At 39.2% G+C, this 981,535-nt stretch overlaps 42 protein-coding genes, 5 long non-coding RNA genes and 4 pseudogenes across 95 annotated transcripts in view; 26 read left to right on the top strand and 25 right to left on the bottom strand.

Annotated features, from left to right (window-relative positions):
• Positions 1 to 22,515: 22,515 nt before the first annotated feature.
• LOC118278469 (spectrin beta chain, non-erythrocytic 1) lies at positions 22,516 to 133,337 on the top strand. The gene is made up of 82 exons (XM_050703356.1): positions 22,516 to 22,617; positions 46,850 to 47,031; positions 47,641 to 47,813; positions 49,789 to 49,956; positions 51,877 to 51,993; positions 52,780 to 52,937; positions 53,445 to 53,560; positions 54,472 to 54,584; positions 55,431 to 55,618; positions 55,999 to 56,137; positions 57,122 to 57,208; positions 57,864 to 57,994; positions 58,512 to 58,734; positions 60,064 to 60,218; positions 61,163 to 61,213; positions 61,662 to 61,750; positions 62,612 to 62,765; positions 63,249 to 63,384; positions 64,329 to 64,541; positions 65,898 to 66,044; positions 66,638 to 66,808; positions 67,515 to 67,698; positions 68,618 to 68,790; positions 69,362 to 69,552; positions 70,254 to 70,448; positions 71,050 to 71,224; positions 72,824 to 72,936; positions 73,669 to 73,781; positions 74,147 to 74,271; positions 74,845 to 74,984; positions 75,476 to 75,578; positions 76,258 to 76,331; positions 76,797 to 76,890; positions 77,345 to 77,499; positions 78,071 to 78,179; positions 78,923 to 79,113; positions 79,740 to 79,965; positions 80,466 to 80,684; positions 81,309 to 81,502; positions 81,975 to 82,077; positions 83,000 to 83,145; positions 84,727 to 84,961; positions 85,678 to 85,851; positions 86,504 to 86,701; positions 88,434 to 88,596; positions 89,129 to 89,217; positions 89,998 to 90,111; positions 90,695 to 90,830; positions 91,316 to 91,516; positions 92,091 to 92,320; positions 92,936 to 93,069; positions 93,684 to 93,869; positions 94,514 to 94,655; positions 95,148 to 95,255; positions 95,747 to 95,887; positions 96,686 to 96,791; positions 98,885 to 99,060; positions 103,469 to 103,596; positions 104,315 to 104,427; positions 105,068 to 105,141; positions 105,786 to 105,912; positions 106,934 to 107,108; positions 108,104 to 108,205; positions 108,827 to 108,937; positions 109,731 to 109,905; positions 110,481 to 110,669; positions 111,532 to 111,659; positions 112,490 to 112,629; positions 113,152 to 113,300; positions 113,682 to 113,896; positions 114,452 to 114,613; positions 115,451 to 115,599; positions 116,312 to 116,498; positions 117,214 to 117,349; positions 127,593 to 127,757; positions 128,383 to 128,505; positions 129,044 to 129,143; positions 129,819 to 129,985; positions 130,952 to 131,062; positions 131,895 to 132,013; positions 132,693 to 132,832; positions 133,267 to 133,337. Exons 2-82 carry the CDS (start codon positions 46,965 to 46,967, stop codon positions 133,335 to 133,337), a joined length of 11,808 nt encoding a protein of 3,935 aa, XP_050559313.1. The 5' UTR covers positions 22,516 to 22,617; positions 46,850 to 46,964.
• A 365-nt stretch (positions 133,338 to 133,702) lies between these two features.
• LOC126912267 (uncharacterized) lies at positions 133,703 to 140,217 on the top strand. The gene is made up of 3 exons (XR_007706882.1): positions 133,703 to 133,804; positions 139,575 to 139,665; positions 140,159 to 140,217. It is a non-coding gene; the product is annotated as an uncharacterized LOC126912267 (long non-coding RNA).
• A 2,706-nt stretch (positions 140,218 to 142,923) lies between these two features.
• LOC118278393 (uncharacterized) lies at positions 142,924 to 149,826 on the bottom strand. The gene is made up of 4 exons (XM_050703601.1): positions 149,689 to 149,826; positions 147,613 to 147,733; positions 146,845 to 147,009; positions 142,924 to 144,199 (listed from the first exon to the last, which is right to left on the bottom strand). Exons 1-4 carry the CDS (start codon positions 149,800 to 149,802, stop codon positions 142,926 to 142,928), a joined length of 1,674 nt encoding a protein of 557 aa, XP_050559558.1. The 5' UTR covers positions 149,803 to 149,826; the 3' UTR covers positions 142,924 to 142,925.
• Positions 149,827 to 156,873: 7,047 nt separating this feature from the next.
• Positions 156,874 to 172,641, bottom strand: LOC118278805 (T-complex protein 1 subunit eta). 3 transcript variants are annotated; one of them, XM_050703602.1, is made up of 14 exons: positions 172,505 to 172,641; positions 170,769 to 170,867; positions 169,733 to 169,894; positions 169,019 to 169,094; positions 168,318 to 168,429; positions 167,383 to 167,516; positions 166,663 to 166,838; positions 165,823 to 165,977; positions 163,894 to 164,063; positions 163,217 to 163,243; positions 162,081 to 162,215; positions 160,141 to 160,329; positions 159,348 to 159,472; positions 156,874 to 157,663 (listed from the first exon to the last, which is right to left on the bottom strand). In XM_050703602.1, exons 1-14 carry the CDS (start codon positions 172,505 to 172,507, stop codon positions 157,565 to 157,567), a joined length of 1,662 nt encoding a protein of 553 aa, XP_050559559.1. In that variant the 5' UTR covers positions 172,508 to 172,641; the 3' UTR covers positions 156,874 to 157,564. The 3 variants fall into 3 exon arrangements, with proteins under 3 accessions (XP_050559559.1, XP_050559562.1, XP_050559560.1); XM_050703605.1 differs by lacking the exon at positions 163,217 to 163,243 and having other exon boundaries at positions 172,505 to 172,637; XM_050703603.1 differs by lacking the exons at positions 163,217 to 163,243; positions 172,505 to 172,641 and having other exon boundaries at positions 170,769 to 170,876.
• Positions 172,642 to 173,362: 721 nt separating this feature from the next.
• On the top strand, positions 173,363 to 185,803 carry LOC118278771 (zinc finger protein 91-like). The gene is given in 4 exon segments (XM_050703832.1): positions 173,363 to 173,670; positions 175,851 to 177,227; positions 179,736 to 180,851; positions 183,146 to 185,803. Coding segments are annotated over 4 exon segments (3,912 nt in total). The 5' UTR covers positions 173,363 to 173,484; the 3' UTR covers positions 184,379 to 185,803.
• An 897-nt stretch (positions 185,804 to 186,700) lies between these two features.
• On the top strand, positions 186,701 to 191,597 carry LOC118278638 (thioredoxin-related transmembrane protein 2 homolog). Its single transcript, XM_050703789.1, has 4 exons — positions 186,701 to 187,086; positions 188,361 to 188,624; positions 189,299 to 189,433; positions 190,148 to 191,597. Exons 1-4 carry the CDS (start codon positions 186,794 to 186,796, stop codon positions 190,254 to 190,256), a joined length of 801 nt encoding a protein of 266 aa, XP_050559746.1. The 5' UTR covers positions 186,701 to 186,793; the 3' UTR covers positions 190,257 to 191,597.
• Positions 191,598 to 192,219: 622 nt separating this feature from the next.
• Positions 192,220 to 200,550, bottom strand: LOC118278664 (UPF0669 protein C6orf120 homolog). Of its 3 annotated transcripts, none has more exons than XM_050703785.1 (5): positions 200,230 to 200,550; positions 199,536 to 199,627; positions 198,485 to 198,631; positions 195,519 to 195,654; positions 192,220 to 194,437 (listed from the first exon to the last, which is right to left on the bottom strand). In XM_050703785.1, the coding sequence occupies exons 1-4, from the start codon at positions 200,460 to 200,462 to the stop codon at positions 195,539 to 195,541; spliced, it is 588 nt and encodes a 195-aa protein (XP_050559742.1). In that variant the 5' UTR covers positions 200,463 to 200,550; the 3' UTR covers positions 192,220 to 194,437; positions 195,519 to 195,538. The 3 variants fall into 3 exon arrangements, with proteins under 3 accessions (XP_050559742.1, XP_050559741.1, XP_050559740.1); XM_050703784.1 differs by having other exon boundaries at positions 195,539 to 195,654; XM_050703783.1 differs by having other exon boundaries at positions 195,552 to 195,654.
• Positions 200,551 to 227,397: 26,847 nt separating this feature from the next.
• Positions 227,398 to 231,696, bottom strand: LOC126912252 (uncharacterized). Its single transcript, XM_050703775.1, has one exon. The coding sequence runs from the start codon at positions 230,924 to 230,926 to the stop codon at positions 230,198 to 230,200; it is 729 nt and encodes a 242-aa protein (XP_050559732.1). The 5' UTR covers positions 230,927 to 231,696; the 3' UTR covers positions 227,398 to 230,197.
• Positions 231,697 to 236,478: 4,782 nt separating this feature from the next.
• On the bottom strand, positions 236,479 to 278,355 carry LOC118278884 (probable WRKY transcription factor protein 1). Of its 2 annotated transcripts, none has more exons than XM_050703668.1 (7): positions 278,035 to 278,355; positions 242,487 to 242,657; positions 241,516 to 241,719; positions 239,301 to 239,495; positions 238,628 to 238,796; positions 237,719 to 237,799; positions 236,479 to 237,098 (listed from the first exon to the last, which is right to left on the bottom strand). In XM_050703668.1, the coding sequence occupies exons 3-7, from the start codon at positions 241,713 to 241,715 to the stop codon at positions 236,649 to 236,651; spliced, it is 1,095 nt and encodes a 364-aa protein (XP_050559625.1). In that variant the 5' UTR covers positions 241,716 to 241,719; positions 242,487 to 242,657; positions 278,035 to 278,355; the 3' UTR covers positions 236,479 to 236,648. The 2 variants fall into 2 exon arrangements, with proteins under 2 accessions (XP_050559625.1, XP_050559624.1); XM_050703667.1 differs by lacking the exon at positions 278,035 to 278,355 and adding an exon at positions 243,988 to 244,134.
• On the top strand, positions 242,682 to 299,578 carry LOC126912281 (uncharacterized). The gene is made up of 2 exons (XR_007706908.1): positions 242,682 to 243,196; positions 299,126 to 299,578. It is a non-coding gene; the product is annotated as an uncharacterized LOC126912281 (long non-coding RNA).
• On the bottom strand, positions 280,062 to 289,704 carry LOC118278817 (suppressor of fused homolog). Its single transcript, XM_050703626.1, has 12 exons — positions 289,424 to 289,704; positions 288,673 to 288,775; positions 288,066 to 288,158; positions 287,497 to 287,681; positions 286,535 to 286,689; positions 285,842 to 285,927; positions 284,237 to 284,375; positions 283,640 to 283,754; positions 282,911 to 282,984; positions 281,501 to 281,595; positions 281,054 to 281,186; positions 280,062 to 280,563 (listed from the first exon to the last, which is right to left on the bottom strand). The coding sequence occupies exons 1-12, from the start codon at positions 289,572 to 289,574 to the stop codon at positions 280,369 to 280,371; spliced, it is 1,524 nt and encodes a 507-aa protein (XP_050559583.1). The 5' UTR covers positions 289,575 to 289,704; the 3' UTR covers positions 280,062 to 280,368.
• LOC118278992 (transmembrane emp24 domain-containing protein 5) lies at positions 290,022 to 424,459 on the top strand. 3 transcript variants are annotated; one of them, XR_007706865.1, is made up of 7 exons: positions 290,022 to 290,364; positions 293,618 to 293,794; positions 294,588 to 294,663; positions 295,997 to 296,150; positions 297,118 to 297,175; positions 297,571 to 298,605; positions 424,392 to 424,459. XR_007706865.1 is itself a non-coding variant. In XM_050703779.1 (6 exons), the coding sequence occupies exons 1-6, from the start codon at positions 290,224 to 290,226 to the stop codon at positions 297,640 to 297,642; spliced, it is 678 nt and encodes a 225-aa protein (XP_050559736.1). In that variant the 5' UTR covers positions 290,022 to 290,223; the 3' UTR covers positions 297,643 to 299,578. The 3 variants fall into 3 exon arrangements, 1 of the variants encoding a protein (XP_050559736.1); XR_007706864.1 differs by lacking the exon at positions 424,392 to 424,459 and adding an exon at positions 300,641 to 301,074; XM_050703779.1 differs by lacking the exon at positions 424,392 to 424,459 and having other exon boundaries at positions 297,571 to 299,578.
• Positions 306,576 to 315,711, bottom strand: LOC118279050 (zinc finger protein 37 homolog). Its single transcript, XM_050703682.1, has 8 exons — positions 315,318 to 315,711; positions 314,580 to 314,703; positions 313,930 to 314,006; positions 313,038 to 313,232; positions 311,500 to 311,640; positions 310,880 to 311,005; positions 308,007 to 308,129; positions 306,576 to 306,791 (listed from the first exon to the last, which is right to left on the bottom strand). Exons 1-8 carry the CDS (start codon positions 315,540 to 315,542, stop codon positions 306,588 to 306,590), a joined length of 1,215 nt encoding a protein of 404 aa, XP_050559639.1. The 5' UTR covers positions 315,543 to 315,711; the 3' UTR covers positions 306,576 to 306,587.
• On the top strand, positions 316,241 to 321,018 carry LOC118278661 (zinc finger protein 62). Of its 7 annotated transcripts, none has more exons than XM_050703518.1 (5): positions 316,241 to 316,491; positions 316,636 to 317,172; positions 317,909 to 318,034; positions 318,851 to 319,765; positions 320,674 to 321,018. In XM_050703518.1, exons 1-5 carry the CDS (start codon positions 316,372 to 316,374, stop codon positions 320,872 to 320,874), a joined length of 1,899 nt encoding a protein of 632 aa, XP_050559475.1. In that variant the 5' UTR covers positions 316,241 to 316,371; the 3' UTR covers positions 320,875 to 321,018. The 7 variants fall into 7 exon arrangements, with proteins under 7 accessions (XP_050559475.1, XP_050559474.1, XP_050559473.1 ...); XM_050703517.1 differs by having other exon boundaries at positions 318,851 to 319,864; XM_050703516.1 differs by having other exon boundaries at positions 318,851 to 319,963.
• Positions 322,333 to 325,618, bottom strand: LOC118278751 (uncharacterized). Its single transcript, XM_050703797.1, has 5 exons — positions 325,449 to 325,618; positions 325,278 to 325,366; positions 324,439 to 324,563; positions 323,526 to 323,602; positions 322,333 to 322,951 (listed from the first exon to the last, which is right to left on the bottom strand). Exons 1-5 carry the CDS (start codon positions 325,522 to 325,524, stop codon positions 322,791 to 322,793), a joined length of 528 nt encoding a protein of 175 aa, XP_050559754.1. The 5' UTR covers positions 325,525 to 325,618; the 3' UTR covers positions 322,333 to 322,790.
• Positions 325,797 to 336,236, top strand: LOC118278600 (segment polarity protein dishevelled homolog DVL-3). Of its 3 annotated transcripts, none has more exons than XM_050703541.1 (8): positions 325,797 to 326,758; positions 329,359 to 329,530; positions 330,024 to 330,224; positions 330,736 to 330,881; positions 331,877 to 332,034; positions 333,113 to 333,214; positions 333,987 to 334,193; positions 336,214 to 336,236. In XM_050703541.1, the coding sequence occupies exons 1-7, from the start codon at positions 325,880 to 325,882 to the stop codon at positions 334,186 to 334,188; spliced, it is 1,860 nt and encodes a 619-aa protein (XP_050559498.1). In that variant the 5' UTR covers positions 325,797 to 325,879; the 3' UTR covers positions 334,189 to 334,193; positions 336,214 to 336,236. The 3 variants fall into 3 exon arrangements, with proteins under 3 accessions (XP_050559498.1, XP_050559499.1, XP_050559497.1); XM_050703542.1 differs by lacking the exon at positions 336,214 to 336,236 and adding an exon at positions 335,831 to 336,095 and having other exon boundaries at positions 333,987 to 334,169; XM_050703540.1 differs by lacking the exon at positions 336,214 to 336,236 and adding an exon at positions 335,831 to 336,093.
• On the bottom strand, positions 344,307 to 345,428 carry LOC126912268 (uncharacterized). 4 transcript variants are annotated; one of them, XR_007706886.1, is made up of 3 exons: positions 345,357 to 345,413; positions 344,962 to 345,277; positions 344,307 to 344,724 (listed from the first exon to the last, which is right to left on the bottom strand). It is a non-coding gene; the product is annotated as an uncharacterized LOC126912268 (long non-coding RNA). The 4 variants fall into 4 exon arrangements; XR_007706884.1 differs by having other exon boundaries at positions 344,317 to 344,724; positions 344,962 to 345,119; positions 345,278 to 345,428; XR_007706883.1 differs by having other exon boundaries at positions 344,323 to 344,724; positions 344,962 to 345,198; positions 345,278 to 345,427.
• On the bottom strand, positions 345,627 to 355,294 carry LOC118278679 (zinc finger protein 845-like). Its single transcript, XM_050703355.1, has 6 exons — positions 355,037 to 355,294; positions 353,120 to 353,812; positions 351,039 to 351,131; positions 350,373 to 350,477; positions 349,332 to 349,541; positions 345,627 to 346,401 (listed from the first exon to the last, which is right to left on the bottom strand). Exons 1-6 carry the CDS (start codon positions 355,163 to 355,165, stop codon positions 346,165 to 346,167), a joined length of 1,467 nt encoding a protein of 488 aa, XP_050559312.1. The 5' UTR covers positions 355,166 to 355,294; the 3' UTR covers positions 345,627 to 346,164.
• LOC118278637 (WD repeat-containing protein 74) lies at positions 356,859 to 363,902 on the bottom strand. The gene is made up of 8 exons (XM_050703666.1): positions 363,739 to 363,902; positions 362,643 to 362,797; positions 361,958 to 362,177; positions 360,793 to 360,973; positions 360,303 to 360,395; positions 359,299 to 359,497; positions 358,221 to 358,381; positions 356,859 to 357,089 (listed from the first exon to the last, which is right to left on the bottom strand). The coding sequence occupies exons 1-8, from the start codon at positions 363,800 to 363,802 to the stop codon at positions 356,879 to 356,881; spliced, it is 1,284 nt and encodes a 427-aa protein (XP_050559623.1). The 5' UTR covers positions 363,803 to 363,902; the 3' UTR covers positions 356,859 to 356,878.
• LOC118278593 (annexin A7) lies at positions 365,719 to 371,390 on the bottom strand. 14 transcript variants are annotated; one of them, XR_007706862.1, is made up of 6 exons: positions 371,207 to 371,387; positions 370,263 to 370,379; positions 369,341 to 369,768; positions 368,848 to 368,962; positions 368,731 to 368,793; positions 365,719 to 368,243 (listed from the first exon to the last, which is right to left on the bottom strand). XR_007706862.1 is itself a non-coding variant. In XM_050703766.1 (6 exons), the coding sequence occupies exons 1-6, from the start codon at positions 371,219 to 371,221 to the stop codon at positions 368,062 to 368,064; spliced, it is 789 nt and encodes a 262-aa protein (XP_050559723.1). In that variant the 5' UTR covers positions 371,222 to 371,389; the 3' UTR covers positions 365,719 to 368,061. The 14 variants fall into 14 exon arrangements, 8 of the variants coding, with proteins under 8 accessions (XP_050559723.1, XP_050559724.1, XP_050559720.1 ...); XR_007706861.1 differs by having other exon boundaries at positions 368,848 to 368,935; positions 371,207 to 371,386; XR_007706859.1 differs by having other exon boundaries at positions 368,731 to 368,811; positions 371,207 to 371,385.
• On the top strand, positions 379,364 to 391,312 carry LOC118278591 (aldo-keto reductase family 1 member B1). Its single transcript, XM_050703743.1, has 7 exons — positions 379,364 to 379,527; positions 385,511 to 385,653; positions 387,301 to 387,442; positions 388,054 to 388,248; positions 389,225 to 389,424; positions 389,988 to 390,143; positions 390,563 to 391,312. The coding sequence occupies exons 1-7, from the start codon at positions 379,456 to 379,458 to the stop codon at positions 390,600 to 390,602; spliced, it is 948 nt and encodes a 315-aa protein (XP_050559700.1). The 5' UTR covers positions 379,364 to 379,455; the 3' UTR covers positions 390,603 to 391,312.
• On the top strand, positions 393,706 to 398,179 carry LOC118278590 (zinc finger protein 420-like). Its single transcript, XM_050703723.1, has 5 exons — positions 393,706 to 393,976; positions 395,228 to 395,851; positions 396,392 to 396,517; positions 397,164 to 397,289; positions 398,066 to 398,179. Exons 1-5 carry the CDS (start codon positions 393,848 to 393,850, stop codon positions 398,168 to 398,170), a joined length of 1,110 nt encoding a protein of 369 aa, XP_050559680.1. The 5' UTR covers positions 393,706 to 393,847; the 3' UTR covers positions 398,171 to 398,179.
• On the bottom strand, positions 399,941 to 412,760 carry LOC118279045 (galectin-4-like). Of its 3 annotated transcripts, none has more exons than XM_050703725.1 (10): positions 412,562 to 412,760; positions 410,514 to 410,602; positions 406,372 to 406,579; positions 405,375 to 405,506; positions 404,662 to 404,750; positions 402,604 to 402,811; positions 401,723 to 401,845; positions 401,373 to 401,558; positions 400,511 to 400,544; positions 399,941 to 400,191 (listed from the first exon to the last, which is right to left on the bottom strand). In XM_050703725.1, the coding sequence occupies exons 1-9, from the start codon at positions 412,580 to 412,582 to the stop codon at positions 400,524 to 400,526; spliced, it is 1,077 nt and encodes a 358-aa protein (XP_050559682.1). In that variant the 5' UTR covers positions 412,583 to 412,760; the 3' UTR covers positions 399,941 to 400,191; positions 400,511 to 400,523. The 3 variants fall into 3 exon arrangements, with proteins under 3 accessions (XP_050559682.1, XP_050559683.1, XP_050559684.1); XM_050703726.1 differs by lacking the exon at positions 412,562 to 412,760 and adding an exon at positions 412,065 to 412,175; XM_050703727.1 differs by lacking the exon at positions 401,373 to 401,558 and having other exon boundaries at positions 412,562 to 412,756.
• Positions 416,142 to 426,528, top strand: LOC118278788 (32 kDa beta-galactoside-binding lectin). The gene is made up of 9 exons (XM_050703756.1): positions 416,142 to 416,286; positions 419,528 to 419,616; positions 420,497 to 420,704; positions 421,553 to 421,693; positions 422,206 to 422,294; positions 422,843 to 423,050; positions 424,730 to 424,855; positions 425,649 to 425,685; positions 426,038 to 426,528. The coding sequence occupies exons 1-8, from the start codon at positions 416,266 to 416,268 to the stop codon at positions 425,670 to 425,672; spliced, it is 906 nt and encodes a 301-aa protein (XP_050559713.1). The 5' UTR covers positions 416,142 to 416,265; the 3' UTR covers positions 425,673 to 425,685; positions 426,038 to 426,528.
• Positions 426,529 to 427,183: 655 nt separating this feature from the next.
• On the top strand, positions 427,184 to 433,967 carry LOC118278712 (32 kDa beta-galactoside-binding lectin-like). Its single transcript, XM_050703757.1, has 9 exons — positions 427,184 to 427,417; positions 427,934 to 428,022; positions 429,133 to 429,340; positions 429,728 to 429,868; positions 430,491 to 430,579; positions 431,151 to 431,358; positions 431,957 to 432,079; positions 433,050 to 433,080; positions 433,717 to 433,967. The coding sequence occupies exons 1-8, from the start codon at positions 427,397 to 427,399 to the stop codon at positions 433,065 to 433,067; spliced, it is 897 nt and encodes a 298-aa protein (XP_050559714.1). The 5' UTR covers positions 427,184 to 427,396; the 3' UTR covers positions 433,068 to 433,080; positions 433,717 to 433,967.
• A 4,532-nt stretch (positions 433,968 to 438,499) lies between these two features.
• Positions 438,500 to 460,385, bottom strand: LOC118278601 (galectin-4). Its single transcript, XM_050703773.1, has 8 exons — positions 460,169 to 460,385; positions 456,804 to 456,892; positions 455,493 to 455,700; positions 454,418 to 454,558; positions 453,941 to 454,019; positions 443,363 to 443,388; positions 442,168 to 442,326; positions 438,500 to 439,306 (listed from the first exon to the last, which is right to left on the bottom strand). Exons 1-8 carry the CDS (start codon positions 460,190 to 460,192, stop codon positions 439,247 to 439,249), a joined length of 786 nt encoding a protein of 261 aa, XP_050559730.1. The 5' UTR covers positions 460,193 to 460,385; the 3' UTR covers positions 438,500 to 439,246.
• A 1,091-nt stretch (positions 460,386 to 461,476) lies between these two features.
• On the top strand, positions 461,477 to 470,740 carry LOC118278863 (dnaJ homolog subfamily B member 12). Of its 2 annotated transcripts, none has more exons than XM_050703729.1 (6): positions 461,477 to 461,996; positions 464,312 to 464,421; positions 465,150 to 465,321; positions 468,892 to 469,103; positions 469,581 to 469,668; positions 470,449 to 470,740. In XM_050703729.1, the coding sequence occupies exons 1-6, from the start codon at positions 461,663 to 461,665 to the stop codon at positions 470,595 to 470,597; spliced, it is 1,065 nt and encodes a 354-aa protein (XP_050559686.1). In that variant the 5' UTR covers positions 461,477 to 461,662; the 3' UTR covers positions 470,598 to 470,740. The 2 variants fall into 2 exon arrangements, with proteins under 2 accessions (XP_050559686.1, XP_050559685.1); XM_050703728.1 differs by having other exon boundaries at positions 465,150 to 465,327.
• Positions 470,741 to 471,226: 486 nt separating this feature from the next.
• Positions 471,227 to 472,246, top strand: LOC126912279 (uncharacterized). The gene is made up of 2 exons (XR_007706902.1): positions 471,227 to 471,889; positions 472,027 to 472,246. It is a non-coding gene; the product is annotated as an uncharacterized LOC126912279 (long non-coding RNA).
• Positions 472,247 to 473,682: 1,436 nt separating this feature from the next.
• On the top strand, positions 473,683 to 479,340 carry LOC118278856 (collagen alpha-1(I) chain-like). 2 transcript variants are annotated; one of them, XM_035598256.2, is made up of 2 exons: positions 473,683 to 473,989; positions 475,403 to 476,938. In XM_035598256.2, exons 1-2 carry the CDS (start codon positions 473,881 to 473,883, stop codon positions 476,824 to 476,826), a joined length of 1,533 nt encoding a protein of 510 aa, XP_035454149.2. In that variant the 5' UTR covers positions 473,683 to 473,880; the 3' UTR covers positions 476,827 to 476,938. The 2 variants fall into 2 exon arrangements, with proteins under 2 accessions (XP_035454149.2, XP_035454148.2); XM_035598255.2 differs by lacking the exon at positions 475,403 to 476,938 and adding an exon at positions 477,017 to 479,340 and having other exon boundaries at positions 473,686 to 473,989.
• Positions 479,341 to 481,637: 2,297 nt separating this feature from the next.
• LOC118278570 (transcription elongation regulator 1) lies at positions 481,638 to 540,999 on the top strand. The gene is made up of 24 exons (XM_050703354.1): positions 481,638 to 481,975; positions 485,023 to 485,380; positions 486,170 to 486,320; positions 487,253 to 487,471; positions 487,924 to 488,010; positions 489,202 to 489,396; positions 490,068 to 490,177; positions 491,877 to 492,042; positions 493,076 to 493,251; positions 493,875 to 493,930; positions 494,777 to 494,947; positions 494,995 to 495,196; positions 502,882 to 502,996; positions 503,599 to 503,843; positions 504,257 to 504,375; positions 504,872 to 505,022; positions 514,096 to 514,294; positions 514,849 to 514,955; positions 534,545 to 534,748; positions 535,155 to 535,277; positions 536,532 to 536,696; positions 539,300 to 539,469; positions 540,134 to 540,268; positions 540,852 to 540,999. The coding sequence occupies exons 1-23, from the start codon at positions 481,785 to 481,787 to the stop codon at positions 540,261 to 540,263; spliced, it is 3,810 nt and encodes a 1,269-aa protein (XP_050559311.1). The 5' UTR covers positions 481,638 to 481,784; the 3' UTR covers positions 540,264 to 540,268; positions 540,852 to 540,999.
• On the bottom strand, positions 495,893 to 603,372 carry LOC118278865 (galectin-5-like). 2 transcript variants are annotated; one of them, XR_007706866.1, is made up of 7 exons: positions 603,341 to 603,372; positions 602,570 to 602,650; positions 601,822 to 601,910; positions 601,221 to 601,416; positions 600,462 to 600,602; positions 599,224 to 599,321; positions 495,893 to 496,068 (listed from the first exon to the last, which is right to left on the bottom strand). XR_007706866.1 is itself a non-coding variant. In XM_050703796.1 (7 exons), exons 1-6 carry the CDS (start codon positions 603,347 to 603,349, stop codon positions 599,295 to 599,297), a joined length of 543 nt encoding a protein of 180 aa, XP_050559753.1. In that variant the 5' UTR covers positions 603,350 to 603,372; the 3' UTR covers positions 598,351 to 598,497; positions 599,282 to 599,294. The 2 variants fall into 2 exon arrangements, 1 of the variants encoding a protein (XP_050559753.1); XM_050703796.1 differs by lacking the exon at positions 495,893 to 496,068 and adding an exon at positions 598,351 to 598,497 and having other exon boundaries at positions 599,282 to 599,321.
• On the bottom strand, positions 541,850 to 548,343 carry LOC118278860 (cytoplasmic dynein 2 intermediate chain 2-like). Its single transcript, XM_050703629.1, has 4 exons — positions 547,058 to 548,343; positions 546,339 to 546,440; positions 545,025 to 545,116; positions 541,850 to 544,443 (listed from the first exon to the last, which is right to left on the bottom strand). Exons 1-4 carry the CDS (start codon positions 548,273 to 548,275, stop codon positions 544,344 to 544,346), a joined length of 1,512 nt encoding a protein of 503 aa, XP_050559586.1. The 5' UTR covers positions 548,276 to 548,343; the 3' UTR covers positions 541,850 to 544,343.
• LOC126912223 (uncharacterized) lies at positions 549,733 to 698,056 on the bottom strand (annotated as a pseudogene).
• Positions 556,985 to 574,488, bottom strand: LOC118278997 (UDP-glucose 6-dehydrogenase). The gene is made up of 2 exons (XM_035598503.2): positions 572,702 to 574,488; positions 556,985 to 557,431 (listed from the first exon to the last, which is right to left on the bottom strand). The coding sequence occupies exon 1, from the start codon at positions 574,140 to 574,142 to the stop codon at positions 572,703 to 572,705; it is 1,440 nt and encodes a 479-aa protein (XP_035454396.1). The 5' UTR covers positions 574,143 to 574,488; the 3' UTR covers positions 556,985 to 557,431; position 572,702.
• On the top strand, positions 575,814 to 584,038 carry LOC118278378 (zinc finger protein 37-like). 2 transcript variants are annotated; one of them, XM_050703670.1, is made up of 8 exons: positions 576,113 to 576,801; positions 577,287 to 577,808; positions 579,104 to 579,253; positions 579,715 to 579,840; positions 580,278 to 580,403; positions 581,373 to 581,479; positions 582,520 to 582,618; positions 583,599 to 584,037. In XM_050703670.1, exons 1-8 carry the CDS (start codon positions 576,691 to 576,693, stop codon positions 583,618 to 583,620), a joined length of 1,263 nt encoding a protein of 420 aa, XP_050559627.1. In that variant the 5' UTR covers positions 576,113 to 576,690; the 3' UTR covers positions 583,621 to 584,037. The 2 variants fall into 2 exon arrangements, with proteins under 2 accessions (XP_050559628.1, XP_050559627.1); XM_050703671.1 differs by lacking the exon at positions 581,373 to 581,479 and having other exon boundaries at positions 575,814 to 576,801; positions 583,599 to 584,038.
• LOC118278868 (galectin-4) lies at positions 584,916 to 590,133 on the bottom strand. The gene is made up of 5 exons (XM_050703809.1): positions 589,969 to 590,133; positions 588,534 to 588,622; positions 587,590 to 587,779; positions 585,989 to 586,126; positions 584,916 to 585,055 (listed from the first exon to the last, which is right to left on the bottom strand). The coding sequence occupies exons 1-4, from the start codon at positions 589,990 to 589,992 to the stop codon at positions 586,004 to 586,006; spliced, it is 426 nt and encodes a 141-aa protein (XP_050559766.1). The 5' UTR covers positions 589,993 to 590,133; the 3' UTR covers positions 584,916 to 585,055; positions 585,989 to 586,003.
• Positions 593,901 to 598,089, top strand: LOC118278683 (galectin-9C-like). The gene is made up of 5 exons (XM_035597996.2): positions 593,901 to 594,066; positions 595,066 to 595,154; positions 595,821 to 596,010; positions 597,151 to 597,288; positions 597,950 to 598,089. Exons 1-4 carry the CDS (start codon positions 594,043 to 594,045, stop codon positions 597,271 to 597,273), a joined length of 426 nt encoding a protein of 141 aa, XP_035453889.2. The 5' UTR covers positions 593,901 to 594,042; the 3' UTR covers positions 597,274 to 597,288; positions 597,950 to 598,089.
• LOC126912250 (adhesive plaque matrix protein-like) lies at positions 602,081 to 634,796 on the top strand. The gene is made up of 2 exons (XM_050703754.1): positions 602,081 to 602,238; positions 633,443 to 634,796. The coding sequence occupies exon 2, from the start codon at positions 633,601 to 633,603 to the stop codon at positions 634,525 to 634,527; it is 927 nt and encodes a 308-aa protein (XP_050559711.1). The 5' UTR covers positions 602,081 to 602,238; positions 633,443 to 633,600; the 3' UTR covers positions 634,528 to 634,796.
• Positions 605,552 to 646,802, bottom strand: LOC118278569 (U4/U6 small nuclear ribonucleoprotein Prp3). The gene is given in 15 exon segments (XM_050703512.1): positions 605,552 to 605,965; positions 607,097 to 607,229; positions 608,506 to 608,655; positions 609,049 to 609,104; positions 609,656 to 609,809; positions 611,016 to 611,163; positions 640,146 to 640,285; positions 640,287 to 640,355; positions 640,880 to 641,007; positions 642,299 to 642,493; positions 643,058 to 643,179; positions 643,701 to 643,784; positions 644,724 to 644,910; positions 645,391 to 645,691; positions 646,430 to 646,802. Coding segments are annotated over 15 exon segments (2,106 nt in total). The 5' UTR covers positions 646,558 to 646,802; the 3' UTR covers positions 605,552 to 605,854.
• On the top strand, positions 614,977 to 625,535 carry LOC126912245 (adhesive plaque matrix protein-like). Of its 2 annotated transcripts, none has more exons than XM_050703709.1 (2): positions 614,977 to 615,409; positions 623,885 to 625,535. In XM_050703709.1, exon 2 carries the CDS (start codon positions 624,087 to 624,089, stop codon positions 625,221 to 625,223), a length of 1,137 nt encoding a protein of 378 aa, XP_050559666.1. In that variant the 5' UTR covers positions 614,977 to 615,409; positions 623,885 to 624,086; the 3' UTR covers positions 625,224 to 625,535. The 2 variants fall into 2 exon arrangements, with proteins under 2 accessions (XP_050559666.1, XP_050559665.1); XM_050703708.1 differs by lacking the exon at positions 614,977 to 615,409 and adding an exon at positions 616,755 to 618,133.
• LOC118278859 (U4/U6 small nuclear ribonucleoprotein Prp4) lies at positions 647,236 to 666,299 on the top strand. The gene is made up of 14 exons (XM_050703606.1): positions 647,236 to 647,575; positions 648,795 to 648,904; positions 654,485 to 654,579; positions 655,444 to 655,602; positions 656,115 to 656,220; positions 657,547 to 657,617; positions 658,702 to 658,831; positions 661,672 to 661,847; positions 662,379 to 662,509; positions 663,428 to 663,512; positions 664,426 to 664,567; positions 664,727 to 664,796; positions 665,234 to 665,355; positions 666,131 to 666,299. The coding sequence occupies exons 1-14, from the start codon at positions 647,410 to 647,412 to the stop codon at positions 666,221 to 666,223; spliced, it is 1,656 nt and encodes a 551-aa protein (XP_050559563.1). The 5' UTR covers positions 647,236 to 647,409; the 3' UTR covers positions 666,224 to 666,299.
• LOC126912225 (uncharacterized) lies at positions 671,251 to 679,764 on the bottom strand (annotated as a pseudogene).
• LOC126912224 (uncharacterized) lies at positions 680,578 to 684,932 on the bottom strand (annotated as a pseudogene).
• Positions 698,057 to 698,821: 765 nt separating the features above from the next.
• LOC118278382 (uncharacterized) lies at positions 698,822 to 718,145 on the bottom strand (annotated as a pseudogene).
• Positions 718,146 to 718,153: 8 nt separating this feature from the next.
• Positions 718,154 to 811,832, bottom strand: LOC118278573 (uncharacterized). Its single transcript, XM_050703352.1, is given in 27 exon segments — positions 718,154 to 718,883; positions 718,939 to 718,982; positions 719,364 to 719,473; positions 719,958 to 720,045; positions 721,603 to 721,664; positions 722,140 to 722,585; positions 722,933 to 723,056; positions 727,897 to 728,911; positions 729,242 to 729,351; positions 729,771 to 729,858; positions 730,297 to 730,358; positions 730,833 to 731,275; positions 732,095 to 732,218; positions 737,045 to 738,059; positions 738,390 to 738,499; positions 738,920 to 739,007; positions 739,688 to 739,749; positions 740,187 to 740,479; positions 740,481 to 740,630; positions 741,242 to 741,365; positions 742,478 to 742,649; positions 743,269 to 743,454; positions 748,593 to 748,768; positions 749,187 to 749,391; positions 796,274 to 796,383; positions 797,227 to 797,368; positions 811,237 to 811,832. Coding segments are annotated over 27 exon segments (6,300 nt in total). The 5' UTR covers positions 811,258 to 811,832.
• Positions 811,833 to 819,411: 7,579 nt separating this feature from the next.
• Positions 819,412 to 861,285, top strand: LOC126912275 (uncharacterized). The gene is made up of 2 exons (XR_007706895.1): positions 819,412 to 819,511; positions 860,432 to 861,285. It is a non-coding gene; the product is annotated as an uncharacterized LOC126912275 (long non-coding RNA).
• Positions 838,414 to 853,752, top strand: LOC118278383 (uncharacterized). The gene is made up of 9 exons (XM_050703772.1): positions 838,414 to 838,585; positions 840,172 to 840,311; positions 843,094 to 843,158; positions 844,123 to 844,272; positions 845,634 to 845,719; positions 846,325 to 846,404; positions 847,368 to 847,460; positions 847,904 to 847,988; positions 853,118 to 853,752. Exons 2-9 carry the CDS (start codon positions 840,177 to 840,179, stop codon positions 853,243 to 853,245), a joined length of 822 nt encoding a protein of 273 aa, XP_050559729.1. The 5' UTR covers positions 838,414 to 838,585; positions 840,172 to 840,176; the 3' UTR covers positions 853,246 to 853,752.
• On the top strand, positions 848,446 to 852,294 carry LOC118280374 (uncharacterized). The gene is made up of 2 exons (XM_050703762.1): positions 848,446 to 848,848; positions 851,563 to 852,294. Exons 1-2 carry the CDS (start codon positions 848,677 to 848,679, stop codon positions 852,237 to 852,239), a joined length of 849 nt encoding a protein of 282 aa, XP_050559719.1. The 5' UTR covers positions 848,446 to 848,676; the 3' UTR covers positions 852,240 to 852,294.
• An 11,552-nt stretch (positions 861,286 to 872,837) lies between the features above and the next one.
• Positions 872,838 to 877,059, top strand: LOC118278694 (galectin-7-like). The gene is made up of 6 exons (XM_050703806.1): positions 872,838 to 872,925; positions 873,668 to 873,756; positions 874,506 to 874,710; positions 875,584 to 875,721; positions 876,286 to 876,316; positions 876,995 to 877,059. The coding sequence occupies exons 1-6, from the start codon at positions 872,902 to 872,904 to the stop codon at positions 877,003 to 877,005; spliced, it is 498 nt and encodes a 165-aa protein (XP_050559763.1). The 5' UTR covers positions 872,838 to 872,901; the 3' UTR covers positions 877,006 to 877,059.
• A 4,675-nt stretch (positions 877,060 to 881,734) lies between these two features.
• On the bottom strand, positions 881,735 to 883,887 carry LOC118278693 (U4/U6.U5 small nuclear ribonucleoprotein 27 kDa protein). The gene is made up of 2 exons (XM_035598015.2): positions 883,777 to 883,887; positions 881,735 to 883,688 (listed from the first exon to the last, which is right to left on the bottom strand). Exon 2 carries the CDS (start codon positions 883,680 to 883,682, stop codon positions 883,221 to 883,223), a length of 462 nt encoding a protein of 153 aa, XP_035453908.1. The 5' UTR covers positions 883,683 to 883,688; positions 883,777 to 883,887; the 3' UTR covers positions 881,735 to 883,220.
• Positions 883,888 to 884,679: 792 nt separating this feature from the next.
• Positions 884,680 to 981,535, top strand: part of LOC118278690 (uncharacterized) — a 104,074-nt gene continuing 7,218 nt past the window's right edge. The window contains exons 1-20 of one of the 11 annotated variants that reach the window (XM_050703400.1): positions 884,680 to 884,989; positions 912,006 to 912,060; positions 952,918 to 953,043; positions 953,861 to 954,034; positions 955,006 to 955,138; positions 955,803 to 955,973; positions 956,450 to 956,676; positions 957,110 to 957,271; positions 958,411 to 958,548; positions 959,204 to 959,298; positions 959,984 to 960,104; positions 963,779 to 963,802; positions 966,146 to 966,256; positions 966,798 to 966,929; positions 968,459 to 968,624; positions 969,986 to 970,081; positions 970,586 to 970,657; positions 972,340 to 972,393; positions 973,772 to 973,870; positions 976,373 to 979,904. In XM_050703400.1, coding sequence (XP_050559357.1) covers positions 952,942 to 953,043; positions 953,861 to 954,034; positions 955,006 to 955,138; positions 955,803 to 955,973; positions 956,450 to 956,676; positions 957,110 to 957,271; positions 958,411 to 958,548; positions 959,204 to 959,298; positions 959,984 to 960,104; positions 963,779 to 963,802; positions 966,146 to 966,256; positions 966,798 to 966,929; positions 968,459 to 968,624; positions 969,986 to 970,081; positions 970,586 to 970,657; positions 972,340 to 972,393; positions 973,772 to 973,870; positions 976,373 to 979,761 — 5,466 coding nt within the window. In that variant the 5' untranslated portion in view covers positions 884,680 to 884,989; positions 912,006 to 912,060; positions 952,918 to 952,941 and the 3' untranslated portion in view covers positions 979,762 to 979,904. Of the gene's footprint in view, positions 884,990 to 912,005; positions 912,061 to 952,917; positions 953,044 to 953,860; positions 954,035 to 955,005; positions 955,139 to 955,802; positions 955,974 to 956,449; positions 956,677 to 957,109; positions 957,272 to 958,410; positions 958,549 to 959,203; positions 959,299 to 959,983; positions 960,105 to 963,778; positions 963,803 to 966,145; positions 966,257 to 966,797; positions 966,930 to 968,458; positions 968,625 to 969,985; positions 970,082 to 970,585; positions 970,658 to 972,339; positions 972,394 to 973,768; positions 973,871 to 974,803; positions 974,975 to 976,372; positions 979,905 to 981,535 lie in introns of those variants that run through there. The other 10 variants (XM_050703399.1, XM_050703402.1, XR_007706841.1 and 7 more) reach the window with 10 other exon arrangements.

Raw genomic sequence — 981,535 nt, 5'->3', positions numbered from 1 at the left:
CTTACAACTACACAAAAAAGTTATAAACAAAACAACCTACCCATTTAAAATTTGCCGCCATTCCGTAAGGCAGGTACTTACCTACTTATAGTCAACATAATTTATTACCGATCTTACGACTCGCTTGCGTAATAAACCACATTTATGTACAAACGCAAAATGCCAACGAAAAAAATTCGGTACTCACTAAACTGCCTCCAATCCTTGGGACATTCCTTAAAACTTTTACCAAGACAATCTTTAAACGGATAATTTGACAATAATATCGCTTAATTTGTATCCATTACTGGTTTTTCTAGCGTTATTTAAGTGAAAGTTTGTTTAAAACGCGCAATGGATTATGTTTTATAATGAAATAACACAGTGAGAGGCAATGTAGGCTCGGCCGGACCGGTTTCGCGGACTGTCTGGCGGGAAAAATATGCGTGGAATGCGGCAACCGCCCGGCGTTCCGAAGCGCTGTGTGCGAGTTCACTGCACAGATTATTTTTTGAGGTTATGTTTTGACGTTAGCTGTCATTTACTTTCGGTTATTTGCTATTTTTGTTAGGTTAAAGAGTTCTATTGGTTTGTAGATGAATGGCGTTGATAATAATCAAGTGACGAACACGTCTTTCTTAGCAAAACAATGTTTTGTAAAAGAAATGAACAAAACACCTGCAAGATAATGAACAATGATTTTGTTATTCAAGACGGGAAGAATAAGTATAATCCTTTTATTTGAATAGAAATCAATTAGATTTAAAACAAATCCAAAATCTATTAAGCCCAAGAATTTCACTTATTAGATATTATTCCTATGAAATAAATCTGCACTTTTCCAAGTTCTTTTCCCGCCTTGGGCGAGACGAGAGGGAGTATCAGACTTTTAATTCCTAAAAACCACCCCGTTACTACTCTTGCTTTTCAAGCCGAAGCCCCCGTTAACCCGCTAGGTAGTCCGCAGCTCCAGATAAATAAGTCTGCATACAGTCACTTTTAAAACTTCACACAGAATAGAATCAAGGTCTCACCTGTTGTTCCACAGGTACGATTCGGACCGTTCGGACGCGTTCACTTCACTGTCGAAACGACTGAACGTCGCGAGAGAGAGGCTTCGACGCAAACTGTCAAACTTTTAACTTTGTTATAACTTGAAATGCCGACATAATTTCGCTATAACAAACTCTATTTACTAATAAAACTAGTGAAAAGTGCCTTAAACAATATTTCTACAGTGTTATTTAGTTATTTAAAGTGTTATTTGTGTTGTATTTAGTGATTTACAGCTATGTTGTGAGTGGGTCAAAGTTTTGTGAATTTAAGAATATATTACACGGATTTTCCGGCGTGGAAAGCGGAGATTGCCCTTGATAAGGTAATTACTTTCATTTCTTACCTTAACTAATTAATTTACAAACGTTTTTTCGTTCATTTTCGCTAAGTTTGTAAGTTTCTTAATAGTTAGACGACGAAAGTAGAACGCACACGCGGCATTTTTTTTTTAACGCAAAGGTAAACAATGAGGTCTGCGTATGGGATTGCAACATTTATTAATTTTTTTTTTTATAACTCATAAAGATAATTGCCTTATAACTTTTTAATACCGTCGAAAGTTATTTTTAAACTATGATTCGATGATTTAAGTTATAAGGCCGCCCACACACGACATTTACATACTTCGCCGGTTCTAATGTGATGTTGTTTGACCAACTATGTCATTTACAGATAACTTTATGTCACTAAACATTGAGATTTTTCATGTTATTGCCTAAATAATTAAAATAACTAAATATTGCATTTAAACTTCCATATATTTATTCAAAATTCTTTAAAATTACATATTTAAATACTACTTATAGAATAACATATAAAAATAGGAGCCAACCAGTAGCTGGAGCATGGTTGGACAAATAAATTATTGTGATTAAATTGTCATTAAGTTATCAAATCACCATTTTTTATTTTTAAACATAGATAATAATTCAATCACTCTGCCACAGGTTCTGAATTTAAAACCAAGATCCTTTGAACAGTCCTGAAGCCTCAAGTTCCCACCAAAAATCCTGTCAAAATCCTGGTTTCCAGACATTATTTAACTTTAAAAACATTAAAACTACAAATAGGGACTTAGGTACCTAAAAATATACATAATTTTATTATAACTTTCGTGAGACAGACTAAATTAATTACTATGTTTAATTATTTTATCTAATTAAATTAATAATATATAATCTAGTCAAGTTCCTCATCAAACAGTTACATGAGTATGTTGATAACATAATAATTACCTAATATACATAGTTACCTAAAAATATTTCATTCAACTTTAAATAAATATAAATAAACAAAATTTTATTTCCAAATTGACAGAAATAAATAGACAATACCTATTGTTGTTTTATTTAGTTCCTATTTTTATACAAAATGTTACAAGACAGTTACTAGCGACCCGCCCCAGCTTCGCATGGGTGCAATGGTGATATATTATGCATGTGTTATACATATAAACCTTCCTCTTGAATCACTCTGTGTAATAAAATAATAAAAAACCGCAACAAAATCCATTGCGTAGTTTTAAAGATTTAAGCATACAAATGGATATAGGGACAGAGAAAGCGACTTTGTTTTATACTATGTAGTGATTTAACTTTTTCCAAATTCCAATAAATAGACAATACATGTTTATTGTTTTATTTAGTTACTTTTTTAACAATATGTTATAAGACATAACAATATTCAATCAGACATAATGTTATGATTAGTTTATAATTGTTATACAATGTCTTTTGTATTGTTCTTTTATCTTAATGTTGATATTAAAAACATATTCATCTCTCTGCACCTGTTATGCTATGCAGGTGTTGGTATGTAGAAATACAATTGGTACGGTAGCTACATAATAAAAGATTAAGAGTATTATTATACAAATGAATTTATTTTTAAACAACTTCAAAAATAGGTGGTTATTAATTTGACTTGTATGTATGAATGTTTATGTGGGATTATTTCACGTTTGGCTAAACCGATTTTGATACGGTTTTTAGTATAATATTTTTCAGACTTAGAAGAAAGTTTTAGAGAATTATACTTGATTTAAAAAAATAGTGGTGGATAAATATTTGAAGGCAGTTGTTTTTTTATACAGTTATTAAATATTAAAGGAGACTTACTGCATTAACTATTTCATCTCTCAAGAGCTAGTCATGTTAAATACTGCACCCACATTCCACCAGTTGAGCATAATTATTATAAGTTACCTATAATAGCTATTAAATTTTACTAATAATAACTATTGTAAGTTATGCTAAAGTTAGTGAGTTTGTTTGTTACTCAATCACATCCAAATCGCTGAAGGGATTGGGATGGGCCATGGGCGGCGGCGATTGCTTACCATCAGATGACCTGTCTGCTTGTTTACCGGATTTTTCCATAAAAAAGGAATCAACAGGCTTGCTCAAGTGTATGTCTAACTATAACTTTTTTTTTTTTTTGAGGGGGGAAAATCATCCAATTACTTCTCCCGCCTTGGGCGAGGCGGGAGGGAGTGTCAGACTCTAACTGACTAAAAACCACCCCGTTCCTACTCCTGCTTTCGAACCAGAGCCCCGGTAAACCCGCGAGGTAGTCCGCAGCTCCGGAATGATCTAGACACACGGCAGTGTGTCCGCCAAGTTCGAGCAAAAAAACCGACACACCGGCCGTGGGTTATATTTCACGAACCATTTCGGGCCAAGTTCGACCCACCTATAACTCAAAATCTATTTTATCTACGCATATGAAATTTCTAGTATCTATCGAGATCTACTTACTTATCTAAAATACAAAATTTCATTAATGTACCTATTGTAGATCTTGAGATATTGACGTCAGAAAATCGCTATTTTTACTATACACTCACTGACTGACTCACTCACTCACTCATCAAAAACCTAGACCACTTCCAATAGTCGTATTGACTTGAAATTTGGCATGGAGGTAGGTCTTTAGGTCAAGGTAAAGGAAAAAATCTGAAAATGGCCAAGTGTGAGTCGGTTTTAAAAATAATGAAGGTGTAAATTCATACCCCTAAGGAACTAAAACAAAAAAATTATCTATATCTTCCAATGGTCGTACCGACCTAAAATTCGTTACGAAGGTTTGTATTTAGTCAAAGTAAAGTAAAATAAGAAAAAAAGAAAATAAACCTTACAAAAATAAATGAATATCCCACCCAAAACATAAATGTGAAAGGATGTAAGTTATAAATTGGAATGCACCGCACTATTTAAAAGAAAGGAGATCTAAATAAGTACCAAGTTCCATACACAGACCTCAGTTAAAAATGATATAACTTGGCAAGTTTTAATTGAAAATTATATACTTGACTCAATGCGTTTAGTACATGTTTATAACCAAAGTGTGTGAAAACTTGCCAACTTGTTATATCATGACTTAAAACTGAGGTCTGTGTATGGAACTAGGTTACTTATTTAGATCTCACTTCTTTTATAGGCGAAGCATTCCAATATTATCGAACTTGGCATCCTTTCACATTTATGTTTTGGGTGGGTTATACCTACCAATATATTTTATACAACTACCAAGAAATAAATAACAGATAACCGCTATTCATTGCAATAAAATGACAATATGTATATTATATTATATACTCTTTGCACAAAGGATTCTTTGTCGAAGCAATAAATGTATTATTTACTATCTGTGTGCGTTTGACCCTAACTTTCTCATTATCTCGTGCAGAACAATGTTATCTCTATAATGAGTCCATGAAATATATAAATTGATGTAGTTTTATACACCAGTGACCCGCCCCAGCTTCGCATGGGTGCAATGGTGATATATTATAGCATGTATTATTCATATAAACCTTCCTCTTGACTTTCATTCAAAATCCGTTGCGTAGTTTTAAGGATTTAAATACAAATATCTAGAACTTTGTTTTGTACTGTGTATTGATACAAAAGTACCTTCTGCTAGCGAGCTGCAGACTGCCTAGCGGGTTACCAGGGCTGCGACTCGAAAAGCAGGAGTAGGAACGGGGTGATTTTTATTCAGTAAGAGTTTGATACTCCCTCTCGCCCAGGCAGAAAGAAATTGTATGATTTTCATTTAAGAGAATAAAAAAATGGTCATGCCAGCGGCTTCTTCCGCAGTTTGTAGAATTAAAAGTTGAAGTATTGTGTTATAAAAACTTTTACATCATCATCATTACCATATCAGCCATAAGACGTCCACTGCTGAACATAGGCCTCCCCCAATGACTTCCAGATAGGCCGGTTGGAAGTTTTCACGACCTGCATGTATAGCGGCTCCTGCCGTACCTACTTTTACCTTTAGTAACGTATTACAAAATTCATTATACAGCGCTAGAGCTCATCTTTTCGTCGTATGGCAGGCGACCAGGTATGACCAAAAAAAACTAGACTTCAAAGAATGCCTGTAAATAATCTAGAAGTTATGCGCGATGCATAACAACACCGGGCGGGGCTTGAACTCACGACCTCTCGCTCGCCAGGCCTGCTGGCCGCACCCGTAACCTTTCATTCATTCACTGCTATTTCATAAAAACTGCATACTCATTTGTTTGAAAGTAGGTTAAAAGACGTATTAAGTTAATAAATTTACGATATAAATGTCTATTAGATTCTGGCGTTCGCGTTTGATAAATTGTTGGTGTCCATAGACCCGTAGTCGACCGACTCTGACCGTTTCTAATAAACCAACAATCCTTCCCAATCCCCGATTCCCCAGCAACACTTAAAACGTAAGACCTCAAAAGGGCACATATAAACCCCTACGAAAATACATATAAAGCTTCCTCTTGAATCACAATCTATTTAAAAAAAACTCATCAAAATCCGTTGCGTAGTTTTAAAGATTTAAGCATACAAAGAGACATAGGGACAGAGGAAGCGACTTTGTTTTATACTATGTAGGTTTTATTGATTTACAAATCATATCTTAAAATAACGTTTAATTTTTAATAAAATCAAACGTATTTGCATTGTACCTATGTGGTGAGTGTGACCGTCATAAGACCTTCTAAAGAGGCCTGACTCAGTTCTGATGTCAGCTTACCTATAAGTACTTTGGTTGAATTGTTTTCCTGACCAGTGTATATTGAGCTCTGGCGTAAGACCCTACTTATTAGGAGACCTTTTCAAATGTGCGTGGGTCAGTGAAAAAGTTTGTTTTGTCCACAAATCATCTTCATCATGAACAGTCGGTACTTTACTACAGTCCATTTATAAACTGCACGGTTGGTGCGCTGGCTAGGCAACCCGCTGCCGTGCAACGTGTGGCGGGTTTGATTCCCGCATGGAGCAACTCTTTGTGTGATCCACAAATTGTTTCGAGTCTGGGTGTCATGTGTATGTGTCCTTGTATGTTTGTTAACGCACACACGACACAGGAGAAAGCCCTAATGTGGGGCGACGTTTTTGAAACAAATAAAGAGAAAGAACTAGGTAGTTATTAAATATTAGATACTCACGCTTTTAGAGAGTACCGATGCCAACTGTACAAAGTTCATTTAATATTCGATATCTTCACTTTGGTATTGTGCCATATATTTGCCAAGACAAGCTCACATACAATATGACACGAGACTCGTAACATTAACTGGTGAAAAGTGGGTTACATTGTATAATTATTATGTGCTTAGTAAGAGTTTGCTTTATATTTAAAGTAAATAAATAGTTAATCCAAACGTGAAAGCGTTCGGCGCTGTAATTGATTTAGATTTATTAACCAAGCAAGGGTACAGTGCATCTCTCTACGGAAAAGCATTCTGATTGGCTGGCTCGAATTAATAATAGTATAGTATAGTATAATAGTAGTAATAGTAGTGTATTTATCGAGGAAGGCTATAGGCTATAAAACATCACGCTATGACCAATAGGAGCCGAGCAGAGCGGGTGAAACCGCGCGGAAGTAGCTAGTTTAACATTCTAAAAATAACTCCAGGCAATGAAATAGAGGATAATGTGAGAGAACCTAAATTCCACGTGGTAAGTAGTCAGGTAGTTGTCTAGTGTGTAGAATAACTCGCAGAATGGCGTGTCGGCAGACGGGCTGGAGCGGTAGAGAACCAGTTTCTAACAGTACCTCTACTGTGGGTCACTGGGCAAACGGCTCAGTCGCTATCGCTATGCAATATTCACATGTAGATATTATGTATGTATTTATATATATATATAATATATATATATATATATATATATATTTTTTTTTGCGGATATTGTTGTTGTACTCCCTAGCAGCTCGCACAAGGAAGCTTGAAGCGAAGCGCTTCGTGCGAGTTTACAGAGTGGGTGGGATATCCACCATGAAACTGTGACGCCTCGCCGATTGTCTTGTGGTTCGATGATGGAAAGGACTAGGAAGAATCAAGTTGTGCAAACGGCAACGGCTATATCAATGACTTTGAGCTGCTAGCTAAAGATACATACAATATGCAACGGCTCGCCTTTTATCCCCGAATTAAGGGTAGGCAGAGGTGCACATTACGGCTCGTAATGCCGCTGTACAATGTACACAATTCACTATTTGTGTTATAAGTCCCATGTAATAGGGGGTGAGTCTATTGCCATAAACTGGGCACAATTCCAGACTTCGTGCTACTACTGAGAATTTTTTTGAAAAAAACCTTAGTAATACTTTGCCCGACACGGGAATCGAACCGGGACCCCTTGTCCGGCAGTCAACTTGTCTCAGCCAATGAGGCAGTATTTGCATGTCACTACAACTGCAAAATATGTCATAACTATTTAATTTACGTGGAAATACCACAATTCTGAAAAAACTCGTGGTCTCAGACCATAAAATTGTTATCGCCATTAAAAAATAATAACGTGCTCGTTCCACCAGTCTGTGGCCTGTGGTATTATCGCGCTAAGCTAATTAATATATTATCACGTAGCCTTGGCATTGTACAAATATTTAACTTGATAACGCAAAGATGAGCTCATTTTTAAATGTTTTTGAGGTTATCACATTTCTTTCATATTGTTTAGTTTTACTAAACGCGATAGGAAGTCAGCTGTTTGACCTTCCGCCATGTTTTAATATTTTTACCGCCAAAAATTGACAAGTTGCATGTTATGTTATATAAATGTTGCCATAGTTTAGCCTATTAAAAAATAATGTTCGATAAATCGGATGCTAGAAAATTGTACTCTAGTCTATTCTCTCTACTCTATTCTAACATATTATTAATTAATGTGTACTAATACTACAATAATGAAAAAAAGATATTTATATATTAAATGGTGATAACAGATTAATAGATATTAATTACAATAATGTTATGTTAGTTTTGTTTTAATATCACGTTATTGTCAATAAGATGTAATACTAACTAACTAGATACTAATTGTGTCGTACGTTGTATGTTCCCGTACCCTAACCGAGCTTCATGTTGAGACAAATGTGCTAAATTATGTCTGTAATATATATCTAAATGTACACATGAATGCAATAAATAATTTGAGTTTAAAAAAAAACACAACGCAGCAAAAAAGAAAAATATACACGCTTATGCAGAGGAGGTCAATAGTCCAGTCCAGCTTTGAACTCTTACGGGGCACGGGCAGCAACTGTAGATTATACAATGACAATAATTTTGTCTATCCGTCGCCATTTTTCTTACACATCATGAAGTCCATATAGAGAGTTTCACGGTGTAAACAATATAACAGCGGTGATGTCAACGTTATCGGTCCAAGGTCGAGATTAGAAACGGTTTGAGATGCTGTAAGTAATGGCGAGAGAAATTATGCAGAAGGTTGACTAATGGCCGTAATTAATAACCGATTTTATTGTAAAGAGGATGGTAAAAAAATAAGTCAAGTTTTCCTTCCAAAGTCAAAGCATTTATTTCAATTAACTAATCCTAAATTAGGCACTTTTGAAACGTCAAATTGAATTAAGAATAAGAATAAATTTATTAATGAACTTCACAATCATGGTCTTATACTATATCACAATTTGTTTAATTTTGGTGTTGTCATCAAGTGTATCGGTAGCCCCCAAACTAGGATAATCCTGTATCTTGGGGACTTGAGTTGAGACATCTTGAGTACATTATTCTGTCCGTCAGTGAAGCTAGGCGCTCGTTCCAAAGTGTAGCTTCGAATGGAGAAGAACGAGCAAGAAACTCCATCGTTACTCTTTTTAAAAAATACATAACCCGCTGGGTAGTCCGCAGCTCCGGATCAGATCTCCTCTTTGTACTTGCTTCATGACAATAGGCTAATTTTCTACTAGTCAAATTCAATACTTTTTCGAAACGTCAAAACGATATTTTCTATGAACTTCATCAAATTTAAGAATAAGAGTGTGATTGTTTTTGAATATTTTATTGTATTGAAAAGTTGTAGGTAATAATTTATTTTTGACCCAGTCATCATCCCTATTACGGTTTTTTTTTTTTTGAGGGGGTAAAATCATCCAATGACTTTTCTCGCTCTGGGCGAGGCGAGAGGGAGTGTCAGACTCTTACTGACTAAAAACCACCCCGTCCCTTCTCCTGCTTTTCGAGCCGGAGCCCCGGTAAGCCCGTTAGGTAGTCCGCAGCTCCGGATCAGTCCTTATTACGGTACAATGACATCAACAAACGTTCTTTAAAGTTAAACTTCTCAATTACCTTCAAGTTGGTACTCCTTATTAGGTGACGTCACTGCAATATTTACAAGAATGTGTTATGAACATACAATATAGTTTTATTACCCATTATACTATGTAAAGTAACATAATTATAACTTTAAAACTAAAGTGTGCTTAAAAATGAACCACGCTTCGGCACTGTTAGACCGGAGTAATACCACGGCCTCACAGAAAACCGACGTGAAACAACGCTTGCATTGTGTTTCGTTATGTGAGTGAAGTTACTGGAGGCCCAATTACCCTACCCAATTCCCGATTCCCAAACAATCCTTAAATGTCTTACCCCTTAAGGCCGGCAACGGACTTGTAACGCCTCTGGTGTTTCTGGTGTCCATGTCCATGTACTTAAATAAATATGAAAGAATTTAAAATATTTAATAATAAGGTATTTCTTAATTCTATAAGTGATTGATAAAACACGTTTAACTTAAACGTGTTTAACTGACTTCAAAGAAAGAAGGTTCTCAGTTTGACCTGTATGTATGTATGTTTGTGCGCGATTATCTCACGTTTGGATGAATCGATTTTAGTAGTATTTTTTTGACTTAGGAGAAAGTTTTAGGGATATTACTTGACTTAAAAAATGGAGGCGAACCCCTGGATATAGTAATCTGAAGTATATTATAGGCTTTCCACCTAAACCACGCTGCCTAAGCTATAAGGTAACAGCTCAAACAATTACATAACACAACAAACGAAGGAAAAAACGCGAAATGCCCATCCATTTTCTCTGCGACCTGAATTCTCGATCGCTTGTAAATCAAGTGCGTGAAACGGAACGTGACTGAATGCGCCTTGTGCGCATGCGCGTATAACTACCTAGTGTATGTGGTAGGTACTTATTTGCCACTTTTACGATAGTACATATAAAATACATACTTTAGAAGAGTGGTTGTGAGTCTGATTGAAGAAGAATCCTTGGGTGTCGCGGTTGGGTGGGTAAATTAGATATTTTTTTTATTTAGGGACAAGCCCGGTACAACCTCCCATACAACTGCAACTCCTGTAAGCCAGGATTTGTAGTGGATACATGCATACATAACCTCACGCCAGGAGACGAAGGAGTTGTGAAGCTCGGCTACTAATTCACTAAAAACCTAGGAGCACACCTGCCGTAGCCATGATATCCCAGATCCCCTCAGGATCTGGGAGACGGGTTGAACCTTTATTATCAGCACCCCTCAGCAGGCCATTACAAGCCCCTCCCTAACTCTGGAAGGGGCATCGGGAACGGTTGTGTGCTAACCCCTCCCGTCCCGTGAGACGTGGGTAGTGCAATGTTGATGTAAGTAGGTGCCCGCTACTCATCCCCGTTCACTGTCTAATTTACCCATGTTGTGCCTTAAGGCTTAAGTTATACCGTCTCCTACATTAAATTCATCAAGGGAGGTGGAAACTATCGTTTTATTTTTCTACACCTCTAATAATATCTTCTGATTTATTTCGTTGCGGGATCCAAGACAGTCATTCATGTCCCTGGGACGCGGTGTTTTCATGGTTGTCTCTACTGTAGATCCTGGTGCATAATAGCATTCTGTGATAATAGTTGCAGCGGTATGGGAGGTTGTGGCGGGCTTGTCCCATTGAAAAAAAAGCTAATTGTCATCCCGCTGTTGGTAATGAAGAGTAAATAGATTTTCAATTTTTTGTTGTGGCAACCCTACATTGCAAATACAACCTACTTAGAATTAAGAGAAAACCTTTCCTCATAACTACCTCTCGTGGGAATTACAATATAGATAACAAAATAATAATCGATTTATGTACCGATACTTTAACGATTTATCGATTAACACCGTTATCGATTTCACAGAATAAGTCGAAAAAAAAATATAGTTACTCGATTTTTATGTTGTTCATTAAAATAATTTCTTGAATACCATAGTGAGATCACCCGGCATTTTAAACAAACTTAATTTTTCACTTCACAGTTGATTTTGCCATTCAAATTTCAACCTTATTCATGAAATAGGAAGGGTTAATAGACAAGTTTGGGGACCGCATATTAAGTTGGCCAATCAAAACCGTTGATGACGTAAGCCGAAACGCCCGCGTTTTTTGCTTCCAATTTCAAAATTTGATGCGTTCGGACTTTGCTATTTAGGTAATTATATTTCGCCATTTTTAAAACTGTTTTTAACAAATTATTCTATTAATTTTAATTTGATTTCAACGATTATATTTTGCTAGCATTTGCCCGCAAATACGTAGGCGAATCAAAATTCATATGTATATGTATATTTAATGGGTCGACGTTTGGCCGCTTTCTCGCCTGATGGTAAGTAATGATGCGGCCTACGATGGAGCACGTCTGCCCATAAGCAACCTATTCACTCGGGCTTTGAAGACACCCAGGTTATACCCATCAGGAAACACAGACTCCGGCAAGGAGTTCCACTCCCTAGCAGTTCGCACAAGGAAGCTTGAAGCGAAGCGCGTTTATTCCCATTACCGTAGGAAATAAAGTAATACCACTGGTCTTTTTTTATGGTATAAGCCGGTAAACGAGCAGATTGATCACCTGATGGTAAGCAATCGCCGTCGCCCATGGATACTTGAAACACCAGAGGCGTTACAAGGGCGTTGCCGGCATTTTGGGGGTTAGGAATTTAAGGGTGGTTGGGGATCGGGGATTGGGAAGATTGGGAAGGGGAGTAACACAACGCAAGCGTTTCACGTCGGATTTCAGTGAGGCCGTGGTATCACTCCGGTCGAGCCGGCCCAGCAGTGCCGAAGCATGGCTCCCCCATTCTTATTATATATATTTGAACTTGCAAAGCATTTAAAGCCAATTGCATCACCATGGGCGTGCATGCTATGCAGTATGACTGCATTTTAGTGACAAATAGATAAAAATATCGATGACTCTAGCCTCCATGTTCTGCGAAGGTTAGGTACCTACGGATTTACTATTAATAATAACATTTATCATTGCATTATAAGGAAAATTGCATTGCAGTCAACTAGTGTCCCACACATGGGCACTATTAAATTACTAGCTTTTGTAGGATGAAATATATGTGCGGGTCTGCGGACGGCGAGCAAGGGTAGCTCGCCTTCCGACCAGACCCGTGCGTACGGCGCACCTCAAAAAGCCATCAGACCACCACAGATGGAGCCCAGTAGGGCTGATGCCTGATCCGGAGCTGCGGACTACCTAGCGGGTTTACCGGATCTCGCCTCGCCCAAGGCAGGAGAAATCATTGGATGATTTTCCCCCCTCAAAAAAAACAGCGTAGTTTCACGAAGATTTTCTGTGAGGCCGTGGTATCACGCTGCCGGCCCAGCTGTGCCGAAGCATGGCTCTCCTTAAAGTGTATGGCAAACTTAAAAAAAACCTTGGTAGCATTCCAATCGTGTGTAATAATAATACTAAAACATTCTCTGACTCCGCTTGTTACCTCGTATTCATACATATTAAGCCTTGCTGCCAACCGCAGTCATTTTGCATGCAATTAGTTATGCATTTTGGCGCCAAGACCACCATTCACTTGTCATACAAATTATTTACTATCTAGCTTGCTTCTAACATAAAGAGCGTCATTATCCTCAACCAAAACTTAACAATAGGGAAATGAAAATTAAAAATCTATTTAGTCCGTCAGTTAGATAATTAAACAATATTAGACACGTATTTTTTATTTTGTCGTGTAATATATCAATACTTTGATGAAGCGAATCAAAGTTTGGGAGTGGGAGCAAATACGTCAATTCTACGTATAAAATGTACTTAGAAGTGATATCACGCGATATTTCAAATCGATATATCTTTAAAAGTATTTGTTTCCATAAGAAAAATATATCTACTTTTATTGTTTTGCAAACAAAGGATTCTTTTAAATATTATTACTGAAACCACTCAAACAACAGTTAGCACCTTTTAAATACCAAACAATTAAAAAATTCTGTCAAAAAATTTAATTTACCCGTATTTTGTATACAATTTTTAACCTTGGCAACCATAAGACCGGAATACGAGTTGTCTATGGTGTCACATAACATAACACAAAAGAGGTTCTTGACATAAAGTTTTTAATTTCACCGCTTTCTAAATATTCATTGTTTTTAGATCCATTGTTTTTTCTTCTTTCCTAGTTAGATGCGTATCTAAAATTATGTATTTCCTACTTACAAACGTCGTAACTCAGCATTACACTGTTGACGTAGATAAGTGTGGGAGAGCCATGCTTCGGCACTGCTGGGCCGGCTCGACCGGAGTGATACCACGGCCGAGTAGAAAACCGACGTGAAACAACGCTTGCGTTGTGTGAGTGAGGTTACCGGAGGCCCAATTACCCCCAATCTTCCTGATTCCCCAACAACCCTTAAATTCCTAACCCCCAAAAGGCCGGCAACGCACTTGTAACGCCTCTGGTATTTCAGTCGGCGATTGCTTACCATCATGTGATTCGTCTGATCTTTTACCGGCTTAACTATACAATTTTTTATTAGGAATAGATGGCAAACGAGCAGACGAGTCACCTGATGGTAAGCGATCAGCGTCGCCCATGGACACTCGCAACACCAGAGGAGACAGGTGCGTTACCGGCCTTTTAAAAAGGAGTATGCTCTTTTCTTGAAGGTTTGAAGGTCTTATCAGCTCGGGAATACCGCCGACGACAGCTCATACAAAAAAAAAAGATCGGTTATAGAAATCATTGACTAGGAATCGGACCTGAGACCTCTTGATCATCAAGTATAACAAGAATACGTTACAAAAATGACGTAACGCAGCCTCTCAGCGGACGGAATGATTGGCCGTTGAGCGGTGAAGCTGTTTCCTGTATGACTTCATACGTTACACACATAACTCATGTATTTGTACAATGTGCGGTTATTTCCTTTTACCGACCCGGTAGTTATTATTTTTATTGTTTCTATGACTGCTTTTTTAATTATTATATGTTTATGTTACAACTTTCGTGAGACATATTTAATTGTTCCAAATATATAATTAAAATCCTCCACCAGAGGCGTTACAAGTGCGTTGCCGGCCTTTTGGGGGTTAGGAATTTAAGGGTTGTTGGGGAATTGGGGATTGGGAAGATTGGGAGTTTTTGGGCCTCCGGTAACCTCGCTCACACAACGCAAGCGTTGTTTCACGTCGGTTTTCTGCTCGGCCGTGGTATCACTCCGGTCGAGTCGGCCCAGCAGTGCCGAAGTATGGCTCTCCCACACTTAATAACCAAAAAGTAGGTATAGCAATGGTATTGGAATTTGATACAGGATATTTACCAGAAGTAAATGCGGGTGTATGTTTAAGTTCCTCCAGTTTATTCGTGATCATTGCGCTTGTAACAGTGCCGAAATATCGACATAAATAAACATGGTAAATATCCCGTTTTTGACGTTAGTGACCATGTCAGTTTAAAAACTTATACATATAGGTACGGTACTTATAGCAATTTCTTGTTAAGACTTTCGAAAAAAACAAAAACGTTCTGCTAAACGAATTCTTTGAATGATTTTCGCGAAATCGACACTTGCATGGGTAATTAACATTAGGTAATTAGAAACATGAATTAATTAATTTATATGCTAATTATTCATTTACTTTTCAAAACAAACATAGTCTGACACGACAGTGTGTGAATTGATAAACAAAATAGAAATAGATAGGTACATAACGTAAGTACTCATGTCTTTTTTAAGTGAGATAAAAGTATTTGAGGCTGTACTACGTTTTATACCGGATACATTTCGAGAGTGTGCGGAGGAATCGCACAACTTGATTCCCCCTAGTCCTTTCCATCATCGAACCACAAGACAAACGGCGAGGCGTCACCGCTTCATGGTGGATATCCCACCCACTCGCACGAAGCGCTTCGCTTCAAGCTACCTTATGCGAACTGCTAGGGAGTGGAACTCCTTGCCGGAGTCTGTGTTTCCTGATGGGTAAAACCTGGGTGTCTTCAAAGCCCGAGTGAATAGGTTGCTTATGGGCAGGCAGACGTGCTCCATCGTAAGCCGCATCATCACTTACCATCAGGTGAAATAGTGGCCAAACGTCGATCTATCAATCGTAAAAAGGTACGTAGTTGCCGGTACAGCTAGTAGCAATAGCTAATAATTCTTTGTCCAACTTATGAATCAATATTATACTTGCGACCACTCGACCATTCTAAGTACATAACTGATAATTGAGTTATTCAGGTCAACGATATTCTCAGTTAAATAACAATTAAATACTACTTTAATAGGGTATACGACTAATCTTTATTTTATCTGTATAAGCCGGTAAACGAGCAGACGGATCACCTGATGGTAAGCAATCGCCGCCGCATATGGACACTTGAAACACCAGAGGCGTTACAAGTACGTTGCTGGTCTTTTGGGGGTTAGGAATTTAAACACTCTCACTTAGTTGAAGCAATCGAAACAATGTAACCAAGAATAGTATTGTGAATCTGATTGAAAAAGAGTAACCTATGGAGTTTCTTGTTCGTTCTTCTCCATAGGAATCTACACTTTGGAACGAGCAAATAGAGCAACTAGAGGACTGACCGACAGACAGACGTTATTAATCTTATTATATTTGCTTTGACGTTCAAAAGTGCCTTCCTGGTCTATTTGAAATAAATGATTTTGACTTTGACTTAAAGTTTGCAGGGCAATCGGGGATTGGGAGGAGCCTGAGGTAACCTCACTCACACAACAAAACACAACGCAGGCGTTGTTTCACGACAGTTTTCTGTGAGGCTGTGGCGCCTTGATTTGTAGTAGGTGGCGCTCTGTAATGTCTTCCAATCATGTACATACGTGGCTATGAAAAAATGACACTTAACGTTACGTTAAGTGTCATTTTGCAAAGTTTTCTCAATAAATTAACATGTAACAACACATTGATGCCAATACTTAGAATACCTATGAGTCAAAATAAACATGATTGTCATGTTGTATTTACTTTTAATTTTAAACAGCTCTTTACAAGTTAATAGTTATATGAAATGTTATTTGTTATATTACAAAGGTATTATTTTTAGAATGAGTTAAATTATATTTAGTGCATTGCAACGTCAACTTTAATACCTGAAGGGGTAGACAGAGGTGCACATTACGGCACGTAATGCCACTATACAATGTACACCCACTTTTCACTATTTGTGTTATAAGTCCCATGTAATAGGGGGTGAGCCTATTGCCATATACTGGGCACCAGACCAGAGACCAGACTCCGTGCTACTACTGAGAAATTTTCCAAAAAAGCCCCGTAATACTTTCCTCAACCCGGGAATCGAACCCAAGACCTTTTGTCCTGGCGCAGTCGCACTCTATCTATTTCTTGTGTATGTAATTTTGCAAGCCTTATGGTAGGACATAAGTTTTTAAACTGACATGGTCACTAACACTATTATTAAAACTTATGACGGGATATTTACCATGTTTATTCACTTTGGTGAGTTTCCGATATTTCGGCACTGTTGCAAGCGCCATGATCATGAATTAACTGTTAGTTAATCCGTGAATAGAATAGAACTTATGGTAGGATATGGTCAATGCTCCTTTTGTTAAATAATAATATAAGATATACATGTATGTATCCATATTCCCAGAAATAAATGAATCTGAATTAGTTTTTATTCCTTTTTTTTATGTATTTTTAAGTTGTTAGTAATCGTAATAATTTAAGCATAATCAATATTATTGCCAGTTAACAAAAATCTCCGCAGGGGAGGGTCCTTCCGGCAGCGAGTATCAAGACAAAAAAAAAGTAAAAATAGCCGCCATATTTGTGTTTCAAGTTAGTCTAAACATAGGCGCGGCTGGCGCGCACGTGTTGCATGATTTTATGGATTCATCCACACATGTGCTTAAGACGGTAGGGTTCTGTATTAATAAACAGTATTCTTAATTTTTTGAGAGCCATAGTTAGCTATTGACCGCAGACAGATTTAAGTGTAAGAGAGACATGCTTCGGTGATACCACGGCCGAGTAGAAAACCGACGTGGAACAACGCTTGCGTTATGTTTCGTTGTCTGAATGAGGTTACCGGAGATCCAATTTTCCCTTCCCAATCTTCTTTTCTTTGGGACGATTAGGAAGGGGGCTTCCCAATCTTCCCAATCCCCGATTCCCGAACAACAACGCTTAAATTCCTAACCCCCAGAAAACAGGCAACGCACTTGTAACGTGTCTGGTGTTTCAAGTGTCTATGGGCGTCGGCGATTGCTTAGATACCATCAGGTGTTCGTTTAAAAAAAATGCAGGGCAGACCGCCACCGTATGCTTCCACCGTATCCTCCGGGTGGTCTTCACAGGCCACTAAGGCGTGCTAGGCTGATGATGACATTTGTGTTGATTGATATATTTTAATTTTATTGTAACTTTTGTGAGACATACTAAATTAATTAGGTATTATGTTATCGGCTTACTCACGTAACTGTTTGACGAGGAACTCGACGAGTTTCAAGCCATGCTAGAGGCTCATTTTCATGAGCAGCATTCCGCGACACACGACGCGGCGATTGTCGCGCTGCTACTAAGAATATGAGCCTCTAGCATGGCTTGAAACTAGTCGAGTTCCTCGTCAAACAGTTACGTGAGTAAGCCGATAACATCATAATTGATAGATTTTATTTTTACAAGTAACCATGATTCTACCAATGACGTAAACTGGTTCGTAATTCGTATTAAGTTATTATTCAATATTTACTAAGAAATTGTAGATAATATTATAAGTCAGTATATCTATTTCTATATTAATGCTGAATGATAACAAGAATTATACTGGATTAATAATAAACTGTTATCTCTTAAAATAATCGATGTTTTTCATCATCGATCATTTTATTTTTTTAAATAGAGTAGGTACCTTAGCTTAGCTATAGCAACAAATTGTAATCATATTTTTGACAGAACGAGGTTTTGAATATCAAATTATCGTATTTTTTTGGTATTTCTCAGTAATGGCAAGGTTTTAGTGATGATAATTATAATTATCATTAAGTAAATATCACGGTAACTAAATATCAAAAATTATCCTATCACCCAAGTGAACTGTCTGTTTACCAAATTTCATCAAAATCCGTTCAGTAGTGTCAGCGTGATTGACGGACAAATATCCTAACAAACACACTTTCACATTTGTAATATTAATACGATATACTTATTAGATAATATACCCGAGAGTCGAGGGAATTACGTTTAATAAAAAAAAAAGAAATTGTTTTAATTTTTTTGCTTTTGACCTAATCTGTACCCTTTACGACCACACAAACATATTTTATCATTTATTATTAGAGTCACAAAATAATTACAAATTATCATGTTGTTTGCTAACGTTTACGGTAGTTCTAAAATAATAAAGATCAATAACTAATCTTTACAGCGATGTTGATTATATCTAGTATCTCGTGATATTCCTTATATCTCACATATTATGAGTAAGTTTCTACTTCTACTGATATGCTGTGCAAATATTAGCAATATTACCTAAAATGTAACCATAAACTGCAAAAAAAATATGTTTGTAGTAGAAATGTTTGCCGGAGTCTGTGTTTCCTGATGGGTATAACCTGGGTGTCTTCAAAGTCCGAGTGAATAGGTTGCTTATGGGCAGACGTGCGCAGTAGGGATGCCTAATCCGGAGCTGCGGACTACCTAGCCGGTTACCGGGGTCCGGCTCGAAGAGGTGGAGTAGGAACGGGGTGGTTTTTAGTCAGTAAAAGTCTGACACTCCCTCTCGCCTCGCCCTAGCGAGAGAAGTCACTAAATGATATTCCCCCTTAAAAAAAGCCCCCCATCTGTGGATAGGCAAAGACTAGATTCTTTCATTCTCTATACCTACATAGCTACGTTTTGTACGCGATTTTTTTTATAACTTTTAGACATGACCTTGGTCGATCCCGTTTGTTATTATTGTGTGCGTAAAAACCAGAGAAACCGGTTTGCAAATCTTTGTGTACGAAATGTGAATGCAGACGAATTTATATTGAGGTATCATTTACGGAGTTATTTAATAAGGTAGCTTATTAAACGACTATCCGGAGCTGCGGACTACCTAGCGGGTTACCGGGGCTCCGACTCGAAAAGCAGGAGAAGGAACGGGGTGGTTTTTAGTCAGTAAGAGTATGACACTCCCTCTCGCCTCGCCCAAGGTGGGAGAAGTATTGGATGACTTTTCGCCATCAAAAATAAAAAGGTTATTAAACAAGTGGTGTTTTGAGGTGACGCTTGCGTTGTGTGAGTGAGGTTACCGGAAGCCCGATTACTCCTTCTTCAAAATCTTTCCAATCCCCAATTCCTCAACAACACTTTAATTCCTAATCGCAAAGGGCCGGCAATGGTTTTGTAACGCTTTTGGTGTTTCAACGCTTATGGTATAAGCCGGTAAACGAGCAGACGGATCACCTGATGGTAAGAAATCGCATAAGCAATCCATGGACACTTAAAACACCAAAGGCGTTAAAAGTGCGTTGCTTTCTGGGGTTAGGAATTTGAGGGTTTTTGGGCAACCGGAGATTGGGAAGGGGAATAATTGGGCCTCCAGTAACCTGACTCATACAACGTAAGCGTTGTTTCACGTCAGTTTTCTGCTCGGCCGTGGTATCACTCCGGTCGAGCCGGCACAGCAGTGCCGAAGCATGGCTCTCCCACACCTAAGTATGTAACCTACACATTAGAAACTCATGTAGTATAAGTAAACTAGAGGATGTGTTCTATAAATAGAGTTACTATAATATTTATCCTGTTATATTTCATATTTAACCTTGACTTAAACCTATATCCTTAGTCTTAATTGGTATTTTAATGAGAAACAATAATAAATTGTTTCTTCCTTCCTCATTTAACTGGAACTAGGGATCTACTCTAATTCAACGAAAAACTAAGTTTCGTCCGAAACTTCGCAGATTGCATACTACAATTCTATTTATTGCGAACTTTTGTGAACAAAAATGAAGATAAATAAATAGGTTTTGATATGAAATTAAAAATAAAACGTTATTTCAAGTAATTTCATTAGTAAATCAATAAAACCTACGGCCGAAGATTAAACGAAACTTTGCATTCGAGAACCGGAGTAGCACTACTGTTAAATGTTATTTGTTAAATGTTAAACGAGCAGACGAAATACCTGATGATAGGTAAGTGATCAGCGCCGCTCATGAACACCCGCAGCACCAGACGAGTCACAGGTGCGTTGCCGACCTTTTGAAAAGGAATACGCTCTACTTCAAGGACTTACCCATTCGATGCAATAACCTAGACAAGACAATTTCTAATCTAGCCGACTGCATTGTGAATACAAAAAAGCTATTATGTGAACACAATAGGCGTGTGATGTGGGCCAGTTTCACCTCTTGAAAGTAAAATATCACACGTCCACATTCCATCCCTGTATTTTGTCGCATGTTTTTAATGGTATAAGCCGGTAAACGAGCAGACGGATCACCTGATGGTAAGCAATCGCCGCCGCCAATGGACACTCGAAACACTATAGGCAGTGTCAAGTGCGTTACCGGCCTTTTGGGGTTAGGAATTTAAGGGTTGTTGGGGAATCAGGGTTTGGAAAGATTGGGTAAATGATAAATGATATTTATTTCTGTAAATAGGTCATAAAATAACACTTTTACATGCCAATATTTCAAATAGCTAGATGAGGCCGGCATTTCCTATCTGACTGGGTAAGGGGGTAACCTCACTCACACAATGAAATATGTATCGATTTTGACATTTCAAAAAAAGTATTAAATCAGTAGCAGCGCGACAATCGCCGCTTCGTATGTCGCCGTTTGCTGCTCATAAACATGAGCCTCTAGCATGGCTTGAAACTAGTCGAGTTCCTCGTCACACAGTTACGTGAGTAAACTGATAACATAATAATTAAAAAGTATTTTTGACTAACTATTTGTAAAAACCGCCAGTCTGTCTGTCAGTGAAGCTGACAAATGCTTGTTCCAAATATGTTTTTTGAGAGGAGAAAATGAATTATTCATTCTTACATTTTTAATCTAGGTATTTATAAATGTCTTTTATTTAACATCTGATTAGTAATATGTATAATATTGTGGGCTATTTGCAAGTTTGACATGAATACCGATAACTTAAAACAAGTTTTTAAATAAAACAGCTATTAAAATTAATATTTCTAAATTCCAATTCTAAGTTAAATGAATAATGGAAGCTTATAGACCAGCAGTCTACTGCTGCTTACTGTTGCCGTGGAAGGCCATTGAAGATCAGATGGGGCCCAGTAGGGCTGATGACCGGAGCTGCGGACTACCTAGCGGGTTACCGGGGCTCCGGCTCGAAAAGCAGGAGTAGGAACGGGGTGGTTTTTAGTCAGTTAGAGTCTGACACTACCTCTCGCCTCGCCCAAGGTAGGAGAAGTCATTGGATGATTTCCCCCCCTAAAAAAAAACTTCGAATATCACTTGTAGCTCTATAAAGTTACAAGTGTCCGTGGGCATCGCCGATTGCTGACCATCAGATGATCTATGATCGTTTGCCGGCCTATTACATAAAAAAAAAATACTACAAAACCTTACGGACAGACTGTCAAAATATTATTTATTTCTTTTTTTCAAAATCGAAGTCAAAGCATTTAATTCAATTAATCCTAAATTTCAGTCATTTTTGAAACGTCCAAGTGAATTGTCTGTCAGTGAAGCTAGGCGCTCGTTCGAAGGTGTAGCTTCGAATGGAGAAGAACGAGCAAGAAATTCCATTCATTGCTCTTTTAAAAAAGGTTTAAACTCTTAATTGGAATAAATGTTCTAACTTTGACTTTAATGGTTTATATGAATTTGGTTTAGAAATATTAAACTATATTATTTTAGGAATTGGCTATCAAAATAATCTCTCTACACATTTTTTATCGTTTGTAACATAACAGCGAAGCAAGCAACGGACCCCTAAAACTTAGCGCGATAATCAGCACTGTGACGGAAAGATGCCAGTCGACGGTTGTCAGTTGGCGGGCGCGGACGCCATTACTCGCGTCACAAGTTTATTATCTGTGGTGCAAGGTGACGGAAGCAGTGATTACTAATTCATATCTCTTTAAAAAAAATATTTCAAATAAAAAAAATCCGTTAAAAATTTCGCCGGTGTGTTGAAAAAGTTGTGTGGTGAAAATAAATGTGTTGATAAACAGTTTTTTTTACGTGTGCAGTGTCTTGCGTGTTCGAGAGGCGCATTTTCGCGGGATTTGCTTTCTCCTAGTGCATTGGAGTGCAGTGTGTTCGCTAATTTCTTTTTTTTCGGATACATTTTTGGCCTTTAAAAATATGTTTTGTTATATAGCCTTTGCGTGACAGTGATGTGCAATTAAGATTCTTTTTTTTTATCGATATATTTTTTAGTTTTTTAGAAAGTTCTCTCCATTTAAAGCATTTGAAATTTTATTCGGCGAATTTTATTAGAAGTCTGTTAATATGTTTTTAATAAGTCTATTAAATACACATTCTTGTGTTAATTATCGTCTTAACGTATAGCATTTAATAATTAGTGACATCATCCACAGAAATAGACGAACGGTTGCTTATTTTTTTCCTTTAGTGATGAGCATTCTTTACAAAAGGTTTATAAAAACGTTACATAGTTACTTGACTGCCCTGTCGGCCGAGTGGTTGCGGTTGGGTTCGATTCCCGGGTCGGGCAAAGTATTACTAGGCTTTTTTCGGTTTTTCAAAAATTTCTCAGTAGTAGCATGGAGTCTGGAAATGTGCCCGGTATATGGCAATAGGCTCACCACTACATGGGACTTACAACATTAATTGTGAAAAGTGGGTGTACATTGTACAGTGGCATTACGTGCTTAATGTGCACCTCTGCCTACCCTTTCGGGGATTAAAGGCGTGACGATATGTATGTATATATGTATGTACATAGTTACTTCTTACGTCATAACTTAACGTATTTTGCTTAAAAAAAAATATTCGTTAGACCAAATGTCGAATGATAAGGTCGTTCGTGAATCGCTTTTAAAATATGACTCAGACTACGTGAATAAGTTATCTTATCGTATTTTTTATCTTCTTAGATTGAGAAGTAAGGTGCAGGTATTTTTCGTTGTTGCGTTGTGTGAGTGAGGTTACCGGAGGCCCAATTACCTCCTTGCCCAATCTTCGATTCCTCAACAACCCTTAAATTCCTAACCCCCAAAGAGCATCAGACTTGTAACGTCTCTGGTGTTTCAAGTGTCCATGTGTGGCGGCGATTGCTTACCATCAGGTGATCCGTCTGCTCGTTTACCGGCTTATACCATAAAAAAGTATTCATAAAAATAGTATTCAATGAATTTTGTTGGTATTGTCTGATACAATAAAAGTTGGTTTAGCTTAGGAAGGACTACTTTTGATGCAATTAAAAAGTAAAAAAATTAGGCAATGATAATACTTATACAGCCTAATTTGACGGTTAAAACCAAGTAGTGATGTTACACTTAACTTAAAAATAAATATCGATGAAAATCTTTTTAAACCTAAAACAGAAATTTCAATTCAGTTATCAAAATAGTGATTTTTTTTTTTTTTTTTTTTATGGATCAAGCCGGCAATCGAGCAGACGTATTACCTGATGGTAAGCAATCGCCGCCGCCCATGGACACTTGAAACACCAAAGGCAAGTGTTACAAGTGCGTTGCCTTGGAATCGGGGATTGGGAAGGGGGAATTGGGCCTCCGGTAACCTCACTCACACAACGAAACACAACGCAAGCGTTGTTTCACGTCGGTTTTCTGTGAGGCCGTGGTATCACTCCGGTCGAGCCGGCCCATTCGTGCCGAAGCATGGCTCTCCCACACTTAAACTACTGGTCCGATTTGAATAATTCTTTTTGTGTTGGATAGCGCATTTATCGAGGAAGGTTATAGGCTATAAAACATCACGCTACAATTAATAGGAACCAGGCAGAGCGGGTGAAACCGCGCGGAAGTAACTAGTCTGTTATATTGTCCGCAACTCCGATGCCTACTTACCTAAAATGTTAATTTAGTTATGCCAAACACGGCTAGGCATGATACATTGTGTTCAAGAATTATTCTTATATGTATGTCCGTTGCGATGACAAATAATAATATGTCCGCTGCTCCCAAGGTCATTGTTAGGAAATTATTCGATGAAACATAATACCAGGCACACAGCTGTTTTAACAAATTATTACATTACAATCGCTCATATGAAGTTACGCAATCAATTCTGCTAATTGGGTAGTATCCTCGGTCAAATATAAATTATTACAACTTTTCAACACAATAAAATATTCAAAACTAATCACACTCTCATTCATACATTTGATGAACTACTTAATTTTCGATTTTTTCTAGCTAAATTTCTAGAAATAAGTCTGCTATTTGACGTCAAAATCTGATGACGTCATAATAGAGTATTTCATACAAAGTTCATAGAAAATATAGTTTTTGACGTTTCGAAAAAAGTATTGAATTTGAGTAGTAGGAAACTAGCGTATTGTCCTAATTCACTTTTTATAATCGACTGCCTCGTTTGAGTTGAGTGGTTGCAAATGCGATTGCCGTGCATGTGGTCTCGGAAGATTCCGTTTTTAAAATTATTTCGATTCAAGTGCGTTTGTCGGGTCTCAGGTTCGATTCCCGGGTCGGGCAAAGTATTACTAGGGTTTATTCGGTTTTTAGAAAATTTCTCAGTGAATTCTGCCTAGTATATGGCAATAGGCTTACTCCCTATTACATGGGACTTAAAACACAAATGGTGAAAAGTGAATGTACATTGTATAGCGGTATTACGTGCCGTAATGTGCACCTCTGCCTACCCCTTCGGGGATAAAAAGGCGTGACGTTGTGTGTATAATATTATTACTATTCATAACTTTCATGGTCACACATCAACAAAGTCATTTCGATTAAAAAGCGAGTCCTACACACGATCATTAAGAAACCATCCATCAACCACTCCAATTTGGCATTAACATTCTTATCCTAATCATAATAAGACCTATATTCCTTTAACACTAACCTCTTTTGCCTAACATTCTTATCTCAATCACCATAAGACCTATATTCCTTTAACATAACACTCTTTTGACATAATGGCTTATAAAAAAATCTGCGCGCCATTTTTTCTTGAAGGGACCAAAAAGGTTCTTTTTGTTTTTCGACCAAATGCAAGCTAAAAACTGGCAAATTGTTTCGTTGGACTTTCATCTTTAAATATTTGTATCATAACGTCGAAAATCTGTTACAGTATCGACAAATTGGTGTAGGTTTATGAGCTTCGCGTTAGTGTCTGCGTTTTTTGTCATAACCAAATGTCCAGACGAATTTTTTGTCATAAAAACTGCTTTATTTTAGTATGACACAGTCCATTGATGGACTAAAGGCTTCCTCTATATAAGAAAGTTAAAGTCAAAAGCATTTATTCCAATCAAAAGTCAAAATAAATTATTGCAAATAGACCGGGAAGACACTTTTGAATGTCAAAGCAAATATAGTAATATTAAAAAATTTCTTTCTGTCCGTTAGTCCTCTAGTTGCTCTATTTGCTCGTTCCAAAGTGTAGATTCCTATGGAGAGGAACGAGCAAGATACTCCATAGGTTACTATTTTAAAAAATACACATTGGAATAATCACCATGCTTGTCATGACGATATTTTAAAGGTTTAGATTTAGCAGAGAGCGCATGTATTTCTGATAAATAAGCAGCCCCCTATTTTTTGCGTCAGAAAATCATCCAATGCCTTCTCCCGCATTGACCGAGGCTAGAGGGAGTGTCAGACTTTACTGACTAAAAACCACCCCGTTCCTATTCCTACTTTTCGAGCCGGAGCCTCGGTAACCCGCTATGCAGTCCGCAGCTTCAAAAATATGCAGTCCCCTACTCTACCTTTAAAGAAAAGTGTAACAGACAAAATAAATGCATTCCACTTCACCGTCAGTTTACTCAACAAAAAACTGCATTTGAATTCGGATACAGTATTTTTTGTGGCCATTTTTTATTACATTGCTAAGTGACTGTGACTATCGGGGACTGGTCAGTCGCTGGCGTCCAGTGTGCACGGAGATAAGATAGAAGTATCTCCCATTTGCCGTTATTCACATCCGACATGGTTGTAATTAAACTATACGGCAAATTACGGGTGTTTAATTAGAAACGACTATACATATAGTTAGTCGATGAGTTGTTTTTGCAATGGTAATGAGAAAAATGTATGATATACATAAACGGGCAGACGGATCACCTGATGCTGCCAATGGACACTCGAAACACCAGAAGCGTTACAAATGCGTTGCCGGCTTTTTGGGTATTGGGAATTTACTTCGAATAGGAATACAAAATGATAATTAAATATTCACAACCTAAAAATTACTGTATAAGAAACATAAAAAAAAGGAAAAGAAATAAAAACTAACTTAATCGGGGTCGTGAGTTTTGGTCCGGAACTGCGGACAACGTCAAAGGTTACCGGGGCTCCGGCTCAAAGCAGGAGTAGGAATGTCTTTAGTCAGAGATAAGATACTGACACTCTCTGTCTCCCTCCACCTCCCACAAGGTGGGAGAAGGCATTGGATGATATTTCTCCTCAAAAATAACTAGCTAATCATATCATAAAGAAAAAATGTCTTAAACCCAACAAAACATCGTCTAAAATTGCTTGTCTTTACGAAAAGAACTTAGGTTTGTTAGCAATGCAGTTACAAAGCCCAATGGACGAACAATTAACTGTTTCGAAGGTCAATTAAAATTGAATTTGTTATTGTTGGGAGCACGTACCGACACAGCACATCAAGCTACCCTAAATTATCCAACTTCTCTAACAGAATTTCAACTTTAAGCCATAAGGAATAGAATAGAAAATTGGTTGAAGCTATTTGAACGTTAAAGGTACACCCTAAAGTATTCATTTCCTCCAGCAGATTTTAAACTTTGAGCTAGAAGGAATAAAATAGAAAATTAATTGTAGATATTTGTACCTAATTAACGTCATGGTGGCAAGAAGGTTTAAGACCATTCCTCATATATGAGGGTGTTGGAAAGCTACCGATGGCAAATACCAATGTGACTTTTTCCGAGTTTGTACTTTCTAAGATTAAAGACACCACTGACAAACGGTGAAGGAAAACATCGTGAGGAAACCTGGTCTAATAACTTTTTTTTAACGTTGCCCCACACTAGCATATTCTCCTGTGTCGTGGGTGCGTTTACAAACATACAAGTTCACATACACATGACACCCAGACCCGAAACAACTATCTGTGGATCACACAAAGAGTGGCTTGAAACTAGCCGAGTTCCTCGTCAAACAGTTACGTGAGTAAACCGATAGCATAATAATTAATATATGTAGTTTTCATGATTAATTACGCATCTCTACCTACCAATTTGGTGTACTTTTGATGCACGTGTTTCAAGTACTTTGTTTTGATATTAAACTCTTGAAACTTGAGTACTGATGCATATAGCCATGCTAAATTGATTACAATTTGTAATGCACAGATTGCAGCTCGACATCTTTCCCTAATTGTACATCATCATCATCATCATCAGCCTATAAGCACCCACTACTGACCAAAAACCTCTGAGCACTAATCACCACGCTTGCTCAATGCGGGTTGGCGATTTCAAACTCATAATTAGAAATTATAAGCCCAGGTTTCCTCACGATGTTATCCTTCACCGTTTGTCAGTGGTGTCTAAATAATCTAAGAAAGTAAACATGTAACTGGGAAAAAGTCACATTGGTACTTGCCGTGTAGGTTTCGAGCCCTCATGTATGAGAAGTCAGCATCTTAAACTTGCAGGCCACTGGGGAAATGCTGAGATAGAAAATTAAGACATTCTCATTTTTATATATCTACAAAGTCACGTGCTAAATAAAACAAAGTGCATTTTGCACGCGGCCTCTAAAACGTCCTTCGATTTTGACATTACATAGTGATGGGACACGATAAAAAGTAATAATAATATGCATCAATATCGATGTCGATAAAATCTTTAATCCTTGATAGTGATTTTATTGTTTTCTTTTTATTAACTGATTACAATTTAAATTAAATAGGTAGGTAGGTATTTATAAAATGGTTACTTAGCTAGAGACTATTAGACATCGGAGTATAAGGAAACTTGAATTTTGTGATCAGTGTTCTTTCCTTTTCCATTTATGAAAGTCCTTTGTTCAACAATTGGACTATTATAGATTTATAATAATGGCTGAGGCCTTAAATTAACCAATGTCCTTTTAGTGTGCCCATTAAGTGTGGGTGAGCCATGCTTCGGCACTGCTGGGCCGGCTCGACCGAAGTGATACCACGGCCTCACAGAAAACCGACGTCAAACTTCCTAATCCCCGATTCCCGATTAACAACCCTTAAATTCCTAACTCCCAAAAGTCCGGCAACGCACTTGTAACGCCTCTGGTGTTCCAAGTGTCCATAGGCGACGGCGATTGCTTACCATCAGGTGATACGTCTGCTCGTTTATCGGCAAAAAATATACCCTTTAAGAAAATTTTTCAAGTACGTAAGTCACGAAATGATAAAATAAGCAAACAAACTTCCTAATTTTAATATTATTACTTAATACAAAAATTCTAGAACACTAATTCTAAATTTAGATTAGTTATCATAATCATTAGTCTTATATGAATATAATGTATTGAAATTCTTACATAATATTTCAAAACATACATATGTAGGTACATCAAAAATAAGTGGACTTTTATCTCAGAGATAACAAATACCTTAACTTATCTAGGTCATTTAGTGACGTCATAGATTTTGTGCATTGAAACCTAGTCATGTAGACTGCATTGATCACGTACACAATTTGATTAAATATGAACAAAGTAATTTAAAAAAAAGGACGATGTCGTGGTGACCCGGCGGTTTAAGACGTCCGCTTCTCATGCATGAGGAGTCGAATCCTACCAACGGCAAATACCAATGTGACATTTTGCTGTTACATGCAGTCTGTTATTTGGGCTCAGCGTAAATGTATCAGAGAAATTGTAAACATATTTTTTTAAAGAGTAACAAATGGAGTTTCTTGCTCTTTCTTCTCCATTCATACAAGGATATTAAAATAAGAATTAGTCCGAATCTACTAGAGAATCTACCCTATTTCACAAAGTATTTGTGACGCTTTTTGGCTACATATTTTTCCTAAACCTACTAAATAGCTACTAAAATCTCGAAACTAAAACACCCAATACCATTTTACCCGACCATGACCCCATTCTCAACTGTCTTACAACCAGTTGTTATTATTATTTGTTCTATAAATAGAGTGAGAAGCACCCCTTAATGTTTACAAAGACGTTCCCCCTTCAAAGCACCCCTTCCTAAGATTGTGCCTCATCACCTGGTGTCCATAAAATTTGTTTGTAAAAACTTTTGCATATGTCAATTATCTGGCTATTTAAGGGCCGTTTTTGATGGTATTATTACTGTTTGGGGCAGGCAAAATGTTATTTGGCCTTATTGGTCATGGGACTTCAAACCAAATTAACTAAAAATGTTTGGTTTACTCATGTAAATATCTGGAGAAAAATGAAATGAAAAAAATTTATTGGTTTTAAAAATACATCGTAGAAACATGTTGTCTGACGTCGCCGCATATAGCTTAGCATTGGTGGAAACGGACTCAGTTAAGCTACGTTTTATATGGAAAGATACGTGCTTTGGATGTGTGCTATTGATAGCTTTCCTTCCATCGACACATTGCATTCTCAAGCTGCACATCTTCCTCGCACCTACTCTCGATACTTCACATACTTAAGCTTCGCATCTTCCTCACGCTACATAGCTCAGTATCAGTGGAAATAGTCACGTAGTGTCACAGCTTAGCTATTACATCTTCGTAGCATATCTCTTGTGGAAAAACAACCTTATGGTATGCTGTTAATCAATCATTCTTGTGCATACTGAATCAAAGACTAAAATAAGTATGACTTAGCTCAACAAATGTTTGTTTTAAGTGACCTAATACCATCTTGAAGTCTCGGTCACCTTCGGAAGGACATTTAAAGTGATTAGTCTGCTATTTCTAATTGTTTGCACATCCTTAGTTTGTCTTGAGAAATATTACTCGCAGTTTTAAAGGTCTTTTTAGTAATTTTGACATAATATTCAGACATTTTTTTAAACTTTGACGGTAGAAGGTAGAGGTTGAAGATGTGACATCACCCTTACTCTAGTTACGTTATGGGTTTTATGTAATAGGAGGTGATATTCTTGCCACAGCCCAGGCACAATTATAGTTTCCACCAGATGTGCTATGTAGATGCTACAAAAATGTAATAGCTAAGCTAAAATGTACAACTATGTGACAGCTTCCACTGATACTAAGCTATGTAGCTGTGTGAGGAAGATACGCAGCTCAGGTGCCATGCCAGCCATGCATAGCACGCATCATTCCATATAAAAAAACTTTAGCTAAGTCTGTTTCCATCAGTGCTAAGCTATGTGTACCAATGAATATGATTGGTGGAAGCGAAACGCATAGACAGCAACGCAGCATAGCACATCTCTGGTGGAAATGACCCCTATAGACTCAGTGCTCTTTTCTCAATGAAAACAAACAAACGAATCTCCCCCGAATTCCAAAAATACTTTAGAATAAGAAATAGGTACATAATGTATACAATATACATCTTCGAAATGAGTAATACGCACACATCCATCAGAGCCGATGCCTTTCATAGTTATAGGCGAATAGTGAAAAGGTTAGTTTTGCCGGATATTTCCCAATTTCCCCATAAAAGCGTACACTTATCTAACATCCGACTTCCATTTGTCAAACTCCTAATATCATGAGCTAGCCTAGCGAAACGACATTTAGCGCTTGTCTACAAATGGAGTAAAAACTAAATTATATAGTAATAGCTTCTGCCAGTGGCTTCGCCCGCGTTTCCGTGGGATAAAAAGTATCCTATGTGTTATTCCAGACCATAATAATAATTATTATCAAACCATAACATAATGTTGTGTTTCGTTGTGTGAGTGAAGTTACCGGAGACCCAATTACTCTCCATCCCAATCTTCACAATCCTTGATTCCCCAACAACCCTTAAATTCCTAAACCCCAAAATGCCGGCAACGCATTAGTAACGCTTCTGGTGTTTTGGGGTGTCCATGGACGACGGCGATTGCTTACTATCAGGTGATCTGTCAGCTTATTTACCGGCTTATTCCATAAAAAATCTACCTCTGTTCCAAATTTTATCCCGATCCTATCAGCAGTTTTGACGTGATTGAGTAACACACACATAAACTTTCGCATTTATAATATTAGCAAGATTTTCAACATAAACTAAAATGCTACTACAAATATCTTCACATTTCACCTACATTTCAATAAATAAAACGTGTTTTAGTAAGCAAATCGCTTAAAAGTCGGTCAGATAGTGTATTGCAAGTATGCATCGTCTAGCCACTTGGAGTTGTCTACACAAATACCTACGTATCACCATTTTAAGACCATTAGTCTTGTGTATGGCTTCCACCCGTGACTGTATGTGAGCATCGGTTGGAGGTTTTAGGTTAGAAAAGGCTATTTTGTTAGGAAATTTCGACTTTTTCAATGATTTCAGATAATTAGTCTAAAAAATCTCAGTAGTAGCACGGAGTCTGGAATTGTGCCCAGTATATATATGGCAATAGGCTCACCTATTACATGGAACTAATAACACAAATGGTGTAAAGAGGGCGTACAATTGTACATTGTCTTTTGGAATACATGGAACACATCGGTAAACGAGCTGACGTATCACCTGATGGTAAGCTATCGCCGCCGCCCATGGACACTTAAAACACCGAGGCATTACAATTGCGTTGTTGGCTTTTTGGGGGTTAGGAATTTAAGGGTTGTTGGGGAATCGAGGAACGTAGGTAATTGTGCCTGCGGTAACCTTACTTGTGTAACGAAAGACAACACAAGCGTTGCTTCACGTCGGTTTTCTGCTCGGCCTTGGTATCACTCCTGTCGATTTGGCCCAGCACTGCCGAAGCATGGCTCTCTCACACTTAATCAGTCAAACAATCGATCCTTGATTATTTGACAAAAACTAACATAATAACGTCAAATATCAGATCACAATCATAAAGATTTTGGATTAAAATCGGCTTATTGTAATCGATTAATCAATAGATAAATAGATAAAATGCATTACGTAGACAAATGTGTCAATTTCACAATATATACATTCTTTGACACACACGCAACGCAACTTAGTAAGATAGACGATAAATATGGATATTTCATGCGAGAAATCAATTACTTGGATTGTGACATTGAAAGCGATAATTTCTTTGGTATTTTTTATTGGTTACAAAATGCTTAATTATTATATTTTTTCTATTTTCTGATCGAAATGTTATAACACTAGAAATCTTTTAATGACAATGACTAGTGTTATACTAGTAACACTAACACAGTTCTATTTTTATCGATATTTTTTCAAACATTGTTAAACACATCACTATAATTTTAAATACGGTGTATTCTAATTATTGTTGGGCCATCCATTAGACAGATTGTTACAAAATGTATTCGTTTTATCCATATATTTTTAAACGTCGTTAAACACATCACTACAAGGGTGTTTTTTGATTAATAATACTTTTTTTTTGTTTTTATTGAATGGTAACCCACTATTCAATACTTTTTTCAAATGGCCAAAAATTATAGCTTTGCTATTTACTTACAATATTTTAGGGGACGTGAGATTTTTGTGTCAAATAACATACCTAATTAATTATTTCGTAAATAGGTAATAGCTAGAAAAATACGAAAATTAGGTTATATTATATTGTCAAATTAATAAATGAAAATATATTTATGGTTTTTTGACTTAGGAAAATACGGAATTGTTAACTGCGTATAAAATTGTTAATCAGGTTGCACTTTACTGCAAAATCAAGTGTAGGACTTTACTCATAAGTGCTTGTGGCGCTGATTTTAGATAACATTAATGATAACGCATTCTGGACCCTCCCTCAAGTACTAAATACACTTTAAATTTACAATCACTTATTTATGTAAATAAAACCCATGACTTACTGTGAATGACTGACTGTACAAAGTGGGTGTGCATTGTATAGAGGCATTACGTGGCGTAATGTGCACCTTTGCCTAACCCTTCGGGGATAAAAGGCGTGACGTTGTAAAAAAGAAAGATTATAAAACTGACCTATATTCTAAATCAATCGTTTTACAAACAGCTATCCTATCCATAGGGAAAAACAGCTGGAGCTGCGGACTACCTAGCGGGTTTACCGGCGCTCCTATTCGAAAAACAGGAGTAGGAACGGGGTGGTTTTTAGTCAGAAAGTGTAACACTCCCTCTCGCCACGCCCAAAGCGGAAGAAGTCATTGAATGATTTTCCCCCCTTAAAAAAGGGGAATAACAGTCGTGATTTCATGTAACTATGCAGTTATGTATAACAGGTAGGTATTAAGTATCAGTGAGTCAGATCGTGTGATGACATAGTGTTCAACACAAAGTAGCTATTTGTTTGATTAGTTCATAGTTTCATAGTCACGTTCACTTTATTGAATCTAGAAATTATTGTGCTTTTTGTCCGCAACTACTGCGCAGCGCATAAAATGAAAAATAGGCTGAATTTTTCTACATTTTTCAATCGACTTCAAAAATAGGAGGTTCTCTGTTTGACCTGTATGTATGTGTGTATGTTTGTGCGCGATTATCTCGCGTTTGGCTGAACCAATTTTGATGAGGTTTTCAGCATAGTATTTTTCAGACTTAGGAGAAGGTTTTAGGTATATTACCCGACTTAAAAAAAAAATAGTTCACGTTAGAAGTCGGTTTTTTAAGCGTATTAGTTTTAGAATGATCAAGAGATATCTTTTATCTATTTGCGAAGGAAGTATTTTTTTTTTGATCAGACTAAAAAATAAGTCTATCTGCCACATTCAGAGTAATTTAATGGTTACTTAACCTAGTCCTTAGCAATAGAAAAACCGAACAAAATCTTAGTTACTAAGGGATAGTTTAAGTAATAATTAAATATCTCTGAGTATAGCAATATGTCATGTTTCTTCAAAAAACGCATTTAATTTGCACAAAACAACAACAGCTATGGCTCAAAATATCTCAACACATTGCAGCGAATAAAATATCGTTTGATTAAATTAAATGGTCGAGGAAAACAATATGGTCGGCCTCAACCAATCAATTGTTTCTGTTTGTATTTAATTCTTTATTGACTGACCTAATAAAATTAATTGTAGTCTGCAGTTTATTGACGTGAGAATCTTACTCCCGAATACCGAAATGATAATCAAATTTAAGCTGTACTTAAGTATCGTGCTATGTCTGTCATTTACAAAGGGTTTGTTGGGACAGAACTATATTTGATAGCGTCTTAAGACGTTTGAGTATTTGACCATTAGATTTAATTATTATGTTATCGGCTTACTCACGTAACTGTTTGACGTAAATCTCGACTAGTTTCAAGCCATGCTAGTGGTTCATATTCAGGAGCATGACTTCGGATCGTCGCGACGTGTGTCGCAGAATGCTGCTCATGAATATGCGCGGCAAAATATAATAGATTTATAAGTTTGGAAAACAGGCCCAAGTAAGCTGATAATATTATAATTAATTTAGTATATCTCACGATAATTACAATAAAATTCAAAGTACGCATTATAAGTTCGGTAACCAAGCCCAAAATAATCTTAAATTATAATGTTCTTTTTACCTCACATTTAAAGATATCGTGATGTATATTTTATCGATAAAAACATCGACCTCCTTCGCATCACTAGTCTTTAAAACGGATTGCATTCAAGAAATAATACCTTGATTATGCCTAACCTAGAATTAATTTAACCGCTAATAATATAAAGACATTTACGAGATTTTAATTTATTATGTATTGTCTTTTTATGTACAGTACGGTAAATATAATATAGGTAACATAACAGGGAATATTTTATAAGGTGTTCTAAAAGTATTTGCCACGGCTTTAATGGGAGGTAGTGTTGTGTTTGAAGACTACAATAGTGAAGAAATTTCGTACCCCGGACTAGTTAATTCAATTTGAGAACATAAGTCAAATAAACATTGTCTCTACTATGTATAAAGTGGTAATATAATATAGGTAAAATAACAGGGCTGAAATATTATAAAAAGGTGTTCTAAAAGTGTCTGCCACGGCTTTAATGGGAGGTAGTGTTGTGTTTGAAGATCACAATAGTGAAGAAATTTCGTGCCCCGGACCAGTAGGGCTTCGGTCGTAGGTTTTATTGATTTACTAATAGAATTACTTAAAATAACGTTTTATTTTTAATTTCATATCAAAAACTATTTATTTATCTTATTTCATTCGTATATTTGTTCACGGAAGTTCGCAATAAATAGAATTGTAGTATGCAATACTGCGATGTTATTTTCGTTCGTGTCGTTGAATTAGAGTAGGCCCCCAATATTAACTCAATTTGAGAAACGACTAAAGAAGTTAAATATGTTTCTGAAGTAAATATTGACTTAGGTTTTCATTCATTATTTAACTACGTATGGAAAAATTTAATGCTAAAGAATATGACGCTTTACGTGACTAATAAAACAAATATTAGGTAGGTATTGTAAATAGTTTTAATACGGCTCTGTTAGAATACTACCTAGCGGGTTTAAGTATATGTATGTTATTCAATCACGTCAAAACGGCTGCGGAGCTGCGGACTACCTAGCGGGTTTACCGGGAGTAGGAACGGGGTGGTTTTTAGTCAGTAAGAGTCTGACACTACCTCTCGCCTCACACAAGGCGGGAGAAGTCATTGGATGATTTTCCCCCTCAAAAAAGCGATCTAAAAACTAAATCTACTAATAGAGTAGATTGGCGTTCCATTATTTCTGCCTACCCCCATGGGAGACAGGCGTGAGGTTATATATGTATGTATGTAATAGGGTAGATGACTAATTTTTATTCCAATGTCCGTCTTGTAGATTATTTTAAAACATTACACACGTATTTTTATTTTCTCACGGAAACAAATACTTTCGAAGATATATCGATTTGAAATATCGCGTGATGCCACTTCTAGGTATATTTTATACGTAGAAATGACGTGTTTGCTCCCACTCCTAAACTTTGATTCGTTTTATCTAAGTATTGTTGTATGTCTAATATTTTTTCATTACCTAACTGACGGACTAAATAGATTTTTAATTTTCATACCCCGTCATCATCAATTAGGAAAATCATTTATTCTTTACTCTATTCCACAAAATATAAACAAAAGTTATAACCATTCAAAAATAATTGCTACTTCATCACTGCCGACTAAACAAATATTGAAATTGTTAGCTCTCTCACGTTTCAAATCGCTTGCCTACTACATTAAACATTAAGTTTTTTAAACATGCTAATAATATTTCGCCCAAACTTTACGCCCGGCATGCAAATAGTTTGAAAAAAATCTCGTAAAAAAACGAGTTCGTTTATTGCTATACAAGTCGGCCATTTTGAAAACACCGGCTGTGTCTAACGACAATGGGTTTGCCGCCAAAAATATTGACAGTAGAACCATAGTGTCAGATTATAATTCTTTTTTCACTGGAAGAACTGAGTTTTTAAGGATTTTGTGGATTGATTTTAAAGTTGAATTGATTTGTTTCACATGAATATGAGCCTGTACAGCTTTTCTCCATTAATATACGTGAGGAAACCGTGATTTTTAGTTCATTTAGCATACTAGATCATGATCATGAGACATTTCTCATGATAGTTATTACAAAAATACAACATTTTATTTATTCCGTAAGTTACTAATCATTCAACTGGACAGCTAAACTGATTACCTAGGTATTTAGGTTAGGATTTCTTGTTAAAAACACATGCTATTTGTGAACGAAAACGAAATGAGAGCGCACTCTGATTGGCCGGCGCGAATGAACTAACCAATCAGACCCGCCGAACGCGCTCTCATTTCGATTACTTTAAACGTAAGGCAAATTCGTACTAAGCCCTCTGATTGGCCGTCGCGAATGAATCAACTAATCATAGCGCCGAACCACTGCCGTTTCATTTTTATTCAACGTAAAGCAAACTGATCAATTTTTATTCAACGTAAAGTATACTGATCAAGCTTAAATAATGCTCAAAAATCATAAAACCACTACACAAATTCCAAACTTCACCAATCACAAAGTTAACCTTCTGTACTACTATTATAATGTGGTGACGGATTTTTAAATCCGAACGCGCGGCGACCTTGAGACGTAATAGCTCCCATTGTACGCCGTACTTGGAAGAATTGTAACCCAATTTGGTGATATTATTAAATATGAATCAGTTGAATGACTTATACGAATATTATTTGGGTTATTTTAACCGACATGGGCTAAAAATAGACTCACTTTTAAGACTAACTGCTGACAGAAAACTATCAATGTCAAAGTCAATTATTTATTCCAATTAATCCCTATGCTGCCGCGCAACGTGTAGCGGGTTCGATTCCCGCACGGAGCAACTCTTTGTGTGATCCGTAAATTGTTGTTTCGGGTCTGGGTGTCATGTGCATGTGAACTTGTATGTTTGTAAACGCACCCACGACACAGGAGAAAATCCTAGTGTGGGGCTTTAATTACGCATTTCAATTTCGTGATAGCACAAAGAATAATCAATTATCATAATCAAGCATCATCACAAACATCGTTAAAATTTAGTTTCTAAACGAATTAAATTTAAAAAAAAAAGTCCCCATAGACAAAACATGGCAGGCGGAAACGTTTCTTATCACAATTTGCGCGCTAAAAAGATAAATATTTGTATCTGTTTACGTAACTACAGCTTAAATATTACGTTTTTTATCATTTTAAGTCGGAGATAATCCAAAACAGTAGATATGCGGACATTTTACAGTTGTATAGCATTCTTTTAAAATTGTTCTCGCGTATAATTATAGGTTATTTGGCAACCATTTTGAAATTGAATGTCTATAATTGGTATTTTGATTTGATTGCTTAGGTGTTAAGAAAAACTATTCAGCTATATATGACTTCTAAAACATAAAATTATCTGCAAGTTTAGGACTGTTTTTCCACCAGAGATGTGCTATGCTACGTTGCTGTGGATGCGCTTGACTGCCACCAATTAGAGTTATTCATTGGTACACATAGCTTAGCACTGGTGGTAAACGGGTTCAAATAAAATATGTTTTTATAAGGAAAGATGCGTGTTATGGAAGGCCTCCCTACTATCGATACGTCACATATTCGAGCTGCGCATCTTCGTCGCACAGCTACATAGCTTATTAGTGGAAACGGTCACATATTTTCACAGCTTAACCTATTACATCTTCGTAGCATAGCTACATGTATAACACATATCTGGTGGAAATGCACACTTACTGCGGCGGTTAGAATCTTTAGATCCATTATTACAAGTTATATTAATTAAAGCCAATTTTCGTCAGTTATGTTATTATCTACCATATTTGTTACATTGTAACGGTCACCGACCTATACAAGCCAAGGTCAAGAATATATTAAAGTTACCAGTCGTTAAAACGTTATTAATTATTATTCTAAATGCGAATGTTTATCCGGAGCTGCGGACTACCTAGCGGGTTTACTGGGGCTCCGGCTCGAAGCAGGAGTGGGAACGGGGTGGTTTTTAGTCAGTAAGAGTCTGACACTCCCTCTCGCCTCGCCCAAAGCGGGAGAAGTCATTCGATGATATTTCCTCAAAGCGAATGTTTGCGAGGCTGTATGGATTATGTTTGTAACACTTTCGGGTTTTCCTTCCTGACGCTATAACTCCAGAACACAGAAACCGATTTCCACGGTTTTGCATTCGTTGGAAACGTCTCGGGCTCCGTGAGGTTGATAGCAAAGAACATTCAGGAAACCAGCAAACATTAGGGGCGAAGCGGAGTTCACCGGGTTGCTAGTTACTTTTAAATAAATACTAGCTTCTGCCCGTGACTTCGTCCGCGCAAAACTAAAAAAAAAATAGGGCATGAGAAATAGATCTTGGCCGGTTCTCATAGATACCGGATAACCACAAAAAAATTCATCAAAATCGGGCAAGCCGTTTCGGAGGAGTGTGGCAACGAAAACTGTGACACGAGAATTTTTTATATTCGATGCCTTCTTTTTAACGTTTGCTATCATAGACGATAAAATATAATCTATAAACTATTTACCTACTCGCTGTCGACCAACGGACATACGTACGGTTGACTATACAACACTCTCATTCATATATCTGACCTTTGATCATGACGTCATCATTAAATTACATGACAAACTGATGACTAAAACGAAAGAAACGTATCTTTAGTCAGCGCAACGTAAGTTGTTCTAAGAAATTTGTTTGTTAGTCGATAATATGGTGCCTTATTAAGCGCTTTGCGAAACTAGGTGAATCGTAATAGTGACGAGTAATTAACAAATTTCTTAGAAAATCTTACGTTGAGCTGACTGTAAGCGTCCACAGGCCCGCATCGTACGCAACGGATTTTAGTTTGTCTTGTATAGAAACTCATACAACTGCGTCCACTGATCCGCATCGTACGGACCGCATCATCGGCAATGTCTACATGCGATGCGTACCGATGACGTCATACGGAATGCGTACGATGCGTGCGATGCGTACGATACATACGATGCGGATCAGTGGATGCAGTTGTATATGTTCAATAAAAAAAAAAACGAAAATTAACTAAAAATCACGGTTTACTCACGTACATTAATGGAGAAAAGCTCTACTAGTTTCGAGTCACAGAGGGACTCTTCATCATGAGCAGCGTGCGCACATGATTTTTAGTTGATTCAGTATGTTTCACGATAGTTATTATGACTGCCTTGTTGGTCGAGTGGTTGCAAATGCGACTGCCGTACAAGGGGTCTCTGGTTCGATTCCCGGATCGGGCAAAGTATTGCTGGGCTTTTTCGGTTTTTCGAAAATTTCTCAGTAGTAGCACGGAGTCTGGAAATGTGCCCGGTATATGGCAATAGGCTCACCCTCTATTACATGGGACTTACAACATCAATTGTGAAAAGTGGGTGTACATTGTACAGTGGCATTACGTGCCATAATGTGCACCTCTGCCTACCCCTTCGGGGATTAAAGGAGTGACGATATGTATGTATGTAGTTATTATAAAAAAAAAAAAACATTTCAATTGAGATCCTCCGATGATATTGACTTGTTTACCTTTTTAAATCCAAGGTTATTTCATTCACTTAACATTGAATCTACTTAAATGTAAAATGTTTAAACAAATATTTATATTTAATAACAAAAAGCGTATTATCTCACGGTGAACGCATCCGTGATTTGAATTGCTAATATAGTCGACTCGACTCGACTGTCCGGTGTTCTTAGTCGATTGATTTTAAATACAGTATGGAGATCACTCATATGATTTAAATGAAACTACAAGTAGTACTCGTCCACAGAAGCATAATACAACTAAATATTTCAACGAAAATAAAATTGAAATTTTCAAACAAAATAAATAATTAAATTCTGTGTGAACAGCTCCATGTTCCTTGACCACAGAAGAGCTGTAATGTTGTAGGTTATCTAGGAATGTTACGGACATGCGGCGCGGCTGTTATAATGCCGTATTTGCAAAGAGTGTTCAAATTAGCTCAAAGAGAATATTGCACTTTTTGGCTTAACTACTGGGCCTATTTCGCTCATTTTTCGTATATTGTCAGCCAAGATGATAACAAATATGTGGTTTAAATTAAGTCATAAGAGGTTTCCCCATACGGTAGAATAAATGTCAAATTTAGGACTCAGATATACGGACTACCTAGCGGGTTTACCGCGGCCCCGGCTCGAAGGGCAGAAGTAGGAACGGGGTGGTTTTTAGTCAGTAAGAGTCTGACACTCCATCTCGCCTCGCCCAAGGCGGGAGAAATCATTGTATGATTTTTCCCCCTTAAAAGACTTTGCGTCTTGTAACCAAGAATTGTATTGTGAATCTGATTGAAAAAGAGTAACCTATGGAGTTTCTTGCTCGTTCTTCTCCATAGAAATCTACACTTTGGAACGAGCAAATAGAGCAACTACCGACAGACAGACAGACGTTATTAATATTATTATATTTGCTTTGACGTTCAAAAGTGCCTTCCTGGTCTATTTGAAATAAATAATTTTGACTTTGACTTTGGCATTATGATAATTAGCCATTGCCTGCTGTAGAGTATAGAATAGACAAGGAACATAAAAAAAAGAACAATAGCGCTTGACGTTTGTTTTTTTTTTTTCGGCGGGAGTTTTTTTGTTGCGAATTTTTTAATAAATACATATGTTAGCCATGTGTTCGGTTGTTAGTTTAATTTAGTTTTTGCATTATTACTCACGACTTACGATGACGAAATTATAACGAATTTTCCGAAGGCCATTAAATCAGTTTTAACTTTGAATATTTTAAAAGTCACAGAGCTACAAGCAAAATATTGTTTTTTTATGGTATAAGCCGGTAAACGAGCAGACGGGTCACTTGATGGTAAGCAATCGCCGCCGCCCATGGACACTTGAAACACCAGAGGCGTTACAAGTGTGTTGCCGGCCTTTTGGGTGTTTGGAATTTAAGGGTTGGGGAATTAAGGATTGGAAAGATTGGGAAGGGGGGTAATTGGGCCTCCGTTAACCTCACTCACAGAACGCATTTATTGTTGTTAGTTATTTATTACTTATCCTACCTACTACAAGTTATTTTAACGCCACCCATCAACAAACAAACATTGACTTTAAACAAGAAAGTGTATAAACCTTGTCACTAAGCTACACATACGGAATACAAAACTATTGAACATGTAGGTAGAGAGAAAGTATTGCCAATTTGTATGCTAGCATTTTAAAGTCTAATGGTGAAGGCGACATGTCGCGTCGAGGCTTTGAATTTTGTAATAGTATATTTTAGTTTTACCTTTGTGACTTTACAATATACAACCACTTTTCACCATTCGTGTTATTGCTTACGGCGGCGATTGCTTACCACCAGGTGATACCCCTGGTCGTTTACCGGTTTATTCAATAAAAAAAGGAACTAACAACAACATTTCAACATACAACAACATATTTGACCTGTAAAAATGCTCTTTTATAACCTATTTACTAAAATAAATTTATTTCATATAACATTAAATAAAATTACTTGCTTTCGACAATTGCTACAAGTATTCTATATATTCTTATCAAGTACAAGTAAATATTGATAACAGGAACACGCCTTGAGCGATACCTTCGGTCAACAACAATATTACATGGTACAACAAATTCAATGATATTTTATAACTAGGTGACCGTCATATTTACCTGCCTTTTATTTATAGCTTTGCATGGGTGCAAAGATGATATATTATATACCATAGAAAAAAGATGTTTTCCTTCACCATTTGTCAGTGGTGTCTAAATAATCTTAGAAAGTACGTTTAACTCGGAAAAAGTCACATTGTCACATTCAAGTGGGGGAGAGCCATGCTTCGGCACTGCTGGGCCGGCTCGACCGGAGTGATACCACGGCCGAGCAGAACATCGACGTGAAACAACGCTTGCGTTGTGTGAGTGAGGTTACCGGAGGCCCAATTCCCCCCTTCCCAATCTTCCCAATATCCGATTCCTGAACAACAACCCTTAAATTCTTTACTCCCAAAAGGCCGGCAACGCGGCGATTGCTTACCATCAGGTGATAAGCCTGCTCGATTACGCGTTTCATAAAAAAAAAAAAAATATTGATATGAAAACAGTATCTCAAATTAACAACTTTATACCAATACCTATACCTATAACCTAAGATGTGTATTGATGCAAAAAATAATATAATGCTTTATCGCAATATATATATTTATATATGCGAGTATTTACTGTTGTGTGTCCGTTCCACATAATGTGTACTGTTGACATTACGTACATTGAACTCCGGCGCCGATAACTTCTATGTACATATTATAATATTATGTATAATACCATATAAACTGCAATATGATATTATAGTTTTATTTAGACTGACTTTTTTCCGAAGAAAGTGGTAGTTTCAAATACATAGGGAATTAGGGACAGACAGAAACTCAGTTTTTTTATGGTATGAGCCGGTAAACAAACAGTTTACCGGCTTATACCGGACGGATCACCTGATGGTAAGCAATCGCCGCCGAAACACCAGAGACGTTACACCAGACCTTTGGGGGTTAGAAATTCAAATATTGGGGATTCGGTAATTGGGTAGATTGGGAAAGACGGTAATTGGGCCTTCGGTAACCTCACTCAGTTAATGTAACAACGCAAGCGTTATGTCACGTCGGTCTTCTGCTCGGTCGTGGTATTACTCCGGTCGAGCCGGCCCATTCGTGCTAAACTCATGCTTACCTTTTTTTTGAGGTGGGAAAATCAACCAATGACTTCTGGGCGAGGCGAAAGGGAGTGTCACACTCTTACTGACTAAAAACCACCCCGTTCCTACTGCTGCTTTTCGAGCCGGAGCCCCGGTAAACCCGCTAGGTAGTCCGCAGCTCCGAAAACTCATGCTTCATCATCATCATCATCAGCCTATAGCAGTCCACTGCTGGACATAGGCCTCCCCAATTGTTCGCCACTTTGCTCTATCACTAGCGACTCGCATCCAGCTCCTGCCAGCCATCCTGCGCAGATCGTCACTCCACCTCGCCTGGGGGCGTCCTACACTACGTTTACCGAGACGCGGTCTACCTCATATTTAATGATGAATCCCGACTGCAATATAATTTTCATATGCTCATATAGTACGTTGGTCGATAGCCGAGCCGCATCGCCTGGCCATTGACCATAGGCAGCAGAGCGTGGCGGCATATGCCACCGGCCACCACTATATACAAATTAGCAGGCATGCGTTTCAAAAGATTACAAAACGGTACTTTTTGAAGGTTAGCGCAGTAGCTGGGTGATTGGTTGCCGTGCTATGTGGAGCTGGTTCGAACTCCGAAAGAAATGGTGTTGAAAACACACTTAATGATTCTTTTACCATCCGCTCTGATCGGCTCCCATGGACCGTAGCGTGATCTTATATAGCCCTAACCTTCTACAACAAATTAACTATCTAACATAAAAAAAGCAATTCGGACTAATAGTTCCCGAGATTAGCGCATTCAATTTGACGTTTCAAAAGTGCCTTATTTAGGATTAATTGAAATAAATGCTTTGACTTTGACTTCAAACAAACTCTTCAGCTTTATATATTAGTATAGACTAGCGACCCGCCCCAGCTTCGGATGGGTGATATATTATATGCATGTATTATACATATAAACCTTCTTCTTGAATCACTCTAGCTATTAAAAAAACCGCATCAAAATCCGTTGCGTAATTTTAAAGATTTAAGCGTACAGACAAACATACAGACAAAAATAGCGACTTTGTTTTATACTATGTAGTGAAGTATAGACTAAAGCCGTGTGATCATTATACATTGTGATACATTTGAAGCCACCGCTACTCTTCCCGCGGGTGTTGTAAGACAGAGACCGAGCAGCAGCGGTCTCTGATAAACATGAACCTTAACCGCGATTTCCAAGCACCAAGCGTGAAGATTATGAGAGAAGATCATCTTCCGCCTTGGGTGGCGAGAAAAAAGAGTGTCAGATTCTTACTGACTAAACAGAGTAGGAAGTAGGAACGAAGTAGCCGTTCCTACTCCCGGACACCCGAAACACCAGAGGCGTTACAAATGCATTGCTGGCTTTTTGGAATTTAGGAATTTAAGGGTTGTTAGGGAATCGGAGATTGGGAAGATAGAGAAAGGGGGTAATTGGGCCTCCGGTAACCTGCACTGCTCGGCCGTGGTATCACTCCGGTCGAGCCGGCCCAGCAATGCTGAAGCATGGCTCTCATACACTTAGATGTATGGAGTACATGCATGTGTTTATAGGATCAATGGCTCTCGACCTGCACCGTTAGCGGGCAGTTCACGGTCGTGCGCGTGCGCACATTACGTGTAGGGCTGCGCGGGCGCTATTGTTAGGTCGCTAATGGTATTTAGAGCGATCACAAATTGAATTGATTTACTTTGCAGATGTTTTTTTGGTAAAAGAAGGTGTGTAATACGATTTGAATGACTTTTAATCGACTCGACTTCTTTTAATTGAATCGAATTATTTAATTCGACTTTTTGGGTGAAAAGTTGCAAGTTTGACTGTCAAATAATGAGGTATCGGGTTTGACTTTTAATTAATGCAACATTTCTCTGATATTCAGGGTGCTTTTCCACCAAAGATGTGCTAAGCTTAGCACTGGTGGAAACGGGTTCAACTAAGATATGTTTTTTGTATGGAAAGATGCGTGCTATGGATGCGTGTTATGGATATGTGTTATGGATGGTTTCCCTACTAAAGATAAAGTCACGATTTACTCAAATATATAAATGGAGAAAAGACCCATTAGTTTCGCACGGAACTCATGATGAAGAGTCCCTCTGTGAATCGAAACTAGTAAATCGTGATTTTTACACCAACAATACATTAGATTTTTAGTTTGAATTCCCCTTATAGATGTATTTCTTAACATGCGGTTTGCAGCACCGCATAATAGTTATAAAAATCACATTACCCATAATTATCCAATTAAACCAATATCAATCCCTAATTGTACAAATAACGTCATTAGTTCTGCCATTTGTGACTTGATATTGTCATTGAATTGTTCATCCGTCTTTGTGCGGCGTATTCATGACCGGAACCGCGTGGTTAGGCCAATTAATTAACTGCAGTGTGCGTTGACATTGCATTTGATGTCATTTCCTGTTGCATTTCGTTGCTCTCTTATATAAGGTGTTCTAAAAGTATCTGCCGCGGCTTTAATGGGAGGTAGTGTTGTGTTTGAAGATTACAATAGTGAATGTAAATGATTGATTATGAGTATTTTTTCTTTTATTAAAAAAAAAGATCTATGTGTTAGTTTGTTATGAAAGAGCTATCTCCACTTTATGCAGAGTAAAGTCAATGTTTATTTAACTTCTTTATGTTCTCAAATTTAATTAACTGGTCCGCGGTACGAAATTACTTCACAGGTATTGGGTAGTGCGTTTATCCAGGAAGGCTTTAAGCTAGATATATCTAAATCATCACGCTACGGTCAATAGGAGCCGAACAGAGTGGGTGAAACCGCGTGGAAGTAGATAGTAATTTGATAAATAAATAATATCGAAAATCTTAATTTGCACATCACATTAGGTATACATATAACATAATACTTATATATTGAAAAAAAGGCCAAAATGTATCCAAAAAATAGAATAAAATAACTAAATCCAATTTCTATCCAATAGCTAAAGCATCAAAGTAAACAAGATAAAAAAAAAACTGTGTATCATAATTAATCTGTGGCGAACGGTGTTGCCAACCTAATGAGAACTTTGTGCTGAGTGTTGCCGCATAACAAAAATGCAGCGGCAACTGAGTAACGTTAGTGTTTATTCGTACCAGGATTATCAACCTTCAAGAAAATATGGTAAGGTTCAAAATTGTTTGTTATGTTAAAAACTAACCGCTGTACTCAGAGTAATTTAAAGCTAAGCTTCCTGTAAGTATAGCCCCTCATTGCCGATGATGCGTACGCACCGTACGCATCGCATGTAGACATTGCCGATGATGCGGTCCGTACGATGCGGATCAGTGGACGCAGTTGTATGAGTTTGACTTTTTTTTCGACTGGCCTACTACCCAGGAGATATTATAGTGCATCAGTGTGTGCGCAAACACAGGTGCGTTCTCAGTACCCTCACTCTCTGAACCTATGGGGAGACTGATATCACCGGAGGTCAGGCTCAGGACCAAAGGCTTTACGTGCTTTCCGAGCCACGGGGGTAAAACACCGCCGAATTTCCTGTCTCCGGGCTAAAATGGTCATTTTATCCAGAAAATGCCATTATCACTTTTTGCCCGGTGCGGGAACTCAACCCGCTACTCTTTACACAGTAGCCGGTCACCATGCCCCCATTACATCTTAATAAACCTCTTTTCAGACCCGCAAGATTAATTTACCCCAGAACGCCAAAAAACGACACCCAACCTCTCATTCTTAATTCTTCTGTTCTAATCTTCTGTCTTCCTTCTCCAGGGCAACAGTATGAACCGGGCGGTTACGCGGCGGCGGTTCAGCAGCGAACGAACATGACGCAGCGAGAGGACGCGCTCAAGTTCGAGCAGGGCCGCATCAAAGCGTTGCAGGAGGAGCGACTGCATATACAGAAGAAAACATTCACGAAATGGATCAATTCCTTCTTGCAAAAGGTAAGAAATGCCAATACATCTATATTATACTTGCTGGCCTTACAAACTTCGTACTATAATCACGCACAAACATTCATACATACATACATACAGGTTAACTAAGAAGCTCCACCTTTTTTGATATGGTATAAGCCGGCAAACGGATCACCTGATGGTAAGCAATCGGCCGCCTGTGGCAACATCAGATAAATGATATTTATTTCTGTAAAGAGATTATAAAATAACACTTATACACTTCAATATTTTAAATAGCTAGATGAGGCAGAGGCGTTACAAGTGTGTTGCCGGTCTCTTGGGGTTTAGGAATTTAAAGGGTTATTGGGGAATCGGGAATTGGAAAGAATAGGAATGGGGGTAATTGTGCCTCCAATAACCTTACTCTCAGTTTCACGTCGGTTTTCTACTCGGCCGTGGTATTACTCCGGTCGAGCCGGCCCAGCAGTGCCGAAGCGTGGCTCTCCCACACTAAGAACACAGGTTTTTGTCAACGAGTTTGCGTGAATTTTTGTATGTTATAAATAACAGAAATACATATGAATAACTTAGTCAGTTGTTATTGCCATAATTGCATGACATAATATTCTATTAAAATATATGTGTCAACTGATGCATTACTCATATTATGATAGCGTTATCTCTTCAATTATAGTTATATATAATTATACATATTATCATCACGACTATTGCCCAGAAAAGTGGTCAGACATAGTGCATTGGTACCTTTTTGGGGGGGATAAATCATCCAATGACTTCTCTCGCCTTTCGCCGTCCGCAGCTCCGCTCAAGATAGTGCATAGGTACACGCCAAATGTAACTCTGAGCTGAAAACTACCTAGCGGGTTACCGGGACTCCGGCTCGAAAAGCAGGAGTAGGAACGGGGTGGTTACCGTAACCCGGTAACTCGGCAAGTAGCCCGCAGTTTAACTTACTAAGGAGTAACTTCAATACAGAAAGATACATATACATATAGAACAACAAATCTTTTTTTAAGGGATCTGGTTTCAGTTTTCTTTAACGCCTCCATATTTTAAAGTCAGGTAATATACTTAAAACCTTATCTTAAGTCCTTCTTCCTTAAGTCTGAAGTCTGAAAAATACTATACTAAAATCCGCATCAAAAACAGTTTAACCAAACGCTTGATAATCACGCATAAACATACATACATAAAGATAAAACTGAGAACCTCATTTTTTTTTGAAGTCGGTTTTAAAAATGCAATTATTCCAGACCAACCTAATGATCTTGTATCATCAGCGCGCCATTTTGTTAACACTAAGTACATTATAAAGACTGTGACCTTCAGCGCTGCAATCGTAATGATGTCACCGGTTTTCAATCATATTTATGATAAATCTGTTTGAGTGTTTGTGTACATGGCTTTTACGCATCGAAGAAAAGGCAGAGTCAGTGGGTGAGGTGAAAGGGAGTGCCAGACTCTTATTGACTAAATACCACCCCGTTCCTACTTCTGCTTTTCGAGCCGGAGCCCCGGTAAACCCGCTAGGTAGTACGCAGCTCCGTAGTCAGTAAGAGTCTAACACTCCCTTGCGCAAAAAGAAAGAAGTCCTTGGGCGAGGCATCATCATCTAATGATGATAATCACCCCTTAAAACAAAGTTTTAAAGGTTTATATTAAAGGAAGGTTATTCTCTCTACAAAGTATGAGCCCCTCTATCTACTCTTATTACAATAGGCTACTTTCCTACTAGTCAAGTTCAATACTTTTATCGAAATGTCAAAAACGATATTTTGTATGAACTTTGTATGAAATAGTGCGTTATGACGTCATGGTCATAAGTTTTTGACGTCAAATAGCAGACTTATTTCTAGAAATTTAGCTAGAAAAAATCGAAAATTAAATAGTTCATCATGAATGAGAGTGTGATTATTTTTTAATATTTTATTGTATTGAAAAGTTGTAATAATTTATTTTTGACCGAGGATAGTACCCAATTTTATCTTATTTTTTACAGGCGCGTATGGAAGTGGACGATCTCTTCGTGGACCTAGCAGACGGCCGACGGCTCCTCAAGTTGCTGGAGATAATCAGCGGCGAGCGACTGCCCAGGCCCAACAGTGGTCGCATGAGGGTCCACAAGATTGAAAATGTCAACAAGAGCTTGAGTTTCTTGCATACTAAGGTACGTTTCATTTCTTTTTTATGGTATAAGCCGGTAAACGAGCTGATGGATTATCTGATGGCTAAGCAATCGCCGCTGAATATAGACATCCGAAACACCAGAGATGTTACAGATGCGTTGCCAGCCTTTTGGGGTTAGGAGTTTAAAGGTTGTTGGGGAATCGGGGATTGGGAAGATTTGAGAGAGGGGTAATTGGACCTCCAGTAACCTCTCTCACTCAACGCAAGCGTTGTTTTACGTCGGTTTTCTGTAAGGCAGAAGCTAGCTTTGAAATCACTACATAGTATAAAACAAACTCGCTTTCTCTGTCCCTATATCCCTTTGTATGCTTAAATCTTTAAAACTACGCAACGTATTTTGATGCGGTTTTTTTAATAGATAGAGTGATTCAAGAGGAAGGTTTATATGTATAATACATGCATAATATATCACCATTGCACCCATGCGAAGTTGGGGCGGGTCGCTAGTATAAATATTAAGTAGCAACTGATTATAAATTTCAATAAATATTTTATACTAGGTAGGTAGGTACATGAGCATTTAAAGTAGCATTTGTATCGTAAAGCCGGGTTTTGTTTATCTTCTGATAACACGGTGATGGTAGATAGCGCGGTGATAACATCGCGTTGTATTGTCCTTTTGTACCTTTAATTAAATAGATATTATATAACTTTACGCCAGTTATTTTACTCAGGGTTAGGCTGAAGTGGTGGTTGGTAAAATTTTATTTAAATTTCCATCTGGTACCTAGATTATTTTAAAACATTAGACAAGTTTTTTTACTAGAGAAGTGCAATGTAGCTATACTGCAAAGATGTAATAGCTAAGCTGTGAAACTATGTGACCGTTTCCACTGATACTAAGCTGTGTAGCTATGTGAGGAAGATGCGCAGCTCGAGTATGCAATGTATCGATAGTAGGGAAGCCATCCATAGCACGCATCTTTCCATATAAAAAACATATCTTAGTTGAACCCGTTTCCACCAATGCTAAGCTATGTGTACCAATGAATATGATTGGTGGAAGCCAAACGCATTCACAGTAACGTAGCATAGCACATCTCTGGTGGAAAAGCAATCCAAAAATTGCACTCAGCTTACTTCCTATGCATCTATCTATTATCCTTACGTAATAATATAAATGGCAAAAGCTATATGTATACATAATTTTGAACGTCAAACGTTGAAAGTGTTTGAGTGTGAAATCGTTTAGGCGTGCCTGTACATTTATGTAAGAATATTACGTAATCGCTGAAGCCTGTTCGAGCCGCACATATGTGGGTCTTCTTCAACAATTTACTTATATAGAATGTAAACGGTACGCTCCCCAAACGTCGCAAACAGGTGATGGTAAAACAATAAAAAAAATTAAGGAATTCAATGTTTATTTAATGTAGATAATTATTAGCTGACCCGGCAAAATTCGGGTGTCCATGGGCGGCGCTGATCGCTTACCATCAGGTGACTCGTTTGCCACTTAATCCATAAAAAAATTATGACGCCTCAAAAATTTTTAAGTCTGCCCTGGACTTCCACAAATAATTCAAGGCTAAAATTTGCCAAATCGGTACAGCAGTTTTTAATAACTCCTGTCCCCAATCTTTCCAGTCCCAGTGGGGAATCGGGGCCCCAACAAATCTTAAATACTTGTAACGCCGCTGGTGTTTCGGGTGTCCATTGGTGGCGACGATATCATCAGATGATCCGTTTGATCGTTGTTTAAGATTTTGTGAGAAGATGGATGACTGATGAATTAGTTTTAAGCTATTAAAATTATTATACTTTTTGTATAGGTGTAAAATTATACATGTTTTTTTTACTAACTAACTAAATTAATAAATTATACCATAAAAATCAAAATTGAAATGTCGAAATAATTGATTTTTGACTGAGTAAAATACCCAATTCCTTGCCATTACAGGTGCGTCTGGAATCCATCGGAGCCGAAGATATAGTGGACGGCAACCCTCGCCTGATCCTCGGTCTGATATGGACCATCATCCTGCGGTTCCAGATTCAGGAGATCGAAATTGATGTTGTAAGTATATTATAAGACTCCGGAGCTGCGGACTACCTAGCGGGTTTACGGGGGCTCCGGCTCGAAAAGCAGGAGTAGGAACGGGGTGGTTTTTAGTCAGTAAGAGTTTGACACTCCCTCTCGCCTCGCCCAAGGCGGGAGAAGTCATTGGATGATTTTCCCCCCTCAAAAAAAAAAAAGTATAAGATAAGATTGATTTTTTAGCTTTTAACCACTTGTATGTCGGTATATAAGACACAATAGAAAACACATTGTGTCTCGCGTAGATCTGCGTTCCGACAGACAACGGGTTAATACGCTAGTTTCCAACTAGTCAAATTCAATATTTTTATTGAAATTTCCAAAAAACGTTACTTTTCTATGAATTTTGTAGGAGATCGCAACTTATGGCGTTATATTTTTTTGCGTCAAATAGCTTATGTACTTACTTCTCTAAAATTTGCTAGAAGAATATAAAAATCTATTTAGTCCATCAGTTAGGTAATGGAAAAATATTAGACACGTATTTTTTTATTTTGTCATATAAGATAACAATACTTAGATAAAACGAATCAAAGTTTAGGAGTGGGAGCAGATACGTCATTTCTACGGATAAAACGTACATACCTAGAAACAACGTCACGCGATATTTCAAATCGATATATCATCGAAAGTATTTGTTTCCGTGAGAAAATAAAAAATACGTGTCTAACATTTTTCCATTACCTAACTGACGGACTGAATAGATTTTTAATTTTCATACCCCGTCATCATCCCTATTTTAATACCTGTCTCTACTTCTTTTAGGACGAAGAAAATGAATCTTCGGAGAAGAAATCAGCCAAGGATGCCCTGCTTCTCTGGTGCCAGCGGAAGACCAGTGGCTACCACGGAGTCCACATACACAACTTCACAGACTCTTGGAGATCCGGTCTTGGATTCAATGCTCTTATCCACGCTCACAGGTACGGTCGCCCATCCATTTCCAAACCTTGGACGGGTTTGCTTAACCTTTGCTCTGTGTTAAATGAGGATTGTGTAAGGTTTTGGTTTTGATTCTAGGTAAGCGATTAAGATAGTTGGACAAGGGGTCTTGAGTTCGATTGCAGCGTCGGCCAAAGTATTACTGGTCTTTTTGATGGTTGTGTAAGGTTTTGGGTTCGATTCTAGGTAAGGGATTAAAACAGTCGGACAAAGGGTCTTAGGTTCGATTCCCGAGTCGGACAAAGTATGACTGGGCTATTTTCGGTTTTTCGAAATTATCTCAGTAGTAGCACGGAGTCTGGAATTGTGCCCAGTATATGGCAATAGGCTCACCCTCTATTACATGGGACTTATAACACAAATAGTAAAAAGTAGGTGTATATTGTATAGTGGCATTACGTGCCGTAATATACACCTCTGCCTACCCCTTCGGGGATAAAAGCCGTGACATAGCATACCTAATTAATATTTCTCTTTTCTCTCTTCAGACCAGACCTGTTCCGTTGGTCAGAGGTCCCAGTAACTGACCACGTGGAGACCCTGAACCATGCCTTCGACGTGGCCCACAAGCACCTGGGCATTCCTCGTCTTCTGGACGCCGAGGGTAAGGAAACCAGCTCCTATTGTTTATTTATTTATTTATAGACAGGGAGGCAGGTGAAACACCGGATAACGCTCACATCCTGTCAATTTTCACTAGTTAATTTCTTGCAGTTGACTAAATATCTAAGTGTGGGAGACCCATGTTTCGGCACTACTGGGCCGGCTTGAGCGGAGTGATACCACAGCCGAGCAGAAAACCGACGTGAAATAACCGAAGCGTTGTGTGAGTTAGGTTACCGCGGAGGCTCAATTACCACCCTTTCCCCATCTTCCCAATCCCCGATTCCCCAACATCACCTAAATTTCTAACCCCCAAAATCACCTGATGTAAGCAATCGCCGCCGCCGCCAATGGACACTTGAAACACTAGAGGCGTTACAAGTACGTTGCCGGCCTTTTGGGGGTTAGGAATTTAAGGGTTGTTGGGCAATCGGGGATTGGGAAGATGGGGAAAGGGTTTCTAATTGAGCCTCCGGTAACCTCGCTCACACAACGCAATCGTTGTTTGACGTCGGTTTTCAGTCAAGCCGTGGTATCACTCCGATCGAGCCGGCCCAGCAGTGACAAAGCATGGCTCTCCCACACTTGGAAGATTATGCCGGAATCCTCTTTTGAGGCAGAGACACATGGTCCAGCAGAATCCTCTCATGGGCTGGTGATGCTTACAATAACAATGTAACCAAGAATTGTATTGTGAATCTGATTGAAAAAGAGTAACCTATGGAGTTTCTTGCTCGTTCTTCTCCATAGGAATCTACACTTTGGAACGAGCAAATAGAGCAACTAGAGGACTGACCGATAGACAGACGTTATTAATATTATTATATTTGCTTTGATATTCAAAAGTGCCTTCCTGGTCTATTTGAAATAAATATTTTGACTTTGAATAAAGTTTCTCTTTCCTCCCACCAGATGTCGACACCAGCCGTCCTGATGAGAAATCTGTTATGACATATGTGGCATCATACTACCACACATTTGCCAGAATGAAGAATGAACAAAAGAGTGGAAGGAGAATCGCCAACGTAAGTACATGTTTAATCTGATCCGGAGCTGCGGACTACCTAGCGGGTTTACCGGGGCTCCGGCTCGAAAAGCAGGAGTAGGAACGGGGTGGTTTTTAGTCAGTAAGAGTCTGACACTCCCTCTCGCCTCACCCAAGGCGGGAGAAGTCATTGGATGATTATCGCCACTCAAAAAAAAAAAGTACATGTTTAGCACTGTTTCTAGCTGGTTCCTTAGTGTTGAAGCGTGATGGTATACTATACATACATATACTGTATGGAGAAACCTCTTATGACTTAATGTAAACCACATATTTGTTATCATCTTGGCTGACGATATACGAAAAATGAGCGAAATAGGCTCAGTAGTTAAGCCAAAAAGTGCATTATTCTCTCAATGAGACAATAAAAATAACAAAGTAAAGTTCTAAGGTACCTAGTTACTAGTCTTCCGAAAGCACGCGTGCGCACGAAATTTTTGTTGTTTTGTTATTGTGATAAAAATAAAACTAATGAGTACCTATACAAAAAAAGTTTATTTAGGAAAGTGGTTTGTAATCATGAGTACAATCACGTGTTTAAATATCGTTCACTAATTACCAGTCACCATATATGAGCAATTGAGCATTCCTATCAAATTTTTAAAGATACTAGCAAACTTTTCCTTGTTTCCCTGCTTTTCTTTTGCAAGTTTTCCTGAATTTTCTTTGCTATAAACCTCACGGAGCCCGAGACCTTTCCAACGAATGCAAAACCGTGGAAATCGGTTCGTGCGTTCTGGAGTTATAGCGTCAGGAAGGAAAACGCGACTTATTTTTATATTATAGATAAAGTAATTTTAATGTATCTTATATCATGTTTTCACAGATTATCGGCCAAATGATGGACTGTGATGACCGTAAGGGTGAATACAGCAAGCTGTTCACCAAGCTACTGGAGTGGATACTGCTGAAGATCCAGGAGCTGAATGGAAGGGAGTTCCCTAACTCCCTGGATGGTATACAGAGACTGCTGCTGTCTTTCAAGCAGTATAGGACTGTTGAGAAGCCTCCTAAGTAAGTATTTTTAATGTTTAAGCCAACCCTTTCTTGATCAAGAACCATTTTTAACATTAACCACCTGTGTCGCTTTGCCAAGCAAGGGATCCCGACTTGACTGCCTCGATGGCTGAGTGGTTGCAAGTGCTTCTGCCGGGCAAGGGGAAGTATTGCTAGACTTTTTTGAGTCTGAAAATGTGTCCAGTATATGGCAATAGGCTCACCCCTTATTACATGGGACTTATAACACAAACGGTACATTATATAGCGGCGTAACTTGCCGTAATGTGCTCCTCTGCCTACCCCTTTGGGGATGAAAAGTCGTGACGTTGTATGTCTACTATACATTCTCAGAGTACATTACAAATATGTATTACTTAAATATAATTTATTTTCAGATACAAGGAGCGGTCGGAAATCGAAGCCCTATACTTTGACATCAACACGATGCAGAAGAGCCTCACTGGAGAAGCCTGGGCCCCCCTCGAAGGCCAGCTGCCTCAGGACCTGGAGAGAGCCTGGCAGCAGCTGGAACAGGTACCAGCTACCTCTTTTTCATCGGCAATGCCTACATGCGATGCGTACTGATGACGTCATACGGAATGCGTACGATGCCTCAAAAACTATATTTTCTATGATTTTTGTATGAAATACAGCGTTATGTCAGGTTTTTACGTCAAATAGCAGACTTATTTCTAGAAAAATTGTTAGAATAGAGTATAGAAGTATATGTAGAAAATCGTGTGGTTTATATTGTATATTCTCAGCGTACATTACAAATATATATTACACTAGCTACTTCAGCGCGGTTTCTCCCGCTCTGCTCGGCTCCTATTGGTCATAGCGTGATGTTTTATAGCCTATAGCCTTCCTCGATAAATGCACTATCCAACACAAAAAGAATTATTCAAATCGGACCAGTAGTTCCGGAGATTAGCGCGTTCAAACAAACTCTTCAGATTTATAATATTAAGTATAGATTTGCACATAAGAAGCAGATATCTTCAACCGATAGAGCTGAAATTTTGTATACACTGTCAGTCTGTCTGTCAGTGAAGCTAGGTGCTCGATAACTTGTCTCAATCTTTAGATTAAGGTGCTTTTCCACCAGAGATGTGCTATGCTACGTTGCTGTGGATACGTTTGACTTCCACCAATCATATTCATTGGTACACATAGCTTAGCACTGGTGGAATCGAACTCAGCTAAGCTATGTTTTTATATGGAAAAATGCGTGCTATGGATGAGTTCCCTACTATCGATACATCGCATACTCGAGCTGAGCATCTTCCTCGCACAGCTACATAGCTTAGTATCAGTGGAAAGGGTCACATAGTTTCACAACTTAGTTATTACATCTTCGTAGCATAGCTACATAGCACATCTCTGGTGGAAAAGTGTCCTGAGGGTGCTTTTTAAGATCGACAAAGAACATTGGCCAATAAATGACGATACTACCTACTTTAAGCCTTAAACAAGTAGTTATGTAATATTATAATGTTATTTGCTTCTATTTTCTAGGCGGAGCATGCTCGTGAGATCGCGCTAAGAACAGAATTACTACGACAGCAGAGGTTGGAACAACTGAACTACAAGTTTAATACTAAAGTAAGTAATGTTTACCTTACAATAATGCCGACTTTTAATGGCAAAAGGTTGAAATATAAAACATTTGTCACCACCTCTACTCTGCCCGCGGGTGTCGTATACCCGAGGCAAGAGTGGGATCAAGACTACACATTTGAACGAGACTGGACAGCAGTGCTCTCTGATAAACCTGACACTTGTAGGATTTCCAACTGGAGCGTAGAAACTATGATAAAACCGATGTATTAAAGATGTAATTTTAAAAATGTACGAGCATGCTTGAATAATTTCGAGCCACACCTGTAGGGCAACTCCGGAGTAGCCCTACAGGTGTGACTAGAACACACACAACAAGAACCGGTTCTCGAATGCGAAGTTTCGTTTAATCTTCGGCCGTAGGTTTTATTAATTTTTTTGAATTTCATATCAAAACCTATTTATTTATCTTCATTTCATTCGTTCATTTTTGTTCATGAAAGTACGCAATAAATGGAATTGTATTAAAAAATCTGCGAAGTTTCGGACGAAACTCCGTCTTTCGTTGAATTAGAGTAGACCTCCAGGACTCACAAATCATTAATTATACTTACAAAGAACATCAACTCTTTTATTTCCCTTTTAATCATTTAAAAACATTCTATTACACGATATTAAACCCTCTATTTCCTCTCAACAGTCGGTCCTCCGTAAGGGCTACCTGAAAGAGATGATCCAGGTGCTCTCGGACCCTCGCTACGGCTCCAACCTGGCGCAGGTGGACGCCACCGTCAAGAAACATGAGGCCATCTCCGCTGATATACTGGCCAGGTAAGAGTTGTTCTGATTCGGAGCTGCGGACTACCTAGCGGGTTACCGGAGCTCCGGCTTGAAAAGCAGGAGTAAGAACGGGGTGGTTTTTAGTCAGTAAGAAAAAAAAAAAAAAAAAATTAGTGACTGCATGGTTGCCGTGCGAGGTGTAGAGGGTTAGATTCCCGAACGGAGCAACTCTTTGTGTGATCTACAAATTATTATTCATGGGTGTCATGTGTATGTGGACTTGTATGTTTGTAAACGCACCCACGACACAGGAGACAATCCTTGTGTGGGGCAACGTGTTTAAAAAGATTGTATATCTTTTTCAAGGTCCTATCCTATTTTTAAGGGTCCTTTTAATTTGGGCCTTCTTTAATATACCGCCAATCTAGTCGATATATGTCCATCTAGAGCGCCTTCTACCGACGATCCCATTAATATCCACTTTGTATCTAGTTCAAAATCAAAGTCAACATCAAAATCTACCACCACCAATCAATACTCTACATGCTAATCCCCCAATCCTCTTCAGAACCGAACGTTTCGAAGACCTATCAGCCATGGCAGCGGAATTAGTCCGTGAGAACTACCACGGAGCTGAAGCCGTCTCCAGGACTGAACAGGCGGTGCTGACCAGGTGGAACGAACTCTTGGAGCTGCTGGAACGGCACCGGAGCTCGTTGGCCAAGCTGGCGCATCTCATGGCGCTGCTGAGAGAGGCTGACACTGTCGGACATACTCTTACTGAGATGAAGGTGAGTAGAGAAGTTTTTTTTAGTTTACTACGAATTTCGTTAAGTTTTGAATGGAAAAAAGGTAATTTAAAAAACTAAAAAACCCGACTGCGTTTCCTTACAATATGAAAATGAAAAACCCTAAAACAAGAATACAAGAAAAATTTAACCAGTCGGGACCCAATCCAAATATTAGACTTTGGACACATACGGCTGGCTTTCTAGAATGGGTCCCGACTGCTTAAATTTTTCTTGTATTCTTGTTTTAGGTTTTTCATTTTCATATTGTAAAGAAACGCAGTCGGGTTTTTTAGTTTTTTAAATTACCTTTTTTATTTTATTTTCTTTTAGTTTTATTATTTATTATATTTTGATATATCTAGGTGTCACTCTCACAGTAAATACGAATCAAACGCTGAAATCAAGCTGAAATCCATCGAGTCGTTCAGGCTAGAGAGTGAGCAATATTCGAATTTGGCGCCAAAAATCCGCCATTTTGTTTATTTTATTATTTTATAAATATCCAGTGTCACTCTCACAGTAAATACGAATCTAACGACACCTCTCAAGTCAAAATCCATCAAGCCGTTTAGGCTGCAGAGCGTGCCAAACAATTATACATACATACATACATACATACATACATACATACTCTCGAAAAACATAACCCTCCTTCTGACGCAGTCGGGTAAAAAATATATGAAAAGTATATGGTCGATTTCTAGAACATAATAAGGGTGATGACATACCTAGTAGTAAAAATCTAATTAGTAAAAAGCATACATCAACTAGTTTCCACTACCTAATTAATTTACTCAGAATTTACTTACTTAGTTTGGCCTTTAACAGAACATCGATCAAACAAATGTCGTTCGTCATACAGAAATCATTCATATAACGCTTTGGTTTGATGACTGTAATGTTATAACTATTTTACTTTAAATAAATAATAGAAAAGTTTAAAGAAGACTGCCTCGTTGGCAAGTGCGACTGCCAACAAGAGGTCTCGGGTTTGATTCCCAGTTCGGGCAAACTATCGGTGGGCTTTTTTTCGGTTTTCCGAAAATGTCTTAGTAGTATCACAAAGTCTGGAATTGCCACACCCCTTATTACATGGGACTTATAAATGGTGAAAAATGTGTGTACATTGTATAGCGGCATTACGTATCGTAATGGTCACCTCTGCCTATTTATTTTTGTTTTGTAATATCTATCGTGAGACATACCAACTGTTCACTCATGTACATTAATGGAAAAAAGCTCTACTAGTTTCAAGCTTATCTCATTTTTTTGTATTTTAGTAGTATGTAATGTTTTTCCCACATTTAAATAACTTTTTTCTATCCACAGGCCCAATTCCAATCCGAGGAAGTGGGTCGCCACCTGGTGGACGTGGAGCGCCTGTTGCAAGCGCACGCGCTGCAGGAGCTGCAGCTTGGCGCCCTGGACGAGACCATCCGCCGCCTGGTGCGGCAGGGGGCCAGCGCTGATGGCGCCGCGCAGCCCAAGCAACAGCTGACGCAGCAACTGACGCAGTTGACGCATGATTATGACAGGTTAGTGAGTTGATAGAGTGAAGAAGGAAAGAAAGGGAAAGAAAATACTTTTATTTTATTTTATTTTATTTTATTAGGACAAAAAACAGTTACATGCCAAACTTAACTAAGATTCTTAAATTAGCACACACAAAACATACTATAATAATACTTTTATTTCACACGCTAAAAGCACTGTCTCGTTGGTTGAGTGTGTTGAGTGTGCGATAAGGAGTCTCGGGTTCGATTCCCGTCTCGGGCAAATGAAAGAGATAGAAAATACATTTATTCGACATGCAAAACACTGCCTCGTTGGTCGAGTGTGTAAGTGCGACTGCCAGACAAAGAGTCTCGGGTTCGATTCCTGGGTCGGGCAAATGAAAGAGATAGAAAATACATATATTTCACACGCAAAAAACACTGCCTCGTTGGTCGAGTGTGTAAGTGCGACTGCCAGACAAAGAGTCTCGGGTTCGATTCCCGGGCCGCGCTGATGGCGCCACGCAGCCTAAACAACAGCTGACCCAGCAACTGACGCAGTTGACGCATGATTATGATAGGTTAGTGAGTTGAAGCGAAGAAGGAAAGAGATAGAAAATACATTTATGATTTTATTGTAACTTTCGTGAGACATACTAAATTAATTATTATGTTAACGGCTTACTCACGTAATGTTTTGACGAGGAACTCGACTAGTTTCAAGCCATGCTAGAGGCACGACGCGGCGATTGTCGCGCTGCTACTAGTCGAGTTCCTCGTCAAAACATTACGTGAGTAAGCCGATAACATAATAATTAAATACATATATTTCACACGCAAAAAACACTGTCTCATTGATCGAGTGTGTAAGTGCGACTGCCAGACAAAGAGTCTCGGGTTCGATTCCCGGGCCGCGCTGATGGCGCCACGCAGCCTAAACAACAGCTGACCCAGCAACTGACGCAGTTGACGCATGATTATGATAGGTTAGTGAGTTGATAAATGATATTTATTTTGCAAATCTATTATATAAAAATAAGTCGGGTTTTCCTTCCTGACGCTATAACTCCAGATCGCACGAACCGATTTCCACGGTTTTGCATTCGATGGAAAGGTAACGGGTTCCGTGATGTTTATAGCAAAGCAAAATTAAAAAAAAAAAACGAGAAAAGAGCAGATGGCGAAACGGAGTTCGCTGGGTTTGCTAGTCTATTATATAAAAATAAGTCGGGTTTTCCTTCCTGACGCTATAACTCCAGAACGCACGAACCGATTTCCACGGTTTTGCATTCGTTGGAAAGGTCTCGGGCTCCGTGAGGTTTATAGCAAAGAAAATTCAAGAGAAAAGCAGGAAAACAGGGAAAATCATTGGTGGCGAAACGGAGTTCGCCGGGTTTGCTAATCATGTAATAAATGTTACATATTTACTTCCAGCTTGGTAGCCGCTGCCAAAGACCGTAAAGCCAGACTGGAAGACGCCAGGAACCTGTACCAGTTCCTCGAAGACCATGATGAGGAAGAAGGTGAGATATTCTTTATTTATTTATTTTAATACATTCTTAAGCAAAGTATGTACAATATGTTTTGGACATCATAATATACGGGGTAATTACGCGACATCCTGCGCGAGCGATCTAGACGCGAAGGCGTTGCGATGCGGCGCGGCTATGTCCTACGTGCATGTGAATCGTTTCGATAGATTGACGGCCTATAGATTGACAGCCTATAGATTGACAGCCTATAGATTGACAGCCTATAGATTGACAGTCTATAGATTGACAGCCTATAGATTGACAGCCTATAGATTGACAGTCTATAGATTGACAGCCTATAGATTGACAGTCTATAGATTGACAGTCTATAGATTGACAGCCTATAGATTGACAGTCTATAGATTGACAGTCTATAGATTGACAGCCTATAGATTGACAGCCTATGGATTGACTGTCTATTGAATGACAGCCTATTGAATGACAGCCTATAGATTGACAGCCTATGGATTGACAGTCTATTGAATGACAGCCTATTGAATGACAGCCTATAGATTGACAGTCTATTGAATGACAGCCTATTGAATGACAGCCTATAGATTGACAGTCTATAGATTGACAGTCTATAGATTGACAGCCTATAGATTGACAGTCTATTGATTGACAGTCTATAGATTGACAGCCTATAGATTGACAGTCTATAGATTGACAGTCTATAGATTGACAGCCTATAGATTGACAGTCTATAGATTGACAGTCTATAGATTGACAGACTATAGATTGACATGGGCTATAGATTGGCAGCCTATAGAGTGACATACTATTAATTGTCATTGACTATATAGAAACAAAATCGGCTTTATGTTTAAAACATTTTCTTTTACCTTTTCCCAGGCTGGGTGACGGAGAAACAGCGCATATGTCGCACAGAAGTAGCGGCGAAGGAACTGCGCGCCGTCCTAGCATTGAGACAGAAGCACACTGCCCTACTGCACGAGCTGCGCGCTAGAGACCATGTCTCGCAACGACACAGGGCCAAGGGACAGAGGTATGATGTTATTTTAAGTCAAAGTCGAATCATTTATTCCAATTAAACCATATAATGAGGTACTTTTGAAACGTCAACAAAAAAAGAAATAAATAATACTATCTCAGTCTGCTACGAGCAGACGGATCACTTGATGCTAAGCAATTGCCGCCGTCCATGGCCACTCGAAACACCAGAGGCGTTACAAGCGCGTTGCCGGCCTTTTTGATGTTGGAATTTAAGAGTTGTTGGGGAATCGGGGGCTGGGAAGATTGAGGAGAGGGGTAATTGGATCTCTGGTAACCTCACTCTCACAACGCAAGGGTTGTTTTACGTCGGTTTTCTGTGAGGCCGTTATATCACTCCGGTCGAGTCGGCTGGATTATAAGACTAAACCCCTCATTAGAAGAGGGGGTACCCTATGCATATTCAATTAATTATATACATAACAGCTCTCCATTAATAAAAACACAATATTTAATACTATGTATTATTATATTCTAGCCTAATCGACGCGAAGCACCCGAAATCAGCGGAGATCGAGCGCCGCCTGACATCACTGAACAAACAGTGGCAGATACTGCGCGAGCTCGCCGCCGCCAGGGAGAAGCAGCTGGCTGATGCTGCAGAGGCACACCAGGTAACTGAACTAAAGTCTTCATGATCACTATTATTAGAATTTATGACGGGATATTTACCGTGTTTATTCATTTTGATGAGATTCCGATATTTCGGCGCTGTTGCAAGCGCCATGATCACGTATTAACTGTAAATAAACATGGTAAATATCCCGTCATAAGTTCTAATAGTGTTAGTGACCATATCAGTTTAAAAACTAATTTCATGATCTTTTCAAAGTCAGAGTGAATAGGTTCTACAGGATACACTTTGGAGAGTGTGCATCCGATCTATTCGACCTTATCCTACCGCCATCCTTTCAACATAGGACTAGTAGAAAGTCGGCCCACTATCATCCCTACAGAGTGGACTTCGGTTCGAATCCACGTTCCTAATCCGTGCAGCCAGGGAATGGAACAATCTGCCGGCTTCTATCTTTCCTGAGAAATACAACCCGGGTCTTTTCAATGTCAGAGTGAATAGGTACTTTCTAAGTCTGTGTGCTCCATCTTCGGCCACATCTTCGCTTCGCCGTCCTGGCAGTAAGCGGGTTGGTGGCCGAACGTAGACTTTTCTTAGCTATAAACCTCACGGAGCCCGAGACCTTTCCAACGATTGCAAAACTGTGGAAATCGGTTCGTGCGTTCTGGAGTTATAGCGTCAGGAAGGAAGGAAAATCCGACTTATTATATACATCTTTGCATTACATCTTTGTATTATCATACCATATCCATAATCTAATAAAACTACAAAGTGCTCTACACAGACTATTATTTATATATTAAAACGTTCCAATTCACACAAAATTACTATTTTAACGTTCCATTTTCTAAGAACTAATCTATAGGTATGTAATAGGTATACAAGTAACATTGTTTTGATACAAATTAAACACTATATAGTTAATCAGCATTTTACTTTCAATACACTCGCAACCCTTTACACTAAAAAACCTTTCTCCCCCAGTTCTACGGCGACGCAAACGAAGCAGAATCCTGGATGAAGGAGAAGCGTCCTCTAGTGGCGACGGACGACTGCGGACGCGACGCGCCGTCGGCGGGCGCGCTGCTAGCGCGACACAAGGTGACGCACGACGAGCTGCGCGCGCACGCCGCCGAGCTGCACGCGCTGCGGGCGCACGCTGACAGGCTGCACGCCGCCGGCATCACCTGTCTACAGGTAGGGGATTTAGAGTTTATTTTTTATGATATAAGCCGGTAAACGAGCAGACGGATCACCTGATGGTAAGAAATCGCCGCCGCCCATGGACACCTGAAACACCAGAGGCCTTTTGGGGGTTAGGAATTTAAGGAATCGGGGTTGGGAAGATTCTGAAAGGGGCATCACCTGCTTACAGGTAGGGGTTTAAAGTTATTTTTTATGTAACAATAGTCTCACCCCATATTAAATGGGACTTATAACACAAATGTTGAAATATGCGTGTACATTGAATAGCGGCATTAGGCATCACCTGTCTACAGGTGAGGATTTACTCGCGCGCTCATAGTCATTTAATGGTTACTTAACCCAGTCCTTAGCAATTGCTTTTGCATACAAAATCGTTACTAAGGAATAGTTTAAATAAGCATTGGATGACTCTGAGTGTGGTAGCTAGAGTTATTTTTTTATGATATAAGCCGGTAAAGGGCCCTGGAACATGTTAGGGAGAAAGTCAATACCATTAGTTTGCTGGCTGATTCGTGAGTCGATTTTTGATTGTATATTTTTTTATGATATAAGCCGGTAAACGAGCAGACGCATCACCTGATGGTAAGCAATCGCTGCCGGCCATGGACACTTTGGGAGGCCTTTTGGGAGTTAGGAAATTAAGGAATCGGGGTTGGGAAGATTGGGAAAGGGGCATCACCTGCCTACAGGTAGGGATATAGAGTCATTTTTTTATGTAACAATAGGCTCACCCCCTATTACATGGGACTTATAACACAAATAGTGAAATGTGGGTGTACATTGTATAGCGGCATTACGTGTCGTAATGTGCACCTCTGCCAACCCCTTCAGGGATAAAAGGCGTGAAGTTGTGTGTGAGTTTTGTTTTATGGTATAAGTCGGTAAACGAGCAGATGGATCACCTGATGGTAAGCTATTGCCGCCGCCCATGGACACTTGAAACACCAGAGGGGAAACAAGTGCATTCCCGGCCTTTTGGGGGTTAGGAATTTAAGGATTGTTGAGTAATTGGGGATTTTGAAGATTGGTGAAAGGAGTAATTAGGGCTCCGGTAACCTCACTCACACAACGCAAGCGTTGTTTCACGTCGGTTTTCTGCTCGGACGTGGTATTACTCCGGTCGAGCCGGCCCAGCAGTGCCGAAGCATGGCGAGCCCACACTTATATTTATTTTACTTTTTTTTTTTCTGGCTTATTTATTTATTCGAAGTAAATTATTATGATCACTTACACGTTATTTACAACTTATAAATAAGGAAAAAAAAGGAATAAAAACATTCATTTACACTTTACATCTTATAAATATTGATTTCTTATGTTATAAAACACGTATTTCTCTCTCTTCAGCTGCCGACAGAAGTGGAGTCCACTCCCGCGATTGAGGAAGAGGAGTGGGTGAACGAATCTAGACTGGTGCCCACTGAGGTCTGGGAGGAGGAACCAGTGGAACGGCTGGAGCATAGAACTGTTACGGAGGAGAGGAGCGTGCCTCAGGTAATATCTCTTGGTTATAATTTTGTTACGCAACATCCTGCGTGAGCGATGTAGAAGTGAACGCGACGCGGTGCGGTGACAAGCAAATTCAACGCGATGCGGTGTGACCAAGCAAATTGATCGTCGCGCCGCATCTCACGTGCGGTTGGTGACGTCAATACATTTTGACAGTTTGTTGTTTCCGCGCCGCACCGCCTTCGCGTCTAGATCGCTCGCGCAGGTCATCGTGTTAGACACTTCATTTGGGAAGAAGTCGCGAGCTACAAAACAAAAAAATATCTGATTGTATATAAAATTCTCGTGTCACAGTTTTCGTTGCCTCCTATACTCCTCCGAAACGGCTTGACCGATTTTGATGAATTTTTTTATGTGTGTTCAAGGGGATCTGAGAATGGTTTAGATTCACAATTTTGTCGGCTGGACAATTTTTTTTTTATTAATTTTTAATTTATTAGTAGTTGTTTTAGTAGTTTTTGGAATGTTTTACATTGGATCCGACAAATTTTCAAATTAAAGACATGTAGACAGGACAACGTCTGTCGGGTCCGCTAGTAATATTATAAATACTAATTTGTCTCTTCTTCCCCCCACAGGTGAAAGCCCTCTACGCCTTCACAGGGCAAGGAATATCGATGCAGAAGGGGGAGATTATGTTCTTAATAAACAAGACCAACCCCGACTGGTGGTCCGTGCGCAAAGCTGACCGCACCGACGGGTTCGTGCCTGCAAACTACGTCAGAGAAATCGAACCTAGGGTTGTTCCTGTGAGTATATGGTGTTTTGTTTATTTTAGTTTTAGTAATAGTTAGTAATGTCACGCCGTTTGTCCCTGATGGGGTGGGTAGAGGTGCGTGTTACGGCACGTAATGTCGCTATACAATGTACACCCACTTTTCAACATTTGTGTTATAAGTCCCATGTAATAGGGGGTAACCCTATTGCCATATACTGGGCACAATTCCAGACTCCGTGCTACTACTGAGAAATTTTCGAAAATCCGAAAAATGCCTATCAGTACTGTGTCCGAACCGGGAATCGAATCCCTTGCCTGATACACTTGAGACCACTATGTAGCTATGCTACGAAGATGTAATAGCTAAGCTGAGAAACTATGTGACCGTTTCCACTGATATTAAGCTATGTAGCTGTGCGAGGAAGATGCACAGCTCGAGTATGCGATGTATCGATAGCAGGGAAGCCATCCATAGCACGCATCTTTCCATATAAAAAAACATAGCTAAGCTGAATCTGTTTTCACCAGTGCTAAGCTATGCATACTTATAAACACGATTGGTGGAAGCCAATCTCATACACAGCAATTAATAATTGTAAATTAATAGTTAATTATTGTGCTTTTCCACAACACATGTCTGGTGGAAAAGCCACCATCACCATCCTATTATATTCTCTACATATCCCCCTTTTAGGTGCACTCACTATCAGCTAATCTTTACATACCCCCCTTTCCAGGTCCAAGTCCGTCGCCCGGAGAAGGTGCGGACAGTCCAGCGCGTGAAGAAGACAGTCCTGGTGAAGCAAGTTGTGCCGGTGAAGCGCAGCAAGCCCGCCGCGCGCCGCGCCAGCCGGGCCGCCATCGCGCAGCCCCGGACTGCTAGCGTCGAGACCCGGATGGAGGAGATACAGAAGGATTATGGTAAGCTTTAGAGGGAGAGAGAGAGGGAGATAGAGATAGATAGATAGAGAGAGAGAGGGAGAGAGAGAGAGAGAGAGAGAGAGAGGAGTGGAAATAGGGTGGGGAGCCCTTTGCCCTACAGTGGGACGATCATGGCTGAAATCTGATTCAAAATCTTAACAGTATTAATTTATCTATATATTAATACGTGATGCAAAAACTTTGGACCGCTTTTTACGAAAATTGCGCGGACGTAGAAGCATAAAATTTGGTACACTTATAGTTTATGTGTAGGAGAAGTGAAGAACGCTAATATTTTTCAAAAATAATGCTTATAAAGTACATTAAATCAATAAATAAAACATTACACACACATGCATAGTATCTGATCGTACTTGACAAAACGTCAAAATCGATAGACATTGCGATGATATTCTCACGTGTCATATGAATAGAGTTTAAATAAAAGAGATTGTTTGAGTTTGAGTTAAATAAAAATTATCCTTGAACGTATGTTAAGTGGTATTGTAAATTAAATCGTATATGGTCGAAATTCGGCCTAGGCGACCACTAATATTAAGAAAGAGCTGATTCTTCATTACCGGTTGGGTTTGTTTTTTGGTATAAGCTGGTAAAAGAGGAGACGGATGATACCTGATGGTAAGCAATCGCCGCCCCGCCCGTAATCACCTGAAACACCAGAGGCGTTACAAGTGCGTAGCCGGCCTTTTGGGGATTAGGAAGTTAAGGGTTGTTGGGAAATCAGGTATTGGGAAGATTAGGATAGAATTGTGCCTCCGGTAACCTCACTCACGCAACGCAAATCTTGTATCCCGTTGTTTTTCTGCTCGGCCGTGGTATCACTCCGGTCGAGCCGACCCAGCAGTGCCGAAGCATGGCTCTCCTACAAATATATTAATTATAATATTCTCTATTACAGATGAGCTCCTGACGCTGTCTGCGGCCCGTCGCGCACAGCTGGAAGACGCTATCAAGCTGTACAGTTTCTTCGCGGAGTGCGATGACTTCGACAAGTGGATCAAGGACAAGGAGAAGATGCTGCGCGCTGATGATGCTGATGATAGCGTGGACACTGCCAAGAGGAAGTATGAGGTGAGGGATAGCACGGTTCAAAACTTAGGGGGTTCTCCTCAAATTTAGGGGGTAAAATAGTGGGATAGGATTTTTTGGGGGGTTTTATATGCTTGCGCGCATGCTATCACATTATCAGCTGTTAGCAGCGAGGCGCCCGCGTTATTGGTAAACTAGTAGATTATGATTTTTGGAACTATACGCGCGCGTGCTAATGTCATTTTGTTGTTTTGTTATTGTGATAAAATTAAAACTAATGAGTATACAAAAAAAAGTTTCTTTAGGAAAGTTGTTTGTAATCATGAGTACAATCGCGTGTTTAGATATCGTTCACAAATTTACCAGTCACCCTATATAATTGTGGTCACTATTACAGTGGTCATTATAAGACACAACAACACTTCAAAGAATGTACAATACTCATGTTTGTATTTAAAAATATCATTTCAATTACAAAAAGCACCCCCTACCACCAGATTCAAGTATTAGAATACTTTCCCCTAATTGTACCTTTAGGAAAACTCCTAAACCCACCATTGCAACAGCTTACAAAACCACTATTTAACTAACCACACCCAAAAATTTCTTCCAGAAATTCGTCACCGATTTATCAGCAGCCTCTAAGCGCCTGGAGCACATAGACGCTGCAGCGGAAGAGCTGGTGCAGGCTAAACACAGCCAGGCAGGCAAGGCCACTGCCAGGCGGAATCAGCTGCGGCAGCAGTGGGAGAGGCTGCTGCGGCTCAAACAGCAGAAGGAGAAGAGTTTGGAGGGAGCTTCTAGGTGAGTGGAGTGGAGATCGAGAAGGAGATGATGTCGGAAAAGAATAAAGCCCGAGTGAATAGGTTACTTATGGGCAGACGTGCTCCATCGTAGGCCGCATCATCACTTACCATCAGGCGAGATAGCGGCCAAACGTCGACCCATTAAACATAAAAAAAAAACTGCACGGTTGGCCCGGTGGCTGGGCAACTGGCTGCCGTGCAACGTATAGCAGGTTCGATTCCTGCACGGAGCATCTCTTTGTGTGATCCACAAATTGTTGTTCCGGGTCTGGGTGTCATGTGTATGTGAACTTGTATGTTTGTAAACGCACACACAACACAGGAGACAATCCTAGCGTGGGCAACGTTGTTTTTATAGAAAAAAGGATATGCTTTTTTTGAAGAAAAAAAAAATGGTTTAATTGTTGGTTTGGCGCTCTGATTGGTTAGTTTATTCGATCCGGCCACTCAGAGCGCTAAACGCACTCTCGTTTCGATTACTTTAAACGTAAAGCAAACTCATACTAACGGTACAGATGTTTACAAAAATATTCTTCTTAAAATTCAAAGTCAAAGTCAAAGTCAAAATCATTTATTTCAAATAGACCAGGAAGGCACTTTTGAACGTCAAAGCAAATATAATAATATTAATAACGTCTGTCTGTCGGTCAGTCCTCTAGTGAAGTTATTTGCTAATTCAACTTCTTTTTCCATCCACAGCGTGGAACTATTCAGCCGTACCTGCGACGAAGCCTTAGACTGGATGGCAGAGAAGGAGCAACAGTTGGCTGCCAGTTCAGCTCCTGCTGCCGACCTGAGGACCGTCAGAGCCCTGCAGAGGAGACACGCTCAGCTTGAGAGAGAACTGGAACCAGTCAGGGAGAAAGTCAACACCATTAGTCTACTGGCTGACTCGTGAGTTGATTTTCTTTATGGTATAAGCCGGTAAACGAGCAGATTAGCTGATGGTAAGCAATCGCCGCCGCCCATAGACACTTCAAACACCAGAGGCGTTACAAGTGCGTTGCAGGCTTTTTGGGGGTTAGGAATATAAAGGTTGTTGGGGGATTGGGGATTGAGAGAATTAAGAAAGGGGGTAATTGGGTCTCTGGTTAACTCACTCACACAACGAAACAACATAATAAGTTATTTATTTTGTTTTTTTCTAATTACATGCAGCCTTATCGAAAGATATGATGATAGAGAGTAAGATATATTTCTGTATATTACAAACAAGCTACCCCCGAGCAATTTTACTAGCTCTGCTCAGCTCCCATTGATCGTAGTGTGATGCATTAAATGCACTATCCATAACAAATATTATTTAAATCGGATCAGTAGTTCCAGAGATTAGCGCGTTCAAACAAACTCTTCAGCGTATTAAGATTTGTAACCTCAAACCATGTAATAAGCATTATATCATCAAATGCTAGATACTATCACATAATATAGAACACTGTACTATCACATGAGATATTCTTACCTATTATTTACCAACATTTTTACCCCAACCCAGAGTCAAATCCCAGTACCCGAACGAGCGCGGCAATGTGGAAGGGAGACAGAAGGAGATACAGCAAATGTGGGAGAGATGCCAGGCCCAAGCAGCAGAGAGGAGGAGTCGGTTGGAGTCGGCTGTTGGACATCAGATCTTTGGCAACAGTTCTGCTACGCTGACGCACTGGATGCAGGTGAGAAAGAGATGAGAAGAGTTGATAAGAGTCGTGTAAATTTAGAGGGAGTTGATAAGAGTCATTATTAAGTCTGTATTGTTGTTCTTGTTAATAAAACAACTTGATTTCTTGAGACTGATATATTATTTTAATATTTTATAATTATTAATTTAATTTACAAGTACACACAAATAATGACTTAACATATTAGTATTGGAGTAATGTACAATCTAACTTACTAAATAGTGATGTAACAAAGTCAAATGAGTGACATCAGGGAAGAGTCAAAAAGGGTCGTAGAGTATTATTGTTGTGTTTGAAGATTACAATGGTGAAGAAATTTCGTACCTCAGACCAGTTAATACAATTTCATAACGTAAAGAAGTTAAATAAACATTGACTCTATTCTGCATAAACTTATTCACAAATACGCGCGATGCGTCGATTGATAGCAATTGTTTTCATTGACGAAGCGACAGAGACAGTAAACGAGATCCCACCCAAAACATAAATGTGAAAGGCTGCCAAGTTCGATAATATTGGAATGCTTCGCCTATAAAAGAAGTGAGATCTAAATAAGTACCAAGTTCCATACACAGACCTCAGTTAAAAATGATATAACAAGTTGGCAAGTTTTCACACACTTTGTTATAAACCTACTAAACGCAATGAGTCAAGTATATAATTTTCTATTAAAACTTGCCAAGTTATATCATTTTTAACTGAGGTCTGTGTATGGAACTTGGTACTTATTTAGATCTCACTTCTTTTATAGGCGAAGCATTCCAATATTATCGAACTTGGCAATTGTTTTACATGCTCAGTGTTTTGGGTGGGATTTCATTTATTTTTGTTCCAAGTTTATTTTCTTTTTTGCTTATCTTACTTTACTTTGACTAAATACAAACCTTCGTAACGAATTTTAGGTCGGTACGAATTACCGATATAGATTGGAATTTTTTTGTTTTAGTTCCTTAGGGGTATGAATTTACACCTTCATTATTTTTAAAACCGACTCACACTTGGCCATTTTCAGATTTTTTCCTTTACCTTGACGCGCCGACCTACCTCCATGCCAAATTTCAAGTCAATACGACCATTGGAAGTGGTCTAGGTTTTTGATGAGTGAGTGAGTGAGTCAGTCAGTGAGTGTATAATAAAAATAGCGATTTTCTGACGTCTATATCTCAAGACCTACAATAGGTACATTAATGAAATTTTGTATTTTAGATAAGTAAGTAGACCTCGACAGATACTAGAAATTTCATATGCGTAGATAAAATAGATTTTGAGTTATAGGTGGGTCGAACTTGGCCCGAAATGGTTCACACAATGTAATATAACCCACGGCCGGTGTGTCGTTTTTTTGCTCGAACTTGGCGGACACACTGCCGTGTGTCTAGATCTATCATAACAAACTCATACTTACTTACTTACTTACTTACTCAACTCATTATTTTGTATGAAAAAAACAACTCATAATCAATAATATATATTTACTATTGTAATATTCAAACACAACACTACCTCCCATTTAAGTCGAAGCAGATACTTTTAGAACACATAATTTTTTTTTAACATTGTACAATTACTAAATCCCCCTTCCCCCCTAAACAGAAAGTCCGCGAGCAACTAGCGCAGGAGGCGAGCGCCAAGGACGTGGCCACGGCGGAGGCGCTGCACAAACAACATCAGGAACTCATGGACGACATCAAGGCACACGATGATGAGTGAGTCCATTTTATAATAACTTTTTTAAGGGGGGAAATTAACCAATGATTTCCCCTCAGTCTTGGGCGAGGCGAGAGAGTGTCAGACTCTTACTGACTGTAAACCTCCCCGTTCCTACTCTTGACTTTCGAGCCGAAGCTCTGGTAAGTAGTCCGCAGCTCCGGTTCGGGCATCAGCCCTACTGGACCCTATCTGTGATGGTCCGTGCGCACAGATTTAATTATACCTTACTATTGCTTTTTTATTATTATTATCAACCGGTGTGTATGAAACTATGTGACCGTTTCTACTAATACTACGCTTTGTAGCTGTGCGAGGAAGATTCACAGCTCGAGTATGCGATGTATCGATAGTAAGGAAGCCATCAATAACACGCATCTTTACTTCGAATTTTCGCTCCTGACAATTACTGTCGCAACAGAAAGCACAACAGAGATAAGATGAATGTACTTAATAGTCTAAAATTATGTATATTTTTTTATTTTTTGTAAGATATTGAGTAGTGTAATAAGATTGTAGTGTTCTATTCAATTAACTAAATAGATAAATCTTTCCATATAAAAACATGAACAATATCTTAGCTGAGTCAGTTTCCACTTGGACTAAGCTATGTATACCAATAAATATGTGATTGGCGGAAGTCAAACGCATCAACAGCAACGTAACACAGTACATCTTTGTTGGAAAGGCACCGTTATGTTATTAATATGTATATTTGCTTGTGTATCTAGATTCAAGGAAGTCATAGCCCTGGGCAAACAGCTGTTGGCCAACAACCCAGCCCTCACGGACGTGGCCGACAAGATCAAGAGCCTGGAGACAGACCATGATGCTGTTATTAAAGGTAAAATATATCAACACATTATTTTTGTGACTGCCTCGTTGGTCGAGTGGTCGTAAGTGCCACTGCCGGACAAGGCATCTCGATCCCGCGTCGAGCAAAGTAATACTAGACTTTTTTCAGTTTTTTCGAAAATTTCTCAGTAGTACCTAGCACGGAGTCTGGAATTGTGGCCGGTATATGGCAATAAGCTCACCCCCTATTACATGGGACTTATAACAGAAATGGTGAAAAGTGGGTGTACATTGTATAGCGGCATTACGTGCCGTAATGTGCACCTCTGCCTACCCCTTCGGGGATAAAAGGGGTGACGTTGCTTTGATATCTTCTTTTCTAGATTTTTCCTAACCAATGATCTTATTTTCCAGAATGGCATGAGAAGGACGCGTACCTGAAACAGCTGGTACAGCTGCAGAGCTTCAACCGCGAGTGTGACCAGATCGACGCGTCCACCGGCGCGCACGAGGCCTACCTCGAGTATAAACAGTTTGGCGTGAGTTGTTTTACCAAGCTATTTTGTTATGTATAGTCTCTTTTATAATAACTGAGACTACATTTACGAAAAATCACGGTTTTAAATTCACTAACAATCACGGTTTACTCACGTAAAAAACTTCTAGAGCTTTTCTCCATTAATATAGAGAAAAGTTCTAGAAGTTTTTTTGCCCCTATGAAACAGACGTATCACCTGATGGTAAGCAATCGCCGCCGCCCTAGGACACTTGAAACACCAGAGGCGTTACAAGTGCGATGTCGGCCTTTTGGAATTGGTGGTCTAGAATTGTGTCCAGTATATGGCAATAGGCTCACCCTCTATTACATGGGACTTAAAACACAAATGGTGAAAAGTGGGTGTACATTGTATAGCGGCATTACGTGCCGTAATGTGCACCTCTGTCTACCTCTTTGGGGATAAAAGGCGTAACGTTGCTTACCTACTTAATATTTCTCCTTTCTCTCCAGACCAGATCCCTCTGCCTACCCCTTCGGGGATAAAAAATTTGAAATAATTTTATTTTGTAACCAATTAGTAAAAATAAAAGTACATATAATTCCATATCCACAGTCATCCGTGGACGAGGCAGAGGCTTTAGTCAAACGTCATGAGGAGTTGGAGGCTCGCCTGGCCGCACAGGACGAGAGGCTCGCGACCTTCGTGCAGAGGGCAGAGGCACTGGAGAAAATACCTCACTACGCTGCGGACCAGTGAGTATACATTCATTTTAAAACCTTGTTTCACTCAAGGATTATCTCCTGTATCGTATGTGCATTTACAAACATACACGTTCACATACACATGACACCCAGACCCGAAACAACAATTTGTGGATCACACAAATGTGTCGAGGGTTACACAGGAAAACGTCCTAGAGGGGGTAATGTTTGAAAGAAATTAAAATACACGTTTTAACCCTCTAATCGCCAGTGTCACATAATAATATATGCGACACATATTTCCATGTCCCTACCGCTCATGTCGTATTGCTGCGACAGAGAACATGCGCGATTTTTTAGTTCTATTCACACTTCTCCTTATTTTGTGTAGATAATTATTTCGATTTGTAGCTGCGCGCTAGGACGGTAATAGATATTTAAATGGGCGGTTAAAGAATTAAAGTTTTTTTGACAGGACATATAAAACGTCGCATAAAATTATAGCTGTGAATGTATAATAAACATGTAATGTGTCCCCCCAGTATCGCAGCGCGCCGCGCGGCAGTGTTGCAGCGCCGGGACGGAGTGCGTCGCGCCGCGGCCGAGCGACGCCGCGCGCTACTAGCTAGCTTGGCACATCAACAGGTAACTATATCCAACTTAATTTGTTTTGAAGGTGGAAAATGGAGTTTCTTGCTCGTTCTTCTCCATTAGAAACAACACATTGGAACGAGCGCCTAGCTTCACTGACGGACAGACTGACGGACAATTCAATTTAACGTTTCAAAAGTGCCTAATTTAGGATTAATTGAAATAAAAACGTTGACTTTGAAAATCATCCAATGACTTCTCCCGCCTTGGTCGAAGCGAGAGGGAGTGTCAGACTCTTACTGACTAAAATCCACCCCGTTCCTACTCCTGTTTTTCGAGCCGGAGTAACCCGTTAGATAGTCCGCAGCTCCAGATGAGCATTAGCCCTACTAGGCCCCATTTGAACAATATACTAACTGGCGCGTGACATCACTTCTAGGTACGTTTTATACGTAGAAATTACGTATTTGCTCCCAATCCCAAACCTTAATTCGTTTTACCTAAGTATTGTTATCTTATATGACAAAATAAAAAAATACGTGTCTAATATTTTTTCATTACCTGACGGACTAAATAGATTTTTAATTTTCATACCCCGTCATCATCCCTATTGCTACGAATCTTACATACTTTTTTCGCTTCATCAACAGTCATCAGTCTTTTCGTAAGTAGGGTACTACATTTAATTTGACCCTTATTTAATAATTAAATAAAATTGTAATTACTTTTACAGTTCGTTGCCGCTACAGAGGAGCTACAAAACTGGATCCAAGACAAGACCAGGACCGCCAAGGATCAGAGCTATAGGTATGCTTAGTAAACTTATTTATAACTAGTCTATATTTTTATAATTTTGACCTCAAAGTCAAGATTCTTAGCCAATATCAAAAAAATTATAATCGTGGGGCAAATTGTTTATTTAAATGTAAATCAAAATCAAATCTAAAATATTTATTAGCAAGAAATACAAGGTTAACAAGGAAAGATCTTATAATTTAAAAGTCATAGTTAGTATTTCGGCCTGCAAGCATACGTGCAAATTATTCATATTTATGTTAGTATGAAGTTTCTAACTCGTTCTTCTCCATTCGAAGCTATACCTACTTTGAAACGAGCACCTAGCTTCACTGACAGACTGACTGACAGATTATATTATTTATTTCTTTATTTGTTGATATTTCAAAAGTACTTATTTATGGTTTAATTGGAATAAATGATTTGACTTAGATCAATTAGCCTCTACCCTTTACTATAACGCCTGCCTACCCACAGGGACCTCGCCAACTTGGAGCGTAAACTACAGAAACATGAAGCATTTGAGAGGGAACTACAGGCCAATGAGAAACAACTGCGCAATGTCGAGAGCGTGAGTATTCTACTTGTACCCTAATAGATGAATGTAGCGTGATGTTATTTATTTTATGATCAGTCATACAAAGAAACACAACACAAGCGGTCTATTAATCGCAAGTGGGACTGCCGGGCCCCTTGCTCGGTGTCGGGTTCGATTCCCGGGTCGGCAAAGTATTATGAAGCTTTTTTCGGTGTTTTCGTAAATTTCTCAGTAGTAGTACGGAATCTGGAATCGTGCTCAGTATAAGGCAATAGGCGCATCCGTTATTACATGGGACTTATAACACAAATGGTGAAAAGTGTAATGTGTACATTGTGCACCTCTGCCTACCTCTTCGGGGATAAAAGGCGTGACGTTGCTTGAATATATATACAAATATAATCCTCGATGACTGCAAGCAGATTTAGAATATAATCAAGTTCCCTCTACCTCTAACATAATGATAACACATATCATTCCTCTATAGATCGGCCAATCACTCCAAAAATCAGACCCCTCCCGGGCATCTGAGGTGTCAGAACACCTGTCCGGTCTCCAGACTGCGTGGGAAGAGCTCGTAGCTGCTTCCAGAGATAAGGGTAGCAAGCTGAGGCAGGCAGCTCAGCAGAGGAAACATAGAAGGTAAATATTATCTTATGTCTATAAACATAAAGTTGCTATTACATCACTCTACAGTAAATATCAGTACAATATGCTTGTATAGTTGAATATAACTGCATGGTTGGCGCGGTAGCTGGGCAACCAGCTGCCGTGCAATGTGTAGCGGGTTCGATTTCCGCACGGAGCAACTCTGTGTGTGATTCACACATTGTTATTCCGGGTCTGTGTGTCATGTGTATGTGAACTTGTATGTTTGTAAACGTACACACGACACAGGAGAAAATCTTAATGTAGGGTAAAGATTAAAAAATAGAGATGAGAGCAGTTTCTGTGTATGTTTTCTTTCCTGAAAAGACCACTAAAAAATCAACTTGCACGGTTCTCTCACATTATTCTAAAGAATAAATAAGAACGGCATTTCTTCTCAGAGTAGTACGATAGGAAATGCCGGCCTCATCTAGTTATTTAAGAGATTGACGTGTAAAAGAGTTACATTGTAACCTATTTGCAAAAAATAAATAACATTTTATCGTTTAATCTTCATTGCTACTATTACACACTCCTACCCTACTAACAATGAATATACTTCCAGATCTGTGGAGGATGCGAAGGCTCGTCTCATTGACCTGGAGAGGCAGCTGAAGAGTGAGGAGTTTGGCACCGACCTCAGGAGCTGTAAGAGATTGCTAAACCAGCATCAGGTATGATGATAAAATTATTTAAATTATTTCCTTAACACTTTGAACGCCGTGGTGGTCACCGGTAACCGACGTTAGCGAAGGATTTGCCTTCAACAGTTTTCTATTGGCAGTCAAAGACTTACGGCGCATTCCAATAGAATAGAATTTTGACACATTTTGTATTCCCCTTACAAAATATACTACCACTGGTAGGTAAATCTACCGATAGGTAGGTTACTGGAATGCGCCGTTAATAGGGAAGAAATCGCATGTATTCATAGCTAGCTGTTATCCACTACTTGGTCTGCGTTGAATAAAATCTAACAGAATATGGGTTTCTTAAAAGGTTTTACTGAAATTAATGTAGCCTAAGTTATTCCTTAATACGTCAGCTATATACCAATAAAAGTCCCGTTCCGAAACCCGAAAATCGGTCTAGCCATTTTTTTAAGAAATATGTTTCAAACGAGCCATTTCAGAGATTACCTGAACAAACAGACAGACAGACAAAATCGTATTTATTTTTTATTTTTGTGTGTATATAGTATATGCATGTAGCAAAAAGCTGTTACTTCAATATTGCAAACAGACACTCCAATTTGTTTTATTTAATTATTGTCTGAACAGATTTTTATGCGGTTTTCAGCATAGCATTTTTAGAATTCAGATTTTAGGTCGGTATATTACCCGACTTATATAGCAGTTCGCACTTTAATACGTGTGTTGAAGACAATTTTTTTAAACGTAGTTTTATTTTTCCCTAGGCCTTAGAACAAGAGCTATCCCTCTGGGAGAGCAAGGCCGGAGCCCTAGCGGCTCAGGGCGCAGACCTGGTCTCCGGAGGACACTTCGACGCGGAGGCTATTGAGAGGGACTCTGCCGCGTTACTCAAAGCCGTGAGGAGTCTGCAACCTCCCGCCGCGACTCGACGACAGGCGTTGGAGAGTAGTTTACAGTAAGTAGAACTATATAAAGTAATATAGTGTGACTGGTAATTAGTGAACGATATTTAAACACGTGATTGTACTCATGGTTACAAACAACTTTCGCGAAGAAACTTTTTTGTTTACTCATTAGTTTTATTTTTATCTCAATAACAAAGCTACAAAGTTGCATTAGCACGCGCGTGTATAGTTCCAAAATACATATAAAACCTACCTAGTTTATACTCTTCCGAAAAATGCGGCCGGGGCGCCTCGTTGGTCGAGTGGTCGCAAGTAACAAGACGTCTCGGGTTCGATTTCCGGGTCAAGCATAGTACTACTAGGCTTTTTTCCAATATTTCTCAGTAGTAGCACAGGAAATGTAACCCGGCTAAAATGGCAATAGGCTCACCCCCTATTAGATGGGACTTATAACACAAATGCTTAATACTGGGTGTACATTGTATAGCGGCACAAATTACAGTGCAGGTAGTGTGCACTTCTGCCTACCTCTTCGGGGATAAAAGGCTTGACGATACTTTACGCTTTTTTGAATTGCTTTAGCGTATCACTCTTTCTTCTTTCCCATACTAACGAAAATAGTAAAAAAAGTTCTTAAAAAACAAATCAATATAATGCCTATTTTCTCTTTTTACAGACTCCACAAATTCGCAGCAGAAGTAGCTGGAGAGTTAGACTGGCTGTCGGAGCGAAGCGCTGCAGCTTCTTCGGAAGTGATGCCGACGGACCTGCACGCTGCGCAGTCCGCGCAGAAGAAGCACGCGAAGCTCAAGGCTGAGCTTCTTGGTAGACGGCCGCTGATCGAGAGGGTCATTGCGCATGGAAACAAATTGGTTGAGGAGGGACATCCTCAGAGGGAGAAGGTGAACTATTTATTCATTAATAGTTTAGATTAATTTTGGGTTTTGTAGGTATCTGATTATAAGATTTTTGGGTCTAAAATCGTGTAATTTTGAAAAATATAACGGTAATAAAATAAAATTAACTAAAAATCACGGATTACTCACATACATTAATGGAGAAAAGCTCTACTAATTTCGAGTCACGGAGGGACTTGAAATCGTAATTTTTAGTTTAATTTAGTTTTATTTACGTATCTCTCACGATAGTTATTATAAAAATTTAAATAAAACACGTTTGTCACTAACAATACTCAATCATTTTACCTGACTTAAAAAAACATACAGAGTACGGTATAGTTTGACCTGTACGTATGTTTGCGCGCGATTATCTCACGGTTGACTGAATCGATTTTGATGCAACTTCAGAATATAACTATAGCAATAGGCTTCCAACCTAATGCACATTAGCATAAAGCTCAAAATCAAATAACATAATAATTCTAATCCCCCCTCCCTTTCAGATCGAATCCCTCTGCGAACAATTAGAAGCTGGCTACACATCAGTATCAGAAGCAGCAGAAAGTCGCGCCTCGAGACTCGAAGCCGCACTAAAGGCGCAGCAGTTCATGCATGATGCGCTAGAAGTGGACGCCTGGTTGGCTGACAAGGCGGCGGCGCTTGCGCACGCTGATCTAGCCAAGGATCGGCATAGAGCTACGCATTTGTTGACTAGACATAAGGTAATTAATTTTGGAAAATTATTATTATTAGTAACTATTTATTATTTTTATTTATATGTGATAAACATGCTATATGTATGCTGTCTGCCTGACTGCCTCGTTGGTCGAGTGGTTGTTAGTGTGACTGCCGGGCAAGGAGTTTAGGGTTCGGTACCCGGGTCGAGCAAAGTATTGCTGGGTTTTATTCGGTTTTTCGAAAATTTCTCAGTAGTAGCACGGAGTCTGGAATTGTGCCCAGTATATGGCAATAAGCTCACCCCCTATTACATGGGACTTATAACACAAATGTTGAAAAGTGGGTGTACATTGTATAGCGGCATTACGTGCCGTAATGTGCACCTCTGCCTACCCCTTCGGGGATAAAAGGCGTGACTTTGTGTGTGTGTTTCTCCCCTCTCTTACCTATAAAATAACCCTTAAAACCCCCAAATACCACATTAAAAAACAAAACAGGGAACTCGAGACGCCAGTAGCAGCGACAATCGCCGCGTCATTTGTCGCGGAATACTGCTTTTAACATGAGCCTCTAGCATGGCTTGAAACTAGTCGAGTTACTCGTCAAACTGTTACGTGAGTAAGTCGATAATATAATAATTAATTTAAAAAATATTTTTTCTATTCCAGGCTGTAGAACTCGAACTAGACACATACGCCGCCATAATATCGGAGATGGGACACGTGGCGACATCTATGGCCAACGGGGGACACCCGGAGGGCGAAGCCCTGCTCGCCAGGCACGCGTTACTGGCCGAGAGTCTCGCGAGACTGCAGAGACTGGCTGCGCAGAGACAGAAGGCTCTAGTTGAGAGTGTTTGCCGGTAAGATTTTGGTTTTTTTTTCTTTGAGGGGGAAGGGGGATTACGAGTAGGTGGTTTAATGGATGGTAAAAAAGTGAGCTGTGGTTTAAGACGTCCGCTTCTCATGCATGAGATAGCTAAGCTATGAAACTACGTGACTGTTTCTACTGATGCTAAGCTATTTAGCTGTGCGAGGAAGATGCGTAGCTTGTGTATGCGATGGATCGTAGTAGGGCCATCTTTTTATGTTAATTGTTTTTATTAATTTATAATAAATTGTTTTTCTTTCTTTCTTTCATCTTTCTTTCCTTCCATAGCATACATCAATAGCACGCATCCATATCAAGCATCTTTCCATAAAAAATCATAGCTTAACTAAGTATATTTCCACCAGTGCCAAGCTATGTGTGCGTAGCACAGCACATCTCTGGTAGTAAAAACCACTGTTCTCTCAACTAGATGTAATAATGAACATATTCCCCCCTCCCCCCAGGCATGAGTACCTGGCAGAGAGCGCAGAGCTGGAGAGCTGGATCCAGGAGCAGTATGCAGCCGCCTCCAGCGAGGATTACGGACAGGACTATGAGCATCTACTGGTGGGTTCATATCACATTAGACGCAATGTCGGACAACGTTGTCCGACACTAGTGGAGGAATAGCCTTTAACAGTTTTTTGTTGGCAGTGAAAGGCTTAAACTTGACTAAATATACTGTTTGAGAAGTAGTCTCAGAAGTGGTCTTACTTTTATTGCATTCTCTATGAACGATCGACTGCTTAATTTGAGAAAATGTTACATGGGACTTTTCCCAGTACTTATTAAAATTAATGAAACTCAAATTTTATAAATTTCATCTCGATCCCTTCAACGATTTTGGTGTTATTTGGTAGTAAACATAAATACATACAAACACGCAAAGTCAGAAACTTTCTCGTTTATAATAGATAACTTTGGAAATGGAAATGGAATTTATCAAAATCCTTTCTCGGTAGCATTATGTACGCAAAGTCTCAGCCCGATCGATTTAAAATTCACAAAGTTCATACCAACTTTCATCCCCTATTTTATGCTCTTGGGGGGTAGAATTGATCAAATTCTTTTATGGCGGATGCCTACGTCATAACATCTACCTGCATGCGAAATTTCAGCTCAATCCGTCTAGTGGTTTGGGCTGTGCGTTGATAGGTCACTATAACAGTTACCTTTGAGTAATATGTAAATACTAGCGGACCCGACAGACGTTGTCCTGTCTACACGTCTTTAATTTGAAAATTTGTCGGATCCAATGTAAAACATTCCAAAATCAACAACTACTAATTAATTAAAAAATCATTGTCCAGCGGACAAAATTGTGAATCTAAACCATTCTCAGATCCCCTTGAACACACAAAAAATTTCATCAAAATCAGTCCAGTCGTTTAAGAGAAGTTCAGTGACATACACACTTACAGAAGAATTATATATATATATATAGATGTTAAGATTAATAATTTTATAATTTTGTCTAATCCCCCACCAGATCCTCCGTTCAAAATTCGACGAGCTCCGCCATCGCGTGGAGAGTGGTGCGGAGCGGTTCAACCAGTGCGAGGAGTTGGCCAAGAAACTGCTGGCCACCGAGAGCCCCTACATCGGAGACATCGAGAAACGACAGGAGGCACTCGGGTATGTATTGTTTTATATGTGTATGTATCAACTGATGGTAAGCAATCGCCACCGAGACCCCTACATCGGAGACATTGAGAAACGACAGGAGGCGTTAGGGTATGTAGTGTATTTTATGGTATAACATACGCTCCATACAAAATGTGTCAAAATTCTACCTCTGGTAGGCAAATCTACCGATAGGTAGGTTATTGGAAGGCGCCGTAAGCCGGTAAATGAGCAGACGGATCACCTGATGGTAAGTAATCGCCACCGAGAGCCCCTACATCGGAGACATCGTTAGAAACGACAGGAGGCACTCGGGTATGTAGTGTATTTTATGGTATAACATAAGCTCCATACAAAATGTGTCAAAATTCTACCTCTGGTAGGCAAATCTACCGATAGGTAGGTTATTGGAATGCGCCGTAAGCCGATAAATGAGCAGACGGATCACCTGATGGTAAGCAATCGCCACCGAGAGCCCCTACATCGGAGACATCGAGAAACGACAGGAGGCACTCGGGTATGTAGTGTATTTTATGGTATAACATACGCTCCATACAAAATGTGTCAAAATTCTACCTCTGGTAGGCAAATCTACCGATAGGTAGGTTATTGGAATGCGCCGTAAGCCGATAAATGAGCAGACGTATCACCTGGTGGTAAGCAATCGCCACCGAGAGCCCCTACATCGGAGACATCGAGAAACGACAGGAGGCACTCGGGTATGTATCGTTTTATATGGTACTAGCTACTTCCGCGCGGTTTCACCCGCTCTGCTCGGCTCCTATTGGTCATAGCGTGATGTTTTATAGCCTATAGCCTTCCTCGATAAATGCGCTATCCAACACAAAAATAATTATTCAAATCGGACCCGTAGTTCTGGAGATTAGCGCGTTCAAACAAACAAACAAACTCTTCAGCTTTATAATATTAGTATGGTATAAGCCGGTAAACGAGCAGACGTATCGCCTGATGGTAAGCAATCGCCACCGAGAGCCGCTCGGGTATGACGGCATATTTATTTGTTTGTGTATATTTGACTGCACGGGTGGCGTGCTTTTTTATTAAAAAAAAAACACGTTGCCCACATACTAGCATGGCTTCCTGTGTCGTGTATACATACACATGACACACACACCCGAAACATCAATTTATGGATCACAGAGAGAGTTGCTCCGTGCGGGAATCAAACCCGCGACGCTTTGCACTGCACCCAGCCAACACGGTTTGACTGCACGGTTTGTGTAACTGGCCACAAATTATTGTTTCGGGTCTGTGTGTCATGTGTATGTGAACTTGTATGTTTGTAAACGTACCCACGACACAGGAGACTATCCTAATGTGGGGCAATTTCCTTACAAAAAAGTTAATTATTAGTTTAGGCTTTGAAAAAAATATGGCACCAGTTTTATGACTACCTAATTATTGGAACAATCATTTATTTTTGCTTATTAATAAGATACTAAATTCATTACTTATCGCAGCAATATTGATGCAGAAACTGGAATGGCTAGATGGTTTGACTGAACTCTACCATAGAACAAAGATGGTACATTATTGATACATTTAATTAAATTTCCTATCAATTCCCCACAGCGAATGGTGGCAACGTCTAGTAGAACAGATGGAGTCCCGCGCGTCGAGACTGCACGCTGCGGGCGAGATCCACCGGTTCCATCGCGACGTGGCCGAGTTGGCGGAGCGCGCCGGGGACGCCACCGCAGCCCTAGCGGCGCCGCCCCCGCCGCGCGACCTCCGCGCCGCCACTGCCGCGCTCCGGGCACATGATACTATGCAGAATGACTTGTTGGCTATTGATGCTCAGATGCAGGTGGGTTTTTGATAATGTACTCATACACAGGACCCAGTATCCCCCATAGGTTCCAGTATATGGCAATAGGCTCATCCCCTATTACATGGGACTTATAACACAAATGGTGAAAAGTGGGTGTACATTGTACAGCGGCATTATGTGCCGTAGTGTGCACTGCCACCCTTTCGGGGATAAAAGGTGTGACGTTGCGTTACATGGGACCCACTTAGTTTTAAGTAACGTTTCCGTGGTACTTGACGATTGGGCTTGTCCCAGTTGTGCAGTTTCTTTTCAGCCTTTAGGCAATTATTCTGTCTCCTGCATTAAAGTCACCGAGGGAATCCCAAACCAATTCTCTAATAAATAATATTAATTATCTGATTTATTTCGTTGCGGGATCCAAGACAGTCATTCATGTCCTTGGGACGTTGGACTTCAGTGTTCCGGTGTTTGCATGGTTGTATCTACTGTAGATCCTGGCTCACAAGAGTTGTAGCGGTTTCGGAGGGATATTTAATCAGAACGCGTGCTAATGAAATCTTCTTCTTTTGTTATTGTGATAAAAATAAAACTAATGAGTTTACAAAAAAGTTTCTTCGGGAAAGTTGTTTGTAATCATGAGTACAATCACGTGTTTAAATATCGTTCACTAATTACCAGTCACCCTATATTGGATGGTTTATATATAATTTATTTTTGACTAAAGACATTACAACATATATCTCTATCACCAGGTCCTGCTCGAAGAAGGCAACCGTCTCCAGAAGCTGTACCCTGGCGGCAACGTCCAGCAGATTGAGCTACAACAGAAGGCCCTGGAAGAAGCCTGGACCACGCTGCGCCAGGCCGCAGACGATAGGAGACACACGCTGCAGCAGTATCTACAGCTGCACCAGTTCTTGACACAGGTATGGAGGTGTTTTAAGGCGTCTTTATGATAAGTAAAAGTCGCGGTTTACTCTCGTACGGAGTAGGTCCGATTACACCCCTTCCCAATTATTCACATTTATCCCCAGACAAACCTCTACTAGTTCCTGGAGTCACTACAGGGACTCTTCATCATGAGCAGTGTATTTTTCGTGGGGTAGTGTTTGTTGTGTTCAGTTGAAATTTGTAATAGATTTTAGTTCAAAAATATTTGATGCAGCAGTAGTGCTGCACTCAGAGACATTTAATGATTTCTTAAACTATATCTTAGTAACGATTTAGTTCCGATACAAAACTATTGCTAAGGACTGGAATAAGTAACCATTTTATGACTTTGAGTACGGCGGTTAATATTATAATTTTGCTACTTGAAAATGATTAAGATACTTTGATTTAAGATCATCTTGACATTATAGTTCGAACAATTTGAGAGGTCAACTCTAATAGTTGCCATGTAGTGAGAGGTAAATAAGATTGGTTGCTATTTACGACCAGTCAGTCAAAATAATTAGAGTTTGTTATCACCGGAAAATATTATAATATCTCAAAGAAACTTTCGAAATAGCGCGAGACTGCGTAGAACATTGACGAATTAATTGTATATCTTCTTATAACACTGTATTTCTCCCCCAGGTCCGCGACCTGACCTCATGGTCGGTGTCCCTGCGGTCGTCGATGTCGGGTCCGCTGCGCGTGCGCGACGCGGTGTCGGCGCAGAGCGCGCGCGCAGAGCACGACGCCGTGCGCGCCGAGCTCGACGCGCGCGACGGATCCTTCCGGGACGCGCTCAACATGGGCCGGGAACTCGCCACGCAACATCCTAATGCTGCTGTAAGTCTTTTTTTTTATCTTAATTCATTTACAGGGTTTTTTTTATGGAATAGGAGGCAAACGAGCAAACGAGTCACCTGATGGTAAGCGACACCAGAGGAGTCACAGGTGCGTTGCCGCCCTTTTTTTTAAAAAGGAGTATGCTCTTTTCTTGAAGGTTTGAAGGTCGTATCGGTTCGGAAATACCGCCGACGACAGCTCATTCCACAGTTTTGCTGTGCGAGGCAGAAAGTTGCGCGAGAAGCGCACAGTTGTGGCCTGCCAACCATCTAATCTAAATATGGTGATAGGGTTTTTTCTGAAAAGAAAACGACACCCCGATTTTAGAAGACAGAATAACAAAAACAGACACTTATAAAAGACTTAGGATTAAGTTAACCTACCTTGATTTAGTTTAGCTGTAAGTGTTGCTATCACATTTTTAAACACGCGTTCATTAGGTGGTCCTGTATCGAACTATGCTATAAAGGCAACGTCACGCCTTTTATCCCCTAAGGGGTAGGCAGAGGAGCACATTACGGCACGTAATACTGTTCTACCATCAGACCAGCTCGTTAGTACCATAATATTGTATGGTCATCTAATCTACATACAATCGCCAAGTTTTATAATGATACAACAATTATTAGAAGTGTGTGTAATTCAGATTCTTTCACTTTATTACATAGTTCGTTACAGACTGCCTTGTTAGTCGAGTGGTCGTAAATACGACTGTCGGATAAGCGGTCTCGGATTCAATTCCCGGGTAGGACAAAGAATTGCTGGGTGTTTTCGAATTTTTTTCAGTAGTAACACGAAGTCAGGAATTGGCCCAGAATATACATGGGACTAATAACACGAAATAATGGTGAAAAGTGGGTGTATATTGTATAGCGGCAAAAATAACCTCTGCCTACAAATTCGGGGTATATTTTTTCATTACCTAACACTTAACAGACGGACTAAATAGACTTTTAATTTTCATACCCCGTCATCATCGCTATTGCTAAGAACTGGGTAAGTAACCATTAAACGACCCTGAGTACGGCGATTAATTCTATTTACTTTTTTTATATACAGGAAAAAATTGTGAAATAGACCCAGTAGTTAAGCCAAAAAGTGTATCAATCTCTTTGAGCTACATTGAACACTCTTTACAAATACAACATTATAATATGTCGCACTTAATACTATTTACTTTATTTATATACATTACATTTTTTTTAATCCATGGGACAATACCTAAAGTCTGGACTTTGACATAATTCCCAAATCGCATAATGGAGCTGAAAATTGGCACAAATGATTATAAACAAAATGTCAAAAATTCCCATCAATTCTACTTTAACTAAAAGGAACATTAAAGGTCAAAATTATGAGATTTTCCATATTTCTCGAAAACGGTAAGTTTTATCGTACAAATATGTTGAATAAAGTTGTAGAACATACAATTTCCTATAAAAATAGTTCATCACTTTTACTCTTACAACTTTCCGTTCGTGAGATATCGCGGTTTTAATTAAATAAATTACTTTTTACATAATTCTCGCTACTTCCGCGCGGTTTTACCTGTTGCTCGGCTCTCTTTACCACCACATTTATTTACATTGTCACCAGAATCTGTTTTACCGCCGCATTCAGAGACATTTAACGATTACTTAGTAACAATTTTGTTCTAAAAATAATTTCTAGGGATTGGGTTACGTAACCATTAGATGAGTACGGCACTAAATACTATTTTCTGTATTCGTAGGAGGTAGAAGAGAAATGCGAGGCTCTCCTAGAAGAGCGCAACCGTCTGCACGGCGCCTGGGCCGCCCGCCAGGTGGCGCTGGACCAGCTCATCGACCTCCACTGCTTCCTGAGAGACGCCAAGCTGTTACACGACCTGTGTGCCACGCAGGAGGCTGCTTTGAGTGAGTATAGCTATTTATTTGTAAGGTGGGCGCGGTGGTTGGGCAATTGGCTGCCGTACAGCAGGTAGCGGGATCGATTTTTTTGTGGAATAGGAATAAATTGTTGGGTCGGGTCTGGATGTCAAGCAATCGCCGCCACCCATGGACACTTAAAACACTAGAGGTGTTACAAGTGCGTTGGCAACCTTTTAGGGGTTTGGAATTTAAGGGTTGTTGGAGAATCGGAATTAGGAAAAGCGGAACGGGGGTAATTGGGCCGCCGGTAACCTTATTCTCACGAAACGCAACGCAAGCGTTGTTTCACGTCGGTTTTCGGGTCTTTCCGGTCGAACATAAAAAGCGGCCCAGCAGTGCCGAAGCATGGCGAGCCTACTAAACGCACCCATAACACAGGAGAAAATGCAAAACCTAGTGTGGGGCAACGTTTTAAAAATAAAAAATACCAGTCGAGTTACCTTATTAACTAATATTTACGTAAATAAGACGTAGGTACAGATGAATGAATTTAATTTAACATTTTATTAATTTTCAGGCACTGAAATATCACAGACGAGCAGTGTGGAGGAAGTAGAGAACCAACTGAAGAAACATGAAGCGTTTGAGAAACTACTCGCCACACAGGTACAGTGGAAAATATCAAGTTTATTTTTAAAGACATTTTTATAATGAACTTGGGACTACCTTCTCAATAGACATTTAGATGTATGTACGTTAAACTATTCCTTAGTAACGATTTTGTATGGAACAACAATTGCTAAGGACAGTTTTAAGTGATCATTATAGCTGTCCGTTCGGAGTTATAAGACTTGTAAGTTCTGATATAATGAAAACCAAAGAATAATATTTGTTCTAAAGGGAAAGTAATAACACCGTTAATAATCTTTTAAATATTTATTATTACAATTGAATTCCACGATTGATTGCTGTACATTATAAACAATTATTACGTACAATTATTATTATAAAATTTACAAATTATTAAAGTAATTGTACCCTTAGTATGAGTTTGCTTTACGTTTAAAGTAATCAAAACGAGAGCGCGTTTGGTGCTTTGATTGATTGGTTGGTTCATTCGGGCATTCGCTCATATTAAGGTTACTGTCCTATTTTATGGCCCATGAACACCCTAAACACCAGAGCCGTTATAAGAGCGTTGCTGGCCTTTTAGGGGTGAGATTAAGGATTGGGAGGGTGGTATTTGGGCCTCCGGTAACCTCACTCACACAACGCAAGCGTTATTTCCGTAAGGCGGATCACGTTAAATTCGCGTGTCACTGCACCGCTTCGCGTTCACTTCTAGATCGCTCACGCAGGACAATGCGTTAGTTTAAAAAATATGTATCGAGCGAAGTGCCTATTATTTATGCCCTTTTGTGATAATAATGTATTTCCTGTCTCCAGGACGAGAAACTGGCGACCCTGAACAGCCACGGAGACAAGCTGCTGCAGCAGAACCACGTGGAGAGCCAGCGGATCGCTGACGAGTTGCAGCATATCAATGACAGGAGGAAGAAGGTGGGATTCACGTCTATTTGAAATATATTAAAATAATTTCTATATTTGTGCATTAGTCTCGCTGAAATTCGAGAACTGCTGGACCGATTTGGCAAATCTTAGTCTTAAATTATTTGTGGAATTCCACGGAAGGTTTAAAAGTGGGAAAAAGATATTTGAGGCAGTACGAAGATTGCCAGGTCAGCTTGTATCGTTGGCGCAGTGGCAGTGTAGCGGGTTTGTTTCCGGCATGGAACAACTCTTGTATGATCAACGAAAATGAGAGGTCGTTCGGCGCGCCGAATTAACCAACCAATCAGTACCCTTAGTATAAGTTTGTTTTACCTTGTCGAAAAAAACAACCAATCAGTACCCTTAGTATAAGTTTGATTTACGTTTAAATAATTGAAACGAGAGCGCGTTCGGCGCTTTTATTGCTTAGTTTAAGTTAGTTAAACGTAAAGCACACACATACTACACGACTATAGAACGCCGAAGGTTATTTTTCGTTTAACGTTAAACAAATTCTTACTAAGCCCTCTGCTAGTTAAGAATAATATATCACTCTTTTGTCCTAATTATGAATACCTATTTATCCTCTCAGTTATACGCGGAGTCAGGCCGTCGTCGCGCGGCGTTGGTCCGGTCCCGTGCACGCGCACAGTTTGCGCGCGACGCCGCCGAGGCGCGCGGCTGGGTCGCAGACAAACTCAACAAATTGGCTGCTGAACATCAACATGGTGAGTATCTCTATGTCTTATTAACTCTTAAGAGATATTTTTTTAATGGGACAAGCCCGCCACAGCCTCCCATACCGCTGCAACTCCTGTGCACCAGGATCTACAGTAGATACAAACATGAAAACACCGGAACACTGAAGTCCAACGCGTCCCAGGGACATGAATGATTGTCTTGGCTGTCTGTCTCCTATGGAGTTTCTTGTTCCTTCTTCTCCATAGGAATCTACACTTTGGAACGAGCAAATAGAGCAACTAGAGGACTGGCCGACACACAGACGTTATTAATATTATTATATTTACTTTGAAGTTCAAAAATGCCGTCTTGGTCTTTTTGAAATAAATAATTTTGACTTGACTTTGACTTTAGTGACTTATGTGATTTGCATATTTGCATACTAAGGCTTGCTCTCTTATTGCATTTTGAAACGATATTTCACGAATTTCGGTTGAAACTTATCATAAAAACTCATTTTTTCCACCACCAGGTGAAGTAACAAACCTTGAAGACAAGATCAAGAAACTCCAGAAACACCAGGCGTTCACCGCCGAGCTGGCCGCCAACAGGGCTCGTCTCCAGGAAGTACAACTCCTGGCGGAACAGCTGCGGCCTGATGCTGAGGTGGAGAAGCAGCTGCAGGAGCTGCAGGCTGACTGGCAGAGGCTGGAGAATGCTACTGAACAACGAGGTTAGTTGGCAATGAACTCTTGAAGGCTGTAGATAAAGTACACTATCAAACTAATATTATAATTGTGAAAGTTTATTTGTTTGGATATTTATTCGTTAATTTCCGTCCGTTTGACTGGTTGGCGCGGTGGCAGGGCAACCGGCTGCTGCGCAACGTGTAACGGGTTCGATTCCCGCACGAAGCAACTCTTTGTGTGATCCACAAATTGTTGTTCCGGGTCTGGGTGTCATGTGTATGTGAACTTGTATGTTTGTGGGTTCACAAAACAACACACGATACAGGAGAAAATTCTAGAGTGGGGCAACGTTCTTTGAAAAAAAAACACACTGGTACTACTGAGCAGATTTTGATGAGATTTGGTATACAGACCAGATGATGAGGAGATGTGGACCGATACTAGAGTTTATAATTTTTTACCCACGGGAACGTGAGCGAAGCCGTTGGCAGAAGCTTTTACCTATCAATATATTTTGGCAGAAAATCCCATATTTTTTCTCCACATTTCATTGTAATATAAAAGAAAACAAAACAACCAACCTTTACATTAGCCTAATCAACAACTTTCCACCACCAGGTCGCGGCCTAGAAGAAGCTCAAGACATCCTGGAATTCAACCAGCATCTAGACAAGATAGAGGCCTGGATCCGAGACAAGGAGATGATGGTCCAGGCGCACGAGTTGGGCCGCGACTACGAGCACTGCAGCGCCCTCCTGCGGAAGCTAGATGACATGGATAGTGACATGAAGGTGGACGATCGCAGGGTCAAGAGCATCTGCGCGCTCGCTGATAAATTGTTGCAGCAGGTATGTGTTTTGTAAGGTGTTAACTGGTAAACTAGCACCTGATGGTAAGCAATCTCCGCCGCACATGGACATTCATGGCGTTACAAGTGCGTTGGGCTTTTGGGGGTTAGGAATTTAAGGGTTGTTGGGGATTGGGGTAGACCGGCCTATATATTTGGTATTACCTGGCAACCTCACACATGTGATTGCTTCAAGCTTTATTTCACGTAGTTTTTCTGTGAGGCCGTGGTATCACTCCGGTTAAGCCGACACAGCAGTGTCGAAGCATGACTCTCCGAATAAACCGGTAAACGAGCATGCGGATCACCTGCTGGTAAACAATCGCCGCCGCCCATGGATATACGAAACACTAGAGGCTTAACAAGTGTGTTGCTGGCCTTTTGGGGGTTAGGAATCATGCATTTAAGGGTTATTGGGGAATTGGGATTGAGAAGATTGCCGAAGCAAACCTGTGTTTAATAGATTTTTCAGGGTATTCGGTCGCAGTATTTCTTTCTTTTTTTTTTCTAGAGCAACTACCGACAAGGAGACTTAAAATTCCAAAATAAAACTACAAAAATTGCAGCCGAACTATCAGAAAATGTTCTAATTTGATATAATGTGTACCTCCCCCAGGGTCCGACCCAGCAAGCGGCGGCAGTGTCCCAGCGCCGCGACGCCTTCCTCGCGAAGTGGCACGCGCTGTCCGGCGCACTGCAGAAGTACAGAGATAACCTATCCGCTGCATTGGAGATACATTCGTTTAACAGGTAAATAAATAAGAATATAAGGATAATGACGATGATGAAACTCACTCAGTCTTACTTACTTACTATGATACACTCAGTCATATTCACTTACTTATATTCACGTAGTATTTTTCTATTTTGTCATATAAGATAACAATACTTAGATAAAACGAATCAAAGTTTAGGAGTGGGAGCGAATACGTCATTTCTACGTATAAAATGTACCTAGAAGTTACGTCACGCGATATTTCTTCGAAAGTATTTGTTTCCGTAAGATACGTGTCTAATGTTTTGAAATAATTTATTAGATGGACATTGAAATAAAAAATAGTCATCTTCACTATTACACACCCTTACCTCTCTTACTGTCATTCACTCACTCGCTTTCACTTACTACTTAATTACATATTCATATTCATGATCATCAATATAGAAAACATATTAGCATGGTTAAATCCATGGTATTCCCATTTTTAAGAAAAAAATACATTCAAACACATTACCCATCTTTTCCAATAAGATTAACTCACTCACACTCATCACTCACTTACTCAAACTCACCCACCTATTTACACTCAAACTCACTTACCTACATACTCACTCAACCTAACTCATACTCTTTCTCCTCTCCACAGGGACGTAGAAGACACAGCGGAGCGTATATCGAAGAAAGCAACATTGTTCAGTAGCTCCGAGAGAGGGCGCGAGCTGACTGCTGCGCAGGAGTTGAAGCGGAGGCACCTGGCCAGGGCCGCTGAGGCTGGAGCCATCAGGGATAAAATACAGCAGTTGGAGGGAGAGGGCAAGAGTTTGACTCAGAAGTGAGTTTAGAGATTTCAAGTTTCATTTACGACTAGCTATTTCCGCGCGGTTTCACCCGCTCTGCTTGGCTCCTATTGGTCATAGCGTGATGTTTTATAGCCTATAGTCTTCCTCGATAAATGCACTATTCAACACAAAAAGAATTATTCAAATCGGACCAGTAGTTCTGGAGATTAGCGTGTTCAAACAAACAAACAAACAAACTCTTCAGCTTTATAATATTAGTATAGATTAAAAAAAAAACATTTACAATGACGGTAGTTAGTTGTTGGTTCAATGGTCACGTGACTAGCGTGGATGATGTCTCGGGTTTGATTTCAGGGTCGGACAAGTTTCTGTCTACAGTTTCTTGACATTATCTTGTCTTTTTGAGAGAACAAATAGGCTGCTTTAAATTTTCATCGCTTTATTGTTGTTGGTCGGACTCAACTTATGATTTTCTATTTTTTATCAATTTTCAATGAATTCTTTTCTCCTAAAACCTGAGGAGTTTTTAAAACTATCACAGATCAGACGTAGTTGGTTTACATAAGAAGAGATATACAATTATACAGTCATGCTAAATTATTATTATGCTACCACAAATCCTGAATTGCACACAAAAACAAAACAAAAACTATACCCATCCCCCTCTCCCCCCTAGATACCCGGAGCGTGCGAAGGAGATAGAGAAGAGCCTCCACAGTCTCCGTTCAGGCTGGGAACAACTCCAGGAGTTGGCAGCCAAGCGCACAGCGTTGTTGGATGAAGCTATTGCTGAACATAAGTTCGATGAGAATCTTAAGGTATGTGGAATGCCATCAGACCACAGATGGGGCCCAGTAGGGCTGATGTCTGATCCGGAGCTGCGGACTACCTAGCGGGATTACCGGGGCTCCGGCTCGAAAAGCAGGAGTAGGAACGGGGTGATTTTTAGTCAGTAAGAGTCTGACACTCCCTCTCGCCTCACCCAAGGCGGGAGAAGTCATTGGATGATTTTCCCACCTTAAAAAAAAGGTTTGGGCAATATCCGGAGCTGCGGACAATGAGTAGCGGGTTCGATTCCTGCACGGAGCAACTCTTTGTGTGATCATTTCTAGGTACATTTTATACGTAGAAATGACGTATTTGCTCCCACTCCTAAACTTTGATTCGTTTTATCTAAGTATCGTTATCTTATATGACAAAATAAAAAAAATACGTGTCTAATATTTTTCCATTACCTAACTGACGGACTAAATAGATTTTAAATTTTCATACCCCGTCATCATCCCTATTTGTGATCTTTTTTTTTCCAGGAATTGGAACTCTGGGTATCGGAAGCCGTCAAGCGTATGGATGAGACCGGCGCCCCGGAGACCGTGTCTGATGCTGAAGCGCTTCTAGAGCTTCATCATGAGAAGAAGGTAAGGTCAACTTTCGTAAACAGCGGAAAAATTATAATCCCCATATTTGTCTATTTGAATGGGGATTACAGTTACGTCACTGCAAATGTAGGGTGTTTCTACTTATCTCAAGCAATAATCCCCACGTATGGTGATTTACTGGGAGATCGTTGTTACGCTACAATTACTATAGATAGATGTTGCTACTATCCGTTTTCAGCCGTAATCATTGTACTTCGCGATTAGCTTGGAGATCGTAATTATGTTAATAATAGTATTAAAGGCACTACTACCCCACATAAGCCAAAATGCCAAACGTATTGATCTACTTGGGAATTATTCTGACTGCAAACGGCACTTTTTTTAATTAAAAGGTCTCGGTCTTTCTCGTCTATATTAAACACTAAAATATTTTAAAATATCGGAAAATAATTTAATATTTTCTCGGACCATTTAACATAAAAAAAAACTGAAAATTATACTTTATCCTACAATCCTACATTTCCTTGCAGGCTGAAATCGATGGTCGCCAGAAAGCCATCAGCTCTCTCCAGAAGGAAGCTGAACAGGTTCCAGAGAAGGTGAAGCGGGTGGAAGTACTCTCCAGCACCCTGGACCAAGCATGGCTGAAGAGGAAGCAGTACTTGACACAGGTAGATAATTATATTACACGCACGAAGCGCTTCGCTTCAAGCTTCCTTGTGCGAACTGCTAGGGAGTGGAACTCCTTGCCGGAGTCTGTGTTTCCTGATGGGTATAACCTGGGTGTCTTCAAAGCCCGAGTGAATAGGTTGCTTATGGACAGACGTGCTCCATCGTAGGCCGCATCATCACTTACCATCAGGCGAGATAGCGGCCAAACGTCGGCCCATTTAACAAAAAAAAAAAATGTATATATATATGTACTTTCTAAGATTATTTAGACACCACTGACAAACGGTGAAGGAAAACATCGTGAGGAAACCTGGGCTTATAATTTCTAATTATAAGTTTGAAATCGCCAACCCGCATTGAGCAAGCGTAGTGATCAAACCTTCTCCGTGTGAGAAAAGGCCTTTGGTCAGCAGTGTACTTATAGGCTGTTGATGTGATGCACTTTAAAATCAAATTGAAGCCATCTATAGGTAAGCGTCCACAGGCCCGCATCGTACGCATCGCACGCAAAGGATTTTAGTTTGTCTTGTATAGAAACTCATACAACTGCGTCCACTGATCCGCATCGTACGGACCGCATCATCGGCAATGCCTACATGCGATGCGTACTGATGACGTCATACGGAATGCGTGCGATGCGTACAATGAGGGCCTGTGGACGCAATTGTTTGAATTTGATATCTCTTTCGCAAAACTTCAAACATTTCGACAAAAATAATCTTCTTTCACTTAAAAACACGTCTGGCTTTGAATCCAAGAAACAATATAAAACTATATCGCTCTCTTTCCCTCCACAGGCACATCAGCTTCAACTGCTGAAGGAGCAAGCGAGACAGACGGAGGACTGGCTCGCTTCTAAAGAGGCCTTCCTGAACAACGATGATCTAGGAGAGAATTTGGATGGTAAGAAGTTATTTCATCTATCTATATAAATAAAAATGAATCTCCAAAAAGTATGTACGCGCAAAACTTCTGAACGACTGCACCAAATTGGATATATTTTTTAAATGTATTCCTTACCGTCAGGAGGAAGTTTTTATAAAAAAAATTAGAAAAGACTTATTTATTTTCTACATTTAAAAAGGTTCAAAATAATAATAGTAATTTTTACACAATTATCTGCAAATTTGGCAATTTTTTTTGCCGGGTCAACACCTTTTAGACCTGCCCTCGACTTCCATAAATAATTTAACACTAAAAATAAGCCAAATTGGTCCAGCCATTCTAGAGTTTTAGCGAGACTAATGAACAGCAACAGATTTTTATATACTTATATTATTCAAATTATTATTCAAATAACACAAAATGTATTTTGACATAGTACCAACACCATTGAAAAATAAGTTTGCATTTATATTTTTCTGTAAAAGACTGTTAATTAATTGAATTATCTACCGAAACAAAAAAAAACGCGTAAGGTAACCTAACCAAATAAGGCCTACCTTATTTTTATTACCGCCTAGCTCGTAGGTTTAAAATGACAATGGGCTGATAATTTCAAAATCTTATATTTATTTATTAAACTTTGTAATAATGGAATCAAAATGGCTTTAGAAACAAAATTTACAATTTTATAAACACAAATAACTAAAGTGTCACTTTGGCCTTATTGGGAACCCTATGTCTTAATAAGGCCTCAATAAAAACTAGTAAGTATTCAACTTCTTAATTATAACAAAACTTTGTCAATGCTTATAATAAATGTAATGAGATCTTATTAATTAATTTTTGTCATTATACATCAGGCTAAACGAGTTTCTCATCATGTAATACCCAAGTACATCTTTGAAGTCATCGGCACCCCAGCATCAGTCAAACGAATGAGAATAACTTCTTGTTCTGTAGCCAATTTAGCGACCGACCTAGCTTTCGTGTAGTGGAAACCACTCTTTAGATGATGCGTACTTCTTTGGATGTTATATCTGGCTGCAGCAGCCTACCGGGTAAAACAGGGTGTATAAAATTCGAAGGGTGAATAGATACTATGAAGAATTTCCCGATATCCATTCACCCCTTTTCTGTATCTATTCACCCCGTTTACCCCTTTTTACCATTTTAACAGCGTTTTCCATCTTTTGCAAAATCCATTGGCTTTCTTTTTGACAGAAGCTGGTGATCCGTTTTCTTTGAAATTACTGAAAAACAACTATGCCGTAATAAGGCCTACACGTTTTTTTTGTAGGCTTTATTAGGGCATGGCACATAGGTAAACAAAACAACGATTATATGAAATACACCGATATTATAGCTATTTCATTAATGTGAGGAGATGGCTAAATGTATAATTGTCATATAGACAAAACACGGCACGTCGTATACTGATAAATATAAAAATACTAACAGTTTACGCCCTTCGAATTTTATAAAAACTAAAGTGCGCTCCACGTCGTGATTGTTTTCGTCTGTAGGTTCCAACATAATCGCCGGACGGGTTGCTTGCTGTGCTCAAATTAGTTAAGTAATGTGCATGCACACTTCTACAAACTTTGGCGACCATTTGACATCGGGAAGAGGGAAATTTTCAAAATAGGCTTTATTGGGGCATAGGCCTTATTTGGTTAGGGTACTATAGATTAGAAAAAAATACCGGGCTTTAAAACTTTTACAATATTTCTTCACATAAATATCCTTTTACTTTCCACATATTTTTTTTTTATGAGACTGCCGGTAATCGAACAGACGTATCACCTGATGGTAAGCAATCGCCGCCGCCCATGGACACTTGAAATACCAGAGGCGTTACAAGTGCGTTACCGGCTTTTTGGGGGTTAGGAATTTAAGGGTTGTTGTTCGGGAATCAGGGATTGGGAAGATTGGGAAGGGGGAATTGGGCCTCCGGTAACCTCACTGACACAACGAAACACAACGCAAGCGTTGTTTCACGTCGGTTTTCTGTGAGGCCGTGGTATCACTCCGGTCGAGCCGACACATTCGTGCCGAAGCATGACTCTCCCACACTTAAATATGCTCTAAAACCTTCAAATTTCCCCAAACAGCCGTAGAGACGCTGATCCGTAAACACGTGGAGTTCTCGAAGCTGCTGCACAGCCAGCTGGGCAGGGTGGACGAGCTGCAGCGGTTCGCAGCCAGCATGCTGGAGGATCAGCACTTCGATAGAGACTACGTGGAAACCAGGCTCAAGACTATACTCAATAGGAGGGATAAACTTGTGGTAAGTTTTAATAATAATATTGATCAATAAATCGCCTGTCTAACATAAAAATAATTCTCAAAATCGAACCAATAGTTTCGGAGATTAGCCTCCTCAATTTATACCTTTCCTGACGTCCGATCGATCTGATATTTGGAACACTTTATCTTGGTGAACATACAATGTAAAACAATTTTGTCCATAACTACTTCTATTATTTCGCTATATCCATTATCCGCGCGGTTTCACCCGCTCTGCTTAGCTCCTATTGAGCATAGCGTGATGTTTTATAGCCTATAGCCTTCCTCGATAAATATTCAATACAAAAAGAATGATTCAAATCGGACCAGTAGTTCCGGAGATTAGCGCGTTCAAACAAACAAACAAACAAACAAACTCTTCAGCTTTATAATATTAGTATTGACCGATAAATGTCGTGGTGGCCCGGAGGTTTAAGACCTCTTCTCATGCATGAGAATGCAGGTTCAAAACCTACAACGGCAAGTACCAATGTCACTTTTTCCGAGTTATATGTACTTTCTAAGATTATTTAGACACCACTGCCAAACGGTGACGGAAAACATCGTGAGGAAACATGGGCTTATAATTACAAGTTTTAAATCGCCAACCCGCATTGAACGAGCGTAATGATTAATGCTCAAACCTTGTCCGTGTGAGAGAGGGAGACCCTTATAAGCTGTTGATGTGATGATGTGACCTATCTTACACAAAGGGAATTCTCAAAATCGAACCAATAGTTTCGGAGATTAGCCTCCTCAATTTATACCCTTCCTGACGTCCGATCGATCTGATATTTGGAACACTTTATCTTGGTGAACATACAATGTAAAACAATTTTGTCCATAACTACTTCTATTATTTCGCTATATCCATTATCCGCGCGGTTTCACCCGCTCTGCTTAGCTCCTATTGAGCATAGCGTGATGTTTTATAGCCTATAGCCTTCCTCGATAAATATTCAATACAAAAAGAATGATTCAAATCGGACCAGTAGTTCCGGAGATTAGCGCGTTCAAACAAACAAACAAACAAACAAACTCTTCAGCTTTATAATATTAGTATTGACCGATAAATGTCGTGGTGGCCCGGATGTTTAAGACGTCCACTTTTCATGCATGAGGGTGCGAGTTCAAAACCTACAACGGCAAGTACCAAAGTGACTTTTTCCGAGTTATATGTACTTTCTAAGATTATTTAGACACCACTGACAAACGGTGAAGGAAAACATCGTGAGGAAACTTGGGCTTATAATTTCTAATTATAAGTTTGAAATCGCCAACCCGCATTGAACAAGCGTGGTGATTAATGCTCAATCCTTTTCCGTGTGAGAGAGGGAGACCCTTATAAGCTGTTGATGTGATGATGTGACCTATCTTACACAAAGGGAATTCTCAAAATCGAACCAATAGTTTCGGAGATTAGCCTCCTCAATTTATACCCTTCCTGACGTCCGATCGATCTGATATTTGGAACACTTTATCTTGGTGAACATACAATGTAAAACAATTTTGTCCATAACTACTTCTATTATTTCGCTATATCTAGACACACGGCAGTGTGTCCGCCAAGTTCGAGCAAAAACCCGACACACCGGCCGTGGGTTATATTACACGAACCATTTCGGGCCAAGTTCGACCCACCTATAACTCAAAATCTATTTTATCTACGCATATGAAATTTCTAGTATCTGTCGAGATCTACTTACTTATCTAAAATACAAAATTTCATTAATGTACCTATGTAGGTCTTGAGATATTGACGTCAGAAAATCGCTATTTTTACTATACACTCACTGACTGACTGACTCACTCACTCACTCATCAAAAACCTAGACCACTTCCAATGGTCGTATTGACTTGAAATTTGGCATGGAGGTAGGTCTTTAGGTCAAGGTAAAGGAAAAAATCTGAAAATGGCCAAGTGTGAGTCGGTTTTAAAAATAATGAAGGTGTAAATTCATACCCCTAAGGAACTAAAACAAAAAAATTATCTATATCTTCCAATGGTCGCACCGACCTAAAATTCGTTACGAAGGTTTGTATTTAGTCAAAGTAAAGTAAAATAAGAAAAAAAGAAAATAAACCTTACAAAAATAAATGAAATCCCACCCAAAACATAAATGTGAAAGGCTGCCAAGTTCGATAATATTGGAATGCTTCGCCTATAAAAGAAGTGAGATCTAAATAAGTACCAAGTTCCATACACAGACCTCAGTTAAAAATGATATAACTTGGCAAGTTTTAATAGAAAATTATATACTTGACTCATTGCGTTTAGTAGGTTTATAACAAAGTGTGTGAAAACTTGCCAAGTTTGTTTTACTTTCTATGTACAAGTTTAAAACTTGCCAAGTTATATCATTTTTAACTGAGGTCTGTGTATGGAACTTGGTACTTATTTAGATCTCACTTCTTTTATAGGCGAAGCATTCCAATATTATCGAACTTGGCAGCCTTTCACATTTATGTTTTGGGTGGGATATCCATTATCCGCGCGGTTTCACCCGCTCTGCTTAGCTCCTATTGGTCATAGCGTGATGTTTTATAGCCTATAGCCTTCCTCGATAAATATTCAATACAAAAAGAATGATTCAAATCGGACCAGTAGTTCCGGAGATTAGCGCGTTCAAACAAACAAACAAACAAACAAACTCTTCAGCTTTATAATATTAGTATTGACCGATAAATGTCGTGGTGGCCCGGATGTTTAAGACGTCCACTTTTCATGCATGAGGGTGCGAGTTCAAAACCTACCAACGGCAAGTACCAAAATGACTTTTACCATGTTACATGTACTTTCTAAGATTATTTAGACATCACTGACAAACGGTGAAGGAAAACATCGTGAGGAAACTTGGGCGTTAAATTTCTAATTTAAATAACAAAAAGGTTTGAAATCGCCAACCCGCATTGAACAAGCGTGGTGATTAATGCTCAAACCTTCTCCGTGTGAGAGAGGGAGACCCTTATAAGCTGTTGATGTGATGATGTGACCTATCTTACACAAAGGGAATTCTCAAAATCGAACCAATAGTTTCGGAGATTAGCCTCCTCAATTTATACCCTTCCTGACGTCCGATCGATCTGATATTTGGAACACTTTATCTTGGTGAACATACAATGTAAAACAATTTTGTCCATAACTACTTCTATTATTTCGCTATATCCATTATCCGCGCGGTTTCACCCGCTCTGCTTAGCTCCTATTGGCCATAGCGTGATGTTTTATAGCCTATAGCCTTCCTCGATAAATGTGCTATCCAATACTAAAAGATTTATTTAAATCGGACCAGTAGTTTTGGAGATTAGCGCGTTCAAACAAACTCCTCAGCTTTATATATTAGTATTGACCGATAAATATCGTGGTGGCCCGGAGGTTTAAGAAGCCCACTTCTCATGCATGAGGGTGCAGGTTCGAAACCTACCAACAGCAAGTACCAATGTGATTTTTTCCGAGTTACATGTACTTTCTAATATTATTTAGACATCACTGACAAACGGTGAAGGAAAACATCGTGAGGAAACCTGGGCTTATAATTTCTGATTATAAGTTTGAAATCGCCAACCCGCATTGAGCAAGCGTGGTGATTACCGTGCAAACCTTCTTCGTGTGAGAAAAGATCTTTGGTCAGTAGTGTCCACTTATAAGCTGTTGATGTGAAATTTCCTATCTAACACAAAAGGAATTCTCAAAATCGAACCAGTAGTTTCGGAGATTAGCCTCTTCAAACAAATTCTACCCTTCCTGACGTCCGATCGATCTAATATTTGGTACACTTAATCTTGATGAATTTATTTTGTCCATATCTACCTCCATTATAGTCTATAGATATCGATTATCAAATGAAAGAGCTTGATTGGTAGAACATAGGGCTTAGTTTTACGTATAACGATATCAAAACGAAAGCGCGTTCGGCGCTCTGGTTCATTCGCGCCGACTAATCATGTCGCCGAACGCATTTTCGTTTCGTTTTCATTGGACGTAAAGCAAACTCGTACTAAAGGTACTGATATCTTCAACCTATTGAGCAAAAATTTTGTATACACTTTTAGTATACACAATAAATAATGAGCTACTTAAAATATTGTGTTTACCCTCTCATAGGCGGTATATAAGACAACAGTAGAAAACACATTGTGTCTCGCGTGGAGTCGTTCCAAACATACGAAGGGTAAATTATTATGTTATCGGCTTACTCATGTATTGTTTTGACGAGGAACTCGACTAGTTTCAAGCTATTCTAGAGGATCATATTCATGAACAGCATTCCGTCGTGTGTCGCGGATACACAATACGTGAATAAGCCGATAACATAATAATTAATTTAGTATGTCTCACGAAAGTTACAATAAAATCATACGAAGGGTTAAAAAGCTTTTAAGTTATATTCCTTCATGTTACCCCCTAGGAATCCTGTAAGCAACGAGGAGAGATCTTGGAGCAGTCTCGCCAACTACACCAGTTCCTGAGGAACCTGTACCACGAGCGGGAGTGGATCTCGCTGAAGATGCAGATCGCCAACGATCAGAACTACAGGTGGGTTACAGTTGTAATAATAGAATAAATAATCGTCACGCCTTTAATCCCCGAAGGAGTAAGCAGAGGTGCACATTACGGCACGTAATGCCACTGTACAATGTACACACACTTTTTACCATTTGTGTTATAAGTCCCATGGGGCCTAATGCCATTCGCCATAACGTTGGTTTTAATTGTAAAAAAATGAGGCGGTAAAAAAAAGTTTAAGGTGGTTCCTTCGTTTTAAAGTTTTATATTTTATATTAAAATAAAGGAACCGCCTTTTTTTCTTGGGGCCTTTCTTTTTTTTTTAATTCACGTAATTATTATCTAAAACCTTCTCCTAAGTTTGAAAAATACTATCCTGAAAACTGCATCAAAATCGGTTCAGCCAAACGCAAGATAATCACGCACAAACATACATACATAGAAAAAGAATCCGCTTCCAATTTTCTTTACCGCTTCCATTTTTTAAGTCAGGTTCTATCTCTTAAACCTTCTCCTAAGTCTAAAACATCCGGAGCTGCGGACTACCTAGCGAGTTTACCGGGGCTCCGGCTCGAAAAGCAGGAGTAGGAACGGGGTGGTTTTTAGTCAGTAAGAGTCTGACACTCCCTCGCTTCGCCCAAGGCGGGAGAAGTCATTTTCCCCCTCAAAAAAAAAGTCTAAAACATACAGGTCAAACTGAGAACCTCCTTTTATTGAAGTCGGTTAAACATTATATTTTTTTCCTCAGAGAGCTTTCAAACCTGCAAAGTAAGATTCAGAAGCACGCTGCTTTCGAATCTGAGCTAGCGGCGAACAAAGGACGCATTGACGACGTCGCCAACCACGGAGAAACATTAATTGGTATGTATTTTAATGGTATAAGTCGGTAAACGAGCAGACGGATTACCTGATGGTAAGCAATCGTCCGCCGCCCATGGACATTTGATACAACAGAGGCGTTATAAGTGCCTTGTCGGGTTTTTGGGGGTTACGAATTTAATGGTTGTTGGGGAATCGGGGATTGGGTAGATTGGGAAGGAGGGTAATTGGGCCTCCGGTAATCTCACTCTTACAACAAAACACAACGCATGCGTTGTTTCACGTCGGTGTACTGCTCGGCCGTGGTATCACTCCGGTCAAGCCGACCCAGCAGTGCCGAAGCATGGCGAGCCCACACTTAAAATCCAAATAATTTATGTAAAATGTCAAATAATTTATTCCAATGAAACCAAAAATAGGTATCATTAGAACTTAAGACATGTATTTATCACGTTTATTTTTGTCTATCAGTTTCCGATATTTCGGCACTGTTGCCAGGATAAACATGGATAGAAAATCCCAACGAACAACAGTTGGGCAGAAAGCCTGCCAGACACGATCATATTTCGGAGGATACTTTTATCTTATTATACTCTCTGCTCCTTGAAGCGCTTTCAAACAAACCCTTCAGCTTTATACATAGATAGGTTTAGTGAACATATTTTCTATGTATTTGTTACAGAGGGCAAACACTACGCGTCTCAGGAGATCGCCAAACATGTTGAGGAGCTAGAGAACCAGTGGCGGGAACTACAGGTACATTATTTTGTAAAAAGAACTTGACATCTACGACATTTTTGTTGCTCCAAAGCTCTGCAAAGAGACAGTGGAAGGGTTGGGATTTGTCCTGCAGCCATGGCTAATAATAAATAAAATTTAATAAATGTTATTGGATCATGGCTAAAAAAATTAAATAATGCTTAACTCGCGTTAGTGCTTGAGGATTCTCGATAACTGGATTGAGAAAGGGCTGAAAAAAAAGCGCTGTCAAATGTATCTATTTTTGAACGGTTTTAAGTTTGGTGCCGAGGGCTGAGAAAGAAATCTGTACTACAGGGATTCAAAATTTGATTGATTCGAATGAAATTGTTCTGGGCAAGGGTCGTGGTGGCTCAGAGGCCTAAGATGGCTCGCTTCTCATGCATGAGGTTCGAAACCTACCACCGGCATGTACTAATGTGACTTTCTAAGATAATTTAGACACCACTGACAAACAGTGAAGGAAAACGTCGCGAGGAAACTTGAGCATATAATTTCAAATTATAGGTTTGAAATCGCCCGCATTGAGCAAACGTGGTGATTAATGCTCAAAATTTCTCCGTGTGAGAAGAGGCCTTTGGTCAGCAGTGGTCGCTTATAGGCTGTTGATGTGTAATGTGTGTTCTAATTTTGTCCCCCAGGCCGCCGCGAAGCTCCGTCGCGAGCGTCTCCAAGAGGCCTACCAAGCCAGGGTGTACCTCCGAGGGCTGGACGACTTCACAGCCTGGCTCGATGATGTGGAGTCACAGCTACTCAGCGAGGACCATGGTAAGCAGCTTATTTACTAATTAACTTATAGCCTTTTTTTAACAACGGGAGAATACCTTCAAAAGGCGCCTAACTTTCTGGGAAAGACTAGGGAATGTTGGAATTTTTACCTCACTAAATCCACCCCAGTGGCCACCCTCTACACCAGGTTCTCTAATGGACTTGCTCCGGATCCCCCAGATAGGTTTTATAGCCAACAGCACTCCACGATAAATGGACAACACAAAAATGATTATTAAATGTGAACCATTAGTTATTTTTTTTAAGTCAAGTAATATCCCTAAAACCTTCTCCTAAGTTTGAAAAATACTATGCTGAAAACCGCATCAAAATCGGTTCAGCTAAACGCGAGATTATCGCGTGAAATCATACTTACATACAACTGAAAACCTCCTTACTTTTTAGTCGGTTAAAAACTTTAACATTTTAACATACACCTAATTTTTTTGAGGGGAGAAAATCACCCAATTACTTCTCCCGCCTTGGGCGAGGCAAAAGGGAGTGTCAGACTCTTACTGACTAAAAACCACCCCGTTCCTACTCCTGCTTTCCAAGCCGGAGCCCCGGTAACCCGCTAGGTAGTCCACATTATATGTATGTTATACATGAAGAGATCCTGCTATGTTTTGCTTTGAAAAGCGTACACTACTTTACAATATGTCAAAAAACATGAAAGAATATAAACAAAATTTCTACTTTAATTTTTAATTTACTGTTTTTGTTTTGAGTTGTTATGTTTTATTTTATTATTATTTTACAATGTGGAGTTAACTATGTCAGTATTATTTTATTTGATTGGGTTAAAATGCTACGCTTAATACGCTATGTCCTGTAGTCATACAGACTTTGTTTTTAATGTTATGTGATTTATTGAAATTGTTTAATGAGCGCTTCTCGCCATCAAACGTTACAGTTTGGCGAGTCTAGATTTAAGGCCACAATTAATGTAAAAATTTTTGAATAAATGTATTAAAAGAAAAAAAACCCATGACAGGCTATATCCTATCCTCCTATTTTCCAGGCAAGGACTTAGCCTCAGTGACAGCGCTATTGAAGCGTCACTCGCGCCTGGAACAACAAGTGTCCAGCAAGACAGACTCTGCCACGCAACTGGCGGACAATGCCAGGCAGTTAGCGGATAGCAACCATTTCATGGCAGAAGAGATACTGAAGAAGGCTGACCATGCTGTTAAGAGGTGAGGTTTTAGTATTTTAAAGCGTTACAATTTAAAAAGGCACTTGTGAATATAAAAAGAATTAGGTGGTTTTACTAAAAAAATTTTTTATATTACTTCAAACACATTTTTCTCACTTTTTAAACCTTCCTGGACTTCCACAAATAATTTAGAATTGCAAGCAATTGATTTTTATATATAAAGATAACTTTTGGGACACATAGTTAATTATTATGTTATCGGCTTACTCACGTAACTGTTTCACGAGGAACTCGACTAGTTTCAAACTATGCTATGAACTCCTAGGCTCATATATGTATATAAGTATATTCATGAGCGGTATTCCCCTATGAGCCTCTAGCGTGGCTTGAAACTAGACGAGTTCCTCTTGAAGCAGTTGCGTAAACCGAAAAACTTTGCTTTTCATTCTTTCAGTCTTAGTTATTGTTTAAAAAATCACCAATATCTTTCCTTTATCAACCAGGCTTGAAACATAAAATAACAGTATCATTAGAACTCAAGACGGGATATTTACCATGTTTATTTATGTCTGAGTTTCCGTCTCAAGTTCTAATGATAGTGTTAGTGACATTGTTTATTGTATTTCTTTTTTCTTAGTTGTCAATTTTTTTTAACTGTATAATGTATTGGCTTAAGCTGTAAAATTATGCATGTTTTTTCTAAATAAATAAATAAATTGTCAGTTTAAAAACAAAATAACGAATTCTCCAAAGTCAAAGTCAAAGTCAAAATCATTTATTTCAAATAGACCAGGAAGGCACTTTTGAACGTCAAAGCAAATATAATAATATTAATAACGTATGTCTGTCGGTCAGTCCTCTAGTTGCTCTATTTGCTCGTTCCAAAGTGTAGATTCCTATGGAGAAGAACGAGCAAGAAACTCCATAGGTTACTCTTTTTCAATCAGATTTACAATACAATACTTGGTTACATTGTTTCGATTAAACATCAAATATTTTAGTCAACCAACCAATCCCCACCTCCTCTTTCTACAGATACCGGCAGCTCCAAGAGCCGATGCAGATCCGTCGCGACAACTTGGAAGACGCCGCGCTGCTGCACCGCTGGGACAGAGACGCTGACGAGGAGTTCCGCTGGTATGCATACATATATCTAGTTTAATTATGGTTTTTGTGGTATAAGCCGGTAAACGAGCAGACGGGTCACCTGATGGTAAGCAATCGTCGCCGCCCGTGGACACTGGCAGATTGTTGGTCCCAAAATTCCCTATAGAGAAAAGCAACTAAACTTCTTAGTTCTTGAATCGGGAATAGTCAGTCAGTCAAAATAGAAAATCTTAGATTTTAATAATCCTTGTAATAGCAAATTCGCTTATCGTTTTTTGACATATCGTGAACGGTGGGCCTTATGAAGGAGGTTGCTCTCTTTTGCGATAAGTAAAATAATAAATATCATCCCTATTATCATATTAACAAGGGGTTTCTATAGAGTAAATTAAAAGTCAAAAGTAATAGAATATAGAATAGATAATTACGTACTAACAATTTGATTTTAAGATAAAGTAAGAACTTCCATTTGTAATCATACACACATACTTAAATAAATAACCTAACCAATAAGCAAAATATTTGACAAATGAATATGGGTAACACTAAAGCAATATATTAATACACACACTAACTTGTTTGGATAATCGAAAACTGTAGGAAATAAAAAGGCTTTTTTACTTTATTTATCAATATTTATCACCCCAACAGGTTACGTGAGCGCGAGTCGGCAGTCAGACAAGAAGAAGCGGGTTCGACACTCGCCGAGGCACAAGCCATGCTCAAGAAGCACCTCGCTTTGGAAGCAGAATTACTTACCAGGTAATGCAATGTTAATAATGACTGACAATATTGCAAATATTGCAATTTTTATAACTCAGTTATTGCAGATTGCAGATTTAGACACCACTGACAAACGGTGAAGGGAAACATCGTGAGGAAACCTGGGCTTATAATTTGTAATTATAAGTTTGAAATCGCCAACCCGCATTGAGCAAGCGTGGTGATTAATGCTCAAACCTTCTCCGTGTGAGAAGAGGGCTTTGGTCAGCAGTGACTACTTATAGGCTGTTGATGATGATGATGATGATGAATGCTATGTTATTTAATCACATTAACGAAAATTAATCTTACTTTAATAATAATAATTATTATAAATGTGAAAGTTTGTGCATTAGTATGTATGTTTATTACTCAATCACGTCAAAACGGCTGAAAGGATTGGGATGAAATTTGGAAGCAGGGGTAGATTGTAGTCTGAAATAATACATAGGCTTTGTTTTTATGATATAAGTCGGTAAACGAGTTGATGGATCACTTGATAGTAAGCAATCGCCGCCGCTTATGGACACACGAAACACCAGAGGCGTTACAAGTGCGTTGCCGGCCTTTTGGGGTTAGGAATTTAAGGGTTGTTTGGGGTAATTGGGTCTTCGGTAACCTCACTCACACAACGAAACACGCGGTGTACAGCTCGGCCGTGGTATCACTCCGATCGAGCCGGCCCAGAGCTGAAATTTTGTATACACGTTTAGTTTGCATCACCATAAATGCTAAGCTACATAAAATTTTGTTTTCAAAAAGATTTTAATTTAAATTGTTTTCTCCCAAACAGGGAACCAATAATAAAGGCTCTAGTGACTCGCGCGGGTCAACTGTCGCGCCGCGGTCACTTCGCGTCCGCGGCTTTCGACGCGCGATCACGCGACCTGGCCGCCGCACACCGCGCGTTAGTCGACGCCGCGGCCATCAGAACCGCCCTTATACGCGACCGATGTGAATTGTTACAGGTTTGTCATGTTTTAATTATTATATCTCCAATTAGTTTGCTAAGTAGGAGATTATGGTGTGTGGTGTGTATAACTGACCCATAATTCAATCGTCCCAAAGCTGCTGGCTACCTAGCGGGTTACCGCGGCTCCGGCTCGAAAAGCAAGCAGGAGTAGCAATGGGGTGTAAGAGTTTGACACTCCCTCTCGCCTCGCCCAAGGCGTGAGAAGTCAATGAATGAATTTCGTCTCTTAAAAATACCCTAAGGATTTAAATTCATAAACAATATTTTGGTCAAAATGTGTTTGGTCAATATTTAGTTGTCATTATTTTACACAAATAGCCTTTTACAAGCAGTTTACTATAACGAAAAAAGTGAAAATGAATATCAAAGTTGAAACTCAAAAGATAAGGTCTGCACTAGCGCGGTGGCTGGGCAACTGGCCGCCGTGAAACGTGTCGCGGGTTCGATTCCCGCGCGGAGCATGTGAACTTGTATGTTTGTAAACGCACCCACGACACAGGAGACAATCCTAATGCGGGAGCAACATTTTAAAAAAAATACTTTATTAATATGTCTATCCGCCTTCAACAGCTGATCTCGGAAATAACAGAAGCAGAAGCCTGGCTGCTAGAGCGCCGAGTAGCTCTTGTATCAGGAGATGTGGGAAGGGACGAGGACTCAGCACTGGCGCTCGTCAGGAGACTGGATGCTCTGCAGCGTGAGGTCACTGGGTTCGATGCCACTATCGTCAAGCTGGAGAAAACTGCGGCTGGGTTGGTGGTGAGTTGGATTTACAAGTTATTTATTATACGTACGACTGTTTGACGATGACACTCGACTAGTTTCAAGTGGCACTGGGTCTCTTATCTTGGGACTCGAAATTAGTTGAGCTTTTCTCGAATGTATATTACATCAGTATCCTTAGTACGAGTTTGGTTTACGTTGAATGAATATGAAACTCTAGTGCAAGTGGCGCTCTGATTGGCCGGCGCGAATGAACCCATCAGAGCGTCGAATGCACTCAAATGTCGATTTCGTTAAACGTAAAGTAAATTGTATATTTCAATTAATTTTGTAGGTCTCATTATAGTTATTATTTTACAAAAACGCATTTGTTTATCATTAAACTCAAATTCAAAATTATATATTTCACATATACTGGAAAGGCACTTTTGAACATCAAAGCAAATATTACAATATAAAAAAAAACCAAAACTATTACTGAGGCTTTGGTTTTTCGAAAATTTCTCATTAGTAGCACGGAGTCTGGAATTGTGTCCGGTATATATGGCAATGGGCTCACCCCCTATTACATGGGACTTTTAACACAAATGGTGAAATGTGGGTAAACATTGTATAACGGCATTACGTGCCGTACCTCTACCCATTCGGGGATAAAAAGGCGTGACTTTTTATATAAAATGTCCGTCTGTCGGTCAGTCCTCTAGTAAAGCTATTAGCTCGAAGCTATTTATTATGAATAAATAGCTTAAATAGAATTTAATAGTTAATCCGCGAACAATGGTGTGGATCATATGTTTGTTAAGTGTTATTTATTACTTTTACTGTACTAATGTAACATATGATTGTTAATTGTTCCTAAATAAATAAATAAAATAAATAAATATGAATTATATTTCAGGAACGTTCGACGATCGATGGGGACCAGCTCCAGAAGCGTATATCCGAGCTGAAGACGATGCACGAGGACATGAAGCTGCTGTCCGCCAAGCGGCAGCAGCGGCTGCAGCAGAGCTTGAAGTATTTCAAGTAAGTCATGTACATTTCTCACCACCGCCACTCTTTCCGCGGGTGTCTTATACCAGTAATGGGACTACACAAAGCAAACTTTTTTTGAAGGTAGTTACATACATTTCTTACTATGCTGCTCTTTCCGTTGGTGTCTTATACCCGAGTAAAAAAAACCCCTTTAAACATAGACCGGATAGTAGTGCCCTCTGATTAACGTATAGGTACTTTTGTAAGTTGCGATCTCCAATGAGTTTGTTAAGCGTGGAGATTATGTTTGTGAACACAATTTTTATGGTTTGCGGTGATAAATGAGAAGACGGTTTAGCTGAGTGCCTCGTTGGCCGAGTGGTCGTTAGTGCGACTGCTGAGCAAGGGGTCGTGGATCGATTCCCGGATCGAGCAAAGCACACTTTTTTTGAGGGGGAAACTCATCCAATGACTTCTCTCGCCTTAGGTGAGGGAGTGTGAGGGGACTGATACTGATTAAAAACCACCCCGTTCCTTCTCCTGCTTTTCGAGCCGGAGCCCCGGTAAACCCGCTAGGTAGTCCGCAGCTTCGGATCAGGCATCAGCCCTACTGGGCCCCATCTGTGGTGGTCTGATCGCTCTTTGAGGCGCGCGCTTGTTACTTCTGGCCGTTTGATGACTGTAACATTCTTATCCTTTCTTAAATAGACCTCGAATTGACCTGTACTTACACCAGATGTCAGTCAAAATCAATTTAAATATCTATCCTCCTAACACAGGCATTATTTGCATAAAAGGAGGCTTCAAATACTAATATTTTATGATAAGCTGATTATTACAATAAACTATAAATTAAATCACGTATTTCCCTCCCCCACCAGGTTCGTCCAGGAATGCGAGGAGGTGCAGGAATGGATCAGCGAGCAGATGACGACGGCCGCCAGCGAGGAGTACGGGCTGGACGTGGAACACGTGGAGACGCTGCAGCAGGCCTTCGACAACTTCCTCGCGCAGCTACAAGGTAGGGGGGACTGGGGGGATTGGGGGGATTTAGGGGGGAGAGATTTGAAATGGGGAAATGAGGATTGGAGGATGAAAGTGAGGGTTGGGGGTGGGTGAAACTGAGAATTGAAGGGAGGGTGAGAGTGAGGATTGGGGGATGAGAGTGAGGATAGGGGGTAAGAGTGAGGATTGGGGGCGCGAGTGGGGGTGTGAAATGAGCAAATGAGAATTAAAAACGGAATCTAGTAAATAATTAATATAATTCAAAGTATGAATAAATACAGGGAATTTTTCCCAAAATGTATTCACCCCTCAAATTCTACTCACCAGGTTTTACCATTACGAATAATTGACTGGAGAAACGTAAAATTAAATATACACTTTAAAGAAACAGACATTCCTATCCAATATCTAAGGACCGGCCTCATCTAGTTATTTAAGAGATTGACGTGTAAAAGAGTTACATTGTAACCTATTTGCAAAATAAATATCATTTATCATTAAAAATATATCTAAAAACATATTTCCTTCTCCCTTCCAGCAAACGAAGGTAGAATAGAAGGAGTCTGCGAGGCCGGCACCGTACTTCTAGAGGAGAACACGCCGGAGGCAGACAGAGTGAAACAGAGGATCGATGACATAAAGGGACTGTGGGACGATCTCAAGGAGTTAGCGTTAGCTAGGCAGGAGGTAAGGATGTGTTGTAGTTTGTGAATAAGTATTAAAAATGTGGAGGTTAAATGTTAAATTCAAGTTCGAAAGTCAAGGTTTAATAATGGATGTCAAGGTTAACGTCAGATGTCAAAGTTAAAGTCAAATATCAAAGTCAATGCTAATGTAAAAGTCAAAGTCAAATATCAAAGCCAATGTTTATGTTGAAGTCAAACATAAAATTATCAAAACCAAAGTTAATTATTTTAAATCAATATCTTAGTCAAAATACAATATCTAATCTAATCTTAATCAATGTCAAATATCAAAGACAAATGTCAATATCAAAGTCAAAGTACAATGTCAATGTCAAAGTCAAACACGTAAACTCATCATTAACATCCCCCTTTCCCCCCTTAGGCCTTAGCAGGCGCCCGCCAAGTCCACGAATTCGATCGCTCAGCCGAAGAGACAGCCGCCTGGGTGGCCGAGAAAGACTCCGCCCTCGGCAGCGAAGCCCTACCACCTCGCTCCCTACATGAGCTGCACGCACAGAAGCGAAGTCTCCACGCTCTGAGGGCTGATCTAGATGCTATTAAAGCAGCCCATGATAAGTTGCAGGAGGAGGCTGAGAGGTAAGTTTGGTGGTTGAAAGTCAAAAGTTGATAAAGAAGGTCAAAAGTCAAGATTTATGTTGTTGACAAAACAAATATGATTTTTTGGTGATAAAAATGTTGTCTATGTATTTATTTTTTTTTGTTGCTTTTATTAGTATTTTATTATTGGTAAGAACTCAATTTTAAGTATGCTTTAAAGAATAGCTCTATCGCCACAAATTCTTTGTAAATGATAGAGATAGCGCGATATTTAAGTACTACTTGAATTTGAGTAGCGTTACAGTATTCGGGCAAGGGTTAAGTAAAAAGTCGAAATTAATGTTTAATTGAGAGTAAATGTCAATATTTTTATGACAAAGTCAGTATGTGTCAATGTTAATTGCATGTAAACTGTAAAACTAAAATTACCCTTTCAAAATTTTAAGTCAAAATCAATATCAAAGTTGAAAGTCAAAAGATAAAAGTCAACGTTGTATATCAAAGTCAAAAATCCAAATTCAACATCAAAACCCTACAAACTTAACACAAAATCTCACATCTTCAATCCAACTAAACCCCACCATCACTCTCCAGGCTAGGCACAGCATTCCCAGACGCGAAGGAACACGTCTCCGCCAAACTGGAGGACGTGACAGAGTCTCTACAGGCGCTGGTACAGCGAGCTGATCAGTGCAACCACCAGCTTGAACTGGCTGGGCAGCTGCAGGCATACTTCGATACCTACCAGGAGTTACTGTGAGTATTAAACACTAGCTACTTCCGCGCGGTTTCACCCGCTCTGCTTGGCTCCTATTGGTCATAGCGTGATGTTTTATAGCCTATAGCCTTCCTCGATAAATGCACTATTTAACACAAAAATAATTATTCAAATCGGACCAGTAGAGATTAGTATAGATTATTCTAGACTACAAAAATAAGTCGGGTTTTCCTTCCTGACGCGATAACTCCAGAATTCATGAACGATTTCCACGCTTTTGCATTTGTTGGAAAGTTTTCGGGGTCTTGCATAGAAAATTCAGGTTTGCTAGTTATTGTAATAAAACATAGGGGTATTCTTTTTTTATGGTATAAACCGGTAAACGAGCAGACGGATCACCTGATGGTATTGCAATCGCCGCCGCCAATTAGACGCTTGAAACACCAGAGGCGTTATAAGTGCGTTTTCTGCCTTTTGGGGGTATAGGTATTTAAGGGCTAGATTGGGGATTATTCTATAATATATAAAAATAAGTCGGCTTTTCCTTCCTGACGCTATAACTCCAGAACACACGAACCGATTTCCACGGTTTTGCATTCGTTGGAAAGGTCTCGGGCTCCGTGAGGCTGTATTTAATGTGGGATATTGGGCAGGTAAAAGAAAAGCTTCCGTCTTGAAACAAATTAACTTGTATTTCTTCTTGAAAAATTAAACGTCTTACGGCTAGCACTCGTCGTCTCTTATTTTTCACTCTATTCATCTGTCACTTGAATTTGACATTTTACTATCATTCTCTCACTCGCATGCATACTTCTATCTCACTCTTACGCTCACGTTCCGTTTCCCACATTTAATATTACCTTATTTATCACCAGAGCATGGACCAACGAGACCCTAGCGCGAGTGACCGCACCAGACCTGGCCACAGACGTGTCTGGTGCAGAGAGGCTGCTGGCCAGGCACCAGGACATCAAGGTCGAGATCGAGGCCAAGGAGGACGCCTTCCAGACATTGTACAGTGATGGTAAGTCGTTTATTTAATTAATGGATTATCGGATGGTAAGCAATTGGTGCTGCCCATGGGTATGTGCAACACCAGAGAAATTATCGGCGTTTTGGACATTTAAGATATCGAGGACAGACGACCAGACGACAACCTACATAGCTCCATCCCTCTTGCATTGCTCAGTGATCGACCATTCTGCCACAATTGTAATAGCAGACTAAGGCCCCTGGTTAAGATCGCAGGGAGCCACTGGATGAATGCGCATCTGTGGACGGAGAGCAAGGGTAGCTCGCCACCCGACCAGAACTAGGCCTTGCGAGTCGCGTTCCGCGCGCGTCAAAGAGCCATCAGACCACCACAGATGGGGCCCAGTAGGGCTGATGACTGATCCGGAGCTGCGGGCTACCTAGCGGGTTTACCGGGGCTCCGGCTCTAAGAGCAGGAGTAGGAACGGGGTGGTTTTTAGTCAGTAAGAGTCTGACACTCCCTCTCGCCTCACTCAAGGCGAGAGAAGCCCGCACCGCTGGATGCAGGTCGATTCAAATCGGCCTATTTAGAAGTCATTGAAGGAAGGCCTAAGTTCCGCAGTAAATGTCTGTACATATGTATACTGTTCATAATTATAAGCCTCTAGCGTGCCTCGAAACTAGTCGAATTCCTCGTCAAACAGTTACGTGAGTAAACCGATAACATAATAATTTTATTAACACAATACATCTTTACTCAACAGGCGAGAAACTAGTGAAGGAAGGTCACTTCATGTCCAATGAGATTGAGGATCGGATGTCCATCCTCCGCAGCAGACGCGCGCACCTGGACGCCGCCTGGGCCAACCGGGAGAGGATCTACACACAACACCTTGATGCCCTGGTCTTCAAGCGAGACGCTGATGCACTGGATAACTGGATTACCAACAGGTATGTTGGAGTAAATTGGATTTCTGTTCGTTCGTGAAATATTTTCAGGTTATACAAAGTTGTACGGTTCAACTAACGCAATCTGTAAAAATACGCAGTCCTAGTACTTAATACCTAGCTAGCTACCTAACTACCTAGCGGGTTACTGGTGCTCCGGCTCGAAAAGCAGGAGTAGGAACGGGGTGGTTTTTAGTCAGTAAGAGCCTGACACTCCCTCTCACCTCACACAAGGCGGGAGAAGTACTTGGATGATCAAAAAAAAGTACTTAATGTATGGGTAATACGATCTCCTAGTTGTTTGAAAACTTTAATGTTCGTCAATGTCGTGGTGGCTCGGAGGTTAAAGAGGCCCGTTTCTCATGCATGAGGGTGGACGTTCAAAACCTACCAACAGCAAAGTACCAATGTGACTTTTTCCGAGTTATACGTACTTTCTGAGATTATTTAGACACCACTGACAAACGGTGAAGGAAAACATCGTGAGGAAACCTGGGCTTATAATTTCTGATTATAAGTTTGAAATCGCCAACCCGCATTGAGCAAGCGTGGCAATTAATGCTCAAACCTTCTCCGTGTGAAAAGAGGCCTTTGGTCAGCAGTGGACACTTATAGGCTGTTGATAATGATGTGATTTGAAAACTTCTGGCAAATACATAGTTTCTTTATTTTTATTCTTTGAGGTAAATATATCATCATTTTTCTTTATTATTCACAGAGTACCACTAGTCCGCGACGGTAAATACGGCGAGAGTGTAGCCCAGGTAGAGGAGCTGATCAACCGCCACCGCGACCTGGAGGAGACCATCGACGCGCAGAGGGACAAGTTCAACGCACTCAAGAGGATCACTCTTGTAAGTAGACCAGTAGACCAGCAGTAGACCAGCAGTAGACTGTTGTTAAACCATTAGTATGATAACACGTACGACTCTCGCACAAGACACATATAGCTCCGTGGAAAAATTGTCTAAAAAAAGCAATTTTTGAGCTAATCGCGTGTAATCGTTGATAAGTGATCGCAAATAACTCGACGCAACTGGAAAAGTGTGGGCAAACTTGGGACTCTGCAGGATCAGGAGCAAGGAGCAGGACAGTGGTACCGATCCATAATACCAGGAAGGTCAGTGAAACCACCACGTTCCAAAAATTCTGAACATTGGTATAGCCTCATCTCAACCAGCAGGCATAAACAAAAACATACAAATAGCCAGTTTTGGCCCCAAACCTACCAAAACAAATACCATATGTTACAGAAATAAACATAATAAATTACGATATCGCCGCATCATCAAGTAAGCGATCGTGACCTTGATTCCGGCACGCACTGTCAGCACGTCCGTCACAATCATCGACGAACGTGATAAATAGACGGCGGCGACAGAACGTGATAAATAGACGAAACTGCTGACACTACACATTCCATTGTCCACAACAATTACGTCACCAAGGGCTACGGGACCGACTCATCAACAAAGATTGCAAAAATTTTGGCTGTCAACGACTGAGAAGGACAACATCTACTGGCTTTATTCGACGGGTTGTCGCCTTCACACTCAACGAACGAGATACATCAGGACCAATAACACCAGTGGTTCTACACACGCCGTGCATGCTACACCACATCCCGACTACAGCAGGACATCAGCGGAACGTCGGAAAACAAAATACAGTATTTATAGAGGGATATTATATTACGTATATTACTAACAATATATCTTGTTAAGTACAATAACATACTAACACTTAACCCGTAAGAAAATATATATATATACACAACATTGTAACAACTCAAACACACACAAAACAACATTTCGACTGGATTTTACTGACTCTAAGTAACAAATTTTAATTAACAACAATGTCTGCCACCAGTAGCTCTCGCGGTAAGCGCTCGGCAGTTGTCGTGGTAACGTCACCGTCTCCCGTCAGGGAGCCGGGAACGAGCCTTCCACGATCCGGGGTGGCGTCGTCGTTGACTCCACGGATTTCGGGGCATTTAATGGCCGCGGCAGTGACGTCATCTGCAAGTGAAGGATCCATCAACTGCTCGCCTTCCTCTAAAACCCAAGCGGCAGAGGCTATCCAAAAGGTCGAAACATGGGCGCAAGCCGAAATCCTCTCGGATGACGAGGCCTGGGACTTCAGGACTCAGGATACCTTGGATACACAGGGAAGGAAAAGCATGTTGCCCGGAGATGGACGGCGCTCGGGCATTGCAATGGACATGGCGAACAAATATGCCAACGAACTACTGCAGCGGGGAAAAACGGCTCTGGAATCCGCCAAAAACATGAATAGGGAATTCAAACAAACAGCCATAGAATGTCTTCAGTCCCTGTACGAGACCTGTCTCGCCCTCTCAGACTCTCGATCTCGGCATATGTTAAGCCTGGAGAGGGAAAAGTCACGCCATGCTAGGGAAATTATCGTCATCGAAAGGGCCCATAACAAGAAAATTGCTGAGGTAACCAAAGACCTGACCTCAGAGGTAGCATTGGCCCGCAACGATTTAGCGATGAATCTCGAGCAGACAAAGGCCATTCGTTCTTGGCTGGGCTACGAGACACTGGAACCATACAAGAGGATAGAGGACATTCTGAAATCCACCACGGAAATAAAAACTACGGTTGCTGGGTGGAATCATTCCCGAGATTTGCCTACCAAAACCCTGATAGAAGCTGAACTCCAACCTCTGAAAGATCAGCAGACTAGGTTGTTTCAAACCGTGAACACATTGTCTCAGCAACTGGATGAACTTCGCAGAGGTCAGGACAAGGCTTTGGAAAGCACCACCACTCTCCAAACAATGAGTGAAGAGATACAGGTTTGGCTGAGTTCCCGTGAGCAAAGTGCCTCGACAGAAAATACCACCCAGAGCCAGCAAAGAATTGAGGAGGACCTAGTTGGGGTAAAAAAAACCCTCGAATTACTGGCAGATCACATCAAGGATCCTCCACCACAACCTCATCTACCCCAGCTTAAAAAGGATCTTCAGCCTATCACCGAGCGTCTGGATGCAGTATCTTCAGAACTGCGGACAATGAGGCAGCTTAAAGAGCGAACGCCTCCTCCACCTGCGCCAAGTGTGTGCACGGAAATGGCATTGGCAGATATTGTCAAACAAATCCAGAAACCTACGTACGCGCAGGTGGCATCCAAACCATCCGTCCCCAGACCGAACCACACCCTTATCATAAGTTCAACAGACCCAAAAAACACAGGGGACAATGTTATTGAAAAAATAAGGGTAGCCCTAGACTGCAAAAAGACGGGAGCTAAAGTGGAAAAGGTGAGAAAGGCAAAGAACCAGAAGGTCATCTTAAGCTGCGGTACCAAAGAAGATATGAGGTTAGTGCAAAACCAGGTCCAGAAAAAGGATGACCTCAGGGTGGAAGTAGCCAAAGCTAATAACCCACTGCTCCGCATAGCAGATGTGCTGTCCTATCATACAGATACAGAGCTGGTGGAACACGTGCTTGCTCAAAATAAACATCTTCTGGGTGATGTCAACATGCAGGACAGCATCATAAGGGTGAAATATAGGAAAAAGGCACGAAACCAGCATGAGTGTCATCCAGTGCTAGAGTTATCACCAAGTATCCACAGGCGATTCCTGGAAGCTGGAAAAATTTACGTAGGGTTGCAGAGAAGACCTGTGTACGACCAGTCCCCACTAGTCCAATGCAACAAATGCCTGGAGTACGGCCATACCAAAACAGTGTGCCAGGCTAAAGAACACCTTTGCAGTCACTGCGGAGAACCGCATATGTGGGAAAAATGTCCAAACCGACTCTCAAATAAACCGCCATCATGCAGGAATTGCTTGAGGATACAGGGTGTGAGCACTGACACCGCACACAATGCCTTTAGCGACGTCTGTCGGGAAAGACAAAAATGGGACGCTATAGCACGATCTCGCATAGCGTATTGCTAAGGTTGACCAGGCGCAAAGAAGTGGGACTCCCTCAGGTTTGAGCAGCTGCAGAATGCACATCATCCAAGCAAATCTGCATCGCTCTAAGCTAGCAACCATTGAATTAATACAAGCGGCGACAAGGAAGGGTATATCATTGGCTCTTGTCCAAGAACCTTATGTAGGCAATACCGGTGAAATGAAACAATACCCTGGCGCAAGAATAATTCAATGCACCATTAATCGACAGAAGCCTGTGAAAGCGGCTGTAATAGTCTTTTCGGATCGGTTGAGGGTTGTACACGATCCTCAGCTGGTAACGGAAACCGAAGCAGCTGTGCTGGTGACTTCAGGTAGCTTGCAGCTTGGAGTGATATCTGTTTACCTTGAGGGAGATCAGGATATAAATCTCAATCTGGTACGTTTAAAGGAATCCATACCAAAATTAAGAACAAAAAACCTCATTGTAGCTGGAGACGTGAATGCCTGGAGCCCTTGGTGGGGCAGCAGCTATGAAAACCAAAGAGGAGCAGACTATAATTCGTTCCTCAACGAGATGGACCTCCACATACTCAATACAGGAGATACACCAACATTTGAAGCACTCAGACGGGACCGATTTTACACAAGTATAGTGGATGTTACAGCCTGCAGTACGTCTTTGCTGGCTAGAGTCGAAAATTGGACAGTTGACAGAGGCCTTACAACTTCCGACCACAATGCCATTACCTTTGACTTGCAGTTGCAAAAAGAATTGGAAATTATAAAACCCGTAACAACGCGAATCTACTATACCAAAAAGGCCAACTGGAATCAATTTAAAACTCAATTAAGAACTTCTCTGTCAGAGAAAAAGATAACTCCACAAAAAATCATGAGTGTCCAATCATCTGGGGAACTAGAAACCATGGTCACAGCTTACATCAACGCCATCACAGAAGCATGTGAAAAAGCTATTCCCAAGATAAGGGCGAAGAAAGGAAAAGTAAGCCCCCATGGTGGACAGATTCCCTGGAGGATCTAAAGACTGATGTGCTTCGAAAAAAAAGGAGGATAAGGAACGCAGCTCCATCTCGTAAACAATTCGTCATTGACGAATATATACAGGCAAAGGAAGCATACACGTCAAAGGCAGATGAGGAACAAACAAGAAGTTGGAAGGAGTTTTGCACAACTCAAAAGAGGGAAAGTATGTGGGACGGAGTGTACAGAATCATCAGGAAAACAACAAAATATCAAGAAGATGCTCTCTTAAGGAACGCAGAAGGAGTGACCCTCAGTCCGGCTAAATCAGCGGAACTGCTGGCGAAAACTTTTTACCCTGATGATTCTGAAAATACCGATGACTCCCACCATGCTGCCCTTCGGAAACTAGCGGATGGGAGAAACCTTGATGAAATGACGGAGCTTTCGGAGAATGATCCTCTCTTTACTCAGGCTGAGGTGGATTTAGTGCTTAATGCACTAAACTGTAAAAAAGCCCCAGGAGCTGACGGCCTGACGGCTGACATTTGCACAGCAGCTATCCAGTGTGAAAGGGAGCTGTTCCTAGCCATAGCCAACACATGCTTGGAACGAGCACACTTCCCAACACAATGGAAATCTGCGCACGTCATAATACTCCGGAAGCCAGGCAAGGAAGACTACACCCATCCAAAGTCATACAGACCAATTGGACTCCTATCCGTATTTGGCAAAATAGTGGAGAAATTGATGATAGGAAGAATCCAGTGGCACATCTTTCCAACTTTGCATAAAAACCAGTATGGATTCCTTCCTCAACGAGGAACAGAAGATGCTCTCTATGATCTGGTGGAACGAGTTAAAACGGAGATCGATTCCAAAAACATCGTTATATTGGTATCGCTAGACATTGAGGGTGCCTTCGATAACGCTTGGTGGCCTTCTTTAAAAAAACAACTAATAGCCAGGAAGTGTCCTAGGAACCTGTACGCCCTGGTAGACTCCTACCTCAGTGAGCGTAAGATCAAGGTTAATTATGCCGGAGCCAGTAGCGAAAAGGGGACGAACAAAGGTTGCGTCCAAGGGTCGGTAGGGGGACCAACCTTCTGGAATCTTATCCTTGATTCGTTGCTTCACAGACTCACAAGTGAGGGGGTTTATTGCCAGGCGTTCGCGGACGACGTGGTTCTCTTGTTCTCAAGCCATAAGGTAAGCGTCTTGGAGCAGTCTGTAAACAGTGCCTTGGAAATAGTAACGGCCTGGGGGGCTAGTAACAAACTTAAATTCGGGGCAAGCAAAACTAACGCGATGCTGCTGACAAGAAAGCTCGCTTTTAGCCCTCCAGACCTTTACATGTCGGGCACCAGGCTAAACTTAGTGGACCAGGTAAAGCTCTTGGGCCTTACCATTGATAGAAAATTAACTTTTAAGCCCCATATATCCGAAACGTGCAAAAAAGCCGCAGATATTTATAAACAGCTAGCACGCGCGGCAAAAGTGACATGGGGTCTAAATGGCGAGATAACGAGAACAATCTACGTCGCGGTCATTGAGCCAATTGTGCTTTACGCTGCGAATGTATGGGCCCCAGTAACCGAGCTGGAGTTGATTAAAAAACAACTAAATGCTCTCCAGAGGGGATTCGCACAAAAGATCTGTAGAGCTTATCGCACAGTGTCGCTCACGTCGGCAACGGTATTGTCAGGTACAATCCCACTCGACTTAAGAGTTCAGGAGAGTGCTAGTTTGTATCGAACAAAAAGAGGATTCTCTCAAGACTACTTACCACCTGGAAAGGAGCTCGAGAGGAATGTGCCTTACCTGGATCAGCCACATCCCTCAAAATTAATCTCAATAAATTATGAGCTCCTGGAGAATGATGGCTCGGGATCCTCTCTCATCAGTGACATTGCCGGCCCTCATATTTACACAGATGGCAGCAAAGTTGATGGAGGAGTCGGTTCCGCCTTGACTTGGTGGGAGGGGGGGCGCGAGTCAGCGTTTTCCAAATTTAGTCTAGACTCTTCCTGCACAGTTTTTCAATCCGAACTGTATGCGCTGAATAGAGCCACCAAAATGGCAGAAGACAGTAGAGAGAGTAGAGTAAATATTATGAGTGACTCTAGATCCTCACTCGATGTCTTAAAAAACCCCAAGGTGAGCCATCAGTTAGCCAAAGGCATAAAACGGTGTATTGAGAACATCAGGGAGCAGGGGAGAGAGATTCGATTTTACTGGTTAAGAGCCCATGTTGGAACGGCTGGAAACGAGAGGGCAGACGAACTAGCCAAAGCCGCTGCTAAAACAAAAGATAACACCACGGCAGACTACTGTAAAGTACCCATGTCCTATGTCAAAAAGAAAATAAGAGATGAGACCATCCGAAAGTGGCAGGACAGGTATACCACCTCCACTACTGGGCAGGTCACGAAGTCGTTTCTCCCGAATGTCAATGAGGCATATCGTTTAGTGAGATCGACAAAATTGACACCTGCCCAAGTTCAGGCGTTGACTGGACATGGAGGGATCGCTGAGTACCTGCATCGGTTCAAATTGAAAGAAAGTGCAGGTTGCGAATGCGATTCAACTATCAGTGAGTCTGTATGGCACATTATTCTCGACTGTCCTCGCTTTCTGGCCGCCAGAACCAACCTAGAACATCAGATCGATACAAACCTGGATGCCTCTAAACTGAGCTCTATCCTAACTGACGACACTAAAAGACCGCACTTCCTGGAATACATAGATATCATCTTTCGCAGGGCGGCTGAAAGAAACAGCACGCTAAGAAACAGAAACCCAACAACAACCAACCTGGACAGTCAAACAAGTTCGACTACGGCAGTATCCGAGATTTCCCGTGCAATGATAACCAATCTACCTACAATTGGTGAACGGCAAATTCTCCTTCATGGGGAACACGGTGCCAAGGGTATACGGATTCGGGGAGTTGCCTTGTTTATGAGTACCGGCAGCGAAAGACTGGGGATCGCCTTCTGCAATACCGCACATCAGAAATGGCTAACAATCTCGCCAGGCCTTGCCTCCCTTCTGAATGGCAGCACTTTTAAAACAAGCATGAGGCGCAGAGTCTTCGAAGCACTGCCAGAAATAAAACTGGTGGGTCAAAGCTGTCGACTGTTGCGAACGCGCAACAAAACAATCGCAATGTTTTCCGGCGTTGACGCGATGACCTGCTTCGAACAGGCATGTAAGGTGTTGTCCGGTATAGGCAAGTGGGGTCAAGTAGAGGGCGTACAGTCAAGGGTTATCAGCGTGGATGCTGCAGTGGTGGCTTCCGAGAAGGGAAAGATAGCGGATCTCATGGGCTGTGTTCAGGCTTCCGAACATCATGAAGTCATCGTTTATGAGGACAGGGGTGAAGACCTTAGCTTCCTCAGAAAAACGGTCCAGGATCCGCCAAGCGTTGATTCCTTAAGTGGTTCGGAGCGTTTGCAGCAAAAGTATTTGGAACAGAGCGCTCTGCAACAACAGCAACGAAACGCTGAAGGGCAACACAAGGAACGAACCTCGCGAAGTAACCTGTGGGCAATAACATCAGCCATTTGCACGGCTGCGGGTATTATTTCATCACCCTTCAAAAGGGGAGCGTCCGGATCCGCTCGCGGGGAAGTAGCGTCGCTCAAGCACATCCTGCTCAATCCAGGTCACCACCAACAAGAGCTGCAATGGGTCATGTCCGTCCGCCGAAGCTTCGCCATGCCACCACACCTAGGGACCATATCATAAACGCTTTCCTCGAGTTTGTCGCAGTAATAGAAGCAACAAAGCAAGTCAATCAACGAACTTGCAAAACGATCCTGCAGGCTTACCTGCAGGGTAACGAGCTCATACTGAATGATAGACTCGAGGCAGCGGAAGCAGTCATATACGACAACAGTACGTCGAAAGTATTGAGAGGAGCTTCGATAAGTCGTAGTATGGCAGCTTACAACGCTACCGCAGGATTTGTGTCTCTGGACGAGAAGGAGTCGGATCAACGCGGAGTTGTGAAATTTAGAACTCCTCCCGAAGACTCCTTAGTGGTGGTTGCCAGGTGCACCAGGATTATGCTGGACGGTGGGATTTTGGAAATGGCAAAATCCATTTCTGAGTCTGGGCCAGACGGCGTTCTCTTTGGGAGTTGGGACACCCCGACGTTTCACTGGACAAACGGCGTACCAGGATGCGGCAAAACTACCTGGATAATTGACCAATTCGAAGCGGAAAGAGATTTAATCGTCACCACAACAACTGAAGCGGCAAACGACCTGAGAGACAAACTATCCTGCCGAATCGGGGGATGGTCAAATCAAAGGTCCGAACAATGGCGTCCATTTTGGTGAATGGATTCAAAGGGCAAGAGAGCTGCCATCGAATGATGGTAGATGAGGCTCTCATGAATCACTTTGGGGCCATTGTGATGGCAGCTAGAATAACTCAGGCTAAAGAAGTCCTGCTGATTGGTGACGTGAATCAACTTCCCTTCATTGACCGCGACAACCTCTTCCCCCTTATTTACACCCGCCCTACGCACATCGTGGCTATAAGCCAAGAACTTCTCTGCACTCACAGAAACCCAATGGACGTAGCATATGCTCTTGGTGCCGTGTACCGAGGTATTTACTCGGCAAGGTCGAATGTGAGATCCCTTGAGTTAAAAAGCTTCTCGGGAGCGCAGATCCCAAAAACTTCACCGAACACGTTATACCTAGTACATACCCAGGCAGAAAAAGAGTCCCTAAAAAACCAGGGATACGGTTCAGGTGCGGGATCACGCGTACTCACGGTGCACGAGGCCCAGGGGCTATCGTTCGCGGCAGTGGTAGTTGTGAACACAGCGCAGAGGAGACAGCGGATACACGACAGCGTACCGCATGCCGTCGTAGCTATATCTCGTCACACTGACAGCTGTGTTTACTACACGGATGTCAGTGACGACGCGATCAGCAAAATCATCAGACGAGCGGTGGGTGAGAGTGAGCAGGGGATTCGGGACTACAATCTGAAAATGGCCATCAGGAACAGGGACGCGACGGTTATCGGCGCTCTTTTGGGCGGGGAGGGTTCGTTTAGGGCTTGAGTTCTGTTGCTGGGACGATGACGTTGCCGTTTTTTATTAAAAACTGTATTAATGTCGTGTTATTGCACTCACTATGAGTGTAATAACATAAAATTAGGGTAAAAACGATTACATTAACATAACTACTTTGTGTGTGTTTGTTGCAAATGTATGTATAAGTAAAATCCGTAATAATAATTATTGTAGATGTAAATGTATTTATAAGATTGATGACAAATTGCGCTGGCACTGCTGGAATCGACTCACTGCCGCGTGAGCGGAGACGTCATGCATTCCTAAATGCTCTACAGTCGGTGGCGCTGTGGGCTGGGTCGCTCCGTTCCCTACATAATGGTCGATCGGACCGATTGCTGGCCCACAAGTCATGCTCGTGAACGGGTGCCTTCTGCTGGAGCAGGTCGGCTCACTCACCGTGCTGGTGGGTTGGTCCTGCAGGTCCAGTGTAATGCAAGTTATGTAATAGGATCCTATGTATTATATAAGAATAGTTGTATTGTAATATTTGTGGTTGTAGTAGCATGTAATCCTTTTCGTAATAAGTTCTAGTTTTTGTAAATTATAACTAATTGTATATTTGTATAACAAGGGCACGGACTCGAGTCCGTGGAGATTAATTTATATAATATATAAAAAAAAAAAAAAAAACCATTAGTATACTAAGTAGACCGTCAAAAAGACCAGTACACTGTTAGTAGACCATCGACCACCAGTAGACCGAGAGTAGACCATCAGTAAACATCAGGATATTAGACCACAGTATATTTATTTTAACTTTATGTACCAGTAGATCGTAATAATACCGTTAAAAGACCAGTAGACCGTTAAAAGACTATCAGTATACCAGTAAAAGATCATCCTTCACCGACCAATACCAGCCCAATATATTAAAAGACCATCGTTAGCGGAAGTAGACGGCCAAGACACTTTCAGTAGACCATCAGCAGCCATCATGTTTTTTTTCTCTTTATAAAATATGGTCGACAAACGAGAAGACAGATCACCTGATGGTAAGCAATCACGTCGCCAATGGACACCCGCAACACTAGAGAAGTTTAAAATTTGTTGCCTATACTTATCACACATTTGAGAAACCATAAAATATTGAATGTAATGTGATACCTAATAATCCTTTCTCCAGGTGGAACAAGCCTTCCAAATGCAGCGTGACGAGGAGGAGCAGGCTCGTCGCAAGTCTGCGGAGAGGCAGGAGGCGGACCGGCTGCAGCAGTACAGGAAGAGGGAGATGGAGAGGATCACTGAGGAACGTAGGAGGGAGACCGCGCCCGTACCTATGGTTAGAGAGGTGAGGGGGAGTCATATATTTATTTATTTTGTTATTTTATAGAGGGTCTTTTCTGAGGTAATAAAAATATAACTTGTATAGGAAAAGAATTTTCTACAGATTACTGATTATACTAAAATATTTCGAAAATATGCCTTAAAATTAGTAATTCATAGAGCATTTAGTAAGTAGAGTTTGTATCAATAATAATAATTATATTGATAGATCGATTCTTGCGTAGAACAAATGTTTTTGGGTTTCTTGTTTTTTAAATTATCATAAATTTCTCGGCAATGGCACGAAGTCAAGAATTTTCCCAATCGTGATAGACTACATAATTGGTGCAGTGACTGGGCAACCGTAGCGGGTTCGATTCCCGCACAGAGCAACTTATTGTGTGATCCACAAATTGTTGTCGGGTCTGGATGTCATGTGTATGTGAACTTGTATGTTTGTAAACGCACTCACAACACAGGAAGAATCCAAAGTAGTGTGGGACAACATTTAAAAAAAAAGTGGAAAAGAAAAAACTTTGATTCATTTTCTACTAAATGGGTAATGTAGATCTTACCACACCACTACCTACTACTATTTGAATTATTGAAAGCCATGAAACTTTAAATGACTTTGTACGTTACCTTCCCAGGCGGAACGCCTCCAGACGTCGTCGGTGGCGCCTGCCTCCTCGGAGGAGACGCTGTCCCCGGCGCCCCAGTTCGACAGACTGCCCAAGAACGACCAACATGTCAAACGCGCTGAGAGCATGAGCGTAAGTCTTGCTTTATTATTCCTTATTTAATTATATTTTATGGGTTTTTATATAGAAAGCCACCACGTCATACTTTATCCTCATCTTAAGCCGGAAGACTTCAGCTGCTGAACCAAAGCCTCGCCTGCAAAGTCAAATTATAAAAGCATTATAATTAGTGACCGATATTTAACCACGTGATAGTAAAAATGATTACAACCAACTTTCCAAAAGAAACTTTTTTGTATAATCACTAGTTTCATTTTATCACAATAACAAAACTATAAAATTTCATTTAGTTAATTTTCAATTCCATTTAGTTACTAGTCTTCTAATAACGCGGGCGCCTCGCTACTACAGCTGATCAAGCGGAAGCACGCGCGCGCGACATTTTGTTATTTATTTTACAATCGAATGTTTTAATATCGTTCACTAATATTACGAGTCACCATATATTATTGGAAATCCTTTGTTAAAATAATCCAAATCATACCATCATAATATTCTATATATATATATATATTTTTTTTTTAATAATTAGTATATGTATAATTCCCAGGTGGTAAAGACACAGAAGCGCACTCCTTCGTTCACCACTCGCCGCCGCACGCAGAGCTTCAGGCGACACGGGAAGGAACTGCCACCTGTCGAGATTGAAGGTTAGTACACCAGTAGATTGAAAGAAGACTAAGCGTAGCCCGTTAGTAGACCATCTGTGGATCAGTAGACTGACTGTTGATCGTTGGTAGACCATCAGTAGACCAGTAGACCAACCGTAGGCCGTTAGTAGCCCATGGGCTACTAATGAGTAGACCAACCGTAGACTGAGAGTTGACCGTCAGTAGACTCACCCTAGGATGGTAGTAGACCATCAGTAGACTAGTAGACCAACCGTAGCCCGTTAGTAACCCATCATACCATCTTTACTCCCATCAAATACCAAAAAAACTGTCAGCAAAATTTCAGTAGACTCTCAGAAATATCTATCTTTAGTCTGTCATCATCAATAGAGTTTGGCGATTGGCGCGGTGACTATATCGGGTTAGATTCCCGCACGGCTCAACACTTTGTGTGATCCACAAATTGCTGTTTTGGGTTTATGTGTCATGTTTATAAGAACATGTTTATAAACGCACCTACGGTACAGGAGAAAGTCCTTGTGTGGGGCAACGTTTAAGTAGACCAATGTACACTAGTAGACCATCAGTAGATCCGTAGACCATCAATAGACCATGGATCTTTTTAACTATTCACAAAAAAACTAGCCCCTATATTTTTTTTATACTACGTCTAGTGATAATGTCAATACTAATAACATACCCCCGTCCCCCCAGGTTTCCTAGAGCGCAAGCAGGAGGCGGGTCGCGGCGGCAAGCGCGCGACGGTGCGGTCGTGGCGCGCGTACTACTCCGTGCTCTGCGGCCAGCTGCTCTGCTTCTTCCGGGACGAGCTCGACTTCGCCAGCGCCAAGGCCGCCGCGCCGCCCGTCGCTATACTTAATGTGAGTGGATTATTATTCTCTATATCTAGCAAGATTTGGCGGGTTCGAAACCTACCAACGATAAGTGCTACGGACTGCCGTATAATGTGATCACTCACTTAATGTGAGTTATTTTACAAATCTTGTGTTGTAAGTCTGCAGGGTGAAAATAAAATCCCACCAAAAACATAAATGTGAAAAAGAAAAGCCAAGTTTAATACAAAACCTTTGTTTGAATGGAGATCTAAATGAGTGCCAAGTTCTGTACAAAATCCAAATATATGTATAGTATGTATAGGAACAAAATCACCGCCGCCTATGGCCACCCGAAACACCAGAGGCGTTACATGTGCGTTGCCGGCCTTTTGGGGGTTTGGAATTTATGAGTTGTTGGGGAATCAGGGATTGAGAAGATTTAAAAAGGGGGTAATTTGGCCTCCGGCAACTTCACTCACACAACGCAAGCGTTGTTTCACGTCTGTTTTCTGCTCGGCCGTGGTATCACTCCGGTCGAGCCAAAGCATGGCTCTCCCACACTTAAATACCTAAATCAACATTATTTATAACTAGCTATTTCCGTGCGGTTTCACCCGCTCTGCTTGGCTCCTATTCGTCATAACTTGATGTTTTATAGCCTACAGCATTCCTCGATAAATGAACTATTCAACACAAAAAGAATCATTCAAATCGGACCAGTAGTTCTGGAGATTAGCGTCTTCAAACAAACAAACTCTTCAATTTTATAATCTAAAAAATATTTAAAATTCTCGTATCACAGCTTACATTGCCATACTCCTCCGAAACGGCTTGATCGATGTTGATGAATTTTTTTGTGCTTATCCGGTATCTATGAGAATCGGCCAACATCTATTTTTCATCCCCTAAATTTTAGGGGTTGTATAACCCTATTGTTTTTTAATTTTAGGCAATACGAAGTTTGCCGGGTAAGCTAGTTATTTAATAATTCCAACATAATTCCTCCCCCAGGCGCGCTGTGAGCCTGCCGGCGACTACACGAAGCGAGCCAACGTGTTCCGCCTGGCGTGTGCCGACGGCGCCGAGTACTTGTTCGCTTGTAGCTCTAAGGACCTCATGAAGGTAAGCATATTCAATCATATTTAGAAAAAAATATTTCTACATTAACTTCAGTTACTTATAAAACAATAAAGTTCTGCTCTGCCTCGTTGGCCGAGTGGTTGCAAGTGCGACTGCCGGGCAAGGCGATTCCCAGGTCATGCAAAGTGCTACTAGGCTTTTTCAGTTTTTCCAAAATATATCTGTTGTAGTACGGAGTCTGGAATTGTATCCATTATATGGCAATAGGCTCACACCATTACATGGGATAACAAATAGTGAAATGTGGGTATACACAGTGGCATTACGTGCCATAATGTGCACTTCTGCCTACCCCTTCGGGAATTAAAGGCGTAAAGATATGTATGTTTGTATGTAAAACAAAAACATACAAACATACATATCTAAACTGCAAGGGCAAGGGTTTAATTCCCGGGTCGGGCAAAGTATAACTGTTTTTTTTTAGTTTTACGAAAAAAATCTCATTAGTATCTCTCTCCGGATCAGGCATCAGCCCTACTGGACCTTTGAGAGAGTCTGATGGCTCTTTGATGCACGCACGGAACCTGACTCGCCGTACTGACCGGGTCGGGCGGCGAGCAACTTTTGCTCGCCGTTTGCAGACCAGGGGCCTTAGTTTGCAGAGCAGTGCAAGAGGGATGGAGCTATGTAGGTTGTATAGCTCCTTCCTTCTTGCACTGCCCAATAATCAACCATTATGACACAATTGTAATAGTAGACTAAGACCCCTTGCGTTGCGTCTTGTTGCGTTCTCAAATCTCAGTATCTAAAGCCTGGAACAACATCTTTTGATAATAATCACCACAACTCTACTAATTTACTTCTTAACCCCCAGGACTGGGTGGCGAAGCTGTCGTTCCACGCACAGCTACCGCCCGAGCTGCAGCTGACTCCGTACTCCTCGGTGCCGCCTGGAGAGTCCCCCACTGCGGAGATCAGGAGGAGACTGCATGAGTAAGTTATATTGACTTGGCCATCCATTAATTACGTCACACGTTAAGGGGGGGAGGGGGTCGACGAAGTGTGACTTTATGTGACAAGGGGGGGGGAGGAGTCTTAAATTTCGTGACGTCACATTTCAATTATTATAATCTAACTGTTAAAACACGAACTTGGAACTATTATCAAAAAATTCTAGATGTAAAATTATAAAATGTGACGTCACTCTAGGGAGAGGTAGGTCTCAAAAATGTGACCAATTGTGACAAGGACGGGGGAGAGGGTCAAAAATCATGAAATTCGTGTGACGTGATTTATGGATGGCCTCTTGTCACTGTATTGTATGAGGTTCGATTTCTCTGGTTATGTAAATTTATTTTGGTGTTGTAAGCTAAGTTTTTTGATGTGTACAAGATGTTTGGTCTATTTAAATGTATTTTTGATTTTTTAGAGTCGACTCTATAGTATACCTGGTATCATGAAGACCTATTTTTTTTCAGATGTTCTGGCAATAATAACTTTTTCTCCTTTACTATGAAACTAGAAATATTACAATTTATTTATAAGCAACCTTTACAAATTGTGCCACTAGCCTCTTCAACCAAATTTCTCTAATTAAAAAACTAAAAACACACCTTTTCCCAAAACCCTGGGACACTACCAGAGCCCTAACCACAATCCTCTTTCTCCTCAGGAACGCGGAGTCTTCATCATCAGCGCCATCGTCTCCGGAACCTGAACGTAGACCGCGCACACAGACCGAGATACTCCAAGAGCATAGGAACAGCCAACAGGCTCAGAGGACTTCTTCCACCACACCTGAAAGAAATATTGGTTAGTGAACATTTTTTTATGGTATAAGCCGGTAAACGAGCAGACGGATCACCTGATGGAAAGCAATCGCCGCCGCCCATGGACACTTGAAACATCAGAGGCGTTACAAGTGCGTTGCCGGCTTTTTGGGGGTTAAAAATTTAAGGATTGTTGGGTAATCGGAGATTGGGAAGGGTGGTAATTGAGCCTCCAGTAACCTCACTCACACAACGCAAGCGTTGTTTCACGTCGGTTTTCTTTGAGGCCGTGGTATCACTCCGTTCGAGGCGAAGCATGACTCTTTCTCTCTCTTTAAACTCATATAATACTCTCTAAATATTGAAGCATGGTTCTCCAACACTTAAAGACTACTGTCTACTTGTTACATAAATATTAAATAAATATTCGATAAATATAATTATGATCCTTTATGAAATAAATAATGATTATTATAGAATCCGAGGTGCTACCATCGCTGCCCCCGCGCCAGCCGCCGCCCGAGGAAGACGCCGCTGAAGTTGTATAAGTGACCATCAGGTAAACATATTCTACTAACATAATTTTTAAATTATATACAATATTACGAATCAAAATAGATCATTTTTATTATAACTTTCGTGAGATATACTAAATTAATTAATCACGAAAGTTATAGTATAAACATTATTTAAATATACTACTAGATTAAACATTGCCATTCAACGTAGCAATGTTACCAGACTTTTGAGCATCCTACCTCACGATACCGATGAGAATTATTTTATCGACGCCTTAAGTTAATTTCTATTTCTTTTAAGGTATTTTTATGTTGTAAATATTTTAGTTACAGATATTATTTTGTTAATACGGTTTATTTACTAATTAGTATAGTTTTAATATAATTTTCTTAAATCAGAAATCAAGAACAAGCGCAGGCAAGTTCGTGGGGTCGCTCTCGGTTTTCCAACGGACGCGACATCAACACAGAGTTCATCCGTTCACAACAACAGAATGGTAAGTTTAATCATCTTTATATATATAATTCTACTGTAAGTGTGTATGTCACTGAACTTCTCTTAAACGAGTGAACCGATTTTGATGAAATTTTTTATGTGTGTTCAAGAGGATCTGAGAATGGTTTAGATTCACAATTTTGTCCGCCGGACAATGTTTTTTTTAATTAACTTTTAATTTATTAGTAGTTGTTGATTTTGGAATGTTTTACATTGGATCCAAAAGACGGCGGTACCATCGCAGTGTCAAATATTATGACGTTAGATAGTATCATAACATTTGAATAATAATTTTCATCAAAAAGGTCCAGAATGTATTAGCATATCAAAAAAAAATTCTAATTAAAGACGTGTAGACAGGACAACGTCTGTCGGGTCCGCTAGTATATTAATATTAACTTAAAACGAATCAAATAGGGATGATGACGGGGTATGAAAATTAAAGATCTATTAACTACTGCACTCAGAGACATTTAATGATTACTGAAACTATTCATATTCAACTTTACGCCTTTTATCCCCGAAGGGGTAGGCAGAGGTGCACATTACGTCACATAATGTCGCTATACAATGTACACACACTTTTCACCATTTGTGTTATAAGTCCCGTGTAATAGGGGGTGAGCGTGAATTTTTTTTTTCGAAAATTTCTCAGTAGTAGCACGGAGTCTGGAATTGTGCCCAGTATATGGCAATAGACTCACCCCCTATTACATGGGACTTATAACACAAATGGTGAAAAGTAGGTGTACATTGTATAGCGGCATTACGTGCCGTAATGTGCACCTCTGCCTATCCCTTCGGGGATAAAAGGCGTGAGACTTGAAATTACGTGATCTGGGGTTCGATTCCCTGTGTAAATAGAGTGTTATTAAGGGTTTTTACTTTATGTTACGCAATACGAAGTCTGAAAATGACTTCAGGATGTTACTAGCGAAATTTTCGTTTTTTTTAATTATTTTTATACATAACTTAGGGAGACTTCTGCCTACCCTTTTAGGGGTATATATGTGTTATGTTTTCTGTTATATGTGTTCTTGTATTTGTTTCGTCTGCATTGTGTTTGTTTTTGTCCAAATTCTATTTAGTTATTAGTTCAATCACAAAATATATAGGGTGACTAGTAATTAGTGAACGATATTTAAACACGTGATTGTACTCATGATTACAAACAACTTTCCCAAAGAAACTTATTTTGTATACTCATTAGTTTTATTTTTATCACAATAACAATAACAAAACAACAATAATTCGACTAATCGAATCTTCACTAAAAAGAACAATTTTAACACAACTCAACAACGTAAAACTCTAACAAATAATTCTTTAGCCGACATGGGAGCACCTCCGTTACCAGTAACGGGGCCTCCCCACCGCCCCCCACTACCCGATCGGCCGCCGACCTTACCCGAACGAGGGCCGAACATACCCGAACGGAATGCTCAAGAAAAACAATCAGTATCCGCATTAGTCAACAGTTATCAGCAGCGAATGACTGGCAATTGGCAGCAACGTGATGCCAAAGATGCCAATGCCAACAGAACGGCCTCTTGGCAAGGATATGCCAGTAATAACAACTGGCAGAATGTCGAGACTACGTCACATTTTTACGCCACAAGCGAGACTGGTTAGTTTTTGTGTTATGTTCTGAGTGGTACTTTTTTTTTTGGATTAGTTGGTACTTTTAGTGGCAGGTAGAATATTTTTTTAGATTTTTTTGGTGGTTTTGGGTTTTTTAGTGTGTGGTTTTTGAATGTAGGAGTTGAACTAGATATTGGTAGTAATTTTTAGTAGCTACTTTGCCCGTTGATAATAAAACATGGTAGTTTAAGTTTAACGTAGCTTAATTGGGAAAAGTATATGATAAGTGCAATCAGTCTAAATATTTGGTAGACGGGCAAAAGAAATATTCATCAGTATATGAACATTGTTTGGCTATTGATCAGAGGTTACAAAAGATGTAGTTTTGTTATAAAACAGTTCAGTTCAGAAGGTTTGAAACGAGTTTGTTTTACGTTAAACGAGACCGCGTTTGACTCTCTGATTGACTGGATCCAATGAATCAACCAATCAGTATCCTTAGTACGAATTTGCTTTACGTTTAAAGTAATCGAAACGAGACCGCTGTTGGTGATCTGATTGGCTAGCTCAATGAATCAACTAATCAGAGCGCCTAACACAGTCTAAACGGTTTTCGTTTCGTTCTCGTTAAAGATAAAGCAAATTTCTACTAAGACAGTAGCTATTGTTATAGCTGAAGACTTAGTACTGAATCAATCTTTATTTTATTTTCTTACTTGCATACTAAATACTTTGGTATATTTGCGAATAAAACAAATATTTGGCAATTTTTTGATGTACCAAAAAATAGGTTTAAAAGTACCAAGTGACCCTAATTTTCGAAAGTACCACTCCAGCCTAAGTACCGCAGGAGCCCTGGTTTTCAAGCTTCGTAGAAACTACTAACACTCGTTTTATTAAGCCCCTTTTTTTTAGCTTGCAGCTAAAGCTATATTCTGTTTATAATAATAGGGATGATGACGGGGTATGAAAATTAAAAATCTATTTAATCCGTCAGTTAGGTAATGAAAAATATTAGACACGTATTTTTTTATTTTGTCATATAAGATAACAATACTTAGATAAAACGAAACAAAGTTTAAGAGTGGAAGCAAATACGTCATTTCTACGTATAAAACGTACCTAGAAGTGACGTCTAAGGAAGTATTTGTTTCCGTATGAAAATAAAAAATACGTGTCTAATGTTTTAATTTAAAATAATCTACAAGACGGATATTACAATAAAAAATAGTCATCTACCCTATTATAATTGATAGCGCTATGCTATATTGCGTTTAGCAGTAAATTAATGCGGATCGGGTTATTTCACTTGTATCAATTATGTAGTTAAGATTAAATTTGAAAGATTTATTACGCGTCAATAATTTTAGACCCGATCGTGTTAAACATATAGCTTTTTGGGATCGCTATACGCATTTTCTTTTATATTCTATTTTTTTAGTATAAGTATTTAATACTTGAGTTTTATTTTCATTCTTTCTCAAAATTCTGTTGATTTTATTTTTCTGTATTAATAGTGAGTAGTGTTTTTCAAAATTTTCTTCTTACTTTTAATTCTGTCAATTACTATTTTATCTGTATTCCATTTAATAGTATTTTCAAAAGTTCTGTGCAATATGCTATGCTATTGACTTTTTATTATAAATCTTTTTCGTGTAAGATCGGGTTTTTTGACCCTAGGGGTCTTTGTAATTTATGGAATGTGGGTTACTTTGACCCACATTCTATAACCAATAGGAACCCAGAACAAAGAGTATATTAGGTAGTTGATTTTAATTGGTCTCAAAATTTCGATCGAATTTACATCCTGGGGTCAAAAAACCCCAATCTTGCGGCACTGATATTGTTGTGTAGAAAACTATTGGTTTTAAGATTAGTTTTAAAAGTAGCTCTAGAATAAGTTTTCTAGCTTTATACAATTGTAAATGGTACTAATATTTAATGATGGAGGAGACAAACTGACAAGTCCGGGGTACGAAATTTCTTCACTATTGTAATCTTCAAACACAACACTACCTCCATTAGAACACCTTATATTTCATAAACATTAAAACAACCGTAATTTTCAGATTGTCTCTTCCACTAATTATGTGCCTAAAGGACCAGAATAAAAAATAGTTATATTTCTTTTTCTATAATATTTAAAATGTGCATTTTTAGTATACTGCCATCTATCGAACAATTTAGTGAATTATTTTGTCAAAACACTAGTCCTTTAGCGCACATAGGTGGCGCTTTCCAAAATAATTCTTACCTATAATATTCCTAACAAATATTTTATATTTCCACGCAATCAGGAGCAAGTCATCTTCTCTACATATTACATCGAGTACAATGTATGTGTATTATATATTATATAGGTATTATTTACTTGTATGTATATAGTTTTTTATATAAAACTTTATGTAACATTAAGTGTGGGTCGGCTCGAACGAAACAACGCTTACGTTGTGTGAGTGAGGTTGAGGCCCAATTACCCCCCTTCCCAATCATCCCAATCTCCGATTCCCCAACAACCCTTAAATTCCTAACCTTTAAAAGCGGGCACTTGTAACGCCTCTGGTGTTTCAAGTGTCCATGGGCGGCTGCGATTGCTTACCATCAGGTGATCCGTCTGCTCGATAACCGGCTTGTTCCACAAAAAACGTGACACTGTATTTATATATTTATATTTAATAATGTAGCTTTTATAAGTTTGGTTAAAAAAATACATATTATTCTGTTTAAGGTAAAAATTGGTTTCATTAAGTCTTTTAATTTGGGTCATAACAAAGCGTATATAAGTTTTTCATTGGCTTAAAAATTTGGGTCAAAGTTACCCGGTCTTACGGTGTTCATACTTTTTATATTTTCTTGTGCCAATTATTATTGCTTTGTATTTTACCTACTGCTATATAGAAACTGTATAGCCTAAGCATAGTATCTAGAATACGCTAGTTTCCTACTAGTCAAATTCAATACTTTTTTCGAAACGTCAAAAACTATATTTTCTATGAACTTTGTATGAAATACTCTATTATGACGTCATCAGATTTTTACGTCAAATAGCAGACTTATTTCACTCAGAGACATTTAATGATTACTTAAACTTTTCCTTAGTAACGATTTTGTATCGAAAACAATTGCTAAGTAACCATTAAATGACTCTGAGTGCGGCTGTTATTTTTAGAAAATTGTCTAGAAAATAAATGGAATGAAGTGTGATTATTTTTTTACATTTTATTGTATTGAAAAGTCGAAATAATTTATTTTTGACTGAGGAAACTAACCAATTAGAATTAATATTTATTCTTTGTTTGTTAATAGAGGTAGACATTTTGTTTTCTGTGTGCTTTTGTCCTGTGTGTATTTCGGTGTTGGTGTCTTTAATTAACCAGTATTTTGTGTCTTTATGTAGTTTAAATAAATAATATATAGCTTTGGTTTTTTTTAATTAGATTTGAAAAACACATTTGACATTTTCAACAAACTTCTTTAGCCAATAATTTTTTTATGAACAACGATTTTTTCGGCGTGCGATTGTAATACGAATTTACAAACGTATATCCTTAGAATGAAAGTGACTTACCTGAAAATTTGTGTAACATTCGATTTTATCATAAACTGTTGTTATAAAATATACTCTACAACCAAAGAACTAATACATAAATCTAGTAAATATCAATCTTATGTTATGGAATACGGAAGATATACTAAAATGTATTCAATACTATAATACAGTTGTTTCCTACTAGTCAAATTCAATACTTTTATCGAAATGTCAAAAACGTTACTTTTCTATGAATTTTGTAGGAGATCGCAACTTATGACGTCATCATATTTTTGCGTCAAATAGCATACTTATTTCTATAAAATCTGCTAGAAAAATTAAATAAATAAGTATATCGTCAAATTAATGAATGATAGTACGATTATTTTGGAATATTTTATTACATGAAAAGTCAAACTAATGTATTGTTGACCTAGGAAACTACCCAATTTTCTGAGGCTTTTCGGCTCATTTCATACAACTTGCAGTTTTTGGTATCTTTCATTTTCATTCTAAGGGTACAATATAAACGCTTAACAACATACCTTAACTCAACGCAATAAAGATCAAAATTGATTGGCTAAACAGCAAATTAAAGTTTGTTGAAATGTCAAAAAGGTATTTGAATTTGACGTTTAACTATTTTTTTTAATTTGTTTAGCTTATGGAGGCAGTAGCGGGGGCAACACTCGGCCCGCGTCCGTCGCTGGGAGCGGGGGCTCGCCGGCTTTAGATCAGAGACCAGCTTCAAGGTAAAAAAAACTTCATTTTAAATATTTTTTATTACTTAGATTGTCGGTTCAAAGTATTTCGATTCCACGCCCCTCACATACTCTGGGAGTGTGGTCTTTGGCAATCTGAGCATAACACTATGTTAGATAATTTAATTGTTTCATTAGGTGTAGTTTATTACACGGACATTGTGGAGTCTCGAGCAAATTTTCGTTTTCTTGTCCTCTAATAAAATCTTCTGATTTATTTCGTTGCGGTATCCAAGACAGTCATTCATGTCCCTGGGACGTTGGACTTCAGTGTTCCGGTGTTTTCATGGTTGTATCTACTGTAGATCCTGGTGCACAGGAGTTGCAGCGGTATGGGACGTTGTGCCCCCCCCCCCCGGAAACCTGGAAAAACTTTGCGTAAAAATAATGTTTCACGATTTTATTGGTAATCGAATAATTATTCGAAATAACGTCCAATATAATCTTTCTGTACTAATAAAATAATTAATATTAATTGTCACAGGTCATCGGGCGAGTCCGAACTCTCAGTGAGTGGGGTCTCAAAAGACAAGAAGGACAAGAAGGGAGTCTTCGGGGGTCTGTTCAGCAGAAAGAAGCGGCCCCAGAGTCATATGTAACATTACTGTCAATTAACTGTCAAATTGCTGTCAAACATACATTAAACTCAGGAGGTCTACTCTAATTCTACGAAAAACTAAGTTTCGTCCGAAATTTCGCAGATTTCATACTACAATTCCATTAATTGCGAACTTTCGTCAACAAAAATGAAGATAAATTAATAGGTTTTGATTTGAAATTAAAAATAAAACGTTATTTTAAGTAATTTTATTAGTAAATCTATAAAACCTACCGCCGAAGATTAAACGAAACTTCGCATTCGAGAACCGGAGTAGACCGACTAGCTACTGGTCTTTAAAGACATTTATTGACTTAACTCTGTTTATCCCTTTTTAGGGATATAAGCGTGTTTTTATTACATATTTAAACTTTAAACTTTAAAATAGTATGTTTTGTAACATAATATTTGTATATTATGACAGTTTTTTTTACTTTAATGTAATATTTCGTCAATCTTTTAAAGATTTTTGACAGCATTGACAAGTCAGTTTGTATATAAGTTTTTCGAGTATACATACATATACATTAAATATTTTTTGTAAACAATAAGTATAATTAAATGTATAAGTTGTTAAAAAAAGCGTGCCTTTCGAAAAAAATCATGTGAAAATACATTATTTTTGTCGTTTTTTTTCTTTATTATAATAAGTTTTCAACAAACAGTGACTTTTATTTTGAGGTTATAGTCTTGGCGGGCTTTTTTGACGTTTGTTCCAATATGGCCACGGGATAAAAGTTGTTGCGTTTTAAAACTTATTTTTTATAATTTAAGTACATATTTATTTAGGATTAGTTATTTGCCGTTTTTAAATACTTATATTGTTTGTTTATATTATAACACATTCCTTTCAAATAACCCACGATCTTGGCAAAAATATGTATTCAGTATTTTAACAAAAAAAATCTAACCTATGGGACCAATGCAAAAGTATTAATAAATTTTATATTGCAACTTGTTATATTCGCAATTGTTAAATGTTAAAATTACATTAAACTTAAAGTTAAGCAACCGTTGTTAAGGACGCGAAAATGATGGGTTTAAATCTAAGATCGTGGTACGGTGTCACAAATTGGGACCAAAAACTTGAAACATGGTCTTTCTAGTTGTTCTTTTAATATGTAACTAAAATTTTCAACCTTTTACGGGTTGAAAATGTAATATTATTATACAAGAGTATAAAATAAAATTGGATTTACGTCTTTTATAATTAAATTCGACAATAATAAGTTAAAACTAAGTCAATGTGGTATTTTTAAAGGTTACATATTGAAATTACAACAGTTCTATTGAAAAACTGTTTTATTACATACAAGTCTTTAGTATATAAGCATTATTATATTTAAGAATATATTTTATTCGTATTTATAATATTTTTCAGATGGAAACTCGAAAGTCTTAAACGAACGAACGATATAAACAGATTCATTCAATTGGTATCATTAATTCTTTACCTCATTTCGTTCACTTGTATTCTTGCAGTATTTTTATTATAATTAACTAGCGACCCGCCCCAGCTTCACATGGGTGCAATGGTGATATATTATGCATGTATTATACATATAAACCTTCCTCTTGAATCACTCTATCTATTAAAAAACCGCATCAAAATCCGTTGCGTAGTTTTAAAGATTTAAACATACATAACATAGGGACAGAGGAAGTGACTTTGTTTTATACTATGTAGTGATTCATGAAAAATGTAGTTTCTTTTAAAATTGCTTGCTTTTAATTTATGAGGTATTTCATTTTAACGAGTTTCCTATGTTGAATATCATCATAATATTTGTTAAAATTTAGCATAATCTAAGTTATCGATTACTTTTTTTTCGTTCTTAAAAACATATAAATTCTAATGTCAACTAAATAAAAGAAATTTAAAAAATATTGTCAATTTTTTCTTTCACCTTTCCTTTCATCATCAGCCTATAAGTGGCCACCGCTGACCAAAGACTTCATCTCACACGGAGAAAGTTTGAGCATTAATCACCACGCTTGCTCAATGCGGGTTGGCGATTTCAAACTTATAATTAGAAATTGTAAGCCCAGGTTTCCTCATGATGTTTTCCTTAACCTAGAAAGTACATATAACTCGGAAAAAGTTACATTGGGTCTTACCGTTGGTAGGTTTTGAAACAGCACTCTCATGGATGAGAAGTCTTAAACCCCGTCTATGGCTAGTGAGACTTAAAATGGCATTAAAATAATTTTACGCAACGACGCACCTTTTTATCCCCGAAGGCGTAGGCAGAGGTGCACATTACGGCATGTAATGCCGCTATACAATGTACATGCACTTTTCACCATTTGTGTTATAAGTCCCATGTAATAGAGGGTGAGCCTATTGCCATGTACCTACTGGATACAATTCTAGACTCTGTGCTACAACTGAGATCAGAAAACCGAAAAAGTTCAGTTATATTTTGCGCGACCCGGGAATCGAACCAGAGACCCCTTCCGACAGTCCCACTTACGATCACTCGACCAACGAAGCAGCAATAAAAATAATTTAATTAAAAAAAATACTTTATTACAAAAAATACATATACAATTAATAAACTTAATTATTATATACAGTATTCGAAATTAAATACGTGATATTTAAAGGAAAAAAAAACAAAAATAATTGTGAATAAATAGCTCAAAAAGTACATTAAGCATCTGTCATAGTAGCTATGACACCAGCATAAAATGGAGCGGGATTTAGTGGGTTATAGTTCGATCCAAATCTTCTTACAACCTCAATGTTCCCAGTTTGGAAAACTTGTTCTAAACCCAGCCTTACTTGAGCCGCTTGTACCGGGTCTGGGTTGAAATTGGTCCCCTCTTTATTCTTTACATAGTAACTTATATCCCCTTGTGGGTCCATAGGTATTCGAGGCAAATACATGTGCTCATATTTCAATGATCTTTTAATAATTTTATGCAATTTTTCGTGCTTCTTGTGCGTAATTTCGCGCAGTTTATGTAATTGAGTTAGAAGTTTGGGTTTTGTGTGAGTTTTGCCAAGAGAATTAATATATGTGTGCACGACTTGTAAAGGTTTAGGTATATGCATGTGAACAACCTTTTTCTTGAATAATGAACGTTTCTGAACGCTCTTTGGAACTGTCAAATGATTTTTGACGTCGAAATTGGCGGGCTTCTTTTCGTCGTAATTTTTTAAGGTTATCGGATTCGAGTTGTCCCAAACTTTGTATTTAATGTAATAATTCGCTAATTTCGAGAATGGATCTTCTGTGAAACGTTTGTTAATCGATTTTACTTTAGTATCGGGATATTTGGACAATCTTTTAGTCGTTTTGATGGAGGGCAAAAGATTCTCAAACTTTTTTCTGAATTGTGGACCCTTTTTGACGTATTTGTCAAACAATTTCCAATTCGACATTTGATTTATATGATTTGATGTCATACTGTGATCGTCAATTGATCGTTTCTTGAAAGATTTCGTGTTTATAACAGAAACATCAGACACAGGGTAGTGTAAAAGCAGAGTCGCATCTAAAGGCCTCTTCTCAACAGATTTCACAACGGGTTTCGGCAAAACCGACAACGGATTAATGGAATTAGACATTTCGAATTTATCATCAATCGATCTTTTGTCGAAATGCTTCTCGAAATGCTGTTTTTCTTCTTTCTTCTCTGCTATATGAGCCAATCTTCTTTCTACAATACTTTTGACAACTGATTTTATGTTCGACAACCTATGTTTGATCAATTTAACAAGTGGAACAGGGTAAGTGACCTCATGTAGTGGTTTGGGAGGGAAATAATACGCGTATTCCGTAGACCTCTTGGAAATGGATCGTTGAGGGAGAGGGATCGAAGAATCGGCTGTGATGAGGATCTCTGAGGGTCCTGCCACGTTGTCTGGTGTTCCACTCATTGGGACGACTGCATCTGAGCTTGGTGGTGATGGGGATGTGCCTGAAAAGATGAGATGTATGAAGCTGATAATTAAGCAAATTTTCCACTTCTTCGTGCATTGACAATGATCAATGCTCTCTTGACGTCCGCACCAGTGGCGTAGCGTAGTGGGGGCGGCAGGGGCGGCCCGCCCCGGGCGGCACTTTTTAGGGGGCGGCAAATTTTAAACAATAAATAAAAATATTTTGTAAATATTTCAACCATTTTATATTTTTTTCGCAACTAGAGATCGGAGAAAGTAGTGATAGTGGGGATGGAACCTTTAACGAGTGGTCCTGCCCCGAGAGGGAACCTTTAGATAGAGTCGACTGTACCGAATCGACTGGACCGAATAAAATGAGCTTACTCTTTAGGCGTAGTCCCGAAATCATGGAAGACGGCCTTGGTCCATCCGATCCCTAAACAAAAACCGGCCAAGTGCGAGTCGGACTCGCCCATGAAGGATTCCGTAACAGCAAGTAGATGACATAATATAAAAGTTGTAAAATAACTTGGTTTTACTTAGTGTTTGTATGAACGACAAAGTTATATTTGCGTTTTTTGAAAATGTTTTATTTCTTAAAAACTAATAATGATATCTGGTTCAAACCAATTTTCGTTGTTAGTTTCTATTGAAATCTACAGCATATATTTATTTTTGTTTTCTCCTTCTCTTATTTTAAAAGTTAGAGGGGGGGGGGGGACACTCATTTTTCCACTTTAGAAGCGTCTAACTTTCAAACGGTTAATTTTGACGAAAAATGGTTTTAAGAACCTTAATGTCTTTTTTAAAGACCTATCCATAGACACCCATTATGGATATGTTAGCTGAAAAATTTTTTTTTTGAATCAGTTCCATGTATGGAGTGCCCCCTTTTAATTTTTAAATTTATTAATTTTTATTCAAAATTCGAATAGCGGTTACCGAAATACATCAACCTTCAAAGTTTCAACTATGTAGGCCCAACAGTTTCGGAAATAAATGGCTGTGACATACGGACGGACGGACGGACGGACAGACAGACAGACATGACGAAGCTATAAGGGTTCCGTTTTTTGCCATTTGGCTACGGAACCCTAAAAAGGCGATAGAACCAATCCGTCCAACTACAGACCGATAGCCATAACTTCCCTCTTCTCGAAAATAATGGAATCCATTATTAACTGCCCGCTCTTGCGGTACCTAGAGGATCACCAGCTACTCAGTGACCAGCAATACGGTTTTCGTAAAGGTCGATGGGCTGGGGATCTTCTGGTTTACCTGACACCCCGTTGGGCACAGGCGATCGAATCTAAGGGGGAAGCGTTGGTAGTTAGCTTGGACGTGGCGAAAGCCTTCGACCGGGTTTGGCATAAAGCGCTTCTTTCGAAGCTTTCTTCCTATGGTCTTCCCGAAAAATTGTGCGAATGGGTCTACTGCTTCCTTGCAGACAGAAGCATTAAGGTCGTTGTCGACGGGGAATGCTCCGACTCTCTGTCTGTAAACGCAGGTGTCCCTCAAGGCTGCGTGCTATCTATCACCTACCTTGTTCCTCCTCCATATCAATGATATGTTGCAAATCAGCAGCATTCATTGTTATGCGGATGACAGTACAGGTGATGCCTATTATACCGGCCGCGCTAACATTTCTCGGGAAAACGTCATCGAGAACCGAAACAGACTTGTGTCTGAAATCGAGACTTCTTTGCGGAGAATCTCAGATTGGGGTGAACTTAATTTGTTCCAGTTTAACCCTACTAAGACACAGGTCGGCGTGTTTAGCCCGGTATTAGAATTGGGATACTTGGCATCAACATTTCGAGCGACGTCCATATCCGTGGCCATCTAGAGTATAAGGCTAAATTATCCTCGAAAAAGCTTGGTGTGCTCAACAGATCAAGGCAGTATTTCACTCCAGCCCATCGCCTGCTTCTATATAAGGCGCAGGTTCGGCCCCATATGGAATACTAGTCTCATCTGTGGGCGGGGGCACCCCAGTACCAGGTTCATCCTCTGGACCGCGTTCAGCGGCGTGCGAATCGGATTGTTGAGTGGCAGGAAATTTAAAACCGACACTTTGGCAATGCGTAGAGATGTAGCTTCGTTGTACATTATATCGCCTATACCACGGGGAGTGCTCTGATTCATGACTGTTCTCGCCGAAAAGTTCTCTATTATGAATGTATGTAATGTGTAGTATACATTAAATTAAAATACCTAAATAAGGGGGCGGCAAAATTGTCTTCCGCCCCGGGCGGCCGACACTCACGCTACGCCACTGGTCCGCACCAGAGTGTGATTTGTTCGCTGCGAGATGGAAGGATGTATGTGGTGAATATTTAGGATTTTAAGAGAAGATTGATGTCTGATGAATGAAATTATTGTTTTTTTTTTTGCCAAATAGGTAATTACATAATCGTGGAGTATTTTATACTTAAACTGTGTAATATATTGGCTCAGGCAAATGCTAATGTATTGGCTCAATTGGTAAAATTATGCATGTTTTTTGTACTAAATAAATATTTTTTCGAAAAACCGAAAATAAGCGCCCAATTATACTTAGCCCGACCTGGGAACCCGAGACCCTTGTCTGGCAGTCACACTCGCACTCGACCAACGAGGCGGTCATAATCAGTCATCAGTCAGTCCTCACGACCCTCAGACCTCACTCAACACCCTCACGTACCTTGATTGATAATCTGCTGCATCATATCAGGTATCTCCATAGGATACCGGCAGCGTACGGTAGCTGGCTCCGAAGACTTGCGCCGGAGACAGTCCATCATTTCCTTGTTCATGTCGTCTGATGAAGGCACCAGGGTCGGAGGTACTGGTGGCAGGGTTGGTGTACCTAAAAATAAGATGGTGAATTGAGATTCAGGGTTAGATATTGTCATAAGTTCGTGATTAAAAGGGGTAGTCTCCTACTTAATTCGGAGCTGCGGACTACCTAGCGGGTTACCGTAGCTCCGGCTCAAAAAGCAGGAGTAGGAACGGGGTGGTTTTAGTCAGTAAGAGTCTGACACACTCTCTTGCCTCGCCCAAGGCGGGAGAAGTCACTGCATGATTTCCGCCCTTCAAAAAAGGCTTTCCTACTTAAGGCGGTACTTAGTCTTTGGACAAGAAGACTAGGGAGTTAAGTATTCTTTCTTCTTTGAAACCAGTCAACAATCATTATGTATTAGCAATCATATAAGGGGATTCTGAATCATCCACTTCAATTCCTATCATGACATAACTTAAATGTCCAATTCAAGTTGTGGGCGGAGTAAACGTGCAGATGGATTACCTGATGGTAAGCAATCGGCGCCGCACATGGTGATTTTTGTTAATTTAGTATGGTTCACGATAGTGAGTAAATCCTTCCTGTGTAGGCTGCGCGACGTCGCCAACTGGTAGAGCTTTTCCATTAATTTACGTGAGTAAATCATGATTTTTAGTTAATTAATCTTACTCTTAGTAGTCCTAGACTCGTAATGCTTCTTGAAGTCTGGCTCGTACCCGCTGAGGTAGGCCAGGCGGTCCAGGAACCAGGCCAGCTTCAGGATCAGCTCGTTCTCTTCCTGTTCATCAGTCTGAAGAAGATAGGGTATTACAGGGTTTGGAAGTTGAGAGGCGTATTTTTGTAAATATTTGGGGGTGGTTGGTGAATGAATTTTAGGTGTTTAGGACAAAATCTATAATCTATCTATACTTATAATAAATCTGTAGAGAGGTCAATTCTGTACATGAAATATATTTCCAAAATAACTATCAGCGGGTGATTAGTGATCGATACTGACGCCAAAAATGCAATCAGAAATTTTTTTGTCTGTCTGTCTGTCTGTCTGTCTGTCTGTCTGTCTGTATGTTCTTTATAGAAATAAAAACCACTCGACAGATTTCAACGAAACTTAGTACAATTGTTCTTCATACTCCTGGGCAGGTTATAGTATACTTTTCATCACGCTACGATCAATAGGAGCAGAGCAGTGAAAGGAAATGTTGGGAAAACAGGAGAACTTACTCCATTTTTTAAGCTTCCGTCGCGTGTGCAGCCTTTATGGTTAAAGCTACACAGAAATCATGTATGACGGTAATGTTCTCCTTAAAATTGTTTAAAAAATATTCCACGACAGCAAATGTCTATCTTTTATGGTTGACTCACAATAACACGTATAACTCCCGATAGCTTAGCAGTTCGGAGCTTTCTGATTATATTTGTCTACTTTTACGTTTATAGCACTCTCATTCATTCATTCATATTATAATAAATCTGTAGAAGGGTCAATCTGTACATTGAAAATATTGAAAGAATAAATAGCAGGGGGTGTTACTGGATCGATACCAAACCCAAATATGTGATTAATTTTTTTTGTCTGTCTGTCTGTATGTTCAGGCGTCACGTGAAAACTAACGGTTCGATTTCGATGAAACTTGGTATAATCATACCTTATTATCCTGGGCATAAAATAGGATACTTTTTATCCTGAAAAAATGCGTAGAAAAAAAATCTTTATTTTCAGTTTTATACTACAGAACGCGAGCTCAACAGCAGTAGCTCAATAGAGGGATTTCCTTAATTATTATGGGCCTCGCCGTATTTGGGTCCAATAGATATTTATAAGATGTCATTGTCAGAGTTACTCAAAATGGAGAAATAAAACTTCCACGCGAAGACCGACATCCGCGCGGACGGAGTCGCAGGCGGAAGCTAGTATAAAAATAAGTCGGGTTTTTTTTTTTTTTTTTACATTTAATGGGTCGACGTTTGGCCGCTATCTCACCTGATGGTAAGTGATGATACGGCCTACGGTGGAGCACGTCTGCCCATATTTTAGGTTTTCCTTCCTGACGCTATAACTCCAGAACATATGAACCGATTTCTAAGGTTTTGCATTCAATGGAAAGGTCTCGGGCTCCGTGAGGTTTATAGCAAAAGAAAAACGGGAAAACAGGTAACACGGGCGAAACAGAGTTCGCCAGGTTTGCTAGTCTATAATCTATAATATAAAAATAAGTCGGGTTTTCCTTCCTGACGCTATAACTCCAGAACGTACGAACCGATTTCCACGGTTTTGCATTCGTTGGAAAGGTTTTGGGCTCCGTGAGGTTTATAGCAAAGAAAATTCAGGAAAAATGACAAGAGAAAAACAGGGAAACTTATTAGTGGCGAAACGGAGTTCTCCGGGTTTGCTAATCTTTAATATAAAAAATATGAATCTTAGTATGTGTTGCTAAACGCGAATCTCGAGTGTAGAAAAAAAAAACAAAGCAAACCAAAGTGCGTGGGGTCCGCTAGTAATTCGACTGCACGATTGGTTGAGCAACAGATTGCCACGCAACGTGTAGCGGTTTCGATTCCCGTAGGTAACAACTCTTTGTGTATTCCACAAGTTGTGTGTAAAAGGCGTTCAATTTAAAAAAAGACTAGAAAAAGGATAAAATTTTACTTGGCAGCCATGATTTTTATTCGAAGGTCTGTACCTAATATTGGTTGCTGTTAGATTATATTTAAATTAATTAAACAATTCAAAAAGAAATCACTTACTTTCTGATACTTCTTCGCGTAAGCCAAATCCTGGAGTCTACCAGTAGCCCACAGCGCTAGATCAGCAAACCGCCTAATTTGCTCACTGGCTTCGGTAGCCTCATCGCAAGACATGTTCCTCCGACCTGGTCTAATGCCCAGGCTGTTCGAATCTGAGGAGTTAGGCTTCAGGGGGATGGTAGAGTTGTCGTAGTTTTGGAAATTTAGTACTGGAGGTTGAGATCCTGATGGTACACTGCTGTTGTTCGGAGGGTCGTAGGCTGGACTCCATGTTGAGTTCGTGGATGATGAGCTTTGCTGTTTGGGAGGAGGATTTTGATTAATTTTTAAGGTTGTGACAGTTTTTAAAGATAAAAGGTAAAGTTTACCTCGTCTTTTTCGTCAACTTGTTTGAGGAACACTGAATTTACAGTATCACGCCTTAATAATGAAATTAATCAAGTATTAAATTCTGTGGAATCAGCTTCATGTTCCTTGACCACAGAAGAGCTGTAATGTTGTAGGTTGTCTAGGAATGTTACGGACATGCGGCGCGGCTGTTGCAATGCCGTATTTGTAAAGAGTGTTCAAATTAGCTCAAAGAAAATAATGCACTTTTTGGCTTACCTACTGGGCCTGTTTCGCTCATTTTTCGTATATTGTCAACAAGATGATAACAAAAATGTGATTCAAATTTTATTTATTAGAAGTTTCCTCTACGGTATAAACTATAAATTTAAATTTAATACATCAACGTAAAAAGTACACTAAATTCAGTCCCAAAAAATCTCTCAGTGTTTCTTTGAATATCTTTTCTCAAACATATTAACGAAATGGCTAATAAACTTACCCTAGTACCGTTCCGTCGGTTACAACTCTCCAGCAACTCGTTGTAGTCCTCCAGAGACCTTCGAAGACCTTCCAAATAATAGCTGCCGTCGCGAACTACAGCGTGGACCTTGAAAATAATCAGACATCCTCAGATGACCAGACAATCAGAGGCCCCATCTAGTTATTTAAGAGATTGACGTGTAAAAGAGTTACATTGTAAGCTATTTGCATAAATAAATATCATTTATCATTTGACGTTATTAGAGACTCCTCATACATGAAGAACTCTTGACAGTCCACAAGTGAACTATGACTATGTCCTATTGTAATTTGACCCTCTAGTCCAGTTCGCTCATATTATAAGGTGTTCTAAAAGTATCTGCCACGGCTTTAATGGGAGGTAGTGTTGTGTTTGAACATTACAATAGTAAATATAAATTATTATTAATTATGAGTATTTTATTTTTCATACAAAAATCTACGTACGAGTTTGTTATGGAAGAGCTATCTCTTTCACTGTCTCTGTCAAAGCGACGCATCGTGCGTATTTATCTTATCTTAACTTCTTTATGTCCTCAAATTGACAAGCCTCTGGTGTTTCGGGTGTCCATGGGCAGTGGCAATTGCTTACTATCATGTGATTCGTCCGTTTACCGGTTTATAGCATAAAAAATGTGAATAGAAAATTAAGTACAATTTACACAGTTGGTGCGGTGGCTGGGCAACCAGCTGCTGCGGGTTTCGCTACGAAGATGTACGATGTATGTATGTCGCTACTAAGATATGAAGCTATGTGACCGTTTCCAATGATACTAAGCTATGTAGCTGTGCGAGTAAGATCTGCTATAAAGATACGCCGTGAGAATGAGGAATTGCGCAGTTCGAGTAAACGTGCTTAACTGGGTCCGTTTCTACTAGTGTTAAGCTATGTATATCACTAAATATGATTGGTGGAAGCCAAACGCATCAACAGGGGCCTAAGTCTGCTATTACAATTGTGTCAGAATGGTCGATCATTGTATAGTGCAAGAGGGAAGAAGCTATACAACCTACATAGCTGCGTCCCTCTTGCATTGCTCAATGATCGACCATTCTGACACAATTGTAATAGCAGACTAAGGCCCCAGCAACGTAGCATAGCACATCTCTGGTGGAAAAGCACCGTTATGTTTGGGACCACAGGGAAGAGGAGATAGGTTATTAAGGAGGCAAAGTCGTGGACAAAAGTTAGATTGTTTAATAACTGTCGACTGCCTTGTTGGTCGAGTGGTCGCAAATGCGACTACCGGGCAAGGGGTCTCGGGTTCGATTCCCAGGTCGGGTAAAGTATTGCTGGGCTTTTTTTGGTTTTTCGAAAATTTCTTAGTAGTAGCACGGAGTCTGGAATTGTGCCCGGTATATGGCAATAGGCTCACCCCCTATTACATGGGACTTATAACACAAATGGTGATGTGGCATTACGCGCCGTAATGTGCACCTCTGCCTACCCCTTCGGGGAGAAAAGGCGTGATGATAAAAGAACAACATTGTTTAATAAATTATAGTTCCTACTAGTTTCCATTCTACTTATCTTCGATCCGGTATGCACAGGAACTTTAGATTGATGTTATTAATAGATTTTATCGCAATAATTAGAAGCAAAATGAGCACTTAACTATACATTATTTAAACTCGTTAATCATTTTGTAAAATTATGGTTATTGTGTTTAAATATAATAAAATTTTTATATCGTGAATCCCTTGTTAATGGAGAAATCCATGAGTTGTATTTAATAGACCTCTTGCACCCACATACCTATATGAAGATCTAAAATATCTAATCGATATAAAATAAGCTAAATTTTACCAAATTTTTTTTGCATTATTTTAAAGTTAAAGAGCCATATTTCAGCACTGCAGGGCCGGCTCAACCGGCTTACTTTGCGTTGTCTTTCGGTGTATGAGTGAGGGTACCGGAGGCCCATTTACCCCCTTGTCAATCTTCGTAATTCCCGATTCCTCAAACCCTTACACGCAAAAACCGGCAACGTACTTGTAATGCCTCTAGCGTTGCGAGTGTTCATAGGCGGCAGAGATTGCTTACCATCAGGTAATCCACTGCTCGTTTACTTATGTAAGGGATAACAAATGTTACGAATTGGTATCTCTTGCAGAAGTTACGAAGACTACTTTACTTTACTTACGACTTTTTTTAAACAATATCAGTTTACCTATAATATGTATTAGATAGAAACACAGACTCGTCATTTGCAGTAGGTACTTCGCAGTAGTCTCGATAGTCAATCGAATTTGCAACGCATTAATTTTTATCATAGACTGGTAATTAATGCGTTGCAGATTCGATTCTCGCACGAAATAACTATGGCTAAACTAGTTGTGCGATTCATAAATTGTTGATCCTGCTCTACTTTTGATGTGATGTGGTATTTGTGTTTGTAAACAACGTTGGGCAACGTTTCTGTTTCATGTGTGAGCTCTAATATCACTACATAGTATAAAACAAAGTCGCTTTCTCTGTCCCTATGTCCCTTTGTACGCTTAAATGATAAATCTTTAAAACTACGCAACGGATTTTGATGCCGTTTTTTTCAATAGATAGAGTGATTCAAGAGGAAGGTTTATATGTGAAATACAAGCATAATATATCCCCATTGCACCCAAGCGAAGCTGGGGCGGGTCGCTAGTGTATAAATAAATACTTACTTTCTTCTCCATATAAGTGTGGTAGCCATATTCTTCAGCGTAATTCTCTTTGTCATAAGAATGGTGAACGTGCTCATAATCTTCAGCATGATGCTTGCTATTCCCTTCAATATTACTGTAAAACTTTTGATCCTCCCTCAGATAATCGTCATGGCTATCTTTCTTCAAATCCTTATGCTTCTCGTTTCTCTCAAACAATATCTTTCTAACTTCAGGCAAATCGATTGTCCAAGCCGTAATATGAGAAATCGATACAACGAAAATTACGAAATACACGAACGCAGTTTTTTCAAACGTCATCTTTTGCCGCCTTTTTTTGACACTTTGATTTTGACAGATACAAATATATTATTTTTATTTTGGAAAATTTAATTTAACATTGTAATTTTTAAACAAAAGATGTGTTTAGTAATTAATTTTAATAACAATGCGTGGTTTTTCACGAACGCTCGGTGAAGTACTGTGGGGCAACAATCGGATAGAGATTTTTTTCTTCAACACATATAATTGCAAGTTTCCCGCGGTATATAATGTTCGAGGTTGCATTGAGTAATACCTAGTGCATCAATAGTTAACTGCTTAATGATTCGGCTTTGTTTATTACATAAATTGTTAGGTTCTTAGGGAATTTTCGCGATACAATCAATTGAATGCTCGTACTTAGATATTGCCATTAAGTAAATACCTACGACTGCCTCGTTGGTCGAGTGGTCGCAAGTGCGACTGCGGGGTCTCGGGTTCGATTCCCGGATCAGGCAAAGTATTAATGGGCTTTTTTCGGTTTTTCGAAATTTTCTCAGTAGTAACATGAACTATGGAATTGCGCCCAGGTGGCAATAGGCTCACCACATGGGACTTATAACACAAATGGTGAAAAGTGGGTGTACATTGTGGGCGGCATTACATGCCGTAATGCGCACCTCTGCCCCTTGCGGGAATAAAAGGCGTGACGTTGCATACGTGATACTCCCTCTCGTCTCGCCCAAGGCGGGAGAAATCATTGGATAATTTCCCCCATCAAAAAGAGCCGGTTTGCTCAATTGAACTTGCGACCATTCGAACAAGGATTTTAGACTGTCAAAAATCGTAATTTAAGTACTTACTAACTACTTATTTAGGCTTCCGTTATTATTCATTTCCTAATTAGTTTTAAGTACTTAGTACTCTAGTACTTGTTTCCGATTTCATCAATGTTTCAAATTGTTAGTCTTCGTCAGTTTCGTCATGTCACGCCGCATTCAACAAAGGCGTAAGCAGAGACGCAATTCTGATTTCAGAAATTGGTTGGCTTTGGTATTACTGAGAATTTTTGGAAATACGCCCGAAACGGGCATTCAATAACTGCACGGTTGGTGCGGTGGTGGCTGGATCGATAGCGGATTCGCTTTCCACGGAACAACTCTTTGTGTGATCCACAAATTATTGTTCCGGGTCTGGGTGTCATGTGTATGTGAGCTTGTATGTTTGTAAACGCACCCACGACACAGGAGACAATCCTAATGAGGGGCACGGTTTAAAAAAGAAAATCAGACCGCCGTATTCAGAATCATTTAATGGTTACTTAACCCAGTCCTTAGCGATTGTTTTCGATACAAAATCGTTACTAAGGAATAGTTTAAGTAATCATCATATATCTTTGAGTGTGGCAGTAAAACTCCATACTTTGTAAAAATGAATGCTTTTCACATATTATTACGACCTTTTAATAGCTACTTCCCATGTTTCCGACATATTTAAAACTCGACCACGCTAAGTATAACTTAACAAAATCTACAGACTCAAGCGCCTGTTGTTTCAGTAACTTAACCTCGCTTCTAAACAAATTGTTTTCAATGCATAATTATTAAATAAGTACGTATCTACCATCACATATCTACCTGTAGATCTACGATACTGGTATAAATTAGCTGCCTATGTTTGTTTGTTTGTCTATACAAAGTGTGGGAGAGCCATGCTTCGGCAATGCTGAGCCGGCTCGACCGGAGTGATACCACGGCCTCACAGGAAACCGACGTGAAACAACGCTTGCGTTATGTGAGTGAGGTTACCGGAGGCCCAATTACCCCCTTCCCAATCCCCGATTCCCCATCAACCCTTAAATTCCTAACCCCCAAAAGGCCGGCAACGCACTTGTAACGCCTCTGGTGTTTCAAGTGTCCATGGGCGGCGGTGATTGTTTACCATCAGGTGATCCGTCTGCTCGTTTAACGGCTTATACCATAAAAAAGAAACGAATGCACGCGTGAAATCGCAGGGAAGTATTAGTTTACTATGTAATAGTTCAACGCACTTTAGTTCAGATTGCTAACTGAAACGGTCGAACGAACGGCGCGTGCGCACGGGCCAAGGTAAACGATTATATTGTTACACATAATTAACATAATACAACTTTGTTCATAAGACAATGTAGACAGAAACCACTACATAATGACACTTACGGCCTCTCTCGATGAATGTGGAAATAAATAGATTAATACGCACTTTTCAACACGTAAACCATATTAAGTCAATTTCGCATTTTTTGCTGATGTGCCAATATATTACTGGGTGAGCGATATAAGGAGCTTCAAAAGTATCTGCCACGGCTTTAATGGGAGGTAGTGTTGTGTTTGAAGATTACCATCCCTACATAGTATAAAACAAAGTCGCTTTCTCTGTCCCTTTGTACGCTTACATCTTTAAAACTACACAACGGATTTTGGTGCGGCTTTTTTTCCATAGATAGAGTGATTCAAGTGGAATGTTTATACAATGTGATAGGGGCGAGACTTATAACCCGTTAAGGCTGAATACTACATCTAATTTTAACGACAAAAGTCCAGGGTCGAAGGGGTCGAATCCCCTCCCCCTAAAAATTATGGCCATTTTAATATTTTTTTTACTTTTTTTGATATCAAAGGTTGTATGCGTCGTAGAAACAAAAAAAAGACGACAAACGGTAGCTAATAACCTTGGCTAACTAATTCATTACTTTTTTCATATGTTTGATAATGTTTTGGTGAGAAAAATAATAATTTGTGAATTATTCTTACCGAAAAAATCACTATTTTCCTATATTTTCAATTAGGGTTCAACCCCCATATTATTTTTTTGTCTTTAAAATTAGATGTAGTATTTAGCCCACGCCTATCAATTGTATGTATAATACACGCATAATATATCACCATTGCACCCATGCGGAGCTGGGGCGGGTCGCTAGTTTAACTATAAATGAACCATATTTCGTGTAGTGGTGCTTCGGCGGGTTCGAAACCTACCAACGGCAAGTACCAATGTGACTTTTTCCGAGTTATATATACTTTCTAAGATTATTTAGACACCACTGACAAACGGTGAAGGAAAACATCGTGAGGAAACCTGGGCTTATAATTTCTAATTATAAGTTTGAAATCACCAACTCGCATTGAGCAAACCTTCTCCGTGCGAGAAGAGGCTTTTGGTTAGCAGTGGCCACTTATAGGCTGTTGATGTGATGACGTGAATTGCTTAATAGGATAGGATAGGCGTTTGGCCACCATCTCGCCTGGTGGTGAGCGATGATGTGGCCGACGATGGAGCACGCCTACCTATGAGCAACCTATTCACTCGGGACTTGAAGACACCCACATTATAATTTGGAGGAAACACAGACTTTTCGTCACATAAAAGGGAATAAATAAATAAAACACCAACTTTGGTATTAATTAGTTATTATAATTAATAATATTTAATAGTTAATACTATAATAACTTAGTACTAAGCGTGAAGAGACCGCCCGCAGTTCTAGTTGTTTGGTAAACATTAAAATAATAATACATCATGTATTTATGTATAAAACTCTACGCCTCGGTACAACGTCTCGAGCATAGAACTTATATCAAGTAAATGCAACCATCGACCGAAATTAATAAACTTTTATAATCCAAAATTATTGTAATTACAATGATTTTTCACATTACTTGTTTAAAGTGTCTATTTCAGATATATTAAGGTAAGCGTCCTCAGGCCCGCATCGCACGCATCTAAAGGATCGCATCAAACGGATTACTTTATCACTCGGATTTTTGGCATCGGCATTCCGTATGACGTCATCAGTACGCATCACATGTAGGCATTGCCGATGATGCGGTCCGTACGATGCGGATCAGTGGACGCAGTTGTATGAGTTTCTATACAAGACAAACTACAATCCGTTGCGTGCGATGCGTACGATGCGGACTTGTACCTTAAAGAGAAAGTCTTTCTTGTTTAAATTAAAAGTTATTATGTATAACCGACATCAAAAATATCAGAATATATTGTTTATGCTTTCTTTTTTCGTACAAGAACGTGGGGCGGTCAAGAAATAGTGGTAAAGCGTGAGTGGTGTGTAGAGGTGACGTCATCAGCCCATGCGCGGGCGTCCCATGCCGCGGCCCGGGGCTCCCGCCGTCGGCATGTCTTGTCCTTTGACGTTCTTTATCGTCTCGTCGACTGATAGGATCTGCGGAAAGAAAGAAGAAATGTTATTGTACTGTCGTAAAGTTATTTAGTATACAGATGAACAAATAAAGATTGAGGGTGCTTTTTCCAGAGATGGGCTATGTAACTATGCTACGATGTAATTAAACTATGTTGACTATGTAAGGAAAGATGCGTGCTATGGATGGCTTCCCTACTATCGATACATCGCATACTCGAGCTGCGCATCTTCCTCGCACAGCTACATAGCTTAGTATCAGTGGAAACGGTCACATAGTTTCACAGCTTAGCTAGTTAGTTAGCTAGCTAGCTACATAGCACATCTGCAGTGGAAAAGCACCCTTGCACCCTTAATCATCAAGCGTGCTCAATGCGGGTTGGCGATTTCACAATGGGCATTGTTCATAATTTATAAAATATCGTAATTGAAAAACCATTTCGAGGAATAGACTTACTAATCATTATGGACTAATTAATAATTAAAAATATTTATTATTTATTGATATTTCGTTAAAATACGGTTGACCTTGCTTGTCCTTCAAATGACGTCATAATAGGACGTATAAATTAGTATCGTTGCCTCATGTTTCAAAAATTAAAAAGTTTTAAGTCAAGCCTACAACTGTCAAATATAAATGTCATGTCAGTTTGTTTCGGTTTTGTTTACAAAAAATACAAAGATTCAAATTCTAAGTTTCTTCTGCATAAAGTGAAAATGGAATACAGAAAGTGCTTTGTTCCAAGTTGCAGCAGTAATTGTAAAAATTGTCCAAACAAAATCTTCGTTCGCAATAGGGAAGACTTACAAGAGAAGTGGTGTCGAGAAGCTGGTGCGGAATATTACAAAGTTTATACTATATATTGTCGCGAAGATCATTTTAATGTAAGTACCACAGAAGTAATAGACTCCTATGATATTATCAGTCCCATTATTGTCCATATCATATGTTAAATTACGTTTTATCACATGTTTTATTGTTTATAGCTTATATTAAGGTTATTATTATTGACAGTTCTATTCAGACAGCTATTATTGACAGTTGTACTTTTTTAATGCAACCACACTATGGCACAGATACTATCGTTCTGAGCCTTATGATGACGTCACCCATATCAAAAATTTTAAAATCTTAAAAAAATATTTTTGACGTGGTTTCTGATCCTTTTATCAAAATATTCAAATTAGTTTCTTTAAATGGTCTATATTATCGAAAAATTCAATAAAAACACAAGGTAATTTTTTGAACAATGCCCATTAAAATTAGAAATTATAAGCCCAGGTTTCCTCACGATGTTTTCCTTCACCGTTTGTCAGTGGTGTCTAAATGAACACACAGACCGGCTCGGAGAGAAGAGCAATGTTTTATCACTTTGAAAACAGAGTGTTTAGTATAAGGTTCATTTTTTTATATGCATTGTTTTTGTCACTAAAAATGCTTGACGGCGCTTGGTGTGAAATAATAAAAGCGCATCCGCTATCAGGTCGTTTTCAGCCGGTATATGTGAACTAGTTGGCGACTCCAAGCGTATACGATCCAGTCAGTGCGAAAAGAAAAATGCGCGCCGATGCTTTGCAAGCCGGTCTGTGTGAACGGACTCTAAATCGAGTAAATCATTTAACCACTTGTCTGTCGGTATATAAGACACAATAGAAAACATTGTGTCTCGCGTAGATCTGCGTTCCGACAGACAACGGGTTGACATACCTGCGCCGCGGCCTCGCAGGCGGCGGTGATGGCGTTGACCTTGACGATGGCGGGCTCCCACACGCACGACGCGTAGTTGTCGCCGATGTCTTCCTTCTGGATGTCGATGCCGTACCAGATGTCGCCTGGGAACATACATACATATATATTACTTGTTATAGGATTTTGAGCTTTATTTACAAAGAAATAAAGTGGGGAGTTGATAAAATGTAGCCGCAATTTAATTTTTATAGGACTTGAGCTTTATTTACAAAGAAATTAAGTAGCGTATTATTAAAATATAGCCTCAATAAAATTTTGTTTTATTTATTTTATGTTGTTCGATTTTGAATTGTATTATAAAAAAATGAAGTAGAAATAAGCCTCATGTCTACTATCAAGATCCTCACAGTTCTATTCAGAAATTGGATCCGTGTGTTATAATCATTGGCTTGGGGAAATATCTTTGGTTTAATAAAATGGCAGGTTCATCTCGGTAAATGTCATAAAATCGATACATGTATCACCAGCAGTCTCTTCCCGTGGGTACTATATACCCGACACACATATCGTCACGCCTGTCTCTCATTGCCTGTCCATAACTATACGTTTGGCGCGGTGGTTGGGCAACCGTGTAGCGGGTTCGACTCCCGTACAAAGCAACTCTTTGTAGGAAATACAAAATGTAGTTTCTGGTCTGAGTGTTGAGTATGTAAAATTGTATATTTATTTGTAAACGCACCCACGACACAGGAGACAATCCTATTGCCGCGCAACGTTATTAAAAAAAATAAAACCATAAATAAACACTCACCATTATGATGTTTATTCCTCAGCTTGTTCAACAGGTTGGTGGCGTCGAAGCCGGCGTTGTCACACAGTTGTCGGGGTATAGCCTCGAAGGCCCGCGCGACAGCCGCGACCAGGAGTTGTTCCTTGCCGGCGACGCCCTTCGCGTACTCGCGGAGGTGCTTCGAGATCTCCATGTCGATGGCGCCGCCACCTATCGGGGGTGGAAGGTAAACATACATCATCATTATCAACAGCCTATTAATAACCAAAGACTTTTCTCGCAAGGAGAAGGTTTGAGCATTAATTAATAACATAAAAAGTCACTTATTTAGGTCATCAAAGTAGGTGTGAGAGTGACACCAACGTATTTTACGTAGTACAGTGAAACCTCGTTAAGTGAGACATCAAGGGACCTTCAAATTGGTATCACTTATAGAGGTATTCCACTAACCCAGTATCTCCGGTAACCAGGTATAAATAAACATTTGTCTCATTTACAGAGGGTTCCATTAATGGAGGTGAACATACGAGTTATTTCACATAAAGAGGTGTGATTCTTAAATAAAACAATGTGTTATGTGCACATTATAAATGAATAAGAATAAGTAAATCAACAAACAAAACGATGTTGTCTCAGTTACTGAGGTTTATGCATTAAAATTCACTTGCTGTCTCAGTTATAGAGGTAACTAAGATGATAAATCGAAAGAACGAATCCCAGATATAGAGGGTTGTTTGTCCCACTAATAGACCTCAGTATGAGTTCCATTTGTGGAGGTTTCTCACTTATCCAGGTCCCACTTAACCAAGTTTCACTGTATATAGGTAAGAAAACAAAAATTGATTCAGTACAGAGATAGTAGCTATTGTTATACTAAAATGTAAGCTTATAACTTGGCTGGATGTACATAGTCTAGGTATAAAAGGTGTTAGCCTCATGTCTACTATCAAGATCCTCACAGTTCTGTTCAGAAATTGGATCCGTGTGTTATAATCATTGGCTAATCATATCAATACATGTATCACATGCAAGTGAAGCTACCAGACGCCCATCGACAAAAATTAAGTGTGGGCTCGCCATGCTTCGGCACTGCTGGGCCGACCTGACCGGAGTAATACCACGGCCTCACAAGAAACCGACGTGAAACAACGCTTATATTGTGTGAGGGAGGTTACCAGAGACCCAATCACCCCCCTTCCCAATCATCCCAATCCCCGAATCCCCAACAACCCTAAAATTCCTAACCCCCAAAATGCACTTGTAACGCCTCTAGTGTTTCAAGTGTCCATGGGCAGCGGCGATTGCTTACCATCAGGTGATCCGTCTGCTCGTTTATATATCTGACGAAGGAGAAATCTACGTGGTGTTTTGAAAAAGTGTGACGTCATCATTGCTGACGTCACAGTTGTTGTTCTCACGATGGTCACCCATTTTGGGGCTTAGAAAAACTTCACGAGTACTGTAAACTTAGTTTATTCAACTCCCAGAGAGGTCCGTACTGTACGGCGATCGGAGTGCAACTGCCACGATTGCCTACAGTGCGGGCGTATTTATAGGACTCGGCGCACGAGCACGTGCTTACAAGTTTTAGGTTAAGTATTGAAATTACAATGATAACGTTAATTTTACATCGTGTTAAACTTAAAATAATCAACTGATGATTAATAAACTGATTTTTAGGACAATCAAGTGAATTAACCAAACTTATTCTACTTTCTCTGGATAATTGATGTGGTTGCGCCGACATATCTCATCTATACTATTATTAGTTAATAGTTTGTTTGATTGTTTGAACGCGCTAATCTCCGGTCCGATTTGAATAATTCTTTTTGTGTTGGATAGCGCATTTATCGAGGAAGGCTATAGGCTATAAAACATCACGCTATGACCAATAGGAACTGAGCAGAGCGGGTGAAACCGCGCGGAAGTAGCTAGTATCTGATAAAAAGTAATGTACTGACCGGCAACCACGGCATCATTCTTGATGGTACGCCGGACGATCATGATGGCGTCGTGCAGGGAGCGCTCCGTCTCCTCCAGGAACTGCTCGGCGCCGCCACGGAGCACTATCGTGCAGGTCTTCGCTGCCGGACAACCTGGAGACAGGAAGGTGGGATAATTATTTATTTTGTTACTTCTTGGATGATTAAAAACAAACCAATGTTAAAGATTACAGTACGAGTTTGAAAACGAAACGAGAGTGCGTTCGACGCTCTGATTGGTTGATTCATTCGCGCCGGCCAATCAGAGAGCCGAACGCGTTCTTGTTTCGTTTTCGTTAAACGTAAACTTATACTAAGGGTACCAGTTTGAAGAGATTTAAAAAAATCTATCTACAGCTATTTGGCAATAGGGTAGCTGACTAATTTTTATTTTAATTACCGTCTTGTAGATTATTTAAAAAAAAATAGACACGTATTTTTTTTCTTACGGAAACAAATACTTTCGAAGATAATTATATCGATTTGAAATATCGCGTGACGTCACTTCTAGGTACGTTTTATACGTAGAAATAACGTATTTGCTCCCACTCCTAAACTTTGATTCGTTTTATCTAAGCATTGTTATCTTATATGACAAAATAAAAAATACTTGTCTAATATTTTTTCATGACCTAACTGCCGGACTAAATAGATTTTTAATTTTCATACCCCATCATCATCCCTATTGAGTAAGGTATATCTACGAAGTATGTAAGGTAATTATTGGATAAAATCATAAATACCTACTTTCAAACTCTAATTACAAGTTATTAGACATCTTTAACGAGAAGACTTATTGTGGGAGCCCAATGTACTAAGGGCCTATGCACACCACGTTTTTTAAACGCGCCGTCGACGCGCGTTTTGGAAACGCACGTCGCCGGCGCGTTTTTCTCCTGCAGAGCAGTTTGTTGTCGTTTGTATCGATACAAACGCGCGTCTGTATCGCTACACACGCGCGTCGACGGCGCGTTTAAAAAACGTGGTATGCAAAGTCCCTAAGTAGTAAGAAATTAGAACAAGATCAAGTAGACTATCTTCACTACTATATCTATTTTCACTACTTTATGAATACATGGGTCTAAGTAATCTACCATAAGCTTGGCACATCTTACCAGTGGGCGCGACTTCTTTGTCGTAACCTGTGGCAGAGGAAAGGATTGAGGATAGGAAGGTGAAAGGGAATAAAATGCAGGTGTTCTGAATTGTATATATTTTGTTTTTATGGTATAAGCCGGTAAACGAGCAGACAGATCACTTAATGGTAAGCAATCGCCGCCGCCCATGGACACTTGAAACACCAGAAGCGTTACAAGTGCGTTGCCGGCCTTTTGGGGGTTAGGAATTTAAGGGTTGTTGAGGAATCGGGGATTGGAAAGATTGGGACGTACCCCTCCTATTTTTAAAGTTTGATGACATAAGTGTCACATTGCATTAGCTGGTTCTATTTACATAGTAGAAAACCCTAATATTTTTTAAATCTGTGTTCATTTACAATATGATATTTGTGTCTGGAGATAGAAAGTTGAGAAGTGAAAGGGCAGTGACAGAATGTTAATGTTTATAATAATAATAATGTAATTAACATTAATAACATTATTATTAAATTATGACATTATTGTATTAACATTGTTTATTAACATTATTATTGTTGTGCCATTGAAAAAGACATTTTATATAGAATAGAATCAGGGGATTGAGAAAATACATAGTTGTTTTGAGACATAGATAATCGCGTTCTTTTCTAGAATGCTCATGCAGGACGTCGCATTATTGTAGTATGTATACTGACCAGTGAAGATATTGTACCGCTCGCCGCCGACCTGTTTCTCAGTGAAGTGCGCGCAGTGTCCGAGTGCCTCGGGGGCGAGGTCCCTGACTGAAGACAGCACGGCGCCGCCGCACGCGCGCTGCGTGCGCTTCAGGTCCTCGTCCGGGACACGGCCCGCGCAGAACATGTCGCTGGAGAGAGAAGAGAGGGAAATTGAAGATAATTTTATTGTAACTTATCAGACATATTGTAAAAATCATATTTTTTAAAAAGAGTAACGATAGTGTTTCATTCTCGTTCTTCTCCATTCCAAGCAACACTTTAGAACGAGCGCCTAGCTTCACTGACAGACGGACTGACGGACAATTCAATTTAACGTTTCAAAAGTGACTCCATATTTCAAGCTAGTCGACGTTCAAAATTGCCTGCCTAGTCTATTTGAAAAAATAATTTTGACGTTGACTTCGATCTTTGTTACAAAAATATTATAGAGTTGAAATAATGATGACGGAGTATAACTCATTAATCATCACGCGCCTACTTTTCCTGTAGGTGTCGTAGACTGGACTAAAAACGGTTCACATTTATGAGAGAATGACAGTACTGCATTCTCACATATGCATAATCATAAGCCCAGTAGCTTGAAAATTACTGATAATTCTCATAATATGTAGGTGGTGCCAATCATAGTCATTTACAGACTGTCACAAAACAGCTACTAAATCATGCTCTATCAATTATCATTTATTTTTTGCTCTTGTATTATTTCTTATGGAATGTATCACCTAATAATAAGTGATTATCGCCGCCCACGGACACCCGCAACTCTAGAATGCGTTAGCGACCTCTTAAGATGTCCTTTTTTTATTATTTAAAAAAAACACATTGCCATATACTAGGATTGTCTCCTGTGTCGTGGGTGCGTTTACAAACATATAAGTTCACATACACATGACATGTGTATGTGAACACAGACCCGAAACAACAATTTGTGGATCACACAAAGTTTTGCTCCGTGCGAGATTCAGACCGCTATGTGTTGCCTTATACCGCAGTCAGTTGCCCAGCCACCGCGCCAACTGTGCAGTCTAATGACCCTTAATTTTTTCGATAAGATAATAATATCCAACCAGCCCTTTAAGAGTAGGATTATGATAAACCCCTCCTACCCAGAGGATTTATATCAGTGGACTATCAACCTCATCTTCTCTGCACAACTGACCGGTCAGCGAAGTACTGCGTGGCGACGTCTCCGATGGGCAGTTTGCTGAGCACGACGTTGGCCCCTCATTATAATATTAGTGTAGATATATGTATGGAACTGACCGGTCGGCGAAGTACTGCGTGGCGACGTCTCCGATGGGCAGTTTGCTGAGCACGACGTTGGCCCCTCATTATAATATTAGTGTAGATATATGTATGGAACTGACCGGTCGGCGAAGTACTGCGTGGCGACGTCTCCGATGGGCAGTTTGCTGAGCACGACGTTGGCCCCTCATTATAATATTAGTGTAGATATATGTATGGAACTGACCGGTCGGCGAAGTACTGCGTGGCGACGTCTCCGATGGGCAGTTTGCTGAGCACGACGTTGGCCCCTCATTATAATATTAGTGTAGATATATGTATGGAACTGACCGGTCGGCGAAGTACTGCGTGGCGACGTCTCCGATGGGCAGTTTGCTGAGCACGACGTTGGCCCCTCATTATAATATTAGTGTAGATATATGTATGGAACTGACCGGTCGGCGAAGTACTGCGTGGCGACGTCTCCGATGGGCAGTTTGCTGAGCACGACGTTGGCCCCTCATTATAATATTAGTGTAGATATATGTATGGAACTGACCGGTCGGCGAAGTACTGCGTGGCGACGTCTCCGATGGGCAGTTTGCTGAGCACGACGTTGGCCCCTCATTATAATATTAGTGTAGATATATGTATGGAACTGACCGGTCGGCGAAGTACTGCGTGGCGACGTCTCCGATGGGCAGTTTGCTGAGCACGACGTTGGCCCCGCTGGCGTGCAGCGCCGCCAACTTCTCGTACAGGATCTGCCACTCCGCGTCCACCACCTTCTGGTACTCCTTCACGTTGTCCACTCGCACCTGAGGGGGGGGGGATGATGATGATGATGATTATTTTTGTTAAAGGTATAACTAACAGTCCAAGTCAAAATTCTTAGTAAAAATCAAATTCACTAATTTCAATTAGTCCAGGAAGTCACATTTGAACATCAAATAAAATATTTTAAGAGTCTGCTGTTGGTCAGTCCACTAGTTGCTCTATTTGGTTCTTTCGTTCCAAAGTGTAGATTCCTATGGAGAAGAATGAGCAAGTTCACAAACTCACAAAATCTAAAAAACCTGATATCAAACCATAATCTACGGATCATTTTAGACAGAAATTCAATAAAACTATCATACTCAATCCAAAGATTTACAGCTTTAAAACTATAATATAATATTTCAACTACCACAGGTCTAGTGGAAAATGCAACTAGCAAGTAGGGCACTATCGGCACTTGCGGATTTCAAACATTAACTACTATACCCTTAGTACGAGTTTGCTTTACGCACTGATTAACCGGCACTAATGAACCAACCAATTAGGAGTGTCGAGCGCGGTCTGGTTTCAAAGCAAACTCATTATAAGGGTATCTTCTTTAACACATTGAACGCCGTGGTGGTCACCGGTGACCGACGTTAGCGGAGGATTTGCCTTCAACAGTTTTCTATTGGCAGTCAAAGACTTCACACAATAAAAAAATATAATTTGTAAAGTTATACTCACTTCAGCGTTGTCCCTCTCAGCCTGCAACTCGAGCGTGATGTTCAGCAGGGCGATCTTGCAGTTGTCGTACGATTTGGGCTGCATCTCAAACCCAGCATAGGAGAATGTCTTCTTGAAGGCTACTCCAGACACGAGGAAGGAGTCTTCCAGAGCACCGCCTGATACTTTCTTGATACCTGATGGAAATACACATTTATTAGTTTAATGCATGCAATAGGCTCACCCCCTATTACATGGGACTTTATAACACAAATGGTCAAAAAGTGGATGTACATTATATAGCGGCATTACGTGTCGTAATGTGCACCTCTGTTGTCGTATGTTAAGCCTCATGTCTACTATCAAGATCCTCACAGTTCTGTTCAGAAATTGGATCCGTGTGTTATAATCATTGGCTAATGATATCAAGACATGTATTATATGCTAGTGGAATTACCAGACGACCATCGCCAAAAATCTCGTTTCTCGTTCGTCAAGCGACCGGAGTGATACCACGGCCTCACATAAAACCGACGTGAAACAACGCTTGCGTTGTGTGAATGAGATTACCGAAGACCCAATTAACCCCTTCCCAATCTTCCCAATCCCCGATTCCCCAACAACCCTTAAATTCCTAACCCCCAAAAGGCTGACAACGCACTTGTAACGCCTCTGGTGTTTCGGGCGGCGGCGATTGCTTACCATCAGGCGATCCATCTACTCTACATCACATAAACTTACCGATCATATCCAGCGGTAATAGAGGCGCGTCCAGGGACAGTACAGCGTCCACCACCATCTTGGAGAAGTGGCCCTTCTGCTGGTGGATCAGCTTCGAGGACATCGCTGTCGCGGCGCATTTCGTTAGCAGTTCTCTGTACATAAGAATTTATTTATACATATATATATATATACTAACTAGCAAACCCGGCGAACACCTTTTCGCCACCTGACTTTCCCTGTTTTCCTGCTTTTCTCTTGAAATATTCCTGAATTTTCTTTGCTATAAACCTCACGGAGCCCGAGACCTTTCCAACGAATGCAAAACCGTGGAAATCGGTTCGTGCGTTCTGGAGTTATAGCGTCAGGAAAAAAAATCCGACTTATTTTTATAATAATGATGACTAATATATAAAATTGAAGAGTTTGTTTGGTTGTTTAAACGTGCTATTTTCCGAAACAACTGGTTCGCGTGTGGGTTTGCCGTGCTTCGGCACTGCTGTGAGTGATACCACGGCCGAACATGAAACCGACGTCAAACAACGCCCGCGTTGTGTAAGAGAGACCCTTCCCAATCCCCGATTCCCCAAATTTTAAATTACTTTATCTAGGATTTAATGCAAGCCTCATGTCTACTATCAAGATCCTCACAGTTCTATTCAGAAATTGGATCCGTGTGTTATAATCATTGGCTTGTGAAAAACATTTAAAAATACAATCCAAACAATGAATTTTCGAAAATACAATGCCCGATAGTCGACCCACGACCTCTTACTGCTCATCATCATCATCATCAACAGCCTCAAAGTGACCATTGCTGACCAAGGTCGGGTATACTGCACCCACATCAAGAATGACGGTGGTAAAATACATTCTACTCTACCATCTTACCTACTACGGGTATGTGACACCCACAATCAAGAAGTCACATATATAAATGAATTAATAAACCTCACCTCTGTTCTTCAACGGACTTGTTGTCAATCTTCACAGCTAACTCCTTGACTCTGTCGACTGCTAGCTTGGCTGCCACGCGGATAGAACGCACGATGATACGGGGGTGGACTCCTGTGTGCAAGATATAGTATATTATGTTAGTAAAAATGTTTTATATGTGTTTCTCAGAGTAAAATATGTGATGGAAACATCATTTAGTGTTAAGTTTGTCCTCAAAAGAGAATCAGAAATTGGATCCGTTTGTTATAATCATTTGAAAAAGGTTTTTTTTGTAAGTTGTAATTGGAAAATCATCCAATGAATTCTCTAGCCCTGAGTCGGGCGAGAGAGTGTCAGACTCTTGGAGTGCTTTTCCACCAGTGATGTGCTATGTACGAAGATGTATTAGCTAAGCTGTGAAACTATGTGATCGTTTCCACTGATACTAAGCTATGTAGTTGTGCGAGGAAGACGCGTAGCTCGAGTATGCGATGTATCGATAGTAGGTAAGCCATCCATAGCACGCATCTTTCCATATAAAAAACATAGCTGAATCCGTTTCCACCAGTGCTAAGCCATAATTATGTACCTATTAATATGATCGGTGGAAGCTAAACGCAACCTCGTTGCGTGTGTCCATGGGCGGCGGCGATTGCTTACCATCAGGTGATCCGTCTGCTCGTTTACCGGCTTATACCATAAAAAAGTGTGTTTTACATACCTTCCTCAACGAAAGGCTTCAGTCTTTTCAGGAGCTCACCGGCCAGGATCACCACAGATGTTGTTCCGTCACCCACCTTGGGAATAGATGTTACAATTTTAATTACATACAAAGTAAAGAAAACATATTGCTAAGGACTGGGTTAAGTAACCATTAAATGACTGAGTATGGCGGTTGGAATCTTTTAATTAAAATAAATAGCATTAGCCTCATGTCTACTATCAAGATCCTCACAGTTCTATTCAGAAATTGGATCCGTGTGTTATAATCATTGGCTAATGAAGTTACAGAGTGCGAAACTTGTCGCGGGATCGATTCCCGCACGGAACAAACTCTTTGTGTGATCCGAAAACTTTTTGGCGTTACTAGTTCAGGTAGAGTACTCTAATTCAACGAAAAACAAACTTTCGTCCGAAACTTCGCAGATTGCATACTATATACAATTCCATTTATTGTGAACTTTCGTGAACAAAAATTAACGAATGAAATGAAGATAAATAAATAGGTTTTGATTTTAAATTAAAAATAAAATGTAATTTTAAGTGATTTTATTAGTAAATCAATAAAATTTACGGGCGAAAATTAAACGAAGCTTCGCATTCGAGAACCGGAGTAGGCCCCCAGTTCTGGATCAAGCGTTGGCTAGCGTTTTTTGTGATTAGTTGTATAATATCTGTTTGTTTCCCTAATAAAATAAACGTTTTCTCAACTCACCTCAGCATCCTGTGACTTAGCAATATCCACCAGGGTCTTGGCAGCAGGATGGACGATGTCCAGCAGCTTCATGATCGTGGCTCCATCGTTGGAGATCACAGCTTTACCGTTGTGGTCCACGATCAGCTTGTCCATGCCACGAGGACCGAGGGTTGTGCGGACCTGAAAGAGGTTGCATAGCGTTTTTATCTTACACATCTTACAGGCTATTATATAAAGCTTAAGAGTTTGTTTGTCTGTTTGAACCTGCTAATATCTGGAAGTACTGGTCTGATTTGAAAAAGATATTTTTTGTGTTGGATAGTCCATTTATCGAGGAAAGTTATAGGCTATAAAACATCACGCTACGATCAATAGGAGCCGAGCAGAGCAGATGAAACCGCACCCAAGTCTTGAAAAATTTACTTTTAAGTTTTTTAAATATTATACCTAACTTCATGCCCCCATGGGAGACTGGTGTGAAGTTATGTATGCATGTTAAAAGTGCCTTTATAGGGATTAAATTGAATAAAAATTTTGACACACATATTGTCACAACTTTTATTTACGAGAGTATGCGAAGATGCAGATTATGGCACATAATGCTGCTATACAATATACACCCACTTTTTGAATTATAGGTCTCATGTAATAGGGAGAGAGAATTTTTAGATAAAATAAATATTTTTTCTTCGGTGATGATTATAGCAAGCCTCATGTCTACTATCAAGATCCTCACAGTTCTATTCAGAAATTGGATCCGTGTGTTATAATCATTGGCTTGGGGAAAACATACCACAAAACAAATCCTGCATGTCTCTTGAATCAGTTTAAAAACTAAAATACACTGAGATGTCTAACACTGTTAACTAAAAATCACAGTATGCACACATAACTACATTAATGTAGAAAAGCTCCACTAGTTTCCGAGTCACAGTCACACGCGACGTCACACAGCCTGCGGGCGCGTCTGAACACGCTGCTCAAGATAAACTGTCCCTCTGTGACTCAATAAAACTTAATAGTAGTTTGGAGGCATTATTACATATGTGAGTACAGCATCTACGACCAGTTGGCAGGCATTGATGTTGGAGATGAGCTGCGGCTTGCCCTGGGACTGGTCCGTCCCCTCCTTCAGTACGAGGATCTGTGGTTGCTGCAACATAAATATTATTCATTGTAAGTTTCATTAAGTGTTTAATATAGGGTTTATTGCTAAATGGTGGATGTCCGCTGATGTTGTATGCACGCCTGTCATTTCCTGTGGATATGGAAAATTAATAGCAAAAAAAGACATTATAGTTCATTATCAGAGCAGATATTATAACAATATGTCGCCTATGGACTCCTCTGTATTTTAATGTAATATTAGATATAAAGAATTGGGACTGGTCTGTACCCTCCTTCAGTACGAGGATCTGCTGGTTGCATTGTAACAAAACGAAATGAGAGCATGTTTGCATACTAGGATATTATTTACTACTAGCTGAATCGGCAAACTTCGTACCGCTTCAAACATTTTGTTCCCACCATTTAAACTTTCAAAATGAAATGATTACATTTTTCTGTAAATAGGCTGCAAAAAATAATCTAGATGAGGTTTTTTACCCTGGATTTCTAATAAATTACGACTAAAATTGGTCAAATGTGTAGGTGACTACCTACTCAGGACCGTGAGAGATAGTGGGCGGTATGTGGCTAATTGCATTATGTTTGAATGCAATATCTAATTGGGAGAATATGAACAGCATGACTGCATGGATTAAAAGATTCTGTGATTTGCTGTATCTTAGTTTACTAAAAAAAATCTGGTTGATTATGTCTATACTCCAAAAAATGACTGTGAATGTTTTTGGAGTGCTCAAATTAAATTCATACTTAAATTACCTATACTAAAAAGATAGTTTTACTGTTATTGAAAATAGAGTAGTGCATGTAACAATGACTGGGAATTTTCAGGTTAATTTTGGTGACTAATGTACTTATTTTTTTTAAGGTTGGAATATGATCCAATGACTTCTCCTGCCTTAGGCGAGGTGAGAAGGAGTGTCAGTACTCTTGCTGACTAAAAACCACCCCATTCCTACTCCTTTAAAACGACCAACTGACTGCACCCTCCGGTAGTGACTAATGTAACCTATGATTTTAATAATAGACAAAGATATGAGTTTTTCTCTCAATTAATTCACATTACAGAACTAGAAGCTATTCAGATACGTAAGACAATAAGCTCTGTTAATGAGAAAAGTTAATATTTTAAGCTACAAAAAATAAAAAGTTCAAAAATATCATAGAAACAAAGACTACATTTATATTTTTGCTCTCCTAAGGTTATTTATATGTGTATCTACTTATTTAATTAACGAAAAAGGTTATAAGTAAACTTTTTATAAGTTTTATCTCAAGTCACATGAACAGTTGTTGTCTAAAATCATTCCGCATAGACAATGAATGACAATTGAACATCATATTTACGCCGGAACGACAAAACTCGAGCTATTTATCAATGAAATACATAATTACGATATTTTTTACTCTATTCAGAATGATCAGGACACTCTTTCATACCCATATCAGCCGTATTTATCGAGAAATTGCAATAAAATCCACCAGAAGTTCAAAAATTTTGGAAAGATAACCCTCGAGATTTCAAACCACTTTTTCACAGTAAAATACACAGAAAACACACAAAATATATATGCAGTCGTATAATTTATATCACACTGTTTAATAAATCGGTAATTAAAACACGAAATGATAAAGGATTATATTAATAAAATTAAATTGAATTACCATTTTGAAAAAGATTTTCCACAAACAAAAATTGAATGACTTTGACAGCTGATTCTTAGAGTTGTCACACTTTACTGAATATAGATTCCCCTCAAACAGGCAAAATAAAAACCAGAATATACAAAAATAAAGTAAGTTTAACAACTATTTATAGAGTTATTTTGAATCTTTTGAATACCGGTCGTCTAATTTATAAATAATTTACCATATGAAATACTGAATAACAACGAGGTTTACAAATTAGTGGAAATATTTTATCCTCTTCTGGGGATTACAAGTTTAGATGTAGTAACTAAACGTTATTCTGATTGGCTGTTGGAGAGAAATGGAACGGTTTCCTTAGAGATGTGCGTTTATTAGAATATCGATTTGTATAATTATAGAATATTAAAAATAATTGATTGGTATGTGACAACTTACATCAATTTTAATGTGCCGCTCGAAGCTTTTAGTTACTCAAATGATCAAATGTACTATATTCGAATGTTTGATTAACTTGCAAGGTACAAGTTTATTTGAAAGTACAGTCAATATTTTCTATAAACTTAGTTACTGTTTGAATAAATTTAAAAAGGGATATATCATGAACATGTTTTAAAAAACTTAAATATACTATTACATAAAAAAATAGTTTTTAAATTTCTGTGTAAGTCTATGTTAAGTACATTATTTTTGTAATTTCTTTCATTTTGTGAGGATTCATTACTAAGATTTTCTTTGAGAAATTATTTACGTCCTAACATTCCAATGGTAATAATGGTAAGAATGATTAAAATAGAAAATGTGACGACTATAATCGATTCTACAACTAATATATCTCTATCGAACAATCGAATGATTACTTGGACATCACTAAAACGAAACGTCAAATTCAGTTTGATAAAACTTCGGCGACGCATGTGACGTAAAGAATTTATTTTAAAAAGAAATTCATAAAAATACTGCTGAATTACTTTCGGTTTTCCAATAAAATACCGACAATGAGCCGGCAAGTGGATATAAAGGCGTTAGTGTCCCATATAGTGCGTGGAGATGGATCAGATAGATGCCGAATTTGTATGGGAGACACGAGTGAGGGCCAAGTTCATTTAGAAGACACTGTGATGATGGATGGAGACAAGCCTGTGACGCTTGCTGAGCTGCTGGAAGTAATTACAGGAGTACAGGTACATTATAAACATGATTATTTTGCATAATATCAAGTCTAACATCGAACGATTTGTTTATTTTCTGTGCAAAACGGAACGGCGTCTTCCCGCCGTGTTGATTACAAGATGGCGCCGAATGGCTGTAGCGATTTACTATAAAAATATTTTTTATATATTTTGTCATCTCTTTTGATGTTATTACTTGATTATTTATTAGAAATAAGTCAGTTAGTTACGTATAATATAAATTTACGTTGAAATATAGAAATATTGAAGTAGAATATTTGAAAAATTCGTTTCTCGTTGTGTTGTACCGTTTACGAGGTTAGTTAGGTTATGACGTCATATAAATAAGAATCTGACATGACTTATAAATTCGATGTACAATCAACTTACCTACTTATTAAATCCTTTAATTTATAATGTTCACTTATGAAGAACGGTAAACCATATTTATATACGAAAATAAACGAAAATATATTTAAAACGAAAAATTTTTTTCCTATCGTTAGCTATCTTTGTAAAACAAACTTGTACCAAAATCAAATTTTGGATACTTATTACTAAAGCATAGTCAGTATTTACATAACAAACTTATATAAAGATTAACACAGTCACATTATATTGATATTATTGATATATATAGCATATATTATAGTAACGCCATCTTCTGAAATACTCACTGCTGTACACAGGTTTCTGTAGCCCTCATTACAGAATTAAAATTAGAGTATATCCCAATTGGCCAGACTAAAAAGTTGGCTTTATATTACAGACTACCTATCTGTGTCCAATTTTATACAGAAACAAAAACAACATTTTATAGAACATTTAGGCCTTAATTAGACACTTTTGAAATATCTTAGTTGTTTGTTGGTCTGTCTGTCAGTAAAGCTAGGTACTTGTTCCAAAATGTAGTTTCAAATGATGAAGAATGAGGAGGAAACTCCATCGGTACTCTTTCCAGTCACTAGCTTTAATGAGGAACATTCAAGATTCATGAACAATTCAAACTTTTGCAATTATAATTTTATAGGGTTCCTTAATTATAATTTTTAACCTACTTCAAAATAGAAGGAGTATTTCTGTTTGAGCTGTATGAATGTATATTTTTGCGTGATTATTTCACGATGAGGTTGAAGTTGGTTTTTGAAATGTAGTTTACCGAAAATTATTATAAGGTAATAGTGTAATGGCCATTACACTTATTAATGGTTTCTACAATGGCAATCTAAGGATAGAATTTTCATAATTATATGGTAATAGCAGACCTTACAAACTTCGCGGTCTTGGAAATTTTTCTTAATATTCTTATTAATATTTCTTACATAAGGACCTTTTCCTAGCTATAACAATTGTGACTATGAAATTGGTTCAGCCGTTTTTGAGATATGCGCTTAGCAACATATTTATCAAACATAAAAATATAATAGATTACATTTATACATATAGTTTTACTTGTATATGAGGAAAATATTTGAAATATAATGCTATTTATAAAACATGTTGCCATCCCAATTGTTATTCTTCATTTAAGTTATGCATGTTAGTCAAGTCTTTAACAAAATTATTGTTGCATGGTGGTAAAATAAAACATAAATACTGTGTAGTAGGACGAATAATGGGAGATTAATTCAAGAATACTGTTACAAAAACACAGAAATGTTTTCATTATTAAAGAATTTAACTTTTATTATAACTTTCGTGAGACATACTAAACTAAATTATTTATTATGTTATCGGCTTAGTCACATAATGTTTTGACAAGGAACTCGACTAGTTTCAAGCCATGCTAGAGACTCATATGCATAAGCAGCAATCCGTGGCACATAGCAGCGTGAAATTAGCGATTCTCGCAGTGTGAAACTATCGAGTTCCTCATCAAACAGTTACGCTCTGTTCGGCTCCTATTGGTGAGTAAGTCGATAACATAATAATTAAGATTATAACTCTCTAGTTAACAATTATTTAAATTCCATCCTTCACTTAGTTCTACGCATTAAAATTATCACATATATTATAACCGAATATGACTACACACTTAAGGATCTTACACCAATAATGACTAATTAACACATTGGTCACTGGTAACCGTCGGTTAGTGGAGGACTTGCCTTCAATAGTTATCTTTCTGCAGTTAATGCTTTAAAGAAGAACATAAAAATTAATTGGCCGCTTGACTAGAACCCTGGTTGCAGGTGCGGCTGGACGATGACCTGCCCGTAGGCCTGTGCTCCGTATGCTCAGTGTCCGCACTGCAGGCTGCAGACTTCAGGACTCAATGCCGCAGGTCGGCCTTACAGTGGGAGACCACACTGGAACTCCTCGACAGCATACATAGCCAGGCCAAAGCCAGTTCTGATGGGAAAATCGTTGCTATAGTAACAGAAAACAGTATTTCTTTCAAAGATTTAGAACGGAATGAACCGCAAGAAGTACAAGTAAAACAAAAAGTTAAAAGCTCCAATATGAAGGGTTTAAAATGTCAGTGTCCGTGTTGTGGCAAGCGGTTCCTGTATGCCCAACTTTTGCATCAACATCTGAAGGAGTCTTCGGACAACCAACGAGCTTGCCACATTTGTGCCGGGATCATGACAAGAGAACAATTGCTTGCACATTACGTAGATGTACATATGATAATTCCGTATAGTTGCAAGAAGTGTCCGGCTATGTTCCATAATGTTTCTCAGTATAAACTCCACCTCTCGCAAGCCCATGCGCCTGGGGCCTGTACTTGTGGCGAATGCGGACGGAGTTTCCAAAGCGAGCATGCATACTACGCTCATCTTACTGTTCATGCCCCAAAAACGTGTCCAGGATGCGATGAATTATTCCGAAACCTGAAATGCTACCACTATCACGTAAAACGATGCTGTAACCTAGATAAAACCCGCTTGGATACACATAAAACTAAGAATAAAGTCACTATTCCCGTCAAAAATAAGAATAAAAACATCAGGGTTGGGTTGCGAGGTAGCGCCGACACGGAGTGTATCTGTGATTACTGTAAAAAGAAGTTTGCGGGCAAGAAGTTCGTTACAGCTCATATACAGATAGTCCATATGAAAACTACGCATCGTCCTTGCGTTTACTGTGGGAAGTTACTAGCCGCGGCACACATGTCGACTCATCTGAAGAAACACGAATCAAATGAGTCGTTCAAATGTGGGCATTGTGGCATCGTGTTAAAGACCAAACTCGGTTATATCCAACACGTACGTTTGCACACAGGCGAAAGACCTTATACATGCAAATTTTGTGGGGAATCCTTCTCAGCTTCTTCAAGAAGATCAGAACATATAAGAAAATGTCATAGAGAGACCGAAATTGTATTAAAACATGCCTGTTCCTATTGTCCTGCGCGGTTCAGATTGCCTTATCGCTTGAAAAAGCACGTTTCGTCAGTCCACGGTGATGGAAAGGAACAGGTGATGCCATTTGAGTGTAGTGAATGCCATGAGAACTTCAGCAGCTGTCGAGGGTTACTCCATCATAGTAGGAAGCACCAGGAAGTTGATACTGCTCCCAGGGTCCCGAGAGCAAGAGTTAAGGTTGATTAGAGAGAAGAATGGAGAGTAATTGGAGATAGGAGATATGATAAAGGTATAGGTGATTAAAATTGTTAGTAGGTATGACGCTTTAAATGTTAATGGTTTTATAAACTGAGTCTTATAAAGAATCGCTTAATTGGTACCGGTTATAGACTTTGGATTACTATACAATAGAGCAGTGGTCCGCGGAACGTAAAATATGGTCCGCGAAATAAGAAAAATTTGAAGACATGAGCAAATAAAAATTCCATGGTTAAAGATTTATATAGGTTGACTTGTAATATCGATGTATTCCTCCCGAGAGGTGATAATACAACTAATTTCCTACAAAATTAGACCTGGGGTACCTGGTCCAAAAATTACTAGTTTCTGAGATATTCAACATGTTTGGTTCGAATACAACACTAACAAACACCTTATGTACAGGGGCTTACGGTTACGGGATTTCTACTTTAACAATAATATGTATCGTAACATTAAATTATATGTATGTTAATATGTTCCCTCATAACAACATATGCCCATTCTGAGTATCGCTAGGGTGCTTTTTCACCAGATATGTGCTATGCTATGTTGCTGTGTACACCATGTTCATTGGTACACATAGCTTAGCACTGGTGGAAACGGACTCAGCCAAGTTATATTTTATATGGAAGGATGCGTGCTATGGATAGTTTCCTATTATCGATAGATCGTATACTCGGACTGCGCGTCTTCCTCGCACAACTACATAGCTTAGTATCAGTGGAAACGGACACATACCACCCTAAACCATTTACAAATTGTTGACACATCCACAGAAATTTGCGTTCGAAATTAGATACAAAAATATAATTAACCAATATCATACTATAAAATATCTTCTCTAAAATAATATTGAATTCGGCTCTACTCCTCAACTGACCTCTTAACCGACTGCCATAAAAAAGATTGTAGACCAAAAACTCATTGTTTTAGGTCGAGAACACATCACCGCTGCCTAACAGAATCTGCGGCCGATGCAATCAAGAACTAAAATTGATTCTACCATTCGTTAGACTATGCAAGGAATCAGCCAAACGCTGGAATGACATCACAGACTTCTTAGTCACTTTAAAACCAACGAAAAAAGCCAAAAATATCTATGTACAAGTCGGCAGTGATATTAAAAAGTATACAGATACGTCTAGGTGCCATGGAGATAAGATTAGGACGCGTAAGGAAGCTCTAAGAGCCTTCAAAATGCGACTAAGAAGAGAAATGATATATAAACACCGTGCCTTACACATCCCTACTTCTGAAAACTTTGATGAAGTAAAATCAAATAAAACAAGAACAAAAATGACGTGTAACCAATGCGGTGTCTCATTCTACAACTACTTTAAATTCAATAAACATATAAGCAATTTGCGGCAGAAAATATGTAGGCATTGCTCTCGGATAGTCGATTTTGAGTCCTATGTGGACCATTGTAAAGCTCATAATGTTAATGTATTCGCTTGCGAGATTTGTTTGGAGAGTTTTCAAAAGGAATCAGCGTTTTTGGCGCATAGAGAAAAGCATAAAAGAGGTCAGCAGGAGTGTTTGGATTGTCACGAAACCTTCGCTACTTCTGGGCACTTAAATCAGCATATGAATAAACATAAAGCTGCTTTGTGTGGATGTGGTAAAGTACTCCCGAATAAAATATGCTTTAATGCCCATAAAAAGATATGTACCCAACATAAAACTGTCAAACAAAAGTACATTTGTGACTATTGTAAAGCTCAGTATACACAGAAAAATTGCCTTAAAATGCATATAAAGCTAAGACACACTGTTGGATGGATTTTCCAATGTGATAAATGTGGGAAGAAGTTCTCTAGTCGCGCCCATTTGGAGGAACATGATAATACTCATTATAAAATTGTAGATAGGTACGTTTGTTATTGCGGCGCCAAATATAGCACGCGCAGAGGGTACGAGAGACACATTGTCAAGCATGTTAATGGGGAAATATAGAATAGGAATGGAAAAAGCAATGTTAAAGTTGATGGCAGAAAAACTAGTTTTGACTGAACCTGAAATGGGAATCGGTAGTTATTTTTTTGTATGTAATCAGTACTTAGCCAAAATAATTACAAGTAATATGACGTTATAAATACTTTGTTTATCATTGACGCAATCAATTTTGACTTCTATTGCTGTAGCAATAAGTTAATAATTAATCTAAGTACTTAGTTGTTTTTTAGAAGGAAGCTCAAAACCGCTTTACGGAATAAATAGACTTAATATGACGTGAAGTAAGTTTAATATTCTTCAGAAACAGAACTTATGACTAAAAATGTGTATAATACAAAATCTTTGTCTTCTGTCTTTAAAATCAAAATTATAATTTTTAAACTAGTTTCAGTGACATCAGTACTATCTCTTTGTATATTGAATCATCAGTTTCATACTAAAATCATAAAACCGTCCAATATTTGACCAATACACCAATAAACCAAAGACTGGCCACGTTGCCTACCTAAGACAAGAGGAGCGGACTGATTGAAAACGTCGTTTCAGATGGAGTTGGACCCAGCGCTCCCCTGCGGCTTATGCAGGACCTGTTCCGACGACACCCTTGCAGCCATTACCTTCAAGAATCTCTGCGCTCAGTCCGCTCACCACTGGACTGAAGGGTCCACCTACCTCACCCAGGTCTACCCACCCACCGAAGAAGATAAGGCATACTTCATATTCTATAATGAGGATAAGACCATCGTAAAAGACCAGATAGACCGAGTCCCCACCACAAAAGACGCGGCTGATAGGTTAAATTTGAAATATACTATTCCTGAACCTGAAAAAGTTCGTAAACCAAGGCAGCAATATAGTTCTAAGAAGGCTTGTAAATGTCCCGATTGTGGGAAGAAGTTCTCTACCCCCGAGTATTTGAATTATCATTTGAGGAATACGTTGAAACGGGCGTGTAGGGAGTGCAGACTCATCGTCCCTAAGAAGAAATTGGCTAAGCATTTGGCGTCGCAACATGGTATAAATTTACACGAGTGTAATGCCTGTTTCAAGCTGTTTGTGGACGAGGATCTGATGAAAAAGCATGTGGAGGTAGACCATAGAAAGTTGGCGTTTTCCTGCCATCATTGTGGGAACAGCTACGTTAGTGAACGGGCTCTAAGAGCTCATGCTCATGCCCATTCACTCTTCCACTGCGCTTTCTGCAACAGAAGCTATGAAAACATCAAATGCTACAAATACCATAGAAATACATGCGAGTTCCTCGATCGGCCTTCAGTGCAGTTTAAAAACTTTACGTGTGACCATTGTGGCGTTACTTATAACCGAAAACCGTCGTTACGGATACATATAATACAAAAACACCTAAACGTTTTGCCCTACGTATGCCAAACGTGTGGGAAGAGGACTTCAACGCTTGCTCACTTACGGTCTCACGAAAAGACTCATGTGCCTGAAAGAAGGGTCTTTCAATGCGGTTGTGGAGCTCAATTGCGCACGGAATTAGGATTCCAGTTACACCTAAGGATTCATACCGGAGAAAGACCCTATAAGTGCGAGCATTGCGGCGATAGGTTCCTCTCGTCTTCTCGAAGATTGGATCATATTAAAAGACGGCATAGAGGCGCCAGTGACTTTAAGCATGCGTGTGATCAGTGTACGGCTCGATTCGTTAGACCTTGTGAATTGAAGAAGCATTATTTGTCTGTACATTATTCCGTGGTTGAGGTGATGCCCGCTAAACGTGAAGTTAATCCGGTGACGCGGAGATTTCGGAATACTATCGAAAAAGATATTTAGGGAATCATTGAATTTGCCAAAAGGTGGTTTGAGGGTATCTTTTTGAATTTGGTACCAAGTTAGATAGTGAAAATAAAACATTTTAAAATGCGTTAATTTAATTAGCTTAATACTTATAATTTTTATAAAAATCAATCGTGTCTCATTGAAATATCGAATTTCATGTTATAAAACTAACCGCCGTACTCAGAATCATTTAATGGTTACTTAACCCAGTCCTTAGAAATTGTTTTCGGAACAAAATCGTTACTAAGGAATAGTTTAAGTAATCATTGAATGTCTCTAAATACAGCAGTTGGTGACTATTTTAAGAGCTTTGAAACCCAATATTGTTGAATATTAAATTAGCAGAAGTTCCATTATGTTACATTATTTGTTTTACCTACTATCAATAATTATTGAAATCGTTTTAAAGTAGATAGAATAACTTATTGTTATAATCTAGATAATTGTACAAAAATGTGTATTTGTTACTGTTTTGCGTGAAAACGGCTAAGCTGTTTTCGATTTGAATTGTCTTAAGAATAGATCTTGTTGTGAGCTTTTAGATTACGGGTGGTACAAGTTGGTACGTTGAAAAAACCTTAATCTCACTGGATCAAACCTAAAATCCACCAATGGTCGCAAATGGATTAATGATAAATACAACCAACCCTTTTGCGACCACTTGTGGACTTGGTCTCTTTCTGTTCGCCTTGCCAGTCAGAAGCAGTTTTTTTTTTTTGTATAAAATCAAATCCTTCATTCCAATTAAATCATATGTACTTACCGTAAGTAGTTTTCAAACGTCAACAAAGAAAGAAATAAGTAATAGTCTGTCAGTAAAGCTCGTTCCAAAGTGTAGCTTCGAATGGAGAAGAACGAGCAAGAAACTCCATTTGTCACTCTTTTAGATGCTATGCTATGTTTATTGTGTAACAATGAATATGATAGGTGGAAGCCAAACGCATTCACAGCAACATAGCATAGCACATATCTGGCGGTAAAGTAACCTTAAGACATTACGCTACTCTATTTGGTCTGTGAACCATCCGTAGTCTATCTAGCTAGCAGTTTTCAGGATAATTTTATTCAGACCCGGCAAAGGAATATTTAGTTTTAATTTTGTATTAATATTGATTAAGTTGTTTCTTTTTGTCGATTGTAAAAGGATATGTGTATGCTATTTTATGTTCTTATTAAATATGTTTGAAATATATCTCGTTATAGTTTAATTTTTATGTTTACTTTCATGGAATCAGTCCATGGGCGGCGCTGATCGCTTACCATCAGGTGACCTGTCTGCTCGTTTGCCGCCTATTCCATAAAAAAGTAGATGATATATGTTTAGTCTTTCTATACCTATAGCAATACCTACAGAATAATATAAATAATGTACTTATTATGAGATACAATATAAATTATAAATCTACTCTCATTACGCTTACCACCAGGCGAAATAGTGGCCAAACGTCGACCGAACAAATATAAAAAACAAATGAAAAGGTTCAATCTATCATTAATTGTACAGTTAAAACATTAAGCTCTCAAATAATAACCACGTTACGGTGCTTTTGCACCAGAGATGTACTATGTAGCTATACTACGAAGATGTAATAGCTTAGCTGTGAAACTGTGTGATGTATGTATATGTTTCCACTGATACTAAGCTATTTAGTTGTGCGAGGAAGATGTGCAGCTCCACTATGCGATGTATCGATAGTAGGGAAACAATCCGTAGCACGCATCTTTCAATATAAAAAACGTAGCTTAGCTGAGTCCGTTTCCACCAGTGCTAAGTTATGTGTATGTACCAATGAATATGATTGGTGGAAGCCAAACGCATCCACAGCAACGTAGCATAGCACATCTCTGGAAAAGCACCCTTAGGTTTAATAAAATACAACAAATAGATCAACTATAGAGAAAATTCTATTTAAAAAGTTATCACAGGACGTACTGCTGACGCAATTTTATTTACTTAAGTTTTTTAATTATTCAGAGGGCTTAGTACGAATTTATTTTACGTTAAACGAGAATGCGTTCGGCACTCTGATTGGTTGGTTCATTCGCGCCGGCCAATCAGAGAGCCGCACTCTCATTTCGTTTTCGTTCAACGTCAGGCAAACTCGTACTAAGGATACAGGCAACAAAATTTCTAACTATTTCTCATTATTACTTTTCAGATGAAAGAAGAACCATTGACACCAGTCGGGGCCTGTGTCGCCTGCGCCAGCACAGCCCTCGCCGCACAAGAATTCCGGATATTCGTCAGAAACTCGGAAAAAATATGGCGAAAAGCCATAATTAATATAGGCACACTACCAAACACAATATTCCCTCCTACGAAATCAGTTTGCGCTATAATAAAAACATCAGACATTTCAATACAGACGTTTAAAGATTATAACACAACGGACGCGAAAACTATTTTAAATCGGATCAAAAATCGAGTTGGGAAGAAGCCTGTAGATCGAAAGCCTAGGGGAGCAAGAACTGGGCCCACATGCAGCTGCCCTGACTGTGGCAAAGGATTCCTAAGCCCTTATTACCTAAACATGCACTTACGAAACAGTGGGCATAAAGAAGCATGTCTCATTTGCGGCTCTGTTCTCGTCAGAGGCAATGATATGAAAGAACACATGGCAAATATACACAATGAAGTCACATTCTTATGTAAACAGTGTCCTATTTTATGTCCAAGCGAGGCTCAGTTGAAAAAGCATGTGAAAAAAGCTCATAAGGCCGGCGCGTTAACTTGTACTGACTGCGGAAGGACGTTCCCTAGGAATGCGTCTTTCGAGAATCACTCCCAAATGCATGCGGTTAGGACATGTCGAGCTTGTGGGGTGCAGTTCACAAATAGAGGCTGTTATAGGGAACATAGGTCTCAATGCGAACCTGACGCTAAGCCTAACACGCAAGATATGCCTCGAAACCGCCGCTCAAACATCAGAGACCCAGCCACGTTCACCTGTGACCATTGTGGCAAAACTTACAACTCTAGACCTCAACTCAAAAACCATATACTATGGATCCATATGGATATAAGACCCCATCAGTGTCAGTGGTGCGAAAAGAGGTTTTACACCCCAGCGCGACTGGCTGAACACACAGTCGTTCATACGCGCGTTCGAAATTTCGAATGTGACATTTGTGGCGCGAAGCTTGTATCTAAGATGGCGGCGGTTTACCACAGACGAAGGCATACAGGCGAAAGGCCTTATGAGTGTGAGGATTGTGGAGAGAAATTCATTTCGGCTTCGCGTAGATCGGAACACGCTAAACGTAGACATAATAAGGGATTCAAATTGCCATGCCTGAAATGTTCAGCGAATTTTGTTAGGAAACATGAGCTGAAAAAACATATGGATAAGGCTCATAGGGCCCAAGAAGAAAACGCCATAGTCTGGCCTTAGAACCTATTGACTTAGACTCTGTCCTTTAATTTGCCCGGATTATTGGTAAAAGAAAATCTTCCTATATTTCTACCAAATATCTTATTAATATTATAAATGCGTAAGTTTGTGTGTGTCAATCACGTCAAAACGGCTGAAGAGGTTAAGATCGAATTTGCAACGGGGGTAGATTGTGAGCTAAAATAACACATAGGTTACTTTTTATCTCAAGGGAAAGCGAGCAGAAGCTAGTCATTCATCACTACTCGTATTTAATGACGAAATGTTTTTAAACTCACTTTTATTTATAATTTTCTGACAAAAGTCTGACAGACAGACTTTTCTAAATGTGAAACAGGTCATTATTCTATTAAATATAATAATATCTTGACAATAAATAGTAAAGGATTATCCAATTTGGTGCAGTAGTTTCGGAGATCTGTGCGGACATTTAAATAATGTTTTTTTTTTATGTATATAGAATAGAGTGATGTAATTTTTGTGTATAGTTTTGCTCAAATTCATTATGTGCTATGAAATATGTTTTCAATATTTTGTTAAACTCATAGATTAATTATCTACATATAATAGTATTGGACATGTATACTACCAAAAGGTATTCAAAACTTCGTTTCCCAGGGAGGGCAAACAAAATAATACTTTGCCCTACCCGTCTTTGGCGATCATGAAGCAAATACAAAGAGATGTCATAACTGGATGTCCCTTTAACATAACGCGTGACACGTTACGGGGAGCGCGGGACGTTACAAACCGCGCCCCTCTCTATGTCCCATCTAGCGGTCCCATACTACACACACGTTGCCAATTGTCCACATTTTAATGTGACACTTTCTGAGCTTATAACCTATCTACACATTTTTACTTATAATATTATAAAGGGCCGTGTTTTTGTGTCACAATGTACAATCACATTATGGCATCTCCTCTTTGTACTTGCTTCATGTAGGCTTTTCTCAACATAAAAGATTTTCTTTTCTATTTTTCCAATAATATCTCTGTCATTCTGTATAATATCTAAGAGCAGTGTAAAAGATGGGGCCCAGTAAGGCTGAAGCCTGATCCGGAGCTGCTACCTAGCGGGTTTACCGGGTGCTCCGGTTCGAAAAGCAGGAGTAGGAACGGGATAGATTTTAGTCAGTAAGAGTCTGATACTCCCTTTCGCCTCGCCCAAGGCGAGAGAAGTCATTGGATGATTTTCCCACTTAAAAAAAAAGCGTAGTGCAAGGCAAGGCTTTAATATCAGGTGATTTGTCTACTGATATGCCTCCAAAAATTTCTAGACTAAGCTCTTTATGGACTCAAGTTGTAAATAGTAATTAAAAATCTAGTTGGTATTGATATTATTTAATTGTGTAGATATTTGTTAAATAAGATTATAATGTTACATTTCTGGTGTATTAAATTACTTTATCTTTTGTATGAAATGGTTTTATTTCTTGCCTAAGCTGCCTCGTTACACAAGCCTCTGTTACATGAGACCCAAGGGTTGAGTACGAGTTGGTTTTACGTTAAACGAGATCGAAATTGGAGTGTTCGGTGCTGTGATTGGTTGGTTCATTCGCACCGACCCATCAGAGCGCCTAACACGCTCTTGCCGTTCAACGTAAAGCAAACTCGTACTAAGGGTACAGGTGTTTACTCTTGAATCCAATTCAGGTCAATCGACATTGATATTATGAAATTTCTTACTCTTGGGTTGCAACACTAGTGCCCATTGTATCTGTATTGCATGGATTAAATGGTATTGAGTTGGCTTTATATTCCGTAGGTACTCTGAATTATTAGGGGTTTCGGAAGTCAGTTGCAGAAGGTGGCCACCGGGGTGATTTTTGTGAGGTAGAAATTCCAGTGGTTTTTCTCCAAAAAACTAAAAAGCTAGTACTTTGATATTATAACAGCTACGATTGGTGAGTTTCGACATTGAATAATAGTTGAGGTTTGATTCATTTCAAGAGTAACCTCCTAGTTACCCGTGGCTCTAATGCCCTATACTCTTGCCTAGTTCGCCTAAAGGATATAGGCTCTGCATGGGACTGAAAACTGAAAAGTTACAATATTTGTAATCAAATAATTTGACCCATATAACAATTTTTGCATTATACAATGTGATAGGGGTGAGACTTCTAACCCGTTAAGGCTGAGTTCTACATCTAATTTTATCAACAAAAGTCGGGGTCGTAGGGGTCGAATCCCCTCCCCTAAAAATTATGGCTTTATATTTTTACTTTTTTAAGATATCAAAGTTTATATTAAAAAATATTTTTTTATATAAACTTTGACAAACATTGATCTGTCACTCAATGACAGCAATAGGACAGAAATTCGCTTCGTGAAACAGAGCGTCTCAGCCCGGACGACATTATTTAGTGCGAGCTATAATCGTAATATTAAAATTGAATTATTAAATCAAAAACCATGTCGTACAAAGCAGATTTACGGCAATTATTAAAGCCATATTACTGGTTCAATATAATATTAAGTATGTCCTACGTTACGTGTAAGAGAACGGGTATAATTTGCAACTTTTTGTTCCCTAGTTCGGACTGTGAGTTGGACAGTAGAGAAACGGAAATATTATTTTTCCTAATTATAGTCGTTATGCTGAGGACAAGGAAGGCGGGAAGTGTGACTATGGTTAACTATTTGTCGTCTTCATTCGTTTATACGAAGATTGCTAACTTAATTCTATGGTTTTACGCTGATATAAGGTGAGTAACCATTTCTTCTCATTAACCAAAATTCTAACTGGTTTGCTGCAGATTTTTTTACTTTAAACACTAGTTTTTAAGCTAAACGTACAGCTCTAAATGCTATACATTTTAAATTTAGCAGTTTTTACTCAAAATTGGCGTAAATTCTGATTGTGAATTTGGTAATATGTCAACAACTTTATTGTGTTATTTGACGCTTCATTGGTCATCTATAGACTACACTCCTTACTTGTATTCAGTGCCTGCTTGTATAATTATACAGTATGGGGAGATCTCTTATGACTTAATTTAAATCAAATCCTGGCTGACCATATATGAAAAATGAGCGAAATAGGTGCAGTTAAGCCAAAAATTCATTATTCTCTTTGAGCTAATTTGAACAATCTTTACAAACTATACTATACAGAACTCTTTATAAATAATACATAATAACAGCAGCACCACATGTCCGTAATATTCCTAGACAACCTACAACATTACAGCTCTTCTGTGGTCAAGGTACATGGAGCTGTTCACACAGAATTTAATACTTGATTTATTTATTTAGTTTAAAAAAAATCGTAGAAATATTTACTTGTATTATACTTCTGTGGATGAGTACTACTTGTAGTTTCATTTAAGTCATATGAGTGATCTCCATACTGTATGAATGAATACTTCACAAACAAGTGATAAATAGATTTACAAACACAGCTGCAATGGAGATAATAATTACACCTTTTAGCACTAACAGCGAACTATAATAAGTCACACCTGTCTTTGTTTATGTTGATTGTCATCGGTCAGCAGTGGCCACTTTTAGGCTATTGATGTGATGATGAACTGGCTATAAATACTGAATACAGAATATTGAAGTAGGGCTCTTATTAAAAATCATGGTTTACTCAAGTACATTAATGGAGAAAATATCTACTAGTTTCGAGTCACAGAGGGACTCTTCATTATGCAGCATGCGCAGACACAGCGACATCGCACAGCTTAAGCCTACTCAGTAGGCTCGATTAGAGTAAACTGATTTTTAGTTAATTTAATAATGAAACCTAGTTATTTTTTATTTTTAAGTCAAAATTATTTATTTCAAATACACCTTAGGAAGCGAAGGGAATAGGAAGGCACTTTTGAACGTCAAAGTAAATATGTCCATCGGTTAGTCCTCTAGTTGCTCTATTTGCTTGTTCCAAAGCGTAGATTCCTATGGAGAGGAACAAGCAAGAAACTCCTTTTCCTGAAATTAACAAAATTTATTAACATACCTCACCATTTCATTCCAGATACGGCCTACCCTACGGAGCCATCCTAATTCTATCAGCTCTACTCCTCCCGGAACCAACATACATGGGCCCGGAACACGTAACCTACTTCAGAGGCCCTCAAGTCCTGGATGACGAGCTGAAACACCACAAGAGTACCACTTGGATAGTCTGTCTGTATGCTGCTTGGCATCCAGCTTGTGTCAACTTTGCTCCGGTGTTTGCTGAGCTGTCTGCGAGCTATAGCTTGGATAACTTGAAGTTTGGAAAGCTTGATGTTGGCAGGTAATTGTGACACTCAGTTACACAACATCAGTTACGTTAAATGTCCCATAGTGTAAGGGACTAGCTACTCCCGCCCGGTTTCACCGGTATTGGCTCCAATTTTTTTTTATTAATTGTTGCTAGAACTTTTTCCTGTGTAAATGGCTTATAAAAGAAAGATTTTTTCAAATCGAACCAGTAGTTCCGACCTGACTTCACTTTGCGACTTTCTGATCATAAATTATTATGTTATCGGCTTACTCACGTAACTGTTTGACGAGGAACTCGACTAGTTTCAGGCCATGCTAAAGGCTCATATTCATGAGCAGCATTCCCCGACACACGACGCGGTGATTGTCGCGGAAAGCTACTTATGAAAATAAAGATTATTGTCTAATTAACATGTGAGATTTCGATTCTGGTTTGTGTCGGACGCACGCGAGCAACACTAGTGGCATCGCCATATCACTCTTTCACTTCCTCCTCTTCCAAGCTGGGAGAGCATGCTTGCTTCGGTACGAATGGGCCGGCTCGGAGTGATTTGCGTCACAAAAAAAATGCCTCCCGTTGCGACGGTCTAGCAGTTACCAAGCATGGCTCTCCCAGACTTTATGTGGATGTATACTGCGTAAATCTATTTTACCCCCATTTTAAACTCTCAACAAGCCTTAAAATGATACCACTTGCCACTCCAGGTACCCTGAAGCGGCAGCTAAGTACAGAGTACAGGACGGTCCGACCAGCCGGCAGCTGCCGACGGTGCTGGTGCTGTCCGAGGGACAGGAGAAGATGAGGAGACCTCAGGCTGACCATACCGGGAAACTGCAGAAGTAAGTCTTTTTATGGTACAACGGCCAATTCCAATACTACGGATCGTTAAATTTGCTTACGAGCCGTAGAATTTTGACATAAGCTCCATACAAAATGTGTCAAAATTCTACGGCTCGTAAGCAAATTTAACGATCCGTAGTTTATTGGAATGCGCCGTAAGTCGGTAAACGAGCAGACGGATCACCTGATGGTAAGCAATCGCCGCCGCACATGGACACTTGAAACACCAGAGAACGCCTCTGGTGTTTCAAGTGTCCAACAAGTACGTTGCCGGCCTTTTTGGGGGAATTAGGAATTTAAGTGTCGTTGAGGAATCGGTGTTGGGAAGGGAGAATCGGGTCTCCGGTAACCCCACTCACACAACGAAAGCGTTGTTTCACGTCGGTTTTTTGTGAGGCCGAGTATTTTACTTTAAATCATGAAATACACCTCCTAAAGATGCTCTGTGGGGAGGGCAACACGTCGTGAGTGTGTTGTTATGTTGCACCTCGTGCTGCGAGCATTTAATTGCCAGTTGGAGGGTGGTACAGCATACTGCATGCTGAACATACATCTACAAGCGGAATAATTAATAAAAACTAGAAATCTATTGTATTTTTAGTGTAGTATAGATTTCCGCAGAGTAACGCCTGACTATTCTATACAAAAACAAATTATTTTATTTTTCAAAATATACCTATAGATTTACCCAAACCTCTTCAAACATCTTCCAGGTTCCTCTTCTCAAAAGACAATGTGAAGGCAGCGTTCGACCTGGACGGCATCTACCAGGAATGCAAGCAGAGACTGGCAGCCACCAAGAGCATTAAGAAGGAGGAGTAGACTCCACCACCACCTCATACTTCATCCTCATCATAAGCTGGAAGACGTCAGCTGCTGAACCAAAGCCTTGTCTGCAAAGTCAAATTATAAAAGCATGGTGTTTATAATATAAGGTGTTCTAAAAGTATCTGCCACGGCTTTAATGAGAGGTAGTGTTGTGTTTGAAGATTACAATAGTGAAGAAGTTAGAAGTTAAATAATCATTGACTCTACTCTATATTAAAGCTGTGGCAGATACTTTTGTGCTACTCCTTATATAGATACTTTAGAAGTCAAGTTAGAATAGTCAAAGTCAAAATTATTAATTTTAAATAGACCGAAAAAGTGGCACTTTTGAACGTCAAAGCAAATATTAAAATATTTTTTATATTTAGCAAAATGTTTGTCTGTCGGTCAGTCCTCTAGTTGCTCTATTTGCTCGTTCCAAAGTGTTACTCTTTTTCAATCAGGTTCACAATACAATTCTTAGTTACATTGTTTCGATTGCTTTAATTATGTGAGAACAATGTGACACTAATATTCAGTCAAAGGGATCAAAAAGATCTTTGGACATGCGTATAGATAGATGCATATAGGTAATAAACTTACAATAAAAATTATATCACCTGAATTATCCTTTTTGTGTTGGGTAGTCCATTTATCGAGGAAGGCTATAGGCTATAAAACTTCACGCTATGACCAATAGGAGCCGAGCAGCTGCTGACAATGCGCGGGAGTAGCTGCCTAGTTTTATTTAATATGATTATAAGTATGTAAAGATCTGTTAATAATAGTAATATTTAATTTAGTGCTGCCAATTTTTTTTACAACCTATTTATTTTATAATTTTGTATGTTTTGATAATGTCGTTAAATTCCTTAATGATCTATGAATCTAAAGTATAAATGCAATAAAATTATTATTAAATATTATGTCGCAGACTGTATAGATTGTCTATTTAATGGTGCTTTTCCACCACAGATGTGCTATGTAGCTATGCTACGAAGATGTAATAGCTAAGCTGTGAAACTATGTGACCGTTTCCACTGATACTAAACTATGTAGCTGTGCGAGGAAGATGTGCATCTCGAGTATGCGATGTATCGATAGTAGAGAAGCCATCCATAGCACGCATCTTCCATATAAAAACATAGCTTAGTTGAGTCCGTTTCCACCAGTGCTAAGCTATGTGTACTAATGAATATGATTGGTGGAAGCCAAACACATCCACAGCAACGTAGCGTAGCACATCTCTGGTAGAAAAGCAGCCTGAAGTAACTGCCTTTTAGTATAAGTTGATGTTTTATGTGTTGTGTTTATTTAATGTTTTTTGTAAATAAATCTTTATTAGATCGTGCTTTATATTTTGTATTATTTTTCCTAAAATATTACTCGGAGATACACATACAGGATTTTTTTGTGTGGTGTCTGCCTGTTTGTTTCGGCTCATCTCTGAAACGGCTGCACCGATTCTGACGGGACTTTTATTGGTAGCTGATGTGCTATAGAGTAACTTAGGCTATTTTTATGGTATAAGCCAGTAATCGAGCAGACTCATCACCTGATGGCAAGCAATCGCCGCCGCCCATGGACACTTGAAACACCAGAGGCGTTACAAGTGCGTTGTCGGCCTTTTGGGGGTGAGGAATTTAAGATTTGTTGGAAAATCGGGGATTGAGAAGCTTGGAAGTAACCGCCTTCATAAGGCAGTTGTCCCACCAACGGCGAGTGAACGACTAACTATCGGCTATTTTCTCGCTCAAGAAACGTACAATAGATATACTTTCCGTGTAAACAAAAGAGATGCATATACAAATAGTTGATCGCTGACTGTTCACACTGCCGGCGAGTGCTCGCTTCACTTGTTTGTTTTTGATTTCACTCGTTTTCACTCGTTTCTAGTTCTAGCTCTACTCGTTACTCGTTCATCGTTGCCGGTGGGACAACTGCCTTAGGCCGGTAGGTAATAAATAAAACAACAGAAATACAAATAAATTAATAACATTATTTATTTATTGACTAGATACAAAAGTAAGTATTATAATAATACTAGATTTATACAATAAAACACTTACTTTTTTACATAAAAAACATGTCGTTTTTGCTACACCACTCATAGGAGAAGTTGATCAGTCATCTACCATGCTTTATGTACACGTAGCTAAGCTATTTAGTATATGTACAGTTATACAATGAAATAGATATAAAATAATTTGCACAATTTAAAATTTTTACTATCTTGTTTTATGTCATTAAAGTCCGTCGTAATAGAGAACAAATATACTGTCTTGTATAAAGTGACTGACTGGTAACACTGGTAAACAGTATTTTTGTTAAACAAAATCGAGTCGGTTTTTTAAACACTACTACCTACCCGCATATAAACCTCATACTTAGTTTTGTTCGATCACCCTCAGTTTCCATTAAATATAAACTAAATTGATTACGCGAATTTTGCTTACCGACGTATGTTCCCGATAAATTAATATTGAATTATTGAAATTAAAAAAAGTTTTTTTGTGATTGTCGTTTCTGTACATCGTAATGAGATGCCCAGAGTGTGTATAAACCATCCTGATAACTTTTGTTACATTTGCGGTCAACTTACTATTAAAAGTCAACTTCGTAATTTGACATCATTAGTTAATCATAATCATTTATTTAATTCAGACCATGGTGTCCATTTAGTTAGTAACAATTTTCTTATAGACTAGTGTTAGTAATATACAGAAACAAATTATAAAAGAAAAATAAAAACAATATAAGTAAAGTAAATACAACAATCACCGCCGCGCCACCCCATGACAAATGGCGCTGCAGTGATTGATGTAATCGCAATCCAGACGACTAGCGATCATGCAAAGGATGCTGTTGTGCCACGCACTCTACGCACCAGGGAGGGACATATTTTACGCATCGTAGTGTAAAAGCAGTCAACGCGATGTTCAGCAAACATCCCTGACGCACTACAGAATTGCCGCAAAGTTAAAAACTGTTATTTTAATTATATCAGCTTACAAGAATATGGGATGCAATATGTCGCTCAAGATACACTTCTTACACTCTCATTTGGATTTTTTTCCTCAAAATTTGGGAGCCGATAGTGATAAACACGGCGAGCGATTCCATCAGGATATATCCAACATGGAAAAACGGTACCAAGGCAAGTGGAGTCCGAACATGTTGGCTGATTACTGTTGGACACTCAAAAGAGATGTACCTGACGCTAAATATTCCCGAAAATCCTGAATAAAAGCCAAGTGTTACTTGTTTTTCTTGATTAAATTCAATTTTCAACCACATTTACTTAAAAAAAGTGTATTGCAGTTGCAAGAAAACTGAGGGTGACTGAAACTTTTCAAAAATGCAGATTATTAACAGGCTAATTGTAGATACAAAATATCCCATTCAAATTAATTTAACTTTCATTGAGGTCATTTTTGTCACACAGTGTAATTAGTGAATGACATTTAAACACGTGATTGCATTATTACAAGCAACTTTCCGAAGAAACAGAAAGATTATACAAAAAATGTTTCTTCGGAAAAGTTGTTTATAATCATGCCTCATCTAGTTATTTAAGAGATTGACGTGTAAAAGTGTTATTTTATAACCTATTTGCAAAATAAATATCATTTCATTTCATTTCATGAGTACAATCACGTGTTTAAATATCGTTCACTAATTACCAGTCACCTTATATGTAGGTATATATGACACACGATATCTATATGACAATATTAGACAGCAGCCCTAATCCGAATGCCTACTCCTATACTTAAAATTTCGTAAGTCAAAATAATAAATGAGTAATAGGTACATAATTTACCTAACTTTAAAATATAAAATAAATACTTTTCGTTCTCTACAGAACAAGTAAAGACACACCTTTTAAAAAAGCAGCACTCATTTGTTCCATTTTTACGTATCACTAAAACTGAAGAGACTTTAATCGACACAAACGCCATCTAGGCAACGCAAAAACTTACTAAACTCCTCCAAAAATGTTAGAATCTTACATTTCACACTACACTGTGTATCGGAAGCACAGTAGTTGTAATATTTGGAAGTAATATATAAAAAAATCACACATTGTCTCAAGTTTTTCAGTTTTTTCAGTATTTTATCACTTCTACCGTTTTTCACATTTCATCGCGTGGGACGTTCAATCGACGTAGAAGTTGATAATACCACCAAAGACCCTGGAATCAAAGAATTTATGTCATAATTTTATTATAACTTTCGTGAGACATACTCAATTAATTATTATGTTATCGGCTTACTCACGCAACTGTTTGACGAGGAACTCGACTAGTTTCAAGCCATGCTAGTAGTAGTAGACAGTAGCAGCGTGACAATCGCCGCGTCGTGTTCGCGGAATGCTAGCTCATGAATATGAGCCTGACTGAGCATAGGTTGAAACTAGTAGAGTTCCTCGTCAAACAGTTACATGAGTAAGCCGATAACATAGTAATTAATTTATGTCATTATTGTGCAATCAGCTACCTACTGTCTGCTCCCACAGTCATCTCCCAATGACTACAGTACCCTTAGTACGACTTTGCTTTAAATGATAAATGATATTTATTTCTGTAAATAGGTTATAAAATAACACTTTTACACGTCAATATTTCAAATAGCTAGATGAGGCCGGCATTTCCTATCTGACTACTCTGAGAAGGAATGCCGAAATAAACTCAGAGGTTTTACCTGTTTTAAAGTCCAGACAATGAAATAAAGGATAATGTGAGAGAACCGTGCAAGTTGATTCTGTAGTGGTCTTTAGAGGAAAGAACCACAACAGTATGAGCGGACCTGTTCAGATGGCAGTACGCATGTGTCAGTTTACAATTAGCTCAGCTGACTGCTGTTGCTGAATTTTAAATTTTAAGTTTAAATTAATCAAAACAAGAACACGTCCAGCGCTCTAGTTGGTTGGTTTATTCGAGCCGGTCTTTATTAGTTCTTCTGTCCACGTCACCATGGGAATAAATGCCCAATCCCTGATTCCCCAACAACGCTTAAGTTCCTAACGCCCAAAAGCGCAAGGCCCTTGTAACACCTCTGCTGTCAAGGGGTGGCGGCGATTGTTTACCATTAGGTGAAGCATCTGCTCGTTTACCGGTTTACACCATAGAAAAAAAAAACTAACAAGGGTTAGTTTTTAGTTAAAACGTTATTTAGAATCTTACATCACTTATGGTATCCATGGGCGGCGTTGATCGCTTACCATCAGCAATTCATTTGCCAATTCCCAAAAATTTGTTTAAAAACAAAACTAACTACAAAAATCGACTGCTTGCCTAAAGGACGAACATTTCAAATATCATATCGAGGATGTTCAGCAGCTTCAGGAACCGTGGCTTCGGCTCCTCGTCAGCTTTCCGGGCTGCCGGCTTCTCTCTTCTCTTCTCAGCGTCTGGTGACAAACAGACATTGTTATTGCAGTTGTCCTACTCATATTTTTCTTTTTTGATAAACGTTCCCCACATTAGTATTTTCTCGTGGGTGCGTTTACAAACATACAATTTCACATATCTACACATGAAACCCAGACCTGAAAAAACAATTTGTGGAGCACACAAAGAGTTGCTGTGTGCAGGAATCGAACCCACTACCTGTTAGACCGCTGCCGTGCAGTCATAATCACATGTATTATAAATATGAAAGTATGTGAGGAAGTAATGTGTATGTTTGTTACTCAATTATGTCAAAATGGCTGAAAAAAATCGTGATGAAATTTGGAACAGGGGTAGATTATGGTCTGGAATAATACATAGGCTACTTTTCATCCCACAGGAATGCGGGCGAAGCAGCTGACAGAAGCTGTTTTTAAGAGGGGGGGGATCATCAAATTACTTCTCTCGCCTTGGGCGCGGCGAGAGGGAGTGTCAGTCTCCTACTGATTAAAAACCACCCTATTTCTACTCCTGCTTTTTGGGCCGGAGCTTCGGTAAGCCTGCTAGGCAGTCCGCAGCTTCTAGTCGGCATCAGCCCTACTGGGTTTGGTTCTGGTCGGGCGGCGAGCATGGGTAGCTATCCCTTGCTCGCCGTCCGCAGTCCCACTCAATTTGAGAAGCTAGACTGGTAGTTAGCTTTCACACCATCATCATTATCAAACCGAATTATGAAAACTAGACATAGGAAATAGTTTTATTCTAATGAGAATTCCTAATAATAGGTGGGGCAAAACAAATTACCCTTTGCCCTACCCGGGGATTAAACTTATGATGAGATATTTGCCCTCTTACATAGTAAACTCTAGGGCGAACATAGCAGACGCACCCAGAGTTTTCATAATTTCAAAAATTATAATTATATCGGGCACAAATCTAAAATGAACACATACATTTTTTAAATACTTAATATTTTTTCAAGTATTTTTTGCATCCATAATTTACATAGGTGTTAGAAAATACAGTATTTAGGTAGGTAATCACAATATTATGGATTCTGTCGGGCACAGCAAAATATAAAATTCTTAGGAGAAAGAAAGGGCATTTAGTATTAATTTAAATTTAAATACGACAGTATTTAAATTAATTAAATAGGTTTTTGGTAATTTCAATATTTTAGTGTATATGTCACCGGAAAATTTCTCTATCCTATACATCAAAATTTTGAGAGACATTGCAACATAAAAAAATATATATGTTGCCGGAACATAGCCTTCCATATACCATAGTCTACACTACCACTATTCTCAAACATGCTAGAAAAATCTACCTCGTCTCAATAATCCGGCAAAATTAAAAGACACACTGCAATGTACGCATTACCCATTGACATTTTCCCATTACAATTTAGTCGGATAATTGCCAAATTCCTATTTCCTACAGAATAATAGTCTTTACTTCTTAAAACTGAAGAGTTAAAGTGCTATACACAAATGAAACATTAAGCTATCTCTTTCTTGCACGCTTCTTGTCAATATGCACGAAAGAGATGCGCGTTGTTTATTTTTGTTAGTTGGCGCGAACTTTTAGCGCGGCCATTTTATTGTTATTACATTTTCTTGTAACAGTTTTGTGAATGCATTTTCGTGTTCGGGAGTCCATTAGTTAAAGGAAATTTTTATTTAATTTAAATTCGCTATTTAATAGTTATAATAAAGTGCAGTATAATTAAAAACCGCATAAAATAGTGTCCAATATAATTAGACAAGGAAATTAATACGAGAAATCATGTGCGAAAAGTTTTATCACGAAAAGTTGAAAAATATGCAAAGTGCCGTTTGCAAATCGTGAAAAATATCGAAAAATAAGTCTTATAAAATTTGTGACATCAAAGTGCGTGCAAAGTTCTTGAAATGGGCAGTTTTATAGAAAAAAGTTCGTAAATTTTGGAAATAAAAGATTTTTTGTTGTAAATTCTAAGTGAAATCAGTGCTATCTTGTAATGTGAGCAAGTATTATGTATAAGTGGAAAATATGCCGAAATGGACAAATGGCGGAGGCCTCGCCCCGCACTGCACTCGACGGATAGACAAAGAGTCTTCCGATTTTTCTTTTAACAAAAAGGTAAGGATTAATAGAACTTAAGCTTTAAATGTTCCATGTTTATTGAATAAATAAAGATTTTAGATTTTCTCTAAAATGGCAGGATGAAGAGAGAAGTTGAGAAAATGGATGGCTGATGAATTAAATTTAAGAAAATAAAATTATTATACTTATTTTTTGTCAAATACGTAAGTATTTTATATCACTTCAATTACTAAATCAGTATTTGGTTTTTGTCGACAGTTGATAATTTTGCATTTTCATAAAAAACTGCGATTTTTTTTCTATTTATACTCAATTGTTTTGTTATTATTTGTTACATGTGAAGAAGAATGTATTTAATATTATGTTTCATTTATTTTAATTATATTTGTTACATTATAATCGGGATATTTGAATTTTTCTACTGTCCTTTTGTAGCAAGAATTTTACTGATTGAAAACCTGTGTGTTACTGAGTGTTCAGTGTGAATAGACACAGCAAATAGGTTGGGTAGGTAGAGACAATGTAACACCAATTGCTATGATTTTTACATATCTCTTTCACTTCATCAACAGTCAACAGTGTTGTTTCATCAACAGTCTTCATTAGTCTTTTCATGCATGCTTATCAGTTTAATTATTTACTTATTATGTACCTACATTTTTACTACTTAATTTAAATTTAAATTTTTTACCATTAAAATACAAGTTTACTGGGTCAATCAATTACAAGAGTAAACCATTATATTAAATTAATGAAATGAATTACCTAAATTTCTCTCCCCCTCACCAATCCCCTGGTGAGCTCTCTCAATAGCCATCACCTGCTCCTCGCTGAGGACCGTTGAAGCATCCAGGAACACTTGGATGCTGTACTCCGAGAGATAATGTGACCAGTGACCGAATACACCGATACCTGGAATATTATAAAAAAATATATGTAATTCTAAGACGAAGTCAAAATTAAATCATTTATTCCAATTAAACCATAAATAGGTACTTTTGATATGTCAACTAATAAATAATAAATAACAGCCTGTCAGTCTATCCGCTAGTGAAGCTAGATGCTCGTTCCAAAGCTTTGAATGGAGAAGAACGAGCAAGAAAAAAGAAAAATGTTGAATGCTGACATTATGTTAGTTTACATTACTTAAACTTACCTCAGTACATTTTTTTCTGAAAGGATATAGCATACAATCAGGTCAAATCATGCTACACTACATACATACAATAAATTTATAGTTTTCATTTCCGCCTGTAGATGTATTTTCACCATGCAGTATTCTGTACCAGCCTCCCACTTGGCAATAAAATTCATACAAACATAAAAGCACATACACGACACACAACTCATACTAAGCTACTGGCAGCTCAAATTTAAACTGCGGGAGCTGACAAGTCGACAAATCTTAAGATGCTCTCGTAGAGGAGTGAAGCATGTGTTGAGTGTGTTGTTGCGTGTTGAGTGTGTGTTTTGATGTTGTACCTCTGCTGCGTGAATGAGGTGGGATAAAAATTGTGTTGTTTGTGTTCAAGTAAGGATTCAACAATCCAACTAAAGTAAGAGTCCATAGGCATTGCCGATGATGCAGTTAGTACGATGCGGATCAATGGACGCTGTTATATGAGTTTCTATACAAAACAAACTAAATTCCGTTGCATGCGATACATATGATGCGGGCCTGTGGATGCTTACCATAAACAATTTTTCAGGCTGAATTTTTTAGTGCACTGTTTAAGTGGCCCTATATCTTAACGTGAGACCCATACATCATAGATGTGAGGTCTCACGTCGAGATATTAATCTGACATTTACTTACCAATTGGTCTGGGAAAGTCTGATGGAATGAAGACCGAGTCTGAACCGCAGGTTATGGAGCTGAAGTTGTTCTTGTCCACTTCGTAACTTGGCCTGGAAGTTATAAAGCAAAATGTTATGACTTTTTGTTCCCAGACTTTTGATAGAGTTGAAATAGATTATTTCTTTTTACTTTAATAAAAACTTAGATTTTATCTGTCATAGATGCATTTACAAACAAACAAATTCACATAGACATGACATAAGGAGTTGCATTGTGAGTAATAATTATTTTACCTAATGGAATCGGTACCGGTATCTAATTGGTTGGTTTATTTGAGCCAGCCAATCAGAATTTTGAATCTGATTTAGTTTCAATTATTTCTAATGTAAGAAAAACTCATACAAATGGTAACTATAGCTAAGTTTAACAAATGACGAAGAGGCAGAGTGAATAAATAATACTTGGGATGACTATCTTTTATAAAAACTGGTATACAGTACTGATGGCTGATATAATTGTATTGTCTAGAACAATTTACATTTAAAACTATAACCTTTATCTCCATCAAAAAGTCTAATTGACTAAAGTCACCAACATAATAATAGTCAATAATATCAACATTTTCATCACTAAACATAAAAATATTTACACAAATTCAGAGGTTAGGAAAAGTACAATTTGCACGTAAACACAAGGTTCTCTGACCACATACCTGATCGTATCGGACACGTAAAGGTCTGCATCACCAGATAGAGAAGTGAGTTCCACCAAAAGAGGTCCTATATGCATCAATTGCCAATAAGAAAAGTTACCAGCTCCTACAGCGCCTACCACTGTGTCTAAAAGTATTTTATCCGTTTCAATTTGGACATAACCGGATAGTAGCGAGCTTAATGTCGATACACATATAATTCCTAACAAAACTAAGATGAATTCTCTACGCATTGCTTTATATTTCCAAATAATAAATCGCAAACGGAATTTCTGCAAAAATGCACAGCACCGAATCAAAACGTCCGATTGGAATGTCAAACTGACATTGACAGAACTTTGAAGTTTACATTTTCGTTCAGAAATTGACAATTGTTACAAAGAGGTTGTTTCAACTTTGCGTTGAGAAGTGAATAAAATCAGAAATAATTGTTTTGAAAGACTTACTATGTTTTACCTATACATGTAATAAAAATGCCTGCTTTTAAATAATTTTAAGTGATTTCATAGTCCTAATACATTAAAGAGACGGCCTGGCGCCCTACGTCATGAGCCAGATATTCACGTCAGCTTAGCCAAATTCCTTCATCTATTTTTATCAATAACTGAACTAAGGTAAACGTATCTACGTAAACAGCTTTACAGTTTGATAATAATAGAATAAAACTGTCGAAAACAATGACGCTGTAAAGATATGAAGATTAATTGTTTTATTTGACATTGCTTTGCTACTTATTTTTGTTTGGAAGTATTTTTGTTTGTTTCTTCTTACCAATTTTTAGCCCTTTAGTGACTAGATTGAATGAATTGAGTTTTTAAACAAATTCATCGTTAACTAGCGTCCATGGGCGGCGCTGATCGCTTACCATCAGGTGACTCCTTTGCTCGTTTGCCACTTATTCCATAGAAGCAGGAGTAGGAAAAGGATGGTTTTTTCGTCAGTAAGAGTCTGACACTCCCTCTTAACGAGAGAAGTCATTGAATGATTTCCCTCCCTTAAAAAAAGCATAATAACTTTGGTTATTGAGAAGAAAATTTTCCATACTTATACTCTCTCATTGAAGATATAAAAAAATTAAAAAAAAAACAATAACAAAGAGATATGGGTAGATAACAATATTATATTTTGTTTTAATATCTATGTACCTACCTATACATATAGTATACGTAAAAGAGATAGCATTAATAAGTACCTAAACCTACTCGTATCAGTTTTGTTTAAAAAAATATATTTCGGTAAAAACACTTCATATTTTTATCAATTCTTTTGAAGTTGTTTTATTTAGTCATCTCGACCTTATTATGTAATACAAAGTAATATTTGTACATCTTTTTATTGTATAAACCGGTAAACGGCACGACACGGCACGGTTGGACCGGAGTGATACCACGGCCTCACAGAAACCCGACGTGAAACAACGCTTGCGTTGTGTTTCGTTGTGTGAGTGAGGTTACCGGAGGCCCAATTATCCACCTTCTCATTTTTTCCAATCCCTGATTTCCCAACAACGCAGCAACGCACTTGTAACGCCTCTGGTGTTTCGGGTGTCCATGCGCGGCGGCGATTGCTTACCATCAGTTTATCCGTCTGCTCGTTTACCCCTTAATAGCATTAAACAAGTATAAAAGTTTATGATTATGACTGTTTATTTTATACTCGGATAAGAAAAAAAAATGGTAAACCTTTTAAGAAATCGTACGATTGTGTGACGTAGTTACGTTAGTCACATAACATTGTTTGAAGTGGTTTGAACAAAGGGAAAAACTTACAATAACTATCGTGAAACATAGCTAAATTGACTAAAAAAAATCACGGTTTCCTCACGTACATTAATGAAGACAAGCTCTACTAGTTTCGAGTCACAGAGGGACTCTTCATCATGAGCGCAGATGCGGCGACGTCTCTCTGTGACTCGAAACCAGTAGGTAGAGCTTTTCTCCATTAATTTACGTGAGTAAACCGTGATTTTTTAGTTAAAGGAAAATATACATACAAACTAAATAAGTGCTTACTTAGGTAAGTAATAGTATAGGCAGATAATTAAATCTTTGACTGCCAATAGAAAACGGTTGAAGGCAAATCCTCCGCTAACGTCGGTCACCGGTGACCACCACGGCGTTCAATGTGTTAAAAGTACGAGTAATAAAATAGACAGTTAGGTACTATAGTTAACAATGAATCACAAGGTATTTACTTTAATTTCTTGACGTACCTATTTGTTTTTTCTGATAAAACTGACTTTCAAACGGAAATCATAATCTTATTTTCGTATAAAATCTTCAATGAGTATGTCATTATCTTAAAGATAAAAAAACTAAATGCTCTTTATCTTTTCAATGTGTAATGAAAAAAAAAACAAATATGTACTTATGTGACAGTAGAGTACATCGCATTTGCCACTGCTACTCCCGGATCAAGTGTGGGAGAGCCATGCTTCGGCACTGCTGGGCCGGCTCGACCGGAGTGATACCACGGCCGAGCAGTACACCGACGTGAAACAACGCTTACGTTATATGAGTGAGTTTACCAATCCCGATTCCCCAACCACCCTTAAATTCCTAACCCCCAAAAGGCTGACAACGCCTCTGGTGTTTCGGGTATCTATGGGCGGCGGCGATTGCTTACCATCAGGTGATCCGTCTGCTCGTTTACCGGCTTATACCAAAAAAGGTATAAATTAATTTGTTATTGGTACCTACTTATCAGCTTTTTTATTCATTCTTATCGACATTTTGTCAAGTGCCATTAAAAATTGAGATCTTACCAAACAGTATGTTTACTTTCGTCACCAATTCGTATTGAGATGAAATAATTATATTTCTTACACAATTAACACAATCAATTGAATCATTTATAGTATTCGATAAACTAACTACAGTTTTATGCATTGTAGTACAAAGATGATGAATTCAGACAAAAAATATCAATTCTTTTTATATTGAAACTATCTGATACCCACGACTTCGCTGGCGTGAATTACGGACTACTAATAAAAGTAGCCTAAGTTACGCTTTAGTATCCGGAGCTGCAGACTAGCTGGCGGTTTACCGGCCTCATCTAGTTATTTAAGAGATTGACGGGTGTTATTTTATAACCTATTTGCAAAATAAATATCATTTATCATTTATCATTTATCATTTACCGGGGCTCCGGCTCGAAGAGCAGGAGTAGGAACGGGGTGGTTTTTAGTCAGTAAGAGTCTGACACTCCCTCTCACCTCGCCCAAGGAGAAGACATTGAATGACTTCCCCGTCCAAAAAAAAAACTTATATTATGTAGAAACCAATGCCAATGAAAGTCCCGTCAAAATAGGACCAAGCCATTTCAAATAAGCCATTTCAAATAGACAGACAGACAAAAATTTTAAAAAATATTATTTTGGTGTATGTATCGTATTATGGTATATTCATATTATGCATGTAGTAAAAAGCTGTTATTTCAATATTACAAACAGACAGTCTAGATTATCTGTGCTTTTCCACCAGAGATGTGCGATGTAGCTATGCTTCGATAGCTAAGCTGTGAAACTATGTCACCGTTTCCACAAATACTAAGCTATGTAGCTAAGCAAGGAAGATGCGCAGCTCGAAGCCATCCAAAGCACGCATGTTTCCATATAAAAAAAAAAACATAGCTTAGCTGAGTCCTTTTCCACCAGTGCTAAGCTATGTACCAATGAATATGATTGATGAAAACCAAACGCATCCACAGCAACGTAGCATAGCACATCTCTGGTGCTTGTCTGTGACCAACATTCCATCCTTTTTTTTATAAACATAACTGTGTACAAGACACACCCATCCAGGATTGGGCCACGTCAGCATTTCTCGTCTCTTTCACTCCCACTACGTTAGAAAGAGAGAAAGCAACAAAAACAAAGCATCAGCTGGCCACATCCTGGCAGGTTATGCAGCTGCTATGCATTTAGATTCACCCATTCTAATTAGACATTTCGGGGTGGCGCTGCTTGCTAAGGGAAAAAGAGAAATTCAGTACATTTGTTTTTAGTTCCGATTTTGGCCGCGTTTCAAGTTGTTTTTGTTGTTTTAAAGTGTTAGTAAAAAGTTAAAATCAGCTGTCTTTCCTGTCGGTTGTTGTGGGCAATTTAATATTTCGTAAAATTAAGCTATAAATGGATTCTTTTAAAGATAATTTAAGTAATTTATGCCGAGCAAGTTGTATAGGTGATGCTTCGTTGGTCGAGTGATCGCATGTGCGACTGCCGGCCAAGAGGTCTCGGGTTTGATTCGCGGATCGGGCAAAGTATTACTGGACATTTTTCGGTTAATCGAAAATTTCTCAGTAGCACGGAGTCTGGAATTGTGCCCAGTATATGGCAATAGGCTCAACCCCTATTACATGGGACTTATAACACAAATTTTAATGGTGAAAAGTGGGTGTACATTGTATAGCGGCATTACATGCTGTAATGTGCACCTTTGCCTACCCTTTTGGGGATAAAAGGCGCTCTCATTTCGTTTATATTTAACGTAAACCAAACTCATACCAAGTGTTGATACAGGACAGGAGGTCTACTCTAAAACTTTAATTCAACGAAAAACAAAGTTTCATCCGAAACTTCGCATATTTCGTGCTACAATTCCATTCATTGCGAACTTTTCTGAACAAAAAATTTACGAACAAAATGAAGATAACTAAATAAATACATACATTAAGAATGAAACGTTATATCAAGTAATTCTATTAGTAAACCTACGGCCGAAGATTAAACTAAAGTTCGCATTCGAGAACCGGAGTATACCTACTGTTTTTGTTAGAATTTAGTACAACGTACTAATTTAGCTGTTATAAATAGATATTGTTATGAAGTTGTAATAATAATTTCATTTGATAACGAATCGTGACCTAGAAAAATTATCAAAATTAAATGTGAATCGTGTCATTGGATTGGTGATACCTACATATTGCAAAGTAACATACACATTTTTTTATTTCAGCCTTTTCCACCAGAGATGTGCTATGCTACGTTGCTGTGGATGCGTTTGGCTTCCACCAATCATATTTATTGGTACACATAACTTAGTACTGGTGGAAATGGACTCAGCTAAGCTATGTTTTTTTGTATGGAAAGATGCGTGCTATGGATGCATTCTAAGAATGCGTGCTAATAGCACGGTGCTATGGATAGCTTCCCAAATATCGATCACATCACACATAGTTTCACAGCTTAGCTGTTACATCTTTATAGCATCCTAAAGTTATTTATTTCATTACTATTTAATTCCATCACTGGGATTTTTTTGTAGGTATTTACTTACTGAGAACCTTCGAAAAAATTTCATACTTTTCACATTTTCTCTTATAAAAAAAAAACTTTCCCCCAATTGCCCCTTAAGATTTCTCCTTTGTCAATTAAATTACCAAAATAAATAACACATTTGCCAACCCAAAAATAATAAGTTCACTAACAAAGCTTCACTTGTCTAAAACTAATTATAAATGAATGCATAATCTCTTAAACAGCTACTAAAAATAACGCATTTAAAAATATAGGTCGAATTCATTTGGCTCAATAAAAACAATTCCTTTGTCTAATCACAATCGCTGCGACTGAAATACGACGGAACTTTTTTTTTATTGTTTGTCTGTTCTATATTTGACATTTGTATTGAAATGTCAATTATGGCGGCAAATGAATAATTAATTGTAATTTAAATTGTTTAATTTAGTAAGTACTTGAATTGGTTATTTTAATAACTATAAAAATGAAAGTATTGTCTGTTTTTCTTTTCTCGCAATGTAACAGCGCGATTTTGGGTAAAATGGCAGTTTTAAAAAGGTTTTTAAATCGTTAGTAAATGAAAGGGGCCGTAGAGGACGCCCAAGACGGACATATTATAACGAACAGATTGGCGATTCGTGGCAATTGGCGTTCCATTGTCTCTGCCTACCCCCATGGGAGACCCGGAGCTGCGGACTACCTCCGGAGCTGCGGACTACCTAGCGGGTTTACCGGGGCTCCGGCTCGAAAAGCAGGAAGGAACGGGGTGGTTTTTAGTCAGTAAGAGTCTGACACTCTCTCGCCCAAGGCGGGAGAAGTCATTGGATGATTTTCCACCCTCAAAAAAAAAAAAAAACCCCATGGGAGACAGGCGTGGTTATGTACGTGTGTATTTAAATGAATTCCACAATTCAGAGTTTTCGAGCCTCAATCGATTTCTCTGTGAAAGAACACCGACTCTTTTTAAAGTCTAGACAAAGTAAACAGAAGTTTTTTTTGTGGGGGGAAAATCATCCTATGACTTCTCCCGCCTTGGGCGAGACGAGAGGGAGTGTCAGACTCTTACTGACTAAAAACCACCCCGTTCCTACTCCTGCTTTTCGAGCCGGAGCCCCGGTAAAGCCGCTAGGTAGTCCGCAACTCCGGATCTGGCATCAGCCCTGCTGGGCCCCATCTGTGGTGGTCTGATGGCTCTTTGAGGCGCGCGCGGAACGCTACGCGCCGCACGCACGGGTCTGGTTCTGTTCGGGCGGTGAGCTACCCTTGCTCGCCGACCGCAGGCCCGTACTTACGGTGGCCGGAGATCGTCCCGCGATCCGCGACGGCTGGGGCGTGAGGAGGTTTGTTCTCTCACGCGCCCCGCCTCCTCCTTAGCTAGCATGACTGCTTCGCAGAAGGATGAAACGGCATCCCAGTCCCTCTCGCTCCGCACCATGGCTTGAACCAGTGCCGGGCGCAAGACGTCGCCGTCGCCGACCACATCCCTGAGGACTTGGCGGTGCTCTGCCCACGCAGGGCACACCGCCACCGTATGTTCTACCGTGTCCTTCGGGCGGTATACCGTACTGGCTGAAACGCATAATTATGTCAATTTTACACAGATATCTACAAATTGTTACCAATCAATGTATAACTCAAATTAAGATACCTAATAAGTAATAAATAAATAAAAAAAATAAACGAAAGCTGAAAAAGATAAACAAATAAAATATCTTGACTTGGCTCACGAGGTTGTCGACATGTGGAATGTGGATTCTGCTATCGTTGTGCCGATAGTCGTGTCGGCCAACGGTTTAATACCCAACAGCCTCGACAACCACCTTAGAAGGCTGGGGTTGGGCGGATGGATCAAGGGCCTGATGCAGAAGGCAGTACACCTCGAAACGGCACGTATTGTGAGGAGGTTTCTGTCTTTGGAGCCCTAACCACCGGTAGCTTGGACCATGCTCCCGCTACTGGTTGGCTCCTATTTTTATATTTTTAAATGTTATTTTGTTTTTTATTTTTATAAGTAATGTTTAAAAATATAATTTTAGAGTGTTTTAAATAAATATATGGAAAAAATAAATAACCATTACAATGTACTCGTTATTTATTGCATAATATTTACATTGTTAATTAAATAAACGGTTTTATTAATAACACTACTACGTGTTTATTATATTTTTAAATTGTACCTAACCTACCATTGAATTATAATTCAATGGTAGGTTAATAAAAATATACCTTATCACTTTATTTTAAAGCTCTATTTCGCCTGTATTTATGTGGTCTAAGTTTTACTAACATTGATTTATTAATCAAAAATATACCTTATCACTTTATGTTAAGGCTCTATTTCCCTTGCATTTAAGTACGTCCTAAGTTTTACTGAATAAAATACAATTTCGATTAAGGAAAATGTACCCTATTCCTTTACGTCAAGGTGCTATTTCCCCTGTTACTTGAGTATTCGAAGTTATGTACTGAATAAGATATAATATTATTGAGGTCGATATGTCGACTTGTATGTATGTAACGACCTCATTTGACCCTTTATACAGCAGCCATTTTGTTTTCATTTTGTGTCAATAAGTAATTCTATGTCTAAAGATGTTATTTGACCTAGCTCTATAAAGTTTGGGTCAAAGTGACCCCACATTAACTTTGACCAAGTTTAACCCACCAAAATTTTGGACGAATGAAAAGCTAATAGGTACACGCTTTGTTCTGGATTCCTATTGGTTATAGAATTTGGGTCAAAATAACCCCAGCGGGCAATACCTAATAACATGAAGTTATAGAATTTGAAATTTGGAACAAAGGTACATTATGGTCTGGAATAACACATAGTCTACTTTTTATCCTACGGAAATGCGGGCGAAGCCGTTGACAGAAGACGACATATAATTTTATATGAGACAAATATTTATTTATACCTGGTTATCTTAGACACTGGGTTAGTGAAATACCTCTATATTTATATAAGTGATACCAATTTGCAGGTCCCTTAATGTCTCATTAAACAAGGTTGCACTGTAGGTATAATAGATACATCTTGAGCTGCGGACAACATAACAGGTTATTGGGGCTCCGGCTCAAAGCAGGAGTAGGAACGGGGTGGTTTTTAGTCAGTAAGAGTCTGGCACTCCCTCTCGCCTCGCCCAAGGCGGGAGAAGTCAATGGATGATTTTCCCCCATCAAAAAAAAGGTATAATACGATGCAGAAAAAAATCCCAGAAGGTCAAGAAATTGCACTATACTATCGTAAGGTCCCTTTAGAATGCACCTGCAATTTTTTTCTTCACTAAATGGAAAGTGTACCGTTACAACTTGCCCTGCGCAGGATAGAAAAAAAAACACATGTCTATACTATGGTGCGATACGTTTACTTGGTCGAGCGGAAAGAAAAAAAAATTTGAAAGAATTAAAATATTTAGTAAAAATGGTCTAGGTTTTGTTTTTTATTTTAATAAATTATCTGTAGATTGTTTGTTTTTATTTGAAGTACATAAGTCCATCTGGACTTCTAGATATCTTCTATAATATAAAAATAAGTCGGGTTTTCCTTCCTGGCGCTATAACTCCAAAAGACACGAACTTATTACCACGGTTTTGCATTCGTTGGAAAGGTCTCGGGCTCCGTGAGGTTTATAGCAAGTTTATAGAAAAATTTGAAAATTAAGTAGATCATCAAATCTATGAAAGAAAGTGTGATTATGTTCGAATATTTTATTGAATTGAAAAGTCGAAATAATTTATTTTTGACTGAGGAAACTAGCCAATTCTCAGAACTAAATTAATGTACATTAAATTTAAAAAAATATAAAAAACAAGACTTGAGGAAGATAAACCAAATTAATAATAATAAAAAAAATTTTGTAATGGGTGACCTATTCATCATCAGGAAGGTCGATACCGAATATTCCTTCAACCTCCAAATAACCTTGTAACGGATAAATGAGGTCAAGGAGACTCAAATTGTAATATTCACTCAAGGACAATCCCAAATCTCAAGGATTTGTGTAAAGCGTATTTTGTGTAAAGCCAAATCATATGGACCCAAAAATAGTTTTGTTCTTTATCTATGCGTAATTGGGTATATTGTACATTATTATTATAGAAATACATTTGGAAATCTGTCCGTCGAATTTTTAGTGAAGATGTAAGCTCGCTCCAAGGTGTAAAGATGAAGGATTTTTTTACGGAACACACTGGTAAACGAGCTGATGGATCACCTGATGGTATGGCAATTGAACACCCGAAACACCAGAGGCGTTACAAGTGCGTTGCCGGAATTTTGGGGGTTAGGAATTTAAGTGTTGTTGGGGAATCGGGGATTGGGAAGACTAGGAAGGGGGTAATTGGGCCTCTGGTAACCTCACTTACACAACGCAAGCGTTGTTTCACGTCGGTTTTCTGCTCGGCCGTGGTATCACTCCGGTCGAGCCGGCCCAGCAGTGCCGAAGCATGGCTCTCCCACACTTATCTTTTAGTGAAGCAGTTTAGCTCGCACCAATATGTAACTAACGAGATGCATATGAATGCTTCAAATAGGCCTTGCCTTGCCTTTATCCATCTTTGATCAGCTATCTAAATATTTTTTTATAAAAACTACTTTTTTTTTTAAGGTGGAAAAGTCATCCAATGACTTCTCCCACCTTAGGCTGGGCGAGAGTGAGTGTCAGACTCTTAACTGACTAAACACCACCCCGTTCCTACTCCTGCTTTTCGAGCCAGAGCCCCGGTAAACCCGCTAGGTAGTCCGCAGCTCCGGGTTGAAATAACGACTAAGGATTTACCTACCTCAAAAATCATTCGTGTATTTCGTGTCAAGTTCAAAACATAATAATTATATTCTAGACATGTTATAGCGTACCTACGTATGATGCAGGCACCGTATCAGATACGCAATACTCGAATACAGCCTAAAGTCACGTATTCCAATGACGTATAGACGAAACATTTGTAACACTTGCAAAATTACTCAGGCATTGCTTACCGATACTATTTTAACAGCCAATTTCCCGACTTTCTCTTTAAAACCTTTAAACGGGAGAGTAAACAAGTTATTTATAGATAAATACTGTTTCTATAGCGTCTAACTACATTTATATATGTTTACAAACTTTGACGCAAAAGGAAGATTTTAATACGAGTCGTGTTAGGTAGATACCTATTGTTACGTCGCGTATTAATTAGCGCTGGAGCTGTTATGAAATATAATAATGATATAGCTGTACACATAGTTCATTATTATTAGCCCCTGATAACAGCGAGTCAGTTATTTAAATGAAAACAAACAACTTCTTATCTCCCAATGGGCTAAATGCGAAAATAACACAAGTACTATACGGCCATTTGCAATTATACGGCTAAATTAAATTGTAGTGCATTCGTATTGGGTTCTTTGTATGAGTGACCTTCTTAACTTGGTCGGGTTATACCCTCAACCTCCTTGTTTTCATCGTGGTATTTTTTTTCCAACGTTGCTAGCACATTGGTACTAGGCTGCAAATAAAGCTTCCCATACGTGCATAATGCTCGCGACTTTTTTCGAGATTGTTCTAGAAATCGTTGTTTATCTGCGATTTAAAGTCGTTGGGTGTAATTTTTTTTTATAGGAAATTAGATTAAGAATCGATTTAAAAATGATTATAGTTATCGGCAATTACAATTTGACGGTTTCTGTGATCGTGGGAAATCAATTTATAATGTCACCAGTTAATTGCTAAAATAATAAAAAAAAAGATAAATAACAGGTAGTATTATGAATGAAAAAAATACATTTAGGGATGCTATATTTTTATTTTATTTAATAAGTATGGAAGACTAACAGATAACTAAACATAAAATATTTTTGCCTGTTTTTTGTGGATTGAGAAATTATGGACAAAATTTTTATTTTACAAATATTTATTTTATGTAACTATTCGATTACCCACACGGATAATAACACACGTTCTGAGTAAGAACACACGTCCTGTTGTACTGATTAGTCCTGTATAGTACATTTTTATATACCACGATGGTGGCAAGAAAGCCCACGGCCCACCTGATGCTAAGTGGTTACCGTGGCCTATAAACACTTGCAACACGTTGGGCATTACATGCGCCTTGCTGACCCTTAAGAAACCTATTTACGTATGTGTGATGTACATAACGTTGGTCCTAATAGGCATTTCCTTACATCGTATGACATGAATTTTCCGTTGTTTGAAGTACTAAGACTAGATTAAACAACTTGTTATAAACGTCAATAACTGACTCATGTAAACTGCAATCTGGGTTTATTACACACATAATGACACATACATATCAACATAAATCTTGCAAAAGTTTTGATAAACATCTAATCTACTTTTATGTTAATGTGATTGTAAATAAAGAAAGTGGCTGGAAATCTGCATTATTTCCACCCATGTGCATAAAGCTTCTTAAATAAATACAACAATATAATCACAAAATATTAGATTTACATAGCAAATTTTGTCTAGGCTAACACAGTTGCCTGTTGGTACGAAATTAAAACCACGCTGTAAATAAATTAACATGCAAGTGAAATCGCAGGCATTGCCTAGTTTTTACAATAATAGCATTATCATTGCACTTGTATTGTTATCAGAGCGTTAATACTACTTGGTTGATGACTCTAGATAAGAGATAAAGAGGATAGAAATTTCCCACACTTCAATATTAAATTGTTATTTGTTTTTATCTTGTAATACGCCATAGGTAACCACTTACCATCAGGTGGGCTGTGTGCTTTCTTGCCACCGTCGTGGTATATAAAAAAAATACAATACTCGCCATTTGGTTATGAAAAGGGTAAGCAGAGATGCTATTAGATGTAATGCCAACATTCCACGTGTTATTTTAAGTTATGTGTGTAAAAGGTATCGAATGCAAATAAAGAACTATTGGAGATTAAGGATTTTTTGATTATTCTTAAATCGAAAACCATTTTTTGTTATATTTTAGCTGAACCAACATCATTCGCTGCAAAGTTTATGACAAATATGTTTTTGCATCAATGACTTCCCAGATTTCAATAGTTATGTATTTACTGAGTTTATATTAAGTTAAGGTGTATAAAACAATGGCTACTAGCCTTTAAAAGTTCATAATTAAATAAAAACAATTCAAGGCACTTAAAAACTTCCGAAAATGATCACGAGTTAAAAAATAAATCATACTATCCTATCTCAAAATAACCACGATTTAGAGTTTATATTATGTATATTACCTATCATATTTATTATTCGATTCAAAGATCCAAAAAAGACTGATCTTGAGCAACGAGACAAAATATAAAAGATATTTTTTAAACGTTGCCCCACTTTAATATTTTGTCATGTGTCGTGGGCGCGTTTACACACATACAATTTTTGAATCACACATGGAGAAATCCATGTGGGTATCGAACCCGGTACCCGTTGTTTAAAAGTTAATTGCCCAACCACCACGTGGACCGTATAGTCAATTAGTATATTAAGTATTTATCTCGTTACTCACAGATTTATAATTAATGAACTGAATATTAAATAACTATTTGAAATAATAGCCTAAGTGAAGTAACAGCTGTTTTTATTTAAGAAATGAGGTTTTTTATCACCATGCTTATCAATTCTGGTACCCACGTGGTATAATACGTTAATACCAAAATAATAAAGTACCAGAATAATAATATAATCTATAATTAGGGAGGGCAAATTACTAAAAGTCTTAGAAAACTATTAAAGAATCAGATTAAACATACATGTCTCATGTTTCACGTACATTTTGCAATTTAGTAAGATAAATCGATCGTTACCTTATATTATTTTAATGCCCTAATTTAACGCAACTCGTAAATGTCACTTAAGAAATTCACATATTGCATTTACTAATTACTAATTTGTAATTGGATGCAATTAATACATAAATTGATGCAAAAAAAACTGTTCGTTGTGCTAATTTCTTATGAAAGATAATCTACTATAATCTTATCTTTCATATCTTTTATAAATAATAATTTTCCATAGCTGTTAAAATAACCCTTTTCTTAAAATCTTAATATATTTTTGTTACACGAAAAAGTATCGTAAAATCTAAAGAAGTAATATCTAACCATTTATTTTTATGATAAATTTTAAAACCATACTATTATTATATTTTAGAACAATAAAATAGTAAAATACCATTTGTACCTATTATTATTTACTCTATTGTTTATCCATAATGGCTTTCTACCCAGACAAACAAAAGATAATCGCAACAAAAAAAAGTTCCGTGAATGGTCGGCTTTATATCCCCACTGCGCAGCCCGAGCCGCGCAGCCGCCATTGCCATATAAAAGCTACGAGCGCCACCGACGTCACGTAGTCGAAATCGAGAGGTGAAGGTGCGAATAATGGAGAGGTGGCGTCCATATTTTATTCCCATAATCGATCATCATCATAGGAGCTAGCAGCGCGACCGCCGACGTACAAGTCGTGAAAGTGAAGCAGTGCAGTGTTTCGACGTGTCATCCAAGCAGATCGACAGCGGTTCGAGGCCGACCCAGGCGGATCGCGGCGATTCAGCTAAGCCACATACACAATCTCGCGAGCGAGCGGCGACCATCTTGTGAAACATCCAACTCGCAAGTCGCGCCCGGCGGAGAGATCGCGAGCAACGCAACGAGCTGACTGAGCACCCTGACTGAAACAACGCCGTGCTCGTTGACATATTGGATCAGTGTCCGTGCAGAAGTAATAGTGAAGCAGCCAGACCAACAACAAGAGGCAGACCTAGAGCTGGGGCCGCGCGATATGAACAGGCCCAGTCCCCCCTCGTCCGTGGGCGCACAGCAGGCCCGCGGACGGCGACGCTCGGCGCTGCGGCGCGAGCGGCGCGACGATCGGTCGGAGCGATACGCCGCCAGCAAGTGGGGCGCCGCGCCTGCCGCCGCCGCGCTGCCTCCGCCGCCCACGCACTGGCGGCGCGAGGGCCGCTGTCGACCAGAGCCCGACCGTGCACTACCGCTCAAGCTGCTCCTCAACGTGACGGCGTAGAGCGCCACCGCCTTACGGACTCTAAGCTAGTGATAAGTGGCGCGGGCGCGACGCGGCGGCTCGCCGTCGGGCCGCGTCCGCCGCTCAGTGCTAAGTTTTTATTTCGCGGCGCGAGGCGCGGCTGTCGGCGACCTGGCGTCGCCCGCGGCCGCGCTCCGCCGCCGACCAAATTCCGGCGTTAGGTATTATTTTGTGAAAATTTTAGTAGGTAAGTGCAGCCACCGTCTGGCGGTCGCTCCCGGCGCCGCCTTGGTCCTAAACTTGAGAAAAACACAAAAAAATGCAGAAGGCATCGGCGGAGCGGCCGCCGGGCGGCGGCGCAGCTCGGCAGACGCTAGCGAGGCCCTCGGTATGTTGCCGGCCGCCCGCTGCCGGCGCCCGGGGCCAGGCCCCGCGCGCTGGCCGCGGCGCCCGCGTCTTGCTGCGCCGCTAGTCGTATCGTTTATTTATCTTGAGAGCGATGTGTATTTTATTTGTGCGCGCCGAGCCTGCCTCCGGCGGGAGGACCTGCCGTCCAAAGCTTTAAACGTACGTGTGAGAGGTCCGGCCCGGCGCACCCTAGTTGTAGATTTTAAAAATTTAACATACGGTAAATGTGAAAGCCGACTGTTGAAGATTGGGAGTCTATTATATATGTTTGTACAGTATAGTATATTGATCTCAGCTGCGGGCACCTGCGGCCTTCTCGTCTAGGAGCTTTTCTGTGATGTACAAAAAAAAAACGAGTATATTTGGAATTTTACAAGTTTTTTATAATTAATTTGTAATGTAATACTTTAAGTGAAGATTGAGCGATGGCGGTGGCCGCTCTACGCAAGTTTGTCCGCAGCATCCTATCCCACCTTGTCCCATCCCTAGTCCCTGTCCTATCCCAGGGCTCTTCGGAGCCCGCCATATGGTTCAGAGTTTCTGCAGAGAGTCAAAAACGTGCTCGTCACTCTTCATGAGTGGAGCAAAACATTTTTCCCTACAGCTTACACTTGGGATGACAAGTAAACATAACTTGTTTACCCGAAGACTGCAAGAAATTACAACAACATGTGCCATGTGTTATTGCAACTGCAAACAAGACTCAAGAATGTGCTGTGAACGATCTTGAAACACTACCGAAACAATACCAGTGAGGGAATCAAGTGACACGGAGATCTCACTCGGATGTTTGGTGAGTGGTAGCTTAGTAAATCAATTTAGTTTACATTTTAACATATTTTCACAATACATTTTGTGCCATCATGATTGCAAAATCCCAAAATTGAATATTTCATCAAAAACAATCATATTTTAGCTTGTTTTGAAAGTATTTCTGCAAATTTACATAATTTTTGTTTAAGCAAAACTTTTCTCACCATGTTTACATTATCAAAATTAAACATTGACATGAAACAGCTGTTTCAATATTATTAATTTTTTAAAGTTGTTCATAACAAAGCAAAGGCAACTCTTTATACAGTTAAATAACAGCCGTTAAAACTTATATAACCTTATTTTTATTAATTCTTTCATTACAAAGGGATTTTTGATACTCAAAAACTGATTAAAATTGAGAATAATATTAATGAAACTTGTTTTTCTTTTGTTAGTCAACAATGTATTACAAAATGTGCCGTGCTGTGCCATGTTTTGAACTCATGCATTTAGCAGTTTTAGGTTACTTAACCAAATACGCTCAAACATAAATGTGATAATGCTTTCTCTGTCCCTATGTCCCTTTGTATGCTTAAATCTTTAAAACTACGCAACGGATTTTGATGCAGTATTTTTTAATAGATAGAGTGATTCAAGAGGAAGGTTTATATGTATAATACATGCATAATATATCACCATTGCACCCATGTGTCGCTAGTAATAAATAATTTACACTAAATATGTAGTTACTACCTAAAATATTGATTTATACAATCTTTGTAATCTTGTTTTGAGGTTAGGATTTAAAAGATTTCCTTTGCCTCATTCTACATAAATACATTCATAGTTTGTCATTGACTGCTAAAGACAAGGCTGTATAGTTTTTTTTTATTAACACAGTTTGTTCTGTATCACATGATTAACTGAAATTGTTTTTTTGAGGATTATTTAGTAATTATTATGCTATTATCTAGCTAATTAGGTGCATTGCAAAATACTGATAATATATCAGTTTGTTATTATGTATTTTTGCAGATAACAAACATGCAATAATACAAAAATAATACAATCACTACATAGTATAAAACAAAGTCGCTGTCTCTGTCCCTATGTCCCTTTGTATGCTTAAATCTTTAAAACTACGCAACGGATTTTGATGCGGTTTTTTTAATAGGTAGAGTGATTCAAGAGGAAGGTTTATATGTATAATACATGCATAATATATCACCATTGCACCCATGCAAAGCTGGGGCGACTCGCTAGTATAATATAACCTACATAAAAATGAAATGATTACGTAATTTCGTTATGTACTGAATATGTAAACAAAAATTATGAGCTCGAATAAAATGGGAGCAAAGATTCGTATACAAAATAAACAATAAATGTAGGCTTTGTATTATAAACAACGTAAGTATTTCAAACTAACACAGTTTTAGCCAGTTTATATAGCTCTCTCTTTATATGATCTTTCTCTTTTGAGCATTTGCGTGGCCTACCCAAATGTTCTTTTGGTTGATATTATTCGTCGGATCATTCAGCAACAGCCGTCAGCTGAGCTGATTGTAAACTGACACATGCATGCTGCCATCTGAACAGGTCCGCTCATACTGTTGTGGTTCTTGCCACTACAGAACCAACTTGCACGGTTCTCCGACATCTTTAATTGATTTTGTCTGGACTTTAAAAGAGACCTCTGAGTTTGTTTCGGCATTTCTTCTCAGAGTAGTCCGATAGGAAATGCCGGCCTCATCTAGTTATTTAAGAGATTGACGTGTAAGAGTTAACATTGTAACCTATTTGCAAAAATAAATATCATTTATTTATCATTTACACATTCGACGGTCAGTTAACATTGGTAGGTAACTAATATTATATTTTATGCAGTAATTTGACCTTTTGTTTATGACATGGGGCCTCAAATTACATCTAAAGTTGCCTCTTTTGCGAAATTACGACATTTTGCAATTCTCCTAACCCATTGTGACTGTTTCAGTCGTTTCGAAATAATTTCAAAAGTTTAGTTTTAAAACATAACCTATTATTACACAATTGAGCAAAGAATGGACTAGTCACTAGGTAAATAGTTAATTCTAGAGTTTGTAATGTTTGTGTGAATTTTCTCATTTATTTCAGTAATTAAAGTTAGTTATTGCAATATAAATAGTTAATTTGATAATAAATATTATTACATTAATAAAACATGGTACTTTTACAATCAACTGAATTAGCCCGCATTATTTTTATTTGTTGTTTTTTTTTATTGCGTTGCGTTTATGCGGGTCGTTATAATGAACAACTAGGGACAATCGTTACAAACGTGTTTTTATCAATATGCTGTTTTATAATGTATTAAACTAAATGCCTTTTTAATAATAGTAATAAAATAACTGCAGTAAATAGAAAATTAACAGCTTCAACCGGTGCCTTTGCTCGCATGCCAATCGATAGAATTTTGACATAAATTCACATTTTATTTAACCTTTGTGTCAATTTTATCCAAATCAGTTCTGCCGCACCTATGTTAATTAAATTAATTATAAATATGCATATATCCTTAAAAACTTTCGCATTTGTAATAAGTAGGTATTATTAGTTGCATATTTTAGTATTTCTGATGTTTGTAACTTTACCAACCGTACGCTATTGTTATGTAAACCGAACCTTACAAACACAACGACAACAAAGTAACATTTTATTTACAAACAATTACTGACCTACGGTTTAAACGGAATGAAAATAAATTACATTTTACTGCTTGCGCGCCATATTTATTACTATTAAACATGTCGGTCATAAAAATATTGGAATTTACGATTGGTGACGTTCCATTCATTGTGATCAATTGGTTGATTTTAAAGGCCCCATACACGGTACGATTTGTTTGTACGATCCGTCGCTTCAGACCGATCGAAACGACGAATCGATAGTGTATATCAAGATCGATTTACTTCATCGTAGACGATATCGGAAATCGCAACAAAAACCCATGCAATCATGAATATCGTTAACGATCTGAATTATTTTAACACGTGTTTATACTTCAGTTTCAAACAAATAAATGATTAGTTACGACCAATCGTTTCGTGTATGAGCGTCATTTTTATGCGATCAATCGTCACGATTTTCATCAGATCCGTCGTACAGGCGAATCGTACCGTTTATATTCCCTTCTTGTACACTTCGGTAAAGTTCGTGTAAATTCGTCTATGTTCGGGTAATAAAATTGGTAATAATAACTGGGTATAGCAAAGGAATCTACACTTTATTTGTAAAAGGGAAAAGGTTTGTTATTGTTTGACAGACATCAATTTATTCGAAGCGGTCGATTCGATTTTTTTGGCATTTTATAGCTGGTAGAATTAGTTACGTAGTTTCTTTTTCTATTATTTTGAATTAATAATAGTAATTTTGTTGAGAATGAAGGATGCAGGTAAAACCACAGGAGAACTGTGTTTTTTTGCTTGTAAATTTAAAGAGGAGGCCCTATTTTATGCCATGCAAAGAATGATATCGGCGTAGGTAGTTACCTATGTGTGTCCCTGTACAGTGAACTTCGCTACCATTAGTTGACTGGACGGACACCGTCACAGGTTACCGGGGCTCCGGCTCAAAGCAGGAGAAGGAACGGAGTGGTTTTTAGTTAGTAAGAGTCTGACACTCCCTCTCGCCTCACCCAAGGCGGAAAAGGCATTGCATGATATTCCCCCTCAAAAAAAAAAACATTACACTACAAATGAGCTGCTGTTTACATGTGAACATTAGCTTTGACGAAAAACTAGGTTATTCATTAAAACTTGCGTCTAAATAACGTTTTATTCAAATTATTATAAGGACAGAAACTCAACTGCATTTAGTTATTCCATTTTACTTGTCCGTCATGCATTATTTATTAAATTAAAATTACGTGCGAAGGGAATAGGTTATTCACCTTTGAAGTGCATTACAAGTAGTAGGGACACAACATGGCGGTTGCCGCGCTTTTTGTTATTAAACAAAATGGCGGATGTACTTGATGTATTGTTAATATTAACGTACGTAGTATTTGTTTCCCATCACAGATGAGGCCTAATAGGGCTGATACCTAATTCGGAGCTGCGGACTACCTAGCGGGTTTACCGGGGCTCCGGTTCGAAAAGCAGGAGTAGGAACGGGGTGGTTTTTAGTCAGTAATAGTCTGACACTCCTTCTTGCCTCGCCCGTGGTGGAAGTCATTGGATGATTTTGCCCCGAAAAAAAGGCTGGGTCCATTTCCACCAATGCTAAGGTACGTGTACCAATGAATATGATTGGTGGAAGCCAAACGCATCCACAGCAACGTAGCATAGTACATCTCTGGTGGAAAAGCGTTATACTAAGTCCGACTATGGACGGAAACAGACTGAATGATATTTTTTTTATAGTCTAACCTACATAACATTGGTTAAAATGTATTTTTATGAAATACCTAATCAATGTTTTTCTGTTAGCTATGTAGGTCAAAGTTGTGTAGTTATCAGTTAGCACTGTTAAACACGGCGACAAGTAAGGCTATACACAACCAGTATAAACTGACCGGTGAATCTAAGGAAATATTATAAAAAGCGAGACCATGTTAGGCTGGTTTTTAGATCGATGTATGACCAGTGTAAACTGACCGTCGGTTACGTGGAAAGATCGTACAAAGCGAGGTCATGATAAACTGGTTTTTTAAAGTACGTGTATCGGTAATTTCGGTTTTTAGGGATATGACGTATAGTTTTATTAAGTTCCTATTATTCGTGGATATATCTTACAGCTCTCTTTTCCTCCTTTAATGTTTTTCCAACATTAATGTTGTATGTAGCTATGCTAGAAAGATGTAATTGCTAAGCTGTGAAACTGTGTGACCGTTTCCACTGTTACTAAGCTACGTAAATGTGCGAGGAAGATGCGCAGCTCGAGTTTGCGATGTATCGATAGTAGGGAAGCCATCCATAGCACGCATCTTTTCGTACACGATTGCTACCATGTTATTTATATTACCATCTTATCTTTACATTGTGGATTTGCAATAAAGAATTATGAATTATGAATTATCCAAATTGGGTTAGTTTGACTCTTTAGCGTGATTTTGACCCAACTTTAACCAATGAAAAGCGAATATACGCTTTATTCTGGATCTCTATTTATTAGAGGGTTTGGATCAATGTTATCTTACAGCGTCAAAATAACCCGAACACACCCTAGAATCTAATAACTTGAATTACAATTACAAGAACGCTATTTCATAAAATTCCAAAAATCAACAGCCGTTTTCAAATTACATTAAATATCGTCTATCGTACAAAATATAACGTGTTAAAACCCGTGTGTCGGAGCTCCCCTAAAATATTTCGTAATCAATAATCACTCGAGCTGTCAGCCAATAACAGCGCTCCCTTCAAAATAATCACGAGGGGAGATCACAACACAAACGTACAAATCAACCCCTTTTTTTTTTTTTTATGCAACAAGCCGGCAATCGAGCAGACGTATTACCTGATGGTAAGCAATCGCCGCCGCTCATGGACACTTGAAACACCAAAGGCGTTACAAGTGCGTTGCCGGCTTTTTGGGAGTTAGGAATTTATGTTCGGGAATCGGGGATGGGGAAGATTGGGAAGGGGGGAATTGGGCCTCCGGTAACCTCACTCACACAACGAAACACAACGCAAGCGTTGTTTCACGTCGGTTTTCTGTGAGGCCGTGGTATCACTCCGGTCGAGCTGGCCCATTCGTGCCGAAGCATGGCTCTCCCACACTTAAGAACCCCTTATTTATTTGAAACGCTTTATAAATTACTAACATTTGAGAATTTTACTCGGTCAAATACAAGGTTCTAAAATTATTGTAACTTTCGTGAGACATACTAAATTAATGTTTATGTTATCGGCTTACTCACGTAACTGTTTGACGAGGAACTCGACTAGTTTCAAGCCGTCCATATCAAGAGTAGCAGCGCGACAATCGCCGCGCGTCGTCGCGAAATGCTGCTGATGAATATGAGCCTCTAGCATGGCTTGAAACTAGTCGAGTTCCTCGTCAAACAGTTACGTGAGTAACGCGAACGAAGCCACTGGCAGAAGCTAGTCGAGTCGAGAAATAAAAGTGATATTGAACGCATATTATTTTATTATCAGTCACCTCTGCCATTTTAACTTTGTGACACTATGATAAAGGAACTTGGATACTGCTTATCAGTAATTCAGTACGTTACGTACGAACATACGTACTTATGATACATATATACACGATTGGTGCGGTGGTTGGGCAACTGGGCTGCCGTCCAACGTGTAGCGGGTTCGATACCTGTACGGAGCAACACTCTTGTTAACTGATAACTACCTCGTTTGTCTAAGTCACAAGTGCGACTACCTACTAATCTCTTGTAATGCCTTTGGTGTTTCGGGTGTCCATAGGCATCGCTGATCGCTTACCATCAGGTGATCCGATAGCTCAATTGCCTCCTATTCCATAAAAAAAAAACCGAGCAAGCAGTCTTCTCGGGTTCCTTGTTCGAGCAATATTTTATTCAGTTTTTCAGGTCCTGCAAAGTTTTCACCTGCAATCAGCCTCGTACTGTCTGCCCCCCACAGCCCTCCCCCAGTGACTACACATCGCGAGGGTGGGAGCGACCTGCGTGCTGCGACTGTCGGGGGACCTTCATCAGGGGCCTTAGTCTGCTATTACAATTGGCTACTTTCCTACTAGTCAAATTCAATACTTTTTTCGAAACGTCAAAAACGATATTTTCTATGAACTTTGTATGAAATAGTGCGTTATGACGTCATAAGTTTTTGACGTCAAATAGCAGACTTATTTCTAGAAATTTAGCTAGAAAAAAACGAAAATTAAATAGTTCATCAAATTTATGAATGAGAGTGTGATTATTTTTTAATATTTTATTGTATTGAAAAGTTGTAATAATTTATTTTTGACCGAGGATAGTACCCAATTGTGTCAGAATGGTGCGAGAGGGACGGAGCTATGTAGGTTGTATAGCTCCGTCCCTCTCGCACTGCTCAGTGATCGACCATTCTGACACAATTGTAATAGCAGACTAAGGCCCCAGGTCTTGGCTCCACCTTGTGGGTGGACATCCTACACTGTGCTTGGTGGTACGTGGTCCGTGAGCAAACTGTTCCTATATTATGTTTATTTGTTAGTTTTTGAACGAGCTAATCTCATGAACTGCTGGTTTGAATTTAATAATAATGTTTGTGTGTTGGAAAGTCCTTTTATCGAGTAAGATTATCGGCTATAAAACATCACGCTACGATCAAGAGGAGCAGAGCAGTGGATGAAATTGTGTGGGAGAAGTTAATTATTGAATATTTTTAGTTAGATATAAGCTACTCCTGCTCGGTTTCACTCGCTCTGGTCAGCTCCTAGTGGATAAAGTTTTGTTTTATAGCCTTTCTCGATAAATGAACTACCCAACACAGATTTTTTTTTATACTTATTTATTTAAATCGGACCAGTATTTCCGGAGATTAGGGCGTTCAAACAAACTCTTCAGCTTTATGTAAGTATATTAGTAAGAAAGTACCAAATAAGTCAAAGTCAAAATTATTTATTTCAAATAGACCAGGAAGACACTTTTGAACGTCAAAGCAAATATAACAATATTAATAACGTCTGTCTGTCGGTCAGTCCTCTAGTTGCTCTATTTGCTCGTTCCAAAGTGTAGATTCCTATGGAGAAGAACAAGCAAGAAACTCCATAGGTTACTCTTTTTCAATCAGATTCACAATACAATGAATACGAATCAATCGACGATCGACTTACTACCCAAGTACCTCGCAAATAACAATTTTCGATTCATGTACTCTACGGAGCACTGCGCAGTAAAACCAGGTCAAACCTGACCTATCCGGTCTGAGCCGGTTACAACTGGTTTTTGAAAGGGGATCCAATTGCAGTGGGGCCCCCATTTTGTAGTATTAATAGTAATAAACTTGAAGTTTGTTTGTTTGTGCGTATTTGAAGTCTTTTTGTATAGTAACCAGGCGTTTGCCTCGTTGGTCGAGTGGTCGCAAGTGCGACTGTTGAACAAGGGGTCTCAAGGGCAAAGAAATACTAAGCTTTTCTCCGTTTTATTATAACTTTCGTGAGACAAACTAAATTTATTATTATGTTATCGGCTTACTCACGTAATTGTTTGAATCGTGTGTCGCGGAATGCTGCTCATGAATATAAGCCTCTATCATGGCTTGAAACTAGTCGAGTTCCTCGTCAAACAATTACCTACGTGAGCCGATAACATACTAATTAATTAATTCGGTTTTTCGAAAATTTCTCAGTATTAGCACGGAGTCTGGAATTGTGCCCAGTATATGGCAATAGGCTCACCCCCTATTACATGGGACTTATAACACAAATGGTGAAAAGTGTGTGTACATTGTATAGCGGCATTACGTGCCGTAATGTGCACCTCTGCCTACCCCTTTGGGGATAAAAGGCGTTACGTTGTACTAACCATACTTATTTCTTTTTTTGCATGTTTGGAGCATTGACGGAACGGGCGACTGCAGCGCTGTTTGATCAAGAATTCAATTCTCACTATACTTTCTGATTTATGTATTTTTTTGAATAATAAATCAATATTTTAAAATATATTTCGTTGTTTTATTACAAAAATGAAACAAACCTTAAATCAGTGGACAAATATTTTTATTATTTTTAACAATTACAAGTTTACATAGTCTTCGTGCCACGTAACATGGCAAGATTTTGTCGTTGTAAGGGTAATTATTATTTTAGTTTATAGTAAAATTAGAATTCAGTAAATATACTATACAATTTATGAGTATAAATATACAATAGGTACTTATAAGAAATTATCCCGCTACGACAAAATTTTGCCATGTTCCGTGGCAGGTATAAGGCCGGTTGTACACGTTTGGTTTCCGATTCCAGACCAGGAATTCAGATTCGGAAATTGGAAGCCTTAGGAAGGCAGCACATTTTCGGTTTCTGAATAAAGTTTCCATATCCTGAATGCTTTACTTTCATACAGATAGTTCAAACACGCGCACATCTGTTTAATTTGAGAAAAATGAAGTTGATGGTCGCCTAATTCGGAAGCGTTCGTTTTCGGCATACTTTCAGGTTTCCGAATTTGAATTCCTGATTAGGGGGTGGAACGTTAGTCGGCCTTAAAGTAAAGGCAAACGTTCGGTTTGAGAATTAGGCATTCTCATTTTTTTTCAGAGCGCATAAAAGTACGTGTGAGATTCAGATTTACGAATCTGCATTCGGTATTAGCAAACCGCGCGTTAGCTAGCCTTATAAACATAAAAAAATACTTTCATTCCTCTATAATACTATCTATGTATTATTAATATTAGTATCAGTGTCACTAATATCAGATTTCTGAGCAACAGTTATAGTATAATTATGATTTACACTCGAATTCCCATCCAAATTTAACAAACCAACATTAGATGTACTAGGCAAGTCCTTATTTAACAATAAACTATTATTTTGCGAATTAGCTTTTAGAATAGTGTTAATAATTTCAATTTGAACACTAGAAAACACATCGGGCGGCAATTTTTTCAATAGACAAGTGATGTATTTGACAAACGCTGTCAGTTCGCTGTCACTGTCATTGTCATAGAGTGTTGTGTTGTCTCTGCGCCGTTTTGGCGGGCTGTCAATGTCAAATACACTTGTACGTCGGCGTTTTTTTATTAGTTTAGGCTTCGGTTTCTCTTTTATTTTCACTGGGTCCGGGCTTGGTTCTTTCTCTAGGTAGACTACTTCAGTGTACGAGGTGTTCCTCTCATCTTCGTTTGATGAGGCGTCTGAATTATCCTTGTCCTGTGAAGAATAGTAAAAAAATGGTTAATTTTTAAGCGATTAGTGTTATGTTATTATCTTATTTGCTGACTGAGACTAACCGTCGTACTCCGAGTCATTTAATGGTTACTTAACCCATTCCTTAGTTTAGTTATGATTTTCGATACAAAATCGTTACTAAGGTACAGTTTAAGTAATGTCTCTGAGTGCGGCAGTAAAAGAGCCTGTCATAAGTTGAAGCGAGATCAACATTTGAATAGTAAAAAAATATTTATTACTGGTTACAATTTGGACATAGGCTTTTTGGGCATAGAGCCTTTTTGGGGGGGGGGGGGGGTAAAATTATCCAATGACTTCTCCGGCCTTGGGTGAGGCGAGAGGGAGTGCTAGACTCTTACTGACTAAAAACCACCCTGTTCCTGCTTTTCAAGTCGGAGCCCCGGTAACCCGCTAGGCAGTCCGCAGCTCCGGGTCATTTTGACTGTCGTACTTTTCGATTTTTTCTAACCAGGTAATTTAACTAAAAAACGGTTTACTCCTCCGGTTTACGGCCTAGTAGTTTCTAGCCTACGTCGTCGCGTCTGCGTATGAAGAATCCCTTTGTGACTCGAAACTAGTAGAGCTTTTCTCTGTTAATTTACTTGAGTAAACCGTAATTTTTAGTTATTTACTAATGTATTTAAAATGTATACCTGCAACGTCTGCAGCATGACACCAGGGTGGTGCTCCTTCATATGCGCCTTGATATCCTCATACTCCTTCCCCACGGTGTCCTGGCAGATGATGCACCGGGACTTCCTGCCGTCCGTCTGGAAGAAGCTCCACAGATCGTGGACTTTTAGCAACTCCTCAACGTCGTCGTCTGTGGAAGAAAACGTGGGGATTTAATACAATAATGTTGGTAACAATGTTATAGTTGTGTTTTTATGTTGGCCATACTGGGTCTTGTAATAGTGTCCTACTCAACTTAAGTGTATGCTGTGTTCATTAAAACTTCTGCCTTAAATATAATAAATGTCGGTGCTGTTAAAACCACTGTTTTACTTATATTTCTACAAATAATAAACAAATACTGCCTTGTTGGTCGAGTGGTCGTAAGTGCGACTGCCGGACAAGGGGTCTCGAGTTTGGCAAAGTATTACTGGGCTTTTTTCGGTAAAATTTCTCAATTTTGGAATTGTGTCCAGTATATGGCAATAGGCTCACCCCCTATTACATAGGACTTATAACACAAATGGTGAAAAGTAGGTGTACATTGTACAGTGGCATTACGTGCCGTAATGTGCACCTCTGCCTACCGCTTCGGGGATAAATCGCATGGAGGTTGTTGTGGAATAAATAAATATAGGCTCGGTATCTGATTTTTTTAAATGGTGTAAGCCGGTAAACGATCAGACGTATCACCTGAAGGTACGCAATCACCGCCGCCCATGGACACTCTAAACACCAGGAATTACAAGCCCATATACACCCGAAACACCAGAGGCGTTACAAGTGCGTTGCCGGCCTTTTGGGAAGAAATTTAAGGGTTATTGGGGAATCGGGGATTGGGAAGATTGGGGGTAATTGGGCCTCCGGTAACCGCACTCACACAACGAAACACAACGCAAGCGTTGTTTCACGTCGGTTTTCTGTGAGGCCGAGGTATCACTCCGGTCGAGCTAAAGCGTGGCTCTCCTCCATTTAAATATGTAAGTATTATGTTTATTATAATAATAATAAAAATAATAAAAAGCCATTTATTCCATATCTCCAATGTACATTTCAAATTTGTTAGTAGTTTGTTTGTTAGTATGTTTTCCTTAGAGTATGTTAATAGTATTAGTATTCTTCGAGATATGGACCCCTTTCTGGGTAAAGGCCTCCTCCAGCTTCTTCCACACGTCCCTGTCCTTGCCTATGTCTAACCAATTGTCCCCTGCCACCTGTATAACATCATCAGCCCACCTTCGCTTTGGTCTACCAACATTTCTTTTTCCCCTGGTCCTTTCCATCTTGTGGTCTCTATAGTCCATCTTTTGTCTGTGTAGCGAGAGATGTGTCCTGCCCACTTCCATTTTAGTGTAAGTGCGTGTTCGAGAGCGTCAGTGATTTTTGTTTTTTTCCTGATAATTTCGTTTTTCACTTTGTGTCTTTTCTTTATCTTCAGCATACTCCTCTCCATTGCTGTTTGGGTACATTTGATCTTCAGTTTTACTTTATTTGTGAACACCCAAGTTTGACACGCGTAAAGTAGGCATGGTAAGAGACACGTGTCGAACACAGTTTTTTTCAGGTGCAACCCATAATCGCCTTTTAGGATTTCTTTTTGAGACCAGAATTTTTTCCAAGTCATGTTAATTCTCCTGGTTATTTCTTCTTCATTGTTGGATTTGTTGAAAGACACTTGTTTTCCCAGATATAAGTACTTTTGAGTATATTCTATGCTATTTCCTTTAACTGTAATGGGTCGCTCTTGACTGTTAGTCATTATTTTAGTTTTAGTTAGATTCATTTCAAGGCCAATTTTCGAGCTTTCGTGAGCAAGTGTTCTCATCATTTCTTCAATGTCTTTTGGAGTCTCAGCTATTATAGCTATATCATCAGCAAATCTTAAGTGGTTTAAATATTTCCCGTTTACTAGGAGTCCTTTGTTTACCCAGTTTAGCTTCTGGAATATGTTTTCGAGCACCGCTATGAAAAGTTTCGGTGACAGCGGGTCTCCCTGCCTGACACCTCTTTCTATTTTAATTTCATCTCCTCTGGTCTCAAGTCTAATTTTGCTTGTACTATTTGAATAAATGTGTTTTAAGATGTTGATGTATTTTTGGTGGACATTTGAATATTGCAGTGCATTCCAGATTGAGCAGTGGCTGATGCTATCAAATGCTTTGCTATAGTCAATGAAGGCCACATATAGGGGTCTATTGTATTCTTGGTGCTTTTCTATTATTTGTTCTAGCGTGTGTACGTGGTCCATTGTGCTATAACCTGATCTAAACCCTGCTTGCTCTTTCGGCTGCTTGTCGTCAATATTTTGAGATATTCTTCTTAGCATTATTGATGAGAATAACTTGTATATGCTTGGTAATAGGCTTATAGGTCTGTAGTTTCCTACATCTAAGGGATTTCCTTTTTTATAGAGTAGAATTATGTCGGATGAGCGCCATTGTTTTGGAACCATTTCCGTATCCATTACTAAATTAAACAGTCTTGTCAAGTGGTGGATTAGAATGGGTGCACCCGTTTTGAGAACTTCATTGCAGATTCCATCCGGACCGGGACTTTTTTCTGATTTTAACTGTTTAATGTGTTCATAAACTTCTGAATCTTGAATTGGTTTAATGTCTTCGCAATAGTTGCTAGTATGTATTTCTATTTCGTTATTGTTCCTTTTCCTATATAAATCCTTATAAAAATTTGTTGCATGGTTTAAGACATCTTTTCTTGAATTCGTTGTCTCTGTCTTTTGCTCTAGTTTGTGAATCCATGTTTTGTGTGTTGACAGCTCCTTGTATGCTCTTTTTGTACTTCTAAAAAGTTTTATGTTTCTTGTGATGATGTTATGTCTATAGTTGTTGTAGTCCTTTCTGATAGATTTTTTTGTTTCTTTGTATATTCTACTCAATTCAGATTTTATATCTTTTGTTTTGTTTTTAATATGTATTAATTCTGTGCGCCTTTTTATTAGTTGAACCGTGTCATGACTGAATATTCTATGGCCTTCTACTTGATCCGTATTCCTCAACTTCGAACTTTCCAGTATGCTCTTTTCTAGGTGGTTGTAATATGTCTGGCTATCATTAACGTCCAATTGTATAGATCCTAATTTTGTTTGTAACTTTGTTCTGTAGTCTTCAATTTCTTTTTCCGTCTTTGGGACCTTAAGTGGTGTTTTAAAGTTATTTCTACTCTTACGTGTGTGGCCTAGAAGTACTGAGGCCCTCATTAGTCTATGATCAGATGGAAATTGTACGTTACTCAGTATTTCTATGTTTCTTATTAGCTTGGGACTGTTTGTCATTATATAATCAATTTCATTTTTAGTTTTTAGATCGGGTGATATCCAAGTCCATCTGCGGTTTTGCTTTTTCTTGAAAAATGTGTTCATTATAGACAGTTTGTGTTGGAAAGCGTAAGTAATAAGACGGTCACCTCGTTCGTTTCGCCTTCCGTAACCATATTGGCCTAGAGTTGGGTAGTGATCTGCTTCTGAGATTCCTATCTTTGCGTTAAAGTCTCCCATTACTATTACTTTATCATCAGTTAGTTCATGTGCAGATTCCATTTCATTGTAGAATTGTTCAATTTCATCATCTGATGATTTCTCAGTGGGTGCATATGCTTGAATTAATGACAATGAAAATCTTTCAAATTTTAACTGTAGAAGTGCTACTCTTTCCGATATTCCTAAGAAGTTATTTATATTTTTCTTATACTTTTTCTTTATTAGAAAGCCTACTCCATAAAGACCTTTCGTCTGACCTATGTAGCAGAAAATGTAGTCTTGGTGTTCTTCGATATTGCATCCCATTCTTCTTACTTCTGAGAGTCCTACAATATCGCAGTTGATATTTCTTAAGGCGTGGGTGAGTTCAAGATATCTTTCCGTTGATGATAATGATCTTACGTTAAATGTGCATACTTTTAGATTTGGCTCTTTTTTAAATTTTATATTATTGTTCTGTGGAGGGTAGTAGTCTAATTCCCCACGAGGACCAGTCGGCTTGGGGAATATTTTATTTTCGATTTTGTTTAGTATTTCCTTGGTTGTTGGTTTTTTCCGGCGGCTGATGATTTTATCCTATGCTTTCTGCTCAGGTGGGTGAGAACCGAAAGGAAGGGAGTTGCTCCTATTTCTCATTAAATCAAAGGCGTTGAGTCTATTTGTTTTTGTTGTTAGATGTTGTTTACGAGGCTGCTCCGATCCACTTGGTGAGGTGGAGATCTCTCTCTTCCGCTTATCGTTCCCTGGTCTTCCCTCTTTGATGATTAGTTTATCGTAGTTCATCACTACATAGTTGCCCTTCTTCTTTTCTTCTATGAGTCTAGGCAGTAGTTCCTTCCTCTTGTTAAGAATTTCCTTCGGATAATCTTCGGAAGCATAGACATTGTTTTTCAATTTGTTTTTGTTTTTCATAATATCGCTCTTTTTCCAGTTGTTGACAAATGATACCATTATAGGCCTTGCCTTTGTGTTATTTTTATCAATTTTGCCAATTCTGTATATCATATTTATGTCTCTGTCTTCTACTAGAATATTTAAATCGTCTTTGAATTTCTTCTTAACTATTTCCGTGAGGGTATGTATTGATTTTTCGCTTTCTTCTATGCCGTATAAGACTAAATTGTTAATTCTTTGATGTTTTTCTAGATAGTATATTTTTTCTCTCAATTTTTCATTTTCTAATTTCAAATCTTGTATTTCTCGTGTAAAGGGTTGTAATTTTTCGTCTAGCTGTGCTATAATTTCTTTTGTTTGGTTTGCCATTTCCAATTTTACTTGGTCGAATAATTTTTGTAGGTTATCCATTTTTCGTGCGTCGGTGTTATGCGTGGAACGAAACGTAGTTGCGTGAACGCAGCCTTTGTTGGTTAGGTTGGTACTGACTTGTAATATTTTATGTTGCAACACTGTTCTAATACTGTCAGCTGTCAGTTGTTTGATTAATGTTATCGACAGTTAACCTCAAATCTTCGTCGGTGTTTTTGCACTTAATATGGTTTTTTAGCACCGTTTTCACTCGGATGTTTTATTTTAGATGCACTATGGTGCGAACTTATTGTGTTTTTGGAGTTTTTACACAGAATGTGACGGTATTTACTTGGTTTTCTTGTGATTTGCCGGAGCTTCGTATCACTACGTCTTTACGTTAACACAGCCGGAACCGGAATGTTTATTATAATACTAATTAAGTATTAAAGGAAAACTAGTGGTCGCCTATGGCCGAAATTCGACCATATATGATTTAATTTACAATACCACTTAACGTACGTTGAAGGATAATTTTTATTTAACTCAAACTCTTTTATAAAACTCTTTTCATATGAGACGTGAGAATATCATCGCAATGTCTATCGATTTTGACGTTTTGTCAAATACGATCAGATATTATGCATGTGTGTGTAATGTTTTATTTATTGATTTAATGTACTTTATAAGCATTATTTTTGAAAAATATTAGCGCTATGCACTTCTCCTACACATAAACTTTAAGTGTACCAAATTTTATGCTCCAACGTCCGCGCAATTTTCGTAAAAAGAATTACAAAGTTTTTGCTTCACGTATTAATATATAGATATTTAAGGAAAATAATAATTAGTTAGGCGGTTACAACCGCAACAAAAATGCAAAATGACTATTCGTACTCGGAAATGCAATGAGGAATAATTTTACATGAAAATGCAATGTGGTCACAACACGTAATTATTATTTCTGTAATACAATTAAAATTACATTTTATAACTAAGTTACCGATTGTTAAGAGTAGGACATCCTATCTAGTAGGGCTGATGCCTAATCCGGAGCTGCGGACTACCTAGCGGGTTTACCGGGGCTCCGGCTCGAAAAGCAGGAGTAGGAACGGGGTGGTGTTTAGTCAGTAAGAGTCTGACACTCCCTCTCGCCTCGTCCAAGGCGGGAGAAGTCATTGGATGATTTTCCTTAATTAAGTTGACTTAATTTTCACAATTTAGTCCCATCCGAGACTAAACTGTAAAAGTATGAATTAACTAGGTACCTAGAACTCACCCTTCCCGCCCCTCAACTCACGCAGCGCGACTTGCGAGCACGTTACAATAAGGTTTGGTTTGACTTTGTATTTTGCAGTCATACTATTGTATTTTTGTGAAAAAAAGCTAGTATTTTTTCATTCCGGGACAGTAAAGTAAACTGTAAAATTACTGGACACGGGATAGTTTTTTTTTAAAACGTTGCCCCATATTTGGATTTTCTCCTGTGTCGTGGGTGCGTTTACAAACATACAAGTTCACATGCACATGACACCCAGACCCGAAACAATAGTTTGGGAATTCACATAAAGAGTTGCTCCATGTGGGAATCGAACCCGCTACTTGTTGCCCAGCCACCGCACCAACCGTGCAGTCAAAGCATACAACATTCCGGGACGATCCCGAAAATCCCGGCCATCTAGTACCTAACCCTATTTGACACGCTGCCGTGTGGCAAGATTTAAGGAAGTTAATACAAATTAACAATAAATAACAATGAACAACTAATAAATGGCGGTTTTAAGAGGAAAAACGTTATAATTTAATAGAATTGAATCATACAGTAACCTACGTAGGTACGACTACTATCAACCTATTAGTATCCAGTTTAACCTGACCTTCGAATGTACGGAAAGACCATACAAAGCTAGACCAGGATATACTGGTATATTCGCTCGATGCCAATCCAGCATAAATTGACCCTTGTATATGCGGAAAGGTCGTACAAAGCTAGACCAGGATATACTGGTTTTTAGCTCGACGATCCAGTATAAACTGACCGTCGAATGTACAGAATGATCATACAAAGCGAGACCATGATATACTGGTCCTTTAGCTCGATGAGTAACCAACATAAAGTATTCAAGTATTCAAGTATTTATTGCATCCATAATGTACATAGGTGTTAAAAAATACAGTATTAAGTCACAATTATGGACCCTGTCGGGCACAGCAAAATATAAAATTCGTAGGAGAGAGGAAGGGCTTTTAGTATTAATTTAATGTCGTATTCGAATTAATTAAATAAGTATTTGGTTATTTCAATATTCTAGTGTATATATGTGTTTAGTAGTATATTAGAATATATATTAAGTATTTTTATTATAATTTTATTCATTATAATTATATTTGTTTGCTTCCATTCATATTTATTTATATATTTTATATATTATATTTTTATATATATTATATATTTATATATAGAGGTATATGTGTTATATTTATTATTTATTTTTAATATATTTATCATACAATGTTTTTATAATTAGTTTATGGTAACTCGTTTTGTATAGTTTATTTAAGTAATATTTCGTCTTATTTAGTGTTGACTATTTATTATATTGTAAGTAATTTATTGTTTAGCTTAGACTAGGCTTACCTAGCCAAGTTAGTGTTACAAGTAGGTAGTCTTATTTATTTATCCTGTAGGAATTCATCTATGGTGTAATAGCTTTTTTTAATTAGGAGTTGTTTCAATTTTCTTATAAATACACTAGTTTTTTCTATTTCTCTTAATTCTTCTGGTAGATTGTTATAAATTTTTATGGACATGGCATATGGACTAGAAGCATGCATCTTTAAGTTGGAACGTGGCAAATTTAATTTATTTTTGTGTCGAAGCGAGCGATTTGTTTGCATGTCTCCTCTTTTTTTGTAAGAGTCTGGATACTTGCGGACTAGCTTGCGTAATTCTAAAATATATGTATATATTTACTAAAGTGAGAATTTTATGTTTTGTGAAATGAGGTTTGCAACTATCAGTTTGTTCTATGTTTGTTATAATACGAATTAATTTTTTCTGTGAGATAAATAAAGACTGAGCATCCGTACTGTTTCCCCACAGAATGATACCGTACGTGAACCAAGCGTGGGCATACGCATAATACATAGTTAGTGCAGTTTTTAAATCAGTAGTCTTTTTAATTTCGTGTAGGGCATACGAAAACTTGGAAATTTTAGACTTTATTTTATGTATGTGTGATTTCCGATTAAATTGATATTCGAACGTACGAAAAGATTATACAAAGCGGGTCCATGATATACTGGTTTATAGGTCGGTACAACCAGTATAAATTGATCCTTAGATGTGAGGAAAGATCGTACAAAGCGAGGTCATGATAAACTGGTGGTTAATAACTCCATGTAATATGTACATAGTTAGGTATTTACGCTTAGTATGTAAGTGTTCCGTTACTAAATACCAATTGAACTAGTCATTGGACATTAATTACGCATTTACAGTTTTTCAAATTCAAGTACATACGTATGAACGTACTTTTAAACATAGATTAGTAATATCTACTAAAGGGTGTCCCAACAAGAACGCAAGATTTAAATTTGAAATAAAACGCAGATATTTTTAAAGAAATCGTGAAAGCTTTATAATATCGTAAAGTAGAGAGTATGAGGTTATCTATGGAACAATACATCGGGCAGATGGCTGCCGCTGGTTTGCTGAAACATACGTGATCTTTCAATGAAATTTTCAATGACCGTTTTGCATTAATGCTGCGGTATTTCATTAATACAGCGTCCAATTTCCTTTTAAGGCTTGAGTCGTCGTCGGCTTATTCGCATAAACCATCGACTTTAAGAAACCCCAAAGAAAAAAGTCTAATGGTGATAAATCACATGATCTAGGCGGCCAATTCTGGTCTCCAAAACGTGAAATAACACAACCGGGACATGACTGATGCAGCAATTCAATTGTTTCTCTGTTTGTATGACATGTGGCGCCATCTTGTTGAAAACACATGCTTTCCAAATCCATTTCTTCAATTCGAGGTACGAAAAGACTGGTTATCATTTTACGCTTGACCTGGCTCATTTTTAATCGCGTAGCGCTCCATTTTTACTAACCTCATACCTTATACTAACAAAAAATAACACGTGTTCAAATGTCAAACAATGATACTTCGAATGCCGCCAAATTTAAATCTTGCGTTCTTATTGGGACACCCGTTATAAACATCGAAAAGGAATGATGACGGGGTATGAAAATTAAAAATCTATTTAGTCCGTCAGTTTGGTAATAAAACAATATTAGAAATGTATCTGGGGGCACGGGAGTGCCCCCGCCAAGTCGAGCAAAAAAAGCGGCCGTACCATCCTTTTCTCGAAGCCATTCAGGCCAATTTCGACCGCCTATAGCTTCGTTGTGGACAAAACAAGAAGCCTGAATTTTCAGATACTGAGCAGGCATTGTTCCTGTTCCTTATTGGGCGGGAGGAAACGCCCGGGTGTCATCACTGCGAGGACCGCCCGGAGGACACAGTAGAACATAATTACAGTGGCGGTGTGCCCTGCGTGGGCTGAGCACCGCCAAGTCCTCAGGGATGTGGTCGGCGACGGCGACCTCTCGCGCCCGGCACTGGTTCAGGCCATGGTGCGGAGCGAGAGGGACTGGGATGCCGTCTCCTCCTTCTGCGAAGCAGTCATGCTAGCTAAGGAGGAGGCGGGGCGCGTGAGAGAACAAACCTCCTCACGCCCCAGCCGTCGCGAAAGACACTCCGGGCGTAGGGGATCCCGAGACGATCTCCGGCCACCGTAAGTGCGGGCCTGCGGACGGCGAGCAAGGGTAGCTCACCGCCCGAACAGAACCAGACCCGTGCGTACAACGCGTCGTCTTCCGCGCGCCTCAACGAGCCATCAGACCACCACAGATGGGGCCCAATAGGGCTGATGCCTGACCCGGAGCTGCGGACTACCTAGCGGGTTTACCGGGGCTCCGGCTCGAAAAGCAGGAGAAGGAACGGGGTGGTGTTTAGTCAGTAAGAGTCTGACACTCCCTCTCGCCTCACCCAAGGCGAGAAAAGTCATTGGATGATTATTCTCCCTCAAAAAAAAAAAAAAAAAAAGCAGGCATTGTACAAACTACATGGATCTCACAATTTTTTATGTACAAACTACATGGATCTCACAATTTTTTATGGTAAAAAAATTGAGATGCGGGACTTGGGCTTTTTTACAGGATGTTTTTGATAGTATACCTTATTATAAACATTGAATTATTATGAGTACTTTTCCACCACAGATGTGCTATGCTAAAAAGATGTAATAGCAAAGCTGTGAAACTATGTGACCGTTTCCACTGATACTAAGCTATGTAGCTATGCGAGGAAGTTGTGCAGCTCGAGTATGCGATGTATCGATAGTAGGGAAGTCATCTATAGCATGCATCCGTTTCCACCAGTGCTGAGCTATGTGTACCAATGAATATGATTGGTGGAAGCCAAACGCATCCACAGCAACGTAGCATAACACATCTCTGGTGGAACTGGAGCATTGTTGCTACCACATTAGGATTAAAAAAAAAACAAACAAGTTACGAAAAAGACATTTATTTATTTTTATTTAAAATTTTTACAGTTCTTATTTCAAATTTTTACAATTCTTATTCAAAATTTTTACAGTTCTTATTTTAAAAACTAACAACGAATAAAAAAAACAAACGATTTGACAGTTCCTTTTTAAAAAATAACCACTGTGACACATAGTGTTGTGGTTACCAAGTTAACAAATACTAGGTATTCGATTTAGTTTGAATATACATAACAGGTTCCGTTATATTAGTTTGGTTGTCCGTATTATGATTAATACTAACTTTACAATTCGATACTTCAGATTCTAAAGCCACTTTACTAGTTAAAATCTGTTTAATTATCTCATTTTGTAACTGACTTGAGACAGATTTAGGTAACTCTTTCAATAACGATACAACGTATTGGCCAAAGTAATCTAAGCTGGTGTTATATGAGTTACGTCTTGGTGTTGTATCGTTATTTCTGTTATTTTCGTTATTGAGACTGTTATTAAGTATCTGTTCGTTGCGTGGTTTTGCGGGCGATTGTGGTTTGGGAAATATTGGTTTTGCTTTCTTCTTTGGTGGGCTGGGAGTGGGGGAGGAGGGGCGGGACGTGTTGAAGTCTTCTAGATCCTCGAGGTATACCGTGTCCATCTCAATTGGATCTTTCTGTGTAAGAAAAAGTGAACATTTAAAATTTTATCTGTCGATTTATTCTGAGGGCTTATTATGAGTTTATTTTACGTTACCGTATTCGCGTGTTCTGACTAGCCTGCTTAATTGAACAAACCAATTAGAGGGTTAAATGTGGTAATATTTCTATCTTGTTAAACGTAAAATAAACTCGTACTAAGCCCTCAGATCGGCATTTTATAATTGACAATGAAAAATCCGGTGTCCCGCAGTGCGATTCTGTATCATTAATTCACGGAACTATATGAGGATATTAAAAAATGTTTACTAATTATATGTTTATAGAATACGAAACCGAATACAAATGTATTTCCTTTTGAAATAGTTCTTTCAAGCTTCGATATCGAAATCGTGTGTTACAGAATCGCAATACAGCAATCAGGGTCTTTTTACATTTGATGGGCCGACGTTTGGCCGCTATCTCGTCTGATGGTAAGTGATGATGCGGCCTACGATGGAGCACGTCTGCCCATAAGCAACCTATTCACTCGGGCTTTGAAGACACCCAAGTTATACCCATCAGGAAACACAGACTCCGGCAAGGAGTTCCACTCCCTAGCAGTTCGCACAAGGAAGCTTGGTCTTCAGATACTTACATCTTCAGTGTCGTCATTGTCATCCCCCTTCTCGGATTCCATCTCGTACAGCTGTCCATTCGATGCTACTATATACTTCTTCTGAAAGAAATGAGTAGAAAGCATATAAAACCATATTAAGTAACCTGAGGGACAGTAAGTAAAGTATTTTTTATAATAACTATCGTGAGACATACTAAAATAACTAAAAATCACGGTTTACTCACGTACGTTAATGGAGAAAAGCTCTACTAGTTTCGAGTCACAGAGAGACTCTTTATATCGGTAGGATTCTAAGTACTTACTAACATAGTTTATAAGTTCCTATTGTTACTAACCATTATGGATCACTGTTATCTGATTAATAAATAATAATAATTATCAATAGCAGCATGTGCAGTCGCGGTAACGTCGCGTAGCATACTCTGCTGCGTAGGCTGCGCTCTGCTGCTTTTCTCCATTGATATACGTGTGTTAACCGTGATTTACAGGTAATTAAGTAAGGTATTATTAAAAGATTCTGCTTGCATGTAAAATATTGTTAGGTTTAAAATATATGCATTGTATGATTATGTTAGATGATAAATAAATCATATCTATTTTGCAAATAGGTTCCAATGCAACTCTTTTACACGTCAATCTCTTAAATAACTAGATGAGGCCGGCATTTCCTATCCGACTACTCTGAGAAGAAATGCCGAAACAAACTCAGAGGTCATAGTCTCTTTTAAGTCAAGACAAAATCAATTAAAGATGTCGGAGAACCGTGCAAGTTGGTTCTGTAGTGGTATTTTGAGGAAAGAACCACCGTTAAAATAAAAAATACGTGTGTAATGTTTTAAAATAATCTACAAGACGGACATTAAAATAAAATTAGTCATCTACCCTAACACGACACCCTAATATACATATATCTGCATTGAAACCCACCTCATCTTCCTCAGGGACCTCGGCATCACGATGTTTAGTCACGAGATGCTTCTTCAGGTTGCTGATGGTCTGAGCATTGTACACATTCTTACAGATCAGACAGAGAGCAAAATTGCTTGACCTATCTAATTTCTTGAAATACTTCCACAGCTCTGAAAAATGTCTCGACCTGTACAGAAATATAACACATAACGTCACACCATTTTAGCTCCGAAGAAGCAAGAGGTGCACATTACGGCACGTAATGCCGCTATACAATGTACACCCACTTTTCACCATTTGTGTTATAAGTCCCATGTAACAGGGGGTGAGCCTATTGCCAATTCCAGACTCCGTGCTACTACTGAGAAATTTCAGAAAATCGGAAAAAAGGTTCTACTTTGCTGACCCGGGAATCGAACCAGAGACAGTAGTAAAGTAAATAAGAAATATAAATAATAAGTCCGTGGAAAGGAAAACAAACTACTTTTATATATGACTGGCCCGCGCACTGAGTAGCGGGTTCAATTCCCGCATGGAACAACTCTTTGTGTGATCCATAAATTGTTGTTTCGGGTCTGAGTGTCATGTGTTTGTGAACTTGTATGTTTGTAAACGCACCCACGACACAGGAGAAAATCCTTGTGCGGGCAACGATTTTATAAAAAAGAAAAAATAAAAAGCAAGCACTCACTTTGAAACCTGCTCCTCATCATCACTGTCTTGAGGATTCTGTCCGTGATCCTCAACATGTTTCTTCAAGTCTTCAACGGAATCATATTCAATATTTTTCTCACATATCTTGCATCGAGCCTCGAATTTATCAGAATCCAAAACGTCAAAGAAGCTCCATGTCGCTGCTCCTTTCTTTTCATTGAACGAGTTTCCTCTGAAAGTGAATACAGTTCATAATTCCACGAATCAACAGAGAGGAGTGGAAGGAGGGTAGGGAGGCCTTTGTCCTGTAGTGGGACAATCATGGCTGAAATCTAAATCAAGGATGTTAAGGATATCCACATCCGTAACCGAAACTATCGGATATCCGAAATAAAAAAATATCCATTTCCGTAACCGAAACTGAAATAAATGTTCCGGATAATTTCGGATAGGAGCGGAGTCTAAATGAGGCATGAGACAAGTTACGAAAAGTTATTTACAGGCAGATTGAAGTACCTGCCAAATGAAGACCTATTTATAAATAAAACCATTTGATTATCTATTTGTATGTTACTTTTGAAATTCCTTAGAAATCCAATATCCGTAACCGAAACTATCCGAAACTACCGGATAATTTGGAATAATTTCTTATCCGGATCCGAACCGATATAAAAATAATCACTACCCGTATCCATATCCATATCCGAAATTCCATATCCATAACATCCCTGATCTAAATGTAAAGCAACGCTAGGCTATTCTGTAACTTTCAATTCTAAAGATCGTAGTGAAGTCGATCGCTGTTCATTATATTCTTATTTTTTCATCCGCGACCATGGCGCTTGAAACAGTGCCGAAATATCAGAAAGTCATTGAAATAGAATAACATGGTAAATATCCCGTTTAAAGTTCCAATTTTTTTTTATGGAATGGGTGGCCAACGAGCGTACGAGTCACTTGATGGTAAGAGATCAGCGCCGCCCATGGACACCCGCAACACCAGAGGAGTCACAGATGCGTTGCCGGCCTTTTGTACTAGCGTCATGGTTTTTTTTATGTTTGATGGGTCGACGTTTGGCCGCTATCTCGTCTGGTGGTAAGTGATGATGCGGCCTACGATGGAGCACGTCTGCCCTTAAGCAACCTATAACTTGCTTGTGAGAATAACATCGACCATTGTAAAAAACATTTTTTAAAAAGAGTAACGATGGAGTTTCTTGCTCGTTCTTCTCCATTCGAAGCAACACTTTGGAACGAGCGCTTAGCTACACTGACAGATAAACTGACGGACAATTCAATTTGACGTTCAAAAGTGCCTAATTTAGGATTAATTGAAATAAATGCTTTGACTTTGACTTTGACCAATGACGGGCGAGAAATCGAGAATGCGATCGAGGGGACTTCGTCAACTCACATTTCACCTTCGCTGTCGCTGTCACTGGCAGGCCCAGTCAAATCGACGCCATGTTTGTTTCTCAAATGATGCGCGAGGTTCGATATAGTAGTGCGGTACGAATAGTCGTTACAACACAATTTACAAGTCGCTACGCTAGCGAGACATACAAAATTAACGTTTTAGTCACGTGAATTGTCTTCTGTAACTTTCAGTTCGAAAGATCGTAGTAAACTCGACCGCGGTCATTGGTAGTGAGAATCAACTCAACCAACGACGGGCGAGAATGTGATCGAGCTCACTTCTAAAGTTCGCATTGACAGTTACAGAATAGCCTAGCTGGGATTTTTAATAATTGCTACGCCCTAACAGGACTACATAGTCACAGGGTTATACGACTAGTACATACTAGTCGTATAACCCTGTACATGGTGCAATAAACCGTATGACTGGTGAGATACCTTCAATACTTATGGAGAGTACTCGGTACTCGATTCTCGTTAACTTGATATAAAAAAATAGGTGCTTAATTTTTATCGAAATGTCTCTAAAAATAAGTGATTTTTGAATAGGTCTCGATATAGGTAGGCAACAGCTGTACAGTGTAGGTACCTATGTATTCTGTATTGATAGCGACCTGTGCGTCCGCGCGGTGTCCAAGTATTTGCATCCGCAGTTAAATAAATAAATACTGGACTGTCGGTGTACAGTGTACGAAGTTTACTAAGAAGTTATTTAATATTTCGTTTTTATGTTATTTTATTTCATGATATATGTTCGCAAACTACAACGTCCTCATATATTGAAGGTATCTCACAAGTCAGTTTGTATAAATAAATAAATTAGAATAAAGACTTACAATACAACTTTCGGTTTCTTCATACAAGTGTAATCCGTGGGCATTTCACCGTGGTAATCAACAAGGTGTTCCTGTATCTCTGTAAATGCTTCAATGGAGAATATCTTCTCACACAGCTTGCATTGTGCCTCTGTCTTGTTAGGGCCCACAATGTCGTAATAGGTCATTGCTTTGCCCCGTCTCTTTTTAGCGCTTGACATAACTCTGAAAGTGTTCACTATTATTAAAGCATTAACTTTTTTTTTAAACGTTGCCCCATATTAGGATTTTCTCCTGTGTCGTGTGTGCGTTTACAAACATACAAGTTCACATGCACATGACACCCAGACCCGAAACAAAATTTTGTGGATCACACAGAGTTGCTCCGTGCGGGAATCGAACCCGCTACCCGTTGCACGGTAGCCAGTTGCCCAGCCACCGAACCAACCGTGCAGTCATACTGCACTGTTGTGCAGAAACTGTCGAAAGAAAACTGTTGATGGCGCTTTAAATCCGTCACCAGTTACCGATGTGGTCAGCATAAACATCTTACAAGTGGCCACTGCTGACCAAAGACCTCTTCCCACACGGAGAAGGTTTGAGCATTAATCACCACGCTTGCTCAATGCGGGTTGGCAATTTAAAGCTAAACAAGCTCTTCTAACTCGAAGATTCTCCGTGCGAGAAGAGGCCTATGTTCAGCAGTAGCCACTTATAGGCTGTTAATATGATATCACTAGCGACTCGCCCCAGCTTCGCATGGGTACAATGGTGATATATTATGCATGTATTATACATATAAACCTTCCTCTTGAATCACTCTACCTATTACAAAAAACCGCATCAAAATCCGTTGCGAAATTTTAAAGATTTAAACATACAGACAAACAAACCGTCAAAAATAGTGACTCTGTTTTATAATATGTAGTGATAACGAAAATATTATAATTTAATAACATAACTAATAAATAACAGGTTACTCAGTTACTTACTTCTCCGCCTCACTATCGTTTTCAATAGCGCGCGCATTGACGCCATGTTTCCTTTTCAAATGGAAATTAAGATTGGTCGTAGTACTACGAAACGAATAGTCCTGGAAGCAAATCTTGCATGTCGCTATATACCGCGCCTTCCTTTCAAAGAACCTCCAATATGGTGCTTTTCTGCAATAAATAATTATTTATTATTGAAAACTTGCGACCCGCCCCAGCTTCGCATGGGTGCAATGGTGATATATTATGCATGTATTATACAATATATAAACCTTCCTCTTGAATCACTTTATCTATTAAAAAAACTGCATCAAAATCCGTTGCGTAGTTTTAAAGATTTAAGCGGATTTTTACAGAGGGACATAGGGACAGAGACAGCTACTTTGTTTTATACTATGTAGTGTCTGATATTTATTCATTATCTAACTGACGGAATAAATAGTTTTTGTATTTTAATTTTCTGTCATCATCACTATTGTCATGTTTTGAGATATGCACACCACACAATATCGCTCACCTACTAATATATTGGCACATCTGCAAAAAATGCGAAATTGACTTTATATGGTTTACGTGTTTAAAAGTGCATATTAATCTATTTACTTCCATATTCATCGAGAGAGGTCGTCAGTGTCATTATACCATTATTGTAGTTCACGCACGTAAAACAACGGTTCATTGGTCAGTAAACTAAAAACTAAACAAGTCAGGTAAACTATGAAAACCGTACCTAAATGTGCCAATATATTACTAGGTGTGTGCGATATTATAACTACGTAGGTATGTATTGCACTACTACTGCCTACCACTCTATGGCTATATCTCACGTTTTGTGTGTAAAATTAATGTTTTAACATATTTCTTTCCTGTCAATAAATAAACCAAGTGTCGAATAATACACTAATGTGAAAGAAACATTGTATAATAATAATAGACAACAGACTAAAACGATACAGGCATAAGTCAGTTCTATCAACTGCTTGCCTGAATCTAATATATAAAATTCTCAGTACAACCCATATTTTTTTAATTTTCCGCGGACGAGGTCGCGGACAGAAGCTAGTAATGTATTAAAGACTAATAATATGATCAAAAACCAAAATCATAATATACATTGAAAACGTATTTTTATTTTGTAGTAACAAGATATCAAGTTGAAACATTATAACCTAAACATAATAGGTATACATAACATAAAAACATTTTAACACGTCTAACCCAGACTATTATTATCATCATAATACTACATATTATAACGGCGTTAACATGTATTAGTAAATATCGAATAAAACATATTATAATGCGAATCAAAACATATTCACGTTGTAATTTAACATTATTAGCGTCCAACATCGATGCTAAATTGAAATAATGTATTAAAACTTCTAACATCGAACGAAATAACAATATATGTTATTGTATTCAAGTAGTAATATAATATGAGCATATAATACTGACTAACAGTTACGTTATAATAAAATAACAAGGAAATATAACTCACCTCTCCGTCATGTTGCTGCGTGATGTTCACAAAACGTCAAACAACTGTGTTGCCAGCACTCGAAAACAAAATTTCTTACAAATTTGTCTCAAACTCACTGATCTAAAACATTTTTGTAAGATAAAAAAGATAAAAATCCGGTTAAAATTATTGTCAGAATTATTACAATGTATTCATTTTAAAATAAAAATATGTGTAGAGTTTTGTTTGTATTTACTTTTGAACATTCTGAAAGGTATTGTTTTAATATTTACTTATAAGTGTAAAATATTAATAATACTGTTATTTAATTGAATATGTTTTAAAGATTTTATAAAAATACGTTATTGTTAGTAATAGCATATTGCGTCGTTTTAAATCACAAAAATGATATATATTATTTTAGAAAAGGCTCTTTGAAACGTATGATTTATTACTACTACTACTGTACAATGACGGTTACCGATTTTGGTACGAAGCTTTTTGTTTCAAATGTAATAATAATTTTTTGTCCAATCACAACAACTGACAAATATTTTATGTCCAATGGTGAGTCACTAGGTAATACAATGTAGTGAGCAAAATTACGGTAGGTTCCATTGTACTATAATACAATTCCTACCAAATTGGTAGAATTTTTATAACCAGTCGCTCTACATAACACGCTGCCGCATGCTATATTATTTGACTACTATTTAGGTATTATAACATGTGTTATAGACATTGAATAGATACTTTTTTGAGGGGGAAAATCATCCAATGACTTCTCCCGCCTTGGGCGAGAGGGAGTGTCAGACTCTTACTGACTAAAAACCACCCCGTTCCTACTTCTGCTTTTCGAGCCCCGGTAAACCCGCTAGAAACCATCCATAGCACAAGTACTTACATAGCACACATCTTAATTCCAATCCATATAGAAAACACAGCTTAGCTGAGTCCATTTCCACCAGTGTTAAGCTATGTGTACCAATAAATATGATTGGTGGAAACCAAACGCATCCACAGCAACGTCACGCATATTTCTAGAGAAAAAGCACACTTACCCTTAGTCGGGTATACGACCCCGGCGACAATAGGAGCGGTGGTGTTGCACGTATTCTAGTCTTAAATCAAACGTAGCATAGCACATTTCTGATGGAAAAGCACCCTTTGTCATCGTCGGGTATGCAGCACCCGGCGGGAAGAGGAGCGGTGGTGTTACGTGTATTATAGTCTGAATTGAACACATGGCTTGTCTGTTGCTTAACAAGGCATGAAGCATTAATAATGAGTTTAATAGAAAAAAAAACAAAGACATTAAAATTGTAACTACACAACCACGAGGTGACTTGCTTAACCTTGAGAAACTGGTTGGCGGGGCGTAAACATAATACTAAAACATATATTTTTAAACACATTAATTAGGTATAGTATTATCTAGATTTCTAGACTTAGATAATACACATAAAACATTTTGTTAACCACCGCTTCTCTTCTGTTGGGGTGTCATATACCCGATTAAGTTTAAGGGTGCTTTTTCCACCAGAGATGTGCTATGCTACGTTGCTGTGTATACGTTTGGCTTCCACCAATCATATTCATTGGTACCTAACCATATCTTAGTTCTGGTGGAAACGGACTTCCTATTCCTGCTTTGAGCCGGATCCTTGGGTATAATCCGTTAGGTAGTCCGCAGCTCTGGATGTGGTCTAGAGAGACTAAGTGTGGGAGAGCCATGTTTCGGCACTGCTGGACCGGCTCGACCGGAGTGATACCACGGTCTCACAGAAAACCGACGTGAAACAACGCTTGCTTGAGTTTACCGGAGCCTCAATTACCCTAGTCTTTCCAATCCCCGATTAACCAACAACTCTTAAGCCGGCAACGCACTTGTAACGCTTCTGGTGTTTCGGGTGTCCATGGGCGGCGGCGATTGCTTACCATCAGGTGATACGTCTGTTCGTTTACCGGCTTATAATTATCATAAAAAATTCATGTAAAAGAATTTAAACCTACAGATTGAATACATTCGTTATGAAAAAACTGATTATTTTGACAATAGTTATTTATGACTTTTCAGACGTCTATTGTTTATAAGATTCAGTACAAAAAATACTACATTATCGATTACACAATTTGACTAAAATGTGATGCAGGATATAAAATAAAAATATATTACTACTAGGTCTATTTTATTTACTATTAAACCGACTTCGCAAACATACGACCGTAAAAAACCCACAAAAATTCCCTCTACATTTTATTCTAACACACAAAAAAAAACGTGCAAAAACTAAAACTAAAAAAAAACCTATTCTCTAACAAAAATAACTTGAAATATTCACATGTATAAATTAAAATAAGGATACATACTACTTGGGACAAACCCGTCCACAGCGAGTGACGCGCGTGTAACGTCACTCACTACGCAGATGTAACGTCACTAGAGCGCGTAACGAAACCAATTGGCTACTTTCCTACTAGTGGACAAACTTTTTTCGAAACTAAAAACGATAATTTCTATCCAACTCTGTCCAAATAGCGTTATGACGTCACAAGTTTTTGACGTCAAATAGCAAACTTATTTCTAGAATTTATCCTAGAAAAAATTGGCACTTAAATAGTTCATCAAATTTATGAATGAGAGTGTGATTATCAATCTTTTATTGTATTGAAAAGTTGTAATCATTTATTTTTGACCGAGGATAATACCCAATTTATAGAATGCAGGTGGACAAATTCGGAACTAAAGGTAATCCTAGTCCAATCTTCCAATAGCTATGTGTGTTACAAAGTCAATATCATCTGATTTCAATAGGGGTCAAAAATAAATTAGTTACAACTTTTCAACTACAATAAAATACTTATACAAAAATATGGCGCCAAGTTCCAAATCTTAGTCCGTTCAGAATTATTTTATCAGTAGCTAAATCAGGGGCGCATCGCGTTCTGCGCCCGCCTCAAAGAGCCATCAGACCACCAGTAGGGCTGATGCCTAATCCGGAGCTGCGGACTACCTAGCGAAAATAGGAACGGGGTGGTTTTTATCAAATTAAATCAAATCAAATCAAAATCATTTATTTCAAATAGACCAGGAAGGCACTTTTGAACGTCAAAGCAAATGTAATAATATTAATAACGTCTGTCTGTCTGTCGGTCAGTCCTCTAGTGAAGCTATTTGCTCGTTCCAAAGTGTACCCCCGATTCCTATGGAGAAGAACGAGCAAGAAACTCCATAGTTTTAGTCAGTAAGAATCTGACACTCCCTCTCGCCTCGCCCAAGACGGGAGAAGGCATTAGATGATATTCCCCGCTTAAAAAACAAGGATTTGTACGACTACTAGCGCCCCTGTAAACTGTTTCCGTAACTTGGTGTTACAGTTACGTCATTTTGAGAGTTTCGTAAGAGTATTCTTGACAGTAGGTATGGCGGATGGCCTGGTTATTTTAAAGAAAGTTTCAAATTATTCGCGTCCCACTTTTGTGTGCTGATTGTAGTAGCGTTACGATGTTTAAAGCGTTGCTTCCTATTATTCTAAGCTGCGAAGATAGATTTGCATGGAAACAGTTGTTTGTGGACGCGAGAAGCGTTGGCATAGGTCAATATGTATGTATAAATAGATTTTAAAATTTACCTGCGGAAATATTAAATTCACAGTTATGAAACTACATTCTCAGTGTACGGAAATGAGCTTATTACATGGGTCCTATAACTATTATTAAATTAATGGGTATATAAAGTAAATAGTATAAAGTATGAGTAATATAAAGATGATTAAATTATTCAGACACCACTGACAAACGGTGAAGGAAAACATCGTGAGGAAACCTGGCCTTATAATTTCTAATTATAAGTTTGAAATCGCCAACCCGCATTGAGCAAGCGTGGTGATTAATGCTCAAATGTTTTCCGTGTGAGAAGAGGTTTTTGGTCAGCAGTGGACACTTATAGGCTGTTGGTGATGATAATGGAAACGCAGTATTATACCTAACCTAGATTATTCTTATTTTTATGGTATAAGCCGGTAAACGATCATACGAATCACCTGATGGTAAGCAATTACTGCCGGTTATGGACCCCCGAAACACCAGAGGGGTTTTGAGCGAGGAAAATCATCCAATGACTTCTTCCGTCAGTTCTTTCAGTGTCAGACTCTTACTGACTAAAAACCACCCCGTTCCTACTCCTGCTTTTCGAGCCGGAGTCCCGGTAACCCGCTAGGTAGTCCGTAGCTCCGGTCGCTGTTTGCGGGGGAGGACTGTCTCTGTCTGAGGCAGCAGACAACGTCACACCTTCTTTTTCTTCTCCTCTAATAACATCTTCTGATTTATTTCGTTGCGGGATTCAAGACAGTCATTCATGTCCCTGAGACTTCAGTATTCCGGTGTTTTCATGGTTGTATCTACTGTAGATCCTGGTGCACAGGAGTTGCAGTGGTATGGGAGGTTGTGGCAGGCTTGTTCCAATTAGAAAACGTCACACCTTTTATCCCCGAAGGGGTAGGCAGAGGTATACATTACGGCGAACGATGTCTAGTCTGCGAGAGAACTGTCTCTATCTGATGAAGTGGACAGCGTGTTTCATGGCTGATATGACGATGATATCAGACTGCATACCTGCGTAAGTTTGACGAAATACTTGGGCACCGTACCCAGCGTTACGTAAGTAGTCATTAAAATAAAATAAATGACGATGACGGCGCGCACGTCACTGTGACGTCACGTCGTACGATATCGTGCGTTTAGTTGTTGCAGGAAAATCGTCAGTTATTTGCTTATGTCTGGTAAATGGTTAAGATTGCATTAAGGTTGGCCTTTAGGCTTTGACGTATACATAAGGTAAATTGTGATTTTATGAATAATTAATGTAATAATACACAAACGTTCCTAATCCGTGCAGCCAGGGAATGGAACAAACTTCTATTTTTCTTGAGAAATACTACCCGGGTCTTTTCAAGGTCAGAGTAAAATATAAGGTAGGTACCTACTATCTAAGTCTGTGTGCTCCATCCTCGGCCACATCTTTACTTCGCCGTCCTGGCAGTGAGTGGGTCGATGGCTAAACGCTGACTTATTAACGTTAAAAAAATGGGGAGTTGTTCATGTTCCTGGGATGTGCCTGATTTCATTGTTTTTATGGTATAAGCCGGTAAACGAGCTGATGGATCACCTGATGGTAAGCAATTGCCACCGTCCATGGACACTTGAAACACCAGAGGCGTCACAAACAGTATTTAAGGGTTATGGGATTAGGAAGGGGACTAATTGGGCCTCCGGTAACCTCACTCACACAACGCAAGTTGTTTCACGTCGGTGTACTGCTCGGCCGTGGTATCACTCCGGTCGAGCCGGCCCAGCAGTGCCGAAGCATGGTTCTTCCACACTGTATGGATAGTACCACAGAGAACATTTGTACAGAAACTTTAAGAATTTATTTTGTACTGTTTCAAGCAGAATAGTTATAGCACCTAGAACCAAAATTCACGACCAAAGCCACGCACAACAACAAGTTTAAACATCACAAACCTCATTCAATCCAACGCAAACAAAACAAACAATGCAATAACGAAACGTTATCACTACAATCTACAACCTTTGGCACTAGCACACTATAACCACCTTTATTACCAAGCTACTAAACACTATAATCCCATACAATGATCTACACATTCATTGTAAACATGTTATGCGTTGGGTTACCTCACAGAATTTCAACCTCTATAACTTTCCAACATAAGATCTATAACAGCATGCAATTCAATTCTTCATATAGACTTGGTATCGTACACGGGAATATAGACACTACAGCTTCAAGAATAAGATAGATAATCCTGTGTGATATATTATCAGCGTGAATAGGTCTGCCCTTGCATCAGGTCGTTGGCTCCATTCGTAGTAAGTCCTCAGTACATTACAGTTGGCAGTTGTCCAGGAGACCATTTGGTTCAAAATAGTCTTTAGGGCTTAGTTTTGAGGCGTGGGATAGGTTAAGTAAGAGTGGGTAAGGTTTATTGGAGGCCCAGTAGGACTGACGCCTGGAGGTCTACTCTAATTCAACGAAAAACGAAGTTTCGTCCGAAACTGCGCAGATTTCGTGCTAAAATTCCATTTATTGCGAACTTTTGTGAACGAATGAAATGATGATAAATAAATAGGTTTTGATATGAAATTGAAAATAAAACGTTATGTCAAGTAATTCTATTAGTAAATCAATAAAACCTACGGCCGAAGATTAAACGACACTTCGCATTCGAGAACCGGAGTAGACCTACTGATCCGGAGCTGCGGACTACCTAGCGGGTTTACCGGGGCTCCGGCTCGGAAAGCAGGAGTAGGAACGGGGTGGTTTTTAGTCAGTAAGAGTCTGACACTCCCTCACACCTCGCCCAAAGCGGATGAAGTCATTGGATGATTTCCCCCTTAAAAAATAACATTTAGACTCGTATGGAGAAAAACGAGCAAGAAACTCCATAGGTTACTCTTTTAACAATCTCATTATAAAACTATCAGCCAGATTGACATAACCGAACGTGTCTTTTCTATTGGATTGCAATCGACTAGTAATTTATGCAATTTTTCAATATGCACGTCACGCCTTTTATCCTAAAAGGGGTAAGCAGAGGTGCACATTACGGCACGTAATGCCGCTATACAATGTACACACACTTTTCACCATTTGTGTTATAACTCCCATGTAATAGGAGGTGAGCCTATTGCCATATACTGGGCACAATTCCAGACTTCGTGCTACTACTGAGAAATTTTTGGTAAACCGAAAAAAGTCCAGTAATACTTTGCTCGAGTAATCTCAAGCCATCGCTCCTTCAATCACAATAACAACAGGACGTAAAACGACATGAACGCCATCTGCCAAGTGCAAAAAACGAGAAAAAAGCTTTAGAAAACATCGCACACGCACTCGAGTCTGCCGACCACCACGACCGGCGGATGTTAATATGCGGATATGAGTCACAATTAAGCCTCATGGTGAGAATGTACAAAGAGCTAACCTTAAATAATATGGGAATAGTCGTGTAACATCAAGAAAGAAGACTTATTTAAAGCAACGTATTATAAACGCTATGCTTTTCGGCACGAATGGGCCGGCTCGACCGGAGTGATACCACGGCCGAGTAGAAAACCGACGTGAAACAACGCTTGCGTTGTGTTTTGTTGTGTGAGTGAGGTTACCGGAGGCCTAATTACCCCCCTCCCAAACCCTCGAATCCCCAGTAATCTGCAAATTGAAAACCCCCAAAAGGACGGTAACACACTTTTAATACCTCTGGTGATTGCTTGCCATCAAAGTTAAAGTCAAACTTATTTATTTCAAATAGACTGGGAGTGGGAAGGCACTTTTGAACGTCAAAGCAAATATAATAATATTAAAAATGTCTATCTGTCGGTCAGTCCTCTAGTTGCTCTATTTGTTCGTTCCAAAGTGTAGATTCCTATGGAGAAGAACGAGCAAGAAACTCCATAAGTTACTCTTTTTCAATCAGGTTCACAAATCACAATACATCAGGTGATCCGTCTGCTCGTTTACCATAAAAAACATACCAGAACTTTCATTCGTACAACCAAATATAGTCAACGAATTTAAACACAAATTAGTTAGAACATTGCTCATTAAACAAAATTAGATATGGCGCGATGATTCAACACTGAAGCGTGGAATAAACAAGATATATTTAGACCGTAGTGGTGGGCACGAGAAATAAAGAGGTTCCAGTACAGAAATAACTACATTATTACGTGGGAGATGCAAAATAATGAGATGTTAAGAGAAAGATTCCCACGACTCGACGCCGTCGTGTCTTTGCCTTGCATTTTTCTTTTATTTTTTTTTTATTTTGTGAACTGTCAAATTTTCCCGCTAAAATTCGATTTGGCACCAAAATGCTATGGACACTGTTACAAATAGAGTGAAAACTATTTATGATCTTTTGTTTTATTCATCTGCTAAATTATTTCGGCCATATATATAAAATACCTATATAACAAACACTAAACAGCATTATAATAAAAATAGATTATTTCTTTGTACAGTATTATTTACATAGTAACCATAAGCAATAAGTACCCAGAAAGTATGTAGTAATGCTTGTGTTGGGTCGTTCCGGTCCTCCTTAAGCCTCGTATTCATGGTAAACATTTTGCTTAGCAACAGTTGATCCACGTTGTTGCTGGAAACTTTGTTAAGCTAATATAAACTGATGTTTTCGCTCGCCGAGCGTCAAATCTGCAGCATGGCGCGACCAACTCCACAACACAAGTGTTGCCCGTAACATGTTTATGCAATCATGTTACTAAACAATATGTTAACATGAATACAAGGCTTTAGGAACAATGATTTATGTTTAGGCTAATATTCCTCTTAAAATATCAGCCTACTAGCATGGCATGAAACTAGTCGAGTCCCTCGTCAAACAGTTACGTGAGTAAGCCGATAACATAACAATTTAATTTAGTATGTCTCACGAAAGTTATAACAAAATTTCCTTTTATGCTAATTTCTTGAGTTCAATGAAGCAATTATGATATATTTTTCTAAACTTAACCTAAAAATATCGATGACTCACTAATAATCACGTGTGGCGCGATGCCAGACCCGGCCAATGCCGGTGCGCGGTACAAAACATTATACGTCAAATCTCGTAACTGACGTGAACACCATGGGCATAACATAACATCGTGTTTACATCTCATATTTCTCGAGATACGACACAATCAAAATGTAACCTTAACTTTTCACCAATTAAGTTATAAGTCCCTTGTCACATCACATCAACAGCGTATAAGTGTCCACTGCTGACCAAAGGCCTCTTCTTACACGGAGAAGGTTTGAGCATTAATCACCACTCTTGCTCAATGCGGGTTGGCGATTTCAAACTTATAATTAGAAATTATAAGTCCAGGTTTCCTCACGATGTTTTCCTTCACCGTTTGTCAGTGGTGTCTAAATAATCTTAGAAAGTACATATAACTCGGAAAACGTCACATTGGTACTTGCCGTTGGTAGATTTGGAACCCGCACTCTCAAACAGGCGTCTTAAATCACCGGGCCTGTAAATCCCGTGTGATATAAAAAAGCCCAGTAATACTTTGCCCGACCCGGGAATCGAAAACGAGACCCGTTGTCTGGCAATCGCATTTGCGACCACTCGACCAACGAGGCACTCTCTTCAATAGTTTCATTAAGTCTTTGACTGCCAATAGAAAACTGTTGAAGGCAAATCCTCCGCTAACGTCGGTCACCGGTGACCACCATGGCGTTTAAGTAATGTGTTAATCACTTATTTCTCTGAGTACGGCGGTTAAACAGTTACTAGAATCACTGTAAATTAATTCTGCGTATCCCTTGCGGCGCAATAACGTAACAAACAAACGCATAACGCAATGGATTTAACCATATTGCCCAATAACCGCGCAAAAAATTACAACTTTAAAGTGTGCGTGCGGCGAAACTTGGAACTAATGTAGAATGTATGTATTTTGACAGCTCTTTGACATGTTTATGTAGTAAGTGGCGCCGCCGTGGTGTGTGAATGTAAGTTTGTTTCTTTGTATGGCTTATGGGTAGATGTGATAGGTTGGCTATGGAGTATTAGTGGTAAGGAGTGCTAGGTAAATCTTTTTCTAGCGTCATAAGCCTGCAATCAGCTACAAGGGAATGGGCAGCGGACAACGTTAAAGGTTACCGGGGCTATGGCTCAAAGCGGGAGAAGGAGCGGGGTGGTTTTTAGTCAGTAAACGAGTCTGACGGATCACCTCTCCCGCCTCACCCAAGGCGGGAGTGTTACCGGTATTTTGGGGGTTTGAAATTTAAGGCATGTTAGGAATGGAGATTGAGAAGGGTGGTCCCCGGTAACCTCACTTACACAACGTAACCTTTGTTTCACGTCGGTTTTGTATGAGGCCGTGGTATCACTCCCGTCGAGCCGGCATATTTGCCGTCGAGCCAGCCCATGGACGGCTATTGTATTCAGGCTGATAAGAAAAAATGTGACATTATCTATTAACTTAACGATCACCATACCTCATATCATAACATAACTACTGAAAACTGGGTGCTACAATGTTAATGCACCTCTGCAACCTTCAAATGTTAGATGGGGCCCAGTAGGGCTGATGCCTGATCCGGAGCTGCGGACTACTTAGCGGGATACCGGGGCTCCGGCTCGAAAAGCAGGAGTAGGAACGGGGTGGTTTTTAGTCAGTAAGAGTCTGACACTCCCTCTCGCCTCGCCCAAGAGGAGAGAAATCATTGGATGATTTTCTCCCCTCAAAAAAAAAAAAAACCTTCAAATGCTATGTTTATTCAGACCGAGTCTACACTCTCCGAACTACATACTCCATGGAGCCCACGACACGTAACACCTCGCAGTTTCCGGATATTTCTCGACACTGTGAACTTGTTGACCAATCCTGTTGTTATACAGGTGATATGCAGAAGTGCAAGTAGATTGTATCGTTGGTTAAATTATTCAATACTTCACGTGGGAAAGCCTTCCTTGAAACAAAAAACTGTCTTAAATCTGTGCTTGCGTTGCGTGTTTCGCTGTATACAGGGTGTCCCTGAAGTCGACGTCCAACAGGCACCAGATGATCGGCAAGGTTCCAAATGTTATCAGAAAAATATAAAAAAATTCTAAGTCCTACAGTTTTTAAATTACAGTGACTTATGTGTTATCCACGAAAAAGTACACCCTGTGCCAGTCTTTTGACTCTTGTTGCTACAAATCTTTATTTTTTCGTCTTCAGTCTTCCTTACATTATCCTGAATAGTACTCCAGTAATATGGAATCATAAATTCTCACCCAACTGCTTTAGATTGGAAAACCTTGTTAGTTTTAGAGGAACCAAATATTCTGAATAAAATTTTCACCTTACTTTAAGTGACTGTACTGAATAAATTATGTATGGCGCTAGTAGTGGCAAATTTCACCAAAGTTGGCGCATTTAATAAGGATTATAAAATGGTATAGCACTTTGCAAATTATTTCTTAAATTCGACACAAAAAAAGATTTTTCAACGAAACTCCGTTTCGATGAATTTATTTGAACTTACTAAAAATTCTTCTAGTGTACTCAAATCATACGTTATAACCTCGTATGCACTAGACAGCACTTTGCACGCTATTTGTTATCATCATGTTGAAAATCAGCGAGGATCTCTTGTTAAACAACATTGTCTGTTTACCCGTGATTTCGCTTGCAGCATTCGTCATTGCACTGGTGTTGTGCATCTCGAACCATCGTACCCGGGCTTCGGCATTTTAGCTGAGCACTGGCTTTTTTGTACCGTGTTGATTATTTATTTTTTGCTTTACCTGCAATTCCTTGTAACGGTGCAAATAACTCTTTCTCGACAAACTGAAGAATATTTGATGCTACATCCCGCATTTGATCACAAGGCATGAACACGTAACTTAATCGGAGGATTTAACCATTTCTTTTTTTTTTGATGGGGATATGATGAGTAATTGTGCGTAAGGGCTCATGTACACCATACCACTACCGCGTCGATATGCTGTGTACATGAATCTGCCGCGTCCGTTCCTTTTGATTTTACTACACATTTGATAATGTGTTTGATGCATTATGAACATCATATTGCAATCATTCAATATTATTTAGTGAAACATGATACACAACATCAGTTCCTCTAGTAAGTCTAGTAATATTGCCGACGAATGCTGCAAGCGAAATCATGAGTAGACAATGTTGTTTGACAAGAAATCCTCGCTGATTTTCAACATGATGATAACAAATAGCGTGCAAAGTGCTGTCTAGTGCATACGAGGTTATAACGTATGATTTGAGTACACTAGAAGAATTTTTAGTAAGTTCAAATAAATTCATCGAAACGGAGTTTCGTTGAAAAATCTTTTTGTGTCGAATTTAAGAAATAATTTGCAAAGTGCTATACCATTTTATAATCCTTATTAAATGCGCCAACTTTGGTGAAATTTGCCACTACTAGCGCCATAAATAATTTTTTCAGTACAGTCACTTAAAGTAAGGTGAAAATTTTATTCAGAGTATTTGGTTCCTCTAAAACTAACAATGTTTTCCAATCTAAAGCAGTTGGGTGAGAATTTATGATTCCATATTACTGGAGTACTATTCAGGATAATGTAAGGAAGACTACAGACGAAAAAATAAAGATTTGTAGCAACAAGAGTCAAAAGACTGGCACAGGGTGTACTTTTTCGTGGATAACACATAAGTCACTGCAATTTAAAAACTGTAGGACTTAAAATTTATTTTATATTTTTCTGATAACAATTGGAACCTTGCCTGGTGCCATTTGGACGTCGACTTCATGGACACCCTGTATAATGTGAGGTTGCTGTCAGTTATGTAATGTTCGGTGAGCCATGCTTCGGCATTGCTGGGCTGGCTCGACCGGAGTGATACCACGGTCTTAAAGAAACCCGACGGGAAACAACGCTTGCGTTGTGTGAGTGACGTTACCGTAGGCCCAATTGCTCTCCTTATCAATCTTCAAAATCCCCGATTCCCTAAAAACGCCTCTAGTGTTTCGGGTGTCCATGGACGGCGGCGATTGCTTACCATCAGGTGATCTGTCAGCTCGTTTACCGGCGTATACCATAAAAAAATAAAAATAGAGTCCACCATTACCATTAGACCAACCGAACCAATCAATTGCTGTTCGTTAGTCTCGCTAAAACTCGAGAACGGCTGGACCGATTTGGCTAATATTGGTCTTGAATTATTTGTGGAAGTCCAGGGAAGGTTCAAAAGGTGAGAAAAAAATATTGAGGCGACACGAAGTTTGCCGGGTCAGCTAGTAGTAGTATAAAATTATCAAGTGAACTGGCACTTCTGTACCTCGGCTCAATTACGACCGGACCAAAGTGACGCAGCCGATGACTCACACAGCACACTACTTCAAAACTTGTGCAAAAATACTTATCATTACATGACACACATTTAATCGTATTACTATCATATTAATCTACGAATTTATAGTCATGTCGAGTTGAGTATTCGTGACTAAAAGGCTCTGTTTCATCATTGCTGATAACGTTGCTCATCATTGCAACAGCTACAAGATATCTACAGGTTCACATAGGCCCGGAGCTGCGGACTACCTAGCGAGTTCCGGCTCGAAAAGCAGGAGTAGGAACGGAGTGGTTTTTAGTCAGTAAGTGTCTGACACTCCCTCTTGCCTCGCCCAAGGCGGCAGAATTCATTGGATAATTTCCTCCCTTTAAAAAAATAAAATTTACATAGGCTTTTCCTAATAACTTCCAAATCGGCTAATTGGAAGCGATTATCAGAGTATAAATAGAATTTTTAATACAAATATTGAAACGGAACCAATTAAAGAGCGAATCCGATCATTAAACTCAAAAAATACGAACGATTTTTTATCTCCATATAATTTTAATTTGGCGCGCCAACTGACAAGCGGCCATATTGCAGGAAGTTAAAATAAACGTCACGAACAAGGAAGCTACCGACTTCCGAGACAAGTTTATAATAATACCATTTTCCTTATCGATTTTATACTTAAATTATTATTATTCTATGTAAATAATACAAGTCGAGCATCAGCGTCTTCTGATAATCTTGAAACTTTTTATACTGCAATCTGCAATCCGTCTGGTCCCCTTTTTTTTCACGGCGAAAAATCATCCAATGCCCTCTCTCGCCAGGGCAAGGCGAGAGGGAGTGTCAGACACTTACTGACTAAAAACCACTCCGTTCCTACTCCTGCTTTTAACTCGCTAGGTAGTCCGCAGCTCCTATGTGAACCTGTGAATATCTTGTAGCTATTTCAATGATGAGCAACGTTATCAGCAATGATGAAACAGGGCTTTTAGTCACAAATACTCAACTCACACATGACTGTAAATTCGTGGATTAATATGATAGTAACACGATTAAATGTGTGTCATGTAATGATAAGTATTTTTGCACAAGTTTTGAAGTAGTGTGAGTCATCGGCTGTGTCACGTGGGTCCGGTCGTAATAGAGCCGAGGTACAGAAGTGCCAGTTTAGATGATACTTTTATACTACTACTAGCTGAGCCGGCAAACTTCGTATTGCGTCAATAATTTTTCTCACCTTTTAAACCTTCCCTGGACTTCCACAAATAATTCAAGACCAAAATTAGTCAATTCGGTCCAGCCGTTCTCGAGTTTTAGCGAGACTAACGAACAGCAATTGATTGGTTCGGTTGGTCTAATGGTAATGGTGGACTCTATTTTTATTTTTTTATGGTATACGCCGGTAAACGAGCTGACAGATCACCTGATGGTAAGCAATCGCCGCCGTCCATGGACACCCGAAACACTAGAGGCGTTTTTAGGGAATCGGGGATTTTGAAGATTGATAAGGAGAGCAATTGGGCCTCCGGTAACCTCACTCACACAACGCAAGGGTTGTTTCACGTCGGTTTTCTGTAAGACCGTGGTATCACTCCGGTCGAGCCAGCCCAGCAATGCCGAAGCATGGCTCACCGAACATTACATAACTGACAGCAACCTCACATTATACAGGGTGTCCCTGAAATCGACGTCCAACGGGCACCAGATGATCGGCAAGGTTCCAATTCAGAAAAATGTAAAAATGATCAAAATCCTACAGTTTTTTAAATTACAGTGACTTATGTGTTCCCCACGAAAAAGTACACCCTGTGCCAGTCTTTTGACTCTTGTTGCTACAATTCTTTATTTTTTCGTCTGTAGTCTTCCTTACATTATCCTGAATAGTACTCCAGTAATATGGAATCATAAATTCTCACCCAACTGCTTTAGATTGGAAAACATTGTTAGTTTTAGACGAACCAATTATTCTGAATAAAATTTTCACGTTACCTTATATGACTGTACTAAAAAAATCATATTGCGCTAGTAGTGGCAAAAGTTGGCGCATTTAATAAGGATTATAAAATGGTATAGCACTTTGCAAATTATTTCTTAAATTCGACACAAAAAAAGATTTTTCAACGAAACTCCGTTTCGATGAATTTATTTGAACTTACTAAAAATTCTTCTAGTGTACTCAAATCATACGTTATAACCTCGTATGCACTAGACAGCACTTTGCACGCTATTTGTTATCATCATGTTGAAAATCAGCGAGGATCTCTTGTCAAACAACATTGTCTACTCATGATTTCGCTTGCAGCATTCGTCGGCAATATTACTAGACTTACTAGAGGAACTGATGTTGTGTATCATGTTTCACTAAATAATATTGAATGATTGCAATATGATGTTCATAATGCATCAAACACATTATCAAATGTGTAGTAAAATCAAAAGGAACGGACGCGGCAGATTCATGTACACAGCATATCGACGCGGTAGTGGTATGGTGTACATGAGCCCTTACGCACAATTACTCATCATATCCCCATCAAAAAAAAAAGAAATGGTTAAATCCTCCGATTAAGTTACGTGTTCATGCCTTGTGATCAAATGCGGGATGTAGCATCAAATATTCTTCAGTTTGTCGAGAAAGAGTTATTTGCACCGTTACAAGGAATTGCAGGTAAAGCAAAAAATAAATAATCAACACGGTACAAAAAAGCCAGTGCTCAGCTAAAATGCCGAAGCCCGGGTACGATGGTTCGAGATGCACAACACCAGTGCAATGACGAATGCTGCAAGCGAAATCACGGGTAAACAGACAATGTTGTTTAACAAGAGATCCTCGCTGATTTTCAACATGATGATAACAAATAGCGTGCAAAGTGCTGTCTAGTGCATACGAGGTTATAACGTATGATTTGAGTACACTAGAAGAATTTTTAGTAAGTTCAAATAAATTCATCGAAACGGAGTTTCGTTGAAAAATCTTTTTTTGTGTCGAATTTAAGAAATAATTTGCAAAGTGCTATACCATTTTATAATTCTTATTAAATGCGCCAACTTTGGTGAAATTTGCCACTACTAGCGCCATACATAATTTATTCAGTACAGTCACTTAAAGTAAGGTGAAAATTTTATTCAGAATATTTGGTTCCTCTAAAACTAACAAGGTTTTCCAATCTAAAGCAGTTGGGTGAGAATTTATGATTCCATATTACTGGAGTACTATTCAGGATAATGTAAGGAAGACTGAAGACGAAAAAATAAAGATTTGTAGCAACAAGAGTCAAAAGACTGGCACAGGGTGTACTTTTTCGTGGATAACACATAAGTCACTGTAATTTAAAAACTGTAGGACTTAGAATTTTTTTATATTTTTCTGATAACATTTGGAACCTTGCCGATCATCTGGTGCCTGTTGGACGTCGACTTCAGGGACACCCTGTATACAGCGAAACACGCAACGCAAGCACAGATTTAAGACAGTTTTTTGTTTCAAGGAAGGCTTTCCCACGTGAAGTATTGAATAATTTAACCAACGATACAATCTACTTGTACTTCTGTATAATACCTGTATAAGAACAGGATTGGTCAACAAGTTCACAGTGTCGAGAAATATCCGGAAACGGCGAGGTGTTACGTGTCGCGGGCTAGATGGAGTATGTAGTTGTCAGAGTGTGGACTCGGTGTGAATAAATATAACGTTTGAAGGTTTTTTTTTTTGAGGAGGGAAAGTCATCCAATGACTTCTCCCACTTTGGGCGAGGCGAGAGGGAGTGTCAGACTCTTACTGACTAAAAACCACCCCGAGCCGAGCCTTCGAGCCGGCGCCTCGGTAACCTGCTAGGTAGTCCGCAGCTCCAACCCTGGAGATAATGTATGGGAGGCCATCAGGCCTATTTAGGGTAAAAATGTTCATTCTCTGTTAAATGTGTATCCTCTTAATGCCCTTAGTTTTTTAATGGTATAAGCCGGTAAACGGGTAAACGGATCACCTGGGGCCTTAGTCTGCTATTACAATTGTGTCTTCCGTTCCTCTTGCACTGCTCAATGATCGACCATTCTGACACAATTGTAATAGCAGACTAAGGCCCCTGATGGTAAGCAATTGCCGCCGCCCATGGACATCCGAAACATTAGAGGCGAAACACCCGATGATCCCCAAATCTGCAGGACCATAGACCCGATAGGTCTCCTCTACATTACCTACCTCCACAGTTGGTGTTAATGTTGGTCTTATATTTTTAAGAGCCAAATAGTTATTTGGTTCCAGATTGACTTGGTCTTATAATCTTCAGTACATGAAGTACATCCTTATTAAAATTACAAATATAAAAGTGTGTTTATTTGTTTTTTAGAAGTTTTTATGATAGAGTACGTTGGGGTAAGATCGGCGCAGGGGTAAGAACGTACAAATCAAATATCTCACTCCGTGTTAACCGGAGCGAGTGGTGGTCACCGCGGGACGGAGAGGAACTTAATGACGTGCCACGCAATGTGATCAGCATTAAAAAATATAGCCAAATAAGTGAGATATTTGATTTGTACGTTCTTACCCCTGCGCCGATCTTACCCCAACGCACCTTACCTAAAGCTATGATTTTTATTCCCAGACCCTCCTCTTGACAAATTTTAACTGAAGATCATTATGAGAAAGCTGCACAGCGGCATAGACTACCAACATCTTTGTTACAACGACCAGCAAAGCCAGTAAAACCGCTGACAAAACAGCAACTATACATAGTTAAAAACTAAATACTAACTGCCACACTCAGAGACGTTTAATGATTACTTAAACTATTCCTTAGTAACGATTTTGTATTGAAAACATTTACTAAGGACTAGGTTAAGTAACCATTAAATTACTCTGAGTGTGGCTGTTATTGCTGGGCTTTTTCGGATTTTCGAAAATTTCTCAGTAGTAGCACGGAGTCTGGAATTATGTCCAGGATATGGCAATAGGCTCACCCCTTATTACATGGGACTTAATGGTAAAAAGTGGGTTTACATTGGCATTATGTGCCATAATGTGCACCTCTGCCTACCCCTTCGGGGATATAAGGCGTGACGTTGCATTAGTAGCTAATCCAAAAATGGAAAATTTAGCTGGAAATCGTTAGAAAGCTGAACAGTCATATAAACTAGGTATCAACTTATTTCTTTCAACGACCAGTAAAGCCGTTGACAAAACAGCAACTATACAAAAATTTATTATACTTTGTAAACATAGTTTAAAGTCACCTTTGTGGAAGAGTAATAAATGATTATTATTACATGTATAGTTAGGTATAGTTAAAAACTAACTACCGCACTCAGAGTCATTTAATGGTTAGTTAACCCAGTCCTTAGTAATTGTTTTCCATACAAAATCGTTACTAAGGAATAGTTTAAGTAAACATTAAATGTCTCTGCCAGTCATTTTTACTTACAGTAAAAATGCGTGCCATACATATTATCATTTCGCGACGTAAGTACCTACCAACGCAACTGACTACCAGTGAAGTGTCACAACGGTTTAAATTAAAAAAAAAACAACATGAACGCGAGAGAAAGCGACGTTGCCGCTCCGTGCGCGAACATGGCGGCTTGTTGTTGTGCGCTGACTGACTGACTGGTAACCATTTTATCTCACAATTTGATTTCGTGATATTATTATTTCGTTTGAATCGTTTTTTTTTGGTAGTGTAGAAAAGATTTTATGAAATAAACTCTTTGATACATTTTTTGATTTTTAAAAAACGTTGCCCCACATTAGGATTTTCTCCTGTGTCGTGTGTGCGTTTACAAACATACAAGTTCATATACACATAACACCCAGACCCGAAACAACATTTTGTGGATCACACAAAGAGTTGCTCCGTGCGGGAATCGAACCCGCTACACGTTGTGCGGCAGCCGGTTACCTAGCCACCGCGCCAACTGTGCAGTCAGCTCTGCTCCAACAGTTTTTTTTTTTTTTTTTTTGAGGGCGGAAAGTCATTCAATGACTTCTCTCGCCTTGGGTGAGGGAGTGTCAGACTCTTACTGACTAAAAACCATCCCGTTCTCCTGCTTTTCGAACCGGAGCCCCGGTAACCCGTTAGGTAGTCCGCAGCTCCGGTTCTGTTCCAGCATTTGGATTTGCTCGTGGATGCGTTTACAAACATACATACAAATTCACACACGCATCACAGCACCCTTCCCATACAATAGGGTAGATGACTAATTTTTATTTCAATGTCCGTCTTGTAGATTATTTTAAAACATTACACACGTATTTTTTATTTTCTTACGGAAACAAATACTTTCGAAGATAAATTATTTTGAAATTGACGTTTGAGCATTAATCACCACGCTTGCTCAATGCGGATTGACGATTTCAAACTTATAATTAGAAATTATAAGCCCAGGTTTCCTCACGATGTTTTTCCTTCACTTTGTCAGTGGTGTCTAAATAATCTTAGAAAGTACGTATAACTCGGAAAAAGACACATTGGTAAATGGTAATTGCAGTTAGTAGGTTTGGAATCCGCAGTCTTATGCATGAGAAGCGTCTTAAACCTTCGGGCCACCACAACTTATGCGCTTTAACTACTTTTTTTATGGAATAGGTGACAAACGAGTAACCTGGGGCCTTAGTCTGCTATTAAAATTGTGTCAGAATGGTCGATCATTGAGCAGTGCAAGAGGGAAGGAGCTATACAACCTACATAGCTCCGTCCATAAGGCCCATGATCGCAAGCGATCAGCGCCGCCCAAGGACACCCCGCAACACCAGAGGAGTCACTTAACCAACATTTTACAAAAATAAGGAAGTACGGAGAGAAAAAAATAGGCTTATTGCTGCAAGTAAAGCCACAGGTAAAACATAGTTTATAAATAAATGTATCGGCGATCATTAGCAGCGTAATGAGCTATGTGACATTTTACCGTTTTCATTTGGGGCCGGTGTCGGCTGCGCGCCAAATGCCAAACTCCATTCGGTCCAGCCATGGAATGTCTGCATGTAACTAGACCAGGAAATGAGAGGCTCCGTGCTTGAGAAAGGTCATATTTTTCACTGGCTTTATGTCTGGAATTTCATCAATATCACCATTAATAGTTCGTGACTTTATCTCGGCTGGTGGTGCACGATGATGCGGTCTAAGATGGAGCACGCCTAGATAAGCAAGCTATTCACTCGGGACTTGAAATCACACGATTAGCCCAAGGTAAGACGGCTGAACAGAAAACGGACGTCAAACAAAGCTTGCGTTGATTCATTATATGAGTAAGGTTATCTGAGGTCCAATTTCCCCCTTCCCAATTTTCACAATCACCGATTCCCCAATAACCCTTAAATTTCTATCCCCCAAATGGCGGACAACACACATGTAACACCCCTGGTGTTTCGGATATCCATGGGCGGCGTTGTCTGCTTGTTTACCGGATTATACCATAAAAAAGACCCTTGAGGAAACAGCACTACTAGCAAAAATAATACTCTACCTCTGACTGGAATCTCCACGCCAGGATTGGAGACCACAGTATAAAAGGTTCAGGTTTATCAGAAAGCACTGCTGCACTGTCTCTGTCTAATGTGTAGTCTCTTAGTGTCCTTATTGGGTTTTTATAAGAATCTTATTGAACCTTCAAAAGTTAACACCAAGTTCCATTTAAATCGTGTTTCAGTAATGAGTAGCCACATTGTCTCGTGCCTAATCGCATCGAATACGTAAATTGTTATTTTCAACGTAAAATGATAAAAATTATCAATTCTTTATGACGTGAGCGGCTATTCATATCTTGTATCATACGATAGTGATTTTTAAACATGAAATTTTATTATTTTCGAAGAATTTTGCCATTAAAATGATACAAACTATCTTTCAATCCGTCTCTTTTTATACATTTGATAAGTCGACGTTTGGCCGCTATCTCGCCTTATGGTAAGTGATGATGCGGCCTACGATGGAGCACGTCTGCCCATTAGCAACCTATTCACTCGGGCTTTGAAGACACCCAGGTTATACCCATCAGGAAACACAGACTCCGGCAAGGAGTTCCACTCCCTAGCAGTTCGCACAAGGAAGCTCGAAGCAAGGCGCTTTCTGCGTTCTTCAGTCTTGTCTTATGGTTCGATGATGGAATGGACTAGACCCTAGTGACTAGGGTCTCTGGCCAGCATGAGCAGAAAAAATGTTTTTTAAAAGAGATCCAATGGGATCCAATAGGATTTAAAAGGGATCCCACAGCCGGGATTTCGTATTTCTTTCAAGATTGAGGGTTTTGCGGCCCATGGCAATTGGCAAGTTTGCTGAAAGAGAAAAGCAGTGGGTAAACTTGAGCTGCTACGAAGAAATAAAGAAAATATTGGAAAACACATTATTATATTAAGACATCTAACTTTCTACTTATCTATCTGATTGTAGTAGTAAAATTGATCGATTTTGTTACCGCGGAAAATCCCATGTTTTGTTTATGAGCGAACCGATTCAAAATAAAGATTACTGATTGAAGATTACTTGATTATTTCGATATAGTAGCCGGAATCAAGATACTTAAATGAATTTCAGAAACTACTTTAGATATTCTTGTTGTCTATTGGGTTTTCCACCATTATAATCAATTGGGAAGGCGAAAGTTTTTTTTATAGTATAAGCCGGTAAACGAGCAGACGGATCACCTGATGGTAAGCAATGGCCGCTGCCGATGGACACCCGAAACACCAGAGGCGTAACAAGTGCGTTGCCGGCCTTTTGAAGGTAAGGAATATAAGGGTAGGATAGGGTAATAATATAAGGGGAATCTGAGGATTAGAAAGATTGGAAAGGGAAAATTGGGTCTCCTCTGGTAACCTTACTCACACAACGCAAGCGTTGTTTCACGGTTTTCTGCTCGGTCGTGGTATCACTCCGGTCGAGCCGGCCCATTCGTGCCGAAGCATGGCTCTACCACACTTATCTTAACTGGCTCGAAGCTTAGTAAGCATAAATATCTTGGGATTGAAAAAAATAAAAATAAGTTGTGTCATATTATGTATAAAGAACAATAATACATTATTACAATGTCCTCATTCTAGTGTTCTGACCCAATATTTGTACAGTTTTCGAATATATTTTTCCGTCATATGTAAAAACATACATTTAAATGAGCTCACGAGGTCTCTGGGTGAATAGGAAGTATTAAAATATGTAAAACTAAGTGTCTGCCCGCAAAACACGAGAATATTAAAGCATCTAGGCGACAGACAGACAGAAATATAATCAGTCATAATACAAACTCTTCCTGCATTCTTCCTGTTTTTTAATAGCGACCTGCCCCAGCTTCGCATGGGTGCAATGGTGATGTATTACGCATGTATTATACATATAAACCTTCCTCTTGAATCACTCTATCTATTAAAAAAACCGCATCAAAATCCGTTGCGTAGTTTTAAAGATTTAAGCGTACAAAGGTACATAGGGACAGAGAAAGCGACTTTGTTTTATACTGATGATAAAGGTAAACGAGCAGACGGATCACCTTATAGTAAGCAATAGGCGCCACCCATGGACACACGAAACACTTAGAGGCGTTACAAGTGCGTTGTCTGCTTTTTCAGGGTTTGGAATTTAAGGGTTTTTAGGGAATCGGGAAATGGGAAGATTGGGAAGATAGCCTCCGGTAACCTCACTTACACAACGAAATACAACGCAAGCGTTGTTTCACGTTGGTTTCCTGCTCGACCGTGGTATCACTCCGGTTGAGCCGGCACAGCAGTGCCGAACCATGGCTCTCCGACACTTAAATGAACTTATGAACAAAATACCTAACTTCTTTCATACAAAAATGTGTTCAAATACCAACCATTGACTTCCTACGTAAACCCGCTGTGTTAATAACATAACAGTTTCGATAATATTTACACACGTGTTCCTGATTTAGAACTAAAACCAATGTGACGTCATCGTCATGTGTTTTTGAAAACTGTTCGTTAAAAACATCTACTGAACTGACGTAGTTATCGGATAGTGCGATAAATAGATGGGGTCAATGCACTCCTCAGTACATAGTATATATCTACCTACATAATAGTATTGTTTCTTGTTGTTTGTACATACGAAGGCGGATTTAGTATACCCTAGATTTAATTAAATCTGTCTGTCTCTGAATCGTGGTCCCACCTTCCAATCAAGGCTCGGAACCGGTTTAAAAAATACCGGTTAATACCGGTTTATATCGGTTTTCCTCCGAACTTTTCTTAAGAACGTGAACATTAAAGAACTTTATTTTAACCTAAATTAACCGGTTTATTCGACGAGGGGCATGTCGGTACACGCGTTGAAATATTATTATTGAAATAAGCTGAACAACGCGCGGCGTTTCTTTGATGTGCGTCGTATTAACCGGTTTTTATTGCTCTAAACCGGTTAATCCGAAAAAACCTTTATGAAAATACTGTTCCAAACACCGGTTTAAAAAAACCGGTTTCGCGAACGAAACCCAATGTAAAGGTTTTGCGTACAAGTACATAATAACGGTTTGAAAATTTAACCGGTATCCGAGCCTTGCTTCCAATAGCTATGTGTGTTACATCATTGGATAGGTAATGTTGAGCTGAATAAAAGTTACTATGTTACTATGGCTCCAAGTTCCAAATCTTAGTCCGTTCAGAGTTATTCTAGTCATAGTAGTTTTATCAACTAATGAGAATAGCAACCGATTTCAATCTAAAATCTGTTGACTACCTATTTATCTTTTGACATTAGCTGTTAATTTGTTATTTCTGTCAATTCCAGAGATTTGAATTAAGTATTAGTTTATTAATTTCGGCTGTAAGAAATCGAAAACCTTCTGGGTGCTTTCCCACCTGAGATGTTTTATGCTACGTTGCTGTAGACGCGTTTGGCTTCCACCAATCATATTCATTGGTACACATAGCTTAGCACTAGTGGAATCGGACTCAGCTAAGCTATGTTTTTGTATGGAAAGATGCGTGCTACGGATGGCTTTCCTACTATCGATAGTATACTTGAGCTGCGCATCTTTCTCACACAGCTACGTAGCTTATTATCAGTGGAAATGGTCACATAGTTTCACAGCTTAGCTATTAAATCTTAGTAGCAAAGCTATGTAACGCATCTCTGGTGAAAAAGTACGCTTACTCTGTTCCACAGTGGCATTTGCAGTCACTTGACCAACAAGCTAACATGATAAATGAGTAAAAGAAATTAACGCATATATAAAAACATAGAATATGGTAATAATGTTTCCGATTGCATCGGCTAACTGGCGCCGGCGTTGCCATGGCAACCGGTTGTTAGCCGCTCCCTCCCAAACAGCTGTGTGGGCGAAACTCTCCTCTTGACATTCTCTCGATATTGAGAACAAAGTTTTATTTATACTTAAATGAAATCTTAGATTTTGTATTGAATGTAATGTGGTTCATTGTATTGTATTGTGGCTCATTTAGCCTTACTGAACTAATAAAAATCATTAATTATTTGCATCGACAATAACGTATTTCAGTAATAAATTATCCGGCTTATTTTGACTCCCGTTTTTATTAAAAATACATTTAACTAGTTATCATTTTTCACCGGTGACCGACGTTAGCGGAGAATTTGCCTTCAACAGTTTTCTATTAGGAGTCAAAGACTTAATGAATGAATTAGGTATATCGGACTGGTCGCAAGTGCGACTGCTGGACAAGGGGTCTCGGGTTCGATTCCGGGATCGGGCAAAGAAATACTGGGAAATTTCTATTATTCGAATTAGTAATTCAGTATATGGCAATAGGCTCTCCCGCTATTACATGGGACATATAACACAAATGGTGAAAAGTGTATGTACATTGTGCCGTAATGCACCTCTGCCTACCCCTTCGGGGATAAAAGGCGTGACGATGTGTGTGTGTATGGGTACCTAATTACCTACTACACAATAATGAAAATTTCTTTTCTCTACGCAGTTATGCAAAAAAGATCGTTATTTACTCAATATTCTTAAGTAAATAAGGATACTTTTTACGTAACATTCCCGGTTAGGTAGCCCAGGCGTAGCCATTTATAGCAATGATCAATAAACAACGCGACCAGCGCGACGTTGCCGCTCTTACGATGAAAACAAACCATCTCTCCTTTTCACTCAAACACATTTAACATAGAACGAACACCTTAATCACGCAATAAAACCCTCTTTTGTTTCAAAAATAAGACTCACTTTCGTATAGCAAGTTTTGTGAGTTACGACGTTTTAGCACGGGAAGGCGATGTAAACAAAAAATGTACGCAATGGAAAGTCGACTTTAATACGTTAAAGTTAAGGTATGAAATGGAATGTGTTGATAAAACTAAGATGGTTGCCGGGTACACTCGTTCGAAATCACGTAGCCATATTTTTAAAAGGTTTAAAACGAGAATGGATATAGGCAGAATGTTGTAGCGCGTGTGTTTTTAAAAATATACTGTTTTTGTCGATATTTCTTTGGAGAATGTGACATAACTAATGGCAATAATAATAAATACGTAGTTAAGTATAAGTTAATGAAAAGAAAACGTTATTTAATTCCTCCAAAAATATTATTTTTAACATAGTTGAACCAACAAAACAATGTAACCAAGAATTGTATTGTGAATCTGATTGGAAAAGAGTAACCTATGGAGTTTCTTACTCGTTCTTCTCCATAGGAATCTACACTTTGGAACGAGCAAATAGAGCAACTAGAGGACTGACCTACGGACAGATATTTTGTTATTTTTAATATTGTAAGTACCTAATATTCGTTTCGACGTTCAAAACTGTCTTTTGATGGTTAGAAATTTAAGGTTTCTTGAGGAATCGGGTATTGGGAAGACTATGAAGGGCGGTAATTGGGCTTCCGGTAACCACACTGACACAACGAAATAATTGCAAGCGTTGTTTCTCATCAGTTTTCTGCTCGGCCGTGGTATCACTCCGATCGAGGCGACCCAGCAGTGCCGCAGCATAGCTTTCCCACAGTTAAATCTTTAAATTTACCGTTTAAAAAATAGTTTAACAGAACAAAATTGTCATTTTATTTTTAAATTATATTATAAACTAACCAAAACACAAAACAACAATACGAAACCTTAAAAAACTAACCTCAAAATCAGTCAAAAACAATACAAAACAAAAATACACGAACGATACAAACTACAGACAACAAAATAAGCAAAAACGACCCAAAGTCTTGAATTTGAAGGTTAACGGGAGACGTAGAGGGGACGGGGAGGGAGGGGGGAGGATATCACCTGATCCTACCACCCCCCACCGAGTATAAACAACCAATTTAACAAGAGCCGTGGCGAAAATTGGAACTAACACTATGTAAGAAAGTCCAGTGTATCTTGAACTCGCTTTGTATAATCTTTCCTTCTATTTAACGGTCAGCTTATACTAGTTATTCATTGAGTTAATGTCCAGTATATGTTGACCTCGCTTTGTATGATCTTTTCACACAATCAAAGATCAGTTTACACTGGTTTAAGCAGGCTATACTAAGAAGTCCAGTGTATCTTGACCTCGCTTTGTATGATCTTTCGTCGCAATCAAAGATCAGTTTATACTGGTATACGAAAAAGTGGAATATCAATGGCTACAGTGGGAAAGTCTAGTATATCATGACCTCGCTTTGTACGATCTTTCCTCATATTCAAAGGTCAGTTTATATTGGATTCAAAGAGTTTGATAATATGTCAATCGCTACTTAGTGTAAGGTCCATTATATTATGATCTCGCTTTGTATGATCTTTCCTCATATTCGACGGTCAGTTTATAGTGGTTTAAGTATATATTTGTGTAAGTACGTTGTATTTTGCTATTTAAGCTTTTCTGGTTTTGCTTGCTCCTTGCACCTACCACTGGTTTGCCTCTGCATCATCCAAAGGTTTGACTGATAGAAAATGCCTACGGCATTAAGCCCACCTTATGTAAATCACTACATAGTATAAAACAAAGTCGCTTTCTCTGTCCCTAAATCCCTTTGTACGCTTAAATCTTTAAAACTACACAACGGATTTTTTTAATACATAGAGTAATTCAAGTGGAAGGTTTATATGTATAATACATGCCTAATATATCACCATTGCACCCATGCGAAGCTGAGTAAAAAATAAAGAAAGTTTGACAACAGCGCCACGCAAGACGTATCAAGTTATATTTGGTATAGGGAGACTGGGGACACTTGATCCCCAGGGAGACTTGATCCCTTGTCAATAAATCGATAAGCACACGGTATTTTTATTTTAAATACTGACAATACTGTTGCCTTCACTCATTGTGTATGGCTGAACGTAAATTTTACGGTTCACAATCGACAACTTCAGAACAGTGGTGCCATTTTGTTTTCGCCAGGTGAAAATATTTTTCTGTGAGTATTTAAATCATTATCTTTAGTTATTATTAATTATAAATTAGTAACCACATTCTAAACACTAGAAAAGTTGTTAGTTGAAGTTTGTATTGATGAGTTTTCCTTCTATTTACGTCTTTATTTCTTTAACAAAAATTTGGTTTTTGAAAAAATCAGCTCCGGGTACACTTGATCACTGCGAGCGCGGGTAGATTTGATCCCGGGATCAAGTGTCCCCTATTTTATTATTGGTTATAGATTGCTCAGTATTTTTAGATGGAAGGAAAATGCCGAGAACGTACAAACCTAAAGAGGGCGCTAAGAAACGCATACCCATAGACAAAACAAACTTGAATTAGCGGTTAAAGAGATTTTGAAAGGAAACACTGTCAAAGGAACTGCAAAACTTTATGATGTGCCTTTGATGACACTAAAAAGATACGCCGGAAAACAACAACGACAGCCAGATGTTAAAATATCCTATAAACCTGACTATAGACAATCCAAAGTTTTTACTGAAGAAGAAGAGACCAAGTTGGCTAAATACTGTGAAAAGGCAAGTAAACTTCACCATGGCTTGAACTCAAGTAGCGTGCAGAGGTTGGCGTACCAATTTGCTGTAGAAAATAATAAACCAGCTGACAAAATAAGTAAATGGAGCAACAATATGGCTAAACAAAAGTAAGAGAAAGAGTTTTAATAAGGACCCACTTAGTGTTATTACTAGGACTGTTATTACTAAGACTCAAATTATCTTTAAGTTACCAAATATAGGCCTAAAATAATACAAACATTGTAAGTGTTGATTTTTGTATGTTTATATGGTTAAATAAACAATTTTTATATTGTAAAATGCATTTATATTATTATTTTATAATGACGTAGGTACACTTGTTCTTTGTTACATTTTATAATGATGTAGGTACACTTGTTCTTTGTTACACTTGTTCTTTCTTTGTAATCAAGTCTACCCTACACAAGGATCAAGTCTCCCAGCATAGGGGACACTTGATCCTTTTGTAGTGTCGTAGAAAAACTAAAAAAAAATACTAATTATTAATTAATTCCATAATCTGATAATGCACAAAGTTAGGTGAATAGTTATTCTAGGTAGTCACCAAAACTTTTCTGAAAACCATTATCACAGACTAAGATATGAGCAAAAAACTAAAATGGGGATCAAGTGTCCCCAGTCTCCCCTACGTATCCATTGAGCATTGTATTGTCAAAACGACCGGTTTGTGAGAGAGGGAGCTATTTATTATAAGACATTGAAATGCCCTTTAGAACTTGGCTGAGGTTTGCAAAGGATGCCAGGAATAGGACAGGAGTGAATCAATATTTTTACGGCATCAATTTTGTTGTCCTCAAGGTTATTTTCTTATTCTATCGCTTTGACTGAATATTAGTTTTACTCCTGCGGACTAGCGGGTTTACCGGGGCTCCAGTTCGAAAAGTAGGAGTAGGAACTGGCAGGGGTGGTTTTTAGTCAATATGAATCTGCCACCTCCCTCCCGCCTCGCCCAAGACGGGAGAAGACATTGGATGATTTTTCACCCTCAAAAAAAAAAGTTTTACCTTGTTCTCACATAGTTGAAGCAATCGAAACAATGTAACCAAGTATTGTATTGTGAATCTGATTGAAAAAGAGTAACCTCCATAAGTTACTCTTTAGGAACGAGCAAGAAACTCCATAGTTTCTTGCTCGTTCTTCTCCATAGGAATCTACACTTTGGAACGAGCAAATAGAGCAACTAGAGAACTGACCGACACCGACAGACAGACGTTATTAATATTATTATATTTGCTTTGACGTTCAAAAGTGTCTTCCTGGTCTATTTGAAATAAATAATTTTGACTTTGATTTCAAGCCCGCTTGTATCGTCCTTTTATGAAAGGAGTATCTTATCGTTGTATTATTGTCATAAAAATGATAAAACGTATCTTTAAAGGAACGGGCAGATTAACTTGTGTTAGCCTTCCTTATCCATTCCGATATTAAAAATAAAAGGACATTTGTTTGACTGCCTTGTTGGTCGAGTGGTCGCAAGTGCGTCTGCCGGGCAAGAGGTTTAAAGTATTACTGGGCTCTTTTCGATTTTTCGAAAATTTCTCAATAGTAGCACGGAGTCTGGAATTATGTCCAGTATATGGCAATAGGCTCACCCCCTATTACATGGGACTTATAAGACAAATTGTGAAAAGTGGGTGTACATTGTACAGTGACGTTAATGCCCGAATACTGAAACGCTACTTAATTTTAAGTTGTACTTAAATATCGTGCTATCTTTGTCATTTTATAAATAATTGATAGAGACAGAACTAGTTTTGAGAGCGTCTTAAAATTGAGTAGCGTTTGAGTATTCGGACATAAGTATCGTAATGTGCACCTCTGCCTACCTCCTCATGGTGTATGCTTGATATCAAAAGTTATGTTAAAATGCTAATAAGATGTCCTAAATATATTAATAAACATACATGTTTTGATTGAGGTTAGAGGACAATTATATTTGTCTGACCTCTCGAGAAATCCTTGAAAAGGCCATTTATGAAGGCGAATCAATGTTTAATTCTTCATTGTTTGTAGGCCCATATACTTAAGTGGTATTTTCAAGGATAATTTTTATATTATAAGCCGGTAAACGAGCAGACGGATCACCTGATGGTTAGCAATCGCCGCCGCCCATAGACGCTTGAAACACCAGAGGTGTTACAAGTGCGTTGCCGGCCTTTTGGGGGTTAGGAATTTAAGGATTGTTGGGGAATCAGGGATTGGGAAAGGGGTTAATTGAGCCTCCGGTAACTTCACTCACACAACGCAAGCGTTGTTTCACGTCGATTTTTTGTGAGGCCGTGGTATCATTGCATTGTTATTTTTATTGTGCAATATTGCTGTATTTATGTTGGTGACACTAAATAAATAAATAAATCACTCCGGTCGAGCCGACCCATTCGTGCCGAAGCATGGCTCTCCCACATTTTAGACGTCGTGCGATCGTGAGGAAACCTTGTAAGTTTAAAATCGCCAACCCGCATTGAGCAAGCGTGGTGATTAATGCTCGAACCTTCTCTGCGTGAGAAGAGGTCTTTGGTCAGCAGTGGACACCTATAGGCCGTTAGTTATGTGATGTGGATAAACAATAGATTTTACTTCGCCCTCATAGGTAAATCTAAAAACCCACAAATAAATTAAGTCCATGTAAGCAATGTAGAGCAAAAAATTCGCAACGCAAAAGATTTTTTCTTAATTTATTTGACTAGATAGTTCTAAACGAAATCTATGCAATAACAACAAGCTCTCTCTTTCTACAACATCACAACTCTCATTAGAGTAAAAGAGACAGCACGAGTTTAGCCGCCATAATTATTTTGCGTTTCACAATTTGAATGAAGTTTTTTTTTTAAAGGAACGCGCAATAACTTGACCTTGGATACAGCCTGGGCCATAGATTAGCTAAACGAATGGGACTTGAATGCGCCATAGTTAGGCAATTAAGGATGTAGATTTTATTTAAGCTAGTAAAGCTTCTGCGAACGGCTTCGCCTGCTTTCCCGTGGGATAAAAAAGTAGCCTATGTGTTATTCCAGACCATAATCTACTTCTGTTCCAAATTTCATCCCGTTTCCTTTAGCAGTTTTGACGCGAATGAGTAACCAACTTTCGCATTTATAATATTCGTAAGATAACTAAGTACTTAGGATCAAGTTTTGAGGTTTCGTACCTAAAAGGGTGCTTTTCCACCAGAGATGTGCTATGTAGCTATGCTATGAGGATGTAATAGCTAAGCTGTAAAACTATGTGACCGTTTCCACTGATACTAAGCTATGTAGCTGTGTGAGGAAGATACGCAGCTCGAGTATGCGATGTATCGATAGTGGGGAAGCCACCCGTAGCACGCATCCATATCATCATATCATCCACTGACTAAACACCACCCTGTTCCTACTCCTGCTTTTCGAGTCGGAGCCCCGGTAAACCCGCTATGTAGTCCGCAGCTCCGGTTCGGTACGGTCGGCATCAACCCCATCTCTGGATGTGTGGGTGAACTGAGGGACCACACTGGGAATTCGCGAAATGAAAGTTCTAGGATTTAGTAGTAGACTTAAAACAATTTTTTTTTTATTGTTAAATGGGCCGACGTTTGGCCGCTATCTCACCTGATGGTAAGTGATGATGCGGCCTACGATGGAGCACGTCTGCCCATAAGCAACCTATTCTAATTGTGGTGGTTTGTCTGGTTGGTCGGCAGCAGGCTCGTGTTTCATGATAATCTCGCGATCCTCGATGCCTGGAGACTCTTTCGCTACAGCTAGGATGTTAGGAGGTGATAGTTCGTTGCCTCACACCCTCCGCCTCCTCCTTAGCTAGCATGACCACTTCGCAGAAAGAGGCGGCGGCATCCCAGTCCTTTTCCTTTTCTTCTCCTCTAATAAAATGTTCTGATTTATTTCGTTGCGAGATCCAAGACAGTCATTCATGTCCCTGGGACGTTGGACTTCAGTGTTCCGGTGTTTGCATGGTTGTATCTACTGTAGATCCGGAGCTGCGGATTATCTAGCGGGTTTACCGGGGCTGTTTTTAGTCAATAAGAGTCTGACACTCTCTCTCGCCTCGCCCAAGACGGGAGAAGACATTGGATGATTTGGATTTGGATGATTCCTGGCTTACAAAAATTGCAACGGTTTGGGAAGTTACAGCGAGCTTGACCCATCAAAAAAACTTCTCGCTACGCATATTCTGCCGTCACAACTAAGGTTATATTGCAACGCGTCTAACCAAACGAGTAGTGCGAAATATATTTTGTGCCTAGCAGCAATTACCTTCCCCTACCACTGACATTGTGAATAAGGTCGCCAAATTAACTCTTCATTTAACACGTGGCGCTAGTGTCTTCGCAAACCACAGTTTTGTTTACGATTTTGTATGGACAGTTTTTAGTTCCGTTTTTCTCCACCGTCTCAGTTAAGTTTGTAGCGTTGCGAGCACGATTCGCATTGATGTTGACAAAAGATTTCTATGAAATTGATATTGTGTGTTATTTAACTTGTTATAAGCCTTTCTAGTTAGTTAAAATAACGATTTGTAAAGGAACAATCTTGCTGTTTGGTTCCTTCGTCAAGCCTTTCGCACACGAACGATCAAAAAGCATGTCAATTTTATGACGTCGACGAATTGCGAAATCTGATCCCAAACTTTACGTATCGTTTATACCAGTCTGTTCAATTCAGATTAAAGATAAAGATAACAATCGGAAACAACATTCAACGAAAAGATACATCGAATAATCTCTCGGAAAGAAAAAATACTTTCTAAAGTTTTCATATTTCATTACGTACTACTAACGCCATCTAGAATTTTAACTGCGAACTAAACCGTCCATTTTAACTTGATACACGGGGAAATAGTAACTAAACAATGAAACTTGCTATAAATTTGAATGTTTCTCACAGAAATACTTAAATAAACAAGTAATTTCCACGACAGAACTTGTATTTCATAAATTAGAAGTCAATTGGAACCTAATTAGACGTTCAAAAAGCTAATTTCAACAATTTTTAGTCGTCCATCTTCCAAAACAGAGCTAATGAGAGGGACCAACTTACGCTGGTATACTTGACTTGTTTTTATCAAGCTATAGTTGTAGTATTGTACTTGTGGAGTGCACATTGACTCGTAACCATACCATAGTTTGTTATTGTTAGGTTACCTACTTATTTCTATAAAACATTATTACCTATTGTAAGTTGTAATTTTCCATTGATGACCTATTTTAAAGCAGGTATTTTTAACTTCTAATAAAGTTATGGCAAATTAAGTTGGTAACTTTGAGGTTATGTTTTCGACTGACGAAGAAAAAGTTAAGAGAAACTTAGGGCTTGGTTTCGCAATACCTAATATTAGCTAAAAAACACATTTCCTATGGAAAAAACACGTCACTTACACAAAAATAAATAAAAATATGTGATAAAGTCCCTAATTATTATAATAAAGAAGAAATTCATATTGATTAATTAAAACAACAAAAAATGTGAGAAGAAATTAGGAATATTTTTTAGTAGACAACTAGAGAAGTACAAGTGTAGAGAATAGAGATAGGATAACTTAAAAATAACGTGTAAATAGATAGTTATCTAAACAAAAACAAGTTATTTGTTATGATTGTATGGATATGCTAGCTAAACTAAAGCAAAGCTTAGGTATCTGTACAGTCGGACTGTACAGTTAAATCGTATGGTGTGTAGACTGTACGAACCTACAATTTATCTGTGCAGATTTAACTGTACAATTAAATCGTACTGTATGGACATGGGTGTTTCTTCAAAAACTTTGAGTTTTATGTAACAAATCATAATTCTCCTGCTTTTTTAAGCGTTGCCTTTGAAAGGTTTCCCCCTAAATAAAAAAAGTATACCTATGTATGTATATTGATGGAAGATTACCAAATAAATAAATACATAATAATACCTATATACATATTTAATTGCACGAAATCGTCTATCTAGTCGAAATTGCACAAAACAACAGACAACTTTTGTTATTTATTTAATTTTAAATTCAAATTACGACTCGTCAATAACATGTTTCGTCAACAACTCTGTCAAAATTACGCAATAATTTTACAGAACGTCCTAACAGTCGTTTAAACACGAAAACTTAATTAAATAGTAATTTTCATTTGAAAGTCAATACTCAAAACTATTTATTTCAAATAGACACTTTTGAACATCAAGGCAGATAATATTAAAATATAAAGAAAATAAAATGTTTCTAGTTCGCTTTTCGTAAATAAAAACGACAATAAACTTATAACTAAACAATAAAAAGATAGGTAGTAAAACCACTGTTTTGCATTTCTAGTTGTTATATAAAAAACTGTTATAACGGTAACCTATAATGTATCTAACAACTGTTGTAAACTTACCTTCGTTATCGCCAGTCTTGGGCGCCCATTCGATTCTTTTATAAACCTCTGGATGACAATGCCTCAAATGGCCCTTTAAATTACTCGTAGTAGATTGAAACGAATATGACTTATTACAATATCGACATATAGCCGATTTTCTATTCGGTTCCTTGTCAAAATAGTTCCAAAGATGTGAATTGTTTCGCCGCATTTTCACAAAATTAACACAAACACTAAATTGTTTTCAATAATAAATAACAGTACATCAGTTAGTTAAAAAAACGGTTGGTTATTTCCAACGTAACTCGCGACGACGACGCGTAAACTGGTTATCAAAACTCAGTTATTTTTCATAACCTAAAAATTCGTTTGACGTTTCGTTGACAGTAACGTTTTGTAAGTGCAGTAAGATGAGTAATTTCTATTTTAATGTCCGTCTTGTAGATTATTTTAAAACATTACACACGTATTTTTTATTTTCTTGCCGAAACAAATACTTTCGAAGATATTATATCGATTTGAAATATCGCGTGACGTCACTTCTAGGTACGTTTCATACGTAGAAGTGACGTATTTGCTCCCACTCCTAAACTTTGATTTGTTTTATCCAAGTATTGTTATCTTATATGACAAAATAAAACAATACGTGTCTAATATTGTTTCATTACCTAACTGACGGACTAAACAGATTTTTAATTTTCATACCCCGTCATCATCTCTATTATTTCGAATAATGGCCTTTTTACCAAGATAAAGTAATAGTTTTTATGCAACAAAGAAGATAAAGTTGTTTTGATATAATTGTACCGTTGCCAGTCGCGCAGTCACTTCGCCAAGGGGCGAAAGCTACTTTTATTCCCTTATTCCAATCACCAGTGCCGGCGTTAGGGGGGGGCGACATGGGCCGATGGCCCAGGGCGACAAAGTCTAGGGGGCGCCAATAAAATGAAAAACTACTACTAACACTTGATATTGCTTCCCTCAAGTGGGCGCCACAATATTTTCGCCCGGGGTGTCAGTGGCCCCTACGCCGGCACTGCCAATCACTACTCCCGTCTGGGGTGAGGCGAGAGGTAGTGTCAGACTCTTACTGAGGAACTCGACTAGTTCCAAGCCATGTAAGAGATTCATATTCATGAGCAGCATTCCGCTACACACGATGCGGCGATTGTCGCGCTGCTCTTCGTCGCGATAATTAAACAAAATCAGGAGAGGAATCAAACAAAATATCGTTATTAAAATAGTATGTAATTATTTTATACATCTTATATACATAGATATAAGTACAGACATACAAAATTATTATAATTATCTATTTGTTATTAAGAATTACCTGTACAAAGTTACTGGTATAATATTAACACCACAGGACCACTTACTACATAACTTCATAAAAATATATTTTATTCTTTTAATTTTTATCATAAAATTTAAGTATGTATAGTAAAAATTCATACAACTGTCAAGTATATAGGTAAGAAAATAAAGATAGATTCAGTACTGAGACAGCAACCATTGGTTGTCTAGAACCTACTGAGTTACAAAAGATATGGCTTCAAATTGCTATGATGAAGAGTCCCTCTGTGACTCGAAACTAGTAGAGTTTTTCTCCATTAATTTACGTGAGTAAACCGTGATTTTTAGTTTATTTAGTATGTCTTACGATAGTTATTAAAATAAAGATATGGCTTCGTTACAAAGCGTACAATTTAGTATGACAATAGCTACTGTCTCTATACTGAATATATCTTTGTTTTCTTACCTGAATACTAAATAATTTGGCTTCTTGTACATACATAACATATTTCCTAATTTGACAAAAATGGCACAAATTTTTAATATCGAAATATATAATTTTAAGAGATTCTGTAAATACTTCTTTTTTGAAGAGAATATCATCCAATTTTATTACTTATCTCGCTTTGGACGAAGTGAGAAGGAGTATCAGACTCTTACTAACTAAAAACCACTCCGTTCCTACTCCTGCTTTTCGAGCCGGAGCCCCGGTAAACCCGCTAGGTAGTCCGCAGCTCCGGGTCGGCTTCTTTGTATGGTATAATCCGGTAAACGAGCCGACGTATCACCTGATGGTAAGCAATCGCCGCCGCCCATGGACAGTCGAAACACTAGCATTACAAATGCGTTGCCAGCCTTTTGAAGATTAGGAATTTAAGGGTTATTGGAGAATTGGGGATTGGGGAGATGGGTAAGTGGGCCTTCGGTAACCTCACTCACACAACATAAGCGTTGCTTCACGTCGGTTTTCTGTGAGACCTACTGGGCCCCATCTGTGGTAGTCTGATGGCCCTTAGAGGCTACTTAACTTAACCAAACTATCTACACAATAACTGTCTATAAAAACTCACTATCAGACAAAACAGTAATTTTTAACTTATGTTTGGGCCAAGTGAGAGTGAGAGGTAACATGGGAGGGTCGACGCCTGGTTCCTCCTCGTCACTGTTGGATTCGGAGTCCGAGTCGGCCAGTTTCGCGAATGGCGCCACTTTCTTAGACATGTCTAGAGCTAAGTCCTTTGGGATTAACACCTGGAAAAATGTGAAAGATTTAATAAATGTGGTTGATGAAAATTGCAATTGAAAATGAAGGAGTGGAATATATTTATCACCGCTGCTACTCTTCCCGTAGGTATGGTATACCCGACTGAGGAGCAACAATTTTAACAGAGAGAGATTTTCGACACTCCTGTCAAAAGTAGAGACACTCGCTCCTCATGCAAAAGAGTGCAGTTTTGAAACCTACCAATGGCAAGCATCAATGTGAATTTTCGAGTTACATGTACTTTCTAAGATTATTTAGATTTTAGACACCACTGACAAACGGTGAAGGAAAACATCGTGAGGAAACCTGGGCTTATAATTTCTGATTATAAGTTTGAAATCGCCAACCCGCATTGAGTAAGCGTGGTAATTAATGCTCAAACCTTCTCCGTGTGAGAAGAGGTCTTTGGTCAGCAGTGGCCACTTATAGACATTAATGGAATTAAATAAAAGCTTGTAAAATAATATAATAGTTTACCTGCAACCACGCAGCGCAGGCGGTGTAGGGCCTGGCGGCGTGTACCTTGGAGCCCGGGACGCCGGCGGCCACCAGCGTGAGGGCGGAGCCCCGCCCGCGCCACGTGAAGTGGCTGCCGGCCAGGATGCGCCCGCTGGGGGGAAAGTTGAGTGGTTTTATTACATGTATAATGAAGAATAGATAAATGAGGGGGAGGGGGCGTAATATTCCGCGACACCCGACGCGGTGGCTGTTATGAATATAAGCCTCTAACATGGCTCTCTGCTTAAAGCTATTTTATAATAAAAAAATAAAAATACAAATACAAAAATATTTATTGCTTTATCAGGTTTACATCAGAAATATAGTGTTTGGAGCTTCCTTTCCCTTTAAAAATAATTACTTATTCAATTTGAATCTATAATTTCGGAGATGAGATTTAACTTTAGTAGTAAAATAAAAACTCACTCGATAGCCAGCGGCAGTAGACTGGCTCCCTCAGCATTGAGCATGATGTGCACTCCTTCCAAGTACTGCACGTCGCTGTCACCGCGCCACGAGCCCTGGACAATTAAACATAGCTGAGTATTTTTTTATGTTAAATGGGCCGACGTTTGGCCGCTATCTCGCCTGATGGTAAGTGATGATGCGGCCTACGATGGAGCACGTCTGCCCATAAGCAACCTATTCACTCGGACTTTGAAGACACCCAGGTTATACCCACCAGGAAACACAGACTCCGGCAAGGAGTTACACTCCCTAGCAGTTCGCACAAGGAAGCTTAAACTTAAGCTTTAGCTTAAGTTTAACCCGTTGTATGTCGGAATAGTGATCTACGCGAGACACAATAGAATTTTTTTAAGGGGGGATAGTCATCCAATGACTTCTCCCGCCTTGGGCGAGGCGAGAGGGAGTGTTAAACTCTTACTGACTAAACACCACCCCGTTTCTACTCCTGCTTTTCGAGCCGGAGCCCCGCTAGGTAGTCCGCAGCTCCGGATAGACATAATAGACTTTGAGCCCGCGACTCTCTGTCCTTCCTTAAAGTATAATATATGCTGCCTTTTTTTACATATGTGTTGTTTTGTTATTGTAATAAAAATAAAACTAATGAATATACAAAAAATATCTTCGGGAAAGTTGTTTGTAATCATGAGTACAATCACTTGTTTAAATATCGTTCACTAATTACTAGTCAAAATATACAGTATGGAGATCACTCATATGATTTAAATGAAACTACAAGTAGTACTCCACAGAAACATAATACAACTAAATATTTTAACGAAAACCGAAATTAAAAAATTTAAATTTTCAAACAAAATAAATAATTAAATTAATCAAGTATTAAATTCTGTGTGAACAGCTCCATGTTCCTTGACCACAGAAGAGCTGTAATGTTGTAGGTTGTCTAGGAATGTTACGGACATGCGGCGCGGCTGTTATAATGCCGTATTTGTAAAGAGTGTTCAAATTAGCTCAAAGAGAATAATACACTTTTTGGCTTACCTACTGGGCGTATTTCGCTCATTTTTCGTATATCGTCAGCCAAGATGATAACAAATATGTATGTATATCATCACGCCTTTTATCCCCTAAGGGGTAGTCAGAGGTGCACATTATGGCACGTAATGCCACTGTACAATGTACACCCACTTTTCACAATATATGTTATAAGTTCCATGTAATAGGGGTGAGCCTATTGCCATATACTGGACACAATTCTAAACTACGTGTTACTACTGAGTAATTTTCGAAAAACCGAAAAAAGCCCAGTAATAAATACTTTGCCCGACCTGGGAATCAAACTTGCAACCACTCGGCCAACAAGGCAGTCGTGTGCATAATGTGATTAATTGATAATAATAATAATGTTACCTCCATGAGCTCCGGTATATGCGGTAGCGCTCGCTCCATGCTCGACATCTCGAAACTGTCCGTCGACATGTGTCCTGCAATGTTACATTATTCATAAAACTACTACACATTGGACAGAGATCGGACAGCAGCGCTCTCTGATAAACCTGTTTTTTTTTTATTCTGTGATCTCCAAATTAATTGTAAAGCGTGGAGATTATGGCAAACCCCTCTTTTGTAGAGGAGGCTCATAGTTCAGCAGTGGACTGTCACCCACTTCTGATTAATTGATATTGATGCAATGCAAATAAGCAATAATTTCTTGGTCTGAGTTGACAAACCATGTAATAGGGGGTGAGCCTATTGCCATATAATGGACACAATTCCAGACTTTGTGCTACTGAGAAATTTTCGAAATACCGAAAAATGCCCAGTATGGCATTGCCCGATTTGTAACCCCTCGATCAAAGAATTAACTCAATAGTCTGGTTTTTTAAAGTATTCTGATAATATTATAATATAAAAATAAAACATTTATTGTGTGGTCCTTCCATTTTCATAATCCAGTCCGCTGCTGTCTGTCATGACCTGTTACCCTTAAATGGAAAGAGGAGGTAGGGAATACATTATATCACCACCCCTGCTCATCCCGTGGATGACATATACCCGACTAGACCAAAAATACAGTCGAAATTATCTCTCCATTTTGAAAACATCTGGTGATTATTACAATTTATAATAACGGTGTACCTTCAGGTCCGCTCCTGTCAGTCATGGAGCTGAGTCCGCGTTGTAGTGTGTCCTTGATCTGTTGCTCCACTGACGGGGGGAGGGGGGACGGGGATGCCGGTTGTTCTGAGGGTTGCTGGAATAATTATACAGATTATTGGAACAAAAAGATTTTTTTAAGTATAATAAAATTTAAAAATAATGGTGTTTTAATTCAAATATGATGATTTAATGGCGGCTAGTCGTTCTACGTGGAGGACTAAGGGGGAGGCCTTTGTTCAGCAGTGGACGTCTCTCGGCTGATGATGATGATGATTTCATTCATAGTATTCAAATACGGTATTTTCATGTAGGAAAGCCATGCTTCAATACGAATTTGTGACTAGATCGCAGTGATAGGTACAACTAAAACATTATTTAAATCTTTATTTTGCCTCATATACTCTTATATTTCCTTAACACAAATCAAAACAGCCCCAGTAAGTGGTTAATAACACCTGATTTGGTATAAATATTAGACATTTAAAATTTAAAATCATTACCTTTACCACAGTTAATTACATTAATAACTATATAACATAAAAATCGATACAAACTTAACAAATATAATATACTCACAGGGCTCCAAGCCCCCCAGCGCAGCGCGGCGGAGACCCCGGCCAGCGTGGCGGGCACCCCTCCCGCGACCACGGGGGCCCGCGCCCCCACACACGACGTGCGACGCGACATGCGGGTCACTAGCCAACCCCCGCCACATCTGGGGGGAGGGGGGAGAGAGAACAATGTAATAAAATATTTTTTGCATTTTGTATAATTTTCATAACAGTGATTCTTACATAAGGACCCATTTAAAGTAATAAATAAAATAAAATAAAATAATCTTTATTTCAGACAACTTTTACACCGTCCATATTTAAAATTTAAAAGGAAAAAAGAATACAGGATAACAATATTAAATCACCCTCTCAATCAAAGACGGGTATACCTGTTTTAGGAAGCCCGATTATCGATTAATAGTTTATATGTATAAAAAAATGAGACAGTAAGATCCAATTTATTAGGCTATTTTTTACCCGACTGCGCCAGAAGGAGGGTTATGTTTTTCGAGTGTATGTATGTATGTATGTATGTATGTATGTATGTATGTATGTATGTATGTATGTATGTATGTATAATTGTTTGGCACGCTCTGCAGCCTAAACGGCTTGATGGATTTTGACTTGAGAGGTGTCGTTAGATTCGTATTTACTGTGAGAGTGACACTGGATATATCAAAATTAAAAAAAAAAACAAAATGGCGGATTTTTGGCGCCAAATTCGAATATTTCTCACTCTCTAGCCTAAACGGCTTGACGGATTTTGACTTGAGAGGTGTCGTTAGATTTGTATTTACTGTGAGAATGACACTGGATATATAAAAATAATAAAAAAACAAAATGGCGGATTTCTGGCGCCAAATTCGAATATTGCTCACTCTCTAGCCTGAACGACTCGATAGATTTCCGCTTTATAGGGGTCGTTTGATTCGTATTTACTGTCAGAGTGACACTAGATATATCAAAATGAAAAAATAATAAAACTAAAAATAAATAAATAAAAAAAGTAATTTAAAAAACTAAAAAACCCGACTGCGTTTCTTTATAATATTAAAATGAAAAAACCCTAAAACAAGAAAGTAATCGTAAAATTTAAGCAGTCGGGACCCATTCTAGAAAGCAAGCCGTATGTGCCCTCACAAAGTCTTTATATTTAGAATGGGTCCCGACTGCTTAAATTTTACGATTACTTTCTTGTTTTAGGTTTTTTCATTTTAATATTATTAATAGCATCTTTGCTTTATACCCTTCTAAATACTCCCAAAAATTCAAGTGTGGGCCACGTTTCGGCACTGCTGGGTCGGCTCGACCGCAGTGATACCACGGCCGAGCAGAAAACCGACGTGAAACAACCGAAGCGTTGCGAGTGAGGTTACCGGAGGTCTAAATTATCCGCCTACTCAATCCAAGATTCCCCAACAACCCTTGAATTCCTAACCCCCTACGCACTTGTAACGCCTCCGGTGTTTCAAGTGGGCGGCGGTGATGGCTTACCATCAGGCGATCTACCATTAAAAAGCTTAGAACTTTGAATCATTTTCAATGAATAGATGATGCTGCAATAGACTTCAAGGTACACATTATAAGTTATTGATAAAGCTAAAATAAAATAACATAAATGACTTACTTGGGGTCTTCACTGATCAGCTTCAGTACTTCGAAGCCGGACCCTCGCTGAGCTGCCTTCAGCTCTCTACCGGTACATCCTACTATCTGAAACGTGAAGAAATACTTCTATTATATTCTTGAATGAACATATTAGACTAGCTATTTCCGCGCGGTTTCTATTAGTCATAGCGTGATGTTCTATAGCCTGTAGCCTTCCTCGATAAATGGACTATCCAACACAAAAAGAATTATTCAAATCGGACCAGTAGTTCCGGAGATTAGCGCGTTCAAACAAACAAACAATCAAACAAACTCTTCAGCTTTATAATATTAGTATAGAAGTATAGATTGAACGCACGGAGCAACTCTTTGTGTGATCCACAAATTGTTGTTTCGGGTCTGGGTGTGATGTGTATGTGAACTTGTTTGTTTGTAAACGCACCCACGACACAGGAGACAATACTAGTGTGGAGCAACGTTTAAAAAAAACACAACATTCTAGTGTTGTAGGTCATAATTCTGCTTTCCATTTCTTTAATACAATAAAGTTATGAAAAGAGAGGTTTTTATTATTTCATTTCACAATTTCAGTTTGACATAATTTGTCGCGGTCGCTACCCATGAATATGAACCCCGGTCTGGCTCGAAACTGTTCGGGCATGTTCAACAAACCGTATATCGAATAAATGTAATATTGTTCACAACAACGTACCTGTAAAAACGTGACAGTACCGTGTGGAGTGTGTGTAGTGGGCAGTTGTGGGTCCGTGGCGACGAGTAGGTGTCGCAGACGGGAGCGCGGCGCCCCCGCGCCCCCGTCCAGGGCGCGGTGCCATGTTATGTGGTCGCCGGCGCATAGCTTGTTACCTGGAGTAGAAAAAGATAATGTCACACAAGTTTAAGTGTGGGCGAGCCATGCCATGCTTCGGCACGAATGGACTACGTCAGCTCGACCGGAAACCGACGTGAAACAACGCTTGCGTTGTTTGAGTGAGGTTACCGGACGCCTAATTACCCGATCCCGATTCCCCAACAAAACTTAAATTCGCTCAACAGGCTGGCAACGCACTTGTAACGGTTTTGGTGTTTTAAGTACCCATGAGTGACAGCGATTGCTTACTATCAGGTGATCAGTGTGAGTCAGTACGAGTCTGAGACTCATACTGACTAAACACCACCCCGTTCCTACTCCTGCTTTTCGAGCCGGAGCCCCGGTAAACCCGCTAGGTAGTCCGCAGCTCCGGATCAGGCCTCAGCCCTACTGGACCCCATCTGTGGTGGTCTGATGGCTCGAAACTAGTAGAGCTTTTCTCCATTAATATACGTGTGTAAACCGTGATTTTTAGTTTAATTTATTATTATATTTTATTTTAATTTATTGCAACTAACTGTTATAAATGCTAGTGGGGGTCTATAGACATAATGCTACATGGGGTCTTAAAACCTAAGACCCCTTCCAGCTTATATAGCTAAAGATACTCTGTACTTATAAAGACTCCTTGCCGGAGTCTGTGTTTCCTGATGGGTATAACCTGGGTGTCTTCAAAGCCCGAGTGAATAGGTTACTTATGGGCAGACGTGCTCCATCGTAGGCCGCATCATCACTTACCATCAGGCGAGATAGCGGCCAAACGTCGGCCCATTTAACATAAAAAAAGATATTCTTATAATTACCTGTAGTAAAGACATATCTGGCCAACGCCTGCAGTAGCGCGGCCGGCCAGAGAGGAGGCTGAGTGACTCCCTCCTCGGCAGACAGTCGCATCGTCAGCTCGAAGCCGTACCCTGACGGAGCGCCCGGTGACATGTCCGGCGGAGGGTGCACGCGCCCGTCACCGTGCAGGTCTGATACTCCGAAACTGGGGAAAAAAAAATTGTTGTATCGTTACCACTTTTATCCCCGAAGGGGTAGGCAGAGGTGCACATTACGCCACAGTACACCCACTTTTCACCATTTGTGTTATAAGTCCCATGTAATAGGGGTGAGCCTATAGCCATATACTGGGCACAATTTCAGACTCCGTGCTACTACTGAGAAATTTTCGAAAAACCGAAAAAAGCCCAGCCATACTTTGCCCGACCCGGGAATCGAACCCGAGATCCCTTGCCCGGCAGTATATTTACGTGACTTTAGTTTAGTCAGTAGAGACTCTGATAGTCCCTCCCGCCTCACCCAAGGTGGGAGAAGGCATTGAGTGATTTTCCTCCCTCTAAAAAAAAGGTTACTGGACAAAAGCACTTACCTGACATAATGCCAATGTGGCAGTATTTGCTCCTCTGGCTTGCCCGGGTTCCAATACATGCTGATATAGTCCAGAGGATCATGGCCACCCAGCCTGGAAACATAAGAACAGTACATCAACAGTCCGTGACAGTCGGACAGACAGATATAAAGCAGTAATCGAGCAGACGGATCACCTGATGGTAAGCAATCGCCGCCGCCCACGGACATTCGAAACACCAGAGACGTTACAAGTGCGTTGCCGGCCTTTTCGAGGTTACGAATTTAAGGGTTGTTGTGAAATCGTGGATTGGGAAGATTGTGAAAGGTAATTGGGGCTCCAGTAACCTCACTCACACAACACAACCGTGCCGAAGCATGGCTCTCCCACACTAAGCTATATTTTTTATTTGGAAAGATGCATGCTATGGATGGCTTCCCTACTATTGATACATCACATACTCAAGCTGCGCATCTTCCTCGCACAGCTACATAGCTTAGTATCAGTGGAAACGGTCACATAGTTTCACAACTTAACTATTACATCTTCGTAGCATAGCTACATAGCACATCACTGGTGGAAAAGCTTTCTAATATGTATTAGTATGGACAAACTAAAAACCACTCACCAGTACTTGAGTCTAGTAGTAACTTGTAAAGGGTTCGGCTGGTCAGGATACAGTCTGGAGCATGCTTCACATAGCGCTGTCAATCCTGCCGGGACCAGGCGATCTGTGGAACACATAATCAAAGTCAAAGCATTTATTTCAATTAATCCTAAATTAGGCACTTTTGAAACGTCAAATTGAATTGTCTGTCAGTGAAGCTAGGTGCTCGTTCCAAAGTGTAGCTTCGAATGGAGAAGAACAAGCAAGAAACTCCATTGTTTAATGAAGGGATGAAAGTAACTCTTTTATGTGTCAATCTTCAAATTACTAGATGAGGCTATAGCACCAGAATGCAGGCTCCCGATATGTAGTCTTTGGGGAGGACTGTGGGAGACAGTGGGCAGTATGTGGCTGATTGCTTGTTCATGATAGCTCTAGATAGAAGCCAGTGGATTATTAAAGATAGAATTGAGGCTTGGCAGTATACATAGAAGATAGATACTCTACATTCAGTGGGCATTGTTTGCCTAGCCCTAAGGATACTCACTGACCAACTTCATATCTAAACAACCTTCTTGTAACTATAAGAAATATGAAACTACTCCTAAGGACCCACTGACTTTTGAAAGGCTGTATGTTTTATATGAACGGAATTTGGGGCAGAGATTGATCATATACTGGAACAACAGTTAAGAGACTTTTTATTCCCATAACACGGACAAAGTCGCGGCCGAAAGCTAGTTTACAATAAAGTCAAGATGATCTCATTTACCTGTTTGAGCTACCTGTTCCCGATTCATATCCGGAGCCCCGGGAACGTTGTCAGCTGTTGTCGCGGGCTGCGCAGACGCAACAAAGGACAACGCGCTGCTCCTGACCACGCCACCCTGGGGCGGAGCGCCCGCACCACTCCCACTCGACATTTTAACTCAAATGAGAACTAAAAATAAAGTATTTTCGGCCCCAAAATGAGGTTTTATGCAAAAAGTATAAATTAAATAGATTTTAGTAGTCTGTGCATGTTTTTTGTTTTCTTTTTTGGTGTTCCTTGTATGTGAAATAAGAGTATGTTAAGCATTGTGTATGATTCTCCATTCGGAAATGTACGCAAGTGCGAGCGAGACAAAGAAACATGCTTGACAACTTGAGTAAATAAAAACTGGAACGTTTTTAAGTTTCAGAACGAAAAAAATTATGACAATTATGCCGCTTCCAGAAATATTATCAGAAAAAATACGTTTGATTTAAATTTAAAGCAAAATCTGATAAAGTTATCTATAATTTTATGTAATTATAAATAATTTCACCACAAAGCAACAAAGACGATGAAGGAAATGATCTGTCAAAAACAAATTTCAGAACGATTACTAATATCCGCCCGGTTGTCAGTCAGTGAATTAGCACCCCGATCTCTGACTGTTTATTTATTTGCAAAATTTAATCGGACGTATCGCTCGTTTTGTGCTATTTATAAACAGAAACAACTCATACGGGTACTAAAAATAACTTTACTAACACTCCGTGGTGCCACAACCTGAGTATTAAACAATAAAAACGCTTTATTCCTTTAAAATGCGTTACTTATTTCTTACAACTATATTTAGTGTCGTATTTGCTTATGAGAAAGACATGACTATAATTGTGCAGCCTGGGAAAATAGATTGTTTCTTCCACAAAGTCGTGACGGACGAAATCATTGATATTGAGTACCAGGTAAGTTGAATTTTATCGTTATACACAGATAACCTCTTTAGTTTTCGTAGATAAAAAAATTATTGCCAATATCGTAAACTAGGCATATCTATAAACTTGCTCACGTTTCTTGAATAATAAAAATATAATAGCGAAACTAATTGTATTAGTCTTCTATATTAATGACTTTGATAAGAGTTAAAAAATTACTTAAATGATTTGTTCTGGCTTTCTGCCAGTTACACTCACAATTGGAGTGTAATGTATTTAAGTACATATACTCCACGGTACAATGCTCTGTTAAGATAAAAACTGTACTCATTGTATTTGTATCCCTCTCTATTTTCCTACTGTTATCTCTCAAAAAGACTATATTTTTTATAATAACTATTGTGAAACATACTAAATTAACAGTTTACTATAAGTGTGGGAGATACATGCTTCGCCACAAAAGGGCCAGCTCAACCTTAGTGATACTATGGCCTCACAGAAAATCGACAAATCCAATTCTTCCATTGATATTACTTGATACTTATTATGTAGTTGCTCATTTTCATTATGTATTATCTATAGGAGCTGTATTTGCTATTCTAGGTGGATTTATTCATTGATATCTATTATTAACTGGATTATCTTTAAATCCCCACGGTCCTGACATACCTCTCTCACTATACCTACATTCATCAATCTCTTCATGCATACTTGAGGCTTTTGATTTGTTTTCAACTAGCAATAATTAATGCTTTTTTTAAGCATCGAAAATCATCCAATTACTTCTCCCTCCTTGGGCGAGGCGATAGGGATTGTCAGACTCTTACTGACTAAACACCACCCAATTCCCACTACTGCTTTGCAAGCTAGAGCCCCAGTAACCCATTAGTCCTACTGTTCACCATCTGTGGTGGTCTAATTGGTCTTAAAGGTGCGCGGGACTCACGCACGTGTCTCGTACTAGTAGGGCGACGATCCACCCTCGCTCGCCGTCCGCACACCCGCCCTTACGTTGGCCGGAGATCGTCTCACGATCCCCGACACCCACAGTTTCTTTTGCGACGGCTGGAGCGTGATCAGATTCGTTCTCTCACGCGCCCTGCCTTCTCCTTAGCTAGCATGACTACTTTGCAGGAGGAGACCGCATCCCAATCCCTCTCGCTCCGCACCATGGCTTGAACCAATGCCGGACGTGAGACGTCGCCGTCACCGACCAGCGATCATAAATGCTTATAATTTTATTATAACTTTCGTGAGACATACTATATTAATTATTATGTTATCGGCTTACTCACGTAACTGTTTGACGAGGTATTCGACTAGTTTCAAGCCATGCTAGAGGCCCAAAAAGTCGTCCAACAGTTACATGAGAAAAGGCCGTGTGTTTCCTGATGGGTAACAACCTGGGTGTCTTCAAGGCCCGAGTGAATAGGTTGCTTATGGGCATAGACGTGCCGTCGTGACATCGTAGGCCGTATCATCACTTACCATCAGGCGAGATAGCGGCCAAACGTCGACCCATTAAACATAAAAAAGCCGATAACATAATAATTAATGTTTGCTTATGTCATTTATTTATTGTTTGTTTATATTTGGACCAGTGATATCAGTTACATGTTTGTGTTTATTAAATAACATTGTATTGTTTGGCATTTTATGGAGTCTCGTTACCAGGTCCCTCTAAAAGGAATTTGAAGCCACTTCCTTGGCAAACAAACTAATGTCAAGTGTGGGTGAGCCATGCTTCAGCATGAATGGGCCGGCTCGATCGCAGTGATACCACGGCCTCACCGAAAACTGACGTGAAACGCTTGCGTTGTGTTTCGTTGTGTGAGTGTGTTCCCAATCCCCGATTTCCTCAACAACTCTTAAATTCCTAACCCCCAAAAGGCCAGCAACGCACTTGTAACACCTCTGGTGTTTTAAGTGTCCATAGGCGGCGACGTTTGCTTACCATCAGCGAGTGATACGTTAAATAACAAATATACCACAAAAAAGATTTCTGATAAACAAACAAACTCTTCCTCACTATAACAGTATAACAGATTAATGCCGTTCCAATCAACACGATTGCACAAACAACGTGGTAGGCAACAAATTAACTGTTAATTTTTTATTGCATAACGAGCGGCCGTTACTTCGTGATTCGTCACGATAAGCTCATTTTTTTTTTTTTTTTGATAGGACCACTCGTAGTTCAGCATGCTAAGGCTATTGACTACTTAACCTACTACTACTTACTACTTAACTGATAAGCTCAAATGGAAAGTAGTCACTAATCGTAGTACCTAGGCGTTAATTACAGTTTCAGGTACTACCTATTACCTAACATTCACACCACTTTTTTGAGGGGGAGAAATCATCCTTGGTTTCTCATGCCTTGGGCGAGGCGACCCTGTTGCTACTCCTGCTTTTCGAGTAGGAGTCTCGGTATCGCGCTAGGTAGTCCGCAGATTCGAACCAGGCATCAGCCCTACTGGGCCCCATCTGTGGTGGTCTGATGGCTCTTTGAGGCGCGCGGAACGCGACGCGCCGTACGCACGGGTCTGGTTCTGGTCGGACGGTGAGCAACCTCGCTTGACCCGCACTTACGGTGGCCGGAGATCGTATCGCGATCTCCTACGCCCGGAGAGTCTCGCTACGGCTGGTGCGTGAGGAGGTTCGTTTCTTCACGCGCCCGAACCTAGAGAGCGCCTTTGGCAGGTACCTCATAGAAGCCCGTAATTTATTTTGTCCGTGCCGTCACTTTATTGGCAGTTGGACACGCGCGTCTATCGGCCCTCTGTTACCTGGCGCCCGGCATTTGCCTGGTTTACCTTAGAGATAATATTTGTCAGGCTAGTAGGCGACCGTGACCGTAGTACTACAATGTTTATTTCATTAAAAACTTTGCCCCATACCAGGATTTTCTCATGTATCGTAGGTACGTTTACAAACATACAAGTTCACATACACATGACACCCAGACCCGAAACAACAATGTGTGGATCACACAAAGAGATGCTCCGTGCGGGCATCGTAACCGCTACACGCCACCGCGCCAACCGTGCAGTCGTCGTTGTTACAAACTAGCTACTTCCGCGCGGTTTCACCCGCTCTGCTTGGCTCCTATTGGTCATAGCGTGATGTTTTATAGCCTATAGCCTTCCTCGATAAATGCACTACCCAACACAAAAAGAATCATTCAAATCGGACCAGTAGTTCTGGAGATTAGCGCGTTGAAACAAACAAACAAACTCTTCAGCTTTATAATATTAGTATAGATGTCTTTATTACTTTCCAGGTGATAGACTCGACCCACGGCGACCTGGACATATCGTTCCAGATGTCGGACCCGACCGGCCGCATGCTCGTCACCGACTACAAGAAGCCGGAGAACTCACACAGACACACCGCGACACTGGACGGCGACTACAGATTCTGTTTCGACAACAGTTTCAGCACTTTTAGCAAGAAAACTGTGAGTATAAAACAAAGTCAAACTTCTAGGGAATGGAACTCCTTGCCGGAGTCTGTGTTTCCTGATGGGTATAACCTAGGTGTCTTCAAAGCCCGAGTGAATAGGTTGCTTATGGGCAGACGTGCTCCATCGTAGGCCGCATCATCACTTACCATCAGGCGAGATAGCGGCCAAACGTCGGCCCATTTAACATAAAAAAGTCGCTTTCTCTGTCCCTATGTACCTTTGTACGCTTAAATCTTTAAAACTACGCAACGGATTTTGATAGGTTTTTTTTCAATAGATAGAGTGATTCAAGGGGAAGGTTTTAATGTGAAATACATGCATAATATGTCACCATTGCACCCATGCGAAGCTGGGCCGGGTCGCGGTCGCTAGTAAATTATATAGGGTGACTAGTAATTAGTGAACGATATTTAAACACGTGATTGTACTCATGATTACAAACAACTATTCCATAGAAACTTTTTTGTATACTCATTAGTTTGATTTTCAAGCCCCGAGGCGTTCTTCATCTTAGGAGGCATCGCCGTGTACCACAATTTGTATGGTATGAGCCGGTAAACGAGCAGACTGATCACCTGATGGTAAGCAATCACCGCCGCCCACGGACACTTGAATCACCACCATCGTTACAAGTTTGTAACAGCTCAAAGGGAATAATGCGCTTTTTGACTTACCTACTGGGCGTATTTCGCTCATTTTTATTTCGTATATCGACAGCCAAGATGATAACAAATATGTGGTTTAAATTAAGTCATAAGAGGTTTCCCCATACTGTATAATGTTCCAGGTGTTCTTCGACATGCTGATAGAGGGAGAGGATCCGGATGAAAGAGACTATGATGATGATAAGGAGATGGAACTTGGTGAGTTTTACAAATTTATAGTATACTAGCGGACCCGACAGACGTTGTCCTGTCTACACGTTAATTTGAAAATTTTATTCTTTTTTAATAAGCTAAAACTTTCTGGACCTTTTTGATGAAAATTATTATTCAAATGTTATGACAGTATCTAACGTCATTAATATTTGACACTGCGATGGTAGCGCCGTCCGTCGGATCCGATGTAAAACATTCCAAAATCAACAACTACTAATAAATTAAAAATTAATTAAAAAAACATTGTCCAGCGGACAAAATTGTGAATCTAAACCATTCTCAGATCCTCTTGAACACACACAAAAAGTTTCATCAAAATCCGTCTAGTCGTTTAAGAGGAGTTCAGTGACATACACACGTACAGAAGAATTATATATATAAAGACTAGCTACTTCCGCGCGGTTTCACCCGCTCTGCTCGGTTCCTATTGATCGTAGCGTGATGATTTATAGCCTATAACCTTCCTCGACAAATGCGCTATCCAACACAAAAAAAAATATTCAAATCGATCCAGTAGTTCCAGAGATTAGCGCATTAAAACAATGAAACTCTTCAGCTTTATATAATAATAGTATAGATGTGGCAAGATGGCCACTTATAAGAGTGGAACCTTTTTTATGATCTTATTTTGTTTATGAAATATATATCCAGTGTGCTTTTGATTATATATTTGTTTGATTAACATGTTAAATTATTACAACAGTATATATTTAAAATAAATAACAGTAAGAGCAGGGGCACACGAGGCAAACGTTTCACTGTGTCAGTGGGCACACGAGCGGTGCGGCGCCGCAACGTTGTTATGTCGCAGCGGCGTCGTAGCAGCGTTGGCCAGTCTATTAATGAAAGTTTCCTTATGACGCGAAACTACTGAGCGGTGCCGCTCTGACGTCGCAACGTATTCTCTGCCCTTATCTGACCTTAAGTGTGGGAGAGCCATGCTTCGGCACGAATGGGCCGGCTCGACCGGAGTAATACCACGGCCTCACAGAAAACCGACGTGAAACAACGCTTGCGCTGTGTTTCGTTGTGTGAGTGAGGTTACCGGAGGCCCAATTCCCCCCTTCCCAATCTTCCCCATCCCCATTCCCGAACAACAACCCTTAAATTCCTAACTCCCAAAAAGCCGGTAACGCACTTGTAAAGCCTCTGGTGTTTCAAGTGTTCATGGGCGGCGGCGATTGCTTACCATCAGGTAATACGTCTGCTCGATTACCGGCAAGTCCCATAAAAAAAAACCCGCGACACGTTGCACGGCAGCCAATCGTGCAATCATAATAGATCATTAAGTTACTTATATTTCCACTCTACCCCCCAGGTAACGCGGCAGAGACCTACATGATGCGAGTGCGGGATATATCGGAGTCTGTGACTCGCGTCAAAGACAAGGTGTCGACGGCGCGGCGCCTGCAGGAGCTACACTCCGCACACGAGGCCAGGGATCGAAACCTCGCTGAGGATATGTGTGCCAGGTTAGTGGAGAATTTAATTCAAATTCAAATTAATTTATTTCAGGTGAAGTAACCCATATAAGTAACCCATGGGTGGATATCCCACCCACTCGCACGAAACGCTTCGCTTCAAGCTTCCTTGTGCGAACTGCTAGGGAGTGGAACTCCTTGCCGGAGTCTGTGTTTCCTGATGGGTATAACCTGGGTGTCTTCAAAGCCCGAGTGAATAGGTTGCTTATGGGCAGACGTGCTCCATCGTAGGCCGCATCATCACTTACCATCAGGCGAGATAGCGGCCAAACGTCGACCCATTAAATGTAAAAAAAAAAAAAACAAGTTTTCACATGCACATGACACCCAGATCCGAAACAATAATTTGTAGATCGCACAAGAGTTTCTCCGCGCGGGAATCGAACCCGCTACATATTGCGCGGCAGCCAGTTGCCCAGCCACCGCACCAACCGTGCAGTCAAATGATTAGAATAGAGATTTTTTTCTTGGTCAACCCACCACAACCTCCCATACCGCTGCAACTCCTGTGCACCAGGATCTACAGTAGATACAACCATGAAAACACCGGAACATTGAAGTCCGGCGCGTCCCACGGACATGAATGACTGTCTTGGATCCCGCAACGAAATTAATCAGAAGATATTATTAGAGGAGAAGCATTTTTTTATGGTATAAGCCGGTAAATGAGCAGACGGATCACCTGATGGTAAGCAATCTGCGCCCATGGACACCCGAAACACCAGAGGCGTTACAAGTGCGTTGCTGGCCTTTTGGGGGTTAGAAATGTCAGATTTGTTGGGAAATAGGATATTGGGAAAATTGCGGATCGGATTTATTGGGCCTCCGCTAACGTCAGTCACACAACGCAAGGGTTGTTGAGGAATCGGGGATTGAGAAGATTTAAACAAACTAACTCTTCAGCTTTAAATGTATATTTGTATAGAAAATATATTGATTTGATGTATTTCTGTTTCAGAGTCCTGAAATGGTCGATAGGCCATGTTGTACTGATGTTGTTGGTAGGAATCACACAGGTAAGTTTTTAATATTACACTAGCAGACCCAGCAAACTTTCGTACCACCTCAAACATTGTTTTTCTCTCGATTTATTGCCATAAACAGAGCGCAATGATTCAGAAAGTATGAAACACTAAATAGTCTAATTTTTCTTTTTTAACTTGGATACAATTTCTACCCCTACTAGGCAGTATTTATATAGATTCGCCCGCGTTCCAGTGGGATAAAAATATATGAAGGTGATATGTATCCTATTACCTAAGTCAGCTCATACCCTGTCTGTATACAAAATTTCATCAAAATCCATTCAGTAGTTTCAGCGTGATTGATGAACAAACATCCAAACAAACTTTCACATTTATAATACCTATTAGTGTGATAAGTTGATAACTTACTTTATTTTGATTCACAGGTAATATTTGTAAAAAGTCTGTTCGAAGATACGAGAAACTATAGAAAGTTAGTTCCCGGCTTCTCGTCATGATGGCAGCAGTGATGATCACACTGTCATAGGTATGATGGTTGATGGTCGAAGGTGGCAAACTAAACATTTTGTTAATTAGTCGAGTTCCTCGTCAAACAAGCATGCATACTACATAGCTACAGTTTTAAATGTACTTTCGGTCTATATATACCGTTAGTATGAGTTTGCTTTACGTTTAAGCATAGGCGTAACCAGGTTTTAGTATCGGGAGGGGTTCAAGAAAGTAAAACGAACAAAACTTCCCTCATGAACTTAAAAAACAATCTACATAATATGTAATAAACAGATTCATACAGGGGTTTGGGGGTTTGAACCCCCAACCCGTGGCTACGCCTATGCGTTTAAGTCTTTGACTGTCGATATAAAACTGTTGAATGCAAATCCTCCGCTAACGTCGGTCACCGGTGACCACCACGGCGTTCAATGTGTTAAAGTAATCGAAACGAGAACGTGTTCGGCGCTCTGATTGGCCGGCTCGAATAAACCAACCAATCAGAGCGCCGAATGAGTGCGCGTTCACTGCTCTGATTGGCTGGTGCGAATGAATCAACCAACGAGAGAGTCAACGCGTAAATTCGTACTAAGTGTACTGATTGGTTGATTTATTAAAGCCGGCCAATCAGAGCGCCGAACGCGGTAACGATTCTGTCTCGTTAAACGTCAAACAAACTTGTACTAAGCCCTCTGATTGGTTGGATTATTCGAGCGGGCTAGTCAGCGCTGAACGTGCTCCTGTTTCGATTACTTTAAACGTATAGCAAACTCATATTAAGGGTACTAAAGTCAAACAAAGTCAAAAGTCAAAATTATTTATTTCAAATAGACCAGGAATGCACTTTTGAACGTCAAAGCAAATATAATAATATTAATAACGTCTGTCTGTCGGTCAGTCCTCTAGTGAAGCTATTTGCTCGTTCCAAAGTGTAGATTCCTATGGAGAAGAACGAGCAAGAAACTCCATAGGTTACTCTTTTTCAATCAGATTTACAATACAATTCTTGGTTACATTGTTTCGTTGGTTCAATTTATTGAAAAAGGATTAGATAGAAAATGTCTAAAATTTTAGAAAATAGATTTATTTCTTTAAAAAGTCCTATCGGTCGTGTACCTCAGTCCTATGTAGATTAAAAATAAGAATAAATAATGTAAATATTAAATAACAAAGTATTAGAATATGATATTATTTGTTCGTCACAAACAAACACACAAATGTTTCCTATTAATTATTAATAATAATTATTAATAGTATGTATTTAGCTACCAGTTTCATATATCGCTCACCTAGTAATATATTGGCACATCTGCAATAAAATGCGAAATTGACTTTATACGGTTTACGTGTTTAAAAGTGCATATTAATCTATTTATTTCCATATTCATCGAGAGAGGTCGTAAGTGTCATTATACCATTATTGTAGTTTCCCCCCTCACGCACGTAAAACAACGGTTCATTGGTCAGTAAAGTAAAAACTAAATAAGTCAGGTAAACTATGAAAACCGTAAATGTGCCAATATATTACTAGGTGTGCGATAGGTTCATGATTATAGTTACTGCCCAATAGATAAATAAATTAAACTATAATTTTATTATAACTTTCGTGAGACATACTAAATTAATTATTATGTTATCGGCTTACTCACATAACTGTTTGACGAGGAACTCGACTAGTTTCTAGCCATGCTGTAGTAGTAGCAGCGCGACAATCGCCGCGTCGTGTGTCGCGGAATGTTGCTCATGAATATGAGCCTGTAGCATGGCTTGAAACTAGTCGAGTTCCTCGTCAAACAGTTACGTGAGTAAGCCGATAACATAATACGTAAGTAACTCAAGAAAGAATTTAGGGTGACTGGTAATTAGTGAACGATATTTAAACACGTGATTGTACTCATGATTACAAACAACTTTCCCGAAGAAACTTTTTTTGTATAGTCATTAGTTTTATTTTTATTATCCAAAATACCTACCTAGTTACTAGTCTTCCGATAACGTGGGCGCCTCGCTGCTAACAGCTGATCATGCGAAAGCACGCGCGCGTGAAATTTTGTTGTTTTGTTATTGTGATAAAAATAAAACTAATGAGTATACAAAAAAAGTTTCTTTGGGAAAGTTGTTTGTAATCATGAGTACAATCACGTGTTTAAATATCGTTCACTAATTATATTACCAGTCACCGTATTTCCTGTTCTGCTCAAGTAAATCCTGAAATACCGTAACTTCCCAATATACCACTATATGCTCTCCTGTTATAAAAATATGTTATAATATTTAAGTTGAAAGTTGCCAAAGCACATGTTATATGTAGCATTTATTTATTTTGTTATTTATAAAGTAACGACCAGTTAAACCTATCTGTCTGTGGATTTGCTTGTTAAAGGTACAATTTTTTTATGGTATAAGTCGGTAAACGAGCAGACGTATCACTAGATGGTAAGCAATCGCCGCCGCCCATGGACACTCGAAACAGCGTTACAAGTGCGTTGCCGTTTGCATGGTTGTATCTACTGTAGATCCTAGCTTACAGGAGTTGCAACAGTATGGAAGGTTGCGACGGACTTGTCTAACGCTCGGTAATGCATTTGTTATTCCTCTAGTGTTGCGGGTGGTCGTAACAGCGCGGAGTGCTTACCATCAGGTGGAGATATCTCTGCTATCGAGTGGTTGACATATCATGAAATATATGTGTCAAAATTGTATCCTCAGTTGACAAATACAGAAAGGATATATAGCAATCTTAAATAGCTTTTGTATATCGTGAGATATACTAAATTAAATAAAAACAACAGTTTCTTCACGTAATTTAATGGAGAAAAGCTCAGTAAGTTCGTCTAGCACTCGTCAAAATTATTTATTTCAAATAGACCAGGAAGGCACTTTTGAACGTCAAAGCAAATATTATAATATTATAACGTCTGTCTGTCGGTCAGTCCTCTAGTTGCTCTATTTGTTCGTTCCAAAGTGTAGATTCCTATGGAGAAGAACGAGCAAGAAACTCCATAGGTTACTCTTTTTCAATCAGATTCACAATACAATACTTGGTTACATTGTTTCGATTGCTTACTACTCTTACTGCCACACTCAGAGTAATTTAATGGTTACTTAACCCAGTCCTTAGCAATTGTTTTCGATACAAAATCGTTACTAAGTAATATTTTAAGTAATTATTAAATGACTCTGAGTGCGGCTGTTAGTCCCTCTGTGACTCGAAACTAGTAGAGCTTTTCTCTGTATATTTACGTGAGTAAACCGTTGTTTTTAGTTAGACATAAAAGACCTTAAACTACACGAACGCCATCTAGTGAGCGCTCATAGCACAAAGATATTGTTAAAATCGTTATTTTAAGATTTAAAAGTTGTCAATGAATTTAGAATTAGCCTGTACAAAGGATTAATGCACAATAATTAGAAATAAATAAGATTTGCTAGTCTATTTACATTTTGTGTTTAATTTTTAATGTCCACACCCTTTTTTTCTTTTATCCCCGAAGGGGTAGGCAGATGTGCACATTACGGCACGTAACGCCACTATACAATGTACACCCACTTTTCACCATTTGTGTTATAAGTCCCATGTTATAGGGGGTGAGCCTATTGCCATATACTGGACACAATTCCAGACTCCGTGCTACTACTGAGAAATTATCGAAACAGAGAAAAAAATGCCAGTTTGCTCGACCCGGGAATCGAACCTGAGACCTCTTGTCCGGTAGTCGCACTTGCGACCAGTCGACCAACAAGGCAGTATATTTTTTTAGGAAAATCATCTAATGACTTCTCCCATCTTGGGCGAGGCGAGAGAGAGTGTCAAACTCTTACTGACTAAACACCACCCTGTTCCTACTACCCGCTAACTCAGCAGAATAATACTTTGCCTGACCTAAGAATCGAACCCAGAACCACATCACCAAAGTCAGGTCAAAAAATCTCGAAATAAAAATACTTTATTAATATTATTGTAAAGTGTATTTATTCAAAAAGTTCATTTCACAAAACTACAACATAACATCATCATTTTAACCCCAGAAGGGGTAGGCAGAGGTGCACAAGCATATAATAATTAATTAGACCAGTTAGAAGCGAGACCCCATTTGACCCCATTTGTTGTTTGAAGATAGCTTATCTCTATTTATTTATGTGAATAAACCGTGATTTTTAGTTTAATTTATCTATTATTATACTATTAATTTATTGCAACGAACTGTGTTATAAATGCTAGTGGGGGTCTATAGACATAATGCTACACGGGGTCTTAAAACCTAAGACCCCTATCAGCTTATATTGCTAAAGATATTCGTATTACAACTTTCGTGAGACATACTAAATTAATTATTATGTTACCGGCTTACTCAAGTAACTGTTTGACGAGGAACTCGACTAGTTTCAAGCCATGCTAGAGGCTCATATTCATGAGCAGCATTCCGCGACACACTGTTACGTGAGTAAGCCAAAAAACATAATCATCATCATCATATATTATTAGCCATAAGACGTCCACTGCTGAACATAGGCCTTCCCCAATGAGTTCCATAAAAAATAATTGAAAAACATAATAATTAATTGCTAAAAATGTTTAATATATTACATGATTTTACATAATAACATTGAGTATTCATAAGTATATATTTTACTTCTAATGTCTTCAAATTCAATAACTGTATACAATACACTATTCTACTTCGACTTAAAACTAATTATTATGTATATTTAATAACTAGAACTATAACAAATATCACAATAACTTAAGTGGACTACGTTTAACAATAAATATTATAAGATTTCATACAATATTATTTTATTGTTAACACAATTTACATAAATAGCGATCTAGACGCGAAGGCGATGCGGCGCGAAAACAACAAACTGTTGAAATGTATTGACGTGGCCTACGTCACCAACCGCACGTGGTGATGAGGCGCGGCGATACAACGCGATCTATTGTCTTGATATTGTCGCGTGATGAAATAGGGTGACTGGTAATTAGTGAACGATATTTAAACACGTGATTGTACGCATAATTACAAACAACTTTCCCGAAGACACTTTTTTTGTATACTCATTAGATTTATTTTTATTACAATAACACAAAAACAAAATTTAATAGCGTCGGTGGGGAGCGAATAAAGACTCACTGATATGCTATAATTAATGATGATATGTGTCAATGATAATGTCGATATTTTGTTTATAATGTCGGAAACAGAAACAAAACGAAACGATTCACATGCACGTAGGACATAGCCGCCGTCACACCGCATCGCGTTGTATTCGCGTGTCACCGCACCGCTTCGCGTTCGCTTCTAGATCGCTCACGCAGGACGTCGCGTAAAGCCAGATTTACGTTCCGAAATAAGTGCCTTGAAATTAGTTTTATAATACTAATCGTCTTTGTAACCTTTTATCCCCGAAGGGGTAGGCAGAGGTGCACATTATGGCACGTAATACCACTGAACAATGTACCATTTTTCACCGTTTGTGTTATAACCGCACTCAGAATCATTTAACTACATATTAAATATGCTGCGCTTACTACTTAAACTATTCCTTAGTATTAACTTTGTTCTGATAACAATTGCTACGGACTGGGTTAAGTAACTATTAAATTATTAGAGTAATTAAGGCGGTAAGAAATCTAAAATCCTACGTCTCCTAACTGAGCTCAATTTTAAGTTGTGAATTTTTACATAGATAAAAATTATTGTTTATATATTTATTGATAAGTTAAAATAAATACATTAGTTGTACTTGAAGCTACGGCTTATTCACTATCGGTGAAAATAAATAACAAATCTTAAATTCAAAATTGATCCAGAAATTCTATGCAAAGAATCTCAAAATCAATTATTGTTCACATATTTTTGCCATTAGTCAGACGATAGTAAGTACATAATGTCTAAAAGTAAAAAATACTGAAGCGAATGATTGCCATAGAATGTGATAACTAATATTATTTTATTCTGTTATTCATAAGTGTAAATAAATATTGCACAATTTGATATCTCACAATCCATCACTACATAGTATAAAACAAAGTCGCTTTCTCTGTCCCTATGTCCCTTTGTACGCTTAAATCCTTAAAACTACGCAACGGATTTTGATGCGGTTTTTTTAATAGATAGAGTGATTCAAGAGGAAGGTTTATATGTATAATACATGCATAATATATCACCATTGCACCCATGCGAAGCTGGGGCGTGTCGCTAGTTTCATTTCAGCATAAAAATCAAAATGGTTTATTCAATTCAAACCAGCAGTTCCGGAGAATAACGCGTGCAAACAAACTTTTCAACTTTTGGGGTGATCATGCCTGGCGGGCTTTCTGCCCAACTGTTGACGACGGGGCCGTCTCTACGTCCCCGACTGGGGGCGTGAGGACGCGCGATCCAGGCCGAGGCCTGTTTCGGCGGTTTCATGTCGCTGCCCGCGACTGCGGGCGAGGGGTTGGAGTAGTCGGGCCCCTCGCGGGGCCCGATGCGATGTCAAGTCCGTGTAGTCGCGCCGCTAGCGGCCGCGCTCAAGCCGGGCTGGCCCGGCGAGCAGCAGGCGGGTTAGCGGCGCGTGGTCAAGTCCGGTGGGGGAGCCTCTACCGCCCCGCCCTAGCTAGGGCGGGCGGGAGGCTCATGTGGCTGCGTCAGGTGGGTCGGTCGGGGCGACCAGGTCTCGCGGCAGACCGTATCCGTCGGGGGGGCGCCGATGGTATGGCGCCAGCGCCCGAAGGTGGTCGTGCTGCGACTTGCTGGCGCGCTCGAACATATTTGTGCTCAGGCGCTGCACGAAGTCGTCGACGCTCTCTACGCCGAGGTCTCTCGATATGGTCGCGTTCCGTACGAAGCGCGGGGCCTTGACTATGGTGCGCAGCGTGAGAGACTGCTGCGCACGGAGGCGTTTCTTGTTTGTTTCGGACACGAGCGCGTACCAGGCCGGGGCGGCGTAGGTAAGCCGTGTCCGAATGTAGGCCTTGTAGATGCCGAGCTTCGCACGGAGCGGCAGCGACGAGTCGAGGACCGGGCGCAGGAGGTGACGGGCGGCGCGCGCCTGAGCAACAGCCTGCTGCACGTGGGGCGTCATGGACAGGGAGCGGTCGATGGTCACGCCGAGGTATTTAACTCTCGGCGCCCACCGTATTGGCTCACCCATCAGAGTCATGGTGTCCGGCTTCATGATCCCCACGGCGAGCGCTTGGGTCTTGGCCACGTTCACAGCCAACCTCCACTTCTCCAGCCAGTCAGGGAGTGCATCTAGGGCGCGCTGTAGTTTGACTACTGCGTGCCGGGCGTTCAGCGACGTCGTGTAGAGCGCCGCGTCGTCCGCGTAGAGGGCGAGCTTGGCGCCGTCCACGACGGGGATGTCGTCCGTGTACACGCAGTAGCACACGGGTGAGATGCAGCTTCCCTGGGGCACGCCGGCTTGGATGCCGCGCTCAGTCGACAGAACGCCTTCCACTGCCACTTGGAAGGTTCTGCCGTGCAGGAAGGTGGCCACGATCTTAACTAGTCGACGAGGAGTAGTAGATGTGGCCAGCTTGCTGAGCAGGCCGGCGTGCCAGACGCGGTCGAACGCCTTCTCCATGTCGAGGAATACTGCAGCGGCCCGCTCGCGCTTGTTACGCGCGGCGGCCAGGTCGTGCAGTACCCTCGCGACTTGCTGGGTCGTGGAGTGTTCGGCCCTAAAGCCGAACTGTTCGCCGCGTGGCTGGAGGTGTGGGCGCAGGTGCAACAGCAGCAGCTTCTCGAAGAGCTTCGATACGGTGTCCAGGAGCGTGATGGGGCGGTAGCTCCCCGGCAGCAGCGTGTTCTTCCCCTGTTTGGGCAGCATGATAACTCTGCCGAGCTTCCACCTAGCCGGGAAGTGTCCGGTGCGGAGGATCCCGTTGAATAAGCGGGTCAGCGTCGCGATTCCTCGCGGCGGCAGGCGGCGAAGGGCCTCGTTGGGGATGCCGTCCGGACCGGGTGCCTTGCGTAGTGGGGCTCGGAGAGCCATACGCCGCACCAGGCCAGGGGAGAACACGATGGGGTCTTCCTCGGGGGGGATCGGCTGCTCCAGGTACCGTTCGACCTGTTCCTCGATAGCTGCTGTGTGTTGCACGTTGCGGGCTGGGTTCGGCTGGAACGAAGCCTCCAGGGAGTCGGCGAAGAGCTCCGCGCGGTCCTCGGCACGGTAACGGGGGGTTCCGTCGCCGGCCAGTAGGGGCCTAATCGGAGCCGGCTTCCCTGCGAGGCTGCGGCACAATCGGTGAATGCCCGACCAATCATCTGTCGCTCGCTCGATGGCGCGTTGCCACGACTCGCCCGCGTGGTTTGCCACAGCGGACGAGATCTTCGCAGCCAGAGCGTTGAGCGAACTCTTCATGGTCGGGCAGCGGGTTCTTTGCCACGACCTGCGAAGTCTCCTCTTCCTCTCGATCATGGCGAGTATGGAGGCCGGGAGTGGTGTCGGCCTCCTAGGCGTCGCGGTGCTCGCCGTCTGGGCCTCGTCGAGTGCGGCCTGTGTGGCCGCGGCGAAGTCGTCGGCGAGGCGGTCCACGTCCGCGGGCGTGTCGACGCGGTAGGACGGCGAGTTCCGCGCCATGTGCGCGGCGAATGAGCGCCAGTCCCGCCGTGGGCGAGGAGGAAGAAGTCGCAGGTGCTGCGGGATGTCCTCGAGAGTCAGACACACCGGTTGGTGGTCTGACAGGAGATGGTCGTCCAGGACGTCACAGTTGACCGTCGCGGTGATGCCGCGCATGACGGCCAGGTCTATGACGTCGGGTAGCTGCAGCCGGTTGCCTGGGTAGTGGGTGGGGCCCAACTGTTGTTCGTTGGGATTTTCTATCCATGTTTATTCGCATGTAAACTTCATATGTGCGATGCAGGATATTTATGACGTCATCCATTGATTTGCTCGTCGATAGTCTATGTGCGACTTCTGTCATCTGTCACTTGTCATGTGTCGCCATAAACTTAATATTAGCCTATAGCTGTACTCTAGCTATGGGTCCAATTTGGTCGTCCGCAGCGCCATGCACTCTTCGCATATGCGCACGTACTTTATTAGGTTTCTCGAACCTATGCTCGCATATGCTGCATAGGTAGCCGTACCGCTTGCCGGTATGCATGTTATATTTGTGTATCTGAAGGAATTTGCGCGACTTCAGCCGTTTTGGGCACATGTCACACTGTTTGGGAGGAAAAGACATCGTTTTAGTTTTATTGTAACTTTCGTGAGACATACTAAATTAATTATTATGTTATCGGCTTACTCACGTAACTGTTTGACGGGGAACACACGACGCGGCGATTGTCGCGGAATGCTGCTCATGAATATGAGTCACTAGCACGGCTTGGAACTAGTCGAGTTTCTCGTCAAACAGTTACGTGAGTAAGCCGATAACATAGTAATTAATCGTTTTAGTTAGTTGTGGGGTCATATATGTTTTAGGGGTCAGGTAAAATAGGGCTGGATTTTAGCTATATTAAATTTTGTTGTAAGAAAATTGTGGTTAAGTTTTAAAGTGTTTTCCTGTATCGTGGTTGCGTTTAAAAACATACATACATATCACATCTAGACCCGAACAATTTGTAGATAACACAAAAAAATCTGTTCCGTGCGGGAATCGAAACCGCGACACATTGCTAAAGAAATCTCAAATCATACATATTGTCACGCCTGTCTCCTATTGTGGTAGACAGAGACAATAGAACGCCAATCGCCTCGATACTCATATACCTCTCTTGTTACACATCACATCAACAGCCTATAAGTGTTCACTGCTGACCAAAGGCCTCTTCTCACACGGAGAAGGATTGAGCATTAATCACCACGCTTGCTCAATGCGGGTTGGCGATTTCAAACTTATAATTAGAAATTATAAGCACAGGTTTCCTCACGATGTTTTCCTTCACCGTTTGTCAGTGGTGTCTAAATAATCTTAGAAAGTACATATAACTTGGAAAAAGTCACATTGGTACTTGTTGTTGGTAGGTTTCGAACTCCACACTCTGCACTATCATGCATAAGAAGCATAAACCTCCACGCCACCAATAAACACCTCTCGTTAAATCTACATTTATCAATCTCTACATGCATTGACTGCACGGTTGGTGCGGTGGCTGGGCAACTGGCTGCCGCGCAGCGGGTAGCGGGTTCGATTCCCGCACGGAGCAACTCTTTGTGTGATCCACAAATTGTTGTTTCGGGTCTGGGTGTCATGTGTATGTGAACTTGTATGTTTGTAAACGCACACACGACACAGGAGACAATCCTAGTGTGGGGCAACGTTTTTTCTAAAGACAAAGAGAAAGCATGCTCGTCGATAAAGTTAAAAAAAACGCAATAACATTTTACCCGACTCATAACAAATCTCATATAAAATAGACATAAATTTTCTCACCTGGAAGTTATTCTCGGGGAGGTGTATAGCAATGTGTTGTACCAGGTTCGACCTCCGGTGGAAGGTAGCGCCGCAGTGGTCGCAGATGTAGGGGCGCTCGCCCGTGTGGCGGCGCTCGTGGATCTTGGCAGAAGAAGAAGGAATTTGGTAAAGTAGTATAATTTACTGACTGCCTCGTTGGCCGACTGGTTGCAAGTGCGACGGGCAAGGGGTCTCGGGTTCGATTCCCGGGTTGAGCGAAGTATTAGCGGGGTTTTTTCGGTTTTTCGAAAATTTCTCAGTGGTAGCACGGAGCACAGTGTTTTAGAAACCCTTGGGGAGGACATTTTCAGCTTATAGCGTATATCGATGTAGTTAGGCCTAATAACACAAATTGCAAAAGAAACCCCATGTCAATTATTTTTAGTTTTCGAGAAAAAAATACTAAAGTTGCTAATTCGGAGTGTGGTTTAAATAGGATTTTTTAAAATTATTCTTTTATCTTTAAAATAAAGAGCAAAATTTGATATCCGGTTTTTATCACATATATTTATGTGTTATTCAAGCTTTACAACACGAATGAATTGTAACTAGGTACAAAGATATTTGCAAAAAATCCAATTTTAGTTTCTATTTTTTATTTTTTTATTGACATAGTTTCCGCACGAAATCTTCATGGTAAATGATAGTTAGCCTTTTGTACTATGTACTTAAATTTAATCAGCCACATAATCCGTGGTATTACAAAATTATGTACAATTGAAAAAAATCTAAGCGCCTTGATTATTACAAATAGCAAAGTCAACAATCAGCACTTTGCTTTTTAAATGATACAATAATTTTATCTAGAGAAGTCGACATTTTAGAAGATGATGCTTAAAATAAATTCTTAGTTAATCTACCATATAGATATGTTTAATATATACATGTTTTAATGTGTATTTCTTTCAATTACGTAGGTCCTAGTAATAGTCACCACACGATTTTTAATTGCAAACTATCATGACATGACTTTTGCTATATGGTAGATTAACTAAGAATTTATTTTAAGCATCATCTTCTAAAATGTCGACTTCTCTAGATAAAATTATTGTATCATTTAAAAAGCAAAGTGCTGATTGTTGACTTTGCTATTTGTAATAATAAAGGCGCTTAGATTTTTTTCAATTGTACATAATTTTGTAATACCACGGATTATGTGGCTGATTAAATTTAAGTACATAGTACAAAAGGCTAACTATCATTTACCATGAAGATTTCGTGCGGAAACTATGTCAATAAAAAAATAAAAAATAGAAACTAAAATTGGATTTTTTGCAAATATCTTTGTACCTAGTTACAATTCATTCGTGTTGTAAAGCTTGAATAACACATAAATATATGTGATAAAATCCGGATATCAAATTTTGCTCTTTATTTTAAAGATAAAAGAAAATTTTTAAAAAATCCTATTTAAACCACACTCCGAATTAGCAACTTTAGTATTTTTTTTCTCGAAAACTAAAAATAATTGACATGGGGTTTCTTTTGCAATTTGTGTTATTAGGACTAACTACATCGATATACGCTATTAGCTAAAAATGTCCTCCCCCAAGGGTTTCTAAAACACTGTGCGGAGTCTGGAAATGTGCCCGGTATATGGCAATAGGCTCACATGGGACTTACAACATAAATTGTGAAATGTGGGTGTACATTGGCATTACGTGCCATAATGTGCACCTCTGCCTACTCCTTCGGGGATTAAAGGCGTGACGTTATATAATAATAATAATATAAGGATGGGACCGTTGACATATTATGTCGGGCATGTCATAGTCCTGGTGAATCCATAAGACATATAATTTCTGGTTGTGGTCGTTTGGCTAATGGTGAATATTTGCATAGACATAATCAGGTGGCCAAGATTATCCACCAGCAACTTGCTTTGCACTACCAACTTGTTGAGTTTGAGGTTCCATACTACAAGTATGCGCCCGATCCAGTTCTCGAAAACGGCCATATCACGTTGTACTGGGATCGATCTATCATCACTGACAGGACTATTGTAGCCAATAAGCCTGATATAGTGGTGATAGACCGACAAGCGCGCCGCACGATGATAATCGATATCACCATCCCCCATGACGAGAACCTCGTGAAAGCTGAGAAAGATAAACAAATAAAATATCTTGACTTGGCTCACGAGGTTGTCGACATGTGGAGTGTGGATTCGGCTATCATTGTGCCGATAGTCGTGTCGGCCAATGGATTAATACCCAACAGCCTCGACAACCACCTTAGGAGGCTGGGGTTGGGCGGATGGATCAAGGGCCTGATACAGAAGGCAGTACTCCTCGAAACGGCACGTATTGTGAGGAGGTTTCTGTCTTTGGAGCCCTAACCACCGGTAGCTTGGACCATGCTCCCGCTACTGGTCGGCTCCTATTTTTATATTTTTAAATGTTATTTTGTTTTTTTATTTTTATAAGTAATGTTTAAAAATATAATTTTAGAGTGTTATAAATAAATATATACATAATATAATATATACATATATAGTAAAATTTCCTCTGAGTTTGTTTCGGCATTTCTTCTCAGAGTAGTCCGAAAGGAAATGCCGGCCTCATCTAGTTATTTAAGAGATTGACGTGTAAAAGAGTTACATTGTAACCTATTTGTAAAAATAAATATCATTTATCATTTAATTTTAAGTGTGGGAGAGCCATGCTTCGGTCCTGATCCGGAGCTGCGGACTACCTAGCGGGTTTACCGGGGCTCCAGATCAAAGGGCAGAAGGAGGAACGGGGTGGTGTTTAGTCAGTAAGAGTCTGACACTCCCTCTCGCTTCGCCCAAGGCGGGAGAAGTCATTGGATGATCTTCCCCCTCAAAAAAAAATAAAATGGGGACTACTTACAATAAGGGCCTCCTTAGTAGCGGAGCTGTACTCGCAGTAGGCACACTTGTGTATCTTGTAGAGTCCGTGGCGGGCTCGCTTGTGTTCCTGCAGCTGATTGTTGTTGCGGCATCTCTTTCCACATACCTGGGGGGTAGGGGGGTAGAGTGAGATGGGTATAGGGCGTTAGGACCGTCTTTTAATTGTGAGCTAAGAGTCAGAAATGAGCTCCTTTACTTGAGGTGTTATTAGTTTTAGTTTATCGTTAAGAACCACGTTGTGGTTCAAAATAAATCGAGCTTCGAAGCATTTAGTACGTGTAAGTCGTTAAAACTTTAGGTAATAAAGTAGTTAAATTAAATAAGTAGTGTTATTTTATGAAATTCTAGGGTTTATGTTATGTTAAAACGTTATGTAATATCTATGTACCTAAACATAAAGGTATAAGGTAAGTTCGTGTTATGTTATAAGGTAAATAATATATAATTTTAAGTACCTTAAGGTTTGTAATAATGTACTATTTTGATATTGTTAGTATATAACTGCAATTGTTATAATATTGCCCTGTAATGATAATTTAAAGTGATTTAAATTGAATAAATAAATGCAATAAATGAATTGTTTGAGTTGGAGTTTAGTACCTCGCACACACAGAAGTTGGTATGGAAGCGTATATGCGCCTTGTACGTGGCCTTCATGCGAAACTCCTTGTTGCACGTCGCGCACTTATACGACGCGCAGTTGGGGAGGCGTTTCTGTTTCGGCGGGGATGGGGGGTCTTGCTGTAAATGAAACAATAGGGTAGATGTTTTTATTTCAATGCCCGTCTTGTAGATTATTTTAAAACATTACACACGTATTTTTTAGGGTTCCGTAGCCAAATGGCAAAAAACGGAACCCTTATAGATTCGTCATGTCTGTCTGTCCGTCCGTCCGTCTGTCCGTCCGTCCGTCCGTCCGTCCGTCCGTCCGTCCGTCCGTCCGTCCGTCCGTCCGTCCGTCCGTCCGTCCGTCCGTCCGTCCGTCCGTCCGTCCGTCCGTCCGTCCGTCCGTATGTCACAGCCATTTATTTCCGAAACTGTTGGGCCTATATAGTTGAAACTTTGTAGGATGATGTATTTCAATAACCGCTATTCGAATTTTGAATAAAAATTAATAAATTTAAAAATTAAAGGGGGGCACTCCATACATGGAACTGATTCAAAAAAAATTTTTTTTCAGCTGACATAGCCGTGATGGGTGTCTATGGATAGGTCTTTAAAAAAGACATTAAGGTTCCTAAAACCATTTTTCGTCAAAATCAACCGTTTGAAAGTTAGACGCTTCCAAAGTGGAAAAATGAGTGTCCTCCCTCTAACTTTTAAAATAAGAGTGTGAGAAAACTAAAAAAAATATATGCTGTAGATTTCAATAGAAACTAACAACGAAAATTGGTTTGAACCAGATATCATTATTAGTTTTTAAGAAATAAAACATTTTAAAAACCGCAAATATAACTTTGTCGTTCATACAAACACTATGTAAAACCAAGTTATTTTATAACTTTTATATTATGTCATCTACTTGCTGTTACGGAACCCTTCATGAGCGAGTCCGACTCGCACTTGGCCGGTTTTTATTTTCTCATGGAAACAAATACTTTCCAAGATAGTTATATCGATTTGAAATATCGCGTACCGTCACTTCTATGTACGCTTTTTTACGTAGAAACGACGTATTTGCTCCTACTCCTAAACTTTGTCATGTGTATGTGCGTTTGTAAACGCAAGACCAAGACACCAAAACCCGAACAATTTGTGGATCACACAAAGAGTTGTTTCGTACGGGAATCGAACCCGGTACACGTTGCACGGCAACCGGTTGCCCAGCCACCGCACCAACCGTGCAGTAAATTTGCGCGAGAGGGGCTTATCACAGTATAAAACAATGTCGCTTTCTCTGTCCCAATGTCCCTCTGCTTGTTTAAATCTTTAAAACTACGCAACGGATTTTGAACCAGTTTTTTTTAACAGATAGAAAGATTCAAGAGGAAGGTTTATATGTATAATAGGTACATGCATAATATATCACCATTGCACCCATGCGGAGCTGGGGAGGGTCGGTAGTTAGTACAATGAAGAAGGACATTCTACTTCCCACACAGTCAACATAGAATTTCAAATAATAAAACAAGACTCACCAACTCCTCAACAGCATCAGCAACATCATTAGTCTCCGGCTTCACAACAGCGGAGTAATCCTCATCATCATCATCACCATCATTTTGGAACCCCTCACCACATATCTCGTAGCTGTAGTCGTTGAGTTCCACCTTCTCTACCTTGGTCGCCTTTATCGGGTTGGGGGGGATCTTGCGTCTCGGTACTGTCACCATCTTCGGTAAACGATAGATATGCTTTATTATAACTTTCATATTCATATTCACAATGTATGTACATAGATGTTCTTAAAAGTAAAAGTAAAAGTGACAATTATGGACCCAGTTTGGGCACAGCAATTTTAAAGATATAAAAATAATAAAAGATATAAAAATTCCGGATCCCGTGTCGGGCAAAACTTTCGCAAGACATACTAAATCAATTATTATGTTATCGGCTTTCTCACGTAACTGTTTGACGAGGTATTCGACTAGTTTCAAGCCATGCTAGCGCGACAATCGCCGCGTCGTGTGTCGCGGAATGCTGCTCTTGAATATGAGCCTCTAGCATGGCTTGAAACTAGTCGAGTTCCTCGTCAAACAGTTACGTGAGTAAGCCGATAATATATAATAATTAATACAGATAAGCTTTTTACTATGGGTATTTTATGTTAGATTTTTACACTTTTTCATGGGATAACTTTTTTGAGGGGGAACATCGTCCTATGACTTCTCCCGCCTTGAGCGAGACGAGAAGGAGTGCCAAACTTTTACTGTATAAACACCTTTCCGTTCCTACTCCTGCTTTTCGAGCCGGAGCCACGGTAACACGCTAGGTAGTCCGCAACCATGATGGGATAGGTCGAAAACGAGTAAATAGATGATTTTCCCCCGTCAAAAAAGCCTATTATGTATAAAAATAATAAATAGTTACCTTAGGTCTAGCCATGCTCCTTCGAAGTTGAAGATTAACTGATTTCCTTATATTCTCCGTACAGGTGCGGTCGCAAGCTGAAATATTTAATAGGGTCTTTAGTCACAATAGTCATGTAAGTCATTAAAACAAAATAATAAGCTTTTTAATCCTAGGAAGAGGTGGGTGGAGGTGCTTAATATCAAATATCTGATTGTCATAAGCGCGATTGCCGAATGAGGGGTCTCGGGTTCGATGACTGCCTATAAAATTTTGTACGCTTTCCGAAGCAAAACATAGCAGGATCTATTCATGTATAGCAGCATACCCAACAACCTATAATCTACCATATGTTTTACAAGTAAATACTAAATAAATATAAAAATGTACGTAGCAAAATTTTCAAAGTGTGTAGCAAGGAATTTGGGATTTTGGAACACTAGTCAAATTCAATATCTTTTTATACATTTTTTTTTTACCTTGTATCGGCGGCCAAGGGATCTCGAGTTCGGATCGGACCTACGTCGGGCAATTTTGATTTTTTTTTGTAATAGTAAAAAATAATAGAAATGAGAGCGCGTTTGGTGCTCGTCAATTAGAGCGCCGGAATGTTCTATTTTGTTGAATGTAAAGCAAACTCGTACTAAGAGTACGACATGTTGAATAGTTACCTGACAACAAACTCCGTAGTTCCTTCTCAGCCTTCCGACTGGTTCTTCGGAACTGCATCGCTACAGTCATGGTCTCCACACATCGCGTGCAAATCTGCTGTGACAGTCCGTCGTCCATTCTTATCTGAAAATAGAGAAATTTTGCTAATATATTATTAATGATAAAGTTTGTATGTATGTGTTTATGTTTGTTACTCAATGAATGAAATTTGAACAGGGGTATTTTTTTTTAAGGGGGAATAATCATCCAATGACTTCTCCCGCCTTGGGCGAGGCGAGAGGGAGTGTCAGACTCTTACTGACTAAAAACCACCCCATTCCTACTCCTGCTTTTTGAGCCAGAGCTTCGGTAAACCCGCTACGCAGTCCACAGCTCTGGGTAAGGGAACGGGGTAGATTATGGTCTGGAATAACACTACTTTTTATCCCACGGAATCGTGGGCGAAACCGCTGACAGAAGCTTGTCTTTAATAAGGCTGTATAGTTGATGTAATGGCTAAGAAACATATTTACGAGTTTGTTTCTCGCATAATTTTTAAGGTTTTTTGCAAGAGCCATAAATTGCGGCTTTTGAAGAAAGTTTAAGTTATGAAAGGCTTCCTCTTCACTGTCACAGAACAGCTGTCCGTTTCTGTCCAGTATGTATATAGTCTTGGTCGGGTATCTCACACCCAAGGGAATGGTGGATACTACATTCTACTCTATCATGCCCACACGGCTATAATATAGTGTTCTTACCTTCAATCCAGTCACAAGTTTCAATTCGCGCGATCTTTTCATTTCGCTCTCTTTGTCGAGAAATATCGCCATTAAATCGTCTGTATTTCTATTTAGGCAAGTCCTGCAGCAAGGTGCTTCTGTATCTCTTGAAGCTGGTGTTCTTTGTTCTACTTTTATCGCCTGTACTCGCCTCGCAGCCTTGCGTTTAGCCGTCATATTATTTAAAAGTAATAGCGCTAACATTTTCACTAAATTACTAAGTTATTCCTAATGATATAGCAAGATTATGACTTGGATAATTAAGTAGGTGTGCTACTAAAGTGATTAGAATAGAATTTCTACGTGTTTGTACACTTTTAATTCAATAAATCGGTGTTTTTTTGTAAATATTGATCAATTTATAAACATAAACAAGTCCAGTAGGTAGTATAGGTTGACATTGACAGATTAATGTTGCCTATCACAAAAGGAATTACATATTTTGGTATTTATTTGAAAGATTTCTTAAATTAAATGTCAATATTTGTAAGGATACGCTTGTCAAGTTAGGCGTTAGAAGTTTAAGCATAAGCTTAGTTAGCTAAGTTTTAGTAATACGTGATGAAATAATTGAGAGTTTAACAATATTCTTTCAGTTGCGAAAGAATATTTTGCGCGAGTTTTAAGTGCGACTAGTAGAATTTTGTAATATTAAAATGGCAATAGCAAAGGGAACAGATGATAAAACTTTACGTTTAGTTTTACAAATCGCAATGTCTAGTCTGAAAAATTAAATTATTCTTATAGGTCTTATATATTAGTAAGAATATATTTCTTATTCTCTGCCGTTTATAATTTACAAAACGAAGCTGATTATATTTCTTACAAGAATAAACCAGCATTTTAAAAACAATATATTAAATAAATTAAAAAATCCATCTACTTGAAACAAAACGCAAACGTCACTTCCGTAGCGTCAAGAAGTTCTTGTTTTGTTCGTATTTTTTTGTCTAAAATGATTCTAATGAGAATTATTACTTAAAATTCTAATTAATTTAGTAACTAACAAGTATATCCTACAATATTTATTGCTATGGACACTTGGAACTGCTGTAGAACATGTCTGAGCGTGGAATCTTTGCACCCTATATTTCAATACGAAAATCATCACGAAAAATATTCCGAAGTTATTTTCTCAGCTACTGGACTTAAGGTAAAGTTAAACAACACTTTATATTTAATATTATGACTTCCCCAATAACTAAATTCCCGCAGAAAACTTGATATCATTAAACCACTTGACTAATCTATATCCAACTTTAAAAAACTATTTAAAAGTCTTTTTAAACTTTTCCAGGTTGAATATAACGATACACTACCTCAACAGATGTGCACAACATGCATAAACTTTATAAACACATCATACAAATTCAGAAAAAAATGTGAAGAAGCCTACCAATCGTTACTATCCAGACTTAACGACAATCCTATCTGCAGCGTCAAGTTAGAAACAGACATATTCCCACCAGACAACGATAGCAAAATATCAATAGACATTACTCACTTAGTTAACGATTTCAACAATCACGATAACGGAATTAACGATTTCACATTATACGATGACATTGAGAAACAGGAAGAAGATTTAATATACGATTCTAAAGATCAAGAACTTAACGATAAGGATATAGAAAATAATTGTAAACGGAAAACGAGAAGTAAAAAGAGTGATAAGCCCGTTAAACGGACTTTGAGACGGAAGAAGGAAGATGGAGACAAGAAAACGGGAGTTAAAGAAGAGATAGAGTGTGAATATTGTCATAAGATATTAACATCTAAATTATCTTTACGTAATCATTATAAGATTCATACAGGATTTGATGTGGTTTGCGAAGTAAGTAGACAGTGACATTTTCAGGTTTGGTTCATATCTGACGTAAAATACAGCCAAGTGTATCATCGGTTGTACATTTGTCTGTTCTGGCGTTACGCGACCGATGATACGCGAAGCATGTTCCATCAGATATCCACCAACCCTAAGTTATAGTCATATTTGTCCATCATCTGATGATTAGGAGTATCATCATAGTAATAGTAATTAAGCATGATGTCATTTATTTTTATTCTTCACCTTAATGCAATTTAGACTGTTACAAAAAACCGACATGAAATACTGCTAAATTAACTAAAAATCATGTTTTATTCATGTACATTAATGAAGAAAGCTTTACTGGTTTCTAGTCAGAGGGACACTTTATCATGAGCAGCGTGCGCTCACGACGCGCAGCCTCGCTGAGTTGGCTCGAAACTAGTAAAGCTATTCTCCACTAATGTACATACATGTTTAAAAAAACTATTGTGAGAAAACCTGGGCTTATAATTTCTAATTAGTTTGAAATCGCCAACCTGCGTTGAGCAAGTGTAGTGAATAATGCTCAAATCTTCTCCATGTGAGAATAGAGCTTTGGACAGTAGTGGCCATGTATATAGGCTGTTGATGTGATGTGTCATATATTTTCTTCATATTATTTATAGCCATGGTATTCCCACTGCAGGGCAAAGGCCTCCCTACTCTCCTTCCACCTGTTTCTTCATATACCTAATCTATATTTGTTAATTTGTGTCCACAGCACTGCGGCAAGAAGTTTATAACCCGCCGCCTCCTTCTGATGCACTGTAGAGCCAAGCATGGGTACGAGAAGACAGACAAATGCTCCTTCTGTGATTATAGAGCTTCTAATGCTGAACAGGTTAAGGTGAGGACTAGTTTTAAGCTTATTTATTTAGGTTTTTTATGGTATAAGCTGGTAAACGAGCGGACAGATCACCTGATGGTAAGCAATCGCCTCCACACATAGACACCCGAAACACCACAGGTGTTAGAAGTGCGATAACGCCGCGAAGTGCGTTGGAGGTTAGGAATTTAAAGATTGTTGACAATTCGGGGATAGGGAAGATTGGGGAGGGGGTAATTGGGGCCTCCGGAAACCTCACTCACTCACGTTGTTTTACGTCGGTTTTCTGTGAGGCCTTGGTATTACTCCGCTCAGCAGTGTCGAAGCATGGCTCTCGCTTAGCTGTTTGACTGCTAATGAATATGAGCCTCTAGCATGTCTTGAAACTAGTCGAGTTCCTCGTCAAACCATCAAACGTCATTAAACCGATAACATAATAATTAATCAAGTTTTTTTACGGTATAAGCCGGTAAACCAGCAGACGGATCACCTGATGGTAAGCAATCGCTGCCGCCCATAGCCACTTGAAATACCCGACACGTTACAAATGCGTTACCGGCCTTTTCCAAGTAGAAAATAGCCCCAAAAAAGTACTACCTCTCCTATGCATCAAACCTGACACACGCACCCAGATGATTTTCGCCCCTTAAATAAAAAAGAAAATCATATGTAAGTGTAGATAATATTGGAAACTTATCATAAGATTGACCTGTTTTTTCTACCTAATGACATGTAAAATACGAAGATCATGATTGATGGAGGTAGCTAGCTCGATTGCCTTCTAGATATTTGTAATGCGACCGTTTTTATATGAAATTAATCAACTCATAACTCCAGATCCACGAGCGTCTCCACACGGGCGAGAAGCCGTTTGTCTGCGCGGAGTGCGGCGCCGGCTTCCACCGCAAGAGCAGCTACCTGCAGCACGTCGCCATACATCTACCTGACAAGAACGTACAGGTTCGTAGCACATTAACTCTTACCCGGGTATACTACACCCACCGCAAGAGCAGCTACCTGCAGCACGTCGCCATACATCTACCTGACAAGAACGTACAGGTTCGTAGCACATTAACTCTTACCCGGGTATACTACACCCACCGCAAGAGCAGCTACCTGCAGCACGTCGCCATACATCTACCTGACAAGAACGTACAGGTTCGTAGCACATTAACTCTTACCCGGGTATACTACACCCACCGCAAGAGCAGCTACCTGCAGCACGTCGCCATACATCTACCTGACAAGAACGTACAGGTTCGTAGCACATTAACTCTTACCCGGGTATACTACACCCACCGCAAGAGCAGCTACCTGCAGCACGTCGCCATACATCTACCTGACAAGAACGTACAGGTTCGTAGCACATTAACTCTTACCCGGGTATACTACACCCACCGCAAGAGCAGCTACCTGCAGCACGTCGCCATACATCTACCTGACAAGAACGTACAGGTTCGTAGCACATTAACTCTTACCCGGGTATACTACACCCACCGCAAGAGCAGCTACCTGCAGCACGTCGCCATACATCTACCTGACAAGAACGTACAGGTTCGTAGCACATTAACTCTTACCCGGGTATACTACACCCACCGCAAGAGCAGCTACCTGCAGCACGTCGCCATACATCTACCTGACAAGAACGTACAGGTTCGTAGCACATTAACTCTTACCCGGGTATACTACACCCACCGCAAGAGCAGCTACCTGCAGCACGTCGCCATACATCTACCTGACAAGAACGTACAGGTTCGTAGCACATTAACTCTTACCCGGGTATACTACACCCACCGCAAGAGCAGCTACCTGCAGCACGTCGCCATACATCTACCTGACAAGAACGTACAGGTTCGTAGCACATTAACTCTTACCCGGGTATACTACACCCACCGCAAGAGCAGCTACCTGCAGCACGTCGCCATACATCTACCTGACAAGAACGTACAGGTTCGTAGCACATTAACTCTTACCCGGGTATACTACACCCACCGCAAGAGCAGCTACCTGCAGCACGTCGCCATACACCTGCCGGATAAGAACGTACAGGTTTGTATCATAGCGTCATCGACCACAGTGGGTGATGAAGCTGCACTTTTACTCTTACTGCCGCACTTAGAGACAATTAATGATTACTTAAACTATTCCTTAGTAAAAATTTTGTATAGAAAACAATTGCTAAGTACTGGGTTACGAAACCATTAAATGACGGGTACGGCAGATAATCGTATATCACACCCAAGGGAAGAGAAACGTAAGTGACACAAATTTCAGTTTTGTGTTGCCAATTGAGAATGATGGTAGAGTATGCGTATCTCGTTGGTCGTGTACCTATATTCGGGTTCGATTCCTGGGTTGGGTGAAGCGTCGTCAGCCTTTCATCCCCGAAGGGGTAGGCAGAGTGCACATTACGGCACGTAATGCCGCTGTACTTATACTGGACACAATTACAGACTCCAGCTAAGAATCAAGGCTCAAAAAGCAGGAGTAGGAACAGTGTGGTTCCTCGTCCATTAGAAAGAAAGAAAGAATTTTAAAAATCAGTCCAGTACTTTTTGGTCCAATTCGTTAGAAACATACTTACATAAACATATCAATCTCTCTCACTTTATAATATTAATATAGATGACATTTTAAATTCTATGTCCTCTCTTCCACAGTGCGACCAATGCCCTGCCCGTTTCAAATCGGTCACCCTTATGAGGATACACAAGAATAGACACAAGGCGCCTCAGTATTCGTTCAAATGCAGGATTTGTCAGAACACGTTCGTGAGACGACGGAACGCCGTCAGACACCTGCTGAGGATCCATGCTGTACAGGCTGGACCCCAGCATATTGACAGGTTGAAGATCGCTTGATAAATCATGATATGTAGCATCGTAATTATCTTCTACGTATGAGAAGAGGCCTTTTATCGAGGAGATAAATTAATTATTATGTTATCGGCTTACTCACGTAACTGTTTGACGAGGAACTCGACTAGTTTCAAGCCATGAATGCTCATGAATATGAGCCTCTAGCATGGCTTGAAACTAGTCGAGTTCCTCGTCAAACAGTTACGTGAGTAAGCCCTTGTAACGCCTCTGATGTTTCAAGCGTCCATGAGCGGCGGCGATTGCTTACCATCAGGTGATCCGTCGGCTTATAAAAAAAACTAGTATTAAAAATTGTGATATTGATATTTGTACTATACTAGTAGTTAGCTTATTAGATAATCTAGAGGTAGGTTCAAAGTATTATTTTTAATATCTAAAGACTATGTATTGATAAGTCTAAACAATTAATTCTTTACTGCGAAAACATCTCATTTATTTGATCTGAATCATGAGTATTATTGAATTATTATTAAAATAATGTATTTTTTTTTTGTAATAACTATCGTGAGACATACTAAATTAACTAAAAATCACGGTTTACTCACGTAAATTAATGAAGAAAAGCTCTTACTAGTTTCGAGTCACAGAGGGACTCTTCATCATGAGGCTTAGCTTCAAGTATTATGTACTATAGGGAGGTCCCCACCTCCCTATAGCACTTTGTTTTGCTTGTATTGGTCAGTTTAGATGATGATTGCCTCATCAGTACGCGTATCTTTTTTACGCGAATGGCAGCCCTCAAATTGTCTATGCTTGAAAACGAAACGCATTTTCGGGGATTCTCGCCGAATATAAACGTATATGTTTAGGCACCCGCTTTACAATCGATTAGAGAAATCATTATATTTTTTTTAATTAAAAATGTTTACGTACGCTTGAATCCCCCCTCAAGGGGGAAGGGGGTAAGATAATTAATTTAGTATGTTTCACGAGAGGTACAATATAAATATAATGATTATGTAATCAGTATAAAGTTTTATAATTTACATATTTATTGGAGAGAAAAATAAAAGAATATTTTGTAATTAATATAATGTATTTTTATTTTAATTTAATGTAGTTTTTAATACAATATGAACTGTACAGTATTATTACACTTTGTGTTTTAATGTGATGGACACAAGGTTCATGTTTATTCTCAAACATTGTATAAAGTGCTGTGTCACTTATTACCAAATGGATACTAATACTGTATAAAGCGACGTCCTGTGTGGGCGATGTAGAAGCGAACGCGAAGCGGTGCGAATCCACCGCGATGCGGTGTGACGGCGGCTATGTATTACGTGCATGTGAATCATTTCTTGTTGTTTGTTTCCGACATTATAAACAAAAAAAAAATGTCTTTTAAAGAAAGTAAATAGGCATTAACATACATACAATTATATCATCATGAATGTAATTTAGTTGTTTTGTTATTGTGATAAAAATAAAACTAACGAGTATACAAAAAACGTTTCTTCGGGAAAGTTGTTTGTAATTATGAGTACAATCACGTGTTTAAATATCGTTCACTAATTACCAGTCACCCTATATAATCGCGCGACAACATCAAGCCAATAGATCGCGTTATATATATCACCGCATCCCACGTGCGGTTGGTGACGTAGGACACGTCAATACATTTTGACAGATTGCTGCTTTCGCGCCTCGCCGCACCGCATCGCCTTTGCGTCTAGATCGCTCAAGCAGGGGCCTTAGTCTGCTATTACAATTGTGTCACAATGGTCGATCATTGAACAGTGCGAGAGGGATGGAGCTATACAACCTACATAGCTCCGTCTCTCTTGCACTGCTCAGTGATCGACCATTCTGACACAATTGTAATAGCAGACTAAGGCCCCTGGACGTCGCGTTATACACTCCAATAATGAAAATAAGTCCTTAAACTAATTTGAATGTTATTTAACTTCATTACAAGGCCTGTTTTCCTTGTCTCCCTGGAACGGCCAGCCGGGGGCTGCGGTGGTCTGCAGTAGCGCCCACAGGGCTCCGCTGTCGGCCCCGCTCGACATGTCTAGTTCTATAGGCTGCAGTAGCTTGCGGGATTCACTCTTTATATCTGGTTTTTTGGTGGTTAAGGAATTTATTCTTACAAATATTGAACATCGTACTAGCATTTCCCAGCGGGTTCGCCTAAAGTCCAAAAGGATGAAGTGTCCTATGATTTATTCCAGACCATAATCTACCCCTGATCCAGATTTCAACCCGATCCTTTCAGCTAAATTGAATTTAATTGATTAAGTAAGAAACATACACACAAACATTCGCATTTATAATATTAGTAAGATGACTGTAAAATATCAACTTATTCATTTGTATAATAATGACAGGTGTGTCTGCAGAACAAAGGGTCTTTGGTTCGATTCCTAGGGCAGTAAGGCATAGTGATTTTGAAACAGACCAGCAACACATGTGTAGCACTCTGGTATTGCGGGAGTATATGAGCGGCAAGGACTAAGGGGGAGGCTTTTGTTCAGCAGGGGACGTCTTTTGGCCGATGATGATGAGCGGCAATTGCTTACCATCCAATCCGTCTGCACGTATGCCGCCATAAAAAATGTAATGTTCATCACTGCAAATATTATCAAAAACAGATCTATTGTGTCTGATTTAATAGTTTATAAAAAGGATACATCCTTTGGCCACATTAGGCGGAGCACTGAAGTCCCATCGGATGCCTGTCAGCTCCTTAGCTAGCTGATATGTCTCTCTGAAACAGGTAACAACAAGGATGAGTATAGGTCCAATAAAACATTTTTATAAATGATGCTGTAGTTATTGTCATTCTACATACGTAGAATATAATAGACGGAGGCCTTTGTTCAGCAGTGGACATCTCTCGGCTGATGATGATGATGACGCTTTAGTCACAAATATACAGTAGAAATCTTTATATATATAATTCTTCTGTAAGTGTGTATGTCACTGAACTTCTCTTAAACGACTGGACCGATTTTGATGAAATTTTTTGTGTGTGTTCAAGGGGATCTGAGAATAGTTTAGATTCACAATTTTGTCCGCTGGGTAAATGTATTTTTAATTAATCAGACGTGTAGACAGGACAACGTCTGTCGGGTCCGCTAGTAACATTATAAAATCCACATAAAATTCAAAGATTTTGAAATTAATTCAGTTAGACACTTATTAATTTAAACTGTAACTTTAATAAACTAAAACCAAATTAAACAAATACATAGAGGAGATGTTATAACTGGATTTCCCTTTAACATAATGCATGACACTTTACGGGGAGTGCGGGACATTACAAACCGCGCCCCTCTCTATGATCCATCTAGCACATTTTGATCCAGATCTGTTAGAGACTGCCACATGACTTCTGAATAAATAAATATGTAGTCTTGTACTCGGTATACTATACCCACAGGAAGAGTAACGGTGGTGACATATGTATTCTACTCTGGCCTCACCACAGACCATAGATAAATACATTACAGAATAATGTGGTAAGTTTTTTTTTAACATACATATATGAGGCCTTTGCCCTGCAGTGGATAACCATGGCTGAAAATATAAATAAATACTAACTTAGCATTATCCAATCTGTTCCTATCGCTGTCTGCGATACTGAGGTGTGACTCGAAGGTGGCACAGACGCGGTCCAGCTCGCTGCCACGCCGCACCAACTCTGCCAGGCGCTCCGTCAGCTCATTCTGAAGATTGAATGCGATATGTTTAGAAGAAACTCTGAAGGAGTTGATTGGACAATGGTTTTTGGGTGTTTAAAGATTGGTAAGGATTCGATTATTATTATTTTAAAAAATTTGTCAGTAGTAGCACAGTGAAATAGTGTCCAGTATATGGCATTATTATGGCAATAGGCTCACCCCCTATTACATGGGACTTATAACACAAATGGTGAAAAGCTGATGTATATTGTACGTGACATTGCAGATTGGATTAGGTTAGATTAAATTAGAGAGAACAGGAGTAAAGAAAATAATGAACTAGAATATAAATAAAAAGCAAACCCATATGTATTAGTATTAGTTAAACACGTAACAGTGAAAACTTATCTGTAACTTGTTATTATAGCTTGTTTAAGCAGCCTACAGCACTGTTATTAATGGATTTTTTATATCTGATGGGTCGACGTATGTCCACTATCTCGCCTGATGGTAAGTGATGATGTGGCCTACGATGGAGCACGTCTGCCCATAAGCAACCTATTCACTCGGGCTTTGAAGACACCCAGGTTATACCCATCAGGATACACAGACTCCGGCAAAAAATCCACTTCCTAGTTTATTTTGCACATTATTATTGGATTTTTTTGTTTGTTGTTATTTTTATTCTATTTATTAATTAAAATTCTAACTGGTAACGTATGTAGTGGGGACCTATTTGAATGTTTTATAATAACTTACGTGTAATTTCATTTCCTGTGCAAGTTTAGTTTCTAATTCAGTCTTCTTCTTACATGCTTTCATTTGTTGCTGCTCTTTTTCGATCTTTTCTGTAAATATTAGCCAAGAAATGCGATATAAAAATCAAAGATAGTCTTAGGGAGAACAAATACACTTTTCACTGTAAATTACCGTCTACACGTTTGCAGAAGTCGTCCAATTTCTCAACAATATCGAGGAACCAAGTTTCTTTCGATTCTGAAGCCATTATTGTTGGTATTTATTTAGATTTTGTATATTATTTCACTGAATACAACTGTTGCAACAACAAACGAAAACGACCCTTTTGAATTCAAAATTCATAAACAAATGCCACAGATAAAATAAATCGGTAGTTTTTCCACAGATTATAGTACACGGTCAGCGGTTCTCAAAGTTTTCTGACATCTGTTTTGTGACTTTTGATGGTCGGTGAATGTATCCGAACGTTTTGATAAATAGAAAGGTCCAGAGGCGCCCCGTGGTGCCCAAATGAAGAACTAGTATTATCGCCATATTTGTGATGGCGACCGATATTTATAGATCGTAAGGGTGTTGTTATTCAATAAATAAATGCATTAAAAATGGAGGAGACTAAAGTTATTTATTATATAGACGATGAGGAGACTCCTTATTTAGTGAAAATACCAATCTCACCGGAGAAAGTGACGTTGTTGGACTTTAAAAACCAGTTGAATCGGCCGAACTATAAGTTTTTCTTCAAATCCATGGACGATGATTTCGGTGTTGTTAAAGAGGAAATTGTTGACGATAACGCGCATTTACCGTGTTTTAACGGTCGTGTAGTGTCGTGGTTAGTGTCTGCTGAGGGTTCAAACCCTTCCGATGGAGCTTCGCAGTGTACTGATAGCAATGCTGGCAAAGGCAAACCAAATCACGGTGCTCCGGCGCCCGTCACCAGAGACACCTGTACGGACACGGACAGCACGATCAGCTCGCGGCCGGGCCACCGAGCGTCGTGCGACAAGTATAAATACCGAGGATTACGCATAAACGGCCACTCGAAGTACGGCAATCATGGCTTGGAGTACGAGACAGCTTCGGTGCTGAGTTCTGACTTGGATTCGACCAGTCTCTTCGACAGTCAGTCGGAGATCACTACGACGACTGGCCGGCACACTAACGCGTCCGTGGACCGAGCGCTCACGGAGTGCAGTAGCGTGTCCCACCTGCAAGTGAGTTCTCGCAAAAGACCGCAGCGAAGACGTAAAAGACCGCAGGTTATGTCGAGAACTTCCTCGTACTCCTCCATAACAGACTCCACAATGTCTATGCACATCATAACAGTGACTCTGAACATGGACACGGTCAATTTTCTCGGTATTTCTATAGTGGGCCAGTCGAATAAGGGTGGTGACGGAGGCATCTACGTTGGCAGCATCATGAAAGGGGGTGCCGTGGCTCTGGACGGAAGGATAGAGCCTGGAGACATGATATTACAGGTTTGTTGTTGTTTTATTGGTCTTGTTATGTTATGGATTTCACTCCAGAGTTCTATTCACTTTAGCACACGGAGATATTTAATGATTACTTAATCCTTAAAGAATCAATCCAAATGCAGAATGAAGGGCTATACACTCCTCCTGTGACTCCTCCGACTAACTCCCAATGGTGTTACTATGTTACCTTAACTTATAGGTACAGACTCACTCACGCATGCTGCTCACCCTTCTCAAATACCTTTCCATGAATATCAACGGGTTCCTTGCAAGCCCCATCACAGTCTCTGATGTTAAAGGGAGCTATAGGTATTAAAGTATTCCTTAGTAACGATTTTGTATCAAAAGCAATTGCTTAGAACTGGGTTAGATAACAATTCAATGACTCTGAGTATGGCAGTAAGTTTTCCAGACACAATATTAACCTAATAACTACATACATAAATACATATTCCTTTTTCCATACATAAATACTCCTTGAACTATATATTGCCACATAGTCCACATACTAGAATCATTACATACTTATTCATTAGTCCCATCATATGTATTATCTTGGGAAATGTACTGTCTTATGTGCCATGGTGACATATAAGACACTCGATAGGTTAAAACAAACCCTATGTATATGAATTTGTATGTTTGTAAATACACCCATGAGTAAATAGTAAACTTTAGACAATTTAGTACATTAAGTACATTTTCAAAGCTTTGGAGATATGTTTTTTTTTTTTGCTAATATATATTTTGCCCTGATCATATGATCATATACCCATTTCCATTTTCTTTTGTCTCATCACTGAGAACCTTATTTTTTTTGGCTACATGATCAGGGCAAGGGATAAGTGGAGTAAAATGTTGGGACGACAACATCAGAGAAGTTATGGGAACAATTTGCGATAGAGTTTCGCTCTAGAGAGGTCAGATTGGAGAAGATTGGACGAGGCCTTTGCCACCTGACAATCTGAAATGCAGAAGTGGCAATAACTTAATAGCTTTAAATTGATTTAGTCATGTCCAAATAAAAGGGCTATTAAAAATAAATAATCTCTTGTGCTGAATTAGATACTTCTGCCCATCATTATTAATACATATAGATATATGCCTATAAACATACAAACTCACAGCTTTGTCCCATGAGAACTGTTAGAAAAGAATGTCACCTGATACAATTCACAGCACTATGTTTACAAACACTGACTCATATTCACATAACTCATATTAATTCATTGTATTGTATTACATGATTAGTATTTTAGTCTTATAGGCTCTATACATGTCACACCTTTTTATTCCCGAAGGGTTAGGCAGAGATGCACATTATGCAATAATGCCATATAACAATGTACACCCATTTGGCTCATTTATCATGTAAGTGATGTAATAGGAAGAGAGGGCCTATACACCTTACCTTTAATAAAGGTTTAATTTAAGGACTGTAGCTTGCACTAAAAGAATGCTATTTCCACCAGAGATATGCTATGCTATGTTGCAGTGGATGTGTTTGGTTTCCACCAAACATACTCTACACACAGCTTATACTTGTAGGAAACGGAGTCAGCTAATATGTTTTAAACTTATATGGAAAGATGCGTCCTATGGCTATGGATGTGTACTTTGGATGCATGCTATGAATGGCTTTCCTACTATAGATACATTGCATACTCGAGCTGTGCATCTTCCTCACACATATAGCTTCAATATAAAATTTCCATGGCACAATGTTAGTTACCAGTCTCTGAAACAGCTTAACCCATTTTTACCAAATTTTGTACGAATATTCAGTAGGTCTGAAAATCGGATACTATCTATTATCTAGAAAAAAAAATTATAAGGCAAAACAATGTTAACCAGGTCAGCTAAATCTTCTTGAAATACCTAGTATTTGTGTCAGTGAGTCAGGAATGAGTGTGCAGTAATCAATCATATAATCTAAAGATTATGTCTTGATAATACCAGTCACTAGTCAGTGTTAGAATTTAATCTGTCCTTACTCAAGTAGTCATGTGTATTATGCAACTATGTGCACTATATGATAGTTGTCTTACTATCAATACATAGTATATAACAAAGCCGCTTTCTTTGTCCGTATGTCCCTTTTGTAGGCTTAAATCTTTAAAACTACGCAACAGATTTTGATGCGGTTTTTTTACCGATGCTATAACAGCGAGCCCATGTTTGGGGGCTCTTATGATGATTTAATTATCCTAAAGTTCCTGCCAACTTTTGAATGCATGCTTCACGTGGCAAACAAGGAATTGAATTAATTATTTGGATTTTCGTAACCTGAATGATTTTCTTTTTATTTTTTGATTATTACTGAAGCTTCTGACTGGCTAGCTGAATGACAGACTGACTGAATGACTAAGTGACTGACCTGGAAGTCTAACTGCCGCACACAGAGTCATTTAATGGTTACTTAACCCAGTCCTTAGCGACTGTTTTCGATACAAAATCATTCATCATCATTACTAAGGAATAGTTTAAGTAATCATTAAATAACTATCTCTGTGTGCGGCAGTTATCGATCTAAAATTAAACTCACACACTTTACCCAACCCAATAACCAAACATAACTAACAAGTTTCCAACCAAAATTCCAGGTGAACGATGTAAACTTTGAAGATATGACGAATGATGAAGCGGTGAGGGTGTTACGCGAGGTGGTGCAGAAACCCGGCCCCATCAAGTTGGTGGTGGCCAAATGTTGGGACCCGAACCCCAAGGGATATTTCACTATACCCAGGACGGAGCCCGTCAGACCTATTGACCCTGGTAAGTGGATTGTTAGGCCTTTTTTATGATATAAGCCGGTAAACGAGCTGACGGATCATCTGATGGTAAGCAATCGCCGCCGCCCATGAACACCCGAAACACTAGAAACAAGGTTTGGCGCGATAGCTGGATAACCGGCTATCGTACTACGAGTAGCGGGTTCGATTCCTGCACGGGCAACGTTTTGTTTGATCTACAAATTGTTGTTCCTGGTCTGAGTTAGCTATGAAATTGGGCATATGAAATTTTGTTTGTTAACGCAAACGCAATGTTCTATAAAACGAAAGAAAATGAAAGATTAGGCATCCAGTAACTTTACTGACATGACGAAACACAACGCAAGCGTACTTTCACGTCAGTTTTCTGCTCGGTCGTGGTATCACTCCGGTCGAGCCGGCCCATTCGTGCCGAAACATTACTCTCCCACACTTCTATGCTAAAAACTATTTTAATTATACACACACATCTAACAATCAATCTTTACATTCCACAGGAGCATGGGTAGCGCACACCCAGGCGCTTCGAGAGGCGTACCCTCCTCCGCCGCCCTCATTGTCGGCCCTCCCCGTGTCCTCGGTGTCGGAGCGGGGCGCCAGTGACGCCAGCACGGTCCCCGCCGGAGCCCTGGAGCCCCAGTTATCTGTGAACATGGATATGGCGCTGGTGGTCCGAGCCATGTTGAGGCCGGAGTCTGGTGAGTACTGGTTTTTTTATGGTATAAGCTGGTAAACGAGCAGACGGATTACCTGATGGTAAGCAATCGCCGCTGCCCATGGACAGCCGCAACACCAAGGCGTTACCATAGTGCGAAAATTGCAAACGGCGTTTTGGAGGTTAGGAATTTAAGGGTTGTTGGGGAATTCAGGATTGGGAAGATTGGAAAAGAGCTAATTGGGCCTCTAGTAACCTCACACACACACAACGCAAGCGTTCGTTTCCCGGATCGGGCAAAGTATTACGGTGAGACCGTTCGGTATTTCGAAAATTCCTTAGTAGTAGCCGGAGACAGGAACTGTGCCAGTAAATGACAATAGGCTCACCCACATTGACATGGGACTAATAACACAAATGGTGGAAAGTGTAGTGTACATCCGTAACGCCATTACGTGCCGTAATTTATTTAAAACTCTGCCTAGCCCCGATCCCAGCCCGATAATCAATTGACGTGATGTTGCAAAATTATATCCCCCTCCATGTCCCCCCAGGTCTGGAGATCCGCGACCGCATGTGGCTGAAGATCACGATCCCGAACGCGTTCATCGGCGCCGACGTGGTGGACTGGATCCTGCAGCACGTCGCCGGCATCACGGACCGACGGGACGCCAGGAAGTACGCCTCGCATATGCTCAAGGTACTTGTTTTGTTTTTATTGGGACAAACCCACCATAACCTCCCATACCGCTGCAACTCCTGTGCACCAGGATCTACAGTAGATACAACCATGTAAACACCGGAACACTGAAGTCCAACATCCCAGGGACATGAATGACTGTCTTGGATCCTGCAATGAAATAAATCAGAAGATATCTTATGCTCAAGGTACTGTTTTGTGACCAATTTTTGTTTTTCTTTATAAGGAAAATGTTGTCCTACACTAGGATTGTCTCCTGTGTCGTGGGTGCGTTTACAAATATAAAAGTTCACATACACATGACACCCAATGTTTTTCGCACATTTTTTATGTTAATTTAGGTTTAATTGCGTTGGCTCGGTTCCAGCTGGGTAACTTGCTGCCGTGTCGTGGGTTTGCGTTTACAGAGCACATACAAGTTCACATAAGTACACATGACATTTCAGACCCGAAACAATAATTTGTGAATTTACATAAAGAGTTGCTCCGTGCGGGAATTGAACCTGCTACACTTTACAAGGCTGCTGGTTGTTCAGTCACCGCACCAACAGTGCAGTCAATTGAATACTAATTGGATTGACATTAAGATTGGTTTCAAGAGGGCCCTGTACCCTTAGTAGGAGTTTGCTTTATCTTTAAAGTAATCGAAACGAAAGCGAGTTTGGCGATTTGATTGGTCGGTTTATTTGTGCCCGCCAATCATTTAAGCATTTAAGCTGAGTACTGGTCCTTATGCACCGTGACTTTTATGTTTTTTTATCATATTAATTTTTATGTTTATTGTTTTTTTTTAAATGGTGCAAATAAACTGTTTTTCTTTCTTTCTTTCTTTCAATCAGAGCGCAGAACGCGTTCTTATTTCGATTACTTTAAACGTATAGCAGACTCATACTAAGGTTATTGATCGATATAATGTCAGTTGAATGCGCCCTCTACCTTCGATCCCTATCTTAGATATACTTTAATTGTAACAAATGTTTATGTCTCCATTGCAGGCGGGGTTCATCCGTCACACGGTGAACAAGATAACGTTCTCGGAGCAGTGCTACTACGTGGCGGGCGAGCTGTGCGCGGAGCTGGCCGCGCTGCGCCTGCGGCCCGCAGATACTGACTCATTGCTCAGTGACACGCTCGCGCCGCTGCCTAACCCCAAGTATGGAGTGAAGTTTGATGTTATTACAATAGAGTACCAATAGAGTACCCATTTTTATTTCAATGTCCCTCTTGGAAGTGTTTTAAAACATTACATAAGTATTATCAGTATTTCTGGTAACTTAACATTTTAACGTTATTTTTTTATATAGGCGCACTTGCCCCGTTTCCAAAGGCCATGTTTTCCAATTTCGTTGAAAATAATGTAAAAATATGAAAAGAATTGATATTACCAACGTTTCTTGCAGATACAACAACCCAAATGTTGATAATTTAATAAAAGTTCACTCATAAGTCAGCATTAAAAAAATATATTTTGCGTCGAAATCATCAATGCAAATAGTATGGCGCCCTTGCCCCGCCTGACCTTACGTTTTATTTATTTTTAAAGTCAGACATGGCTTTGTAAGTACGTTTTATACGTAGAAATGACGTACTTGCTCCCGCTTCTAAACTTTGATTCGTTTTATCGTAGTATATGACAAAATAAATATAATATGTGTCTAACCACCGCACTCAGAGTCATTTATTGGTTGCTTTACCCAATACTTAGCAATTATTATTAGAATTTATGACGGGATATTTACCATGTTTATTAATTTTGATGAGTTTCCGATATTTCGGCATTGTTGCAAAAGCCATGATCACGGATTAACTGAAAAAAAAAACTTAGCAATTGATTTTGATAAAAAACCATTAAATACGAAGGAATAGTTTTAGTAATCATTAAATGTCTCTGAGTACGGCAGTAGTATATTTCAACTACCTAACATACTTATTTCTTGAAAATTAGCTACAAACATTCGAAAATTAAATAGGTAGATCATCAAATCTAAGAATGAAAGTGTGATTATTTTCAAATATTTTATTGCATTCAAAAGTCAAAATAATATATTTTTCACTGAGGAAACTTCCTAATTATCTGTCTAACCGCTGTAGTCAGTCATTTAATGGATACTTAACCCAGTCCTTAGTAATTGTTATTCATACAAAATCGGTACAGTAATCATTAAATGACTCTGAGTATTGCAGTAAAAGTTATAGCTATGATAATAATGATGTGTATGTACGTGTTCCAGTATAATGGGTCCGGGCTACATGCCGTACGCGGGCTCCTACGGGTACCAGCCGATACCGTTCAAGTACTCGTCCTGTCTCAACAGTGAACACACCGTCTATGGGTAAGTTAACATTAATACATGTGTTTTACAACTATACACATAACATACATACATATCGTCACGCCTATTAATCCCCGAAGGGGTAGGCCGAGGTGCACATTATGGCATGTAAGTTCTAATAAATACATATATTTTACAACTATACACTACATATTTTTTATGATATAAGCCCGTAAACGAGCAGACAGATCACCTGATGGTAAGCAATCGCCGCCGCCCATGGACACTTGAAACACTAAAGGCGTTACAAGTGCGTTGCCGGCTTTTTGGGGGTTTAAGAATTTAAGGGTTGTTGGGGAATCGGGGATTGGGAAGGGGGTAATTGGGGCTATTCCGATAAATGATATTTATTTCTGCAAATAGGTTACAATGTAGCTCTTTTACAAGTCAATCTCTTAAATAACTATATGAAGCCATAATCTCACTCACACAACGAAACAACGCAAGCGTTGTTTCACGTCGGTTTTCTGCTCGGCCGTGGTATCACTCCGGTCGAGCCGGCCCAGCAGTGCCGAAGCATGGCTCTCCCACACTTAACTAAACTTATTTTCTCTCATTTTATTGTAACTTTCGTGAGACATACTAAATTAATTGTTATGATATCGGCTTACTATTCCGCGACCATCGCCGCGTCGTGTTGCGGAATGCAGCTCATGAGTTTGAGTATGAGCCTCTAGCATGGCTTGAAACTAGTCGAGTTCCTCGTCAAACGGTTACGTGAGTAAGCCGATAACATAATAATTAATTAAATATCTTATTTATGATTCCACAGCTACAACAGAGAAGAGAGCGTAGTATCCGGGTCCGGGGGCTCCAGCGGCGGGTCGGAGCGCGTGGCGGGCGGCAAGGACGCGCGCGACGACCGCAAGTCCACGTCCTCCGGCTCCGACCGCGACCGGGCGGACAGGACGGACCGCCCCGACAGGACGGACAGGACGGACGACGCACACGACAGGCCTGTGCTCTTCCTATAACGACGGTACACGCATTCTCATCATTCTATCCCTTCCCCTGTTTCTTAGTTTGGTTGGGGATCAAATATGGTAGTAGACAGGGTATAAAAATTAAATTAAAAATCTAATTATTAAAATCTAATTTATTATAACTGTTCAAGTATTACGTAAGCACTATGGATGGGTAAGAGGGTTCTTGTTTTTGCTTATTTTGGATGACATGGGGGGTAGAGTCTAGTTGATGATTACGTCATCAGTAGTTATTTACATTTTAACACGAATGGCAACTCTCACATTGTCTATGAATGAAAACGAAACGCATTTTCGGGGATTCCCGCAAATATTTATTATACTTCTGTCAGTGTAGTGTTTCGTTTGAATATTATAGCGGGTTTCACAAAATGTTTACGTAAGCATGGGGGCAGGGGTAGTTTTGCTTACTTTTGCTGATAAGAGGGATAGGGAGGTAAATAATTGTAATTAATCTGCTTACGTAATAATTCTATGGTCCCTTAGTCCGTCATTTACATAATTAAAAAATATAAGACACGTATTATTTTTATTAATATCGTGGTGGCCCGGAGGTTTAAAACGCCTGGTTCTCATGCAAACCTACCAACGGCAAGTCAGTCCCAATATGACTTTTAACCGAGTTATATGTACTTTCTAAGATGATGTAGACACCACTGATTAACGGTGAACGTTTGTAAACTCACACACGACACAGGAGAAAGTCCTAGTGTGGGGTAACATAAAAAGAAAAAAAAATAAGCTAGCATGGCTACAAACTAGTCGAGTTCCTCGTCCTCGTGAGTAAGCTGATAACATAATAATTAATGATGTATCCGTATCTGTCTTTATTTGTTTCTCCCCTCTTCTCCCCCTATACCAGTCATATTAATATTTTTTGTTATAATCCCCTTCATACATATAATGTTAAGTATCAAATCATTGTTTATTTACTTTAATGTAATTATGGTATCTGTACAGGATAAGTTTTAAGGTATTGGGTTCGATTCCCGATTAAGTCAAAGTTGAATGCATTATTCATCAAGAGACTTTTGGTGCGACTACTGAGCAATTAGTCTTGGGTTTGATTACTGGAATGGACAGTGCTATTGGGCTTTTTTAGAAAAGTATATCTTAGTAATGTTAAGGATTCTAGATATGTGTCCTTTCCCTATTACATGGGACTCATAACACAACTGGTGAAAAGTGGACTGTGCATTGTATATATACACCTCTGTCTACCCCTTTAAGGGTTTAAGCGTGCTTTTCCACCAGAGATGTGCTATACTACGGTACCGTGGATGTGTTTTACTTCCACCAATCATACTCATTGGTACACATAGCTTAGCACTGGCAGAACGGAATCAGCCAAGCTATGTGTACCAAACAAATATAAAATACCGAATAAATAAAAGGATATGGAAAGATGCGTGTCGAGCTGCGCATCTTCCTCGCACAGCTATACAGCTTAGTAACAGTAGAAACGGTCACATAGTTTCACAGCTTAGCTATTAATTACATCTTCGTAACATAGCTACATAGCACATCTCTGGTGGAAAAGCCCACAAAAAATAGTAACTTTAAATTTTGATTGACACAAAAATCGAACCTACTGCGTCAAATATACTAAATAAATCCTTTTTCTCTATTACAGGAGCGTGTTATGAGAGGCCCACTCGTCCTAACTGCCAAATATCGTGACAGACGGACACCGACTACCTGCAGACACTATATAGTGCCATTCTAGTACCACTTGACATTTCACAGAAGAAGAAATTTTACGTAAGCTAATGTCAATATCGTAAATATTACTTTTATAACCAATATTGTCTAAAATATCTGTTTTTGAAAATTCATAATCCAAAAATGTTACTATTTTTTATTCTAATGCCCGTCTTGTAGATTATTTTAAAACATTACACACGTATTGGATTTATTTTCCCCCGGAAAAAAATACTGTCGATGATATGATCGATTTGAAATATCGAACCTGCGACGCTAAATATACTAAATAAATCCTTTTTCTACGTATTACAGGAGCGTGTTATGAGAGGCCCACTACGTCCTAAACTTTGCCATTCGTGACATGTACAGACATTGACTACCTGCAGACACTATATAGTGCCATTTTAGTACCACTTGACATTTCCAGAAGAAGAAATTTGACGTAAGCCAATGTCAATATTGTAAATATTAATATTAATTTTATAACCAATCTTGTCTAAAATCTCTGTTTTTGAAACTTAGAAATTCAGAATCGAATGTAATCCAAAGATTTTGGACTAATTTTTATTTCAATGTCCGTTTTGTAGATTATTTTAAAACATTCAACACGTATTTTTTATTTTCTTACCGAAACAAATACTTTCTACGATATATTGATTTGAAATATCGCGTGACGTCACTTCTAGGTACGTTTTATACGTAGAAATGACATATTAGCTCCCGCTCCTAAACTTTGATTCGTTTTATCTAAGTATTGTTATCTTATACGACAAAATAAAAAATACGTGTCTAATATTTTTTAATTACCTAACTGACGGACTAAATAGATTTTTAATTTTCATACCCTGTCAAAAAGCTGCGGATTTTTAACCGACTTCTAAAAAGAAGGAGGCTCCCATTAAAGCCGTGGCAGATACTTTTGAACACCTTATATCGCTCACCCAGTAATATATTGGCACATCTGCAAAAAATGCGAAATTGACTTTATACGGTTTACGTGTTTAAAAGTGCATATTAATCTATTTATTTCCATATTCATCGAGAGAGGTCGTAAGTGTCATTATACCATTATTGTAGTTTCCCCCCTCACGCACGTAAAACAACGGTTCGTTGGTCAGTAAAATAAAAACTAAATAAGATATTGTATGTACTAGTGTCGAAAGGTATGTTTATGTCTGTTTTTATATATAAAACTAATTATTTTGTAAGAAGTAGTGAACGCCATATAAAGTTAGTCTTAGTCTTTATGTATATTTCTAGTATATAAGTGTACATATATTTTTTAATTTTAAAACCCCAACATAAGTTAATGATTGACTAAATAGTTTGACTTTTTGACGGGAGATGGTATTAAACGATTGTAGCGACATCTATGATGCGCGAAAATTTGGAATGTAAACTTAATTAAGAACTAATTTCTCAGTCTAGCTTTTTAATCGCCTAAGAGGTGGTAAAAGGTGCGCATATACTATGTTACTCTTACTTCTCACCCCCTATTACATGGGACTCATAACATAACTGGTGAAAAGTGGGTGTTACATTGTATATAGGGTGACTGGTAATTAGTGAACGATATTTAAACACGTGATTGTACTCATGATTACAAACAACTTTCCCAAAGAAACTTTTTTTGTATACTCATTAGTTTTATTTTTATTACAATAACAAAACAATAATATTTTGTACGAGCGCGTGCTTTCGCATGATCAGCTGTTAGCAGCTAAAGTTCCAAAATACCTACCTAGTTACTAGTCTTCCGATAACGCGGCCACGGATCCGCGTCTCGCGAAATTTTGCTAACGAGTATACAAAAAAGTTTCTTCGGGAAAGTTGTTTGTAATCATGAGTACAATCATGTGTTTAAATATCGTTCACTAATTACCAGTCACCCTATATGTGCACCTGCCTACTACTTCGGGGATTAAAACGCATGTTTTTACACCGGTCACACCAAAACCAGTGTTGCCATGCTCCCGTTAAATAAGTTAGTAATAAAACAATTAAATTATGATGTATGTAATATGTTAATTATGAAAAGTTTCATACATGAGTATAAAAATATCGCGTAAATAAGTTTTTGACATTAAATACTTATACAAGTATTTCTATCCTTGTCTAACTTTATAATGTTAGAAAGAGATGCGAGATTTTCGTTATGCATTTTTTCTTTTAAATGTAGTGGTATGGCTGCTTTGTTGAGTAAAGATTTAAGTCAAAGTCAAAGCATTTATTTCAATTAATCCTAAATTGAATTATCCGTCAGTCTGTCTGTCAGTGAAGCTAGGTGCTCGTTCCAAAGTGTAGCTTCGAATGGAGAAGAACGAGCAAGAAACTCCATTCGATAGTCTACAAAAAAAAATGTTGTTTTTATATTAGGTTGTATTTTCGTGTCGGACAAAATAATATTGTGTTTTTTAATATTGCTGAATTTACAAGAATAGCATATAGTTTGGAATTGTACTCGGTATATGGCAATAGACCATGAAGCAAATACAAAGAGATGTCATAACTGGATGTCCCTTTAACATAACGCGTGACACTTTACGGGGAGCGCGGGACGTTACAAACCGCGCCTCTCTCTATGTCCCATCTAGCGGTCCCATACTACACACACTGCGCCAATTGTCCACATTTTAATGTGACACTTGCTGAGCTTATAACCTATTTACAAATTCAAGGCAGTTATACCACTATTCATAATTAAAAAGTCATTATGGATATATTAAAGGCTATCTGAGGGCTTAATATGAGTTTGCTTTACGTTTAAAGTAATCGAAACGAGAGCCCGTTCGCCGCTCTGATTGGCCAACCTATCAGTACGCTTACTATTCCGGAGCTGTGGACAACGTAACAGGTTACCGGGGCTCCGGCTCAAAGCAGGAGTAGGAACGGGGTGGTTTTAGTCAGTAAGAGTCTGATACTCCCTCTCACCTCACCCAAGGCGGGAGAAGTAATTTGATGATTTTCCCCCTCAAAAAAAACCCTTAGTATGATTTTGGTTTACTTATTGGTTTCATACTATACTATATATTATATGCTGATTGGTCGATTTATACGAGCCGGCCAATCAGATCGCCGAACGCGCTCTCATTTCGATTACTTTAAACGTAAAACAAATTAATACTAAGTTCTAAGGATTTAAAGCGATACTACTGCCACCTACAGTGCTCAAAAACGTAAATGTTAATTACAAAGCTTGTCACAAATTTTCCAAAATGCCTACGTCTGGATGAAATCCCATTAAAGCTATGTTTTTTTCATAGTTTTTAGATATTTTTTGTGTCTAATTATTATATTTGTATATGTCCTACTATACTAGAGTGGTTTTAGAGGGGGATGTGTGTTACTAGCTTCTGCCAGCGGGTTCACCCGCGTTCCCGTGGGATAAAGTAAGCCTATGTGTTATTCCAGACCATAATCTACCCTTGTTCCAAATTTTATACCGATCCCTTCAGCCGTTTTGACGTGATTGAGTAACAAACATGCACACAAACTCATTCACTAAGTTTCGTATTTATAATATTAGTAAAATATAATTGTTAAAACACTTTTTTTACTATAACAAGAGCCTATAGAAAGGCTGGCAACGCACATAAGTGTGGAAGAGCCATGCTTCGGCACTGCTGGGTCGGCACGACCGGAGTGATACCACGGCCGAGCAGAAAACCAACACTTGCGTTGTGTTTCGTTGCTGAGTGAGGTTACCGGAGGCCCAATCACCGTCCTTCCCAATCTTCCTAATCCAAAAACGATTCTCCAACAACCCTTAAAATCCTAACCCCCACAAGGCCGTCAACACACTTGTAACGCCTTAAGTGTTGCGAGTGTCCTTGGGCGGCGGTGACTGCTTACCATCAGGTGATCTGTCCGCTCGTTTACCGTTTTATACCATTAAAAAGCGACGATGATCGCGTACAAACAGTTGATGACTTACCATAATCACACCCACGGGAAGAGGAGAGATAGTATTTTCTACTCTAACGTCTAATATAGTAGGAGCATATATACGACGCGCAAGCAAGCATTATGTATACGTAGAAATGTATTAGAGGTATATAAATATGAGGGTATAAGCATACATGTACGTAAAAAGTAACTTATTGCTATATGATTATAAAGTCGACAATCGTGTAACCTAAAAAAGATTTTTAATAAATTATTATTATTATTAAATTATAATGTTAAATTGCGCTAAAATGTATTAAAATATGCGTTCGGTAGCTAATTTTTTTGTTGCTATTGGTAGGAACAGTATTTTTATTGTTGGCAACTCTTCTCTGTTTTTCTTTATGAATATGGCAACATCGTTTCGCTAACCTACCGTGGTAGGTTTGTGGAAAGTAATTTATTTAGACATATCATGTGATTTTGTCATAATTTTTGCATCAAAATATATAAATATTTATTAATTCTAGTTAAAACTTTTCGTAAATGTAATCATGACTGGTTTTTTGAGAAAAAATAAACTGAAAATGTGCTATAATTTTATTGTAACTTTCGTGAGACATACTAAATTAATTATAATGTTATCGGCTTACTCACGTAACTGTTTGACGAGGAACTCGACTAGTTTCAAGCTGTATGTCGTGTGTCGCGGAATGCTGCTCTTGAATATGAGCCTCTAGCATGGCTTGAAACTAGTCGAGTTCCTCGTCAAACAGTTACGTGAGTAAGTCGATAACATAATAATTAATTGAAATATGCTATTTTATTTGTATGCTATAAACTATGTTTTAACCGGGCTTTGCCCGCGTGAATTAGCCCATGTCTTTCTCCGTACTTCAAACCTTTTTATATTGTTTTAAACATTACTCTGTGAGGGCGATCAAGTATTACGTCACGCAATTTGTGGGGGTCTCGTAAAACGTTACTAGGGCTGGAGGGGGTCTTTCTTACAACATGCAACGTAATATAAAAAAATATTATTAAAGAAAGCTAAAATGGGAGAATGAACAAAAGGAAAACAATTGTAGGACCTACATTTTATAAAAAAAAAATATACGCAAGAGAGGAGGTGGGGGGTACAGAAAAACGTTACGTTGCGTTACAAAGGGGGAAGGGGTGGTCAAAAATCTTCAAAAATTGCGTTACGTAATACTTGAACGCCCCCTGTACGATTCAAATAATGCATTTATTTTATACATATATACAGGCACTTTTGTGTAGTCAGTTTGTCTAGCTATTCGCTCGTTCCAAAGTGTAGATTCCTATGGAGAAGAACGAGCAAGATCAACATATTTTATATTTTTTTTTATCCAGTGCCATTCTTATTTTGTATGAATATGTAAAACAAGTGATACATGAATATGATTTTTTTATGCTAAACGGCCACCTGGGGCCTTAGTCTGCTATTACAATTGTGTCAGAATGGTCGATCACTGAGCGTGCGAGAGGGACGGAGCTATGTAGGTTGTATAGCTCCTTCCCTCTTGCACTGCTCAATGATCGACCATTCTGACAATTGTAATTTAAATTGCTAAGGCCCCTAGTTATTCATAATCATTATACAGTGCGCGACAGTCCACTGCTGGACTATGGGTCTCCCCTATATAAGAGGTATTGCCATAGTCAGGTATAATACACCCGCAGGAAGAATAGGAGTGGTGACAAATGTATTCTACTCATGCTCGTTGTCACCAATTTCTCTTAGGTTCCGGAGCTGCGGACTACCTAGCGGGTTTACCGGGGCTCCGGCTCGAAAAACAGGAGAAGGAACGGTTTTTGTCAGTAAGAGTCTGACACTCCCTCTCGCCTCGCCCAAGGCGGGAGAAGTCATTGGATGATTTCTCCCCCTCAAAAAAAATCTAAGATAGGTGACACTTTAAAACATTTTAATTTGAGTTTTTACTAACTTATAACTGTCGCCTAATAATACAAGTAAGGGGTTAGTTTAGGTGTCTCTTCACACTGAGTAAGTCTTAGAAGATTTTTTTTTGAGGGGGCAAATCATGCAATGACTTCTCCCGCCTTGGGCGAGAGGGAGTGTCAGACTCTTACTGACTGAAAACCACCCCGTTCCTACTCCTGCTTTTCGAGCCGGAGCCCCGGTAAACCCGCTAGGTAGTCCGCAGCTCCGGAAGTCTTAGTAGATGGGTGATTGGTTCATAATAACGGTATATTTGTTCGCGGGGAGCCAGTGGATGCAGGCGGCTTGTCGTTCTACGTGGAGGACTAAGGGGGAGGCCTTTGTTCAGCAGTGGACGTCTCTCGGCTGATAATGATGATGATGAATAGGAAATGGTCATTTTAACAAACTTAAATCAATGAGATTGTGGCATTTATAATTGTTTTTTTGTCTGACATGGAAAGGATGAGAACTAAAATTCTTTTTGTTGTCTATCATTTAGATTTTATACATGAATATTTGACACGTATTTCGGTTTTTTAGTCAAAGCTTTTATGTCATTTTAAGTGTGGGAGAGCCATGCTTCGGCACTGCTGGGCCGGCTCGACCGGAGTGATACCACGGCCGAGCAGTACACCGACGTGAAACAACGCTTGCGTTGTGTGAGTGAGGTTACCGGAGGCCCAGTTACCCCCCTTCCCAATCTTCCCCAATCTTTCTTTCTAAGATTATTTAGACACCACTGACAAACGGTGAAGGAAAACATCGTGAGGAAACCTGGGCTTATAATTTCTAATTATAAGTTTGAAATCGCCAACCCGCATTGAGCAAGCGTGGTGATTAATGCTCAAACCTTCTCCGTGTGAGAAGAGGGCTTTGTATGTTTTTAATACGTGTCTAATATTATTGTTATTTTTTCTAACTGATAGATTTAAAATTAATTATGTTTTCATCCCTTTTCTAAACACTGATGAGATTTTTTTTGTAAAACTGGACATTTTATATTTTAAATTAAAGTTGTGATAGACGATAGCCTGAGTTTCTATAATTTATCGAAACATTTATTATTTTTGTATTATAACTATCGTGAGACATATTAAATTAATTATCTTTTACTACTTACTCTCGTAACTTTTCGTCTTAACTCGACTGATTTCGAGCCTCAACCGGGGCCTATAATTCTCTCGATAATAGTTGAGGTAAGTCAAAAAGTTACGAGAGTGAGTCGTGTGATATAATTGGTTTATAATTATTATGATTTTGTGTATATTATTATAATTATAGCGATGATTATTTTTTGATATTAATATTATAATTATTGAGCTGCTATTCCATGTTTATACCGTGTAATTTTCAATAAACTGATAGCATTTTGTATTTGGTTGTTTCTTTTTATAGACAATCACCCCTGTGTAATCCCTACACTTGTCAATTTACTTAGGATGTGAGGATGCATATCACTTATATGACTTAAATAAAACTACAAGTAGTACTCGTCCACAGATATAGATTTAGTCGGCTCTTTAGACCCTCGGGTAGAGAGGTGCTGACATGGAGACATAAATAAAACACAAATTTATATAGAAAAGATATTTATTTAATAACAAAATTAATAGAAATTTCAATAAAGTATTTACTAAACAATACTAAAGTAAGTATAAATGCTTAATAACAATTATTATTTCTCCCTTTATCCCCGAAGGAATACATAGGTAAGCGTCCACAGGCCCGCATCGGACGCATCGCACGCAACGGATTTTAGTTTGTCTTGTATAGAAACTCATACAACTGCGTCCACTGATCCGCATCGTACGGACCGCATCATCGGCAATGCCTACATGCGATGCGTACTGATGACATGCGTGCGATGCGTACAATGCGTACCTTTAGAGTCCCATACAATTTCAAAATTATCATTTCAGACTTATAACTATTAAAAAAATATCTTACTGCTGTATTCAGAGGCATTTAATGATTACTTAAACTATTCCTTAGTAACGATTTTGTTCCGAAAACAATAGCTAAGGACTGGGTTAAGTAACCATTAAATGACTCGCAATACAAAAATTCTATAATACTGCCACAGACTCGATAATCGAACCTAATACTTAGTACTTTCTAGTCAGTCGTACTTTAAACCATCTGTAGATTTGCATACTAGAGATACAATTTTGGTACACATTTTGTTTTTTATGGTATAAGCCGGTAAACGAGCAGACCGATCACCTGATGGTAAGCAATCGCCGCCGCCCATCAACACCCGTAACACCAGATGCGTTACAAGTGCGTTGCCGGCCTTTTGGGGGTTAGGAATATAAGGGTTCTTGGGAAATCGAGGATTGAATAGCACACAACGCAAGCGTTGTTTCACGTCGGTTTCACTCCGGTCGAGCCGGCCCAGCAGTGTCGAAGCATGGCTCTCCCACACTTATATTATTTTGTATGGCGCTTATTTCACATTGTTTCACGCCGGTGTACTGTGAGGCCGTGATCAAAGCTTGACTCTCCTACCCTTTATTATGTCTTTAATAAGTAAATCTACAAATAGATATGTTTTCAAGACTGGCCCTTAAAATATAACTTAAATTATTATACTTTACTAGCAAACTCGGCGAACTTCGTTTCGCCACCAATGATTTTCCCTGTTTTCCTGAATTTTCTTTGCTATAAACCTCACGGAGCCCGAGACCTTTCCAACGAATGCAAAACCGTGGAAATCGGTTCGTGCGTTCTGGAGTTATAGCGTCAGGAAGGAAAACCTGACTTATTTTTATTATACCTTATAACTACAGGCAATCTTATAAATATACTGATATACACAACCTTTTATTATTTTGAGTCGAGGCGATATTTTATATACACATATGTACATAAACTTACAGAAACTACAGAGCGCCACCTACTACGCTCCTTACATACTTCTTTAGCTTCCACCACATTCATACATCTGATGGTATACAGAAACTACAGAGCGCCACCTACTACGCTCCTTACATACTTCTTTAGCTTCCATCACATTCATACATCTGATGGTATACAGAAACTACAGAGCGTCACCTACTACGCTCCTTACATACTTCTTTAGCTTCCATCACATTCATACATCTGATGGTATACAGAAACTACAGAGCGCCACCTACTACGCTCCTTACATACTTCTTTAGCTTCCACCAAATTCATACATCTGATGGTATACAGAAACTACAGAGCGCCACCTACTGCGCTCCTTACATACTTCTTTAGCTTCCACCACATTCATACATCTGATGGTATACAGAAACTACAGAGCGTCACCTACTACGCTCCTTACATACTTCTTTAGCTTCCACCACATTCATACATCTGATGGTATACAGAAACTACAGAGCGCCACCTACTGCGCTCCTTACATACTTCTTTAGCTTCCATCACATTCATACATCTGATGGTATACAGAAACTACAGAGCGCCACCTACTACGCTCCTTACATACTTCTTTAGCTTCCACCAAATTCATACATCTGATGGTATACAGAAACTACAGAGCGCCACCTACTGCGCTCCTTACATACTTCTTTAGCTTCCACCACATTCATACATCTGATGGTATACAGAAACTACAGAGCGCCACCTACTACGCTAATCTATATAATATCACTGCAGCATTTAGGAACAAGGCAGATTATTATTATTATTAAAAATACATTATTTTCTTATTATTAATGACAAAATAAATGCTATTTACTTCTACATTTGGGAGTAAAGATACGGAGCTATTTTCTGCTACAAGTATTTTATTAGTTGATGATGTATGTCGTATGAAAGGCAATTCAATTACTTTTAAAATGAGAGTAGGTGTTTGTAAAACGACTGCCTAAAGTTATAGTTTTTAAAATTAAAAAAGACACGCTATTGACCCTTTCATTCTTTGCTCCCAAATGTAGAAATTGGCTTACAAAAAGTCGTCAGTTAGGAAATATCAGCCTCATCTAGCTATTTTTTAGGGGCAATATCATCTTGGGCGAGGCGAGAGGGGGAGTGTCAGACTCTTATTGACTAAAAACCACCCCGTTCCTACTGCTTTTCGAGCCGGAGCCCCGGTAAACCCGCTAGGTAGTCCGCAGCTCCGGATCAGAGCCTCATCTAGCTTAGCTTTAAAATATTGACTTTAAAATTGCTACTTTCTAGTTAAAATATTTATTGCGGCACCAACCGAATAACGTTAGGAGGCTCATACAGACTATGTGTGAGCCGCACATGCTTCACAGTGTAGTACTTACATTCTAGCTACAATATTCACTGTGGCACCAACCGAATAACGTTAGGAGCACTTAGGAAATGCCCCACTTAGCTTAGCTTTACCCATAGATGGGGCATTTCCTAACTTAGCTTAGCTTTAAAATATTTACTTGAAAAACGCTATTTTCTAGTTAAAATATTCACTGCGGCACCAACCGAATAACGTTAGGAGGCTCATACAGACTATGTGTGAGTCTCACATGTTTCACTGCGTAGTACTTACACTTGTAGGAGCGTGCACAGACTAGGCACGAGTAGTAGGCCTTGCTGTGGCACGTCAGTTTGTGCATGTGCAAATTGTTGTTCGCCTTGAACGTGGCCGGGCACAGCGAGCACTGGGGAAGGAAAATAAGTACGTTAAATGGGGTGAATAGAAACTCAGGGGGTGAATAGAAAAAAATGTTTTATTAGGATTATTAGTTTGTTTTCATGTTTTTGGTTTTAATAGAGCATTTTTGGTTTTAATAATGAATTAATAAAAAATATTAAAATGGTGTACATTTTAATATTTTTTATTAATTCATTTTTTATTCAACAGTTCTAAATTACGTGAAAACATAACAAAATGTTGTTCCTATTCTGATATACCCCTGATTTATTTCTATTCACCCCGTTTTACGGTACGTATTAATTTTGTATAAGTATTTTTTTAATGGGACAAGCCCGCCACAACCTCCCATACCGCTGCAACTCCTGTGCACCAGGATCTACAGTAGATACAACCATGCAAACACCGGAACACTGAAGTCCAACGTCCCAGGGACATGAATGACTGTCTTGGATCCCGCAACGAAACAAATCAGAAGATATTATTAGAGGAGAAGAAAAAAGAATATAATTGTATAAGTATATACAACGTCTCTCCTTTTTATCCACGAAGGCGCAAGCAGAGGTGCACATTACGGCTCGTAATGCCGCTATACAATGTAGGTTTAACCTGAGACCCCTTGTCCGGCAGTCACACTTGCAGACCACTCGACCAACGAGGCAGTCAAAGTTAATGTTAAAGTGATGGTATAATACACCGCTACTCTTTCCGTGGGTGTAAAAAAGTAGCGACTAAAGGTAAGCGTCCACAGACCCGCATCGTACGCATTCCGTATGACGTCATCAGTACGCATCGCATGTAGGCATTGCTGATGATGCGGTCCGTACGATGCGGATCACTGGACTCAGTTGTATGAGTTTCTATACAAGACAAATTAAAATCCGTTGCGTCCCATGCGGGGTAAAAATAAAACTAATAAGTATACAAAAAAGTTTCTTCGAGAAAGTTGTTTGTAATCATGTGTACAATCACGTGTTTAAATATCGTTCACTAGTTACCAGTCATCCTATATACGTATTGTATATGTATACTATCAAATGTAACATTATTTATTCAGTCCCTTTGTCGGATATATAACACTCACATGAAAAGTAACGGTGTAGGTAATGCGGTTTTTATATATTTATTATGTACGTTAACATCGGGTTTCTTTGACCCTAGAGGGTAACTTTGACCCAAACTTTTAGACCAATGAAAAACTAATAAACGTTTTGTTCGGGATTCCTATTGTAGAATGTTTTTTTTAATGCTAAATGGGACGACGTTTGGCCGCTATCTCGCCTGATGGTAAGTGATGATGCGGCCTACGATGGAGCACGTCTGCCCATAAGCAACCTATTCACTCGGGCTTTGAAGACACCCAGGTTATACCTATCAGGAAACACAGACTCCGGCAAGGAGTTCCACTCCCTAGCAGTGGGTCAAAGTTACCTCACAGGGTCAAATAAACCCGATGTTACGGCAGTGCGCTAGCGTGTTCTACAGGGCCCCGTATAAAAATATTTTGGGGGCTCATTTGATTATGAAACGGCAGACGTATCACCGAATCAGCACCATGTTTGGAGCCCTTGAACTATGTTTAAAGTGCGTTGCTGGTCCTAAAGTTGGTGGTCAGGAATTTAACGCATGCTTTACGCGAATCGGGGGAAGGTTCTGAATTAAGCCTGGTAACTTTTCACATGATACGAAATACAAAAAATTATTTTTTGCTCACGTACTTTCTGGGGCCGCGGTAACACTGGTGAGTAAGCTTCACGTATACTGTTTACGAGCAATCGAGTAGTTTCAACGCCCCTGTACTAGAGGTCATTTCATTGAGCAGTTTTCGCCCGATGTCGACGCTGCTATGTTGCTACCAGTAGCGCTAGTATGGAACATAAACGTCTCACACACAGTAGGGCCAGCTCACCGCGTCAACTGTTCAGTGGTTCTAGAAATTATACATACGTGTAATTAAAACTATATTTTTCATTAATTAGAGTTTTTAAGTGGGTGTACACACCCGTTTGGCGCATAATCTGGGTAAAGCTCTGTTTAGGTCGCATCTATGCTCACTTGAAAGCAATTCTCGTGGATAAAATTAATATCGATGCTTTGTTGCGGTTTAATTAAGTGACTCAATTATAAACATTAACTTGTTGTTTCTTTAATACATATTGTTAGACATTATGTCGTAGGTGTACTAAACCGTGAAATTGCCGGTAAACTATATAGTCGCATGTAAACTAATTGCAATTGAAATTTATTTACAGTAGAAACTGCAATTCGCGCGTTTTGTGTCAAACGGAAAACTTGGCCGAAAATACCTTGTGTATACATTATAACCTCAAGGGTGTCTCACCCGCATGGGTAGATGCCGAGCTCAATGGAAGCCAATGGCTACGAATCTTCCACAACGCTTCTCGTTCATCAACAGTCATTAGTCTTTTCATGCATGCTCGTCGGTTAAACGGTACTTTTAATTTGGCCCTTCTTTAATAGGTCGAATTTTATGCTCCAAGGACAAACTATTTTATTTACCACAGCCTCACAGAAAACCGACGTGAAACAATGCTTGCGTTGTGTGAGTGAGGTTACCACCCAATTAATCCCCGGGTAATTTTCCCAATTCCTGATTCCCGAATTCAAATAAATTCCTTATTCCAAAAGAGCCGGCAACCACTGGGAACGCCTCTGGTGTTTCAAGTCGGCTAGCACCACGGAAATTGCTTACTATGAGGTGACATTTAAAACATGTAAAAACCGTTTAGTTCTTCGTCCTATAGGTGAATTAGCTAGGCTAGTTTATACCATTGGGCGTTCAATATTTGACAGTATGGCATGATTGGAAAAAATACCTTTTGCTACTTTGCGACATCTGGTGACCAAAAAAAGAAACGAGACGGTAGCCACAAATGCAAAAAATAAGTACTTTTGGCCAATCATTGCATCTACCAAATGATTATGTGACATTAGCTAATTCCCTAATAGACTAAAAACGAGGGGTGCATATCTGCGAAAATATGGTAGCATCAGTTCATCCATATGCATCCGAGACCTGTCTAGTGTCATGTGTAGTGTACTCACCCGCATGGCGCAGATGCCGGCGCTCTGGAAGTCGCAGTAGCTGCACTTGAACTTCTCGTAGCCGTGCTTCGCGCGGTAGTGCTCGTTCAAACGGAACTTGTTGCCGAAACTCTTGCCGCAGTGCTGTGGACATTTTCAGGATAGCTATACGACATATACCTATGGACCATAACCTATGGAGTTTCTTGTTCATTCTTCTCCATAGGAATCTACACTTTAAAACGAGCAAATAGCTGTTTTTTAAAACGTTGCTCCACACTAGAATTTTCTCCTGTGTTATGGGTGCGTTAACAAATATACAAGTTCACATAGACATCACACTCAGACCCAAAACAACAATTTGTGGATCACACAAAGAGTTGCTCCGTGCGAGATATGATTCTAGCGACCGCGCTAACCATGCATTCATTTATCTTTATAGAGTTTCTTGCTCATTCTTTTCCATAGGAATCTACACTTTGGAACGAGCAAATAGAGCAATTAGAGAAGTGACCGACAGACAGAATTTTTTTACATTTGCTTTGACGTTCAAAACTTCCGGTTCGAATTAAATAATTATGTATGTGTTGGATAGTCCATCAATCGAGGAAGGCTCAAGCATGACATAGGCGTAGTCAGGGGGGTTTTTGGGTTCACCCCCCCCCCGAAAAATTCGTGCCTAGACATTACAGAGCGTTAATTTTCTAGTTAGCACAGTACATCCCCTGTTTGGCAAAGGTCTCTATATATGACTACCTATGAATCTGTTTATTACATATAAAGTGTTTTGTTGATTTTTAATTTTTTTTTTTTGGTCACACATTTCATGGGTCGACTTTCTTGAACCCCTCCCGAAACTAAAACCTGGCTACGCCTATGAAGCATGATGTTTAATAGGTTAGAAAACATCACTATGTTTTACCTATTTACCATTAAAGCCGTGGCAGATACTTTTAGAACACCTTATATACTGACCTCGCATACAGGCCGGAGTCCAGCATGTTTGACCGCCTTGTGTTTCTGTAAGCTCGCTCGCTGCATCTTCATCTTACATATGTCGCATTCTGCTATCTTGCGAGCCTGGAATTAAAGATTTTATGTACTAAAAAGAGATAGGCAGAGTTGCTACGACTATGTAGCTTACCACCTGCTTATTCACTCATTTTTTTAATTAGGACCACTTTTATAGTGTAGGTCCCAATTAAGAAGTTTGAGGAAAAGGCATCAAATATATGACAGCAACAGCGAATCTACCTAGCGGGTTACCGGGGCTCCGGCTCGAAAAGCGGGAGTAGGAACGGGGTGGTTTTTAGTCAGTAAGAGTCTGACACTCTCTCTCGCCTCGCCCAAGGCGGGAGAATACATTTCTTTTTCTTTTTTAAAAAAACGTTGCCCCACATTAGGAGTTTCTCCTGTGTCATGGGTGCGTTTACAAACATAATTTCACATACACATGACACCCAGACCCGAAAAAACAAATTGTGGATCACACAAAGAACTGCTCCGTGCGGGAATCGAACCCGCTACCCGTTGCACGACAGCCAGTTGCCCAGCCACCGCATTAACCGTGCAGTCAAACTATGGTGGAAAAGAACCGTTATTTTTAAAGGTTCATCTATGTCCTGTATATAAGTTACTTACATTTTCGCTCATCTTTCTCTTCTTGTACCTAGCGGGGCAGGTGACGACGTGAGTGATCAGCACCTCTTTACTTGGAAACTCTTTTTTACAGTACTGAAATAAAAAACATCAGCTTTTAGTACGAATTTGCTTTACGTTTAACAAGATTGAAACGAGAGCGCGTTCGGCGCTCTGATTAGCCGGCTCGAATAAACCAACCAATCAGAGGGCCTCTCAGAAAACCAACGTGAAACAACGCTTGTGTTGTATTTCGCTAAGTGAGTAAGGTTTCCGAAGGCCCAATTACCCCCTTTCCAATCCCCATTTCCCTGACATCCCTTAAATTCCTAACCCCCAAAAAGCCGGCAACGCACATGTAACTTCTCTGGTATTCCAAGTGCTCATAGGCAACGGCCATTGCTTACCATCAGGTGATCCGTCTGCTCGTTTACCGGCTTATACCATACTCGTGACTTTGGTATTATTACTGCTCATTAACCTTTTGAACGCCAATGGCATGAATAGATGTCATGCGCAAGCGTGCCCTGTGCGCCACCGACATCTATAGATGCCAAGAAACAGATCACAGAGAAAAACAAAATAAACACATTAAATCATTACTTTCACGTGTTTTATTGATGTATCTTAAGAACTGAATACCCAGTTATTACATAATTGTACACAGTGAACAAAATTGCAATATAGTTATTCTAATATTTGATTGATAAAAACAACTTAAATATCGGCTAAAAAAGCATGTTCTCTCGCGCCAATGGCATGTATACATGCCTACTAGTGATGTAGTGTAATTCAAGTAATATTAAAACTTCAGCTAAATGACTCGCTTATTTTTTGTAATAACTATTAAAAAGTATATATATAACCCTAGTCTCTGAGAAAAAAGGTAAATAAATACTATATTTTAAACTGAAAAATTCTTGGGTATAATAGCATATTTACTATATTTTCAATATTATCGACATTCCCTTTTCGCCAATCATGCGCATCCCTAGCATACTACCGATATGTAATCCCTTCTGCGCCATTGACATGTATAGATGTCGGACTCGTGACGTCGTAAGCGCGTGCCGTGTTTTTAAATGCGGGGAAGTTGCAAAAAATATTTTATCGAGTAAGTACCTACATTATAATTGCTATTTATTTATTAAATTTTTGTTATTGATAATAATTATAGATAATATACAATTTAGTTTTAAATTTTACAATTCCAAGACTGTTAGTGAGCATAATGTTTTATAGGTACAATTGTTGATTTTTATATATTTTTAAGTTTCACGTAACCTTTTTCAATTACAAGGCTGTTAATGAGCATAATAAATAAATACGATTGTTGATTTTTTATATTTTTAAGTTTTATGTGACATTTTACAAATACAAGGCTGATATTGAGCATAATAATTATACACAATTGTTGATTTTTGATATATTTTTAAGTTTCACGTGACGGTTTCAATTACAAGGCTGTTAATGAGCATAATAAATAAATACGATTGTTGATTTTTTATATTTTTAAGTTTCATGTGACATTTTACAAATACAAGGCAACTATTTTAAGAATATGAAAGTGTATAAATAATATCACTAAAATCTGTACCTATTTAGCAGTTTTCAAATTTGATTACCTAATACATAAATGAACTCGATAAGTTACATTATTCAGCTACATCCCTAATCATAAACGAGAGATTTAAAAAAAATGGATAGTTGCCCGCGCCATTGGCATGTATACATGCCAATGGCGCGTAACTGATAGATAATAGTGCTGTAACTTGCTGCAATTTTATATGTATTTTTGTGTCTCAAAAGGTTGATATTTTATTGATAGTTGCTATTAATGTGGTCTTAAGTTTATTACAGTGGGAGATTAGGTTAAATAAATATTCTTTTTATGTTATAAGCAGTTTATTCAAAAAAATTCAGACGAAAATTATTACTCACTTTGGTTTATCGATAACATTTTGGAATCCCTAATATTTTCAAGGTTATTTCGTTGAATTTGTGGCTTGGCGTGGAGGGCACAGCGAAGCTTTTATGCTCTGGCGGTCAAAAGGTTAAATGGATTGGACAGATAAAATACTCACCCCACATAAATCCCCAACAGCGCCATGAGTCAACAACCGATGCCTATTCAGTTTATCCTTCATCACATATCTGTCACATAGCTCACACCTCAGTTTCCTCTCATCAGCCCCAGGGTGTCTCCGGACCATGTGAGTATCTATACTCCTAATAGACAATTCCTTCTGACAAATCTTACACACAACCCTTCTTGTCTTCTTGTAAGTCTCCGTTAAAACATATGGAGGTTCCGTTACAGTGGTAGATTCTGGGTCACCATCGTTATCTGGGTAACGTTTTGTTTTAATATCTTTTCGTTTAACGGTAGTACTAGATACATTGTTGCTTAAATCGCTTCCGTTATCGTTAATACAGTAGATATCAGCGTCTGAATTTTCTTTGATATTTTTCTGATTATTTTGGAAATATTTTAATGGTTGATCGTCATCATCATCATCATCATTCAGACTATCACACTCAGATTTTACATCTTTTAAACCAATATATACTGATGGGTAACAATCACGGTGGTCTTCCGTTGTAGTGGTAGGGTATTGGTCATCGTTGGTATTGTCATCGTTAGATTGAGATGCAGGTATTATCTTTAGGAGTTCTGTCTCGACTTGTTTACATTGTTTCCTGAATTTCAGCGTAGTGTTGAACAGGTTCATGCATATTGAGCACATGTTCTGCGGTAGACCGTCGTTGTATTTAATCTGAAATTTTTGTTCCATAGTTAGATAGGAGAGAGAGAAAAAAATATAGGTATTTATTTACACTTTGGACTGAGCACCTAGCTTTGTTAAGACAGAGAGATGGACAATATATTTTGACTTTTCAATGCCGAGAGTGAAGCTGCTGGCAGAAGCTACCTATTATAAGTGTAAAAATTTGCAAGTTTGTGTATATGTTTGTTACTCAATCATGTCAAAACAGCTGAAGGAATTGGTTTCAAATTTGGAACAGGGGTAGATTATGGCCTGGAATAACACAAAGATTGAAGAAGATGAAGCTAGTACCTATTATAAATGTGAAAGTTTATCAGTGAATTTGTGCTTAATTACATCAAAACGGCTGAAGGGATTAGGTTGAAACTTAGATAGACTATGCTCTGGTATAACACATAAACATAAACTATGTTTTATCCTATAGTAACACAGGTGAAGCTGCTGACACAAGCTAGTAATTTATAGTAAAAAGTTATTTAGAAATGAATGACTGGAAATTGATATCTAAAAGTATCTGTGTTATGTAAATAACAAACTGATAACTTAATGTTTGTTTATGTTATTGGTAAGAGCTGATAAAGGAAATGGTTTAACTTATTACTTCCTTTAGAAAAAAGTTAAACCATATACTGTAATGCTATAGTACAATTATATTTAAAGACTATGACCTCTTGGGCATTTCTTCTGAGGTCCTTGGTTTGTTTCGGCTTTTCTTCTCAGAGTAGTCTGATAGGGAATGCGGGCCTCAGCTAGATTTTATTTTATAATAATTTTTATGTGTAAAATTGCTCTTTTATAGCCTATTTGCAAAAAAATATTCATTTAAAAATTATTATTTTTTAATTAATTAATTTAAAATACATGTAAACTTTTTGGGGTAAAACTGTTAGGCTATATGAAATAAATTACTATTTTACAATGGATACGATGAGTATTTGTGTTAAAAATTATAAAGAAAATTAACTAAATAAGCATTTTTAAATTTTAAATAAATATTAATGAGAATTTTCTGATTACACATGAACTAGAAATATAAGGCTTACACAGCAAACATACTTTATACATAGCTAAAGTTAGCATTACAAAATACGCTAATTCTACAAAATATTCTTCAATCTTGCAAAATAATATCGCTTAGCTCGCAACTTGAAAAAGTAAGCGATAAAACGAGAAAAATAAGTATTTCTAAATAAAACATGTTACATTATTTACCTGGACTCCTATACACGAGTAAATAACAGCTGAAAACCGGTCATGAGTGTCTTCAGACATAAATATTGGGTTCAGTAAACGAGACGGATCACCTTGCATACAAGTTCGACAAATTTTCGAAAAATCCATTGTTTCTGAATTAAATCAACCAAAATTACTATTTAAAAGACACTAGGGATAGTTTCTGGACATATTTCAATCACATTTAAATAATATTATTGGTTTCTAATTAGAATTTTCACTATATGAAAGTAAACAGGTAAATATTCCGGTCGTATTCTGACAAAAGACAGGGGACAGGATTTTTCATTGAAATCCAGACATTGACGTTTAAGACGCGAGATATTGACAGCTCGCATAGTTTTTCTTTATAGTGATTGACGAGGAATTTACCGTAAATATCGATGTTTTGGAAAACCGGAAAACTCATATTCATATTAAGTAAATAATATCAAATAATCGTGTTATGTATTTTATTTTAGATAGGTTTTATTATCAGCTAATGTGCAGTAAGTGATTTGGGTGTTGAAGTCTTATTTTTTTCTTGGCATATGGACATAGTACTTATATAGATAAAATGTGAACGGTGAAGGAAAACATCGTGAGGAAACCTTTTTTTTTTTGAGGGGAAAAATCATCCAATGACTTCTCCCGCCTTGAGTGAGGCTGGAGGGAGTGTCAGACTCTTACTGACTAAAAACCACCCCGTTCCTACTCCTGCTTTGAGCCGGAGCCCCGGTAACCCATTAGGTTGTCTGCAGCTTCGGATCGAGCTTACGGCGGCGCAGCGACTGTTCCAACGCATCGACTGTTGACGCAGTGACTGTTCAAACGCAGCGACTGTTCAAACGCAGCGACTGTTCAACGCAGCGACTGTTCAAACGCAGCGACTGTTCAAACGCAGCGACCGCTCAGACGCAGCGACTGTTCAAACGCAGCGACCGCTCAGACGCAGCGACTGTTCAAACGCAGCGACTGTTCAGACGCAGCGACTGTTCAGACGCAGCGACTGTTCAAACGCAGCGACTGTTCAGACGCAGCGACTGTTCAGACGCAGCGACTGTTCAGACGCAGCGACTGTTCAGACGCAGCGACTGTTCAGACGCAGCGACTGTTCAGACGCAGCGACTGTTCAGACGCAGCGACTGTTCAGACGCAGCGACTGTTCAGACGCAACGACTGTTCAAACGCAGCGACTGTTCAGACGCAGCGACTCTTCAGACGCAGCGACTGTTCAAACGCAGCGACTGTTCAGATGCAGCGACTGTTCAGACGGTGTGACCGCTAAACGTTCAAACTACGACTACGACTGTTCAACTGATCGTTTCGCAATCACCGAAAAAGTGATGTTAAATTGTATATTTGCACCTCTTTTTACACATTCGACGGGACTAGAAAGGGGCCATCCATTAATTACGTCACACTTTAAGGGGGAGGGAGGGGGTTGACGAAGTGTGACTTTATGTGACAAGGGGGTGGGAGGGGTCTTAAATTTTGTGACGTCACATTTCAATTATTAGATATAATCTAACTGTTAAAACACGAACTTGGAACTATTATCGAAAAACATATATAATGTTAGTTTTACTAAACAAAAAAAAATGTAATAAAACAAATTTCGGGACTACTGTTTTAATTAAATAATTTTATTATTCTAGATTTAAAATTATAAAATGTGACGTGACACTAGGGGGGGGGGGGGGCGGTGGAGGGAGGTCCTACAATTGTGTCAAGGACGGGGGAGGGGGTCAAAAATCGTGAAATTCGTGTGACGTAATTTATGGATGGCCCCAAAGGCCTAACGTTAGTAATAAAACCAATATTTTTTTAACATATTTTATTTCAAGCGTTATGGAATACACTTTTAGCTTTCTTCTCTTTTTTCTTCTGTTCTCGTTTCCGCTTCTGCTTCTCTGTGCTTCGCAGAAGCTTCTTGATCGCATCATCTGTGTTGTCTAAATCAGCGTCAGTGGCGCCCTCTGATGAAGGTCTGATTTTCTTAGCTGGCAACTCCTCGGGTTCCGGTTTTAGCTTCATCTTTTTCGGTTTTTCACTGAAAACCAAGAACAAGTTTTACTAAATTAATTATTATGCTATCGGCTTACTCACTAATGTAAAGTAATGTTTTGACGAGGAACTCGACTAGTTTCAAGCCATGCTAGAGGCTCATATTCATGAGCAGCATTCCGCGACAATCGCCGCGTCGTGTGTAATAATAATTAATTTAGTATGTCTCACGAAAGTTACAATAAAATAAGTTTTACTTATAACTTTAGTGAGACACTGAATTAGTTATTCTGTTTTCGGCTTACTCACGTAACTGTTTTCAGTAGCAGCGCGACAATCGCCGCGTCGTGTGTCGCGGAATGTTACTCATGAATATGAGCCTCTAGCATGGCTTGAAACTAGTCGAGTCCCTCGTCAAACAGTTACGTGAAGCCGAAAACGTCATAATTAAGTTTATTTAATATGAAATTTTCAGAATTTAAGACGTAATTAAAGAACCGTATGTTGATGATAAGGCAATATTCGTATCGAGACAATGTCGCCAGCATGCAGCATCAGAACAACTCCTGTACACCTAAGTGCCGCGTGGGTAAGGTTACCAGAGACCCCACTCCTCCACTCACTCTTATCCCCATTCTCTTCAAAATGAAAGTCAAAATTATTTATTTCAAATAGACCCGGAAGGCACTTTTAAATGTCAAAGCAAATATTATAATATAAAAAATGTCTATCTGTTGCTCAGTCCTCTATTTGCTCGTTCCAAAGTGTAGATTCCTACAGAGAAGAACGAGCAAGAAACTCCATAGGTTAGCTCTTTTTCAGTAAGGTTCACAATTATACAATTTTATTATTGGTTACATTGTTTCGATTGGTTTAACTACCCCCCAAATAGCACTTGTAACTCCTCTAGTGTTGTGAGTGTCCATGGAAGGCGATTGCTTACCATCAGGTGATTCCTCCTTTATTTCATAAAAATGTCTATAGGTGACTTGATTGATTTGCCGTGCAATAAGTAGCGGGTTTGATTCCCGCACCGAACAATTCTTTATGTGATTCACAAATTGCCGTTCCGGGTCAGGGTGTCATGTGTATGTAAACGTTGTATGTTTGTAAACGCACCCACGACACAGAAGAAAATTCTAGTGTGGGGCAACGTTTAGATAAAGGAATATCTTACCTGACAGTTTCCATGTTATCAAACAGGGTGTCTAGATCATCTGCCTCTATCTCCTCTACTCCTAGCTCTGGTTTCTCCTCCTTGACTTCCTCAACTCTGCTGAGAGGAGTCGAGCTCTCTGACTGTATGAGCACGCACGATAACTTCGATGTTAGGTATTGCTAGAACAAAAATTAGAATTTTATTGTAACTTTCGTGAGACATAGTAAATTAATTATCTTATTATGTTATCGGCTTACTCACGTAACTGTTTGACGAAGGATTTGACTAGTTTCAAGCCATGCTAGAGGCTCATATTCATGAGCAGCATACCGCCGAGTAAGCAGATAACATAATAATTTAAAAGTTTGAATTAAAATCGGTAATTTTTGAGTGCAAAATCTATCGATAAAGTCCGATTCACTGTTTTAAGACTCTCGAAGAGATTCTCTTTAAGAGTGATGTCAAAAATCGATCTTTAACGAAATATTTTAGATTGTAATCGTTTATTAACCCGTCGTATGCTGAAGCACTGATCAGTGCGAGACACAATGCGTATTCTATTGTTGTCTCATAACGCAGACAAAAGGTTAAATTAATTACTGATTACCTTATTAAGTTGGATTGTAGAGGGCATTTAAATAAAAAATAAAAAGTATACAAAATGACAATCTCTTTCTTACAAGTCAGTTTAATATTCTCAGTAGCACATAACCTCACGCCCATCTCCCATGGGGGTAGGCAGAGACAATGGAACGCCAATTGCTACGGTTCTTACACACCTCTTTCGCTTCATCAACAGTCTTTTCATGCATGCTCGTCGGTTAAGAGTACTACACATAAGCTACCTTTTATCCCACAGGGACGCGAGCAAAACCACCGACAGAAGTTAGTCTATAAGCTGTTTGATTGTTTGTTTGTTTGAACGCTAATCTCCGGAACTACTGGTCCGATTTAAATAATTATTTTTGTGTTGGATAGCGCATTTATCGAGGAAGGCTATAGGCTATAAAACATCACGCTATGACCAATAGGAGCCGAGCAGAGCGGGTGAAACCGCGCGGAAGTAGCTAATTTTTAATAAAATTAAAATGAATACCTTATAAACCAACTCCTTGCTGGCATAATCATGTACTCGCAGTTGTCGGTCGAGACTCGAACTGACTATAAGCCGGGGTTCCTTCACTATGGATATATCGGTCACTGCGCCTACGCAGCCTTTGTACCCTTTGTCCGGTTTGCCTTTGCGCAGGTCCACTTGATGGAGTTGGCCTCTGCCAAATCCTACTAAAACTTGTCTGAAAAATAAACATATTTTTTTATTTAATATTATTTATAACTACTTAGGTAAATATAATATATTAAACTATATTAACTAAACAATAATAATAGCCTAATTGGCAATTCTTATTATACTTTCGAAAAGTTTGGGGGTAAAAGTTTTGTAATAAATAACATAAAAAAATATTTCATATTACACTAATTTATAAAACTTTATTTTTTTCAAAACTGGCTTCCTGGCCTAATGGAAATAATTGATTTTGACTTTTGACGAATTTATTTATATAGAGTGAGGCGTTACTGTGATAAAAATTAAAACTACGTGGTATACAAAAAAAGTATCTTCGGGAAAGTTGTTTGTAATCATGAGTACAGTCACGTGTTTAAATATCGTTCACTAATTACTAGTCACCCTATTTATTTATTTGGGCGTGCTGATCTCCGGAACTACTAGTTTGAATTGAATAATTCTTTTTGTGTTAGTTAGTTCAATTATCGAGGAAGGATATCACTACATAGTATTAATATAAAACAAAGTCGCTTTCTCTGTCCCTATAACCCTTTGTACGCTTAAATCTTTAAAACTACGCAACGGATTTTGATGCGGTTTATAAAATAGAATAGAATAGTCATTTATTTCTCATATAGATAGAGTAATTCAAGAGGAAGTTTTATATGTATAATACATGCATAATATATCACTATTGCACCCATGCGAAACTGGAGCGGGTAGCTAGTATGCTATAAAACATCACGCTACGATCAATAGGAGCCGAGCAGAGTGGGAGTAACTAGTGTGATATAAATAAATAAATTACTGACCGTTCATCAAAACTGTTGGCGATGCAGGTGGCAGCCATCTTCTCAAAGTCCACCGCTATCACGGGCCGCCTCTGTGCTCGACTGTCGTATAACCTGTGGACACAGAAACATTTTGATGTGATAAACATAATGATTTAATTTTATATATCTATCATGACATATTTTACAACTAATGTTGAATTAATTGAGAGATTGAAAAATCGTCCACAGAAGCATAATACAACTAAATATTACAACGAAAACTAAACATTTAAAATAAAATCTGCAAAATAATTAAATTAATGCAGTATTAAATTCTGTATGAAAAATGCACTTTTTAGCTTACCTACTGGGCCTATTTCGCTCATTTTTCGTATATATTATCAGCCAAGAAGATAACAAATATGTGGTTTAAATTAAGTCATAAGAGGTTTCGGTGAAGGACAAAACCGTGAGGAAACCGGTCGGCAGTAGCCACTTATAGGCTGTTGATAAATAATATAAAACTAACCTAACATATCCATGTCTAGAGCACACTCCAACGAGCCTCCCTCCCTCCTGCGGGAGGAACACGAGGTCAGTGACCCACACGGGCCTCCTCAGCTGCAGCCAGTCGTGCGGGAGGTTCTTGGCTACGAATGTAGGCGCGGGCTCGCCTATACGCCATATCTTTAGGTCGTTTTCTTCTCCACCTGTGAAAAAAACATTGCTTAATATTTTAAAATTATTATACATAATTTAATATTTTAATGGCCTTTGCCCTGCAGTAGGACGATCAAAGCTGAAATCTAAATCTATTTTTTATAATAATTATCGTGAGACATACTAAATTAACTAAAAATCACGGTTTACTCACGTAGGTACATTAATGGACAGGTGACTCGTTTGCTCGTTTGCCTCCTATTCCATAAAAAAAAAAAAAAAAATATGGATAAATGCTCTACTAGTGTCGAGTCACAGAGGGACTCTTCATCATGAGCAGCGTGCGCAGACAGCGGCGACGTCGCGCAGCCTACCGTGATTTTTTAGTTAACATTTATTTTTGGTATGAAGTTGGTATAAAATTTATTATAGTTACTGGGTTAGCCTATGTGTTATTCCAGACCATAATCTACAGCTGTTCCAAATATTCATCCCGTTTTGACGTGATTGACTAAACAAACATACACATAAACTCATAATATCAAGAAGAAATAAAATGCCTGCATGGTTGACGTGGTGGCTGGACAACTAGCAGATTCGACTAACTTGAAGAAACTCTTTGTGTGATCCACAAATTGTTGTTTCGGGTCTGGGTGTCATGTGTATATGAACTTGTATGTTTGTAAAGGCACCCACGACACAGGAGAAAATCCTATTAGGGGCCATCCATAAATTACGTCACACGAATTTCATTATTTTTGACGCCCTGCCACGTTCTTGTCACAATTGGTCACATTTCTGAGACCTCCCCTCTCTAGTGTGACGTCACATTTTATAATTTTACATCGTTCGTGTTTTAACAGTTGGATTATAATAATTGAAATGTGACGTCACAAAATTTAAGACCCCTCCCGCCCCCCTTGTCACATAAAGTCACACTTCGTCGACCCCCTTTCCCCCTTAACGTGTGACGTAATTAATGAATAGCCCATAGTGCGGGGCAACGTTATAAAAAAAGTAACACAAGTCCTTACCAGTAGCAAAAACAGTATCATCGTCAGCACAGACCCTCATCCGGTCAATCTTGCCGACATTGATGACTTCCTCTGCCTTCTTACTCCATATCTTCACGACTCCACTGGAGACGGCGGCCAGCAGCTTCCTCTTACAACGACCCAGGCCCACCACCTCGCCGGGCGCGAAGTCCGCTGTGTAGGACTTCGTGAAACCTTGGAGTGTGTTGTAGATTTGTATCTGTTGAATAAATTAATGAAATTTAATAAATAATAATATTGTGTATTTTTCACTCAATTTCAAATATAATTAGAAATTATAAGCCCAGGTTTCCTCACGATGTTTTCCTTCACCATTTGTTAGCGGTGTCTAAATAATGTTAGAAAGTACATATAACTCGGAAAAAGTCACATTGGTATTTGCCGATGGTAGGTTTCAAGCCCTCGTGCATGAGAAGCAGGCGTCTTAAACCTCCAAGCCACCACAATATCACAACAGGGCTCACTGTCATTGCAGCTGTAAGTCCCGTCTTTGAGGAGTGGTTTGAGAGGTGTGATAGCAACCTCACCTATGGTCTGATGCAAGTGATTACCACTGAATGATTTTCACCCCAAAAAACACCTCTATAAAGGAGACCTATAGATCAGCAGTGGACTTTTGCTGGGTTGTTGGAAACATTAAAGTATAAATAAACAATCAACTAACCTGTTGGTTCTTCCGTCCAATCAGCATCTCAGTCTGCTCAGCGTTGCTCCACTCCATCCGAGTGATCCCTTCATCTTTCTGCAGAGTCTTTATATCTACGAGGTTCTCTATGTATTTCTTATTGTTCTTTGTTGTGTCCGTATGGTATTTTATATCTGGAATTATATTATACAACAATATATAAGACATTATGCCTTTAATTTATGTAACACACATATAATTTGTTGTTCTGGGTGTGGGTGTGATGTGTATGTGAACTGGTATGTTTATTACATGACACAGGAGAAAATCATAGTGTGGGGCAACAATACAGAATAGTGAAATTAAAAGTAACCTAGGGAGTGTCTCGCTCATTCTTCTCCATAGGAATCTACACTTTGGAACGAGTAAATAGAGCAACTAGAGGACTGACTGACAGACAGACAATATTTTGTTAGACTTATCCAGAGCTACATAACCAGAGCTCTTGCTGAAAGTAGGAGAAGGAACAGGGTAATTTTTAGTCTCAGTAAGAATCTGCCACTCCCTCTCGCCTCACCCAAGGTGGGAGAAGACATGGATGATTTTCACCTCTCAAAAAAAAAAAGACTTATTAGTCTCATTGAAATAAATGTATGCCAAATTTACTTTGTTTAACCCAGAGATCGAAAATGGAGCAAATTGTTTGTTTGTAGTGTTTATGAATTCGTTAACATTAATCATATAAAACCATAGGTTACTTTTTACGATTGCTGTTTGTTTACTATTGAATAATATTATGAAATTACAAAAATTGAGTTTTTAAACTTTTTATTGCAGTATTTTCACTATATTAGCAATACATTTGAGCCATATTCTATACTATAACTATAGCAGAATTACTAAATTAACTTACGAAGCGTGGTTTTTGTTTACATTTTGTTACAATCTTTTTACAGCAAAATAAGACATTATTCAATTCTAAATAGGCTTTAAAATGATAATTAGCTTTTGTACTTAACTTAACGACTAAAAGGAATACCAAATTAAAGTTAAAAAACACAAATATCTTGCAGTTTCTTGGAGCAACTAAAACAGTTCAATTATTCGTGAATTTTATAAGAGGAATGGTACTTACGTTTCAAAGAACCTATTTTACTAGCGACAAATATGTCGATTTCTTTATCTTCTATCAATAACATTGTAATTTCTAATATTTATCTACAATTTCAACAATATTAACGCACATCACAACCACGGTAAACACGTGAATTAAAATGTCAATTTCAAATGACAGTTACGTCAAATTGTAATTTTGACAGTTATAGGGTTGCCAATAATTAAGTAAAAAAGCTACTATTTATCTGTACGAATTGTCACTCGCAGCGCCCGTCTTAATTGGGGTAGGCAGAGATACTTCTTTCGGTTCAAAATCAATAACTCTTTCATGTTTCCTAGAAAGCGTATATTATCTACTCCAAGTAAGCGTATGTTCAGTAGATCTATAATTTAGCAGATTATCACAGGTTAGCAAAGATGATGAGATGGGGAAAAAAATAAAACGTACAACTTTATTTAACAGATTTATTTTCAGAGATTACTTAATAAATAAAGTAAAACAAGTATTTTATGTATAAAATCTTATAATATTAGATACATTTTAGTGTTTGCAGTCATTTTCTTTCATTCAACATTCATACAAAAGACAGCAATAAGTTGACGATTCTAAACTTTAAATCTTTGAATAAACCGAATGGTATTATATTTGTTTTGTCAAGTATAATTAATTATTTTTGGCCAAAAACTCCGTTATAATCTAAAATGTAACGTATATTGTGACAAAATTTGTATATTCAAGTTTGAAATCTCTATTCCATCTCTATTCCATAAGGAAAAGGTTAAAAATGTTTTAAAAAAGGACTGGGCTAAGTTCACGACTTAGACGGTCAATGATCATGGTGATTAAGGAGGGAGTCTTTTATAAAAGAAGGATTTCTTATAACGACGAGGACGAGGCTTATGCTCAACAGTGGACCATAATAATGTTGGGACAAGATTACGAGATTACATCATGGACAACAAGGTAGCATGTCATAGGACGATTGAGGGTTGGAATGGGACATAAGAGCCTGGCATTATTGGCTGAATAATCTCTTTTTCAGCATTTAGGACAAGTGGAAGCAAAGACAGGGCACCGCTTGCAGATGTAGCTAGCCTGACGTTGCAGGCAAGTTTAAATTACGGTGAAGAGAAAAAAAAACGTATGTATGTACAAAATTCTCGTATGGTGCATCGAATTGGATGTTTTTAATCACACTCACACTAATAATTATAAGTGTCGAAGTTTGTTTGTTGGATGTTTGGATGTTTATCCGTCAATCACGCTGAAACTATTGAACGGATTTTGATGAAATTAGGTATACGAACCCGAGCCAACTTGGGTGATATGACTTTTCATCCCACGGAAAAGTGGGCAACGTTGCAGCTAGTTAATTGAGTAACTTTAAAATGTCATCAGTTAAAGTAAAGAATTAGTATCCGACTAGACCCGGAATGGACCGTTAATTTAGAATATTTATTTATTAAACTCTTTATGCACGTAATAAATATGTACATAAGGGGCGCTTAATGCCTTAATGAAGAATAATATGTACTAACTTAAACAAAAATCTAAGAATTTCCCGTGATCTCCCCTAGATGTTCCCAGAAATTAAAATGTATACAAATTAATTTCCCTAGTGAGTCTGTTTAAGTTTATAACAAACATTATCTTTAAATATACTTGTTGCTCAATGATGATAGTCATTTAATTCCCAGATTTCTGTTACATTTTTATATAATAAAGCAATTAAAAAAATACATTTGCTTATTAAATCTTGCTACTTCAGTTCATTCATAATTCGTGTTGCACCGTATGGTAACAGAGAGTTCTTTTATAAATGTACATTACACACACATCACACTCTAAATCCGGAATAAAATATGAATTACAGAATATGGCATAGAACTTATAACACGTTGCAAAGCAGCTAGTTGCTCAGTTACTGTGCCAACAGTTGCTATTGCTAGTTGGTAATTATTAGTAGAGTAGAGGGCACTATATATATATAAAATATGAGCCTAAATGATAAATGATGATAAATGATAATTTTATGATTTCTTAAACTATTCCTTAGTAAAGATCTTGTACTGAAAACAATTGCTAAGGACTGGGTAAAGTAACCATTAAATTACTCTGAGTACAGCGATAAGACTCTTAAGGATAGATATGGCATTATAGTTGTTACATGTCATTTGTCACAAGACAAGGAACTTGGTAAATTGAAACTTTCATTAAATTACAGCGATAACAATATTCACAAATCGAAAAACCTTTTAAATCATAATTGAATATTAAAAAGAAGGGAAAAAAGGGGTTATGAACCTTGATATGTTATTAAGGCGACCCAACCTGGCCGCCAGTGCGCAGGCCGATGGTAATCCTTACTAATAAGCGCACTGTAAAGGCCTACAACGCGAAACCAACTTAAAAACGTATGTGTTGTTACAAAATCCGGAACTGCGGACAACGTAACAGATTACCGGGGCCCGGGTCAATGCAGGAGAGGGAATGGGGTGGTTTTTAATCCATAACTCGCGCACTCAGAGTCATTTAATTATTACTTAACCCAATCCTTAGCAATTGTTTTCCATACAAAATCGTTACTAAAGAATAGTTTAAGTAAGCATTAAATGACTCTGAGTGTGGCAGTAAGAGTCTGACACTCCCTCTCACCTCGTCTAAGGCGGGAGCAGTCATTAGATGATTTTCCACCCAAAATTGTATTCTGAAGATTCTGACAACTTTTCTTCAAAGAAACCTTATTATCCCTTTGCATAAAATATTTAAAAATAACTACATCAAAATTTATTTAAATATATTCTCCAGCTTTTGTTACAAGCAATTCGCTATTTATGTTTAAGCTGAGCAAAATTATATAATTATATTTTAACGCAGCCTTTTTATCGGATAGGGTAGCGGAAGGAAAACATGATGGTAAGCAATAGGACCATCAACAGATAACCGTAACACCAAAGACATTAAGAATTCAAGCATTATTTGTACCGAAGCGTGGCTCTTCCACACTTTAGTATTCTTTTCAAACATATTTGTGTTATAAGCTGGTAAACGAGCTGACGAATCACCTGATGGTAAGCAATCGCCACCGCCCATGGACACCCAAAACCCCAGAGACGTTATAAGTGCATTGCCGTCCTTTTGGGGTTAGGAATATAAGGGTTGATGAGAAATTGAGGATTGGAAAGGGGGTAATTGGGCCTCCGGTAATCTCATTCACACAATGAAATACTAAAGGATACATTAAGGTTGTCGCTGGATGCAGATCGCTTCCAACCGGCCTATCTGGAAGTCATTGGGGGAGGCATATGTTCAGGAGTGGACGCCTATTGGCCGATATAATGATGAAATAAGTACTTTATGTCCGAACAATACAGTTTCCTTTCAATCAAAGAAGTGAAGAGCCAAAATCTGTATAGCAAAGTTTTGTTTTAAAATTTAAAAAGGCTAGATTATTATGTTATATTCGTAAATGTAAGTTTGTAAGCACTACGAGATGGTAAGTAGTTAAAATAAGGAAAATGTGTCAGTTTTGAAATTCTGCTAGAGAACATTTTGACTCGTGATTGAATAATAGGTTACGTTGTATTAGAATCGAAACAAATAAAGTATCTATCGCCCACAAAATATAGGTGCACAACCCACTTCTAAAGAATTGTACACACTGTTAAAATATGTCTAAGAGTGATTAGTAATTTAAAGTATTTAACTCTTTAAGCACGCAGTTAAATATCAATTGCCGTGCCATTAGCGCGCAGCTATAAATTGAAAAAAAATATAAAAATATTTACACTTAACGAGGAGCAATCGTGTGAATATAACGATGCATGATTATTTCTGTCGCAGCAATACGACATAAATGGTAAGCAAACGATAGTATGTGTCGCATATATGGGATACGGCAGGGGTTAGATATATTACTTTAATATGATATTGTAATTTAACCTATGTGTTTACTTTAGAGTAAGGTACGATGAGGTTGGCATATCCTTGTTATGACAAGAAAAAATGAAATCAGGTTTTGATGCTATGAAATAGATAGCAAACGCTGCATAAATATAAAATTCACGTTTAAATACAACATAATGGGAAAGAATTAGGAAAAGTAAATAATATTTGCGATTTAGTTCCAAAATATCAAGTTCCTGAATGACAATATACTACTGAAAATTACAATTACTGTATATCAAACATCAGAATAATTTTCCAACTAGCAACACAAACTTCAAACCAATAAGAAATGGTAGCTTTTGATTTTTTTATACTAGCAATACAAAATTAACTGTCACTGTCAACTCAACCTGCCATATATTTGTACCTATCTTATTTCCTTTTTTATTACTTCTAATTGTCGTCAGCAGGCGATGAAACATTTGCCGAGTTGTCTACACCTCCGCCCTCAACATCGTCGTTTTGGCCTCCCATGCCTCCCATCGGGCAACAGGAGCACAACAAGCAAGTCAAGCAGGCTATGCAAGCCGCCATACCTGCCTTATTCGCCATAGGACCCGTCTGAGCAGGTTGACCTTACATGAAAATAAAAATAATTTTATTACAAGTAAAATTATTACTCACCTAAATGGAAGATATTCTACATATTTTGATAACAGTCGTCTACGAAATTATTAAAATTGATTCTGTAAATAGGCTACCAATTAGCAATTTAAGAAAGAAAAACAACTTATTGGCACCGTTTGTAATTATAAAATATTATAGGCAAAATAAGAAAATAATCAAAAACTCAGCTAAAATGCCATAGCCCGAGCACTATGGCTCGAGTCACGGCGCTGATTTTCAGCACTAGCCAGTTGAATACAATTGAAAATCACAATATTTTTAACAGATAGTAGTCTAACTACTCTGAGAAGAAACATAACAAAATCACAGTCTCTTGTAAAGTCCAAACAAACTTAAAAGAACCGCAAAAGTTCATCTTGTCATCTTTTGGAAAAAAATACATACACTGGGTGGACCTATTAAAAAAATATCTACCATTTTAGTAGTATTTCTTACCGTACCCCTGTTGTGGAGGGTAGCCCCCTTGTGGGGGGTAGCCACCTTGTGGGGGGTAGCCACCTTGTGGGGGGTAGCCACCTTGTGGGGGGTAGCCACCTTGTGGGGGGTAACCACCTTGTGGGGGGTATCCCCCATATCCGCCCTGTGGGGGAGGGTAACCACCTTGCTGGGGTGGATAACCATGTTGTTGATTTGGATAGCCCTGCTGAAACAAAAATCATCGATTCGACTGTCGAATCGACGCCATATATGGACACCTCAACACCAGAGGAGTTACAAGTGCGTTGAGGACATTTTGGTCATTTGGGATCGGTGATGGGAATAAATTATAAAATTGATCTAATTGTAAAAAGCTTGTACATGATCTGATTAAAAAGATTCAGTTCCAGGTGTTTGCTGATTTCCGAAATTTCTCAATATAGTATGGAGTCTGGAATTGTGTCCAGTATATGGCAATACGCTCACCCCCTATTACATGGGGCTTATAAAATAACTGTACCTATCTGTAGGAACATTGTACCTCTGTTTCTGTCGATGATAAAAAAGGGGGATGCATTTCGAGACAAAACTAAACCCTCAAAGAAATGCTCCCACATTTTAAACTTACCATTATAAAGAAAATTACGGATGACTGCGAACTGTAAGCCATTTGACAAGTGTGGGGATGTCGTTGAGAACCGTTTCTGGTTATAATATATCAGATTATCTCTTCACCTGTCCAGAAGACTGCGGGTATCCCCGTTGGTAGGGTCCTCCACTTGGGTACTCAGTATTTTGAGGGTAACCCCCGCCCTGAGGTTGGGGGTACCCACCGGGTTGTGGGTAACTCCCTTGGGCACGATTCGGGGTTCCTGGCCGATTGGGGTGATTGGGGGTTGTTCCATAAGCTATGGTATGGTGGCTGGAGTAGTTGGGTGTTGGGCGGGAGACTGTCGGTTCGGTCTGTGTGCCGCGATGGTCGGCTTCGTATTTTTGGGTGGATCTGTGGTATTCCATCTGAGTCCCGCTGTTGGCATGGGTGATTTTGTAGCGGTCCTGGAAAAGTTAAATTCGTTGCATAAAGAAACAGGTTTTCGGTACAGATAAATATACAGGTACCTATTGTCGAGTAACCTACACGGCACCTCACGGCCTTATTTTTAAATTAAACACCCTAGGATTTTCTCCTGTGTCGTGGGTGCATTCACAAACATTCAAGTTCACATATTTGGTAATAAAGAATTTTATTTATTAATTTTATCACATACACATCACACCCAGAACCGAAACAACAATTTGTGGATTACACAAAGAGTTGCTCCGTGCGGTAATGGAGCCCGTTACACGTTACGCGGCAGCCAATTGCCCAGCCACCGCGCCAACCATGCAGTCAATGTGTGTGAATAGATTATATTGAAATATTAGACCCCTGCACCGATCCGATTTGCGTGTACTGGAAACCTGTTTCTTTATGTAATCATCTCAAGGCGGGAGGAGATTCTCATTTGATGATTTTTCCCCCTTTATGAAAGATCTTCAATGTCATTTACCTGCGGGTATTCTTCATACCCAGTGCTGCCGGACGGCCGATACTGGATGCGGTTCGGACGGCGACAGCGGTCTCTCAGCCGACGGCATCGCTCCGGTACTTGCTGTTGTATAGTTTGCTGCAAATACAATCACTTATTATACTTTAAACAGAGAGGAATGGAAGGAGGGTAAGGAGGCCTTTGTCCTGCAGTGGGATCAATCAATTATTCTGTGTGGAATAAAATTATTCCAGACCATAATCTACACCTAGGCGCTTGAAACCCATCTCAATGTCAATACAATTTCAATATTTTTTATGACATAAGCCGATAAATGACCAGACGGATCACCTGATGGTAAGCAATCGGTGCCGTTCCACAATATCAGAGGCGTTACAAGTACGTTGCCGGCCTTTTGAAGGTTAGGAATTTAAGGGTTGTTGGGGAATCGGAGATTGGGAAAATTGGGAAGGGGGGGCCTCCGGTAACCTCACTCACACAACGTAAGCGTTGTTTCACGTCGGATTTCTGTGAGGCCGTGGTATCACTCCGGTCGAGCCGGCCTAGCAGTGCCGAAGCATGGCTCTTCCCCACTTAATCATGTTTTTTTATACTATAGGTCGGCAAACGAGCAGACGGATCACCTGATGGTAAGCAATCGCCGCCGCCCATGAATACTTGAAACACCAGAGAAGTTACAAGAGCTTATTTTTAAAATGTGATGAGATATCTATAACATAAAAATAAGTCGGGTTTTCCTTCCTGACGCTATAACTCCAGAACGCACGAACAGATTTCCACGGTTTTGCATTCGTTGGAAAGGTCTCGGGCTCCGTGAGGTTTATAGCAAAGAAAATTCAGGAAACATTTCCAGGGAAAGGCAGGAAAACAGGAATAATCATTGGTGGCGAAAAGGAGTTCATCGGGATTGCTAGTTTGTTATAATTATATCGAAAGGAACTTACAAGGACATTCCCCATCCCAAGGATATCTAAACATGCAGCATTCACGAGATTTTCTTCTCAATTTCTTAACCATTTTGCAAAATTAACGATTTGTATATTAAAAACTATATTTTTCAATTTTAACATTTTACTCATACATTTTTAGGACAAAAATTTGACGCAAACTGAGTGACGGACGTTCTGACGTGTGATAGAAGAATTTTGTTTCGAAAAAGGCGACTGAGGAAGGAGGTATGTCCCTTAGGTAGGTTGTCAAAAAGTTTTTAAATGATTGCGCGGTTGGCGCGGTGGCTGGGCAACCGGTTGCATAGTAAGGTGTATCGGTTGCGATTCCCGCATGAAGCAACTCTTTGTGTAATCCACAAATTGTTGTTTCGGGTTTGGGTGTCATGTGTATGTGAACTTGTATGTTTGTAAACGCACACACGACACAGGAGAAAATCCTAATGTGGGGCAACGTTATTTAAAAAAAAAAATTGGCGTCAAAAAAGGAGATTGCATATTTCATCTACTTTAGGGTGTATGTAAACACAGGGCTTAGTACGAGTTGCTTACGTTTAACGAAAACGACACCTGAAACACCAGAGGCATTACAAGAGCACTTCCTAACCCACAAAAGGCCGGCAACGCACATTGGTGGCGGTGATTGCTTACCATCAGGTGATACGTCTGGTCGTTTACCGGCGTGTTCCATAAAAAAATATGGTTAAAAGAATAATTTACTTTATAGTTCAAATTAAGCACAATATTTTATCGACATCAATACCCTTGATGGATCACAGTTGAACTAGGGACCTCCTCTACACATCTTTTTATTATGGTAAGCGATCAGCGCCGCCCATCGACACCCGAAACACTAGAGGAGTCACAAGATGTGTTGCCGGCCTTAAATAACACCATAATAACACAAATAAAACCGTTTCAATTATGATTTAAATTAGAGAATGGTTTGCGCCTACGCTGCTACGATGTCGTAGGTAAGCGCGTAGCACACGTCGACCTACGTCGTAGGTCGTAGCAAATAGAATTGTAAGTTTTTTATGGCACACGAGCGTACTGATAACCTGGGGGCCAACTCCGGTTCTCGAATCCGAAGTTTCGTTTAATCTTCGGCCGTAGGTTTTATTGATTTACTAATAGAATTACTTGAAATAACGTTTTATTTTTAATTTCATATCAAAACCTATTTATTTATCTTCATTTCATTCGTTCATTTTTGTTCACGAAAGTTCGCAATAAATGGAATTGTAGTATGCAATCTGCGAAGTTTCGTCCGAAACTTCGTTTTTCGTTGAATTAGAGTAGGCCCCTGTATCTACCTGTAGTACGAGTTAGCTTTACGTTTGTACGAAAACGAAACGACAGCGGGTTCAGCACTCTGGCCGGCACAAATGAACTAACCAATCAAACCGCCGAACGCTCTCTTGTTTCGATCGCGTTAAGGTCTCAGCACACATATGGGATCGGAAAGGGATCGTAACCGTAACGCCTTTCGCCTCGCTGTCAACCAGGCGTCAACCTACCGTATGCACGTAACGAAAGCGTATCAGCAGCGCCTGTACGTCAACTCGGCTACGGCTAGGCGACACCGACTAGACTAACACGATAGTTAGTCGGTACGGAGAGACGTAAGCGCGGGGACGGAGAAACGTAAGCGCGGGGACGATGAGCCGTAAGCGCGGGAATTCAAGTTCGGAGCCTGTTCCGAGGCGAGGCGATTACGTTATTATTCCGATTAGTGTGCGTTGCAGTAGGGAGTTTAATACAAACAATTCTGAACGGCTCGAGGCGATACGGTGACGATCCCTTTCCGATCCCATATGTGTGCTGAGACCCTTAAACGTAAAACAAACTCGAGTATACTAGGCGTTCTAAATAGTGTTTTTTTTTTGGGGACAATCATCCTATGACTTCTGCCGCCGTGGTCGAGGCGAGAGGCAGTGCTAGACTCTTACTGACTAAAACCACCCCGTTGCTACTCCTGCTTTTCTAGCCGAAGCCCCGGTAAACCCGCTAGGTAGTCCGCAGCTCCGGATCAGGCGTCAGCCCTACTGGGCCACATCTGTGGTATTTTAGTTCTTGTCGGGCAGCGACCCTTGCTCACTGTCCGGAGACCCGCAAGCCCCCTGATGGTACAAGTAAGTAAGCGAAGCCTTGTAACAGGTGATTTTTTAAGAGGTATAGGATTTGATTTTCAAAAAAATCACAAAAAATCCATCTTAGGCCATCTTAACTGGAGCCGCGGTTAACATTTGGATGAAATCATCATTAAACATTAAATTATATTGATCGTTCTATCGATTCCAATAAATTTTTGATTCCGTAAAAAATCACCCGTTACAAGTAAGCTTTTAAAGCACGTTCTCTTCTTAATAATTTTAAAGTAGTATCGGTTCGGAAATGTCGCAGGCGATAGATTATTCCATAACTTTGTAGTTCGATGTAAAAGTTAAATGCACATTTATAAACTGGTAATGATCCTACGATTGTAAACGGTGGATTGAATCGATGCTGTGTGGGGGACGGCGATTCTACTGTCGAAAATCTAATAAAATAAATAAAAAATAACGTACATTTAAGTGTGGGAGGGAGAGCCATGCTTCGGCTCAACCAGAGGGATACCACGGCCGAGCAGAAAAGCGACGTGAATCATCGTTTGCATTGTGTGACTGAGGTTACCGAATGCCCAATTACTCCCCAATCACAACGCCTCCGGTGTTGCCATAGGCCGCGATTGCTTACCATCTGATGATTCGTCTGCTCATTTACCGACTTATACCATAAAAAAAAACTATACACCTACCTTTTTGAGGTGGGAAGATCATCAAATGATATTCCAACCTCCTCTCGCCCAAGGTGTGGTACGTACCTGGACTTGACACCTCCTTGACACCCTGATTGGGCGTCATTTTTCTCTCGTCCTAATCATCACGTATGGCCACAGCTGCTGAGTGCTTCTGGCAAAGACAACGTCATTAGGTTAAATCAAAATGGCTAGGCTTTTTTATTGGGACGCCACAACCTCCCATACCGCTGCAACTCCTGTGCACCAGGATCTACAGTAGATACAACCATGCAAACACCGGAACACTGAAGTCCAACGTCCCAGGGACATGAATGACTGTCTTGGATCCCGCAACGAAATAAATCAGAAGATGTTATTAGAGGAGAAGAAAAAGAAAACAATAGTTTCCACTTCCCTCGGTGAATTTAATGCAGGAGACAGAATGACTTAAGCCTTAAGGCACAAAGAGACTGCACAACTGGTAGAAGTCCAGTCGCCAAGCACCACGAAAGATTTAAAACGAAGTGGGCTCTATGACATAAAATGGACAGGCTTCTATAAGTGATTCTACTTGAAATATTCGCATAAAAAATTGCGAATGTGAATGCGATTTTTTTTCTAAACCTGTGATCAGTCGGCTGGACTATATGTATAATCAGGTGAGTGGGTTTTTTTTTATTTTGAGGGGATAAAGTCATCCAATGACTTCTCCCGCCTTGGGCGAGGCGAGAGGGAGTGTCAGACTCTTACTGACTAAAAACCACCCCGTTCCTACTCCTGCTTTTCGAGCCGGAGTCCCGGTAACCCGCTAGGTAGTCCGCAGCTCCGGATCAGGCATCAGCCCTACTGGGCTCCATCTGTGGTGGTCTGATGGCTCTTTGAGTATGCACGGGTCTGGTTCTGGTCGGGCGGCGAGCTACCCTTGCTCGCCGTCCGCAGGCCCGCACTTACGGTGGCCGGAGAGGTGAGTTGGATGATAATGAGGTTAGGCAAGGCAGAGCCATTGCTCATTCTCCCCACATTAAAGCAACGCGTCTGCTCTCTTGAATCTCTTAATCTGGTTAGGTTGCAAGAGCTAGCTGGATAGCGGGTCGGGGTGGGTTGCTAAGCGTTCTGTGAATCTATACTAATATTATAAAGCTGAAGAGTTTGTTTGATTGTTTGTTTGTTTGTTTGAACGCGTTAATCTCCAGAACTACTGATCCGATTTGAATAATTATTTTTGTGTTGAATAGTGCATTTATCGAGGAAGGCTATAGGCTATAAAACATCACGCTATGACCAATAGGAGCCAAGCAGAGCGGGTGAAACCGCGCGGAAGTAGCTAGTGCGAATATAAAACAAAACTGTGCGAATATTGGTGAATGCGAATACTTAACATTCGTTAGATGACTAGTTACTTGTGTACCTTATACCTATAATATGAATACTTATCACTTATCATGCATTATTTGCATTAAAAAGGCATTGATCAGGATGACTAAACATTTTAACGAAGCGATAATTATTTGGCATGACAAAACTGTCTTACGGCGCATTCCAATAAACTACGGATCGTCAAATTTGCTTACGAGCCGTAGAATTTTGACATAAGCTCCATACAAAATGTGTCAAAATTCTACGGCTCGTAAGCAAATTTAACGATCCGTAGTTTATTGGAATGCGCCGTTAAACTATTAGTTTAACACCACAGCCATTTGGGGGATTGCGCAATGTTATGCAGTATTATTAGTCATAATATAACTGCATAACATGACGTCATATATTAAATTCGGGGCTTAAAATGTTACATCTAGTTTTCACCAGTTAACTTATGATAACATTACTGGAGAAAAGTGGAATGTTACATTTATGTAATGAATACTTACCTATAATATGTATGTAAACATACTGTTTAGAGAAACCTCTTATGACTTAATTTAAACCACATACTTATTTGTTATCATCTTGGCTGACGATATACGAAAAATGAGCGAAATAGGCCCAGTAGGTAAGCCAAAAAGTGTATTATTCTCTTTGAGCTAATTTGAATACTCTTTACAAATACGGCATTATAACAGCCGCGCCACATGTCCGTAACATTCCTAGACAACCTACAACATTACAGCTCTTCTGTGGTCAAGGTACATTGACTATTTTATTTTGTTTGAAAAGTTCAATTTTTAATTTTCTGTTTTCGTTGAAATATTTAGGTATGTACTTAGTTGTATTATGCTCCTATGGACGAGTAGGCTCTAGACATATCAATTAGATTTTTAAACTTACCACATTTTTTCAAAAAACGTAGTTTACAAATACAATAAATTTACGTTGGTGAGTAAAACAATGAATTTAAAAATACTTCGGTTAAACATTTTGAAGGATTTTTATATAATTATATATTATGTAGGTATATATTTTATAGGAATTTTATATTTTTTATTTTAACAATAGATTTCTTTTATAAAGTTTTTATCGCAAATGACATTTGGTTTTGTCTTGTCTAAAAAGACAGTTTGAATAAGATTATAAAGGAAAAAAAGAGTTTCTATACCGTATGATCAACCTCTTAGATTTAATTAAAATTTAAACCACATATTTGTTAAAAAACGTAGTTGACAAATACGAATAAATGTGCGAAATAGGCCCAGTTGGTAAGCCAGTAAATTATTCTATTTGAATTTAATGCAAATAACGTATCGTTACGTCATTTCATCCCCGAAGGATTAGGCGGTGGTGCACATTACGGCACGTAATGCCGCTATACAATGTATATCCACTTTTATATTTTAACAATGAACCTTTGCAATTATAACAATTCCAGACAGACAAATTTTCGATAAACCGAATAAAGTACAGTAATACTTTGCCCGTCTTGTCGAACCCAAGACCCCGTTGTGGCAATCACACTTGCGACTGAATCAACCAACGAGGCAGTCTATACCACTACATAATATAAAACAAAGTCGCTTTCTCTGTACCTATGTCCCTTTGTACGCTTAAATCTTTAAAACTACGCAACGGAACCGCATCAAAACTGATGCGGTTTTTTCAATAGATAGAGTGATTCAAGAGGAAGGTTTATATGTATAATACATGCATAATATATCACCATTGCACCCATGCGAAGCTCGGGCGGGCCGCTAGTTATACAACGTGTTACAAAAAGGGGGTATACATATCAAGTGCACGGTTTCTAGATAACATAACAAACGATACGGGAAGGGTTTTTTAAACTCATGTTTTCATGGAACCAAGTTACGAATTTTTCCAATCGCGCCGGGGCGCGATTCTAAATTAGGTAGACAGGTACTAGGCGATCAGATTGACAGAAAAAATGTTTCGTTTTAGCGAGTGATCCCTGCGGTGTTGTGAACGTTTTATGATTTGAAATCAAGAACTTCGCGGAGCCCGAGACCTTTCCAACGAATGCAAAACCGTGGAAATCGGTTCGTGCGTTCTGGAGTTATAGCGTCAGGAAGGAAAACCCTACTTATTTTTTTTTGTTATAGATAATATACATTTCATGAAACACTATTACAAATCTAGATTTCAGGAAGTCTTTTTGTCACGATTTTTCCACGGTGACATCATTTTCTGCTTACACCCAAACAGTATGAGTCGTAAAACAACGATTCAAGGCTAAATTAATTTTCCATAGACGATGTATGTAGGTACGTGTACCTATTGATAACTAAGTCATAACTAATAAGGGGGAGTTCCACTGTTGCGACCTATTTTGTTTTTCTTTATTGTACAGTAATACAGAAAGGACTTAAACTAAGTTATACTTAAATATATGGTTTATGAATGTACAACCTATGACACATTCCCCAATATTTGGCACGTAATATTAAAAAGTGCGCTGTTATTAGTAAAAAAATTAATACGAGTCAATTGACAGTGATATTTTTTTATGGAATAAGTTAGTAAACGAGCAGATGGATCTCCTGATAGTAAGCAATCGCCGCCGCCCATGGACACCCGAAACACCAGAGGCGTTACAACTGCGATGTCGACCTTTTGGAACCCTGAAGTCCCTAACCCCCAAAAGGCCCACAACGCACAATAGGAATTTAAGGGTTGTTGGGGAATCAAGGTAGATTGGGAAGAGGAGTAATTTGGTCTCCGGTAACCTCACTTACACAACACAACCGTTGTTTCACGTCGGTTTTCTGCTCGGCCATGATATCACTCCGGTCGAGTCGGCACTCGTGCCGAAGCATGGCTCTCCCACACTTATACTGGTGATGATTGCTTACCATCAGGTGATCCGTCTGCTCGTTTACTGGCGTTACGTTTATTTTTCTAGTCACAAGAGGACTTTGACTCCAAGTCTATTTATATAAGAGTAATTGTTTAGCTGGCTAATCGCCAAGACGATGCGAATACAAGCTAAATGTTCCTAGTTTCAGCGATAATAACACTAATTATAGAATCTCGTGTCTATTCAATTACTTTTATCTAGAAGTGTAATCTGTGATTATGACGCCACGACAATTATACTAAGTAGTTAGACTTGTTTAGATGACCTTGTCATATTAATTTTAAATACGTATTTTAAGTGATAACTATTATTTAGTTTTACATTTTTAATATATCTTTATTTTTTTTAGGTAATAAATCTGTTAAATTGTATTGTCTTAAATTTTATAATGTAACTGAATTCTTTTTCTTTAATTGTTAGGTACCTATTTATAAATTTGTTAAAATTATTTCTTCAACTAATGTTGGTCTATAAAAATTTTAATATGTATTTCTTTTGAGTATTTTTTTCTTTTTTAAAAGTTTTAAGTATCTAATCACTTGATTACATAAATGTTGGTTAAACTTGTAATCCGCGACTATAATAATATTTTAGTCGGTTCGATTCTCATACATAGCAAATCTTTGTGTGATCCACAAATTGTTGTTCTGGGTCTGGGTGTCATTTGTATGTGAACTTGTTTGTTTGTAAACTGTAAATTCTTGTGTGGGGCAATGTTTTATGAAAAAAAGTCCAAAACTGATAGTGACCTAGTTTATATTAACCAGCTTTTTTGTAAGTTGTTGATGTGATTATATGATCCAGGAATGGAATCCAACTTCTCTCGTTCGCTAGTCGTTGTGCCTATCATTGGACTTGTTATTATTTTATTAAAAAAAAACATCAATATTTTTTATTTATTTTTTTATTTTAGGGAATATCTTACAAACCTTTCATCATTAACTCTGCAAAAAAAAATCGCAACAACCAAACCACACCTCGCATTAAGAAAAGAAAACAACTTTTAATAAATTAAAAACACAACACTATCATTAACACTATCTAAACAAACAACAAACTCTAATAGATTACTTGCAAACATTTCCTTCAAGTCGCGCGAACGCGGCAATGAAACCACACCTTAATGTGCCGGTCAGTTTTATAAAAACCAATCGCAGTGTGCCTTGAGTCAGTATCGCTCTGAACTTCGTTTAGTGAGCACGTGTTTAAATTTTACAAATGGCTGCCAATGTACCGATAATCTTGAACAACGGACGCACCTGTCCTATTTTAGGATTGGGGACTTGGAAGGTAAATAAATATTTGTTTTATCTTTTATACCGTATGGAGAAACCTCTTATGACTTAATTTAAATTTAAACCACATATTTGTTATCATCTTGGCTGACGATATATGAAAAACTAGCTAAATAAACCCAGTAGTTAAGCCAGAAAGTGCATTATTCTCTTTGAGCTAATTTGAACAACGACAAATACGGCATTATAACAGCCGCGCCGCATGTCCGTAACATTCCTAGACAACCTATAACATTACAGCTCTTCTGTGGTCAAGGAACATGGAGCTGATCACACAGAATTTAATGCTTCATTAATTTAATTATGTATTTTTATTCTGTCATTCAGTTTTTTAATTTTTGGTTTCGTTGAAATATTTAGTTGTATTATGCTTCTGTGGACGAGTACTACTTGTAGTTTCATTTAAGTCATATGAGTGATCTCCATTCTGTATTAAAGTAGTGTTATGTCAATTTATTTTAAGCGATTCTATTCCCGGGTCGGGCAAAGTATTACTGGGCCTTTTTCGGATTTTCGAAAAATTTCTCGGTAGAAACCCCTAAATTCCTAACTCCCAAAAGGCCGGCAACGCACTTGTAACGCCTCTGGTGTTTCAAGTGTCCATGGGCGGCGGCGATTGCTTACCATCAGGTGATCCGTCTGCTCGTTTACCGGCTTATACCATGAAAAACAGATATTAATATAAATCTTACAATCTCTTACTGAAGATCTTACTTATTATCTATGATAGATAGTAAGGTATATCAAATACCTATAGATAATTTTGTATATGTCGTAAAAATGTAACAAATATTTTGTTTATCAATGCTTATGTAGATATAGATAAACTGACATTTTAACCAAAAATATCGATTTGATCTCAATAGAGATGGGTTTACCATAATCAACACGCTTAGCAGACGTGTTGGAGATAGCAGTTTGTGGGGCTCCGGCTCTAAAAGCAGTAGGAACGGGGTGGTTTTTAGTCAGTAAGAGTCTGACACTCCCTCTCGCATCGCCCAAGGCGGGAGAAGTCATTGGATGATTTCCCCCCTTAAAAAAGGGTGCTTTTAGCCAGGTGTCAGAAATGTGCTACGGAGAAGTAATAGCTAAGCTGTGAAACTATGTGACCGTTTCCACTGATATTAAGCTATGTAGCTGTGTGAGGAAGATTCGTAGCTATGCGATGTATCGATAGTAGGGAAGCCATCCATACACGTACCTATCCATAGCACGCATCGATAGCAAACATCCATAGCACGCTTATGGAAAGATATAGCTTAATTGTGTCTTTTTCCACCAGTGTTAAGCTATGTGTACCAATGAATATGATTGGTGTAAGCCAAACTCATCTACAGCAACGTAACATAGCACATCTCTGGTGGGAAAGTAACCTGAATCTTTCAGGTTAATAGAAAACGTGTAATGTGAGTCCTTAGTTTAAAATATTAGGTATAATAGTTATTTTTGATTGAACTAACTTTTTTCTCCGACATCTTTAATTGATTTTCTGGACTTTAAAAGAGACTATGACCTCTGAGTTTGTTTCGGCATTTCTTCTCAGAGTAGTCCGATAGGAAATGCCGGCCTCATCTAGCTATTTAAAAAAAGTGTTATTTTATAACCTATTTGCAAAATAAATATCATTTATCATTTGTTTAAAAGCAACCAGCTGAATAAACAAAAATGTAAATTCAGATGTATTATAGTCATATTCAAGTGAGGGAGAGCCATGCTTCGGCACTGCTGGGCCGGCTCGACCGGAGTGATACCACGACCGAGCAGTACACCGACGTGAAATAACGCTTGCGTTGTGTGAGTGAGGTTACCGGAGGCCCTATTATAACCCCTCTTCCTAATCCCCGATTTGCCAACAGCTCTTAATTTTCTAACCCCCAAAAGGCCGGTAACGTACTTGTAACGCCTCTGGTGTTTCAAGTGTCCATGGGTGGCGGCGATTGCTTACTATCAGGTGATACGTCTGCTCGTTTACCGGCTTATAGAATAGTATGATTTTTACCCTTAAAGTAATTATTGATTGGGTCAACCAAGGTGAAGCTGGTTATGTCAAGGGTAACTTCAAATAGACAAGAAAATACAAACTTTATTTTTCCATCATTAAAGTGTAATTTTCTTTGCATTTTAAAATAACCAATTTTTCCAATAAGACCTATTACTATGATTGTTCAGAAATCAACTTTAACTTAAGTATTAAAGAGTACATATTGGTTTGATAGCTTGTATCTTTGTTTAAAACGATCACAAATACACCCTATAATTTTCTTTCAGTTTGTCAAACCCCCCTCCCCCTAAAAAGGGGGGAATTGGTCACAAAGGTCAGTAAAATTACCCCCTATTAGGGGGTAATTTTAAAGAATGTTTGTCTTCTATACAATTTGCTTTGAAATAGCAAATATGATTTGAAAAATTATTTCTTTGTATGTATTCTTTGGAAATTGGTTTAAAATTGATACCAAGCATTTTTTATTCAATACTTTTTCAAGGAAACTACTTGTATTTTTCGATGAATCATCCTCTATTGCCTCGTTGGTCGATGAGTTCGATTCCCGGGTCGGGTAAAGTATTATACTGGGCTTATTCGGTTTTTCGAAAATTTCTTAGCAGTAGCACGGAGTCTGGAATTGTGCCCAGTATATTGCAATAGGCTCATCCCCTATTACATAGGACTTATAACACAAATGGTGAATAGTGAGTGTACATTATATTGCCGTAATGTGCACCTCTGCCTACCCTTTCGGGGATAAAAAGGTGTGATATTGTTTCATCCTTTATTCCTTTTTAGATGATTAGACTAGGTCTAGGTCATATCTTTTGGGAAAATTCTTCAATTGGTCTCCCAAACCCCCTTATTTATGGCGATGCAGTTGAGCTCGAGTCCCAGAGATTCCCACATATCCCGTCATCCTCCGGCGGGAGGACGATACATAAAGTATTTTTCTCAGAGTCAAACAAAAATGGTATATGGTAGGTGGAGAAAACATCCCAGTCCCATTCGCTCCGTACCATGGCCTGAACCAACGCCGAACGTGTCACCGTCGCCGACCACATCCCTGAGGACACGGCGATGCTCACCCCATGCAGGGCAAATGGCCACCGTATCCTCCGGGCGGTCCTCGCAGTTTGGAACAGTGGTAGATTATGATCTGGAATAATACATAGGTTACTTTATATCCCACGTAATCACGGGCGAAGTTGCGTGCAGAAGCTAGTATTTAACATAAACATAATAATATGATAATAAGATACCTCCCTAAATGACAGTATCATCCAAAGTTGTGATCTCATAATACTTTTCGATAGTCTTATCAAGTTGATGAAACCCTATATCGTATTTTCTATGTAAGCTTACTCTAAAGGTAAGCGTCCACAGGCCCGCATCGTACGCATCACACGCAACGGATTTTAGTTTGTCTTGTATAGAAACTCATACAACTGCGTCCACTGATCCGCATCGTACGGACCGCTCATCGGCAATGTCTACATGCGATGCGTACTGATGACGTCATACGGAATGCCGATGCCAAAAATCCGAGTGAAAGTGGTATGGGTAATCCGATTGCTTCAATATTCGTGTCGGCGATCCGAATGCTGTCGATACAGTGGACGCTGTCAATCCGTTTGATGCGATCCGTCCGATGCGTACGATGTGGGCCTGTTTAACGCTTACCATAACTAGGTACTTATGTTGAGTGTGCTAATACAACGTGTAACAAAATACCCATATACATCAAGAAGACCTGATGAATACAGGTTAAAATACGTTTAAAAAAAATTGGTACCAAATACTTGGTGTCGTATGGTTCTTGACTTTATAAATCATACAAACGTGTCACAACACTACAGGGGTCACTCGCTAATTGCGAAACATTTCTTCTGTCAATCTGATCGCCTAGTACCTGTCTACATAATTTTGATTTGCGCGGCGGCGGCGCGATTGGAAAAAATCATAACTTGGTACCATGAAAAAATTAGTTAAAAATACCCTTCCCGTGTCGTTTGTTATGTTATCTAGAAACCGTGCAATTGATATGTATACCCCCTTTTTCGTTACACGTTGTATACGTAGCCAAGAGGCCTTAGATAATTCTCCAAAACGTTGATATCTGACGGGTAAAATACCGATAGTCACGCTGCTATAGTTCAGCGGATTAGCAAGCTGAAGTGGCAGTGATAGTGCCAAATCTCCAATCCCTAAAATGCCATCAGACCACTACAGATGGGACCCAATAGGGCTGATGCCTGATCCGGAGCTATGGACTATTTAGCGGGTTTACCGGGGTTCCGGGTCTAAAAGCAAGAGTAGTAACGGGGTGGTTTTTAGTCAGTAATAGTCTGACCGCCCTCTCGCCTCGTCCAAGACGGGAGTAGGCATTGACGATTTTCCCATTTTAAAAAAAGCTCCTCTAGTATTGGGGGTGTCCAAGGGCGGCGCCGATTGCTTACTTTCATGTAATGGTTGAGGAATAGGGGATTGGGAAGATTTGGGACCCCTCCCAAATCTTATCTAAGTTATGGTAATCAATTACGCATCCGGTAACCTCACTCACACAACGAAACACAACGCAAGCGTTGTTTCACGTCGGTTTTCTGTTCGGCCGTGGTATCACTCTGGTCGAGCCGGCCCCTTCGTGTCGAAGCATGGCTCTCCCACACTTATCTGTATCTATATAATTATCTATAGGTATTTTAATTAAAATATGGTGCAATATTCCTTCTACATAATTGTACACGTACCTACATAATTTTAATACAATCTTACGCAATACTTATTTTTTGCCAGTCATGATGAATTGGTTTATTGAAACTATTTATAAATGTATAGGTACCTACATATAAACTGGATTTCCATTTAACATAACGTGTGACACTTTACGGGGAGCGCGGGACGTTACAAACCACGCCCCTCTCTATGTTCCATCTAGCGGTCCCATACTACACACACTGCGTCAATTGTACACATTTTAATGAAAACTGTAAACTGACACATGCGTACTGCCATCTGAACAGGTCCGCTCATACTGTTGTGGTTCTTTCCTCTAAAGACCACTACAGAACCAACTTGCACGGTTCTCTCACATTATCCTCTATTTCATTGTCTGGACTTTAAAAGAGACTATGACCTCTGAGTTTGTTTCGGCATTTCTTCTCAGAGTAGTCAGATAGGAAATGCCGGCCTCATCTAGCTATTTGAAATATTGACGTGTAAAAGTGTTATTTTATAACCTATTTACAAAAATAAATATCATTTATCATTTATTTATCATGACACTTTCTGAGCGGTTATAACCTATCTACGGGTGCGCGTGACAATCTCCGGCCACCGTAAGTGCGGGTCTGCGGACGGCGAGCAAGAGTAGCTCGCCGCCCGACCAGAACCAGACCCGTGCGTGCGGTGCGTCGTGTTCCGCGTGCGACTCAAAGAGCCATCAGCCTCAGCATCAGAGCCACCACTACAAATGGGGTTCAGTAGGGCTGATGCCTCTGAAGCTGCGGACTTCCTAGTTAGTTACCGGGGCTCCGGCTCGAAAAGCAGGAGTAGGAACGGGGTGGATTTTAGTCAGTAAGAATCTGACACTCACTCACTCTCGTCTCGCTCAAAGCGGGAGAAGTTATTGGATAATTATCCCCCCTCAAAACAAAAGTCTAGATGTAAAGATTAGATGCATTTTTTTTTTACCTTACGTCACGCCCTTAATCCCCGAAGGGGTATGCAGAGGTGCACATTATGGCACATAATGCGTACACACACATTTCACAATTTATGTTGTAAGTCCCATGTAATAGGTGGTGAGCCTATTGCCATATACCGGGCACATTTCCAGACTCCGTGCTACCACTAAGAAATTTTCGAAAAACCGAAAAAAGCCCAGTAATACTTCGCCCGACTCGGAAATCGAACCCGAGACCCCCCTCTCGGGCAACAAGGCAGTCATTTCTATGCCGTAATAATTAAATTATCTCTTTTATTTTCCTTGCAGTCCAAACCTGGTGAAGTGGAGCAGGCGGTGAAGGATGCCATCGACGCCGGGTACAGACACATCGACTGCGCACACGTCTACATGAACGAGAAGGAGGTCGGCCAGGCTCTGAGGGCCAAGTTCGATGAGGGAGTCGTCAAAAGGTATAGTAGAGGATGATGCCAGAGTTTCTATGAAACCTGGGGCCTTAGTCTGCTATTACAATTGTGTCAGAATGGTCGATCACTGAGCAGTGCGAGAGGGACGGAGCTATACAACCTACATAGCTCCGTCCCTCTCGCACTGGTCCCACCTTCCAATAGCTATGTGTTACATCATTGGATAGGTAATTTTGAGTTGAATAAAAGTTACCGTTCAGGGTTATTCTTTATTAAACATTGTAGTTTTATATCACCATCCCCACTCTTCCCATGGGTGTAACATACCCGATTAAGGTAACTACATCTTTGAAAAAGGCTAGGTAACAGCTACAGTTACCTCTTATATTATTCTTACCGAGGGTGTCACCTTCACTAAAGAAAATCTGTAAAGAAGGTCAAAATAACTTTTATTTACACTGAAATGGTTAAAATAACTTTTATTTACACTGAAATGCTCAAAATAACTTTTATTTCGGAGATCGGTGTTAAATAAAAAACAAACAATAATGCGAAACACCAATTTTCGAAATTAACGTCAATTTGATCCTTTTATTGGTTTTTAACTGTTTTTCTTCAGTAAAGTCGTTTATTTTATTTTCTGTAAAAAGGATTTTGTATTTTGATGATCCGTAACGACCAAAAAAAAACGTTGGTTGTATTATGGTCTGGAATAACACATAGATTGTTTTTTATTACACGAGAACGCGGGCGAAGCCGTAGGCAAAAGCTAGTGGTATAATTATATACTTTTCCTAGATAGTAGATGCGATTAGATACAATTTTAATAGCATTTCTATGTCAATTGTAACTTAATCTGTTTTATGTGATGTAAAGTGATAAAAAATCAAATTACCGTTTGCGTGAGAAATGTGAGTTATTTGATAACATCCATCTCGTTCAATGCTGTTATCGAAACAACGCTTGCTTTGTGTTTGGTTGTGTGAGTGAGGTTACGGGAGACCCCCCTTCCCAATCTTCCCAATGCCAGAGTCCTGAACAACTCTTAAATAAGTAACTCGTATTTGTAACGCCTCTGGTGTTTCAAATGTCCATGGGCAGTGGCAATTGCTTACCATCAGGGGAACCGTCTGCTCGTTTACCGGCTTATACCATAAAAAATTAAAAATTTTTATTTAACTTGCCCCGTTTGTTGTCTGGGGTCTTTAGTAATTGTAATGTCACCCCCTTCCTGACAACAGATCGATCTGATATTTGGTACACACTCTTACCCCGTCGTATGCTGAAGCACTGATCAGTGCTAGACACAATGTGTATTCTATTGTTGTTTCATATACCCGCAGACGAAAGGTTAATCTCGATAAGCATTACAATATAATGTAATTGTTTCCACAACTACCTCCATTATGGATATCCAACGGAAGGACTTGATTGGTAGAATACAGCTCATTGAAACCGTTTTATATAGAAATATGTTTTAAATGTATTGTTTATTTCTATTCATTTCTACAAAGTTTACAATTTTTTATTATGCATTACTAAGACCGGTGAAAATATTTAAACAACGAATGTTGCTAATCTAAAAATTTCTCCCCAATTTCAAGGACCCATTTTTCATTATACATCACTCATAACCGTCTAAATATTTAAACGTCAAATGTTGCCACTCTAAAATTTTTTCCCCAATTTCAGGGAAGATATCTTCATCACATCGAAACTGTGGTGTACATTCCACCGCCCTGATCTTGTGGAGGGAGCTATTAAGACCACGCTCAGCAACTTGGGACTGGAGTACTTAGACCTGTATTTGATTCACTGGCCTCAAGCTTTTAAGGTAAGCCCTAAATTGGGTAGATGACCAATTTTTACTCCAATGTCCGTCTTGTAGAATATTTTTTAAATATTAGACACGTACTTTTTATTTTCTTACGGAAACACATACTTTTGAAGATATGATTTGAAATATCACGTGACGTCACTTCTAAGTACATTTTATGCGTAAAAATTACATATTTGCCTCCACTCCTAAACTTTGATTCGTTTTATCTAAGTATTGTTATCTTATATGACAAAATAAAAAAATACGTGTCTAATATTGTTTCATTACCTAACTGACGGACTAAATAGATTTTTAATGTTCATACCTCGTCTTCGTCCCTATTATTGTAGTATTTACTCATTGAATTACCATGTTTCACTATTTGTTTATTAAAATATGTCCCTTCCATCACAGTTATTATATTATATAAAATTCAAAACTGCTTACCACTAAAGTGTTCACACCAAATGTCATCTTACCAAAGCTTGTCTTTGCAAACCACATTTTTTATACGTTCATTGCCACATAGGTTACCGGCGACCTACACTAGTGGAGGATTTACCTTCAACAGATTTCTGATGCCAGTTAAAGGCTAACCAAAAAGTAAAATCAATTCTCAATTCCAGGAAGAAGGAGAACTGTTCCCATACGGAGCTGATGGCAAAGTAACTCCCTCATCAGTAGACTACGTGGACACTTACAAGGAAATGGAGAAACTGGTAGAGAAGGGTCTCACAAGAAGCATTGGACTGTCAAACTTTAACAAGAAGCAGATCGAAAGAGTCTTGGAAGTCGCTTCGATAAAACCAGCGATGTTGCAGGTATGTTTATCACAACACATCACATCAGCCTATTAAGTGGCCACTGCTGACCAAAGGCCTATTCTCACACGGAGAAGGTTTAAGCATTAATCACCACACTTGCTCAATGCGGGTTGGCGATTTTAAACATATAATTAGAAATTATAAGCTCAGGTTTCGTCACGATGTTTTCCTTTCACCGTTTGTCAGTGCTTTCGTCTCACCTAATGCAGGAAAAGTCATCGAAAGTCATTCCCTCCTCAAAAACAGGTACCATCTAGTACTTATTTAGATTAAAGAGACTTTAAACAGAAAAGCAGATCTCATCGTATGTCAAGTGTAATTCTTTTTATCCGATTATCTTTTTATCATACGGTATTCTGTGTTATGATAACAATAAATGGAATCTTTGTAATACACCATAATACCGATATTGATTCAGTCATGTTCTTGTATTAACAAAGGCGGCATTCAGTTATGATAATCAATGAATAACGTATTGTTTATAAATGGATACCCGTGTATAAAATTATTATTAAATTTTTTATGGTATAAGCCGGTAAACGAGCAGACATATCACATAATGGTAAGCAATCACCACCGCCGATGGGCACTCGAAACGCCAACACCAGAAGGGTTACAAGTGCGTTGCTTGACTTTTGGGGGATAGGAATTTAAGGGTTGTTAAGAACCTCACTCACATAACGAAACAGTCTACACGTTGCGCGACACCCAGTTACCTCGTTACTGCGGCAACCGTACATTAATATGATATTGTGTACTTTCTAAGATTATTTAGACACCACTCATAAAGAGTGAAGAAAAACATGGTGGGGAAACCTGGGCTTATAATTTCTAATTATAAAAGTTTGAAATCACCAACCTGCATTGAGCAAGCGCGGTGATTATTTGACATTTGTTGATATGTTTCAAGGATGAAGCATTAAGTGTATACTTATTTAAAACATAAGTCTAATTAAACTCTTTCTCTTTACAGATCGAAGTCCACCCATACCTCAACCAACAGAAATTGATTGACTTCTGCAAGCTCCACGACATAGCGATCACTGCATACTCTCCTCTCGGCTCTCCTGACAGACCCTGGGCCAAGCCTGATGATGTGAAGTTATTGGATGACCCAAGGCTCAAGGCTATTGGAGATAAATATGGAAAGAGTACCGCTCAAGTTCTTATTAGGTTTGTTGGTCCTACTAATATGCGTAAGGTTGTGTGTTACTCCGTTACGTAACTGAAGTATCGAAGTAAAATTTGGAATAGGAGTAGATTATGGTCTAGACGTAGGCTACTTTTTATCCCATGTGCTGGCAGAAACTAATATACATTTAAATTCTTAGAATTTTTGATTAAGGAATGGCGCCACACATTGGGTGCTTTAGCATGTGCTTTATTTTACCACCAAGTCAAAAATTTTCTTCTTCGCTGACAACTCCATCATTCAAACCGTCAGTGTGTGTCAACGCCTAGCCTGCCAGTGGATGCGATAAAATCTGCTACTACAGTGCTATTTAATTGCTAGACTTAGAATTGCACCTTTGCTCGATTATGATTGACGACCTATTTGCACGATTTGCGATGCAATTAACAGTTAAAATTATTTATTGCACTTACAACTGCTATTACCATATTAAACTAATGTCTATTCCTCATCTAGTTATTTAAGAGATTGACGTGTAAAAGTGTTATTTTATAACCCATTTGCAAAATAAATATCATTTATCATTTATTCTTTCTCCCCTCAGATACGCCATCGACCGCGGCCTGGTGGTTATCCCCAAATCCGTCACCAAGACCCGCATCGTGCAGAACTTCAACGTATTTGACTTCCAACTGACCCTGGATGATATAACGGAGATATCTTCTCTCGAGTGCAACGGCAGAGTCTGTTCCATGGGAGAGTAAGTATACCATGTTATTTTACGGAATAGGCCATAAACTTTCAGACGTATCATCTGGGGCCTTAGTCTGCTATTACAATTGTGTCAGGATGGTCGATCATTGAGCAGTGCGAGAGGGCGGAGCTATACAACCCATATAGCTGCGTCCCTCTTGCACTGGCCAATGATCGACCTGATGGTAAGCAATCGCCGCCGCCCATTGACACTTGAAACACCAGAGGCGTTACAAGTGCGTTGCCGGCCTTTTGTGGGTTAGGAATTTAAGGGTTGTTGGGGAATCGGGGATTAGGAAGATTGGGAAGGGGGGAATTGGGTCTCCGGTAACCCACTCACACAACGAAACACAACGTAAGCGTTTTTTCACTTCGATTTTCCAGAAAGTTGAACAAATAAATAATTTAATTTCTACTTTGTTCCAGTACACATCATCCGGACTACCCATTCCATGACGAATACTGAAGAACTGAAACCAAACGCAACAGCAGAAATCGGTCGCTCTGTCATAAATTCTATTCAAACATTTTCAACCTTAAAACTCAAGCGATAAGATTGAAAATGACTTAATGACCGATGTTTGTCGCTATTTTGACAAGACAAGCATTCCTAATTTATTATTATTTGCATTTTTGTGTTATGTACAAGGATTATTGTGATTTTAGTGTAAACATAGTACTTATGACACTTTTAGAGTAAAGCACGCGTAATGCCCCAAGTGTTGCAAGCGTTCATAGGCCACGGTAACCACTTACCATCAGGTGGGCCGTGTGTTTCCTTGCCACCGTCGTGGTATATAACAAAAGCACAGTTTAAATTAAAAATCATGGTTTACTCACGTATATTAATGGAGAAAAGCTCTATTGGCTGCCCGAACGTCGCCACGTCTACGCAGCATATTGAAGAGTCTCTTGTGCCTCGAAACTAGAAGAGCTTTTCTCCATTGAGTTAATTTAAGTGTCACGATAGTTAGTATAAAATTAAAGCACAGAGTGTTGTGTGCAATTCAATTCGCTCTTTGAAAAGAAATATGTTAAAAAAAAACAATTCGTTTAAACATCGTTTTGCAAAAAACCACAGTATCTTCAAAGAGTATTAAAATAATAATATAATAATGTCACCGTGTGAATAATTTAATGTCAATATTTTGTGAATAAACTGAATCAAAGATATAATACGTTTTGTTTTATTTCTATTCTCTAGGTATTTTAAATTAATTATTTGTACTTATATTTTTCATATAATCACATTTTCTAATCCTTGTAGGAATACTTATTATTAACCGCTTTGATAAAAAATTAAAAAAGGGAGCCCTCAAAACTTAGTGAGTCGGTTATTATACCTAAAACCTTCTCTTGAGTCTGAAAAATACTATGCTTAAAACCGCATCAAAATCGGTTCAGCCAAACGCGAGATAATCGCGCACAAACATTCATACATATCAAACTGAAAACCTTTACAAATTTGCATATTTTATTATGTGTGGGTGAACTGAGGGACCACCCTGGGAATTCGCGAAATGAAAGTTCTAGGATTTAGTAGTACACCTAAAACAATTGTAGAACGAATCTGGGAATTTGTAAACAAATATATTAAAAACTACGACCCATAAAGTGTGGTCCCTCAGTTCTCAAAGACGATCAGCCAGATCTCGGAAAGTATCTTATAAAATAAGGTTTTGTGAATACAGACATTTAGTAAAGAATTTGTAAAGATATCTATTAAATAACAGACCACAAAGCATTAAAGATAAAAAAAGTATAACAACTGAACTGTGGTCCCTCAGTCCACATAACAAAGATAAATATTTTAGTGAATATTACTGAATAAAACCGTTATTATTCTACATAAAGTTTTAGTAAAAGTCTTAAAACATTATGTAAAAAGAAATGGATCTTAAATATCGAAGCATTTCGAAGATAGCGATGATTAAAAGTGGTCCCTCAATCCTCTCCTCCACTGACATATAGACACTGCTAGCTGCTAGACGAGAGGAATATCAGAAAGTCTAGTGTACTTAACATTTAGTAGTAGTTTTCTACTAAATAATAGGTATATACAATTTTGTATTTCTTACCTCTAAGCTGAGAAAATATTAATTTTTTAATCCTATGAAAATAGGTAGACCAGTGTGACCACAAAATCAAACAAAGTGTAGACAGTACTATTATTCTTTATTTAATATATCATTATTTAAATAAAACAAAGAGAGACATTGCGTTTTTACCCTTAAATATAAATTTTATTGAAATATTTGGCATAGGTATTTTAGAAGACGCGATTACCATCGATGAAAGAAATAGGAACTTTAAAACATAATTTCATTCGATTTGAATGGTACTGATAAAAATTGTCTTAGTAATGTTCCTGATACCGCGTAACAGTAAAGAACAAAACCTACAAAATCCTGGGCGCATCTGAATTCATTCCAGCATTAATTCCAGGCGGTCTTGGCCATTACCGATGTCACTGTTTTATCAATGAGCGTTTGTTTTGCTACGATGATCAACGTCTCAAAATTATTGAAAGTACTGACCAACAAATATAGGTACTTACACTACATAACTTACACTCATTAAGCTCCGTCCAAATGTCACTTACTTAAATAAAAGTATTATAGGTAATTAAGTGATGAGTTAATTTTGTAATTTTTTTCTACTTTTTATTAAATACACATAAGCCATGTAATAAAGCATTGAATTAACCGTACAACCTTGTTTTCGTTTCATCTAAATAATGATATATTAAATATTAAATAAAGAATAATAGTACTGTCTACACTTTGTTTGATTTTGTGGTCACACTGGTCTACCTATTTTCATAGGATTAAAAAATTAATATTTTCTCAGCTTAGAGGTAAGAAATACAAAATTGTATATACCTATTATTTAGTAGAAAACTACTACTAAATGTTAAGTACACTAGACTTTCTGATATTCCTCTCGTCTAGCAGCTAGCAGTGTCTATATGTCAGTGGAGGAGAGGATTGAGGGACCACTTTTAATCATCGCTATCTTCGAAATGCTTCGATATTTAAGATCCATTTCATTTTACAATATGTTTTAAGACTTTTACTAAAACTTTATGTAGAATAATAACGGTTTTATTCAGTAATATTCACTAAAATATTTATCTTTGTTATGTGGACTGAGGGACCACAGTTCAGTTGTTATACTTTTTTTTATCTTTAATGCTTTGTGGTCTGTTATTTAATAGATATCTTTACAAATTCTTTACTAAATGTCTGTATTCACAAAACCTTATTTTATAAGATACTTTCCGAGATCTGGCTGATCGTCTTTGAGAACTGAGGGACCACACTTTATGGGTCGTAGTTTTTAATATATTTGTTTACAAATTCCCAGATTCGTTCTACAATTGTTTTAGGTGTACTACTAAATCCTAGAACTTTCATTTCGCGAATTCCCAGGGTGGTCCCTCAGTTCACCCACACATATTTGATTTATATCCTAAATGCAAACTCTGAACTTACGATTAAATTATAAAAAAACAGATTTTTAAAATATGTATTAAAAATCAGAACACACCGTTCCGAATCCATAATTTTTACTTTTGCAACCCTAAACACATCACAAAAACAATGGTAGTTTTTAATCCGCATCTGGCAACACTGCAACTGTCAAAGCGGTTATACTCGACAGCCGATATTATAGACTTATTATTTTGTCAAAACAATTGTTTTTCACAATATGAGTGACGATACCGACCATTTAATTTGTAGATTATGTTTAAATAATGATAATTTAATTCCTTTATTCGATGGGACGACTGAAGATAGTGATTTTAGCGATCTATTGTATCTTACAACCGGCATTACAGTAAGTTTCTAATATTTATTTATTATTTCTGTTTTAAAGTTACTGAAGTAATGTTTTTGTTGAATAAAAATTTAGTTTATACTGTTTTAAATACTTGATTATATTACATATATTGTATATAGGTGTATATTAAAATGCTTTGTAAAATAATATTAGTGGTTAGTGTAGCATGGTATACCTAAAATAATATGTTTTATTGACTATAAAAAGTTTAATCAATGTATGACAAGGACTTAGTCAACTAGGTATATGAATAAAAAGAAATACTGGATTAAAGTTGTTTATTTTATAGTATTAGATAGTTTACGAAATAGTTTTTTTAAGATAAACATGACGTTTTTACCTATAGGTACTTAGTTATCTATATTTTATGTTAAATCCGGGAGCAAGTTTGTTGTGAAAATACGTAACTTGAATTTGTTATTAAAATAATTATGAAATTAAATTAATCTTTATTGAAGTTTATATATTATTTTTAATTCAATTTCATTACGTTACATAATTATCATTGTATAATAATGAAAAGTATCTTCGACTCACATTAAATACAATTTGTTAAAAATGTTGATACTGCATTTTGTAATGTAACACCCTAAAATACAGATGGCAGCACTATAAGGTCGAACTGTCAAAATGCTTTTTTTCGGAATTTGAACTTTATTTCTGTGCTCATAAAGTTTAAATCTCATTGGTTTTTAACTTGCAACTGTCAGATAGATTACACTTAGTTGTGTTATGTTTGCGAAGTAAGGGGTTTCGGATTCGATTCCCAAGTTTAATATGTCCTTGGGCTTGATAGTTGTCTGAGAATCTAGACAGGGTTTGCGATGACCTCTACGCGAGACACAGAGGTCAGTTTAAAGGCTTATTCAAAGCGCTGCTGCTCCTTCACTATCGAATGTGTAATTTCTTGAACCGGGTATGCTACTCCCACGAGAAGAGTAGATTTAGCGACGAAACGTATTATACCTTTAATAATATTTTTGTAGTTATGTTATAATCTGTTAAACGACCTGACGAATCTTATTTTAGGGGTTAGAATTTAAGGGTTGTTGGGGAATCGGGGATTGGGAAGATTGGGAAGGCGGGAATTGGGCCTCCGGTAACCTCACTCACACAACGAAACACAACGCAAGCGTTGTTTCACGTCGGTTTTCTGTGAGACCGTGGTATCACTCCGGTCGAGCCGACCCATTCGTGCCGAAGCATGGCTCTCCCACACTTGATATTCATACTCTGTTATAATTACAGATCCAACCAAACGACGGTCTACCACAAAAGATATGCGAAAAATGTAAACTAGACGTATATTCGGCCATATATTTACGAAACAGGAGCGAAGAGAGCGAGGCCAAATTGCTGGAGGCAGGGTATCAGAAAACTGGGACAGAAACCATCACAATTGACACTGGTATCGAGACCGCCAACGATGTGACGGAAACTATCGACAATTGTGACAATAATGATGACATGGTACCATCAAATAACAATACAAACGATGAAAAATCTCATTTCAATATAAAAAATTGTGACATATTGCAAAATAATATTAACAAATATGACGAAACTGCAATAGGAAATAAAATGGATGACATAGATTTGAACGACTATGAAATAGTGAACGGCTTTCCAGAACTAAAGGCTGACAAAATCGACAAATTAATTGACAATGTTGACATGACAAGATTACCTATTGCTATTGAGTTAAGAAAAGTTTCTAGTAAGGAGAAGAGGCAGCAGTATTTATCTATGGTTGAGGGTCAATTTGACCCCAAGGGTCCAATAAAATGTAAAGTCTGCAAGAGTATTGTAAGAAACTGGAGCTGCTTTCTAAGTCACGCGAAAAAACATATTGGGTTCGATTTTATGTGTGAGGTAAGTTTTGTTATAGTATAAGCCGGTAAACGAGCAGACGGATCACCTGATGGTAAGTAATCGCCGCCGCCCATGGCGTAACACCAGAGGCGTTACAAGTGCGTTGCCGGCCTTTTAGGGTTAGGAATTTATAGGTTGTTGGGGATTGGGAATTGGAAAATTTGGGATGGTAATTAGGTCATTGTTTATTAGTGATAAATGATAACTTATTTAAATAAATACTAATATTACAAATGCGAAAGTTTGTGTGTATGTTTGTTACTCAATCACGTCAAAACGGCTGAAAGTATCAGGATGAAATTTGGAACAGGGATAGATTATGGTCTGGAATAACACACAGGATACTTTTTATCCCACGGGAACGCGGGCGAAGCCGCTGGCAGAAGCTAGTAATATTATAAATGTGAAAGTTTGTATGTTTGTTACTTAATCACGTCAAAACGGCTGAAGGGATCGAGATGAAATTTGGAACAGAGATAGAATAAGGTTTTAGGACACAAAAATTTTGGCATATTAGTTAGGACATTTTACTTTTTTCAGTTCTGCGGCAAAAGCTTCATAGGTTCCCATCAACTGAAACGCCACTGCCGATCCTACCACGGTATGAAAAGAGATATAGCATGCAAACACTGCGACTATCTCGCTCTAGACAACGCTCAGATGCGGGTGAGTGATAGAGATGAACATATGTTACTCAGTATCTTTTTTCAGTAAAAGCTGCAAACGAGTAGACGGATCACCTGATGGTAAGCAATCGCCGCCCATGGGCACCCGCAACACTAGAGGAGTTACAGTTATCTTAATTGTCATATAAGACAATTTTATTTTACCGTTAAACGGTAATAGGGTAAATGACTAATTTTTATTCGGAAGCAAATACTTTCGAAGATATTTATCGATTTGAAAAATCATGTGACTTCACTTCTAGGTATGCGTAGAAATGATGCATTTGTTATCGTTTTTATCTAAGTATTGTTGGCTTATATGACAAAATAAAATCTAATATTGTTTCATTACCTAACTGACGGACTATATGTATATTTAATTTTCATGTCATCATCCCTATTGAATAATTGTTTTTGTGTTGGATAGTCTATTTATCGAGAAATAAAATAGGCTATAAAATATTACGCTACCTTCAGTAGGAGCCAAGCAGCGGGTGAAGGGGGAATTGGGCCTCCGGTAACCTCACTCACACAACGCAAGCGTTGTTTCACGTCGGTTTTCTGCTCGGCCGTGGTATCACTCCGGTCGAGCCGGCCCAGCAGTGCCGAAGCATGGCTCTCCCACAGTTAAACACTTATGTTTGCAGCTGCACGTTAGAAGAATGCACACGTTTGAGCGTCCGTTTGTATGCGACGACTGTGGCGCCTCCTACCATAGTAGACGGTGTCTCATCCAACATATCGACTGCCATCGCCCTGTCACTATAGCACAGGTAATTGTTATGCAACCAAAAATTTTTTTTTTATGGAATAGGTGGCAAACGAGTCACCTGATGGTAAGCGATCAGCGCCGCCCATGGACACCCGCAACACCACAGGTGCGTTGCCGGCCTTTTAAAAAGGATTATGCTCTTTTCTTGAAGGTTTGAAGGTCGTATCGGTTCGGAAATACCGCCGACGACAGCTCATTCCACAGTTTTGCTGTTTTGACTCCACAGCTTGTTTTACAATTATATTCTTAGTTAAAAAACATCGTTGTGTCTTGGTCGCCCTGTGGTGTAAGGCGCCCTTTTCTTTGACACTATGACATTTTCCAAGTTATATGTACTTCAAGATTATTTAGACACCACTGACAAACGGTGAAGGAAAACATCGTGAGGAAACCTGGGCTTATAATTTCTGATTATAAGTTCGAAATTGCCAACCCGCATTGAGCAAGCGTGGTGATTAATGCTCAAACCTTCTCCGTGTGGGAGGAGAGGCCTTTGGTCAGCAGTGGCCACTTATAGGCTGTTGATGTGAATGAATGAATAGGAAATATTTATAACAGTACATTTATATTAATTATTATGTTATTGGCTTACCATACACCAAGCCATACTAGAGGCTTATATTCATGAGCAGCATTCCGCGACACACGATGCGACATGAAACTAGTCGAGTTTCTTGTCAAACGTCAAACAGTTACGTGCGTAAGCCGATAACATAATAATTAATTTAGTATGTCTCACGAAAGTTACAATAAAAGTACATTTATATTTTGTTGCAGTGTGAAGATTGCCCGAAAACGTTTAAGACGCCTCTACAGTTGACAAGACATCGGTGGAGGTGTCACAGACGAAACTCGACCTTGATTACAGATTTAAAATCTTGAACATACCTTTATTTCAACCCCCATTCCCCTTCAATAGCCGGCAAAGCTCTTGTAACTCCTCTAGTGGGGTTTTAGTCTTTCTAGTCGGGTGTTTAAGGCGGTGGCGATTGCTTATCATCAGGTGATCCGTCTGCTCGTTTGCCGACGTATAGTATAAAAAAAACATGATGAAGTGTGGGAGAGCCATGCTTCGGCACGAATGGGCCGGCTTGACTGGAGTGATACCACGGCCTGACAGAAAACCGACGTGAAATAATGCTTGCGTTGTGTGAGTGAGGTTACCAGAGGCCCAATTATCCCCTTCCTAATTTTCTCAAGCCCCGATTTCCCAACAACCCTTATTTCTAACGCCCAAAAGGCCGACAACGCACTTGTATCGCCTCTGGTGTTTCAAGTGTCCATGGGTGGCGGCGATTGCTTACCATCAGGTGATCCGTCTGCTCGTTTACCGGCTTATACCATAAAAAAAAACGTGATTAATATTTGATAAAGACAAAAAATTGTAAAGAACGCAATACGCAGAAGGTTGTCCTTAAAATAAAGAAAATTATTACAAAATTAGTTTTGTTTATTTATTTTGACATATCCTATGCTTATATTAATGCAATGATAAAAATATAGACTGCCTCGTTGGTCGAGTGGATTCCCGTGTTGGGCAAAGTAATGATGAGCTGTTTTCGGCTTTTCGAAAATTCTTCAGTAGTAGCACGGAGTCTGGAATTGTGTCCAGTATTTGGCTGTAGACTCACCCCCTATTACATGGGACTTATAAATATGCAATTGGTGAAAAGTGGGTGTACATTGTATAGCGGTATTACGTGCCGTAATGTGCTGCCATTCGAGGATAAAAGGCGTGCGACCCGGGAATCGATCCCGAGACCCCTTGTCCGGCAGTCGCACTCGACCAACGAGGCAGTCAGTTTTATCCTTGTTTTTTTTACAAAAATGTTTTTGTTGTGTTCTTTCGTTTCTTTCTTTACCATGACCTCATCGTCAACTGTTCTGTGAGAGACCCTATAAAACGCGATGCGGTGGCGAAACTCGTAAAAATATCCGTTCAACGCCATCTATCGGAGGGGATAGTGAAATTAGTGCGAAAAAATATTTACCTAAAGGTGCAGGTGTATTCCGGAGCTGCGGACTACCTAGCGGGTTACCGGGGCTCCGGCTCGAAAAGCAGGAGTAGGAACGGGGTGGTGTTTAGTCAGTAAGAGTCTGACACTCCCTCTCGCCTCACCCAGTGCGGCAGTCGCACTTGTGACCACTCGACCAACGAGGCAGTCTCTAGTTAGTGAACTACAATTATTTTGTAAAACACAGTTTCTTCGTTGGTCAAGCTCGTGACTGAACTGGTAACTGCCTCGTTGGTCGAGTGGTTACAAATGCGACTGCCGGGCAAGGGATCTCGGGTTCGATACCCGGGCCGGGCAAAATATTAACGCTCTTGTAACGCCTCTGGTGTTTTAAATGTCCGTGGACGGCGGCGATTGCTTAGCATCATGTGATTTTTTTCGGGTTTTCGAAAATTTCTCAGTAGTAGCACGGAGTCTGGAATTGTGCCCAGTGTATGGCAATAGGCTCACCCCCTATTATATGGGACTTGTAACACAAATGGTGAAAAGATACATTGTATAGCGGTATTACGTGCCCTCTAACTTCCCCCTAGGGCATAAAAGGCGATACAGTTTTCTCATGCGGGAATCGAACCCGCCATTCCTTGCTCCGCACTAATCACGGGAAACAGAATGAATAATGAAATAAAACTCTTAATGAAACATAAAATATTTTTAATGACATAAACAGATAATTTCAAATTATAAGTTTGAAATCGCCAACCCGCATTGAGCAAGCGTGGTGATTAATGCTCAAACCTTCTCCGTGTGAGAGGCTTTGGTCAGCAGTGGCCACTTATAGGCTGTTGGTAGAATAGAGTGGGACTGCGGGAGTTATGTAATAATGTAATATTGTAATTATTATGTGTAAAGTAGATTGCCAGCATCTCTTCTGTGTTGTATAGGGATCTGTAAGACAAAACGGTCTATTGTTACTATACATTTATTACAAGCTAAGTGTGGGAGAGCCATGCTTCGGCACGGCCGAGCAGAAAACCGACGTGAAACAACTCTTGTGAGTGAGGTTACCGGAGACCCAATTACCCCCTTCCCAATCTTCCCAATCCCCGATTCCCCCACGATTCCTTAAATCCCTAACCATCAAAAGGCAACGCACTTGTAATGCTTCTGGTGTTTCGGGTGTCCATGGGCGGCGGCGATTGCTTACCATCAGGTGATCCGTCTGCTCGTTTACAGACTTATTAGATAAAAACATAGATTTGCTTACCTTGGGCTCCTCGTTAGCAGGGACGCGGCGCGGACTGAAACATGACAATTTTAATATTATATAAACCTTTTAATTGGAGGGGTAGGCAGAGGTGCACATTACGGTACTTAATGCCGCTATACAATGTACATCTAATATGGGGGTGAGTCTATTGTCATATAATGACTCCGTGCTACTACTAAGAAATATTCGATAAAAACCTAGTAATTTAACTTTGCCCTACCCGAGAATTGAACTCGAGACCCCCTGCCCGACAGTCGCACTTGCGACCACTCGACCAAAGAGTCAGACGTTTTATTCTATAATATAAAAATAAATCGGGTTTTCCTTCCTGACGCTATAACTCCAGAACGCACGAACCGATTTCCACGGTTTTGCATTCGTTGGAAAGGTCTCGGGTTCCGTGAGGTTTGTAGCAAAGAAAAATCAAGAAAAAGCTGCCTGTTTACCGAAATAGGGGAAATCATTGGTGGCGAAACAGAGTTCGCCTGGTTTTTTAGTTTTAAGTAAAATTTCCGTGGTGCTTGGCGACTGGGCTTCTCCTAGTTGTGCAGTCTCTTTTGTGCCTTAAGGCTTAAGTCATCCTGTCTCATGCATTAAATTCACCGAGGGAAGTGGAAACTATCGTTTTCTTTTTCTTTTTCTTCTCCTCTAATAACATCTTCTGATTTGTTTAGTTGCGGGATCCAAAACAGTCATTCCTTTCCTTGGGACGTTGGACTTCAGTGTTCCGGTGTTTGCATGGTTGTACCTACTGTAGATCCTGGTGCACAGGAGTTGCAGCGGTATGGGAGGTTGTGGAAAAGAGTTCGCCGGGTTTGCTAATGGTTTTATAAATAAATGAATGATTTGATTTGGTTACCTCAACTAACACACTTAGGGCGCGTTCACATATGACGTCCGTTTTACAGGTCCGTTTAAACGTGTGTGTTATTAGCGTATGTAGTTGTATGAGCCAGTACACACATAATACAGTATAGCGGATCCAGTATACTGATCGGTTTATCGGATCGAACTGCGCCAGGCTTGGCACGGGGTGTAATGGATCCTGTAAAAATAGACGTTCTATGTGAACTCGCTGAATCACCTCCAGTAGCAACGGATCCGTTAAAAAGGATCCTATAAATGCTGTGTGAATACTATCTCCAGTAGCGACGGATTCGTTAAAACGGATCCTGTTAAAACGGACGTTATATGTGAACGCGCCCTTACCTGTTCAGGAGGATCGAAGTCGACCTGGAACACCGTGCATTCACCGGCTACAACCACGTGGGTCACTTTGTCACAAGTGATACGGTGGGCAAAGTCGCAGAAACAATTCCCATTCACCTTCACCTAGAGTAGGTTTGGAGAAATTAGAATAGGGATGATGACATCATTTTTAAGTGTGGGAGAGCCATGCTTCGGCACTGCTGGGCCGGCTCGACCGGAGTGATACCACGGCCGAGCAGAAAACCAACGTGAAACAACGCTTGCGTTGTGTTTCGTTGTGTGAGTGAGGTTACCGGAGGCCTAATTTCTCCCTTCCCAATCTTCCCAATCCCCGATTCCCAGTCCGTCAGTCTGTCTGTTAGTGGAGTGTAGCTTCAAATGGAGAAGAACGAGCAAGAAACTCCATTACCGCGTTCTAACAAACAAGCTCTTCATCATTATACAATGTGATAGGGGTGGGACTTCTAACCCGTTAAGACTGAGTACTACATCTAATTTTATCGACAAAAAAATAATATTGATGGTTGAACCCCCAATTAAAATTATTGAAAAATTTTATTATTATTTTTCGGTAAAAAATTCAGTTTTTTTTTCTCAACAAATCATTATCAAAAATATGAAAAAAGTCATGAATTACTTAGCCAAGGTTATTAGCTACCGTTTGTCGTTTTTTTTTTGTTTCTACGACGCATACAACCTTTGATATCACATAAAGTAAAAAAAAATATTAAAATAGCCATAATTTTTAGGGGGAGGGGGTTCAACCCCCAATTTTTTTTGTCGATAAAATTAGATGTAGTACTCAGCCTTAACGGGTTAGAAGTCTCACCCCTATCACATTGTATATTAAATATTAAATAAAACACATGTAGTTAACATACCCGGTAAATATCTTGGTAACAATGTATGGATATTTCGAAACATTCCCCAACTTTAAACGGCGACTCTCCATCGCTCTCCTCCTTCCCCCATTTCGAATCAGCGCAGTGGTTGCGGACCACTTTCTTCTCGTCCAAGCGAACATCAAAACGGAAGGCTATGTCTTCATTAGCATTCACTTTCGGTCCACATTGGAGGTCTACATAGAACCTGGAGGCAGTTAAACGGTTTCAATGAGCTCTATTCTACCAACCAAGCCCTTCCGTTTGATATCCATAATGGAGGTAGTTGTGGAAACAATTTTTTACATTTACATTTTACATTTAATGGGTCGACGTTTGGCCGTAATCTCGCCTGATGGTAAGTGATGATGCGGCCTACGATGGAGCACGTCTGCCCATAAGCAACCTATTCACTCGGGCTTTGAAGACACCCAGGTTATACCCATCAGGAAACACAGACTCCGGCAAGGAGTTCCACTCCCTAGCAGTTCGCACAAGGAAGCTTGAAGCGAAGCGCTTCGTGCAAGTGGGTGGGATATCTACCATGAAGCGGTGACGCCTCGCCGATTGTCTTGTGGTTCGATGATGGAAAGGATTACATTATATTGTATGGTCATCAAGATTAAGAGTGTGTACCAAATATCAGATCGATCTGTCGTCAGGAAGGGGGTGACATTACAATTACTAAAGACCCAAACAAACTAACGGGACAAGCTAAATGAATCACGCTAGTATTATAAATGTGAAAATTTGTTTGTTTAGATGTATTGCCCGTCAATCACGCTGAAACTGCTGAACGGATTTTGATAAAAGGACATGGCTAAACCAAAGTATGGACGTCGTAACCCGTACAAATAAATATTGTATAAATATGGTACCTAGCAATAAATAAAGACGCATAATTAAAAATTGATATTTTGTAATTAAGAAGGTCCAGAAACTTGGCATATCTGCGCAATCCTGAAAATAAAGTAGCGCTCCTACGTCAAACAACGTTACAAAAACTTCAAACCACAACATTGCTGTGAACTTTTATCAAGGCGTTTTGATGTACCTGAGCCGAAAGTTATTTATATATGAGGTAGATAGGTAAACAATTCTGCTTATACTAGATAATGAACACCAAGGACAGACACAAAATATATAGTAAGATTGTGCAATCTTATACAAAATATATATTTTGTGTCGATCAAAACATTTACAATTATTTGGTTTCAGAAAAAAGTCATTATATTACCGTTATTAAAAATTGATGTTCGTTTAATTATTTCGACTAGTGGTCGCCTAGTGGTTGAAATTCAACCATATACGATTTAATTTACCATACCACTTAACATACGTTCAAGGATAATTTTTATTTAACTCAAACTCAAACAAACTCTTTTATAAAACTCTATTCATATGAGACGTCAATATCATCGCAATGTCTATCGATTTTGACGTTTTGTCAAATACGATCAGATACTATGCATGTGTGTGTAATGTTTTATTTATTAATTTAATGTACTTTATAAGCATTATTTTTAAAAAATATTAGCGTCCTGCACTTCTCCTACACATAAACTATAAGTGTACCAAATTTTATGCTCCTACGTCCGCGCAATTTTCGTAAAAAGCGGTCCAAAGTTTTTGCATCACGTATTAATATATAGATTTGATTTTCGGGGAAACTAATGTCCTAATAATAGCTTGCAGTATCTACTTCCGTGTTGTCATGTCAAACCACAACAGAAAAAATCAATTATGAAACTTATTTTTGTTAATTTTTGTTCACCAAGTTATAAGAATTAGTTAAACATAAAATAATTCATAAGTGAATATTTAAATGATACGGGTTAGCGTGAAATTCGTATTCTTGTTATTATGCCTGGGTCAGTCATTTAGCCATCTCCTTTGGTATACAAACAGGGTATGAGCTGTCTTGGGTAATAAGAGTTTTTATTCCACGGGAACGCGGGTGAAGAAGTAAAAAATAACTTCCAGATCCTGCTTCGCTTTTTGGCGCTTTCTAGCGGCCCATTTACCATACCTGAAGGTTCAATATGACAGTGGACTCACCTTTTACACCCAGGAGGGGTCTTTCCCTTGATTCTGATCCTGCGGTCAGGGCACATACCCTTTGGAATAGGGGTCACATTAGGGATTGGCTGTAAAGATAAAAATATGTGATCCAAATATCCCAGAGGCCGGCAACTCACTTTTACACCAGAGATGTGTTATGTAGCTATACTACGAAGATGTTATAGCTAAGCTGTGAAACTATTTAATTTGATGATTTGATTACTGACACTAAGCTATGTAGCTGCGCGAGGAAGATGCGCAGCTCGAGTATGGTAAGCTTTTTGTACTAAGCATTTATGGTCATGCAAACCAAACGTGTATACAACATTTTAGCTCAATCGGTTGAAGGTATCTGCTTCGAAATCAAGTTGCAAGATTCCACTACACTCACACAAATGTAGGAGAGCCATGCTTCGGCTCTGCTGGGCTGGCTGGAGTGATACCACGGCCTCACCAAAAACCGACGTCAAGAAACGCTTGCGTTGTATTTCGTTGTATGAGTGAGGTTACCGGAGGCCCAGTTATCCTTCCCAATCAACCCAATCCCCTCAATAACCTAACCTCTAAAAGGGCAACGACAACGCCATTGTAACGCTTCTGGTGTTTCAAGTGTCCATGGGCGGCGGCGATTGCTTACCATCAGGTGATTCGTCTGCTCGTTTACCGGCTTATACATTACAAGTTAAATAAAACCTCATTGATTTGCTTACCACGTTGGGGTTCTCTTCTCGAACAAATTCGATCTTGTCTACAATGATGCCACCTTCGATGCCAAAGTGTGTCACCTTGCAAGCCGGAATGCGGTGCTTGAATTCGCAGACAACCTTCCCATTTACCTCCACCTAGTGGGAAGATGGGAAAATTAGTTTTGAATGCAAAAATATTACCAAGTAGCTGACCCGGCAAACTTCGTATCGCCTCAAACAATTCTTTTTTTCTCCCTTTTGTTTAAAAGGGGGGGATAAAAACGAAGGTTTCTTCCCTGGACTTCCACAAATAATTCAAGACCAAAATTTGCCAAATCGGTCCAGCCGTTCTCGAGTTTTAGCGAGACTAACGAACAGCAATTGATTTTTATATACATACGGATGGACAAACAATTTGAAATGAGGCAATAGCTTCAATAGAGGATAACTGGCCACTACTGACCAAAAGCCTCTTCTCACACGGAGAAGGTTTGAGCATTAATCACCACGCTTGCTCAATGCGGGTTGGCGATTTTAAACTTATAATTAGAAATTATAAGCCCAGGTTTCCTCACTATGTTTTCCTTCACCGTTTGTTACTGCTGGCCTTTTAGAAAGGCTCAGAGTCGCCCAGAGAGAGCTATGCTCGGAGTATCTTTGTGCGACAAAATCCGAAATATGGAAATTCGCCAAAGAACAAGAGTTACAGACATAGCTCTCAAAATATGCAGGCTGAAGTGGCAATGGGCAGGCCACGTCGCTCGAAGGACTGATGGCCGCTGGGCCAGGAAGGTGGTCGAATGGCGACCGCGGACCGGAAGACGTAGCGTGGGCAGACCTCCCACTAGGTGGACCGACGACATCGTCAGAGTAGCGGGGAGCCAGTGGATGCAGGTGGCGGCTTGTCGTTCTACGTGGAGGACCAAGGGGGAGGCCTTTGTTCAGCAGTGGACGTCTCTCGGCTGATGATGATGATGATTATGATGATTGTCAGTAGTGTCTAAGTAATCTTGGAGCTTACCTTGTATGTTTCACAAGCGCAGCATATGCGGGCTTCGAAGCAATCACCTGCTTTGAAGGGTACGCTGTTGCTGATCTCCTGGGTCCCCCACTTGGAGCCTTCATAGTGGTTGCGGGCTAATTGCTTCTCCGTGAGGTGAGGATGGAAATGGAAGGCGATGTCCTCACCAGGGTACAACTTCGGACCGCATTGCAAGTTGAACTCGAAACTGAGAACCAATTCGTCAAAGTCAAAGTCAAAATTATTTATTTCAAATAGACCAGGAAGGCACTTTTGAACGTCAAAGCAAATATAATAATATTAATAACGTCTGTCTGTCGGTCAGTCCTCTAGTGAAGCTATTTGCTCGTTCCAAAGTGTAGATTCCTATGGAGAAGAACGAGCAAGAAACTCCATAGGTTACTCTTTTTAACCCCCGACGCAAAAGAGGGGTGTTATAAGTTTGACGTGTCTGTCTGTCTGTCTGTCTGTCTGTCTGTCTGTCTGTGGCATCATAACTCCCAAACGGATGCAGTGATTTCAATTTAGTTTTTTTCGTATGAAAGGGGACTTACGTGCGAGTGTTCTTAGACATGTTTGATGAAAATCGGTTGAGCCGTTTTAAAGTTATGGGCGGTGAAAGTGGGGAGATTAGCCGAAGGTATGCAAATATACTGGGATAGGGTCTCAAATTAAACCGCACTGAAAGAAGATATTGAAAGATATTATTTTTTCGTATTAACAAAAATAAAAAATTAAATAAAAAATAAAAAATAATAATAATTAAATTAAAAATTTAATAACAAAAATATAAATGTTTAATTTAACGTTTTATAATAAACAAAAAATCTTGCACCAAGATAATCTTTAGCCTACTTATAGAAACAAAACCTAGTAATTAATAAGTCAAAAAATAAAAATAAAAGCGAACGAGCTTGACCTTAGATGTAATCTTTACCTTAACAAGAATCGAAATTATAAGTTAGTTACTTAGTATATTACATATGTAAGTATATGTAATATACTAAGCCTAACTTAACCTAACCTACCTATAAAAAGTATAAAATAAAAAATTAAATTAAAAATTTAAAAAACCCCCGACATAAAAACTTAATTTCCCTTTAAAAAGTAAAAAATAATAAAAGAAACTTATTCTTAAAGTACCTAAGAATGTACTAATAATTCTAAAAAAAAATACGTCGCGTTGGGGGACCGCATTCATACGGACTGTACACCGCCGCCCGCGCCGCTATATTTCAATTTTCTGCCTTATAGTTAAGTACTTAAACATCAATTTACTTTAATGTTAACACCAAGCATGTGATACTTATGAACAAATCGTAGATAAGTAAGAAATAATTAGGAGCGGTCCCCCAACGCGACGTATTTTTTTTTAGAATTATTAGTACATTCTTAGGTACTTTAAGAATAAGTTTCTTTTATTATTTTTTACTTTTTAAAGGGAAATTAAGTTTTTATGTCGGGGGTTTTTTAAATTTTTAATTTAATTTTTTTCAATCAGATTTACAATACAATTCTTGGTTACATTGTTTCGATTATTTCAACTATGTGAGAGAGTTGTTTAAAGATGAAAATAAAGGCAAAGATAAATTAAATAAATAAAGCTTAAAACTAAGAACTTATTCCCACATAGTTGAACCAACGTTCAGAAGTATGTAATAAATTTGCAATAACATTTACAGAAGAAATAGAAAAAATCAAGCATCAATGTAATGTCTTCATCTTTCTTTCTTTCAAAAAAACATGGATAAACAGAAAGGAATATGTGGCACTCACGGACAGGTCTATGAGATGGCAACCGGTGACCGCTAGCGATATAAACAATGTCATTAAAACCATGAGTACTAACAAATCACCGGGAACTGATTTAGTTCGTATGTCCGATATAAAAATAATTGCGAAAAAGTTGTGTCCTGTACTGGCCAAACTCGTAAACCTGTCAGTTGCTACAGGTACTTTCCCAAATAAATAAAAGAAGCAATTGTACGTCCTATACACAAAAAAGGAAATTTTAAAGATGTTTCAAATTATCGACCGATAGCCATATTGTCAAGCGTAGATAAAATTATGGAAAAATGTGTGGTCAATCAACTAGGAAAATATTTACAACAGAATAATATTGTCAATAAGTGTCAACACGGGTTCTTAAAGGGTAAAAGTACAAGTACACTGTTATCTGAATTTACTGACGAAATTAATAATTATTTAGAGGATAAAAAAATTGTATTTGATACATTGCAAAAAGATACCCTTATTAACGCTATGAAGGAGTGCGGTGTGGGACAACCACTAAACCAGTGGTTTAGTGATTACCTCACAGGGCGCTCTTACCGGGTAAAGGTGGGTGATACTCTCAGTGACAGGGTGGAGGTACGGAGCGGAGTGCCTCAAGGATCAGGATGTGGTCCTATCTGCTACCTCATGCACGTGAACAGCTTATGCGGAGTGTTGCGTCATTGCTCGTCATACATGTACGCAGACGATCTATGTGTGCTCCGCGCCGGAACCGACATCAATGACATCTGTCCGTTAATCCAACAAGACATAGACGCGGTAGTTAAATGGTCCCATGACAATGGGATTATTCTAAATGCTGATAAAACCAAACTTCTTGTCATCAGATCACCATACTTACACCTATCTATTTCTACTCCTAAATTGATAACACACGAATACTCATGTTTTCATAATCATTTAATAAATTGTAATTGTAAACCTGTTGAAGCTGTTAATTCTGTTACATATCTTGGTGTCAAAATAGATGAAAGTTTTTCATGGTCCTGTCATGTAGATTACATTTGTAGTAAATTAAGAATATTACTTAGTAAGTTTTATCATTTAAGTTACAAAGTTCCTATTAAAATATTAAGATGTTTGTATCTATCCTTAGTAGAATCAATAATAAGCTATGCTCTTGACAGCTACGGGCTAACATTTAAAACTTACATAAATAAATTAGAATCATTACAAATAAGATTTCTTAAACTATTAGTTACAAAGAAGACTAAAATAAGTTGCAAAGGCGATTATAGAAAATTATATAAAATATGTAAGATCTTACCGGTTCATTTAAAACATACATACCTTTTAGCTATAAACCAGCACGGCAGGAAGGAGCATGACTTATCTATTGTGACAAATAACCACAGTACACGGTCGGTGGCTGCCGGTAAATTTAATGTTCCAAGAGTCAATAATTACTTCGGCGATAGAACTCTAAAGAAACGGATACCTTACGTACTTAATAGTTTACCGGCAGACATTCGACAGGAAAATAATAAAAGAATTTTTAAAAGTAAGTTAAAAAAATACCTGTTTAAAATACTTATATAGAATATATATTATATAGAATAAATAGTAGATAATAATGTGTATAACAATGCGGCGCAACACCCACAGTCAAACCGTTAAACCGGTTTTGTGGGAGATTGTCATAAATAAAATGCTGTATTTCTTTTATAATAAATAAATAATAAATAACGAAACAATGTAACCAAATATTGTATTGTGAACCTGATTGAAAAAGAGTAACCTATGGAGTTTCTCGCTCGTTCTTCTCCATAGGAATCTACACTTTGGAACTCGAAGAAGGTACTCGGTTAATGAAAACACGCCAACTTTCGTTGACATTCCTCGTATTATATTGTTTAGTCTATTTCATGATTCCGAATTACGATGGTCTATTGCATGATTACGTGCGGTAACCAAGTCGATGAATGGACTTAATAAAATAACCGACTTGGTATTACATGGATCTCACAACTTTGGGTAGGAAAACTGAGGTGTGAGACTTGGGCTTTTTTACAGGATGTTTCTGATGGTGAATGGTGACTGCCTCGGTGGCCTAGTGGTTGCAAGTGCGACTGCCGGGCAAGGGGTCTCGGGTTCGATTCCCGGGTCGGGCGAAGTATTACTGGGCTTTTTTCGGTTTTTCGAAAGTTTCTCAGTAGTAGCACGGAGTCTGGAAATGTGCCCGGTATATGACAATAGGCTCACCACCTATTACATGGGACTTACAACATAAATTGTGAAAAGTGGGTGTACACAGTGGCATTACGTGCCATAATGTGCACCTCTGCCTACCCCTTCGGGGATTAAAGGCGTGACGATATGTATGTATGTATGTTTCTGATGGTAGTTACCCCTTGGAGCAGGGTGGGACCATGCCCCTCACTATGATGCAGGTGCCGGGAGCAACGACCCAAGGAATCGGAAACGTACCAGGAGTTTTCTGAAAGAGAAAGAAAGACAATTAAAACAAATCCGCAGTGCCGGCGTAAGGGCCTCTGATACCCCGGGCGAAAATATTGCGGCGCCCCCTTGGCTCAAGTAGGCGCCAGTACTTTTTTTTTTGTTTTTTAAAAACGTTAACGATTAGGATTTTCTTCTGTGTCGTGGGTGCGTTTACAAACATACAAGTTCACATGCACATGACACCCAGACCCGAAACAACACAAAGAGTTGCTCCGTGCGGGAATCGAACCCGCTACCCGTTGCACGGCAGCCAGTTGTCCAGCCACCGCACCAACCGTGCAGTCAAACTGCACCAATCGTAAGCGTAAGCACCGTAACGATATCTTTAAAGTCACTCCTCGACTACCGGTGGACACCAGTGGTGGACACACCCTCAAAAAATCCACCAAAAAGAAATCTCAATAGGCTACTTTCCTACTAGTCAAATTCAATACTTTTTTCGAAACGTCAAAAACGATATTTTCTATGAACTTTGTATGAAATAGTGCATTATGACGTCATAAGTTTTTGACGTCAAATAGCAGACTTATTTCTAGAAATTTAGCTAGAAAAAATCGAAAATTAAATAGTTCATCAAATTTATGAATGAGAGTGTGATTATTTTTTAATATTTTATTGTATTGAAAAGTTGTAATAATTTATTTTTGACCGAGGATAGTACCAAATTCTGAGGGAATCTCGCACAGTTCTGAGGGTTTGCACCAGAAGAGGCAAAATACTCCAAATTCAGACCTTGGAGCCCCCCAGAATTTGTCGCCCTGGGCCACCGCCATCAGCCCACTCTCCCCTAACGCCGGTACTGTAAATCCATCCAAAATACGTCCAAAAAACACACTTCAACCACCCTCTTTTAAGTCGGTTAATACATTTTTTTAAGGTAAAGGTGCCTTTATGAAAATAAAATAATTGAAAGTGCCATCTACCCCAACAGTAAACAAAAGTAAAAATCAATTTAAAAAATATATGTCAAAGCTTTTCGTGGGAGAGCCGTTCCCAATCCCCGATTCCCCAACAACCCTTAAATACCTAACCCCCAAAGGCCGGCAACGCACTTGTAACGCCTTTGGTGTTTCAAGTGTCCATGGGCGGCGGCGATTGCTTACCATCAGGTGATCCGTCTGCTCGTTTACCGACTTATTCCATATAAAAATACTTTGCTCAGCACACATCGAAATATTATTTTGTATGAGGGTAAACTGAATTATTTGTATACATACGAAGTTTTGCCATAATCACCGCTTTTGGAAGGCTTTAAAACGTTCAGGTTTATCAGAGAGCGCTGCTGTCTGTCAAATGTGTAGACAAAGTCGGGTGTACGATACCCGCGGCAATAATACGGGTGGGAAGTAATATATGATACAGTTTTACGTAGGTAATTGCACACTGAATCGTCTAAAATATTTGTAAAGGTAACAAGTCGACGGTATTCATATTTTTACCTCGCTTTTGTTGTTAGGTCGAGCTGTAATGACCTATGTAATAAAATCTAAGAATCTGAATTACACACACTACTAATTATTGTAGCACAAACTTGACAATAGGGTAGATGACTAATTTTTATTTCAATGTCCGTCTTGTAGGTTATTTTAAAACATTACACACGTATTTTTTATTTTCTTACGGCAACAAATACTTTCGAAGACATGTCGATTTGAAATCTCACAGAAAACCGACGTGAAACAACGCTTGCATTGTGTTTCGTTGTGTGAGTGAGGTTACCGGAGGCCCAATTACCCCACTTCCCAATCCCCGATTCCCCAACAACCCTTAAATTCCTAACCCCCAACAGGCAACGCACTTCTAACGCCTCTGGTGTTCCGACCAGATGATCCGTCTGCTCGTATACCGCCCTATACTATAAAAAATGACGGTAGACGTAGATTTTTCTATCACATAATCTCTTGTATTAAATTAGAATAATGTAAAAATCACTCACCGGTTTAAAAATGGCAGCCATTTTAACTTGATTTTATTTCTTTATATAAATAAATAAAATAAGAGGTTTGAGGGCCAATATAGGAAGATGAATGGGTGGGTAATAGAAGTCCAAGATTGGTAGCAGCTGTAGAAATTATAAAGGCATTGTACTGGTTACACGCACAATTTGAAAATCCCAACACATAAATGACAAACAAAAATTAAACGCAGCATCTAGTAGGCTCAGAAGGTACATAACATGTACAAAACGTAAGTTAGAAAATGGCCCTTAAAGAACCAGACCACCACAGATGGGGCCCATTAGGGCTGATGCCCGATCCGGAGCTGCGGACAACGTAAAAGGTTACCGGGGCTCTGGCTCAAAGCAGGTGAAGGAACGGGGTGGTTTTTAGTCAGTAAGAGCACCTTAACCCAAAATGTACAAACTCCTTCCGTAGAAACGCTCCGAAAATTCCGGGCAGACATAAAGGATTATCATTAGCATGATTAGCAAGCTGAAATGGCAATGGTACGGCCACATTTGTCGAAGAACCGATGACCGTTGGGGTAAACGTGTTCTAGAGTGGAGACCGCGTCTAGGCAAGTGTAGTGTAGTCCAGCTAGGTAGAGTGACGATATCCGCAAGGTGGCTGGTAGTGGTTGGATGCGTAGAGCTGAAGATCGAGCTCAGTGGAGACGGAAATAGGCTGATGATGATGATATGGGAAAACCCGGTGTGTCATAACTATAAAGCGGATTGGATACACCAGGTAAACTTAGAACATGAGGGAATCCAATTTGAATTTATACCGATAGATACCCTTCGTATGTTTGGAACGTGGATCCACGCGAGACACAATGCTTTTTCTATTGTTGTCTTATATACGGCACACGAAAGGTTAAACTAAAAATTCTGTCCGTCCGTCCGTATGTCACAGCCATTTACTTCCGAAACTTCCTCCTCGAAGAGTCCTCTTAAAAGTCCTCCGAAAAGTGCTCTTAAACATCCACCCGCATATACTCCAGTTCATCCGTGATCATGGCGCTTGCAACAGTGCCGAAATATCGGAAACTCATAGACATAAATAAACATGGTAAATATCCCGTCTCAAGTTCTAATGATAGTGTAAGTGACCATGTCAGTTTAAAAACTTATAAAAGTAAAAAAAAAGTAAACTACCTGAAAATACAAAATGTTACTGAGACTACCCTATCTCAGAATCAATATTTACCATCTATAAAAGGAAAACTTAAAAACCGGCCAAGTAGCAGCAAGTAGATGACATAATATAAAAGTTATAAAATAACTTGGTTTTACATAGTGTTTGTATGAACGATAAAGTTATATTCTAAGTGTGGGAGAGCCATGCTTCGGCACTGCTGGGCCGGCTCGACCGGAGTGATACCACGGCCGAACAGAAAACCGACGTGAAACAACGCTTGCGTTGTGTGAGTGAGGTTACCGGAGGCCCGATTCCCCTCTTTCCAATCTTCTCAATCCCCGATCCCCGAACAACAAACCTTAAATTCCTCTGGTGTTTCAAGTGTCCATGGGCGGCGGCGATTGCTTACCATCAGGTGATACGTCTGCTAGATTACCGGCGTGTTTCATAAAAAAAAAAATGTTTTTCTATGTAGGTATTTAAGAATTTTCTGGTTAAACAAGTATTTAAGATTACAGCTTTTTGAAGAAGAAGGTAGGTTAACGAACTGATATTTAACTGGTTTAAACTATTATGGAGGGTTTTAGGGATTACTCCCGTGGTGGGTAAAATTATTGGGACAGTTTTGGTGTGGGTAACGTTCCACTGAGTTTTGATTATTAATCAATAAGATATTAAATAAATAAATAAAATCTTTATTCGCCGAAATATGGTACAAAAAAGGTGGTAACAGTAATTATGTAGCTAAACACATTTCGCCTTCAGTAGGCATGCGAAAACAACTACGGTACGTTACTAAACATAAAATTATATTCTATACTTAAAAAAATCTTCTGAAGTATAGAAGTACGTTTCAATAAGCCAGTCTTTTAGTTTTCTTTTTTTCGTGGTAGGTAGTAGGAAGAAATAAGAGAGGAATATTATTATACAATGTGATAGGGGTGGGACTTCTAACCCGTTAAGGCTGAGTACTACATCTAATTTTATCGACAAAAAAGATGGGGGTTTGAAACCCCAATTGAAAATATTGAAAAATAACGATTTTTTCGGTACAAGTAATTCAGAAATGATTTTTTTTTCTGCCCAAAAGATAATCAAACATATATTATGAGAAAAGTAATGTATTAGTTAGCCAAGGTTCGTTTGTCGTTATTTTTTTGTTTCTACGACACATACAACCTTTGATATCACATAAAGTAAAAAAAATATTAAAATAGCCATAATTTTTAGGGGGAGGGGGTTCAACACCCCATGTTATTTTTGTTGTCGATAAAATTAGATGTAGTACTCAGCCTTAACGGGTTAGAAGTCTCACCCCTATCACATTGTATATTAATTATCATCATTCGACTATTTTTCTTATGTAAAGTACTTCTACATCTTTCCATTCTTAATTTTGTAGAATCGCTCTGTTTAAATTTACAATTCTCACTAGCCTTAGGATACAATTGAGGATAGTTTCGTACAAACATACCTATCTCAGCAATTTATAAGGATACCAACCAAATATATTGACCAACGTCTTCTTTTATCGAAAAAAGTAGGTAGATAGGATTCTAAATGCAGTTGCCAACTCCAATCCGGTAAATAAGATACCATCAAAAACATCCTGTAAAAATTTCCAAGTCTCGCACCTCATCAGTTTTTCTATCGTAAAAAGTTATGAGATCCATGTCGGTTATTTTATTTAGTCCCTATTTAAGGGACTTCTGTCTTAAGTTATTATGTAAATTGTTATTATATCGACGGTTAAAAGGAAATAGGGTATAAGCGACAAAAAATGAAATGTTCAGGAGAGCCATTTAAACTCGTCGGTCGTCGAAAGAATACTAGGAAAATGTTTTTTTTTGCTAGGGTATAAACGCCAAAAAAGTCTGGAACCATTCTAGAAAGCCAGCCGTATGTGGCCTCACTAAGTCTTGTTGTAATTCTTCATTAAACTTTTGGTTCGAATCTAATGAAAATTGAAATATACCATGTTTGTACAATGCCTGCTTCGTATCTGAAAATTCAGGCGTCTTGTTTTATTCACAACGAAGCTATAGGCGGTCGAAATTGGCCTGAATGACTTCGAGAAAGTCAAAGTCAAAGCACTTATTTCAATTAATCCTAAATAAGGCACTTTTGAAACGTCAAATTGAATTGTCCATCAGTCTGTCCGTCAGTGAAGCTAGGCGCTCGTTCCAAAGTGTAGCTTCGAATGGAGAAGAACGAGCAAGAAACTCCATCGTTACTTTAAAAAAAAATTACAATATCTCTGATACATTATTTGATCATTTACCTATTGTATATATATGTAGGAACAATGTAACGACAATACAGCGTCAAAACTAATGGGACAATAAAACCAATTTGTAAAGAAAAGGATGAAAAGGATGGTACGGCCGTGCCGCTTTTTTGCTCGACTTGGCGGTTGCACTGCCGTGCCCCCAGATAAGAATATAAGTGAGGCAAATGGATGCAGAGTGCATTCTCTCCTCGACAGTTGAACCGAACCGGTGTCGGATACATATCGTCATTTAATTTAATTTGCGTGTTAAAGAAATAAAATCAAGTTAAAATGGCTGCCATTATCAAACCGGTGAGTGATTTTTACATTATTCTAATTTAATTCTTTGACTGCCAATAGAAAACTGTTGAAGGCAAATCCTCCGCTAACGTCGGTCACCGAATGTGTTAATACAAAAGATTATGTGATAGAAAAATCTACGTCTACCGTCATTTTTTATAGTATAGGGCGGTATACGAGCAGACGGATCATCTGGTCGGAACACCAAAGGCGTTAGAAGTGCGTTGCCGGCCTTTTGGGGGTTAGGAATTTAAAGGGTTGTTAGGGATTCGGGGATTGGGAAGTGGGGTAACTGGGCCTCCGGTAACCTCAGTCATACAACGCAAGCGTCGGTTCACGTCGGTTTTCGGTGAGGCCGTGGTATCACTCCGGTCGAGCCGGTCCAGCAGTGCCGAAGCATGGTTCTCCCACACTTTTGTATGTAGAAATGACGTATTTGCTCCCACTCTTAAACTTTGATTCGTTTAATATAGGGTTATGACAAAAAAAAAATAGGTACGTGTCTAATATTTTTCCTGAACTGACGTCACGCGATATTTCAAATCGATATGTACCTATTTGTTTCCGTAAGAAAATAAAAAATACGTGTGTAATGTTTTAAAATAATCTACCAGACAGACATTGAAATAAAAATTAGTCATCTACCCTATTGTCAAGTTTATGCAACAATAATTAGTAGTATGTGTAATTCAGATTCTTAGATTTTATTACATAGGTCATTACAGCTCGATTGATCAATTCTTGGTTACATTGTTTCGGGCAATGTATTGGGTATAAGACACCCGCAGGAGGAGCTGGGGTGGTATTGTGAATCTGATTGAAAAAGAGTAACCTATGGAGTTTCTTGCTCATTCTTCTCCATAGGAACGAGCAAATAGACCAACTAGAGGACTGACCGACAGACAGACATTCATATTATTATATTTGTTCAAAAGTGCCGTCCTGGTCTATTTGAAATAAATAATTTTGACTTTGACTTTGACCTTACAACAAAAGCGAGGTAAAAATATGAATACCGTCGACTTGTTACCTTTACAAATATTTTAGACGATTCAGTGTGCAATTACCTACGTAAAACTGTGTCATATATTACTTCCCACCCGTATTCCTGCCGCGGGTATCGTACACCCGACTTTGTCTACACATTTGACAGACAGCAGCGCTCTCTGATAAACCTGAACGTTTTAAAACCTTCCAAAAGTGGTGATTATGGCAAAACTTCGTATGCATACAAATAATTCAGTTTACCCTCATACAAAATAATATATTTCGATGTTTGCTGAGCAAAGTATTTTTTATGGAATAAGTCGGTAAACGAGTAGACGGATCACCTGATGGTAAGCAATCGCCGCCGCCCATGGACACTTGAAACACCAGAGGCGTTACAAGTGCGTTGTTGGCTTTTTGGGAGTTAGGAATTTAAGGGTTGTTAGGGAATCGGGGATTGGGAAGATTGGAAAGGGGGGAACTGGGCCTCCGGTAACCTCACTCACACAACGCAAGCGTTGTTTCACGTCGGTTTTCTGCTCGACCGTGGTATCACTCCGGTCGAGCCGGCCCATTCGTGCCGAGACGTCTCTCCCACACTTTTATATTTTTTTCACCACCCCAACTCCTCCCGCGGGTGTCTTATCAATCAATACATATTATACAGAAAACTGGTACCTGCGCACAGCTAGGCTATTAGTCTGTAACATCCGCCATGTTTTTGAAAATAATCTCAGCCAATGACGGGCGAGAATGCGATGGAGCACAAAAATTCAAATTGACAGTTACAAAATAACAGTTTTTTTGAGGGGGGATTTTTTTTTATAAAAACTTTGCCCCACTTTAGGATTTTCTCCTGTTTCGTATGTGCGTTTACAAACATACAAGTTCACATAGGTACACCCAGACCCAGGCGCGGCAGCCAGTTGCCCAGCCACCGCACCAACCGTGCAGTCAATGTCATTAAATGACTTCTCCCACCTTGGTAGAGGCGAGAGGGAATATCAGACTCTTGCTGACTAAAAACCACCCCGTTCCTACTCCTGCTTTTCGAGCCGGAGCCCCGGTAACCCGCTAGGTAGTCCGCAGTTCCGGGTCGGTACAGCCTAGCTGATAATTGTTATGTGAAGGTAAATGTTTAAGATATTAAACTGTCACTTCCAGTAGCCTTAGTATAAGTTTGTTTTACGTTTATAGATATGGCAACGAGAGCACGTTCGACGCTCTGATTGGTTGCTTCATTCGCGCCGGCCAATCAGAGCGCCGAACGCGTTTTCGTTGCGTTTTCGATCGACGTAAAGCAAACTCGTAGTAAGCGAAATACCGTTCACCTTTTTAAATTATTTTTTAATCTCTGAGGGTAGTCTACACTTAATATAATATAATAGGGTAGATGACTAATTTTTATTTCAATGTCCGTCTTGTAGATTATTTTAAAACATTACACACGTATTTTTTATTTTCTTACGGAAACAAATACTTTCGAAGATATGTCGATTTGAAATATCGCGTGACGATACTTCTAATAATTATATCGAATTAAACCATGAATAATGAGTCTGTCAGTCTGTCCGTCAGTGAAGCTAGTTGCTCGTTCCATAGTGTAGCTTCGAATGTAGAAATAGCCTTTAAAAAAAATAATTGAAAAAGCAATCTACCCCCAAAAGTAACAAAAAAATAAAACAAATCTATTTAAAAATATATGTCAAAGCTTTTCGTGGGAGAGCCGTTCCCAATCCCCGATTCCCCAACAACCCTTAAATTCCTAACCCCTAAAATCCGGCAACGCACTTGTAACGCCTCTGGTGTTGCGGGTATCCATGGGCGGCGGCGATTACTTACCATGAGGTGATCCATCAGCTCGTTTACCGGCTTATACCATAAAAAATTATATTAACTGACCGACTTAAAAAAGGGAGGTTGAAATGGGTTTTTTGGACGTACTTTATTGAAAATTAAATAAACCATGGATTTGTTCAAATAGGCATGTTTCCTACTAGTCAAATTCAATACTTTTTTCGAAACGTCAAAAACGATATTTTCTATGAACTTTGTATGAAATACTCTATTATGACGTCATCAGTTTTTGACGTCAAATAGCAGACTTATTTCTAGAAATTTAGCTAGAAAAACTCGAAAATTAAGCAGTTCATCAAATGTATGAATGAGAGTGTGATTATTTTTGAATATTTTATTGTAATTGAAAAGTTGTAATAATTTATTTTTGACCCAGTCATCATCCGTATTGTTTTTCTTTCTCTTTCAGAAAACTCCTGGTGTGTACCCGATTCCTTTCGGCCTTTACCCTGGCCGCATCATCAGGGTGACGGGCAGCGTCCCATCTTGCGCCACCAGGTAAGCAATACCATTAAAAACATCATTTTAGAAGTGCCTTATACTAATATCATCTTCTGATTTATTTCGTTGCGGGATCCAAGACAGTCATTCATGTCCCTGGGACGTTGGACTTCAGTGTTCCGGTGTTTTCATGGTTGTATCTACTGTAGATCCTGGTGTATAGGAGTTGCAGCGGTATAGGAGGTTGTGGCGGACTTGTCCCATAAAAAAGTGCCTTATACTTTTGATGATCTGTCAGTCAGTCAGTCAGTGACAAAATTTCGAAACTTTGACAAGTTATAGTTTTTTTTTATATAACGTCACGCCTTTAATTCCCGAAGGGCAGAGGTGCACATTATGACACGTAATGCCAATGTACACCCACATTTCACAATTTATGTTATAAGTCCCATGTAATAGGGGCCTGGCCCGGTATATGGCAATAGGCGTGAGCCTATTGCCATATACCGGGCACATTTCCAGACTCCGTGCTACTACTGAGAAATATTCGAAATATCGAAAAAAGCGACCACTCGGTCTAAAAATGAAAACGTAAACCACCTTCCAATAGCTATGTGTGTTACATCATTGGATAGGTAATGTTGAGCTGAATAAAAGTTACTATGGCGCCTAGTTCCAAATCTTTATTTACCACAAATTTCAAAAGTCAAAAGTTAAAATCATTTATTTCAAATAGACCAGGAAGGCACTTTTGAACGTCAAAGCAAATATAATAACATTAATAACGTCTGTCTGTCGGTCAGTCCTCTAGTTGCTCTATTTGCTCGTTCCAAAGTGTAGATTCCTATGGAGAAGAACGAGCAAGAAACTCCATAGGTTACTCTTGTACAATCAGGTTCACAATACAATACTTGGTTACCATTACATTTGTCCTTAGGTTCCATTTCAACTTCCAATGCGGTCCGAAGATGTTCCCTGGCGAAGACATCGCCTTCCACTTCAATCCTCGCTTCAGCCAGAAATGTGTGGTGCGCAACCACTATGAGTGCTCCAAGTGGGGGGTTGAGGAGATCAGCGATACTTTGCCCATCACTGCAGGAGATAGCTTCGAAGCTCTCATACACATTTATTATTACTTATTCAAGGTAAGCTCCAAGATTACAGGAGATAATCCAATGTGGGGCACACGGTTTTTTTTAAGGAAAAAATCTTATTTTTGAGCGTCCCTGGGCTTCTAGTGTCCTCCCTTGGGTACCATAAAGTTACTTGTTTGCTCCATTTGTTTGTCTTACAACGTAGCATGTGCCCTGTCCAACCCCACTTTAAATGCTCTATACGTGTTACTATATCTGTAACTTTAGTTTTTTTATTTGAAGTTTCTGATTTATCACTGAAGTCTGATAGGCTATAAACATCACGCTTTCCATTGCCAATAGGACCAAGCAGCCCTTTGGTCTGAAACCGCATGACCCAAAAGCTAGTAATTATAATTTCTAATTATAAGTTTGAAATCGCCAACCCGCATTGAGCAAGCGTGGTGATTAATGCTCAAACCTTCTCCATGTGAGAAGAGGCCATTGGTCAGCAGTGGCCAGTTATTTATTGAAGCTATGTTAAATGGGCCTAGTTATCCTCTCTTGAATTATTGACTGAAATCCAGTTTGTTTAAAAGGTGAGAAAAAAAGAAATAAAAGGCGGCACGAAGTTTGCCGGGTCAGCTAGTACAGTAATATTTTTCAAAGTCAAAGTCAAAATTATTTATTTCATTTAGACCAGAAAGGCAATTTTGAACGTCAAAGCAAATATAATAATAACGTCTGTCTGTCGGTCAGTCCTCTAGTTGCTCTATTTGCTCGTTCCAAAGTGCAGATTCCTATGGAGAAGAACGAGCAAGAAACTCCATAGGTTACTCTTGTTCAATCTGGTTCACAATACAATGCTTGGTTACATTGTTTCGATGCATTCAAAACTAATTTTCCCATCTTCCCACTAGGTGGAGGTAAATGGGAAGGTTGTCTGCGAGTTCAAGCACCGCATTCCGTATCGCAAGGTGACACACATGGGCATTGAGGGTGACGTCACGGTAGACGAGATCGACTTCGCTGGAGGCAACCCCCCACAGGACTCCAACCTGGTAAGCAAATCAATGAGGTTTTATTTAACTTGTAATGTATGGAATTCAGCCGCAGTTCAGCTAACGAGTCGAGCTATCAAATAGTCACATAGTTTCACAGCTTAGCTATTACATCTCCGTAGTATAGCTACATAGCCATCCGGTAACTCACTCATACAACGAAATACAACGCAAGCGTTGCTTGACGTCAGTGGTGGGCCGTAGTCACTGCCCAGCCCAGCAGGTACCTTCAACCGATTGAGCACGTTGTATACACCTTTGGTTTGCATGACCATAAATTGTTAGTTTCAAAGAGTCTTACCATATCGAGCTGTGCATCTTCCTGTTTGCTACATAGCTCAGTATCAGTAGTCAAGTATGAAATAGTCACTATAGTTTCAAGCTTTTTTTTTACATCTCCGTAATATAGTAGCTATCTACTGACATAGCACATCTCTGGCGGAGAAGTGTGTTGCCGGCCTCTGGGATTTAGAGATAAAGATTTTCATATATCATTTTTTTTATCTTTACAGATTATCCCTTGTGTACTCCCTATTCCAAAGGGTATGCATCCTGGCCGCAGGGTCAGAGTCAGGGGAGTGACCCCTCCTGGGAGTAGCAGGTGAGTCCACAGTCATATTGAACCTTTAGGTATGGTAAACGGGCCGCTAGAAAGCGCCAAAAATTATCGAGCCGGTGCCCCGGTAAACCCGCTAGGTAGTCCGCAGCTCCGGATCAGGCATCAGCCCTACTGGGCCCCATCTGTGGTGGTCTGATGGCTCTTTGAGGTGCGCGCGGAACGCGATGCGCCGTACGCATGGGTCTGGATTTGGTCGGGCGGCGAGCCCTACTCGACGCCCGGAGTGTCTCTCACGACGGCTGGGGCGTGAGGAGGTTGTTCGTTCCCTCACGCGCCCCGCCTCCTCCTTAGCTAGCATGACTGCTTCCTTAGGTTGCGGGAAAGACAGTCATTCATGTCCCTAGGACGCGCCGGACTTCAATGTTCCGGTGTTTTCATGGTTGTATCTAATGTAGATTTTGGTGCACAGGAGTTGCAGCAGTATGGGAGGTTGTGGCGGGCTTGCCCCAACGGAAGCGCACCGTACCATGGCCTGAAAAAACGAAAGATTGGTAGAATAGAGCTCATTGAAACCGTTTAACTGCCCTCAGGTTCTCGATAAACCTCCAATGTGGTCCGAAAATGCTTACTGAAGAAGACATAGCCTTCCATTTCAACCCTCGCTTCCCGGAGAAGAAAATTGTCCGCAACCACTACGCCGCATCGAAATGGGGCAATGAGGAGACTGAAGGAGAATTGCCACTAAACAGTGGGGAATCCTTCGAAGTATTTATGCATTGTTACACAGATACCTACAAGGTAAGATACCTACATGTGTTTTTGTCCATACCCCGTCTTTTTTTTATGAAACACTCCGGCAATCGAGCAGACGGTAGACCTGATGGTAAGCAATGCATAAGCGTGGTAGGCGTTACAAGTACGTTGCCGGCTTTTTGGGAGTTAGGAATTTAAGGGTTGTTGTTCGGGAAAGGGGATGGGGAAGATTGGGAAGGGGGGAATTGGGCCTCCGGTAACTTCACTCACACAACGAAACACAACGCAAGCGTTGTTTCACGTCGGTTTTCTGTCATCAACCCTATCCAACACAAAAAGAATAATTCAAATCGGACCAGTAGTTCCGGAGATTAGCGCGTTAAAGTCAAAGTCAAAGTTATTTATTTCAAATAGACCAGGAAGGCACTTTTGAACGTCAAAGCAAATCACTACATAGTATAAAACAAAGTCGCTTTTTCTGTCATGTGTGTTGTATGTCCCTATGAACGCTTAAATCTTTAAAACTACGCAACGGATTTTGATGCGGTTTTTTTTAATAGATAGAGTAACTCATGAGGAAGGTTTTTATGTATAATATCATCCATTAAATAGTGGACAAATACTGTTATTTTTGAGGTTTCTAATGTGATGTCGCAAATAATTACATTTTTTCCGCTTACATTGCAAACGCAGGCTGAATCCTACGAGATTTATCAAAATAATGTACTAAGTATTGTACACAATGAAAAGGTCTACAGAAAACTCCGCGATGGTATATGTCTATCTCTTATGGATATCCCACAATAACATTTTTTTGTCATTTACTTTTTACGACAAATAATGACTAATATTCGAAGCGATTTTAACCAATACAGCATTAATCCTTATCCAATTAAATACCTTAAATACATTGTTGATTTAATATAGATCTATTTGGCCTTTTACAGCATCTGATTTAAATCAATATTTTTGAAGATGTACAGATTTAAAAATTGCGGAACGTAGCGTTTACGGCGACGCGGCGCGGCGGCAGCGTGCCTATAAATAAGGAAAGGGGAATTGTTTTAAGTACTCCAAAAACGCGTGCGGGCTACGGGCAGTAAATGAATAAATCAAATCTACTGGATTGATTTTATCATTTTTTCAGTGAGTTACTTATTTTAAACCCGTGCAAAGCCGGAGCGGGCCGCTGTGTTTTTATAAACAACGTTCACAGTTTTTCTGTAGCGTATTTAGTATAATCAGCATTGCACCTGTGCGAAGCCGGGGCGGGTCCCTAGAATAATAATATTAATAACGTCTCTGTCAGTCAGTCCTCTAGTTGCTCTATTTGCTCGTTCCAAAGTGTAGATTCCTATGGAGAAGAACGAGCAAGAAACTCCATAGGTTACTCTTTTTCAATCAGGTTCACAATACAATACTTGGTTACATTGTTTCGTTGGTTCAACTATGTGGGAATAAGTTCTTAGTTTTAATCTTTATTTATCTAATTTATCTTTAGCTTTATCTTTTTTTATGGAACACGCCGGTAAACTGTACTGTTAGTGCGGTGGCTGGGCAACTGGCTGCCGCGCAACGTGTAGCGGGCGACTCCCGCACGGAGCAACTCTTTGTGTGATCCACAAATTGTTGTTTCGGACGAAATCAAACGAAATCATCAGTTTTAGTGTATAACATGTTTCTGCTATCATCATCCCTGTTCTAATGTCTCCAAACCCCGCTAGGTGTCGCTGAACGGGAAGCATATCTGCGACTTCGCCCACCGCATCTCCGTTGACAAAGTGACCCACGTGATGGTGGAAGGTGATGTCATGGTGTTCCAGATCGACTTCGATCCCTGTGAGGGAGCGGTAAGTTGTGTGTTATTCGTTTATTTATTTAGAAAAACATCCATAATTTTACAGCTTAAGCCAATACATTATACAGTTAAAATGTTGAAAATTTACAACAAAGAAAGAAGAAATATAATATTTTTAATTACTTAAAACTAATTCATCAGCCATCCATCTTCTTACAAAACCAAATTAAATCATTTATTTTTAAGTACCTATATAAGAGTGTTACACCAATCGATCGATAGCCGATAGATACTATCTGTCGATGGTGGAATGGATTGATCGATATCGATCGTTAGTTTCTACTACACCGATCCATCGATAACTGATAGATACTATCTGTCGATGTTAGAATGGATTAGTCGACGTCGATCAATAGTTTCTACTACACCGATCGATCGATAACCGATAGATACTATCTATCGATGGTGGAATGGATTAGTCGACGTGGATCGATAGTTTCTACTACACTGATCGATCGATAAATAACCGATAGATACTATCTGTCGATGGTGGAATGGATTGATCGATATCGATCGATAGTTTCCGACCGGAATATAAAAAAAATCCGGTCGGAATTGTGCCCAGTATGGCAATAGGTTCACCCCCTATTTTATGGGACGTATAACACAAATGTTGAAAAGTAGGTGTACATTGTATAGCGGCATTACGTGCCGTAATGTGCACCTCTGCCTATCCCTTCGGGGATAAAAGGCGTGGCGATACAAGAACAAAAAAAAACATAATACGTAAATACAATATTTTTCAAAAATTTTGTTTATATAATATTAAAATTGTGGTGTTTCAGGCTGCGCCGCTGCAGTTCAACTAACGAGGAACCAAAGGTGAGCACAACTATATCTTCAAGGTATAAGCCGGTAAACGAGCAGACGGATCACCTGATGGTAAGCAATCGCCGCCGCCCATGGACACTTGAAACACCAGAAGCGTTACAAGTGCGTTGCCGGCCTTTTGGGGGTTAGGGATTTAAGGGATTGTTGGTGAATCGGGGATTGGGAAGGGGGTAATTGGGCCTCCGGTAACTTCACACATACAACGCAAGCGTTGTTTCACGTCGGTTTTCTGCTCGGCCGTGGTATCACTCCGGTCGAGCCGGCCCAGCAGTGCCGAAGCATGGCTCTCCCACACTTAGCTAGTAATAAATGTATAGTAACAATAGACCGTTTTGTCTTACAGATCCCTATACAACACAGAAGAGATGCTGGCAATCTACTTTACACATAATAATTACAATATTACATTATTATATAACTCCCGCAGTCCCCCTTTATATATAACCATATACTTAGGTACTTTTGAAACGTCAACAAAGAAAGAAATAAACAATTGTCTGTCAGTCTATCCGTCAGTGAAGCTAGGTGCTCGTTCCAAAGTGTAGCTTCGAATGGAGAAGAACGAGCAAGAAATTACTGTTTCGGGTCTGGGTGTCATGTGTATGTGAAATTGTATGTTTGTAAACGCACCCACGACACAGGAGGAAATGTGAGAGGGAATATTAAAAAAGACACTGGTACTAGCAAAGGGTTTTATAATAATGTAATAAAAAAAAGGTTTTAAAAAAAGCAACTGTAATATTCTTATTATTTATTTTAAAACTGTTGTAATAATTTATTGTCTATATATTTTTTATCTGTTTATGTTATTAAAAATATTTTATGTTTCATTAAGAGTTTTATTTCATTATTCATTCTGTTTCCTGTGATTAGTGCGGAGCAAGGAATGGCGGGTTCGATTCCCGCATGAGAAAACTGCGTCGTCACGCCTTTTATCCCCTAGGGGGAAATTAGAGGTGCACATTACGGCACGTAATGCCACTGTACAATGTACACCCACTTTTCACCATTTGTGTTACAAGTCCCATGTAATAGGAGGTGAGCATATTGCCATACACTGGGCACAATTCCAAACTCCGTGCTACTACTGAGAAATTTTCGAAAGTCCGAAAAAATCACCTGATGGTAAGCAATCGCCGTTGTCCATGGACACCCCCAACATTAGAGAAAATGGCATGAACCATGCAGCAAGTAGGTACAAAGAGGAGATGCCATTTATTTTTTAAACTTTGCCCCACACTTGCAGGAATCGAACACGCTACACGTTGCGCGGCAGCCGGTTGTCCAGCCACCGCACCAACCGTGCAGTCAAGTTTTTGTGTCACAGTGCACAATCACATTATGGCTGTGCACTGTGACACAAAACACGGCCCTGCCCAATAACATTTCTCATTATTTGCAAATCTCCTATTTTCAAATTTACGGTTAGTACATGTTATGTACCTTCAGAGCCTACTAGATGCTGCGTAAAATTTTAGCTTCAGTCCAGGAAGTGTGTCATTTATGTGTTGGGATTTTCAAATTGTGCGTGTAACCAGTACAATGCCTTTATAATTTCTACAGCTGCTACCAATCTTGGACTTCTATTACCCATTAAACATTGCAATAATCTTCCTATATTTGCCCTCAAACCTCTTATTTTATATTTTCTAATCTTGTTTGCCAAATAATTTGCGTGTTAAAGAAATAAAATCAAGTTAAAATGGCTACCATTATCAAACCGGTGAGTGAATTTTACATTATTCTAGTTTAATACAAGAGATTATCTATCATTAGAACTTAAGACGGGATATTTTCCATGTTTATTTATTTTGATGAGATCACGGATAAACTGATTATATAAAAAAAGAGATTATGTGATAGAAAAATCTACGTCAACCGTCATTTTTTTATTGTATAGGGCGGTATACGAGCAGACGGATCATCTGATCGGAACACCAGAGGCGTTAGAAGTGCGTTGCCGGCCTTTTGGGGGTTAGGAATTTAAGTGTTGTTAGGGAATCGGGGATTGGGAACGGCTCTCTCACGAAAAGCTTTGACATATATTTTTTAAATTATATTTTTTTTATTGGGAGTTGATGGCTTTTTCAATTATTCTATTTCTTTGAAGGCACCTTTACCTTAAAAAAATGTATTAACCGACTTAAGAAAGGGAGGTTGAAGTGGGTTTTTTCGACGTAGTTTATTGAAAATTAAATAAACTATGGATTTGTTCAAATTGTTTTTCTTTCTCTTTCAGAAAATTCCTGGTGCGTTCCCGATTCCTTGCGGCGTTGCCCCCGGCACCTGCATCCTAGTGAGGGGCATGGTCCCACCCTGCGCGAAGAGGTAAATGCCATCAGAAACATCCTGTAAAAAAGCCCAAGTCTCACACCTCAGTTTTCCTACCAAAAGTTGTGAGATCCATGTAATACCAAGTCGGTTATTTTATTAAGTCCATTGATCGACTTGGCCACCGCACGCAATCATGCAATAGACCATCGTAATTCGGAATCATGAAATAGACTAAACAATATAATACGAGAAATGTCAACGAAAGTAGGCGTGTTTTCATTAACCGAGTACCTTCTTCGAGTTCCAAAGTGTAGATTCCTATGGAGAAGAACGAGCAAGAAACTCCATAGGTTACTCTTTTTCAATCAGATTCACAATACAATACTTGGTTACATTGTTTCGTTGGTTCAACTATGTGGGAATAAGTTCTGAGTTTTAATCTTTATTTATCTAATTTTTACCTTTATTTTTTCAAAGTCAAAGTCAAAATTAGAGCTAACTCATCCCGCTAGAGATGTAATGTGAGGACAACCCAAGCTGCACATGCATTGTCGTCTAATACAGGTAATTCAGGGCTCAGGAAAATGATTGTAGTTGCTCTTTTATTATTAATTCTAATTTCTCCCTATTTAATAATATATCACATTTATTACTTTTAACATTTGGCAAAACAAATCTAATACATTTTGTCTTTTTATCGTTTAACACTAAGTTATTGACTGTAAACCAATTTTGAACCTTCATTAGAGCATCATTTACGTCGTCATAATTGTTTGTTCGTCTATTTATTTTAAAAACTAGTGATGTGTCATCAGCAAAAAATACCATTTGAGGTTCATTTTTGAATAAATGGGGCAAATCATTTATATATGCCAGAAATAGGAATGGACCTAGTATCGATCCCTGAGGTACACCCATAGATACGCTAGCCCCATGTGAGTTTACTTTGTTTATTTGAACTTTAAGTTGCCTATCCTGAAGGTATGACTTCAATAGATTTAGCGATACCCCTCGAATGCCGTAGTGTTCCAGCTTCAGCAACAAAGTCCCATGCTCAACACAGTCAAATGCCTTCGAAAGGTCACAAAATATTCCGATAGCGTCCTGTGCTTCTTCCCACGAGGCGAAAACCCGTTTATCTTTGAACCACAAATTTGTCCAAAGGTTCGAGTTCAACTTGCAATGCGGTCCGAAGTTGTACCCTGGCGAGGACATCGCCTTCCACTTCAATCCTCGCTTTGCCGAGAAGCAGTTGGTCCGCAACCACTATGAATGCTCCAAGTGGGGGCCCGAGGAGGTCAGCAACAACTCACCCATCAAAGCAGGTGATTGCCTCGAAGCCCGCATATGCTGCACTTGTGACTCATACAAGGTAAGCTCCAAGATTACTTAGACACCACTGACAAACGGTGAAGGAAAACATCGTGAGGAAACCTGGGCTTATAATTTCTAATTATAAGTTTGAAATCGCCAACCCGCATTGAGCAAGCGTGGTGATTAATGCTCAAACCTTCTCCGTGTGAGAAGAGGCTTTTGGTCAGCAGTGGCCAGTTATCCTCTATTGAAGCTATTGCCTCATTTCAAATTGTTTGTCCATCCGTATGTATATAAAAATCAATTGCTATTCGTTAGTTTCGCTAAAACTCGAGAACGGTTGGACCGATTTGGCAAATTTTGGTCTTGAATTATTTGTGGAAGTCCAGGGAAGGTTTAATTAATATTTTTGCATTCAAAACTGATGTTCCCATGTTCCCACTAGGTGGAGGTAAATGGGAAGGTTGTCTGCGAATTCAAGCACCGCATTCCGCCTGGCAAGGTGACACACATTGGCATCGAGGGTAACATCATAGTAGACAAGATCGACTTCAATGGAGGCAAACCGCCAGAGGAGCCCAAACTGGTACGCAAATCAATGAGGTTTTATTTAACTTGTAATGTATGGTATAAGTCGGTAAACGAGCAGACGAATCACCTGATGGTAAGCAATCGCCGCCGCCCATGGACACTTGAAACACCAGAAGCGTTACAAGGGCGTTGTCGTTGCCCTTTTAGGGGTTAGGTTATTGAGGGGATTGGGATGATTGGGAAGGATAACTGGGCCTCCGGTAACCTCACTCATACAACGAAACACAACGCAAGCGTTTCTTGACGTCGGTTTTTGGTGAGGCCGTGGTATCACTCGAGCCAGCCCAGCAGTGCCGAAGCATGGCTCTCCTACATTTGTGTGAGTGTAGTGGAATCTTACAACTAGATTTCGAAGCAGCTACCTTCAACCGATTGAGCTAAAATGTTGTATACACCTTTGGTTTGCATGACCATAAATGCTTAGTACAAAAAGCTTACCATACTCGAGCTGCGCATCTTCCTCGCGCAGCTACATAGCTTAGTGTCAGTGGAAATAGTCACATAGTTTCACAGCTTAGCTATTACATCTTCGTAGTATAGCTACATAGCACATCTCTGGTGTAAAAGTGTGTTGCCGGCCTCTGGGATATTTGGATCACATTTTTTTATCTTTACAGCCAATCCCTGTTATAATCCCTATTACAAACGGTATGTGCCCTGGCCGCAGGATCAGAATCAATGGAAAGACCCCTCCTGGGGCTAAAAGGTGAGTCCACAGTCATATTGAACCTTCAGGTATGGTAAATGGGCCGCTAGAAAGCGCCAAAAATTACCGCGGCTCTGGCTCGAAGCAGGATCTGGAAGTTATTTTTGTTTGGGTCTTTAGTAATTGTAATGTCACCCCCTTCCTGACAACAGATCGATCTGATATTTGGTACACACTCTTAATCTTGATGACCATACAATATAATGTAATCCTTTCCATCATCGAACCACAAGATAATCAGCGAGGCGTCACCGTTTCATGGTAGATATCCCACCCACTCGCACGAAGCGCTTCGCTTCAAGCTTCCTTGTGCGAACTGCTAGGGAGTGGAATTCCTTGCCGGAGTCTGTGTTTCCTGATGGGTGTCTTCAAAGCCCGAGTGAATAGGTTGCTTATGGGCAGACGTGCTCCATCGTAGGCCGCATCATCACTTACCATCAGGCGAGATAGCGGCCAAACGTCGACCCATTAAATGTAAAAAATTGTTTCCACAACTACCTCCATTATGGATATCAAACGGAAGGGCTTGATGGTAGAATAGAGCTCATTGAAACCGTTTAACTGCCTCCAGGTTCCATGTAGACGTCCAATGTGGTCCGAAAGTGAATGCTAAAGAAGACATAGCCTTCCATTTCCATGTTCACTTTGCGGACAACAAAGTGGTTCGCAACCACTTCGCTGCTTCGAAATGGGGGAAAGACGAGAGTGATGGAGGCATGCCGTTTAAAATTGGGGACTATTTCGAAATATTCATACATTGTTACCAAGATATTTACCGGGTATGTTAACTACATGGCTTTTATTTAATCTTTAACATATAAAAGTTTCTTAAACCCGATAATGCTGAAGAGCTTGTTGCTTGCTCTGGCTTTTTTATGGAACACGCCAGTAAACTAGCAGACGTATCACCTGATGGTAAGCAATCGCCGCCGCCCATTGACACTTGAAACAACAGAGGCGTTACAAGTGCGTTACCGGCATTTTGGGTGGTTAGGAATTTAACCTCGTCGGTTTTCTGCTCGGCCGTGGTATCACTCCGGTCGAGCCGGCCCATTAGATTTTTGTTTTTTTTTTTTCGTTTTTTTGTTTTTTTTTTTTTAAACGTTGCCCCACATTAGGATTTTCTCCTGTGTCGTGTGTGCGTTTACAAACATACAAGTTCACATGCACATGACACCCAGACCCGAAACAACAATCTGTGGATCACACAAAGAGTTGCTCCGTGCGGGAATCGAACCCGCTACCCGTTACGCGGTAGCCAGTTGCCCAGCCACCGCACCAACCGTGCAGTCATAATAATTAGTGCCGAAGCATGGCTCTCCCACACTTAAAAATGACGTCATCATCCCTATTCTAATGTATCCAAACCCCCCCTAGGTGAGGGTGAATGGGAATCGTTTCTGCGACTTCATCCACCGCATCTCTTGTGACAAAGCGACCCACGTGGTGGTGGACGGAGACTGCGAGGTGTCCCAGATCACCTTCGATCCCTGTGATGAGGTAAGTGTGTAAGTTGAGGCATTTTATCCCCGAAGGGGTAGGCAGAGGTGCACATTACGTGTACGGTACGGGTTGAGTGTTAGAAATCAAACACGACGAATGCTGAGAATACACTGGTTTATTAATCTAAAGACATTGGATTATATAGGATTATGATTACATACAAGTACATAGTATAGTGGGGACCTCACAACGGCACGTAATGCCGCTATACAATGTACACCCACTTTTTACCATTTTGTGTTATAAGTCCCATATAATAGGGGGTGTACCTATTGCCATATACTGGACACAATCCCAGACTCCGTGCTACCACTGAGAAATTTTCGAAAAACCGAAAAAATGCCAGTAATATTGCCCGACCCGGGAATTGAACCCGAGACCCCATGTCCGGCAGTCGCACTGGCGACCACTCGACCAACGAGGCAGCCAAATCAAATCATTTATTTATAAAACCACTAGCAAACCCGGCGAACTCCGTTTCGCCACCAATGATTTTCCTAGTTTTCCTGCTTTTCTCTTGAATTTTTTCCTGAATTTTCAAACTACTTTTGGCTACAAACCTTACAGAGCCCGAGACCTTTCCAACGAATGCAAACCGTGGAAATCGGTTCGTGCGTTCTGGAGTTATAGCGTCAGGAAGGAAAACCCGACTTATTTTTATATAATAGAATAAAACGTCTGCGTCTTTGGTCGAGTGGTTTCAAGTGCGACAGACGTGCAAGGGGTCTCGAATTCAATTCCCGGGTAGGGCAAAGTATTACTAGATTTTCATTGAAAATTTGTCACTTTGTCAGTAGTAGCACGGAGTCATTATATGGTAATAGGCTCACCCCCTATTACATGGGACTTTAACACAAATGGTGAAAAGTGGGTGTACATTGTATAGCGGCATTAAGTACCGTGATGTGCACCTCTGCCTACCCCTCCAATGAAAGGTTTATATAATATTAAAATTGTCATGTTTCAGTCCGCGCCGCCCTGCTAACGAGGAGCCCAAGGTAAGCCAATCTATATCTTTATCTAATAAGCCGGTAAACGAGCAGACGGATCATCTGATGGTAAGCAATCGCCGCCGCCCATGGACACTTGAAACACCAGAGGCGTTACAAGTGCGTTGCCGGCTTTTTGGGGGTTAGGTATTAAAGGGTTGTTGGGGAATCAGGGATTGGGAAGATTGGGAAGGGGGGTAATTGAAATTTCTTGTTAATTTTCTGCTCGGCCGTGGTATCACTCCGGTCGAGCCGACCCAGCAGTGCCGAAGCATGGCTCTCCCACACTTAGCTAGTAAGAATAGGATAGATGACTAATTTCGATTTTAATGTTCGTCTTGTAGATTATTTTAAAACTTTAGACACGTATTTTTTCGGAAACAGATACTTTCGAAGATATATCGATTTGTAATATCGCGTGACCTCACTTCTAGGTACGTTTTATACGTAGAAATGACGTATGTGCTCCCACTCCTAAACTTTGATTCGTTTTATCCTAAGTATTGTAGTCTTAAATGACATAATAAAAAAAGTACGTGTCTAATATTGTTTCATTACCTAACTGACGGACTAAATAGATTTCTTAATTTTCTTACCCCGTCATCATCCGTATTTAAAGTAACAATAGACCGTTTTGTCTTACAGATCCCTATACAACACAGAAGAGATGCTGGCAATCTGCTTTACACATAATAATTACAATATTACATTATTACATAACTCCCGCAGTCCCACTCTATTCTACCAACAGCCTATAAGTGTCCACTGCTGACCAAAGCCTCTCACACGGAGAAGGTTTGAGCATTGATCACCACGCTTGCTCAATGCGGGTTGGCGATTTCAAACTTATAATTGGAAATTATCTGTTTATGTTATTAAAAATATTTTATGTTTCATTAAGAGTTTTATTTCATTATTCATTCTGTTTCCCGTGATTAGTGCGGAGCAAGGAATGGCGGGTTCGATTCCCGCATGAGAAAACTGCATCGTCACGCCTTTTATCCCCTAGGGGGAAGTTGGAGGTGCACATTACGGCACGTAATGCCGCTATACAATGTACACCCACTTTTCACCATTTGTGTTATAAGTCCCATGTAATAGGGGATGAGCCTATTGCCATATACTGGGCACAATTCCAGAGTACCTACGTGCTACTACTGCTACTGGGCACAATTCCAAAGTACGTGCTACTACTGGGCACAATTCCAGACTCCGTGCTACTACTGAGAAATTTTCGAAAATCCGAAAAATTCACCTGATGGTAAGCAATCGCCGCCGCCCATGGACACCTGTAACACTAGAGAAGTTACTAGTACTTTCCCGACAAGCGTAGCGGTGCTACGCCGTAGTAGTGCTACGACGTGGCACATGCTACTACGAAGAGGGATCATGCTACGCGGTTTCAGTCGCTGCTCGGCTCCTATTGATGGTAGCGTGATGTTTTATAGCCTTTCTCGATAAATGGACTATCCAATACAAACAATTATTCAACTCGAACCAGGAAAATAGTGCGTTCAAACAAACTCATAAGCATTATATAAGGTGACTGGTAATTAGTGAACGACATTCAAAGACGTGATTGTACTCATGATTACAAACAACTTTCCTAAAGAAAGTTTTTTTGTATACTCGTAAGATAGGCAGAGGTGCACATTACGGCACGTGATGCCGCTATACAATGTACATCCACTTTTCACCATTTGTGTTATATAAGTCCTATGTGGCAATCGTACCCGAGACCCCTTGTACGGCAGTCGCACTTGGGACCACTCAACCAACGAATAAAATAAAACACTGAAATAATTGTATTTACACATTTATTTTACATAATAACACATATTATACATGGTGTCCAAGCCACACAAGTGTATCACCCTGTATACAGCATGTTTTGAAACCACTGTCCGGCCCTTAAAATATTTTATACCATCAAAAACATCCTGTAAAAAAGCCCAAGTCTCGCACCCCAGTTTTTTTACTGTAAAATGTTGTGAGATCCATGTAATACCGAGTCGTTTATTTTATTTAGTCCTTATTTAAAGGACCTTTTGTCTTGAGTTATTATTTAAATTAGATAAAACGAATCAAATTTTAGTAGTGGGAGCAAATACGTCATTTCTCCGTATAAAATGTACCTAGAAGTGACGCCATGTGATATTTCAAATCGATATAATTATGTTCGAAAGTATTAGTTTCCGTAAGAAAATAAAAAATACGTGTCTAATGTTTTAAAATAATCTACAAGACGGACATTAAAATAGATATTAGTCATCTACCGTATTGAATTCAGTGGCCGTACAGTGGTTTCAAAATATGTTGTATAAATCTATATAACATATAATATAACAATATTAAACTCTTATCATATAATATAAATATAATAATACTTTTTATCACATCAACAGTTATTTAAAGATTCTTCATTTTATTCTACATATATGTTTGTATAATTTCTTATACAGTATACAATGTGATAGGACTTCTAACCCGTTAAGGTTGAGTACTACATCTAATTTTATCGACAAAAAAATATATGGGGAGTTGAAAATATTGAAAAATAGGTAAAAATAATTCAGAAATTATTTTTTTTTCTCACCAAAATATTATCAAACATATGAAAAGAGTAATGAATTAGTTAGCCAAGGTTATTAGCTACCGTTTGTCGTTTTTTTTTGTTTCTACGACGCATACAACCTTTGATATCACATAAAGTAAAAAAATATATTAAAATAGCCATAATTTTTAGGGGGTTCAACACCCCATATTATTTTTTTGTCGATAAAATTAGATGTAGTACTCAGCCTTAACGGGTTAGAAGTCTCACCCCTATCACATTGTATAATCAGCCCATTCATTGAGTATACAGGTAAGAAAATAAATATATATTCAGTACAGAGACAGTAGCTATTGTTATGCTAAATTGTACGCTTTGTAACGAAGCCATATCTTTTGTAACTCAGTCTCTAGACAACCAATGGCTTCTTTTACATTTAATAGGTCCACGTTTGGCCGCTATCTCACCTGATGGTAAGTGATGATGCGGCCTACGATGGAGCACGTCTGTCCATAAGCAACCTATTCACTCGGGCTTTGAAGACACCCAGGTTATACCCATCAGGAAACACAGACTCCGGCAAGGAGTTCCACTCCCTAGCAGTTCGCACAAGGAAGCTTGAAGCGAAGCGCTTCGTGCGAGTGGGTGGGATATCTACCATGAATCGGTGACGCCTCACCTATTGTCTTGTGGTTTGATGATGGAAAGGACTAGGAGGAATCAAGTTGTGCAGTTCCCCCGCACACTCTCCGAAATGTATCCGGTAAAAACACGGAAAAGCTTGCAACCTTGCGCCTGTGTTCAAGGTTACTGCCTCTGTACTGAATCTATCTTTATTTTATTAAGCATGGCTTGAAACTAGTCGACTTCCTCGTCAAACAGTTACGTGAGTAAACCGATAACATAATAATTAATTTAGTATGTCTCACGAAAGTTATAATTAAACGATTTTGTTCCAAAAACAATTGCTAAGGACTGGGTTAAGTAACCATTAAATGACTCTGAGGACGGCATGGTTAACAATGTTTTTAAATACCACCACCATGATTATTTTTAAATTAAATTATTATTAAATATAAAATAATTTAATATAATGCCTCCTCGGATTGACTAAAATATAATATTATAGTGAACAATAAGTTCAAATTGATGTACAAAGCCACTCTTTACGCGAAGGGGTAGGCAGAGGTGACACACAATGTAACACCCACTTTTCACCAGTTATGTTATAAGTCCCTTATAATAGGGGGTGAATTTATTGCCAGCCAAAACTCTAGACTACTAAAACAAACAAGACAATAATTTTTATTTACTATTGTAATCTTCAAACACAACACTACCTCCCATTAAAGCCGTGGCAGATACTTTTAGAACACGTTATACAACGTGTAACAAAATACCCATATACATCAAGAAGCGCTGATGAATACAAGTTGAATAGAATCTCTACACAAAGTTTCAGCTTAAAATACGTTTAAAAAAAATTAGTACCAAATACTTGGTGTCGCAATGTTCTTGATTTTAAATCATCATACAAACGTGTCACAACACTACAGGGGTCACTCGCTAATTACGAACCATTCCTTCTGTAAATCTGATCGCCTAGTACCAGTACCTAAATAATTTTAATTCGCATGAAAAAAAAATTGGAAAAATCCATAACTTCGTTCCATGAAAACATAAGTTTAAAAAACCCTTCCCGTATCGTTTGTTATGTTATCTAGAAACCGTGCACTTGATATGTATACCCCCTTTTTGTTACACGTTGTATATATGTAGCTGATTTATTTATATAATTATAGCTAATTTATTAAATCTACGTATATAAGGCAACTTTTTAATGATTTCGAGATATAACTCGAGACGGGTTAAAATACAAGCTAACATTATTTAAAAACCACTGATAAACGGTAAAGGAAAACATCCAAACCTGGGCTTATAATTTCTAATTATAATTTTGAAATCGCTTCGCATTGAACAAGCGTGGTGATTAATGCTCAATCCTCCGTGTCAGAAGAGGTGTTTGGTCAGCAGTGAACACTTATACAGTGTGATAGGGGTGGGACTTCTAACCCGTTAAGGCTGAGTACTACATCTAATTTTATCGACAAAAAAAATTATACGGGGGTTGAACCCCTAATTGAAAATATTGAAAAATTGTGATTTTTTTGGTAAAAATTATTCACAAATGATTTTTTTTCTCACCAAAACATTATCAAATATATGAAAAAAGTAATGAATTAGTTAGCGAGGTTTATTAGCTACCGTTTGTCGTTTTTTTTTGTTTCTACGACGCATACAATCTTTGATATCAATAAAAGTAAAAAAAATTTAAAATAGCCATTATTTTTAGGGGGAGGGAATTCGACCCCTTCGACCCCCGACTTTTGTCGATAAAATTAGATGTAGAACTCAGCCTTAACGGGTTAGAAGTCTCACACCTATCACATTGTATATGACATTGATATAATACATACGTATAAACATAATTTTCCCTACTTTTATACAATTCTGTATTATTATTTATAATGATAGGGCGACTCAGTGCAGGTAGGCTTATATGATTTTAAAATTAAAAAACATATGTACTCTCTAATAATCTAATTGCATTTACAGTTATATGCAATCTACAATCTATATAAGGTATTCTTGAAGTATCTAAAAGGATTTAATGGGAGGTAGTGTTGTGTTTGAAGATTACAATAGTGAAGAAATTTCGTACCCTGGACTAGTTAATTCAATTTGAGAACATAAAGAAGTTAAATAAACATTAACTCTACTCTGCATAAAGTGGTTCACAAATACGCACGATGCGACAGAGACAGTGAAAGAGCTCTTTCATAACAACTCAAGCGTAGATATTTTTGTATGAAAAAAAAAATTACTCATAATCAATAATTTATATTCACTATTGTAATCTTCAAACACAACACTACCTCCCATTAAAGCCGTGGCAGATACTTTTAGAACGCCTTATATGTAAAAATCAATTGCTGTTCGTTAGTCTCGCTAAAACTCGAGAACGGATGGACCGATTTGTCAACGAAAGATGATTTGTGTACGAAGTTTGCCGAGTCAACTAGTAAATAAGTAAATAAATAGTGGACGAAAGATTATTATAAGCTTTTTTGTGTCTTGTGTCGTGGGTGCGTTTATCATACACACTATGGGGGACATCCATTAATTACGTCACACGTTAACGGGGGTAGGGGGATTGACGAAGTGTGACTTTATATGACAAGGGGGCGGGAGGAGTCTTTAATAGTCTTCAAAATAACGTCACATTTCGATTATTATAATGAAACTGTTAAAACACGAACTTGGAACTATTAATTATCGAAAAGTTCTAGATGTAAAATTAGAAAATGTGACGTCACACTAGGGAGGGGGGGTCTCACAATTGTGACAAGGACGGGGGAGAGGGTCAAATATTATGAAATTTGTGTGACGTAATTTATAGATGGCTCCTATCCATAAATTTCCAAAAAATCTGTTTCCCCCCTTAAACACTAATCTAATCGACCTACCAGCCACTCAGTCGCCCTACCCAAAGTACCGTTAGTGCCACATTAGTGCCAGGCACTAGTATGGCACTAACAAGTGCCGCTACAGCTGTCTGCCTCAATCCATCCAGTCATCACCTCCGAAGTCGATGGATTCCGAAAACGAGGCAGTCTCCACCTGCAAAATAGACAAAAAACGGATTAAAAAACCTTAAGTCTTTGACTGCCAATAGAAAACTGTTGAAGGCAAATCCTCCGCTAACGTCGGTCACCGGTAACCACCACGGCGTTCAATGTGTTAAACAAGGAAACCTCCTTCTAAAATTAATGTCGAAACCTCCATTTTTTAAGTCGGGTAATATACTTAAAACCTTCTCCTAAGTTTGAAAAATACTATAGGTTCAGCTAAACGTGAGATAATCGTGCACAAACAAACATACATACAGGCAGTGCCGGCGTTAGGGGGGGGCGTGATGGGGCAATGGCCCAGGGCGACAAATTGTGGGGGCGCCAGAAAAAAATTAAAAACTGCTACTAACACTTGATATTGCTTCCCTCAAGTGGGCGCCACAATATTTTCGCCCGGGGTGTCAGTGGCCCTCACGCCGGCACTGTATACACGTCTCTGATCTCTGATCTGACCTCCTTTTTTGAAGTCGGTTAAAATTTATAAAGCGGAAGGTAAATATATGCCATGGTTACTTAGAGGTTAGGTTGACAGGTCCTCAAGCATGGTCTACATGCTGTGAAATTGAAACCTGGGGAAAGTCAAGTGCCAATGTAACTTTTTCAATATAATAACTACTTCCTATCGGCCGAAAGTAATAAATTATTTACCCGACTGCGCCAGAAGGAGGGTTATGTTTTTCGAGTGTATGTATGTATGTATGTATGTATAATTGTTTGGCACGCTCTGCAGCCTAAACGGCTTGATGGATTTTGACTTGAGAGGTGTCGTTAGATTCGTATTTACTGTGAGAGTGACACTGGATATATCAAAATGTTTAAAAAAACAAAAGGCGGATTTTTGGCGCCAAATTCTAATATTGCTCACTCTCTAGCCTGAACGACTCGATGGGTTTCAGCTTGATAGTGATCGTTTGATTCGTATTTACTGTGAGAGTGACACTAGATATATGAAAATATAATAAATAATAAAACTAAAAGAAAATAAAATAAAAAAAGTAATTTAAAAAACTAAAATCCCGACTGCGTTTCTTTATAACATGAAAATGAAAAAACCCTAAAACAAGAATACAAGAAAAATTTAAGCAGTCGGGACCCATTCTAAATATTATGAAGACTTAGTGAGGGCACATACGGCTGGCTTTCTAGAATGGGTCCCGACTCCCGACTGCTTACTTTTTTTTCCATCCAAAATTTGTGAATCAGGATCATCAGCCTATAAGTGGCCACTGCTGACCAAAGGCCTCTTTTCACACGGAGAAGGTTTGAGCATTAACCACCACGCTTGCTCAATGTGGGTTGGCGACTTCAAACTCATAATTTTTTTATTTATTTATTATACAGTTTTATTACAGTTTTAAATTGTTACAGTTTAGCTCGCCAAACTTCTCAGTTTGATCAATTAGAACGTTCCTTCACCGTTTGTCAATTTCATCCACCGTTTGTCAGATTAATGCTCAAACCTTCTCCGTGTGAGAATAGACCTTTGGTCAGCAGTGGACACTTATAGGCTGATCATGATCATAAGTAACCGAACTACGACAGATACACTACTTCCAAATCCACAAAAAATTACTAGTACCAATTTTCCGTGCATGTTAACTATTAGTGTCCGCTAATCCCCTCAATCATCAAATCCTCCTGCGTAGTCATCCATGTCTTCATACGTTTCTTCGTATTGCTGCTGCTGGTCTGCTTCTGGAGGGGGGGCTTGTGGTGGGGGCTGGCCCTAGAGGATCAGGGAGGGAGAGGGTTAGGAAGGAATTGGGATATGATGGCAAGAGGCTCACCCCCTATTACAAGGTGTGTACTTAGACTTGTGTAGCCTAAACATATAAAAATTGTAAAATTTATGCTACAGTATATGGCAATAATCTCACCCCTTATTACATGGGACTTATAACACAAATGGTGAAAAGTGTGTTTACATTGTATAGCGGCATTACGTGCCGTAATGTGCACCTCTGCCTACCCTTTCGGGGATAAAAGGCGTGACGTTGCATATTATGGGATATGATTGGTGGAAGCCAAACGCATCCACAGCAACGTAGCATAGCACATCTCTGGTGGAAAAGCACACATATGCCCGTTTTCACCAACCTGTCTCAAATTTTAAGGAACAGCTCAGCTAAGATAGGTTATACTTGACGACATTTTTTATGTTATAAGCTGGTAGACGAGCTGACGGAACACCTGATGGTAAGCGATCGCCACCACCCATAGACACTTGAAAGACCAAATGCGTTACAAGTGCGTTGCCGGCTTTTTAGGGGTTATATATTTAAGGATTGTTGGGGAATCGGAGATTGGGAAAATTAAGCCCCCGGTAACCTCATTTACACAACGCAAGCGTTGTTTCACGTCGGTGTACTGCTCGGCCGTGGTATCATTTAAGTCGAGCTGGCCCAGCAGTGCCGAAGCATGGCTCTCCCACACTTAGCACACTTGTTTTTTACCAAACTACTTATAAGTGACACCTAATGATACTGGTAGAAGTAAGGGGTTCGTTTAGGTGGTGCGTCACACTGAACGAATTATAGTTAAGAGCTGTAGGTCTATTCCGGTTCTCGAATGCGAAGTTTCGTTTGATCTTCGGCCGTAGGTTTTATTGATTTACTAATGAAATTCAAATCAAAACCTATTTATTTATCTTCATTTCATTCGTTCATTTTTGTTCACGAAAGTTCGCAATAAATAGAATTGTAGTACGAAATCTGCGAAGTTTCGGACGAAACTTAGTTTTTCGTTGAATTAGAGTAGACCTCCTGGGGCCTTAGTCTGCTATTACAATAAAATTGTGTCAGAATGGACGAAAAGACCCTGGTTTAAAAGGTATAACGTTGCTCAACTTACCGCTGGTGGAGTGCTAGGGCTGTTGAACCCACCCCCCATGGCGTACCCCGCGATGCCCCCCGCGGCGAGGGCGGCAGCCCCCATGCCCACGGCCGCGCCCGTGCCCACACCGCCCCGCTGTTGGCCTTGTACTACCTGCGGCTGTGGTTGGCCACCGTACTGAAAAAAATGGGGAAAATTATCAGATCGATCTGTCTTTTTTTTATTAGAACTTATGACGGGATATTTACCACGTTTATTCACTTTGGTGATTTGTCTGCTCGTAAACACCCACCCGCATTTACTCCAGTTAATCCGTGATCATGGCGCTTGCAACAGTGCCGAAATATCGGAAACTCATCAAAGTGAATAAACATGGTAAATATCCCGTCATAAGTTCTAATAATAGTGTTAGTGACCATGTCAGTTTAAAAACTTATGTCTTTTTTTTATTGTAACTTTCGTGAGACATGCTAAATTAATTATTATGTTAGCGGCTTACTCACGTAACTGTTTGACGAGGAACTCGACTAGTTTCACGGCGTTTCGCGACAATCGCCGCGTCGTGTGTCGCGGAATGCTGCTCATGAATATGTGCCTCTAGCATGGCTTGAAACTAGTCGAGTTCCTCGTCAAACAGTTACGTGAGTAAGCCGATAACATAATAATTAAGATCGATCTGTTGTTAGAAATGGGGCAATATTGCAATAAAGGAGGATATGAAATCCTGGTCCCACCTTCCAATAGCTATGTGTGTTACATCATTGGATAGGTAATGTTGAGCTGAATAAAAGTTACTATGGCGCCAAGTTCCAAATCTTAGTCCGTTCAGAGTTATTCTTCATTAAACATGGTAGTTTTATCAGTAGCCAAGTAATGCTATTTTTACGTTATAATTACATTTGTGCTTTATACACGTATTCACTCCTTGAGGGTGGGTACACTAGGATTTTCTCCTGTGTCGTGTGTGCGTTTACAAACATACAAGTTCACATGCACTTGACACCCAGAACCTTAACAACAATTTGTTGATTACACAAAGAGTTGCTCCGTGCGGGAATTGAACCCACTACACGTTGTAGTTAGGAACTTCGATCATAGTCCAGACAACTTTGAGAACCACTACTATAGGGTATAAAACATCACGCTACGATCAGTAGATGAACAGCGAGTGAAACCGCGTGAGAGTAGCTAGTGTATAGTAAAAGTATCTCACCATTGCCCCTTGGGGTCCAACTTGACCTGTAACAAAACAACATAGTTTTAATAGTATTAAATAAATAAATAAACAATTATTTATAACATACCCTGTTAGCTAATTATTATGTTATCGGTTTACTCACGTAACTGTTTGACGAGGAACTCGACTAGTGTCAAGCCATACTAGAGGCATATATTCCTGATCAGCATTCCGCGACATACGACGCGGCGACTGTCTAACTAGTCGAGTTCCTCGTCAAACAGTTACGTGAGTAAGCCGATAACATAATTATTATTAATACCCAGTTAGTTTGGCAATTGTGTGACATACCCGGGTCACACTACAGTTTGTCTAGGGTAGGCCTTCGATAAACGTATGCGCAGTGACGTCAATTTAAGGTACGTTTTGGAGCTGTGGCCTGCCCAGCGGTTTACCGAGGCTCTGTTTCGAAAGGCAGAACTAGGAACGGGGTGGTTTTTAGACAGTAAGAGTCTGACACCCCCTCTCGCCTCGCCCAAGGTGAGAGAAGTCATTGCATGATTTTCCCCCTCAAAAAAAAAAAAAAGGTTTGATCCACCATTCCAGTAGAGGACGTCTTTCAGCCATGATTATGGTTATCACCTTTTATTTTCCGAAGAAGTTAGTGGGAATCCAAACTCACTTTATAGAAATTGGTATACAAACAGAAACTACAGAGCGTTCTCATTCTCTCACATTCTTACATCTGATGGTATACAGATACTACGTAGGTTCTTCAGGGCGCCCTCTACAGTCATTACCATTAACAGTATCCCCATAATAAAAAGATTCTCAATCCTTAATCATGTGTGAGAACTTCGAATTTCTCTGAAAATCTCTAAGAGCCTGGTCCAGGTATCGAAACCAGTACCGAACATTTGCTTGACAATCGTACTCACTAAAACAATAATTGTGGGCTCGCCTGAAGAATGGCGAGCTACTGACACAGTATACCAGCGTGAAACAACGCTTTTGTATGCAGGCAGGGGCTAATCCTTCCTTACCGCTCCGGTTTAGATTAGTCTCAGATTCGAACCAAGAGCTTACAATCTGAAGGAAATATCGGACCAAGTATTTAGACACTCTCTCTCCTTACTCAAGTCGGTACGGAAGTCAAACTATAATTTTCCCCTCTCAAAAAAGGCGAAAAAAATGAAACACAAGAAAAAAAACATGGATTTAAACATTTTTTATTAACTTTAAAATATTAAATTATGCAAAATACATACAAAGACTAATTAATACAACAGTTTTTTAATTTAATTTATTACATTTTAAATGCAAACATTACATTTATGTGGAGACTAAATGAAAAAAAGAGCGTACATAAACATTGGGACGTTAATAACTTTTCATTTAATTTTAATAAACGTGAAATAAGAGAAAAATTCACAAAAAAAACACATTTCTAAATGCCAACAAGTAAATGCGTTTCAAAATTCGTTTTAAAAAAGAAAAAAACATTTACGTACGACTATTTTAAAAACATATACCTTTTCGATTTATCTTTCTCAATTTATTTAATACATGATTATAAAAAAACAAACACCCTAGTATCCGAAAGGGGCGGAGCGATGTGCTTCATACATTTTCGAAAAAAAAAACAACCTTCCTGTTTCCATTACTTTTTTTGTTAAGAAAAAAAAAACTAGAAACTAGGTACCTACATTTAAATTTTGATTTAATCAAAATCTTGTTTAGCTACCCTTTTTTACTGAACACTGTCTGTACCCTTAGTACGAGTTTGCAATCGATAAAGTAATCAATCAGAATACACTTGAAAAAACCAACCAATCAATACAAAAAAGTAATTTAAACGAGAGCGCGTTCTGCACTCGGATTGGTTGGTTTATTCCAGCCGGCCAATTCCCGGCAAGTACCCATAGTACAAGTTTGCTTTACGTTGAACGAAAATGAATCAAAAGCGCGTTCTGCGCTCTGATTGACTAATCAGAGCACAGAACGCGCTCTCTTTTCGATCTCGTTAAACGTAAAACAAACTCGTACTAAGCCGTAACCTGGCGCCCGTATGTAGCCTGGCGCCCCTTTGTATAACCGGGCGCCCTCTGTATAAACTGGCGCCCTCTGTATAAACTGGCGCCCATCTGTAGACTGGCGCCCCTCTGTATCTTGACGCTACTCTGTAACTTGGCGCCCCTCTGTAACTTAACCCCGTTGTTATCTGGCGCCGCTCTTTAATAACTCTATAACCTAGCGCCCCTGTGAAACCTGGCACCTCTCTTTCACCTGGCGCCCCTCTGTAACCTAGCGCCCTAGTCTTGCCTACTTTATCTCAGGCATAATACATCTCTGTATAACAGTGTTCAAAACAAAAAAAAATCTAGTTATAAGTCTTCAACCAACCTAGTTGGGTAAAGACTGATAGAAAAATGTATGAAGCACATTATAATAGGAGAAATTTTTGGCTTAATGGGACGTTATACTTAAAGCTAAGTGTAAAACAACTGTTTCTGCTCACCCCACTGGAGTTTTATTGAAGGAACATCGTATGACTGTATCATGTGAGGTTGATACTGTATTAATTTAACTTTCGTGAGACATACTAAATTAATTATTATGTTATCGGCTTACTCACGTAACTGTTTGACGAGGAACTCAATTAGTTTCAAGCCATGCTAGAGGCTATGTTCATGTCGGACTCGACCTAGTGGGTGGCACGAAATTAGTCTAGTTTTTTTTTTTTTCGCAAACGAGCAGACGGTTCGCCTGATGGTAAGCCCATGGACACTCGCAGCACTAGAGGCGTCACAGATGCGTTGCCGGCTTTTTAAAAAGGAGTACGCTCTTTTCTTGAAAGTTTGAAGGTCGTATCGGTTCGGAAATACTGCCGACGACAGCTCATTCCACATTTTTTTTTTACAATTCATCAAAAGCAATTTTAATTTTTCAAGTTTCATATCAATAACCTTTTAAAATGATTTTATATTAATACAGCACCAACTCAACATAACACAGTCAATTCTATATACCATAAAAACGTTACATTTCAAAAAAACGACCAAACCATAAGAAATATAAAAAAAAAACTGCCAAAAAGAGCATTTTTCATAAGTTTCATATATCGCGTGGCCAAACAGACAAACAGCGTAACACTATAAATATAAAAAATGCAATGAAAAAAAAAACATAACTAAAAAAAAGAAAAAAATAAGTAGTATTCTTAATACTACTTTTGGTCACGTGAAAAAAAAAACAAAAAAAAGGTAATAAAAAAAAATTGTGTGTGATTACATGTTACATACAAAAATAGGGGTAGATGACTAATTTTCATTTCAATGTCCGTCTTGTAGATTATTTTAAAACATTACACACGTATTTTTTATTTTCTCACGGAAACAAATACTTTCGAAGATATATCGATTTGAAATATCGCGTGACGTCACTTTAGAGTACGTTTTATACGTAGAAATCACGTAAATCGTTTTATCTAAGTATTGTTATCTTATATGACAAAATAAAAACATACGTGTCTAATATTGTTTCATTACCTAACTGACGGACTAAATAGATGTTTAATTTTCATACCCCGTCATCATTATATTTTGAGAAAACAATGCAAGAAATTCGAGGCTGATTCTGGATGTTTTTCCACCAAAGATGTGCTATGCTACGTTGCTGTGGATGCGTTTGGCTTCCACCAATCATATTCATTGGTACACATAGCTTAGTACTAGTGGAAACGGGTTCAACTAAGCTATCTTTATACGGAAAGATCCATGCTATGGATGACTTCCCTACTATCGATACATCGCATACTCGAGCTGCGCATCTTCCTCGCACAGCTACATAACTTAGTATCAGTAGAAACGGTCACATAGTTTCACAGCTTAGCTATTACATCTTCGCAGCATAGCTACATAGCCCATCTCTGGTGGAAAAGCACCCAAAAACAAAAATACCTTTAGAGATTCTAGTGACAATTATTATCTTGTTTACAAAATCAATTTTTGGACTAACATTTACTATTTTCACCAACTACTCCTAAATTTTAAGGAATCTGAAGCTAAGATAGGTGACATTCATCGACTCACCTAACAGTACCTTTAGTACAAGTCTGTTTTACGTCACGCCTTTTATCCCCAAAGGGGTGGGCAGAGGTGGCTACAATGTACACACACTTTTCACCATTTGTGTTATAATTCCCATGTAATAGGGGTGAGCCTATTGCCATATACTGGGCACGATTCAAGACTCCGTGCTACCACTGAGAAATTTTCGAAAACCGAAAAATCCCAGTCGTACTTTGCTTTATAAAATGACAGAGATAGCACGATATTTAAGTAAAACTTAAAATTGAGTAGCATTTCAGTATTCGGGCGTTAGTGACATTTATTTAAGTGATGGTTTAAAAGTGGTTGGTGAAAACAGTCGTTAGTTTATAAACAATTTAGTGCCAATACAGCGTTGTGTTAAGTATTTCATTACATTGTTATACAAATCCCTCTATTCCATTCAAAGATTAAGACACCACTGACAAACGGTGAAGGAAAACATCGTGAGGAAACCTGGGCTTATAATTTCTAATTATAAGTTTGAAATCGCCAACCGGCATTGGGCAAGCGTGGTGATTAATGCTCAAACCTTCTCCGTGTGAGAAGAGGCCTTTGGTCACTTATAGGCTGATGACAGTGACAGTGTGATCTTCAAGTAAATTAACAAGAGTGAGGATTGTAACTATTAGGTAGTTTCCTTAGTCAAAAATAAATAATATCGACATTTCAAGACAAAAAAAACTCAAAAATAATCACACTTTCATTCATAGATTTGATGATCTACTTAATTTTTTCTAGAAATAAGTCTGCTATTTGACATAAAAATCTGACTTTTTTATGGTAAAAGCCGGTAAACGAGCAGACGGATCACCTGATGGTAAGCGATCGCCGCCGCCCATGGACACTTGAAACACCTAGACCTGATGACGTCATAATAAAGTATTTCATACAAATTTCATAGAAAATATTGTTTTTTGACGTTTCGAAAAAAGGATTGAATTTGACTAGTAGGAAACTAGCCTTACAGCCTTTTTTACATTTGATGGGTCGACGTTTGGCCGCTATCTCGCCTGATGGTAAGTGATGATGCGGCCTACGATGGAGCACGTCTGCCCATAAGCAAACCTATTCAAGTACGATTGTATGTTTGTATGTAAAGAAAATTAATACGAATAGAGGGAGTTATATAACAAAGTAATTTCTGAATAAGTAAATTAGTTTTCCTTTATCTCTTCTTATTTTAAAAGGCACCTGAAATAGAGAAAACAAGCCAATTGTTAATATCTGTATAACCAATAGGAGTAGATGACTAATTTCTATTTCAATGTCCGTCTTGTAGATTATTTTAAAACATTACACACGTATTTTTTTATTTTCTTACGGAAACAAATACTTTCGAAGATATATCTATTTGAAATTTGAATATCAATGTAACGTCACTTCTAGGTACGTTTTATACGTAGAAATGAGGTATTTGCTCCCACTCCTAAACATTGATTCGTTTTATCCAAGTATTGTTATCTTATATGACAAAATAAAAAAATACGTGTCTAATATATTTTCATTACCTAACTGACGGACTAAATAGATTTTTAATTTTCATAAAAAATATTGCACTAGTAGTGGCAAATTTCACCAAAGTTGGTCGCATTTAATAAGGATCTTAAAATGGTTTCTTTGCCAATCACCTGGTGCCATTTATATGTCGATTTCAGGGACATATATATGTATATATGACATTGTTAGACTCTATATTAAAATTATCGCATTTTCTAAGCCCAGGTATCGAACCCAGTACCATTTCACTTATTAAACAGACACTATAAAATTGTATACTAACATTTTAACTGCTAAAATTATTAATCTTTGATAGGCTAACACAACGTCACGCCTTTTATCCCCGAAAGGGTAGACAGAGGTGCACATTATGGCACGTAATGCCGCTATACAATGTACACCCACTTTTCACCATTTGTGTTATAAGTCACATGTAATAGGGGGTTTGATAGACTAACTAAAGAAATAACTACAATTTTCAAAGACTAACGGCATTGTCTAGGTTTTAAGCTAAAGTACTAAATTTTATTGTAACTTTCGTGAGACATACTAAATTAATTATTGTATGTTATCGGCTTACTCACGTAACTGCTTAAATTTCCGCAGCATTCTGCGACCCACAACGCAGCGATTGTCGCGGAATGCTGCTCATGAATATGAGCCTCTAGTATGGCTTGAAACTAGTTGAGTTCCTCGTCAAACAGTTATATAGCCGATAACATATAATAATAAAGTACTAAATATATATAAAGCTATATACCTGTATTACATCGCTGCTCTACGGTAAGGGGATCAGTAGTAGCCTGCGTCAAACAAAAACATACGGGCTTAAATAAAATATAGCATTTGCAAATAAAATGTATATATGTAAACAATTTTGTGTATAAATATAAATACATATTATATGGTGTAAACGGAACGCTCCCGAAAAACACTACAAATCATTTTTTGTTTTTATAATTTTAATCGTTTTTGTTTTCGTATTATTCATGCAATATCAGCCTTGTTGATTGCAACTATTATTACAAAAATTAAGCATTTAATTCCTTATTGTTTTTAAAATAAACCTCGTTTTTTACCATCACCTGATTTCAGCGTTTGGGAGCTAAAAGTGTATGTTGGAAATTATGTTTTTGCAACAATTACTCCCACGTTTTTTGAAATACAGTAGAAGCTCCTTATTCGTTCCGTATATACAACATGATTATTATGTATGCAAGTAAAAATACCAATCATTCTAAAATGGAAGCATTTAAATAATAATATGAATTATGTAATTAATTCTTAAGATCTCATTGTGGCTTAAGTAATTTGCCGAGGTAAAATTTTATCTTTGTTAATCCGCGATTATCTAGCGGTTAGCTGAACCAATTTTGATACGGGTTTCAGAAAAATAAATTTTATATTTGGGAACAAAGTTTAGTATATTAACCTACAATAAAAGAGGAGGTGGGTGTTAGATTTTTTATCGTATTTTTAAGGGATACTAGCAGACGGATCACCTGATGGCAATCGGCGGATCAGAATAGGGGTAGATTACGGTCTGGAAAATCCTTTTATCCCACGAGAACGCAGGCAAATCCACGGGCAGAAGGTATATTTAACATTCCAGTTATTGGGGGTACGTGGAGGTCAGTATGTACTATGAAGGTATGAATCGAAGTTCACCTTGACCTTAGAGAGTAACTCGGTAACCAAGGTCACACGAGGCTAGACGAACACTAACTAAGGATCGATAACTTATACGTTAAATGTATAGGAAAGTTACCATCAGCTTTTATTAAAAAAAAATAGTACAGCCTTTTATCCCCGAAGCGGTAGGCAGAGGTGCACATTACGGCACATAATGCCGCTATACAATGTACACCTACTTTTCACCATTTGTATTATAAGTTCCATGTAATAGGGGGTGAGCCTATTGCCATATACTAGGCACAATTCCAGACTCCGTGCTACTATTGAGAAATTTTCGAAAAACCGAAAAAGCAAGCAGCGCTGTTGCCGGGCTTTGGGGGTTAAGAATTTGAAGATTGTTGAGGAAAATTGGGGAGTAATTGGGCCTCCGATAACCTCACTCACATAACGAAACACAACATAAGCGTTGTTTCACGTCGGTTTTCTGTGAGTCTGTGTTGAAGCATTGCTCTCTCACAATTAAACGTTTATTTTTCTTTAAAATATGACGCCTTTTAAAACCCGAAGGAATAGGCAGAGGTATACAAACTAACATCTACTTTTCACCAGTTAGCTTATCGTCATATACAGCCACCACCAGTATCATAAAACCCGAAAAGCAACCTATAATACTTTGCCGGATCTGGGAATCGAACCCTGGTCACCTTGCTCAGGACCAATACCAGGTGGGTTTACAAACATACAAATTCACATACACATGACACCCAGACCCGAAACAACATTTTTTAAAAAAAAAAACGTTGCTCCACATTAGGATTTTCTCATGTGTCGTGGGTAAGTTTACAAACATACAAGTTCACATACACATGACACCCAGACCCGAAACAACAATTTGTGGATCACACAAAGAGTTGCTCCGTGCGGGAGTCGCCCGCTACACGTTATACGGCAGCCGGTTGCCCAGCCACCGCGCCAACCGTGCAGTCATGTCCCATTAAATCAGTTTTTTTATACATTTGAATAAAATTTTGAAAATATAATACAAAGCATATTGCAATCCCAAGCCAATAAGTAAGTATTAGTAGTATTAACAAACATTTAAGAATGCTTTTCCACCAAAGATGTGCTATGCTACGTTGCTGTGGATGCGTTTGGTTTCCACCAATCATATTCATTGGTACACATAGCTTATTATTGGTGGAAACGAACTCAGCTAATCTATGTTTTTATATCGAAAGATGCGTGCTATAAATGGGCTCGAGCTGCGCATCTTCCTCGCACAGCTACATAGCTTAGTATCAGTGGAAACGGTCACATAGTTTCACAGCTTAGCTAGCATAGCTACATAGCACATCTCTGATAGAAAAGCACCCTTAAGGTTAGGAAAGTAGTCAGTTTTTAAGAACCTAATGAATTAGGTTTAATAAGCACTTAATAAATTTCATATATTTTTGACACGACACAAAATGCTTGACACAAAGCTAGCCACATACACACACATATCTCAATAACAAACGACATATATATGTATACATAATATACAATAAAATAAAGAAATTAATGAAAAAAAACTATATATTTACAAATAAAAGGTAGTACTTACCTTTTTATTCGATATTAGTATAAAAATATAAAATAAACACTCGCGTTATCTTTAAAAATCATTTAAAAAACATTGTTTATAATTATTTAATATAAAAAAAGGATTTTATGAGAAATTGAGCCGTTAACAAAGTCATATCATATAGGAATGTACACTTTGGAACGAGCAAATAGCTTCAGTAAAAGACTGACTGACAGACAGACATATCATAATATGCGTAAATCAACATATCTAGCCTAATTAATAAAATTGTCTGTTTGTAATATTGAAATAACCATAAAATAAATTATTTTGTCTGTCTGTCTATTTCTTGTTATTATTGTTTTGGTTAATCTCTGAAATTGCTAGACCGATTTTGATAGGACTTTTATTGGCAATTAGCTGATATACTACAGAGTAACTTTAGTTTGAAATGAAAATCACAAACCCAAATAAGGTATGTCAAAGTAATTATTCTACGTGGACGAAGTCGCGGGCAACAATTAAGTAGTTAGTTATTCTAGTTCTTATAATAAAAATATGAAAAATTAAAGTACTTGTTGTCAAAAAATATGTATTTTATACATCCTAACATATTGTACATTTAATATTTGTATATACATAAAGGCGTTTATATAGGGTGACTGGTAATTAGTGAACGATATTTAAACACGTGATTGTACTCATGATTACAAACAAGTTTTCCTAAGACACTGTTTTTGTATACTCATTAGTTTTATTTTTATCGCAATAATAAAACAACTAAATTCCATTAGCACGCGCGCGTACAGTTTCGAAGTACCTACTAGTCTTCCGATAACGCGGGCGCGGGCGCCTCGCTGCTAACAGCTGATCATGCGAAACTACGCGCGCGCGAAATTTTGTTATTTTATTATTGTGATAAAAATAAAACTAATGAGTATACAAAGAAAGTTTCTTTGGGAAAGTTGTTTGTAATCATGAGTACAATCACGTGTTTAAATATCGTTCACTAATTACCAGTCACCCTATGTACTAGGAGGAGCTTATATACTTCTTATTTATTATATACCACGGATATAAAGCATGCAATACATGCAGGAATTAGGAAGATCCTAAAGTTAGTTTATTAATAATATTTTATTTACAGCGGTTACGGAGAAAATACCAGCGTTATAAAGCTCATAAATACAACATCACGCTTCATAAGCCCCGACAGACTAGGCAGACAGGTATAATATCAACACCTACTAACAATAAATAATATTTTTTCAACTTTATACTTATGTATATACCCAAGTAACAACCAAATACTACTAAAATGAAAAAAGCAACGTCAGGCCTTTTATCCCTGAAGGGGTAGGCAGAGGTGCACATTACGGCACGTAATGCCGCTATACAATGTACACCCACTTTTCACTATTTGCGTTATTTATAAGTCCCGTGTAATAGGGGATGAGCCTATTGCCATATACCAGGCACTATTCCAGACTCTGTGCTACTACAGAAAAAAATCGAAAAGCCGAAATAACCCCAATATTAATAATATTATGCATGTATTATACATATAAACCTTCCTCTTGAATCACTCTATCTATTAAAAAAAAACCGCATCAAAATCCGTTGCGTAGTTTTAAAGATTTAAGCATACAAAGGGACATAGGGACAGAGAAAGCGACTTTGTTTTATACTATGTAGTGATTTAGTAGTATTTGGTTATTAATTCTTACCCATAAAGAACCATAGGCCTATGCAAAGCTCCCAATACTAGAGTATCTAAGATATATGTAGGGGGGAGGGGGGGCTTACCTTGGGGTGCTCCGCCGTAGCCGGGGGCTCCGTATGCCGGTGGTGGGGCGCCGTACGCGCCGTACGCTGGTGGTCCAGACTGAAAAACACGTACAAATTTGTGTTAAAATTTAGAATTACTTGATTTTGTTAATGATTACCAGATTGCTCCATCCCAATAACCACCTGATGGTAAGTCAGCGACTTTAAAAAAAAACGTTTCCCTTTGCTCCCGTGTCGTGCGTGCATTTACAAACATACAAGTTCACATACATATGACACCCAGACCCGGGACAACAATTTGTGAATCACACAGTGTCGTTCCGTACAGGAATCGAACCCGTTGCAGCGTGATAGCTATCGCGCGAACAGTGTAGTCCTTTGACATGACAGTTCGCACGTTTGTAATCCAATCTCCAATTGCTTACCATCAGGTGATCTGCTCGTTTACCGGCCAGTCAGGTGAAGTCAGGTCAGTTCTGATGGTCTGTTCCTTACCATGTACATCTGCTGCGGGGGCTGCGCTCCTTCGAAGGCGATCAGCTGGATCATGACGTCGCCGTCCACCGTGATGTGCGAGATCCTCTGGAACGGGATGCGGTGCGGGAACTCGCAGAAGTGGACTCCGTTCACTGCCACCTGGTGGGGGGTTACTAATATTAATAATTATATCTATACAAATACTATTGTTAATAATATGGCAATGTTTATACATATGACTAGGTTGTCTGCAGTGCAAATTTATTATGTTTTATTGTTGGTCACACTGATGTGTTCTGTTTTTATTCGTTTGTTCTTTGTTTTACATTGATATATTCTGGAAAAATGTCAAATGTGTGCTGTGTAACTCAGATGAGAAATTATTAATAAAGTTCCACTAGATCTGCCTATCTTTGTCTCAAAAACAACAACTATCTTCTGCCAGCTTTGTCTCATTTCCGTGGAATAAAAAGTAACTTATCACCCAAGTCAGCTCATACCCTGTCTGTATACCAAATTTCATCAAAATCCGTTCAGTAGTTTCAACGTGATTGATGGCAAACATCCAAACAAACGTTTAGAAAACCTGGGCTGTTTTCGAGGGTGGTAAAACCGATGGTATTGTCAAAATGGCTGCTCGCTGCTCGAATTTAATTCAAGAACTAGGTCTCAATTTTTGTGTTGAATAGTCCATTTATCGGGGAAGGCTATATGCAATAATTGATTGGCCTAAAAGCTTATGACACGATTAAGGTATACCTAACTATTATTTATTAAGCATGCTATTGACTGCCTCATTGGTCGAATGGTCACAAGTGCGACTGCCGGACAAGAACACTCGGGTTCAATTCCCGGGTCGGGCAAAATATTACTACCTTTTTCGGTTTTTCAAAAATTTCTCAGTAGTAGCACGTAGTCATGTCCAGTATATGACAACAGGCTCACCCCCTATTACATGGGACTTATAACACAAATGGTAAAAAGTAGGTATACATTGTATAGCGGCATTACGTGCCGTAATGTGCATCTCTGCCCCTTCGGGGATAAAAGGCGTGACGTTACATGATGATTAATCAGCAGTATCAGCACATACCTTCAAAGACTGCGGTTCGCAAAGAATAAGAGCCTCGAAGGAGTCTCCCCTGCTGAGCGGCATGCCCCCGTTGGTCTCCTCGACCCCCCAGTTCATGGCGGTCAGGTGGTTGCGCACCACGCACATCTCCACGAAGCGGAAGTTCAGGTGCAGGGCGATGTCGTCGCGAGGGTCCGTGTTGGGGCCGCACTGGAAGTTGATCGCGAACCTGAGGGCAAAGGATATCATCAGCATGATGAGAGGCATATTAAAGCTACAGAAGTTAAAACCAGGAGTAGGAACGGGGTGGTTTCCAGTCAGTGAGAGTCTGACACTCCCTCTCGCCTCGCCCAAGACGGGAGAAGTCCATACCATACCTTTTTTTGAGGGGCGAGACTGAGTGCACGGTTGGTGCGGTGGAAGGGCAACTGTAATTGGCAATTGGGCCTCCGGTATCCTCACTCACACAACGCAAGCGTTGTTTCACGTCGGTTTTCTGTGAGGCCGTGGTATCACTCCGGTCGAGCCGGCCCAGCAGTGCTGAAGCATGGCTCTCCCACCCATGGCAACTCTTTGTGAGATCCACAAACTTTGTTTTGAGTCTGGGTGTCATGTGTATGTGATTTTTTTTTTAACGTTGCCCAACACTAGGATTTTCTCCTGTGTCGTGGGTGCGTTTACAAACATACAATTTCACATGCACATGACACCCAGACCCGAAACAACAATTTGTGGATTACACAAAGAATTGTTCCGTGCGGGAATCGAACCCGCTACACTTTGCACGGCAGCCAGTTGCCCAGCCACCGCGCCAACCGTGCAGTCAAACTTGATATTGCATGTTTGTCGCACATACGACACAGGAGAAAATCCTAGTGTAGGGCAACATAGAGAAAAAATAAATAAAAGTGTGACCTAGGCAACCTCATAGGCGCTCCTAATTTATTTTGCCGTCGCCGTCACTGTTTAAGTGTGGGAGAGCCATGCTTCAGCACTGCTGGGCCGGCTCGACCGGAGTGATACCACGACCGAGCAGAAAACCGACGTGAAACAACGCTTGCGTTGTGTTTCGTTGTGTGAGTGAGGTTACCGGAGGCCCAATTCCTCCCTTCCCAATCTTCCCCATCCCCGATTCCCGAACAACAACCCTTAAATTCCTAACTCCCAAAAAGCCGGCAACGCACTTGTAACGCCTCTGGTGTTTCAATTGTCTATGGGCGGCGGCGATTGCTTACCATCAGGTAATACGTCTGCTAGATTATCGACTTGTTTCATAAAAAAAAAAAATGTTCCAGCCTTAAAATAAGGCATGTTTACCTACTATGGACTTACCTCTGTGCGCCGGGAGGAGTGTTGCCCTGGATCCTGATCATGCGGCCGGGGTACATGCCCGCGGGGATGGGGTGCACGCATGGTATTACCTGGAAAGGTGGAAAACACATTTAGTTAAGTAGTAATAAAAAGTATAACCAACCGGCCTATTTGGAAGTCTTTGGGGGAGGCCTATGTTCAGCAGTGGATGTCTTATGGCTGATATGATAATGAAAAAGTATAATGACAGAAGAGGACCTGAATCCCTCTTTTTAAGGGAGGAAAATTATCTAATGACCTCTCGCCTTTGGCGAGGCAAGAGGGAGTGTCAGACTCTTACTGACTAAATACCACCCTGTTCCTACTCCTGCTTTTCGAGTTGGAGCCCCGGTACACCCACTAAGTAGTCCGCAGCTCCGGAGCACCTGGATCCCTTAGCAGTGTGTTCTTGTAATTCAGAATAATGTACCACTGTTCCATATTTCACCCCGACCTCGTCACCCTGACCTCGTCGTCCCGTTTTGGCGTGAATGAGTAACAAACATACACACAAACACAAACTTGCGCATTTATAATAACAGAAAGATACATAGACGTGGCCATTAGACTATGAGGGTACTTTCCCACCAGAGATGTGCTATGTACCTATCCTACGAAAATGTAATAGCTAAGCTGTGAAACTATGTGACCGTTTCCACTGATACTGAGCTATGTAGCTGTGCGAGGAAGTTGCGCAGCTCGAGTATGCGATGTATCGATAGTAGGGAAGCCATCCATAGCACGCATCTTTCCATATAAAAAACATAGCTTAGCTGAGTCCGTTTCCTAAGCTAAGCTATATGTACCAATGAATATGATTGGTGGAAGACAAACGCATCCACAGCAACGTAGCATAGCACATCTCTGGTGGAAATTAATACTAGACTATAATACATGAGTCATCAAGAAATAATTGCCGCTATGGTAGTAATATTACACATATAGAGGTAATTCTATACAGAAATAAATTTGTTTTTACATATTTCTCCTTTTGGAAATACCTTGAGGATAAAATTAATAATGTAATAGTCATTCATATTAAACCTATGACGTCAAATACTACCTCGGTGCGAATGATGCCCAAACCTGACTGCTGAGGAAGATTCATTTCCCCAATATGGACGAGGATAATAGGATCATTTTTGAAGTTCCCAGAAACACGCCCAGAGTTTGCCGGTAAACGAGCAGACGGATCACCTGATGGTAAGCAATCACCGTCACCTATAGACACCCGAAACACCGAAGGCGTTACAAATGCGTCGCCGGCATTTTGGGGGTTAGGAATTTAAGGGTTGTTCGAAAATCGGGGATTGGGCCTCCAGTAACCTCACTCACAACGCAAGCATTGCTTCACGTCTGTTTTCTGTGAGAGTGTGGTATCACTCCGGTGTGGTGTTTCGGGTATCCATGGGCAGCGGCGATTGCTTACCATCAGATAATCCATCTGCTCGTTTACCAGCTTATACTAAAAACACTCATTCTTCGGTACTACAGTATCACAGGATAATTGGTTATATTTTATAGCACCCAAGCAAAGTCAAGACAAACCAATTTACATTAAACCTAACAGATTGAAATTAAAAACTTAATTCAAGCACCAACTCCAATATTTGTATACCGTCACAATTATAAATAGACATACATATATGTAGTGAGTCATTCCAACTAGTATAATATATGTAAAGAAATATGTATGTATGTACACATGTGTTTGTATCATTGAATAATATATTATTTAGGTAGACAACAGAGCTGTGGATAATAGTATTGCATAATACTTGATTGTAGTTGTAACCAGCATTGAGCACATCATCACATCACATCATCAGCCTATAAGTGGCCATTGCTGACCAAAGACCTCTTCTCAGGCAGAGGTTTGAGCATTATTCACCATGCTTGCTCAATGCTGCATCGTGATGGCCCATTGATTTAAGAAGCCCGCTTCTTATGCATGAGAACACAGGTTTGAAACCCACCAACAGCAAGTACCAATGTAACTTCTTCCAAGTTATATATACTTTCTAAGATTATTTAGACACCACTGACAACTGGTGAAGGTAAATTATTAGTTTGAAATCGCCCACCCGCATTGAGTAGTGGCCACTTATAGACTGATAGTGGAAGCATATTCAGGATCACCCTGGAAAAACTAGTATGATCCATACATTTCTTTTTTCTTGTGTCATAGGTGTGTTTACTTTAACTAAATAACATGCACCTTTATCTACTTCTGTTTTAAAAAAATATGTTTTTAAAAACAACTGATATAATGGTCAGCCCTCATTATGTTCATGTTGTTTGTCTTCTCTTCATGAGTTTATGACTTGATTTTTTTGTAAAGTTCATTGGGGGTTGGAGAGTGACATACATAGGCTACTTTACGTCTCTTTCTAACTCCCTACTTTCCTAAATTGTGGGGTAGAAGATTGTACGGAACATAATGCAATGTTCAAGATAGAGAAAGCTAAAAATGTTTATGTGTACTATTTTATTTTGTAACAAAAAAATCAGGTAATATATTTTTTGGAAACCCTTAAAAAAGCGCATGAAGCCACAGGCGGAAAGTTAGTCAAAAAAATAAAACTATCATATCTGATCTGCCTACCCAAATAAACAGAAAGGTTTAAATATCATCACAAATTAAGGCTAAGAAAGTGCAAAAAACGTGCATAGGTTAATTCAATTCAAATTGGTTGAAATAGACAAAAGTCCTATGTTTTTCTATAATGATGTAATCAAGTACCTATGTCCATTTGAATGATATCTGCACACCAGTGTGTGCAAATGTGGCTAGGAATATTTATAGTAATCTTTACAATAGTAGTTAGTTATTATTGGAATTCCTAGCCAGGATTACATTTTCGATTTTCTTATTGGAAACTACATTTAATATGCAAATTATACATCAGTTTTCAACTTTCGTACGTAAAGAATGTACACACGCCTAGGATAAGAATATAAATAGGTGAATTATAGACGTTTTCGATTAAAAATAGCTATAGTAACGCGAAAATTTAAGCGACAACTAATTTTTTTGCTCGTACAGTCAGTATTTTTCTAGGTAACGCCTTGAGAAATGAGGAAAATACGGTACTATACGAGAATAACGTGAATTGTTGCCGCCGCATTATGCAAAGACCTTGGAAAACGGCAAAATACCAACGAATACTAATTTTTATCGCCGTAAAAGGGGCATGCTAACGTCGTTTCATTTTATCATTGTATTTACACACTACCTCTCGTAACTAAGCGCACCAAATTGTCCTAAATACCCTTGAAAATGTATAAAATGCCGCATTGCAATGGCATCGTTCGTAACTACACAGAATAAAGTAAAAAAAACTCACGGGATTGTAGATTGGAGCAGCCATTTTATATTCGGTGTTATTTGCGGCGGCAAATCCAGAAACTGATATTACAATGCTAACACAACGCTTTTTGGCGGATTACACTTAAATACTAAGCGTTAGCGGATACGCCTAGCGCAATAATATTACGCGATTCAATTGAATCAATTTCTTTTAGTGCGTCATACGTCATATGACGGTAGATCAAGGCTGAGGGATGGGCACAGCTCCGTTAAGCAGACAGGTAATCGTTAAATAACGAAGTCTCTGCCGTTAACGATTTAACGTAAGTAGCAACGAATTGACGTTATTGACGTGATTTTGACTGAAGATAGTAGCGCCGGAGAGTGAGATGGGCTATAAAATGTAACACTACGATTAATAAGAGTTGAGCAGCGGATAAAAGCGCGTACGAGTAACTTATCGATGAAATGGCCTAACTTTTTATTATCGTATCTAGACCCAAGGATCTGTGCTTACAAGCAGATGTTGACATTTTAAGCAAATTAGTGTTATTTAAAGATACAAGTGTTATTTACAGATTCTCCGGAGAATATCAATTTAAGTCTAGTTAGGTTACCTAAATAGGTAAACGATACGAGTGTAAAACCGAGGATCAAATAGATCCATCTAGGATCCATGTATTATACCAATTTTGTAGGTATCTTTCTAGGTAATAACAAAAAACTATAATAAATTTTATTTATGACTTACGAGTGTATTGGATTTTCTCGTGTATATCTTAGCTCAATATTTCAAGTTTAACAACTTAACTAAACGAAACGGTACGCATTTGTAAGTTTTAATAACAGTATATTTCGTTAAATTATCAAATAATCTAATAAGATTTCGATTAGCTTTCCCCACCCTAGTTGATGATTAATCCCTGGCGTGATGTATATTGGATGTGCAGTATGAGAGAGATGGCAATATTAAATACCGCAAGAGTAAGTGAGATAGAAAAAACATTTATGCTATTGATTCTAATATCTACAGGTCTGAAACACGTTTGTTTATACGTCAAACGTGTTCCAAATATCATATAAAGTATGCTATGAGGCTTTTGATATTAAAAAGTATAAAATCCTACAATTCTACCAGAGAACATAATTTTATAACTCACTTAGATTGAACTTTTATTTAATTATATAATTTATATGCATATTTCTGTATTTGCGTATTTATCCGTTTATTTTATTCCGCATAATTTATTAAAATATTTTTTATAAATCTTTATCAGGTGTCATTAAAACCTACCATTTTTTACAATGCGACCCTAAATGCGGAAATAGTTTTATTATGTTGGTATCTCATCAGTATTTTGATTGACGCAATCGTACACCATTAGTGCACATAAATGTAGTGAATTAAACGCAATTATATTCTATTTCCACTAATTAAATTTGCGCGTCGCGAACCTCATATCATTCTGCGACGTGTCGTCCGCATTAAGAACAAATTTTTAACAACAAAGAGCTCCAGGATAGCGAGAAAATGACTCTTGATGGGAACAAGGACGAGGCAGAAAAATGCATAGCAATTGCTCAAAATGCACTAACGGGAGGTAACTTTGAGAAAGCCGAGAAGTTTTTGTTGAAAGCCGAACGGTTATACCCTACTCCGTTGGCTAAAGAGCTTTTAGCTCGCGTTAGGGCCGCGGGGCCGTCAACAGGAGCCCCGAAACGGACTCCACCTTCGAGCCCTAGTACTGAGGAAGTTAGGAGGCGAAAGACGCCTGCTCACCAGGTTCCGCAGAGGGAATACACTCCAGAACAGCAGGAAGCAGTGCGCCGAGTCAACAAATGCAAAGATTTTTACGAAATCTTGGGTAAGTAAGCTAATTATTTATTTAGACATTAATTTCTTATTGTTCAAGGTTCCTGAGTGCTTTTGTTTATTTTTTTGTTGCGATAAGGCCATTGTACGTGGTGTTTTACTTGTTAACATCTCTGCTCTTTATTATCTGTCCTAATTGTACTTGGACAAATAGGTTGAGGCTGTAAAATGTAAAGAATGGTATTAAAAAAAAATACCATTCTATTAAAAAACTACATTAAGTAATTAATTAGCAATAACTAGATATTAATGTGGTAGTTTTTAATGAGGTAGGTGCTATTATGGAGGCCTTATTTTACCAGTAGACAGTTACCTGGTGATTTGAGTAGTATTTATTTAACTAATTGACTTTTTAAGTGCCCAGTTAAATATAAATTAGCGTGCCCTAAGCATGCACCAATGAATCAGAAAAAAATGCATCTAGACTAAATAAGGAGGAGCAATTGTGTAAATAGAATGAAAAAATCATGCATATCCTCCGTTGCAGCAATACAACACAAGTAGTAGGGACTTGAAATATTTTTTTTTATATATTCGATGGGTCGATGTTTGGCTGCTTTCTTGTATCACATATATGCGACACAGGTGGTTATAGGATTAAAAGTTTGAAGCAAATATTTATATTTTCTTAAGAAGAGTTTGTTTGTTTGAACGCAATAAACTTTGGAATTACTGGTTCTTATTTAATAATGATTTATGTGTTGAATAGTCTATTTACTCAGGAAGGCTATATATGAACAAAAGTAGCCGAGCAGCAGGTGAAACCATGCCGTAGTAGCTATGTAATTTAAAAATCTAGTGAATAACCAATGTGCTAGAATTGTCTGACATTTGACCTTGTATTAGCATTAATTTCGTTAGTAGTCACAACAAGTATTCTAAGTTACTGTTACTCAACCTGTCCATTTTGTAGTTTGCTTACTACAGATACAATTACGACATAAACTATAAAATATATATTTTGATAAAATCTCTGGATTGATAAAAGGTTTATGCCAGAATGACAGTAGTTAAATTCACACAGCTTTTTGACAGCTCGCCTTGAGCGAGAGGAGAGGGAGTGTCAGACTCTTACTGATTAAAAACCACCCGTTCCTACTCCTACTTTTCGAGCTGGAGCCCCAGTAACCCGGTCGGTAGTCTGCAGCTCCGGATCAAATATTCACACGGCTAATGGTCAAATACCAATTTATCCAAAAACCAAGAATTGGATTAAAATTATCTAGTCCTTTCCATTATCGTACCACAAGACAATCAGCGAGGCGTCACCGCTTCATTGTAGATATCCCACCCACTCGCACGACGCGCTTCGCTTCAAGCTTCCTTGTGCGAACTGCTAGGGAGTAGAACTCCTTGCCGGAGTCTGTGTTTCCTGATGGGCATAACCTGGGTGTCTTCAAAGCCCGAGTGAATAGGTCGCTTATGGGCAGACGTGCTCCATCGTAGGCAGCATCATCACTTACCATCAGGCGAGATAGCGGCCAAACGTCGACCCATCAAAATATTTTTTTTTCTAACGTCACGCCTTTAATCCCTGAAGGGGTAGTCAGAGGTGCACATTATGGCCGAAAATAAAAATAAAATTAATAATTTCTGACGCTAGACTTAGCTAGCCTCCAATTGATTAATGTGTGATGTCACACAGCTGTTGCGTTGCGACATCACCCTTGCAAGAGTTTCCCTATAGAAGACGTCATAGTAAGAATGACTAAGCCAAAATATATACAATTTTATATTTTATATTAGTTAGTTGTCCTTATACTGACGTGGCGCCACATCGTACATAAATTAAATAATAATAAACATTATTGACGACGTTATGTTGACTAGTTCTATTAACTTGTATTTTTTTATGGTATAAGCCGGTAAACGAGCAGACGGATCACCTGATGGTAAGCAATCGCCGTCGCCTATGGTCACCCGAAACACCAGAGGCGTTTATAAGAGCCGTTGCCGGTTTTTTGTGGGTTAGGAATTTAAGGGTTGTTGGGAAATTGAAGATTGGGATGGTTGAGGGTCGTAGGAGGTTTGGTAACCTCACTCTCACAACGAAATACAACGCAAGCGTTGTTTCACGACGGTTTTCTGTGAAACCGTGGTATAACTCCGGTCCGGGCAATCCATTCGTTCCGAAGCATGGGTCTCCCATATTTTTATGGTATAGGGCGGTAAACGAGCAAATGGATCACCTGATGGTACGCAATCGGTGCCGCTCATGGACACTCGCATCACTAGAGGAGTCGGGCCTAGTGTTGCGAACCGCGACTTTCGGGCCTTGTATAATAACCATTGGTTTATATTTTCCAGGTGTGTCCAAGGAGGCGACGGACTCCGACATAAAGAAAGCCTACAAGAAGCTGGCTTTGCAGCTCCATCCCGACAAGAACCACGCCCCAGGAGCCGCTGAGGCATTTAAGGTAACAATCACTACATAGTATAAAACAAAGTCGCTTTCTCTGTCCCTATGTCCCTTTGTATGCTTTAATCTTTAAAACTACGCAACGGATTTTGATGCGGTTTTTTTAATAGATAGAATGATTCAAGAGGAAGGTTTATATGTATAATACATGCATAATGTATCACCATTGCACCCATGCGAAGCTGGGGCGGGTCGCTAGTACTATAATTATAATAATATAATATAATAAGTGTGGGAGAGCCATACTTCGACACGAATGGGCCGGCTCGACCTTTTCATGGCGACGAGGCTTATTTTTTTTTTATGGTATCAGTTAACGATCTGGCGTATCATCTGATGGTAAGCAATCGCTGCCGGGTATGGACACCCGAAACACCAGAAGCGTTACAAGTGCGTTGTCGGCCTTTTGGGGGTTAGGAATCTAAGGGTTGTTCGGGAATCGGGGTTTGGGAAGATTGGGAAAGGGGGTAATTGGGCCTCCGGTAACCTCACTCATATAACGCAAGCGTTGTTTCACGTCAGCTTTCTGTGAGGCCGTGCTATCACTTCGGCTTCGGCTACGGCGTATGAAGATATGCCAAACCATCTTATATAGAAGAGCCACATAGTGCAGTCACTGTATTATTTATTTATTTATTTTATTTTCAGCCATGATCCTTCTACTCCTCTCTATGCAGAGCTATCTTTCTTTTGTTTTCAGTCACTGTAACATGACAATATTTCCAGGCAATAGGCAATGCAGCAGCCATATTAACAGATGCGGAGAAACGCAAGCAGTACGACTTGCGCGGCGAGGAGGCGACGCACGCGCCGCAAACCCACCATCAATACTACGCGCGCGGGTTCGAATCCGACCTCACCGCCGAAGAACTCTTCAACATGTTCTTCGGAGCGACAGGTATGGGTACTGTACTCTTCATATTTTGTTACTATTTTAAGCTATTTTTAAGTGTAACAGATGACTATTTTTAACGCCCGTTTCGTACTGGATAATCTAATGTATAAAATTCTCGTGTCACAGTTTTCGTTGCCATACTACTCCGAAACGGCTTGATCGATTTTGATGAAATTTTTTGTGCTTATCCGGTATCTATGAGAATCGGCCAACATCTATTTTTCATCCCCCTAAATGTTAAGGGTAATACAACCCAAAATTTTTATTTTCCGCGGACGAAGTCGCGGGTCGAAGCTAGTTATTATGTTATCGGCTTACTCACGTAACTGTTTGACGAGGAACTCGACTAGTTTCAAGCCATGCTAGAGTAGAGTAGCAGCGACAATCGCCGCGTCGTGTGTCGCGGAATGTTGCTCATGAATATGAGCCTCTAGCATGGCTTGAAACTAGTCGAGTTCCTCGTCAAACTGTTACGTGAGTAAGCCGATAACATAATAATTAATTCGTACTGGATAATATATAAAGAAATTGACGGGTTTTCCTTCCTGACGCTGTAACTCCAGAACGCACGAACCGATTTCCACGGTTTTGCATTCGTTGGAAAGGTCTCGGGCTCCGTGAGGTTTATAGCAAGAAAAAAAGTTTAAAGAGAAAAGCAGGAAAACAGGGAAAATCATTGGTGGCGAAACGGAGTTCGCCGGGTTTGATAGTTTAATTATTATAAATATTGGAATTAAAAATCACCCATTACATGGGACTTATAACACAAATGGTGAAAAGCGGGTGTACATTGTATAGCGGCATTACGTGCCGTAATGTGCACCTCTGCCTACCCCATCGGGGATAAAAGGCGTAACATTATCTTATTTTTTATCAAATCACGGTTTACTCACGTACATTAATGGAGAAAAGCTCTACTAGTTTCGAGTCACAGAGGGACTCTTTATGAGCAGCGTGCTATGGAGAGAGTAAAAGACTGACAAATCGACCATAAGGGTCATGCCACTGGCTAATCGCAAGCGTGCTAGTCTCTATAAGCATATTATTATTTTTTTAAATAAATCACTATTTACAAAAATTTTAGTTTTTTTTTCGATAGTTTTAGTCTGCGTCAATAGGGTAGATGACTAATTTTTATTTCAATGTCCGTCTTGTAGATCAAATTAATGACTGTTGATGAAGCGTAAGAGGTGTGTAAGAATCGTAGCAATTCGCGTTCCATTAAATCTGCCTACCCTCATGGGGGACAGGCGTGAGGTTATGTATGTTATATGTGTAATTATTGAGATTTTATTGAATTGAAATTGCATTGACATTTAGATTGGTTTCAAGAAAACGCGCCTTGACCATACATAGGGACGGACAGCGGAAAGCGACTTTATTATTTTACTCTGTATACTTTTTAATTTTTATACATAATCTCGCCTGTTGCGTAAGTGCTGATCCAAGCCTACGATGAGAGAACGACAGCCCAGTGAGTAGGGCTATTCACTCGAGCCTTGAAGATCAGTCTTGTGAAACCCATCAGAACAACATAGATTCTTGTATGGGATTCCTAATTCCTGAGTGTTGGTCCCGCCAGTTTAAGACGCCCGCTTCTTATGCACGAGGGTGCAATCTACCAACGGCTTTCTAATGCACCACTGACAAACGGTGAAGGAAAACATCGTGAGGAAACCTGGGCTTATAATTTCTGATTGTAAGTTTGAAATCGCCAACCCGCATTGAGCAAGCGTGGTGATTAATGCTCAAACCTTCTCCGTGTGAGAAGAGACCTTAAGTTAGCAGTGGCCACTTATAGGCTGTTGATGTGGAATTCCGAACCGGCTGTAGCCAACATTCAAGAAACGACAGGGTAACCAACATTACACAACTAGAAACTAGTTATTTATCCAAGTTTCTAATGGATCAGTCAGTTTCTCCTCTTATTGTATTGTAAAGATTATTTTAAAGTATATAATGCAAATAAAATGGAATTATATGAAATATGTATATTTTGTAATGTGTTATGTTTTTGTTATTTTTATTAGTAACTAGCGACCCGCCCCAGCTTCGCATGGGTGCAATGGTGATATATTATACCTGTATTATACATAAAAACCTTCCTCATGAGTTACTCTATCTATTAAAAAAAACCGCATCAAAATCCGTTGCGTAGTTTTAAAGATTTAAGCGTTCATAGGGACAACATGACACATGACAGAAAAAGCGACTTTGTTTTATACTATGTAATGATAAATATGAAATAAATCATAATTATTTAATGTATATCGAGTTTTATTTTTCATAGTTTTCGAAATAAATATGTTAGTTTTGGAACCCTGTACTTGTATATTTTTATGCCCAATAATTTACCGATATCGATGAAATCTGAATTTCGAAAAGGCACACCCGTATCTTAGATGAACTGAACTGCAAACTCACAGAAAGACTCCCATAGTATTAATCTTTTAATATGTATTTTTGTGCCTAAAATTTTATCGATATCGATTAAATCTCGACAGTTTTTATCGTAACGGCACACCTTATCTAAGACAGTTGTGACAGTATTAAATTTTAATGTTGGTAGCTTTGTTTTTTTTATGAGGTTTACTAAAATCGGTCTGGAAATCATCAGAAATTAATATTCTAACTTTCTAAGTTCCGTCTTTATTATTATTATTATATAGTCTATGGCTGTCGATCACTGGCAACACTAGTCGCTTAATCACTCGTTCTCTTCTCATTCGTGCAAGCAACGATGAATTAAGGCAGAAATACATTATCATGGCGATGCGTGGCGCGCCAGACTTATATCGAGCTGCATCATAGCACCCGATTTATGGACAACTTTAGATGGTTTCCGTCTTAATAATACCCAATTCGACTAATGTAAAAACGAATTGTTATGAGATTTAGGTGTACCTCAGTATCTCGTATTAATTTCTTGCGTGTTACCAGTGATTACATACGGAACTAAAACGTGGGCCCGTAGTCTTTATCTTGTGAGAGGGAGCTAGCGATAGAGAACAGCTATGCTCGGAGTTACGTGTAAATTCGCCAAAATATCAAAGTTACAGATATAACTCTACGATTCTGCACGCTAAAGTGGCAATAGGCAGGCCACGTCGCTCGAAGGACTAACGCCCGCTGGGCCAGGAAAATGCTCGAGTGACGAACGTTGCCTGGAAGACGTAGCATAGGCAAGCCTCTCACTAAGTAGACTGACGACACCATCAATGTCATCATCATCGGTCATCATCATAGTCAGCATCAGTGGAGCTAGTAGATGGTTGATGATAGCTAGTTGATGATTTTTCAAAAAAACTTCTATTAAACAAATCATTATTCTCCCGCGTTATTAAGCATCGTTTTAGCTTATTATCATCCTTATTTTTATTGGATTGTTTGTTAAGAGCAGTGTCACAGCTTAATTTATTGAAACCAAATTTTGTGTTTCATTCGGCAGAATTGTTATCTTTTGGTTGAGGATAATGACGCCGTTAACTTTTTGTGATTTTTATTATAAATTCACCCAGATGCAATTAGTGGCGAGTTAGGGCAGTTGCTCATGATGATAATTTTCCTTCATAGCGGCGTTCCCTGGTGGTGGCCCGACGGTGTACACGCGCCGCCGCGGCCGCCAGCCCGAGACCCGCGAGGCGCACGCCGGCCTGGTGCAGCTGCTGCCGGTCCTCGTGCTGGTGCTGCTCAGCATGATGTCAGGGTACTTCATCAGCGAGCCGGTCTACAGCCTCGCGCCAAGCTCCAAGTATCCCGTTCCTAGGGAGACTGTTAATCAGAAGGTATTGTTTGGCATGATTTTTGTGATAGGGCTTCTTCTAAATGGGCAGACGGATGAGCTGATGGTAAGCAATCGCCGTCGCCTATGGACACCCGAAACAACAGAGGCGTTACAAGTGCCGACCGAGGAGGATACAAAGGAGGGAATTGGGCGACCGGTAACCCCACTCAAACTGTTGACATTTAATTTTGATGAAAAGCAGGTGTTGCTTTCCATGTCAGGGTATCAAAGGTGTAATGTTATGAATGCCCCTTCCCAATCCCCGATTCCCCAACAACCCTTAAATTCCTAACCCCCAAAGACCGGCAACGCACTCGTAACGCCTGTGGTGTTTCAAGTGTCTATGGGTGGCGGCGATTGCTTACCATCAGGCGATCCGTCTGCTCAGTAGTAGTACTACTCAAAAATGCGTGTCTAATATTGTTTCATTACCTAACTGACGGACTAAATAGATTTCCCGTCATCATGTCTATTCCAGGTACCATACTACGTGAAAGAAAACTTCCACACTGACTACCAGGGCTCACTGCGCCGGCTCGAGCTGGCCATAGAAGAGGAGTATATAGGTATGTATACTTCTATATTTTAATTATTAGATGTCTTTGAAAAGTCCCATTAGTTTTGACGCTGTACTCCTGTACATTGTTCCTACATATATGTATACACAATTATAAATATAATATATAAAAAAAAAAACATTTTTTTAAAAGAGTAACGATGGAGTTTCTTCCTCACTCTTCTCCATTCGAAGCTACACTTTGGAACGAGCGCCTAGCTTCACTGACAGACAGACTGACAGATAATTCAATTTGACGTTTCAAAAGTGCCTAATTTAGGATTAATTGAAATAAATGCTTTGACTTTGAAAAAACAAGCTTTTGTGCAGCTCAGCATTTATGGTCTTGGAAACTAAATGTACCTATACAATTTTTCAGCTCAATCGGTTGAAGATTGATGATAAGACTGCACGGTTGACGCGGTGGGTGGGCAACTGACTGCCGCGCAACGTGTAGCGGGTTCGATTCCCGCACAGAGCAATTCTTTGTGTGATCCACAAATTGTTGTTCCGGTTCTGGGTGTCATGTGTATGTGAACTTGTATGTTTGTAAACGCACCCACACAGGAGAAAATCGTAGGGTGGGGCAACGTTTAAAAAAAGATATCTGCTAAAAAGTTTTGTTGCAAGATTCCACTACACACACACACACACACACACACACACACACACACACACACACACACACACACACACACACACACACACACACACACACACACACACACACACACACACAAACACACATTTTTCGATATTACTTACTTATAATTTACTTTCTCTGTTACAGTGGGACTTCGCCACGCTTGCCAAAGAGAGAGAAACTACAGAGACAGTATGGTGTGGAAAGCGAGGAACTTCGGAGACTCCAGGCAGTACGCGGACGCACAGAAACTGCGCACGCCCTCTTGCGAGAAATTACAGAAGTTCCATCGATAAAATGTATAATATAATATCGATATATCGATAAACTTCTATCGACACGTAGACAACACTATCACTGTTAATTTATTTTGTATTTATTCTCCGTTGTTATTAATTTTGTGGACAAATTATTATTATTACATCGAAATGTGAATTTTTATTGGTTTTTTCCATTTTTTTTGCAAGTAAGTTACAAAATAACACTTTTACACGTCAATCTCTTAAATAACTAGATGAGGCCGGCATTTCCTATCGGACTACTCTGAGAAGAAATGCCGAAACAAACTCAGAGGTCATAGTCTCTTTTAAAGTCCAGACAATGAAATAAAGGATAATGTGAGAGAACCGTGCAAGTTGATTCTGTAGTAACTCAACAGAATCAACTTAACACAACAGAATTAACTTTTTTGTAACTGCCAATTTGGTTGGTATTAAATCTGTCTGTTACATGGGATTTATAATATCCAACAGCAAGTACCAATGTGACTTTTTCCGAGTTATATGTACTTTTTTAGGGTCAATTTATATTAGCGCAGAGTCGAAGCGCATACAAGCGTCAAATTCTTTACAACCAAAGCGAATACGCGCGCATTCGCTACAATACGCGCGATAGTCCATCGCGATCAACACCGATGCAGGCCAATTTCCAACTGATGGCGCGTGGGTTCGCTAGTGGGCGCATGGATACGCGCGAATGCGCGCACACCAATCTGCATCGTTCGCGCGCAGACGCGCAAAGATCTAAGAATGCGCGCGCCTTTTTAAAATCTCAGAAGTAATGTGTGCGTTACGCTGTGGAGTTAAGGTTGAATTTGTTATGTTCAGTTTTAAAAAGACGCTTCGATGCGCTTCGACTCTGCGCTAGTATAAATTGACCCTAAGATTATTTAGACACCACTGACAAACGGTGAAGGAAAACATCGTGAGGAAACCTGGGTTTATAATTTCTGATTATAAGTTTGAAATCGCCAACCCGCATTGAACAAGCGCACTAGGATTTTCTCCTGTGTCGTGAGTGTGTTTACAAACATACAAGTTCACATGCACATGATAATAAAAATATGTTTTGAATTATATGGCAATAAACTCACCCCCTATTACATGGGACTCATAAAATAAGTGGCGAAAAGTGGGTGTTACACCTCTGTCTACCCCTTCAGGGGTGAAAAGTTACCATCTACAACGAAATATGTATTATGGCAACACTCGATTTCAGTATTTAAGGAAAGTGTTGCCAGTCAAAAAAATATTATTTTAATTTTAAATGTAATATGAGAATATTAGATTGAATTTTTATTATAACGTTCGTGATACATACTAAATTAATTATTATGTTATCGGCTTACTCACTTAACTGTTTGATGAGGAACTCGACTAGTTTCAAGCCATGCTAGAGGCTCATATTCACTAGTTGAGTTCCTCTTCAAACAGTTACGTGAGTAAGCCGATAACATAATAATTAATGAGAATATTAGTTTAAATTGTTAATTTATAGTGCAAGCCAAAATATTAGGTTCAATTCACGGGTAAGACAAAGTATTATTGAGTTTCAAAATTCTATGTAGTACCTATGTAGATTTATGTATGTAAAATGTAAAGCCTACCTACTCCTTTAAGATAAACGGTGTGATGTTATTACATAATACACATTAATAAATAAAATATTGCATTTTGTTTGTATTTTATCTCCAATATATTGTTTTATAGTTAGTACCTATTTTTTATGGTATAAGCCGGTAAACAAGCAGACTGATCACCTAATGGTAAGCAATCGCCGCCGCACATGGATACTTAAAACACCGGAGATGTTACAAGTGCGTTGCCGGTCTTTTGGGGGTTAGGAATTTATGGGTTGTTGGGGAATCGGGGATTAGGAAAATTGGGAGGGGGGTAATTGGGCCTCCGGTAACCTCACTCACACAACGCTGTGGTTGTTTCACGTCGGTTTTCTGCTCGGCCGTGGTATCACTCCGGTCGAGCCGGCCCAGCAGTGCCGAAGCATGGCTCTCCCACACATAGTTTCTAAAGTCAAATCAATGTTTTGTTAGTTAGTCCATAGACTTATGAAGTCACTATAACATTCTTAAGTTTTTGATAAAAATTGAGGGGGGGGGCCAAAGTGTTAAATTAACAGAAAAGCATTCAAATATATGGTGGGCCAAAGAACAAGCAATGCCCGTCTTCGCCTGGCTCTATTCTTACTTTATAGTGAGGTGTCTCGACTAATCTTACTACGGCTTTTCTGTAAGATGGAGACTGCCTCGTTGGTCGAGTGGTCGTAAGTGCGACTGCCGGCCAGAGGTCTCGGGTTCGATTCCCGAGTCGGGCAAAGTATTGCTGGGCTTCTTTCGGTTTTTCCAAAAAAATCTCAGTAAGTAATAGCACGGAGTCTGGAATTATGTCCAGTATATGGCAATAGACTCACCGCCTATTACATAGGACTTATAACACAAATGGTGAAAAGTGGGTGTACATTGTATAGCGGCATTACATGCATGTCGTAATGAGCACCTCTGCCTACCCCTTCGGGGGTAAAAGGCGTGACGTTGCGTTGCTTGTTGTCTTGACAAATCTTACTATAGCTTTTCTGTAAGAGCTACTTCCTCCATCTTACAGAAAAACTTCTTGTTTAAAAACCACTTTAAATTATGCACTCAAGCAAACTAGCACTTTGTGGAAAGCGTCCACAGGTCCGCATCGCACGCATCTGACGGATCGCATCAAACGGATAAATTTTTCAGACTGCGTCCACTGTATCGGCAGCGTTCGGATTGCCGACGCGAGTATCAGCAATCAGATTGCCGATACCACTTCGATAGGCATTCCGTATGACGTCATCAGTACGCATCGCATGTAGGTAATGCCGATGAGCGGTCCCTACGATGCGGATCAGTGGACGCAATTGTATGAGTTTCTATACAAGACAAACTAAAATCCGTTGCACGCGATGCGTCCGATGCGGGCCTGTGGACGCTTACTTTTAAACGGAGGCCCATAAGTTAATTTTAGAAAGAAATTCCACCAAAAAGTTCGTCACTTGAACAACACTATGTTCAAAGAAACTAAAAAGCTTCGAGAAGCCATAAAAAGAATTAGAAAAAGAATATTATTGAAAAAATTCGAACGTCGAATTGATCAGTCACAGCTTTTGTTCTGACACGACAAGATAGGTCACGCTCCTACCATGGCCAAAATTTTTAAGTAGCAGTAACCCTTTTTTGTAAAATTTACAAGTAAAATACCGTCTAGTATAAGCAAAATTTTGTAGCACAATAAAAGACGAATTTTATCGTGAACAATGGCTCTAGTTTTTAGGAAGGCGGTCTTACCAAAAAATGTTTCGTTGCTAAAATGCTTAAAGGGGAGACCTTTAGCCACTGCGGCGAAAAAAAATCCTGCAGCATTATGTAAGTATCATATTATTGAATAAACTATGTTTGCAAGTGTGTAGTCGGCTCGATTGTGTGTGTGTCATCGCCCATCACTAGTAGCTGAGTATATCGAGCGGAAAGTACAAATTAGCAAATATTTGGTTTGTAGAAGTAGTTGTCATGTCATCCACGGCAGGTAAGTGGTAGAATAGAGTAGTTAGAGCGGCCCCTACGTGGCCAAACGCCGACCCTTTACGAAGTCATGAATAGTTTTGACTAAACAAATAACAATCGCGCGCGACATGTCCAAGTTTGACGTTTGACGGCTGTCAGGCACTAGCTCGCCGCTGGTGAGGTTCTGTTATTTTGAAGAACGGTGGTCGCCGTCACAGGACCGTCCAGGCTTATAATACTCGGCGTGAGCCCTTCGTTCTTCCCAATAGCATGAGCCACACCCAGCGGCTTTCTCACCGAGTATTATATGCGTGGATGTCCTTTGCAGTGCACCGAGGCGTGAAACAGGCGTTCGCGCTCACAATGCACGGCCGCACCTCGCTACTTTGTTGCGGGGACCACATCGTCACACCATGGAGATGTTTCGCTTGCAAAAAAGATGATGGCAAAAAGAAGGGTGGCTGCCCGGTCTGTGGCGGCTGCGCGTGCCCATGCCCGCCGTGCGGCCCGTGCCCGCCGTGCGGCCCGTGTGGACCTTGCGGACCTTGCGGGCCTTGTGGACCCTGTCGTTGCCCCTGCCCATGCGGACCTTGTGGTCCATGCGGCCCGTGCGGGCCCTGCGGACCGTGTGGCCCATGCGGTCCATGTAACTGCCCCTGCCCATGCGGACCTTGTGGTCCATGCGGTCCATGTGGTCCGTGCGGTCCGTGCGGTCCCTGTGGCCCCTGTGGTCCATGCGGCCCCTGTGGTCCTTGCGGCCCATGTGGGCCCCCATGCGGACCATGCCCCACCTGCCCTTGTCCATGTGGGCCCTGTGGCCCGTGTTGCCCATGTCCTCGCCCTAAAGTGCCTCCTAAGAAATGCGAGGCGGCCCAAATTTGTGCCAAGTGTTCAGGGCCGATCGGATCAAAATCTGAGTGCGACAAGAAAGAAAAAAATAATGATCCAAAGCGGATGCCAGCGTACGGCAAACAGTCTCCTTGTTAATTTACTTTGATGAAATATTTTATTTAAAAATCGTTTTGAATAAGCACATTGTTTAACATTTTTATTTTATATTTTTGTATTAAAACACTTTTAATGTTTTAATAAATATTTCTCTAATTCAAAATCTTAGTTTGATTTGCTCACGCCCGCACGGATTATTCCAAGCCCTGTAGGTGCTCCGAGTAATCCTTGCGAGCTACTAGTCTCCGTTGGAGCGCTCTCCTTCCTGCTAACACGAGTCACTATGGGATTTTTAATGAAGGTGAATAGCATAAAATACCTTTGCAGCGGTGGCGTTCCCATGTCGAAGCACGAAGGATAAGAAAAAGACGCTGCGCACGGGAACCTTGAAGATCGAAACTATGAAGCCACTGCCGGCGATGCACGTTGAATGCGGTCGCAGCGTGAGCGCGACCTTGCGATTCTGCATGTCGTGCCCCCACCTCGCACCCGCGAGTATAGCGAGGCTCTGTGTGTCGCCAGCCTGCTGCAACCCTTGCAGAACTAGGTCCATCTGTCACGACCTGCTGTCCCCGCCCGCACGCCGCGCCGGCTCCACCCCACACCTCGTCCCTTGTCAGTACTTACACACGTCGAAGAAGACAGATTTCGCCAAATGCCCTCCTCCCCCGTGCGGCTGCCCCTGTCCGTTCCCGTGCGGCCCGTGTGGCTGCCCCAACGGCTGCAACTGCTTGCCCCCACCCTGCAACGGGCCTCCCAAGTGCATCCAGTACATGACCGGCTACTACTACTACCCTTACGGCTTTTGGTTCTGTGGACCGTACCACGTCACTGGCCAATGTACTCCCGTCGGTCCATGTGGCGCTTGTCCTTCGCCGTGTGGCCCGTGCCCTCCGCCGTGTGGCCCGTGTCCTCCGCCGTGTGGCCCTTGCCCTCCGCCTCCCCCTCCCCCTTGCCCTTGCCCACCTTTCCCCTGCCCCCCTCCTAAATGCCCGAGATGTCCCTGCCCGAAATGCTGTGCCTGCTTCAGTCCTGTTGCCGTAATGGATAGTTGCTCCAAATCATCCCAACCACCACATCTAACACACCAACCACAGCCGTTAGAGCAGTCCCCGAGCATGGCACCACAACGACCCATCCGGTCCGGCCCCCCCATGAAAATGAAGTACCCTCTCCAACAACGGGACGTGAGGTTTAATTCAACCTTACCAGTGCCGTTGGAGTCAGCAGCCACCAAGCCGCAGCCCCGAAAAAGCGGTATTTCAAAATTCTTCCCATTCAACTCTGTGGCCGCCGTGGACGCAGCGCGCCACATGCATCACACGTCGGCACTCCTGTGTCCCTTCCCCGCGGCGCAGTGCGAGCTTCCCAGGGCGAACGACATTGCTGAGCAGTTCCCCGTGTACTACACTCCCTGCCTTAAACAAGCGAAGAACAACTTCAACACCAGGCCCCGCCATTCATTCTCTAGTACCTGCCAAAAGCCTAAGAAATGTTGTCCCACTGCGCTATTCAAATCGTATTCAGATAATTACGAGAAGCGCAATGAGATCCGGAGCCCCATCTGTCACAGGCGGTCGAGGAAATTGAACTACGACGTATGCCCACTACTCGAAAGCCCTAGAGTACTGGTTTCTCCAGAGGAACGCGACCGACCCACTGTGTACCCCGGGGCGTTCCAATATGCCAACGTTCCTAACTTTAAGCGGCCGTTCCCGTACATGAAAACAGGCTTCAGACCCTGCGACTGATAAGTCTGTGGAAGAACAAAAGCTGATGAGCTCCGCTAGACATGGATTGAAATACCAATACCTAATAACACTTTGTAAGCCAGATCCGTATAATAAACCATGTCTTACCAAACTGCTGTTTCATTTCCGAGCGCCCTCTAGACACGTACGTTAGCTAGGTCCATGATTACAGTCAGCATCATCCTTTCAGCGAATCTCTCGTCGATGAAGAGCACGATGGAGCGACTATATATGATTCGAGATGTACCAGTGGCGACTATATCAGGGCTGCCCACAACGCACGCTGCTCGTGAGAAGAGGAAGAAGCCGTCCATGATGCAGTACCGGAGCGCGTCCTGTCCCAACCTCGGCGCACGCCGGCCGCGCCATGCGCTGCCCATCCCCTGCCAGTACCTGGCGCGCGCGCAGCCCGCGGTGCTGGGGGACGAGCTGGGCGCGCACCGCGTCGTGTACAACTACGGCCGGCCCTACTTCCGGTCCGCGCCCGCGCAGGCCGAGCAGGCCGCGCTGCCGCCCGCCGACATAATGCAGCAGCTGGGCAACGTGTGCGCGGCCTGCCCGCCGCCGCCGTGCTCGTGCCCGGCGCCCTGCAACTGCGGCTGCTGTCTCCCCGCCCCCTGCAACACCCCTCCGCGCTGCGTGCAGTTTATGACAGGTTACTACTACTACCCCTATGGATTTTGGTTCTGCGGTCCGTACCACGTTACGGGTACTTGCGTGCCCGGAGGACCGGTAGGTCCGGGTGGCCCCTGTGGACCCTGCGCTCCTAACCCAGGAGGGCCGTGTGGTCCGTGTCCCCCCTGCTGCTGTGTACTCGACCCCAGCGCAATACTTTCTCCGACCATGTTTAGCGATAGCAACCCGACGTGTGACATCCTCAGCGAGCTGTCGGCTGTAGATTACACTAAGATCAACTTACCGTCATCAATGAGTTGTTTGGCATTGGGCTGCCTACCTATGTATGCGCCATGCAAGCCATGCCAGCCATGCCAGCCGGGCCAGCCATGCCAGCCAAGTGGGCCTCTATCATTCCCGATGGCGTGCGGCGCGTGCCCCGGTTGTGGCCCGTGCGGCCCGTGTGCCCCTGTTTGTGGCGGCACCGGCCCGTGTGGTCCTTGTGGCCCCAATGGTCCATTTGGGCCGTGCGGTCCTTGCTTTCCTGGCGTAGGTTGCTCTAATAGCGGCTTTGGTGGATGCGGCGCCTGCAGTACCTGTTGTATGGGTTCAGGTTGTGGATGCTCCGGTTGCGGTCCATGTGGTCCGGTCTGTTGCGGCCCGGTCTGTTGCGGCCCATGCGGTCCATCGTGTGGCCCTTGTGGGCCCTGTGGGCCATGTGGGCCATGCGGTCCCTGTGGCCCGTGTGGACCTTGCGGTCCGTGTGGGCCGTGTGGTCCATGTGGTCCATGTGGCCCCTGTGCTTGTGGGCCAGGCTGCGGTCCCCTTTGCTCGCCATACAACCGTTGTGGCCCATGTGGTCCATGCGGCCCATGCGGACCATGTGGACCATGTGGACCGTGCGGCCCATGTGGACCATGCGGCCCGTGCGGTCCAGCTTGCTTACCGTTTGGTGCATGCTGCGGTGTTGGAAATCCACCTGCTGCTCCTCCTCCCTGCACGCCTTGGTCGGGTCCTTGCTTCGATTGCAAATGTCCACCTGTTCCTGTAATTGGGCCCGTCAGACCTGGTGGGCCAGGCGGGCCTATAGCGGCGGCGGGTAGCGTGGCCATGCCCTGCGGAGTTCCTCCCACGCCTTGCAGTGTCCCTCCCACGCCTGACACTAAGGACGCCTCCCCCGCCAAGACTACTTGTTTCTGCTCGACGCGCAACTCGCCAACTGACGCCAAACCTGGTGTACAGGGTGCGTCGACACCGAATCAAGCGATGCACAAGGCGATACCTGAGTCGCGACCTGGCGTCAACCCAAACATGATCCGCAAAGACCCGGTGACCCAGTCGAACAATTTGAACTCTCGTACTAACGCGCCGCTTATGAACAACGTGCAGATGAGCTACCTGTCCACGGCAAAAGGCTTGTCGGGGCTCCTGTGCACTAAAGACGGAGGCGCGCGCCCGAGCAAACCCCACGGCAAGCTCGAGTTACTAAATAGACCGAAGGGCTATTGCGTGAACATGTCGATTTCAGTCTACGACCAAGTTGCTATCCTACAGAAGACGAAGTCCAACGTGGCGAGAGCTTTATTACATAACTACAGTCTGAAGGAAGTGAGATGCGTGCCCACCCTAAGCAGTTACTTCTCCTGTCTGAAACCAAAGAGTTTACTCAAAGCTTCGAGTCAGATAATGCCATTGAGCTCTGATGCTGCCTTCAGTAACGGTGTAAAGAGGGCGTGGGCCCCGCTCATTAGCCGTGCAGTGAAGTAATTATCTAGTACCGTAAACTATCTTGTTTATAATGATATATTTGGCTAATATATTTCTTTGTTTTGATCCATTTGACTTCAGACTTGTATTTTTTGTTAAAATGAAAATGTAATAAAAATTGTAATAGCTATATCTATGTTTTTTTTTATTTACAGTAGTTGTATGTACCTACACGCTTCTTTACTTACGTAAACACAATAAGGATGATGACGGGGTATGAAAATTAAAAAAATATTTAGTCCGTCAGTTAGGTAATGAAACAATATTAGACACGTATTTTTTTATTTTGTTATATAAGATAACAATACTTAGATAAAACGAATCAATCAATTTACGAGTTGAAGCAAATACGTCATTTCTACGTATAAAACGTACAGTACAGTAAAATAAATAAAGGTGAAGGTGATCGAGAGGTGAATAGGAACAGAAGAGGGGTGAATAGATACTATGAAGAATTTCCCTATACCTATTCACCCCTCTTCTGACCCTATTCACCTCTCGATCCCTATTCACCCCATTGTACCTAGAAGTGATCTCTATAACACATAAAAACACATAAAAATCAATTGCTGTGTTCACCAAAACTCAAGAACGACTGGACCTATTTGTCAAGTGGAAGTCCAGAGTCCAGGGAAGGTTTAAAAGGTAAGAAAAAGTGTTCACATGTGTGGGACACCCGAAATACTAGAAGCGTTATGCGTTGCCGGCCTTTTGGGAGTTAGGAATTTTGAGAGTTGTTGGGGAATCGGGGATTGGGAAGATTGAAGAGGGAAGTAATTGGGCCTCCGGTAACCTCACTTCCACAACGCAAGTCTTGTTTCACATCGGTTTTCTGTAAGCGCTCGTGTTCAGTTCGTTCGTTTGATTCATTCCATTACCGGCCGCGTACGAATTCGCGTAGGTAATGGAATGAATCAGTCAGGGAGGGGAAAGCGAGCACGCGGCGGCGGCGCGGTGGCGGGCTTCACGCAACTCGTATATACAGTGTAACGGTGCGGCGTCGGCGCGGCGACGGCGCGGTGACGGCATCGTGTGCACGAGCTCTAAGGCTGAAGCATCACTCAGGTCGAGCCGGCCCATTCGTGGCCGTCCCACACTTAACTTGTCCACCACAGATGGGGCCCAGTAAGGCTGATGCCTAATCCGGAGCTGCGGACAACCTAGCGGGTTTACCGGGGCTCCGGCTCGAAAGGCAGGAGAAGGAACGGTGGTTTTTAGTCAGTAAGAGTCTGACACTCCCTCTCGCCTCGCCCAAGGCGAGAAAAGTCATTGGATGATTTTCCCCCATCAAAAAAAAAAAAAACACTTGTGCTCTCTTATTATTAGGTGACACTATTGTAGAGTGAAGACCAATTTGTAAAACACTGTAGCTGTCAATGTACTGTCCTATAGTTATACACCTATTCAATAAACAAGACCTAAAACTACACAAGCGCCATCTAGTGGGTTTCACTAGAGTTAGTGAGAACACATACATTTCACCAGATATCCGCCAAGACGAGCCAAGCGAAGCGCAAGGGCACTACCTACCTTTTCTTGAAGCGGTTCGTCGTATTTTTGAACCTTCATAACTTGGACGTAACTAGCGAGTCGGCCGCACGGAAAGAGTTTAAAAGATTAAATAGACTTTTAAGCTCAAGCCCATATGACGAATAGCAAAAAGTTCATGCGGTCGACTCGCTAATTACGTCCACGGTTTGCACGCCTACAAACTTGGCTCCACACTAGATCTGATTACTTTTTGACAGTGCGAGCTATACGGTCTCGTCTTGGCAACATTTAACAGGAAATGTTTTTGTGGGATGCTGTATGTCCTGCAACGAACTTATGAACAAGACGCAAAGAAAAAAGTATACAGTGCTACTATTGAGAAAGAGTAACCTATGGAGTTTCTTGCTCGTTCTTCTCCATAGGAATCTACACTTTGGAACGAGCATATAGAGCAACTAGAGGACTGACCGACAGACAGACATTTTTAATATTATTATATTTGCTTTGACGTTCAAAAGTACCTTCCTTGTCTATTTGAAATAAATACTTTGCCTTTCTTACCAACAGTACCCACTATTTTCCACGAAATTATCTTAAAAAATTTTATTCTATGAAATATCTGAAAGCTTAAAAGTTAAAATAATCGGGCATTGGCCGATATTGGCACATTTTTTTATAGTAGAACTGAAATAACAAAAATACACGTGTTAGTCGATGTTAGCCTCACGTGTAGTCATTTAATTTTGATTTCAAGAATAACGAATAATTCGTAACAAACTTCAATACGCAACTAATTATTAAACAGTTTTCAACATTTAGCTATTTATTATTCATCGCCTTGCAACTCATAACTCAACCTTCAATACAAACGTGCATTCTAAAAATACCGTAAAATCGATATCGATTCAACAACCGGTAGACTTACTTACAGCTGCGTCAAGCACTAGTAGGCAAGCCGCCGGCCGCCATCTTAGGTCGACATTGTTGATTTCCTCATCAGCGAAATGTGTCTTTACTCCAACAAATAAACTGATTATTATGAGGACTTGTTAAGTTTTTTTTGATTCTGTAGTGATTACTTTATAATGGAAGAGGAATATAATATTGAAACGCAGGACCCAGTTGTGAACGATGTGGTAAATCGTGCTAGCGAAGGAAATGAGAATTTAGTGGACGGTGCTAAAGATTTTGGTGATGTAGTGGCCTATGACGAGGGTTACGAGGACGAGGAAGGTGGCAACAGCTTCCGTGGAGGCCGAGGGCGCGGCAGCTTCAGGTAACACCATCCATTTTCTTAAAAAAAACATGTACTTGAGTACTCTATTACGTAGGTAGTATTTTGTCCAATTTCTTGTTAAATTTAATGAAATTCACAGTCTAGATGGTAAATTAATGTATAATTAACATTTATAAATGTTATTTTATAGTTTTGGCGCTTAAAATATGTGTTATTTCACGGTTTTTGTTAAAGACCTTGAGTGTATTGTGGGTGTTGGTTCTAACCCTGCTGGCGTAATTTTGGCAAAATTTAAGTAAAATAGAGCCTTCTAATGGCAAAATTATTATTAAGACAGTATATTTTAATACTAACAAACATAATAATTAGATATTATTTACTGTACTTCTGTTGATATGCTTAAAGTAACAAAATTTTATCCTAGGTGTTAACAATGCAATGCTCAATGACTATTATTGCAAAATTTATACGCTTGACAATGTAATGCAACTTGTCATCCAATTGGCATCGCTCATGCAACTTCCCGCTCATCACAACATGTGGTCGCAGCATACTATGTTTATACTTTCCGAGTATTTTTGAGTTCCACTAAATTCACTGTTACACTTAAAATTGGCTATAATTAGTTATTACCTAGTTCTTAATTATATACAACGAGTTTTATAGGAGACAGTATTTAATAATATTACCCAGTTAGTATTATTAGACTCGAAATATATGAAAAATCACACTTAATATTATAAGAGTAAAGGTTTGTTTGTCTCTTCATCAATCATGCTGAAACTGTTGAACGGATTTTGATGAAATGTGGTATACAGACAGGGTATGAGCTGATTTGGGTGATAGGATACTTTTTATCCCACGGAAACACGGGTGAAGCTAGTATATATACATGTTGCTTGTGCTTGGTATATGACAATTTTCTTATTCCTCTATTAAATGTGACTTTAAATACATAACTGGTGAATTAATATGACATAATATGCCCAACATAATGTAGCGGTTTTGCCATAGTGCTATTTTTGGCCCCTTCTACTGGTTTATTCATTACTATTTTGCATAAATAGTTTGCCCAAAGAATCATCTTATTCTTACTTAGTATATAAAGCTAAAGAGTTTGTTTGTTTGAATAATATCTGGAAATATTGGTTTGATATGAAAAAAAAAGAAAATTGTGTTGGATAGGCCTTGTATCGAGGAAGGTTATTGGCTATATAATATTACGCTAATGCCACACATAGTGGGTGAAACCACGCGATATCATGAATAAAACAAACTAATAATCAAATTAGATCATCCTTTTGTCAAATATCATTTTACATATAACCATTTGACATTTCTATCAATATTATTATACATATGTGTTTGTAAAAGCGAAATTGTAATTATATTCCTATAATATCTTGCATCTTATGAGTATATTATCATATTACCTTTAAACATTTTATTTATGTTCATTCATACAAATCTAATTTATATTAACTTTTTAATCTTTGAATAGGAACAGAGGTGCACATTACAATGTAAAAGCTACTTTTATGTTATGAGTCCCTTGTAAGTTGTAAGAGGGGCTGCAAATATAGCAAAAAAGAAATCCAGATTCCATTTTATTACTGGGAAATATTAACTCTAAATCCATTGCTTGTATGACAATATTGTAGGTAGCAGTGGACACTTTTAAAACACCACCCCTTTCCTTTTTGAGCTGGAGCCCCAGTAAACCTGCTAGATATGTGCTAGGTCTGCAGCTCTGGATCAGGCATCAGCCTTCCTGAATCCCTTCTGTGGTGGTCTGAATATTGGTTTAGTTGCAACACACATTGGAATTGTTTAACCGTAGTTCAGAGTGAGACCTATAAACGTCTTAATTACCTGTTATTCTAGTTCGCAGTAATTTCAGTACTGCTGTAGTATACAGTAGGTACCATTTCAATAATGTAGTGTTGTAATTGTTAATGAGGATTCATTTATTAATCAATTAAAAAAGTATTTTTAATTAGTAATTAGTAAGCCCTGTGCAGGCCTACCCACAAAATCAGTGGTTCTCAAGTAGTTAGTGGGCTGTGAGCCGTAGTTGTCTGCAGACTATTACTGACTATAAACCACCTGTTCCTACACCTATTTAAAGAGACCCGGTAACTTGTCTGCAGCTGTGAATTGGGCATCATCCCCACTGGGTCCCATCTTTGATATGACGAAAACTTGGTGAATTTTTCATGTGAAATAAGTTTCAATGGGAATATTACTTTTCTACAACATAAAAATGTTATTAATCAATATTATCAGATGTTTCCTAATTGGTTGGTTAGTTACATGCAATATGTTACCATGTGATAACAAAACATGCAGGTTGTAACTTTTTAATTATATTTTTTATTCTCTGATAAACCTGAACCCTTTTTATTGCGGTCTCGAACTAGCCCAAGTGTCCACCCGTCCCGGGAGACACTCCGGGCGTCATCAGGGATCGCGTGACGACCTCTGGTCACCGTAAGTGCGGGTCTGGAGATGGCGAACAAGGGTAGCTCCGTAGGTAGACCCGTGCGCACGGTGCATCGCATCGTCATTAGACCGCTGCAGATGGTTCCCAGTGGCGCTGATACCCGGAGTTACGGACTACCTAGCGGGTTACCGCGGCTCTGGGTCGAAGAGCAGCAGTATTAACGGGGTGGTTTTTAGTCAGTGGAGTGTCAGACTCTGACACTCCCTCTCGCCTCACCCAGGGCGTGAGAAGTCATTGGATGATTTTACCCCTCAATAAAAAACTTCAGTCAATTAGATAGAAAATAAAATAATAATTATAGTCTGGAGATGACCAGTCCCAATTGACGACGCCTGTTCACAAACATGACACGTACATCAGCATCGCCCAGCGTAACTATGTTGTAGGGAATTGAGGGATCCGATGCCCGTGAGAACGAGCGATCCACCACCATGACAAGATGCCATTTTCATCCGTATGCCATAGTAGTTAAGGTTTATTATAAGTTATAATCTATGCATGTTATCATTATTTAAATGTTTAGTAATGTAATTTTTGCATCTCTGTGTTGTAGGCACAATGTAACACGGTTTTATTTTGACAGAAGCAGAGGCCGTGGTCCCCCGCCTGGCTGGATGAATGGGCCCCCTATGAGGTTCAGAGGACGAGGATACGGACCAGGAGGCCCCCCGATGCGCGGACGAGGATTCTTTAGAGGCCGTGGCGGCCCACGAGGCTTTGGGCCCAACAATGGACCTAATTTTGATAATAATTGGGGCCCGATGGGGCCCCCACCGCCGGGTATGATGGGTGGGCCCCCACCTGGGATGATGGGTGGGCCCCCTCCGTTTGGGCCCCCACCTGGCATGATGCCCCCTGGTGGTCCAATGGGTCCTCCCCCAAATATGATGGGCCAGCCACCGCCGTTTGGTGGCCCGCCTGGCATGCCACCGCCAAACATGGTGAGAGTTTTATGTATTTGTTAAATTGCTGAAGCCATTAACGGACGTCTGGGATGAACTTCTAACTGAATGGCAGTGTAAATGGGAATCTTCTATCAAGGGCCGCCACCTTTATCAGTTCTTTCCATCTCCCAGTCGTGCAATCTCTATTTGTGCCTTTAGGTTTCAGTCTTTCTAAAATCAAAAGATTTATTTCTTTGAGATCCAAGACAGTTATTCATGTCCCTGGGACGCGCCGGACTTCAGTGTTCCGGTGTTTGCATGGTTGTATCTACTGTAGATCCTGGTGTACAGGAGTTGCAGCGGTTTTGGGAGGTTATGGCGGACTTGTCCCATTATAAAAAATGCTATTTAACTTAAATGAAGTACTGATAATTTTTTTATTTTCTGTTTTCTTCTGCGCGACTTGCGCATTCCCGTTTTTTCCCATTCCCGTAGGATTTTCGACAAATCCTTGGATAAAAAGGTATCCTATCTCCATCTCTCAGTTCTAAGCTGTCATCTCACCAATTTTTAGCCAAATCAATTAAGCTATTTTTGAGTAATTAACTAGCTATCCACACCAGCTTCGCATTGGTGCAATGGTGATATATTATGCATGTACATCTTTATATATATAAACCTTCCTCTTGAACCACTCTATCTATTAATAAAACCTCATCAAAATCCGTTGCGTAGTTTTAATGATTTAAGCATAGAAAAGGTCATAATATGTAGTGAAGTACCTAACACGACTTTCTTCTTTTGATATTGTACAATAATATGTAATATGTTTTTGCCAAACAACAGAACCTAGAGCTGTGGGTGGAAACGAAATCAGACGAGGGCAAGCCGTACTACTACCACGCCAGGACCCGCGAGACTACGTGGACCCGGCCGCAGGAGGGGCCCAACTGTAAAGTTATATCACAAGGTGAAATGGAGGCCATGGTCTCTTCAGGTAAGGATATGGTCGTGCACTAGCTACTGCCGCACGGTTTCACTCACTTCTCGGTGCCTATTGATCGTAGCGAGATGCTTTATAGCCTATAACCAGCCTCATAGAGACTTATGATACAAATCTCTGACTTATTTTGAGCTCCTGTTCCCCTCTTATATACATATAAGGTGTTTGCCCGTGTTACTGTTAGTTACTCCCGCGCAAATGTAGGTTTCTCAAACACAGATTTGATTGGTTATATCAAAAGACGAAAGCATATTTTATTTTATTTATTAGGGACACAAAAACAGTTACATGTTTATATTTAAAATATAACCTATTACATGATTATGTTGGTTACATTATAACTCATACCAACATCCACGGATTAACAAAAGAATACCTTAAAAAAATGGAAAGACAGTTTTGTAATTGTAAAGTATAAAGAATAATTTAATTTAGGATTGTGCTGAAAGAATTTTTGTAGTCAGTGTTTTTAAGTCAAAATTATTTATTTCAAATAGACCGAGAAGGCAGTTTTGAACGTCAAAGCAAATATTACAATCTAGAAGTAACAAAATGTTTATCTGTCTGTCAGTCCTCTAGTTGCTCTATTTGCTCGTTCCAAAGTGTAGATTCCTATGGAGAAGAACGAGCAAGAAACTCCATAGGTTACTCTTTTTCAATCAGGTTCACAATATAATTCTTGGTTACTCCAAGCTTCTTAAACACAGATTAGATTGATGATATCTAGACTTAAAAAGAGTTCTTGGGTTTTATTTCTCATTTCGTACCCAATAAATGGGATTTATTCATATATCTTATTGTCTATAACAATGGCACAATAAATATGACGCGAAGGAAGATATCTGCCTACTCCCTCAGAGGACGAAAGGCGTGGTAAAACACAAATTAATCACATTAAACATATTTTCATGTTTTTGCCAATATAGGTATGGTTTTCCCAACAGGCGGTCCAATGAACATGGCGGGGCCCCAGCAAGTGCCTATGAACGGGCCCATGGGTGGCGGGGGCCCTATGGCTGGGCCCATGGGTATGATGCCAAACGGTGTGATGCCCAATGTGATGCCGCCCGGAGTACACAATGCACCTCCTCAAGGGAACGTGCCTCCATTTATGTCGCAACCACCCCCGTGGGTAAAAGAAGGAGGTAAGTTTTATTTTTTAATTTAAAGCTAATATTTGCTCGTGGATTCGTACGTGTTAAATTCAGCAATATATAAATGTTCCATCACAGGATTAAACTTAAAATCATTTATTCAATTAGACCAGTACCCTTAGTATGAGTTTGCTTAACGTTTTAAAAATAATCGAAACGAAAGCGCGTTCGGCGCTCTGATTGGCTGGCTCGAATAAACCAACCAATCACATTTCAACGTCAAAGTCAAACAAAAAGATATTACCATTTAAAAGTAAAAGGTCAAATACTCAAACGTCACTCAATTTTAAGAACCTCTTAAACATAGTTCTGTCACTACAAATTCTTTGTAAATGACAGATATAGCACGATAGTATTCGGGCGTCAGTCTGTCCGTAACACACAAACTTTTCGCATTTATAATTAGCAAGATAGTAAAGATTAATATTGTATTGTTTGTCCAGGTGCCAAGGATAAGGAAGAGGAGAGTCCCGCGGAGAATGACGAGCTTCCTCCCGGAGAGAGCGCGCCCATACAACCCACTCCTAATGGTGAGTCAATCGTCATCATCATAAGCGATAGCTCATGACTACATCAAAGTCAAAGTCATTTATTTCAAATAGACCAGGAAGGCACTTTTGAACGTCAAAGCAAATATAATAATATTAATAACGTCAGTCTGTCGGTCAGTCCTCCAGTTGCTCTATTTGCTCGTTCCAAAGTGTAGATTACTATGGAGAAGAACGAGCAAGAAACTCCATAGATTACTCTTTTTCAATCAGATTTACAATACAATTCTTGGTTACATTGTTTCGATTACTTCAGCTATGTGAGAACAATGTAAAACTAATATACAGTCAAAGCGACAGAAAAAGAAAATAACCTAGAGTACAATAAAAATTAACGCACACCTAGTAATATATTGGCACATTTACGGTTTTCATAGTTTACCTGACTTGTTTAGTTTTTACTTTACTGACCAATGAACCGTTGTTCTACGTGCGTGAGGGGGGAAACTACAATAATGGTATAATGACACTTACGACCTCTCTCGATGAATATGGAAATAAATAGATTAATATGCACTTTTAAACACGTAAACCTTATAAAGTCAATTTCGCATTTTTTGTAGATGTGCCAATATATTATTAGGTGAGCGACATATTTAAATTCATGAGCAAAAACGTCATTTTTACGTATAAAACATACCTAGAAGTGATGTCACGCGATATTTCAAATCGATATATCTAGGAAACTATTGGTTTCCGTAAGAAAATAAAAAATACGTGTGTAATGTTTTAAAATAATCTACAAGACGGATATTGAAATAAAAATTAGTCATCTACCCTATTGCCCAAATATGTATCTAATTATAATATTTTTGTATGACTTAATAGGCATGTTTCCTACTAGTCAAATTCAATGCAAAAATACTTTTTTCGAAACGTCAAAAACGATATGTTCTATCAACTTTGTATGAAATACTCTATTGTGATGTCATAAGTTTTTGACGTCAAATAGCAGACTTATTTCTAGAAATGTAGCTAGGAAGAAAAAATCGAAAATTAAGTAGTTCATCAAATGTATGAATGAGTTAAATAGTTCATCAAAAGTAATCACACTGATTACTTTTGAATATTTTATTGTATTGAAAAGTTGTAATAATTTATTTTTGACCCAGTCATCATCCCTATTGTCATACACTGTAACTTCAGACTTTATAAACTTGTATCTCCACACAGGTAACATGTTCCCGGGCCCCAACAACGGTCCGCCGGGCGCGGGCGGCGCGGGCCCCGGTGTGTCGGGTCCCCCTGGGTACAGCTACCCCGGGGCCGGGTACCCGCCGCCCGGCTGGCCCGCCTGGTCCACCTGGCCCCCGCCACTCGTGGGACAACCCCCCCCTAACATCAATAATGCTGCTGGTAATGAAAGTAGTAAGTATCCTCATAATATTATATACTAGCCACCTATGTTAACTGATCCGGAGCTGCGGACTACCTAGCGGGTTACCGGGGCTCCGGCTCGAAAAGCAGGAGTAGGAACGGGGTGGTTTTTAGTCAGTAAGAGTCTGACACTACCTCTCGCCTCGCCCAAGGCGGGAGAAGTAATTGGATGATTGTCCCCCATCAAGGTTTGTTGGGAAATCGGGTATTGGGAAGTTTCTGAAGGGGGAATTTGAATTTGTTTGTTATTTGGATGTTTTTCTTTCAATCGCACTGAAACTTCTAAACCACTTTGTGATAAAAATAAAACTAATGAGTATACAAAAAAAGTTTCTTCGGGAAAGTTGTTTGTAATCATGTGTACAATCACGTGTTTAAATATCGTTCACTAATTACCAGTCACCGTATATACATTACTAGCTACTTCCGCGCGGTTTCACCCGCTCTGCTTGACTCCTATTGGTCATAGCGTGATGTTTTATAGCCTATAGCCTTCCTCGATAAATGCACTATTCAACACAAAAAGAATTATTCAAATCGGACCAGTAGTTCTGGAGATTAGCGTGTTCAACAAACAAATAAACAAACTCTTCAGCTTTATAATATTAAGTATAAGTATAGATGATGGATGTGCCATTTCTAACCCTCGTATTCCTTTGCAGCCGCCGGCAGCCAGCCTCAGACCGGTCGGCCGACCAGTCCGTCATCAGAGCCGACCATCATATCAGACTCCCCCACTCCACTGCAGCAACCAGCCAAGAAAGAGGAACTTGTGAGTATACCACTATAACGTCGGGGATAGTGCAAATCCGCGTTACTAGCATTGGATTGTGGCGACCTATTATTATTAAACTCTTTGGAGTTGCGACTCCTGTCAATTGACCCTTGATTTAATAAAAGAAAATAAAAAGTGACAGGTGTCAAGAGTCACACGTAGGCCATCGGAGAGTTGCGTTTGTGTTAGACTTCTACTTACTCAGATTTAATTAAAGAGTTTTACTCCGATTCAATTTCGTCGCGCTTTTATATATGCTTTCCTAACTATCGTTTTCATCTATCCGTTCTCATCTAATATTTCACTCCTTCTGTAAACTATACTTGTGTTGTGCTGAACTCTTGTGACTTCTGTATATAAATATAAATTATATATTTCTACCGTGAGAGACTTTTAATATCTATCTTCTAATTCTTCAATCTTACACAATATGATTGGTGGAAGCCACAACCTACAGGATAATTCCGCGTATCTGACAAATGTAGCCAATTTTTTATTTCGCGTTCATTTCACGTTAGATCCCTATTGGCATCCTTCTCGTTGACGTGACTCTATGGTAAAGATACAAAGAAAACATATTTTTTTACTAGCCATGTAAAAATGAGGCCATTTGCCCTTAAATTAACGATTTTAAAGTGTTTTAACCTGCCCCTGTAAAATTAGATCAAATGCAGATACGCGGCCTTTACCTACGGTTGATTCGAGGTTTTGCACTATCCCCGACGATAATGGAGCTTTTCCACCAGAGATGTGCTATGTAGCTATGCTACGAAAATGTAATAGCTAAGCTGTGAAACTATGTGACCGTTTCCACTGATACTGAGTTATGTAGTTGTGCGAGGAAGATGCGCAGCTCGAGTATGCGATGTATCGATAGTAGGGAAGCCATCCATAGCACACATCTTTACATATAAAAAACATATCTGAGCTAAGTCAGTTTTCTTCAATGCTAAGCTATGTGTAGATTGGTTTCTTGCATCCAGCCAATTGGGTAATATCCTCGGTCAAAAATAAATTGTTACAACTTTTCAATACAATAAAATATTCAAAAATAATCTCTCTCTCATACATTGGATGAACTGCTTAATTTTCGATTTTTTTAGCTAAATTTCAAGAAATTTGTCTGCTATTTGACGTAAAAATCTGATGACGTCATAATAGAGTATTTCATGCAAAGTTAATAGAAAATATCGTATTTGATGTTTCAAAAAAAGTATTGAATTTGACTAGTAGGAAGCTAGCCTATTAAAGGACGGAACGTTCTTGTTTCGATTACTTAAAACGTAAAGCAAACTCATACGTAGATTACAGTCTAGTTTATCCTAACGGGCGAAGCTCGTGGCAGAAGCTAGTCAAGTATATATAAAGCTGTATGAGGGTGATTTTCCAAAAAAAAAAACACAGATGGGGCCCAAGATTAACGAGCGCGGACTACATTATCCTCAACCAGGAGAAGTTAACAATTCTTAGTCAGAAGAGTTGAAACTCAAGGTGGGAAAGTTTCGTTTCCCCTCAATAAATTAAGCTGTGACACTACTCTCAACGAAGGCCAATATTGTTTGTAAAATCAAGCGATGCGTACATGATAAACGCTACCGCCGATGCTTAATAACGCGTGGACGATTGTATGATTTGGTACAAAAAACTAAAATCCGTTGCGTGTAAAAAGCTGTATGTATGCCCCCCCCCCCCTTAGGTGATAACCCCGGAGCTGGTGGCGGCGGCGGGGCAGTGGACGACGCACCGCGCCCCCGACGGCCGCCCCTACTACTACAACGCCGGCAAGCAGGAGTCCGTCTGGGAGAAACCCAAGCCCATGAAGGAACTCGAAGGTACACCACTCCTACCCTACCTCGTCTATAGTTATATCTATACTATCTATACCGTAAAACGGGGTGAATAGAATTCAAAAGGTGAATAGATACAGGAATGGGGTGAATAGATGTTAGAACATTTTCCCAACATTTATTCACCCCTCTTCTGTATCTATTCACCCCTCGAATTCTATTCACCCCGTTTTACGGTACTATACCAATACTAGCAAACTCCAACAATTTTCCTACTTTTCTTCAATTTTTTCCTGAATTTTCTTTGCTATAAACCTCACGGAGCCCGAGACCTTTCCAACGAATGCAAAACCGTGGAAATCGGTTCGTGCGTTCTGGAGTTATAGCGTCAGGAAGGAAAACCTGACTTATTTTTATATTATAGATAGATAATGTTCTTGGTTGCTTTTTTATGGTATAAGCTGGTAAACTAGCAGACAGATCACCTGATGGTAAGCAATCGCCGCCGCCCATGGACACTTGAACCACTAGAAGCGTTACAAGTACGTTGCCGGCCTTTTGGGGGTTAGGAATTTAAGGGTTGTTGGGGAATCGGGGATTGGAAAGAGGAGTACCTAATTGGGTCTCCGGTAATCAAACATGTATGTATGTATGTATGTATGATGTATATATATGTAAGTATATATTGTAATATTTATTGTATATATAACATGATAATTATCAATATAATTATAATTTATTTATCATAAAGAAAAATAAAGAAGATGGACGTTGACATGGCAAGATTGATTTTCAAAGTCATCAAAATTACTATTAAAAAAGAAAAAGAAAAGAAAAAAAAAGAAATATTTGTTTGTCAGTGTTGTTAAGGAACAAACTATTTCTGTCTGTCTCTAAGAGTAACTGCATCACCCCAAGGTTGACAATGGTATATATTATACCTGTATTGGCATAAAAACCACCTCATGTTATGGATCTGTAAAAAAAAGTGTCAAAATAAAAATTTAAATTAATAACAAACAATGACGAAAAAGCGACTTTGTTTCATACATGTTTTGAATAATTTAACCAAAAAGTAAAAATAACTCAATGTTGTTATATTCTCCAGTAATCGACGTGGAGGCCCACGCGGAAGCCCAGGCGGCGGCGGAGGCGGAGCGGGCCGCCGCGGCCGAGCGAGCTCGCCGCGCCAGCTCGCCAGCTCGCCAGGAGCCCGCCGCCGAGGACAAGCCCGCCGCCGCCAGCGACACCAAGGACAAGGACAAGGACAAGGAGAAGGACAAGGCCAAGCAGGACCGCAGCAAAGATATCCAGCACGCCTATACTAGGGACGCCGTGGTGAGTGTCTTTTCATGGAGTATTATTGGGCCTTTGCAGCCAAAGTAAAAATTATTTATTTTAAATACACCGAAAAGGCGCGTAAAGCCAATATAACAATATAAAAAAAAACATTCTAGTATTTTTTTTTTCAATCGGTATTAACGAGCTGACGTATCACCTGATGGTAAGCAATTGCGGCCGCCCATGAAACACTAGAGGCGTTATAAGTAATTGCAACGATTTTGGGGGAGGAATTTAAGGGTTTGTTTCGGGGATTGGGAAGATTAAAGATTTTTGAATTAAATCACCCTAACCTCTTTAATACGAAGTGTTTTGTATTTAAAAATTATCTATGTAATTCTCGCCTTGCAACTTGGTAAAATACACGTTTATACGGCCAGTAATCGACGTGGAGGCTCCTATCGCACCCGAAGCCCAGGCCGCGGCGGAGGTGGACGGGCCGGGTCGCGTGTTCCGAGCAAGCTCGCCGCGCCAGCTCGCCAGCTCGCCAGGAGCCCGCCGCCGAGGACAAGCCCGCCGCCGCCAGCGACACCAAGGACAAGGACAAGGACAAGGAGAAGGACAAGGCCAAGCAGGACCGCAGCAGGCCGATATCCAGCACGCCTATACTAGGGACGCCGTGGTGAGTGTCTTTTTATGGAGTATTATTGGGCCTTTGCAGCCAAAGTAAAAATTATTTATTTTAAATACACCGAAAAGGCGCGTAAAGCCAATATAACAATATAAAAAAAATACATTCTAGTACTTTTTTTAACACCGACTGTTAAAGGCGAGCTGACGTTATCACCTGATGGTAAGTAATTGCGGCCGCCCACGTTAAACACGTCAGAGGCGTTACTGGAGCTGCAGTACGTACTGTTGCCGGCGATTACAAGGCCGGCCAGCCCCCGCCTTAGGAGCTGCAGGTACGTTGTTTAGAAATGCGCCGACGTTACAAGGCCGTCAGCCAGCCCCCGCCTTACTGGAATTGCAGGTACGTACTGTTAGTGCGCCGACGCTTACAAGGCCGTCAGCCAGCCCCGCCTTACTGCTGGCCGTGGTATACTCAGGTGGAGCTTTAAATACACCGCAGGTACGTAGTGCCCGACGTTACATGCCAGCTCCCCACAATTAATTGGGCTTCTGGTACCAAGTGTTAGTGCGAAGTGAAATTTTAAGTGTGGTCAGAGCCATGCTTCGGCACTTACTGGGCTGCAGGTACGTACCGCCGACGTAATACCACGGCCGAGCAGAAAACCGACGTGAAACAATGCTTGCGTTGTGTGAGAGAGGTTACCAGAGGTCCAATACCTCGCTTCCCAATCATCCCAATCCGCGATTCCCGAACAACAACAACCATTAAATTCCTAACCCCGAAAAAGCCGGCAACGCACTTGTAACGCTTCTGGCGTTTCAAGGGCGTCGGTGATTTCTTACCATCAGGTGATACGTCTGCTCGTTTACATAGTTATAATACCCCCGTGTGTAGGTGCGTGGTGTGGACGGGCGACGGGTCGGTGTTCTTCTACAACTCGGCGGCACACTCGTCCGTCTGGGAGCGGCCCGCCGCGCTCATGGCGCGCCCCGACGTCGACAAGGCCGTCAGCCAGCCGCCGCCCGCGCTACTGGAGCTGCAGGTACGTACTGTTAGTGCGCCGACGTTACAAGGCCGTCAGCCAGCCCCCGCCCGCCTTACTGGAGCTGCAGGTACGTACTGTTAGTGCGCCGACGTTACAAGGCCGTCAGCCAGCCCCCGCCTTACTGGAGCTGCAGGTACGTACTGTTAGTGCGCCGACGTTACAAGGCCGTCAGCCAGCCCCCGCCTTACTGGAGCTGCAGGTACGTACTGTTAGTGCGCCGACGTTACAAGGCCGTCAGCCAGCCGCCGCCCGCGCTGCTGGAGCTGCAGGTATGTGGAAATAGCTCCCACAGCCCCCACAGGTCCTACATATACTGGCCCACTTCAGGCCATCGCTATTGTGTATAGGGGCTAATGGTATCTACTGGCGGATAAAGGAACGTGTCCAGAGGCCCGCATCGTACGCATCGCACGTGTCTCACGCATTCCGTATGACGTCATAAGTACGCATCGCATGTAAACATTGCCGATAATGCGGTCCGTACGATGCGGATCAGTGGACGCAGTTGTATGAGTTTCTATACAAGACAAACTAAAATCCGTTGCGTGCGATGCGTACGATGCGGGCCTGTGGACGCTTACCTCAATTGTTAATCGTGGGGCGGAATCGGGATGTCGGTTTTTTGGGTCAAAGGAATCGCAAGCGTTTTACCAAGCAGCAATGAACCATGCGCCATTGTGTGAACATGGCCTACAGCTATGCATTATAAGGCATGGCCCATCAAAGACTATGGTCTTTACTTCTACGACCATAGCCACGCTTAGCGATAGCTACTGGATTGGTTTATTGATTCTATCAAGACCAACGAGACGATGAAAATTGAAATGAAACCATCCTTTATTTGTATAAAATTAACAGTTAGTCTTTACAAGACATAAACGAATGCTTGAAGATTACAATAGTAATTATAAATTATTAATTATGAGTACTTTTTGCTATTCTTACAAAATATTCATCTGTGTATGAATTTGTTATGAAAGAGCTATCTCTTTCACTGTCTTTGACGCATCGTACGTATTTGTGAACCACTTTATACAGAGTAGAGTCAATGTTTATTTAACTTCTTTATGTTCTCAAATTGAATTAACTGGTCCAGGGTACGAAATTTCTTCACTGTTGTAATCTTCAAACACAACACTACCTCCTATAAAAGCCGTGCCGGATACTTTTTGTCATGACAGTGAAATTAATTTTAGAGTACACGAGAAACTCGTCATGAAAAAAAATTTAAACGTTGATATGATAAAAAATATCACAGTTAAGCCAAAATGCTCCTTAAAGTCGTCTCGTTGGTCTTGTGAGTTACCAAAATTGTGTAACAATTATTTTATTACTTTTATGTTATACCATTGGCATCCAAATTCTTTATTATTTTCCATTGGCACTATTAAAATTTATTCAGACGGACTGAGCACATCAAGCTACACTAAAATAGACTCTATTGCTTTGTAAATAGTGACGATAATACGTTAAGATCAGTAAGGGTATCTTTATGTGCTTGTGTCCGTGCTCTAAATCTTAAACTATTTCATTTTATGTAATATTGATATTAATTTTGGAGCTAGCGTGTACATTAAACGTATTTTTGAAGCGTTTTACAATTAAAATTAACATAAAATTTTGATATAAGTTTTTAAACTGACATGGTCACTAGCACTATCATTAGAACTCAAAACGGGATATTTACCATGTTTTAACGAGTTTCCGATATTTCAGCACTGTCCATCATGACGCTTGCAACAGTGCCGAAATATCGGAAAATCGTAAAAACGAATAAATATGCTAAATATCCCGGTTTGAGTTCTAATAAAAAATTGGTTTTTGGCAATAGGCTCACCCCCTATTACATGGGACTCAACATAACTAGTGAAAAGTGGGTGTTTATGTGCACCTCTGTCTACCTCCTTACAATACGTTTAATGTTCCCGTTAAGCTCACATAAAGCGAACGCCTTTAAATAAAACGAGGATTTTTTGCACCGCTAGAGGCGCTGGTGTCGATTAAGATCTACCATACCAATAATAACGACGATAGGGATGATGACGGGGTATGAACATTAAACATCTATTTAGTCCGTCAGTTAGGTAATGAAACAATATTAGACACGTATTTTTTATTTTGTCATATAAGGTAACAATACTTAGATAAAACGAATCAAAGTTTAGGAGTAGGAGCAAATACGTCATTTCTACGTATAAAATGTACTTAGAAGTGACGTCCCGCGATATTTCAAATCGATATATCTTTGAAAGTATTTGTTTCCGTGAGAAAATAAAAAATACGTGTCTAATATTTTAAAATAATCTATCTACAAGACGGATATTGAAATAAAAATTAGTCATCTACCCTAATATTTAATTTCTGTAAAGTGACTCAATAGTATCTCTAAAATCTGAAGCAAAATACTCTGATACTGACAGGATCTTAAACATCACCAACGCCATCTATGATGTGCGAAAATACAATCCTCTTAGGCTTTTAGTAATAGTATTGCATTGCGAATTCCATTCAGTTTAGTTACATTGTACTTGTGTTTGCTATGGAAGGTAGAAATAAGGGTTGAAGAACCAAATCCTATATTTATATGGGAAAAGAAGATATATTATGTAATTCTTTACTATAATGGTTTAGTAGTAATTGCTGTGGACTACCTAGCGGGTTACCGGGGCTCCGGCTAGAAAAGCAGGAGTAGGAACGGGGTGGTGTTTAGTCAGTAAGAGTCTGACACTCCCTCTTGCAACACCTAAGGAGAAGTAATTGGATGATTTCCGCCTCTGAGAAAAAATGCAGTTTTTTTTTGAGGGGAAAAAATCTGACTTCTGCTGCCTTGGGCGAGGCGAGAGGGAGTGTCAGACTCTTATTGACTAAATACCACTCCGTTCCTACTCCTGCTCTTCGAGCCGGAGCCCCGGTAACCCGTTAAGTCTTTCGCGGCTCCGTATCGGGCATCAGCCCTACTGGGCTCCATCTGGCGTTAAGTATTTTTAAGCAATACCTACAATTTTATTATTTCTACCCTCCATAGCGTTTCATTCATGTAAAACCATAGCAAGGTAACAGTCTAAAAAAATAGATAGTCCCGGCAATGAAACGAATTGATTGTTCTGGGTGTCAATAAAGTAATATTTGCAGTCGAAGACATACCTTATACATAGGAGAGAGATACATTGGTTTAAGTAGTCTCACGAATAGACCGGCTCGACCGGAGTGATACCACGGCCTCACCGAAAACCGACGTGGAACAACGCTTGCGTTGTGTGAGTGAGGTTACCGGAGGCCCAATTCCCCTCTTCCCAATCTTCCCAATCCCCGATTCCCCAACAACCCTTAAATTCCTAACCCCCAAAAGGCCGGCAACGCACTTGTAACGCCTCTGGTGTTTCAAGTGTCCATGGACGGCGACAATTGCTTACCATCAGGTGATACGTCTGCTCGTTTACCGGCTTGTCCCATTAAAAATTTTGCTAATTTTATAAGACAATCTCCAAACTCTGTTTGTCCAATATAAAAAGAGTTTAAATTATGTTGTTCCATACACCCAATCCCCCCCTCCCAAAAGGCCGACATTGCACTTGTAACAGCTCACACATAGGACCCAGTTAGCTTTAAGTCAAATTTCCGTGGTGCTTGGCGACTGGGCTTCTCCCAGTTGTGCAGTCTCTTTGTGCCTTAAGGCTTAAGTCATTCTGTCTCCTGCATTAAATTCACCGAGGGAAGTGGAAACTATCGTTTTCTTTTTCTTCTCCTCTAACAATATCTTCTGATTTATTTCGTTGCGGGATCCAAGACAGTCATTCATGTCCCTGGGACGCGCCGGACTTTAGTGTTCCGATGTTTTCATGGTTGTATCTACTGTAGATCCTGATGCACAGGAGTTGCAGCGGTTTTGGGAGGTTATAGCGGGCTTGTCACATTCATAAAAAAGCACTTGTATCTCCCCTAGTGTTGCGAGTGTCCATGGGTCACACTGAGCACTTAGTAGGTGATTCGTCTGCTCGTTACGTTACGGTAAACGAGCAGACGGATCACCTGATGGTAAGCAATCGCCGCCGTCCATTAACACCTAAAACACGAATTACTAGTGCGTTGTCGGCCTATTCGGGGTTAGGAATTTGAAGATTATTAGAGACTAGAGTATCGGGATTAGAAAGGGGGTAATTGGGCCTCCGGTAACCTCACTCACACAACGCAAGCGTTGTTTCACGTCGGTTTTCTTTAAGGCCATGTTATCTCTCCAGTCGCGCCGATACATTGGCGCTTAAAAAATAATGTTAATGTTTAAAATATCCCATCGAAAGTTCTAAAGTGCAGTTGTATCAATTAGGACTATTCTGGGTGGGTGGAAATATGGGCGAAACGCGTCTGTCATCCCCGCCCCCTCGTGAGGCCGGTACGCAAATCCCCGGACTCCACGCAAGACCCGGAACAAGTACTTTGACATGATGTACTTTATAATGCATGGATATATTGTTATTGTAGTGGAGATCTGATTACTCGGGCCAATTCTTAAGTCTTTGACTGCCAATAGAAAACTGTTGAAGGCAAATCCTCCGCTAGCGGGGCCCGCGTGGTGTCCCCCATGTTTTGATGTGTTAAATTACTAGCTGGCATATAAAAAGTAGCCTATGTGTTATTCCAGACCATGATCTACCCTTGTTCCAAATTTCATACCGATGCCTTCAGCCGTTTTGACGTGATTGAGTAACAAACATACATACAAATTCTTAAACTTTTGCATTTATGATACTAGCTTCAGCTGTTGTAAATTTTATTCCGATCCCTTCAGCCGTTTTGGCGTGATTAAGTAATAAACAAACACATGAACTAATTCACAAACTTGCGCCTCGCCTTAGGCGGGAGAAGTCATCGGATGATTTTCCAGCAAAACTGTCATCGGCGGTATTACCGAACCGATAAGCCTTTCAAAATTTCAAGAAAAGAGCGTATTCCTTTTAACAAGGCCGGCAATGTTCCTGTGTTTCCTCCGGTGTTGCGTGTTTCCATGGGCGGCGCTGATCGCTTACCGTCAGGTGACGCGTCTGCTCGTTTGCCCCCTATTCCGTAAAAAAAGGCCTGCTTTGGATTATGGTCGGGACCCCTTCGGGGCGTATGGCCTATCCATCTTTACCCTCGTGCTATGTCGCCACTCCCTTGTTCTAATAATAACAAACATTACAAATTAATTATTATGTTATCGGCTTACTCATGTAACTGTTTGATGAGGAATTCGACTAGTTTCAAACCATGCTAGACGCTCATATTCATGAGCAGCATTCCGCGACACGCGACACGGCGATTGTCGCGCTGCTACTCACTATAAAAAAAGAATTATACAATTTGGTCGAGTAGTTAAGTATAAGTTTTTAAACTGACTATTTTAAACTGACTGAGTAGTTAAGTAGTTACGCGCGTAAATACATACGTACATTCCGATTTTTTTGTTTTTGTAGCCTGCTAAGGTCCAAGTAAAAAGGTCTCCACTATATGATATATATGAAGTCCTATAATTTAGTTTTATATTAGCGGTATAAGGGATCATTGTGTAAGAGAAAAAGTATTAATACAATTAATAAAAACAAAACTTCCCATCCTATTAGGTTTTGAAAGTTCCTAACTCTCATATATTAAGGTACGGGTAGACTACAACACAAATTCTGACACAAATGTCTGACATTAATGTCGGTACTGTTAACACTTATGTACGCCTTCCGATTTTAATGTGCAGTTTTAACTGTCCAGTTAAATCGTAGGCCTATACAGCCACACAGTTTTTGTATCCGGTAAAACAGCAGACGGATCACCCGATAGTAAGCAATTGCCACCGCCTATGGACACCCAAAATACTAGTTACAAGTGCGTCGCCGGTCCTTTTGGGGGTTAGGAATTTAAGTGTTGTTGGGGAATCGGGGATTGGGAAAAGGGGTAATTGGGCCTCTGGTAACCTCACTCACACATTTCATTGAGTTACTAGAGATACAATTTTGACACATTCTGAATACAGCTTATGTCCAAATTATGAAGTAAGCAAATTTAGAAATGGATAGGTTATTGAAATTGGCCGTTAGTCTATTCGTACCTTGGCAATAGGTTTTTACTTTTTCCTTACACAAGGACCCTTTAATATGTTGTCATATATACTATGATATGCATAATTGTATTAGGTACACACATAGAAATTACTGAGCGATGTTTTGTTGAGTAACATTTACCGTCGTACTCAGAGTTATTTAATGGTTACTTAACCAAGTCCTTAGCGATTGTTTTCGATACAGAATCGTTACTAAGGAATAGTTTAAGTAATTATTAAATGTCTCTGAGTGTGGCTAAGCGCGTAAGCTAAGTAAAATCCGGACAAGATATATTCAGAGTTCAGACGGTTATTTTACTATCTACTAGCTTCTGCCAGCGTCTTTGCCCGCGTTCCTGGGGCAAAAAGTAGACTATGTGTTATTCCAGACTATAATCTACCCTTTCAGCCGGTTTGGCGAGATTGCGTAACAAACATACGCACAAAGTCATTCATCTACTGTTTGCATTTATAATATGCATTAGTAAGATAAGGATAGACATTGATTTTTACCGACTTCAGTAAAGAGGGAGGTACCATAGTTTGAGTGAGTATTTAGGGAACAGAGAGTAAAGTTCCCTAAGAAAAGCAGTATCCTCCGACCAGGCGAGGTGATCGTGTCTGGCGGGCTTTCTGCCCAACTGTTGTGCGATGTAGGATCTGTGTCATCCGTTGATTTATTTGTTCATCAATCGACTATGTGCGACTTCTGTCACCTGTCACTTGTCATGTATTTTAACTTTTTTAAATTATAAAAACTTTAATAAATGTTACTCAACAAAAAATAAAATAGTTACGCTAGCGACATGCGAATCATCACGGCACAGCTTTTGCGTGAGTAGGCGGGCAGGAATGGCTATTGCAATGTTTTATTAAGTATTAATGTATCATTACTTTGCGAATATATTGTATATATATCATTTTATAATGTTGTTTTGTTGCTATTCAAATCTGTGGTGAATGGTAAGGAATATGCGATGAAAAAGATGTTCAAAATTTATAATTTTTATTTCAATGTCCGTCTTGTATATTATTTTAAAACATTACTGCCGTACTCATACGCCCGAATACAGAAACGCTACTCAATTTGAAGTTGTACTTAAATATCGTGCTATCTCTGTCACTTTATAAATAATTAATTAATTAATAGGGACGGAACTAGTTTTGAGAGGGTCATAAAATTGAGTAGCGTTTGAGTATTCGGACAATAATCACTTAAGTTTTTGTTCTATGTTCTACTCGAGTTTTATGTAATAGTCTGGAAAAACACTCAGGGTAATTTTTACTGTAAAATCGGTAATCTGTAAAAATATTCCAGACTATAAATAATGTATCTCAGTGCCAAGTTTCAATCGATCTGTACCCTTAGTACGGGTTTTGCTTTACGTTGAACGAAAACGAAACGATAGCGTGTTCGCATAAACGTATAACTCATACTAAGGGTTCAGTAGTTTGTGTGTGATAGAGTAACAGAAATATATCCTTACATCTTACTAATATTATAAAAAAACTATCTTTTGTGTGTATATTTGTTACTAAATCACGTTAAAACTGTTAAAAGGATCGACAAGAAATTTGGAACTGGTGTAGATTATGGTCTGAAATAACACATAAGTTTCTTTTACTCAGGTGAGGCTGTAACTAGTTTATAATATTAGTAAACGCGAACTTACCATTCATCACAGATATTTTTTTTATTATAGCTAGCTGACATGTTACATTTAGTTGCTAAGCGCCCTCTATGCAAATTATTATGTACTATAAACTGTAGTAACCAATTTTATTAAGACCTTATTAGACGGGGTCTCAGGTTCGATTCCTGAGTCGGATGAATATATATATATATGAATATATAAAATAATAATGTTTGTCGTACGTTTGTTGCAGCGTAAGGACGCGGCGGCGGCGTCCGGTAACAAGGCGGCTAATGGTGAGCTGAAGCGTTCTGCTGAGGCCAACACCGAGGAGGCTGATGCTGCCAAGAAGAGTAAGGCTGAAGAAGGTATGGCGCTGTGTCATTGTTTTGTATACTTTTGTGTATTTTGAGGTGTTAAAATTATACATTTGAACTACTAATTTAAAATTATACTAATTCTATATAACCAAATGACTCGTTAATTCGAACTTATCGGCATCAAACTCTCAACAATACATACATAGTTGCAAAGAGAAAGACCAGAAAGATCTCAGAACTTGTAGTCAGTACCTACATATTGAGACTAGTTAAGATTTCTGATCATTTGATAATTCGAACATTCGGTAGGTACTAACTAACGAGTCGAGGAACAGTATAAAAGATTTCTTTTATGGAATAAGCTGGTAAACCAGCAGTCGGATCAGCTGATGGTAAGCAATCGCCGCCACTCCTGGACACCAGACACTGGGCAGTCAAGCCGGCCCATTCGAGGCGAAGCATGGCTCTCCTACACTTAAATTAGCATAATAATAGTAAGATTTATCAGAGGCAGCTTCATTTTGTAATAAGTTAAATTATCATTATTTTTGTTAAATATATCATGATCTATACGTTATTATTCGTTGAAACAGACGATATTTTACCACACCAAAGCCTCCAAACTAACAACCCCCCTCCCCCCTTAACAGAGAAGCCCGCGACGAACTCCCTGTCGGGCGCGGGCACGATCCTGGTGGGCGCGGCGGCGGCCGTGGAGGCCGAGGTGCGCGCGGCCCGCGAGCGGGGCTCGCTCCCCCACCCGCAGCGCCTCGCCGCCTTCCTGCGCATGCTGCAGGAGAAGGACGTGTCCGCCTTCTCCACCTGGGAGAAGGAACTGCACAAGATCGTCTTCGATCCAAGATATTTGATGCTGAACTCGAAGGAGAGAAGACAGGTAAGGGAATCATTATGATAATGAAATAAAATAATCTACAAGATTGACGTTGAAATAAAAATTAGTCATCTACCCCTATTAGATTCAAGAGTGGTCTGTTATTAGATTCAAGAGTGGTCTGTTGGTGGGCTACCACACCAATCGATCGATAGTCGATCTATGCCATCTATCGACATTCGTGGACGTTGATCAATTGGTGTGGTAGCTTTAATTGATCGTCAGATACCGGACGACTAACCAATCGATCGATTGCCGGTCGGTGGCATCGGTTGATCGATTGGTCTAGTAGAAACTATCGATCGACGTCGACTAATCCATTCTACCATCGATCGATGCTCGCTCGATTAGTGTACCCTAAGCTCCCTGATCCAGCTATGTTTCAATACTAATAATTTACTAATTTGTTCGTCCAGGTGTTTGACCAGTACGTGCGCGACCGCGCGGAGGAGGAGCGCAAGGAGAAGAAGAACCGGCTCCAGCAGAAGAAGGTCGCCTTCCGGGCGCTCATGGACGAGGCCAAGCTGCACTCCAAGTACGTATTTGTTTTTCTCTTTTATAAAAGACGTATCACCTCATGGTAAGCAATCGCCACCGCTCACGGACACTTGAAACACCAGAGGCGTTACAAGTGCGTTGCCGGCCTTTTGGAGTTTAGGAATTTAATGGTTGTTGGGGAATCGGGTATTGGGAAGACTGGGAAGGGGGGAGCCGGCCCAGCAGTACCGAAGCATGGCTCTCCTACTCTTAAACTAACGTATTCCTTTATAGCAGTTTTAGTTCACTTACGATGCACATTCCCTTATATCCTCGAAGGGGTAGGCGAAGGTAGCAACACTTTGTGTGATCCGCAAATAGTTGTTCCGGGTCTGGGTGTCATGTGCATGTGAACTTATGTGTTTGTAAACACACCCACGACACAGGAGAAAAACCTAGTATGGGGCAACGTTTAAAAAAAGATCATTACTACCATATCTAATATAAGATATCTATAATATATACCAATAGTAATATTCAAATTTCGTCCGTAGATCGTCATTCAGCGAGTTCACATCGAAGCACGGGCGGGACGAGCGCTACAAAGGTATAGACAAGGCGCGCGACCGCGAGACGTACTTCAACGAGTACCTCGCCGAGCTGCGCAAGAAGGAGAAGGAGGAGAAGGATAAGGCCAGAGAACAGGTCAGTGGGGGGGATGGACTACACGGGGGACGGGGGGCGCGGGGAGCGGGTTGACGGGGGACGTGTGCGTGATGTGGGGCAAAGGTCTCTCTTGTGTTATAAATGTCGTAAGAAAATGGAAATGGTTTATTTCGAGTTACTGTTTGACGAGGGTAATTCGATTAGTTTCGAGCCATGCTAGGGGTTCAAAGTCAAAGTAAAATCATTTATTCTAATTAAACCATATACTTAGTTACTTTTGAAACGTCAAAGAAAGATAATAGACTATAGTCTGTCAATCTGTCTGTCAGTGAAGCTAGGTGCTTGTTCCAAAGTGTAGTTTCGAATGGAGAAGAACGAGCAAGAATCTCCATTCGTTACTCTTTAAAAAAATACATGTTTACAATTTCTCTGATATATTTGATACATACATTCTCTGATACATGGGCTCATAGTTATGAGCAGCGTTGTGCGATACACGATGCAGCGAAATTTTGAAGTCAGCTGATCACTTAGTAAATATATTTTAAGTGATATGCTTGTTGTAATCTTCGCTATTTTATCCGATTTTTTGATTTTATTATTCAGTCAATGGTCGCCCGCGTGTCATACATGAGGGCGCGGGCTCGAAACCTACCAACGGCAAGTACCAATGTGATATTTTCCGAGTTATATGTACTTTCTAAGATTATTTAGACGCCACTGACAAATGGTGAAGGAAAACATCGTGAGGAAACCTACTTCTAATTTTAGATTTGAAATCGCCAACCCGCATTGAGTAAGCGTGGTGAATAATGCTCATACCTACTCCGTGTGAGATGAGGCTTTGGTCAGCATTAAACACTTATAGGCTGTTAATACCGCTTTATGGTATAAGCCAGTAAACGAGCAGACAGATCACCTGATAGTAAGCAATCGCTGTCGCCCATGGACACTTGAAACACCAGAGGCGTTACAAGTACGTTGCCGGCTTTTTCGGGGTTAGGAATTTAAGGGTTGTTGGGGAATCGGGGATTGGGAAGGGGAAGGGGGTAATTGAGTCTCCGGTAACCTCATTTACACAAAGCAAGCGTTGTTTCACGTCGGTTTTCTGCTCGGCCGCGGTATCACTCCGGTCGAGCCGGCCCACCAGTGCCGAAGCATGGCTCTCCCACGATTAATTTAAAAAAGACCTTTGCCTAACATTGGGACACGATAAAAACAAGTATATTTGCCAAAGCGTGATTTATTTCTTTCATACATAATATTTCTTTTTAACCGATTTGCAAAATGTAAAAGGTTATGTTATATATTGAGAATTTCAATGCAAATAAATGCTTTTGTCAATTTTTCATTTCGGATTTCGACGTCCGATGATATTTGAAGTTGAATTTAATGTTGAATAGTTTAATATTGATCTATTTTTTGAGTTAAATTTTCATCGAAATCGGTCCAATATTTTTTGAGATTTAGTCATTTGATTTGTACATACATACATACAAAGATTCATTATTATATTTTATGATTTTTTAACATTTTATGAAATTGATAATTTAAACTTAATATTATAGACACCAGGATCTAATCGCATTGTTTGGGTTCGATTCCCAGTTCGGTATATTTTTATCATATAATATCAATGTTAAAATGCGAATTAATAATGTTTGTTTATTTTACAGGTTTTTTATTAAGAAGGCAGGTTCGAATCCTGCGTGATTTGTTTTTTTTTTTCTATATGTAAAGGCTCGGGTTCGATTCCCGATATAGTGACAAAATTCTGCTGTGCGAATTTTGATTCTTATTATTATAATACAGTGTTACACATAGTTTATAAAGTTATTGAATTTTTAAATGATTTTAATCTTTAAATTTAATATTTTTTGTTTGAATTTTAATTGACGTCTATGATATTAGTTTTAAAATAATTTTAAATTTATTTTTGTGATTTTAAACTGAGCAGAAAAAAATTTTAGTTTCTTTACAATGAGACGATTTGTTCCTTGAGATTTTACATAAAAAATGTGTTACTTTTTTCTGATCAGCAAAATTTAATTCCAGTCATTTAAAATATGAAAATTTTCTCCATTTTTTTCAAATGAAACTAATATCAAAGACGTGTGTATATTTTTGATGAATTTGAAATGAAGATTTTATTTTTATTTTTGAAAACGTAATTGAATACTTATTATTGATGAATGATCTACTTAATATATGATGTTGATCTGACTTTCTCTATAAACAACATTTATTTAATTTTTTCCTAATGACGGTTGTGTTTCCTGACGAAAGCCTTTCGAAAATGGTAATATCTTGTAATTTTAAACTATTTTTAAAAGATTAAAAAAGTTTTAAACTTTTTAAAATTATTTAAAATTGTTCCTGATAATAGTTTATGTTAGAAATATTATCAAAATGAAAGGCTCTTCACGATAACACGACTGCGACGCCCCCTATAGCTTTGAAAGGCAAATAGTAGCTCCGTTGTTTGTGGGTAGCGGTGCGGCGGGAGCGGTGCGGAGCGAGCGAGCGGAGCGGACGCCGCGCGGCGGCCGCGGTCGTGGTCTATTGACGATTTGTTCATCAAAATGAGATCTTATGGATAGAACCGATGATACATTTTACAATGGCCACGGTTTACGAATTTTCGAATTCGAATCTCGTCCAGTAATGATATTCTGGCGGTATGTTGAGACTTTTAAAGAGTAATTCTTGTTAAATTTCACTTTCAATTTGAGAATTTAAATGGTTTCCGTAAGAGATTTAAAATTTCAATGCAGTTTGTTACTCCTAAACTGTTTGATGATTAATTAGAAAGATTTTTCTTGATAAATTTATTTAATTTGTATTTAAATTACAGGAAAACAAATAAAAAGCCACAAGTTCGCTCTTTATATCTATATAAACGGAGCACATGTGAGGCTTAAAGTATACGAAATAATATAAAATTGTCAATCGGCCACGCCGCGTCGACCGAAAAATTCTAAGGTTAGACATTATTTTAAGCAGATAAATCAATAAATCATGATTATAGTACAATTAACAATAAATAGAGCAAAGGAACATGTTTGGAAACACTGCCTACAACGGTGCGAAAAGGGGCGATTTAAAAAAATATTATAAAATTAACATTCAATAAATAAGGTAATAGTTTTAAAAAAGTTTTTTTTTCAGAATTTAAAAACAACCTGTATATGTTGCAAAGTACAGGTTGTTGTTTTTTTTTAGGGTTTAAAATTTGCGTTTTAAATATTAGTGTAAAATTTGTAGTTTAAAATTAAATATCAGCCCCTTTTCTCATCGTTGTTTTTCATAAAAAAAGTATCTTCTTTTATTATTATATAGAGAACAAATATGATTCCCCCACGACATGCTTCGCGGTATAATGCATGCGATGCTAAAGGCAGTGTTGCCACGCTACTGTGGGTCGTAAATAATCTAGATTTGCTGGCAACACCAACGTTTAACGCCTTGCCAGCCTAAAAAATGGTGATGGGAAGAAAAAATTGAATCGACGATACTATGAATTGTAAATAAATTGAAAAATTAGGAACTAATGATTTCTTTTTCAGCATTTATTTTAACTATTTATTTGTTTGCACTATTCTCTAGAAGAATTCATTTAAAACTGAGATTCATTTGACTCTGAGAATTTATCAATTCACTTCTATATTTAAAATCTTCTATAATTTTTTTGTCGAGTTTAAAACTTAATTTTAAACTTTTTTAAATTTTGAAATGTTGTAAAGACACTTTAGTAATGAATTTTTAAATGTTTTTAAATTTGAAATAATTGTAAAGGAATTTATTTTAATAATATTAGATTTCTATTTTTAACTAATGAAATTGGACCAGATTTTTTAATATTTTTTAAAATAACCTCTTTTGGTATAGTTGTCGTATTAACAATATTTGTGTGTATATGGGTTCGATTCCCATATCCTTTCACTGTGTATTTATCTGATTGTCTCGTTGGTGTATTTCTCGGAAAGACTCGGGTTCGACTCCCAACCATTTATCTATAGTTATAAGACTTATTTTTACGCAAAATAACTTAATAAAATATTGAGTTAATTATTATGTTATCGGCTTACTCACGTAACTGTTTGACGAGGAACTCGACTAGTTTCTAGCCATGCTAGAGGCTCATTCATGAGCAGCATTCCGCGACACACGACGCGGCGATTGTCGCACTGCTTTTGGTATATCTTACTATGCACTATTTGAATGCAAGCGTGGCTAGAAACTAGTCGAGTTCCTCGTCAAACAGTTACGCGAGTAAGCCGATAACATAATAATTAATTTAGTATGTCTCACCTATAATCAAACATTGAGAGTTTCGATATCGAAATTAAAAAGATTATATTATGTCAGTATTATTACAATATACAATATAGTAACATCAAGCCTTAGCCCCCAAGGGGGTAGGCAGAGGTGCTCATATACAATATAACCAACTTTTCACCATTTATGTTATAAGTCCCATGTAAAGCTCATTGCACCAGTGGTCTTAAGTGGAACTACTGGTTATATATTTCTTAGTAGTATATAAAGGAGACTGAAATTGTGCCCAGTATATGGCAATAGGGGCTTAATACCCTAATTTTAATGTTTTTACCAACGAGACAAGCTGTTTTTTACTGTATTATTATTCTAGGTTCAATTCCTAGAATTTGAAGTTTTAGAACATATTACATGGATGTGTATTTGACCTGAGTTCGATGCTTAGGTTGTAAATATGTGATGGTTTTTTTTTTAATATTTTTTTGTCTGGTATTTTTATAATACACTTATTAAGAAAGTGTGACTGCTGAGCTAATGGTTTCGGGTTTGATTATCTAATGTTTTCTTTAGTGTTATTTTGGGATTTTGATTTTTATAATAAAGCTGTGTCTAAATATATTTATATGTGATAAATTTAACTGTATAAAAATACATATATATTTTGCCATTTTTGTTATTAGTCCATATTACATAGAGGGGGCTAGCTTAATACCATATTATAATATCAGACACAGTACAATTGAGAATTTCAACATTTTACTCACAAATAATTAAAATCTAATATCCCTATAACACTTAATTTACTCAATATGATAATCGAATTTAGGACCTCGCGCTCAGCAGTAGCATTATACGACTTTCTCTACCAAAGAGGTATTTACCCGACTTAGAAGGAAGAGGTTATGTTTTATGACATATTTATTGATCGTTTATAATGTAATCTGGTTTGATTTTTATATAAGATGTATAATATATACAAAGGATATATAATATATTAGGAAGTACATAGGATTTTGGTGGACGGAAGTATTTTTTTTTATTTGTAATACTATATAGCTTCTGCCCGCAACTTCACTCGCGTTTAAGTAGGATAAAAAGTAGCCTATGTGTTATTCCAGACCATACATAGTCAATCTTTGTTCCCATTCTATTTCATTCCGATACCTTCATCCGTTTTGACGTTCCGGAGTTGCGGACTACCTAGCGGGTTTACCGGGGCTCCGGCTCGACAAGCAGGGGTAGGAACGGGGTGGTTTTTAGTCAGTAAGAGTCTGACACTCCCTCTCGCCTCGCCCAGGGCGGGAGGGAGAAGTCATCGGATGATTTCCCCCCTTAAAAAAAGCCGTTTTGACGTGATTGAGTGACAAACGTACACACAGAATCTCGCATTCATATAGTTGTATTTTTCTGTTTGTGTGAGCTGTGTAGTATGTGTGTTAATATTTCCTGAGTTATATGTACTTTCTAAGATTATTTAGACGGGTCTACCTTTATTAGTAGAATTTTTTTGGTCATAATTTTATTTTGCATAACAACGCATGGCAGAAACTTCATTTCGCAGAAAATCATTTGGTATACCATCATTTGCAATACATTAAAAACGCATAATTTTGTAAGTCAGAATCATCTTTAGGCATAAATTGATACGCATAATAATTGAAAGGTAAAACCATCATATTGCAGAATGTTCACTGTCAGAATCGTCTTTTGGCATAAATTTCATAACCATAATAATTAAAAAGTAGAACCATCATATCTCAGAATGTTCACAGTTAGAATTGTCTTTTGGCATACTTTTAATATCCATAATAATTGAAAGACTCATCTATCACGCAAGCATGCAGCATGCAAGCAAGCATGCAGCATGCAAGCAAGCAAGCAGCATGCAAGCAAGCATGCAGCATGCAAGCAAGCATGCAGCAAGCAAACAGCATGCAAGCAAGCATGGTTTCCGTCACGGCTCCGGCGCTGCGGGGCTCCGGCGGCCCCACGCGAATCGTCGCAGACGGCGTTCGCTCACCACCGCAGCTTCGTTGCTTGTTGGCTTGTAAGTTTGTAACCGGCTTCGCCGGCCAGCCTCAGCCGCGGCGGCTCGCTCGTAGCCGCCTGCTCCTCAGCCCGCGGGCCGCCTCGCCCCTCCGCGCCTACGCGATTTTAAATTGCACTCTAGGGGTAGGGCAGACAAGACTACGTGCAGTCGGTTTTGCAGCGATTCGGTTCTGTCACTTCACTATCTTTTATTCTACCATCTTCTTAATATGCCAAGTGAAATTATGCCAAACAATCGTCGCTCTAAATAAACGTTATGTGAAACAAAATTATGCAAAATTAAGCTTTGCCAAACGTAATTATGCCAAATAAAATTCTACCATCTTAAAAGTATGCCTTTGTAAATTCGGACATATAAATATTCGGCAAAACAATAATTATATTAAACAATTTTTATGCCATATGTATATTCGTTTAAAGAAGATTCTGCCGGGTGTGTTATGCCAAACAAATTTCGGAGCATTAAAATTCTGCCAGATAGAGGGAACCCTACTTAGACACTACTGACAAACGGTGAAGGAAAACATAGTGAGGAAACCTGGCCTTATAATTTCTGAGTTTCAAATTGCCAACCCGCATTGAGTAAGCGTGGTTTCAACCGTTCTCCGTGTGAGAAGAGGCCTTTGATTAGTAGTAGACACTCATAGGCTGTTGATGTATGTTGCGATATTGTGTGAAAAAATGCTGTGAATGCAGGTTCGAAACCTGTATTTCTTTTGAGTTTTTGTATTAAGTGGTCACTGGCGTGAAAGTCGACCGATGGGTCGCGATGTAATTGTTCGATGCCATAAGAAAGAATTGAGTATTGAGATTTTTGTTATCAATTCCAAGTGTCTATGGGGCCTGATAACTGAGATTTTCGAAAGCAAATCTTAAGAGAATATCAGAGAGCGCGGTGGCTGGGCAACCGGCTGCCGAAAGAAGTATGTAAGAAAAGACTGATGACTGTTGATGAAATGAAAGAGGTTGTTTCCTAAAACTTGTAATTAACTGATTTACAAGTTGCGATTAACCGAGAATCGAATTCTTGGTTAATGCAACATACTTGTAGACTAGTATATAAGGACGGATTTGGAAAATTTCAGTCTTCAAATTCGGAGCTGCGGACTACCTAGAATTGGGTGGTTGTTAGTCAGTAAGAATTTGATATTCTCTCTCACCTCGCCCAAGGCGGGAGAAGTCATTGGATGATTTTCCCCCCTTACAAAAAAAAAAGATGTTTTAGGCAGTACGAAGTTTGCTGGGCTAGCTAGTTATAATAAAATTAGTTTTAAAACGCTTAAACTTCCGTCCGCCAAGAGAATATGAAAATAAAAAAGAAATAATAATAATAATCTAATGACACATCTCTTTCAGGATTTAACCAAATATATCTGTTCACAGGTTTAATTTAATTTTAATATTAAAAAATACGGTTTTTTTTCAACATTTTCAGCTTCTAATGATGAGAATTTTCTTTCAGCGTTATGTTGGCGGTGCTCTGTGCGTTTGGGTTGTAGGGGGAAGCGTTTATAGGGATTGGCTCGGCGAATTATATATGTTTTGTTTTTATATATTTAATTGTTTAATAATTGAGCTGTGTGTTTGGCATTTTTTCTCTGTCCCTATATTGCAAGAACAACAACCCTTAAATTCCTAACCCCCAAAAAGTCGGCAACGCACTTGTAACGCCTCTGGTGTTTCAAGTGTGTCATCAGGTAATACGTCTGACCGATTACCGGCGTGTTCCATAAAAAAATATTTTCTTTTTATCTAATGACTAGCTACTTCCGCGCGGTTTCACCCACTCTGCTTGGCTCCTATTGGTCATAACGTGATGTTTTATAGCCTATAGCCTTCCTCGATAAATACACTATTCAACACAAAAAGAATTATTCAAATCAAACCAGTAGTTCTGGAGATTACCGCGTTCAAACAAACAAACAAACAAACAAACAATCAAACAAACAAACTCTTCAGCTTTATAATATTAGTATAGATATTACAATCCTTTTTGAAACAGTTTCACTCTAATCTCAGAAGAGTTCTTTCCGATATCATGCTTACTTTACTTTCATGTTGGTGTAAATTTTAAGCAGTTTCAAAAATAATTAATCCCTTAGTCTTCAAATTCTTTATCCCATCAAAAAGGGCTGGTAATGTACCTGTTTCAGATGTCCATGGGCGGCGCAGATTGATTAACATAGTTATAATTCTCATAAAAAAGCCCAATTACGCCCCTACCCAAATTTCTCAATACCCGATTCCCTAGCAACCCTTAAATTCGTAAGCTCTAAAAGGCCGGCAACGCTTCGCAACGCCTTCTAAACCCTCTGGTGTTTCGATTGTCCTTATGCGGCGGCGATTGCTTGCCATCAGGCGATCCGTCGTCATTTACCGGCTTATCCAATAAATCAACTAATTTTACAAGACAATCTCCAAACTCTGTTTCTCCATTATTATTTTTCTCTATTACATTATGGTTTTTTGCTTAAACTAAAAGTTCTTTTTTAAAACAGAAAGAAAATCAAATTGTATATTAAAGAAGGGCCAAAATTAAAATAACCATTAACAGACGAGTCATCAGCCCCAAAAAAAAGAACATTCAACCTCAACCACTCCTAAAATGACACCAAACAGCCCTCAAAAAACTCAAACCTTCGCCGCTCACAGCTCAAAATCACAAAACCTCAAAACCTAACCCCCCTACAAAACGACCCCTAAAAACGTTTCGCCCGAACCACCCACCTCGAAACCTATTAAGAAACTAATTCGTTCAATAACATGTGATTTTATCTTATTGTAGATGAAAGTCGAGTTCATTGCGCTGCTCAAAGAAAAGGGGGTGGACAGACACTCGCGATGGATCGACGCGAAGAAGAAAATCGACACTGATCCCCGATACAAGGCTGTAGAGGGATCCAATCTGCGGGAGGACTATTTTAAGGAGTATTGCAAGATGGTTAAGGAGGAACGCAAAAAGGAAAAGGATGGGAAGGATAAGAGTGAGTTTCGTTTTTTTATTTTAATACTAGTGATTGGCGTGGTTTCATTTGCTGTGCTCGGCTCCTTTCTTTATAAATGGCATATCCAACACAAAAAGATTTTTTCAAATCGAACTATTAGTTCCTGAGATTAGCGCGTTCAAACAAACAAATTCTTTATCTCTATATAATAGTATTATACTTTCTCTATATTATACTTTGATCGCGTTCCCTTACGATAAAAAGTAGCCTATGTGTTATTCCAGACCATAATCTACCCCTGTTCCAAATCCCAAATTTCATCCTGATCCTTTCAGCCGTTTTAAAGTGATTGTCTAACAAACACACACATAAAACTTCACATTTATAATTTGTTACATTTGTAAGTTACGTAACTTGTTGTAAGAAAGACCCCCTCCCGCTCAAGTAACACATACATTTTACGAGATCCTTCTCCCCCCAAATTGCTTAACATAATACTTGAACACCCCCTTACACCAGTTAAGAAGACACAATCACAGATTATCCATCATCAAAAATACAATATTCTATCATATTTGTAATAAAATTTACAGAACGAGAACGCACAGGCGGCAAGAAGGAGAAGCGAGAGAAGGAGCGAGAGAAAGACAAGGAGGACAAGAAGGAAGTTAAAAAAGAGAAGAAGAAGGAGAAGGGAGACGTAAGTACTGTGCGGTTGCAGGGTTAACAGTGCTAGCTAGAATAGGTTATGGTAGAAATGGGCCCGTGGCAGTCCACTGATGGACTATGGGCCTCCTCTACACATAAGAGGGGGGGGGGGTTGGTGTAATGTGGGTTAGGTATGATTGGATTTGGACTATGTACCCCCTCTACACATAAGAGGGGGGGGGGTTGGCGTAATGTTTAGGTATGATTTGATTTCGTCCATTGGATTATAGCAGTTTGAGGTCTTACAAATGCAGTCGACTCTCGTTAATTCTAAACTGGAAGAGGGGGGGGGAGTGTCGGAGAGTCATGCGGATGTGCCGACTCGACCGGAGTGATACTATGGCCGAGTAGAAAAGCGACGTGAAATAACGCTTGCGTTGTTTTTTGTTGTGTCAGTGAGGTTACCGTATGTTCAATCGGAGTTGCGGACTGACTAGCGAGTTACCGGTGCTCCGTCTCGAAAAGCAGGAGTAGGGACTGGGTGGTTTTTAGTCAATAAGAGTCTGACACTCCCTCTCACCTCGCCCAAAGCGAGAGAAGGCATTGGATGAGTTTCCCTCCCTCAAAAAAGGTCCAATTACCACCCTTCCTAATCCCTGATTCTCCAACAACCCTTAAATTATAGAAGGTTTGAATTAACGAGAGTCGACTGCAGTAATTTTTCTTTATATTTGGCTAACAATATTAGATTTGTCTATTGCACGAAACAGACATTTATATATAAATATATAGTTAATTATATAATACGTGCACTGTTAAAACTGTAACGACTTTATTTTTATAATTATTATTACTATATGCTCACGACGTCTCTTATTAATTCTTCGACGCATGTCTACCACGCTAACTTTAGTAGCTAGAGTATATTTTCTCGGAAAGTATAAAAAAAAGAATAAAAAAATTGTGTAATTACCTACAGATATGACGGTTTTCTTAGGTCTGAAAATTACGATTTGTAGAAGAATGAACAAAATACTATATGGTTGACCTAATATTATTGTTATTTTATTGCCCTTAAGGTAATATTAAAAAAGTTTGTCTGTCGGTCAGTCCTCTAGTTGCTCTATTTGCTCGTTCCAAAGTGTAGATTCCTATGGAGAAGAACGAGCAAGAAACTCCATAGGTTACTCTTTTTCAATCAGATTCACAATACAATTTTATTCTTGTTTACATCAATTATGTGAGAACAATGTAACACCAATATTCAGTCAAAGAGATTGAACAGAGTTTTTTCTGAATATTAGAACTATCACTGAATATTGGTTAAAACAATTGAACCAACAATTGTATTGTGAACCTATGGAGTTTCTCGCTCGTTCTTCTCCATAGGAATCTACACTTTGGAACGAGCAAGTAGACCAAATAGAGGACTAACCGACAGACAGACGTTATTAATATTATTATATTTGCTTTGACGTTCAAAAGTGCCTTCCTGGTCTATTTGAAATAAATAATTTTGACTTTGAATAAGTTATGAGGTGATAGTTTTAAAAATAAATAAAATAATTTCGTAAGCGTCGTGAGCATTTCTTAAAGTTATTAATGTTTTGCGGAGCGATTATTGGTGATAATAATTAATATTTCATGCGAAACTGCGTCGGACATTTTAAATTGTTAACGGTTTTCTTTTTTACTTATTTGGAACATTGGCCTTTTAGCCATGTTATAATGGAATATTGCGTAATACAAAATATATTTTGGTTTGTGTTGTATGGGGTTAAAAAGAAAAATAAACATATTTTTGGCCGAAGGTGCGCGAGTTTTTGGTCATTTTAAAAATGTGTTTAGGCTTAAAAGTTTTCAGCTGCCCAGTTAGTACTGTCTTAAAAAAAATATTGTACATTTTTTTCTTCTAGTCTTGAGTTTTTTAAAGGGTTCGACTCCCCCCGTAAAACGGGGTGAATAGAATTTAAAGGGTGAATAGACACAGGAATGGGGTGAACAACATTTATTCACCCTTCTTCTGTATCTATTCACCCCTCGAATTCTATTTACCCCGTTTTAGGGTAAAAGTTAAATGTGATATGTGTGAAAAGGCATTTAATATAAAGTATAGAAAAAACTATTTTGGTATGTAAATAATTTATTATTTTTAATTATGCTCGTAAAAATACGTTCATAAACTTTTTAAAATATTTAAAATTTTTCGATCATTTTGAAACTAATTTAGTCCGTGTTCTCCGATTACGTTTTGACTGCACATTTGTCGCAGTCTAGTCAAGTCAAGTTTGTCCGAATGGGGTTCGATTCCTGAATTATACAGGGTGTGTTTTAGACAAAAATATTATTTTCTTAAATTTTATATTGCCCCTATTTATACAGGGTGTGTTTTAATAGAAAAAATGAGATTTTTTACGGATTTTTTTTTTTCATTTTTGGAAGAAAAAAATAAAGAAACATGTTTAGTGTTCGTTCGCCGCGTGTCATAATCTGCGGGCAGGTGGAATAACGCAATAGTGCAGAATTAATGCAAGTTACCTGTTGGTTGCAGAGTGCATAAGTTTATGAGATTGGCGCGGACAAACGGAGCGACGTGCGGTGCTTGGCGGCTATACATCGGACAAGATAGGAATGCACTGTATCCTAGATTCTTGTTTTACCGACTTTGTAGAAAGAGAGGGTGTTGATTTTAGGTATTTTATGGCTTATGGCCATATACTATGACTAACTAAAATATTCTAGAATACTAAATTCTAGATCGTCATTAGACAGTCTACTGTTGGACTATGAGCCTCCTCTACATAAGAGGGGATTGACATAATCTCCACGCTTCACTAAGATTGGAGATCGCAGTATAAAAGGTTCAGGTTTATCAGAGAACGCTGATGCTCTGTCTCTGTCTAATATGTAGTCTCTTTACTAGGGTATACCACACCCAGGTGAAGAGTAAGTGGTGTTTGTTTAAAAAATACAGTGCATTCCTATAAAATGGCGTATATTGATTCTAAGGTCACATTTTACATATACAATAATAAATAATTATTATAACTATAATTCTACCACGTTTCAAAGTTCAGTAGCTTACTATCGTACTTAGGATCATTTAATGGTTACTTAACCCAGTCCTTAGCAATTGTTTTCTATAAAAAATCGTTACTAAGGAATAGTTTAAGTAATCATTCAATGTCTCTGAGTGAGGCAGTGTCTTTGTTTTGACTGAGGTTTTAAAAAAAGTGGTTTTTTTTTCGGTAGCGCTTCGTGGATGGTTTCTTTCCCATACTTGGTTTTTTTTTTGGTTCTATGAGTGGTTTTCTTAGCTATGGGTGGTTTTTTGGTTATTTTGTTATCGTCATCGTGGTTATATAATTTTTTACGTGTTAGAATAAATGTATTAATCTTGGTTTGGGCTTACCAGTAGTCGGGTAAACAGTGGTATTTTGTGTTTGCTTTGAGTTTAAATCGAAATTAGCGTGCGTTCGGCGCTCTTATTGGCCGGCTCGAATACACCAATCAATCAGAGCGCTGAACGCGCTCCAGTTTCTATTACTTTATACGTAAAGTAAACTCATACTAAAGGTACTAGACTTCTCATCTAGTATAAGAGAAAAAAAACAGCACCATTTATGAGTCCCATAGCTCTGAGCCTCCGATTGCTGGCTTTTTTCTCGGCTTTTCGAAAATTTCTCATTAATAGCAGTATATGACAATAGGCTCACCCCTATTACATGGTACTTATAACACAAATGGTGAAAAGTAGGTGTACATTGTATAGCGGCATTACGTGCCGTAATGTGCACCTCTGCCTACCCCTTCGGGGATAAACGGCGTGACTATATTTTATATAATTGCGATGACGAGAACTTTACTGGTAGTAGTTTTTTTTTGTAAATCTTTTTTTTTTTCATAACCTCTTTTCTCTTTGACAAACACATTTATTTTTAGTCCATATAAGGTGTTCTAAAAGTATCTGCCACGGCTTCAATGCGAGATAGTGTTGTGTTTGAAGATTACAATAGTAAATATAAATTATTGATTACCCCGGACCAGTTTTCAATTTATACAAATAAATCTACGTATGAGTTTGTTATGAAAGACATATCTCTTTCACTGTTGCTGTCGCTTCGTGCGTATTTGTGAACCAATTTTGTGCAGAATAGAGTCAATGTTCATTTAACTTCTTTATTTCTCAAATTGAATTAACTAGTACCCATACGAAATTTATTCACTATTGTAATCTTCAAACACAACACTACCTCCCATTAAACCCTTGACAGATACTTTTAGAACAGCTTTATAAAATCTTCAACTAAACTTAATAAAAGGAAACATCCAGATTGTTTTATTTGTTTTTCTTTTTTTATATATAAAAATGTGACCCTAGACGCTCTATAGCAACACGTATCGACGCCCGCAGTTTATGACACACGGCCTTAGGGAGTCCTACAGCTCTGCCTATCCTTCAAGCTTCGTTATATCGGTGGGGGTGAAGACATAGTCTGCAGCGTCAGAATATGTCCACAATGCGGAGACCGTGTCAATTGCAAGCGCTGTTTATCTTATTCTATTACTGAGCAGAGCTGCAGTCTACCGTCTGCGAAATCTATTATAATAATAATAATGTATGCATATATACTGGATGGTTATTATAATATATTAATAATAATAAGTTGTTCTTTGTTTTAAAACATAGTCTAAGGCCGTGTCTGTCTGTATACTGTATGTCCGATGCAGAGTCGCCATGTTTTGCTTAACTTATATCCATGATGTTTTAATCAGTATCTTTATATTGCTGAGCGGTTTTTCCACAGTTTGTAGTTCTAGTTCGTCTTCAGTGAGTATATCGCTCACCTAGTAATATATTGGCACATCTGCATTTTGTGCAGATGTGCATCTGCACAAAATGCAAATTAATCTTTTATATGGTTTACATTGAGAGAGGTCGTAAGTGTCATTATACCATTATTGTAGTTTCCCCCTCACGCACGTAAAACAACGGTTCATTGGTCAGTAAACTAAAAACTAAACAAGTTAGGTAAACTATGAAAACCGTAAATGTGCCAATATATTACTAGGTGTGCGATATGTCGAGCTATTACTACTAACTGTCGTTTAAATAAAGTATATATTTCTTCCGAAGTAATAAAACATTATGGATATAAGGTATGCCCTCAAACACCCACCTCAATTTCCCCGTTTGTCCCGCAGAAACAGGACACCGAGGAGGAGAGGAAACAGCCGACCCCTCCCCCCGACCAATGGGCCGAAATACTCGGCATACCCGGCGAAGACGACGAAAAAAAACCAACGAAACCAACGCGAAAAAGCCAAAACGCAGAAACGAAAGATAGATCGAAATCTGCCACCACTTCCGAAGAAGAACTGCCTTCGCCGAAACAGCTGCGGTCTTCTAAGAAAGAAGTAACAGCCCCCACCCCAGAGAAGACGGAAAAGTCCCCTATAAAGGCTCCTCCTAAAAAGAGGAGACCGGAAGAGTTCCAGGAGACGCAAGAAGTAGAACCGGTGCTTGCTACACCGAAGAAGGAGAAGAAAAAAGTCGAGAAGACAGAAAAGAACGACAAGAGAAGACGGAAGAAGTCTGAGAAGGAATAGTGTTTGATGTACGTGTTCTTCGGGCGCCGATCCTCATTGCACACATAGTGCAACAGTGCTAAACTTTGGTTCATGCCTCCACTGATTTGTGGGTAGTTTGGTAATGTAGTGGTTTTGTTCCGACCCGGTCAGTCTGTCCGTTGCTCTCGCGGCGAGCGGTCGTCTTGAGGAATATGTATGCGTTGTTTTATTTCCATTTTTTAATATTAACGTTTCGAGTGGGAATTGAACGTGTGATGTTTTCGTGTTTGTTATGTTATTTTTGTTATTGTATTTTCTGTATTTTTTTAAGGTATTTTTGTGTATCTGATTTCTATTTTTTTTTTTAGTGAATTAGTTTTAAGTTGTACATTGGCTAAAAGAACGTACCAAAGGTTTTCTTTTTTTGTGTGTTAGGTCTAGTGATTGAGGTTCAATTCCCGGATGGGATATTTAGGTCTATTTTCTGCATAGCAGTCTAAAGACTTGAGACAAAATTGACTCTGTCCTTTTTATGGTAAAAATAATAAATTGACGTAAAGTAAGTGCACTTACTAACGTATCTGCCTATCCTCCTGCGGGAGGTAAAAGGCGTGATTGTAAAGAATATAATATATATTGGATTGGCTAAATTATTATATTAATGAAAAATTAAATTAGCTCTGACCAGTGGTTTTATGAATAGATTGTTAAGATAAAACTTAAATGATAAATGATATTTATTTTTGCAAATAGGTTACAATGTAACTCTTTTACACGTCAATCTCTTAAATAACTAGATGAGGCCGGCATTTCCTATCGAACTACTCTGAGAAGAAATGCCGAAACAAACTCAGAGGTCATAGTCTCTTTTAAAGTCCAGACAAATCAAATAAAGATGTGAGAGAGTCTACAGGTAATGCAAGAATCATCAGTTTCATTCGTTCATAAAATATAATAAATGTCTAGTCAACACATTATTGAGTTTTTTAAAACAAACAAACATTCATACTAAATTAAATAACTATTATTATTCAACGGCCTACTCACGTTACTGTTTGACGAGGTAACTCAATCAGTTTCAAGGCATATTAGGAGCCTATTATTATTAGCAGCGAACAACAGCAACTTAACCACGTCAACAGTTATGTGAGTATGCGGTAACTTTATTGACAAAACGACGCGTTTTCATCCAAATCGTTACAGCCGTTTCTTAGATACGCGAAATAGAAGAAAAAGTCATTGGATATATTTATTTTATACTTTATTGCTCACATAATTAGATAGTAATTTGAGTAAATAGGCAGTCTTATCACACACGGCGATTTCTTCCAGACAACCTTTGGATGGAACTTTTTAAAAACATATTACATATTGAGAAATAAATGAATATTCTATATATAGGGTGACTGGTAATTAGTGAACGATATTTAAACACGTGATTGTACTCATAATTACAACCGACTTGCTAACAGCTGATTATACGAAAGCACGCCCTCGCGTAATTTTGTTGTTTTATCATTATGATAAAAATTATAACATAAATTGTGAAAAGTGGGTGTACATTGTACAGTGGCATTACGTACCATGATGTGCACCTCTGCCTACCTCTTCTTGGATAAAACGCGTGACGAATTAAAAAATAAAATAGGAATAAAACTAATGAGTATACAAAAAAAGTTTCTTTGGGAAAGTTGTTTGTAATCATGAGTACAATCACATGTTTAAATATCGTTCACTAATTACCAGTTACCTTATATCATATTTTATTTCGCTTGTTATGAAAAATCCGATGAAATTTGTCCAGCTTTTCTGGACTTGAGAATACTAAAACGGTCTCTGGTCAGAGCGTATAAAAATATGTATTAATAAATTAAAAAATATCGATTAAAACGAATCGATTCGTCAACGGTACATATTCTTCCAAACGATACGAGTTTTTGTATCAAAACGAACATACATAAGCATTTCAATGTATACTTAAACTTCAATTGACTATCTGCTATATTTTTAAGGTAATATGGTTGATTTTTCATTGAAGATATTAGGTGTATCTTGATGTGCTTTTGTGTGTTCAGCCGGATAAGTTATTTAGTATATAGGTAAGAAAATAAAGATAGATTCAGTACAGAGACAACCATTGGTCGTCTAAAGCCGACTGAGTTACAAAAGATATGGCTTCGTTACAAAGCGTACAATACGGTAGATGACTAATTTCTATTTCAATGTCCGTCTTGTAGATTATTTTAAAACATTACACACGTATTTTTTATTTTCTTACGGAAACAAATACTTTCGAAGATATATTGATTTGAAATTTAGCGTGACGTCACTTCTAGGAACGTTTTATACGTAGAAATGACGTATTTGCTTAGCTTTAGTCCGTTTTATCTAAGTATTGCTTTCATATATGACAAAACAAAAAAAAAATACGTGACTAATATTTTTCCATTACCTAACTGACGGAATAAATAGATTTTTAATTCAGTATAATTCCTATTTAGTATAACAATAGCTACTGTCTATGTACTGAATTAATCTTTGTTTTCTCACCTATATACTAAAAGATTTGTCTGGTTATATATAAACACCAAATTTCCTGACAGTTGCTCTTATTATATAAGAAAAATGGTCCGCCTTATATACCTACCACTGTTATTGTATATAAACATAATTATAAGTAAAACTAGATTTTAAAAAACAAAATGGTGGCTTAATGTCGGGGACTGAAATGTCTATTTTTTAAGCGTGGCAACTATGACGCGGTGTTGCCAAATTTTATTGTTAAAAATGTCTTGTAGACATTGATTGCGACTGTCATGGGATTTGGTGTTTAAACATCGGTTGTTGGCGTGCCTGCTCACCCCCTTTAGGGGGCAGCGTAATGATCTTTTACTGCTTAGGATTTGTCTTTCCACTATCGCTTCATGCTCGGCTCCTTTTGATTGTAGCGTGATGTTTTATATCCTATAGAATTCCTCGATAAATGGGCTGTCCAACACATAAAGATTTATTCAATTCGATACAGTAGTTCCAGAGATAAACGCGTCCAAAGATATTGTTACTGCTTTTGAAACTAATCTTCATATCAATACAATTTCAATCCAATAAAATCTAAATAATTATTCAATGTCAAAACTATACAACCCCAATCGTAGCTGTTACAATAGTATTCAGAGTACGGAATATAAAGCTAAACTCAATACCATTGAGTTGATTCAAAATCCATGCAATACGATGCAATGGGCACTAGTTTCAACACAAGAGTACGACACAATATCAATGTAGATCTTCAGACACGGATCAAAATAATTGAATATACGTAAAGACAAAATTACAGTTTTTCAATATAGTGGAAAGATAACTCCCTAAGGCAGTATACACCGCTCAAACCTGATGTAAATACATGTATAAAGTATTTTACACTCTAATAAAATAATTAGAGGATTAAATTTATTTTGGAGGACTTAGTTAAGTTAGTGGACCAGTAGCTAGGGTAAGCAACACCACCAGGTGGATGGGTGACCATTTTTAACATCCAATTTCTGTGCGACGGAGAGCACGTACAGATGTCGATAAAATATCAAACGATTGTCCCTTCTTGTGGCGATCCTAGGGTAGTCAGAATCCCTAATAGAACTAACTGACAATGGGTCTTTGAATGTCCCCCTCTGTAAATAATTGGGAAACTAAGACATTCAGCCTAGATTTTAAGCTCACTGACATGAAAACTAGTCAAATACCACAAAAAAAAGTTTGACATGTGTCAAAAGTGACGTTAACGTCATCGTTGACATGTGTCAAAAGTGACGTATCTGTCATCGTTGACATGTGTCAAGTTTGACAGCTGTCAGTTTTTGTGACGTTTCGTTTTCGTTTCTATTTGACTAGTTTTTTATGTTAGTTTTCTGAGAGTGTAGATATTCTTTTTCGTAGGGAAAGAATGGGGTAGGTCTGATTTTATAGTCTAGATCACAGGCCGTCCTAGATATTGTGCTATTTTTGACCATCTTTTAAAAGCACTAGGTTTAACTGTGTTTTAATTATTATAGCATTTTATTGATTCCTCTAGAAAGTAGATATTCTATATCATTGTCCAGTCTCCAAAACATAGCCATCAGATCATCACAGTTTTGTTACCTACATCGAAAGTATACTCATTAAAAAAGTAGTCTATATCGCACTACAGTCTCCAAAATATAGCCTTTGGGTTGGGGCTCAGTAGGGCTGATGCCCGACTCGGAGCTGCGGACTACTTAGCGGGTTACCGGGGCTCCGGCTCGAAGAGCAGGAGTAAGAACGGGGTGGTGTTTAGTCAGTAAGAGTCTGACACTCCCTCTCGCCTCACCCAAAGCGGGAGAAGTCATTGGATTATTATCCCCTCTCAAAAAAAAAAGACTCCTAAATCCGCATTTATATAAGTAACAAATTGGCTTATTTCCAATTGATGTAACAAAGACATTATAAAGAATCGATCTAATGCTATAATAAATAAAATATAGTTTAACTATATACGATATAATATAGAGAATTAATATACGATAATAAATTTATTCAGTAAAATTAACACTAAAATTTTAGTTTTCAAAAACATAAATTGGCATTTTAAATCGCTATTTAACACATTAAACGAGGTTTTTTGACCTGGGTGCTAGCGGAGGATTTGCCTTCAACAGATTTTGTTGGTAGTCAAAGTCTTAAGCATTATTGGAAAACTTCAGCACTGTATGATTTACTAGCCAAAAAGTGGCCTGTTATTCCAGACCATAATCCACCCCTGTTCCAAATTTCATACCGATCCCTTCAGTCGTTTTGACGTAATTGAGTAAACAAACATACACACAAACTTTGGCATTTATAATATTAGTAGGATTGTAATTTATTATCGTATTATATTCTCTGTATTGTATTTCTTTATACAGCGATTGAAAACTGTCCGATACGTAAAGGTAAAATTGTGTATGAAAATTAAATTATTAAGGCCATTTTAGAAGTACTTTTGAAATATACGCCAGGCATTTAGTCTAACTATACTTAGTTCATATTACAATATTAAATTAATTACTTATTATGTTATCGGCTTACTCACGTAACTGTTTGACGAGGAACTCGACTAGTTCCAAGCCACGCTAGAGGCTCATATTTATGAGCAGCATTCCACGACCCACCAGGTCACAATCACCGCGTCGTGTGTTGCAGAATGCTGCTCATGAATATGAGCCTCTAGCATGGCTTGAAACTAGTCGAGTTCCTCGTCAAACAGTTACGTGAGTGACGCCCGAATACTGAAATGCTACTCTATTTTAAGTTGTACTTAAATATCGTGCTATCTCTGTCATTTTATAAAGAATTGATAGGGACAGAACTAGTTTTGAGAGCGTCTTAAAATTGAGAAGCGTTTGAGTATTCGGACATAAGCCGATAACATAATAATTAATAAAAAATAGTACCTACATATAAACGTACCTTATCAAATCGGATAGTTTAATCGGATCGCTATATATATATATATATAATATAATCTTGTATATAACGCAACGGACAGACAATATTATATAATTTGAAGCGAATTACCCACACATCAAAACAGACTTTCAGTGTGATCAATAGATTTAATATTTTTGTGTGTTACTACAAGAGTCGGCAGATCGGTTTGTTTATATTTTGATTTATATATGATGACTTTATTATTAAATAAAGGAATTTAAATAAAAACAAACTACACTTTTGTACCACAGAATCATAGACAACTTTTTTATTATATTAGAGTTGACATAGACAAAACATGAAAGGGCAAATTTATAGTTAGTTCAACAATGTACTAGCGACCCGCTCCAGCTTCGCATGGGTGTAATGGTGATATATTATGCATGTATTATACATATAAACCTTCCTCTTGAATCACTCTATCTATTAAAAAAACTGCATCAAAATCCGTTGCGTAGTTTTAAAGATTTAAGCATACAAAGGGATATAGGGACAGAGAAAGCGACTTTGTTTTATACTATGTAGTGATATCGGTAATCATCAACAGCCTATAAGTGTCCACTGCTGACCAAAGGCCTTTTCTCACACGGAGGATTGAGCATTAATCACCACGCTTGCTCAATGCGGGTTGGCGATTTCAAACTTACAATTAGAAATTATAAGCCCAGGTTTCCTCACGATGTTTTCCTACACCGTTTGTCAGTGGTGTCTTTTTCTATACTCCCATGCGAAATTTCTCAAGTTATTAGATAAAGAGTTGTGAAACAAAGTTACTTTGGCATTTATATTAGTTGAGAAGCCTGTGTCACTTTTAAACCCCCGATCTCAAACCAGTTGTTAGTCAACTGCCGTACTCGGAGACATTTAATGATTACTTAACCTGTTCCTTAGTAACGATTTTGTATAAAAAACTATTGAGTAGATGACTAATTTTTATTCCAATGTCCGTCTGGTAGATTATTATAAAACATTACACACGTATTTTTTATTTTCTTACGGAAACAAATACTTTCGAAGATATATCGATTAGAAATATCGCATGCCGTTACTTTTGAGTACGTTTTATACTCAAAAGTGACGTAGTTAGCTCCCACTCCTTAACTTTGATCTTATACGACAAAATAAAAAAATACGTGTGTAATATTGTTTCATTACCTAACTGACGGACTAAATAGATGTTTAATTTTCATACCCCGTCATCATCCCTATTGCTAAGGACTTGGTTAAGTAACCATTTAATGATTCCGAGTGCGGCGATTAATTTTGTGTGTGAAATGTAATAGTATTTCTTATATAATATGATTTTCTAATTCAATAAATATTTGTATCGTCCCAAACAGCCGGTCTGCCATCACTTTATATTATTATTATTATATAACCAAACAATTTGGACATTGTAAATATATGAAAAACAGTGTAAATTTTAATTTATACATAAGTCTTAATTATAAGCGTAGATCTAATTTAGGTTATAAGGTACATTTTTAAACATGTTTCAAATTGCATTCGAAGCATACATGCGATTCGAAACATCCCTGTATACAGTACAATAGTAAGTACGATCGTATTTTACTAACAAACATTAAAAAAAAAAAACTAAACACGGATTGTCAAAACGACATAAAGTATGCTGCATGTCGGAATAATAAGCTTTGAAATATTGTAAACTTTAAACAAGGTTGATTATTATGTTATCGGCTTACTAACGTAACTGTTTTACGAGGAACTCGACTAGTTTCAAGCCGTGGTAGAGGCTCATATTCATGAGCCGACGATTGTCGCGCTGCTACTCAATAACAGTAATCAAGTAGCTCATGAATATGAGCCTCTAACCTAGCTTGAAACTAGTCGAGTTCCTCGTCAAACAGTTACGTGAGTAAGCCGATAACATAATAATTAATTTAAACAAGCTGTATAATGTCAGACTTAATGACAGTTTATTGACGTTTGACGGATTATATTGTATAGATGGCGTTGTTATCGCCGATTGGTTGTTCGGCAGGGTCTAGGATGGTAATAAGACCATAGGATAATGAATTTTTAAATAAAATCCCTGTAATATGATCGAGTTTAAACGAATTTTTGCTTGAAAAAAGTGAAAATACATGATTTTAAATAAAAACGCTTTTTTTGTGTGTGTACGATACAAAATTATGTATTAACTTCTCTATAAAGTAGTTTTTGCCAGTGGCTTCGTTCGCGTTCCCGAAAGGTAAAAATGTGTTTTTGCAAACCATAATAAACATACACACAAACTTTCACATTTATAATACTAGCTTCTGCCAGTGGCTTCGGTCGCGTTTGCGAGGTATATAAAGTAGCCTATGTTTTAATCCAGACCATAATTTTCCTTGATTGAGTAACTAACAACCACAATTTCACATTTATAATATATTTTTATTAAATTCATTTGAAAGATTTGATGTTCTTAGACTCTTCCTTACGTCTTTTATCGTAAATGCTAAGTGTCGTGACCACGATGAATCACTTCATCACAGTCATTAGAACTCGAGACGGGATATTTACAATATTTGAATCACGCCATAATCACGTATGATCTGTTCATCAACGTGACCTTCAAGAAAAGAGCTACTCCTTTTTTGAAGGATCGGCTGCGGCTGTCGGTAACACAGATCGAGTGACGTTCATTTAATACGGTAGTTCACTACTATACCTAATGCGCTCTAACAAGGTGCGGCTGACAGATGCCAGAATGACGTTGACGTTCTCTTTAGGGATGGACATAGAAAATTTTTTTTATCGCTATCGATGTCGCAGCATACATTTAATTCTTTGAATTTTTTTATTAAATGTGTGGTCTATCATTCGCCGTCTTATCCTGTCTTCGGGCGGTGTGAATGGTAGACTGGTGTATTTAAAGTGACGCTGTTTTGGTCTCTAGAGTCTCTATTCCATTCGCTTTTGGGCAGTCAGATTGCAGTGGATTTTAATTAAAGGTTTAAGAAATTTTATTGGACAAGTGAAACTAAATAAAACCCATCACTAAACACGATGATTTACGTATACGCATAATTTCTTTATTTATTTATTCCAACTTAACCTTAGACCTTCAAGAAAAGAGCATACTCCTTTTTAGAAGGATCGGCTGTCGGTAACACAGATTACACTAGTGACGTTCATTTAATACGGTAGTTCACTACTAGTCAAATTCAATACTTTTATCGAAATGTAAAAAACGTTAATTTTCTATGAATTTTGTGGGAGATCGCAACTTCATTTCTTTTGCGTCAAATAGTATACTAACTTCTTTAAAATTAGCTAGAAAAATTAAATAAATAAGTATATCGTCAAATCAATGAATGAAAAGACGATTATTTTGGGATGTTTTATGGTATTGAAATATCAAAATAATTTATTATTAACCTAGGAAACTACCCAATTGATTTTCGTTGTCTAATAATATGTATCTACATAATTTTGTATCGTCCAATATGAATTGATACAATATCAATATAATGTAACAATTTGTATCAGTAATACGCATTGTACATATTTTTTACTATATTATCCATAAGTAATTTAATATTCGTATTATAACAACCAAATAATTCAGTATATAGGTAACAAAAAAAAGATAGATTCAGTACTGAGACAGACAACCATTGGTCGTCTAGAGCCGACTGAGTTACAAAAGATATGGCTTCGTTACAAAGCCTACAATACGGTAGATGACTAATTTCTATCTCAATGTCCGTCTTGTAGATTATTTTAAAACATTACACACGTATTTTTTATTTTCTCACGGAAACAAATACTTTCGAAGATATATCGATTTGAAATATCGCGTGACATTACTTCTAGGTACGTTTTATACGTAGAAATGACGTTATTATTAAACGTTTGATTCGTTTTATCTAAGTATTGTTATCTTATATTATGACAAAATAAAAAAATACGTGTTTAATATTTTTTCATTACCTAACTGACGGACTAAATAGATTTTTAATTTTCATACCCTGTCATCATCCCTATTTTAGTATAACAATACCTACTGTCTCTGTACTGAATCTATCTTTGTTTTCTTACCTATATACTAAATGAATGGGTTGTATGTTGGTACTGTTGCATGAGTCAAAACTGATTGAAGTACCATGCTCTTTAGTAGTTCTCACTGACGGTATATTATATACTCTACACTATGTATTACATACATATTATACAGATATATTGGTGAAATATGAACGACATGGGGTTTTGTTGCTAACTAGCTACTTCCGCGCGGTTTCACCCGCTCTGCTCGGCTCCTATTGGTCATAGCGTGATGTGTTATAGCCTATAGCCTTCCTCGATAAATGCACTATCCAACACAAACATAATAATTCAAATCGGACCAGTAGTTCCGGAGATTAGCGCGTTCAAACAAACAAAATCTTCAGCTTTTTCAGCGAACTTTGTTTCGGCTGCTTTTCCACCAGAGATGTGCTATGCTACGTTGCTGTGGATGCGTTTGGCTTCCACCAATCATATTCATTGGTACACATAGCTTAGCACTGCTGGAAACGGATACAATCATCGTTTATATTTCACCAATACTCCTATACGAATTAAACAAAAAAATTACAATTATCTTGATGTTAGAAACAAGACATATTTTTAATTTACCATTGTTGTAGGAATTTCTTGGCATTCTTTATGAGAACACTCCAACCACAAGCGCTTCATAGAATTGTAACAGGATTGTATGTTTTCGTTTAGACATTTTAATTCAATATTTTACTGTTTTAAATCATGATTGAAATCTATCAAACAAGACGTAAGGGTGTTACCCACACCTATCGATCGATAGTTCATCGATGCCACCGATCGACATCGAACAATCCATCGATCGATGGTATCTATCGGCTATGGATCGATTGGTGTGGTAGAATCTATCGATCGAAGTCGACTAATCCATTCTACCATCGATCGATGGTACGAATCGACCATCGCTCGATCTTTAGAATTAGATCAAACGCAGATACGCGGCCTTTACCTATGGTAGATTCGCGGTTTTGCACTATTTACTGACGATATATTGTTACAATATTTGATGTCTAAAATATCAGTGTATAAAACGTAGACTCCTCATTTTTCAAGACCTTTTCCAAAACGACTGATGTTTTTTCGACTGAAAATTTCAGAGTCGATGTTGTACTGAAATCACAGTTTGTCTCTTCTTAACCGACTTCGATATGTTATCGGCTTACTCACGTAACTGTTTGACGAGGAACTCGACTAGTTTCAAGCCAAGCTAGAGGCTTATATTCATGAGCAGCATTCCGCGACACACGACGCGGCGATTGTCGCCCTGTAGAAGGACATTTTTAATATTCAGTCACTAAAATAAAGGTTGTGGTAGTTTCAAGTTTCCCTATATATCTATCTGACTTTTTGATTATTGAAAACAGGAGGTCTACTCTAATTCAACGAAAAACGAAGTTTCGTCTAAAACTTCGCAGATTGCATACTACAATTCTATTTATTGCGAACTTTCGTGAACAAAAATGAACGAATGAAATGAAGATAAATAAATAGGTTTTGATTTGAAATTAAAAATAAAACGTTATTTTAAGTAATTCTATTAGTAAATCAATAAAACCTACGGCCGAAGATTAAACGAAACTTCGCATTCGAGAACCGGAGTAGCCCTTCAGTTGATCATCTCAGTTGACACATTAATTTTGATTTGAGCTTTAACCGTGCTATTTTTGTTAGGTGTTTGTCTCGTGTATCTTATTTTGACCATATTTTGTCTTCTGCGGACCACCGATTGGGAACCACTGCTGTAGAGCGATATAGGTTATCTAAATTGGTCGCAAACTAAGTCGGTAGTCAGGTCATTATGTTTTCTCTAGGTACATATTATGAAATAGCGTAGATGACTAATTTTTATCTCAATGGCCGTCTTGTAGATTATTTTAAAACATTACACACGTATTTTTTATTTTCTTACGGAAACAATTACTGTCAATGGTATATTGATTCGAAATATCGCGAAAAAATACGTGTTTAATATCTGTTCGTGTTAAAAAAATCACACATTTTCTTGTACATCACTTTGGTAATGAGAATGAAATGAATTTGTTTTGTTATAATCAAGTACATTTAGCACTGTATTTTAATTATATAATTACATTATATAACGCGATGTACATAGGTTTTATATAACGAGTAATTATGATGATTGATTATTATGTAATAAACACTAATTGTAATAATTGTGAATAAATTCAATGATTGTGTATATTGGGCTTTTTATTTTATACTAGCTTCCGCCCGCGACTCCGTCCGCGCGGATGTCGGTCTTCGCGTGGATGTTTTATTTCTCCATTTTGAGTAACTCTGACCCAAATACGGCTAGGCCCATAATAATCTCTCTATTGAGCTACTGCTGTTGAGCTCGCGTTCTGTAGAATAAAACTGAAAAATAACGTTTTTTTTCTACGTATTTTTTCAGGATAAAAAGTATCCTATTTTATGCACAGGGTAATAAGGTATAAATATACCAAATTTCATCGAAATCGAACCGTTAGTTTTCACGTGATGCCTGAACATACAGACAGACATAATTTTATTGTAACTTTCGTGAGACATACTAAATTAATTATTATGTTATCGGCTTACTCACGTAGTGTTTTGACGAGGAACTCGACTAGTTTCAAGCCATGCTAGAGGCTCATATTCATGAGCAGCATTACGCGACACACGACGCGGCGATTGTCGCACTGCTACTGGCGATTCGAGCTACGCGCCCATCGCGCCCTCTGCCTGGAATCGCGCGTACTATCCTGCGCGCGCGACGATGTTGGCTCGTTAGACTCGCTCGCCGGCGGCTGCGCAGGTGTTGGGTTCGATTCTCGGGTCGACGCAAAAACGGTGTTACATACCGCGCTCACTGTGTCACACTCCAGACCCGCAACATTGTAGGCTGACGCAGATTGCAGACTTGGCTTCCAGGCAGGAGGTAATGCCCAGCCACCGTCTCGGTTGAAGTTGGGACGGCGACTTATTTCGATGGCCTCACGTACTTTCCGTGGTACGAAGTATTTATCCCTCGCTAGTACGGAGACCTTGTCGAAACGGAGGAAGTGAGTCGTGCCCGCGCCACAAGCATGCTCGGCTACTGCCGATGTATGGGTGTCCATATTCTTCATACTGCGTATGTGTTCCTTGAGTCTGGTATGTCGAGTGGTTTTTGTTTCTATAAAGAACATACAGACAGACAGACAAAACAATTTCTGATTGCATTTTTGGCGTCAGTATCGATCACTAATCACCCGCTGATAGTTATTTTAGAAATATATTTCATGTACAGAATTGACCTCTCTACAGATTTATTATAAGTATAGATATAGAATAGATATATTCAGTGTGGGAGGGTCTTGCTTCGACTCGATTGGAGAGATACCACGGCCTCACAAAAAACCGACATGAAACAATACTTGTGCGAGTGAGGTTACCGTAGGCCCAATTACCCCCTTCCCAATCTTCCTTGTGATTATCCAACAATTTAAATTCCTAACCCCCAAGAAGCCGGCAACGCACTTTTAACGCCTCTGGTGATTCGGGTGTCCATGGGCGGCGGCGATTGCTTACCATCAGGTAATACGTCTGCTCGTTTACCGGCTTATACAATAAAAAACTAAATTACATCCTCGGTTTTGATTTCTTTATTTTACTTAACTCAGTCCTTAGTTTTCAGTTTTAAATCTTTATTAAGGAATAGTTTAGGTCATCATTAAATTTTTCTGAATTTAAGTCTGTAAATGTTACTGGATTTTTACACTCATAACACAACTGGTTATAGGTGGATGTTACATTGTATATGAGTATCAACATTGTCCCTCCGTCTACCCCTTCGGGGCTTAAGGGTGCTTCTTCACCAGAGTTTATAATTAATAGTAAAACATCTCAATAATACTTCAATAATCGAGTACATAAATATAGCACATAGACATACAATTTAGTATTAATTTAGTATTATTTAGTATTAACCTACATAAAAATAATAGCAGTACCTACCAAAATACATAATAAATAGTAATAATACGAGAAATGTCAACAAAAGTAGGTCATACTTGTGTTTTCGCTTGAATTACAAAGTTATTGATGCAGTTGATTTATCTAAAAACTGGACCGAATTTACAAAATATTAGATTTTTTCCTTGATGTAGGTACTAAACACTAATTGTTTTCTAAATATGAAGCTTCTATGTCTGTTATAAGTGCCTTATACTTTTGATGATCTGTCAGTTAGACAGTCAGTGACAAAATGGCGAAACTTTGCCAAGTTATAATTCTTAAACTACTGGTTCAAATTTAATGAGAATTAGGAGGCGCGCTACAACATCTATTTTCATGAGTAAGTTAGGTATTACTATGAATACTTGAGCATAAACAAATAATTCTATACTTATATACAACGCCTTCCTCTCTTCTAATTTACTATTTGCTGTGCCCATCAGGGTCCACGATTGCTACCATGTTATTTATATTACCATCTTATTTTTACATTTTGGATTTGCAATAAAGAATTATGAATTATGAGAAGCTATCCGTATCCTAAGCCCCAAGTGTTTACCCCAGGAGCCACAACCAGAGGAGGCAGAGGAACCGGACACGGAGGAGGTGGAGGGCGGGAGTGACGCAGAGACGGCGGCCAGGGAGAAGGAGGCGCGCGCCATCGCCTCTATCAAGGAGAGGGAGCGGGAGGTGCAGAGGGCGCTCGCCACCAGTCTGAGGGACAGAGACAAGGAGAGAGAGTACCATAAGAGGGATGAGGCTGTGCAGGTTAGTCATAGTAGCAGATTACTTAGTGGGAGAGCCATGCTTCGGCACTGCTGGGTCGGCTCGACCGGAGTGATACCACGGCCGAGCAGTAAACTGACGTGAAACAACGCTTGCGTTGTGTGAGTGAGGTTATCGGAGGCTCAATTAGCCCCCTTTCCAATCCCCGATTCACCAACAACCCTTAAATTCTTAACCCCCAAAAGGCCGGCAACGCACTTGTGGTGGTGTTTCGGATGTCCATGGGCGGCGGCGATTGCTTACCATCAGGTGATACGTCTGCTCGTTTACCGGCTTATACCATAAAAAAGCAGAGAGTTACGCAATTTTTTTCTTAGCAAAAATGACGGGTGTTTGATTTTGATGAAAAATAAACTATGCTATCTTACAAATACGGTACATTTTGCAGCATTTCAACGCGTTGCTAGCGGATCTAGTGCGGAACCCGGACCTGTCGTGGCGGGACGCCAAGAAACAGCTGAAGAAGGACCACAGATACAGTCTAGCCGAACTATTGACCAAAGATGATAAGGTAAGCTTAGATTTAGCAAGTATAACACCAGTATGGGCTGATAGGGCCACAGTAGGCGCGGTACGGCGGAAGCTTCTTCAAGGTCAGCGTCTAGCCTTGATCTTTCTGTGTAAGGCTTATAGGACGGTTAGCACAGAGGCCCTACCTGTGCTCGCGGGACTACTTCCAGTCGATCTTGAGGTGCAGCGACGTGCTGCTATGTATTACAATGCGAGACCTAACTTTTCCGCAAACTTTCTAGCACAACGTGATCGAAACAAAATTGCTAGACTGCTTAAGCCATTAACGGACGTCTGGGATGAGCTTCTAATTGAATGGCAGTGCAGATGGGAATCTTCTACCAAGGGCCGTCACCTTTACCTGTTCTTTCCATCCGTGCATGAGCGACTGGAGAGGACATGGCTGGAGGTGGATCACTGTGTTGCCCAGTTTCTTACTGGCCATGGCAACTTTAAAAGCAAATTGTTCTCATTTAAACTCGTTGATTCACCATGGTGCCAATGTTCGACAGCGGAGTTGCAACATGAGCAATCCGCCCATCACATACTCTGGGAGTGTGGTCTCTGGCAATCTGAGCGTAACACTATGTTGGATAATTTAATTGTTTCATCAGGTGTAGTTTATTACACGGACCTTGTGGAGTCTCGAGCAAAACCTATTATTGGAAGCAAGTATAACAGCTCACACATAGGACCCACTTAGTTTTAAGTCAAATTTCCGTGGTGCTTGGCGACTGGGCTTCTCCCAGTTGTGCAGTCTCTTTTGTGCCTTTAGGCTTAAGTCATTCTGTCTCCTGCATTAAATTCACCGAGGGAAGTGGAAACTATCGTTTTCTTTTTCTTCTCCTTTAATAATATCTTCTGATTTGTTTCGTTGCGGGATCCAAGACAGTCATTCATGTCCCTGGGACGCGCCGGACTTCAATGTTCCGGTGTTTGCATGGTTGTATCTACTGTAGATCCTGGTGTACAGGAGTTGCAGCGGTATGGGAGGTTGTGGCGGGCTTGTCCCATAAAAAAAATGTATATTGTATATATATCTTATACTATTATGTGGAGCTAAAGAGTTTGTTTGTTTGAACGAGCTTATCCCTGGAATTACTGGTCCAATTTTAATATTTCTTAATTCAATTATCGAGCAAGCGTGGTGGTTATGCTCAAACATTATCCGTGTGAGAAGAGGCTTTTAGTCATCAGTAGACTCTAATAGGCTGATGCTGATGATTGTTCTAATATGCCATGTGTCTCTTGCTAGGAGCGCCTGTTCATGCAGCATACAGGCGCGCTGGGCGCGCGGCGGCGCGACAAGCTGCGCGCGTTACTGGCCGAGCGCGGCGTCACCTGCACCGCGCACTGGCGGGACGTGCGCGCCATGCTCACCGCCGAGCCCACCGCGCCGACATACTCCAGCGCCACGCAGGTATACACTACATCACATATAGTACACATATTACACTGGTATACACTACATCACATATAGTACACATATTACACTGGTATACACTACATCACATATAGTACACATATTACACTGGCGGGACGTGCGCGCCATGCTCACCGCCGAGCCCACCGCGCCGACATACTCCAGCGCCACGCAGGTATACACTACATCACATATAGTACACATATTACACTGGTATACACTACATCACATATAGTACACATATTACACTGGCGGGACGTGCGCGCCATGCTCACCGCCGAGCCCACCGCGCCGACATACTCCAGCGCCACGCAGGTATACACTACATCACATATAGTACACATATTACACTGGTATACACTACATCACATATAGTACACATATTACACTGGTATACACTACATCACATATAGTACACATATTACACTGGCGGGACGTGCGCGCCATGCTCACCGCCGAGCCCACCGCGCCGACATACTCCAGCGCCACGCAGGTATACACTACATCACATATAGTACACATATTACACTGGTATACACTACATCACATATAGTACACATATTACACTGGTATACACTACATCACATATAGTACACATATTACACTGGCGGGACGTGCGCGCCATGCTCACCGCCGAGCCCACCGCGCCGACATACTCCAGCGCCACGCAGGTATACACTACATCACATATAGTACACATATTACACTGGTATACACTACATCACATATAGTACACATATTACACTGGCGGGACGTGCGCGCCATGCTCACCGCCGAGCCCACCGCGCCGACATACTCCAGCGCCACGCAGGTATACACTACATCACATATAGTACACATATTACACTGGTATACACTACATCACATATAGTACACATATTACACTGGTATACACTACATCACATATAGTACACATATTACACTGGCGGGACGTGCGCGCCATGCTCACCGCCGAGCCCACCGCGCCGACATACTCCAGCGCCACGCAGGTATACACTACATCACATATAGTACACATATTACACTGGTATACACTACATCACATATAGTACACATATTACACTGGCGGGACGTGCGCGCCATGCTCACCGCCGAGCCCACCGCGCCGACATACTCCAGCGCCACGCAGGTATACACTACATCACATATAGTACACATATTACACTGGTATACACTACATCACATATAGTACACATATTACACTGGCGGGACGTGCGCGCCATGCTCACCGCCGAGCCCACCGCGCCGACATACTCCAGCGCCACGCAGGTATACACTACATCACATATAGTACACATATTACACTGGTATACACTACATCACATATAGTACACATATTACACTGGTATACACTACATCACATATAGTACACATATTACACTGGCGGGACGTGCGCGCCATGCTCACCGCCGAGCCCACCGCGCCGACATACTCCAGCGCCACGCAGGTATACACTACATCACATATAGTACACATATTACACTGGTATACACTACATCACATATAGTACACATATTACACTGGTATACACTACATCACATATAGTACACATATTACACTGGCGGGACGTGCGCGCCATGCTCACCGCCGAGCCCACCGCGCCGACATACTCCAGCGCCACGCAGGTATACACTACATCACATATAGTACACATATTACACTGGTATACACTACATCACATATAGTACACATATTACACTGGCGGGACGTGCGCGCCATGCTCACCGCCGAGCCCACCGCGCCGACATACTCCAGCGCCACGCAGGTATACACTACATCACATATAGTACACATATTACACTGGTATACACTACATCACATATAGTACACATATTACACTGGTATACACTACATCACATATAGTACACATATTACACTGGCGGGACGTGCGCGCCATGCTCACCGCCGAGCCCACCGCGCCGACATACTCCAGCGCCACGCAGGTATACACTACATCACATATAGTACACATATTACACTGGCGGGACGTGCGCGCCATGCTCACCGCCGAGCCCACCGCGCCGACATACTCCAGCGCCACGCAGGTATACACTACATCACATATAGTACACATATTACACTGGTATACACTACATCACATATAGTACACATATTACACTGGCGGGACGTGCGCGCCATGCTCACCGCCGAGCCCACCGCGCCGACATACTCCAGCGCCACGCAGGTATACACTACATCACATATAGTACACATATTACACTGGTATACACTACATCACATATAGTACACATATTACACTGGTATACACTACATCACATATAGTACACATATTACACACATATACAAGGCTAAATCGACCGGTTTTTTTATGGTAAACGAACCGACGGATCACCTGATAGCAACACCAGAGGCGTTACCGGCCTTTTGGGGGTTAGGAATTTACGGGTTGTTTGGGAATCGGGAATGGGAAAATTGGGAAGAGGGGTAATTGGGCCAACCACTAAAAGGTCGGCAACGCACTTGTAACGCCTCTGGTGTTTTGGGTGTCCATGAGCGGCGACGATTGCTTACCATCAGGTGATACGTCTGCTCGTTTACATAAAAAAGCTTGTAAAAATATCATTAATTTATAATTTCAGATGGAGCGCGAGTTCCGCGACTACCAGCGCGACAAGCAGTCGGCGGCGAAGACTGCGATGCGGCAGCTGCTGCAGGAGACGCGCTCCATCACGCACAAGTCGCTGGCCGCCGTCAAGGACAACCCCAACGCGCTGCAGCACGTGCTGGACGCGCTCAAACATGACGCCAGGTAACTAGCATTATTGTTATTGTACTAACTTCACCCCGCAGCTTCAACAATACCCACAGATTTTTTTTGGAGTGTCAGACTCTTACTGACTAAAAACCACCGCGTTCCTACTCCTGCTTTTCGAGCCGGAGCCCCGGTAAGCCCGCTAGGTAGTCCGCAGCTCCGGATCAGGCATCAGCCCTACTGGGCCCCATCTGTGGTGGTCTGATGGCTCTTTGAGGCGCGTGCGGACGACGCGTTGTACGCACGGGTCTGGTTCTGTTCGGGCGGTGAGCTACCCTTGCTCGCCGTCCGCAGACCCGCACTTACGGCGGCCGGAGATCGTCGCAGATCCGGAGCTGCGGACTCTCGCTAGGTAGCGGGTTTACAGGGGCTCCGGCTCGAAAAGTAGCAGTAGGAACGGGGTGGTTTTTAGTCAGTAAGAGTCTGACACTCCCTCTCGCCTCGCCCAAGACGGGAAGAGTCATTTACGGTTCCCTTAATTAATTATTAAAGGCTCAATATTCCCTGAGCTGCGGACTACCTAGCGGGTTTTGCGGATCTGACTCGAAGAGCAGGAGTAGGAACGGTGTGGTGATTTTCTCCCCTCAAAAAAAAGGCCTCTATATTAAGAGCATTTTGTCCACCAGTAAACTTAGCTGATGACATATCTGTTTGTCTCCAGGTACACAGCGCTAGACCACATCCCGGAGGAGAGGCAGGCGATCCTGACGAGCTACCTGGAGGAGCTGGAGAAGAAGGGCCCCCCGCCGCCCCCCACCGCCACCGAGCCCAGTCGGAGAGCCAAGCAATGATACACGTTAGTATTGTATTATAGTCTTTCATATTCTTGGACATTTGCCATCGTTATAATCTACACATATAAGGTGTTCTAAAATTATCTGCCACGGCTTTAACGGGAGGTAGTGTTGTGTTTGAAGATTACAATAGTGAAGTTTCGTACCTCGGACCAGTTAATTCAATTTGAGAACATAAAGAAGTTAAATAAACATTGACTCTACTCTGCATAAAGTGGTTCACAAATATGATAGTTATTATTAAAATACAAAAATTTCAGTGCTGCCTCATTGGTTGAGTGGTCGCAAGTGCGTCTATTGAACAAGGGGTCTTGGGTTCGATTTCCCGGGTCGGGCAAAATTACTGGCCTTTTTTCCGTTTTTCCAAAATTTCTCAGTGGTAACTCGGAGTCTGGAATTGTGCCCGGTATATGACAATAGGCTCACCCCCTATTACATGGGACTTATAACACAAATGGTGAAAAGGGGGTGCATATTGTATGTATAGCAGCATTACGTGCCATAATGTGCACCTTTACCTACCCCTTCGGGAATAAAAGGCGTGACGTTATATATACTAATTTCAGTGTTTAATTTCATTTCCAGAAGCTGTGAAACCAAATGAGGACTCGTCGGAGCAGCAATAAGAGGAGTAACAACAAAATGTATATTTTGAGTTAGCGACATGATTCCCTACGTACATTATATGTATTGTAATTTTTAAATGAAATAAAAATAAAACAATGTGATTATATACCGGCGTTTTCTTTAACTTCACTGGGGGATTGCTAAATGTGAGATTGAGGCTCAAGCGAGATCTCGCGCGATTTTAAAATATGTACAATTTCGCCAAATTCGAGATCTCGAGATTCGCAGTTTTATTTAACACGCTCTCGTTTCGATCTCCTTGGTCGAGTGGTCGCAAGTGCGACTGCCGAACGTCTCAGGTTGATTCCCGGGTCGAGGAAAGTACTGTGTTTAGGGAACAGAGAGTAAAGCTCCCTAAGAAAAGGAGGATCCTCCGACCAGGCGAGGTGATCGTGACTGGCGGGCTTTCTGCCCAACTGTTGTTCGTTGGGATTTTCTATCCATGTTTATTCGCATGTAAACTTCATATGTGCGATGTATGGTTTATGACGTCATCCGTTGATTTGCTTGTCGATAGTCTATGTGCGACTTCTGTCATCTGTCACTTGTCAGAGTGTCGCCACATGCGCTTCTTTCGGTTTTTCAAAAACTTCTCAGTAGTAGCTCGGAGTCTGGAATTGTGTCCAGTATATGGCAATAGACTCACCCCCTATTACATGGGACTTATAACACAAATGGTGAAAAGTGTACATTTTATAGCGGCATTACGTGCCGTAATGTGCACCCTTGCCTACACCTTCTGGGATAAAATACGGGACCTTGCAACGTAAATCCTACTAATATTATAAATGCAAAAGTTTATTTTTGTTATTATTACTCCTTCACGTCAAAACGGCTGACGGTATAGATATGAAATATAGAACAGGGGTAGATTATGGTCTGGAATAACCCATAGGCTACTTTTTATCCCACGGAAACGCGGGCAAAGCTAGAAGTAAAATAAAAGACAGTATCTATTTTTAATATTAAGTTTATTTTACAAAAGAACAAGCAAAATAAATACGTTATAGTAACTTAAATACATTTCTTTGTGTTTCATACATAATTCATTATAAGTAGCTAGCGAACGCCGCGAACTTTGTCTCGCCTAAGACATTTTCTGCTCATCTGTATTGTAGAATCTTTTCCTAACAATAACAATACCCAACACATAAAGTATTATCGAAATTGGTTCAGCTGTAAACGAGCAGACGTATCACCTGATGGTAAGCAATCGCCGCCGCCCGTGGACACTTGAAACACCCGAGGCGTTACAAGTGCGATTTGGGGGTTAGGAATTAAAGGGTTGTTGGGATTTAGGGATAAAGAAGATTGGGGAGGAGGGGTGAATCGGCCTCCGGTAACCTCACTCACATAACGAAACACAGCGCAAGCGTTGTTCCACGTCAGTTTTCTGCTCGGCCGTGGTATCACTCCGGTCGAGCCGACCCAGCAGTGCCGAAGCATGGCTCTCCCAAACTTATTGGTGTGCATGCACGTCAAAATCACTATCTATTAAAAAAACCGCATCAAAATCCGTTGCGTAGTTTTAAAGATTTAAACATACAAAGGGACATAGGGACAGAGAAAGCGACTTTGTTTTGTACTATGTAGTGATTACGCAATACTTCATACCTACCTATAATGCACCTGAATTAATATTAATAAGCATAAACTATAGCAAATTCAACAGAAAATTGGCAATACGTCAGTTTACATAAATATTGCAACACAGTACCATGTGTACAAATATGCAAGACTAACAATATTTTACGTATGTACATACATATAGGTATAACCAGTTTATCATGGACTCGCTTTATACGATGTTTCCGCAGTAGGGATGCTAATCTCGCGAGATTGGGGATGAAAAGAGGTGTCGCCAATTTGGAGATTGTGAGATTGGGGCTGAAGAGAGGTATTGCCAATTTCGAGATTGTGAGATTGGGACCAACGTGAGATATCGTTAAATTTCGAGATCGCGCGTGATTGGAGCTAAAGCGCGATCTCGCCAATTTCGAGATTGCGAGATTGGAGCTAAACCGCGATCTCTCAAATTTCAAGATTGTGAGATTGACAATTTTATTATGTTTATTTACAAATAATCATAATCACACATTAATATTAGATATAAATGTGAAAGTTTTTTTTGAATGTTTGTCCGTCAATCACGCTGAAACTACTGAAAGGATTTTGATGAAAATTGGTATACAGACAGGGTACCTATGAGCTGACTTATAGATGATATTGGACACATTACACGCAACGGATTTAATATGTTTAGAACCTCAGTAGTATAGAAACTCATACAACTGCGTCCACAGATCCGCATCGTACGGACCGCTCATTCGACGGTCAGTTTATACTGGTTTTACTTGAGTTGATGTGTCGTTGTGTAGACACATTACTATTTTATTTACATTTTATCGAAACAAGGTGATCATGGAGATACACGCGTTGCTTACACGTGTAACCAGCTGTGTAGTGACGTCAGAGTACGACATTTGTCACCGCACCTAGTCTTCCCGCGGGTATTGTGTACCCAACTAAGAAACTACATAACGATCATACTTATTTTTTACCGTAATGGCTACGGTTGCCAGATTCAGACTGATAATTTCCTGGACATTTCTAGGGCCACCTTCGGAATCTGAGTTTTGGTGTCCCATCCGAGACTAAACTGTAAAAGTAGGAATTAAGTAGGTACCTAGAACTCACCCTTCCCGCCCCTCAACTCACGCAGCGCGACTTGCGAGCACGTTACAACGTTTGGTTTGACTTTTGCAGCCATAGTATTGTATTTTTGTGAAAAAAACTAGTATTTTTTCATTCCGGGACAGCAAAGTAAAATTACTGGACACGGGACAGCACACAACATTCCGGGACAATCTCGGAAATCCCGGTCATCTGGCAACCAAGATAAAGTTGGAAAATCCTCATTGCAAAGACACCTACTCCAATAATTTTACCACAGCTAGCTAGTTTTAAAACCCAGGCTTTTCACCCCCTTCCTGACGACAGATCGATCTGACATTCAGTACACACTGTTAATATCGATGAGCATACAATATGATGTAATTGTTTCCACAACTACCTCCATTATGGATATCTAACGGAAGGACTTGGTTGGTAGAATAGAGCTCATTGAAACCGTTTAACACATTCAGTGCCACCAACACGCCCAGAGAGTTCACGTAAATTCTTTAGCTTAGGGTATGTTTAGTCTTCAGTATATTATTTTAAGCAGAAAATTCACCTGCATTTTGGAAAGAAAGAGCAAAAACATTGAACTCTCCGGGCGAGTCGGTGGCACTGGAATATTTACATGGACTCTCCGAGCGTGTCGGTGGCACTGAATGTGTTAACATACAAAAAAATATGTATTAGGTACTTGTTATTGCAAAGGCGACAAACGAGCAGACAGATCACCTGATGGTAAGCGTTCGCAGCTAGTATTTAAAGCTAGGCTACCTAAAACTCTAGGTCTCCCGGAGTGATCTTGATGCGACGCGTCGGAAGCTCCCACACTCGAATACTGCCACTCGTGTCCGCTGCGGCGATGCGACATACACTGAAATGTAAATAATTACAGAAATAAATTATATTTAAAAAAAAACAGCAACGTCACGCCTTTTATCCCCGAAGAAGTAGGCAGAGGTGCACATTAAGGCGCGTAATGCCGGTATACAATGTACATACACTTTTCCGTAATAGGGGTTGAGCTTATTGCTCTATGCTGGGCGCAATTCCAAACTCCGTGCTACTACCGAGATTTTTTCGTAAAACCAAAAAAAGCTGTGTTATGCTTTGCCCGACTTGGGAATTGAACCCGAGAGAGAGAAGAGAAAATGAGCAAAAAATTTCAAAGGTTAGGTACTCTAGATTGCTACAGTAACCTATGGAGTTTTTTGCTCATATTCATTCATTCTTCTTCATAGGAATCTACACTTTAGAACGAGCAAATAGAGCGACTAGAGAACTGACCGACAGAGACACAGACTTTTTAGAAACATGGATAGAAAATAACTACGATCAACAGTTGGCAAGATCACCTCGCCTAGTCGGAAGATCCTCCTTTTCTTAGGAAACTTCAACTCTCAAACTCTGTTCCTTAAAACTGTAAATACTTTGACTATAACTGCGCTCTCTCACCTAGTCTGGTTGATCTTAATGCACACGATGCAGCCGCCGGGTCCAGACAGCCCCTCCACCGGCACACGACGACCGCTGTTCACATTGTACACCTGTGTGGATATTTACAGAAACAAATAGGTAAATATATCTCATTTTATCTATAATATAGAAATAAGTCGGGTTTTCCTTCCTGACGCTATAACTCCAGAACGCACGAACCGATTTCCACGGTTTTGCATTCGTTGGAAAGGTCTCGGGGTACGTAAGGTTTATAGCAAAAAAAATTTAGGAAATTTTATTGTTGGCGAAACGGAGTTCGCCGGGTTTGCTTGTCTTCTATAAAAACGCCCCACCCCCTTTTTTCAGGGGGAAAATCATCCAATGACTTCTCTCGTCTTGGGCGAGGCGAGAGGGAGTGTCAGACTGTAACTGACTAAAAACCGCTCCGTTCCTACGCCTGCTTCTCGATTCGGAGCCTCGGTAAATCCGTTAGGTAGTCCGCAGCTCCGAGGATTGTCCCCTGTGTCGTGTGTGCATTTACAAACAAACAAGTTCACATACACATCACCAAAAAAAAAAAAAAAATACACATCGGTACCCAGATTGGCTATCATTCATGTAAATGAAAGTTATAAAATGACAAAGCCAAAAAAAAACCCAGCGATGATTAGTATCCGGAGCTGCGGACTACCTAGCGGGTTTACCGGGGTTCCGGCTCGAAAAGCAGGAGTAGGAACGAGGTGGTTTTTAGTCAGTAAGAGTCTGACACTCCCTCTTGCCTCGTCCAAGGTGGGAGAAGTCATTGGATAATTTCCCCCCTTAAAAAAAGCGTCGATTACTCGATTAAAATTATTTTTGAAGAATATGATAGACCATAAGTAAAGGTCGCAGACGCTATTAGATTTGACCAAAACCATAACCGAACGTGGCAGCAGCCTGCAGCATATTAATTACAATTTTGTTTAGGTTGAATTAATTTATATTCACTAGACACTACACTACCTCCCATTAAAGCCGTGGCAGATAATTTTAGAACACCTTATATAATATGTGCATCTTTCAACAAGCAAGAGGTCTACTCTAATTCAACGAAAAACGAAGTTTCGTCGGAAACTTCGCAGATTGCATACTACAATTCCATTTATTGGGAACTTTTGTGAACAAAAATCAACCATGGAATGAAGATAAATAAATAGGTCTTAATTTAAAATTAAAAATAAAACTTTATTTCAAGTAATTCTATTAGTAAATCAATAAAACCTACGGCCGAAGATTAAACGAAACTTCGCATTCGAGAACCGGAGAAGACCTACAGATTTTTTGGGAGCCTACCTGCAGCAGTTGAGCATCCGGCTTGGCCAGCCCCAGCACAATGACGCAAGGGTTGTTCGGCAGCCAGGACATGCAGGAGATAGCCTTGTCAATGTTGATCACCTGGAAATTGGAATAAAGAGCCTCTAGGTTTACTGACAGTTTCATAAAAACGGTTGAAAAGTGATCAAGCAATCATTGAAATGAAATGAATTTATTTTGTAAATAGGCTACAAAAGAGCACTTTTATACTTCACAATTATTATAAAAAAATCTAGATAAGGTCGGCATTTCCTAACGGACTACTATGTGAAGAAATTTCGAAACAGAAAAGCTTATTTAAGTGTGGGAGAGCTATGCTTCGACACTGCTGGGCCGGCTCGACCGGAGTGATACCACGGCCCCAAAAAAACCGTCGTGAAACAACGCTTCCGTTGTGTTTCGTTGTATGAGTGAGGTAATAAGATTCCAATCTTGGCAATCCCCGATTCCCTAACAAACCCCAAAAGGCCGGCAACGCACATCCATGTAACGCCTGTGGTGTCGGTTTCGGATGTCCACAGTCGGCGACGATTGCTTACCATCAGATAATCCACATGCGGGTTAAGCGGCTTATACCATAAAAAAATATTATTACTAAATCTTGAGTAGGTATTCGAAGTCCCTTACTTATGCTAAAACAGCAATCAGACTACTAAAAATCCTGGCAGAGAAAAACACAAGAAAAAAACCATACGAACCTTTAAAGGACTAGATTGGCTAACATCATAGATTCTGACTTCCGAATCAATGGAGGCAGACACGAAGACTCCAGGCTTCTGATAACTGAACGCCACATCCAGGACAAAACCGATGTGTCCTTGAAACACCTCGTACACAGGATCCACGCATTTACTATCAACAATTGGCTGATAAGTCTTGATCTTGCAAAGGTATAAAGTTCCTGATGTGGATCCAACTACAAAAATATCATCAGCAATTTTCTCCTCGCTCGGACGTAACGGATAGGTCTTTATAAAGTCGAAGCAGCTTATATTAACGGAATCCATATTTCTAGACCCATTTAGACAATAGCAGATTACATTTTCAAATACTTTTTGGCCGGCATTCACTCGCCAAACGTTGATAGTGCCATCGCAACCAGCTGAGATGAGAATCTGGTCGGAAGCACCCCGTCTTTTCCCAGTGTTCATGATATGCATGGTTAAGAAGATGTTGGCGAGAGCAGGATCAGCCCAGAACAAGGCGGTGACACGCTTAGAATCGTGAACACCAGCTGGTGAAGTCAGTAAAATTGCGTCTAAATTCCTCAAGTTGCATAGAACTACTTCTCCAGAAGTTGTGCCGTAGGCTAGGAGAGCTGATACTGTTGGGTGATACAGCAGCTTAGTCACACAACTCTTCTCAGTCAAATCTAGAGTTCTGACAAAGGTGTCTCCAGCTGTCCTCTTGAGAGTAAAAATTCTGATCAAACCATCTTCGACACACCAGTTTTTATGCTGTAGTCTACCTACGGAGACAGCGAAGGAATTTCCAGCGCTACTCCAAGACATATCAAGGACACAACGCGACTGATCTCCGCCTGCCATGCCTGGCAGATCCGTCAACTTAATCTCTTGAAACAGCTTCGCATTCAGAACCTCCTCCTCATCAGAATCCGAAGAATTGTACAGCAAGTCCTTATCACTATGATCGAGTTGTTCCAGCATTTTTGGGACGACCTTTTTCAGAAACTCCGTGAGCAAGGGAGGGGGGTATTCCTTTAAAACCTCGTCTTGAGCGTTTAGTTCATCAGCTGTGACCAAAGACCCGGTGTCTTTGGAGACATTGGTTTGAGAGGAAACTCCAGATTCTCCGTACTCCGTAGTTTGTGTTGAAGAGTCCTTTTCTTCAGTCTTACTGAGCTTGACTGAGTCAAAGCCGACTGCCTCACCATCATAACCACTTAGGTTGGACATTTTAATTATTTTTTAAAACAATTAGGCTAAGTTACGTCGTGTAACGTCACTCGTGTTTATGTTTATAAACACAGTCTTTTGTTGTTTGCCCCGTTGCTATGGCAACCGTGTTTGTGAATTAGTTTTCAGTTGCCAGCTATTTTTGTTTGTAAGTAGTTATTATTCAAGTATTTATTGCATCCATAATGTACATAGGTGTTAGAAATACAGTATTTAGTCACAATTATGGACCCTGTCGGGCACAGCGAAATATAAAATTCGTAGGGGAGAGCAAGAACATTTAGAACTAATTTATTATCGTGTCAAAATTAATAATTAATTGCATAGTTTGTTTTAATTGGGCAAGAGAAAGTTCTTCCTCTCTTGTATTCCAGTAAATAACAATAATTCAAAGGTTTAGCTTTGCACATATTTCTATACAATGTTCAATAGTAATTACTTAGTTCGTTAGTCGATTATGTTGTTTTTTAATTTATTATGGAGAGTGCAAGGGTGGGTGTGTGATAATAAAATATAATGTATATTTTCCCTGTGAATGATTAGGTACAGGTATTGTTTTTAACTGCACGGTTGGCTGGGCAACTGGCTGCCGTGCAACGTGTAGTGGGTTTTGATTCCCGCACGGAACAACTCTTTGTGTGATCCACAAATTGTTGTTTCGGGTCTGGGTGTGATGTGCATGAGAAATAGAAGAAACACTCCTAAACGTTTCATTCGTTTTATCTAAGCATTGTCATGTTATATGACAAAATAAAAAATACGTGTCTAATATTGTTTCATTACCTAACTGACGGACTAAATAGATGTTTAATTTTCATACCCCGTCATCATTCCTATTACCTCTTTAAAACTCAATAAAATAAAATCGTGTGCAATAAAAACCTCATAAATATGGTGTGAGCACGATTATAGCTTGTATCGTGATCAAATAACATTTTATGAACATTTAATCTTACTAATATTATAAATGCGAAACTTTGTGAGTTTATGTGTATGTTTGTAACACAATCATGTCAAAACGGCTGAAGGTATCCGGATGACTGCCTCGTTGGTCGAGTGGTCGCTAGTGCGACTGCCGAACAAGGGGTCTCGGGTTCGATTCCCGGGTCGGGCAAGTATTACTGAGCTTTTTGGTTTTTCGAAAATTTCTCGGTAGTAGCATGGAGTCTGGAATTGTGCCCAGTATATGGCAATAGGCTCACCCCTCCCATTACATGGGACTTATAACACAAATGGTGAAAAGTGGGTGTACATTGTATAGTGGCATTACGTGCCGTAATATGCACCTCTGCCTACACCTTCGGGGATAAAAGACGTGACGTTGTATGTATGTGTATCGGGATGAAATTTGGAACAGGGGTAGATTATGGTCTGGAATAACACATAGGATACTTTTTATCCCATAGAAACGCAGGCGAAGCCGCTGGCTAAGCTAGTTAGTCAAATAAAACAAAAAGTAAATTAAATAAAAATATTTATTTATTTATTTAAAGACTACGAGGAATAATACAATATAGGAAAATAATTGTATGCACGGCAGTGCACTGCCAAGTCAAACGATAAACATTACACATTCCATAAATAATACTCTTAAACAAATTGGCTTAAACTAATACGATTCGAAACATTAAAAAATAAATGCGATTATAAATTAAAAAAAAATAGTTTTTAGATACTTAAAATTAGGTAGCTTAAAGTAATAGCTAAGAAAAGTCGACCAGTTTTTTATAAAAACCCATTTTTACATACAAAGTATAAATTCATATTAGGATAATTTTGATTGCACATATTACTAAAATTTATGAACCTATTGTCATACACTGGGCTTTACATTTCTTTTGTAGCGCCAAGAATTCTTAAGTCTTTGACTGCCAATAGAAAACTGTTGAAGGCAAATCCTCCGCTAACGTCAGTCACCGGTGACCACCATGGCGTTTAATGTGTTAAGAGCGTCTTAAAATTTTGTGGCGTTTGAGTATTTGAACGTAAGAAATTACGTCACGATCGTAGAATGAATTTGACATTTTCAAAGCGACAGTTACAAAATAAAATAAATTCAAATGCATCTGCTAGAGACAGAAACAGTATTGCACAAGATTAGCCAAATTATTTATAATCAAATTCAAAGATTGAGTTAAATTTACACAATTTTAGTATATTTTTTATGCATTTTTTACAACTTGTTTTGACGATAAATCGTTTCAACAATTGTTTGGTATTTTATTGTGCATTTTATAAGCCGTTTTGATAGATTATTTCTTTATAATCTGATTTGTAATATCGTGGTGGCATGGTATAAGAAGCTAGGTTCTCATGCATGAGAGTGCGAAATCTATCAATTACTAATGTGACATTTTCCGAGTTACACATATGTATTTTCTAAGATTATTAAAGGTACGCATCGCACGCAACGGATTTTAGTTTGTCTTGTATAGAAACTCATACAACTGCGTCCACTGATCCGCATCGTACGGACCGCATCATCAGCAATGCCTACATGCGATGCGTACTGATGACGTCATACGGAATGCGTACGATGCGTACGATGCGGGCCTGAGACCTTTAGACACTACTGACAAACGATCAGGAAAATATCGTGAGGAAACCTGGGCTTATAATATCATTATATTACAAATGCAAAAGATTGTATGTAAGTTTGTTACTCAATCACGTCAAAACAACTGAAGAAATCGATATGAAATTTGGAACAGGGGTAGATTATGGTCTGGAATAACACATAGGCTACTTTATCTCTCAAGAACGCGGGCAAAGCCGTTGGTAGAACCTTGTTTAATTAGACATACATTGTGAAAAGCCCTATGACAATTATCAAAATACAAATATTTTTTTTACCTTCACCAAACAATAATTTAGAACCCAATTTTTACTTATTCTCTTAAAACAAAAGAATAACGCCCGAATACTGAAACGCTACTCAATTTTAAGTTGTACTCAAATATCGTGCTATCTCTGTCATTTTATAAATAATTGATAGGGACAGAACTAGTTTTGAGAGTGTCTTTAAATTCAGTAGCGTTTGAGTATTCGGATATAGAGTTATTATGAAAAACCGGTCAAGTAAATAATAAAAAATATTAGAGATTTTTCTTTTTTATGTGTAGAGATATGATAACTGTAATTTTATTCGATTTTACAGCATAATACGGTAGTATAGAGTTATTTTTTCAATGCCCGTCTTGTAGATTATTTCAAAACATTACACACGTATTTTTTATTTTCTTACGGAAACATACTTTCGAAGATATATCGATTTGAAATATCGCGTGACGTCACTTCTAGGTATATTTTATACGTAAAAATGACGTATTTGCTCCCACTCCTAAACTTTGATTCGTTTTATCTAAGTATTGTTATCTTATACGACAAAATAAAAAAATACGTGTCTAATATTTTTTCATTACCTAACCGACGGACTAAATAGATTTTTAATTTTCATACCCCGTCTACTACCGTATTAGAGTAAAATTGATAAGGAATAATATGTTTTTTTTTTCTAATATTAAACTGGTATAAGTGGAGTAATATTACTGCATTACATTAGTAAAATAGTTTTAAAATACTTTACATATAAGTAGTACATAGTCAAAATAGTCCTTATTAATACTAAGTTACAGATTGACATCAAATAAAATAGTTGCCAAGTAAAAAAGGAATCGAATGCATTCACCAGCCTCTATTCAATTTAAAAGCACCCCTAACCTAAGATAGGTGGCACCTAACGATATTTAGTAATAGGGTAGATGACTAATTTCTATTTCAATGTCCGTCTTGTAGATTATTTTAAAACATTACACACGTATTTTTTATTTTCTTACGGAAACAAATACTTTCGAAGATATATCGATTTGAAATATCGCGTGACGTCACTTCTAGGTACGTTTTATACGTAGAAATGACGTATTTGCTCCCACTCCTAAACTTTGATTCGTTTTATCTAAGTATTGTTATCTTATAAGACAAAATAAAAAATACGTGTGTAATGTTTTAAAATAATCTACAAGACGGACATTAAAATAAAAATTAGTCATCTACCCTATTAAATAAGATATTATTTCTAAATGTACTGCAATTATTCGGTACATATCCTTGATATATCATTTTGATATATCTGAAACGATAACACAAAGTCCATTGACGCATCTGTCCATCTATTTGCGATAAACTCGAAAACTACTGAGCTGGTTTTGATGCGGTTTTCACCAATGTATAGAGTGATTTATGGGAGCGATTGTTATACACAAATATGTCTACATTTTTACTTATTCTATGTATATGAGCGTCTAAGTATTATGTAGGTAATAGGTATATAATGTGTATATATAGGTAATTACATTGTATATAATGCACTGGTTAATACATAGAGTGACTGGTAATTAGTGAACGATATTTAAACACGTGATTGTACTCATGGTTACAAACAACTTTCTCGAAGAAACTTTTTTGTATACTCAATAGTTTCATTTTTATTACAAAAAAATTATACAAAACAAGTTTCTTCGGAAAAGTTGAAAGTGTTGTTTGTAATCATGAGTACAATCACGTGTTTAAATATCGGTCACTAATTACCAGTCACCCTATATAATATAAACTTGTGTTAAATACATAGTTTTGTAATAGAGATTTTACTAATGAAAGATTCTAAATATGCATCATGCATGAATTACTTTATTTGTTTCAATATTAACACTACATGTATGTTGTATTCACTTTATATGTATTGTGAGCTTAATTTATGTGATTATATTACTTGAGGAATATTTTTAAATAACTAACTATTCTTTAAGCTTCCTAGGGTTACCGGGGCTCCGGCTCGAAAAGCAGGAGTAGGAACGGGGTGGTTTTTAGTCAGTAAGAGTTTGACACTCTCTCTCGCCTCGTCCAAGGCGAGAGAAGTCATTGGATGATTTTTCCACCATAAAGGCGTACAATTTTTTAGATTATCTTGTTAACTTATAAATTAAAAAAGTATGTAATAGTTTGCATGACCATAAATGCTGCATATAAATTAAAAATGTATATGCAGCATTTATGGTCATGCAAACTAAACGTGTATACAAAATTTCAGCTCAATCGGTTGAAGATATCTGCTTCGAAATTTTGTTGCTAGATTCCACTACACACATACATAGATTGTATATTAAATAAACGCTTGCAAAAACCAACATTCTCAGTAGCAGTACAGTGTCTGAAGTAGAGTATTGTCCTCTTAATTGATCGTGACGAATTAATGACCCATTGGTTTGGAACCCAAGTACCGATGCCATTGTTTTACATCCTATATTCAAGTGTGGGAGAGCCATGCTTCGACACTGCTGGGGTGATACCACGGCCGAGCAGAAAACTGACGTGAAACAACGCCTGCGTTATGTGAGTGAGGTTACCGGAGGCCCAATTACAAATACGTTTACAAATATGTTTAATTCGGGAAAAAATATCCTTTTTTTTTGGCCAAATGACACAACCTATAATATCTATTCTCACATATCTTTTTAAATTCCTTCGGAAAGTAAAAAGAACGACTTTTACTTAACTTGGAAATCGAATCTCGGTACTGCGATCAACTAGGCGTTACACGTCATATTTTAATCGAAATATAATCACGATTAGGCATATAGTTTCAGTAAATAGGAACTTTTAACTTAGATCAATTTATATATTTGCGATAAAAATAATTGGTTACTTAACTATTTTGATTAAATTAATGGCTATTATCAACGTTACTCGTAATTAGTACAAAAATGCAATTATGATTATAACCATTTAACCTTTTGAACGCCAATGGCATGTATAGATGTCATGCGCAAGCGTGCCCTGTGCGCCACCGACATCTATAGATGCCAAGAAACAGATCACAGAGAAAAACAAAATAAACACATTAAATCATTACTTTCACGTGTTTTATTGATGTATCTTAAGAACTGAATACCCAGTTATTACATAATTGTACACAGTGAACAAAATTGCAATATAGTTATTCTAATATTTGATTGATAAAAACAACTTAAATATCGGCTAAAAAAGCATGTTCTCTCGCGCCAATGGCATGTATACATGCCTACTAGTGATGTAGTGTAATTCAAGTAATATTAAAACTTCAGCTAAATGACTCGCTTATTTTTTGTAATAACTATTAAAAAGTATATATATAACCTTAGTCTCTGAGAAAAAAGGTAAACTCGTGACGTCGTAAGCGCGTGCCGTGTTTTTAAATGCGGGGAAGTTGCAAAAAATATTTTATCTAGTACCTACATTATAATTGCAAAAATGGCGAGTGAAGAGGTTTATAGTACAGAAGAACTATTGCGCATTCTAGATAATTATAAAATATTTTTGTAGGTTACTATCAACATCAGAAATTTTTGTTATTGATAATAATTATAGATAATATACAATTTAGTTTTAAATTTTACAATTCCAAGACTGTTAGTGAGCATAATGTTTTATAGGTACAATTGTTGATTTTTATATATTTTTAAGTTTCACGTAACCTTTTTCAATTACAAGGCTGTTAATGAGCATAATAAATAAATACGATTGTTGATTTTTTATATTTTTAAGTTTCATGTGACATTTTACAAATACAAGGCAACTATTTTAAGAATATGAAAGTGTATAAATAATATCACTAAAATCTACAGATTTTTTATATACCTATATAGATATTATAGATACCTATTTAGCAGTTTTCAAATTTGATTACCTAATACATAAATGAACTCGATAAGTTACATTATTCAGCTAACTACATCCCTAATCATAAACGAGAGATTAAAAAAATGGATAGTTGCCCGCGCCATTGGCATGTATACATGCCAATGGCGCGTAACTGATAGATAATAGTGCTGTAACTTGCTGCAATTTTATATGTATTTTTGTGTCTCAAAAGGTTGATATTTTATTGATAGTTGCTATTAATGTGGTCTTAAGTTTATTACAGTGGGAGATTAGGTTAAATAAGTATTCTTTTTATGTTATAAGCAGTTTATTCAAAAAAATCAGACGAAAATTATTACTCACTTTGGTTTATCGATAACATTTTGGAATCCCTAATATTTTCAAGGTTATTTCGTTGAATTTGTGTCTTGGCGTGGAGGGCACGGCGAAGCGTTTATGCTCTGGCGGTCAAAAGGTTAACACATTGAACGCCGCGGTGGTCACCGGTGACCGACGTTAGCGGAGGATTTGCCTTCAACAGTTTTCTATTGGCAGTCAAATACTTAATGATACACGCACAACGTAAGAGCCATGCTTCCTCCTATCACCCAATTCAGCTCATACCCTATCTGTATACAAAATTTCATCAAAATCCGTTCAGTAGTTTCAGCGTGATTGACGGACAAACATCCAAACAAAGACACGTTCACATTTATAATATTAGTGTGATATTAATAATAAAGGGTCCATGGGATTCTATTCGATATTTTGATCAATCAATTTGTTGGTTTTGCACATATAGCTACCGGAGGCCCAATTACCGCTCTTCCCAATTTTTACTATCCCCGATTCCCCAAAAACCCTTAAATTCCTAACCCCCAAAAAGCCCGCAACGCACTTGTAACGCCTCTCGTGTTTCATGTGCCCATGGGCGGCGGCGATTGCTTACCATCAGGTGATCCGTCTGCCCTTTTACCGGCTTATACCATAAAAATACCTTATCATGATTAGGTCTCATTGTATTACCTAAGTTGCGTCGTGCGGTCATTAAACCATGAAATTACGCGTTAGGAACCTATTCAATGATTATTTGTGGTACAATTTTTATATGGTATTTCTTATCAGTAATGACGTCAAGCTGAAACTCGTGTTGCGAGGCCTAATAACTAGAGGGTATTTGCCAGTCAACTGATGGTAGTGGGGCTTGAGGAGGCTTGGCTTCAAAGCTTTAGAACACAGGTTTTTTTTTCAGATAATTTCAGTGAGTGTTGAAAGAATTGGACAACTTGATTACCGTTTTTTTTTTAGAGGGGAAATCATCCTATTACTTCTTTCGCCTTGGGTGAAGTGAGAGGGAGTGTCAGACTCTTACTGACTAAACACCACCCCGTTCCTACTCCTGCTTTTCGAGCCGGAGCCTCGGTAACCAGCTAGGTAGTCCGCAGCTCCGGAATACATGGTCTATAGTTCCTACTACGTAAAACTTTCCATCGATTTCTTTAAAAATAGTCCTCAAATAAACGTTATCTATAAAAACGATAAGTTTTTAGGCTGAAATACTATGTAATTTCAGATTCTGATCTAGGACTTCTGAATTAGACTGCTTTTTCACCAGAGATGTGTTATGCTACGTTGCTGTGGATGCGTTTGGCTTCCACCAATCATATTCATTGGTACACATAGCTTAGCACTGGTGGAAACGCACGCAGTACGAGTATGCACGCATATATTAGATGCATGGATACCCGAACTGGGCATCTTCCTCGCACAGCTACATAGCTTAGTATAAATGGAAACGGTCACATAGTTTCACAGTTTAGCTATTACATCTTCGTAGCATAGCTACATAGGACATCTCTGGTGGATAAGCTTCATTAGAGATACGAACCTAACCGTCATACTCAGAGTCATTTAATGATTTCTTAAACTATTCCTTATTAACGATTTTGTAACGAAAACAATTGCTAAGGACTGGGTTAAGTCTTCTTTCTTGTTTTCTTTAAAAAACGTTGCGCCACATTAGGATTGTCTCTTGTATCGTGGGTGCGTTTACAAACATACAATTTCACATACACATGACACCCAGACCCGAAACAACAATCTGTGGATCACACAAAGAGTTGTTCCGTGCGGGAATCGAATCCGCGACACGTTGCACGGCAGCCAGTTGCCCACCCACCGCGCCAACCGTGCAGTCAATAATAATAAATATAGTAAGTAATCATTAAATGACTGAGTGAGGCAGTAAGTCCTAAATAAATTACTTCATAGAATAGTAAGGGGCATTATATACACCAATATAATATATGTAAATGAGAAATGGATACAGTATAACTTCTTCCATATGGTTGTGCCACAAAAATAAAACTATCCTTTTAAACTTATCAAATATAAATTCCTTAGCATTCCACCTTTGCCTCAGCTCTACTGGTCTTCGCACCTCCACTGAGCTTTCCATCAGAACTCGCTCCAATTCCGTATCTGCAAAAATAAAGAAAATAACATTTAGAATGTGGTGGAAGCTAAAGAAGTACGTTTAAGTGTGGGAGAGCCATGCTTCGGCACTGCTGGGCCGGCTCGATCGGAGTGATACCACGGCCGAGCAGAAAACTGACGTGAAACAATGCTTGCGTTGTGTAAATGAGGTTACCGGAGGCCTGATTCCCCCCTTCCTAATCTTCCCAATACCCGATTCCCCAACAACCTAGGCTGGTGGCTGCCTGATGGTAACCAATCTCCGACGCCAATGAACACCCGAAACACCAGAGGCGTTACAAGTGCGTTGCCGGCCTTTTGGAGGTTAGGAATTTAAGGGTTGTTGGAGAATCGAGAATTGGGGTAATTGGGCCTCCGGTAACCTCACTCACACAACGAAACACAACGCAAGCGTTGTTTCACGTCGGTGTACTGCTCGGCCGTGGTATCACTCCGGTCGAGCCGGCCCATTCGTGCCGAAGCATGGCTCTCCCACACTTTAAAAGTCAGTTCAATGCGAAGTCTTATCAATTTATTGTAGTTAGTTTTTTCTTACAAATCTTTGTATATATATGTACTATATTATATATAGACGTAGTATATATTAATATAATTATACCGTTATCTCGCAGGAAATTACTAAACATACATACATCACGACCTGTGATAAAATAATCAAAACTGGACAATTTAGAACATTGCTCTCTGCACTATTAAAAAATACGAGTAACATTTTCAAGGTTTTTCGAAAATTCCTCAGTAGTAGCACGGAATTTAGAATTGTGTTCAGTATATGGCAATAGGCTCACCCCTTATTTCATGTGAACTATAACACAAATGGTGAAAACTAGGTATCCATTGTACAGTGGCATTACTTGCCGTAATGTACACCTCTGCCTATTTCTTCGCGGATAAAAGGCGCGACGTTGCACGTAATATTCTACGTATATGTGAACAATCAATGCAGAGACAGACAACGCCCAACACGAATGATAGAAAACCCTAAGTTAATATACTTCGCACATACGTCTTTTCTACGTATAAAACTTACCTAGAAATACTTTCGAAGATAATATATTGATTTGACTTTTCAAATCGATATATCTTCGAAAGTATTTGTTTCCGTAAGAAAATAAAAAATACGTGTGTAAGGTTTTAAAACAATCTACAAGACGGACATTGAAATAGAAATTAGTCATCTACCCTATTGTGGATGCTGCAGCCTTAAAAACAAGGATGTAACGTACTCATGCGCATCCTTGACATACATAAAATATTTGTCTACTAATAAAACAATCATGTCTGCCTATATGTACAGGGGAAAATAATTGATTAATTAGAATTTAATTAACCAATCACGATTATTGGGACCTTGGGTGATGGCCTCTGTTGTGATTAGCGCAACCGACGCAAGCGCATATATGGGTTCGATTCGCGGGTGGATAAACTGTGTGATCCATTAATGTGTAGACGTGATGTGTTTGCAAATACAGTCAGGTGATAATATTAGTATGGGACAACGTTATTAAACTCATAATCACAACATAATATAGTATCTAAGAGATTGACGTGTAAAAGAGTTACATTGTAACCTATTTGCAAAATAAATACCACACTAGGATTTTCTCCTGTGTCGTGGGTGCGTTTACAAACATACAATTTCACATACACATCATACCCGGAACAACAATTTGTGGATCGTTGTTTGAAGTCGGTTTTTTAAACGCAGTTTTTGTGGGGAGGAAAATCATCCAATGACTTCTCCCGCCTCCTATATACTCCTGCTTTTCGAACCGGAGTCACAGTAAACCATAAAACCTTCTCCTAAATCCGAAAAATACACTGCTGAAAACCACACCAAAATCAGCTCAGTCAAACGCGAGATAATCACACACAAAGATACATACATACAGGGCAATCTAAGAACCCCACATTTTTTTCGAAGTCGGTTAAAACTAAATAAGGTCTCATCGCCGACATAGCTCGCGAGAGTCAACCAAAAAAAAAGTGCTAAGCCGTCTCGATACGACAAAAAACCGCACAGACATGAGTTAATGAAATTTTTTCTCAACAATTGACGAACAAATAATGTTTGCAACTAGTTTGAGTGTCCACAAAAACACGTCTGACTCACTAGTACGTATGTATGTTGGCCCAGACACTATTATGAAGATACTTAGCATCAGGGATGTTACGGAACTTCGACTTTAGTTCCGTTAAATGATAAATGATATTTATTTCTGTAAATAGGTCATAAAATAACACTTTTAAACGTCAATATTTCAAATAGCTAGATGAGACCGGCATTTCCTATCGGACTACTCTGAGAAGAAATGCCGAAACAAACTCAGAGGTCGTAGTCTCTTTTAAAGTCCAGACAAATCAAATAAAGATGTGAGAGAATCGTGCAAGTTGATCCTGTAGTGGTCCTTAGAGGAAAGAACCACAACAGTTTGAGCGGACCTGGGGCCTTAGTCTGCTATTACAATTCAGAATGGTCGATCATTGATCAGTGCAAGAGAGACGGAGCTATACAACCTACATAGCTCTGTCCCTCTTGCACTAAAGCAGCTAAGAGCAGACTAAAGCCCCTGTTCAGAGTCTGTTCAGTTAAGTAAGAACTTCCGATTATTATTACACCTTCGGTTCTGACTTCGGCTCCGACACTTTTAAATCGAAGGTTTTAATCGGAGGTCTAAGCATAACATAGCGCCACAGATGGGGCCCAGTAGGGCTGATGCCTGATCCGGAGCTGCGGACTACCTAGCGGGTTACCGGGGCTCCGGCTCGAAAAGCAGGAGAAGGAACGGGGTGGTTTTTTTTTAGTCAGTAAGAGTCTGACACTCCCTCTCGCCTCGCCCAAGGCGGGAAAAGTAACTGGATGATTCTGCCCATCAAAAAAAAAAGCATAACATAGCGGCGAACGGCGGCCTGTGTCGACTGTTATGAACAAATTTTTTTCATTGTTTGTTTTCTTTTATAATTGAAAATTAAAATTATAAAATGTTGACTTAATAATGTTTTATTTGTACTTAAATAAAAATTCTCTCGCATGCTCCGATTCCGATAAAGCAATCCGACTCTGCCTTCTGTTCCGATAAATCTACCTCCGTTACTTCCCTACTTAGCGTATCAGATACTCTGCAATGGTAGAAAAACAGTTATCAGACGCTACTCTTCCGGTGTGTGTCAGATACCCGATTAAGTGTGCTTTTCCACCAGAGATGTGCTATGTAGCTTAGTATCAGTGGAAACGGTCACATCGTTTCACAGCTTAACTATTACATCTTCGTAGCATAGCTACATAGCACATCTCTAGTGGAAAAGCCTTACTCTTACGCCTCACCGGAGGCGGGATAAGTCACTGAATCACTGGACTGGATGATTTTTACCACCCCGCACTCCCCAACAACAAAAAAATCATCGTGAAAGAGACACAAACAAACATATTATCGCATAGATACTTATAAGATATTTCGAATTATTATTATTAGTATATAAGGACTATATACCGTTGGTTATGTAGTAGATAAGTAGATATCTGTACGACAAAATAACGGTTCTCTTACTGTTATGTACTTATACTATCTTCCAAACGGTGTATACGGCAAGTGTGGGAGAGCCATGCTTCGGCACTGCTGGGCCGGCTCGACCGGAGTGATACCACGGCCGAGCAGAAAACCGACGTGAAATAATGCTTGCGTTGTGTGAGTACGGTTAGCTGGAGGCCCAGTTACCCCCCTTCCCCAACAACTTTTAAATTCGAAACCCCCCAAAAAGCCGGCACCACACTTGTAACGCTTCTGGTGTTTCGGGTGTGCATGGGCGACGATTGATTACAATCAAGTGATCCGTCTCCTCGTTGGGGGGTAATTCCCCCTTCCCAATCCCCGATTCCCAAGCAACCCTTAAATTCCTAATCCCCAAAATGCCGGCAACGCACTTGTAACGCCTCTGGTGTTTCAAGTGTCCATAGGTGGCGGCGATTGCTTACCATCAGGTGATCCGTCTGCTCGTTTACCGGCTTATACCATAAAAAAAACATAACTGGTGAAAAGGTACATTATACATATATTATGTGCACTTCTGTCTACCAGGAGTCGTGATGACCCCTACTGTATTTTTTTTTAATTTCCTTGAATAAACCTTCCGCTTTACAAATATGTTTGTTTTTGTAAAATCGTGACTTATTAGCCGCGTACGTTATTGGTTACCCATCCATTCAATGGCCTTGCTTAACCTTGTAGTGTGAGCTGTGATGCGCAATTATATTTTACATAATTACATTTATTACTCATGCACTTGTATATACATTTCCGTTTTTAGAAATACTTGTTTTTGTCTGCATTCTTCATAATTATTATAAATGCGAAAGATTATATGTATGTTTGTTACTCAATCACGTCAAAACGGCTGATGGGATCGGTATGTAAATTGGAACAGGGGTAGATTATGGTTTGAAATAACATATAGTCCACGTTTTATCTCACGGAAACGCAGGCGAACCCGTTGGTAAAAGCTAGTAATGTTATAAACTATATCCCGGAACAAAGTCATCCGTGATACCATATCGGTAATTAATCTTTAAGTACTGATAAGGAATTTCAAGTGTTTTTACTAATACCTAGCTATCTTTGATTTAAAGGGATATTACCGGTTTCATTACCGGCTTGTTGCAATTCTGACAAATAGGTAATACTAGCTAGCTATTTGAAGAATTCTGGTTGGTTTGACTTTTTCTAAAATAAAAGTAGCCTAAGCTACTTCTTAGTACATACATAGCCAATACAAGTCCCGTCAAAATCGATCCAGCCATTCCAGAGATTAGCCGGATCAAACAGACAGACAGACTTGTAAAAAAGATATTTAGGAGTACGTTACGTTACAAAAAATGTGATTTGGTTGTATGTATCGTACGTTACGTATACCGTATGGATAAGACTCTTACCCATTACTCTTTTCTACCATATTTATTATCGTCTATACTGACAATGTGCAAAATATGAGGCAAAATGGCCCAGTAGTTAAGCCAAAAATTGCATTTTTCTTTTTGAGCAAATGTAACCACTCTTTGTAAACACGACACGGGTCAATGACTGCACTACGACGCGACGTTGCCGCTCTTCTGTTTTGGTTCGCAAAATGGGAAAAGAATTGGTAGCTATTATACCAATTCTTATAACCTAACTAGACCCAAAATAAGATTATACGTGCATCATCGTCCACCAATCCGTATTTTATACGAAATAATCGCAATAAATCTTTAATTAACATTGTAGGTACCAAATTAAGTTCTTTACTCCATTTAATTTGAAAATAAGAAAACGCATTTCATAACCTGTGTGCACACAACCTGCAACTACAACTAGTTACAATACTTTTATTATGACAAGAACGAATAAAATTACCTTTTTGGGTTACGCCTAATCCGGGCAAACACACACACACACATCCGTCTTTAAAATGTTTTCTTTAAACGACAACGTGGATTTCTCACGTATTTAATTCATTAAATACCACAAGCACAGAGTTTACTGCCACAAATTTTCATAATAATAATTAATTTACAGTTACAATCACAATTTAAGTATTTACTTGCACTCAGAAAACAAATCATAACAAAATTCCGCGTAAAGCTCAAGTTTAAACTGTTTTGTTTTCAAACAAACTACGAAGTAGTTCCTACACCAACCACACGGCAGCACACGAATATCGATGATGTACTTACTAGTTCGGCATTTTTCCATAGATGGCACTTTTACCAATTCTCCAAATTATTAATCAAAATTAACTAAATTATGAATTTCTGTATGTTTGACATTCGTAACGAATTAATGAGTCAAAGTACGTATTTATTTACGTTTCTAAGTAAGCTTTTATAGTATAAACTGTTTTGTTTTCAAACAAACTACGAAGTAGTTCCTACACCAACCTCACGGCAGCCCACGAATATCGATGATGTACTTACTAGTTTGGCATTTTTTCCATAGATGGCACTTTTATCAATTCTCCAAATTATTAATCAAAATTAACTAAATTATGAATTTCTGTATGATGTTTGACATTCGTATCGAATTAATGAGTCAAAGTACGTATTTATTTACGTTTCTAACTAAGCTTTTATAGTATAAACTGTTTTGTTTTCAAACAAACTACGACGTAGTTCTTACACCAACCTCACGGCAGCACACGAATATCGATGATGTACTTACTAGTTTGGCATTTTTTCCATAGATGGCACTTTTATCAATTCTCCAAATTATTAATCAAAATTAACTAAATTATGAATTTCTGTATGATGTTTGACATTCGTATCGAATTAATGAGTCAAAGTACGTATTTATTTACGTTTCTAACTAAGCTGAATATGACACATGTAAGAAAGAGAAGATAGCGATAGTGCGAATATCGTCTAGTTGACTCGCACTCGTTGTCAGTAAATAATGAAGCGAAGTAGTCAGTTTTAATACCCTTATTCATCATCGGTAATTCAAAATATTATTGCAACCAAATATCGGGTAGATAATAGTTATCAAGAGTAGCCACAACGGCAAATAACACCCATGTCTACCTACTTGTAACTCATTCGGCGTTGAGGCTAGGGTTGCCAACTTCTTAACTTAGGAAAAAAATGTATGAGAAAAAAAGGGATTTTTCAAATTTGATGTTTTTAGTGCTTAAAAACTTTTTTGTGTGTTAACAATTTTTTGTTATCTTTATCACAGTAAATGAATTGTGATAGGTTTACGTTTATTTTTTTTTTGTATCCTAGAATGTAAGTGTTTTGGCTCCCGCTGTAAACTTTCATTTTGATGTTAATAAATAAATAAAACTTGTTTGATAAACAACATTTAAATTGAAAAAAATAAACAAATCGTTTTTAATTAAACTTTTGTCTACCTGCTGCCTACTTTAGAATTATGTCTGCACAACTTTTTTAGTGAAAGCTGACTATTCACTCGCTATCGACAAAATTGTACAGAAATGAAATGACGTGGGTTTTGTTTTATTTCATTTATAGCAAGTGAATTGAGTGATATTTGTATAAATGTCACAGTCTAATATCATTCTCAGTCATTCTAATATTTCGTTTAATGATTATAAACTATTAATGCTAAAGAAGAAAAAAAAACTTTAAGTAAACATAATGTGTATTTTGTTTATGCATCACAGTAAAGGTTGAAAATAAAGTATTTTTGCAAACTTTATTTAAATGTAAACGCATAAAGTATAATTACCAAAAACAAAGTAAGATACGTTACGTTATTAGAAAGTATGGTAGGCAACCCTAGTTGCGGCGGTTGTTCCTTGGCGACGCCGCCGCGCCGGCGCCAATTGATGAAACGAACGTTCGTTTTCCGACCTATCCCATAAAAAATTGCGAATATTTATTTTTCAAAGATCTTTAATAAATTAGTAATAATTTTACGTAAATAAATAGAAGTATTAACATCAGAGAAACAAAACTGATAGGTAGTAGATACATTGGCCAGCAGATCAACCTACTCCAATATGTCAAATGGATTTTCGACTTTATGTCAATACAATAAAGTTGAAAATGTAACAGAGAAAAGGATTAGTAGAAGCGCTGTGCGGTCGGTTTCTTTTGACGGCTTTTCGCGGAAGACAAGCGGCGCGCGCGGCGGCATCGTAAAAGGGGTATGTACCCTTTCGGTACGCCGCGTTTGTTTTGAGTAAAGCCGCCACGCCGGCGCCGTGAGCTTTTGGCACGCGCCGATTCATCAGTTCACTGCTAGCCTTCCGGGATAGTGTGTGTGCTTTTCGCAACCTTCGGTGGATTACGCGCGCGTTGTGTTCAACTGTTGTTATTAGTTTTTCGTTTAGTTCTTAGTTTTATTATTATTTAGTTTTTTTACTGTGAAATAGACACTAACATTAGTATTTTAGTTAATTGTGTAATTTAGGAAATTTTCGTTTATTTTACTTTTTAGTGTGTGTGTGTGTGTGTGTTGTGCCGAAATGCCGCGACATTATTACAGTGCTGCAGAGTACACGGACATGATTTTGATGTACGGTGAATGTCATCAGAATGCAGCGTTGACTCTGCGGACTTATCGAGAGAGATACGGAGCATCTCGTCACTGCCCGACTGATGTTCGTACAATTATTAGTGCTGTACAAAGACTTAGAGACAATCAGCCGCTGATGCCTAATACCCATGATGGAGTTGCTGGACAGCAAACTTCATCGAACTTGGAACAAAGGGTTTTAACCCATTTTCGTAATAACCCAACCTGCAGTCTTAGGCAAGCAGGGCGTACGTTTCACGTGCACCATCGGACGATACACCGAATCCTCAAAAAGGACAAAGTACGTCCGTACAAGTACTGTAAGGTGCAGGCGCTGCTGCCACGTGACAAGCCCGTGAGAGAAATGTATTGTCGCTGGGTGTTAGACCGGATTGCTCAAGACCAACATTTCGTGAGAAATGTGTTTTGGACAGACGAAAGCACATTTACTCGAAACGGCATGTGGAACCGACAGACCATGCGACACTGGAGCCATACCAATCCCCACTTAATAAGGGAATCAGCGCATCAGTACCGGTTTTCCGTAAATGTTTGGGCCGGCATTCACGGAGAAAACATAGTGGGTCCGTTCTTCATTGACGGAAATCTGAATGCTCAGAAGTTCTTAGAACTCTGTGACGGTCCAATTTCTGAGTATTTAGATGGATTGTCTGTGGCAGCAAACTCAAGGGTATGGTTCCAGTTAGACGGAGCTCCTCCACACTCCGTACTCCTTGCAAGAGAGCGGCTGAACATAATGTTTGGTGACCAATGGATTGGGCGCTTTGGTCCCCAAAGATGGCCGGCACGATCACCCGACCTAACACCCCTGGACTTTTTTTATGGGGATTCATTAAAAATGAAGTATACGCGAGGATATCAGAAAGCGAAGCTGAGCTCCGAACACGGATTGTCGACGCTTTCGATAAATTAAAAACAATGGCCTTGGATCCTGACCGAAATTTATTGCGCAGGGTTCGACACAATATCGTACGGCGATATAGCTTATGTGTCCAAAACCGTGGTGGACACATTGAACATTTAAAAATTTAACTGGGCCATTGCTTAATTGTGCAAAGAAAGTGGCGAGAAATCGCATTCGCAAGGGTAGCCTCCAAAGATAATCCATGATCATTCATCACAACAACTCAATAAGCAGAGTGAATGAGCCGGCATGTCATCGTGTGTGTGTGTGTCGCCCGAACGCAGACGCCACGTTGCCGCTCTTCTGGGGTCAAGGTACGTTGATACACGGAGTGTTACACTTCTTTGAATTTATTTTACTATTTGTTTTGTTTGAAAATTTCACTTTTTTAATTTAAGGTTTTTGTTTACATTTTTGTTGGATTGTACTTCTATGTAATAGTTCTACTTTATAGTATAAATTATTGTATAAGAGCGATACACATACTGTATATGCATATAGTAATAAGCGGTTATTTCAATATTACAAAGAGACACTACAATTTTATTTATTAGTTTAGAATTGTAGATTAGTAAGAAGTGGGTAATTTTATTATGATTTAAAAGTGACTCACGCAAGCGCTCAGAAAGTGTGTGTGTATTATAAGTAAAAAGGTGTAGATAGGTTTATCTACACATTTTACTTATAATATCAGGGGCGTGTTTTGTGTCACAGTGCACAATCACATTATGGCATCTCTTCTTTTTTTTATGGAATAGGTGGCAAACGAGCAGACAAGTCACCTGATGGTAAGCAAACAGCGCCACCCATAGAAAGGACTGGGGTATTTCTGCACTATACAACTTTGAATCTGTGGCTTCACTCGCGTGGAATATTGTATTTATCTCGAGTAAATCCGGATATAGATATAAAAGGTATCGTATGTCACAGAAAATAAGCTTTACTATTTTTTTATGGTATTAGCCGGTAAACGAGCAGCCGAGTCACCTGATGATAAGCAAACAGCGTCACCCACGGACACCCGCAACACCAGAGGAGTCACAGATGCATTGCCGAAAATTTCAGTTTTGTACTTGCTTCATAGAGTCCACCTTTTTTTCATCCGGAAATTGAACCCCAGACCTGGTTCTACTCAATCAGCTATGTAGATTATTATTCCAAACAAGTGTAAAGGTGATCAATCTTACATCATTGGCTGGCGAGCCAAAATAACGGTTAAATTTAGACTAGAGTACCTCTGCCGTGCGCTCGCGCATAATACCTAATCTAATTTGAATTTGGAATAGTTTACATTCTAATTTTAAACTACAGACTACCTTGTTGGCTGTTGTAACTACTTAGTAGTTCTTAGAAGTGCTAAATTTAATACCTGATTTAGGAAATCGGTGTTAACTATTAAGCTTATAGTAATAAAGAAATAGATCATTTTGATTTTTAACCGACTCCCAATAAAGGAGGAGGTTCTCATGATTGAGTGGACTCAATAACTATCAGCTTGTCTTTTGAAAAATTTAAATGTGGGAGAGCCATGCTTCGGCACTGCTGGGCCGGCTCGACCGGAGTGATACCACGGCCGAGTAGAAAACCGACGTGAAACAACCACAGCGTTGAGTGAGTGAGGTTACCAGAGGCCCAATTACCCCTTCTCCCTACCCCGGATTACTGCTGACTGACTGCTTACCATCAGGTGATCCGTCTGCTCGTTTACCGGCAAATAGAATAGCTTATTTTCAGAGAGTGACATACAATACTTTTTATCTCAATATCCGGACTTACTCGAGACAAATCAATATTACACGCGAGTGAAGCCGCAGATTCAAATATGTATAGCACAGAAATACCACAGTCCTTTCCCGTTCACAAACTGCCATATTAAAGCGAGATCGTGCGCTGCGTATGCGCAAGTTTCTCGGAAACTTAATCAATGGCGTCATTACTACTGATGAGTACGAGGGTTCCGGATAAGATACTCATTTTATTTTACAATAGAACCAGTATAAACTGACCGTCGAATGTGTGGAAGGATCATACAAAGCGGGATCTTGATAAAATGGTCTAATGTAGTTAGTTTGGTTTAAAGTCATTTTATTTTACAAATCAAATTACAAGAGAATTTGCGTGTAGAATTTTCAAACAAAGTAACATGAAGCTGCGGACAACCTTGCAGGTTACCGGGGCTCCGGCTCGAAGCAGGAGTAGGAACGGGGTGGTGTTTAGTCAGTAAGAGTCTGACACTCCCTCTTGCCTCACTCAAGGCGGGAGAAATCATTGGATGATTTAGCCCCCTCAGAAATGATGGTCAGCCAAAAAGATTGACTGTTTCCATCTTTTTGAAAATTTCTCTATAGTTGATGGAGTTTGAAACTGGGTCTGGTGTATGGTAGTAAGCTCACTCCCTATTACATGGGACTCATAATATAAATGGTGAAAAGTAGGTGTTTAGGTCAAAACACACTTAACCCATTTTTGGTCGCTGTGCCAATTTGGGAACACCTAATAATATAGAGTAGAAACGTTATACTATAGAAATCAACCTAATAAGATAGGGTAGAAACGTTGATTTCTATAGTATATCGTTTCTACCCTATATTATTAGGTGTTCCCAAATTGGCACAGTGACCAAGAATGGGTTAATAAGCATGGCTCCAGCTCAGCTGAGGCACGGCGGTGTTTCAGATTTGTCGCGACTCGCCGGCTCGCTGTCGGCGAGCGGTAAGCACATGGCCCCCTTACTTAAAGCGCGCGGGCACCTTGACTACAACTCAAGAGGACCGTGCGCTGGCCATCCGCCGTCAACTTTTGTGTATTGAAGTTACAAAATATACTATACGACATACGATTTAAAATTCATATTTCAATGATAAGTTAATTTTAGCGGTGCTTGTGTGTGAATGGTGTAAGGCTATCTTAAGTTATTTTATTCTCAGAAGAGGTTTAATGTAGGAAGTTATTAACATATTTTTTGGAGTGCCCCATGATGTAGCTTGGGGAGAAACCCACCATTTAAAGCTAAAGCTTCGGGGTTTTTTGGAGCCTTCAACCAATTATGCTAAGTGGAAATCTTACTAATATTATTATAAATGCAAAGGTTTTTGAGATTGTGTGTATGTTTGTTACTCAATCACGTCAAAACCGCTGAAGGGGTAGTGATGAAACTAGGAACAGGGTTAGATTATGGTCTGGAATAACACCTAGGTACCTTTAAGCCGCTGGTAGAAGCTAGCAATACTAATACTATATTCGAACTTAACACGCATTTGCAATCGCCGCCGCTCATAGAAACACGAAACACCAGAGGTGTTACAAGTGCGTTGGCGCCTTTTTGGGGGTTAGGAATTTATATGTTTTTGTGGAATTGGAAAAGTGGTTAATTGGGCGTCTGGTAACCTTACACACATAACGCAAGCGTTGTTTCACGTCGGTTTTCTGTTCGGCCGTGGTATCACTCCGGTTGAGCCGACCCATTCGTGCCGAAGCATGGCTCTCCCACACTTAAAAGAAGTCTTATTTAACTATTAGGTTTTTGTACCAGAATTGTATCATTCAAGAGAGACAAACATTAATTTGTAATCAATTATCTGAACATCAGTAACTGGTCATAACAAACATGATGCCAATAAATAAATGAGTAATGTGTTATCAAACATGTTCTATTTAGGCCCATTGTTTACAGCATAGAGACAGCGCATTACGACACTGTTGCTAATATGAAACAGGAATTAAAACATTACATGTGAACATTAGCTCATTACGGTCTCTGTCTGCGAAGCAGTCATGCTAGCTAAGGAGGAGGCGGAGCGCGTGAGGGAATGAACCTCCTCACGCCCCAGCCGTCGCGAGAGACACTCCGGGCGTCGGGGATCGCGCGACGATCTCCGGCCACCGTAAGTGCGGGTCTGCGGACGGCGAGCAAGGGTAGCTCGCCGCCCGACCAGAACCAGACCCGTGCGTACGGCGCGTCGCGTTCCACACGCCTCAAAGAGCCATCAGGCCACCACAGATGGCGGATGCGGATTGCGAAAAGCAGGAGTAGGAACGGGGTGATTTTTAATCAGAAAGAGTCTGACACTTCCTCTCGCCTCGCCCAAGGTGAAAGAAGTCATAGGATGATTTTCCCCCCTTAAAAAAAGTGTGTCACTGGACAGTGGACCTCGCTACCACCAGCTGACTGGACATCTACACTACATACTGTTTACATGTGAACATTAGCTCATGACGATACCACGTGCCTCAAAGAGCCATCAGACCACCACAGTTGGGGCCCAATAGGGCTTTTTTTTTTAGCGTTGATATGTCTGCGTTTGGCCACCAACCCGCTTACTGCCAGGACGGCGAAGCGAAGATGTGGCCGAAGATGGAGCACACAGACTTAGATAGTACCTATTTACTCTGACCTTGAAAACTGCAAAAGGCTGATGCCTGATCCGGACCTACGGACTCCGGCTCGAAGAGCAGGAGTAGGAACAGGGTGGTGTTTAGTCAGTAAGAGTCTGACACTTACTCTCGCCTCGCCCAAAGCGGGAGAAGCCATTGGATAATTTTTCCCTCTTATTTAAAAAAAAAGCGTACGAATGTCACTGGAGAGTGAACGTCCTTTTTAATTACGAAAGTTGGAAAGTAAAGTAATCAATTAGGTTTAAATCAAATTCATCATTATGCCACACATGTTTGGGTATAAAATTGCACGGCCAATGCATAATGCTTGCATTTTAACGATCATTGGACTATAAACGTTTTTTCTTTCGTTTTAAAGTTCAATATCGCGTGCGTGTTACGTAACTAATGCATAATGCATCGTTTGCAACGTAATTTGTTTCGTAAAAACGGTTAAGCTACACTTCTCACGGTCGTTTTGTGGATGGGTCACCATTCTATATTTATTTTTTTCTCTTTCTCTGTACCCTTAGTATGAGTTTGCTTTACGTTAAACGAAATGAGAGCGTGTTCGGAGTTCTGGTTATAACTATCGTGAGACATACTAATGATTTAATACTCAAACGTCACTGAATTTTAAGACGCTATCAAATATAGTTCTGTCCCAACAAACCCTTTGTAAATGACAGACATAGCACGATACTTAAGTACAACTCAACATTGAGTAGCGTTTTAGTATTCGGGCGTAAATTAACTAAAAATTACGGTTTTACTCACATGCATTAATGAAGAAAAGCAAAAGCTCTACTAATTTCGAGTAACAAAGGGACTCTTCATCATGAGCAGCGTGCGCATCCACGGCGACGCAACGTCGCGCAGCCTACTAGTTCTGATTGGTGGGTTCAAATTCACGCTGAATGTGCTCTCGTTTCGATCTCGTTAAACGTTAAACAAATTCACATTAAGCCCTCTGATCCATGTTTAAAGCAGGCATGCAACGTCAGGCCTTTAATCTCCAAAGGGGTAGACAGAGGTGCACATTACGGAACGTAATACCGCTATACTAAGGTACATACACTTTTTGTAATTTGTGTTATAATGTCTCATGTAGTAGGCAGTGATGTCCTATTGGTCCCATTGTTTAAAGCAGACACATTGCAGTAACTTTACTGCATCGTCTCTGCAACACCTAAAGGTCGACTAGTAAGAATGTCTGTGGTATAATGCACCTCTTTGTAGCATTTATGCGCATTATACCTTTACATAAATAAATAAATAAAATTGTAGGCAGAGATTATTTTACTACATAGGTGGAATTACATTAACTAATCATAGGTATTACTAATCTATTATATAAAAATAAGTCGGGTTTTCCTTCCTGACGCTATAACTACAGAACGCACGAACCGATTTCCACGGTTTTGCATTCGTTGGAAAGGTCTCGGGCTCCGTGAGGTTTATAGTAAAGAAAATTCCGGAAAAATGTAAGAGAAAAGCGTACGTAACTCTTGAGGTAAAACGTGATATCGTGGTTTGTTAGTAGTTATCATAAATGCGAAATTTATGTAGATGTAACTATGTTTGCAACACTTCGACGAAAATTAAGAACGGATCTCAATGAAATTTGTCGCAGAGATAGATAATTATAGTCTGGAGTCTAGAATAACTTATGGCTAAAGAAGTTTAGGCTTATAACATAAAAAAATTAAACAACGCATTGAGCAAGCCGTGGTGCATTAATTAGTTACTAGCGACCCGCCCTAGCTTCGCATGGGTGCAATAGTGATAATAATATTATGCATGTACTATACTCTATCTAGTAACAAACACACACAAAATCCATTGCGTACTTTAAAGATTTAAGCAAACAAAGGGACATAGAGAGAGAATGACTGTTTTATACTATGTAGTGATTAAGTAAGAAGTAAGATAATACAAGGTACTCACATCAGGGCATCGTCTGGCTCCCCTGTGCTCGTATGCTGCCGACTCGGCTCAGCCTCTTGCCAATAGTCTGCACATGGAAACCAATGTTCTGCAGCGCTTCATGGTTCAAAATCTTCCGACCATCAAATATGTATGCAGGCTTCATCATTACTTCATAGATTTTCTTAAAGTCCAGTACCTTGAACTCATCCCATTCGGTACACAGAACTATAGCATGGGCCCCCGTAACAGCGGAGTACGCTGTGTCATGGATCTCCACATTCTTCTTCACAATCTCTGGCTCCGAAGTCAAATACGGACTTGTTAGTTCATAGAAAATCTGGTCCGGTTCTACTTTAGGGTCGTAGATGTGGAGTTTTGCTCCCTCGTCAAGTAAAGTCTTTGAAACGTGAATAGCCGGAGACTCACGTGTGTCACCTGTGTTTTTCTTAAACGAAAAGCCTAGTATCGCAATGTTTTTATCCGATACCGTGTTGAATAGTGATTCGATGACTTTCCTAGTGAATCTAGTCTTCTGATAGTCGTTCAGGCTTAATACTTGTTGCCAGTATGCAGCAACTTCGGGCAAATTTAAACACTCACAGAGATAGATAAGGTTCAAAATGTCTTTTTGGAAGCAGCTGCCTCCAAAACCAATGGACGCTTCAAGGAATTTCGGTCCAATACGTGAGTCTCGGCCAACTGCCCTGGCTACCTCAGACACATCTGCACCGGTAGCCTCACAAACGGCTGATAAAGAGTTGATACTTGAAATCCTCTGCGCAAGGAACGCATTAGCAGCTAACTTAGACAATTCCGAACTCCAAGTGTTGGTAGTAAGGATGTTTTTCGCCGGAATCCAGTGCTCATATACCCAGCACAGTTCTTGGATGGCTTTCTGGCCCTCCGGAGTGTCTTCTCCGCCGATTAGCACTCTCTCGGCCTCAACCAGGTCCACTATAGCTGTTCCTTCAGCCAAGAACTCGGGGTTAGACAGGATCTGATACTCTACACCTGGTTTAGTATTAGCTCGCAGTATCTTCATGATGATTTCAGCGGCTTTCACAGGAACAGTACTCTTTTCCACAACAATCTTGTTGCTTGTAGCCAGGTCAGCGATCATTCGGGCTGCACTCTCCACATACTTGAGGTCAGCGGCCCTGCCCTTACCGTTACCAAACGTTTTAGTGGGCGTATTGACGGATATAAAAATCAAGTCAGCCTCCCGAATGCCCTTAGCGATGTCAGTTGAAAAGAACAGATTCTTACCGCGACACTGCCGCACTACATCGTCCAAACCAGGCTCGTATATCGGCAGTTTATCAGAATTCCACTGATTTATCCTGTCTACTGACTTGTCACATACTGTCACTTGGATATTTGGACATTTCAGCGCGATCACACTGCAAGTTGGCCCGCCGACATACCCCGCTCCCAAACAACATATCTTCTCGATAACCATGTTTCTGGACACGCAACACACTCGCGAATGCACACACGACACACCACGGAAGTATTTAAAACTCCACACAAGAGTTTTCAGTACTACAACTACATATACATTTAATTAATGTACAATGTTTCACGGACGCTGATTCGATCGACGATTTTTATCAAACATTCGCCGTTTAAAATGTTTTTTGTCGCGTTTTTGTGATAATATTGCATTTAACACATGTGGCGACCGAATGTTTCGAAGGTTCAGCCGTAATTACCGCTTGCGCGGCGTTCTAAAGCTTTTTATTGCGATACCCAGGCTCCATGCAATCGAGCCCGACTGATGTGCCGTGTCAATGACATTTAGACTAGGGATGGGAGAAACACATTATCGACAATTCCGGTAACAAACGTAAAATAACATTCTAAGAATTTATAATCAATTTGATAAAAAAATATGTCGTATAGATTAATACGTTGATTTGCAAGCACGGTTAGATAAAATTACTTATTGTAATTGTGTGCGAACAGGAAATAGGTCGGTGTTAAACATGTGTGAATTAGAAATTGTTTAAAAGTGTTATCACCTAAGTAGTAAAGTTTATTGGAAATATTATCGACGCAATAAAATAAATCTTTATGTTTATATTAGACTGTATTTTACGCGGAATTTAAAGGAAATATGCCTATAAATCTGATTATACAGTTTTCAACACAAATACACTAAGTTATAAATAAATAGGCAAAGATAAACCTATAATAGGAAGTCCAGTTTTCTATGAATAAATATATGCCGTTATTTCTATACTAACGGTATCATTCTCTCTATTGCTACTTCATAGAAACAATCTGAACCAAAATGTATGATTATAGACCTAGCTTTTTAAGCGATTCTGATCAATTTAACTTACATTCACATTAATTAACATGTTAGGTCACATAGGTCTCTGGTGAGCTACGTTAGTGGAGGATTTACCTTAAATGTTGGTGTTTATTCTGTTGACGTGCCTTATAACAATAAATAAAATAAAATAAATAAAATAAAATAGTTTTCTGATGGCAGTTAAAGGCTTAATAAATATAATAGTATAGATTTCGATAGGAATAACCTACCAAATTAAATGAACTAAAAATCACAGTTAACTCAAGTAAATTCATGGAGAAAAGGTCTACTCGCAAAGTCGCCGCGTCTGAGCACGCTATTAATGATGAAGAGTCCCTTTGTGACTCGAAACTGGGCTTTTTTCCATTAATATAGGTACGTGATTTTTTTTAAATAGTATGTTTCACGACAGTTATTATAAAAATATAATATCTAATTAGTTATTAATTTTTTTTGAAGTTGTAAATATTTAGTTCTTATTATTATTTAGTCTATATTTTATTTAAGCTTAAAGTTATGTACTTTATTCACAATATTAACACCACCATTTATTTCAATTAATTCATTCAGTGTTTTTTAAAACAAAAAGACAGATTACTTGTTCGTAAGTAGATGAAATAATTTAGAACTACGATCTACATACAATAAGGATTTTGATAAGATTAAAATAAACAATAAGAATTAGAATCATTACTTATTTAAAAAGATTAGAATGATAATATGAATTTTGGTTGTTTTGTTGTATCTAATATGTTGTTTATGTTACTGATAAATAAAAAGATTAGAATTTTAATTATGGTTATGAAAAACTGGTCCACGATTGGCAGAGTAATTGTGTCATAAACAACGAAGAATGATTGCCAACATTTTCAGTTACATCTTGATTAAATTATATATAATGCCGTCGTTTTGCCGCGCGAGCGTAAAAAGAGTAACCGGATGTCCAATCAAAAAGTTAATCAACTAATCTAATGTGGAAAAAATAGACAATTATTCTTGTAATCATTATGTAGCTTTTTGATTGTCACGTTACTCGGTGCGGTCCATTCGCATAACCATCTTTTAGTTGCAGTCGGCTGAAATAATGACTTTTTGTAAAACTTGTAAAATCGATTGGACATCACTAGTAAGTACAGTGTTGTAAGCTTCAGATTACATTTACTCTAGTTAGGGGAAAATTACCTAGTAATTACGAAACGAAAATACGTACAAAATTCTATAATCTGATTTGGAATGAGAAGTATGTGGTTTCTTAATTAATAATAACTAAAAATAATTGTTTGAATCCGAATTATCGTTGAAATCATTAATTTCTTTTATTTACGAGGAATATTGTATAATTTCCTAGCCACCCTACAAACGTCAAAATGAAGGTTTATTTATGAAGATAGTTATAATCTTTGAAGATATTTTAATGTAAATTCAAATAATTAATAACAGATGAAAACGTAAGATTAATAATTTCAGTCCAATTTTCTAAACTAAATAGGTATTAGTGATAAAATCATCAAAACACAGCCGAAAGATAAATTTAATTAACAACTTTTGATAGCAGAGAAATAAATTGATAACGATCTTTTAAACGATAAGTTTAGTTAGTATTATTTGCGAATTTTTATTATTTTGTTTTATTAGTGATTGTATCATAATATTCATTATTGTAAATTAAAACTTAATATATTTAATAGAAATGACATTGTGTAGAACGTGTTTATCTAAAAGCGATCTAAAACAATTATTTCCTGATCACAATCTTGTGAATATACGGATTGAACAACTACATTTAATTTGCGGAATAAAGGTAAAATTATCAGTTTTTTAAATGATAACAGAAAATAACAATTATTTTCAAAGATACGATAATATTTTACAAGGACAAGTGCTATAGTTAAAATTAAATACAGGGCGCTTTATTTCTAAATATCCTTTCAAATATAATTTTTCTTTATATATGTATCGTCACGCCTTTTATCCCCGAAGGGGTAGGAAGAGGTACACATTATGACACGTAATGCCACTATACAATGTACACCCACTTTTCACCATTTGTGTTTTAAGTCCCATGTAATAGGGGTTAGACTTTTGCCATATACTGCCTAAATTCCAGACTCCGTGCGAGTACAAATTTTTTTTTTCGAAAAATCCTAGATGTTCTTAGCCTAATCCGGGAATCTAATCCAAGACCCCTTGTCCTGCAGTGGCACTTTTAAACCACTCGACCAACAAGGCAGTCTAAATATAGTTACTTAGAAATATTATTTTTCTTAAATATATTTTTATCTACAGATAGACCCAAACGATGGCTTGTCTCAATTAATATGTGATACCTGCTTAAATCTTTTCAATGGAGCATTAAAACTGAGAGAACAAAGCTTAAAATCCGAAGAAATATTAAAGAAATCATTAAAAGAAATTAAAATAGAATTGGAACCAATTAAAAATGAAATCATAACAAAAGATGTAGAAAAAAATATTATATCTATACCACAGGATGACTCAAAACAGAGTAAGAAGGTTACGAAAAAGAGGTTTGATACCGCAAAAGCTGAATTTTCCGTGAGAATTGAAGATTTTGAATCGAGTAACGATTCTGACTTCACGGACCATTTCTTAATAGATGATTTAGAGTCTATAAACAGTGATAAAGAGGTCACAGCCCGTATAGAAGACTATGAATCCAGCGACAGTTTGGACCAGGAGTTTAAGAATGTAATAAAAACAGAGAAAAAAGAGATTAATAAAATTAATTATTGGGATTTGAAAGAGAAAGAGCTTTTGGAAAGAGAGAATAGAAAACAGCAGAGTAAGGTAGGTAATTTTAGGATTTAAATTAATTATCATTATCAGCTTATAACTGTCTCAGTTTTGGGGAAAAGGTTTCTTCTGACACGGAGAAGGGATGAGCATTAATCACCACAGTTGTTTGGAGGGTGTATTGGCAATTTGAAACTAATCATTACCATGAAACTTGGGTTTATAATTTCTAATAATGTATTTTAAAGCCAAATGTGGTGATTAAGGATGCTTTTCTACCTGCTTTACGTTGCTGTGGATGCTTGTGGCTTCTACCAGTTATATTAATTGGTACACATAGCTTAGCACTGATGGAAACGAAGTCAGCTAAGCCATATTTTTTATATGGAACACATCGTATACCTGCAGACAAATCATCTGATGGTAAGCAATCACCGCCGCCCATGAACACTTGAAACACCAGAGGCGTTACAAGTGCCGGCTTTTTGGGGTTAGGAATTTAAGGGTTGTTGTTCAGGAATCGGGGATTGGGAAGATTGGAAAGGGGGGGAATTGGGCCTCCGGTAACCTCACTCTCACAACGCAAGCGTTGTTTCACGTCGGTTTTCTGTGAGGCCGTGGTATCACTCCGGTCGAGCCGACACAGCAGTGCCGAAGCATGGTTCTCCCCACTTAGATTTTTATATGGAAAAATATGTGATATGGATGCATGCTATGGATGTGTGCTATCAATGTGTTCTCAAGTATCAATACATCTTCCTCGCACAGCTACATAGCTTAGTATCAGTGGAAACGGTCACATAGTTTCACAGCTTAGCTATTACATCTTCTTAGCATAGCTACATAGCACATTTCTGGTGGAAAAGCACCTTAATGCTCAAACCTTCAGATGAGGCTCAGTAGTGTTGATACCTGATCCGGAACTGCGGACTACCCAGCGGGTTTACCGGGTATCCGGCTCGAATGGCAGAAGTAGGAACAGAGTGGTGTTTAGTCAGTAAGAGTCTGACACTCCCTCTCGTCTCACCCAAGGCGAGAGAAGACATTGAATGATCTTGCCCCTTTAAAAAAAAGTGCTCAAACCTTCTCCGTGTGAGAATACACTTTTATTCAGCAGTGACCACTTATAGGCTGTTGATGTTTAACACATTGAACGCCGTGGTGGTCACCGGTGACCGACGTTAGCGGAGGATTTGCCTTCAACAGTTTTCTGTTGGCAGTCAAAGACTTAACACATTGAACGCCGTAGTGGTCACCGGTGACCGACGTTAGCGGAGGATTTGCCTTCAACAGTTTTCTATTGGCAGTCAAAGACTTAATGACATGTATCTTTCTCTCCCCTACTCCAGGAGCAAGATGCCAAGCTGCTGTCTCTAGCAGCCATACCTTACGACACCAGCGGCCCCTTGAAGTGCACCTTGTGTAACAAAGTCCTGCGCAACGTCCAGAACTTTAAATGTCACGCTAAAACACACTTCGAACCAGAGAATGCTTGTGAAGTAAGTAACATATACGTTCTTTTTTATAGTATAAGCCGGTAAACGAGCAGACGTATCACCTGATGGTAAGCAATCACCGCCGCCCATGGACACTCGAAACACCAGAGGCGTTATAAGTGCGTCGCCGGCCTTTTGGGGTTGGGAATTGAAGGGTTGTTGGAGAATCGGGGATTGGTAACTGGGGGAATTGGGCCTCCGGTGCAACCTCACTCACACAACGCAAGTTGATTCACGTCGGTTTTCTGTGAGGCCGTGGTATCACTCCGGTCGAGCAGGCTCAGCAGTGCCAAAGCATGGCTCTCCCACACTTATCGGGTCTGCGATTGTGTGCGTTCCTAGGTAAATTGGATGATTCAAAAATTTTTATAAGGATTTTTTATATGCTTACACTTCCCATTTTTAGGTTTCCAATACTACTTTACATTATACATACCCCCTAAAAATTACACGTCGTCTTCCAGGAATGCGGCAAGAAGTTCGTGAACCCGAGCCACATGCGGTACCACCAGCAGCGCATGCACGGCAGGAGGAAGAGGCTCGCGTGCGCCAAGTGTAGCTACAGAGCTGTTGATCCTTTACAGTTACAGGTCAGTTTGTAGTACCTAGGGGGGGGGGGGGGCAGCTGCGGACTACCTACTTAGGGTTTACCGGGGCTTCGGCTCGAAAAGTAGGAGAAGGAACGGGGTGGTTTTTAGTCAGTAAGAGTCTGACAGTATTTCTCGCCTCGGCCAAAGCGGGAGAAGTTATTGGATGATTTTCCCCCCTCAAAAAAGGGGGGAATCATGCAACGTCTTCGGCGAGGTGAGAGGGAGTGTCAGACTCTTACTGACTAAACACTACCTGCTTCTTTAAGCCCGCTACGTAGACCGCAGCCCGACCCGGAAATCGAACCCGACACTCCTTGCTCGGCAGTTAAAAAATATCTTTATTATGTCGGCAAAGTCAAAATCAACGTCAAAGTCAAAATTATTTATATCAAATAGACCGGGAAGGCACTTTGAATCATATAATATCATCATTTCAGAATCACACGCGCGCAGCCCACACAGGGGAGAGGCCGTACGTGTGTGACGTGTGCGGCGACTCGTTCAGGATGCGGGCCAACATAGCGCAGCACATGAGGAGGCATTTTGGAGTTAGGAACCTGCAGGTAATACTTATTTGGACTTCTCAAGGCTATGTAGCTGCGTGAGGAAGATGCGCAGCTCGAGTACAGTACTCTCAACGGATTTTGGCAGGTCTGAATTATGCGCAGAAGGCTGCGCAATAACTGTAAAGGGTCAATTGTATTTAGAAATGGTCAATCTCTAGCCTAGATCGCCGCCCCCCGCACCTCGCCTCATGACACCATTTGGTTCTAAAAAATACTTATTGCGCAGCCTTCTGCACGTAGTTTACACCTGCCAAGATCCGTTGAGGGTACTGTATGCGATTGCCGATAGTAGGGAAGCCAAAATATAGCTTAGCCGAGTTCGTTTCCACCAGTGCTACGCTACGTGTCCCAATGAATATGATTGGTGGAAGCCAAACGCATCCACAGCAACGTAGCATAGCACGTCTACATACATATTTGCATAACTTCACGCCTGTCTCCCATGGGGGTAGGCAGAGACAATGGACTACCAATTGCTACGGCTCTGGCACATATTTGGCACAGAGCAATCTTTTTTTTTATTGAACACGCCGGTAAGCCAGCATACGTATCACCTGATGGTAAGCAATCGCCGCCGCCTATGGACACTTGAAACACCAGAGGCGTTACTTGTAACGCCTCTGGTGTTTCAAGAAAAGGAACGGGGTGGTTTCAATACAAGAAAAGGAACGGGGTGGTTTCAATACAAGAAAAGGAATGGGGTGGTTTTTAGTCAGTAAGAGTCTGACACTCCTTCCCGCCTTGCCCAAGGTGGCAGAAGTCATTGGACGATTTCCCACCCTCAAAAAAAAGACATTCTAATTTTATTCATATGTATGATCGACAGCACGGTTCGCGCGGTGGCTGGGCAACAGGTTGCCCTGCAACGTGTAGCGGGTTTGATTCCCGCACGAAACAACTCTTTGGAATTGGGGATTGGAAAAAGCGCCCAAAGCCCCATAATTAGGTCCTCTCATCATGTTGCAGTGCGACAGATGCCCCGCCATGTTCCGCAGCCGCTCGGAGCTGACGAGCCATCAGAACAGGGTGCACTACCTCCTCTACACGTACCACTGCTACCTGTGTCCGGAGACGTGAGTATACATCGTCACATAGGCGTAGCCAGGTTTTAGTATCGGGAGGGGTTCAAGAAAGTAAAACGAACAAAACTTCCTTCATGAATTAATTATTATGTTATCGGCTTACTCACGTACTGTTTTGACGAGGAACTCGACTAGTTTCAAGCCATGCTAGAGGCTCATATTCATGAGCAGCATTTCGCGACACATGAAACAGTACGTGAGTAAGCCGATAACATAATAATTAATTTAGTATGTCTCACGAAAGTTACAATAAAATCATTCCTTCATGAACTTCCTTCATTCATGAAAAAAAAACAATTTATGTAACACATATGTAATAAACAGATTTTATCTTAACTTTTCGAGGAGGGTTTGAACCCCCATACCACCCCACCCCCTGGCTACGCCTATGCATCGTCATCATCAATAACCCGACCTGTGACGGTCCACTGCTGGACTTTGGGTGATAGTCCATACCATACCATGTATAAGTTACATAGTCCCCCCTTTTATCTCTGAAGGGGTAGGCAGAGGTGCACATTACGGCATGCAATGCCGCTATACAATGTACACCCACTTTCCACCATTTGTGGGACTTATGTCCCATGTAATAGCCCGACCAGGGAATCGAACCCCCTAGTCGCACTTGCTACCACTCGACCAACGAGGCAGTCATGTATAAGGTGTTCTAATAGTATTTGCCACTGCTCTAATGGGAGGTAGTGTTGTGTTTGAAGATAACAATAGTAAAGAAATTTCGTATCCCAGACCAGTTAATTCAATTTGAGAACATAAAGAACTGATTACATTATTCTCACATAGTTGAAGCAATCGAAACAATGTAACCAAGTATTGTATTGTGAATCTGATTGAAAAAGAGTAACCTATGGAGTTTCTTGCTCGTTCTTCTCCATAGGAATCTACACTTTGGAACGAGCAAATAGAGCAACTAGAGGACTCTTATTCAATTAGGTTCACAATACCATACTTGGTTACATTGTTTAGTTGGCCACCGCTTGTTAAATATACTCGTATTATTTACCGTGTTTCAGCTACAAGCGCCCAGCGTCGGTGAAGAAGCACTTGGCCAACGTGCATGGCATACAGAGACACCTGCAGCTGCCCGTCAAGTGTGTTAAAACCAGACGCAGGTAAATGGACTGACTGCCTCGTTGGTCGAGTGGTTGCAAGTGGGAGAGCCATGCTTCGGCACTGCTGGGCCGGCTCGACCGGAGTGATACCACGGCCGAGCAGAAAACCGACGTGAAACAACGTTTGCGTTGTGTGATCGAGGTTACCGGAGGCCCAATTCCCCCCTTTCCAATCTTCAGCATCCCCGATTCCCGAACAACAACCCTTAAATTCCTAACTCCCAAAAAGCCGGCAACGCATTTGTAACGCCTCTGGTGGTTCAAGTGTGTGGGCGGCGGCGATTGCTTACCATCAGGTAATACGTCTGCTCAATAACCGGCGCGTTTCATAAACTTCTTGTTCATTCTTCTCCATTCGAAGCTACACTTTGGAACGAGCGCCTAGCTTCACTAACGGACAGACTGACAGACAATTCAATTTGACGTTTCAAAAGTGCCTAATTTAGGATTAATTGAAATAAATGCTTTGACTTTGACTTTAGGTCGGGCAAAGTATTGCTGGGCTTTTTTCGGATTTGCGAAAAATTTCTCAGTAGTATCACGGAGTCTGGAATTGTGTCCAGTATATGGCAATAGGCTCACCCCCTATTACATGGGACTTATAACACAAATGGTAAAAAGTGTGTGTACATTGTACAGTGGCATTACGTGTCGTAATGTGCACCTCTGCTTACCCCTTCGGGGATAAAAGGCGTGAAGGCGTCCCCATGCGACTTATGTCCCATGTAATAGGGGTTGAGCCTATTGCCATAATATACTGGGCACAATTCCAGACTCCGTGCTACTACTGAGAAATTTTCGAAAAATCTAAAAAATGCCCAATATTTATTGAGACACCTTGTCCGGCAGTCGCACTTGCGACCACTCGACCAACGAGGCAGTAAGAATTATAAAATCAGGTCATACAATCAATTCTTTAATCCCCGAAGCAGAAGGCAGAAGTGTCATTTGTAATTGATTTAATTTTCTATTTGTTACAGAAGCTGTGATGGCCCCGACTGAATATCTTCAAGTAGAATCTCCTTCTTGCGAAGTGATTAAGACATGACCAAGAGTGGTGATTAATAATTATCACTGAAAACCCTCAAAAAGCATGACCGGCATTAAAGTGGACGGCCTTTGTAGATATTGTTATATTTCCGTTAATCACCACTTATATTAACAAGTGTGGTGATTAATATTACCACTGAAAAACCTCAAAACCAACATGACAGACACCAAAGTTAACGGTCTTTATAGAAATTGTTACATTTACGTTAATCACCATTTACATTACCAAGTGTGGTGATGATGTCTGCTCATGATGAAGAGTCCCTCTGTGACTCGTAACTAGTAGAGCTTTTCTCCATTAATATATGTGAATAAACCGTGATTTTTAGTTAATTTAGTATGTCTCACTATAGTTATTATAAAAATATATGATTTAATTGAAATAAATGCTTTTGACATTGATTTTGACTTTGATAAAAAGTAACCTGTGTTACTTTCCATCCCTTTAATTCAACTATAGATCTTCATATAAAAAATTACGTCAATTACGTTGTTTCGTTGTGTGAGTGAGATTACCGGAGGCCCAATTCCCCAACAACACTTAAATTCCTAACCCCCAAAAGGCCAACGCACTTGTAACGCCTCTGGTGTTTCGGGTGTCTATGGGCGGCGGCTATTGCTTACCATCAGGTGGTCCGATTGCTCGTTTACCGGCGTGTTTCATAAAAAAAAAACACTTAAATTCCTAACCCCCAAAAGGCCAACGCACTTGTAACGCCTCTGGTGTTTCAAGTGTCCATGGGCGGCGGCGATTGCTTACCATCAGGTGATCCGACTGCTCGTTTACCGGCTTATACCATAAAAATAATAGGCTATGCGGCTGAGACGAGACTCCGGCAGTCGCACTTGCGACCACTCGACCAATGAGACATTTTTTTTATGGGACAAGTCCGCCACAACCTCCCATACCGCTGCAACTCCTGTACACCAGGATCTACAGTAGATACAACCATGCAAACACCGGAACACTGAAGTCCAACGTCCCAGGGAAATGAATGACTGTCTTGGATCCCGCAACGAAATAAATCAGAAGATGTTATTAGAGGAGAAGAAAAAGAACTCGACCAATGAGACAATACATAATTATTATTATCAAGACTTCCTCGTTGGTCGAGTGGCCGCAAGTGCGACTGCCGGACAAGGGGTCTCGGGTTCGATTCCCAGGTCGTGCAAAGTACTACTGGGCTTTTTTTGCTTTACCATCGCTCCGCTTTACCGTGAAAGACGGACAAACAAACACACACACACACTTTTACATAACTTTAATATAATCAAGCATCATTAAGTACAGAAAGAAGTTAATTTACAGAAAATATTTTAAACATTTTTTAATTTAAACTTATAAGTTTTAAAAGCTTTTAGTCATGTCTTCGTCGCCAGGAAGGGCCTGAAAAAGAAAAAAAAATGATAATTTTTATATCACCACCGAAGATTGACTAAAAACCACCCCGTTCCTACTCCTGCTTTTCAAGCCGGAGCCTCGGTAAACCCGCTAGGTAGTCCGCAACTCCGGATCAGGCATCAGCCCTACTGGGCCCCATCTGTGGTGGTCTGATGGCTCTTTGAGGTGCGCGCGGTACACAACGCACTGTACGCATGGGTCTGGTTTTGGTCGGGCGGCGAGCTACCCTTGCTCGCCGTCCGAAGACCCGCACTTACGGTGGCCGGAGTTCGTCGCGCGATCCCCGACGTCCGGTCTGTCTCTCGCGGCGGCAGGGGCGTGAGGAGGTTCGTTCACGCGCCCCGCCTCCTCCTTAGCTAGTATGACTGCCTCGCAGAAGGCGGAGATACTGAGGACCCTAAGTTATACATAAAGTACTTACCGCAGACTTGTTCAGCAGCGTTTGCTTGTTAAGGATGAAACAAGACAGATTTAACAGGTTGTATTAAACAGTTTCAATGAGCTCTATTCTACCCCCGTTCCTACTCCTGCTTTTCGAGCCGGAGCCCCGGTAACCCGCGAGGCAGTCCGCAGCTCCGGGTGGTTGCTTATCATAAGGTTTTTTTTACATTTAAAGGGTCGACGTTTGGCCGCTATCTCACGTGATGGTAAGTGATGATGCGGCCTACGGTGGAGCACGTCTGCCCATAAGCAACCTATTCACTCGGGCTTTGAAGACACCCAGGTTATACCCATCAGGAAACACAGACTCCGGCAAGGAGTTCCACTCCCTAGCAGTTCGCACAAGGAAGCTTGAAGCGAAGCGCTTCGTGTGAGTGGGTGGGATATCTACCATGAAGCGGTGACGCCTCGCCGATTGTCTTGTGGTTCGATGATGGAAAGGACTAGGGGGAATCAAGTTGTCATAAAAATACTTACAATGTAATCCACCGGTTATGGGGCTCCCCCGAACTCAATCGACTCTATGGCGACATCCTGCCCCACAGTTAAATGGGTGATCCTATGGAACGGGACGCGGTGGAAGAAGTCGCAGAAATGTCTTCCATCTATGTATACCTGGTGGGAGATTATGAGATTAGATTGTGAAAATCAGAGGAGTTATATTTTGTGTGGTATAAGCCGTTAAACGCCTAATTACCCCCCTTCCTTATCTTCCCAATTCCCGATTTCTCCAACAACCCTTAAATTCCTTAATTAAATTCCTAACCCCCAAAAGGCCGGCAACATACATGTAACGCTTCTGGTGTTTCAGGTGCCCATGAGCGGCGGCGATTGCTTACCATCAAGTGATCCGTCTACTCGTTTACTGGCTTATATCGTAAAAAAGCTTCACGTTCCAACTTCACGCCTTTTTATCCCCGAAGGGGTAGGCAGAGGTGCACATTACGGCACGTAATGCCACTATACAATGTACACCTTTTCACCATTTATGTTAGTAAGTGACCCGGTTGTGGCCACTTTAAGAATTTTGTCGACTTTGAGGCTTTCTTAACTTATAGTTTTTGTTATCACGAACGTATTTCTTGTAAAAAGTCATTTAACATGTATTAATCTTGTCTAAGAAAACCCTTTTTTTAAAGAACGTCCAATAGAAAAATAACTGTATAAAAAAGAAAAAAAGGGAGTTTGTGCCATTTTTGGCCAGATTCGTGCCATTTCTGGCCACGGTCATGTGCCAGTTCTGGCCATCAATAAATACAATAAAAGTAATCAAAATTTATTAATTAAATTTGACATTTTAGAAACAATGGTTTTCATTTAGTCTGGAAAATATGAAATGTCATTACTTCACTTGAATTTAACTTACAAATAAAGAGATCAACATTTATATGACGTTGGTAAAAGCTGCAAAGTAAACTGACCTCCCTTTGCGTGAAGGCAATTTATTGCATCTCTGAAAATGAAAAATATGTATTTGTTGATATGTAAAGCCAAGAAAAAATAATAATAAATTACGATAAATGACTAGAAGTGGGGCGTCTATGTACAAAAGTTTTGGCCAGCCGTGTGGCCAAAGATGGAAAAATTCATAATTTTGTCTCCATTAGTGGCCACCTTCTAATAATCCCACTTCAGAAACATATGGCGACAAAATAACTTTAGTTCCACTTAGACAATATATTCTTCATGTAGTATTAACATAAACATCCAAACAATAAGCAAAGATTAAAAAAATAAAAACCAAATCCTCACCCGCTCGCCTTAGCCTTTTTGTTAAGATCTTAACAATTTCACCCTCAACTAAAAAGAATGACTTATTGCATCGAAGTGAAGTTTGACACATCAAAGCTGCCAACGGTATCAGTGTCTCCAATATTCAATATTTTAAATACTGTACATCACAGAGTAATTTATTTGTCCATGCCTTAGTTATAAATATTTGAAGGCCCAAGTGGCCACAAAGGGGTCGATGGCCACAACCGGGTCACTTGCCCTAAGTCCCATGTAATAAGGGGTGAGCCTATTGCCATATACTGGGCACAATTCCAGACCCCGTGCTACTACTGATAACAGCTTACCTTAAAACGATCATAAAGACAAATGAAAAGGATATTAAATGTTGTTCCAGGTATCAGTGGTAGCCCTCCGCCCTCCTCCTCCGAACCCCAGGACCCTCCAACGTAATGGTTTCGCACGATGGTGTTACTCGTGAAGCGAGGGTTGAAATGAAACGCGATGTCGTTGTTATTCTGGAAGTCTATGCCGAACCTGGAGACAAAATTGTGGCGTTAATATATCTTCACCACAATGAAACACATTGTCACAGTTTGAGCATTTGCGAGGCCTACCCAAATGTTCTTTTGGTTGATATTGTTCGTCGGATCATGCAGCAACAGCCGTCAGCTGAGCTGATTGTAAACTGACACATGCGTGCTGCCATCTGAACAGGTCCGCTCATACTGTTGTGGTTCTTTCCTCAAAAGACCACTACAGAATCAACTTGCACGGTTCTCTCACATCTTTATTTGATTTGTCTGGACTTTAAAAGAGACTATGGCCTCTGAGTTTGTTTCGGCATTTCTTCTCAGAATAGTCCGATAGCAAATGCCGGCATCATCTAGTTATTTAAGAGATTGGCGTGTAAAAGTGTTATCTTGTATCCGATTTGCAAAAATAAATATCATTTATCATTTATAACATCAATAGCCTATAAGTGTCTACTGCTGACCAAAAGCCTCTTCTCACACGAAGAAAATTTGAGCATTAACCACCACGCTTGTTCAATGCGGGTTGGCGATTTCAAACTTATAATTAGAAATTATAAACTCAGGTTTCCTCACGACATTTTCCTTCACCGTTTGTCAGTGGTGTCTAAGTAATCTTAGAAAGTACATATAAGTCGGAACAAGTCAGATTGGTTGCCAGGTTTCGAACTCTCACCCTCATGTGGGTGCCTTAACCTGCCGGCCACCACGATAGCAATATCTATACATTAGTTTTAAAATCTTAAAAAGAAACTTACCTCCTGGCTCCAAGAGGAGTGCTACCCTTCACTCTTACCCTGCGACCAGGGAACATACCTCCGGGAATTATGGGGGAAGTCGGTAAAGCCTGGAAGGATATAACAAGTACATTTTTTATGGTATAAGTCGTTACACCATACAAAAATGTATCGGTCGGACGGACCACCTGATGGTACGGCACGTAATACTGGCCATGGCAACTTTAAAAGCAAATTGTTCTCATTTAAACTCGTTGATTCACCATGGTGCCAATGTTCGACAGCGGAGTTGCAACATGAGCAATCCGCCCATCACATACTCTGGGAGTGTGGTCTCTGGCAATCTGAGCGTGACACTATGTTGGATAATTTAATTGTTTCATCAGGTGTAGTTTATTACACGGACCTTGTGGAGTCTCGAGCAAATTTCCGTGCGTTTAGGCGTTTTTGCCATACCTATTATTGGAAGCAAGTATAACAGCTCACGCATAGGACCCATTTAGTATTAGCATTTAATATTTTAGTTTTAAGTAAAATTTCCGTGGTGCTTGGCGACTGGGCTTCTCCCAGTTGTGCAGTCTCTTTTGTGCCTTAAGGCTTAAGTCATCCTGTCTCCTGCATTAAATTTACCGAGGGAAGTGGAAACTATCGTTTTCTTTTCTTCTCCTCTAATAACATCTTCTGATTTGTTTCGTTGCGGGATCCAAGACAGTCATTCATTTCCCTGGGACGCGCCGGACTTCAGTGTTCCGGTGTTTTCATGTTTGTATCTACTGTAGATCCTGGCTTACAGGAGTTGCAGCGGTATGGGAGGTTGTGGCGGGCTTGTCCCATTTAAAAAAAAAAAAAAAAAAGGACCACCTGATGGTAAGCAATCGCCGCCGCCCATGGACACTTGAAAGACCAGAGGCGTTACAAGTGCGTTGCCGGCCTTTTGGGGGTTAGGAATTTAAGGGTTGTTTAGGAATTGGGGATTGGGAAGAGGGGCGATTGGGCTTCCGGTAATCTCACTCATACAACGAAAGACAACGCAAGCGTTGTTTCACGTCGGTGTACTGCTCGGCCGTGGTAGCACTGCGGTCGAGCCGGCCCAGCAGTGCCGAAGCATTTCTCTCTCACACATAATGCGAGATAGAAAGAAGAAGCATGACAAGTGTATAATACAGTTTATGCAAACATTTGATAAATAATAATTGTGTATTGTCTCGTTGGTCGAGTGAGATCTAAGTAAGTATTGTAATCTTGTATGACAAAATAAAAAAATACGTGTCTAATATTGTTTCATTACCTAACTGACGGACTAAATAGATGTTTAATTTTCATACCCCGTCATCATCCCTATTGAGGATAAATTGAAATAAGCAATAGAATGAAGTAATAAATAAGTAGAAAATATAAATGCTTTGACTTTGAAAATTCATAAAATAACTAAAATTATGTGGAAAAATGGACTCACCGGGTTTCTTATGATAGAATTCATCGTTTTTATTTTTTAATTTGTGAAATTAAACGATGGTTATTGCAGGTGACTGCTCGATGTAACTGTTGCAAACTGAATGCCTGGCCAATGTGTGTGTGTGGCCTTATAAAGTACAACTGAAGTACCTATGCCTACGCCAGCCAGCCACCACTTGACCACACACACCACATCACGCCTTTTATCCTCGAAGGGGTAGGCAGAGGTGCACATTACGGCACGTAATGCCGCTACACAATGTACACCTACTTTTCACCATTTGTGTTATAAGTCCCATGTAATAGGGAGTGAGCCTATTGCTATATGCTGGACACAATTCCAGACTCCGTGCTACTACTGAAAAAATTTCGAAAAGCTGAAAAAAGCCCAGTAATTCTTTGCCCTACCCGGGATATCTGAAAAGAAAACAAAAGTACTGATGACTGTTGATGAAGCGAAAGAAGTGTGTAAGAACCGTGGCAATTGGCGTTCCATTGTCTCTGCCTACCCCCATGGGAGACAGGCGTGAGGTTATGTATGTACTTTTGTTTGTCAAATATATGAAATTACACAATGTGAAGTATTTTATATCACTTTAACTGTATAATGTATTTTTTATGGTATAAGCCGGTAAACGAGCAGACGGATCGCCTGATGGTAAGCAATCGCCGCCCATGGAGACTATTGAAATACCAAAGGCGTAAAAGGCGTTGCCGGCCTTTTGGGGGTTAGAAATTTTAGGGTTGTTGGAAAATCGGGAATTGGGAAGGGGGGAATTGGGCCTCCGGTAACCTTACTCACACAACGAAACACAACGCAAGCTTTGTTTTACGTCGTCGGTTCTAATTACCGAGTGCACAAAAATGTGTTGATTTACTTTGAAATACAAAATGATTTTCTAGGGGACTAGACTGCCTCGTTGGCCGAGTGGTTGCAAGTGCGACTGCCAGGCAAGGGGTCTCGAGATCGATTCCCGGGTCGAGCGAAGTATTACTAGGACTTTTTCGGATTTTCGAAAAAAAATCTCAGTGGTAGCACGGAGTCTGGAAATGTGCCCGGTATATAGCAATTGGCTCACCCCGTATTACATGGAACTTACAACATAAATTGTGAAAAGTGAGTGTACATTGTACAGTGGCATTACGTGCCATAATGTGCACCTCTGCCTACCCCTTCGGGGATTAAAGGCGTGACGATATGTATGTATGTATGTACCTATTTTCTAGGGGCTTTGTGATACGGGTAGATTATGGTCTGGAATGACACAGGTTTTTTATCCCACGGGAACGCAGACGAAGCCAGTGGCAGAAGCTGGTCTAGTATCGATGAAGGCGGTTAACAGTAGGTAGACTATACATCTATACATATAATAAATCTGTATAAGGGTTAATTCTGTTGTGTTTTACTGGATCGATACCAAACCCAAATATGTGATTATTTTTTTTTGTCTGTCTGTCTGTATGTTCAGGCATCACATGAAAAATAACGGTTCTCGGAGGGACCTCCTTAATTATTATGGGCCTCGCCGTATTTGGGTCCAATAGATATTTATAAGATGTCATTGTCTGAGTTACTCAAAATGGAGAAATAAAACTTCCACGCGAAGACCGACATCCGCGCGGACGGAGTCGCGGGCGGAAGCTAGTATAGTAGTGAATCAACAAATTCGTTGAATCAACGTTGATGTCTCTTTAACAGAATTAACGTTGTTCGTGTACAAATCAAGACGTTGAATTCGTTTCATCGTTGACAGCGCATTCCAATAACCTACCGATCGGTAGATTTGCCTACCAGCGGTAGAATTTTGACATAAGCTCCATACAAAATGTGTACAACCTACATAGCTCCGTCCCTCTTGCACTGACCAGTGATCGACCATTCTGACACAATTGTAATAGCAGACTAAGGCCCCAGGTGAGATAGTGGTCAAGCGTGAACCTATATATAATAAAAAAAAACTAGTTGACAAACGCAATTCAACGTTAACGTTTCGTTGACGGAAAAACCTTTAACCACTATCTCTTCCTTAACCTAAAAATAGAAATATAGGCACATCACAAAAAAAATATAGTTCACACATGTTGATAACAAAATTATATTCAACCGCAATTGACCAAAAGTAAAAACCTGATAAAATAATTCTTGGTACCTAGGTATACTTTATTTTTAAAATAACTAGGTATTATGGGCGAGACGTACTAAATTAACTAAAAATCACGGTTTACTCACGTATATTAATGGAGAAAAGCTCTACTAGTTTCGAGTCACCCGATGCGACGATATTAGGCTGCACAACGTCGCACAGACTGCGCACGCTGCTCATGATGAAGAGTCCCTCTGTGACTCGAAACTAGTAGAGCTTTTCTCCATTAATATACTTACGTGAGTAAACCGTGATTCTTAATTACGTGCATAAGTACATATTGTCACGCCTTTAATCCCCTAAGGGGTAGGCAGAGGCAGAGGTGCCCATTATGTCACGTAATGCCACTATACAATGTACACCCAATTTCACAATTTATTTTGTATGTCCCATCCCAATAGGTGGTGAGCCTATTGCCATACATCGAGCACATTTCCAGACTCCGTGCCACTACTGAGAAATTTTTGAAAAACCGCTAACAATACGCTCAATATACACTGAGAGGATTCAGGCGACTGGGACTATGGAGAGTTGGGACCGCGGCCCCAGTCGCCTGATAACATTTTCGAATCGGTCGACTGGGAACCTAACCTAATTTGCTTTAACTAGTGGTCGCCTAGTGGTCGAAATTCGACCATATATGATTTAATTTACAATACCACTTAACATACGTTCAAGGATAATTTTTATTTAACGAATTGCTATTAGTTTTGTAAAATTCAAATTAATATATTCCGGCGCATCATGAACAATATGAAACCTCTTTTCATATGAGACGCGAGAATATCATCACAATATCTGTCGATTTTGACGTTTTGTCAAATACGATACTATGCATGGTAGATTTAATGTACTTTATAAGCATTATTTTTGAAAAATATTAGTGTTCTGGACTTCTCCTACACATATACTATAAGTGTACCAAATTTTATGCTCCTACGGCCGCGCAATTTTCGTAAAAAGGGTTCGAAAGTTTCTGCATCACGTATTAATATACAATGTGATAGGGGCGAGACTTCTAACCCGTTAAGGCTGAGTACTACATCTAATTTTATTGACAAAAGTCGGGGGTCGAAGTGGTCGAATCCCCTCCCCTAAAAGTTATGGCTATTTTAATATTTTTTTAACTTTTTTGATATCAAAGGTTGTATGCGTCGTAGAAACAAAAAAAAACAACAAACGGTAGCTAATAACCTTGGCTAACTAATTCATTACTTTTTTCATATGTTTGATAATGTTTTGGTGAGAAAAAAAATCATTTGTGAATTATTTTTACCGAAAAAATCACTATTTTTCTATATTTTGAATTAGGGGTTCAACACCCCATATTATTTTTTTTGTCGATAAAATTAGATGTAGTACTCAGCCTTAACGGGTTAGAAGTCCCACCCCTATCACATTGTATAGATGTACAGTGGACAAAAAAAACTTAATAAAAAATCAGGTTATATAAGTCAGGATTTTATTTTAAGTAGTATTACAATTAAGTAGTAAGACTGCCTCGTTTGTCGAGTGGTCGTATGTGCGACTGCCGAACTGTTCGATTCCCGGGTCGGGCAAAGAATTACTGGGCTTTTTTTAGCTTTTCGAAAATTTCTATATAGTAACACGGAGTCTGGAATTGTGCCCAGTATATGGCAATAGGCTCACTCCCTATTACATGGGGCTTATAACACAAATGGTGAAAAGTGGGTGTACATTGTGTAGCGGCATTACGTGCCGTAACCACCTCTGCCTACCCCTTCGAGGATAAAAGGCGTGATGTGGTGTGTGTGGTCAAGTGGTGGCTGGCTGGTGTAGGCATAGGTACTTCAGTTGTACTTTATAAGGCCACACACACACATTGGCCAGGCATTCAGTTTGCAACAGTTACATCGAGCAGTCACCTGCAATAACCATCGTTTAATTTCACATATTAAAAAATAAAAACGATGAAAACTACCATCAGAAACCCGGTGAGTTCTTTCTTTCACAAGTGTTTTTTTTTTTATTTTATGAATTTTCAAAGTCAAAGCATTTATATTATCTACTTATTTATTACTTCATTCTTTGCTTATTTCAATTAATCCTCAACAGGGACGATGACGGGGTATGAAAATTAAACATCTATTTAGTCCGTCAGTTAGGTAATGAAACAATATTAGACACGTATTTTTATTTTGTCATATAACATAACAATACTTGGATAAAACGAATCAAAGTTTAGGAGTGTCTGTTTTCATTGTGGTTATTTATTTATATTACTTTCTGTTTTTTTTTTTATATATATATAGCGTCACGCCTTTTATCCCGAGGGGGTGGGCAGAGGTGCACTTTCACGGTACTTAACGCCAATGTACACCCACTTTTCACCATTTGTGTTATAAGTCCCATAATGTATTCCCTATTATATGGTACTACTGAGAAATTTTCGAAAATCCGATAAAATCCCAGTAATACTTTGCCCGACCCGGGAATCGAACACCTTGTCCGGCAGTAGCACTTGCGACCACTCGACCAACGAGGCAACACACAATTATTTATTATCAAATGTTTGCATAAACTGTACATAATAGTCATTTGTTTATTTTTTGTGTGTGAAATAAAACACAAAATTATAAAAATAAATTGTGTGGGAGAGCCATGCTTCGGCACTGCTGGGCCAGCTCGACCGGAGTGATACCACGGCCGAGCAGAAAACTGACGTGAAACAACGCTTGCGTTGTGTTTCGTTGTGTGAGTGAGGTTACCGGAGGCACAATTCCCTCCTTCTTAATCTTCCCAATCCCCAATTCCTAAACAACACTTAAATTCCTGACCCCCAAAAGGTCGGCAACGCACTTGTAACGCCTCTGGTCTTTCAAGTGTCCATGGGCGGCGGCGATTGCTTACCATCAGGTGGTCCGTCCGACCGATACATTTTTGTATGGTGTAACGACTTATACCATAAAAACTAACTTGTTATATCCTTCCAGGCTTTACCGACTTCCCCCATAATTCCCGGAGGTATGTTCCCTGGTCGCAGGGTAAGAGTGAAGGGTAGCACTCCTCTTGGAGCCAGGAGGTAAGTTTCTTTTTTATATTTTAAAACTAATGTATAGATATTGCTATCGTGGTGGCCGGCAGGTTAAGGCACCCACTTCTTCACCCACATGAGGGTGAGAGTTCGAAACCTGGCAACCAATCTGACTTGTTCCAACTTATATGTACTTTCTAAGATTACTTAGACACCACTGACAAACGGTGAAGGTAAAATCTCTCAAATTTTCTCCGTGTGAGAAAAGGCCTTTGGTCAGCAGTAGACACTTATAGGCTGTTGATGTTATAAATGTTAAATGATATTTATTTTTGCAAATAGGATACAAGATAACACTTTTAAATAACTAGATGAGGCCGGCATTTCCTATCGGACTACTCTGAGAAGAAATGCCGAAACAAACTCATAGGTCTCTTTTAAAATCCAGACAAATCAAATAAAGATGTGAGAGAACCGTGCAAGTTGATTCTGTAGTGGTCTTTAGAGGAAAGAACCACAACAGTATGAGCGGACCTGTTCAGATGGCAGCACGCATGTGTCAGTTTACAATCAGCACAGCTAACGGCTGTTGCTGAAAGATCCGACGAACAATATCAACCAAAAGAACATTTGTGTAGGCCTCGCAAATGCTCAAACTGTGACAATGTGTTTCATTGTGGTGAAGATATATTAACGCCACAATTTTGTCTCCAGGTTCGGCATAGACTTCCAGTATAACAACGACATCGCGTTTCATTTCAACCCTCGCTTCACGAGCAACACCATCGTGCGAAACCATTACGTTGGAGGGTCGTGGGGTTCGCCGGAAGAGGACGCGCCATTACCACTGATACGTGGAACCCCATTTGATATCCTTTTTATTTGTCATTATGATCGTTTTGAGGTAAGTATATGGCAATAGGTATGATATATTTGCATGCTCGAAAAATGTATTTAAATCTAATGCTATGAAAGTCTTATATTAATGATTAATTGTAATTTTGCTATTATTATTTATTAATTGTGTAATTGAAGTAAATGAAATTATTTTTGTTTTATATTGGTATTGTAGCTATAGCTAGCTTTATAGTTGCTTAATTCCATTCATTTGTTAACTTTGGTAATGCTCGTCTAGTGGCAACCACTGTCTCCTAAATATGTTGAAATGTTTTATTTGTGGATAATGCAGTGGACTGCAACATTGTTACTTGCTTTGTTATACTTAAGAGTTTGTATTGTTGTAGTTGTTTATTATCCCTTAATAAATAAAATAAAAAAATAGGCTCACCCCCTATTACATACGCGAAGGACACTCCGGGCGTCGGGGTTCGCGGGACGATCTCCGGCCACCGTAAGTGCGGGCCTGCGGACGGCGAGCAAGGGTAGCTCGCCGCCCGACCAGAACCAGACCCGTGCGTGCGACGCGTTGCGTTCCGCGCGCGCCTCAAAGTGCCATCAGACCACCACAGATGGGGCCCAGTAGGGCTGATGCTTAATCCGGAGCTGCGGACTACCTAGCGGGTTTACCGGGGCTCCGGCTCGACAAACAGGAGTAGGAACGGGGTGGTTTTTAGTCAGTAAGAGTCTGACACTCCCTCTCGCCTTGCCCTGGCGAGAGAAGTCATTGGATGATTTTCTCCCCTGAGAAAAAAGAAACCCCTATTACATGGGACTTATAACACAAATGATGAAAAGGTGTACATTGTATAGTGGCATTACGTGCCGTAATGTGTACCTCTGCCTACCCCTTCGGGGATAAAAATGCGTGAGGTTGGAACGTGAAGTTTTTTACGATATAAGCCAGTAAACGAGTAGACGGATCACTTGATGGTAAGCAATCGCCCATGGACACCTGAAACACCAGAGGCGTTTACATGTGTGTTGCCGGCTTTTTAGGGGTTAAGAATTTAATTAAGGTATTTAAGGGTTGTTGAGGAAATTGGGAAGATAAGGAAGGGGGGTAATTAGGCGTTTAACGGCTTATACCATACAAAATATAACTCCTCTGATTTTCAAAATCTAATCTCATCTTATCTCCCACCAGGTGATCATAAACGGAGCACATTTCTGCGACTTCTTCCACCGTGTCCCGTTCCATAGGATCACTAATTTAACTGTGGGGCAGGATGTCGCCATAGAGTCGATTGAGTTCGAGGGAGCCCCATAACTGGTGGATTACATTGTAAGTATTTCTATGACATCAGGTCGGTAAACGAGTAAACAGATCACCTTATGATAAGCAACCACCCGGAGCTGCGAACTGCCTAGCGGGTTACCGGGGCTCCGGCTCGAAAAGCAGGAGTAGGAACGGGGGTAGAATAGAGCGCATTGAAACTGTTTAATACAACCTGTTAAATCTGTCTTGTTTCATCCTTAACAAGCAAACGCTGCTGAACAAACTGCGGTAAGTACTTTATGTATAACTTAGGGTCCTCAGTATCTCCTCCTTCTGCGAAGCAGTCATGCTAGCTAAGGAGGAGGCGGGGCGCGTGAGGGAACGAACAACCTCCTCACGCCCCAGCCATCGCGAGAGACACTCCGGGCGTCGGGGATCGCGCGACGATCTCCGGCCACCGTAAGTGCGGGTCTGCGGACGGCGAGCAAGGGTAGCTCGCCGCCCGACCAGAACCAGACCCGTGCGTACAACGCGTCGTCCGCGCGCGCCTCAAAGAGCCATCAGACCACCACAGATGGAGCCCAGTAGGGATGATGCCTGATCCGGAGCTGCGGACTACCTAGCGGGTTACCGGGGCTCCGGCTTGAAAAGCAGGAGTAGGAACGGGGTGGTTTTTAGTCGATCTTCGGTGGTGATATAAAAATTTACATTTTTTTTTCTTTTTCAGGCCCTTCCTGGCGACGAAGACATGACTAAAAGTTTTTAAAACTTACAAGTTTAAATTAAAAAATGTTTAAAATATTTTCTGTCAATTAACTTCTTTCTGTACTTAATGATGCTTGATTATATTAAAGTTATGTAAAAGTGCTGTGTGTTTGTTTATTTGTCCGTCTTTCACGGTAAAGCGGAGCGATGGTAAAGCAAAAAAATACGTGTCTAATATTGTTTCATTACCTAACTCTTGATTAATTGACGTGTAAAAGAATTACATTGTAACCTATTTACAAAATAAATATCATTTATCATTTAACTGACGGACTAAATAGATTTTTAATTTTCATACCCCGTCATCATCTCTTTTGTAGAAAGAAGTGTTAATAATGTAATTAAGTAAAAATAAATTATATGTAAAGCAAATAGATTTTTTATTAAAAAAAACATGAAACACTGTATACATATAAGAAATAACTTAGGGCATTCAGGAGTATAATAGACAATATAGATATTTGAATAAAACATCTGTTTTACAGCATTTCTTCTTAACGTAGAAGTGACCTGAAAAACACAAAGGCTATCATTAATAAGATTATTTATATTGCCAATATATCCTCGCATGAGCTCGACATTCAGCGACCGACAGTGCCGGCTCGACCGGAGTGATATCGTCATTATTCAGCACTGCTGGGTTGACTCGACCGGAGTGACACCACGGCCTCACAAAAAACCGACGTGAAACAACGCTTGCGCTGTCCTCCAATTCCCAAGTACTATTCTCAAAGACTGCCTCGTTGGCAGAGTGGTTACAATTACCGACTGCCAACTGCCGGGCAAGGGGTCTCGGGTTCCGATTCTTGGGTTGGGCAAAGAATTGCTGGGCTTCTTTCGGTTTTTCGGTAACTTCTCAGTAGTAGCAAGGAGTCTGGAAGTGTGCCCGGTCTATGGCAATAGGCTCACTATTACATGGGACTTATAACACAAATGGTGAAAAAGGGGATATACATTGGCATTATGTGCCATAATGTGCAACTCTGCCTACCCTTCGGGGATCAAAGGGAATTTTATAAAAAAATATATATATTCTCAAATACTAACGCCCAAAAGACGATTTTTTAAGATTACAATAGTAAATATAAATCTATGTTATGAGTTTATTATGAAAAGGCTATCTCTTTATACAGAGTAGAGTCAATGTTTATTTAACTTCTTTATGTTCTCAAATTGAATCAACTGGTCCAGTGTACGAAATTTCTTCACTATTGTAATGTTCAAACACAACACTACCTCCCATTAAAGCCGTGGCAGATACTTTTAGAACACCTTATATTCTGTAGGTACCTACCTGTATTATATCACTAATCGGCAGTATATTTAGCAGCATACTGTAAAACAGAAAATACAACATATAAGTATTATTGCAACCAAAATAAACATACAATTTTGTATGCATATCATCCCCCACTGCGAAGCGTAATTACAAATAATCTCAATTCTATACAATAACTTATACTTTATTATTCAATAGAACTGAAGACTGACTTGTTGGTCGAGTGGTCGCAAGTGCGACTGCTGAACAAGAGTTTTCGGGTTCGATTCCCGAGTCGGGCAAAGAATTACTGGACTATTTTCGGTTTTTCGAAAATTTCTCAGTAGTAACACGGAGTCTGGAATTGTGCCCAGTATATGGCAATAGGCTTACCCCTTATTACATGGGACTTATAACAACAAATGGTGAAAAGTGGGTGTACATTGTATAGTGGCATTGCGTGCCGTAATGTGCACCTCTGCCTACCCCTTCGGGGATAAAAGGCGTGACGTTGCTTTTTTAGAACTGAAGACGGTTTATTATGTAAACGTGCTAAACTCTAGAACTACTAGTTCGATTTGAAAAGTTTGTGTTGGATAGAACATTTATCCATTTATTTTATATGTGGGAGAGCATTCCTTCGGCACAATGGGTCTGTCGGCTCAACCGAAGTGATACCACGGCCTAGAAGAAAACCAACGTGAAACAACGCTTGCGTTGTGTGAGTGAGGTTACCGGAGGCCCAATTACCCCTTTCCCAATTCCCGATTCTCCAAAAACCCTTAAATTCTCTCTTCTCTTGTAACGCCTCTGGTGTTTCAAGTGTCCATGGGCGGCGGCGATTGCTTACCATCAGGTGAACCGTCTACTCGATTACCGGCTTACACCATAAAAAAGACTCTATATCACGTTACGGCCAATAGGGGTCGAGCAGAGAGGGTAAAACTGCGTAGGATTAGCAAGTAGTGATAATTTAGTTTAGTTAAGTTACTAGTATAAGTTTACAGACTGCACGGTTGGCGCGGTGGCTGGGCAACTGGCTGCCGTGCAACGTGTAGCGGTGTATTCCCGCACGGAGCAACTCTTTGTGTGATCAACAAATTGTTGTTTCGGGTCTGGATGTCATGTGTATGTGAAATTGTATGTTTGTAAACGCACCCACGACACAGGAGAAAATCACCACCCACATTAGGATTAAAAGAAAAAATTAGCTCACGTTTGCAATTTCTGAAGGTGGCTCAGGTCCCGCAAAGGTGATCTGCTGTATCATGAGGTCGCCGCCCACGTTCAGATGTGTGATCCGATGGTACGGGAGGCGATGGTAGTAGTCGCAGAAGTGTCTCCCGTTCACAGACACCTGGTGGGGGGGTGGTGAAATTAGTACATATTATCTTTCAAATATTATAAAGCAAAAGTTTGTGTGTATATCCTAAAAGAACGCGGGCGAAGCACTGCAATGACAGCGGGCCCCATTCGACTGGGCAACATCGGCGATTCTTATTCGTCTGCGGATCTCCCCATTTCAAATTCGATTCCACAAAGAAATACTAAGCATAAACCATTCGCGCTTCCTTCATTAGCGTTTTCACTATTCGCGGATTGAAAAAATGCGGCTCAATTCCTACATTCGCAGTCGAAGATTTGTTTGTTCGCGGATCAAAACGAAATATCGGTGCGTGCCTGCCTAAAAAAATACATTCACTATCTTGTGACAACGCACTATCATCGTTGAATATCAGTCTGAATTGAAGTAGCTTAAAAAAATACCAAACAAGAAAACAAATACTAAATTCTTTCAAATCAATCTGTATGATCAGAAAATTCAATTAAATATTATTTTATTTACAATTTCCTTCTTTATTTCGTCATCTAGGAACATATCCTCTGTAACCTCATAGAAATTACCATTCCATATTCACGGTTTCTGTATTCGCAATAGCAGCAATTCTATAAGAGCTTTTGCTATACTTCTTACCTTGAAACAATCATGGAAGCACTTGACCACAGTTTCAAACATCTCCCCTGCACCCATTGGCATCCCTCCACTGGACTCCTCATTCCCCCACGACCCATTAATGTAAGAGTTGCGCACAATGACCTGGTGTCCGAAGCGAGGGTTGAAATGAAAAGCAGTGTCGTCACTACCACCACATTTGAAGTTTATCGAGAATCTGTGGACATCATCAGGCTTATTAGTGACCACTGCTGACCAAAGGCCTCTTCTTACACGGAGAAGGTTTGAGCATTATCACCACGCTTGCTCAATGTGGGTTGGCAATTTCAAACTTATAATTAGTAACTATAAGCTCAGGTTTCCTCACGACGTTTTGCGCAACAAAATCTGTTGTGTAGTTTTAAAGATTCAACGCTTGCGTTGTGTGAGTGAGGTTACCGGAGGCCCAATTCTCCCCTTCCCAATCTTCCCAATCCCCGATTCCCCAACAACCCTTAAATTTCTAACCGCCAAAATGGCCTCTAGTATTTCAAGTGTCCTTGGGCGGCGGTGATTGCTTACCATCAGGTGATACGTCTGCTTGTTTACCGGATTATATAAAGAAAAATATTTATGTACGCACCTGTATGCTGTAGGGCAGATGCCTCCCTTTATCCTAACTATACGGCCAGGGTACATACCCCCAGGTATAGGACCCGTGTGGGGTACTTTCTAAAAACAACCAACAGAAGAAATTTATGAATTTAACATTAAAATAACAGGAGATTTCAAATAATGCCGCCTTTATTTCCCCCAGTCCTTTCCATCATCGAACCACAAGACAATAGGCGAAGCGTCACCGCTTCATGGTAGATATCCCACCCACTCACACGAAGCGCTTCGCTTCAAGCTTCCTTGTGCGAACTGCTAGGGAGTGGAACTCCTTACCGGAGTCTGTGTTTCCTGATGGGTATAACCTGGGTGTCTTCAAAGCCCGAGTGAATAGGTTGCTTATGGGCAGACGTGCTCCATCGTAGGCCGCATCATCACTTACCATCAGGTGAGATAGCGGCCAAACGTCGACCCATCAAATATAAAAAAATATCAAAATTTGTTTAGTACTGTCAGTGTGATTGACGGACAAGAGGTATCGGGTCCGATTCCCGGGTCGGGCAAAATATTACTGGGTTTTTTTTCGGTTTTTGGAAAATTTCTCAGTAGTAGCACGGAGTCTGGAATTGTGCCCAGTATATGGCAATAGGCTCACCCCTATTACATGGGACTTATAACACAAATGGTAAAAAATGGGTGTACATTGTATAGCGGCATTACGTGCCGTAATGTGCACCTCTGCCTACCCCTACGGGGATAAAAGGCGTGACGTTGCATACCTTCACTCCGGCGTCGATTACTGGGGGCGCGCCCTTCGTGTAGTCGATCAGATTATTACAGCCTCCTGACCGATACCCGTGCTGCAAAAATATCATAAGTATTATTTTTTAACCGACATAAAAAATAGGAGGATCTCTGTTTCACCTGTAGGTATGTATGTATGTTTGTACGCATTTATCTCGCGTTTGACTGAACCAGTTTTTTACATAATTTTTTTTTTGACATAGGTCAAGGTTATCGGTATATTTTATCCGACTTAAAAAACGAAGATTTGCACTAGGTATAACATTTGAAGCCATAAGCTCTTTTTTTTTAAAAACGTTGCCTCACATTAGTATTTTCTCCTGTGTCGTGGGTGCGTTTACAAACATACAAGTTCACATACACATGACATCCAGACCCGAAACAACAATTTGTGGATCATACAAAGAGTTGTTCCGTGCGAGGCAACCCAGTCACTGTACCAGCTAGACAACATTACCAGGGACGAATAGGGATGATGACGAGGTATAAAAATTAAAAAAAACTATTTAGTGCCGCGCAATGACATTAAAGGTACGCGTCCACAGGCCCGCATCGTACGCATCGCACGCAACGGATTTCAGTTTGTCTTGTATAGAAACACATACAACTGCGTCCACTGATCCGCATCGTACGGACCGCATCATCAGCAATACCTACATGCGATGCGTACTGATGACGTCATAAGGAATGCGTACGATACGGGCCTGTGGACGTTTACCTTAAAGAATATAAAAATAGTTACTCACTGTAGTCATCTTTTCTTCGTTAGTTCTTTGTTTCAAACCTCACGGAGCCCGAAACCTTTCCAACGAATGCAAAACCGTGGAAATCGGTTCGTGCGTTCTGTAGTTATAGCGTCAGGAAGGAAAACGCGACTTATTTTTATATTATAGAATAGAGAAGATGGTTCGACTCACAGTCGATGGTACAAAACGTATCTGCAACGCTGCTACTGATGGTAATTATTTTTATACTCAATTATTATCTATGAACGCCATGACTATGATGCATGGGCTAATCAATATATTTTTAATTAATTACACTTCAGTTTTCCTCTGTTGTAGATAACCTAGCTTCCTGGATGAGTTCAGGATAGTGTAGAGCTGTTTAAATTGTCTCTGTGTGTTTTTAGATCTGGAAAAGGCGTTTGATATTGTTTCTGTCCCAAACTTTCTGAGTAGGCTTTTTTTTGGGGGAGAAACTCATTCAATTACTTCTCCCGCCTTCAGCGAGGTGAGAGGGAGTGTCAGACTCTTATTCACTAAAAATCCACCCCGATCCTACTCCAGCTTTTCGAGCCGGAGCCCCGATAAACCCGCTAGGTAGTCCGCAGCTCCGTTCTCTGCAGGCTTATAGGATAATGATCATTATGTCAGAATACATAATGATCATTATGGAGCAATTATCGTGAGATATATTAAAAAAATCTCGATTAGTTTAAGTGTGGTAAAGACATGCTTCGGCACTGCTGGACCGGCTCAACCGGATTGATCAGCACTGCTGGATCGACTCGGCCGGAGCGATACCACGGCCGAAAAGAAAACAGACGTGAAACAACGCAAACAACGTGTAATGTGTTTTGTCGTGTGAGTGAGGTTACCGAAGGCCCAATTCCCTCTTCTCAATCTTCCCAATCCCCGATTCCCCAACAACCCTGAAATTCCTAACTCCCCAAAAGGCCGACAACGCACTTGTAACGCTTCTCGTATTTCGGGTGTCCATGGGCGATGGCGGTTGCTTACCTACCATCAGGTGATCCTTCTGCTCGTACCAGCTTATTCCATAATAACGCCTATTCCAGGATCTAGTCGAGTGTGCCTCATGACTGACTGACTGACTGACTGACATGAATATAGTAGGTAGTAACTAATAATGCTTTTCTCGAAATGAGGAGTTCCACAAGGAAGTATACTCGGTCCAACACATTAAAATTTTCTCCTGTGTCGTGGGTACGTTTACAAACATACAAGTTCACATACACATCACACCCAGACCCGTGCGGGAATTGAAACCGCTACACGTTGCACGGCTGCCGGTTGCAAAGTCACCGCACCGATCGTGCAGAGCAGTATTAGAAGGATTATGTCATAACTGTTTATGTATAATTTATCTATTTATAAGGAAAATACTTGGATAGTAACATATAACTAATTAATATGACCTTGGTAATTGTAAGGACTAATTAAAACTATAAACTAGCTTCTGCCAGCGGCTCTGCCCGCTTTTCCGTGGTATAAAAGTATCCTATCACCCAAGTCAACTTATACCCTGTCTGTATACCAAATGACTGCGGGCTCGAAACCTACCAACGGCAAGTACCAATGTGACATTTTCCGATGTAACTTTCTAAGATTATTTAGACACCACTGACTAACGGTGAAGGAAAACATCGTGAGGAAACCTGGGCTTATAATTTCTGATTATAAGTTTGAAATCGCCAACCCGCATTGAGCAAGCGTGGTGATTAATGCTCAAACCTTCTCCGTGTGAGAGGCTTTGGTCAGCAGTGGACACTAATAGGCTGTTGATATTAATAAAAAAAAAAACTGTAAAATTAGTGTCCAATATTTTTAATTTATTCTACTATTATTCTTAATTTTATTTTTATTATTTATTAATTTATATCAGGCAACGAAGGCCCATATCAATACAATAATACTATACTAAAACATAAAATACTATAAATACATAATTCTTATATTAATTATTGAGGTCACACGATTTATTCAGTTAATGTAGAAATCACTACATAGTATAAAATAAAGTCGCTTTCTCTGTCCCTATGTCCCTTTGTATGCTTAAATCTTTAAAACTACGCAACGGATTTTGATGCGGTTTTTTAATAGATAGAGTGATTCAAGAGGTAGGTTTATATGTATAATACATGCGTAATGTATCACCATTGCACCCATGCGAAGCTGGGGCGGGTCGCTAGTTAGAAATAAAACTCCACGTGGTATAGTTTTAATGTATTTATTTATTATTATATTAATTGGAGGGCGCTAGTGTTGGTCTTTGGGCGCAGGCTCATCAGTGGGTATCAGAGTTCATCATTGGGCGCCAGAGACGGTCATTAGGCGCCAGTGATGATAATTGGGCGCCAGTGTTGGTCATTGGGCGCCAGTGTTGATAATTGGGCGCCAGTGTTGATCATTGGGCGCCAGTGTTGATCATTGGGCGCCAGTGTTGATAATTGGGCGCCAGTGACGGTCTTTGGGCGCCAGTGTTAGTCTTTGGGCGCCAGGCCTGTTCATAGGGCGCTAAGGTTCGTCGGAGGGCGCTAGCACGGCGCCGCTGTACGCAAGGTCCCAGTAGTGTTCCACGCGATGTTTCTGAAAATGCTCCCGCGCTTGTTTCTCTGTCGGCATCACCTGAAACAAAGATTTCATTCATTTATTCATTTATTGTAAATCACAGGTAGGTACATAATACAGTTGTTATCATATTAACTAGACTGTCTCGTTGGTCGAGTGGTCGCAAGTGTGACTGTCGTACAAGAGGTTTTTTTTTAAGTTGGAAAATCATCCAATGACTTCTCTCGCCCGGGCAAGGCGTGAGGGAGTGTCAGACTCTTACTGACTAAACACCACCCCGTTCCTACTCCTGCTTGTCGAGCCGGAGCCCCGGTAAACCCGCTAGGTAGTCCGCAGCTCCGAAGAAAGGGGTCTCGGGTTCGATTCCGGAGCAAAGTAATGCTGGACTTTTTTTGGTTTAACGAAAATTTCTCTGTAGTAGCACGGAGTCTGGAATTGCGCCTAGTATATGGCAATAGGCTGACCCCTTATTACATGAGACTTATAACATAAATGGTGAAAAGTGTGTGTACATTGTGTAGCGGCATTACGTGCCGTAATGTGCACCTCTGCCTTTGCATAATGAACTAGATTCTGCCGGCGACTTCGCCCGCGTTCCCATGGGACAAAAACCAGCCTATTCCAGACCATAATCTACCCCTGTTCCATCTCAATCCCTGCAGCCGTTTTGACGTAATTAACTTAACAAACATACATACAAACTCACAAACTTTAGCATTTATAATATCAGATTTTTTATGGGACAAGCCCGCCACAACCTCCCATACCGCTGCAACTCCTGTGCACCAGGATCTACAGTAGATACAACCATGCAAACACCGGAACACTGAAGTCCAACGTCCCAGGGACATGAATGACTGTCTTGGATCCCGCAACGAAATAAATCAGAAGATATTATTAGAGGAGAAGAAAAAGATTAGATATAGTATACCTTAAATATTTATAGGATTATAATCTATACTAATATTATAAAGCTGAAGAGTTTGTTTGATTGTTTGTTTGTTTGTTTGTTTGTTTGAACGCACTAATCTCTGGAACTACTGGTCCGATTTGAATAATTCTTTTTGTGTTGGGTAGTGCATTTATCGAGGAAGGCTATAGGCTATAAAACATCACGCTGTGACCAATAGGAGCCAAGCAGAGCGGGTAAAACCGCGCAGAAGTAGCTAGTATTAAATAGATGTGTACCTTAAACTTGACATCTCCGAAAGCCCTCTGTTTGACGATGCCCTCCCAGACGAGGCTACAGCTGTTGGGCACCTCGTTTCCCTCTGCGTCCTTCACCATGTCCTCCTCCCACTTTATACGGTGCAGCATCAGTCTGGAGTGGGTAAACAGTCAATTAGATAATGTTTGTGAAATATTACAGGTCAACCTGACTAATTTCGAGCTGAACTGGAGTCCTTAGATATGGATGAGAAATTATTAATAAAATAAATTATTAATTAGTTTAAAATCATGCCTATATCCGGTTGCATGTTAGATTTGACCTATACAAATCATGGCTAAATCCGGGACAACAATTTGAAATGCTCCGTGCGGGAATCGAACCTGCTACAAGTTGCACAGCAGCCGGGTGCTCAGCAACCATGCAGTAAAAACTCAGAAATTCTTGAAATATTACTATATTTTCTAAGATAAATTGATTTGAAATATCGCGTGACATCACTTCTAGGTACATTATATACGTAGAAATGACGTATTTGCTCCCACTCCTAAACTTTGATTCGTTTTATCTAAGTATTGTTATCTTATAGGACAAAATAAAACAATACGTGTCTAATATTGTTTCATTAGCTAACTGACGGACTAAATAGATTTTTAATTTTCATACCCCGCTATCATCCCTATAAGCTCACCCCCTATTACATGGGACTATATATATGCTATTCAAAGTCAAAGTCGAAGTCATTTATTTCAATTTCAATCATTTATTTCAAATAGACCAGAAAGGCACTTTTGAACGTCAAAGCAAATATTAATAACGTATTAATAACGTCTGTCTGTCGGTCAGTCCTCTAGTCGCTCTATTTACTCGTTCCAAAGTGTGGATTCCTATGGAGAAGAACGAGCAAGAAACTCCATAGGTTACTCTTTTCCAATCAGGTTCACAATACAATACTTGGTTACTTGGGATATTTACCATGTTTTTAAATTTTTATGAGTTTCCGATATTTATATCTCGTTTTAAGTTCCAATTCTAGTGTTAGTGACCATGTCAGAGATTCACAGTACAATATGTACTTGGTTACATTGTTTCAATTATGTGAGAACAATGTAAAACTGTTACCTTTTTTTATGAAACCAGCCGGTAATCGAGCAGACGTATTACCTGATGGTAAGCAATCGCCGCCGCCCATGGACACTTGAAACACTAGAGGCTTTACAAGTGCGTTACCGGCTTTTTGGGAGTAAGGAATTTAAGGGTGGTTGTTCAGGAATCGGGGATTGGGAAGATTGGGAAGGGGGTTAATTGTGCCTCCGGCAACCTCACTCACACAACGCAAGCGTTGTTTCACGTCGGTTTTCAGCTCGGCCGTGGTATCACTCCGGTCGAGCCGGCCCAGCAGTGCCGAAGCATGGCTCTCCCCACTTACCTTTTGTACTTGGCGTGTTGCTTGGGCCCCCCCTCGACGACGACGACGCAGCAGCCGCGGTGCAGCAGCACGGAGCCGGACATGTGCAGCTGCGCCGCGTTCGCCTCCACCTTGAACTTCGCTGACGCACACTCGAATAGATCCTTCACCCTGTACAACAAATTATTATGATGAGTTTTTTTATGGTATAAGTCGGTAAACGAGCGGATCACCTGGTGGTAAGCAATCGCCGCCGCCTATGGACAAAATCATCCATGGCTCTCCCACACTTATCAATGTGTCTTGATACTTGCGTAGTGTATTTATTTAATTTAGTATAATTATTTATTTCACAAAAACCTCTAGAGAATCACATATCATATTTTTACAGGAATCGAACCAGTGATACTTGTGCATACACATCACGCCTAGTCCATGAACACCAATTTACAGGCTATTACGAAGAATTGTTCCATGCGGGAATCGAACCCGTGACACTTTGCCCAGCCACTGTATAAGACTAGCTGTATAAGATAAGCAGTATTAAATAAATATAATATTTACCTATAAACAGCTACATGCACGCCCATAGACGTATCTTCTCTGATTTTTCTGTCCACCTGAAATTGAAAAATTCAATATTGATTAATAAAATATATAATAGTAGTATAATAGTAACCCAGTATAATATGGCAATAGGCTCAATTACATGGGACATACAACATCAATTGTGAAAATTGGGTGTACATTGTACAATGATATTACGTGCCATAATGTACACCTCTGCCTACCCCCTCGGGGATAAAGGGCGTTTGATTTTTATTTAATTTTTTTGAGGGGGGAAAATCATCCAATGACTTCTCCCGACTTGGGCAAGGCGAGAGGGAGTGTCAGACTCTTACTGACTAAAAACCACCCCGTTCCTACTCCTGCTTTTCTAGCCGGAGCCACGGTAAACTCGCTAGGTAGTCCGCAGCTCCGGATCAGGCATCAGCCCTACTGGGTCCCATCTGTGGTGGTCTGATGGCACTTTGAGGCGCGCGCGGAACACGACGCGTCATACGCACGGGTCTGGTTCTGGTCGGGCGGCGAGTTACCCCTACTCGCCGTCCGCACGGATAAAGGTTATAATATAAAAAGTAAAAAATATATAAGAAGATAGTTATCCCACCTTCTCTCTCTTCTGGTCTTTCGTAAGAGCTCGCGCCTTGTTCGCCTCCAAATGGGTCTTCTGTCTCTTGGCGATCTGCTCCCTGACTTTGGCTTCGATGGCAGTGGGGTCCTGGACTGCCTCCGTGCCCAAAGCTCTCATCAGGTTTGATATCCTGCAAGGAAAAATGTACAAAATATATTTAACCACCGCTACTCTTCGCGTGGGTGTCGCATACCCGACTAAGGTATTTTTTTATTTAACGTGTCGTGGTGGCCCAGGTGTTTAAGATGCTCGCTTCTCATGCATGGGGGTGCAGGTTCGAAATCTACTAACGATAAGTACCAATATGACTGTTTCCAAGTTATATGTAGTTTCTAAGATTATTTAGTCACCATTAACAAACGGCGAAGGAAAACATCTTAAAGATATCTATAATACTTATTATCGCATGACAAACTGGAGATGTGGCGGAACCCTGCGCTTCGCTAACCTTCAACGCTTTATCACTTTTTTTATAAAAAAAAAACGCCAAACGTCGACCCATCTTTGGCCGCTATCTCGCCTGATGGTAAGTGATGATGCGGCCTACGATGGAGCACGTCTGCCCATAAGCAACCTATTCACTCGGGCTTTGAAGACGCCCAGGTTATACCCATCAGGAAACACAGACTCCGGCAAGGAGTTCCACTCCCTAGCAGTTCGCACAAGGAAGCTTGAAGCGAAGTAATTCGTGCGAGTAGGTGGGATATCTACCATGAAACGGTGACGCCTGGCCGATTGATAAATGATCTCTTTTACACGTCAATCTCTTAAGGGGACGTCCATTAATCACGTGAGACTCAATTAGGGGAGGGGGGTCGATAAAAATCACGAAACTTCACGAGGGGGGACGGGGGCTTCATAAAATATCACGTGTATTAATTTTTTCACCTAACCCGGGTTTTTTAAACCTTAAAACGGGGTGTATAGGATTTGTCACTTCCCCATAAAAGAGTATAATAAATTATAATTACGCATTTCTAAACTTAAACCAATTTAGATGATATTTTTTAGGTACTTGTATTACCTACAAAGTCTTAACCCACTCATACTTATTTTCTGTATTAAAAAAATACACGTGATGTTGGTTGGGGGTGGGGGGGTTAATCTAAAATCTCACCACATATCACCAACGGGGAGGGGGGGGCCAAAAAATCGTTGAAAAAACCTCACGTGATTAATGGACGACCCCTAAATAACTAGATGCGGCCGGCATTTCCTATCCGACTACTCTGAGAAGAAATGTCGAAACAAACTCAACCTCACAACAAAATCTATGACTATGAAGTCATAGATTGTCTTGTGAAGTGACACTAAAAAAAAAACCTCCTGTGCATACCTGAGTTTGGGTTCGGGCGGCGCCTCCAAGCCGAGGCGCACCTTCTCCTGTTCCTCCTTCCACGCCTCCCTGCGACTCTGTCTGCGAAGCTTCTTCCTCTCTTTCTTCGTCAGGAACACTGGCATGTACGTCGGCTTCAACGGCTCAGCTGCGAACAAACACAAACTTCACTACATAGTACAAAACAAAGTCGCTTCCTCTGTCCCTATGTCCCTTTGTACGCTTAAATCTTTAAAACTACGCAACGGATTTTGATGCGGTTTTTTTAATAGATAGAGTGAATATTTTTCCATCACCTAACTGACGGACTAAATAGATTTTTAATTTGCATACCCCGTTATCATCCCTATCAAATCAAATCAAATTTTATTTCAGAATTGCTTCCATAATTTGCTAGTAACAATGTTCTTAGCCTATGATACCACTGTGAATGTAATAATAACAATAAAAACAAAACAATGAAAGAAATTTAGGCACTTGCTCTCGAGTGCAGGCATATACAGTGTGCCACTACTATGCAGTCCCATCGGTCTGCGCATGCATGCCAGGGGCCTTAGTCTGCTATTACAATTGTGTCAGAATGGTCGATCACTGAGCAGTGCGAGAGGGACGGAGCTATGTAGGTTGTATAGCTCCGTCCCTCTCGTACTGCTCAGTGATCGACCATTCTGACACAATTGTAATAGCAGACTAAGGCCCCAGGATGGCGCCGGGGCTGCCGCGCACCCGCGCCATTAAACACGTACTTCGCTTGCGTATGACGGCGTGAAAGTCATCCACGGCGAACATACCACTGGCGCTACAGTACCGCGGCCCCATCAGCACCCTTTTTTTTTTTGTGGGGGAAAATCATCCAATGACTTCTCCCGCCTTGGGCGAGGCGAGAGGGAGTGTCAGACTCTTACTGACTAAAAACCACCCCGTTCCTTCTCCTGCTTTTCGAGCCGGAGCCCCGGTAAACCCGCTAGGTAGTCCGCAGCTCCGGATCAGGCATCAGCCCTACTGGGCCCCATCTGTGGTGGTCTGATGGCTCTTTGAGGCGCGCGCGGAACGCGACGCGCCGCACGCACGGGTCTGGTTCTGTTCGGGCGATGAGCTACCCTTGCTCGCCGTCCGCAGGCCCGCACTTACGGTGGCCGGAGATCGTCCCGCGATCCCCGACGCCCAGAGTGTCTCTCGCGACGGCTGGGGCCCATCAGCACCCTGAACGCATTATTATACTGCACACGCAGAGCGTTGTATGTCCACTGCCTGTATTTGGTCCACAAACTGCACGTGTAAAAGGTCTGGCAGGAAGCCCTGAAGAGTGTGACCTTCACTTGTTCCGTACACCGTGCGAATCTGCGAGCCAACATGTTACAGCGAACAGACATCGCCCTGCGCTCCCTCTCCACATCCATGTCATCTTTAAAGTCCTCGGTAACCCAGTGGCCCAGATACTTGAAGTGAGTGACTTGGTTCAATCGTGTACCATAGAGTGAGAGGGGAGATACCACTGTGACCTCTCTTTTTGGTGCTTTAAATACCATGATCTCACTCTTTTTTACATTGTATCTGAGCCCGTGGGCTTCCGCATACTCCTCGCATATGTGTAGGGGCTGAACAAGACCATGTCATCGTATAGGGGGTGCCCTATTACATGGGACTTAAATAAAATTATTGGTGAAATATGGGTGTACAATGTGTGTACATTGTATAGCGGCATTACGTGCCGTAATGTGCACCTCTGCCTACCATATATCGAGGAAAAAGGCGTAACGTAACTCAATAAAACAATTAATGGTAATAAACCATAATTTATGCATACATACATACATATAGTCACGCCTTTAATCCCCGAAGGGGTAGACAGAGGTGCACATTATGGCACGTAATGCCACTGTGTACACCCACATTTCACAATTTATGTTGTAAGTCCCATGTAATAGGTGGTGAGCCTATTGCCATATACCGGGCACATTTCCAGACTCCGTGCTACCACCGAAAAAAGCCCAGTAATACTTCGCCCGACCCGGGAATCGAACCCGAGACCCCTTGCCCGGCAGTCGCACTTGCAACCACTCGGCCAACGAGGCAGTCTTAGACCATAATTTATGGTATTGAGATAAACGAAACAAACTGTTGTTTGTATTAAAATATGAATGTGGGAATTCCAGTAGAGTCCGATAATGCAATAAGTAATAATGAACATTTAACTAATATAATCACATGGTTTTGCTCGCTTTTTATTTGGGCCGGTAAACGAGCAGGCAAAAAGTATCCTGTGTTATTCCAGACCAAGGATGTTTAGGATATCCACATCCGTAACTGAAACTATCGGATATCCGAAATAAAAAAAATATCCATTTCCGTAACCGAAACTGAAATAAATGTTCCGAATAATTTCGAATAGGAGCGTAGTCTAAATTAAACATGAGACAAGTTACTTATAGGCAGATTGAAGTACCTGCCAAATGAAGACCTATTTATAAATAAAACCATTTTATATCTATTTGTATGTTACTTTTGAAATTCCTTAGAAATTCAATATCCGTAACCGAAACTATCCGAAACTACCGGATAATTTGGAATAATTTCTTATCCGTATCCGAAACCGGAACCGATATAAAGATCCGAGAGATCCGAAGAGTCTACTATCCGTATTCATATCCATATCCGAAATTCCAGATCCATAACATCCCTGTTCCAGACCATAATCTACCCCTGTACCAAATTTCATCGCGATCCCTTCAGCCGTTTTGACGTGAAGGATTAGTTACTTTCGCATTTATTTAAGTGTGGGCGCGCCATGCTTCGGCACTGCTGGGCCGGCTCGACCGGAGTGATACCACGGCCGAGCAGGAAACCGACGTGAAACAACGCTTGCGTTGTGTGAGTGAGGTTACATGAGATCTAATTACTCCCTTCCCAATCTTCCCAACCCCCGATTCCAACAACCCTTTAATTCCTAACCCCCAAAAGGCCAGCAATGCATTTGTAACGCCTCTATTATTTCAAGTGTCAGGGCGGCGGCGATAGCTTTTTTTTTCAGGGGGGAAAATCATCCAATGACTTCTCTCGCCAGGGCAAAGCGAGAGGGAGTGTCAGACACTTACTGACTAAAAACCACCCCGTTCCTACTCCTGCTTGTCGAGCCGGAGCCCCGGTAAACCCGCTAGGTAGTCCGCAGCTCCGGATTAAGCATCAGCCCTACTGGGCCCCATCTGTGGTGGTCTGATGGCTCTTTAAGGCGCGCGCGGAACGCAACGCGCCGCACGCACGGGTCTGGTTCTGGTCGGACGGCGAGCAAGGGCAGCTCGCCGTCCGCAGACCCGCACTTACGGTGGCCGGAGATCGTCACGCGATCCCCGACGCCCGGAGTGTCCTTCGCGTCGGCTGGGGCGTGAGGAAGTTCGTTCCCTCACGCGTCCCGCCTCCTCCTTAGCTAGCATAACTGCTTCGCAGAAGGAGGAGACGGCATCCCAGTCCCCCTCGCTCCGCACCATGGCCTGAACCAAAGCCGGACGCGAGAGGTCGCCGTCGCCGATCACTTCTCTGAGGGCACGGCGGTGTTCAGCCCACGCAGGGCAGACCGCAACCGTGTGTTCCACCGTGTCCTCCGGGCGGTCTTCGCAGTGATGACACCCGGGCGTTTCCTCCCGCCCAATCAAAAACAGGAACCTACCGATACTCCCATGTCCGGTAAGCACCTGCGTCAGGCGGTAGGTGAGGACGCCATGGCGCCTCTCTAGCCACTCCTCAAAGAGGGGACTTACCGCTGCAATGACAGCGAGCTCAGGCGGCGATTGCTTAGCATCAGGTGATCCGTCTGCTCGTTTACCGGCTAATACCATAAAAAAATAAATATAATATTACTATGACTATGCAAACAAACAAACAAATCATTTCTCTACCTATATTATTACATTTTAATAAAATATAGATAATGGACTAAGGAAAAAAATATTGTTTATACAAAGTCTACGTATTTAATGCGCTGTTCAGACACCACATCGTCATACTCCGTGTAAAACCAGTGTCGCATATAGTGAGCAAAGAGACAGTGAAACATACTTCATCATCATCAGTCTGTTCTCGGCCACTGCTGGACATAGGCCTGTCCAACGGCACGCTACTGAGCTCGATCTTCAGCTCTACGCATCCAACTACTACCAGCCACTCAGCAGACATCGTCATTCCACCTAGCTGGAGGGCGCCCTACACTACGCTTGCCTATATATAAAACTAAATAGTTCAAGATTCTACAAACGACTGTCGCCGCGTCGTGTGTCACGGAATGCTGCTCATGAATATGAGCTTCTAGCATGGCTTGAGAGTCGAGTTCCTCGTCAAACAGTTACGTGAGTAAGCCGATAACATAATAATTAAGTGTCAACTCAAGGATCGAACCCAAGGTATCCGGAGCTGCGGACTACACCGATACTGCGGACTACCTAGCGGCTTTACCAGGGCGCCGGCTCGATAAGCAGGAGTAGGAACGTGGTGGTGTTTAGTCAGTAAGAGTCTGACACTCCCTCACGCCTTGCCCGAGCGAGAGAAGTCATTGGATGATTTTCCAACTTAAAAAAAAGGCATCGTCATGTGGTCGCCACTGCTTGCAATCATCGCCTTGTGTATAACGATATCTCATTCTCACGATGGATCCCAGAATCGGAATATCGTCAAACCGATTACCGGTCAAGCAATCAATACGAACCGGGTAAGAAGATTTTTAACCGAAGAAAACTTACGAAATCCTAATGAGAATAGCCACGGCTACCCGGCTTCAAGCACATTGGCACCCAGACATACACCAAGATGGGCTAGGGAGTATATCAACAGCGAAGCATCAACTCTTCTGCCAAATAAGAACTTACGAAATGCTACTGAGAATAGCCTACACCTAGCATTAGCATTAGCAGCGCCCAGCCTAGCATTAAATGTTACAATAAACTACCAACCACCATACTGAATCTGAACGAGAAAAAAATTAATTTAAATCTTGTTTTTTTTTGCTAGGGTATAAACGCCAAAAATGTCATCGTAGAGCCATGAGAGTAAGCGCATTCGAAAGAGCGGAAAATTTTACGTAGGATAGCATAATAAACTCATTTTTGACCAAAATGTCGCTTATACCCTATTTCCTTTTAACCGTCGATATGTATAATACATGCATAATATATCACCATTGCACCCATGCGAAGCTGGGGCGGGTCGCTAGTAGTAAACAGCCCATAAGTGTCCGCTGCTGACCAAAGGACTCTTCTCACACGGAGAAGGTTTAAACATTAATCACCACGCTTGCTCAATGCGGATTCAAAGTCAAAGTCAAAGGATTTATTTGCTAATGAATACAGTTATATAAAAGGTGTTACAAAATGTCTATGAGTACAGTATTCAGTCATAATATGATGACATGCAAAATACATATTTATCTTAAATATACAATTATTTCGGGAACTTACATTGCAAGAATTCTTTAATGGAATAGAAGGGATTATCGATTAGCCATCTTCGTAATGCCCTCTTAAACCGAATCATCGGTAGTTCCCGAATTTTGACAGGATGTTTATTATAAATTTGGATACACATGGGAAAAAGTGAGTTGGCGATTCAACTTAGCTCGTAGCTAGCACTCCTAAACTTTGATTCGATTTACCTTAGTATTGTTATCTAATATGAAAATAAAAAAATACGTGTCGAATATTTTTCCATCACCTAACTGACGGACTAAATAGATTTTTAATTTTCATACCCCGTCATCATTCCTATAGGCTCACCCCCTATTACATGGGATTTAGGTATAACACAAATGGTGAAAAGACTGCCTCGTTGACCGAGTGGTTGCAAGTGCGACTGCCGAGCAAGGGATCTCGGGTTCGATTCCCGGGTCGGGCGAAGTATTACTGGGCTTTTTTCGGTTTTTCGAAAAAATTCTCAGTGGTAGCACGGAGTCTGGAATTGTGCCCGGTATATGGCAATAGGCTCACCCCCTATTACATGGGACTTATAACACAAATGGTGAAAAGTGTGTGTACATTGTATAGCGGCATTACGTGCCGTAATGTGCACCTCTGCCTACCATATCGGGGATAGAAGGCGTAACGTGGACTTTGCTCATCAATCCTATTATGGACCATAATACCTCAATAAAATAATTAATGGTATTAAACCATAATTTATGGTATTGAGGTAAACGAAACAAACTGTTCTTTGTATTAAAATATTAATGTGGGAATTCCAGTAGAGTCCAATAATGAAATAAGTAATAATTAACATTTAACTAATATAATCACATGGTTTTGCTCGCTTTTTATTCGGGCCGGTAAACGAGTAGGCAAAAAGTAGTCTATGTGTTATTCCAGACCATAATCCACCCCTGTACCAAATTTCATCTCGATACTTTCAGCGGGTTTGACATCAAGGATTAGTTACTTTCCCATTTATTTAAGTGCGGGAGAGCCATACTTCGGCACTGCTGGGCCGGCTCGACCGGAGTGATACCACGGCCGAGCAGTATACCGACGTGGAACAACGCTTGCGTTGTGTGAGTGAGGTTACCGGAGATCCAATTACCCCAATTCCCAATCTTTCCAATCTCCAACAACCCTTAAATTCCGAACCCCCAAAAGGCCGGCAACGCACTTGTAACGCCTCTATTATTTCAAGTGTCCATGGGCGACGGCAATTGCTTAGCATCAGGTGATACGTCTGCTCGTTTACCGGCTAATACCATAAAAAAATAAATATAATATTACTATGACTATGCAAACAAACAAACAAATCATTCCTCTACCTATATTATTACATTTTACTAAAATATAGATAATGTAAATAAGGAAAAAATATTGTTTATACAAAGTCTACGTATTTAATGCGCTGTTCAGACACCACATCGTCATATTCCGTGTACAACCAGTGAACATCACAAGTGTAATTTCACAACTCAGTCTCGCATATAGTGAGCAAACAAACAGTGAAACATCATCATCATCATCATCATCATCAGCCTCTCCAACGGCACGCCAGTGACGATCTTCAGCTCTACGCATCCAACCACTACCAGCCACTCTGCAGACATCGTCATTCCACCCAGCTGGAGGGTTTAATTAAGTATCAACTCAAGGATCGAACCCAAGGTATCCGGAGCTGCGGACTACACCGATACTGCGGACTACCCCGATACTGCGGACTACCCCGATACTGCGGACTACCTAGCGGGTTTACCAGGGCGCCGGCTCGATAAGCAGGAGTAGGAACGTGGTGGTGTTTAGTCAGTAAGAGTCTGACACTCCCTCACGCCTTGCCCGGGCGAGAGAAGTCATTGGATGATTTTCCAACTTAAAAAAGGCATCGTCATGTGGTCGCCACTGCTTGCAATCATTGCCTTGTGTATAACGATATCTCATTCTCACGATGGATCCCAGAATCGGAATATCGTCAAACCGATTACCGGTCAAGCAATCAATACGAACCGGGTAAGAAGATTTTTAACCGAAGAAAACTTACGAAATCCTAATGAGAATAGCCACGGCTACCCGGCTTCAAGCACATTGGCACCCAGACATACACCAAGATGGGCTAGGGAGGATATCAACAGCGAAGCATCAACTCTTCTGCCAAATAAGAACTTACGAAATGCTACTGAGAATAGCCACGGCTACCCGGCTTCAAGCACACACACACCCAGACATACACCAAGATGGCTTAGGGAGTATATCAACAGCGAAGCATCAACTCTTCTGCCAAATAAGAACTTACGAAATGCTACTGAGAATAGCCTACACCTAGCATTAGCATTAGCAGCGCCCAGCCTAGCATTAAATGTTACAATAAACTACCAACCACCATACTGAATCTGAACGAGAAAAAATTTAATTTAAATCTTGTTTTTTTTTTTGCTAGGGTATAAACGCCAAAAATGTCATCGTAGAGCCATGAGAGTAAGCGCATTTGAAAGAGCGGAAAATTTTACGTAGGATAGCATAATAAACTCATTTTTGACTAAAATGTCGCTTATACCCTATTTCCTTTTAACCGTCGATATGTATAATACATGCATAATATATCACCATTGTACCCATACGAAGCTGGAGCGAGTCACTAGTAGTAAACAGTCTACAAGTGTCCACTGCTGACCAAAGGCCTCTTCTCACACGGAGAAGGTTTGAACATTAATCACCACGCTTGCTCAATGCGAGTTCAAAGTCAAAAGATTTATTTGCTAATGAATACAGTTATATAAAAGGTGTTAAAAAATGTCGATCAGTACAGTATTCAGTCATAATATAATGACATGCAAAATACATATATTTATATTAATTAAATATACAATTATTTCGGGAACTTACATTGCAAGAATTCTTTAATGGAATAGAAGGGATTATCGATTAGCCATCTGCGTAATGCCCTCTTAAACCGAATCATCGGTAGTACCCGAATTTTGTCAGGATGTTTATTATAAATTTGGATACACATGGGAAAAAGTGAGTTGGCGATTCAACTTAGCTCGTAGCTAGCACTCCTAAACTTTGATTCGATTTATATAAGTATGGTTATCTTATATGACAAGATAAACATACGTGTCTAATATTTCATGATCTAACTGACGGACTAAATAGATTTTTAATTTTCATACCCCGTCATTATCCCTATAGGCTCACCCCCTATTACATGGGATTTAGGTATAACACAAATGGTGAAAAGACGTCGTTGACCGAGTGGTAGCAAGTGTGACTGCCAAGCAAGGGGTTTCGGGTTCGATTCCCGGGTCGGGCTTTTTTCGGTTTTTCGAAAAATTTCTCAGTCACACACGGAGTCTGAAATTGTGTCCAGTATATGTAGTGGAGCGCCTGGGGGTTTTTACCTCGGATTAGAGTTACAGTGAATGAATTAATATGATCGATGTGGGATATTGTTTTTTAAACTATAAATTGCAATGTTTACCCAAAAATTTTTTGTGTACTCCATTTTTTTATTGTTTAAACAAATTATTATAAAAAATTAATGTTTGACCATATATTTTCACTTTAAACAGTAATTTTTTTATTTATATGTTAAATCTTACCTGAGTAGACATATAGGAACATTTTTCAAAGATACCTGTGTATAAAAATAACAGTATCTCGAACAGGTAGAAAAACGTGGAGGGGAGAGCGGAGCGACAGCTGCTATGTACAATGGAACTTCTTGGCCAGTTTAATTATAAATGAAACGCACTCTATTGTGTACATTTAAAAAAATAAGGTAATTAATTATGACTAATGAAAAGAAAAAAAAATATTAGTACTAAATCTGTTTATTTAAATATATTACATTGTTGTCTACATCAAATGTTTTCTTCTACTTCATCTATCTGTATAATAGGTGAAGTATTGGAACAACTATTTCCGCTGCACTGTAAACATGATACACTGCAGTATAAACTACACTCGCGAGCAACCAAATCGACTCAACCTACATGTGCGCATTCGAAGATGTTTTCTTAAAAATATACTGAATTGTTTTTAAAAACCGATATACCATTAGAAAGCTTACAACTTCAGCTTTATATTGGTATCATTATTATAAAAATTGTATCAGTACTTTTTAAAATATTTAACTTAATTCAGCGGACTAGAGTATTTGCTCACTACGACTCCAACAAGTTATAACACAAACTACCCCTATAAAACCTCCACATTAAGGTTAACTTTATCTGTGGCTTATCGAAAGTTGATCGTACACATCTCCGCAAAAACGCGTCATTTTATTTCCAAAAATTTTGGATACGACACCAGAAGAAGCCGCTCAAGTCGTTGCTCTACTGGAACAAGGACTAAATCAGCGAAGAGTTGCTGCTCATCTGAGTTTGAGCCAATCTGCAGTATCAAGAGGGTACAGGTAGTATCAAGATACTAGTGCCTTCAATCGAAGACCAAGAATAAGCCGCCACCGGTCCACCTCGGAGAGAGACGACCGTTTTATTATTTCAACTTCACTACGAAATCGTCACTTAACCGGTGTCGATGTTCAACAGGAACTCAGAAGAGTTCGAAGAGTGGCTGTCAGCGAGTGGACAGTACGGAGACGGTTGAAGGAAGCCAACCTCACCCCTAAACGGCCTACCACAGGCCCGAAATTGACGACCCGCCATCGGCAAGCGCGCATTCAATTTGCCCGAGAACACCTCGATTGGAGCATAGAACAATGGAGGCCAGTCTTATTAACTGACGAATGCAGAATGTGTCTGCACGGTAGTCGTCCCACAAGTGTTCAATTGGATTCATGTTCGGGCTTAGCGCTGGTCAGTCCATTGTCCGTATTCCGCTGGCGAACTGGCCGGCTTCTTCTGGTGTCGTATCCAAAATTTTTGGAAATAAAATGACGTGTTTTTGCGGAGATGTGTACGATCAACTTTCGATAAGCCACAGATAAAGTTAACCTTAATGTGGAGGTTTTATAGGGGTAGTTTGTGTTATAACTTGTTGGAGTCGTAGCCCTAGTCCGCTGAATTAAGTTAAATATTTTAAAAAGTACTGATACAATTTTTATAATAATGATACCAATATAAAGCTGAAGTTGTAAGCTTTCTAATTGTATATCGGTTTTTAAAAACAATTCAGTATATTTTTAAGAAAACATCTTCGAATGCGCACATGTAGGTTGAGTCGATTTGGTTGCTCGCGAGTGTAGTTTATACTGCAGTGTATCATGTTTACAGTGCAGCGGAAATAGTTGTTCCAATACTTCACCTATTATACAGATAGATGAAGTAGAAGAATATATTTGATGTAGACAACAATGTAATATATTTAAATAAACAGATTTTGTACAAATATTTTTTTTTCTTTTCATTAGTCATAATTAATTACCGTATTTTTTTCAATATACACAATAGAGTGCGTTTCATTTATAATTAAACTGGCCAAGAAGTTCCATTGTACATAGCAGCTGTCGCTCCGCTCAGAAAAACGTGGAGGGGACTCCACGTTTTTCTACCTGTTCGAGATACTGCTATTTTTATACACAGGTATCTTTGAAAAATGTTCCTATATAAACTTAGGTAAGATTTAACATATAAAAAAAAATACTGTTTAAAGTGAAAATATATGGTCAAACATGATTTTTATTATAATAATTTGTTTAAACAATAAAAAAATGGAGTGCACAAAAAATTTTTGGGTAAACATTGCAATTTATAGTTTAAAAAACAATATCCCACATCGATCATATTAATTCATTCACTGTAACTCTAATCCGAGGTTTTACGGTTTTGAATGCTCCAGGCACTCCACTAATGGCAATAGGCTCACCCCTATTACATGGGACTTATAACACAAATGGTGAAAAGTGTGTGTACATTGTACAGTGGCATTACGTGCCGTAATGTGCACCTCTGCCTACCATATCGGGGATAGAAGGCGTAACGTGGACTTTGCTCATCAATCCTATTATGGACCATAATACCTCAATAAAATAATTAATGGTATTAAACCATAATTTATGGTATTAAGGTAAACAAAACAAACTGTTGTTTGTATTAAAATATTAATGTGGGAATTCCAGTAGAGTCCAATAATGAAATAAGTAATAATTAACATTTAACTAATATAATCACATGGTTTTGCTCGCTTTTTATTTGGGCCGGTAAACGAGCAGGCAAAAAGTAGCCTATGTGTTATTCCAGACCATAATCCACCCCTGTACCAAATTTCATCTCGATACTTTCAGCGGGTTTGACATCAAGGATTAGTTACTTTCCCATTTATTTAAGTGCGGGAGAGCCATACTTCGGCACGAATGGGCCGGCTCGACCGGAGTGATTGATACCACGGCCGAGCAGAGAATACCGTCGTGGAACAACGCTTGCGTTGTGTGAGTGAGGTTACCGGAGATCCAATTACCCCCCTTCCCAATCTTCCCAATCCCCAACAACCTTTAAATTCCTAACCCCCAAAAGGCCGGCAACGCACTTGTAACGCCTCTAGTGTTTCAAGTGTCCATGGGCGGCGGTAATTGCTTACCATCAGGTGATACGTCTGCTCGTTTACCGGCTATACCATAAAAAAATAAATATAATATTACTATGACTATGCAAACAAACAAACAAATCATTCCTCTACCTATATTATTACATTTTACTAAAATATAGATAATGTAAATAAGGAAAAAATATTGTTTATACAAAGTCTACGTATTTAATGCGCTGTTCAGACACTATATCGTCATATTCCGTGTACAACCAGTGAACATCACAAGTGTACTCCCACAACTCAGTGTCGCATATAGTGAGCAAAGAGACAGTGAAACATACTTCATCATCATCATCATCATCAGCCTCTACAACGGCACGCCAGTGACGATCTTCAGCTCTACGCATCCAACCACTACCAGCCACTCTGCAGACATCGTCATTCCACCCAGCTGGGAGGGTTTAATTAAGTATCAACTAGGGATGTTGCGAATATCTGCATCCGCATCCGCATATGCGAAACATCCGCATCGATTTAGGCATCCGCATCCGCATCTGCATCCGCAAAAATCGATGCGGAGCTGATGCGGATGCGAATGTGTTGCAGATTAGTACAAGAAAGAAAGGGGCGGGTCCAGCGAGTGGCGCGTGTCGCGCGCTCGTGCTAATTGATCAATAAGAATTCAATTATTTTAATTACTAAAATGTATAATTAGTACTTAATAGTACTTGACTTGCTTCTTTATAATTTTACTGATTGTTTTGGCTTGTCTTTTAAATTTTTCTCCCAAAACTTAAGATTTTTGTAAAGATCCGCTTCCGCATCCGCATCCGCGGATGTTTGCCCCCTGGAATCCGCATCCGCATCCTCATCCGCGGATGTGAAAAAATCAGCATCCGCAACAACCCTGGTATCAACTCAAGGATCGAACCCAAGGCATCCGGAGCTGCGGACTACCCCGATACTGCGGACTCCCCGATACTGCGGACTACCTAGCGGGTTTACCAGGGCTCCGGCTCGATAAGCAGGAGTAGGAACGTGGTGGTGTTTAGTCAGTAAGAGTCTGACACTCCCTCACGCCTTGCCCGGGCGAGAGAAGTCATTGGATGATTTTCCAACTTAAAAAAAAGGCATCGTCATGTGGTCGCCACTGCTTGCAATCATCGCCTTGTGTATAACGATATCTCATTCTCACGATGGATCCCAGGATCGGAATATCGTCAAACCGATTACCGGTCAAGCAATCAATACGAACCGGGTAAGAAGATTTTTAACCGGGGCCAGTTATCCAGGAACACTACATAACAGAACAACCGGATATAACATTGTAAAACCCGGTTATAATATAAACCAGAATACAACACAGCAATATGTGAATAATTTCAATTTTAGCAAACCTGGAATGTATCGTTCTAACGTAAATTCAAATAGCGTTAACTCTGCCTACCCCACAACGACTGGGCACAGACAATATCCGGGTAGCTATGCAAAACATCAAGCACCGCTACCAGGACCAAATAACAGCTTTCCAGCTCCTAAAGCAAACTTAACTCGGAATAATCACCATAGCTACCCGGTTTCTAGCACAACGAGACCCTTATACCCACCATACCCGGGTTATTATACCAAAAATCAAGCAACAACTCTGCCAAATAACCAGTTTCCAAATCCTAATCAGAATACCCATCACAGCTACCCGGTGTCAAGCACAATGAGACCCGGATATACACCAAACTGGGGTAACTATAGCAACAACCAAACATCAACTCTACAGCCAAATAAGAACTTACGAAATCCTACTCAAAATAATAACCACAGCTACCCGGCTTCAAGCACAATGAGACCCGGATATACACCAAACTGGGGTAACTATAGCAACAACCAAACATCAACTCTACAGCCAAATAAGAACTTACGAAATCCTACTCAAAATAATCACCACAGCTACCCGGTTTCAAGCACAATGAGACCCGGATATCCACAAAACCCAAGTAACCATCCCAGCTACCCAGCACAGGTTAACTGGCGCATTAAAAACATGCCAACTACTAATGCAACTTCCTTTAAACCTGGACGTAACAACAGCAATCGCTACCCGGTTTCTAACACAGGGAAACCCGGATATAACAATTCTAATTCTAAGGGTGAGCCAACGGATATGGATGCTGAAGCTATAAAGGGTAATGGCAACTGTCCTGAAGGTACGAAACTATATACATATACTAATCAGTGCGTAAACGAAACTGAACTTATATACTATGATGACTTTGAATAATCTATATCTATTATCTATACTATTAATATATCTACAATGTGATAGGGGTGACACTTATAACCCGTTAAGGCTGTGTACTAAATCTAATGTTATCGACAAAAAATAATCTTTATTTTCATATACTATAAATTTTATTTAAGGACGCGTTCTCATAATTGATAGGTATCAAATCGCATCACTACATTGACACGACTCTCGACAATACACACATACGCACGGATAGCTGCGGAAATTATGACAAAATGAACTTGATACTTTGAAAGTTTGAATATTTTCTTACTTTCTTTTTTAATATTTTTATTTTGTTTAGTGCGTGCGTAGACTCAAATGTTTTGTGTTATCTGATGTTCAATTCAATTCTACTGGATGTAACTTACGGACGACAAGAGCCAAGTGTGCCGAATTTGGGCTCGGATTATTCGATTGGTGTCATTTTCATAGTTTTCGGAAAGTAAGCGTTCGAAATCAAAAATCAAATGGTGCCAACGCAAAACTAACTTTTTACATGCTTTTATTTAGTTTCATATGTAAAGAATGTATGTATGTGTGTTTGTTTGTTTGTATGTTTCTACATATGTAACCAACCTCTTCCAACTCGATTTTTACCCATTTTAAACGGACCGATTTCGTTCAAACTTTGTAGACTTATCAAGGACCGGTGGCAAATTAATACCTCGTAGAAATTAATCGAGGATCTAGAATCCCTGACGTGGACACTTAACAGCCCAGATGAACCTGAAGAGATATGAATATACTATCTTAAGAAAAGTTGTTCAGCGTGATGAGCACTTTTTAGCGACATGCGAAAATCAAGGATCTAGAATCCCTGACATGGACTCCTAACAGCCCAGCCAAACCTAAAGAGATTTGAATATAGGTACTTTCTTAAGAAAAGATGTTCAGCGTGATGAGCACTTTTTAGCGACATGCGAAAATCAAGGATCTAGAATCCCTGACATGGACTCCCAACAGCCCAGCCAAACCTAAAGAGATTTGAATATAGGTACTTTCTTAAGAAAAGATGTTCAGCGTGATGAGCACTTTTTAGCGACATGCGAAAATCAAGGATCTAGAATCCCTGACATGGACTCCCAACAGCCCAGCCAAACCTAAAGAGATTTGAATATAGGTACTTTCTTAAGAAAAGATGTTCAGCGTGATGAGCACTTTTTAGCGACATGCGAAAATCAAGGATCTAGAATCCCTGACATGGACTCCCAACAGCCCAGCCAAACCTAAAGAGATTTGAATATAGGTACTTTCTTAAGAAAAGTTGTTCAGCGTGATGAGCACTTTTTAGCGACATGCGAAAATCAAGGATCTAGAATCCCTGACATGGACTCCTAACAGCCCAGCCAAACCTAAAGAGATTTGAATATAGGTACTTTCTTAAGAAAAGATGTTCAGCGTGATGAGCACTTTTTAGCGACATGCGAAAATCAAGGATCTAGAATCCCTGACATGGACTCCTAACAGCCCAGCCAAACCTAAAGAGATTTGAATATAGGTACTTTCTTAAGAAAAGATGTTCAGCGTGATGAGCACTTCTTGGCGACATGCAAAAATCGAGGATCTAGAATCCCTGACATGGACTCCTAACAACCCAGCTGAACCTGAAGAGATATGAATATACTTTCTTAAGAAAAGTTGTTCAGCGTGATGAGCACTTGTTGGCGACATACGAAAATCGAGGATGTAGAATCCCTGACATGGACTCCTAACAGCCCAGCCGAACCTGAAGAGATTTGAATATACTTTCTTAAGAAAAGATATTCAGCGTGATGAGCACTTTTTCGCCATATCTTTTATACTATTTATTCTCATAACAATACTAAATTTTCCGCCCACTGTTAGTATTAATATTAAAATTATTGTTAGTATTAATATTACGGACCCAAAAACCATAAAAAACTGTCAAAAAAAACTTTTTTGGCGCTATCTAGGAATTTAATTTTCACTCCGTATTCGATATTAGCGACCTCAAAAATCACAACAATGACACTCATGTCGAAAAATTAATATATTTATGTCGGCGCCATCTTGAACTTGATTTTCACTTTATATTCGCTATAAGCGACCCCAATAACCATGAAAATGACACTCATGATGGAAAGTTGGCAAATCTTGTCGGCGCCATCTTGGATTTTAATTTTGACTTCATATTCGCTATAAGCGACCCCGAAAACCATGAAAATGACACCCATGATGGAAAGTTGGTAAATCTTGTCGGCGCCATCTTGGATTTTAATTTTGACTTCATATTCGCTATAAGCGACCCCGAAAACCATGAAAATGACACCCATGATAGAAAGTTGGCAAATCTTGTCGGCGCCATCTTGGATTTTAATTTTGACTTCATATTCGCTATAAGCGACCCCGAAAACCATGAAAATGACACCCATGATAGAAAGTTGGCAAATCTTGTCGGCGCCATCTTGGATTTTAATTTTGACTTCAAATTCGCTATAAGCGACCCCGAAAACCATGAAAATGACACCCATGATGGAAAGTTGGCAAATCTTGTCGGCGCCATCTTGGATTTTAATTTTGACTTCAAATTCGCTATAAGCGACCCCGAAAACCATGAAAATGACACCCATGATGGAAAGTTGGCAAATCTTGTCGGCGCCATCTTGGATTTTAATTTTGACTTGAAATTCCGCGAGGTTAGTTAATTATACTCCATTCGCCACGAAATATACCCGAAATAAATATGGCGGTAACGCACCTCTCACCTATACTCTCAGAAAATGTAATGACATTTATAAGAAACATGACATCGATATATTAGCAAGTAAAATACATGTATTTAAAAGAGCCATTTATAGTTTACCCAATCTTTAGTTTTTATAATGTTTGTACTTAATTTACCTACCTTACCTTAATTTCTTAATTTTTTAAATTGTTTTTTTTTTATACTTATTGCTTGAACGGTCTAAAAATAATGTTGAGCCTACCTTTAATTTAAGAGCATACACTAACTGTTGTTTCCCATATTTTTAAGATTGTCTGTATGTATCTTAGTTGGTAAGCCTTAATAAATAAATAAATAAATAAATAAATAAATTCGGTATAAGCGACCCCGAAAACCATGAAAATGACACCCATGATGGAAAGTTGGTAAATCTTGTCGGCGCCATCTTGGATTTTAATTTTGACTTCATATTCGCTATAAGCGACCCCGAAAACCATGAAAATGACACCCATGACGGAAAGTTGGCAAATCTTGTCGGCGCCATCTTGGATTTTGATTTAACCTCATGTTCAAAATAATATAACGAAACTTTCTATATTCAGTAAAATAAAAAATATCTTACCTTGTAACTTGACAAGGTAAGACAGCTCGTACAGAATGTTTAAAATATCAAGATTGGTTTGTGAAGTATAATATCAAATATTTTGTACTCGTACAGCGATCTTTTTCAAGGCCATTTTTTGTAACAGGCGACGCAGCGTCCACTCACGACAGCGCTCGAGCGCGGACTGAAATTTCATTTGACATTTTCTATCCAATAAATCTAAATAGTAAACAAATAAAATAACCCTTATTGCTACGCTTTAAAGTTGATGTCTGACAGCAAAATAGGAGAAAAAATTAAACGGGAACTTTTATTTATTTCCGAGACAATTTGTAATATTTTCGTAATTTTTTCCAATAGTATAATTTTTGATTATGTCTGCTTCCCCGGGATATTTTTTGAGATTCAGAATTATGCGTGTAGTAGCAGTAAAATGTCCCTAAACTCAACCCTTTTTTGTGTGAAGAGGTAAAGAAAAATCGTGTTTGCAATAATAAAATATAACTTTTTTCACATTACAAATCTATATTTTTGGAGATAAAGAAGTGATCTATCTATTGTAAATGTTAGTTATGTTCAGTTAAGTTTCTTTTGGTCGTAATATGCACCGAAAAATAGCTTATTTACGTCAGATTTGAGAACGCGTCCTTAATAAACAGACCGGTGCAAAATGTTAGTTGTATCGATTTACCTGTTTATACGAGGCAACCCAATAGTTGTGACCGGAAAAGAATAGGCAACCTAACGTTTGCATATTCTATGGGCTTCATACTTTCGATTGGTATAGAATTTGTTTAATAAATCACACCGGTGAAATGTTCAAAAATTTTAATTATTTCAATAATTAATTAATCTTAGTCTGGACTGAAATTTGTTAGGCAACCCATTTCCAATATGTTTATTGAGTTGTTAACTATAATATAAAATATGTTTCATTAAATAAACATCTCGGTGTAGGTCGTTCTATACTGGGATCTTAGGCTATAAACTTTGATTCGTTTTATCTAAGTATTGTTATCTTGTAAAACAAAATAAAAAAATACGTGTCTAATATTGTTTCATTACCAAACTAACTCACTAAATAGATATTAAAATTTCATACCCCGTTATCATTTCTATTATCGTATGTAGGCAAACGAAACAAACGTTTGTTTGTATTAAAATCTTAATATGGAAAGTCCAGTAGAGCCCGACAAATGGACCGACAGAGATAACCCACGGCCGGACCCTTAGAAAAAAATATTGTTTATACAAAGTCTACGTATTTAATGCGCTGTTCAGACACCACATCGTCATATTCCGTGTACAACCAGTGAACATCACAAGTGTAATTCCACAACTCAGTGTCGCATATAGTGAGCAAATAAACAGTGAAACATACTTCATCATCATCATCATCATCATCAGCCTCTCCAACGGCACGCCAGTGACGATCTTCAGCTCTACGCATCCAACCACTACCAGCCACTCTGCAGACATCGTCATTCCACCCAGCTGGAGGGTTTAATTAAGTATCAACTCAAGGATCGAACCCAAGGCATCCGGAGCTGCGGACTACCCCGATACTGCGGACTCCCCGATACTGCGGACTACCCCGATACTGCGGACTACCTAGCGGGTTTACCAGGGCTCCGGCTCGACAAGCAGGAGTAGGAACGTGGTGGTGTTTAGTCAGTAAGAGTCTGACACTCCCTCACGCCTTGCCCGGGCGAGAGAAGTCATTGGATGATTTTCCAACTTAAAAAAAAAGCATCGTCATGTGGTCGCCACTGCTTGCAATCATCGCCTTGTGTATAACGATATCTCATTCTCACGATGGATCCCAGAATCGGAATATCGTCAAACCGATTACCGGTCAAGCAATCAATACGAACCGGGTAAGAAGATTTTTAACCGGGACCAGTTATCCAGGTACACTACAGAACAAAACAACCGGATATAACATTGTAAAACCCGGTTATAATATAAACCAGAATACAACACAGCAATATGTGAATAATTTCAATTTTAGCAAACCTGGAATGTATCGTTCTAACGTAAATTCAAGTAGCGTTAACTCTGCCTACCCCACAACGACTGGGTACAGACAATATCCGGGTAACTATTCCGAAAATCAAGCACCGCTACCAGGACTAAATAACAGCTTAACAACTCCAAAACCAAACCCTACTCAGAATATTGGCCATGGCTACCCGTTTTCAAGCATAATGAGACCCGGATATACAGTATTCTGGGATAACTATTACGAAAATACTATACATGATCATATTATGTACAAATACCCGGTTCGAACAATAATCAACCTCTACCACGGCCATAACAGCTTAGCAGCTCCTTCCCAGAATAGCGACAATCGATTTTTCGGCAATTGTCCTGAAGGTACGAAAAGGTTTGATTATCTGTGCCTAAAAGAAACTGAATAGGCTAGATTCCTACTAGTCAAATTCAATACTTTTATCGAAACGTCAAAAACTATATTATCTATGAACTAGAATGCCGATCGCCGCGACATTGTTGAAACTGTTCCCTGTCGCACAGTCAACAATGTCGTGGCGACGTCGCCCGATTTGCCCAATGTCTCTTTCGACACATGTCGCTCGACAAATGTTTCTAGTGGGGACGCGGACATACATAACCTCACGCCTACCTCCCATGGGGGTAGGCAGAGACAATGGAACGCCAATTGCTACGAAACTGACATACCTCTGTCGCTTCATCAACAATCAGTTTGTGAGTTTGTGTGTATGTTTGTTACTCAATCACGGGATAAAGTTGGGAACAAGGGTATATTATGGTCTAGAATGTAGACTTAATTAAAGCAATGTATTTATAATAAATTACATACGTTAATACATGTGTGTGTGGATTTTTATTTATTAATTCCCCGAATGTAAAAAGTGTGAGAGTGTGAGAGCCATGCTTCGGCACTGCTGGGCCGGCTCGACTGATACCACGGCCGAGCAGAAAACCGACGTGAAACAACAACAGCTTGCGTTGTGTTTCGTTGTGTGAGTGAGGTTACCAGAGGCCCTATTACCCACCGTTCTCAATCTTCACTTCGCTCATTCACGAACATTACACGTATAGAAATTGTTGTTACGGGTCTGGGTGTCATGTGTATGTGAACTTGTATGTTTGTAAACGCACCCACGACACAGGAGAAAATCCTAGTTTGGGACAACGTATATTAAAAAAAAGCCTGAGAATTAGGGATGATGACTGGGTCAAAAATAAATTATTACAACTTTTCAATACAATAAAATATTGAAAAATAATCACACTCTCATTCATACATTTGATAAACTACTTAATTATTGATATTATCTAGCTAAATTTCTAGAAATAAGTCTGCTATTTGACGTCAAAAACTTATGACGTCATAATAGAGTATTTCATACAAAGTTCATAGAAAATATCGTTGTTGACGTTTCGAAAAAAGTATTGAATTTGACTAGTAGGAAACTAGCCTATTAGGACTTTTATTTTATTTAAACATTGAGCACTTGTCTTTAAGCAGAAATTTCGTGACACGCGTGAACGGTTTGACCTGTGAATGATAACCTTTTAAAAGACATTGATAAGCTTTTGCAACTAGTGGAATCCTGTGGTTTCAGCTGCCTAATTTATAAAGTAAGTAATAGTTGTAATAGCTGGGCTGGCTCGACTGAAATCTCTAGAAAACCATCGTGAAACAACGCTTGTGTTTCGTTTCGGTTACCGGCGGCCCAATTAGCCCCCTTCCCAATCTCCAATTCCCCAACAACCCTTAAATTTCTAACCCCCAAAAGGCCAACAAAGCACTTGTAACGCCTCCGGAGTGTCAAGTGTCCATGGGCGGCGGCGATTGCTTACCGTTGGATGATCCGTTTGCTCGTTTACCGCCTATATAAAAAAGATTTACATTTTCAGATTTGGAAAATTCTGAGTAGTAGCACAAAATTGCGATGGAATTCTTTGCCTGGGATATTAAATTCGGTTCGAAGGTAAGCTTGGATGCACGGTTGGTGCAGTGGCTGGGCAACCACCAACCGGCTATCGTGCAACGTGTGCTGAATTCGATTTCCGCACGGAGAAACTCTTACTGCCACATTAATGATTACTTAAACTATTCCTTAGTAACGATTTTGTTCCGAAAACAATTACTAAGGACTGGGTTAAATAACCATTAAATGACTCTGAGTACGGCGGTTAGTGTAATCCACAAATCGTTGTTTTTGGTCTGGTTTCCATACGTATGTTTGTAAAAAACCCACGACACAGGAGAAAATCCCACGTTTAAATAGGGCACATTTGTACAACCAAACAGATTCACCAGCTATTGTATTATATACTAGCTACTTCCGCGCGGTTTCACCCGCTCTGCTTGGCTCCTATTGGTCATAGCGTGATGTTTTATAGCCTATAGCCTTCCTCGATAAATGGACTATTCAACACAAAAAGAATGATTAAAATCGGACCAGTAGTTCTGGAGATTAGCGCGTTCAAACAAACAATCAAACAAACTCTTCAGCTTTATAATATTAGTAAGTATAGATATATTAAGATAACATAATGAATACTAAGAAACATAACACTATCTACAAAACTAGGTATTAAATTGACTGACCAGTGGCACCGCTGTCATACGTGCAAAAACAGTGGCGATCGATACCAGTATAAATACATAAAAAAGTGCTAAAAAAAAGTGTCAAGTATAAAAAAAATACAGTGAAAATCATTCAACAAGACTGTCACAACTCAAGAATCGAACCCGCTCTAAAGCTATTGTGTATTCACAAAACTTTTTCAAAAAACAGGAAGTTCTTTGCCGGAGTCTGTGTTTTCTGTTGAGTATAACCTGGGTGTCTTCAAAGCCCGAGTGAATAGGTTGCTTATGGGCAAACGTGCTCCATCGTAGACCGCATCATCACTTACCATCAGGCGAGATAGCGGCCAAACGTCGACCCATCAAAAATAAAAAAAACAGTTGTGACCAGGGAATCGAAGCCGTCATACAGTTTGTTGAGAAGACGTGAAAAAACAATATTTTTAAGTGAAATTAAAGTTCAACCAAGGAATCGAAGGCGTAATAAATCGTTATGTGGTCGACACTGCTTGCAATTATCGCGTTATGTATAACGATATCTCATTCTCACGATGGATCCCAGAATCGGAATATCGTTAATTCGATTACCGGTCAAGAAGACACGAACCGGGTAAGAAGATTCATATCCGCGTTTCAAAACACAGCAAGCCTTAAACGAAGATATGTCGCCGGATATAATCAGAACACAACGCAAAATTACAATAACGGCAAACCCGGATATAATCCTTATAACGTGAATCCAAGTACCGTTAAACCCCTTTACCCTAACCCACCCGGATATAATCAATACCCGGGTAACTATCCGGTATATCCGTCGCCGAATCCACAGCAACTACCAACTCCAAACACATCTTGGCAAAGACCGGCTCAAAACAGTAGCTACCCGGGTTTTAACAATAAACCTATCAACACTACGTACCCCGGATATTCACAATACCCAGCTAATTACTCCGGTTATCCAGCACCGCAGCAAAATAACAATAAGCCAGTATACCCTACGCCACCCGGTTATTCTCAATATCCGAGTAATTATTCTGGCTACCCGGTTCCACAACCACCTAACAGGCTTCCTAACCCAGGAAACTACTCAGGATACCCAGCGGCTTATCCACAACCGAGTAACATGAACCCTCTTTATCCAACGCTACCCAGTTATTCACAAAATCCGGGCAACTATTCCGGCTACCCAGCGCGGCCGAATAACATACCAACAACCAACGCACCTTGGGCGAGACCTGCCCAGAACACAACAAGACCCGGATATAGCAAACCGGTTAATTATAACAAGTGTAGCAATAATTCCACGGCCGGAAATGACGCGACGAGTATGGATGCCTGTTTAATTAATGCCGGGTATTGTCCGAAAGGAATGATTCGAATGGGTGAAATGTGTTACGAAAACAAAGATGATGAATATTAAAAAATCCAAAATACAATCATCATCCAATGACTTCTCCAGCCTTTGGCGAGGCGAGAGAGAGTGTCAGACTCTTACTGACTAAAAACTACCCCGTTCCTACTCCTGCTTTTCAAGGCCCGGTTACCCGCTAGGCAGTCCGCAGCTCTGACCAAAGGCCTCTTCTCATACGGAAAAGGTATGAGCATTAATCACCACGCTTGCCCAATCCGCAGACTCATTTCTATTCCAAATGTATTGTTAAGTATAAATAAAATAAATATTTTTTTGTATTTCTTTTTATTCTTATGATATTCCTATAGGATTAGGACCCAACAGAGCAAATCACACTTAATTTTTTTATATCATCACGCCTTTTCTCCCCGAAAGGGTATGTAGGGGTGCACATTACGGCACGTAATGCCGCTATACAATGTACACCCACTTTTCACCATTTATGTTATAAGTCTCATGTAATAGGGGGTGGGCCTATTGCCATATACTGGGCACAATTCCAGACTCCGTGCTACTACTGAGAATTGTTCGAAAACCCAGTAATTGCCCGACCCGGGAATCGAACCTGAGACCTCTTGTCCGGCACCGTTTATCTCTCTAACGTCCAGCCGCGCAGCATCACACTTGCGACTACTCAACCTACCAGGCAGATGTACCTATGTATTATAAATGTGAAAGTTTGTTTGTTTGGATGTTTGTCCGTCAATTACGCTGAAACTACTGAACGGATTTTGATGAAACTTGGTATACAGACAGGGTATGAGCTGACTTGGGTAATAGGATAAGCTTTTTATCTCACTAGAAAGCGGGAGAAACGAAAGAAGTTAGTCTTCTATATTAAAAAAAAAACCCACAATTAAAAATGATTCATTTTTTATTATGGATCATTTCGATAACCTTGCTTGCAGATAAGTAAGTTTTGCTTTTTATTTAATTATACCTATTAATTGGATTTGGTTAAAATTTGTTCTCACGATATTTTCCTTAACCGTTTATTTAAATAAATCTTGGAAAGTACATATGCCTAACTCAAAAAGTCACATTCTTCCTTGTTAGGTTTCGAACAAGCACTTCCATGCAAGAGAAGCTACCGGTGCTTAGGACAACGCAACAGGTTACCGGGGCTCCGGCTCGACAAGCAGGAGTAGGAACGGGGTGGTTTTTAGTCAGTAAGAGTCTGACACTCCCTCCCGTCTCACCCAAGGCGGGAGAAGGATATGGATGATTTTCCCCCATCAAAAATAAATGCTTGAGAAACTAACATGTGAAACCTACCGAGCTACCACGACTTAACCTAATGTTTGACAAATAAATTTTGATCAACAAATTAAGGCATTCAATGCTTACTCATTTTCCTCCTAAGTAGATAACTTCTGTGTAAACAATAGACTTTAGGCTAAATATAGAGTATCTCTCATACATACATACATACATGCATACATATAGGCTGATTGTTTTAGTACTATACTCGTAAGTTAAATTTTACGATACAATACTCCGGCTCGACCGGAGTAATACCACGGCCTCACAGAAAACCGGCGTGAAACAACGCTTGCGTTGTGTGAGTGACGTTACCTGAGGCCCAATTACCCACCTTCCTAATCTTCCTAATCCCCAATTCTCCAACAACCCTTAAATTCCTAACCCCCAAAAAGCCAGCAACGCACTTGTAACGCCTCTGGTGTTTCCTGTGCCCATGGGTAGAAATTGCTTACCACTGATGGTACGAAACGAGACGGATCACCTGAGTGATCCGTCTCGTCCAGGTTATACCATAAACAAGACACTTTTTAACATAAAAATAAAATAAAAGACTATCGGTCAGTCCTCTAGTTGCTCTATTTGCTCGTTCCAAAGTGTAGATTCCTATGGAGAAGAACGAGCAAGAAACTCCTTTTCCAATCAGGTTCACAATACAATACTTGGTTACATTGTTTCGTTGGCCACCGCTTGTTAAATATATTATTTGTTGTTATGTTAATTGACAGTCAGTCACCCTGTATATAAACACACATATACACACATATATACAGCAACACATATAATAAATAGACCAGTGTACTACACATATACCAAGAGACTGTAAGTGGCGAAACGTGATTAGTTTCAATATTCAACTGTAAGTGAATCGGCGCACAACGTCAGCATCGTGCCACCGTGTAGCTACTATAGTATATATAGCCCTACATTGCCCTATATTGCCCCACACTAGGATTTTCTCCTGTGTCGTGGGTGCGTTTACAAACATACAATTTCACATATACATGACACCCAGACCCGAAACAACAATTTGTGGATCACACAAAGAGTTGCTCCGTGCGGGAATCGAACCCGCTACCCGTTGCGCGGCAGCCAGTTGCCCAGCCACCGCACCAACCGTGCAGTCAGCAATATATGTATCGTTATCAGCCGAGAGACGTCCACTGCTGAACAAAGGCCTCCCCCTTAATCCTCCCCGTATAACGACAAGCCTATATGTGTATATAAGGAAAATTAAGTTCAAATTTTTTATCAGTAAAATAACAAGTGAGTGATACAATATACTTGAACTTATAGATAACGATGTTAAAATACTTCGTTTGTATAAAACTCGACATATAAATCTAACCAACTGACGGAGGAAAGTGAAATTGTGTGTTTAGAAGTGCGTATAGACTAGTGACTGTGGATTTTGAGATAACATCACGCTTCTAATTGCGATTGGTTATACAGAAATGTACTTTATATGTGACAGTGACTACAGTAAGTGATTAAGTATAAAATACTGCAATTTAAGTAGGAATAAATTGTGTTTACAGTTTTAAACACAATTATAGACTCTATATATAAAGACAGTGAATATAATATTGAAGAAAGCTGTTCCATATAAGTGAAAAACCATGTTTCCAGTGTATTTAATAGTGGGCCTTATAAACATATTCGCGCAACGCGATAACTACGGCATAAAGGACCCACCGCCGAATGGAATGGACATCAGAGTAAGAAGGAGTCTACCCGACGCAGGATTCGAACCTATCACCCACACAGTATACGAAAACCAGCTCTCAGACAGACCTAAAAGATACGCGTATTACAGAAAAATAAGAATCCCAGTCAACACACGAAGTAACAGTACCGACACAACCAACAGATACGACATATTCAACCCAAACTACAATTACTTGTTTAATAGAACCAATGTAACTAACTCGGGAACCGGGTATAACAACCGGCCGTATAAACCTCGTTCCGCTACACCCGGGTATAGGAACCCGGGTAGCACACCCATGTATTTTAATTATCAGAATAGCAAAGGTACAAATTTCGCTGGGTATAACAGCTACACGCCTCGACCCGTCAACTATAGCCCATTATTAGATATGCTAGCTAAATACCCTAGGAATAACGAGAAATATCTGGCCAATGTCAGGGGCAGGAGTAGTTATAACAATAATAATTTGCCTACCCCAGTGAATAATAATAATTATAACATACCTACAACTTTGCCTACGCCTAGTAACGACCCCTACGGAATGATACCTACGGCTAACAACACCAACCCTTATGGTGCGCCACCAAACAATAATTTGCCTATAGCATTCAACAATAATTTGCCTACAGCAATCAACAATAATTTGCCTACAGCATTCAACAATAATTTGCCTACAGCATTCAACAATAATTTGCCTACGACAGTCTCGCCTACGCCTAGTCCGGTGGTGAATGTGACGACGCCTAGTCATAATACGAGTAGAACTACAACTGAAAGGATATTATCGGGTTGTGTTATATGCAATATCCCGTGTCCTGAATTCATGAAAAGGATAGGAATTTGGTGTGTTGATGATGAAGATTATCAGTAGGGGTAGTACTTGACTGGAGTCAAAGTCAAAATTGGGGGCACGGCAGTGCCCCCACCAAGTCGTGAAAAAAATGCGGTACCATCCTTTTCTCGAAACCATTCAGGCCAATTTCGACCGCCTATAGCTTCGTTGTGGATAAAACAAGAAGCCTGAATTTTCAGATACTAAGCAGGCATTGTACAAACATGGTATATGTATTTCAATTTTCATTAAATTTGAACCAGTAGTTTAAGAATTATAACTTTAAGTAAAGTTTCGAAATTTTGTCACTGACTGACTGACTGATTATCAAAAGTATAAGGCACTTCTAATAGACATAGAAGCTTCAAATTGAGAATATATATAAATTAAATATTTTGTAAATTCGGTCCAGTTTTTAGATACATCAACTGCATCAATAACTTTGTAAACCCATATAAATTTATAGGATTACAAAGTTATTCAGAAATACTTATAAGTACACAAATGACGTATTTGCTCCCACTCCTAAACTTTGATTCGTTTTATCTAATTATTATTGTCTTACATGACAAAATTAAAAAATACGTGTCTAATATTGTTTCATTACCTAACTGACGGACTAAATAGATGTTTAATTTTCATACCCCGTCATTATCCCTATTCACCCATCCTTAATACCGCCGTAGATGTAACCTGACCTTATATGTAAGTTATTATTTTGTATTTTCCCGTAATTATATAAATAATTGTAATAAATATATTTAAGGAAACATTGTGTGTTGTTATTGTGTTTTCCTGACAAACGGTGAAGGAAAACATCTTGAGGAAACCTGGACTAGTAATTATGAAATTAGTCATCGTATATTTCAATAAGACTAATATCATACAACGTCACGCCTTTTATCCCCGAATGAATAGGCAGAGGTGCACATTACGGCACGTAATGCCGTTATACAATGTACACCCTCTTTTTACCATTTGTGTTATAAGTCCCATGTAATAGAGGGTGAGTCTATTACCATATACTGGACACAATTCCAGACTCCGTGCTACTACTGAGACATTTTCGTTAAACCGAGAAAATCCCAGTAATACTTTGCCCGACCATTCGACCAACGAGGCATCCATCGTTACTCTTAAAACAAAATTGTTTGACTGCACGATTGACACGGTGGCTGAGCAACCGGCTGCCGTGCAACGTGTAGCGATTTCGATTCGCGCATGGAGCAACTCTTTGTGTGATCCACAAATTGTTAGTTTCGGGTCTGTGTGTTATGTGTATGTGACCACTTGTGTGTTTGTAATACGCACCCACGACACGGGAGAAAATCCTTAGTGTGATAGGGCAACGTCTAAAATATATATATATCTTTATATATATAATTCTTCTGTAAGTGTGTATGTCACTGAACTTCTCTTAAACGACTGGACCGATTTTGATGAAATTTTTTGTGTGTGTTCAAGGGGATCTGAGAATAGTTTAGATTCACAATTTTGTCCGCTGGACAATGATTTTTTGTAGTTAATGTTTTACATTTATCCAGTAACTGTCTGTTGATTTGTGGAGATGTTTTACATTGAATCCGACAGACGGCGCTACCATCGCAGTGTCAAATGTATTAATGACTCATTAGATATTGTCATATATGCATTTCGAATAACAATTTTCTTCGTATCAAAAAGGTGCCAGAAATGTTTTAGCTACTGTATTAAAAAAAGTTTAAAATTTTCAAATTAAAGATAAGTGTAGACAGGACAACGTCAGTGTCAGTGCATGTCCGCTAGTATCATATAAATACATATAAAAAGACTATATCGACTCACTGGGCGGCCTCAGCTGCTGCGGATGCTCCACCAAGTTGGTGATGGCCAGCTCGTTGAGGTTGTGCACGATATCCTCGTCCCCCACGTGGCACGCGTCCACCCGCTGCGAGGGGGTGCGCCCGTCCGACTCCTCCGTCACCGTCCGTACCCTCCGAGCGTTTGGTCTGGTTCTGACGCTCCTCAGGAGTCATTAGGATCACACTGTCCCACCTGGGAAGGGGTATAAAGATTATAATTTTAGAGGGCGTTGGATAAAACGTATGTAACGGACACATAATCACGTATGCGTAAATACACATAGTCATTTACTCACTCACTCATACATTAGCCCGTTCACACAAAAAAAAAACTCACTCACATTTTATGCATAGGCGTATTGACACACATTTTCAATGAAAAAAAAATACATTGACAAGATATTAAAAAAAAAAAACAAAGCATATAATTATGGATAACAATCGGCAATAATGAGTGTGTAACTGAGTGAGGATGTGACTGGGTCAATGAGTAAGTGGGTGGGTGAGTGAATGAGAGACGGAAAAAGTGACTGAGTATTTGACTGGGTGAGTGATTAAATGATTGAGTGATTGAGTGATTGAGTGTTTGACTGGGTGATCGAATGAGTAGGTGGGTGGGTGGATGAGTAAATTAGTGAGTGAGTGAGTGAGTGAGTATGTCAGTCAGTCAGTCAGCGCTATGGTAGTAAATAACTTGGCTAGTAGATATGTACTCACCACTCAATGTCCGGCACTCGGTCGGAGTCGGGCGTGTCTGCGGCCAGTAGCGCCAGTTTGGTGGCGGACGAGATGCCGGTCTTGCGCGCTATCTGCGATATCTCGTTCTGTAGCTTCTCCAGTTGCGCCTGCAAATTATTTACACATACATAATAGTCAGTTATTATACATAATATGAGGGGAAAGAAATCAATACAAATTCAAGTGTGGGAGAGCCATGCTTCGGCACGATGGGCCGGCTCGACCGGAGTGATACCACGGTCTTACTGAAAACCGACGTGAAACAACGCTTGCGTTGTGTGGTCGTTGGGTGAGTGAGCCTATCTTCCCCATCCCCGATTCCCGAACAACTAACCCTTAAATTCACTAAGTCCCAATAAGCCGCCAACGCATTTGTAACGCCTCTGGTGTTGCGAGTGTGCATTGGCGGTGGCGATTTCTTACCATCAGGTAATACGTTCAGCTCCATTACCGGCGCGTTTCATTAAAAAAAAATGGAAAGTTTTTTTGGCTGAACAGTACTCTTAGTACAAATTTGCTTTACGTTTAAAGTAAAGTTAAACCTGGTACTCATCATCAGTCATTAACCTGGGCTCAGCAATATACTACTCATAATAGACTTCCCCAGGTTGGGGGCGTAGAGTACCTCCACCGTCTCACTCCGGGCTTACTCTTCCACTCTAAAGCGTAGATTGTACGGACCCCAAGTCAAAAGTTGCACGCCTGTCCGTTTTCTACCGGATAATTTCGGCGACGTGTGCGGGGGATATTGTTCACAACTTGATTCCCAGCCATCAGTCCTTATCCATCATCGAACCACAAGAGTGGAACTCCTGCCGAAGTCTGTGTTTCCACCGCTTCATGGTAGATATCCCACCACTCGCATGAAGCGCTTCGCTTCGGGCTCGTTATTTTTTTTTATGGGCGGCGCGTGCCACAACCGCGGGCCATACCGCTGCTACTCCTGTGCACCAGGATCTACAGTAGATCAACCATGCAAACACCACACTGAAGTCCAACCCCAGGGACATGAATGACTGTCTTGGATCCCGCAAGGAAACTTCAGAAGAATGTTTGCCTAGAATTTATTTTTTTATTTTATTTTAATAAAACGTTGCCCCACTTTAGAATTGAATCCTGTGTCTGTGTGCGTTTACAAACATACAATTTCACATACACCCAAACCTCGAAACAACAATTTGTGGATCACACAAAGAGTTGCTCCGTGCGGGAATCGAACCCGCTACACGTTACACGGCAGCCAGTTGCCCAGCAACCGCACTTACCGTGCAGTCAAATCACGTATTAGATAATCGTATTAGAGGAGAAGAAAAAGCTTCCTTGTGCGAACTGCTAGGGAGTGGAACTCCTTGCCGGAGTCTGTGTTTCCTGATGTTCCTAGTTCCCTGGTGTACGTACCTTCATCCGTAGTCGGTCCCCCATCTGCGTGAACTTGCCGGGCTCGTGGAAGCGCAGCGGGCGGCGCGTGCGCACGGGGGCGCGCGCCAGGACTCGCTCGTCGTGCCAGCGCGCCCCCGCCGCCTCGCCCCCCACCGACGCCGCCCCCGACAGCTGCGCGCGGAACTCTTCGCGACGCTTCGCGCGGATGTTTGCCTGCAGGGAAATATTACGATTAAACGAATACGTTTCTTGTAAATGAGAGAAATGAATGAACGTCTGTCTCGTTAGTCAAGTGACACTTAAAAAGGTCTAGGATTCGATTCTCGGATCAAACGTAACATTTTGTTTCATGTCTAAAATTAAATTTTGGAGTCGGTTCACATCGAAAGGTGTAAAATACGTCAAGGGGATCATCGGCCGTACTGAAGTATCATCAGTTGAGTGCAAACGGTCAATTATTTTTCTCTACATTTGTCTGTTCTGTCGTTATGCGACCGATCATACGCGACGCATGTTCCGTCAGATACGAACCCACCCATGATCCAAAAAAAGAATGGATTGAATCGCATTCTTTGTATTATCTATGAAAAATTAATATAAATATGAATAAATGTATGTCTAAAGCCTCGTCTCGACTAAAAACATTTATTTTGTCGATCAACATGTGTCTCCGGAGACATCAGGCGATGTTGACTGTCGCATCAAGAATAGTTTAAAGATACTATATCATGTTCAAACAAGACATCTAACTGCAATACCAAAACTAAATATACGAACCTTCAGCGTAGGCGCTACATGTGTGAGCTGCACCCGTTTCCCGCTGGTGTCCACCGTGCGACCCTCGCGGTCCAGGATCAGGGGCGCGGGGCCACTGCCCGCCGTGCTCGTTAGGGCACCGCCTGGGACACGAAGCGGGGTATTTTATGTATACGCCACTTATAACCACTTATGTATAAACCACTTATAATTTTATTTAATTTATTTTTTGTTATGATTGTACCACTGCAGGGCAAAGGCCTCCCTACCATCCTTTCACTCCTCTCTATGCAGAGCTTTCTATATATAATATATATTTAAACCACTTATATGGTGGCGTGCCATTGGAGAGGCCTATGTCCAGCAGTGGACGAGGACAGGCTAATGATGATGATGATGATATGGTATGGAGCACTTATAGTCACTAATGTGTGTATCACTTATAATATGTTTATACCACTTATGGTCACTTATGTATGAGCCACTTATACTATAATTATCATGTATAGACGCTCGTATGACAAACTTGGGTAGGTAGCAGAGATATTTTCCAAATGTTTTTTTAAAGAATATTATAAAGCAATCGAAGTACCCAATATTATGCAATCTATTTTAAACAGAACAGTTTCATCAAATGAATATAATCCTTAGCACATCGACTTACCAGCTAGTTTCCTCTGTATCCTGGCTTGCAGTTCAGCTATTTTCCTCTGCTTCTCCAACTCCTCATGACTAAGACCACCTCCCACTGGAAATAAATATTAAACATTTTTAATTATTTTATATTACAGAAATAGACAGAACTAGCAGACGGATCACCTAATGGTAAGCAATCGCCGCCGCCCATGGACAAACACCAGAGGCGTTACAAGTGCGTTGCCGGCCTTTTGGGGGTTAGGAATTTAAGGGTTGTTGGGGAATCGGGGATTGGGAAGGGGGAATTGGACCTCCGGTAACCTCACTCACACAACGCAAGCATTGTTTTACGTCGGTTTTCTGCTCGGCCGTGGTATCACTCCGGTCGAGAAAGAATGTGGTACACATCAGAGAGATACGATTAGATTGTAATTTGAAATACCACTTGGGGTAGTTTTTCTACCGGGAATGCGGACGACGACGCTGTTAGAAGCTAGTCTTATTATCTAATATTATAAATGCCAAAGTTGAGTTTGTGTGTATGTTTGGTACTCAATCACGTCAAAACGGCTGAAAAGGTCAGAATGGAATTAGGAACTGGGGTAAATTATGGTCTGGACATAATACAGAGGTACGAGAGGTACTTTTTATCATATTTATAGGGACTGCCTCGTTCGCCGAATGGTTGCAGACGTGCCACCTGTCGGGCAAGGGGTCTCGGTTTCGATTGCCGGGTCGGGCGAAGTATTGCTGGGTTTTTTTCAGTTTTTCGAAAAATTTTCAGTAGTAGCCCGGGAAGTCTGGAAATGTGCCCGGTGTATGGTAATAGGTTCACCCCCTATTACATGAGACTTACATCATAAAATTGTGAAAAGTGGGTGTACACAGTGGCATTACGTGCCATAATGTGCACCTCTGCCTACCCCTTCGGGGACTACTGGTCGGAAGAGGTTTTGTATGTAAAAAAAAATGTACTTTTTATCGTACGGGAATGTGGTCGAAGCCGCTGGCAGAAGCTAGTTTTAGATAATAAATTGGGTTATATACATACCAGGTTTAGAGTACAGCACCGGTTTGATGACGCTAGGTGGCGCTAGGGAGCTGTTCTGCTGCACTTGCACCTTCAACTGCTGGGCGGTGGCCGCGGCAGCACTCACTCCACTCTTGGACTCCCCCTTCATGGCTAGGAGGGCTCTCTTCCTCTCTTCTATTTCTTTTTGAGCGTTTGCCATCATTAACTGAAAGGGGAGAGTGAGAATTAAATAGTTTCTTAAAAAAAATATATAGATTATATGAAAAGGATGGTATGACTGCCTCATTGGTCGAATGGTCGCAAGAGCGACTGCCGGTCAAGGGGTATCGAGTTCGATTCCCGGGTCGGGGAAAGTATTACTGTGATTTTTTGGGGTTTTAAAAATTTGTCAGTAGTAGCACGAAGTCTAGAATTGTACCCAGTATATGGCAAGTTTATTATGTATTGACTGCACGGTTGATGCGATGGCTGGACAACTGGCAGCCGCGCAACGTGTAGCGTGTTCGATTCCCACACAGAGCACAGAGCACAGAGCAACTCTTTTTGTGTTTCGGGTCTGGGTGTCATGTGTATGTGAACTTGTATGTTTGTAAACTCACCCACGACATTGGTAAAAATGGTACGGGGCAAAGCTGATGGTAAAAAACACCCGCAACACCAGAAAATGGTCTCTTAACCAACTCACCTTAATCCTATCAGCACTCAACACCGCCATCTTTGATCCAACCGTCTCTCCCTCCGGCAAAACCGCAGCACCTTCCACCCCATTCTTCTTTTCCTCTTTTTTATCCTCTTTCTCCTCCCTGTCCTCATGCCTCGACCTCTTGACCTCCTTGTCCCGGTCCGAGGACTCATGTTTACGTTTCTGGGACTTGGAGCTGGAGACCAGTTCCTGGGCAAGAGCGATCACTTTGTCCGCTAGCTTGCTCGCTTTCTTTGAGTCTATGTGTGCTGATATCTTGTCGATTATTTTTCGGCGTTCGTAGCTGGAATTTGAGAGGTGATAAATTGATTATTGGTTTATGTAGATGAGTGTTTTAAGTTGGTAAGCAGGTTAATATGACAGCTGGGCTGATGTGAAGACTGGGCAACTGGCTGCCGTGCAATACTGGGTTCGATTCCCGCACGGAGCAACTCTTTGTGTGATCTACAAACTGTTGTTTCGGATCTGGCTGTCATGTATATGTGTAACTTGTATGTTTGTAAACGCAAACACACAGGATAAAATCCTAGTGTGGGGCAACATTTAAAAATATAATAATATAAGAACAAAAAAGCAGCATGTCTTTAGTGTGTGCTTAACTGCTGTACACCATTCAGAATAATTATGAATTAATAATTATGTAATATAGTACAGAACTATTAAGCCAAATCAAGATAAAAGCAAAATTATTAAGACAATCTTGAGAAATGAAGGAAAATACAATACTTTTACAGTCAAAGATGGCTTTTAAATAGTAACTGAAAGCTAACACACTATAAATTCTGAATAAGGATAATTTAATACTATAACTGAAGAACTAACACAATATTTGATGCATTCAAACATCTCAATGTCACAGTTTTAAGGACACAACTAAATTATCTAACAATATTATTGAAACATGTATTCCCAGGGCTTTAAAAACAATAATCATACTACAATGAACTCTAATAAGTACAACAAACATCACAGAATGTTTGTAAACTGATAATAAACATGTTTTTTGTAGCTCTCTACTCACCCATTAGACAAACACGAAGAAACGGTCGATAGCAAAGAACTATCAGATTTTCCAATAGTTCTGTATATCGCACGGTCCAGGGACGACCTTAAGTCGTCCACTTCCCGCCTAGATAACTGTAGAGCCATGGTTTATATAGATTTTAAACAAAATTATTGCGCACTTATAGGTTATGTTACTAATGTCAAACAAATCACTATTTACTACACGAAAACTGAAATAATATATCAATAATCAGTATTTTAATGTATTATCGACATGTATTTTTACATTTTAGTCGAAGTTTATTGGATTTTTTGTCAATTATTTGCAGGTTCGCACTGACGTAAACAACGACCATTGCCCGGTGTTGTCAATGTGCTAGTAAAATTTTCCATTTTCTCATCAGAAAACCAAAAAGAGTTTTGATGTATATAATAATATGAGATAATTAAAATCCTGTACCTTATTTTTATTGTCATAGCCGAACTTGATTTGTATTTTAAATGGGAATGAAATTTGATGATCAGTCTTCTTAAAAATATGGTACGACAAAAAATTCCAACAAAATTATTTATAATTTTTACTGTGGTAACTTAAATTTTTATCTGTGCACAACGCTTCTTTACACGCAATTTCCGAATCTCAAAAATAAATTCAAAATTATTCCAGTAGGGATACGACCATGTTTATGTTTATAAAAGTAAAAATTATACCATAATAACTTAAATAAGATAAGTTTGTCCGCATAATATTAGGGTACGGCATCAATCATTTAAATTGATTTGCGTTATTTTTCTGCGTCAAGAGTAACGCAGATTCTGTTTATTGTGGAGCTGTCAAACGTGTATACCAATACCGCCGTTATTTAATTCCACAATTTATTGATATTTCCTAAAGTTATCTTAATAAAAGTACTTAATTCTGAGTGCATTAATTACTAAAACAATCCAAAAGGCAAAGCAGTTGTATAAAAGGCGGAAAATAAACATAACCTCAAAATGTCTGATGACGATGATGTTGTGTTGATAAAGAAGCCTAAACAGGTGCATTATGGGTCTCTGGAGGAGCAGGAGAAGGCCAGGCTGGCCGCCCTGGCTGCTGCAGCCAAGGAAGGGGCCGAGGACATCGGTGGAAAGGATTTGGGAGACATACAAGTTTCAAGCGGTAAGACTTTTCATTTCTTGTTGGTTTCTGGTAAACAAGTTAGTGTTCTGATAGTATGGATGTTTGATGGCACTTAAGGCATCTCAAATTAACTTTTTCTATCCAGGTTGTGTGATTCAGTTACCATATTTACCCCATTTTGCTCAAAATTTAAATGTTTCTATGCATAAAATATGTTTAAATACATATTGTCTAGGGGGCTCGCTGTTTAATGTATGTTTAATTGTCATACCCTGCCATTTCTATTTTGTTTGTTGTGTTTGTTTGTTTCGCAATCACATCAAAACGGCTGATTGTATCAGGATGAAAGGAGGATGCAAATCTTGGTCCCACCTTCCAATAGCTATGTGTGTTACATGAATGGATAGGTAATTCTGAGCTGAATAAACGTTACTATAGGGCCATGACCCCTAAGTTTCCTAGTATCTACACTACGTGTATAAAGCACAAATGTAATTATAACGTAAAAATAGCATTACTTGGCTACTGATAAAACTACCATGTTTAATAAAGAATAACTCTGAACGGACTAAGATTTGGAACTTGGCGCTATAGTAATGGCGCTTATATTCAGCTCAAAATTACCTATCCAATGATAATTGGAAGGGGGAACACACATAATTATTGGAAGGGGGGACCAAATTTCATAGAAACTCTAGCATCATTCTTTAGAACAGGGGTAGATTAAGGTCTGGAATTACACATAGGATATTGTTTATCCTATGGGAAGTCAAGTGAAGCCTTTGGCAGAAGCTTGTAAGGATTTAATTGATTGATTTTTATTTTTATGATATAAGCCGGTAAACTTGCAGACGGATCACCTGTTGGTAAGCAATCGCCGCCGCCCACGGACACTTAAAACACTACAAGTGCATTGCCCGCCTTTTGGGGTTAGGAATCAGGGATTGAGAAGGGGCTAATTAGGCCTCTGGTAACCTCACTCACACAACGCAAGCTAAGTTAACTCCAGCTTTCTGCTCGGCCTTGGTATCACTCCAGTCACAGCCCATTCATACCGAAGCATGGCTCTCCCACACTTATTTATTTATTTATGTCAAAAAGACACAGGTCTCGTAAGAATGCTATAGTTTTTTTTTTTTTTTTAGACGTTGCCCCACATTAGGATTTTCTCCTGTGTCGTGGGTGCGTTTACAAACATACAAGTTCACATACACAGTCAATGTTAATAATCTGTCATCTCCTTCTCCTACACCTGCAGAATACATGGAGCTGGAAGAGGAGATGTCTCGCGACAAGAAGGCTTTGCTGGAGGAGTTTGAGAGGAGACGCAAGGCTCGGCAGCTCAATGTATCCACCGATGATGACGAGGTAAGCATGGATACATCAGCTTTTATTTAAGCCTTTAACTACCATCAGAAAGCTGTTGAAGGCAAATCCTCCACTAACGTAGGTCACCGGTGACCTATGTGGCAGTTAACATGTTAACTTGCAAAACATAGTGGTTGCCCAAAGGCTTAAGACGCTCGCTTCTCATACATGAGGGTGCAGTTTTGAAAGCTACCAACGGCACGTACCAATGTGACTTTTTCCAAGTTATAGTTATGTACTTTCTTAGATTATTTAGACACCACTGACAAACGGTGAAGGAAAACGTCGTGAGGAAACCTGGGCTTATAATTTTTAATTATAAGTTTGAATCGTAAACCCGCATTGAGCAAGCGTGGTAATTAATGCTCAAACGTTCTCTGTGTGAGAAGAGGCCTTTGGTCAGCAGTGGACACTTATAGGCTGTGAATGTATATATGTGTAGTGGAATTTTGCAACAAAATTTCGAAGCAGATATCTTCAACGAATTCAGCTGAAATTTTGTATACACATTTAGTTTGCATCACCGTAAAGGCTGAATAGTTGAATAAAAGGTTGTCTTGAGGTTTAGGTATACCTAAGTATCACACATTTTTTCTTTCCTGATGGTAAATTATCATGGTCATCGGTTTAACTACACACACCGGCAAAATTAGGGGAACACAAAAAAAAGACGGTGATTTTTTTATTATTAGCTTTTTATTAATGTTTTTTCGATTCATTTAGGCTAGGATATTCAAAATAAATATGACACAATAGAAACTAGGGTTAAACATTATTTATTTATGGATAATTACAAAAAAAATTGAAATGCAAGACTTTTAGAATTAATTGGGTATTTTTTTAATTTTAATTATCATGAAATTTTTTATTAATATACTGATTTAATACCTCGTATTGCCACCGCGGGCTCTTATTAGGGCTTGAATACGTCTGCCCATGCTTCTTATGACACTCTCTATCATTTCCTGGGGCAAATTGGCCCACTCTTCAATTAACGCCAATTTCAATTCCTCCACATCCCTAGGAGGTGGAATCCTCTCCCGTACTTTCCGTCCAATCATGTCCCAGACATGCTCTATCGGGTTCATGTCCGGGGATCGTGCTGGCCAGTCCATTTGGGTAATTCCAATGTCATTTAGGTAATCGCGAACCACGCGAGCAGTGTGCGGCCGTGCGTTATCGTGCATAAACACAAAATCTGGCCCTATAAATGGGGCAAAAGGCATTACATGGGGTTCCAGGATCTCGGTAATGTACCTGTGTGCAGTCAGAGAACCGCCTTCAATGATGACCAATGCTGTGCGGGCTGTTAAAGTAATGCCACCCCACACCATAACGGACCCTCCTCCATATGACACCGTTTCGGTAAAATTGGCTTGATGGTACCGTTCTCCTCGATACCTCCACATCCTTTCCCTCCCGTCGATGAAATTTACACAAAATCTGCTTTCGTCAGAGAATAAAACACGACCCCATTCATCGGACCAATCTTAGTGCTGACGAGCGAACGCTAATCTTGCGACTCGGTGACTTGCCTCAAGTTTAGGCGCTTTTGCTGGCACGTACGACTTTAAACCACATTCGTTTAACCTTCTTCTCACTGTTCGTTCACTAACACGCACATTACGCACTTCTTCTAAAAGGTTTCGGGTCTGCACAGCTGTTTGACGGTTTCTCAACGTTTGCACCCTTATGAAACGTTCATCTACGGCATTGGTTGCACGCTTTCTGCCTTGTCCCCGCCTTCGTACGTAAGATCCTGTCTGTCTGTATCGTTTGACACAACGGTGGATCACAGATACTGATACACCCAACGTTCGACTCACTGAACGGTATGTGTGACCTTCGTCGATCATTGTCACAGCTCTAGCGACTTCAGTAGCTGGCAAATCACTCATTTTGTATGCAATACAATGTTAACTCTTCGAACAACAACAACAAAATAAGCTAGGGCCACTATTGATGACTCCAACAAAATCCTTATCAAAAGCACTTAAAAGCGCTAACATTCAACAAACACTTGAGAGCGTATAATTTCTGTTAGATTGTTGACAAATGTCAAAATATCTCAAAATATTGTGTTGTACAAGGGTAATATCATAAATAAATGAACCACTTAACAAATCACTTACGAGTTCCAGAAAAAAAAGACCTTTTTTTTGTGTTCCCCTAATTTTGCCGGTGTGTGTAGTTATTGACTTACTAGTCCAAGGGAAAAGTTTTACTAAAAATTTACAAAACACCAACTATCTACTACTAACGAACAACGCTTGCATTGCATTTCGTTGTGTAAGTGAGGTTACCGAACATGACATGATTATGAACATGATAAATGATATTTATTTTTGCAAATAGGTTACAATGTAACTCTTTTACACGCCAGTCTCTTGAATAACTAGATGAGGCCGGCATTTACTAGCGGACTACTCTGAGAAGAAATGCCGAAACAAACTCAGATGTTATAGTCTCTTTTAAAGTCCAGACAATCAAATAAAGATGTGAGAGAATGCATTTGTATAGTCAAAGTGTATATTGGAAAATTCCATTAATAAAGCCCTTAATACACGGTCCAATTTGGTCAGACCCAACTGCTCCAATTTTAACGATGGAAAGTAACATAATTGTTACATAGTTTCAATACAATAAAATATTTAAAAATAATCACACTCATTTATAAATATGATGAACTACTTAATTTTCTTTTTTTCTAGCTACATTTCTAGAAATAAGTCTGCTATTTGACGTCAAAAGCTTATGACGTTATAATAGAGTATTACATACAAGTCCATAGAAAATATTGTTTTTGACGTTTCGAAAAAAGTATTGGATTTGGTACAACCAATTTGGAATGTGTATTAAGGACCTTAGTGTTGTAATAATTTTTTGTGATACCCACTTATCTTGTAATATATTTCAATGTACCACTTGCATGCTCAAATCAATTTCAATACATATAATAAGACAGTAAAAATCGAATGTCTGTCGGTACATTAACACATTGAACGCCGTGGTGGTCACCGGTGACCGACGTTAGCGGAGGATTTGCCTTCAACAGTTTTCTATCGGCAGTCAAAGACTTAAATATTTTTCCAAAAAACTGATAGGAGGCTACTAAAGAAGAGTTACAGAAACCAAAAAAAAAAAATCAATTTTTGCAATTTTTGTTTCTGTCTTTCTGTCTGGTACGTTATAACTTCGAAACTACTCAACGGATTTGAACGCGATTTTCACAGTTGTTTTGTAAATAAATTGATCTACTCTTTTCTGTATGTTATTATTTTAATTTCGATATTGTTTTTAAAAAAAACGTTGCCCCACACTAGGATTTCCTCCTGTGTCGTGGGTGCGTTAACAAACATACAAGTTCACATACACATGACACCCAGACCCGAAACAATAATTTGTGAATCACACAAAAACATGGTCCGTGCGGGAATCAAACCTGCTACACGTTGGCCCGTTACCGCGCCAACCGTGCAGTCAAATGTAATGGTTAAGCGAAAAGCGACAAACACGCAAGCGGAGCCAGGGGCAACAGCTAGTTCTCTAATATTATTAGTTTTAAGGAGGTAGAAGAAAATTTAGATTGCTATAAAATGCGTGTCGAGTGCTTAATCGGCCTCTTTGGTCGAGTCTCATCAGACCGTCAATACCTTTGTCTTGGTAAGCGATATTATTGTATTACTTTTTTTTATGGAACTTGCCGGTAAACGAGCAGACGTATCACCTGATGGTAAGCAATCGCCGCCGCCCATGGACACTTGAAACACCAGAGGCATTACAAGGGCGTTGCCGGCATTTTGGAGGTTAGGAATTTAAGGGTTGTTGGGGAATCGGGGATTGGGAAGGTTGGGAAAGGGGAATTGGACCTCCGGTAACCTCACTCACACAACGAAAGCGTTGTTTCACTCTGGTTTTGTATTCTGCATCTTTTGGGGGTTTAGGAATTTAAGGGTTGTTGGCGAATCGGGGTTTGGAAAGGGGGTAATTTGGCCTCACACAACTATAACGCAAATTAATGCTGGGCCGTGGTGTAATGTTGCAACGTCTAATCGATTTTCAATGTACTTCGGCGCACGTGGAGTCGCAAACAAGATGGCGGCCTGTTACAAAACCACGCCTTGTTCACATTTTGTAGTCAACTAGCTTCTACCAACAACTTCGTATAAAGGTTGGCAGATAAGTTGGCAAGATTTTATTATAATTTTTTTCAAGAAAATTACCTTATTAACTAAAAATACGCGGACGTTCAATAGTCAGCGCAACGTCGCCGCGTCTGCGCACGATGCTTGTGAGGATCAATCCCTGTGCGATTGGCGGAACTTTCTTATTATTTAAAAAAAAATTGCCAAGTTACGTGCCGAAGACTATACGTACAAATAGGTTAGTCCCCACGTGTTTAGCTAGGATGGTTTTCCACTCCGCGCGCGCCTCAAAAAGCCATCAGACCACCACAGATGGGGCCCAGTAGGGCTGATGCCTGATCCGGAGCTGCGGACTACCTAGCGGGTTTACCGGGACTCCGACTTGAAGAGCAAGAGTAGGAATGTGGTGGTTTTCAGTCAGTAACAGGCTGACACTCCCTCTCGTCTCGTTCAGGGCGGGAGAAGTGATTGGATGTTTTTCCCCCATAGAAAATAGGTGGTTTTCCACCAGGGATGTGTTTTTGTAGCTATGCTGGTTAGTGGGTCGTTTTAGGGGCGGGTTTTCAGGAGAAAGAAAAATAAAATTGTTTCTTTTTACGCAATTCGGTTTTTTTTATGCAGTACCGTATTAACTTTGTCTATGTTTACGAAAGTGTATTAGCTAAGATGTGAAACTATGTGACCGTTTCCACTGATACTAAGCTATGTAACTGTGCGACGAAGACGTGCAGCTCGATTGCGATGTATCGATAGTAGAGAAGCCATCATTTTTTTTTAATGGTGTTATAATCATCCAATGACTTTTCCTTCCTTGGGCGAAGCGAACCACCCTGTTCCTACTCCTGCTTTTCGAACCCGGTAAACCCGCTGGGTAGTCCGCAGCTCCGGATATGGAAGCCATCCATAGCACACATCTATAGCACGCATCCATAGTACGCATCTTTACATATAAAAAAACATAGCTTAGCCGAGTCCGTTTCCACCAGTGCTAAACTATGTGTACCAATGAATATGATTGGTGGAAGCCAAACGCATCCACAGCAACGTAGCATTTGGTATTGTGAGCCTGATCGGAAAAGAGTAACCTATGAATCTACACTTTGGAACGAGCAAATAGAACAACTAGAGGACTGACCGACAGACAGACCAGGCATTTCTATATTTTTACTGATGTGTGATATGACATTCAAAAGTGCCTTCCTGGTCTATCTGAAATAAACAATGTTGACTTGGTCTTTTATTTATTTATTTAAAAAGCTTTATGCACAAGTAGGTACATGGGCGGACATAATGCCGTTGGCATTTTCTACCTGTCTGACCCTTGGGTGGTGCAGAGAACATAACAGGCGGGTGCATGGAACATGTTAGTTAAGGTCCCCCGTATTGATACATTGTTCCTTCATCTATATGTATTTATGTGTCCCTATGTGTCCAGGTGCGCCGCAGTCTCCGTCAGCTGGGCGAGCCAGTGTGCTTGTTCGGCGAGGGGCCGGCAGAGAGACGCGTGCGTCTGCGAGATCTGCTCAGCTAGTGAGTATTTTATTTATTTTTTATGTTTTTTTAAGGGGGCGAGAATCATCCAATGACTTCTCCCGCCTTAGGCGAGGCGAGAGGGAGTGTCAGACTCTTACTGACTAAACACCACCACGTTCCTACTCCTACTTGTCGAGCCGGAGCTCCAGTAAACTAGCTAGATAGTCCGCATCAGAGCTTGTAACTATAGATAGTTGATACAGTTTGGAGATCACTCATATGACTTAAATTAAACTACAAGTAGTACTCGTCGCGCGCCTCGAAGACCCATCAGACCGCCGTAGATGGGGCCTAGTAGGGCTGATACCTGATCCGGAGCTGCGGACTACCTAGTTGGTTAACGGGGCTCCGGCTCGAAAAAGCAGGAGTAGGAACGGAGTGGTTTTTAGTCAGTAAGTCTCGCTACTCCCTCGCCTCTCTTAAGGCGAGAGAAGGCACTGGATAATTTTACCCCTTAAAAAATAGTACTCGTCCACAGAAGCATAGGTACTAATACAACTAAATATTTCAACGCAAACAGAAAATTAAAAAAAATAAAATTTTCAAACAAAATAAATAATTAAATTAATCAAGTATTAAATTCTGTATAAACAGCTCCATGTTCCTTGACCACAGAAGAGCTGTAATGTTGTAGGTTGTCTAGGAATGTTACGGACATGCGGCGCGGCTGTTATAATGCCGTATTTGTAAAGAGTGTTCAAATTAGCTCAAAGAGAATAATGCATTTTCTGGCTTACCTACTGGGCCTATTTCGCTCATTGTTCGTATATCGTCAGCCAAGATGATAACAAATATGTGGTTTAAATTAAGTCATAAGAGGTTTCTCCATACGGTATGTGATACGACTTTTTTACTTAACAGTCTAGGAGAAGACGCGATCCACAAGAAGCTAGAAGAGGAGGAGGCTCGTATAGAGAGGGACAGAGGACGGGAGGGAACCTGGTACCATGAGGGACCGCCGGAGCTCAGGGAGGCTAGGCTATGGATCGCTAGGTACTCGCTACCTAAGGCGAAACTTAGGTGAGGATTATAAATTGTTTATACATTCCAATTATTCTAGAATTAATTTTGACCAACGTCGATCTTCACGTGGGTGTCACATACCCTAGACTGATGTTAACCTGAACTTTTCAAAATATATATTTGACCTTATACCGAGCGCTATCTCCAATCTAATCTGCAAAGCCTGGAGATTATAGCAAATCCGGTGTATCTCGTAAAATTTGTCGAAAAAAAAAATATCCATCATCAAAAACATCCTGTAAAAACCCAAATACACTTCATCACTCATCAGCTTTCTACTGTAAACAGTTGTGAGATCCATGTGCGTAGTAGAGGGCAATAGGCTCACCCTCTATTACATGAGACTTATAAATAGTGAAAAGTGGGTGTACATTGTATAGCGGCATTACGTGCCGTAATGTGCACCTCTGTCTACCCCTTCGGGGATAAAAGGCGTGACGTTGCACGCACGTAAAATAAATGTAATATTGATATGACAACACTCAAATAATTTGACTTTGCCTTTGCAGATTATGCCAAGCTCGCGAAGACCTGAAGCTATCAGGCAGCGTCAGAGCTGCAGCCAAACAGGAGTCGCAGCGGAAGGCTGCTGCCGTCTCCATATATTGCAGTCAGGTGAGCGAGCCACCTATCATTAATAAGGGGCCATCCATTAATTACGTCACACCTTAAGGGGGGGAGGGGGTCGACGAAGTGTGACTTTATGTGACAAGGGGGCGGGGGTCTTAAATTTCGTGACGTCACATTTCAATTATTATAATCTAACTGTTAAAACACGAACTTGAAACTATTATCTAAAAACTCAAAAAAATCTAGATGTAAAATTATAAAATGTGACGTCACACTAGGGACTCACAAATGTGACCAATTGTGACAAGGACGGGGGAGGGGGTCAAAAATCATGAAATTCGTGTGACGTAATTTATGAATGGCCCCTAATAGGGATGATGAAAAGATGGGAATGAGCGAAACCACAACACTGCGTGTCGCAATGCGATGCGATGTCGCAACGCAAAAATTGCATCGGATACGACATCGTACAACAAGACGCTAACCATCGGTTCAGTGTCTAATGAGACATGGACCGCACTACGCGTGTTTTAAAATCTACAAGACGGACATTGAAATATAAACTAATCATCTACCCCTATTGTTATTATCATCTATACTAATATTATAAAGCTGAAGAGTTTGTTTGTTTGTTTGAACACGCCAATCTCGGGAACTACTGGTCCGATTTGAATAGTACTTTTTGTGTTTCACAGTGCATTAATAAGATAGGCTATAAAACATCACGCTACGATCAATAAGAGCCGAGTACAGCGGGTGAAACCGCGCAGAAGTAGCTAGTCATTTATAATAGGGATGATGAAAAGATGGGACTGATGTGAAAAGTGGGTGTTACATTGTATATGTACACCTCTGTCTACCCCCTAACAATACGTTTAGTGTTCTCGTTAAGCTCATATAAAGCGAACGCCCTTAAATAAAACGAGGATTTTTCGCGCCGCTAGAGGCGCTGGTGTCGATTAAGATCTACCAGACCTATAATAACGACAACAGGGATGATGACGGGGTATGAAAATTAAAAATCTATTTAGTCCGTCAGTTAGGTAATGGTACAATATTAGGCACGTATGTTTTTATTTTGTCATATAAGATTGATTATTGTAATATTTGCTTTGACGTTCAAAAGTGCCTTCTAGGTCTATTTGAAATAAATATTTTTTACTTTTTTGTCTTTTGATTAGTCTACATAAATAGTGACTGCACAAATGTGTCGCGGGTTCGATTCCCGCACGGAGCAACTCTTTGTGTGATCCACAAATTGTTGTTTCGGATCACACAAAGAGTTGTGTAAACGCACCCACGACACAGAGCAAATCCTCGTGTTAGATAGATGATTATATGATGATGATAGATGTTTATATTACGTTTCAGATAGGCGACACGCGACCTATAAGCTTCTGCCGGTTCAGTAGCGATAGTAAGATGCTGATCACAGCTAGCTGGTGAGTCACTGTCACATCCATCCATATTATAAATCATCCTTAATAATCAGTGCCGGCGTAAGGGCCAGTGATACACCGGGCGAAAATATTGTGGCGCCCACTTGAGGTAAGCAATATCAAGTGTTCGTTTTTTGCGGATTCCATCGGCGGAGGCATCGGCGCCCCCAGAATTTGTCGCCCTGGGCCATCGCCCCATCCCGCCCCCCCCCCATCACGCCCCCCATCACGCCCCCCCCCTAACGCCGGCACTGTTAATAATAATAGTATTGACTGCTTCGTTAGTTAAGTGGTCGCAAGTGCGACTGCCGGACAAGGTGTCTCGGGTTCGGAAAGTATTTACTGGGCTTTAAATTTCTCAGTAGTAGCACGGAGTCTGGAATTGTGTCCAGTATATGGCAATAGGCTCACCCCCTATTACATGGGACTTATAAGTTATAACACAAATGGTGAAACATGTGTGTATATTGTATAGCGGTGTAACGTGCACCTCTGCCTACCCCTTCAAGGATAAAAGGCGTGACGTTGTGTACTATATAATATTACTAGCGTACCGCGTCTGTTTTTATTGTATTAGCCGGTAAACGAGCAGACGTATCACCTGGTGGTAAGCAATCGCCGTCGCCCATGGACATTTGCAACACTAGAGGCGTTACTATAAGTGCGTTGCCGGAATTTAAGGGATGTTGGGAAAACCATCAGACCACCACAGATGGGGCCCAGTAGGACTGATGCCTGATCCGGAGCTGCGGACTACCTAGCGGGGTTACCGGGGCTCCGGCTCGAAAAGCAGGAGTAGAAACGGGGTGGTTTTTAGTCAGTAAGAGTCTGACACTCTTTCTCATCTCACTCAGGGCGGGAGAAGACATTGGATAATTTTCCCCCTTAAAAAAAGGGTTGTTGGGGAATCGGGAAAGATTGGAAAATAGGGTAATTGGGCCTCCGGTAACCTCACTCACACAACGAAACACAACGCAAGTTGTTTCACGTCGGTTTTCTGCTCGGCCGTGGTATCACTCCGGTCGAGCCGGCCCAGCAGTGCCGAAGCATGGCTCTCCCACATTAAGACTGACTCCTTCCACTCCAGGTCTGGTCTATCCAAGGTGTGGTCGGTCCCGGAGTGCACGGCGCTGCAGGTGCTGAAGGGACACAAGTGCAACGTCAGTGGTGCAGCCTTCCACCCCACTGCCGCCATGCCGGACCATTTTCAGAGAAAAGTAAGTTCATCCATCTTATAATAACTTTCGTGAGACGTACTAAATTAATTATTATGTTATCGGCTTACTCACGTAATGTTTTGACGAGGAACTCGACTAGTTTCTAGCCATGCTTTTTTTTTTTGAGGGGGAAAATCATCCAATGACTCCTCCCGCCTTGGGCGAGGCGAGAGGGAGTGTCAGACTCTTACTGCCTAAAAGCACCCCGTTCCTACACTTGCTTTTCTAGCCGGAGCCCGGTAAACTCGACTGCCGAACAAGGGGTCTCGGGTTCGATTCCCGGGTCAGGCAAAGTATTACTGGGCTTTTTTCGGTTTTTCGAAAATTTCTCAGTAATACTTTGCCGACTAGCGGGAAGGGAACCCGAGACCCCTTGCCCGGCAGTCACACTTGCAACCACTCGGCCAACGAGGCAGTCAGTGATTTTAATTTTTCCATAATTCAATTTGTCGAATTATTCAATTGTAATTTTTTTTTTTTTTGTAGTCTTAGATAATTCGACATCCTGATACTTTTTATTTTTTCGTTGACTGTTGTGTTATTTAATAATTGATTTCCTATGTTGCTTATTGTATTTGTTACATGATGTACCGTTTATTTTTAATTTTGCATTAAGTGTTAACCTATAATTAGTTTTTGCACTTGTTTATGTTTCTTTTGTAATGTATGCAGACTGACTGGTGAAATAGGCTCAATACTTATGGAGAGTACTCGGTACTCGATTCTCGTTAACTTGATATAAAAAAGTAAGTGCTTAATTTTTTATCGAAATGTCTCTAAAAATAAGTGAAATTAGACTAGGTCTCGATGTAGGTAGGCAACAGCTGTACAGTGTAGGTACCTATGTATTCTGTGTTAATAGCGCGCTATGTCCAAGTATTCCGCAGTTAAATAAATAAATACTGGACTCTCGGTGTACTGTGTAGGAAGTTTACTAAGAAGTTATTTAATATTTCATTTTTATGTTATTTTATTTCATGATATATGTTCGCATACTATCACGTCCTCAAATATTGAACGTATCTCATCAGTCAGTCTGTTTAGTGTAAACAATTGTTGGTTAAGCAAAATAAATAAATAAATAAATTACTCCTACTTTAAAATGGAGCCCGGAATCCCCTAGGTTGTCTGCAGCTCTGGATATCTGTGGGTATGCTACACCCGGCGTGGAAGAAGAAATAAGCAGATCTGTCTCCCAGTGTCGTGTTAACGATCTAAACCGATAACACAACACTGTAAGATATGTTTGTCTTAATCAACTGGGAAGAGAACCCGCACTCTGAATGCTATTGTAACAGCTACGATTGGGGTTGTATAGTTTTGACATTGAATCATTATTGCGATTGAAATTGTATTGACATTGAGATTGGTTTTAAGAGAACTTTTCCACCATAGATGTGCTATGAAGATGTAATAGCTAAGCTGTGAAACTATGTGACCGTTTCCACTGATACTAAGCTATGTAGCTGTGCGAGGAAGATGTGTAGCTCGAGTATGCGATGTATCGATAGTAGGGATGCCATCCATTGCACGCATCTTTCCCTATAAATAACATAGCTTACCTGAGTCCGTTTCCACACAGTGCTAAGCTATGTGTACCAATGAATATTATTGGTGGAAGCCAAACGCATCCACAGCAACGTAGCATAGCACGTTTCTGGTGGAAAAGCTCACTTAATAAAATTAGCTGATGACTGTATTTATTATTATTGGAAGCTGTTCTGTTTTGTTTTTATTTTTGTGTTTTTCGTTTTTGAGGGGGAAAAATCATCCAATGACTTTTCCTGCCTTGGGCGAGGTGAGAGGGAGTATCAGACTCTTACTGACTAAACACCACCCCGTTCCTACTCCTGCTTTAAACCTGACCCCGGTAAACCCCTCCCCCTACCCCTTAGGTTGCTTGCAGCTCTGGATATCTATGGGTATGCTACACCCGGCGTGGAAGAAGAAATAAGCAGATCTGTCTCCCAGTGTCGTGTTAACGATCTAAACCGATAACACAACACTGTAAGATATGTTTGGCTTAATCAACAGTTTGCTGTTATTGTCAAGATTACAAGATAGGCACCCGTATTGTGCCTTAGGCAAAACTAGGTAAGTGCCGGGTGCTAGGTTATAGAGGGGGGGGCGAGATGCAAGTGCCCAACTGCCTATAGACTGAAAATATAGCATTTTTTTTTGTGTTATACCATTTGTTATCATTAGAGGTTAGAATAAGGTAGAGTTATTCAATCTACTTACACTGATTTCATAAAGTGAAAGAATAAGATATGCCTTAAATCCCGAGATTCATTTTAAAGAGCAAGAAAAAATCCCGTCTTTTTTTAAATAATAAATTATTTATCTTTTACACAATTTACACTATCACACGCACGACTTTGCCAAACTTACATTAATGAAATCGGATGTCCAAAGCTGCAAAATACCAATACGCGCGATGTTGCCATATTTGTAGTTATGTCATTATGACGTTCTTATTATTTATTATTTAGTTGTAATATTGTTGGTCACACGGGATTGTACATTAGATATCCCGGGAAAGTCCACATTTATATCAACATTTCGATGCAAGTACATAACTCTACCTGATTCCGATATCTGGTTATCACCATCATTATCACCAATGCAATTTTTGTTTGTTATCATTTTTGTATTTGTTTTCAGGAGCGGTCGTTTTACACCGTGTATAATACCAGCAAATTTCGTACCATCTGAATAATATTTTGTCAGCTTTTAAACCTTCTCTGGACTTCCACAAATAATTCAAGACAGGGGTTAGGGCTGGGCGGGTCGTTAGCTATACCTATATAAGAAGATAATTAAGTTCTTCTCACTTCCAGTTAGCAGAAGAGAAAGAGAAGCTAGCATCGGATGCTGAGACTCCGATGGACACTGAGACAGGCTCGGAGGCTGCAGAGCCTGCGGTGGCCATGCAGGAGACGGAGGGCGTCTCCGAAGCCTGCACCATGGCCACCTGTGCGTACGATGGGACCGTGTACCTGTGGAATTTTAAGAGGTATGGTTTAGCAATAAAATCTTATTTAAGTGCGGGAGAGCCATGCTTCGGCACTGCTGGGCCGGCTCGACCGGAGTGATACCACGGCCGAGCTGAAAACCGACGTGAAACAACGCTTGCGTTGTGTGAGTGAGGTTACCGGAAGCCCAATTCCCCCTTCCCAATCTTCCCAATCCCCGATTCCCCAACAACCCTTAAAATCCTAACCCCCAAAAGGCCGGCAACGCCTCTGGTATTTTAAGTGTCCATGGGCTTGCCATCAGGTGATACGTCTGCTCGTTTATAGCGTGTTCCATAGAAAAAGTCGAATACATTTTATTAATATTTTAAACAAAATATTTTAATTATTATGTTATCGGCTTACTCACGTACTGTTTTGACGAGGAACTCGACTAGTAATAGATAACATAATAATTAATTTAGTATGTCTCACGAAAGTTACAATAAAATCAAAATATTTTATTTAATATTTACTTCGAAACATATCTCGATATAATATTATAATGTCTGTCTGTCTGTCTGTCCCCCCAGCGAGTCCCCCCTATGTTCCCTGGACGGGCACAGCCCGGCGCGGGTGGCGCGGCTGGAGTTCCACCCGTCGGGCCGGTTCCTCGCCACCACCGTCTTCGACCACTCCTGGCGACTGTGGGATCTGGAGACCGGTGAGTTAACTAAATAATGGAAGGGGTTTTTGTGAGAGAAAGGAAAGGGTTTTATGAAGAAAGGAATGGGTTTGAAAGGGAAAGGAATGGGTTTGTGAGAGAATGGAAAGGGTTTTCGATGGAAAGGGTGGGGTTTTATTATGTTTACTGGTTATTCTTGTAACAAACATGTCAAAATTTTGTTGATATGGAAATTTTGTCTCAATGTTTTAAATATGCCGTGACAGTCCACTGCTGAACTATCGACCTCTTCTAATATTGCTGTTCTTGTTAGAGCAGAATACATTAAAATTTATCGCCATCTCCTACTCTTCCCGCGGGTGTGGCATACCCGACAAAGGAGACTACATATTTAACATAGACCTGATAAACCTGAAACTCTTATACTGCGATCTACAACCCACTTGCCAGCGGAGATGATGACAATCCCCTCTTATGTAGAGGAAGCTCAAAGTCCAGCAGTGGACTGTCTCAAATCAAATCAAATCACTTTAATGCATCCATAGTGTACAGTGCGGTCTACAATAATATGTTTTATACGGTAATTTTATACAGTTTATACAATAATATGTTCCAACTATGGAACATCTCGCTGGTTAGGTAATAAAAATTAATATTATGTATTTTGTAAAGATATGTTTGTGTTTATGTTCAATTACCATTTAGGTACTTCTTTTTGTTATTTAATTGTATGTCTTTTGTTGAGCATTGTATTAGTTTTAATTATTCTTTTATACAGAGATGAGTGGAAGGAAGTTAAGGCCTTTGCCCTGCAGTGGGACGATCATGGCTATAATCTAAATCTAATTATTCATTTGCTAAACAAGATCGGTTATATAACGTAAAACGTTATGGCGTAAACTGTAACGTTGTATATGTGAATTTGTAATTAAATAAATGAAATTGTAATGGTTTCAGCGACTGAAGTGCTGCACCAGGAAGGGCACGCCAAGCCGGTGTACAGCATCGCGTTCCAGGGAGACGGCTCGCTCGCTGTTACCGGGTAATTATTTAAAATAATATTAGTAAATAGGACACTTTATTTTTTACCATAATTTTTTTCCCTTCCCCCTCTCTTTAATTCGCCTCCCCCCTATCTACCTCTTTTTCCCCTTTTCTCTCTCTCTCTCTCTCTCTCTCTCTCTCTCTCTCTCTCTCTCTCTCTCTCTCTCTCTCTCTCTCTATCTCTCTCTATCTCTCTATCTCCTTCAATCCCCCCTCTCTCACTTTCTCCCCCTTCCCCTGTCACCGCGCCTACCCTATTCCCCCTTATTTCCCCCTCCCTCTCAAATCCCCGTCACCTCATATCTCTCTCTTCCCGCCCGCTCTCTCTTTCTCCCTGTATATGATTGGTAGAAGCAGGCGCATCCTCAACAACATAGCATAGCACATCTCAGGTGGAAAAGCACCCTGAATATAATACATACTATTAAACGTAGTTCTCTTTCAGCCAAAATCTACATCATAAGTATTTTCCTCACCCATGTTACTAACGTCCTCTCTACCTTCCCCCAGAAACCTCAAAGAAACAATGACTGGTTTTTTTCTCATCGATGTCTGCATGATTTGACTGCACGGTTGGTGCGGTGGCTGGGTAACTGGCTGCCGCGTAACGTGTAGCGGGTTCGATTCCCGCACGGAGCAATTCTTTGTGTGATCCACATATTGTTGTTTCGGGTCTGGGTGTCATGTGCATATGAAATTGTATGTTTGTAAACGCACCCACGACACAGGAGAAAATCCTAATGTGGGGCAACGTTTTTTATAAAAAAAAAGAAAAAAAAAAGAAGATTACTACTAACGTTTTGTTTTGTATCTATTTTCTTTTTTGGTGCATCGTGCCCGGTGCAAAATAAACATTTTTTCTTTCTTTCTTTTTTTCTTTTTTCTTAACGGTCACCCTTACCTCCCCCCAGCGGCATGGACGCGTTCGGTCGCGTGTGGGACCTGCGCACGGGGCGCTGCGTCATGTTCCTGGAGGGCCACCTGGGGCCCGTGCTGGGCACCGACTGGGCCCCCGCCGGACACCAACTCGCCACCGCCGCCGCTGACCATCAGGTATACAAACACATATTTTTAGCTTGCCGAATCACTCTATCTATTAAAAAACCGCATCGAAATCTGTTGTGTAGGTTTAAAGATTTAAGCTGTCATAGGGAAAGAGAAAGCGACTTAGTTTTATACTATGTAGTGATTATATATTTTTGTTATTTTCAGACAAAAATCTGGGATTTGAGAAGACGATCAGCCCTGTACACTATACCTTCACACACACATCTGTTGAGTGGTAAGCAGAATTCTATAGTTGCTCTATTACTATTCAAATGTTGGCAATGCTGGGTTGGTTGTATTGTGAATCTGATTGAAAAAGAGTAAACCTATGGAGTTTCTTGCTCGTTCTTCTCCATAGGAATCTACACTTTGGAACGAGCAAATAGAGCAACTAGAGGACTGACCGACAGACTGACATTTTACTTTTTCTATATTGTAATATTTGCTTTGACGTTCAAAAGTGCCTTCCTGGTCTATTTGAAATAAATAATTTTGACTTTGAATTAACTGGTCAGAGGTACGAAATTTGTTCACTATTGTAACCTTCAAACACAAATTTTAGAACACTTTACATGTATCGTACCAAATATCGCTCCATTGCTACGTAAATGGTAGACAAACAGACCTTAATATTCTTGTTATTAGTAAAGATATTTATATTTCTTCTTTCAGACGTGCGATACCAGAAGAGCCACGGCCACTTCCTTCTAACCTCGTCCTACGACAAGACTGCCAAACTCTGGTCCAACCCCGCTTGGCACCCGCTGCGTACACTCTCCGGACATGACAATAAGGTATATAATGCTTTGGCAACATATTATTTTATATTACTTTATTTTCTTCGGAAAGCTTACAGCTAGGATACAGATAGTTGAGAAATATTGAAAGAATGCCAATTACAAGTTTGTAGAATTATAGTTGAACAAGAAACAGTAGACAGATAAGAAAAAAGAATGAAGTAAAGGCGCTCAGAGCAAGTACATTGTAGCATTGAATAACATTACAGTTGTTTTCAAAAAATCTCGTACACATGAGACACTGGTGAAGATTGTATAGTATGGCAGTGTAAAAATATTTTTATCACCGCTACTCTTCACGTGGGTGCTACATACTACCTACCTGCTACTGCTACGGGTTGATAATGTTGAAGGTTTAAGCCTCCACACTTGTGCACTATAATATCTCCTATGTAGTCGGCTAATCTAGTTGATTTATATCATATTTTTTTTATACACGGCGCGCCTTTTAATCCCTAAAATTTAGACAGAGGTGCACATTACGACACGTAATGCCGCTATACAATGTGCCACACACTTTTCACCATTTGTGTTATAAATCCTATGTAATAGGGGGTGAGCCTAAAATTGCCATATACTTTTACACAATTCCAGACTCCGTGCTACCACTGAGAAATTTTCGAAAAACCGACGTGAAAGCCCAGCTATACTTCGTCCAACCCGGAAAGCGAACCCGAGACCCCTTGTCCGGTAGTCGTACTTACAACCGCTCTGCCAACGATACAGACATTTATATCATAATTAAGTAATATTATATGTTTTTCTGTTACAGGTGATGAGCGCAGACATATCTTACGACAACAAATACATAGCGACCAGCTCATACGACCGCACGTTCAAATTGTGGGCGCCGGACCTCGCGTAGATAACTACTATACAATTATATAATACTAGTGTCTGCCAGCGGCTTCACCCGCCTTCTCGTGGGATAAAACATAGCCTATGTCCTCGATGTCGACCGGTCGATCCCGAGAGCATTCCGATCGCGACCAGAAATTAAGAAAAACTTCAAAATTTTTGGTACTAAAGTATGTACACATAAATATTTTGTATAAAAGGTCTTGCGAGAAACTTTCAAAAGTCCGCGAGTACATATAAGTAGCCCCTGGCCTATGTGTTATTCCAGACCATAATCTACCCCTGTTCCAAATTTCATACCGATCCCTTCAGCCGTTTTGACGTGATTGAGTAACAAAACAAACAAAAATTAATACTTTAATGGGTTTTGTAAAATTTTCGAGGACGCTCGACTGGTTTCGAACTATAACGGAGCTCATAATTATGACTGATGATGAATATTACTTACATTTAATGTTTCATGACAGTTCATATATAAAAATGTATTTTTTTTACTATGATTGCATTAAATAAAGTTGTAAAAAATCATTTAATAAATGTACCTCTGTCTACCCCTCTTTTGAAAAATAAATAGAACTGTATCCAATGTCGTAAGATTATATTGAAGTGTATAATATTAACATTACTGTGTAATTTTAATATTAAGTTTTAAATTAAAATAAAGTAATTTTAAAATCTTTCTGCTTTTCATTTTACTGATATTAATTATTCTATATAAAGGCTTCAAATTCCCGAATTAAATGAATGTTATAAGTCCTCTGGAGTTTCGGGTGGTGTCTATTCGACTGCGCGACCATGGCGATTTATTAAATAAAAACCCATGCAAAGATTTTGTAATAATTTGTAAAAGTTGATTCATAGCATATACCAATTTGCGTACATTTTCGGGCACATTATTGTAACAAAGGATTATGGATTGAATAGGAACATCCAGGTAGCTGCCGTTTACCGCTGCACTATGTACCTACCGGATAGACGACCCACACCGTTTTTATTTCTTTAATTTTTTGGATCTGATGGCTCTTTGAGGTATATGCGAAACTCGACGCACTGTACACTAGGGTCTGGTTCTGGACGGGCGGCGAGCTACCCTTAGGGTGCGTCCACATCTGGCGAATGTGCAGCTCGTGAGCCATTACCGAGCTGATCGCATGCTCCACACGCAGTCACGGCAATGGTTTGCTTCTTTAGCGCAACTCATGCAAGACAATTCTCTAGTTCTATTTACTGGCTTAACACTTACTTTCAAAGACACTAGTGCTTTTAATATTATTGCTGCATCATTATCTATTATATCTATACTATTATATAAAGCTCTGGAAGAGTCAAGAATCTCTGGAACTACTGATTCGATTCGAATAATATTTTTTGTGTTGTATCGTGCATCTATCGAGGAACACTATAGGCTATAAAACATCACATTATGACCTATAGAAGCCGAGCAGAGCGCGTAAAACCGCGCGGGAGTAGCTATGACTAATAAAAAGGAAGAAGAAAAAACAACATTGGTGGCAAAATCCTGTATTTAAAAGAGAACAGAATATAAAAAGATACGTACGGCGCTTAGGTTGCGCGCGGAGCGTGCGTGTGTAGGTATGTACTTTCTAAGATTATTTAGACACCACTGACAAACGGTGAAGGAAAACATCGTGAGGAAACCTGGGCTTATAATTTCTAATTATAAGTTTGAAATCGCAAACCCGCATTGAGCAAGCGTGGTGATTAATGCTCAAACCTTCTCCGTGTGAGAGGCTTTGGTCAGCAGTGGACACTTATTGACTGCTGATTTTTTTAATATTTTATTTTAGGGTATTTTATTTTCAGAACATGTCAGGCTAGGCTGTTGGTGTATGTGATGTGATTGTACCGGGTGTGACACACCCACAACACAGAAGTTGCAATAAAATGACATTGTGAAAATTTTAATAATTTTATTTTTGTACGTTTCGCGCACAAATATTGCAATCATTAACATTATATTTACAAATTGCGAAGACATATATTAACCTAGTCGGGAACCGTATAGAGCGAAACAACTCTCGAATATCACCGGTTCGATACCCGAGTTACACAAAGTTGTAAAGTTACACCATCTTAGTATAACTCGAAAACGACTGAACATATTATCATGAACTCTCTAAACAAAAAAATTCTTAGATACATATACATTTTAACAACCACCTCTGCCTACCCCAATTTCAATGAGGTATCAATTCAAAAGTTGTTTCATATCACATCAAAATTACATCAGGACAAGTAGACTTAACTATTCAAACACTTTTCGCCCACCCATCCGTTTCCAAACCTCAAATCCTGAAGTAAGTGAGACGTTGAACAATTATAAACTAGAAATTCAGCTAATAGTTAGAACACAATTATTTTACAGTGAATATAATATGGGTAGTAATGTTATGTCATCTTGAAAACTGCTTGACATATTTTGATAAAATAGAAACCAGTATATCATTGTCTCGCTTTGAATGAGTTTTCCATACATTCGAAGACCAATTTATACTGGTTTTGTCACAACAAAACCAAATATCGCTCACCTAGTAATATATTAGTGTTTAAAAGTGCATATTAATCTATTTATTTCCATATTCATCGAGAGAGGTCGTAAGTGTCATTATACCATTATTGTAGTTTCCCCCCTCACGCACGTAAAACAACGGTTCATTGGTCAGTAAAGTAAAAACTAAACAAGTCAGGTAAACTATGAAAACCGTAAATGTGCCAATATATTACTAGGTGTGCGATATATTCTTTTAAGTCGAAAAATAAAACGTTTTGAGCTTCTTACCGCGGGTGTAGTATACCCAAAGTCAAAATAAATAAAAATGGCATCCTGCCTAAAAGAAAATGAATATAAAATCACGTATTAATAAAAACAATATATAGTTTTAATTCACGTAACTATTTGACGAGGTACCTAGACTAGTATCAAGTCATTTTTAAGGGGGGGGAAATCGTCCAATGACTTCTCCCGCCTTGGGCGATGCGAGAGGGAGTGTCAGACTCTTACTGACTAAACACCACCCCGTTCCTACTCCTGCTTGTCGAGCCGGAGCCCCGGTAAACCCGCTAGGTAGTCCGCAGCGTTGGATCAAAATACGCTAGAGACTGATATTATTGAGCAAGTTACTTCTGAGAATTACCAAAATGAAAATAGCAATAATACTTTACCCAACTTAGCATAGGAAGTTAATATTCTAACTTTTTAAACAATATTAGGAGAATATCAACATAAAAAATCCATTTTAAAAAACAAAAAATTGGATTTCTCTTAAACTAATGAATATTTTTCAAAAATTCTTGTTTTATTATACAGCTGAATATTTCAGGAACATTTTAAATAACAACATCACGCTATGTTACATAGGGGCTAAGCAGTAACCGAACAAACATTACTACCCATGTGAAATTTGCAATTTATAATTATAATTTTATACCTAAGACTTCGTACATACAGATAGACTTATACATAATGAAATATTTACAAAACGTATTATTACATAATTATATATATATAAAAGAAACAACTGTTTCATTGTTCCCACATTAATTTTTATCATTTTTCTCATTAATTATAACAATAATTATAAAAATTAACTCCGGAGATCATTTCGGTGACTCGAAACTTCTTTAAAATACCAGTAGATAAAACTATACCATATTCTTCATGTTTGTTATTGTCACCACCCCTACTATTGCCGTGGGTGTGGCATACCCGAGTGACTATGTATTTATTAGCAGTCTCTGATAAACCTGAAGCTTTCATCAAGAGAGGAGATTATGTCAAAGCCTCTCTTATGTACAGGAAGAAACATTACACACGTATTTTTTATTTTCTTACGGAAACAAATACTTTCGAAGATATATCGATTTGAAATATCGCGTGACGTCACTTCTAGGTACGTTTTATACGTAGAAATGACGTATTTGCTCCCACTGACACATTTGATTCGTTTTATCTAAGTATTGTTATTTTATATGACAAAATAAAAAAATACGTGTCTAATATTGTTTCATTACCTAACTGACGGACTAAATAGATGTTTAATTTTCATACCCCGTCATCATCCCTATTATTTATTTAGGTCTTTAGTAATTGTAATGTCACCCCTTCCTGACAACAGATCGATCTGATATTTGGTACACACTCGTTAATCTCGATGGCCATACAATATAATGTAATTGTTTCCACAACTACCTCCATTATGGATATCTAACGGAAGGACTTGCTTGGTAGAATACAGCTCATTGAAACCGTTTAACATATATCTTTTTAAATGTATTACTTGTTTATCATATCTTTAGTCAAATTTAGTCTTTTCTCTATATTATAAAATGGCAGTTTCGTCTAATATAGGGGGTATTTTGAATAACTATTTATTTTTTACAATACTTTGAGCGTTCACGGTAACCCCCTAAAGTAAAATTAATAGTCAAAAATATTCGTTTCGTATACAAAAAATTCTAAAATGTCCCCCCAAAATGTGCCAATTATTTATTTTATCCAGTTTCTTTAACATGTTAAGGTATACTTAGAACGTCGTTTTGTTAATCTGTTCGCAGCAAACTCGAAAAGTAACGAACGGATTTTGATGGAATTTTCACCAGGAATAGAGTGATTTTTGAGTAATGATTAAGGGGTAGGCAGAGGTGCACATTACGGCACGTAATGCCGCTATACAATGTACACCCACTTTTCACCATTTGTGTTATAAGTCCCATGTAATAGGGGTGAGCCTATTGCCATATACTGGGCACAATTCCAGACTCCGTGCTACTACTGGGAATTTTCGAAAAACCGAAAAAAGCCCAGTAAAGGTGAACTTCCAAAGTATAAAAGTAAGCGTCCACAGAACCGCATCATACGCCGTATGACGTCATCAGCAATACCTACATACGATGCGTACTTTTGACGTCATACGAATGCGTACGTTGCGTACGATGCGAGTCTGTGGACACTTACCTTAATATTTTTCCCGGCCCGGGAGTCGAATCGAGACTCTCGTGAATTAAATAGACAGAAATAAGTATACCTTAACACGCTTGCTTCTAAACATATAACTCAGTAAGTCACCGCTAACCTAGTAGTGGACTAGACCTAATTCTTCGTTGTGGGGGTGGCGACCCCTAAGTTTAACAGGCCCGGGTATCGAAGCTGGTTCGACATGAGGTACGCGAGCTGCCGCTGGTCCATAGTACCCAAGCTACTGTATAACGCCATGTAGGGCTCCATGAACGAAGACATCGGAACAGAATTCTTCTGCAACTCCATCAATTGAGCTAAATTCTGACTCTGACTTTGATTTTGACTCAGATTTTGACTGTGAATGTGACCAGTGGGGGAGTCGTCTCTAACTTGGTAGCTGGGGATGGTGATAGTGGGTTTTTTCGTCGTACCAGGGGATGTATACTTGGGGTACGTCTCCTTGGGGGGAGTCGGGGTTTTCGTAGACATAAACTTGCCATTACTTGACCGTTTCTGGGGGGGCCTGTTTTTATTAGGACTTGACGCTTTATTTACTAGTGTTATTTCTAGATTGGACCCCACCACCGCTTTGCCATCGACTAACGTGTAGTTTTTAGTTAAATTCTGAGGGGTGTGGTTGGGGGATGGCGATGGGGGGACTCTTACTATCTCCACAGCTGGTTTAGGAGGGGACGGGCTTGTGGATTTACAAGTCAGGTCTAAAATGTCTTGGGGGGTTGGTTGTGTAGGGGGAGCTCTTAGGGGTTTGACGGGGGCCCCGTGGAGGACGGGGGGGGGCGGCATGAAGGGGTCCTTCGGGTTCCCGTACACAGTTTTCTCGGGCCCCGTGTTGCCGAATATCGAGGACGCTTGGATTACTTTCGGGGTTGCACCCCATTCGCGTAATTAGGAATAATGTTGTACATGTGGAACAGTTGCGCCGGCGTCATGATCTGATGCTGGACAGTGGGGTTGAGGATGATGGGGGGCGGCACCATGTGGGGGGCCACCCCCTGCCAGGGGGGGAGCGCGGTGACCTCGAGCCCCCTCTCCTTGAGTATGTCGAGTTTCTTCTTCTTCACAGCCTGCGGGCTCTCGGGGTACTCGTCCAAGTCGATGATTTCTGGCGTTTTCGGTTTGTACGGGACCTGGAAGGTAAATGGTTTAATGTTTAGATGTAAGTATTTATAGTCGAAGAAAGATTAATTCTTTGACTAGCTTCTGCCAGCGGCTTTGCTCGCGTTCCCGTGGGATAAAAATCTATCAAAGATAGCATCCTGTCTGTATTGTGTCCAGTATATGGCAATAGGCTCACCCCTATTACATGGGACTTATAACACAAATGGTGAAAAGTGGGTGTACATTGTATAGTGGCATTACGTGCCGTAATGTGCACCTCTGCCTACCCCTTCGGGGATAAAGTAATTAATTCTACACTATAGTGTAAATGTATGTTTGTGTGTGCTTACCTCTACAATATCGTCGTCGTGTGCGTTAGTGTGTGTGTGCAGTATCCCGAAGTTGGTCCGCGGGCGACCTGCGCCGGCGCCGGTACTGTCGCTCAGGGCGGGGACTGGCGCTGGAAGGACATTTGGAATGTTATTATATTATGTAAATAGCGAAATATGGCGAAATCTTCAGTTTTATAAAGTGCAGGTTGACTATAGAATCGAACTGTATAGTTAAATCGTAGACCCATACAGTCTACACTTGGAGCTGCGGTCTACCTAGCTTGTTACCGGCGCTCCGGCTCGGAAAGCAGGAGTAGGATTTTCCCCCACAAAAATAAATACAGTCTATACACATTTACTTAACTGTCCACTCAATTGCCCCCTTCCCAATCCACGATTCCCCAACAACCCTTAAATTCCTAACCCCCAAAAGGCAACGCACTTGTAACGGCTCTGGTGTTTCAAGTGTCCATGGGCGGCGGCGATTGCTTACCATCAGGTGATACGTCTGCTCGTTTACCGGCTTATACCATAAAAATATACTAACGTGTATGTGCGGGAGTGTGTGTGTGGGGCCGGGTCGGTTTGACCCGCACGGCGCGCAGAGAACTACGGCCCACTGGACGGGATAACTTCTGGAATAATATATATACACTCGCGTTAATTATTATAATTAGAGAAAACTTGTTATATTATGTCACGTGACTTTTTATCGGGGATGTTAGGAATATTCGCATTAATTCAGACATCTGTATCACGCCGCATTCAATCAATGCGAATTTTAACATATCAGATTTAAATCAATAAGTAACAATATGTAATAAAGGAAGTGCGTTTGTTTGGGCAATTGCTAATTTCACTAAAAATATAATTAAATGAATAATAGGTTAATTTTAAATTGATTTCCAGTCATTTATGCAATTTAAATGTAAATAATTTTTCTCTTAAAATCCCAATATTCGCATCTGCATCCGCATTGAATCCACATTCGCAGAAATGTTTATTTTTTTATACCAATCAGGTGTATTTTTGCTAGTGATACAATTTCACATGATACAATGGTGGATTAAATTTTTTAATAATCCGCAATTTGTAATAACAACTTGGACGCAAACGGGCGATTCGTGCGATAATATTATGTTAGAAGTTGAAGTAATGCGGCAGTGACTCACCAGGTCGGTGGGTGCGGGCCCGCTGTGTCCGTTCATGGGGGGCGCGCGGGACATGTCCGCTCCTGGGGGTAGCATATATATGTAAACAATGTGTATAAGTCAAATATATTTTAAAATAACTAACTACATAGTATATAGGGTGACTGGTAATTAGTGAACGATATTTAAACACGTGATTGTACTCGTGATTACAAACAACTTTCCCGAAGAAACTTTTTTTTGTATACTCATTAGTTTTATTTTTATCGCAATAACAAAGTAGTCTTCCTATAACGCGGGCGCCTCGCTGCTGATCATGCGAAACCACGTGATCGCGCAAATTTTAGTTGTTTTGTTATTGAGGTAAAAATAAAAATAAGACATGACACACAGACCTGAAACAACAATTTGTGGATCACAAAAAGAGTTGCTCCGTGCGGGAATCGAACCCGTTATTCGTTGCCCAGCCATCGCACCAACCGTGCAATTCATATTCACTGAGCAGTTATTCTTGCGACATGACCAAAAAATGCCAAATATATAAAACATAACTCACCAATACTATACTTCTGTAAGTCATTCAGATAGTTCTGGCTAAAGTCCTTCCCCTCCTCACCCCCCACTTTAGCGTCCCCCTCCAACAGTTTAACAGACGGCTCTATCAACTTCTCCACCGGTTTCACAGATATCTTCACCAACTTCTCCTCTTTAGGTAGAGAGTCTAGAAACTCTCTATTTAACTCTTCTGCGTTTTTTACTATAACTTCATCTTTGGTATTAACCTCCCCGGTTTCGCAGTCGACGTCTTGTTTGTCCCCCTTGTCGGTGTCGAGTTTGGGGGAGGGGGAGGGGGTGCGCAGTACCTTGACGTCGTCGTCCCGGAGGGGGAGTCGGTGACGTCGATGGTGGCGATGGTGCGCGGTTCCTCTAGCTTCCCGTTGTGTTTGTATGGGAGGGACACGCCGTTGTTTCGTTCATGGTTCTCGAATGGGAGGAGGAATCTGGAAGTTATTTTGGATTAATTTAATTTTGATGTGTTGTGTTCATAGATATAATAAGTAACAGTGTAAAGGATAATTTTAGATTTTTTTCTTTATTTTAGTTATACGTTAGTCTTTATTCCTTTTTAGGCTGTAAATAAAGTGTAATTTCATAATCATCATCATCAGCCGAGAGACGTCCACTGCTGAACAAAGGCCTCCCCTTGGTCCTCCACATAGAACGACAAGTATAGTTCAGTAAAGCAAAAAAAAGTTCAGTAAAGTAAAAGTAGAAGTTCAATGAAAAACCACTATTTTGTACTTATATACATATTAATTTACGAAGATAATGGAAATCTCCTATTTCAGTAATACAAGTTTAATATTTGAATAGAATGTTGTTTCTGGTTCTGTCACTTAGTCGGGTATACTACACCCACAACAAGAGTGGGGCGTTAGTTTAGTTTTATGACTTTTGGTATAAGTTTGTATGGAAGCAAGGAACCGACATAATGGGCAAACCCACATGGAAGTAGGTAATTATAAGCATGTCTTTAATTCCCTCTTGTCCTTTCCATCATCGAACCACAAGACAATCGGCGAGGCGTCACCGCTTCATGGTGGATATCCCACCCACTCGCACGAAGCGCTTCGCTTCAAGCTTCCTTGTGCGAACTGCTAGGGAGTGGAACTCCTTGCCGGAGTCTGTGTTTCCTGATGGGTATAACCTGGGTGTCTTCAAGGCCCGAGTGAATAGGTTGCTTATGGGCAGACGTGCTCCACCGTAGGCCGCATCATCACTTACCATCAGGCGAGATAGCGACCAAACATAAAAAAGAAGTGGTTACCTCTCGTAGTGCCTCCTTGTCCTGGCGGGTTGTTCCCTGTGCAGGTCCCGCCACAGCCGCAGGCGGCACACGGCCTCGTACCCGCCGCGGGACACCACGCCCGCGTACAGCGCGCGGAGGGATACTGGAATATAACATAATATATGATGTTACACACATTCGTGACACGTACTAAATTAATTATTCATCATCATCAGCCTATAGCAGTCCACTGCTGGACATAGGCCTCCCCAATTGTTCGCCACTTTGCTCTATCACTAGCGACTCGCATCCAGCTCCTGCCAGCCATCCTGCGCAGATCGTCACTCCACCTCGCCTGGGGGCGTCCTACACTACGTTTACCGAGACGCGGTCTCCACTCCAGGACTCGCTTACCCCAACGGTTGTCGGTCCTGCGGGTAATATGGCCGGCCCACTGCCACTTCAGCTTGCTGATCCGGTGGGCTATGTCGATCACCTTGGTTCTCTGCCGAATCACTTCGTTTCGAATGCGATTCCGGAGAGAGACACCGAGCATAGCCCTTTCCATAGCCCGCTGAGCGACTTTGAGTTTGTGGACCAGTCTAGCCGTAAGTGTCCACGTTTCGGCACCGTATGTCATTACGGGTAGGACGCACTGGTTAAAGACTTTCGTCTTTAGGCACTGTGGGATTGACGATGAGAAGACTCGACGGAGTTTTCCGAAAGCTGCCCAACCCAACTGAATTCTCCTATTCACCTCATCCTCAAAGTTGTTTCTACCTAAATGCAACGTTTGCCCGAGGTAGACATATTTCTGAACAACTTCGAGGACGGCTCCGTGAATCGCAATCGGTTCCGGTAGAACATGTTCATTGAACATGACCTTGGTTTTGTCCAAGTTCATCCGTAGGCCGATGCGTGCAGAGGAGTCAGCCAGGTCGTTCAGCATCCCTTGTAGGTCCTGCAGCGTTTCTGCCATTATGACGATATCATCTGCGAATCGCAAGTGAGAGATGTGTTCGCCATTGATATTGATGCCACGTCCTTTCCAGTGCAGCGTCTTGAACATATCCTCCATTGCATTAGTGAACAGTTTCGGGGATATGACGTCCCCTTGTCTCACTCCTCGATGCAATGGTATGGGACGTGTTTGCTGATTCTGTACTTGGACGGACATAGTGGCGGCTTCGTAAAGACATCTCATCACTTGGATGTATCGCCAATCAACCTGGCATCGCTGCAAGGACTCCAGGACAGACCAGATCTCTATCGAGTCAAAGGCCTTCTCATAGTCCACAAATGCTAGGCACAGGGGCTGATTATACTCTTCGGTTTTCTGTATAATCTGCCGCACTGTGTGGATGTGGTCTATGGTGCCGTATCCGCTCCGAAATCCAGCCTGCTCCGGTGGTTGGAATTCGTCGAGTCTTCGCGCAAGACGGTTCGTGATCACTCTTGAGAACAGCTTATAGACGTGGCTTAGAAGCGAAATGGGTCGATAGTTCTTCAGAAGGCTTTTGTCCCCTTTCTTGAAGAACAAGACGACCACACTTCTGCTCCACGCCTCTGGAGTTCTCCCTTCAAATAGGACAGCGTTAAAAAGCTTTTGGAGCTCCCTCAGTACGGGTTTGCCTTTGGACACTTATAGGCTGTTGATTTTATTAATCTTTTATTTTAGGGTATTTTATTCTTAGAACATGCCAGCCCCTAGGCTGTTGGTGTATGTGATGTGATTGTACCGGGTGTGACACACCCACAACACAGAAGTTACAATAAAACACATTGTGAAAATTTTAATAATTTTATTTTTGTACGTTTTGCGCACAAACATTGCAATCATTAACATTATATTTACAAATTGCGAAGACATATATTAACCTAGTCGGGAACCGTATAGAGCGAAACAACTCTCGAATATCACCGTACAGGGTTCGATACCCGAGTTACACAAAGTTGTAACTTACACCACTTTGTTATATCTCGAAAACGACTGAACATAAAATCATGAACTCTCTAAAAAAAATTTATTTGATACATATATCATTTTAACTACTACCTCTGCCTACCCCAGTTTCAAATAGGCAATTCAAAAGTTGTTTCATATCACATCAAAATTACATCAGGACAAGTAGACTTAACTATTCAAACACTTTTCGCCCACCCATCCATTTCCAAACCTCGAATCCTGAAGTAAGTGAGACGTTGAACAATTATAAACTAGAAATTCAGCTAATAGTTAGAACACAATTATTTTACAGTGAATATAATATGGGTAGTAATGTTATGTCATCTTGAAAACTGCTTGACATATTTTGATAAAAATTAAACCAGGATATCATGGTATCGCTTTGTATAACATTTCCATAAATTTGAAGACCAATTTATACTGGATTTCTCACAACAAAACCAAATATCGCTCACCTAGTAATATATTAGTGTTTAAAAGTGCATATTAATCTATTTATTTCCATATTCATCGAGAGAGGTCGTAAGGGTCATAATACCATTATTGTAGTTTCCCCCTCACGCACGTAAAACAACGGTTCGTTGGTCAGTAAAGTAAAAACTAAACAAGTCAGGTAAACTATGAAAACCGTAAATGTGTCAATATATTACTAGGTGTGCGATATATTTATTTAAGCCCAAAAATAAAACGTTTTGAGCTTCTTACCGCGGGTGTAGTATACCCTATATATCGCATATTACAAGTAAAAAGTCAAATAAATAAAAATGACATCCTGCTTAGAAGAAAATGAATATAAAATTCACGTATTAATTAAAAAATATATCGTTTTTAATTCCCGTAACTATTTGACGAGGTACCTAGACTAGTATCAAGTCATTTTTAAGGGGGGGGAAATCGTCCAATGACTTCTCCCGCCTTGGGCGAGGTGAGAGGGAGTGTCAGACTTTTACTGACTAAACACCACCCCGTTCCTACTCCTGCTTTTCGAGCCGGAGCCCCGGTAAACCCGCTAGGTAATCCGCAGCTCCGAATCGAGTTAGAGACTCATATTCATGAGCAGTTACTTCTGAGGATTACCAATACGAAAATAGCAATAATACTTTACCCAACTAAGCATAGAAAATTAATATTCTAACTTTTTAAACAATATTAGAAGAAAATCAACATAAAAAACAAAAATTGGAATTTATCTAAAACTAATGAATATTTTACAAAAATTCTTGTTTTATTATACAGCTGAATATTTCAGGAACATTTTAAATAATGAAACATCACGCTATGTTGCATAGGGGCTAAGCAGTAACCGAACAAACATTACTACCCATGTGAAAATTTGCAATTTATAATTATAATTTTTATACCTAAGACTTCGTACATACAGATAGACTTATATATAATGAAATATTTACAAAACGTATTATTACATAATTATAATTATATATATAAAAGAAACAACTGTTTCATTGTTCCCACATTAATTTTTTTCATTTTTCTCATTAATTATAACAATAATTATAAAAATTAACTCCGGAGATCATTTCGGTGACTCGAAACTTCTTTAAAATACCAGTAGATAAAACTATACCATATTCTTCATGTTTGTTATTGTCACCACCCCTACTATTGCCGTGGGTGTGGCATACCCGAGTAAGGTGACTTCGTATTGAACAGATATTGGCCAGCTGCGCTCTCTGATAAACCTGAACCTTTTGTCGAGTGAGGAAATTATGTCAAAGCCCCTCTTATGTAGAGGAAGAAACATTACACACGTATGTTTTATTTTCTTACGGAAAAATACTTTCTCAGATATATCGAGTTAAATAAAATATCGCGTGACGTCGCTTCTAGGTACGTTTTATACGTAGAAATGACGTATTTGCTCCCACTGACACATTTGATTCGTTTTATCTAAGTATTGTTACCTTATATGACAAAATAAAAAATACGTGTCTAATATTGTTTCATTACCTAACTGACGGACTAAATAGATGTTTAATTTTCATACCCCGTCATCATCCCTATTATTTATTTGGGTCTTTAGTAATTGTAATGTCACCCCTTCCTGACAACAGATCGATCTGATATTTGGTACACACTCGTTAATCTCGATGACCATACAATATAATGTAATTGTTTCCACAACTACCTCCATTATGGATATCCAACGGAAGGGCATGATTGGTAGAATAGAGCTCATTGAAACCGCTTAACATATATCTTTTTAAACGTATTACTTGTTTATCATATTTTAGTCAAATTTAGTCTTTTCTCTATATTATAAAATGGCAGTTTCGTCTAATATAGGGGTATTTTGAGTAACTATTTATTTTTTTACAATACTTTGAGCGTTCACGGTAACCCCCTAAAGTAAAATTAATAGTAAAAAATATTCGTTTCGTATACAAAAAATTCTAAAATGTCCCCCAAAATGTGCCAATTATTTATTTTATCCAGTTTCTTTAGCATGTTAAGGTATATTTAAAACGTCGGTTTTCATATCGATCTATTCGCAGCAAACTCAAAAAGTAACGAACGGATTTTGATGGAATTTTCACCAGGAATAGAGTGATTTTTGATTAATGATCAAGGGCTAAACAGAGATGCACATAACAGCACGCAATGCCGCTTTACAATGGACACCCACTTTTCACAATTTGTGTTATACGTCATTCAATAAGGGGTGAGCCTATTGCCATTTTGTACAGAGCACAATTCCAAACTCCGTGCTACTACTGAGAAATTTTTGAAAAACCGTGAAAAGCCCAGTAAAGATGAGCGTCCACATGTCCGCATCTTACGCATCGCATGTAGGCATTGCCGATGCGTACGATGCGAGTCTGTGGACACTTACCTTAATATTTTTCCCGGCTCGGATATCGACCCCGAAACCCCATCACACTCGCGACCACTCGACCAACGAGGCAGTCAAATCAAAAATCTGATAAACAGAAATAAGTATACCTTAACACGCTTGTTCCTAAAAATATAACTCAGTAAGTCACCGCTAACCTAGTAGTGGACTAGACCTAATTCTTCGTTGTGGGGGTGGCGACCCCTAAGTTTAACAGGCCCGGGTATCGAAGCTGGTTCGACATGAGGTACGCGAGCTGCCGCTGGTCCATAGTCCCCAAGCTACTGTATAACGCCATGTAGGGCTCCATGAACGAAGACATAGGGACAGAATTCTTCTGCAACTCCATCAATTGAGCTAAATTCTGACTCTGACTTTGATTTTGAATTTGATTTTGACTGTGTATGTGACCAGTGGGGGAGTCGTCTCTAACTTGGTAGCTGGGGATGGTGATAGTGGGTTTTTTCGTCGTACCAGGAGATGTATACTTGGGGTACGTCTCCTTGGGGGAGTCGGGGTTTTCGTAGACATAAACTTGCCATTACTTGACCGTTTTTGGGGGGGCCTGTTTTTATTAGGACTTGACGCTTTATTTACTAGTGTTATTTCTAGATTCGACCCCACCACCGCTTTGCCATCGACTAACGTGTAGTTTTTAGTTAAATTCTGAGGGGTGTGGTTGGGGGATGGCGATGGGGGGACTCTTACTATCTCCACAGCTGGTTTTGGGGGTGACGGGCTTGTGGACTTACAAGTCAGGTCTAAAATGTCTTGGGGGGTTGGTTGTGTAGGGGGAGCTCTTAGGGGTTTGACGGGGGCGCCGTGGAGGACGTGGGGGGGCGGCATGAAGGGGTCCTTGGGGTTCCCGTACACAGTTTTCTCGGGCCCCGTGTTGCCGAAGATTGAGGACGCTTGGATTACTTTCGGGGGTTGCACCCCATTCGCGTAATTAGGAATAATGTTGTACATGTGGAACAGTTGCGCCGGAGTCATGATCTGATGCTGGACCGAGGGGTTGAGGATGATGGGGGGCGGCACCATGTGGGGGGCCACCCCCTGCCAGGGGGGGAGCGCGGTGACCTCGAGCCCCCTCTCCTTGAGTATGTCGAGTTTCTTCTTCTTCACAGCCTGCGGGCTCTCGGGGTACTCGTCCAAGTCGATGATTTCTGGTGTTTTCGGTTTGTACGGGACCTGGAAGGTAAATGGTTTAGATGTAAGTATTTATAGTCTTAGAAAGATTAATTCTTTGACTAGCTTCTCCCAGCGGCTTCGCTCGCGTTCCCGTGACATAAAAAGTGTCCTATCACCCAAGATAGTACAAACTTTGTCTGTATTGCGTCCAGTATATGGCAATAGGCTCACCCTCTATTACATGGAACTTGTAACACAAATGGTGAAAAGTGTGTGTACATTGTATAGCGGCTTTACGTGCCGTAATGTGCACCTCTGCCTACTCCTTCGGGTTCATTCTACATTATACATATAAATGTATGTATGTGTGTGCTTACCTCGACGATGTCGTCGTCGTGTGCGTTAGTGTGCGTGTGCAGTATCCCGAAGTTGGTCCGCGGGCGACCTGCGCCGGCGCCGGCACTGTCGCTCAGGGCGGGGACTGGCGCTGGAAGGACATTTGGAATGTTATTATATTATGTAAATAGCGAAATATGGCGGAATCTTCAGTTTTATAAAGTGCAGGTTGACTATAGAATCGAACTGTATAGTTAAATCGTAGACCCATACAGTCTACACTTGGAGCTGCGGTCTACCTAGCTTGTTACCGGCGCTCCAGCACGGAAAGCAGGAGTAGGATTTTCCCCCACAAAAATAAATACAGTCTATACACATTTACTTAACTGTCCACTCAATTACCCCCTTCCCAATCCACGATTCCCCAACAACCCTTAAATTCCTAACCCCCAAAAGGCCGGCAACGCACTTGCAACATCTCTGGTGTTTCAAGTGTCCATGGGCGGCGGCGATTGCTTACCATCAGGTGAACCGTCTGCTCGTTTACCGGCTTATACCATAAAAAATATACTAACGTGTATGCGCGGGAGTGTGTGTGTGGGGCCGGGTCGGTTTGACCCGCACGGCGCGCAGAGAACTACGGCCCACTGGACGGGATAACTTCTGGAATAATATAAATGTACTCTGCATTAATTATTACAATTAAATAAAACATAATATATTATGTCACGTGACTTTTTATCGGGGATGTTAGGAATATTCGCATTAACAGACATCTGTATCCGCTCAATCAATGCAAGTTTTAACGAATGTAGATTCAAAATCAATAAGTAATTACATGTAATGGAAGAGTATAATTGTTTTGATAATTGCTTAATTTTAAATTGATTTCCAGTCATTTATAATAAAATTAAAGTGACTATCGCATTATCCTTTTAATCCACATCTTAAATATTTTTATTTATCTTTATGCAATCATACATTGGACAATTTTACATCCGCAATAGATATGTTTTTTTTTAAATCCGCAACGTCTGCGGATGTATAAATTTTAATAATCGGATCCGTAACAACCTGTGATGAAAACATGGACGCGAACAGGCGATTTTCTATTATGATTAGAAGTTGGTGTAATAAATGTGGAGTAACTCACCAGGTCGGTGGGTGCGGGCCCGCTGTGGCCGTTCATGGGGGGCGCGCGGGACATGTCCGCTCCTGGGGGCATACATATATAAACAATGTGTATAAGTCAAATGTATTTTTATATAACTAACTACATTGTATATAGGGTGACTGTCACATAATTAATATAACGATATTTAAACACGTGATTGTACTCATGATTACAAACAAGTTTTCCGAAGATAATTTTTTTGTATACTCATTAGTTTTATTTTTATCGCAATAACAAAGTAGTCTTCCTATAACGCGGGCGCCTTTACGCTGCTGATCATGCGAAACCACGTGTTCGCGCAAAATTTTGTTGTTTTATTATTGTGATCAAAATAAAAAATATACATGACACACAGACCTGAAACAACAATTTGTGGATCACAAAAAGAGTTGCTCCGTGCGGGAATCGAACCCGTTATTCGTTGCCCAGCCATCGCACCAACCGTGCAATTCATATTCACTGAGCAGTTATTCTTGCGACATGACCAAAAAATGCCAAATATATAAAACATAACTCACCAATACTATACTTCTGTAAGTCATTCAGATAGTTCTGGGTAAAGTCCTTCCCCTCCTCACCCCCCACTTTAGCGTCCCCCTCCAACAGTTTAACAGACGGCTCTATCAACTTCTCCACCGGTTTCACAGATATCTTCACCAACTTCTCCTCTTTAGGTAGAGAGTCTAGAAACTCTCTATTTAACTCTTCTGCGTTTTTTACTATAACTTCATCTTTGGTATTGACCTCTCCCGTTTCGCAGTCGACGTCTTGTTTGTCCCCCTTGTCGGTGTCGAGTTTGGGGGAGGGGGAGGGGGTGCGCAGTACTTTGACGTCGTCGTCCCGGAGGGGGAGTCGGTGACGTCGATGGTGGCGATGGTGCGCGGTTCCTCTAGCTTCCCGTTGTGTTTGTATGGGAGGGACACGCCGTTGTTTCGTTCGTGGTTCTCGAATGGGAGGAGGAATCTGGAAGTTATTTAATTTAATATAAGTAACAGTGTATAAGATAATTTTAGTTTATTTTTTTTAGCTTTAAATTAGTTTTTATTCCTTTTTAGGTTGTAAATAAAGTGTAATTTCATAAAGCATTTTCATCAGCCGAGAGACGTCCACTGCTGAACAAAGGCCTCCCCCAGGTCCTCCACATAGAACGACAAGTGTAATTTAGTAAAAAAAAAAAAAAAAAATTTAGTTAAAAGTAGAAGTTCAATCAAACATCAGTATTTTATACTTATATACATATTAGTTTACGAAGATAATGGAAATCTCCTATTTTAGTAATACAAGTTTAATATTTTAATAGAATTTTGTTTGTGGTTCTGTCACTTAGTCGGGTATACGACACCCACAAGAAGAGTAGGGCGTAAGTTTCATTTTATGAATTTTGGTTGAAGTTTGTATGGAACCAAATAACCAACATAAAGGGCGAATCCGCGTGGAAGTAGCTAGCTATAAGCATGTCCTTGATTCCCCCTAGTTCTTTCCATCATCGAACCACAAGACAATCGGCGAGGCGTCACCGCTTCATGGTGGATATCCCACCCACTCGCACGAAGCGCTTCGCTTCAAGCTTCCTTGTGCGAACTGCTAGGGAGTGGAACTCCTTGCCGGAGTCTGTGTTTCCTGATGGGTATAACCTGGGTGTCTTCAAGGCCCGAGTGAATAGGTTGCTTATGGGCAGACGTGCTCCACCGTAGGCCGCATCATCACTTACCATCAGGCGAGATATATAAAAGAAGTGGTTACCTCTCGTAGTGCCTCCTTGTCCTGGCGGGTTGTTCCCTGTGCAGGTCCCGCCACAGCCGCAGGCGGCACACGGCCTCGTACCCGCCGCGGGACACCACGCCCGCGTACAGCGCGCGCAGCGACACTGGAATATAACATAATATATGATGTTACACACATTCGTGACACGTACTAAATTAATTATTCATCATCATCAGCCTATAGCAGTCCACTGCTGGACATAGGCCTCCCCAATTGTTCGCCACTTTGCTCTATCACTAGCGACTCGCATCCAGCTCCTGCCAGCCATCCTGCGCAGATCGTCACTCCACCTCGCCTGGGGGCGTCCTACACTACGTTTACCGAGACGCGGTCTCCACTCCAGGACTCGCTTACCCCAACGGTTGTCGGTCCTGCGGCTAATATGGCCGGCCCACTGCCACTTCAGCTTGCTGATCCGGTGGGCTATGTCGATCACCTTGGTTCTCTGCCGAATCACTTCGTTTCGAATGCGATTCCGGAGAGAGACACCGAGCATAGCCCTTTCCATAGCCCGCTGAGCGACTTTGAGTTTGTGGACCAGTCTAGCCGTAAGTGTCCACGTTTCGGCACCGTATGTCATTACGGGTAGGACGCACTGGTTAAAGACTTTCGTCTTTAGGCACTGTGGGATTGACGATGAGAAGACTCGACGGAGTTTTCCGAAAGCTGCCCAACCCAACTGAATTCTCCTATTCACCTCATCCTCAAAGTTGTTTCTACCTAACTGCAACGTTTGCCCGAGGTAGACATATTTCTGAACAACTTCGAGGACGGCTCCGTGAATCGCAATCGGTTCCGGTAGAACATGTTCATTGAACATGACCTTGGTTTTGTCCAAGTTCATCCGTAGGCCGATGCGTGCAGAGGAGTCAGCCAGGTCGTTCAGCATCCCTTGTAGGTCCTGCAGCGTTTCTGCCATTATGACGATATCATCTGCGAATCGCAAGTGAGAGATGTGTTCGCCATTGATATTGATGCCACGTCCTTTCCAGTGCAGCGTCTTGAACATATCCTCCATTGCATTAGTGAACAGTTTCGGGGATATGACGTCCCCTTGTCTCACTCCTCGATGCAATGGTATGGGACGTGTTTGCTGATTCTGTACTTGGACGGACATAGTGGCGGCTTCGTAAAGACATCTCATCACTTGGATGTATCGCCAATCAACCTGGCATCGCTGCAAGGACTCCAGGACAGACCAGATCTCTATCGAGTCAAAGGCCTTCTCATAGTCCACAAATGCTAGGCACAGGGGCTGATTATACTCTTCGGTTTTCTGTATAATCTGCCGCACTGTGTGGATGTGGTCTATGGTGCCGTATCCGCTCCGAAATCCAGCCTGCTCCGGTGGTTGGAATTCGTCGAGTCTTCGCGCAAGACGGTTCGTGATCACTCTTGAGAACAGCTTATAGACGTGGCTTAGAAGCGAAATGGGTCGATAGTTCTTCAGAAGGCTTTTGTCCCCTTTCTTGAAGAACAAGACGACCACACTTCTGCTCCACGCCTCTGGAGTTCTCCCTTCAAATAGGACAGCGTTAAAAAGCTTTTGGAGCTCCCTCAGTACGGGTTTGCCTTTGGACACTTATAGGCTGTTGATTTTTTTAATCTTTTATTTTAGGGTATTTTATTCTTAGAACATGCCAGCCCCTAGGCTGTTGGTGTATGTGATGTGATTGTACCGGGTGTGACACACCCACAACACAGAAGTTACAATAAAACACATTGTGAAAATTTTAATAATTTTATTTTTGTACGTTTTGCGCACAAACATTGCAATCATTAACATTATATTTACAAATTGCGAAGACATATATTAACCTAGTCGGGAACCGTATAGAGCGAAACAACTCTCGAATATCACCGTACAGGGTTCGATACCCGAGTTACACAAAGTGGTAAAGTTACACCATTTTGTTATAACTCGAAAACGACTGAACATATTATCATGAACTCTCTAAACAAAAAAAATCTATGATACATATATCATTTTAACCACCTCTGCCTACCCCAATTTCAAATAGGTATCAATTCAAAAGTTGTTTCATATCACATCAAAATTACATCAGGACAAGTAGACTTATCTATTCAAACACTTTTCGCCCACCCATCCGTTTCCAAACCTCGAATCCTGAAGTAAGTGAGACGTTGAACAATTATAAACTAGAAATTCAGCTAATAGTTAGAACACAATTATTTTACAGTGAATATAATATGGGTAGTAATGTTATGTCATCTCATAAACTGCTTGACATATTTTGATAAAATAGAAACCAGTATATCATTGTCTCGCTTTGAATGAGTTTTCCATACATTCGAAGACCAATTTATACTAGATTGTACACAATCAAAACAAATATATTCTTTTAAGTCCAATAATAAAATGTTTTGAGCTTCATACCGTGGGTGTAGTATACCCTATATATCGTATAAGTCAAAAGTCAAATAAATAAAAATGGCATCCTGCCTAGAAGAAAATGAATATAAAATTCACTTAATAATATAAAAAAATATCGTTTTTAATTCTCGTAACTATTTGACGAGGTACCTAGACTAGTATCAAGTCATTTTTAAGGGGGGGGGGAATCGTCCAATGACTTCTCCCGCCTTGGGCGAGGCGAGAGGGAGTGTCAGACTCTTACTGACTAAAAACCACCCCGTTCCTACTCCTGCTTTTCGAGCCGGAGCCCCGGTAAACCCGCTAGGTAGTCCGCAGCTCCGGATCAAGTCATAAGACTCATATTCATGAGCTACTTCATTACTTCTACTAGAGAGTTACTTCTCAGAATTACCAAAACGAAAATAGCAATAATACTTTACTCAACTAAGCATAGGAAGTTAATATTCTAACATTTTAAACAATATTAGGAGAAAATCAACATAAAAAACCATTTTTAAAAACAAAAAATTGAATTTCTCTAAAACTAGGGAATATTTTTCCAAAAATTCTTGTTTTATTATACAGCTGAATATTTCAGGAACATTTTAAATAATGAAACATCACGCTATGTTACATAGGGTGTAAGCAGTAACCGAACAAACATTACTACCCATGTGAAATTTGCAATTTATAATTATAAATTTTATAGCTAAGACTTCGTACATACAGATAGACTTATACATAATGAAATATTTACAAAACGTATTATTACATAATTATATATATAAAAGAAACAACTGTTTCATTGTTCCCACATTAACTTTTTCATTTTCTCATTAATTATAACAATAATTATAAAAATTAACTCCGGAGATCATTTCGGTGACTCGAAACTTCTTTAAAATACCAGTAGATAAAACTATACCATATTCTTCATTCTTGTTATTGTCACCACCCCTACTATTGCCGTGGGTGTGGCATACCCGAGTAAGGAGACTATGTATACCAGCAGCGCTCTCTGATAAACCTGAACCTTTTATCAAGTGAGGATATTATGTCAAAGCCCTTCTTATGTACAGGAAGAAACATTACACACGTATTTTTTATTTTCTTACGGAAACAAATACTTTCGAAGATATATCGATTTGAAATATCGCGTGACGTCACTTCTATGTACGTTTTATACGTAGAAATGACGTATTTGCTCCCACTGACACATTTGATTCGTTTTATCTAAGTATTGTTATCTTATATGACAAAATAAAAAAATACGTGTCTAATATTGTTTCATTACCTAACTGACGGACTAAATAGATGTTTAATTTTCATACCCCGTCATCATCCCTATTATTTATTTAGGTTTTTAGTAATTGTAATGTCACCCCCTTCCTGACAACAGATCGATCTGATATTTGGTACACACTCGTTAATCTCGATGTCCATACAATATAATGTAATTGTTTCCACAACTACCTCCATTATGGATATCTAACGGAAGGACTTGGTTGGTAGAATACAGCTCATTGAAACCGTTTAACATATATCTTTTTAAATGTATTACTTGTTTATCATATCTTTAGTCAAATTTAGTCTTTTCTCTATATTATAAAATGGCAGTTTCGTCTAATATAGGGGGTATTTTGAATAACTATTAATTTTTTTATACAATACTTTGAGCGTTCACGGTAACCCCCCTTAAGTAAATTAATAGTCAAAAATATTCGTTTCGTAAACAAAAAATTCTAAAATGTCCCCCCAAAATGTGCCAATTATTTATTTTATCCAGTTTCTTTAGCATGTTAAGGTATACTTAGAACGTCGGTTTTCATGTCAATCTGTTCGCAGCAAACTCGAAAAGTAACGAACGGATTTTGATGCAATTTTCACCAAGAAATAGAGTGATTTTTGAGTAATGATTAAGGGTAGACAGAGGTGCACATTACGGCACGTAATGCCGCTATACAATGTACACCCACTTTTCACCATTTGTGTTATAAGTCCCATGTAATAGGAGGTGAGCCTATTGCCATATACTGGCACAATTCCAGACTCCGTGCTACTACTGAGAAATTTTCGAAAAACCGAAAAAAGCCCAGTAAAGGTGAGCGTCTACATGTCCGCATCGTACGCATTCCGTATGACGTCATCAGCAATACCTACATACGATGCGTACTGATGACGTCATACGGAATGCGTACGATGCGGGTCTGTGGACGCTTACCTTAATACTTTGCCCGACCCGGGAATCACACTCGCGACCACTCGACCAACGAGGCAGTCAAATCAAAAATCTGATAAACAGAAATAAGTATACCTTAACACGCTTGCTTCTAAACATATAACTCAGTAAGTCACCGCTAACCTAGTAGTGGACTAGACCTAATTCTTCGTTGTGGGGGTGGCGACCCCTAAATTTAACAGGCCCGGGTATCGAAGCTGGTTCGACATGAGGTACGCGAGCTGCCGCTGGTCCATAGTACCCAAGCTACTGTATAACGCCATGTAGGGCTCCATGAATGAAGACATCGGAACTGAATTCTTCTGCAACTCCATCAATTGAGCTAAATTCTGACTTTGATTTTGATTTTGAATTTGATTTTGACTGTGAATGTGACCAGTGGGGGAGTCGTCTCTAACTTGGTAGCTGGGGATGGTGATAGTGGGTTTTTTCGTCGTACCAGGGGATGTATACTTGGGGTACGTCTCCTTGGGGGGAGTCGGGGTTTTCGTAGACATAAATTTGCCATTACTTGACCGTTTTTGGGGGGCCTGTTTTTATTAGGACTTGACGCTTTATTTACTAGGGTTATTTCTAAATTGGACCCCACCACCGCTTTGCCATCGACTAACGTGTAGTTTTTAGTTAAATTCTGAGGGGTGTGGTTCGGGGATGGCGATGGGGGGACTCTTACTATCTCCACAGCTGGTTTTGGGGGGGACGGGCTTGTGGACTTACAAGTCAGGTCTAAAATGTCTTGGGGGGTTGGTTGTGTAGGGGGAGCTCTTAGGGGTTTGACGGGGGCCCCGTGGAGGACGTGGGGGGGCGGCATGAAGGGGTCCTTCGGGTTCCCGTAAACAGTTTTCTCGGGCCCCGTGTTGCCGAATATCGAGGACGCTTGGATTACTTTTGGGGGTTGCACCCCATTTGCATAATTAGGAATAATGTTGTACATGTGGAACAGTTGCGCCGGCGTCATGATCTGGTGTTGGACCGTGGGGTTGAGGATGATGGGGGGCGGCACCATGTGGGGGGCCACCCCCTGCCAGGGGGGGAGCGCGGTGACCTCGAGCCCCCTTTCCTTGAGTATGTCGAGTTTCTTCTTCTTCACAGCCTGCGGGCTCTCGGGGTACTCGTCCAAGTCGATGATTTCTGGAGTTTTCGGTTTGTACGGGACCTGGAAGGTAAATGGTTTAATGTTTAGATGTAAGTATTTATAGTCGAAGAAAGATTTATTCTTTGACTTGTTTTAGCCAGCGGCTTTGCCCGTGTTCCCGTGGTATAAAAAATATCCTACCACCCAAGTCAAATTATACCCTCTCTATATTGTGTCCAGTATATGACAATAGGCTCACCCCCTATTACATGGGACTTATAACACAAATGGTGAAAAGTGGATGTACATTGTACAGCGGCATTACGTGCCGTAATGTGCACCTCTGCCTACCCCTTTAGGGTTAAAGTCATTAATTCTACACTATAGTGTATATGTATGTATGTATGTGTGTACTTACCTCGACGATGTCGTCGTCGTGTGCGTTAGTGTGTGTGTGCAGTATCCCGAAGTTGGTCCGCGGGCGACCTGCGCCGGCGCCGGTACTGTCGCTCAGGGCGGGGACTGGCGCTGGAAGGACATTGGAAAGTTAGTATATTGTATACATCGCGAAATATAGCGAAATATAAGTGTGGAAGAGCCATGCTTCGGCACTGCTGGGCCGGCTCGACCGGAGTGATACCACGGCCGAGCAGTACACCGACGTGAAACAACGCTTGCGTTGTGTGAGTGAGGTTACCGGAGGCCCAATTACCCCCCTTCCCAATCCCCCAACAACCCTTAAATTCCTAACCCCCAAAAGCCGGCAACGCACTTGTAACGCCTCTGGTGTTTCAAGTGTCTATGGGCGGCAGCGATTGCTTACCATCAGGTGATCCGTCTGCTCGTTTACCGGCTTATATTATAAAAACAAAAATAATATACTAACGTGTATGCGCGGGAGTGTGTGTGTGGGGCCGGGTCGGTTTGACCCGCACGGCGCGCAGCGAACTACGGCCCACTGGACGGGATAACTTCTGCAACAACATATATGTACTCGCATTAATAATTATGATTAAATGATAAATGATATTTATTTTGCAAATATGTTACAATGTAACTCTTTTACACGTCAATCTCTTAAATAACTAGATGAGGCCGGCATTTCCTATCGGACTACTCTGAGAAGAAATGCCGAAACAAAGTCAGAGGTCATAGTCTCTTTTAAAGTCCAGACAATATTATGTTATATATTATATAAATAAAACATGTTATATTATGTTACTCGACTTCTGATCAGGGTATGCTGTGAATATCCGCTTTAAATCAGACATCTGCATCCGTGTACACATCCGTATCAATAAATGCGGAGTTTTAACGGATGCAGATTCATATCTATAAGTAAGTAAGAAAAGTCCGTTTGTTTTGGTAATTGCTATTTGATTCATTGGAAATATGATTTATTTTCTTCATTAATTTAATTAACAATAGGTTAATTTGTAAGAAAATTGATTTTCAGTCATTTACTCGTATGTAAATAAAATATTAATAATTATTTTTTACTTGCATCCGTATCGCGTTTGCATCTGCATTGAATCCACATCCGCAGAATTTTTTTTTACTCTGTGTGTACAATCATATCATACAATGGTGGACTTCGATTTTTAATAATCCGAAATTTTAATAATATGCTTGTTATGCGAACAGGCGATTTTGTACTATTATGATTAGAAGTTGGTGTATTAAATGCAGCAGTAACTCACCAGGTCGGTGGGTGCGGGCCCGCTGTGGCCGTTCATGGGGGCGCGCGGGACATGTCCGCTCCTGTAAATAACATTTATATGTTACATATATTTTAATAAAACTACCTATTTGTATAAGGTGTTCGAAAAGTATCTGCCACGGCTTTAATGGGAGGTACAGGTAGTGTTGTGTTTGAAGATGGATATCCGCAACACCAGTGCAGGAACATGTTCGTTGCCGGCCTTTTAAAAAGAATACTGCGATTTGTGCGGGATTCGAACCCACTACACGTTGCGCGACAGCGGGTTGACCAGCCACTGCACCATCCGTGCAGTCCATATTCACTCAGCAGTAATTTTTATGACATTTTTAACTAGACAGTTACACCCAAAAAGTCCTAATATATATCTTTTTTATGGGACAAGTCCGCCACAACCTCCCATACCGCTGCAACTCCTGTACACCAGGATCTACAGTAGATACAACCATGCAAACACCGGAACACTGAAGTCCAACGTCCCAGGGACATAAATGACTGTCTTGGATCCCGCAACGAAATAAATGGGAAGATATTATGTATTAGAGGGAAAGAAAAAGAAAACGATAGTTTCCATTTCCCTCGGTGAATTTAAAGCAGGAGACAGAATGACTGAAGCCTAAAGGCACAAAAAAGACTGCACAACTGGGAGAAGCCCAGTCGCCAAGCACCACGGAAATTTTACTTAAAACTAAATGGGTCCTATGTGTGAGCTGTTATGTGTTAAAAAAAGAAATGACAAATATACATAAAACATAACTCACCCATACTATACTTCTGTAAGTCATTCAGATAATTCTGGCTAAAGTCCTTCCCCTCCTCGCCCCCCACTTTAGCGTCCCCCTCCAACAATTTAACAGACGGCTCTATCAACTTCTCCACCGGTTTCACAGATATCTTCACCAACTTCTCCTCTTTAGGTAGAGAGTCTAGAAACTCTCTATTTAACTCTTCTGCGTTTTTTACTATAACTTCATCTTTGGTATTAACCTCGCCCGTTTCGCAGTCGACGTCTTGTTTGTCCCCCTTGTCGGTGTCGGGTTTGGGGGAGGGGGAGGGGGTGCGCAGTACCTTGACGTCGTCGTCCCGGAGGGGGGAGTCGGTGACGTCGATGGTGGCGATGGTGCGCGGTTCCTCTAGCTTCCCGTTGTGTTTGTATGGGAGGGACACGCCGTTGTTTCGTTCGTGGTTCTCGAATGGGAGGAGGAATCTGGAAATGATTTAATTTATGTAATTTTGATGTGTTCTGCTAACTGATATAATAAGTAACAGTGTATAAGATAATTTTAGTAATATTTTTTTTTCTTTATTTTAGTTTTAAGTTAGTTTTTATTCCTTTTTAGGTATTTTTAGGTTGTAAATAAAGTGTAGTTTTGTAAAGCAAAAAAAGTTTAGTAATGTAAAAGTAGAAGTTCAATCAAACATCAGTATTTTATACTTATATACATATTAATTTACGAAGATAATGGAAATCTCCTATTTCAGTAATACAAGTTTAATATTTGAATAGAATTTTGTTTGTGGTTCTGTCATTTAGTCGGGAGTACGACACCCACAATAAGTAATAATAAGGTTGAAGTTTGTATGGAAGCAAGGAACCGACATAGCGGGCGAACCCGCGTGGAAGTAGCTAGTTATAAGCATGTCCTTGATTCCCCCTAGTCCTTTCCATCATCGAACCACAAGACAATCGGCGAGGCGTCACCGCTTCATGGTAGATATCCCACCCACTCGCACGAAGCGCTTCGCTTTAAGCTTCCTTGTGCGAACTGCTAGGGAGTGGAACTCCTTGCCGGAGTCTGTGTTTCCTGATGGGTATAACCTGGGTGTCTTCAAAGCCCGAGTGAATAGGTTGCTTATGGGCAGACGTGCTCCATCGTAGACCGCATCATCACTTACCATCAGGCGAGATATATAAAAGAAGTGGTTACCTCTCGTAGTGCCTCCTTGTCCTGGCGGGTTGTTCCCTGTGCAGGTCCCGCCACAGCCGCAGGCGGCACACGGCCTCGTACCCGCCGCGGGACACCACGCCCTGGTATAGAGCGCGGAGCGACACTGGAATATAACATAATATATCATGTTACACACATTCGTGACACGTACTAAATTAATTATTCATCATCATCAGCCTATAGCAGTCCACTGCTGGACATAGGCCTCCCCAATTGTTCGCCACTTTGCTCTATCACTAGCGACTCGCATCCAGCTCCTGCCAGCCATCCTGCGCAGATCGTCACTCCACCTCGCCTGGGGGCGTCCTACACTACGTTTACCGAGACGCGGTCTCCACTCCAGGACTCGCTTACCCCAACGGTTGTCGGTCCTGCGGCTAATATGGCCGGCCCACTGCCACTTCAGCTTGCTGATCCGGTGGGCTATGTCGATCACCTTGGTTCTCTGCCGAATCACTTCGTTTCGAATGCGATTCCGGAGAGAGACACCGAGCATAGCCCTTTCCATAGCCCGCTGAGCGACTTTGAGTTTGTGGACCAGTCTAGCCGTAAGTGTCCACGTTTCGGCACCGTATGTCATTACGGGTAGGACGCACTGGTTAAAGACTTTCGTCTTTAGGCACTGTGGGATTGACGATGAGAAGACTCGACGGAGTTTTCCGAAAGCTGCCCCACCCAACTGAATTATACTATTCACCTCATCCTCCAAGTTGTTTCTACCTAACTGCAACGTTTGCCCGAGGTAGACATATTTCTGAACAACTTCGAGGACGGCTCCGTGAATCGCAATCGGTTCCGGTAGAACATGTTCATTGAACATGACCTTGGTTTTGTCCAAGTTCATCCGTAGGCCGATGCGTGCAGAGGAGTCAGCCAGGTCGTTCAGCATCCCTTGTAGGTCCTGCAGCGTTTCTGCCATTATGACGATGTCATCTGCGAATCGCAAGTGAGAGATGTGTTCGCCATTGATATTGATGCCACGTCCTTTCCAGTGCAGCGTCTTGAACATATCCTCCATTGCATTAGTGAACAGTTTCGGGGATATGACGTCCCCTTGTCTCACTCCTCGATGCAATGGTATGGGACGTGTTTGCTGATTCTGTACTTGGACGGACATAGTGGCGGCTTCGTAAAGACATCTCATCACTTGGATGTATCGCCAATCAATCTGGCATCGCTGCAAGGACTCCAGGACAGACCAGATCTCTATCGAGTCAAAGGCCTTCTCATAGTCCACAAATGCTAGGCACAGGGGCTGATTATACTCTTCGGTTTTCTGTATAATCTGCCGCACTGTGTGGATGTGGTCTATGGTGCCGTATCCGCTCCGAAATCCAGCCTGCTCCGGTGGTTGGAATTCGTCGAGTCTTCGCGCAAGACGGTTCGTGATCACTCTTGAGAACAGCTTATAGACGTGGCTTAGAAGCGAAATGGGTCGATAGTTCTTCAGAAGGCTTTTGTCCCCTTTCTTGAAGAACAAGACGACCACACTTCTGCTCCACGCCTCTGGAGTTCTCCCTTCAAATAGGACAGCGTTAAAAAGCTTTTGGAGCTCCCTCAGTACGGGTTTGCCTTTGGACACTTATAGGCTGTTGATTTTATTAATCTTTTATTTTAGGGTATTTTATTCTTAGAACATGCCAGCCCCTAGGCTGTTGGTGTATGTGATGTGATTGTACCGGGTGTGACACACCCACAACACAGAAGTTACAATAAAACACATTGTGAAAATTTTAATAATTTTATTTTTGTACGTTTTGCGCACAAACATTGCAATCATTAACATTATATTTACAAATTGCGAAGACATATATTAACCTAGTCGGGAACCGTATAGAGCGAAACAACTCTCGAATATCACCGTACAGGGTTCGATACCCGAGCTACACAAAGTTGTAAAGTTACACCATTTTTGTTATAACTCGAAAACGACTAAACAAATTATGATGAACTCTCTCAACAAAAAAAAAAATCTTCAATACATATATCATTTTAACCTCTGCCTACCCCAATTTTAAATAGGTATCAATTCAAAAGTTGTTTCATATCACATCAAAATTACATCAGGACAAGTAGACTTAACTATTCAAACACTTTTCGCCCACCCATCCGTTTCCAAACCTCAAATCCTGAAGTAAGTGAGACGTTGAACAATTATAACTAGAAATTCAGCTAATAGTTAGAACACAATTATTTTACAGTGAATATAATATGGGTAGTAATGTTATGTCACCTTGAAAACTGCTTGACATATTTTGATAAAATATAAACCAGTATATCATAGTATCGCTTTGTATGATCTTTCCATACATTCAAAGACCAATTTATACTAGTTTAAACACAACAAATTTATTAAGTCAAAAAAATAAAACGTTTTGAGCTTCTTACCGCGGGTGTAGTATACCCTATATATCGTATAAGTCAAAAGTCAAATAAATAAAAATGGCATCCTGCCTAGAAGAAAATAGTAAAAAAATCACGTATTAATTAAAAAAATATATAGTTTTTATTTCACGTAACTATTTGACGAGGTACCTAGACTAGTATCAAGTCATTTTTAAGGGGGGGGGAATCGTCCAATGACTTCTCCCGCCTTGGGCGAGGCGAGAGGGAGTGTCAGACTCCTACTGACTAAAAACCACCCCGTTCCTACTCCTGCTTGTCGAGCCGGAGCCCCGGTAAACCCGCTAGGTAGTCCGCAGCTCCGAATCAAGTCATAAGACTCATATTCATGAGCAGTTACTTCTGAGGATTACCAAAATGAAAATAGCAATAATACTTTACCCAACTAAACATAGGAAGTTAATATTCTAACTTTTTAATCATATTAGGAAAAAATCAACATAAAAAATCAATTTTAAAAAACAAAAATTGGAATTTCTCTTAAACTAATGAATATTTTACAAAAATTCTTGTTCTATTATACAGCTGAATATTTCAGGAACATTTTAAATAATGAAACATCACGCTATGTTACATAGGGGCTAAGCAGTAACCGAACAAACATTACTACCCATGTGAAATTTGCAATTTATAATTATAAATTTTATAGCTAAGACTTCGTACATACAGATAGACTTACATATAATGAAATATTTACAAAACGTATTATTACATAATTATATATATAAAAGAAACAACTGTTTCATTGTTCCCACATTAATATTTTTTCATTTTCTCATTAATTATAACAATAATTATAAAAATTAACTCCGGAGATCATTTCGGTGACTCGAAACTTCTTTAAAATACCAGTAAATAAAACTATACCATATTCTTCATGTTTGTTATTGTCACCACTCCTACACTTGGCGTGGGTGTGGCATACCCGAGTAAGGAGACTATGTATTTATTAGAGCAGCGCTCTCTGATAAACCTGAACCTTTTTTCAAGCGAGGAAATTATGTCAAAGCCCCTCTTATGTACAGGAAGAAACATTACACACGTATTTTTTATTTTCTTATGGAAACAAATACTTTCGAAGATATATCGAATTGAAATATCGCGAGACGTTACTTCTGAGTAAGTTTTATACGTAGAATGACGTATTTGCTCCCGCTCCTAAACTTTGTTTCGTTTTATCTAAGTATTGTTATCTTACATAACAAAATAAAAAAAATACGTACGTATATTGTTTCATTACCTAACTGACGGACTAAATAGATGTTTAATTTTCATACCCCGTCATCATCCCTATTATTTATTTAGGTTTTTAGTAATTGTAATGTCACCCCCTTCCTGACAACAGATCGATCTGATATTTGGTACACACTCGTTAATCTCGATGGCCATACAATATAATGTAATTGTTTCCACAACTACCTCCATTATGGATATCTAACGGAAGGACTTGGTTGGTAGAATACACCTCATTGAAACCGTTTAACATATCTTTTTAAATGTATTACTTGTTTATCATATCTTTAGTCAAATTTAGTCTTTTCTCTATATTATAAAATGGCAGTTTCGTCTAATTTAGGGGTATTTTGAATAACTATTTATTTTTTACAATACTTTGAGCGTTCACGGTAACCCCCCTTAAGTAAATTAATAGTCAAAAATATTCGTTTCGTAAACAAAAAATTCTAAAATGTCCCCCCAAAATGTGCCAATTATTTATTTTATCCAGTTTCTTTAGCATGTTAAGGTATATTTAAAACGTCGGTTTTCATGTCGATCTGTTCGCAGCAAACTCGAAAAGTAACGAACGGATTTTGATAGAATTATCACCAGGAATAGAGTGATTTTTGAGTAATGATTAAGGGGTAGGCAGAGGTGCACATTACAGCACGTAATGCCGCTATACAATGTACACCCACTTTTCACCATTTGTGTTATAAGTCCCATGTAATAGGGGGTGAGCCTATTGCCATATACTGGGCACAATTCCAGACTCCGTGCTACTACTGAGGAATTTTCGAAAAACCGAAAAAGCCCAGTAAAGGTAAGCGTCCACATGTCCGCATCGTACGCATTCCGTATGACGTCATCAGTACGCATCCCATTAAGGGATTGCTGATGCGTACGATGCGGGTCTGTGGTACCTTTACTGGGCTTTTTTCGTTTTTCGAAAATTCCTCACAAGATTACGGAGTCTGGAATTGCGTCCAGTATATGGCAATAGGCTCACCCTATTACATGGGACTTACAACACTTTGCCCGACCCGGGAATCACACTCGCAACCACTCGACCAACGAGGCAGTCAAATAAAGTAAAAATAGACAGAAATAAGTATACCTTAACACGCTTGCTTCTAAACATATAACTCAGTAAGTCACCGCTAACCTAGTAGTGGACTAGACCTAATTCTTCGTTGTGGGGGTGGCGACCCCTAAGTTTAACAGGCCCGGGTATCGAAGCTGGTTCGACATGAGGTACGCGAGCTGCCGCTGGTCCATAGTACCCAAGCTACTGTATAACGCCATGTAGGGCTCCATGAACGAAGACATCGGAACAGAATTCTTCTGCAACTCCATCAATTGAGCTAAATTCTGACTCTGACTTTGATTTTGAATTTGATTTTGACTGTGAATGTGACCAGTGGGGGAGTCGTCTCTAACTTGGTAGCTGGGGATGGTGATAGTGGGTTTTTTCGTCGTACCAGGGGATGTATACTTGGGGTACGTCTCCTTGGGGGGAGTCGGGGTTTTCGTAGACATAAACTTGCCATTACTTGACCGTTTTTGGGGGGCCTGTTTTTATTAGGACTTGACGCTTTATTTACTAGGGTTATTTCTAAATTGGACCCCACCACCGCTTTGCCATCGACTAACGTGTAGTTTTTAGTTAAATTCTGAGGGGTGTGGTTGGGGGATGGCGATGGGGGGACTCTTACTATCTCCACAGCTGGTTTAGGAGGGGACGGGCTTGTGGATTTACAAGTCAGGTCTAAAATGTCTTGGGGGGTTGGTTGTGTAGGGGGAGCTCTTAGGGGTTTGACGGGGGCGCCGTGGAGGACGTGGGGGGCGGCATGAAGGGGTCCTTGGGGTTCCCGTACACAGTTTTCTCGGGCCCCGTGTTGCCGAATATCGAGGACGCTTGGATTACTTTCGGGGTTGCACCCCATTTGCATAATTAGGAATAATGTTGTACATGTGGAACAGTTGCGCTGGAGTCATGATCTGATGCTGGACCGTGGGGTTGAGGATGATGGGGGGCGGCACCATGTGGGGGGCCACCCCCTGCCAGGGGGGGAGCGCGGTGACCTCGAGCCCCCTTTCCTTGAGTATGTCGAGTTTCTTCTTCTTCACAGCCTGTGGGCTCTCGGGGTACTCGTCCAAGTCGATGATTTCTGGAGTCTTCGGTTTGTACGGGACCTGGAAGGTAAATGGTTTAATGTTTAGATGTAAGTATTTATAGTCTTAAAAAAGATTTATTCTTTGACTAGCTTCTGCCAGCGGCTTTGCCCGCGTTCCCGTGGGATAAAAAGTATACTATCACCCAAGTCAGCTCATACCCTGTCTGTATTGCGTCCAGTATATGGCAATAGGCTCACCCCCTATTACATGGGACTTATAACACAAATGGTGAAAAGTGGGTGTACATTGTATAGCGGCATTACGTGCCGTAATGTGCACCTCTGCCTACCCCTTCGGGGATAAAGTAATTAATTCTACATTAGGAAATGTATGTATGTACGTGTGTGCTTACCTCGACGATGTCGTCGTCGTGTGCGTTAGTGTGTGTGTGCAGTATCCCGAAGTTGGTCCGCGGGCGACCTGCGCCGGCGCCGGTACTGTCGCTCAGGGCGGGGACTGGCGCTGGAAGGACATTTGGAATGTTAGTATAATGTGTAAATAGCGAAATATGGCGAAAAATTCAGTTTTAATTGTGCAATTTAACAGTACAGTTAAATCGTAGGTCCATACAGTTAACACCCGGAGCTGCGGACTACCTAGCGGGTTTACCGAGGCTCAGGCTCGAAAAGTAGGAGTAGGAACGGGGTGGTTTTTAGTCAGTAAGAGTCTGACACTCCCTCTCACCTCGTCGAAGGCGGGAAAGTCATCGTATTATTACATTAAAAAATTATAACTATAATTATGAAATAATGTCTAGAGGCCAATTAACCCCTTCCCAATCCCCGATTCCCCAACAACCCTTAAATTCCTAACCCCCAAAAGGCCGGCAACGCACTTGTAACGCCTCTGGTGTTTCAAGTGTCCATGGGCGGCGGCGATTGCTTACCATCAGGTGATACGTCTGCTCGTTTACCGGCTTATACCATAAAAAATATACTAACGTGTATGTGCGGGAGTGTGTGTGTGGGGCCGGGTCGGTTTGACCCGCACGGCGCGCAGCGAACTACGGCCCACTGGACGGGATAACTTCTGGAATAATATACATATACTCGCATTAATTATTATTATTAAATAAAACATGTTATATTCTGTTACTCGACTTCATTCAACCAAGGGTATTAGGAATATTCGCATTAATTCAGACATCTGCATTCGCATTCACATCCGCATCAATTAATGCGGAGTTTTAACGAATGCAGATTCTATATCAATAAGTAACTATGTATTAGGTAAGAAAGTCCGCTTTGTTTTGATAATTGCTAACTTCATTAAATTAATTAAGATTAAATAAATAAAAAGTTAATATTAAATTGATTTTCAGTCATTTATGGAAACAAATCCACATCCGCAGAATGAAATTATTTATTTTTTAAAATACGCATCTGCGGATCAGCATAAATTTTTATCCGATTATTTACCTTTCATTTATATTACTACTATTAAGATTAGAAGTTGGTGTAATGTGTGAGTGACTCACCAGGTCGGTGGGTGCGGGTCCGCTGTGGCCGTTCATGGGGGGCGCGCGGGACATGTCCGCTCCTGGGGGTAGCACATATATGTAAACAATGTGTATAAGTCAAATATATTTTAAAATAACTAACTACATAGTATATAGGGTGACTGGTAATTAGTGAACGATATTTAAACACGTGATTGTACTCATGATTACAAACAACTTTGTCAAAGAAACTTTTTTTGTATACTCATTAGTTTTATTTTTATCGCAATAACAAAGTAGTGTTCCTATAACGCGGGCGCCTCGCTCATCATGCGAAACCACGTGATCGCGCAAATTTTAGTTGTTTTGTTATTGAGGTAAAAATATAAAATATACATGACACACAGACCTGAAACAACAATTTGTGGATCACAAAAAGAGTTGCTCCGTGCGGTAATCGAACCCGCTATACGTTGCCCAGCCATCGCACCAACCGTGCAATTAATATTCACTGAGCAGTTATTCTTGCGACATTTTTAACAAGACCAAAAAATGCCAAATATATAAAACATAACTCACCCATACTATACTTCTGTAAGTCATTCAGATAATTCTGGCTAAAGTCCTTCCCCTCCTCACCCCCCACTTTAGCGTCCCCCTCCAACAGTTTAACAGACGGCTCTATCAACTTCTCCACCGGTTTCACAGATATCTTCACCAACTTCTCCTCTTTAGGTAGAGAGTCTAGAAACTCTCTATTTAACTCTTCTGCGTTTTTTACTATAACTTCATCTTTGGTATTCACCTCTCCCGTTTCGCAGTCGACGTCTTGTTTGTCCCCCTTGTCGGTGTCGAGTTTGGGGGAGGGGGAGGGGGTGCGCAGTACCTTGACGTCGTCGTCCCGGAGGGGGGAGTCGGTGACGTCGATGGTGGCGATGGTGCGCGGTTCCTCTAGCTTCCCGTTGTGTTTGTATGGGAGGGACACGCCGTTGTTTCGTTCGTGGTTCTCGAATGGGAGGAGGAATCTGGAAGTTATTTTGGTTTTATTTTAATTTTGAAACTTAAAACGTGTTTTACCACGTTCATAGATATAATAAGTAACAAAATGTATAAGATTCGTCATTCTTTTTCTTTATTTTGTCCGTTGTCCGTCTGTCCGTCTGTCCGTCCGTCCGTCCGTAAAGAGTCCGTCCGTCCGTAAGGTTAGTCCGTAGTTTATTATGTCACAGCCATTTATTTCCGAAACTGTTTTAGTTGAAACTCTGTAATGTATTTCGATAACCGCTATTCGATTTTTAAAAGTAGAAGTAGTAAAATAAAGATAATTAAAAATTAATCATAATCATCAATTTTTTTCCCACGTCTTTAGCCGAGAGACGTCCACAGCTGAAACTGTTAATTTTTTTTTCAAAATAAAGTGAAGTTCTCCCCTTGGTCCTCTTTAAAAAACACATTAAGGTTCCTAAAACCACGACAACAAAATCAACGTATTTTAGTACGCCTCCAAAGTGGATAAAATAGTGTAAAAAAATAAGAGAGTGGAAATCTAAAAAAAATATATGCTAGACTAGAAGTTGAATGTTTGAATAGAATTTATTAATTTTGAAGAAATAAAACATTTGTCACTTAACTTTGTCGTTCATACAACACTATGCACAAACCAAGTTATTTTAAACTTTGAAATGTCCTCTTTTAGTACGAACCCTTCAAATGTAGTTGGAAGCAATATTTATGAATACTAGCTATTTTTGTTTCACCGCTCTGTGGCTGCTATTGGTCATAGCGTGATGTTATATAGCTTAGTCCTTGGGCATATTCTACACAAAAACAATCATTCAAATCGGACCAGTAGTACAAGATGGCGGCGAAACAAACGTCTTCAGCTTTAAATATTATGGTTATTTGAAGTTTGTTATAAGGGATTATTGTTTGAGGTAGGTATTAACCGATAATAACGTTCAAGCTTTGTTCGATTTCGAACTTCGTGCGTACTATAGGGAGTGCAATGTCCTTGACCGGATAAATGATTTTGATGGTTTTTTAAACTTTGTCTTATTTTAATTTAAATAGGTTGTGTGTGTTTACAGACATACAAGTTAATATACACAGGCACGCAGACCATATACTTACCATGGCGAGATAGCGGCCAAAAGTCGACCCATACAATTGTAAAAGACTATGCAAAGTGTTGCTCCGTGCGGGAGTCGAACCCGTTACACGTTGTACGTCAGCCAGTTGTCCGACAGAGTCGACTACGTATTGAGTCAATGCATACTGTATTGGTTAGTAAGTAGAGTGCAGTGGTTACCTCTCTGATACGGAGCTGTGGACTATCTAGCGGGTTTACCGGGACTCCGGCTCGAAAAGCAGGAGTAGGAACGGGTGGTGCTTAGTGGTCAGACGTGATCCATCGTAGGCCGCATCATCACTTACCATCAGGCAAGATAGCGACCATAATAAAAAGTGGTTACCTCTCGTAGTGCCTCCTTGTCCTGGCGGGTTGTTCCCTGTGCAGGTCCCGCCACAGCCGCAGGCGGCACACGGCCTCGTACCCGCCGCGGGACACCACGCCCTGGTATAGAGCGCGGAGCGACACTGGAATATAACATAATATATCATGTTACACACATTCGTGACACGTACTAAATTAATTATTCATCATCATCAGCCTATAGCAGTCCACTGCTGGACATAGGCCTCCCCAATTGTTCGCCACTTTGCTCTATCACTAGCGACTCGCATCCAGCTCCTGCCAGCCATCCTGCGCAGATCGTCACTCCACCTCGCCTGGGGGCGTCCTACACTACGTTTACCGAGACGCGGTCTCCACTCCAGGACTCGCTTACCCCAACGGTTGTCGGTCCTGCGGCTAATATGGCCGGCCCACTGCCACTTCAGCTTGCTGATCCGGTGGGCTATGTCGATCACCTTGGTTCTCTGCCGAATCACTTCGTTTCGAATGCGATTCCGGAGAGAGACACCGAGCATAGCCCTTTCCATAGCCCGCTGAGCGACTTTGAGTTTGTGGACCAGTCTAGCCGTAAGTGTCCACGTTTCGGCACCGTATGTCATTACGGGTAGGACGCACTGGTTAAAGACTTTCGTCTTTAGGCACTGTGGGATTGACGATGAGAAGACTCGACGGAGTTTTCCGAAAGCTGCCCAACCCAACTGAATTCTCCTATTCACCTCATCCTCAAAGTTGTTTCTACCTAACTGCAACGTTTGCCCGAGGTAGACATATTTCTGAACAACTTCGAGGACGGCTCCGTGAATCGCAATCGGTTCCGGTAGAACATGTTCATTGAACATGACCTTGGTTTTGTCCAAGTTCATCCGTAGGCCGATGCGTGCAGAGGAGTCAGCCAGGTCGTTCAGCATCCCTTGTAGGTCCTGCAGCGTTTCTGCCATTATGACGATATCATCTGCGAATCGCAAGTGAGAGATGTGTTCGCCATTGATATTGATGCCACGTCCTTTCCAGTGCAGCGTCTTGAACATATCCTCCATTGCATTAGTGAACAGTTTCGGGGATATGACGTCCCCTTGTCTCACTCCTCGATGCAATGGTATGGGACGTGTTTGCTGATTCTGTACTTGGACGGACATAGTGGCGGCTTCGTAAAGACATCTCATCACTTGGATGTATCGCCAATCAACCTGGCATCGCTGCAAGGACTCCAGGACAGACCAGATCTCTATCGAGTCAAAGGCCTTCTCATAGTCCACAAATGCTAGGCACAGGGGCTGATTATACTCTTCGGTTTTCTGTATAATCTGCCGCACTGTGTGGATGTGGTCTATGGTGCCGTATCCGCTCCGAAATCCAGCCTGCTCCGGTGGTTGGAATTCGTCGAGTCTTCGCGCAAGACGGTTCGTGATCACTCTTGAGAACAGCTTATAGACGTGGCTTAGAAGCGAAATGGGTCGATAGTTCTTCAGAAGGCTTTTGTCCCCTTTCTTGAAGAACAAGACGACCACACTTCTGCTCCACGCCTCTGGAGTTCTCCCTTCAAATAGGACAGCGTTAAAAAGCTTTTGGAGCTCCCTCAGTACGGGTTTGCCTTTGGACACTTATAGGCTGTTGATTTTTTTAATCTTTTATTTTAGGGTATTTTATTCTTAGAACATGCCAGCCCCTAGGCAGTTGGTGTATGTGATGTGATTGTACCGGGTGTGACACACCCACAACACAGAAGTTACAATAAAACACATTGTGAAAATTTTAATAATTTTATTTTTGTACGTTTTGCGCACAAACATTGCAATCATTAACATTATATTTACAAATTGCGAAGACATATATTAACCTAGTCGGGAACCGTATAGAGCGAAACAACTCTCGAATATCACCGTACAGGGTTCGATACCCGAGTTACACAAAGTTGTAAAGTTACACCATTTTTGTTATAACTCGAAAACGACTAAACAAATTATGATGAACTCTCTAAAAAAACAATTATTTGATACATATATCATTTTAACTACTACCTCTGCCTACCCCAATTTCAAATAGGTATCAATTCAAAAGTTGTTTCATATCACATCAAAATTACATCAGGACAAGTAGACTTAACTATTCAAACACTTTTCGCCCACCCATCCATTTCCAAACCTCGAATCCTGAAGTAAGTGAGACGTTGAACAATTATAACTAGAAATTCAGCTAATAGTTAGAACACAATTATTTTACAGTGAATATAATATGGGTAGTAATGTTATGTCATCTTTAAAACTGCTTGACATATTTTGATAAAATCAGATCCAGTATATCATTGTCTCACTTTGTATAACATTTCCATACATTCAAAGACCTATTTATACTGGATTTTACACAACAAAACCAAATATCGCTCACCTAGTAATATATTAGTGTTTAAAAGTGCATATTAATCTATTTATTTCCATATTCATCGAGAGAGGTCGTAAGGGTCATAATACCATTATTGTAGTTTCCCCCTCACGCACGTAAAACAACGGTTCGTTGGTCAGTAAAGTAAAAACTAAACAAGTCAGGTAAACTATGAAAACCGTAAATGTGTCAATATATTACTAGGTGTGCGATATATTTATTTAAGCCCAAAAATAAAACGTTTTGAGCTTCTTACCGCGGGTGTAGTATACCCTATATATCGCATATTACAAGTAAAAAGTCAAATAAATAAAAATGACATCCTGCCTAGAAGAAAATAATATAAAATTCACGTATTAATTAAAAAATATATCGTTTTTAATTCCCGTAACTATTTGACGAGGTACCTAGACTAGTATCAAGTCATTTTTAAGGGGGGGGGAAATCGTCCAATGACTTCTCCCGCCTTGGGCGAGGTGAGAGGGAGTGTCAGACTTTTACTGACTAAACACCACCCCGTTCCTACTCCTGCTTTTCGAGCCGGAGCCCCGGTAAACCCGCTAGGTAATCCGCAGCTCCGAATCGAGTTAGAGACTCATATTCATGAGCAGTTACTTCTGAGGATTACCAATACGAAAATAGCAATAATACTTTACCCAACTAAGTATAAAAAGTTAATATTCTAACTTTTTAAACAATATTAGAAGAAAATCAACATAAAAAACAAAAATTGGAATTTATCTAAAACTAATGAATATTTTACAAAAATTCTTGTTTTATTATACAGCTGAATATTTCAGGAACATTTTAAATAATGAAACATCACGCTATGTTGCATAGGGGCTAAGCAGTAACCGAACAAACATTACTACCCATGTGAAAATTTGCAATTTATAATTATAATTTTTATACCTAAGACTTCGTACATACAGATAGACTTATATATAATGAAATATTTACAAAACGTATTATTACATAATTATAATTATATATATAAAAGAAACAACTGTTTCATTGTTCCCACATTAATTTTTTTCATTTTCTCATTAATTATAACAATAATTATAAAAATTAACTCCGGAGATCATTTCGGTGACTCGAAACTTCTTTAAAATACCAGTAGATAAAACTATACCATATTCTTCATTTTTGTTATTGTCACCACCCCTACTATTGCCGTGGGTGTGGCATACCCGAGTAAGGTGACTTCGTATTGAACAGATATTGGCCAGCTGCGCTCTCTGATAAACCTGAACCTTTTCATCAAGAGAAGAGATTATGTCAAAGCCCCTCTTATGTAGTGGAGGAAACATTACACACATATTTTTTATTTTCTTACGGAAACAAATACTTTCGAAGATATATCCATTTGAAATATCGCGTGACGTCACTTCTAGGTACGTTTTATACGTAGAAATGACGTATTTGCTCCCACTGACACATTTGATTCGTTTTATCTAAGTATTGTTACCTTATATGACAAAATAAAAAATACGTGTCTAATATTGTTTCATTACCTAACTGACGGACTAAATAGATGTTTAATTTTCATACCCCGTCATCATCCCTATTATTTATTTGGGTCTTTAGTAATTGTAATGTCACCCCTTCCTGACAACAGATCGATCTGATATTTGGTACACACTCTTAATCTCGATGGCCATACAATATAATGTAATTGTTTCCACAACTACCTCCATTATGGATATTTAACGGAAGGACTTGGTTGGTAGAATAGAGCTCATTGAAACCGTTTAACATATATCTTTTTAAACATATTACTTGTTTATCATATCTTTAGTCAAATTTAGTCTTTCCTCTATATTATAAAATGGCAGTTTCGTCTAATATAGGGGGTATTTTGAATAACTATTTATTTTTTACAATACTTTGAGCGTTCACGGTAACCCCCTAAAGTAAAATTAATAGTAAAAAATATTCGTTTCGTATACAAAAAATTCTAAAATGTCCCCCAAAATGTGCCAATTATTTATTTTATCCAGTTTCTTTAGCATGTTAAGGTATATTTAAAACGTCGGTTTTCATATCGATCTATTCGCAGCAAACTCAAAAAGTAACGAACGGATTTTGATGGAATTTTCACCAGGAATAGAGTGATTTTTGATTAATGATCAAGGGCTAAACAGAGATGCACATAACAGCACGCAATGCCACTGTACAATGGACACCCACTTTTCACAATTTGTGTTATAAGTCTCATATAAGGGGTGAGCCTATTGCCATGTACTGAGCACAATACCAGACTCCGTGCTACTACTGAGGAATTTTTGAAAAACCGTGAAAAGCCCAGTAAAGATGAGCGTCCACATGTCCGCATCTTACGCATCGCATGTAGGCATTGCCGATGCGTACGATGCGGGTCTGTGGACGTTTACCTTAATATTTTGCCCGACCCGGGAATTGAACCCGAAATCCCTTATCACACTCGCGACCACTCGACCATCGAGATAGTCAAAAATTAAATAGACAGAAATAAGTATACCTTAACACGCTTGTTCCTAAAAATATAACTCAGTAAGTCACCGCTAACCTAGTAGTGGACTAGACCTAATTCTTCGTTGTGGGGGTGGCGACCCCTAAGTTTAACAGACCCGGGTATCGAAGCTGGTTCGACATGAGGTACGCGAGCTGCCGCTGGTCCATAGTACCCAAGCTACTGTATAACGCCATGTAGGGCTCCATGAACGAAGACATCGGAACCGAATTCTTCTGCAACTCCATCAATTGAGCTAAATTCTGACTCTGACTTTGATTTTGACTCAGATTTTGACTGTGTATGTGACCAGTGGGGGAGTCATCTCTAACTTGGTAGCTGGGGATGGTGATAGTGGGTTTTTTCGTCGTACCAGGGGATGTATACTTGGGGTACGTCTCCTTGGGGGGAGTCGGTGTTTTCGTAGACATAAATTTGCCATTACTTGACCGTTTTTGGGGGGGCCTGTTTTTATTAGGACTTGACGCTTTATTTACTAGTGTTATTTCTAGATTCGACCCCACCACCGCTTTGCCATCGACTAATGTGTAGTTCTTTGTTAAATTCTGAGGGGTGTGGTTCGGGGATGGCGATGGGGGGACTCTTACTATCTCCACAGCTGGTTTAGGGGGTGACGGGCTTGTGGACTTACAAGTCAGGTCTAAAATGTCTTGGGGGGTTGGTTGTGTAGGGGGAGCTCTTAGGGGTTTGACGGGGGCCCCGTGGAGGACGTGGGGGGGCGGCATGAAGGGGTCCTTGGGGTTCCCGTACACAGTTTTCTCGGGCCCCGTGTTGCCGAATATCGAGGACGCTTGGATTACTTTCGGCGGTTGCACCCCATTCGCGTAATTAGGAATAATGTTGTACATGTGGAACAGTTGCGCCGGCGTCATGATCTGATGCTGGACCGTGGGGTTGAGGATGATGGGGGGCGGCACCATGTGGGGGCCACCCCCTGCCAGGGGGAGGGCGGTGACCTCGAGCCCCCTCTCCTTGAGTATGTCGAGTTTCTTCTTCTTCACAGCTTGCGGGCTCTCGGGGTACTCGTCCAAGTCGATGATTTCTGGTGTTTTCGGTTTGTACGGGACCTGGAAGGTAAAAGGTTTAGATGTAAGTATTTATAGTCGTAGAAAGATTAATTCTTTGACTAGCTTCTCCCAGCGGCTTCGCTCGCGTTCCCGTGACATAAAAAGTGTCCTATCACCCAAGATAGTACAAACTTTGTCTGTATTGCGTCCAGTATATGGCGATAGGTTCACCCCCTATTACATGGAATTTTAACACAAAAGGTGAATAACGGGTGTACAAAGTATAACGGCATTACGTGCCGTAATGTGCACCTCTGCCTACCCCTTCGAGGATAAAGTCATTAATTCTACATTATAGTGTAAATACATATATGTGTGTGTGCTTACCTCGACGATGTCGTCGTCGTGTGCGTTAGTGTGCGTGTGCAGTATCCCGAAGTTGGTCCGCGGGCGACCTGCGCCGGCGCCGGCACTGTCGCTCAGGGCGGGGACTGGCGCTGGAAGGACATTTGGAATGTTAGTATATTGTGTAAATCGCGAAATATGGCGGAATCTTCAGTTTTATAAAGTGCAGGTTGACTATAGAATCGAACTGTATAGTTAAATCGTAGACCCATACAGTCTACACTTGGAGCTGCGGTCTACCTAGCTTGTTACCGGCGCTCCAGCACGGAAAGCAGGAGTAGGATTTTCCCCCACAAAAATAAATACAGTCTATACACATTTACTTAACTGTCCACTCAATTGCCCCCTTACCAATCCACGATTCCCCAACAACCCTTAAATTCCTAACCCCCAAAAGGCCGGCAACGCACTTGCAACATCTCTGGTGTTTCAAGTGTCAATGGGCGGGGGCGATTGCTTGCCATCAGGTGACCCGTCGTTTACCGGGTTATACCATAAAAAATATACTAACGTGTATGTGCGGGAGTGTGTGTGTGAGGCCGGGTCGGTTTGACCCGCACAGCGCGCAGCGAACTACGGCCCACTGGACGGGATAACTTCTGGAATAATATAAATGTACTTGCATTAATTATTGTAATTAAAAATAACATAATATATTATGTCACGTGACTTTTTATCGGGGATGTTAGGAATATTCGCATTATTTCAGACATCTGTATCCGCTCAATCAATGCGGAGTTTTAACGAATGTAGATTCAAATCAATAAGTAATTACATGTAATGGAAGAGTATTTGTTTTGATAATTGCTAACTTTAACTAATTTCCAGTCATTTATACAATTAAAGTGACTAATTATCCTTTTAAAATCTTAAAATTCAGATCTGCATCCGCATTCAATCCACATCCGCAGATATGTTTTTTTAATCCGTATCTGCGGTTGTATAAATTTACGGATCCGTAACAACCTGCAATGACATGCGATATTCTACTATTATGATTAGAAGTTGGTGTAATTAATGTGTGAGTGACTCACCAGGTCGGTGGGTGCGGGTCCGCTGTGGCCGTTCATGGGGGGCGCGCGGGACATGTCCGCTCCTGGGGGTAGCACATATATGTAAACAATGTGTATAAGGCAAATGTATTTTAATATAACTAACTACATAGTATATAGGGTGACTAGTAATTAGTGAACGATATTTAAACACGTGATTGTACTCATGATTACAAACAACTTTCCCGAAGAAACTTTTTTTTGTATACTCATTAGTTTTATTTTTAGCACAATAACAAAGTAGTCTTCCTATAACGCGGGCGCCTCGCTGCTGATCATGCGAAACCACGTGATCGCGCAAAATTTTGTTGTTTTGTTATTGTGATAAAAATAAAAATAAGACATGAGACCCAGACCTGAAACAACAATTTGTGGATCACAAAAAGAGTTACTCCGTGCGTGAATAGAACCCGTTATTCGTTGCCCAGCCATCGCACCAACCGTGCAATTCATATTCACTGAGCAGTTATTCTTGCGACATGACCAAAAAATGCCAAATATATAAAACATAACTCACCAATACTATACTTCTGTAAGTCATTCAGATAGTTCTGGCTAAAGTCCTTCCCCTCCTCACCCCCCACTTTAGCGTCCCCCTCCAACAGTTTAACAGACGGCTCTATCAACTTCTCCACCGGTTTCACAGATATCTTCACCAACTTCTCCTCTTTAGGTAGAGAGTCTAGAAACTCTCTATTTAACTCTTCTGCGTTTTTTACTATAACTTCATCTTTGGTATTAACCTCCCCGGTTTCGCAGTCGACGTCTTGTTTGTCCCCCTTGTCGGTGTCGAGTTTGGGGGAGGGGGAGGGGGTGCGCAGTACCTTGACGTCGTCGTCCCGGAGGGGGGAGTCGGTGACGTCGATGGTGGCGATGGTGCGCGGTTCCTCTAGCTTCCCGTTGTGTTTGTATGGGAGGGACACGCCGTTGTTTCGTTCATGGTTCTCGAATGGGAGGAGGAATCTGGAAGTTATTTTGGATTAATTTAATTTTGATGTGTTGTGTTCATAGATATAATAAGTAACAGTGTAAAGGATAATTTTAGATTTTTTTCTTTATTTTAGTTATACGTTAGTCTTTATTCCTTTTTAGGCTGTAAATAAAGTGTAATTTCATAATCATCATCATCAGCCGAGAGACGTCCACTGCTGAACAAAGGCCTCCCCCTTGGTCCTCCACATAGAACGACAAGTGTATTTTTGTAAAGCAAAAAAAGTTTAGTAATGTAAAAGTAGAAGTTCAATCAAACATCAGTATTTTATACTTATATACATATTAATTTACGAAGATAATGGAAATCTCCTATTTCAGTAATACAAGTTTAATATTTGAATAGAATGTTGTTTCTGGTTCTGTCACTTAGTCGGGTATACTACACCCACAACAAGAGTGGGGCGTACGACTTTTGGTAGAAGTTTGTATGGAAGCAAGGAACCGACATAGCGGGCGAACCCGCGTGGAAGTAGCTAGTTATAAGCATGTCCTTGATTCCCCCTAGTCCTTTCCATCATCGAACCACAAGACAATCGGCGAGGCGTCACCGCTTCATGGTGGATATCCCACCCACTCGCACGAAGCGCTTCGCTTCAAGCTTCCTTGTGCGAACTGCTAGGGAGTGGAACTCCTTGCCGGAGTCTGTGTTTCCTGATGGGTATAACCTGGGTGTCTTCAAGGCCCGAGTGAATAGGTTGCTTATGGGCAGACGTGCTCCACCGTAGGCCGCATCATCACTTACCATCAGGCGAGATAGCGACCAAACATAAAAAAGAAGTGGTTACCTCTCGTAGTGCCTCCTTGTCCTGGCGGGTTGTTCCCTGTGCAGGTCCCGCCACAGCCGCAGGCGGCACACGGCCTCGTACCCGCCGCGGGACACCACGCCCGCGTACAGCGCGCGGAGGGATACTGGAATATAACATAATATATGATGTTACACACATTCGTGACACGTACTAAATTAATTATTCATCATCATCAGCCTATAGCAGTCCACTGCTGGACATAGGCCTCCCCAATTGTTCGCCACTTTGCTCTATCACTAGCGACTCGCATCCAGCTCCTGCCAGCCATCCTGCGCAGATCGTCACTCCACCTCGCCTGGGGGCGTCCTACACTACGTTTACCGAGACGCGGTCTCCACTCCAGGACTCGCTTACCCCAACGGTTGTCGGTCCTGCGGGTAATATGGCCGGCCCACTGCCACTTCAGCTTGCTGATCCGGTGGGCTATGTCGATCACCTTGGTTCTCTGCCGAATCACTTCGTTTCGAATGCGATTCCGGAGAGAGACACCGAGCATAGCCCTTTCCATAGCCCGCTGAGCGACTTTGAGTTTGTGGACCAGTCTAGCCGTAAGTGTCCACGTTTCGGCACCGTATGTCATTACGGGTAGGACGCACTGGTTAAAGACTTTCGTCTTTAGGCACTGTGGGATTGACGATGAGAAGACTCGACGGAGTTTTCCGAAAGCTGCCCAACCCAACTGAATTCTCCTATTCACCTCATCCTCAAAGTTGTTTCTACCTAAATGCAACGTTTGCCCGAGGTAGACATATTTCTGAACAACTTCGAGGACGGCTCCGTGAATCGCAATCGGTTCCGGTAGAACATGTTCATTGAACATGACCTTGGTTTTGTCCAAGTTCATCCGTAGGCCGATGCGTGCAGAGGAGTCAGCCAGGTCGTTCAGCATCCCTTGTAGGTCCTGCAGCGTTTCTGCCATTATGACGATATCATCTGCGAATCGCAAGTGAGAGATGTGTTCGCCATTGATATTGATGCCACGTCCTTTCCAGTGCAGCGTCTTGAACATATCCTCCATTGCATTAGTGAACAGTTTCGGGGATATGACGTCCCCTTGTCTCACTCCTCGATGCAATGGTATGGGACGTGTTTGCTGATTCTGTACTTGGACGGACATAGTGGCGGCTTCGTAAAGACATCTCATCACTTGGATGTATCGCCAATCAACCTGGCATCGCTGCAAGGACTCCAGGACAGACCAGATCTCTATCGAGTCAAAGGCCTTCTCATAGTCCACAAATGCTAGGCACAGGGGCTGATTATACTCTTCGGTTTTCTGTATAATCTGCCGCACTGTGTGGATGTGGTCTATGGTGCCGTATCCGCTCCGAAATCCAGCCTGCTCCGGTGGTTGGAATTCGTCGAGTCTTCGCGCAAGACGGTTCGTGATCACTCTTGAGAACAGCTTATAGACGTGGCTTAGAAGCGAAATGGGTCGATAGTTCTTCAGAAGGCTTTTGTCCCCTTTCTTGAAGAACAAGACGACCACACTTCTGCTCCACGCCTCTGGAGTTCTCCCTTCAAATAGGACAGCGTTAAAAAGCTTTTGGAGCTCCCTCAGTACGGGTTTGCCTTTGGACACTTATAGGCTGTTGATTTTTTTAATCTTTTATTTTAGGGTATTTTATTCTTAGAACATGCCAGCCCCTAGGCTGTTGGTGTATGTGATGTGATTGTACCGGGTGTGACACACCCACAACACAGAAGTTACAATAAAACACATTGTGAAAATTTTAATAATTTTATTTTTGTACGTTTTGCGCACAAACATTGCAATCATTAACATTATATTTACAAATTGCGAAGACATATATTAACCTAGTCGGGAACCGTATAGAGCGAAACAACTCTCGAATATCACCGTACAGGGTTCGATACCCGAGCTACACAAAGTGGTAAAGTTACACCACTTTGTTATAACTCGAAAACGACTGAACATATTATCATGAACTCTCTCAACAAAAAAAAAAATCTTCAATACATTATTTTAACCTCTGCCTACCCCAATTTCAAATAGGTATCAATTCAAAAGTTGTTTCATATCACATCAAAATTACATCAGGACAAGTAGACTTATCTATTCAAACACTTTTCGCCCACCCATCCATTTCCAAACCTCGAATCCTGAAGTAAGTGAGACGTTGAACAATTATAAACTAGAAATTCAGCTAATAGTTAGAACACAATTATTTTACAGTGAATATAATATGGGTAGTAATGTTATGTCATCTTGAAAACTGCTTGACATATTTTGATAAAATAGAAACCAGTATATCATTGTCTCGCTTTGTATAACATTTCCATACATTCAAAGACCTATTTATACTGGATTTTACACAACAAAACCAAATATCGCTCACCTAGTAATATATTAGTGTTTAAAAGTGCATATTAATCTATTTATTTCCATATTCATCGAGAGAGGTCGTAAGTGTCATTATACCAATATTGTAGTTCCCCCCTCACGCACGTAAAACAACGGTTCGTTGGTCAGTAAAGTAAAAACTAAACAAGTCAGGTAAACTATGAAAACCGTAAATGTGCCAATATATTACTAGGTGTGCGATATATTTATTTAAGTCCAATAATAAAATGTTTTGAGCTTCATACCGTGGGTGTAGTATACCCTATATATCGTATAAGTCAAAAGTCAAATAAATAAAAATGGCATCCTGCCTAGAAGAAAATAGTAAAAAAATCACGTATTAATTAAAAAAATATATAGTTTTTATTTCACGTAACTATTTGACGAGGTACCTAGACTAGTATCAAGTCATTTTTAAGGGGGGGAAATCGTCCAATGACTTCTCCCGCCTTGGGCGAGGCGAGAGGGAGTGTCAGACTCTTACTGACTAAACACCACCCCGTTCCTACTCCTGCTTTTCGACCCGGAGCCCCGGTAAACCCGCTAGGTAGTCCGCAGCTTTGGATCAAGTTAGAGACTCATATTCATGAGCAGTTACTTCTGAGGATTACCAATACGAAAATAGCAATAATACTTTACCCAACTAAGCATAGAAAATTAATATTCTAACTTTTTAAACATATTAGGAGAAAATCCATATAAAAAAATCAATTTTTAAGAACAAAAATTGGAATTTCTCTATAACTAATGAATATTTTTCAAAAATTCTTGTTTTATTATACAGCTGAATATTTCAGGAACATTTGAGTTAATGAAACATCACGCTATGTTACATAGGGGCTAAGCAGTAACCGAACAAACATTACTACCCATGTGAAATTTGCAATTTATAATTATAATTTTATACCTAAGACTTCGTACATACAGATAGACTTATACATAATGAAATATTTACAAAACGTATTATTACATAATTATATATATATAAAAGAAACAACTGTTTCATTGTTCCCACATTAAATTTTTTTCATTTTCTCATTAATTATAACAATAATTATAAAAATTAACTCCGGAGATCATTTCGGTGACTCGAAACTTCTTTAAAATACCAGTAGATAGAACTATACCATATTCTTCATGTTTGTTATTGTCACCACTCCTACTATTGGTGTGGGTGTGGCATACCCGAGTAAGGTGACTATGTATTTGTAGTCCGGCCTGCAGCGCTCTCTGATAAACCTGAAGCTTTCATCAAGAGAGGAGATTATGTCAAAGCCTCTCTTATGTACAGGAAGAAACATTACACACGTATTTTTTATTTTCTTACGGAAACAAATACTTTCGAAGATATATCGATTTGAAATATCGCGTGACGTCGCTTCTAGGTACGTTTTATACGTAGAAATGACGTATTTGCTAAACTTTGATTCGTTTTATCTAAGTATTGTTACCTTATATGACAAAATAAAAAAATACGTGTCTAATATTGTTTCATTACCTAACTGACGGACTAAATAGATGTTTAATTTTCATACCCCGTCATCATCCCTATTATTTGTTTGGGTCTTTAGTAATTGTAATGTCACCCCCTTCCTGACAACAGATCGATCTGATATTTGGTACACACTCGTTAATCTCGATGGCCATACAATATAATGTAATTGTTTCCACAACTACCTCCATTATGGATATCTAACGGAAGGACTTGCTTGGTAGAATACAGCTCATTGAAACCGTTTAACATATATCTTTTTAAATGTATTACTTGTTTATCATATTTTTAGTCAAATTTAGTCTTTTCTCTATATTATAAAATGGCAGTTTCGTCTAATATAGGGGGTATTTTGAATAACTATTTATTTTTTACAATACTTTGAGCGTTCACGGCATCCCCCATAAAGTAAATTAATAGTCAAAAATATTCGTTTCGTATACAAAAAAATCTAAAATGTCCCCCAAAATGTGCCAATTATTTATTTTATCCAGTTTTTTTAGCATGTTATGGTATACTTAGAACGTCGGTTTTCATGTCGATCTGTTCGCAGCAAACTCGAAAAGTAACGAACGGATTTTGATGGAATTTTCACCAGGAATAGAGTGATTTTTGAGTAATGATTAAGGGGTAGGCAGAGGTGCACATTACGGCACGTAATGCCGCTATACAATGTACACCCACTTTTCACCATTTGTGTTATAAGTCTCATGTAATAGGGGGTGAGCCTATTGCCATATACTGGCACAATTCCAGACTCCGTGCTACTACTGAGAAATTTTCGAAAAACCGAAAAAAGCCCAGTAAAGGTGAGCGTCCACATGTCCGCATCATACGCATCGCACGTATGACGTCATCAGTACGCATCCCATTAAGGGATTGCTGATGCGTACGATGCGGGTCTGTGGACGCTTACCTTAACACTTTGCCCGACCCGGGAATCACACTTGCAACCACTCACACCAACGAGACAGTCAAATAAAGTCAAAAATTAAATAGACAGAAATAAGTATACCTTAACACGCTTGTTCCTAAAAATATAACTCAGTAAGTCACCGCTAACCTAGTAATGGACTAGACCTAATTCTTCGTTGTGGGGGTGGCGACCCCTAAGTTTAACAGGCCCGGGTATCGAAGCTGGTTCGACATGAGGTACGCGAGCTGCCGCTGGTCCATAGTACCCAAGCTACTGTATAACGCCATGTAGGGCTCCATGAACGAAGACATCGGAACAGAATTCTTCTGCAACTCCATCAATTGAGCTAAATTCTGACTCTGACTTTGATTTTGAATTTGATTTTGACTGTGAATGTGGGTGGGGGAGTCGTCTCTGACTTGGTAGCTGGGGATGGTGATAGTGGGTTTTTTCGTCGTACCAGGGGATGTATACTTGGGGTACGTCTCCTTGGGGGGAGTCGGGGTTTTCGTAGACATAAACTTGCCATTACTTGACCGTTTTTGGGGGGCCTGTTTTTATTAGGACTTGACGCTTTATTTACTAGTGTTATTTCTAGATTGGACCCCACTACCGCTTTGCCATCGACTAACGTGTAGTTTTTAGTTAAATTCTGAGGGGTGTGGTTGGGGGATGGCGATGGGGGGACTCTTACTATCTCCACAGCTGGTTTAGGAGGGGACGGGCTTGTGGACTTACAAGTCAGGTCTAAAATGTCTTGGGGGGTTGGTTGTGTAGGGGGAGCTCTTAGGGGTTTGACGGGGGCCCCGTGGAGGACGTGGGGGGGCGGCATGAAGGGGTCCTTCGGGTTCCCGTACACAGTTTTCTCGGGCCCCGTGTTACCGAATATTGAGGACGCTTGGATTACTTTCGGGGGTTGCACCCCATTTGCATAATTAGGAATAATGTTGTACATGTGGAACAGTTGCGCTGGAGTCATGATCTGATGCTGGACAGTGGGGTTGAGGATGATGGGGGGCGGCACCATGTGGGGGGCCACCCCCTGCCAGGGGGAGCGCGGTGACCTCGAGCCCCCTCTCCTTGAGTATGTCTAGTTTCTTCTTCTTCACAGCCTGCGGGCTCTCGGGGTACTCGTCCAAGTCGATGATTTCTGGAGTTTTCGGTTTGTACGGGACCTGGAAGGTAAATGGTTTAATGTTTAGATGTAAGTATTTATAGTCGTAGAAATACTTATTTTTTGACTAGCTTCTGCCAGTGGCTTAGCCCGCGTTCCCGTGACGTATAAATAACTCAAGTCAGCTATACACCCAAGTAATTTAAGTTTATTATGTAACTTTGTGCTTTTGCGGTGTCTAAACGTATATGGCACATGTTATTGTATTAAGACCACCCCTATAACATGGATTTGACTTATAACACAAATGGTGAAAAGTGGGTGTACATTGTATAGCGGCATTAGGTGCCGTACTGTGCACCTCTGCCTACCCCTTCGGGGATAAAGTCATTAATTCTACACTATAGTGTAAATGTATGTATGTATGTATGTATGTGCTTACCTCGACGATATCGTCATCGTGTGCGTTAGTGTGCGTGTGTAGTATCCCGAAGTTGGTCCGCGGGCGACCTGCGCCGGCGCCGGTACTGTCGCTCAGGGCGGGGACTGGCGCTGGAAGGACAATTGGAAAGTTAGTATATTGTATAAATTGATAAATATTACGAAATATTCAGTTTTAATTGTGCAATTTAACAGTACAGTTAAATCGTAGGTCCATACAGTTTACACCCGGAGCTGCGGACTACCTAGCGGATTACCGGGGCTCCGGCTCGACAGGCAGGAGTAGGAACGGGGTGGTGTTTAGTCAGTAAGAGTCTGACACTCCCTCTCGCCTCGCCCACGACGAGAAAAGTCATTGAATTAATGTAATCATTAAAAAAATATAAGTATAATTATGGATTAATATCCAGAGGCCCAATTATCCCCTTCCCAATCCCCGATTCCCCAACAACCCTTAAATTCCTAACCCCCAAAAGGTGGGCAACGCACTTGTAACGCCTCTGGTGTTTCAAGTGTCCATGGGCGGCGGCGATTGCTTACCATCAGGTGATCCGTCTGCTCGTTTACCGGCTTATACCATACAAAATATACTAACGTGTATGTGCGGGAGTGTGTGTGTGGGGCCGGGTCGGTTTGACCCGCACGGCGCGCAGAGAACTACGGCCCACTGGACGGGATAACTTCTGGAATAACATAATAAATACTTTCATTAATAACTACAATTCAATAAAACATATTATATTATGTTACCCGACTACTTATCAGGTATGGTAGAAAAAAAATAATATTTCAACTAAACCATAAATTATAAATGATATTTATTTTTGCAAATAGGTTACAATATCTAGACACACGGCAGTGTGTCCGCCAAGTTCGAGCAAAAAAACCGACACACCGGCCGTGGGTTATATTACACGAACCATTTCGGGCCAAGTTCGACCCACCTATAACTCAAAATCTATTTTATCTACGCATATGAAATTTCTAGTATCTGTCGAGATCTACTTACTTATCTAAAATACAAAATTTCATTAATGTACCTATTGTAGGTCTTGAGATATTGACGTCAGAAAATCGCTATTTTTACTATACACTCACTGACTGACTCACTCACTCATCAAAAACCTAGACCACTTCCAATGGTCGTATTGACTTGAAATTTGGCATGGAGGTAGGTCTTTAGGTCAAGGTAAAGGAAAAAATCTGAAAATGGCCAAGTGTGAGTCGGTTTTAAAAATAATGAAGGTGTAAATTCATACCCCTAAGGAACTAAAACAAAAAATTATCTATATCTTCCAATGGTCGTACCGACCTAAAATTCGTTACGAAGGTTTGTATTTAGTCAAAGTAAAGTAAAATAAGAAAAAAAGAAAATAAACCTTACAAAAATAAATGAAATCCCACCCAAAACATAAATGTGAAAGGCTGCCAAGTTCGATAATATTGGAATGCTTCGTCTATAAAAGAAGTGAGATCTAAATAAGTACCAAGTTCCATACACAGACCTCAGTTAAAAATGATATAACTTGGCAAGTTTTAATAGAAAATTATATACTTGACTCATTGCGTTTAGTAGGTTTATAACAAAGTGTGTGAAAACTTGCCAACTTGTTATATCATTTTTAACTGAGGTCTGTGTATGGAACTTGGTACTTATTTAGATCTCACTTCTTTTATAGGCGAAGCATTCCAATATTATCGAACTTGGCAGCCTTTCACATTTATGTTTTGGGTGGGATAACTCTTTTACACGTCAATCTCTTAAATAACTAGATGCGGCCGGCATTTCCTATCCGACTACTCTGAGAAGAAATGCCGAAACAAACTCAGAGGTCATAGTCTCTTTTAAAGTCCAGACAAAATAAATAAAATATGTTATATTATGTCATGCAACTTCCAATCAGGGATGTTAGGAATATTAGCATTAATTTCAGACATCTGCATCAATTAATGCGGAGTTTTAAGTTTAACGCATATAAATTCATATCAATAAGTAACTATATGTAGGTAAAGACAGTGCGTTTGTTTTGTGGAAATGGCTAACTTCATTAGTTTAAACAAAATAAAAAGTTAATTTTAAATCCAAATGTAATGTAAATCGGCATCCGCAGAAATGAAATTTTATATAATACGCATCGGCGGATGTAAAAAAGCATATTTGACGCGAACGGGCGATTTTCTATTATCATAATAGTAGCAAATTGTGTAAAATAACATGATGTAATGCGGCAGTGACTCACCAGGTCGGTGGGTGCGGGCCCGCTGTGTCCGTTCATGGGGGGCGCGCGGGACATGTCCGCTCCTGGGGGTAGCATACATACATATACAACATGTATAACTCACATATATTCCAATATAACTAACTACATAGTATATAGGGTGACTGGTAATTAGTGAACGATATTTAAACACGTGATTGTACTCATGGTTACAAACAACTTTCCCGAAGAAACTTTTTTGTATACTCATTAGTTTTATTTTTATCAAAATAACAAAGTAGTCTTCCTATAACGCGGGCGCCTCGCTCATCATGCGAAACCACGTGATCGCGCAAATTTTAGTTGTTTTGTTACTGTGGTAAAAATAAAAACTATACATAACACCCAGACCTGAAACAACAATTTGTGGATCACAAAGAGTTGCTCCGTGCGGGAATCGAACCCGCTATACGTTGCCCAGCCACCGCACCAACCGTGCAATTCATATTCACTGAGCAGTTATTCTTGCGACATTTTTAACAAGACCAAAAAATGCCAAATTTATAAAATGTAACTCACCCATACTATACTTCTGTAAGTCATTCAGATAATTCTGGCTAAAGTCCTTCCCCTCCTCACCCCCCACTTTGGCGTCCCCCTCCAACAGTTTAACAGACGGCTCTATCAACTTCTCCACAGGTTTCACAGATATCTTCACCAACTTCTCCTCTTTAGGTAGAGAGTCTAGAAACTCTCTATTTAACTCTTCTGCGTTTTTTACTATAACTTCATCTTTGGTATTAACCTCTCCCGTTTCGCAGTCGACGTCTTGTTTGTCCCCCTTGTCGGGTTCGGGTTTGGGGGAGGGGGAGGGGGTGCGCAGTACCTTGACGTCGTCGTCCCGGAGGGGGGAGTCGGTGACGTCGATGGTGGCGATGGTGCGCGGTTCCTCTAGCTTCCCGTTGTGTTTGTATGGGAGGGACACGCCGTTGTTTCGTTCGTGGTTCTCGAATGGGAGGAGGAATCTGGAAGTCATTTTGGTTTTATTTAATTTTGATGTGTTGTGCTCACTTATATAATTTAAGTAACAATGTATAAGATATTTTTTTTTCTTTATTTTAGTTTTAAGTTAGTTTTTATTCCTTTTTAGGTTGTAAATAAAGTGTAGTTTAGTAAAGTAAAAAAAAACAATCACTACATATTTTATACTTATATGTATACATATTAGTTTACGAAGATAATGGAAATCTCCTATTTTAGTAATACAAGTTTAATATTTGAATAGAATTTTGTTTCTGGTTCTGTCACTTAGTCGGGTATACGACACCCACAACAAGAGTGGGGAAGTAGGTAGTTATAAGCAAGTCCGTACCTCTCGTAGTGCCTCCTTGTCCTGGCGGGTTGTTCCCTGTGCAGGTCCCGCCACAGCCGCAGGCGGCACACGGCCTCGTACCCGCCGCGGGACACCACGCCCTGGTATAGAGCGCGGAGCGACACTGGAATATAACATAATATATCATGTTACACACATTCGTGACACGTACTAAATTAATTATTCATCATCATCAGCCTATAGCAGTCCACTGCTGGACATAGGCCTCCCCAATTGTTCGCCACTTTGCTCTATCACTAGCGACTCGCATCCAGCTCCTGCCAGCCATCCTGCGCAGATCGTCACTCCACCTCGCCTGGGGGCGTCCTACACTACGTTTACCGAGACGCGGTCTCCACTCCAGGACTCGCTTACCCCAACGGTTGTCGGTCCTGCGGCTAATATGGCCGGCCCACTGCCACTTCAGCTTGCTGATCCGGTGGGCTATGTCGATCACCTTGGTTCTCTGCCGAATCACTTCGTTTCGAATGCGATTCCGGAGAGAGACACCGAGCATAGCCCTTTCCATAGCCCGCTGAGCGACTTTGAGTTTGTGGACCAGTCTAGCCGTAAGTGTCCACGTTTCGGCACCGTATGTCATTACGGGTAGGACGCACTGGTTAAAGACTTTCGTCTTTAGGCACTGTGGGATTGACGATGAGAAGACTCGACGGAGTTTTCCGAAAGCTGCCCAACCCAACTGAATTCTCCTATTCACCTCATCCTCAAAGTTGTTTCTACCTAACTGCAACGTTTGCCCGAGGTAGACATATTTCTGAACAACTTCGAGGACGGCTCCGTGAATCGCAATCGGTTCCGGTAGAACATGTTCATTGAACATGACCTTGGTTTTGTCCAAGTTCATCCGTAGGCCGATGCGTGCAGAGGAGTCAGCCAGGTCGTTCAGCATCCCTTGTAGGTCCTGCAGCGTTTCTGCCATTATGACGATATCATCTGCGAATCGCAAGTGAGAGATGTGTTCGCCATTGATATTGATGCCACGTCCTTTCCAGTGCAGCGTCTTGAACATATCCTCCATTGCATTAGTGAACAGTTTCGGGGATATGACGTCCCCTTGTCTCACTCCTCGATGCAATGGTATGGGACGTGTTTGCTGATTCTGTACTTGGACGGACATAGTGGCGGCTTCGTAAAGACATCTCATCACTTGGATGTATCGCCAATCAACCTGGCATCGCTGCAAGGACTCCAGGACAGACCAGATCTCTATCGAGTCAAAGGCCTTCTCATAGTCCACAAATGCTAGGCACAGGGGCTGATTATACTCTTCGGTTTTCTGTATAATCTGCCGCACTGTGTGGATGTGGTCTATGGTGCCGTATCCGCTCCGAAATCCAGCCTGCTCCGGTGGTTGGAATTCGTCGAGTCTTCGCGCAAGACGGTTCGTGATCACTCTTGAGAACAGCTTATAGACGTGGCTTAGAAGCGAAATGGGTCGATAGTTCTTCAGAAGGCTTTTGTCCCCTTTCTTGAAGAACAAGACGACCACACTTCTGCTCCACGCCTCTGGAGTTCTCCCTTCAAATAGGACAGCGTTAAAAAGCTTTTGGAGCTCCCTCAGTACGGGTTTGCCTTTGGACACTTATAGGCTGTTGATTTTTTTAATCTTTTATTTTAGGGTATTTTATTCTTAGAACATGCCAGCCCCTAGGCTGTTGGTGTATGTGATGTGATTGTACCGGGTGTGACACACCCACAACACAGAAGTTACAATAAAACACATTGTGAAAATTTTAATAATTTTATTTTTGTACGTTTTGCGCACAAACATTGCAATCATTAACATTATATTTACAAATTGCGAAGACATATATTAACCTAGTCGGGAACCGTATAGAGCGAAACAACTCTCGAATATCACCGTACAGGGTTCGATACCCGAGTTACACAAAGTGGTAAAGTACACCATCTTAGTATAATTCGAAAACGACTGAACATATTATCATGAACTCTCTAAACAAAAAAAATCTATGATACATATATCATTTTAACCACCTCTGCCTACCCCAATTTCAAATAGGTATCAATTCAAAAGTTGTTTCATATCACATCAAAATTACATCAGGACAAGTAGACTTAACTATTTAAACACTTTTCGCCCACCCATCCGTTTCCAAACCTCGAATCCTGAAGTAAGTGAGACGTTGAACAATTATAACTAGAAATTCAGCTAATAGTTAGAACACAATTATTTTACAGTGAATATAATATGGGTAGTAATGTTATGTCATCTCATAAACTGCTTGACATATTTTGATAAAATCAGAACCAATATATCATTGTCTTGCTTTGTATAACATTTCCATAAATTCTAAGACCAATTTATACTGGATTTTACACAAATCAAATATCGCTCACCTAGTAATATATTAGTGTTTAAAAGTGCATATTAATCTATTTATTTCCATATTCATCGAGAGAGGTCGTAAGTGTCATTATACCATTATTGTAGTTTCCCCCCTCACGCACGTAAAACAACGGTTCGTTGGTCAGTAAAGTAAAAACTAAACAAGTCAGGTAAACTATGAAAACCGTAAATGTGCCAATATATTACTAGGTGTGCGATATATTCAAGTCGAAAAAAAAAAATGTTTTGAGCTTCTTACCGCGGGTGTAGTATACCCTATACATCGTATATTATAAATCATAAGTCAAATAAATTAAAATGGCATCCTGCCTAAAAGAAAAAGAATATAAAATCACATATTATTAAAAAAATATCGTTTTTAATTCACGTAACTATTTGACGAGGTACCTAGACTAGTATCAAGTCATTTTTAAGGGGGGAAATCGTCCAATGACTTCTCCCGCCTTGGGCGAGGCGAGAGGGAGTGTCAGACTCTTACTGACTAAAAACCACCCCGTTCCTACTCCTGCTTTTCGAGCCGGAGCCCCGGTAAACCCGCTAGGTAGTCCGCAGCTCCGGATCAAGTCATAAGACTCATATTCATGAGCAGTTACTTCTCAGAATTACCAAAACGAAAATAGCAATAATACTTTACTCAACTAAGCATAGGAAGTTAATATTCTAACATTTTAAACAATATTAGGAGAAAATCAACATAAAAAAATAATTTCAAAAAACAAAAAATTAATTTCTCTAAAACTAATGAATATTTTTCAAAAATTCTTGTTTTATTATACAGCTGAATATTTCAGGAACATTTGAGTTAATGAAACATCACTATATGTTACATAGGGGCTAAGCAGTAACCGAACAAACATTACTACCCATGTGAAATTTGCAATTTATAATTATAATTTTTATACCTAAGACTTCGTACATACAGATAGACTTATACATAATGAAATATTTACAAAACGTATTATTACATAATTATATATATAAAAGAAACAACTGTTTCATTGTTCCCACATTAACTTTTTCATTTTCTCATTAATTATAACAATAATTATAAAAATTAACTCCGGAGATCATTTCGGTGACTCGAAACTTCTTTAAAATACCAGTAGATAGAACTATACCATATTCTTCATGTTTGTTATTGTCACCACCCCTACTATTGCCGTGGGTGTGGCATACCCGAGTAAGGTGACTATGTATTTATTAGGGTCCGGCCAACAGCACTCTCTGATAAACCTGAACCTTTTGTCAAGTGAGGAGTTTATGTCAAAGCCCCTTTTATGTACAGGAAGAAACATTACACACGTATTTTTTATTTTCTCACGGAAACAAATACTTTCGAAGATATATCGATTTGAAATATCGCGTGACGTCACTTCTAGGTACGTTTTATACGTAGAAATGACGTATTTGCTCCCACTGACACATTTGATTCGTTTTATCTAAGTATTGTTATCTTATATGACAAAATAAAAAAATACGTGTCTAATATTGTTTCATTACCTAACTGACGGACTAAATAGATGTTTAATTTTCATACCCCGTCATCATCCCTATTGTATGTTAAAGTCTTTAGTAATTGTAATGTCACCCCCTTCCTGACAACAGATCGATCTGATATTTGGTACACACTCGTTAATCTCGATGGCCATACAATATAATGTAATTGTTTCCACAACTACCTCCATTATGGATATCCAACGGAAGGACTTGGTTGGTAGAATACAGCTCAGTGAAACCGTTTAACATATATCTTTTTAAATGTATTACTTGTTTATCATATCTTTAGTCAAATTTAGTCTTTTCTCTATATTATAAAATGGCAGTTTCGTCTAATATAGGGGGTATTTTGAATAACTATTTATTTTTTACAATACTTTGAGCGTTCACGGTAACCCCCCTAAAGTAAAATTAATAGTCAAAAATATTCGTTTCGTATACAAAAAATTCAAAAATGTCCCCCAAATGTGCCAATTATTTATTTTATCTAGTTTCTTTAGCGTGTTAAGGTATACTTAAAACGTCGTTTTGTTAATCTGTTCGCAGCAAACTCGGGAAGTAACGAACGGATTTTGGTGCAATTTTCACCAGGAATAGTGATTTTTGAGTAATGATTAAGGGGTAGGCAGAGGTGCACATTACGGCACGTAATGCCGCTGTACAATGTACACCCACTTTTCACCATTTGTGTTATAAGTCCCATGTAATAGGGGTGAGCCTATTGCCATATACTGGCACAATTCCAGACTCCGTGCTACTACTGAGGAATTTTCGAAAAACCGTAAAAAGTCCAGTAAAGGTGAATGATTAAGCGTCCACATGTCCGCATCATACGCATTCCGTATGACGTCATTAGCAATACCTACATACGATGCGCGCGATGCATCCGATGCGTACGATGCGGGTCTGTGGACGCTTACCTTAACACTTTGCCCGACCCGGGAATCACACTCGCGACCACTCAACCAACGATGCAGTCAAATAAAGTCAAAAAGACAGAAATAAGTATACCTTAACACGCTTTCTTCTAAACATATAACTCAGTAAGTCACCGCTAACCTAATAGTGGACTAGTCCTAATTCTTCGTTGTGGGGGTGGCGACCCCTAAATTTAACAGGCCCGGGTATCGAAGCTGGTTCGACATGAGGTACGCGAGCTGCCGCTGGTCCATAGTACCCAAGCTACTGTATAACGCCATGTAGGGCTCCATGAACGAAGACATCGGAACAGAATTCTTTTGCAACTCCATCAATTGAGCTAAATTCTGACTCTGACTTTGATTTTGAATTTGATTTTGACTGTGAATGTGACCAGTGGGGGAGTCGTCTCTAACTTGGTAGCTGGGGATGGTGATAGTGGGTTTTTTCGTCGTACCAGGGGATGTATACTTGGGGTACGTCTCCTTGGGGGGAGTCGGGGTTTTCGTAGACATAAATTTGCCATTACTTGACCGTTTTTGGGGGGGCCTGTTTTTATTAGGACTTGACGCTTTATTTACTAGGGTTATTTCTAGATTGGACCCCACCACCGCTTTGCCATCGACTAACGTGTAGTTTTTAGTTAAATTCTGAGGGGTGTGGTTCGGGGATGGCGATGGGGGGACTCTTACTATCTCCACAGCTGGTTTAGGAGGGGACGGGCTTGTGGACTTACAAGTCAGGTCTAAAATGTCTTGGGGGGTTGGTTGTGTAGGGGGAGCTCTTAGGGGTTTGACGGGGGCCCCGTGGAGGACGTGGGGGGGCGGCATGAAGGGGTCCTTCGGGTTGCCGTAGACAGTTTTCTCGGGCCCCGTGTTGCCGAATATCGAGGACGCTTGGATTACTTTAGGGGGTTGCACCCCATTCGCGTAATTAGGAATAATGTTGTACATGTGGAACAGTTGCGCCGGAGTCATGATCTGATGCTGGACCGAGGGGTTGAGGATGATGGGGGGCGGCACCATGTGGGGGGCCACCCCCTGCCAGGGGGGGAGCGCGGTGACCTCGAGCCCCCTCTCCTTGAGTATGTCTAGTTTCTTCTTCTTCACAGCCTGCGGGCTCTCGGGGTACTCGTCCAAGTCGATGATTTCTGGAGTTTTCGGTTTGTACGGGACCTGGAAGGTAAAAGGTTTAGATGTAAGTATTTATAGTCGTAGAAAGATTTGTTCTTTGACTAGCTTCTGCCAGCGGCTTCGCCTGCGTTCCCGTGGTATAAAAAGTATCCTATCACCCAAGATAACTACAAACTTTGTCTGTATTGCGTCCAGTATATGGCAATAGGGTCACCCCCTATTACATGGGACTTATAACACAAATGGTGAATAATAGGTGTACATTGTATAACGGCATTACGTGCCGTAATGTGCACCTCTGCCTACCCCTTCGGGGATAAAATCATTAATTCTACATTATAGTGTAAATAATATATGTGTGTGTATGCTTACCTCGACGATGTCGTCGTCGTGTGCGTTAGTGTGCGTGTGCAGTATCCCGAAGTTGGTCCGCGGGCGACCTGCGCCGGCGCCGGCACTGTCGCTCAGGGCAGGGACTGGCGCTGGAAGGACATTTGGAATGTTATTATATTATGTAAATAGCGAAATATGGCGGAATCTTCAGTTTTATAAAGTGCAGGTTGACTATAGAATCGAACTGTATAGTTAAATCGTAGACCCATACAGTCTACACTTGGAGCTGCGGTCTACCTAGCTTGTTACCGGCGCTCCAGCACGGAAAGCAGGAGTAGGATTTTCCCCCACAAAAATAAATACAGTCTATACACATTTACTTAACTGTCCACTCAATTGCCCCCTTCCCAATCCACGATTCCCCAACAACCCTTAAATTCCTAACCCCCAAAAGGCCGGCAACGCACTTGCAACATCTCTGGTGTTTCAAGTGTCCATGGGCGGCGGCGATTGCTTACCATCAGGTGACCCGTCGTTTACCGGGTTATACCATAAAAAATATACTAACGTGTATGTGCGGGAGTGTGTGTGTGGGGCCGGGTCGGTTTGACCCGCACGGCGCGCAGAGAACTACGGCCCACTGGACGGGATAACTTCTGGAATAATATAAATGTACTTGCATTAATTATTGTAATTAAAAATAACATAATATATTATGTCACGTGACTTTTTATCGGGGATGTTAGGAATATTCGCATTATTTCAGACATCTGTATCCGCTCAATCAATGCGGAGTTTTAACGAATGTAGATTCAAATCAATAAGTAATTACATGTAATGGAAGAGTATTTGTTTTGATAATTGCTAACTTTAACTAATTTCCAGTCATTTATACAATTAAAGTGACTAATTATCCTTTTATTAAAATCTTAAAATTCAGATCTGCATCCGCATTCAATCCACATCCGCAGATATGTTTTTTTAATCCGTATCTGCGGTTGTATAAATTTACGGATCCGTAACAACCTGCAATGACATGCGATATTCTACTATTATGATTAGAAGTTGGTGTAATTAATGTGTGAGTGACTCACCAGGTCGGTGGGTGCGGGCCCGCTGTGTCCGTTCATGGGGGGCGCGCGGGACATGTCCGCTCCTGGGGGGTAGCATATATATGTAAACAATGTGTATAAGTCAAATATATTTTAAAATAACTAACTACATAGTATATAGGGTGACTGGTAATTAGTGAACGATATTTAAACACGTGATTGTACTCGTGATTACAAACAACTTTCCCGAAGAAACTTTTTTTTGTATACTCATTAGTTTTATTTTTATCGCAATAACAAAGTAGTCTTCCTATAACGCGGGCGCCTCGCTGCTGATCATGCGAAACCACGTGATCGCGCAAATTTTAGTTGTTTTGTTATTGAGGTAAAAATAAAAATAAGACATGACACACAGACCTGAAACAACAATTTGTGAATCACAAAAAGAGTTGCTCCGTGCGGGAATCGAACCCGTTATACGTTGCCCAGCCATCGCACCAACCGTGCAATTCATATTCACTGAGCAGTTATTCTTGCGACATGACCAAAAAATGCCAAATATATAAAACATCACTCACCCATACTATACTTCTGTAAGTCATTCAGATAGTTCTGGCTAAAGTCCTTCCCCTCCTCACCCCCCACTTTAGCGTCCCCCTCCAACAGTTTAACAGACGGCTCTATCAACTTCTCCACCGGTTTCACAGATATCTTCACCAACTTCTCCTCTTTAGGTAGAGAGTCTAGAAACTCTCTATTTAACTCTTCTGCGTTTTTTACTATAACTTCATCTTTGGTATTGACCTCCCCGTTTCGCAGTCGACGTCTTGTTTGTCCCCCTTGTCGGTGTCGAGTTTGGGGGAGGGGGAGGGGTGCGCAGTACTTTGACGTCGTCGTCCCGGAGGGGGAGTCGGTGACGTCGATGGTGGCGATGGTGCGCGGTTCCTCTAGCTTCCCGTTGTGTTTGTATGGGAGGGACACGCCGTTGTTTCGTTCATGGTTCTCGAATGGGAGGAGGAATCTGGAAGTTATTTTGGATTAATTTAATTTTGATGTGTTGTGTTCATAGATATAATAAGTAACAGTGTAAAGGATAATTTTTTTTCTTTATTTTAGTAAAAAGAAAGGTTAGTTTTTATTCCTTTTTAGGTTGTAAATAAAGTGTAATTTCATAATCATCATCATCAGCCGAGAGACGTCCACTGCTGAACAAAGGCCTCCCCTTGGTCCTCCACATAGAACGACAAGTGTAATTTAGTAAAGAAAAAAAAAGTTTAGTAAAGTAAAAGTAGAAGTTCAATCAAACATCAGTATTTTATACTTATATACATATTAATTTACGAAGATAATGGAAATCTCCTATTTCAGTAATACAAGTTTAATATTTGAATAGAATGTTGTTTCTGGTTCTGTCACTTAGTCGGGTATACTACACCCACAACAAGAGTGGGGCGAAAGTTTCGTTTTATGAATTTTGGTTGAAGTTTGTATGGAAGCAAGGAACCGACATAACGGGCGATTCCGCGTGGTAGTTATAAGCATGTCCTTGATTCCCCCTAGTCCTTTCCATCATCGAACCACAAGACAATCGGCGAGGCGTCACCGCTTCATGGTGGATATCCCACCCACTCGCACGAAGCGCTTCGCTTCAAGCTTCCTTGTGCGAACTGCTAGGGAGTGGAACTCCTTGCCGGAGTCTGTGTTTCCTGATGGGTATAACCTGGGTGTCTTCAAGGCCCGAGTGAATAGGTTGCTTATGGGCAGACGTGCTCCACCGTAGGCCGCATCATCACTTACCATCAGGCGAGATAGCGACCAAACATAAAAAAGAAGTGGTTACCTCTCGTAGTGCCTCCTTGTCCTGGCGGGTTGTTCCCTGTGCAGGTCCCGCCACAGCCGCAGGCGGCACACGGCCTCGTACCCGCCGCGGGACACCACGCCCGCGTACAGCGCGCGCAGCGACACTGGAATATAACATAATATATGATGTTACACACATTCGTGACACGTACTAAATTAATTATTCATCATCATCAGCCTATAGCAGTCCACTGCTGGACATAGGCCTCCCCAATTGTTCGCCACTTTGCTCTATCACTAGCGACTCGCATCCAGCTCCTGCCAGCCATCCTGCGCAGATCGTCACTCCACCTCGCCTGGGGGCGTCCTACACTACGTTTACCGAGACGCGGTCTCCACTCCAGGACTCGCTTACCCCAACGGTTGTCGGTCCTGCGGGTAATATGGCCGGCCCACTGCCACTTCAGCTTGCTGATCCGGTGGGCTATGTCGATCACCTTGGTTCTCTGCCGAATCACTTCGTTTCGAATGCGATTCCGGAGAGAGACACCGAGCATAGCCCTTTCCATAGCCCGCTGAGCGACTTTGAGTTTGTGGACCAGTCTAGCCGTAAGTGTCCACGTTTCGGCACCGTATGTCATTACGGGTAGGACGCACTGGTTAAAGACTTTCGTCTTTAGGCACTGTGGGATTGACGATGAGAAGACTCGACGGAGTTTTCCGAAAGCTGCCCAACCCAACTGAATTCTCCTATTCACCTCATCCTCAAAGTTGTTTCTACCTAAATGCAACGTTTGCCCGAGGTAGACATATTTCTGAACAACTTCGAGGACGGCTCCGTGAATCGCAATCGGTTCCGGTAGAACATGTTCATTGAACATGACCTTGGTTTTGTCCAAGTTCATCCGTAGGCCGATGCGTGCAGAGGAGTCAGCCAGGTCGTTCAGCATCCCTTGTAGGTCCTGCAGCGTTTCTGCCATTATGACGATATCATCTGCGAATCGCAAGTGAGAGATGTGTTCGCCATTGATATTGATGCCACGTCCTTTCCAGTGCAGCGTCTTGAACATATCCTCCATTGCATTAGTGAACAGTTTCGGGGATATGACGTCCCCTTGTCTCACTCCTCGATGCAATGGTATGGGACGTGTTTGCTGATTCTGTACTTGGACGGACATAGTGGCGGCTTCGTAAAGACATCTCATCACTTGGATGTATCGCCAATCAACCTGGCATCGCTGCAAGGACTCCAGGACAGACCAGATCTCTATCGAGTCAAAGGCCTTCTCATAGTCCACAAATGCTAGGCACAGGGGCTGATTATACTCTTCGGTTTTCTGTATAATCTGCCGCACTGTGTGGATGTGGTCTATGGTGCCGTATCCGCTCCGAAATCCAGCCTGCTCCGGTGGTTGGAATTCGTCGAGTCTTCGCGCAAGACGGTTCGTGATCACTCTTGAGAACAGCTTATAGACGTGGCTTAGAAGCGAAATGGGTCGATAGTTCTTCAGAAGGCTTTTGTCCCCTTTCTTGAAGAACAAGACGACCACACTTCTGCTCCACGCCTCTGGAGTTCTCCCTTCAAATAGGACAGCGTTAAAAAGCTTTTGGAGCTCCCTCAGTACGGGTTTGCCTTTGGACACTTACAGGCTGTAGATTTATTTAGCTTTTATTTAAGGGGCTTTTAATCTTAGAACATGCCAGCCCCTAGGCTGTTGGTGTATGTGACGTGATCGTTGTACCGGGTGTGACACACCCACAACAGGAAAGAAGTAATAAAACACATTGTGAAAATTTTAATAATTTTATTTTTGTACGTTTTGCGCACAAACATTGCAATCATTAACATTATATTTACAAATTGCGAAGACATATATTAACCTAGTCGGGAACCGTATAGAGCGAAACAACTCTCGAATATCACCGTACAGGGTTCGATACCCGAGTTACACAAAGTTGTAACTTACACCACTTTGTTATATCTCGAAAACGACTGAACATAAAATCATGAACTCTCTAAAAAAAATTCTTTGATACATATATCATTTTAACGACCACCTCTGCCTACCCCAGTTTCAAATAGGCAATTCAAAAGTTGTTTCATATCACATCAAAATTACATCAGGACAAGTAGACTTAACTATTCAAACACTTTTCGCCCACCCATCCATTTCCAAACCTCGAATCCTGAAGTAAGTGAGACGTTGAACAATTATAAACTAGAAATTCAGCTAATAGTTAGAACACAATTATTTTACAGTGAATATAATATGGGTAGTAATGTTATGTCATCTTGAAAACTGCTTGACATATTTTGATAAAAATTAAACCAGGATATCATGGTATCGCTTTGTATAACATTTCCATAAATTCTAAGACCAATTTATACTGGATTTCTCACAACAAAATCAAATATCGCTCACCTAGTAATATATTAGTGTTTAAAAGTGCATATTAATCTATTTATTTCCATATTCATCGAGAGAGGTCGTAAGTGTCATTATACCATTATTGTAGTTTCCCTCACGCACGTAAAACAACGGTTCGTTGGTCAGTAAAGTAAAAACTAAACAAGTCAGGTAAACTATGAAAACTGTAAATGTGCCAATATATTACTAGGTGTGCGATATATTTATTTAAGCCCAAAAATAAAACGTTTTGAGCTTCTTACCGCGGGTGTAGTATACCCTATATATCGCATATTACAAGTAAAAAGTCAAATAAATAAAAATGACATCCTGCTTAGAAGAAAATGAATATAAAATTCACGTATTAATTAAAAAATATATCGTTTTTAATTCCCGTAACTATTTGACGAGGTACCTAGACTAGTATCAAGTCATTTTTTAGGGGGGGGAAATCGTCCAATGACTTCTCCCGCCTTGGGCGAGGTGAGAGGGAGTGTCAGACTTTTACTGACTAAACACCACCCCGTTCCTACTCCTGCTTTTCGAGCCGGAGCCCCGGTAAACCCGCTAGGTAATCCGCAGCTTCGGATCGAGTTAGAGACTCATATTCATGAGCAGTTACTTCTGAGGATTACCAATACGAAAATAGCAATAATACTTTACCCAACTAAGTATAAAAAGTTAATATTCTAACTTTTTAAACAATATTAGAAGAAAATCAACATAAAAAACAAAAATTGGAATTTATCTAAAACTAATGAATATTTTACAAAAATTCTTGTTTTATTATACAGCTGAATATTTCAGGAACATTTTAAATAATGAAACATCACGCTATGTTGCATAGGGGCTAAGCAGTAACCGAACAAACATTACTACCCATGTGAAAATTTGCAATTTATAATTATAATTTTTATACCTAAGACTTCGTACATACAGATAGACTTATATATAATGAAATATTTACAAAACGTATTATTACATAATTATAATTATATATATAAAAGAAACAACTGTTTCATTGTTCCCACATTAATTTTTTTCATTTTCTCATTAATTATAACAATAATTATAAAAATTAACTCCGGAGATCATTTCGGTGACTCGAAACTTCTTTAAAATACCAGTAGATAAAACTATACCATATTTTTTCAATATTGTTATTGTCACCATCCCTACTATTGCCGTGGGTGTGGCATACCCGAGTAAGGTGACTATGTATTGAACAGAGATTGGCTAGCAGCGCTCTCTGATAAACCTGAACCTTTTGTCGAGTGAGGAAATTATGTCAAAGCCCCTCTTATGTAGAGGAAGAAACATTACACACGTATTTTTTATTTTCTTACGGAAACAAATACTTTCGAAGATATATCCATTTGAAATATCGCGTGACGTCGCTTCTAGGTACGTTTTATACGTAGAAATGACGTATTTGCTCCCACTGACACATTTGATTCGTTTTATCTAAGTATTGTTACCTTATATGACAAAATAAAAAATACGTGTCTAATATTGTTTCATTACCTAACTGACGGACTAAATAGATGTTTAATTTTCATACCCCGTCATCATCCCTATTATTTATTTGGGTCTTTAGTAATTGTAATGTCACCCCTTCCTGACAACAGATCGATCTGATATTTGGTACACACTCGTTAATCTCGATGGCCATACAACATAATGTAATTGTTTCCACAACTAACTCCATTATGGATATCCAACGGAAGGGCTTGATTGGTAGAATAGAGCTCATTGAAACCGCTTAACATATATCTTTTTAAACGTATTACTTGTTTATCATATTTTAGTCAAATTTAGTCTTTTCTCTATATTATAAAATGGCAGTTTCGTCTAATATAGGGGTATTTTGAGTAACTATTTATTTTTTTACAATACTTTGAGCGTTCACGGTAACCCCCTAAAGTAAAATTAATAGTAAAAAATATTCGTTTCGTATACAAAAAATTCTAAAATGTCCCCCAAAATGTGCCAATTATTTATTTTATCCAGTTTCTTTAGCATGTTAAGGTATATTTAAAACGTCGGTTTTCATATCGATCTATTCGCAGCAAACTCAAAAAGTAACGAACGGATTTTGATGGAATTTTCACCAGGAATAGAGTGATTTTTGATTAATGATCAAGGGCTAAACAGAGATGCACATAACAGCACGTAATGCCGCTATACAATGGACACCCACTTTTCACAATTTGTGTTATAAGTCTCATATAATAGGGGTGAGCCTATTGCCATTTTGTACAGAGCACAATTCCAAACTCCGTGCTACTACTGAGAAATTTTTGAAAAACCGTGAAAAGCCCAGTAAAGATGAGCGTCCACATGTCCGCATCTTACGCATCGCATGTAGGCATTGCCGATGCGTACGATGCGGGTCTGTGGACGTTTACCTTAATATTTTGCCCGACCCGGGAATTGAACCCGAAATCCCTTATCACACTCGCGACCACTCGACCATCGAGATAGTCAAAAATTAAATAGACAGAAATAAGTATACCTTAACACGCTTGTTCCTAAAAATATAACTCAGTAAGTCACCGCTAACCTAGTAGTGGACTAGACCTAATTCTTCGTTGTGGGGGTGGCGACCCCTAAGTTTAACAGGCCCGGGTATCGAAGCTGGTTCGACATGAGGTACGCGAGCTGCCGCTGGTCCATAGTCCCCAAGCTACTGTATAACGCCATGTAGGGCTCCATGAACGAAGACATAGGGACAGAATTCTTCTGCAACTCCATCAATTGAGCTAAATTCTGACTCTGACTTTGATTTTGAATTTGATTTTGACTGTGTATGTGACCAGTGGGGGAGTCGTCTCTAACTTGGTAGCTGGGGATGGTGATAGTGGGTTTTTTCGTCGTACCAGGAGATGTATACTTGGGGTACGTCTCCTTGGGGGGAGTCGGTGTTTTCGTAGACATAAATTTGCCATTACTTGACCGTTTTTGGGGGGGCCTGTTTTTATTAGGACTTGACGCTTTATTTACTAGTGTTATTTCTAGATTCGACCCCACCACCGCTTTGCCATCGACTAACGTGTAGTTTTTAGTTAAATTCTGAGGGGTGTGGTTGGGGGATGGCGATGGGGGGACTCTTACTATCTCCACAGCTGGTTTTGGGGGTGACGGGCTTGTGGACTTACAAGTCAGGTCTAAAATGTCTTGGGGGGTTGGTTGTGTAGGGGGAGCTCTTAGGGGTTTGACGGGGGCGCCGTGGAGGACGTGGGGGGGCGGCATGAAGGGGTCCTTGGGGTTCCCGTACACAGTTTTCTCGGGCCCCGTGTTGCCGAAGATTGAGGACGCTTGGATTACTTTAGGGGGTTGCACCCCATTTGCATAATTAGGAATAATGTTGTACATGTGGAACAGTTGCGCTGGAGTCATGATCTGATGCTGGACCGTGGGGTTGAGGATGATGGGGGGCGGCACCATGTGGGGGGCCACCCCCTGCCAGGGGGGGAGCGCGGTGACCTCGAGCCCCCTCTCCTTGAGTATGTCTAGTTTCTTCTTCTTCACAGCTTGCGGGCTCTCGGGGTACTCGTCCAAGTCGATGATTTCTGGTGTTTTCGGTTTGTACGGGACCTGGAAGGTAAATGGTTTAGATGTAAGTATTTATAGTCTTAGAAAGATTAATTCTTTGACTAGCTTCTCCCAGCGGCTTCGCTCGCGTTCCCGTGACATAAAAAGTGTCCTATCACCCAAGATAGTACAAACTTTGTCTGTATTGCGTCCAGTATATGGCAATAGGCTCACCCCCTATTACATGGAATTTTAACACAAAAGGTGAATAACGGGTGTACATTATACAAAGAGCATAACGTGCCCTAATGTGCATCTCTGCCTACCCCTTCGAGGATAAAGTCATTAATTCTACATTATAGTGTAAATACATATATGTGTGTGTATGCTTACCTCGACGATGTCGTCGTCGTGTGCGTTAGTGTGCGTGTGCAGTATCCCGAAGTTGGTCCGCGGGCGACCTGCGCCGGCGCCGGCACTGTCGCTCAGGGCAGGGACTGGCGCTGGAAGGACATTTGGAATGTTATTATATTATGTAAATAGCGAAATATGGCGGAATCTTCAGTTTTATAAAGTGCAGGTTGACTATAGAATCGAACTGTATAGTTAAATCGTAGACCCATACAGTCTACACTTGGAGCTGCGGTCTACCTAGCTTGTTACCGGCGCTCCAGCACGGAAAGCAGGAGTAGGATTTTCCCCCACAAAAATAAATACAGTCTATACACATTTACTTAACTGTCCACTCAATTACCCCCTTCCCAATCCACGATTCCCCAACAACCCTTAAATTCCTAACCCCCAAAAAGGCCGGCAACGCACTTGCAACACCTCTGGTGTTTCAAGTGTCCATGGGCGGCGGCGATTGCTTACCATCAGGTGATCCGTCGTTTACCGGGTTATACCATAAAAAATATACTAACGTGTATGTGCGGGAGTGTGTGTGTGGGGCCGGGTCGGTTTGACCCGCACGGCGCGCAGAGAACTACGGCCCACTGGACGGGATAACTTCTGGAATAATATAAATGTACTTGCATTAATTATTGTAATTAAAAATAACATAATATATTATGTCACGTGACTTTTTATCGGGGATGTTAGGAATATTCGCATTATTTCAGACATCTGTATCGCATTTATCAATGCGCATCAATCAATGCGGAGTTTTAATTTCATATCAAAATTTGCATCTGGGTCAAATCCGCATCCGCAGTAATTACATGTAATGGAAGAGTATTTGTTTTGATAATTGCTAACTTTAACTAATTTCCAGTCATTTATACAATTAAAGTGACTAATTATCCTTTTAAAATCTTAAAATTCAGATCTGCATCCGCATTCAATCCACATCCGCAGATATGTTTTTTTATACTGGTGTATTAGTATCCGTAACAACCTGTGATGATAGCAAACGGGCGATTTTCTATTATGATTAGAAGTTGGTGTAATAAATGTGAGTAACTACCAGGTCGGTGGGTGCGGGCCCGCTGTGGCCGTTCAAATATTTTGGGGGCATGCTATAATATATAAATAACTTTTTTTAAATACAATTTGTGTTGTTTAGCTCGCCAAACTTGTCAATGGCGACATGTACATTATGTCACATATGTTTTATGCAAATAAATATATTATGATTATAAAATATATGTATTGAATTAGAACAGTTTGTGATAGATGTGTGAGTGACTCACCAGGTCGGTGGGTGCGGGCCCGCTGTGGCCGTTCATGGGGGGCGCGCGGGACATGTCCGCTCCTGGGGGGGTAACATAATGTAAACAATGTGTATAACTCACATATATTTTAAAATAACTAACTACATAGTATATAGGGTGACTGGTAATTAGTGAACGATATTTAAACACGTGATTGTACTCATGATTATAAATAACTTTCTCGAAGAAACTTTTTTTGTATACTCATTAGTTTTATTTTTATCACAATAATAAAGTAGTCTTCCTATAACGCGGGCATGTTGTTTTGTTATTGTGGTAAAAATAATACATGACACACAGACCTGAAACAACAATTTGTGGATCACAAAAAGAATTGCTCCGTGCGGGAATCGATCCCGCTATACGTTGCCCAGCCATCGCACCAACCGTGCAATTAACATATTGTACTGAGCCGGTTATTCTTGCGACATTTTAATAACAAGACCAAAAAATGTCAAATATATAAAACATAACTCACCCATACTATACTTCTGTAAGTCATTCAGATAATTCTGGCTAAAGTCCTTCCCCTCCTCGCCCCCCACTTTAGCGTCCCCCTCCAACAGTTTAACAGACGGCTCTATCAACTTCTCCACCGGTTTCACAGATATCTTCACCAACTTCTCCTCTTTAGGTAGAGAGTCTAGAAACTCTCTATTTAACTCTTCTGCGTTTTTTACTATAACTTCATCTTTGGTATTCACCTCTCCCGTTTCGCAGTCGACGTCTTGTTTGTCCCCCTTGTCGGTGTCGAGTTTGGGGGAGGGGGAGGGGTGCGCAGTACCTTGACGTCGTCGTCCCGGAGGGGGAGTCGGTGACGTCGATGGTGGCGATGGTGCGCGGTTCCTCTAGCTTCCCGTTGTGTTTGTATGGGAGGGACACGCCGTTGTTTCGTTCGTGGTTCTCGAATGGGAGGAGGAATCTGGAAAGTCATTTTGGTTTGGTTTAATTTTGATGTGTTCTATTCATAGATACAATAAGTAACAGTATATAAGATATATCACTTTCATAGTATAAAACAAAGTTAGCTTTCTCTGTCCCTATGTCCCTTTTTTTAATAGATAGAGTGTAGTTCAAGTAGGAAGGTTTATATGTATAATACAATGCATACATATTTTATCACTATATGCACCCATATTAGACGAAGCTAATGGTTGATGGCCTAGTGTTTAGTAATACAAGTTAAATATTTGAATAGAATTTTGTTTGTGGTTCTGTCACTTAGTCGGGTATATTATATCCACAAAAAAAGTAGAGTCGTAAGTTTCGTTGTATGACTTTTGGTTGAAGTTTGTTTGGAACCAAGGAACTAGAACAAGGAATATTACTGGTGAATCCGCGTGGAAGTGGTGGCGAACTGCTAGGGAGTGGAACTCCTTGCCGGCGTCTGTGTTTCCTGATGGGTATAACCTGGGTGTCTTCAAAGCCCGAGTCGAACCAGGTTGCTTATGGGCAGATCGTGCTCCACCGTAGGCCGCATCATCGCTTACCATCAGGCGAGATAGCGGCCAAACACTAAAACGAAGTGGTTACCTCTCGTAGTGCCTCCTTGTCCTGGCGGGTTGTTCCCTGTGCAGGTCCCGCCACAGCCGCAGGCGGCACACGGCCTCGTACCCGCCGCGGGACACCACGCCCGCGTACAGCGCGCGCAGCGACACTGGGGGAATTATTATATTGTTAGGGATTACCAGTACCCCACCATAAGCTTACTATAAAAGCGTGAGCTAACCCGCGCTCACCCCTTTTTGTCCAACATCACTCGGAGCGGCAACATCGTTCAAGTTCTGTGAGACCTATATTTTTCATGTTAATTAATTGTTGAATGCTACTTTTATAATTTTGTGTGTGCTAAGTGATCATTGTTTTGTTCCTATTAGAATTAATACTAGTAAATATATAAGTGTTGATTGTAATCATAATTCAATTGAGAATAAACGAACATTAGAGGTAACTACCTCCTAATTTGTTTTTTTTTTCTAAACACCACTTCTGATCGCTAAAAATATAGATTTATTCACTTTTACAAAGGAAATGTTGCAACGTCACGTGTTTTATCCACAAAGGGGTAGCAGAGGTGCACATTACGGCACGCAATACCACTTTTACCATTTGTGTTATAAGTCCCATGTAATAGAGGGTGAGCCTATTGCTATATACTGGACACTATTCCAGACTCCATGTAACCGCTGAGAAATTTTCGAAAAACCAAAAGGAAAAGTCTGGAAATACTTTGCCCGACCCGGGAATCGAACCCAAGACTCCTTCTCCAATAGTCCCACTTGCGACCACTCGACAAACGAGGCAGACAATAAAAGAAATCTTTAAAAAAATTCACGAACAAATTAAAAAAAGTCTTCAAATAATCTGGAATAATGTGTTCCCACACTAAGATTTTCACCAGAGCTATAAGGTTCATTCTCATAAAAAATCGACATCGAATACTTTAGCATTACTGAAATTAGTTCAAATTTGGAGAGAGCCATGCTTCGGCACTGCTGGGCCGGCTCGACCGGAGTGATACCACGGCCGAGCAGTACACTGACGTGAAACAACGCTTGCGTTGTGTGAGTGAGATTACCGGAGGCCCAATTCTCTCCTTCTTCCCAAAACCCGATTCTTCAACAACCCTTAAATTCCTAACCCCCAAAAGGCCGACAACGCACTTGTAACGCCTCTGGTGTTTCAAGTGTCCATGGGCGGCGGCGATTGCTCACCATCAGGTGATACGTCTGCTCGTTTACCGACTTATACCATAAATAAAAGACTCACAATTCTTCAAACTTCGATCATTTTTGAAGGTTTCACAGCGGCTCTTGTAGAACGTCTTGAGCTGATGCAGGAAGGCGAGGTCCTCGGGAGTGTGTTCCACGCGCCGGTACTCTTCATCCTCTTCCTCGCTCTGAGGACCGCCGCCGTTGCGGAGGGACAGGCGGCGAGGGGTCTGGAATGGACAAAACATCCAATTATAATACTATAGTTGTTGTTATAGTCGTGGACTGCTGTCAGAGTAGAATAGTCATCTTACCACCATTTCTCTTCTAGTGGGTGTGGTATACCCGACCCATAGAGTGACTAGGAAACAGTGTTCTGTAATAACGTTTTAAACTGTGATCGCTAAGAATGGATTTTAAATATCTTATGTAGAAGATGCCCACAGTTCAGCAATGGTCAATGTGACTTTTACACGTACCGTACGAGGTTACCGGAGGCCCAATTCCCCCTTCCCAATCTTCCCAATCCCCGATTCCCCAACAACCCTTAAATTCCTAACGCCCAAAAGGCCGACAACGCAACTGGTGTTTCAAGTGTCTATGGGCGGCGGTGGCGGCGATTGCTTACCATCAGAGGCGAGAGGGACGGAGCTATACAACCTACATAGCTCCGTCCCTCTCGCACTGCTCAGTGATCGACCATTCTGACACAATTGTAATAGCAGACTAAGGCCCCTGGTGTTTCAATTTCAAGTGTCTATATGCAGCGGCGATTGCTTACCATCAGGTGATGATACGTCGGCTCGTTTACCGACGTGTTCCATAAAAAGAGTTATAATAGCATCTCACCGGTGGATCAGAAGCAGTGTTGGGCCTCTGGTCGTCGGAGTCGGACCTATCGGAGGCGGGGTCGTGGTCTCTGTCGTCGGGGGTGGTGGCGCGGCGCCGGCGGCCGCGCGGGCGGCCCTTCAGCCGGGGCGCCAGGTGGTTGCACACGAACTCGTGGCCTTCTAGTTCAGGGTATTCAAATGTGTCCTGTGGAGTAATGTTAGAAATATATTGTATACTAGCGGACCAAACCATTCTCAAATCCCCTTGAACACACACAAAAAATTTCATCAAAATCAGTCCAGTCGTTTAAGAGAAGTTCAGTGACATACACTTACAGAAGAATTATATACATATATAAAGATAGTTTACTTTTATAATAACTATCGTGAGACATACTAAATTAACTAAAAATCATGTAAATTAATGGAAACAAGCTCTAGTTGTTTCGATTCGCAGAGGGACGTCGTGTCTGCGCACGCTGCTCATGATGAAGAGTCCCTACGTGACTCTAACTAATAAATAATAACTACCTGAAAACTTAATACAACTGCAATTACAATGATATTTTACTGTATCTACGGTTTAACGGTTTAACGCTTTATAGATACTAGAAATAGGTTTTAAAAAAGTAATGTTTTCTTTTATAACTAAGAACCACAATTTGTGTTCCTTGTGTTTTAATTAAATCTGTTGTAAAAAGTGTCATGGGCAATTTATGCTGCGGACTACCTAGCGGGGTACCGGGGCTCCGATTCTAAAAGTAGGAGTAGGAACGGGGTGGTACTTAGTCAGTAAGAGTCTGACACTCCCTCTCGCCTCGCCCAAGGCGGGAGAACTGGAGAAGTAATCATTATTTTATCCTCTCAAAAAAAAAATAGCAATCTATGTTAAGCATAAAAAAATATGTCGCATCATCTTTCTTTCTTCTTTACATTTAATATAATATGTTTATATACATATTTTATGTAATTTTTTTTAGTTTTAGTTATTTATTTACTTTATTTTATGTATTTATAAAGACCTTAAGTACTGACGTACCAAGATCGATTCAAAAAATCATTGAGAATTTCGAAAATCGAAATGACCCATCGACTCTACCGCGGCACTTAGCCAAACGCGTGTAACGAAACCATAGCGCGATCTAACTCGATCCCAACGCCATCTATCGAGCGCATGTACAACTCGACGAAAAATTCATTAACATATTTTTTTATTTTTTTATTAAATATGGTAAATATAGATTGTATGTTGTTATAAAAAAATAATTTTGGATTTTTTCTGTTAATATTTGTGGTAGTTATAGCAAAAATAAAAATTGAAAATTGACTTGAAGCTATATTTTTACTGATTTCATTTTACTGAGTCTTTAGCTAAAGATTTTTAATTTTTTTTTACATTTAGGATTTATATTTACTTGTATATGATGTACTGAAATTATTAATTAATAATAATAAATTGTTTATTTATGTAAATTTGTTCATAATTATTTTTACTGACTAGTATAATTGCATGATTCAAGTATGATTGCACTCTATATTCTAACTAGCTTCTGCCAGTGGCTTCGTCTACGTTCCCATGGGATAAAAAGTAGCCTATATGTTATTCCAGACCATAATCTACCCCTGTTCCAAATTACAACCTGATCCCTTCAGCCGTTTTGACGTGTTTCAGTAACAAACATATATAGAAACTTTCGCATTTATAATACTACATACACACATTACCTCACGCCTGTCTACCATAGGTGTAGACATAGACAATGGAACGCTCATTGCTATGAAGCTTACATACCTCTTTCGCTCCATCAACAGTTATAACATTATTAGTAAGCTTTTATTATATTGTCTTTTGCTAATCTTTAAAGTCATAGGGGGAGAGCCTATGTCCGCCCTATGTTCAGCAATAGCAATATAAACATCTTATGACCGATAACAGTATGATTACATATAATTTTATTATAACTTTCGTGAGACATACTAAATTAATTATTATGTTATCGGCTTCCTCACGTAACTGTTTGACGAGGAACTCGACTAGTTCCAAGTCATGCTAAAGGCTCATATTGATTACATATGAATTAAAATAATTTTAAATAGTATCTCAGACCTTAGTACTCACGTACCTAGGCCATGCAAAAAAATACTGAGAATTTCGAAATCGAAAATTAGGTTACCATAATGGCACCTTAACCCGACCGTAGAGGGCGCGCGGCCGGTACCTAGGCAAGCGCGTGTAACGAAACCATAGCGCGATCTAACTCGAGCCCAACGCCATCTATCGAGCGCTGAGACAACTCGTGCCGATGTAGAGCATTTTATACTTGATTTAACATACTTTCTGTTTAATATTTGTATTGAAATTAGATGTGAATATTTTCATATTGTAATGAATAAATTAGTTTTAATTCGAAGTACATAATATATTTGTCAAAAAACTTAATAATTTTGTACTTATTATATAGATTTTAGTTTTCTATTTATTTTATTTTGTTATTAATTTTGCATATCAACCTGACACAGTGTATTTTATACACAAAATATTAATCAAAACAAGAATACAACAACTAACATATAAAAAATATGTTAAATATACGCTTTTGCCGAACGGGTCGACTGTCAGTACCTGAACCACTGTTGCATGGTTCACGTACTGACTAATTGTAAGATATTATTTTAAAATCAAATCGACAATATTGTATGTAAAATTTCTTATTTTATTGTAATGTGTGTGTATAATAATTATGATCCAATGTTGATTGATGTAAATAAATAAATAATTAAATGGTTTTAACAGGATTATATTGTATGGTCATCAAGATTTAAAGAGTGTGTACTAAATATCAGATCAATCTGTCGCCAAAAATATTTAATCATCAAAACCTCCCCAATCTCCGTCTATCCCTAAATTCCTAACGCCCAAAGACCGGCAACGTATCTGTAACGCCTCTAGTGTTGCGGGTCTCCATGGGCGGCAGCGATTGCTTACCATCAGGCCATCCGCTCGTTTACCGGCTTATATCATAAAAAAGATAATAGATATCTTTTTTTATCTGTTTGTTATTTTATTTGATTACATATGTAGTTATATTAATATCAATAATTGTGTTGGTAAAAGAAGTTAATTCAATTAATAGTAAATTATTTTGATAATTTTTATCAAGGTAGAGCTGGTTGTAGAATTAAATAGGTGTTGATATTATAGCTCCCAAGTAAACATAACTCTATAATATTGCAAGGAATGTAATTAAGTCTTGATGACATTTTAGTATTAGTAACTTTCTTTGCATACGTAAATTACATCTAAGTTAATCTATTTTTTTTTTTAATTTATTGTAGAGTAGCTGTGTGACAGTGCTGCCTCTACCGAAATCTTTATGAACATTAGGCCTTTGAATTAATTAGAAATAGAAAAAAATCTATAGTACTTATTTTGTAGCCTTTTTTTTTGAGGGTGGATAATCATCCAATGACTTCTCTCGCCTTGGACGAGGCAAGATGGAGTGTCAGACACTGACTAACACCCACTTAGTCACTACTCCTGCTTTTCGAGCCGGAGCCCCGGTAAACCTGCTAGGCTTCGGGTTGTAATGTAGACTACATTGCAAAAATATTTAATATGCAGTTAAGAAAACAAAGATTGATAGTAGTACAGACAGTAGTTATTGTTATACTAAATAGGCTTTTTAATTACATATTTGGTAACTATCTGGTACTAAATAACCAGTTAACTGTACTTAATAGTTAATTCATTTACCGGTTAAATCATAAAAATAAGTTATTTTTCAACATATTTTTTGACCAAAGTATCAGAAAAAAATATGTTGCATTTAAATTATGAATAGTTTCTTAAATACCAACATAATTATTTCACTATTACATTTAAATTAAAGTCTCTACATCGGCACGAGTTGTCTGCTAGCTCGATAGATGGCGTTGGGCTCGAGTTAGATCGCGCTATGGTTTCGTTACACGCGCTTGCCTAGGTACCGGCCGCGCGCCCTCTACGGTCGGGTTTAGGTTTAGCCATCATGGGCAACCTTATTTTCGATTTTTGAAATTCTCAGTATTTTTGTATGGCCTAGGTACGTGAGTACTAAGGTCTTATAACATTTTAAAAAGTAATATCAATCATGTTATAAGGGAAAACTATAGAGGGCGCTACTTGTATGGTGTACTACAACTATGCTAGATTATTCGATTTATTACTAGCTTCTGTCAGCGGCTTTGTCTGCGTTTCCGTGGGATAAAAAGTGGCCTATAGTTATGTTATTCTAGACCGTAATCTAACCCTATTGGAAATTATAACCCGATCTCTTCAGCCGTTTTGACGTGAAATAAAATGAATTTATTTTTGTAAATAGGCTACAAATGAGCACTATTAAATGTCAAAATTATTAAAATCTAGATGAGGTCGGTTGAGAAGAAATGCCAAACAAACTCAGACGTCATAGTCTCTTTTGATTGAGTAACAAACATACACACAATCCTTTGCATTTATAATATCAGTAAGATGATAATAATTATAAAATATATATGAATGATTGATTCTATATTTACTATTAAAAATAAACACAGTGATATATAACCTTTTATTAACCTTATTTATGCATTGCTATAGTTTTAGTGTACTTTAAGGTGTAGCACATCATTAATTATTTTATATTCTTGAGTTATTTTACTTAACAAAATGTTACTATAATACATAAAACCGTTACTTTTGTATTAGTAAGACCCATAATAGAACATGAATAGAATATTAAGATGACGCAGATCACTGAGAGCATATAAATATCAATTGATTGATTTTCTATCTTTTTTTAAGGGGGAAAATCATTCAATCATTTCTCTCGCTTTGAGCGAGGCGAGAGGGTGTCAGACTCTTACTGACTAAAAAGTTAAAACCACTCTGTTCCTACTCATGCTTTTCAAACCGGAACCCCGGGTAAACCCGCTAGGTAATCCGCAGCTCCGGATGATTTTCTACATAGAATTCGACTGAATTACAATGTATTTCTCTATTATGCTATCTAGATCTATCTATTTATATTTTTTTTATAACATCACGCCTTTAATCCCCGAAGGGGTAGGCAGAGGTGCACATAATGCCAATGTACACCCACATTTCACAATTACCTACTATATTTTTCTTTTTTTTTTTGTATTTTAGGTTTTCTTTGATAATTACTATTAGACTAGTCCTAAGGTACACGCTGTATTATTGACAGCCGCGATACAGGCTGTGCCTAGTGCGGTTGTCACTGTGTAAATTGGAAAATGTATACATTGAGTTGGTAATAAAGAATTTTATTATTTATTATTATTTTTTTACTTTCATGAAATTACCTTGCAATACAAAATCCTGGTGTTTTTAGTGGGTGCAGCGTACCCGCCGAGGGCGGCTACCAGCGAGTCCCTCAGCCAGGTGGCCTGGATGCCCTCCAGGCGCGCTATCAGCGCCCGGTACCGGCAGTAGCGAGGGTACGAGAACACCACCACGCCTGGAGCTTCCGCGTCCACTTCTGGAATGTGATTGTGGTGGGATTAGTAAGTGGTTATAAAAGATAGGTGTTTTTTAGTTTTTGTAATACTTGAAGATAGATAAGGATCTGCAAATGTCCGGAAACTCACAGTGTAAGTGTGGGAGAGTCATGTTTCGGCACGAATGGGCCGGCTCGACCGGAGTGATACCACGGCCTCACAGAAAACCGACGTGAAACAACGTTTGCGTTGTGTTTCGTTGTGTGAGTGAGGTTACTGGAGACCCAATTCCCCCTTCCCAATCTTCCAAATCCCCGATTCCCCAACAACCCTTAAATTCCTAACCCTCAAAAGGCCGGCAACGCACTTGTAACGCCTCTGGTGTTATCATGGGCGGCGGCGATTGCTTACCATCAGCTGATCAATCCGCTCATTTATCATAAAGGCTAATCAACTTACCAATAGTACTCTTCTCACTATCGACATCACTGAAGTCCAGCTTGCTGTGTGCGAGGGGAGCGTGTCGCGGCATGTCTGCGGGGGGGGCGCAGGCGCCGCGCCACACCGCGCGGAGGCCCCAGCGCCACTCCGTGCCCACACACATCCAGGTCAGCAGGTCCTCGGCTCGGAGCACCACCTTGTCGTTGATGGCTAGCACCTCGTCCTGGAATCAGAGAGGTGGACTGCTTTAGTATGATGTAAGGGTTCCGTGTTGTTGGGGGCCCGGAGGTTTAAGACACCCGCTTCTCATGCATGAGGGGGTTCAAAACCTACCAACGGCAAAGTATCAATGTGACTTTTTCCGAGTTATATGTTTAAATAATGTATATTATACACTTATTATTTGCCGATGAGCGGTCCGTACGATGCGGATCAGTGGACGCAGTTGTATGAGTTTCTATACAAGTCAAATTAAACTCCTTTGCGTGCGATGCGTGCGACGCGTAAGTACCTTTAAAGACGTGTCGGTATATTTAAGTGGTATTATTAATAAATCCGGTAAAAGTAATAGTAGTCCTTTGACAGCACGGTTGGCGTGGTCGCTGAGCAATTGGCTGCCGTGCAACGTGTAGCGGGTAGCGGGTTCTATTCCCGCCCAGAGCAACTCTTTGTGTGATCCACAAATTGTTGTTTTGGGTCTGGGTGCCATGTGTATGTGAAATTGTATGTCTGTAAACGCACCCACGACACAGGAGAAAATCCTAGTGTGGGATATTAAAGCAAAAAAATGTGTTTAAAATGTCCTAGAGCCCTGCCTACCCCTTTAGAGTAAGGGTGTATGGTGAGCTACAGTGTGTGTACATAATTAAAGCGAGCACAAATAAATCGGTGCGGGCAGCCGGCCCGAATTACTGGGGGTGGGGGGGCGGCGCAGGGATGTACTTGGAGTGAACAACGGGTTGTTTTTCTATCGGGTATAAAATTATCTGGGTAATAAGATTATGTGTCGTGTTGTGAGGTTGATTGGAGAGGTTTTTAATGTTTTATGTTTAAGATATTATTAAGAAAAAATATATTAAATAGCAGTTTTATACATATACTAGCGACCCGCTTCAAGGGTGCAATGGTGTTATATTATACATATAAACCTTCCTCTTGAATCACTCTATCAAAATCCGTGAATCACTGCATCAAAATCCGTTGCGTAGTTTTAAAGATAGCATACAAAGGGACATAGAGGCAGAGAGAGCGGCTTTGTGTCATACTATGTAGTGATGTAGTGATGAAACACTTTAGGGTACACTTTCTTCTTTATTTCTTTCTTTAGGGTAAGTATTTTTTAATACGATGAAGTGTTAACAGCTCTTTATAAACTGTGGTTAAGTAAAAATAGGTTGTGTACGTCAAATATCAGTTCGTAATCCTATAAATACCCGGAAAAGAAACACTAAATGTCATTAAATTTAACTATTTTAATTATAATATTATGTTATTTACAAACATAATTGTTTCATCGCATTGTAAAGTTACTATTATTGCTAAATCTACATTTATTATGAAACATAGATAGGTACAGCATGCGACTACGTGCTATATCTAAAAATATCTTTCAATTTCTTCACGCTCCAGATAAACCTACACATGTGTCTTTATTTACTAATAATTATAACAAAAATAGTAAAATAATTAGTACCTATTCTTTTTTATACTATAATAACCATTTATAGCACTAATAATCTCTACTAGAGTTACAAGTTAGAATTAAGTGTGGGAGAGCCATGCTTCGGCACTGCTGGGCCGGCTCGACCGGAGTGATACCACGGCTGAGCAGAGAACCGATGTGAAACAACGCTTGCGTTGTTTTCCCAATCATCCTAATCCATGATGGGTTGTTGGGGTAACAACCCTTAATTGTGTTTCGGGTGCCCAGGGCGCCGGCGATAGCTTACCATCAGGTGATCCGTCTGCTCGTTGACCGGCTTATACCAAAAAATAATCCAAATTAAACCCTATAAAAAATCAACTATCAAACAAAATGAATTAACATGATACAACTGAACCCCGTTTCGATGGTATACAATATCTTTAGGTATTCTATGCGATAGAAAAGAAAAATTAAAAACACATTTTTGATGAAACTTTTTCTAAGTCCCAAATCGCACACCCTTTGCCACACTCCGATCCCGTCTCCCCAAATCCGTCCCTGCGCGGTTCTAAATGAAGGTGGGTGGTGGGGGCTGAACTAAAATTGCTTTCGAATAAGTAACCGACCCCCGGATATTTGGGAGAGGGCGCGCGATACTGGCGCGATCTCGCAGCGATACCGTACTTGGTTTCACATGGAGCTACACAAAACCAGTTTACTATGATCCCTCTTTTTTATGGAATAGGTGGCAAACGAGTCACCTGATGGTAAGCGATCAGCGCCGCCCATGGACATCCGCAACACCAGAGGAGTCACAGGTGCGTTGCCGGCCTTTTAAAAAGGAGTATGCTCTTTCCTTGAAGGTTTGAAGGTCGTATCGGTTCGGAAATACCGCCGACGACAGCTCATTCCACAGTTTGTCCGCTTTGTATGAACTTTCCCCACATTCGACGGTCAGTTTATACTGATTTTCTGAGGTATACGAAACCAATTTATCATGGTCTCACTTTTTTTATGGTATAAGCCGGTAAACGAGCAGACGTATCACCTGATGGTAAGCAATCGTCACCGCCCATGGACACTTGAAACACCAGAGGCGTTACAAGTGCATTGCTGGCATTTTAGGGGTTAGGAATTTAAGAGTTGTTGGGGAATCGGGGATTGGGAAGATTGGACCTCCGGTAACCTCACTCACACAACGCAAGCGTTGTTTCACGTCGGTGTTCTGCTCGGCCGTGGTATCACTCCGGTCGAGCCGGCCCAGCAGTGCCGAAGCATGGCTCTCCCACACTTAAATGAACTTCCCCCACATTCGACGGTCAGTTTATACTGGTTACCAAAGCTATAGAAAACCAGTTTACCATGGTCTCGCTTTGTATAACCTTTCTACACATTCGACGGTCATTTTATATTGGTTTTGTATAGCTTGACGTGTACTCATGTTAACGTCAGCTGATTTTGATAGTCAGCGGTTTTGGAAGGTCGCAAGTTTTTGTGTGTGTTTGTTTTTTTGTTTAATGGGAGTTTATTAAAAGGGAGGGAGGTTTTTTGACAAGATGTGTCTGTGGCTGAGTGGTTTAAGTCAATATTTCATTTCATGCGTAGAGCTGAAGATCGAGCTCAGTGGCGTGCCATTGGAGAGGCCTACGTCCAGCAGTGGACGAGAACAGGCTGATGATGATGATGATTTCATTTATCTTACTAATATTATAAAAGCCAAAGTTAGTGTGTATATTTGTTACTCAATCACGTCAAAACGGCTGAAGGGATCGGTATGAAATTTGGAACAGGGGTAGATTATGGTCTGGAATAACACATAGGCTTACTTTTTATCACTTCAACCAGATTAACGATATATTATAGAAGGACGTTCAAAAGTGCCTTCCCGGTCTATTTGAAATAAATAATTTTGACTTAGACTAAGAAAGACCAAATTAAACGTACCATTAACCGACGAACATGCATGAAAAGACTGATGACAGTTGATGAAGCGAAAGAGAGAAGTGTAAGATTCATAGCGTTTTATAGTCTCTGTCTACCCCAATGGGATACAGGCGTGAAGTTTATGTATGTATGACAAAACGAGTAGCTTTTAAAGAATATTCTAGATTCCGTAGTTAAAATAAATGTGTAAATAAAAAGATGGCCGCCGCTCCGGAATACGGCTCCGTGTTATTTTAGCCCCTTCAAAAGAATGTTTAATAGTAATTCGCAATTTTGTTAATAATATCGTATACCGCGGGTTTGCTTGGGTTTTTACTTTTTATTTTTGTTTTTTTTTTATGTAAGATGTTGAAATGTTAGATGGATTAAATGTGTATGTATTATGTGTTATATAAATAAGTTTTTGTGATTCGATTCGATTCCTTAGTGTGATTGTGAGTTTATTTATTTTATATGCGTAGTTTATACTCTAACCAAACATAATTCCGACATAGTTTCTTAAAACATTTTTTTTTATTATGCGTTACGAAAAAGGGAAGGGTAATGGTAAGGGCATAATAATATAAAAAGTGGGCGTGGTTTTACACCCTAGAATATGGTACTAGACAGAATCTCCTCCTATTTTCTATTCTAAAGCTATAGGGTTTGTTTGTTTGTTTCAACGCGCTATATTCCGGAACTACTGGTCCAAATTAAATCTATTTTTTTTTTTGGATAGTCCATTTATCGGACGTCTTTAAAACATCAATCAGCTATCAATAGGACTAAAGTAACGAGTGAAACCGCGCAGGAGTATTTAGTTTTAAGATATTGACATATAAAAGTACTATTTTCAACATTTATTTGTAGAAATAAATACCATTTACTCATGAATAAACATATTTTATCGAACAAAAAGTAAAAAAATATATTCGCTCAACATTTTAGTAAGCACGGAACCCTAATCCGAATTAATATAATGTACAGAACCCAATTCCTAGCGAGAACAGCGCATGGTGTACGTTTACAATTAAATTTAACACAACGCTGTGTGTGTGCGGTGTGTCTGTGTGTGTGACTGTGCATGTGTGTGTACGGCATACAGGCTGTTGTTTTTAATTGTTCTAGAATTAATTTGTTATTGATTTTATGTGAAATTGTTGATATATGTATGTATGTTTTAGGTAATGTGGTTATTTTGGCTGATTTCTGTTAAATTTGATATTATTAATGGATGTAGTGCCTTATAAGAAGGAGTTTAGAGTAAAATTTACAATCGAAACAATGTAACCAAGTATTGTATTGTAAACCTGATTGAAAAAGAGTAACCTATGGAGTTTCTTGCTCGTTCTTCTCCATAGGAATCTACACTTTGGAACGAGCAAATAGAGCAACTAGAGGACTGACCGACAGACAGTCATTTTTAATGTAATATAAATATTATAATATTTACTTTGACGCAAGAGTGCCTTCCTGGTCTATTAGAAATAAATAATTTTGACTTTGTATATAACGTAAACTAAATTGTTCAAAACCAATAACTTAAAACACATCCCACATTCATTTTTAACAACTAAATAAGATCAATAGTATATTTTTTCGATTTTATTTTTCTTTATTTTCGTTTTAAGATAGCTTAATATATTTTTTCAAAGAAATAAACCCACTTTACAATACGACAAAGGCCCAAAAAAACGCCACTGCACCGTACCGTAATACCACCCCTTGGAAACTAGTCAACCGAATGTATTTCTATATACTATATAATAGTAATAATACTATATAGTATATATATGTATAACAAAACGAATGGACAAAAACCTTGACGAATAAATATATTCTTTAAAAACGTGATGTGAAGGTCACAATTTGATTATTTGGTTTAACAAAAATATTATTTTGAGTTTTTAAAAGTTATAAGTATTGTAATGGTAGAGCCATGCTTCGGCACTGCTGGGCGGGCTCGACCGGAGTGATACCACGGCCGAGCAGATAACCGACGTGGAGCAACGCTTGCGTTGTGTTTCATTGAGGAGGTTACCGGAGACATCATCACCCTTCCTCGATTTACTTATTATTAGTTATTATTACTTCAATTTGTAATAGGCGATCCAAATATAATTGGACCTAACCATATATCCAAATAATAGAAGATAAAGATCGTTTCTAAATTCGAAACAACGAATCATTATTTGAAGTAAAGCCTTGAATTTTGCAATTATTTTTAACTATTAGCAGCTTCGCCTGTGATAAAAAATAACTTATGAGTAATTCCAGACTATAATCTACCCCTGCCTGTTGCAAATTTCATCCCGATCCATTCAGCTATTTTGACGTAGCATATTAGTATCAAGATTATCTCATTTTAGGTCTCTCTTAAATATGTATAATATAGCCCCATAATCAGCTCTTACCGCCACCCACGACAAGAACAACGGTAGTCAAGACGCATTCTACACCGCAAACAATTTAACTATACACACAAATAGGTTAAAATTATAATCTAATCAAAAGAAATAACTTAAAACTAAACTAAAATTGTATATTTTGGAGCTAAACTGTCATTCGATATAGTGTGTGCGTGTGTGCGTGCGTGTATGTATGTGTGTGTGATAGTAAGATTATGCCTATGTAGGAAACAAGGTGAATGGATACAGGCTGATGCTATTTTGTTTCTTTTATTTTATTTTTTTGTTGATATTTTTATGTGTTGTGTATCCTGTTGTTATTTAGTTTTTTAATAAGGTAAGGTTTTAGGTTTATATATTTGAAATAAAAGCTTCTAGAATTACTAGAAACTGCTCACGAACCTATTTGAGTTTTATTTGATTTTGATTATGTTTTTAATTTAACATCAATTAATACCGTTAATAATCATTAAAACTGTTTATCTTTTTCGTCGTTTATACTATTTTATTATTAAAATTACAATGCCAATTTAATTATTCAAAACTGATCACAACAAATCAATAATTTCTCAATCATATTTCCTCAAAATACCAAATATCTCGTTCTAAAACCAAAAAATCGATATTGTAGTAATTATTATTATTACCAATTATAGCAACACGCTGTAGCATGTCACATATGACACGCACACAGAGACGCGCGCACGACCACATACACAATTGATAGCGTTCGTCGGATCTATTCGGTGCAACGCCCCGGGGGTAAGGGTGCGTGTACACTGGGTAAGGAATTATATAGGTTTTTTGTTGTTGTTGCAATTTTTTTAGTTTTTTTTAATATATATTTGAGGAGTTCTTGTTAATATGGGAGTTTCTCAACTGTTTATTATATAGAATAGTTTTTTTTGTCGAAATGTCAAAAATGATACTTTAATATGAATTTTATATGAGATCGCTAATTTTAACGTCGTCTTTTTGCATCAAATGGTATACTTATTTCTGAAAAGTTTACTAAAAACATTTAATATAATCGTCAAATAAATGAATGAAAATACAATTATTTTGGTATATTTTATTTTATTTATTGTATAATTGAAATGAAAAGATAATTTATTTCCGACTCGATAAACTACACAATTGTATGCATAAAACTGCATTGTATGAAATATATACAACAATTGTTAAGAGATTGAATTTTCTACGTAGCACAATTAAATATAGAAATTTATTAACAAAACAACATGATGATCAAAACTTAAACTGTTAAAATTTAATCTCATTTCAAACCAGATCTTTAAAACCAAAATCTAAATTTAAAAAACATCTAAAAAAAACTACTTTAAATGCCAAATGTATATAAAAACGTTATCAAAAATGATTTTAATAATGCGTAAAAGTATAAAAAGCACTAATACGGTCAAATGTCCAAAAATAAAATGGCTGTATGAATAAAAATAAATAAAAAATTTAAGATTTGATCGTAGTTTTTAAACTAGTTTTTTGATCTAGCTGCTTAAGATTAACATAATTAGTATTCATTATATTATTGATGTGGACTTTAAAACCAACTAGTTTAGTTAGGGAAATGTTTTTTTTTTTTTGTTAAATGTATTTATTTATAGCAGTTTTTGGTTTTTGGGCTGGGCAACTGGCTACCGTGCCACCTGTAGCGAATTGGGTTTCCGCACAGAGCAACTGTTTATGTGATCTACAAATTGTTGTCATGTGTATGTGAACTTGTATGTTTGTAAACGCACCTACGACACAGGAGAAAATCCTAGTGTGGGGTATCAATTTTTATCAAAAAAAAAAAATACATAAGAGTATTATATAAATAAAAAGAAAAATCGGACGTTTACTCAAAAACGATTGTCATTCTTGTTGTTCAAAGTTTGAAATTCTAGTTCACATTTTTTATATTCAAAGCATATTAAACTTAAACCAAAAATTGCTAGTCAAAACGAAATTGAATTCATTATTATCAATTAATTAATTTATTCATTAAGAACGATAATTATATCGATTTTGATAATCTTCCACAGCAACGAAATACATTAAATTATTTACTTTCTATTTTACTATTTCGTTTATTTATTTATTTCTAGGTTAATTATCACAGTTATAGCTTATAACTACCAGTTAACTCTCTGATAGTTAAATATACAATCTAGTGCTTATAAATTTAAGTATATTAATTTATTTCATACATATTTAATAAACTATCACTCTTCGCTGTAACCAAGAATTGTATTGAGAATCTGATTGAAAAAGAGTAACCTATGGAGTTTCTTGCTCGTTCTTCTCCATAGGAATCTACACATTGGAACGAGCAAATAGAGCAACTAGAGGACTGACCGACAGACAGACGTTATTAATATCATTATACTTTGACGTTCAAAAGTGTCTTCCTGGTCTATTTGAAATAAATAATTTTGACATTTGACTTTTTTGACGCTACCCAAAACTTATTACTCAATTATTAACCAACAATTATTTTTCCAAAAAAAATATTACTACATACATTACTAAATAAATAAAATAATAATAAAAACGAGCACAATAAGGCTTAAAGCGCAGTGTGTACACAGCCTAACCGACATAAATTCTCAATAACACGAAATGGCGGCGCGGGGTCGCGGGGCGGGGGACACAGGGACGCACTCCGCAGCACTTTATTCTTGGTTTTAATTTTTATTATTTGTCTTTGTTCTTACTTTCAGTATTTCTATATGATTTTGATACTTAAAAATTGTTGAATGTATAGTTGACTGTTTTAGATTAAGTGTTGGCTATCTTTTTATAATTAGTTGTTAGATAATTGTTTCCCAAATAAAATGAAAATAAAATAATATGCGTTCATTTAAAACAGTACTGTTTATTGCTGTTTTTTTGGAAATAATGTTGGTATTATTATAATCTATGATATATTTTAGGTTTACTTAAGCAGTTAGAGTTGTTTTTAACTATATTTTATTTAGACGTTTATTATTTTTATTAAAGTGTAGAAATATAATAAATTAATGCTAAGTCTATACATAACTATAATAATATAAATCTTTCACAAAAAATCTTTAAAAACCAATCACAAAAAAATTGACTGACATCTGCACTTACAAAAAAATACTACAAAATGTTTACTTTAGCAATAAACTCCTCTTTACATATACAATAAATAGAGATATTATAATTAATAACATCATAATAAATGAATACATAATAGCCACGAGCCGGTATCTTCAAGGTCGGACGAATCATGGAGCGTCATCATCATTGTTATAATTAAACGCTACGGAGTCTGTGGATGTTGTGGATGTCGCGTAACATCCAATTCGTATCATACTAGCTAGTCACTCCCACGCGGTTTTGCTTGCTACTTAGTTTCTTTTGGTTGTAGCGTGATACTTTATAGGCTTCCTGCTTACCCTAAAACGAGTTGAATAGAATCCGAGGGATGAATAGATCTAGAAAAGGGGTGAATAGATCCAGAAAAGGGGTGAATAGATCCAGAAAAGGGGTGAATAAATGTTGGGAAAATGTTCTAATATCTATTCACCCCATTCCTGTTTCTATTAACCCCGTTTTACTACTACCTATCCAAGCCAAAACATATTTTTTCAATGTACTTAGAGAGATTAATAAAAAAATCTATAATAGGGATGATGACGGGGTATGAAAATTAAAAATCTATTTAGTCCGTCAGTTAGGTAATGAAACAATATTAGACACGTATTTTTTAATTTTGTCATATAAGATAACAATACTTAGATAAAACGAATCAAAGTTTAGGAGAATACGTCATTTCTACGTATAAAATGTACCTAGAAGTGACGTCACGTGATATTTCAAATCGATATATCATCGAAAGTAATTGTTTCTGTAAGATATAAAAAACACGTGTCTACTAATATTTTAAAATAATCTACAAGACGGACAATGAAATAAAAATTGGTCATCTACCCTATTAGATATGTAAATAAACTAGTTTTTTTAAAGACTTTTCTTGTGTTATGATAATGTTAAAAATTTAATATAATTTACCTATCGAATTAAGAAAACATATTAATATTAATTAAGTCATAAAGTGAAATAACGAAAGTTGTATTGAAAAAAAACAACATATTAATTAAGCGATACTAAAACCACCATAGTCTTACCAACATATAAAACAGATATACCGCAAGCGAACTCAAGCGAAGAGTTAGTTAATTAAAATATAATAAAAGCAAGTATTTTATAACAGATATAAATAATACTAGGCATGTGTGAGTGTCATAATTCTTATTTATTACACTCATATATGGGAATACAATGAAAAGATGTTCGTTTTATATTTGACTAGCTACTTCGACGCGGTTTCACTCGCTGCTCAGCTCCTATTGATAGTAGCGTGATGTTTTATAGCCTATAGTCTTCCTCGATAAATGGACTATCTAACAAAAAAGTTGTGTTTCATTGTGTGAGTGAGGTTACCGGAGGCTCAAAAACCGGAGGGGTATTTCCCAATCTTCCAAATCCCGATTTCCCAACAATCCTTAATTTCCTAACCTAACCTATGTGTTGTTCCAGACCATAATCTACCCCTATTCTCTATTACCCCCTCTTCTCAATCTTCCCAATCCTGATTCCCAACAACCCCTATTTTCCTAACCCCTAAAAGGCCGGTAACGAACTTGTAACGCCTCTGGCATTTTAGATATCCATTGATTACCATCAGGTGATCTGTCTGCTCGTTTACCGGCTTATTACATAAAAAAAAAAAATAAATTATTAAATTCGGATCAGCAGTTCCCGAGACTGGCGCTTCCAAAACCAAAAAACAAATAAATATTATGTCTATATTAAATAATATAAATAATTATACGTTTGTAGCCCATACCTGTCATCGAACGAGGTCACCTCGGCCTTGATCAATTTTTTAAAGTTCATTACGTAAATAACACATTTTCGAAACGTCCAGAAAATACAACTTGCTTTTTTAATTGTTTTTTTTTTTTTTTTGAATAGTTTATCTATTAAATAAAAAGAGTCAGTTAAAAATGTCGGTTGTATTAAAAAAGTCAAAGTCAAATCTTTTATTTCAAATAAACCATAAATAGGTTACATTTATACTTTTGAAATGTCAACAAATAAAGAAATAAATAATAGTCTGTCTGTCTGTCTGTCCGTCAGTATATAATGTTATCTGTAATACATATAATAAAAATATATGTAATCTTACTATAACCTTTCGTGAGACATACTAAATTAATTATTATGTTATCGGCTTACTCACGTAACTGTTTGACGAGGAACTTTTTCGATGTTTTAAGTTAGTTTTTATTTCATTTTATGTTTCTTACATATCAATTTGTTTTTTAAGTTTTACCCAATTATAATTACATTATTTCATATATATTTTTTTAAATAAACGTTGCCCCACATTAGGATTTCCTCCTGTGTCGTGGGTGCGTTTACAAACATATAAGTTCACATACACATGACACCCTAAACAACAATCTGTGGATTACACAAAGAGTGGTTCCGTGCGGGAATCGAACTCGCGACATGTTGCACAGCAACCAGTTGCCCAGCCACTGCGCCAAACGTGCAGTCAAAAATTACATCATCATTATCATCAGAAGACTACAATCTGAGTAAGTCAATGCCATAGTGCACATGATGCATCCAAGCTAAGCATTCTTACTACTCATTAACTTATTATAAGTATTTATACAATAATATGAGTAATTTGACCTCCAATATGTCCGAATCGAATGTAACATTGGAACGTTATTGGTATTTTTTATTAAAATCATACTTATTTATCAATTTACTTGTTTTATTATAATCAAATGAGTATGAGTTAGTAATTGTAATTAGTTACACAATATTACAAAAAAAAAACACACTGGTAAACAAACGAGCATACGTATCACCTGATGGTAAGCAATCGCCGCCGCCCATGGACACTTGAAACACCAGAGGCATTACAAGTGCGTTGCCGGCTTTTTGGGGACATGGGAATTTAAGGGTTATTTTTCGGGAATCGGGGATTGGGAAGATTGGAAAGGGGGGATTTCAAAGATACGCCATAACAGCGCAACCGCTCGCCGCTACCAACAAAATATACACAGCTCTATAGAGAGTTATTCACCTGGTGTCTGCTTGGTTACGCAACCAATATGGCGGCGCGACCAGATCGGACGGCAGTATAGAATGTTCCTGGTCGCGCATCCACGCTGGTCACGCCACCACTTATTATTATTATAGCGAGAATTCTATAACCATGCCATTTAGCATCGAGATGCATGCAGAATGCACCTGTGTTTGTTTTACACCTGTTCCTACATCTTTAATAAATTTAAATTAAACGATTTTTAAAAACAAGCTTTTATGGTCATGCAAACTAAACATGTATACAAAATTTCAACTCAATCGGTTGAAGATATCTGCTTCGAAATTTTGTTGCAAGATTCCACTACACATACATACAAACATACATGCATTGCAAGTCAAAACTAGTCAAAGTCAAAATTATTTATTTCAGACAGACATGTCAAAGCAAATATTACAATATAGAAAAAACAAAATGTCTGTCTGTCGGTCAGTCCTCTAGTTGGTCTATTTGCTCGTTCCAAAGTGTAGATTCCTATGGAGAAGAACAAGCAAGAAACTCCATAGGTTACTCTTTTTCAATCAGATTCACAATACAATACTTGGTTACATTGTAGCAATGAAGATTATTTAGTGTTGTTTCTTATTTCCAATACTGCCCTTTTAATTGATAAACACAACATAATTTATATGTTATATATGTAATTGATATGTGACGTTAATTGGTAAGAAGATAATACTATAGATAATTTAATTAAGACGATAGGTATTACCAATATTTGTTCTTTGACCGATAAAATTAAGAATTTAAATAGCCGGTAAACGAGTAGACAGATCACCTGATGGTAAGCAATCTCGAATGCTTATGGACACCCGAAACTAAAGAGGCGTTACAAGTGCGTTGCCGGCCTTTTGGGCTAGCAATTTAAGGGCTCTTGGGGAATTGGGGATTAGGAAGGAGTAATTAGGCCTCCGGTAACTTCATTTACACAAACGTTGTTTCACGTCGGTATTCTGTGATGACATGGTCGAACCGGCCCATTTCTATTCCTGTTTTTCGAGCCAGAGCACCGGTAACCCGCTAGGTAGTCCGCAGCTCCGGACAGTTTATAATATTATAAAGATTTTAAACATATTTACTTCACACAATTTCATAATACATTACTTGTTTCTTTTGTTTTTATGTAGTAAAGTTACGGAAAATAAACATAAGTAGGTCATATTGGCGCTTGTAAAACAATTTTATTGTGTATTGATTTATTATATACTTATAGGTATATAAAATATTGTTGCAAGATACATTCCATACATGTTTCTATTGTAAATAGCGACTACAGCGCGGTTTTGCCGACTCTGCTCGGCTCCTATTTATCGTAGTGTGATGTTTTATAGCTCACTAGCAAACCTGGCAAACTCCGTTTCTCCACCAATGATTTTCCCTGTTTCCCTGCTTTTCTATTGACATTGTTCTTGAATTTTCTTAGCTATAAACCTAACGGAGCCCGACACCTTTCCAAGGAATGCAAAACTGTGGAAATCGGTTCGTGCATTCTGGAGTTTTAGCGTCAGGAAGGAAAACCCGACTATTTTTATATTTTAGAATAACCTTCATCGATAAATGGTCTATCCAATACATAAAGAATTATTGAAGTCGGACCAGTAGTTCCGGAGAATACCGCGTTGAATAAAGTTTATCCCTGTTCCAAATTTCATTACCATCCCTTCAGCCGTTTTGACTTGATAGAATAACAAAGAAACACAAACATTCGCATTAAGATTTTTTTTAATTTATATTTCTTTATTTAAGTTTTAAGTTATAGTAAGTTGTAGAGATAAATAAGTAGATAAATACTACATACATAGATTTAATTGTGAAAAAAATAAAATAGGCAAATACATTATAATATGGCGGGCCCCAAGTACGTCCCAGTGGAAAGCAGTGAAAGATGAGAGTCGGGTCGCGGACGGCGACGCCACGCTCTTGATACTTGCAGTCCTGTATAGATTACGTAATGTCGCCGGGCTGTGATTGGTCGGACATTTTCAATTGTTTTAATTGGTTACTTGTGCTTTTTGTGTTATTTACACAAAAATTAACAAACTTTGCCTAAAATTTTAATAAAAATTAGGATGTGTTTTTATTGTGTTTTAGTGTAATTTGGTGAATAAGTAATGGAACTTTTTAAGTATTATTAAATTTAACGTTATATGTATATTTTTATGCATATGTTAGTGGTTAGTTTTTATTATAGTAATGTATAATCTACAGCCCCTGCTATACCCCTCTGGGAACTACCATTCCTGTAATATTTTTTTTGTCATTTCTCACATTTTTTCGTCTTCTGAGGACCACTACTAGAGAAGTATTTTTAAATTATTTTATGCTATATTATTTTACGCAATAGCTCTTTTTGTTGCAAATATAAGTTTCTGTGACTTCAGAGTAAAAAAAAACGGCACAAATCATTATTTTAAAATTAAAATACAACACCATTTATGTTAATACTAACTCAAAAACTAATTATTTAACTAATTTCACACACTTTACAGATCAGACAACATAATAACATAAACACTACCATATTTCTCTCAAAAATCCAAAAAAACAATAATATTTCCCTATTTTCCTAACAAAAAATATAAAGTATCAAAACCGTTGATCCAACATAAACAACTGCTCACGAAGTTCCAATACTTAGAACCAAAACGTCGCAACTACCAAATCGGGTACAATTTCACGATAGATTTTCAACCCTAGATTTAAGGCATTAAGGTGGTTATTAAAAGAGCTATTTGTTTTACTTATTAATAGTAACACACATAGGAGTTTGAAGATTAGGAAATCGTATTTTTTTGTCGTTTTTTTTTAAATTTTGTTTGGTCCCCATAGTTTGGTTTCGCGTAAATAATGTCGCTGGGCTTTTGAATTTGTTGGTACCTGCCTGCAATGGGTTTTGGAGTAACGTATATTGATTTTAGTTTGTGATGTGTTAATATATTGTATATTATCTGAATGCTAATAGAATAATACTCAGTTACTTAATAGGGATGACTAATTTTTTATTTTAATCTCAATCCGTCTTGTAGGTTATTGTAAAATATTAGACTTGTATTTTTTTTTTTACGGAAACAAATACTTTCAAAGATAATATCATTTTGAAGTATTTTGTCATTTCTAGGCACGTTTTATACGTAGAAATGACGTATTTGATTCGTATTATCTAACTATTGTTATCTTATATGACAAAATAAAAAATACGAGTCTAATATTTTGTCATGACCTAACTGACGGACTAAATAGATTTTTAATTTTCATACCCTGTCATCTATTTAAAAATCTTAAATCTATTTTAATTTAAGCATTTGGTTTTAATTATTTCTTACATATACTCTACCCTATTATTTAGACTAGATAAAAATGGAAAACATATTGTATTTTAAGGACTTTTAAATAATATTTTTCTGAAACTTCCTATGGATTGACAAGCAAGAAACCCCACCATTCCTCTTCCTAACCTTAATTTAATGTTCCAGCCAAAACACACAACCTCTCCCATTTAAAGTCGGTTAGCTAACCGGGCTCAGTCGAAGTCTGTCACATTTAAACTCTTGTATCGATTGGGACCCTAATAATAGAACCAGTGCGCCGTTGGTCCAATTTGTGAGCGGAGCGTTTTGGTGGTACATGTGATGTTAAAGGGCGGTTGTGGGGGATTAAAATGGAAACAATGTAACCAAGAATTGTATTGTGAACCTGATTGAAAAAGAGTAACCTATGCAGTTTCTTGCTCGTTCTTCTCCATAAAAATCTACACTTTGGAACGAGCAAATAGAACAACTAGAGGACTGACCGACAGACAGACGTTATTAATATTATTATGTTTGCTTTGACGTTCAAAAGTACCTTCCTGGTCTATTTGAAATAAATGATTTTGACTTTGCTTTGAAGGTTATTGGTTGTTGGTTGGTGGTTGGTTGGCTTTTAATGTAAAAATAATCTTATTTTTAAACATTAGAGACGTATTTTTGATTTTCTTAAAGAAACTGTGGAATCAGCTGTCTTCGGCGGTATTTCCGAACCGATACGACATTCAAACCTTCAAGAAAAGAGCATACTCCTTTTTAAAAGGCCGTCAACGCACTTGTGACTCCTCTGGTGTTGCGGGTGTCCATGGGCGGCGCTGATTGCTTACCATCAGGTGACCCGTCTGCTCATTTGCCGTCTATTCCATAAAAAAACCAATACTTTTGACATCACTTTATAATATCATTTAGTATTTGTTTTGTCACAGTGCATAATCACATTATGGCATCTCCTCTTTGTACTTGCTTTATGTTTTTCACCAAAATTAAAACAGGTTCAGCTAGTAACACCGACGCGACACAAGTGAAACCACGGGAAGCATTAATAACTTGTAGTCACCTCAAAATATTTGCAAACAGACAGTTGTCAATGAATATTTAATCTAAATACCTAGATACTAAAGTCTAATTAGTTTATAGCAGTCTGAAACCTAATATTAGGTACGTACTCGATAGAAAGCCTTGTAGACGTTTTCGTTTTAATATTTTATGAAGCTTACTAGGCTATGAAGTTGTCAGCTGTTGTTTGTAAGGTCTAAGGAAAAATGAGCCTATATCTATATCTAAGTGTGGGAGAGCCTTGCTTCGGCACTGCTGGGCCAGCTCGACCGGAGTGATACCAAGGCCGAGCAGAAAACCGACGTGAAACAACGCTTGCGTTATGTGAGGTTATCACAGGCCCAATTACCCATCTTCCCAATCCCCGATTCACAAACAACTCTTAAATTCCTAACCCCCAAAAGGCCAGGAACGCACTTGTAACGCCTCTGGTGTTTTTTTTTTGGTGTTCATGGGAAGCGGCGATTGCTTACCATTTCTAATACGATTACTAGGGTGACTAGTAGCGGTTGCGACAGTTGTTGATAGGATCCGGCAATTGGGACTCGAGGTGGCGCTCCACAAGTCCGAGGCCATGTGTTTTCATGGCCGCGGGAACGCGCCACCTCCGGGTGGGTCCCAAATAACGGCAGGAGGGGTTACCATCGGCGTCGAGACGACGATGAAGTATCTAGGACTCGTCCTCGACAGTCGATGGAACTTCGTGGAGCACTTCCGACGTTTGGCTCCTAAGTTGGAACGGACGGGGGCTGCGCTTAAGCGGCTCCTGCCAAACCTCGGGGGGCCAAATGCCTCCTGCCGGAGGTTGTACGCGGGGATCGTGCGGTCCATGGCCCTCTACGGCGCCCCTGTGTGGGCGCCGAACCTGATGCGGCGGCCAGCTCGGACGCTGCTCACGTCTCAGAGGGTCATGGCCATCCGAGTGATCCGTGGATATCGCACGATCTCCGGGGAGGCCGCGAACCTCCTTGCCGGATTACCGCCGTGGGATTTGGAGGCGAAGGTGCTCGCGCGCGTGTTCAGTTTGCGCGCCGACGCGTGTCGCCGGGGCGAAACTCCACTGCCGCGCCAGATCAGTGCGTGGCGGGACGAGCTCCGGCGCGATCTCATGGCGGAATGGCAGCAACGACTGTCGCAACCGAGGGCTGGGCTCGCTGTCATCGCAGCGGTAAGTCCCCTCTTTGAGGAGTGGCTAGAGAGGCGCCACGGCGTCCTCACCTACCGCCTGACGCAGGTGCTTACCGGACATGGGAGTTTCGGTAGGTTCCTGTTCCTTATTGGGCGGGAGGAAACGCCCGGGTGTCATCACTGTGAGGACCGCCCGGAGGACACGGTAGAACATACGGTGGCGGTGTGCCCTGCGTGGGCTGAGCACCGCCAAGTCCTCAGGGATGTGGTCGGCGACGGCGACCTCTCGCGCCCAGCACTGGTTCAGGCCATGGTGCGGAGCGAGAGGGACTGGGATGCCGTCTCCTCCTTCTGCGAAGCAGTCATGCTAGCTAAGGAGGAGGCGGGGCGCGTGAGAGAACAAACCTCCTCACGCCCCAGCCGTCGCGAGGGACAGTCCGGGCGTCGGGGATCGCGAGACGATCTCCGGCCACCGTAAGTGCGGGCCTGCGGACGGCGAGCAAGGGTAGCTCACCGCCCGAACAGAACCAGACCCGTGCGTGCGGCGCGTCGCGTTCCGCGCGCGCCTCAAAGAGCCATCAGACCACCACAGATGGGGCCCAGCAGGGCTGATGCCTGATCCGGAGCTGCGGACTACCTAGCGGGTTTACCGGGGCTCCGGCTCGAAAAGCAGGAGAAGGAACGGGGTGGTTTTTAGTCAGTAAGAGTCTGACACTCCCTCTCGCCTCGCCCAAGGCGAGAAAAGTCATTGGATGATTTTCCCCCTCAAAAAAAAAAAAAAAAAAAAAAGGGTGACTGGTAATTAGTAAAGGATATTTAATTACGTGATTATACTCATGATTACAAACAACTTCCCCAAAACTAAACGTTTTGTATACCAAGTTTTATTTTTATCACAATAACAAAACAACAAAATTTTGCGGGCACGTACTTTCGCATGCTCAGCTGTTAACAGCGAGGCGTCCGCACCCGCGTTATACTAAGACTAGTAGATATTTTGGAACTATACGCGCGCGTGCTAATGACACCATAGTGTCCAACAAAATATACCCAGTACCATCGTGTCCACAACTTGTTAATTTGGTTGCCCAACTAACTGGTTGTCCGCCACCGAGTCAATCCCATGCATGGTGCCTCTCTGAAGCACGGTTGCTCGACCAATCGGGCGACTGTGGCATCCCAATTAAAATAGGGAACTTATATTCCTAGAATAACTGACTATTATAAAGGATATTCATTTCAGAGAATGATATTGGAAGCTCCTAATTAACACACTGGCCTATCATTTGGTAGAATTAGTAGTATTGATACATTTGTAATGCATTCCGGCAACTACGTAAAATAGTGTATGGATAGACATTTCGATAAGTAATGTATGGTAAAGGCTGATGAGATAGGGAATCTCCGAGCATGGCAGGGTTTTTTTTTCTATTGGGGGATTTTTGTCAGGGTTGGAGATGGTAGTTTAAAAGGTCAAAGCATTTTATTTCAATTAATACTGTAACAAGCGCTTTTGAAGCGTCAACAATTGTCCTTCAGTTATGTTAGCAATTCGTTTGGAGAAGAACGAACAAGGATAATCCAATGACTTCTCCCGCCTTGGGCGATGCGAGAGGGGTGTCAGACTCTTACTGACTAAAAACCACCCCGTTCCTACTCCTGCTCTTCGTGGCAGAGCTCCGGCAACCCGTCAGGTTTTCTGCAGCTGCGAATCAGGCATCAGCCCTACTGTGCCCTATCTCTGGTAGTCTGATGGTTCTCTAAAGCGAAACGCCGTACTCTCAGCTCTGGTTCTGCTCAGGCGGCAAGCTACCCTTGCTCGCCGTCCGCAGACCTCTTCTCTGCCCTCTCAAAACATGCTTTCGGTTCCCGTACCTATCTACTTAAGCAGAATGAACTAGTTCACCTCCCACTTACACAACTGCACAACCAGTTTATCATGGCCTCGCTTTGTATGATCATTTCTTAGATACACCGGTCAGATTACACTGGTTCTGTATAACTTGACGTGTAGCGGGACAAATGGTTGGTTTCCGATGTAATTATGACGTAAGGAGTGGTGTCTCAGCCCTAAACTGGTGTAAGTGAGCAGAATTAGAACATATTCATTAACTCTGTGTCGACACACACACACACAGAGTTGATGGTAATGAATGGAGGTTGATTGTGTTTTAGATCTATTTAGGTAGTCTATTTGAATATTAGTACTAGGTACTATTTTTTTCTAATCTCAACATAAATAACTGTTAATATTCACTAATTATTGCATGATGCCCGTCTTGTAGATTATTTTAAAACATTACACACGTATTTTTTTATTTTCTTACCGAAACAAATACTTTCCAAGATATATTATATCGATTTGAAATATCGCGTGACGTCACTTCTAGGTACGTTTTATACGTAGAAATGACGTATTTGCTCCCACTCCTAAACTTTAATTCGTTTTATCTAAGTATTGTTATCTTATATGACAAAATTAAAAAAATACGTGTCTAATATTTTTTCATTACCTAACTGACGGACTAAATAGATTTTGAATTTTCATACCCCGTCATCATCCCTTTTACAATACTGTATTCCGTGGTGTTAGGTACCGATTTTCTTTTAAATCCCGCATCTAAACATATCAAGTATCAAATACACTTGGTCACAGTATATTTTTTTAATATCTTGTCCAAAATAGGATAATATTGTGTATGGTAAAATGGTAGCTGCATATTTTGATTCGACAAAAAAAAATTAAACGAAAAAATTCTATAAGTTATTGTAAATAAGTTTTTATAAGCTTTTTTATTTAACTTTGCTATTTATGTGTTTGTGTGAGTGTAGTGGAATCTAGCAACAAAATTTCAAAGCAGATATCTTCAACTTATTGAGTTGAAATTTTGTATACACGTTTAGTTTGCATGACCGTAATGAATGAATAAATTTATTTTTGTATATAGGCTACAAAAGAGCACATTTACACGTCAAAATTATTATTAAAAAAATCTAGATGAGGTCGGCATTTCCTAACGGACATAGAACATAGATATTTATATTTTAACTTGTTTTGACTTCTCCATTCGAAGCTACACTTTGGAACGAGCACCTAGCTTGACAAACAGACTGAAAGACTATTATTTATTTTTTTATTTGTTGACGTTTCAAAAGTACCTTAAGTATATGGTTTAACTGGAATAGATTTTCTATACTGACCTTTTTTAACATTACAACTTAAAACAGGATATTTAGTATGTTTATTTGTTTTTGCGAGTCTCCGATATTTCGTGTTGCAAGCTAACTTAGCAAATACTCGCAAAAACCAATAAACATAGTAAATATCCCGTTTCAAGTTCCAATGATAGTAATAGTGACCAAGTCAGTTCATAAACTAATATTGACTTTTTTTCACTTATCGCAAGATATAGGTATCGATTTTACATACATAACTTAACGCCTGTCTCCCATGGGGGTTACTACGACTATTACATACCTCTTTCGCTTCATCAACATCAATTTTATTATGAATGTATAGATTTTATCAATTTTATTTACACCAGTAATGACACACGTGCAATATTGTTGGCCTATCACCATAAATCGGCCAAAAAAACATTGTTTAAAGTAAAGTACCAAGACCGGCGGTCGCAGTAGGAATGTGACGTCGCAGCTTACGAAACGTACACAGCGGAAGAGAAAACTATCGTTACAGCAAAATTTATATCGACAGCGTTTTAAGTTAAATACGTATGTTATTTTATTTTTGTTGTTTTATGTGATACGTGCTATTAGTCAATGTTTTTGGTTGGTTAAAACGTCGGGTTTAAGATTCTCTCTTCTCATGCATGAGTCGAAACCTACTAACGGCAAGTACCAATGTGACTTTTACCGAGTTATATGAACTTTCTGGAATTATTTGAATACCATTGACAAACGGTGAAGGAAAACGTAACGAAACCTGAACTTGTATATAATTTCTAATTATAAGTTTGAAATCGCTAACTAACATTGAGCAAGCGTGGTGAATGGTGATTAATCCTCAAGCCTTCTTCCTGTGAGAAGAGGCCTTTAGTCAGCAGTGGACACTTATAGGTTGATGGATCACACAAAGACATACTCCGTGCGGGAATCGAATGCAGTCAGCCAAATGTTGATAAACATCTTTTTAAAGTCGAAAAACTACCCGATTCAGCTCAATAACCACCCCGATACCCAACTAATAACTTTCAGATAATTAAAAAGCTATACAAGCAATTATACCACGAGCCAAAGTCCACAAGTACTATTAAACTAGCAACAAAAATAAGAAAGTAAGTTAAAAAATATAAAAACAGAAAAAAAAACTAAGAAATTAACGTTGCACAAATATACATTAGCGTCCTTCTGCGGCGGTGGCGTTCGGTAGCTAGCGAACATTTTGAGCTCGCAGGGCTGACACACACCTAAAGAAATTTTATTAATTTTATTTTTTGATTTTTAATATATATTTTTTTCTATAGGTTTAAGGGTAGACATAGTCTAAGAGTGGATTTTTCCTTTGAACCGATTTCATAAAAGTTATGTTCTCAGTTTGATCTGTATGTTTGTTTATGCGTGATTATCTCGCGTTTAGCAGAACCGTTTTTGATGCTGTTTTCAACTTAGTAATATACAGGTTTAGGAGAGGTATATTATCTGACTTTAAAAAAAATAAGGAAGAGACAGAACGGATTTTGATGAAATTTGGTATAAAGACAGGTTATGAGCTGACTAAAAGAATACGATTTTTTATCCCAAGGTAACTCGGACAAAGCCGCTGGCATGGCTAGTATCAATGCTAAGATACTCCACAAGACCCGCCGAAACCGGAGAAAACATGAAAGGACATATTTGTTTTTTTCTGTATTTTATCTTAAATACCAAACCATAACCTAATCTAAAGATTGAAATAACTGATATTGCCGATAGATGATGAAACAGTATTTTTGACTTTACCATACATGTGTACATACCTACGTACATATTATCTACAAACGTGACGTGGCGGTTGTAGTTTCATTACAACTCTGAAAATTACGTGCCCAATGATAATTAGGTACAACGATTTTTGCTACCGTCATCAAATGTTGAGGTATTGTGTTATCAGTTTAATCGAGTTATGCTAAGGCTACGTCATGATTATTGAAATAGGGAGAGGTGGCAACTAGCTACAAGTTATTGCAGGCCTTTTTTTTGAGGGGGAAAGTCATCTAATGACTTCTCCAGCTATGGGCAATGCGAAAGGGAGTGCCAGATTCTAACTGACTAAAAATCACCCCGTTCCTACTCCTGTTCTTCGATCCAGAGCCCCGGTAAACTGCTAGGCAGTCCGCAGCTCCGGGTTACAGCTTGCCTAGTGCCTAGAACGCTTCTTAAACAGTTTTATCTAGCTTGCCCCGTTTTTTTTTATTATTATTAACCCCTTCTTGACGAGAGATCGATTTGATATTTGGTACACACTCTAAATCCATGGACACCTAAAACACCAACCTGGCAATTTCAAAAAGTCACATTGCATTGCTCAGCTTCCGATATCGCTTAAAAAGTACCAACTTATCTCCAAATAACTCTGATTAGTCCAACAATGACATTTCGGTGAAGTGGAACCGTTAATAAGCATATTTCTCTTATCAGTATTATCACAACGCGTTGTAATATGACAGAGCGTTATTATCAACGGTATAACGTACAATGTAGGTACGTATGTATAATAGTGATGAGTGACGTCATTATTTGAAGATAATAGCAGTTGTTGTTTCAGTTATCCGTTATCTGTTATTCGTTTTAACGTATTTTTCTTAGATTGTTGCTGCTGTTTTAAGTTTGGAGATTATTTTAAATTTTTAAAGGACGTGGCTGGATATATAAGTCAATGACACACTTAAAGAAGACCGCTCCAATCAAGCAATTAACTGGTTCACTTTCAACTTGAACTTTAAATCCTATGTCGTTGTGATCTTTTTCGTAACGTCAATACATAAAAGCCGACGATGCGTGGCCAGCGCGCGGTCCCCGCTTACTATTGCTTTCTGTGCTTACTGGTCGCCGACAGCGAGTCAGACAGGCGCAAGTGAAACATCATGAACAAAAGCATGCTTGCACCTCGCAGTCGGCGCGCCGTAAGCATGCTGGCAGCTAGCGGTAGCCACAATTTGAAACCACACTGTGCCAGAGCCAAGCTTGCTATATTGGTTTGGACCTTTAAGAGAGATAGTAAATATTAATAGCATATATCTAGAGGATGAGACACTACTTATAAGTAGGTTGGAGAATCTTATGGTCTCCTAAAGTTATTACTTGTTTAAAACAAGTCCAGACGTCCAGATTAATTTTGAATGAAAGATACAAATAGGTACTTGTATAATCGACAAAGCATTGATAATACACATAATATGATTTTCCCGTGATATCAGTTTAGGTATTTCCCGATAATGAGGAAATTTCGAGAAATCCTCTCGCAGATTGCATTACAAATTTAATACTAAGTACTACAGAGCTGCGTGGAAATTCAATTACCAAGAAAAAGTAATATACCTAATTATGAAAATACTAGCTTCTACCAGCAGCTTCGCACGCATTCTCGTGGGATATAAAGTATCCTATCACCAAAAGAATTACAAACAAGTGCGAAGTTGGTCATTTTTGGCTCTACACAAGTCATTTTTGGTTTGCCCATTTGTGTGACTGAACACAAATATAACTGTATACAACGCAAGCGTTGTTTCACGCCAGTTTCATTTGAGGCCGTGGCATCACGCTCTAAGCAAATTACGACTACAAAAAATAATTGTTGCACCATATTTAGTATATTTTGTTAAATGACTTTCAGAGGTGAGTGAAGCCGTAGGCAGATGCTAGTATTGTATAATCCTCTTATCAAACGAACAGGTGATGTTATCATAGTAGGTACTACGAATTTAATTTTAACACGGTGATGACTGATAGGTGTGTACGTATATATTTTTTTAATGTAACTCTGTTTTTTTTTTGAGTTTTCTGTAACTATTTTCCAATTTAGGTAAAAAAATTAAATGGCATCATAAAAAATAAGACTTATAATTTGTAAATCGTCATTCAATAAGAAAATACACGTTTCTAGGAGTTATTTTACAATTACATCACAATTTTCTGATAGACAAATGGCAAATCGTTTTTTTTTTACTTTGTTTTTTATATTATGTTGCAGGATGAATTTAGAATAGATTTTACAATCAATATTCACAGTACGTTTAAAGATCGAAAACAATCTGAAATATTTTCATTTTCCTAATACAACAACTTTAATTACCGCCAATTAAAAAAACATTAAATATAAATTAAACTAAAGGAATGGTTAGTAAAAATAAACAGTAACATATTTAAAATAAAATAACAAAAAGTAATAATAATAATAAAGCGCGTGTGACAACCCTGACCGCCACGGCAAGTATGCGCCCGATATTTTTTCACTGCTCGAACACAGCCGATTAGAGACGACTTCGTACTATAAATATTTTTTTTTTTATATTTATTTGTTGTAATACATTTTTTTACGTATTTTTGCTATTTTCTATTACTTTTTTAAAAAACGTTGCCCCACATTATGATTTTCTCCTGTGTCGTAGGTGCGTTTACAAACACACAATTTCACATACACATGACACCCAAACCCGGAACAACAATTTATGGATCACACACGTGCGGGAATTGAACCTGCTACACGTTGCACGGCAGACAGTTGCCCAACCGTACAGTCAGGTTATTATTATTACTTTTTGTTTTAAAATGTAAAATTCATTATTTAATTAATTGAAGTTTACTGTGCTATTTAAAACATCATGTATTTGTTTATTATTCTAACTATAGTTGGCTTTATCAATAAAATTAATTGATAAACAGACAGTACCTAGCTGATTATAAGCAGTATATCATGCTTAAAGACAAATCAGATTTAGATTTCTATACTTTATATCTGTCGCTGACTTATTAAGTACCTAAGTCAAAGTCAAAGTCAAAATTATTTATTTCAAATAGACCGGGTAGGCACTTTTGAACGTCAAAGCAAATATTACTAACGCCTTTCGACTGTCGGTCAGTCCTCTAGTTGCTCTATTTGCTCGTTCCAAAGTGAAAATTCCTATGGAGAAGAACGAGCAAGAAACTCCAAAGGTTACTCTTTTTCAATCAGGTTCACAATACAATTCTTTGTTACAATGTTTCGTTTGTTCAACTATAAACGCTTATTAAACCACACATTATCTGAATGAGACCTATAATCAACACTCAACAAACGTCAAGCAACTGCTACGATTAACTATTACCAATTTAACCTAAAAATATAAACAGACAAAGACATAATTGTCTATTTAAAAAATATATAAAAACGTTTAACATCTATAGTCTCCATAGATTTGCGGGAACATCTTGTATCTCTGTCGCACACTGGCAAAGGATTCGAATCGTTTATGTAAGTAGCTGACTATGGCTGCCATATTATTTCATTTCATTTTATTTTATACATCACACCGAATGGGGTAAGCAGAGGTGTAATATTCAGTGTAATTGTTACAGTTACTCTTACTTTTTGACCAATTATGTTATGTGTAACAAAAGACATTATTATAAACTCTGGGCCACTTTTTAAAATCATCAAATGACTCCTCCCGTCCTTGACAACGTGAGGGAGTGTCAGACTCTTACGGACTACCTAAATACCACCCTGTTCCTTTTTTTATGGTATAAGCCGGTAAACAAGCATACGGATCAACTGATGGTAAGCAATCGCCGCCGCCCATGGACATCCGAAACACCAGAGGCGTTACAAGTGCGTTGCCTTTTGGGGGTTAGGAATTTAAGGCTTGTTGGGAAATCAGAGATTAGGAAGATTGGAAAAGGAGGTTCTAATTGAGCCTCTGGTAACCTCACTCACAATTAACCAATAATTGTATTGTGAATCTGATGGAAAAAGAGTAACCTATGGAGTTTCTTGCTCGTTCTTCTCCATAGGAATCTACACTTTGGAACGAGCAAATAGAGCAACTAGAGGACTGACCGACAGACTGTCATTTATTTTTTTAACAATGTAATATTTGCTTTGACGTTCAAAAGTGCCTTCCTGGTCTATTAGACTTTGACTTTAAATATTATTTGACAGTAAACGCCATGAGTTACCGATTTCGATGGAGTTGTCGCCACGCGTCACTGGCCATCGAGTTTACAGGTCGGCGCGAGTTACCCAATGTCATTGTTAAATACCTGCCGCTGTTACATGGCCATTATTATGTACTTATTGTATTTTGAAACTGTTGATAAATGATAATACTTTTACTTGATCGATACAAGTAGTTATTGGTAAGTTGGTAACGAATCAGAGCGCCGAAAACGCTGTAGTTTCGTTTTCGTTCAACGTGAAACAAACTCATAATAAGGGTACTTACTAGTCAATATTTAACCAACTTCCAAAAAAGGAGATTCTCAATTTGATCGGCATGTTATGTACCGAAATGTATGTTAATGCTGGATTATCTCGCGTTTGGCTGATATTATTTTGATGGGGTTTTCAGCATAGTATTTTTCAGACTTAGAAGGTTTTAGTGATACTCGTATCACCTAATAATCTGACTAAAAAAATGGAATTGCGCTAAAGAAAATTTAAAGAATTTCCCTTTAAAAAAATTTGTTGTTCTTTTAATTTTTCACACCCGTGTCCTGCGCCTGACCACTCTCCGGGTGTCAATCTGCCGTCCCATCGTCTAGACTTCTAGAGGGTGAGGGAACAGAGAGTGTACCTGTATTTGCTCAGACACTTGTGCACAATAATATCTCCTGCGTAGTGGGCTAGTCTAGTTAGACAAACTGGCCACATTAATCGATCAGGAGATGTGGTCTTCTGCCGAACCCTATACAATATATATTTTTTAAGGTTGATAAGCCTTTTTTAAGGGGGGAAAATCATTCAAAGACTTCTCTCGCCTTGGGCTATTACTGACTAAAAACCACCCCGTTCCTACACCTGCTTTCAAGCCGGAACCCCGGTAAACCTAAACGTAGTCTGCAGCTCTAGATCAGAACGTTGATAAGTCTGCGTTTGGCCACCAACCCGCTTACTGCCAGCGAAGATGGAGCACACAGAATTAGAAAATTCACTCTGACCCTGAAAAAACCCGGGTAGTATTTCTCAGGAAAACATAGAAGCCGGCAGTATGACCGTTGCAATATGAAGTCGACGTGGACCAAACATTGCAGCGAGACAATGGAGCGCGGCTTATCAGTGGAGGAATATAAAACCTTATCATTGAGGCTAACTGTATGTAGTACGATAGGCCGGTCTACCAGCTAGAGTGGAGTCGTCGCTTTACTTATAAACTAGCTACTCGATTTCATTTCGTCGTAGTGGCCCGGAAGTTTAAGACACCCGCTTCTCATGCATGAGAGTGTGGGTCCGAAACCAACCAACTGCAAATACCAATGTGACAGTTTTCGAGTTGTATGTACTTTCTGAGATTATTTAGACACCACTGACAAACGGTCAAATTCTTTTCTTCTCCTCTAATAATATCTTCTGATTTATTTCGTTACGGGATCCAAGACAGTCATTCATGTCCCTGGGACGCGTCGGACTTCAATGTTCCGGTGTTTTCATGGTTGTATCTACTGTAGATCCTGGTGCACAGGAGTTGCAGAGGCGTGGAGTGTTGTGGCGGGGTTATCCCATTAATAAAAGCGGTCAAATTGAATTAATTACTCCGGGGTATGAAATCTCTTCACTATTGTAATCTTCAAACACAACACTACCTCCCATTAAAGTCGTGGCAGATACTTTTAAAACAACTTATATGTATATCTTATAGCTGATACTACAATGAGAGTATACGACCACAACAATATACAGTAGGTAGGTACGCACTGGCCATTTCAATCAACTTAATGCGTTTATTTTACCTACACTCGCGAGTTTATGGGGCAGCCGCATATTTAGGCCATTGATAACATTTTATGTACTATTACTGAAATTTTATATTTATTGTTTTCTTTGTAATACTTATTATTATTGAAAATATATTCACGTCTTTGTCCCACGATAGATGGACACTATAGAGCGTCACCTACTACGCTCCTTACAGACTTCTTTGGCTTCATACAAATATAAGTGTGAGGGAGCCATGCTTCGGCACTGCTGGGCCGGCTCGACCGGAGTGATACCACGGCCGAACAGAAAACCGACGTGAAACAACGCTTACTTTGTGTGAGTGAGTCCAGTCTTCCCAATCCCAAATTCCTAGCAATCCTCAAATTCCTAACCCGCCAAAAGGCCGGCAACGCACTTGTAACGGCTCTGGTGTTTGAGTGTTTATAAGCGGCGGCGATTGCTTACCATCAGAGGATCCGTCTGCTCATTTACCGGTTACATCAACAGCCCATAAGTGTCCACTGCTTCAGGCCTCTTCTCACACAGAGAAGGTTTAAGCATTAATCACCACGCTTACTCAATACGAAGTTTTACTCCAAAAATTACAATTTTAATACAAACAGTCTAATCAAAAATTTCCCTAGAAAAGCAGGCCGACTCTCGGTGAGATCTCTGTCTAAATATAGCCGACTCCCAAGCCCCGTTGCCATGGTTACGGAATAATACAGAGTTACTTCGCTTTCAGACGTTCTGTTGTAATTGGTCCGTGTTTCGAAATATGTATTTTTTCTTTCTATGATTTGAAAATATATGACGCGGTGGCTGGGTGATTGGCTGCCGTGTAATGTGTAGCGGGTTTGAATCCCGCACGGAGGAAATCTTTGTGTGATCCACAATTTGTTTCAAGGTGTGATGTGTTTGTGAACTTGTATGTTTGTAAACGGACACAGGAGACAATCCTAGTGTGGGACAAAATAAAACGGTCAAATTTTTATGACGTCATTTCTTGATTTGCTCGTCGATAGTCTATGTGCGACTTCTGTCACTTGTAATGTGTCGTCACAGTTTAATTCTTAAAAGGTTTGGCAGAAGTGTATATTTGTATTGTAATACAATATTTTTTAGTAGTTATGTTATGATTTCTATTAAATAAGTGATTATTTCCATTGAAATTGAGATATTTCAAAAACTAATCTAATTCTTTATCATGATTGCTGCACTATGAGCGTCCTCTATGAGAGAAGTTTGCCATTATCTCCTCTTTACTCTATCCGTGAATCGAACCGTCTTTACAACTATAAAGGTCAAATAAATAAAATATATTACTTTACTACCTTTTACGGGAATCGAACCCGTAACCATTTACTCAACAGTCATGCCTACACCACAATTAAATCCTAAAAAAACTATTTTCATATCATAAGACAATTATAAAAAAATACATAAAATCAACGAGCGAACCCTGCGCACAAGTTTATAGTGGAGCAGAGAAATTACCTCGATTGTACATTGATATTTATGCGGCTGAGCGGCCAAGCGTTGTAGCTCCGATAGTGAAACACGTAATTACTGGGATGTTGGATAAATACTGTGCTTTTTGTGGTATTCATGTTTATTATTGATGTTAATGCAATTAAATAAGTGATTCGTTTTGGGTTTTGTGTATTATTTGAGGTTTGTTAGTAATTAGCCATTAGTTTTAGATTTAGATGTGTCATTTAAGTTATATTTTTCTACGGCCTCCTAAATAATATGTTTAAATACAAATCTATTATTCCAATTAAACCATAAATAGATACTTTTGAAATGTCAATAAATAAAGAAATAAATAATAGTCTGTCAGTCTGTCCATCAGTGAAGCTAGGTAGCTTATTATAAATTTGAAATGGATTTTAAATAGTTTTTAATATGTACTTTAATAAGCTAATTTGCCTATTTCTTTAAATTGGCATAATTACATTTAATTTCAATACATACACTATTATTATCTAACTCTACGCAAAAAAGGGACAAAATATTGCATAATTATTGTTTGTAAATTATAATTTTTATTCGTAATTAATACAAAAAATTAAACTAATAATAACAATTTAAAGCAAACTAACTTGCATTACAAATAATTTATTTAAAAACTGCTACGAAACATTTGAATTCAAACAAAATAAATTAATAATTTAAACTTACAATGCACATAGCATTAGCAACAATGTTGTATGTTTAATTTCTCACTTTACATACATAGTATGAGTCACGGCCGCACTTATGTAATGTGGCATGATTTATATCGGTATAAAATACATTATGTATAAATAATTGTTGTATATACTATCTTCAACGACTTGGATAACGTAATAAAACGAGCAGCATGCAAGCAAAAATGCACCATCTGTCAGGCAGGGTTTCTATCATCGGCGCTGCGGACCTCCGGCGGCCCCACGCGTACTAATCGTCGCAGACGGCTTTCGCTCACCACCGCAGCTTCGGCTTGTTGGCCGGCTTCGCCGTCCAGCCTCAGCCGCGGTGGCTCGCTAGCAGCCTCCTGCTCCTCAGCCCGCGGGCCGCCTCGGTCCTACGCGCCTACGCGATTTTAAATTGCACTCTAGGGGTAGGACAAACAAGACTACGTGGGGTCGGTTTTGTAGCAATTCGGTTCTGTCACTAACTTTTGTTGCACAGCATATGCAATTTTTAAGCAACATTATAATTTAATTCTTACAGAAACTATAGCAAATTAGTTTTATCGGAATTATGTATAGGGTACTACAAGTTCACCACCACCATTTCCTAATAAAATTTATGCCAAAACAAATTAGTCTTTGATCTTAAAGACAATTTTTTTTCTTACAAGTTATTCTTACAAGTAAGGCTCTTGTATCATTTTGAGTTTCACATGTATTATTACTTTGACTAACATAGACTCCCTCTTATAAATAATGTCCAGATAAAGTGATTAATTTATTACATTATCTAGTGAATTTGCCACTTATATATAATGACCAGTCATTATAAATAATTGCTATTTAATCACTATGACTGTAACATATACATAATTGTTGTAAGGGATTCCCTAATAATCTACATAATCGATTGTTAGAAATAAGTAATGGTATTGACATCGATAAAAATATCTATTTATCATGATTAAATGGTCTCCAACTTATGTATGCATTGTATTATAAGTATGCTAATAGGACATTTATTTCAAAAAAGTTTATAATAACAAAAATGCTTTAAAACAATTAAAAGTACCCTTAACCGACACGCATGCATGAAAAGACTGATGACTGTTGATGAAAGATGAAGCGAAAGCTGTGGACAACGTAAAAGGTTACCGGGGCTCCGGTTCAAAGCAGGTGTAGGAACGGGGTGGATTTTAGAGTCGTGTCTCACCCAAGGCGGGAGAAGCAATAGGATGATTTTTCCTCTCAAAAAAAAAAAGATTCGTAGCAATTATCGTTCCATTGTCTTGCCTACATCCATGGGAGACAGGCGTGAGGTTATGTATGTATGTAAAAAAAAATAACATTAAACAATAAAAAAACAGCATCTTTCACCTACATTTTAGTTAACAAATAAACATTAAAACATTAATAAATAACAACAACAAAATTAAAATAAATAAATAATAATAACAAAATCCTAACCCCTATCCGAACAAACCGAGTTACAATCCTATACGCGTCAACTCTCCATGTTTAATACACACACACATGGCCAGATAATTTTACAGCCAACTACTACACTGATAAACGTTGCACGCTATTCTTAGCCTTACACTTAACGAAATAAGGTCGAGTTTCTAATACACGCTGTGGTTCATACGCCATTTTGTTTCCGACTGGTAAAAGTAGGGACGGCACACGTTAGGTTTTTGTGGATTTTTTTTTTTGTTAGTCACAAAATGTTTTAAGTAGGTATATCCATACTATTTCTTGAGCTTATAATATGACACTTAAATATCAATAATACTTTGCTCGATACTGGAATCAAAAAAATAGAATGTCCTGTCTAATCGACATTTATCGATGTTATTGAATTTTTGAAAAAGCAAGGCCACGTCGTTTGGCATAAGGTAGATAACTAATTTTTATTTCAATGTCCGTCTTGTAGATATTTTAAAACATTACACACATATTTTTAATTTTCTTACGGAAACAAATACTCTTCTAGGTACGTTTTATACGTAGAAATGACATATTTGCTACCACTCCTAAACTTTGATTGGTTTTATCTAAGTATTGTTATCTTATAAGACAAAATAAAAAAATACGTGTCTAATATTTTTTCATTACCTAACTGACGGACTAAATATATGTTTAATTTTCAAACCCCATCATCATCCCTATTATGGCAATAGACTCACCCCCTATTACATGGGACTCATAACTTGACTGATGAATATTGGGCGTTACACTGTATATTATACAGCACTGTCTACCCCTTCGAGAATTAAAAGGCGTATCGATATACTAATGCTTAAAATAAACGTAAAAATAGTAGTTAATAAGTTCGGAAGTAATTAATTTTATTATTAAATACATTTTTATGCAAATTAAATGGAGGACGTTAGAAAAACGAATGACGTCACACATATGTTGTGTATTTAACTTTATAAAGTCTTTATAAAGACTATGTTTCCATGGTAATATACAGTATGGAGATCACTCATATGACTTAAATGAAACTACAAACAGAAGCATAATTAATACAACTAAATATTTCAACGAAAACCAAAAATTAAAGAAATGATTTTTTCAGGCAAAATAAATTAATTACTTGATTAATGTATTAAATTCTGGTCTCGAGTTCGCACAGTTACATAGCTTAGCATCAGTGGAAACGGTCACATAGAGTCACAGCTTAGTTACTACATCTTCGTAGCATAGCTACATAGCACATCTTTGGTGGATAAGCACATTATATGGTGTGTTTGTCAATAACTCAGATCGATCCAGTCCAGAGGTGTTTATATTATAACTTTCGTGATATATATTTTAATAATGTAATTTATGTTTCTTGACTTCAAATACTCGAACTCGTCTAATTTCAAACCGATCTCTATCTCTATTTTTTTTGGAAAATGTGACCGCCTTTTACGTAAAAGCTGCGGACTACGGAAAAAGAGTAGGAACGGAGTGGTGTTTAGTTAGTAAAAATCCGACACTCCCTCTCGCCTCACCCAAGACGAGAGAAGGAAAAGCCATCGGATGATTTTCCTCCCCTCAAACAAAAACCCATGTGAATAGAACATATGGAACAATATTGCTAATTTTGCAAAAAAGAAAACTACTTATGACGCTAATTACGCAACGATTCCCCCATACAAGGGTATGACCCTACAAATTGTATGGTATTACTGTAAATTACACCTAGGCTATAGGTAATCACTGCACGAACACTAATTACAAGACCCTGGGTTCCATCCCCGGGTCGGACAATGTAATTTTTCAATTAGCTTTTTTGGTATTTCCTATTAGTAACATGTTATCAAGACTGAGAGGGCAAGGGGAGCAGAGACTGAGAAAAAGGGCTTCTTTAAAAGGAGACGCACTTGTAACTCCTCTGGTGTTGTGGGTGTCCATGGGTGGCGCTGATTGCTTAACATCAGGATCTCCTGATGACGAAAGTATTTGTTACCGTAAGAAAATAAAAAAAAGTACTTGTCTAATAATTTAAAACAATCTAGAAGACGGACATTGAAACAAAACTTAGTCATTTACCTAGTGTCTTGTACTTGATCTAAAAAAACAGACTTTTTCATCTATAAACATAAAAAAAATTCTAGAAAAATCTACTTACACAGAATCCTAAAAAAACATTAAAAATTCATGGTGTCCTCACAACGCCAATGATAAACCAGCCAATCCGTGATCCGAATCAACATTCACACGTACAATACAATTCCTACTCTATCTACCACGCAATTAGGTTCAAAATCGCTTGCTATTATAATTGCTACTGTAATTATGAACTTTATTGCCTACGTTATAAGGTATATATTCCTGTAAAAGGTTAAGTTTTGACGTAATAATCAATTAGGTATGATCTTTCATTTCGCTTTTTCTTTATTTTTTTAGTATTTTTCTTTGGTAAACGATTATTGTCGGTTAAAGTACGTATTTGTGTTTTGGACGGAGTAAATACGGTCTTATACTAAAACCTGTTAAGTTTTCGTAATAAGTATGAAACTGGTTTTGGATTTACGTAACATCGCGCCTTTTATTACTTGAAGATGTAGGCAGAGAGCGTACTGAAATATAGTGTGGCGAGTTGAGATTTAAGTTTACAGCAGTAGTTGTTAGTTTACAAGATAAATAAAAAAAAAAGCATACACTTTCCACCAGTTATGTTAAAAAACCTAAGTAACACGACTGACCCTGGAGTCTATAGTCAAAAACCACAATATTCAGCGATGAGTGAGTGAGGATACCGGAGCCCCAATTACCCCCTTCCTAATCCCCGATTCCACAACAACCCTTCAATTCCTAACCCTTAAAAAGCCGGCAACGCATTTGTAACTCATTTTTTAACGACAAACAATTAACAGTCTATCGATCAGTCCTCTAGTGAAGCTATTTACTCGCTCCAAAGTGCAGCCTCAAAGAGCCATCAGATCACCACAGATGGGACCCAGTAGGGCTTGATGTCCAACCCAGAGCTGCGGACTACCTAACATTACCGGGGCTCCGGCTCGAAGAGCAGGAGTAAAAACATAACCCTCCTTCTGGCGCAGTCGGGTTTAGACAGTAAGAGTCTGACACTCCCTCTCGCTTCTACCTGGCGGGTTTACCGGCTCGAAAAGTAGGAGTAGGAACGGGGTTGTTTAGTCAGTAAAAGACTGACACTCCCTCTCGCCTCTACCTAGCGGGTTACCGCGGCTCCGGCTCGAAAATTAGTTAATAGGAACGAGATGGTGTTTAGTCAGTAAGACTCTGACACTCCCTCTCACACGCAAGTCGGAAGAAATCTTTAGATTAATTTCTTCCCCCTCAAAAACCGAAACACTACAGAGTTACAGAGTAAAATAAAATATGTCCGCCGGACAGTCGCGACCACCGCGCGGCACATCTCTCGCCTTGACACCAATACATTATGTACGGCTAAACTTTAACTTATTATGTATTATTATTATATACCTACTGTATATAAGGCTATATAAAAACGTCAAATGTCTTTATTTACTTACTAAGTTTTTGTATTTAAAGTTGTTGAAGGATTTGTGTGATTGATTTGGATGTTTGTCCGTCAATTACGGTGGAACTTGTGAACAGATTTTGATGAAATTTGGTATATAGATAGAGTATGAGCTGACTTGGGTGATAGGATAGGATAGCTGACTTCTTATCCCACGGGAACGCAGAAGTTAGTACATCTACCATTTCTAAACTTTGTTATGTAATTACTTTTAATTAATTACTTGTAATTACTTTTACTAATTACTTTTTTTATGTAAATTTTTTCAGTAGGAGCGGTTTTGTTTATGGTAAACAAATTGACGGATCACCTGATGGTAAGCAATTGCTGCCCCATGGACAACCGAAATACCAGAAGCGTTAGAAGTGCGTTGCCGGCTTATGGGGGTTAGGAATTTAAAGGTTGTTGGGGAATCAGTAATAGGATGACTGAGAAAAGGGGATAATTGGGCCTCCAGTAACCCCAATCACACAATGCAAGCGTTGTTTCACGTCGGTTTTCTGCTCGGCCGTGGGATCACTCCGGTCCAGTCGGCCCAGCAGTGCCGAAGCATCAAGCATGGCTATCCTACACTATTAATTTGTCTTTAATAGTATACAAACCTAATTGAAATTCAAGTACAGTGAATAGATCAATTATCTATGAAATTGTATACAAATATAATATATTAAATAGAATAATTATAAGAAATACAGTGAAGAGTTGTGTGCGCGAGTGTAGAGGTAGTTTGAGCCAGTCGCTGCCCCTACCTAGCTATGTAGGCGGTAGCGACAGCAGAAACATACTCACTTAATATTAACTTGAATAAAATTAAAAAAATAGTCTACTGTAAATAATAGTCTGTCAGTGAAGCTATGTGCTCGCTCCATGTAGCTTTGTATGGAGAAGAACGAGAAAGAAACTCCATAGGTTAAAAGAAGACTTTTAAAAAAATATGTCTGCAACAGGGATGATGACGGGGTATGAAAATTAAAAATCTATTTAGTCCGTCAATTAGGTAGCGAAAAATTATTATTAGATACGTAGGTATTCTTTTATTTTGTCATATAAGATAACAATACTTAGATAAAACGTGTCAAAGTTTAGAAGTGGAAGCATTACGCATCACGTATAAAACGTACCTAGAAGTGACGTCACGCGATATTTCAAATCGATATATCTTCGAAAGTATTTGTTTCCGTAAGAAAATAAAAAATACGTGTGTAATGTTTTAAAACAATCTACAAGACGGACATTAAAGTAAAAATTAGTCATCTACCCCTATTGTCTATACAACAAATCTTCAAGCACAAAAATAAATAATAAAAAAAAATATCAAAACACATTTGCTGACGGTACAACTGCGAATAAAGCTGACTTCGATTCGGATGGCTCACGGAGGCAAATAATAAAAAACTGGGTATCGTCCTTGCCAACCGTACTTTGTTCGAAAATATATTATACTTATATACTTACTTATAATGTGTATGTATGTTATTATATCTTATAGGTACTTAACTTATTGATACGTTATGTTTTATGTGTTTAGTTTATTTAAGATATATATACATCACTTACCATCAGGTGAGATAGCGGCCAAACGTCGGCCCATTTAACAATAAAAAAAATATATATATATAGATAAAGTTAAAGAAGATACCTAATTTTATTCGTATATGTTAAAATGCCTAAACTACTGAACGGTTTTTGATGAAATGTTGTACAGAGATAGATTCGAACTTTACTACTTTAGATATGGGATAGAATTTTTGGTAAAATAAAATATTGTTGTTTTGATTACGATTACAATTTAGATCCGAATCGACCAAAATATATTTCTAAAATACGAATTCCTTTAAAGTTTTTAAGTGAACCGCCTTCAATCAAGTCAGATAATAACCCTAAAACGATCCTAAGTCTGAAAAATACTATGCTGAAAAACACATCAAAATCTGTTCAGCTCAACACGAGATGTTCACGCACAAACATACATACATACAAATCAAACTGCGAACCTCCTTTCTTTTAAAGTCGGTTATAAAATACGTTCTTTGTTTACCAGTAAGTGTTTCGGCACTTATCTTGTTTTTATCGATTCGGTAGTAATAGAGGGTTAGAGGGTGAATTAGGAATCGATAGTAGACGTTGTCATGCGCGCACCATAGGAGCAAACATTTAGATTTCCAAAAACTATTTTAAAATAATCATCTACATAGTATAAAATATAAAACAAAGTCGCTTTCTCTGTCCCTATGTCCCTTTGTATGCTTAAATCTTTAGAATTTTATTAGATAGAGTGATTCAAGAGGAAGGTTTATATGCATAATATATCACTGGGACGGGTCGCTAGTACCTAATAAAATATACTGTTTTACACTACTCTGCCTACACCATATATGTATGTACTTACTTCTGCTAGCGGCCTAAGAAGATATAGGTAAGAAGTATTCTATGTGTTATTCCAAACCACAATCTACCCCTATTCCAAATTTCATCCAAATCCCTTCAGCCGTTTCGACGTAATTGAGTAACAAACATACATACAAACACTTGCATTCATATTATTAGTAAGATAAGAACGAAACTAAAATTCAAATTATGTATGTACTTAGAAATAACTCCATGCAAGCCCAGGGTCACACGATACATACATACATATATAGATATATAAGTAGATATATACAGAAACTTTGAACAAAATTTGAATGTTGGCATCATTAAAAAATATAATCTGTTGGTTGCCAACCCTGGCCGCTGCGTCACTGGTAAATAATTGCTTAACTGAACGGCTGTGGAGTCGCGTTGTCACTAAATATATTTGTCACAAAGGAATTGTTTCGTTTATTGTGATATTTTTTTCAAATGATTAAAAAAGTTGATCAGTATGTATCCTTAGTGTTGCGGTTTGCTTTATGTTTAAAGTAATCGTAACGAAAGCACTTTCGGTGCTCTGATTGGCCGGGTTGAATAAATCAACCGATCAGAACGCGTTCAAATTCGTACTAAGGGTACTGAATATTATTCGGAGAGGTTTATGGTCAGTAGTAGATTTCTTGTGGCCATTCGTGGCAGTTATTTTGATAATGATGTAAAAAATATATGTGATACTTCTGTTCGATACATCTTTGTATATTTCTCTTGCAAGATTTGTTAATAATGCTTTTGACATCTTCGTCATCTTTACTCAAAAATAATTTTGTATGATTAGAACTGTCGTGGAAAGATCTATCCCGTCTATCAAAACTATTACAAAAAATGTACAAAATCATTGAAATATCTAAAAATAAAAACGCTTATAGGTTATTCTTAAAAACCGTAGCTCATAGCTCAGTAGGTCATGTATACCAAAACAAATGAACGAATTGACCTACAAAACAAACTGACGAACACAATTTACTTTAGTTATCTTGTCATGAAAATGTCAAGTCAGAACGACATATAAGTATATAGAAATTTGAAAACATAATATATATTATATATGAGAGATTAATAAGTGCTCAAACAAAATACCTATTGCAGTATTTTCAGCTGATAAAAGTAAGATATAGTGTATGTCCCGACTTTTCTTGGTGCTATCAATTTTATGTGATAAATGATTTATTTAAACATTTAATTTAAGTAATAATTACAAACTATATCTAAATATAAACAAAATACTTACTAGCTAATATTAATATTATAAATGCGAAAGTTTATGTGTATGTTTGTTACACAATCACGTCAAAACGGCTGAAAGGATCGCGATGAAATTTGGAACAGGGATAGATTGATTTTTACGCAACGGGACGCCAAGCCAGTTAAACCCACAGTAGCAAATGTATATTTAAAGGTATTTAAAAATGAAAAAAAAAGTCGGAGAACGCTCTACCATTGTATAAAAAAAAATATTAGTGTTTGATGTAGTTTTAAAAGTAATTGGACACAAAAAAATAACAACTTAACACACGGAACACTAAAAAAAAGGCAACAGATATATATATAAAAAAATACCATTTGTAGTTAATCACAGACAAGTACCTAACGGACAGCCTTATCAGTTATTTACTCAAAGAATGAACCCAGTGATAAGATTATATTGTACATAGTACACTTATATACCTAGGGACACAACGGCGGACGATTATAACCGAATTGTTACATTACTTTTGTTTAATGAGTGGATTTGGAAGTGCATTTTTTTATTAGGAAATTAAGATTTTTATGATAAACAGACAATATGGTTTTATAGATCAGTATGTTTTAATTCTGCATGTAGGTATAATTTAATACTGAGCAATTCAATTTAATTGGTAGTTGGTATAAATTATATTTAAGCAACGTCACGCCTTTTATCCGCGTAAGGGGAGACATTGAGGAAAAGAGTAATTATAAATTATAATTACTTATTTAAAATCTATTTTTACTCGTATATAAGAGATTTTTACCTATTTGGTTCATACTACCGCCGCTTAGAATTGTAATTATTTCTCTTGAATGAATAATATCTTATAATAGATATATTCTTTAATACCTATTATTTTAAGTATTGCTGGCATATACATTCAAATTATGTTCACTGTTTAAATATATATATTAAACCATCAAAAACAATTTAATCATAATATTAAAAAAAATAAAATACTATTTTTTTAAACCAGACTTTTTTTCATATAATACAGATAGACATTACACACATAATTCTTATCAATTTCGTCTTTATTTTTTTGCAATCCCAAAAAATATTTTTGACTTTCAACACACTACGGACATGCTTTTGTTATTTGAAACAACAATGTCACCGTTATCGACAACATGGGCAACGCGGCGGCTATCTCTATCGCATCAACTATCGGCCGTCTAGTGATTATTTAGAAGTAATAATAATTTTACAAATTATTTGAAGGTAATGTGAGAAATTGTTGCTAATTGCTATGTTAGTATGGTATCTGCATATTTTATAGTATGTGAGACAGCTCTGACTACATATTGGGGACATAAAAAGTATGAAATTTTGCATACATATTCAGAATTTATTTGAAAAATAAAACAAAATGGGATCCCTTCTTTTTGCATAATGTACCTCAGCTTAACGATTTTGGCACAATTTATTTTGGCATAATAATACTTCGGCATAATTTTTTTTGGCATACATTTTATGTTTGCATAAACATCTTAAAGACTTATTTGTTTTGGCATAAAATTGATTCGCATAACGATAGTAGACCTAATGACTTATGTATGAAATGGTGCTGGTAAACTTGTGGTACCCCATACGATACAAGTCTATTCTGATCTAACCAATTTGCTATAATTTCTGTTGTTTACAATTAAATAATATTATTGGTTTAAATGTAATTAATAAAAAAACACAAAAAATATATTAAAAAAAGACAAAGAACAACAATATATATAATACGAATTCGACTCCACAGTTTATCTAATTCTAAAGTCGTCACATGGCGCGTCGCAGTTCTAGTGTATTGTGTACCACTACCAACCCGTCTTGGTACTTGAGTTATTATTATTATTACTTATTTATTTTAATACATTTATTGGTGAACAGTGTGTGAACAATATTATAATATACAACTTAAAAATACCAAAAACGAGGAATAAAAACGAACTTAAAACTAAAATAAAGGCGTTAGGCGTGGTTAGGCGTCGTTTTTTTAACACATAGTTTGTTTTTATAGAATACTAGCTACTTCCACGCGGTTTCACCCACTCTGCTCGGTTCCTATTGATCGTAGCGTGATGTTTTATAGCCTATAACCTTCCTCGATAAATAAGCTATCCAACACAAAAAGAATTATTCAAATCGGACCAGAGTACCGGAGATTATCGCGTTCAAACAAACAAACTCTTTAGCTTTATAATATTATAGTATATAGTATAGATTTGTTTACTTATAACATTAAAGACATATTACAAAATTTAAGACATATTCCATAGCACGGTTGTAAACCTTAGTGGTTATTTGGTTGCTATTTGTTAATTTTATTGTATTATTCTTTTGTACAAAAATAATTAAATTATAATTTCAATGTTATTTGACGAGAATTATATGGATATTGTTTGTTAATGTTAGTTATCTTAAAAATGATTTTGTAATTCAAATACACGTGAAAGAGTTTTAACACCAGAATCAACAGAGTATAAAAGGTGAAGGTAAATGAAATATAGTTTCTAAACAAATTACTTGTTTACTAGACTATAGTACAGAGAATAGATTGGCATTTATTTTTTAACGCAAAAGAATTATTTAATTGACACTTCAAAGCGTAAAGTTTAGACGCTTTTATAAAAATCAATGCTAAAATAGTAATTCGTTTTCATATTACAAAATATTATATTTCCTAGACACATTTAACACAATTTACACTTACACACATCAATTTATTAACAAAACAAAGCAAAAAAAAAACACTAATTTCAATTTCAAACAAATAAATAAAAAACTACCAAAACTCTTTGATCGTAGTACAAAAATCCCCATACCGTACTACAAAATTACTCGGCTACAATGCAAGGGAATCTCACGGTTATGTCCTGCACATAGGAGTCAAAATCGCTAGCACACAACTAGCAATAGGTATGGCTTTGTGGTACAAGTAGAAACAAATAATAGAATCGATATGATATATTTTTTTCTTTGTCTTTTCTACTTTTTTTATTATTGAGTTATTATATACATTTTTATGTGTTACTTAGCTTCTGCCAGTGGATTTACCTGCGTTCCGGTGGGATAAATAACCTATGTGTTATTTCCAAACCATAATTTACCCCTATACCAAATTTCATCCCGATCCCTTCAGTCGTTTTGACGTAATTGAGTAATGAGTAAAAACATACACATAAACATACAAACTTTTGCATTTATGATATGACTAAGATGACCCCTTCCCCAATCTCCCAATACCCGAATCCCCAATTCTCAAATCTCAATAGGAACTCCTCTGATGTTGCGGGTGCTCATGGGCTATGGCGATTGCTTACCATCAATTAGTGATCTGTCTGCTCGTTTAGCGACTTATACCATAAGTAAATTCTATACATATACATAGTTTTTATAAGAAAAACAAACATCTACTAGTAAGATTTTATTTAAATCAAACGTAACGACACCGATACGATTACGATATTGCATAAAATTTTATTAAACGGGAAATATTTGCAAATAGTTATATGTGTCAATTTCATACCATGGATTTTATTGATACAAAGCGAATATGATAGGTATTGTTATCTCTGATAAGGCAATGCTAACTAATATTATAAATGTGAAGGTTTGTATGTCACAATATTTCTCTTAAACTGATGGGTTGATTTTGATGAATTTTGGCATTGTGATGAATGGGATACTGGAGTGACTAACGGAGTAAGAGGCGAATAAATTTGTCTTAATTTTTAAACTACAAATGAAATGTAAAAGCTTATATCATTTATGAAATATCTCGAAAACTACTGAACGGATTTTTACACAATTTTCACCAATGGATAGCGTAACATTTAATTTACGATGATGAAATTGCAAAAAAAAACAATATATAGTGATTTAAAATTCTGTTTACAAGATTATGACGTCATTTTACACTATTCAACTTATTACCCGACTTCAAAAAAATTAAGAGATTCTTAATTTAAAGGTACCTATTTATTTCTTTTGTCCTTTCATATTGTATATTCTTCCTACTCGAAACAACTTGGGGACGTTCCTTATCAGTTTAGCAGCGTTCTGATAACACGCGCCCAGCGCATGGCTGATAACGCACAGACAGTATTTGTTATTATTATTAGTAATTGAATTTATAATTAAATTCCATGACTTTTGGGAAATACCGTTCTAACAGTATGCAGTTTTAATATTATAGTAATATGTCGATTAATCTGTTTTTCCTTTTACCTTAAACATGTTTGGATTTAATATTTATAATGATTAATCAAATGTTTCTTTAGGAAATTTAATATTAAAAAAAAAATTAGTAAATAAAAAAATAGTAGCCTACAGTCTTTTTTAAGGGGGGAAAATCATCCTTGGGCGAGGCGAAAGGGAGTGTCAGACTTTTACTGACTAAAAACCACTCCGTTCCTACTACTGCTTTTCGAGCCGGAGCCCCGGTAAACCCGCTAGGTAGTCCGCAGCTCTGGGTAGGCAACGTCAATAGGTTGCGCGACATCGCCACGTCTGCCTACGCTGCTCATAAACAATTGGCGAGGATGTGGCGGGCTTGTAATAACCCATATTTGCAAATAAACTCTCTTTATCTTTATATTGTCTCAAAAAAATAAAATACTCATAGTACAGTAAAAAAAAATACACCTGCCATCAAATCGCTCCCGCTACAGCTTATACCAAACACCGCAGCCGAACAGTAATTTCATCCATGAAATAGTTGGTGTTACCAAATAGGGATTAGAGTGAGACACCACTACTCGCAGCTAGGCGTGCGAGCGAGATAGGACATTGTGTGGAGCGCTCTCTCGATTTCTGAGCTTCGTTCGTAGTTTAAACGTATCTTTTTGGGGTAAGCAGGGTAGTGCGGTTTTGTGTAATGGTTCTGTATGTTTGTATTTCTTGTGTGTTAGTTATAAATATCTTAATGGTTTATTAGGTTGAAGTTTTGGGATGAATCAAAGGTTAAGTTTGATTATTGTGTTAACGGTCGTATTCAGAGTCATTTACGGTCAATTTCAATAACCTATCTATCTGTAGATTTGCTTACTAGATACCGGTAAACTATGGCAACTTTACCAGACCCTTGGCAACTTTACCATACTATAGGTATTCGGTATAAACTCATTTATCTAAAAATCTACCCACTAGAATTCTGTTTTGTAATAGTAGTATTTTTTAGACTTTAAAAGGAAATATTTACTATATTTTGCGTAGACGTAAGACTGCTATTATGCCAGTACTGGCCGTCACAATGTATGCGTAGAAAATGTGCTAAAAGTTACGTAGTTACCTTTAAATTGTACTCACTAGAGCATATGTATTAGTAAAATCAATTCGAATTCAAACAGGGAATAGAACCTAGTAACCCGTATACAACAATCACTATTTACAACAGGAAAAACCACGAAAAAAGTCTTATAATTGAAAAAAGAGCAGCCTGAATAAATATAACCCGAAACGACTTACATACACAAACATGTCTATGTATTATATACTAAAACGTTAAAGGGACATACAGCCCTTGGATCTTTGAAATAGGGGTGAAAATCGCTTGTACATAAAAATAAAGCCTTTTTCAGTATCGATAGTAGCAAAATATTTAAAATAATGATATTAATTCCTGATACTCAATAATTATCGAAAAATTTATTAAAATTGCCATTTACTGGTTTTTTATGGTATAAGCTGGTAAACGAGCATGAAACACCAGAGGCGTTACAAGTGCGTTGTCGGCTTTTTGGGGCTTAGGAATTTAAGGGTTGTTGGGGAATCCGGAATTGGTGAGATTGGGAAAGGGGTTATTAGGGCCTCCGGTAACCTCACTTACACAACGAAAGCAAGCGTTGTTTCACGTCGGGTTTCTGTGAGGCCGTGGTATCACTTCGGTCGAGTTAGCCCATAGTCGGGTATACCACACCCGCGGGAAGAATAGGGATGGTGATAAAATATTATATTCCACGCAAAGATACGATTTGAGTATCGATTATAATAATGTAATGTAAGATAAAACTTATTCCTTTATGTATGAGTTAGATCAAAGGCACATATTGTACATAGTAAGTAGCTAGAGAATTGGTAGCTCCTGTTTACCCCCCTTGGGAGGTAACCGTGTTTATGTACATCAATTTATTACGTAATTGTGTCCTTCGGTTTTCGACACTCCGAGGTCAGGGTAGCATGTAGACTTGAACAGACATGAACAGAAAGTCATCCGTCTTTGTCCCTTTTTAAGTAGTCGTCAAAACTACACATAGAATACGAGTATCACCACACTTATTTCTAGATAGGAGTGTAGCTAGCGCCGCCGGGTCAATTATACGGCATAAGCAAAATGTATACTAAAGTCCAAATAATCAATTCCTTCTTTCTTTGCCTAAAGCATGCGTCCAAAAGTTAGCAGAAAGTTTAGGAAAATTTATGTCGTCGTAAGGGTCTCCAAACATGGGTTTATTGTTATAGCGTCGGTAAGACTCCTCTTTGAGGCTTGAGACAGGGCGAGAAAAGCTATTGGATGCTATCCCTCAAAAAAAAATAATTAAAAAGGCCCTCAAACACATTTTTATACGGGGTTGCGAAAAAGCACGCTACTCCACTGCTTCTAGATAATGCCTACCTAGACCTACGGATAGAGGCATACTATGAACCTACAGACTTTCTTATAAAACTATAAGAAAATACTAGCTTCTGCTAGCGGACTACCACGCATTTTCGTCGAATAAAATCTACCTCAGTTTCAAATTTCATCGCGACCCTTTCATCCGTTTTGGCGTGATTGAGTAACAAATCTATACTTATAATAAATCTGTAGAGTGGTCAATTCTGTACATGAAATATATTTCCAAAATAACTATCAGCGGGTGATTAGTGATCTACTGACGCCAAAAATGCAATCAGAAAAATTTTTGTCTGTCTGTCTGTCTTGAGTCTGTCTGTCTGTCTGTCTGTATGTTCTTTATAGAAATAAAAACCACTCGACAGATTTCAATGAAACTTGGTACAATATCTTCATACTCCTGGGCAGGTTATAGTGTACTTTTCATCACGCTACTATCAGTAGGAGCAGAGCAGTAAATGTTGGGAAAACAGGAGAACTTACTCCTTTTTAAGCTTCCGTCGCGTGTGCAGCCTTAATGGTTAAAGCTACACAGAAATAATGTATGAAAGGAAATGTTCTCCTTAAAATTGTTTAAAAAATATTCTACGACAGCAAATGTCTATCTCTTATGGTTAACTCACAATAACACGTATAACTCCCGATAGCTTAGCAGTTCGGAGCTTTCTGATTGTATTTGTCTACTCTTACGTTTATAACACTCTCATTCATTCATTCATTCATTCATTCATATTATAATAAATCTGTAGAAGGGTCAATTCTGTACATTGAAAATATAGAAAAAATAAATAGTAGGGGGTGTTACTGGATCGATACCAAACCCAAATTGATTTTTTTTTGTCTGTCTGTCTATATGTTCAGGCATCACGCATTTATTTTTCAGTTTTATTCTACAGAACGCGAGCTCAACAGCAGTAGCTCAAAAGAGGGATCTCTTTAATTATTATGGGCCTCGCCGTATTTGGGTCCAATAGATATTTATAAGATGTCATTGTCAGAGTTACTCAAAATGGAGAAATAAAATTTCCTCGCGAAGACCAACATCCGCGCGGACGGAGTCGCAGGCGGAAGCTAGTATACAAATAAAATCAGAAACTATCGCATTTATAATATTGGTAAGAATTGATAAAGAGCTTCTAAACGCTAGAACTCACCTCGCCATGTAGACCCCTGCCTTCCGGAGTGTTCTCCGGCATGAAGTACAGCCGCAGACTGACCAGCGTCTGGTCGGAGACGCGGTCCGTCCATAGTAGTTGGAGCTCGCCTGCAGAAGACATGGCTATGTTAAAGATATTCGAGCAGACAGATCATCTGATGGTAAGCAATCGCCGCCGCCCGAAACACCAGAGACGTTACAAGCGCGTTGCCGGCTTTTGGGGGTTAGTAATTTAAGGGTTATTGGGGAATCGAGGATTGGGAAAGGGGTATTTGGGCCTCCGGTAACCTCTCTCACACAACGACAGGTTTCTGTGAGGCCGTGGTTGGTTGATTCGCATCGATAAATCAGAGCGCCAAACGCGCTCTCATTTCGATTACTTTAAGCGTAAAGCAGACTCATACTAAGGATACAGAACATTTTTTAGCTTTTGCCCATGATTTCGGGTTACCGCGACTCCAGCTCGAAGCAGAAGTAAGAGCAGGGTGATTTTTAATCCGTAAGTGTTTCGCGAAGATGCCCTTCCGCGTACGCGAGGTAGTTGATGATTTACTGGTCACATTTCGCCGCAGACTTAGGAACATGAACATGTTTTTTTTTTAAAAAAAACACGTTGCCCCACATTAGGATTTTCTCCTGTGTCGTGGGTGCGTTTACAAACATAAAATTTCACATGCACATGACACACCTAGACCCGGAACAACAATCTGTGGATCACACAAAGAGTTGCGGGAATCGAACCCGCGACACGTTGCGCGGCAGCCAGTTGCCCAGCCACCGCGCCAACCGTGCAGTTAAAGCATGTACCTATAAGTACAACATGTTTAATACTTACTTTATAAAAATTTTGCCATTATTAATTGGAGATATCTGCTTCCAAATTCAGTTGCAAGATTCCACTACACACACAAACATTGCAAGTTAAATATTAATAAATAAAAATCTCCTTACCTATAGACACCAGCTCTGAATCCTGCCAGACCTTGACGAAGAAGAAGTCCCCGATGGCTATGATCTTCTCCGAGGGTCCCGTTAGCCGGAGCGCCTTGTAGAAGGTGTACTGGCCGTGCTGGCCACACGGGGCTCCCACCAGCTGGAACAAGAGATGGGGGGCTTTAGGACATGCGTAGATTTGTTTTTTATTATTTTTATACTTTTTTTTATTTTATTTTTTTGAAGGTGGAAAATCATCCAGTGACTTCTCCCGCCTTGGGCGAGGCGAGAGGGAGTGTCAGACTCTTACTGACTAAAAACCACCCCGTTCCTACTCCTGCCCGTCGAGCCGGAGCCCCGGTAAACCCGCTAGGTAGTCCGCAGCTCCGGATTAGGCATCAGCCCTATTTTTTTTTTATACTTAGGCTGCGGTTCCACGGACACGGAGCGGGACGTAAAGGAGCTTAGCGGTGCACGAATTCACCAATCACTATGCTCGAAATCTTTTCCATTGAAGCGGAGCGGAGATTGTTCAATTCGTGCACCGCTAAGCTCCTCTTCGCGTCAGTGGAACAGCAGCCTTAACAGGATGGCGTTTAGCCATCATCTCGCCTGGTGGTAAGCGATAATGTGGCTGAACGATGGAGCACGCCTGCCTAAGGACAACCAGTGCAATCGGGGCTTAAAGACACCCAAGTTATATTTTGTAGGAAACACAGATTAACTTCTACCAGCGGTTTCACCACGGTAACCGGGTAAGAAGTAGCATAATATGTGTTATTCCAGACTATAATCTACATCTGGAGCTGCGGACTACCTAGGGAGTTTACCAGGGCTCCGACTCGAAGGGCAGGAGTAGGAACGGGGTGGTGTTTAGTCAGTAAGAGTCTGACACTCCCTGTCCCCTCGCCCAAGGCGGAAGATCTCATTGGATTATCCCGCATTTTATTATCAAAAAAAAAGCGATATTATTGGTTTGAAATATCGCGTGATGTCACTTCTAAGTTTTATACGTAGATATGACGTATTTGTGGCACCCGCGGGAAGAAAAGAGGTGGTCACAATCCCAATATATATATATGTTCTATCCATCACCATACCGCCTACTACACCTGCTTACCCCCTTTCAAACAAAAACCCTTAAAGATATCTTAACTACTTAAATTTTAATCAACGGCCGTGGTATCGTGGTATCAAGTGGCTTTACAGACAATTAATACACCAGTGTATCATGGACTCGCTTTGAATGAGCGCTCCGAACATTCGACGGTCAGTTTATACTGGTTATATATAGACCTGAACAAACCAGTGTATCATGGCCTCGCTTTGTATGATCTTCCCCAACATTCGACGGTCAGTTTATACTGGTTATATATGGACTTACCATAACCAGTGTATCATGGTCTCGCTTTGTATGATGTTCCCCAACATTCGACGGTCAGATTATACTGGTGTTTCATACATCTATACTAGACATCCAGTTTACCATGGTCTGGCTTTGTATGGTCTTTCCGTACATTCGACGGTCAGTTTATACTGGTGATGCATAGATTGATGTTGAGTACTGTGTATCTAGGTAATCAATAGTGGCTAGTTCTAGGTACTAACGTATAGTCTAGTGCATTCAGCTCTCGATGTATGTGTAACTTTGATTACTAATTATTTTTATTATAAGTAGAGATTAAGGTTCAAAATTGATAGATTTTGGTTTTTATTGCGATGCGGACTGCCTGGCGGGTTACCGGAACGGGGTGGTTTAAATTAGGTAAAATTAAATTACAACTAGTAATTTTTGAACTGAAGCTAAAACAGACAAGCGGTTTGATTGGTTTGTATTAATACACAGACAGACATATCTAAACTATACATATAATAAGGGTTCCTTGTTGACAACGGAACCTTAAAAAAATTGCGTAGACGTCGTTCTTCTCAATTTGAAGCTACACTTACTACACAGCTACATACATACATACGAGCATCTATAGTTTCACTGACGGACAATTTAATTTGTCGTTTTAAAAGTGACAAATTAAGAAATAATAGAAATAAATGCTCAAAGCAATTTCTTTGACTTTGAAATAAGCTTTTGACACGCCAAGTCCCGCAAAAAAGCCAGAGATGTGTCACTGCACTTCATATTGCACCGGAGATGCACATGCAGCGCAGACGACTCCAACAAACTCTGGCGACTATCCAACACATGCTGCTCAAATAATTGTCATTTATCATCTTCATACTATAATCAATTCAATCAATGAGCTGTTGTTGCCACATCATCACAGATGACAGTCCACTGCTGGACTATGAGCCTCCTCTACTTAAGAAGGGTTTGCCATGATCTCAACACTTTTTTTAAGGGGGTAAATCGTCAAATGTCTTCCCCGTCTTGGGCGAGGCGAGAGTGTCAGACTTTTACTGCTTTTCGAGCTGGAGCCCCGGTAAACTCGCTGAAACCATCCAGCAAGTTTACCGGGCGCGTTCCGCACGCGCCTCAAAGAGCCATCAGACCACCACAGATGGGGCCCAGTAGGACTGATGCCTGATCCGGAGCTGCGGACTACCTAGCGGCCTTAGCGGGGCTCCGGCTCGACAAGCAGGAGTAGGAACGGGGTGGTTTTTAGTCAGTTAGAGTCTGACACTCCCTTTCGCCTTGCCCAAGGCGAAAGAAGTCATTGGATGATTTTACCCCTCAAAAAAAAAAGTGTGCCTACGTGTGTCACTGGACAGTGAACCTCGCTACCACCAGTTGACTGGACATCTACACTACATAAGCTGCTGTTTACATGTGAACATTAGCTCATGACGATACTAGCGTACATGTGTCACTGGACAGTGAACCTCGCTACTATCAGTTGACTGGACATCTACACTACATGAGCTGCTGTTTACGTATCAATATTAGCTCATGACGATACTAGCGTACATGTGTCACTGGACAGTGAACCTCGCTACCATCAGTAGACTGGACATCTACAGTAAATGAGCTGCTATTTACATGTGAACATTAGCTCATAACGATACCTAAGTACGTGTTTCGCCTGGACAGTGAACCTCGCTACCATCAGTTGACTGGACATCTACACTACATGAGCTGCTGTTTACATGGCAACATTAGCTCATGACGATACCAGCGTACGTGTGTCACTGGACAGTGAACCTCGCTACCATCAGTTGACTGGACATCTACACTACATGAGCTGCTGTTTACATGTGAACATTAGCTCATGGCGATACCAGCGTACGTGTGTCACTGGACAGTGAACCTCGCTACCACCAGTTGACTGGACATCTACACTACATGAGCTGCTGTTTACATGTGAACATTAGCTCATGACGATACCAGCGTACGTGTGTCACTGAACAGTGAACCTCGCTACCATCAGTTGACTGGACATCTACACTACATGAGCTGCTGTTTACATGTGAACTTTAGCTCATGACGATACCAGCGTACGTGTGTCACTGGACAGTGAACCTCGCTACCATCAGTTGACTGAACATCTACAGTACATGAGCTGCTGTTTACATGTGAACTTTAGCTCATGACGATACCAGCGTACGTGTGTCACTGGACAGTGAACCTCGCTACCATCAGTTGACTGAACATCTACACTACATAAGCTGCTGTTTACATGTGAACATTAGCTCATGACGATACCAGCGTACGTGTGTCACTGGACAGTGAACCTCGCTACCATCAGTTGACTGGACATCTACACTACATGAGCTGCTGTTTATTCTGTACTTCTCGGAAGGTAAAAACAACGTATTCACTTATCGAGATTCCCAGTAGGTAGGTAGGTACGAGGAAAAAGTATATATTTTGTTTTGTTTCTAACGAAAACTTTGAAACAATTTTGTCAAAATGGAGTTTTTATTCGTAAAATGTAAATAAGGAAAGCCAGAGTAACTGTTTGCGTCGTTGGTCAAGTGGTAAGCAAGTGCGACTGGCTAGCATGAGGTCATGAGTTCGATTCTCATTAAATATCTTCTCTGATAAATTTTGTTACGGGATATAAGACAATTGTTCATGTCCCTGGTGCATCCCAGGCTGTTTCGGTGTTTGCATGGTTGTATTATATCTAACTGACTACTGTAAATACTGGTGTACAATTGTATCATACCAAAAAAGAAAAAAAAACTAACTATAGGACCACGCCTTCACCAGTCGACTTCGCAACCACTGCACCAAACATAAAGACATTAACAGAAAAATTCAAAAAAAGAACAAAAAAAGTATCTGCTCGACACACTAACGGTACTTTTCAAACACTTTGAATTGAGAATCAATAAAATATAAAATTGTACCGGCTTGGTTAGAGGGAGACGGCGCCGTACGAGTGAAAGGGATAGGTATACGGTTGTCAGCTACGTATCTTTGCAAGTTCAATGATCATTTTGAAAGATTCTGTGAGTGAAGCTATTTCGCTGAAAGTTTTTTTATGAAACGAGCAGACGTATCACCTGATGGTAAGCAATCGCCGCCGCCCATGGACATTTGAAACACCAGAGGCGTTACAAGTGCGTTGCCGGCTTTTGGGGGTTAGGAATTTAAGGGTTGTTGTTCGGGAATCGGGGATTGGGAAGGGTTGAATTGGGCCTCCGACAAGTTTTTGGACATTGGTCTAAATATTGCACACGTAGCGTCACTTGAAAAATGCATACAAATGACAATAAGTGACGTAGTAAAGACTAATGCTTGCATCCATGCATTTTGCTTAACACATAGAACGCCGTGGTGGTCACCGGTGACCGACGTTAGCGGAGGATTTACCTTCAACAGTTTTCTATAGGCAGTCAAAGACTCAAAAACAATAAAAAGTACGAACAGGGTAGATGACAAATTTTTATTTCAATGTCCGTCTTGTAGATTAAAACATTACAAATACTTTCGTAAATAATTATGTAGGTATATCGATTTTAAATGACGTTTCATTACTAGGTACTTTAAATTCTTATCTCTCAACCAATGACAGGCGAGAATGTGAGCTTACTTCGAAAATTATAACCTTTTTTTATAGGAAAAATCATCCAATGTCTTCTCTCGCCAGGGCGAGGCGAGAGGGAGTGTCAGTCTCTTACTGACTAAAAACCACCCCGTTCCTACTCCTGTTTTTCGAGCCGGAGCCCCGGTAAACCCGCTAGGTAGTCCGCAGCTCCGGAAAATTATAACCTAGTACTACTACTAAGCCTAATGCCTTAGGTATAATACTATTTTTCAAAAAGAGTTGGCAGAGGTGTACATTAAATTTATAATGTCCAACACTAAAGTAAAATTAACAGTATTATCACGCTTATTTCCCCTCAAAGGACAAGCAGAACGCACCCCTTCTCTTCAATTACCGTCCTATTGTTATAGGGGATCCCGCAATACATTGAGCACAAATCCAAACTGCGTGGTATTATTATTTTTTCTAGGTACGGTGTTGTTTCCGGGAAAAATAATAACTAGGTAGGTAGGTAAAAGTTTTTTTTTATCATTGTATAGTAACAAAACAGAGAACACTTTGGAACGAGCGCCTAGCTTCACTGACGGACAATTCAATTTGACGTTTCAAAAGTGCCTAATTTAGGATTAATTGAAATGTTTTGACTTTGACTTTGAGTATGAAATTGTAGCCAGTCTAAATAAAAAGAACTGCAGTAGTTATTAAGTGTGGGAGAGCCATGCTTCGGCATGATTGGGCCAGAAAACTCCTTAGCAGTTTTAAGGAACAGAGAGTAAAGTTCCCTAAGAAAAGAAGGATCCTCCGACCAGGCGAGGTGATCATGCCTGGCGGGCTTTCTGCCCAACTGTTATTCGTTGGGATTTTCTATCCATGTTTATTCGCACGTAAACTTCACATGTGGGATGTAGGATTTTTATGACGTCATCCGTTGATTTGCTTGTCGTCTATGTGCGACTTCTGTCATCTGTCTCTTGTCAGGTGTAGCCCCAAAGTTATAGAAAAAAATTACGCGAAACGATTTGAAACAACATTATTACATTATGTACTCTGTCTACCTCTTTGGAGTAATAAGGCGTGATGTCCTCTGTACTAATTACTAAGCTAAAGAGTTGGTTTGTTTGAACAAGCCAATCTCTGAAACTATTGGTCCGATCTGAATATAATGTTTGTGTTGGATAGTGCATTTATCGAAGGCTTATAGGCTATAAAACATTACGCTACGATCAACAGGAGCCGAGTAGTGAACCGCGCGACAGTAGCTGACTAAATAAAACACCCGGTGCTGCGGATTACCTAGCAGATTTACCGGGGCTCCGGCTCGAAAAGCAGGAGTAGGATGGGGTAGTTTTTAGTCAGTAAGAGTCTGACACTCCCTCCCGCCTCACGCAAGGCCCATACACCAATCATTGGATTGGTTTTCCCCCTCTTAAAAAAAAGCTGAGCAAGTGAAACCGCATGAAGTAGCTAGTGTAGACAAAATAAAACACAAGTATAAGAATTAGCTAGTCACATTCATGTTTATTTTGATCACATTAGTCACCAAAGTCGCCATCCTTATTTTGACTCCGTGCTGTTACGGGGAAATTCGTAATTGAAAAACCCAATGCATTTTTTTGCACCTATTATATTGATATCCTCTAATCCTCAACAGTCAAGTATCTGATGCTCAATCACATTTTCGGTGACTGTATAATAGAGTAGATGAGTAATTATTATTTCAATGTCTTGTAGATTATTTTAAAATATTAGACACGTATTTTATTTATTTTCCTAGGGAAATAAATATTTTCGAAGATAATATTGATATTTCGATTTGTTGTTTGAAATGTCGCGTGACGTCACTTAGTTATTGGTACGATTTATATGTAGAAATTATGTATTTGCTCGGTTTTGGTACGTTGTGGCGGGCTTGTCCCATATAAAAATTATGGTAAGCAATCGGCTCCGCTCATAGACCCGTCCCGCCAATGAACGGCGCCGATTGCAAACACTTCACGAGTTAGAAATGCGTTGCTGGACTTTTTGCGGGGTTAGGGGCACACAACGCAAGCGTTATTTCACGCCGATTTTCTGTGAGGCCGTGGTATCCTTCCAGTCGAGCTGGCCCAACTTTTGAAGGTAGGATAATCATCCAATGGCTTCTCCCGCCTTGAGCTTGGCTTCTAACGCGAGAGGGAATGTCAGACTGTTACTGACTGAAAATCACCCCGTACCTACTCATGCTTACTTTAGCAAGATGAAACAAAACATATAATCACGCTATTTTATCCAAGATAGAGCTGTACATATACTATACAATGTAACACCCACTTTTCACCAGTTATTATAATACGAGTCTCATGTAATAAGGGGTGAGAAAAACAAACCCTAGATCAGCCTAATCTAGTCTTTATTACCTATGTACTAAGTGTTTTCTTTACATACGTTTTATATACACATAGGTACATACATTTAATCTATTTTTATTACATTTTATTCTTGGAAAACGGGAATAAATAATAATTTGGGACATATTTCGGCCAACCTTTAGTGTGAAGAGTTTAGGTAGAGTCGTGCCGTCTCGCTCGCTCGCACGGCTTTTCAAAATGTACGACCGTGAACTACGGGCCGTGTCAGGGGTGTCAGGATGCTTAACCGACTTGTGATAAAAGGGGGAGTTGTGTGTGACGTGGTAAAAAGTTACGTGAAAAGGGTCGTTTTCGTCTATTAAGTGATTACAAGTATGTCGAGGTCGAGAAAATGTCGGTTCGATTTCTGAGTCAAATAAAGTGAAAAGGTGCGTTTAACAATTACTGATAATAATATGAACGATTGTAGTCAATGTAAGTTTATGTACACTTATTGATTGGGAAAAAAATATCAGAGAAATTGTAAACATATATTTTTTAAAAGAGTAACGAATGGAGTTTCTTTCTCGTTCTTCTCCATTCGAAGCTACACTTTAGAACGAGCACCTAGCTTCACTGACAGACTACATTAGTTGACATTTCAAAAGTACCTATTTATGGTTTAATTAGAATAAATTATTGGACTTTGACTTCGAATCGTTATCAACTACGTAGAAAAATGTATTTTTTTTTTTCACGAGAAACCTCACTCGAGATTCCAACCGCACACACCACGCTCGGTAGCCACACATATGTTCAATACGACAAGCGGAAACAATATTTAAATGTATTATAATTTTAATACGGTCTGTGAACACGAATCGATCGAGTATAGGCTCGCCAAAGGGTGAAGTAATATTTGACTTTACATCGGTAGGGATAACTATTTAACATGCAATCAGGTTATTATGATTATTATCAGTTAGCTACTGATATTCTACTGCTGAGTGTGTAGAATAATCTACACCTGATGGTAAGCACCGCCAATGGACACCGGCAAATTCTGAGGAGTTATACATCAACAGTCTATAAGTGGCCACTGTTGACCAAAGGCCTCTTCTCAAACAAAGAAGGTTTTTATTAATCAGCTAACATGTAACATATTGACGAAGTACCTAGTTATAATGATAAAATAAACATTTAAGAACAAAATAATCATCAACAGCCTGTTAGTGGCCACTGCTGATCAAAGGCCTCTTCTCACACAGAGAAGGTTTGAGCATTAATCGCCACGCTTACTCAATGCGAGTTGGCGATTTTAAACTTAACTATAATTAGAAATAATAAGCACAGGTTTCCTCAGACTCTTGCTGACTAACACACCATCCCGTTCGTACTGCTGCAGAGCTGCAGACCCAATACCTAACTAGCTCGTCCATAGCCTCGGTTATTCAACTCTATTTGTAGCCATACTGGGGCTACGGCATTTTAGCTGAGCACTGGTCTTTATAGCGCTCTTGCTTATTTATTTACTTTTAAAATTATTTTCTTGTATTGCCTGCAATATTTTATTTATAATGGTATGGTACAAATAATTCTATCTTATTATAATAATTATATCTTTCCTGAGATATTTTTCAAGGTCAAAGTAAATAGGTACTTTCTAAGTCTGTGTGCTCCATCTTCGGCCACATCTTCGCTTCGCCGTCCTGGCAGTAAGCGGGTTGGTGGCCAAACGCAGACTTATCAACGTTAAAAAAAACTGTTTTTCTTACATTCTAGTCTTACTCTCCAGGTAAAACAAAAGTGCCTCTTAAATTAATATTATTTAAAAAAATAACAAAATGATTGGCTTGCGTGGCAGCCCTACGTTGAAACCCTATTCTCTAATGTAACACCCGTATATTGGTTTAGGGATCGCTAGCCAGCGGCGCCCAAACTTTCACAACAACGTTCTTCTCAAAATATTATCCACTAACTTTGATTTTTTTATATACAATGTGAATAAATAACTATGTTCTATTTCTATTTTGTGGTAGCCCTTAGTTGGTAAGCAATCGCCGCCGCCCATGGATACCCGAAACACTAGAGGCGTTACAAGTGCGTTGCCTTTTGGGGGTTAGGAATTTAAAGGTTGTTGGGGAATCATTGATTGGGAAGGGCAACATAACGCAAGCGTTGTTTCACGACAGTTTTCTGCTCGGCCGTGGCATCACTCCGGTCGAGCCGGCCCATTCGTGTCGAAGCATGGCTCTCCCACACTTAAATGTTCTTATTTTACATACAATTAAAGTATTGCCAAATAGCATTCTTCAAAAGTAATGCAGAATGCACTTATGACCACAGATGTACATCTCTACTCATGCCCACAAGTAAAAACAAGCGTAACGTTACGTCTAATATTAAATTATTGATTTTATTTAATCCTATCACAACACCGCTGCGCGAAGTGTGTAAGCGACTCGAACATTGAACACCTCTGCCTACCCCTTGAGGTATAGAGGCTTAGTTTCATTTGTGTATAAAATATTGACGACTAGAAAGCTCGAAACACTCAAATATACGATTTAGGTTTTAAACATTGCAAGAAACTTATCAAGAGAAAAGTTTCAAATAAAAAAAACTTGCAATTTGCAAAAACACGTTACACATGTACGCTTTTACGCTGAAACGGCTGAAACGATTGTAATGAATTTTGGTATAAAGATAGATGATGGAGATAGTGATTATTTCAATTTAAAATAATTTTCAGTAAATTACAGCTACGTTCAAATAAGCCGACTACACTTTTTAAAGTCCAATCGTGATAGGTACATACAGGTCAAACAGAAAACCTTTTTTGAAGTCTGTAAAAAGTCTCCAAAACGCGAACGAAACCACGAACAACACTAAAAAAAACTGCGTTTAGAAAACCAAAAAGCAAAAAGTGACTATTATAAGTACTGATAGGCTATCCACCCACTGCTAGGTAAGAAGCCGGTGCCTCCTCCTATTTTTGAAGTCGGTAAAACTACGTTATACCTTTACCCTACTCAGGAATCGAAGTGACCAACAAAACGGAATAGAAAGTACCTTCCATATTGATAGATTAATTATTTATTGTAGTAGCTAGTTAGTTATTGATCTACCAGTTACGTCGAGGTCACTTCGAAACAGTTTATTCAGACCAGTACTTGAGGGCAAATTGCAGGAAAATATTGCCTGCGTGTAATCAGGGTTTAAAACCTACTCCGGTTCTCGAATGCGAAGTTTCGTTTAATCTTCAGCCGTACATTTTATTGATGTACTAATAGAATTACTTGAAATAACGTTTTATTTTTAATTTCATATCAAAACCTATTTATTTATCTTCATTTCATTCGTTCATTTTTGTTCACCAAAGTTCGCAATTAATAGAATTGTTGTATGCAATCTGCGAAGTTTTTTCGTTTGTTCGTTGAATTAGAGTAGGCCCCCAGACTACTTTTCCACCAGAGATGTGCTATGTTACGTTGCTGTGGATGCGTTTGGCTTCCACCAATCATGTTCATTGGTACACATAGCTTACAACTGGTAGAAACGGAGTCAGATAAGCTATGTTTTTTATATGGAAAGATGCGTGTTATCTACTATTGATACATCGAATATCCGAGTTGTGCATCTTCCTCGCACAGATACATAGCTTAGTATCAGTGGTAACGGACACATAGTTTCACAGTTTAGCTATTATATCCTCGTAGCATAGCTACATAGAACATTTTTTGTGGAAAAGCACGTTAGAAAGTCCAGACAACTCGGGAAAAAGTCTCATTTGTACTAGGTTTCGAAGAAAACGCAAAAATAACAACGCAACGTCACGCCTTTTATCCCCGAAATGGTAGGCAGAGGTGCACATTACGACACGTAATGCCGGTATACAATGTACATCCACTTTTCACCATTTGTGTTATAAGTCCCATGTAATAGGGGTTGAGCCTATTGCCATATGCATGCATGCAAAAATAAATAGGGTAAATGAATACTTAGATACTTGTAAAAATAACTATAGATAAATTAAAATGGCCGCTATTAGATATTTGTGGGGGAAAACCATAGCAAACATCTAAACACAATAACAGAATATAATATTAGCTAATACTGTTATTTTTACCTATTAAGCGTTATTCTAGAATAATCACCCACATTTCATTCGTATCTAGAACCGTATGCTCACAGACATAAGAGTGAATTTCGCACTAACAAGATTGTAGAACTTCATGGAATCTTTTTGTTCGATATTTTACAATGAAATATATTTTTAAACAATAATTAACTATCGTAACTGCTATATTTGTTTAAAATACTTTGCTATTGGCAGAAAAAATGGATGCTTAAGTTTATTGTAAAAAAAAATGGATCGAATGCCTATGCCTCCATAAAAAAAGAAAAGAATGGCTACCATAGATAGCGGGATGGGGTGTCGTTATCGATATGTGATCAATAGATATCGATAGTTAAGCATTATGATCGATAAACGATATTATGCAATTCTTATTAACTTAGAAATAAATCAGACTACATTCTTAAGATTTTATAGGAAAAAAATACATAAAATTATAAATTCACACCAAGAGACGGCATTGATAGGCATTTTAATTTATAATTATTTTACCCTTTTAAAACATTCAAGTCTATAGCTATTCAAATAAAAACAATAATTAAGTCAGTCCGAAATATATTTATTAAGCTATTGTACTTTTTTTTATTAAATATTGTTATTTCCGACATTACGTGCCTGCCTACTGATACGGCCAGAGTCGCATCAAGGCGATTCCATCTTTATCTGTTCAGGCTTAAGTATCAAGATTGTTTGAAGCAGCGCGACCCATAAACCGTTACGTAAATAAGCACAAGTAGATACGGTTTCTATTTTGTTGCTAAGGTTAAATTTAACTGATAGTGAAGCGTGGCTTCACCTGTGTTGTGTGCAGTGAGCATTACATTCGTTTTATTTTCCTCTTTGCTTCATTAACGATGTTTTTAAACAGCTTCTATTTCGAAGACAAAAACTATTGTGTTCTTTTAAAAGTAAATTGAATAATGATTATGCATTATTAATTACTTGGAACATACAAAAATCTGCTAAATCACATTAAATAAATACCTACTTAAGCTCTTAACTGATAATACGCGAACGAATAAACAATTATTATGTACAAAGATATAATCTTACCCGATAAACAAAAGAGGGTCACTTCAAAATCTCCACACTGGCGTGATTAAAATAAAAACGAGAACGTTTCTAACAAGTCAACAGTTTCTTCAAACAAAACAATAGCTCAATAAATTAAACTAAACGGTGATAAAACAGTCCTAGAGTGAGACATGGTGCATATAAATAGATGTTCTAATTTAGGGTTTATGGGTCGCAGATTATCCGAAGTATTCTCGCGCTGCGTTGGCGAATGATTTTAAAATGGACAAAAATCTTATTATAAACGCCGTTGAATGGCGAGCGAGCTACGTCATCACTTGTTAACAATATTAGCCAGAGAAAACACATAACGAAGTGGGTTTTATTGGTTATTTGTGTAAAAATTAGCTGAGAATAAACAAACGAGACAGGTGCGTGAGATACAGCCCTTGTGTTGTCAGTAAAACATAATATATCTCTGTTTATGTATCTAATTCTAAAGTTTTAAGTAGTTTTATCCAAGATGGCAGTCAAAAACCGGGTCGCGTTAACTTTATTTAGACAATGATTTAAATATTTAGTACCGAAATGACCTACTGAAGCGTGCCTGCACAAAAATACACTCGCTCCAGTCATAAGTACGAAAATAAAAGTTAAAATTACGAAAATATTTGTTTTTAAATAACGTTTGTTTACTTTGTTGGCAATATGTCATCACTAAACACACTCGACGTCGTTAGTTAATTAACTCGATATAATATGGATCGAGTAATTTAAATTTCAAATCAATCTCGACGAGATAAGAGTAGGAATGTTGAAATCGAATTCTTAATATACAAAATTCAATCGATCTTCATAAATTCAAAAAAATAAAAATATGTCTAACTCCACAAAAAACGTCTAAACATTTCATTTAATGCCAGAATAACATTTATAAAAATGGTATTGCCAACGATAAAACGAGGTCGATAAATCAACCGGTGACTAATCGATCATACAAAAACCATAAACTCTAAAATGAATAAAAAATCATAAAACGTTAAACTTAATTGAAATTTCGTAACATCGATGTCGATAATTTTATTATTGCGCCACATCACTAGTAGTTGCTGATATGGCGGACACGGCAGGGTACAGTGGAGTAATAATAATAATTTCTTTCAAATACTTTTACGTATTTACTTATCTTTCAACAATCTTCTAATGACTGAAATATTATTTATTAATGTTCAATTATTAAAGTTTAATAGTCAATGCTTGATAAGTTTTTGTTTCAAAACAAATGTAAAGAAATCCGTTCGGTGGGAATGATTCGTACGAGCTAGCGAGAAGACAATAGATGACGTCACGCGTTTACTCGAGTATTTTGACTCCCGATATTATCTGATCACTCAACACGTATCGATTTAAATAATACACAAAGGCTTATAATGCAATTAACACGTATTCCACGTCATTTTAAAACAACATAAACACAACAAATCATAATCGATATATGCAAATTACGTAAATAAAAAACGCACTCGTATCGACCGCTCGTCATAATGTTTGAATTTATAAATCAAAAGATTATCTGAGTTATTAAAAAGTAATGCCGTACCTTGAATGAGGGTTTATCCATTTTTACAATCCGATACACAAAGGATAATTCATCACTACACAATCACACACATTTTGCGAGAATATTTATTAAAAACAATGGCTTTTTATACATAAATGCATTCCTTTTCAACGGACGCACAAGAACATTGCACTAAAATTATCACAACACAGATTATTATAACACTAAAATTGTTATTTTCACGAATGTAATATTTTTAGTAACACTCGCGCACACGTATTTTTAATGTACACAGACATACGTACTTATTTAATTATTTAAAACACACAATTTCCGATTTTTCAAATTGACACACACGTCCGCAACGAATCGTTGATCGTGATAAAGCGAGATAAATAATAAAATATTACAATAATTATCGTTAACTGGTAATGGTGACATCTACCGATTGACATAATACGTTTATATTTGGAGTTTAAACGGAATTTTCACAATGTTTAGTTGAGGAAATGTTTTGGTAATTATAAATAATAGTTGACAATGAAACAATATGGCGATTTTCGTGAGGTTTGAGTGAAAACACGAGCGCGCGTAGTGTTGTAACCGCGCGCGGCCATGTCGCTTCGCGGCCAAACCGTATCTGTGTTCGTTTTCGTTTCGTATTCTCTTGCCCGCTCACACGTTGACTTGTAGGGCTGCTTTGTGATTTCGAAATTTCTTTTATTTAATATTTTATTTTGATTTTAGTAGAAATTGTTTATTATTGCTGTTTTATCTCTGTTATTAATGAAAGCTGTTGACCTTGTATTTGTGACGTTGATTGAAGGTTTATTTTCAAAATTTAGCGTTTGTAGGTATTTTTATTGGCAAATATTCGAGTAGGCTTAGCATTTTTTTTGTTTGTACGTCTTCATTAACATTTTTTATTAATATAAACTTCATTGAATATTGTAATAATGTATATTTTTTAATGTTTAAAAATTAATTTTCATTGTCATAATGTTTGTCACTTACTGCCGTGCTCAAAGACATTTAATGTATACTAAATCTATTGCTTAGTAACGATTTTCTTCAGAAAACAACTGATAAGGAACCATTAAATGACTCTGAGCACGGCAGTTAGACTTTATAATTAGGTAGTTAAGTAAACATTATTTAATGAATGCAATGTAAAATATACATTAATTGCATATCATTGAGTCGAATTAAATGTTTTCATCTTAATGCAATATTTTCAAATTAGTTAGTATTTTTGCAACAAATTCAACATTATCACGCTAAAAACCAATAATTTAACAATTATAACATAAAACTTAAAATAAAATAACATGAAATTAAAAATTAAAACTAATTCACGAAGCAGGTGACAACCCTACACTCACACCAAGATTCTCACGCACACAACGAAAACAGTTTCTATACATATTTTTTACGTAAATAAAGATTGCCATAGTACAAGTAAGGGAAAAAGATTAACAAAATAATATTATTATAATGAATCCTTCACTTTTTTCTGTTCTTAGAACGACAAAAAAACTTTTTGTTTACTTGTGTTACTGGCGCATTCAGAGACATTTAATGATTACTTAAACTATTCCTTAGTAACGATTTTGTATCGAAAACAATTGCTAAGGACTGGGTAAAGTAACCATTAAATGACTCTGAGTACGGCGGTTAGACATTAAAATTTGAAATGTTGAGAAAGTCATTTCTGCATTTTCCTTGTACCTATTTTGATATATTTTTGTCTCTTTCTTAAAAGTTTGTTCGCCGTTAACTTGTTGACAGATGATGACGTCATATTGTGGTAAAGTATTGTCCAAATGCGTAATGACTAATGAGATAATATACGAATAATGAGAAACAAGAATCATAATACGCGGTTCTCTCCCGTATTCTTTAATTTATACCTACTTAACTGTAAAACACAAATGGGTACATAAGTTTTTTGTTATAGATATTACCTACTTAGGCTTCTTTAGTATTAAGATGGTTATGTGCCTAGATGGGAGCTAATTAATAAGGCATGTATTTAGTTATAACTTTCGTAAGATATACTAAATACAATCGCCGCGTCGTGTGTCGCGGAATGCGAATGTATGGCTTGAAGCAATTCGAGTTCCTCCTTACGTGAGTAAGCCGGTGACACAATAATTACTTATTTAGTTATCAAAATTATTAATTATTATTGATTAGTAGTTTGTTAGCTAGTTACTGATGCCTTAAGTAAAAAATAATAATTTAAACCTTATAAAATTATTATTAATTATTCTTATGTTTTCATACATAATCAATTGGTTATGTGTGAAAACATAAGAATAGTAAAAAAACACAATGGATGTAATAATGATTTCCATTTACAATAAATAAATGTTCAAAAATATTATCTCTAAAGCATCTGCAAGCCGTGCGTATACTACACTCTCATATTATAGACTGTCCGGTATTTTAGTTAATTTATTTTTAGCTTAGCCTATGGATTTCCGCAAAATGCTATTGAAATGCACACGAGTTACGATTTCTAATCGATTTACAATCGATACTCTTCATAAATGAGTCTCGAACATCACTAAACAACATTTTTGAGTGACTTTGGCGCGAATTGGAGATTTCAAAATGGCTGCTAGGTATGTGTATTTACAATTTTAAGTTTAAATTCGATTAGGTAATCTTAAAGGTTGTAATTTTAAAATCAAATTAGTGATATAATCATGTCACTCACCATTAGCTAGTTAATTAACGAAATCAATTATTTCTTTAATAGTTTTTTTGTAACCAACAATGACCTTACGCGAAACGGTAAGAAAATTCGAACGCCGCCATCTTAGGTTTGTGTTTTTTTTTTTCGGAGAAGGAGTAAATATTCATTTAGAATGCCAATGTTTGTGACATTTTTCGTAATTTTACCGTATATTGTCTTTAGGTAATGTTACAAGTGCGTTATATTTAGTAGAAACTAAAATAATCAAAGTGAAGTATTGTAGTTATGTGTGTGTTTATTTATATTATCTTTGAATGAGTCAGAAGCAGAGACGTGTCATGTTTAAAAACTAACGTGTGATCCTTATGAGCTGCAGAAAATGTGTAAACAATACCTAGTATGCTTGGAGATTGCTTTATCCACATTTAAATGGTATGTAGAAGGCAGATATCTTTTGGAAATAGGTCATACGCAACGTAGGTAGCATGGATTTTCAATGGGCGTGGTTGAAAATGTTTCGTTCGTTCTAAAATTATCTATGACTTAAAAATTGGATAATTAATGCAGATTATAACTACATGATCTATTTAAGTAGGTTCTTATCACATGTATACTTATATTTAGGTTTTAAATTCCATAGCTAGGTATCTGCCTAGACACAAACAGGTAAAACATAATAATTATTTATTTTTACGCTCAAACACTTTATTTAATGCCTATAATACCAACGTGTTTGTTTAAACAGCTGCTGTAATAAATACAGCGTCGACCTCTACGTAAGATGTACTTACTTATTTAATATAACATTTTAATTTATTGCACGTCATTATCATTACTTTTTATATGGCAACGTTTTCGCTGGCTGTATGTATGCGTTAACAAGTAACAACACAGTTTAAAAAAATCGTTTTGACAGTGACAGATGTCAAAAAAAGCTTGGCGCCAAAAGTACAAAATATCTAATTCTCGTTAGACTTTAGTTGTGTCTAGCGACTCGCAATGGTGATATATTATGCATGTATTATACATATAAACCTTCCTCTTGAATCACTCTATCCATTAAAAAAACCGCATCAAAATCCGTTGCGTAGTTTTAAAGATTTAAGCATACAAAGGGACATAGGGACAGAGAAAGCGACTTTGTTTTATACTATGTAGTGATGTTACTCTTTATAAATAAGCATGTTATGTATTTGGTATACGTTGCCAAGGTGACGGGACAAACAAACAGTATCACGTATTTCATCACACATTAGCAATTAAGGAAAATGTCTTACGGAAAAATTGTACTGAAGTTAAGCATTTATACATACGTACATGTAGATGCCTATGTATTATTAATTATTAACTAAACCTGTTCTATAATTACTGAGAACAACATAATATAGTGATTGTACGGACTATTCATTAGAGTAATAAACAATTTATTAAATACTAGCTTCTGCCAGCGGTTTCGATCGCGTTCTTGTGTGATAAAAAATTCATACCGATTTCTACAGCCGTTTTGATGTGATTGAGTAACAAACATACACATAAAAACTCAAAATTTCGCATTTATAATATTTGTTGGACTAGTTTTTGCCTTTGTTATTCAAAAACTATATCTGTGATAAAATTGTATGCATAACTGTTCAGTAGTTTTTGCGTAAAAGAGTAACAAAACATCGCCTACCTGCGTACAACCTCAAATAATTTCTCAGTTACCGTATTTAAAATAGAGTAGTGTACAATATGCACCTTTTTTAAAAACATTCGAATTAAATATTAAATATCTTCCATTCTTTATTAAAATTTCGTCTATTTTGACAATTAATCATTCACAAAAACTATTAAAATAATGACAAACATTATTTAATTCGCGTTAATCTACCAAACCATAAAAAAAAAACATACCTACCGGCCGAATTGAGAACCTCCTCCTTTTCGAGAAGTTAACCGACTTCTACCTCCGACCGAAACCATATTTTTAAATAGCAAAATCAATAAATTCACAATTAAATTATTTGTTATTTTAAAAATGTATGTTCCAAAGTGCACGTAGTCTGTACAACATCTGTACACATTCATTTGCCGAAGCAAGCGGCGTACGGGTCAGTGGACACACACGGGGGGAAAAATTAAACACATTTTTTATTTAATATTCTTTAATTTCATCAAATATTTCGCTTTAAAAATACATTTTTGTGTCTTTTCGTGTTTAATTTTGTTACAAATGTGTTTTTTTATAATATCTGTTATGGATTTTAGTGAAATAAGTCTTAATTTTGAAGATATAAGCAAAAATTGACGAATTCTTTTGTTTGAATATGAAAATATTTCTTTAAAACAATTTGTCTCAATTTTAACATAAACTTGAAACTATTCGAAACAGGTTATAACAAGAATTTTACTCGAAATTTTATCGACATAATTTCCAACTTTACTTTTCAAAATAAATAAAACCAAACCATCTACCGATATAAAACAGTTTCTTCTACACCTAAAATGAACAAAAAACTATAAAAAAGTTAATAAAATATAAAATTAAATGAATAAATAACACGTTGACAAAGTAATAATAATAATAACGGGAGCATCGATAATATTTCGCGTAGTGTGAGCGCGCCGTGTGTCGTATCCATTTGGTTGAAATTGCTGTTTAGTCAGCGTACACTGTACGCTACTCGTTATTATTATTATTTATTTATTTTATATGGCAACGTTTTCGCTGGCTGTATGAATGCGTTAACAAGTAACAACACAGTTTAAAAAAAACCGTTTGACATTAAGAGTGACAGTGACAGCTGTCAAAAAAGCTTTTGGCGCCAAAGTATTAAATATCTAATTCTCATTAGACTTTAGTTTTAACTAGCGACTCGCCCCAGCTTCGCATGGGTGCAATGGTGATATATTATTCATGTATTATACATATAAACCTTCCTCTTGAATCACTCTATCTGTTAAAAAAACCGCATCAAAATCCGTTCTAAAGATTTAAGCATACAAAGGGACATAGGGATAGAGAAAGCGACTTTGTTTTATACTATGTAGTGATAATACGTATAATAGGGATGATGACGGGGTATGAAAATTAGAAATCTATTTAGTCCGTCAGTTAGGTAATGAAACAATATTAGACACGTTTTGTTTTATTTTGTCATAGAAGATAACTTAAATGAAACAAATTAAAATTTAGGAGTATGAGCAAATATCTACCTACGCATAAAATGTTTCGGGATAGTTTATACGTGCAATTTTTATGTTAAAAGTTTTGTTTGTTTGGATGTTTGTCCGTCAATCACGCTGAAACTACTGAACGGATTTTGATGAAATTTATTATACAGACAGGGCATGAGCTGACTTAGGTGATAGGATTTTTATCCCACGGGAACGCAGACAAAGCCGCTGGTAGAACCTAGTCTTCTATAAAAGTATTAAATAAAATATTAATAAATGAATATAATGTATGGATGCAGATTTAATATTAATTCAATGCATTTTCCTTATTTTTGCGGAAAAAGTACATTGAAATGCATTTTAGGTACATATATGTATGTATGGAAAACATAATAAATTAATAAATACTATTTAGAGTTTTATTTATAACTTTCGTGAGACATACTAAATTAATTATTATGTTATCGGCTTACTCTCGATGTTTGACGAGGAACTCGACTAGTTTCAAGCCATGCTAGAGGCTCATATTCATGAGCAGCATTCCGCGACACACTGTGTTCAAACAGTTACGTGAGTAAACCGATAACATAATAATTAATTTAGTATTTAGTAAATGCAAATCTTGTGAGATCGGCTTAAGCGAGGGATCTCTTGAGATTGGCAGTTTTGTATGTTTTTTGCTAATAATCATAATACATATTTTAATGAATTAAGAAAAAACAGAATATTTAATTTATTGAGGAAGGCTAGGCTATAAAACATCACGCTACGGCTTATAGGAACTGAGTAGAGCGGGTGAAACCGCGTCGGAGTCGCTAGTGTGTTCTACAACTATAGCTCTTACACACGGCTTCGCCTGTGATCTTGAGACACAAAAACATACTATAAAAACCACTCTAGTACGAAGTAAAAGAAATATTAACAAACACACAAATATTTTCGCGTTTTATAATAATTTTTAAAATACATTACTAAAATTAATTTCTATCATGTTTATTTCATATCTAATGTCTAGAACAATCAAGGTAAATAAATTACTAAATAATAAAGCAACAGGAAATAACAGCTAAACACAGCACCTCTCACTTCGCAGTCGGTTAAGAAGGGTATAAACGGAACTCATCGGAATATATTCTGTAAAAACTGAACAGAGGATACTGTGGAGACGGCGCGGTTGTAATATTTTTTTTTTTTATGGTAATTGTGCAAAAAAGACTGTGTTATTACTTTTGTATTTAGTGTGTTTCGTAATTTAAAGTGTTTATTATGTATTCAAGGTTGGTTTAGTTGGTCATTATTACTGTGGTACGTTTTTCTGAAACACATAGCTAACATAGCCTCATCTCTTTTAATTGCTAAAGGTTTTAAGCGAAGATTGGACATTTAATCATTTGCTGACAGTTTAATTTAAAATTAGTTGTAGGGTAAGTGTTTCATCATAATTTAATGGAAGCATAATTAATTTGTCTTATTATTAAATCTAATTTTATATCTAAACAAACTTTCACATTTATTTTATAATATTAGTGTGATGTTATTGGGTATATACTGTATACTGATAAGTAAAAGATTTTTTCATAATTTAAAACAAGTATTAGATATGAATAAAAAATAATATAATAAACAAAATCATCATTATTTTAATATAAATTAAATGCAACCCTCTCCACAGCAGTCAGTGTCCACCTCGACCGTACCCTCGGAAAGCCGCTGCGACAAAACTTTTAATTATATATCCGTCTCGCTCACACGCCTTTGTCTGACTATCGCTGTCCCTCTCCCCCGCAACCAGGCTCGTATTCGTTCATTTTGCATACAAAAACATATCATCGACTAGTTTTTTCACGCGGTTTTGCCTTCTTTTTTTAGATAATTTTTTACTGACGTATTCTGGGTTAGGTGATAAGGCTGTATTTGGTATCTGTAACTGTTTTTTTAATGTTGTGTTTTTCAAATTGTAGATTATATTTATTTAGGTTGTAGTATAAATAGGTTTTTAATTGACTGCATTTGAATGCACATAATTATTTAGCATGCCCCCTTTATTTATGTCTAACTTCACGCTATTATAATCATGTGGTTGAGGGTAAATAGAAGCTAGCCAACTCACTCCAGAATCCAGAACCTATCTAACTCCTGATCCGGAGCTGCGGACTACCTAGCGGGTTTACCGGGGCTCCGGCTCGAAAAGCAGGAGTAGGAACGTGTTGGTGTTTAGTCAGTAAGAGTCTGATACTCCCTCTCGCCTCACCCAAGGCGGGAGAAGTTATTTTAGATTATCCTCCAAAAAAGCGTTCTTTATTTCAAATAGATTAGGAAGGCACTTTTGAACGTCAAAGTAAATATTACAATATAAAAAAGCAAAATGTCTGTCTGTCGGTCAGTCCTCTAGTTGCTCTATTTGCTCGTTCCAAAGTGTAGATTCCTATGGAGAAGAACGAGCAAGAAACTCCATAGGTTACTCTTTTCAATCAGGTTCCTAACCACACCGCTTCGTTGCGTATTGAAAGATAGACAGACAAACATACGTTTACAATATAATAGTAACGAAAGGATACCTGGATGTTATAATGTAAGTGTACTTACGGATCTACCTTTAGTCATAGCTTTGTTTTAGTTCTAGACTATTTTATAGACTAAATTCTAAACCTAGATTTCCCTATTACATGGGACTTATAACACAAATGGTGAAAAGTGGGTGTACATTGTATAACGGCATTACGTGCCGTAATGTGCACCTCTGCCTACCCCTTCGGGGTTAAAGGCGTGACGTTGCATATATAGATATATCAATTATCAATATTTACTAATATTATAAAGCTGAAGTTTGTTTTCTTGTTTGCTCGCGTTATTCTCCGGCACTACTGGTCCGAATTTGAAATTTGTATTTGGGTTGGTTAGACTATTAGTGGCCACTGCTGACTAGGCCTCTTCTCACACCGAGAAGGTTTGAGCATTAATCACCACGCTTGCTCAATGCGGGTTGGCGATTTCAAACTTGTAATTAGAAATTATAAGCCCAGGTTTCCTCACGATGTTTTCCTTCACCGTTTGTCAGTGATGTCTAAGTCGCTATGTACCTTTGTATGCTTAAATCTTTAAAATAACGCATCGGATTTAATGCAGTTTTTTTTTAATAGATAGAGTGATTCAAGAGGAAGGTGTATATGTATATATCACCATTGCACCCATGCGAAGCTGGGGCGGATCGCTAGTAAATAATAAATTATATCTATTAATTCATATATACTACTGTTAATTAATTTTATTTCTCTAATAATGTAATAGTTAGTACTATAATAAGCCAACCAAATATACACAAAATTAAATTTTCTATCACATACAAAGTATATAAACTCTATTTTCTTAAGAATAAGGTTCAAAATCGCTTGTGTATAGTTTAGGCAATTCCATTTATTGCTGTTCTCTGTGTGATAACACGCGGTTTTGTGTTAGTGTGCGTGGTTCGTGTGTAAGTGTGTGTTTAAACCTAAAATATCTTCTCTTTGCGTTTGAATATTATGGATAAGTCAATGTTTTTTTTGTTTTTTTTTTTTTTTTGTTTTTAAATGTTATTGTATTGTAGTGAAGTTGTGTAAGTGTAGTAGTGCTGAATTCGATTCTTGAACGTTATTGAATTTTTAGCTTTAGTTTTTTGACTTTTTAGCTTTTATCTTATGAGTAAAGGGTTGAATTCCCTTGAGCTGCGGACTACCTAGCGAGTTACCGGGGCTCCGGCTCGACAAGCAGGAGTAGGAACGGGGTGGTGTTTAGTCAGTAAGAGTGTGACACTCCCTGTTACCTCACCCAAGGGAAAAGTCGTTGGATGATTTTTCTCACCTCAAAAAAAAAAAGGCTGGCTATAGAGTTAGTGTTAAAGTAATTTTAAACGTGGGCGAAGTCACGAACATTAGCTAGTGGTACATAAATAAGGAAAACTCCACGAGGAAACGGTTCGAAGGTTTATTATTTTGCATTTGTTGTTGTTTTTTATAACATCTTGTGATGTGATTAGTATCAGATTGAGTTATTTTTTCTTTTTTATATGTATCATCAGTCATTTGTTTATTTTTTGTTAATTTTTACTTCGTAGGTCGAGTAACGGGATACGGGATGGATATCCGGGTTGAGCAAAATTGTTATGTGGGATTTATTATCTAAGCAAATAGCTTCACTAGAGGACTGACCGACAGACAGGCATTTTGTTGTTCAAAAGTGCCTACCTTCCTAAATAATTTTGACTTTGACTTTAAGACCTGTATGTACAAACTGGTGGTCCACAATAAAGCATTTTGAATTTGAAATATTATAGTATACTAGCTACTTCCGCGCGGTTTCACCCGCTCTGCTCGGCTCCTATTGGTCATAGCGTATTATATAGGCCTATAGCCTTCCTCGATAAATGCACAATTCAACACAAAAAGAATTATTCAAATCGGACCAGTAGTTCTGGAGATTAGCGCGTTCAAACAAACAAACAAACTCTTCAGCTTTATAATATTAGTATAGATTATTATGGCAATAGGCTCACCCCCTGCTACATGGGACTTATAACACAAATGGTGACAAGTGATACAGATACAGTTGCATAACGGGCCGTAATGTGTACGTCTTCGTTCCCTTTCGGGGATAAAAGGCGTGATGATTATGCTATTTTAAATCATTATGACCAACTGTTAATAATTTCTAGACATATACCGTACATATACATACTTATCGATTTAAAACAAAACATAATGTGAAGAATTGTATGGAATGATCCGTATGTCACCAATACCTATAACACACAACAGCGACACATCGAGCTACACAATACCAATATATAATGGTCTCGCTTTGTATGACCGTTCCACACATTCGACGGTCAGTTTATACTGGTTATTCATCTAGCTATCATGGTCTCGCTTTGTATGAGCGTTCCGTACAATTCGAGGGTCAGCTTATACTGGTTCCCATCGAGCTAAGCACCAATATATTTTGGTCCGGCTTTGTATGATCGTTCCCCATATGCGGGGGTCAGGTTATACTGGTAAATATCGGGCATGATCCAGTATATCATGAACCCGCTTTGTGAGACCTTTCCACACAATCGAGTGTCAGCTTATACTGGTAAATATCGAGCCAAGTACCAATATATTATGGTCCGGCTTTGTACGATGTTTCCGCACATTCGACGGTCAGCTTATACTGGTTCCTATCGAGCTAAGCACCAATATATGTTGGTCCGGCTTTGTATGACTAATCCGGACATTCGACGGTCAGTTTATACTGGGGGCCCCAACACGCACACATGTATACGACTGTAGCTGTCTGTAGTCTGTACGCATGGCTCGTAGTATAGTTAGACATAGTATGGACTGGATGCTTGACAATTTATTGTATGTTATTTTAAGATTGTTATATTTTTAATATTGCAGTTTTATATGTAAGTAGAGGTGCAGCGTTGTGTATTATTGTCGCTTCGGCAATGCTTCGTCACGGATGGGCCGGCTCAACCGGAATGATACCACGGCCGAGCAGGACACCGACGTGAAGCAACGCTTGCGTTGTGTGAAACGAGCAGTCGGACTACCTGATGATAAGCAATCGCCGCCGCACATGGACACTTGAAACACCAGAGCTCTGGTGTTTCAAGTGTACACTTGTGCGTTGCCGGCCTTTTGGGGGTTAGGAATTTAAGGGTTGTTGTTCGGGAATCGGGGATTGGGAAGGGGGATAATTAGGCCTCCGGTAACCTCACCCACACAACGCAAGCGTTGTTTCACGTCGGTTTTCTGCTCGGCCGTGGTATCACTCCGGTCGAGCCGGCCCAGCAGTGCCGAAGCATGACTCTCCCACACTTACTATCGTACTCAGAGACATTTAATGAATACTTAAACTATTGCTTAATAACGATTTTGTTCTGAAAACAATTGTTAAGGACTGGGTTAAGTAACCATTAAATGACTCTGAGTACGGTGGTTAGAACGCATGTCATAGTTTTCCTATTTATTAGAAACTAGCTACTTCCGCGCGGTTTCACCCGCTCTGCTTGGCTCCTATTGGTCATAGCGTGTTGTTTTACAGCCTTTAGCCTTCCTCGATAAATGCACTATTCAATACAAAAAGAATTATTCAAATCGGACCAGTAGTTCTGGAGATTAGCGCGTTCAAACATACAAACAATCAAACAAAGTCTCCAGCTTTATAATATTAACTAGCTGTGCCCGCGACTTCGTCCGCGTGGAATAGTTATTTTAGGCATTATATTTATTTTTGCAAACAACTTTCTCAGCTTCATAAATTATAGCTGTTACCCACGGTTAATTTGTGCATTGAAAATTCGTGATAGCACTGGATTATGATTATAAGGAACAATCCACACTCATTTCTATACTATATGTGTTTCCACTGTTTTTCGGAAACCTGCGCCTATAGGTTGGGTAACCGCCACCCCGGTTTGTGTTTCAGAAATAAAATTCCTAGGGTACTTTTTAGATGGGCTCGCTACATACGCGTTATAGCAGTGGTAAGTCCCCTCTTTGAAGAGTGGCTTGAGAGGCGTCACGGCGTCCTCCACGCCCGGGTGTTTCCTACCGCCTGACGCAGGTACTTACCGGACACGGAAGTTTCGGTTGGTACCTTCCGAATTCGGCGGGAGGAAACACCCGGGCGTTTCGTCTAGGTGTCGTCATTGCGAGGACCGCCCGGAAGATATGGTGGAGCATACAGTGGCGGTGTGCATTGCATGTGCTGAGCATCGCCATGTCCTTAGGGATGTGAATGGCGACGGTAACCTCTCACGTCCGGCTCTAGTTCAGGCCAAGGTGCGGAGAGAGGGGGAAAGGGACGCCGTCTCCCCATTCTGGGAAGCAGTCATCCTAGCTAAGGAGGAGGCGGAGCGCGTGAGGGAACGATCCTCATCACGTCCCAGCCGCCGCAGAAGACACTCCGGGCGTTGAGGATCGCGTGACCGTGATCCGGTGCTGCAGACAACGTAAAAGATTACCGGGGCCCCGGCTCAAATCAGAACGGGGTGATTTTTACACTCATTCTCGCTTCACCCAAGGCAGGAGTAGACAAAGGATGATTTTCTCCCCTCAAAAAAAAAAGAAAGAGTACTTTCTAGAACAAATGTTTTCTTTCATACATGGTGACGCAAGGTTATGAAATCCTTAAGGACCATATTTTTATACCCTATCATATTTTTATGACAATAAATTGAAAAATTGGATTTTTTTGTTTGTCAAATGTTTCAGCCGATATTATTGCACTATACGTAGAATCTGGTTATACTTTGTTAGACAGCCACAATAAAATGTGGGCGTGTGGTAAACCGCTTTTTTGCCATTCTACGCTGTAAACAAACGCTTTCGATGGTCAATGATCAAAAAATGTTTTACTTTGTTAGTAAGACTATAATTTTTTTGAGTATAGTTACACCAGGCTCCGCGTCGTTCGCAAACAATGCCTCTCTCCTCCTGGCAGCGTCGTGTTTCGCACATCATGCGGCGCGGGTGAATTTTATATCGGAGTTATTTTAAAATTGTAATATCTTCTAAGATGTTTATTGAAGTTTAGTGATGTCAAAGACAATTTTGTTCACAATTAAATACTCTTAATGAACAACACATTTATTTCGATAAAGATTAATATTTTTTCGTTAATACAACTCTTAACAAATAATGCATTAATTTCGACCCAGTTTGATTACCATAAAAACGATTCTAGTAAGTTAATCCTAAAAGATAGACATATACCGTCGCGGACTTTTTTTTAGATCAGTTTAAGAGGAATAATTCTTTCATACATATAATTTTCGTATCTTGAACCATTTTCGCAGCGCACGCAACGGAAGCCCTCAAGAATTAATAATTTTCCCCGTTTTGTCCACATTTTCCTTTATTTCTTCGCTCCTAATAGTTATAGCGTGATGTTTTATAGCCTATAGCCTTCCTCGATAAATGCACTATTCAACACATAAAGAATTATTTAAATCGGACCAGTAGTTCTGGAGATTAGCGCGTTCAAACAAATAAACAATCAAACAAACTCTATAGCTTTATAATATTAGTATAGATCTTACAAAATCAGGTAAAAAATCGTCTAGAAAATATTTACAGAGAACAGTTTGTCCAGCATTGGGCTAAATACTAATTTCTAGAGACCTTGGTATACGTAGTTCAGCCACAAACCCAATGACACATCCTTAGGCGGCGGCCATGTTGGCAGCGGACTTTTTTTTAAATTGACGCATAGGCAATAGGCATTGTAGACTGGAGATGCGTGTGGGATGGTTAGGAAATGTGTGTGTAACATGTTTGATTTGTTTGTTCGGATTTTTCGGAGAGAATTATAAAATAGGAAGAAAAATTATAAATGTGTAAAATTGTTTCGTTGGTTCAATTATGTAAACAATTATGTAACATTTACAAAAACCATTTTAAACCATTCAATATCCCCCATCCAATTTCTCTAAAATCGGAAAAATACTATGCTGAAAACGACATCAAAATCGGTTCAGACGAACGCGAGATAATCGCGCACAAACATAAATACGCCAAAATGTGCACTTCTGCTTATCCCTACGGGGATAAAAGACGTGACGTTGCAAACATACATACATACAGGTCAATTTATTTTTTGAAGTCGGTTAACGGTAACAATGTTTAAGCCATTTCATTTTGCAATTATATCCAAGTATTCCAAAATATTTATTTTTGCAATAATTTCCAAAAAAATATCTCAATTACTCTAAATTCCAATTTATGTACAAAATCAATTAAAAATCCATTAAAAAATTACCAATACTATCATCACACATGATAATCACTTGAGGGATCATCAGATAGACAGATGATTACCCGAAACATGTACGATTTGCTGACAAGTAGAGGTACGAAACAAAACACGGCCGCAGTGTGTACCCGACTTATCTCTGCTAATAATAATAGCAGCAGGCTTCTGTAGGGACGGGACTGTGCAGGAAATGTTGAGATGTCGATGTTTTTTTAATGACTTTGTCGATTTTTTCTGGTTATATTGGTGATGCTTTTAGGTGATGTCGGTGAAGCTAGCAAAATTTCAATTTCACAATTAAACAAAAGCATAATTTTTAAGATTAGATTTTTTATGGTATAAGCCGGTAAACGAGCAGACGGATTGCCTGATGGTAACAGTCGCCGTCGCCGCCCATGGACACCAGAAACACTAGAAGTGTTACAAGTGCGTTGCCGGCCTTTTGGGGGTTAGGAACTTAAGGGTTTTTGGAGGATTAAATCAGCAACTGTTCTAAAATGGTACACTAACTGATGAATTGTATTTCTTAAGAAGTTACACGCATTATATCCGCCTTTGTACCATGATTGTGTATATTAAGTTTAAATAAATTATAGTCCTAGTCAGTTTTTAATTTTCTTTGATTTTATTTTAATTATTAGAAAAATCTATCTAAGCTATCGATAATGCAACAGTTGATAAACCGTTCATTTAAAACATGTACAAAACCATCACAATAGAAATAATTTAACAACAAAATAATAAGTAATTAAAATTATAGATATATCGATATTAATCCTCCCTAGCACATCCCTATTCACCGTATCCATTTAGTTTGACAAGCATTCGGTTTCATATGCCGTGTCGCATGTGTGTGTGTATACTGTGTGAGCTGTGTGCGTGTGTGTATGTCAGGGCTGTGTAATGTGTGTGGATTATTATAATCTATGTTTTATAATTGTTATGTAGGTAGGTAGGAAGGATATGTTAGGTTTCCTATATTGTTACCTATTGTTATTAAATACCAAGTTTTATTTTATTAAGATTTTAGATTTATGCGTAACTAGCCAGTCTTTCCGACTTTGCTCGCTTGCTATTACATAATGTTCTCGATGTATAACACTAATATGTATAAATATAAATGGGAAAGTTGGTTAGTTTCGATGTTTCATTTATGGTCGTCAATAACTCTGAAAGTACTGAACGGATTTTGATAAAATTTGGCTTTTTATACCACGAGAACGCCAGCGAGGCCGCTGGTAGAAACTAGTTATTAATAATAATGTTAGGTCCCCTTTTCCAAAAAATAATAAATAAATAATTGGTTTTGTGAACGTAAAATTTTATCTAAATTACTTAAAGCTTCCTTCACAATGAAAATAAAACACTATAGTTCATCATTTAACTTTACATTTAACAAATAAATACCAAAATTTTTTTTTTTATTTCTTAGGCGATCTCGTGCCACCCCTGAGTTTTAAGACCAACAAATTATGTGTGTATGTGTAGCCTGTGTTGCGTAGCGACGGACACACACATACACATTCATGATAAGTGATAATTTTTATACCTTAGTTACAAATTTTCTATACTTCACTGAATTTTAACAGTTTAACTTTATGAGATGAAACATAACATTTTAAATGGTGATTATGTTGAAAAAACACTACATTTTTAAAGTCAAAGTCAAAATTATTTATTTCTAATAGACCAGGAAGACACTTTTGAACGTCAAAGCAAATATTTTAATATTAAAAAATGTCTGTCTGTCGGTCAGTCCTCTAGTTGTTCTATTTGCTCGTTCCAAAGTGTAGATTCCTATGGAGAAGAACGAGCAAATACCTATTTGATGTTTTATTATTCATTGTCGTTTGTTAATTTTAATTAAGTATGATATTCATATAATCACTATTTAAAGAGAGATATAAATAACTTAATATATTTAAATATTACATTAATGACATTTTTACAAATATTTATATAATTTCGAGATTTTTTAAGTCTGTATGTTTCTTTAATTTTACTTTTTAAACTGACATGGTCACTAACACAATCATTAGGCCGGCTCCACATGTTGGTCCCAACGCTCGTACCAACGTTGGACTGCAAACTCGGTGAGGCGTACACACGTTGGCTAATAAACTAGTTCTATCCCGTCAACGCCAATGTGAAGATGTCCGATACAGAAATCGAAACTGCTCTGAGCGCGTTTATAGTAATGATGAGTGCACATTTATATTTGTTATGTCCAAGCCGGTGACGATTTTGTGGATGAGAAAGCCATTCTCGCTCGACGTATGCACTCGCTGCGTGTTGTAACAGAACTGAGCAAAGCGCCAACGTGTGGACAGATCGCGAGCGTTGGCGCAGATTCCTTTGATGAAACCGACACGAGCCGGCCAACTACCAACGCTCGCCCTAACGTTGGGACCAATGCCAACGTGTGGAGCCGGCTCCACACGTTGGCCCCAATATTGGCCCCAACGCTATTCATCCAACGTGTGGATCTAGAAAATGGCATTGGTCCCAACGTTAGGGCGAGCGTTGGTAGTTGGCCGGTTCGTGTCGGTTTCATCAAAGGAATCTGCGCCAACGCTCGCGATCTGTCCACACGTTGGCGCTTTGCTCAGTTCTGTTACAACACGCAGCGAGTGCATACGTCGAGCGAGAATGGCTTTCTCATCCACAAAATCGTCACCGGCTTGGACAAATGAAAAAGTAATAGAATTTATAGAACTTTATCAAGCACATCCAATAATATGGGACGCAACTCGAAAGGACCACAAAAATAAAAATTTATTAGCTGATGCATGGCGCACCATTCAACAAAATATGGGAATGAATTTCTCAATCGAAGATTTAAAAAAAAAGCGAGAATCGTTAATGAGCACATATCGCCTAGGAATTGCAATCCGGTCCGGCGGATCCGGTAATCCGGCGGATCCGGCGTGTTTTTGGACCTACCGGATCCGGTGAGTCGGAGCCGGATCCGGTGGCGGATCCGGTAAAGCAAAAAATACACGATTTCAATACCTAACCGAAAGAGAAATAAAATTCTGAGCTCAATATAAGTTCACAATGCGATTGTGTAGTCGTGTATTATTAACTTATTACTTGTTCAGTCAGAATATTTACCTGCTTTTTTTTTTGTTAAATTCAGAACGGAAATGTTTATGTATCTAGGGTATAGAGGGAAAGTTAATGCTAAAACAGAAACAGATTATGAGAAAATACTTAAAAAAGAAATGACTGTGTATGAAGTAGAAGGAGTAAAATGGAAAACACATTTCGCTGATCTACAGTTACTTGATGGCGATTAGGCAAACCAGTGTTGGGGCAGAAATGGCCTTTTCTGCCGCAGGTTATATTTGTAGTGCCATCAAGCAGACTAGGAGACAGTACAATAAACACTATATGTTTTCTTAGATCGTTTTTTCAGGCACAGAAATAATTTTAATTTGAATTTTGCATTGCAGAAAATAAATGCTTCTTGTTTTGTTTCTTAGGATTATGAACTGAAGTTGTTGATTTTATTCTCTGCTCAGAGCAGTTTCGATTTCTGTATCGGACATCTTCACATTGGCGTTGACGGGATAGAACTAGTTTATTAGCCAACGTGTGTACGCCTCACCGAGTTTGCAGTCCAACGTTGGTACGAGCGTTGGGACCAACATGAAAAAAATAATATCAATATAATAAAACATTTAGGAGCCGGCCTATGACGGGATATTTACCATGTTTATTTATGGAATAAATAGGTATCGGAAACTCATAGACATAAATAAATATGGTAAATATCCCATCTTAAGTTCTAATGATAGTTTAATTCTAATGTTTTTATCATAACGATAGACTTTGACAGTTCAGTTTCAAGGTGGCGTTTTATTTGAATACAAAATGGCGGATCTTCTATTGTATTTTCTAAAAACAATATGCCATGAATACTTCTTAACATGTGTTGGTTAAAATATGTCGATATTTATTGTCTGTTAATATTCATCACTACATAGTATAAAACAAAGTCGCTTTCTCTGTCCCTTTGTATGCTTAAATCTTTAAAACTACGCAACGGATTTTGATGCGGTTTTTTTAATAGATAGGGTGATTCAAGAGGAAGGTTTATATTTATAATACATGCATAATATATCACCATTGCACCCAGGTATATAAAATGAATTATTTCATGGAATATTTATTTGTTTAAAATGAAAATGTACTGACATAGGTACATAAATAAGTAAGTATCAGAAAGTATTGATCTACTGAAAGTAGATATATTTGCTGGAAGGTTTCCAAATAACTAGATACAAACGTGTTTCTTTAGGTATATACCTATGTACTTTCTGTAGTCATATACTTATACATATTATAAGTAATTTTAAGTTAATTCATACTTTAATTATAAACCTCACTCAGTACCCTTAGTATAAGTTTGTTTTACGTTTAACGTGATCAAAACGAGAGCGTATTCGGCGTTCTGATTGGTTGGTTCATTCAGCCGGCCAATCAGAGGCCTTAGTATGAGCTTGTTTTACGTTTTATGAAATCGAAATGGTAGCGCGATCGGTGCTCTGATTGGCCGGCGCGAGTGAACCAACCAATCAGATGGCAGGACGCGCTAACATTTCGTTTTCGTTCAACGTAAAGATAACTCGTACTAAGGGTGTATTGGTTGGTTTATTCGAGCCGGCCAATCAGAGCGCCGAACGTACTTTCGTTTCGATTACTTTTAAACATAAAGCAAACTTATACTAAGGGTTGTATACTATTCACTGACTGACTTCCCCAATGACTTTCAAATCAGTCGACTTGAAGCGAACAAAATTATGTTCTAATTTTTTTTTCTCAAAAACAAATGACATTATGAAATTGTCCACTCGTTTATTATGTTTGTTACGCTTTCTCGTCAAAAACTGGACTGGTAGTGATGAAATTTGATATGTATAAAGATAGAAGATAGGAGATAGTTAAAATTGGACCAAATTCCACGCGAGTGAAGTCACGGGCGAAAGCTAGTTTAACTACAAATAAAATTATGTTTTAAGTGTTTTTCTTGTAAAATTGTAATACCGTGGGAATTATATGGTTACCGTATGTCATTTCCAGTTAAAAAAAACTATACAAAAACATAGATATGTTGAAAAATGGCACCTAATACTGTATTTAACTGGATTTTTCAACTAAATTCTAGAAATTTCCTTGTTCACAATTAAATAAGAGTAAAATAAACATTAACATGATGGAATTTTCCGCCTAATACTAGATTGAACTAGTAAAAACTGGATTTTTAGACTAAATTCTAGAAATTTCCTTATCCACAATTAAAAATAGAGTAATAAAACATTGATATGTTGAAATTTTCCGCCCAATACTAGATTGAACTGGAAAAAAACTAGATTTTTCTGCAAAATTCTAGAAATTTCGTAAACCCTAACTCATTAACTTATCAAAAACACTACTATGCATATTTTTAAAACCAAAAAATAACCTTTCAATATAAAATTTTTGCACTAATTAATGTTTGTATAGGTTTTTGAGTGAAAAACTAGTGTATGTGTTGTTTTTTTATACCAAACGTTCAATGTATGAGGTAAAGATGTTTTTCTTCGTATTTTTTGTTAAAATTCATACAAAAAATATAATAAGCCAAACAATGTAGTATATGTAAGGACATCTAGCTGGCGTTGTAAAAAAAACGGGCTGCGGAGCGCTGAGCAAGTGGTGTATGTCGAGAAAATTAAAAATTGGTAGAATTTTTTCTTACTATTTTATATAGATATTTTTTAAGAATTGAATGAAAGGAAATTAAAGAAATAATTGTTTGAATGATAATTATTTGCAGTTGTTTTTAAGTATTTAATACATAAATTATGTATTGTGGTCTGAGATTAGTTTTTTTTGCATTGCATATTTTTTGAGATTTTGGTAGGTATTTCTATATTTAAATTAATTATGAATTGCAAGTAAAAACCATGGAATATAAAAATTATAGTACAAATAAAAAGTGGTGAAACTACATAAAATTATTAAAATAAGTGATGAAAAATCAATCAATAAATTCAATACAAATTAATGTAATAATTTATTATATTTGAAATCAATAATAGTTAGCGATGGACTGTTTATTTTATGAAATACATTCCTAATTCCTTAGTCAAATAATTGATCAAATCAAAAAATCTCAAAATTCTACAATTCCCGACATATCCCACTTTACTTACCTACGGAAACACAACGACCCTAATTCGTGAGCTGTGCATGTGTGCGTGTGTCCGCACGCGGGCGTGTATGTGTGCGCACTAATATAACGGCAGGGCTGTCTCGGGGACTGTTTATTTATTTTGTGTGCAATCCTTGCTAGCTAGTAGCTAGGGACTAAGTAGTGTTAATAATTATTACTATTTGATTTAAATAATTATTAATATTATTCATGGTATCTGTTATAATGTATAAAGGAATTAATTTTATTTTGAAGATAATTTTTCTTTTTATTGTTTTTTTTTTAATTTAGTATTTTAATGTATTTTATTGTTCATAATTACACGTTTTGATATAACAGGAATGCATTGTGACCATCCTTTCCTATCCCCATTTCTTTTATTAAAAATAGTTAAGGAAGGGTATTTAAATGGTTGAATTTTCTGTTTTCAATAATTTTGGTTTTAATTTTAGTATTTTTCACGCGCGTACATTCTTGATATCAAATATTGTCGAAGTGCAAATCTATAATCAACTAATCACTATTTCTTAACATCTAATTCAAATTTTATACCGCTCAAAACCACCTAAAAACGCTCTAAATAAATAAAATGGAGAAGTAATAATAATAATAACGCGCGGTGGCAGCCCTGCCCGCTTTAGTTTGCATTCCGTTCGCCGACACTCGCGCTACAATCAAGTACAATACCCGAGCTTACGGCAGCCTAATGTGGACATACCTTTATTTTATTAAAAATATTTGTATCTCTTTATTCTTGGTTGTCAATTTTCAACACTTTAACTGTAATGTATTGGCTTAAGCTGTAAAATTATGCATGTTTTTCTAAATAAATAAATTTATTATTTTTATTGATATGTATGTTTTTTTAAAATGAAATGATATGAATTTATTTTTCTGTAAATAGGCTACAAAAGAACAATTTAAACACGTGAAAATTAAGGTGGACGTATTTAACGTATTAAAATAATGTATGTGTTATACATGGGATAATTAAAAATTATTGAAATACGCTTACTCACGTCTCACTCTCTCTCTCTCTCTCTCTCTCTCTCTCTCTCTCTCTCTCTTATAGTTAGTATATTAGTATTTGATTTAAGATTTTGATGTATTGTTATGTATATGTTCCTCTCTCTCTCTCTCTCTCTCTAGTCACTTCTTATTGTCTTCCCAACATAATCAACATTTATGTGTTGAAAGAAAGATTATTTACATTTCTTCAAAATTTATCTCTCTCTTTAATGACACAGACATAATTAAAGATTTATGGACCAAATGATTTAATACACGATGTAGATAATAATCATTTGATTTTTAAATATTTTTAAAGCGTGCAAATTACGTAATTCATTGGAGGAAATAAAAATAATTGAGTCCGAATAATAAAATCTAAAAAATATTCAAACTTTTGGGTTATAGTTTGAAATTGATTTAGTAAATTATTTATTTACTTAGCAAAACTTTACTATTATTATTTTATATTTGTTTATTTAATATGTTCAAGTTTACAATAATTTAATACCTAATTACTTTTTACACACATAATAGATGAACACCTATCACAATTTCAAACACAATAAAACACATAAAACTACAAATACCCACCCAAAAGTCCCCCCATCCATACAATTCTTTCCTCTAACCCACACACTTACAAACTCACCCATACAGCCGCACACCTACATAAACTGACAGCTTATATATAATGTACACGTAACGCACACCACGACGAAATATACACGCACACATAGAAACTAAAGTTTTTAATTTTAAAATCGTACTGTACGTTAAGTAGCCAAGTTGTTATAAAAATGAATGGAGTTGTCAGTTTTATTTTTTTTGGTTTTTTGGTTTTTTTATTTTTGATGTCTAATGGTGGTGTATGGTTTTATTGGGATGTGTGAGTGTGTTGTTAGGTGGTAGGGGTTCGATTTTGATTGGTTGTCATTTGATTGTTTGCTGTTTCTAGATTTCTCGTGAGGTGTATTTTTCTAGTGTTTATTTTTAATTGTATTTACATTTTATTTATTTTTTAATGTCACAAATCGGTATTTTATTATAAAACACAGGTAGGTAGGTATATAGGTAGAACAGGAACCCGGAGCCTGAAACAAAATACAGTAGTTTTCTATTAATTATCACTAACGGCCTAACAAATGCAGAATGATACTTTGCTTTTACTTTCATTAATATTATTAACCCATAATTGATATTAAAATATGAATTATAAGGCTAAGTAGTTTATTTTAAGAACCAAATCCAAAAAACAGTGTATACACTAAAAATAAACGAATCAACTCAACTCCACAGCTCTCGTGTCCTCATGAAATCCATCACACTACATACATATTACCTACATACATACATACAAACATACATACATATATATGATAACACCATATTTGTGTCAAATTTACCTTCTATCATAGTAACATACAAATTATATGTATATGTTATGGTCAAGAACTTTATACTAATATATGTAGACAAATGGCACATCAAGCTATACTAAAACTGACCTTTAGATTCGCTACTGTATAAGCCGGTAAACGAGCAGACGTATCACCTGATGGTAAGCAATCGCCGCCACCCATAGACACCCGAAACAATTGAAGAGATTTTTTTAAGGGGTATGATTATCCAATGTCTTCTTTCGCCATGGGCAGGCGAGAGGGAGTGTCAGACTCTTACTGACTAAACACTACCCCGTTCCTACTCCTGCTTTTCAAGCTGGAGCCCCGGTAAACCCGCTAGGTAGTCCGCAGCTTTTATATTATTATATAGACTAGCTACTTCCGCGTGGTTTCCCCCGCTCTGCTCGGCTCCTATTGGTCATAGCATGATATTTTATAGCCTATAGCCTTCCTCGATAAATGCACTATTCAACACAAAAAGAATTATTCAAATCGGACCAGCAGTTCCTGAGATTATCGCGTTCAAACAAACAAACAAACAAACAAACTCTTCAGCTTTATAATATTAGTATAGATATAGATAGGGATCATAGACTCTGGTAACAAATTTTCAAAGGTATTCGGTTGTTTATTATTTATTTTTAGTCCTAGGTAATTCCCCATACGTAGTTTTTAAAGCTTGGAGTCGTGCCATGAAGTATGATAAATGAAAATCGTGGGCCAATACCAACTAATATTATAATGTGAAAGTTTGTGTGTATGTTTGTTATTCAATCACGTCAAAACGGCTGAAGGGATCGGTATGAAATTTGGTACAGGGGTAGATTATGGTCTGGAATAATACATAGGTTAGTTTTTTATCCCGGGAACATGGGTGAAACCGATGACAGAAGCTAGTTTTACAGTCTGCATTAACAAAAAAGTATATTTTATCATATCTGTCGGAAGAATAGGGATGATGACGGGGTATGAAAATTAAATATCTATTTAGTCCGTCAGTTAGGTAATGAAACAATATTAGACACGTATTTTTTTATTTTGTCATATAACATAACAATACTTAGATAAAACGAATCAAAGTTTAGGAGTGGAAGCAAATACGTCATTTCTACATATAAAACATACCTAGAAGTGACGTCACGTTGTATTTCAAATCGACATATCTTCGAAAGTATTTGTTTCCGTAAGAAAATAAAAAAAACGTGTCTAATGTTTTAAAATAATCTATAAGACGGACATTAAAATAGAAATGAATCATCTACCCAATTTACAAAATAACTTACTTATGGAGGAGATATTTCAAAAAATATTTACAAACTAACTTACTTATGGGGATACATATGTCAAAAAATATGTAGGTACCTAATAATACTTTTCCTACCAGCCCTTACGAGACTCTACCAAAAATTTGTTTTAATATTAATATTGACAAACAAACAGACTAACAGGACAATCTAAGCATATTATTAGTGGAGGAGTGAATAAAACTAGTGTGTATATGTATGTATGTATGTATAAGTGTGTAGTTATGTATGTATGTGTATGTTTTATGTATAACCTCGTTCGGTTGTAGTTGTGTTTGTAATTCAGGTGTTTTGAGTAATGACTGGATTTTAGTTTTTAGTTGTATGAGTTTTTTTTTTAAGTTTCAGTTTATTGGTTGAGTGTTTAAGATAATTTAGTTATTGTGTGTGTATAGTTTAATTATTTTGTATTGTGTTTTATAAAAGGAAAGAAGACGATCATGGCTGAATATAAATAAGACCTTAGATGTTTGATTTTTCTCTCCTTTTTTGTATTTTAAACTTGTCTTAAACGTTGTTAAGAGAATTTAAAAATATGATTTTGATTAAAAATTTTAAGCGATGAAAAAATTGAGCGCAAAAACTGTTAAAATTCAAGGTAAAATTTCCAAAAAAAACACCGTTCAACTTGTAAATCAAACGCCACATCTCTTGCCCAATTCAAATTATTAATGTATCTACTATTCTACTTACTTTAGCAATAACTCGGTAAAACAAATATTCATTTTAAGTTTCTCTACCTTGTACATTCTAGTAAGCTCGCAAGTTGTCGTTCCGCCGCGCAGTGCCGGCAACATCAGAAAACATAACATCCATTTTGCTGATAAAGTATTCAATGTTTATACTTATATGTTGGTATTACCGTTCGCACAGTATTACATGTCGGGGATAATATTATTTAACTTTATAGCATTAATAGGGTAGATGACTAATTTCTATTTCAATGTCCGTCTTGTAGATTATTTTAAAACATTACACACGTATTTTTTATTTTCTTACGAAAACAAATACTTTCGAAGATATATCGGTTTGAAATATCGCGTAAAGTCACTTCTAGGTACATTTTATACGTAGAAATGACGTATTCGCTCCACTCGTTTTATCTAAGTATTGTTATCTTATATGACAAAATAAAAAAATACGTGTCTAATATTGTTTCATTACCTAACTGACGGACTAAATAGATGTTTAATTTTCATACCCCGTCATCATCCCTATTGCCGTTTTCCACTTATAATTCTCTATTGTCCGAATACTCAAACGCTAATCAAAAGACGTTCTCAAAACTAGTTCTGTCCCTATTAATTCTTTGTAAAATGACAGAGATAGCACAATATTTAAGTACAACTTAAAATTGAGTAGCTTTTCAGTATTCGGGCGTATTTCTATTTTATTTGACTGCACGGTTGGTGCGGTCCGCGCAACGAGTAGCGGGTTCGATTCCCGCACGGAGCAACTCTTTGTGTGATCCCCAAATTGTTGTTTCGGGTCTGGGTGTCATGTGTACGTGAACTTGTATGTTTGTAAACGCACCCACGACACAGGAGAAAATCCTATAATGTGGGGCAACGTTTTTTTAAAGAAAAAAATAACATAAAAAAATCGACATTTTCCCGCGCGGCATGTAAACCAGTGTGAACGGCGCGATATCCGAGTTTGTCAACATTTGATGCCCGCCTTCCAGGAATCCGCTCGAATCGATAAACACAAGTAACACACGTGGCTTCTCTCTGATTTGTCGTATATTATTACTTTATCTATCTCTATACGACTAGATTTGAATACAAAGTTAACAAAACGATTGTATAATTTGATTTTATTGTTTCTTTGTTTGTTTTTATTGATTTAAGAAATAAATGTATAAAAAGGCGATGGGCTTTTGTTTACTATGCTCGAGACAATTTTGTCAGCTACTAGTGCAAGCTAGTATGAATATTCTAGATAGAATATAAGACTTGTGGCCCTTTCAGCGTGATATTTATATAGAGTACTCATTAAGGACATCTAAAAATTAATAAAATTCAAATAATTCATTAATTCATTTCCTTAGTTTAACATTAAAAATAAATGAAATCAATATAAAAGCCTAGATCTGTGCCTCGATTACGATTTTAAATTGATCCTTACGCCATCTCTTGATTAATTGACCAAACTGCTATACACGTAATGTATCTCTTTTAAATAGATGTCGTTTGTGACTCATTTTCTCAGATTGACCTTTGCATTGGTTACCATCCTATTTGGTAGTATAATAAAAACATAATGCTGTTTTTGAGGATTATAAAGATATTGATTCGATATTTTAATCGTTGTGGAAATAATTCATTTTTTCTAATTATTTTATTTACTATAATATCTATTTTAATATCTGAAATATAAGAAATTATTTATTTACATTACGCAAAATATTACCCTACCAGATTGTGTAGTGCTTACAATAGGTTGCGTTCGTAATAATTATAAAGTAAAAATGCCAATAAGAATCTTTGAAATAAAATTTATATCTTAAAATTATAACTAACTGAATCATAATTATAATATTATATAGAGAAACATACTTTTTAGCAGATTTTGTATGATTTCCGTCTCATTTAGCGAGTTAAAATAAAATAATAGCGTTAAAATTACCAGATTTCTCGAACGCTACTGATCGGCGGCCCCATTTTTATCTGTCAAACTGTTCCGGCCATTAGTGGAAATCGAAAAATTGCAAAAATATTTTTGCAATAAAACAAAATATCGCGACAATATCGTAGTTGTAGTGGTTTAATATTAAGATTGTAGTTTCCTGTTTCACAAGTTTGTTTGTACGGCCTCACCGTGGATCCTCACATAAGCGGCAAGTTTTTAATTGTTTGTTATTGTTATGATTACCGATTTTCAGATATCAAGTCCATGATTTTGTATTATTTAAATCTTTTTATACAATTCCTTTTCAAAAAGAAATTTATTTCGTTATGCGAATAATATTTTATCTATTTTGTAAATATTTTCAAATACTGTTTTGCGTGTATTTTCGCTAAGACGCAAATAGTGTTACGGCGTCGCTCTTCGTTAAAATTTTTCTTTTTACGATATTATTTGATTAAGTATATCACGAAACAATGACGCTCAGTCGTTTTAGAAAATTAAATATCGACCGGTACTATGTGATATCTAATTTAATATCATGTAGATTTAATTACATCACAATAAAAACAATAAATAAATATAATATTTTATTCACATCGGTATTATTTATTAATAAATGCAGTTAATAACGCAATCATAACTCAATTTCAAATATAAACCTTTGATTTGCACCAAAATGTTCATAGATTTTTTAATTATAAATAGGTACTGTGCGAAACGTTCTGCTATTAAGTTTTAATAATACAATTTTAAAGATAAATATCGCTCAAACTAGAAAATGGCAGGACTGATTTCGCTATTTAAGTCTTGAATTATTTGTAAAACTCCAGGATAGGATTAAAAAAAATATCAAAGTGGTGCGAAGTTTGCTGGGTCAGCTAGTATTAAATCATATCCATCACAGTCAGGCATCAATCCAGCGCTCATAGCTATTTTCCAAATAAAAAATGTAAGGATTCATGGCTATGCTCACTTCTTAATATATGGAACTCATAACATAGCTCTCTCTTCTTCCTATCGACTGATATGAAAGTCAATTGAGGAGGTCTGCATCTAAAAAATTTCGACTACGAAATTCTCAAAAATTTAAGCAATTTTAGTAAACACAACCGGCATCAATTTACTGGGAGTTTAGCTTTTTGTAGTGTTTTTTGTAGGACCTCTGAGTACTTTCCCTATGATCACTAAGGTTTATGCCGATCTATGCAATTCTTTTTACTCCTAGTTTCAAATTGTTATTTAAGTCAGGCACAACTTTATACTCAATACATTCGACAAATCTGTATACAATATACATTTACCGGTGTGACTATCAGTTAAAGACTAACTAACATAACATGCACAATAAATTAGCTGTTACCATGTCATATTGCAGCGACATAGAATATGCAAGATTTTTTCATTTTATTCATCAATTGATTTGTATTCTAATTATATAGACGAATCATCCAAACAATATACTAAGAGAACATCACAATAAAATTATAAACGTTAAAATAATGTTTAAAAAGTGTATGTAAGTGCTTGTAACATTCCAGTGGACATGTGCACGGGCGAGTCGTGGCGCGGCGGCGTGGCGCGCTCGCCGTCCCACGAGTCCGTCACCACGGACCTCTCGCTGTTCAGCGTCTCGTCCGCCGCCTCACCATGTCTATAAACTATGAAATTAAAAAAAAAAATGTAATTTTGAGTGCACGGTTGGAACTTTAAGCTTTTAAACAGACCCATGCCAGGAGAAAACCCCAAAGTGGGGCAATGTTTAAAAAAGTTATGTAATTGGTCGTAATATTGCAGTGGACATGTGCACGGGCGAGTCGTGGCGCGGCGGCGTGGCGCGCTCGCCGTCCCACGAGTCCGTCACCACGGACCTCTCGCTGTTCAGCGTCTCGTCCGCCGCCTCCGACGCCAGGGTGCTGCGGCTACTGGCCTGCAAGGTGAGCACTGGTTCTCCAAGCCTCTCTCTTGTCTATTTTTGTCGTTCATTTTATCAAAATTGGCTTAACGGTTTAAGAATTATAGTTAGATTTGAAAAAGGGTGCTTTCCACAAGAGATGTGCTATGCTACGTTGCTTTAGAAGCGTTTGGCTTCTACCAATGATATTCATTGGTACACATAGGTAAGTACTGTGTGGAAACAAACTCAGTTAGCATATCACTGGTGGTAGTTATGTAGGTAGGCATCAATAAAAACAAAGAATAACCATTTTACATTTAGGGTACATTATCTTGCTTAATAATTAATAATAAAACTATGTCAATAACACTTCAATAATCAAGTATCAAGTATGTAAACATATAGCACATAGGTATACAATTTAGTACTTATGTATTAACCTACAAAATATTTATTCTTCTTTGTTCTTTAAAATAAGTTGCACTACGATTTTCTCCTGTATCGTGGGTGCGTTTACAAACATACAAGTTAACATACACATGACACCCAGACCCGAAACAACAATCTGTGGATCACACAAAGAATTGATCCGTGCAGGAATCGAACCCACTACACGTTGCACGGCAGCCAGTTGCCCAGCCACCGTGCCAACTGTGCAGTCACCAAATACATAATTACATAACGTAATACAAATACCAAAATACATAAATAACACAATAAAATAAAAGGGCACATAAGACAATAATAATTAAAATAGCTTACTCAACTTAGTGGTGGTTAGATCCTTCCAGTTCTGCAGCTGACTACTGAATCCCACAAAAACATTTCATGTTAAATGTTGCCAAGACGAGACCATATAGCTCGCACTGTCAAAAAGTAATCAGATCCCGGGTAGAGCCAAGTTTCTAACCCTATACTTTTGAACTGGCGAGTCGGCCGCACGGACTTTTTGCTATTCGTCATATGGGCTTGAGCTTAAAAATCTATTCAATCTTCTAAACTCTTTCCGTGCGGCCAACTCGCCAGTTCAAAAGTATAGGGTTAGAAACTTGGCTCTACCCGGGATCTGATTACTTTTTGACAGTGCGAGCTATATGGTCTCGTCTTGGCAACATTTAACATGAAATGTTTTTGTGGGATTTCATTTCTTTTTGTAGGTTGCTTATGATAGAAAGATAAAATGAGCGACAAATTCACCTACTAAACTACTAAATTTATAAGAAAATTGGAAACGTAATCCTAATACTTTTTATCAAAGAAAATTAAAACACTAGTATCTAAACCTTTACCTACTAAACTACTAACAATTAAATATTAGGCAAATGGTTTTTTTCTCCGCGATAGCAAACTTTTAAATCACCGAAATATTCCGAAAACTTTTCATTCAACGAGACAACCGTCAACGACGTCTGCCCTCGCGCGTCTGCCCGCGTTCGGGTGCCGCGCTCGCTGACGGGCCGATTATTTTTAGCTACTGCGCGGGGACGAGGGGGCAGGCGGCGGGCGTTGGCGCATACTATACTTACGATGCTTATGTTCAAAAGTATAGGTTGATTAATAAACACTTACCGAAGTGAAGTGTAGTAATATTATTCATATCTAAGTACTTATGGGTAGGATAATGTTTTGATTTGATGAAAAGTTTGTGTTCTATGTACTTGTGTATAATTTTCAGATCTCAAGCAGGAAATAGGGAATTAAGTTTCCCTATTTCAGATTTTTACCCCTCCGCGGCCGCATTCAGACCTCTAGCGTCAAAAGTTGCGGAAGTCTCGAACAAACTTTCACCCCCTAGTTTAAGGGGTTGGGGGGTAAAAGTTCCAAGTTTTAGGATTTTTTTGTTGTTTGGGTACTAATACTAGCTTACATACCAAATTTCAGTTTTCTAGGACTTCAGGAAGTACCTTAAGAATTTTGTTGATCATCAGTGAGTGAGTGAGTGACGAAATCGGGGTATTTTAGATATCAATTAAATCTAAAGTATAAGAGCTATGCAATTGAAACTTTAGAGGTTTATTAAGTCTACCACTGACATTATATCCTGAAAATTTTGTTTATCTGGTATAACCCAAACTCAAGTTATGAAGGTTCAAAAATACGACGAAGCGCTTCGAGAAAAGGTAGGTAGTGCCCTTGCGCTTCGCTTGGCTCGTCTTGGCGGGGGCACTACCGTGCCCCCAGATACTCCGATACTGGCATATTCGTCGGTATTTATAGTGGATTTGTGTCAACCGTCATTTTCAATTTAAATACTTTTTGTTAAACAATTTAAATAAAATATTAAGAAATATTGTCTGTTGTAAATAATAACAGTTTAGAATTAGAATATATTTCCGTACTAATAAATATTTAATTGTAATCATAAAACAAATTGACAATATAGCCTTTAAATATTGATAATACCTAAGGGGGCCATACATTAATTACGTCACACGTTTAGGGGGGGAGGGGGTTGACGAAGTGTGACTTTATGTGACGAGTAAAATTTTGTGACATCACATTTTAATTATTATGAATAATCTAACTATTAAAATACGAACTTGGAACTATTATCGAAAAACTCATGTTATGTTAATTTTACTAAAATAAATGAATTGAAATAAAACAAATTTCGGAAATGCTATTTTAATAAAATAACTATTTCTAGATGTAAAATTATAAAATATGACGTCACACTAGAGAGGGGTGGTCTCACAAATGTGACCAATTGTAACAAGGACGTGGGAGGGGGTCAAAAATCATGAAATTCGTGTGACGTAATTTATGAATGGCCTCTAACCTATCATACTCTTATGCATTTTTTTTTCTAATTATATTTCCAGGCGGGGCAGGGTCCAGACCCGTCGCTACGAGTGGCAAGCCCCAACCCAGATAGTAAATCTTTGAAGTGAGTACCGTTTTAATTATGATGTAAACTATTTTTTTTATGGTATAAGCCGGTAAACGAGCAGACAGATCACCTGGTGGTAAGCTATCGCCGCCGCCCATGGACACTTGAAACACCAGAGGCGTTACAAGTGCGTTGCCGGCCTTTTGGGGGTTAGGAATTTAAGGGTTGTTGGGAAGCGGGGATTGGGAAGATTAGATAATTTGGCCTCCGGTTACCTCACTCAAACAACGCTTCGGTTGTTTCACGTCGGTGTACTGCTCGGCCGTGGTATCACTCCGGTCGAGCCGGCCCAGCAGTGTCGAAGCATGGCTCTCCTACACATATTGTAGTATTGGGGTGTTATTGTAGTGTTGGTGTGTATTATAGGAATGGGGATTATGGGGGAGGATTTGATTGAACTGCCTCATTGGTCGAGTGGTCGCAAGTGCGACTGCCGAACAAGGGGTCTCGGGTTCGATTCCTGGGTCAGGCAAAATATTACTGAGCTTTTTTCGGTATTTCGAAATTTTTCAGTAGCAGCATGGAGTCTGGCATTGTGTCCAGTATATGGCAATAGACTCACCCCCTATTATATGGAACTTATAACACAAATGATGTACATAATGTAGCGGCATTACGTGGCGTAACGCACCTCTGCCTCCCCCTTCGGGGATTAAAGGTCATCAAACCTTTAATCCCCGAAGGGGGAGGCAGTATGTATGTATTATAGAATTGGGGATTTGGGGGAGAAGTTCATTTGAAATTACATATGTTGTTGTTCCCCATACATACATAAGCCTGCCTCTGCCTACCCCTAGGGGCGCATGAAGTTTCCGGAGCTGCGGACTACCTAGCGGGTTTACCGGGGCTCCGGCTCGAAAAGCAGGAGAAGGAACGGGGTGGTGTTTAGTCAGTAAGAGTCTGACACTCCCTCTCGCCCGCCCAAGGCGAGAAAAGTCACCGTGTCCCCCCCTCCCCCCAGACGTCCGTCGTCGTCGTCCCTCCCGCTGGCGGCGGACCAGTGCCGCGAGCTGCTGGCGGGGTGCGCGGCGCTGTGTGCGCAGCTCGGGCTGCGGCGCTCCTTCAGCGCCGCCGACGTCGCCAGCCGGGAGCCCTGTCTGCCCCTGCGGAGGTATGTACTCACTACACTACTGCGGCGCTCCTTCAGCGCCGCCGACGTCGCCAGCCGGGAGCCCTGTCTGCCACTGCGGAGGTATGTACTCACTACACTACTGCGGCGCTCCTTCAGCGCCGCCGACGTCGCCAGCCGGGAGCCCTGTCTGCCACTGCGGAGGTATGTACTCACTACACTACTGCGGCGCTCCTTCAGCGCCGCCGACGTCGCCAGCCGGGAGCCCTGTCTGCCACTGCGGAGGTATGTACTCACTACACTACTGCGGCGCTCCTTCAGCGCCGCCGACGTCGCCAGCCGGGAGCCCTGTCTGCCACTGCGGAGGTATGTACTCACTACACTACTGCGGCGCTCCTTCAGCGCCGCCGACGTCGCCAGCCGGGAGCCCTGTCTGCCACTGCGGAGGTATGTACTCACTACACTACTGCGGCGCTCCTTCAGCGCCGCCGACGTCGCCAGCCGGGAGCCCTGTCTGCCACTGCGGAGGTATGTACTCACTACACTACTGCGGCGCTCCTTCAGCGCCGCCGACGTCGCCAGCCGGGAGCCCTGTCTGCCACTGCGGAGGTATGTACTCACTACACTACTGCGGCGCTCCTTCAGCGCCGCCGACGTCGCCAGCCGGGAGCCCTGTCTGCCACTGCGGAGGTATGTACTCACTACACTACTGCGGCGCTCCTTCAGCGCCGCCGACGTCGCCAGCCGGGAGCCCTGTCTGCCCCTGCGGAGGTATGTACTCACTACACTACTGCGGCGCTCCTTCAGCGCCGCCGACGTCGCCAGCCGGGAGCCCTGTCTGCCGCTGCGGAGGTATGTACTCACTACACGACTGTTTAGAAGTAATGCTTATGTAGTCGAATCTCGGTAAATCGAAAATGGAGGAACTCTTCATATATTTATTTACTTCTTGCATAATGTGCAGACTTATACGATTTGTACATAACCCTGTTAGGACGTAGCAATTTTATTACAGTAGGTGATATTATACAATAATCTTAGGTAGTACAATATAGTTAACTTATTAACTAGTTGTAAACATATTATTATTATTTGAATTTATTAAATCTCTTATATAACTACATAACTGAATGTTTAAAGTATCAAATGGTCCGAAATACCATCACTCACCGTCTTGTACCCGACTGAAGGATAAGCTATGTGACAGAAAACTGGCAGTAACATTCTCTGATTAACCTTTAAAGTTATTTTATTTAAACTTAAATAAAAACTATGTTCTTCCTATACATAATATTTCTGCACCGCCAGGGGTAGTGTATGTGAAACTATTTATACTATATTAATATGTCGCTGTATACCATATACTCAGAAATAAATGACTAATCTATTATTCTACACTACAGTGCTACATCAGAAGTGGGCCTCTCCGCAGCCCTGGAGGCTCTCACCATGAGCGCAGCATCACGGTCCTGTAGCACCTGGGTGGCTGGTACGTACCACTTATAATAAATAATGAAATTATTTAAATAATAACATTAAATATTGGAATGAAAAATCGACTTGATTCTCCTGTTTTTTTAAGTCGATTAATATACTAAAACCTGCTAGAAAGTGTAAAAAATACTTTTTAGAAAACTGCATCAAAATCGGTTCAGGCAATCCTGAGATAATTGCACGCTAACATACGTACGGTTATGTACATACTACATATATACAGATGAAAGGAAAAATGAAAAAAAGGAGCAGTATATATGTATGTTTCTGCGCGATTATCTCGTGTTCGTCTGAACCGATTTAAATGCGGTTTTCAACTTAGTATTTTTCAGACATATGCGTGAAAAATACTATACCCCTACAATACGGACGTTCAAATTTTATGTTAGTAACACTATTTGGGGGGAGGGGTTAGGGGGTTGCGTAAACTTCGACATCCCCGTAAGAGACGGTTTTAGGTATATTACCCGAATTAAAACCATGGAGGTTCACACTTTAACACGTATCTTTATTTTATGGCTTTTGAAGACGGATTTTTCAAACGTAGTTTTATAATATTTATGTGCGTTGTACCCCAATGAATGTATGTCGTCCGTCCAGTGGGTGGGTCCCAGCTGCCGTCCCCGCAGCGCTCGCAGCTCGTGCAGCCGCAGCGGTGTCTGCTCAGCGATAATAAGAAGGTATGGCTTCTTTCATATCTATGCTAATATGTATATACATTTGAAAAGAGTAACCTATGGAGTTTCTCGCTCGTTCTTCTCCATAGGAATCTATACTTTGGAACGAGCAAATAGAGCAACTAGAGGACTGACCGACAGACAGACTTTTTATAACATTATTATATTTGCTTTGATGTTCAAAAGTGTCTTCCTGGTCTATTTGGAATAAATATTTTTTTTGACTTTGAATTTGAGGACCTTGTTTGATTGTTACTCTCCGGAACTATTGGTCCGATTTGAATAATTATTTTTGCGTTGTCTATGGAAAGCTATGGATTATAAAACATTGCTCTATGACCAGTAGGAGCCGAATAGAGCGGTTGAAACCGAACGGACTCAACCACGCCACTTCAGCGACATAACCGAACTATTGCCTTAAAGATATTATGTTATTGTCATCACTACTTACGACTACAAATGTTATCCAAAAGATAGCAATGTGTTGTACTCAGGAACAATAGCCTTCCTCCACTTATACAATGTGATAGGGGCGAGACTTCTAACCCGTTAAGGCTGAGTTCTACACCTAATTTTATCGACAAAAGTGGGGGTCGAAGGGGTCGAATCCCCTCCCCCTAAAAGTTATGGCTATTTTAATATATTTTTTACTTTTTTTGATGTCAAAGGTTGTATGCGTCGTAGAAACAAAAAAAAAACGACAAACGGTAGCTAATAACCTTGGCTAACTAATTCATTACTTTTTTCATATGTTTGATAATGTTTTGGTGAGAAAAAAATCATTTGTGAATTATTTTTACCGAAAAAATCACTATTTTTCAATATTTTCAATTAGGGGTTCAACCCCCCATATTATTTTTTTGTCGATAAAATTAGATGTAGTACTCAGCCTTAACGGGTTAGAAGTCTCGCCCCTATCACATTGTATATACATATGAATAATACGTGTAACCCCCCCCCCCCCAGGTCCGGCAGAGCTACATAAAGCGTCGCCTGCTGACGACGTACCGGGCGCTCGAGCGGATGTCGCAGTCTGACTTCAACCTCGACCGACTCGAGGTACGATACTTATTATTCATTTATTACAGGCATAAATAAAGTTATTTTTTAAAATCGTCCCGTGGGTGTCGTGTACCCAAATCAGCGACGGTTAGCTATGGTTATAGCTTTCTTCCTTTTTATGATATAAGGTAAACGAGAAGACGAATCACCTGATGGTAAGCAATCGCCGCCGCCCATGGACACTTGAAACACCAGAGGCGTTACATGTGCAGTAACCTCACTTGTGGGTGAGGTAACTGGAACGACGTAAAACCGACGTGAAACAACGCTGTGGTTGTTCCACGTCGGTGTACTATGGCCGTGGTATCACTCCGGTCGAGCCGTGCCCAGCAGTGCCGAATGGCTCTTCCACACTTTAAAATTGAGATTTTTTCAAACTTTCAGGTAAATTATTTGCTTTTAATTGATGAATTAATTGTGAATTCCCCCCCTCCCCCCAGGCGGCGGCGGCGCTGGCAGCGGGCGGCGCGGGCGGCGTGAGTCTGCCGGTCCCCACGCAGAGACACACCCGGATCGTACACCCCGGTATGTGTTTGTTTGTTTTTAGGAAATAACAATTAACAAACTTTAAAATCTTTACTTTACTATTAAAATTCCAGCAAAATCGACAAAATTCTTTAATAGATATTCCTTACAAAGAGACAGCAAATTAAGGGCAAGGTTACCGATCTTAATTCATGTAAAGTCTTACTCATTCTTATTTCTTAAATTAAGTTATGTTTCTTACTCATTCATTGACAAATTGGTACTTTGATTGAAAAATTGTCTTGAGTTTGACTCATCAAGAAAATTATTATAAATATTATTACAATATTTAACTCGTTACCTAACCCGTTATTATTAGTAGTTAGTAAATATTCCTTAGTAACGATTTTGTTCTGAAAACAATTGCTAAGGACTGGGTTACGTAACCAATAAATAACTCTGAGTACGGCCGTAAATAAATTATCCCAACGAATAAGGCCTCCTACGCACTGGCGACCATGGCCGCCGCGACCTGGCCGCGGCGGCCAGTGAATTCTGGACTTTTATAGCAATCGCTATATAGCCCCTACGCACTTAGCGGCCAGCGACCAGCGGCCAATTTGATGGCACGCGACCAGCGGCCAATCGTGGCCGTCGAGAACATCACTTCTGTATTACAATTCATCAGTGCTACCGCATCGGCCGCGGCGACCACACGTGTAGCTAGCTACAGAGTGATTATTTTACAATGGCCAATTTCGACACGGAAAGGTTCATAATTGAAGTTGAAAATAGAAGAGGTTTATGGGATTTAGAATCAAATGATTACTCCAATAAAGATGTTAAGCGGCAGTTGTGGCTTGAACTGGTCGATATATTTGGCGGTGAATCCATGGAAGATAAAGAAAAGGCAGAACTTGGTTAGTATTTTATTTTATTATGCCTAAGTAAATTAATAATGCGATGAACTATAATAAACGCAGCAGGTGCTGTAGTAGCATTCGACACGTATATGTGACATGAGTGTTTTTTTTAAAGTTGTTCCGTTCATTCAAAATCTAAGAAATTTTAGCAAATAGGTAATTGTCAAAAGTATAACTATTTTATTTCTACTATTTTTCGCTTTGCACATGAGTTTTGACAATTATTTGCTAAAATTTCCCAGGTTTTCGTAATGATTGGAATAACTTTTTGAAAAGATTACTCATACCGCATGTGCGTTTGACGCCATTTTGTTTACGGCGCGCAATGGCGGCTCGCGGCGAGCAAGTGCCTCAACGCACAAACTGACCAGCCGTCGTAGGTACGCTCCCATATATTTACAAATTGTGCCAGGGCAAGCGACCGTCGGTACTGAAGTAGTTTGCGAATATATCTCGATATTCGGTTGATGTTCTATTTGCTCTATTAGGTAAACATGCAGGTATTTCAAATAAAGTCTCTGGTACAGTTAACGTGTCCTTAAAATCATATCCGTCTCTTTCTCGCACAAAATTATGAAGCACACATAGAGCTTTTATAATCACAACTGCAAATTCTTTCTTGACGTTTAGGGGTCGGTGAAGAATCTGCCATTTATTGGCTAATATTCCAAATGTACATTCAATATAGCGGCGGGCACGGGATAGTCGATAATTAAAATTAGTCTTTACATTATTCAAGTTTCTCCCAGCATACGGTCGCATCATATGTTCCGATAGTGAAAACGCCTCATCACCCACTAAAACGAACGGCATTGATTGGCCATTTTCTTTGATGGGGTTATTGCTCGGAATATCGAGATCATTATTTAAAAGCCTATGATAAAATACAGAGTCTTTGTAAATTGACGAATCACTGCATTTGCCGTATGCTCCAATATCTACGTAAAGAAATTTCTGGGGGCACGGTAGTGCCCCCGCCAAGACGAGCCAAGCGAAGCGCAAGCGCAAGGGCACTACCTACCTTTTCTCGAAGCGCTTCGTCGTATTTTTGAACCTTCATAACTTGAGTTTGGGTTATACCAGATAAACAAAATTTTCAGGATATAATGTCAGTGGTAGACTTAATAAACCTCTAAAGTTTCAATTGCATAGCTCTTATACTTTAGATTTTATTGATATCTAAAATACCCCGATTTCGTCACTCACTCACTCACTCACTGATGATCAACAAAATTCTTAAGGTACTTCCTGAAGTCCTAGAAAACTGAAATTTGGTATGTAAGCTAGTATTAGTACCCAAACAACAAAAAAATCCTAAAACTTGGAACTTTTACCCCCAACCCCTTAAACTAGGGGTGAAAGTTTGTTCGAGACTTCCGCAACTTTTGACGCTAGAGGTCTGAATGCGGCCGCGGAGGGGTAAAAATCTGAAATAGGGAAACTTAATTCCCTATTTCCTGCTTGAGATCTGAAAATTATACACAAGTACATAGAACACAAACTTTTCATCAAATCAAAACATTATCCTACCCATAAGTACTTAGATATGAATAATATTACTACACTTGACTTCGGTAAGTGTTTATTAATCAACCTATACTTTTGAACATAAGCATCGTAAGTATAGTATGCGCCAACGCCCGCCGCCTGCCCCCTCGTCCCCGCGCAGTAGCTAAAAATAATCGGCCCGTCAGCGAGCGCGGCACCCGAACGCGGGCAGACGCGCGAGGGCAGACGTCGTTGACGGTTGTCTCGTTGAATGAAAAGTTTTCGGTGATTTAAAAGTTTGCTATCGCGGAGAAAAAAACCATTTGCCTAATATTTAATTGTTAGTAGTTTAGTAGGTAAAGGTTTAGATACTAGTGTTTTAATTTTCATTGATAAAAAGTATTAGGATTACGTTTGCAATTTTCTTATAAATTTAGTAGTTTAGTAGGTGAATTTGTCGCTCATTTTATCTTTCTATTATAAGCAACCTACAAAAAGAAATGAAATCCCACAAAAACATTTCATGTTAAATGTTGCCAAGACGAGACCATATAGCTCGCACTGTCAAAAAGTAATCAGATCCCGTGTAGAGCCAAGTTTCTAACCCTATACTTTTGAACTGGCGAGTTGGCCGCACGGAAAGAGTTTAGAAGATTGAATAGATTTTTAAGCCCATATGACGAATAGCAAAAAGTCCGTGCGGCCGACTCGCCAGTTCAAAAGTATAGGGTTAGAAACTTGGCTCTACACGGGATCTGATTACTTTTTGACAGTGCGAGCTATATGGTCTCGTCTTGGCAACATTTAACATGAAATGTTTTTGTGGGATATAATATACATCACATATTGCAAGTAACACGATTGAAAAATAATTCTTGTAATTGTAATAAAGAGATCCCGAATGTTGTGGTTTGATAACTCTAATGTGCTTGCCGTCGATGGCTCCAATGCAATTAGGAAATTGGGCGTATTTTTGAAAACCTTCAGCCGTTTGAATCCACTTATCTCTGGTCAATTGTGGCATCACAATTGGTTTTAATATCTCCCATATTGCTTCACAAACATCAAATACTATTTCCGATACTGTAGGAAGCCCTATACGGTATTCATGACTTATATGAGATAAAGAACACCCAGTAGCCAAATACCTGAAAATAAAATTCACATTAATAATCATAATATTAGTTTTGTAATATGTAATACATTTATTTATTGATTTACAGGCATTACTCTCCAAAAAAGATGGAAAAACCTTAGAGACTGTTTCACAAGAGAGCTGCGCCGTCTTAAAGATGTCAAAAGTGGTTCTGCTGCAAAACGTAAATCACAATACACCTATTTCAACCAATTACTGTTTTTGAAATCAGTGCTGGACACAAACGCAACAGAAAATAGTCTCGAAGAGGCAAGTCAAGAAAATAAAAGTGCAAGATCTTCTGATCTTGAGACTCAACAGTCTGCATCAAAGTCGCTTAGAACAAAAAGGAAGAAAAAAATGCCAAACGAAGAATCCGATACAGACCCTCTAATTTCAGTTCTGCAAAAGACCATAGCGACTACACAGAATGATTCAAATTGTGACAGACTGTTTCTTTTATCCCTCCTCGAAAGATTTCAAACAATCCCTGCTGCAATGAAGACCAAAGCGAAAATGGAAATCATGGAAATTATAGAAAAATACCAACCGAACTGTACACCTACAACAGCGCGCATAAACTATTCAAGTAATTTCAATACTCTTAACGACCAAGAATATGACCCTAATCGACCGAGTTATTCAGGTTATTCTACTACCAACAGGATATCAGATGATTCAAATTACAGCGATAATCATACTCATTATTCTGATATTTCTCAAAATTCAGAAATGATAGACCTATTTCCCAATTTCAATGATTAATTGTTCACAATTGCCATTTTTTAAGTTATGAAAATACAAATAATTTGATTATCTACTTCAGTTTTTTAATATTTAAAAACATGTTATAAGCAAGCCCTTTTCCTCTCCTTTTCAAAGTCGTAAAATAGAATACTACTGAACAATAGTTCATAAATTTTTTAAAGTGGCAAACCCTTGGTCAATGAATTTTACAGGTTGTTGTGAAAAACACAACAGTGGTGGTTTACGGCGATTCAGAAACGAGTCTTGTATAATTCAAATTTACAAAAAAATCCATTTAGCAGTTTAAGTAAAAAAAGGCCCTATCACATTATTTTTATTTTTCCTGTACACAATACTCCATTCCGAAACACCCTTTAAAATATATCACGTATTTTTTAAACATTCTGTATTTAAAAAAGAAAAAGCTTACCTTATTGTTATTACTAATTTTTCTTCTGCTGGAATGCATTTCCGATAGTTGTTACCAGTTCCAGTAATTTTTGGTTTTATTGTATCCAGTAACAGGTTAAAAGTATTCGTTGACATTCTCATGTAATTAAAGAATCTCTTCTCATACATTTTTAAATCCAAAAAATAAGTATAATATAATCCTTTAGTCTTTCTCTCGCAAAGTAATGGATGCACCCAAAACTGTATTTTACGTGAAATCTTCCGTTTTCGTTTTCGTAGTAAATACACAAGCACAGTTAGCGTGATTATCTTCTGCACGTCCATCTTGACACACCCTTGGAAGTCGACTGCAAATTTTTCGGCCGTCCACATGTCGCGCTTGCCTACGCAACGGCGACCATGGCCGCGTCTATGGTCGCCAGTGCGTAGGAGGCCTAATCTAACATAATTAACCATTTTTTAACCGTACATCTTCTCATCCGCAGAAGCGGCAGCCCTAGCGCTGACGGCGGCGGATTTAGAGCGCGAGCGCGGGCGGCCGCTGTCCAAGTACGAGCGGAACATGATGATCTTCAACTGGCTCCACACCCTCGACGAGCCCGCGCCCTTCTAGTCGCCGGGTGCCACACACCCGCCACCAGGTCTATGCCACCACCTATTGCTGCAAGCTACACGACTAGAGTCCGGATCCATTGTCCTCAACTCCACTGAGCATTGTCTGCAGTCCACTCCCCCCATATTTCAAAGTCCACTACCCTACCACTAGTCCAAAATCCACTACCATTTTTTGAAGTCCACTATTTTTCAAGATCCACTACCTTAATGCTAGTCCAAAGTCCACTATCCATTACAACCCCATAAGGGGGCGTTCAAGTAAGTACGTAACGCAACTGTTGATTATTTTGCCCACGGCACTCTCCCCTCCCCCTCTGGAAACGCAACGTACTATTTTACTTTAAATAAATAAATAAACGTAATGTTTTTATGTATAGAGGAGAGCGGGGGGGGGGGAGACACCCCCTCTCTCTAAACGTTATGTAATGCTCAAATAATCATTTTTAACCTAATGTCATAATTAATAATAAGTTACAGTTTTTATTCCATTTGTAAGAAAGGCGCTCGCCCTTATAACGAAACGTGAGGTTTTTCAAGACACCCCCTCCCCCCAAATTGCATTACGTAATACTTGAACGCCCCCCTAAACATTTACTAACATCCTACAACCCAATCCCCCTACCCGCTGCCCAAACACCACTACCCTGACTCCACCCCCCATTATAACACATGCCACTCACAACTCGCTACCGCCACTACAAACCATAGTTGAATGAGACTAGCAAATACCCAATTTTGATCCCCATCTCCACACGCAATCTTTAATCCCCTTACCCCTTACCTCACTTACCGTCAACTATCAGACTACTTAATATGAGTTTGCTTCACGTTGAATGAAATCGAAACGAGACCGCGTTTCGCACTCTGATTAGTTGCTTCATTCGAGCCAATCACAACGCCGAACGCGGTCTCGATTCATTTACTTTAAACGTAAAGCAAACTCATACTAAGGGGGTACTGGTAGCCATTCCCATTTCCCACTCCCACACAAAATGAAATAAGACAATAGTCACTATTTATAATACACAGGGATATTTAAAAACATACATACCGTAAGATCGGGTCACTTTGACCCTAGGGGTAACATTGACCCGAACGTTTAGACTAATGAAAAACTAATATACGTTACCCTAATGTTCTGCATTCCTATTGGTTATAGAATTTGGATCAAAGTTACCCTCTAGGGTCAAAATGACCCGATATTTAAAATTATATGATTTAAATATTCCTGTAATTATTAATCCTAGATATAGCGCGTTACTGAACACTGAAGATATCAATATTCAAATAAACATGAAAATTTAATTAATTATAAAAAGAAATATTGTGTATATGTACTTAGAAGTAAAGATGCAGTGTGCTAACGGATCGGAATTTCGATGCTTCCTATTATTATTTTTTTGAGAGGGAAAGATTTTCCGGTGACTTCTGCCGCCTTGAGCGAGGCGAGAGGGAGTGTTAAACTCTTACTGATTAAACACCTCCCCGTTCCTACTCCTGCTCTTCGAGCCGGAGCCCCGGTAACCCGCAAGGTAGTCCTAACCTAACCGGCAAGGCGGGAGAAGTCATTGGATGATTTTACCCTTAAAAAAAAGACTATAATCTGGTACAAATTTTATCCCAATCCCTTGATTGAGTTACAAACACACAAACTTTTGAGGTATTCCTCGAAGCGCAACTGTTTTGAAGCGCACCTCTCCAAGCGCACCTATTTTATTCCTCGAAGCGCACCCGTTAGTTGCGCTTCAAGGAACTATTAAAAATATTAATTTTTATTTCCTCGAAGCGCACCTATGTTTTATTTTCGACTAGAGAGGGGATGCTAACTGAAACTATCGATAATAAGATATCGATAATCTGATACACGTAGCGCTATCTATGAGCAAATAAAGTTAAACCTTTAAAAATAGTATCTTGTCGATGTATGACATCGCAAAATGAAATTTTCCGCTTGAAACCGCCAATCCACGACTTTTATTAGTTACTAGCTTTTGCCCGCGACTTCGTTCGCGTGGAATAGTGACTTCTGGCAAATTTTTGGTTTTAACCACATAGTTCCCGATCTCGCGGGATCTCTTCAAAAATGAGATGTGGAAGATATTCCAGGGAACTCTTCAAAAATCAACATAATGAGCTCTGCGTTTGAATTTAATAGATGTATACTTACTTAGGGCATTGAAAAAATAGTTTAAAAACGGACTTAAACTAAAGAAATATTATAATCTTTCCGAACTTAAGATGAAAACTAACTTAAAACTAAAGAAAGCTACGAATTACGAATTTATAACAATTAAAAAATAAATTATATTACAACCTATCCTCTATGCTATAATAACCAAGCTTAAACTAAATAATTTAAAAGAAACGACTTAAATCTAATCTAATTAATTTATAAATTAGACTTACAATTTTATTAAAAATACTAACTACAGTAACTACTAATAATCGATATCAAACTAAACCTACGTTAAATAGTAAAACCAGGAAAACCCAACAAATAAACTTATTAATTGACAAATACAACGAAACCAATTTAGAATATACGAAACAGCAGGACCACTACAGACAAATAATCATACGACTAATATACACTTTTTCTACGATAGTACCGAAGCGCTCGGCCGATACCCAACCAAATGAATGTAACGAAACCTTAGCGCGATCTATTTCGATCCCAACGCCATCTATCGAGGATAAAGACAACTTGGATTATTTATTTATACAGTAGAAGCTCTTTATTCGCGGGGTATGCGTTCCGTAAATATGCCGCGAATACAGAAACCGTGAGCTGTATGTCCGGAATAAATTTATTTCTTATTTTTATTTTTTGATTTTTGAAATAAAAACTATCCTATGTCCTTTCTAAGGTTCTAAACTATATCTGTACCAAATTTCAACCAAATCCGTCAAATAGTTGCGGAGATTAATGGTATAAGCATAGAATAGTGTTCGACGTGATTCTTTAATTTGACATAACTTTTTTATTTATGAACCGATTGACATGAAACAAACACTAAATGTAAATTCAAGCATACCACAATAAATTCGTGAAAACCGCATCCAACTCGGATCAGCCGTTTCTGAGATTAGCGCGCATAGACACACAGACAAACAGACAAAAAAAAAGTTAATTATGTTTTTGGGTTCGACATCGACATAACAATAACCCCTGCTAATTTTTTTATTTTTATTTTCAATGTACAGACAGCACTTTTCTACGATTTTATTATATGTATATAGATTTTATGCAATATTCAAGAACTCTGTGCTCGTCGACCATAGATTGTTATTTTTTTACCCGACTGCGCCAGAAAGAGGGTTATGTTTTTAGAGAGTATTATGTATAATTGTTTGGCACGCTCTGCAGCCTAAATGGCTCGATGGATTTTGGCTTAAGAGGTCTCGTTAGATTCGTATTTACTGTGAGAGTGACACTATATCAAAATAATAAAAAAAACAAAAAACAATTTTTGGCGCCAAATTCGAATATTGCTCACTCTCTAGCCTGAACGACTCGATGGATTTCAGCTTGATAGGGGTCGTTTGATTCGTATTTACTGTGAGAGTGACACTAGATATATCCAAATACAAAAAAAAATACAAAGTAGCGGATTTTTGGCGCCAAATTCAAATATTGTTCACTTTATAGCCTGAACGACTCGATGGATTTCAGCTTGATAGGAGTCGTTTGATTTGTATTACTGTGAGAGTGACACTAGATATATCAAAACAATAAAAAAAACAAAATGGCGGATTTTTGGCGCCAAATTGAAAGAAAAGAAAGAAAGAAGAAAAACCCTAAAACAAGAAAGTCATCGTAAAACTGAAGCAGTCGGGACCCATTCTAGAAAGCCAAAAATCCGCCATTTTGTTTTTTTTTATTATTTTGATATATCCAGTGTCACTCTCACAGTAAATACGAATCTAACGAGACCTCTTAAGCCAAAATCCATCGAGCCATTTAGGCTGCAGAGCGTGCCAAACAATTATACATAATACTCTCTAAAAACATAACCCTCTTTCTGGCGCAGTCGGGTAAAAAAATAACAATCTATGGTCGACGAGCACAGAGTTCTTGAATATTGCATAAAATAACTAATAAAAGTCGTTGATTGGCGGTTTCAAGCGGAAAATTTCATTTTGCGATGTCATACATCGACAAGATACTATTTTTAAAGGTTTAAGCTTATTTGCTCATAGATAGCGCTACGTGTATCAGATTATCGATATCTTATTATCGATAGTTTCAGTTAGCATCCCCTCTCTAGTCGAAAATAAAACATAGGTGCGCTTCGAGGAAATAAAAATTAATATTTTTAATAGTTCCTTGAAGCGCAACTAACGGGTGCGCTTCGAGGAATAAAATAGGTGCGCTTGGAGAGGTGCGCTTCAAAACAGTTGCGCTTCGAGGAATACCTCAAACTTTTGCATTTATATTATAACTAGCAACCCGCCCCAGCTTCGCATGGGTACAATGGTGATATATTATGCATGTATTATACATATAAACCTTCCTCTTGAATCACTCTATCTATTAAAAAAACCGCATCAAAATCCGTTGCGTAGTTTTAAACATTTAAGCATACAAAGGGACATAGGGACAGAGAAAGCGACTTTGTTTTATATTATGTAGTGATGTGAGAAGGCAAATGATACAAAATGACAACACATATATTGAAGTATCGGAAATCCGATCCGTACATATACTATACTATATATATAAGAGACACTATGTACGAGTTAGCGAGTATGCTAGACAAACGTTATATAGACGCGATCGTTCACCCAGACTCGGTATATACTGTAATATCACGCATTATACTAGAAGGGGTAGGCAGGGGATCTTTTCATGGTAGATATCCCACCCACTCGCACGAAGCGCTTCGCTTCAAGCTTCCTTGTGCGAACTGCTAGGGAGTGGAACTCCTTGCCGGAGTCTGTGTTTCCTGATGGGTATAACCTGGGTGTCTACAAGGCCCGAGTGAATAGGTTGCTTATGGGCAGACGTGCTCCACCGTAGGCCCCATCATCACTTACCATCAGGCGAGATAGCGGCCAATCGTCGACCCATTTAACATAAAAAAAAAACTAACGGTAAAACGGGGTGAAATCGAGGGGTGAATAGACACAGGAATGGGGTGAATAAATGTTGGCAAAATGTCTTAACATCTATTCACTATTCCTGTATCTATTCACCCCTTAATTTCTATTTTTACGGTACGTATTTAGTAGTTTACACCCTTGATCAATTATTTATGTTATGTCAAAGTCAAATTTAAGTGGGGAGAGCCATGCTTCGGCACTGCTGGGCCGGCTCGACCGGAGTGATACCACGGCCGAGCAGTACACCGACGTGAAACAACGCTTGCGTTGTGTGAGTGAGATTATCGGAGTCCCAATTACCCAATCTTCCCAATCCCCGATCCCCCAACCACCCTTAAATTCCTTACCCCCAAAAGGCCGGCAATGCACTTGTAACGCTTCTGGTGTTTCAAGTGTCCATGGGCGGCGGCGATTGCTTACCATCAGGTGATCCGTCTGGTCGCCCCGATTCCCCAACAAGCCTTAAATTCCTAACCCCCAAAAGGCCGGCAACGGAAACAATTTCTTCCTATTACATGGGACTTATAACATAAATGGTGAAAAGGGGGTGTACATTGTATAGCGGCATTACGTGCCGTAATGTGCACCTCTGCCTACCCCTTCTATGTATAATACTATGATATATAAATATAATATATGACATTGTGTGTATGTATGTTGATATCACTATATTAATAGTATTATGTAAGAATAAATAAATTAAAACAAAATGCTTAAATTAAAATAGATTTAAGGACAGTTTCATTATTCCGCAAATAATAGGGATGATGACGGGGTATGAAAATTAAAAATCTATTTAGTCCGTCAGTTAGGTAATGAAACAATATTAGACACGTATTTTTTTATTTTGTCATATAAGATAACAATACTTAGATAAAACGAATCAAATGTGTCAGTGGGAGCAAATACGTCATTTCTACGTATAAAACGTACCTAGAAGTGATGTCACGCGATATTTCAAATCGATATATCTTCGAAAGTATTTGTTTCCGTTAGAAAATAAAAAATACGTGTGTAATGTTTTAAAATAATCTACAAGACGGACATTGAAATAGAAATTAGTCATCTACCCCTATTCATATCTACGTATATATGTGAATTTTGAAGTATGTCAATATACATAAATAATAAAATACATATCGCTCACCTAGTAATATATTGGCACATCTGCAAAAAATGCGAAATTGACTTTATATGGTTTACGTGTTTAAAAGTGCATATTAATCTATTTATTTCCATATTCATCGAGAGAGGTCGTAAGTGTCATTATACCATTATTGTAGTTTCCCCCCTCACGCACGTAAAACAACGGTTCGTTGGTCAGTAAAGTAAAAACTAAACAAGTCAGGTAAACTATGAAAACCGTAAATGTGCCAATATATTACTAGGTGTGCGATATAATTACTTCAAACAATTGCATTTTTATATATATAAGAATAAAAAATATATAATATAAAAAAATCATTGTACATAAGTAAAGTTTGTATGGCGAATTTAATTTATAAATATTTTACATATCCATTGTAAAAGTGAATAATTGTTTCGAATCAATCGCAGATGGCAGCACTATCGGTTTTAGGCGACTATCGCCCGAATACTGAAATGCTACTCAATTTTAAGTTGTACTTAAATATCGTGCTATCTCTGTCATTTTATAAAGAATTGATAGGGACAGAACTAGTTTTGAGAGCGTCTTAAAATTGAGTAGCGTTTGAGTATTTCACCATATGTATGATACGTAACTTTAGGTGTTTATTATTTCTTATTTTAACGACGATTAATGTCAAAGAATATTGTAATTATAATGTTTAAATGTCTAAGTTTGAATTCAATTCAACCATTCTGTACAAATATGTATGTCTGTCTGTCTGTCTTTTAGTGAAGTTACTCTTTCTAAAGACCAGCCGTGTGTGTCAAGTGAAAATTATTTATTTCAAATAGACCAGGAAGGCACTTTTGAACGACAAAGCAAATATAATAATATTAATAACGTCTGTCTGTCGGTCAGTCCTCTAGTGAAGCTATTTGCTCGTTCCAAAGTGTAGATTCCTATGGAGAAGAACGAGCAAGAAACTCCATAGGTTACTCTTTTCCAATCAGGTTCACAATACAATACTTGGTTACATTGTTTCGATTGCTTCAACTATGTGAGAACAATGTAAAACTAATATTCAGTCAAAGTGATAGTAATTCCGGAGATTAACACGTTCAAATAAACAAAGAAAGCTTTATAATATACGTATAGATACCATACATACATACATAACCTCACGCCTGTCTCCCATGGGGGTAGGCAGAGACAATGGAACGCCAATTGCTACGAATCTTACACACTTCTTTCGCTTCATCAACAGTCATCAGTCTTTTCATACATGCTCGTCGGTTAAAGGTACTTTTAATTTGGCCCTTCTTTAATAAGTAATTAATAAGACAGACAAACAGACATGTTTAAATATACCAGTATTATCTTCTAAAACAATATTTTACTAATAAGTTGCAGTTTGCCAAGTTCCTACTTAAAGAAAATTATTTAATTTTATAAATAAATTTGATACCACGGCCTCACAGAAAACCGACGTGAAACAACGCTTGCGTTGTGTGAGTGAGGTTACCGGAGGCCCAATTACCCCCTTCCCAATCTTCCCAATCTTTCCATCCCCGATACCCCCTTAAATTCCTAACCCCCAAAAGGCCGGCAACGCACTTGTAATGCCTCTGGTGTTTCAAGTGTCCATGGGCGGCGGCGATTGCTTACCATCAGGTGATCCGTCTGCTCGTTTACCGACTTATACCATAAAAAAACAAAGGCCAGTGGTTTTTATACTGTGATTTATTTTATTTTAAGAGTCTCATTTTGTATTATTATTATTAGATTTTATTTTAGTTGATCTCCTATTGCTGTGAGTCTAAATTAAAATATACTATATTCCTTCGATTCGTGAGATTATTATTATTAATTATATAAGTCTAAAATTTATATTTTTGTATTTAACTAAAAAAATCCTGTATTTTATTCCTTTGCGCAACTCATTGTCAGACTTGCGCATATTGCGCTAACATTAAAATCGTTGCGCAAACCACTTTTCTTTATTATTAAACGGATTTAGTTAGCTTGCCCCCTTTATTTGTTTGTTTAGGTCTTTTGTAATTGGTATTTTACCCCCTTCCTGACGACAGATCGATCTGTACCCCTTAGTATGAGTTCGCTTTACGTTGAACGAAAACGAAACGAGATTCTATTACCTTAAACGTTTCGCTAAGCGCTTCGCTTCAAGCTTCCTTGTGCGAACTGCTAGGGAGTGGAACTCCTTGCTGGAGTCTGTGTTTCCTGATGGGTACAACCTGGGTGTCTTCAAGGCCCGAGTGAATAGGTTGCTTATGGGCAGACGTGCTCCATCGTAGGCCGCATCATCACTTACCATCAGGCGAGATAGCGGCCAAACGTCGGCCCATTTAACATAAAAAAAAAACGTAAAGCAAACTCATACTAAGGGTACTGACATTTGGCACACACTCGTTAATCTTGATGGCCATACAATATAATGTAATTATTTCCACAACTACCTCCATTATGGATATCTAACGGAAGGAGGTATTCCTCGAAGCGCAACTGTTTTGAAGCGCACCTCTCCAAGCGCACCTATTTTATTCCTCGAAGCGCACCCGTTAGTTGCGCTTCAAGGAACTATTAAAAATATTAATTTTTATTCGCTTGAAACCGTTGAGCGGAACATTTAATTTTGCGATGTCATACATCGACAAGAAACTATTTTTAAAGGTTTAATCCTTATTTACTCATAGATAGCGCTACTTGTATCAGATTATCGATATCTTATTATCGATAGTTTCAGTTAGCATCCCCTCTCTAGTCGAAAATAAAACATAGGTGCGCTTCGAGGAAATAAAAATTAATATTTTTAATAGTTCCTTGAAGCGCAACTAACGGGTGCGCTTCGAGGAATAAAATAGGTGCGCTTGGAGAGGTGCGCTTCAAAACAGTTGCGCTTCGAGGAATACCTCAACGGAAGGACTTGGTTGGTAGAATACAGCTCATTGAAACCTTTTAACATAAATGTATTAAGTTATCAAAAATGAAATTATAATACTAGTCTATTATACTTAAAAATGTAATACTTAAAAAATAATTTTAATATGTTTTAAACTTAATTTATTGTCATATATACAGAAATTACTTAAATTTTTAGTTAAATAATTGAAATTTTTGCACAAATGTACTATAGATTGATATGCAGGTTGATTCCATCCTCGCGATGTGTAGTCATTGGGGGGGGGGGACTGTGGGGGGCATGATGTATTTCTAGTCAGCCAAGTATCTAGGTAAGAAAATAAAGATAGATTCAGTACAGAGACAGCAACCATTGGTTGTCTAGAGCCGACTAACCGCCATACTCAGAGTCATTTAACGTTTACTCAATCGGATCCTTAACAATTGTTTTTCATACAAAATCGTTACTAAGCAATAGTTTAAGTAATCATTAAATGTCTCTGAGTGCGGCAGTGAGTTACAAAAGATATGGCTTCGTTACAAAGCGTACAATTTAGTATAACAATAGCTAAATTAACTAAACATCACGGTTTTCTCACGTAAATTAATGGAGAAAAGCTCTACTATTTACTCGCGAAGTCGCCGCGTCTGCGCACGCTGCTCATGATGAAGAGTCCCTCTGTGACTCGAAACTAGTAGAGCTTTTCTCCATTAATTTACGTAAACCGTGATTTTTAGTTAATTTAGTATATCTCACGATAGTTATTTTAAAAAATTATCAATAGCTACTGTCTCTGTACTGAATATATCTTTGTTTTCTTACCTATATACTGAATAATTGATAGATTTCTGCCTATCCTACTTTCATATCACATTTGGAGCGAGAATCTACATATATAAAGAACATATGTATGTTTGTATGTATGTATATGTTACGGTAAGAGTGAATAATTGAAAATTATTAATAATTATCTACTATTATTAATAATTACCGAAACTCGAGGTAAAAGTGATAAATTAATCACATTTGTCGCTTATTATTAATAATTTTACCCTAGTAGTGATAAATGTAATAAGTGGCCAAGATGTTATTTTTATTTTAATTTAAAAGGTAATATATTGTACTTACACAACAAGTATTTGTTGAATTCTATAATTTAAGATATAATAAGTACTTTTAAAAATTTAATTTGATGCATTTATTAGTGCTACAGAAGATTTACAGGTAAACCAAATAATATGATTATTGATGATTGCTTTTAGGATTCGTGTTGATTTTGTTAATGAAACAATAATTGTTTAATTTTATTTTTGTTACAATTTTATGTACCACGACAGACATTTAAGCATAAGTTTGACGGTAGATAAATGTGCCCTGTTTGGCGAGGCGAGAGGGAGTATCAGACTTTTTCTAACTATAAACCACCCCGTTCCTACTCCTGCTTTTCGAGCCGGAGCCCCGGTAAACCCGCTAAGTAGTCCGCAGCTCCGGAACAGGCATCAGCCTTACTGGGCCCCATCCGTGGTGGTCTGATGGCTCTTTGAGGCGCGCGTAGAACTCGACGCGCCCCACGCACGGGTCTGGTTCTGGTCGGGCGGCGAGCTACCCCTACTCGCCGTCCGCAGACCCGCACTTACGCGCAGAATTTGTTGTCCTTTCGGTTTAAAGCAAGTACAAGTAACCTTGTTTGCGTGATCTCTAATTAATATAATCGTAAGACGGTGTTTAACATTATAAATAAATACATGCTGGTCAAAAAACATAGGTTTTATATTTATTTTATTACTTTCACCAATATGTGTCGTGAATTATTAATAATCACTACTAAAAGTAATAAATTTCGATTGATTATTCACATTTACCAAAACGTGTGGTTATTATTAATAATTTTGTTAAATTATTAATAATTTTCAATTAATCAGATTTACCGTAACATATATATAATACTATGTACAATATTCTGTCATCTGTACTTCACTCTGCTTGGCTCCATTATGTTAAAACGGGATGAATATACAGTCTGGAGGCAGTTTTGACTATGTATATTTTTTTAATTTCTCGTTTGTCAAGTAGTGATGAGTATAATATGGTCTTAGGTTCGATTCCCGGGTCGGGTAAAGAGTGTGTTTTTGTGAATATTAAATTATAATAGACACACTATTCAATTTCATTAAAATCTTGGTGATAAACCCTTAATAATATACACTATGCTCGACACAGGAATCGAACCTGAGAACTCTAGCTCAGTAGTTACACTTTCCATCATTTGACTTAGGCAAACAAGATTTACAATTTAAATAAAAATATCTACTACTTACCTAATTTACATTCAGTTAGGTACCTAAAAGGTCTCTACTGATCCTACCAGACTATATTATATATTCATTCCGTTTCTCTCAATACGTACTTTATGACTAAACTAATTTATACTATAGACTTGTTGACCCATCGAAATGATTATTATATACACTAAAATATACGAACGGATGACTGACTCAAGCAAAGCAGGGAGGCAAACGCACTTGTAACGCCTCTGGTGTTGCGGGTATCCATGGGCGGCGGCGATTGCTTACCATCAGGTGATCCGTCTGCTCGTTTACCGGCTTATACCATAAAAATATTATTAACACACCCCCTATTACATGACTGGGTGAAAAGTGGGTGTTATATTGTGTACAGTATATTTGCACCTCTGTCTACCCCCTGCTTTAGGTTTGAGTCAATCATGCGCCCGCGCACTATGTGTCACATTCCCTAATAATTAAGAATGCGTGGTGTAAGTGTAATGTTGAAATGAAATAAATAAATTAATGTAAATTATCATGTGGGTGTTTTATTTCTTCCTAGAAAAATAGTAAAATAACTACTTTGACTGCACGGTTGGCACGGTGGTTAGGCAACTGTCACTGACTGCCGTGCAACGAGTAGCGGATTCGATTCCCGCACGGAGCAACTCTTTGTGTGATCCACAAATTGTTGTTCCGGGTCTGGGTGTCATGTGTATGTGAACTTGTATGTTTGTAAACGCACCCACGACACAGGAGAAAATCCAAGTGTGGGGCAACGTTTAAAAAAAAAAACAATCAAGGTTTACTCTATAAGGGTCAATTTATACTAGCACAGCGTCGAAGCGTCAAGTTCTTTACAACCAAAGCGAATCCCAGCGAATACGCGCGCATTCGCTAGAATACGCGCGATAGACCATCGCGATCAACACCGACGCAGGCCAATATCCAACGGATGACGCGTAGGTTCGCTAGTGGGCGCGTGGATACGCGAGAATGCGCGCACCAATCGGCGTTGTTAACGCGCAAACGCGCGAATTCCTTAGAATGTACGCGTCTTTATAAAATCTCAAAAGTAATGTGTGCGATACGATGTGGAGTTAAGGTTGAATTTGTTATGTTCAGTTTTGGAAAGACGCTTCGATTCTGCGCTAGTATAGGTAAACTGACCCTTATTGAAATATACAATGACTAATTTCATGATTACTAACCCAAATTTGCTCACGATGTTGTCCTTCACCATTTGCCAGGAAAACACAATAACAACACACAATGTTTCCTTAAATATATTTATTACAATTATTTATATTAATTCAGTAGTAGACATACAATTTTATATAATTATGGGAAAATACTAAATAATAACTTACATATAAGGTCAGGTTACATCTACGGCGGTATTTTAAGGATGGGTGAATAGGGATGATGACGGGGTATGGAAATTAAACATCTATTTAGTCCGTCAGTTAGGTAATGAAACAATATTAGACACGTATTTTTTTATTTTGTCATATAAGATAACAATACTTGGATAAAACGAATCAAAGTTTAGGAGTGGGAGCAAATACGTCATTTTTACGTATAAAATGTACCAAGAAGTGACATCACGCGATATTTCAAATCGATATATCTTCGAAAGTATTTGTTTCCGTAAGAAAATAAAAAATACGTGTGTAATGTTTTAAAATAATCTTACAGACTCTATAAAAAAGGAACTAATAGAGTTTCTTGCTCGTTCTTCTCCATTCGAAGCTACACTTTGGAACGAGCACCTAGCTTCACTGACAGACTATATTTGTTGACATTTCAAAAGTACCTATTTATGGTTTTATTGGAATAAATGATTTGACTTTGACTTTGACCCCAGTCAAGTACTCCCCCCCTACTGATACCTACCCCTACTAATAATCTTCATCGTTAACGCACCATCTTCCTATCCTTTTCATGAATTCAGGACACGGGATATTGCATATAACACAACCCGATAATATCCTTTCAGTTGTAGTTCTACTCGTATTATGACTAGGCGTCGTCACATTTACCACAGGACTAGGCGTAGGCGAGACTGCCGTAGGCAAATTATTGTTTGGTAGCGCACCATAAGGGTTGGTGTTGTTAGACGTAGGTATCATTCCGTAGGGGTCGTTACTAGGCGTAGGCAAAGTTGTAGGCATGTTATAATTATTGTTATTCACTGGTGTAGGCAAATTATTATTATTATTATAACTGCTACTGCCTCTAACGTTTAGATTTTGCGCGTTATTCCTAGGGTAATTAGCTAGATTATACAATAATGGGCTATAGTTGACGGGTCGAGGCGTGTAGCTGTTATACCCAGCGAAGCTCTGACCGTTCGGGTTCTGATAGTTATAATATACGGGTGTGCTACCCGGGTTCCTATACCCGGGTGTAGCGGGGCGCGGCTCGTAACCAGGCGGATACCCGTACGGATATGACCGTATATACGGCCGGTTGTTATACCCGGTTCCCGAGTTAGTTACATTGGTTCTATTAAACAAGTAATTGTAGTTTGGATTGAATATGTCGTATCTGTTGGTTGTGTCGGAACTGTTACTTCGTGTGTTGACTGGGATTCTTATTTTTCTGTAATACGGGTTTCTTTTAGGTCTGTCTAAGAGCTGGTTTTCGTATACTGTGTGGGTGATAGGTTCGAATCCTGCGTCGGGTAGACTCCTTCTTACTCTGATGTCCATTCCATTCGGCGGTGGGTCCTTTATGCCGTAGTTATCGCGTTGCGCGAATATGTTTATAAGGCCCACTATAAAATATACTGGAAACATGGTTTTTTCACTTATATCGAACAGTTTTATTCAAAATTATATTCACTGTCTTTATATATAGAGTCTATAATTGTGTTTAAAGACTGTAAACACAATTGATTTCTACTTAAATTGCAGTATTTTATACTTATTCACTTACTGTAGTCACTGTCACATAAAGTACATTTCTGTATAACCAATCGCAATTAAAAGCGTGATGTTATCTCAAAATCCACAATCACTAATCTATACGAACTTTTAAACACACAATTTCACTTTTCTCCGTCAGTTGGTTAGATTTATATGTCGAGTTTTATACAAACGAAGTATCTTAACATCGTTATCTATAAGTTCAAGTATATAGTATCATTCACTTGTTATTTTACTGATAAAAAATTGAACAAAATTTTCCCTATATACACTTTATAACACACAATATATTTGGTTTTCTTGAGCCCACGTACCACCAAGCACAGTGTAGGATGTCCACTCTCAAGGAGCCAAGACCTGATGCAGGTCCCCGACAGTCGCAGTACGCAGGTCGCTCCCACCCTCGCGATGTGTAGTCCCTGTGGGAGGCAGTGGGGGGCAGACAGCGGCTGGTGGCGCGATGCCGGCGTTGTGCGCCGATTCACTTACAGTTGAATATTGAAACTAATTACGTTTCGCCACTACCAGTCTCTTGGTATATGTGTAGTACACTGGTCTATTTATTATATGTTTTGCTGTATATATGTATGTATATGTGTGTTTATATACAGGGTGACTGATTGATATTTAACACTGAAATTGTTTGAAAGTAACCTATGGAGTTTCTTGCTCGTTCTTCTCCATAGGAATCTACACTTTGGAACGAGCAAATAGAGCAACTAGAGGACTGACCGACAGATATTTTTATTTTATTTTAACTGTTAGTTCTCTTTTTGTAAGTGTACTTGTAACTCCTCTGATGTTCATGGGTGGCGCCGATTGCTTACCATCAGATGATCCGTCTGCTCATTTGCCGCAATATACCAAAAAAAATCTGAAGTCAAAGTCAAAGCATTTATTTCAATTAATCCTAAATTAGGCACTTTTGAAACGTCCAATTGAATTGTCCGTCAGTGAAGCTAGGCGCTCGTTCCAAAGTGTAGCTTCGAATGGAGAAGAACGAGCAAGAAACTCCATCGTTACTCTTTTAAAAAAATATATTTTTACAATATCTCTGATACATTATATGATCATTTACCTATTGTATATTATATTTCTATTAAGTGCGGGAGAGCCATGTTTCGGCACTGCTGGGCCGGCTCGACCGGAGTCATACCACGGCTTGGGCTATAAAAAATACGTGTTTAATATTGTTTCATTACCTAACTGACGGACTAAATCGATTTTTCATTTTCATACCCCGTCATCAGTCCTTTGTTGGCGTCTCCCCAATCGGAGACCGCCTTCAAGGACGAGCTCAACCGTTCGACCATGGATTCTCTTAGAGACTGGATCTGTGTTCCGCTAGTCCGCGCATCGGACACATACCTTTCAACAACTGTGCTGTCATCTGCATACCCAAAGATACCGGGCTTAAGTAGGTCGTTGATGTGCAGCAAAAAGAGCGTTGCTGAAAGTACTGACCCCTGAGGAACTCCGGCGTTGATACCAAATTGGTCAGACGAGCAGCCATCGATGACTACTCGCTATTTAAGTTATACTTATTACCTACAAAATACAATCAGCCTGTATGTATGTATGAGAGATACTCTATATTTAGCCCAGAGTCTATTGTTTACACAGAATTTATCCAATTAAGAGGAATATATAAGCGACCATTGGACGCCTTAATTAATTCTGAGTAGTTTGTTGATAAAAATCCATTCGTCAAACAACATTACGTCGTAGTAGCCCGAAGGTGCCCGATGCTATTTTTTTATGAATTAGCCGGTATTGAATAACACCTAAACACCAGAGGCGTAACAAGTGTATTGCCGGCTTTTGGGGGGTTAGGAATTTAAGGAACCCTTAACCCATGATAGTTATTATAGAAATAAAGCATACCTAGGTACAGTGGCGGACTAACCTAGTCAGAGGCCCGGGGCGGCATAATTGAATGAGGCCCTTCTTAGTGCAAAAACATTTTGATTAATTTCGAATATGTTGCCTAAGTATTTTTACATAATTATGTTTATTTGATTCAGATCTTATAATTGACGTTCGAGTACATATTATTCACTCAAAAAAAAAAAGTGTATGGAGACTTTTAAAAATTGCATTTGGCTCCATACCTACGTTGTGTAATGCAATCACAGCGATTCGATTCTCTTTATCACCCCACTCCATTTTAATATCGCAAAATATTATACAACTAGCTTCCGCCCGCGGCTCCGTCCGCGCGGATGTCGGTCTTCGCGTGGAAGTTTTATTTCTCCATTTTGAGTAACTCTGACAATGACATCTCATAAATATCTATTGGACCCAAATACGGCGAGGCCCATAATAATTAAGGAGATCTCTCTATTGAGCTACTGCTGTTGAGCTCGCGTTCTGTAGAATAAAACTGAAAAATAAAGATTTTTTCTAAGTATTTTTTTCAGGATAAAAAGTATGGTAAGCTGTCTCACATTGAACCAGGTAAATTTCAAAGTCTCATAGTGGGCTGGATTTTCAATCAATGTCTTTAATTTTTTGTGTATACTTAGCAAATTTATCTAGCTTTAATTTTGTAAAACATTAATTTCTCATATTCCTTTTAGTTTCAGTGTAAACATGGTTTTCATGAAAAATGATTTTTGGTTCAATGAGTACTTCAGGTGGTACACATTTAACCAGGGTATGGTCCACATTTAGCCACCTTATTTCTATGTATTCTAGTTCCATTTATAAGCGAAATCAAAGCGAAAAACTTTGTGAGAATAATAAAAACAGGAATAGTGAATTATACAATTTTTATTTATTATAAAACAAACTATTCAACAGTCTAATAATCAGCCTTATATTTAATTTTATTAAAATCACTTTAAATCTTATACGAATACTTTCACCTGTGCAGTTTAAGGGCTTTAAGCATGTTGCCAGCCAAATGCCCACCACTTTTCTTGTTAACACTTCGTTTCGCACCATTTTATAACAAATTAAAAAGATTTCTTTAAAAAAACTAATTTAGTGACTGGGATGTACGTAATGTTCCAAGGCTCAATGTGTACCACCCTCAGGTGGCTCACTGTGAGACACACCACGTTTTGATAACTAACTTCAATATTTTACCGGCAAATCAATCTCATAAAAACACGAATTATAGCGCTTTTAATTGCTAACTAACCATAGAAAACAATGTATATATAATTAAATTGATATTATTTAATCGAAAAAAGCTAAAAAAGAATTGAATTTGCAAAAAAGATTTACTTTTTGAGTCAGTTTGCTTTCGAATGCTCCTCATAAAAACACTTTGCTCGCGATCGCCACGTAAACTAGTGGGCAGGAATGGAACGTAAATACCTCTCTTTTACTCATATTAGCGCACTTTAGCAATGTCACATTTTCGAGATTCGGCGGTGGTTAAATGTAGCTGCCTGGTTCAATGTGAGACACCCGACCCTATCCTATTTTATGCCCAGGATAATAAGGTATAATTAATTATACCAAGTTTCATCGAAATCGAACCGTTAGTTTTCACGTGATGCCTGAACATACAGACAGACAAAAAAAAATTAATCACATATTTGGGTTTGGTATCGATCCAGTAACACCCCCTGCTATTTATTCTTTCAATATTTTCAATGTACAGAATTGACCCTTCTACAGATTTATTATATGTATAGATTTATGGCAAGACTATTATTACAATATTACAGGATATCTGTACTTATTTGTCTCCGGGGCCTCCAACTCCGATTAAGCGCTTTATACATTAACGTTTTTGACGGGACTCGCGAAGGTCATATACGATCAGGGGCGTATCTGCCGTATCAAATATACGGGGCCCCTGGGTTATAGGGGCCCCAACGTGCATAAGCAAAAAATAAAAACTTCCCACTTTTTTTTAAATTTCAGAAATTACAAATGCCATATTATTTTTTCGCGTAAAGCATGCGTTTAGTTGGCAGCAACTTTAGGAAAATTAAGGTTGTCGTAAGGGCCACCAAACATGGGCTCAACGTCGTTAAGACCCTCTTTTAGGGACAGGGCGGGAAAAGTCATTGGATGATTTCCCTCCTGAAGAAAAGGGGGGGGGCAAACAAATTTTTATACGGGGCCCCGTCAAGGCACGCTACGCCACTGCATACGATACACGATGCAAGACGACCGTAAATAGGTGGGTCCGACGTCCTATATTACCTGCTGTCAACCTGCTGGATGTCAGCACTATTCACAGTCATTTTGCATCGTGTATGGTATATGACCTTGGCGGGAGTCCCGACAAAAACGTATGAAGCGTTTTACGATTTAATCAAGGGAACTTGCAGCCATTTGGAGGCCCCCCAAGACCAGAGGCCCGGGGCAGACCGCCCCCCCCCCCCTTAGTCCGCCACTGCCTAGGTACGAAGCAATATTTTACCAGTTTTTTATTTTTGGTCAATTGTGGTTGAATATAGTTTTGTTATCAATATGGTGTGAACAAAAATTTTTTCAATTAAAATTTTTGGTTAAGGATGAGGTTGTGGTTGTGGAAAGGTATATTTTTGAATATGTATAGTCTACCTACTGTTAGCCGCCTTCATCGATACTAGACTAGCTTCTGCCAGTGACTTCGTCTGTGTTCCTGTGGGATAAAAAGCCTATATAAGGTGACTGGTAATTAGTGAACGATATTTAAACACGTGATTGTACTCATGATTACAAACAACTTTCCCAAAGACTGCTCGGTTGGTGCGGTGGCTGGGCAACTAGCTGCCGTGCAACGTGTAGCGGGTTCGATTCCCGCACGGAGCAACTCTTTGTGTGATCCACATATTGTTATTTCGGGTCTGGGTGTCGTGTGTATGTGAACTTGTATGTTTGTATACGCACCCACGACACAGGAGAAAATCCTAGTGTGGGGCATCGTTTTTTTTTTTTTTTTTTGTAGAAAGAAACTTTTTTTACACTCTTTTACGTTTACTGCCTCGTTAGCCGAGTGGTCGCAAGCACGACTGCTGGACAAGGGGTCTCGGGTGCGAATCCTGTGTCGGGCAAGGAATTACTAGGTTTTTTTCAGCTTTTCGAAAATCTCTGAGTAACTAGTAGCACAGAGTCTGGAATTGTGTCTATTACATGGGCCTTATAACACTAATGGTAAAAAGTGGGCGTACATTGTATAGCGGCATTACGTGCCGTAACGTGCACCTCTGTCTACCTCTTCGAGGATAAAAGGCGTGATGTGGTGTGTGTGGTCATGTGGCGGCTGGCGTAGGCATAGGTACTTCAGTTGTACTTTATAAGGCCACATACACGCATTCAGTTTGCAACAGTTACATCGAGCAGTCACCTGCAATAACCATCGTTTAATTTCACATAAAAAAAGATGAATTCTACCATCAGAAACCCGGTGAGTTCCTTTTTTCACATGTTTTTGGTTATTTTATGAACTTAAACTGAAGCCAATACACAATAATTATTATCAAATGTTCGCATAAACTGTACATACCCGTCATTTTTTTTTTGTGTGTGAAATAAAACACAAAGTTATTAAAAAAAATGTGTGGAAGAGCCATGCTTCGGCACTGCTGAGTCGGCTCGACCGGAGTGATACCACGGCCTCACGGAAAACCGACGTGAAACAACGCTTTCGTTATGTTTCGTTGTGTGAGTGAGGTTACCGGAGGCCCAAATTCAAAGTCAAAGTCAAAATCATTTATTTCAAATTGACCAGGAAGGCACTTTTGAATGTCAAAGCAAATATAATAATATTAATAACGTCTGTCTGTCGGTCAGTCCTCTAGTTGCTCTATTTGCTCGTTCCAAAGTGTAGATTCTTTAACAACCCTTAAATTCCTAACCCCCAAAAGGCCGGCAATGCACTTGTAACGTCTCTGGTCTTTCAAGTGTCCATGGGCGGCGGCGATTGCTTACCATCACGTTTAACGGCTTATACTGTGTTTCCTGATGGGTATAACCTGGGTGTCTTCAAAGCCCGAGTGAATAGGTTGCTTATGGGCAGACGTGCTCCATCGTAGGCCACATCATCACTTACCATCAGGTGAGATAGCGGCCAAACGTCGTCCCATTTAACAATAAAAAAAAAAAAAAAAAATTATACCATACAAAAATAACTTTTTATATCCTTTCAGGTTTTACTGACCTCCCCTCCAATTCCGGGGGGTATGTTCCCTGGTCGCATGGTGAGAGTGAAGGGAAGCACTCCTCTTGAAGCCACGAAGTAAGTTTCTTATTTATATTTTAAAACTAATGTATAGATATTGCTATCGTGGTGGCCAGCAGGTTAAGGCACCCACTTCTTCACCCACATGAGGGTGAGAGTTCGAAACCTGGCAACCAATCTGACTTGTTCCGACTTATATGTACTTTCTAAGATTACTTAGACACCACTGACAAACGGTGAAGGAAAACGTCGTGAGGAAACCTGAGCTTATAATTTCTAATTATAAGTTTGAAATCGCCAACCCGCATTGAACAAGCGTGGTGATTAATGCTCAAACTTTCTTCGTGTGAGAAGAAAACCTTTGGTCAGAAATGGCCACTTATAGGCTGTTGATGTTATAAATGATATTTATTTTTGCAAATAGGATACAAGATAACACTTTTACACGTCAATCTCTAAAATAACTAGATTTTTTATCGGATTACTCTGAGAAGAAATGCCGAAACAAACTCTGAGGTCATAGTCTCTTTAAAGTCCAGACAAAATCAATTAAAGATGTGAGAGAAACGTGCAAGTTGATTCTGTAGTGGTCTTTAGAGAAAAGAACCACAATAGTATGAGCGGACCTGTTCAGATGGCAGCACGCATGTGTCAGTTTACAATTAGCTCAGCTGACGGCTGTTGCTGCATGATCCGACGAACAATATCAACCAAAAGAACATTTGGGTAGGCCTCGCAAATGCTCAAACTGTGACAATGTGTTTCATTGTGGTGAAGATATATTAACGCTACAATTTTGTCTCCAGGTTCGGCCTAAACTTCCAACATCATTATAAAAATGCATATGATATGATCGCGTTCCATTTCAACCCTCGCTTCACGAGCAACACCGCCGTGCGAAACCATTACATCGCTGGTGCGTGGGGTGTAGAAGAGGAGGACGGAGCGCTACCACTCACACCTGGAACACCATTTGATATCCTTTTCATCTGTCATTACGATCGTTTTAAGGTAAGTGATACGTGAAGTATTGCTGGGTTTATTCAGTTTTTCTCAGTAGTAGCACGGAGTCTAGAATTGTGCCCGGTATATGGCAATAGGCTCACCCCCTATTACATGGGACTTAGGTATAACACAAATGGTGAAAAATGGGTGTACATTATATAGCGGCATTATGTGCCGTAATGTGCACCTCTGCCTACCCCTTCGGGGATAAAAAGGCGTGAAATTGGAACGTGAAGTTTTTTTATAGTATAAGCCGGTAAACAAGTTGACGGATCACCTGATGGTAAGCTATCGCGCTCGGGTCACGGCATTTTAGCTGAGTACTGGCCTTTTTGCGCCGTGTATACTTTTATTTTTATTTTATCAATTATTTATGTTTATTATTTTTGTAATCGGTGCAAATAAACTGTTATTCTTTCTTTCAATCGCCGCCGCCCATGGACACCTGAAACACCAGAGGCGTTACAAGTGTTGCCGGCCTTTTGGGGGTTAGGAATTTGAGGGATATTGGGGATACCGGGAATTGGGAAGATAAGGAAGGGGGTACCTCAGGCGTTTAACGGCTTATACCATCTATACTAATAACTCTAGAGGATACTAATTACTAATAATTTACTAAGATATTTACTATTTAGTTACTAACTAATATTATAAACAGCTGATGAAGAGTTTGTCAATTGTCTTGATTGTTTGTTTGTTTGAACACGCTAATCTCTGGAACTACTGGTTCGATTTGAATAATTCTTTTAGTGTTGACATAGTGCATTTATCGAGGAAGGCTATAGAATACAGCTATAAAACATCACGCTCTGACAGAGCGGGTGAAACCAAATATAACTCTTCTGATTTTCACAATCTAATCTCATTATCTCCCACCAGGTGATGATAAACGGAGCACATTTCTGCGACTTCTTCCACCGCGTCCCGTTCCATAGGATCTCTAATATAAACGCGTGGGGGGATGTCAGCATAGAGTCCATTGAGTTCGGGGGAACCCCACCACCGGTGGATTACCTTGTAAGTATTTTTGTGACATCTAGGTCGGTAAACGAGTAAACAGATCACCTTATGATAAGCAACCACCCGGAGCTACGGACTGCCTAGCGGGTTACCGGGGCTCCGGCTCAAAGCGTGAGAAGGAACGGGGTGGTTTCTAGTCAGTAAGAGTCTGACACTCCCTCTCACCTCGCCCAAGGCGATAGAAGTCATTGGATGATGTTCCGACCGCAAAAAATGCTAAGCAACCAGCACCTATGGACACTCGCAACTCGACAGGAGTTGCAAATGCGTTATTACTTTACTACGAGAATTAGATTTAATTAGGTAAATTGTCTTATTAAACAGTTTTTTATTTAGCTTGCCCCGTCAGTTTGGGTCTTTAGTAATTGGAGCTTCACCCCCTTCCTGACAACAGATCGATCTGATATTTGGTACACACTCGTTAATCTCGATGGCCATACAATATAATGTAATTGTTTCCACAACTACCTCCATTGTGGATATCTAACGGATGGCCTTGGTTGGTAGAATACAGCTCATTGAAACTGTTTAATACAACCTGTTAAATCTGTTTTGTTTCAGTCTGGGCAAGCAAACGATGACCAAGTCTGCGGTAAGTACTTTATGTATAACTTAAGGTCTCAGTATCTTCTCCTCCTGCGAAGCAGTCATGCTAGCTAAGGAGGAGGCGGGGCGCGTGAGGGAACGAACAACCTCCCTACGCCTCAGCCGTCGCGAGAGACACTCCGGGCGTCGGGGATCGCGGGACGATCTCCGGCCACCGTAAGTGCGGGCCTGCGGACGGCGAGCAAGGGTAGCTCGCCGCCCGACCAGAACCAGACCCGTGCGTGCGATGTGTCGCGTTTGGCGCGCGCGCCATCAGACCACCACAAATAGGATTTTTTAACACTACATAGTTTAAAACAAAATCGCTTTCTCTGTCTCTTTGTATGCTTAAATCTTTAAAACTACGCAACGAATTTGGATGCGGTTTTTTGTAATAGATAGTGATTCAAGAGAAGGTTATGTATGACAATTACCTATACCCATGGGAAGCTGGGTCGCTAGTTTGTAATAAGTCTAGAATCAATATTTTTATAGTATACCTATGTTACGAGCCCTCAGTTTCAACTGCTGCTCGGCTCCTATTGCCCGTAGACCGCTCCTCAACAAATTGACTAAGAAAGAGAGACTAGAGATTATTTAAGAGATCAAAGTTACCTCCTGTTGTCAAATAAACCCGATCTTCGGTGGTGATATAAAAATTAACAATATTCTTTTTCTTTTTCAGGTCCGTACTAGACAAAGAGAGAATATGATACCGGAAAACTAATTCACTTTCATTTTTTGTTTTATTTTTTTATAATACTTCTATTGGGCACTATTGTCGATGTTCGCTGGCTGCTAAGTGACCAGTAGAATAGCAACGCTGTCCTGAAAATGGTTTCCATCATCATCATCAACAGCCTAGAAGTGTCCACTGCTGAACAAACTGAAAAACAATAGGCATATTTCCTACTAGTCAAATTCAATACTTTTTTCGAAACGTCAAAAACGATATTTTCTATGAACTTTGTATGAAATACTCTATTATGACGTCATCAGATTTTTACGTCAAATAGCAGACTTATTTCTAGAAATTTTGCTAAAAAAAAAATTTGAAAATTAAGTAGCTCATCAAAATTATGAATGAGAGTGCGATTATTTTTGAATATCTTATTGTATCGAAAAGTTGTAATAATTTATTTTTGACCCAGTCATCATCCCTATTTCCTAAAATCCTTTACAATTTTTGTAGTACCAACTTGTGTTGTAAAAGGTTTGTTACACATACAAATAAAACAAAAAAACATGAATTTCCAAAATGATTTATTCATTTCGAATCCTTGGTTAACAAAACTAAATTAATTATTTAATTTTATACAAAATGTACACAAAACAAATATTATACAATGTTTATAAACAAAAAATATATAATTTTCGCCGACATTTATATAAGTTTTATAGATTATTAATACTATATAAGTACTTTTGATAGTTTTTCAATAGATTTCAAGCCAAAATAATAACACTTTTGTACCTAATATATAGATTTCAATTACATAGTACCAAATATTTGGCTAAACTGATTGATAAATTAAAATGTCGGATACATAAACACTAAAAGTACCAAGGATTGTATAATTTAATACACGAGTAAACTATTGCTACATAAACTAAAATTCCAAATTGCCAAAATGTTACATTTAGATCATATTTTGCGAAAACAGCATCGAAACATGTCAATAGTTTTGACTAGTGCAATATTTTTAGGTTCGTAGCAACAAAGCTACAGGTGTCCTGGGGGTAAGTAGAGACCGTAGTCTGAGTAACTTATACGGAGGTAACATAAACTGTTTTAAAATTCCGTATACCGTATGGAGAAACCTCTTATGACTTAATTTAAACCACATATTTGTTATCATCTTAGCTGACGATATATGAAAAATGAGCGAAATAGGCCCAGTAGGTAAGCCAAAAAGTACATTATTCTCGTTGAGCTAATTTGAACACTCTTTACAAATACGGCATTATAACAGCCGCGCCGCATGTCCGTAACATTCCTAGACAACCTACAACATTACATTACAGCTCTTCTGTGGTCAAGGAACATGGAGCTGTTCACACAGAATTTAATACTGATTTACATTTGCTTCTTTTTAATTTTCTGTTTTCGTTGAAATATTTAATAGGGATGATGACGGGGTATGAAAATTAAAAATGTAATTAGTCCGTCAGTTAGGTAATGAAAAAATATTAGACACGTATTTTTTTATTTGTCATATAAGATAACAATACTTAGATAAAATCAATTTTAGGATGGGAGCTAACTTCACTATAGAGTATAAAACGTTCTAAAGTGACGTCACGCGATATTTCAAATATATTCTTCGAAAGTATTTGTTTCCGTAAGAAAATAAAAAATACGTGTCTAATATTTTAAAATAATCTACAAGACGGACATTAAAATAAAAATTAGTCATCTACCCTATTGTATTATACTTCTGTGGACGAGTATTACTTGTAGTTTCATTTAAGTCATAGGAGTGATCTCCATACTGTATAATTTCTTTAGCACTATGTTTTTAAATGAAAACATTATAATTTAGTATCTCCAATGCTGTTCCCACAAAACAGAGTGGCTTTTCAAGTAAAATTACATGTTTTTTTCTTATTTTTTTACTTTAAATAAGTATAAATAGTGTGTGGTATGTACACGGGGAATGAATCCGTTCATTGGTAGACACTGACTTAGTTAAATCAGTGATTATTGATGTTCAAGTAATTATTTATTATTTAATATATGGTGTTATCAGTGAAATTAGGATTTGAACATAATATAATCGTAGTGTTTTACAGAATCTTAATATGGAAAAAAAATACAATTTCTTTGACAAAATGTAATAAAGAAATTACGACAAGATATTTCATTTCAAACATTTCGACAATACAATAAAAAGAAAATAATGTTTTTAAAAAACACAACCTGGATAATTTAGCTAATCTATTTGTAAGAATACAAACAGTTACTGGAAAACGGGGTGAACAGAATTCAAAGGATGAATAGACATAAGAATGGGGGTGAATACATGTTAGAACATTTTCCCAACATTTATTCAGCCCTTGAATACTATTCACACCGTTTCACGGTAATGTTTGTTACAGAAATGACGCCTAAACCAAATCGGCATCAAAAAGTACCATTGACAGTGAAATTTCTCGGTACTAACAATTTTTGGTTTACAGAAAACATTTTATACGGATACTACACCGAATTCAATGCTGTATAAATGTATGAGAAGATTGTTTTACCAGCATTTTATTCAGTGGTGGATTTATTTTGGTTAATTTAAGTGCGAAAATTGTGCTTTATAGTTTTAGTAGATTCATTCAAATGGGGCAGATGGATTGACAAACAGCTTGCAATGTGCACGGGGGCGATGGATCGCGACCCGCACCCTCACGGCGCGATAATAATATACATAAAAATATATTTAACCTTTGTATATTATTGTATAACGGAGACCCACAACACAGAATGCTCTGTCCATTGCTAAGCAACGCTGAGAAATATCCCAAAAAAGAGAAATTTAACTCCCCAAAAGTGGAGATTTGATCACCAAAATAACTTGGCAACACTGTTAAAAAAAGTAACCAGTGTTGCCAATTTTATACAACTCTACAAGGAACACAACATTCTGTTATATCGGCCTATAACTATTGTACATTGTGGAGGATAAGGGGTGAATCTGGGGGGAGGGGGGTGTGTATATGTTGTGTAAAAATATATCTTCTATTAACTAGAGGTGCGCCGTGCGGTAACTTATAACTAGTGCGGATAGCTTCAGTCTTATAGATCGGTCTGTTGGAGTTGCATCAGACTTGGCGCAGCAATTTAGGGGGTATAATGAGCCATATAAAGTGAAGACCTAAAAGTTTGAGTGTATAAAGTTGAGCGGAGAATTTTGTAGTTTATATGACCCAGTATACAATATAGAATTCAATGCCAAAGGTCTTAGAACAGTCTCATATTGACCACAGTCTTCAACAGGGTCCCAACAGACCTCAAAATATCGTCTAACCCGTGCTCATTCCAATCTGTTTCTTGGGTGCGCGGAGGCGCTTGACTGGGCCCGCGCGGGCGTGAGCTGCGCGCGGGTACTGTGTAAACGGACTTACAACTAACTTATACTAACTAGCCTTCTTATTACACTTCAGAAATTATGAACTAAAGCTTAAGAGACCGGGAGCCACTAAGTGGAAGAATTGGGTAGCAGGTCTCAAAGCTAATATTTTTGAAGAAGAGATATATTTTTGTCAGGTTAATCTAAAAAGAATTTAACTGCCGCACTCAGAGTTATTTAATGATTAATTAAACTAACCTTAGTAACGATTTTGTATCGAAAACAATGGCTAAGGACTGGTTAAGTAACCATTAAGTGTCTCCAAGTATGGCGGTAAGTCTTGGAAGACAGATGTCAAGTAGATTTCAGCTCATATAGCTATAATTTTCATCCAAATAAAATGATGGATCACGGTCCAGAATATCACACTGACTGTGGTATTAACTACCATACTCAGAGACATTTGATGATTACTTAAACTATTCCTTAGTAACGATTTTGTTCTGAAAACAATTGCTAAGGACTGGGTTAAGTAACCATTAAATGACTGAGTACGGTGGTTAGTGACATATATGACACAGTTAGGTAAAATCATGTCAATAATTCACATGAAACTGGAGTCAGTTATATGAATTTATATCCTAAACGGTCTTTGTACTTTTATGTCAACTTTATAGTAAAATTTCTGAAGTATAACAACAAGGCATCGGGTAATTTGGGAGATGTAACTGCATAGAATAATAGATTTTAATGATAAACTAATATGAATGACATTTGCAGTGAAATTTATCACATACAATCTTAAGATATGAATTTTTTAACTTGTTTACCAGCCAAAAAGGTATTAATTTAATTTTTCAAAAGAAATACTTCAATATAAAGGTATTTTTGCCTTAAATACTGTTGAATATCACTTAAAAATATGCCAAAATCATGTTCTTTGGTCATTCTAATCTCCCTTGCTTACTGTAATGGGAGAAAAGTGTGTCAATATTTATATATATGTGAAAATTGGTTTAAAAACTATACAGTTACACATCCCAAAAAGATATGAGAGAAACAATATTGTATAACACTTACAATTCTAAGTAAAAAGTTGATAAGGCAGCTCGGTTTTATACGAACACTTGTTTATAAATAGCAGTCATTTGTCGAAGAAATAAAAGAAAATATCATGATATATGTATAGTGTAGAATGGTGTATAATATTGTTGTATAATGTATTAATATATTGTTTGTTAGGTTTTAGCTTTAAGAAAATAGTAAATTGTTAATGTAAAACGGTTCAATTAAGTCTCCATATATTGATAGCAAGGTACGGCAAGATTTTTTTTATATATTAAATGGAAATATTCACTTTTTAAATGGTTTTATTTAGCTTGCCCTGTTAGCTTTACCACCATACTCAAAGTCATTTAATGGTTACTTAACCCAGTCCTTAGCAATTGTTTTCAGAACAAAATTGTTACTAAAGAATAGTTTAAGTAATCATTAAATGTCTCTAAGTATGGCAGTTAGTCTTCAAACTCACACATTCAAATATGACCTAATTCCTGTCTAGACCAGTTTAAGACTAGTTTCGAGACCTGAATCCTACACACATTCCACAAATCTGATACTTCCTTGTTACCCTGTGAGCCTAACCTTGGAAAGATTATCATATTTTGTTTGTTATATGCAATTGAGTGCTGTATAAACCAACATGTGACAAATTCTCAGCAAATTGATGAAAAATGTGCAAAAACTAGTGAATGAGTCCTTGATGTATCTCTAAATAAATAGAAATTGTGAATTTGGTACTGCACCAGATTTAAAGTTAAAATTAAAATTTTTACCACTGGTACTGGTACACAGTATCTTAGTATGAGTTTGCTTTACATTTAAAGTAATCGAAGCTCTGATTGGTTGGTTTATTCAAGCCGGCCAATCAGACCCCCGATCTTTCTCATTTCGATTACTTTAAACATAAAGTAAACTCATACTAAGGGTACAGATATCAGTTTGGAAAACTGTAAACATTTTTAAACCACAAAACGAGTTATAAAGACCGGTAGACATGCTATTTAGTATTATAAGACCCCCAAATTTTAACGTAACCTTCAACAAACTCTATAGTCATAATAATATTGTATTAAAACCAGTTTTTATCCAAATTCAATGCCAAGGTGTGTCATGGGAGACTTTCTCCGTATAAAAGAAAGTTGCCATGACCAACGGTCAACTACATTGTATGCTTTTTAATTTTTTGCCAACATAAGGGTGAGAACTGGTCTGTGGGAGATAATTATGTATTTTTGAGAGGAAATAATAATTCTTTTTTGCATGTCACGATGTTATCTTGGTGGTTCTCATGTATTCAAGACGTTTTTAGATTTAAATTCTTTTGAAATATGTTTCACCAGCTGTTCTTTTGCGATGGTAGAGAAATGTTTATAATTACAGTTCATGTAAAAAGAAATGTGTTGAACTTCCTTTTAAAATGGATTGTACGCCAATCTTATAAGAATCTGAATAATATTGAGCATGTCTGGGTCACAAATAGGTTTCGAATGCAACAATTAACCAATAATAGTTTTAGAAAGACCTTCTGAAGATCTTTTGTCATTAAAATTGTGCTGTATAATGTTTTAATGCCAGCAATACGGACTGCAGATAGGCATCGAGCCGAGTAGGCCCCTAAACAGTCAAATAGGTTCACAAACACCTATCTAGATGCCTTGTACTTATAAAAAACAAGTGTAAATAATGTTCATATAAAACCGAGCTATCAAAAATATCACATATCAGCCTTACTGCTAGAACAGACCAACATATTACTGCTGCGATGGAGCTCGCTGTGCGTTCACCGAGGAGTCATGCAACAAAGTCTAGAGGCCTGTTGAACCCGCCCTTCCTGTTCATATACTGTCTGTACTTACGTTTCAGCACCACATGGACGTCTCCCTCAACATTGTCTTCAACCTTCTTGCCTTTAGTGGAGTCAAACCCACAAAAGCCCATAACTTTAAGCATCTCCTGTTCCTCAGGAGTTTTACCTTCTAGATCCGCTGGGGTGACTATCGGACGCTCGCCGAAGGTCTTCTTGGGCTTCACGAAGGATGTGGACGGTCCAGGTGATGTTGAGCGTGAGCGGCGGCGGCGCGGCGAGGGGCTGCGTCGGCGGTCTGGGGAGCGCCGCCTACGTTCCAGAGACCGTGAACGGGAGCGGGTGCGAGGCCTCCGCCTCTCGCGGTCCCTATCCCGGTCTCTATCCCTCTCTCTGTCTCGATCCCGGCGCCTGTCATCGCGCCGCCGCGGACTGGGCGAACGACCCATGTTAACCTGTTGCAACATTTACATCGTTAACACACAATTTACAACATAAACTACATCTGTTATAATATAAACAAGAAAGTAGAAGGATATTTACCTCAGTTTTAAGTCAACAGTTTTAAAATTTTACAAAAAACAAAAAGTAACAATAACGCACAACTTAGTCCAACGCCATTTTGAGAGTGAATGATTTTTGAATGAGTGAAATTGAACAAGTCAACGAAAACTTTTTGAACCGGTCTTGCGTTTAGTTGTTTATGAAGCATTTTTGAAGTTTCTTATAAAATTTGTGATTTATGCCATATAAATTAAAAAAGTAACATAATTTGGTAGATTTAAAGATAAGTAAATTTATTTTCAAAATATTATAAAAAATATTTTAAGATTAAAACAGTATGCTCTGTAAATAACGAAACGTGTATTACGTTTCTGTGTACGTAACAACGTACACATTCACAGTTCGCTAGAAATAAGTCAAGTTACAAAAATAATCAAAAAGAAACACATTTGACGTTGTCTATTATGGAGAAATAATACAGTATTTAATTGATTGCCTGATTTTAGGCTTTATCAGTTTTATACAACTTTTGTGTGCAAAAAGATAAGTAGAAAAGAATCAAATGCTGCGTAAAATGAAACCCTGCGACTCAATGTTGACCAGTTTACAAAATTGCCTAAATAAGTGGACTTATTGTTGAAGAAAATATTTGTAATTGTTTTATACAAGCATTTTTAACTTGATTGTATATTGATATATTCTGTCTATTAAAACAAGTTAATAATTGAATTTGGTGAAGAAGGATCGACGTTCGACATTTTCAAATGATTTATAACGGATGACTTTCTAAAGAAATCACTCGCACCGCACCTTTTACTTTTGTAATATGTGTAAAAACTTGAGGGAGACAATAAACAAATAGCTTGAATATTACTACTTAAATAGGTCACAAGTGGTAATTGATATTTAAAAAGTTGCAACACTGGAGACAACAGCGCCATCTAAAGCGTGGCTTCCGATGTCAGTCGATAGCAGCGACGCTACGGCGAAAAAACGAAACTCGCGCCGACATCGATCTACTCCGGTGGCGTGTTACAGAAATTCTTTTTTTACGAACGAATTATTGAAATAAACGCTCTACGCGTAATGTCGGTGGTGCTGGTGCTTTGAAACATAACGAACAACGTTTTGTGCATGTTATTTTATATAATGTTACCTCGTTTATGTGCTTAGTGTAAGTTACAATAGCTATCCGATAAGTGTGTGAAGTGACTCAAAAATCGAGATTTTAACGCGTCTTGGAGATCTGCCGGTGAGTATTGCGTGTGTTCAGCTTTCTTTTGTACATATTTGTTTACATTAACATTAGGAACGAGGTGGTTTTATGTCGGTATGCGTTTTTTTCGTCACCCGCGATATAGGGTGTGTCTAGTATAATGCTAATAGGAATTGGGTCGGATTTTTTTAGTCCGTACTGTCTTTAAATGTATCGTTATCGCCGATATGGATCGGCTGGCGTGTTCTGTGATAAGTTTGATGCATTGCGCGCTAATCTGGTGCCTTTCCAACAGATAAATCTTGAGAAATTGAAATGTTAAATATATCGCGTTTATAACTGGATCTAACAGTGAAATATAGTGTTTTCTTGCATCTGTATACCTGTGAAGTAAGTTTAATCTATTTCCTTGGGCGTGACACTAATCAATTACATATTATCTCTTCAATAATGTGAGCTGATGTCACCGCGTAAGTTCGGTACCATATAACCCGGCCGAATATGGTACAATGCGGCTCTAACGCGTTTATGACACGGCTTAGGTGTGTTTTTAATTTAGTAGGATAGTACGGCTAGTGTAATGGGCCAAATTGCGGGCTGATTGGGCGACCGGCGGAGATTCTTAGTCGTGATTTGATCTCTTACATTTTTTATATGTTCGTATTTGATTCATTCATTTATCATTATGCTATATTTTGCCGGGATAAGTCATGAATACGTACCTAATTAGATATTTAACGCTAATTAGCGCGGTCTAAAGGTTGCGTCGTGTGGAATGTTGCTATATGATATTTATTTCGCGTTCATATCTGTGAGACACCGTGTGTGTAGTTCGCGCGAGTAGGATCGTAATTTCGTGTGTTGTAACTTCGTATTTAGCCATTACAATCAATATATTTTTGCTGTATTATGTCTTGTTATTCAGATTATTGATTCAAACAAGATTAAGATGTCAGAATCTTTGAGAAGAGTGTTTAAAATTGATCAAATTTGACCAATATAAAAATAATAATTGGTTTAAAATCCCACCCCTAAGATGACTCATTGACTCTCTTTGCCTTATACCATTTTGTTCATAGCAAAATTACTACACAAGCTACTACTTTGGAATGAGCACCTAGCTTCACTGACGAACAGACAGATAGACTATTATATATTTTGTTCTGTGTTGATGTTTCAAAAGTACCTAAGTATTTATGGTTTAATTGGAATAAATGATTTGTCTTTGAATAAACTCTCTAGCTTCTTAATTAAAATATCTTCAGGTATAAAACTCACAGTTTTCTTCATTGCAGAATGACAAACATACAAAAATACATACACTCACATTTATAAATGAATATTCTAAGTAAATCATTGAATTGAAGTGTATAAAGTAAGGTCTTCTTGTTACATGGAGTGGAGACTTCACCCAGTTTCAATAGATTAGATAAATACATACCTACTTGATGATATTTCATGGAATTTAATGTTTAAGTATTAATTAACTTATTTATAAACATCTTAGCAAATTCCTTTTTAGAAAATTTCTCAGTAGTAGCATGAAGTCTGGAATTGTGCCCAGTATATGGCAATAGGCTCACCCCCTATTACATGGGACTTATAACATAACTGTGTTGTGTTCTATATATGTGCATATTATTATCTATGTATCACTTCTAGTAACAAAAAACAAAGTCAAAATTATTTATTCTAATTAGACCAGGAAGGCATTTTTAAATGTCAAAGCAAATATTATAATATTAAGAATAGATAACTATAGATAAATCAGATTCAGCAGTTTCAATGTGATTGAGTTACAAACATGCACACAAACTCACAAATATTTTATAATATTAATATTATAATATGATTGCAAAGGTAGGAAAATACACAATGACCTATTTATAGTCTATGTTATCAAATCAAATAACTTTTTTAGATCATAGAAATATGATCATAACACAATTTTCCTTAAAAACTAGGTGAGGTGAGTTTTACCTTATTATTGTGACACCCACGGTCTGACTGTAATGAGCTCATCATTTTTTATAGCCAGCTAGCTTGCTCTGTTATTTACTACACAGAGTACATAGTCAGTATATAGTCAATATATGGTATGTATCTATGTAGTTGTGTAGTTTGTACTACTTATTATGGTAAAGTTAGTCAGTAAAGGAGTAAGGAGATTCTATGATTTTAATTAAGATGTTTATGTGTACTTTGACTATTTTACTGCGATTAATAAAAGTTTTTATTTAATTATTTTCTAAAGATTCGTGAAGTCATAGTGCTTTCGACAGCGATCTCGTGGGATAAAAAGTAGTCTATGTGTTATTCCATACCATAAACCCCTGTTCTAAATTTCATATCATTCCCTTTAGCTGTTTTGACGTGATTGAGTAACAAACATGCATATAACTAAATGCTCAAACTTTCGTATTTATAATACTAGTTTCTGCCTCAGCTTCGTTAGTATTCTTGTGAGATTAAAAGTAGCGTATGTGTTATTTCAGACAATAATCTACCGCTGTTAAAAATGTGATTGAGTAACAAACATGCACACAAATGCTAAATCTTTCCCAACTTCTATCGCCAAAATGTATGTATGCGCATAATTTCTGAACGACTGCACCGATTTGGCTAATGTTGGTCTTGAATTATTTCTGGAAGTCCAGAGAAGGTTTAAAAAGAAATGTTGGAGGCAGTATGAACGGCGGTTTGCCGGCATGCTAGTTTATAATATTACATAGTAAGCTTTCTGTCTGGAATTGTGATGTTATGTATTTTTTACTAACAGGACATTTATTGTATAAGTAAAAGTGAGTATTATTGAGTAAATAAAGCCTACATATTTATCTACAAAGTAGGTCTGTTTCCTTGCCAGCGATATTACTATGAGTAATGCAAGAAAACAATTGATTTGTCATCAATACAACGCCGCGGGCTGTGAGTCGGGTCAATGAACTCGCAGCATATAATTACCTACGTAATAGTCTAGCCTATACACCTAGGTATTTGCTTTTGATAAGATTTTCTTTATTTTTTTACTACCTACTTAGAATTAAGTAAATTTCCCTAAAGTCAGGTAAAAATGTGTTATAAGAAAAGTGCATACCTATTTTTGTCTTTTTAAAGGATCCATAACAGGTTTGTTACTCCTTTGGTGTTATGGGTGTCCACGGACGGCGCTGATTGCTTACCATCAGGTGATCTGTCACGGTTGGTGCGGTGGCTAGGCAACGCAACTGCCGCGCAACTTGCAGCGGATTCATAATGAATGATCTTTTTTTAACATACCTCAAGACCTCAACCATTATTGTTTTGTTTATATTATTATAACTTCCGTGAGACATACTAAATCAATTATTATGTTATCGGCTTACTCACGTAACTGTTTGACGAGGAACTCGACTAGTTTCAAGCCGTGCTAGACGCTCATATTCATGAGTAGCATTTCGCGACACTTGACGATAACTTCCTCTAGATAACTTCCTCGTGCGAACTGCTAGGGAGTGGAACTCCTTGCCGGAGTCTGTGTTTCCTGATGGGTATAACCTGGGTGTCTTCAAAGCCCGAGTGAATAGGTTGCTTATGGGCAGACGTGCTCCATCGTAGGCCGCATCATCACTTACCATCAGGCGAGATAGCGACCAAACGTCAGCCCATTTAACATAAAAAAAATAATAATAACTACATTATAGTTTTTATACTTTAAAGCAGATTTAATATACACCTCTGTCTACCTCCCCATGTAAACATATATCAGAGCTATATTTAAAAATAAAATACAGACAATTAAGTGTTTGTTTTCATTAGCTCGACATATTAATCTAAAAAAACAAAAATTTCTAGACTCCTGAGTCGATAACGATGTTTATCGTTATAATTATAATGTGTACAATTACATGCATGCAGTAATGTGGGTTAATTATATTTTGTTTTTGCACATAATTAATATATTTTATGCATAATAGATTGTAGCTATTGCCGCACGGTTTCAATCGCTATTCGGCTCCTATTGATCTTACCGTGATGTTTTATAGCCAGCCTTTGATAATAGACTGCACTGTTGATGTAGTTGCTGGGTAAATGACTGCCGCGAAACGGGTCGCGGTTTCGATTCCCGCACGGAGTAACTCTTTGTGAACGTACCCACGACACAGGAGAAAATCCTAGTGTGGGGTAGGTTAATTTTTGAAGACATAATTGAAAGGACTGTGTAATATTAATTAGGATGTTTGAGTATAGAAGTACAGACAATATAATTGAATATCCAGTAGTTATCAGTTGTTAGAACAAGGAAAAGTTAAATTGATACAACAATACAATCTGCAGGTATTTAATACATAAATAAATATTGAACAATGAACAATGTGAAGTACCTAAGTCTAAAAATACATCCCCAATATCCCCAATCCCTGAATTCCCGACAATCATCAAATTCCTAACCCCCAAAAGGCCGGCAAAGCACTTGTAACGCCACTGGTGTTTCAGGTGTCTGTAGGCGGCGACGATTGCTTTCCATCAGGACGGCTCGTTTATCGGATTATACCGTAAAAAAAACTGTGAATGTCTTGTAGCTGATGATATGGCGATGATGATACCAGAGAGCATTTCTGCCCGATCTCTGTCAAATAAGTTGTCCCTCAACCTGTTATTATAACACCCACGGAAAGTGGAACGTTGGTCATAAGTTTAATCTACTCTGGCAGTCATCCTACATCTTGGCAGACTATTTGAACTAAATCTACCGGATCAACAGCAATGAGTCTAAAATTATGAAAACAATAGGTTTTCACTATCACACACAATATACAGTCTGTCTGTGTGTAATTAGCGCTGATTACTCGGAAACCAGGCGGTATTGTGAGCAGTGGCTCGACGATTGAGCTTTGTGTGTCGCGGGATACAAGCACAATGCCTGTCTTTGTATTTTAACATGTATTTCTGTGTGCTTACTATCTATCTATAGTTATAAAATATGCCTCGTCTAGTAGTGATTGTGAAATGTCTAAGGTTCAATTACCGATTACGGAATTTTGTTATGTTGTAAAGATATTTTTATTATGGTTGTTTGGACTGTAAGGAGACAGAGGTTTGATGTTCGATTTGATTAAGATACTAGTGGAATTCTAGTCAACAATAGGCTCATTTCCTATAAAGTCTTTGAAAAACTGGAGTTTCCTACTCATTCTTCTTCATAGGAATCTTTAAAAGTGTCTAGGTAATCATTAAAATAAAAATGAATCGTAAAAACTAAATAAAAGCTTGCAAAAACAGTTGCTAAGCGCAATACTAAGGAACGGCTGCACCAAATTGGATAATTCTTTTTGTCGTATTTGTCATTGTTATGACAAGGTTTTTATTAAAAAAAATAACTTTACAAATTCACTGGGAACATCGGAAATTGGTTCGCTAGTTTGGAAATAGAATACTATTTGTCTAAAAACAGTAACTATGGAGTTTCTTGCTCGTTATTCTACATAGGAATCTACACTTTGGAACGAGCAAATAGCTTCACCAGTGGACTGACCGACAAACATACACTTTTTACTTTATTCCACGTTCAAAACTGTCATCTTTTTCTAACTGAAATAAACTATTTTGACTTGAATAAAGAAAAAGGTAGGTAGTAAAACAAATAGGTACTTAAATAACATGAAAACTCAAATCGGCGTATTATCAAGTGAGCTGATAGCTCGATAGTTTGATAACGCCCATACAACAGAACATAACGCCTGATAACACATAGGTGCAGTGCTGATAAGCCGGGTAATTGATACTATTGGTCACGTGGTCGGAGATATAAGAATATACAGTTATATGCCTTGTTGGAAAGAAAAAAGGATAGATTTTAGCGTGAGATCCCTAAGGCAAATTGGGCAAGTATTTAGGGCCCATAGAATGACTGCGGCGAAAAAATTAGGGGCGCCTATAAAGTGCATGACTAGAGCGCTCTGTTTTATGGTATAATTCGATAAACGAGCAGACGGATCACCTGATGGTAAGCAATCGGCGCCGCCCATGGACACACTAAACACCAGAGGCGTTACAAGTGCGTTGCCGGCCTTTTGAGGGCTAGGAATTTAAAGGTTGTTGTGGATCGGGATTGGGAATGCGGGTAATCGGATCTCCGGTAATCTCACTCACACAACGCAAGTGTTGTTTCACGTCGGTTTTCTGTGATGTCGTGGTATCACTCCGGTCGAGCCGGCCAATTAACCATTCCCTAATGTGAAATAAATTATTTAAAAAGTATATTTTTTTAATTCAACACTTGAAATGTTCGTTACACATGTCGAAATGTCGACAGCCTCGTCAAAATGATCTAATACATACATACACACATAACTGGTTGGTTAGTGTACGCGCACCGGCGCGGGCGCAGCTCCAAACGCAACCGGTTCTGACAAACGATACGTCTGTCTGTCAATTTGTCTGCTAAACATCGGCGCGCGCGCCGTTTTGTTCATTGTTACCTCACCCGGCTAGAGTTACTTGATCGTTTAACATTTAGTTTTAAAAAAAGTTTAGCAAAAAATTCTAGTTGTCATATTAGATTCGTTTTTGTGTGGTTTTTGGTCAATTTTCAGTCTTTTATAATGTCCTGATTGAAAGTTAATGTGCGATAAAATGTTTGAGGAAATTGCTATTGTCTGTCTTGATTCGTTTAGGATGTCAGTAAGAGTTTGACTGTCAACATTGTCTTCTGCAGACGACGGATGTTCGGTAACCTTGCGGGTTACCGGAGCTCCGGCTCGAAGCAGGAGTAGGTTTAGTCAGTAAGTGTCTGACAGTCTCTTTCGCCTCACCCAAGCGGGAGAAGTCATTGGATGATTTTTCCTCCTCAATAAAAGAGTTTCTTCACGGTGTTTTCCTTCACCGTATGTGAAATCTAACGTACCGCTATTTTAATGTGATTTACGCATTTTTCTTTAAGTAAGGTACTTATGAGGTAATATTGACAAAGCTTTGGGTTTATGCATAAATTATAATGGCTTCTTCCGGCCGAGCAAACATGTGTTCTCCTCACCCGATGAGATTGCCACACAAAAAATATTAAAGAAGATTTAGAATTATTATAAAAACTTGATGATTGACAAGTCAGTGTTAAGTTTGAACAGATGTTTGGAAAAAAAAGAGTGATTTTTAAAATACTTTTGAGTGCATACTCAAAATTATTAATAACTAACTTCTACCAGCGTTTTTACCCACTTTCCCGTGGGATAAAAAGGTCTGTATATTAAAGACTAGCTACTTCCGCGCGGTTTCACCCTCTCTGCTCGGCTCCTATTGGTCATAGCGTGATGTTTTATAGCCTATAGCCTTCCTCGATAAATGCACTATCCAACCAGTAGTTCCGGAGATTAGCGCGTTCACAAACAAACAAACTCTTCAGCTTTATAATATTAGTACAGATTAGTACAGATATGAAAGATGTACTATGTAGTTATGCTACGAAGATGTAATAGCTAAGCTGTGAAACTGCGTGACCGTTTCTACCAATACTAAGCTATGTAGCTGTGCGAGGAAGATGCGCAGCTCGGGTATGCAATGTATCAATAGTAAGAAACCCATCTTTCTGTATGAAAAACATAGCATAGCTCAGTCCGTTTAAACCCTTGCTAAACTGGTACAATGAATATGATTGGTGGAAGCCAAACGCATTCACAGCAACGTAGCATAGCACATCTCTGGTGGAAAAGCAACCTAAAGGATCTTAATCCAAAATTTTTGGATCAAGATAGACTTTTGCCAGATGTGATCGCCAGCACGTCTAGCTATCCCTAATCTGTTCTTACAATTATCAACCTTAACAGTTTGGCATAAAACCAAAAATCCTTTAACCATTTCTCTAGTTTCGGGTACATCGATGTGCTTGCCACGGAAATGTCATTGACCTTCCACGATGACATGTATCACGTATATTGACAGGGTATAAGCAGAGCTGATCTCTTTCTTACCGGTTTGTCAAGAACAATGGGCGAAGAAAAAAATGGCTTGTGTTTTTTGTGGGACAAACTTTTTTATATTTTTTTGGCTTGAGCTCATCTTATTGTAGTTCTGTTGTTGTTGAGTTGGATTTGTATATTCAGGTCGTGTTTTTTTTGGTTAAGGACTTGATGTCATATGGAATTAACTATTAAAATCCTCGGAATAGACAAGTAATTTGTCATCATGAGCCGAAATACGCTAAGTGCCGGCAACGCACCTGTGACTCCTCTGGTGTAGGGTGGTGTCCATGGGCGGCACTGATCGCTTACCATTAGGTGACCCGTCTGCTAGTTTGCCACCTATTCCATAAAAAAAGTGCTGAACAACCTTACCTTACCTTTGATCACCAAGCTTGTCAAATAGCTTGGGGATCGCAGATAGCTCATTAATATTTTAGAAGCAGGTCGTTTTTATTCGGACATTAATCGGATGTCCAGATACTCTATATTGCAAAGAATCTTGACAATAAATGCTCATTGTTACTTGTATCTAAGAACCAAATTCGCTGAACAATGTTTACGAAGCTAATTCAAGCTAAAATAACTAGGTACTTAGTATTCATCTGTACCAAAAACACGCATAAAAATAAAATAAATCTATATTTAAAACAATAGATTATTTTTACAAACGCCGTCCAGTATTCGAGTCTAGACGTTTATAGTACCGTTGGCGCAGTTCCAGGCAGAAACTTAGGCAGAATTGTAGCCATATACGTGCGATAATAGGCACGCCTTTAGATTCGTATCTAGGCATAGCCATATCGTACATACAACCAGTATAAACTGACCGTCGAATGTGGTGAAATGTCATACAAAGCAAGACCATGATATACTGGTTTCTTGTAGTGTTGCGACCTATTTGATAAACGAAATTCGTTTTAAAAATGATGACTCATTTAGAAAGTGGGCGATGACATGTGAAAGACGATGCGATTTGCATTTTTTGTATATGATGATAAGGATCGTTTTGGTGTGCAAGGACCTTGGAGGCGGTAGGTAACTGTTCTTCGCAGGGTTTTTGGGTTCTGTTTGCAAATTTTGTGAGAAGATTGTGCAACTAAAGACGGTATTACCACTGATACTTTGATACAACTGATATTTAGACAGGGAGATGACAATCCTATATTTTAAAATTTCCTGAGCTACAGACTACCTAGCGGGTTTACCGCGGCTCCAGCTCGAAAAGCAGGAGTAGGAACGGGGTGGTTTTTAGTCAGTAAGAGTCTGACACTCTCTCACGCCTCCCTCAAGGCGAGAGAAGTTATTGGATGATTTTTCAACCTCAAAAAATCATTCCTTCAGCCCTGTGTGAGGCGTGAGTATCAGACTCTAGACTCTTATTGATAAAGGAGTTGGAATGAGGTGGTCGTTGCAACTGCTCCAAGAGATTATTGTCAAAATGTACGTATTTGTCCATCGATTACAAGGCCTTTTATACACGGTTATAGGCTTAGTTAGCAGGATCCAAGTACAAAAGCGTCATAGATTCACAGAGCCCAGCATATCACCTTTTGAAAGAAATAATAAAAGCGTTCGTAATTCCCATACATTATAATAAAGTACTATTCGCATCTCTGAATAGGCTATCTCGGCGGATGACGTCATTGGCGCGGTGCCAGCTCGCGACTCGCCGCGGAAACACGGCGCGTCTAGTCATCGGTGTGTTTACGCGGTGCATTCTCAAGAACCAACATGGCTTCCTTAAAAATTGAGTGCTGTTTTTGTTTTGGTCTTTTTTTCGGCGGTTGCGGTTGTTTGGGAGTGCTTGCGAGAGGTTCTGGAGTGTTCTGGAGTGTTCTTCAAAGGTTTTGTGGTTGTTTGTGATTCGATTAATTATATCAAAGGGGGAAATTTGGGTCGTCTGCATTTGTAAACAAAATCTTATGATTTTTCTCGTCGCGATTGGCCGCTATACATCCCACCGAGCAGCAACGCTCTCTGATATTGAACTTTTAATCCGGGATCTTCATCCCGCCCCCAAGTAAGGGAATCACAGCTAACCCTCGTGGGTAGCGGAGGCCTACAAGTCCAAAAATGAATTGTTACAGCCCATTGTGATAAATTGTTAGTAGATCTGTAATGAAAGTCCTTGGAACATTATTGAGCAGCTGTTTTATGTTTCTTCTCCTGTAATAATATCTTCTGATTTATTTCGTTGCGGGATTCAAGATAGTCATTCATGTCCCTGGGACGCGCCGGACTTCAGTGTTCCGGTGTTTTCATGGTTGTATCTACTGTAGATCCTGGCTTATAGAAGTTGCAGCGGTTTTGAGAGGTTGTGGCGGGTTTGGCCCATATAACGGTTGTATAAGCTATAAGACGTCCAATACTGAAAATAGACCCCATTCCCAATTTTTGGCGGGGAAAATCATACGATGACTTCTCCCGCCTTGGGTGAAGCGAAAGGGAGTGTCAGACTCTTACTTACTAAAAACCACGCCGTTTCTGGTCCTGCTTTGAAGTGTCCATGGAGCGGCGGCGACCTTGCTTACCACCAGGTGATCCGTCTGCTCCGGAATAGACCCCCTAGGGACTTATTCCACTAGAAAGTCCTTGAAACAGATAAAACTAGTGTTCATAATAAAAGACAATGCAACAGTAGTTATTGGTAATGTGTTAATCTGCGTAACGCTAGATAAGGCATGCGCCAACACTGCTGTGGTGGTGTGGTGAAATCATAGCTTAGACATTTGTTATTTTGAAAACATAATAATGTGTGTATGTTTGTGTGACCTTGAGCGGATTGTGTGCAGCGGACAGTTGGTCGGGGCAGTCGTAGAGGTGATTCACAAGTTATGTTTTAATAATAATCTATCGTAATCCAAAATCTCTGGGTTAATCCAGGGTTTTGATAGAAAACACCAAAGATTTCAGCACGGAGTCTGGAATTGTGCCCAGTATATGGCAATAGGCTCACCCCTAATACATGGGACTTATAACACAAATGGTGAAAAGTGGGTGTACATTGTATAGCGGCATTAAATGCTGTAATGTGCCTACTCCTTCGGGGATAAAAGGCGTGATGATACGATATAGTAACCAAACTTTTTTTTTGTAAATTCCGCCGTAAGATACATTGGGTTGTTGACGAAGGAATAACAAAAGTTTAACGTTTAATAATAATTAAAGAGAGGTAATTTCTAGAGTAATACAACTTTTTACTTATAATATTGGGCAGCTTCCACATTATGGTATCTCCTCTTTGTACTTGCTTCAATGGCCAAATCAACCTCTCCTACAACTAGAAAATTCTATCATTACTCTTTAACAAAATCTTAAATTTAATAAAGGACATTTTGCGCATAGGATCACCGCCTCGTCCCCCTTACGCAATAGGTCGGTGTGTACAGGCTGGCTCGCGAATTCACTCGTTACCCAAGCTTTAATAAGCTGTACCGTTGCGTAAGGCGGCTCTTAAGCCTCGCTCCGCAGGCCTGCCGTACTGGTTGTGTCAGGGTCGGGCGATGTGGGAGCTATGCTATGGATGTTGTGAAGATAGTGTTTAATGTCGCTTGGTGTATTTGTAAAGGTGGGTCTTTTTGAACAGGGTTGTTTCGACTGTTGAGTAAGGGTTAGTTTCAAGGTCGGATAAAGTATGATTGAGATGTTTTGTTTTCTAAAATTGTTGTAGGGAGTGAAAGATGGTAGATGATAGATATGATGTCCATGTTGGTTATTGTATGGAGCGTTTGGCTGTCAAATACTGGTGTTACTTTTAAAGTCTGCTTCTCTTTCTATGATCTGTCTCATTCTGTAGGAAATAAAAAGCTTTGTATTTTTTTTCAATTCTGTGCCCAAACAGTACCCTTAGTACGAGTTTGCTTTACGGTTAAAGTAATAGAAGCGGGAGCGCGTCCGGCGTTGGTTTATTCCAGCCGGCCAATCAGAGCACCGAACGCGCTCTCCTTTCGAAAGCAAACTCATACTAAGCGTACTGATGGGGTTTAATCCCAAAACATTCTTCTATGATCCTTATGATCGTTCAACATAAGAACTAATTGTTTGTCTTGCTCTAAGTGGCGATATTAGAACAAAACCATAGCTTCGCATCGCACACCACATCTTCACAGCTACACGTACAGCACACGCCTACAACACCGGCCGCCGACTATACAAATATTTTTACGTGAGATCTTACACAAGTATTTGCTAAAACACCGTTCGTTTTTACCCACACCGAGTTTCTTTTCATATTTAACTATTAAACATTAAACTGGGGGTTATTGAACCTTTGCAAGTAGTCGACAGTTGGAGATTTGTACCTAATTTTGTGTTACGTCTTACTGATTGCTTAGCATCAGATAGTCTTTTCTTCTCCTCTAATTACCAAAGGTTATTTCTTACTATCAGGTGGCCTTTTCTTTCTCCTTTAATTATTTTTGCGGGATCCAAGACAGTTATTCATGTACCATCGGATTTTAGAGCTCCGGTGTTTTCATGGCTGTATCTACTTTAGATCCTGGGTACAGAAGTTGCAGCGGTTTGGGACGTAGTGGCGGGTTTATCCCAATAATAAATCATTTATACTTTAACTGACTTCCTTAAAGGGATAACCTTTGGGGAAGTCACAATGCACTGTTCTTAATATTGTGGAGTAATGGTAAATAGCCATTAATTTTTAATTTAGTGGAATGTTCCTGGTATTTTTTATTAAAATTTTTTATTCAGGCAATCTGTGCCTACTTTTAACTAATATGATTTAAAACCTAGTTCAAGAAATGAGTATTCAACCATTAAAATAGTTGTTGAACTTTATTTCAAATGTTAAAATTGTTTCGTTCTCAAGGTCAAATTGTACTAAGTAAAATAATTGAGAAACTTTACGAGTACGGATGGAAACTAGAGACCAATTGGTCTTACACACGAAACTATAGAAAAAACTTATATTTTAGGAGTCAAAGTCAAAATAATTCCAAGTATACTAAAGGTAAGCGTCTACATGCCCTCATCGCACGCATCGTACGCATTCTGTATGACGTCATCAGTGCACATCGCATGTAGGTATTGCAGATGACGTCATAAGGACATGTAGACACTTATCTTTTGAAACGTCAAACAAGGAGAATGTCATGTTGGTCAGTCCTCTAGTTGCTCTATTTGCTCGTTCCAAAGTGTAGATTCCTATGGAGAAGGACGAGCAAGAAACTCCATAGGTTACTCTTTTTAAAAACGATACAATCGGATTTGCCACCCTTCTACTTTTTAATTATTATAGTATAGCATAGCATGACTCATAGTTGGTATCAGTGTGCCGCCAGCACAAGGGAACAGGTTCGATATCGGTTTCGTTGAACTTTTAGCTCAGCGTGTACGGTAACCGGTAATGTCGCTAAAAATAAATATATTCAACTAGCTATCCCACCCTGCCATATGGGTGCTAGGCCCCATGTTCCATGGTGATTATGCCAATGGAATGAGTATGAATGAAAAGAGTAACGATGGAGTTTCTTGCTCGTTCTTCTCCATTCGAAGCTACACTTTGGAAGGAGCACCTAGCTTCACTGGCTGACGGACAATTCAATTTGACGTTTCAAAAGTGCCTATATTAGGATTAATTGAAATAAATGCTTTGCCTTTGAAATGGTTTCCTTTTAATCGAATCTAGGGATCTCCTAAAAGCTATCCAGCTGCGGGCACCGGCTTTCTCTAAACTGTCTATCACTTAAGGATAATTGCAATCCCCAAGCAATCTGACAAGAATGGGAATTTAAACGCATCACCTTTTAAAAGGAAACCTTGCAAGAAAATAACGTATTCCATTTTAAAAGGCCGGCAACGCATCTGTGACTCTTCTGGTGTTGCGGGTGTCCATTGGTGGCGCTGATCGCTTACCATCAGGCGACCTGTCTGTTCGTTTGCCCCCTATTACATAAAAAAGGAAGGATTAGTGGACGGGTTACTGAAGGTATCGAGATGAAATTTGAAACAGGGATAGATTATGGTCCGAAACAACTTCCTACGGGAACACGGGCAAAGCCGCTGTCAGAACATAGTGTTGCAGGTAATAATGCCAAAGAGCTTGTCAGACTTCTAGATTTAGTAACCAAATCTACAGATAGGCCATTAAGAGTGACCGTTAAAACATTTTCAAAGCTTTTTTCAAAACACATTATATACTTAGTACTATAGTATAGTAAGTATCCTTCGAAAAATTTATTGAGGATAATATTTTAATAAGGCGACGGTTACGTTTTTTGTACGGACCAAGAACCGGTCTGCCGAATCCTGGCTGGAGCGAGACGGGTATAGTTGTCGTATGTGTATGAGTGAGATAGAAGATGCGGCCGTTTGTGCATTGTGTCTCGGAGATTTCTGATAATACACTGGACACGATTTATTTATATGTGAAAAAATACTTGTTTGTTTGTTTAGTTAGTTAGGTATATAAAGCTTATGTATGTCTACAGGGTAGAATATATAGTAATATAATGTGTTCTAAGAGTATCTGTCACCTCTTTAATGGGAGGTTGTGTGTAGTGTAGACTGCACGGTTGGTGCGGTGGCTGGGCAACCGACTGCTGCGCAACGTGTAGCGGGTTCGATCCCGCACGGAGCAATGTGTGATCCACAAATTGTTGTTTCGGGTCTAGGTGTCATATGAATGTCAAATTTTAAACGTTTGTACCTAAACTAAACGCATCCACGACACAGGAGAAAATAAAAGTGTGGGGCAATGTAAAAAAAAAATTGGCGTTCCATTGTCTCTGCTTACCCCCATGGGAGACAGGCGTGAGGATATGTATGTATGTAAATAATGGAAAATTTCTCAAACTCGAAACATTTTTAATAACATAGTATTATCAAAGAAATCTCTCACATGAAATACTGTTATCAATTACAAGCAAATCGTTCTCAGTCGGCGCTGCGTTATCAGTGGTTGACTCCGCCAGTATTTGGCCTCGACTGGTCAGTACTTGCTTATGTAATGAATTAGTACCTAATCTTTATGTATTAAACTGAGATCTTACTTTCTTTAAAAGGGGGTAGGTAGAGAGGTATTACATACTTTTTTTTTGAGGGGAGAAATTCATCCAATGACTTCTCCCGCCTTGGGCGAGGCGAGAGGGAGTGTCAGACTCTTACTGACTAAAAATCACCCCGTTCCTTCTCCTGCTTTTCGAGCCGGAGCCCTGGTAAGCCCGCTAGGTAATCCGCAGCTCCGGATCATGAGGTATTACATACTAGCGACCCGTCCCAGCTTCGCATAGGTGCAATGGTGATATATTATGCACGTATTATACATATAAACCTTCCTCTTGAATCACTCTATCTATTCAAAAAAACCGCATCAAAATCCGTTGCGTAGTTTTAAAGATTTAAGCATACAAAAGGAGAAATAGGGACAGAAAAAACGACTTTGTTTTTATACTATACAGAGATATTGTCCTCAATATAAATTCCTACCCACAAAAGGCCGGCAACGCACTTGTAACGCCTCTGGTGTTTCAAAAAAATACATAACTGTGATTTCTTATGTGCTATGATAGGTACGAATCTGTCTTACCGCCGTACTCAGAGTCATTTAATAGTCACTTATTCATTCCAATAACCTACCTATCGGTAGATTTGCCTACCAGCGGTAGAATTTTGACATAAGCTCCAAACAAAATATGTCAAAATTCCGCTGGTAGGCAAATCTACCGATAGGTAGGTTATTGGAATGCGTTATTGAAATTAACCCAGTCCTTAACAATTGTTTTCGGAACAAAATTGTTGCTAAGGAATAGTTTAAGTAATCATTAAATGACTCAGAGTGCGGCAGTTAATATTATAAAACTGAAGAGTTTGTTTACTGGATTATACCGTAGAAAATAATCATTATATTATTCGGATGGTACCAACTGCAAGGCAAGGGGTCGCTTGCTCAATACCCGTGTCTGACAGGCAGATTAATGTAGTTTTACGGTTTCAAAAACTGATCTAATTAACTATTACATTACACAATGAACGACTGTGCTTACCCTCCTTCCTGGTTTCCGTGAATCAGAATAATTAAACAACTTCATCACTTCGAAATCTTTCTTTTTCGATTTAAAAAAAAGTTTCCCCTCACCAGGATTTTCTCCTATGTCGTAGGTGCGTTTACAAACATACAATATCACATGCACATGACACCCAGACCCGAAACAACATTTTGTGGATCACACAAAAAGATGCTCCGTGCGGGAATCGAACCCGCTACACGTTGCGCGGCAGCCGGTTGTCCAGCCACCGCGCCAATCGTGCAGTCAAATTATACAACGTCATCACTTCAGAATCGAACCCTTAGGCTGCGGTTCCACTGACGCGGAGCGGGGCGGAGAGGGTTTAGCGGTGCACGAATTGACCAATCACTATGCTCCAAATCTCCGCTCCGCTTCAATGGAAAAGATTTCGAGCATAGTGATTTGTCTATTCGTGCACGGCTAAGCTCCTCTCCGCCCCGCTCCGCGTCAGTGGAACCGCACTCTTAACACTATACAATGTGATAGGGGCGAGACTTCTAACCCGTTAAGGCTGAGTTCTACTCCTAATTTTATCGATAAAAGTCGGGGGTCGAAGTGGTCGAATCCCCTCCCCCTAAAAGTTATGGCTATTTTAATATTTTTTTCACTTTTTTTGATATCAAAGGTTGTATGCGTCGTAGAAACAAAAAAAAACCACTAATAGTACCCAATAACCTTGGCTAACTAATTCATTACTTTTTTCATATGTTTGATAATGTTTTGGTGAGAAAAAGAAACCATTTCTGAATTATTTTTACCGAAAAAATAACTATTTTTCAATATTTTCAATTGGGGTTTCAACCCCCCATATTATTTTTTTTAATCAATAAATTACATGTAGTAGTTACTCAACCTTAACGGGTTAGAAGTCCCACCCCTATCACATTGTATATCTCTCAACCGCTACATCAATGAGTGAAAGTAATAAAACCGTCACCAATCAGGACTCGTACCCCCGTCTATCGAGTACAATTTGTCACCAATTATCCCAGTGACAAGTCTCACTTATCACCACTGACCCGTAGGTCGCACTCTTTATATATCATCGTTGTACTAGTGTAGAGTAAATTGATGTATTGTTCTCAGTAGGTAACGTAGTGGTTTAAATGATATATTTTTTTAATTTAAAAGTTAGGGGTTTACGGGGCTTTTCTACCAGAGATGTGCTATGGTACGTTGCTGTGGATACGTTTGGCTTTCACCAATCATATTCATTGGTACACATAGCTTAGCACTGGTGGAAAGATGCGTGCTATGGATGATTTCCCTGCTATGTCTTCCTTTCACAGCTACATAGTTTAATATCGCTTAGCTATTACATCTTCGTAGCATAGCTACATATAGCTCATCTGTGGTTGAAAAGCATCCTTATCCTAATGATTTCCTATGGATTTTCTAAATGTACCTCAAAACTAATATTTTCTCTTGCACATCTCTGGTAGAAAGAGCCATCAGAGTTCTCAAAGAGCCATCAGACCACCACAGATGGTAGGGCTGACGTCTGATCTGAAGCTGCAAACTACCTAGCGGGTTTACGGGACCGACTCAAAGACCAGGAGTAGGAACGAAGTGGTTTTTAGTCAGTAAGAGTATGACACTCCCTCTCGCCTCGCCCAAAGCAGAAGAAGTCATTGGATGATTTTCCCCCTCAAAAATAAAGTAGTGTCATCACAATAATGACAATTTCCCCAATATACCTTATTTCTCAGTTCCCAGACATATAGCATGACACTTTATGACAGTATGACGGTATCTCCGAATGTGTGCCGGAGTGGGCTGACGGCAGTGACCTTGCGGACAATTGAGGCCAGTCCACGGCTCCAATGATTATGTCATTATGTTCGGGACGTAAATGGCTTTACTGCGTGCAATACATGTTTTTTTATAGCTAGGTACGGTTTATTGGAGATATCGCGTGAAAGGATTTGGTGTTGGGTTGTATGTAGGTTTTGTAATGATTTGGAATTACATACATACATACGTGCATTTTTGAAATCCTTAGCTGTGGACAAGTTAATGGGTTAGCTGCTTTTCCACCAGACATGTGCTATGCTACGTTGCTGTGGATGCATTTAGCACTGGTGGAAACTGACTCGGCTAAGCTATGTTTCTTATATGGAAAGATTATAGATGGCTTCCCTATTATCGATACATCTCAGACTCGAACTGCGTATCTTCCTCACACAGCAACATTATTTAGTATCAGTGGAAAGAGTCACATAGTGTCACAGCTTATGCAGGAGCAGGAACGCGGCGGTGTTTAGTCAGTAAGAGTCTGACATTCCCTCTTACCTCGTCGGCGGGAGAAGACGTTTGATGGTATTTCCCTCTCAAAAATAAGGCACTTTTGAAATGACCTGATACTTCTCAAAAGTTGTGACATATTACTGTATTAAAATTGTAGACTACACTGCATTAAAGTGATTTGATTTGATTTGATCAAGTTGATTCGCCAGTGAAGCTAAGTGATCGTTCCAAAATTCTATGCTTACCATACAAAGATGATATTTTTCCCTTTTAAAACTACAATATAAGCAAGTACGGTTCACCTTTAAACTACTGCACTCACCCTTTCACAAAGATACGGGACCCAGGGATGATGTTATAATAAAAATGTACAAACATTCCTCCGAGAGGGGAGTCCTTACACTCCTGACGTGCACTCTGAATTATTCAGTGACGCCGTCCGTATGTCCTGAGGGAGACTTTATAATCTCCCTCGCAAAGAGGTTGTACAAAGGGTTGTCTTTAGTTGTGTGATTATGGTTAGAGGACTTTTGAAAGCCACGGACATGTTGTTTGGGCATATTATTTGTTAAGAATTCTGGTGCAAATTATACATAAAGATTGTAGTCGTTGGTTGTTAGTTTCTGTTAGAGGGCGCCCTAGACGGAACTACTATGTCGATCAGATTGGCGATATATTAAAGAAGGGCCAAATTAAAAGTACCCTTAACCGATGAGCATTCATGAAAAGACTGATGACTGTTGATGAAGCGACATTAGAACATCCATAGGAATTCATAACATTAGGATCGGTGATTTTCCACCCTATGTAGCAGTAATGTACCTATGCTACAAAGATGTAATAGCTAACCTGTGAAACGTATGTGACCGTTTCCACTAATATTGTGCTATGTAGCTGTGTGAGGAAAGATGCGCAACTCGAGTATGCGATGTATCGATAGTAGAGAAGTCATCCATAGCACGCAAGTCCGTTTCCACCAGTGCTAAACTATGCGTACCAATGTATATGATTGGTGGATACCAAACGCATCCACAGCAACGTAGTATAGCAAATAACTGGTGGAAAAAGCACCTAAACTATAGCATTTCAGAAACTCCAGAAAAAAAATGGGTTTGTAGTTAATTTGTCTGATGAACTTTAACCAGACTAAAATTCTCTCTACACACACCACTTTCCATTCCTTCATTAACGAAAATTCTATAAATACGCCGAACTAATGGATGATCACGCTCTGTAAACATAGGGAATGTATCGGCACTGTTCCGCCGTAAGTGAACCTCCCATCTAGAGGGAACCCCGTGTAGTGAGGAGTCTATAAATAGCGGTGACTATGTAGGTAACCGACTTTGCAACGTTGGTTTAACCGATATACTGGACGCGAGAGCGGTACGGGAAGTAAGAGGGTTATGGAGTTTTGTCGGTTTGGGAATTTGTTTTGGTACGAGTCATTAAAGGTTTTGGGTGTTTTAGTTGGAATTTGTTAGTTTTTTTTTATAAGGTAAGCCGGTAAATGAGCGTACGGATCACCTAAGCAAACAGTGCTACCGGAGCTCCTTTCGGACTGCCTAGCGGGCTAGCGAGAATAAGAACGGGATGGTTTTTAGTCAGTAAGAGTCTGAAACTCCCTCTTAAGTGGCTAATGCCTCGCCCAAGTCATTGGATGATTTTCCTTCCTTAAAAAAACCCCAATCGGTCCCGCTCATAGACGCCCCGAAACACCAGACAAGCACCAAGCGTAACAAGTGCGATGCAGGAATTTGAGAATTGTTGGAGATTTGGGGAGGAGGGTAATTGGGCCACCGAGAATTGATTAATTTTATAAGTTTGTAATAGTAAGTAATAGCTAATGTAAAGATCTTCTCATTCTGTTGTCAGATTTATCGATAGACATTTTATTGTAAAAACAGACTCTCACACTATTGTGTATAGAAGACATAGCTATGGTCAAATTATCATTTTCTTTATTAAAAATGGGTCATATAAAGCGGCATGTCACTGTAAGGGAAGTCATTATATCCGACTTTTTTATAAAGAATTTTATATGAAAACCAAACTTCGTCATGCAATTACGTTATAATAACCGGTTGGTCAATATAGGCGGAGTCATAATAAACGGATTCTTCTGTATATTAATTGTAACCTTTGAAGTAATAAGTAACTTCTTGGTATGATGATGCTAACCAGAACAGAAACCACAATGCGTCAACTAGAATCATCAATCAAGAATCGAAGCTTCTTTACATACTTCTTTAGCTTCCATCACATTCAATACTTCTGCTTATGACTAAGTGCTTATCGACTTGTCGGCTCAAGTTCTATTCTCTACTCAACCAAACTATTATTATTGAATAACTCATGAACATTGTAAAATGATTCAACATGGGTGACATAACTGAACACCGCATACTTCTTCACATTACCAATAGAAACACAAGTGGTTCTGTTATCAGTAGCCGTGTATCTCAAAGAAAATACAGAGTGCTTCGGGCGTCGGCCGGTCGGTGATAAGATAGCCATCGCTTATAGATAGCTGTTGCTTGTTGTAGGGTAAATGGCACTGTAGTTGGACTACTGATTAGATGGCGAACATTTTTTTGGTGATTTGAATGATTGCGGTTTTAAAATTTTATGCTAGGTGACTAAGCGTGGCAGTTATGTCATATTGTGGCGATATGGCAAGTGATAAATGACAGAAGCCGCACATAGACTATCGACGAGCAAATCAACGGATAACGTCATAAAATCATACATCGCACATGCGAATAAACATGGATAGACAATCCCAACGAACTACAGTTGGGCGGATAGCCCGCCAGGCATGATCACCTCGGCTGGTCGGAGGATCCTCCTTTTCTTAGGGAACTTTAATCACTGTTCCCTAAAATATAGTAATTCCTGTCTTTAAGTGGGAGGCAATAGTGGAAGTATACCAGCTGATGATGATGCATAGGTTCAGACGAATTCAAAGAGTTCTTTAAGCTTTCGATCTGCTAGTTACGAAGTTATAAAAAAATCGAATAAGTTGTCTAAAAACAAAGCAGGTATCAAACTCAGCGGTGTGTAGAGAACAAATGTCAGTCGCTCCATTTTACATACTGAGATTCAGTCGAATCTACTTTATTACTAGTTATTCCAAAATTAGTTGGAGAAGGGCCAGAAAATCCTCCACTTTGGTATAATAGCTCTATTTTAGTGAGACAAGCGATTCAAAGGATATACGATACCCTTCCAATCTGTAGACACTGCGCCCCCTAGTCTTGGGGGAGGGGAGGGGAGGGAGGCTCCCCTAACGCGATATTTATGTCTTTGTTTGTTTCTTCTGTTTTTATTATAGCTATTTAATTTTCCTTATAAGTAAAGTAGGTATAAAGTAAATGTTGTATGAATGTTTATGAGACTATGTAAGATTCGTAGCAATTGTCTCTGCCTACCCCCACGGGAGACGGAGCTGCGGACTACCTAGCGAGGTTACCGTGGCTCCGGCTCGACAAGCAGGAGTAGGAACGGGGTGGTTTTTAGTCAGTAAGAGTGTGACACTCCCTCTCGCATCGCCGTAAGAAGGCATTGGACGATTTTCCTCCCTAAAAACGCCCCGAGAGACAGGCGTGAAGTTATGTATGTATGTATGTTTATTGTGATTAAATTGAGTCAGTCAGATGTATAAGTAAGAGAGAAATTATGATGCGTGGAGTTGTATAAATATTATAGGTGTATGTTTGTGTTTGTGATTGACAGTAAGTCATCGTGCAATCAGCCACGTTCTGTCCACTGCGCAGACAATCCTCCCCCAATGACGGTGATTGCTTACCATCAGGTGATACGTCGGCCCGTTTACCGGCTTATATGTACCATAAAAAAAAACGTATGTTGAACGGCTGACTACAGTGACGCACACCCTACAATACTTATCAATTACGTTGACAAGTTATCAGGCCGTTTTTTTCAGGCCATTTTCTACTGCTATGCAGCTTTCTTTTGTATTTCATTGTATTGTAGACGCATCGATAAGATATACATACCTTATCAGTCAGTAGAGGAGATATTTTCGGGTATACACGATACATGTCACGCATTTGAACGTATACTAAAGGAGGATGCAAATCCTGGTCCCACCTTCCAATAGCTATGTGTATTACATCGTGTGATAGGTAATTTTGAGCTGGATAAAAGTTACTATGGCGCCAAGTTCCAAATCTTAGTCCGTTTAAAGTTATTCTTTATTAACACATTGAACGCCGTGGTGGTCACCGGTGACCGACGTTAGCGGAGGATTTGCCTTCAACAGTTTTTTTTTGGCAGTCAAAGACTTAAACATGGTAGTTTTATACCTAAGACAAGCAATTATTTGCTTAAAAGGTGATAATAAAAATATTTAACACACATAGCTTTTGGAAGGTGGGGACCAGATTTCATAGAAATCCCTGCATCATCTTTTATTTGGGAAACTTTGTACGCCTGCTGCTCGTCTCCTATTGATCGTAGCGTGATTGTGATTTGTAGTTTATAACCTTCCTCATTAAATGGACTATCAAACACAGATATTTTAAATTCGAAACAGCAGTTTATGAGATAAGCGCGTTAACAAACTCTTCAGCAAGGATTTAATTTGATAGATTGGGTTAGTTTGACTGATAGAGATGAAAGATTCTATCCAAAAGATCGATTGTTAAGACTGACCGTAAATCCACCATAGGGATGATGACGGGGTATGAAAATTAAAAATCTATTTAATCCGTCAATTAGGTAATGAAAAAATATTAGACGATATAAGATAATAATACTTAGATAAAAACTAATCAAAGTTTCGGAGTGGGAGCAAAAACTTCATTTCTACGTACACAACGTATCTAGAAGTGATCGTAGAAGTGACGACACGCAATATTTCAAATCGATATATCTTCGAAAGTATTTGTTCCTATAAGAATATAAAATACGTGTGTAATGTTTTAAAATGATCTACAAGACGGACTTTAAAATAGTCTTCTATCCTATTCGAGGATTAATATCTCGAAAAAATAAGCGAAACCCAGTTCCGGCGATTTAGTCGGATGATTTAATGTTAGCCACGAGCACGAGTGGCTGATATCATACGGCGTGTACTCATGCTGTATAGGTACTGTACGGCGCCCGAAATAGAACTAATATACTTCAAGGTCGTCCCTATATGGATTACACGCGTGTATTAAGACTACCAGGCCTCTAATGTTGTAGGAGATAGGAATGTGGATTGTGGACATCCTAGGACCTAGGATAAGCTAAAACTCTAGTGTAATTAACACGTAAACTGCCACCTCCACTAACGTAGCTCACCGGTGACCTACGTTAGTGGACGATTTGCCTTTAACAATTTTCTGATGGCAGTTAAAACTTTGAAACTAATCCTAACTGCTTATATTATGTCGGAGCTGCGGACTACGTAACAGGTTGACCGGGGGTCCGGCTCGAAAAGCAGGAATAGGAACGGGGTGGTTTTTAGTCAGTAAGAGTCTGATACACCCTCTCGCTTCGCCCAGGAAGAAGTCATTGGGTCATTGATTTTCCCCCTTTGAAAAGAAACTATTTATTTTAAAAGTGGTTTTACTATATTAAGGCAAAATATAATATTAGTGGCGCAAGTTCGTGAGTCACGGTCAAAAGGATGGTGATTTGTATTACAAATCATGATCAAACAATTACAAATTTTGTAACAGCGGTAGATTATAATGTGGAATAGCACATAGAATATTTTTTATTCAACTGGTGCTGCTGATGTCTTTGGGTTGCTGAAAAATGAAGATGCAAAGTGTCACTTTTGTCAAAAACAAAATATAAATCATTGTCATACACGCAGTCCTGTAGTTTAACGCATTGATGGACAGACATTCAGTGTAATGTATAATGTATGCTTCATTCATAAGTCTGTGCTGAGAGCACGCGATGTATTGCAAGGCAGTTTTCATCGTGGATTATGTATGTTAGATATCATGAAGGAAAATGGTTTCTGCTGTTCTGGTTAGGTGTAAAGAAGGAACATTTTTTTCATCATCAACAGCCTATAAGTACTGATGACCAAAGGCCTCTTCTCACACGGAGAAGGTTTGAGTATTAATCACCACGCTCGCTCAATGCGGGTTGGCGATTTCAAACTTATAGTTAGAAATTATAAGCCCAGGTTTTCTCACGATGTTTTTCTTCACCGTTTGTCAGTGGTGTCTAAATAATCTTAGAAAGTACGTATAACTCGAAAAAAGTCACATTAGTACTTGCCGTTGGTAGGTTTCGAAACCGCACTCTCATGCATGAGAAGCGGGCGTCTTAAACCTCCGGGCCGCCACAATTACGAGATTTTTCCATACCAATCTGATACTTACTCTCCCTGCTCAAAATGTGGAATTCAAAAAACCGCTCGCAAATGTAATCTCCCATTGTTAGCCCGTGTAAAGGGAGTAGCATCAGAGGTCAGTCCCCCGCCGGGCACAGAGCGGGCCTATGTAAATACAAGAACGTATCGAATCAACATACAAAACTCATTTGTGCCAGTTTCCAAGGCTGGCGAATAAAAAATTGAATGACTCATAATCACTATGAGCTTTTTACTCATCCGTTCTGCTCTAGATGTCGTGTGACGTCATTGCCATCGGGCCGTGACGCGATCGGCACAGTTCGGCCACAATCGGCCATTGTCGGAGCGGCTGCGCCTACGATTGTTGTACAGATTTTGGAGATGCGTTTCTTTGAATTATTCGTATCAATGCACATTGGGGCAGTTATCTGATTTAGTGGAATTATTTGGTTAAGCCCTCTTATGTAGAGGAGGGCTATAGTCCTATAAAGTACTCTCGTGGACCGATATATGATGATTCAGTTGTATATGGCATAAATGATAAATGATATTTATTTTTGCAAATAGGTTACAATGTAACACTTTTACACGTCAATCTCTTAAATAACTAGATGAGGCCGGCATTTCCTATCGGACTACTCTGAGAAGAAATGCCGAAACAAACTCAGAGGTTGTAGTCTCTTTTAAAGTCTAGACAAAATCAATTAAAGATGTCGGAGAACATAGGACCTGGGACCTGCTTCAGTTTGTGATGATATCCACTGTGTGGATGACAGTGGTTGGATGCGAAGAGCTGAAGATTGAGCTCAGTGTCGTGCTATGGATAATGATCCAGTTGTGTTCGAATGTAATGGAAAATATGTGAGATGGTAGGAGATGAATTATGGTGGACACACACACACTACGTCACGCCTTTTATCCCCAAAGGGGTAGGCGGAGGTGCACGTTACGGCACGTAATGCCGCTATGCAATGTACACCGACTTTTCACCATTTGTGTTATAAGTCCCATGTAATAGGGGTGAGCTTATTGCCATATCCATCCAACCATTATGGTGGGGACTAGTTAGTAAATAGGTTACCTATATACTTATATAGATGTTCTGCGCGTTAAGTTCGTATAAATGAGTTCATGGGTTCCTCGAAAGAGTGTTTTTAATTATGTTTCACCGACATTTGTTGGAAGATCCATTGATGGAATTAACCTCTTTAGAGAATATAGGAAATACGCAGAACGTAATGACTCTGTATTTTTGTCCCATCATCATCAGCCGAGAGACGTCTACTGCTGAACAAAGGCCTCCCCCTTAGTCCTCCATTTGTCCCATAGAATACAGAAACTATAAAACGCTATGCACTACGTTCCTTGCACACTTCTTTAGCTTCTATTCATACAATATCTTCCATCTCGTTCCCAATTCCCAAATCTCCAATCCCTAACCCCTAAAGAGCCTTCAATGCATTTGTAACTCTTCTAGTGTTGCGAGCGTTCATGGGCAGCGCCGATTGCTTACCATCAGGTGATCCATGTCTGCTCGTACAAGCCGGCCTGTTTTATTCAGATTTCTTTTGAACGTGAAGCCATTTCCTAAAACACTAATGTTTATTTACTATTTGATGACCGATGTGTCATCATTCCAAAGAAAGTGCCAACAGTTTCCTAAGAACACTACATTTGCTTACAAACGTCCTCGTTTCCAGGTACCCACCTAATTGTATTGCTAATTGTGTAGATCGCATAGTGAGCGATGTGCGCGTGATTCATCCCGGTCGATTCTGTTGATAGTGGAAAGTGGGCTCTTTAATGTTTTGCAAGAGTTGCTTACTTTTAGATTTTAGTAGTTACTGTTTTTTTTTTGGATGGGTGTTTGCAAGCGTTGTTTCACGTCGGTTTTCTGTGAGGCTGTGGTATCCTATACGTGCCTAAGCATGGTTCTCCCACACTTGATTTATTTTTAATACTGAATTTGACAGAGTATAGCGAAACAAAAACTGACGAAAGATGTGTCTCCTGCATCACTACATAGTACAAAAGATAAAACAAAGTCGCTTTCTCTGTCCCTTTGTATGCTTAAAACTTTAAAACTGCGCAACGGATTTTGATGCGGTTTTTTTTAATAGACAGAGTGATTCAAGAGGAAGGTTTAACATAACAGGTTTGTATAACTAGCTTCCGCCCGCGACTCCGATTTATGCCCAGGATAATAAGGTGTAATTATACCAAGTTTCATTGAAATCGAACCGTTAGTTTTCACGTGATGCCTGAACATACAGACAGACAGACAAAAAATGTTTTATCATCAAATATTTAGGTTTGGTATCGATCCAGTAACACCCGCTATTTTTTTTTTTTTATTTTAAGTGTACAGAATTGACATTTCTACAGATTTATTATAATTATGTATAGATACATGCATAATATATCACCACTGCACCCATGCAAAGCTGGGGAGGGTCGCTAGTAATAATATGATAAAATGACTTATTACCATCAAACTAAAGTCTAATTTTGTGTTGTTCCAGAGTCGTGCATGACTCCAGGCAGAGTGCAGAGTTACAGCTCGTAAAGGTCTATTAAGTGAGTACAGTTTTATTGTCTTCTCTATTAATATACGGCGGTACAGTGTGGCGCCACCATATTACTTTATTACTTTACTACTTACTAGCTTTGAAGAGTGACTGCTTGTAATGTGAAGAGTATGTTAAGGCGAAGTTATCAAAGGAAGATAAGTCTTTGAGAATAATGAAATATTTGTTCACGGAAAGCATATTTTGGAAATTATAACTTATTTTGTAACTAATTTTAGCGGTGCTAAGGGTGCTTTTCCACAAGAGATGTGCTATGCTACGTTGCTGTGGATGCGTTTGGCTTCCACTAATCATGTTTATTGGTACATATAGCTTAGCAATGGTGGAAAAGTGTTCAACTATGATACGTTTTGTGAATGGTCTGCGCATCTTCCTCGTGCTACTTTGCGGCGGCACATCTTACTTGCACAGCTACATAGCTTAGTGTCATTAGAAACGGTCACTTACGAGTAGTTTCACAGCTTAGCTATAACATCTTCGTAGCATAGCTACGTATCTCATTTATGGTGGAAAAGCACCCTAATTCATCGTCAGCTTTTTTAGATTCAACACAAATTTTAGTGCCTTGAAGTTCAGGGCACTGTTAGCCTACCATTTAGGTTTAGGGTCTGAACGCCTTGAAGCAGTGTTATAGTACTAGGTCATACTTTGACGAGATTTTCAATAACAACATAAAGTCTCAGTAATCATTAAATGTCTCTGTAGTAGCAAGTCGTCATCTTATTTACTTTTAAAACGTGGAAATTAAAAAAAAGTAATGCTCGCGGACAAACGTCTGCAAACCGCAGTAAACGTAGTATCGATTGCGACAGGTCGGCGTCGCGTCGCCACAGACCAAACTGTTTCATTGATGTAGTGTAGACTGGTAGATGCGGCGGGTTTCATGCCTAGTCGCGTAGACATCTTTTGAGGGTGAACTTTTGTTGTTGGTTTTATTTTTATTGATGGTGTTTTAAATTGGAGTTAGGGGATTAGGGGAGATTTCTTGTGTTTTAAAACGGTTGTTTTAAAAATGGGCTGATTATTCATAAATTATTGTAGTATATGAGAGTAATTTAAGTTGAAAGTTGTAGTTTTCCGCGTGATTGAGTTAATACGACCTGTTATGGTTTACATTTGTGACCTGTTTCGAATTATAAGGGTTATAAAAAGCTCATAGCTATGTAACCTACTACTAACTACAATTTCTAAAATCAAAGTATTTTCAAAGTCAAAGATTTCGATTAATCCTTAGACACTTTTAAACTGTCCGTCAGTGAAGCTAGGTGCTCGTTCCAAAGTGTAGCTTTGAATGGAGAATGAGCAAGAAATACCATCGTTACTCTTTTAAAAAATATATTTATTTTTTATAATATCATTGATGACTGAACTGAACTCCACCTATTTTTGAAGGTTCAGACGTTTTGTTTGTAGCTACAGTCTTTCTGTTGCCTTCTGATTACACAATTACGTATTCCGCACCCGCCCGCACTCCCCACAACTTCAAAATCATGTCACGTCTGCACCAAAAAACGCAATCTTTGACAATCTCCCCCTTGGTTCGTAACGAAGCTCTGTACAGTCAAGTTTTTATAGCAGCTCAATAGGTAATGGGCGAGGGGGTGTAGCATTGGATGCACGTCACATCAACGTATACCATCAAATATGTATTAATACATTTTAATTTCAACTTTATGCCTTTGGTTATAAAGTTGAAAATCGTTTTGGCAGATGACGGTTACTGGTTGCATGTCAATCTGTCTATTTCGTCAAAGTGTAATGGATTTTAAGCTTTATGGATTTGGTAATAAAGTTGTAAATCGTTTTGGTAGATAGCAGGTAATTGATAGTACTGGTATTGTGTGGAGTAGGAATAATATTAGTGTAAGGAGTATTTCTTTTTAACATTCCCCCACACTAGGATTTTCTCCTGTGTCGCGGGTGCGTTTACAAACATACAAGTTTACAAACACATGACACCCAGACCCGAAACAACAATTTGTGGATCATACAAAGAATTGCTCCGTGCGGGAATCGAACCCGCTACACGTTGCGCGGCCATCGCATCAACCGTGCAGTCATTAGTCTTAGTTTACCCTAAACCAATCTGCCAATAGGATTCTGAACTCTTATACCTTTGTAATAAAGTCGTAAATCGTTTTGACAGATACCTATCTCACTAGATTGGTAGAGGGTTGCAAAAATAGTGCAACGAACGGAAAATTGGTTGTTCAGACACCATTGAATTTTAACATAATAATCTATAGCAACATCTGTCAGTAGGAATCTGAACTCTATTCCCTTAGTAATAAAGACGAAAATCGTTTTTGACAAGCGAGTAGCTTATAGTTCGAAGCTAGGAATAATATTAGTGCAATGAATATTGGTTGCATGTCAAGCTATACTGACCCGTCAATAGGATTTGCAACCTTATTGCTAAGTGATAAAGACTTAAATCGCTTGGCAATTTGTAGCATGTTGATATGCTGTGTCCTATACGTATCTGTGTATAGGATTTTCAACCTTATAGTTTTGTGATAAGGTTTAAAATAGATTTGATGTGAAGTAGTTTTGTAGACTACCCTCCATTTGTTGAAGTGGTGTGGTGTGACGCAATTAGTGCCAAGTCTTTGAGTTTCGATTCCCGACTGGTGTAGTGTTTTGTTAAGTCAAGTGTGGTGCGAAATGAGCGGAGTTTTTTTCAATTGAGTGAGTTTTTTTTATTAGAACTTGAGACGGGATATTTACCATGTTTATTTATGTCTATGAGTTTCCGATATTTCGGCACTGTTGCAAGCGCCATGATCACGGATGATCAGTTCACTCTTGTCATACTATTATTGACTAAAAACCACCCCGTTCCTACTTCTGCTTTTCAAGCCGGAGCCTGGTAAACCCGGATCAAGTATCAGCCCTATTGAGCCCCATCTGTGGTAGACAGATGGCTCTATGAGACAATAAATCAACAATACAATAAACTATAACAAATAAATAATAATTACATGAACAATCAGCTCGTCACACAATCGTCCTCACAGACTACTAAGACATAATAATAAAATATATTACACACACATTAACGATAATTAACTCTCTAACAAACTGCATTCAAATTTAATTACAACACATAAACACTAAACACGTCCGCTCCCTACAACCGCCGATCAATGAATGCGCGATTGTGTTCGAAATTCAAAATTCCGAATTCGTAATACCGAATTGTAATTTGAAAATAGAACGCAACGTGTTCTATTTATGAGTTTTATATGCGTTATTTAGTAATGGCGTCCGTCTGTTGTTGAAATGTTGTAAAATGTCGATAATTTCGATTATAGTACGCAGTATTGATTGTGGTTTGCGCGTTTTGTAATAAATGTTACGTAATATCGTTAAATTCATGTAATGTACTAGTATTCTGTTGCTGATGTAGGTATCTTAGATCTTAAGAATCTGTTTGGCTTCCACCAATTTATATTTGTACTCGAATATACTCGAGCTGCGCATCTTCTTCGCACAACTACATAGCTTAGTATCAGTGGAAACGGTCACATAGTTTCACAGCTAAGCTATAACATCTTCGTAGCATAGCTACATCAATTACATCACACACAAAAACACCGTTACAATACATACACACACAAACACATACATTATGCAACAGACAGACACACAGACACATTAGGAAGCTACCAGCCACACGGCGAGGCAGGACGCGGTCAATTACAGCGCGGATACAGTGCGGGGGGGCGCTGTATCCGCGATGTACTGTGTGCGGTGTATATGGAGCGGTTTGGAAGTACTCTGTATCGGGGTATTTGGGGCATTGTAATAGGTTAGGGATATGACACCTGTTTGTTGGGAGACAGGTGTTTGTGAATTTTGTGTCAGTAGGGGTAGTTAGGTTGCGTTGGAGGGAATAACAAGTATTGTTGTTGTCATTATAATAATAAATCTTTATTCAAAGCAACAAGACTCAATGGGTTAGTAACAATATTTACTTAAATCTACATTGGTAACGCAACGCAACGTCACACCTTTTATCCCCGAAGAGGTAGGCAGAAGTGCACATTATGGCTAATGCCGCTATACACACTTTACACAATTTGTGTTATAAGACCCATGTAATAGGGGGTGAGCCTATGGCCATATACTGGACACAATTCCAGAGTCTGTGATACTACTGAGATTTTTTTAGAAAAACCGAAAAAAGCTCAGTTATACAGTTTTTATTGGTAGAAGTGTAATATTCACTGGTCGCCAATTACATAGGTAGCATGAGTCAAAATGTCAAACCACAGAGTGCCATTCTACTTTCTAGACACTGCGCTAAGGATTTAGTTTTTTAATGGGAAATGTACACATGAACCGGCCGGCCGGCCTCATCTAGCTATTTGAAATATTGACGTGTAAAAGTGTCATTTTATAACCTATTTACAGAAATAAATATCATTTATAAAAAACAGACAATAGCAAGTGATGACAAGCTGTTAAAAATGTCTACGCTCTTATTTTGAGAGTCTTAGACATTCATATGACTGCCTCGTTGGTCGAGTGGTCGCTAGTGCGACTGCTGGTCAAGAGGTCTCGGGTTCGGTTCCCGGGTCGGGCAAAGACAGTTGGACTTTTTTCAGTTTTTTTTTTCGAACATTTCTCAGTAGTAGCACGGAGTGTGGAATTGTGCCCAGCATATGGTAATAGGCTCACCCACTATTACATTGGACTTCACAAAACAAAACAAATGGTGAAAAGTGAGTGTACATTGTGTAGCGGCATTATGTGCCGTAATGCACCTCTGCCTACCTCTTCGGGGATAAAAGGCGTGACGTTCTGTTGTTGTCATATACATTCGAAAGTTCCACTTTAACACTCTATGCTATGCTCTTTCAACCGACCGCTCGACAAACAAGATACTCGATACGCAATTAAAACATAATATTTTAATTCAAGTGCCGACACGACCAGGATCCACGCTCCCTTGGTCATCGCCATCATTAAACGGTGACATAAATAATATAACACATAAATGCATCCGTCAGTTGGCATTTATATACGAAACCATTGATTACTGCACATCCGTAATTAATATTTATATGGGCTTCTCTCCGGTGGTGTTATGTAATAGGGATGATGACGGGGTATGAAAATTAAAAAATTATTTAGTTCGTCAGTTAGGTAATGAAAAAATATTAGACACGTATTTTTTTATTTTGTCATATAACATAACAATACTTAGATAAAACGAATCAAAGTTTAGGAGTGGAGCAAATACGTCGTTTCTTTTTAGAATAATGTTGTCAAAAGTCACGTCCCGCGATATTTCAAATCGTTAGTATTTGTTTCCGTAAGAAAACAAAAAATACGTGTCTAATGCCTTAAAATAATCTACAAGACGGATCAGTGCCACGATGGTAAGCATGATTGGTGCCTGTGATTGGTGCCTATAGCTGTACACCGCTCATATAAAGCCGGGTCCAGACGAGTGTACACGTGTAATGTAATCCACCGTGTAATGTAACACGAATTCTTCAGCGCGAGTGTTACATGTAATGCTCGTACTGCCGTCCACACGTAGAATTCGTGTTACATTACACGGTGGATTACATTACACGTTACACTCGTCTGGACCCGGCTTAAGCTTGTATCTACCGGAGGACACAGACTCCGGCAAAGAATTACACTCCCTAGCAGTTCGCACAAGGAAGCTCGAAGCAAGCGCTTCGTGCGAGTGGGTGGGATATCCACCATGAAGCGGTGACGCCTCGCCGATTGTCTTGTGGTTCGATGATGGAAAGTGAGTAGAGGGACTCACGTTGTGCGAGTTCGACCTCAACTCTTTTTGTGATGAAAAGGCATTCGCTATAAGCCTTTTAAAAGGCCAACAACGCACCTGTGACTACTCTAGTGTTGGGTCTCCTCTAGTGGGCGGCGCTGCTCGTTTACCATCAGGTGACGCGTCATGCTCGTTTGTCACCTATTCCATAAAAAGCCAATTATTGTATTATTGAGAAAACACAACATAAAGAAAGTGTTACACATATATAAATAAGTAATAAATAAATTACAATATGTATAAGACTTGTATCTCCGGCGCCGGCGGCCGACTTATCTTATGAATATGTTAATGAATTGTCACTTCGCGCTCTGTCCGCGCCACTGACGGCGGGTAGCGTGGCGATATTACGTTTATTTTTTATGGTATAAGCCGGTAAACGAGCAGATGGATCACCTGATGGTAAGCAATCGCCGTCGCTCATGGACACCCGAAACAACAGAAGCGTTACAAGTGCGTTGCTAGCCTTTTGGGGGTTAGGAATTTATGGGTTGTTGGGAAATCGGAGATTAGGAAGAATGGGAACAGGGCCTCCGGTAACCTCACTCACACAACGAAACACAACGCAAGCGTTGTTTCACGTCAACCTAATAAATGGATCCGGAACTGCGGATAACCTAGCGGGTTTTCTGGTTTAAAGCAGGAATAGGTACCGGGTGGTTTTTGGTCAGTAAGAGTCTGACACTCCCTCTCGCCTCGCTCAAGGCGAGAGAACTCAAAAACCCCAATATCAGACAAGTGTCCATCATCTGCGAAAGTAAAAATTATCGAATTGACTTTCTAAAAGGTTAGTTTTAAATGCACGATGTATAAATAGTTCATTCCACTTCGAAGGGCAAAGCTAATTGTCTTTAGGTGCCCCTTCCGACCTTGGAGCCCTGCTCCAAATTGGGCCTATATATATCATTACGATGCATGATAGATAGCGCGAAGGTCGCCGTCCACCAGCGGAGTCAAGTGCCAATTAATATAATCATATTGAAGTATTTTAATAGTTGATATTGGTAGTTAATTGGTTCATCGATTATCTATTAAGTATGTAGATTATGCTGTTATAGTCATTTGATAATGGTGGTCTTCTGTCGGATGGTTGGTTCCATGTGAGACTTGCATCTGATTACTGGCTTCAATTTCTCGCACTTGAGAAAAGTACAATGTACCGAATTTTTTTTTTGTTTTTTAATGGGGATAATCTTGAGCGAGGGGTAGTGTCAGTCTCTTATTGACTAAATACCACCCTGTTTCTACTCCTGCTTTTCGAGCCGGAGATCCAGTAAACCTGTTAGGTTGTCCGCAGCTCTGTATCAGGTATCAGTCCCACTGGGCCCCATCTGTAATGGTCTGTTGGCTCTTCGAGGCATGTTCGGAACTGGACGCGCTGTGCGCTCTGGTCTGGTTCTGGTAGAGCGGCGAACAACCCTTGCTTGCCGTTCGTAAACCTCATCCAATAGAATGTTTTACTACTACACTATTAATTTGTGGTGCACGTGAATAGACGTTCACCATACTAAACTCATTTCAAATGAAAATTGTCAGCTAAAACATACTTATATTTCAAGGACTAAATCAACAAGTTAAAATAAACAGTTAATATAACCAATTTCCTTTCCGCCGCGAGTGCGCCCCCGCCCCACGCTCTGTTAAACCTGACATTGACATCAATTGCCATGACATCACGATGACATAACACATATAAACAATATGTGTGACACTCAGACAGCCGGTGGACCACAGTATGTCACTCGGATAGATATTTTTGGGTTTGAAATGTAGAAATCTTTGATAAGGCACTTACATGTTTTAATGTTACTTGATTTGGAGCCATTGATAGACGCAGCAAAGGACTCGGAGACAAATTCTAAGTTTGATCCTACCCAAAAAGTAAAAAAAAACCAATTTTTTTTCGTAAAAAAAAAAAAAACGTTGCCCCACATTAGGATTTTGTCCTGTGTCGTGGGTGCGTTTACAAACATACCATTTCACATACACATGACACCCAGACCCGAAACAACAATTTGTGGATCACACAAAGAGTTGCTCCGTGCGGGAATCGAACCCGATACACGTTGAACGGCAGCCAGTTGCCCAGGCACTGCGCCAACCGTGCAGTCAAGTCAATTTACTCCCTTCTTGAAATACACCATATTGTAGCCTATAAAAAAACCTTATCAGGGAGCTCATTTCACAATCTTAGGGTCCGTAGAAGGAAATTCCTCTGAAACCGAACTGTACCATGGGATCATTTGGGCTCCAACGTGTGAGCGTGAACTCCCCCCCCCTGTCGATGGCGAGCGGTGCGAAGATAGAAAGTTTAACATCGCATTGTGCAGTTCTTGTTCTGGCTTCTTTTTAGGGATATAGCGAGAAGTTCTTGTATATGTTGTAGCTCCGTTTACTCAATCGGAAAAATCTTTGGAGACACGAAACATTGCTTTTGTCGACTGTGTCAAACGATGCGATGCAAGTTAGGAAGCTCACAAATGCAGACTCATCTAATTCCTAAATGAACCCATTGAGCAGTGTTCCTACGTAAAAGTGTGAGATATGATCCCTGACACCGCGCTGTGGCTGTGATGTCATGCGCTACGTGTCAATTGGTGTCAATGTCGTTCTGTGTCATCAGCTGGTCTGCACTTGTCTAAGTGTGGGAGAGCCATGAATGGGCCGGCTCGACCGGAGTGATACCACGGCCGAGCAAAAACCGACGTGAAATAACGCTTACGCGAGTTAGGTTATTGGAGGTCCAATTACTCTCCTTTCCAATCCCCGATTCCCCAACAACCCTTAAATTCCTAACCCTCAAAGGCAAAATATTGGATAACGCATCAGGATAGAGTCATTAAAAAATTAAGAGGATGCTGCTATCTTTATCTTGGTCACTGTTTGCAGTGGTTAAAGAATAGTAGTTTAAGGAACATAATGCAGAGTTACCTAAGATCTTCAAAAGAGGATCCTCCGACCAGGTGAGGTGATTGTGGCTGGCAGACTTTGAGCCCAACAGTTGTTTCTATCCATGTTTATTCGCATGTAAACTTCATATGTGCGATGTAGGATTTATGACGTCATCCGTCGATTTACTCGTCAATAGTCTATGTGCGACTTCTGTCATTTGGCACTCGTCAAGTATCGCCACAATAGACACCAATTTTCCAATTGATTCGGTACTTACAAACAGATTTTTGGACACGTGATTCATTTGATAAGACCATTTGCGTCCCAGCTTCCAAAGTGCACAGTCCTAATTGTGTCTGTCAATAGAAACGAGCCATTTACATATACATATTATATATGTTCAGGAATAATCATACTACATGTACATATATATATATATATATATATATATATATATATATAAACATACAGTTGACGGCGACGCAGACAGTGATAACAGATGTCTGCATTGTTTATGCAAACACAGGTGTTTCTTTATGCTTATAGCACTTGTGCATCTGTGCTTATAAGCAGAATTATCTTCTAGAGAAGTCTAGAACAATCCTTATGCTGTCTTCAAGGATGATACTGATTCTTTAGGGATCTTCTGTGTGGAAAATATTCTTGAATACCGTCTTGTTTTGAAATGTTGGGATGACTCAAAGGACACTACTCCGACATCTCCTGTTTTGGACCGGAGCTCCGGCTCAAAACAGAAGGAACGGGGTGGTTTTTAGTCAGTAAGAGTGTGTCACTCTCTCTAGCTTCCTCCAAGGCGGGAGAAGTCAATGGATGGTTTTGCCCCTTCAATAAAAGAAACTTTCAAGAGTATATTAAGAATCTAAACTATTCTGCGGCATCTCTTAAATCTAGCTTTTGACTTAGCTGCGGACTGCCCCAGTACTGCGGCCTGCTTAGCGAGTTACCAAGGCTCCGGTTCGAAAAACAGGAATAAGAACGGGGTGGTTTTTAGTCAGTAAAAGTCTCAACAATAAAAGCAACAAGCAACCTTCACCCACAGAGCATAAGGTCTCAAAACAATCCAGCATTAAGGACCTTCTATAGAATCGTGATAGGTCTAACCTTTGTGTACAATGCATTCTCGAACGTTCGATGCGTTTTGTGAACCTATGCAAACCACTATAAAATGACCCTTGAAAGTGTAGAAAGAACTTTGAATGCGAGACCATGGTAAACTGGTTTTGTATAGCTTCATGTGTAACCAGTATAAGCTGACCTTCGATTGTGAAGAAGGATCATACAAAGCGAGACCATGGCAAATTGGTTGTATAGCTTGATTAGATAACCAGTATAAACTGACCGTCGAATGTGCAGAAAGGTTTTTTTTTTATGAAACACGCCCGGTAAACGAGCAAACGTATCACCTGATGGTAAGCAATCGCCACCGCCCATGGACACTTGAAACACCAGAGGCCGGTTACCGGCTTTTTGGGGGTTGGGAATTTAAATGTTGTTCGGGGATTGGGAAGATTGGGAAGGGTGGAATTGGACCTCCGGTAACCTTACTCACACAACGAAACACAACGCAAGCGTTGTTTCACGTCGGTTTTCGGTGAGGCCGTGGTATCACTCCGGTCGAGCCAGCCCAGCAGTGCCGAAGCATGGCTCTCCCACACTTAATATACAAAGCGAGATACGAGGTTATACAAAGCGAGACCATGATATACTGGTTTTGTATACTAATGTATAGGTTGATGTGTTCACAAATGTAGTAATTTAGCAACATTCTGATTCATTTGCTAATAGCTGCCAAGGTCTTGTTATGGTTCGCAACGGAAGCGTACCCCGCCGCGGTAGTGATGCGGTGATGCGAGTGGTTAGACCGATTTAGTTGGCGTACTGTGTCAAATTGGACATTATTATCGTATTAGCTAGGTAAATAATTTGTGTGTGGATGGATCCGAGGTCGAATCTGATAGGTCTATCGGTTATAACTAGTGTGATTTTTAAGGTTGTGTCTGTTAGGAACTTTAGCTTCTTTCAGCTTAAGTTACTTGAAGGGGGTGGGGGGAGGTCAACAAGAAGTTTCTTATTAATTTTGTAGCGCTCTTAAGATTGTCTTAAAGTGGTTTAGCACTACGTCCGATCTGCATCCGCTCGGTAGTCATGAAATTATGATTCATGCTTAAGGTGCTTTTTCACCTGAGATGTGCGGTGTATGTAATAGCTAAGCTATGAAACTATGTGATTGTTTCCACTGATACTAAGCTATGTAGCTGTGTGAGTAAGATAGGCAGCTCGAGTATGCGATGTATCGATATTAGGGAAGCCAAGCACACATCCATAGCTCGCTGGTTGCCGATCCTGTGTATACTCGTAAGGTGTACAATGTACATATTTCTTTTAGAAGGGGGTATACGAAATTCCTATTAGTAGATTCAAGAACTGATAATGCTCACTTTTTGTCTCTAAACCAGTAGTTCCGGAGTCAACCGCGTTGAAACTCTTCACCTTTACATAATAATATAAGATTGGCCAACGTCCCACGCTAAGCAACGCCCTGAGAGAGATGCAATCATTAACTTTTGTTTTAGCAACCGCTCAGTTCTGTCTGACCCACTTCACTGATTAGGTTGCGGTACAGCTTTCATTTTTCTTTACTTCACTTACCAGACATACATAATACCGCCTTTTGTTTCTTTCAAGTCGGTTAACACTTTGTAAGCGTTACAAAAGGATGGTGTTTTGTTTTTAAGTATAGTAATAGATGTTGCTTCATGTTTTTTTGTTATGGTATAAGCCGGTAAACGAGATGACGGATCACCTGATGGTAAGCAATCGCCGCCGCCCGACAAAACTGAAACGTTACAAGTGCGTTGCCGTCCTTTTGGGGGGTTAGGAATTTAAGGGTTGTTGGGGAATTGGAAAGAATGGGGAAATTGGGCCTCCGGTAGCCTCGATCACACAACGCAAGCGTTGTTTTACGTCGGTGTATAGCTCGGCCGTGGTATCACTCCAGTCGAGCCGGCCGAGCAGTGCCGAAGCATGGCTCTCCCACACTATGTCTTAAGAAAAATAATATTGAGGAGTATGATTTTAATGTTTTGTCTGTATGTTTGTTTGTCAATAGTGATGCGGGATGCTCGTCCTAAAGTATGAGTGGATGAGTTTTTCTCTTTGACTGCCAATAGAAAACTGTTGAAGGCAAAAGTGTTAAAAAACCGTCTTATTTATTAGATGTTCTAACTATGTATGTACTGCTACAATGCATCTGCAATGCAAGTGTAACAGTACATCTAATCTAATATTCATAATCACCCGTATATGTATGTATGTATGTATGTCACTGCACTATCGACCATACACATGCACAGCACATGAGCGGCTAGATGCCATATGCACGCACTCGTGATACTGCTCGTTGCTCCCTACTAGACAGCCTTCACCGGATTCTTATGCCTTTCCAATTTTTTTTTTCTAATAAATGTTTATTAGTACTCTATGTTTGTTACTATCCCTACTCTTCCCGCTGGTTTCGTATACCCGATTAAGGGACTACAATTTTGATAGCAGCGCTGTGAAATTCACTGAGAAAAATTATAAAATGCGTATTCCTATCCCCCTCTTATGTCTTCTGATGGGTATAATCCGGATGGCTTCATTATTATGACCTGTTTCATCGTAGGCCGCATCATCGCTAACCACCAGGCAAGATAGTGGCCAATCGTTGACCCATCAAATACGTAGAGAAGGCTCATAGCCCTGCATTGGACTGTCACGAACTGGTGTTTCGTATATACTTCTTGATTTGTTCTTTACATACTTTAAGGTTCAAACTGTTCTTATAGCATACATTCATAACATCACGCCTGTCTCCCATGGAGGTAGGCGGAGACAATGGAACGCCAGTTGCTACGAACCTTACATACCTCTTTTGCTTTATCAACAGTCATCAGACTTCTTATGTTCTTATTTTAAATCAGATGATGTAGCAACAACTCAAAATCCATCACTAATAATTTTATGGTAACTTTCGTGAGACATACTAAATCAATTATTATGTTATCGGCTTACTCACGTAATGTTTACATACAACAGCAGCGCGACAATCGCTGCGGCGTGTGTCGCGGAATGCTGCTCATGAATATGAGCCTCTAGCTTGGCTTGAAACTAGTCGAGTTCCTCGTCAAAACATTACGTGAGTAAGCCGATAACATAATAGTCCATCACTAATAATTCAAATCACACACTGGAACATATTTATAGCTCGCAAAACAACACATTAGCGGCTCTAAAAGTATGTGATACATAATGAGGTGTGTGTGGTGTGTCTGCGCAGACGCATCCTCTATGCAGGTCTCATAATATTAGAGCATCGATTGTGTAATGCGGCGGCGTGCGCGCACGTGATTACACAGCCCTAGTGTTTGTGGCACTGAGTTTGACTTTATAACATGGAGTGCTAAGTTGAGTCCTAGGTCCGAAACAACAATTAGTGTATCTCACTAACGAGTTGCTCCGTGCGGGAATCGAACCTACTACACGTTGCGCACCAATCCTGCAGTTGTACAACCCACTGTACTGCTCCCACTGCACTTAACTCAATGCATTGGGAGAGCTATGCTTCGTCAATGGGTCGGCTAACTGGAATGATACCATGACCTCACAGAATGTCGGAGTGAAATAACACTTGTGTTGTTAAGCCTTATTAGTTAGGGCTCATGTAACACCTAAAATTTCTAAGCTCCAAAAGGTCGGTAACACATTTCTAAAACCTCTGATGTTTCGGGTGTCCAAGGGCGGTAGCGATTGCTTACCATCAGGTGATCAGTTTGCTTTAAAGGGGTTACTGTTAGGATTTCAAGAGATGTTGAGGTATCGTTGACCGGACTTCCGGTTGAGACAAGCGTTATTTCACGTCAGTTTTCCGCTCGGCCGTGGTATCACTCCGGTCGAGCCGGCCCATTCGTGCCGAAGCATGGCTCTCCCACACTTAGTTGTAGAAATCAATAAGTCTAATCACTCCATGCACTCGTTAATCCGCGCGTAATGGCTCGTTTGTTTAATATCTTAGTTACAGTGATTGTGTTTACTGACACACATACATCGGTGTGTTACGTGTAGTTTGTGCGAGTACATACATGTGCGTGCTGTCACGTCATTTTATATGTTTATATGTACTACAAACATACATGTAGTATATTCATTACAAGACATGGTTTAAATACTCATGTGTGTTTCATGGTAGATGTCCCACCCACTCGCACGAGGTACTTCGCTTCTAGCTTCCTTGTGCGAACTGCTAAGTAGTGGAACTACTGTGTTTCCTGTTGGGTATAACCTGGGTGTCTTCAAAGCCCGAGTGAATAGGTTTGTGGGCAGACGTGCTCCACCGTAGGCCGCATCATCACTTACCATCAGGCGAGATAGCGGCCAAACGTCGACCCATTAATCATCAAGCAGCATGCGCGGTTAGTTCACGTCAGGGTATCATATCGTTTAACCACCTGGAGCTGCGGATTACCTAGCGGGTTACCGGGACACCGTCTCGAAGACCAGGAGAAGGAACGGGGTGGTGTTTAGTCAGTAAGTCTGACACTCCCTCTCGCCTCGTCTAAGGTGGGAGAATTCATTGGATGATGAAAAATATCGATTAACACTTTAAACGCCGTGGTGGTCACCGGTGACCGACGTTAGCGGAGGATTTGCCTTCAACAGTTTTCTATTGGCAGTCAAAGACTTAATCGGTTTCCAGTCAGAATTTCAGTTGTTAAGTTTCTATGTGACAGGAAATTATCTTAAATCCAAAGACACAAGCCAAGCTACTCTTGAACTTTGCAAAATGCAAGTATCAAACCCGTAACCCAGTATTTCACAGCCACACATAACCGACAACTTAAACGAAATTCTCCAATTTCACAAACTACCCACTAAAAGTCTAAATGAAATGTCCATTCACATCTACCCTCAAACCGCACATAGAACAACAGGCCATAACTAAAATATTTCAACTACACACACACATGTTTGTCATAAACCATAAACCTACTTGCAAGGTGATTTGAATTTTATGCCTATTAATTTACGAGCGTGAATGGCTTGCTGGCAGGTGGTGACAGTGGATTCAGGAAGATGCGGTATTTGGCGCGTTGTATTGTCGTTTTTATGCTGTTGTGTTAAGATTGGTTTTTGCGTAGCAGTTGGAATTTATAGGCGTGTGTTTTTGTTTTATGTTGTCCTAGTACATTGGCGTCGTGTTCACAAGGCTTTTGTTCCCTGAAGGGGTTAGACAGAGGTATACGAAAAATATCGTGGCGGTTAGACACTGGCTTGTCATGCGTGCGGTGCGGGTTCGAAACCTACCAACGATAAGTACTAATGTGACTTTAGAGTTATATGTACTTTCTAAGATTATTTAGACACCACTGACAAACGATGAAGGAAAACATTGTGAGGAAACCTGGGCTTATAATTTCTAATTATTAGTTTGAAATCGCCAACCCGTATTGAGCAAGCGTGATGATTAATGCCTAAATAAACCTCCGTATGAGAAGCGGCCTTTGGTTAGCAGTGGCCACTTATAGGCTGACAACACAACAAGCTGGCAACACCATCGTGTCGAATCCAATATATCCAAAAAATGGGTTTAGAGTTATTTGGTTTTTCTTCTTTAAAATCATCGAAATGACATCAAATCGATGATTCAAGAAAGTTATTTTATTAGTATCAGTAATAATAGAGTCGACGGAGGTCTTCGGTAACATCTTTTACAAATACCTCCCAATAACTTAACCCGGGAACGTACTTCCTACTTCCAGTGTAAAGTCACAAACACAATTTGCATAATGGTTCGCGTGTCACCGCCCGCGAAATGTTGTGGTGCGCCCATTCGGGGCTCGGCCGGGCAGGAAGCGGGTTGGTATTGTGTGATGTCATGCAATAGGTATCAGTACGTACTGGGGTAGCTGGAGTTTTGAATGTAAGTACGTTTTTTTTATGGGATCTGGCATCTGATGGTAATCCATCGACACCCGTAAAACTAGAGGGAGATACAAGTGCGTTTGATGACCTTCAGGGTGATTTTCCGAGAGATCAGGGTGATGATCAGAGATGTCCTTTGTAGCTATACTACGAAGATGTATTAGCTAAGCTGTGAAACTATCGGGCCGTTTTCACGGATAACAAGCTGTGTGGCTGTGTGAGTATGCACACGTCCATAGCACGCGTCTTTCTGTATAAAACTTAGCTTAGTTGAGTCCGTTTCAACCAGTGCTATGATAGCGTAGACATAAGTGTACTAATGAATATGATTGGTGGAACCCAAACATCTTTGGTGGAAAAGTACTCTCAGGGGAGAGAAGATTGGGCCCCCAGTAGCCTCTCTCACACAGAATCATGTTGAGCTGGCATCTTGTTCAGTTAACTATAGGTGGGCATATGTGGAATCGCTAAGAACACTGCGTAGAATAACATACTTGGCACAAAAATGGTACAAACAGTAGCATATTTTAGTTTGTTTTTTGGCTACTTTTGTAATATCAGTGCAAACTTCTCGAAACGTCGTGGGAGATAAGATAAAAAGAAAATCGGGTCTATATGCATACATACATACAAACATTACGTACATACCAAGCTATGCAAAACCAGTATCAGCTGACCGACCAATGTGCGGAAAGATCATACAAAGCGAGCCATGATTAACTGGTTTTGGTTAGCTCGATGTATACAGTTGACGTAAGATCGTCGCCTACTTTAGTAACATAAATAGGCATAACTAAATTATTAAGTAAGTCATGCATTTCACGTAGCAAAATAATCTTAATATATCATCACGCTTTTCCTTTATTCCCTGAAGATTTAGAGTTTTGGTGACTCTAATGTTCCCTATAAGCGAGACGAGCTTATACCATCATCAGCCTATAAGTGGCCACTGCTGACCAAAGCCTCTTCTCACACGGAGATGGTTTGAGCATTAATCACCACGCTTGCTCAATGCGGGTTAGCACTTATACCATAGTATACAGAATTACATAAAACCTAATAATACTTTACTCGACCTGGGAAACTTGCTCGGCAGCCACGCTTGCTTTCTTTAACAACGAAACACCGAATAAAAAGTTAATTTTACCCAAAAAACTACGACGTCAAAGTTTTCTTTGTCCGGGTAGCAACACAGTACAGTCCGTACCCCCGTCCCCCGCGCTGCCCCCCCTCCCCCGCCCCGTCACTGCGCAGATTACTGACCTACATTCATTGCGGGGGTGAACGACTCCACGTACCCCAACATGAAGCCTTTGTCTTTGGACTGGACGTACAGCCTTATCTTGAGGTGTTGGAAATACTCCTTTTAAAAGGCCGGTGACGCACCTGTGACTCTTCTGGTGTTGTGGGTGTCCATGGGCGGCGCTGATCGCTTATCATCAGGTGACTCGTCTGCTCGTTTGCCGCCAATTCAATAAAAAAAATCTTAATATATCATCACGCTTTTCTTCATTCACTGAAGGGTTGGTTAGAACTTTCGTCTACTCTTATGTTCCTTATACTCCCTTACAAGGAACATAAGAGTAGCACGAGAACGACTCCACGTACCCCAACATGAAGCCTTTGTCTTTGGACTGCACGTGCTGCCTTATCTTAAGGTGCTGCGATGGGGGTAGTTGTGGTTTTTGGAGGGTAGTTTAAGAAGTGTTGTGATGTCATCAAGGTATCTTATCAACATTTCACAAACGATAAGATTTTAGGACTCACACCCTACTACATGGGACTTATAGCACAAATGGTGAAAAGTGCGTTTTCATTACGTGCCACAATGTGTGCCTCTGCCTACCCCTTCAGGTATAAAAGGCGTGACGATACGATAAGATTTTAGGCTTTGAAGTTTCCCCAAAAAAATGTATCACTTCGTCAATTTTGTAAAGATGAAAGACAATGGAAAATAGATTCTATCTCATAACACGTAAAGTTCCTTTTTAACCATCCAACTATTACTTAACCAGATCTAATAATACTTCACCTCTACGTAATACCAACAAAATCCAATTTCTTCGTTTAAACAGAGCGGTGTACGCAAATAGCGACAGAGTAGAGTAATAAAAAGTGCGGTCCCACGGTGGGCGCCACTAGGCTGCGTGAGCCAATCAATACGGCTCGCACGCGTTCCAACTACGACTGATGGTCTGTAGCTACAAGTATTGGGTCTTTTGACTTATTTTCATTAGTTACAATAGTTAGAAATTGACTCTTACAAGTCTTTTCGTCCAGTGATAGTTCTGTACCACCACGTAAAAGTGGGAATATATTGACAGTAATATTTGATTTATTACTGTTAATAGAGTTACTGTAAGGTGTAAAGGTTACGTTTTGGGTCTTAAATGCTCGAAGTGAATAGCAGAAGTCCATATATTTAAAGTTATAGAGAGTTATCAATGGCTCATAAGAGTCCACTGCTGGATTATGGGTGGTTTCTACAAAAGAGGCGGTTTACTATAATCCCCACGCTTGGTAGACGGTGATGCATTGCAAGATGTTTAGGTTAATATAAAAAAGCTTGACTTTTTTCAAGTATGTAGTTTCTTAATAGACTCTTAGAACACTCGCGAGAATAGTACGGGCCCGGTGATGAATTTATTTTGCAGTCACAGGGCCGGCAGGTGTCGATCCGGAGCTGCGGTCTGCATAGCGGGTTACCGGGGCTCCGGCTCGAAAAGCAGGAGTAGAAACGGGGTGGTTTTTAGTCAGTTAGAGTCTGACACTCCCTCTCGCCTCACCCAAGGCGGGAGAAGATATTGAATGATTTTTCCGGCACAAAAAGAGGGTAGACGACAGGTCAATAAGTTTAGGGTATTATGCATGCGTACAATATGTCGGATCATATTATTTCACCAATATCACATTAGGAAGCCACTTTATTACATTCCTAAAATGTCATACATCACTCCTAATTTTCATCTTATTCTTGTACCTGAAAAGGGCGAACCTTTACCACGGCGCGTGCTAATAAACGAGTCCCACGTCGGGCGCCAATAGCTGACGCCGCTGAATCAATACTCGCGCTGCGTGACACGCACTCGGCCTCGCTCGCTGTGTGCGTGTGTTCAGTTTCTTTGTTAGTTTGTTACTATACATATATGTATATAGGGGGGTAAGGTTCAGCAGTGGATGACTTGTAGCTGGTATATGATGATAGGTAAATGATAGTAATATTGGGATTGAGGAAGGTAAAAATCCCACACTCCCTAGTCTTTTATCCCCAAAAAGCTAGGCGCCTTTTGAAGGTTTCTCCTCGTCATAAAAAAAAGATGGTAAATTATTATAGTTTTGGTTCAAATTAAACCTTTTAATGTAGTAGTGATGATGGTGAGGTAGAAATGGTGGAGAAAGGTTTGCTATAATGGACAGGTCGTGATGAAGAGATGATGAATGAAAGCAGCGGTTTTGATTTGGAAGTTTTTGTGAATTTTACTCTGCAGGCAATGAAGTTAAACTGCACCTTTAGTACGAGTTTGTTTTACGTTGAACGAAAGGGAAACAAGCTCTGATTGGTCGGCTCGAATGAACCAACTAATCAGAGGCCTTAGTAAGAGCGCGTGCGGTGCTATGATTAGGTGGTTTATTCGAGTCGACCAATAAGAGAAATCAGTTTCGATCTTGCTAAAAGTAAAACAAACTCGTACTAAACCCTCTGAATTCTTACTATCTAGACACACGGCAGTGTGTCCGCCAAGTTCGAGCAAAAAAACCGACACACCGGCCGTGGGTTATATTACACGAACCATTTCGGGCCAAGTTCGACCCACCTATAACTCAAAATCTATTTTATCTACGCATATGAAATTTCTAGTATCTGTCGAGATCTACTTACTTATCTAAAATACAAAATTTCATTAATGTACCTATTGTAGGTCTTGAGATATTGACGTCAGAAAATCGCTATTTTTACTATACACTCACTGACTGACTCACTCACTCATCAAAAACCTAGACCACTTCCAATGGTCGTATTGACTTGAAATTTGGCATGGAGGTAGGTCTTTAGGTCAAGGTAAAGGAAAAAATCTGAAAATGGCCAAGTGTGAGTCGGTTTTAAAAATAATGAAGGTCTAAATTCATACCCTAAACAAAAAAATTATCTATATCTTCCAATGGTCGTACCGACCTAAAATTCGTTACGAAGGTTTGTATTTAGTCAAAGTAAAGTAAAATAAGAAAAAAAGAAAATAAACCTTACAAAAATAAATGAAATCCCACCCAAAACATAAATGTGAAAGGCTGCCAAGTTCGATAATATTGGAATGCTTCGCCTATAAAAGAAGTGAGATCTAAATAAGTACCAAGTTCCATACACAGACCTCAGTTAAAAATGATATAACTTGGCAAGTTTTAATAGAAAATTATATACTTGACTCATTGCGTTTAGTAGGTTTATAACAAAGTGTGTGAAAACTTGCCAACTTGTTATATCATTTTAAACTGAGGTCTGTGTATGGAACTTGGTACTTATTTAGATCTCACTTCTTTTATAGGCGAAGCATTCCAATATTATCGAACTTGGCAGCCTTTCACATTTATGTTTTGGGTGGGATTATAGCTACATTACCTATTCTAGTGATAGTATTTTTAGTGAAGCAATTATATGGGTACTATTCTAGTCATACTAGTTATTTTTAAAAACCATTTGCAAGTTCGCATGTCGCGTGCCATTACCGTTACTACTAGTGTGTCATTTTATGCAAAACTAAAACCAAAGTCTAGAGCCATAAAAACCACTTAATTTTGATTTATTACACACAATTACTGCAATTTGCCATACCAATAGGGATGATGACGGGGTATGAAAATTAAACATCTATTTAGTCCGTCAGTTAGGTAATGAAACAATATTAGACACGTATTTTTTCTCCGATTTTGTCATATATAATAACAATACTTAGGTAAAACGAATGAAATGTGTCAGTGGGAGCAAATACGTCATTTCTACGTGTAAAACGTACCTAGAAGTGACGTCACGCGATATATCTTCGAAAGTATTTGTTTCTGAAAGAAAATAAAAAATACCTACATGTGTAATGTTTTAAAATAATCTACAAGACGGACATTAAAATAAAAATTAGTCATCTACCCCTATTTAATTTTGTTAACCAATGCTTTTGAGTACAACCTTCCTTAACATATTGAACGCCGTGGTAGTCCGGTGACCGACGTTAGCAGAGGATTTACCTTCAACAGTCTTCTATTGGCAGTCAAAGATTTAGAGAAAAAAACTATCTAGCTAGCCTAGCTTCACTGACGGACAGACTGACGGACAATTCAATTTGACGTTTCAAAGGTAATTTAGGATTAATTGAAATAAATGCTGTGACTTTGACTTTATCGTCCAACGTCAATGTACCTACAACAAAGCGTACCATGTTAGTTTCGTGGAAACGCACCCTGGCTCGGTGATGGTAACGATGACGTCACACCCCCCAGCTACCCTCCCCGCGAAGGTCGGGTCGATGGGGGTCGTCGTACGCTGCGCCCATGGGAATTTTATGTCATTTGTTATTCTGAGCCTTGTGTGATGGGAAGGTAGTTGTGAGTGCTGTTTTTATAGTTTTTGTGTGTATGTATGTCTGTGTGTGTACTGGTAGTAGAGTTGATTACGTTTATACTACCTCTCTCTACTAATCCTAAAAGCTGAATGAGGACTCATTTAAAGACTGGACAGCAAAGTCAAAGTTAAAAGTTTTTTTTTTTAGTGTAATGTCTTCCAATGACTTCTCCCGCCCTGGGCGAGGCGAGAGTGTCAGACTCTTACTGACCAAAAAATACCCTATTCCTACTTCTGCCCTTCGACCCGGGTTTACAGGGTAAACCCGCTAGGTAGTCCGCAGCTCCGGATCAGGCATCAGCCCTACTGTAATTAGGCAGTTTTGAAACGTCATATTGAATTGTCCTTTAGTGAAACAATCCGAATTCCATGGTTTTGCATTCGTTGGAAAGGTCTCGGGTTCCGTGAGGTTTATAGCAAAGAAAATTCAAGAGAAAAGCAGGAAAACAGGGAAAATCATTGGTGGCGAAACGGAGTTCGCCGGGTTTGCTAGTATTTCATAAACATTTTAGAAATACGCTATCATAATACTCCCATAGCAACACACCTCGAAATATCGGGCGAGTCCATCGATTGTGTATTACCACGTAATGAACGGTGACCTCATACCTATATACGTACACTCTACATACATACATACATACATATATATAAACACCAGTATATACTGACCGTCCAATGTACGGAGATATCATATAAAGAGAGACCAAGGTAAAATGGTTTATATAGGTCTAAGTAACCAGTATAAACTGACCGTCGAATGTGTGGAAAGGTCGTACAAAGCGAGACCATGGTAAACTGGTTTTTATAGCTCGATTGGTAACCAGTATAAACTGACCGTCGAATGTACGGATAGGTCATACAAAGCGAGACCAAGGTAAAATGGTTTATATAGCTCGATGATTAACCAGTATAAACTGACCGTCCAATGTGCGGATAGGTCGTATAATGCGAGACCAAGGTAAAATGGTTTATGTAGATCGATTGGTGACCAGTATAAACTGACCTTCGAATCTGAGGAAAGGTTATACAAAGCAAGACCATGGTAAACTGGTGTTTATTTAGCTTGATGAAGTACCAGTATAAACTGACCGTCGAATGTATAGAAATGTCATAGAGAGTGAGACCATGATATACTGGTTTGACATATCTTGACAGACACGTCGAATTGACACCATAAATGTATGTAATGATTGATGGAACCAATTCATCATCAGGTACTATTGTTGCTAAGTACATGTAGGATTGTCCAGTGCAGTTGTACACCGTTTTAGGACTCCTATTTTTGTTTGATGGTCTAATGACATGACATCAAGTGTTTTTTTCTGATGATGACACAGTAATACTCGGTCTTTGTCTGTTGTGGGTGCTATTTAGTAGTGTATGCCATATGTATCCATAAGAAGTGTCTTGCTGAACATCTATTTCTCTTAGTTCCTAGAAGCAGAAGTTAGGAAGAAAGGAGTAGAAGCCTATCTACCACTAACAATCGGTCCAAGATTTGTAACAAAACTGATAAAAATAGGTGTACTTTTTATGGTATAAGCCGGTAAACGAGCAGACGGATCACCTGATGGTAAGCAATCGCCGCCGCCCATGGACACCCGAAACACCAAAGGCGTTAAAAGTGCGTTGCCGGCCTTTTGCAAGGCAAACATCCGCTACGGACCTGCAAGACCGCTAAATCAAACCTCAACACTACCGACCACACTATCAAAACCTGTAACTCACTAAACTAACCTATCTAAATCTTGGATCCAGTCCAAAGAGCCACAGAGCTCAATAAACCGTACCACTATGCATTGTCATCCCACCCACGTGACCCCCAGGTTCACGACCCCACGGGAGCATGGTGCCCGGTGCTAATTACTCTAATCAGGTTAATATTTGGCTGCGTGCCATGCTGTGAGTCAGCCACACAGGTCGGATTGAACACACCATTCATATCTGTGCCAGAACTAAATGCTAAATAGCTGGTGTGTAGCGAGTGTGTTGGTCTATTGTAAAGACGATGTGATTGTTTGTTTGTACGGACATATTAAAAACTTATGTCTATCTATGTATGTATGAAATAGGCTAGGTTTGTATGTATAATGAGCAGACGGATTACCTGATGGTTAGCAATCGGCGCCGATGGATACTTACTACGCCAGAGGAGTTACAAGTGCCTTGCCGGTCTTTTGGGGATTTGAGATTCCAGTGATAACTGGAGAAAACTGAATCCTGTGGTGGGTGTTGTTCCACTCATTACAGGATTCATTTTGAAATTCATGCTCTTATTCTGAAATTGAATATATGTAGTAATGATGGAGATAATACTCTCTACCTATTGTAGATCCTGGCTTACAGGAGTTGCAGTGTTTTGGTAGTTTGCGATGGACTTGGCCATAAAAAAATAACATAACTGGCAAATACTACCTATCCCGTTTTTTTAATATATTCTATATCTAAAATGCCGTATATTACAGTGAATGAATGGGTACTAATTGTCCAAACACTACCACCGTATAGATGCGAGGCACGGCTGCGTAAATAATGAATGAACAGTAATTAATTTCAAACGGTGCACTGTGTAACAATACAGACCCATATTTTATTGTCATCATTGTACACAGTGATCGGCAAGTCAAAGTATACCCACAACAGCAGGTGAACCTACACTTATCTGTAGAGTTTGCATTGGATTTTCGACTTTTAGCTTAAAATATTAAAGTTGATAATGTAATAAAGTTTATAGAAGGGGTAGGTTGTTTTACTGGCTAGTGGTTACTGTACCCTTAGTATGAGTTTACTTTACGTTTAAAGCCGATTGGCCGGCTCAAATAAATCAACTAATCAGAATGCCGAACGTTCTCGTTTTGATTACTTTAAACGTAAAGACAACTCGTACTAAGGGAACTGTTCTATCGTTGGTAGTGATAACATCGCACTTCTAATCCCCTCTGGATATGTTTGTTGAGATGTTAAATGACCTGTGTAGTCGATCATTTGGCTAGGCATAGGATTTAAACAATCGGAAGGTTCACAAATAGGTATTTAGTAGTCCCTTAGTCGACACCTATCCACCTATGTCTCTCCCGCTTCGATTTTGTGACAGTGAAAGAGAGAGCTACTAAATTACTCGCCACAACTGGGAACAAGGCTTCGGAGCTGCGGACTACCTAGCGGGTTTACCGGGGCTCCGGCTCGAAAAGCAAAAGTAGGAATGGGATGGTTTTTAGTCAGTAAGAGTCAGGCACTCCATCTGGTCTCACACAAGGCGGGAGAAGTAATTGTATGATTTTCCCCCTCTTTTGAAAAATGGTGGGTATGGAGGAGGAAAAGGCAGTCCCTTAGTCCACTCTTATGTCTCTCTCGCTTCGGTTTTGGGATAGTAGCGAGAGAGAGCTACTAAATTTCACTCAAAGTGGGAACCAGGCATAACTAGAGCCGCGGGAAGAGCAGAGGTATATAAAATAACATATGTAGTCTACACTGCTATGCTAACAGGCTGACACCATAACGAAACAACTAAAATATTACATAAGCATTGCAGAATCGAGCCGCACCACGAGTATAACACTTCCGCACTTTTTCAACTTAAGCAAATGTTGTACTGTACAAGTAAGGGCCCGTGACTCACGGGCCGTTGACCCTGCGTAGGCGCGAGCCGGGCAGCCTTCCACCATGGTACGTGGTACGCAGAAGTACCATGCTATTGTGGTCTGATGATTGGGTGATTTCTTGTATGATTATTTTGTGACTGTATTGATGAGGTCGTCTTGGAGTTTTGGTGGTTTCATCTTAGAGTATATTTATGGGTCTGTTTGCCCTAATGTCATCAGCTATTCGTAGTCCACTACTGAACCTAATCTAAGCTTCTTTTTTTTTTTTTTTTTTTTTATGGAACAAGCCGGCAATCGAGCAGACGTATTACCTGATGGTAAGCAATCGCCGCCGCCCATGGACACTTGAAACACCAAAGGCGTTACAAGTGCGTTGCCGGCTTTTTGGGAGTTAGGAATTTATGTTCGGGAATCGGGGATGGGGAAGATTGGGAAGGGGGGAATTGGGCCTCCGGTAACCTCACTCACACAACGAAACACAACGCAAGCGTTGTTTCACGTCGGCTTTCATTACGTCACGTCATAACAGACGCACCTTATTAACCGATTTCGCAAAAAGGAGAAAGTTCTCATTTCAGGTGGTATGTTTTTTAACCACTAGTTGTTTGTTTATAGAACCTATCAATGCTAGTTATCATTACTACATTTGAAAGAATATTTTAAAGGAAATTAGTTATAATACCTATCATTGGACCAGAAAGATCATGTATGAACAGTATATTATTTCGGTTTTTCGAAAATTTCTCAGTGGTAGTACGGAGTCTGGAAATGTGCCCGGTATATATGGCAATAGGCTTACCACCTATTACATGGGACTCACAATATAAATTGTGAAAAGTGGGTGTACACAGTGGCATTACGTGCCATAATGTGCACCTCTGCCTACCCCTTCGGGGATAAAAGGCGTGACGTTGTGTACTACTTCTACTTGGGTTATGGGTAGTGGGACTTCTGCATCGTACCTGTGCATTGTCCCGATATCGAAATGTAAGTCGATGGTAACAGTTAAGGTTGTGAGGTAAGCAGGGCTCCTGCTGTACCAATGGAAAATTGGCTGTTGTTCGCTTTTGTTGGGCCTCTGTATGCAAAACTGTTGCTGACACACCAGGTGATACATCTCTTCGTTTACCGGCTTATACCAATAAAAAATAGCGTAGTTTCGAGATGTTCGAATGTTTTTTAAACATTAATAAATTGTTTTGTATTTTACGTTGCATGTGCTACTGTTAACAATTTCAATTCTCACGCGTTACCACGGAAAAGAGTAGTCTATGTATGTCACTCCAGACTATAGTCTATCTCTGTGCTAAATTTCATTCAGATTTGTTTAGTTGTTTTGGGGTAAATGACTGGCAAACATCCATATTTTTTTACACATTGCCCCACATTAGGATTTTCCCATGTGTCGTACTACACGTTGCGTGGCAGTCGGTCGCCCAGCCACCGCACCAGTCGTGCAGTCGAAACATATATCCTCATCGATTTTAGCATTATATAATATTAATAGAATTTTAAATTGTTAGTGAATGAGTACTGTATCCCTAGTATGAGTTTGCTTTACGTTTTATGTAATCGAAACGAGAACGGCACCCTGATTGGTCGCGATTAAGCGTATTGAAAATGTGTCACAATAAGCTCAACCCGATTAATCAAATCAAATTACTTTAATGCATCCATAGTGTACAGTGTGGTCTACAATTTTACAGTAATACGTTCCAACTATGGGCCTTATTACATAAAATACCCAACTACACATACTATACGTCTTACATACTATATCATTACGATTCTATAGAAATCATACGCTAATGCCCCTCTTGAATCAATCACCAGCCGTACAGTACACAGCTGTATGGCCATTAGCCCCCTACTTACTCCTGTCATTGGAACACTCGATCATGATTGACAAATTGAGAATGATGTATGTGAGTGGACTAGGCATACCGTGATGCAAGTACAAAGAGATGTGGTTGTGCACTGTGACTAAACAAATCGGTCCTGCCCAATGATATTACAAGTAATAAGGTGTCGGTTCAAATATGCGATTTATCGATACTAGCAAAGCCATTCATAGCACACATCCATAGCACGCATCCGTAGCACGCATCATTCCAAATAAAAAACAAAACTTAGCTGAGTCCGTTTCCACCAGTGCTAAGCTATGTGTGCCAATGAATATAATTGGTGGAAGCCAAATATACTAACAGCAACGTTGCATAGCACATTTCTGGTGGAAAAACTCCCCAAGACAAACATAATAAACATTACGACGACTCCTACTTAAAAGACCGAGCAGACACTCCCTAGTTAGGTATTTTACATTAATTCTACAATGTCCATGTCCATCGCTGACTCCATACAAATGACCCGTAGTGGGTGCAGTCCATACATACATACATACATGCATATATATATAGAAACATATGAGCTAAACGTTTAGTAATCATTGTGTGGACTAGATTGGAAGGAAATTGAATGAATGCTGAGCGGCCGCGCGTTGGTACTGCGCCCGAGTAGAGCTATAGCAAGTACCTATCTAGTTATAATCATTAGTTTGTATTTTGATATTAAAGATGTCTTATGGCAGTCTCCAACCGACCTATCTGGTTATCATTTGGGGAGGATATATTGAGCAGTGGACGTGTTATGACTGATGTGGTGATGATGATGATGACAGTGGACAAATTGGGATGAATTAGGAAGACAATTAGTTGCTTTTTGGCGATGGTATAGGGTGGCAAACGAGCAGACGGATCACCTGATGGTAAGCAATCGACACCGCCTATAGACACTTGCAAGGAGTTGCCAGTGCATTGCCGGAGTCCGGAGTCAGAGATTTCAGGATTACAGCTTTTGGTATTGTCGAGGGAGAGTTAACTCACACAGTACACGCAATACAAGCGTTTTATTATAACTTTCGTGAGACGTACTAAATTAATTTATTATTATGTATCGGCTTACTCACGTTGAATGCTGCTCATGAATATGAACCTCTAGCATGGCTTGAAATTAGTCGAGTTCCTCGTCAAAGAGTTACGTGTGTAAGCCGATAACATAATAATTAATACAAGCGTTGTTTCACGTCGATTTTCTGTGAAGTCACGGTATCAATCCGGACGATTCGCGCCTACCACATAGCAACAAAACCACCTACCTACAACACCAATTTTTTTGTTCAAAAGACCTCACCAAATACACGCGGAAACTATTACACAAGGTACATAGTGTGTATCATTAAGTATATACCACATAATTATATAGAAGAGATACCATAGGACGGGCGCACATCAAGCTATAGCACACCAGTATAAACTGACTGTCGAATGCGTGGAAGGGTCATACAAAGCGAGACCATTATATACTGGTTTCTTGTAGCCGCGTATACGCCCACTAAAACTATGGTGATTATATTTTTTGGCCAATTTTTTGCGATATTGTATGGGTAGGACTATGGTTTGTATTCTACAAACTAGTTTTGGTTAAAACAAATGATGTTTAATGAATCACGAGTTCGTTTTGCGAGTATTCAATTCAAATTCCCGGTTTTGGTTCTACATAGTATCAAATTTTATTCTGAATCGTTGGCATTATTTGAGGAAGTAAACGCATTGTGCATGAAATCCTACTAATAGTATAAATTCCGAAGTTTGTGCGTGTTTGTTAGCTACTCCTTCACGTCAAAACAGTTGAAGGAATTAAGATAAAATTTGGAACAAGAGTAGATTATGATCTACTAAAAAACACAGGCCTTTTATCCTATGAGAAGCGTCTTACAGAAGTTAGTGTTTGATAAAGTAAATTGATATGAACTGTAGTTTTCATGGATGACCTACATAAGCTACTTAAGTAAAATACGAGTAGGTGCAGTCCAGACACTCAAACACACGTATCAAACAGAAATCTAACTAAACACTAGAACAATATAGTCTAAATTGCTATAACAAGCACCGAATTTAGAAAATAAGGCCACAGAACACAATAAAACAAATATAAACTCTATACACATAGCATTAAACCACATTTTAATTCATCACACGAGAACCCTTCGCCAATGAATTTAGCATATAGCTTCACTCGGGAACTACCGATGACCTAGCGGGTTACCGGGGCTCCGGCTTGAAAAGCAGGAGTAAGAACGGTGTGGTGTTTAGTCAGTAAGAGTCTGACACTCCCTCACTCAAGGCCGGAGAAGTTATTCAATGAATTTGCCCTTTTCCCCTCTGAATAAAGGATTTGGTTCCCGTTTCCGACCGCAGTACACCGGAGGCCGACCATGACCGCGCGTCCGATGCGAAGCCCTACGTGTCCCACATAGTCAATGTAATCTGCTATCGATCACCAGTGTCCACTGTCCAGTGCCCACTGCCCACGGTGCTCAGTAACTACTAGTAATATATCACACTAATTTATAAATTGTGAAAGATTGTTTGATTAGATGTTTGTCCGTCAATCATGCTGAAACTACTGAACGGATTTTGTTGAAATTTGGCATACAGACAGAGTATGAGCTGTACTTTATATCGCACGGCGGGCAAAGCCGATGGCAGAAGCTAGTTAATAATAATAATGTAAGGTCATGTATTCTATATAGTGAATAGATAGATGACCAGAGATGCATACTGCAATACTAAATGTGTCAACTCAAGTCTTAAACAAATTATCCTATTCCTGAGTTAGGTTTCTAATTTGAAGTCTGTTGACTCCAGTTAATGATAGCTCAGTCTCAGGCTCAATTTTGCTCCTGTCTAAAAAGTTGGCAACACCCTTTGACGTCGCGGATGTCCATGAGCAAGGCCGATTGCTTACCATCAGGTGATCTATCAGCTCGTTTGGCCTATCCTAATATCAACTAAAGAATGACTAGACATGGCACCTCCAAAGACAACTAGAGACACAATAAATCAATGCATCGCAGTACACACACAAGAAACAATTGAGTGAAATTAACATGGCCGCTGGGGTCATTGACCCGGCGGCCATGACAGCAAGTCGGGCGACAACCGAATTTGTTTTGATGTGTGTGAACAGATAGCAAGTGAGAGATTGCTTCAATACTTTATACGATTTGATAAAAATAAGACAATAGTCTCTCTAACATACGTCTTTAGCTTCCATCACATTCATACAGCTTCAAGCACGGTAGGTTTTCCACCAGAGATTTTTTTAAGGGTAGAAAATTATCCAATGACTTCTCCCGCCTTGGGCGAGGCGAGGAGTGTCAGACTCTTACTGACTAAAAACTACCCCGTTCCTACTCCTGCTTTTCGAGCCGGAGCCCCGGTAACCCGCTAAGTAGTCCGCAGCTCCGCCAGACATGTGCTATGTAGCTATGCTACGAAGATGTAATAGCTAACCTGTGAAATTATGTGACCGTTTCCACAGATAGTAAGCTATGTAGCTGTGCGAGTAAGATGCGCAGCTCGAGTATGCGATGTATCGATAGAAGAGAAGCCATCCATAGCACGCAAAAGACATAGCTTAGCTGAATCCGTTTTCACCAACGCTAAGCTATGTGTACTAATGAATATGATTGGTGGAAGCCAAACGCATCCACTGCGACGTAGCATAGCACAACTCTGGTGAAAAAGCAGCCTAAAGGGGACAAAGTTCAGGGTGGTTTTCCACCACTGTTTGGCATTGTACATCCAAAATTGGACAGGATATCTTTTTGTAGTAATAATAAACCACTAAACAGTTATAAGCCGTCAAAGTCTTAGATTTCTCGGTAATTTTAGCACAAATAAATAATAAAACAAGCGTAAAATGTCTAGAACAAAAACCGTACCGACAAAGTTCTATAACTAATGAGTTTAATTAACTGTCTTTGTATTTAATTGAAACAGTAGTTTTTTCATAAAGCTACGTGTCGCTAGTGGTTTCAGGTCCGATTCCTAGATCGAACAAATAAAGTGTTAATAAGCTTTAAATTTTTTTAGATTATTTCTCATTTGAAGCACGGAATCTGGAATTGTGCCCAGTATATGGCAATAAGCTTACCCCCTATTGTACATTGTACAGTGACGTTACGTGCCATAATGTGCACCTCTGCCTACCCTTTCGGGGATAAATGGCGCGACAAAACTAGATTATAATTGACACAGATTCACAATCTATTCCAACAGAATTGAGACATAAAATATAACAAGGACACAAATCATAACCTCCTATCTTCTAAACTCTAAAAAAAACATGAAAAGGCGATCATATTACCCAGAGCCCATCAATAAATAATCCACAATTACTATCAACTGTCACCTCTAAGCCCTAAACCACGCGGTCGCAGCGCATCGCCCTTAAAAAAAAGGTAAACAAAAAAAAAATAAAGAAATATATTGGTGAAAATTTTAAATTTGGAACTGGCGGAAGCACATTCCGCGCCCGACTCTCGTCTATTTCGGTCGCGTCTACAGCGGAGCTCTAATAAAATACAATATTTTTTTCTTTTTCGTTTTGGAAATTCCTTCCTTTTATAGGGATCGCGGTGTAGTTTTTTTGTTTTGACAGCTGTTAATGTGTAGCGCTGGTGTAATGGCGCGCTTTCGTCGGGCGAGAGCCATCGGGCTTATGGACGCGTTGATTTAGTAATGAGACGCCTTTGGAGGTTGATAGAAAATCTCTTGTAGGTTCCGTATCGAAAAGCAGGAGTGGGAACGGGGTGGATTTTTAGTCAGTAAGAGTCCTGTAACCTCACTCACACAACCTAAGCGTTGTTTCACATCACTTTTCTGCCCCTTATTAAGTATCAAAAGAAAAAACATCCTCATTGCAAATAGATTTCTCTATCATTAGTCCAAAACTATCACCTATGGCGCCAAATACCAATCGCTTATCACACAATCACGCATTCAGTCCAGTACTCATGCTGCCCCAATATGGCTGCCGGTCATTATACTGCACTGACTAATGTCTGCGCACATTTCGTACCCCCAGTGGAAAAAAGGCATAAGACGAAAATGGTGATTTTTCAGTATGGCGAAAAAATTGAATTTATGGGCATATTTACTTTATTTTCAAACGAAGAAGAATTATTCTTGTATCAAAAAAAGGAGAAAAAAAAGTTGCACTGCGTGTTGTATTTAAGTTAGTACTAATGTTTAAAGTTTATTAGGAATTGTAAAAAAAAAATATTATGCTATTTTTCAAAATGTAATGAAATACAGGATTCTGAGTATCAAAATGTATGCCAGACTTTGCCAGAAAAGAAAAAATATTTCAAAAAGTATGTTGTATTAAAGCAGTAATGAACTTGTAAATACAAACATTTATGCTAGTATAAGTAAGATTACTACATTATTTCCTTTATTACAATTATGTTTCAAATGTATTAGCAATACTTACCCCATTTTTCAATTTAGGGGCTTGCTAAGGTAACTTAAATAAACAAAGATAATTACTTATTCCATTATTATGTTAAAGAAAAGTTAGCTGCATATTAACACATAATACTTAGAGTTAATATTTATGACTAAAGGAAAAAAAGGAAATGCATTTTTTGTGTTCATTATTTTTTTATTTCAGGCAAATTATAATTATAGTTTTGGCTACAATTAAAGTTCGTACTATCAACAATAAAATTTGACAGTAATAATTCAGCAATGTGGAGTTTCGGTGAAGATTACTACCACTAATGACTTTTTTTAAATGATTAACTAATCAGTAGATCATTTGTTAAGATTTGTAACAATTAACGAAATAACTTCTTTCTTGGCTCCGTACAACAAAATATTATGTTCTCTCAATAAAAATCTAAGATAACAAGCAAAAAAAAAACCTTCTTTAAGCAATAAATCAAAAAATTCTTGTTCCCTTCTACGTTATCTTCGTTCTACGAATTCCTTCATTACCAAACATTCTAGGCTATAGAATGTTTGGTAATGAAGGGATATAAATGTAACAAAATATTATTATTTTCTCAATACAAATCTATGGTAACATGACATGCATAATTTGTTAACAAAATAAGACCTTTGATACTTTCACAGTACCTTTTGTTTTAAAATTATTAATAATCAATATGTTTATACAAATGAATATAAAAATTCAACAAAATTCAAATTAAAATAATAATGAGATCAAAAATACGGGAACTAGTAAAGTTATTCTTCTTCAGATGAATCAAATACCTCCAAATTTGGAGATTCAGTCGCTGGTAACAAATTTCTATAGAATGTTTGGTAATGTAGAGGTATAGCATTTGTATTACACAGGTTAATTAAGTCTTTGAACAACGCGTCAGAAATAGGTAACAATTGAGCATATGCAAGTGGAAGTTCATTAACATCTACAGCATTGGCATTATTTGATTTGCGTGTGCGCGTCGTCGTCGTACGATTTGTAGTGTCTAGTACCAAATATTCACTTTCGAAATCATATTTAAATAATAATTTATTTGGTGCATCGGGACTTGTTTTGATTTCTTTAATTTTTGAGAAAAATACTTTATGCCCGTTTGTGTCTTGTGACCAATTCTTGCTTGTCGTGACTTGACTTTTTAGGTTGTAAAAGTCATTTTGATTCATTTCTTTAATTACAAACTTATTTTGTACTTTTGAATTCATGATTACTTCGTACAGTTGGTCAGGCGTGTACAATGTCTTATTTTTCATATTTTTCTCGATGCAGGCATGCATTGAGTCGCCTTCGTTCTGAGTGTGGCCAGTTTGTAAAAACCTGTGTGTAACTTCTACGTTCAATACACGTGATACATAAATATACATTGCGAATATGAACCGATTTCTGTTCTGGCCCGAACAATTATCTGAATACAGTGAAATTGACTTTATACCCCTGTTAACTTCAGATTTAATGAAGTGTAATAAGCAACTAGCGATTTCATTCGCACCCCTTTTTGCAATTTGTGCATGCCATAGATAACAAAACCCTTGACGGGATATTAAATTGTACACAGTGAAATTGTATGCGGGGTATTTCCTTTTATAATGGAAAATATTCACATTAGATTGCGGTAAACTAAGAACCTTTTCCAAGTCAAAAACAGCTACAGTTTTCACATTAGGATCTGCTGATTCTTTTTCACTATCCTTCATATTTCGTATGATGTTTTTATTTTTTATATGACTGTCATAATCCTCTTTCAGTTGTAATTTACCTTCTTCAGTTGAATTGTCGTATTTGCTACATAAATTGCACAAATCCTTCTTCGGCCGGAAAAAAGAAAGGTTAAAATGTGTATTAAATATTTGATTATATTGATATTCGCTTGCCACTTTAGTATTACGAAAGTTTTCATTTTCTGATATCCAATCTTTGTACAAACGATGCATTTTTGAGATATTTAAGTCTTGTGACAAATATTGACGGCTGGAATTTTGTCTAAGATAGTGAGATTCGATACAAGGAAAGGACTGAATATGTTGAATTGCACTCTGTTCTGTTTCGCTGGCTGTTCTATGAGGTCTATTGGTATGTTTTCCTCGAAGGTCTGTTATTTGGTCCCCATTAGCATACTTATCAATGGCAGTGTAAACTGTTCTTTCTTTAATACCTAGCGTATTAAGAAACATAGTTTTGCACACTTTCAAATTAGTCACAAGGCATACATCGTTTTTTGACGGCAAATAATAAACCAGTGTACGATTTCGTTCACGCTTACGCTGAATTTTCATAACTTTAGGTTCTATAATCTCAGTGTTTTTCAAAATGAATTGCCATTGAGTTTCATGGTTACCACAAGCCCAAAATTGCTTAAATATTACCAACCTCCTGTCGCTGGGTATTTTTTCAAAGCATTTAAGCTTACACTTGCAAGGCTCTTGCATCTGTTTTTGAGGCTGTTGACCTGTATTTAATTTGATTTTTTTTTGTGTTTGAGACCATTTTTCGGGATTACGCTTTCTTTTTCTAGGATTTATATTAGCTTCAGTTACTAACACTGGACGAGAATTCGTTGCTTCAGGTTCTGTGGTGGAATTATATCCAGCTGGTAGAGTTTCAACGTGGCAGGCTATGATTGGAGGGTCTGAGTGAGGAACTATAGCTGTGGCAATTGAAGAGACCGGTGGAGTTCTATCAGGGCTTGTAGATGTAGGTTCTGTTTCAGGTTCTGTGAGAGTATTATGTCCAACTGGAAGAGTTTCGTCGTTATAACATGTTATGGATGTAGGTTCTGCTTCAGGTAGTATAGCCGGGGTATTTTCAAGAGTCGGTGGAGTTTTTGCAAGACTTGTAGATGTAAGTTCTTTTTCAGGTTCTGCAGCAGTATTATGTTCAACTAACGGATATTCGTCGCGACATGCTATGGATGCAGGCTCTGCTTCACGAAGCATGACCGTAGTACTTTCAAGAGTCAGCAGAGTTCTTGTAGGGCTAGTAAATGTAGGTTCTGTTTCAGGTTCTGCGGCAGTTATGCTCTTTTCAGGAAGTGGTGCATTATACCAGAACGTGGATACGGGTTCAAGATCGGCATCATTCGGCAAAGGATTAACTCCTTCTATGTAATTTCCTGATGATACCGCTAAATTTTCATAACTGTCTTTGTTACCCATAGAAATTGTTTTTTGAGGATTAGATATAAAAACGACTGTAGGTGACGCTATAAAAATTAAATCATTATGAGTGGTGGAAATTGGAGTAGAGAAAAGTGTAGAATTACCTAAGCAATCTCTCAAACTAAAATCGAAGTCATTCAATATTGAAGATGGTAAAGTATTGCCTAAGTCTGCTATCGGACTAGGACTCGAACTTGGTAAATATTCAGATACCGGTGGTGAAAATGGCTCTTCATTCGAAGACTCACTAATTCTGTAATTTACTGTAGATTGTCGTCTGCTACTTCGACTAGTTGACGGCGCGGTGTACATAATATCACCACGACTGACTTCATAATTTCCAGATGTTTGTTCTGCTTCTGTGTCGTCGTCTGTAAATAAATTATTTTATTATAAAATGTAATATAAATAATATCATATTAAGTTGTTACTAAAGACGTCTTGCTCACAAAATAAGGTAAGTTAAGGTAAGACATTATTCTTTGTCTGACATCCTCGATGCCACAATTATTAGTGTCTATAGGACGAAAGGCTCCGGGTTCGATTCCCGGTCGGACAAACAAACAAACTTTACTAAACTGACTTGGGTCTGAGTGTACGTACCCCTTGCCAAATCCTTTACAGAATCCTTAGTTTAAGACCAGGTAATTAAAGTGATATGGCTGAGATTTTTAGATGTAAGTATATAAATATAACGCCTCGTTAGTTTAGTGGTATAAGTCCTGGGTTCAATTCCCGGGTTGAACAAACTTTGTGTCGGTTTTTTCAGACACAGATCGATTACTTTTATATAAATATACTAGCTTCCGCCCGCGGCTCCGCCCGCGTGGTACCTACTTACGGGGACAAAAAGTAGCTTATGTTACTTTTTTTTTATTTTTTTGTAAAATTCGCAAATCCGTAAGTGAGAACTACGCCTATCACATTTCGAACGTTATGTAACTAGCTTAAAACGCGGCATTACACGCACACAAACTCAAACACGTATTTGACATTAACCAATTCCCTAAAATTCCAATAAGAAACGCGAACGCACCACAAGCTCCGCCCCCTAGCACCCTCACCCTGTGGCGCGCACGCACACGCATTCAGTTTATGTTTTGGCACTGCCGGTGGCAGTCGCTTGCGAAATTTCTTATGCATGACCTTGAACTCCCGTCTTATTAATTATCAAAGTTTAGTGTTTATGATGATAACAGACACTTAGTCTAGGTAGTTTACTTTCCCGCCACCGGTAGAAAAATTCTCCGTCGAGTTATTCAAATGTTCGTCTTAACCAGAAAATACCTACACAGGCATGACAATTACGTATGCTGACAATTACCCAGTGACTGTAAGAAGTTTAGTGCTTGAAACACATTCAAAATAAGTGTCTTAGTGTTACAATAGTCAATCAGTGACGTAGTGCATACCTATGTTACTGTGCATAGGTAGATTACGAAGACGAACAAAATCTCCGGACTCCGAGTGACACAGGTAGATATTTATGTAATTTATTTACTTGTACATTCCGTCCCTAAGGATACCCACTGGCCCATTACTAAGTTTGAAATTGTTTATTAGTTACACCAATAGGAAACGCATTTAGTATGTAGGTACTTATTACGAATCAGCTGATCAGCTGGTAACTAACTATCGTAGGTATGTATGCGGAATATCAATGCATAAATAGGAAAGACAAATCCGCCCTTAAGGCTACCCACTGACCGACAATTTTATAATCAACCGATTTAAAACACGAATAAACATTTGGACACTTACCTACTCGTACAATGCGTATTTTGATATTAACTTTCAAATTACATTAGTAGTTTTGGCTCTCTAAATATCAATTTTTACATAACTACTGAATTCACATAACTACGTCTCACCCAGACCCGATACAACAAATTGTGGATTAGGTACTTATACAGAGTTGTTCCATGCTGGAATCGAACCCGCGACTCGTTATGGTATCGGTTGTTGCCCGCCACTGCGATATTCTGATTAAATAGCTAGACCGCTAGTAGAAACTAGTTTATTTTAGATCGGATTAAGAACGCATCAATAGGATCGATGAATTTAAAGAAATTGTTCCAACACACAAAAATGAAACAAACAGCTGAGCGATATTCAGCAGGATTGCAATAAGACGTAATAAGTAAATCATTACTTAACGTAACCTACGATGAATCAGCTGATAACTACCGCAAGAACATACATGAAATGATAATAAGTAGGTAAGTAGTATACTAATTGTTAGAAATTAGTTAGGCAATAACAAACTAACAATAAAGTAGGTGATAGGTACGTAGTACGTACGTAGGTTATGCGGATGAAACCATTTTTAGATTTAAAACTTTGAACTGTGTAACCACGATATTGTTTTGGTTCCGGTTTATTTTTAGCTTTTATAAGAATTAAATCTAAATGTACTTACCTATTAACTTCAAAATTCTTCTCGCCCTACTGTGCTGTGTCCGGTTATACATTTTCAGGTCACTTTACTTTAAAATAAGAAGAAAAACCACTCAATTGTTGTTGTTTTGTTTTCGCAAATGCATAAACGCAGCTATTACCTTGACCTAGAAACGGGCACTGACTGTCAAGCGGGTGGATACGCACCGCCCCCTCCCCCCTGCATCGACGTATTCACGCTTATGTTCCCGCTGTCTACTCCCGCGCCGCTGTATCAAATCTTACGTCCCGGTGCAATGAAAATATTCTAGTGGAAGAAAGAAGTAATAATTCTTATGTTACAGCCGTGCTGCAGTTTGTAGTCTTATGTTTCGACGTAAATGAAAGTTTTTAGTGGAAAAAAGCAGTAATTGTTATTATTGTAATTTATTTTAAGTTCATAAGAAGTAAACAGTCATACTGCTGTTTTTATTTTTTAAGTTTATCTTTTTGGTTAAGTAAGCGCATTTAAGATAATTTCCTTACCTAGTTAATATAACGAATAAAAAGATAATCGTGTATACAAGACTAGCGATGTAAAAAAAGCAAACGCATTTAAATCATAATATTTGTTACTATTTATTTTCTACATTAAATTTTAGGTATAAACATATTATTAATTAATATGTCATTTTTTTAAATTTATTATTTGCGTTATATCACATAATCTACTAATCCTTAAGAAAAAAGTGATGGAATATAAATTCTCAAAACTATTTTCTTGAATTAATTCGTCAAATTAAACAAGAAAAATATGAAAAAAATATGTGCGTATGTATCTTTAAACGTACTTTTCAAATATGATAAAATCGATGATTCAATGTAAATTCACTTATGCCTATTTTCCACTGAGGGTACGATTTGGGCAGGCTCCGCGCACGGGCACAATGATGCATTATCGGTTTTAAATGATGTCATTTGGTGCTGTATGGTAAGGTGCTTAGTCTTTTGGTAGAGGTAGAGGATATGCGTCCTTTAGTGTTGTTGGTTTGAAAGTAGGTATTGCAGTTTCGATGGTCTGTCTTCTAACTTGGTTTAGCGGTTTTCGTATGAATGCGTAACACATACATATTGTTACATACATAACACATAAACAGCCTATAACTAGCCACTGCTGACCAAAGCCTCTTCTCACATAGAGAAGATTTAAGCATTCATCGCCACACTTAAGTGAGAGCCATGCTTCGGCACTGCTGGGCCGGCTCGACCGGAGTGATACCACGGCCGAGCAGAACACCGACGTGAAACAACGCTTGCGTTGTGTTTCGTTGTGTGGTCTTCCCAATCCACGATTCCCCAGCATGGCAACCCTCACTGCAAAGCCAAATAATGGTCAAACACTGGTCTACCGCCAGAATAATTAAATTAAATCTCTGGATTGATATAAAGAAAGATTGTGGATTAAGATAGTTTAGCAAATGATGGATATGTTCTTTTTTTATGTTGATGATACATGATGCAAGTAATTGCCAGAAGCTGAAAGTTCATATAAACGGGGTTAATTCACAAGGGTCTGAGATAAAAATGGGCGTTCCTCAGGGTTCAATATTGGGTCCTTTTCTGTTTTTAGTCTACATTAACGATTTGCCACTCATATTCGAAAATGAACCAAAAATGGTGCTGTTTGCAGATGATACATCATTGATTTTTAAGATAGGTCGACGTATGAATAATTTTGACGACGTAAACAGCTCCATTCTTCAAGTCTATAATTGGTTTACTATTAATAACTTGGCGCTTAATGAGAAAAAAACCAAATGTATTAAATTTTGCTTGCCAAACGTACAAAATAACGAATGTTATGTTGCTTTGAACGGACAAAAGTTGGAATTTGTTAAGGAGACTATATTTTTGGGTATCACACTAGATGACAGATTACAATGGGGGGCCCACATAAAAGCACTTTCGGGGAGACTAAGCTCCGCTGCTTATGCAGTCAGACAAATTAGGCAGCTAACGGATGTAAATACAGCAAGGCTTGTTTATTTTAGCTATTTCCACAGCATAATGTCCTACGGCATTTTGCTGTGGGGTCGGGCCGCGGATGTAGAATCAATTTTTATTTTGCAAAAGCGAGCTATTCGAGCAATATATAACTTGCCCCGTCGTGAATCTTTGAGAGAACTTTTTAAAACTATAAATATTCTTACAGTGCCTTCTCAATTCATTTACGAAAATATTATGTACGTAAGAAAAAATCAACAATTGTTTGAAAAAAGAAGCGACAGACACAATTTTAATACGAGAGGTAAAAATAAGTTGGCTATACCGCAATTCCGATTGTCCAAAGTGCAGAAATCCTTCATGGGTTTTTGTGTTAAATGTTATAATAAACTACCAACTACCATACTGAATCTGAACGAGAAAAAATTTAAATCTTGCATAAAGCGTGAACTGTGTAAACAGGCATATTATAAACTGTCAGATTATATTGAGGATAAAAATGCGTGGCAGCATGTTGGTCCGGCTCCACTGGACACTCGCTCACACTAGACAATGCTCAAATACGATCACTAGTTACACGTTAACTTAAAGTATTAATTTATTCCAATGCAGTCTAGGGATCCTGTGGCATCAAGCAGATATTTTTTTTTGTGAAAGATTAAATTATATATTATTATTATTTGTATAGAAGCATTATTTCAAAATGTGGGCACTATGTTTGAAATAACCCGCTATATTATTTTCTTTACAAATTGGTTTTATTGTCCCGTTAGTTTTGACGTATTGTAGTTACATTGTTCCTACATATATATACAATAGATAAATAGTGTATCAGAGAAATTGTAAAAAACTTCTTTTTTAAAAGAGTAACGATGGAGTTTCTTGCTCGTTCTTCTCCATTCGAAGCTACACTTTGGAACGAGCGCCTAGCTTCACTGACAGACAGACTGACGGACAATTCAATTTGACGTTTCAAAAGTGCCTTATTTAGGATTAATTGAAATAAATGCTTTGACTTTGACTTTGCCATTTTGACTAACGTGTGAATGATGTTCCGTTGCAGCGCGTGTTCGCCGTGCCGCCGACGATGGCCGACACAGACACCGAGCCGCTGGCCAACGGCACGGGCCCGCTGTCCGCGGAGGAGGAGGACGAGAGGCTCAAGCAGAGGCCCGCCGACATCGACGCTGTGAGTATACCACCAATAACTACCACCAGTTATAAATATTTGCTTCGTCGGCTTGACCAGTACCTCTACCATGAGTTTAAAGCGATAGTATTTGACAATAGTCGTTAGTGACGGCGTAAATTTTTTATCATGGTATATTTTAGTTCCACAGGAGACCGGTAGAGGCGTTGTAAAAATTGACCTATGAAACATTTTCGTTGTCGCTAGCAACTATTGACAAATATTATTGCTTCAAACTCATGGTAGAAGTAAGAACGATACCACAGCCGAATAGTACAATTCACTGCTGCTGTTGTTTGGAACCTTCCTTGTAACTTGTCTGTTGTTTCGGATGTCAATGCGGAGCTGCGCTTGTTGCTATAGTGACGCGTCTAGTTTTTTGCCGGCTTTTACCATATAAACTGCCGCATACAGTGACTAGTTATCAAAAAACAGGTAACAGTGTCCACTGGACGGCCAGTAACATAATTGCGATCCCCTAGCTTTCACAGACGTGAGGATCACCAGTCCCCTAAAGGAGGCCATTGTAGACGGATCTCCTGATGGTAAGCAATCGCCGCTGCCTATGGACACCCGAAAAAACAGTGCCGTTAAAAGTGGGTTGCTGGCCTTTCGTTGGAAATTGGGGATTGGAAAGATTGGGTAAATTGGGCCTCCGATAACCTTACTCACATAACGAAACACAACGCAGGCGTCGTTTCACGTCGGTTTTCTGCTCGGCCGTGGTATCACTCTATGAACAGTTGATATTTAAATGTAATTTTGAGCTAATAAGTTGTTCTCACCTCTCAATGACTAAATGTCCTCTCGATTCCAGGATGTCCGCGAGATGGAGCGGCGCAAGCGCGTGGAGGCGCTGATGTCGTCGAAGCTGTTCCGCGAGGAGCTGGAGCGCGTGCTGGACCAGCAGATGCACGAGGGGAACGACGCGCCGCTGCTGCAGCGGATCCGGGAGATGGTCGGCGGCCGGCTGCATACTGGCAGCATGAGGGTATGTCGAAGTGACTTTTGAAACTAAAAAAAAAAAAAACATAATAGAACTTTAAATAAAAATCACGGTTTACTCACGTAAATTAATGGAGAAAAGCGCACGCTGCTTATGATGAAGAGTCCCTGTGTGACACGAAACTAGTAGAGCTTTTCTCTATTAATGTACGCGAGTAAACCGTGATTTTTAGTGAATTTAGTATGCCTCACGATAGTTATTATAAAGATAATAGAATAGTCTGGCAATCAGACAGTTCATGAATGTAGCTAGGTGTAGTCTTTATAGTGCGAACTTGTCTATTGTCTGATAGAAAATTTCCCAGAATAGTATACAAACAAGACAATACTACACTGGTGAGCACATAAACTCAATCAAGTCTCAAAGTTAGCCAAATTATCTGATACGAACACTTGCCGAATAACTTTGGGCTGACTCTACTTAGGCTTTGGTAACCGCTTTCCAATGGGGGATTGTAAACTACTTTGACACCTTAAGGTTCGATGAAGTACTTATCGCCAGTTATGATTATGTGATTAGCTCCATTTAATTAGCCCTATAATGCTGTAGTATCATACTTCGAGTACATTAGCAGACTCCATTTGAGTAATCATTAAAACTTTGTAGTGGTACTTCGCCAGATCTGACCTTCAGTGTAATAAAACCAGACATTTCGCGACAGATCATAGAATACGCAGATGACGATCGACGAGCAAATTAACGGATAACGTCATAACTCCTACATTGCACATAAGAAGTTTACATGTAAATAAACATGGATAGAATATCCCAACGAACAACAGTTGGGCAGAAAGCCCGCATGCATGATCACCTCTTCTAATCGGAGGATCCTCCTTTTCTTAAGGATGTTACTCTCTGTTCCCTAAAACTACTATTTTTTTATTTTTCTGGTCTGCGTAATCGGTACCTCTGAAATTGTATCGCTCATGTCTTAATCCACGTTGTATTGTCCCCAGGGTCCGGCATGCGTGCTGCCGATCAACGACATCCGCGGCATTGAGGGCGTGGGCTACGAGAAGGGCGAGAAGATCCTGCGCTGCAAGCTGGCCGCCGTCTACCGGCTCGTCGACCTCTTCGGGTGGACGCAGAGTGAGTCTCCATACCTATTTACCTACTAGATACTAGCAAACCCGGCGAACTCCGATTCGCCGCCAATGATTTTCCCGGTTTCCCTGCTTTACTTTTGAATATTTCCTGAATTTTCTTTGCTATAAGCCTCGGCAAAACCGTCGAAATCGGTTCGTGCGTTTTGTAGTTATAGCGTCAAGAAGGAAAGCCCGACTTATTTTTATATTATGAACTAGCTGGCCCGAATGGCCGGTGATTGTCAATTTGTACATCATCATCATCATCAATTAACAGCCTGTAAGTGGTCAAAGCTTCTTCTGATACAGAGAAAGTTTGAGCATTAATCGTCACGCTTGCTCAATGCGGGTTGGCGATTTCAAACTTATAATTAGAAATTAAGTTATAAGAGATTTCCTCACGATGTTTTTCTTCATCTTTTTTTTATAAGTTTATTTACATTTGTTCTCCACGGACTCTTGGTCCGTGTCCGTTGTCATGCAATTTGTTTTGTTTCTTATAATAATTCTTATCAATATGGTATCTACGTTACACACTACAATTAACCACAACTATTAAATTATAACTACAACCTTTCCTTCACCGTTTGTCAGTGGTGTCTAAATAATCTTAGAGAGTACATGTAACTCGGAAATATCTCACTAATATAACGTTTTGTATTCTGCAGCGGGCAACCACGGGCAGATCACGGCGCGGCTGAACACGGCGGTGGAGTCGGTGCTGACGACGCCGCGCGGGCTGCTGCCGCACGAGGTGACGGCGTCCTCGCTCGTCAAGGTCGACATGCAGGGCGCCGTGCAGGACCAGGGCACCACCAACTTCCCCGTCAACGTCGATGGTCAGTGCTCACATCATTATTATTTAATAAGTCCCATTTAGTATGTCTGTCTAGTGTCTAGATAATGTTTGACTGTGATCCTTTGTTATGTAACAGGGGTTTGCTAAAATCTTCAAACTTTGCCTGCAAAGCATTAGAAACCGTAGTTTAAAAGGATCACAGGTTTATGCGATAATATTGCTTCCTGGTTTCAATTGGTATGAAATATGAAAGCTAGGATAGCAGTTCTGATTATATGCTTTTTAGGCATCAAGTTCAGTTAATTTAAGCACTATATGAATGAGTTTCCTGCCGAGGTTTTGCCAGTAGGCTACAATGTGGCGTACTTCAAGAGGGGAGTAAATATGTTTTTTATGGGTTGGCAAAGCGTGCCAAGTGTTGCAAGCGTTCTTAAGCTCTTGTAAACACTTACCATCAGTTAGGCCGTGTGCAGAACAATATCCCTAAATATATTCAAATTCAATTAAATTGTGCAGGGTTCTCGGTGCACGCGTGCGTGCACGCGGCCCGTCCGGACGTGCGGTGCGTGGTGCACGTGCGCGCGGCGTGCACGCTGGCCGTGTCGAGCACGCGGCGCGGCGTGCTGCCGCTGTCGCACGAGGCCGCGCTGCTCGGCGACGTCGCCTACCACGCCGTGCCGCCCGGGCAACTAGACAACAACGACCGGGACAAGCTCGTGCGAGCTTTGGGTCCTCACGCCAAGGTTAATTATATTCTGTAGTCATTTCACTTTTACTTAATTATATTCTGACAGTGTGAGCATTTGTGTGGCCTACCCAAATGTTCTTTTGGTTGGTATTGTTCGTCGGATCATTCAGCAACAGCCGTCAGCTGAGCTGATTGTAAACTGACACATGCGTGCTGCGATCTGAACAGGTCCGCTCAAACTGCTGTGGTTCTTTCCTCAAAAGACCACTACAGAATCAATTTGCACGGTTCTCCAACATCTCTAATTGATTTTGTCTGGACTTTAAAAGAGACTATGACCTCTGAGTTTGTTTCGGCATTTCTTCTCAGAGTAGTCGGATAGGAAATGCCGGCCTCATCTAGCTATTTGAAATATTGACGTGTAAAAGTGTTATTTTATAATCTATTTACAGAAATAAATATCATTTATCATTTATTATTTCATTTAGGTGCTGATGCTGAGCGGCGCCGGGGCGCTGTGCTGCGGCGCCACCTTGGAGGAAGCCTTCCACCACGCCAGGAACCTGGCTGCCGCCTGCGAGATACAGCTGCGGCTGGCTTCTCTGCCGCTGGATGAGTTGACGCTGATCGATGAGGAGACTCGTCGACAGGTATAATAATAATAAATAACCTTTATTGTACACCTTTAAATAAATTAAGCATAGGTTAACATCTTATAGGATGAAAGTGCACAAAGGCGGCCTTATCGCTTATAGCGATCTCTTCCAGGCAACCTTTGGGTGGAAGGAGCTGTTGAGTGGTAGTGGAGGTGGTTCAAGGTGTGGGTGTGTTACTTACATAGAACCTTTTAAGAAAAAAAAGAATATATAATTACATACATACAAAACTACATACATTCATACGTATACATACATACGTTTTCTGGTTTTAAGTTAGGCTTGTAGATGCGGGGTCCTTGTAATGTTAAATAAAACGAATCAACGTTTAAAAGTTCGAGCAAATACGTCATTTTTACGCATATAGTAATATCACGCGATATTTCAAATCTATATCTTATATATCTTTGAAAAGTATTTGTTTCCGTAAGAAAATAAACAATACGTAATGATTTCAAATAATCTACAAGACGGACATTGAAATAAAAATGAGTCATCTTCCCTATTCGACTAATTACATTACCAATAAATACTTTATTCATAACATACATCGAACGCATTAAAAGACCCCTGGCTCCCAAACTAGGCTTATAACCTGTGACTTGGGAGTCAGTTCCTCCAGAAATACATATTACTCATATTAGATTACTAGCTACTTCTGCGCGGTTTCACCCGCTTTGCTCAGCTCCTATTGGTCATAGCGTGATGTTTTATAGCCTATAGCCTTCCTCAATAAATGGACTATCCAACACAAAAAGAATTGTTCAAATCGGACCAGTAGTTCCGGAGATTAGCGCGTTCAAACAAACAAACTCTTCAGCTTTATAATATTAGTATAGATATGACTATTACATTAGATTTAGATTTCAGCCATGATCGTCCCACTGCAGGGAAAAGGCCTTCCTACCATCCTTCCACTCCTCTCTGTTTAAAGCTTTTTGCTGTGATAAATATATTACATACATACATACATATCGTCACGCCTTTAATCCCCGAAGGGGTAGGCAGAGGTGCACATCATTGCACGTAATGCCACTGTGTACACCCACTTTTCACAATTTATGTTGTAAGTCCCATGTAATAGGTGGTGAATATATTATTGTGTTATAATATATTTTACATTTGACTTGTAGATATACGAGGCGTCCCGCAAGCCGCCGTCGGACGCGAGCAAGTGGCGCGTGGGCGGCGAGGAGTTCGAGGCTCTCATGCGCATGCTCGACAACGCCGGCTTCCGCACCGGATACATCTACAGACATCCGCTCATCAAGGTATACTCTACTAACATAATAACTGTCGTGACACATACTAACTGCCACACTCAGAGTCATTTAATGGTTACTTAAATAATTCCTTAGCAAAGATTTTGTATCGAAAACAATTACTAAGGAGTGAAGCTAAACTCTGAGTGTGGCGGTAAGTAGATTAAAAGTCATGGTTTACTGCCGCACTCAGAGACATTTAATGATTACTTAAACTGTTCCTTAGTAACGATTTTGTACTGAAAACGATTGCTAAGGACTGGGTTAAGTAACTATTAAATGACTCTGAGTACGGCAGTTACTCACGTACATTGATGGAGAAAAGCTCTACTAGTTTCCAGTCACAGAGGGACTTTTCATCATGAGCAGCGTGTGCAGACAACAATCTATAACATTATATTTCTTGTGTATTTAAGGAAAATGGAGCGGTTCACATAGAATTTAATATTATATTTTTATTTATTTTGTTTGCAATTTAATTTTTTTTAATATTTAGCTGTTTTCGTTGTAATATTTAGTTGTATTATGCCCCTGTGGACGAGTACTACTTGTAGTTTCATTTAAGACATATGAGTGATCTCCATACTGTATACTAAAACAATATTTCTATAATAAGTACCTATATAATTGTGACATAATATAAACAACATGGTCCCCCCCCCAGAACGACGTGCCCCGTCCCAAGAACGACGTGGAGGTTCCCCCGGCGGTGTCGTCGCTCGGCTACTTGCTGGAGGAGGAGGAACTCTACAAGCAGGGGTAAGCAGATATACAGCTTTTTACATACTACATATGTACTATGTACCACGGACAGAACAGGAATAATACGAGTTTCGGAGTGCTTTTCCACCAGAGATGTGCTGTTGTGGTACGTTGCTGTGGATGCGTTTGGCTTCCACCAATCATATTCATTGGTACACATAGCTTAGCACTGGTGGAAAAGGACTCAGATCTTTTTCATATAGATCATATAGAAAGATTCGTGTTATAGATACGTGCTATGAATGGCTAACCTACTATCAATACATCGCATACCCGAGTTGCGCATCTTCCCCGCACAGCTACATAGATTCGTATCAATGGAAACAGTCACATAGTTTCACAGCTTAACTATTACATCTTCGTAGCATAGCTATATAGTACATCTCTGATGGAAAAGCACAGTTATGCTTTTATTATAACTTTCGAGAGACATACTAAATTAATTATTATGTTATCGGCTTACTCAGTTTTGGTGCTTACACATATTTATTATTCAATAATAATGTAATCAAAACTAACCAAAGAAAGTAAAAGCAAAAGAGGTGTGTAAGATTCGTAGCAACTGGCGTTCCATTGTCTCTGCCTACCCCCTATGGGAAACAGGCGTAGAGTTATGTATGTATGTCAAAACTAACCATATACTTACAAGTGTCTCATATCCCCTCTCCCCCTATGTCCTCAGATTGTGGAAGAAAGGTCAAGGCAAGACGGGCGAGCGCACTCGCTGGCTGAACTCTCCCAACGTGTACCAGAAGGTGGAGGTGCTGGAGACCGGCACTTCTGACCCGAAGAAGATCACCAAGGTAGAATATCTAAAGATTGAGGCCGAGTAGACGAGTAGACGAGTAGACCGGTAGACGGAAAGACCAGTAGACCGTTACTTTGTAGGCGTTTAGAATGAGGTCGTTTGTTTTTTTTTTTTAAGACCAAAGATTCGCTTTTGAATTCTACAGCGGGTGACTGTCCACTGCTGGACTATGAGCCTCCTCTACATAAGAGGGGCTTTGATATAATCTCCGCGAATTAACAATGATTTTATATCAAAATTTTGAAAACCAAAGAAACATTTTTAATTGTGGTAAACTGTTAAGCCCAAAATCTATTTTAGATCAAATCATCAGATCAGATTAGATCAAAACTGTCAGTTTTGAAGATCAAAAAAATAAAAATGTGTTCCAAAGATTTTATTACTCATTCTAAACGTCTCAAAATCGTCTCGAAAGTCTTGTAAGGAAAGGTCCTATGTTTGATTCCCATCGGTTACAATTATTACGAAGACGTACCGACGACTTACTGGAACTTTTACACGTTAAAAATACCAGTTTAAAGTCTAAAAATATTTGGCGTGAAAACATCAACTTTTTTAATTGTGTGAAAGAGACAAAGCGATGCTCTGTCTCGCTCTATTGGCTATGATATTTCATCTAATTGTGTCCATTACTGAAATTCTTCATAGATTATTTCATTTTGGCTGAAAAAAGTAGTGAACTACTGGAATATAGTGTCGTTTAAATACCTGTTTTAGAGTGCTTCTGATAAGTGTGTCTGGTAGCTTAACTGACGGATAATTAGAACATTAAACTATTTAGAAAAGGCCCGTAATATACTGCTAACTCCTCTAGTGTAGCGGGTGTCCATAAGGGCGACGATTGCTTACCATCAGGTGATCTCAAATAAACCAACCAATCGGAGCGCCGAACGCGCTCTCATTTCATTTTTATTCAACGTAAAGCCAACTCATACTAGAGGTACTGATTGGTCGATGCGTTGCAGCTGGCCAATCAGAGCACCGAACGTAAAATAAGCCCGCAGTTAATACTAACAGGGACTTTATCAGACACTTTGAAAACAGGTCTTTTAATATTTCAATATAGATGGACAATATTAGCTTTTTACAATCATGAAGCGTAGTAGAAACTATTGGAATATTACTCATATATATGTTAAAGTATATCATTACATACGTAGGTTGTAGGCAGAGTACTAACAAATATATCAGTCCATCCTTTCTACTATAATATAGCCAAATAAAAAAGAAATGTACGTCAAAAAAAAAAACATTAATAATTAGGTTTAGTTTTGATAAAGTTATTCAGTAACGATATGAACAAATTATTACTTACGCTTCACGGTTTACGAGTTAACTCGATTAGTTACAAGCCATACTAGGGACTCATAGTCATGAGCACCATTGCGCTATAAATTTGTCAGTGTAAGGCACTTTTGGATGTCAACTAAAGTAAAAAAGTGTCAGTCTGTCGGTCAGTCCTCTAGTTGCTCTATTTGCTCGTTCCAAAGTGTAGATTCCTATGGAGAAGAACGAGCGAGAAACTCCATAGGTTACTCTTTTACAATCTGGTTCACAATACAATATTTTTTCCCATTATTATCTTCTGGTATATGTCGTTGCGGGATCCAAGACAGTCATTCATGTCCCTGGGACGCGCCGGACTTCAGTGTTCCGGTGTTTGCATGGTTGTATCTACTGTAGATCCTGGTGCACAGGAGTTGCAACGGTATGGGAGGTTGTGGCGGGCTTGTCCCATAAAACAACCTTTGAGTAAACTGTGTCATGTAAAAGTAATGGTTGTTCATATGTTACTGAAGACTTTACATAAAGAATATATAACAACGTATATAATAATATATTACTTATTATAGATTTATATTATTTACAAGTACTTTACCGATTTCGCAAAATTGTTGTCTGTGAACTAGTTTTTTATCTTGATTTGGTGGGTTTTAGAAATATTAAAGTTGGTCATAATACATTGTTGCTTTATTATTAGTTGACGTATTTACCATGTTTATTCATTTTAAACTCACCAAAATGAATAAACATGGTAAATATCCCGTCATAAGTTCGATTAGTGACCATGTCAGTTTAAAAACTTACATTGTTGCTTTCTCTCGTAAGTTCGAGAGTGTTCGATTAGTTTCAAGCCTTGATCGGGACTTATAATCATTCATAACGTGACGACACGCAACTGATTGGTAATATTGAGTGTCAGTATTCAGAAATTCTGAGCCTAAAGAAATTATAACGACGTGAGTTCTATACCTATTTCTGTGAGATTATGGGAATGTGTAATAATACTATTTTGCGAAGTCGGTAAATCGGAATATGTTTATGAGTAAAATGATTATAAGAATGTTTACGTAAAATCACAATATTATAGTCACAAGTTCATTATTATAATTATTGGTTTTTATAGGATATGTACTGACTGTGTAAAATAATGTTGCTTTACCTAATAGATACGTATAGGAAAGAGATAGAAACATAGTTCTTTCTTCCCCCTTTTTTTTATTTCAAAAAAATCAATATAGTCATCGTTTGTCCACTGCTGGACTATGAGCCTCCTCTACATAAGAGAGGGTTGGAGATCGCAGTATAAAAGGTTCAGGTTTATCAGAGAGCGCTGCTGCACGGTCTCTGTCAAATATGGAGGCTTACTCTCTTAAATTCCGATCGCTCGACTCCGATTGCATCGTATTGCGTGGATATTGAATGAACTAAGTCTTATTGAGTTTGGCTTTATATTCCGTATTTTTCCGTATTCTGTAATGTTCAAACACAACACTACCTCCCATTAAAGCCGTGGCAGATACTTTTAGAACACCTTATATGCTTAATAGTAGTTAGTACATATCCTATAGCGAATCTTACATTATGTGCTCTTTACATAATCTCGAGAAGTGAAGAGTCTTTATATCTCATTTTTCTAGTACATTCCAGTTGTTTTTTTATATATTTTGTTTGGGTTTTTTACTTTTTTATGGGACGGTGGCGTTTATATAGCTACGTAACTTTTTTTTTTCTTTATTAATTTTTATGGGATTTTTTTGTCTAATAAACTTGAAATATAGTCTACGTTTTTAGTATATAAGAATTTTGTGCTAATTTCTAGAGCATTTTCCTTTGAATTTCGCGCTCAAAATGGCTCAAAAAGTCTTTTTTTTTTCTCCTATATATTTTTTTTCAAAGTGCTATATTACGAGTATCATCGAATTTCTTTCCTTATAGTAAGAGTATATTTTAAAATCAGATTTATTTTTAATATATTATCGATTGAAATGTTTTGTATAATTCGCTTAAAGCTATTACTTGTGTGTGAAATTTTTTATAATATTTTTTTTTCGACATTTGTCCTGAATTTTTTTAGCAAAAAACTTTAATTTTTTTTTTGATATTTTTTCATTTAAATGTGTTTAAAAAATAGGTTTTTGCTATATATAACAGGACTGTGTATTTCTTAGCTTATTGATAACAATTTGTGCTTCTATAGATGATGTTTAAAAAATTAAATTAAATAATTAAAACTATATAAAAAAAATTAACATGTATTCTTGCTTCACTCACACAATGAAATGCTTTTGATTGGAGTTTTGACGCGATTTTTCTACTTTTTTTACTAAGTTTTTTTTTTGTTTTTTTTTTTTCGTTTTTTGTAACTAATATAATAATATTTTGCAGTGGGTGGATGCTAACAACGAAGAGGTAATTTCGACTCTTATTTTTTTATTAAAACGAATTTAATATTTAATATTAATTTATTTTTTTATACTTTTTTGACGTAATTCTATGACTTTGTTGTGTGTGACGAGGTAGAAATGTTTTTTCGTAATGTACCTAAGTGTTTATTTTTTCAAATCTCAACTCCAAATATATGGGTTTTGAATTTGGTAATGTTAACTACAGACCATAGTCGTTTTTTTGTTTGTCAATCACGCTGAAATTACTGGACGGATTTCGATGAAATTCTGTATACTGACAGGGTATTAGCTGCCTAGGTTTGATAGGATACTTTAATTCCACGGGAAGCCGCTGGCAGAAGCTAGTTTAAAATAAAAGAACTTATATACAAAAACATTTTTAGATATACAATGGTTCCATTTTCTCCTTTTATTAGCGCCAACTTATTTACACAACAATAACATTATATTCTAATGATAATTATCGTGAGACATACTAAATTAACTAAAATCACGGTTTACTTATATATATTAAATGGAGAAAAGCTCTACTAGTTTCGAGTAACAGAGGGACTCTTCACTCTACTAATCAGTAGGCTGCGCACTGCGCACGCTGCTCATGATGAAGAGTACCTCTAGTAGAGCTTTTCTCCATTAATATACGACATTTTCCTACCACGCGTCGCCACAAGTCATAAGAATTACGTCACACACCTACTTCTCTCTCTTCTACTCATTTTCAAAAGCTTTTCCTAACTTATATCGGGTGTTCTGGAGTAATCTATAATTAATAAATCAAAATATATAGTCTAAATTACCGCTAGCCACCATTTTATAGCAATTAATGTGACACAGTCAACAGCATTTCATCACTACCCCTGGTTTAATGAATAAAATTAATAATTTTATTCAGAAAGCATCGAGTTTGTACAGTGTTTCTATATCAAAAAAATAATTGGTAGGAATGTTGCCACTTGTGAAAATATAATTCCTTTTTCCTGCACGACCTTTTGTTTCTCCTGTCTCCTGAATCCGTGCTTGTGCAGATCTAGGGTTTGATTCCCGTGTTATGTTGTTTTTCTTAAACGGTTTTGTTTAGCTTGCCCCCTTCGTTTGGGTCTTTAGTAATTGGTTTCATTGAAACCGTTTATTGTAAAACATATTTTTTTATGTGTTACTTGTTTATAATTCAAGATAGTCTTGTTCGTAATTTTTGTTTTTTTTTTAAAGCTAGCCCCCTCCCCTTTTTGTGTATAGGGTAGATGACTATTTTTTATTTCAATGTCCGTCTTGTAGATTATTTTAAAACATTACACACGTATTTTTTTTTTCTTACGAAACCAAATACTTTCGAAGATATATCGATTTGAAATATTGCGTGACGTCACTTCTAGGTACATTTTATATGTAGAAATGACGTATTTGCTCCCACTGACATATTTGATTCGTTTTATCCAAGTATTGTTATCTTATATGACGAAATAAAAAAAAAAATACGTGTCTAATATTGTTTCATTACCTAACTGACGGACTAAATAGATGTTTAATTTTCATACCCCGTCATCATCCCTATTGCAAGGAATGTTTAAACGTATCGCTTTAGTTCGATTTGTTGATTAAAATATAAGCTTTGCATGCGGTTTCACCTGTATCTCTGCTTATGCCCGTATTGCGTAAAATCTGTACTGTACATGCTCGATGTTCCACCAGGATTTTTTGAGAAAAAAAAAACTATTTTTGAGCCATTTTTTTTTTTAATTTTTTCCTACTTTTTTTTCTACGCACACAACTTTTTTTTTCTATATATCTTTTCTTGATTGTTTATTTTCTTTTTTTATATTATTATATATAAATGCCACCTCTCTCTCCATCTCCTAAACTAACCTTTTAAGCGAAAGTCAACTGATATTTTTTTTAAGAATATTTTTTGATTTTTGCTTCTCAACATGCTGGCAACATTTTTACTAATTTTTACTTTTTTTCTCTCTTTTTTTCTATCACGATTGGTGACCCCGGATTGGACGGAAACTACATGCAATGAAAACACTTTACAAATTATATGACATATACCTATATACATATAAAATGAATATATTGGATGATATATAACGTCATGGTTATATTGGAAACACAAAATGAAATTGTACCAAAAATATGATATTACATATGGTCATATCGGGTTTAATTGGTTACACAATAAAAAAATAACCGATCTATCTACGAAAAACCATTGGTTATTCAAAAATATAACCAATTTGAACTACAAAAACTGAAAAAACCAACCCGCTTCATGACAAATGACCTGTGTGGATTCCAAAATCTGGGTGACCGGTAATGCTACACGTGGTTACGGGTATGCCACACCCAGTGGGTGCAAGACGGTTCCCCCGCGCACTCCAGCACGCCGGTGAAGATCGACACGCTGCAGTTTGTGCCCAAGAACACCAACCCTAAGGAGTTTAAGGCGTTGCAGCAACAGGTGAGATACTCTATGTACTTAGCTATCATATCGTCACCCCTCTTATCCCCCGAGGGGGTAGGCAGAGGGGTGTTTAAAAGGGGTGCACATTACCGCACGTAATGCCGCTTTACAATGTACACCCACTTTTTACCTTTTGTGTGATTGCCATATACTGAGCACAATTCCAGATTCCGTGCTACTACTGTGAGATTTTCGATATACCGAAAGTGTCGGTTTATAAATCACGATATGGTATCATTGTTTCCAAAAACAAAGTTGTTTGTGATATACTGTACAGAGACAAGGTTAGTTACTTCCTCAATACTGTTAAGGTCAATTCCAATTCTGGTTCAAAGTAAAAATTATTAACACATTGAACGCCGTGGTGGTCACCGGTGACCGACGTTAGCGGATGCCTTCTACAGTTTTCTATTGGCAGGCAAAGACTTAAGTACCAATCAGCTATTTCTGTCAACAAACTTCTCTTTCGAATTAGACATAGTAATTATCGAGTATTTCAACATAATAACTAACACAATACCAAAAATGAACCCCGCAGATCAAGGAGAACCGTCGCGCGGACAAGATCAGCGCGGGCCCGCAGTCGCACATCCTGGAGGGGGTCACCTGGGACGAGGCCAGCAAGCTCATCGGGGAGGACGCCGCCAACACGCACACCGGGGACCATGTCGTGAGTATATACCGCGGGTACCACACACCCAGCTATGAAACACCATAGTACTTATTCAGCGGTCCGATTGTCCAGCATGAAGGAACTTCTTTCCATCATCGAACCACAAGACAATCGGCGAGGCGTCACCGCTTCATGGTAGATATCCCACCCACTCGCACGAAGCGCTTCGCTTCAAGCTTCCTTGTGCGAACTGCTAGGGAGTGGAACGCCTTGCCGGAGTCTGTGTTTCCTGATGGGTATAACCTGGGTGTCTTCAAGGCCCGAGTGAATAGGTTGCTTATGGGCAGACGTGCTCCACCGTAGGCCGCATCATCACTTACCATCAGGCGAGATAGCGGCCAAGCGTCGGCCCATTAAACATAAAAAAAAAACTAATAAATCAGTTCCCTTGGTGCGAGTTGTTTTACGTTTAAAGTAATTGAAACGAGAACTCGTTCGGTGCTTTTTCTACGGAATGGTAGGCAAAGGAGCTGACGAGTCACCTGATGGTAAGCGATCAGTGCTGCCTATGGAACACCCGCAACACCAGAGGAGTTACAGGTTCGTTGCCGGCCTCTCATTGGTTGGTTCATTAAAGCCGGCCAATCAGAACGTCGAACGCGCTCTCGTTTCGATATCGTTAAACGTAAAATAAACTCATACTAAGATCTCAGAGCTTAATTCCTACATGTGTCCCTAGCGGCGAATTTATACACGATAATTCTTATTATTGGCATTAGGTGAGGGTAAAAAACAAACTCGTCATGAAACACCCCAAAAAGGTCAAACCTTTGAGGTTTGCCAATTGGTAGAATTTAGTAGGAGACATTTAGTCTTTCTTTTCAAAAAGCATCTATTCCTCCTTTGGTTTTATGTCTGTCCGTAGGGGGACGCTGATCTCTTACCATCAACGCAATCCTTTGGCTCCTACACCCCAACCAAGAAACTCTCCCGGAGCTGCGGACCACCTAGCGGGTTTACCGGGGCTCCGGCTCGAAAAGCAGGAGTAGGAACGGGGTGGTTTTATAGTCAGTAAGAGTCTGACACTCACTCTCACCTCGCCAATGACGAAAGAAGTCATTTTCCCCCCTTACAAAAAATATACCAACAAAGTCTTAATTCGACTGCACGGTTAGTGCGGTGGCTGGGCAACTGGCTGCCGTGTAACGGGTAGCCGGTTCGATTCCGCACGGAGCAACTCTTTGTGTGAATCACACAAAGAGTTGCTCCGTGGATTGTGGATCACTGATCCACAAATTGTTGTTTCGGGTCTGGGTGTCACGTGTATGTGAACTTGTATGTTTGTAAACGCACACCACACCATAACACAGAAGAAAATCCTAGTACGGAGTAACTTTTTTTTTTGTAATAGTAATAGACGTTTAATCCTTTTTTTTTCAAAATGACATTATAAAGCAGCTTCCTTTAGTTTAGCTGGTGTCGATGGGTGAACGCTGATTTCTTACCACCAAGCCGACCACTTGCCTTTGTCCTCTTATGCACTCCCAAGCAACAAAGTCTTAATTGTGTATAATATTCGGTTGAAGCAGCAAGTGCTGATGGGCGCGGCGTCGAAGGGCATCATCCAGCGCGGCTACCAGCACAACGCGGCCGTGTACAGCGCGCCGTACGCGCGCAACCCCTTCGACCACGTCACCGACACCGACATCGACGAGTACCGCCGCACCGTCGAGCGGAAGCAGCGCTCCGACTGTACGTATATACACCAACTACATAGTTACATTTAAACTACATAGCTCCTGTTGTAATTTAAATAAAATACTTCTATAGATGAACGTATATATTAATAGCTTTGTTACAAAAGCACGGTTACAAGTCTTCTACATTATGTACCTAGTAACCAAAGGTAGTAGTCATATTTTTCTAACAACTAAGCAAGTATGACAACCTTTACACAATAGACACAGTAGTGCCAACCATATAATTATATTGATAATCACAACAGCTCCTTTTCATTTAAACTAGCTACTTTTCATTTAAACTAGCTCCTTTTTTATGTATAAACTAGCTCCTTTTTTCATTTAAACTTAGCTACTTTACATTTAAACTAGCTCCTTTTTAATTTAAACTAGCAACTTTTCATTTAAATCAGCTACTTTTCATTTATACTAGCTCCATTTCATTTAAACTAGGTATTTTTCTTTTAAACTGGGTACTTTTCATTTAAACTAGCCCCTTTTCATTTTAACTAGCTCCTTTTAATTTAAACTAGTTAATTTTCATTTAAACTAGCTCCTTTTCATTTAAATTAGCTACTTTTCAGTTAAACTAACTACTTTTCATTTAAACTAGCTCCTTTATAGGTTTCGTCTGCTTTCTCGAGAGATAAAAAGCAACCGATGTGTTTTTGTTTTTCCAGACCATAATCTCACAAATTTCACCTTGAGCTCTTCATCCGATTTGACGTGTTTGAGTAACAAACAAAACGGTTGAAAAGTTTGAGATGTAATTTTGGAACAGGGGTAGATTATGGTCTGGAATAACACGTAAGCTGTAAATTCTAAATTCTAAAAATAAAAACTGCATTGGATCAGTGCAGTCGATTGGCGAGATAATCGGGTGAAACTGAAAATCTCCTTTTTTGTAGAGCCTGTTGATATTCTCTAAATTCTTATCCGAAGTATAATAAACAAGTTTCTGAAAACCACATCAAAATCGGTTTTGTCAATCGCGAGATAAACGCGGTCATTACATACATACAGATCAAATTGAGGACCTCGCTTCTTTTATTTGAAGTCGGTTAAAATGCTCAACATGACTGTAGTTTCATTTACATTATTTTATTCTGGCCACAGATGGGTTTGTATTGAAAACATTAATGTACGCACGGGTCTGGTTCTGGTCGGGCGGCGAGCTACCCTTGCTCGTCGTCCGCAGGCCCGCACTTACGGTGGCCGGAGATCGTCGCGTGATCCCCGACGCCCAGAGTGTCTTCTGCGGCGGCTGGGGCGTGAGGAGGATCGTTCCCTCACGCGCTCCGCCTCCTCCTTAGCTAGCATAACTGCTTCGCAGAAACATTAATGTACCTACTATAACAATATTGTGTGTTCCAGACGACACGGACCTGTCGGAGTCGGAGGCGATCAGCGCGGCGCAGATCACGTCGCCCGCCAGCGCGCCCTCCGAGACCGAGGAGGAGTCGCGCGACGGTAACTACCAGCTACTTTATTACTATTATTCTACTAGGATATTGTTATAACAAGGGGTAGATGACCATTTTTTGTGGTATATAACCAGTCTTGTAGATTATTTTAAAACATTACGACACGTATTTTTTGATGGTCTCACTCAAACAAATATGTACTTTCGAAGATATATCGATTTGAAATATCGCGTGACGTCACTTCTAGGTACGTTTTATACGTAGAAATTACGTATTTGCTCCCACTCCTAAACTTTGATTCGTTTTATCCAAGTATTGTTTTGTTATATGACAAAATAAAAAAATACGTGTCTAATATTTTTTCATTACCTAACTGGCGGACTAAATAGATTTTTAATTTTCATATCCCGTACATCATCCCTGTTGTCATGTCGATTAATATGGCCAACTCTTGGCCGTCGTATCACCTGAAGAGTCGAGCCGGTTTAGCTATTAATAGGACATTATGTAAAATTACCATTATTTATATGACAATTTCCACATTTTCCAGAGCACCGCGTACTAAGAATAGAGACGAAACAGGCGCCGGTACGCAGCCAACCAGAGGTCGTACTCAGCGATGGTAAGTACCGCCCATCTCCGGCCACATAGTCGCCCAACTATCGCTCAACAGTTGCACAACTATCATAGGACGGATCGCTAGATTTATAACTACTGAAAGTTGAATAATGTTAGTTTTTATCAACCCCTCCTAAATTGTAAGGAACTCTTAAGCTAAGATAGGTAATATACAATGTGATAGGGTTGGGACTTCTAACCCGTTAAGGCTGAGTACTACATCTAATTTTATCGCCAAAAAAAATAATATGGGGGGTTGAACCCCTAATTGAAAATATTGAAAAATAGTGATTTTTTCGGTAAAAATAATTCACAAATGAAAGTAATGAATTAGTTAGCCAAGGTTAATAGCTACCGTTTGTCGTTTTTTTTTTGTTTCTATGACGCAGACAACCTTTGATATCAAAAAAAGTTTAAAAAATATTAAAATAGCCATAATTTTTAGGGGTTTCGACCCATTCGACCCCCGACTTTTGTCCATAAAATTAGATGTAGTACTCAGCCTTAACGGGTTAGAAGTCTCACCCCTATCGCATTGTATAACTATATTTTGTTTTTTTACCAACAATTTATATGTATGTACTTATAATATAATTAGATATTTTTATAAAGTTTTTAAGTGACACCTAACAGTACAAGGGGTTACTTTAGGTGCTACATTACGCTAAGTAACTTATAATTAAAACATGGTTTAAGGGTGGTTGATAAAAACGGCTATAGCAACTAATAGTTGAGTAACTATCGCCCAACTAGTTGTGCAACTGTTGGCCAACAAAGTTGCCTGTTAATTTGTATGTAGTTTTATTATGCAAGTGATTGCGATTGGGAATTTTTATTACTTTTTAGTAGATACTGTTGTGTATTTGGATTTTTTATAACTTTGGTGATTATTCATTTGCCAGTCGTGGGGATTTGTAGAGTGGGTGTGTTGGTTGTGTCAGAGCTGGTTATTATATAATCGTATTTAGAAACTATGCTTTAATGCTCTAGTGTCATCTTAACTGGCAATAGCGGGTTCAATTCCTGTCTTGAATTAAAAATGTGATTTTAATAATTATTCTAAATATTGCACTATGTGCCAATAGTTTGCCATATCTCGTATGAACGTAGATTATACCAGCTTTGATATAACATTGATAAAACATAATGAAGTATGGACATTTTTGGATTTCTGAGTATTTCATTGAGAATGGAAAATTGTTTGGAAAGCACGACCTTTTCTCTTTTTTCCCCCTTTTTAGTGTTTCGTAAGAATTGGCGTTTTTGTTTTAATATATTATATGTTCAATAACTAGTATCTATATGCCTCCTGCTTTGCCAGCGTTTCCTTGAGATAAAACCTTTTGCATTTGTAATATTAGTAGGATATCTTGCCCCTATTAAGTGGGACTCATACCATAACTGTCAAAAAGCGGGTGTTCCATATAATTTCTTAGAGAAAGTACTGAACGGATTTTGATGAAATTTGGTAAACAGACACGGTATTAGCTGACTTGGGAGATAGGATACTTTTTATCGCACGGGAACGCTGGCAAAGTTAAATGAAATTTTGCAACAAAACAGACACGCCAATCCTTACCTTATAGTGTTTCATACAGGCATGTTTACATTACCTACTCCTACTATATACATATAATAGAATGCGTGCATGTGTATGTTTGTAAACGATGTCTCGGTCCCTTCTAGTGGACACCACTGATTTCTTGGCGGCCGAGCGAGCGCACACCGACCGGACGAAAGGTAAGTCTCTATTAGATTGATCCTAGTGTGCCTATGTTCATTACCTAATACTAATTCTTTTGGTCTATATTTCTTTTTGTGGAAGATTTTCTATGAAGGTAGAAGTTTTAATGTAAATGGTCTTATGTAGTAATTAAACTCGTAGTATATTTGGTTACTATAGAGATTTAAAATAGGGACGATGACGGGGTATGAAAATTATAAATCTATTTAATCCGTCAGTTAGGTAATGAAACAATATTAGACACGTATTTTTTTATTTGGTCATATAACGTAACAATACCTAGATAAAAAGAATCATAAGTTTAATTTTTATTGTAATGTTTGTCTTGTTTTAAAACATTACACTATTTTTTTAGTTTCTTACGTAATATCGATTTGAAATATCAAGAAAAATACGTAGAAATGACGTATTTGCCCCCACTCCTAAACTTTGATTCGTTTTATCTAAGTATTGTTATATGACAAAATAAAAAATACGTGTCTAATATTTTTTCATTACCCAACTGACAGACTAAATAGATTTTTAATTTTCATACCCCGTCATCATCCCTATTGTAATTTACTTGTTATTTTGCTTAGTAATTTATTTTCATAGAAAATCTTCCACACCGTTGATTGTACTAATATCTTGCATGCATGTACTCGTAGAATGCTGGTATAACACTTGCAACTAACTTCTATCTCTCTCTGCTAATATCTACACTCACTGTTGATGTGTCGCCCAACTATCGCGCAACTGTTGCGCAACAAATCTATTTAGTTGCGATTTAGTTTTATGTTTAATATTATGTTTCTTTCTATTTATTATATAATTATGTTCGTATTTATTAAAATATTATTATATTTCAGCCATTACAAACGTCTAAAGAATATAGCTATCCCGCACAACTTGCATAAGTGTGAGCGAGAGATCCGATAAAAATGACTTATGACAGTTCACACGTTTGTAATGGCCCAACTATAACCACAAAATTATAATAAAAAATGATAGATATAGGTACTAAGTTATGATAGGAAACCTATTTAAGTTACGTTCCTATAGAAACACTAGTTTCAGTCCGCGACTTCGTCTGCGGAAAATTAAAAAAATTAGGGTTGTACTACCCCTAACATTTAGATTGACATAGATACCGGATAAGCACAAAAAATTTCATCAAAATCGGTCAAGCCGTTTCGGAGGAGTATGGCAACGAAAACTGTGACACGAGAATTTTATATATTAGATTTTCCTAATTCCACGGTTAGGTTAGGTGTTACTTATACCTACAGGTTTATATACTCTTGTTGTATACAAAGTAGATCCCCTAATTTTACGGTTAGGTTAGGTGTTACTTATACCTACAGGTTTATATACTCTTGTTGTATATAAAAGTAGATCCGCCCCGGGATCCGAACCTATTGTCGGACGACGAGGTGTTCCTGGACTCGCCCGTGCCGCCGCCCAGCTCGCCGGAGCAGCCAGTCGTCATCAGAGGTACGGCGGCTCTTGGATTGATAGGGTCTTAGATTGAACAGAGTAATGAGTCACACAGGTCATGAAAAGACTGATGACTGTTGATGAAGCGAAAGTGGTGTGTAAGATTCGTAGCAATTGGCGTTCCATTGTCTCTGCCTACCCCATGGGGACAACTACCTCCAACAAACGAACGAAAAAACTTTGCATGCTACAATTCTATTTATTGCGAACTTTCGCAAACAAAAATTAACGAATGAAATGAAGATAAATAAATAGGTTTTGATATGAAATTAAAAATAAAACGTTATTTTAAGTAATTTCATTAGTAAATCAATAAAACCTACGGCCGAAGATTAAACGAAACTTCGGATTCGAGAACCTGATTAGGCCCCTTGAAGACAGGCGTGAAGTTATGTATGTATGTAGCAGAAGTCTATTGATTGATGAAAGTTTAAGAGGTGTTGATTGGTAAATTGATTTGTCTGGTTGAATAAAATATAGTCGACGTTAGTACCAGATGGTATGCAATTGCCGCCGCCCATGGACACTTGAAACACCAGGTGTGAAGTGCGTTGCCGGTCTTTTGGCGGTTAGGGTTTTAAGGGTGGTTGGGAAATTAGGGATTGGGAAGGAGGTAATTGGGCATCCGGTAACCTCACTCATACAACGAACGCAAGCGTAGTTTCTCGTCGGTTTTCTGCTCGGGCGTAGTATCACTCCGGTCGAGCCGGCCCAGCAGTGCCAAAGCATGGCTCTTCCACACTTTAAATACATATTTTTAATGACTTTGGGTGACAACGATTCTGTCTAGCCGTACTCGAGCAACAAATGATGCTAACACGACTATGTTTTATATTATGACTGAAAACTTCTGAAAGAACAGTATGAATGAGAAGAACGATCATTTCAAACAAATCCCTGGTTAGTTCACTACTCTCTCTACGCTCCCAGCGGCAGCAAAGCAGGCGACCGTCCTATCAGACGACGAGCTATACAAAACGCCTCCCAAGCCGGTCCCCGTGCACGCGCACCGTTTCGCATCGCCGCAGCCTGTGCCCAGTCAGCCTAATCTACCCAGTCAGCCCAGTCAGGTCACCCAGTCCAGTCAACCCGCAGTCAGAGGTTAGGGACTCAATTCTGAGAGCCTACAGGGGCCTTAGTCTGTTATTACAATTGTGTCAGAATGGTCGACCACTGAACAGTGCAAGAGGGACGGAGCTATGTAGGTTGTATAGCTCCGTCCCTCTCGCACTGCCCAATGATCAAGTATTCTGACACAATTGTAATAGCAGACTAAGGCCCCAGGACTCATGTATTCAGAATGGGCTGCAGTAGTCTGTTCTTAGATGGTTGGGTTTGTCCCAGTTGAGTTTTATGTGGTTGTGAGGAGATGGTGTGTGACAGGTTAAATGTGTGTTCTGTTGTTTTGTCTTTACATTGTGATTGGTTGAGCACTTGCCAGATTGCACTTTTTTATCTCCAGAATTAACTATGTGATTGAAATCGAATGCTTTATTAAGAATCAATTGATTTTCGCCTTTCTTAATTTAGAAGTACCTGTATTCAATTCCTGGATACAATTTTAATCCCAGTGTTATCACTAAAAAACAAAAATATAATACGGTAAAACGGGGTGAATAGACACAAGAATAGATGTTAGAATATTTTGGAAACATCTATTCACCCCTCTTCTGTATCTATTCACCCCGTTTTACGGTAGGTACTTTGACCAAGAATCAAACCTCAGTGCAGGCAGTATTACAGTGTTCAATCAGTCACAATGAGTCGCTAGCTGGAGCTATACAGTCATCAAGTCATTGAATGATCATTCCGAAGCTATGTCCTGTGTCGTCCCATCATCAGTCGTTTCCATGTGTATTGGATCATCATCATGCAGCATTTCATTGGAGAGCATTCTCACATGTTAGGGCAGAAGTTTTGAGGGTCTTGCTTAGAGGAATCGACTGGTTTGGTCCGTATTGTAGGCGTTATATTATACTTTTGACAAAGGATGATGCCAAAGTTTCTATGAAACCTGGTTCCACCTTCCAATAGCTATGTGTGTTACATCATTGGATAGATAATTTTGATCTGAATAAAAGTTATTATGGCGCCAAGTTCCAAATCTTACTCCGTTCAGAGTTATTCTCTATATAATGTTTAATGATCCAAGAATAACTCTGAACGGACTAAGGATTGGGACTTGGCGCCATAGTAACTTTTATTCAGCTCAAAATTACCTATCCAATGATGTAACACACATAGCTATTGGAAGGCGGGACTAAAATTTGCATCCTCCTTAATGCCTTTAGGGATAACACACAAACAAAATCACATACAATATGAATAATATACGTATTATTCTATCTACGATATAGCTATCTCTTTCCTTCCTTTCATACGTACGTAGAAAATCTAAAGTAGCAGATCAGTAGTCAATCGATAATGGCTTCTAACACAGAAGACATACGATTCACTTCTTAAAAACAGTCCTTCTGACTCACCCCCACCCCGTTACAGGTACAGAAGAGAAAGAAGCTCTGTCTTCTAACAAGAGATCGAAACACGAATACTCTAGGAATACTAACTTCGATACTATTGTCAAAACGTACGACTCTCCTCGTCGGGGCGCTAGGTGTAAAGTTAGCCTCACGAACCGCCTGGGACATCCGACCCACGAGGTCGGTAACGAAAGCTCCCGGTCCAGTCTCTATTCCATCCCCTCTATAGAGTGGGACGGACGTTGCAGGTCGGAATCTGGCTTCCGCACCAGGTCCCTACCCAGAAATAGAGCCAACAAACTCTTCAGAACGCAATCCCATAGCGGTTTCATTAACGCGTACATGAAGGATCCGGAACCAGTCCATTATCACGTCCCAAGGTGCCGATCCTGTGGAGCTACCAACGTCTCTTACGCCTTTGAACTTAATAAGGAAGCCAGAAAGTCTAGAAACCACGGTTCTCTATACTTCTCCGTTGATAATCTACCGCAGAAATGCGCTGATGAAACGGATAAAGAGCCACAATTCGTTAAAGTACAAGAGAAGTTGATACCTATTAGTAAAGTTGAGAAGAAAGATGTTGAGTTCGTTGAAAGCCAGGAGTTTAATGAAGATAATTATATAGGAGATATTGGCAATAGTTTCTCTTCGGAAAACCAGACGGTTATTGAAAAGTCTGATGGTAAAGAAGATGTTGTCGTGGCTAATGATAATAAGGTTCAAATTGATATGCAGATTAGTGTTAGAGAACAGGATGAATTCACAAAGGACATGGAAGATAACGATGATGAACTAGCTGAAGATATTAATAAGACTTTAGAATCTATTGAAGGTGAATACCACAGTTTTACAGACTTGGAAGACTCTTACGAGAGCCCCGTTAAAGAACTAGTCGAGAAGGACATCAGGGACTATTCGGTACCCATAGACTTCTACTGTGAAGACTACAAAACGACTGCCGATAAGAAATCCCCTATGAAACCCAAAAACGTTCTCGAACCGATTTTGGAAGAATCCAAAAGCTCATACGGAGATGACTCCAACATATCACAGACTGACAAAAACGACGCCATAGCTACTCTACTCGCAGAAGTAGTAGACACAGCTATGACAGCGAGCCAACTAAAACTGGAAATAACCAGTAATGCCCCGAATAAAGTTACTACTGAAGCGCTAGTAGCTGAATGTGTGAGTAGACAGGAATGTTACATAGTCAACGAGGAAGACTCGGACGTAGCTACCAATGACGTAGACAGCTACACAACTAACACGGTGCAAACAGCTATAGACTTATACGAGACAGAACAAGATATAATAGACTCTGTATACGACAACGTATTCGAAATACTGTCAACGGAAAATGAATCTGATGCAATAGAGATTAAGAGACAGAATTCTCTAGCAAGCACTCTCAGTTCCAACGACCGTGTTAGCTTCGATACTACAGCTGAGTTTGAGAAGTATGAGTTGGTAGCAGATATTATCACAACTATCATTAATAGGATAGATATTGTTGATGTTGTACTACAAGTCGAAGTAGAACCTAATGTCAGTATTGTACATGAAATATTCGCTGATGATATTAACGAATCTTTCTCCATAGCAAAGATTATCGAAGATATGGAACAAAATATCCCTTTTAATGAAACTGTTCTTACTGAAGCCAGTGATGCTGATTTAGGGTTCGCTCATAAAGTTGTGGAAGGTATACTGTACTATATATTTAATAGGGCAATGTTTGTTAATGTAGAGAAACATAAAGGTAAGAAGATTGTTAAGAGAGTCATTACTGTAGCTGATTTTGAAGATATTCTGTTCACAGCTAAACCTATATGGGTTGATTCGGAAGTATGTGACGATGTACCTGTTGAAGAAGAAAGTAGTGAAGAAAAAGACTTCAATGCGATCAAAGATTTCTTTAATGCTAAATGTCTTACTAGTAACAATGAACAAGTTAAAGATATAGATGTAGAAATGGAGGCTAAACATACGGACAGTGACAAAGATATCAACTTTAATGTAGTTGATAATAAGGCTGAAAGTCCTGTACAAGAATATATTCACGAAGATGTAGTTGAAGAACAAGTAATAAGTTGTATCAATACTATCGTCAATGATATAGACGCGTCTGAAGATAATACGAATGATTGCAAAGATGTGGTCTTGTACCAAGATTGTAAACCTAACCTTACATACATTATAAATGAACCAATGGCACTTGATACTAATATTAACTTAGACGACGCACAAATAGACATAACAGCTAACACAACTAACGTATCAAAAATGGCAGACAATGAGACAGTACTAAATGAAACATTTATAGAAACCAGTGATATGAACAATGCGTTTCATGAGGACTTCAGTCACTCAGAGGATCCTACCATCTCCTCACATACAGAGGAAATCTTCGCTACACCAGACGTAGATCTTACATCGGAAATAAAAGGGAATTTAAGTCTTGAAACGGATACTTATATAATAGAAGTAGATAAAACCAATGACACATCACATGAAGAATACTACTCCAGTGTAAATGATGAGTTTAAAGATATTTCCAGTCAAGCTGAAGAATTCGCGAGCTTTATTGCTAAGTCTACCACTGATACAGAAATATACCTAAGTCCTGTGAGAGATTCTTCAAATGAGGACGCGTATTGTCCTGAATACCGCGATATATCGATCACCAAAGCTAATGATTCGACAGATAGTTCAAGGAAGAGGAAGTATATACCGTCTAAAGATGCTATAAGCCGTTCTTCATCCCCTAATAGGAAGACTACGAAACGGTTTGAGCTGACAGAGTCACCGATCAAAGATTACCCCCCACATGTAACTCAATGTCCACCTACTGATATGCCGTCACCATTTGCAAAGACAGCTAACGTCTTAGCCATGTCTCAGACGGAACACTCCGGTGGTGTCAAATACTGGCTCTCCTTCGATGAAAATCCTAAAGTGGAAGCCGAGAAACCATCTATACGTAGCAAGAAAAGCATGGATGATACACTACCCAGCTTCATATCACTAGACATAGACGAAAATGCCCAAAATAAGACGGAATTCTTCAAAAAGAATAGTAATACGAAGACTAAACGCTCAAGCGTGTTATTAAATGAGTTTCATGAGCCTGAAGTAGCGTTCCCCTCCCCCAGTACTTCTAATATAGAGTTTGAGGCTCACGAGAGAGTGAGAGAGCTTGTCAATGAAACAGAGATAGAGAATGAAGATGTGGAACCACAGAAGAAATTACTTTACGAGCTACATAGTAGACCGTCAAAGCGCCCCTACTCCAGTTGGCCTCCATTCGAAGATACGTTATTCTATCGCATAATTTCCAAGTTCCGAATGTCCGAAAGCTTCGATCCGAATGACGTAGAGGATCCCAATTTCGATAATAGTATTTAGTTTTATCGATGTCGATAGTTTTCTGGCTATGTCAAGCTCTAGTGTCGAGCTGTGAGGCGGTAAGTTGTGTATCGTACAAATTAATTATTAATTTATGAGTATAGTGGTTTTACAAAGGGAAATGTGTTGTATAATATACGTATGTGCCTTCAGGGATTGTAGCGTGTAATAGTCTACTGGCCTCTGCCTACCGCCATGGGAGACAGGTGTGAGGTTATGTATGTAGTCTACTGTAACGGGTGAAATTAGTAACCGATCTCGATCCAAAATCTTTTTGATTTTTATATTATTTTCTCACGTTTTAAACCTTCCCTGGACTTATACAAATAATTCAAGAACAATATTTGCCAAATTGATTCAATAGTTTTCGAGTTTTAGCGAAACTAACGAACAGCAAAGACTAGCTTCTGCCAGTGGCTTTGGCCTCGTTCCCATATGATAAAATCTTTCCTATCACCCAATGTCACAGTAAGAGTGATACTGTCTCTCGCCTCGCCCAAGACGGGGAAGCCATTGGATAGTCTCTTAAAAAAAATATTCAAATCAGCACATACATACTCTGTCTGTGCTTAATTTGATCAAAATCCGTTCAGTATTTTCTGCGTGGTTGATGGATAAACCGACAAACTTTCACATTTATAACATAGTGTGTTTTCTGGAGATTTTGGATTGAGATTGGCTATCAATTTCAACCGTTATTTTTTTACTAAGCAAGACATGTAGCCGGCATTCGTATCGTGGAAAGAGATACATAAACGGATCTCTCTTTCCCACAATAAAATATAAATGTACAACGAGAATAATGTATTTTTATAGAAGCATGTTTTTTTACAACCCGATGTATGTTTTGTATGTAGATTTTTGTATTTTCTTTTTTATTAATGTAAGTGTTTGTTAAAAGGGAGCATTAGTAGTCTCGCTGTGTATTAGGTGCGGACATTCTAGTAGGATTTTGTTTTATTTTTTAATATGTAGTATGTTCTTTTTTAAACTGATTACTGCAGATGTTTTTAATGTTGTAGCTATTTCACCAAGTTCGGTATTGTATGATCTTAGATTTCAAGTTAGATATGTTTTAAGAGAATTCTAGTAACTAGATTTCCATATTTTATTATACTGATTTTATTCTATTCTATTAAAATTACCGGAAAATTCATAGTTAATAATACAGATACCAAATAGCAATTCAGGATAATTATCAATATCATTATTTTTTCAATTCTGACATGTCACGCTAATTTTCAAAACATCGATATCTCAGCCTAATGAAGTACATCACTAGCACCCTGTAGCTATTCTGTAAACTAACGTATGTGTGTGTTTGTTCCATGTGTATGTGTGCTCCACTAACATGTGTTGTCTAGTTGTGTCGGCTATTAAAGTGAACGTTTTTATTACAGTGTTGTTTCTGTGTAGCTAGTACCTACACTGATATACTGTAGTATCGATATTCGATAGTTTTAGGTACTCTAGTATCGATATCGGCGCAGCTCTAATCTAATGAAGCACGAAATTCACATCACTGATCGAAAGTTGATTATCTGTAAAAGAGGTCTTTGTTCCAGTAACGTGTTTAAAAATTGCTGGAGGACGGCCGTATTAACCTTGTCCTAACACTTTTCAGTCTTATTTTGCTTTACAATTGTGGACTTAAATATCATTCAGTTTTACTTTATTATGGAATTTGGCACAGCCGCCTTTTTAAAACTACAGTTATCTGTTACGCTTTTTTTCTATATATAAAGTATTATGCAAAGTATCTTTGTCTATCTGC

The sequence above is a fragment of the Spodoptera frugiperda genome, chromosome 24 (assembly GCF_023101765.2).
Source record: "Spodoptera frugiperda isolate SF20-4 chromosome 24, AGI-APGP_CSIRO_Sfru_2.0, whole genome shotgun sequence".
Classification (NCBI taxonomy): Eukaryota; Metazoa; Arthropoda; class Insecta; order Lepidoptera; family Noctuidae; genus Spodoptera; species Spodoptera frugiperda.
Note: the sequence above shows the minus strand (reverse complement) of the source record. Positions and strands in the feature narration are given on the sequence as shown.

Excerpts from the sequence above, each read along its gene's own strand:
- LOC118278469 (XM_050703356.1), top strand. The coding sequence starts at position 46,965 with ATGCAGCGGCAACTGAGTAACGTTAGTGTTTATTCGTACCAGGATTAT. Across the intron at positions 93,870-94,513 it reads GGCAAGAGTTTGACTCAGAA|ATACCCGGAGCGTGCGAAGG; the intron begins GTGAGTTTAGAG and ends TCTCCCCCCTAG. Across the intron at positions 104,428-105,067 it reads CCACGGAGAAACATTAATTG|AGGGCAAACACTACGCGTCT; the intron begins GTATGTATTTTA and ends TATTTGTTACAG.
- LOC118278393 (XM_050703601.1), bottom strand. The coding sequence starts at position 149,802 with ATGTCTTGCGATGAGGCTACCGAAGCCAGTGAGCAAATTAGGCGGTTT. Across the intron at positions 147,734-149,688 it reads ACGCGAAGAAGTATCAGAAA|ACTGATGAACAGGAAGAGAA; the intron begins GTAAGTGATTTC and ends TATCTTCTTCAG. Across the intron at positions 144,200-146,844 it reads GCAGCAGATTATCAATCAAG|GCACATCCCCATCACCACCA; the intron begins GTACGTGAGGGT and ends TCATCTTTTCAG.
- LOC118278805 (XM_050703602.1), bottom strand. Across the intron at positions 169,895-170,768 it reads GCCAACTGGTCGTAGATGCT|GTCCGCACAACCCTCGGTCC; the intron begins GTACTCACATAT and ends AACCTCTTTCAG. Across the intron at positions 165,978-166,662 it reads CTGAGAGGGACAACGCTGAA|GTGCGAGTGGACAACGTGAA; the intron begins GTGAGTATAACT and ends CCCCCCCCTCAG.
- LOC118278638 (XM_050703789.1), top strand. The coding sequence starts at position 186,794 with ATGTCGTACAAAGCAGATTTACGGCAATTATTAAAGCCATATTACTGG. Across the intron at positions 187,087-188,360 it reads TGGTTTTACGCTGATATAAG|ATACGGCCTACCCTACGGAG; the intron begins GTGAGTAACCAT and ends ATTTCATTCCAG. Across the intron at positions 188,625-189,298 it reads GGAAAGCTTGATGTTGGCAG|GTACCCTGAAGCGGCAGCTA; the intron begins GTAATTGTGACA and ends TTGCCACTCCAG.
- LOC118278664 (XM_050703783.1), bottom strand. The coding sequence starts at position 200,462 with ATGCGTAGAGAATTCATCTTAGTTTTGTTAGGAATTATATGTGTATCG. Across the intron at positions 198,632-199,535 it reads AGACTTTCCCAGACCAATTG|GTATCGGTGTATTCGGTCAC; the intron begins GTAAGTAAATGT and ends ATAATATTCCAG. Across the intron at positions 194,438-195,551 it reads CTCGATATGATATTTGAAAT|GGTCTTTGGTGGTATTATCA; the intron begins GTTCGTCCTTTA and ends CTTTGATTCCAG.
- LOC126912252 (XM_050703775.1), bottom strand. The coding sequence starts at position 230,926 with ATGGATAACCTACAAAAATTATTCGACCAAGTAAAATTGGAAATGGCA.
- LOC118278884 (XM_050703667.1), bottom strand. Across the intron at positions 241,720-242,486 it reads AACGATAGTGAGGCGGAGAA|AGTTATGTCAAGCGCTAAAA; the intron begins GTAAGTAACTGA and ends GAACACTTTCAG. Across the intron at positions 237,800-238,627 it reads AGGTCCCTGAGGAAGATGAG|AAGAAGTATATAGTAGCATC; the intron begins GTGGGTTTCAAT and ends CATTTCTTTCAG.
- LOC118278817 (XM_050703626.1), bottom strand. The coding sequence starts at position 289,574 with ATGTCGAGTGGGAGTGGTGCGGGCGCTCCGCCCCAGGGTGGCGTGGTC. Across the intron at positions 286,690-287,496 it reads CAGATATGTCTTTACTACAG|GTAACAAGCTATGCGCCGGC; the intron begins GTAATTATAAGA and ends TTTCTACTCCAG. Across the intron at positions 284,376-285,841 it reads CTGATCAGTGAAGACCCCAA|ATGTGGCGGGGGTTGGCTAG; the intron begins GTAAGTCATTTA and ends CCCTCCCCCCAG.
- LOC118278992 (XM_050703779.1), top strand. The coding sequence starts at position 290,224 with ATGCGTTACTTATTTCTTACAACTATATTTAGTGTCGTATTTGCTTAT. Across the intron at positions 290,365-293,617 it reads TCATTGATATTGAGTACCAG|GTGATAGACTCGACCCACGG; the intron begins GTAAGTTGAATT and ends ATTACTTTCCAG. Across the intron at positions 294,664-295,996 it reads TGATAAGGAGATGGAACTTG|GTAACGCGGCAGAGACCTAC; the intron begins GTGAGTTTTACA and ends TCTACCCCCCAG.
- LOC118279050 (XM_050703682.1), bottom strand. The coding sequence starts at position 315,542 with ATGTTAGCGCTATTACTTTTAAATAATATGACGGCTAAACGCAAGGCT. Across the intron at positions 311,006-311,499 it reads CCAACTTCTGTGTGTGCGAG|GTATGTGGAAAGAGATGCCG; the intron begins GTACTAAACTCC and ends CCTACCCCCCAG. Across the intron at positions 306,792-308,006 it reads TCCCCGAGAATAACTTCCAG|TGTGACATGTGCCCAAAACG; the intron begins GTGAGAAAATTT and ends CCTCCCAAACAG.
- LOC118278661 (XM_050703516.1), top strand. The coding sequence starts at position 316,372 with ATGGACACTTGGAACTGCTGTAGAACATGTCTGAGCGTGGAATCTTTG. Across the intron at positions 318,035-318,850 it reads CTAATGCTGAACAGGTTAAG|ATCCACGAGCGTCTCCACAC; the intron begins GTGAGGACTAGT and ends TCATAACTCCAG. Across the intron at positions 319,964-320,673 it reads TACCTGACAAGAACGTACAG|TGCGACCAATGCCCTGCCCG; the intron begins GTTCGTAGCACA and ends TCTCTTCCACAG.
- LOC118278751 (XM_050703797.1), bottom strand. The coding sequence starts at position 325,524 with ATGGCTTCAGAATCGAAAGAAACTTGGTTCCTCGATATTGTTGAGAAA. Across the intron at positions 323,603-324,438 it reads AACAGATTGGATAATGCTAA|AGAGACATATCAGCTAGCTA; the intron begins GTTAGTATTTAT and ends TACCTGTTTCAG. Across the intron at positions 322,952-323,525 it reads GCCTAATGTGGCCAAAGGAT|ATATAAAGAGTGAATCCCGC; the intron begins GTATCCTTTTTA and ends CCAAAAAACCAG.
- LOC118278600 (XM_050703541.1), top strand. The coding sequence starts at position 325,880 with ATGGAGGAGACTAAAGTTATTTATTATATAGACGATGAGGAGACTCCT. Across the intron at positions 332,035-333,112 it reads GCGCCGCTGCCTAACCCCAA|TATAATGGGTCCGGGCTACA; the intron begins GTATGGAGTGAA and ends TACGTGTTCCAG. Across the intron at positions 333,215-333,986 it reads AGTGAACACACCGTCTATGG|CTACAACAGAGAAGAGAGCG; the intron begins GTAAGTTAACAT and ends ATGATTCCACAG.
- LOC118278679 (XM_050703355.1), bottom strand. The coding sequence starts at position 355,165 with ATGGATTTTTCGAAAATTTGTCGAACTTGTATGCAAGGTGATCCGTCT. Across the intron at positions 351,132-353,119 it reads CTGTTGGGGATTTATGTGGG|TACTGTAAAAAAGAGTTTCC; the intron begins GTGAGTATTTTA and ends TTTTTATTTCAG. Across the intron at positions 346,402-349,331 it reads TTCGCAGATATGCACCCCTC|TTTCTATTCACCCCATTTAA; the intron begins GTTTTTAGTCTA and ends TCACCCCCTGAG.
- LOC118278637 (XM_050703666.1), bottom strand. The coding sequence starts at position 363,802 with ATGTTATTGATAGAAGATAAAGAAATCGACATATTTGTCGCTAGTAAA. Across the intron at positions 360,396-360,792 it reads TCTAGACATGGATATGTTAG|GTTATACGACAGTCGAGCAC; the intron begins GTTAGTTTTATA and ends CTGTGTCCACAG. Across the intron at positions 358,382-359,298 it reads GCAAGGAGTTGGTTTATAAG|CAATACCTAACATCGAAGTT; the intron begins GTATTCATTTTA and ends TTTTTGTTCTAG.
- LOC118278593 (XM_035597876.2), bottom strand. Across the intron at positions 369,769-370,262 it reads GGTATGAAGAATACCCGCAG|GACCGCTACAAAATCACCCA; the intron begins GTAAATGACATT and ends TAACTTTTCCAG. Across the intron at positions 368,939-369,447 it reads ACCCGCAGTCTTCTGGACAG|CAGGGCTATCCAAATCAACA; the intron begins GTGAAGAGATAA and ends TTTTTGTTTCAG.
- LOC118278591 (XM_050703743.1), top strand. The coding sequence starts at position 379,456 with ATGGCTGCCAATGTACCGATAATCTTGAACAACGGACGCACCTGTCCT. Across the intron at positions 379,528-385,510 it reads TAGGATTGGGGACTTGGAAG|TCCAAACCTGGTGAAGTGGA; the intron begins GTAAATAAATAT and ends TTTTCCTTGCAG. Across the intron at positions 389,425-389,987 it reads ACCGCTCAAGTTCTTATTAG|ATACGCCATCGACCGCGGCC; the intron begins GTTTGTTGGTCC and ends TTCTCCCCTCAG.
- LOC118278590 (XM_050703723.1), top strand. The coding sequence starts at position 393,848 with ATGAGTGACGATACCGACCATTTAATTTGTAGATTATGTTTAAATAAT. Across the intron at positions 393,977-395,227 it reads ATCTTACAACCGGCATTACA|ATCCAACCAAACGACGGTCT; the intron begins GTAAGTTTCTAA and ends TTATAATTACAG. Across the intron at positions 396,518-397,163 it reads TAGACAACGCTCAGATGCGG|CTGCACGTTAGAAGAATGCA; the intron begins GTGAGTGATAGA and ends TTATGTTTGCAG.
- LOC118279045 (XM_050703725.1), bottom strand. The coding sequence starts at position 412,582 with ATGGCTGCCATTTTTAAACCG. Across the intron at positions 401,846-402,603 it reads GTTACCAAGATATTTACCGG|GTGAAGGTGAATGGGAATTG; the intron begins GTATGTTAACTA and ends AACCTACTCTAG. Across the intron at positions 401,559-401,722 it reads ACTTCGATCCTCCTGAACAG|GATCCATTACACCCCGTGCC; the intron begins GTAAGGGCGCGT and ends CTATTTTTACAG.
- LOC118278788 (XM_050703756.1), top strand. The coding sequence starts at position 416,266 with ATGGCTGCCATTATCAAACCG. Across the intron at positions 416,287-419,527 it reads TGGCTGCCATTATCAAACCG|AAAACTCCTGGTGTGTACCC; the intron begins GTGAGTGATTTT and ends TTTCTCTTTCAG. Across the intron at positions 422,295-422,842 it reads ACCCCTCCTGGGAGTAGCAG|GTTCTCGATAAACCTCCAAT; the intron begins GTGAGTCCACAG and ends AACTGCCCTCAG.
- LOC118278712 (XM_050703757.1), top strand. The coding sequence starts at position 427,397 with ATGGCTACCATTATCAAACCG. Across the intron at positions 427,418-427,933 it reads TGGCTACCATTATCAAACCG|AAAATTCCTGGTGCGTTCCC; the intron begins GTGAGTGAATTT and ends TTTCTCTTTCAG. Across the intron at positions 431,359-431,956 it reads GTTACCAAGATATTTACCGG|GTGAGGGTGAATGGGAATCG; the intron begins GTATGTTAACTA and ends AACCCCCCCTAG.
- LOC118278601 (XM_050703773.1), bottom strand. The coding sequence starts at position 460,192 with ATGGCTGCTCCAATCTACAATCCC. Across the intron at positions 456,893-460,168 it reads CTGCTCCAATCTACAATCCC|GTAATACCATGCGTGCACCC; the intron begins GTGAGTTTTTTT and ends CCACCTTTCCAG. Across the intron at positions 454,020-454,417 it reads CCCCGCAGCAGATGTACATG|TCTGGACCACCAGCGTACGG; the intron begins GTAAGGAACAGA and ends CGTGTTTTTCAG.
- LOC118278863 (XM_050703728.1), top strand. The coding sequence starts at position 461,663 with ATGACTCTTGATGGGAACAAGGACGAGGCAGAAAAATGCATAGCAATT. Across the intron at positions 461,997-464,311 it reads AGATTTTTACGAAATCTTGG|GTGTGTCCAAGGAGGCGACG; the intron begins GTAAGTAAGCTA and ends TATATTTTCCAG. Across the intron at positions 465,328-468,891 it reads CTTCGGAGCGACAGGTATGG|CGGCGTTCCCTGGTGGTGGC; the intron begins GTACTGTACTCT and ends TTTCCTTCATAG.
- LOC118278856 (XM_035598255.2), top strand. The coding sequence starts at position 473,881 with ATGGCTCTAGTTTTTAGGAAGGCGGTCTTACCAAAAAATGTTTCGTTG. Across the intron at positions 473,990-477,016 it reads AAAAAATCCTGCAGCATTAT|CGAATCTCTCGTCGATGAAG; the intron begins GTAAGTATCATA and ends TCATCCTTTCAG.
- LOC118278570 (XM_050703354.1), top strand. The coding sequence starts at position 481,785 with ATGGAAGAGGAATATAATATTGAAACGCAGGACCCAGTTGTGAACGAT. Across the intron at positions 503,844-504,256 it reads ACTCGAAGGAGAGAAGACAG|GTGTTTGACCAGTACGTGCG; the intron begins GTAAGGGAATCA and ends TTGTTCGTCCAG. Across the intron at positions 514,956-534,544 it reads AGAAGAAGGAGAAGGGAGAC|GAGCCACAACCAGAGGAGGC; the intron begins GTAAGTACTGTG and ends TGTTTACCCCAG.
- LOC118278860 (XM_050703629.1), bottom strand. The coding sequence starts at position 548,275 with ATGTCCAACCTAAGTGGTTATGATGGTGAGGCAGTCGGCTTTGACTCA. Across the intron at positions 546,441-547,057 it reads GCCAATCTAGTCCTTTAAAG|GTGATCAACATTGACAAGGC; the intron begins GTTCGTATGGTT and ends TCCAATTTCCAG. Across the intron at positions 544,444-545,024 it reads ATTAAGATCAACCAGACTAG|TGTATGTCGCATCGCCGCAG; the intron begins GTGAGAGAGCGC and ends TTTACATTTCAG.
- LOC118278997 (XM_035598503.2), bottom strand. The coding sequence starts at position 574,142 with ATGGTTATCGAGAAGATATGTTGTTTGGGAGCGGGGTATGTCGGCGGG.
- LOC118278378 (XM_050703670.1), top strand. The coding sequence starts at position 576,691 with ATGACATTGTGTAGAACGTGTTTATCTAAAAGCGATCTAAAACAATTA. Across the intron at positions 579,254-579,714 it reads AACCAGAGAATGCTTGTGAA|GAATGCGGCAAGAAGTTCGT; the intron begins GTAAGTAACATA and ends GTCGTCTTCCAG. Across the intron at positions 579,841-580,277 it reads TTGATCCTTTACAGTTACAG|AATCACACGCGCGCAGCCCA; the intron begins GTCAGTTTGTAG and ends TCATCATTTCAG.
- LOC118278868 (XM_050703809.1), bottom strand. The coding sequence starts at position 589,992 with ATGAATTCTATCATAAGAAACCCG. Across the intron at positions 588,623-589,968 it reads ATTCTATCATAAGAAACCCG|GCTTTACCGACTTCCCCCAT; the intron begins GTGAGTCCATTT and ends ATATCCTTCCAG. Across the intron at positions 587,780-588,533 it reads ACTCCTCTTGGAGCCAGGAG|GTTCGGCATAGACTTCCAGA; the intron begins GTAAGTTTCTTT and ends TTTTGTCTCCAG.
- LOC118278683 (XM_035597996.2), top strand. The coding sequence starts at position 594,043 with ATGAAAACTACCATCAGAAACCCG. Across the intron at positions 594,067-595,065 it reads AAACTACCATCAGAAACCCG|GCTTTACCGACTTCCCCCAT; the intron begins GTGAGTTCTTTC and ends ATATCCTTCCAG. Across the intron at positions 596,011-597,150 it reads GTCATTATGATCGTTTTGAG|GTGATCATAAACGGAGCACA; the intron begins GTAAGTATATGG and ends ATCTCCCACCAG.
- LOC118278865 (XM_050703796.1), bottom strand. Across the intron at positions 601,911-602,569 it reads TAATCGACGCCGGAGTGAAG|AAAGTACCCCACACGGGTCC; the intron begins GTATGCAACGTC and ends GGTTGTTTTTAG. Across the intron at positions 601,417-601,821 it reads ATCTGCCCTACAGCATACAG|ATTCTCGATAAACTTCAAAT; the intron begins GTGCGTACATAA and ends TGATGTCCACAG.
- LOC126912245 (XM_050703709.1), top strand. The coding sequence starts at position 624,087 with ATGTGGTCGCCACTGCTTGCAATCATCGCCTTGTGTATAACGATATCT.
- LOC126912250 (XM_050703754.1), top strand. The coding sequence starts at position 633,601 with ATGTGGTCGACACTGCTTGCAATTATCGCGTTATGTATAACGATATCT.
- LOC118278859 (XM_050703606.1), top strand. The coding sequence starts at position 647,410 with ATGTCTGATGACGATGATGTTGTGTTGATAAAGAAGCCTAAACAGGTG. Across the intron at positions 655,603-656,114 it reads CTACCTAAGGCGAAACTTAG|ATTATGCCAAGCTCGCGAAG; the intron begins GTGAGGATTATA and ends TTGCCTTTGCAG. Across the intron at positions 661,848-662,378 it reads TACCTGTGGAATTTTAAGAG|CGAGTCCCCCCTATGTTCCC; the intron begins GTATGGTTTAGC and ends CTGTCCCCCCAG.
- LOC118278383 (XM_050703772.1), top strand. The coding sequence starts at position 840,177 with ATGTGCACGGGCGAGTCGTGGCGCGGCGGCGTGGCGCGCTCGCCGTCC. Across the intron at positions 840,312-843,093 it reads TGCGGCTACTGGCCTGCAAG|GCGGGGCAGGGTCCAGACCC; the intron begins GTGAGCACTGGT and ends TTATATTTCCAG. Across the intron at positions 847,461-847,903 it reads TCAACCTCGACCGACTCGAG|GCGGCGGCGGCGCTGGCAGC; the intron begins GTACGATACTTA and ends CCCTCCCCCCAG.
- LOC118280374 (XM_050703762.1), top strand. The coding sequence starts at position 848,677 with ATGGCCAATTTCGACACGGAAAGGTTCATAATTGAAGTTGAAAATAGA. Across the intron at positions 848,849-851,562 it reads TAAAGAAAAGGCAGAACTTG|GCATTACTCTCCAAAAAAGA; the intron begins GTTAGTATTTTA and ends ATTGATTTACAG.
- LOC118278694 (XM_050703806.1), top strand. The coding sequence starts at position 872,902 with ATGAATTCTACCATCAGAAACCCG. Across the intron at positions 874,711-875,583 it reads GTCATTACGATCGTTTTAAG|GTGATGATAAACGGAGCACA; the intron begins GTAAGTGATACG and ends ATCTCCCACCAG. Across the intron at positions 875,722-876,285 it reads CACCACCGGTGGATTACCTT|TCTGGGCAAGCAAACGATGA; the intron begins GTAAGTATTTTT and ends GTTTTGTTTCAG.
- LOC118278693 (XM_035598015.2), bottom strand. The coding sequence starts at position 883,682 with ATGGGTCGTTCGCCCAGTCCGCGGCGGCGCGATGACAGGCGCCGGGAT.